We start from the raw sequence: 1,153,433 nt of genomic DNA on the forward strand, positions 1-1,153,433 counted from the left end.
TCCCACTTCCCCCTATTGTTAAGTTGTAGCTGGGTTATAGCTTTCATGTGAGAGTCCCAAATTAGTTTCATAGTAGGGCTGTGTACATTGGGTATTTTTTCTTCCATTCTTGGGATACTTTACTAAGAAGAATATGTTCCAGCTCCATCCATGTAAACATGAAAGAGGTAAAGTCTCCATCTTTCTTTAAGGCTGCATAGTATTCCATGGTATACATATACCACAATTTATTAATCCATTCGTGGATCGATGGGCACTTGGGCTTTTTCCATGACTTAGCTATTATGAATTGGGCTGCAATAAACATTCTGGTACAAATATCTTTGTTATGTTGTGATTTTTGGTCTTCTGGGTATATGCCCAGCAGAGGAATGACAGGATTGAATGGCAGATCTATTTTTAGATCTCTGAGTGTTCTCCATATATCTTTCCAAAAGGAATGTATTAATTTGCATTCCCACCAGCAGTGCAGAAGTGTTCCCTTTTCTCCGCATCCACGCCAACATCTCTGGTCTTGAGATTTTGTGATATAGGCTAGTCTCATTGGAGTTAGATGATATCTCAAAGTAGTTTTGATTTGCATTTCTCTGATGATTAAAGATGATGAGCATTTTTTGATATGTCTGAAGGCCGTGCGCCTGTCTTCTTCAGAGAAGTTTCTCTTCAAATCCCTTGCCCAGCCTGCGATGGGATCCCTTGTTTTTTTCTTGCTGATGCGTTTGAGTTCTCTGTGGATTCTGGTTATTAAACCTTTGTCAGAGTTATACCCTGCAAATATCTTCTCCCATTCTGAGGGCTGTCTGCTTGCTCTGCTTACTGTGTTCTTAGCTGTGCAGAAGCTTTTTAGTTTGATCAAGTCCCAGTAGTGTATTTTTGAAGCTGCTTCAATTGCCCGGGGGGTTCTCCTCATGAAATACTCACCCAGACCAATTTCTTCAAGGGTTTTCCCTGCATTCTCCTCTAGTATTTTTATAGTTTCATGTCTTAAGTTTAAATCTTTAATCCAATGAGAGTCTATCTTAGTTAATGGTGAAAGGTGTGGGTCCAATTTCAGTCTTCTGCAGGTTGCCAGCCAGTTCACCCAGCACCATTTGTTAAATAGGGAATCTTTTCCCCACTGAATGTTTTTAATTGGCTTGTCAAAAATCAAATAGCGGTAAGTAGCTGGATTCATCTCTTGGTTCTCTATTCTATTCCAGATATCTACTTCTCTGTTTTTGTGCCAATACCATGCTGTTTTGATCACTATCGATTTGTAGTAAAGTCTGAGGTCTGGTAGTGTGATTCCTCCTGTTTTGTTTTTATTTCTGAGTAATGTCTTGGCTATTCGAGGTTTTTTCTGATTCCATATAAAACGAAGTAATGTTTTTTCAAGATCTTTAAAATATGACAGTGGAGCTTTAATAGGGAGTGCGTTGAAATTATATATTGCTTTGGGTAGTATGGACATTTTGATAATGTTGATTCTTCCTAGCCATGAGCATGGTATGTTTTTCCATTTGTTAACATTTTCAGCTATTTCTTTTCTTAGAGTTTCATAGTTCTCTTTATAGAGATCTTTCACGTCTTTTGTTAGGTAAATTCCCAAATATTTCATCTTCTTTGGCACTACTGTGAATGGGATAGAGTCCTTAACTGCTTTTTCAATTTGACTGTTGTTGGTGTATATAAAGGCTACCGATTTATGAATGTTGATTTTGTAACCTGAGACGCTGCTGTATTCCTTGATCACTTCTAGGAGTTTTGTAGTAGAGTCCCTAGTGTTTTCCAGATACACAATCATATCATCTGCGAAGAGCGAGAGTTTGATCTCTTCTGACCCTATATGGATACCCTTGATCGCCTTTTCTTCCCTAATTGCGGTGGCTAAAACTTCCATTACAATGTTGAAAAGCAATGGAGACAATGGGCAGCCTTGTCTGGTTCCTGATCTGAGTGGAAATGATTCCAATTTAACTCCATTCAATATGATATTGGCTGTGGGTTTGCTGTAGATAGCCTCTATCAGTTTAAGAAAAGTCCCTTCTAGACCAATTTTCTTGAGTGTTCTGATCATGAAGGGATGCTGGATATTATCAAAAGCTTTTTCTGCATCAATTGAGAGAATCATATGGTCTTTGTTTTTTAATTTGTTTATGTGCTGAATTACATTTATAGATTTACGTATATTGAACCAGCCTTGAGACCCTGGGATAAAACCAACTTGGTCATGATGTATAATTTGTTTGATGTGTTGCTGGATTCTGTTTGTTAGGATCTTGTTGAATATTTTTGCATCTATATTCATTAGTGATATTGGTCTATTATTTTCTTTTCTTGTTGGGTCTTTTCCTGGTTTGGGGATCAGGGTGATATTTGCTTCATAGAACGTGTTGGGTAGTCTTCCTTCTTTTTCTACATTTTGGAACAGGTTGAGTAATATAGGTACTAATTCCTCTTTAAAGGTTTGGTAGAATTCTGACGTGAAACCATCTGGTCCCGGGCTTTTCTTTTTAGGGAGGTTTTGTATAGTTGATGCTATTTCTGAACTTGGGAGACTCATAATATTAAAGCACCGTAACAAATGTTGAATGACATGGTAAGTCCTTTCTCCTGGTAAAGCGGTAGCCCAAGAGAAATGAGAAAAAATATCTATAGAATGATGAACATCTTTCAGTATACCAAAGGATGAGACAATGGTCACATCCATTTGCCATATCTGATTTGCTGCTTCTCCTCTAGGGTTGGTTCCTTCCAGAAAAGAAGGTAAATTTATCCTTGAACAAGAAGGACAGTTAGAAAGAATCTGCTGAGACTGAGTTCTTCTAAGTTGAAATTTCTTATGGAGCATTTTTGCATTAGTGTGTGTGTAAGAGTGAAAGGTAGAAGTTTTTTGAACAGTACCAATAAGGGTCCGATCTATTTGTGCATTCAATGAGGTCATTGGACCCAGTAGTATGGTGTGTGCTCTGATATGAGTTATGTAGATAGAGTGAGTACAATGCCTTCTAAGTGCCTGAAGAGACTGAAAGAGAGAAGAAATGTCATCAGTGGAAGTGATAGTTGCTATTTCTATCTTTCTAATAGCTATGCAGGCATACCGAGATTCTGTGACCACATTTATTGCACAAGGAAAGTCTTGAAGTAAAATAAAAATAGCATATATTTCATTTTTTGAACTGAGATATAAGGACTTTGAACAACTTTGAAAGTATTACCATCTGTATGTATATCCAACTTTACTGTGCCTGCTGGCATCTGTGTAAAAGATAATAGCATCCAAAATTGGAGAGTCTCTAACAACATAAGGGAGAATCCAAGAAGTAAGCTTTAAAAACTGAAATCTTTTGTTGTTAGGATATTCATTAGTAATTGAGCCTGTATAGGATGCAAAAGCAATTTGCCATGATATTGATAATTGAAAATTGAGTTGAATTTGTTTTTCTGTGAAAGGAACAATAATAGAATAAGGATCATAACCTGTAAGTTGGCGAATTCTATGTCTGTCTTTAGCAATCATTTCACAAATTTTATCTAAGTATTGTAATTTTTGTGTAGTTCTGTTAGAAAGGAACAGCTATTCTAAAAGAGTATCTACTTGATAAATAACTCCGGTTGGGGAGTGACTAGTGGCTATAATTATTAGCCGAATCAGAAATCTGACATCAACCCTATCTAATTCTTTTGATATAAACTCTTTTTCCAATTAGTTGCGGTTCTTCCTTGGCTTCTGGAGTGAGTGAATGAGGACTATTTAAGTCAGAAGGTCCTTCCAGAATTTTGAAAAGATTAGACAAAGCATAAGTTGGTATTCCTAAAATAGGACATAACCAATAAATATGACCTAATAGTTTTTGAAAGTCATTTAAAGTAGACAAGGAATCCAATCAGAGTTGAACTCATGGAAGAATTTTAGTTTGAGTCAATTTATATCCTAGATAATTATAATGGAGCTGTAGTTTGCACCTTTTCTGAAACAACTTGAAGACCATAAGACTTTAATATACATACAGCTTGTTCAAACATTTCTTGTAAAACCATCAAACTCCGATGTGCCAAAAAGATGTCATCCATATAATGAATAATGTAGGCCATAGAATATCTCCTTCTAAGAATCTGTAATGGTTGATCGACAAACTGTTGACACAGTGTAGGACTAGTCAACATACCTTGTGGCAGAACCTTCCACTGGTAAAACTTGGGAAGCTTCTGCTGATTATAGATAGAAAAAGCAAAATATGGTCAGTCTTCAGGATGCAGGTATATGGTAAAAAAACAATCCTTTATGTCAATAACATTCAAAAATACCAATTGGAAGAATCATAGAGGGTAAAGGAATGCCTAATTGCAGAGGTCCCATGGGTATAATAGTTTTGTTAACTTTGCAAAGGTCAGTGAGCATTCTCCAATTGCCTGATTTCTTGGAAAACAGAATTCCAAGGGGTGGTAGAAGGCTTGATATGCTCTTGCTCCAATTGTTCCTGTACTACTAATTTTAAAGCATCCAGTTGTTCCATAGTTAATGGCCACTGCTCCACCCACACTGGATTACTACTCTTCCAGGATAACCTGAGAGCATATTTTGGGGCAGTGGCCTCTATGCTGAATTTGACATTTGCAAGGAATTAACATGAGGAAATGGTATGGTTATCTCAGCGTTCCATTGCTGGAGCAAATCATGACCCCATAAGTTAATAGCAATGTTGGCTACATATGGTCAGATTTGAGCATTCTGCTTATCTGACCCCAAGCAGTTCAAAGGCAAAATACTATGAAAGATTGAGTCTAGAGTTCTGATGCCAACAAAAGTAATATCAACAACTTGTTTCAGCCATTCCCTGGACCGCTGATTTAGAGCCATAACCGAAAAATTGGCACCCATGACTAACAGGCCAGTAAAGGTTTTATCCTTCAGAGTAAGAGTCAATTGAGGCCTACTCTTATCAACAGACGTTTGCCAGAAAATATGGCTTGTGTTACCAGGCTCACCAGTTTGTTTTTCCCCAGTACCTTGTAACTTAATGTGCAGTAGGAGTAGCAACTGAGGAATCTTTTGTCCAGCCAAAATTTGAGTTGGTTGGTTTACGGAGATCATGATTTGTATTTCCTTTAAGTAATTATCATCAATAACACCTGTGTGGACTAACGGTCCCTGAGATGCTAATTCACTTTTCCCAAGCAATAATCCAACAGTACCTGGGGGAAGAGGACCACACACTTACGTTTTCTCTTGCTCCCATGCTGGGAAGCAAAAGGATATTATCATATGCCGGCAAGTCCAAAGCAACACTGGCTGAGGTGGCGTGTAAAAGAGACTGAACAGAGTGAAGTTGCTGGTGAATGACTAGATTCTCAGACCCATATTCTTTGCCTGTTGGCCCCAGACTGGGCCCGCCTACTAGTTTTCCTGTGGTAAAGGTGTTCCTTTTTATTGAACTGAGAGCAGCACTCACTCGCCCAATGGGGTGCTTTCTTATACCTGAGACACAACCGAGGGGGTTTCCATTTGCTATAAGTCTTTTGGTCATTTTTTTTTTTTTAATAGATCTTCCTTTTCCAACACTCTTTTCTCCTATGTCCCAATGATACCGGAATTTCACTCTTCACTAGATTCTTGGTCTCGGTGATTCGAAGAATGAATCCACAGACCACAGATCAGTGGTAAGACAGGATTTATTTACAGAAAAGAATACAGAAGCACTAGAGCTCCTGGCAGAGGGAGAAAACCCAAGTCAGAAGAGAAAACCTCTCTCTCTCTGTCTCTCTCTAGGCTCTTTGTCTAGGGGTATATACAGTTGCACGGGGCTCTCGGTAGTTACCTTTAGTGGGGCTTGGTAGTTACATTTAGCTTGTCTGGGACATGTCTGGGTTATGTCTGGAACAATGTGTCTGAGACATGTCTGGTCCTTGGTAGTTACATTTAGCAGCACTTGGTAGTTACATTTAGTGTGTTTGGGACATCATGTCTTGGACATGTCTGAGTCATGTAGGGAACAACGTGTCTGGTCTGGGACATGTCTGCCCCTCAGTAGTTACATTTAGCAGCACTTGGCCTCGATAGTTACATTCAGCTACATTCAGCAGTGCTTGGTGCTTGGTAGTTACATTTAGCATGTCTGGAAAATGTCTGGGTTATGTCTGGAACAACGTGTCTGAGACATGTCTGGGTAGCAAATGAATGGCTACAATCCCTTTCATTCCCAGGCCTAGGAAACTTACATGAAATTGACCAGGCCTAGAAAATGGGGGGTTCCCTGTTCAGCCTAAGGTGCTGGTATCTCCCCAGCAGTTGTCTAGCCCCTCTGGCTACTGGAGCCCCCTGCAGGGCCCCCCTGCCTACCCTCCAGCTCCCTGGTTCCTCTGCTTCCTACCACCACATCCAAACTGCCAAGGCGGAGGCAGCTGATCTGCTCCCCCAGCTCCACAAGCTGGCTGGGATGCCACGTGTCCTGTATCACCAATTTTCCACAGTTATGACATCTAGGACAGTACAGACTGACCCCTTCTTTTAAAGCATCAGCAAGTAAATTAGCCTTTTGGGATTCCTTTCCTATATCAGTACATGCCCATATATATTCCTCTAAGGGAGATTTTGTGCTCTCAAAGGTCACAAGGCCTTTTAACACTTAGAGTTAGCATTCTCAAATGCTTAAGTTTGGAAAAGCATGTCCCTGAGCTCTGGTTGGGTCAGGGCCTTATGGACTGCAATTTTTAATCGGGTAGAAAGTCAGTATAAGGTTCATTCCCCAACTGCATTATCTTAATAAAAGATTTAGAGATATCTCCAGGAGTCTGAACCTTTTCCCAGGCCCTAAGACAATACAGCCTTGTCTGGACTACAGCTATGTCATCATCCTGATTCAAACTCCCCAGCCACTGACCAGACCCAGTGAGCTGTTCTGATGTTATAGGGACTCCTCTCTGCTGGTTTTGGTGACTCATCAGGTCAGCCTCCTCCTTCCACCAGGTTTTGAACTGTAAATACTGTCCAGACTCAAGAACAGTTCTGACTATCATGTCCCAGTCATAATGAATGAGTTGCTGCTCTTGTGCAAGCCCCTATAATAGACCTCTAGAAAATGGGGATTGCATACCTTACTGTGTTACAGCCTGTTTCAAATCTTTCAGAACCGCAAAGGTGATCATATGGTGATCAAAATGTTGCCCCCCTTGAGGGCGTTGTGGATGAGGAGGAATATCAGTGACTATAACCAGAAAAAGCCCCAAAGTGTCTTCCCACTTAAAGTCACCAGTTTTATGCCCTTCTAACACAACCTTCATAACAGAAGTCACAGGAGGTTCATCTATATAGGGAGGTGCTGAGGGCAATATTGGGTGCTCTAAGTTGGCATTTCTGACTCTGAGACTATTTACTCAGTCTTCCAATTGTTTGATCTGAGCAGCCATGATGGCCACAGAGGTAATTCCTTGCTTATTTGTGTCTGTATCATATGCTCTTGATTCCCAGTTCTCCTTAGGTCCAGCTTCCCACTAAACCTCACTATTCTCCTCACTTTCAAATGCTGCTTGAAAATCACTTTCTTCCTCAGTTTCTAATTCTTGTGACTCCCCAAACAGGAACTTACCCATTGTTTTCTCTAAATGTCTTTGCTTATTTCCAAAGACGTCACTTATTCCAAGCAAGGTTCCCTAGATTCTAGATTGGCCAAAGGTCCTGCTTGCCCTGAGCAGAGTTTCCCTTTGGACTTCCTCCCACTGTCTGCTGAAGGCTTCACTTACTTCCAAGTGTCCCTTTCCCCTTCCATCCATGTCCCTGGTGCCCTGTTGTCCTGTTGGATCCTGCCAGATACGCCAGATGTTGCAGCCCCTATGGCCCTGGTCTCCATCGCAGCAGGAAGGAACCAGGGCCGGTTGGCAGATTAGAAGTACAAGCTTGCAGATGGCAGGCTAACCTTGATTGCAGAGTAGCCCCGAGCAACCTCCGCAGTAGCCTTTTATTGAGACAGTACAAGACAGATGAGGGAAGTATTAGACAATGACTACATGCTTAAGGATCACCATGGGCTCTGGCTCTTTCTCCAAGGAACACTTGCGAATGAATTGCCTGAGACTCGGCCCACCAGCCGCAAATCATCTTGCTCAGAGGTCTTCTGGCTCTTGGCGTCCTCTACAAATGTGGGAGGATCGCTTGAGCTCTGGAGTTAGAAATCAGCCTGAGCAAGACAGACCCATCTCTACTGAAATTACAAAAATTATACAAGGATCTTTGGGAGGCCTGTAGTCCCAGCTACTCTGGAGACTGAGGCATGTGGATCACTTTAACTGAGCAGTCTGAGGTTGCTTGGAGCTGGGCTGATGCCACAGCACTCTAGCCTGGGCAACAGAGTGAGACTCTGTCTCAAAAAACAAAACAAAACAAAAATTTTTTTAAGAGATTGGAATCTTGTTATGTTGCAAGGCTGGTCTCAATTTACTGGCTTAAAGTAATTCTCTTGCCTTTCCTTTACAATAAAGCCTATCCTTCATCCCTGGACTGGCCTCCTCTTTCTTGAGGCCTCTGCCCCGACTTTCCCTAACAGGCATGAGCCACCATGTCCCACCCCAAACCTGAAATTTTAAAGTATTTATCATTATAGCCTCTAACGTTGAATATTACTTGTGTTATTATGGATATAACATTACATACAGGGCTAAATGCGAATGGCCTCCCAGCGGAGACAACTTCCTGTATAGAGAGAAAACCCTGGTTGCAGCTTTGTGTGTGTGGGGGGGGGGAGGGTGGTGGTTGGGATTTTTTTTTTTTTTTTGACTTTTTTTTTTTTTTATTGTTGGGGATTCACTGAGGGTACAATAAGCCAGTTACACTGATTGCAATTGTTAGGTAAAGTCCCTCTTGCAATCATGTCTTGCCCCCATAAAGTGTGACACACGCTAAGGCCCCACCCCCTCCCTCCATCCCTCTTTCTGCTTCCCCCCCCCATAACCTTAATTGTCATTAATTGTCCTCATATCAAGATTGAGTACATAGGATTCATGCTTCTCCATTCTTGTGATGCTTTACCAAGAATAACGTCTTCCACTTCCATCCAGGTTAATACGAAGGATGTAAAGTCTCCATTTTTTTTAATGGCTGAATAGTATTCCATGGTATACATATACCACAGCTTGTTAATCCATTCCTGGGTTGGTGGGCATTTAGGCTGTTTCCACATTTTGGCGATTGTAAATTGAGCTGCAATAAACAGTCTAGTACAAGTGTCCTTAGGATAAAAGGATTTTTTTCCTTCTGGGTAGATGCCCAGTAATGGGATTGCAGGATCGAATGGGAGGTCTAGCTTGAGTGCTTTGAGGTTTCTCCATACCTCCTTCCAGAAAGGTTGTACTAGTTTGCAGTCCCACCAGCAGTGTAAAAGTGTTCCCTTCTCTCCACATCCACGCCAGCATCTGCAGTTTTGAGATTTTGTGATGTGGGCCATTCTCACTGGGGTTAGATGATATCTCAGGGTTTTGATTTGCATTTCTCTAATATATAGAGATGATGAACATTTTTTCATGTGTTTGTTAGCCATTCCTCTGTCATCTTTAGAGAAAGTTCTATTCATGTCTCTTGCCCATTGATATATGGGATTGTTGGCTTTTTTCATGTGGATTTTTATTAGCTGTCACTCAGAGGAATGAGGGGAGGAGTTGGTGGCCCTGACCAATCAGGAGCGCTGGTGTGGAAACTGTCCAATGAGACGTGCAGCGGAAGTGTAAGGGGCGGGTTCCACAATCTGGAAAAGCCCTGGACAGTTGCTTCCACCAAAGTCAGTCAGTGTTCGCTGCTCCCTCCTTCCTCAGGACGGCACGGTGTCTCTTCTCGGTCGCTGTCGCCCAGTGACTCGCAGGTACTGCAAGATCTGTAAGGAGGATACCGGGACGACACGGAAGGCAGGAAGCGGTGAGTGTGTTGGGCTGGTTGTCATGGGGAAGTCGGAACGTGCAGAAGCTGCTGTGGCGGTCTCGGCCTCCCGGCGTCAGCTCCGGAGCCTGCGGACTCCAGTCCCAGGTGGAGCGGCTGGGCGGTCCGACCCGTCTGGCTACTATTTGGGGCCAAAACCACAGCCGGGACCGGCGCAACCAGTTTCCTCCAGAGATGACTTTGCACGGCATCTCCCCAGATTGTGTGGTAAAGACCGGTGGGTTGTCAGGGAGAATCCCGACTCAGCGGCTGCGTCTGTGAAGTGCCCAGTCTGCTCTCTCCCCTATGAAAAATAAATTACAGCACAGTTAAAATATTAATGGGTTCACTAGAGGAAACAGTGATTTATGAGTCAGCAAGCCCCAGCCGTGGTTTGTGTTTGGGGGTCCACAGGAGGGGCTTCAGAGAAAGGCTTTTATAAAGTGCATGAAGATGAAAACCTAAGTGGATAATTGGTGGGTTATCATTTTGTAGTTTCCTTTTTTCGGTTATGATGCAGGCTATCTTCTGGTTCTGTAATCAGAGGTAAACTGGTAGTTTGTAGTGGGTTAAGCTTAGATTTTATTTCTAAGGCAACAGTTAACAAAAAATGCATTTGCATTAGATTTCAGTATCCTTAGTAGCAATTCCGGGCACAAAAATCAGTTTAGTCTAATTGCCCACTATGTATTTATTTTATTTTATTTTTGTTTGTTTGTTTGTTTGTTTTTGAGACAGAGTCTCACTATGTCCATCCCCTCAGTCGAGTCCAGTGGCGTCACAGCTCACAGCAACCTCAAACTCTTGGGCTCAAGCGATTCTCTTGCCTCATCCTCCCCAAGTAGCTGGGACTACAGGCGCCCGCCACAACGCTCGGCTATTTTTTTTTTTTTTTTTTTTTTGGTTGTAGTTGTCACTGTTGTTTGGTGGCCCCGGGCTGGATTCGAACCCGTAAGCTCCGCGGTATATGGCTGGCGCCCTAGCTGCTGAGCTACAGGCGCTGAGTCGATGTATTGATTTTAACACTCCATAGGAAGACCTGTTTCTTTTGCGTTTTCCTAATCAGTGACAAACAATCTCACCCTGTTCCCTCAGCATAACTCTCCTAGGGCTTACACTAAAATCTTAAATTTCTAAATGTCGGGAGGGAGGGGGGTGGGACCTTAGTGTGTGTCATACTTTATGGGGGCAAGACATGATTGCAAGAGGGACTTTACCTAACAATTGCAACCAGTGTAACTGGCTTATTGTACCCTCAATGAATCCCCAACAATAAAAAAAAAAAAAAAAAAATTTCTAAATGTCAACATAAGCTCATCAATTCACTTTTTCCACTATTTGTCCTTTATAATACTTTTCGGAGAGATGGAGGGTTTTAATTGTATATTATTTTACACTGAGAAGTGGATGGCTCTTTTAAAATATTTCTGTTTCTGAATATTTCATATCAGGAAATTAGAGAACATTCCCTTCATGCTTTGACTTAAGAATTCTTTGTGCCTCTCCTGTTTTTATGTTTTCTAGGCATAAGCATGTTACCAGAATGGCCTTAGGTTGAGGTTTGTCTATAGAAACTTAACAGGGTATTGTGTGTCCTCAGCCACCCACCTGTCTTTTCCCATTACTGGGTTTCACAACTGTCTCAGGATGACCCTGAATACTCACTATGGCCTTGTCTCTTGGAATGTCTATTCAATATCAGCTCCTGGGTCTTCTCCATGAGGACATCCTGAGTTAAGGCTGGCTGGAGCCTGTCAGGGGAGCATAAAAATGGCTTGGGGCTGAGAGGAATTTCCTGGTATATCCTTTATCTAAGAAGCTAAGTTATTGAGACATTAAAATTTTCTTCCTCTATCCCAGTTTTCATATTCTGGAGACATGCCAATTGGTTGCTGGTACTAAGGGAAAAAGTACAAAAGCAATTCCTGTTCTCTAGATTTTTTCACACTTGTGAAGGGAGAAAAAGTATACCACAGGATAAGCAAGAGAGACCCCAGTAAGGTGGTGCGAGAACCTGGAAAGCAAATTGCACAGTGGGCACAGTGCAGGGTTCCCTGGGGGAAAGGCCATCCAGTAGTTCAAGGAGTAGGATAGGGCTGGGCAGATTTTCCAAGTGATAAGGACTGCTCAATTAGACACTTGAGTCCCTCATGTTTGTGTTTCTGTCAGCTCTGCCCCTCACTTAGAAAATACTTAGTATCTTATTTTGGCTTCAGTTTTTCCCTAACTGTAAAATGAATTTTACCAGTAGAGCTTGAAAGATGACACAATAAAAAGGGTGTCAAAAAAGTATTCACATTTTAAGGAGGAAAAAAATATTAAAATTTTAATACTCAAGTTTCACTGATTTCTGCAATTACAAGAAATACAAGGTATAATATATAAGATAACAAATGTTAAGGCCAAGCGCGGTGGCTCACACCTTTAATCCTTAGGAGGATTACTTGAGGTAAGGAGGATTATTTGAGCTGGTAGATTACTTGAGCTCAGGAGTTTGAAATCAGCCTAAGCAAAAAGTGAGACCCCATCTTTACTAAAAATACAAAAATCGGCTCAGCACCTGCAGCTCCGTGGCTAGAGCACCAGCTATGTACACCGGAGCTAGTGGGTTCAAATTCAGCCCAAGCCTGCCAACAATAACCAAAAAAATAGTCGAGCATTGTGGCGGGTGGCCTGTAATCCCAGCTACTTGGGAGGCTGAGGCAAGAGAGTCGCTTAAGCCCAAGAGTTAAGAGGTTGCTGTGAGCTGTGACGCCACGGCACTCTACCCTGGGCGACATAATGAGACTGTCTCAAAAACATTGAGAACATTGCTGTGAGCTATGATGCCAAGGCAGTCAACCCAGGGTGACGACTTTAGACTCTGTCTCAAAAAGGAAAAAAAAGGATAACAAATGTTATTGGTATATATTGAATGTTAAAATTTTATACAGTTTTTTTTTCCTTTATGAATATATGTATACTTTTTAGGAAGGGCAACCTCTGTTTTCAAAGAAGCATGGAAAACATAGATCTCAGAAAAAATCTAGTCATGTATTCCACTTCTTAAAAATTTTTTTTTTTTTATTTGTGATTATCTTACCTCAGCCTCCCTAGTAGCTGGGACTACAGGTACCCACCACAACATCTGGCTATTTTTTTTAGAGACAGGATCTCACTCTTGTTCAGGTTGGTCTTCAACTCCTGAGCATAAGCAATTCACCTACCTGAGTCTCCCACAGTGCTGGGATTATAGGTGTTGGCCATGGGGCCCGGCCTAGGATAAATACTTTTGCTTTTCCTGTTAAGGTATGATGTTATAATGGCTTACAATTTATGTGATGTTATGATAAATAGATATTTTTCCTCATGAATTCTGGATTTCAGCTCCTCTAAGCTTTGTTATTTCCTAACTTGATTAGAGAAATTACCATATCTTTTGTTAGATTATTTGGTCTTTTGTCCTTGAGTTCTGAGGTAGTGTCTGACCAGTAAACATCAAAGATAGTCTTTCACTATTTATAACAAGTTCTTTAATACTTAAGCTTATGTTAACAAGGAGATTTTGGAAAAGCCACTAGTAAGAACTGAATGAGAGGCTGATTGCCAAATGAACTAGCTAGGTGTCTAGAGAAATGGAAATTTTAGTCCCACCCCCAACCTTCAGAGGGAAGAGAGGGGCATAAAATTAAGTTTACGATTACCGTGGACCATGGTGCAATTAATTATTATTGAAATAAAATGAAGCTTCCATAAAAAGCCAAAGGATGGAGTTTGAGAAGCCTCCCAATAGCTGAACATCAGGAGGTTCCTGGAAGGTGATGAATCTGGCAAGGATGTGAACACTTTGTACTCCACCCACTTTCTTCAGGTAGATAGTGTTGGAATTGTACTGGGTTTCAGGACATCCAGTGTGTGTGTCCTGAAAAACTGATTGCAGACACTTTTTTAGGGTTAGGCAGTGGCTCACCCATGTGAGTGCTAGTGTAATACTAGTGTAATACTAGCACTCTGGGAGGCCAAGGCGAGTGGATTGCCTGAGCTCATAGGTTCCAGACCAATCTGAGCAAGTGTGAGACTCCATCTCTAAAAAATAGTCAGGCAATGTGGCAGGCACCTGTGGTCCCAGCTACTTGGGAGGCTGAAACAAGTGAATCACGTGAGCCCAAGAGTTTGAGGTTGCTGTGAGCTATGACGCCAGCGTACTCTACTGAGAGCGACATAGTGAGATTCTATCTCAAAAACAAAAAAAGACTTTTTTGTGTGTGTGCTCAGTCTTGCCACATTAAGTCAGGTGTCTCCAGGGAGGGACATTTGGAAAACCTAGGACACATGGCTGCCTGTGAATCTCACCTAGTGTGGGTCAGTCAGGGCCTGGGGTGGAAAGAGATTACAGGTGTTTTAAAAAGAAAGGCTCAGTCATCCAGCACACATTATACCACAAATTGCCAAGTGATTGCCTGTCTTTTTCCAGCTGGGACTGATGACTATTAAGTCCACCTAAAATAGTCAAAAAAGGCTGGATGCAGTGGTGCACACCTGTAATCCTAGCACTCTGGGAGGTGGAGGGAGGTGGATTGCTGGAGCTCAGGAGTTCTGGACCAGCCTGTCTGTATTAAAATAGATAAGGTAACCAGGTGTTGTGGAAGGTGGTTGTGGTCGCAGCTACTTGGGAGGCAGAGATAAAATCACTTGAGCCCAGTAGTTTGGGGTTGTTTTGAGGTATGGTGCCAGGGCACTCTAGCTGGGAGAAACAGAGTGAGACTGTTTCAAAATAATCATTGTCCAAAAGGTCAGAATCTAGTTTAAAGAAAGTATTTATGTACAGTGGTTGAGGATGATCACCCAGCAGCACACATCGCCTCATATATAAAAATAAGCTCCTGCTAGCAGCAGTTACAAGTAGATTTTTATGAGAAAAAAAGGAAGTTACTTTCTAAGTTGTTAACAAAGAATTTAAATTAAAATTACATAAGTTATTGTTTGGCTATACTTTTTTTTAATCACAAATTTTAGCTATGTAAAGGTAATGGGTGAGACAGCTAGACTAAAACAACATGTCTTTAAACACTTGTCTCCAGGCGTGAGTTAGGAGCTTAGAAGTCATGGAATCAGGTCTCTCTCAGCCTAATGAGTGTTCTACACCTCACCTTTTTGAGAAAGGTCTGAGGTACACAGAGAAAATATGTTCTGAAGGCAGACCCCTCCTTACACCCTGCTGCCACCATGTGATTCCTGTCCACTGACACACATGCACTAGGTAATGACAAGGCCACTCCCCTTCAGGAGAAGGACCCAGGCTCAGGGATTGCACATACACCACAACTGCACTTGAAGTTTACCACCAAACCCCACACAAGTACCTAAATGACTCCTGGATTAATCCCTCCCTCAACACTGAATGTGAGGCAGGAACCTGATCAGTATCTCCCAGCATCCTAGGCTCTGACCACTCAGTCATAATCTCATCTCCTATATGGACACAGGAATAAGAAAGACATAGCCCCACCTGAGATGGTAACTGTAGCAAAAACCAGCCCTTCCACCACCACTGCATTGACCTGCAGCCATGCTTCCTTGATAACTCCTTTTCTGTTCTGCCTTTTTTTTTCTGTAAGCTTTCTTTTTATCCATTGAGTGTGTCTGAGGTCACCGCAGTGGTGCCTGAATGCAGGTCATCTTGTGTTTCAGATGTCCATAAAGTCAAGATCACGACCCCAGAGCTGGCTGGGGTAAGAGCAAATGCAGATTAGCAATTTGAGACATAATTCTCAAAATTGAAAATAAGGGAAGAGATTTTGGGCCCCTCCTCTTTAAAGTATTCAATTTAGAAAATTTATTCTGCTGTTTTTTTCTATTCTCTTGAAAATATATGTAAATTATTTTAACAGCTAACCTGCAAACTATCGTTTTGATATTTAAGAAGCCAGAAAGATAAAGCCCTATGGAACAGTTTCTGTAGAAAAGCAGGAGACCATCTTTGGCAGGCCCCTGGATATAGTTGCAAATCTACATTTTGTTATGAAGACAAGGGAAATATATTTTTACTTTGAATATAGCCTTTGAATATATATTTTTACTTTGAATATTGCCTTTGAATATACCAAAAGAAGCTAGCCTCCCCAATTACCAGGTGAATTTAGGATTTTCTATGGATAACAAGGTTTGCTGTCAAAACTTCTATTTTGTTTTTACAGTCTCTTAGCAGATTTCCTGTGATTTACATCATATTTTTGTTTAATCATATAATAAAGAAGTTTTCTTTTTGTTTTATCATTACGGTCAGTTTTTGGTAGACTGGGGATTATTTTCTTGTTTCTGAAATACTGTTCAGATTTTCCTGATATGATACAAATATATAACCTCTGGGAGTTTGAAGTTGAAAGATTCTTGAATTCAGTAGTAGGAGACCACCTGAGCAAGAGCTGGACCCCATGTTTACTAAAAATAGAAAAATCAGCTGGGCATGGTGGAGGGTGCCTGTAATCTCAGCTGCTTGGGAGGCTGAGGAAGAAGGATCGCTTGAACCCAGAAATTTCAGGTCCAGTGTGCTGTTACAGTTCTGTGAGGAGTTCCTGGTATAAACAAATCTAGTGGCAGAATCTGTAAACAAGCAGGTCAGCATTAGAGGACAGGGCCAGAAAATATCCATTGCCATGACTACAACAGTACCTGCCTGTGTTACTGGGTATTAGGGTATTTTTGTCCTTTCTGTTAACCCAGAGTTAGCTGATCATGGACAGGTAACAGCTCACAGCTGATCCAGGGTCAGGTTTATGCTCTCTTGTGACCCACACTTCAGCCTGAGGTCTGCTGCCTGGATCACCTTGTGGGCATCAGTCTTGGGTCACTAGGGACTCTATTACCAGGACCTAGGAGAGTTTGACATATTGGGGATATCCTGTGCAGACTGTGCTCAGGCTGGCAACAGGGTTTAGTCCTGATTCTATCACAGAGGAAGAGAAATGCATGGACCAGAGTTTGTTTCTCTCCTCACAAAGGAAATGTCCTTGGTTGGTGCCCAAATGGGGGTTGCTCCAGTGTCTTGGTGCTTGGGTGAAGGAGGAGGTCTGGAGATGCAAACTCATAGGTAAATCAATTGGCTTCCTTTCACTTGGCCGTGAGAACAGCACATGAAGCAGTTATGTTTTCAGTGTCCAGAAACTTTCAGTCTAGAAAAAATATATAAATAGTTGTGCTCTGTGCTTGTGTTCAGTACCAAGAAGGAAGATGTACGGGAGACTTGGGCCTTCTTTGAACTACTCCTGTGGACTGTGCTGATGTCACCATGGAATGGCAATTTATAGACGAAAGAGACGATGTTATTATTATGATTATTATGTCTAATGCCTTTACATTGTTAAGAGATACAGTAGAACCTCTGTAAGTTGACCACACAAAGTCTGTGACAAACTGGTCAACATACAGAGGTAGTCAACATAAGGAACTAGGCCTGCTTCACTGATACATACATGTGGGGCATGTCTGGTCTTTGAAATTAGGTCAGCGTCAGAAGGTGGTCAGTGTAGGGTGGTGGTCAACTATGGAGGTTCTACTGGATTATGCTTATAACGTTCCCTGAAAACCCATGTGTACGGGTTAAATTATTTGTTACTGTATGTTACAAAATAGATAAGAATAGAGTTTAAACAATTAAAATCAAATGAACTCTGAGAATAATATTTCTTTGGGCAAGCTTAAGGAAAGAAAGAATTAAAAACAAACAAGGGGAGATGAGAAGCCTTGGGCCCACTCCCCACCCCAGGCCTATCCCGATCCACTCTTCGGAGCCTGATCCAAGTGTGACCCCAGCCTGAACTCTTTCTTGACAGAACTGACTAGAAGAAATTTAGACTTTTGGTTGGCTTTTCCTGCTATCTTTCCAAAGCTAATGCTCACAAGTTTTTAAAACACAAAGGCAGGTAAATGGGAAGAAATAACTCTATATTTAGGGGCCTTATTTTTTTCTGATTAAAACTTGGATTACTAGAGACATCCACCTAGCAATCTGTTTTGTATTCCTGAATATCCAGTACTTGCTCTGTAAGTCATACAAAGGTAAATATTAACAGAAACACAATTAAAAATCTCTCTGGAGTATACTAAACTCTTGTATTGCTCCTATTTTTCTGTATTTATATTTTATTTTATATACTTTCTTTGTAAAGTTAGTGATAGGAAAACGAGAAATACAAAGACTGTACCTTTCATCTGAATTCTGTGTATAATTGGGGGACCCTTAGTCGCAGACTCCCATGGTATATTATTATGAAGATTAATTCTCACACTGTGATGTCCCCAGTCTGTGCTTCGTGACATACTTGTGAGCACGTGGCCCCTGCTCAGTAGATACCATGTTAGCACATGTATACATGCTGTTTGACAAATGCAGACTCCCTCAGACCTTGCTGCCTTCTCTAGCCTTCTTTAAATGGCCTCAAGGAATGTGATCTTTCAGGAAAGTATTTGTGTGGTGGTCAGAGTGTTGGCTGTGAGGAACTCTGTGTGCTGTGCCTGATGTCTCTAGCTGAATCCTCCTGATAATGGGTCTAGGGAAAGTGTCATCTGCATCCAGGGGACTCATTATAAAAGCCATGTCGTAGACCCCTTCCAAATCTTGCAGAAGCCCATGACTTAGATTGAGGAGCAGAGTCCCAGGAGATTTATGTGCACAGCACAGCTTGAGAGGTAAGATTCAGCTAAGAGATTCTCAGCCCAGGATGCCATTTGGTATCACATGACCAATTTGAAGACATCTCATCACTTGTGTCTTCCCTGACAGATTCTGTTTTCTAAGATTAAATTCATATTGTTGGCCAGGTGCAGTGGGTCACACCAGTAATCCCAGCACTCTGGGAAGCAGGAGGATTGCTTGGTCTTAGCAGTTTGAGACCAGCTTGAGTAAAGGTTAGACTATATCCCTACTAAAAATAGAAAAACTAAAGCAGGAGGCATGCTTGAGCCTAGGAGTTTGAAGTTTCTGTGAGCTATGATGATGCCATAGCACTCTATCTAGGGCAACAGAGTAAAACCCTGTCTCAAAAAGAAAATTCAGATTGTGATTCAATTTTTCACACTCCTATCACACTGGCGATCATGGTTCATCTGTGTTCATTGACATCTGATATCCATTTGTTCCAACACATTCACTTGTTTAAGGTGTTCTCTGTAATATTCTTTTACTCTAAAGTTTACTATTTTTCTCTCTGTCATTATGCTGTCTTGGGGGAAATTAACTGATGTGTTTAAACTGTCACATTTAATGCAAAAACTCCCTTTTCAGTTTCCATTTTCTCTATCTCTCTTTTTTTTTTTTTTTTTTTTGAGGCAAAGTAGAGCAACCTCAAACTCTTGGCCTCAAGCAATTGTCTTGCCTCAGCCTCTTGAGTAGTCTAGTAGCTGGGAGTACAGGAGCCTGCCAGAACACTGAGCTAGCTGTTTTTAGAGATGGGGTCCTCTTACTCAGGCTGGTCTCAAATTTTCGAGCTCAGCTAATCCACCTTCCTTGTCCTCCCAGAGTGCTAGAATTACAGGCATGAGCCACGTAGGCTGGCCAAGGCTCTCTTATAACTCCCTGCTATATTACTTATAATGTGTAACTACAATTTTTATGTATTTGTGTGCATAAAATGTAAGCATTATTTGATCAACTTTGTGTTGCTGCCTTCACTTGTTTTCATTACTTGCTCTGAGTATTCAGTTTACATTGTCTCTGTGCATTAGTTTGTATGTCTCTTTGCGATAAATTCTAAGACAAATGGGTAAATCCCAAGCTCTACTATTTACTGGTTACTGGCAAAATAGTATCATAAAAGAAAAATACTATTTTGTTGTTGTTGTTGAGAAAGAGTCTCACTCTGTTGCCCTAGGTAGAGTACTGTGGCTTAAATTCCTGGGCTTAAGTGATTCTTTTGTCTCAGCCTCCCAAGTAGCTGGGACTACTACAGGCACCCGCCACAACGCCCGGCTGTTTTTAGAGATGGGTCTCGGTCTCGCTCAGGCTAGTCTCGAACTCCTGAGCTCAGGTAATCCACCAGCCTCGGCCTCCCAGAGTGGATTACAGGCGTGAGCCACCGTGCCTTGCCCTATTGTTTTTTTCATAGATTATTTTTGTGATTTTAAGCATGAACACGTGAGAATATCTAATGTATAGTATATGTTTAAAAAATTGCAGCAATTCTTGCTATTATATTTATTTCATAAAATTCTCAATTACATGTCATTCATGAATTCTTCCCTCAGTGGTCTACCTCTCTGCTGTTCAGAAGTGTGGCTTGAAGACCATCCTATATTAGAATATACATTGCAACTAAATTTCTAGTTCTTGTTGTACCAAATAAAATTTGAAAAATATGCTTCTAGCTCATCATGACTTTTCCATTTGAAGACTAGACACACTGATTCTATATGATGTAAATATAACACTCAAAAGTGTGTATTCCTGTGGTGATACTTTTTAATATATATTTTATATTCTATACTTTATGTAAGCATTGTGTGTACACTAACTTTGTGAAACTTATGTCATTCTCTTTCCACAGAGGTAAAGTATCACTTAAGGAATATTAGTGTGTTTAAATATATCTTCTTGTATAACTCAGATCACTCAAATATGTTAGAGCCAGTACTCTTAACTGTCTTGTTTTATCTTGGGTCAAATTAAGAACTTTGCCTATGGCCACATGGTCATAATTAATTGATAAATTAATTTTTGATTCTTTGTAGAACTGTTGACATTTAATTATGTGGCCACAGAATTGTCTCTGGAGGATTGGAAATACCTGAGCCCTAAGAACTCTGCCCAGGTCTACATGGTCAATGTGGTTTTTATTCATTTTTATTTCAGGAACTGTTGACATTCAGGGATGTGGCCATAGAATTTTCTCAGAGGAGTGGGAATACCTGGACACTGCTCAGCAGAATTTGTATAGGAATGTGATGTCAGAGATCTCTAGACATCTGGACTTTGTGGGTGAGAATAACTGACCTCCAAAATTTCTAACATACCTCAAGTCTTTTCTTTCTTTCTTTCTTTTTGAGACACAGTCTCACTTGGTGGCCCTTGGTAGAGTGCAATGACATCATACCTCACAGCAACCTCAAACTCTTGGATTCAAGCAACCCTGTTGCCTAGCCTCTGAGTAGCTTTGACTTTAGGTACCCCGCCATGACACCTGGCTAGTTTTTTTTTTAGCTACAGGGCCTCACTATCCTCAAGCTGGTCTGGAACTCCTAAACTCAAGCAGTCCACTTGCCCGAGTCTCCCACAGTGCTTACAGGCGTGAGCCACCATGCCTGGCATTATTTCTTTCTTTTGCAGAATGTGTTTTAAAATATCTTAACCTAGAGGTAGTAAGCCATAGTGGACGTAGGGATGTTTGTCTCAGAAATCCTGGGAATGCTGTGTAGACATATGTCAAATATTTTTTTCTTTTATTAACTTTTTTTTTGTTTTGAAACAGAGTCTCACTTTATCACCCTTGGTAGAGTGCTGTGGCATCACAGCTCACAGCAACCTCCAACTCCTGGGCTTAGGTGATTCTCTTGCCTCAGCTTCCCATAACACTCAGCTATAGTTTCCTTTATTATGCTAACATTGTGATTATTTTATTCTTCCTGTTTTAAGTTTCTTAGGCATTCCAGTTAGATTGTTTACATAAGTAATATATAATTTATGTATGCATTAGGCATATGTCTGTTGCCTATAAAATATCTGTGTGGTTTTTGCCTTTATCAATACTGTCTATATATGTTCAGGACCTATGCTGTCCATACTTGTTTTGGATTTATTTATCTATCTATTTATTTGAGACACAGTTTCACTCTGTTGCCCTGGCTAGACTGCCATGACGTCAGCCCAATCTACATCTACTTCCAGTTCCTGGGTTCAAGTGATCCTCTTACCTCTGCCTCCTGATTACCTGGGACAACAGGCACCTGCCACAATGCCCAGCTAATTTTTCTATTTTTAGTAGAGACAGAATCGCACTCTTGCTCAGGCTGGTCTTGCAGTTCCGAGCTCAAGTGATCCTGCAGCCTCTCAGTGTGCGAAGATTACAGGTATGAATCGCCTCTGCCTGGCCTCAGGACTTTGTGTATGTGTGTGTGTGTGTCTGTCTGTGTCTATACTGATTGTCAATTATTATTTTATTCTATGTGAGTAGTGAAGGAAATAGTCTTAACTTCACAATGTATTTATTGTTTAAATCTATATTACATTTTGTGATTTGAAGGTGATTTTCAAAAAGTTTTTTGATTTCTCTTTCAGGTAGTCAAATTTTTAATTGTGGTAAAATACATAAAATTGTCATACCAAACAGTTTTAAATGTTTAGTATATTCCTAGTGTTTTCAACAGATATTTAAATCATTTTTATGTTACAAAAGTAAAAGCCAGTACCTATTAAACAACAAACTGTCCTTTCCGTCTCTCTCTCACATTCTACTTTGTTTTTGTTTTGTTTTGTTTTTTGTGTTATTTTTTTTTTTATTTTTATTTATTTATTTTTTATTGATATTAAATCATAGCTGTGTACATTAATTCGATCATGGGGCACCATACACTGGTTTTCATTCTACTTTGTCTTTCAGTGAGTTTGACTACTTTAGATATTTTATATTAGTATAAGATTATAGTCTGTGTTTCTTTTTGACTGTCTCATTTTACTTACCATAATATTATGTAAGGTATAATATGCTGCCATAGTATATGTCAAAATGACCTCTCTTAAAGGCTAAAAATACTGTATTCTATTTATATGCCACATTGTATTTTTCTACTTATCAATGAAGGGACATTTGGTTTGTCGTATGTGGTATTTAGTGACTAATGCCGCATTGTATATAAGTGTGCAGATATTTGTTTCATGCTTTGCTGTGAGTAGGTTGGAGGTCTTTTGGATACATGGTGGAGTACCACGTGCATACTTGTGTTGCCTACTCCTCTGATGTTATATCCAGGAAAACATTCCAGACAGTATTGTAATGAATACAATACTGTATTCATACATATGTTTCATACATGTGCCTAATGTATACATAAATCCCCTTTATAAATGCTTGCAGGAGTTTAATAGTTATAGGCAGTCTTACATTTAAGTCTTTTTGTATGTTTTTAATTGACACATGATAATTGTACATATTTAGGGGATACAATTTGAAGTTTCACATACACAGGGTGTTCATAACTACGTTAAATTGGATGTGAACTTTATGGATACCCTGTATATGTTTTATAATATTGAAATTGTAGCATTTAGTGTATATATTACCTCATGCACTTATCTGTTCTTTGTGGTGAGAATATCCAGGAGCTGGTCTTGTAACTAATTTGTAATACACAATTACTTACTCTTAAGCATTGTCATCATACTGTGCAATAGGAAACCAAATTCTTTTCTTCTTTGCAGTGATGATTTTGTACCTGTCAATAAACCTCATCTCATGTTCTTCTCTCAGTCTCTGGTGACCATTTTTCTATGCTCTGCTTCTGTGATATCAACTTTTTTGTTTTTTTTTTTATACACATTTAACACATGATCACTCTTCAGCCTTTTGGCTAAGATCAAGTGTAGTCTTCACGTATGAGTACAATCATACAGTATTTATGTTTTGTTTTTCTTCAGGATAACAGATTTTATCTAGAAAGTACAAAGAGAAAATTTAGAGCACTTCCAAAGTGAGTTAGAAGTGGGTCCTTCTCATGGAAGAGAAAAGGTGAGACAGAGCATTTGTCTTTTTGTATCTGGCTTATTTCACTTAACTTTATATCCTTAAGATTCATCCATGTTTCTTTTTTTTTTTTTTTTTGTAGAGACAGAGTCTCACTGTACCTCCCTCGGTACAGTGCCGTGGCGTTACACGGCTCACAGCAACCTCTAACTCTTGGGCTTACGCGATTCTCTTGCCTCAGCCTCCTGAGTAGCTGGGACTACAGGTGCCCACCACAATGCCCGGCTATTTTTTTGTTGCAGTTTGGCCGGGGCTGGGTTTGAACCTGCCACCCTCGGCATATGGGGCCGGCGCCCTACTCACTGCGCCACAGGCATCTATGTGAGTACCATGCTTTTGGTTTCTATTGCCCTTTAGTACATTTTGAAGTCATGTACTGTGATGCCTCCAGCTTTGTTCTTTTTGTTCAGATTGTTTTGGTTCATCTTTGTTTATACTTTTCAGTATAGTTATCACTCATCTTTATAATTAAGTTTATTTCTAGGTATTTTAGTTTTTTTACCACTGTGTAGTTGCAGAAAAAGCATTTGACAACATTCCTTTATGATATACATGCTCTACAAATTACGTATAGTATGCATGTATGTCAACACAATAAAGGTCACTTCTAACAGCCCAATGTTAACATTATAGTGAGCAAAAAAATGCTGAAAGATTCTTCTCTGAGATGTGCAACAAAGATACCTGTTTTCACTTCTACCTAACATAGTACTGGGAGTCATTGTGAGACCAATTAGGAAGGAGACAATTAAGGATAGTCAAATTTGAAAGTAGAAGCCAAATTGTTTCTGTTTGCAGATAAAGTCATCTGAAATTAAACATGTAAAGATTATATTCCCTATACTGTGAGAACTTAAAAAAAAATAGTAAACTTACATGAAAATTAGTCATATTTTTATGCACTAACAGTGAACTGAAAGAGAAATGACAAGATTCTATTTAAAAAAACTGTAAACAAAAAAAAAGTCCATTTTCAGTTCTCAGTAGTGTATAGTGAAAAGTAAGGTCTAATTTCAATTTTTCCAACTTGGATTTCCAGTATTCCCAATCTTATTTCATGAAGAGACTGTCCTTTCCTTATTAGGATGTTTTGAAACTATTTCTGAGCACAAGTTTAGTATATACATGAGGATTTTTTTTCTGGGCTTTCTGACTTGTTTCATCATCTCTTTATGCAAGCAAATAACACACTATTTTGTTTTTTTGAGACAGAGTCTCACTATGTCACCCTTGGTAGAGTGCTGTGACGTTATAGCTCACAACAACCTGAGACTCTTGGGCTTAAGCGATTCTCTTGCCTCAGTCTTCCAAGTAGCTGGGACTATAGGTGCCTGCCACAACGCCCAGCTATTTTTTTGATGTATAGTTGTCATTGTTTGGCAGGCCTGGGCTGGATTCAAACCCGCCAACTCCAGTGTATGTGGCTGGCACCCTAGCTGCTTGAGCCACAGGTGCTGAGCCAACACACTGTTTTGAGTACTTGAGCTTTGTATATTTTGAAGTGAGAAAATATGATAGCTATAACTTTGTTTTCCTACTTCAGTATTTTTTGGGGTTTTGTTTGTCTTTGAGTTTTCATATACATTTTAGACTATTGTAACACTTGTGCAAAAACTTTCTTTGCTATTTTAGTAGAGATTTTCATCAAGACTGTAGATCACTTTTGGTCATTGACATAACACTATTAAAACTTTTAGATTTTTTTTTCCAAAATTTAAAAAATATATTTATTTCCTTATAATCTCTAAATAAAGTATTACAAAAATGCATATATAGTTATATAAGCTATAGCACCAATCATTTGAAAGAAATCATTCAAATGATTTCTAAAGTATTTTTTAATTGTTGCTATAATTTTTCATCTCATATGCCTGTCACTGGCTATATGATACAAGGATTTGAGCCAACGCTGGATAAAAAGAGTCACAATAAACTTCTCCAGTGACTTTCCCATTAAAATGATAGTCAGTACAGTGAAATAACTCCATAAGCAGAGAGTTTCTCCTCACATTAATGACATTGTTCAGTAAGTCCTCTAAAACTCTAAATTCTGTGAAAAACAGTAATTCAAGATTTGTCTAGCCCTTATAATACCTTCTGGGAGCTTTGCCCATTCAGTATTTCTATGACTAAGTCAAAAAAGGTTATCAAAAAAGGTTAATTGACTTAATTTTGTTTTGCTTCCAATAATGTAACTTTTAAAAAAAAATTATTTATTTATTTTTTTTATTGTTGGGGATTCATTGAGGGTACACTAATTAAAAATTTTTTAACAGGGGCAGCGCCTGTGGCTCAGTGAGTAGGGTGCCGGCCCCATATTCTTAGGGTGGTGGGTTCAAACCCGGCCCAGCCAAACTGCAACAAACAAGCCAGGTGTTGTGGCAGGTGCCTGTACAGGTCCCAGCTACTCTGGAGCTGAGGCAAGAGAATTGCCTAAGCCCAGGAGTTGAAGGTTGCTGTGAGCTGTGACGCTACAGCACTCTACCGAGGGAGATAAAGTGAGATTCTGTCTCAAAAAAAAAAATTTTTTTTAACAGGTTCTATGTTTTTACAGTTTTTTTCAGCTTTATGTGTTCTGTTACTTTTAATGTTTGTTATATCACCCAGTCTATATTAATAACTGAAACCTTTTTATGAACTATTGACAGCTCTGTTGAAATACTGTGTACTGAAGTCAAATTACTAAAAATGCTCATTTCCTAAATGTTCAATTCATAACTTCAATTAAAATAATTACAAGCTTGATATGATTATCAAACTGTTTTGTATCTCTATCACTAGAGAATGCCCATCAAGGTCTAAAGACTCCTTACTTTCATTATTTCAATTCTAGCTCTTCAGTTATATTATAATTTCTTTGATTTCATGTGTTCTAATAAATATAAAGTCTATTTAGAAAAGATTTAAGAGATTTACTTGATCTATATCTTTTGACACCTCAATTCATGGATAATTTTGAGTATGCTGACATACACAATGTCATAATAAAATACCTAGAAATTTTTCTAAAACTTTGGTTGAAACTCTGGATTGTCTTCTAAGCATAGCACAGGTGTAATCTATACAAAATACAAAAGGTATTAATGTGTTCCATACAAATAAAAAGCTCTCCTGTACACACACACACACACACACACAAAAGTATTCATGTAAATATATCTCACTGAAACAATTTTATTCTAACAGTAAAATTTGATAAAGTATTTCAGATGTTTGTTTTTCTAATAAAAACTAAAATATCAAAGTGTTCCTGAATTTTACATTTTAAGTAGAATATTAAAACTCTTATGTGAAATAAAGTTTTATTAATAGTGATTAAAATTTAATACCTTGTTTCATAAACGTAGCAAAATGTTATTTTTCTCATTTCACCATAAGTTTCAATTGTAGCATGTAACATATTTTTATGCCCTCTTAAAGTATTTCATTGAAAATACTCAATTATTTTTCATTAAAAAGCAGGTAGTGTCAAAATTTCTTATGGTACATTCTAAATGTTTTGTTTTATTGACACTGTATAAATTGTAATTTTTAAATTTTAAATGCTTCATTGTGTGAAACTGACTCATTAGATTTTTTCTCATTGAAGACAACACATTTACCTTACTTGAGTCATAAACTTTAACAAAATATAATTACATGATTAAATAAGTAAATGTTTAGCACTTCAAAATTTTAGCAATACAACTTTTGAGCACCATTCGCACCTGACAATATGGCAGTAGTAACAATAAGGCAGTCATATTTTTTCTTGAAATAATCAAGCTGTTTTCCATTTCATAATACAAATTGTTTTATTTTGTATTCATTGTTGCACAGTATCAGAGCATGTTCCAAACTGCAGTTCATTTTTATCATTTATTTTTTGTTCTCCTGGCAAATCTGATGACATGCTTGATATTGGTGTGTGGTGGTACTGAGTAGTCTGTTAATGAAGGCGGAATAGCAACAGGATCAACCGAAGTCACACTGGGCACCCTTACAGAAGATGGCTGATACATGAGACCCCTTTGGTGGGGCTGCTTTGTTTTGTTTCTGATATAAAGATACATTTCCTTTTAGCAGGACTATCTTCCTCTTCATCAGAAGAGCTTTCTGTTGTTAGGTCAATAACATCCACTTTCTCCTAACTTGCCTCATTAGCTACAGTCACAGAACAAGGTTTAGTTAGGACTCTTGAACTTTCTATTTTTGCACATATTTGTCTGGATACTTTCCTAGCTTCTTTCTTCGGTCTCATTGGACACCAAGAACCATCTTCTTGGAATTTGATCTCATCCACATCAAAATGGTCATTGAGAATTTCCATAAAAAGCCTATCTAATATTAAACTTCCATAGGCAGCTTTTTTTGTCACAGGACAAATCCAAGTGGGCTTCTCATTTATTTGTAGGTAGAGGCTACCTACATTAGAAATCCCCATCATTAAGTTTTTCTTTAATGATCAGAGTTTCTAATTCCTTTAATTTTTTTTTTTTTGAAGCAGAGTCTCACTATGTCATCCATGGTAGAGGGCTGTGGCATCATAGCTCACAGCAACCTCAAACTCTTGGACTTAAGTGACTCTCTTGCCTCAGCCTCCCAAGTAGCTAGGGCTACAGGTGCCTGCCACAACGCCTGGCTGTTTTTTTGTTGTAGTTGTTATTGTTGTTTAGCAGGCCTAGGCTGGGTTTGAACCGCCAGCCCGGTGTATATAGCTGGTGCCCTAACCACTGAACTATGGGCACTGAGCCCATACCTTTTATTTCTGATCTCTGTAATAACATAGCTGATGTGAGCTGTCATACAGGATACACAAACATGGAGTAATTCTTTCCAATTTCTGCTGCCCAAGAAATAGAAACCTAGTTTGGCACAGCTGAAGATAACCTAACTAAAGATGTAACTTAATTCAAGGGGTGTCCAGGGCATTTCTGGTCAATCCCATTCTTTAGGTGGTGGTGGTGCATAGCCAGGCAAAGGAAACAGCCTCCCATTTACTTTTATACATAGACTATTTGGAAGGTAGTCTTCATGAGGGCAGCTTGTCTCTCGCAGGCAAAGTCTCAAGTGAACTTACACTGTATCTCTCCTACCCACCTGGCAAGAAAATCCCTGGATAGGCCTATTTCTCTAACATGTTGAGGTGTCAAAGCAAAAATAAAAAGCTTCTCTTGAAATTGTTGAATACTGCTTTGAACTAAACTCTTGGGCTTGATGAGAACATCAAGGACATCATAAAAGAGCAGGTTTTTTTTTTTTTTTTTTTTTTTTTGTAGAGACAGAGTCTCACTTTATGGCCCTCGGTAGAGTGCCGTGGCCTCACACAGCTCACAGCAACCTCCAACTCCTGGGCTTAAGCGATTCTCTTGCCTCAGCCTCCCGAGTAGCTGGGACTACAGGCACTCGCCACAACGCCCGGCTATTTTTTGGTTGCAGTTTGGCCGGGGCCGGGTTTGAACCCGCCACCCTCGGTATATGGGGCCAGCGCCTTACCGACTGAGCCACAGGCGCTGCCCAAGAGCAGGTTTTTTTAACTGCACATCAGGCTGGACAGGAGGAATGAGGGAGAATAGAGTTTAGAAGCCATGGTAAAAAAAACACAAGAGACATAGAGTAGAATTAAAAGTGGGAGCTCAGGAGTCCATTGTCCGTACTGGGATTCCAGCAATGGCCCAGAGCGTTTGCTCCACTCGATTTTATTGAAGTTGTTTGCCCAGAGGGTAAGATGAGGGAGGGAATAAAGACATCAGCAGTTTCTCAGATTGATCATATCAGCTCCTATTATTGTTATTAACCTTAAGGGAAGCCTTCAGAAATCTGAAATCTGGGCCTTGTATTGGGAGAGCCTCCTGCTTGAGGTCATATACACAGATTTCTAGGGAAGTGTTAAGCTCTGCTAGTTCTCTGTGGAGTAATGAGTGTTACTTCTGGTAAAGGGAAACATGAGTGTTAGAGCGTTAATCTCTGAGGGATCGGTGGGAGGGAGGCATTTTCTTCCCATCACCACCACAGTGGATTTTCCTCTGCCATAAGGGATATAAGCTCTTCTGCCCACGTCTCAGTGCTTGAGCTACTCCCTTGGTCTCTGCCCCAGGCAAATGCAAATCGCCACAATGAGTATCTCCTTTGCCTGTTTAATGGGCAGGAAATGCCCTAGATGATGTATCTTTTCTAGGAGTTGCCATAATCTCTTCTATGGCCATTACTCTCCTCAGGGTGCTCACAGACCCAGCAGGGTTTTTGTAAGCATATCCCAAACAGGCTAGAATTTCAGAAAAGGCAAGACTCTTGCTAGCAATGGCTAGCTTAAATGTAAACTAGCTGACTTTTCTTTGTTCCGACACACTCAGCTTACTTTTTAGTTTTCATCTTTTTCTAGGGGTGCTTTCCTTTGCCAAGAATGGGGTCTCTGGTCCCCATTCTCCCAGCAAATGTGGGCTTAGTATCTTGAAGCAGCACAAAGCCAACAAGAGAAAATAGTGAGTAAGATATAACTGAAGTGGAAGGCAATGAGTGGATTCCAGCCACAACCAGGTCAGGTTCTACACGTGATGGGCCGCCATCCAAATTAAAAACCAGTGATTTGATTGTGTATAAATCAGAAAGTCCTTCAAGAGTTTGTGGTTATGTATATCTATATAATTCTCAGATTTTAATCTGAACTGCAGGGCTGCAGCCACTCTTCAGTAAATGCAGTGCCCTCATCAGGAGGTCATGCTTGCATCCACTTGTATTCCATCCAGCAAAGCCTACTAACACTTGTAGTTCAGAAACTCTAATTTGAACTAGAAACAACATTCTTCAACTCTTCAAAATCTACCATTTTATGCCACCCATGGGCACCACTGCTGCTGCCAGGGTCACCACTGCCCTCTCCAGCACCATCCTGCGCTGGGAGCCTCTGAAAGCTTTAGCTCTTGAAGAAGAGTGTTTTTAATAGTTTTTGTTTAATTTTCACATAGTTCTGTTACTGGAATTTCTTTCTTCAGTAGGTCCTTGGTCTCAGGGATTTTGATAACAAACATACTACAGATCAGTGATAAGATAGGATTTGTTGGACAAAAAGGAATGCAAAAGGAGTCAAAAAGCAGCAGAACTTCTGGTAAAGGGAAAGACCCAAGTAGGGAGACTGTATGTGGGTCCTGAGTATAAGATCTTGAGAATTACATTTGGCCTGGACTTGGTAAATGGAAACGCTTTTTCAGTGTTAATGAGTGTTACTGACGAATGAATGCAGTCCCTCTAGCTCAGGGCAAATGGTCTGGGCTTTCCAAACTTCTTGAAGTTGCCAAGGTCTAGGAAAACTGGGGTCCCCCATCGAGCCTTGAAAGGGGGAACCTCTGTATCAATTGTGTCATATCACTTCTCTTTTGGTTTTTACTTCTAGTTTTATTCTGTTACCAAAGGAAAAAAATCATTTGTGTAATTTTTATGTGCTGAAATTTTTTTAGACTTTCGCGTGGCTTAAGAGGTTGTCTTTCTAGTGTAATGTGCTATTCATCTTTAAGAATGTTGTGTATTCTCTTTTTGAGTGGGGAGTTCAGTATGAGACTTTTAGGTATAATTGATCTATAGCCTTGTTCGAGTCTTCTGTTTCCTTTTCGTTTTTTGTTTTGTTTTGTTTTGGTTTGGTTTGGTTTTTGTCTGTTTTTATTGAAAGTATGTTATCAGGTTACCCTACTATTATTGTGTTGCTGTCTTATTCTTGCTTCAATTTTGTGAAAGTTGTTTTTTATAGTTGATACCTGTCATGGTAGATGTGTATGTGTTAATTCTTGTGATAGCTTCCTGATCAGTGAACACTTTTATCATTACATAATTGCCTTTTGTGTTCTTTGTGACAATTTTTTGATTGTTTGTTTTGAGACAAAGTCTCATTCTGTTACCCAGGCTAAAGTGTCATGGCATCAACCTAGCAGCTTAGTAACCTCACACGCCTGGGTTTAAGTAATCCTGCCTCAGACTGCTTGAGTAGCTGGGACTACAGGGCCCTCCATGATGCCTGGATGATTTTTCTGTTTTTAGTAGAGATGGGGTCTCCCTCTTGCTCAGGCTGGTTTTCAACTCCTGAGATCAATGATCCTCCTGTGTCAGCCTCCCAGAGTGTGAAGATCACAGGTGTAAGCCTCCATGACTGGTTTTCTTGCAGTAATTTTTATGTAGCATGTTTTATGTCAATGTGAGAGTATTTGGTGCTGCATTCAGTATCATTTTTAAATTATTTTACTTGCAGACCACATGTGTGTCCATACATCTAGGATTGAGGCTTTTGTAGAAAGCATGAAGTTGAATCTTATTTTTTTCAGATTATTCAGAGACAGTATGACTTTTGCTGGATTCAGTACATTTATGTATGTAGGAAATAAATACTGATGGGGAATGACCATTATATTTTATTTATTTCTGTAGGCCCGATATCTATTTTGTTCTTTTTTAAAACTATCTTTCTTTGTGTTTTGTTGGTTTGTGTAATGACATGTTCTCATTTCCTTTTGTTTATATACTATACTCATATTTTTATTTTCTTTTAAATTCTAGGAGCATTGTGGTATGTATCTGCTCTAAATAATTTCCTCCTTAATTAACCATAGATATTATGTAAAACATGTGAAAATTATAACAAACTATTTTAAGCTGAAACTTTAATTGCATACAAATCCATGCCTTTTTACATCCCTAATTGCATTGTGTTGATGTCACAAATTGCCTCTTCTTGTATTGGGTGTCTTTAGCACAAATGTATGGCTATTTTAAATATTTGTCTTTTAAAATTTATAGCAGAATTTAAAGTATTTTATTCATCATCATTATGAAAACACAGAATACTGTATTTATGCATATTATTCCATTTACCATAGAACTTTATATATTCACATAACTGTGTGGCTAATTTACTTTTTAATGTGCAAAATGGGCTATCTTTAGCAATTTCTGTAGAGTATGTCTCATGGGCCTAAATTTTTTAAGTGCTTAAGATCTTTGCAATATTTTGTTTTAAACTAATTTTTAAAGGACAGTTTTGCCAGAAATCATTCTTGGTTTGTATTTGTCTTTGGTTTTGGGGGGTGGGTTTTTTTTTTTTTTTTTTTTTGGCTTTCCCTCAGAGTGCAAAACTAAGTTTTTTTGATATCTTAATTTTTACTGAAATTTTGTCACTTAAAAAACAGCTACCTATTCCATCCTTGCTCTCTTCAGAGGATATTTTGGCACTGACCAGCCACACTAGATATTTGGGACACTTTTCCAAACTGTTGGCAGGAATTATGTTCTCTAGAATACTTTGTATATTTTCCCACTAAAATGGTTTGCCTGTTTCTTGTCCTTAATCTTTACCTTCCATAATGTATTCCATAAGTTCTACAGTCTCCGTTTTTGTAGTTTTATTGATCTCTGTTCTCACTGGACTCAGCATGTCATTTAAATTATATATGCATTTCTTTTCAGCACTACATAGTAAAGGAAGCAATAACCAGTCTTTCAAAAGCCCCAGAGATACCCAAGACTTTGGATATGAGATCGGATTACGTGTTCAGTCAAATATTTCTGAAGACCAGAGACTTAAAAGTGAAGAGGATATTTCTAAATGTGATCAATTTGATGAGTCTTTCATTAAAACTTTATTATCCTTCCACCAACAAATACTATCATCAGATGCCAAAATGTACAAATGTAATCAGTATGGCAAGGTGATTACCCAGTTACCACTGCTTAGTCAATATCAGGAAACAAACAATTGGAAAAAACATTACATATTCAGTAAAACTTGGATGTTTTTTATCCAGAGCTTTCCCCTAAATAATAACCAAGATATTGATGTTCATATGAGAAATTATCAATGCAATAAATCTGAAAAATTCATAAACCCAGTCTCATGTTCTAGAAAATATCAGAAAGCTCAATATCCAGATATCTAGTACAAATGTGAAAAATGTGAGAAAGTCTTTCACCAATGTTTAAGGCTTATTAGTTATGAGGATATCCAAGGTCAAGAGGTTTCTGACAAATTTAATAAACAGGCTGAAGCTTTCTCCTAGTCAGGGAATCAGTCTCAAAATCAGGAAATTCATATTGGAGAAAAATCATGCAGACATAATAAATGTGAGAAAGTCTTTATTCAGTCATCCAATCTAAGAATATGCAATATAAACCATGCCAGAGAAGGCCTCTACAAATGTAAAGAATGTGGCAAAATATTTAACCTTAATTCACTTCTTACTCAACATCAAAGAATTCATGCTGAAGAGAGACCCTACAAATGTAAAGAATGTGGTAAAGACTTTACTCAGATTGCATATCTTAGATCACATAAGTTAATTCATACGAGAGAGAAACCATACAAATGTGAAGAATGTGGCAAAGCCTTTGTCTATCATTCAAAGTTTATTCATCATCAAAGAATTCATACAGGAGAGAAACTCTACAAATGTAAAGAATGTGGTAGAGTCTTTACTCAGATTGCACATCTTAGAACACATAAATTAATTCATACTGGAGAGAAACCCTACAAATGTAAAGAATGTGGTAAAGCCTTTACTCAGCTTGCACATCTTAGAACACATGAGAGAATTCATACTGGAGAGAAACCCTATAAATGTGAAGAATGTGGCAAAGCTTTTATCTATCATTCAAAATTTGTTCGACATCAAAGAATTCATACAGGAGAGAAACCCTACAAATGTAAACAATGTGGTAAAGCCTTTATTCAGATTACAACTCTTAGAACACATAAGTTAGTTCATACTGGAGATATACCCTACGAATGTAAAGAATGTAGTAAAGCCTTTACTCAGATAGCACATCTTAGAAAACATGAGATAATTCATACTAGACAGAACCCATACAAATGTGAAGGATGTGACATATTTTTTACCAAATCTTCAAAGCTTAGGCAACATCAGAAAATGCATAATAAAAAAAAGCCCTACAAATGTGAAGAATGTGGCCAATTTTTTATCTGCACAGCAAGCTTTAGAAAACATCAGTTAGTTCATACTGTATAGAAACCTATAGAAATGTAAAGAATGTGGTAAAGCCTTTATTTACTTTTCAAATCTTAGACAACATGAGAGAATTTTTACTGGAGAGATTACGCAAATATGAAGAAAGTGGCATATCCTTTACCCAGTCTTCAAGGCTTAGACAACATCAGAAAATTCATAATGAAGAGAAACTCTACAAATAGGACTTGGGACTAAATCGTTGATATCAGAGAATTTATACTACAGAAACCCTGTAGATGTAATATATGTGAAAAGGATTTTATCCCAGATGTACAGCTTGGAAATCACCACAGAGTTTATAGAGAAAGAAAATTTTATAAGTGAAGTAAATATGCAGAAGTATTTAATCAAAATGTACGTCTCAGCACGTCAGGAAATTCACACAAGTAAACACCCAAGTACACGTTCAGATTTTACAGTAACCCAGAGTATTTCTTGTGGAAATGTAGAGAACAGTGTAAAGGCAAAGCAGATAATTTATCTGATGGTATTTTTCAAAATATGAAGAACAATGATTGTAATTATGCCATATAGGTACTTTATATTGACAGTATTTCAAATTGTTTAAAAGCAAATATTGGTGCAGTTCAAATTTGTTGATGCTACACTTTCAGCCTTAATGTTTATGTGAAAATATGTGATCTGTTGTTTCTGCATTAGATCTATGAGAGGTAATTCAATGTTTTTTGTTTGTTTGTTTGAGACAGAGTCTCATTTTGTCGCCCCCCCCCCCCCAACCCCACTTACCCTCTCCCCTGGTAGAGTGAGTGCCTTGGCGTCACAGCTCACACCAACCTCAAACTCTTGGGCTCAAGCGATTCTCTTCCTTCAGCCTCCTGACTAGCTGGGACTACAGACACCACCACAAGGCCCAGCTATTTTTAGAGACAGGATCTTGCTCTAGCTCAGGCTGGTCTCCAGCCCCTGGGCTCAAGCAATCTGCCTGTCTCGGCCTCCCAGAAACTCCTAAGTTTTGTAGAAACTCCTAAGACAGATGATTTTTTTGTGTATTTGAATTATAAAAAATGATATGTGTAAGCATACAGTGTGTAATCAGGACATTTTTCTTCTGTATTAAAGTACTGATACATTTTCAAAATAAATAATTTTGCCATTTTCTTCTTAAGCATTAAAAACTGGTCAATTAGCTAAAATATTTAATAAAGTAGAAGTAAATAGAAGTCTTGATATTATTTGATATGATAGAGGACATGAAATTTTTGAATGTTATTTGATGTAATGGAAATAAAAATGTCTGAACAGATATGAAAGGAAAGTTAAAAAATTGTCCAATATGGAAGGTCATGTATATATTCAGTGTACACTAAATAATCATCAATTTTTAAAAGTGAAGAAAGCATAAGTTCAAGATCACTGTTAGACAAAAAATAATGCTTGCTGCCTAACCAGTTAAAAGATTCATTTGATTTTCTTGTCCTTGAAATTGTTGAACATAGAGGGACTGTCACAGGCTCACACTTAGGCTGGGGCAGCCTCCACTCTTCAAGTAGCACAAAACGGCAGAATAAGTTTCCAGCTGCATCTTTTTAGTATTCAATTTATCCACAAATCTAACTGTAACATGGATGTGGAGATTTTTATATCCTTTTACAACAAGAATTCTTCATTTATTTTTTGTTACCTTCATTTCAGCTATAACTGGCTTTTGTGGCCATTTGCAAACCTCCTAGTAATGGCCAACCCACTGTTAATGCCTCATGATGATCTTCCTCACCAACTCACAGGTTGTCTAGTCCCCAGCATTTTAGGAATATCCTTATACTCAGCATTCCACGTGCATCTCACAAACGAGTAATACCTCCCCAAATAGATGAGGAGCAGCACCCCAGATGTTCCATTCCAATACTTTCTTCCCCTTTGGTTACTGGAGTTGTGCTAGCGAGCACAACTCAATTGTTTTCTGAAAGATCTAAATATCCAAAGGGAGGCCCAAATTCAGAGCAAGCCAGGAAACCAAATAAAAAGGCAGACAAAGTTCTGTTTGTCAGTCGAGGGTGGTTTATTGGGGAATTTATGGGCAGGTGCAGAGTCATGGGTGGCAAGAAGAACAGGTGGACTTACATGCTGCTACACCACAGGTACAGGCTTATAAAGTATAGGAAAAGGTATATGTGTGAATTTTCAGGGCAATTAAAGTTGGCCTGCCAGGAAAAGACAAAAAAAGCCAATGCTGTGTACTTGATAGCCTGTGATTTATATGATGACATCAAGGTTGTTTTGACCTAAGCGCAGAGTTTCTGATAATACGTGCTCTTACACAGGAACAGTTAGTTCATAAAGGAAAAATGTGAGTCATTCCCCAAATGGGTTAATCAGAAATCAATTTGGCATATTAGTGTCCAAGAGGAAGTTACTTTGGTCTCTAAAAATCTTCCTCTCCTTAGTGTTCAGAGCAGCCCAGTCAAAACTCTCAATCAGCAATTTGGATCCATTGGATACTTAAATAAAAGATAATTCCATTTGTATAAGTCCCCATTTTGTCCAAATTTATATTCTTCATTCTGTTTCCACTTCCCAGAAGTTTCAGAGCACTAAAACACACACACACACACACACACAAAAAGACACTAAGCAGTGTCTGCTGCTCAAGGAAAAGTGGAGGCCAGTGAAAGCATGCTAGGACTTTAATCAGCGGGTTCTTGGGTGGTCAAAGATTGGAAAGGCACAACACCAACAAACACTAAACAGACTAGGGTGGTGCCAGCCTAGCCAAGTTATTAGGAAAACCCGGGAGTAGACCAGCGCAGGATGGAAAAAAGACACAGAAAATAGCGAGGTCAAGAGGACCTTTCCTCAATAGGAAAAGGCAACCTCAGCTTTATTGCACAGCTTTTATATACAGTAGCTTGAAGGCATGATTTTGTCATAATTCCATAACTTGATTAAAAACAGCCTAAGAGCAGAATAGCAGTCTCAGCAGTCTGAGATGACCAAAAGGGCATGTCTCCATTCTAATCTTGTTCAGGAACCAGCCATAACAGGACACAGCTAGGGCCAGGTTGCTTTCGGTCCTTGACTCAGATGCAATTCCTCAAAATTGGGGGTCTGTGACTCCCAGGAGGTTGGCTCCCAACAGGGTGGGCCAGAATAAACCCCCAGCATAGGACCACTCCTTGTTATAAGAGTAACCGCCTCCAGTAGGAAAGAGTACAGTGAAAAGCCTCAGTTGCCACTCTACTGGGTATTGACCACCTGCCTTCCACAAAGTACTTTTTGAGACACACTTGGGGCAGCAGTGTCCCTCAATTGAAACTCCTCCCTGAGTGGACAGGACAACCAGGAAGGAATAGAAGAAAACACTGTTAAAACTCTCAGGGTTTATTGAAAGACAAATAAGCTCTACAAAGTTAAGCCAAAACTCAAAAGTAGGGGCGTGGCAGAAACAGGTAACCACCTTCTGCTCAAATTTTCACTTCTTACATATCCTATAAACTATATTTCTCTATTATGACATTCATGTTTTTTCATCTTAACTGTTCCTTGTGTGGTAGTCAGTACTGGTGCCATCTGGCCTGTGGTTCCACCTACCTGCCTTTAGATAAGTGCCTCCCTATGTCGAAATACCAGTTTTCTCCTGCTTGTCTGCTCTATACCTTATTCATGTAATTTTTAACTTTCCATCAGGGCTGCTTCCTGCTTCTCAGAGATCACCTTCACTACCCCCTCTGAATAATAGTCTAATTTCTCTTAGGATAGTGGGCAGCATTATTCATCTGACTACTTACTGCTTCAAAGGGCACAGTATAGCCATGTACAGTCATTAAGAGTGTCTGTTGCGGGGCGGCGCCTGTGGCTCAGTGGGTAGGGCGCCGGCCCCATATACTGAGGGTGTCGGGTTCAAACCCAACCCCGGCCAAACTGCAACGAAAAAAAAAATAGCTGGGCGTTGTGGCGGGCGCCTGTAGTCCCAGCTACTCGGGAGGCTGAGGCAGGAGAATCGCTTGAGCCCAGGAGTTGGAGGTTGCTGTGAGCTGGGTGAGGCCACGGCACTCTACCGAGGGCCATAAAGTGAGACTCTGTCTCTACAAAAAAAAAAAAAAAAGTGTCTGTTGCCCATGGGGAGAGGTCACCAAGGGGTCCATGATAAACAGGATCAACAGCCACTGCCATCTGTACATTTACATGCTGCAAACAGGAGGACGTGAACTTAACAATACAATTTAAAATGCATGGGCCAAAAATTAAAAGTAAAAGCAGAGCAAACAGGACCTAAAAGAGGAAACAACTATGTTGCTAAGGGGAGCCACTGATTGATGAATGTCCATATGGTATTCGTGATGCCCTCAGAGGCCATTCCTTTGAGCCAGTGTGCTTGTTCCATGATGCGCTCTATTCTTTGCTCCAGTTGTCCTGAATTACTGATGCAAAAACAAGAGATGTTAGCTAAAGCACAGACTCCTCCCAGCTCTACTAATACTGCAGAGCAATAGCATGATCCATCACTTGCCGGGCCAAAGAATCTAATGACTGCTGTTATGTTTTTAGAGTTTGGCTGGAATCCTCAGCTATCACACTTAAAGTAGTAGTAGCATTTTTAGGTAAAGATGTAGTTACCACTACTCCAGCTGTTAATCTAACTAATGCTCCAATTAGGGCAGTTATTCCAAAAGCTATTAAAAAGGCTCTTTTCTTTCTGGAGTGGACCAGATGTGTTCCTGTTTCTGTTATTGGAGCTGAAGCATTAAAAATTTGTAAAGAGCTATTAGCATTAATCAGCAATTCCACATTGTCCTGAAACCTGAGGATTAACAACATTGGGTTGCAATAAATTTTCTTTTCCATTCATCAATAAACATTGTTTCCAAAGGACAATATAAATTACCTTCAATAATATAAGGCTTTTTTGGGCTTAAAGAAGCATCATTTAGCCAAGCTGGGAAGTCACAAGAATTCATATCCAAATGACAGTTGGGCAAGGTACTTACTTTAAGTTTCTCTCTTAGCCAAGCATGAGCAGGGCTAGACATAATGTTCATTAAAAAATAGTGCCATTTGGGCGGCGCCTGTGGCTCAATGGGTAAGGTGCCGGCCCCACATACCGAGGGTGGCGGGTTCAAACCCGGCCCCGGCTGAACTGCAACCAAAAATAGCTGGGCATGGTGGCGGGCTCCTGTCGTCCCAGCTACTCAGGAGGCTGAGGCAAGAGAATCGCTTAAGCCTAGGAGTTGGAAGTTGCTGTGAGCTGTGTGATGCCATGGCACTCTACCCGAAGGGCATAAAGTGACACTCTGTCTCTACAAAAAAAAAAAAAAAAAAATAGTGCCATTTTTTACTGCAGTTTTGTTCTGGGGCACAAGCAAATTCAGGAATTAAATTTGTGAGTAGAACAATCATGATAAGATGAAAACACCATGCTATAGGAACTGACATGAACTTATCAAGATACATTACTGCATAAGAAATGTTGGGTGATTGCTTGAATGGTTTTACCTGAAACCAGCTTGATTAGGAATCATGAGAATGCCTAGAACCTTCATGGGATTGGTGATGTCTGGCTGAGGATAGTCATCCAACACTTATTTAATGGATATGCAGTGGCATAAGCAGTTGAAATATTAAAATAAGAATTGCTAGTGATGTGCACTCAGTGAAGCATTAACTAAAAGAAAAAAAAAGAATTGCTAGTAAAACTAAAACTATTGCTATAGGGCAAAAACAAATTAACAATATTAACATTTTTTTTTTTTTTTTTTTTTTTGTAGAGACAGAGTCTCACTTTATGGCCCTCGGTAGAGTGCCATGGCATCACACAGCTCACAGCAACCTCCAACTCCTGGACCTAAGCGATTCTCTTGCCTCAGCCTCCCGAGTAGCTGGGACTACAGGCGTCCGCCACAACGCCCAGCTAACAATATTAACATTTTTTAAAGATGGCACCTTGTAGTAAACTCTGACATAAATCATACATTAACTCCATAATTTTTTTCTTATGAAGGTACTTTAATTCTTCCATAGTCCCAATTTTGTACTCTGGTTTAGACTCAGTAGCTGGTATATCACAGGCTTCTTTCCAAGATTTCATGGGCATGATGACTTCAGGACTCTACCCCATTTACTTTAACTGCTGTAGGGGTAGAAAGAATTACTCCCACACAGGATTTAGTGTGGAGAGTTTAATAGAGTTAATACTTGATTTACCTAGTTAACACTTGTTCCCCTCCCTTAGACTGAGTGGGTCTGAGTAATTGTTGAAGGTTTTTTTTGTTTAGTTGGTATTTTTTCAGTTTTTGATCATACATGTCATTTAAGAAGTTCATTATATTCTTCCACTGTTGCATGATAGTATCCCAATTGATTGGTGACACAGAGAAATGAGTCCTGCAATGAAATAATCTGAGTGGTTGCTTGAATACCACACTTTTCACATGACCATCAGGAGGCAGCAATCCATCTCTAAAAACAAACAGGAGATCACTGAGATATGCAGCTGTTTTGCTTGCAAGCAGCTGCCCCCTGCAGCCTTTGTCTCTCAGACATGTACAGCCTCAGAAACCATTTTATGGCGTTCTATCCAGGTCTCTCACTGAAAGTCATTAGAAAGATTTCCTGCTTGCCTTTCCAATATGGCTCAAGTGAAGGCATATATAGGCTTTCTGCCTATAATACTTCTCTCTACTGGCCAATGTTGTCTATTCTCCAGGGGGTACTGAGGCCAAGTCCTGGAACAGAAAAATAAGAGACTTCTTTCTTTAGGGTGTGTGGAGAAAATGACTTCCAGTGCTTCCAAATGTGGCCAATGGGAGTGTTGTCCTTTGGATCCAAGGAACCATTGCCCATCTGTGGGGGGAAAGATGAGAATAATCTGTGTCTAGCACCAGTCTCTCAGTTCCCTCCCTGGATTCCAGCTTTCCCTTAGGGCATACCCTATGTGCCTGGGTCGTCAGCAGAGACTGCCCTGCATCCATGGATGACCTCTCCTGGGATTTTCACCTCAGCTTTGTTCCCTGGTTGGCATCTGTCCCATTAATGGGAGGGCTGGTGGTTGCCATTGGAGCCAAAAATGGCCCCCAGACATCAGCAATTGCCGTGGGCTAGTGTAATTCTACAATATTCCAAAGGTGCTATTCAGATAGAACAACCCCAAAAGTATGTCACTCTCTAGTCCACCATAAATGCCTGCAGTGTATCTACCTTAGAGCCTTTTGACACTGATCTAGTCCCCTCAAAACACGTGTAATTAATAGATCATACATTGTTGTAACAGTGTGGGGGGATTTCAGCTTATTTTGCAGGTCCCGTGGAAGATTGATAGTATCCACTGCCTGTTGGCATTGGTTCCATAATAGCTATCAGGGTATTCCCCTGGCATAGAAATAAAGGCATGGGGACCCCAGCTGGACACATTCTGGCCTGTTGTAGCATAGTCATTCAGGTGCCCTGCTATACCCCAATTCAGTAAGTGAGAGAGAAACATACTCTTACAGGGATGAGGATGGACACATTTGAAAAGATGGTCCCACATTCTCACCATATGGGCGATGAGGCATACAAAGCATCTTGGCTTTCTGGATAAGCTGATGGTATCAGCCCCTCTACCCCATATGTTAATGTATAAGGGACATATAACTAAAATAATTCTACTGACAATGGGATGAGTCTCCCACTCTTTGGAGCAGCCTCTTAGGCCCTGTTTCACCTTCCACAGGAGTAAACTCCCAAGCTACATCATGTAAAAAAATCCAATGGAAAGGATTAGGTTCTAATAAAATGAGCCCTGGAGTGGTCATTTCATGTGAGGCCTGACTACTCTTCACTTTCAGTTGGCCACTCTTCACTCTTCTCCTCCATGGCTGACCCTAAACACAGCCTGTGTCATCCCAGAAAAGACATTCATCTTACCATGTATCTGCTGATACTTGACTGGTCTAGTCAAAGGCAAAATAATTCCCAGAAGAAGTGCCCCATATGGGTCACCAACATGAAAGTGTGCTAGGACTTTAAACAGCCGGTTCTTGGGTGGTCAAACAAAGAAGTGAAAGTCACACCACTGACAACCAATAAAACAGATGAGTGTGGGCTGGAATAAACCCCTGCTTAGGACCACTCCTGTAACAAGAGCAACTGCCTCCCATAGGAGAGAGTGCAGTGAAAAGTCTGTTGCTAGGATATAGACCACCTGCCTTCTGAGAAATACCCTTCAAGACACACCAGGAGTAACCTGGCCAATGTCCCTCCATTGGAACGCCTCTTGCAAGCAGACAGGACAACCAGGATGAAATAAAAGAAAACTCACACTACATTAAACACTCAGGGTTTACCAAAAGACAGAAAAGAGCTCTACAAAGTTAAGAGAAAGCTCAGTGTTAGAGGGGTGGTGGAAATGGTACACCACCTACCACTCAAACTTTTACTTCTTAATATCCTATAAACTACATTTATCTATTATGACATTCTTACTCAATCTTTATTTTTCATCTTAACTGCTCCTTGCATAGTGGTCAGTACTAGTGCCTTCTGGCCTATGGTTCCACCTGCCTGCCTTTAGATCAGTTCCTCCCTATGTTTTCTCCTACTTGTCTGCTCTATATCTTGTTCTGTTAATTTTTAACTGTTTCCATCAGGGATGCTTTCTGCTTCTCAGAAATCCCTTTCACCAGGACATGAGCAGCAAGTGGGTAGAAGGACAGAGGAAAAGGTTAAAAAAAAAAAAAAAGGAAAAGAACAAAAAAGTGTTTCAAAGGAAAATCCTACTGCTGAAGATTCCCAGGAAACTTCAATTGAAGCATCAGCAAACTGAAAGTAAATAGACTCGTAAGGTGGTTTTCTTCCTGGTTCCCTGTTTAATTGGTCTTCATGGGTTTCCTTCTTTATCTTTGTGACTTTCTTGGATGGGAATTATCTTCAGAACCCATTATGACCAAAAGAATTCCTCAGGTATGTGTATTATTATTTCTTCTTTTTTATTATTTGCATATCCACTATCAGAATTTTAGTGTGGCAGGGCCAGCCATGGTGGCTCATTCCTGTAATCCCAGCACTCTGGGAGGTGGACATGGGTGTATTGCTTTGTTCCTGATTCTAGCAGAAACAAGATACAATCTTTACAAAAAAATAAAAAATAAAAATTAACTGGGCAACACAGTGGGTGCCCATAATCCTAGCTACTTGGGAGACTGAGGCAAAAGGATCACTTGAGCCCAAGTGTTTGAGGTTGTTGTGAGCTAAGATGAACCCATTGCACTGTACCCAGGGCTATGGAATAGGTCTGTGTCTAAAACAGAAAGTGAACACAGTTGGCTTGGCCACTTCCCCAACTTCTGGTGAAATGTTCTGCTGATGTGAGTTTAATCCCAACTTTCTGCCTGTCAAGCATGTATGTGGTCAGGACTCCAAAAGAGGATTTAAGCACCAGGCAATTGATAGCCTCAGGTTCTCAATGAGACTTTCCACAATTTCCCAAAGATACTGAGACCTAACCCCTTCAAGAGCTCATCATCTGAAGATAATCAGAGATGCGGTCTGCGAGCCAGTCAGACTCCCCATCCTCCTCCATAGTGAAAAGGGATTTGGACCCAAACAGGCAACTACCTGTCCCCCAACTTCTACCATCTAGACAAGTTCCAGAACACTCCCTCAGAATTGTCTTGAGGAGATGGGACAAGAAGTGGTGGAGCTCCAGACTCAGATCAGCTGCCTCATCCTTCCCTCCTGATGAGTGGATACCTACTTCTCAGAGCCCTCACATCTTAGGGGGCTCAGCCCATGCCTCAAGCAGTGTCCTCTAAGAGGATCTTTCTGTCACCTTCTTTGAGGAGAGTGTTCAGGAATGAGACCATTTATGCTAGAAAGTACCCAGCCTCCACTCTCACAGGACTGATGAACTAATAGCTGAGGAGGGAAAAGAGGCAGAGAGCAGCCTGTGTATGGTGAGTCTCTGTTTCCCCAGCTGTGGTGCCTGTGCAAATGGTGAGACCTCAGAGAATACTGATAGTAAACTCAAGCTCACTGCTTGATGAAATTATTTTAAATGAAATACATGATAAATGAAATACATGATAATCCAACAACTTCGTAGTACATCATCTTTTATATTATAAGAAACTGAGTTAAGTTTTATAACTTCTTTTTTTTTGGCCGGGGCTGGGTTTGAACCCACCACCTCCAGCATATGGGACCGGCGACCTACTCCTTGAGCCACAGGCACTGCCCTGAGTTAAGTTTTATAATTGTGGGCGGCGCCTGTGGCTCAAAGGGGTGTGCCGGCCCCATATGCCAGAGGTGGTGAGTTTAAACGCAGCCCCGGCCAAAAACTGAAAAAAAAAAAAAATTTTATAAGGACATTAAAATGTAATTTTAATAGAAAGCTATAGGAATTAGTTGCACTTGGTGTGTAAATGACTGAATTGGGGTTAATACTGTCAAGGCCAAATGTGGGTGTAGAAAGCAGTCTGCTACTTCCTGAGTGGGATATCTGCTTTTAAACCTTCGGTGTTTTCAACCAGTGGCCTCTCACAATACTAGATTTATTTTTTTTTTTTACTCTGAGAAAGCATTTCCATGGAAACCATAATAGGTATTTTGCTAATTTTGGTTACCAAAATTATCATAAAATTGTTTAGTAAGTTTAAGTGATTGCCAACCAAATGGTACTATAGTTACCATATTTCATAGGTGTTTTGATTGGTCCTTTCACTTAAAATCAATTTTTCTTAATTTTATTCAGCAAATTTTATTTACTTTACATAAAAGCAAACTTGTAGTTATCACACGTTCTTCAAATTTATACTTTGTGAGACAGATAAATTCTCAGGCAAAACTCACACCTGTTCTTTCAAATCTGTACTTTAAATAATATTTTTAGGTGAGCCACATGCCCATTATGATTGTTAAGTAAGGTGATTCTATTCTTATCAAGGCAAATTTTATATATCACCAGTGTATAAAAAAGTACAATTAACATTGTATTTTTAATGCACATGCATCATATTCATATTCACAAAAGGTACTAGAAAAATGAAGAGTTTGAAGTGATTTGAACTGTAGATTTTAAAAAATGGCACATGCTTAGTAGTTGTTGAGGCAAGGTCCCAAGTCTATTATAATATTTTGTATATGTTCAAAAGTTTCTGTTATAAATCACTTGTGTAACAAAATGAGGTTAACATACTATATTAGCTGTTAAGATCTTGGTTGCCTTTGGGAGGAAGAGGAAGAAAGTGACTGTCAGGGACATGAGTCAGGCTGGTTCTATTTCTCGGTTACACAAATGATTTGTGTACTTTGTGGTACTTCGTCAAGCTTTCCATGAAGGCTTTGTGCATGTATTTCTGTATGCATATTATAAATAAATAATAAGTTTACATTTCCCATATTTGCACACATTTTGTAACTTAATACCTCAGAATAATAGCAATGTTTTGTTTTGTGTTATTGTGAGACACCTGACTCTGGACATCATCAAATGAGCACTAATATTCCGAGGTGTTTATTCATGTCCTAAACCTTGGTTAACTTGCTAGGTCTTTCAAATATACCTCAGTTTGGTAAGTAGCACGATTTTGATTTATAGGGATGCAGTTTCCCCCCCCCAGAAAAGTTCTCCCCACAGTGATGCTCCCCAAGGCCAGGGCACCTAGCCCAGGGCCCTGCACATGGTGTGCACCCAGCACATGGGGAACTGAGTTGAATCAGGAACAAAATGAGTAGCAGAGGTCTGTTGGGCAAAAGATAGTAAGTAGGTAATGTAGGTAAGACTGAAAGGCCACAACTCAGCAGCAAATGTGTTTATATTCATGTCAGAAATCATTTCCAGCTAGTCACCTAAAGATTTTGCTTTAACACATGGTTTTTGACTTGGCCAGACTGTAATCACATGGAGAACTATTGATCGTATCAATAAACAAGCCCCACTCCAGAGACCCAGATTTAATCAGCTTGCTGTTACTTGGGTTTAAGAAATTTTAACCCAGCCTCCTTCCCTACCCTAATGATTCTAAGTGGCAGCCAGTATAAGAAGCTCTGGTCCAGGGAGAGGGATGCAATGGGCATGGTAATTCCCATGTATGCTGTGGGGATTAGTCCAAGGGCCATGCATAAGTTTAGAATCTTAGAAAATATCTTTACCCTGTTAAAAAAAAAATTTTTGTTTTGAGACAGAGCCTCAAACTGTCACCCTGGGTATAGTGCTGTCACATCACAGCTCATAGCAACCTCCAACTCCTGGGCTCAAGCAATTCTCCTGCCTCTGCCTCCCAAGTAGCTGGGACTACAGGCACCCACCACAATGCCTGGCTGTTTTTTGGTTGCAGCCATCATTGTTGTTTGACGGGCCAGGACGGGATTCGGACCCTCCAGCTCAGGTATATGTGGCTGGCACCTTAGCCGCTTGAGCCACAGGTGCCGAACCTACCCTGTTAAAAATTAAAGGATGACTTCAAGACATACTCAGCTGTTTGCCTAAATTGTATTAGGAAGAAAAATCTTAGCACATCTACCTTCATGGTATTTGCTAGTAATGTAGGAGGTTGTGTTTAGCACAGTATTTTAATTATGATAGAGCATGCTAAAAATGTAAATAGACTACAAATTTCAGAAAGGGATAAAGAGTTTGCAGACATGTGCAGTGCATAATACGTGTTTTAAAATTTCTCCTATAATGAGAAATAATAGACTATAATATTGGGCTTATTATCCTAAACTCAGTGTTCAGCCATTTCTTCAAATCATTTCTGGTACTTCGGAGATGCTTCAGAAGCATTCTTTGGGAGGCATTGTTTCAATTAAAAAGAGTATTAGATAAATGAGAATCTCAAGGCAATTCTTCTATTGCAGAAGAGTCCCTCTCCAGACCTCACTGGCATCGGGAAGATGCATCAATAGTGTGGTCTATGGAGATGTGTTGGTTTTAAAGTCAGACACAGGGGATCTTGACTCCCAGCCCAGTCCCTTAATAGCTATGGGATAATCAATCTCATCTATAAGAAAAGACCAAGTAATATTGACTGAGGAAACAACAGCAATTTCTAAAAACCATATTGTGTCTTTATTCTCCCGGCTTCTACACTGTGCTTCTTCACTGGCTCCTTTGCAGAGTTTGTTCCTCACACTCTGGTCTAGCTTCCAGGACAGCTCTGGCCAGTCGAGAGCTGTGAGTGGGTGGGAATCATGTGGTGGCAGCAGGAGGAAGGAAGGGGATTTGTTCTCAGAATTCCTTCCATCTACTCAGAAAAGTGGTGTCTGATAAGAGACATCACAGGAGCTTGGGCTGGAGGGGATATCTGGGTGTCTCCAGGAAAGGCAGCTCTGTTCTACACACAGGCTGTCCCAGGCACATTGTCCTGTTGTTCCATGTTTTCTCCCAGGGTGAGAGGAGCCTGAGGAGTAGACAGAAGGAATTCTAAGAACAAATCCTGCACAGGTGCTGAGAGGACTCCTGGCTCAATCTCACTCATAGACACTGAATCTGTAGCAGCAACCTGGCCCCTCCACCACTGAGGGTTCTGGACCACCTGATCACAAGCTTGTGGAGGGTGGACTGTGAGACAGCGTGACCCCCACAGCCTGGGGAGATGTTCAAGGAACATTCTTTTAGAACAACAATATGCTTTTCTCCTCTGCCAGAAGTCACGTAGCCTCTGCAGACTTTCCCTTTTATCTTTAGCTGGAAAGCATGTTAGCTTCTCCTCCCTAAAGTTAATCTTTACTCTATGTGCTAGATTCATGTCAAACAAAACCTTGTAAAGATAATAGTATTCCTTCACCTAATTTCCCACTCAGTAAGCAACTTTGCTAAGCTAAGTGACCTTGTTTAGAGACTATATAATAAAGCTGTTTCCACGGGTCAGTGTTGGCTGCAGTCTCAAGCTGTGCCAGACTTGCTGGTCCCATCTCTTTGTCTCTTGTGTGATTTACATCTCTTATGTAATTTATCTTTGTCTCTTGTGTGAATTATTTCCTCAATTCCCCACCATTGCCACTCTGATTCTTTCCCTCTCATTCTGGTTTGCGAAACAAGCTCATCTGCCTGCATGGACACAGCAATGAGCCAGACTACAGTCCCACCTGGGCAAGTGTCCATAGCAGTAACTCTGCACTGTCCTGATTTCATAGGTCTTTGATAAGACCTTCTCATTTTTTGCCTTCTCTCCCCACAAAGTTTCTTGTATACCATTGTGCAAATGGCCAGCCCTCAGCTTTCTGAATCCAGCCCCGACTGGGGTTCATATGTCTGTAAGTTCAATACTGTGGCCTAGTCCTGGCTATTATGACAGCAAATGCTAATTAGAAATAAAACTTAATCCTCCAGCTTTAAACTAAGATAAGATATTTTACTTTCCTTTTTAAAAGCATTTATATGGCCAGGTGCCATGGCTCACCCCTGTAATCCTAGCACTCTGTTAGGCTGAGGCAGGTGGATTGCTTGAGCTCACAAGTTTGATACCCACCTGAGCAAAAAATGAGATCCTGTCTATACTAAAAATAGAAAAACTGAAGCAAGAGGATCATTCAAGCCCAAGAGTTGGAGGTTGCTGTGAGCTATGACATCACGGAACTCAACTTAGGGTGACAGCTTGAGACTCTGTCCCCCCAAAATAATAAATAAATAAATAAGTAAAAGCATTTATATTAGAAAAGCTTTTTTGTAAATTTGTTTCCTGCCTTTTAAAAATGTTTATAAATCATTACACACACACACACACACACATATATGCCATTTGTCTTTTTTGACTCAGAGACATATTTCCTTGGGATCTGGAAAAATTCCCCTGAAATGTAAATAGTAATGAATATAGAATTCCATCTCACAGTTTCTGTAGGAGGGTAGGAACCTACCTTCAGCAGGTACCTGGTTCCAAGTTGCAAAACTGTCTCTTGTCATGAAAACATGGGGAATTATTTTTTTCTTCGAACATAGCATTAGCAAACACAAATGGCCTCCCCAGTTCCAGGTGAATTTAGGACAAACTATATAAATGGTGCCCTCCAGTCTTCCACTTTAGCACTAGTTAGGGTGACTTTCTGTCTGTCTTTGCAATCTCTTAGCAAAGAGACTTACTGTGATTTACTTCCCATTCTAGTTTAGTTGTATAATAAATCACTTTCCTCTCTGTTGTATGATTGTGGAGAGTTATTCTGGACTTGGAAACTATTCTGTTTTTAATTACATTTCCCAAGCACTGTCTAAAAATACCAGACATGATAAAGCCATTTCAGGTGCCCAGCAGGCTTCACTCCAGAGTGGCCTTTCCCTCTCAGGCTTTCAGCTGGGCAGCAAGGTGTGTGCTGTCCCCCAGATCTGCAGGGAGAAGTCTCTGCCTGTTTGGAATCTTCCATCTTTTCTAGAGCAGTTAAACCATATTTCTACAAAAGTTACTTCACAGGGAAGCAGTCAAGCATTCTTCCTTTCAGTATCCCCAGTATCTTCAAACCTGGATCTGATTCAGAGACCATGGGGCCAAGAAATCCAGGCAGCTTCACACATCTGCATTAAGCAGGCCTAAGAACCTCACATCTCTCATCATTCCCAAATGCCCACAAGGTGCATAGGACACCTGCTGTATCCCCATCCCGGGAGACCTAAATATGTGCCTCAAAACCGTGAATCTAGGTCCTGGGTCATGAGGGAAAAAAACTTTTATTTGAGAATGGCAAGTGTTTTTAATGATCAGGCCCAGAGAGACTCCTTTATGTCTTCCTCCTCCCCTTCAGGTATGTATTTATCTCTTGAATCTGCTGGGGTTTGCACATGTAGCTGAAAATCAAGCTAATGATGCTACACCAGACACTGTAACTCACACGCTATAGCTTAACAATGTATGCTAATCACTAATCAACATTATTTCTGAAAACCAGAATTGATGACAAATTGTTTTTTGAGCCCACTCACTGTCTTCCTTTTCCTGTCTTTGGAAATCCTCTTGTAACCCTTGCTAATCTCAGTGCATATTCAGAGAAAATGGAATCTGTGCGTCCAGGTTGCAGTCCTCAACCTTGACACAAATAACCTTTCTACTCGTATTGGTTTAGTCTTCTTCATTTGAGGTTGACATTTTCTTTAGAATGTGCTAGAGCAGGCTCCATGAGAAGGTCTCCCTTCTAGTTTTCTCTCCTGGCCATAACACCCAAGAACACATAGCCAAAATAATAATAATAACAATAATAATTCAGATTAATATCAAGGTACAAATGATTAAATTATAATGTTTGCATTTGTTAGGTAAAGCCCCTATTGTGGTTGTGTCCCACACCCAGGAGGTGTGCCATATACCCTTACATTGTGCCCATTAGTGGGGAGCACACCCATCCTCCTCATCCTCCTTCTCCACCAACTACTTCCTCTCTCCTCCCCACCTTCCCAACTTGAGTTGAATTGAGTTTTCTCTTGTGAGTGTGTAGTATTCTATCTACTAGCTTCATATTGAGTACATTGGGTACTTTCTTTTCCATTCTTGTGATACTTTACTGAGAAGAATGTTTTTCAATTCCCTCCATGTTAATATAAAGATGTAAAGGGTTCATCATCTTAGTGGCTGAATAGTATTCCATGGTATACATATACCACAGTTTATTAATCCATTCATGGGTTGATGGCCACTTAGGTTGTTTCCACATCTGCAATAAACAATCTACTGCAAATGTTCTTATGATAAGATGACTTTTTCTTCTGGGTAGGTGCCTAGTAATGGGATTGCAGGATCAAATGGAAGGCCTATTTTGAATTCTTTGAGGATTCTCCACACTTCTTTCCAAAGAGGCTGCATTACTTTGCAGTCCCACCAACCGTGTAAGAATCTGCATTTTAACAAGATGTTTAGGTCATTATTGTAGACACCAATATTTGAGAGGTACCTTCTAACTCACTGTGACTTCTCTATATGAGAAATGCTTACACCTTATCCCGTATGATACAAATATGGGACTATGTTGACTTCCTTAATTTCATATTGTATTACCTATAAAAGTATAGCATCTACACTGGTTTTGTGGATTGTATGCCATGCTCTTTCCTCAGCATTAGAGAATACATTATAAAATATGTCTGTGTTAAAAATTACTCTATTGAATAATTGCAGTCAATTATATACATTCAAACCTGTGTTCTTCACTTTGTCTTTGTACCTGCAGTCAAATTAAGAACTCTTCCTTAGCCGGGCGTTGTGGCGGGCACCTGGAATCCCAGCTAATCAGGAGGCTGAGGCAAGAGAATCACCTAAGCCCAGGAGGGTTGGAGGTTGCTGTGAGCTGTGATGCCACAACACTCTACTGAGGGAGATAAAGTGAGACTCTGTCTCTACAAAAAAAAAAAAAAAAAAGAACTCTTCTGAGGGCTACTTGGTAAATATGGTTTTTATTTCAGAGACTTGAAATTCAAGAATCTGGCCATGGCATTCTTGCTGGAGAAGTAGTAATGCTTATATTCTCTCAGAAAGCACTTTATATGGGTGTGATGTTGGAGATCTACAGAAACCTGGTCTCTCTGTGTGAGAATCCCTTCAGTGAATAATTCCTATTCTACACTGAGAATTTTATTTTTCTTTCAATAATTTTTTTGAAACTTTTGCTTTTTATGAATGAGTTTCTCATTCCTAACTTTAAGAAAAACCTGAAGACTTGTTGATACACACATGTGTGTATGTGATACACGTGTGTGTATGTGTATACACACACATAAAACTTCAATCTTTTATCTTGACATTAAGCTTTCCTTTCTTTAGGTGATTTACAGTTCTTCCCCCTTTAGTTGTAATTTTAGAATTTAGTAGCATAAAATGTTGCCCACTCCTTAAAAATCCATTTTCAACCCCAATTGTAAATTTATTAGTACAGGTTAGTGGAAACAAGGCCCCACAAATTTAAAATAAGTTCTAAATACCCTAAAGATTGTTTCACAAAATATAAATTTGAAATTAAAAAAATCTTTTATAATGTTCTCTTTATTCTACTGAGTTCAGTACTAGGTTGGTAAGTGGAGAATCCCAGCAAGAGTCATAGTAACTTTTTCTAATAATACAGGTTTTTCTATCTCTAAGCCAGACCTAATTACCTGTCTGGAACAAAGAAAAGAGCCCATATTAAAAAAAATCAGTGTAGCCAAACACCCAAGTGGGTGGGACTGAATGAAGCAAATGACATAGGTGAGAAGTCCAAGGTCAAGGAGGAAGCCAGACCCTAAAATGTGCTTTGGGAAGCTCCGCTCCAATGGAAATATTTTCTGAGAAGACTGGATTCCTTTCTCTTGCTGTCACATGGAGGTGGCTTCTGTCCCATGCGCTAACATTTTCTGAGGACTCTATTTCCCCTTCAGGGACCTTCCTTCATGGTTACAGTGAGAGCAAAAGTCCTCTTTTCCTGGCTTCTAAGGGACTGCATGATCTGACTACTCCTCCATTGGTTCTGGAAACACAAAAATACTCAAGTGTTTTTGAGGAACTTCATGGTAAACTATTTTTTAAACTTCCTTTTTACATCTTGTAAGAAATGTTTGAGAGTGGTTGTGATATTGAAACTTGGTTCAGAAGTCCCAGAAACAGCACAAATAGATGTATGTTTTCTGCCTTATACTTCCCTGTCCTATGAAGGTTTCTGATGTGATTCTACAGAAAATCATACTCAGTAATTTTAGCATCTAGGTATAAGAAAATTTAATGTTATTTCACTTTACAATTTTTTAGTATGAACTGAGATTGGTAATTTAATCTTTATATGCATAAATTCTTCAACTGTAATACAGTTTAATAGATCTACTTTCTATATTTCTTAATTATATTAAATTGGGCAGCAATGAAGCATATATTATTCTCACATTTGTTATCTTTTAATAACTATTATTTTATAACTTTTAGAAGCATGAAACTTATGGAAACTGTATATATATATATATCATATGTATATATATATATTTGTGTGTAACTTGTGGATTTTTTCACAAATAAAAATTGCACAACTATATTATGTACAATGTAATGATTTGGTATGTGTATACATTGTGAAATAATTAGCACTATCAAGTTAATGAACCTATCTATTAAGTCATATAGTTATCTACTTTTTGTAGTGATGATATTTAGGGTCTACTGCCTTGGACATTTTAAGCATGAAAAACATTGTTATTAACTATAGTCATAAAGCTACCCGTTAGAATCCCAAGACTCATTCATTTTATAACTAAATGTTTGTACTCTTTGAACGATGTCCTTCCATTTTCCCCGTCTTCAGGCCCTGGGACCACCTTTGTACCCTCTGCTTCAATGAGCTCACCCTTGTAGATTCCCAATGTAGTGGAATCATGCATTATTTGTGTTTTGGTTCCTGGCTTATTTCACTTAGAATAATGTCTTCTGGTCCATACATGTTGTTGAAATGGCAGGATTTTATTATTTTTCATGGCTTAATAATATTCTATTGTGAGTACATGCCCCATTTTCTTTCTCTCTTTTTTTTTTTATTTTAGGTTAGTGTCACAATTGAAATTGTTAGGTAGAGTCTCCCTTGTAGTTATGTCCTGACCCCAAAAGATGTGCCATAAACACCTATGTTGTGCCCATTCGTTGGGAGCACCCCAAACTTCCCCTCCACTGACCCCTTCTTTCATTCCCTCTCCCCCCAACATAAAGTAAAATGAGATTTCTCCTATGTGGGCATGAATTAGATCCTCTATTGGCCTCATATTAATATTGAGTCTATTGGATATTTGCTTTGCCATTCTTGTGATACTTTACTGAGAAGAATGTAACTGCATCCAGGTTAACGCAAAAGATTTGAAGCCACCATCTCTTACTGGCTGAATAGTATTCCATGGTATACATATACCACAGTTTGTTAATTTACTCCTGATGTGATGAGCATTTAAGTTGTTTCCACATCTTGGTGATTTTAAATTGAGCTGTGATAAACAATCTAGTGCACATGTCCTTATTATAAAATATTTTTTTTTTCTTTTGGGTAGATGCCTAGTAGTGGGATTGTGGGGTCAAATGGGAGAGCTAATTTGAGTTCTTTGAGGATTCTCCATACTTCTTTCCAAAGAGGCTGTATTAGTTTGCAGTCTGACCAACAGTGTAAAAGTGTTCCGCTCTCTCCACAAGTGCCAGCATCTGCAACTTGGGGATTTTGTGATGTGGGCTAGTCTTACTGGCATTGGGTGATATCTCAAGGTAGTTTTGATTTGCGTTTCTCTGATAACTAGGGATGATGAGCATTTTTCATATGTTTGTTAGCCATTCATCTGTCCTCCCCAGAGAAGTTTTTGTTCATGTCTCTTGCTCAGTGATAGATGGGATTGTTAGCTCATTTTTTGTGGCTTAACTTGAGTTCTCTATAGATCTTAGTTATCAAGCCTTTTTTAAATTTGTAATACACAAATATCTTTTCACATTCTGAAGGTTGTCTGTTTACCTTGGTTGTTGTGTCCTTAGCTGAGCAGAAGCTTTTCAGTTTAATTAAGTGCCATTTGTTTATTTTTGATATTGCTGCAATTGGCAAGGAAGTCTTCTTCATAAAATCTTTCCCGAGGCAGACATCCTCAAGAGTTTTTGCCACACTTTTTTCTAGGAATTTATCATTTCCTGCCTTAGATTTGAATCTTTTATCCATCTTGAGTCAATTTTTATAAGTGGTGAAAGGTGCGGGTCCAGTTTCAGTCTTTTACATGCGGTTATTCGGTTCTCCCAGCATATTTTATTTTATTTTATGACAGAGTCTCAAGCTGGCTCTGGGTAGAGTGCTGTGGTGTCATAGCTCACAGCAACCTCCAACTCTTGGGCTCAAGTAATTCTCTTGCCTCAGTTTTTCTATTTTTAATAGAAACAGGGTCTCACTTTTTGCTGAGGCTGGTCTCAAACTCCTGAGCTCAAGCAAGCCACCTGCCTCAGCCTCCCAGAGTGCTAGGATTACAGGTGTGAGCCACTGTGCCCAGCCCACAGCACCATTTACTGAATATGGATTCTTTTCCCCACTGTATGCTTTTGTTTGGTTTATCAAAGATCAGATGGCCATGAGAAATTGGTTTCATCTCTTTGTTCTCCATTCTGTTCCATATGTCTGTCTCAGTTTTTGGGCCAATATCATGCTGTTTTGATCACTGTGGACTTGTAATATAGCCTAAAGTCTGATAGAGTGATGCCTCCAGATTTGTTTTTATTACTAAGAATTGCCTTGACTATACAAGGTTTTTTATGGCTCCATACCAAATAAAGAACTATTTTCTCCAAATCTTCAAAGTATGATGTTGTATTTTACTAGAGATTACATTGAATCTGTAGATTTCTTTGGGAAGAACAGACATTTTAACAATGTTGATTCTTTCCAGGCAGGAGCATGGTATGCTGTTCCATTAGTTAATGTATTCTGCTGTTTCTTTTCTTAGGGTTTCATAATTGTCTTTGTAGAGGTCCTTCACCTCTTCTGTTAGGTATATTCCTAGGTATTTCACTTTCTTTGAAGGTATGGGAAGGGGATTGTGTCTTTGATTAGTTTCTCAACTACTGATTTGTGGGCATTGATTTTATATCCTGAGACTTACTGTATTTCTTGATCACTTCCAGAAGTCTTGTGGTTGAGTCTCTGGAGTTTTCTAAGTATAAGATCATATCATGGGCAAAAAGCGTGAGTTTGACTACCTCTGCCCCCATTTGGATACCTTTTATATCCTTCTCTTCCCTGATTGCATTAGCTAGAATTTCCAGCACCATGTTGAATAATGTATTTTTTATCATGCAAAGATCATCCACTCACTCTTAGCAGGTTTGACTCTGTGTGTGTGTGCGTGTGTGTTTGTGTGTGTGTGTTCTATTTCTCTGGTCCTTCACAGGTTTGTGTTGGGAACTAACATATACCACAAATGTTGATGAAAATCAAACCAAATGCTAAGAGTGCTTAGGTTTTTTTTTTTTTAAATCATATAGAAACATATACTATAAGAAAGTCAAATTAGGCTCGGCACCCGTAGCTCAACAGTTAGGGCACTGGCCACATGCACTGGGGCTGGTGGTTTCGAATCCGGCCCAGGCCTGGTAAACAACAATGACAACTACAACAAAAAAATAGCCAGGCGTTGTGGCAGGTGCGTATAGTCCCAGCTACTTGGGAGTCTGAGGCAAGAGAATCCCTTAAGTCCAAGAGTTTGAAGTTGCTGTGAGCTGTGACACTACAGCACTCTACGAGGGCAAAGTAGTGAAACTCTGTCTCAAAAAAAAAAAAAAAGTCAAATTATACACATCTTTATGAAGTCTTCCCTTTCCTCCACACACTCATTCCATTCATAAAAGAAAATATTGTCAACAGCTTGCTGTTTATTCTTCTGGATCCTTTGTATGAATTTATAAGCACATAATGTTGTAAACATAAATTATATGATTTTATATTGTTTTTTAATTTACTCTTTTCCAAGCTATAGATTAATAACAACTATTTATATCAGTACACAAAATCCTACTTCATTATTTTTAATATCTTGGCCAAATATATGTATTCATTCAGTCAGCTAAGGAAACAAGATTTTGTTTCAGTTCGTACCTTGTTGAAAAGCCTATATTTATGTAATAATAACACTTTAGGCTGCTTAAATGGTTAGTTGATCTTAAATCTTTTCTTTTTTTCTTTTTTTAAATTATAGACTTTTGCCAATAATAGCTTGTTAACTTTTGCTTATGTTTATAAATCAAACAAGGTTGAAATCACTCATGAAGTCTAATTCAGGGAATCTTCAGGGCTGGCCTCCATTTCAGTTTAACAATACTTTTTCTTTTAATTTTTAAATTATTAATTTATGATACTTGTATTTGAAAGCATGTCCTGATTTTAAATTTATTTGTAGGATATTATCATGAAATTGCCCACATTTACTTGGAATGATAAAATACTATCCCCCAACTACAACAAGAGCTATGCGTTATAGGGTAGTTATGGTGGGGATACCTAAGAAAGAAATAGAAATCAGACATATAGCACACATGTAGTGAAAACATATTTCATATGGGAGGCTGAGGTGGTGGGTGGCTAACTTTATTCAGGAGTTAAAGACCAGCCTAAGCAAGAGGGAGACAGTCTCTACTAAAAAAAAAAAAAAAAAAAAAAAAATAGAAAAACTAGCTGGGGTTGTGGGGGACTTCTGTAATCTCAGCTATCTGGGAGGATGAGGCAAGAGGGTGGTTTGAGATTGCTATGAGCTATGATGCTATGGTACTCTATCCAGAGAGACAGAGGGAAACTGTCTCAAAAAAAAAAACAAAATAAAATAAAATAGTAGCAAACAACTTCAAATTGATGATTTAAAACAATGTATAATACAAATGTAGTTTATCACTGAAATTTTAAAGTGATTCAGTACTAGAAAATAATAGATATTATTTTCATAGAGATAAACACATCAGTCACAATTGTGTTTATGGATTTAAAAATGCATCAAATCATCTATTATTATTTCTATTACATCAAATTATCTATTAATAGATCTTTTCAAAACTGACGATATAGTCTTTTTTTATATTCAAGGAAAACATGAGGCAGATATACCATTTTAGCTGAGACTACAGGAGCATGCCACTGCACCCGGTTGATTTTTTTCTATTTTTGGTAGAACCAAGGTCTCACTTTTGTTCAGGCTGCTTTTAAACTCCTGAGCCCAAGCGATCCTTGCGCTTAGGCCTAGAATAGTGCCAGGTTTATAGGCAGGAGGCACCGCGAATCGGGTCCCAAGGCAGAGAGGAAACCCCGGAGGAAGCCAAGAATTTGAGGACACCTGTCACTCAGGGCTCTGAGGGGCGTGGTCACACCCTCATCCAATCATCAGTGCAGAAGTGGAGTCTGTCGAACCGCCCACAGTCTGGTGTGGCCTTTGTGTCTCTCTCCAGCGAACCCGCCAGAATTGAATCCGCGTCGGCTGTATTTGCTCCTGTGCTCTAGGAGGCCCAGGTGACTGCTACAGTGTCTGCCTCTCTGTGACCCGCAGGTCCTAAGGAGGATGCAAGGACACTGTGCAATCTGAGGGCTGAGCGTCCCCAGTGGGGAAGGGGGTGGTGGGACCCGGGTCTCCGTGGTCTGTTCCCGAGTCTGTGGACGCGCGTGGGCGCTGGCGCAGCTAATGCCTGGTCTCCTTTGGCCACAGGGGTGGTGCGCGCTGGAGTGGACCGGGGCATCTCTTGGGTCCCTGTGTGGTGACTTCAACTCTGCCCAGACCCTCTCTGCTCAGCTCTGTGCCTGCAGTCTCGTGATTCCCCCAGATTGTGCGGGGAAGATGGGGGGTCCTAAAGGAAGAACCCCCCCCCCGTGTGTCTGTGGTTCCCACGTGGGAGCAGCTATGGACTGTGGGGTGCTCTGTCCCCCCTTTCCCCTGTGAAAAATTAAACTGAGGCAGCTAAAACTTAAGCAAACGGATCGTCATGAATGGGGAAGCCCCCGGCCATGGTTTGTGGCTTGGGGGTTCACCCGAGAGGATTGAGGGCAAGGCTTTGATAAGGTGCAAGAGGAAACAAACCAAACTAAATAATTTATTTCGTCTATCCAGGTGGAAATTTCCTGGTGTGTCATCAGAAGTTAGTTGTAGGTTTGTATTTCAGTTAAGCCTGAATTTTGTTTCCACTTAAGCTAGTAATTCACAAGAAAAGCGATTTAGATTTTGGATATTTTGTTACATGGGAACCCAGGTTACTAGAGCCACTTCAATCTAATTGCCTTTTTTTTTTTTTGAGACAGAGACTCATTTGGTCATCCTTGGTATAGTGCTGTGGCATCGTAGCTCACAGCTACCTCAGACTCTTGGGTTCAAGCGATTCTTTTGCCTCCGCCTCCCGAGTAGCTGGGACTACAGGACGGGGCCAAAACGCCCAGCTATTTTTAGAGTCGGGGTCTCACTCTGGCTCAGACTGATCTGGAACCTGTGAGTTCAGGCAATCCACCAGCCTCGCCTCCCACCGCGCCCAGTAAGTTTCCTTTTATTTAACTATTTTCAGAAAGACTGCATTTTCCAAAGGAATGGCGAGCAGGATCTGAAATTCGACACATTGTCTCCTAGCTTGCAGAAATATCTTAAATTTCTTGTCCCGTTAATGAAGTCAACTGCCTGTCTCTGATTCACAACTTGTATGAACTACAGTATTTGTTCTTTACTATGCATTTTATCCACAGTACTTAAATAAAGCATCTTTATTCACGGAGTAGTGGAAGACACCTTTTTGAAGGTCTGTTTTCTGTTTGTAAATATTTCACATGAGAAAACAGCAGAGAATAATTTCCTGACACTCAACTATAAAAAATTATTTGTGCATCTTCTTTCATCTTCTCAAGGTGCATACAGCTTATCAGAAGTTTTTCAGGTTAAGATTTCACTTTGGAATTTTACAGGGTGATGTGTCCTCAGCTGCTCTCTAGACTTTTTCTGGTCCTGATTTGCAGACCTTCCTGGGGACGGATGTACCAAGGTGACTGTGGCAGCCATGTCTCTTGGAATATCTAGTAAGTATCAGTCCTGGTTCATCTCCTTGTTGAGGAATTCTGAGGTTTGGGGGTAGAGCTCTCAGGATATGCCCTGGAACTGAGAGAAGTCTCCTGGTATACACTTCACCTCCAGAGCTAACACCTTGGGGTTGTAATAGTTTCTTCTACCACCCTCAATTTCCATTCCTTAGAGACACATTGTGGTCAGCCACTTTGATGCTAACCTTGAGGGGAAAGGCAGAAATGACTTCTGTTCTCTGGGTTTCCTCCCACTTGTGAAGGGAGAAAAACTATCTCAAAGGAAAAGAAAAACCCACCCAGGGAATAAGTGCAAGAACCTGCAAAGCTAAATGCACGTTAGGCACAAGGAATGTGCAATGTGGTGTCTCCTGGGGTCACTGAGCACTTCATTGTGTAGGATGGGGGTGATGTCCACAAGTGGCCTGCCCTGACGCTAGAGTCAGATGTGTCTGTGTTCCAGTCAGCACTGTCACTCCCTAGATTTGTCACCTTTCAAAGATGTATCTATTTCAACTTCAGTTTTTTATGTATTTTTATTTTATTTTACTTTTCTGAGACAGAGTCTTTTACTGTCACCTTGTGTAGAGCACCCTGTGGCATCGTGACTTACAGCAACCTTAAACTCTTGGGCTTGAGCAATCCTCTTGCCTCAAGAGGCCTGCATGACTACTATGGACTAGTATTTTCTATTTTTAGTAGAGACAGGGTGTGGCTTTTGCTTAGGTTGATCTTGAAATCCTGAGCTCAAGCAATCCTCCTGCCTCAGCCTCCCAGAGTGCTAGGGTTACAGACATGAGCCACCATTCTGGCCCTGGAATAACTTTCTAAATGGGTATGATTATGAATTTTCTTTTTATAATTGAAAAGATGTTTTACTTGCTTACCCTTGTCAATGGAAAAGATGCCAGTTCAGTTTCCAGGCAGACAGTTGTGTAACTTTATGTCACAGGGTCTTTAAGGATTCCAACCTCAGTACCTAAATTACTGTACACTAGCCATGTACTTTCCTTGTTGTCCCATATTCTCTTTGGTGGGGCTGTGAGGAATTCTAGTTACTTTTAGCACTTCTCATTCTGACACTGCTGGGGCTGCTTAGAAAGCTGGGCCTCTTGTCTTTGGTTTCAGTAACATCATTCCTTTTGTGTATTTTGAAGTCCGATGCTACATTTTTAATAATGTGAACAACTGTCCTAGCAGGCACTTTTACATACCTTGGTGAATTTAACTTTATAGGAACTTGATGAAATAGGCATGTGATCCTCATTTCGAAGGTGAGAAAATCTCCAGTCAGAGGTTGAGTAACTTTGTCAAGTTCACACAAATTTATGGTACATTCTGATTCATATCCTGAAGCTCTGCACCTAAGGTGTGAACAATCACCTCATATTCCACTCAGTGTCTCTCTCTACTTGCATCCTAAGATTACAAGCCCTATTCTGAGGCCATTTTCTACTCCATGATGAAAATTATTATTATTTTTTTAAGGTAGAGTCTCACTCTGTTGCTCTATGTAGAGTGCTGTAGCATTATAGCTCACAGCAACCTCAAACACCTGAGCTCAGGTGGCTCTTGCCTCAGCCACCTGAGTAGCTGGGACTGCAGGCATGCACAGCCCTGTCTTGCTACTTCTACTATTTTTAGTAAAGACAGGTGGTCTGGAACTCCATAGCTCAAGTAATCCACACGCCACCATATCACGGAATGCCAAGATTACAGGCGTGAGCCACCAAGCTGGGCTTTACAGGTATTAAGAACTTACAAGTATTCCAAATAATTGGTGGATTGTGGTTTAACTGTTTCTTTTTTGAGAGAAGTTTAGGTTATTTCTAGTTTCATATTACAAATAAAGCTGCTATTGGCTTCTTGTATGTAATTTACTACACTGATATCTTTGTACTCTGCCTTGTTTTTCTTTAGTCAGAGAATGCCATATTTTCAACATCTATTTAAGGAAGTTATTATTTGATTTGTAGGAAAATTAATTTTTTATCAGAACATGAGGACACTTGTAAAAAAGGGGACTCTAAAGTCATTCATTTACTAAGTATGTTGCTCTCCCTCTTCTAACAAGTCAGTTGTCCTATAGCAATTTCCATTTCTGGGTGTGAATTTCTTCCTCCCTGTTTTCAAATCAGTTGGGCTTTAGAGAGAGTAAGGGTCTGCTGTATCTATTTCTCTTCAGCTGTTAACTGCAAGCTAGAAAAAATCATACAATTGAAAATGGCCCTCTAGGGTGGCGCCTGTGGCTCAGTGGGTAGGGCACCAGGCCCATATGCTGAAGATCGTGGGTTCAAACCCGACCCCGGCCAAACTGCAGCAAAAAATAGCCGGATGTTGTGGCAGGCGCCTGTAGTCCCAGCTCCTCAGGAGGCTGAGGCAAGAGAATCACCTAAGCCCAGGAGTTGGAAGTTGCTGTGAGCAGTGTGACACCACGGCACTCTACCAAGGGTGATAAGGTGAAAAAAAAAAAAAAAGAAAGAAAGAAAATGGTCCTCTAGATACAGTAATCTCCTCATTATCTCATGAAGATTGGTAGATTACAGATAAATGTAGTTTGCAGTTGCTTGAGCATTACTGTTAAAACCAGGCCTACCTAATTCTATACCACATTCTATACTATACCATGTCATGCCATAAACTTTGTATTGGCTTGATATTAATGTTGAAATACACTAATTAAAACAAATTAAGATGAATAAATACAAATTTTACTAACTGCAACACAGTTGTACTGTATTATAAAACATCTTTGTCAATTTAGTATATAGTACAATTTTAGTTAAATGGCAGCATCAGTACACTTTTCAACTTCATTTCCATATTTTCTTAACTTCATGTTAGACACATTAACTCTTCAAACTGTTACAGAGAACACAGGTAGCTGCAGAAGTAATGCATGAAGTATCAGTTAACTGATAGCCTGCCACACCAAGTTTATAAACTCCAACTTTTCTTACTTGGCTGGCTCATGTGATGTTCGCTTGAGAGTGCTGGTTTTCCTGAGTTCTGTACAATGGGGAGTTTACTGTATATATTTGGGGGCCAAAAATTTAAAGCAATAAACTCAAGAGAGAAGTCTAAAACTTTGCTTTTAAAAAAAAAAATGTCTTTAATAAATCTAAGCTTTTTTGGTCTTTATCAGAAATCCACCCACCAGTGAAGAGATGTGGTTCTGTGTAGGATAATATTTAGAAATAAACATATCCTACATCAAGCACACAAAGTGAATTCAGTGTGAGTTTAAAATGACTTGCTTTTCTTCCAGAGGCTTAAGGGACTTGGACCTCCCTGGGATACACGCAGAGTTGGCTTCCCTGGAGTTATTCCATAAGCCATTTCTCTGAAGCTGTACACCCCCTGAAGCCTGAGATCAAAGGGCATGCCGCCTTTCCTCAGAGATACGGGCCAGAGGGTTGACGTATGTTAACAACATATTGTCAGAGGTCTATAGGTGCTCTGCCCTGAGGAAAAGACACAATCATTACTTCATACTGAGTAAACTGAGTGAATGCTTGAAGATATTCTTCCATTAACTCTGTTCCCCTGTGGCTACTTTCTTCCTTATGATTTTGTTTACACACCTGCCCAAAGATTAGTCAATGTTTAGAATAAGATGTTTACTGCAAAAGTGATTGTGTTGATGTGGTAACAGGATATTTCCTTTTTAGTTGATTTCAGATAGGTAAATTGAGGTAATGGTGAAGATAACAGATAATAGATTAAGTGTGTACGTGACTAGAAAGGTATAAAATCAAACCCCTAAATAAAGATCTTTGCTACATGCCATCTCATCTCGTGTAGTCTGTTTCTTGACTTAATAATTACAGGAGCGAGTTTACACCCAAGGCAAAGCTTCTGTTCATTCGTGTCTCCTGTCACACAACATTCTGCTGACAGCATCTGGCTGAGACATCAGCAGTTGAGGTGGCTATATTCATAGGTAGGGTAGAGATGACAACCTGAGGGTTTTGGCCTCAGTCTTTGACATGCAAAAAAAATGAATATAAATCCTCTGTGTCTTCTTGGTGCTACAAATGCCCATTAAAGGTAGAGTTGACCTTGATAAAGCAAAGGAGAGTAAGCAGAGCAAAGTAATATGTACCACCTGTAAAATTTTTAAAAATGCATGTTATTTACAATATAACACTTTGTCCACAGCATAAGCTGTATATAAATATGAATAGAACATTTATTCTCCTTTAGTTTTTTATGTTGTTTCCAATTAATTGATGGGTTTGCCCTTTCATCTGGATTTTAGGAGGTATGAAAGAACACCTTGATTCATCAAAGAAAAGGCCTTTCTGTAAAACCCTTTATTTAACACATTGAAATGAGTGTTACTGGAGTGTGTTTGAATGGAAGCTGTAATTCTGATCGTCAGCATTCATCTTCATTTATATTCAGCGTCTCATTGTTTCTTGGTTCCGGGCAGGGGTTGTCTGTTTGTTCCTGGAATCATAGGATATAACTGAATTGTAGATGGTGAAGAAAAGTAGAGGTTATGTTTTTTGTTTTTTTTTTTTCTTTTTGAGACACTCTCCCTCTGTCACCTCAAACTTTTGGGTTTAAATGATTCTTTTGTCTCAACCTCCCAAGTAGCTGTGACTACAGGTCCATGCCACAATGTCTATTTTTTTAGAAACAGGGTCTCACTCTTGCTCAGGCTGGTCTCAAACTTGTGAGCTCAGCCAATCCACCCACCTCAGCTTCCCAGAGTGCTAGGATTATAGGCGTGAGCCTCTGTGCCTGGCCTGGGTTGGTCTTGAACTCCTCCCAGATTACAGGCATGAGCCATTGCATCAGGCCAGAGGTTTTATTTTTTGGATTTCCAGAAGAAGAGTTGGCAACTACATTGCCAATGCCTCATGAGAAGCTTTTAGAATTCATACAGTACTGTCCCAGGCCCAAGATTGAACCTTTTAGGGAGACACCCTGCAACAAACCCTGGGCAAGAACTGGAAGGAACCTGTCTCGTCAGGTATGTTCCCACTGTAATCCTTTCATCATCTTTAAATGAATATATAAGTTCATCCAGTCTGCCACACTGTGCCCTGAGCAAGGTGGAGTTAGGGACAAGCCTGTGCCCATGATTTTTCTTTCCAAAGAGTGAGCATGACTTCAACTTTGAATGTGTCCCTGATTCTCTCTTTTATTTACTCAGCAGCTCATGCCCAGAGTCCTGGTGCTGAAGGATCCTGCTGCTGGCCTTGCCCCAGATGGGCATGGCCCTTGAGAAGACCAAGTAGAGAGGCAGAGGTCCAGGTGGCCTAACAGTGCCTGCTCCCCTCAGCCTTCCTGTACACTTGACAACTGCCACTCCCAGGATTGTCTCAGCCTGTCCCATTCCAACATTCTCTGAGGATTTGTCCTGGGATTCCCGAGAAGTGTAATGTGTTGAGGATGTCTAAGGTCTGGAAATGGTTCAAGAAATTTTGGATCCTCCAGGGTCATCTGCACACTTGTCTCCTTTTTGTCTACTGATAGACGCCAGTCTCCAGCATAGTGGTTGACCTCTGCTGATGCTGAACCACATCCTGAACTTAAACCCAATTTGAACTGTGATGTATACTACACTTGGGAGGCAGGAATATATCACAGTTCCATATACTCACTGCCCCTTCCTGTCCACACACCCAATGTCATGAAGATAAAATGTGAAATTGAAAAAGATGACTCTAATGTGTTTCTTGGTGGTGGAAGGGACTTTCATGGGAGCCAGAATTATATTTATGGAGAGAGAGAGACCAAGGGGCTGTGTGGGGCCCAGCTTCCTGGGTGACTGGAGTTCTTCCCTTCTTGATCATCACTCTCACGTATTCTTGGTGCTCTGAGACTCATTGGTCATTATGGGGCATTTGCAGGCTCAGAGATGACAGGCTTTGAATTCTGGCCTCAGCCTCTTCTAGCTGGAGTGACACCATCATTAAATTTAATGTTGTCTCATTTCTCCTATTAAATATGAACTAAAGTTACTTCTGCGATTGCCAGATGGGGGAGAATAGTCCTTGTATATGTACATGGCACAGTCATTCTATCACTTAGATCAGTTTCTTCACATTTTTTGAGAGGTTTATTTACTTCACTTCTATGTAGATTCCAACTTAGTCTAGTCTCTCTTAAAAACTTGTTATTACACTCAGACATGACAAGGTTCTACCTCATTATGAGGATTATAGTACTTTGACATGGCTTTTTATGGAGAATCTGAGCTTTGTAAAAACTGAATTTATTTCCTAGTCTCTAGAGGGCATCTTTGATCTAAAATCAACTCTGTGAAGTATCAAGCCCATTTATCTTGAGTGTCTAATCCCAGGAATGAGGACAGCTGGTACCCATAGGGATTGGCAATCCATAAGATAGAGACAGATGTGATCACAGGCATCTGTATAGGTTGGGGTGTTGCTGTTTTGGCTCAAAAGCCCTTCTCCTTAGGGAATTCTTGGTGTACATACAGGTATTGCTGCCTTGATGGCCACTTGGCCTGGGTTCCATGTTCTAGCCTCTGCTGGGCCTTTAAAAACCCCATTCTTGGCCCTCCATGTCCTGGTTTCCCTCTCTTAACTGGTGAGGTGAGTCTTGTGTTGTGCTGGCAACTATATTCCATTCCCATCAGTACACTCTAATCCACCCACAGGAACAACTGCCTGCTGTCAAATTTTGTGATGCATCTGAGGAATCAGAACTAAATGTGATGCTGCTCTGCTCCAGGCATGGACCTCCATGGCTCAGAAGCAATGACCACCTCTTCTTCATTCTTCCCCAGAGACCTGGGAGATGACCAGTTATTGAACAGGTGATTCTTGCTAGACTGATCATGGTTCTTTGCTAAATCTGGATTTTATCTAAGAATACACAGATTGGCCTAATAGAAGGTTCACGAATCTGATATAAGTTTGGTTAGTGAAGAATTCTTGTCACACTTTAATCATTTTTAAATACACAGCTGAGCCATGTGGGGGCCTGTTCACATCACTCTGCCGTCAGTCTCTCCCACTCTTTCTATTTTTCTTTTTCTTTTTTTTTTAGAGACAGAGTCTCACCCTGTCACCCTTGGTAGAGTGCTGTGGCATCACAGCTCACAGCAACCTACAGCTCTTGGACTTAGGCGATTTCTCTTGCCTCAGCCTGCCAAGTAGCTGGGACTACAGGTGTCCACCACAATGCTCGGCTATTTTTTTTGTTGCAGTTTGACTGGGGCCGGCATCCTACCCACTGAGCCACAGGCACCGCCCTCTCCCACTCTTTCATTGTGAGAAACTGAAACTCTGTTCCTAAGGAACCAATAATTTCCTATTTTCTCCTCCACTATCCCATAGCAACCACCATTGTATTTCCATTTCTAATCTGTAGATACCTCACCAACATGGAACCATGGAGAGTTTTTGTGTGTCACTAGTTGATTTGATTCAGGATAATGAGCTGAAGGGTCACCCATGTTACAAAGTATTTTAGCATTTTCTTCCTTTTTAAGGGTTATTTTTAACCACAATTTAAAATTTTATTTATTTCTTTACTTGGATATTTATCTATTTATTTATTTTTGAGGCAGAGTCTTTGTCTCCCTCGGTAGAGTACCATGGCATCATTGCTCACAGCAACTTCAAACTGTTGGGTTTAAGTGATCCTAATCTTGCCTCAGCCTCCCAAGTAGCTGGGACTACAGACGTCCACCACAGCACCTGGCTATTTTTTAGAGATAGCATCTTGCTTTTACTCAAGCTGGTCTTGAATTCCTCAGCTCAAGCAATCCACTTGTTTTGGCCTCCCAGAGTGCCAGGCACAATTAGAAATTTTAAAACACTGATCAAAAGTCAGTTGATTGTTAACTTTATTTTCAGAGCTCGTGGTGAAAACTTAGGAAGCTAGAAGGAGAAATGGAGCACTGATACGTAAACACATGGATGAGCCTGGAAACATTTCACTCAGTGAAGGAAGCCACCTGGTTTATAATCCTATTTCTGTGAAATATCCAGATAGGCATATTCTATAGGCAGAATGCTGATTGGGTGTTCCCATGGGATAGGGAAAGTCCAACTGTGAACCAACCATTTAATAGGTACAGTTGAGATGTCTCTTTCTCAGGGAAAGAAAATGTTCTGAATTAGATAGGGGTGATGGTTGCACAGCTTTGTGAATTCACCAAAAAAACACTGAAATGACACTGTTCAAAGGGCAAATTTTTATGGTATGTAAATCACAGGTCAAAGGGAGAGAAAGTCAGAGACAGACATAAAGAGGGTGTTAACGTGAGGCCACGGGATACCCCATTCTGGGTGCCCCATTTGTTTTCCAGGCTACTCACTTCTGTGGAGATAATTGTGGCTCACCCAATGAGAACAAGCAGTGTTTATAAAGAGCTTCCAACGTGTTGCAAGAGAGTTGGCTCTACCACCACCAGATCCTTAAAGCTGGGAAAAGAGGGTGACATGTATGGTGCAGGAAAGAGGAGGAGGGTCCTGCTGGGAGGGTGCTGTCTGCTTGTGAAAGCTGAAGGTGGGCTGCTGAAGGAAGGGGCACCTTACCTGATGGGCGAGGGTGTGTGTGTTTAGCTGTCCCTGGTCCATCAGTGCTAAGGTGGAAGCAGCCACAGATGAGGGAGGCTGTCACTGCCATCCTGACCATTTGGGACTGATGACTTCAGAGGTGTGGGGACTGAGGCTCTCCAGGCTGTTTGGTGAAAATGGTTGCTGGGTGAAAGCCTTGCCAGGCTGGGCATGGATTTAGAAAAGCTCACCTGTGGGAAACTCTCCTTAGTCATCTTCAGTCAAACCAATAATTTTTTGTAGTAGAGAATCTTTTTTGACTTTATAACAATTACAGCAATAGCTGGTGATTGTACTTATGCAATTTTGTATTCATGTTTATATATTTATAATTATGAAAATTTTATAAATAACATACACTAAATTTGTAAGAATTATGTTTATATTTATAATAATAATTGTTATTACTGCTACCTTTAGTAAAAATTTCAGGAAGTATCAACACAAGCTACAGCTCACACACAGCACCTCAGCCTCTATACTGCACTCAAGAAAACAATCTCAATGATCACGTTCACCTTGGGGTCATGCCTCCCCAAACCCTTCCCCATGTCCATCCCCCATCCCCCACTCCACCATGCAACATGACAGGAAGCGTGATCATCCCAGGCCATCAGCAGGGCTTGCTAGAGAACACGAAATACCTCACCCACTTTCATCTGAGGTCGAGTTTCTCAGCACAGGGCAGGCTGAGGGTGCCAGGGAAACTCTGCGGGGCTTCTGCCTTTTATTTCTTTGTGGCACAACTCTGAGGACTAACGGGGGCCCTAGAAATTTTTTTTTTCTTTAAGGGCCTGAGCCAGAGACATCTGGTGTGTGAGACAGAAACATACACACATCCTTTACATGTCCTCAGCTGGGACTTGGAAATCTTCTCAGAGGCACCTGCTGAGGCCCCTCAGAACATTTTTTTTTATTCTTAAGTATTTTATTTTGTCCAGTTAAAATGTATCTTGAGGCATAACAAAACATTTAAGAGCTTATTTGAGTAAGAAACAATTCATGTATGGGAGAGAAACCAAAATGAAAAGGATTAGTGTTTTATTGATGAAGCATCAGAGGCTAGTATTTATTAGAAAAATGCAGAGTAAATAAAATTATTGATTAAAGTTTTATTATTGGTTAAAGTTACAAAATTGTTATTGTTATTATTTTTTGGTTTTTATTTTTAGAAAGTCTCTCGTTATACCTTATAAGTTTGATGGATCTCTCTCTCTCTTTTTTTTTTTTTTAGACCAAGTCTCACTGTGTCAGCCAGGGTAGACTGCTATGGCATGAGCATTAGCTGACAGGGACCTCAAACTCTTGGGCTCAAGCTCAACTAGCGGGGACTCATGGTGGTACGTGTAGTCCAGCTACTTGGGAGGCTAAGGAAAGTATGCTAAACATTCAGGAGTTGGAGGTTGCTGTGAGCTGTGATGCCATGGCACTTTATCCAGGGGGACAGAGTGAGACTGTATCTTAACATCATCATCGTCATCATCATCATCATCATCATGGTTATTAGCTAGACAAGGTGGCTCATGCCTGTAATCCCAGCACTCTGGGAGACAGAGGTGGGCGGCTGGATATCTTACGACCAGCTGGAACACTAGCAAAATTCCTTCTCTAAAAATAGGTAGGTGTTGTAGTGGGTATCTGTAGTCCAGCTACTAGGGAAGCTGAGGCAAGAGAATCTCTTGAGTCCAAGAATTTGAGGTTATTGTGAGCTATGACTCTATGTCACTCTATTGAGGGTGACAAAATAAGACGCTGTCTGAAAATAATAATAATAGCAATTACTATTATTGGAGATCCTCATAGTGAGACTACAGGTGACACTGCAACATTTTCAAAGCAGAAACTACTAAAAGCCTTGCCTTTTTTCTCTGCTGTCTAAAACCCAAATCATTATGTCACTCAGTAATATACAAAATTTACATTTAAGGCAACCTAAATATTGTATTTGATCTCAAATAGATTCTGTCAGTCTTTTTCAAGCTACCTAAAATTTTTCAGAGTAAAAACAAACATATGGGAATAACCAAAATTAGTAAGAAAAAAATACAAGAAGTGTCTCTGATCTTACATGACATTAAAACAGATTCAAACCTTCTATAATTAAAGTAGTATTTTTCGACCTTTTTTTAATCTCCTGGTACACTTGAACATATAGTGAAACTTTTATGGCACACTTAAATTATATTCACCACCAAATAAAATTGAAAAGAAAGAATATACTTTTTGTGCTTTGAACTTCGTTCAAAGGTACTTTAATTAATGACTTGTTAAAATTTTCATGGCACCCCTAAGATCCTCTGACAGCACAGTGTGCTGTGGTACACTGGTTGAAAATGGCTGGGAACATAAACAGGCAAGCACACCGGAACAGCAGAAAATTCAGCAATCCCATCAAGTGGATAAAAAAGTTATACAATAAAAACAAAGATGGGGAACCTTTATCAATGCTTCATGTTTGAGAACAGGATAGGCCTATAAAAATTATGGGAGTAAATTTGTTTATCATGTGCTAGAACAAGATGAAGGATAAATAAAGAAGAAATATAAATGGCAAAAAATTTTAAACCTGCAAATAGGAGAAGAAAACATTGGTAAATATTCCTATAAGCTGTGAGAATAAATCTGGCTTTTTTAAAATGAAGAAATGTTAGTAAAATTAAAATTAATAAAGGACACAATACAAAATCATAATATTTTGCACGGTAGGAGTTGCTATAAGTTAAAAAGAGTATGCTAAACAGAACATCTATTCACAAATTATGTAAAAGATGAAAGCAATCATTCATGTATCTTCCAGAATAATCATAAATTTCTCTAAACATAGTCTCATGGCACAAGGACACAGGAGGACAAGTGAAGAGTCCCTCACTGACCCAAGACGGGACAGTATGAACTTGAAAATAGGTATAACTGCAGTACACGGAATCCTATCAAATACACAAGAAATACTGCAAGGAAAAGTGTTATCAATGTGTTTCTATTTTTGTTTGAAGGGCCATGTCATCATTGACACTGATTGATCACTGTTATGACAGTGACTAAGCAAAAGAATCCAGTTTTTGTCCTTTCCTGTTAGGTTAGAGGTGAATATTAATGAAGAGCCTAGAAGAAAATGCAATTCTTTCTAGAGAATAAGAACTAGTATATGCAGAGGGTATGCTAGAGTTAGAAAACTGCTATTTTGCAATCCTCTGTAAAATTAGGAAAATAGTAATCAATAAATGATAATAAATTATAAGAAAGAAACGGGTAGCTATCCCATGGACCCACTCATCAATCTTAAATATATGTAAAAGAATAATCGGACATACACATTTAAGTGTACTGTCCTCATTGGGATGTTCTGGAAGTGTAAAATGCAGCGTGGCTTTGAAAGATCTAGTACCACAAACTACTGTATTAATATTGATCACATATTGAAATAATAATTTTTGATATATTTAGCGAACAAATTATTATAATCAATTTTATGTGTTGATTTTTCTTTTCTTTGATGTTGCTGTCAGAAAATTTAAAATGACGCAGTGCTCTTTAATTCTAGTAGGCATTGGTGCCTGAGAAGATTGCTTGCTCCCTTTTCAAAACTCAGGCTGCTTCCTTAAAAAAAAAACAAGAGTCCATGAAGATTATAAAATTGGAATTATTTATTTATTTGTAGAAACAGAGTCTCACTTTATTGCCCTCGGTAGAGTGCCCTGCTTCACACAACTCACAGCAACCTCCAACTCCTGGGTTTAGGAGATTCTCTTGCCTCAACCTCCTAAGTAGCTGGGACTACAGGCACCCTCCACAACGCCCGGCTATTTTTGTTGTTATTGCAGTTTGGCTGGGGCCGCGTTTGAACCTGTAACTCTCGGCATATGGGGCCAGGACCCTACCCACTGAGCCACAGGCCTCGCCCTGGAATTATTTATTATTAAATGATTTAGAGACAGGGTCTTGCAAACTGGAGTGCAGTGCTCTGATAACAGCTCACAGCAGCTTCCAAGTCATAGGCTCAAGTGATCCTTTCACAGCCTCCTGAATGAGAAGTTCTGGCATAGAACTGGGTTGAGGGTTCACAAGAAAAAAGAGGAGGCCAGTCCAGGGACAAGGAAAGGATTTATTAGAGGGGAAAAGAAAATGGAGACTGACCATGTGTGAGCTCAGGTGGCACAGTTACAAAAGCCTTCTCAGTAAATCTGAAGAGGGAGACTCTTTTCTAGTGCTGGTCAGGATTATGGGCGTACCCTCCAGGTCACGTTATGGGTAGCATGTTTCCAGGAACTCTGGCCTTAAGCCACTTCAGGACTCTAGGGAGGGGGATTTTTCATTTCTGACCTGATTTTCTAAACTTGCTGCACTCCTGTCAAGGTTATGAGATTTCTTTCCCACACCGAGTAGCTGAGAGTACAGGAATGGACCACCACACCTGGCTTTTAAAAACATGGCGCCAATGGCTCAAAGGGGTAGGGCGCCGGCCCCATACGCCGGAGGTGGTAGGTTCAAACCCACCCCCGGCCAAAAACCGCAAAAAAAAAAAAAAAAAACTTCTGTAGTGGCCAAGGTGGGAGGATGGCTTGAGCTCAGGAGCTAGAGATGAGTCTGAGAAAGATTGAGACCCATCTCTACTAAAAATAGAAAAATTAGTCAGGGATACTGGATGGCTCCTGTAGTCTCATCTGCTGTGACGATTCAATTGACAATTGTAAATTGAGGCACGTGGATCACTGAACCCAGGGGTCTGACGTTGCTGTGAGGTAGGCTGATGCTACACCACTCCAGCCTAGGCAACAGAGTGAGACTCTTGTCTTTATTTTATGTATTTATGTATTTATTTATTTATTTATTTATTAGACATGGGACTCTTGTTATGTTGCCCAGGCTGGTCTCAACTTACTGGCTTCAAGTGACCCTTTTGCCTTGGCCACCTAAAGTGCTAGAATTAGAAGCATGAGCCACCATGCACGACCTGAAATTTAAAAATATTAATCATTATAGCTTCTAATGTTGAATATTATTTGTATTGTTCATTATGGATATAACATCATATACAGGGTTAAATGCGAATGGCCTCCTAGCGGTGACAACTTCCTTTGGGGAGAGAAAACTGTGGTCGCAGCTTTAAATGGGTGGGATTTTTATTAGCTGTCACTCAGGGGAATGAGGGGAGGGGCTGATAGTCCTAACCAATCAGGAGCGCTGGTGTGGAAACCGTCCAAATGAGACGTGCAGCGGAAGTGTAAGGGGCGGGTTCTACAACACGGAACAGCCCTGGACCTTTGCTTCCGGCCGCCAAAGTCAGTCAGTGTTCGCTGCTCCCGCCTTTCTCAGGACGTCCCTGGTGTCTCTTCTCGGTCCCTGTCGCCCAGTGACTCTCAGGTACTGCAAGATCTGTAAGGAGGATGCCGGGACGACACGGAAGGCAGGAAGCGGTGAGTGTGTTGGGCTGGTTGTCATGGGGAAGTCGGAACGTGCAGAAGCTGCTGTGGCGGTCTCGGCCTCCCGGCGTCAGCTCCGGAGCCTGCGGACTCCAGTCCCAGGTGGAGCGGCTGGGCGGTCCGACCCGTCTGGCCACTGCTTGGGGCCAAAACCACAGCCGGGACCCGGCGCAACCAGTTTCCTCCAGAGATGACTTTGCACGGCGTCTCCCCAGATTGTGTGGTCAAGACGGGTGGGTTGTCAGGGAGAATCCCGACTCAGCGGCTGGGTCTGTGAAGTCCCCAGTCTCCCCTCTTCCCTGTTAAAAAATAAATCACGGCACAGTTAAAATATTAATGGGTTCGCTAGGGGGAACGTGGGTGATTTATGAGTCAGCAAGCCCCAGCCGTGGTTTGTGTTTGGGGGTCCACAGGAGGGGCTTGAGGGAAAGTCTTTCGTAAAGTGCATGAAGATGAAAACCTAACTGGATAATTGGTGGGTTATCATTTTGTAGTCTCCTCTTTTTCGGTTATGACGTAGGCTATCTTTTGGTTCTGTAATCAGAGGTAAACTGGTAGTTTGTAATGGGTAAGCTTAAATTTTGTTTCTAAGGCAATAATTAACAAAAATGCATTTGCGTTAGATTTCAGTATCCTTAGTAGCAATTCCGGGCACAAGAATCAGTTCATCCTAATTGCCCACTATTTATTGATTTTAACACTCCATAGAAAGACCTGTTTCTCTTTTCCAAATGGATAACAGAATCTCACATCCACCACCCTGTTCCCTCAGAATAACTGTCGTAGGCTTTATAGTAAAACCTTAAATTTCTGGGTTGCCCGCACATTCCTAAATGTCAACATAAACTCACCAATTCACATTTTTCACTATTTGTGCTTTGTAATACTTTTTGGAGAGACAGAGGATTTTAATTGTACATTTTTTTTTTTTTTTTTGAGACAGAGTCTATGTTGCCCTTGGTAGAGTGCTGTGGCCCCCAACTCACAGCAACCTCAAACTCTTGGGTTTAAGCGATTCGCTTGCCTTAGCCACCCAAGTAGCTGGGACTATAGGCACCTGCCACAATTCTTGACTGTTTTTTTGTTGCAGTTGTCACTGTTATGTGGAAGGCCCGGGGCTGGGTTTGAACCTGCCAGCCCTGGTTTATGTGGCTGGCGCTCTAGTCGCTGAGCTACAAGCATCGAGCTTGGATGGCTCTTTTAAATTATTTGTGTTTCTGAACATTTCACATGAGGAAATTAGAGAACATTCACTTGATGCTTTGGTTTAAGAATTCTTTGTGCCTTTCCTCTTTTTTTTTAATTATTGAGGATTCATTGAGGGTAAAAAGATCCAGGTTACACCAATAGTGTTTGTCAGTGCGCCAAAACTGTGACTCCCCCACCTTCTTCCTTCCTTTCTTCTCTTTGCTCCCCCATTCTCCCTTGTATGTACTAGGTCATTAATTGTCCTCATGTCAAAATTGAGTACATTGGATTCTTGTTTCTCCATTCTTGTGATGCTTTACCAAGAAGAACGTGGAGCGGCAACTGTGGCTCAGTGAGTAGGACGCTGGCCCCATATAACGAGGGTGGTGGGTTCAAACCCAGCCCCAGCCAAACTGCAACAAAAAAAAAGCCGGATGTTGTGGCAGGCACCTGTAGTCCCAGCTACTCAGGAGGCTGAGGCAGGAGAATTGCCTAAACCCAGGAGTTGGAGGTTGCTGTGAGCTGTGATGCCACAGCACTCTACCGAGGGTGATAAAGTGACACTCTGTCTCTAAAAAAATAATAAAAAAAAAGAATGTGTTCCACCTCCATCCAAGTTAGTACAAAAGATGTATAGTCTCCATCTTTTTTAGTGGCTGAATAATATTCCATGGTATACATATACCACAGCTTGTTAATCCATTCCTGGATTGGTGAGCATTTAGGTTGTTTCCACATTTTGGTGAGTGTAAATAGAGCTTCATAAACAGTCTAGTGCAAATGTCCTTATGGTAAAAGGATTTTTTTTCTTCAGGGTAGATCCTTTCTTCCTTTTTATATTTTCTAGGCACAAACATCTTACCAGAATGGCCTTGGTTTGAGCTTTGTCTATAGAAACTTCACAGGGTATTGTGTCCTCAGCCACCCACCTTGTCTTTTCCCATTACTGGGTTTCACAACTGTCTGGGGATGACCCTGAATGCTCACAGTGGCCTTGTCTCTTGGAATGTCTATTCAGTATCAGCTCCTTGGTCTCCAGCTCCTCAGGTCTTCTCCATGAGGACCTCTTGAGGTTGAAGGCTGGCTGGAGCCTATCAGGGGCGCATAAAGATGGCTTGGGGCTGAGAGGAATCTCCTGGTATATCCTTTATCTAAGAAGCTGAGTTATTGAGACATTAAAATTTTCTTCCTCCATCCCAGTTTTCATTTTCTGGAGACATACCAATTGGATGCTGATACTGAGGAAAAAAGGACAAAAGCAATTCCTGTTCTTGAGATTTTTTTCACACTTGAAGAAGGGAGAAAAAGTACACCACAGGATAAGCAAAAGAGACCCCAGTGAGGTGGTATAAGAACCTGGAAAACAAATTGCACAGTGGGGGCAATGCAGGGTAGCCTAGGAGAAAGCCATGCAGCTGTTAAAGGGGCGGGATGGGGCTGGGCAGATTTTCCAAGTGATCGGATGGCTTGGTTTGACACTCGAGTCCCTCATGTTTGTGTTTCTGTCAGTTCTGCCCCTCACCTAGAAAATACTTGTTCTCTTATTTTAACTTCAGTTTTTCCTTAACTGTAAAATAAATTTTATCAGTAGAGCTTGAAAGGTAACAAAAAGGCTGCCAAAGAAAGTATACACATTTTAAGAAAGGAAAAAAATATTAAAATCTTAATACTTAAGTCTCATTTGACTTCTGCAATTACAAGAGATGCAAGGTACAGTGTATAAGATAACAAATGTTACTGGTATATATCTAAGATTAAAATTTTAATACAGTTTTTTTCTTAAAATGTATATACTTTTTTTTAATTTGGCAACCTCGGTGTTTTCAAAGAAACATTTACAACATAGATCTTAGAAAAAAATCTGGTCATGTATTCCACCTAAAAATTCTTGTTTCCCATTTTCTTCCTAGAGTGAGTGTGGTAAGTTACTCAGGTATGTTATTTATTTGTAGGTGATTTTGAAATTCCAAGAATTAGCTTTGAGAAAAGCTGGGAAAGAAAATAGGAAACATTTCTTTATCATTTTGGTTGCAGAAAAATAAATACATTTCTACTAGAAAGCAGAGTAATGAAATTGGTAAATGGCAGAGCTTTACCAAAACGTCCATTCCTCTCTTTTTTACAGTGTGAAGAATTTGTAACAATGTGTTGTATCTTGTGTAGGTGTTGAAGTTTAATAATAAATTCTGTGAGATAGAATTTGGCAAATCCAAAATGATTTTTTATCATGCAAATGATAATTAAATGCCCTGTTTATTGTCTAAATGGGATAGATCTTCTTGCTTTTCTTGTTCAGGTATTATATTTTAGTGGCATACAATTTCTGTGATACTATGCTAAATATATTTCCTTTTTTCCCCATGAATTCTGGATTTCAGCTCCTCTAAGCTTTATTTCTGACTAGAGAAATGATAATATCTTTTGTTAGATTATTTGGTCTTTTGTCCTTGAGTTTTGTGGTAGTGTCCACCAATGAACATCAAAGGTAGTCTTTCACTGTTTACAACTAGTTCTTTAACACTTGAGCTTATGTTAACAAGGAGATTTTGGAAAAGCCCCTGGTAAGGACTGAATGAGAGGTTGCCAAACAAACTAGCCACGTGTCCAGAGAAATGGAATTTTTAGTCCCACGCCTGCCTTCAGAGAGAAGAGAGGGGTATAAAATTGATTACCATGGACCTATGATTCAATTATTTATTTCAATGAAATGAAGCTTTCATGAAAACTCAAAGGATGGGGTTTGGGAAGCTTCCAGATAGCTTGAACACCTGGTAGTTCCTGGAAGGTGGTGAGTCTGACAAGGATGTGAACACTCTGTACTCCACCCCCTTTCTTTAGATAGATACTATTGAAACTGAACTAGGTTTGAGAACATCCAGTTGGTGTCTCCTGCAAAAGTGGTTGCTTGTTTGTTGATAGGGATGTGTCCCCCCCTCACTTCTAGTCACAGAGGTCTTCTGTGCTGATTGTTGTGGTCTGAGATTTTGATTTTTTTTCTTAGAGTTTCGTTTTTTTCTATAAACAGAAAAACTGAATTTTTAGTTATTTTGCTAGCTTCCTTAAATATTGTGTGTTTTTAAATATAAATTTATGTAAAACCCTGACTAAAAAGCAGAGGCCTGCATCCAGGGACTCCCAGCTAAGGCCAATCTTGAGCTTGCCACAGGAGGTCATCCAAGGTCCAGTTAGTTCTTCCTGGGGAGCCTCCACTGCAGGTTTCCCAGCCTGCTCACACCAGCCATGGAAGGAGCACTTTAAACATTTCTGTTTTCCCAAGTACTTAAGAATTTTATTTTAGGATATGCACTTAAGCTTTTTATTTTGTTTGAAAATATGAGTGTACTGAGTGAAATGGTCTGAAGTAGCACAGATGATTTTTGAAGTAAGTTTGTTTTATGCTGAGTTTAAAAAATAGTATCTATAATGCCACATGGACTCACCATCTAGGTGAATAAATAAGCAGTGAGCAATTCTGGTGTGTCCTCTAGGAATGACCATACTCCTGATTATTTTTGTTTATTCTTTGCAGCTTGACTGTATTTCACAAAGCAGTATTTTTTCTGTTTTGCCTCCTTTGAGTTTTCAGAAACCTAATATTACTATTAATATAGTATGAATGGAAAAGAAACCATATTCTAGAAAATAATTTGAGGAGGTTTATTCAGAGCCAACATTGAGGACCATGACCTGGAGCCCACCCAAGAATTCTTGAGCACCTGGACTCACTGTGGTGGGTCACAGCATGGTTGTATACACTTCAGCGAGACAGACATTACAGGTAAAGTCATAAATCGATCCATGGGAGACATGTGCCTTCAGTTTGACCCTAAAAGGTGGGACCTCTCAAAGTGGGACCCACAGATTATAGGTGTGTTGAGCAGTTCTTCACTTGACAATTGGCTGAATGAGTCAGGCTCTGTCTAATAGACCCGGAGCCAGATAAAAGAAATGCTTGAGTTGACATAAGGATCTGTTAATCAGAGACAAAGTACAGGACATCTGTCCAGACGCGAATGGTTTGGTGCGTATATCAAGGACCTGCAGGTATGTCTTGTATGGCCTGCGGCCTGATAATGAGTCACCAGGGGCATCCCTACCCAGCGAGGAGGGCGTGATGAGGCATGTCTGCTCTCCTTTCTCATGGCTAGCAACTGAGTTTTAGGGGAACCCTTGGCCAAGATGGGGTCCAGTCAGTTATTTGCTGGGGGGAGCCTTTAGAGTTTTAGTTTATAATCTACCATTAATGTTCTGTAAAGGTGTTTTTATGGTTTCTTGTCTCCTTTTGTGGCACACATGTTACTGACTTGAGTCAATAATCTACTCCCCTAGTCCACTGCTTTTAAAATTTGAGTTGTTTTACGTTTTGGAGTGGGGGTTGAAGTTGCTAATAATGTCATTTTTGGTTTTGTTTTAAAGTTCCATGACTTCATAAATTTCTCAACTGAAAGAAAGGCACCTAATATATATTTTTCAATTGTTTCCTTGAACCATGTTGGGGATACCTGTCTGGAAGATTCAGATCCAAGCATTCTTGGATGTGAGCTCTATTTGGTCTTTACTACAAGTTTGTTGGTTTTTGTTTTTTGTTTTTATTGAGACAGAATCTCACTCACTCATTCTAGGGTTGGGTACCTTGGTTGCCTCATAGCTCACAGCAACCTCAAACTCCTGGGCTCAAGTGATTCTCTTGCCTCAGACTCCTGAATAGCTGGGACTACAAGTGCCTGCCACAATGCCCAGCTATCTTTTTCTTTTTCTTTTTTTTCTTTAGGGACAGGGTCTGGCTCTTGCTCAGGCTGGTCTTGAACTCCTGAGCTTAGGCAATCTACCCGCCTTGGCCTCCAAAGTGCTAGGATTATAGGTGTGAGCCACCTCCCGTAGCCTATAAGTTGGTTTTAAAGGCAAAGAGGAGAAAAGAATTGAACCAATAAGAAAGTTGTTTGTTAAGAATTCTCATTGGTTTACTCAAGCATTGATTAGTAATTGGCTGTACATCATTGAACTATGGTGTGTAGGTTATAGTGTCAAAGATGCCACATAGTTTACACATAGCTACTTGTGATCTTTATATCCACACAGCAAGCAGCTTCAAGAGATTGTTACTTAGCTCAGGGGCCAAGAAGTGCAGTGGAACATGACTGCTGACCCCTGAAAATGCCTGGGCCTGATATTTAGAGGAGGCCTGCATTCTGCAAATTAAAAAAAGCCTCGTGCTTTTTATCCTTTTTGATCAAATTTGTTCTTTTTGAAAGCATTGATGATCAGAGTATAAGGGTTGAGGTGTCCCTCACAACTGAGAGGGCTCTTTCCCAGATAGTCTTATTACATGTCAGGTGGTGGGGAAAAGAGAGTATGTCCTAGTGAGTAATTTTATGAATGCCCCTAAACAAAATTTAAATGACATCACATAGTGGCAAAAATGGGGTTTTAGTCGTGTCATTGACGTGTATAGCTGCTATATCACTGGTTTTATCAATCTCTAGTCTTTAGAATGTTATGGCTTTAAATTTCTTGGTGAAGTAAAACAGTGGGAAACTGGAGGGTGGTGCCTGTGGCTCAAAGGAGTAGGATTCTTCTAAATCCAAGTTCTTTAGAAGAACCGAAAGGCTACTTTTGTAATTTTATCTAGATTAGTTTCTATATTATAGCACATATTTATTCATACATTACAGCAACGGGTATTTGCAATCATATACACACACTCTTTGCTTACCTCATTTAAGTTTTGTCATCATATTGTTATTCTGAATGTGCCCTACGTTTACTATTCTGTGGGCATGGTATTGGACTAATCGTTTCTATAAAATGTCTTAGATAAAACATTTTGGAACACAGTCAACAAGTAAAAATTGCTTAGAACATAAATATTAAATTACCATTGTGTGTTAAGGAACACTTTACGTACCATTTAAAAAGATTAAATGTCCTCAAAGTACATTTTAAAAATTAGATTGTTCCAATTTGCTTTAAGCAATTGACTTTTAAGAAGTATCTAAACATAAATAATGAAAAAGGATGTGTCTTCTAATTCAATTCACAAAGAGCATATACACATAAACTAAGTGAAAACAACAGAATTAGATTTTTAAGTGTTGCTCTAATCTGATTTATTAAATCACGAATCACCACATCCTTTGTGTATCATCACATCCTTTGTGTGTCATCACATATATCATGGTGTCCTTTCATTTGCACCACGTTACTGAACCAGGCTCCGTTGTTGCACATTTATTTATTTTCAAACAAAGCTATGATGAAAATACCTTTATTGTCATATTGCAATATTTCCCATCGTATGTCCTGACAGAAACCCTTCTCAAAAGAGACTATTTTGTGTGCTCACGCTTACCACCATTAAGTCAGGTGTCTCCAGTGAGGGACATTTGGGAAACCTAGGACACATGGCTGCCTGTGAATCTCACCTAGTGTGGGTCATGCAGGGCCTGGGGTGGAAAGAGATTCTAGGTGTTTTTAAAAAGAAAGACTCGGGGCTGCACCTGTGGCTCAAAGGGTGGGGCGCCAGCCCCCTATGCCAGAGGTGGTGGGTTCAAACCCAGCCCCAGCCAAAAAAAAAGCATCACTCAGTCATCCTGCACATGAGCTGTTATGCCACAAATTGCCATGCGAGTTCATGTCTTTTTCCAGCTGGGACTGATGACTTACCAAGTCTATCAATAACCAAAAAGGGCTGGGTGCAGTGGCTGACACCTGTAATCCTAGTACTCCTAGAGGTCGAAGGAGGTGGATTGCTTGAGCTCAGGATTTCCAGACCAGCCTGAGCAAGACCAAGGCATCCCCACCACACACCCTCCTCCACCCCCCACCCCCACCCTTCCATCTTTACTACAAACAGAAAAATTAGCCAGGTGTTGTGGGTGCTTGTAGTTTCAGCTACTCCTGAGCCAAAGGTAAGAGGATCACTTGAGCCTAGTGGTTTGGGGCTGTTGTGAGGTGATGCCAGGGCACTGTAGCCTGGAGAAACAGAGTGAGACTTTGTTTCAAAATCATCCTCATCATCATCCAAAAAGTCAGAATCTAGTTTAAAGAGAGTATTTGTGTGCAGTGGTTGAAGATGATCACCCAGCAGCACAGTCAAGTTGCCTTGTGTATAAGGTCCTGCTAGGAGCAGTTACAGGTCAGTTTCCATGGGAAAAAGAGGACAGGCAGTTTCTAAGTTGTTAACCAAGAATTTACATTAAAATTACATAAGTTATTGTTTGGCTATACATTTTTTTTTTAATCACAAATTTTAGCTATGTGAAGGTAATGACTGAGGCAGCTAGTCTGGAACAACATGTCTTTAAACAATTGTCCCCAGGCATGAGTGAGGGGATTTACAGAAGTCGTGGAGTCAGGTATCTCTGGGCCTAATCAGAGGCCCTAACAGAGCCTGTTCTATACTTCTGAAAGCTTTGAGGCATTTTCTCCCCTTTAGGACACAGAGAAAATGTGTTCTGAAGGCAGACTCCTCCTTACACCCTGCTGCCACTGTGTGATTCCTGTCCACTGACACACATGCACTAGGTAATGACAAGGCCACTCCCCTTCAGGAGAAGGGCCCAAGCTCCGGGATTGCACATACAGCACAACTGCTCCTGAAGTTTACTACCAGACCTCCACACAAGTACTTAAATGACTCCTGGATTAATCCCTCCCTCAATATTGAATGTAAGGCAGGAATCTGATCAGTACCTCCAGCATCCTAGGCTCTGACCACTCAGTCATAATCTCATCTCCTATATGCACACAGGAATAAGACATAGCCCCACCTGAGCTTGTATCTGTAGCAAAAACCATTCTTTCCACCACCACTGCATTGACCTGCAGCCATGCTTCCTTGATAACTCCTTTTCTGTTCCGCCTATTTTTTTTTTAACTTTTAAACTTTCTTTTTATCCATTGAGTGTGTCTGAGGTCACCGCAGTGGTGCCTGAATGCAGGTCATCTTGTGTTTCAGATGTCCATAAAGTCAAGATCATGACCCTAGAGCTGGCTGGGGTAAGAGCAAATGCAGATTAGCAATTTGAGACATAATCCTCAAAATTGAAAATAAGGGAAGAGATTTGGGGCCCCTCCTCTTAAAGTGTTCAATTTAGAAAATTTATTCTGCGTTTTTTTCTATATCTCTTGAAAATATATGTAAATTATTTTAACAGCTAACCTGCGAACTATTGCTTTGATATTTAAGAAGCCAGAAAGATAAAGCCCTATGGAACAGTTTCTGTAGAAAAGTAGGAGACTACCTTTGGCAGGCACCTGGGTATAGTTGCAAATCTACATTTTGTTATGAAGACAAGGGAAATATATTTTTACTCTGTATATAGCCAATTTAAATTTCCTTTGAATATACCAAATGAAGGTAGCCTCCCCAATTACCAGGTGAATTTAGGATTTTCTATGTATAACAAGGTGTGCTGTCAAATCTTCTACTTTGCTTTTACAGTCTCTTAGCTGATTTACATCATAATGTTGTTTAATTATATAATAAAGGAGTTTTCTTTTTATTCTATCATCACGGTCAGTTTTAGAGGGGACTGGAGATTTTCTTGTTTCTGAAATACTGTTTAGATTTTCCTGATAAGATACAAATACATAAACTCTCTGGGAGTTTGAAGTTGGAAGATCCTTGCGCTCAGGAGTTGGAGACCACCTGAGCAAGAGCTGGACTCCATCTTTACAAAAAAATAGAAAAATCAGCTTGGCATGGTGGAGGGTGCCTGTAATCTCAGCTGCTTGGGAGGCTGAGGAAGAAGGATCACTTGAACCGAGGAATTTCAGGTCCAGTGTGCTGTTACCGTTTGTGAGGAGTTCCTGGTGTAAACAAATCTAGTGGCAGAATCTGTAAATAAGCAGGTCAGCATTAGAGGACAGGACCAGAAAATATCCATTGCCTTGACTGCGACAGTACCTGTACACTGTGTTACTAGGCATTAGGGTATTTTTGTCCTTCCTTTTACCCCAGTGTTTGCTGATCATGGACAGGTAATAGCTCATAGCTGATCCAGGCTCTCTTCTGACCCACACTTCAACCTGAGGTCTGCTGCCTGGATCACCTTGTGGGCATCAGTCTTGTGTCACTAAAGACTCTATTACCAGGATCTGAGAAGCTGACATATTGGAGATGTCCTGTACAGACTGGGCTGTACTGGCAACAGGGTTTAGTCCTGATTCTCTCTCAGGCTGGCAACAGGGTTTAGTCCTGATTCTATCTCAGGCTGGCAACAGGGTTTAGTCCTGATTCTAGTTCAGAGGAAGAGAAATGAGTGGACCGGGGTTTGTTTCTCCCCGCACAAAGGAAATGTCCTTGGTTGGTGCCTAAATGGGGGTTGCTCCAGTGTCTTGGTGCTTGGGTGAAGGAGGAGGTCTGGAGATGCGAACTCATAGGTAAATCAATTGGCTTCCTTTCACTTGGCCATGAGGACAGCACATGAAGCAGTTATGTCTTCAGTGTCCAGAAACTTTCAGTCTAGAAAAAATATATAAATGGTTGGGCTCAGTACCCTTTGTTCAGTACCAAGAAAAGAGGTATACAGGGGAATTACGCCTTCTTTGAACTACTCCTGTGGACTGTGAGTGCTGATGTCATCATGGAATAGCAATTTATGGACGGAAGAGATATTACTATTATTATGATTATTATGTCTAATGCCTTTACATTGTTGAGATACAGTAGAACTTCTGTAAGTTGACCACACAAAGGCCTGTGACAAACTGGTGAACATACACAGGTTGTCAGCATAAGGAAGTAAGCCTACTAAAATGATACATACATGTCTTGCCTGTCTGGTCTTTGAAATTATATCAACTTCAAGAGGTGGTCAACTATGGAGGTTCTACTGGATTATGTTTATAATTTTCCCTGAAAACCTTATGTGTTTGGGTTAAATTATTTGTTAGTGTATATTAAAAAATAGATAAGAATAGAGTTTAAGCAATTAAAATCAAATAAGCTCTGAGAATAATATTTCTCTTGAGCAAGCTTAAGAAAGAATTGAAAACAAACAAGAAGAGACGTGAAGCCTTGGGCCCACTCCCTGCCCCAGGCCTGTCCTAATCTGCCCTCTTCTGAACCTGATGCAAGTGTGACCCCAACCTGACCTCTTTTCTCACAGAACTGAGTAGTAGAAGTTAGACTTTTGGATGGCTTTTCCTGTTGTCTTTCCAACTTATTGCTCATAAGTTTTTAAAACACAAAAGCAGGTAAATGGGAAGAAATGACTCTGTATTTGGGGGCCTTATTTTTCTCTGATTAAAACTTGCGTTACTAGAGACATCCACCTAGCAATCTGTTTTGTATTCCTGAATATCCAATACTTGCTCTACAAGTCATACAAAGGTAATATTAATATAAACACAATTAAAAAATCTCTCTGAAGTATACTTCATTTCTTTTATTGCTCCTACTTTTCTGCCTTTATCTTTTATTTTATATAATTTCTTAAAGTCAATGATAAGAAAACAGAAGAGAAATACAAAGACTGGACCTTTCATCTGAATTCTGTGTGGAATTGAGGGACACTTAGTAGCAGACTCCAATGGTATTGTGAAGATTAATTCTCACACTGTGATGTCCCAGCATGGTGCTCTGTGACATGCTTGTAAGTGCATGGCCCCTGCTCAGTAGACATTCCATTAGCACATGTATATGCTCTTTACTACAGACTCCCTCAGACCTTGCTACCTTGAAATGGCCAGAAAAGAATGTGATCTTTCAGGAAAGTACTTGTGGTGAGAGTGTTGGGTATGAGGAACTCTGTGTTCTGTGCCTGCTGTCCCTAGCGGAATCCTCTTGATAATGGGTCTGGGGAGAGCATCATCTACATTTGAGGGACTTTTTACAGATGCCACTTCAAAGACCCCTTTGAAACCTGTAGAAACTCCTGACTTAAATTGAGGTGCAGTCCCAAATGATTTATATGCACAGCAAAGCTTGAGGGACAAGAGTTAGCTAAGAGGTTCTCAGCCCACACCTATGGTGCATTTTACAAGGGTACATGTTAAATTTACTAAGTGTTGAATATAAATGTCTTAACACAGTAACTAAGAAAATGCCGTGAAGGCTATGTTAACCAGTTTGATAAAAATATTTCAAATTGTGTATAAAACCAGCACATTGTACCCCATGATTGCATTAATGGACACATCTATGATTTAATAAAAAAAAGCAAAAAAAATTATTGACAGATTAACAATTTTTTGCAATTACATATTAGTGTTTACAGAAGAATGTACTTTATTCTTTTTGAGGAGAAGGGAAGTTTATTAATTAGCCGGCAAATGAGTAGGCTGGCAGACTCCTTTCTCAAAATATATTATTTCTTGCTCTATTACTTACAATGTATAGTTAAAATTTCTGTGTATTTTTTCTCTTTTTGAGACAGAGTCTCAGTTTATTGCTCTTGGTAGAGTGCTGTGGCGTCATAACCTCAAACTCCTGGCCTCAGTTTATCCTCTTTCCTCAGGCTCCCAAGTAGCTGCGACTACAGGTGTTTACCAGAACAACCGGCTAGTTTTAGAGATAGGGGTTTCGCTCTTGCTCAGGCTGGTCTCAAACTCAAGAGCGCAAGCAAACCACCCACATCACCCTCCCAGAATGCTAGGATTACGGAGAGTGAGCAAGCATGCCTGGACAGTTTGTATTTGTGTGCATGAAATGTAAGCATTATTTGATCAACTTTGTGTTGCTGCCTTCTTCACTTGTTTTCATTACTCTTCATAGTTATAAAATCTGCTCTGAATATTCAGTTCAGATTGTGTCTGTGCATTGGCTGCGAATATGTCCCTTTGAGATAAATTGTAAGTCGGAGAAACTGGGTAAACCAAAAGCTCTGCTGTTTACTGGAAATGGGCAAAATATTCTCATAAAAGAAAAACAATATTTTTTCATCAAGTTTTTTTTATGATTTTAAGCATGAACCCATGAGGAACTGCTAGAATGACATCTAATATACAGTAAATGTTCAGAAAATTGATGCACTTCTTGCTGTTATGTCATAATCTGTATATTTCACAAACTCTTAATTACATGTCATGCATGAATTCTTCCCTCAGTGGTCTACCTCTCTGCTGTTCAGAAATGTGGCTTTAAGACCTGAGGCATTGGTATCACTGCCGAGTTTTTTAGAAATACAGAATGTCAGGCCTGACCCAGCTCTCCATCCTGGATTAGAAAATGTATTGGAGGGCGGTGCCTGTGGCTCAAGGAGTAGGGCGCTGGTCCCATATGCCGGAGGTGGCAGGTTCAAACCCAGCCCCGGCCAAAAACCACAAAAGAAAAAGAAAATGTATTGGAACAAATCTCTAGTTCATTGTCGTACCAAATAAAATTTGAGAAATATGCTTCTAACTCATCATGACTTTCCCATTTGAGGACTAGACACAACTGATTCTATTTGATGTAAATATAGCACTCAAAAATACGTATTTCAGTGGTGATGCTTTTTTAAAATATTTATATTTTATGTAAGCATAGTATCTACACTTAACTTTGTGAATCTTACATCTTATGTCATTCTCTTTCCACACAGGTAGAGAATGCCTTAAGGAATATTAGTGTCTTTAAATTTATCTTCTTGAACTCAGATCACTTAAAATGGGTCAGAACCAAGACTCTTAATTCTCTCATTTTATCTTGGGTCAAATTAAGAACTTTGCCTATGGCCACATGGTCATAATTAATTAATGAATTTATTTATTTTTGATTCCTTGCAGAATCGTTGACATTTAGTTATGTGGCCACAGAATTGTCTCTGGAGGATTAGAAATACCTGAGCACTAAGAACTGCCTAGGGCAACATGGTCAATCTGGTTTTTAATTTATTTTTATTTCAGGAACTGTTGACATTCAGGGATGTGGGCATAGAATTCTCTCCAGAGGAGTGGGAATACCTGGACACTGCTCAGCGGAATTTGTATAGGGATGTGATGTCAGAGATCTCCAGACACCTGGACTTTGTAGGTGAGAATAACTGACCTCCAAAATTTCTAATCTACCAGAAGAGTTTTATTTCTTTCCTTTGCAGAATGTGTTTGGGAGCTTGTGCTTTGCATAAATAAGTTTCAGAATCCCATTTTCAGGAATAAAAATGGGGACTTGTTAACATACAAACAAATCTTAATATTGACCTCATTATTTATCTTTCTTGTGATGATTTTCAAATTTCACTCTAATTTCCTGGTGATTCTAGAAATTTAGTGATATGAAATATGTTATTTACACCTTAAAATCTAATTCCTCCTTTTTATTTAATTAATTAATTAATTAATTAAAGATAGAGTCTCATTCTGTGGCCCTAGGTCAGAGTGCCATGGCAGCATAGCTCACAACAGCCTCAAAGGCTGGGACCTTCAGAGTAGTTGGGACTACTAGTAGCTGGCAACCACCATAGCACTCTGGCTAGTTTTTCTGTCTTTTATTTTTTTGTCGCCCTTGGTATTGCCTGGTGTCATAGCTTACAGCAACCGCAAACTCTTGGGCTCAAGGAAGCTTGTCTCAGCTTCTTGAGTAGCTGGGACTACAGGCACCCGCCACAATGCCTGGCTATTTTTAGAAATAGGGTCTTGCTGTTGGTCAGGCTGGTTTCGAACCTATGAGCTCAGCAATCCACCTACCTCAACCTCCCAGAGTGCTAGGATTACAGGCGTGAGCCACTGAGCCCAGCTTAGTTTCTCTGTTTTTAGTAGAGACTTGGTCTCACTCTTGCTTAGGCTGGTCTTGAACTCCTGAGCTCAAGCAATTTATTTGCCTCTGCCTCCCAGAATGCTAAGATTACAGGTGTGAGCCAGTGCACCCAGCCTTCCTTCTTTTTATTTTTGATTCAGTCACACTTGAAAGTGAAGTACAGAATCCACAAATCTAAAATGCTTCTTAAATATTCTACAGGGGCTGTCAGAAAATAGTACAGTAGAACTTCCATAATTGACCTCTTCTCTATATTGACCACCTCCTTAAGTTGACCTAGTTTGCATAGGTGGGACGTGTACCACATGTACCTATGAATACAGTAGGCCTAGTTCTTACACTGATCTCCTTCATATATTCCCAGACTGTTACTCCCATGGGTGGTCAACTTAAAGAGGTTCTGTTGTATTTAGGAAAATAATTTTTTAGAATCTTCAGTAACATTCTGTCTTTTAGGCTAGCCATAGTGGCTCATGCCTATAATCCTAGGCGAAGGTGGGTGGATTGCCTGAGCTCAGGAGTTCGAGATCAGCCTGAGCAAGAGCGAGACCCTGTCTCTAAAAAATAGCCGAATGTTGTGGCTGGTGCTTTTGTAGTCCCAGCTACTTGGGAGACTGAGGCAAGAGGATTGTTTGAGCCCAAGAGTTTGAGGTTACTGTGAGCTATTAAATCACAGCACTTGTTCCAGGGCAACAAATGAAACTCTGTCTCAATAAAACATAAACAAAAAACCCCATTCTCTCTTTGGGCATCGCCTGTGGCTCAAAGGAGTAGGGCACTGGTGCCATATACCGGAGGTGGTGGGTTCAAACCTGGCTCCGGCCAAAAAAAACAAACAAAAAACATTCTGTCTTCTCTACTGAGTAGGATAGCAAGTTGAAAATTGAAAATTTATTTGTCTGTTTCTAATAAAAGTAGAACTTGCTGTCTCTGAGGTAGACCTGGTCACCTTCTGAAACAAATCCAAATACCTAGGTAGATGGGAATGAATGAAGCAGGTGACACAGGTGATAGGTCCAAAGGTCAAGTAAGATGCCAGACCGTAGGGTGTGGATTAAGAAGCTCTGACACAAGGAAACTAAATTTTTAGAAGCCTAAGTTTATTTCTTCTGTCATCACAGAAGGAAATTTTTTTCTCATGCTCTTAAATTTTCTGAGGATTGATTTTTCTTAAGATAACTAAAAAACATTATCTGAGGCTTCCCTTTGCTCTTCAGTAAACTTTCTTCAAATTCACAGCAAGAGCCAAAGTTCTTGGCTTGGCCTGGGAGGGCCCATATGATCTTCTCATCCACTCACTGGGGGTTCTTGAGAAAATTCGTGCATATTTCTTACTACCTCTGTGTTAAAACATTTGAAAGTTTTGTTTTGCCTCATGAGAGAAGTGTGTGAGCATAGTAGTGGACATAGAGATGTTTGGTTTAGAAATCTCAGAAATACTGTAGGACACATGTCAAGTATTTTCTGTTGAATTAACTTTTAATCTCGTGGAGAGTTCACAGTAAATTCTCTAGGAATTGAGATGCTGTAATTTAATTAGTGCACAAGACAGCTCCCTTTAATTAAATATTAAATTACATATTAAATATTTAAATGATACAGAAAAGTGCATGCAAAGGGGTAAATTTGGCATGGATATCAATAAAAAAAGAGACATCAGGGTAATAAAGCCAGTTGCTCTGATTCAGCAAGGGTCGCCTTACGGACATAAAAAGACTTCCAGTCCATGTCTTGTCATTATTGGAAAGGGGGATCACAATCTCCCCAAAACACAGGCTGGACTAAAGGTGGTTCTATTAAGTAAGCCCAGCAGATGTGTTCTGCTCTAGTGGCAGAGAAAAAAATACAATAAAAGGAGAAAGCACACCTTGACAGAGTTCTGAACTATCCTTGTAAGGCAAGCCAGGAACTTGTTCTCAGGTGTTGGAGGAGCCTTGAACAGTCTCTAAGAGAGTTGGCGTCCTGGAATAATTTATTAAGTGATCATCATGTCACCAGGGTGTCCCTTGTATTTGGAGCAGGAATACTTGTGGATTCTGCTGAAGACTCATCCATTGAAAGGGCTTCTGCATTGAAATGGTCCTTCCAGCTCATGTGTGGTCCTTTTCATTGGGAATCCACACAGGTCATGTTGATGTGGAAACACATCCATATCCTCTCACCCATGTTAAGACTGGATAAGGTCCTTCCCAGTGGGTTAAATCCAAGGATAGTAGAAATAATCATCGATCCTTGGGCCATGCCAGTTTGGAGGCACCTTGGGGGTGCCACTGAAATGCTATTAGTGTTTGAATTCAAAAGATTAATTCTTATAAGGGCTTTGTTAATAATACCTCTGAAGTGAGTGATACAGGCGTCATAGCCCTCTTTTTTTTTTTTTTTATGTAAGTTTTTGAAGTGCAATTAGTATGTTCTACAGTGGCTTGTCCTGTGGGGTTGTAAGGTATTCCTGTAATATGTTGAATTTGCCAATTAAGGAAGTTTTGAAAAGTATTACTGGTATAACACAGGCCATTGTCTGTTTTTAGTTTTTTGGGAATTCCCATATAAGCAAAATATTCTAGTAAATGGGAGACGGCAAGTTTTTCTCCATTTTATAGTGTAGTGTGGATATACCCAGTACAAGTGTCAACAGTGACATGGATAAACTTAAGTATGTTGAATGATCTATAATGTGTAACATCTGTTTGCCATAGTTCATTATTGTGTAATCCTCTAGGGTAGTAGCTTTTTCCAAGGAAAGGAAGGTTCTTGCACAGATTGACAATCGGAGCAAGCTTCTACTATTTGTTTAGCAAGTTTATCAGTAATTTGAACTCATATACTAATGCTTTGGTATTTTGATCATGAAATGCAAGGGAAGCTGAAGCCTTTTGTACTGAGACAGTAAATACTTATTTTCGGGAAATTAGTGTATCAACTTGTTCATTACCTAAGGCCATAGGGCCTGGCAGTTTAATATGGGCTCTGATACGGATGTTAAAATAAGAGTGTTTACAATTGCAGAGTAAGGTTTATAATTCTAACAACAGAGAAATCGAGACTAGCCTGAGGAAGAGTGAGACTCGGTCTCTAAAAATAGCTCAATGTTGTGGCAGATGCCTATAGTCCTAGCTGCTCGGGAAGCTGAGGCCAGAGAATCGCTTGAGCCCAAGAGTATGAAGTTACTGTGAGCTATGATGTCATGGAATTACTGAGGGAGACAAAATGAGCCTATCTCTCAAAAATTAAAAATAAATTAAAAAAATAAAAATAGAGAAAGCAAAGGCTCATTATTAGTTTTTTTTTGACATGGGAGTTAGGTAAATGCTGGGTTGTAAACACTGCATACTGGTAATTACTTATGATGTTAAGTGGTCATTAATAGTTTGAAAAGCTAGGATGATTGTTGCTAATTTGGCTTGTTGAGTGGTTTTGTGTCCTGAGAAGGTTTTGTACATCCATTGAGTTTGTTCAAACCAGGCAGTTCCTATTAAACTGTTTTTTTTAGAGCCATCAGTAAAGACATTTAAAGTCTAAGGTAAAGTCTGAGGGGAAGTTAAAATTACTTAGTTAAAAGGAACCAGTAGAAATCAATTGTGAGAGAAGATGTGAGATATTTTGATAAAGTAATTGGTAAAGTCTGGGAGGGCTATTTGTATAGTTAATGAAGAAACAGTTAAATTTTCTACTTGGTCAGCAAGTGCTGGTGAATGTGTATTGTATATGTCTTTTTTGATATTTGTAAGCAACGATGTCTTGCTTTACTAATTATCTTAGGAAGTTGTTTTACCGTTGTATAAATGTATTTTTTAGGTGTGACTGGTTAAAAAGACCCATTCTAGAATTAAACTGTTTTGGAGGTTTTGAAACAAAATGTCTGAACTGCATGTGGGTATGTTAATTATTAATAAGTCAATGGGAAAAGTTAATCATATCTGAAGCAAAACTTTGTTTTATAGTATTTAAAATGAGAGATAATTCAGTTTTAGCTTCTGAAGATAAAATTCGTGGGGAATTGAGTTGAGGGTCAGCTTTTAATGTGTCGAGTAAATAAGACAATTGATAATTAGGAATTCCTAAATAGGTCTAAGCCAATTAATGTGGCTTAATAATTGTTTTAAACGATTTAAAATTAATTGAGTTGGAAGGAAGAAGTGAACTTTTTTTGAGACAGAGTCTCACTTTGTTGCTCTTGGTCGAGTGGCATGTTATCATAGCTCACAGGAACCTCGAACTCTTGGACTCAAGTGATTCTCTTGCCTCAGACTCCCAAGTAGCTGGGACAGGCACCTGCCACAGTGCCCATGGTTTTTTTTTTGTTGTTGTTTGGTTGGTTTTGGTTTTTTGTGGGTTTTGGCTGGGGCTGGGTTTGAACCTGCTAGAAACAAGGTTTTGCTCTTGCTTAGCCACCTACCTTGGCCTCCCAGTGCTAGGATTACAGGTGTGAGCCACCACGCCTGGCAAAAATTGAACATTTTGAGGGTAAATGGTAGAGTTGTTCAATCAGTATGCTAAATAAGAAATGGGAGTAGTTGTCTCTACTCTTTCTGGGGATATAATTAAACCATGATGAGAAATCTATTGTTTAAGGTTTTTATAGGCATCATGAAGAATAGCTTTTTCTGTCTGATGCCATGAGAATATCCTCCATTTAGTGATAAATTAAAAATGTTGAAAAAAGTTTTCTGGTTGGTTTTTATAATTTTTCCAACTTGAAGTTGGCAAATTGTGGGACTATTTCTCATCCCTATGGTAAGACTTTCCACTGCTAACATTGAAATGATTCTTCTAAGTTAATGCTAGAGATAGAGAAAGTGAATTTTTCATAGTCTTGAGATGCCAAAGGTATGGTGAAAAAGCAGTCAAGTCTATGACAAGTTAGTGCCAATATTTTGGTATCATTTGAGGTGCTGGTGAACCAGGTTGTAAGGCTCCCATGGGTTGACTGACAGCTTTAATTGCTCTTAGGTCATGGAGAAGTCCCTATTTTCCTGACTTTTTAGGTATAGTAAACACTGGCCTATTCCAGGGAGAAGTTGATTTTTCTGTGTCTATCTTTGTTGTTCTACTAGGCTTTGTAGTTGGTGAAGTCACTCTTTTGAAAGTGGCTATTGATCTACCCAAACTGGCATTTTATCAGTCTAGGTTAAAAGAATGGGGGACTGTGATCAAGGCCCCCACTAAAAAGGAAGTATCTGGACAATAGTTTTTCACTAAGTAAATCTCTCCCCCAAAGTGAATAAGGCAGGGGGCGAATTAAGGGTTTTACAATTCCAGTTCTTTTTTATGGTCCAGTAAGTATTGGGAGCTTTCCCAGGCCTCAGATGGGACTACTACTCCCATGACATTACAACTTTATGGCTTTTTAGGCCAATTAAGGGGCTATTGGGAAGTTGAAATAATGGAAACATCGGCCCCTGTATCTAGTAACCCATGAAACATGTGTATAGCCCAACAAATGAATGGATACAATCTCTTCTGTGCCCAGCCTAGGAAACTTACATGAAATTGACCAGGCCTGGAAAATGAGGTTCCTGGTTCAGCCACAAGTGCAGGGGAGGGAGACAGAGGCAGGGCGGAGACACCGTGGTGGTGCTCCCTGAGCTGGCAACCTGGAGCTGTCCCCTCAGCAGTTGTCAGCCCCTCTGGCCATTGGAGCCTCTCCCCTCCCCCATTTTCCCACCTGCTGGCTCTTCTGATGGCTGCTACAGCACCAACACACAGGAGAGGGACTGGCAGGTCCTCTGGTCAGCACCGGCTGTGCAGGCTGGGACACCACCCCCCTGTAGAGATAGGGCAGAGCCCCAGGCACTGTGTAGGGTAGGAGGTGTTTTTGTTTTTCTGGGATAAATACAGGTGGTAGGGAATAGGTCATAATTTTTATCTGGTGTATATAGTCAGAGTCACTGACTTCTTGAAATGACTATGATTCCCTTTTTGGACAATTGCCTTTAGGCAAGGGCTCATTTAATTCAGTTTCTAAAAGCTGGACTTGGAATGGAATTAATGAATACTCTTTTATGGGAAGGAGATCAACTCCTGTAGTTCCTGAGGTGGCTGAGGCTAGTTATTTGTGGAGTTGGAGAGTTGTTTTGAACCGAGAATTGGCTGACATCCCTCTTGGTTTGGTTTGGAGCATGGAGATTTGCACCCCTCTTGAAGCTTCCCGGCTGACTTAAAGGTTGGCCATTGGCATGATATTTGGAGTGGCACTGATTGGTCCAAAGCAAGCCTTTGCCACATTGAGGGCATGGTTTATCAGCAGGCTTGATAACCTTTCTTTTTTCCTTCTCTTTTCTTTCTTTTTTTTTTTTTTTTTGGAGACAATCTCACTCTGCCACCATTGGAAGAGTGCCCTGGCATCATAGTTCACAGCAACCTCAAACTCTTGAACTCAAATGATTCTCTTTCCTTAGCCTCCCCAAAATAGCTGGGACTACAGGTGCTTGCCATAACGCCCCTCTTGCTCAGGCTGATCTCAAACTCCTGAGCTGAAGCAGTATGCCCACCTCAGTCTCCCAGAGTGCTAGAGTTACAGGCATGAGCTACTGTGCCTGGCCACCTTCCTATCTTTTAATGACTTCATTTTCCAGACTGGGCAACTTTTTGCAAAATGATCATTAGTTCTGGATTGAAAGCATTGCGATTTTTGCAAAGCTTGTAAGGTGGCAGCCAGAATGCCAGCCTTATGGGCTTCTGTGCCAAAATTTTGACAGGCCAATATAAATTTTCCTATGTCTTTATCATCTTTATGAATAAGCAATAATCTTCGTTTGCATTTTTCTTTTTTTTTTTTTTTTATTGTTGGGGATTCATTGAGGGTACAAAAAGCCAGGTTACGCTGATTGCAATTGTTAGGTAAAGTCCCTCTTGCAATCATGTCTTGCCCTCATAAAGTGTGACACACACCAAGGCCCCACTCCCCTCCCTCCGTCCATCTTTCTGCTTTTCCTCCCCCCCATAACCTTAATTGTCATTAATTGTCCTCATATCAAAATTGAGTGTAGAATTCATGTTTCTCCATTCTTGTGATGCTTTACTAAGAATAATGTCTTCCACATCCATCCAGGTTAATATGAAAGATGTGAAGTCTCCATTTTTTTTTAATAGCTGAATAGTATTCCATGGTGTACATATACCACAGCTTGTTAATCCATTCCTGGGTTGGTGGGCATTTAGGCTGTTTCCACATTTTGGCGATTGTAAATTGAGCTGCAGTAAACAGTCTAGTACAAGTGTCCATATGATAAAAGGATTTTTTTCCTTCTGGGTAGATGCCCAGTAATGGGATTGCAGGATCAAATGGGAGGTCTAGCTTGAGTGCTTTGAGGTTTCTCCATACTTCCTTCCAGAAAGGTTGTACTAGTTTGCAGTCCCACCAGCAGTGTAAAAGTGTTCCCTTCTCTCCACATCCACGCCAGCATCTGCAGTTTTGAGATTTTGTGATGTGGGCCATTCTCACTGGGGTTAGATGATATCTCAGGGTTGTTTTGATTTGCATTTCTCTAACATAAAGAGATGATGAACATTTCTTCATGTGTTCGTTAGCCATTCGTCTGTCATCTTTAGAGAAGGTTCTATTCATGTCTCTTGCCCATTGATATATGGGATTGTTGGCTTTTTTCATGTGGATTAATTTGAGTTCTCTATAGATCCTAGTTATTAAGCTTTTGTCTGATTGAAAATATGCAAATATCCTTTCCCATTGTATAGGTTGTCTCTTTGCTTTGGTTATTGTCTCCTTAGCTGTACAGAAGCTTTTCAGTTTAATGAAGTCCCATTTGTTTATTTTTGTTGTTGTTGCAATTGCCATGGCAGTCTTCTTCATGAAGTCTTTCCCCAGGCCAATATCTTCCAGTGTTTTTCCTATGCTTTCTTGGAGGATTTTTATTGTTTCATGCCTTAAATTTAAGTCCTTTATCCATCTTGAATCAATTTTTGTGAGTGGGGAAAGGTGTGGGTCCAGTTTCAGTCTTTTACATGTAGACATCCAGTTCTCCCAACACCATTTATTGAATAGGGAGTCTTTCCCCCAAGGTATGTTCTTGTTTGGTTTATCGAAGATTAGGTGGTTGTAAGATGTTAGTTTCATTTCTTGGTGTTCAATTTGATTCCAAGTGTCTATGTCTCTGTTTTTGTGCCAGTACCATGCTGTCTTGACCACTATGGCTTTGTAGTACAGACTAAAATCTGGTATGCTGATGCCCCCAGCTTTATTTTTGTTACAGAGAACTGCCTTAGCTATACGGGGTTTTTTCCGGTTCCATACAAAACGCAGAATCATTTTCTCCAAATCTTGAAAGTACGATGTTGGTATTTTGATAGGAATGGCATTGAATAGGTAGATTGCTTTGGGAAGTATAGACATTTTAATAATGTTGATTCTTCCAATCCATGAGCATGGTATGTTCTTCCATTTGTTAATATCCTCTGCTATTTCCTTTCTGAGGATTTCATACTTTTCTTTCTAGAGGTCCTTCACCTCCTTTGTTAGGTATATTCCTAGGTATTTCATTTTCTTTGAAACTATGGTGAAGGGAGTTGTGTCCTTAATTAGCTTCTCATCTTGACTGTTATTGGTGTATACAAAAGCTACCGACTTGTGGACATTGATTTTATATCCTGAAACATTACTGTATTTTTTGATGACTTCTAGGAGTCTTGTGGTTGATTCTTTGGGGCTCTCTAAGATCATTTCGTCAGCAAAGAGGGAGAGTTCGACCTCCTCTGCTCCCATTTGGATTCCCTTTATTTCCTTGTCTTGCCTAATTGTATTGGCTAGAACTTCCAGCACTACGTTGAATAGTAAAGGTGACAGAGGACAACCTTGTCTGGTTCCAGTTCTAAGAGGAAAAGCTTTGAGTTTTACTCCATTCAGTAAAATATTAGCTGTGGGTTTGTCATAGATAGCTTCAATCAGTTTTAGAAATGTGCCACCTATGCCTATACTCTTCAGTGTTCTAATTACAAAAGGAAGGATGCTGGATTTTATCAAATGCTTTTTCTGCATCTATTGAGAGGATCATGTGATCTTTATTTTTGCCTCTGTTAATATGGTGGATAACGTTTATGGACTTGCGTATGTTAAACCAGGCTTGCATCCCTGGAATGAAGCCTACTTGATCATGATGAATGACTTTTTTGATGATAAGCTATTGGCTAGGATTTTGTTGAGAATTTTTCCATCTATATTCGTGAGTGAGATTGGTCTGAAATTCTCCTTTTTGTTTGGGTCTTTTCCTGGTTTTGGTATCAGGGTGATGTTTGCTTCATAGAATGTGTTGGGGAGGATTCCTTCTTCCTCCATTTTTTGGAATAATTTCTGCGGTACAGGAATAAGCTCTTCCTCGAAGGTTTGATAGAATTCTGGTGTGAAGCCATCTGGACCAGGGCATTTTTTGGTTGGAAGATTTTTTATTGTTTCCTTGATCTCATTGCTTGAAATTGGTCTGTTCAGGAGCTCTATTTCTTCCTGGGTAAGTCTAGGGAGAGGCTGTGATTCCAGATATTGATCCATTTTCTTCACCTTGTCAAATTTCTCGGCATAGAGTTTCTGGTAATATTCAGAGATGATCTCTTGTATCTCTGTGGGATCAGTTGTTATTTCCCCTTTATCGTTTCTGATTGACGTTACTAGAGATTTTACTTTTCTATTTCTCATTAGTCTGGCCAATGGTTTGTCTATTTTATTTATTTTTTCAAAAAACCAACTCCTTGTTTCATTAATTTCCTGAATGATTCTTTTGTTTTCAATTTCATTGATCTTTGATTTGATTTTGGATATTTTTCTTCTGCTCAGTTTAGGCTTAGATTGTTCTTCTTTTTCCAATTCCATAAGATGGTTTGTGAGATTGTTGATGTGCTCTCTTTCTGTTTTTCGAATGTAGGCATCTAAAGCGATGAATTTTCCTCTCAAAACTGCTTTTTCAGTATCCCACAGGTTTTGGTAGCTTGTGTCTTCATTGTTGTTATTCTCAAGGAAGTTAGTGATTTCCTGTTTTATTTCTTCCTGCACCCATCTGTTATTCAACAGAAGATTGTTTAATTTCCATGCCTTCGTGTGGGGTCGAGTGTTTTTGTTAAGAGTTGAGTTCCACCTTTAGTGCCTCATGGTATGAGAAGATACAAGGTAAAATTTCCATTCTTTTGATTCTGTTGATATTTGTTTTGTGTCCCAGGATATGATCAATTTTGGAGAATGTTCCATGGGGTGATGAGAAGAATGTATATTCTTTATCTTTGGGATGGAGTGTTCTATATGCGTCTATCAAGCACAGTTGTTCTAGGGTCTCATTTAAGTCTCTTATATCCTTGTTTAATTTCTGTTTAGAGGATCTGTCCAGCTCTGAGAGAGGAGTGTTAAGGTCCCCTGTTATTATGGTATTATCAGATATCATATTGCTCAGACTGAGTAAGGTCTTTTTCAAGAATCTGGGAGCCTTTAAATTGGGTGCATAGATATTTAGAATTGAAACATCTTCTTGTTGTATTTTTCCCTTGACCAATATAAAGTGATCATCTTTGTCTTTTTTGACTTTAGTTGCTTTAAATCCACATGAATCTGAAAATAAGATTGCAACTCCTCTTTTCTTCTGAATGCCATTTGCCTGAAAAATTGTCTTCCAACCCTTGACTCGGAGCTTTAATTTGTCTTTTGAAGCCAGGTGTGTTTCTTGCAGACAGCAAATGGATGGCTTGTGTTTTTTAATCCAGTCAGCCAATCTATGTCCCTTCAGTGGGGAATTCAAACCCTTGACGTTTATTGAGATAATTGATAAGTGTGGTAGTATTCTATTTGTCTTATTTGGTGAGAGTCCATTGCTTAGTTTTATCTTTTGCATCAGTGTGGAGGTTAGGTTCTGTCCTTTGATTTCTGAGTTCTCACTTTGCTGCTGATCCATTGTGGTGCTCAGTGTGCAGAACACGTTGAAGTATTTCCTGGAAAGCTGGTCTTGTTGTGGCGAATTTCCTCAATGTTTGTATATCCGTAAATGATTTGATTTCTCTGTCAATTTTTAAGCTTTGCTTAGCAGGGTACAGAATTCTGGGCTAGAAATTGTTCTGTTTAAGTAGGTTAAAGGTAGATGACCATTGTCTTCTTGCTTGGAAAGTTTCATTAGAGAAGTCTGCGGTCACTCTGGTGTATTTGCCCCTGTAGTTCAACTGGCGCTTACTCCGGGCAGCTTACAGAATCTTTTCTTTTGTCTTGACTTTGGACAGGTTCATCACAGTGTGTCTTGGAGAAGCTCGGTTAGAGTTGAGGCGACCTGTGGTCCGATATCCGTCTGAAAGCAGTGTGTCAGAATCTTTGGTTATATTTGGGAAATTTTCTTTTATAATATTCTCTAGTATGGCTTGCATTCCTCTGGGGCATTCTTCTTCCCCTTCTGGGATTCCTATAACTCATATGTTGGAACGCTTCATAAAGTCCCATAATTCTGACAGTGAACGTTCTGCTTTCTCTCTCTTCTTTTCTGCCTCTTTTACTATCTGAGTTATCTCAAGAACATTGTCTTCTACCTCTGAAATTCTTTCTTCTGCATGGTCTAACCTGTTGCTGATACTTCCCATTGCATCTTTAAGTTCTCTAATTGACTGTTTCAGTTCCTTCAGCTCTGCTATACCCTTTTTATATTCTTCATATCGTTCATCTCTTATTTGATTCTGTTTTTGGATTTCCTTTTGGTTATTTTCCACTTTATTAGCAGTTTCCTTCATTGTTTCCATCATTTCTTTCATTGTTTTCATCATGTGTATTCTAAATTCCCTTTCTGTCATTCCTAATATTTCTGTGTAGGTGGAATCCTCTGCAGTAACTACCTCATGGTCCCTTGGCGGGGTTGTTCTGGACTGGTTCTTCATGTTGCCTGGAGTTTTCTGCTTATTCTTCCTCATGAGTGATTTCTTTTATCTGTTTCCTTGCCCTAATTTTCCTTTCACTTCCTCTTGCTCTTGAAGTTCTCGTGCCTGTGGACTAAGAGTTCGTTGAGTCCTTTTGGTACAGGACCAGAAGGGAAGAAGGTTGAAGAGCAAGAAAGGGATGAAAGAAAGGAGGACCGAGTGAAAAGAAAAAAAAAATAGATAAAGGAGATGGGGTGGGTAAAAGGAATATTGACAAAAAGAAGAGAGGCACATAAAGAGGGAGACAGAGCAATATAGGTGTACAGTAGGGTACTTTGACACAACCTCTAAAAAAAAACCCCTTCTGGGGTGCCCAGTTGGGTGGGTCCCTTGAGGTCAGCAGCTCTTTGCTAACCTGATCCAACACAGTATCCCACCTCCACCAAGTTGAGAGGAAAGACAAAAATGCTATAAATCAAACCAAAGCAAGTAAACAGAAAACTTTACGGGATAATATTAGGTGAAAAAACAAATAATAGTGGTAGAAACACTAACAAAAATGAAGTTCTAGTTATTAAAAAAGCTAGCAATGGGAAATTATAATTAAGCTTGGAAAATTGAGAAAGAAAAAAGATCTGTACGGAAAAGGTTGAAATTAAAAAACAAAACAACATCAACAACATCAAAATAAACAAAAAAAATCCAAACCAAAAAAAATAATAAAAATAAAAATAAAAAAAAAACAGAAAAAAACAAAACACAACCAAGAACAAAGCAGTATGTATGTTGTTGAATATTGTATGGGCAGCACGTGGTCTTCTGGGGTATGAGATGTTAGTCACAGTTCTGATACGACTGGAGGCTGCTGATTTCTAAAACTCCAGCAGGTAGATACCCTAAATCTCTCCTCAGCCCACTTAAAAGGCACTTTGAACTTGTAAACTTGCTGAGCAGAAGCTTTCCCAGGGAAGTGCTTGTCGCTGGAATCACTGCTGAAGTGTCTATCCTCTTACCCAGTGTGCCAAAACCGGTCTCACTTTGCCTCTGAGGGTTAGGGCTGCAAGGCAGCTCAGACCCCACCCTTAGGCTACTCAGTCGCTGGGTTACCAGCTCCCACCCGATTCTAGCTCTGCGACACTGAGTGCGGAGCTTGCCGGGGCAGATCGCTCACAGTAGCTCCCTGTGACCCACAGCCAAACACTATTAGCTCCATCTGGCTCAGCGGCTCAGACTGGGGCCCTAGACAAAGTTCTCCACATTCATGCTCAGGCTCTCCCCAAGGCAGTTCAACTGAGTGCCAAGTCCAGAGACGCCAAAACAGTTCACAGGTAAGGCCTTTCCGGTTTGCAGTCTCGCTGGTACTGAACTTACAGTTGCGGGCGTGTTTAGACCGATTGAACACACGCGACCACTTGCCAGTTTTCCACTGTTTTAGTCCTCCTCTTGGGGTGCAGAAGTTTCTCACTGACTCTCTGTATCCTCACAGGGGTGATGATAGGCATATCCCACCAGCCAGAGATGTCTGGAGTCCTGTCTCGCCAGACTCACGGTGCCCAGATGCAAGGAAGCTGTTACTCGGCCGCCATCTTGCTCTCCTCCCCCGCCTGGACATATTTCTTAGCAGGGCACCAAATAAGGAGAAATGAGAAGGCACTAAATTCTTGGATAGTCATGGAGGCCTGAGAAATTTTAGAACTGTAATTCATGGGCAGCGCCTGTGGCTTAGTGGATAGGGCGCAGGACCCATGTTGGTTTGCATTTTTCAAAGGCTAATTGTTGGAGAAATTCATCAGCCATAGCGGCATTGTCCATTGTCGCTTACAGTAAGAGATCTATGAATTTATCATGATTCTTGTTCTCCTGGGCAAATGGAAGTTAATGAGCCATGAGAAGAGCAGGTTGTCTGGTAATTTACACCACACTTGTAATGTAATCTGGGTGCATTGTTGAAATGCGCAGTGGTCCATTCCCCCCTGTCGAGGGCGCCTTCTCCCATGAGCATGTTGGTGTCAGTAGAAATGCCATCATTCAGTTTTTCAATAACTTGTTGGGCATACCCATCTCTGTACTCTGACCTCCAAATGGCAAATTGTATCGGAGTAAGGAGTGTTTTGACTAACCCAATCCAATTGAAAGGAGTCATTTCATACCCATCTCCTATTCCCATTAACAGGGCTATAGTAAAAGAAGTCTTTGAGTTCATAACTTGTGGATACTTTATCTTAATTCTTCAAAGACTGAAAAGGGAGCTTGGCACCTGTAGCTCAGCGGCTAGGGCACCAGCCACATACACCAGAGATGGCAGGTTTGAACCTAGCCCAAGCCTGCCAAAGAACAATGACAACTACAACAACAAAATATCTGGGTGTTGTGGCAGGCGCTTGTTAGTCCCAGCTACTTGTGAGGCTGAGGCAAGAGAATTGCTTAAGCCCAAGAGTTTGAGATTGATATGAGCTGTGACACCACAGCACTCTGAGGACAACATAGTGAGACTGACTCAAAATAAATAAATAAATAAATAAAGACTGAATAGGGTAAGTGTTCAAATTCCATGTGGTTGGCGGTGCCCGTAGCTCAGTTGGTAGGATGCCAGCCACATACAACGAGCCTGGCAGGTTTGAACCCGGCCCAGACCTGCTAAATAACAATGACAACTGCAACAAAAAAATAGCCGGTGTTGTGGTGGGTGCCTATATTCCCAGCTACAGGACTTGGGAGGCTGAGGCAAGAGAATTGCTTCAGCCCAAGAGTTTGAGGTTGCTGTGAGCTATGATGTCACAGCACTCTACCAAGGGTGACAGCTTGAGACTCTGACTCAGAAAAAAAATAAAATTCTATGTGGTTGTTTTTTATGATGCTAGGAAGGTGACATAGTTTCCCTGTACTAATCTTTCTTTTACACCCTCCTGAAAAGAAGATTTATAGTTATTATGTTACACCCGAGAATTGCGGTCCCCAATGACCACACAAGAGAGCCAGACACAGATGCGATCACACAACGGTGTTTATTCAAGCTCGAGCCTGGGCTGTCAGCACCCTCAGATGCAGCTGGGACCGAGAGCCCTGTGCTCACTGCACACAGGTTTTTATGAGGGGGGTATGGGGTGAGAGGTGTGGGAAGCAAAGCTGATAGGGTCTCACCAATTTTAACGGTAGGGGTGGGGGGCGGACGCACTCCTGGAGATAGGGAATGTATCCTGGCATATAGGGATGGGTGTGGTTCACTAACAAACAAAACTAGAGAAACAAAACTGGGAGATAGGGATGCATTCCTGGAGATAGGGAGGGGTGTGGTTTACTAAGAAACGAAACTAGGAGCTTTGAGGGTTTTTTTTCAAATGGAGGATGAAAGCCAATAAACCCAAAATGACATCACGGGGTCACTGGGTCCTTCATTCCCCTCTTTTCCTTGTAACTAAGAGGACCCAATCATGGGACCTCAGTGGTGAGTCTGGGATCATCAGGGGAGGTTAAGGGCTGATACTGGGCTCTGAGAACCATGAGTTGCACTGCCCCAACTCGTTCTTTTATAAAATTTATAAGCCTGTTAATTACACATGGTCCAATTGTTAAGGCTAGTAAGAGCAGGATTAAGGGTCCAGCTGTGGTAGAAATAAGGGTGGCGAGCCACAGGGACGAATTAAACATAGCCTCATACCAGCTCTGGGCTTGCTCTCTTTGTCTGCGTTTCTGTAGTTCTTCCTGTTTTAGGGTCATGGATTCTTTATCCCAAAATGATCACCATAAAAACAGCATTCCTCGCCTAGAGCAGTGCACAAACCTCCTTGCGGCAAGAATAGCAAGTTGAGCCCCCTCCAGTTCTGGAGCACTACTTCAGAAAGGGAAATAGGGAGTCTTGAAGTAGAGTAATGGATTTTTCTATCCTTTCTATATCTAGATCGATGGCCGCTCTTAGCACCCCGTAGTTTTTATCTTGGAGGACTAGAGCTGAGATCCTAGTGCCTGCCCCTGCTAATCCCAGTCCTAAAAGGGCGGAGATGGTGAGTGCCATCACCAGTTCCCTTTTGAAACAAAGGCCTGTGCTTTAAAGTCTCTGAAAAACAGTTTCTTGCTGACGGTAAATTAGTCTAGGTATCAGTTGCACAAGGACACAGTAATCTTTGGTTGCATTTAAGACTCCTGAATGTATGCATGGAGCCAGGCCCATGGAGCAAGCCCACCAGGCATCTTTGGGGGGCAGTAAGTACCCGATTCTATTCCACTGGTATATATTGTTACACAGGTTCCTGTGGGAGGTGGGCAACCGTCCTACACAAGTTCCCTTCCCTAAGACAGATTGGAGGGTAAGGAGAGGGCGACCATGCTGATGCCAGCAGCAAGCTGCGGCCTCACCAGGAGTAAAGCTGTCTTGGGGGGTTACGCCCTCATAGTAGGGGGGTTTCACATCAAGGCAAAGCCAGCATGCGTTAGTCAACTCCGGCTGCGATTGATTAAGTATTCGATAGGTGCTGATGAGAAGGTCCCAAATAGGATCCGGGGAGCCCAGTGAGGTTAATTGGTGAGGGACTGAGAAAGGAGCTAGGAGAGAGGGGAGCAGAGGACGTAGAGGCGGGGAGAGGGGCGGAGTAGCCAGAACTGGTGGGCATGGTTGCAAAACCGTGTTAGGACCAACACCTAATGAGGGGCCAGAGTTGGGGGTGGAGTAAATAACTTTTAAGGTGAATATTACCCCCTTTGTCCATGTAGGGCGTCCGAACTCTGTCATACAGGCGAATTCCCCAAGTCTTTCCCATTCCCATCCTGTTGCCTTTCTCCCAGCTGCCATGAATCTGATGAGGACGGGGTCGCAAAGTTGATCTGGAGGGCTCTGCGCTCCCGGTCACTGGCAAGATGGTGGGGCCACCGTGGCTCACCTTACTGTAATGAGATCCCCTTTGTAAGGGTGATCCCACCAGATTTGGCCCATGGAGACGCAACTCCAAGCTTGGCAGAAGAAATACTCAGCTCTGTCACACTTATCTACCCCATAACCAGGGCACACATAATAGTGACTGGTATCCCATCCAATGGTTCCAATTAAATAGTCAATCTACCTGTAGATCTGGATGCCAGTCGCCCTGAGGGTGTAAGCCCCAGGTCTGAATTCCTCCCTTGGCTCCTCCCAGGATCTTCCAAGTGATGTTAAAAGGTTGGTGTGGGCTGCTGAGGACTTGGCGTGAGCTTGAGCAAGGGACACGTACAGTTAACTAGGGTGTCAGGACTGTCATCAGGGTGACTGTGTTGGACCCTGGAATTGGAAATTGAGTGGGTTGGCAGGGTCTTTCTCGAGCTTTCATTGTGAGATATAATCTTCCTTGATGGCAAACAGGTCTGCTAACCGGATGTGGGTGTGATGAACCCATGCAGTGATGCTGTCGACCATGAGTACAGTGGGGGTGGTCAGGATCACAGTGTAAGGCCCTTTCCACCAGGGTTCGAGAGTCTCCAGCCAGTGTCTCTTGACATAGACTCAGTCCAGTGTCCTGAACTTGTGAGGCTCTGGGATCGGGCCCACCGTGTAGGTGGCACTCAGGCAGTTCCAGTTCTCTTTTTGAACCTGTTGGTCACAGCGGAGGGAAAGGAGAAAATCTTCATCATTTGCCTCTGTTAAAAGACCTATGCGGTTATTTGGATTATAGGAGGTGGTCTTTCATAGAGAATTTCATAGGGAGAGAGAACTAGGGTATAGGGGGAATTTCTGACCCTATATAAGGCAAAGGGAAGGAGAGCCACCCAGTCCCCGCCAGACTCCAGGGTTAATTTGGTTAAGGTTTCCTTTCAAGTTCTATTCATTCTTTCTACCTGCTCTGAGCTCTGGGGCCTGTATGCACAATGTAATTTCCAGGTTGTTCCCAGTGCTGGTCCACCCTCTTGAGTTATTTGAGATATGAAGGCTGGCCCATTGTCTGAGCCAATTATAGCCGGCAGTCTATACCTAGGAAGAATGTCCTCTAGCAGCTTTTTCGCCACAGTTTGAGCAGTTTCATGTTTGGTGGGAAAGGCTTCTACCCACCCTGAGAAAATATCTACAAAGACTAAGAGATATTTTTATTCATACTGACCAGGCTTAATTTCCGTGATGTCCACTTCCCAATACGTACCAGGCTTGGTGCCACTTGTGCAGGTGCCTTGAGTAGTAGGTCTGGCTTGGGCATTAGTGAGCTGGCAAGCTTTGCAAGCGTTTACTATCTGTTCCACTTTTGCATCCATTCACTCAATCTTAATCCGTGCATGTCGAATTAGATCTCTTAACTTCCTGCTGCCCATATGGGTTGCTTGGTGCATGCGCTGTAAAATGTCTAGCCCCAGCTGCGCAGGGAGGATGATTTTCCCATTGGCTGTGCGCCATCAGCCGTTATACTGGGAGGGATTATGTGCCTGAGGGATGGTGCAGATCCAGGCCAAGTCCTCAGGGGTGTATTTGGGCTCTTCTGGCAGGACTGGAGGCCCAGTGTCGGGTAGATTAACTGCCAAGGCCTGTGTGGCTCTGAGGGCTGCACTTCTGGCGGCCTTGTCTGCCTGATGATTGCCCTTTGCCACTGGGGTAGTGGCTTTTGATGTCCTGGGCAATGGATGATGGCTAGTTTTTTTGGTAGCTAGATGGTGGCTAGTAAGTCTAGTATTTCTTGTTTGTTTCTAACAATCTTCTCCTCTGCTGTCAGCAATCCCCTCTCCCAGTAGATGGCCCCGTGTCTGTGAGCGGTGGCAAACGTGTATCGGCTGTCAATATAGATACTAAGCTTTTTTCCTTGGCCTAGAACTAAAGCCTTGGTAAGGGCAATTAATTCAGCCTGCTGGGCGGAGGTTCTGACTGGAAGAGGTTCAGCCCAAAGTGTACCTGCCTGGGAGACCACTGCCACCCCCGCATACCGTTGGCCATCTTTTATAAAACTACTACCATCTGTGAACCATGTTTCCTCAGCATCCCACAGCGGTTGGTCGGTCAGGTCCTGGCACATGCTGTGGACTTGGGCTAGGATATCCTGGCAATCATGGGGTGGTGTTTCCACATCTGGGTTGGGCAGCAGGGTGATGGGGTTTAGGGCAGTGCTGGGCAAGAACCGGATTTGTGGTGGGTTAAGTAACAAGCTCTGATAGTGTGTTAGACACGCGTTGATCATCCACCAGTCCAGGGGCTGTTTTAAGATCCCTTCGATGGCATGGGGCGTGGTCAGCAACAGTTTGTGCCCCAGGGTGAGTTTGTCTGCATCCTTTATGAGGAGTATAGTGGCTGCCACAATACGGAGGCAGGGTGGCCATCCTGATGCCACCAGGTCTACTTTTTTTGATAAGTAGGCTACTGGGTGGGTCCAGGGCTCCAAAGTCTGGGTCAACACCCTCTTGGCTATCCCTTTATGTTCGTCTACATAGAAATGAAATGGTTTTGTAATGTCAGGGAGCCCCAAAGTGGGGGAAGAAAGCAGAGCAGTCTTAAGTCTCTGAAAGGCTAATTCTCTTTCTGTTGTCCCCTTGAAGGGGTGCCCCTACCTCATGGCTTCATAGAGGGATTTCGCAATTTCAGCAAAGCTTGGTACCCAAAGTTGAAGAACCCTGCAGACCCCAGAAACTGTCGCACCTGCCTGGGGTTGGTTGGGGTCAGGATCTTGAGTACAGTCTGCTTCCTGGCCTCAGTGAACCACCTTTGACCATCTTTAAGGGTGTATCCCAGGTAACTTACAGTTTGCTGACAAATCTGGGCCTTCTTCGCTGATGTCCGATACCCCTGGTCTCCCAGTGTGACAAGCAGGTCTCATGTGCCTTGTAGGCAGTCCTGTTTGGTGAATGGCTGCCACTAGGATGTCATCTATGTATTGGAGGAGGGTCATGTTGGGGTGCTGCCTGCGGAACTCACCCAGATCCTCGTGCAGGGCCTCATCAAAGATAGTTGGAGAATTCTTAAACCCTTGTGGCAGGCGGGTCCATGTTAGCTGTCCACTGATGCCTCTCTCTGGATCACTCCACTTGAAGGCGAACGCGGCCTGGCTCTGCAGTGCCAGTGACAAGCTGAAGAAGGCATCTTTCAAATTTAATACTGTATGCCAGGTCTGGGATGGGGCCAGTGAGCTTAAGAAGTTGTAGCGATTTGGTACAGTCGGGTGAATGTCCATTACCCACCTATTAACCTCCCGGAGGTCTTGAACTGGCCAGTAATCATTAGTAAGGGGCTTTTTAACTGATAACAACGGGGTGTTCCCTGGGAACTAGCAGGGGATCAGAATCCCAGCGTCCAGTAACCACTGAATGTGTGGCAGGATTCTGTTTCTGGCTTCAGGGGTCATGGGGTACTGTCTTACCTGCACCAGCTCAGCTTCAGGTTTGAGCTTGACTATGATCGGGGCCCGGTATTTTGCCAGTCCCACTCCCCCCGTTTCAGCCCAGGCTGATGGGTAGGAGTTCAGCCACTCAGAGATATCCGCTTGGCTTGGTGGTAGAGGCTGTTGATGGAGTCAATACTCATCCTCTAGGTGCAGAGTGACATGAACAGGATGCCCCTGTCTGTGCATAACCTGTGGCATTCCTTGTTTGGAAGAAATTTGTGCTCCGATTTTACTAAGGAGGTCTCTACCGAGTAAGGGGTAAGGGCAGTCTGGGATGACCATGTGACACCCAGCCTGCCCCTATGTCTACTGTTCTTCAGGTTGTCCACGAGTATTGTTTCATCCCAGTCATGCCCGGCACCCAGGATTTCTTGGAGGCTAACTTGCCTCCACTTTCAGCTAGGACTGAGTGTTGTGTACCTGTGTCGACTAAGAAGTCTATTGGCGCCCCCTCCACTTTGAGGGTTACCCAGGGCTCAGGGAGGGTATCCAAACCTCGTCCCCTCTAGTCACTGAATTCCCCAAGTTCTAGGACTTGGGTTCGGCTACAAGGGAGATCCTCATTATCCCGTTTATTTAGGAATTCTCTGGCCCAGTGGCCAGTCTCCCTGCATTATGCACACTGATCTCTCTGTAGCTGAGGTCGATACCCCCGGGGTGACTCCCTACCTCTTCCAGCGGCCAATTTCCGCCTCCTCCTTCTCTTCAGAGCTGCTTACCGTGGCGGCAAGCAGGATCTTAGTGAGTTCCTTGGTTTGCTTGTTGCTGGCACGCATCTGTCATGCCTCTGGGCTCTCTCGGTTGTTGTATACTTGCTCAGCCACCACCAGCAAGTCTTGCAGGGACTTCTCTGCCAACCTGTCTATTCTCTGATGTTTTCTTTTAATGTCTGAAGCTGAATGATTAACAAAAGCCATCATAACTGCTGGTTTACTACTCTCTGCCTCTGGATCTGTGGGCGTGTAAGTGCGGAACGCCTCCATGATCCGCTCTAGGAAGGCAGGGGGGACTCATCTTTCTCTTGCTGTACATTACCTACTTTGGCCAAATTAGTTGGCTTCCTTGCCACTGTACGGAGACCCCCCCATTAGAGTCTGGCGGTAAACTCAGAGTCTCTCCTTACCTTCTGCCGTATTGAAATTCTAATCTGGCAGGGTCGGGGGAACGCAGCTTCAATTAGTACTGGGTTTGTGGTAGGCTGCCTATTGTCATCTAGGACAGACTTCTGTGCTTCTGCCAAGATTTGGTCCCTCTCCTTGGTAGTGAAGAGGACCTGTAGCAGCTGCTGACAGTCATCCCAAGTGGGCTGATGAGTGAAAAGGATAGAATCTAATAGGTCAATAAGGGCAGTATGTTTTTCTGAGAACTTAGGGTTTTGCATTTTCCAGTTTTATAGGTCACTCATGGCAAAGTGTAGGGTTCCCTCCTCAGTAGGGCCCACCACCCAGAGCGGTAAGGCCATAGAATCGGCTACAGCCCACCCAGGCTGTCCAGATATGTCCTGTAAGGCCCTCCTGCGGGTATGCGGTGGACTACCGACAGGTGTGCTGCCGCCACTTCAGCCTCTCCTGGAACCAGCTGGGCACTATGGCGTGCCTGGATCAAAGGAAGGTAGGGCAGGGGAAAAAGTTCTTCTGGGCTCGCCTCATTTAGCAACACAGGATACAGGGGGACAGAGGTGGGGGGGGGGTCTAGTCTCTTTGGTCTTAGGCTTTTCCCGCAGAGCAAGCACTGTACTGGCCTCGGTTTTCTCCAACCGAGGTGGTAGGATACTTTTCAGCCAGGGAGGGGGTTTCTCAACCAGGTCCTGCCAGGTGGTGATGTACGGAACCTGATCGGGATGGCCCATCTTAGGCCTGTAGACAATATCCTTAACCTGGAGGATAAAGGGGAGGTGAAAAGTTCCTTCAGGCTGCCATCCAGCATGGAAAGTTGGCCATTCGCTCCTGCAAAAGGTTTCAAGTTTATTTTTCTTTACCACTAGACCCAGGTTCTGGGCTCAGGCCCGGAAGTCCTGGAAGTGGTCAAGGATAAGTGAAAGGGGAGTTGTCTGAGTCTGTCCCATTGTCAGAGTCACCCAGCCAATGCACAACACAACACACACAGTACAAAAACAAAAGGCAGACACGGCGCGGACTGAAGTGAAGCAAAACTGAAAGTGAATGGAGAGCCAGGTGCTCGTCTGCAGGCATAGCCTGCCCCTATTCAAAAGCCCTAAGGGGATCGATTCCATGTGATCCACACTATAGGAGGCTGGGGATTCCACGTCCCAGACCCTACTCAAAAGCCCTACGGGGATCTATTCCACGTGATCCCTACTGTAGTTGGCTGGTGATTCCACGTCCCAGCCTTCCCCACAAGAGGTGGGAATGTCTTCTGCCACCTCTGGTCAGTGACCCTCCAGTGCGTCTACCTAGGCCATCTTCCGACCACAACACAAAACCTGTGCTGTACATAAGAATTCACAAAGACAAACAAAGATACATACACTTACCAGCCCTCCAGGTTGGGTATCCCTGGGTCTCTTGGGGCTTCCCGGCCAATGCACCAAATGTTACACCTGAGAATCAGGATCCCCCATGACCAAACGAGAGAGCCAGACACCGATGCAATCATAGGAGGGCATTTATTTAAGCTCGAGCCTGGGCTGTCAGCACCCCCAGACACAGCTGGGACTGAGAGCCCTGTGCTAGCTGCATGCAGGGTTTTTATGAGGGGGGTATGGGGTGAGGGGTGTGGGAAGCAAAGCTAATAGGGTCTCGCCAATCTTGGCGGGTAGGGGGGGCAGACGCACTCTGGGAAATAGGGACGCATCCCCCCAGATAGGGACACATTCTGGGAAGGGAGGGCTATGGTTCACTAAGAAATGAAACTGGGAGAAATGAAACTGGGAGATAGGGATGCATTCCGGGAGATAGGAAGGGGTGTGGTTTACTAAGAAACGAAACTACGAGCTTTCAGGGTTTTTTTTTCAAATGGAGGATGAAAGCCAAAAAACCCAAAATGACGTCATGGTGTCACTGGGTCCTTCAATTACAGTAAGGCTTGCAGTCAGGAGCTGAATTTGCCAATTTGGCTAATTCTTTGGGCATTGGCAGAGGAGGAAATTCATTGTCCATTTGATTGGGAGGAATGGGTTCTGGCTCCACTGGAGGTGGTGGAGGGCCAGGGGTTATTTGGACCTGCCAAGTTGGGGCTACTCTTAACATTTCTTGCATGGTATTTTCTACTCTTGATATTTCTTCCTTTGTGTAGAAATGAACAAAGGCATGAGAGCAGCCCTAATAAGGCTCCATGCCATGAAGGTAGAAATAGGAATTTTCTGGCCTTTGTTGGTGTGTAGTTTAAGTACTTGGCCAACCTGTTTCCATTGAGCTAAGTCTAAGGTTCCCTCATCTGGGAACCAAGGGCAGTGTTATGGTACTGTCTGCAAATGTGAAACTAAGGCTTTTTTGTCTAGCCTGCAACCAGCAGCTTTTAACAGCAGTTTGAGAGTAGCAACATACAAGTGTTGTTCTCTTAGAAGTCCTTGTACCAAGTTTAAAAGTCCCCTGTACTAAATACAGCCAAAGGGAACTTCCTCATCTTGCAGGTATTTCTGGGCTTTTTACCTTAGCCAATGGATGTCCAAGTTGTTCCTGCAATTGCTATTCCTGTCATACCGGTCTTGTCATGTCAGTCTGATCCTGTCAGGGTCACCAGATGAAGGAGTTTTGGCATGAGGAATGAAGAGGCTTCATATAGAGTCTGTGCAAGAGGACTGAGGTGCTCCCTAGTTTCATTTTGAGCAAACCAGGGGTCCGTACTTATTATCATACAGCAGGAAAAAGTAGTTAAAAGTTACTTGTCACATCAGCACTAAAAAGGGGGGACATGGAAACTGTCAGACCTAATGTCTCCAACTTCTTTTTTGCAAAACTACAGGCCTGAAGCAAGACCTTTGCCTCCAGTGTTGAGACCTTTGGAATTTAGAGAATTTGTACCATATCCTTTAGGACTGGTATTGCCACACCTCATGTATACATTCTCTTTTGGAGGCCAGTTGTCTGCCCTCCTGCATGTACACATCTCACATGTCATTACTGGGGCTCTTTAGGTCTCTCAAGTGGAAAATAAATCTATTTTAAAGGCCAGGGGCACAATTTTCCATACATGTAATCATTAACACAATAAACTTAACACATTTATAATCTCAGTTGCCACATTTTGGGGTGTGAGATATGTTAACTATATTCACAATGTTACACATTATATTCCTGGAATTTATTCTTGTAAATAAAAGTTTGCACTCTTTGAGAGATACCTTCCCATTTTTATTGTCCACCACTCTTAGCACCCTCCATTCTATTCTCTTCTGTGGTCTTTTAGAATACAGAAATAGCTGATATTATACAGTTTTGTATTTACCTATTATATTTCAGTTACCACCTGGTTAATCCATCTATGTTGTCACAAATGGAAGGATCACATTTTTTCTTTACAGCTAAACAGTGTTCCACTATACAAACATTGACTGTACGCTGTAGTATAACATGACTGGCTACTGCCCAGACAGACTTCACGTATTGTGAATAATTTGCTATAAATATAAGAGAGCAGTTACCTTTTTGCATTACTTCTTTCATTGCTTTGATTTTATACCCAGATGAGATGGAAGAATTATGTGGTATTTCTGTTTTTAATACTTGAGGAGACCCATATTCCTTTCCATAAGGGTTGGATCAGGGTAAATACATTACCTCTAACATTGTACAACAGTTTCCTTTTCTGCTCAACATTTATTTATTATCTCTTGACTTTTTGGTAATAGTCATAAAGGGTGAAAGGTGATATCTCATGTGGTTGAACTTGAATTTTCCTGATGAATATTGGTGTTGAGCATTTTTTCATAAATGTATTTGCCACTTTTATGTCTTCCATGGAGAAATATCTACTCAACTTGTATGTTATGTCAAATTTACTTTTCTTTTTTGGCTACTGAGTTGTTTGCTGTCCTTCTATACTTTAAATATGATATTTATCAGATATGTTTTCTCTCAATTATTGGATTGCTCTTTTATGTAGACTTTTGTTTCTTTTTTTGAGCTGAAATGTTTTAGTTTGATACAGTCTTACTTGGTTTGGTTTTGGGGTTTTTTTTTTTTTTTGATGTGATATTAAAGAAACATATTACCAAGGCTATTATCAAATTATTCTCTTTTTCTTCTTTTAGAAGAAAATTTCTGGTATTACATTTAACGTTAACCCATTTTAAGTTAATTTCTGTATGTGGTATGATGTTCAATTTTATTCTAGTGCATGCGGATAGCCACTTGATGTCATCATTTATTGAAGAGACCATCCTTAAACCCTTGTGTATTTTGGTGGCCTTGTCAAAAACCATTTGACTGTATATTTATGTGTTTATTTCTGCTTTCTCTATTTTCCATTTAACATTTTTAAGTTACTATGTCAATGACATACTCTTGGTTAGTAATAACTTTGTAAGAGTTTGAAATCCACAAGTATGAAGACTTCAGCTTTGTTCTCTCTCAAGATTTTGTTGGCTATTGGGGCCATTTGTGGTTTCGCAGAAATTTTTGAATTCTTTACTATTTTTGTGAAAAATGCTTTTGGAAGATTTATAGGGGTTATAGATTATATAGTCTGAGCATTTTATATTAATTCTTTTAATCTATGAATAAGGGATATCTTTTCATTTATTTGTGTCTTTCTTTACATTCATTAATTTAAAATTTCACTGAAAAGATCTTTCATCTCCTTTCTGTTAAATAGAGTCTTAAGCATTTTATAGTAATTAATTAAATTGTTAAGTTGGATGATTTCCTTAAGGTTTTCTCAGATAGTTTAGGGTACAAAAATGAAAGTGAGTTTTTAACGTTGATATTATGACATACAACTTTAGTGGGTAAGTTTATTAGCTATAATTTTTTTTTTTTTTTTTTTGAGACAAGAGTCTCACACTCTTCCTGGGTAGAGTGCCCTGAAATCATACAGTGTGCACCCTTAAACTCCTGGTTGGAGTCATCCTTTTGCCTCAGTCTCCAGAGTAGCTGGCACTATAGGTGCCCAGCTAATTTTTTCTATTTGTAGTAGAGACAGGGTCTCACTCTTGCTAAGGCTTATTTGGAACTCCTGAGCTCAAGTGCTCTACCTGCCTCAGCCTCCCAGATTGTTAGGATTACAGGCGTGAGCCACTGGACCTGGCCTAGCTATAAAATTTTTGATATAATCCTTACAGTTTTCTAAATACATGATTTCTTTATTTACAATTGTATTTGTTCACTTCTGATTTGAATGCCTTTTGTTTCTCTTTCTTACCTAACTGCACTGGCTTAGACTTCCAGTACTATGTTAAGTAAAAGTAGTGAGGTTGGATATTTTTCTCTTGCTTCTGACACTTGAGAAAACATTCCAGAAGGCTTATTATATGTAACCTTTGTTATGTTGAGATAAATACTGGGAGTCATTGTGCACCCAATTAGGGAGGAGACAATTAGGGATAGTCAAATTTGAAAGTAGGAGCCAAATTGTTTGCAGATAAAGTCATCTTGCATTAAAAAAAAAAAACAAAAAACATAAAGACTACATCCCCATACTGTTAGAACTTTTAAAACATTAGTAAACTTGGGCAGCAGCGCCTGTGGCTCAAAGAAGGGTGCCAGCCCCATATACCCGAGGTGGTGGGTTCAAACCCAGCCCTGACCAAAAACTGCAAAACAAACAAAAAATAAACATTAGTAAACTTAAACACAATACAAAATCAAATAAAAACTAGTAGTATTCCTGTACACTAACAATGAACTGAAAGAAAAAGGTCACAATTCTATTTAGAAAAACTTAAAAAAAGAAAGTCCATTTTGAGTTCATGTTAATGGATAGTGAAAGGTAAGGTCTAACTTCAATTTGTCTAATTTGAATTTCCGGTATTCCCAACCTTATTTCATGAAGAGACTGTTCTTTCCTTAGTAGATGTTTTGAAACTTTTGGAGTATAAGTTGACTGTATACATGAGGATTTATTTGGGGGCTTTCTACCTTGTTTCATTATCTCTTTATGCAAGAAATAACACACTGGTTTGAATACATTAGCTTTGTAATATGTGTTGAAGTGAGAAAGTATGATTGAATTTTTTGGGTTTTTTTGTTCTGTTTTTGATTCTTTGAGTTTTCGTATATATTTTAGACGATTGTAACACTTGTGCAAAAGTTTTCTTTGGTATTTTGGTAAAATTTATATCAAATCTGTAGATCACTTTTGGTAAAACTGACATATGAACAATATTAAAACTTTTGAAGAAGAGTGTTTTTAATACTTTCTGTTTAATTTCCACATAGTTATGTCATATCGCTTCATTTTTGGTTTTTACTTCTAGTTTTATTCTATTGTCAGCAGAAAAAAATTCTTTGTGTGTTTTTTTTTTTTTTTAATTAAGTTTATTTATTTATTTATTTTGTTGTTGCAGTTTGGCCGGGGCCAGGTTTGAACTCACCACCCTCGGTTTATGGGGCCAGCACCCTACTCACTGAGCCACAGGCACCACCCTCTTTGTGTAATTTTTATGTGCTGAAATTTGTTTAGGCTTGTGTAAGTTAAGAGGTTGTGTAGCATAACGTGCTATTCATGCTTAAGAATTTTTGTATATTTTCTTGTTGAATGGAGAGTTCAGAGTGAGACTATCAGATGTAAATTGATCTATAGCATTTTTCAAGTCTTCTGTTTCCTTTTTTTGTTTATTTTTCTGTATATACTTTTCATTATTGAAAGTATCAGGTTACCCTACTATTATTGTGCTACTGTGTTATTCTTGCTTCAGTTATGTAAAAGTTGCTTTCTCTACATTTGGAAGCTGTTATGGTAGGTGAATATTTGTTAAATCTTTTGATAGCTTCCTGATCAGTGAACACTTTATCATTATTTAATGCCCTTTTTTGTTCTCTGTGACTTGTTTTGTTTTGTTCTGTTTGAGACAGAGTCTCATTCTTTTGCTCAGGCTGAAGTGCCATCATATCAACCTGGTAGCTGTTAGTAACCTCACACTCCTGGGTATAAGTCAGCAGTTCTCAACTTATGGGTTTCAACCCACAGGAGCTGTATTAAAAGGCTGCGGCATTAGAAAGGTTGAGAACCACTGGTTTAAGTGATCCTCCTGCCTCAGCCTGCTGAGTAATTGGGACTATTTGTGATCTTAACAGAATGCAATCAGGAATGTGCCCACCATAATGCCTGGTTAATTTTTCTATTTTTAGTTTATATGGGGTCTCACTCTTGCTCAGGTTTGTTTCTTTCTTTTTTCTATTAAATCGTAAACGACATAGATCATGTATACATTAATGCATTTATAGGGTACAATGTGCTGATTTCATATAGAATTAGGAATGCTTACATCACACTGGTTAATATATACCTCATCTCGTTTACTTAATTATTTTGTTAAGACCTTTATACTCTATACTAATATCCAACATGTACCCTTGCATTATGCACCATAAGTGTGATTTTCTTTGTTTTTTTTTTTTTTGAGACAGCGTCACAGCTCACAGCAACCTCCAATTCCTGGGCTTAGGCGATTCTCTTGCCTCAGCCTCCCGAGTAGATGGGACTACAGGCACCCACAGGTGCCTGCCACAACACCTGGCTTTTTGTTGTTGTTGCAGTTTTGACCAGGCCAAGTTCAAACCCTCTACCCTTGGTATGTGGGGCTGGCGCCCTAATCACTGAGCCACAGGCAACTCGACATAAAGTTATCCTTCTGTGTCAGCCTTGCAGTGTTGAGATCACAGGTGTGAGCCTCTGTGACTGGTCTTCTTGTGACACTTTTAGATATAGCATAATCTTATGTTAGCGTGAGGGTATTTGGCACTGCATTCAGTAACATTTTTGAATTGTTTTACTTTTAAGCCCTGTGTATGTCCTTACATCTAACAGTGAATCTTTCATGGAAAACTTGAAGTTAAATCTCACTTTTTTTTTTTAGTTTATTCCAAGACAATATGACTTTTGCTAGATTCACTATATTTATATAGGAAGTAAAGACTGATTGGGAATGACTGTTGCATTTTATTTATTTCTGTAGACCTGATATCTATTTTGTTCCTTTTTAAAGCTATCTTTCTACTCATATTTTTATTTTCTCTTAAACTCTAGGAGCTGGCTCAGTGCCATAGCTTAGTGGTTAGGACACAGGCCACATACACTGGGGCTGGTGGGTTCGAACCTGGCCTGGGCCTGCGAAACAACAATGACAACTACAACCAAAAAAAAAAAAAAAAAAAAATATGGGCGGCACCTGTGGCTCAAGGAGTAGGGCGCCGGTCCCATATGCCGGAGGTGGCGAGTTCAAACCCAGCCCTGGCCAAAAAAAAAAAAAAAAAAATAGCTGGGCATTGTGGCTGGCACCTGTAGTCCCAGGTACTTGGGAGACTGAGGGAAGAAAATCACTTAGACTCAAGAGTTTGAGGTTGCTGTGAGGTGTGACGCCACGGCACTCTACCCAGGGCAACATAGTGAGACTCTGTCTCAAAAAAATAAAATAAAAATAACTCTAGGAGCACTGCTATATCTACTGTGAATATTTTCTTCGTAGTTACCATGGATATTATGTAAAACGTGAAAATTATAACAAACTAAGCTGAAAACTTTAATTGCATACAAATCCCTGCCTTTTTACATTCTTAATAAATTCTGTTGAGATCACAAATTGCACCTTTTTGGCAGTTTTTGGCTGGGGCCAGGTTTGAACCCACCATCTCCAGTATATGGGGCTGGCAACCTACTCCTTTGAGCCACAGGCACCACCCAAATTGCACCTTTTTGTATTGGGTATCTTTAGCATAAAGGTATAGCTATTTTAAATGTGTTTTTTTTTTTAAATTTACAGCAGAATTAAAAGTATTTTATTCATCATTCTTATGATAACACAGAATACTGCATGTATGCATATTATTCCATTTACCATAGAACTTTATATATTCACATAACTGTGTGGCTAATTTTTTAATGTGCAAAACTGTCTTTAGCAATTTGTGTAGAGTATGTCTCATGAGCCAAAACTTTTTAAATGTTTTTGATCTTTGCAATATTTTGTTTTAAACTAAATTTTAAAGGACAATTTTGCCCAGAAATAGTGTCCTTGGTTTTTTTGTCATTTTTTTCAGCACTTTGAATATATCATCTTCACCTTTCTGGCCTGCAAGGCTTTTTTGGTAAAAGCATCTATTGATCATCCTATAGGAGCACTCTTATATATGCCAAGTCACATTTTTCTTGTTGATTTCAGGATACTCTTTATTTATGACTTTTAAATTTTTTGATTACAATGTGTCTTCTTTTGGATCTCTTTATGCTGTTCCTAGTTTCAATTGAACTTTAAGGTTTTTTTGTTTGGTTGGTTTTTGTTTGTTTTGAGACAGGGTCTCACTATGTCACCCTTGGTAGAGTGCTGTGACGTCACAGCTCACAGCAACCTCAAACTCTTGGGTCTAAGTGATTCTCTTGCCTCAGCCTCCCAAGTAGCTGGGATACAGGCTTCTGCCACAATACCCAGCTATTTTTTGGTTATAGTTGTCATTGTTGTTTGGCAGGCCTAGGCTGGGTTCGAACCTGCCAGCTCTGGTGTATGTAGCTGGTGCCCTAGCCACTGAGCTACAGTTGTAGAGCCAAACTTTTAAGTTTTATGTTATATTCTTCCACAATGTCAGAAAGTTCTCAGACATTTCTTTCTTTCTTTTTTTTGAGACAGAGTCTCACTTTGTTGCCCTCAGTAGATTGCCATGGAGTCATAGCTCACAGCAACCTCAAACTCTTGGGCTGAAGCGATTCTCTTGCCTCAGCCTCCCAAGTAGCTGGAACTATGGGTGCCCACTACATTTCCTGACTATTTTTAGAGATGAGGTCTCCCTCTGGCTCAGGCTGGTCTCAAACTTGCAAGCTCAGGGAATCCACCTGCCTCAGCCTCCCAAGTGTTTGGATCACAGATGTGAGCCACCTCGCTCAGCATTCTCAGACATTTCTTCATGTAAGCTCCCCTGCTCATTTTTGTTTTCTTTCATTATAAAATACTTACTGTGAATATTTTAGCGTGCTAAATGGCAACAAGGTCCTCAGTCTTTCTATCCTTTTCTTTCTTTTTCTTTTGGTTTCGTGACTATAATTCCTAATGGCCTATTATCAAGCTGTCTCATTTTTTTTTCTGCTGTAACAAATCTGCTGTTGACTTCATCTAGTATATCTTTAAGTTTAGTTAATTTGCTTCTGAGATCCATACTTTATGTTTCTGGGGATTTTTTCTTTTTTTTTCTTTTTCCTCTTTAGTTTTAACCTCTGTAAATAATCTCATTTTTTATGCCTGGTTTCTCCTTTTATTTAGTGGTCTGTGCTCTCATTGACCTGATAGAGCTACATTAAGACCAATACTTTAAAGACTTATAAAATTACTTCATAAATCTTTCACTTCCTTGTGGTCACTTGATTTTTCTTTCTTTCTTTCTTTTTTTTTTTTTTGCCTTTTCATTAGAGTATAATTCTTAGTTTATATTTGATATCTCAATTTTTATTGAAATTTTGTTCATTTACTATACAGCTACCTGTTCTATCCTTGCTTCATTCAGGGGATATTTTGACACTGACCAGCCACACAGTACATATTTGGGACACTTTTCCAGACTGTTGGCAGGATATATATTCTCTGGAGTACTTTGTGTATTTTCCACTAAAATGGTTTGCCTATTTCTTATAAATACTCCTTAACCTTTATCTTCCATAATGAATTCCCTAAGTCCTGCAGCCTCTGTTGTAGTATTTATTCATTTGTGTTCTCAGTGGACTCAGCATGTCATTTAAATTATATTTGCATTTCTTTTCAGCACTACATAGTAAAGGAAGCAATAACCAGTCTTTCGAAAGCCTCAGAGAAACACAAGACTTTGGATATGAGATTGGATTACGTGTTCAGTCAAATATTTCTGAAGACCAGAAACTTAAAAGTGAAGAGGATATTTCTAAATGCAATCAATTTGATGAATCTTTCCTTAAAACTTTATTATCCTTCCACCAACAAATACTATCATCAGATGCCAAAATGTACAAATGTGATCAGTATGGCAAGGTAAAGTTTACCCAGTTACCACTGCTTAATCAATATCAGGAAATAAATAATTGGAAGAAACATTACATGTTCAATAAAACTTTGATGTTTTTTATCCAGAGCTTTACTCTAAATAATTACCAAGATACTGATATTGATATGAGAAATTATGACTGCGATAAACCTGAAAAATTTGTAAACCCCATCTCTTGCTCTAGAAAATATCGGAAAGCTCAATATCCAGACATCCAGTACAAATGTGAAAAATGTGAGAAAGTCTTTCACCAATGTTTAAAGCTTATTAGTTATAAGGATATCCATACTCAAGAGTTTTCCTACAAATGTAATAAACAGGTTGAAGCTTTTTACCTGTCAGGGAATCATTGTCAAAATGATGGGATTCATACTGGAGAAAAATCATACAGACGTAATAAATGTGAGAAAGTCTTCACTCAGTCATCCAATCTAAGAATATGCAAAATAAACCGTGCTAAAAAAAGCATCTACAAATGTCAAGAATGTGGCAAAGTCTTTAACCTTAGTTCACTCCTTACTCAACATCTAAGAATTCATACTGGAGAGAAACCCTACAAATGTAAAGAATGTAGTAAAGCCTTTAGTCAGATTGCACATCTTAGACAACATGAGGTTCTTCATAGTGGAAAGAAACCCTATAAATGTAAAGAATGTGGTAAAGCCTTTAGTCAGATTGCACATCTTAGACAACATGAGAGAATTCATACTGGGGAGAAACCCTATAAATGTGAAGAATGTGGCAAATTCTTTACTCAGTCTTCAAGTCTTCGACAACATGAGATACTTCATACTGGAGTGATACCCTACAAATGTGAAGAATGTGGCAAAGCCTTTAAGTATCACTCCAGGTTTATTCAACATCAAAGAATTCATACAGGAGAGAAACCCTACAAATGTAAAGAATGTGGTAAAGCCTTTACTCAGATCGCACATCTTAGAACACACGAGAAAATTCATACTAGCGAAAATGCATACAAATGTGAAGAATGTGGCAAAGGCTTTAACTATCATTCAAGGTTTATTCAGCATCAACGAATTCATACAGGAGAGAAACCCTACAAATGTAAAGAATGTGGTAAAGCCTTTACACGGATTGCACATCTTAGAACACATCAGTTAATACATACTGGAGAGAAGCCTTACAAATGTAAGGAATGTGACATATCTTTTACTCAGTCTTCACATCTTAGACAACATGAGATACTTCATACTGGAGAGATACCCTACAAATGTGAAGAATGTGGCAAAGCCTTTAAATATCATTCAATGTTTATTCAACATCAAAGAATTCATACGGGAGAGAAACCCTACAAATGTAAAGAATGTGGTAAAGCCTTTACTCAAATTGGACATCTTAGATCACATGAGTCAGTTCATACTGGAGAGAAACCCTACAAATGTGAACAATGTGACAAAGCCTTTATCTATCGTTCGAAGTTTATTCAACATCAAAGAATTCATACAGGTGAGAAACCCTACAAATGTAAAGAATGTGGTAAAGCCTTCACTCGTGTTGCAAATCTTAGAACACATAGGTTAATTCATACAGGAGAGAAACCCTACAAATGTAAAGAATGTGGTAAAGCCTTTACTCAACTTCCACATTTTAGAACACATAAGACAATTCATAATAGAGAGAACCCGTACAATTGTGAAGAATGTGGCAAAGCCTTTAACTATCGTTCACACTTTATTCAACATCAAAGAATTCATACAGGAGAGAAACCCTACAAATGTAAAAAGTGTGGTAAAGCCTTTACTCAACTTGCACATCTTAGAACACATGAGACGATTCATACTAGAGGGAAGCCATACAAATGTAAAGAATGTGGCATATTCTTTCCCAAGTCTTCAAAGCTTAGGCAACATCAGAAAATACATAATAAAAAGAAGCCATACAAATGTAAATAATATGGCCAACTTTTTATGTGCACAGCAAGCTTTAGAAAGCATCAGTTAGTTCATATTGTATAGAAACACATATAAATGTAAAGAATGTGGTAAGGCCTTTCTTTACTTTTCAAATCTTAGACAACATGAGAGAATTTACACAAATATGAAGAAGGTGGGCATATCTTTACCCAGTCTTCAAGGCTTAGACAACATCAGAAGATTCATAATGGAGAGAACCCCTACAAATATGAGGAATGGGACTAAATATGTTGCTATAGTTAATGCCTTACTCAGTATCTGACAATTTATACTACAGAAACCCTATAAATGTAATATATGTGTATAGGGTTTTATCCCAAATATACAACTTAGAAATCACCAGAGCGTTTATAGAGAATGAAAATTTACAAGTGAAATAAATATGCAGAATTATTTAATCAAAACTTAAGCCTCAGTGTGTCAGAGAATTCACACAAGTAAAAACTCAATACACTTTCAGATTTTACAGTAACCCAGAGTATTTCTTGTGGAAACGTAGAGAACAATGTAAAGACGAAGCAGTTAGATAATTTATCTGATGGTATTTTATAAAATATGAAGAACATTGATAATAATTCTGCCATGTGGGTACTTTATATTGATAGTATTTGAAATTCTTTAAAAGCAAATATTGGTGCAATTTAAATTTCAAATTTGTTGATGCTATACCTTCAGCCGTAATGTTTATGTGATATGTGATCTATTGTTTCTGCATCAAATCTATGAGAGGCTATTCAATGTTATGTGACTGTGATTTTACATTTCTCCCTGAAAGCTTGATGGCCAATGTAAAATACTTTATGAAACTCTAAAGAAAGATAATTTTTGTTTTTGAATTATAAAACAATGATGTATGTAAGCATTTAGTATGTTATCAGGGCATTTTTCTTTAAGAAAAATTTTAAGAAATTTTCAAAATAAATAATTTTACCATTTGCTTCTTAAGCATTAAAAACTGGTCAGTTGGCACCTGTGGCTCAAAGGAGTAGGGTGCTGGACCCATATGCTGGAGGTGGCGGGTTCAAACCCAGCCCCAGCCAAAAACTGCAAAAAAAAAAAAAAAAAAAAAAAAAAGAAAGAAAAAAACTGGTCAGTTAAAATAATAAAGTAGAATAAAATAGAAATATTGGACCATTTTTTGATGTGATTCTGGACACGAAAATCTTGAATTTTATTTGAAATAATGGGAAAAAAGTGTCTTAACAGATATGAGAGGAAAGTGAAAAAATAGAGAGAACCCATACAATGGTGAAGAATGTGGCAGAGCCTTTAACTATTGTTCACACTTTATTCAACACCAAAGAATTCATACAGGAGAGAAATCCTATATGGAAGGTTATATGTATATTCAAATTAATGTACACTCAGTATTTATCAATCTTTAAAGTAAATAAAGCGTAAATCTAAGATTACTATCTTAGACAAAAAATAATGCTTTTTGGGTACTTAATGATTGAGGACCACACAAATTTTAAAATGCTTTATTAGTCTGTGGGTAATTTTGATTAATAAAGCTAAGTGTTTTTTAATGTTTTCACACTGATGTGCAATAAATGAAATGTTATCTGGTCACCAGTGTTAAACTATCTCATCTTGTCCAAGATTGTAGTTAACAGATTAAAATAATGTGGATAACACAGTGGAGTAACTCTTTTAGTAATCTCTTTTTTGTGAAGAACTAAACTTTCAATAATTTGGAGAATACTTGCTATTTTGTGTCCTTTTCTCCATTTTGTAACTATGGGGATGTTAATATGGCCAGGGATGCCTGATGACCTCTGTGGCCTCAGCCTTGGCCATCTCTTCCTCCTCCTAAGTTCCTTTTTTCATCCTCACTTTTAACCTCATCTGTTTTCTACTGCCAGTTTCCAATATGGAGACTTCTCAGTCATGGATTCCCTTTCTTCACCTTTAGACTTCCTCTTAATTTACCTCAAGCCCCTACACCTTTATCTTGACCTTAAACCTAAATGCCTCATCTTTTTCTGTAATACCACTTGGCCTATGTACAAACTAGACAGTGGTTCACATGGCTTGAAAATGGCACCTTTGACATTTCAATCCTCAGTGATCTCGACAAATGCTGTCAGAGATTGGGCAAATGATTAGAAGTCTCTTACATTCATGCCGCCTTCCTTCTCTGAATCATTCTTTCTTTGTATTTCTCTTGTGAACCCTCTCAAATTTTTCTTTCATGGGCCAAACCAGCCCTCCCTGAGCTCCCTGAACCCCTCAGCTCTCTTCTATCTTCCTTTGACTCAGCAGACAACACTCCCCCTCAGTCTCCCCCACAACCACTCCCCCAGCCTCCTCCCTACCCACAGAATTCCACCCCATACCCCCTCTTTCCTCTGCTGCCCACCCATCTTCCACCACCCACAGGCGGGAAAGGAAAGATGGCAGACCCAATTCCCCCCTCCCCCTTACTAGGTCTGGCCATGCCTTTGGATTTTCTGCTTCTGGAACACCACAACCTCTGTACCCCTCTGAAAAGTTGCAGGAATGGAAGTTATCATCAGGATTCATGTCTCCTTTTCTCTCTCAGATCTGCCTCACATATGTCAGAAACCAGATTCGTACTCCACAGCTCCCACAAAATACACTCAAGAATTCATATATTTAAACCAATCATAGGATTTGACCTGGCATGATTTATATGTCATCTCACCTCCATCCTAACTTCAAAGGAGAGGGAACAGGTCTGGACCTACGCTGAGGTCTGCACTGAAGATCTACGGAGGACAGACCAAACCCTGCTGGAGGGCATTAGGGCCAAATCCCAGGGAGACTCCAATTAGAATTACCAAAATAATACTCATGAAGTGCGCCTTCATAACCACATGGTCCCGGGTCTCTTAGAGGAACTTAAAAAAGCAGCCTGCAGGGCCATCAATTTTAACAAACTAAAAGAACCCCAAAACTGGGGGAAAATCCTGCCCAGTTTTTATCCTGTCTCAATGATATCCTCCACCACTATACTGCCCTATCGCCAGAAAGCAACAAGGGCAGACTCATTATAAACATGCATTTTATCTCCCAGTCTGCACCCAGCTTTGGTCAAGTTCTTTCCTCTCCCTATAAACCTCTCTGTCCTGAACACGCTCCCTCCAACTCCATGATCTCTGCTATCCATTTTACCTCTCTTCAAAACAACAAGGATGTGCAGTAGGGGTCCTAACACAGAAATCTCACAGTGACCACCTCCCAATAGCATTCTTCTCAAAGCAGATAAAATTTACAACAGTGGCAGCCACATTTCTCTTTTTTCTGAAGGCCAAGAAACTTACCCACCACACCCCCACTTATCTACATACTTCTCACAATGTTCTATCCCTTTTAAAACACCAATACTTACCATCTTTACTTTCTGAACCTCATTTACTCCAGTTCCTAATCCTTTTTGTAGAAAATCCTAATCTCCACTTTCTCCCTGACCCTGCATATGACCCTCCATCTTCATTAGCTCCCCTCCACTCCCATGACCCTCACACTTTTCAGAACTCATTCCATGATTGCTGGTCTTTAGTCATGGTAACATTACAACCTTTTCCCAGCATTGCTTTCTTTCCCTTACCTAACCCTGAAGACACCTGGCTTATCAATGGCAGTTCTTCTAAGCCCACTGCCTACTCCATTGCCAAGGCAGGCTTTGCCATTGTATCCTTTCCCTGCATTATCGCCTCAGCTACTGTGGCCCCCAGCACCTCCTCACAACAGCCCTCACTAAAGCCTTACAACTCACACAAGGCTGCTTCGTTAACATGTACACGGATTTTAAGTAAACTTTCCACATAATCCATCACCGTGCAGCCATATGGTGAAAAAGAGGATTCATTACCACCCAAGTCTCCTCTATTGTCAACATCACATTCATTAAAAACCTCCTGAATGCAGCCACTTTCCCAAAGAAGTGGCCATCATCTTCTGTAAAGGGCAGAATGAAACAGATGCAATTTCCAAAGGCAACCAGAAAGTTGATATAGAAGCCAAATGGCCAGCTCAATGCCCCTACACCCCTACCCCCAGAAGAGCATTTCTTGTCCTTGCATAAATTCTCTCTGGCATACACATACAAAGAACAGAACAATTACTGGCATCTTCCCACACAGGGAGGATGGTTCCTTCAATGGGGAAAATTCATTCTTCCTTTCTCCCAAGGACAGAATATCCTCTCTTCCCCCCACAATAGTCTTAACACTGGCTTCAAGTCTCTTACACCCTTATTTCTTTGCTCCTTTTCCACCCACAACTATCTTCCATTTTAAAACAGATAACCCAGTCTTACACAATTTGTATTCAGGTCTCACCCCAGAGGCTATAACCCCTCCCCCTTTTCCCACACATCAGGCCCAGGCCCCAACCCCTGGACAAGACTGGCAGATTGACTTCACCCACATGCCTCCTGTATGAAAACAGACTTCTAGGTTAGGTGAATACCTTCTTGGGGCGGGTCGAAGCCTTCCCCCACGACAGGCAAGAAAACTCATGAAGTTGTCTCCACCCTCCTCCATCACATTCTTAGATTTGGCCTCCCAACTCCATTTAGAGTGACAATGGCTCAGCTTCAGTTAGCCAGATCACCTCCATACTTCACAAGCCCTAGGAGTTCAGTGGCGCTTACATGTGCCTTATAGTCCCCAATCATCAGGAAAAAATAGAACAAATGAACAAAATCATTAAACAACATTTCACCAAATTAGTATTCCAACACAAGATTGGATTAAGCTCCTCCCATCACTTTACTCTGCATTCACTTTACCCTTTACAAACTGCTCTTTTATAGCCCCCCCTTTTTTTAAAGGAAAAAAATCATTTACTGTTCTTGTTAATTTTCAGCATTACCAACACAAAGGGTGATACGATTCTGTAGTTCTCAGAAAACATTTTCAAGCTGATTTTCAGTAATATCAGCAATCACATCTGTTATCCTAGCTTTCACATGTCCCTATAAAAAGAAACCAAATGGAGTTAAATATGGTGAATGGGGAGGCCAGGAAAATGGTCCACCTTTTCCAATCCATCTGTTAGGGAATTTCTCATGTAGAAACTGTCTAACACGCAAAGCAATGCAACAAAAAGAATCATCTTGTTGAAACACTATGTTCTCTATCAGTCCTAATTCAGGTTGAGGAATAAATAATTTTGCAGCATTTCTAAATAGCTATCACCATTAAAACCCCTTTCAAAAAGAAGGGCCGTAGGACTCAATTTTTGCCCAAAGCACATTACACATCAGCTTTGGGAGAATCTCTTTTATGTTCAACAGACTTGTGGATTTTCAGTTCCCCAAATATGACAATTATGCCTGTTGACTTTGCCACTAACATGGAATGTTGCTTCATTGCAGAACATTAAATTACTCAAAAATGAATGATTGCTAAATTTTTCATTGAACTGGTGACAGAAAGTTGTGCATGATAATCCTCCTATCATTTGATGCACTTGAATTTTGTATGCTTTCATGTGAAGTCTTGTCCGCAGAATCTTTTGTACAGTAGCTTTGGAAGCCTCAGCTCTAGGGATACCTGTCTTAATGACTTTCTTAGATTTGCCTGAAAGGTTTCTTCTACAAATGCTACAGTTCCTTCACTAACATGTGGCCTACCAGACTGTGGCTTATCATTGACAGAGCTTGTTTCTTTAATTTTTTCCATCCACTTTGATTTGGAATTCCTGTGTGGTGCTTCTTTCTTGTAATGGGTTCTAAACCTTTGGACAGCAGCAGCAGATTTTAGTTCAACCAACCAAAGAACACAATTTTCTCTCTCCTCTAGTGAAGCCATAGGTCCATAATTAAAGTCAAACTATTTCAGGGTGGCACCTGTGGCTCAGTGAGTAGGGCGCCGGCCCCATATACCAAGGGTGATGGGTTCAAGCCCAGCCCCGGCCAAACTGCAACAAAAAAATAGCCGGGTGTTGTGGCGGGCGCCTGTAGTCCCAGCTGCTCGGGAGGCTGAGGCGAGAGAATCACATAAGCCCAAGAGCTGGAGGTTGCTGTGAGCCGTGTGACGCCACGGCACTCTACCCGAGGGCGGTACAGTGAGACTCTGTCTCTACAAAAAAAAAAAAAAAAGTCAAACTATTTCAAATTGCAGAAGACCTTTATGGACACCCTGTACAGTTCTTTCCTCAGAAGTTAATGGAATCATTAGCAAATTCCCAGGAGTTACTGGAATCATTACCTCATTCTGCAAATAAACCGAAGATGAGTTAAGATCAAGCTTGAGGGCTCTAAAAGGCTGTTTCCTGCATGGTTTATCTCCCCAGTCATTGTCCACAGGACTCTGGGAAGTCGTAGGAATATGCAGGCGCAGACTCCAAAGACCAGCTTCATCTCCAATGTTGTGGAAATTACAGCCCTTTTGAAATAATGTATGACAGAACTATTATTCTAGGTGGTGGACTCCCTCCAGACTCCATCATAGGAAACTATTGATGACCATCCTCCAGGAAACCAGGATGAACTTAGAAAAAAAATAAACCAGTTCTTACCCAATGCTCAGCAGAAAAAGGGATCAATTGGCAGGACATCAAGTTTTCCTCAAATCCCTTTGCCCCACAGGACGCTATCCCTTCACTGGATAGGCTGTCACACATTCTCTGCAGCACTCCCATGGCTGTTCACCTCCTGGACCCCCTAGTCTGGAGCCACTGATCCCAAATAAAGCTGTGTCCTACAGAAAAATTTCCAACACTGGAAGACCCCCACTGGAAATCACAAGTACTATTTCCTCACCTTAAAACTCACCAGGATCCCCCAAGAGTCCACTTCCACATAAATGTGTAACATTCCTCCCCAATTCTTCCTTTTTGCTCCATTACTTTTCTCAAGATGCCTGGCTACTCTCAAACATTCAAAACTAGGATGACCTCTTTGAAGCCTTTAAAGATCTATGGCTATAAGGCACCGTCAGATACTCACCTAGTGAGGAAACCCAACATTTCTTCCTACTCCTTTTCCTTCTGGCTACTACTCCTGTCAATCCTGGCTCTTCTCCCCTTCCCACCCAAACCTCACATCTCTGTGAATACCTTACCAACCCCCATTCCCACATCAACTACTCCCGATTCTTACCTCAGACCCCCTCTTTCACTAGCCACACTTACATGCCGGTGCACTGTTATGTTACCAAAGCCTCTGAATGTTCTTATGAAGGAAAGAGATACTAGACAGGCAAAATAATGGGCACTGGATGCCCTGGAGGTAGAGTCGGAACCACTGTCTGCTGGAACTACCTCACACATGTGGGATTATCATAGCACATCAGCAAGAAACAAGACAATGCACAGAAAAACTCCTCTCTTCCTGTACAACCCCTCTACTTTATGAAGGGTTAGACTTCACTATCCTGCAAGACCTACAACCACACTCCCTTATTCCTCAGCTTTTAAACACCTCCTCAGCTGCTGTGAACTCTTCCTCTCTCTTCTCCCCATCAGGATGCTGATGTGCCTTTCCTTATATCAACATCTTTTCAATCCCAGACCCATATCTGACACATATAACTTCCACTCTGGCAGAAATTAACACCGCTCTGTTCAGCCCCATAATTATGCACTTTCCACCCCTAGCCTCCTCCCATTTAACCTGCTTCAATCTTACATGCACAGGAGACTCTGTAGGGTTTATAAAACCTGATCTCTGTTCCCCCAACTCAATTTTTCCCTTGTTTAACTCTTCCTATGCCCCTCTAGGAATAATTTTCCTCTGCAGCCACTCCATCTATTGGTGCCTGCATGGTAACCACTCCAGTCTTTGCGCCCGAGTTTTCCTTACGCTTCAAGTCTCTTTTGTGAATGACTCCTCCCTAATTCAGGCCCTGACACATCCCCCTACTTCCAGAAAAAAAAGAGCCTTTTTTCTTCCTGCACTCCTCAGAACAGGCATAGCAGCTCGATGTGCCATAGGCATTACAAGCATCAGTACATCGACTCACTTTTACCACCAACTCTCCCTAGAACTCAACAAAGATATGAAAAAGCTAGCTGACTTTTTAGTTATCTTATAATCCCAAATTAATTCTTTAGCCACAGTAGTCCTCCAAAATCGCCAAGTGTTAGATTTACTTACACCAGAAAAAGGAGGCACAAGCATTTTTCTGGGAGAACAATGTTGTTTCTTTATCAACCAGTCAGGAAGTCACAGGCAAAGTAAAAGAACTCCAAGAATGAATCAGAGACAAATCTTGAATCATCTAATCCTTGGTCCTTATTTGATTCCTGGCCTCCTTGGTTACTTCCTGTTTTGGGACCACTAATTATGATCTTTCTCATCCTCAGTTTCGGACCAATAGCCCTTTGTCTCTTCCCCCGATTTATTGACCAGGCAGTCACCCAAAAACAGCCACTCATATCCTCGCCTTATGTGGATATCAACAGTTCAAACTGAAGACCTGGAAATGTTCCTGTGTATACCATCTCCTTCCCCCTCCCTTTTTTCCTTTATAGTAGCCCTAATAACTCTCAACTTGTAGGAAGCAGTCAGAGAGACACTACGCCCATCACTCCACATACTTACAATAGACTAAAAAGACTGGGATGATAGGGGCAACCGCAAAGGCCCCAAAATACAGCCAGCTACAAAAGCCCACTGAAGACAGCCGAGTATATAAGTCCCACCCAGAAAGAGATGAGTGCACCAACCCAGAAACCCCAGGCCCTTATATTTCCATCCCACCTTGCTTTTCACACTGACTTTCTTTTCAAACTCAGCCCACTCGCACCCAACAGGCTAGTTGCTGACCCTGTATCTGGACTCTGTTTCCTTTTCTTTACTTCTCAGAAGAACTTCTCATTCCTTGCTCTACTTGTCCTGCATTATTGATGTGAAAACAACAAGAGGTGTTAGCTAAAGCATAAGCTCCTCCTTGCTTATAGAACAAAACAATGATTCATTACTTACCCAGGCCAAAGAATCTAATGACTTCTGTAATATTTTGAGAATTTGCCTGGAATCCTCAAAATAAGTATCCCCATACTTAAAGTAGTAGTAGTATTTTTAGCTATGGAGGTGGTTACCACTATTTCAGTTTAAATCTAATTCTCAAATTAGGTTAATTATTCCAAAAGCTATTAAAAAAAAAAGCTGTTCTTTTCTTTTTGGAGTGGACCGGAATGTGTTCCTGTTTCTGTTATTGGAGCTAAAGCATTTAAAATTAGTAATGAGCTATTAGTTAATATTAATTGGCAATTCCACATTGTTCTGCATCCTGAGGACTAATACATTGGGTTGCAGTAAATTTTCTTTTCCACTGACCGATAAACATCATTTACAAAGGAAACCATAAATTACTTTCAGTAATATAAGGCTTTGTTTGGGCTTAAATTATCATTCAGCCAAGCTGGGAAGTCACAAGTATTCATATCCAAATGACAGTTGGCAAGGTAACCTTCCCTCTTATCCAAGCATAAACAGTGCTGGACATAATGTTCATAAAAATAGCACCATTTCTTTTTTCTTTTCTTTCTTTCTTTTTTTGAGACAGTCTCACTATGTTGCCCTTGGTAGAGTGCGGTGGCATCACAGCTCCAGCAACCTTAAGCTCTTGGGCTTAAGTGATTCTCTTGCCTTAGCCTCCCAAGTAATTGGTACTATAGGCGCCTGCCAGGCATACACCTGGTTATATTTTGGTTGCAGTTGTCGTTGTTTAGCAGACCCAGCCGGGCTTGAACCCGCCAGCCACAGTGTATGTGGCCAGCGCCCTACTCACTGAGCTATGGGCACTGAGCCAGTAGCACCATTTCTTAATGCAGTTTTGTCCTGGAGCACAAGTAAGTTCAGGAATTAAATTTGTGAATAGAGCAGTCATAATAGGTTGAAAACACCATGCTATAGAAACAGATGTTAACTCATCAAAATATATCATTGCATTGGAAATGTTGGGTGATTGCCTGAATAGTTTTACCTGAAAAGCCTGGTTAGGATTCATGAGAATTCCTAGAACCTTCATGGGATTGGCCATATCTGGTTGAGGATAACACATCTAGCACTTATTTAATGGATATGCATTGTCATAAGCAGTTGAAATATTAAAACAGGAATTGCTAGTAAAATTAAAAGCAATAGAAAAGGCATACATTGTTGTAACAGTGTGGGGGGATTTCAGCTTATTTTGCAGGCTCCATGGGAGATTTTTAGTATGCACTGCCTGTTGGCATTAGTGCCATAAAAGCTATCAGAATATTCCTCTGGCATAGAAATAAAGGCATGGGGACCTCAGCTGGACACATTCTAGCCTGTTGTAGCATAGTCATTCAGGTGCCCTGCTATACCCAAATTCAGTAAGTGAGAGAGAAACATACTCTTGCAGGGATGAGGATGGACACATTTGAAAAAAATGGGCCAATATTCTCACCTTATATTGCCATACCTCCTTATAAGGGATGGGCGATGAGGCGTACAAAGCATCTTGACTTTCTGGGTAAGCCAATGGTATCAGCCCCTCTACCCAATATGTTAACATATAAAGGACCATATAACTAAAATAATTCCACTGACAATGGGCTGAACTTCCTAATCTTTGGAGCAGCCTCTTAGGCCCTGTTTCACCTTCCACAGGAGTAAACTCCCAAGCTACATCATGTAAAAAAATCCAATGGAAAGGATTAGGTTCTAATAAAATGAGCCCTGGAGAGGTCATTTCACATGAGGCCTGACTACTCTTCACTTTCAGTTGACCACTGTTCACTCTTCTCCACCATGGCTGAACCTCACCACAGCCTGTGTCATCCCAGAAAAGACATTCATCTTACCATGTATCTACCAATACTTGAATGGTCTAAAAGAAAGCAAAATAATTCCCAAAAGAAGTGCCCCATATGGGTCTCCAACATGAAAGTGTGCTAGGACTTTAAACAGCCGGTTCTTGGGTGGTCAAACAAAGAACTGAAAGTCACACCCCTGAAAACCACTAAAACAGATGAGTGTGGGCTGGAATAAACCCCTGCTTAGGACCACTCCTTGTAACAAGAGCAACTGCCTCCCATAGGAAAGAGTGCAGTGAAAAGTCTGTTGCCAGGATATAGACCACCTGCCTTCCGACAAATACCCTTCAAGACCCACCAGGGGTAATCTGGCCAGTGTTCCTCCATTGGAACTCTTGCGAGCAGACGGGACAACTAGAATGAAATAGAAGAAAACACACACTATGTTAAACATACAGGGTTTACTGAAAGACAAAAGAGCTCTAAAAAGTTAAGAGAAAGCTCAGTGTTAGAGGGGTGGTGGAAATGGTTCACCACCTACTGCTCCAACTTTTATTTGTTATATATCCTGTAAACTACATTTATCTATTATGACATTCTTACTTTTTTACCTTAACTGCTCCTTAGGGGTGGTCAGTACCAGTACTACCTGGCCTGTGGTTCCACTTGCCTGCCTTTAGATAAGTTCCTCCCTATGTTGAAATACCAGTTTTCTGGTGGCGCCTGTGGCTCAAGGAGTAGGGCGCTGGTCCCATATGCCGGAGGTGGTGGGTTCAAACCCAGCCCCGGCCAAAAAAAAAAAAAAAAAAAAAAGAAATACCAGTTTTCTCTTGCTTATCTGCTCTACACCTTGTTCTGTTAATTTTTAACTGTTTCCATCAAGGCTGCTTCCTGCTTCTCAGAGATCCCCTTCACCAGGAGATGGGCAGCAAATGGGGTTGGAGGAGCAGAGAAAATGTCAAGGTTGGAAAAGGAACTGGTGTGTGTGCTATACCTTCTCAGTGAAAGGTTAAGTTAAAAATACATGTCACCAGCCCCGTCCAATCTGAGCTAACAGGAAGAAAGATGAGTTTGTCCATGGACAGGTCAGAAGGGCAGAGGGGGAGGAGAAGGGGGAGGAAAAGGCAGGGCTGAGAAAGGTAATAGAGAAGGGTGAAAGGAAAGGGGAGGTGGAGGGTGGGTGGAAAGAGCCACAAACTTCTGGCAGGACAGGTCAGAAGCTGGCATCTCCCGAAGGCGCCATGTCACAGTTACAGGGTGAGACTGGTCACCCTGAACATGCTCACTTCCCTCAAGTAGGAGAGATTTTAGGGGAGCCAGGTTCCCCATAGCGGACTAAACAGCTCTGGCCTTGCACGTAGGGGCGGCGAAGGTGGCACCATCACAGGGCGGGCAGGACATTGTAACCCGTTACCAGCTGTCAGCTCTTTGGCCTCAGCAGTCAGACTACAATCCCTGAGTGAGCGGGGCTCACAGGTGCTGCCCGCCCTGGCGGGAGGGTTAGGAGGTCGCGGTCACCAGAGTCTAGGGGGTGCAGCCCCCTGGCCCCTCCCAGCCCTTCCACTGCACAGCGTCTGGAAGATGATCTCACCTCCAGGTTAGTGGGCAGCTCCAGAGGGAGGGGGAGAGAGGTGCAGGCCTTGTCCTTTCCAAAGGCAGGAGGTGGCTGCTAGATCTCTCCTGCTGTCCCTGGGCAGGAACAAGAGGGCACAGTCCAGGAGGGGTTTGGGGTGGAGGAGTGGGGGTGAGAGGGTGTGAGGCTGCCAAGTTCCCCTCACATTTGCCACGAGCTGGAGGGTCCCCACCTGGCTCCACCCCGCACTGCGCGGCTCCTTTTTCTCTCCCTTCACACTCAGGATCTTCACAGAGCATCTGCTTCCTTCAGCCCACGGAGCCACCTGAGTCCTAAACTGCTGTGGGAACTGGATGATGCCAGAGACACCGTCCACTGTGCCACTGACCCCTGCTTTCTCCAGCCAGAGCAACAGTTCAACTGATTTTAGGGGAAATCAATCATCTGGGCAGAATACAAACTACTTCAGAACTTTGCAGGGGGTGACGTGAGCGGTGCCTTTGTGGAAATGTCACCCTCATTGACGCCTTCTTTGCTGATGTGGAAAATGCGGCATGAGGGAGGGTAATAATCGGCTTACCCAGGATCTGCTAAGAGCACAAGGGAAGGACTATAAAGTCCCAGGCATGTGTGGTGGGACACTCACCAAGCCATTTACATGGACGGGCACCAAATATCAGTCTAGAAGTGATTATGGTTTAGGTCTTTACACTCGAACTTGATGACCCTCATCCCAACTCGGGCTTGACTGGCCAGGGTCTCAGAGCCACAGATGGTGCCCTTATTCCTCAGAACAGGTGGCATTTTCAGCTTTGGGGAAGCTACTTCAAGGTCTGAAGCACTTGAGGAACATTTGAAGCCCATCAGGTGTTTTGTGACTCTGCTTTGGATGTAAAGCTCATCACCCATGGCAGTCAGGGGTGTTCCTTAACTCCTGGGGCTGTTCTGTTAAATTTTTCTATCTAGACTAAGGAAACTGAAAGGTGTAAGCTGTGTCATTCAGTGGTGAGGGGGTGTGGAGATGTTCAGGCAAGGTTTATGGTGAGGGTGACCTGCATGGACAGTGCTAGATGGCGTTTGCACCCAGGGGCAGTTAGAGACACCTTTTATATGAGGCTGTAGAGGGTGGGCAAATTCCACAGCTTACCTAGAAAGTTGCAGTCTTTGGTGAGTTAGGAAGTGAGGCTAGTCAAATCCTTTGTTTCTTTGTCTTAGGAGGAGAGGAGAAGGCGGAGGAGGGGAAAGGGCTCATGTGCAGCTGCATTAGGCCCCCTCTCAACAGAAACATCCAGGAGCACATCCGCTTACAGGTAGCCTCTTCATTATTGATATTCCTACATTTCTTATTCTCTCAGGGACAGATTTTTGTTTTTTGATTTTTTATTTTTGATTCCAGTATGGTACCAGAATTCATGTTGCATATTTTTTATTTAGAGAAAATAATACTTAGTGATAAAAATTACATGCAAAAATATTGTAATTTATTGAATGTTTGAAAATGACCAATATTAAGTTGTATTAGATTATATTACACACCTATGTGATAAAATAAAAGTGCAGGAGAAGGGTGGTGCCTGTGGCTCAAGGGAGTAGGGCACGGGTCCCATAAGCCAAAGGTGGTAGGTTCAAGCCCAGCCCTAGCCAAAAACTGCAAAAAAAAAAAAAATGCAGGAAAAAAGTACAAACAAAATAAAATATTATTTTCCATTTTGCAAGGGAGGGATATTAATAGATCAACTTTTGTTTCTTTGTTTTTGAGACAGACTCTCAATATGTTGCCTAGGCCAGAGTACTGTGGCTCAGAGTAATCTTGAACTCCTAGGTTCAAGTAATCCTGCCTCAGGCTCCTGAGTAGCTAGGTCTACAGGTACCCACCGTTTCATTAGTAGAGACAAGGTCTCCCTCTTGGTCAACTCTTGAGCTCCAGCAATCCACCTGCCTCACGTTCCCAGAGTGCTAGGATTACAGGTGTGAGCCAATGTGCCTGAGTAAATTGGTTAGAACAGATGTTAACCTTAGTGACTATTGATTCTAGAAACAATAAAAAATCCAGCTGAAGAGAGAAAATTCCCCTCTACCTCACCTCACTTTAGTCTTCCTGGTAGCACCACTGTGCTCCTTAGAATATATTCAGCATCCACAATCTGAGCTGTTAAAGTAGCTGGATCATTATCATTGTTCTCGTTCCTTTTGTTCCTTTTTTCTTATGTTTCTGTTTAAAATAGGCTCCAGACATGACTGTGGTATTATGAGTTCCCAGATGCTTTATGGGCCACTTCTCTGCATCTTCTCCTAAAAAGTTACCCAAATCCAAAAATTAAAAACAAAACAAAAACAAAAGCCCTCTTCTAACATTAACCTTTGAAAGCTGCCTGTGATTGGTGCTGACACACTAAACCTTCCTATTTCTCTACCCCAGAGAATGTGGGAAAATGATCAAGTCTTTGGGCACATGGTTAAGATCAGGAAGTGCCCATTGAAATGTGGGGTAGGGCCCTGTCCCAGACCTTTGGCCTCAAATACAAAAAATGAGTAGAATATGTAACCGAAGAATCCCTGGAACCCTCAGACTCTGGGACCATATATCAAGGCAAACAGAAGAAACAAAGGCAAAGGTGTGACATCTGAAGGGTTGAAACCATCAGTGGACATTAGAATTCCAACGTCTCCCATTTATTCTTTTACTATAGCCTTCTCCAAGCATGGCTAGAGGAACTCAACAAAAATATGCAAAGAGCACAGTATACTTTTGAGATCGTCACTCAGGAGCTCATGCTACATGTGGTGAACCATTTTTGGCAGTCATATGAGGATATCTTTAAACTGCATATGGTAGGTGGAATAGCAATGGAGTTCAAATTAAGGTATATCTTGATTGTACATCAGAAAACCAGGGGGATTGGGAAACAATTCATAAAGAAGACTCCATTGTCAAGTGTAGCAACAGTAAAAATAAATAAATGGGACCTGATCAAGTTTAAAAGTTTCTGCACTATTATGGACATAATTAACAGAGCAAATAGTCAACCTTCAGAATCAGAGAAGATGTTTGCATGCTCTGAATTGAACAAAGCACTAGTAAACATAATCTACAAAGAACTCAAGCAAATCAACAAGAAAAGAGGAAACAAGCCTATCAATGAAGGGGCAAGTGACATGAACAGAACTTTTTCTGGAGAAGACAAATGAATGGCCAGCACACACATGAAAAAATGCTCATCATTTCAAATCATTGGAGAAAAACAAATCAAAACTACTTAGAGATATTACCTAACACCACTAAAAATAGCCCACATTACAAGGTCACAAAGCTGCAGATACGGGCCTGGGTGTGGAGAGAGGGGTGTACTTAGGCACTGTTGATGGGATTGCAAACTAGTACAGCCATTTTGGGAAGAAGTATAGACACACCCCAAAGAGCTTAAAGTAGACCACTCATTTTATCCCACAATTCCATGACTAAGTATCTTCCCAGAAGAAAATGTGTTATTTTACCACAGGGCATTTGAACTCAAATGTCTATCACAGCTCAATTCACAATTGCAAATATGTATACCATGGAATACTATTCAACTATAAAAAGATGGAGACTTTGCATCTTTTGTATTTACCTGGTTGTATTTGGAGAACATTCTCCTAAGTAAAGTATATAAAGAATAAAAGAGCAAGCATCCTATGTACTCAGTACTAATCTGAAAATAGTAGATCAACAACTATAGGCCCACATGAGAAAAAAAATAAATTTAAGAAGAGGGATGGGGAGAGGACATGGTAAATTCCCACCTATCAGGTACAATGTAGGTATATATGATACATTGCTGTGGGGTCCAGGCAATGGACCAGGAAACACACCTGTTTCCCTAGCTCTCTGGGTGGTGGACATGGATGAATTGCTTGAGCTCAAAAGTTCAAGACCAGTCTAAGCAAAAATATGACCCCATATCTACTAAGAATACAAAAAAAAAAAAAAAAAGCCAGGCCTTATGGCGGGTGCCTATAGTCCCAACTACTTGGGAGGCTGAGGCTGAAGGATCACTTGAGCCCAAGAATTTGAGGTTGCTGTGAGCTACAATGATGCCATTGCACCATACCCTGGACTAAATAGTAGGTCTCTGCCTTTAAAAAAATAATAATATAGCTTTCACCTCATTTACTTGATTATTACGTTAATACATAATTAGTTTGATGGAAGCACTCCAAATTATATAAAAAAAATCAACACATTGTACCCCACAGATGCATAAATGTATTCACAATCTATGTGTATATGACTTAATAAAAGGAAAAAAGTAATAATAATAGTGGGCATTTTTATACAAATGTTCAAATGTTCTTATCGAGTGCCTTCTAGGAAATAGAATCCTATATGCAAGAACATGCACATTTCAAGTCTTGATACGTATTCCTGAATTGTTCTCCAAAAATTTATTGATCATTTATATCCTGTACAAGTATGTCCAAACTACTGATCATTGAAAGGGACAGAAGTAGGAACCATTTAATTTTTCAATCTGATGGTCACACAAACCACATGTATTTTGTAATTTATTTTTTCTATCCACTATTGAAGTTGAATGCCTCTTTATGTAAATGTTTTCTTACATAATGCATCTTTCTTTGTTGTTGTTTTTTGTGTTTATATTCTTCATTGTCAGGGGTTCTTAGCACATTTTATTTGAATGCTGTCTCTCACATGGTTCTAGCAAGTCGATGTCTGTCCACACATTCAAGAATAAATCTGTCCTGTATCCAGTATCCCAAATCAGCCAGTTGTAAAAAAAAAAAGCTGAGATGTGATTGAAGGACCCAGTGATGCCGTGATGCCATTTTGGGCTTTTGGGCTTTTATCCTTCATTTTTAGAAAACTTGAAAGTTCCTAGTTTTGTTTCTCCTAGTTTTGTTTTCTAGTAAACCACACCCCTTCCTATCTCCCGGAGTGCGTCCGCCCCCTGGCCGTTAAGATTGGTGGGACCCAATCAGCTTTAAACTCTAGTATAGGCACAAGAAATAACCAATCCAAGGGCCACATTTTGCTTTCCACACCCCTCACCCCATTTCCCCCTCATAAAAACCCTACGATGTGAGCACAGGGCTCTCGGTCCCAGCTGCGTCTGGGAGTGCCAATAGCCCAGGCTCGAGCTTGAATAAATGCCCTTGTGTGATTGCACCCGTGTCTGGCTCTCTCATATGGTCATTGGGAACCCCGAATCTCGGGTGTAACATTTGGGGACTTGTCCGGGATTCCCCAAGACCCCAAGAGACCCCACCTGGAGGGCTGATAAGTGTACGTGTCTTTGTCTTTGTGGATTCTTTCTATATTACACAGGTTTTGGGTTGTGGTTGGAAAACGGCCTAGATGGACGCACTGGAGGGCTACTGACTGGAGGTAGTGAAATACGTTCCCACCTTCCTGAGGGAAGGCTGGGACATGGAATCCCCAGCCTACTACAGTGGGGATCACGTGGAATCAATCCCCTTAGGGCTTTTGAGTAGGAGCAGGCTATGTGTGCAGGTGCAGACGAGTGGCAGGCCATCCATTCACTTTCAGTTTTGCTTCAATTCAGCCCGCAGCCATGTCTGCCTTTGTTTTTGTATAGTGTGTGTTATGTTGTGTGTTGGCTGGGTGACTCTTACAATGGGACAGACTCAGATGACTCCCCTTTCACTTATCCTTGACACTTCCATGACTTCCGGGCCCAAGCCCAGAACCTGGGTTTAGTGGTGAAGAAAAATAAACTTGAGACCTTTTGCAGGAGTGAATGGCCAATCTTCTACATCGAACAGCCCCCTGAAGGAACCTTTCACCTCCCCTTTATTCTCCAGGTTAAGGATATTGTCTACAGGCCTAAGATGGGCCATCCCAATCAGGTCCCGTACATTGCCACCTGGCAGGACCTGGTTGAGAACCCCTCTCCCTGGCTGAAGCGTATCTTACCACCCCGGTTGGAAAAATACAAGGCCAGCACAGTACTTGCCCTGTGGGAAAAGCCTAAGCTCAAAGAGACTAGATCCCCCGCCCCCACCTCTGCCTCCTGAGGCATCCTGTGTTGCCGAGCGAGGCGAGCCCAGAAGAAATTTTTCCCCTGCCCTACCATCCCTTGATCCAGGCACGCCATAGTGCCCAGCTGGTCCCAGGAGAGGCTGAAGCGGCAGCAGCGCCACCTGTCAGTAGTCCGCTGCATACCCACAGGGGGGCCTTATGGACACATCTGGACAGCCTGGGCAGGCTGTAGCCAATTCTATGGCCTTACCGCTCTGGGCAGTGGACCCTCCGAGGAGGGAACCCTGCACTATTAGCCCTTTTCCATGAGTGACCTATACAACTGGAAAATGCAAAACCCTAAGTTCTCAGAAAAACCCACTGCCCTTATTGACCTATTAGATTCTATCCTTTTCACCCATCAGCCCACTTGGGATGACTGCCAGCAGCTGCTACAGGTCCTCTTCACTACCAAGGAGAGGGTCCAAATCTTGGCAGAGGCACGGAAGTCCATCCTGGACGACAATGGGTGGCCTACCACAAACCCAGCATTATTTGAGGCCTCATTCCCACTGACCCAGCCAGATTGGAATTTAAATATGGCAGACAGTAAGGTGAGCCTCCAAGTTTACCACCAGACTCTGATGGGGGGGTCTCCATAAAGCAGCAAGGAAGCCGACTAATTTGGCCAAAGTAGGTAATGTACAGCAAGAGAAAGATGAGTCCCCCTCTGCCTTCCTAGAGTGGATCATGGAGGTGTTCCGCACTTACACGCCCATGGATCCAGAGGCAGAAAATAGTAAGGCAGTGGTTATGATGTCTTTTGTTAATCATTCAGCTCCAGACATTAAGAGAAAACTTCAGAGAATAGACAGGTTGGCAGAGAAGTCCCTGCAGGACTTGCTGGTGGTGGCTGAGTGAGTATACAACAACCGAGAGAGCCCAGAGGAAAAACAGATGCATGCCAGCAACAAGCAAACCAAGGACCTCGCTAAGTTCCTGCTTGCCCCCACAGTAAGCAGCTCTGAAGAGAAGGAGCAGAGGCTGCAGAAATTGGCCACCGGAGCAGGTAGGGAGTTGCCTTGTGGGGATCAACCTTGGCTACAGAGAGATCAGTGTGCATAGTGCAGGGAGACTGGCCACTGGGCCAGAGAATGTCACAAAAAAAAGGGACCATGAGGATCTCCCTTGTAACCGAGCCCACATCCTAGAACTTGGGGAACACAGTGTCTAGATGGGACAGAGTTTGGATCCCCTCCCTGAGCCCTGGGTAACCCTCAAAGTGGAGGGGGCTCCAATAGACTTCTTAGTTGACACAGGTACACAACACTCAGTCCTAGTTGAAAGTGGAGGCAAGTTAGGCTCTGAGAAATCCTGGGTGCAGGGTGCCATTGGGATGAAACAATGCTCATGGACCACCCGGAGAACAGTAGACATTGGGGCAGGCTGGGTGTCACACGCATTTATGGTCATCCCAGACTGCCCTTACCCCTTACTCGGTAGAGACCTCCTTAGTAAAATTGGAGCACAAATTTCTTTCAAACAAGGAACTCCACAGGTTACGGACAGACAGGGGCATCCTGTTCATGTACTCACCCTGCACCTAGAGAATGAGTATCAACTTCATCAACAACCTCTGTCACTGAGCCAAGTGGATATCTCTGAGTGGCTGAACTCCTACCCATCAGCCTGGGCTGAAACAGGGGGAGTGGGACTGGCAAAACACTGGGCCCTAATCATAGTCGAGCTCAAGCCTGAAGCTGAGCTGGTGCAGGTAAGGCAGTACCCCATGACCCCTGAAGCCAGAAACGGAATCCTGTCACACATTCGGCAGCTACCACACACCAGGATTCTGATCCCGTACCAGTCCTTATGGAACACCCCCTTATTACCAGTTAAAAAGCCCCTCACTAATGATTACTGGCCAGTTCAAGACCTCTGGGATGTTAATAAGTGGGTAATGGACATTCACCCGACTGTACCAAACCCCTACAACCTCTTAAGCTCATTAGCCCCATCCCAGACCTGGTATACGGTATTAGATATAAAAGATGCCTTCTTCAGCTTGTTGCTGGCACCCTAGAGCCAGGCCCTGTTCGCCTTCGAGTGGAGCGATCCAGAGAGAGGCATCAGTGGACAGCTAACATGGACCCGCTTCCCATGAGGGTTTAAGAACTCTCCAACTATCTTTGATGAGGCCCTGCATGAGGACCTGGGTAAGTTCCGCATGCAGCACCCCAACATGACCCTCCTCCAGTACATAGATGACATCCTACTGGCAGCCATCAGCAAACAGGACTGGCCAAAAGGCACACGAGACGTCGTCACACTGGGAGACTGGGGGTATCGGGTATCGGCGAAGAAGGCCCAGATCTGTTAGCAAACTGTAAGTTACCTGGGATACACCCTTAAGGATAGTCAAAGGTGGCTCACTGAGGCCAGGAAACAGACTATTCTCAAGATCCTGACCCCAACCAACCCCAGGCAGGTGTGAGAGTTTCTGGGGCCTGCAGGGTTCTGTCGACTTTGGGTACCAGGCTTTGCTGAAATTGCAAAACCCCTCTATGAAGCCATGAGGGAGGGGCACCCCTTCGAGTGGACAACAGAAAGAGAATTAGCCTTTCAGAGACTTGACTGCTCTGCTTTCTTCCCCCACTTTGGGGCTCCCTAACATTACAAAACCATTTCATCTCTATGTAGATGAACATAAAGGAATAGCCAAGGGGGTGTTGATGCAGATCTTGGGGCCCTGGACCCACCCAGTAGCCTAAGTATTAAAAAAACTAGACCTGGTGGCGTCAGGATGGCTCCTCTGCCTCCGCATTTTGGCAGCCACTGCGTTGCTGTAAAGAATGCAGACAAACTCACCATGAGGCAAGAACTGTTGCTGACCATGCCCCATGCCATTGAGGGGGTCTTGAAACAACCCCCCAACCGATGGAAGAGCAATGTGCGTCTAACACACTATCAGAGTTTGTTACTAAACCCACCACGAATCTGGTTCCTGCCCAGCACTGCCCTAAACCTTACCACTCTCCTGCCCAACCCGGATGAGTATGGAGTGGTGAGACACCACTCCACAATTGCCAGGATATCCTATCCCAAGTTCACAGCACGTGCCAAGGCCTGACCAACCAACTGCTGCGGGACGCTGAGGAGACCTGGTTCACAGATGGCAGTAGTTTCATAAAAGATGGCCAATGTTACTGGGGGGCGGCGGTGGTCTCCGAGGCAGGTACACTTGGGCTGAACCTCTTCCAGTCAGAACTCTGTCCAACAGGCTGAATTAATTGCCCTTACCAAGGCTTTAGTTCTAGGCCAAGGAAAAAAGCTTAATATCTATACTGACAGCTGATATGCATTCGCCGCTGCTCACATACATGGGGCCATCTACTGGGAGAGGGGATTGCTGACAGCAGAGGGGAGGACTGTTAAAAACAAACAAGAAATACTAGATTTACTAGCCACCATCTGGCTACCAAAAAAACTAGCCATAATCCATTGCCCAGGACATCAAAAGCCCATTACCCCAGTGGCAAAGGGCAATCATCGGGCAGACAAGGCCACCAGAGATGCAGCCCTCAGAGCCACACAGGCCTTGGCAGTTAATCTACCCGACACTGGGCCTCCAGTCCTGCCAGAAGAGCCCAAATACACCCCTGACGACTTGGCCTGGATCCGCACCATCCCTCAGGCACATAACCCCTCCCAGTATAATGGCTAGTGGCACACAGCCAATGGGAAAATCATCCTCCCTGTGCAGCTGGGGCTAGACATTTTACAGCGCATGCACCAAGCAACCCATATGGGCAGCAGGAAGTTAAGAGATCTAATCTGACATGCACGGATTAAGATCGAGTGAATGGATGCCAAAGTGGACCAGATAGTTAACACCTGCAAAGCTTGCCAGCTCACTAATGCCTGAGCCAGACCTTCTACTCAAGTCACCCTCACAAGGGGCACCACTCCTGGTGCATATTGGGAAGTGGACTTCACGGAAATTAAGCCTGGTCAGTATGGGTACAAATATCTCTTAGTCTTTGTAGATACCTTCTCAGGGTGGGTAGAAGCCTTCCCCACATAACATGAAACTGCTCAAACTGTGGTGAAAAAGCTGCTAGAGGACATTCTTCCCAGGTATGGACTGCTGGCTATAATTGGCTCAGACAATGGGCCAGCCTTTATATCTCAAATAACTCAGAGGGTAGCCACAGCACTGGGAACAACCTGGAAATTACATTGCTTGTACAGGCCCCAGAGCTCAGGACAGGTAGAAAGAATGAATAGAAGTTTAAAGGAGACCTTAACTAAATTAACCCTGGAGTCTGGCGGGGACTGAATGGCTCTCCTTCCTTTTGCCTTATATAGGGTCAGAAATTCCCCCTATACCCTAGATCTCTCTCCCTATGAAATTCTCTATGGGAGACCACCTCCTATTATTCCAAATAACCACATAGATCTTTTAACAGAGGCAAATGATGAGGATTTTCTCCTTTCCCTCCGCTGTTACCAGCAGGTTCAGAAAGAGAATTGGAACTGCCTGAGTGCCACCTACGTGGTGGGCCTGATCCCAGAGCCTCACAAGTTCTGGCCAGGGGACTGGGTCTATGTCAAGAGACACTGGCAGGAAACTCGAACCACAGTGGAAAGGGCCTTACACTATGATCCTGACCACCCCCACAGCATTCAAGGTTGACAGCATCGCTGCATGGGTCTATCACACCCATGTCTGGATGGCAGACCTGTTTGCCATCAAGGAGGATTATAGCCCATAATGGAAGCTCGAGAAAGACCCTGCCAACTTACTCAAGCTCAAATTCAAGTGTCCAACACAGTCACCCTGATGACAGTCCTGACAATCTTGTTAACTGTATGTGCCCCTTGCTCAAGCTCACGCCAAGTCCTCAGCAGCCCACACCAACCTTTAACATCACCTGGAAGATCCTGGGAGGAGCCAAGGGAGGAATTCAGACCTGGGGCTTACACCCTCAGGGCGACTGGCATCCAGATCTACAGGTAGATTTAGACGATTTAATTGGAACCATCGAATGGGATACCAGTCACTATTATGTGTGCCCTGGTTACGGGGTAGATAAGTGTGACAGAGCTGAGCATTTCTTCTGCCAAGCTTGGAGTTGCATTTCCATGGGCCAAATCTGGTGGGATCCCCCTTACAAAGGGGATCTCATTACAGTATGGTGAGCCATGGTGGCCCCACCATTTTGCCGGCGACCGGAAGTGTGGAGCCCTCCAGATCAACTTTGCGACTCTGTACTCATCAGATTCGGCAATAGGGAGAAAGGCAGCAGGATGGGAATGGGGAAAGACTTGGGGAATTCGCCTGTATGACAGAGTTCGGATGCCCTACACAGACAAAGCAGGTACGTTCACCTTAAAAGTTATTTATACTGCCCCCAACTCTGGCCCCTCTTTAGCTGTTGGTCCTAACACGGTTTTGCAACTGCGCCCACCGGTTCCAGCTATTCCACCCCTACTCCCCGCCTCTATGTCCTCTGCTCCTCTCTCTCCTTGCCCCTTTCTCAGTCCCTCACCAATTAACCTCACCGCCCCCCCCCCCATCCTATTTGGGACCTTCTTGTCAGCACCAATCAGGTACTTAATCGCGGCAGAGTTGACTAACGGCATGTTGGCTTTGTCTTGATGTGAAACCCCCCTACTATGAGGGCATAGCCCTCCAAGATAGCTTTACTCCTGGTGAGGCCGCAGCTTGCTGCTGGCATCAGCATGGTCACCCTCTCCTTACCCTCCAATCTGTCTTAGGGAAGGGAACTTGTGTGGGATGGGCGCTCACCTTCCACAGGCACCTGTGTAACAATATCTACCAGTGGAACGGGATCGGGTATTTACTGCCCCCCAAAGATGCCTGGTGGGCTTGCTCCACCTGCATACATTCAGGACTCTTAAATGCAACCAAAGATTACTGTGTCTTTGTGCAACTGTTCCCTAGACTAATTTACCATAAGCAAGAAACTGTTTTTCAGAGATTTGAAAGAACAGGCCTTCGTTTCAAAAGGGAACCTGTGACAGCACTCACCATCTCCACCCTGTTAGGACTGGGGTTAGCAGGGGCGGGCACTAGGATCTCAGCTCTAGTTCTCCAAGTTAACTATGGGGCGCTATGAGTGGCCATCGATCTAGATATAGAAAGGATAGAAAAATCCATTACTCTACTTCAGATCTCCCTCATTTCCCTTTCTGAAGTAGTGCTCCAGAACTGGAGGGGGCTCAACTTGCTATTTTTGCAGCAAGGAGGATTGTGCGCTGCTCTAGGCAAGGAATGCTGTTTTTATGCTGATCATTCTGGGATAGTTAAAGAATCCATGACCCTAGTACAGGAAGGACTGCAGAGATGCAGACAAGAAAGAGAATAAGCCCAGAGCTGGTATGAGGCTATGCTTAATTGGTCCCCATGGCTTACCACCCTTATTTCTACGATAGCTAGACCCTTAATCCTGCTCTTACTAGCCTTAACAATAGGACCATGTGTAATTAACAGGCTTATAAATTTTATAAAAGAATGAGTTGGGGTAGTGCAACTCATGGCTCTCAAAGCCCAGTATCAGCCCTTAAGCTCCCCTGACGATCCCAGACTCACCACTGAGGTCCCATGATTGGGTCCTCTCAGTTATAAGGAGAAGGGGGGGAATGAAGGACCCAGTGATGTCATGACACCATTTTGGGCTTTTGGGCTTTCATCCTCCATTTTTAGAAAACCTGCAAGTTCCTAGTTTCGTTTCTCCTAGTTTCATTTCCTAGTACACCACACCCCTTTCTATCTCCCAGAGTGCAATCCACCCCCTAGCTGTTAAGATTGGTGGGACCTAATCAGCTTTAAACTCTAGTATAGGCATAAGAAATAACCAATCAAAGGGCCAAACTTTGCTTCCCACACCCCTCACTCCATATCCCCCTCATAAACCCCCCACACCATGAGCATGGGGCTCTAGGTCCCAGCTGCACTGGGGAGTGCCAACAGCCCAGACTTGAGCTTGAATAAACCCCCTCATGTGATTATATCGGTGTCTGGCTCTCTCTATGGTCATTGGGAACCCTGAATCTCAGGTGTAACATGATCAGTGCACTTGGCAGAGCCACCCCTCAGGACAAGAACTGAGCTTCTATTCACCTCATGGAGAAATAAAGGCTAGAATGAGAATTGTTCCAATTGACCCCATGCTGAACCAGGCACTTTGCTAGAACTGGACACTCATTGCCAAGATAACAGTAAACAGGCCTGATGTTTGCTCTCATGATATTCCTCAGAACCCATGAACATACGTGACTTGGCCACTTCCCCAACTTCTGGCAAAATGTTCTGCTGATGTGAGTGCAATTGCAACATTCTGCCTGCCGAGCATGTATGTAGTCAGGCCTCCAAAAGAGGTTTCAAGCACCAGGCAATTGATATTTTCAGGTTTTCAATGAGACTTTCCACAATTTCTTAAAGATACAGAGATCCAACCCCTTCAAGACCTCATTATCTGAAGGAAATCAGAGATGAGGTCTGCGAGCCAATCAGACTCCCCCTCTTCCTCCATAGTGAATATAGACTTAGGTGGACCCAAACAGGCAACACAAGTGACCACAAGGACAACGGCCCTCATGCCGAACCTTGACCTCCTTCCTCCTATGACAAAACTCACCTGAGTCCTATCAAAGCCCACCTTGTCCCCCAACCTCTACCATCGAGACAAGTTCCAGAGCACCCCCTCAGAATTGTCTTGAGGACCTGGGACAACAAGTGGTACACCTCCAGACTTAGATCAGCTGCCTCATCCCTCCCTCCTGAGAAGTATATACCTGCTGCTCAGAGCACTCACATCTTAGGGGGCTCAGCCATGTCTCAAGAAGTGTCCCCTAAGAGGATCTTTTGGTCACCTCCTCTGAGGAGAGTGCCCAGGATTGGGACCCTCTATGTTAGGCTGTACCCACCCTCCACTCTCACATGACTGAGGAACTGATGCCCTGAAGAGGGAAAAGAGGCAGAGAACAGCCTGTGTGTGGTGAGTCTTTGTTTCCCCAGCTCTGGTGCCTGTGCAAATGGGGGGACCCCAGAAACACAGACACTGTGTGATGAAATTATGTAAACTTGTGTTTAAATGAAACTTATCATAATTTCACATAAACAATTTTAAGTTATTTAATATTTAAGAAACTGAGTTAAATTTTATAAGAGCATTAAAATGTAATTTTAATAGAAAACTATAGGAATTTTTTGCACTTGATGTGTAAATGACTGAATTGGGGGTAACTCTGTGAAGGCCAAATGTGGGTGGAAAGCAGTCTGCTACTTACTGAGTAGGACATCTACTTCCAAACTTTTGCTGTTTTCAACCAGTTGCCTCTTACAATACTAGATTTCTTTTACTCTCAGGGATCATTTCCATGGAAACCATCATAGATATTTTGCTAATTTTGGTTGCCAAAATTATTGTAAAATTGTTTGGTAAGTTTAAGTAATGGTGAATGAAATAGTACTACAGGGCAGCACCTGTGGCTCAGTGAAGATGGCTGGATCGAACCTGGCCCCGGCCAAACTGCAACAAAAAATAGCCAGGCGTTGTGGTGGGTGCCTGTATTCTCCGCTACTTGGGAGGCTGAAGCAAGAGAATTGCCTAAGCCCAGGAGTTAGAGGTTGCTGTGAGCTGTGACACTACAGCACTCTACTGAGATAGAGTGAGACTCTGTCTCTAAAAAAAAAGGAAAGAAATACTACTACAGTTAATAGTTAACTGTATTTCACGGGTGTTTCATTTGGTTCTTTCACTTAAAATCAATTTTTCTCAATTTTATTCATCAAATTTTATTCACCTTAGATAAAAGTAAACTAGTAAAGGCTGTGCCTGTGTCAACAGAGTAAGGCGCCGGCCCCATATGCCGGAGGTGGTAGGTTCAAACCCAGCCCCAGCCAAAAACTGCAAAAAAATAAAAAATAAAATAAAATAAGCAAACTAGTAATTATCACATGTTCTACAGATTTACACTTTATTAGAAATACTAATTCTCAGGCAAAACTCACACCTATTTTTTTAAAGGTATACTTTAAATAATATTTTAGGTGATTTGCATGCATATTAACAGTTGTTAATTGAGGCAGTTCTATCCTTATAAGAACAGACTTGGCATATGTGCATCAATGTAATGTAATGTAATACATCATATTTCATGAAAGTTACTATAAAATGAAGAGTAGATTTAAAAAGGTGTAGATTTAAAAAAATGGCACATGCTTAGAAGTTGAGGCAAGTTCCCAAGTCTATTATAATATTTTGTATATGTTCAAAAGTTTCTGTCATGAATCATTTGTGTAACAAAATGAGGTTAACACTATATTAGCTGTAAAATCTTGGTTGCCTTTGGGGACGAAGAGGAAGAAAGTGATTGTCAGAGGTGTGAGTCAGGCTGGTTCTATTTCCCGGTTACACAAGTGTACTGGCTTTGTGGTACTTGTCCAACTCTCCATGAAGGCTTTGTGCATGTATTTCTGTATGCATATTATAAATAAATAATAAGTTTACACTTCCCATATTTGCACACATTTTGTAACTTAATACCTCAGAATAATAGCAATGTTTTGTTTTGTGTTACTGTGGGACACCTCCACTCTGGACATCATCAGATGAGCACTAATATTCCGAAGTGTTTATTCATGTCCTAAACCTTGGTTAACTTGCTAGGTCTTTCAAATATACCTCAGTTTGGTAAGTAGCATGATTTTGATTTATGGGGACTCATTCCCCCCCCCCAGAAAAGTCCCTCCCACAGCGATGCTCCCCAAGGCCAGGGCACCTAGCCCAGGGCCCTGCACAGAAAGAGTGTGCACCCAGCACATGGGGAACTGAGTTGAATCAGGAACAAAATGAGTAGCAGAGGTCTGTTGGATAGTAAGGATAGTAAAGGATAGTATGTAGGTAATGCAGGTAAGAATGTAAGGCCACAACCCAGCAGCAAATGTGTTTATAATCATTTCAGAAATCATTTCCAATGGGTCACCCAAAGATTTTGCTTTAACACATGGTTTTTGGCTTGGCCACACTGTAATCACATGGAGAACTATTGATCACATCAATAAGTAGGTCCCACTCCAGGGACCAAAATTTAATCTGCCTGCTGTTACTTGGGTTTATGTCATTTTAACTCAGCCCCCACTCCCCACCATATTGATTATAATGTGCAGCCAGGGTGAGAAGCTCTGGTCCAGGGAGAGGGACCGGTAATTCCCATGTGTGCTGTGGATATTTGCCCCAACTTCTAGCTTACGTTTAGAATCTTAGAAAATATCTTTACCCTGTTAAAAATTAAAGGATGACTTCAAGACATACTCAGGTGTTTACCTAAATTGTATTAGGAAGAAAAATATTAGCACATCTATCTTCATGGTATTTTCTGGTAACGTAAGAGGTTGTGTCTAGCATAGTATTTTAATTATGACAGTGTGTGCTGAAAATATGAATAAACTACAAATTTCAGAAAGGGATAAAGAGTTTGCAGACATGTGCAGTGCATAATAAAGGTTTTAAAATTTTTCCTATGGTGAGAAATAAAAGAATAATAATAACAATAATAATATTGGTGGCTGGGCACGGTGGCTGACTCCTGTAATCCCAGCACCCTGGGAGGCCAAGGCAGGTGGATAACTTGAGCTCACGAATTCGAGTCCAACCTGAGTAAGAGTGAGGCGCTGCCTTTACAAAATAGCCAGGCATTGTGGCCGGCGCCTGTAGTCCCAGCTACTCAATAAGTTGAGACAAAAGAATCACTCGAGCCCAAGAGTTTGAGATTGGTGTGAGCTGTGATGCCACAGCACTCTACCGAGGGCGACAAAATAGACTCTTTCTCAAAAAAAAAAAAAGTGAAAAGAGTACTAGATTAATGAGAATCTCAAAGCAATTCTTTAATTGCAAAAGGGTCACTCTCCAGACCTCCATTCCTGCCGCTTGCTTTGCCCAGATTCCAGAGGATGTGCAGAGGCTTCAGCTGCTTGCCTGTCCCTGTAGGTCCCTAAATCTCCAGCTCCAAATTCTAAATCTGAGGCATTAGCTTCTTCAGGATGCTACAGAGCTGGATTAATGGGGGGAAATCTCTCCTGTTCCCCTTCCTTCCCTATAATGCCCAAGAAAGCAGAGCATATGGAATTCCCAACTAGAATCTGCATGTAAGACTTGGACTTGGCCTCTGTCACAGCAAACTTTGGACTGAGGATATACAAAAAACACAAGACAGACATATTCTGCAGCTTGAGGAGAGGTCAACATGGGCTTTGTAAACATGAAGGGCCTCTTGGCGGCGGGACCCCACGGTTTATCTAGATCATGCCCATTGACGTGCTGTGGCTGAGTAAGGGACTACTGGTTGTCTGTGCAGAATCTGTTAAGTGCAAACAAGCACTGATGTGAAAAGCAACCCTTAGAAATAACACACTCTGCCTGGAGGAGAAGATTAAATTGATAGGTCAGGATCACAGGATATCCAGAGCTATGACTACAGCAGCCACACCTGCCAGCATTACCTCATTAGGGGCAGGTAACATCACACCTGGACCCAGGCCTGGCTTCTCTCAGGGCAGGCTCATTCTTTTTTTTTTTTTTTTTTTCTTTCTTGCAGTTTTTGGCCGGGGCTGGGCTTGAACCTGCCACCTCTGGCCTATGGGGCCGGCACCCTACTCCTTTGAGCCACAGGCACCACCCGGCAGGCTCATTCTTTATCCTGACCTCAAAGAGTCAGCCTGAAGCTTCCCTGCCTGGGTCACTTTGGTCACCATCTCAGGCTCCCTGGGGACCCTCTCACCAGGACATGGGAGTCTTTGAGGCATTGGGTGTCCTGTGTAGACTGGCACCAGGATAACAATAGGGTCTTTCATCTCAGAAAGAGAAATGAGTCATCTAGTATTAGTTTTCTCCCCTCACAGAAGGTCTCTCCTTGGTGGAGGCCACATGACAGTTGCTACAGTTTTCTGATACTTGGGCAAAGAACAAAAGAGTGGGTCTGGAGATGCAAAATGACAGATATATCAATTACTTTCATTTCATACAGTTTATAAAAAACAAATGAAGTGATCATGACCCCTATTATCCAAAATCACATGTCTAGAGAAAATGGAAGATTGGTTAAATTTAATCACACAGAGTCAGCACAAAGAAGGAAGGTATACAGATGACTTTGATTTTATTGAGGCCATTTCCACTTATCATTGCTGTGTGAATCCTGATGTTGCCCCTTGAAGAATCTGTGGACAGAAGAGATATTGTTATTATTATTTGTATTTCTTTTACTTTAAGAATTAACTATGTGTATTTACTTTTCAATATAATATTCCCAGAAAACTCTTGACAGTTCATGTTTAATTGATTGCTTTTTCTTTTTGTAAATTCAGATTTATATGAGGGTACAAATGATTAGGTTACATTGTTTGTGTTTGTTAGGTAAAGCCCAAGTTGTAGTTGAGCCCTTCACCCAGGAGGTGTGCCATGTACCCTTACATTGTGCCCATTAGGTGAGAACACACCCATCCCCCCACCTTTCTCCTCTACCCTCTCTTCTTGAATTTAATTGTGGTTTTCTCTGCTGGTTTCATATTAGTATTGAGTACATTGGATATTTGCTTTTCCATTCTTTTTTTTTTAATCATAAACACATAGATCATGTATATATTAATGCATTTATGAGGTACAATGTGCTGATTTCATATAGAATTAGGAACGCTTACATCACGCTGGTTAATATATACCTCATCTCATTTACTTAGTTATTGTGTTAAGACATTTATACTCTATACTTAATAGATCTGACATGTACTTTTCCATTATGCACCATAGGTGTGATCCCACCATTCACCCTCCCTCGATCTGACTTCCCCCTTCCCCTTTCATCATCCCTCCTGCCTCCTTCATCCAGGGCCATAGTTGTGATCTATTCTTCATATGAAAGTGTGAGTGATTGTAAATTGGTTTCATAATAGTACTGAGTACATTGGATGTTTTTTTCCTCCATTCTTGAGATATTTTACTAAGTAGGATATGTTCCAGCTCCATCCATGTAAACATAAAAAAGGTAAAGTCTCCATCTTTTTTAAGGCTGCATAATATTCCATGGTATACATATACCACAATTTATTAATCCATTTATGGATCAATGGGCACTTGGACTTCTTCCATGACTTGGCTATTATGAATTGAGCTGCAATGAACAATCTGCAAATATCTTTGTTATAAAGTGATTTTTGATCTTTTGGATATACACCTAGTAATGGAATTGCAGGATCAAGTGGCAGGTCTACTCTTAGATCCCTGAGTAGTCTCCATACTTCTTTCCAAAAGGGACATATTAGCTTGCACTCCCACCAGCAGTGCAGAAGTGTTCCCTTTTCTCCACATCTACACCAAAATCTGTGGTTATGTGGGCCACTCTTATGGAGTTAGATGATATCTCAAAGTGGTTTTGATTTGCATTTCTCTGATGACTAAAGATGATGAGCATTTTTTCATGTCTGTAGGCCATGTGCCTATGTTCAGAGAAGTTTCTGTTCAAGTCCCTTGCCCACAATGAAATGGGATTACTTTTTATTAGTAAGTTTGAGTTCTTTGTGGTTCTGGTTATCAAACCTTTGTCAGAAGCATAACCTGCAAATATCTTCTCCCATTCTGAGGGCTATCTGCTTGCTTTACTTACTGTTTTCTTGGCTGTGCAGAAGCTTTTTAGTTTGATCAGATCCCCAAAATATATTTTTGGTATTGCTTCAATTGCCCGGGGGGGTCCTTCTCATGAAGTATTCTCCTAGGCCAATTTCTTCAAGTGTTTCCCCTTGAAGTGTTCCCAATTTCTTCAAGTGTTTCCTGCACTCACTCCAGGAATCTTTATAGTTTCATGTCTTAAGTTTAAATATTTTATCCAGTTAGAGTCAATTTTTGTTAATGTTGAAAGATGTGGTCCAGTTTCAGTCTTCTACAAGTCACCAGCCAATTCTCCCAGCACCATTTGTTAAATAGGGAATCTGTCCCCCAATATATATATGTATGTATATATATATATATATTTTTTTTTTTTTTTTTTGAGACAGAGCCTCAAGCTGTCACCCTGGGCAGAGTGCCATGGCATCACAGCTCACAGAAACCTCCAACTCCTGGGCTCAAGCAATTCTCCTGCCTCCGCCTCCCAATTAGGTGGGTCTACAGGCGCTCGCCACAACGCCCGGCTATTTTATTGGTTGCAGCCATCATTGTTGTTTGGCAGCCCAGGCTGGATTTGAACCCACCAGCTCAGGTGTATGTGGCTGGCACCTTAGCCACTTGAGCCACAGGTTCCGAGCCCCCAATTTATATTTTTGATAGGCTTATCAAAGATCAAATGATGGTAAGTGTCTGGGTTCATCTCTTGATTCTCAATTCTGTTCCATACATCTACCTCTCTATTTTTGTGCTAATACCATGCTGTTTTGATCACTATAGATTTATAGTATAGTTTGAAGTCTGGTAGTGTGATTCCTCCTAATTTGTTTTTATTTCTGAGTAATGTCTTGGCTGTTCAAGGTTTTTTCTGTTTCCATATAAAATGAAGTACTATTTTTTTCCAGATCTTTAAAGTCAGATGGTGGTGCTATGATAGAGATGGCATTACATTTGTAAATTGCTTTGAGTAATATGGACATTTTAACAATGTTGATTCTTCCCAGCCATGAGCCATTTGTTAACATCTTCAACTATTTCTTTTCTCAGAGTTTCATAATTCTCTTTATAGAGATATTTCATGTCCTGTGTTAGATAAATTCCCAAATATTTCATCTTATTTGGCACAACTGTAAAGGGAATAGAGTCCTTGACTGTTTTTTGGCTTGACTATTATTGGTATCCATAAAAGCTACTGATTTGTGAGTACTGATTTTGTATCCTGAGATGCAACTGTATTCCTTGATCACTTCTAAGAGTTTTGTGGTTGAGTCCCTGGAGTTTTCCAGGTATAAAATCATATCATCTGTGAGAAGTGAAAGTTTGATCTCTTCTGACCCTATTTTTATACCCTTGATTGCCTTCCCTTGCCTGATTCTGATGACTAAGACTTCCATTACAATGTTAAAAAGCAGTGGAGACAATGGGCAACCTTTCCTGGTTCCTGATCTGAGTGGAAATGTTTTCAATTTTACTCCATTCAATATGATATTGGCTATGGGTTTGCTGTAGATGGCCTCTATCAGTTTAAGAAAAGTCCCTTCTATATCTATTTTCTTAAGCGTTATGATCATGAAAGGATGCTGGATATTGTCAAAAGCTTTTTCCACATCTATTGAGAGAATCATATGGTCTTTGTTTTTTATTTTGTTTATGTGACATATTATATTTATAGATTTAAATATATTGAACCAACCTTGAGACCCTGGGATAAAACCCACTTGGTCATGGTGTATAATTTGTTTGATGTGTTGCTTGATTCTGTTTGCTAGGATCTTATTGAATAATTTTGCATTAAAGATATTGGTCTATAGTTTTCTTTTCTTGTTGGATCTTTTCTTGGTTTGGGGATCAGGGTGATATTTGCTTCATAGGAAAGTATTCCTTCTTTTTTGATGTTTTGGAAAAGGTTAAGTAATATAGGTACTAGTTCCTCTTTAAAGGATTGGTAGAATTCTGATGTGAAGCCATCTGGTCCCGGTCTCCTCTTTTTTGGGAGATTTCGTATAGTTGATTAAATTCTAGTACTTGATGTAGATCTGTTCAGCATTTCCAGTTCTTTCTGATTAAGTCTAGGAAGTTGGCAGCTTCAAGTATTGGTCAAGTTCTTAAAGATTTTCATATTTCTGAGAATAAAGTTTTTTGTAGTATTCATTAAGGATTCTTTGAATTTATGAGGTATCTGTTGTTATTTCACCTTTGTCATTTCTTTTTATTTTATTTTATTTTTTTAGAGACAGAATCTCACTTTATTGCCCTCAGTAGAGTGCTCTGGTGTCACAGATCACAGCAACCTCCAACTCCTGGGCTTACGCGATTCTCTTGCCTCAGCCTTCTGAGTAGCTGGGACTACAGGTGCCTGTCACAGTGCCTGGCTATTTGTTGTTGTTGTTGTTGTTGTTTTTGTTGTTGCAGTTTGGCCAGGGCCAGGTTCGAACCTGCCACCCTTGGTACATGAGGCCAGCGCCCAACCCACTGTGCCACAGGTGCTGCCCACCTTTGTCATTTCTGATTCATGATATTAGGGACTTTAATTTTCTATTTTTGGTTAGGTTGGCTAAAGGTTTATCAATTTTGTTGAATTTTTTGAAAAAGCAAGTTTTTGATTCATTGATCTTTTGAGTAATTCTTTTGTTTTTGATTGCATTTAATTCTGCTCTAATTTTAGTTATTTCTTTTCTTCTGCTGGGTTTGGGATTGGAATGTTTTTCCTTTTCCAGTTGCTTAAGATGTCCCATTAAGTTGTTGACTTCCTCTCTTTCCATTCTCTTAAGGAAGGCTTGCAACGCTATAAATTTTCCTCTTAGGACTGCCTTTGCAGTATCGCACAGGTTCTGATAATTCATGTCTTCATTATTGTTTTGTTCCAAAAATTTGGCAATTTCCTTCTTACTGTCATCTATGACCCAGCTATCATTCAGCATAAGGTTATTTAGTTTCCATGTCTTTGTATGGGTATGCAGATACCTGTTATTGGTGAGTTCAGCTTTTATTGTGTGATGATCTGAGAAAATACAAGGAATAATTTCTATACATTTAAATTTGCTGAGGTTAGACTTGTGACCTAAGACGTGATCAATTTCAGAGGATGTTCCATGGGCTTATGAGAAGAATGTGTATTCAGTTTTGTTTTGTTAGGATGAAATGTTCTGTAGATGTCTGTTTAATCAATTGTTGTATGGTCAAGTTTAAGTTCAAAATTTCTTTCCTTACTTTCTTATTGGAGGATCTTTGCAACACTACCAAAGGGGTGTTAAAATCTCCAACTATTATGGTGCTGGAAGATATTAAGTTGCTCATGTCTGTTAGGGTCTCCCTTATAAATTGAGGAGGATTCTGCTTGGGCGCATAAATAATAATTGACATCTCATCATGTTGAGTGTTTCCCTTAACAAATATGAAGTGACCATACTTGTCTTTTCCTACTTTTGTTGGTTTAAAGCATAATATATCTGCAAATAAAATTGCCACCCCTGATTTTTTCTGATTTTTGTTTGCCTGCATTACTGATGTCCATCCCTTCACCCTGAATCTATATTTATCCTTTATGGTAAGATGAGATTCTTGTATGCAGCAGATATCTGGCCTGAGTTTTTCTATCCAGTCAGCCAACCTGTGCCTCTTAAGAGGACAATTTACGCTGTTCACATTAATTGAGAGTATTGATAAGCCTGGTAATATTTTGGGTGTCAAGTTTTTTGAAAGTCCAGTGAACATTGTAAATATTTTCACCACTGTGGAAATTGGGTTTTGGTCGAGAATTTCAGAGTGAGTTTACTTTGGTGGTAGAGCATTGGAATGGTCATTATGGAGGATGGGTCTGAGAATATCCTGAAGAGCTGGTTTGGTTATGGCAGATTTCTTCCATGTGTGTATGTCATTAAAGTATTTAACTTCTCTGTCATAAATGAAGCTCAGTTTAGCTGGATACAGGATCCTGGGCTGAAAGTTGTTTTGTTTTAGGAGGTTAAAGGTCGATGACCATCCTCTTCTGGCTTGAAAAGTTTTAGCAGAGAGATCTGGAGTCATTCTAATATTCTTCCCCTTGTAGGTTATGATTTTCTTACATCTTGCTGCTTGCAGGATTTTCTCCTTCATGTTAACTTTGGCGAAGTTAATTACAATGTATCTAGAAGATGTTTTATTTGGGTTGAGTCATGCTGGGGTTCTGAACCTGTCTGCTATCTGAATTTCAATACCTCTTGCCATACTTGGGAAGTTCTCCTCAATTATCTCTTGGAGTAGAGTATCTGTGCCTTTTGGACCATCCTCTTCTTCAGGGATCCCAATAATGTGAATGTTTGCTCCTTTGGCGTGGTCTCACAATTCTTTCAGGGAATGATCCATTTTTGCTCTCCACTTCTCTTTGTCTTTGAGCATTTGGGAGCATTCAATAGCTTTGTCTTCAATGTCAGAGATCCTTTCATCTACCTGCTCCATTCTGTTACTGAGGGATTCTACTGTATTTCTCAGATCTTTGAGGGCTGGAAGTTCTTGCCTCAATGTGTCAAAATCTTTGGTGATGTTGTCTTTGAATTCTTGAGACAACTTTTGAATTGCTTCTTGAATTTCTAATTCCAACTTTACCTCCATTCTGTTAATCTTATTTGCAATCCAAATTCTGAATTTGATTTCTGACATCTCAGCCATTTGTTTATGAATAAGATCTTCTGTTGTGTCTCCTTTGTCATTCCTTGGGGAAGTTGATCTACTCTGATTATTCACGTTGCCAGAGTTATACCGCTGAGTCCACCCCATGATTATTTTTCACCATTTGGCTAGAGAAGCTGGCAAGGTGAAATTGAATTGAGGGCTCCTGGAGTTGTAATTAACCAGCCCTTTACCAGAGAACTGGGACTGGTGATTGCAGCTTTTCTCATGAGCTTTACAAAGGTCCCATTCAGTACTACAACCTGAAACTCTGGGGACCAGCTTGGTGTGGTGGGGCTAAATGGCTCTGACCTGTATTCAGCTAGTCTCTGTCCAATCCTAGTGAATCAGTGACTTTGGCTGAAATCTTAGCTGTGGAGATATATAAGCAACTAAGACACCCCACCCCTGCTCAGGCTACAACTGGAAGAGGAGAATCCTACCCTCCCACAACAATACAACCAGGGTACAACTTTGGTGGGTCCCCGGGTGATCAGCCCAGGTTAAGAGTTCCAAACCAATCATCCTGTTCAACATAAACACTGATCAGGTGGGAGAATTCAAAAGGCCCTTCAGCATCTAGGCAGCGGGGGTCCACTGGCAGCTCAAGTGTAACTCGCTCCAGTGCTCTGTGGAGTCAGAAAGGCCCACCCAGCAAAATAGTACAGGGGGGTTGGTGCCTCCTTCCCCACCTTCCACCTCCATCACACCTAGGCACTGATAGCCCCATGGGGCTGTGGCCCAGTTCCTCCAAGGAGAAAATGTTCCAGGGATTTGGGCCTGCCAGAGTCAAAGGGAAGTCAATGCCACATCAGCCAAGTAACCACAACCTGCCACCAGCTGGCTGGAGGGAGTTGAAGTCTGATTACCTCTGGTGCTCAATGGAAACTGGGAAGTGTTCCACCTAGGTTGTTCCAAACCAGAGGTTAACAAAGCAGTAAATGTTTCTCACCCTCAGAGACCATGCCTTTGCCCCAACCACTTTGCTCCTCTGGTATCCCTGAAATGCAAGATCTAGCTCCCTTTAACAGTCTACAGAACTGGGGAGGTGTATCTCTGAAATTTGACCCCAGTGGGATTGCTCTATTAATGCTGATGCTAGGTGGGCCATGTCTCCACTCGGGTTCCCACACCTCAGTGGTTTGTGAGCCTCCACTTGTCATATGGAGACCCAAGCCTCCACCTGCTGCTAAGTTGCTCTTTTTCAGAGCCAAGCCAGACATCTTCCCCCCTGTGCCTTTCTGCACTGTTACCAGATTCACCGTTACAAAGTAGCTATGCTCCCTCATAGTATGCAATGCCCAGTCTTAACAAAGAATGTTCTGGTCTCTGCAGGGGTTGGGCTTCTAGACTGCCAGGCCAGGGGGAAGGGTGGATTGGGACTTCAAAGTGGCAGGGAAAATATTTGTTCAACCTTCATGCCAGACAAAAGAATGCCCAGGCTCATATCAGGGACTCTCTGGAGAAGGAGTCCCAGCTTCCAGCAACTTACTTCTGTGGGGTGAGAGAAGAGGACCTCAGTTCACTGCTCAGTAGTAGAGATATCACAGCAAGCAAGCCAGTGACTCTCTTGAGGGAGAGGATAGACACAAGTCCTCTTTGGGGTTCTGTACCTGAAATTTGTTTCCTTGAAGTTTCAGCTTGCCTCGGCAGAGAAGACATGCAATTAATCTCTTCTCTCAGCATGGCTCCCACCCTTCAGCTTTGTTGGGTTCTTTCTGGCCATTATCTCTCCCTGTGGATGGGTGCTGCTGTTGAAAGCTGGCTTCAGTTAGCTATCGTACCCCACCCCACTTTGATCTTGTTGAATGGAAATATTGGAGTTAGAGAAAATAGCCAAGCCAAGGTTTTAGCAGAACACAAGGCACATTAAAACAAACTGAACAAACAAACAAAAATCAGACACACAAACAATCAAAAACAAAAACAACAAAACAAAAAACCTCGAATAGCCTGATGTAAGCCCTCTCAGCAACCATAAGAGGAAGGGGAGAGCCCAGAGGCCAGGGCAACAGCCACACACACACCAGAGCTGGCGGGCTCAAACCCAGCCCAGGGCCTGCCAAACAACAATGACAACCACAACCAAAAAACAGCTGGGTACTGTAGCCAGTGCCTACAGCCCCAGCCACCTGGGAGGCTGAGGCAAGAGAATGCTCAGCCCAGGAGAGTTAGAGGTTGATGTGAGCTGTGACACCACAGCACTCCACTGAGGGTGACAAAGAAGGAGGGGGAAGCAGAGAAGGAAAAAAAACAATGGTTAAAAAATTTTTTTTAACAATAACTCTTACAAAAAAGAAAAAATCATAGAGATAAATAAAGGCAACAAAATTATATATAATGTATATATATACATACATACGACTATATATATGCCGTAGGGATTGACTTTAGTAGGAATATATTTATGTTGCAATATGCCTTCTGGACACCAGGTGGTGCCATGAGTGGTTCCCAGGCTTATACCTGTTTCTCCGCTTAAATCGTTTTTGTTTTTTTTTAATTTAAAATTAATTTTTTTATTAAATCATAACTGTATACAATGATATGATTATGGGGCATCATACACTCACTTCATAAACCATTTGACACATATTTATCACAGTGGTTAACATAGCCTTTCCGGCGTTATCTCAGTTACTGTGCCAAAACATTTATATTCTACATTTACCAAGTTTCGCAAATACCCCTGTAATATGCACCACAGGTGTGATCCCACCGATTCCCCTCCCTCTACCCACCCCCCACCCCTTTCCCACTTCCCCCTATTGTTAAGTTGTAGCTGGGTTATAGCTTTCATGTGAGAGTCCCAAATTAGTTTCATAGTAGGGCTGTGTACATTGGGTATTTTTTCTTCCATTCTTGGGATACTTTACTAAGAAGAATATGTTCCAGCTCCATCCATGTAAACATGAAAGAGGTAAAGTCTCCATCTTTCTTTAAGGCTGCATAGTATTCCATGGTATACATATACCACAATTTATTAATCCATTCATGGATCGATGGGCACTTGGGCTTTTTCCATGACTTAGCTATTATGAATTGGGCTGCAATAAACATTCTGGTAAAAATATCTTTGTTATGTTGTGATTTTTGGTCTTCTGGGTATATGACCAGCAGAGGAATTACAGGATTGAATGGCAGATCTATTTTTAGATCTCTGAGTGTTCTCCATATATCTTTCCAAAAGGAATGTATTAATTTGCATTCCCACCAGCAGTGCAGAAGTGTTCCCTTTTCTCCACATCCACGCCAACATCTCTGGTCTTGAGATTTTGTGATATAGGCTAGTCTCATTGGAGTTAGATGATATCTCAAAGTAGTTTTGATTTGCATTTCTCTGATGGTTAAAGATGATGAGCATTTTTTCATATGTCTGAAGGCCGTGCGCCTGTCTTCAGAGAAGTTTCTCTTCAAATCCCTTGCCCAGCCTGCGATGGGATCCCTTGTTTTTTTCTTTTTTTTTTTTTTTTTTTTTTTTTTTTTGTAGAGACAGAGTCTCACTTTATGGCCCTCGGTAGAGTGCCATGGCGTCACACAGCTCACAGCAACCTCCAACTCCTGGGCTTAAGTGATTCTCTTGCCTCAGCCTCCCGAGTAGCCCTTGTTTTTTTCTTGCTGATGCGTTTGAGTTCTCTGTGGATTCTGGTTATTAAACCTTTGTCAGAGTTATACCCTGCAAATATCTTCTCCCATTCTGAGGGCTGTCTGCTTGCTCTGCTTACTGTGTTCTTAGCTGTGCAGAAGCTTTTAAGTTTGATCAAGTCCCAGTAGTGTATTTTTGAAGCTGCTTCAATTGCCCGGGGGGTTCTCCTCATGAAATACTCACCCAGACCAATTTCTTCAAGTGTTTTCCCTGCATTCTCCTCTAGTATTTTTATAGTTTCATGTCTTAAGTTTAAATCTTTAATCCAATGAGAGTCTATCTTATTTAATGGTGAAAGGTGTGGGTCCAATTTCAGTCTTCTGCAGGTTGCCAGCCAGTTCACCCAGCACCATTTGTTAAATAGGGAATCTTTTCCCCACTGAATGTTTTTAATTGGCTTGTCAAAAATCAAATAGCGGTAAGTAGCTGGATTAATCTCTTGGTTCTCTATTCTATTCCAGATATCTACTTCTCTGTTTTTGTGCCAATACCATGCTGTTTTGATCACTATCGATTTGTAGTAAAGTCTGAGGTCTGGTAGTGTGATTCCTCCTGTTTTGTTTTTCTTTCTGAGTAATGTCTTGGCTATTCGAGGTTTTTTCTGATTCCATATAAAACGAAGTAATGTTTTTTCAAGATCTTTAAAATATGACAGTGGAGCTTTAATAGGGAGTGCGTTGAAATTATATATTGCTTTGGGTAGTATGGACATTTTGATAATGTTGATTCTTCCCAGCCATGAGCATGGTATGTTTTTCCATTTGTTAACATTTTCAGCTATTTCTTTTCTTAGAGTTTCATAGTTTTCTTTATAGAGATCTTTCACGTCTTTTGTTAGGTAAATTCCCAAATATTTCATCTTCTTTGGCACTACTGTGAATGGGATAGAGTCCTTAACTGCTTTTTCAATTTGACTGTTGTTGGTGTATATAAAGGCTACCGATTTATGAATGTTGATTTTGTAACCTGAGACGCTGCTGTATTCCTTGATCACTTCTAGGAGTTTTGTAGTAGAGTCCCTAGTGTTTTCCAGATACACAATCATATCATCTGCGAAGAGCGAGAGTTTGATCTCTTCTGACCCTATATGGATACCCTTGATCGCCTTTTCTTCCCTAATTGCGGTGGCTAAAACTTCCATTACAATGTTGAAAAGCAATGGAGACAATGGGCATCCTTGTCTGGTTCCTGATCTGAGTGGAAATGATTCCAATTTAACTCCATTGAATATGATATTGGCTGTGGGTTTGCTGTAGATAGCCTCTATCAGTTTAAGAAAAGTCCCTTCTAGACCAATTTTCTTGAGTGTTCTGATCATGAAGGGATGCTGGATATTATCAAAAGCTTTTTCTGCATCAATTGAGAGAATCATATGGTCTTTGTTTTTTAATTTGTTTATGTGCTGAATTACATTTATAGATTTACGTATATTGAACCAGCCTTGAGGCCCTGGGATAAAACCAACTTGGTCATGATGTATAATTTGTTTGATGTGTTGTTGGATTCTGTTTGTTAGGATCTTGTTGAATATTTTTGCATCTATATTCATTAGTGATATTGGTCTATAATTTTCTTTTCTTGTTGGGTCTTTTCCTGGTTTGGGGATCAGGGTGATATTTGCTTCATAGAACGTGTTGGGTAGTCTTCCTTCTTTTTCTACATTTTGGAACAGGTTGAGTAATATAGGTACTAATTCCTCTTTAAAGGTTTGGTAGAATTCTGACGTGAAACCATCTGGTCCCGGGCTTTTCTTTTTAGGGAGATTTTGTATAGTTGATGCTATTTCTGAACTTGATATGGGTCTGTTCAACATTTCCACTTGATTCTGGTTAAGTCTTGGAAGGTGGCGTGCTTCCAAGTATCGGTCTATTTCCTTCAGATTTTCATATTTCTGAGAATAAAGTTTCTTGTAATATTCATTAAGGATTTTTTGGATTTCTGATGAGTCTGTGGTTATTTCGTCTTTGTTGTTTCTGATTGATGATATTAGAGATTTTACTCTTTTTTTCCTGATTATGTTGGCCAGAGGTTTATCTATTTTATTGACCTTTTCAAGAAACCAGCTTTTTGATTTATTGATCTGTTGTATTATTCTTTTGTTTTCAATTTCATTTAATTCTGCTCTAATTTTGGTTATTTCTTTTCTTCTACTGGGTTTGGGGTTGGAATGTTCTTCCTTTTCCAGTTGCGTGAGATGTCCCATTAAGTTGTTAACTTCCTCTCTTTCCGTTCTCTTGAGGAAGGCTTGCAGTGCTATAAATTTCCCTCTTAGAACTGCCTTTGCAGTGTCCCAGAGGTTCTGATAGCTTGTGTCTTCATTGTCATTTTGTTCCAAAAAATTGGTGATTTCTTTCTTAATCTCATCTCTGACCCAGCTATCATTCAGCATAAGGTTATTTAACTTCCATGTTTTTGTATGGGTATGCAGATTCCTGTTGTTACTCAATTCAAGTTTTATTCCATGATGGTCCGAGAAGATGCATGGAATAATTTCTATTCCTTTAAATTTACTGAGGTTAGACTTGTGACCTAAAATGTGATCAATTTTGGAGTAAGTTCCGTGGGCTGATGAGAAGTATGTGTATTCAGTTTTGTTGGGATGAAATGTTCTGTAGATGTCTGCTAAATCTAAATATTGGATGGTTAGGTTTAAATCTAAGATTTCTTTGCTCAGCTTCTTTCTGGAGGATCGATCCAACACTGCCAAGGGAGTGTTGAAATCTCCAACGATTATGGAGCTGGAGGAAATCAAGTTACTCATGTCGGTTAGAGTTTCTCTTATAAATTGAGGTGCATTCTGGTTGGGTGCATAGATATTAATAATTGAGATCTCGTCATATTGAGTATTACCCTTAACAAATATGAGGTGACCATTCTTGTCCTTCCTTACTTTTGATGGTTTAAAGCCTAGTGTATCTGCAAATAAAATTGCAACACCTGCTTTTTTCTGATTACCATTTGCCTGAAATATGGATGACCCTCCTTTCACCCTGAGTCTGTATTTGTCTTTTAAGTTGAGATGTGACTCTTGTATGCAACAAATATCTGGCTTGAGTTTTTGTATCCAGTCAGCTAACCTATGCCTCTTTAGAGGACAGTTTAAGCCATTCACATTGATGGAGAGTATTGATAAGTCTGGTGGAATTTTGGGTATCAAGTTTTTCAAAGGTCCAGTGGACATTTTTAATCCTTTCGCCAGTGTGGAAGTTGGAGTTTGATCCGAAGTTTCTGAGTGAGTTTACTTTTGTGGTATAGGATTGGGTTGGTCATTGTGGAGGATAGGTCTGAGAACATCCTGAAGAGCTGGTTTACTTATGGCAAATTTTTTCAACATATGAATGTCATTGAAGTATTTAATTTCTCCATCATAGATGAAACTCAGTTTAGCTGGATACAAGATCCTGGGTTGAAAGTTTTTTTGCTTTAGGAGATTAAAAGTTGATGACCAGCCTCTTCTTGCTTGAAAAGTTTCAGCAGAGAGATCTGCAGTTATTCTAATATTCTTACCTTTGTACGTTATAGTTTTCTTTCGCCGGGCTGCTTTGAGAATCTTCTCTTTCATGTTAACTTTAGTGAAGCTAATTATGATATGTCTGGGAGATGGCTTATTGGGGTTGAATCGTGCTGGGGTTCTGAAGCTGTCTGCTATCTGAATTTCAGATTCTCTAGGCATGTCTGGAAAATTTTCTTTCATAATTTCATGTAGAAGGGCCTCTGTGTCCTTGGCTGCAACTTCATCAGTCTCCGAAATTCCTATAACCCTTATGTTGTTTTTTTTTCGAATTATCTGAGAGCTCTCTGAGTGAGTGATCCGTTTTTGCTCTCCATTTCTCTTCCTCTTTGAGAGATTGGGAGCGTTCGAAGACTTTATCTTCAATGTCAGAAATCCTTTCTTCTGCTTGCTCCATTCTGTTACTGAGGGATTCTACTGTATTTTTCATATCTTTGAGGGCTGTAAGTTCTTGTTTCAGTGTGTCTAAGTTTTTGGTGGTTTTGTCTTTAAATTCGTTAAATTCTTGAGACAATTTTTGAATTTCTCCTCGAATTCCTAATTCCATTTTATTAATCTTGTCTGCAAACCAAATTCTGAATTCGACTTCTGACATCTCAGCCAGTTGTTTATGAATGGGATCTTCAATCACATCTGCCATATCTTTTCTTGGTGGGGTTGATCTATTCTGGTTATTCATGTTACCAGAGTTTTTCCGCTGATTCCGCCCCATGGTTTACTCCCTTTGGTTTTTCCCCTGGGGTTTTATCGAGGGCCCGTACAGTGTTGTGGCCTGAGAAACTGGGGCCCTGTCTGGTGTGGTGGAGCAAAGTGGTTCTGTCTTGTTTTCAGCTGGTTTCTGTTCGATCCTATTGCAACTTCTACTCTGGCTTGAAGTGTCAGCTGTGTGGAAAAATCAGCAATTAAGTCACCCCGCCTGCCCACCTCTGGCCCCAGTTGGAAAAGGAGAATCAAACCTTCCTACAATCGCACACCCAGGCCACCGCCTGAAGAGTCCTCAGTCTATTAGCCCAGTTCAAAAGGTCCGAATCAACTGTCTCAATCGGCACTTGTCTTGGGTGGAAGGGTTCAAGAGGTCTCTGGGAACTGGATAACAGGGGCCTGGTGACTCCTCTGACACAGCTCACCCCAGTGCAGCGTGGAGTCAGGAGGAGCCACCCAGCAAACAGAGCAGTCTGGGAAGGTTGACGTCTCCTTCCCCACTTTGCCCCTCCGTCGGACCCAGTCACTGGTATCTCTGCAGATGGCTAACCCAGTTGCCTGCTGTGAACAGACACTCCAGGGGTTTGCACCTGCCTGAATCGCAAGGAAGTCTGCCAGGCCCCCGCAGACTGCCGCTATCTAGCAGGAGGAGATGGGGCCTGACATCTTTGAGTGTTTGATGCAGGTGATGGGAAGGAGGTGTTCACTCAGGCTTAGCCCCGTCCCTGATGCATGCTGCTAACAGAACAGAACAGACAACTTTGTGAGGTTCTGTCTCCGTTCCTGTCGTCGCCTACAGGAGACGGGCTGTTTTGAGTTCAAACGTCTTTGCTGCTGGAGAATTGCGTCTGAACACCTCTCTGGGTCGGCCCCGCCCTGGAGGCTTCTGGGTTTGTGAGCCGTGTCGCCGGTGGCCTCCTCTGGTTGCCCAGGGAGACAGGGGGTGTGGCCTCAGAATATCCAGAAGTGAGCGTTCTGCCGTTAAAGAAAAAACGGCTGTTGATCTACCTCCAGGGAACTGCTGCTCTGGTGTGGGCACTCAGGCGACCCTTTTCTCCTCTGTCCCGTGCCCCAGAGTCAGCACTGAGTGGCCGCAGTTTGTGCTGGGTCCACACCCCTTAAGAGATCCCCCAAGAATCAGAACTCTTGGGGGATGGGCCCCCAGACCCCGATTGGGAGTGGGGCGGGGGGAAGCTAGAGTTTCATTCAGTTTCACGCAATACTACGGTCCGGGGAGGGCTCCTGCACTGCACCGCAGGGAAGTGCCGCCAAGGCTTGATTTCCCCTCAGCAGAGTGCCCTCTCCTTGCTCATGTGTCCCAGAGTCAGCGCTGACCTGACGCAGCTCAGGCACTGTGCACTCCCCTCGAGAAATCACCCAAGGAGCCGAACTCCTGGGGGATAGGCCCTCAGACCCCGAGTGAGAGTAGGGGTTCTCAGCTCTCAGCAGGGAGGCCAGAGTCTGATTCAGTCTTGGGCCCCAGGGAGGGTTGCTGCACTGCACCGCAGGGAAGTGCTGCGAGGCGTGACTCCCCCTCAGCCCGGTGCCCTCTCCTCACTCAGCGCGCCTCAGAGTCAATGCTGACCAGTCGCAACTCGGGGACTGTCCACTCCCCTTGAGAAATCACCCAAGGATCCGAAGTCCTGGGGGACAGGCCTCCAGACCTCAGTGGGCGGGAGGGGAGCGCCGGGCATTCAGGGTTGCCGGCAAAGGATTCCCAAAGTTTTATTCAGCCCTATGTCCGGCAGGAGAACGCCACGGCACCCCAGTAGGGGAGGTAGGTCCAGTTTTTAGAAGGTCTCTCCCGTGGAGTGTAGTGGGAGGGCCTTTAATTTCTGCCCGCTTGTTCAATTGTGGGGCTCTAGAGCCGGTCTCATGGGGGAGGGGGACTCCCGTCCACTTGGTGGTGGATTTTGTACCTTTTGTTTGCGTCCTTGTGATCACAACTTGCCTCAGCGGTGTTGATGTGCATTCTTCAGCCTTCTCTCTTGGTGAGGCTGAAGTCCACCAGGATACTTACTAAATTCCTGTCCCTTAACTCTCCTTCTTGACGGGAGCCTTTGTTGAAAGCTGGCTTCAGTCCGCCATCTTGTCTCCCACCTTAAATCGTTTTTGGTGTTTGCCTGATTACCTGCTTGGTGCCCAGACTCTGCCGAACAGCTGATTCCACCAATCTCAAAAAATCTTCATAGGCAGGTTTCACAAATTCTCCCTGCAATAGTTCCCATGAAGTGCAGGATATCCTGGGCCAGTTCCAAGTGTAGGACAACTGTCTGCGGATGAGACTCAAATCACTGTGCTTGGCCGGCATAGAAAGTTGCCTGCCACGACTGCCATCTCCCAAATTCCAAAACAATGGCCTCTTCCTATCCCAGATCTTTCCCATCTGAGTGTCTCTCCTTCACCCTAACCATGGTGGTGTACTAGACAGCACCCCACTCTGGCCACCTAATTCTGTTCAGGAGTTCACACTTCACCAATCTTTCCACACAATGCCTAGTTTCCCCACAAACTGGGAACTGCATCAACTGTGGTGGGGTTGGTTACTGCTGCTGCAGCCACTGCAGCCATGGGGCAGAACTTTTCCTGCCAGTCTCCACAGCTCTGGATTACACTCCAAGAACAGTAATCCACCACCTTGCTGCACACCCTGAACAGCCACTCCACACCAATATTCCACGCTGGGTATGATCTAGCCCACTCACTCTCACTTATTGTTCCAGGAGATCTGAGCTAAATGTCCTTCCTGTCTGCCATCATGCTCTGCCTCCCTGCTTTTCCATTCTTAAGGAGAATGTTCTTCAACTCAGTCTAGGTTAATACAAAAGATGTAAAGTCTCCATTTTTTATGGCTGAATAGCACTCCATGGTATACATATACCACAGTTTATTAATCCATTCCTGGATTGATGGGGATTTATGTTGATTCCACTTATTTCTTTATGTTACAAAGTAGGGTTGTGGCTTAAACAATTAAAATCACAAACTCCAGGAGTCAAGTTTCTGTTGGCCAAGGTTCAGAAAAATAGAACTGAAAATACCCCTGTGACATCACAAGCTTAAGGCCCTTTCTGCCCCAGTCCCTGACCAGACTTACCCTTTTCTGGCCCAATCCTGAAAGCTCCCTCACATAGCCAGTAAGAGGGATCAGACGCTTTGCTGGCTGTTACTGCTGCCTTTCTAAAGCTAGTGCTCACAGTTTTCTAAAACCCAAAAGCAAATAAATGGGGAAACATTTTGGTTCCTTAATTTATGTTTCTTTATATCAAAATCTCTGTTTTCGGAGACATTCCACTCAGTAACCTGTTTTCCATTCCCACAGATGCAATAGTTGCCCTACGAGTTACAACAAAGTAAATATAGACATGACAAAAAAAATTTCTCTGAACTACGATTCAGCTTTCAATTTTCGTATGTCACACCCATGCATATTTATCTTTTATTCTGTATAATTTTTATTTTATCAGTGGAAAAAAAAAATAAAAATAAAATACCTGAGCCCAACATTTAAAACTTGCTTGAAATTATGGAATATGTAATTTTTGGAGTTTTATGAGGATAAATTCAATGACTGTGAGAGTCCCAATTCCAGTGCATACTTGTGATCACATAGTACATGCTCAATAAACATTGCATTAATGCATTTGCACATGCTAATTTACAAATGCAGACTTACTCAGCTTTTGTAAACTTTTTCTGAGCAGAGTCTCACTCTATTGCCCCAGGCTGGAGTGCTCTGGTGTGGTAGCTTACAGCATCCTCAACTCCTGGGCTCAGCAATCCACTTGCCTCAGCCTCCTGAGTACCTGGGAGTGTAGGCACCTGCCACAATTCCCAGCTCGTTTTTCTATATTTAGTAGAAACAGGGTCTCATCCTTGCCTAGGCTGGTCTCAGCCTTTAGCCTCTGTAGACTTTTGAGGGCCAGCACAGAATATCATATATCAGGATGGATTGGTAGTCTTCATTTTGGACCATAAGCATTTGTGTTGTGAGAAGAGTGTTGGGGGTAAGGGACTCTATGCTGTGTCTACTTTCTCTTACTGAGTGCTACTACCAGCAGGTATAAGGGCAGCAACATCAGCATTAACAGGGAGCTCGTTAGAATGCCAGTTCATGAACTTGTTTCAAACCTAAGGGATGGCATTTCTTAGACAGAGGCCTAAAGTGCCAAATGATTTACATACACACCAAAGCTTGACCTGGCTCCTGACTAGGATCCCATGGCCATTTTGAAGAGCCACTATTACCTGTGCACTCCCCACAGAGTCTGTTAATCTGGATTGTGTCATACATGTGGTTCTAAGTAAGTGCCCCCACAGGATTCTAAGGCAGAGCCAAGGTCAAGCACAAGTGTTCCCAGATTCATTTATGAAGAGAGTTCAGGCTCCGTTCCAAAGGGAGCTCACAGCACCTGCTCTTCTTGGGTTTCGTGGGGCAGGTCAGTGGAACCCATGTTCCCCTGGGAGCAGAAATGACTGGTATCTGTGGCAGGGGAGGGCACCCGAGGGTAGAGAAGAAGAAACTCATTTTGGTCTCCATGTAGGAGGTCTCTGTTCCTGACTCTGTCCTGTGACAAACAACAGGACAGTGTAGCCTTTTCTGTACTTCAATGCCCTTTCTTCTGGGAGTGCAGTGGCAACAAGTGAAGGGACTGCACTGTCTCCCTTAATGGCCAATTCTCAAGAAGTAAGTCTGACATGTCAGCATTATCTCATGTGAAAATAATTCTCAGACTAGGAGGATGAGAGGACAACACAGCTGGCTTACAGGTAAGTGTCCCAGGTCAGGGACTGGGTTTACTCGACCTTCAGGAAACTTATGCATTTGGAACTTGTAAACGTTTACCTTAATTTGAACTCTTCACAGCATTCTGGGTGCCCACTTGTGTCAGGGAGCTCCTCTTTAGTGAAACTGCAAAGGTTCCAGGTGACAGCATGAAGGCCTGATGTGGTATACTTGGCCCCTCCAAGTATTATGTTGAAATTTGATCCCCAGTGTTGGATTTAGGGCCTGGTGGGAGATCACAGGGTTCAGATCTCTCATGAATGGGTTGGTGCCCTTCCCAAGACAGAGCATGTTCTCACTTTATTAACTCATAGTGAATAGGCTATTCAGAAGGAGCCTGGCAGTAACTCCTCCCTCTTGCAAGGGACCACTCAAAGGTCTGATTCCATATGAAACAAAGTACAATTTTTTCAAGTTCTTTAAAGTATGACTGGATTGCTATGGGCAGTATGGACATTTTAACAATGTTGATTCTTTACAACCATGAGCATAATATGTTCTTCCATTTGTTAACATCTTCTGCTATTTTCTTTCTCAGGGTTTCATAGTTCCTTTATAGAGGTCTTTCACATTCTTTGTTAGATATACCTGCCTTCTCTTGCCTGTCACACACCTGCTCCCCTTTCACCTTTGCTTTTTTTTTTTTTAATTTTATAGTCACATATACATGTGTTCATTAGGCTTCCACTTTTTGCCTTCACAAAATTAAAAAGGCTTAAAGTTTAACAACAATAACAATGTTTAAGATAGGGACCAGAGAGAAGGGTGGAGCAAGATGGCAGCCGAGTAACAGCTTCCTTGCATCTGGGCACCGTGAGTCTGGGGATATAGGACTCCAGGCATCTCTGGCTGGTGGGATCTGCCTATCATCACCCCTGAGAGGATACAGGGAGTCAGCGAGAGACTTCTGGACCCCAAGAGGAGGACTAAAACAGTGGAAAACCGGCAAGTGGTCGCGTGTGTTCAATCCGCCTAAACCCGCCCGCAACTGTAAGTTCAGCAGCAGCGAGACTGCAAACCAGAAAGGCCTTACCTGTGAACTGTTTTGGTGTCTTTGGACTTGGCACTCAGCTGAACTGCCTTGGGGAGAGCCTGAGCGGGAGTGCGGAGAACTCTGGCCTTTGTCTAGGGCCCCAGTCTGAGCCGCTGAGCCAGACGGAGCTAATAGAGTTTGGCTGTGGGTCACAGGCAGACATTGTGAGCGATCTGCCCTGGCAAGCTCCGCCCTCAGGGTCGCAGAGCTGGAATTGGGTGGGAGCTGGTAACCCAGCGACCAAGTAGCCTAAGGGCGGGGTCTGAGCCGCCTTGCAGCCCTAACCCTCGGGGGCAGAGGGAGACCAGTTTTGACACACAGGGTAAGTGGATAGCCACTTCAGCAGTGATTCCAGCAACAAGCACTTCCCTGAGAAAGCTTCTGCTCAGTAAGTGAACAAGTTCAAAGTGCCTTTTAAGTGGGCTGAAGAGAGATTTAGGGTGTCTACCTGCTGGGGTTTGAGAAACTAGCAGCCTCCAGTCGTATCAGAACTGTGATTAACATCTCATACCCCAGAAGACCACGTGTTGCCCAGACAATATTCAATTCCATATACATACTGCTTTGTTTTTGGTTGCGTGTGTGTTTTTTTTTGTTTCTTTGTTTGGTTTTTTTTTTGGTTTGGTTGTTTTTTTTGTTTATTTTGACGTTCTAGATTGTTGTTTTGTTTTTTAAGTTCAACCTTTTCCATACAGATCCTTTTTCTTTCTCAATTTTTCTAGTTTAATTATAATTTCCCATTGCTGCCTATTTCAATAATCTGAACTTCATTTTTGTTAGTGTTTCTACCACTATTATTTGGTTTTTCCAGCCAATTTTATCCCGTAAAGTTTTCTGTTTGCTTGTTTTGGTTTGATTTATAGCATTTTTGTCTTTCCTCTCTACTTGGTGGAGGTGGGGTACTGTGTCTGATCAGGTTAGCAAAGAGCTGCTGACCTCAAGGGAACCACCCCACTTGGCACCCCCAGAAGGTGTTTTTTTTTTTAAGGTTGTATCAAAGTACCCTACTGTACACCTATATTGCTCTGTCTCCCTCTTTCTGTGCCTCTCTTCTTTTTGTCAATATTCCTTTCACCCAACCACTCTCCTTTCTCTATTTTTCTTTTTTTTTTTCTTATCACTCAGTCCTCATTTCTTTCATCGCTTTTTTGCTCTTAAACCTTCTCACCCTTCTGGTCCTGTAACCCTTAGTCCACAGGCACAAGAACTTAAAGAGCAAGAGGAATTGAAAGGAAAATTAGGGCAAGTAAACAGATAAAAGAAATCACCCATGAGGAAGAATCAGCAGAAAACTCCAGGCAACATGAAGAACCAGTCCAGAACTACCCCGCCAAGGGACCATGAGGTAGCTACTGCAGAGGATTCCACCTATACAGAAATGTTAGGAATGACAGAAAGGGAATTTAGAATACACATGTTGAAAACAATGAAGGAAATGATGGAAACAATGAAGGAAACTGTTAATAAAGTGGAAAATAACCAAAAGGAAATTCAAAAACAGAATCAAATAAGAGATGAACGATATGAAGAATATAAAAAGGATGTAGCAGAGCTGAAGGAAATGAAACAGTCAATCAGGGAACTTAAAGATGCAATGGAAAGTATCAGCAACAGGTTAGACCATGCAGAAGAAAGAATTTCAGAGGTAGAAGACAAAGTTTTTGAGATAACTCAGATAGTAAAAGAGGCAGAAAAGAAGAGAGAGAAAGCAGAACGTTCACTGTCAGAATTATGGGACTTTATGAAGCGTTCCAACATACGAGTTATAGGAATTCCAGAAGGGGAAGAAGAATGCCCCAGAGGAATGGAAGCCATACTAGAGAATATTATAAAAGAAAATTTCCCAAATATCACCAAAGATTCTGACACACTGCTTTCAGAGGGATATCGGACCCCAGGTCGCCTCAACTCTAACCGAGCTTCTCCAAGACACATTGTGATGAACCTCTCCAAAGTCAAGACCAAAGAAAAGATTCTGCAAGCTGCCAGGAGTAAGCGCCAGTTGACCTACAGGGGCAAATCCATCAGATTGACCGCAGACTTCTCTAATGAAACTTTCCAAGCAAGAAGACAATGGTCATCTACCTTTAATCTACTTAAACAGAACAATTTTCAGCCCAGAATTCTGTACCCTGCTAAGCTAAGCTTCAAAATTGATGGAGAAATCAAATCATTTACGGATATACAAACATTGAGGAAATTCGCCACAACAAGACCAGCTCTACAGGAAATACTTCAACCTGTTCTGCACACTGACCACCACAATGGATCAGCAGCAAAGTAAGAACTCAGAAATTAAAGGACAGAACCTAACCTCCACACTGATGCAAAAGATAAAACTAAGCAATGGACTCTCACAAAATAAGACGAATAGAATACTACCACACTTGTCAATTATCTCAATAAATGTTAATGGCTTGAATTCCCCACTGAAGAGACATAGATTGGTTGACTGGATTAAAAAACACAAGCCATCCATTTGCTGTCTGCAAGAAACACACCTGGCTTCAAAAGACAAATTAAAGCTCCGAGTCAAGGGTTGGAAGACAATTTTTCAGGCAAATGGAATTCAGAAGAAAAGAGGAGTTGCAATCTTATTTTCAGACACATGTGGATTTAAAGCAACTAAAGTCAAAAAAGACAAAGATGGTCACTTTATATTGGTCAAGGGAAAAATACAACAAGAAGACATTTCAATTCTAAATATTTATGCACCCAATTTAAATGCTCCCAGATTCTTGAAGCAGACCTTACTCAGTCTGAGCAATATGATATCTGATAATACCATCATAACAGGGGACTTTAACACTCTTCTTACAGAGCTGGACAGATCCTCTAAACAGAAATTAAACAAGGATATAAGAGACTTAAATGAGACTCTAGAACAACTGTGCTTGATAGACGCATATAGAACACTCCACCCCAAAGATAAAGAATATACATTCTTCTCATCACCCCATGGAACATTCTCCAAAATTGATCATATCCTGGGACACAAAACAAATATCAACAGAATCAAAAGAATTGAAATTTTACCTTGTATCTTCTCAGACCTTAAGGCACTAAAGGTGGAACTCAACTCTAACAAAAATGCTCGACCCCACACAAAGGCATGGAAACTAAACAATCTTCTGTTGAATAACAGATGGGTGCAGGAAGAAATAAAACAGGAAATCATTAACTTCCTTGAGCATAACAACAATGAAGACACAAGCTACCAAAACCTGTGGGATACTGCAAAAGCAGTTTTGAGAGGAAAATTCATCGCTTTAGATGCCTACATTCGAAAAACTGAAAGAGAGCACATCAACAATCTCACAAGAGATCTTATGGAATTGGAAAAAGAAGAACAATCTAAGCCTAAACTCAGTAGAAGAAAAGAAATATCCAAAATCAAATCAGAGATCAATGAAATTGAAAACAAAAGAATCATTCAGAAAATTAATGAAACAAGGAGTTGGTTTTTTGAAAAAATAAATAAAATAGATAAACCATTGGCCAGACTAACGAGGAATAGAAAAGTAAAATCTCTAGTAACCTCAATCAGAAATGATAAAGGGGAAATAACAACTGATCCCACAGAGATACAAGAGATCATCTCTGAATACTACCAGAAACTCTATGCCCAGAAATTTGACAATGTGAAAGAAATGGATCAATATTTGGAATCACACCCTCTCCCTAGACTCAGCCAGGAAGAAATAGAGCTCCTGAACAGACCAATTTCAAGCACTGAGATCAAAGAAACAATAAAAAAGCTTCCAACCAAAAAATGCCCTGGTCCAGATGGCTTCACTCCAGAATTCTATCAAACCTTCAAGGAAGAGCTTATTCCTGTACTGCAGAAATTATTCCAAAAAATTGAGGAAGAAGGAATCTTCCCCAACACATTCTATGAAGCAAACATCACCCTGATACCAAAACCAGGAAAAGACCCAAACAAAAAGGAGAATTTCAGACCAATCTCACTCATGAACATAGACGCAAAAATTCTCAACAAAATCCTAGCCAATAGATTACAGCTTATCATCAAAAAAGTCATTCATCATGATCAAGTAGGCTTCATCCCAGGGATGCAAGGCTGGTTTAACATACGCAAGTCTATAAACGTTATCCACCATATTAACAGAGGCAAAAATAAAGATCACATGATCCTCTCAATAGATGCAGAAAAAGCATTTGATAAAATCCAGCATCCTTTTCTAATTAGAACTCTGAAGAGTATAGGCATAGGTGGCACATTTCTAAAACTGATTGAAGCTATCTATGACAAACCCACAGCCAATATTTTACTGAATGGAGTAAAACTGAAAGCTTTTCCTCTTAGAACTGGAACCAGACAAGGTTGTCCTCTGTCACCTTTACTATTCAACATAGTGCTGGAAGTTCTAGCCAATACAATTAGGCAAGACAAGGAAATAAAGGGAATCCAAATGGGAGCAGAGGAGGTCAAACTCTCCCTCTTTGCTGACGACATGATCTTTTACTTAGAGAACCCCAAAGACTCAACCACAAGACTCCTAGAAGTCATCAAAAAATACAGTAATGTTTCAGGATATAAAATCAATGTCCACAAGTCAGTAGCCTTTGTGTACACCAACAACAGTCAAGATGAGAAGCTAATTAAGGACACAACTCCCTTCACCATAGTCTCAAAGAAAATCAAATACCTAGGAATATACCTAACGAAGGAGGTGAAGGACCTGTATAAAGAAAACTATGAAATCCTCAGAAAGGAAATAGCAGAGGATATTAACAAATGGAAGAACATACCATGCTCATGGATGGGAAGAATCAACATTGTTAAAATGTCCATACTTCCCAAAGCAATCTACCTATTCAATGCCATTCCTATCAAAATACCAACATCATACTTTCAAGATTTGGAAAAAATGATTCTGCGTTTTGTATGGAACTGGAAAAAACCCCGTATAGCTAAGGCAGTTCTCTGTAATAAAAATAAAGCTGGGGGCGTCAGCATACCAGATTTTAGTCTGTACTACAAAGCCATAGTGCTCAAGACAGCATGGTACTGGCACAAAAACAGAGACATAGACACTTGGAATCGAATGGAAAACCAAGAAATGAAACTAACATCTTACAACCACCTAATCTTTGATAAACCAAAAAGAACATACCTTGGGGGAAAGACTCCCTATTCAATAAATGGTGTTGGGAGAACTGGATGTCTACATGTAAAAGACTGAAACTGGACCCACACCTTTCCCCACTCACAAAAATTGATTCAAGATGGATAAAGGACTTAAACTTAAGGCATGAAACAATAAAAACCCTCCTAGAAAGCATAGGAAAAACACTAGAAGATATTGGCCTGGGGGAAGACTTCATGAAGAAGACTGCCATGGCAATTGCAACAACAACAAAAATAAACAAATGGGACTTCATTAAACTGAAAAGCTTCTGTACAGCTAAGGAGACAATAACCAAAGCAAAGAGACAACCTACACAATGGGAAAGGATATTTGCATTTTTTCAATCAGACAAAAGCTTGATAACTAGGATCTATAGAGAACTCAAATTAATCCACATGAAAAAAGCCAACAATCCCTTATATCAATGGGCAAGAGACATGAATAGAACTTTCTCTAAAGATGACAGACGAATGGCTAACAAACACATGAAAAAATGTTCATCATCTCTATATATTAGAGAAATGCAAATCAAAACAACCCTGAGATATCATCTAACCCCAGTGAGAATGGCCCACATCACAAAATCTCAAAACTGCAGATGCTGGCGTGGATGTGGAGAGAAGGGAACACTTTTACACTGCTGGTGGGACTGCAAACTAGTACAACCTTTCTGGAAGGAAGTATGGAGAATCCTCAAAGCACTCAAGCTAGACCTCCCATTTGATCCTGCAATCCCATTACTGGGCATCTACCCAGAAGGAAAGAAATCCTTTTATCATAAGGACACTTGTACTAGACTGTTTATTGCAGCTCAATTTACAGTCGCCAAAATGTGGAAACAGCCTAAATGCCCACCAACCCAGGAATGGATTAACAAGCTGTGGTATATGTATACCATGGAATACTATTCAGCCATTAAAAAAAATGGAGACTTTACATCCTTCGTATTAACCTGGATGGACGTGGAAGATATTATTCTTAGTAAAGCATCACAAGAATGGAGAAGCATGAATCCTATGTACTCAATTTTGATATGAGGACAATTAATGACAATTATGGTTATGGGGGGGGAAACAGAAAGAGGGAAGGAGGGAGGTGGGTGGGGCCTTGGTGTGTGTCACACTTTATGGAGGCAAGACATGATTGCAAGAGGGACTTTACCTAACAATTGCAATCAGTGTAACCTGGCTTATTGTACCCTCAATGAATCCCCAACAATAAAAAAAAAAAAGCAGATCTTGAAAAAAAAAAAAAAAAAAAGATAGGGACCAGAAACAAAAACCTCGCAAAAAACAAACAAAAACAAATACATTCAGAAAAGAAATCAGACAATTGCTGCAACCAAGTTAAGCAATAATAATAATAGTAATTCAAAGAAAGTAACATTTACATTATCAAATAAGAATGTTTATTATAGAATGCTTTGACTCTGAGATTCAGTATGGAGTCATCAATTAACTACTTCTTATTATTTTTTCCCCAAAGTATCAAAGAATAGACAACTAATATTTATAAATAAAGATAAAAGATAATTTCAAAAAATAGATCATGCCAAATCTTATAGACAATAGAAAAAGAAGAAATACTTCAAAATCATTCAACTTAATCTGGATACACCTGATATTAAAATTAGAAAAAATATACTATTATAAAGGGGAAATTACAAACATAATTCACTTACAAATGAGGATGCAATATCCTGTATCCTAAACAACATATTAACAAGTTGAAGTAAAAATTAATGTTTAAGTAATGTACTTTAGTCAAAATCAAATCCAATTTATATGAGAATTAGTCACTATTTTCTTTCTTCTTTTTTTCTTTTCCTTACCCTTACCCACTCCCTCCTTCTCTGTCTGCTCTCCCCTTCATCCATGCCCCACCGTGTCATTGATTGTCATTAATTGTCCTCATATCAAAGTTGAATATATAGGATGCATACTTCTCCATTCCTTTGCTGCTTCACTAAGGGTAATGTGTTCCACCTCCATCCAGGTTAGTACAAACGCTGCAAAATCTTCAATTTTTTTAATAGCTGAATAATATTCCATGGTATACATATACCACAGCTTGCCGATCCATTCCTGGGTTGAAGGACATTTAGGCTATTTCCACATTTTAGCAATTGTAATTGGGCTGCGATAAACAGCTTAGTACAAGTATCTTTATAACAAAAGGCTTTTGTTCCTTCTGGATAGATGCCCAGTAATGGGATTACAGGATCAAATGGGAGGTCTGGGTTGAGTTCTTTGAGGTTTTTCCATACTTCCAAAAAGGTTGTATTAGTTTGCAGTCCCACCAGTAGTGTAAAAGTGTTCCTTTCTCTCTACATCTGTGCCAACATCTGCAGTTTTGAGGTTTTGTGATTCTCACTGGGGTTAGATGATATTGCAGGGGGGTTTTAATCTGCATTTCTCTAATAATTAGGGATGATGAGCATTTTTTCATGTTTGCTGGCCATTCGTTTGTCATCTTTAGAGAAGGTTCTTTTCATCTCTCTTCCCCATTGATGTATGGGATTGTTGGTTTTTTTCTTGTGCATTAATTGAAGTCTGTATAGATCCTAGTTACTAAGCTTTTGTCTGGTTCAAAATATGTAAATATCCTTTCCCATTGGGTAGATTATCTATTTGCTTTGGTTGTCTCCTTGGCTGTACAGAAGCTTTTCAATTTAATTAAATTCCATTTGTTTATTAGTGCTGCTGTTGCTATTGCCATGGCAGTCTTCTTCATAAAGTCTTTCCCCAGGCTGATATCTTCCAGTGTTTTTCCTATTCTTTCTTTGAGGATTTTTATTGTTTTATGCCTTAAATTTGAGTCTTTTATCCATCTTGGATCAATTTTTGTGAGTGGAGAAAGGTGTGGGTCCAGTTTCAGACTTTGACATGTGGATATACAATTCTCCCAGTACTATTTATTGAATAGGGAGTCTTTCCCCCAGTGGACATTCTTATTAGGTTTATCAAAGATTAGGTAGCTGTAAGTTGCTGGTTTCATTTCCTAGTTTTCTGTTCAATTCCAAATGTCTATGTCTATTTTTGTGCCAGTACCATGCTGTCTTGTCCACTATGGCCTTGTAGTACAGCCTGAAATCTGGTATGCTGATACCCCCGGCTTTGTTTTTATTACTAAGAACTGCTTTAGCTATACAGAGTTTTTTCTGGTTCCATACAAAAGCAGAATAATTTTTTCCATGTCTTGAAAATAGGATTTTGGTATTTTAATAGGGATAGTGTTAAATCGGTAAATTGCTCTAGGAAGTATAGACATTTTAACAATGTTGATTCTTCCCAACCATGAGCATGGTATGTTCTTCCATTTGTTAAAGTCCTCTGCTATTTCCTTTTTTAGGGTTTCATAATTTTCTTTATAGAGGTCCTTCACTGCCTTTGTTACGTATATTCCTAAGTATTTCATTTTCTTTGGGGCTGTGGTAAAGGGAGTCGTATCTTTAATTAACCTCTCATCTTGGCTGTTGTTGGCATATACAAAAGCAACTGACTTGTGGACATCAATTTTATATCCTGAAACATTACTGTATTTTGTTTAATGACTTCCAAGAGTCTTGTGGTTCAGTCTTTAGGGTTCTTTAAGTATAAGATCATATCAACAGCAAAGAGGGAGAGTTTGACCTCCTCTGCTCCCATTTGGATGCCCTTTATTTTCTTGTCTTGCCTAATTATATTGGCTACAACTTCTAGCACTATGTTGAATAGTGATGGTGACAGAGGACAACCTTGTCTGGTTCCAGTTCTAAGAGGAAAAGCTTTCAGTTTTACTCCATTCTGTAAAATATTAGCTATGGGTTTGTCATAGATAGCTTTGATCAGTTTCAGAAATATGCCACCTATGCCTATACTTCTCAGTGTTCTAATTAGAAAAGCGTGCTGGATTTTATCAAATGATTTTTCTGCATCTATTGAGAGGATCATATAGCTTTGGTTTTGGTTCTGTTGATATTGTGAATAACGTTTATAGACTTGTGTATATTAAACCAGCCTTGCATCCCTGGGATGAAACCTACGTGATCATGATGTATGACTTTTTTGATGATAAGCTGTAATCTATTGGCCAAGATTTTGTTGAGAACTTTTGCATCTACATTCATGAGTGAAATTGGTCTGAAATTCTCCTTTTTGGTTGGGTCTTTTCCTGGTTTTGGTATCAGAGTGATGTTTGCTTCATAGAACGTGTTGCGGAAGATTCCTTCTTCCTCAATTTTTTGGAATAATTTCTGTAGTATAGGAATAAGCTCTTCCTTGAAGGTTTGATAAAATTCTGGTATGAAGCCATCCAGACCAGGGCATATTTTTGTTGGAAGATTTTTTATTGTTTCTTTGATCTCAGTACTTGAAATTGGTCTGTTCAGGAGATCTATTTAATCTGGGGTAAATCTAGGGAGATGGTGTGATTCCAAATATTGATCCATTTCTTTCACATCATCAAATTTCTAGGCATAAAGTTTCTGGTAGTATTCAGAGATAATCTCTTGTATCTCTGTGGCATCAGTTGTTATTTCCCCTTTGTCATTTCTGATTGAGGTTACTGGAGATTTTACTTTTTTATTTCTAGTTAATCTAGCTAGAGCTTTATGTACTTTATTTATTTTTCAAAAAAATCAACTCCATGTTTCATTAATTTTCTGAATGATTCTTTTGTTTTCAATTTCATTAATCTCTGATTTAATTTTGGTTATTTCTCTTTTTCTGCTGGGTTTAGGCTTAGATTGTTCTTCTTTTTCCAGTTCCATCAGATGGCTTGTGAGTTTGTTGATATGCTCTCTTTCTGTTTTTCGAATGTAGCCTTCTAAAGTAATAAGTTTTCCTCTCAGGACTGCTTTTGCTGTATCCCATAGGTTTTGGTAGCTTGTATCTTCTTCATTGTTATGCTTAAGGAAGTTAGTGATTTCCTTTTTTATTTCTTCCTGCACCCAACTGTCATTCAGCATAAGGTTGTTTACCTTCCATGCCTTCTTGTGAGGTTGAACGTTTTTGTTGGAGTTGGGTTCCACCTTTAGTGCCTTGTGATCTAAGAAGATGCAAGGTAGAATTTCAATTCTATTGATTCTGTTGAGGTTTGTTTTGTGTCCTACGATATGATCAATTTTGGAGAATGTTCCATGGGATGATGAAAAGAATGCATATTCTTTATCTTTGAAATGGACTGTTTTATATATGTCTATCAAGCACAGTTGTTCTGGGACTCATTTAAATCTCTAATATCTTTGCTTAATTTCTGTTTAGAAGATCTGTCCAGCTCTGAGAGAGGGGTGTTAAAGTCCCCTGCTATTATGGTGTATAGGATATCATATTGCTCAGACTAATTAAGGCCTGTTTTAAGAATCTGGGAGCATTTAAATTGGATGCATAAATATTTAAAATTGAAATGTCTTCTTGTTGTAATTTTCCCTTGACCAATATGAAGTGACCATCATTATCTTTTTTGACTTTGGTTGCTTTAAATCCACATGTATCTGAAAATAAGATCGCAACCCCTCTTTTCTTCTGAATTTCGTTTGCCTGAAAAATTGATTGCCAACCCTTTACTGTAAGTTTTAATTTGTCTTTTGATGTGAGGTGTGTTTCCTGTAGACAGCAAATGGATGGCTTGTGTTTTTTAATCCAATCAGCCAATCTATGCCTCTTCAGTGGGGAATTCAAGCCATTAACATTTATTGAGATAATTGGTAAGTGTGGGGGTGATCTATTCAGCTTATTTTGTGAAAGTCCATTGCTGAGTTTTGTCTTTTGCATCATTGTGGAAACTAGGTTCTGTCCTTTAATTTCTGAATGTTTACTTTGCTGAAGGTCCATTATGATGGTCAGTGTGTAGAACAGGTTGAAGTATTTCCTGTAAAACTGGTCTTGTTGTGGCAAATTTCCTCAGTGTTTTCATATCAATAAAGTATTTGATTTCTCTGTCAATTTTAAAGCTTAGCTTAGCAGGATATAGCATTCTGGGCTGGAAATTGTTCTGTTTAAGGAAATTAAAGATAGATGACCATTGTCTTCTGCCATGAAAAGTTTCATTAGACAAGTCTGTGGTCACCCTGATGGATTTGCCCCTGTAGGTCAGTTGGTGCTTACTCCTGGCAGCTTGCAAAATCTTTTCTTTTGCCTTGACTTTAGATATTTGCAGCACAATGTGCCTTGGAGAAGCCCTATTTGAGTTGAGGTGACCAGGGGACTGATATCCCTCTGAAAGGAGTATGTCAAAATCTTTGGTAATATTTGGGAAGTTTTCATTTATAATATTTTCTAGAATGGCTTCCATTCCACTAGGGCATTCTTCTCACCCCTCAGGGATACCTATAACTCTTATATTTGAATGCTTCATAGAGTCCCATAATTCTGCCAGTGAACATTCTGCTTTCTCTCTCTTCTTTTCTGCATCTTTAATTATCTGAGTAATCTCAAGAGCTTTATCCTCTGCCTCTGAGATTCTTTATTCTGCATGGTCTAATCTGTTGTTGATACTTTCTATTGCATCCTTAAGTTCCCTAATTGACTGCTTCAGTTCCTTCAGCTCCGCTATATCCTTTCTATATTCCTCATATCATTCATCTCTTATTTGATTCTGGTTTTAGATTTCCTTTTGGTTATTTTCCACTTTCTCAACAATTTCCTTCATTGTTTTCATCTTTCATCTGTATTTTAAATTTCCTTCTGTCATTTCTAACATTTCTTTATAGGAGGAATCCTCTGCTGAAGCTACCGCATGATCCCTAGAAGGGATTACTCTGGACTGGTATTTCATTTTGCCAGGATTTTTCTGCTGAGTCTTCTTCATGAGTGCTTTCTTGTATCTGTCTCCTTAGCCTAATTTTCCTTTCACTTCTTCTTGCTCTTTAAGTTACTGTGCCACTGGCCTAAAGTTTTAACGAGTCCTTTTGTTATGGGACCAGAAGGATAAGAAGATTGAAGAGCAAGAAGGGAAAAAATATTTTAAACAGGAAAAAAAAGAGAGAAAGAAGAGAGGCTGAATAAAAGGAAGTATTGACAAGAAGAAGAAAGGCACTGAAAAAAGGGAATAGGAGTAACATAGGTGTATAGTAGGGTACTATGAACCAACCTTAAAAACTCCTGACCTCTGGTGGTGCTGGGATGAGTGGTTCCCTCAAGGTCAACAGCTCTTTGCCAGCCAGATCAGACACAATACCCCACCTCCACCAGGTATAGAGGAAAGACAAAAATACTATAAATCAAACCAAAACAAACAAGCAAAAACCCTTATGGGATAAAATTGGAGAAGAAAAAAAATAATTAGGGCAGAAGCACTGGCTAAAATGAAATTTTAATTGTTAAAGAATGCAAAAATGGAAGATTGTATTTAAACTAGAATAGTGAAAAAAGGAGACAAAAAAGAGCAAAAAAGGAAAAGAGTCAAGGAAAAATGTTGAAATTAAGAAGAAGAAAACAAACAAACAAAAACAATATTGAAAACCAAACAACCAAACAATAAATATATCTTGCTGAATATTGTCCAGGTAACAGGTGATCTTCTGAGGTATGAGATGTTGATCGTGATATTAATAACAGCTGTTCTAGATGGAGCCTGGAGGCCTCTGCTGGTCTCTCAGACCCTGCAGGCTTGGGAGCCCAAATGTCTCCTCAGCCCACTTAAAAGACACTCCAAACTATAAACCTTGGCCAAGAAGAGCACTTATTGCTGGGCTCTCCCCTGGCGTGGCTGACCACCTATCCAGTGCGCCAAATCCAGATTCGTTCTATGCCCCTGAGGGAGGAGGCTGTTAATCTACCAAACATTTAGATCTTCGCACTTCCCCAAGAGTCCCACTCCCGCCTTTGGGGAGCTCAGTCACTAAATTACTTGGCCAAGATCTCCTGGTGCATCCCCACGCTGCAACAGGCAGGGGCAGCTCTCCCACAGTAAGTGTGCAGGCAGCCCACAGCTGAACAATATTAGCTCCCCTCCGGCTCAGCAGCTAAGTTCAGGGCCCCAGACAACACCCAGAGTCATCTGCAAGATCTCCCAAGGCAGTTCAATCGAGTGCCCAAGTCCAAAAAACCAAAGCAGCCTACAGGTAAAGCTTTTCCTGCTTACAGTTTTGCTGTTGCAATGGTTACAGCTGTGGGCAGCCTCCAACTGAACAAACGCACCCACCACTTGCCAGTTTTCTGCTGCTTCTGTCCTCCTCATGGGGTCCAGAAGTCTCTCACTGACTTCCTGTGTCACCAAAGGGAAGCCTCTGGGCAAAGCCCACCAGCCAGAGATTCTTGGAGTCTTCTCTCCCCACTCTCACTGCACCTGGCTTCATAAAAGCTGCTACTCAGCCACCATCTTAGTTCAGTCGCTTACCTGTGCTTTTATTAAAAGCTCCCTCACCAGAAGCAGATGCTGGTTCAATGTTTCTTATGCAATTTGCAGTACCATGAAAAATGAACTTCTTTACTTTATAAATAGCCCAGCCTAAGGCATCTCTTCATAGCAGTGCAAAGTGAACTAACACAGTTCCCAAAGTTCTCCAACTCACTCCTTTCTGGTTCATAGTCAGGGACTGCTCAAACTACTCAGAAAGCTCACACAGTCCATCATTCTCAGTGTTTCCCCCTTCTCTGCCTTTACTCTCTCCTTGGACAATCTAGTTGAAATACAGGCTTGTGATGGAGATTTTGGTTGTTCTCTGCACAAGAGGCATATATATGCCTACTGTCCTCATCAGCCATCTTGCTCCTTTCCCCATATTTTCTTCATACATCCTTGTCAGATGTTTAGGTTGTTTCCCTTATCTTGGCAATTGTGAATGATGCTGTAATAAATGGGGTGCAGATATCTTCTTAGGATAATAATGTTAATTCCTTTGGTTACATACTCAGAAGTGGGGTTTCTCAGTTGCCTAGTTGTTCAATTTTTTTTATTTGTTGACAAATAGTAGTTGTATGATGACTCTGCCAATTTACAACTCACCAAAAGGGTACGGGGATTCCTTTTCTCCACATCCTTGCCAACACTTGTCATCTGTCTTTTCTCTATCAGCCATCCTGACAGGTGTAAGGTAACATGGCATCATGGCTTTCATTTGCATTTGCGTGATGATTGGTGATATCAAACATCTTTTTATTGTAACTATTGCTGTTTGTTTCTTTGAAAAAATATTCCATCTTTTGCCTATTTTTAAACTAAATTATTACTATAATTATTGTTTTCACCTTTGAATTGTATGTTTCTTATATATTTTATTAACCTTTTATCAGATATAAAATTTGTATTTAGTGTATTTTGGTACTATAATTTTTTTTTTTTTTTGTAGAGACAGAGTCGCACTTTGTTGCCCTTGGTAGAGTGCTATGGCCTCACACAGCTCACAGCAACCTCCAACTCCTGGGCTTAGGCGATTCTCTTGCTTCATGTGAAAATAATTCTCAGACTAGGAGGAGAGGAAGATATGGCTAGCTTTCAGGTAAGTGTCTCAGATCAGAGGCTGGGTTTACTCTCCCCCATTAGGAATTTTATGTATTTGGAACTTGTAAATCTTAATTTGAGCTCTTCACAGCATTCTGGGTGCCCAGAATTCGTCCTTTCATGAATATATTAGCCAAGCAGCTGAGACCACAAGCGCCTGCCACAACACCTGGCTATTTTTGTTGTTGTTGTTGCAATTTGGCCGGGGCTGGGTTTGAACCCACCACCCTCGGTATATGGGGCTGGCACCCTACCCACTGAGCCACAGGCGCTGCCCAGTGCCATAATTTTTTCATCTATCTTTTTATATATTTACTATATACACAGTGTGTGTGTGTTACAGATTTCTGGTAAATGCACCTACTTCATATAACATCAATCTTTGTATCTTGGGACAAATGTTTACTTAGAGTATATTTTATATAATTATAAACACCTTACTCTCTTGTGTGGTATTTGCAGGAAATGTACTTTTCATCCCATTATTTCTATCCTGTTTGACTCCTTATAACTAAAGTGAGTCTTTTGTAGAAAGAATGTTGTAGAATCTGTTGTTAATCACACAGAAATTTTATTTTTCTTCGTTAGCGAGTTCAATTGATTCATATTTAAGGTAATGTTTGAAAAATGAAGTTACTGTTACAATTTTGTTCATTATTTTCTGTTTCTTATGGCTATGTTACCCTCCATTTCCTTGCTTAGTGCCTACATTTTTGGTTCTGATGACATATGTCAATTCTTCTACATTTCTTTTTGCATACTTTCTGTTTGTCTTTTCTTCATGATTACCTTGAGAAATGGAGAGTACATAAAACATTTTAAAGTTATAACAATATATCTTAATTGCATAACAATTTCTTTTCTATCAATACAATAGTATACCTCTTTATATCCCCCACTTTTTTAATGTCACAAATTATAATTTTTATTTTGTGTATCTATTAACAGAGAAATATTCAAATTTATGCTTTGTTTTGTAATATTATAGGTAAATTTTGAGGATTTTATGCCTCATCATTTTGATACTAGAGAATTCTATATCTTTGTATATATTTACATTTAATAGAGAGCTTTTTATTTTCATATTGTTTTTATGGTGCTGTCTAGCATGTTTTTTTTTCTACATAATGGACTATCTTTAGCATTTCTTGTGGGGTGGTTTTCATGGTAATAAATAGTCTCAGCTTTTGTTTATTTTGGAAAGTCTTTATTATTTTTGTCTTTTAAAGAAAAATTTTCCCATTTAAAGCATTCTTATTTGGTAGTATTTTTTTGTTTTAACTCCGAAATTTGGGAATTTCTTTCCCCATTTTTTCTTCAAATAAACTCTTTCACTTTTTTCGTGTATTTGTGCTTTTAGAATCCTTTCATGAATATATTAGCCTACTGATGGTGTTCAATAAGCTATATCCCATCTTTATTTTTCTGCATTCTTTTTTAATATGTTGCTTCCTTGACTCAATAATTGATATGTTTTCAATTTTATGATTCTTTTACTCTTTAGTTTACTCTTATGCCTTTCTAGTGAGTTTTTCAACTTGATTATTATATCTTCTGCCTCATAATTTCAGCTGGGTAATTTTTTGCAGTATTTACATTTTGCTGATAACTGTTTTCTTCAGGCATCATTTTTATTTCTTTTTCTAGATGTGTTCTATTTTTTACTCTAAGATAAGATTATGCTTAAGATAATGATTTTGAATTAATTTTTAGATAATGTAAAAATCTTTATTTTTTAAGTGTTGATTTCTGAAGATTTATAGTTTCTTTAAGTGAGACATTTTCCCTGCCTTCTTTGTATACCTTATGTGTGTGTTTCTTATTTTTATTTTTTATTTTTTTTGAGACAGAGTCTCACTTAGTCACCCTTGGTAGAGTGCTGTGGTGTCACAGCTCACAGCAACCTCAAACCCTTGGGTTCCAGTGATCCTCTTGCCTCAGCCTCCCGAGTAGTTGGGACTGCAGGTGCCCGCCAGAACTTCTGGCTATGCCTTGTGATTTTTAATGAGATTTGGGAAATTATAAAGATCTTGTATTTACATACTGAGTTACAAAAGGGGGATATGGACAGTGATCATCCAGTATATACATTCTGGCTGCTTCACAAACACCTTCTCAGATTAGTTTTCTCTGGGCTTATGTGTGTATTTTTCCAGTTAGGAATTATTTCTTTTCAGGCTCAGCACCTGTAGCACAATGGTTAAGGCACCAGCCATATGCACCAAGGCTGGTGGATTTAAACCCAGCCTGGGCCAGCTAAAGAACAATGACAACTACAACAAGAAAATAGCTGGGTGTTGTGGCAGGTGCCTGTAGTCCCAGCTACTTGGGAGGCTGAGGCAAGAGAATCACCTAAGCCCAAGAGTTGGAGGTTGCTGTGAGCTGTAACGCCAGGGCACTCTATAGAGGGTGACATAGTGAGATTCTGTCTAAAAAAAAAGGAAATTATTTCTTTTCACATTCTGTAATATTTGGTTAGCTCAGTTGACTGTCTATGGTATTGTAGATATTCTAGTACTGTAACAGTCATTGATCTTTTTTTTCAGCAGACATAGTCACATTACTCTATCATTTTCTTAAGCATTCAATGTTAGAGAAGACATAATCTAGTCACCACAGAGCCTCCATAAAAGCTAAAACATTGGTTTTTTGTTTGTTTGTTTGTTTGTTTTGTAGAGACAGAGTCTCACTTTATGGCCCTCGGTAGAGTGCCGTGGCGTCACACGGCTCACAGCAACCTCCAACTCCTGGGCTTCAGCATTCTCCTGCCTCAGCCTCCCGAGTAGCTGGGACTACAGGCGCCCGCCACAACGCCCGGCTATTTTTTTGATTACAGTTCAGCCGGGCTGGCTTGAACCTGTCACCCTCGGTATATGGGGCCGGCGCCTTACCGACTGAGCCACAAGCGCCGCCCTAAAACATTGTTTATAAATTGGTTTAATAGTAGTATTGAATACATTGGATACTTTCCCCCTTCCCCATTCCTGACATACTTTACTAAGAAAAATGTGATTCAACTCCATCCAGGTAAACACAAAAGATGCAAAGTTTCCATCTTTTCTTATGGCTGAATAATGCTCCATGATATACATATATCACAATTTGTTAACTCAATCATAGGTTGATGGACACTTGGGTTTCTTCCACATCTTGGCAAATGTGAATTGAGCTGCAATAAATATTCCAGTGCAAATGTCCTTGTGGCAAAATGATTTTTGTTCTTCTGGGTACATACTTAGTTACGGGATTGTGGGATCAAATGGAAGGTCCACTTTTAGTTCTTTGAGAATTCTCCATACTTCTTTCCATGGAGGTTGTATTAGTTTGCAATCCCTCCAGCAGGGCAAAAGTGTTCCCTTCTCTCCACATCTATGCCAGCATCTGCAGATTTAAAACTTTGTGATGTGGACTAATCTCCCTGGGATTAGGTGATATCTCAGAGTGGTTTTGATTTGTAATTCTCTGATGATTAGGGATGATGAGAATTTTTCCATGTGTTTCTAGGCCATTCATCTGTCATCTTCAGAGAAGTTTCCATTCACATCTCTTGCCCACTTATACATGGTGTTGTTTGCTCTTTTCTTATTGATTAATTTGAGTTCTCTGTAGATTTTAGTTATCAGCCCATTCTCAGATTCATAGCATGCAAATATCTCCTCCCATTCCAAAGACTGTTTGTTTTAGCTGTGGTTCATTACATTTGAATTCTGAAAAACTATTTACAAAATTTTATCATACATTTTTAAACATGTGACCTCTCTTGGCCTACCACCCACACAATTAGACTTTTAGTTTTGACTTACATAAAGTGAAATAGAAAAATACATTGGTCTAAAGATAAACTTTAGTAATAAGAGAATTATGGAGAAGGTAATTGTGTTCATGTAAGTGTGTGGTACCTATTTTAAGAAGAAAATTTTAAAAATATTGGAACAAAACAGATAATTTCAAATGTATTGATAATTTACTCATAAACTAGGAAACTCACAGATTCTGAAAGCAGTTATATTTTCTCACTTTGCATGTAATTTAAAATCTTACACCTCCTGATTTGGCATTTCCTCATGAAAATGTTATTTTTAGTTGGCTGTTCTCATGCTCAAGCTAATATAAATTTTTCTCATTGCAAAGTCAATATTTTTATATGATCTACTCATGGATTATAAGAATAGTTTCCATGGTATTTGATGGTGTTTGCAAAACAATTTGAAGATGTGAATATTTTCATACTGGGAGTATTAAGGAAAATTTTATTTAGTTAGAAATGCATTCCATTTCTTCTCCTCAGTTGGCGAGCCCAAATTAAGCCATCTTTTTTCCTTAGTCACTTTTTCTTTCCCTTGTTATAGTAGACATAGTTTAGGTTATGGACATTACTGGGCCAATTTTTTCCAGAAAATTGAGTAACTGGGGAGGCTTTATAAGTCACAGGATTGTTTTGACATTTATGTGATGTGATCACAGGCCAGTAATAGGTGTTTAATACATGTTCCATAATTAGCAGGAATATTCCTGTGGGAGTGCATTTGTGGCTCCATGTGGAAGGTTGAAAATATCAAGAATAAAGAAGTGGTGTTAATTCTGAAAGTGGAGTGTACCCATGCCACACAACTATGTCTTTGAATTTAGAAAGAGGAATTCTGTTCCCCACATTTCCTAATTGACTCTAGTTTCTCAGTGTCTCTTTAGTTTCAGTGCTAGCTATGCAGGCATCACAGCCCTTCTTCTTTTCCTGTGTTAAGCCTACAGCTTCACCTCCAGGCTCCCTACCTTATGCCTTTTCACAGAGTACATTATGGGTTCTGTTCAGAAGTTTTGAATTTCTTAATGTGGTGAGAAATTGTTTTTAACTGGAGAGTTTGAAGTTGGATGCCATTTATAGGTGATGAATGCAAACTTTTTTTTTTTTTTGTAGAGACAGAGTTTCACTTTATGGCCCTTGGTAGAGTGCCATGGCATCATACAGCTCACAGCAACCTCCAACTCCTGGGCTTAAGCGATTCTCTTGCCTCAGCCTCCTGAGTAGCTGGGACTACAGGCGCCTGCCACAACGCCCGGCTATTTTTTGGTTGCAATTCAGCCGGGGCCGGGTTTGAACCTGCTACCCTCGGTATATGGGGCCAGCGCCTTACTGACTGAGCCACAGGCGCTGCGGATGCAAACTTTTAATGGCTCGAGATAAGAGGGAGGCAGTGTGCATGGGGAGGAGAGGATTAAATAAGGCAGTTCACATCTTACTTATTTTTTTAGAGACAGAGTCTCTCTCTTGCTTAGGCTGGTCTCCAACTCCTGAGCTCAGGCAATCCAGCCACCCTAACCTCCCAGAATGCTAGGATTACAAGCATGAGCCACCACTCACAGCCTATTGGGAGGAATCTCAAAGCCCCTTTCTGTTTCTGACAGTTGTCTCTAAGGGTGGGGGATAGCCAGAATGACCTGAGCATGACTCTTCCCCAGCTCCAGCTGCTCCAGCCAAGCCCAGTGAGTCTGAGGGACACAGGTGGCTTTTGCCTCTCGTGGCCAGAACTAACACTGTAGCCACAGTCTGGGGCATCACAGAACAAAACAGACAAGCACTGGGGGGGTCCTCAAGACAGTTATTTCCAGGGCCTCAGCAAGCCAATAGAACAGAATCTTCCAGCTCCAAAAATAGTGTGAGAAAGCACGAAAGCCTCCTTTCTTATGCTCTGCCTCCACAGCACATGTGGGGTCCTCTCACGAGGCATCCTCATTTCAGCCAGAGCAGTCTGGACTCTGGACTCTTCCCACTCCACGTCACGTGTGCAGTCCTCTCATGAGGCATTCTCATTTCAGCCAGGACAGACTGGACTCTGGTCTCCTCCCACTCCACATCATGTGTGCAGTCCTCTCATGAGGCATCCTCATTTCAGCCAAGGCAGTCCAATACTCCCACTCCCAAATGAGAAACTCAAGAAGGAAACAAGGCTTGTTCTTTTGTTTCAAACCCACGGACTCACTGTTCAGAGATCTGAAGCAGTCTTCTCTGTACAAAATTAGAGGATAGGCAATAGAGTATTTTGCCCAAAGAATAAAAAGCATTTTTGCACAGCCTCAGAGCACAGTGAGACAAAATGGAGAATGAAGGCCAGCAGACACTGGTGACTATGTTGAACTTTTGAGGTCACCCACTTACAACACTTCAGTTTTTCAAGGTGGAAACTGAGGCTCCATCTCCCATATTTTTTATCCACACCAGAATGGGTGGGATCATTCTAGCTTCACTGCCATCAGAGGTGATGGCAGGGCCCCAGTCTGTCCTCTCAAGATGTACAGGGTGTTAGGGTAGAAATTCACTGTGTGGGATGAGAAAGAATTCTCAACACAAAGATTAGAATAGTTTTTAAAGAAAAGAAAGTTTATTTTACTTCCAAATAGTGGGAAATGCTTAAGACAAAAGAAAAAAATAAGTGTTGGCCCAGAGAACAAATTGCTTGGGCTTTTTTCATGATTTATAAAGGCTAAAAGAAAAATTGTGGCAGACTAATAGCAGGAAAATGACTGTGAAGTCACTGCATCTGTTTTTCCTCTCCCCACACTTGGTTCCCCTCCCCCACACACACACAGCCACTCACTTCCCTATGGGGCTTGTTTATCCTAGTCCTGGGAATGTGGGACTGGTGAGAGCTGGAAGGGAGCTCACACCTCTGCTGTCTGCTTATGGCACTTCAAGTCTGTGAAAAGAAACTCTTAGAGATAACAATTTATACCCCAGGTGGTTAATCAAACAAGGAACTCTTCTATTATGAACTTTCTGTTCACAGAGGAAAGTATATGCTGTGTTTATTCCTTTCTATCCTGTTAGTTAATTTTCTGTTAGGTTATTTATTGGCATGGCTGTCCTATCATTCTCCCTAACTTTGGATAGAATTGATACTATTTTTAATGGGTTCAAGACTGGGGTGTTTGGTCAGAAGTCTGTGATGGAAAGATGGTTTTAAAAGCCAGAATAGAGGCAGAATAGGGGTTTTGTTGGAGAGAAACAGGGCATGATTTTGATTTTGCATAAATGTTATTAAATATTGACAAATGTAGTAGAGTATGATAAGGAGACTTAAAAGGAAAGTCATTAGAGGTCCCTAAAAAGGTGACAACCAAGAGAATCATGGCCAAGGATGAAGTTTAAAGTCACACCAGTCAAATCCACCAGAAGTTCTCTGTTCATGAAGTACTTTCACCCTTTTAACATGTCTTGAAGGTTAGTTGTATTTTTATGGCTGGTTAACAGAGAAATAACATTTTTTTTTTTTAAGTATGGCTCATGTGTCTCCATGAATAGCAGTTAGGGGATCAAGAGCTTGACTGTGTTTGTAAAACAATCCCCACCAGAGAATTTATTTGTTCTTGTAGAATAGTATTTTCTACTATTGAAAATGGGGGGGTGGGGGGTGATTCCATGGCTAATTGCCTTATTTAAAGGTAGTCTTAGTGCTAAAAAGACTAAATTAACTAACATAGTTGTGTCTATAATAACTTCAAATATTACTGTAATTTTTGTAAGAATGATAACGGCACTACACTTGGTTTGAGGGTATGAGGAATAAATGGCCAAAGGCGTAGTATTATTGGTAAGAAAAAGGTTAGGAATTATGTATGTCAGAGTACAAAATCCTGTCCTGTCCATTTTGCATAAACATTTAAACCACAGAAAAGGTAGGTTTGAGTTTTGAATTAAGGCAAATATCTATGGATATATTGAACTATGGTATTTATTTATTTATTTATTTTGAGACAGTCTCCCTGTCACCCTGGGTAGATTGCCATGGCATCATAGTTCGTTGTAACCTCAAACTCTTGAGCTCAAGAGATCCACTTGCCTCAGTTTTCGTTTTTAGTAGAAGTGGTTTCTCACTTTGCTCAGGTTGGTCTCTAACTCAGGAGCTCCACCTACCTCAGCCTCCCATAGTGCTAGGATTATAGACATAAGCCACTGTGCCCAGCTAGTATTTATATTTTTAAGTGAGTCTCATCACATTCAGTATCTTTAAATCTAGCCAGCAGAGGTATGTGTGAGGTATATTTAGAAATAGTGGAGTAGTTTTATGGCCAACTGAAGGAAGAAATAAAACTCCATTCTACCTCATAGGCCTGGTAAGTCTTCAGTTTTTGACATTCTCATTAGTTGATATCATTAGGTTGGAACCAAAAATTATGTTCTTTGAAGCTGCATGACTGAGGGCATACGGGACAAACACTGATCCCTGAATAGTTTGTTTGGGTCTAATTAGTAGTGGGGTTTATATAAATGTATATTATGAAAAGAAAGTCAGGTGGTAGAATGACCCAAACATAATTGGTAGGTGGAAAGTGTGATGGTAAGCCGGAGAGTGATCAGAAAACTTCTCCATGAAAAGGCCCAAGTGAGGTGAACTTACTGGACATAGGGAAGTTTGTTGTGTAAATGAAACTGAAGTGAATATTGTTGTTAGGGGATTAAGATTAGTTTTTTATAGAGAGATTGTGGAGTACGGGCTGCGAGGCAGCAAGATCCCCACAGCCTGGGGAGACGTTTAAGGAATGACCCCAACTGCTTCTTCTAGAACAACAACATTCATTTAGAACAACATGTTTTCCAGAGCTATTTTGTAAACATATGATGTATTTCTCCATTGAAAACACAATAAAAAAGCACAACCCCCCCCAACAGAATAACAACAAGCTTTTCTCCTCTGCCAGAAGTCACACAGCCCCTGCAAACTTTCCTTTCCTTTTTGCCAGAAAGCACCTTAGCTTTTCCTCCATAAAGTTAATCTTTACTCCATGTACTAGATTCACATCAATTTCTCTCTTCTAAGCAACTTTGTTTAAATAACTGACCTTGTTTAGATACTGTATAATAAAGCTGTTTTCATGGTTCAGTGCTGGCTGCACTCTCAAGCTGCCCCAGTCCTGCAGATCCCATCTTTTTGTCTCTTGTGTGTTTTATTTCCTCATTCTCCACCATTCCCACTCCGGTTCATTCCCTCCCTGGCTGGTTCATGAAAAGAGATATTTTGGACCAAACTGTTGGTTGTATTTATAGCTCATCAAAGGTCATCACATTACAAGGAAATTACATAAGACTCTCAATGATTCCATTCAAGAGGTGGGATAGAAATATTGACAAGCCTCTTGTGTGGAGAAATATTGCTGTATGTCCAAAAATTTGTGTAGGATCAAGAACAGTCCACATTTTTGAGAAGTTGGAGGGCCTCTTGGACTTTAGGCAAATAGGGTGTTGTAAAATGCCCATGGTAAGGAATATGAAAAAAAGGATTATTAGTAGGGTCCTTAGCATGGGCAAACATGAAGCTGGATTGCCACATTGCTTAAGTAGAAGTATGAGCAAGAAGACAGAGATAGAAAAATGTCACAGACTGTTATTAAATCTCATGATTTTGAGGCTTCTTTCAAATGAATTGGGGCCTGATACCAGTAATGGGCTGGCAATTGTAGGCCAGTGAAAGTAGGTTTCTCCAGAGGAGAGGTTTGAGGTGGGAGAGATTAATTCAGGATAAAATTCCCCAAATCTTAGTTGCAGTATAAGCCTGAAAATTATTTGAAAAGGGCCCTTCCACAAAGTTTCAAGGGACCCAGTTTGTCTTACGAGATCTTTGAGTAAACCCAGTCTCCAGGCTATAAATTCGAGGGCCCCTTTTTATCTGAAATTGCACAACATTTTGCTTTTTATCAAATTATCATTTTGCTTATAAGCCTGCTTTAAAGCAAGGCAGATGTTATTTTTCTCAAGGATCAAGTAAGGTCTCTTTAAATGAAGGGGTTGAGGATGGCGGGTAGCTGTATATTCCCTAAGGAGTTGTTAGGCCAGGCTCAGTGGCTCATACCTTTAATCCTAGCAAAATCTGGGAGGCTAAGGCAGGTGGATTGCTTGAGCTTGGAGTTCAAGACTAGCCTTAGCAAGAGTGAAACCATCTCTATTAAAAATAGAAAAATTTGCCAGGAGTTGTGTCTGGGACTATAGTCCCAGCTACTCAGGAGGTTGAGGTAGTGGGAACACTTGAGCCCAAGAGTTTGAGGTTGCTGTGAGCTGCAACCCCCCGGGCATACTACCCAGGGTGACAGAGTGAGAATGTTTCAAAAAAACAAAACAAAACAGAAAGAAAGAAAAAAGGCCAGGCATGGTAGCTCAAGTTTGTAATCCCAGCACTGTGGGAGGCCGAGGTGGGTGGATTACTTGAGCTCAGGAGTTTGAGACCAGACCAGCCTGAGCAAGAGCCAGACTCTGTCTCCAAAAAATGGCCGAGCTTTGTGGCAGGCACCTGTAGTTCCAGCTACTCAGGAGGCTGAGGCAAGAGAATCACTTAAGCCCAGGAGTTTGAGGTTGCTGTGAGCTGTGACGTCATGAAACTCTACCAAGGATGATAAAGTGAGACTCTGTCTTTAAAAAAAAAGTTTGTATTCATAATTTAATTTGCATGCATCACAGGGTTGGGAAGATGGTAGCTGTTAAAAATATAAAGTTATGCAGTTCCTATTTCCCTTTCTAACTAAATTGCCAAGGAAAAGAGAGGCCAAGATTAAACCCCATTTAAGGTAATGACATGCTTTGGGGGATTTGGTAACATCTCACATTCTTTACCCTGAATAAATTGTTTCCCAGTTAAAAAAAAAAAAAAATCAGAATTTCTCACAAAACTGTTCTATTGCAAAAAACTTTGTGAAGTGAGGAGAACTGGTTGGGGTGAGTGGTGGAGGAACAGAGACCCCTGTGGGCTGTGAAACCACCCAGGCTGCAGAAACAAGAAGAGGGACTCTCCGGGGACTGCAGGCTCAGCACACCTCAGTATGGAGCATCTTGGAGAAATTCGTTCAAGGATTTTGGGTCACAGAACAGTTATTGAAGGTGAAACTTGTTATTTTATAAAAGAAGTTGAAGAAAAACATAGTGTTTGAGAAATGTGAGTTCTTGAAAATGTGAAGAATATGGTCCAGAAAATGAATGAACACAGTCATCCCAGATGTAGAGGAAGATGCTGGACAACATAAGCCAAGTCCTAAGCAGCTGATGATTCAGTCTGCAGACTCCAACAGAGGGAACAGGAAGGAAAAAAGATTCATAATGTCCACAGAATAGCTAGTGAGAAACAGCATTTAGTCCAGTGGGAGGATTTCATGAAGGAACAACCCAGCAAAAGGAATGAAGTGGATGAAGAATACAGAAACACCATGGAGAGGTTTAAAAGACCACCCACTGAAACGGAGAAGGACCTAGCAAAATTCTCAGCCTTTTAAGAACTTAAAACACAACAATGACAAACTAATGAGAAAACATTTGTCTCCTCCCTAAAAAATATTCCCACCAAACCATTTAGCCTCTGCTTCAAGCTTCTATCATATCAGAAGAGAGACACTTCTGCTGGAGTTGGGATTACATGTTCAACAGAAGAGGAGTGTGACATTTTCCCATTTTAAGTGCCTATCTATGATTATTTGAATGGGGAGGGAGAAAAAAATGGGATAAATATAGTTTTGTTAATCAGAATTGATCTTTTCCATTGATTAGGTCAGAGAACTATCAGCATAGATGTTGTAGAGAGAATGACAATTTAATTCATACTTCTATGGGGTTAATATTAGTTTATTATTGTGACAGACAAGGGTAAAAGCTGCTTGTCACAGCCTCCTTGGCTGTGGGAAGAATGTATAAAGTGTTGTGGTATGAGTAATAGAGACATAAAACAGTTGTCCCTACATCAGAGACCACATTGATGAGAGATGAAGGTGAAATCTTTATGTCTCCACGGCAGAGACAGGCCTGTGGGTCTCGGGCCTGCCCCTGGGGGAGGGTGCAGATTGTGCAGTGCTGTGTAATGCCAGATCTTCACTGGGTGTCTACACACATGTGGTAAGTTTTGTGGCCTTCCAAGCACTTAATATTTTCAGCTTTTCTTAATAAACATGTTTAGAAAGAAAAGTTTACTGAAAATACGTTTGCACTTTTAGATGTTCCAGGTATCTTGTCCATAGCGTTTACCTCATTTTGAGTCTGTTTTGCTGTGGGTAAGATATAAGATAAATGATGTCTATACACATTTTAACTGTTTAATGAGTAACCAACAGAATCTGCCAGGGAGTCCCTCTGGAACCATGTAGAAGTGTTTGCCCATGTGGCAAATGATCCATGTTACCTGTGAATCCTTTCTAGTGGGAATGTCTGATCTGACAAGCAGGTGTATTATGATGAAACATGTGCTGAGTCTGTCATCACTGTGATCTTTACAAATCTGCATTTAATAATCTAATGGAAGAACTAAGTTGATTTTTTATTTGCCATAAACCAAGTAAAAAGTAAATGCAATAATTTCAGGAGATTCATGGTAAATGAATTTGAGGTGTGGATAAATCTTTTAAACATTTTTTTTTGCTCTTTGGTAAAGAGAAGCCAAGAAAGGAAATACGCAGCTCCCTTGTGCCAGCTCAGTGTTGCAACTGCAGAAAATCAACAGTGCTTGTCTTGAGTGAGTTTGTGGCTTACTGTTAACACTGCATTCTTGGCGGCATGTTGAAAATGTGGTTGAAGTTGAGACTGGGGGCAAGATGGTGGCCAAGTAACAGCTTCTGGCAACTGGGTGCAATGAGATTGGGGAGAAAAGACTCCAGGCATCTCTGGCTGGTGCAATCTGCCCAAAAACTTCCCTTTGGTGACACAGGGAGTCAGTGAGGGACTTCTGGACCCCATGAGGAGGACAGAAGTGGTGGAAAACTGGCAAGTGGTAGGTATGTTTCTTCAGTTGGAGGCTGCATGCAGCTATAACCATAGCAACAGTGAGACCGTAAGCAAGAAAGGGCTTACCTGTGGGCTGTTTTGGTTTTTTTGTGCTTGGGCACTTGATTGAATTGCCTTGGGTGGGTGTGTGGATGACTTTGGGCATTGTCTGGGGCCCTGGACTGGGCCACTGAGCCAGAAAGGAGTTAATATTGTTTAGCTTTGGGCTGCCCACACAGCCTCTGTGAGGGAGCTGCCCTTGAGAGTCATAGCATGCGGATCAGCTGGGAGACCTTGGGCAAATAATGTAGTGACTGAGCTCCTCAAAGGCAGGGACTGAAGCATTGGGGAAGAGCAGAGATCTAAGAGTTTGGCAGATTACAGCCTTGGGCCTCAGGGGCATAGAGTGAGACCAGCGTTCATGCAGTGGATAAATGGGCAGCCATGCCAGGAGAGATCCCAGTGACAAGTGCTTTCCTTGGAAAGCTTGGTTCACAGTTTGGAGTGGCTTATAAGTGGGCTGAGGAGACATTTGAGCTCCCAAGCCTGCAGGGTCTGAGAAATCAGCAGAGGCCTTTCCATCTTGTATCAACATTGTGATTAACATCTCATACCTCAGAAGATCACCTGTTGCCCAGAAAATATTTAGCAAGATATATATACTGTTACGCTTTTTGTTTGGGGGTTTTTTGTTCTGGAGTATTTTTCTTAATTTCAATATTTTTCCTCTACATTTTTCTTTTCTTTTTCTTTTTGTTCCACTATTCTACTTTAAATACAATCTTCCATTTTTGCATTCTTTAACAATTAGAACTTCATTTTTGCTAGTGTTTCTGCCCCTATTGTTTGTTTTTTTTTCCCACAATTTTATCCCATAAGAGTTCTTGTTTGGGGCAGCGCCTGTGGCTCAGTCGGTAAGGCACTGGCCCCATATACTGAGGGTGGCGGGTTCAAACCCGGCCCCGGCTGAATTGCAACTAAAAAATAGCCGGGCGTTGTGGTGGGTGCCTGTAGTCCCAGCTACTCAGGAGGCTGAGGCAAGAGAATTGCTTAAGCCTAGGAGATGGAGGTTGCTGTGAGCTGTATGATGCCACGGCACTCTACCGAGGGCCATGAAGTGAAACTCTGTCTCTACAAAAAAAAAAAAAAAAAACAGTTCTTGTTTGTTTCAGTTTATCTATTGTATTTTTGTCTTTCCTCCTGGTGGAGGTGGGGTACTGTGTCTGAACAGGCTGGCAAAGAGCTGCTGACCTCAAGGGAACCACCCAACTCAGTACCCCCAGAGGTTGGGGGGTTTTAAAGGTTGGGTCAAAGTACCCTACTGTACACCTATATTACTCCTGTCTCCTTGTTTCGGTGCCTTTCTTCTTTTTGTCAATGTTTTCTTTTACTCACCCCCTCTTCTTTCTCTTTTTTCTTTCTTTTTAAAATCTTTTTTCCCTTATTGCCCTTTAATCATCTCATCCTTCTGGTCTTATACCAAAAGGACTCATTAAAACTTTAGGCCAGAGACACAGAAATTTAAAGAGCAAGAGAAAGTGAAAGGAAAATTAGGGCAAGGAAACAGATACAAGAAAACACTCATGAAGAAGAATCATCAGAAAAATCCTGGCAACATGAAATACCAGTCCAGAGCAACGCCTTCAAGGGACCATGAGGTAGCTACAGCAGAGGATTCCACCTATAAAGAAATGTTAGAAATGACAGAAGGGGAATTTAAAATACAGATTATGAAAACAATGGAGGAAATTGCTGAGAAAGTGGAAAACAACCAAAAGGAAATCCAAAAACAGAATCAAATAAGAGATGAATGATATGAAGAATATAGTAAAGATTTAGCAGAGCTGAAGGAATTGAAGCAGTCAATTAGAGAACTTAATAGACTTAATGTAATAGAAAGTATCAACAACAGATTAGGTCCCGCAGAATAAAGAATCTCAGAGGTAGAGGATGAAGTTCTTGAGATAACTCAGATAGTTAAAGAGGCAGAAAAGAAGAGAGAGAAAGCAGAATGTTCAATGACAGAATTATGGGACTTTATGAAGCGTTCAAACATACAAGTTACAGGTATCCCAGAAGGGGAAGAAGAATGCCCCAGAGGAATGGAAGCCATTCTAGAGAATATTATAAATGAAAATTTACCCCAATACCATCAAAGATTCTGACATAATCTTTTCAGAGGGATATTAGTCCCCTGATCACCTCAACTCAAATAGAGCTTCTCCAAGACACATTGTGATGAATCTGTCTAAAGTCAAGACAAAAGAAAAGATTTTAAAAGCTGCCAGGAGTAAGCACCAACTGATTTATAGGGGAAAATCCATCAGTGTGACCATGGACTTCTCTAATGAAACTTTTCAAGCCAGAAGACAATGGTCACCTACCTTTAATGTACTTAAACAGAACAATTTCCAGCCCAGAATTCTGTATCCTGCTAAGCTAAGCTTTAAAATTGACAGAGAAATCAAATCTTTCAATGATATGAAAACATTGAGGAAATTTGCCACAACAAGACCAGCTTTACAGGAAATACTTCAATCTGTTCTACACACTGACCATCACAATGGACCTTCAGCTAAGTAAACTTCCAGAAATTAAAAGACAGAACCCAGTTTCCCCAGTGATGCAAAAAACAAAACTAAGCAATGGACTTTCACAAAATAAGATGAATAGAATGCTCCCACACTTATCAATTATCTCAATAAATGTCAATGGCTTGAATTCCCCACTGAAGAGGCATAGATTGGCTGATTGGATTAAAAAACACAAGCCATCTCTTTGCTGTCTGCAGGAAACACACCTCACATCAAAAGACAAATTAAAACTCAGAGTTAAGGGTTGGCGGTCAATTTTTCAGGCAAACGGAATTCAGAAGAAAAGAGGGGTTGCAATCTTATTTTCAGATACATGTGGATTTAAAGCAACTAAAGTGAAAAAAGACAATGATGGTCACTTCATATTGGTCAAGAGAAAAATACAACAAGAAGACATTTCAATACTAAATATATATGCACCCAATTTAAATGCTCCCAGATTCTTGAAACAGACCTTAATTAGTCTGAGCAATATGATATCCTATAACACCACGATAACAGGATACTTTAACATCTCTCTCTCAGAGCTGGACAGATCCTCTAAAGAGAAATTAAACAAAGATATAAGAGATTTAAATGAGCACCTAGAACAACTGTGCTTGATAGACATATAAGGAAGACCCCATCCCAAAGCTAAAGAATATATATTCCTCTCATTGGCCCAGGGAACATTCTCCAAAATTGATCATATCCTAGGATACAAAATAAACCTCAACAGAATCAAAAAAATTGAAATTTTACCTTGCATCTTCTCAGACCACAAGGCACTAAAATTGGAACTCAACTCCAACAAAAACATTCAACCTCACACAAAGGCATGGAAGTTAAACAACCTTATGCTGAATGACATTTGGGTGCAGGAAGAAATAAAAAGAAAATTAACTTCCTTGAGTATAACAACAATGAAGACACAAGTTACCAAAACCTGTGGGATACAGCAAAAACAGTCCTGAGAGGAAAATTTATTGATTTAGAGGCTTACATTTGAAAAACAGAAAGAGAGTACATCAACAAACTCACAAGCCTTTTTATGGAATTGGAAAAAGAAGAACAATCTAAGCCTAAACCCAGCAGAAGGAAAGAAATATTCAAAATTAAATCAGAAAATAATGCAATTGAAAACAAAAGAATCATTCAGAAAATTAATGAAACAAGGAGTTGGTTTTTTAAAAAAAATAAATAAAATAGACAAATCTTTGGCCAGACTAACTAGAAATAGAAAAGTAAAATTTCCAGTAATCTCAGTCAGAAATGATAAAGGGGAAATTACAACTGATGCCACGGAGATACAAGAGATTGTCTCTAAATACTACCAGAAACTCTATGCCCAGATATTTGACAATGTGAAAGAAATGGATCAATATTTGGAATCACAACCTCTCCCTAGACTTAGATTGTATGAAATAGATTTCCTGGGGTGGTGCCTGTGGCTGAGTGAGTGGGGCGCCAGCCCCATATACTGAGGGTGGCAGGTTCGAACCCAGCCCTGACCAAACTGCAAAATAAAAAAAAAAAAAGGCCAGGCATTGTGGCGGGTGCCTGTAGTCTCAGCTACTCGGGAGGCTGAGGCAAGAGAATCGCCTAAGCCCAAGAGCTGGAGGTTGCTGTGAGCTGTGACACCATGGCACTCTACCAAAGATGATAAAGTGAGACTCTGTCTCTAAGAAAAAGCAGAAGAAGAAGAAATAAAGAAATAGATCTTCTGAACAGACCCATTTCAAGCACTGAGATCAAAGAAACAATACAAAATCTCCCCACAAAAAAATGCTGTGGTCTGGATGGTTTCACATCAGAATTCTATCAAACCTTCAAAGAAGAGCTTATTCCCATATGCAGAATTTATTCCAAAAAATTGAGGAGGAAGGAGTCTTCCCCAACACTTTCTACAAAGCAAACATCACCCCGATACCAAAACCAGGAAAAGACCCAAATAAAAATGAGAACTTCAGACCAATTTCACTAATGAATTCTCAAAAATTCTCAACAAAATCCTAGCCAATAGATTACAGCTTATCATCAAAAAAGTCATATATTTTGATCAAGTAGGTTTCATCCCAGGGATGCAAGGTTGTTTTAACATAGCAAGTCCATAAATGTTATTCACCATATCAACAGAAGCAAAAACAAAGCCCATATGATCCTCTCAATAGATGCAGAAAAAGCATTTGATAAAATCCAGCATCCTTTTTTATTAGAACACTAAAGAGTTTAGGCATAGGTGGCACATTTCTTAAACTTATTGAAGCTAATCATGACAAACCCACAGCTAATATTTTACTGAATGGAGTAAAACTGAAAGCTTTTCCTCTTAGAACTGGAACCAGACAAGGTTGTCCTCTGTCACCATCACTATTCAAAATGGTGCTAAAAGTTGTAGCCAATACAATTAGGCAAGACAAGAAAATAAAGGGCATCCGAATGGGAGCAGAGGAGGTCAAACTCTCCCTCTTTGCTGATGATATGATCTTATACTTAGAGAATCCCAAAGACTCAACCACAAGACTCCTGGAAGTCATCAAAAAATGCAGTAATGTCTCAGGATATAAAATCACTGTCCACAAGTCAGTAGCCTTTGTAAATGGCAATAACAGCCAAGATAAGAGGCTAATTAAAGACACAACTTCCTTCACCATAGTTTCAAAGAAAATGAAATACCTAGGAATATACCTAACATAATTTTCTAGAAAGAAAATTATGAAACCCTAAGAAAGGAAATACCAGAGGACTTTAACAAAAGGAAGTACATACCATGCTCATGGCTGGGAAGAATCAACATTGTTAAAATGTCTATACTTCCCAGAGCAATCTACTGATTCAATGCCATCCCTATTAAAATACCAACATCCTATTTTCGAGACTTGGGAAAAATGATTCTGCATTTTGTATGGAACCAGAAAAATCCCCATATAGCTAAGGCAGTTCTTAGTAATAAAAACAAAGCTGGGGATATCACCATACCAGATTTTAGGCTGTACTACAAGGCCATAGTGGACAAGACAGCATGATATTGGCACAAAAATAGAGACATAGACATTTGGAATCGAATAGAAAACCAGGATATGAAACCAGCAACTTACAACCACCTAATCTTTGATAAACCAAACAAGAATGTCCACTGGGGGAAAGACTCCCTGTTCAATAAATGGTGCTGGGAGAACTGGATATCCACATGAAAAGTCTGAAACTGGATGCGCACCTTTCTCCACTCACAAAATTGATTCGAGATCGACAAAAGACTTGCATTTGAGGCATGAAACAGTAAAAATCCTCAAAGAAAGCATAGGAAAAACACTGGAAGATATCGGCCTGGGAAAAGACTTCATGAAGAAGACTGCCATGGCAATTGCAACAACAACAAAAATAAACAAATAGGATTTAATTAAACTGAAAAGCTTCTGTAAAGCTAAAGAGACAAAACCAAAGCAAATAGACAACCTACCCAATGGGAAAGAATATTTGCATGTTTTGAATCAGACAAAAGCTTAATAACTAGGATCTACAGAGAATTTAATCCGCACAAAAACAACCAACAATTCCATACATCAATGCGGAAGAGAGATGAACAGAACCTTCTCTAAAGAAGACAGACGAATGGCTAGCAAACATGATAAAATGCTCATCATCCCTAATTATTAGAGAAATGCAAATTAAAACCACCCTGAGATATCATCTAACCCCAGCGAGAATGGCCCATGTCACAAAATCTCAAAACTGCAGATGCTGGTGCAGATGTGGAGAGAAAGGAACACTTTTACACTGCTGGTGGGACTGCAAACTAATACAACCTTTTTGGAAGGAAGTATGGAGAACCCTCAAAGAACTCAACCTAGACCTCCCATTTGATCTTGCAATCCCATTACTGGGCATCTATCCAGAAGGAAAACTTTTATTAACTTTTATTATAAAGACACGTGTACTAGACTGTTTATCGCAGCCCAATTTACAATCGCTAAAATGTGGAAACAGCCTAAATGTCCCTCAATCAGGAATGGATTGGAAAGCTGCGGTATATGTATACCATGGAATACTATTTAGCCATTTAAAAAAATGGAGATTTTGCAGCATTTGTATTAACCTGGATGGAGGTGAAGCACCTTATTCTTAGTGAAGCATCACAGGAATGGAGAAACGTGAATCCTATATATTCAACTTTGATATGACAACAAATAATGACAGTAGGGAGTGGAGGAAGAGGGAACAAACAGAGAGAGGAGGGAGGAGAAGAGGGAAAGGAAAAGAAAAGAAAATAGTGAATAATTCTCACATAAATTGGATTTAATTTTGACCAAAGTACATTATTTGAACAATAAGTTTTCATACAACTTGTTAATATTTTATTTAGGATATTGCACCCTCATTTATAAGTGAAATATGTTTGTAATTTCCCTTATAATAATATATTTTTTCCAATTTTAATATCAGGTATATCCAGATGAAGTAGAATTATTTTGAAGTATTTCTTCTTTTTCTATTGTCTATAAGACTTGGCATGATCTATTTTTTTATGAAATTATCTTCTATTTTTCTTTATAAATATTAGTCATCTATTTTTTGAGACATTGGGAAAAAAAAGAAAATGTGGTTAAAGTTAACAGAGGAGATGAAAAACAGAACAATATTGGCTCAGCACATGTGGCTCAAACGGCTTAGGCACTAGCCACATACACCTGAGCTGTCAGGTTAGAATCCAGCCTGGGCCCACCAAAAACAATGACACCTGCAACCAAAAAAAAAAAAAAAAAAAAAATAGCCGGGTGTGGCGGGCGCCTGTGCTCCCAGCTACTTGGGAGGCTGAGGCAAGAGAATTGCATAAGCCCAGGAGTTGGAGGTTGCTGTGAGCGGTGATGCCACAGCACCCTACTGTCTCAAAAAAAAAAAAAAAGAAAGAAAGAAAGAAAAAGAAAAATGGAACAATACAAAACCAAACAAAAGAAAGAACTTTGTGAAGGATTTTGCCTGTGTAGATTATACATGTTTTAAAAATTACAACATACTAAAAATCCTTATCATGCACATGGTAAAAAAATAATCTTGAAATTACAAGCATCCTTCCAATGTCCAGGAGAGTTCTATTTCAGTAAGGTGGCACAGGTTCCAGTGTTTGCATGGTTTAAACATGTGATTCATATATCTTAATTAAACCAGATGGAAGAACCTGTGCTACTTAAATTATTTAACTGAGAACAAAAGAACCTGCTTTTTAGACAGTTGTTCTTACAATTAATCTTTTAAAAATTGGTGAACTTTTTGCCACACTATTTGGAAAATATTGGTTATTCTTTTGTCAGAATTGAGTAGCACCAAAGGACTCACTGTGACATAGAGATTGACTGCAAGCCTCTGGCTCCCCAAGAGAACAGGGTCATATGCCCATAACAGGGCTGAAAAAAGTGAGATAATAAGGTCCACCCAGTACATGACCACAAAGAAGCTCACCAGCAGCAGGATTGTCTGGGTGGGCCTTTTCTCTGGGGAGGCTCTTGGGGAAGAGTCTGGTGCTGTGAAGGTGCTGAGATTGCCTCTGGTGCCTGGACAAGAGAATCATCATGTATGCACTTGAGAAAAGCATAATTCCCAGTAGGAGGACATCTCTGGATACCATCAGAGTGAAACACAGTACCCTAGTGAGGTAGCTCATGGGGGAGAGGGAGCAGTATTGTGTGACAACCATCAGATTGGTCTGGGTCCTATTGGAAGATGACACAGGATAGATAATCACGTTACTATTGAAAGACAAACTGAGCAACCATAAAAAAAAGAACATGTGAAAAATGATATAAGTTGATTTATTTTTAAACCTTGCCAACCAGGAGGTGCTGGGGCTGATCGTGATGGCCTGAAGGATGCTGAGGAGGCAGGTGGTGCAGATGGAGAGGTTTCTCAGCACTCTGCTCAGGAAGAAGTAAGCCTTACACTTGAAGTCACCCACAAACTGCAATGCCTCAAACAGTTCTGGAGATACCGCAATCAGCTCGATAAGGAGGATCGCTAGGTGGACAAGGGCCAAGTGACCGGGCCATGTTGGTGGGCTTAGGCCTGGTACACAACAGAGTGTGAAGGTGCACAAGAGAAAAAGGACACTGTTTGCTGAGATTCCAATGCTGTCTTGGAAGAAAAAGGCATTTGTAAATGGTAACATAAGTGAAAATTTTGTTCATTTTAATAGCCAAAAAAAAATAAAATAAAATTTGTATCTGAAAAACAAAATAAAACACATCACCCATGTTATTTTTCCTTATACAAATTTATTACCACTGCTATTATTTTTGCTTATAAAATTATCCTAAGTAACCTTAATAGGTCATACAAAATTTTAAATTTTTGTCTCTGCATTGTTTTCTGTGGTACATAATTGTCATAGACCTAACACTATCTCAAGCCTGTGCAGGTGCACATTATTTATGCTCACAACACCTGAATTTCTCTCCTTAGAAGAATTAATAATATTATGTTTTTATTTATTAGAATAATTCAGCACATAAAAATTACTCATTGTTCCTTGCATAGGGAACCTGAAGTAAATTTATGTTAATATAAAAAGAACAGCCAAGTCTAACAACTGGAATAATTTGTTTTTTACATGTTTTCTGAATTTTTAACAGTCTGATTTTATTGCCTACAACTTTCGCAGTGAAATTGTACAGAAATTTGTCAACACTTTGGAAAAATGTCATTGATTCTGTTTAAAAAGGTAGAAGGACGCCATTACTATTTAGGTGATGTTTTTTAAAAAGCTTCTTGGCTGGACATGGTGGCTCACGCCTGTAACCCTAGCAGTTTGGGAGGCTGAGGTAGGTGGATTGCCTGAGCTCAGGAGTTCAAGACAAGCCTGTGCAAGAGCAAGACACCTTCTCTACTGAAAATAGAAAAACTAGCTGTGTGTAATGCTTGTAGTCCCAGCTACTCAAAAGTCTGAGTCAAGAAGATTGCTCAAGCCCAAGAGTTTTTTTTTGTTTGTTTGTTTCTTTCTTTGTTTTTGTTTTTGATTTTTTGTGAGACAGAGTCTCGTTATGTCGCCCTTGGTAGAGTGACATGGCATCACAGTTTACAGCAATCTCCAACTCTTGAGCTTAAGTGATTCTCTTGCCTCAGCCTCCCAAGTAGCTGGGATTACAGGCGCCTGCCACACGCCCAGATATTTTGTTGTTGTTGTTTGGCAGGCCCGGAGTTTGGGTTTGAACCTGCTACCTCCAGTGTAGCCTCTGAGTTACAGGTGTCGAGCCTCAAGCCCAAGAGTTTGAGGTTGCTGTGAGCTATGATGCCAGAGTACTCTACTGAGGGTGACAAAGTGAGAATCTGTCTCAAAAATTAAATAAATAAATAAAAACAAAAGTAAAGGGTGGTGCCTTCGGCTCAAAGGAGTAGTGAGCCTGCCCCATATACTGGAGGTGGTGTGTTCAAACCTGGCCCCGGCCAAAAACTGCAAAAAAAAAAAAAAGTAAAAAAATAAAAAAGTTTCTCATAGGATCTGACAATATTCTAGTGTTGAGATAGCTCCTTCTTACTGTAGAAATAATCACAAACTTAGAGACTTCAAACGATACATACTTACCGCACTGCATTTCTTAAGGCTAACAGACCAAAATGAGTCTCATTAGGCTAAGTCGAGATGTCAGTAGGACTGAGTTCCTTTCTGGACACTCTGGATGAGAATCTATTTTCTTAGTTTGTTTGGTGGTTTGGTTTTTGTTATCATTTTTTTCCAAGCTCCTAGAAGAGGTTACCTGCAGCTCCTGGCTCCTGTCTTCCTACCACTCATAAAGCCGGCAATGGCTGAGTACATGGTTCTCACATTGTATCACTCCAACACTGAATCTCTTGCCTTCTAGCTATGGCGCTGGACAATTAAGTTAATGAACTCATCCTAGAGAAACTGCTACTTAATTGCTGAATATCTGTACGCTCAGGGGAGTACTTCCTACACATTTAAAGACCCTGGTTATTGCATTGGGCCCATGTGGAAAACCCAGGATTATCTCCCTATCTGAAAGTCAACTGATTAGCAAACTTTACTTCATCTTCAGCCTTAATTCCCCGCTGTCACATTGTCTAATATAGTTACAGATGCTCAGGACTAGAAGAAGGGTTAGGGTGTGAACACATTTGTGGCCCATTATTCTGCCAATTGCAAGGCCTTTTCATAATATTAACTCAAAATTGCCTTGCTTGTCCCAGTTGACTTCCTATTCCAGATAACCCTTACAGAAGATCTAGACTCAGGAGGAAATCTCTATCCATTATATGGGGAATAATCCACAAAATTCTCCATTTTACAACACATAGAAAGTAGAATCAAAATAATCATATGGCGCCTCTTCCTTAAAGCTTCACTGCATGTAGCAAATTTTACCATTACTTATTCAAGTCATTGTCTATGAATACAAACACATTTTTAATCCAGATTTTAGAAAAGCTCATCTGGGTGTATCCAACATTGGAAAACACCTCATCTTTAGATTTCTTTTCTGAGGTTAATAAGTGTTTATGTTTAAAAGTAACTTACAGCTTAGTAGCCCCCCAAAAATATAAATTAGAAATACTGAAGTGTTGATAGTTATTATTCTTGGTTTATATGCATAAATGCATGGTTGACATAGAACATTGTTTTCATACGTATACATACATAGAGAGAGAGAGAGAAAGAAATTTACACAGGATGATACCCATTTATCACAACTTCCAGACCCCCAGATAATTCTCACCAACATACTTCTAAATCCTCAGCACACTTATTTTCTACAGTTATGCTAAACCCAAAAGAAGCAGTGGGATAATATTGTGTTATAAGCATAATGATCTTCACTTCTTAAAGATGACACCCTAGTATCAGTAAAACAATATTTGGGCAATGATCACTAATGTATGCATAATGATTTTATAACTATGTTTGAATCATATTGTTAATATATAGTACTTTTTATAAGCTGTGTAACAAGAAGATAATAAAATTATTTGATAGCTGTACATAGATAGGAATTTTATTTTCTTCTATCTTCTCAAATGATATCTGACCCACTTCCTCTGAGGCATGTTCTCTATGCCTGAAAATGACTATCACATTCTGCAAAGGATTCAATTCTGAGACTCCCAAGGGTGTTGGGGCAAAGTCTGGACAAAAAAGGCCCATTGGTAGACCAGGACTGCCAGGTAAAATATGGTAGAAAAGCTAAAAAGTGGTATTTTGAGTAATAATATTAACATACTTAATAAATTTATTATATGTTCATCCTAAATATTTCATGCTAATATTGCATGCAAGTATGCAAATATTGAATACCTATATGTAAAATTATCTTTGCATTTCTAAACCTAAAACTCACCTGTGTTTTCATGTTGTTTTGTTTGTTTGTTTTGAGACAGAGTCTCACTATGTCACCCTCAGTAGAATGCTGTGGCATCACAGCTCACACTCTTGGGCTTAAACAATTCTCTTGCCTCACCTTCTCAAGTTGCTGGGATGATAGGCACCCGCCACAATGCCCGGCTATTTTTTGGTTGCTGTTGTCATCATTGTTTAGGAGGCCCTGGCCAGGCTTGAACTTGCCAGCCTCGGTGTTTGTGACCAATGCCCTAGTCACTGAGCTGGGGGCGCCAAGCCTTACCTGTGTGTTTTATTTTGTGCTTAAACTGGTTTTCCTATTATGGCAAAATCATGAGATTTACAATAATATGATGCAGAACTCTAAGAAATGAGATAGAAAAAAAATCATAGTATTAATAAAGGCAGATCAGAATGTAAAGAAGAATTGGATTCTACCTGATTCATTAAAATCTGACAAGAGTGTGGATGCAAATCTCAGTGTCCACAATAAAATGTGTTAACCAGGCTGGCCTGGAGCTGAAGGGAAAGCCCTTAGCACACTCAGGAGACAAATAATGGAGATCAAGTTCATCTTTATTATACTGAATTCTGCTTTAGGCTATTTTATTTTATTTTATTGAGACACAGTCTCACTTTGTCACCCTCAGTATGCTGTGGCATCACAGCTCACAGCAACCTCCAACTCTTGGGCTTATGCAATTCTCTTGCCTCAGCCTCCCAAGTAGCTGGGACTACAGGCACCTGCTACAATGCCCTGCTATTTTTTGGTTGCAGTTGTCATTGTTGTTTAGCAGGCTGAGGCTAGGTTCGAACCCATCAGCTCCGGTGTATGTGGCTGGCACCCTAACCACTGGACTACGGGCGCCGAGCCTACTTTAGGCTATTTTAAATACAGTAATCCTCAAGTATATACACAATCATGGACAATCTTTGTGAAATAACACCACTTAGTTGCAGGTATATGGAATTGTGGGCTTATATTAGCCATCAGAAGAGAAAGCATGTAATGAAAAGAACCCACTCACAAAAATCGTAGTGTTGTTTTGAGAAGAAAGAAAAATAGAGCTGGTCAGCACTGATTCTGGGGCACGGGAGAGAGGTGAGGACAGTCAGCGGAGGGAGACCCTCACCAGGGCAGCGCTTCCCCGAGGCGAGGTGCAGCAGCCCTCCTTGGGCAACAATACAACCAGGCATATAACTGAGTCGAACTCGCTACCAGCTGCTCTGAGCTCCCTGCTGCTCTGAGCTCCTGGCACTCCCCCCGCCCTTGCTCTGTGGTCCAGAGACCTGAGCACCTGCCGTGTGACCAGGCAGGGAGCTGGGTGGAGCTGAGTCTGTTTTTCACTGCCCTGTGGTTCTGGGCTCCAGCCGCTCACTCCACCCCGCCCTCACTCTGAAGCCTGGAGGCTTGGGCTGCAGTGGTGCGGTAGAGCCAAAGATTGGGAGGAATTGAGTGAGCTTGCTGCTGGCAGCTCTGAGCTCCGAGCACCCCACCCCACCCTCACTCTGGGATCTGGAGGCCTGTCCCCCTGGAATCCAGATTCTTAAGGGATTTGTTGGGGTGTGGACAGTGCCCGAACTGCAGCTGGTCGGTCCTGACTCTGGGATACAGGAGTGAGGCTAGGGGAGACCCACATCAGAGTGGCAGTTCCCTGAGGTGGCTGAAGCCATACCCCCTGCCTCCCTGGGCAACCAGAGAAGGCCACCCCTGAGTATAGGATTTGCCTGAGGTGACTCACAGACCCTGGAAACATCCAGGGTAGGGCCGACTCAGAGAACTGAGACTTCAACCCAGAGTAAGTGCTTCACTGAGGTCAAACAGAAGCCAGCTGACAATAAGTCAGAACCACTCAGCCCCACCACACCAGACAGGGCCCCAGTCTCTCAGGCTACAACACTGAACAGGCCCTCAACAAAACCCTAGGGGAAAAAATCAAAGGGAGTAAAACAACCATGGGGTGGAATCAGTGGAAAATCTCCAGTAACATGAATAACCAGAATAGATCAACCCCCCCAAGGAAAGAAATGGCGGATATAATTGAAGATCCCATTCATAAACAACTGGCAGACATGTCAGAAATCGAATTCAGAATTTGGATTGCATACAAGATTGATAAAATGGAATTAGGAATCCGAGGAGAAATTCAAAAGTTGTCTCAAGAATTTAACGAATTTAAAGACAAAACCACCAAAGACTTAGACACACTGAAGCAAGAATTTGCAGCCCTTAAAGATATGAAAAATACAGTAGAATCCCTCAGCAACAGAATGGACCAAGCAGAAGAAAGGATTTCTGATATCGAAGATAAAGCCTTCGAACGCTCCCAAACTCTCAAAGAGGAAGAGAAATGGAGAGCAAAAATGGATCTTTCTCTTAGAGAGCTCTGGGATAATTTGAAGAAGGCAAATATACGAATAATAGGAGTTCTGGAAAACAATGAAGTGGCATCGATGGGCACAGAGGCCCTTCTGCATGAAATTATGAAAGAGAATTTTCCAGACATGCCTAGAGATTGTGAAATTCAGAAAGCAGACAGTTTCAGAACTCCAGCACGATTCAACCCCAATAAGTCATCCCCCAGACATATCATAATTAGCTTCACTAAAGTCAACATGAAGGAGAAAATTCTCAAGGTTATCAGGTGAAAGAAAGCCATTACCTACAAAGGTAAGAACATTAGAATGACTGCAGATCTCTCTGCTGAAATTTTTCAAGCCAGAAGAGGGTGGTCATTGACTTTTAATCTCCTAAAGCAAAATAAATTTCAACCCCGGATCTTGTACCCAGCTAAATTGAGTTTCATCTATGATGGAGAAATTAAATACTTTAATGACATTCATATGTTGAAGAAATTTGCCACAACCAAACCAGCTCTTCAGGATATTCTCAGACCTATCCTCCCTAATGACCAACCCAATCCTCTACTACAAACGTAAACTCACTCAGAAACTCCTGATCAAACTCCAACTTCTACAATGGCGAAAACATTAAAATTGTCCACTGGACTTTTGAAAAACTCGATACCCAAAATTTCACCAAACTTATCAATAATCTCCATTATTGTGAATGGCTTAAAATGTCCTCTAAAGAGACATAGGTTAGCTGACTGTATACAAAAACTCAGACCAGATATCCGTTGCTTACAAGAGTCACAGCTTAACTTAAAAGACAAATACAGACTCAGGGTGAAAGGATGGTCATCCATATTTCAGGCAAATGGTAACCAGAAAAAAGCAGGTGTTGCAATTTTATTTGTAGGCACAATAGGCTTTAAACCAACAAAAGTAAGGAAGGACAAGAATGGTCACTTCATATTTGTTAAGGGTAATAATATGATGACATTTCAATTATTAATATCTATGCACCCAATCAGAATGCACCTCAATTCATAAGAGAAACTCTAACAGACATGAGCAACTTGATTTCCTCCAGCTCCATAATAGTCAGAGATTTTAACACTCCTTTGGCAGTGAGGGATCGATCCTCCAACAAAAAGCTGAGTAAAGAAATTTTAGATTTAAATCTAACCATCCAGCATTTAGATCTAGCAGACATCTACAGAACATTTCATCCTAACAAAACTGAATACACATACTTCTCATCATACACAGAACTTACTCCAAAATCGATCACATCCTAGGTACAAATCTAACCTCAGTAAATTTAAAGGAATAGAAGTTATTCCATGCATCTTCTCGGACCATCATGGAATAAAACTTGAGCTGAGTAACAACAGAAATCTGCATACTCATACAAAAACATGGAAGTTAAATAACCTCATGCTGAATGATAGCTGGGTCAGAGATGAGATAAAGAAGGAAATTGCCAAATTTTTGGAGCAAAACGACAATGAAGACATGAACTATCAGAACCTCTGGGACACCGCAAAGGCAGTTCTAAGAGGGAAATTTATAGCGCTGCAAGCCTTCCTCAGGAGAACGGAAAGAGAGGAAGTTAGCAACTTAATGGGACATCTCAAGCAACTGGAAAATGAAGAACACTCCAACCCAAAACCCAGTAGAAGAAAAGAAATAACCAAAATCAGAGCAGAACTAAATGAAATTGAAAACAAAAGAACAATACAACAGATCAATAAATCAAAAAGCTGGTTTTTTGAAAAGGTCAACAAAATAGATAAACCATTGGCCAACCTAATCAGGAAAAAAAGAGTAAAATCTCTAATCTCATCAATCAGAAATGACAAAGACGAAATAACAGCAGACTCCTCAGAAATGCAAAAAATCCTTAATGAATATTACAAGAAAATTTACTCTCAGAAATATGAAAATCTGAAGGAAATGGACCGATACTTGGAAACTCGTCACCTTCCAAGACTTAACCAGAATCAAGTGGAAATGTTGAACAGGCCCATTTCAAGTTCGGAAATAACATCAACCATACAAAACCTCCCCAAAAAGAAAAGTCTGGGGCCAGATGGTTTCACATCAGAATTCTACCAAACCTTTAAAGAGGAATTAGTACCTATATTACTCAAACTGTTCCAAAATGTAGAAAAAGAAGGAAGACTCCCCAACACATTCTATGAAGCAAACATCACCCTGATCCCCAAACCAGGAAAAGACCCAACAAAAAAAGAAAATTATAGACCTATATCACTAATGAATATAGACGCAAAAATATTCAACAAGATCCTAACAAACAGAATCCAGCAACATATCAAACAAATCACACATCATGATCAAGTTGGCTTTATCCCAGGGTCTCAAGGCTGGTTCAATATCCATAAATCTATAAATGTAATTCAGCACATAAACAAAGTAAAAAACAAAGATCATATGATCCTCTCAATCAATGCAGAAAAAGCTTTTGATAACATCCAACATCCCTTCATGATCAGAACACTTAAGAAAACTGGTATAGAAGGGACATTTCTTAAACTGATAGAGGCCATCTACAGCAAACCGACAGCCAAAATCATATTCAACAGAGTTAAATTGGAATCATTTCCACTTAAATCAGGAAGCAGACAAGGCTGCCCATTGTCTCCATTGCTTTTTAACATTGTAATGGAAGTTTTAGCCACCGCAATTATGGAAGAAAAGGCGATCAAGGGCATCCACATAGGGTCAGAAGAGATCAAACTTTTGCTCTTCGCAGATGATATGATTGTATATCTGGAAAACACTAGGGACTCTACTACAAAACTCTTAGAAGTGATCAAGGAATACAGCAACGTCTCAGGTTACAAAATCAACATTCATAAATCAGTAGCCTTTATATATACCAACAATAGTCAAGCTGAAAAAACAATTAAGGACTCTATCCCATTCACAGTAATGCCAAAGAAGATGAAATATTTTGGAGTTTATCTAACAAAGGATATGAAAGTTCTATATAAAGAGAACTATGAAACTCTAAGAAAAAAGATAGCCGAGAATGTTAATAAATGGAAAAACATGCCATGCTCATGGCTGGGAAGAATCAACATTGTTAAAATGTCCATACTACCCAAATCAATATATAACTTCAATGCAATCCCTATTTAAGTTCCATAGTCATACTTTAAAGATCTTGAAAAAACAATACTTTGTTTTATATGGAATCAGAAAAAACCTCGAATAGCCAAGACATTACTCAAAAATAAAAACAAAGCAGGAGGAATCACGCTACCAGACCTCAGACTATACTACAAATCGATAGTGATCAAAACAGCATGGTATTGGCACAAAAACAGAGAAGTAGATGTCTGGAACAGAATAGAGAACCAAGAGATGAACCCAGCTACTTACCATTATTTAATCTTTGATAAGCCAATTAAAAACATCCAGTGGGGAAAAGATTCCCTATTTAATAAATGGTGCTGGGTGAACTGGCTGGCAACCTGTAGAAGACTGAAACTGGATCCACACCTTTCACCACTAACCAAGATAGACTCTTACTGGATTAAAGCCCTAAACTTAAGACATGAAACTATAAAAATACTAGAAGAGAGTGCAGGGAAAACCCTTGAAGAAATTGGGTTGGGTGAGTTTTTTATGAGAAGGACCCCCCGGGCGATTGAAGCTGCTTCAAAAATACACTTTTGGGACTTGATCAAGCTAAAAATCTTCTGCACAGCCAAGAACACAGTAAGTAAAGCAAGCAAACAGCCCACAGAATGGGAGAAGATATTTGCTGGTTATGTCTCTGACAAAGGTTTAATAACCAGAATCCACAGAGAACTCAAACACATTAGCAAGAAAAGAACAAGGGATACCATCACAGGCTGGGCAAGAGAATTGAAAAGAAACTTCTCTGAAGAAGACAGGCGAGCGGCCTTCAGACATATGAAAAAATGCTCATCATCTTTAATCATCAGAGAAATGCAAATCAAAACTACTTTGAGATACCATCTAACTCCAGTGAGACTAGCCTATATCACAAAATCTCAAGACCAGAGATGTTGGCGTGGATGTGGAGAAAAGCGAACACTTCTGCACTGCTGGTGGGAATGCAAACTAATACATTCCTTTTGGAAAGATATATGGAGAACACTTAGAGATCTAAAAATAGATCTGCCATTCAATCCTGTAATTCCTCTGCTGGGCATATACCCAGAAGACCAAAAACCACATCATAACAATGATATTTGTACCAGAATCTTTATTGCAGCCCTAGTCATAATTGCTAAGTCATGGAAAAAACCCAAGTGCCCATCGATCCACGAATGGATTAACAAATTGTGGTATATGTACACCATGGAATACTATGCAGCCCTGAAGAAAGATGGAGACTTTACCTCTTTCATGTTTACATGGATGGAGCTGGAACATTTTCTTCTCAGTAAAGTGTCTCAAGAATGGAAGAAAAAATATCCAATGTATTCACCCCTACTATGAAACTTACTTAGGACCTTTACATGAAAGCTATAACAAAGTTACAACCTAAGAACAGGGGGAAGGGGGAAAGTGTGGAGTGGGAGGGGGGTAGTGGTAGGGAGGGGGATTGAAAGGATCACACCTGTGGTGCATCTTACAAGGGTACATGTGAGCCTTGGCAAATGTGGAATGTAAATGTCTTGGCAAAGTAACTAAGAAAATGCCAGGAGGGCTCTGTCAACTAATGAGATGAAAATGTGTCAAATATTCCATGAAACAAGTGTATAGTGCCCCATGATCATATTGATGTACACAGCTATGATTTAATAAAAAAAAATAAAAATAAAAAAATAAAATAAAAAGTAGTAAAAACAATAAAAATAGAACCACTTTTAAAAACAAACAAAAACAAATAAACAAACAAAAAAAAACAAACCGGAACTTCGATGAAGATGAAATTCCTCAAGAGAATGGCAAAGCCTCAGTGATTTCCCAACAGATAATTCGTTCTTCAACCTTCCCACAAACTGATGTTCTTTCAAGTTCACTTGAGGCAGAACACAGATTATTGAAGGAGATGGGCTGGCAAGAAGACAGTGAAAATGATGAAACATGTGCTCCTTTAATTGAGGATGAAATGAGAGAATTCCAAGTTATTAGTGAACAATTACAGAAGAATGTCTGAGAAAAAATGGTATTTTGAAAAATGGCCTGATCTGTGATTTCAAGTTCAGACCTTGGAAAAACAGCATTTTCAAACCCACAATTGAGAATGATGACACAGAGACAAGTAGCAGTGACACATTGGATGACAACGATGTGTGAAGGATTTCCTAACAGCTTTAGAAATTTTAGTGTGATACATCTTTCATACAGTTTGGGGTGAATTGTAAAAATGAAGAACTATAATTTATGTAGTGAAATACCCCATTAGAAGATTTTTTGGGGGGACTTCAATATGAAGAAAACCAAGAATGTTGTGTTGGGCTGTGTTGAACATTATTTCTCCGTAAATGAATGTTGTAGAAATGAGGACTTTGGTTGACCCAGCATTGACTTTCTTCATCACTGCAGCATTTCTCTGACTAGCAATGTGACGATGTAACAAATGAGAAAATCTCATTTAATAATAAAAAATTGTGTAATGTTTAAAAAAAAAAAGAAAGAAAAATAATATTTTGGAAAAAGTAAAGTTTGATAAAATGTATTTCTTTACCTTTATAATAAGCTCTAATTTTATTTTTTTATTTGTATTTACTTATTTATTTGTTGAGATAAGATCTCGCTCTGTCATCCTGAGTAAAGTGCCCTGGCATCACAGCTCACAGCAACCTCAAATTCTTGGGTCCAAGAGATCCTCCTGCCTCACCCTCCCAAGTAGCTGGGACTATAGGCACCCATCACAACACCCAGCTAATTTTTCTATTTTTTATTAGAGGTGGGGTCTCACTCTTGATCAGGATGGTCTCCGACTACTGAGCTTGGGCGATCCACTCCCCTCAGCCACCTTGCCTGGCCAATAATGTCTAATTTTTAAAGTTGTGTTATCTTACAAATGATACAGTAGTCTAAAAAGATCTTTTTACTATGCCCAGCTACATAGTATTATGTAATCACAAAATAATACCCTACATTTTCTTTTATATTAGCAAAAAAAGTAATTTTGTAACCCTAATTTTTATCATATTCTAGGAAAAAGCCTTGTAAAAACCTATGACTGATTTTAGACAGTGTAAAGCTATTATGAGACTTGCAGGTTAAAAGATGTTAGAGCTTAGTTTGGCTTGGTTTTAACAGCTGGTAAACTGTGAAATACAACAGATAAATTCATAGGAAAAACACCTTTCTGTCTAGACAAGTGTGTAGAAAAATTCATCTGTCAAGTGTGCAAATGTCAGAAGAATACATATGAACAGCATAATATGTCCTTGAAAAACTGAAAGAAAACTGCCATCCTTAGCATAGTGGGAACGAATTCCAGCTGATGTGGACATTCACAGTCAGAAGAACTTCAACTCTGACTCTCCTGAGAAATGGCAAAGACAGGAGAAATGTCCCTGAGAGGGTAGAGTCAGGAAGGCAGCATGGAGTTTCATTAAAAGTTATGTGCTGGGTGGCGCCTGTGGCTCAAAGGGTAGGGCGCTGGCCCCATATGCCAGAGGTGGCGGGTTCAAACCCAGCCCTGGCCAAAAACTGCAAAAAAAAAGTTATGTGCTATAAATTTTGAGAAGCGCTAAAAGTGATATTTTGAGTAAAATTGTCTCGCCACTGGAACTGACCAAATATGAGCAAAGATGACACTTTTTCAAAATGTTTACAAGGTCTTTTACTCTAAGATCACTTAAGAGTGATCACATCACTCTGCATCACAGTAACATAAAACTGAGACTGGGAACATGGTCTCAGGTATTGCATTTCTAGGGCAATGAAGAATGTGCCCTCTGTCTGGCAGGCCCCTGACAGGATTAGCGGAGGGTGGTTTTCTCCACAGCCCCGTCCTCCATGCATGGGATGCAGAGCTTTGAACAGAATTGCTTGTAAGACAATCTCAAATTCTTTGGTGTTCTGAGATATAAATAGAGTTTACCTATTAACCCATGGGGTTTTAATGGCCTCCTGGACCACAAATGGACAGTCACTATTATCATTTTTTTCTTTCCATTTTTATGTGATCCCAACTCATTCCTCTCTGTTTTCACCTTAAAGGCACTTAGACATTAGCAGACACAATTTCTACTCAGTTTAGAAAACTTCAAAACAATTCTTGTGATGAATAAGTAATTAAATTAAAATTTATTGAGAATGTTCATGAATCACATCTTTATGAGGAAATTACAACTTGAAACAGTTTGAGGGAATAAAAGTATACTAAATTTACAGGCTATTTTTATAATAAATGAATATGATTTCCTTGAAATTTTGGCAATTTTGTTAATCTCACGACTAAACAAATATTCCCCATCTCATATGTAAAATATCATTAGAAGTTTAACTTTATTTAGATAACCTAGATTTAAAAACTCATTTTAGAGGCTGGGCATGGTGGCTTGCACCTGCAATCCCAGCCTGCTTGGAGGCCAAGGTGGATACCTAAGCAAGAGCAAGACCCTGTCTCTAAAAAAATAGCCAGGCATTGTGGAGGGTGCCTGTAGTCCCAGCCACTTGGGAGGCTGAGGCAAGATGATCGCTTGAGCCCAAGAGTTTGAAGTTGCTATGAGCTATGATGCCATGGCACTCTACCAAGGTTGATAAAGTGAGACTCTGCCTTAAAAAAAAAATAAATAAATAACTCATTTTATTTTAAGAATGTATTTGAACTCATGCTGGATATTAGCGGTCCTAATCTATCAAAGTTAGTTATTCATTCTACAAAAATTTGATAAATTTTGTAACCTTTCCTAAGTTACATGATAATCAGAAAATAAATTCGTGTCTCATCAATCATAATATAATAAAAGAAAATAATTATCGTGATCATATGCTAAAATGACATTATTGTAAAATGTAAAAAAGTTACATTATATTATAATTTTAGACAATTCTATGATATTTGCAAAATTATAAAGTAAGACTTAAATAGGAGTAATTCTGAATTAGTTCAGTTTTAATGATTTAAAGGATAAAATTTCACCTAATATACATACAGATGGTTTAATTGGAAAAAACTGGTTGAAAATCAAATCTATTCAAATTCAACACCACAAAATTATAAATGCCTTTCAATAAAACTATACATTTATATTCTGTCATGATGCATAAAATTGATCTTTCCATCTGGAAAAATATAGTGTATTTAGTTGTGATTCAAGAAGGTATGAAATTGCATTGATAAGAAGATAATATCCAAAAGACCTTCACTGAGAAAATCCCGCCTTCTCCCACCAACATTTAGAGTACATTTAACTTACCAATTAATTCCAAAAAGATTTAATGAGTGGCAAGAAGGGTTATTCATAGTTTTATGGTGATAAAAATAAATCTATTAGTAATTATTATTAAAAAACTTTATGCATAGTCATCTGATGAAATCTAATGAATTAAAGTACTGAAAACACCTCATTTTCTTAAATCATTATTTTAGTTGTAAAATATTGTAAATATACTAAAATGTCCCAAACTTGAAAGGAAAAACAAAGAAGTTTAAGTCATATTGTTGAATTCATTTGGATTTCTCATATTTTAAAACGTAAAATTTTACCTAAGTACATGCAGTAAATTAAATTGATAAAAATTAGACGATGCAATGAAACACCATTCTGTTTTAAGTACATCACAGAATTATAAATGCCCTTTAAAAATCTATAAATTTATGGCCTCCTATAATCCATAAAACTTATCTTTTTATCTGGAAACATCTATTGTATATAGCCACAATTTATTGTCTGAATGACTGAAATTATAAGAAGTGAATGCTCCCGTTACTTCACTGAGACAACTTCCTCAGCCCACCACCCACCTGAGTCTTGAGCTCTCACAGTTAATGAAGCTGAGAAACAGACACTCACCCAGCTGAGTCTTTGGAGTGTGAGTGTGAGATGAGGCCCCTAAGCCACGACTATATGAAATGGGTGCCAATGAGTTCATCTCCCAACAGGACCATAAATTTCATGTCACCTGTCAAAGCAGGACAACCAGACCTTCAAACTGTTAGAAAGGGAAGCCAACAAGGGAAACCAAGCTTAACCTAATTATTGGAGAATAACAGGTGAGGAGCAGCTGGGTTGCAAACTTTCCCATGTGTGTGCTCATTTTCCTGGTCCCTTCACCCTGTTGAGTTGTGTTGCATCAGAACTGTCAACAACGAAGCCTCCAACTAATCTTGACTTCAGAAATGAGTCGGTGCCGTGTTCAGTTGCTCACCATATTTCCAGAGGTGCCTGTGATCTTGGTGGTCCTCACACATTTCCCCAGTGTCTCTGGTACTCAGGGTCACAACTAGACTACAAATACCTTTGAGGGAATTAGGACAGTGAGGACACAGCTCTGAGCCAGGGCACCTGTTATCGGGAGCAGAAGGCAGGACAGTTTTGTTTTTTTTTTTGAGACAGAGTCTCACTATGTTGCCCCGCATAGAGGGCCATGCTGTCACAGCTCACAGCAACCTCAAACTCTTGGGCTTAAAAAATTCTCTTGCCTCAGCTCTCCAAGTAGCTGGGACTACAGATGCCCTCCACAACACCCGGCTATTTTTTTGTTACTGTCATTGTTTAGCAGGCTGGGTCAGATTTGAACCTGCCACCCTCAGTGTATGTGGCTGGCGCCATAACCACTGTGCTATGGGCGCCAAGCCAGGAGGTAGAATTTTTCATTGGCCCCATGCTGCATCCAAGCACTTTGGCCAAGACTAGACACTGATTATCAGGATGACAGTAAACAGCCCTCTGGCAAAATGTTGAGCTAATGTGAATGCAATCCCAACTTTCTGCCTGCCAAGCACATATGTGGCCAGGCTTCCAAACTGACTGGGCACCAGGCAAAAAATACTTTCAAGTTCCCTATCAGACTTTCCACAATTTCCCAAAGATTCTGAAACCCACCCCCTTCAAGACCTCATCCCTGGAAGAGAATCAGAGATGGGGTCTGGGACTCATCTACTCATCCACACACTCCAACATCCACCCTAGGGAAAACAGACTTTTTTTTTTTTTTTTAGAGTCTCACTCTCTCATTCTGAGTAGTGTGCTGTGACAGGCAACCTCAAACTCTTGTGCTCAAGTGATCCTCTTGCCTCAGCCTCCTAAGTAGGTGGAACTACAGGTGTCCTCCCTGACACCCAGATAGTTTTTCCATTTTTATTAGAGATGGGGTCTTGGTCTTGGTCAGACTAGTCTTGAATTCCTGAGCTCAAGTGATCCACCCACCTTGGCATTCCAGAGTGCTAAGATTCCAAGAGTGAGCCACTGTGCCTGACCCTTTGAGTCTGATATTCTCTCTCTTTTTTAAAATTAATTATTTTTTTATTAAATCATAACTTTGTACATTGATGCATTTATGGGGTTCAGGGAACTGCTTTGATATACAATGTGAAATGTTTACATTGAACTGGAGTCAGATATTCTCAACACGGAGTTTGACATTATTTGCTTTAAGAGGTGATTGCTTACGTTCACATATTTATTATCCTTTATACAGTACTTAGAGTAAGAGTTATTATTACTATAGGTTTCCATTGAATTGCAGACTGAATAGTAACTCTGCAAAAGTATTGGTGTTATTATTCTCCTGAATGACAAGAAAGTTTAGGCAAAGACCAAAAAAGGATTATATTCAGGTGACTCCCATCCAAGCAAGTTGCCTGAACTAAAATTTAAAGCTATGTTGTTTGGCTGTCAAGAACAGGTTTTTTGGGCAGTGCCTGTGGCTCAGTGGGCAGGGTGCTGGCCCCATATACCAAGGGTGGCGGGTTCAAACCCAGCCCTGGCCAAATTGCAACAAAAATATAGCCAGGCGTTGTGGCAGGTGCCTGTAGACCTAGCTACTTGGGAGGCTGAGACAAGAGAATCACCTAAGCCCAGGAGTTGGAGGTTGCTGTGAGCAGTGTGACGCCACTGCACTGTACTGAGGGCGATAAAGTGAAACTCTGTCTCTACAAAAAAGAAAAAAAGAACAGGTTTTTTTTTCTTGGGCTCAAGTGATCCTCTTGCCTCACCCTCCTGAGTAGCTGGGAGTATAGGCGCCTGCCACAACAACTGGCTATGTTTTTTTTTAGGGACAAGAGCCCCTCCTCAGGCTTTTCTTGAACACCTGAGCTCAGGCAATCTGCCTGCCTCAGTCTCCCAGAGTGCTAGGATTACAGGCATGAGTCACTGTGCCCAGCCCAAAGAAAAGATTCTTTTTTTTTTTTTTAAATGTCTTAAATAAGACAGAAGTTTATTTCTCTCCTATGTAAACAGTCTAGAGGTGAGTCATCCAGGCTGGTAGGGCATCCCTGCTCCAAGTGGTCATTCAGGATCCAGGTTTTATCCGTCTTTTGCTCTTCTATGCCAAAGAACATTCAATGAATGGCGAGAATAAGGCTGGAGTAGGAGATGAGGTTAGGAGAGGGGGTGTGTGTATCTCAGAGAAACAGAAAAACAAAGACAGAGGAAGTAGTTCAGGTTCTTGTAGGCCATTGTAGAAATCTGGCTTTTGCTCTGTGAATGATGGAAAGCCCTGACTTTCCACGGAGCTGCCTGATCTGACTTATATTCTAACAAAATTCCTGCAGCCACCAAGCAGAGAGCAGACAGGGAGGAGTCAGGGAGGCAGCAGGGGACCCGTGAGGTGGCCACAGTGATAATCAAAGCAAGAGACCACGGTTGAGTTGGACAAGGGCAGACATGGTCAGACTTGGGAAACATTTTTAAATGCAAATGTGCTGTAACTTTTTTTTTCTGCTGAGAAGGTTCAGTTTATCAAAAAACTATGAATCAATGTGTAGGCCAGGCACATTTTATTATTATTTTTTTGAGACATAGTTTTCACTTTGTTGCCTTTGGTAGAGTGCTGTGACATCACATTTCACAGCAACTTCAACCTCTTGGGCTTAAGCGATTCTCTTGCCTCAGCCTCACAAGTAGCTGGGACTACAGGTGCCCTCCTGGCTATTTTTTTTTTTTTTTTGTAGTTGTTATTGTTGTTTGGCAGGCCCAGGCCTTGTGCAAACCCACCAGCCCCAGTGTATGTGGCTGGCACCCTAGCCACTGAACTACAGGTGCCGAGCTGGCCAGTCATATTTGAGATATGACCAAAGACCTCTGGGAATGACTTCTTTCTGAGTGTCACAGTAAATGGCTCCATGTAAGCAGAAACTGTGTCTTTTTGTTAGACACTGAATATCAGTACTTTGCACAGTGTGCAACAGAGCAGGCCCTTAACAAATATTTGGGGAAGACAGGAAGAAAGGGAGGGAACTTCCCCCAACAGCATGTAAAAATTCAAGAAAGTATATGTACAGCAATCAACTCAGAGTCTGCCATAAATAACCCTTTGTGTTACCTTGTTAAAGGTGCACAGAGTTCCTACTGTGTAGGGGACAAGAGCACCAAGGTGAGACGGAAGTGTTGGCACAGCCTGGCCCAGCCTCACAGGACCCCTAGCTGTGATTCCTTCAATCACCAGGTTATGGGCTTTCAAGATCTGGATTACTTGGAACTGAGATGGTTAAAGCTGCAATCCCAAGGTTGTGCCATGTCCATCAAAAAGCAAAGTGCAAGCAGGAAATTGCTAGGTCACCACCCTTAGGTAAGACATGTCATCACTGGGCCATGGCTTCCTACCTAGAATACAAGAGGATCAGAATGAGAGGCTCCGAAAGACTTTAGGCCATCGTGAGCCATGATTTCAGACTCAGCCCTGGTCCCCCTTGTCCTGGGCACTAGAGAGAGAAGCTGGCTCGTGGCACAGGAGAGGGACCTACATCAGGTGGGTAAAGGGTGGTCAGCAGAAAAGACAGACCTTAGGGAGCCCATGGTCAGGGACCACCTGCTCAGCTTTGCATGTCACCCATGCAGCAAAACAGACCCCTCCCCGGGCCCCACCACATGCTAATGCTTTATTTGGACTATTTTTTAGAGATGGAATCTCCCTCTTGCTCAAGCTGATCTCGAACTCATGAGCTCAGGAAATCCACCCCCCTCGGCCTCCTGAGTGCTAGGATTACAGGTGTGAGCCACCTCGCCTGGCCCTGCAATGTGAAAATTTTGAAGAAAAATATTCTTTAGCTGGGTGCTGGCTCACACCTGTAATCCTAGCACTCTGGGAGGCTAAGGTCGGTGGATTACTTGAGTTCAAGACCAGTATGAACAAGATCTAGACCCTGTCTCTACTAAAAATAGAAAAACTATGGTGCTACATACCTGAGCATGAGGTAAGAGGATTGCTTGAGGTTGGTGTGAGCTATGATTCCAGGGTACTCAACCCCAGGCAATGGGGTGAGACTCTATCTAAAAAAAAAAACAGAAAAGAAAAAAGTATTCCTTACCAATATAATCACCTGCTCAGATTTAAAGTCTAAACAGAATAATATCTATATTGGCACAGAAAATTTATAAAAGAATCCCAAATAATTAAAGTTTGAGAACTAAATAGTTTAACAGAAGAATTCCACAGTCAATTTTAATATGACATAATTCAAAACTTCTTTCTCAATTTAAGAACATTATATAAGGCTGAGCAGGGTGGCTCATGCCTGTAATCCTAGCACCCTGGAAAGCCAAGGTGGATTGCTTGAACTCAGGAGTTCAAGAGTTCAGCCTGAGCAAGAGTGAGATCTCATCTCTACTAAAAATAGAAAAACTAGGGGTTGTGGGGTCTCCTGTAGTCCCAGGCACTTGGAAGGCTGAGGCAAGAGGGTGGTTTGAGGTTGCCATGAGCTATGACACCAAGGCACTCTACCCTGAGTGAAAGAGTAAGACTCTGTCTCAAAACAAACAAAGAAAAAACCCCCCAACATTATAGTAGAAATCCTACTTTTAATTAAATTAAGGAAATCAAAAAGAACATTGGTACCCAAAACTTTCAAATGTAGAAAATAGAATATTACAGAAAAATTTCTGTAAGCAGAGATGAGATTTCTATACGTAGAAATAAACAAAATAAAATGGTAGCAAACAAGTTCTAATTTATCATTTAAAAACCATGTGTAATATAAATGTATTTTATCCCTGAAATTTTATAGTGATTTAGTACTAGAAAATCATAGATTTTATTATCATAGAGATAAATCAGTCATGATTGTGTTTGTAGATAAAAAGTCTATTTAACACAATTTACCATCAAAATTTGAATTGATATATCTTTTCAAACTTGATACAGTCGTTTTTATATTCATAGAAAACATGAGGCAGATATACTGTTTTCAGAAAAAATACTGAAAAACACACAACTTTACCTCTAGTATTCATTAAACTGACATTGAGCTTTACAAAAGGCAACTGAAGGTGGCATAGAAATTGCTATAAATATGTAAAACTCAATTTGTAGATGATACAATTATATAGCCAGGCACACAAAGGAAGAGGTAAAATAAGACCTAATACAAAAAATATTTCTTTTTTTTTAGACAGAGCCTCAAGCTGTCCCCCTTGGTAGAGTGCCGTGGCATCACAGCTAACAGCAACCTCCAACTCCTGGGTTTAAATGATTCTCTTGCCTCAGCCTCCCAAGTAGCTGAGACTGCAGGTGCCCACCACAATGCCCAGCTATTTTTTGGTTGTAGTTGTCATCATTGTATGGAAGGCCCAGGCTGGATTCAAATCTGCCAGCTCTGGGGTATGTGGCTGGTGCCTTAGCCGCTTGAGCTATGGTGCTGAGCCACAAAAAATATTTCAATACATTAATATACTGCAACATTGATTCACAAAAACCATGGCCTTTCTATGTATAAGTCACAGCCACTTATGGGTACAATGTGAGAAGGATACAAAGAAAAAGTATAATGTAAACTAAATTTTGAAAATCAAAACAAAATTATGTGGAAACAAATCTAATTAAAAAGTCTGATATCGGGTGGTGCCTGTGGCTCAGTGAGTAGGGCGCCGGCCCCATATAGCGAGGGTGGCGGGTTCAAACCCAGCCCCGGCCAAATTGCAACCAAAAAATAGCCGGGCATTGTGGCGGGCGCCTGTAGTCCCAGCTACTCGGGAGGCTGAGGCAGGAGAATCGCCTAAGCCCAGGAGTTGGAGGTTGCTGTGAGCTGTGTGACACCACGGCACTCTACCAAGGGCAATAAACTGAAACTCTGTCTCCACAAAAAAAAAAAAAAAAGTGTGATATCTATAAGAGTAAAATAGTATAACATTCTTCTTCTTCTTTTTTTTTTTTTTTTTGCAGTTTTTGACCAGAACTAGGTTTGAACCCACCATCTCCGGTATATCTGTTGAGCCACAGGCACTGTCCTAAGCATTCTTGAAATATATGAAGACTTAAATAAATGAAAACTTACATAATATTCTTGAAGAGGAAAGCTAAGTAATATAAAGAAGTCATTTATACTTACGCTAAATTCATCATTGCATTTGATTTTGTAAAAGATTCTATCAAGTTTTTCTGTAAGTTAGTCAAGGTTTTGCTTGGGGAAAAAAAACATGTATAAATAGTCAAAATCCCTGAGAAAAGGTACTATGAGGGTTTCTAGTTGTGTAATAAATTAAAACACATAAAATATAATTAAAAGGTGTTGATACAAAAATAGGCAACAAACAAGGACAGGAGAAAATTCAGAAATCTAACAAAGTGCGTAAGGGAAGTCACATCATAAAAACTATGGAGAAGTTTTTAGTAATTCTTGATGTTGAAAAATTTGATATTTCTATAAAAAGATAAAAATTGATAGATTTTACATGTGGTAAAATTAAGGACAAATAAAAGAAAATAGTAAATGGAAAGTAATTAAAAATATATAAGTAGAAGAAAATATAGTAAATATTTTTACAAGGTATCAGAATAAATCTGGCTTATAACTCAAAAAGAACCCAAAAGTGCAATAGGCCATGTGTGGTGGCTTATGCCTGTAATCCTAACATGCTGGGAGCCGAGGGTGACTGGATTGCTTGAGCTGAGGAGTTGGAGACCAGTCTGAGCAAGAGTGAGACCCCATCTTTACTAAAAGTAGAAAAAACTAGCCTGGCATTGTAATGTACGCCTGGAGTTTCAGCTATTAGGGAGGCTGAGGCAAGAGGATGGCTTGAACCCAGGAGATTGAGTTTATTGTGAGCTGTGTTGTCATGGCACTAGCCTCAGGCAACAGACTGAGACTCTGTCTCACCAAAAAAACCCCACAAAAAACAGAAAAATTAAAAGATTGATGAAATACACAATTAAAACCAGAATAATATGCATAGTAGGAAAGACCATAAGTCAAGTACAAAGAAAAATGCCAAATGGGAAATCTAGTTATGATTTATATAATAGACAAGGGGAACACTCATATCTGCTCCAAAAAATAAGAAACCTCTGAAGATATACAAGTCTTGTGGCACAAGAAGAAAGAGGCAATGTGAAGCATCCTTTCACACTGAACTCAAGAAACATAGACTGCAGTGTACAGAATCTATCAAAAGCACAGAAAATAATGTTAATAAAAATAGTATTGACATACTTTACTGTGGCCACACCCTCATTATTACATCAACTCTAATAAAAGGAAGAATCAACCTTTTATCTTTTTTCCTGTTAGGCTAGTTTTTTTGTTTGTTTTTGTTTTTTGTTTCCTTTTTTGAGACAGAGTCTCACTATGTCGCCCTCAGTAGAGTGCTGTGGCGTCACAGCTCATAGCAACCTCAAACTCTTGATCTCAAGAGATTCTCTTGCTTCAGCCTCCCAAGTAGCTGGGACTACAGACACCTGCCACATCGCCTGGCTATTTTTTGTTGTAGTTGTCATTGTTGTTTAGCTAGCCTGAGCTAGGTTCGAACCCCCCAGCCCCTGTGTATGTGGCTGGTGCCCTAATCACTGAGCTACAGGCACTGAGCCAGATAGGCTAGTTTTTTGTTTTGTTTTGTTTTGTTTTTTACAGTTTTTGGCTGGGGCTGGGTTTGAACCCACCACCTCAGGCATATGGGGCCAGCGCCCTACTCCTTGGAGCCACAGGTGCCACTGTAGGCTAGTTTTTAATGTAATGAAAAGCTGATGAGAAAACGCAATTCTTAACAGAAGAATGAGAACTAACATATGCAAAGTATGTAATTAGTAAATGCTATTTTGCAACCCTCAATGAAGGAAATACAAATCAATAAATGCTAAATAATTACATGAAAATTCAGGATAACCTTAATATAATAAAGTGTGGAAACCAGACATGTGCATCCTGTTGCACAGTCTCAACTTAGATGTTCTGGAAACTTAAACTACAGAGTGACTTCGAAAGATTTAGTACAAACAATTTTTTTCTTAGTAATATTTTGTATATATCAGGTAAATAAATGATTACAGTAAATTCACATGTTGTTTACTTATATATTCATAGGAGAAAATTTAAAGTGACACACATAGCTCATGTTTTGTATTTTTTAGATATTGCTGACTGAGAAGATTGTCTCTCTTTTTTCTTTTTTTTTGACACAGAGATTCACTCTGTCACCCTGAGTACAGCAACCTCAAACTCTTGAGCTTAAGCAAGTCACTTGCCTCAGCCTCTGCAGTAGCTGGGTCTGTAAGCAGCCGCCACAACGCCTGGAGAGTGTTTTCATTATTTAGTAAAGAGACCAAGTTTAGCTTTTCCTCAGTCTGGTCTCGAACTTCTGAGCTCAGACAATACAATGGCTTCAGCCTCCCCGAGTGCTAGGATCACAGACGTGAGTCACCTCACCCAGGCTGTCTCTTTTCAAAACTCACGCTGCCTTCTTAAAGACCAAAAGCTGAGGCAAGAGGATCACTTGAACCCAAGAGCTTGAGGTTGTTGTGAGTGCCAGGGCACTCTGCCCAGGGAGACGAAGGGAGACACTTTCTCCAAAAAAAAAAAAAAATTAAGACCAAGACTAATAAAGATTATGAGAAAAATTAAAAATAATTGCCATTATATTGTTTCCAGTTTGCATTACATTGTTTCCACTTATTCATAAGTGGATATAACCTTATATACAAGGTTGTTTTGTTGTTGTTATCATTATTATCAGAGGCAGAGTCGCTCTCTGTTTCCCTGTATAGAGTGCAGTGGCATCAGCATAGCTGCAACCTCACTTACTGGGCTGAAGTGATCTTTCTGCCCTGGCCTCCTGAGCAGCTGAGACTACAGGAGCATGCCACTGCACACCTTTAATTTTTTTCTGTTTTTGGTAGAGACAAGGTCCCTACCAAGGTCTTGCTGAGGCTGGTCTTGAACTGCTGAGCTCAGTGATCTACCCATCTAGGCCTCCCAGAGTGCCAGGATTACCGACAGGAGGCACCACATCCAGACAAACCTTATACCATGTAGAAGGTTAAACTGTAACATCCCCCAAGAGCTCAGAGACTAAACCCTGGAGGCAGTCGTGGATTTGAGGGCACCTGTCACTCAGGGCCCTGAGGGGCGTGGTCACACCCTCATCCAATCAGCAGTGCGGAGGTGGAGTCTGTCGAACCACCCACGGTCTGGTGTGGCCTTTGTGTCTCCCTCCACCTCACTGCCAGAATTGAATCCGGCCGGCTGTTCTTTCTCCTGCGCTCTAGGAGGCCCAGCTGACTGCTACAGTGGCCGTGGTGTATGGGTGCTCTTTCTCTCGGTTGGGCCTTGTCTTCCGGCAACACTAGGACACTGTGCAATCTGAGAGATGGTGAGTGTGAGGGCTGAGCATCCCCAGTGGGGGAGGGGGTGGGACCCGGGTCTCGGTGGTCAGGGGTCTGTGGACGCGCGTGGGCGCTGGCGCAGCTAGGCCTCGTCTCCTTTGGCCACAGGGGTGGTGCGAGCTGGAGCAGACCGGGGCATCTCCTTGGGTCCCTATGTGGTAATTTCAACTCTGCCCAGACCCTCTATGCTCAGCTCTGTGCTTGCAGTCTCGTGACTACCCCAGATTGTGCGGGGAGGATGGGGGGTCCTAAAGGAAGAACCCCCACTGTGTGTCTGCGGTTCCCACATGGGAGCAGCTATGGACTGTGAGGTGCTCTGTCCCCCCTTTCCCCTGTGAAAAATTAAACTGGGGCAGCTAAAACTTAAGCAAATGGATTGTCATAAATGGGAAAGCCCCCAGCCATGGTTTGTGGCTTTGGGGTTCCCCAACAGGATTGAGGGCAAGGCTTTGATAAGATGTAAGAGAAAACAAACCAAACTAAATAATTTATCCTGGTGTGTAATCAGAAGTTAGTTGTAGCTTTGTAGTTAAGCCTAAATTTTGTTTCCGCTTACGCTAGTAATTCACAAGAAAGGTGACTTAGATTTTGGATATTTTGTTACATGAGAACCCAGGCTACTAAAGCCACTTTGATCTAATTGCCTTTCATTTAACTATTTTCACTATTTTATTGAACTATTTTCAGGAAGACTGCATTTTCCAAAGGAATAGCAAGCAGGGTTTGAAATTTACCACGTTGTCTCCTAGCTTGCAAAAATATCTTAAATTTCTTGTCCCATTAAGGAAGGCCAACTTCCCCTCTCTGATTCACACCTTTATGAACTACTGTGTTTGTTCTTTATCATACATTTTAGACACAGTATTTAAATAAACCTTTTTTTTTTTTTGAGACAGGGTCTCACTATGTCACCCTCAGTAGATTGCTGTGACGTCATAGCTCACAGCAACCTCTAACTCTTGTGCTTAAGAGATTCTCTTGCAATGGGAGGAGAGCAAGATGGCCCCCGAGTACAGCTTCCTTGCAACTGGGCACCATGAGTCTGGAGACATAAGACTTCAGGCATCTCTGGCAAGTGGGATATGCCTATAATCATCCCTTTGAGGACACAGGGAGTCAGCAAGAGACTTCTGGACCCCAAGAAGAGGACAAAAGCAGTGTAAAACTAGCAAGTGGTTGCATGTGTTCGATCAGTCTAATCCCACTGGCAGCTGTAAGTACAGCAGCAGTGAGACTGCAAACTGGAAAGGCCTTACCTGTGAGCTGTTTTGGTGTTTTTGGACTTGGCACTCAGTTGAACGGCCTTGGGGAGAGCTTGGGCAGGAGTGCAGAGAACTCTGGGCATTGTCTAGGGCCCAAGACTGAGCTGCTGAGCTGGACGGAGCTAATAGTGTTTGGCTGTGGGTTGCAAGGAGCCATTGTGAGAGAACTGCCCCGGCAAACTCCGCCCTCAGGGTTGCACAGAGCAAGGATCAAGTGGTAGCTAGTAATCTAGTTGCTGAGCAGCCTAAAGGCGGGGACTGAGCTGCTTACAGCCTTAACCCTCAGGGGCAGAGTGAGACCAGTTTTGGCACACTGGGTAAGTGGATAGCCACTTAAGCAGTGATCCCAGTGACAAGCACTTTCCTGGGAAAGTTTCTGCTTAGCCAAGTTTAGAAGTTTAAAGTGCCTTATAAGAGGGCTGAAGAGAGATTTAGGGTCTCCACCCTGTGGGATTTGAGAAATTAGCAGAGGCTTCCAGTCATATCAGCACTGTGATTAACATATCATACCCCAGAAGACCACCTGTTGCCCAGACGATCTTCAACAAGATATATATACTGCTTTGTTTGGATTGTTTTTTGTTGTTGTTGTTTTGTTTTTTAAATTCAACCTTTTCCCTATAGATTTTTCTTTTCTTTCTTTTCTTTCTCCATTTTTCTAGTTCAAATACAATTTCCCATTGCTGCCGTTTTCAATAATTAGAACTTCATTTTTGCTAGTGTTTCTACCCCTTTTGTTTGGTTTTTCACCCAATTTTATCTGCAAAGTTTTCTGTTTGCTTGTTTTGGTTTGATTTATAGCATTTTTGTCTTTCCTCTCTACTTGGTGGATGTGGGGTACAGTGTCTGACCAGGCTAGCAAAGAGCTGCTGACCTCAAGGGAACCAACCACCCAACCCAGCACTCCCAGAGGTTGGGTTTTTTTTAAGGTTGTGTCAAAGTACCCTACTGTACACCTATATTGCTCTGTCTCCCTCTTTCTGTGCCTCTCTTCTTTTTGTCAATATACCCTTTTACCCTCTCCCTCTGCTTTCTCTATTTTCTTTTCTTTCTGTTATCCCTTCTTGCTCTTGAACCTTCTCATTCTTCTCATCCTGTACCAAAAGGACTCATCAAAACCCTGGTCCACAAGCACAGGAACTTAAAGAGCAAGAGGAAGTGAAAGGAAAATTAGGGCAAGGAAACAGATAAAAGAAATCACTCATGAGGGAGAATCAGCAGAAAACTCCAGGCAACGTGAAGAACCAGTCCACAGCAACCCCTCCAAGGGACCATGAGGTAGCTACTGCAGAGGATTCCACCGATAAAGAAATGTTAGGTATGACAGAAAGGGAATTTAGAATACACATGATGAAAACAATGAAGGAAATGATGGAAACAATGAAGGAAACTGCTAATAAAGTGGAAAATAACCAAAAGGAAATCCAAAAACAGAATCAAATAAGAGATGAACAATATGAAGAATATAGAAAGGATATAGCAGACCTGAAGGAACTGAAGCAGTGAGGGAACTTAAAGATGCAATAGAAAGCATCAGCAAAAGGTTAGACCACATAGAAGAAAGAATTTCAAAGTTAGAGGACAATGTTCTTGAGATAACTCAGATAGTTAAAGAGGCAGAAAAGAAGAGAGAGAAAGCAGAATGTTCACTGACAAAATTATCGGACTTTATAAAGCGTTCCAACATACGAGTTATAGGAATCCCAGAAAGGGAAGAAGAATGCCCCCAGAGGAATGGAAGCCATACTAGAGAATATTATAAATGAAAATTTCCCAAATATCACCAAAGATTCTGACATACACGTTTCAGAGAGATAGCGGACCCCAGGTCACCTCAACTCTAACCGAGCTTCTCCAAGACACATTATGATAAACCTGTCCAAAGTCAAGACAAAAGAAAAGATTCTTCAAGCTGCCAGGAGTAAGCGCCACTTGACCTACAGGGGCAAATTCATCAGAGTGATCGTAGACTTCTCTAATGAAACTTTCCAAGCAAGAAAACAATGGTCATCTACCTTTAATCTACTTAAAAAGAACAATTTCCAGCGCAGAATTCTATATCCTGCTAAGCTAAGCTTTAAAATTGATGGAGAAATGAAATCATTTACAGATATACAAACATTGATGAAATTCACCACAACATGACCAGCTCTACAGGAAATACCTCAACCTGTTCTGCACACTGACCACCACAATGGATCAGCAGCAAAGTAAGAATTCAGAAATTAAAGAACAGAACTTAATTTCCACACTGATGCAAAAGATAAAACTAAGCAATGGACTCTCACAAAATAAGATGAATAGAATACTACCACACTTATCAATTACCTCAATAAATGTTAATGGCTTGAATTCGCCACTACAGAGGCATAGACTGGCTGACTGGATTAAAAAACACAAGCCATCGATTTGCTGTCTGCAGGAAACACACCTGGCTTCAAAACACAAATAAAAACTCCGATTCAAGGGTTGGAAGACAATTTTTCAGGCAAATGGAATTCAGAAGAAAAGAGGAGTAGCAATCTTATTTTCAGATACATGTGGATTTAAAGCAACTAAAGTAAAAAAAACCAAGATGGTCACTTTATATTGGTCAAGGGAAGAATACAATAAGAAGATGTTTCAATTCTAAATATTTATGCACCGAATTTAAATGCTCTAAGATTCTTAAAACAGACCTTACTCAGTCTGAGCAATATGATATCTGATAATACCATAATAACAGGGGACTTTAATACTCCTCTTACAAAGCTGGACAGATCCTCTAAACAGACATTAAACAAAGATATAAGAGATTTAAATAAGACCCTAGAACAACTGTGCTTTGTAGACACATATAGAACACTCCATCCCAAAGATAAAGAATATACATTCTTCTCATCACCCCATGGAACATTCTCCAAAATTGATCATATCCTAAGCCACAAAAAAACCTCAACAGAATAAAAAGAATTCAAATTTTACCTTGTATCTTCTCAGACCACAAGGCACTAAAGGTGAAACTCAACTCTAACAAAAACGTCCAACCCACACACAAAGGCATGAAAATTAAACAACCTTCTGTTGAATGACAAGTGGGTGCAAGAAGAAATAAAACAGAAAATCATTAACTTCCTTAAGCATAACAACAATGAAGACACAAGCTACCAAAACCTGTGGGATAATGCAAAAGCAGTTTTGAGAGGAAAATTTGTCAGTTTAGATGCCTACATTTGAAAAACAGAAAGACAGCTCATCAACAAACTCACAAGCCATCTTATGGAATTGGAAAAAGAAGAACAATCTAAGCCCAAACCCAGTAGAAGAAAAGAAATATCCAAAATCAAATCAGAGATCAATGAAATTGAAAACAAAAGAATCATTCAGAAAATTAATGAAACAAGGAGTTGGTTTTTTGAAAAAACAATTAAAATAGACAAACCTTTGGCCAGAATAACTAGAAAAAGAAAAGTAAAATCTCTAGTAACCTCAATCAGAAATGATAAAGGGGAAATAACAACTGATCCCACAGAGATACAAAAGATCATCTCTGAATACTACCAGAAACTCTATGCCCAGAAATTTGACAACGTGAAGGAAATGGATCAATATTTGGAATCACACCCTCTCCCTAGACTTAGCCAGGAAGAAATAGAGCTCCTGAACAGACCAATTTCAAGCACTGAGATCAAAGAAACAATAAAAAATCTTCTAACCCAAAATGTCCTGGTCCAGATGGCTTCACACCAGAATTCTCTTAAACCTTCAAGGAAGAGGTTATTCCTGTACTGCAGAAATTATTCCAAAAAATCAAGGAAGAAGGAATCTTCCTCAACACATTCTATGAAGCAAACATCACCCTGATACCAAAACCAGGAAAAGACCCAGACAAAAAGGAGAATTTCAGACCAATCTCACTCATGAATATAGATGCAAAAATTCTCAACAAAATCCTAGCCAATAGATTACAGCTTATCGTCAAAAAAGTCATACATCATGATCAAGTAGGCTTCATCCCAGGGATGCAAGGCTGGTTTAACATACGCAAGTCCATAAACATTATCCACCATAATAACGGAGGCAAAAATAAAGACCATAAGATCCTCTCAATAGATGCAGAAAAAGCATTTGATAAAATCCAGCATCCTTTTCTAATTAGAACACCGAGGAGTATAGGCATCGGTGGCACATTTCTGAAACTGATTGAAGCTATCTATGACAAACCCACAGCTAATATTTTACTGAATGGAGTAAAACTCAAAGCTTTTCCTCTTAGAACTGGAACCAGACAAGGTTGTCCTCTGTCACCTTTACTATTCAACATGGTGCTGGAAGTTCTAGCCAATACAATTAGGCAAGACAAGGAAATAAAGGGAACCCAAATGGGAGCAGAGGAGGTCAAACTCTCCCTCTTTGCTGACGACATGATCTTATACTTAGAGAATCCCAATGACTCAACCACAAGACTCCTGGAAGTTATCAAAAAATACAGTAGTGTTTCAGGATATAAAATCAATGTCCCCAAGTCAGTAGCCTTTGTATATGCCAATAAGACTCAAGATGAGAAGCTATTTAAGGACACAACTCCCTTCACCATAGTTTCAAAGAAAATGAAATACCTAGGAATATACCTAACAAAGGAGGTGAAGGACCTCTAGAAAGAAAATTATGAAATCCTCAGAAAGGAAATAGCAGAGAATATTAACAAATGGAAGAACACACCATGCTCATGGATGGGAGGAATCAACATTGTTAAAATATCTATACTTCCCAAAGCAATCTATCTATTCAATGCCATTGCTATTAAAATACCAACATTGTACTTTCGAGATTTGGAAAAAATGATTCTGCACTTTGTATGGAACCAGAAAAAATCCCGTATAGCTAAGGCAGTTCTTAGTAATAAAAACAAACTTGGGGGCATCACCATACCAGATATTTTAGTCTGTACTACAAAGCCATAGTGGTCAAGATAGCATGGTACTGGCACAAAAATAGAGACAGAGACACTTGGAATCGAATAGAAAACCAGGAAATGAAACTAACATTTTGCAACCACCCTAATCTTCGATAAACCAAACAAGAACACACCTTGGGGGAAAGACTCCCTATTCAATAAATGGTGTTGGGAGAGTTGGATATCTACATGTAAAAGACTGAAACTGGACCCACACCTTTCCCCACTCACAAAAATTGATTCAAGATGGATAAAGGACTTAAATTTAAGGCATGAAACAATAAAAATCCTCCAAGAAAGCCTAGGAAAAACACTGAAAGATATTGGCCTGGGGAAAGACTTCATGAAGAAGATTGCCATGGCAATTGCAACAACAAAAACAAACAAATCGGACTTCATTAAACTGAAAAGCTTCTGTACAGCTAAAGGAGACAAGTGAAGCAAATAGACAAACTACCCAATGGGAAAGGATATTTGCATATTTTGAATCAGACAAAAGCTTGATAACTAGGATCTATAGAGGACTCAAATTAATTCACATGAAAAAAGCCAATAATCCCATGTATCAATGAGCAAGAGACATGAATAGAACCTTCTGTAAAGAAGACAGACAAATGGCTAACAAACATATGAAAAAATGTTCATCATCCCTATCTATTAGAGAAATGCAAATCAAAACCACCCTGAGATATCATCTAACCCCAGTGAGAATGGCCCACATCACAAAATCTCAAAACTGCAGATGCTGGCGTGGATGTGGAGAGAAGGGAACACTTTTACACTGCTGGTGGGACTACAAACTAGTACAACCTTTCTGGAAGGAAGTATGGAGAACCCTCAAAGCACTCAAGCTAGACCTCCCATTTGATCCTGCAATCCCATTACTGGGCATCTACCCAGAAGGAAAAAAATCCTTTTATCGTAAGGACACTTGTACTAGACTGTTTATTGCAGCTGAACTTACAATCGCCAAAATGTGGAAACAGCCTAAATGCCCACCAACCCAGGAATGGATTAACGAGCTGTGGTATATGTACACCATGGAATACTATTCAGCTATGAAAAAAATGGAGACTTTACATTCTTGGTATTAACCTGGATGGAAGTGGAAGACATTATTCTTAGTAAAGCATCACAAGAATGGAGAAGCATGAATCCTATGTACTCAATTTTGATATGAGGACAATTAATGACAATTAAGGTCACAGTGGGGCTGGGGGAAGGTAACAGTAGAGAGAGAAAGAAGGAGGGAGGGGTGGGGAAAGGAAGAGCAGAGGGAGGAGGGTGGGGCCTTGGTGTGTGCCACACCTTTTGAGGGCAAGACACAATTGCCAGAGGGACTTTACCTAACAAATGCAATCAGTGTAACCTGGTTTATTGTACCCTCAGTGAATCCCCAAAAATAAAAAAAAGAAAGAGAGTCTCTTGCCTCAGTCAACCAAGTAGCTGGGAATACAGGGTAGTTTTTGTGTGCATTTGTCATTGTTGTTTCGCAGGCCCGGGCCAGGTTTGAATCTGCCAGCCTTGGTGTATATGGCCTGCCCTACTCCCTGAGCTACGGGTGCTGAGCCAAACCATTTTTTTTTTTTTCCACAAAGCTGTGGAAAAGAAGACACCTTTTTAAAGGTCTGTTTTCTGTTTGTAAATATTTCACATGAGAAAATAGCAGAAAATAATTTCCTGACACTCAACTATCAAAAAGTATTTGTGTCTCTTTTATCTTCTCTAGGCACAAAGAACTTAGCAGAAGTTTTTCAGGTTAAGATTTCACTTTGGAATTTTACAGGGTGATGTGTCCTCAGCTGCTCTCTAGACTTTTTTCTGGTCCTGATTTGTGGCAGCCATGTCTCTTGGAATATCTAGTAAGTATCAGTCCTGGGTCATCTCCTTGCAGAGGAATTCTGAGGTTTGAGGGTAGAGCTTTCAGGGGATGCCCTGGAACTGAGAGAAGTCTCCTGGTATATACTTCACCTCCAGAGCTAACTCCTTGGGGTTGTAATAGTTTCTTCTACCACCCTCAATTTCCATTCCTTAGAGACACATTGTGGTCAGCCACTTTGATGCTAACCTTGAGGGGAAAGGCAGAAATGACTTCTGTTCTCTGGGTTTCCTCCCACTTGTGAAGGGAGAAAAACTATCTCAAAGGAAAAGAAAAACCCACCCAGGGAATAAGTGCAAGAACCTGCAAAGCTAAATGCACGTTAGGCACAAGGAATGTGCAATGTGGTGTTTCCTGGGGTCACTGAGCACTTCACTGTGTAGGATGGGGGTGATGTCCACAGGTGACCTGACCTGACGCTGGAGTCAGATGTGTCTGTGTTCCAGTCAGCACTGCCACTCCCTAGATTTGTCACCTTTTGAAGATGTATCTATTTCAACTTCAGTTTTTTATGTATTTTTATTTTATTTTACTTTTCTGAGACAGAGTCTTTCACTGTCACCCTGTGTAGAGCACCCCGTGACATCGTAACTCATAGCAACCTCAAACTCTTGGGCTTAAGCAATGCTCTTGCCTCAGCCTCCCGAGTAGCTGAGACTACAAGCCTGCACCACTACACCTGACTAGTTTTTTCTATTTTTAGTAGAGACAGAATCTGGCTCTTGCTCAGATTGGTCACAAAATCCTGAGCTCAAGGAATCCACCTGCCCTGGGCTCCCAGAGTGCTAGGATTACCACACTCAGCCTAAACTTAATTGTTTTTAAATTAATTGTAAACAGCAGCAAGAGCTTAAAGATAAAAGAAATTTCCAAATGGCATAGCTAATGTGGGTTTCCAAAAAAAAAAAATCTATTTATATATTTCATTTGTTAAAAATTGTTATTTGCTGTGGCCAGGCACAGTGAATCACACCTATAATCTCAGCACTCTGAGAGGCTGATGGAGGATGGCTTGTGCTCAGGAGTCAGAGACCAGCCTGAGCAAGGGTGAGACCCTGTCTCCACTAAAAATAAAAAACATTAGCCGGGCATTCTGGTGAGTGGCTGAGGTAGGAGGATCACTTGAACCCAGGAGTGTGAGGTTGCTGTGAACTGGACTGACACTTTGGCACTCTTGCCCAGTCAACAGAAGGAGACTCTGTCTCAAAAAAAAAAGGAAAGAAAAAGAAAGAAAGAAAGAAAGAGAGAGAGAGAGAGAGAAAGAAAGAAAGAAAGAAAGAAAGAAAGAAAGAAAGAAAGAAAGAAAGAAAGAAAGAAAGAAAGAAAGAAAGAAAGAAAGAAAGAAAGAAAGAAAGAAAGAAAGAAAGAAAGAGAAAGAAAGAAAGAAAATTATTTACCTTTTCTTACCCAGAATAAGTTTTCCAGGTCTGGTCTTTTTAGAGACATGATTTCAAATAGAATCCCACTGCTTAGCTTTGCAAATGCTACCAGAGAAAAGTAATAGGGAAAATCTCTTATTTATTATGACTGTAAAAAATATGTTTCCACATGACAATGTGGTGGATATATTTGTTAATTATGTAGATTCATGAAAACATCAGGGTTTTGTTTTGTTTTTCCCCTTGGTGGAGAAGTTGTGACAAAAGATATCTCTGTTCTGTAAACTGTTACTTAGATGTTTGGGTTTAATGCTAAATTTTATGAGATGGGACTTGACATCTCCTGAAGTATTCACATATTATTGTTTACTAAATTATTTATTAGGAAATAATTTAATGACCTGTTTTTGTTTGAAAGGTATATATACTTTTGCTTTTTTTCTGTTGAGCACCTTATATAAGCACCTTATAATTTCCTTCCTTTCTATAAACATTGTATGTGAGTGATTTTTTGGATTCTCCAAACCCTGGGTATTTCTAATTTGAAACTCAGTGAATGTGACTGGAAAGTAGAAGCCTAAGCCCAGTGATTCCAGACCTAACAGATTTTTAAAAAGAGGTCATCAAAGGCCCAGTTAGTTCCTCCTAGGGAGCTTCCCCAGCAGCTGTCCCAGCCAGCTCACATCAGCCATGGAAGGAACCCTTTATGCTAAGAGAAGCCACAGAGCCCTGGAAAGCTGAGAGCCCACAGGCTGATGTGGTCAGTGTTGGGATGGAAGTGTGTTGGGAGTGTCTTTCTAAGGATGAAATTGTTATTGTCATGGGTCTGTTTCTAGACTTTGTGAAATGAAACACATTCAAAGTAACAAGTTATATAATTCTAAAGGAATATTGCAACAGAGGAAAAGCAGCAATGGTAAGGTTTTCAGCCATATAGAAGTTTAGGCATCTTGTTGCATTCAGTCTATTTTAATCCTGAGGGCTAGATGATTTTCCTATAGACAGCATATGGCAAGATTTTGTACAAAATCCATTGAGCTATTTCTTTTTATTAAATAGTTTAATTTATTTATATTAAAATACTCTGTTTTTACAGTTCAAAAATGCACAGCTATGACTGGGCACGGTGGCTCATGCCTATAATCTTAGCACTCTGGGAGGCTGAGGCAGGTGGATGGCTTGAGCTCACAAGTTCCAAACCAGCCTGAGCAAAATTGAGACCCCCGTCTACTAAAAATAGAAAAACTGAGGCAAGTGCATCTCTTGAACCCGATTTGGAGGTTGCTGTGAGCTATGACGCCATAGTACACTACAGAGGGCCATAGCTTGAGACTCTGTCTCAAAAAAAAAAAAATGCATAGGTACTATTATTACCCTGGTTCTTTTGTGTTGTCTCAAATTTTCTCTTAACACTTTCATTATTTTATTGACTTTGTTGTGACATGCCTTGATTTCTTTTAATTTTTTTTTTTTTTTTTTTAGACAGAGTCTCACTCTGTGCCCTGAGTAAAGTGCTGTGGTGTTCCACCTCACAGTAACCTCAAACTCCTGGGCTCAGGCAATCCTCTTGCCTCAGCCTCCTGAGTAGCTGGGATTGCAGGTGTGCACCACCACCTCCTGCTAGTTCTTCTAATTTTTAGTAGAGGGGTCCCATTCTTGCTCAGGCTGGTCTGGATCTCCCAAATTCAACTGGGCCTCCCAGAGTGCTAGGATTACAGGCATGAGCCATTGAGCTGGGTTTTACTATCTTTGAAAGACTTAACAAGTACTCCAAATAATTGGTCGGTTGTAGTCTGTTCAACTTTTTCTTTTTCTTTCTTTTCTTTTCTTTTTTCTTTCTTTCTTTCTTTCTTTTTTTTTTTATCAAATCATAGCTGTGTACATTAACATGATCATGTGGCACTATGTACTGGTTTTACATATCAACTTTTTCTTTTTTGATAGAAATTTATATTATTTCTAGTTTTACTATTATAAATAAAGTTGCAATTGGTTTCTTGGCCATAATTTATTACACTGATATCCTTGTATTCAGTCTGTCTTGTTTTTCTTTAGTCAGAGAATGCCATGTTTTCAATGCCTATTTAAGGAAGTTATTATTTGATTTGTAGGAAAATTAATTTTTTATCACTGAATAAGGACACTTATAAAGAAGGGGACTGTAAAGTCGTTCATTTACTAAGTATGATGCTCTCCCTCTTACTTTCTAACAAGTCAGTCATCCTATAGCAATTTCAGTTTCTGGGTGTGAATTGCTTCCTCCCTGTATTCAAATTAATTGGGCTTTAGAGAGAGTAAGGGTCTGCTGTACCTATTTCTCTTCAGCTGTTAACTGCAGGTGGGAAAAATCATGTAAATGAAAATGGCCCACTAGATACAAGTAATCTCCCCATTATCCAGCACTCATGAAGATTGGTAGATTCAAGATAAATGTAGTTTGCAGTTGTTTGAGCATTACTATTAAACATAGGCCTACCTAATCCAATACTCCATTCTATACCAAACCATGTCATATCATAAACTTTTTTTTTTTTTTTTGAGACAGAGTCTTACTATGTCACCCTCGGTAGAGTGCCGTGGCATCACAGCTCTCAGCAACCTCAAACTCTTGGACTTATGCAATTCTCTTGCCTTAGTCTCTCAAGTAGCTGAGACTAGAGGCACCTGCCACAACACCCAGCTATTTTTTAGAGACGGAGTCTCTCTCTTGCTCAGGCTGGTCTTGAACTCCTGAGCTTAGGCAATCCACCCACCTTGCCTCCCAAGTGCTGGGATTACAGGCATGAGCCACTGTGCCCGGCCATGTTTTTTATTTAATATTTTGTTTTCTTTATGAGACAGAGTCTCACTCTGTTGCCCTCGTTAGAGTGCTATGGCATCACAGCTCACAGCAACCTCAAACTCTTGGGCTCAAGCGATCCTCTTGCCTCAGCTTATAAGTAGCTGGGACTACAGGCACCTGCCACAAGGCCCAGGTAATTTTTTTAATTTTTAGTAGAGATGGGGTGTAGTCCCAGCTACTTAGGATGCTGAGGCAAGAGAATTGCTTAAGAGACAGGGTCTCACTCTTTCTTGGGTTGATCTTGAACTCCTCTCAGAGTGCTAGGATTATAGGCATGAACCACAACACCTGGCCAGAGGTTGTATTTTTTGGATTTCCAGAAGAAGAGCTGTCAAGTATATCACCAGTGCTGAGACGCTTTTAGGATTCATACAGGACTGTTCCCAAAGCAAATCAGAAGACAAGCCCAAGAGTGAACCTTTTAGGGAGAGACCCTACAATAATCCCTGGGCAAGAACTGGAAGGAACATGTCTCCTCAGGTGTGTTCACGCTGTAATCCTCTTCATCGTTTTTAAGTGACTATATCAGCTTGTGCAGCCAGCACACTGTTCCCTGAGCCAGCTAGAAGATTTGGAGACAAGCCCATGCCCATGATTTTTCTTTCCAAAGAGTGATCATGACTTCAACTTTGAATGTGTCCCTGATTCTCTCTTCTATTTGCTCAGCAGCTCATGCCCAGAGTCCTGGTGCTGAAGGATTCTGCTGCTGGCCTTGCCCCAGATGGGCATGGCCCTTGAGAAGACCAAGTAGAGAGGCAGAGGTCCAGGTGGCCTAACAGTGCCTGCTCCCCTCAGCCTTCCTGTACACTTGACAACTGCCACTCCCAGGATTATCTCAGCCTGTCCCATTCAACATTCTCTGAGAATTTGTCCCAGGATTCCCGAGAAGTGTAATGTGTTGAGGATGTCTAAGGTCTGGAAATGGTTCAAGAAATTTTGGATCCTCCAGGGTCATCTGCACACTTGTCTCCTTTCTGTCTAGTGATAGACGCCAGTCTCCAGCATAGTGATTGACCTCTGCTGATGCTGAACCACATCCTGAACTTAAACCCAATTTGAACTGTGATGCCTACTACACTTGGGAGGCAGGAATATATCACAGTTCCATATACTCACTGCCCCTTCCTGTCCACACACCCAATATCATGAAGATAAAATGTGAAATTGAAAAAGATAACTTTCATGTGTTTCTTGGTGGTGGAAGGGACTTTCCTGGGAGCCAGAATTATATTTATAGAGAGAGAGAGACCAAGGGGCTGTGTGGGGCCCAGCTTCCTGGGTGACTGGAGTTCTTCCCTTCTTGATCATCACTCTCACGTATTCTTGGTGCTCTGAGACTCATTGGTCATTATGGGGCATTTGCAGGCTCAGAGATGACAGGCTTTGAATTCTGGCCTCAGCCTCTTCTAGCTGGAGTGACACCATAATTAAATTTAATGTTGTCTCATTTCTCCTATTAAATATGAACTAAAGTTACTTCTGCGATTGCCAGATGGGGGAGAATAGTCCTTGTACATGTACATGGCACAGTCATTCTATCACTTAGATTAGTTTCTTCACATGTTTTGAGAGAAGTTTATTTACTCCTCTTCTTTGTAGATTCCAGCTTAGTCTAGAGTAGGCGTCCTTAAACTACAGCCCACGGGCCACATGCGGCAGTGTGAATTGTATTTGTTCCCATTTTGTTTTTTACATCATAATAAGATATGTGCAGTGTGCATAGGAATTTGTTCATAGCTTTTTTTTTTTTTTTAACTATAGTCCAGCCCTCCAAAAGTCTGAGGGACAGTGAATTGGCCTCCTGTTTAAAAAGTTTGAGGACGCCTGGTCTAGAGGGTGTCTTTGTACCTGATCTAAATTAAGGCTCAGCGCCCATAGTACAGTGGTTATGGCGCCAGTCACATACACTGAGGGTGGTGGGTTTGAACTCAGCCTGGGCCAGCTAAACAACTGCAACAAAAAAAATAGCCGGGCGTTGTGGTGGGTGCCTATAGTCCCAGTTATTTGGGAGGGTGAGGCAAGAGAACTGCTTAAGCCCAAGAATTTGAGGTTTCTGTGAGCTGTGATGCCACTGCACTCTACTGAGGGTGACATGGCGAGACTCTGTCTCAAGAAAAAATAAAAAATAAGGTAAATAAAATTGACTTTGTAAAGTATCAAGCCCATTTGTCTTGAGCATCTAATCCCAGGAATGAAAACAGCTGGAACCCACAGGGATTGACAGTCTGTAGGATATAGACTGGTGTGATCACAGGCTTGGGTGTTGCCACCGTGGCTCAGAAGCCCTTCTCCTTAGGGAATTCTTGGTGCATGTAAAGGTCTTGCTGCCTTGATGTCCAGATTCTTGGGCTCCAGGTTCTAGACCCTGCTGGGCCTTTGAAAATCCCATTCTTGGCCCTCCATAGCCTGGGTTTCCCTCTCTGAACTGGTGAGGTGAGTCTTGTGCTGTGGCTGGAGGCTGGACACCATTCCCCTCAGTACACCCTAATCTACCCATAGGACTTCAGGGACAACTTCCTACTGTTAAATTTTGTGATGTGTCTGAGGAGTCAGAACTAAATGTGATGCTCCGGGCATGGGCCTCCATGGCTCAGAAGCAATGACCACCTCTTCCTCATTCTTTCCCCAGAGACCTTGGAAATGACCAGGTATTGAACAGGTGATTCTTGCTAGACTGAGCATGGTTCTTTGCTAACTCTAGATTTTATGTAAAAGTACATAGACGCACCTAGTAGAAGGTCCAGGAGTCTGATATAAGTTTGGTTAAGTGAAGAATTTTTGCCACAGTTTAATCATTTTTGAATACACAGCTGAGCTGTGTGGGGCCTGTTCACGTCACTCTGCCATCAGTCTCTCCCACTCTTTCATCTTGAGAAACTAAAACTATTCACAAGGAACCAATAATTTCCTATTTTCCCCTCCATCATCCTCTAGCAACCACCATTGTATTTCCATTTCTAATCTGTAGATACCTCACCAACACGGAACCATGTAGGGTTTTTTGTGTGCAATAGCTGATTTGATGCAGAATAATGACCGAAAAGGCCATCCATGTGCACTGTATTTTATTTATTTATTTATTGACAGAGTCTCACTTTGTTGCCTTCAATATGTAGGATATATGGCATCATAGCTCACAGCAACCTTAAACTCCTGGGCTCAAGTTATTCTGTTGCCTCAGCCACCCAAGTAGCTGGGACTACAGGCGCCTGCCACAATACCTGGCTATTTTTAGAGATGAGGTCTCGCTCTTGCTCAGGCTGGTTTCAAACCTCTGAGCTCAGGCAATCCACTGGCCTCAGCTTCCCAGAGTGCTAGGATTACAGTCATGAGCCACTGCACCCGGCCTTTATCTTGCAGTGTATTTTAGAATTTTGTTCCTGTTTAGGGATTATTTTTACTATAATTTAAAATTTCATTTATTTATTTTTAAGACAGAATCTCATTTTGTCACTCTCAGTAGAGTACTGTGGCATCATAGCTCACAGCAACTTCAAACCCTTGGGCTCGAGCAATCTTCTTGCCACAGTTTCCCAAGTAGCTGGTACTACAGGCACCTGCCATGATGACCAGTTTGTTTTTAGAGACCAGGTCTTGCTCTTGCTCAGGCTGGTCTCGAATTACTGAGCTCAAGCAATCCACCTGTTTCAGCCTCCCAGCGTGCTAGGCACAGTTAAAAAGTTTTAAACAGGAACTTGGTACACTGGAAAAGTCAAGTGATTGTTAACTTTATTTTCAGAGCTCATGGTAAAAACTTAGGAAGCTAGAAAAAGAAATGGAGCACTGATACATAAACACATGGACAAGCCTGGAAACATTTCACTCAGTGAAGGAAGCCAGTTATAAAAGGCCACCTGGTTTATAATCCTATTTCTGTGAAATATCCAGATAGGCAGATTCTAGAATGCTGATTGGGTGTCCCCATGGGATAGGGAAAGCCCAACTGTGAACCGACCATGTAATAGGTACAGTTGAGATGTCTCTTTCTCAGGCAAGGGAAATGTTCTGAATTTAGATAGGGGTGATGGTTGCACAGCTTTGTGAATTCACCAAAAAAAAAAAAAAAAAAAAAACCCACTGAATTGACACTGTTCAAAGGGCAAATTTTTATAGTGTGTAAACCATAAGTCAAAGGGAGAGAAAGTCAGAGACAGACATAATGAGGGTGTTAACGTGAGGCCACAGGTATCATTCTGGGTGCCCCATTTGCTTTCCAAGCTACTCACTTCTGTGGAGATAATTGTGGGTCACCCAATGAGAACAAGCAGTGTTTATAAAGAGGTTCCAGCGTGTTGCAAGAGCATTGGCTCTACCACCACCATCACTGGCAACACCACTTGCTTGCCTCTGGCAGATCCTTAAAGCTGGGAAAAGAGGGTGACATGTATGGGGGAGGACAGGGAAGGAGGGTCCTGCTGGGAGGGTGCTGTCTGCTTGTAGAAGCTGAAGGTGGGCTGACTAGGAAGGGGCACCTTACCTGATGGGTGAGGGTGTGTGTTTAGCTGTCCCTGGTCCATTAGTCCTAACGTGGAAGCAGCCACAGATGAGGGAGGCTGTCACTGCCATCCTGACCATTTGGGACTGATGACTTCACAGGTGTGAGGACTGAGGCTTTCTAGGCTATTGGGTGAAAATGGTTGCTGGGTGAAAGCTTTGCCAGGCTGGGCATGAATTTAGAAAAGCTCACCTGTGGGAAACTCTCCTCTGTCATTTTCAGTCAAACCAATAATTTTTTGTGGTAGAGAATCTTGGTTGATTTTATAACAATTGCAACAATAGCTGGTGATTCTACTCATGCAATTTTGTATTCATATTAATAGATTTATAATTATGGTAAATTTATAAACAACACTAAATTTGTAATAATTATGTTATAATTTTGTAATAATTTGTAAATAATTACAAATAAATTTGTAATAATTATCTTTAAAAAATAAATATTATTACTGCCACCATTAGTAAAAATTTCAGGACCTATCAACACACACTACAGCTCACACACAACACCTCAGCCCTTATACTGCACTCGAAAAAACAATCTCAATGGTCACATTCACCATGGGGTCATGCCTCCCCCAACCCTTCCCCATGCCTATCCCCCATCCTCCACTCTACCACGCAACATGATAGGCAGCGTGATCATCCCAGGCCATCAGCAGGGCTTGCTACAGGACACAAAGTACCTACCTCGCCTACTTTCACCTGAGGTTGAGTTTCTCAGTACAGGGCAGGCTGAGGGTGCCAGTGAAACCCTGAGGTGTTTCTGCCTTTTCTTTCATAGTGACACAAGTCTGTGGTTCCAGGGAGCCCTAGACATGTTTTTCCATAGAGCCTGAGCCAGAGACATCTTCCAGTGTGTGAGTCAGAAAGATAAGAGAAACACACACACACCCTCCATGTGTCCCCAGCTGGGACTTGGAAATCTCCTCAGAGGCACCTGCTAAGCCCCTCAGAACATTTTTTAAAATTTTATTCTAAACTATTTTATTTTATCCAATTAAAATATATACTGAGGCACAACAAAACATTGAAGAGCTTATTTGAGTAAGAAGCAATTCATGTATGGGAAGAAAACAAAATGAAAATGGATTATTGTTTTATTGATGAAGCATCAGAGGCAAGTATTTATTAGAAAAATGCAGAGAGAAGGAGAGGAGAGCAAGATGGCGGCCAAGTAACAGCTTCATTGCACCTGGGCACCATGAGTCTGGGCAGATAGGACTCCAGGCATCTCTGGCTGGTGGGATCTGCCTATGACTGCAAACCGGAAAGGCCTTACCTGTGAACTGTTTTGGTGTCTTTGGACTTGGCACTCAGTTGAACTGCCTTGGGGAGAGCCTGAGTGGGAATGCGGAGAACTTTGGCCATTGTTGAGGGCCCCAGTCTGAGCCGCTGAGCCAGACGGAGCTAATAGTGTTTGGCTGTGGGTCATAGGGAACCATTGTGAGTGATCTGCCCCGACAAGCTCTGCCCTCAGGGTCGCAGAGCTAGAATCTGGTAGGAGCTGCTAACCGAGCACCGAGTAGCCTAAGGGTGGGGTCTGAGCCACCTTACAGCCCTAACCCTCAGGGGCAGAGTGAGACTGGTTTTGGCACACTGGGTAAGTGAATAGCCACTTCAGCAGTGATTCCAGCGACAAGCACTTTCCTGGGAAGGCTTCTGCTCAGCAAGTTTACAAGTTCAAAGTGCCTTTTAAGTGGGCTGAAGAGAGATTTAGGGTGTCTACCTGATGGGGTTTGAGAAATCAGCAGCCTCCAGTTGTGTCAGAACTGTGATTAACATCTCATACCCCAGAAGACCACGTGTTGCCCAGACAATATTCAACAACATATACATACTCCTGTGTTTTTGGTTGTGTTTTGGTTTTTTTTTTTGTTTGTTTTTCCTTTCGTTGTTTTTTTGTTTATTTTGATGTTGTTGATGTTGTTTTGTTTTTTAATTTCAACTTTTTCCATACAGATCTTTTTTCTTTCTCAATTTTTCTAGTTTAATTATAATTCCCCATTGCTGCCTTTTTTAATAACTAGAACTTCATTTTTGCTACTGTTTCTACCGTTATTATTTGGTTTTTCACCCAATTTTATCCCGTAAAGTTTTCTGTTTGCTTGTTTTGGTTTGATTTATAGCATTTTTGTCTTTCCTCTCTACTTGGTGGAGGTGGGGTACTGTGTCTGATCAGGTTAGCGAAGAGCTGCTAACCTTAAGGTACCCACCCAACTGGGCACCCCCAGAAGGTGGTTTTTTTTAAAGGTTGTGTCAAAGTACCCTCCTCTACACCTATATTGCTCTGTCTCCCTGTTTCTGTGCCTCTCTACTTTTTGTCAATATTCCTTTTAACCATACCCTCTCCTTTCTCTATTTTTTTCCTTTTCACTTGGTCCTCCTTTCTTTCATCCCTTCCTTGCTCTTCAACCTTCTCACCCTTCTGGTCCTGTACCAAAAGGACTCATCTAACCCTTAGTCCACAGGCACGAGAACTTCAAGAGCAAGAGGAAGTGAAAGGAAAATTAGGGTAAGGAAACAGATAAAAGAAATCACTCATGAGGAAGAATCAACAGAAAACTCCAGGCAACATGAAGAACCAGTCCTGAACAACCCTGCCACGGGACCATGAGGTAGCTACAGCAGAGGATTCCACCTGTAAAGAAATGTTAGGAATGACAGAAAGGGAATTTAGAATACACATGATGAAAACAATGAAAGAAATGATGGAAACAATGAAGGAAACTGCTAATAAAGTGGAAAATAACCAAAAGGAAATCCAAAAACAGAATCAAATAAGAGATGAACGATATAAAGAATATAGGAGAGCTGAAAGAACTGAAACAGTCAATTATGGAACTTAAAGATGCAATGGAAAGTATCAGCAACAGGTTAGACCATGGAGAAGGAAGAATTTCAGAGGTAGAAGAAAAAGTTCTTGAGATAACTCAGATAGTAAAAGAGGCAGAAAAGAAGAGAGAGAAAGCAGAACGTTCACTGTCAGAATTATGGGACTTTATGAAGCATTCCAACATATGAGTTATAGGAATCCCAGAAGGGGAAGAAGAATGCCCCAGAGGAATGGAAGCTATACTAGAGAATATTATAAAAGAAAATTTCCCAAATATAACCAAAGATTCTGCCACACTGCTGTCAGAGGGATAGCGGACCCCAGGTCACCTCAACGCTAACCGAGCTTCTCCAAGATACATTGTGATGAACCTGTCCAAAGTCAAGACAAGAGAAAAGATTCTGCAAGCTGCCAGGAGTAAGCGCCAGTTGACCTACAGGGGCAAATCCATCAGAGTGACCGCAGACTTCTCTAATGAAACTTTCCAAGCAAGAAGACAATGGTCATCTACCTTTAATCTACTTAAACAGAACAATTTCCAGCCCAGAATTCTGTACCCTGCTAAGCTAAGCTTCAAAATTGATAGAGAAATCAAATCATTTACGGATTTACAAACATTGAGGAAATTTGCCACAACAAGACCAGCTCTACAGGAAATACTTCAACCTGTTCTGCACACTGACCACCACAATGGATCAGCATCAAAGTAAGAACTCAGAAATTAAACGACAGAACCTAACCTCCACACTGATGCAAAAGATAAAACTAAGCAATGATGGGTGGGGGAGAGAAAAGATGGTGAACTGAAGCCAGCTTTCAACAGAGGCTCCCATGCAGAAGGAGAGTTAAGGGACAGGAATTTAAATCCTGGTGGACTTGAGCCACACCAAGAGAGAAGGTTGAAGAATGCACATCAACACCGCTGAGGTAAGCTGTGATCACGAGGACGCAAACAAAAGGTACAAAATCCACCACCAACTGGACGGGAGTCCCCCTCCCCTATGAGACTGGCTCAAGAGCCCCACAATTAAACAAACGGGCAGGAATTAAAGGCCCTCCCACTACACTCCACGGGAGAGACCTTCTAAAAACTGGACCTACCTCCCCTACTAAGGTGCCATGGGGTTCTCCTGCCAGGCATAAAACTGTATAAAACTTTAAAAATCCTTTGCCGGCAACCCTGAATCCCCAACACTCCCCTCCTGCTCACTGAGGTCTAGAGGCCTGTCCCCCAGGAGTTCGGATTCTTGGGTGATCTCTCAAGGGGAGTGGACAGTCCCCGAGTTGCAACTGGTCAGCGCTGACTCTGAGGCAGGCGAGTGTGGAGAGGGCACCCGGCTAAGGGGGAGTCACGCCTCGGTGGCACTTCCCTGTGGTGCAGTGCAGCAGCCCTCCCTGTGCATCAATACAGCCAGACATAAAACTGAATGAAACTCTAGCTTCCCCCCCACTCTCACTCGGGGTCTGGGGGCCTGTCCCCCAGGAGTTCGGATCCTTGGGTGATTTCTCAAGGGGAGCGCACAGTGCCCGAGCCGCATCAGGTCAGCGCCGACTCTGAGACACGCGAGCGAGGAGAGGGCACTCTGCTGAGGGGAAGTCAAGCCGTGGTGGCACTTCCCTGCAGTGCAGTGCAGCAGCCCTCCCCAGGCAACAATACGGCCGGGCACAAAACTGAACAAAACTCTAGCTTCCCCGCTGAGCGCCCAGCACTCCCCTCCACTCTCACTCAGGGTCTGGAGGCCTGTCCCCCAGGAGTTCGGATCCTTGGGTGATTTCTCAAGGGGAGTGCACAGTGCCCGAGCTACATCAGGTCAGCGCCGACTCTGAGACACGTGAGTGAGGAGAGGGCACTCTGTTGAGGGGGAGTCAAGCCTTGGTGGCAGTTCCCAGTGGTGCGGTGCAGCAGCCCTCCCTGGGCAACAATACGGCCGGGCATAAAACTGAATGAAACTCTAGCTTCCCCCCCACTCACTCGGGGTCTGGGGGCCTGTCCCCCAAGAGTTTGGATTCTTGGGAGATCTCTCGAGGGGTGTGGACACAGCATAAACTGCGGCCGCTCATTGCTGACTCTGGGGCATGAGACAGAGGAGAAAAGGGTCGACTAAGTGCCCACACCAGAGCGGCAGTTCCCTGGAGGCAAATCAACAGCTGTTTTTTCTTTAACAGCAAAATGGCTCACTTCTGGATATTCTGAAGCCACACCCCCTGTCTCCCTGGGCAACCAGAGGAGGCCACCAGTGAGCAAAGGATCTCCTGACACTGCTCACAAACCTGGGAAGCTTCCAGGGCAGGGATGACCCAGAGAGGTAATCGGACACAAACCTCCAGCAGCAAAGAGGACACAAACCTCCAGCAGAAAAGACGTTTGAACTCAGAACAGCCCATCTTCTGTAGGCAATTTCAGCAGAAACAGAGACAGAACCCCGCAAAGTTGTCTGTTCTGTTCTGTTCTGTTAGCAACATCAATCAGGGACGGGGCTAAGCCTGAGCGAACACCTCCTTCCCATCACCTGCACAAGCACTCAAAGATGTCAGGCCCCATCTCCTCCTGCTAGATAGCGGCAGACTGCAGGGGCCTGGCAGACTTCCTTGCAATTCAGGCAGGTGCAAACCCCTGGAGTATCTGTTCACTACAGGCAACTGGGTTAGCCATCTTCAGAGATACCAGTGACTGGGTCCGACGGAGGGGCAAAGTGGGGAAGGAGACGTCAACCTTCCCAGACTGCTCTATTTGCTAGGTGGCTCCACCGGACTCCACGCTGCACTGGAGTAAGCCATATCAGAGGAGTCACCAGACCCCTGTGATCCAGTTCCCAGAGACCTCTTGAACTCTCCCACCTGAGACAGGTGCCGATTGAGACAATAGATTTGGACCTTTTGAACTGAACTAATAGACTGAGGACTTTTCAGGTGGTACCCTGGGTATGCGGTTGTAGGAAGGTTTGATTTTCCTTTTCCAACTGGTGCCAGAGGTGGGTGGGTGGGGTGACTTAATTGCTGATTTTTCCACACAGCTGACACTTCAAGCCAGAGTAAATGTTACAATAGGATCAAACAGAAATCAGATGAAAACAAGACAAAACCACTTAGCCCCACCACACAAGACAGGGCCCCAGTTTCTCAGGCCACAACACTGTAGGGGCCCTTGATAAAGCCCCAGGGGAAAAATCAAAGGGAGTAAAATAACCATGGGGCAGAATCAGCAGAAAAACTCTGGTAACATGAATAACCAGAATAGATCAACCCCCCCAAGAAAAGATACGGCAGATGTGATTGAAGATCCCATTCATAAACAACTGGCTGAGATGTCAGAAATTTAATTCAGAATTTGGATTGCAGACAAGATTAATAAAATGGAATTAGGAATTTGAGGAGAAATTCAAAAGTTGTCTAACGAATTTAACGAATTTAAAGACAAAACAATTGGGCGGCGCCTGTGGCTCAGTCGGTAAGGCGTGGGCCCCATATACCAAGGGTTGGGGGTTCAAACCCGGCCCCAGTCAAACTGCAACCAAAAAATAGCCAGGTGTTGTGGCGGGTGCCTGTAGTCCCAGCTACTTGGGAGGCTGAGGCAAGAGAATCGCTTAAGCCCAGGAGTTGGAGGTTGCTGTGAGCTGTGTGAAGCTACGGCACTCTACCGAGGGCGATAAAGTGAGACTCTGTCTCTACAAAAAAAAAAAAAAAGACAAAACCACCAAAGACTTAGACACACTGAAGCAAGAATTTACAGCCCTCAAAGATATGAAAAATACAGTAGAATCCCTCAGCAACAGAACGGAGCAAGCAGAAGAAAGGATTTCTGACATTGAAGATAAAGTCTTCAAACGCTCCCAATCTCTCAAAGAGGAAGAGAAATGGAGAGCAAAAACGGATCACTCACTCAGAGAACTCTCAGATAATTCGAAAAAAAGCAATATACGAATTATTGGGATTTCTGAGAATGATGAAGTGCCCTCGAAGGGCACAGAGGCCCTTCTGCATGAAATTATGAAAGAAAATTTTCCAGACATGCCTAGAGAATCTGAAATTCAGATATCAGACAGCTTCAGAACCCCAGCACAATTCAACCCCAATAAGTCATCCCCAAGACATATCATAATTAGCTTCACTAAAGTCAACATGAAAGAGAAGATTCTCAAAGCAGCCCGGCGAAAGAAAACTATTACGTACAAAGGAAAGAATATTAGAATAACTGCACATCTCTCTGCTGAAACTTTTCAAGCCAGAAGAGGGTGGTCATCAACTTTTAACCTCCTAAAGCAAAATAACTTTCAACCCAGGATCTTGTATCCAGCTAAACTGAGTTTCATCTATGATGGAGAAATTAAATACTTCAATGACATTCATATGTTGAAAAAATTTGCCATAAGTAAACCAGCTCTTCAGGATATTCTTAGACCTATCCTCCACAATGACCAACCCAATCCTATACCACAAAAGTAAACTCACTCAGAAACTTTGGATCAAACTCCAACTTCCACACTGGCGAAAGGATTAAAAATGTCCACTGGACCTTTGAAAAACTCGATACCCAAAATTCCACCAGACTTATCAATACTCTCCATTAATGTGAATGGCTTAAACTGTCCTCTAAAGAGGCATAGGTTAGCTGACTGGATACAAAACTCAAACCAGATATTTGTTGCATACAAGAGTCACATCTTAACTTAAAAGACAAATACAGACTCAGGGTTAAAGGATGGTCATCCATATTTCAGGCAAATGGTAATCAGAAAAAAGCAGGTGTTGCAATTTTATTTGCAGATACAGTAGGCTTTAAACCATGAAAAGTAAGGAAGGACAAGAATGGTCACTTCATATTTGTTAAGGGTAATACTCAATATGATGAGATCTCAATTATTAATATCTATGCACCCAACCAGAATGCACCTCAATTTATAAGAGAAACTCTAACAGATATGAGTAACTTGATTTCCTCCAGCTCCATAATCGTCGGAGATTTCAACACTCCTTTGGCAGTGTTGGATCGATCCTCCAGCAAGAAGCTGAGCAAAGAAATCTTAGATTTAAACCTAACCATCCAATATTTAGATTTAGCAGACATCAATAGAACATTTCATCCCAACAAACGTGAATAAACATACTTCTCATCAGCCCACAGAACTTACTCCAAAATTGACCACATTTTAGGTCACAAGTCTAACCTCAATAAATGTAAAGGAATAGAAATTATTCCTTGCATCTTCTCGGACAATCATGGAATAAAACTTCAATTGAGTAACAACAGGAATCTGCATACTCATATAAAAACATGGAAGTTAAATAACCTTATGCTGAATGATAGCTGGGTCAGAGCGAGATTAAGGCAGAAATTGCCAAATTTTTGGAACAAAACAATGAAGACACAAACTATCAGAACCTCTGGGACACCGCAAAGGCAGTTCTAAGAGGGAAATTTATAGCACTGCAAGCCTTCCTCAAGAGAACGGAAAGAGAGGAAGTTAACATCTTAATGGGACATCTCACGCAACTGGAAAAGGAAGAACATTCCAACCCCAAACCCAGTAGAAGAAAAGAAATAACCAAAATTAGAGCAGAATTAAATGAAATTGAAAACAAAAGAATTATACAACAGATCAATAAATCAAAAAGCTGGTTTTTTCAAAAGGTCAACAAAATAGATAAACCTCTGGCCAACCTAATCAGAAAAAAAGTAAAATCTCTAACATCATCAATCAGAAACAACAAAGACGAAATAATAACAGACCCGTCAGAAATCCAAAAAATCCTTAATGAATATTACAAGAAACTTTATTCTCAGAAATATGAAAATCTGAAGGAAATTGACCGATACTTGGAAGCACGCCACCTTCCAAGACTTAACCAGAATCAAGTGGAAATGTTGAACAGACCCATATCAAGTTCAGAAAATAGCATCAACTATACAAAACCTCCCTAAAAAGAAAAGCCCGGGACCAGATGGTTTCATGTCAGAATTCTACCAAACCTTTAAAGAGGAATTAGTACCTATATTACTCAACCTGTTCCAAAAGGTAGAAAAAGAAGGAAGACTACCCAACACGTTCTATGAAGCAAACATCACCCTGATCCCCAAACCAGGAAAAGACCCAACAAGAAAAGAAAATTATAGACCTATATCACTAATGAATATAGATGCAAAAATATTCAACAAGATCCTAACAAACAGAATCCAGCAACACATCAAACAAATACTACATCATGACCAAGTTGGTTTTATCCCAGGGTCTCAAGGCTGGTTCAATATACATAAATCTATAAATGTAACTCAGCACATAAACAAATTAAAAAACAAAGACCATATGATTCTCTCAATTGATGCAGAAAAAGCTTTTGATAATATCTAGCATCCTTCATGATCAGAACACTCAAGAAAATTGGTCTAGAAGGGACTTTTCTTAAACTGATAAAGACCATCTACAGCAAACCCACAGCCAATATCATATTGAATGGAGTTAAATTGGAATCATTTCCACTCAGATCAGGAACCAGACAAGGCTGCCCATTGTCTCCATTGCTTTTCAACATTGTAATGGAAGTTTTAGCCACCGCAATTAGGGAAGAAAAGGCGATCAAGGGTATCCATATAGGGTCAGAAGAGATCAATCTTTCGCTCTTCGCAGATGATATGATTGTGTATCTGGAAAACACTAGGGACTCTACTACAAAACTCCCAGAAGTGATCAAGGAATACAGCAGCGTCTCAGGTTACAAAATCAACATCCATAAATCGGTAGCCTTTATATACACCAACAATAGTCAAGTTGAAAAAGCAGTTAAGGACTCTATCCCATTCACAGTAGTGCCAAAGAAGATGAAATATTTGGGAATTTACCTAACAAAAGACGTGAAAGATCTCTATAAAGAGAACTATGAAACTCTAAGAAAAGAAATAGCTGAAAATGTTAACAAATGGAAAAACATACCATGTTTATGGCTGGGAAGAATCAACATTATCAAAATGTCCATACTACCCAAAGCAATATATCATTTCAACACACTCCCTATTAAAGCTCCACTGTCATATTTTAAAAATCTTGAAAAAAACAATACTTTGTTTTATATGGAATCAGAAAAAATCTCGAATTGCCAAGACATTACTCAGAAATAAAAACAAAACAGGAGGAATCACACTACCAGGCCTCAGACTTTACTACAAATTGATAGTGGTCAAAACAGCATGGTATTGGCACAAAAACAGAGAAGTAGATATCTGGAACAGAATAGAGAACCAACAGATGAATCCAGCTACTTACCACTATTTGATTTTTGACAAGCCAATTAAAAACATTCAATGGGGAAAAGATTCCCTATTTAACAAATGGTGCTGGGTGAACTGGTTGGCAACCTGCAGAAGACTGAAATTGGACCCACACCTTTCACCATTAACTAAGATAGACTCTCATTGGATTAAAGATTTAAACTTAAGACATGAAACTATAAAAATACTAGAGGAGAATGCAGGGAAAACCCTTGAAGAAATTGGTCTGGGTGAGTATTTTATGAGGAGAACCCCCTGGGCAATTAAAGCAGTTTCAAAAATACACTACTGGGACTTGATCAAACTAAAAAGCTTCTGCACAGCCAAGAACACAGTAAGTAAAGCAAACAAAAAGCCCTCAGAATGAGAGAAGATATTTGCAGGGTATATCTCTGACAAAGGTTTAATAACCAGAATCCACAGAGAACTCAAACGCATCAGCAAGAAAAAAATAAGGGATCGCATCGCAGGCTGGGCAAGGGATTTGAAGAGAAACTTCTCTGAAGAAGACAGGCGCGTGGCCTTCAGACATATGAAAAAATGCTCATCATTTTTAATCATCAGAGAAATGCAAATCAAAACTACTTTGAGATATCATCTAACTCCAGTGAGACTAGCCAATATCACAAAATCTCAAGACCAGAGATGTTGGCGTGGATGTGGAGAAAAGGGAACACTTCTGCACTGCTGGTGGGAATGCAAATTAATACATTCCTTTTGGAAAGATACATGGAGAACACTCAGAGATCTAAAAATAGATCTGCCATTCAATCCTGTAATTCCTCTGCTGGTCATATACCCAGAAGACCAAAAATCACAACATAACAAAGATATTTGTACCAGAATGTTTATTGCAGCCCAATTCATAATAACTAAGTCATGGAAAAAGCCCAAGTGCCCATCGATCCACGAATGGATTAATAAATTGTGGTATATGTATACCATGGAATACTATGCAGCCTTAAAGAAAGATGGAGACTTTACCTCTTTCATGTTTACATGGATGGAGCTGGAACATATTCTTCTTAGTAAAGTATCTCAAGAATGGAAGAAAAAGTACCCAATGTACTCAGCCCTACTATGAAACTAATTTGGGGCTCTCACATGAAAGCTATAACCCAGTTACAACCTAACAACAGGGAGAAGTGGGAAAAGGAGGGGAGGGAGGGGGATCGGTGGGATCATACCTGTGGTGCATCTTACAGGGGTATTTGTGAAACTTGGTAAATGTAGAATGTAAATGTTTTGGCACAGTAACTGAGATAACACCGGAAAGGCTATGTTAACCATTGTGATAAAAATGTGTCAAATGGTCTATGAAATGAGTGTATGATGCCCCATGATCATATCAATGTATACAGTTATGATTGAATAAAAAAAATATACTAAGTAATGGACTCTCACAAAATAAGATGAATAGAATACTACCACACTTATCAATTATCTCAATAAATGTTAATGGCTTGAATTCCCCACTGAAGAGACATAGATTGGCTGACTGGATTAAAAAACACACGCCATCCATTTGCTGTCTGCAAAAAACACACCTGGCTTCAAAAGACAAATTAAAGCTCAGAGTAAAGGGTTGGAAGACAATTTTTCAGGCAAATGGCATTCAGAAGAAAAGAGAAGTTGCAATCTTATTTTCAGATTCATGTTGATTTAAAGCAACTAAAGTCAAAAAAGACAAAGATGGTCACTTTATATTGGTCAAGGGAAAAATACAACAAGAAGATGTTTCAATTCTAAATATTTATGCACCCAATTTAAATGCTCCCAGATTCTTGAAACAGACCTTACCCAGTCTGAGCAATATGATATCTGATAATACCGTAATAACAGGGGACTTTAACACTCCTCTTACAGAGCTGGACAGATCCTCTAAACAGAAATTAAACAAAGATATAAGAGATTTAAATGAGACCCTAGAACAACTGTGCTTGATAGACGCATATAGAACACTCAATGCCAAAGATAAAAAATATACATTCTTCTCATCACCCCATGGAACATTCTCCAAAATGGATCATATCCTGGGACACAAAACAAATATCAACAGAATCAAAAGAATTGAAATTTTACCTTGTATCTTCTCAGACCATAAGGCACTAAAGGTGGAACTCAACTCTAACAAAAACGCTCGACCCCACACAAAGTCATGGAAATTAAACAATCTTCTGTTGAATAACAGATGGGTGAAGGAAGAAATAAAACAGGAAATCATTAACTTCCTTGAGCATAACAACAATGAAGACACAAGCTACCAAAACCTGTGGGATACTGCAAAAGCAGTTTTGAGAGGAAAATTCATCGCTTTAGATGCCTACATTCAAAAAACAGAAAGAGAGTGCATCAAAAATCTCACAAGCCATCTTATGGAATTGGAAAAAGGAGAACAATCGAAGCCTAAACCCAGGAGAAAAAAAGAAATATCCAAAATCAAATCAGAGATCAATGAAATTGAAAACAAAAGAATCATTCAGAAAATTAATGAAACAAGGAGTTGGTTTTTTGAAAAAATAAATAAAATAGATAAACCATTGGCCAGACTAATGAGAAATAGAAAAGTAAAATCTCTAGTAACCTCAATCAGAAATGATAAAGGGGAAATAACAACTGATCCCACAGAGATATAAGAGATCAACTTTGAATACTACCAGAAACTGTATGCCCAGAAATTTGACAATGTGAAGGAAATGGATCAATATTTAGAATCATACCTCTCCCTAGACTCAGCCAGGAAGAAATAGAGCTTCTGAACAGACCAATTTAAATCACTGAGATCAAAGAAACAATAAAAAATCTTCCAACCAAAAAATGCCCTGGTCCAGATAGCTTCACTCCAGAATTCTATGAAACCTTCAAGGAAGAGCTTATTCCTGTACTGCAGAAATTATTCCAAAAAATTGAGGAAGAAGGAATCTTCCCCAACACATTCTATGAAGCAAACATCACCCTGATACCCAAGCCAGGAAAAGACCCAAACAAAAAGGAGAATTTCAGACGAATCTCACTCATGAATATAGATGCAAAAATTCTCAACAAAATCCTAGCCAATAGATTACAGTTTATCATCAAAAAAGTCATTCATCATGATCAAGTAGGCTTCATCCCAGGGATGCAAGGCTGGTTTATGCCGCGGACCGCCCAGTCGGTGGGCTCCAGTCCGAGGGAAAGCAGGGAGAAGGAACGAGGAAAGTTGAGAGGTCGGCGCAGGAATGACAGTCTGGCACACTACGGGTTAAAGTATGCAGCTGCAAAATTTACTGAGAGCATATGTTGGTATTTATACATTTTCTTTCCAAGGTTCAAACAATGCAATCTTTATTCTGTTTATGCTTGTAACTATTCTGTTTCAGGACAAAATTTATCACACAAGATTCTTTCTTTACACAATGTCATTCTCCTTTCTGTTTAATTTTTCTTACTCTCAAAAACTCACTTTCCACTAAACAGGATCCCAGTTTACCATGAAGTCACCTATTCACTCAGCTAAACTGATAATTAGAAGGTTTAAAAGGCAAGAATCTTATCTGTTGACAAAGATTCAGTTTGTAAAAATATTTTTCTTATTTATACAAATTACTAGTGGCAAAGGGCCAATAATAAAGGTTCTAAACCTCACCCTTGGGATTCCGCCAGTGCTGCTGTCTGGGGGCTGTAACACTTGGGAGGCAGGCCCGCCCCACGAAGGGCAGGGAGGCCCCCAGCTTCCTTCCCCGCTGGGCCTTTTCAGCCGTCTTGGAGTCAGTGGAAATGCGCCCGGTTGTTTTGTTTGCTATCGGCAAGTGTACTTTCATTTTCTCCAAGCGGCGGGTGAGATCTTGCAGCGGCCGCTGGCGCCTCCTTCTGCGTTGTTTTTTCTGAATCTGAGTTAACTACTCCTGGAATAACTTCAAAGTTTTTAGTATAATTTGAACTTCTACTAATTATAATTCCAACCGTTCCAGGCAAAAGTTGCCCTTTTACTGCAGTGGGGATTAAAGTAACACCGTTTCATTTGGATAATAAGACATCCTTTTCACTTGCTAAATTTAAACCTGCACTTCCAGGAGTGCCCCGTGACAGATCATGAATAGTAAATTCAGGGGCTTGAGGATTTAAAGTAGATGAGTGCTGCACATCCTGCACCGCAGCATGATCTCCCTTGGGGTCCGGGCTGGGAGAATGCCCCTCACCTAGTTTTTGATCTCCGTACGTCCTGATCCTCAGGATCAGTGTCTCCCTTGTCATTCAAGGGGGTTCCATCCTTATGAAATTTTGATTTACATTCATTCCTCCAATGTCGCCCCTTCTTACAACGGGGGCATAAGCCGGGTGGGTCCCCCCTCGGCTTATTGGCATGGGACTGTTTACAGTCCTTCTGCATGTGTCCTGGCTTGCCACAATTGTAGCAAGTGTTAGTAGGAGCTCTTGGCCCCTTACCTCTTTTATTGAAGGTATTTTTAACATAGGCGCTGAATTTCTGTCCTTGCATTGCTGCAGCATAAGCCATACCCTGGGCTATAGCTGGTGAGGCATCCATGCATGCTTCTAACTGTTTGAGCAACAGTGATGTGCCCTCAGACGGGGGGAGCATTCTGTTAATGGCTTCTTCCAGCCTTGAAATAAAGTCTTGGTACGGCTCCTCCGTACCTTGCTTAATAAGAAAATGTATAAGCTCCTCCAACCGTTTGAGGGACACATTGAACCCGTTCTTTGCCAACATACGCTGCAACATAGTACTCAAGATTTTTTCTTCCTTAGTTAATGCGTGCCTCATGAATCCTGTGATTACTTACACTTAACCGGTCAGCCTTTACCGGCGGGACTGCAGCTCCCTGGTAAGAGCCGCCCTCAACCTTGAAAAAGAAAGAAAAGGAGAGAAGATTACCTGTCCTTCAAGTCCCTGTTCGAGGCGCCACCTGCCGCGGACCGCCCTGTCGGTGGGCTCCAGTCCGAGGGAAAGCAGGGAGAAGGAACGAGGAAAGTTGAGAGGTCGGCGCAGGAATGACAGTCTGGCACACTACGGGTTAAAGTATGCAGCTGCATACTTTAGTGTGCCAGACTGTCATTCCTGCGCCGACCTCTCAACTTTCCTCGTTCCTTCTCCCTGCTTTCCCTCGGACTGGAGCCCACCGACTGGCGGTCCGCGGCAGGTTTAACATATGCAAGTCCATAAAAATTATCCACCATATTAACAGAGGCAAAAAAAAGATCACATGATCCTCTCAATAGTTGCAGAAAAAGCATTTGATAAAATCCAGCATCCTTTTCTAATTAGAACACTGAAGAGTATAGGCATAGGTAGCACATTTCTAAAACTGATTGAAGCTATCTATGACAAACCCACAGCTAACATTTTACTAAATTGAGTAAAACTGAAAGCTTTTCCTCTTAGAAGTGGAACCAGACAAGGTTGTCCTCTGTCACCTTTACTATTCAACATGGTGCTGGAAGTTCTAGCTAATACAATTAGGCAAGACAAGGAAATAAAGGGAATCCAAATGGGAGCAGAGGAGGTCAAACTCTCCATCTTTGCTGACAACATGATCTTATACTTAGAGAACCCCAAAGACTCAACCACAAGACTCCTAGAAGTCATCAAAAAATACAGTAATGTTTCAGGATATAAAACCAATGTCCACAAGTCAGTAGCCTTTGTATACACCAATAACAGTCAAGATGAGAAGCTATTTAAGGACAACTCGCTTCACCATAGTCTCAAAGAAAATGAAATACCTAGGAATATACCTAATGAAGGAGGTGAAGGACCTCTATAAAGAAAATTATGAAATCCTCAGAAAGGAAATAGCAGAGGAGATTAACAAATGGAAGAACATACCATGCTCATGGATGGGAAGAATCAACATTGTTAAAATGTCTATACTTCCCAAAGCAATCTACCTATTCAATGCCATTCCTATCAAAATACCAACATCATACTTTCAAGATTTGGAGAAAATGATTCTGCGTTTCGTATGGAACCGGAAAAAAACCCATAAAGCTAAGGCAGTTCTTAATAATAAAAATAAAGCTGGGGGCATCAGCATACCAGATTTTAGTCTGTACTATAAGGCCATAGTGCTCAAGACAGCATGGTACTGGCACAAAAACAGAGACATAGACACTTGGAATTGAATTGAAAACCAAGAAACGAAACTAACATCTTACAGCCACCTAATCCTCGATAAACCAAACAAGAACATACCTTGGAGGAAAGACTCCCTATTCAATAAATGGTGTTGGGAGAACTGGATGTCTACATGTAAAAGACTGAAACTGGACCCACACCTTTCCCCACTCACAAAAATTGATTCAAAATGGATAAAGGACTTAAATTTAAGGCATGAAACAATAAAAATCCTCAAAGAAAGCATCGGAAAAACACTGGAAGATATTGGCCTGGGGAAAGACTTCATGAAGAAGACTGCCATGGCAATTGCAACAACAACAAAAATAAACAAATGGGACTTCATTAAAGTGAAAAGCTTCTGTACAGCTAAGGAGACAATAACCAAAGCAAAGAGACAACCTACACAATGGGAAAGGATATTTGCATATTTTCAATCAGACTTTTTCAATCAAAAGCTTGATAACTAGGATCTATAGAGAACTCAAATTAATCCACATGAAAAAAGCCAACAATCCCATATATCAACGGGCAAGAGACATGAATAGAACTTTCTCTAAAGATGACAGACAAATGGCTAACAAACACATGAAAAAATGTTCATCATCTCTATATATTAGAGAAATGCAAATGAAAACAACCCTGAGATACCATCTAACCCTGGTGAGAATGGCCCACATCTCAAAATCTCAAATCTGCAGATGCTGGCGTGGATGTGGAGAGAAGGGAACACTTTTACACTGGTGGTGGGACTGCAAACTAGTACAACCTTTCTGAATGGAAGTATGGAGAAACCTCAAAGCACACAAGCTAGACCTCCCATTTGATCCTGCAATCCCATTACTGGGCATCTACCCAGAGGAAAAAAATCCTTTTATCATAAGGACACTTGTACTGGACTGTTTATTGCAGCCCAATTTACAATCGCCAAAATGTGGAAACAGCTTATATACCCACCAACCCAGGAATGGATTAATAAGCTGTGGTATATGTATACCATTGAATACTATTCAGCTATTAAAAAAAATGGAGACTTTACATCCTTCATATTAACCTGGATGGAAGTGGAAAACATTATTCTTAGTAAAGCATCACAAGAATGGAGAAGCATGAATCCTATGTACTCAATTTTGATATGTGGACAATTAATGACAATTAAGGTTATGGGGAGGGGAGGAAAAGCAGAAAGAGTGACGGAGGGAGGGGGGTGGGGCCTTGGTGTGTGTCACACTTTTTGGGGGCAAGACATGATTACAAGGGGGACTTTGCCTAACAATTGCAATCAATGTAACCTGGCTTATTGTACCCTCAATGAATCCACAACCTGGCTTTTTTTTTTTTTTTTTTGCAGTGTTTGGCAGGGCTGAGTTTGAACCCGCCACCTCTGGCATATGGGGCTGGTGCCCTACCCCTCGGAGCCACAGGCGCTGCTCCTGTCTTTTTTTTTTTTATGAAGTAATGTTCATGAAAGCAAAGATTGGTAAAGGACACAATACAAAACATAATAATTTGCATGGTGGGAATTACTATACGTTAAAAAGAACAGAACAGGGCGGCGCCTGTGTCTCAAGGAGTAGGGCGCCGGTCCCATATGCCAGAGGTGGTGGGTTCAAACCTAGCCCTGGCCAAAAACAAAACAAAAAAAAAATAAAAGAACAGAATGAACAGAACATCTATTTGCAAATTACGTAAAAGACAAAAGGAAGCACTCATGTGTTCCGGAAAATCAGAAATTTCTCTAAACATATGGTCTCATGGCACAAGGACACAGGAGGACAAGTGAAGTGTCCCTCACTGACTCAAGATGGGACAATTTTAACTGGAAAACAGATATAACTGCAGTGTATGGAATTCTATGAAATAAAATAGGAAATAATGCAAGGAAAAGTATTATCTATATGTTTCTGTTTTTGTTTGCTGGGCCATGTCATCATTGTGGCAGTGACTAAAAGAATCCGGTTTTTATGTTTCCTTTCCTGTTAGGTTAGATTTGAATGTAATGAAGGGAGCTCAGGAGAAAATGCAATTCTTTCTAGAGTATAAGAACTAGTACATGCAGAGAATATGGCAGAGTTAGAAAACTGCTATTTTGCAACCCTTGGTGAAATTAGGAAAATACTAATAAATAAATGCTAAGCAGTTACAAGGGAGAAACAGGTAGATGTTCAATGGACCCACTCATAATCTTAAATATATGTAAAAGTAGAATAATTGGACATACACATTTAAATGTGCTGTCTTCATTGGGATGTTCTGGCAATTTAAAATGCAGTGTGGCTTTAAAAGATCTAGTTCCACAAACTACTGTATTAATATCTATCACATATTGAAATAATAATATTGATATATTGAAGATATTATTGCTATCAATTTTACATATTGACTTTTTCTTTGATGTTGCTGATGCAGGACAGGTGGTTCCATGACCTGCCGCCTTAGCCCTGGTGGTGTTGATGCTGCAGCAGCTGGAGGAAACAGCTTGCTGGAAGGGCCAGACACCTGTGGGGGAGACACTGGAGCCTTGGGCTCTTCTGGCTGGTCAATTTTGTGGATGGCCCTTGCTGTCTCCTCATGTGAGTTTCCATGGCCTGAGAGTTCTGGCATCTTGCTGCTGATTGGACAACTGGCTGTAACTGAGGAAGACCCGTGCCCTAAAAGTCAACGTTGAGTTCTGGCAAAATAACCCCCTGTGACTATATAAACCCCTGAGCAGGGAGCCCAGGACAGACCTGGAAGAGGGAGCAGGAGAGCTTGTTCCCCTCCTGGGTTCTCTCTGTCTGGACCTTTGGGTTTTTTGTAAATTGTAATTTTTGTTTCTTTGAGTAAACCCTGTCTTACCACTGATCCTGTGGTCCGTGGATTCATTCTTCAAATCCCTGAGACCAAGAACTCGAAACACTGGTATCAGATTTGGTGAGCCAGCCAGGACAGAAGGCAAAGTTCCCATATCATATTTGGTGGCCCGAATGGGGAAAGATGACAGAAAGAAGACATCTGTGGTAAGTAATGGGACCACTTACCTCTATCCTGATTTTCTCTATAGTTATAATAATGGGAACTAATAATTTTGATGTCCATCAGCCCATAAATGTGCATAGTGCAGAGGCTGACCTCCAGGTCACAGGCAAGAGGCTGTTGGGCTGCGAACTTTCTAATGCCCGTTGGCTCTGGAAAAGTGCCAAAGGGAATGTTAAACGACTTTTAAACCTGTTCTGTATTTAGTCCTTTTCCCTTGTTGAGAGGCGAATAAGGAGGTAGCACCTGAGGTCCCCAGCAATGGTTCTGACCCCAGGACTTGGGAAGGCCTTCGAAAACTCATGCTCTCACAGCTTTTACTATCTTCTCTTCTTTTCTATGGTCCCAAATTTTTTTCCATTTATCTCTGTTGACCTCTTCTAGTTATCTCCCTCTCCTTGATAGTATATATGCTCTCTTTGAATGTAGGTAAGAATTGTTTATTTATTTAATTTTGTAAGGGTATTCTGTTGGTTTTTTTTAGAAGCATGTATTAGATGCTTCAAATGTTGTAGGTGGGTTGAGAGTTATTACTTTTCATTGGTATTTTTATGTCCCTAAAAACAAACAAACAAAAGGCTAACCATGGTAAGTAGAAGTCAGCCCCAAACAAAGGGCACAATGACTCCCCTCCACAGTTTGTCTGGGTAACCAGAGGCCTGTGCAGGGAAGCCCAGGATGACTCCCCAAGGTGGGAATGGCCCTGAACCTTGGCTACCACTCAGTCTCTTGAAAATAAAGAAGAGCAATAAGAATGGCCCTGGGTATTTGATTTCTTCTGGTGTGGGGAAGTTTAAGATAATTTTAGGTTTCTCTAGGACTTCGGCTAAGTGCAACTAATTGTGATACAAAAAGTTTCAAAGTGTCTCTCAACCCTGATTTGTAACTAAATTTCATTATTGTTGCCTTGGTAAATTTTGGGAAAGAAAGACCAGGTTGGAAAAGCATATCATATAACACCAAGACCTGCTCATGCTGGAAAGCCTACTTTCTTTTTTGTTATGGAGAATTTAGAAAAAGCTTGTACAGGTTCTAGAGACTTAAATGTGCAAACGCCGCACAGCCATTTTCTCCAGGATAGGGCTCATCCCCACTCTTTTTTTTTTTTTTTTTGGAGACAGCCTCAAGCTGTTGCCCTGGGTAGAGTGCCATAGCATCACAGCTCACAGTAACTTCCAACTCCAGGACTAAAGCCATTCTCCTGCCTCAGCTTCCCAAGTAGCTGGGACTACAGGCACCCACCACAACGCCCGGCTATTTTTTGGTTGCAGCTGTCATTGTTGTTTGGCAGGCCTGGGCTGGATTCAAACCTGCCAGCTCACGTGTACGTGGCTGGTGCCTTAGTTGCTTGAGCCACAGGTGCCGAGCACTCCTCCCCACTTTGGTTGATACTCTGAGGCTAGTGGGGGGAAGGGGCAGAAAGGGGCAGAATATATGCATCAGGTGGGACCAGGCTCCCTGATACCTGATTTCTTGAAGCTGTGCTGCTGGCACATTATAAGTACAGGAGAACCAGCAAGCACTAAGTGCTACACTGGTAAGAGTGGATAATTCCAGACAAGCACAGGGGCTGAGGAGGCCACTCTCCTCAGGGATTCTTCCTCAAACATTGGAAGGACACTTCCTTTTGTTTGGTCAGAAGGCTTCTTGGGTTGGTCAGAGGATGCTCTGACAACTCAGGAATATGGGGTGGGATTGATTAAGATGCTCAATGTTTGTTCTTTCTCACAGATGAGTAACATATTCTCTCACCAAGGGAACACCCTGCTGGGCTGTGTTCTGAAGCACTGGGACAAGTTTGATCCCTAGATGCTAAAAAAAGAATGTATGCTTTTTGTCTGCATGCAGGCCTGGCCTCAGTATCAACTCTCCATGGGTGAACAATGGCCCCAGAGCGTACTCTTAATTATAACACCATTTTTCAGTTAGATACTTTTTGTAAACAGGAAAAAAGTGGTCTGAAGTGCCCTATGTGTGAGCTTGCTTTTCCCTCAGGGACAACCCCCAATTGTGTAAGACGGGTCAGCTAGATTCTGCTCTCTTAGCTGTAGTAACCTCCCCAAATGGTCAGGGATTCTTGAGGGAGACAACATCACCACCTAGTTCAAACCCTCCATCTACTTCTCCTGCACCTTCCTCTGTGTGTTCTGAAAACCCCAGGAGGGAGGCTGTCCCAAGAGTTTTTACTGGTTTTACTGGGACCCCCAGTAGGCAGCCATATCCTTCTTTGTATCCCTTGGTTGAGACCATGAGTGGTGAAAGGGGACGTGTACGAGTATACACTCCTTTTTCTCTGGCAGATTTAAAGCAAACTAAAGTTGATTTAGGAAAATTTTCTGATGACCCTGATAAGTACATAGATGTTTTCCAAGGGTTAGGACAAAGCTTTGACCTCTCTTGGAGAGATGTAATGTTACTACTAGATCAAACTTTAACTTTTAATGAAAAAAGTGAAGTTCTGGATGAAGCTAGGAAGTGGGGTGATTTGTGGTTCATGTCCAATACTGATGGCAGTATATGTCCTGAGGAAAGGGACAGATACCCCACGGGAAGACAGGCAGTTCCCTTTGAGAAGCCTGACTGGTACCCTGACAAAGAAGGTGACTGGTGGCGTAAACATTTTTTAACATGTATCCTAGAAGGTTTATGTCAGTCCAAGAAAAAGCCTGTGAATTATTCCAAGTTATCTACTATTTGTCAGGAGTAAAATGAGAGTCCCTCAGCCTTTCTTGAGAGGCTTAGGGAGGCAATGAGAAAACACACCCAATTGACAACTGACTCCATAGAGGGTCAAATTATTTTAAAAGACAAATATATCTCTCAAGCAGCCCCACACATTCAAAGAAAATTACAGAAATTGACTCTAGGCCCAGATCATAACCTGGAGAATCTTCTTAAAATAGCCACTATGGTCCTTTATAACCGAGATCAGGAGAAAAAGGAGGAAAAAGAGAGAAGGGATCAAAAAAGAATGATGGCCCTAGTAATGGCACTCTGACAAACAAGCACCTTTCAGAGACAGAGGGAAGCCAGAGGAGCCAGGAACAAGTGCTTCCAATGGGGTCAGGCTGGCCACTTCAGGAAGAACTGCTCACAGCAGCACCACCAGCTGGGCAAGCCACCTGGCCCCTGTCCAGAGTGTAAGGGTGACCACTAGAGGGTGGCCTGTCCCCAAAGGCCTCTGAGAACAGTGACCCCATCAGTGCCCAAACTGGGCTGAGGGTGCCTGGGGCAGATTTTCATGGCTCCACCTTGAGTCATCACCCCTCAAGAGTCCCACGTTTGCCTCATAGTGGGAGGCCAGGAGACAGAATTTCTTCTGGACACTGGAGCAACCTTTTCCATACCTCTCTCTAACTCTGGTCTTTTATCCCCCAAATCTGTAACCGTCTGGAAATCTGGTTACAAATTTTTCTCTCGGCCTTTAAGCTGCAATTGGGGTGGCTGGCTGTTCTCTCACACCTTCCTAATCATGCTTGAAAGTCCTGCTCCCCTTTTGAGGAGGGACATACTAACTAAAGCAAGAACAACCACTTATATGAATATAGGACAGGAACCTATATTGTGTCTTTCCTTATTAGAGACAGAAATTAACCCAGAAGTGTGGGCTACTGAGGGACAGGTGGGAAGGGCAAGATATGCTCAACCAATCCAAATTAAGTTAAAGAATCCCACCATCTATCCCAATCAAAAACAATATCCTCTAAAAACAGACTTTAAAATGGACTCATACCTATAATACAGAATCTAAAGCAACAGAAATTATTAATACCTTACAATAGTCCATGCAACACTCCTATTCTAGGAGTGCCAAAACCAAACAGAACTTGGAGACTAGTCCAAGACCTCCGCATTATAAATGAAGCAGGCATTTCTCTCCATCCTGTAGTTCCCAATCCATATACCTTTTTATCTCATATCCCTGAAAAGGCTGCCTATTTCACAGTCCTAGACTTAAACAATGTCTTCTTTTGCATTCCACTTCATGAAAATTCCCAATACCTTTCTGCTTTTGAAGACATCTCTGACTCCAACACCCAGCTCACGTGGACTGTGTTACTCCAGATATTTAGGGACAGCCCTCACTTGTTCGGACAAGTCTTAGCCAAAGACTGGAGTCATTTTTCATATTCTATTCAGTACGTAGGTGACATTCTTTTGAGAACATCAGATGCAGAAGAATGCCACAAAGCTACACAAATTCTATTAAACTTTCTAGCTGATTGTGGGTACAAAGTTTCCAAGGCTAAAGCCCAATTATGTGTCCTGGAAGTTCACTATTTGGGACTCCAGCTTTCACAGGGGAAGAGAGCCTTGGGCAAAAAAAGAATAGAACCAATATTGGCTCACCCTAAACCTCAAACTCTCAGACAACTTCGAGGCTTCTTAGGAATTACAGGCTTTTGTAGACACTGGATTCCTGGATATAGTGAAATAGCTAAACCACTCTATTCTTTAATTTAAAATGCTTAAAAAGAGGGCCTAGTCACTTTAGAATGGGAACTGGAAGCAGATAAGGCCTTCCAACAGTTGAAAATGGCTCTTTTGTAGGCCCCTGCTTTGAGTCTTCCCACTGGACAACAGTTTAATCTGTATATTATAGAACAAACTGAAATTGCCCTGGGAGTTTTGGCCCAATACTGGGGTCCAGTTTTACAACCTGTAGCATATCTTAGTAAAGAAATTGACACCGTGGCCAAGGGATGGCCACACTGTCTATGAGTTGTAGCATTGTAGCCCTCTTAACCCCAGAAGCAACCAAACTAACTTTAGGAAAAGATCTAACTTTTCATTTACACTTCTCATGACCTTACTGGACTTTTAAATTCCAAGAGCAATCTCTGGCTGTCAGATAACCGCCTTCTGAAATATCAAGCCTTATTACTAGAAGGACCAGTGCTGCAATTACACACCTGTGCTGCTTTGAATCCTGCCACTTTCCTCCCTGAATCCCATGAGGAGATAGGGCATAATTGCCAACAGATTATAGCACAGACCTATGCAGCTAGAGAAGACTTAGAAGAAACTCCCCCATCTAATCCTGAGATGGTTTTAGATACACATGGAAGTTCTTCCATAGAACATGGAACTCGAAAAGCAGGCTATGCTGTAGTTACTCAGTATTGCTGTAATTGAGAGTGGGTCTCTCCTTCCAGGAACTACTGTGTAATTAGCTGAGTTATTAGCCTTAACCCATGCTTTAGAAATCAGGAGAAACAAACGAGTCAATATATACACTGATTCAAAATATGTTTTCTTCATTTTACATGCCCATGCTGCTGTTTGGAAGGAGAGGCAATATCTCACTTCCAATTGCTCTGCATAAAATATCATCAGGAAATAGACAGGTTGTTACAAGCCCTTCATGCTCCACAAAAAGTGGCAGTTATTCATTGTAAGGGACACCAAAAGACCCTAGATGAGATCTGAAGGTAACCAACTTGCTGATAAAGAGGCTAAAATAGGAGCACAGAAAGGAATAATTCCCCCTTGTGGCACCCCTTATTTGGAAGGGATCACTTGAGAATCATGCACCTCAATATACCCAAAAAGAGAAGGAATGGGCTTTAGCCAGAGACTATTCACTACTTCTATCAGGCTGGTTACAAAATAGAAGTTGACTTTTGTTATTACCTGCTGCAAGCCAATGGAAAACACTTAAAACTTTACTTCAGTCTTTTCATTTTGGAACCGAAAGTACCTATCAAATGGCTAAGGCAAAAATCTATTCGAAGCCATAAAACAGATAACAAGGACTTGTGAGGTATGTTAGAGAAACAATCCTTTAAATCACCATTTAGCTCCCCCAGGTATATAGAGACACGGTACATATCCAGGTGAAAATTGGCAAATGGATTTCCCTCACCTCCCTAAAGTACATGGTAGACAATATTTGCTGGTATTTGTGGATACTTTTACTAATTGGGCTGAAGCATTCCCTTGTAGGACAGAAAAGGCCCAGGAAGTTGTAAAGGCTTTAGTACATGAGATTATCCCCAGGTTTGGACTCCCTCAGAGTTTGCAAAGTGATAATGGGCCAGCCTTCAAGGCAACAGTAACACAGGGAATATCTAAAGCCCTAGGTATAAAATATCATCTACACTGCTCTTGGAGGCCCCAATACTCTGGGAAGATGGAAAAAATGAATGATAAAATCCAAGGACAGTTATGAAAGCTAACTCAAGAAACTCATCTCCCTTGGACTAAATTACTTTCCATTGTTCTCCTTAGAATAAGAAACTTTTACCTCAGAAACTCAGTTGTAGCCTATTAGAATTATTATATGGAAGACCCTTTTTAACTAATGATTTATTACTAGATCTGGAGACTACAGAATTAGTAAAACATATCACTTTTTTAACTAAATTTCAACAAATCCTTAAAAACCTCCCAACTACATTCTCACATTCAACGTCGAAGGAGCTTTTCTCTTCTGGGGATCTAGTCATGATCAAAACTCTTCCCTCTAATTCACCTTCCCTAACCCCAACTTGGGAAGGCCCCTTTCCTGTTATCTTGTCTTCTTCTACAGCTGTTAAAGTTATGGGAGTGGATTCCTGAATACATGTTCATGAGTAAAATCCTGGAACCCTCCACCTTCTGCGGAAGCAGACTATGAAGAGAGCCAACACTTGTCCACCGACACTTGTGAGCCTAAGGAAAGTTTGAAGTTATTATTTAGAAAACAGCAAGAAAGATGTTAATACAGTTTTCTTTTAGCGTCATTGAATTAGTGCTTCTAACCTGACACTGTCCTACCTTTGCCTTTTAATATACTAATCAGATTTATATTTTCAAGAAATGTCATCAAGCCACTGACAATAAAGATGGTTCCGGTCCAAGTCCTGATTCTATAATGGATCCCTGCATGGCTCTCCCTCTGGAAAAACCCTAACTGCCCCTTCTATCATCACCTGAGTCAGCAGGAAGCACTTAGATGGAGCCTTCACTTTTTTTCCTAAGAGCAGTTAGAGTTTCCACTCGAGAGGGAAAACTGATGCAGAACAGGTGGCACCATGACCTGCAGCCTTAGCCCTGCCTGTGCTGATGCTGCGGCAGCTAGAGGAACCAGCTTGCTATTAGGGCCAGACACCTGCGGAGGAGACACTGGCTGTTGCTGTCTCTTCTCAAGCACTTCTTGCTGGTCAATTTCATGGATGGCACCTTGCTGTCTCCTCATGTGAGTTTCTAGGGCCTGAGAGTTCCAGGCACCTTGCTGCTGATTGGACAACTGGTTGTAACTGAAGAAGATCCATGCCTTAAAAGTCAACATTGAATTCCAGCAAAACAACCCCCTGTGACTATATAAACCCCTTAGCAGAGAGCCAGAGAATAGACTTGGAAGAGGGAGCAGGAGAGCTTGTTCCCCTCCTGGGTTCTCTCTGCCAGGAGCTTTGGTTTTTTTGTAAATTGTAATTTTTGTTTCTGTGAACAAACCCTGTCTTACCACTGATCCTGTGGTCCGTGGATTCATTCTTCAAATCGCCAAGACCAAGAACCTGAAACACCCGTATCGTTGCTGTCAGAAAATTAAAAATGACACTCACAGGGCTCTTTAATTCTAGCAGTCATTGCTGCCTGAGAAGATTGCCTGCTCCCTTTTCAAAACTCAGGCTGCCTCCTTAGAAAAACAATCCACGGAGATTATAAAATTGGAATTATTTATTATTAAATAAATAATATTTAGAGGCAGGGTCTTGCTCCAATGCTCAGACTGGAGTGCAGTGCTCTGATCACAGTTCACTGCAGCTTCCAAGTCAAAGGCTCAAGTGATCCTCTTTTCACAGCCTCCTGAATGAGAAGTTCTGGCATAGAACTGGGTTGAGGGTCCACAATAAAGGAGAGGAGGCCAGTCCAGGGACAAGGTAAGGATTTATTAGAAGGGAAAAGAAAATGGAGAATGACCAGGTGGGAGCTCAGCTGGCACAGTTACAAAAGGCTTTTATAGCCTTCTCAGTATACCTGGAGAGGGACTGAGAGCCCAGAGTACAGCCTGGGGCTCTTCTCCAGTGATGGAGGAGGTCAGGATTATGGGCATACCCTCCAGGTCAGGTTATGGGTAGCATGTTTCTGGCCTTAAGCCACTTCAAGACTCTGGGGAGGAGATTTTTCATTTCTCACCTCATTTCTCAGATTGCTGCACTCCTGTCTGGGTTATGAGATTCCTTTCCCACACTGAGTAGCTGAGAGTACAGCCATGCACCACCACACCTGGTTCTAAAAAAAAGTTTGTAGTGGCCAAGGCAGGATGATGGTTTGGGCTCAGGAGTTAAGAGATCAGCCTGAGCAAGATCGAGACTCATGTCTACTAAAAACAGAAAAATCAGTCAGGGATATTGGGGGATTCCTGTAGTACCATCTGCTGTGGAGCCTGAGGCATGTGGATCCCTTGAACCCAGGGGTCTGACACTACACCACTCCATCCTGGGCAACAGAGTGAGACTCTGTCTATATATATATATATATATATATATATATATTTTTTTTTTTTTTTTTTGTAGAGATGGGACTTGCTAACGTTGCCCAGGCTGGTCTCAACTTACTGGCCTAAAGTGATCCTCTTGCCTTGTCCTGCTACAGAGCTAGAATTACAAGCAAGCGCCACCATGTCCGACTCCAAACTTGAACTTTAAAAGTATTATTATAGTCTCTAATGTTGAATATTAAATACACTATTCATTATGCATGTAACGTACACTGGGTTAAATGCTAACGGGCTTCCAGTGGTGACAACTTTCTGCAGGAAGGGAAAATCCTGCATCTTTAAATGCCTGGGATTTTTATTAGCTGTCACTCAGGGGAATGAGGGGAGGGGCTAGTGGCTCTAACCAATCAGGAGCGCTGATGTGGAAACTGTCCAATGAGGTGTACAGCAAAAGTGTAAGGGGCGGCTTCCACAACCCGGAATAGCCCTGCACACTTGCTTCCGGCCGCCAAAGTCGGTCTGTGTTCGTTGCTCCCGCTTTCCTCCGGAAGATCCTGATGTCTCTTCTCGGTCCTGTAGCCCAGTGACTCGAAGGTACTGCAAGATCTGTAAGGAGGATGCCGGGACGACACGGAAGGCAGGAAGCGGTGAGTGTGTTGGACTGGTTTGTCATGGGGAAGTCGGAACGTGCAGAAGCTGCTGTGGCGGTCTCGGCCTCCCGGCGTCAGCTCCGGAGCCTGCGGACTCCAGTCCCAGGTGGAGCGGCTGGGCTGTCCGACCCGTCTGGCCACTGCTTGGGGCCAAAACCACAGCCGGGACCCGGCGCAACCAGTTTCCTCCAGAGATGACTTTGTACGGCGGATTCCCAGATTTGTGTGGTAAATACGGGTGGGTTGTCGGGGAGAATCCCGACTCAGCGGCTGGGTCTGTGAAGTCCCCAGTCTCCCCTCTTCCCTGTTAAAAAATAAATCACGGCACAGTTAAAATATTAATGGGTTCACTAGGGGGAACGTGAGTGATTTATGAGTCAGCAAGCCCCAGCCGTGGTTTGTGTTTGGGGGTCCACAGGAGGGGCTTGAGGGAAAGTCTTTCGTAAAGTGCATGAAGATGAAAACCTAACTGGATAATTGGTGGGTTATCATTTTGTAGTCTCCTCTTTTTCGGTTATGACGTAGGCTATCTTCTGGTTCTGTAATCAGAGGTAAAGTGGTAGTCTGTAATGGGTTAAGCTTAAATTTTATTTCTAAGGTAATAATTAATTTAAAAAAGTATTTGCATTACATTTCAGTATCTTAGTAGCAATTCCGGGCACAAGAATCAGTTCATTCTAATTGCCCGTTATTTATATTTTAACACTCCGTAGAAAGACCTGTTTCTCTCTCTCTTTTCCAAATGAATGACAAACAGAATCTCACATCCACCACCCTGTACCCTCAGCGTAACTCCTAGGGCTTATAGTAAAGTCTTAACTTTCTAGGTTTCCTCCACGTTCCTAAATGTCATAAACACACCAATCGGCATTTTCCATTATTTATCCTTTATATTTCGGAGAGATAGGGGATTTTTTTTTTTTTTTTTTTTTGAGACATGGTCTCACTATGTCGCCCTGGGTAGAGTGCTGTGGCGTCACAGCTCACAGCAACCTTAAATTCTTGGGCTCAAGGATTCTCTTGCCTCAGCCTCCCACGTAGCTGGGCCCACACGCCCCTGCCAGGATGCCCGGCTATTTTTTGTTTATTTAGCAGTCTCTAACCCACTCGCCCCCAGTGTATGTGGCCAGCGCCCTGACCGCTGACCTACGGGCGCCTAGCCCAGACAGGATTTTAATTGTACTTAATTGTACTTAACTTTTCACAGAGAATTGACGGCTCTTTTAAGATATTTGTGTTTGGACGGCGTCTGTGGCTCAAAGGAGTAAGGCGCCTGCCCCATATACCAGAGGTGGCAGGTTAAACGCGGCCCCGGCGAAAAAACTGCAAAAAAAAAGATATCTGTGTTTCTGGCTCGGCGTCCATAGCTCAGCGGTTAGGGCATGGGCCACATGCACCGGGGCTGGTGGGTTCAAAGCCGGCCCAAACCTGCTAAACAAACAAACAAACAACATAGCTGGGCGCTGTGGCGGGCACCTGTAGTCTCAGGCAAGAGAATCGCCTAAGCCCAAGAGTTTGAGGTTGCTGTGAGCACTCTACCAAGGGCGACATGGTGAGATTATGTATTAAATAAATAAATAAATAAATAAAATATTTGTGTTTCTGAACATTTCACATGAGGAAATTAGAGAACATTTACTTGATGCTTTGGCTTAAGAATTCTTTGGGCCTTTCCTCCTTTTCGTATTTTCTGAGCACAAACATCTTCCCAGAATGGCCTTGGGTTTAGTTTGTCTATAGAAGCTTAACAGGATAATGTGTCCTCAGCTACTCACATGTCTTTTTTTTTTTTTAGGGACAGAGTCTCACCTTATCACCCTTGATAGAGTGGGGTGATGTCACAGCTCACAGCAACCTCCAGCTCTTGGGCTTAGGTGATTTTCTTGCCTCAGGGGCCCACCACAACGGCCGCCTATTTTTTTTTTTTTTGTTACAGTTTGGCTGGGGCAGAGTTTGAACCCGCTCTCCTCGGTATATGGGGCCAGCGCCCTACCCACTGAGCCACAGGCGCCGCCCACCTGTCTTTTCCCATTACTGGGTTTCACAACTGAGATGACCCTGAATGCTCACAGTGGCCTTGTCTCTTGGAATGTCTGTTGAATATCAGCTCCTGGGTCTTCTCGGTGAGGACATCCTGAGGTTTAAGGCTGGCTGGAGCCTATCAGGGGAGCACAAAGATGGCTTGGGGCTGAGAGGAATCTCCTGATAAGTCTTTTATCTAAGAAGCTAAGTTATTGAGACATTAACCTCTTCATCCCAGTTTTCATTTTCTGGAGACATGCCAATTGGTTGCTGATACTGAGGGAAAAAGTACAAAAGCAATTCCTGTTCTCTAGATTTTTTCACACTTGTGAAGGGAGAAAAAGTATACCACAGGATAAGCAAAAGAGACCCCAGTAAGGTGGTGCAAGAACCTGGAAAGCAAATTGCACAGTGGGCACAGTGCAGGGTCCCCTGGGGGAAAGGCCAGCCAGTAGTTCAAGGAGTAGGATAGGGCTGGGCAGATTTTCCAAGTGATAGGACTGCTCAGTTAGACACTTGAGTCCCTCATGTTTGTGTTTCTGTCAGCTCTGCCCCTCACTTAGAAAATACTTATTATTTTAGCTTCAGTTTTTCCCTAACTGTATGAATTTTAGCAGTAGTGCTTGAAAGACGATAACACAATATAGAGGGTGCCAAAACAGAGTGTACCCATTTTAAGGAAGGAAGAAAATGGAGTAAAACTTTAACACTTGAGTCACATTTGACTTGCCATTAAAAGAGATCCATGGTACAGTATATAAGTTAACAAATGTTATTGGTATATATCTAAGATTAAAATTTTTAAACAATTTTTCCCCTTTCTTAAAATGTGTATTTTTTTTTTTTTTTTTTTTTTTTGCAAACCTCTGTGTTTTCAAAGAACCATGAAAAGCATAGGTCGCAGAAAAAAATCAAGTCACGTATCCACTTGTTAAAAATTCTAATTTCTCATTTTCTTCCCAGAGTGAGTATAATAAGTTTCTCAGGTATATTCTTTGTAGGCCATATTGGAATTCCAAGAATTAGATTTGAGACCACCACCTGGGAAGGAAAATAGGAAACATTTCTCTTTCATTTTGATTGGAGAAAAAGAAATATTTCTACAAGAAAGCAGAGTAACGAAATTGTAAATGACAAAACTTAACCAAAACATCCATCCTCTCTTTTTTATAGTGTAAAGAATTTCTAACAGCTTGTTATATCCTGTTGTGTAGGTGTTGAAGTTTAATAATAAATTCTGTGTGATAGAATTTGGCAAATCCTAAATGATTTGTTATCATGCAAATGATAATTAAATGGCCTATTTATTGTTTGAATTGGGATAGACACTTTTGCTTTTCCTGTTGAGGTATGACGTTTTAGTGGCATAGAATTTCTGTTATGGTAAATATATTTTCTTTTTTCCCATTGAATTCTGGATTTCAGCTCTTCTAAGCTTTATTATTTCCTGAGTAAAAAAATGATTATATCTTTTGTTAGATTATTTGGTCTTTTGTCCTTGAGTTCTGAGGTAGTGTCTGACCAGTATACATCAAAGGTAGTCTTTTGCTATTTAAAAGAGGTTCTTTAACATTTGAGCTTAACAAGGGCTTTTTGGAAAAACCCCTTGTAAGGACTGGCTGAGAGGATGCCTACCTAGTTTTAATGCCCTAGCTAGGGCAAATGAACTACCTAAGTAGTTTTAGTCCCACCCCAACCTTCAGAGAGAAGAGAGGGGCATAAAATTAAGTAGATTACCTCAGACCTATGGTTCAATTAATTTTTTAAATGAAGTGAAGCTTCTGTAAAAACCCAAAGGATGGGCTTTGAGAAGCTTCCAGATAGCTGAATACAGAAAGTTCCTGGAAGGTGGCAACTCTGGCAAGGATGTGAACACTCTGTAGCACATCCCCTTACTTCAGGTAGATAGTCTTGGAATTGAACTGGTTTGAGAACATCCAACTGGTGTATCCTGCGAAATTGCTTGCTTGCTTGCTTGTTTTTTGATAGGGATGATTCCCCTGACCTCTGGTCACAGATCTTCTGTGTTATTGTTGTGTATGAGAGCAGAGGAAAGAAATACTTATGGTTTGAATTTTTCCTCCTTAAAATTTCCTTTTATTCTATAAACATAAAAACTGAGTTTGAGGTATTTTGCTAGCTTCCTTAAATATTGTGTTTTTAAATATAAATTTATGTAAAGTACCCTGACTGAAAAGCAGAGGCCTGCATCCAGGGACTCCCAGCTAAGGCCAATCTTGAGCCTGCCACAGGAGGTCATCCAAGGTCCAGTTAGTTCTTCCTGGGGAGCCCCCACTGCAGGTTTCCCAGCCTGCTCACACCAGCCATGGAAGGAGCACTTTATACATTTCTGTTTTCCCAAGTACTTAAGAATTCTACTCGGGAGGCTGAGCCAAGAGAATCGCTTAAGCCCAGGAGTTGGAGGTTGCTGTGAGCTGTGTGAGGCCACGGCACTCTACCGAGGGCCATAAAGCGAGACTGTCTCTACAGAAAAAAAAAAAAAAAAAAATTTATTTTAGGATGTGAATTAAGCTTTTTATTTTGTTTGAAAATATGAGTGTACTGAGTGAAATGGTCTGATATTTGAAGTAAGTTTGTCTTATGCTGAGTTTAAAAAATAATACCTATAATGCCACATGGACTTACCATCTAGGTCAGCGGTTCTCAATCTGTGGGTCGTGACCCTTTTGGGGGTCGAACGACTCTTTCCCCTTTAACAGGGGTCACCTAAGACCATCAGAAAACACATATTACTGATGGTCTTAGGAACTGAGACACCGCTCCTCATGTGTGGGGGTCACCACAACGTGAAGAACTGTATTAAAGGGTCGCGGCATTAAGAAGGTTGAGAACCACTGATCTAGGTGAATAAATAAGCAATGGGCAATTCTGGTGTGTCCTCTAGAGATGACCACACTCCTGATCATTTTTGTTATTCTTTGCAGCTTGACTGTATTTCATAAAGCAGTATTTTTTCTGTTTTGCCTCCTTCGAGTTTTCAGTAACCTAATGTTACTATTAATATGGAATTGAATGGAAAAGAAACCATATTCTAGAAAATAATTTGAGGAGGTTTATTCAGAGCCAACATTAAGGACCATGACCTGGAGCCCACCCAAGAATTCTTGAGCACCTGGACTCGACTCACTGTGGTGGGTCACAGCATGGTTGTATACACTTCAGCGAGACAGGCATTACAGGTAAAGTCATAAATCGATCCATAGGGGACATGTGCCTTCAGTTTGACCCTAAAAGGTGGGACCTCTCAAAGTGGGACCCACAGATTATAGGTGTGTTGAGCAGTTCTTCACTTGACAATTGGCTGAATGAGTCAGGCTCTGTCTAATAGACCCGGAGCCAGATAAAAGAAATGCTTGAGTTTACGTAAGGGTCTGTTAATCAGAGACAAAGTACAGGACATCTGTCCAGACGCGAATGGTTTGGTGCGTATATCAAGGACCTGCAGGTATGTCTTGTATGGCCTGAGGCCTGATAATGAGTCACCAGGGGCATCCCTACCCAGCGAGGAGGGCGTGATGAGGCATGTCTGCTCTCCTTTCTCATGGCTAGCAACTCAATTTTAGGGGATCCCCTTGGCCAAGATGGGGTCCAGTCAGTTATTTGCTGGGGGGACCCTTAAGAGTTTTAGTTCATAATCTACCATTAATGTTCTGTAAAGGTGTTTTTATGGTTTCTGTGCCTCCTTTTGTGGCACACATGTTACTGACTTGAGTCGATAATCTACTCCCCAGTCCACTGCTTTTAAAATTTGAGTTTTACATTTTGGAGTGGGGGTTGAGGTTGCTGTTAATGTCATTTTTGGTTTTGTTTTAAAATTCCATGACTTCATAAATTTCTCAACTGAAAGAAAGGCACCTAATATATATTTTTCAATTGTTTCCTTGAGCCATGTTGGGGATACCTGTCTGGAAGATTCAGATCCAAGCATTCTTGGATGTGAGCTCCATGTGGTCTTCATTACAAGTTTTTTTTTGTTTGTTTTGAGACAGTCTCACTCAGTTTCTCTGGGGTTGTGTGCCTTGGTGTCATAGTTCACAACAACCTGAAACTCTTGGGCTCAAGTGATTCTCTTGCCTCAGACTCCTGAGTAGCTGGGACTACAAGTGGTACCTTCTGCAATGCCTACCTATTTTTTTTTTTTTTTTAGAGATCTGGTCTTACTCTTGCTCAGAATGGTCTCAAACTCTTGATCTCAGGCAGTCTGCCCACAGCGGCCTCCAAGAGTGCTAGGATTACAGGCCTGAGCCATTGTACTCAGCCTACGAGTTCATTTTAAAGGCAAAAATGAGAAAAGAATTGGTCCAGTAAGAAAGTTGTTTGTTGAGAATTCTCTTTGGTTTGCTCAAGCATTGATTAGTGATTGGCTGTACATCATTGAACTATGGTGTGTAGGTTATAGTGTCAAGGATGCCACGTAGTTTACACATAGCTGCTTGTGTTCATAAAGTCGTGTCTACACAGTGAGCAGCTTGAAGAGATTATTGCTTAGCTCTGGAGTCAAGAAGGGCATTGGAACATGACTGCTGGCTCACTCCTGCAGATGTCTAGGCCTGATAATTTAGAGGAGGATTGCATTTCTCAAATTAAAAAAAGCTTCATTCTTTTTATCCTTTTTTGATCAAATTGGTTCTTTTTGAAAGCATTGATGATCACAGCATAAGGGTCAAGTTGTCTGTCACAACTGAGAGAGCTCATTTCAGGTAGTCCTGTTCCACGTCAGGTGCTGGGGAAAGACGATATGTCCCAGTGAGGAATTTTAGGAATGCCCCCAAATAAAATTTAAAAGATACCACATAGTGGCAAAAAAGAGATTTTGGTCATATTATTGATGAATATAGACATTGTCATTGGTTTCATCCATCTCAAGTCTTTAGAATATTATGGCTTTAAATTTCTTGGTTGAAGTCAAACAATGAGAAACACATAGCATTAATAATTGCATTAATAGAAGTATTATGAACATGAGGATTGTTAAAAGAGATTGTGTATGCCAGAACAAAAGCAACAACAAAAACCCTAATTTGTTAGGGTTCAAACTAAAACTATCATGAAGAAAGGTAAATCCAAGTTATTTGGAAGAACCAAGAGGCACCATTTGTAATTTTACCTAGATGAGTTTCTACATTATAGCACATATTTATGTATATACCTAGCAACAGGTATTTGCCACCATATATACATACACCCTTTGCTTAGTTTATATATTACCTAAAATTATAAGTTTTGTCATCTTCTTGTTATTTGGAATGTTACATACATTTACTGCGGGTAGGTATTGGACTAATCTCTACAAAATGTTTAGATAAAACATTTTGGAACACAGTCAACAAGTAAAAATTATTTAGAACATAAATATTAAATTAACCATTATGTGGAGTAAGAAACACTTTACATATTTTAAAAGATTAAATGTTCTCAAAGTACATTTGAAAAATTAGATTGTTCCAATTTGCCTTAAACAATTCACTTTTAAGAAGTAACAAAATATAGGGGCAGCGCCTGTGGCTCAGTGAGTAGGGCACTGGCCCCATGTACCGAGGGTGGCGGGTTCAAACCCAGCCCCTGCCAAACTGCAACAAAAAAATAGCCAGGCGTTGTGGTGGGCACCTGTAGTCCCAGCTGCTGGGGAGGCTGAGGCAAGAGAATTGCCTAAGCCCAAGAGCTGGAGGTTGCTGTGAGCTGTGACATCTACCAAGGGCAGTAAAGTGAGTAAAGTGACACTTTTGTCTCTACAAAAAAAAGAAGTAACAAAATATAAATAAAAAAGCGGTATCTTCTAATTCAATTCACAAAAAGCATATACACATAAAGTAAGCAGAAACAATTGAATTTTTAAATGCTGCTCTAATTTGATTTATTACATCACACGAATCATGACATTCTTTGTGTATCATCACATATATATCATGGCATCCTTGTTAAAGGCTTCCATTCATTTGTACCGCATGTTATTGAACCCGGCTCTGTTGTTGCACATTTGTTTACATATCTTTATTGTCATGCTGCAAAAATTTCTCATCATACATACATAGAGAAACCCCTCTGAAAAGAGACTTTTTGTGTGTGCTCAGACTTCCCATATTAAGTCAAGTGTCTCCAGTGAGTCATATTTGGGAAACCTAGGATACATGGCTGCCTGGGAATCTCAACTAGTGTGGGTCAGGCAGGGTCTAGAGTGGAAAGAGATTACAAGTGTTTTAAAAAAGAAAGACTCAGTCATCCAGCACATGAGCTGTTAGGCCACAAATTGCCATGTGATTCTATGTCTTTTTCCAGCTGGCACTGATGACTATCAAATCTACTCAAAATAATCAAAAAAAGGCTGGGTGCAGTGGCTCACACCTGTAATCCTAGCACTCTGGGAGGTGGAGGGAGGTGGATTGCTGGAGCTCAGGAGTTCTAGACCAGCCTGATCAAGTGCAAGACCCCTGTCTATATTAAAATAGATGAGGTAGCCAGGTGTTGTGGAAGGTGGTTGTGAGGCTACTTGGGAGGCAGAAGAGAATTACTTGAGCCTAGTAATTTGGTGTTGTCTTGAGGTGTGATGCCAGGGCACTCTAGCCTGTAGAAACAAAGTGAGACTGTTTCAAAATCATCATCATCACCCTCATCCTCATCCAAAAGGTCAGAATCTGGATTAAAGAGAGTATTTGTGTGCAGTGGTAGAGGATGATCACCCAGCAGCGCACAGTAAAGTTGACTTGTAGATAAGCTCCTTCTAGCAGTTACAAGTCAGTTTTTATGGGAAAAAGAAGACAGGCAGTTTCTAAGTTATTAACCAAGAATTTACATTAAAATTGTGTAAGTTATTGTTTGGCTATACTTTTTTTTAAATCACAAATTTTAGCTATGTGAAGGTAATGGCTGAGGCAGCTAGTCTGGAACAACAAGTCTTTAAACAGTTGTCCCCAGGCATAGGATTTACAGAAGTCGTGGGGTCAGGTATCTCTGGGCCTAATCTATACTTTCTTTTTTTTTTTTTTGTAGAGACAGAGTCTCACTGTACTGCCCTCGGGTAGAGTGCCGTGGCATCACACAGCTCACAGCAACCTCTTAACTCCTGGGCTTACGCGATTCTCTTGCCTCAGCCTCCCGGGCAGCTGGGACTACAGGCGCCCTCTCTTGCCTCAGCCTCCCGGGCAGCTGGGACTACAGGCACCCGCCACAACGCCCGGCTATTTTTTGGTTGCAGTTTGGCCGGGGCTGGGTTTGAACCCGCCACCCTCGGCATATGGGGCCGGCGCCCTACTCACTGAGCCACAGGAGCCGCCCTAATCTATACTTTCTATACTTCTGAAAGCTCTGAGGTATTTGCCCTCCTTCAGGACACAGAGAAAATGTGTTCTGAAGGCAGACCCCTCCTTACACCCTGCTGCCACCGTGTGATTCCTGTCCACTGACACACATGCACTAGGTAATGACATGGCCTCGTCCCTTCAGGAGAAGGACCCAAGCTCAGGGATTGCACATACAGCACAACTGCTCCTGAAGTTTACCACCAAACCCCCACACAAGTACCTAGATGACTCCTGGATTATTCCCTCCCTCAAACTGAATCTATAGCAGGAACCTGATCAGCACCTCCAGCATCCTAGGCTCTGACCACTCAGTCATAATCTCATCTCCTGTATGGACACGGGAGTAAAACATAGCCTCACCTGGGATTGTATCTGTAGCAAAAATCAGTCCTTCCACCACCACTGCACTGACCTGCAACCATGTTTCCTGCATAACACCTTGTCCTGCCTTTTTTCTTTTCCTGCAAACCTTTTTTTTTATCCACTGAGTGTGTCCAAGGTCACCACTGTGGTGCCTAAACACAGCACATCCTGGAATTCAGATGTTTATAAGGTCAAGACCATGGCCCTAGAGCTGGCTGAGGTAAGAGCAAGTGCAGATTAGCAATTTGAGACATTAATTCTCACAATTGAGAATAAGGGAAGAGATTTTGGCACCCTTAAAGTGTTCAATTCTGTAATTTTTTTGTATGGCTCTTCAAAATATATGTAAATTATTTTAAAAGCTAAATAGGTTTTTGCTATTCTTTTTTATACAAGAATATCTTTCTCTAGAACCTGGAAACTATTGCTTTGAAATCTAAGTTGCCAGGAAAATAAAGCCTTATGGAACAGTTTCTGCAGAAAAGTAGGAGCCCACCTTCGGCAGTTACCTGGATATGGTTGCAAATCTACATTTTGTTATGAAAACAAGGGAAATGTATTTTTACTTTGAATACAGCCAAGTCAAATTTCCTTTGAATATACCAAAAGAAGCTAGCCTCCACAATTACCAGGTGAATTTGGGATTTTCTATGTATAACAAGGTGTGCTGTCAAATCTACTTTGTTCTTACAGTCTCTTAGCAGATTTCCTGTGATGCACGTCACATTCTTGTTTAATTAAGTAATAAACCAGTTTTCTTTTTATTCTACCATCATGATTCGTTTTGGGGGACTGGAGATGATTTTCTTGTTTCTGCAATGCTGTTCAGATTTTCCTAACATGATACAAACATAATGTGCCCATCAGGCTTCCGTGTAGAGGGGGGGTCTTTTTCCTTTGGGGCTTCCAGTCATAGTCCACAGTTGTGTAGCAGGTCATACACAGCCCCCAAATCTATAGGCAGAATCATCTCTGCTTACTTGGGATCTACTGTCTCATCTAGGGGTGGTAGAGAAGATTTCTAGAAATCATAACTTCACAGAGCAGCAAAACATCATCTTAGGTCTTTCTTTCACTTGGCATTTTCAGAACTTGAAAATGAATCCGAGTGTGTGGGCCCCTCGAACTCAAGCAGACTTGCACATGTCCTTTAGAATCGCAGCTCCCCTCTCCTCTCCTTGTATGAATGTTTATGGATGTGCAGAAGGGGCCTGTAAATTTTTCACCTCTTCAAGATCTAAATCTATAGCTCCTAAATTTAAATCCAGGTCCTGAGTTTCTTCATGATGTGTTAGAGCCTCTTCATGAGGGGATTTCTGCTTCAACTTTACTCTTCACACTGTAACATTTAATAGCACAGAGTAAAGTGGGGGTTGCGGGGGGACATGGTGGCTCACATCTGTAGTCCTAGCTGTCTGGGATGTTGAGGTGGAAAGATCCTTGAGCTCAGGAGTTAAAGACCACCTGAGCAAGAGCTGAACCCCATTTTTTACTAAGAATAGAAAAATTAGCTGGGCATGGTGGAGGGTGCCTGTAGTATCAGCTATTTGGGAGGCTGAGGCACAAGGATCACTTGAACCCAGGAATTTCAGGTCCAGTGGGCTGCTGTAATTCTGTGAGGAGTTCCTGGTGTAAACAAATCTGGTGGCAGAATCTGTAAGCAAGCAGGTCAGCATTAGAGGGCAGGGCCATACTGCCTACAACATACCTGTACACTGTGTTACTGGGTATAATATTTCTTTTGGGCAAGCTTAAGAAAGACATTGGGCCCACTCCCTGCCCCAGCCCTGCCCAAATCCACCCTCTTCTGAGCCTGGTTCAAGTGTGACCCCAACCTGAATTCTTTCCTCACAAAACTGACTATAAGAAATTAGACTTTGTGCTGGATTTCCTGCTATCTTTACAAAACTAGTTCTCACAAGTTTTTATTTTTTATTTTTGAGACAGTCTTATTCTGTTGCCTTGGGTAGAGTGCTGTGGCATCACAGCTCACAGCAACCTCAAACTCTTGGGCCCAAGTAATCCTCATGCCTCAGCCTCCCACGTAGCTGGGACTACAGCTGCCCACCATGATAGGCCTGGCTAGTTTTTCTATTTTTAGTAGACACAGGGTCTCACTTTTGCTCTGCCTGGGCTTGAACTCCTGAGCTCAAGTGATCTGCTGGCCAGCCTCCCAGAGTGCTTAGGATTATATGAGTGAGTCACTACACCCAACTCATAAGTGTTTTTTTTTTTTACTCTTTTTATTTTTCTTTTTTATTAAATCAAAGCTGTGTACATTAATGCAATTATGGGGTACAATGTGCTGGTTTTATATACCATTTGAAATATTTCATCAAACTGGTTAACATAGCCTTCACCACATTTTCTTAGTTACTGTGTTAAGACATTTATACTCTACACTTAGTAAATTTAACATGTACCCTTGTAAAATGTACTATAGGTGTGATCCCACCCATTACCCTCCCTCCTTCCATCTTCCCCCCTTCACTCCCCTCCTCTCCCTCTCCTCTTTCCCCTTCTTCTTGGGCTATTGTTGGGTTATAGCCTTCATATGAAAGCTATCAATTGGTTTCATATTGGGCTGAGTATATTGGATACTTTTTCTTCCATTCTTGAGATACTTTGCTAAGAAGAATATGTTCCAGCTCCATCCATGTAAACATGAAAGAGGTAAAGTCTCCATCTTTTTTAAGGCTGCATAATATTCCATGGTGTACACATACCACAATTTATTGATCCATTCATGGGTCGATGGGCACTTGGGCTTCTTCCATGATTTAGCAGTTATGAATTGGGGTGCAATAAACATTTTGGTGCAGATATCGTTGTTATAAAGTGATTTTTGGTCTTCTGGATATATACCTAGTAGAGGAATTGAAGGATCAAGTAGTAGGTCTATTTTTAGATTCCTGAGTGATCGCGAAACATCTTTCCAAAAGGAACGTATTAGTTTGCATTCCCACCAGCAGTGCAAAAGTGTCATGAGTTTTTAAAACACAAAAGCAATAAAGTAGGTAAATGGGGAGAAAAAGACTTTTTTGTTTTTTTACATTTTATTTTTTATTTATTTGTTGTTGTTGTTTTTTAATAGGCTTTTATTTATTTATTTTTGCAGTTTTTGGCCAGGGCTGGGCTTGAACGCGCCACCTCCAGCATATGGGGCCGGCACCCTACTCTTTGAGCCACAGGCGCCACTCCTAAGAGAAAAAGACTCTTGGGACCTTATTTCTTATTTCTCTCTATCCTGGGTAGAATGTCATGATCATGATAGCTCAAATCAAAGTCCTGGGTACAAGCAATCTTGTTTCGGCCTCCTGAGTAGCTGGGACTACAGATGTGCATGTCCACACTCATCTAGTTTTTCTGTTTTTACTAGAGAGGGGGTCTTGCTCTTTCTCAGGTTGTTCTCAAACACTTGAGCTCAAACAATCCACCCACCTTAGCCTCCCAGAGTTCTGGGATTACAGGTGTGAGCAAGTGTGCCTGGCCAAGGCTCTCTTATTTGTTGACTAGAGTTACTGCTTTTGAAATTGGTAGATTTAAAACAGTATGGCCTCAGTCTTGTTTGTTTCTGTTTTATTCTTTTCTCATGTCAGAAACAAGTTTCTTTATTACTTCTCTGTATTTTCAGAGAAAAGGACAAGCATTAACATATAAGCAATATATTTAAGCATCTTAAAACTTTAACAGGGCCTATATGGAAAAAATGAAACAATTTAAAAATGTCTCAGTAACAATAGTATAATAATATAATAATATAGTATAGGCCTGGGTGGGATAACTCCCGCCTGTAATCCTGCACTCTGGGAGGCCGAGGCGAGTGGATTACCTGAGCTCACAGGTTGGAGACCAGCCTGAGCCAGACCTCATCTCTAAAAACAGCCGGGTGGTCTTCTGGGTGCCTGTAGTCCCAAGCTACTAGGGAGGCTGAGGCAAGAGGATCACTTAAGCCCAGGAGTTTGAGGTTGCTGTGAGCTATAACACCACAGCACTCTACTAAGGGTGACAAAGTGAGACTCTGTTGTCTCCCCAAAAAGCAAAGTATAGTATGTACTATTAGTACTATAGAATGGTTTAACAACTGTACTATAACTACTAATAAACATTACTTTATATCATTGTGTGGTTTTCTCCATAGTATACATATATTTCAAAATCATTGACAGATTGATAATTTTTTTTTACATTCAAATATACTAATTTTTTTTTTTTTTTTTTGAGACAGAGCCTCAAGCTGTCGCCCTGGGTAGAGTGCTATGGCACCACAGCTCACAGCAAGCTTCAGCTCCTGGGTTAAGCAATGCTTACCTCAGCCTCCCAAGTAGCTGGGACTATAAGCACCTGCTACAACGCCCGGCTATTTTTTTTTTTTGTAGAGACAGAGTCTCACTTTATCGCCCTCAGTAGAGTGCTGTGGTGTCACATAGCTCACAGCAATCTCCAACAACTGGGCTTAGGCGATTCTCCTGCTTCAGCCTCCCGAGTAGGTGGGACTACAGGCACCGCCACAACGCCTGGCTATTTTTTTGTTGCGGTTTGGCCGGGGCTGGGTTTGAACCCACCATCCTCAGTATACGGCACCGCCCACGCCTGGCTATTTTTAGTTGTAGTTGTCAGTGTTGTTTGGCAGGCCTGGACTAGATTCGAACCTGCCAGCTCTGGTATATGTGGTTGGCGCCTTAGCCACTTGAGCTACAGGTGCCAAGCCAGATATACTAATTTATTTACACAAAAATGTTATACTCTATTCTTTTTTAAGAGAAGGAAAGTGAAGTTGATTTCTTTGTGGTCTAACGAGTAGGCTGGCTGACTCTTATCTCAGCGTAATAGCTCCCTGCTCTATTACAATGTGTACTTAGAATTTCTATGTATTCGTGTGTATGAAATAAATGTAAGCATTATTTGATCAAATTTGTGTTGCTTCTTTCTTCACTTGTTTTTATTACTCCTCTCAGTTACAAAACCTGCTCTGAACACTGAGTTCAGATTGTCTCTGTGCATTGTCCTGTGTATCCCTTTGAGATAAATTCTAAGTCAGACATACTGGGTAAAGCCCAAGCTCTACTGTTTCTTGGATGTTGGCAAAATAGTCTCATAAAAGAAAAATACTATTACTTTATTCATAAATTGTTTTTGTGATTTTAAGCATGAACATATGAGAAACTGGTAGGATGTGCTCTAATGTACAGTAAATGTTGAAAAAACTGTTGCAATTCCTTTTGGGGGGTGGGGGAAGGGGGAGAGAGCATCGCACTGTGTTGCCCTGGGTAGAGTGCCATGGAGTCGTAGGTCACAGCCACTTCAAACTCCTGGGTTTGAGCAATCCTCTTGCCTCACCCTCCCAAGTAGCTGGGCTTACTGGCATCTGCCACAATGCCGGGCTAGTTTTTGTATTTTTAGTAGAGATGGGGTCTCATTCTTGCTTAGGCTGGTCTTGAACTCCTGAGGTCAGGCAGTCCATCCATTACAGGCTTGAGCCACTCCAGTTAGCCAGTTGTTTCAATTCTTGCTATTATGTCAAGAATATATTATTTATATATTATAATATTTAATCTGTATATTCTATAAAACTTTCCATGTCATCTATGAATTCGTCCCTCAGTGGTCTACCTCTTTTCTGTTCAGAATTGTGGCTTTAAGACCTGAGGTATGGGCGTCACTGCTGAGCTTTTTAGAAATCTATGAGTTTTTCATTTTAAGACTGATTCTGTTTAAGACATTTAAGACAACTGATTCTATATGATGTAAATATAGCATTCAAAAATGTATATTTCTGTGGCAGTGCTTTTTTTAAGTATTATATACTCTATATCAGCATAGTATCTATACTATGTAGAATCTTTGTGAATCTTATGTCATTTTCTTTCTTTTGGTTCCATTGTATTTAGGAAAACAATTTTCTAGATAGAGAATGGCTTAAGGAATATTAGTGTGTTTAAAATGTATCTTCTTCCATGAAGGCTACATTGAACAGTTTGATGAGAATATTTCAGATTGTATATGAAACCAGCACATTGTACCCCTTGATTGCACTAATGTACACAGCTATGATTTAACAATAAAAATAAATTAATTAATAAAAATAAAATAAAATAAATGTATCTTCTTATGTAACTCAGATCACTCAAATAGGTCAGAGCCAGTACTCTTAATTCTCTCATTTTATCTTGGGTCAAATTAAGAACTTTGCCTATGGCCACATGGTCATAATTAATTAATTAATTTTTGATTCTTTGTAGAACTGTTGATATTGAGTTATGTGGCCATAGAATTGTCTCTGGAGGATTGGAAATACCTGAGCATTAAGAACTCTGCCCAGGTCTACATGGTCAATGTGGTTTTTATTTATTTTTATTTCAGGAACTGTTGACATTCAGGGATGTGGCCATAGAATTCTCTCCAGAGGAGTGGGAATACCTGGACACTGCTCAGCGGAATTTGTATGAGGATGTGATGTCAGAGATCTCCAGACACCTGGACTTTGTGGGTGAGAATAACTGACCTCCAATATTTCTAATTTTTTTTTTTTTTTTTTTGAGACAGAGTCTCACTTGTTGCCCTTGGTAGAATGATGTGGCATCACATCTCACAGCAACCTCAAACTGTTGAGTTTAAATGATTCTCTTGCCTCAGCCTCCGAAGTAGCTGGGACTGCAGGCACCCACCACAATGCCCGGCTATTTTGTGTTGCAGTTGTCATTGTTGTTTAGCTGGCCCAGGCCAGTATATGTGGTTGGCACATATGCTGAGCCAACCTCAAGAGTTCTATTTCTTTCTTTTGCACAATGTGTTTGGGAGTTTGTGCTTTACATGAGTAAGTTTCAGAATCCCCCTTTCAGGAGTAAAAATCAGGAATTTGTTTGCATACAATAGAATGTTTACATTGACCTCATTATTTACCTTTCTTCTGGTGATTTTCAAGTTTCACTCTAATTTCCTGGTGATTGTAGAAGTTAAGTGATATGAAATATGTTGTTTATACCTTAAAATCCAATCTCTCCTTTTTATTTAATTAATTAATTAAATTATTTAAGGCAGTCTCATTCTGTGGTCCTAGGCTAGAGTGCTATGGCATAATAGCTCACAGCAGCCTCAAACTCCTATGTTTAAATAATCTTCTTGCCTCAGCCTTCAGAGTAGCTGGGATTAGAGGCACCTGCCACAACATCTGGCTAGTTTTTCTGTTTTTAGTAGAGGCGTGACCTTACGCTTGCTTAGTCTGGTTTTGAACTCCTAAGCTCAAGCAATCCATCTGCTTCAGTCTCCCAGAGTTCTAGAATTACAGGTGTGAACCACTGGGGCTAGCCTTCCTTTTTATTTTTCTTTTAGTCACATTTGACAGTGAAGTATAGAATCCACAAATCTAAAATGCTTCCTAAATATTCTACAGGGGCTGTCAGGTAATAGTACAGCAGGACCTCCATAGTTGACCACTTCCCTCCATCGACCACCTCCTTCAGTTGACCTAGTATTCATAAACTGGAAAGGCACCACATGTATGTATGAATGCAGTAGACCTGGTTCTTATGTTGCTCTTGTCCATAGATTCACCACCTGTTACTCCCAGGGGTGGTCAACTTAAAATGGTTCTATTGTATTTAGGAAAATAATTTTCTAGAGTCTTCTGTAACATTCTCTCTTCTCTCCCGAGTAAAATAAGTTGAAAATTGAAGATCCCCATGAAAAATTTGTGTGTCTTTTTCTAATAAAGTAGAATTTGATGTGTCTGAGTTAGACCTGGTCACCTTTCTGAAACAAATGAGAGAGCCCTGGAATGTGAAGGGAGAGGAAACATTAGCCAGACGCCCAGCTGAAGCGGGGGTGGGGGGTGGGGGCGAGTGATGAAGCAGGTGACACAGGGAAGAAGCCAGACCGTAGGGTGTGGATTAAGAAGCTCTGACACAAGGAAACTAAGTTTTTAGAAGCCTAAGTTTATTTCATTTGCCCTCAATAGAAGGACATTTTCTTTCTCATGTTCTTTAAATGATCTGAGGATTGATTCTCCTTAAGATGGTAAAAAATATTATCTGAGGGTTCCCTTTGCTCTTCAGTAATCTTTCATCAAATTCAGTGAGAGCCAAAGTCATCTGCTTTGCCTGTTAGGGGCCTATATTATCTACTCATTCATTCCCTCGAGGTTCCTGGGAAAATAAGTCCTTGCATATTTCTTACTACCTCTATGTTAAAACATTTTAAAGTTTTTAGTTTTGTTTTGCCTCATGACAGGAGTGTGTGGGCATAGTAGTGGAAAGAGTGATGTTTGGTTCAGAAGTCTCAGAAATACTGTAGACACGTGTCAAATATTTTCTCTTTCGTTAACTTTTAATCCCATGGAGGGTTCACAGGAAATTTAAGAATTGAGATGTTGTAATTTAATTAATATACAAGGCATCTCCCTTTAATGAAATATTAAATTAACTATTAATTATTCAAATGATAAATAATTTGAAAACATTTATTTCAAAATCAAGTTATATATTTTACATTAACAATTTCTTTGTCCTAGCCTGAATTAAGATTAAAAATTTTAAATCTGTATGTATAATTTCCACATGTGTAACATAGTTTCATGTACTACTTTCAATATAGAGTCCTTAACATGATTTATGGAAAGTGTAATATATTGTCCAGGGTATAGTAACATTTTGACTGTTACCTAATATCTTAATAATTGTCATTTTATAATTTTGTTTGGTTAAGTATGCAGTTTACAGAGAGTGTGACCTGTATGTTCATTTGTTCGTTTGTTCTTTCTTACTTTTTGTGATACATGGATTTTGTTTTTACAGATACATATTTTAGGCCAGGCATGGTGGCTCATGGTGGATTGCTTGAGCTCAGGAGTTCCAGACCAACCTGAGCAACAGCAAGACCCTGGTTCTACTTAAAATAGTTGGGCATTGTGCTGGGCACCTATAGTCCTAGCTACTCAGGAGACTGAGGCAAGAGTTTCACTAAGCCCAGGAGTTTGAGGTTGCTGTGAGCTGTGAGGTCACAGCACTCTAGCCTTGGGGACAGAGTGACACTCTGTATCAAAAAAAATACATATGTACATATATATATGTATATATATATATATTTCATGTTTTCGAGGTGTACATCTTGATGAGTTTATATGTTTATACATTGTGTAATGGCTAAGACAATAAAATTAACACATTTATAACTTCAGTTGCCAAATTTTGGGGTGTGAGAACCCTTAACTTCTATTCCCTTAGCGGACTTGAGAGTGTTACTTAATCTTAAGTGAATAATATAGTACTATTATAACTATATTCACACTGTTGTATAGTCTGTTCCCAGAATTTATCTTGTAAATTAGAGTTTGTACTCTTTGACAAATATCTCCCCATTTGTAGTGCCCCCCACTCTTAGCACGCACTGTTCTATTCTCTGCTTCTATGATCTCTAGTCTTTTAGAATACAGAAACAAGTAGGGTGCTGTGGCTCACGCCTGTGATCCCAGCACTCTGGGAGGCTGAGGCAGGCGGATTGCTTGAGCTGAGGAGTTTGAGACCAGCCTGAGGAAAAGCCAAGCCCTGTCTCTACTAAAAATAGAAAAACTGAGCACAGCACTCTACCCAGGGGGACAGCTTGAGACTCTGTCCCGCTCCCCCCCCCCACCAAATGAATACAGAACTAGCTGATATTATACAGTATTTTATTTCCCTATTTCATTGCAATTACCATAGTTCCCACCTAGTTAATCCATCTATGATGTCACAAATGGAAGGATCACCTTTTTTCTGATGGTAAAACTGTTCCACTATACAAATATTGACTATATCCTGTCGTATTGCATGGCTGGCTACTGTCCAGAGAGATTTTATATATTGTGAATAATCTGCTACAGATATAAAAGAGCAGTTACTTTTTTTGCATTACTATTTTCATTTCTTTGGTTTTATACCCAGATGTAAGATGCATGGATTGTGTGGTACTTCTGTTTTTAATATTTGAGGAGATTCATATTCCTTTCCTTACAGCTGGATCAATTTACATTTTCTCTAACATTGTATAAGAGTTTCCTTTTCTGTTTAACATTTATTATCTCTTGACTTTTTGATAATAGTCATTATAAAAGGTGAAAGGTGATATCTCATTGGGGTTGAACTTCAATTTTCCTGATAAATACTGGTGTTGAGCATTTTTTCATAAATATATTTGCCAATTTTATGTCTTCTGTGGAGAAATGTCTACTCAACTTGTATGTTTTCAAGTCAGATTTACTTTTCTTTTTTGGCTACTGAATTGTTTGCTATCCTTCTATACTTTAAATATTACATTTAGCAGATGTATTTTCTCTTAATTATTGGATTGCTCTTTTATGTAGTGTTTTATTTTGTGCAGAAACTTTTTAGTTTGATATAGTCTTGCGTTTGTTTTTTGTTTTTTTTGTCTGTACTTTTTATTATTATTATTGGGGTTTTTTTTTTAAGACAAAGTCTCACTCTGTCACCCGTGGTAGAGTGCTGGGGCATCACAGCTCACAGCAACCTCCAGGTCTTGGGCTTAGGCAATTCTCTTGCCTCAGCCTCTGGAATAGCTGGGACTACAGGCACCTGCCACAACACCTGGCTATTTTTGTTGCAGTTTGGCTAGGGCTGGATTTGAACCCACCACCCTCGGTACATGAGGCCAGCACCCTACTCACTGTTTGTTTGTACTTTTTGATGTGATAGTAAGGAAACATATTACCAAGGCTATTATTAAATAAGTTGTTCTCTTTGCTTTCTATTAGAAGTTATGTAGATTCTGGTATTACCTTTACTATTAACCTATTTCAAGTTAATTTCTGTATGTGGTATGATGTTCAATTTTATTCTAGTGTATGCGGATAGCCATTTTATGTCATCATTTTTTGAAGAGACCATCCTATCTCCCTTGTGTATTTTGGTGGCCTTGTCAAAAACTACTTGACTGCATGTTTATGTGTTTATTTCTGCTTTCTCTATTCTTTTCCATTTCAGCATGTTTAAGTTTTTACGTCAATGACATACTCTTGGCTAGTATAACTTTGTAAGAGTTTGAAATCCACAAGTGTGAAGACTCCAGCTTAATTCTTTCTCAAGATTTTGTTGACTATTTGGAGTTATTTGTGGTTTTGTAGAAATTTTTGAATTCTTTACTATTTTTGTGAAGACTGCCTTTGGAATATTTATAGGGATTAAGTAGGGATTGTGGACTGCTTTGTATAGTATGGGCATTTTATATTATTCTTTTAATTCATGAACAAGGATTATCTTTTCATTTGTTTGTGTCTTCTTTCTTTATAATCTCTAATGTCAAGTTTTACTGAAAAGATCTTTCATCTCTGTTAAATTGAGTCTTAAGTATTTTATAGTAATTAATTCAATTGTAAATTTGATTATTTCCTTAAATTCTTTCTCAAATAGTTTATTGTTAGGGTACAAAAAATGTAAGTGAGTTTTGAATGTTGATATTGTGACATACAACTTTAGTGGATGAGTTCATTATCTGTAACTTTTTTTTTTTTTTTTTTTTTTTTTGAGTCAGTGTCTCACTCTGTTGCCCTGGGTAGAGTGCCCTGGAGTCACAGCTCCCAGCAACCTCAAACTCCTGAGTTTGAGTGATCCTCTTGTCTTAGCTTCCATGTTAGCTGGGACTATAGGCATGAGCTACAACGCCTGGCTAGTTTTTCTATTTTTAGTAGAGACAGGGTCTCACTCTTGCTCAGGCTGGTCTTGAATTCCTGAGCTCAAGCAGTCCACCTGCCTCAGCCTTCCAGAGTGCTAGGATTACAGGCGTGAGCCACCTCACCTGGCCCAGCTGTAACTTTCTGATAAAATCTTTATAGTTTTCTAAATATATGATGTTTTCATCTACAAAGAGAGAGAATTTTACTTCTTCACTTCTGATTTGAATGCCTTTTGTTTCTTTTTCTTACCTAATTGCACTGGCTTAAATAAAAGTGGAGGGATTGGGTATTTTTCTCTTGTTTCTGACACTAGAGAAAATGTTTTTAGAATTTCATTGTGGAGGGTAATGTTTCCAAAACGCTTGTTACCTGTAACCTTTCTTATGTTGAGATATATATCTTTGTATGTATATAGTTTTATGTTTTTATTATGAAAGTACATTGAATTTTGTCAAATGTTTTTAACTTTTTAGATGATTGTATGATTTGGATCTTTCTGCTTTTCCATTTTTATCGATTTGCATATGTTGAAACATCCTTGCATTCCAAACATATATATATATCCTACATGTTTATGCTGTATGATTTTTTCAATGTGTGGCTAAGTTTGGTTTCTAGCATCTTGTTTAGTATTTCTGCTTCTATCTTCATCAGAGATAATGGTTTGTGTTCTTTCTTGTAGTGTCCCTACAAGGCTTCAATCTGAGGGTAATGATAGCCGCATGGCGAGAGTTTGGAAGTATCTTCTCCCTTCCGTGTTTTGAGAGAGTTTTGGAAAAGATGACTTTAGTTCTTACTTAAATACTTGACAGAATTTACCTGTGAAGAAGTCATTCAGTCTTGGGGCTTCGTGTTGTTGAGAGATTTTTTTTTTATTACAGCCTTAGTGTCCTGCCTCAGTGTTGGTCTGTTTGATATTTCTCCTCTTCATGATTTCATCTTGGTGAGTTGTTTTGAGGAAATTATTAATTTCTTATAATTTATCCAATATGTTTCATGTAATTATAGCATTGTCTTATTATACTTTGTGTTTATGTTATATCAGCTTTAATATCTTCTCTTCCATTTATAATTTCCTTCAGTCATCTCTTGTTTTTCTCTTGGTTAATCTAGCCAGAATTAAAAAAATTTTTTTCATAACAACTCAACTATTAGTTACTTTGATCTTTTCTATTGTCTTTCACCCTTTAATTTTTTTGACCTATTCTTTATAGTTTCCTTTTTTTTTTGAGACAGAGTCTCACTTTATCTCCCTCAGTAGAGCGCTGTGCTATCATAGCTCACAGCAACCTCCTGGATATTATATAAGGTATAACTCCTGGGCTTAGGTGATTCTCTTGCCTCAGCTTGCCATAACACTCAGCTATAGTTTCCTTTATTATGCTAACATTGTGATTATTTTATTCTTCCTGTTTTAAGTTTCTTGGGCATTCCAGTTAGATTGTTTACATAAGTAATATATAATTTACGTATGCATTAGGCATATGTCTGTTGCCTATAAAATATCTGTGTGGTTTTTGCCTTTATCAATACTTTCTATATATGTTCAGGACCTATGCTGTCCATACTTGTTTTGGATTTATTTATCTATCTATTTATTTGAGACACAGTTTCACTCTGTTGCCCTGGCTAAACTGCCATGACGTCAGCCCAATTTACATCTACTTCCAGTTCCTGGGTTCGAGTGATCCTCTTACTTCTGCCTCCTGATTACCTGGGACAACAGGCACCTGCCACAATGCCCAGCTAATTTTTCTATTTTTAGTAGAGACAGAATCGCACTCTTGCTCAGGCTGGTATTGCAGTCCCAAGCTCATGTGATCCTGCAGCCTCTCAGTGTGCTGGGATTACAGGTATGAATCGCCTCTGCCTGGCCTCAGGACTTTGTGTGTATGAGTGTGTGTGTGTGTGTGTGTGTGTGTGTGTGTGTGTGTCTATACTGATTGTCAATTATTATTTTATTCTGTCTATGTAAGTAGTGAAGGAAATAGTCTTAACTTCACTGTGTATTTATTGTTTAAATCTATATGTTACACTTTGTGATTTTTGAAAAGTTTTTTGATTGTCTCTTTCAGGTAATCAAATTTTTAATTGCGGTAAAATACATAAAATTGTCATACCAAAGTTTTAAGTGTTCAGTTTAGTGGTGTTTAGTATATTCGTAGTTTTTTCAACAGATCTTTAGATCATTTTTATGTTACAAAAGTAAAAGCCAGTACCCGTTAAACAACAAAGTGTCCTTTCCGTCTCTCTCACATCATTCTACTTTGTCTTTCAGTGAGTTTGACTACTTTAGATATTTTATATTAGTATAAGATTATAGTCTATGTTTCTTTTTGACTGTCTCATTTTACTTACCATAATATCCTCTAGGATATTATATAAGGTATAATATGTTGCCATAGTATATGTCAAAATGACCTCTCTTAAAGGCTAAAAATACTGTATTCTATTTATATGCCACATTGTATTTTTCTATTTATCAATGAAGGGACATTTGGTTTGTCATATGTGGTATTTAGTGACTAATGCTGCAGTATACATAAGTGTGCAGATATTTGTTTCATGCTTTGCTGTGAGTAGGTTGGAGGTCTTTTGGATACATGGTGGAGTACCACGTGCATACTTGCTTGTGTTGCCTACTCCTCTGATGTTATATCCAGGAAAACATTCCAGACAGTATTGTAATGAAGCCTCCCCTTTATAAATGCTTGCAGGAGTTTAATAGTTATAGGCAGTCTTACATTTAAGTCTTTTTGTATGTTTTTAATTGACACATGATAATTGTACATATTTAGGGGATACAATTTGAAGTTTCACATACACAGGGTGTTCATAACTATGTTAAATTGGATGCAAACTTTATGGATACCCTGTATATGTTTTATAATATTGAAATTGTAGCATTTAGTGTATATATTACCTCATGCACTTATTTGCTCTTTGTGGTGAGAATATCCAGGAGCTGGTCTTGTAACTAATTTGTAATATACAATTACTTACTCTTAAGCATTGCCATCATACTGTGCAATAGGAAACCAAATTCTTTTCTTCTTTGCAGTGATGATTTTGTACCTGTCAATAAACCTCATCTCATGTTCTTCTCCTCTCAGTCTCTGGTGACCATTTTTCTATGCTCTGCTTCTGTGATATCAACTTTTTTGTTTTGTTTTTTTTTACACATTTAACACATGATCACTCTTCAGCCTTTTGGCTAAGATCAAGTGTAGTCTTCACATATGAGTACAATCATACAGTATGTGTGTTTTGTTTTTCTTCAGGGTAACAGATTTTATCTAGAAAGTACAAAGAGAAAATTTAGAGCACTTCCAAAGTGAGTTGGAAATGGGTCCTTCTCATGGAAGAGAAAAGGTGAGACAGATAGCGTTTGTCTTTTTGTATCTGGCTTATTTCACTTAACTTTATATCCTTAAGATCCATCCATGTTTCTTGCCAGTACCAGGCTTTTGGTTACTATAGCCCTTTAGTACATTTTCAAGTCACATACTATGATGCCTCTAGCTTTGTTCTTTTTGTTCAAATTGCTTTGGCTCTTTGGGGTATTTTAAAGTTTAATGTAAATTTTACAGTGTAAATATTTTATGTGAAGAATGTCATTGGAATTTGAATAGAAATTACATTAAATCTGCAGATCACTTTGTGTAGTATGACCATTGAAAAATCATTTTCCAGCCAAGCATGGTGGCTTACTCCTGTAATCCTAACACTCTGGGAGGCGGAGGCAAATGGATTGTTTAAGTTCAGGAGTTTCAAAGTAGGCTGAGAAAAAGTGAGATCCTGTCTCTTCAGAAATACCCGGCATTATGGTGGGTGGCTGTAGTCCCAGCTACTTGGGAGGCCAAAGCAACAGGATTGCTGGAGCCTAAGAGTTTGAGGTTTCTGTGAGCTATGACTCCACCATACTCTACCTAGAATGATAAAGTTAGACCCTGTCTCAAAAAAATAAATAAGTAAAATAAAAATTATTTTCTAATCCATTAACACAAGATAACTTTTCCTTTATTCCTGTACATTTCAATTTTTTTCATCCATGTTTTATAGTTCTCAGTATAGATATCACTCATCTTTATAATTAAGTTTATTTTTATTTTTACCACTGTTGTAGTTGCAGAAAAAACATTTGACAACATTCCTTTATCATAAAAACACTCAATGAATTAGGTATAGTATGCATGTACATTAACACAATAAAGGCTACTTGTGACAACCCCGTGTTAATGTTATCGTGAGCAAAAAATACCGAAAGATTTTTCTGTGAGATGTGCAACAAGGATACCTGTTTTCACCAATGTTCCATCCAACATTGTACTGGGAATCACTGTGAGACCAATTAGGAAGAAGATAATTTAGGCTAGCCAAATTTGAAAGTAGGAGCCAAATTGTCTGTTTGCAGATTAAGTCACCTTAAATTAAAAGAAATACAGAAAGACTACACTCCCCATACTGTTAGTACTTTTGAAATATTAGTAAACTTACAGAACACAAAAATTAACATAAAGGCCAGTAGTGTTTCTCTACATTAACAGTGAACTGAAAAAGAAATGTCAAAATTATATTTAGAAAAACTGTAAAAAAAAAAAGGAACTCCATTTTGAGTTTTTATTAGTGTACAGGGAAAGATATGTCTAACATCAATTTGTCCAATGTGGATTTCCAGTATTCCTCCCCTCACTGGGATGTTTTGAAACTCTTGTTGAGCACAAGTTGACTGTATATGTGAAGATTTATTTCTGGGCTTTCTCTTTATGCAAGCAATAACACACCGTTTTGAACACTTGCGCTTTGTAATATGTGTTGAAGTGAGAAAGTACTATACAGTATTGTAAGTTTGTTTTTCAGTATTTTTTAGGTTTTTATTTGTTTTGATTTAGATTTTTTGAGTTTTCATATACATTTTAGACTATTATAACACTTGTGCAAAAAGTTTCTTTGCTATGTTGGTAGAGATTTTCATCAAATCTGTAGGTCATTTCTGGTAGGATTGACATATTAACAATATTAAAACTTTTAGCTCTTAAAGAAAAGTGTTTTCAATACTTTTTGTTTAATTTCCACATAGTTGTATCACTTCTCTTTTGGTTTTTACTTCTAGTTTTATTCTAGTTTCTGTTTTATTTTCTATCTTCTAGTTTCTATTGTTAGCAGAAAATATCCTATGTGTAATTTTTTTTTGTTTTTGAGACAGAGCCTTATGTTCTTGCCTCTAGTAGAGTGCTGTAGCGCCATAGTTCACAGCAACGTCAAACCCTTGGGCTCAAGCAATCTTCTTGCTTCAGCCTCCCAAGCAGCTGGAGCAACGGGCCTGCCACAATGCTCAGCTGTTTTTTAGACCCGGAGTCTCTCTCTTGCTCACACTGGTCTCAAACTCGTGAGCTCAAGGGATGCACCCACCTTGGCCTCCCAGAGGGTTGGGATTACAGGCGTGAGCCACTGTGCCCATCCCTTCTTTGTGTCATTTTTATGTGCTGAAATTTGTTGAGACTTATGAGGCTTAAGAGGTTGTCTTTCTAGCATAACATTCTATTCGTGCTTAAAAATGTGTATTTTCTTGTGGAGTGGAGAGTTCAGTATGAGACTTTTTGGTGTAAATTGATCTATAGCCTTGTTCAAGTCTTCTGTTTCCTTTTGTTGTTTCTTTTTCTGTATTCATATATTTTTCATTATTGAAAGTACATTATCGGGTTACCCTACTATTTGCTGCTGTCTTATTCTTGCTTCAATTCTGTGAAAGTTGCTTTTGACATTTGGAAGCTGAGATAGTACGTGCATATGTGTTAATTCTTGTGGTAGCTTCCTGATCAATGAACAATTTTAGCAATATACAGGGTGTCCATAAAGTTTATGTGGAATTTAAAACAGTTTTACTTTTTCTGTTGCACATGAACTTTATGGACACCCTGAGCTCAGGAGTTGAAAAGCAGACTTGTATAAAATATATTGTTTAAGATACTATTTTAAAATAATGCCCTTTGTTCTTTTTGGAGACAGAGTCTGACTCTGTTGCCTAGGCTGAAGTGCCATGGCATCAGCCATCCTAGCTCATAATAATCTCAGACTCCTGGGTTCAAGTGATCCTCCAGCCTCATCCTGTTGATTAGCCAGGACTACTGGGCCCTCCTTGATGCCTGGCTAATTTTTCTATTTTCAGTAGAAATAGGGTCTCACTCTTGCTCAGGCTTGTTTTCACCCCTGAGCTCCTGTGTAGCCTCCCAGAGTGTTACAATTACAGGTATGAGCCTCCTTACTTGTCTCCTTGTGGCAATTTTTAATGTAGCATATTTTATATCAATGTAAGAGTATTTGACATTGTGTACAATAACAGTTTTGAATTGTTGTACTTCATAGGCACGTGCGTGTTCTTACACCTAAAAGTGAGTCTTTTCTGGAAAGCATGAAGTTGAATTTTCTTTTTTTTTTTTTTTTAGATTATTCAGAAAATATGACTTCTGCTGGATTCAGTACATTTGTATAGAAGTAAATACTGATAGGGAATGACTAATGAATTTTATTTATTTCTGTAGGCCTGACATCTATTTTGTTCCTTTTAAAACTATCTTTCATGTGTTTTGTTGGTTTTTGTAATGACATGTTTTCATTTTGTTCTCATTTCCTTTTGTTTAAATACTGATATCTTTATTTTCTTTTAAACTGTTAGCATTGCTATGTTTATCTACTCTGTATATCTTCTTTGTAGTTACCGTAGATACTATATAAAACATCTGAAAATTATGAGAAACTGTTTTAAGCTGAAAACTTTAATTATATACAAATCCCTGCCTTTGCCATTGTGTTGATGTCAGAAGTTGCATCTTTTGTATGCAATTTTTGTCTTAAGCACAAATTTATGGCTATTTTAAAAGTCTTTTAAATTTTATAGCAGAATTAAAAGTATTTTACTCACCATCATTATGATAACACAGAATATTGTGTATATGCATATAATTCCATTTATCATAGAACGTTATGCATTCACATAAATTTGTGGCTAATTTACTTTTTAATATGAAAAACTGACTATCTTTAGCAATTTTGTGTAGGGTATGTCTCATGGGCCTAAATTTTGTAAGGGTTTTTAATCTTTGCAATATTTTGTTTTGAACTAATTTTGAAATGACAGTTTTGCCAGAAATAGTGTCCTTTGTTTGTATTTGTCATTTTTTCCTTTTTTTCAGCACGTTGAGTATATCATCCTTCATCTTTCTGGCTTGCAAGGCTTTTTTCATAAAAATATCTGTTGATCATCCCATAGGAGTGCCCTTACATACACCAAGTCACATTTTTCTTGTTGATCTCAGGATTCTGTTTGTTTGCAACTTTTAAATTTTTGATTGCAACATGTCTTCTGTTGGCTCTCTTTGTGCTGTTCCTGGTTTAGAGTGAGCTTTAAGTTTTATGTGATTTTCTTCCACAGTGTGAGAAAGTTCTCAGACATTTCTTCATGTAAGCTCCCTGCTCATTTTTATATTCTCTCATTATAAAATATTTACTGTGAATATTTTGGCATGCTTAATGGCACCAAGGTCTTTAGTCTTCCTTCCCATTTTCTCTATTCTTTTTGTTCTCTGGACTGTAATTTCAAATGGCTTATTATCAGGCTTGCTCATTTTTTTCTGCTACATCAGATCTGCTGTTGACCATACCTAGCATTATGTTTAAGTTCAGTTAATTTCTTTTTGAGATCCATACTTTTATGTTTTGAGAGATTCTCTTTCATTTTTATTTTAGTTTTAACCTCTTTGTAAGTAATCTAATTTTTTAGGCCTTGTTTTCCCCCTTTAATTTAGTTGTCTGTCTTCTTATTGATAGAGCTACATTAAGACTGATAACTTTAAATACTTGTAAAATTACTTCATAAATCCTCCCTTCAAACTCACTTTGATTTTTTTCCTTTTCATTAGAATGTAATTGTTAGTTTCTTTGATATCTCAATTTTCACTGAAATTTTTGTCATTTAGAAAACATCTACCTATTCCATCCTTGCTTTATTCAGGGGATATTTTGGCACTGACCAGCCACACTAGATATTTGGGACACTAGATGTGTGTTCTATAGAATACTTTGTATATTTTCCCATTAAAATGGTTTACCTATTTCTTGTAAATACCCTTTAATCTTTACCTTCCATAATGAATTCTGTAAATTTCGTAGCCTCTGTTGTTGTAGTATTTATTCATCTCTATTCTCACTGAGAACATGTCATTTAAATTATATTTGCATTTCTTTTCAGCACTACATAGTAAACGAAGCAATAACCAGTCTTTTGAAAGCCCCAGAGAAACCCAAAACTTTGGATATGAGATTGGATTACGTGTTCAGTCAAATATTTCTGAAAACCAGAGACTTAAAAGTGAAGAAGATATTTCTAAATGTGATCGATTTGATGTGTCCTTCATTAAAGCTTTATTATCCTTCCACCAACAAATACTATCATCAGATGCCAAAATGTACAAATGTGATCAGTATGGCAAGGTGTTTACCCGGTTACCACTGCTTAATCAATATCAGGAAATAAAGAATTGGAAGAAACATTACGCATTCAATAAAACTTTGATGTTTTTTATCCAGAGCTTTACCCTAAATAATTACCAACATATTGATGTTGATATGAGAAATTATCAATGTAATAAACCTGAAAAATTCATAAACCTGGTCTCATGCTCTAGAAAATATCAGAAAGCTCAATATCCAGAGATCCAGTACAAATGTGAAAAATGTGAGAAAGTCTTTCACCAATGTTTAAGGCTTGTTAGCCGTGAGGATATCCATAGTCAAAAAGTTTCCTACAAATGTAATAAACAGATTGAAGCTTTCTCCCAGTCAGGGAATCAGTCTCAAAATCAGAGAATTCATATTGGAGAAAAATCATACAGACATAGTAAATGTAAGAAAGTCTTTATTCGGTCTTCCAATCTAAGAATACGCAATATAAACCGTGCTGGAGAAAACCTCTACAAATGTAAAGAATGTGGCAAAACCTTTAACCTTAATTCACTCCTTACTCAACATCTAAGAATTCATACTGGAGAGAGACCCTACAAATGTAGAGAATGTGGTAAAGCCTTTACTCAGTTTTCACATCGTAGACAACATGAGAGAATTCACACAGGAGAGAAGCCCTATAAATGTAAAGAATGTGGTAAAGCCTTTACTCAGATTGCACATCTTAGACAACATGAGAGAATTCATACTGGAGAGAAACCCTATAAATGTGAAGAATGTGACAAAGCCTTTATCTATCGTTCAAAATTTATTCAACATCAAAGAATTCATACAGGAGAGAAGCCTTACAAGTGTAAACAATGTGGTAAAGCCTTTACTCGGATTGCACATCTTAGAACACATAGGTTAATTCATACTGGAGAGAAACCCTACGAATGTAAAGAGTGTAATAAAGACTTTACTCAGATTGCACATCTTAGAGCACATGAGACAATTCATAATAGGAGGAACCAATATAATTGTGAAGAATGTGGCAAAGCCTTTAACTATCGTTCACACTTTATTCAGCATCAAAGAATTCACACAGGGGAGAAACCCTACAAATGTAAAGAATGTGGTAAAGCCTTTACACAGCTTGCACATCTTAGAAAACACGAGACAATTCATACTAGAGGGAACCCATACAAATGTAAAGAATGTGGCAAATTCTTTGCCAAGTCTTCAAAGCTTAGGCGCCATCAGAAAATGCATAATAAAAAGTCCTACAAATGTGACAAATGTGGCCAATGCTTTACCTATCCAGCAAGCTTTAAAAAACATCAGATAGTTCATACTGTATAGAAACCCCTACAAAAGTAAAGAATATGGTGAAGCCTTTTTTAGTTTTCAAATCTTAGACAACATGAGAGAATTTTTATGGAGAGAAATGCAAATATGAAGAAAATGGCATATCCTTTATCCAGTCTTCAAGGCTTAGACAACATCAGAATATTCATAATGGAGAGAAACCCTACAAATGTGAGGAATGTGACCAAATCTTCTACTATAGTTAACACCTTACTTAATACCAGAGAATTTATACCACAGAAACCCTGTAGATGTAATATAAGTGAAGAGGGTTTTATCCCAAATATACAACTTAGAAATCACCAGGGAGTTTATAGAGAAAAAGAATTTACAGGTGAAATAAATGTGCAGAAGTATTTAATCAAAACTTAAGTCTCAGTGCATCAGGGAATTCACACAAGTAAAAAACAAGTACACTTTCAGATTTTACACTAACCTGGAGTATTTCTATGGAAATGTAAAGAACAGTGTAAAGGAAAAGCAATTAGATAATTTTTCAAAAGATACAAAACTTTGATGTTTGGACAGGTATAATTATATCCTGTGGGTACTTTGTATTGATAGTGTTTAACATTCTTGAAAAGCAAATATTGATGCAATTCAGATTTCAATTTTGTTGATGCTATACCTTTAGCCTTAATGTTTATGTGAAAATATGTGATCTGTTATTTCTGCAGCAGATCTATGAGAGGTTATTCAATGTTGTGTGAACATGATTATTCATTTCTCCTTTGCTATCTTAATGGCAGATATCAAATACATTAAGAAACTCTAAAAGATTTTTTGTGTTTGAATTACAAAACAGTGATGCATGTAAGCATACGGTATGTTATCAGGACATTTTTCTTTTGTATTAAAGTAAGAGAGAAACATTCTATTATTAAATTTTCAAAATAAAATTATTTTACCAATTTCTCCCTAAACATTAAAAACTAGACAATTAGTTAAATGATACTTACATATCATACTTACATACTTACATATCAAGTGAAATAAAATGAAAATCTTGAATATTATTTGATGTGATGGAAAATGTTACTTGATGTAATGGACATAAAAATGTTTTAACAGATTTGAGAGGAAAATGAAAACAAGTCCTATATGGTTCTGTGTGTATTCAAATCAGCATACACTAGGCCAGGCGTGGTGGCTCATGCCTGTAATTCCAGCACTCTGGGAGGCCGAGGCAGGTGGATTGCTTAGCTCAGGAGTTTGAGACCAACTTGAGCAAGAGTGACATTTTGTCTCTACTAAGAATAGAAAAACTAGCCAGACATTGTGCTGGGCACCTGTAGTCCCAGCTACTCAGGAGGCTGAGGCAAGAGGATCACTTGAGCCCAAGAGTTTGAGGTTTCTGTGAACTATAAGGATGCTATGGCACTCTAGCATCAGTGACAGACAAGACTGTCTCAAAAAGAAAAAAAAACCTACCTGTATACACTAAATAATTATCAACCAATAAAATTAAAGCATAAATCTAAGGTCACTATATTAGACAAAAAGTAGACTTGTGAGTGCTTGTGACCAAGGAGCATGTAGTAGATTTTACAATGCTTTATTTACCATATGGCTTACATTTTTTAGTGTTTTCACACTGATGTGCCATAAATGAAATGTTATTCTGTCGCCCTTGTTAAACTATCTCATTTTGTCCAAGATTGCAGTTAACAGATTAAAATAATACATGATTTAGATAGCACAGTGGAATAACTTTTTTAGTAATCTCTTTTTCCTGAGGACTTAAATTTTCAATAATTTGGAGAATTTTGTTATACTTAACTATTTTGTACCTTTTTCTTTTTTTTGTATCTAAGGGAATGTTGATACGGTTATAATAAAGATTATATGGGAGTAAAGCCATACCTTTGAATTCTAAATCAGTATAATATTTTCCTTTGCACATGACCTTTTTCTGGATCAATTGAACACAGATATAGTTTGTTTTTATTTATATTGAATGCAGTATACAAAATAATGTAACAGTGAACTTTGTGCAAGAGAACTATAAATGAAGAAATGCATGTTTGTGTGTACCTATCTTCAGAAGGAAATGGAAATGGTGGGGAAAAAACAGATCAGAAGATTGTTCACAGGCAAACTGGACCTTTCAGTTTCTCAAAGCAAACTTAGTTTCTGGACACTAAACTTATTTCTCACAAATCTCATGTCTTCAAAGTACAGAATTCTCCCATACAGTCTTTTCTTTCTTTTTTTTTTTTTTACTTGCTGCCTAATCAGTTAAAGTATTTTGATTTTCTTGTCCTCGAAATTGTTGAACAGAGGGACTGTCACAGGCTCACACTTTAGGCTGGGGCAGCCTCCACCCTTCAAGAAACACAAAACAGCAGGATAAGTTTCAGCTGCATCTTTTCAGTATTCAACTTACCCACAAAGCTAACTAACACAGATGTGGAGGTTTTTATATCCTTTTATAACAGGAATTCTTCATTTATCTTTTGCTTTTTTTTTTATTTTCACATATACATGTGTGCATTGGCTTCTACTTTTTGCCTTCACAAAATTAAAAAGGCTTAAAATTTAGCAACAATAACAATGTTTAAGATAGGGACCAGAAACAAAAACCTCGCAAAGAACAAACGAAGACAAGTGCATTCAGAAAAGAAATCAGACGATTGCTGCAATGAAGTATTAAGCAATAATAATAGTAATGCAAAGAAAGTGACATTCACATTGTCAAATAAGAGTATGGGGCAGCACCTGTGGCTCAAGGAGTAGGGCGCCGGTCCCATATGCTGTAGGTGGTGGGTTCAAATGTAGCCCCGGCCAAAAACCACAAAAAAAAAAAAAAAAGTATGTCTATTACAGGATGCTTTGACTCTGAGGTTCAGTATGGAGTCATCAATTAACTTATTTTTTCCCCAAAGTATCAAAGAATAGACAACTTATATTTATAAATAAAGATAAAAGATAATTTCAAAAAACAGGTCATGCCAAATCTTTTTTTTTTTTTTTTTTTTTTTTTTTGCAGTTTTTGGCTGGGGCTGGGTTTGAACCCACCACCTCCGGCATACAGGGGCTGGTGCCCTCCCTCTTTGAGCCACAGGTGCTGCCTGATCATGCCAAATCTTACAGACAATGGAAAAAAAAGAAATACATCAAAATCATTCTACTTAATCTGGATACACCTGATATTAAAATTGGAAGAAATATTATAAAGGGGAAATTACAAACATAATTCACTTATAAATGAGGATGCAGTATCCTGTATCCTGAACCACATATTAACAAGTTGAAGTAAAAATTAATGTTTAAGTAATGTACTTTAGTCAAAATTGAATCTAATTGATGTGAGAATTAGTCACTTTTCTTTTTATTTTCTTTTCCTTACCCTCACCCCTTCCCTCCTCTGTCTGCTCTCCCCTTCCCCCATGCCCCACTATGTCATTAATTATCATTAATGGTCCTCATATCAAAGTTGAATACATAGAATTCATACTTCTCCATTCCTGTGATGCTTCACTAAGGATAATGTGTTCCACCTCCATCCAGGTTAGTACAAATGCTGCAAAATCTCCATTTTTTAAAAATAGCTGAATAATATTGCATGGTATACATATACCACAGCTTGTCAAACCATTCCTGGGTTGAAGGGCATTTATGCTGTTTCCACATTTTAGTGATTGTAAATTGGGCTGCAATAAACAGCCTAATACAAGTATCTTTATAATAAAAGGTTTTTTTTCCTTCTGGATAGATGCCCAGTAATGGGACTGCAGGATCAAATGGGAGGTCTAGGTTGAGTTCTTTGAGGTTTCTCCATACTTAATTTATCTTTTGTTACCTTCATTTCAGCTGTAACTGGTGTTTGTGGCAATATGCAAACCTACTAACTGGTCAACCCACTGTTAATGCCTCATGATGATCTTCCTTACCAGCTCACAGGTTGTCTAGTCCCTGGCATTTTAGGAATATCCTTGTACTCAGCATTCCACGTGCATCTCACAAATGAGTCATACCTCTCTAAAATAGATGAGGATTCCATATGTTCCACTCCAATATTTTCTTCCCCTTTGGTTAGTGGAGTTGTGCTGGCTAGCTCAACTCAGTTGTTTTGTGAAAGGTCTATATATCCAAAGTGAGGCCCAAATTCAGAGCTACCCAAGAAATCAAATAATGAGACAGGCAAAGTTCTGTTGTCAAGGGTGATTTGGGGAACTTGTGGGCATGGTCATGGGCGGCACATCACCCATGGCAGTCAGGGGTGTTTCTTAACTCCTGGGGCTGTTCTGTTAAATTTTTCTGTCTAGACAAAGGAAACATCCAGGAGCACTCCTGTTTTGGGAGCCAGCACAAAGAGTAAACAAACCAGAGTGGGAATGGTGGGAATTGAGAAAATAAGACACCCAAGAGACAAAGATCACACTCACAGAGATAAGGATGGGGTCGGGAGGTCTGACACAGCTGATGAGTGCAGCCAGCGCTGAACCGCATGACCAGCTTTATTTATATAGTACCTTGTCGGTGCCTTCGCCAAAGAATCAGGCTGGACAATGGATTGTAAGCTCGAAGCTTGCAGGAGGTGGTCCTCCCCATGCCTGTCGGGGGAAAAGGCCCAAAGCAACCCAGCAGCTGCTATTTATTGAGAACAAGCTCCCCTCCCCCAAGCCAGACCCCCACACTGGAATTCCATAGCTGATCAATTTTCAATTGCCAAGGTCTGTTCCTTATGATAGTGATTGTATGTTTTGTCTCTGCAAGCCTGCTGTCCCAGTTCCTACACATCTTGGTGCATAGATTGCTACATAGGTTGTTACATAGATCACTACATACCTTACTACATATGGTAAGCTGCTACATATCCTATTACATAGCTTGCTACATATCTTATTACATAGGTTGCTAAACAAGGTTGCTATACTAACAATGTTTCAAATCAGCAAGGAAAGTGGGAATATTTTCATATTACAAGGTTAAGGGGAAGTAATAGTACATGGTAAATGTACTATTACTATTTTCACAAAAATAGTAAAGATTAACTTTAGGGAGAGAAGGCTACGTGCTTTCTGGCAGAGGGAGCAAGGAGAAAGGATTATTGTTTTAGGAAGGGAGGAGCATCAGTTGGGGGTCGCTTCTTGAACGCACCTCCCCAACTGTGGGGGTCCTGCCACCTCACAATCCGCACTCCACATCTCCTCCCTTTTTATTTCTTAGTGCCAATTAGTAAACATAATTTTTATTGGAAGAGTTGATTGACTCAGACTCTGCAGAGAAATAACAAGAAACAATAGCTATTATAGTTGTGAAAAGCTTTTGGGAGTGACTGGCTCACCACAATGTCGCACAAGATCGGTTCCCTCGTGGGTCAGCTTCTTCAGTTGTCTCCATGCTGGAGGCTTTGCTTTCTGTGATGTCTTGGCTTGACAGTAGATCACTTAGGGGGTCACTCCCAGCTTCCTCATTGGTGGCACAGGAAGGTCTTGTGGGTCCATGTCTGACCAACCATTTAGGGAGCCAGTGAAGTCTGTCAGCTGTTCTAGGAAAAACACAAACATGTCCTCTTCCCCCATATCAGAACAGGGTCAGGTCCTTGCCAAATACCAGTGAGAGGATTTTTCCGTAGCACAACAGGATGTTTAGAATTAGGTACATTCCAAAATGACTCTGCTGGTGTGTCTTTGGATATCAACATTTTAAAAATTTAAAGTAAGTTTCAGTACCTGTAGGTCAGTGGCTAAGGTGCCAGCCACATAGAAGCTGGTGGGTTCGAACCCAGCCCAGGCCTGCCAAACAATAATGACAACTTACAACCAAAAAATAGCCAGATGTTGTGGCAGGCGCCTGTCCCAGCTTCTTGGGAGGCTGAGGCAAGAGAATCACTTCAACCCAAGAGTTTGAGGTTGCTGTGAGCTGTGATGCTACAGCACTCTACAGAGGGTGACATAGTGAGACTTTGTCTCAAAAAAAAAGTAAAAAGGGCATGGGAGAGAAGGTTATGAGGTGTATTGGGGTGTATCTCCCCCTTCTTTAATTTGTTCCTATGAAATTTGAGAAAAGTGAGAAAAAGACATAATGACAGCATGTAACTCTGTGAGGTGAGGTATAAGATACTTTTTTAGCACATATTTTGTTATTAACAACTATAGTTGCAATACTCAGTAAAATTAGCAAATGTAATTTGCCACCATGGGGAAGTTTCTCAAACAGGTAGGACTATTGTCTAGGAGTTGCCAAAGGCTTTGTATTCCTTTTTAAATTAATGTGGCAACTATTTTAAAATAGGGAGTTAAAACTCATTTTGCTGTTGTGCTTAAGTGCACCCATTCCAAAGGACCAAGAGGTTGTCATAACAAAGCAATAGGCAATGAGTAGGAAAGATTAGTGAGCCGTGTTCTTTGCAAAGTGCAGTCAACCTTGATTAGAGCTTCTATTGCAGTGGGTGTTAAAGAACAAGAAGAGGAAGGATGAGCTGGTCCTCTAAGAATGTTCAAAAGGGGGAGGCGCCTGTAGCTCAGTCAGTAAGGTGCCGGGGGTGGCGGGTTCAAACCCGGCCCCGGCTGAACTGCAACCAAAAAATAGCTGGGCGTTGTGGCGGGCGCCTGTAGTCCCAGCTACTCGGGAGGCTGAGGCAAGAGAATTACTTAAGCCCGGGAGTTGGAGGTTGCTGTGAGCTGTGTGATGCCACGGCACTCTACCGAGGGCCATAAAGCAAGACTCTGTCTCTACAACAACAACAAAAAAAAAAAGAATGTTCAAAAGGGGCTTTGAGTCTCTTGTAGTAAGCTGCAACGAAGGATGGTGCCAATTATATTTCTCAGTAATTGTGGAAAATAATTTAGAGTAGTTAATTTATTGGTATAAATTTAGAGTTTTTGAGGGCATATCTCATGATCCTCAATGAGGTGAGTCAAATAGGAAAAGGGGTGAACACTTTGTATCTTTTCTGGGGCTATACATAATCCAAAGGCAGTTTTTTTTGTGGGGGGGGGTACAAAACTTAAGTTCATGTATATAGTAGGAACACATTTAGATGTGTCTTTTGAAAGAAGACAAAATAAGTTCAGTCTTTAACTGAGTTTTAAAACAAAAACACAAAAGTGCAACAATATAATTTAGTTTGCTTTACCTATGAAATAATGCAATTGTAATTCAAAAGTGGTAAGGTTATAGCAAATTGCGTCTGTACTACTTGATGGTAAAGTTCATGTATATGTTAGTTTGCACTTAAAATAGAAGAGGAAATAGGAATTGTCACAGTAGAGGCCCAATTTTAATCTTAATGTGTGCAAAGTTTAAAAGGTAATTGTCAGTGAAGTATGGAGAGTCCAGAAGAAATTAAACTGGAGGGGGTACAATTCACAATGTCAAGAAGATTTGGACATTAAGGGTTTCACTGAAGTTTGTGATCTTAATTAGCTTTGACTTTATTATTTGTACTCGTAGAGAATACTATATGCTTTCAAAAATTTAGACTATATGTGTTTGAACAGGATGCAGTTACCATATGAAGCTTGAACTCAAAATTTGGATAAGAAAAAAAAGGGCACGATAAACTTCAAGTCAATTTTATGTGCACAAAAGTTGAAAACTTTGAGCTACCTTGAAGAGAAACGGATTCTAAAACTTACAAAACCTATAAATAATCAGAGGCCAAACCCGTATATTAAAATAGATTCTCTAGCAAGTAAAAATCTTGTAGTTTAAACATACGTTTGCACCCACTTTAGATACAAGATGAAACTCACTCCTTAAAGTGGCTCTACTTTGACAGATACAAATATTTGTAATGAATGCACACCTGCTATATGAAGTTTATCAGTGGAAGCATTCACAAAGGTTTGATGGCATCTGTTTCATTTTCATCATAGTAAGTAGATTTCTCAATGGATAACTAAGTTTATTCTATTGTTTCACATGAGTGTATTGGGAAATCACACTCTGTAAACAAGAGTAACAAAACTATTTCCGTAACCATATAAGTTATTTAGTTGAAAAAGTTTTAAATACATATTCTTTCATTAATAAGTGGGTCAGGTAATTTACCAAAAGAAATGATGTTACATAGTAATTCCAGATTTTGCAGAATCACTTAAAGATTATTGTAAGTCAGGTTTATGGTAAGTAAGTGCAGATAAGTTCACTACACAGATTCCTGTCAGAATCTTTTAATATATGAAGATAATTTTAGAGTAGGATCTGAATTGCTTTCTCAATAGTCAAAGAATAAAGTTTTGTAACACTTCTAAACAGTTGTTGGTTTGTTGCCAATCATATTACAGTAAACACAGTTTACATTCAATATAAATCAACCATATCCAATTATTAAATTAAAAACAAAAAATATTAACTCCTAAAAGCTGAAAGTAAGATTATTATTATTATTTTTTTTTTTTTTTTTTTGGTTACGAGGAGGTAGGGTGATGGGTGTGGTGTCTCGCTGGCTGCTTCTTACAGGTGGAGGGGCAGCGTGGACTGCCTATAAGGAAGATGGGGGTGGGGGTAGAGTATGATCAGTAGGTCATCTCAGTTTTGAACATGTGAGAGTAACCAGATATCCTGAGAAAAGGAAAAAACCAGAGAGGAATGTTACACATTCACTGGGTAGATGGGATTCAGAGATTTGGGTGAGTGTTAAGTTGGTGGGGGACAGTACTTGCGATGTCCAATGAGAGTCTTGTAGTGTTGAAGTTTTTCTTTTTTCTTTCTTTTCTTTTTTTTTTTTTTGCAGCTTTTGGCGGGGGTGGGCTTGAACCCACCACCTCCAGCATATGGGGCCGGCGCCCTACTCCTTGAGCCACAGGCACCGCCCGAAGTTTTTCTGTAGGGTACAATTTTATTCAGGACCAATGAATCCAGACTGGGGGTGGGGGTCGCTTGGCAAACGGCCGTAGGGGTACTGTAAAGAACGGTGTGAGGGCCTGTCCAGGGAAGAGATAAGAGTCCTGCGGGGCAAGGGAGACAAGAGGGGAACCTGTTGAACTGGTTAATTTGTTGTCTGGCTTCAGGAGGGTATTGTAATTGAGCTGCCATAGAGGCTTGAGGGCCTCCTCGTGGAAGAACAACTGCAGTGAAAGGGGCATTTTGTTGCCAATTATGTTCTGCCTGTTCTTTCAATGATAAGTAATTACCACCAGAAAGACACGCCTTTGCAGCAGACTTCTAATCATTGCGAGGGAAAGCATCATTAAACAAAGGATCCACTATGGCGGGAGGGAATGGAATAGTTAGGTCATGATGTGCACAAGCCTGTTTCAGCTCTCGGAGGGTTTTAAAAGAAAGAACCTGATGCTGGCAATTTCGATTGCCCTGTCGATCAACAATTTTGATAGTTGGAAAACAAGAATAGCCATCTAAAAATTTTCTCTGTGCACAAGCTTGTTGTAAGGTCAGTTGCAAAGGTGATTTGGAAGTCTGTCCTGATAGAACAAAAAGAAGTGGTGGTGATAGAAATTTAGAAGGGGAGGAGCCAGGTGGCGGGCATAGAAGTTGTAGCTGGGGTGGAAGGGAGACATGAAGTCCAGCCATAGTCAATAATAGCTCAGAGGGATCAGAAGAGGAACTCTCTTCAGCGTACTTTCATTCCTCATTTTGTAATTCTTATTGAGAGACACTTAAGTGGGAGGGGTTTATCATACGTAGGTCTCTCTGCCAGAGCAGAAGGAGAAACATTTATCATCTGAAAAGGGGGATACATCTGTTCAAGGTTAGGATCTAAATTGTCCTTAACTAGTCCCCAAAGAGCAAAAGCATCAATAGGAACATTAGAAGGTCCGTTGGCTGTGTATTAAGAATGCAGTTTCTCCCCTACTTTGTCTCAGGCAGTGGCATTAATGGTGCCTTTCTCAGGAAACCAAGGACAAACTTCCTGAATAAGGTGAAGAAACCACTCTAATTGACAGGAATATGATAGCCACGGGTTTTTAACATAGACTTAAGCATTAGAATAAAGAATTCTTGCCCCATCATTTGTTACTCCTGATGAGTTCCCCCAAACACAAGTTTACTTGTGAACTGTGCAGTTTCTTTTTTCTTCTCATGGGGGCTTCCCTCACCTGTGTGCACCTACTATCCCATACTCTGGTCCCTATTCAGGCCACTTTTTGCAAGCCAGAGTGAAGAGTAAACAAACCAGAGTGGGAATGGTGGGGAATGAGAAAATAAGACACCCAAGAGACAAAGATCACACAAGAGATAAGGGTGGGGCCGGAGGGTCTGACGCAGCGATGGCTGCAGCCAGCACCCAACTGTGTGACCAGGTTTATTTACATAGTACCTAAACAATGTTGCAAATTAGCAAAGAAAGCAAGTGGGAATATTTTCATTTTATAAGGTTGAGGGGAATTAATATAGATGGGGTAAAGATTAACTTTAGGGAGAGAAGGCTATGTGCTTTCTGACAAGGGAGCAAGGAGAACGTACCATTTTTTAGGAAGGGAGGAGAAGCAGTTTGGAGGTTGTTCCTTGCAGGCATCTCCTGAGTTGTGGGGGTCTTGCCATCTCACAATCCACACTTCACACTCCTGCTTGTATTTTGTCATTCAATAATTAATACCCCTCAATTTCTTATTCCCTCAGGGGCAGCTTTTTTTCTCCTACATGGTCCCAGATTTTATGTGTTTTATCTAGTCTGTAAAAACTGTGTTAATTTACATAAAGATCAGACCTTGTTTATAGTACACATTCCCATAGCTTTCATTTGTGATTTTTGAAGGTCAAACACTATCAAAAGTACTGATAAACCCAATTATAAACATTTGACCCTATTAGTTTGTGAAGAATTTACTTATTTAAAAATAATTGCATGTGGGCAGGGTGCAGGTCAGGCTCATGCTTGTAATCCTGGCACTCTGAAAGGCTGAGGCAGGTGGATTACCTGAGCTCAGGAGTTCGAGCCCAGCCTGTGCAACAGTGAGACCTTGTCTCTAAAAAATAGCTGGACATTGTGGCAGGTGCCTGTAGTTCCAGCTACTTGGGAGGTAATAATAGCAATAATTACATGTGAATTTATCAGCATGTTTGTAATAAAAGGGAAAAAATGTCATTGTGTTATTCATAAGCATGGCAAGATGAGAGGGAGACCACAGTTAGCTATTTCTGATTGAGCTTAAGTTGTTGTTGTTGTTGTTTCCAAATGAAACCCTTGGCTAAAAATAGTTCAAGTTAAGTTTTTCTTAATGTTTGCATATCAGGCAAGATTGAGGTCTCTAATGAACCCTAACTATGGGATTTTATAGGCCTGGTCTTCATTTAAGTTTGTTTTTTAATTTTATCTCCCATTTCTACTTTAACTTGTAAATGTAAGGTAATTTCATTTAATTTATTATCATTATTATTATTTTTTTTTTTTTACAAATGTAGACACTTGTATTTGAAGATGTGTCCTGGTTTCAAGTTCATTTGTAGTAGTATCATTATTGGATTGACCCCATTGATCAAAATGATAAACTGCTATCCCCCAACTACAATAAGAGCTGTGGGTTCTGTGGAGGTCATGGAAAAGATGGAGTAGCAGTGGAAAGGAGTCAGATCTGTAATCCACATGTGCAGTTAAATTTCATATGAATAAAATGCATGATTATGTAAAATTTAAAATATTCAAAAAACAGTTTATCTCATCCATTATAATATGGAAAGTATTAGTCAAAGAACTAAAGAAGCCAAATACTTTTATTTTTCTTACATAAAAATTAAGTACATTTATATGATAATGTATTGCATGATCCCAGTGTAAAATGCCAATAAAGATATGTGAATAAAATAGGGCAGTGCCTGTGACTCAGTGAATGGGGCGCCAGCCCCATATACTGAGGGTGATGGATTCAAACCCGTCCCTGGCCAAACTGCAAAACAAAAAAATAGCCAGGCGTTGTGGTGGGCACCTGTAGTCCCAGCTACTTGGGAGGCTGAGGCAAGAGAATTGCCTAGGACCAGGAGTTGGAGGTTGCCATGAGCTGTGATGCCATGGCACTCTACCGAGGGCAACAAAGTGAGACTCTGTCTCTAAAAAAAATAATAATATATATATATGAATAAAATGCAACAATGTGTAACACAATGACATTACCCGTATTAGATTTAATATTGTGTACTAAAATAAGATCAACTGAAACCTACTAAATGGAAAAAAAGTTTAAAATTAGGCAAATAATACGAGCCAGATACAGAGTTCTTTTTTTCTTTTTGGTGATTATTCTGAAAATCATAGAAAACATATGATCAATGAGAATGGCCCACATCATAAAATCTCGAAGTTGCAGATGCTGGTGTGGATGTGGAGAGAAAGGAACACTTTTACACTGCTGGTAGGACTGCAAACTAATACAGCCTCTTTGGAAGGAAGTATGGAGAATCCTCAAGGAACTCAAATTAGACCTCCCATTTGATCCTGCAATCCCATTATTAGGCATCTACCCAGGAGGAAAAAAATCCTTTTATCATAAGGACATTTGCATTAGACAGTTTACTGCAGCACAATTTACAATCGCCAAAATGTGGAAACCACCTAGATGCCCACCAACCCAGGAATGGATTAACAAGCTGTGGTATATGTATACCATGGAATACTATTCAGCCATTAAAAGGATGGAACCTCTACATCTTTTCTATTAACCAGGATGGAGGTGGGATGTTCTTCTTAGTAAAGCATCACAAGAATGGAGAAGCAAGAATCCAATGTACTCAATTCTATTATGAAGGCAGTAGATGATCTAATACAAGGTGATGGGTAGGGGAAGTAGTGGGGGGACAGGAGGTTGAGAGCCAGTACAAGGGAGGTGAGAGGGGGATGAGAGTTCACAGTGTATGGCACACCTCATGGGTTTGGGACACAATTATAAGAGGGACTTTACCTAACAAATTCAAAATAACAAAACAAAATAAGCAAACAGAAGCTGTACGGTGACTCAAACCTGTAATCCTAGAACTCTGGGAGGCTGAGGCAGGTGGATTGCCTGAGCTTGCAGGTTCAAGACCACCCTGAGTCAGAGTGACACCCTGTCTCTAAAAATGGCTGGGTGTTGTGGCGGGCACCTGTAGCCCCAGCTACTTGGGAGACTGAGGCAAGAGAATCACTTGAGCCCAAGAGTTTGAGGTTGCTGAGTGCTAACACCACAGCACTCTACTCAGGGCAACAAAGCAAGACTCTGTCTCAAAAAAACAAACAAATAGAAAACAAAACCTCACTTTCTGAAGAGAATCAGAGATGTGGTCTGTCAGCCATTCAGATTCTGCATCCTCTTCCATAGTGAAAATGGACTTGGGTGGACCCAAACAGGCAACACAAGTGACCACAAGGACAACAGCCCTAATGCCAAGCCTTGACCTCCTTCCTCCTATAACAAAACTCAACTGATTCCCATCAAAGCCCACCATGTTCCCCAACCTCTACCATCTAGACAAGTTCCAGAATAACCCCCTCAGAATTGTCTTGAGGAGATGGGACAAGAGATGGTAGAGCTCCAGACTCATATCAGCTGCCTCATCCCTCCCTTCTGAGAAATCTATACCTACCACTCAGAGCCCTCACATCTTAGGGGGCTCAGCCCATGTCTCAATAAGTGTTCCTTAAAAGGATCTTTTGGTCACCTCCTCTGAGGAGAGTGCCCAGGATTGGGACCCTCTATGTTAGGCAGTACCCACCCTCCACTCTCACATGACTGAGGAACTGATGCTCTGAGGAGAGAAAAGAGGCAGGGAACAGCCTTTGTGTGGTGAGTCTGTTTCCCCAGCTCTGGTGCCTGTGCAAATGGGGGGACCCCAGAGAATCCTGAAGGCAGACAACAGACACTGATGAAATTATGTAAACTTGTGTTTAAATGAAACTTATCATAATTACACACAAATAATTTTAAATTATTTAAATTATAAGAAATTGAGTTAAATTTTATAAGGGCATTAAAATGTAACTTTAATAGAAAGCTATAGGAATTTTTGTAGTTGGTGTGTAAATGACTGAATTGGGGGTAACTCTGTGAAGGCCAAATATGGGTGGAAAGCAGTCTGCTCTTACTCAGTAGGACATCTACTTCCAAACTTTTGTTATTTTTAACCAGGTGCCCTCACATGATAGTAGAATTTTTAACTCCAGACAGGATTTCCAAGGGAACCATAGTACAGATTTTGCTAATTTTGGTTACCAAAATCATTATAAAACCATTTGATTAGTTTATGTAATGCTCAACCAAATCCTACTACAGATAGCATATTACACACGTGTTTTGATTTACCTTTTCACTGAAAATCAATTTTTCTTAATTTTATTCCTCAAATTTTATAAATTTAGATAAAAGCAAACTTGTAATTATCCTGTTCTACAGATTTATACTTTGTTAGAAATAAAATTTATCAGGCAAACCTCATATCTATTCTTTCAAAATCTGGATTTTAAATAATATTTTAGGTAAGTCGCATGCACATTAATCATTGTTAAGTGAGGTCATTTTATCCTTAAAAGGATGAATTTTATGAGTTCATTGATGTGTCAAAAGGTACAATTAAGTTCAGTGCATGTAGCTCAAGAGGCTAAGGCCCCAGCCACATATATCTGAGCCAGTGAGTTAGAATCCAGCCTGGGCACGCCAAACAACAATAATGGCTGCAACCAAAAAATGGGCGGGCATTGTGGCAGGTGCCTGTAGTCCCATCTATTTGGGACTTGAGCCCAGGAGTTGGAGGTTGCTCTGAGCTGTGATGCCACAGCACTCTACCCTGGGTGACAGCTTGAGGCTCTGTCTCAAAAATAAAATAAAATAAAATAATAAACAGAAAAGTTTAAAAAAATGTTTAAAACGAAGATAGTTTAACAATGTTGACTCTGGGAGGAGAGCAAGATGGTGGCCGAGTAACAGCTTCCTTGCATCTGCGCACCGTGAGTCTGGGGAGATAGGACTCCAGGCATCTCTGGCTGGGGGGATCTGCCTATCATCACCCCTGTGAGGATACAGAGAGTCAGCGAGAGACTTCTGGACCCCAAGAGCAGGACTAAAATAGTGGAAAACTGGCAAGTGGTCGTGTGCGTTCAATCGGTCTAAACCCGCCCGCAACTTCACGAGAACTTAAAGAGCAACAGGAAGTGAAACGAAAATTAGGGCAAGAAAACAGATGAAAGAAATCACTCTTGAGGAAGGATCAGCAAAACACTCCAGGCAACATGAACAACCAGTCCAGAGCAACCCCGCCAAGAGACCGTGAGGTAACTACTGCACAGGATTCCACCTATAAACAAATGTTAGGTATGACAGAAAGGGAATTTAGAATACACATGATGAAAAAAATGAAAGAAATGATGGAAACAATGAAGGAAATTGCTAATAAAGTGGAAAATAACCAAAAGGAAATCCAAAAACAGAATCAAATCAGAGATGAACGATATGAAGAATATAAAAAGGATATAGCAGAGCTGAAGGAATAGAAACACTCAATTAGGGAACTTAAAGATGCAATGGAAAGTATCAGCAACAGGTTAGACCATGCAGAAGAAAGAATTTCAGAGGTAGAAGACAAAGTTCTTGAGATAACTCAGATAGTAAAAGAGGCAGAAAAGAAGAGAGAGAAAGCAAAACGTTCACTGTCAGAATTATGGGACTTTATGAAGCGTTCCAACATACAAGTTATAGGAATCCCAGAAGGGGAAGAAGAATGCCCCAGAGGAATGGAAGCCATACTAGAGAATATTATAAAAGAAAATTTCCCAAATATCATCAAAGATTCTGACACACTGCTTTCAGAGGGCTATCGGACCCCAGGTCGCCTCAACTCTAACCGAGCTTCTCCAAGACACATTGTGATGAACCTGTCCAAAGTCAAGACAAAAGAAAAGATTCTGCAAGCTGCCAGGAGTAAGTGCCAGTTGACCGACAGGGGCAAATCCATCAGAGTGACCGCAGACTTCTCTAATGAAACTTTCCAAGCAAGAAGACAATGGTCATCTACCTTTAATCTACTTAAACAGAACAATTTCCAGCCCAGAATTCTGTATCCTGCTAAGCTAAGCTTAAAAATGGACAGAGAAATCAAATCATTTACGGATATACAAACTTTGAGGAAATTCGCCACAACAAGACCAGCTCTACAGGAAATACTTCAACCGGCACTGCACACTGACCACCACAATGGATCAGCAGCAAAGTAAGAACTCAGAAATTAAAGGACAGAACCTAACCTCCACACTGATGCAAAAGATAAAACTAAGCAATGGACTCTCACAAAATAAGATGAATAGAATACTACCACATTTATCAATTATCTCAATACATGTTAATGAATTGAATTCCCCACTGAAGAGACATAGATTGGCTGACTGGATTAAAAAACACAAGCCATCCATTTGCTGTCTGCAAGAAACACCTGGCTACAAAAGACAAATTAAAGCTCCAAGTCAAGGGTTGGAAGACAATTTTTCAGGCAAATGGCATTCAGAAGAAAACAGCAGTTGTAATCTTATTTTCAGATTCATGTGGATTTAAAGCTACTAAAGTCAAAAAAGACAAAGATGGTCACTTTATATTGGTAAAGGGAAAAATACAACAAGAAGATGTTTCAATTCTAAATATTTATGCACCCAATTTAAATGCTCCCAGATTCTTGAACCAGACCTTACTCAGGCTGAGCAATATGACATCTGATAATACCATAATAACAGGGTACTTTAACACTCTTCTTACAGAGCTGGACAGATCCTCTAAACAGAAATTAAACAAAGATATAAGAGATTTAAATGAGACCCTAGAACAACTGTGCTTGATAGATGCATATAGAACACTCCATCCCAAAGATAAAAAATATACATTCTTCTCATCACCCCATGGAACATTCTCCAAAATTGATCATATCCTGGGACACAAAGCAAATATCAACAGAATCAAAAGAATTGAAATTTTCCCTTGTATCTTCTCAGACCATAGGCATTAAAGGTGGAACTCAACTCTAACAAAAACGCTCGACCCCACACAAAGGCATGGAAATTAAACAATCTTCTGTTGAATAACAGATGGGTGCAGGAAGAAATAAAACAGGAAATCATTAACTTCCTTGAGCATAACAACAATGAAGACACAAGCTACCAAAACCTGTGGGATACTGAAAAAGCAGTTTTGAGAGGAAAATTCATCACTTTAGATGCCTACATTCGAAAAACAGAAAGAGAGCGCATCAACAATCTCACAAGCCATCTTATGGAATTGGAAAAAGAAGAACAATCTAAGCCTAAACTCAGTAGAAGAAAAGAAATCTCCAAAATCAAATCAGAGATCAATGAAATTGAAAACAAAAGAATCATTCAGAAAATTAATGAAACAAGGAGTTGGTTTTTTGAAAAAATAAATAAGATTTATTGTGTGGCGGCTGCATGCTGTACTCGCGGCAGCCCGGCCCTCGCCAGGGAGTGCGTGTCTGCGCGCGTGTGTGCGAGTGTGTGTGCGCGAGTGAGTGTGTGTGCACGGTGCACGCGCGGGCGGGAGTGGGCGCGCGCGGGAAAAGGCCCGAAAACACCTTAGTTTGCACCGAGAGACCATTTGCAGCGGAACCCGAAAGTTTGCACAAAGAAAAGAGTGCGCAGCAAGAGAGCAGGCAAGGGGCAGCGGCTGCGGCGCCGGGGACCATGGTGCTGCCGGCACCTCCTCTGCGGGCGTGAAGGCGGCGCTCCCACTCCCCCCACACTCCGCAGTCCACAGGTACAAGAACTTAAAGAGCAAGAGGAAGTGAAAGGAAAATTAGGGCAAGGAAACAGATAAAAGAAATCACTCATGAGGAAGAATCAGCAGAAAACTCCAGGCAACATGAAGAACCAGTCCAGAACAACCCCACCAAGGGACCATGAGGTAGCTACTGCAGAGGATTCCACCTATACAGAAATGTTAGGAATGACAGAAAGGGAATTTAGAATACACATGTTGAAAACAATGAAAGAAATGATGGAAACAATGAAGGAAACTGCTAATAAAATGGAAAATAACCAAAAGGAAATCCAAAAACGGAATCAAATCAGAGATGAACAATATGAAGAATATAAAAAGGATATAGCAGAGCTGAAGGAAATGAAACAGTCAATCAGGGAACTTAAAGATGCAATGGAAAGTATCAGCAACAGGTTAGACCATGCAGAAGAAAGAATTTCAGAGGTAGAAGACAAAGTTTTTGAGATAACTCAGATAGTAAAAGAGGCAGAAAAGAAGAGAGAGAAAGCAGAACGTTCCCTGTCAGAATTATGGGACTTTATGAAGCATTCCAACATATGAGTTATAGGAATTCCAGAAGGGGAAGAAGAATGCCCCAGAGGAATGGAAGCCATACTAGAGAATATTATAAAAGAAAATTTCCCAAATATCATCAAAGATTCTGACACACTGCTTTCAGAGGGCTATCGGACCCCAGGTCGCCTCAACTCTAACCGAGCTTCTCCAAGACACATTGTGATGAACCTGTCCAAAGTCAAGACAAAAGAAAAGATTCTGCAAGCTGCCAGGAGTAAGCGCCAGTTGACCTACAGGGGCAAATCCATCAGATTGACCACAGACTTCTCTAATGAAACTTTCCAAGCAAGAAGACAATGGTCATCTACCTTTAATCTACTTAAACAGAACAATTTTCAGCCCAGAATTCTGTACCCTGCTAAGCTAAGCTTAAAAATGGACAGAGAAATCAAATCATTTACAGATATACAAACATTGAGGAAATTCACCACAACAAGACCAGCTCTACAGGAAATACTTCAACATGTTCTGCACACTGACCATCACAATGGATCAGCAGCAAAGTAAGAACTCAGAAATCAAAGGGCAGAACGTAACCTCCACACTGATGCAAAAGATAAAACTAAGCAATGGACTCTCACCAAATAAGACGAATAGAATACTACCACACTTATCAATTATCTCCATAAATGTTAATGGCTTGAATTCCCCACTGAAGAGACATAGATTGGCTGACTGCATTAAAAAACACAAGCCATCCATTTGCTGTCTGCAAGAAACACACCTGGCTTCAAAAGACAAATTAAAGCTCCGAATCAAGGGTTGGAAGACAATTTTTCAGGCAAATGGAATTCAGAAGAAAAGAGGAGTTGCAATCTTATTTTCAGATTCATGTGGATTTAAAGCTACTAAAGTCAAAAAAGACAAAGATGGTCACTTTATATTGGTGAAGGGAAAACTACAACAAGAAGACATTTCAATTCTAAATATTTATGCACCCAATTTAAATGCTCCCAGATTCTTGAAGCAGACCTTACTCAGTCTGAGCAATATGATATCTGATAATACCATCATAACAGGGGACTTTAACACACCTCTTACAGAGCTGGACAGATCCTCTAAACAGAAATTAAACAAAGATATAAGAGATTTAAATGAGACCCTAGAACAACTATGCTTGATAGACGCATATAGAACACTCCACCCCAAAGATAAAGAATATACATTCTTCTCATCACCCCATGGAACATTCTCCAAAATTGATCATATCCTGGGACACAAAACAAATATCAACAGAATCAAAAGAATTAAAATTTTACCTTGTATCTTTTCAGACAATAAGGCACTAAAGGTGGAACTCAACTCTAACAAAAATGCTCGACCCCACCCAAAGGCATGGAAATTAAACAATCTTCTGTTGAATAACAGATGGGTGCAGGAAGAAATAAAACAGGAAATCATTAACTTCCTAGAGCATAACAACAATGAAGACACAAGCTACCAAAACCTGTGGGATACTGCAAAAGCAGTTTTGAGAGGAAAATTCATCGCTTTAGATGCCTACATTCGAAAAGCAGAAAGAGAGCACATCAACAATCTCACAAGAGATCTTATGGAATTGGAAAAAGAAGAACAATCTAAGCCTAAACTCAGTAGAAGAAAAGAAATATCCAAAATAAAATCAGAGATCAATGAAATTAAAAACAAAAGAATCATTCAGAAAATTAATGAAACAAGGAGTTGGTTTTTTGAAAAAATAAATAAAATAGATAAACCATTGGCCAGACTAACTAGAAATAGAAAAGTAAAATCTCTAGTAACCTCAATCAGAAATGATAAAGGGGAAATAACAACTGATCCCACAGAGATACAAGAGATCATCTCTGAATACTACCAGAAACTCTATGCCCAGAAATTTGACAATGTGAAGGAAATGGATCAATATTTGGAATCACACCCTCTCCCTAGACTTAGCCAGGAAGAAATAGAGCTCCTGAACAGACCAATTTCAAGCACTGAGATCAAAGAACAATAAAAAAGCTTCCAACTAAAAAATGCCCTGGTCCAGATGTCTTCACTCCAGAATTCTATCAAACCTTCAAGGAAGAGCTTATTCCTGTACTGCAGAAATTATTCCAAAAAACTGAGGAAGAAGGAATCTTCCCCAACACATTCTATGAAGCAAACATCACCGTGATACCAAAACCAGGAAAAGACCCAAACAAAAAGGAGAATTTCAGACCAATCTCACTCATGAATATAGATGGAAAAATTCTCAACAAAATCCTAGCCAATAGATTACAGCTTATCATCAAAAAAGTCATTCATCATGATCAAGTAGGCTTCATCCCAGGGATGCAAGGCTGGTTTAACATACGCAAGTCCATAAACGTTATCCACCATATTAACAGAGGCAAAAATAAAGATCACATGATCCTCTCAATAGATGCAGAAAAAGCATTTGATAAAATCCAGCATCCTTTTCTAATTAGAACACTGAAGAGTATAGGCATAGGTGGCACATTTCTAAAACTGATTGAAGCTATCTATGACAAACCCACAGCCAATATTTTACTGAATGGAGTAAAACTGAAAGCTTTTCCTCTTAGAACTGGAACCAGACAACGTTGTCCTCTGTCACCTTTACTATTCAACATAGTGCTGGAAGTTCTAGTCAATACAATTAGGCGAGACAAGGAAATAAAGGGAATCCAAATGGGAGCAGAGGAGGTCAAACTCTCCCTCTTTGATGACGACATGATCTTATACTTAGAGAACCCCAAAGACTCAACCACAAGACTCCTAGAAGTCATCAAAAACTACAGTAATGTTTCAGGATATAAAATCAATGTCCACAAGTCAGTAGCCTTTGTATACACCAATAACAGTCAAGATGAGAAGCTAATTAAGGACACAACTCCCTTCACTGTAGTTTCAAAGAAAATGAAATACCTAGGAATATACCTAACGAAGGAGGTGAAGGACTTCTATAAAGAAAACTATGAAATCCTCAGAAAGGAAATAGCAGAGAATATTAACAAATGGAAGAACACACCATGCTTATGGATGGGGAAGAATCAACATTGTTAAAATGTCTATACTTCCCAAAGCAATCTACCTATTCAATGCCATTCCTATAAAAATACCAACATCGTACTTTCTTTTTTTTTTTTTTTTTTTTTTGTAGAGACAGAGTCTCACTGTACCGCCCTCGGGTAGAGTGCCGTGGCGTCACACGGCTCACAGCAACCTCTTAACTCTTGGGCTTACGCGATTCTCTTGCCTCAGCCTCCCGAGCAGCTGGGACTACAGGCGCCCGCCACAACGCCCGGCTATTTTTTTGTTGCAGTTTGGCCGGGGCTGGGTTTGAACCCGCCACCCTCGGCATATGGGGCTGGCGCCCTACTCACTGAGCCACAGGCGCCGCCCCCAACATCGTACTTTCAAGATTTGAAAAAAATGATTCTGCGTTTTGTATGGAACCAGAAAAAACCCTGTATAGCTAAGGCAGTTCTTAGTAATAAAAATAAAGCTGGGGGCATCCCATACCAGATTTTAGTCTGTACTACAAAGCCATAGTGGTCAAGACAGAATGGTACTGCCACAACAATAGAGACATAGACACTTGGAATCAAATAAAAACCAGGAAATGAAACTAACATCTTACAACCACCTAATCTTCGATAAACCAAACAAGAACATACCTTGGGGGAAAGACTCCCTATTCAATAAATGGGGTTGGGAGAACTGGATATCTACATGTAAAAGACTGAAACTGGACCCATACCTTTTCCCACTCACAAAAATTTATTCAAGATGGATAGAGGACTTGAATTTAAGGCATGAAACAACAAAAATCCTCAAAGAAAGCATAGGAAAAACACTGGAAGATATTGGCCTGGGGAAAGGCTTCATGAAGAAGACTGCCATGGCAATTGCAACAACAACAAAAATAAACAAATGGGACTTCATTAAATTGAAAAGCTTCTGTACAGCCAAGGAGACAACAACCAATGCAAAGAGACAACCTACACAATGGGAAAGGATATTTGCATATTTTCAATCAGACAAAAGCTTGATAACTAGGCTCTATAGAGAACTCAAATTAATCCACATGATAAAAGCCTACAATCTCATATATCAATTGGCAAGAGACATGAATAGAACCTTCTCTAAAGAAGACAGACGAAAGGCTAACAAACATATGAAAAAATGTTCATCATCCCTATATATTAGAGAAATGCAAATCAAAACCACCCTGAGATACCATCTAACCCCAGTGAAAATCCCACATCACAAAATCTCAAAACTGCTGATGCTGGCGTGGATGTGGAGAGAAGGGAACACTTTTACACTGCTGGTGGGACTGCAAACTAGTACAACCTTTCTGGAAGGAAATATGGAGAAACCTCACAGCACTCAAGCTAGACCTCCCATTTGATCCTGCAATCCCATTACTGGGCATCTACCCAGAAGGAAAAAAATCCTTTTATCATAAGGACACTTGTACTAGACTGTTTATTGCAGCTCAATTTACAATCGCCAAAATGTGGAAACAGCCTAAATGCCCACCAACCCAGGAATGGATTAACAAGCTGTGGTATATGTATGCCATGGAATATTATTCAGCTATTAAAAAAAATGGAGACTTTACTTCCTTCATATTAACCTGGATGGAAGTGGAAGACATTATTCTTAGTAAAGCATCACAAGAATGGAAAAGCATGAATCCTATGTACTCAATTTTGATATGAGGACAATTAATGACAATTAAGGTCATGGGGGGACGGAAAAGCAGAGAGAGGGAAGGAGGGAGGGGGGCGGGGCCATGGTGCGTGCCACACCTTCTGGGGGCAAGACATGATTGGAAGAGGGACTTTACCTAAGAAATGCAATCAGTGTAACCTTGCTTATTGTACCCTCAATGAATCCCCAACAATAATAATAATAAAAATCCTCTAATACCAGGCATGGCAGCTCACACCTATAATCCCAGCTCTCTCAGAGGCTGAGGCAGATGGATTGCCTGAGCTGAGGAATTGGAGACCAGCTCAAACAAAAATGAGACCTCCATCTCTATTAAAAACAGGAAAACTAGCCAGGCATTGCTCAGGAGGTTGATGTGGGGTATTGCTCAAGCTCAAGAGTTTGAAGTTGCTGTGAGCTATCTCAAATGAGAGTCTGTCTCATTCATAAATAAATAAAACCTTCCTCTAACATTAAAAATATAAAAACAATCAGGGGCGTGAACACATTTTTGTTTTGTTTTGGTTTGTTTTGTTTTGTGGCAGAGTCTCACTTTATCACCCCCAATAGAGTGCTTGGCCTCATAGCTCACAGCTCTTCAGCTCATGAAATTCTCTTGCCTCAGCCTCCTGAGTAGTTGGGACTACAGGTACCCACCAGAACACCCAGCTATGTTTAGAGATGGATTCTTGCTCTTGCGCAGGCTGGTCTCGAACTCCTGAACTCAGGCAATCCATCTACCTTGGCTTCTCAGAGTGTTTGGATTACAGGCATGAGCCACTCCACCTAACCACATAAACATGATTTAACTTTGCAAACATACGCAAGCTTGTTTCCAGATCATGTAACAGTCATATGAAAAAGCAAATCAGAAGGTATCACTGACTTTCAAAACAAACAAAAAAACAGTATCTCCATTTCATTTCCTTTTTAAATTAAACTGACAAGGCTCACAATATAAACTTACTTTTATGATGATAATCCCAGTTGCTCTTTAAACGAGAATATCCTATAGAAGTGACAGATTGCCCTTGGGAAAATTGATCTTTCATGATGGGATATGGGCATTGAGGGCAGACGGACTTGGGTTTGGACCTCAGCTCTGCCTCTTGCTTGATTAGTGACCTGGGGAGATTTGCAGTCTCTCTTTGTATCCATTTCCTCCTCTATAGAATAAATAGAATAACATCCACCTTCTAAGGTTGCAGCAGCACATGAGATAATGTGAGTCAGCACTGTGCCTGGATGAAGTTTTGGGGATCCAGTAAACAGTGTCCCTCTGCCCTTTCCAAATTCTGAGCCACTTGAGGCCAAGGAGCAAGGCTCATGAAGAGAAAAAGAGCCTGTGACCACTGGACAAAGACTAGGTTGGAGTGACATTGGGCTTCCTTAAACTGGATTCCAGTGAGATGTCAGGGCCCACTCACAGGCAGCCCTCGGTGCTTCAATCTCTTCTCACAAGATGCCTTACTTAAACCTCCAGGCACAGAGGAGCAGAGCAGAATAGGGGCCCCTGCAACAGCTGGTGCTCAGGAGAGGTGGGAGAAAGAAGGCTTCATTCTTCTCCAAAGCATTTCATTCTGCCAATGCATCCCACCTTTGAAGGAAGCAAAAAGGATGGGGCAAAGGGATCATACCTCCACATGAAATCAGAGACCTAGGGAAGAATGTCTTCCCCTGCTTCTGGTTCACAGAAGGTCCTGTTTTGGTAAGTCCCTGTTAGTATACCACTAGCTATGACAGTAATACCTACCATTCAGAGAGCCAGGCACACGTCTGTATGTGATCTTAAAGAAGACCAGTATATGTTATCCATAGAAATGTTACAGATGGACATAATCAAGTGGAAAAGCCTCTGCACAGCTTAGAACACATCAACAAAAGCAAATAGGCAGTCTTCAGAATGGGAGAAGATATTTGCATGTCATGAATCTGATAAGGGCTGATAACCAGAATCTACAGAGAACTCAAACTAATCAACAAAAGCAAACAATCCCCTCTTACTACTGGGCAAGAGACAAGAACAGAACCTTCTCCAAAGAGGACAGACGAATGGCCAACAAATATATGAAAAAAATGCACATCATTCCTAATCATCGAGAAATGCAAATCAAAACCACCTTGAGACACCAACTAAGCCTAATGGGAATAGCCCACATCACAAAGTCCCAAAACTACAGATACTGGTGTGGGTGTGGAGAAAAAGCAATATTTTTACACTGCTGGTGGGACTGCAATCTAATACAGTAAAATTATTTTACCATAAGAACATTTGCACTAGAGTGTTTATCACAGCTCAGTTAACAAGCACCAAGATGTTTAAACAACCCGTGTGCCCATGAACCCATGAATGGATTAACAAACTGTGGTATATGTATACCATAGAATACTATTCAGCCATTAAAGAAGATGGAAACTTCACATATTTGTATTTACCTGGATGGAGTTGGAGAACATTCTCCTTAGTAAAGTATCACAAGAATGGAAAAGCAAGTTTCCAATGTATTCAATACTAATATGAAGCCAGTTGACAAACTAATACATGCCCACACAAGAGAAAAACTCAATTTAATTCAAGCTGGAGGGAGAGGGAAGAGTGTGCTCTCATCTAATGGGCACAATGTAGGGGTACACAGCACACCTGGGTGAAAGGCCCAACTACAATTTGGACCTTGCCTAACAAACACAATGAAACCTAATCATTTGTATCCTCATATTAATCTGAAATTTAAAGAAAGAAATGCTGCAGATGCTGTACCTCAGTGTGATCCATTATTATTTTTGAAGATCATCTGTGTACGTAAATAAATGTACATGTATAATTACATGTATTTAAGCAAAAGCTCCTGATGGATGTGTGTAAGCCAAACAGCTAACAGCAGTTGTTAAATTTCTGGGGATTTTTTTGTCTATGTGTTTACATTTCTATATCATTTGAAATATTTTACAATGTGTATTTTAAGTTTTAATTACTAAGAATTAAAATAAATAAATAAAAGTGAAGCAGGATATAAAACTAAAAAAAATTAAGAAAAGTGAAGGAATTATGCATTTATACTATTTTTCATTTGTTTGTTTGTTTTTTAGAGACAGAGTCTCACTCTGTCACCCCGGGTAGAGTGCCAGCCAGAACATCCAGCTAATTTTTCTATTTTAGCAGAGATGGGGGTCTTGCTCTTGCTCAGGCTGGTGTGAAACTCCTGAGCTCAGGCAATCTACCCACCTTGGCCTCTCAGAGTGTTAGGATTACAGGCGTGGCCACCACGCCTGGCCCCATACTGTCTTTTAGAATCACAAGTTTTTTTTGATTGGAGTTGTTTGTCTTTTTCTGTGATTGCTGTTTACTCTCTGTGGTCACTTGCTTTCAGACCTAAGAACTTTCTTTAACATGAACCACAATAAAATTGTAAAGAGTTCATTTTCCATTCATGAATTGAGAAACCTCAAACCAAGAGATTTACTGCTCTGATGGTGGTAGAGACACACATTTTAGGGTGCATACAACAGCAAAATCAATAAAACATTGCTTATGATTGGTTATTTTGTTTCATTTTATTTTATGTATTTTCCTAACAGTATTTATCAGAAATGACTCAAGTTAAAGCTCACCTATGTTTGCAGTTTAAGTAAAGTCCAGGCTAGTTTTAAGGCCTAGTTGGTATTGTTTAATCAGGAATTTTTCAGGCCTGCCTTCTATTCCCCATGACAGGTGCCCCAGTTCAGAGCTGTGTCCTCTGGAGCTCTGGCAATGAGGCCACTGTCCTAAATCCCTCAAAGGTATTTGTAGTCTAGTTGTGACCCTGAGTACCAGAGACACAGGGGAAATGTGTGAGGACCACCAAGATCACAGGCAGCACTGGAAATACGGTGAGCAACTGAACACGGCACTGACTCATTTCTGAAGTCAAGATTAGTTGGAGGCTTCCTTGTTGACAGGTCTGACGCAACACAACTCAGCAGGGCAAAGGGACCAGGAAAATGAGCACACACATGGGAAAGTTTGCAACCCAGCTGCTCCTCACCTGTTATTCTCCAATAATTAGGTTAAGCTTGGTTTCCCTTGTTGGCTTCCCTTTCTAACAGTTTGAAGGTCTGGTTGTCCTGCTTTGACAGGTGACATGAAATTTATGGTCCTGTTGGGAGATGAACTCATTGGCACCCATTTCATATAGTCGTGGCTTAGGGGCCTCATCTCACACTCACACTCCAAAGACTCAGCTGGATGAGTGTCTGTTTCTCAGCTTCATTAACTGTGAGAGCTCAAGACTCAGGTGGGTAGTGGGCTGAGGAAGTTGTCTCAGTGAAGTAACGGGAGCATTCACTTCTTATAATTTCAGTCATTCAATCTGACAATAAATTGTGGCTATATACAATAGATGTTTCCAGATAAAAAGATAAGTTTTATGGATTATAGGAGGCCATAAATTTATAGATTTTTAAAGGGCATTTATAATTCTGTGATGTACTTAAAACAGAATGGTGTTTCATTGCATTGTCTAATTTTTATCAATTTAATTTACTGCATGTACTTAGGTAAAATTTTACCTTTTAAATTAAGAGAAATCCAAATGAATTCAACAATACTAACTTAAGCTTGTTTTCTTTTTAAGTTTGGGACGTTTTAGTATATTTACAATATTTTACAACTAAAATTATGATTTAAGAAAATGAGGTGTTTTCAATACTTTTATTCATTAGATTTCATCAAATGACCATGAAGTTTTTTAAAAATAATAATTGCTAATAGAAGATTTCTTTTATCACCATAAAACTATCTCTAAATAACCCTTCCTGCATTCATGTATTCTGTTTGGAATTAATTAGTAACTTAAATGTACTCTGCAGGGTGGTAAGATGGGCAGGATTTTCTCAGTGAAGGTCTTTTGGATATTATCTTCCTATCAATGCAATTTTATATCTTGGTGAATCACAACTAAATACCATATATTTTTCCAGATAGAAAGATCAATTTTATACATCATAAGAGAATATAAATGTATAGTTTTGTTGAGGGCATGTATAATTTTGTGGTATTGAATTTGAATAGTATTTGATTTTCAACTAGTTTTTTCTCATTTAAACCGTCTGTTTGTATATTAGGTGAAATTTTATCCTTTAAATCATTAAAACAGAACTAATTCAGAATTCATTACTCCTATTTGAGTTCTATTTTATAATTTTTCAAATATCATAGAATTATCTAAAATTATAATAGAACAATTTTTTTACATTTTACAGTAAAGACATTTTAGCATATGCATACGATCGTGATAATTATTTTCTTTTATTGTATTATGGTGATTGATGAGACACAAATTTATTTTCTGATTATCACATAACTATTAGGAAGTACTACAAATTTTATCAAATTTTTGTAGAATGAATAGCTAACTTAGATAGATTAGGGCTGCTAATATCTAGCATGAGTTCAAATACATTCTTAAAATAAAATGAGTTATTTATTTATTGGTTTTTTGAGGCAAAGTCTCATTTTGTCACCCTCCGTAGAGTGGCATGGCATTATAGCTCATAGCAACTTCAAACTCTTGGGCTCAAGCGATCATCTTGCCTCAGCCTCCCAAGTGGCTGGGACTACAGGCACCCACCACAATGCCTGGCTATTTTTTTGGAGACAGAGTCTTGCTCCCGCTCAGGCACCTACCTGGGCCTCCCTGAGTGCTGGGATTACAGGCATGAGCCACCATGCCCAACCCCTAAAATGAGTTTTTAAATCTAGGTTATCTAAATAAAGTTCAACTTATAATGATATTTTATATATGAGATGGGGTATATTAGTTTAGTCATGAGATTAACAAAATTGCAAAAATTTGAAGGAAATCATATTCCTTTATTATAAAAATAGCCTGTAAATTTAGTATACTGAATACTTTTATTTAGTATAAATTTAGTATACTAATACTTTTTATTTTATCTCAGAATGTTTCAAGTTGTAATTTCCTCATAAAGACATGATTCATGAATATTCTCAACAAATTTTAATTTAATTACTTATTCATCACAAGAATTGTTTTGAAGTTTTCTAAACTGAGTAGAAATTGTGTCTGCTAATGTCTAAGTGCCTTTAAGGTGAAAACAGAGAGGAATGAGTCGGGATCACATAAAAATGGAAAGAAAAAAATGATAATAGTGACTGTCCATTTGTGGTCCAGGAGGCCATTAAAACCCCATGGGTTAATAGGTAAACTCTATTTATATCTCAGAACACCAAAGAATTTGAGATTGTCTTACAAGCAATTCTGTTCAAAGCCCTGCATCCCATGCATGGAGGAGGGGACTGTGGAGAAAACCACCCTCCACTAATCCTGTCAGGGGCCTGCCAGACAGAGGGCACATTCTTCATTGCCCTAGAAATGCAATACTCAAGACCATGTTCCCAGTCTCAGTTTTATGTTACTGTGATACAGAGTGATGTGATCACTCTTAAGTGATGTTAGAGAAAAAGTGTCATTTTTGCTCATATTTGGTCAGTTCCAGTGGTGAGACAATTTTACTCAAAATATCACTTTTAGCGTTTCTCAAAATTTATAGCACATGCCTTTTAATGAAACTCCACCCTGCCTTTCCAACTCTGATCTCTTGGTGACATTTCTCCCAACTTTGCTTCTTCTCAGGAGAGTGAGAACTGAAAGTCTTCTGATTGTGAATGTCCACATGAGCTGGAATTCTTTCCCCACACACCCTATGCTAAGCATGGCAGGTTTTTTTTTTTTTTTTTTTCAGTTATTCTAGGACACTTTATGCTGTTCATATGTATTCTTCTGACACTTGCACACTGGACAGATGGATTTTTCTACACACTGGTCTAGATAGAAAGGTACTTTTTTCCTTGTGAAATTATCTGTTGCATTTCACAGCTTACCACCTGTTAAAACCAAGCCAAACTATGCTCTAACATTTTTTTACCTGCAAGTCTCATAGTAGCTTTACACTGTCTAAAATCAATCATGGGTTTGTGGGTTTTTTCTTTTTGTTGTTGTTGTTTTTTTTGGAGACAGGGTCTCATTATGTTGCCCTTGGTTGAGTGCCATGGCGTCACAGCTCACAGAAACCTCAAACTCTTGACCTTAAGCAATTCTCTTGCCTCAGCCTCCCAAGTAGCTTGGACTACACATGCCCACCACAACACCGGGCTACTTTTTGTTGCAATTGTCATTATCGTTTAGCTGGCCGGGGCTGGGTTTGAACCCACCAGCCTCAGTGTATGTGGCTGGCGCCATAACCACTGTGCTACAGGTGCCAAGCCAATCTAGGTTTTTAGAAGGCCTTTTCTAGAAACCATAAACTCCATGACAAAAATTAATGTAAAAGAAAACTTACGATATTGTTTTGTGGTTAGATTATATAATATTATCTAGCTGGGCATAGTGAAAAGATCTCTTTAGACTATTGTATCATTTATAAGATAAAACAACTTTTAAAATTAGACATTATTATAAAGGCGAGGAAATTTATTTTATCAAACTTTATTTTTCCCAAAATATTATCTTTGTTTTCTCCCAAAATAACGCTTGGAATTTTGTGAGTGGCCTCTTTTCATTACACTCTTTATCTTCAGAGGGCTGATATAAACCGCAAATTCTATGTACCTGCCATTAAATTTGCTATTTCATAAGGATTGTCCATGACAATGTATATACTTTGAGGATTACTGTATTTAATTTTAGTGGAGATGGGGGTCTCACTTTTGCTCAGGCTGGGCTCCAACTCCCGATCTCAGGCAATCCACTCACCTCAACCTCCTAGAGTGCTAGGATTACAGGTGTGAGCCACTGGCTTGCCGAGACTTACTGTATTTAAAATAGCCTAACATAGAATCTAGTATAATAAAGATGTACTTGATCTACATTATTTGTCTCCTGTGTGTGCTAAGAGCTTTTCCTTTAGTTCCAGGCCAGCCTGGTTAACATGTTCTGTTGTGAGTGCTGAGATTTGCATTCACACACTTGTCAGATTTTTTTTTCAAATTAATATGAATTTTTAGGTTACATTGTTCTTATTTCCAAGGTAAAGTTCAAGTTGTAGGAGAGCCCCTTCACCCTGAGAGAGTGAATACCCTCACATTTTGTACATTATGTGAGATCCCATCAACTGCTCTCCCTTTTCCAACCAATTGCCCTCCCTCCTCCTTTCCCCCCTCTCTTCTTACTCTTGCAGGCTAAATTTGTGTGTTATCATTTGTATGAGTGTGTGTTTATATATTGGTTTCATATTGGTATTGAGTACATTGGATACGTTTTTTTCCATTCTTGAGATACTTTACTGAGAAGAATGTCTTTCAACTCCATCTCAGTAAACATAAAAAGATGTAAAGTCTCAATGTTTTCTTATGGCTACATAGTATTCCATGGTATACACATACCACAATTTGCTAATCCATTCATGGGTTGATGAGCATTTGGGTTGCTTCCACAACTTGGCAATTATGAATTGAGCTGCAATAAACGTTCTGCAAATGTCTTTGTGGTAAGATGATTTTTGTTCTTGCAGTAGATACCTAGTAATGGGATTGCAGGATCAAATGGAAGGTCAACTTTTAGTTCTTTGAAGATTCTCCATACTTCTTTCCATAAAGGTTGTATTAGTTTGCAATCCCACCAGCAGTGTAGAAGTTCCTTTTCTCCAGCATCTGCAGTTTGGGGACTTTGTGATGTGGGCTACTTTTACTGGAGTTAGGTGATATCTTAGAGTGCTTTTGATTTGCGTTTCTCTGATGATTAAAGGTGATGAGCATTTTTTCATGTATTTGTTGCCTATTCATCTGTCATCTTTAGATAGAAGTTTCTTTTTTTATTTTTTTCATTTTTTTTTTATTAAATCATAGCTGTGTACATTAATGTGATCATGGGGCAGCATATACTGGTTTCATAGATCATTTGACACATTTTCATCACACTGGTTAACATAGCCTAGATAGAAGTTTCTATTCAAGTCTCTTGTCCACACAGAATGGGGTTATTTGCTCTTTCGTTATTGATAACTAGAACAGTAGATTCTAGTAATCAGGCCTTTGTTGGATTCATAACATGCAAAAATCTTCTCCCATTCTGAAGGCTGTCTGCTTGCTTTGGTTGTGGTACCCTTAGCTGTGAAGAAGCTTTTTAGCTTGATCAAATCCCAGTTATTTATTTATTTTTGGTGTTGCTGCAATTGCCAGGGGGGTCTTCCTCACAAAATATTTTCCCAGGCCAATATTTTCAGGCATTTTCCCTCATTCTCTTCTAGAATTTGTATTGTTTGATGTCTTAAATTTAAATCTTTTATCCAGCGAGAATCAATTTTTGTCAGTGGTAAGAGGTGTGGGTCCAGTTTCAGTCTTCGACAAGTGGCTAACCAATTCTCCCAGCACCATTTGTTAAATAAGGATTCTTTTCCCCAGTTCATGTTTTTGTTAGGCTTATCAAAGATCAAATAAGGATATGTTGCTGGGTTTATCTCAAGATTCTCTATTCTATTCCATAGATCTATGCCTCTATTTTGTGCCAGTACTATGCTGTTTCGATCACTATATGTTTGTAGTATAACCTGAACTCTGGTAAGGTGATGCCTCCAGATTTTTTTTTTTTATTTCCAATAATTGTATTGGCTATTTGGGGGTTTTTCTGATTCCATATGAAACAAAGTGCTATTTTTTTTTGCTTTCTTTAAAGTATGACTTTGGTACTTTCATAGGGATTACATTAAACCTGGATTGCTATGGGTAGTATGGACAGTTTAACAATGTTGATTCTTTCCAACCATGAGCATATGTTCTTCCATTTGTTAACATCTTCTGCTATTTCATTTCTCAGAGTGGTTTAAAAATCCTATGACTTTTTTTATCAGGGTTTTATAGTTCTCTTTATAGAGGTCTTTAACATCCTTTGTTAGATATATTCCCCAGTATTTCATCTCCTTTACTGTAAAATGAATGAAGTCTTTGCTTATATTCTCAGCTTGACTGTCATTAGCATATACGAAGGCTACTGATTTTATATCCCAAGACACTGCTATATTCCTTGATCACTTCTAAGAGTTTTGTAGTTGAGTCCCTGGGTGTTTTCAAATATATGATCATGTCATCCACAAAGAGCAAGAGATCGACCTCCTCTGTCCTAATTTGAATACCTTTGATCTCCTTCTCTTGCCTGATTGCCATGGGTAGGATTTCCATGTTGAATAGCAGTGGTGACAACGGGCAGCCTTGCCTGCCTCCAGATCTGAGTGGAAATGCTTTCAATTTTACTCCATTCAATATGACATTGGCTATGGGTTTGCTGTAGATGACCTTTATCAGTTAAAGGAATGTCCCACCTAAGCCTATTTTCTTAAGTGCTATCATTACAAAAGGATGCTGGATAGTAACAAAAGCTTTTTTGGCATCAATTGAGAGAATCATATGGTCGTTGGTTTTGATTCTGGTTTTATGGTGGATTGTATCTATGGATTTATGTGTGCTGAACCAAACTTGTAACCCTGGGATAAAACCAACTTCTTAAATTTTAATGAATTGCAGTTAGAACCCAATTCTTGTTTTCATTCTAATCAGACTTTATGAATTCTATGACTTTTTTCTATTTTATTTCTCAGAGTTCTGCATCACATTATTATAAATCCCATGATTCTGCCTTAATAGAAAAGCCAGTTTAAGCACCTAATAAAACACACAGGTGAGTTTTAAGTTTAGATAGCAAATATAATTTTATGTATAGGTATTCAATGATTTGCATGGTTATATGCTAATATTGCATATTATTTGTATTATGCTAATGTTGCAAAAATATTCATATTTAAGATGTACATACAATAAATTTATTAAGTATGTTAATGTTAATACTCAAAATATCACTTTTTAACTTTATCTTATTTTACCTGGCAGTCCTGGTAAATTGGACACAATGAGCCTTTCCTGTCCAGATTTTGCCTCTTGGCCACCATATCTGGCCAAGAACTTTTTTAAAAAGTCATCCCTGAAAGTATAATTTTGAACTGTATTACTTTAAATAAATGAATTGTGGAGTGTGTGAATTACATATGAATAAAAATATTACTTCTAATCTAAAAAAAAATTTTTGGTGAACTTCAACATATCAAGTTTTTTCTTTCATGAATCACATTTTGTTGTCATGTCTGAAAATTCTTTGTATAATCCCAGGTTATAAATATTTTTCCTATGCTTTCTTTTAAGAGTTTTATATTTTACATTTATAATAGGGATAAGATACATTTTGAAATAATTTTCATGTAAGATGGGATGTTTTGGTCAAGTTCTTTTTGTTTGTTGGGTTTTTTTCTTCTGCATATTGATGTCAGACTGTTCCATCACTATTTGTTGAATAAAAGCATTTTTTATCCACTGGGGGGGAAAAAAACATCAACCAAATATTAATGGAGTCCTTTTTCCTTTTAAACATAATCAATGACATTTTTCTGAAGTATTGACAAAATTCTATAATATCTTCACAGCAAAAGTTGTAGGCAATATAATCGGATTGTTAAAAACTCAGAAAACATATAAAAAACAAATTGTTCCAATTGTTAGACTTGGTTATTCTTTTTCTGTTAACATAAATTTACTTCAGATTCTCTGTGCAAGCAACACTGAGTAATTTGTACGTGCTGAATTTTTTCATAAAGAAAAATATGCTATTAATAATGTTCCTAAGGAAAGAAACAGAGGTATGTCAGAGCATAGATAATGTGCACCTGCACAGGCTTGGTTGTGTTCGAGATGGTGTTAGGTGTATAACAATTATGTATCGCAGAGAAAATAATTTAAAATTTTGTGTGACCTATCAAGGGTTACTTAGGATAATTTTATTAAATAAAAATGATAGCCATGGTAATAAATTGACATGTGGAAAAATAACATGGGTGTTGTGTTTTATTTTGTTTTTCAGATACAATTTTTTTTTTTTTTTTGGCTATTAAAATGAACAAAATTTTCACTTATGTTACCATTTACAAATGCCTTTTTCTTCCAAGCCAGCATTGGAATCTCAGCAAACACTGTCCTTTTTCTCTTGTGCACCTTCACACTCTGTTGCGTACGCAGGCCTAAGCCCACCGACGTGACCATCTGTCACTTGGCCCTTGTCCACATAGCGATCCTCCTTATCGAGCTGATTGCGGTATCTCCAGAACTGTTTGAGGCATTGCAGTTTGGGGATGACTTCAAGTGTAAGGCTTACTTCTTCCTGAGCAGAGTGCTGAGAAACCTCTCCATCTGCACCACCTGCCTCCTCAGCATCCTTCAGGCCATCACGATCAGCCCCAGCACCTCCTGGTTGGCAAGGTTTAAAAATAAATTGACTCATATCATTTTTGACATTTTCTTTTTTTTATGGTTGCTCAGTTTGTCTTTCAATAGTAATGTGATTATCTATGCTGTGTCATCTTCCAATAGGACCCAGACCAATCTGATGGTTGTCACACAATACTGCTCCCTCTCCCCCATGAGCTACCTCACTAGGGTACTGTGTTTCACTCTGACGGTATCCAGAGATGTCCTCCTACTGGGAGTTATGCTTTTCTCAAGTGCATACATGATGATTCTCTTGTCCAGGCACCAGAGGCGATCTCAGCACCTTCACAGCACCAGACTCTCCCCAAGAGCCTCCCCAGAGAAAAGGGCCACCCAGACCATCCTGCTGCTGGTGAGCTTCTTTGTGGTCATTTACTGGGTGGACTTGGTTATCTCATTTTTTTCAGCCCTGTTATGGTCATATGACCCTGTTCCCTTGGGGAGCCAGAGGCTTGTGGTCAATCTCTATGTCACAGTGAGTCCTTTGGTGCTACTCAATTCCAACAAAAGAATAATCAATATTTTCCAAATAGTGTGGCAAAAAGTTCACCAATTGTTAAAAGATTAATTGTAAAAACAACTGTCTAAAAAGCAGGTTCTTTTGTTCTTGGTTAAATAATTTAAGTAGCACAGGTTCTGCCATCTGGTTTAATTAAGATGTGTGCCACCTTACTGAAATAGAACTCTCCTGGACATTGGAAGGATGCTTGTAATTTCATGATTACTTTTTGCTGTGTGCATGACAAGGATTTTTTGAATATGTCATAATTTTTAAATTTTTAAAATATAATATGCACAATCTACACAGGGAAAATCCTTCACAAAGTTCTTTCTTTTTTTGGTTTTGTATTGGTCCTTTTTTCATCTCCTCTATTAACTTCAACCACATTTTCAACATGCCACCAAGAATGCAGTGTTGACAGTAAGCCACAAACTCACTCTGACAAGCACTGTTGATTTTCTGCAGTTGCAACACTGAGCTGACACAAGGGAGCTGGGTATTTCCTTTCTTGGCCTCTCTTACCAAAGAGAAGAAAAATAATGTTTAAAAGATTTATCCACACCTCAAATTCATTTACCACGAATCTCCTAAAATTACTGCATTTACTTTCTGCTTGTTTTCTGGCAAATAAAAAATCAACTTAGTTCTTCCATTAGATTATTAAATGCAGATTTGTAAAGATCACAGTGATGACAGACTCGGCACATGTTTCATCATAATACACCTGCTCGTCAGATGAGACATTCCCACTAGAAAGGATTCACAGGTAACATGGATCATTTGCCACCTGGGCAAACACTTGTACATGGTTCCAGAGGGACTCCCTGGCAGATTGTGTTGGTTACTCATTAAACAGTTAAAATGTGTATAGACATCATTTATCTTATACCTTACTCACAGCAAAACGGACTCAAAATGCAGTAAATGCTATGGGCAAGATACCTGGAACATCTAAAACTGCAAACATATTTTCAGTAAACTTTTCTTTCTAAACATTTTTATTTTTTTTTAATTAAATCATAGCTGTGTACATTAGTATGATCATGGGGCACCATACACTTGGTTCATAGACCGTTTGACACATTTTCATCACACTAGTTAACATAGCCTTCCTGAAGTTGAGGTTTGTCACTTGAGCTGGGCTGCGAGCTGGGGCCTCCTCTTCAGAGGTTTCATTCCTGGAGATTCCAAGTGTCTCTGCAGCAGCATCTGTCACCCTATGACCTGCAGGTAATGGGACATCTTGGGAGTTGGGAAATGTGCCTGCTTCCCACTAGATTAGTTTTCTAATCTCTCCAGAGGGTCTTCAAAGGAATATCCCTTCCTGCAGACCTTGAGACAGTTTCAATCAAGAACAAAGTTATGGGAGAGAGCAGATGGTGGCGGAGTAACAGCTTCCTTGCATCTGGGCACCATAAGTCTGGGGAGATAGGACTCCAGGCATCTCTGGCTAGTGGGATCTGCCCATAATCATCCCTGTAAGGATGCAGGGAGTCAGCGAGAGACTTACGGACCCCAAGAGGAGGAATAAAACAGTGGAAAACCGGCAAGTGGTTGTGTGTGTTCAATTGGTTTAACCTGCCCGCAACTGACTCATTGAAACCTTAGTCCACAGGCACAAGAACTTAAAGAGCAAGAGGAAGTGAAAGGAAAATTAGGGCAAGGAAACAGATAAAAGAAATCACTCTGGGCGGCGCCTGTGGCTCAACGTGTAGGGCGCCGGTCCCATATGCCGGAAGTGGTGGGTTCAAGCCCAGCCCCGGCCAAAAAAAAAAAAAAAAAAAAGAAAGAAATCACTCATGAGAAAGAATCAGCAGAAAACTCCAGGCAACATGAAGAACCAGTCCAGAACAACCCTGCCAAGGGACCATGAGGTAGCTACTGTAGAGGATTCCACCTATAAAGAAATGTTAGGAATGACAGAAAGGGAATTTAGAATACACATGATGAAAACAATGAAAGAAATGATGGAAACAATGAAGGAAACTGCTAATAAAGTGGAAAATAACCAAAAGGAAATCCAAAAACATAATCAAATAAGAGATGAATGATATGAAGAATATAGAAAGGATATAACAGAGCTGAAGGAACTAAAACAGTCAATTAGGGAACTTAAAGATGCAATGGAAAGTATCAACAACAGGTTAGACCATGCAGAAGAAAGAATTTCAGAGGTAGAAGATAAAGTTCTTGAGATAACTCAGATAGTAAATGAGGAAGAAAAGAAGAGAGAGAAAGCAGAACGTTCACTGTCAGAATTATGGGCTTTATGAAGCGTTCCAATATACGAGTTATAGGAATCCCAGAAGGGGAAGAAGAATGCCCCAGAGGAATGGAAGCCATACTAGACAATATTGTAAATGAAAATTTTGCAAATATCACCAAAGATTCTGACACACCACTTTCAGAGGGATATCGGACCCCAGGTCGCCTCAACTCTAACCGAGCTTCTGCAAGACACATTGTGATGAACCTGTCCAAAGTCAAGACAAAAGAAAAGATTCTGCAAGCTGCCAGGTGTAAGCGCCAGTTGACCTACAGGGGCAAATCCATCAGAGTGACCGCAGACTTCTCTAATGAAACTTTCCAAGCAAGAAGACAATGGTCATCTAACTTTAATCTACTTAGAACAATTTCGAGCCCAGAATTCTGTACCCTGCTAAGCTAAGCTTAAAAATTGACAGAGAAATCAAATCATTTATGGATATACAAACATTGAGGAAATTCACCACAACAAGACCAGCTCTACAGAAAATACTTCAACCTGTTCTGCACACTGACCATCACAATGGATCAGCAGCAAAGTAAGAACTCAGAAATTAAAGGACAGAACCTAAACTCCACACTGATGCAAAAGATAAAACTAAGCAATGGACTCTCACAAAATAAGATGAATAGAATACTACCACACTTAATTATCTCAATGAATGTTAATGCCTTGAATTCCCCACTGAAGAGACATAGATTGGCTGACTGGATTAAAAAACACAAGCCATCCATTTGCTGTCTGCAAGAAACACACCTGGCTTCAAAAGACAAATTAAAGCTCTGAGTGAAGGGTTGGAAGACAATTTTTCAGTCAAATGGCATTCAGAAGAAAAAAGGAGTTGCAATCTTATTTTCAGATACATGTGGATTTAAAGCAACTAAAGTCAAAAAAGACAAAGAAGGTCACTTTATAGTGGTCAGGGGAAAAATACACCAAGATGATGTTTCAATTCTAAATATTTATGCACCCAATTTCAATGCTCCCAGATTCTTGAAACAGACCTTCCTTCCTTCCTTCCTTCCTTCTTTCCTTTCTTCCTTCCTTCCTTCCTTCCTTCCTTCCTTCCAATATGATAATCCAATAATACCATAACAACAGGGGACTTTAACGCTCCTCTTACAGAGCTGGACAGATCCTCTAAACAGAAATTAAACAAAGATATAAGAGATTTAAATGAGACCCTAGAATAACTGCGCTTGATAGATGCATATAGAACACTCCATCCAAAAGATAAAGAATACACGTTCTTCTCATTACCACATGGAACATTCTCCAAAATTGATCATGTCCTGGGACACAAAACAATTATCAACAGAATCAAAAGAATGGAAATTTTACCTTGTATCTTCTCAGACCATAAGGCACTAAGGGTGGAACTCAACTCTAACAAAAACACTCGACCCCACACAAAGGCATGGAAATTAAACAATCTTCTGTCAAATAATAGATGGGTGCAGGAAGAAATAAAACAGGAAATCACTAACTTCCTTGAGCATAACAACAAAGAAGACACAAGCTACCAAAACCTGTGGGATACTGCAAAAGCTGTTTGGAGAGGAAAATTTATCACTTTAGATGCCTACATTCGAAAAACAGAAAGAGAGCGCATCAACAAACTCACAAGCCATCTTATGGAGTTGGAAAAAGAAGAACAATCTAAGCCTAAACTCAGTAGAAGTAAAGAAATATCCAAAATCAAATCAGAGATCAATGAAATTGAAAACAAAAGAATCATTCAGGAAATTAATGACACATGAGTTGGTTTTTTGAAAAAATAAATAAAATAGATAAACCATTGGCCAGACTAATGAGAAATAGAAAAGTAAAATCTCTAGTAACCTCAATCAGAAATGATAAAGGGGAAATAACAACTGATCCCACAGAGATATAAGATATCATCTCTGAATACTACCAGAAACTCTATGCCCAGAAATTTGACAATGTGAAAGAAATGGATCAATATATGGAATCACATCCTCTCCCTAGACTTAGCCAGGAAGAAATAGAGCTCCTGAACAGACCAATTTCAAGCACTGAGATCAAAGAAACAAACAAAAAAAAACTTCCAACAAAAAAATGCCCTGGTCCAGATGGCTTCACACCAGAATTCTATCAAAGCTTCAAGGAAGAGCTTATTTCTGTACTGCAGAAATTATTCTAAAAAATTGAGGAAGAAGGAATCTTCCCCAACACATTCTACGAAGCAAACATCACCCTGATACCAAAACCAGGAAAAGACCCAAACAAAAAGGAGAATTTCAGACCAATCTCACTCATGAATATAGATGCAAAAATTCTCAACAAAATCCTAGCCAATAGATTACAACTTATCATCAAAAAAAATCATACGTCATAATCAAGTAGGTTTCACCCCAGGGATGCAAGGCTGGTTTAACATACGCAAGTCCATAAACATTATCCACCATATTAACAGAGACAAAAATAAAGATCATATGATCCTCTCAATAGATGCAGAAAAAGCATTTGATAAAATCCAGCATCCTTTTCTAATTAGAACGCTGAAGAGTATAGGCATAGATGGCACATTTCTAAAACTGATTGAAGCTATCTATGACAAACCCACAGCCAATATTTTACTGAATGGAGTAAAACTGAAAGCTTTTCCCCTTAGAACTGGAACCAGACAAGGTTGTCCTCTGTCACCTTTACTATTCAACATAGTGCTGGAAGTTCTAGCCAATACAATTAGGCAAGACAAGGAAATAAAGGGAATCCAAATGGGAGCAGAGGAGGTCAAACTCTCCATCTTTGCTGACGACATGATCTTATACTTAGGGAACCCCAAAGACTCAACCACAAGACTCCTAGAAGTCATCAAAAAATACAGTAATGTTTCCGGATATAAAATCAATGTCCACAAGTCAGTAGTCTTTGTATACACCAGTAACAGTCAAGATGAGAAGCTAATTAAGGACACAACTCCCTTCACCATAGTTTCAAAGAAAATGAAATACCTAGGAATATACCTAACGAAGGAGGTGAAGGACATCTATAAAGAAAATTATGAAATCCTCAGAAAGGAAATAGCAGAGGATATTAACAAATGGAATAACGTACCATGCTCATGGATGGGAAGAATCAATTTGTTAGAATCACATTGTTAAAATGTCTATACTTCCCAAGGCAATCTACCTATTCAATGCCATTCCTATCAAAATACCAACATCGTACTTTCAAGATTTGGAAAAAATGATTCTGCATTGTGTATGGAACCAGAAAAAAACCCGTATAGCTAAGGCAGTTCTTAGTGATAAAAATAAAGCTGGGGGCATCAGCATACCAGATTTTAGTTTATACTACAAAGCCATAGTGGTCAAGACAGCATGGTACTGGCACAAAAATAGAGACATAGACACTTGGAATCAAATTGAAAACCAAGAAATGAAACTAACATCTTACAACCACCTAATCTTCCGTAAACCAAACAAGAACATACCTTGGGGGAAGGACTCCCTATTCAATAAATGGTGTTGGGGCGGTGCCTGTGGCTGAGTGAGTAGGGCGCCGGCCCCATATGCCGAGGATGGCGGGTTCAAACCCAGCCCCAGCCAAACTGCAACAAAAAGAAAAAAAAATAAATAATCGGGCATTGTGGCGGGCGCCTGTATTCCCAGCTGCTCGGGAGGCTGAGGCAGGAGAATCGCGTAAGCCCAAGAGTTAGAGGTTGCTGTGAGCCGTGTGATGCCACGGCACTCTACCGAGGGCGGTACAGTGAGACTCTGTCTCTACAAAAAAAAAATAAATAAATAAATGGTGTTGGGAGAACTGGATGTCTACATGTAAAAGACTGAAACTGGACCCACACCTTTCCCCACTCACAAAAATTGATTCAAAATGGATAAAGGACTTAAATTTAAGGCATGAAACAATAAAAATTCTCAAAGAAAGCATAGGAAAAGCACTGGAAGATATTGGCCTGGGGAAAGACTTCATGAAGAAGACTCCATGGCAATTGCAACAACAACAAAAATAAACAAATGGGACTTCATTAAACTGAAAAGCTTCTGTACAGCCAAGGAAACAACAACCAAAGCAAAGAGACAACCTACACAATGGGAAAGGATATTTGCATATTTTCAATCAGACAAAAGCTTGATAACTAGGCTCTATAGAGAACTCAAATTAATCCACATGAAAAAAGCCTACAATCTCATGTATCGATGGGCAAGCGACTTGAATAGAACCTTCTCTAAAGATGACAGACGAATGGCTAACAAACACATGAAAAAATGTTCATCATCTCTATATATTAGAGAAATGCAGATCAAAACAACCCTGAGATATCATCTAACCCCAGTGAGAATGGCCCACATCACAAAATCTCAAAACTGCAGATGCTGGCGTGGATGTGGAGAGAAGGGAACACTTTTACTCTGCTGGTGGGACTGCAAAGTAGTAAACCTTTCTGGAAGGAAGTATGGAGAAACCTCAAAGCACTCAACCTAGACCTCCCATTTGATCCTGCAATCCCATTACTGGGCATCTACCCAGAAGGAAAAATCCTTTTATCATAAGCACACTTGTAGTAGACTGTATATTGCAGCTCAATTTGCAATCGCCAAAATGTGGAAACAGCCTAAATGCCCACCAACCCAGGAATGGATTAACAAGCTGTGGTATATATATACCATGGAATACTATTCAGCTATTTAAAAAGATGGAGACTTTACATCCTTTGTATTAACCTGGATGGAAGTGGAAGACATTATTCTTAGTAAAGCATCACAAGAATGGAGAAGTATGAATCCTATGTACTCAATTTTGGTATGAGGACAATTAATGACAATTAAGGTTATAGTGGGGAGGAAAAGCAGAGAGAGGGAAAGAGGGAGGGGGTGGGGCCTTGGTGCATGCCACACCTTCTGGGGGCAAGATATGATTGCAAGAGGGACTTTACCTAACAATTGCAATCAGTGTAACCTGGCTTATTGTACCCTCAATGAATCCCCAGCGATAAAAATAAATAAATAAATAAAAATAAATAAAAAAAAAGAAAAGCTGAAAATATTAAGTGCTGGAAGGCCACAAAACTTACCACACATGTGTAGACACCCAGTGAAGATCTGGCATTTCACAGCACTGCACAATCTGCACCCTCCCCCAGGGGCAGGCCTGAGACCCACAGGCCTGTCTCTGCCATGGAGACATGAAGATTTCACCTTCATCTCTCATCAATGTGGTCTCTGATCTAGGGACAACTGTTTTGTCTCTATTACTCACACAACAACACTTTATACATTCTTCCTACAGCCAAGAAGGCTGTGACAAGCAGCTTTTTCCCCTGTCTGTCACAATAATAAACTAATATTAACCCCCTAGAAGAATGAATTAAATTGTCATTCTCTCTACAACATGTATGCTGATAGTTCTCTGACCTAATCAATGGAGAAGATCAATTCAGATTAACAAAACTATATTTATCCCATTTTTCTTTTTCTTTTTCTTTTTTGATACAGAACCTCGAGCTGTTGCCCTGGGTAGAGAGCCGTGGCATCACAGCTCACAGCAACCTCCAACTGCTGGGCTCAAGCGAGTCTACTGTCTCAGCCTCCCAAGTAGCTGGGACCACAGGCGCCTGCCACAACGCCCAGCTATTCTTTGGTTGCAGCCGTCATTGTTGTTTGGCAGGCCCAGGCTGGATTTGAACCTGCCAGCTTAGGTGTATGTGGCTGGCACCTTAGCCGCTTGAGCCACAGGCACCGAGCCTTTATCCCATTTTTCTCACCATGACTATGGTGAGGAATATGGAAAGAAGGATTATTAGCAGGATCCTTAGCATGGCAATAATAAATGTTATAAAGTGGTGTCATACTAAGTAGAGTATGACAATGATAATTAAAAGGAAAGCCATTTGAGCCCCCCCCAAAAAGGTGACCAGAGAATGATAGCCAAGGAAGGAGTTTAAAATCACACTAGTCATAGGGCAGTGCTTGTGGCTCAGTGAGTAGGGCACCGGTCCCATACACCAGAGGTGGCTGGTTCAAACCCAGCCCCGGCCAAGAACTGCAAAAAAAAAAAAAAAAAAAAAAAAAATCACGCTAGTTAAATCCACCAGAAGTTCTCTGTCCATGATGTACTTTCACCCTTTTAAAAATATCTTGAAGGTTAGTTGTATTTTTCTGACTGGTTAACAAAGAAAGAAACAATCTTTTTTTTTTTTTCTAGTATGACTCACGTGTCACATTGAATGAGAGTTAAGGGATCAAGTGCTTGTCTGTGTTATAAAACAATCCCCACCATAGAATTTAATTTTTCTTGTAGGATAGTATTTTGGAGGGATGGTTCCATGGATAATTGGCTTATTTTCTTTTTAATTCAGGGAACTTTATTGATTGGTTTATTTTTAAGAACAGTCTTTGTGTTAAAAGACTAAATTAAGTAACCCAGTTGTGTCTGTAATAACCTCCAATATTACTGTAATTATTGTAAGAATGATAAAGGCACCACACTTGGTTCAAGGGTATGAGGAATAAACAGCCAAAGGCATAGTATGATTGATAAGGATATGGTTGGAAATTATGTATGTCAGAATACAAGTTCCTATCTATTTTGTATAATCATTTAAGCAACAGCAAAAGTAAGTTTGAGTTTTGAGATTGAGGCAAATATCTATGGATATATCATAATAAAGTTTTCATTTGTTGTTGTTGTTGAGACAGAGTTTCACTATGTCACCCTTCATAGAGTGCCATGGTATCACAGCTCATGGCAATCTCAAACCCTTGGGCTTAAGCGATTCTCTTGCCTCAGCCTCCCAAGTAGCTGGGACTACAGGTGCCCATCACAACATCCAGCTATTTTTTGTTGCAGGTGTAGTTGCTTTTAGCTGGCTCAGGCTGGGTTCGAACCCGCCACCCTTGGTGTATGTGGCTGGCACCATAACCTCTGTGCTATGGGCACTTAGCCAGTCTTTCATTTTTTTGAGAGTCTCTTCATATTCTGTTTCTTCACAGGTAGACACTAACGTCATTCCAGCCAACAGAGGTATGTATGGTATATTTAGAAATAGTGGAGTGGTTATATGTCCAATTGAAGAAGGAAATAGAGGTCCATTCTACCTCATAGGCCTGAGAAGTCTTCAGTTTTTGACATTCCCAGTGGTTGTAATTGAAATTGTTGAAATTGTTTTTAACTGGAGAGTTTGAAGTTGGAGGCTATTTATAGGTGATGAATGCAAACTTTTAATGGCTTAATTGAGACAAGAGGGAGGCAGTGAGCATGGGGAGGAGAGGATTAAATAAGACATTTCACATTGTCTTTTTTTTTTTTCACTACTTTATAACATTTATACAAAACCAAACTGAAGCCCAATCTGTTTTTCTCTAACAAAATCCCTATTCTACCACTACTCTGGCTTTTAAACCCATCTGATTTCAGTCACAAACTTCTGACTAAACACCCTAGTCTTGAATTAAAATGAATAAAAAGAATATCAATTCTATCCAAAGTTAGGGAGAATGATAGAACAGCCTTGCCAATAAATAATCTAACAGAGAAATAAAATAACAGAAAAAAAAGAATAACCTCATACCATATAGTTCACCCTCTGAATGGAAAGATCATATCACAACAGTTCCTTATTTGATTAACCACCTGGGACTTAAATTGTTATCTCTAAGAGTTTCTTTTCACAGGGTTGAAGTGCCATAAGTAGACAGCAGAGGTGTGAGCTCCCTTCCAGCTCTCACCAGTCCCACATTCCAAGAGTAGGATAAGCCAGCCTCACAGAAGACAAAAAAAAAAAAAGGTGGGGAGAGTGTTGCTGTCCACTGGCCTAGTCAGAGACACAGAGGTAGACACTGCAGACGAATTGAATGATTTATTAAGAGATGGCTGGTGCTCGCTCAGGCACAGCAGCAAATGGCCGTTCTTATTCACCTTATACACCCAAAATCATCAGATAGAAATAATCTAAGAACAAGGAAGACAAAAGGTAAAGATGCCTTATCAGAGTTAATCCAATAAAGTACGTACACACCTTTCTAAACCAAGAATATCTTGTTTAGAGATAAACAACAATGGAGATGAACCACAAAGGGCGGGGTTGTCTGTTATGTATGCCTACTTCTCTATAAGATTAACTGAAAGTTTTTGTGTAAATAGAGATAGGGGATTAAGTGCAACGGTCCTTTGCCCGAGGCAGATGCTCTGTCTCCAGCTACGACCTGGCGAGAGCCCTCCAGGATATTCTTTCCTTTAAGGCGTGATTGCCTGCATGTTTTCAGCAAAGCTGCTTATGTGAGCTGGGGGAGAATATCCCCCAAAACTCACACCTAGCCCAATACTGGAAATGTCCCTTCTCAGGGTCTCATAACTTCAAGGAGCACAAATGAGACTGATTCACCTACAAGGGTGCAGTGGACTGTGCTCCTTCAGGAGAGGAAAGACAGATGTATTGATGTCACAGTCATTTTCCTGCTTTTAGTCTGCCACAAAATTATTTTTTTTACCCTTTATAACTCCGATAAAAAGCCTAAGCAACTTGTCCTCTGGGCCAAGACTTCTTTCTTCCTTTTGTCTTAAGCATTTACCACCATTTGGGAAGTAAAATAAACTTTATTTTCTTTAAAAATTATTCTAATCTTTGTGTTGAGAATTCTTTCTCATCCCACACTGTGAATTTCTACCCTAACACCCTGCACATCCTTGAGACAGACTAGAGTCCTGCCATCACCTCTGGTGTCAGTGAAGCTAGAATGATCCCACCCATCCTGGTGTGGATAGGAAATATAGGAGATGGAGCCTCAGTTTCCACCTCAAAAAACCAAACTGTTGTAAGTGGGTGATCTCAAAAGTTCCACATAGTCACCAGTGTCTGTTGGCCTTCATTCTCCATTGTGACCCACTGTGCTCTGGGGCTCTGGAAAAATGCTTTTCACTCTTTGGAGATCCTTCAGAGATGAGAGATGATTAGTGGGATGGGCAGTTGAGTGTATAGAGCAGAATGCAATACTCTGGACACTGAGTCTGAGGGTTAGGAAAAAATGACCAAGCCCTGTTTCCTCTTTGAAGTTCTCATTTGGAGGTGGGAAGAGTCCAGAGTATTGGATTGCCCTGGCCAAAGTGAGGATGCCTCATGAGAGGACTGCACACACGACATGGAGGCAGAGAAGAAACAAAGGAGGTTTTTTAGCTCTCTCCCACCATTTTTGGTGCTCAAAAACTCTGTTCTCTTGGCTTGCTGAGGCCCTGGGAATCACTCTCTGGAGGACCCCTAACGCAGTTGTCTGTTTTATTCTGTGATGTCCCAGACTATAGCTGCAGTGTTAGTTCTGGCCATGAGAAGCAAAAGCTACCTGTTTCTTTAATACTTACTGGGTTTGGCTGGAGCGGCTGGAGCTGGGGTAGGATCATGATCAGGTCATTCTGGCTGTTCCCTGCCCTTAGAAACAACTTTTAGAAGCAGGAAAGGGGCTTTGAGATTCCCCCAGTAGGCTGGGAGTGATGGCTCATGCCTGTAATCCTAGCACTCTGGGAGGCTGAAGTGGCTGGATTGCCTGAGTTCAGGAGTTGGAGACCAGCCTCATCAAGAGAGAGACTTAAAATAGAAAAACTAGCCAAGTGTCTTGGTGGGCACTTGTAGTCCCAGCTACTCAGGAGGCTTAGGCAGGAGGATGGTGGGAGCCCAAGATATAAAGGTTGCTATGAGCTATGATGATGCCATGTTACAAAACCCTGGGCGACAGAGTTAGACTCTGTCTCAAAAAAAAAAAAAAAAATACAATGTGAACTGCCTTATTTAATCCTCTCCTCTCCATGGTCACAGCCTCCCTCTTGTCTCAATTAAGCCATTAAAAGTTTGCATTCATCTCTGATAAATAGCCTCCAACTTCAAACTCTCCAGTTAAAAACAATTTCTCACCACATTAAGAAATTCAAAACTTCTGAACAGAACCCATAATATACTCTGTGAAAAGTCATAAGGTAGGGAGCCTGGTGATGAAGCTGTAGGCTTAACACAGGAAAAGAAAAGGGCTGTGATGCGTGCATAGCTGGCACTGAAACTAAAGAGACACTGAGGAACTAGAGTCAATTAGGAAATGTGGGGAACAGAATTCCTCTTTCTAAATTCAAAGACATAGTTGTGTGGCGTGGGTACACTCCACTTTCAGAATTAACACCACTTCTTCATTCTTGATATTTTCAACCTTCCACATGGAGCCACAAATGCACTCCCACAGGAATATTCCTGCTAATTATGGAACATCTATTACACACCTATTACTGGCCTGTGATCACATCACATAAATGTCAAAACAATCCTGTGACTTATAAAATCTCCCCAATTACTCAATTTTCTAGGAAAAAAATTGGCCCATTATTGTCCCTAACCTCAACTATGTCTACTATAACAAGGGAAAGGAAAAGTGACTAAAGAAAAAAGATGGCTTAATTAGGTCTCTTCAATTGAGAAGAAGAAATGGAATGTGCTTCCTTAATACACACACTATGAAAATATTCACATCTTCAAATTGTTTTGCAAACACCATCAAATGCCATGAAAACTATTTTGTGTGTGTGTGTGTGTGTGTGTGTGTGAGACAATAGTTTCTCAAACTCTTGGGCTCCAGCAATTCTCTTATCTCAGCCTCCCAAGTAGCTGGGACTACAGGAACCCACCAAACACCTGGTTATTTTTAGAGATGAGGTCTTGATCTGGCTCAGGTTGGTCTTGAACCTGTGAGCTCAGGCAATCCACCCACCTTGGCCTCCCAGAATGCTAGGATTACAGGTGTGAGCCACCATGCCCAGCCAAAAACTATTCTATAATCCCTGAGAAGGTCATATAAAAATATTGACTCTGCAATGCAAAAAGTTTATATTAGCTTAGGGCACGAGAAACAGCCAACTGAAAACAAAGGAAATTCTAAATCAAGAACGTAAGATTTTAAATTGATTACATGTAAAGCAGAGAAAAATAACTGCTTTCAGAATCTGTAATTTTTCTAGTTTATGAGTAAATTATCAATACATTTGAAATTATCTGTTTTGTTCTAATGTTTTTAAAATTTTCTTCCCAAAATAGGCACCACACACTTACATGAACACAATTACCTCCTCCACACTTCTCTTATTGCTAAAGTTTATCTTTAGAGTAATATATTTTTCTATTTCACTTTATGAAAATCAAAACTAAAAGTCTAATTGTGTGGTTTGTAGGCCAAGAGAGGTCACATGTTTAAAATGTATGATAAAATTTTGTAAATAGTTATTCAGATTTCAAAAGTAGAGAACCACCACTAAAGCAAAAAGACTGCCTTAAGAATGGGAGAACATATTTGCATGCTGTGAATCTGACAAAGGTCTGATAACTAGAATCCACAGACAATTAAAATTAATCAACAAGAAAAGGGCAAACAACCCATTTATAAGTGGGCAAGAGACTTGAACAGAAGCTTCTCTGAAAATGACAAATAACCAACAAACACATGAAAATATGCTCATTGTCTTTAATCATCAGAGAAATACAAATCAAAACCACTCTGAGATATCACCTAACCCCAGTGAGATTAGTCCACATCAGAAAGTTCCAAAATTGCAGATGCTGGTGTGGATGTGATGGGATAAAGGCCCACCCTACCAGGGTGCTTTACCTCAGGGATTCAAGAATGGTTCAATACATAAATCAGTGAATGTGATTTAGCACATAAACAGAAGTAAAAAAATTATGGTCATTCCAATAAATACAGAAAAAGCACTTGGCAAAACCCTCAACAAACTAGAAATAGAAGAAACATATCTCAAAATTATATAAGTCAGATCCACAGCAAATAATCAGGCAAGAACAAAAATAAAGAATATCCATATAGGAAACGTAAAGGTCAAAGTATGGTTTTTAGCTGGTGATATAATCTGTGTCAAGAAAATGCCAGAGAAGTCAAGATGGCCAATTAGAAGCAGCTTTTGGCAGAGGTTCCTGTGCAGAGGGAGAGATAGTAGACTGAAGTAGATTCAGAGAAACTGAGAGTGGGGAGCTGAGCACAGAGAGAAGAAAATGAGGTGAACATCATTAAGGCTGAGTCCTCTTCCTCTTCAGGAACAAGAAAGAGGAAGAAAGACAACAAAGATCAGGTATGGAGCCCAGCACCAAGAGGACAGGTGACACCTCCCCAAATGGGAGCTACACATTGGGCTTTCCTGCCAAGCCTGCAAGTGAGCAAAGAACAAAAGCCTTCTCACTTTATCCCATGGGAGAGTGCTGCTAAGTCCTAGTCCTCCTTTATCAGTTAGGTCCCACTGATGAGCCTAGGCTCCATCCTGCCTAGCACAAAAGTGACCAAATATTTTCCTGCAATCCCATGCACACAGCTCAGCCTTTCCCCACTGTAGTTGCCTGTGGGACTACCCACTTCAGAGGCCAGAGCATTTGGTGAGTTCACTGAGAGGCCCCGGCATTCTGTGAGTCACCAAGCTGCAGCACAAAAATAATAGTGCTGCAGTCCTAATTTTGGTGGGAAGAGGATTGAACTATCCTCCTCCAGTAGCTCAGCAATTCCCAAGAAGATGTGCCCAGGAATTTCTGGATTTTGCCCACCAGGCCAACCTCTGAGCTCACTTGGGTGGGTGGTGCCCACTGCCTGAGCAACTTTTACTGGAACCCTGGGTCAACGCTCCCCATCACGTGGTCCTCTGAGCTCAGTTGGGAGGACCGTGCCCACTGCCTCAGTGACGTTAACTGCAACTCTGAGTCAGTGCTGTCCACTGATTCTTGTCCCCTGGATTCACTGCCTGATGCTGCTGACTCACCACTTGTCTGCCTTTGTTACAGCAGTAGTGCCATTGCGATCATGAGGGGCAGATTCAGCAGGGACAACCTATCAATTCAACTAAAAAAGTATAATTAACATACTAAAAAAAAAAAGAAGAAGAAGAAGCTGAAAATACTCATGGGGAGGAATCAGCCAAAGAACTCTGCCAACATAAAAAATAAGAGCAAATCGACTCCCCCAAAGAATTTCAAAGGAGATATAACAGAAAATATCATCCACAGAGAAATTGTTGAAATGTCAGAAATAGAATTCAGAATATGGATGACAAATAAGATGATTGGAATGGGAGAAAAAATAGAAATAGAAAAACAAAAAATAGTTCATAACTTGTCTCAGGAAATCAATGAATTCAAAGACAAAGTCACCTAGGATATGGACATAATGAAGAAAAATATAGCAGAGCTTAGGGAATTGAAAAAGGACTTTGAGGAGCTTCATAACACAGTAGAGACCCTCAGAAGTAGAGTTGAACAGGATGAAGAAAGAATCTCACAAAATAAAGTCAAGACTTTTGAACTATCCCAAACCTTTAAAGAGGCAGAAAAAGGGAGAACAAGAGCACAATATTCCCTGAGAGAGTTACAGGATCATTCAAAAAAATCATACATCTGAATTACAGGGATTCCTCAAGAAGAACAGGATGGTCCCAAAGGCACAAATTCTCTGCCCCTATGACACTATGGTGGAGAATTTCCCAAGTATTACAAGAGGCACAGAAATTCAGAACCCCAGCATAACTCAATCCAAACAAAGCATCTCCTAGACACATTGTAATTAATTTTGTTAATATGAAGGAGAAAATTCTGCAAGCAGCCAGGTGTAAGAAAAATATTACTTTAAAGGGAAAAATATCAGGATGACTGCAAATCTTTCAGCTGAAACTTTTCAAGCCAGGAGAGGATGGCCATTGACCTTCAACCTTCTTAAACAAAACAATTTTCAGCCCCGGATCTTAGATCCTGCTAAATTGAGTTTCATTTGTGATGGAGAAATCAAATACTTTACTGACATCCATATGTTGAGGAAATATGATATAACTAGACAAGCTCTACAGGTAGTATTCAGACACATCCTTCATATTGACTGGCACAATGGTCCACCACCAAAGTAAACGCACCCAGAAATTTAAGAACAAACCCTAGGGCTGGGCACAGTGGCTCACACCTGTAATTCTAGAACTCTAGGAGGCCAAAGTGGGTGGATTATGTGAGCTCAGAAGTTCCAGACCAGCCCGGGCAAGAGCAATACCCTATATCTAAAAATAGCCAGGCATTGTGGTACATACCTGTAGTCCAAGCTACTTGGGAAGCTGAAGCAAGAGGACTGCTTGAGTCCAAGAGTTTGAGTTTGCTGCAAGCTATGATTCTACTGGAGCATTCTTCTGGGTGTGACAAAGTGAGACTCCATATCAAAAAAAAAAGCAAACAAATTAAAAAAAAAAAAAAGCTTAGCTTCCACAATGATGAAAGGGATAAAAATAAGCTCTGGACCTCTGAAAAACAAGATAGCCAAACTCCACCATATCTATCAATTCAATTAATGTGAATGGCTTGAATTCTCCTTTAAAGAGGCACAGATTGGCTGACTGAATACAAAAACTCAGGCCACACCTTACCTCAAAGGATAAAACAAGACTCATGGTGAAGGGAAGGGATGGGCAACAGTAATCCAGGCAAATGGAAAGCAGAAAAAATCAGGGGTTGCAATCTTATTTGAAGATACAATTGTATTTAAACCAACAAAAAGAAGGGAAGACAAAGGTGGACACTACATATTTATCAAGGGAAACACTCAACATGAAGAGATTTCAATAATTAACATTCATGTGCCCTGCCTAAATGCTCCTCAGTTTATAAAATAAACCCTTACTGATCTGAACAATGTATCTTCCTGCACTGTAATAGTTGAAGATTTTAACATCCCTTTGGCAGATCTGGATCGATTAGAAAGAAATAATGGACTTAAACATGATCCTAGAACAAATAGACTTAACAGATATATATATAGAAATTTTTACCAAATGAAACTGAATACACATTCCTCTCAACAGCCCATAGATCATTTTTCAAAATTGATCATAACTTAGGACACAAGTCTAACCTCAACAAATTTAAAAGAATTAAAACTATCCCTTGTATCTTCTTAGACCATCATGGAATAAAAGTTGAACTCAACAGCAACAGAAATCTTCATAGTCAAACAAAGTCATATAAACTAAATAACCTTAGGCTGAATGATAGCTGGGTCAAAGACAAGATTAAGAAGGAAATCATCAGATTTTTGGAACAAAATGATAATGAAGACACAAACTATCAAGTAATGCAAAGGCAATCAAAAGAGAAATTTATAGCATTAGAAACCTTCATTAAGAAAATAGAAAAAGAGCAAGTCAGCAATAGGTCATCTCAAGTACCTTGAAAAGGAATAACAACCCAACCCCAAACTGAGCAGAAGAAAAGAAATAACCAAAATTAGAGCAGAATGAAAGAAACTGAAAACGAAAGAATCATTCAGAAGATCAATGAAACAAAAAGTTTGTTCTTTGAAAAGATTAACAAAATTGATAAACCTTTGGTTAAATTAACCAGAAACAGAAAAGTAAAATCTCTAATAATTTCATTCAGAAATGATAAAACAGAGGGAAAGACAAGATGGCGGACTGAAGCCAGCTTTCCACAGAGGCTCCCGTCCAGAAGGAGAGTTAAAAGACAAAAATTTAGTAAGTATCCTGGTGGATTTGAGCTCCACCAAGAGAGAAGGTTGAAGAACGCACACCAACACCGCTGAGGCAAGCTGTGACCACAAGGATGCAAACAAAAGGTACAAAATCCATCACCAAGCGGACGGGAGTCCGCCTCCCCCATGAGACCTGCTCAAGAGCCCCACAATTAAACAAACGGGCAGAAATTAAAGGCCCTCCCTCTACACTCCATGGGAGAGACCCTCTAAAAACTGGACCTACCTCCCCTACCAGGGTGCCATGGTGTTCTCCTGCCAGGCATAAAACTGTATAAAACTTTAAATATCCTTTGCCAGCAACCCTGAACCCCCAACACTTTCCTTCCACTCACACTGAGGTCTGGAGGCCTGTCCCCCAGGAGTTCGGATTCTTGGGTGATTTCTCAAGGGGAGTGCACAGTGCCCGAGCTGCGACTGGTCAGCCCTGACTCTGAGGCACGCGAGTGAGGAGAGGGCACCCGGCTAAGAGGGAGTCACGCCTCGGCGGCACTTCCCTGCAGTGCAGTGCAGCAGCCCTCCCTGGGCAACAATATGGCTAGGCATAAATCTGAATGAAACTCTAGCTTCCCCGCTGAGCTCCCAGCACTCCCTCCCACTCTCACTCGGGGTCTGGGGGCCTGTCCCCCAGGAGTTCGGATCCTTGGGTGATTTCTCGAGGGGAGTGCACAGTGCCCGGGCTGCGACTGGTCAGCGCTGACTCTGAGACACGCAAGCAAGGAGAGGGCACTCTGCTGAGGGGGAGTCAAGCCTTGGTGGCACTTCCCTGTGGTGCGGTGCAGTAGCCCTCCCCAGGCAACAATACGGCCAGGCATAAAACTGAATAAAACTCTAGCTTCCCCGCTGAGCTCCCAGCACTCCCCCCACTCTCACGCTGGGTCTGGGGGCCTATACCCCAAGAGTTCAGATCCTTGGGAGATCTCTCGAGGGGTGTGGACAGAGCATAAACTGTGGCTAGTCAGTGCTGACTCTGGGGCACGAGACAGAGGAGAAAAGTGTCGGCTGGGTGCCCACACCAGAGCAGCAGTTCCTGGAGGCAAATCAACAGCCGTTTTTTCTTTAACAGCAAAACGGCTCACTTCTAGATATTCTGAAGCCACACCCCCTGTCACCCTGGGCAACCAGAGGAGGCCACCAGTGAGCAAAGGATTTGCCTGATGCTGCTCACAAACCCGGGAAGCTTCCAGGGCAGGGCCAACTCAGAGAGGTAATCGGACACAAACCTCCAGCAGCAAAGTCATTTGAACTCAGAACAGCCCATCTTCTGCAGGCGATTTTAGCAGAAACAGAGACAGAATCCCGCAAAGTTGTCTGTTCTGATAGCAACATCAATCAGGGACGGGGCTAAGCCTGAGTGAACACCTCCACCCCACCACCTGTATCAAGCACTCAAAGATGTCAGGCCCCACCTCCTCCTGCTAGATACAGGCAGACTGCAGGGGCCTGGCAGATTTCCGTGCAATTCAGGCAGGTGCAAACCCCTGGAGTATCTGTTCACTACAGGCAACTGGGTTAGTCATCTGCAGAGATACCAGTGACTGGGTCCGATGGAGGGGCAAAGTGGAGAAGGAGACATCAACCTTCCTAGACTGATCTATTTAGTAGGTGGCTCCTCCTGACTCCACGCTGCACTGGAGTAAGCCATATCAGAGGAGTCACCAGACCCCTGTGATCCAGTTCCCAGAGACCTCTTGAACTCTCCCACCCGAGACAGGTGCCGATTGAGACAATCGATTTGGACCTTTTGAACTGAACTAATAGACTGAGGACTTTTCAGGCGGTGCCCTGGGTATGCAGTTGTAGGAAGGTTTGATTTTCCTTTCCCAATTGGTGCCAGAGGTAGGCGGGCGGGGTGACTTAATTGCTGGTTTTTCCACACAGCTGAGACTTCAAGCCAGAGTAAATGTTACAATAGGATTGAACAGAAACCAGCTGAAAACAAGACAGAACCACTTCGTCTCACCACACAAAACAGGGCCCCAGTTTCTCAGGCCACAACACTGTACTATGGGCCCTCGATAAAGCCCCAGGGGAAAAATCAAAGGGAGTAAAATAACCATGGGGCGGAATCAGAGGAAAAACTCTGGTAACATGAATAACCAGAATAGATCAACCCCTCCAAGAAAAGATACGGCAGATGTAATTGAAGATCCCATTCATAAACAACTGGCTGAGATGTTAGAAATAGAATTCAGAATTTGGATTGCAGACAAGATTAATAAAATGGAATTAGGAATTCGAGGAGAAATTCAAAAGTTGTCTCAAGTTAGCCGGGCCTTGTGGTGGGCGCCTGTAGTCCCAGCTGCTCGGGAGGCTGAGGCAAGAGAATCGTGTAAGCCCAAGAGTTAGAGGTTGCTGTGAGCCATGTGACACCATGGCACTCTACCCGGTACAGTGAGACTCTGTCTCTACAAAAAAAAAAAAAGTTGTCTCAAGAATTTAACAAATTTAAAGACAAAACCACCAAAGACTTAGACACACTGAAGCAAGAATTTACAGCCTTCAAAGATATGAAAAATGCGATAGAATCCCTCAGCAACAGAATGGAGCAAGCAGAAGAGAGGATTTCTGACATTGAAGATAAAGTCTTCGAATGCTCCCAATCTCTCAAAGAGGAAGAGAAATGGAGAGCAAAAACAGATTACTCACTCAGAGAACTCTGGGATAATTCAAAGAAAAGCAATATATGAATAATTGGGATTTCTGAGAATGATGAAGTGGCCTCGATGGGCACAGAGGCCCTTCTGCATGAAATTATGAAAGAAAATTTTTCAGACATGCCTAGAGAATCTGAAATTCAGATAGCAGACAGCTTCAGGACCCCAGCACGATTCAACCCCAATAAGTCATCCCCCAGGCATATCATAATTAGCTTCACTAAAGTTAATATGAAAGAGAAGATTCTCAAAGCAGCCCGGCGAAAGAAAACCATTACATACAAAGGAAAGAATATTAGAATAACTGCAGATCTCTCTGCTGAAAGTTTTCAAGCCAGAAGAAGGTGGTGATCGATTTTTAACCTCCTAAAGCACAATAACTTTCAACCCAGGATCTTGTATCCAGCTAAACTGAGTTTCATTTATGATGGAGAAATTAAATACTTCAATGACATTCATATGTTGAAAAAATTTGCCATAAGTAAACCAGCCCTTCAGGATATTCTCAGACCTATCCTCCACAATGACCAACCCAATCCTATACCACAAAAGTAAACTCACTCAGAAACTTTGGATCAAACTCCAATTTCCACACTAGCGAAAGGATTAAAAATGTCCACTGGACCTTTGAAAAACTCAATACCCAAAATTCCACCAGACTTATCAATACTCTCCACTAATGTGAACAGCTTAAACTGCCCTCTAAAGAGGCATAGATTATCTGACTGGATACAAAACCTCAAGCCAGATATTTGTTGCATACAAGAGTCACATCTTAACTTAAAAGACAAACACAGACTCAGGGTGAAAGGATGGTCATCCATATTTCAGGCAAATGGTAATCAGAAAAAAGTAAAATCTCTAATATCATCAATCAGAAACAACAAAGACAAAATAACAACAGACTCATCAGAAATTCAAAATATCCTTAATGAATATTACAAGAAACTTTATTCTCAGAAATATGAAAATCTGAAGGAAATTGACCAATACTTGGAAGCACGTCACCTTCCAAGACTTAGCCAGAATCAAGTGGAAATACTGAACAGGCCCATATCAAATTCAGAAATAGCATCAACTATACAAAACCTCCCTAAAAAGAAAAGCCCGGGACCAGATGGTTTCATGTCAGAATTCTACCAAACCTTTAAAGAGGAATTAGTACCTATATTACTCAACCTGTTCCAAAAGGTAGAAAAAGAAGGAAGACTACCCAACATGTTCTATGAAGCAAACATCACCCTGATCCCCAAACCAGGAAAAGACCCAACAAGAAAAGAAAATTATAGACCAATATCATTAATGAATATACATGCAAAAATATTCAACAAGATCCTAACAAACAGAATCCAGCAACACATCAAACAAATTATACACCATGACCAAGTTGGTTTTATCCCAGGGTCTCAAGGCTTGTTCAATATCCGTAAATCTATAAATGTAATTCAGCACATAAACAAATTAAATAACAAAGACCATATGATTCTCTCAATCGATGCAGAAAAATCTTTTGATAATATCCAGCATCCCTTCATGATCAGAACACTCAAGAAAATTGGTCTAGAAGGGACTTTTCTTAAACTGATAGAGGCCATCTACAGCAAACCCACAGCCAATATCATATTGAATGGAGTTAAATTGGAATCATTTCCACTCAGATCAGGAACCAGACAAGGATGCCCATTGTCTCCATTGCTTTTTAACATTGTAATGGAAGTTTTAGCCACCACAATTAAGGAAGAAAAGGCGATCAAGGGTATCCATCTAGAGTCAGAAGAGATCAAACTTTCGTTCTTCGCAGATGATATGATTGTGTATCTGGAAAACACTAGGGACTCTACTACAAAACTCCCAGAAGTGATCAAGGAATACAGCAGCGTCTCAGGTTACAAAATCAACATCCAGAAATCGGTAGCCTTTATATACACCAACAATAGTCAAGTTGAAAAAGCAGTTAAGGAGTCTATCCCATTCACAGTAGTGCCAAAGAAGATGAAATATTTGGGAATTTACCTAACAAAAGACGTGAAAGATCTCTATAAAGAGAACTATGAAACTCTAAGAAAAGAAATAGCTGAAAATGTTAACAAATGGAAAAACATACCATGCTCATGGCTGGGAAGAATCAACATTATTAAAATGTCCATACTACCCAAAGCAATATATAATTTCAACGCACTCCCTATTAAAGCTCTGCTGTCATACTTTAAAGATCTTGAAAAAACAATACTTCGTTTTATATGGAATCAGAAAAAACCTCGAATTGCCAAGACATTACTCAGAAATAAAAACAAAACAGGAGGAATCACACTACCAGACCTCAGTCTTTACTACAAATTGATAGTGATCAAAACAGCATGGTATTGGCACAAAAACAGAGAAGTAGATGTCTGGAACAGAATAGAGAACCAAGAGATGAATCCAGCTACTTACCGTTATTTGATCTTTGATAAGCCAATTGAAAACATTCAGTGGGGAAAAGATTCCCTATTTAACAAATGGTGCTGGGTGAACTGGCTGGCAACCTGCAGAAGACTGGGATTGGACCCACAGCTTTCACCATTAACTAAGATAGACTCTCACTGGATTAAAGGTTTAAACTTAAGACATGAAACTATAAAAATACTAGAGGAGAGTGCAGGGAAAACCCTTGAAGAAATCCGTCTGGGCGAGTATTTTATGAGGAGGACCCCCCGGGCAATTGAAGCAGTTTCAAAAATACACTACTGGGACTTGATCAAACTAAAAAGCTTCTGCACAGCCAAGAACACAGTAAGTAAAGCAAGCAAACAGCCCTCAGAATGGGAGAAGATATTTGCAGGTTATATCTCTGACAAAGGTTTAATAACCAGAATCCACAGAGAACTCAAACACATTAGCAAGAAAAAAAACAAGGGATTCCCATCACAGGCTGGGCAAGGGATTTGAAGAGAAACTTCTCTGAAGAAGACAGGCGTGTGGCCTTCAGACATATGAAAAAATGCTCATAATCTTTAATCATCAGAGAAATGCAAATCAAAACTACTTTGAGATATCATCTAACTCCAGTGACACTAGCCTATATCACAAAATCTCAAGACCAGAGATGTTGGCGTGGATGTGGAGAAAAGGGAACACTTCTGCACTGCTGGTGGGAATGCAAATTAATACATTCCTTTTGGAAAGATATATGGAGAACACTCAGAGATCTAAAAATAGATCTGCCATTCAATCCTGTAATTCCTCTGCTGGGCATATACCCAGAAGACCAAAAATCACAACATAACAAAGATATTTGTACCAGAATGTTTATTGCAGCCCAATTCATAATTGCTAAGTCATGGAAGAAGCCCAAGTGCCCATCGATCCACGAATGGATTGATAAATTGTGGTATATGTACACCATGGAATATTATGCAGCCTTAAAGAAAGATGGAGACTTTACCTCTTTCATGTTTACATGGATGGAGCTGGAACATATTCTTCTTAGTAAAGTATCTCAAGAATGGAAGAAAAAGTACCCAATGTACTCAGCCCTACTATGAAACTAATTTGGGGCTTTCACATGAAAGCTATAACCCAGTTACAACCTAACAATAGGGGGAAGTGGGAAAGGGAGGGGAGATAGGTGGGTGGTGGGTAGAGGGAGGGGGATTGGTGGGATTATACCTGTGTGCATCTTACAGGGGTATTTGCGAAACTTGGTAAATGTAGAATGTAAATGTCTTGGCACAGTTACTGAGATAATGCCAGTAAGGCTATGTTAACCACCGTGATGAAAATGTGTCAAATGGTCTTGATGCCCCGTGATCATATCAATGAACACAGCTATGATTTAATAAAAAAAAAAACATAAATACAAATACACATAAAAAAATGATAAAACAACAGATACCACAGAAATACAAAAAAATCCTCAACAATGACTACAAAAACTCTATTCTCAGAAACATGAAAAGGTGGAGGAAATAGACCAATACCTGGAAGCACGCCACCTTCCTAAACTCAACCAGAAAAAATTAGAAATTTTGAATAGACCTATATCAAGCACTGAAATAGCATCAGTCATACACAATCTCCTCCAAAAGAAAAGCCTGGGACCAGGTGGTTTCACATCAGAACTCTATCAAACCTTCAAAGAGGAGAGGGGAGGGGGCAAGATGGCTGACTGGAGGGAGCCAGGCCTCTATCCAGGGGGCATCCACAGGTGGAGCAGAACTGGGACAGAAACACAGGCTCTGTGAGCTGGGGGTATGCCTGCAGTGGTACCTGCCTGGGCAGGGCATGGCTGGACTGAGAAGCAGACCCCACAAGAGTGCACACTGCACACCACCCACAGTGGGTCACAGTCTCAGCCTCTGAAAGCTCAAAATACACCTAGTGGTATCCACACCACTGGGGAGCACAGCTAACACAGAAACACAGACTCCATCAGAGTACGCACACAATGGTGGCACTCACCCAGGGCGAGGCTGGGTCAGAGTCGCAGCTTCTGTGATCTCAAAATGCACCTGGCCCATGGTGGAGCATAGCAGGGACAGAGTTGCAGACTCCGTGAGAATACACAGGCAGTGGCACCCAGTCCTGGGTGGGGCTGGGACAGAGATGCACCCTTTGTGAGCTCTAATTATGCCCGGCCCACCATGGAGTGCAGCTGGGACAGAGATACTCCGTGGGAGTGTCCGCTTGGCAGCAGCACCTGCCTGTAATGGAGCAGAGCTGGGACTGAGTGGCAACCCCTGTGAGCACACAAGACCCAGTAGAGGTATCCCTCCCTTGGCAGGTTGGGGTCGGGACAGAGACACTGACTTGGTGAGTGCAAAATATACCCTACAGCAGTGCCCGCCTATGATTCGGACAAAAGCTTGATAACTAGAATCTATAGAGAACTCAAATTAATCAACAAAAAAGGAACCAACAATCCCATCTATCACTGGGCAAGAGACGTGAATAGAACCTTCTCTACAGAAGACAGATGAATGGCTAACAAACATGAAAAAATGCTCATTGCCCCTAATCATCAGAAAAATACAAATCAAAACCACCTGAGAAATCACCTAACCCCAGTGAGAATGTCCCACATCACAAAATCTCAAAGCTGCAGATGGTGGCGTGGATGTGGAGAGAAGGGTATACTTTTACACTGCTGGTGGAACTACAAGCTAGTACAACCTTTTTGGAAGGAAGTATGGAGAATCCTCAAAGACGTCAAAGTAGACCTCCCATTTGATCCTGCAATCACATAATGAGGCATCTATCCAAAAGGAAAAAAAAGTCTTATATGATAAGGACATTTGCACTAGACTGTTTATCACTCAATTTACAATTGCCAAAATGTGGAAACAACCTAACCAATTGCCCACCAACCCAGGAATGAATTAACAAGCTGTGGTATATGCATACCACGGAATACTATTCAGCCATTTAAAAAGATGGAGACTTTACATCTTTTGTGTTAACCTGGATGGAGGTGGAGCACATTCTTCTTAGTAAAGCATTACAAGAGTGGAGAAGCAAGAATCCAATGTACTCTATTCTAATAAGAAGGCAGTATATGAGCTAATACAAGAGGGAAATGAGCAAGTGGGGAGAGGGGAGGAGAAGGGTGATGGGGGTCATGGTGTATGGCACACCTCTTGGGGGTGGGACACAATTATAAGAGAGACTTTATTTAAAAAATGCAATCAGCATACCCTAATTCTTTGTACATTCTCGGAATCCCAAACAATTAAAAAATTAAAAATGGACTTGGTGCCTATAGCTCAAGTGTTTAAGGCACCAGCCACATGTACCAGAGCTGGCAGGTTTGAATCCAGCCCAGGCCTGCCAAATAACAATGACAGCTACAACCAAAAAATGGCCAGGCATTGTGATGAGTGCCTGTGGTCCCAGCTACTTGGGAGGCTGAAGCAGGAGAACTGCTTGAGCCCAGGAGTTGGAGGTTGCTGTGAGCTGTGATGCCACCGCACTCTACCCAGAGCGAAAGCTTGAGGCTCTGTCTCAAAAAAATAAAAATTTAAAAATTAAGTAGAAACACGTAATTCTTTCCTGGCTCACTTTGTGAACTTCATTATGCACATCTGCAACTAGAGCTTGGTGCCAGGGTGCTCTTCAAGGACCTTCAAGGTGTTTTTCCATGGCCACTTTGTTATTCACTGGTATCCTATGCTGGACCTGAAAATTATGCATGGTTCTTAACACAGAGTTCAGAATTCACATACCTTTTACCCATGAACAGGGAACCAGCTCTGCAAATCAGATGTGATTTCCCAATTGGAGCAAGGAAAGGAATTGTGGAAGGATAAAAGAGGATTTCCCTGAAGTCTGAGGATGGTTGAGCTCCAGCAATGTGAAGTAAGTGAGAATATGAGGAGGAGCCAGTCAAAGAGGGGACAGGGCCTTAGTAATGCCAACTTGCATACAAGATTGGACAATTAAGTTTGCAAACTCAGCCTAGAGAAAGTGCTACATACTTCATTGCTGAGTATCACTCTGGTCACCTTCGAAGACTACCTTTGACCAACTGGTGACATTTATGAACATAATTGTCAGATCTTATACAATGACAGCTCTGATGGTCATTCCAGAAAAAAGAGTTCAAAAAATTGCTTTGAAGGGTGGACTAGGTACTGGCATTGGTACATATCTTCCCAAGAGGAGTTTCTCTAAGATGACCATAGTGATATTCAGCAATGAGGTAAGTAGCACTTTTGGGGGAATGAGTTTGCCAACTTAATTGTCTGAGGTGTTGTATCCTTACATGAGTGGTAAAGTCATAGAAACATAGAAGGCCATTGAGAAAAAAAATTTTAAATGGTGTCATTATTCTTCACATTTACGAAACCTGCCTTACATACCAAGTCTTTGTAACACAATGAAGCCTGCAGAATAAATATCTGTACAGCTGAGATGCTACAAGAAGGACATCTTGGTACATGCAGAGAATAATACATCACGCGTGTTTTTCACGGAGACTGTGGCTGACTCATTGATCTAAACTCATACACTGGGGAATGAATGCATGAATATATGTGGACAGTCCTTTAAATGTCTCTTATCTTTTGTCCACAAGGCAAAATCTTACACAGGAAAGGATCCCACTGAATATAATGACCAGGGGGAAGAGTTTACTCACAGAGCCACGGTAACTCGATGTGTGTTAACTCACACAAGAAAGCTCTCCTACATCTGTAATCAGTGCGTAAAAGCCCTCGGGGATTAACCACTCTTTCATCAACATAAGCAAATCAACACAGAAATTACTACATAAATGCCAGCTATTTCAGAAATTCCTTTTTTTTTTTTTTTTTAAGACAGAGCCTCAAGCTGTCGCCCTTGGTAGAGTGCTGTGGAGTCACAACTCACAGCAACCTCCAACTCCTGAGCTCAAGCAATTCTCCTGCCTCACAAGTAGCTGAGACTACAGGCACCTGCCCCAATGCCCAGCTATTTTTTGGTTGCAGCCAGCCATCATTGTTGTTTGGCAGGCCTGGGCTGGATTCAAATCTGCTGGCTCAAGTGTATGTATGTATGTGGCTGGCGCCTTAGCCCCTTGAGCCACAGGCGCCAAGCCTCTTTTTTCTTTTTTTTAAATCATAACTGTGTACATTAATGCAATCATGGGGTACAATGTGCTGGCCTTCAGAAATTCTTTAATCATTGTTCTCACTACATAAGAGAATCCACACAGGAGAGAAACTCTGTGAATGCCGTGTAGGTGGGAAAGCAATTAGTCAAAGCTTTGGCCTTAGACAACTTAGGAGAATTCACACTAGAGAGAAACCTTTTAAATGTAATGAATGTGCGAAATAGTTGTATCTGAACACTTTTATATTTTATATTCAACCAACAGCACACATACAAGAGAAGCCTTATAGATGTAATGAATGTGGGGATCACTTCAGCCAGAGCACTAAATTTTATTCATACCTAGGAACACACATAGAAGAGAAACCCTATACATGCCATGAAGGTGATAAAGAATTCCACTACATCACTTAGCTTTATATATGCCAAAGAACTCAGACGGGAGAGAAACTCTACAAATGAAATGAATGTAGAAGAGCTTTCCATTATTCCTCATCCTGCCATCATCACCAGCAAACTCACACTGGAGGGAAATGATATAAATGGTACCTTCCTGGGAAAGCGTTTGGTCAAAGTTTTGACCTCAGAAAGTATGAGAGAATTCACATTAGTGAGCAGCCCTACAAATGGGACTGCATAAGATTTCACGGTGCATTCTCATCTTTATTTACACAGAACTATCAACCTTAGCAATGTTATTTATACAGGAAAGGCTTTAGTCCACAACATGGCCTTAGAGGACATCAGAGAACACAAAGTATAAATATAATGAATGTAAAAGAGACTTCACCTATAGCTCCAGCCTTCATCTCCAAAGAACTCTCACCAGGGAGAAGCCATGTCATTAAGGGGTGTCAAAATGCTTCCATTTAAGATGCATCCATTAGACAATATGCCCAGACTCCACTGGCTGTCTAATCACAGCGTACAAACATTCCACTGAGATATATTCTTAACATGCACAGAGAACTCAAGAGCAGGAATAATCTCTAAAGGAGAAACTCGGACAGGGAACTCTTTACCAAGAAGAAGAAGCCTCTTGAGAGTTTACCTTATAGATCATGCTGGGTGTTATTCCATTAAATAAGTACGCGAAATCCTGAAACCAACACTGGGAAGAGTCACACAGTATAAAACACTCTCATGGAATGAATGAAAGGATGTCTTCCCCACAAACCTTTTAGGGCCTTCTGCCTCTGAGAGTTCTCACATCCACCCCTCTCCACTCATACAGTGTTCTACCCCGCTGCTCTTTCTTCTCTCTACAGAACTCCCTCTTCCTTTCCCCACATTGTAAGATTCTACCTCTGTTTTACAGAGCAGTTGTGCTGAACCATAGTCCACACAACCAAATCCAGGCTGATCTAGGGAGCTGGCTTCTGTTGGTATAATGTAACTTGTAATGAACACAATTGAAATTACATTTCGAATTGTATTTTGTTTGGAATAACACCAATGATTCCTTCCACCATGAAAGGTTTTATGATTTTTTTCTCATCCACTTTCTACCTTTTCACCAGGATTCTTATTGGTTCCTCTATACTTTTTAAAGGAATGATATCACTTTTGTTGTTGGTATATCTGTACTTGTTTTCTCCTCCTGTGTTAACCAGTCTTTTAATTGGTATAACCCTTTAAGCAGCCTCATAGAGTTTCTAGACTGCTGAAATTAAGCCCCACATCATCCCATACATTTCTTGCCTACACCCCATCACTGATCTGATGAATCTGTTTTGGCCCCAGACACCTGATCCTTTCCTTCCTCTTCCATATGCTCTTTTCCTTACCTGTCTTCTCCCACATCCACAGCTTCCCTATCGTTTCTACCCCCAAAGAGGGTCCTCTCCTCTATCCTCCCTTGACTACAAGAGGTCTCTCCAAATAGCCTTGCACTTCTGGTACTGTGGCTGTTTGTGGCCTCCCATATGTTCATTTAATATAACAAGTCTGGTCCTAAGAGCCCTAAGGTCCCTACATCTCACAAATGTGAAAACATCCTTTAAAGTCTGAGTAAGATAAGAACAACAAACAAATTTCCAGGTAGGAGGAGGTTATAAAGATAGCACTGAAAAAGAAATCTCAGAAGGCACAAACAAATGAAAAACCATACCATGGTCATGGATTGGTAGAATCAACATTGTCTGTAAAAAGTCTATACTACCCAAAGTGATTTACAGATTCAATGTAATCCCATCAAAATACCAGATTCATACTCCAGATTAATGAAAACTAACAACAAATGACAATTTAAGGCAATAGATGATTCTAGACTGAATCATGTGATGAAGGTTTTTATTTTATTTTTTGTAAAGCCACAAAGAATATTACTATATAAATGACAAAAATGGAATATGGATAAGTTTTAGGCTAATGCTAAATTTATTGAAGAGGAGAATTGAGTGTATAAGAGAATACTCTTTTATTAAGAAATGCGCAATGAAATATTCAAGGAGAAAGAGCAGGATGTATGAAATGTATTTGTAAATGTTCAGGAATGTATGTGTTTTTTTCTCTGTGTGTGGAGAGAGAGGAGGGAGGGAGACAGGAGAGAAAGATCATCAATGTGTTAAAATAGTAATAGGTAAATCAGGATAAAGGGTATACTGTAGTTTACAAGACATGCAATTTTTCTACAAATCTAATAATGTTCAAATAAATACATTTAAAAATTGACCATTGACTAATGTTGTCTTGAGTTTCATATGTTTGAGAATTTTGGCTTTGATTCCTACAGCTGCCGCACCACACCCAGGCCCCAGTACTGTGCGATGAGGCCACCGCTAACACAGTCGTCTCAGGGTCGTCCGAGGCAAGATCCTGAGATGCTCCTTCCACATTGGAAGCAGGCTGTCATTTCAACAGGGTCTTACAAAATCCTGAAAAAGAGCACCCGCTCTGATTTAAAAAAAGTAATACATAATGTAAAACAAAAAAGGACCCAAATTTCAAAGATCCTTGTTTATAGCATGTAACTATCAATTCTTATTTGGTGCCAGTATGTCATTTGCCTTCTGGAGTTTTGTGGTGATAACTGGTTTGCAGGTGTTTCATTTGCTTTGTAAGTCAGTTACCTGAATTTCTATCTGCCAAAACATATTGAATTCTCGTGTTGTATTCTCTGGTGCTTGTAACCCTTGAGCACTTATTCACTTTGAATGCTTTACATTTTAACAGTAGTTTGGGTTTTTGTTTTGTTTTGTTTTGTTTTGTTTTTTGAGACAGAGTCTCACTATGTTGCCCTGGGTAGAGTTCTGTGGCATCACAGCTCACAGCAACCTCCAACTCCTAAGCTTAAGCAATTCACTTGCCTCAGCCTCCCAAGAAGCTGGGACTAAAGGCACCCAACACAACACCTGGCTATTTTTTTTATTGTAGTTGTCATTGTTGTTTGGCAGGCCTGGGCTTGATTTGAACCCGCCAGCTCTGGTGTATGTGGCTGGTGCCCTAGCTGCTTCAGCTACAGGTGCCGAGCCAACATTTAACAGTTTTACTGAAACATAGTTCACATACCATACAATTCACCCATGTAGATTGTGTAATTTAATGATTTTTTTAGTATATCATCCATTGCCAAAGTTAATTTTATGACATTTTCATGAATTCAAAAATTAAAAAATAAAACCATAACTTTTAGATACCATTTCTCTTTCTCCTCATTCCCACAAGCCTAAGTAATCACTTATATGTATTTTGTCACTATAGATTTTTCTATTTTCAACATTTCCTAGGAAGGGAATCATATGTGGTCACTTGCTTCCAGCTTCTTTTACTTAGCATAATGTTTTCAAGGTTCATACATTCTACAGCATATATTACTTCTCTATTGCTTTTTACAGATGAATGATATTCTCCCTGGGAACGCCTGATTGATCTAAACTCATACACAGGGGAATGAGTGCATGAATATATGTGGAATGGATAGACCACATTTTGTTTATCCATCCATCAGTTAATGGACATTTAGGTTGTTTCTATCTTTTGGCTATTTTGAAAATGCTGCTATGAATATTTGTGTGCAAGTTTCTATGTGGACATATGTTTTCATTTCTCTTGGGTAGATACCTAGGAGAGGAATTGCTGGGTCATATGCCAACCCTGTTTAACATTTTGAGGAGCTCCAAGATGACTGTATGTCCAAAACAGCCACATCATTCTACATTCCTACCAGCAGTGTCTGAGGCTTCCAACTTCTCCACATTGAGTTTTTGATCCTACCCGTCCTAGTGGGTGTGAAGTGGTATCTCATAGTGGTTCTCAGTTGTATTTCATGGATAATCAAAAATTGATGCATCTTTTCATATAATCCTGTACTTTATTAGCATATGAGGAAAGAGAAGAGATAAACAAGTATATATGCTCTACTGGATTTAACTGGAAACACAATAACTCTTTTTAAATATGTGACAGAAAAAATGTTTCTTGTAAATATTTGAAAACATTTATGTAGTAAGCTTAAGTATTTATCAACATGTAAATTTTTCTACTTGTGTATTATTTTCCTGTGATCCCTACTTTGTGATTGTGGGAGAATAATATTATGCACTGAATTTGTTCTGTAAAGGTCACTGCTTCTCTCTCACCTAACAGGCACAATGTAAGGGGATATAGCACACCCCTGGTGTAAGGCTCAACTACAACATGAACTTTTTTTTTTTTTGTTTTGTTTTGTTTGAATCAAAAGTTTAGTTTGTTATAGTTCAAACAAGAAGCAGTACAATTAATCAAAGCATATACAGTTTGCCATCTTAACAGTAGCTTATTTATGCCAGCAGTGAAGAAGCCTGGAGAGTGAATGGTGATGAAATTGCAAAAGGCATTTTCCCCACAGCTTGTTGGAATGGAATACTTTTTCTTTGCAAAAAGTAGTCCAAACCCTGGCAGAAAGTGGTAGTCAGTTGGTGCAAGGACTGGTGAATACGGTGGATGATAGAGACTTTCCAAGTCCAGCTTCTGTAGTGTGAGCAACTTTGTTGTGCAACATGTGGTTGAGAGTTCGTTGTCTTGCAAGAGCATTGGCCTGTACCTAATGAACAATCCTGGCTGCTTAATCACAAGCACCTTCATCATGTCTTCCAATTAGTTGCATTAGACATCTTCTGTAATCAATGGCCCAAGTTTCATGAAGCAGTAGTGGATAACACTAGCACTGGACCACCAAACAGATACTGTTAGCCTTTTCTGATGAATACTCAGTTTGTGTCTGGACACTTCATCTTTATCCAACCATTGTGCCCAACATTTGCAATTGTCAAAAATAATTTGTTTTTCATTACATGTAATAATACGGTGTAGAAATGATTCACTTTGATGTCCTAACAGCAAAGAAAGGCAAGCTTTGGGATGATAGCTCTTCTGACACTCCTTTAATTAATGTGGCACCCATCTATCCAGCTTCTTTATGTTGGTGATTTCTTTTACACGGTCCAATATTGTACAACATGAACTTTACCTAACAAATGCAAACAATGTAGCCTAATAATATGTATAGGCAAAAGGCCTATATGTCTCTGGCCAAAAAAGCTATTTGAGAGGGAGCAGTGAAAAGACTCTGTGCAGGCATATTTGTGAGAAACTGAGGCAGAATCCCACATGGCCGGGTTGGTTGCAGGCATAAAACCTCCCTGACCTAAGGTCGGCCTGGTTGGTTGCGGACATAAAAACCCCCTGACTTAAGGCCCACATGGGAGCAGAGGCTTGCAAACAAGTTTCTGTATATCTTAGGAATTTCCTGACTATGCCTTGCTTAAAGATTCAAGTAACTGCCTCCAAAGGGTGAGGCCACTAAGGCAGGTATTCAATCTATCTTTCTCCCCCAGAGCCTCAGGCTTTATCAGATAAGAGCAAAGAAGTAATGGCTAACAACATGTTCTCCATTAAGTCATGTATTTTTAGGAGGATTAAGTTAGATGAAGTAGTTATCAGTTAATCCAGTTAAACCTTAGCCCATAAGGATAGCGTTAGATAATGTTAGTAAAATGGTTATTAGTTAATCTGGTTTATCCATAGGCCCATAAGTACCAGGCAGTAAGAGGCATGGGCCCAAGGTTTAAGTCATGTGTTTATTGATTAAGTTATGTGCCTATATAAGCTTTGGTAGAAGAAATAAAGATTGCCAACCACCATGAGACAGCCGTGGTCCCCTTTATTTTCCTTACAATTTCAATTGCGGGTCTTATTCTCTGCGACATTGCTTCTCCATGAGACCCTAACGGCAACAAATAAGTGCCCTCATTAATTTGAAGTAAAAAAAGAAATATATAATTGAATGAAATTATTTTAAGTTAAAAGAAAATATTACTGCTTCTGTGGAGTGAGTCGGGGGAGGAGTGGAAACGATTTCTCAGGGTTGACTACAGAGCAGAGCTGATTGCCATAGCTGGAAAATGTCAATTTGTTTTTGTCACCAATTTTGTGTATATCTGTTGTGGATAAGTGTGATCCTCTGGTGATAAATATCAAAGGAATATGAGAGCATTGACATAGGGTACATGTCATAACTTCTAAGAGGTAGATGTTTGAATGGACTTTTACTCTTAGGTAATAGTATAAAACATGGGGTGCACCCTAAGTGGTAATTTTGAAAGTTGGATGGTGGCTACATGGGGAGTTATACTGTTCTCTCTGCTCTTGTGTATGTTTAAGTACTTCTATAACAAAAAGCTTTTAAAGATAAAAGATGTTTAGGGCTTCATGAGGAGTGGGTGGGGGCAGTAAGGATAGCTGGCAAGGGTAGGTCAGTCCATCAAGACTAGGTTTCAGCTCTCTCTCAGTAAAGACATTTCAGAAGTACAATACCCTGGATGATGGAAACCTTAGAAGAAAATCTCTTTGTATGTGATAGGAATAAAGAAGGAATGAAGAGATGGATAGAGTTTTTTCAAGGTTGTTTGGGGAAATTTTTACATCCAATGGCTTCTACTTCCTCTGTGAATGGTGAGTCCAGCACATATGCTAATAAGCAGGTAGCAATGGCCTAAGTTTGAACAAAGTACAGAAAGTTTGAAATAGGCTTGAGCAGCATGGAGACAAGATAGGCAAAAAATAAGTGACCTAAGCTCTTTTTGTTTTCTTTACTGTTAGTAAGAACCAAACAATTGTTTTTGGAATGAATGGCTGGGTTATTTCCAGATAGTGCTAGGGTTGACCATGAATTTTATCATAGTCCAGTAGTCTTGTGAGATTAAATCCAATAGTGATCAGTCACTTATGGGCAGGCACTTCTGGAAAAGGTGGGATTTTGCCAAATAGAAATAATTAAAGATCAGAGGAGTCCAATTTGAAGTGAAACTTTATCAATTTTGGTTACCTGATAGATCGTGAAATCTGCCTTAACAAGGGAGGAAATGAAGACAAGAACCTAGTGGATTGATGAGTAAGTAGGGAGATTAATGACCTGGAAAAAAATGATGTCATTTTGAAAAAAATGACGAACTTGCAGGCACATGTTGGAAGAATAGAAGGATGACCTCAAAGAATGGAGCTATTCTTTAAGGAATTCAAGCTCTATGCTATTACAGATGTAGAAGGGTTCCTGATGACAAGTTTCAGGTGTAGCATTAACTGAACTGGAATGCAGGTAACACACTTTAAGACAGGAAGACCAAGGAACTGAAAGCCCAGGTCATTGTGGTCCATCCACGTGGATGTTGGGGTCCTTCACTGAATCTCCACCTCTACAAATTCCTCCCTCCAGCCCCCATCCCACCTTTTGTCCTTCCCAGGGCCTCCCTAGACTCTGCATTCTTTCAGTAATCCTAAGGTTCAGACTGCAGGGTTAATGGTATAACTCTGGACAAGAAAATAGACAGAGTAAAGGGCTGTATGGAAAATATATGTTTGTTTTGACACCCAGCAGTCACAGATTTTTCTGAGAAAAATGATCTCATTTGCCCTCTAGGAAATTCACCCCATTTTTGAGTCCAAGTCTGTACAGGTGGAGTTGCCTTCTCTCCAGGCCCCTATGTTAATGGTATCCAGTCTTGGCCCAAAAGAGAATTCTGTAAATGTCCATGGCAAGCCCCCAAACATCTATAACCCTATACATAGTCCAGGGCTCCCCTACAGATCATGGGCTGTGGGTAACTGGGGGATCTTTATCATTGCTCCACCATGCCCATGAAAATCACAGGTGGCCCCTCCACTACACTAAGGACAAGATCTTGCATGTTGTCTTCAAGCATAGATGGAAGGAAGCACTGAGGTCACCTTCCCCAAAAAGGGGGTGGCTGTGCATGACAACAGCCCTGTTAGTATTGCTTTAGTACCCAAAGAACAGCCCCCTTGTATGCTTCTGCCACTTGGCATCAGTAAACCAGCAGTGCCCTCATCAATATCAAGGAAAAGGTGCCTCAATCAGAATGGGAAAGGGCACCTTTCCCAGAAATGGGGGACAGTGGCATGATATGGGCAGAATGGGGCATAAACACCTTTGTTCCACCAGCAAGGGCACTGTTGTCCATATTCTTTTTTTTTTTTCTCACCTTCTCACTCTAAGAATCTTTTTCTTATTGTCAGCTTTCTTTCTCAGGTAAGTGGCTGCCATTGACAGCTGTGTGATCCCTTTGCTCTGAAAACGTCATCAATCTGGGCAACCTGATAAAATATCCAGGGAGGGGAACCACTTCTCCAAGGTGACTTTCCAGTGAGGAAACCACACCATTAAAGTCCAAATACATGTATGTTTCCCCAACACATGAGCATGCCCCACATGAGAGATTCTTAAGCACCATCTACCCTGTTCCTCTGATCCTCCTTCAATCACCCCAGTATCCACCACAGCAATATCCCTCAAACTCTCCCACCCACTCTCACCCATCTGTGTGATCCTCTGCTCACTGACAACTTTTTCTTAGACATTAAACCATCATTTCCTGTAATACATACCTATCTTTGGCCTCCTCTACAGATACAGACTTAGCATGTTTACTGCTCTAAAGGATATAAAACAGATGAGGGAGAAGGTGTGACTGCAATATAATTCTATGAAGGCAAAAGATGGGAAACAGCCCACCTTCTCAAACTTCCTCAGGCAGGGAAGGGGGTGTGGGAGGACACGATATCCATTCGTTGACAAGAGCTCGAGGGCACTGGTCAACTTTCGGAGGCCAAAATAAGCAATGGAAAGAACTGAACTAACTCATACCTTTCCCAACTAAGCAAACACTCTAGGTTCCCCAAAACTTTTGCCAAGACAGCACAGAGGAAAAGATGTCACTCTTAAAACATTTATTGGGAAGAATCTGTTGATTCTTATCTTAGGAGAGTGAATTTTCCTCTCAGGAAATGCAGGGAAGCAGAGAGACCCTGCTATCTCAGCAGTGCCAGGGGGGCCCGAAGGAGCCTGCCCAACCTGCAACTTGCAGGGTGTCAGGGAAATGCTCCTGACACAACTGGGGGCTGCCCTTTTCCAGAGAATCTTCTTGCCCCTTTTGTTTTATTCTGCATTTAGTAATCCACGGCCAACAGGGAATTGTTTACTTTCTAATGTGAAGTTTAGAAGGAGGCCATCTCTTCAGAGATGGGGGTGGGGAAGATGCACTCCCAAGCACGTCCTCATGCCTCTTGTCTATGCTTCCGTGAAGGGGGCACAGAAGAGTCTGCTGCCATTTTTAATAGTCTGTACATTCTCTTTTGGCTCATGCTTGGTACAAAAGGGAGATTGTCTTAGGGGCCCCTGTCCTTCCCTTTGCCCACAGGTGAGGATGCAGGAGGGGATGGTCCGGTCTGGGAAGTGAATTTGTTGTTCAAAGCTTTGCTTCAAGACAAGCTTTAAAGCTTCTTCAGGGTGGGCTGGGAGCACCCACCTTCAGAATTTGTTGTTCCCACATGTTCCAGTTGTTTAGGACCTAGGCTTACCCTCGAAGGCCTTGAATTATTCTCTGACTTTCTGGGTCTTCCAGAGAGTTAAACCCAGACCCTTATCTGTAGATCTCTCTCTCATTCACTCAACAGATGAACTTTTGGGCCATTCCTTAGGGTGTGTTCCTGATCCTCCCGAGCATCCTTGTTAAGTGGAAGCTTTTCTGAGCATCTCTCTTAGAAGCTTCCAGTATGGCTGAATCAAAATTCTCTTATGAAGATGGTGCCCTATTTTCTTCAGAAGCCTGGTGCTCAGAGAAAAATTTCTAAGAAGGATAGCGGGTTGGAATATAGGGCCATTGGTGTACTGGATGAGCAATTTTGGGTTGGGAAGTTGAGGACAAAAGTCTTCTTGGGATTTCATGATCACCAAGTATAAACCCTGCATTATTTCCTGTTATTCCAGTGACACATTCCAGTCTAGTTGGGAAATGTCAGATGGTGTAAGGCACTGTGCCTCATTCTGGGATTTATAAAAACACACTCCACAGACCCTAATCTGGGATAGGGAATCAGGTGATAGGATTGGGAACAGGGATTGAAATTAGGCCTGAGACTGGACCTGAGTTAGGCCCACGGACTGAGATTGGGCAGGGTTTGACACATGGGAAGAGGTTGGAGATGGTTAATTACTAGGGATTCTTCAGCTATGAAGGTCTTGGAGATGGAAGAACACAGATGTTCAACAGCCCTGGGACAAGCACTATAGAGGGCAGGGACTCACCCTGCACAGAAAGGCAATGTCTGGAGAGCTGGACGTATTTTCTCTATGTCATCCTCATAGGTCTTAGGACACAGGACCTGCTGTCCATATACAGGTCCTCTGGTTTGCCTTTGCTGGTTCACAAAGGGAGGGAAACTGCTGAGCCATACTTGTTCGGAATTGATACTAACGTTCTCCCTGAAGAATTTACCATATTTTCCCATGTATACTGTGCACCTAAGTTTTTGGCCCAAACTTTCTGGAAAACATACCTCAGCTCTTGGCCACAAGAGACACATGTGGGGAGGGCTCACATTCCTCTGTAAACATGAAGATTGACCAGTGCCCTGGGTTTAACTCTCTGGAAGACCCAGAAAGTCAGAGAATAATTCAAGGCCCTCAAGGGTGAGCCTAGCTCCTTCTGCAGCCACCCACTCTTGTGAAGGCTGCCACTTCCCTTGCTCCCGAGAGCCATTCCCTCCTCACCACATTGGGGGCCACATTTAAAATTTCCACATATGTGGCCTCCAGGTCAGGAGCCTCTGGGCTGCTCAACCCAAGGTCAGCCATGAAGTTCCCTGAGACCTGCACAGGTCTCCAGAACCCCTCTGCACAGGGCTCCCAACCCTCTCTGTGCAGCAACATCTTAAGCCACAGAATCCACCCCACCAGGCCAGGACCTGCCTCGCCAGCCCCCCCACATCCCCTTACCTTGGTCATGGCACTAGGCAGAGGCCACACTGGCCCACTCCCACCAAATCTCGGCTTCTTCTGGACTGGAGCCCCATACACCCAACAGGCTCAAGATGGAAAGCACAACAGCTCCAGGAGGCCCATTGGGGCCCCCATGCCCAAGCCATACTTCCCACATGTGATGCACATCCTTGTTTAAACCTCAAAAATTTGGGCAAAAGGTGCATATTATGCATGGCAAATTTTGGTAGTTGGGAGTCTGGCCTATGTTTCTTTGGGAAAGATCCTGTTTTCTTTTCTTTTTTCTTCTACATCCAAGAGGGTCAGAACATCAGAATTAGGGAGAGGTTACTAGACATTACAAGTTTGGCTGCAGGGCCTCCCACAAATGAAGCCTTAGAAGGTGAAGGGCAAGAAATTCAGGAGATGGAGGCTGCCACCAGGAGAATTCTGACATTGCTAGGCTTAGAGGATCAGTGCCTCTGATTGCTGGGACATAGTGGACAGCTCATCAGCACCATCTGGAGAGAGCATCTCCAGAACAAGCTTCCGTAGATGGAAACAGTTTCAAGTTGAGTCACAGCTAAAGTGGTGTTGAAGCAAACGGGCTGGTGGTGTTGAAGCAGACAGGTTGGTGGTGCCTGATAATAAACATGGGAATCCGTGGGACCATTGTCTGGGATAAACTTTGTAAGTGGTTGACATCTCTGAAAAGGAAGAAATCAAAAAAGTTGATGGTGTCCAGAGAGAAAGTCACCCCTGATCAGACAACAACATCTGCTCCCTGAGTGGTGGGAGAGGAGGAAAGGCAAGCAGCTGGGGTGTAGAATGTCCACTGAGAATGTGGAGCCCAAGGGAGGAACAGGCTCTGGGTGACTGAGTGGTGGAGGGGGCAGTGAGTACATGAGGTACCCAGGTCGGGAGAGAAAATGGAGGGTGGAGGTGAAGAAAGCTCGGGCAGAGAGGCTGGTGTTAATTCTCCTGGGGGGCTTGCTGGGAGTGCGGAGGGCAGAGTGGGTAAAGATTGTCTCATGGAAACCACGGGAGTGAACAGGCCTGCAGAGGGAGCAGCATCTTCAGGGACTCCCAGGACACCAGTCTTGACTTTAGCAGTTGTTCCACGGCACGTCTCACAGTGGGTCTGGAAACATGGTTGATGAATGTGGACAGTATCACGATGCTGGCCCAGGGACTGAAGAAGACAGGAGGCACAAAGCTACAGCCAGGACCAGAACAAAAAAAGGGGACCTGCTCGCCTAGCAGGGTGGGGCCACCTGAAGCCTGCTCCCCCCTCACCTTGCCCCACCCATTACTTCACAATACCCTCTGTGGCCTCCTCCCAAGGCCGCCGCTCACATCCCCATCAGATGGCTACCCCTTCTCTTGACCATGGCAGGATGCACTGAATCCCTGACATGTATAGAGCATGCTTTCAAAAGGGTCCAGGAAACACATGGAAAGATTCATCACCCTTTCAAAGCAGAAAGCAGCTTCCTTCACTCTTCTGCTTCTCTTTAGGTAATTCTCCAAACCTGGGAATCAGGAGAGTAGGTGATATGTAAGGAAGATAGGAGTACGGGGATCATACTGGAGTCCCTTCAATAACCCCTGGGTTATTAAACTCTGATGGCCCAAAATCAGCCGACAAGGTCAAATGGTCAACAGTAATATTAACAAGGTTCACGTCTATGTGGTTTCATTTATCAAGTATATTACCCAACCTGGTACTCAAAACCACCACGTGAAGCTCAGACATCAGTGGTTCCTTCAAAGAGGAAGCTGAGTGCCCAGGAAATCAAAGGGCTGATACAGTCAGGAGACAGAAGTGCTGACTCCAGACCAACCTGGACATCTCCCATGGCCACCTATTAGGGATTACCCCGTGCCCAGGCCAGTCACTGCTTCCTGCCCACCGATGGGCAGAGCAAAGAGTCTGACAGCTGTCTCAGGGCTTATTAATTTCACATGAGCCTTCCTTGGAGGGTGTTACTGTCCCATAGAGATTGTATCTAGCAACTGACATCCTCTGAGAGCATGGACCTGGAAGTAAGAGGAAGGCTCACCATGGGAGAGCTCAGTCAAATACACACGACCTTATCTTTAAAGGTTCCACCTTCCTCAGTGCATCTTACAAGGGTATATGTGAAACTTGGTAAATGGTCTGTGAAGCTAGTGAATGATGCCCCATGAATATATCAGTGTACACAGCTATGATTTAATAAAATATATATATATTTCACATATTAAAAAAAAAAAAGGTTCCGCCTTCCTTTCCCCTGTTGGCTCTGCCCTGGTGCTGTGGAGAACAAAAGGAAAAGAATGGAAGGCTGAGACTCATGTCTCTCACACCCCTTCTCTAAGAGACTCAGACATTCATCATCCATGAATAATGTGCCTCTCCATTTTAACAAATAGAAAGGTGTTCCTCTTATCCATTTTTAAAAGTGATGAATTATTTCCCATTTTCCTTATTTGAAAAATGCAAAGGAGGATTTTGTGGAATCTCCACCTGGTGTTCTCAGAGGTTCTCTGCTCAAGGAGACACAGAATCAGAAGCCAACACTCACATCTGCTCCCTCAGAGGACACTGTGTTCTGAGGACAGAGCTTGGATGGTCTGGACATTGCTCTCCTGGTCAGCTCAACATGAAGGAAGGGTTGGCTGAGTGATATGTATTATGAAAAAGCAACAATCAAGTGTCACTTTCTAAATATACCAATACAGAACCACAAAACCATAGGTCTGGGGCTTTATCCTGGAAGCCTCCACCACACCCACATAGGCAGCCTGTGAGCCTAAGGTGGAAGCCTTCATCCTCCTAAATCCCTAGCCCTGTCCCACCTCTCCCGCTGGACTATAGGCCCCCTGGAGGAGTGATGCTCAATCACTCTCCTAGCCAACTAGACTCATTTAGAAATGTGGGAATTGGCAGCGCCTGTGGCTCAAGGAGTAGGGCGCCCATCCCATATGCTGGAGGTGGTGGGTTCAAACCTAGCCCCGGCCAAAAACCCCCTCCAAAAAAGAAATGTGGGAATAAGAATGGGAAATTCTCCCAACAGGGAATTTCTCTTGGGAGTTCCTTACCTTTCAGGTACCTTTTCCAGAAGGTTGGTGAAAATACTTTCAATACAAGGTAGTAGAGGTACAAAAGGAACAACCCCAAACCACTCAGAAAGGCGAGGAGGGGGTTGACATTCAAGAAAGCCAAGGGAGAGATCAGCCAGGGCTCAGAATGGTGGTTCAAAAAACAGAGACTCTTCTGCACTGTCTGGAGAGCGGGGCTGCCTGAAGCAACTGAAGGCTGAGGGTGCCCAGGCTTGGCTTAAGCCCCAGGCCTGCATCACACAGCACAGGAGAGTCACAAAGGGGCTCTGGGAGGAGGGGGGGGACAACAGGAGGAGGGCGTGGCCATAGCCCCAACCCCACCATCCCAGCAGATCCCTCTGCCCCTCCTGACCTTCTGGGTCTCTGTGGCCTCCCCTGCCATCCCATTTTACAACTTCACCCTTTCTTCATACCATATATTTGCCTTGGTGAAATGTTCCATTTGTTTTATCTGTAACCCAGCTATTACCTGAGTTTCTGTTTACTTGATGGAGCCTTTGACTTGGACCTTGGAAGTCTGAAACAGAATTTCTGCTTGTACCCAGACATTATGCTATCGGGATTACACAGACCTTCAAATCCGTGTTATCTACAGAATTTTTTTGCCTTATAGTAACCCTGATATAAAACCTAAAGTTCCATTACACTTATTTTAGTTTTATGAATGTTGAATAGAATACGTTTTCAAGGGTGGTGCCTGTGGCTCGGTGGGTAGGGTGCTGGCCCCATATACCAAGGGTGGTACATTCAAACCCAGCCCCGGCCAAACTGCAACAAAAAAATAGCCAGGTGTTGTGGTGGGGGCCTGTAGTCCCAGCTCCTCAGGAAGCTGAGGCAAGAGAATCGCCTAAGCCTCCAAAAGCTGGAGGTTGCTGTGAGCTGTGATGCTACGGCACTCTACCAAGGATGATAAGGTGAGACTCTGTCTCTAAAAAAAAAAAAAAGAAAGAAAAAGAAAATGTTTTCAAGTCAGCCTTTAGTGTTTTCAATCAGAGTGTCTGACTCAAATAAAACCAATAATATATTATTCACCATTATAAAACTAAAATAACTATAAAATAAATGTATAAAATTAAAACTTCAGGTGATACTGGGGGTAAATTTAGAGCACTTATTTTATTTTTTTTTTGTAGAGACAGAGTCTCACTGTACAGCCCTCGGGTAGAGTGCCGTGGTGTCACACAGCTCACAACAACCTCTAACTCTTGGGCTTACGCGATTCTCTTGCCTCAGCCTCCTGAGCAGCTGGGACTACAGGCACCCGCCACAACGCCCAGCTATTTTTCTGTTGCAGTTTGGCCGGGGCTGGGTCTGAACCCGCCACCCTCGGCATATGGGGCCGGCGCCCTACTCACTGAGCCACAGGCGCTGCCCAGAGCACTTATATTTTTGAAGTTAGTGAAGCTTAAACTCTACGAAGACTTCAGACATCCTCTATACACACACACACACACACATACACACACACACACACACGCACATGCTTTGATGAATAAGTCCAATATTTTCAGATTCAGGAATTAATAGTTCCCTCCTTTTACTTCAATCTTCCATTCATTACATTGACCATACTTTTTTTCCTAATCCTACCTAAACAACAGGTAGTTCCAGGCCTGTACATTAATTTCATAACACATTTGTGACTCCCCCAAGGCAAGCATAGGTCACTGTGTGATAAACTGTTGACTCCCTCAGCCCAGGGTGGCACATTAGGGCCTAGGAGTGTCAAAGCCTTGGAGCAGAATCTGGTCTTGAGCAGCCTCACCTGAGTCTTCCATGGGTTATGTGAATGGGACCTTTCCTACATTCAGGCTCTTCATGTCAGGTGTATAAAATCCCAGTATTCCTCCCCCTTTTTCCTGTACCTTCTTTTGTAAAGTCTTTGCCAGATTATAGCCATTCTCTGAACTGTCTCCCAACTCTCATGTCTGTCTTAAGCTCTGCAGCCCTTCTCTTGCCACCAGCTTCCACTCTCTTCTCTCTTTGATATGCATCCTCAATCAAGTTTTCATTTAAGAAATATTTCCTTCTGGAAAGTAGGAGACACCGACATCTGCACATTGGGGTCTCTGCCCTTGACCTCATAATGCAGTTTTAGCAGTAAGTCCTACATAGTGCAAGAGCTATGCAGATGTGGAGAAGAGGTTTTCCTTCCCCCAGTATTTGTAACTGCCACGTGTTCTCTGGACCAAATCAGATACTGTGGGGCAGAAGTGCTCACACACATCACATTCCTTCTTAACAATGGCATTATACTGCCTCAGGTATGCGCATTCGTTGGCTATTCATAAAACCAAATAGTGGACATAAAAACTAAAATTTCAATAATTGTGTAATTATTTTACAGTTTATTATACTTGTATCATGAAATATTATACATTATGTTTATTAGTTTTTATAGATGTAGTCACTCACCCAGGCTGGAGTGAAGTGGCACAGTCATAGCTCACTATAATGTCAGACTCCTGGGTTCAAGAGATCCTCCTGCCTCAGCCTACTAATAATCTAGGACTACAATCACGCATCACCACCAATTTTTGTAGAGGCAGGGTCTTGCTATGTTGCTCTGGCTGCTTTTGAACTCATATCCTCAAACAATCCTCCTGCCTCAGCTTACCAAGAGATTACAGGCATGAACCCTGCCTCAGCTTACCAAGAGATTACAGGCATGAACCCTGCCTCAGCTTACCAAGAGATTACAGGCATGAACCAGATGCACTTGGCCTGGAATATTATATTCAATGAGATGATGAGAATATTTAAATTTTTAAGTGTATTAACCAAAACACAAAATACAAAATTATATGAAAAACCTAATATTGTTTTATATGTTACACATACACACAAAGGTAGAAAGGAAAACGTTAACCAAATGAATGGACATGTGAATTAACATGACTGTGGTGATTATTTCACAATGAAGGCATATATCAAAATACCAAGTTACATACCCTAAATACATACAATTTTTACTTGTAAAGTATACATCAAGAAAGCTGGAGAAATTTAAACTCGGAGATATTTTGCAAAATAAACAACTGATTAGAAATAAGTACATCATAAAAGATGAGATCCAAATAATCAACAAGATTATGCAAAGATAAGATGCCCAACCTCATTCCTCATCAGGAAAGAGCAACTTAAAACTACAATGAGGGGTGGCACCTGTGGCTCAAGGAGTAGGGTGCCAGCCCCATATACCGGAGGTGGTGGGTTCAAACCCAGCTCCAGCCAAAAAAAAAAAAACACTACAATAAGTACCACTACATACTGCTCAGATAGCTAAAATGAAAACACTGACAATCCTAAGTGTTGGCAAGTATGCAGAGTAATCTCTAACTTTGCTGGTGGGAATTTATGTTGTATAACCATTTTGGAAAATTGTTAGGCAGTATCCCTGTGCCCTTTAACAGAGCAGTTCTAGTCCTAGCTGTATACCCAAGCGAATTGACTGCAGTGACTACCAAAAGACATGTAAAAAAATGTTCATAGCAAATTGACTCATGATATCCCAAACCAAAAAACATCCTAATAATGAAGAATGAAAAAAGAATTTGCAATTTATTTACATCATAGATAACGAATAGTGATAGTTTTATGTATATTCATCTGAGTATACAAGTATAATAAGAGACGAGCTCCTTGTGGATGTATCCAGATGATCACCATTGATTTAGTGGCTCCTCCTTTAACTCTCCTTATCATGAATTGTGTTGAATAAGGTCCTGAATTTTGATAAGTTACAATCTATAATTTGTCATTGTATGTGTGTGTGTGCAGCTACGTACTGTTTAAAAATCTATGCATAGTCGAGAGGTGGAGCAAGATGGCCAAATAGAACCCTCCAGGGATTGTCCCCCTGCAGGAACACCAAATTCACCAACTATGCACATAGAAAAACACCTTCTCAGGAACTAAACATCAGACGAGCAATCACAGTACCTACTTTTACCATGATAACTGGGAAAGAAGCACTGAGGGTGGTAGGAAAAATGGTTTGCTCTGGCCACACAACCTCACGACCCCTCCAACATCCCCCACTGTCAGTCCAGTGCTGGGTGGGGAGAGAATCTATGTGCTTGAGGAAAGGAGGGCAAAGGACGGTGGGACTTCACCTTGGAACCCAGGACCACCATATCACAGGGGAACACACACAGGGTAGAATTCTGCTGGCACCCATGAAGGGAGCATTCAGACAAGCCCCAGAAGAGAATCTTTCACCCCAGCAGTAGGAACCTGAGTTCCAGGTAGCTCCACCACCAGCTGATGAAAGTGGCCTGAGGCCCAGGAAAAATGTGAAAGGTAGTCAGGCTACAAGGACTATGGTCCTTGGACAAATCTTGGTGCTGCTCTGAGCTTAGATCCAGGGACTAGGGGTGCACATAGCTGGAACACCAGCTGTGGCGGCCAAGGGAGTGCTCACATCACCCCTCCCCCAACTCCAGGCAGCACAGCTCAGGGAGTAGCTCCTTCCACTTGGGAAAAGGAAAGGGAAGAATACAGGGTACATTGTCACACACCTTGGGTACCAGTTCAGCCACTATGAAATAAAGTACCACACAGATGCCTGAGACCTTAATTGCAGACATTAGCTCCGGATGGCATTAGTAGACTTAACCTTGGACCAGAAGGTAGCACGCTTCTCTGAAGGGAAGGACCCAACCATGGCAGGAGTCACCACCTGTTGACTAAAGAGCTATTGGGCCTTGAATAAACACCAGCAGTAGCCAGGCTACATAGTCTGGTGTGACCAGAGCAGTGATGGCAATGGGAAGGGCTTGCATCATTGCTCCCTCAACTCCCAGAAGCCCAGCATAGAGAATGAGGCTCCGTCTATTTGGGGGAAAGTGAAGGAAGAGAGTTAGATGGCAATCCAGGGATTCTCGCCTATCTTACCCAAGGTGGTACCACCAACAGGCTGCAGGAATCATGGCATTACTGGGCGTAGGCTGCCCCGTAGTGCTGTCTGCAGTAACATGTAAAAACTCAGTTCCCTCTGAATACCAAAAAGGATGGGTACAAATATGCCCAGACTGCAAAGATCAGGATAAATACCTAACTCTTCAATACCCAGACACCAATAAACATCCACAAGCATCAAGGACATCCATGAAAACATGATCTCACCAAATGAGCTCAATAAGGCACCAATGACCAACCCCAGAATGAAGAGATGAGTATCTTGATATACCTCAAGGCCATGAAGATGTTCTTATCATTTCTTCTAAAAGTATTTTGTGTGTGTGTTCAGTACAATGTTAGAACAAGTTGTTTTCTCCCTATAGATATTTGACTTTTTTTCCTCCACTGAATTGTCATGATAGTTTGGTTATTAAATCAACATACTGAGTAGAGAGGGGACTGACTTTTGGACTCTTGTTCTATTTACACTGCTTTAATTAATACTACAATGTTTAAACTAATACCACATTAGTTTAATTAAAAAATCTTTAATTCTGGGCGGCGCCTGTGGCTCAGTGAGTAGGGCGCCGGCCCCATATACCGAGGGTGGCGGGTTCAAACCCAGCCCCGGCCAAACTGCAACCAAAAAATAGCCGGGCGTTGTGGCGGGCGCCTGTAGTCCCAGCTGCTCGGGAAGCTGAGGCAAGAGAATCGCGTAAGCCCAAGACTTAGAGGTTGCTGTGAGCCGTGTGATGCCACGGCACTCTACCAAGGGCGGTACAGTGAGACTCTGTCTCTACAAAAAAAAAAAAAAAAAAAAAAAAAATCTTTAATTCTTGAAATCTGGTATTATGACTTTACCAACTGTCCTCTTCTCCTCAAAGGTTGAGCTTTTGATCAGGTTGCATTGACTCCATTGTTCAATCTAGTAATAAATGACATTTTAGCAATATCAGGGTGGTGCCTGTGGCTCAGTGAGTAGGGTGCTGGCCCCATATACCAAGGGTGGCAGGTTCAAACCCGTCCCTGGCCAAACTGCAACAAAACTGCAACAAAAAATAGCCGGGCATTGTGGTGGGCATCTATAGTTCCAGCTACTCTGGAGGCTGAGGCAAGAGAATTGCCTAAGCCCAAGAGCTAGAGGTTGCTGTGAGCTGTGATGCCACAGCACTCTACTGAGGGTGACAAAGTGAGACTCTGTCTCTAAAAAAAAAGAAAGAAAGAAAATTATCAGTGTATTTACTCAATTTTAAATACCTTGTATCTCTCCATTCATTTAGAGTCTTAAATTTCTCTCTGCATTTTTTTTTTTTTTTGGTTTTCAGTATGAAAAATCTTTTTATCTTTTGTTAGATCTTACCTAAATGTTTGATTTTTTTTTTTTTTGAGACAGAGCCTCAAACTGTCCACCCTGGGTAGAGTGCGGTGGCATCACAGCTCACAGCAACCTCCAACTCCTGGGCTCAAGTGAGTCTCCTGCCTCTGCCTCCCAAGTAGCTAGGACTACAGGCACCTGCCACAATGTCCAGCTATTTTTTGGTTGCAGCCATCATTGTTGTTTGGCAGACTGGGCTGGATTCTAACCTGCCAGCTCAGGTGTATGTGGCTGGCACCTTAGCCGCTTGAACCACAGGCACCAAGCTTCTTCCTACATAAAAATACATTAAAAATATAAAAAAAAAAATTTATTTTACTTATATACAACTCTTTCAGATTCACTTATTTATTCTAGTATATTGCTTGCAGATTCCTCAGGGTACACAATTATGTCCTTTGTGATTAATAACACTTTCAATTATTCTTTCCTTTTCCAATATTAATATCTTTAAATTACCTTTCTTGTCTTCTGGAAGTGTGCAGAAAAAGTTCAGATTGAAGTAGTTTTATTTTTCTGATCCCAGGAAGAAAGTGTTCAGTGTTTTACCATTAAGTATGATTTAGCTGAAGGATTTTTGTAGATACTATTTATTAGATTAAGAAAGTTTTCTTTTATTTTCTAATTTGCTGAGCATTTTTGTTATGAATGATTCATTAATTTTATCAACTGTCTTTTCTACCTCCATTGAGATGGTTTTTCTCCTTTGTTTTAGTAATGTGGAGAATTGATTGATTTTCTAACATCAAACACATTCCTGGAAAAAACCCACATTGGTCACCAAATTCTGTTTCTGTTAGTTCTTATTGTGTTACAACCACCCCACTCTCTCTGGCATATAGAGGATGGACGCCATGGAAGTTTTCAAAGATAATCGTAAAGTCTTTCTTGATGCTTTGACTGAAGGGTGCTTTCTCAGGCTCTCCTAGGCTGGAGGTTATGGTTACAAGGGATTGGAGAATATGGACAAGTTACTTATAATATTCCCATTTCTCTTTGGTTTCCTTTGGTCACAGAATGCAAGAGGAGTTCTAATATTTTGAACTCACTTACTGGGGCCACCACTGAGTTCGAGTCTCTATCATCATGTCTGACTACTGTTGCTTCTCCCAAGCACTTGAGCTCACATAATAAATCCCAGATTCTGGGCAAGTACACCCATGTAAATAAATTCACACCTATGGCCTTATATTTTATCCCACTTGGTCTTATAATCTTTTGTTTTCTTCTCTAATTTGATCTTGTGTGTCTCAGGAGAGTGGCTACAAGCTCTAGCCCTGCCTTGCTCTGGCTGCAGGGGATTAGGTCATGGAAGTTTACAAAGTGCCTTTCATGGGGAACTTCTTTACCTTGGTGAAAGGACCAATGACTATTTATCTGACCAGGAAATGGAAACTTAATAATACTGGCGGAGGCCCTGGTGGCTCTTATCTGACTAGTGTTAAGTTTATTCCTGTCAAGATAACCACTCTCTAGGAGAGCCCTATCCAGGATAAAAGTTAGGGCAGGGATATCAGCCAAGTGAGACACAGAGGGGGAAACAGAAACAATGTGGAAAACATGAAATGACAGATGTTTATTACTTACAGGCCCATGAAGGAAGAGGGGAACAAGTTAGGGCCCATAGGAAGGTCACAGGGACAGTGTGCACAGCCAGCAGGTGGTGAGCAGGGGAGAGATGGGCCTTTGGACTCAGGCCTTTACTGGGGTCCAGGGCATTACCCAAGCAGGTTTCCCATGGGGAGCTCTAACACATGGGCTTAGAGCAAGCAGGTGCACATCCCATGGGGTCACACTGTGACTAAGAGATGGTCACTGTGCACATCTGCACAGGCCATATGGGATGTGGGGGTCACTGGAGTGAGTCATCTTGATGGAGCTGACATGTCTCAGAGGGAGCAGATCACAAGCAGGGGATTGTATTAAACAGATATCTGGACCAACCACACTGAAGAACTGGGAGGTGGTGGAGAACAGAAACAGTGTCAAGGGTAACTGTGCCCTGCTTCTGGTATGAGAAGTTTGAGCCGATGTTCACAATGCATGTTTAGGAACACAAAATATAAAAATCTATTACACAACCTTAGAATTCACTCCTACACATGCTCCTCTACTCCTGCTGATGTAAATTGAAAACACCCTGTAGTTCCTTCAGTATATAGGCTATCTTCCCAGAAGCAGGTACCACCCCATCTGTGCTATGCTGAGAACTAACTCATGGGCCTAGACAGGCAATGAGGGGAGGAAGGGGTGGGATGTGAGGAGAATCACCTCCGCTTGTGAGCCCTTGAGACAGCTGCTGTCCCTGGAAGACTTTTCCTCTAAGTGTGAGGGTGAGACTCCCTAACAGAGCAAGGGAACTTCTGGGAGGATGAGGGCCAGGGAGACAGGGGTTCCAAAGTTCTCAGTGTTGAGTGTGAGTGCCCAAATGTCCCATTCCTCCTTGCAGTGGCCCACATCTTCACCATGAAAACCTGATCTAGACATGAGCCCTGGCAGGATCAAGCTCGAAAGCCGCGCTACCATTCTACATCTTCACCATCAGTCCCAGGACTTGGTTTTCATCCTGATCTGCTGCAGAATGAAATGATTAACCGTTTCAATTTGCCCTGGAAGATTTTCTTATTTTCCATGTGTGTGTGTTTCGTTGGCTTCAATATCTCCTTTCCGTATGCTGATTTTCAGGGCGTCTAGAAGAAGCTAGTTCATACCACAACTCTTCTACCACTATTGTCTTGAAAAATACTAATTGCCACAGCCCTGGACCTCCCATCACTGTGCCATGACTCTTACTTTATCCTCAGCCACCAATGATGATTTTTGCAATCACTGCATGTCGTATCACTCATGAGTCTTTCTCCCAGGAAGAAGAGGATTCCTGCTATACTAAATTTCAAAATAATCCAATTCCATAATTCCATTTTTGAGAGTTTGATTCCTGCATCCACTACAGACACCATTTATCACAAGATTCCTGGCAGGAAACAGAAACATCAGAAGGATAATATAAGTGAACTTTAATAAAGGCAATATTTACAAAGGCACTTGGGAGGGGGATAGAAGCCAGGAGGGATAGTGCAAACCCCTGAGGCTAGTAACAGAAAGGCCTTTGCACCTTAGGTCTGACAGAAAAAGAGGAGGAGTTAGTTATCAAAGCAGAGAGAGAGACAGAGGAAAAGAGAGAGAAGTGCAAGGCCTGCTGCCTGGTACAAATTGTAACTCTAACTTAAAGATGCAGCAGCCACAAGTTTATTCATAAATAAACTTTTCTACATCCCTCGCTTTCCTTCCTCCAATCTCTGCTACAGCTCTCTGTTGACTAAACATACCAGAAGGCAGAAAATAAGGCAGCCTGTTTTTGAGTCCATAGTGATCAACTTCTCATAGCACAGGACACAGTGGAAAGCAAAGAACTGATCTGGAGAAGCAAAGGGAAGCTGTCCAGCTCACCCCCAGTCAGTGTTCTCTGATGCGATCTGTTGTTTAGCTATTTTTTTTTAATTCAAGTTAATGTGAGGGTATGAACAACTAGGTTACAATATTTGCATTTGTCAGGGAGTCCCCTCTTACAGTTGTGTCCTATACCCAAAAGGTGTGCCATAGACCCTTACATGGTGTCCATTAAGTGTGAGCACACCAATCCCCTCACTTCCTTTCCTCTTCCTTTGCTCCCCCCTCCCCCAACCTGAATTAAATTGAGTTATTCTCTTATGTGGGCTCGAAGATGATCTATTGTTTAGTTTTAAAGACTGGGCCCTCTCTAGTAAAAGGGATACTGGAAATAAAAACAAAGGATAGCTGCTCTTCATAGCTGCAGAGGGCAGACAGAATCATACACTGCAAATCAGTTTTCAGGTCTGGTTCATCTGATTTACTGTAATAAAGTGTTAAGCTGAGAAAATGCACAAAATATTCTATTGTACTCTGTCAAGTATAAAGACTTGGGTGGAAATAGTAAACTCTTAAGCATCCTGTTCTGTTTTCAGTCAAATATAAAAATGTCCTTGAAAACAAGTTTTTCAAGAAACTTACATTTCAACAATTGTTTTCATATTTTATGGAATGTAATCTTTAAGAGCTGTTTGGTATGTTAAACTACTGTCCTCACTTATTAATTCATGATGGTTTCGAATTTTCACCTTCTTTAATGGTTTAAGAGCCTTCAAATTTAATTCATTTCCCCTTTGTACTTTAAGGTAGATATCCAACTTCAATAGACTTCTTATTTTAACTACAAATATAAGGATCTGTATCTCTTTCTATAACATCATAAAGATCACAAATGTATGATTTGATGCAGTGAATTTTACTTTCTATAAGTTCTACCAGCAGATATCTAGTTCATAGTAGAATGAACCTACTTAAACCTTTATTTCTCTATTTATAAAGTAGAAAACAGGGCCATAAATTAAGTTCCCTTTATGTAACATAAGAATTAGAATGTGGGGCTCAGCACCTGTAGCTCAAGCGGCTAAGGCGCCAGCCACATATACCTGAGCTGGTGGGTTCAAATCCAGCCCGGGCCTGCCAACAACAATGACGGCTGCAACCAAAAAATAGCTGGGCATTGTGGCAAGTGCCTGTAGTCCCAGCTACTTGGGAGAAGGAGGCAGGAGACTCGCTTGAGCCCAGGAGTTGAAGGTTGCTGTGAGCTGTGATGCCACAGCACTCTACCCAGGGAGACAGCTTGAGGCTCTGTCTCAAAAAAAAAAAAAGAATTAGAACGTGTTTTTCCTTGGTTTCCTTCTCAGTCTTCAAATTAATGGTCTTTGTTGAATTATTCAAAAATGCAGAGTATAGATTATGCACAATATGCAAAGTTTTGCCAAAGAAATTTTTAGTTTTAAAAATATTTTCTGTATTTTTATTTAATTTTGTAGACACTAGTAGAAAAGAGTTAATGTATCTGGGTATAGAATATTGAGTTGTGAGAGTTTCCACTTAAAAGTCTGATAATTCTTCAGTATTTTATGGCACTGGTGTTTTGTCAGGAGAAATCTCAAGCCTGTTTGATTTTCTATTTCTTTCTAAGTAGCCTATTCTTCTCTGGCATTGACATTTTTATTCTGAAAATAAATATTCCTAGCCCTAAAATACCAAAATATCAATAGGATATGTGTAGAGGGTTTTCATTAATATTCTCTAGAGTGTGGTGAGTCTTTCAATCTGTGATGAGATATTTTTGATTCACAGTAATATTTGATTCACTTTAATAAAACTTTCATTTTTTTTCCAACTTGTTCTGTACTCTCTGAGGAAATACTATTTTTCTTAAGTTAGAGTTCCATGTATTCTCCACACCCATCTTTTTGTCTTATTTTAACCTCGTCATTTTAATATTCCTTTAAGAAAAACTATGACTTCTGTCCTTAATATTACCAACATATTTTTCTGAATTGCCAACTCTGTCTAACCTGCTGATTTAAATCAATTTTTCTGCCTCTTACTTTCTGTCTGCTGTTTCCAGATGAATTTCATTTTCATCTAAATTTCTTCTTTACATTGTTGCCTGTTCTTAAAGTATTAAGAACATAAAAGAGATAATTTCTAAACAATTTTCTGTTCCCTTTCTTAAATGTTTTTAAGTTAAATTTTCCTCTTAAGTACATATTCTATGGTTCCTATTCTCTTATTCTCCAAATACCTTTCATAAATCATTCTGTTTCTAAAAAAATCATTCAGTGAGGTGGGAATTAACCACGCCTGGAGTTTTCCAACAGAGAATTAAATCTAGCCTCTGTCACCTAAAGAAAAAGCCCAGATGGTCTCTGTTTAGGGGGGAGAGGTGGTTGGGATTCCTTTTATAAGCTAATGAAAGCTGTAGTCATTGTCCACAGAAAATATTTGCAAATATTTGAAGGCTAAAGCATCACTTTCTTACTGACCTCTTCCATGCCATCGCACAATTCCTTCTCTTTAATGGGTCTCCAATAAATAAAACACAGATGTAAGAACAGATTTTGAGAAGGACACTAATGGCAGAGTCAGATAGAAGATTTGGGTGAGTTGTCCAACAATTATACAGTTAGTGTGTTTGTTAGTAGAATAACAGTTCACATTTAAAAACTGCTGACTATGGGCCAGGCTTGATATCACAACTTTCAGATATTAATTCAACTTGATCTTCATAACAACTTTATGAGGACGCCAACATTATTATTACTATTATTATTCCCATTTTATAAAAAAGTAAATTAAATAGCTCTCCAAGGCTAGTTATAGGCAGTAAGTGGAAGAGCCAGGATTCAAGCCCGGCCAGAGCGCACAGTCTTTATCATAGTTCTCTAGAGAAGCTAGTGATCTCTTTATCACAGGAGGTGGCCAACCACCCAGACTCATGACCACTGATCAGAGCTGTTGTAATAGTGACACATACATAAAGTGGAATAGAGAATGTCTACACCCTTTTCATTTCCATGAATCTAAAAAATTTAGGAGACCTACTATCATCATGCTACATAAAAGTATATATACCACCTTAACCCTTAAGTCAAATCTGTCCCACCACACATGCCTGGGACTTTATAGTCCTTCCCTTGTGCTCTTAGCAGATCCTGGGTAAGCCAATTATTACCCTCCCTCATGCCGCATTTTCCACATCAGCAAAGAAGGCATCAGTGAGGGTGACATTTCCACAAAGGCACTGCTCACGGCACCCCTTGCAAAGTTCTGAAGTAGTTTGTATTCTGCCCAGATGATTGATTTCCCCTAAAATCAGTTGAATGGCTACATTGAGACTTTTATAAGAAAAAAATTATGGAGTTAATGTATGATTTATGTCAGAGTTTACTACAAGGTGCCATTTTTTCTTAAATGTTAATATTGGTAATTTGTTTGTGCCCTACAGTAATAGCTTTTCATTTTACTGGCAATTGTGATTTTAACATTTCAACTGCTTATGCCAATGCATATCCATTAAATAGATGTTGGAAGTGTTATGTTCAACCAGACATGGCCAATCCTGGGAAGGTTCTAGGAATTCTCATGAATCCTAACCAGGCTGTTCAGTTAAAACCATTCAGGCAATCACCCAACATTTCCAACGCAGTGATATATCTTGATGAATTAATGTCAATTCCTACAGCATGGAGTTTTCAACCTATTATAACTGCTCTATTCACAAATTTAATTCCTGAATTTGCTTGTGCCTCAGGACAAAATTGCAGTAAGAAATGGCATCACTTTGGGTGGCGCTTGTGGCTCAAAGGAGTAAGGCGCTGGCCCCATATACCGGAAGTGGTGGGTTCAAACCCAGCCCCAGCCAAAAACTGCAAAAAGAAAAGAAAAAAGAAATGGCACCACTTTTATGGACACATGTCCAGCACTGCTCATGCTCAGATAAGAGGGAAGGTTAAAGTAAGTACCTTGCGCAACTGTCATTTGGATATGAATACTTGTGACTTCTCAGCTTGGCTAAATGATACTTGTTCAAGCCCAAACAAGCCTTATATTATTGAAGGTAATTTATGTTGTCCTTTGGAAACTATGTTTATTGGTCAGTGGAAAAGAAAATTTCTTGCAACCCAATGTGTGAAGTCTTCAGGTTTCGGGACAATGTGGAATTGCTGATTAATGTTAACAAATAGCTCATTACAGATTTTTAATGCTTTGGCTCCAATAACAGAAACAGGAACACATCCAGTCTACTCCAGAAAGAAAAGAGCATTTTTAATAGCTTTCGGAATAATTGCCCTAATTGGAGCATTAGTCAGATTAACAGCTGGAGTAGTGGTAACTACATCTTTATCTAAAAATGCTACTACTACTGGGTGGTGCCTGTGGCTCAACGGAGTAGGGTGCCAGCCCCATATGCAGGAGGTGGCAGGTTCAAACCAGCCCCAGCCACAAAAAAAAAAAAAAAAATGTAAAACAACCTAGAGATAATCTGGATTATAAGGAAAAAAAAATCTTAAAAAAAAATGCTACTACTACTTTAAGTGTGATAGCTCAGGAGTCCAGGCAAACTCTCAAAACATAACAGCAGTCATTAGATTCTTTGGCCCGGCAAATGATAGATCATGCTGTTGCTCTGCAGTATTAGTAGAGCTGGGAAGAGTCTGTGCTTTAGCTAACATCTCTTGTTTTTGCATTAGTAATTCAGGACAACTGGAGCAAAGAATAGAGCGCATCATGGAACAAGCACACTGGCTCAAAGGAATGGCCTCTGAGAAGGATGCCATTTGCCCATCTATCAAACAGTGGCTCCTGTCAGCAATGGAGTTCTTGCCTCTTTTAGATCCTGTTCGCCCTGCTCTTACTTTTAATTTTTGGCCCATGTATTTTAAATTGTCTTGTTAAGTTTGTATCCACAACCACAGCCATCTCCTCCTCCTCTCCCTCCCGTGCTCTAAGCCATCTCCCCCTTCACCCTGACGCCTACTTCTTCCCCTCACCTTTCCTCCTCCCCTCTTCTACCATGACCAGCATAATGAGAAAGGGCCCAAGTGCCTGGGGAAGAACCCAACCGCCAACGTCAGTTCCAAGAGCCCGGCGGGCAGCCGAGGCAGTGATGACCAGCATGATGTTGGGATGAAAGCCAGAGCTGAATACCAAGCTGAGGTCCCTGAATTTGATCCAGGTGCTACAAGTTACACAGATAAAGACAATGGAGGGATGCTTGTATGGTCTCCATGTCACAGTATCCCAGATACCAAATTGGATGAATATATTGCAATTGCAAAGGAGAAACATCGCTATAATGTGGAACAGGCACTTGGCATGTTGTTCTGGCATAAACATAACATTGAGAAGTCCCTTGCTGATCTTCCTAATTTCATACCTCTTCCGGATGAGTGGACAGTGGAAGATAAAGTCCTATTTGAACAAGCCTTTAGTTTTCATGGGAAGAGCTTTCACAGGATTCAGCAAATGCTTCCAGATAAGACAATTGCAAGCCTTGTAAAATACTACTATTCCTGGGAAAAAACTCGCTCTAGGACAAGTTTTATGGATCACCAGGCTCGTAAATTAGCCAATAGACATAATCAGGGCGACAGTGATGATGATGTGGAAGAAACACATCCAATGGATGGGAATGATAGTGATTACAATCCCAAAAAAGAAGCCAAAAAAGAGGGTAGTACTGAACAGCCTGTCCAAACTAGCAAGATTGGACCTGGAAGGAGAGAGTATCAGAGTTTACAACATGGCCATCATTCTCAGCGTTCTAAGTGCCGTCCACCTAAGGGCATGTGTTTAACCTAGGAAGATGTGGTAGCTGTTTCCTGTAGTCCCACTGCAGCCAACACCATCCTGAGGCAACTGGACATGGAGTTGAATCTCTCTAAAACGTCAGGTTCAGAATGGTAAGCAAGTGAACAGTGCACTTAAACAGAAAATGGAAGGTGGGATTGAAGAATTCAAACCTCCTGAGTCAAATCAGAAAATTAATGCCCATTGGACCACAGAGGAGCAGCTTCTAGCTGCTGAACATACTCAATACAAAAATGCTGGGCAAGCATCATTCAAACATGGAAATAATGTAATTAAAAATTAACTGAGAGATGACTGTGCAGTTTGGATGAGAGTAAGGACCAGCCAGCATGATTGGAAGATGTCACAGGAGGGTGCCAGCAGGATGATGTCAGCCTTCCCTTTGGCCTATACACCGTAACCGTCACTAGGAGACAGAGTGCTGGATGCACATTGACCATATTTGTAATTGTAGAACTAAGTTTCTGAGTCAGAACAGGTTTGTTCAGTAATGTTCAATAAAAGCTGTTTTAAAGTTAAAAAAAAATAGTTTGTATCCTCCCATTTGCAGCAGGTAAATATTCAGATGGCATTGGCTTGTGATTCTATTTATCATGGACCCCTGGACTGACCCTCTTCCCACAGTCAATAGACACTCTAATGACTCTACGTGGCTATACGCACTACACTCTTTTGAAGCAGTAAGTAGTCAGATGAACAGTGCTGCCCACTATCCTAAGAGAACTTAGACTATTATTCAGATGGAGGAGTAAAGAGGATCTCTGAGAAGCAGGAAGCAGCCCTGATGTAAACAGTTAAAAATTAACTGAACAAGGTATAGAGTAGACAAGCAAGAAAAAACTAGGATTTCAACATAGGGAGGAACTTTAAGGCAGGCAAGTGGTGCCGGGAGCCAAAACATATCACAAAAATGCCCCTTGCTATCTTGATTTTAGAGCAAACTATTCTCAGGAATTCAACCATAAATAGCAACAATACTTTCCCCTTGCGTATCTCTTCAAAAATGCACCCCCCGCCTTAGGGTCCTTCTTCTAGTAATTTTCCAGAAACTAGCCCCCTCCTCACCCTGTTAGGAATAGCCCTTAGTTACTTCCTCGTTTGTGTGCTTATAAGTCCAGCTGAAAAATAAACTCGACGGAGCTTGATCAGACTCTTGACTTGCTCTCATTCTTTCGTGTCTCTTGTCCCCTCATTCGACTGACCCCTTTGTTTCCCAGGTCCCCATTGAATTCCCCGCGGGCTGGGGCAATTGGCGTCCAAATGTGGGGCAAGGGTACGGGGGTGTCATCGAACGTTGCTGCCAGTAAGGGTACCCTTATCATTGGATTGCCACAACACCAAGGTTGTGAGTGAAAATCTGCACTGTGATCGCCGCGCCACAAGAAGGACATGAGTGAAGATCCGCACAGAGATCGCCACAGAATTGCCCACCTGCGAGTCTGATCCGTGAAGGTAAGAGAAAGCAACGAGTTTATGGGACAAACGTTAAGTAAACATGACTTGTTTATTCAGGGACTCAAGGAGTCCCTCAAGACACGAGGAATTCGGGTAAAGAAAAAAGATCTCTATAATTTTTTTGTTTTTATTGCTGATATCTGTCCTTGGTTCCCCCAAGAAGGCACTATTGATGTTCTGAGATGGACTAGAGTCGGTGATTGTCTAAAAGATTATTATATAACATTCGGCCCCGAAAAAATCTCCGTTCAGGCATTTTCCTACTGGAACTTGATCTATGATATTTTAAAAACTTACAACCAATGGCCTGATATCCAAGAAGTTGTTAAAGAAGGAGAGAAGGCGCTTAAAGAACACTCCAGACCACCCTCAGCCTGCCCTTCTGTTTCTGATCCTATGCCTGAGCCCGACTCCCTGTCCCCCAAGAAACGACCACCCGGGAAGAGGAGGCCGATAATTCTAACTGGCCTCCCTTCCCTTCCGTCCTAAATCATCCCCCTTCCTATGCTTCTGCCCCTCCATTTTGTGCTCCGATTCTAGGCGTAGATACGCCAATTGAAAATGTCAAACGCAAATTATGTCAAGAGGTCTCCTCCCTTAAGGACTTACTCCAAACAAGGAAGGAACATTTAAAACTCATTCAAGAGTTATGTGCTTTAGAATTAAAACTAACCCCCCCCACCCCAACGTTCCATAAACATAGCTCAAAAGAAAAACCTTTAAAGGCGCTGCACGCCTTTCCTGTAACTAAGATAAAAGGGGATCCCCCTCCCGAATCAGAACCAAAACCCCCATCTGATGGGGACGAACACCCCTCGGCAGATGACGCCTCAGATAATGACCACGAGGCCTCTGACTCAGATGCTGAAAAAGCTGAAACTGCCGATCAGCAGTATCGTCGCTTGAATTTCAAGCATGTTAAAGAATTAAAAACTGGGGTGGCACCTGTGGCTCAGTCGGTAGGGCGCCGGCCCCATATGCCAAGGGTGGCGGGTTCAAACCCGGCCCCAGCCAAACTGCAACCAAAAAATAGCCGGGCGTTGTGGTGCGCACCTGTAGTCCCAGCTGCTCGGGAGGCTGAGGCAAGAGAATCGCTTAAGCCCAGGAGTTGGAGATTGCTGTGAGCTGTGTGAGGCCACGGCACTCTACCGAGGGCCATAAAGTGAGACTCTGTCTCTACCAAAAAAAAAAAGAATTAAAAACTGCTGTGTCCCTCTATGGCCCCACAGCCCCTTTCACTATATCTGTAGTTGAATCTCTGAGCGAGCGGTGGCTCACCCCAAATGACTGGTTCTTTATAACCCGTGCCACCCTGCCTGGAGGTGATTATGTCCTCTGGAGAACCGAATATGCTGATAACTGCAAAGAAACAGCAGCCCGTAATCTTGAAAATAAGACCTCCAAGAAATGGACTAGGGATAAACTCATGGGACGTAGTCCCTATGATAGTAACATTATACAAGCTAAATTTTCCCCTGGGCTCCTAATCCTTAATTTTTTAAATATGGATGCCCAGGGCAAGTCTGCCGCTGACCGCCTTTGGCACCCAGAAACAAATAACAATTATGCCACAGTCCTATGGAAGGATCCACTCACCGCAAAATGGAACGGCCCAGACCCAGTTCTTATCTGGGGCCGAGGATCCGTATGCCTATTTGATACCAAAGAAAATGCAGTCAGATGGCTGCCTGAAAGATTAGTAAAACAAATTGATAACAAATCTAAAATCCAGGGAGAAGAACCTCCTTGAGATTATCTTTCTCCTTTCCCTTCCAGAACCACGGATTTCCATCCATGATGCTGCCTTATCTCCTGATCTTCTGCCTCCCAGCACTGGGCCAACCTGTTCCAGCGGTCACCAAGCCCTTCGCTTGGTGCTTTTATTTAACTGAAAACTCGACTGATGAAAAAGGTTTTGGTGACCTCCTAGCCACTGCCGACTGCCCACCTTCTGGATGCAGTTCTACCATTTTTCTTAATTTTACTGACTTTAAAATCCAAGCATGGCATCCCCACCCACATCTATGTTTTTTGTACGATCAAACCGATCGTAATTGTAAAGATTACTGGTACATGCAAAATGTAGGCTGTCCCTATTACTACTGCAATATTCACCAACCCAATATCCTGATTCAATTATTCCCTTAGTTCACTTCCTTACAATAGTCCCCATAAGCTTTTTTACTTCCAAGACCACTACACCCTTATCATTCAAGATCCATGGGACAATAGATGGACATCCCCTGTCAAAGGCGCCATGTACCCTACCTCATACAGCTCCTGGCCTTCCAGCAAGCTATTCATATGGTGCTCCCTTGTACAAATCCAAACCACCCTTCATACCCAGATTCAAAACCAAGAAAACGCCTTGCTTAAACAACTTGCACCCCCTTCCCCAGATAGCCCTTTTTCCTGGCTTACTGTCCTCCGCGAAGTTCTCCTCATTGCCAATATGAGCAGGCTAGGCAGCCTCACCTCTTGCTTCCTCTGCGCTAGGCCGCCCACCCCTTACCGCCGTCCCTTTGCCATCTCCCCTGAACGCTACTGCTTTAGAAGAAACATCCTGATCCCTGCGCTATCCCCCGCGGTCACGTCACAGGCAGAACAACCAAACAGAAAAGTTTAATAAACAGCAGACGGAGGGGCCGACGGCGGCGGGGCGGAAGCGAGCAGGGGTTCGGTGGCCTCACCTGTCCCCACTCACCTACGGTGACCAGCGGCGGCGCGCAGCGCGTCAGGCGGAGAGAGCCACCGCCAGCAGCAGGGAAGACCACCTGACATAGGAAACTGGGGACGCTATACAGAGAGTGAGCTGCAAAGCACCCTCAGTACAGTAGGAACCCTAATCCAAAGTCCTATTCTTATATCAGAGTGTGCAACAGAGGAACGTGGCTTAAGAAACTAATCACAGCCAAGTGCCTATGCTTTGTTCCACTGGCTGCGGATTTTATGGAAACCCTCGTACAAATGGCATGTGTTCAGTATGCTATAAAGAACATCTTCAAAGACAGAACAGTAGTAATGGCAGAATAAGCCCACCTGCAACTTCTGTCAGTAGTCTGTCTGAATCTTTACCAGTTCAGTGCACAGAGGGCAGTGTCCCAGAAGCTCAGTCGACGCTAGACTCTACATCTTCATGTATGCAGCCAAGCCCTGTATCAAATCAGTCACTTTTATCAGGATCTGTAGCATCTTCCCAAGTGGACAGTACCTCTGTGGATAAAGCAGTACCTGAAACAGAAGATCTGCAAGCTTCAGTATCTGATACTGCACAGCAGCTATCTGAAGAGCAAAGCAAGTCTCTTGAAAAACCAAAACAAAAAAAGAATCTCTGTTTCATGTGCAGGAAGAAAGTGGGACTTACTGGGTTTGAATGCCGATGTGGAAATGTTTACTGTGGTGTACACCATTACTCAGACGTACACAATTGCTCTTACAATTACAAAGCTGATGCTGCTGAGAAAATCAGAAAAGAAAATCCAGTAGTTGTTGGTGAAAAGATCCAGAAGATTTGAACTCCTGCTGGAATACAAAATCCTTTGACCATCTGCAAACTAAAAATTGACTTGACTTTTTTTTTCCTAGTCATTGGGAATGTAGAGCAATGTATCTTGCATAGACCTTTTAATCATGCATGTCATCAGAAGAATAGATTTTTGTTTTTGTTTTGAAAATGACTCTGAACATTTATTCCCATTGCAGTTTCTGTGGCTCAAAAGACTTAAACTTGACAAGTATTATCCTTTTAAGATCATTTTAATTTTAGTTGAGTGCAGAAGGCTTCTATAACAAATGTGGAGAAATTTTGGAGGGCTGTGATTTTTTCCAGTATTAAACATGCATGCATTAATCTTGCAGTTTATTTCCTCATTGTGTATATAGAGAGAGCTTTTCTCTAGAGCACAATTTCTCTTTTTGATAATTCCCTTTAGGGCACAACTAGCTATCAGTAACTGAATGTATCTTAATCATTATGGCTGCTTCTTTTTTTTCATTAACAAAGGTTATTCATATGTTAGCATATAGTTTCTTTGCATCCATTCTTTATTTATGTCTGAATCATTTGTCACAGGAGAGTGTGTGCTGATGAGATTCTAAGTTTGTGTGTTTTAAAAAAAAATTTTTTTTGCATGAGGGAAGAAAAAGCTATATGCATTTCAGTGCTGACTGCAGATTTCTTTCAGATTACGTTCATGGTCTGTGTGTATACAATATGAAGAATGATCTGAAGTAATTGTGCTGTGTTTATGTTTATCCACCAATCTTTGATTAAATAAAAAGCAAAACCAGAAAAAAAAAAAAAAAAGAAACATCCTTTAAACCCCTACTTGATATTTCTCTGTTCTTAAACCCCCACAAAGACTCCTTCATCTTTTGTTATTCTAACGCTTCTACTACACTCTGCAACACCACTTCTCCACCTACCCAAAACATCACCGCCCCCCCGGCTCCTTCATTTGGTGCAACGGCACTCTTTCCAAAAATCTTACCCTCCCAGTTCAGCCTACAGCCTTGTGCCTCCCAGTAACTCTTATTCCTCAACTGAACATCCGTACACCTACTGAATTTATTTCCCCCTTGGACAAAATTGACTCTCGTGTTTTTTCCAGAAACAAATGTGCTGTTTTCCTTCCCCTAGTTGCGGGTATCTCTCTTGCAACATCTGCTGTATCTGCGGGACTTGCAGAAGGGGCCCTTGGGCATTCCTACATCACTGCTGCCAAGTTAACAGAACAATTCCAACTAGCAGTCGAGGCCTCTGCAGAATCCCTCGCCTCCCTACAAAGACAAAAAACCTCCCTCGCCCAAGTAACCCTACAAAATAGACGAGCCTTAGACCTCCTCACCACCGAAAAAGGAGGAACATGTCTATTTCTACAAGAGGAATGTTGTTACTTTGTTAATGAATCAGGCACAGTAGAAACACAGATTGACAAACTTCATAAGCTTAGCTTAGATTTACAAAAACAAAAATTTTCTTCTGAGGCAAACGTGTGGTGGAAATCCTCCATGTACTCCTTACTCATGCCCCTTGCAGGTCCCCTTATTAGCTTGCTATTAATAATCACCCTTGGACCCATTATTCTTAACAAAATCATGAATTTTATCAAATCACAGATTGACTCCCTGGCATCAAAACCCATTCAAGTCCATTATCATAGACTCAACCTTGCAGACCGGGGCCTTGCCAACGAAGATATTCCTCCAGGAACCGCGTAAGCACTCAGAGCTATGCACGTTGACTCACCATCATATGTGAGTACAACCTGGGTACCTTTTTACGGGGTGCAATAAAGACACTGCAAAGGGAAGGCATAAACAGCCTCTCTGAGTCTCTTGGAAGCAAACCTGATTTGCATAGAGGTTAGCGTCCTAAAAATTTCTCCTCTCCTCCCCAAAAGACGCTCAAACTTATCATGCGGTCATTATACCCGCGGGAGGAATCAGGTCAATACTTCCCCCCAAAAGGTTAATGCCCTCTCTTCTACGCCAACAACTGACAGACCCCAACAATTTAAAAAACTAAAAGGGAGGAGATGCCGGAAGCCAAAATATATCACAAAAATGCCCCTTGCTATCTTGATTTTACGAACAAACTATTCTCAGGAATTCAACCGTAAACAGCAACATTACTTTCCCCTTGCGTATCTCCTCAAAAATGCACCCCCTGCCTTAGGGTCCTTCTCCTAGTAATTTTCCAGAAACTAGCCCCCTCCCCGCCCTGTTAGGAATAGCCCTTAGTTACTTCCTCATTTGTGTGCTTATAAGTCCAGCTGAAAAATAAACTCGACGGAGCTTGATCAGACTCTTGACTTGCTCTCATTCTTTCGTGTCTCTTGTCCCATTCGACTGACCCCTTTGTTTCCCAGGTCCCGGTTGAATTCCCCACGGGCCGGGGCAAAGTGGAACCACAGGCCAGATGGCACTGGCACTGACCACCTCATAAGGAGTAGTTAAGATGAAAAATAAAAAATGTCACAATAAATAAATGTAGTTTATAGGATATATAAGAAAGTAGGCTCGGTGCCTGTAGTTCAGCTGGCAGGTTCCAATCTAGCCCGGGCCTGCCAAACAACAATGACAACAACCAAAAAATAGCTGAGTATTGTTTGTTTTTGCAGTGAGACTCTGTCTCACTTTGTCACTCTCAGAAGAGTGCTATGGCATCACAGCTCAGAGCAACCTCCAGCTCTTGGGCTAGGGCAATTCTCCTGCCTCAGCCTCCCGAGTTGCTGGGACTACAGGCTCCCGCCACAACACCCAGCTATTTTTGTTGCAGTTGCCACTGCTGTTTTAGCTGATCGGGGCAGGGTTTGAACCCGTCACCCTTGGTATATGGTGCTAGCACCCTACTCACTGAGCCACAGGCACCGCCCAGGTGCTATTTTTTTGTGTGTGTGTGGTGTTTTGGCCGGGGCTTGGTTCGAACCTGCCACCTCCGGCATATGGGACTGGCGCCCTTCTCCTTGAGCCACAGGCGCCGCCCCCAGGTGCTATTTTTTAAATGACAAACATATAAGTTAATTTGAGATATCAGGCAGCACACCTAGCTCAGTGGGTAGGGCACCCGCCACATACACCGAGGCTGGCAGGTTCGAACCCAGCCCGGGCCAGCTAAATGACAATGACAATTGCAACAACAACAGAAAAAAAAGATGGGCATCAAGGTGGGCTCCTGTAGTCCCAGCTACTTGAGAGGCTGAGGCAAGAGAATTGCTTAAGCCCAAGACTTTGAGGTTGCTGTGAGCTATGACGCCACAGTACTCTACTGAGGGCAACAGCTTGACACTCTGTCTCAAAATAAAAATAAAAATTTGAGATATCAAAGAAACTAAGAATTATACTCTAATGAAAAGGGAAAAAAATCAAGTGACCATAAAAAAGTGAAAATCTATGAAGTAATTTTATAAGTATGTAAAATATCAGTCTTAATGTTGCTCTGTCAGGGGCGGCACCTGTGGTTCACTGCGTAGGGCACCAGCCCCATATACTGAGGGCGGTGGGTTGGAACCTGGCCCCAGCCAAACTGCAATAAAAAAATAGCCAGGCGTTGTGGTGGGCACCTGTAGTCCAAGGTATTCAGGAGGCTGAGGCAAGAGAATTGCCTAAGCCCAAGAGCTGGAGGTTGCTGTGAGCTGTGTTGCCACAACACTCTACTGAGGGTGACAAAGTGAGACTCTGTCTCTAAAAAAAATAAATAAATAAATGTTGCTCTATCAGGTTAATGAAAACACAGACCACTACATAAAACAAGGAAAACAAGGCATAAAAACTGAAATTACTTACAAAAAGTTTAAAAGTTAAAAAAAATTCCCAGAAAAATAAAGTATGAACTAAAAATAAAAAACAAAAGAAAAGTGACATGTCCACAACTATGTGGAAATTAAACAAAAACTATTAAAAGAACTTTTTTTTTTTTTTGAGACAGAGTCTCAAGCTGTCACCTTGTGTAGAGTGCTGTACTGTCACAGCTCAGAGCAACCTCAAACTCCTGGGCTCCAGCAATTCTCTTTCCTCATCATCCCAAGTAGCTGGGACTACAGGTGCCAGCCACAATGCCTGGCTATTTTTTGTTGTTGTTGCAATTGTCATTGTTGTTTTAGCTGGCCCAGGCTGGGTTCAAACCCACCAATCTCGGTGTATGTGGCTGGCACCCTACCCACTGAGCTGAGCTACAGGCACCACCTGAAAACACTCTTCTTTAGGAGCTAAAAGACTTAATTTGTTGATATGTCAATGCTACCAAAAGTGATCTACAGGTTTGATGAAAATCTTACCAAAATACCACAGAAATTTTTTGCACAAGTGTTACAATAGTCTAAAATGTATATGAAAACTGAAAGAATCAAAATCAAAACAAACAAAAAGCCAAAAAATACTGAAATAGAAAAACGTACAGCTATCATACTTTCCCACTTTAACATATATTACAAAGCTCAAATATTCAAAACAGTGTGTTACTTGCTTGCATAAAGAGATGATGAAAGTTAGAAAGCCCAGAAATAAATCCTCATGTATACAGTCAACTTGTGCCCAGAAAGAGTTTCAAAACATCCCAGAGAGGGAAGGACAGTCTTTTCATGAAATAAGGTTGGGAATACTTAAAATCTACATTGAACAAACTGAAGTCAGACCTTACCTTTGTTGTTGTTGTTGTTGTTTACAGTGTGTCACTACGTCGCCCTCAGCAGAATGCCGTGGCATCACAGCTCATAGCAACCTCAAACTCTCAGGCTTACGTGATTCTCCTGCCTCAGCCTCCCAAGGAGTTGGGACTACAGACACCAGCCAAAAGGCACAGCTATTTTTTGTTGGAGTTGTCATTGTTATTTTGCCAGCCTTGGTGTATGTGGCTGGGGCCATAACCACTGTGCCAAGGGCACTGAGCCTAGACCTTACCTTTCACTATATACTAACAAGAACTCAGAAAGGACTGACTTTTCTTTTTACAGTTTTTCTAAAAAGAATTTTGACATTTCTTTTTCTGTTCACTGTTAGTGTACAGAAATACAACTAGTTTTCATGTTGATATTATATTCTGTAAGTTTACTAAAGTTTTAAAAAGTTCTAACAACCTGGGAACATAGCCTTTATTTTTATTCATTTATTTTTTTAATTTAAGACCACTTTATCTTCCAGGAGCAGTGGCTCATGCCTGTAATCCTCGCACTCTGGGAGGCTGAGGTGGGTGGATTGCTTGAGCTCACAAATTCGATACCAGTCAGAGCAAAAAGCAAGACCCTATCTCTACTAAAAACAAATATCAAAAACTGAGGCAAGAGGATGGCTTGAGCCTGAGTTGGAGGTTGCTGTGAGCTATGATGTGACAGCACACTACCCAGGGCGACATCTTAAGACTATCTCAAAAAAAAAGAAAAAAGCCACTTGATCTGCAAACTTTCAAATTTGACTAGCCTGAATTGTCTCCTTCCTAATTGGTCTCACAATGACTCCCCATACTATTTAGATGGAAGTGGTGAAAACAGGTATCCTTGTTGTACATCTCAGAGAAAAACCTTTCAGTATTTTTCTGCTCACTATAATGTTAACACTCAGTTGTCACTGGCCTTTATTGTGTTAACATACATGCATTCTCTACCTGATTTGTTGAGTGTTTTTATCATAAAGGAATGTTGTGAAATGTTTTTTCTGTACCTACAACAGTGGTAAAAATAATTAAGATACCTAGAAATACACTTAATTATAAAGGTGACTGATATCTACACTGAAATCTACAAAACATAGATGAAAAACTTGAAATACACAAGAAAAAATGAAAAGTTATTCTGATTTTCTTTTTTATTATTAAATCATAGCTGTGTACATTGATGCAATCATGGGGTACAATGTGCTGGTTTTATATATCATTTGAAATATTTTCATCAAACAAGAAAATGATTTTCAAATGGTCATACTACCCATAGTGATCTACAGATTTAATGTAATTTCTATCCAAATTTCAATGACGTTTTTGTTTTTTTTAAGGAATACAACTGACTTTATGGTATGAATTCTCAAGGAGCACACACAAGATTTTGAAGAATCTTGTTTGTGTATAAGAACTTCAAGAAGCCTGGAGAGGTGCCTGTGGCTCAAGGGAGTAGGGCGCCGGCCCCATATGCCAGAGGTGGTGGGTTCAAACCCATTCCCGGCCAAAAACTGCAAAAAAAGAAGCCTAAGCTTGGCTTTAATTACTTATATTCCCTGTATTCCTCAAGCACTGGAACACGATCCTCTCTCTGGGCATTCCTTCCATTTTGTTAATAAAATGCTTCTTCAAATTCCTGTAATGTTTTACGTAGTTTCTTTTCTTCAGCTCTGGCTTTCCATAGTTATTCCAGTAATTCAGGCATAGAAGCTGCTCTAGTACTTGACAATCAGAGATCCAGAGCCAGTTTTTCTTGATTTTCTTCAACATTAGATTCTGAGTTTTCCAATGAAGACTGTACCTGTACAGCAGTTTTCTAGATATCACTTAACTCAGAGGACAAACTAACACCATCTTCTTCCTTGATTTCTTCAAAAAAAATATGCAGTTTCTCCTTTTTTTTTTTTAGGTTGCCATAAACTGGGTGGCTTTTAAACAACATAAATTTATTTCTTGAGATACTTTATTAAGAAGAATACGTTCCAGCTCCATCCATGTAAACACAAAAGAGGTAAAGTCTCCATTTTTTATGGCTGCATAATATTCCGTGCTATCCATGTACCAAAGTATCTCAAGAATTGAAGAAAAAGTATCCAATGTACTCAACATTATCATGAAAACAATATATAATCACCCACGCTTTCACATGAATGATAAAATACAACTATATCCCAGAATGAAGGAGGGAAGAGGAGGGGGCAGGGAGGGGAGAGGGGAGGCCGGGTGGAGAGACGGTAATCAGTGGGACCTCACCTATGGTGCATATTGCAAGGGTACATGTCAAATCTATCAAGAGTAGAGCATAAATGTCTTAACACAGCAATTAAGTGAGGTAAAGGCTATGTTAACCAGTTTGATGCAGGCATTCCAAGCAGTTTCTCCTTCTATGATTGGCTGCAACATCCAACCCCTTCACTGGGTAGATGGAGATCCAAGGATTGCAGTGGAGCCAGCTCTCATCAGCATCTGTTGTACAAGCCTGTATCTACCATAGGAGAGAGCTGACAATGCGTGTTTCGTCTCTGGTCGCCGGCCTTCCATGTTGACTTTCATAGTACAGAAGACATTTTTGGAGAGAAGTTTTCTCTTCAATCAAATGATTTTTGGTCATTTTCTTGATATCTTCTGGAAGATACCTCTCAACACATTTTTCTTTCAGTCTTTTCAGAATGAGTTCAAGGGTTGCGCCCCTCAATGGTTTTTTTCTCCTTCTGAATGACTCGGGATTCATCTTCATCCTCTTCACCTCCATGGTCTAGTGAAGAGCCAAAGCTTTTTGGAAGAGTGTTACTACATGGACGTGTCTGAGGTACAAATTCTCCATCAGAACTACTGTTTTACATCTTTAATTTGGTTCCACAGTTTGGTAAGCTCTGCCATCCATTTTCATACCTTTGGATTGGCTCCAACATCACTTAAAGGTGGCTTGCTATTTCTTTCCCTTTCAAACTGCTCCTCAAATTGTCTGATTTTTTTCTGAAGTTTCTTGACCACCTGATAAAAAGTGTCCTGTCTTCTATTTCATCTTTTGAACTAAAGGATGATCTATGGATCCTAGCAAAACAAAGCGCTTTAGAGGAAGAATCCAACTTTTCTGGATCATGTAGGAGATGCTGGCTTTGCCCAAAATCCAAACTGCGGCATGATAATACTGGAGGACAGTCCTCTTCCAGGGGGTGAGGATTCATTCTTCCAGCTCATGGAGACAGCTGAGCTTCTCCAGACTCAGAGACCTCTTCCAAGACTTAAAAGCAGTAAATGGCTCTTCCCACTTATCACCACCAGAAACATTCTTCAGGTCTAAATGTGGAATTTGGATATATACTGCTTCCCCTTGGACATCAACACTTTGATCTCCAGGCACTTCTGATTCAGTGTCGGCACTCAAATCATATATCTTGCCACTAGAATCCAGAATCAAGTGTGACAATTTATCACTGTCAAATAACAAATATTCTTTCCTCTCAAGACAGCCATCTTCACTATCACTGTGGTCACTCCATGGCTCTAACAGTATACCTGGTTGAAGTGATTATTTTTTTCATCCTTAAATACAAAATCTTGCTGCATAATTTCATTGTCTAAATTAGGGCCAGTCACAGGTTCTGAACAGTCTCTATTACTATCACTGGCATTAATAACATCATCAGCAATATCAACCTGGTTACTAGATCCTTACCCATCACAATTAATACTTTCTGCTTCATTATTTCACACTAGACTTTGCTGGTGTAAATTCTTAAGAGCATAATCGGGCGGCGCCTGTGGCTCAGTCGGTAGGGCGCTGGCCCCATATACCAAGGGTGGCGGGTTCAAGCCCTGCCCCGGCTGAACTGCAACAAAAAAAAAAAAAAAAAAAATAGCCGGGCGTTGTGGTGGGCACCTGTAGTCCCAGCTACTCGGGAGGCTGAGGCAAGAGAATCGCTTAAGCCCAGCAGTTGGAGGTTGCTGTGAGCTGTGTGATGCCATGGCACTCTACCAAGGACCATAAAGTAAGACTCTGTCTCTACAAAAAAAAAAAAAAAAAAAAAGATCATAATCTATGCTGCTCTGCAGATTGTGCCATTCCACAGCTGTTCTAATTGTTCTTTCTAAAATGTCCACAGAGGGGGCGGTGCCTGTGCCTCAAAGGGGTAGGGCACCGACCCCATATGCCGGAAGTGGTGGGTTCAAACCCAGCCCCAGCCAAAAAAAACTGAAAAAAAAGAAAAACAAAAACAATAAAATGTCCACAGAGGCTGATAACATGCTGATGGGAGTTATATGAGCACTTGTTGATGCTGTAACACTATTTGATTCTGGATATTTTCAATCATCCTTAACTGTACCACCTCTGTCATGTCACTTAATTTTTCTGCACGCTCTTCTGGAAGTTCTTCTATCTGTTCCACCTTTTCATCTTCCTCTTCTTCCTCAGAAAGTTCATTAACCTGTACAGTAATTGAATTCAAATCATTAGATGAAAAATCTTACTCTTCATTCTCAAAATATCCATAGTAGTTTTCCAGAAGTCAAACCATTATCCTGCTCACTATTTCTTGCTCTTTCAAATCTTCCACATCTGTGTAAATGTGAAAGACATCTGCATCAAAGATGGCAGCCAAAGAATCTGCAGACCAAATTTCTTCATGATGTGATGGAAAAGGGTTTGTGTGTTGCTGTGTTAGGCCCCCCAACAATTATCAATTTTGAGAATTATGTCTCAAATTTCTAATCTGCATTTGCTCCTTACCCCAGCCAGTTCTAGGGGCCTCATCTTGACCTATGGACGTCTGAATTTCAGAGTATGTTGTATTCAGGCACCACAGGGGTAGACTTGGACACACTTACTGGATAAAAAGAGGATTTGCAGGAAAAAGATAAGCAGAACAGAAAAGGTGTTATGCAGGAAGCATGGTTGCAGGTCAGTGCAGTGGTGGTGGAAGGACTGGTTTTTGCTACAGATACAATCCCAGGTGGGGCTATGTCTTATTCCTGTGTCCATACAGGAGATGAGATTATGACTGAGTGGTCAGAGCCTAGGATGCTGAAGGTGCTGATCAGGCTACAGATTCAGTTTGAGGGAGGGAATAATCCAGGAGTCATCTAGGTACTTGTGTGGGGTTTTGGTGGTAAACCTCGGGAGCAATTGTGCTGTGTGTGCAATCTCTGAGCTTGGCCCCTTCTCCTGAAGGGGCTTGGCCATGTCATTACCTAGTGCATGTGGTAGGAATGGACAGGAATCACACAGTGAGCTGGACACCACAGCTCACTGGTTAGAGTGCCAGCCCCACACACCAAGGGCAGTGAGTTTGAACATGGCCTGAGCCTGATTAACAAGAAAAAAAGCAAACAAAAAAAATCACACAGTGGCAACAGGGTGTAAAGAGGAAAGGAAAAAAAGGTATAGGAGATCAATAACTTATGTAATTTTAATGTAAATTCTTGGTTAACAATTAGAAACCCCCTCTCCCGTTTTTCCTTTAAAAACCTACTTATATATAGTTCCCTACAATCTTCACGTAGTCCTCACTTCCAGGGTTGGTAACGATGAATGTACTGTGCCATATCTTCTTATCACTTGTTGAATTCTATCTTATATCAATATAGCAAAGAAATAAAATATTCTCTAAAATAGAAGAATTTAAATTTATATGGGCATGTTCTTATTGAGAGACGATGCCCAGGAAAAGTGAGGTCTGAGAGAAATGAGGTCTTCTCACAGAGGCTCCAGAAACATACCTGCAAGATCCACCCCAGGGTGACTCAACTCTTAGGAATTTGTAGAAACTTGACTTCCTGGGACCTGGAAACTAATGCTTGCTCCCACTTTTGTGAAAGCCCAAGCCTGTCTTCTCCAGCTTGATTCAAACTGACCAGTGAGAAGGGTACTTGTGGATGAGGATCTCTGAAAGGGAAAAGACTAAGCCCACGGGAAGCTTGGCCATTTTTTAACTCTAGTCTGCCATGGCTCCGCCAGCTAAAATAAAGCTCCTCCTCCATATCTTGGTGTTTGGGTGATTCTCTTTCCATCGGGCCTTCGTCTTCCTATAACATTATCATTTTGTCATAGGAGGAAAAAAAAAAGCCTACTTGTAAGTGCTGCTAACAGGTTAAAGCTTATATTCAAGGCAACTTGAATCTATGCTCCTGGGTAGTCATCCTCAACCATTGCAAATGAATACTCTCTTTAAACCAGACTCTGATCTTTTTAATTATTTTAGGTTGACAGTGATCAGTTCCAGCTGGAAAAAAGACATGAACTCACATGGCAATTGATGGCATTACAGCTCATGTGTAGGATGACTGAGCCTTTGTCTTTTGAAACACCCAGAATCTCCTTTCACCCCAGGTGCTGCCTAACCCACACGAGGTGCGATTCACCAGCAGCCATGTATTCCAGGTTTACCAAATGTCCCTCACTGGAGACACTTGACTTAATGTGGGAAGGCTGAACACCAAAAAAAGTCTCTTTTTGGCTGGGCACCTGTGGCTCAGGGGTTAGGGCACCAGCCACATGCTCCAGGGCTGGTGGGTTTGAACCTGGCTGGGCCTACTAAACAAAAACAAAAACAAAACAGAACAGAACGAAAGTCTCTCTTGAGGGGGGTTTCTCTCAGAACATATCATAAGGAATTATTACAGCATAAGAATGAATGAAGGTGCTTTCATCACAGCTTTGTTTGAAAATAAATAAATGTGCAACATGTGAGAAAGAAATTCTCATAATTCTAACAAGAATGGAGCCATTTTAGAAAACAAGCAATCTTGTCCCTGGATTCTTAAGTGCTTCAAGGCCAGAGTTACTGGAAACACCCTACACATATCCTGGCCAGTACTAGGCCCATAATCCTGACCACCACCACCACCCCACTAGAGAAGAGCCTCTAATCGTTTCCATTCCAGCTATACTGATAAGGGCAATAAAAGCCTTTTGGAAGGGTGGCACCTGTGGCTCAAAGGAATAGGGTGTTGGCCCCATATGCCGGAGGTGGCCAACAACTGCAAACCCAGCCCCGGCCAAAAACTGCAAAAAAAAAACCCAAAAAACCTCACCTTTTGGAACCGTGTTGGAGCTGAGCTGACACATGCTCAGTGACCATTCTGCTTTTCCCCTCTATTAAAGTCTTTCCTGGCCCCTGGACTGGCCTCTTCTACTCTCTTGTGAATCATCACCCTGGTTCTATGCCAGAACCTCTCATCTTTATGGTGCATTGGCTGGAAAACAAGGCAATGAGACCAGTCCAGGGACCACACCCAAACCTCTGATGCAGGCTCCTGAAATCCACCACCACACATTAATTCCTTAGGACTCCGAAAGTTGAAGAAAGGGGCGCCTCCTCCTCCACGTCTCCCATTCCTCCTCTGTTCATTTGCTTCTCCAAAAATCCTGGCATAAGGTTGGGATTTCCCCCTGAAACCAGAACAGTGGTCTGCAAGTTGGAGTCTGAGAAGCTAAGCTGAAGCAGCACAGCTAACTTAGTCTGCTTAACTCACATTCTTTCCCACCCCCGACCCCCATAATTATGTTGTTAAGGTTTTACTATGATTGTGAAGATGTTTGTCTCAGGAGACTCTAAAGTGGCAGTCACACAGAGACAATAGGTTTTGTGATATTGGTAAAGATTACTTTGGTGTTATTTTCTCTGATAATTCTCTTAGATATTTTGTTAAAATGAAAATCACCTTTCTATGGTTTAAACATTTTGGATTGTTAGAATGGAGACTACTCTGATGTTACTTCCTATCAGATAAAGTTAAAGTTTTCTAGGTTGGTGTCCTTGTATTTCATTATAAAGGTTATTAGAACCATCACTGAGGTAGAACAGAATTGAGAGGCTACTCTCCTCTCACTGTTCTTCAGAATCATTGGCCTTCTGACAGATAAAGCTTGCTGGGATCTAAATCCTGTCTCTTAATATTGGCTGGACAATGGCAGGCAGCTGGACACTTTTTGTCTGATAACATCCTAAGATCTGGGATCAATGTCCCAATGCCCCCCAATACCTTCCACCTGAGGGGCAGGGTTGGGATTCTCTGTCCTTTTGGCTCCTTGGGATGTCCTGTCTCCCCACTGGTGAGCCTCCACTCCCTTCCTCCTCCTTACCTCACCGGCCAAGGCAGTTATTATTCCATCCACTCCCGAGACACACTACTGGGTTGTCTTCTCAAAAGACCTGGGCAGTCTGGGTTTAAAAGAAGACATCAAACTGAAACAATTTCTCTACAACACTGCCAGGTCCCAACATACACTAGATAATGGAAAACAATAGCCTGAGAATGGAATGTTTAATTTAAACACTCTCAGTGATCTTCAAAATTTCATAACTCCCAACAGCAAGTGATCCAGCGTCCCCTGTCTTCAAGTTTCTTCTTCCTTTGGGGTCATCCTTTACTCTGCCAGACCTGTACCACCTTTCAAACTCTTCTTCTCACCCAATAGCCACCTCAACCTTCCACTGCTGACTCTGACTTCAACCTTACAGGCCTTCATATTCCCAGGTCTGAAACCTTCCATGTTATGGGGCCTAATGCAGCCACACCCAAACCCTTCCCATACCTAACACAACAGAACCTGGTTTAATAATGTGTGGTGCAAATGAATGGAAGCCTTTAATAAGGACGCCATGATGCATATGTGATGATACACAAAGGATGTCAAAATTCATGTAATGTATCAGACCAGATTAGAGTAGCATTTAAAAATCTAATTCTGGTGGCACCCATAGCACAATGGTTATGGCACCTGCCACATACACTGAGGGTGGCAGGTTTGAACCCGGCACCAGCCAGCTAAACAACCGCAACAACAACACAAAAAAAGTAGCCGGGCGTTGTGGCAGGTGCCTGTAGTCCTAGCTACTCAGGAGGCTGAGGAAAGAGAATCGCTTAAGCCCAAGAGTTTGAAGTTGCTGTGAGCTGTGAAGCCACCGTACTCTACCACGGGGACATAGTGAAACTCTGTCTCAAAAAATAAAAACCAAAAAACTAATTAAATTGTTTTTGCTTAATTTTTGTGTGTATGTTCTTTTGTGAATTGTGGTAAAATATACCCCCTTTCTAATTATATTTTCTTATGTCTTAAAAGTGTATTACTTAAGACAAACTGAAAAATGCAATTTTTCAAATGTATTTTGAGAGCATTTAATCTTGTAAAGTAGTATGTGTTTCTTCCTCAACACACATGGTTATTTAATATTTATGTTCTAAACAATTTTTACATGTTGACTGTGTTTCAATTTTTTTATCTAAAATATATTCCAGAAATGATTAGTCCAATACCATGCCCACAGCATAGTAAATGTGTGAGACATCTCCAATAACTAAATGACAAAAGTTGTAATTTTAGGTTATTTATTAGCTAAGCAAAGGGTGTATATACGGTGGCAAATATCTGTTGCTCTGAATATACATAAATACTTGCTACAATGCAGAAACTCATCTAGGTAAAATTACAAATGGAGCTGCTTGGTTCTTCTAAAGAAGAACTTGGATTTACTTTTCTTCATGATATTTTAGTTTGAACCCTAAAAAAATAAGGTTTTTGTTGTTGCTTTTGTTCTGGCATACAAATTCCTTTTATACTCCTCATGCGCATTATATTTCTACTAATCCAATTCTTAATACTATGTGTCTCTCATTGTTTTACTTTAGCCAAGAAAATTAAAGCCATGATATTCTAAGGAGTAGATGATAATGGGAGTGCCTGTAGCTCAGTGGTTAGGGAACCCACCACGTGCACTGGGGCTGGTGGGTTTGAACCTGGCCTGGGCCAGCTAAACAAAACAAAGCAAGCAAACAAACAAAATAGCCGGAATTGTGGTGGGCGTCTCTAGTCCCAGCTTCTCGGGAGGCTGAAGCAAGAGAATTGCTTGAGTCCAAGAGTTTGAGGGTGCTGTGAGCTATGACGTCACAGCATTCTACAGAGGGCAACAAAATAAGACTCCTGTCTAAAAAAAAAAAAAAAACTAGATGGTAAAACCAGTGACAGCAGCTTTATACATCAATGAAATAACTGAAGTCTCATTTTTGCCACTCTGTGATACCATTTCGATTTTGTTTGGGGGCATCATAAAATTCGTCACTGGGACATATCCTCTTTCCCCACCACCTGACATGGAACAGGACTACCTGAAAGGTGCTCTCTGAGTTGTGAGGGCTATCTTGACCCTTATGCTGTGATCATCAATAATTTCAAAAATAACAGATTTGATCAAAAATGGAAGAGTATAATACTTTTAAAAATTTGCGGAATGTAGCCAGGCGCGGTGGCTCACACCTGTAATCCTAGCACTCTGGGAAGACAAGGCAGGTGAATTGCCTGAGTTCAGGAGTTTGAAACCAGCCTGAGCAAGAGCAAGACCCTGTCTCTAAAACTTAGCCAGGCATTGTGGCAGGCACCTGGGGAGGCTGAGGCAAGAGGACTACTTGAGCCCGAGAGTTTGAGGTTGCTATGAGCTATGACTCCACAGCACTCTACCGAGGGTGCCAAAATGAGACTCTGTCTCAAAAATAATAATAATTTAATTTAATTTAATTACGGAATGCAAGCCTCCTCTAAATTATCAGGCCTAGACATTTGTGAGTCAGCATTCATGTCCCACTACACTTCTTGACCCTTGAGCTAAGCTGCTTGCTGTGTGAATACTAGACTTTACAAATATCTGTAAACAATGTGGCGCTCTTGGCCCTATAACTTATACACTATAGTTCAACAATGTACAAGCAATCTCCAATCAATGCTTGGGTAAACCAATGAGAATTATTTCCAAACAACTTTTTATTCGTCCAATTCTGTTTTTTTTAGTAGTAGCTTTTTATTTTTTAATACCTATTATGCCATAAATTCATAGGGAAAAGGTTCCCGCAGCTCTGGGAGGCACCTTTACCTTGAATGTGACAAAGCTTATTATGACCATTATGCCATGAGTTCATGGGGAAAAGGTCCCAGCACCGTATGCTCCTGCTCAACTGGTTCTCTTGGTTCTCTTTTGTGCTATGCTGTACGCCTATTATGCCATGAATTCACAGGGAATGGCTATAAGGAGTTCCAGCAGCTCAGGGGCCTTTCCTTTGGTTCTCACAGTGTGCTTCTCCGGGTGAAGCAGGCTGTGCTTCAGTTGAACCCAGGTACCTTTCTCTTTGGCTTCCTTCCTTTTCTTCTTCTTCTTCTTTTTTTTTTTTTTTTTGAACCAGAGCCTCAAGCTATCACCCTGGGTAGAGTGCTGTAACATTACAGCTCACAGCAACCTCCAACTCCTGGGCGTAAGCGATTCTCTTGCCTCTACCACTCAAGTAGCTGGGACTACAGGCGCCTGCCACAACACCCAGCTATTTTTGGTTGCAGTTATCATTGTTGTTTGGTCCAGGTTGGATTCAAACCCGCCAGCTCTGGTGTATGTGGCTGGCGCTTTAGCCGCTTGAGCTATAAGCGCCACCCAGCTTCCTTCTTTTTCTGATCATTTTCCTTCATGCGTTTTAGAAAGCTATCTTGGCTCTTAGAGTGATTAATATGCTCAATATGAACATTAATCCTCCTGGCAAGAATCTTGCCCTTAACTTATTTGTTTACAACAATGTCAAAAAGCATGCTGGGTGACACTGTAGACTCTTCCAGTTTTGCCATGGTGATGTCTTTTTGAACTGTACCCATTCCCTTGATGTCCACGATGTCATCTTTCTTGGAGATTCACATATATGTGTCCAAAGGAACAGCTCCATGTTTGCTAAAAGTCTACAGAACATGTAGTGGCTGCCTCTCCTCTTTCCCTTATGTTCATCATTTTGGTGAATTACTGGAAGATGGCATCTCCGGTCCAAAGTTATTGGTACAATTATTTTCTCTTTTTATCTTTACAATAAACTTGTAATAAAGACCGAATGGAGCTCCCATCCAACGTATCCCCAACATGACTCAAGTAAACACTTTGAGGATATATTTTGTGCCTTAGTGTCTTTCTTTCAGTTGAGAAATGTATAAAGACATTTTGTTTTAATGTATAAAAACAAAACCAAGAGTGACATTATTAGGAAAATTTAAATTAAAAAAAAAAAAAGCAAAACAGGCCAGGCGTGGTGGCTCATGCCTGTAATCCTAGCACTTGGGAAGCCAAGGTGGGTTGATTGCCTGAGCTCACAGGTTTGAGACCAGCCTGAACCAGAGCTAGACCCTGTCTCTAAAAATAGCTGGGTGTTGTGGCAGGCACCTGTAGTCCCAGCTTACTCAAGAGGCTGAGGAAAGAGAATCACTTAAGCCCAAGAGTTTGAGGTTGCTGTGAACTATGACACCACAGCACTCTACCAAGGGCGACAAAATGCGACTCAAAAGAGGCAAAACAGAAAAACACTACTTTCTGATAGTCAAGCTACAGAGAAAAATAAAAACAATTAGGAGTATGGTCATCTCTAGGGGGACACACCAGAATTGCCCGATGCTTTTTTATTCACCTAGATAGTGGCTCCGTGTGGCATTATATTATTTTTTAAACTCAGCATAAAAAAGCAATGTATTTCAGAAATAATCTTTGCTTCCTCAGACCATTTTACTCAGCATACTCATTTTCAAACAAGAGCACAAAAAGCTTAAATTCTAATAATATATTTAAATTATTAAATACTTTGGAAAACAGAAGTCATAGCAAAAAAAGAATTCACAAAGTGCTCCTTCCACAGCTGGTGTGAGCAGGCTGGGAAACCTGCAGTGGAGGCTCCCCAGGAAGAACTAACTGGACCTTGGATGACCTCCTGTGGCAGGCTCAAGATTGGCTTTAGCTGGGAGTCCCTGGATGCAGGCCTCTGCTTTTCGGTCAGGATTCTTTACATAAATTTATATAAGAAAACACACATATTTAAAGAAGCTAGTAAAATACCTCAAATTCAGTTTTTATGTTTATAGAATAAAAGGAGATTTTAAGGAGGAAAAATTCAAACCATAAGTATTTCTTTCCTGTTCTCATACACAACAATCAACACAGATCTGTGACCAGAGGTCAGGGGACTAATCTCTATCAACAAGCAAGCAAGCAATTTTGCAGGAGACACCAGCTGGATGTTCTCAAACCCAGTTCAATTCCAACACTATCTACCTGAAGAAAGGGGATGGGCTGCAGAGTGTTCACATCCTTGCCAGAGTCACCACCTTCCTTCCAGGAACCTCCTGTGTTCAGCTATCTGGAAGTCTCTCAAACTCCATCCTTTGGGTTTTTATGGAAGCTTCACTTTATTTAAATAATTAATTGAACTATAGGTCCATGGTTGTCAACTTAATTTTATGCCCCTCTTTTCTCTCTGAAGGTTGGGGGGTGGGACTAAAAATTCCATTTCACTGTACATGGGCCTAGTTCATTCGGCAACCAGTCACCCATCCAGGCCTTACTAGAGGCTTTTCCAAAATCCTCTTGTTAACATAAGCTCAAGTGTTAAAGAATTTGTTGTGAATGTTTACGCAGGAACTACTTCAGAACCCAAGGACAAAAGACCAAATAATCTAACAAAAGATAATATTTCTCTAGTCACTTAGGAAATAACAAAGCTTAGAGAAGCTGAGCTCCAGAATACATGGGGAAAAAAGAAAATATATTTAACACAATATTACAGAAGTAGTAAGCCACTCTAATGTCATACCTCATTAGGAAAAGTAAAAATATTTATCCCATTTTAGACAATAGGGCATTTAATTGTTATTTCCATGATAACAAATCATTTAGGATTTGCCAAATGCTGTCTCACAGAATTTATTATTAAAGTCCAACACCTATACAACAGGATATAGAACAATGTGACAAATCCTCCATACTGAAAAAAGAGAGGAATGGATGTCTTAGTGAATCTTTGTCACTCTACCCTACTTTCTTATGGAAATGCATTCATTTTTCTGCAACCAAAATGGAAGAGAAATGTTTTCTGTTTTCTTTCTTTCTGTTTTCCCAGGTAGGATTCTCAAAGCTAATCCCTAGAGTTCCAAAATCATCTCCAAGTAAATAACATGCCTGAGAAACTTACCACACTTACTCTGGGAAGAACATGGAAAAATAAGAATTTTGAATACTTTATCAGATTTTCTTTCTGAGATTTACATTTTTCATGCTTCTTTGAAAATACAGAGGGTGCAAAGAAAATATGTATATACATTTTAAAAAAGAAAAAACTATTAAAATTGTAATACTCAGTATATGCTTATAACCTTTATTATCTTGTGCATTTCATATTGTACCTTGTATCTCTTGGAATTGCAGGAGTTAAATGTGACTTGAGCGTGTTCAAACCCAGCCCAGGCCTGCTAAACAACGACAACTGCAACAACAACAACAACAACAAATAGCCGGGTGCTGTGGCTGGTGCCTACAGTCCTAGCTCCTCGGGAGGCTGAGGCAAGAGAATTGCTTAAGCCCAAGAGTTCGAGGTTGCTGTGAGCTGTGACACACAGCACTCTACAGAAGGCAACATAGTGAGACTCTGTCTCAAAAAAAATAATAAAAGAAAAAAAGAAATGCAAAGGCTCATTAAAAAAATTAAAAAGACTCATTAAAAAATAAATAAATGTGACTTGAACATTACAATTTCAATACAGTTATTTTCTTTTCTTAAAATGTGTATGCTTTTTTTGGCAACCTGTATATCGTGTTATCTTTCAAGCTCTACTGCTAACATTCATTTTATAGTTAAAGAAAAATAGCTGGACACACTGGCTCACACCTGTGATCCTAGCACTCTTGAGAGGCTGAGATGAGTGGACTGCCTGAGCTCACAGGTTTGAGACCAGCCTGAGCAAGAGCAAGACCCTATCTCTAAAAAAATTAGGCAGGCATTGTGGGCGGTGCCTGTAGTCCCAGCTACTCAGGAGGCTGAGGCAAGAGAATTGCTTGAGCCCAAGAGTTTGAGGTTGCTGTGAGCTATAACGCCAAGGCACTCTACCGAGGGCAACAAAGTGAGACTCTGTCTCAAAAAAGAAAAACAGAAGTTAAAAAAAAATCTTTTCTAGGTGACCATCACAGGGGGGCCAGTGCTGACAGAAACAGACATGAGTAACACAAGTGTCAAATCAGGCCAAACTATCTATTGGCAAATCTGTGCACCCCCATTTTGCTTCTTGAAGTACTCGATGACCTTTCTCCCAGGAGACCATGCACGGTAGCCCATGTGCCTGAAATGCAATTTGCCATTTTGCTTCCTGAAGTACTAGATGACCTTTCTGCCAGGAGACCATGCACTGTAGCCCATGTGCCTGAAATGCAATTTGCTTTAGAGGTTCTTACACCACCCCACTGGGGTTTGTTTTGCTTATCCTTTGGGATACTTTTTCTCCCTTCTGGGTGTGAAAGAACCCAAAGAACAGGAATTGCTTTTGTCTTTTTTTCCTTCAATAACAGTATCTAATTGGCATGTCTTTAAGAAATGACAACTGGGAGCCAGGCGTGGTGGCTCATGGCTGTAACCCTACCACTCTGGCTTTCATGGAAGTCAGTTCCACCACCAAGAAACAGATGAGGGCCATCTTTTTCAATTTCACATTTTATCTTCATGACATTGGTTTGTGGACAGGAAGAGGTGATCAGTATATGAAACTGTGATATTTCCCTGTCTCTCAAGAGTAGTATAGATCAAAATTCAAATTGGCTTTAAGTTCAAATATGTGGTTCAAAGTAAGCAGAAGTCAACCATTTTGCTGGGGACTACGTATATCAGGAGACATAAAGGAGACAAGTATGCAGATGACCCTGGAAGACCAAAAATTTCCTGAACCATTTCCAGACTTTGAACATCCTCAATACATTTCATTTCTCAGGGATCCCAGCACAAAAGCTCAAAGTAAGGTGGAAGGACAGGCTGAGATAATCCTGGGAGTAGGAGTTGTCAAGTGTACAGGGAAGAGCTGAGGAGAGAAGAGATGGTCAGACCTGGCTGAGGCCACACAGACCCTCCCCCTGGACGTCTCCTTCCCTACGTGTTCTTCTCAGGGGTCATGCCCATTCTGGACAAGGCCAGCAGCAGAGTTCCTCAGCACCATGACTCTGTACATGAGTGTTAAGGAACAAATAGACGAGAGAATCGGGTGCACATTCAAAGTTGAAGTCATTTTGACTCATGCCAAAGAGGAATCACGGGAACAGATTTGTCCCTCAATCTTCTGCCTTGCTCAGAGTACAGTGTGTGGGCTGGACCAGTCACTTAAATATAATGAAGAGGAATATAGAAGCAGCATACCTGAGGAGATATGTTCCTTCCAGTTCCTGCCCAAGTCTGTGGCGGGGCCTCTCCCTAAGGACATGGACAAGGTTCATTCTAAGCCTCTGGTTTGCCATGGGAACATTCCTGTATGAATCCTAAAAGCTTATCAGCACTGGAGATATAGTTGCCTGAGAGACAGAGTAAGACTGTTTAAAAAAAAAAAAAAGTCCAGAGGGCGGGGCCTGTGGCTCAGTGCGTAGGGCGCTGGCCCCATATACGGAGGGTGGTGGGTTCAAAGCTGGCCCAGGCCAAACTGCAACAATAAAATAGCCGGATGCTGTGGTGGGCGCCTATGGTCCCAGCTACTCGGGAGACTGAGGCAAGAGAATCACCTAAGCCCAAGAGCTGGAGGTTGCTGTGAGCTGTGATGCTACAGCACTCTACTGAGGGTGACAAAGTGAGACTCTGTCTCTAAAAAAAAAAAAAGTCGGGAAAATTTGTGTATATATACAAAAAATACTCAAGAAAGATGAAACTGAAATACAACACCTAAATCTAGAAGAAAAATCTGGACACTCCCCTGCAAAGTATGTATTACTAAAACCCAAAAAGCAAACACAACGAAAACAAAAGTAAATAAATGAGCCTCAATTAAACTAAAAATTTGTATAGAAAAGAAATTTTAAGCAAAGTAAATAGATAACCTACATAATGGTGAGAGAGTTTACCCGGGAAGGGTGAGGTCTAGAACAGATGTCTTCTCAAGGAGACCCCAAGGATACACCCACAGGCTCCTCTCCAAGGTGACTCAGCTCTTAGGAATTTGTAGAAACATAACTTTCTGGGACCTGGAAATTTCCACTTCTGTGAAATCCTGTAGTTCTGTGCGGGCTGGAACAGCTGCTCCAGCTTGATTTAAACTGACCAGTGAGAAATGTACACGTGGGTTGGAACTTTCAGGGAGCACGGCCATTTTGAATTATTCTATGCTGTTTGCTCCGTGGCTGAATAAAAGCCTTTTCCTCTTAAATAGAGTGTGTGGGTGTTTGTTCTCTCCACTGGGCCTCAACAATGGAAAAAAACATATTCCCAAACTATCCAAAAATGGACTGATATCCAAAATCCACAAGGAATTCAACTCAACAAGAAAAAACATAAGCCCATTAAAGGGTGAGGAAAGCAGTAAACAGATATTTTCAAAAGATATGCCAATGGCCAATAACAATGAAATGAAAACGATTAACATTGCTAATCATCTGGGAGATGCAAATTAAAATAACAATTAGGAGGAAGTAAACAAACAGTGCACTCTCCTTATTTTGAGATGAGTTTATTTGCTGAGATGTTATGCTGGAGATCCTTTTCTTACGAAAAGGGAGTGCTTTTAGTTCACGCTTTTCAAAGCATCCTCACAGACATCAGCTTATTTGATATATATCTTTGTATTATGAGCTGGAAGTGCTTTTTTCTCTTCATTTTAAAAATAAGAAATAAACGCTTTGCAATAAATAAAAATAAAAATAATAACAATGAGATATTACTTTACCCACATCAGAATGACCATTTTTAAAAAGAAAATAAAAAAGAAGGCTGGACAAGGTGGCTCTGCCAAAGCTGGTGGATTGCTTGAGCTCAGGAATTTGAGACCAGCCTGAGCAAGAGCAAGACCCTGTTTCTTTTTTTTTTTTTTTTTTTTGGCCGGGGGTAGGTTTGAACCCGCCACCTCCAGCACCCTACTCCTTGAGCCACAGGTGCCGCCTGCAAGACCTTGTTTCTAAAACTAGCCAGGTGTTGCAGTGGAAGCCTGTAGTCCCCGGTGCTCAGGAGGCTGAGGCAAGAGAATCACTTGCACCCAAGAGTTTGAGGTTGCTGTGAGCTGTGATGCTACAGCACTCTACCAAAGGCGACAAGTGAGACTGTCTCAAAAAAAAAAAAAAAATGTGTAGGATCAGCAAGTAAGGCACCAGCCACATTCACAGATGCTGGGGGGTTCGAACCTGGCCTGGGCCTGCTAAACAAAAATGACACCTGCAATCAAACAATAGCCAGGCATTATGGCAGGTGCCTGTAGTCCCAGCTACTTGGGAGGCTGAGGTGGCCCAAGAGTTTGAGGTTGCTGTGAGTTGTGACGTTATAGTACTCTACCAAGGGTGACACAGTGAGATTCTTGTCTCAAAAAAAAAGTATAAAAACAAAGTATTTTAATATAAATAAACTCTTTAAGAAAAAAATAGCTTGGCTTGGCGCCCCTAGCACAGTGGTTACAACACCAGCCACATACACGGAGAGTGGTGGGTTTGAACCTGGCCCAGGCCAGCTAAACAACTGGAATCAAAAAATAGCTGGGCATTGTGGTAGGTGCCTGTAGGCCCAGCTACTTGAGAGGCTGAGGCAAGACAATCGCTTAAGCCCAAGAGTTTGAGGTTGCTGCGAGCTGTGACGTCACTGCACTCTACAGAGGGTGACATAGTGAGACTCTGCCTCAAAAAAAAAAATAGCTCAGCTGAGTGAGGTGGCTCATGCCTATAGTCCTAGCACTCTGGGAGGCTAAGGTGAGTGGACTGCATGAGCTCAGGAGTTCCAGACCAGACTGAGCAAGAGCAAGACCCTCTTCCCTACTAAAAATAGAAAAAAGACCAGCCAGGAATTATGGTGGGCACCTGTAGTCCCAGCTACTTGGAAGACTAAGGCAAGAGTATCAGTTGAGCCCAAGAGTTTGAGGTTGCTGTGAGCTATGATGCCCCAGCACTCTACCATGGGTAACAAAGTGACTCTGTCTAAAAAACAAAAAGCAAGAGATGAAAATCCTGACAGGTTTCAAAGGTCTCTCAAATGTGCTATACCTTGAAAGTCGTTCCCCCAAAGCTGGAACACCATCTGTCTTTAAGGTATTGGACAACCAGGCCTCTGTTGGGAAGTGGCCTATGATTTCAGGGGTAAGGTAGATTTTTGGAGGCCTGTTCACTTAAATGGGTTGGTGAAAATGGCCCACCAGACTCATGGCTAGGAATTAGTGTTTTCTCAGCTGCTCTTAGCAGATCCTAACCCAATAATTACCTTCCCCCATGCCTTATCTTCCATATGTGCAAAAAATGCACCAGCGAAGGTGACATTTTCACAAATGCAGAGGCCATATCACCCCCTGCAAAGCTCTGAAGTCGTTCATGGACAAAGTGCAGAAATACTGCCCTGGTGTTTTGGGTGGAGAAAGCAGGGGGCAGAAGCACCACGCACGGTGTCTCAGGCATCAGCCAGTTCCCACAGCCGTCTAGGAAAGCTGGCCGCTCGCGGGGCGCATGCTCTGCAAAGACCTCCGGGTACCGGCTGCAGAGGGAAAGGAGCTGCGCAGCTGAACGTCGAGCCAGGAGGAGACCCGCCAGATCGTGGCAAAAGCGAGATGGATTCGCAGCCTCATCTGGAGCTGCCCATCATGTCCCCCTCCGCGTTCACTCCGGTTGCCAGCGGGTGGCAGGTAGCCAACAGCCCGCAGCGGTTGGAAAAGGGCGAGACGCAGCTCCCCGCCCTCCCTGGTGCAGGTGGCGAGGCGCGCACCGCGCCGCCCAGCAGGGCCCCGCCCCGGGCCTGATGCCTCCCTCCTGGGAGTGCAGTCCTGAGGCCCAGCCAGAACTGGGCCGACACCGACTAGGAGTCTACAGCGCCCACCTTGCAGGCGGAGGCGCGCGCCGCCCTCGAACCCGGCGACCCTGGGACTGCAGTGCTGCCGCGGGCCACCCTCTGGCTGGGAGCAGCTGAGGGACTACACCTCGCATTTTGCTGGAGCAGGCAAGCTCCTTCCCGCCCCTGCCTCCAGGGCTGCGGACTGACGCCCAGACAGAGGCTCGCTTGGTTGTGGTCTTGCGGCCCGAACAACACGTTTGGAGCCCAAGAGAGGCTATATTTTCCCGCCTGCGAGGGGAGGCGCGCACGACCTTGTATCTTTTGCCCAGTACACTGGGCATGCTAGGACTGTAGTTCTGCAGCCCTACAAACCATGCTCTGGTGGCGGAGGTGCAGAATCTCCAGGGCTTCACAGCCCGCTGCACTCTGTTGGGGTGGTCTTCATGCCATCTGTATATGATATGGAAATGTTAAAAGAGCAAGTATGATTCCATTGTACTATTTATTCCTTCCCTGTCACATTCCATTACGTCCGAAACTGGTTTTTTAATTTGCCCTCCCATTGTAAGATTGTGAATGTATTCAATTAAAATTGTTAGTGATGTAGGTTACTGATTGCACTCATGATTATATCCTTAGTGATTATCGCTTTTTATGATCATGCTTTTTATGACCCTCACCTGCAAGTCCCCCTCCTAACAGTACCTTAGCACATTGTAGATTGTATTGGTTTTGTAAAAAGAATTACTTAGGTGTGGCACCTGTGGCTCAAAGGAGTAGGGTGCCGGAGGTGCGGGTTCAAACCCAGCCCAGGCCAAACACTGCAAAAAAAAAAAAAAGAATTACTCAGTACTTTCAGGATCATAACATTGTAAACTGATCATGCTACTTCACCCTCGTGATCTCCCCTGACTATTGTTTTCGACCCTCATGATTTCCCCAAATTGTTTTCACTTTTGTAATTATGTTTGTTTACCCCCCTGGAAATATTTTGCTTTATTAAAGTCAGAGCCTTAGTTAACTCCGGGGCTGCTCTCAGCAACCCCATGTTGGGACACTGAGGCAGTCGTGGGCCAGCTCTGCAATAAAGGACTCTTCTTTAATTTGATTTGTCTGGTGGTGGGGTCTTTGGGGGAGCTCCTGGGTGGCATAACAACTGTAACCAGGGGCTAAGAGCAGTAAGAGACTACTACTCACAGCCCACCAGGGGAGGGGACCCCTAAGCTGCTTAGAAGGCCAAATCCGCCACTTCCCCCACTCAGGCTGGTTCCCAGGAGTTGGGTGTCCTAGTCTGGACACAGGCCGTCTGTTGCAGGAAAACAACTAATTAAAACTGACAAACACACCAAAAATACAGAGGAAGGAACCTTTAATTGCCAGTGAGAATTCAGGTGCCTTCAGGTGTAAAATGCTGATTTCTGGGAAACAGTTTTTTTCCAAACTCTTTGGTACCTTTTTTTCTTCTGTTCAGTATCAGCTACATAGTTATGGCTACAGATGTTAGAAACCAGAGTATTGTTAATAATCACAGAATACTTTTTTGCTTTTCAAGGTTATTTTAGCTCAGTGTAAAGTTTGTTCTTATTTCGAAGGAGGAGTTCTACAGCTGCCCTCAGCATTCTCAGGATTATTAAGAAGTATAAGATTTATTTCTCCTTCCTCACAACAAGACCTAAAGTGCCCCTTGGTTCCTCCCAAAATATTAAGAAAATTTGTGCATTGATGTAGTATTATTATACAATGTCTGCATTTCTGACATGAAAAAGCCTCCAGATAGAGTCAAATGGACAGACCTGCCCAAATAGAATGTCCCACCCAAGAAAGAAGAACTGTGCCCACCCCGTCTCCCCCACCCCGTAAATCCCCAAGAAAGAAGAACTGTGCCCACCCCCATCTCCCCCACCACTTAAAGCCCCACTACCTCAACCCAGGGGCTGACTTCCTTCTCCAACTCACCCCACGTGCACCCCAGGGGAATAAAGGCCCACGTTGCCACACAGAACCTGGACTCCATTTCCTTTCACTTCACGTTTCTGAATCATCTTTTATTTTAGGTCTTTGACCTCTCACCTCCCTCTCAGAAAACATTTTGATGACCCTTTGTAACCATTGCTAATAATTTGCTATTGAGACTTGACAGTGATAATTCTTATTTCATTTTTCCATTTAGTTTTTCAGTACTACACTACTACCTATTTCTGAACCTGGAGCAGGCATAGCCTCACTTCTGTTCAGGGAGGTCACATAAGAGCATGGCACATGTTTCCAGAGCATCCACTTTACTGCAAGATTTGGAAAAAACAAATTTAAGTGAAGTTCAAAGTAAAAAGTTAATACTTGGACAGAAGCTTGGAAAATTATCTGCCTTAAATAACTGTCAGGAATCTGTGCCTGACCTGTCAGACTTTCTTTAAGAAAAACACTAAAGATAACCGATTTTCCATTATTTTAAATAAAAAAAATTAGAAATAGCAAGTTGGGTGGTCACACCTGTAATCCTAACCCTCTGGGAGGATAGGAGGGAGGATGGCTTGAGCTCAGAAGTTGGAGAACAGACTGAGCAAGAGTAAGACCCTGTCTCTATTAAAAGTAGAAAAACTAGGAGGCGGAGCAAGATGGCAGCCGAGTAACAGCTTCCTTGCATCTGGGCACCGTGAGTCTGGGGAGATAGGACTCCAGGCATCTCTGGCTGGTGGGAACTGCCTATCATCACTCCTATGAGGATACGGGGAGTCAGCGAGAGACTTCTGGACCCCAAGAGGAGGACTAAAACAGTGGAAAACCGGCAAGTGGTCGCGTGTTTTCAATCCGTCCAAACCCGCCCACAACTGTAAGTTCAGTAGCAGCGAGACTGCAAACCAGAAAGGCCTTACCTGTGAACTGTTTTGATGTCCTTGGACTTGGCACTGAGTTGAACTGCCTTGGGGAAGGCCTGAGCGGGAGTGCGGAGAACATTGGCCGTTGTCTAGGGCCCCAGTCTGAGCTGCTGAGCCAGACGGAGCTAATTGTGTTTGGTGGTGGGTCACACAGATCCATTGTCAGTGATCTGCCCCGGCAAGCTCTGCCCTCAGGGTCGCAGAGCTAGAAACGGGTGGGAGCTGGTAACCCAGCAACCAAGTAGCCTAAGGGTGGGGTCCGAGCCGCCTTGCAGCCCTAACCCTCAGGGGCAGAGTGAGACCAGTTTTGGCACACTGGGTAAGTGGATAGCCACTTCAGCAGTGATTCCAGCGAGAAAGCTGGGAAAGCTTCTGCTCAGCAAGTTTACAAGTTCAAAGTGCCTTTTAAGTAGGCTGAAGAGAGATTTAGGGTGTCTACCTGCTGGGGTTTCAGAAATCAGCAGCCTCCAGTCGTATCAGAACTGTGACTAACATCTCATACCCCAGAAGACCACGTGTTGCCCAGACAATATTCAATAACATATACAAACTGCTTTGTTTTTCGTTGTGTATTTTTTCTTTTTTTTTGGTTGGTTGGGTTTTTTTGTTTGTTTATTTTGACGTTGCTGATGTTCTTTTGCTTTTTTAATTTCAATCTTTTCCATACGGATCCCTTTTTCTTTCTCAATTTTCCTAGTTTAATTATAATTTCCCTTTGCTGCCTTTTTTAATAACCACAACTTCATTTTTGCTAGTGTTTCTACCGATATCATTTGGTTTTTCACCCAATTTTATCCCCGTAAAGTTTTCTGTTTGCTTGTTTTGGTTTGATTTATAGCATTTTTGTCTTTCCTCTCTACTTGGTGGAGGTGGGGTACTGTGTCTGATCAGGTTAGCAAAGAGCTGCTGACCTCAAGGGAACCATGCAACTGGGCACCCCCAGAAGGTGGGGTTTTTTAAGGTTGTGTCAAAGTACCCTACTGTACACCTATATTGCCCTGTCTCCCTCTTTCTGTGCCTCTCTTCTTTTTGTCAATATTCCTTATACCCAACCCCTCTCCTTTCTCTATCTTTATTTTTTGCTTATCACTCAGTCCTCCTTTCTTTCATCCCCTTTTTTTGCTCTTCAACCTTCTCACCCTTCTGGTCCTGTAACCCTTAGTCCACAGGCACAAGAACTTAAAGAGCAAGAGGAAGTGAAAGGAAAATTAGGGAAAGGAAACAGATAAAAGAAATCACTCATGAGGAAGAATCAGCAGAAAACTCCAGGCAACATGAAGAACCAGTCTAGAACAACCCCACCAAGGTACCATGAGGTAGCTACTGCAGATGATTCCACCTATACAGAAACGTTAGGAATGACAGAAAAGGAATTTAGAATACACATGTTGAAAACAATGAAAGAAATGATGGTAACAATGAAGGAAATTGCTAATCAAGTGGAAAATAACCAAAAGGAAATCCAAAAACAGAATCAAATAAGAGATGAACGATATGAAGAATATAAAAAGGATATAGCAGACCTGAAGGAACTGAAACAGTCAATTAGGGAACTTAAAGATGCAATGGAAAGTATCAGCAACAGGTTAGACCATGCAGAAGAAAGAATTTCAGAGGTAGAAGACAAAGTTCTTGAGATAATTCAGACAGTAAAAGAGGCAGAAAAGAAGAGAGAGAAAGCAGAACGTTCACTGTCAGAATTATGGGACTTTATGAAGCGTTCCAACGTACGAGTTATAGGAATTCCAGAAGGGGAAGAAGAATGCCCCAGAGGAATGGAAGCCATACTAGAGAATATTATAAAAGAAAATTTCCCAAACATCACCAAAGATTCTGACACACTGCTTTCAGAGGGATATCGGACCCCGGGTCGCCTCAACTCTAACCGAGCTTCTCCAAGACACATTGTGATGAACCTGTCCAAAGTCAAGACAAAAGAAAAGATTCTGCAAGCTGCCAAGAGTAAGCGCCAGTTGACCTACAGGGGCAAATCCATCAGAGTGACCGCAGACTTCTCTAATGAAACTTTCCAAGCAAGAAGACAATGGTCATCTACCTTTAATCTACTTAAACAGAACAATTTTCAGCCCAGAATTCTGTACCCTGCTAAGCTAAGCTTCAAAATTGACGGAGAAATCAAATCATTTACGGATATACAACCATTGAGGAAATTCACCACAACAAGACCAGCTCTACAGGAAATACTTCAACCTGTTCTGCACACTGACCACCACAATGGATCAGCAGCAAAGTAAGAACTCAGAAATCAAAGGACAGAACCTAACCTCCACACTGATGCAAAAGACAAAACTAAGCAATGGACTCTCACCAAATAAGACGAATAGAATACTACCACACTTATCAATTATCTCAATAAATGTTAATGGCTTGAATTCCCCACTGAAGAGACATAGATTGGCTGACTGGATTAAAAAACACAAGCCATCCATTTGCTGTCTGCAAGAAACACACCTGGCTTCAAAAGACAAATTAAAGCTCCGAGTCAAGGGTTGGAAGACAATTTTTCAGGCAAATGGAATTCAGAAGAAAAGAGGAGTTGCAATCTTATTTTCAGATACATGTGGATTTAAAGCAACTAAAGTCAAAAAAGACAAAGATGGTCACTTTATATTGGTCAAGGGAAAACGACAACAAGAAGACATTTCAATTCTAAATATTTATGCACCCAATTTAAATGCTCCCAGATTCTTGAAGCAGACCTTACTCAGTCTGAGCAATATGATATCTGATAATACCATCATAACAGGGGACTTTAACACACCTCTTACAGAGATGGACAGATCCTCTAAACAGAAATTAAACAAAGATGTAAGAGATTTAAATGAGACCCTAGAACAACTATGCTTGATAGATGCATATAGAACACTCCACCCCAAAGATAAAGAATATACATTCTTCTCATCACCCCATGGAACATTCTCCAAAATTGATCATATCCTGGGACACAAAACAAATATCAACAGAATCAAAAGAATTGAAATTTTACCTTGTATCTTTTCAGACCATAAGGCACTAAAGGTGGAACTCAACTCTAACAAAAATGCTCAACCCCACACAAAGGCATGGAAATTAAACAATCTTCTGTTGAATAACAGATGGGTGCAGGAAGAAATAAAACAGGAAATCATTAACTTCCTTGAGCATAACAACAATGAAGACACAAACTACCAAAACCTGTGGGATACTGCAAAAGCAGTTTTGAGAGGAAAATTCATCGCTTTAGATGCCTACATTCGAAAAACAGAAAGAGAGCACATCAACAATCTCACAAGAGATCTTATGGAATTGGAAAAAGAAGAACAATCTAAGCCTAAACTCAGTAGAAGAAAAGAAATATCCAAAATCAAATCAGAGATCAATGAAATTGAAAACAAAACAATCATTCAGAAAATTAATGAAACAAAAAAAAAAGAAAATTAATGAAACAAGGAGTTGGTTTTTTTAAAAAATAAATAAAATAGATAAACCATTGGCCAGACTAACTAGAAATAGAAAAGTAAAATCTCTAATAACCTCAATCAGAAACGATAAACGGGAAATAACAACTGATCCCACAGAGATACAAGAGATCATCTCTGAATACTACCAGAAACTCTATGCCCAGAAATTTGACAATGTAAAGGAAATGGATCAATATTTAGAATCACACCCTCTCCCTAGACTTAGCCAGGAAGAAATAGACCTCCTGAACAGACCAATTTCAAGCACTGAGATCAAAGAAACAATAAAAAAGCTTCCAACTAAAAAATGCCCTGGTCCAGATGGCTTCACTCCAGAATTCTATCAAACCTTCAAGGAAGAGCTTATTCCTGTACTGCAGAAATTATTCCAAAAAACTGAGGAAGAAGGAATCTTCCCCAACACATTCTATGATGCAAACATCACCCTGATACCAAAACCAGGAAAAGATCCAAACAAAAAGGAGAATTTCAGACCAATCTCACTCATGAATATAGATGGAAAAAATCTCAACAAAATCCTAGCCAATAGATTACAGCTTATCATCAAAAAAGTCATTCATCGTGATCAAGTAGGCTTCATCCCAGGGATGCAAGGCTGGTTTAACATACGCAAGTCCATAAACGTTATCCACCATATTAACAGAGGCAAAAATAAAGATCACATGATCCTCTCAATAGATGCAGAAAAAGCATTTGATAAAATCCAGCATCTTTTTCTAATTAGAACACTGAAGAGTATAGGCATAGATGGCACATTTCTAAATCTGATTGAAGCTATCTATGACAAACCCACAGCCAATATTTTACTGAATGGAGTAAAACTGAAAGCTTTTCCTCTTAGAACTGGAACCAGACAAGGTTGTCCTCTGTCACCTTTACTATTCAACATAGTGCTGGAAGTTCTAGCCAATACAATTAGGCAAGACAAGGAAATAAAGGGAATCCAAATGGGAGCAGAGGAAGTCAAACTCTCCCTCTTTGCTGATGACATGATCTTATACTTAGAGAACCCCAAAGACTCAACCACAAGACTCCTAGAAGTCATCAAAAAATACAGTAATGTTTCAGGATATAAAATCAATGTCCACAAGTCAGTAGCCTTTGTATACACCAATAACAGTCAAGATGAGAAGCTAATTAAGGACACAACTCCCTTCACCATAGTTTCAAAGAAAATGAAATACCTAGGAATATAGCTAACGAAGGAGGTGAAGGACCTCTATAAAGAAAACTATGAACTCCTCAGAAAGGAAATAGCAGAGGATATTAACAAATGGAAGAACATACCATGCTCATGGATGGGAAGAATCAACATTGTTAAAATGTCTATACTTCCCAAAGCAATCTACCTATTCAATGCCATTCCTATCAAAGTACCTACATCGTACTTTCAAGATTTGGAAAAAATGATTCTGCGTTTTGTATGAAACCGGAAAAAACCCCGTATAGCTAAGGCAGTCCTTAGTAACAAAAATAAAGCTGGGGACATCAGCATACCAGATTTTAGTCTGTACTACAAAGCCATAGTGGTCAAGACAGCATGGTACTGGCACAAAAACAGAGACATAGACACTTGGAATCGAATTGAACACCAACAAATGAAACTAACATCTTACAACCACCTAATCTTTGATAAACTAAACAAGAACTTACCTTGGGGGAAAGACTCCCTATTCAATAAATGGTGTTGGGAGAACTGGATGTCTACATGTAAAAGACTGAAACTGGACCCACACCTTTCCCCACTCACAAAAATTGATTCAAGATGGATTAAGGACTTAAATTTAAGGCATGAAACAATAAAAATCCTCAAAGAAAGCATAGGAAAAACACTGGAAGATATTGGCCTGGGGGAAGACTTCATGAAGAAGACTGCCATGGCAATTGCAACAACAACCTAAATAAACAAATAAGATTTCATTAAACTGAAAAGCTTCTGTACAGCTAAGGACACAATAACCAAAGCAAAGAGACAACCTACACAATGGGAAAGGATATTTGCATATTTTCAATCAGACAAAAGCTTGATAACCAGGATCTATAGAGAACTCAAATTAATCCACATGAAAAAAGCCAACAATCCCTTATATCAATGGGCAAGAGACATGAATAGAACTTTCTCTAAAGACGACAGACGAATGGCTAACAAACACATGAAAAAATGTTCATCATCTCTATATATTAGAGAAATGCAAATCAAAACAACCCGGAGATATCATCTAACCCCAGTGAGAATGGCCCACATCACAAAATCTCAAAACTGCAGATGCTGGCGTGGATGTGGAGAGAAGGGAACACTTTTACACTGCTGGTGGGACTGCAAACTAGTACAACCTTTCTGGAAGGAAGTATGGAGAAACCTCAAAGCACTCAACCTAGACCTCCCATTCGATCCTGCAATCCCATTACTGGGCATCTACCCAGAAGGAAAAAAATCCTTTTATCATAAGGACACTTGTACTAGACTGTTTATTGCAGCTCAATTTACCATTGCCAAAATGTGGAAACAGCCTAAATGCCCACCAACCCAGGAATGGATTAACAAGCTGTGGTATATGTATACCATGGAATACTATTCAGCCATTAAAAAAAATGGAGACTTTACATCCTTCGTATTAACCTGGATGGAAGTGGAAGACATTATTCTTAGTAAAGCATCACAAAAATGGAGAAGCATGAATCCTATGTACTCAATCTTGATATGAGGACAATTAATGACAATTAAGGTTATGGGGGGGGGAAGCAGAAAGAGGGATGGAGGGAGGAGGGTGTGGCCTTAGTGTGTGTCACACTTTATGGGGGCAAGACATGATTGCAAGATGGACTTTACCTAACAATTGCAATCAGTGTAACTGGCTTATTGTACCCTCAATGAATCCCCAACAATAAAAAAAAAAAAAAGTAGAAAAACTAGCTGGGCATTGTGGTGAGTGCCTGTGGTCCCAGCTACTCTGGAGGCTGAGGCAATAGGATCAATTGAGCCCAAGAGTTTGAGGTTACTGTGAGGTATGACACCTGGGCACTCTAGCCTGGGGCAATAGAGTGTGGCACTGTCTCAAAAAAAAAAAAAAAGCCCGGCCCAGTGGCTCATGCTTATAATCCTAGCATTTGGAAGGCCAAGGCAGGTGGACTGCTTGAGCTCACAGGTTAGAGACCAGCCTAAGCCAGAGCAAGACTGTCACCCTCTGCCTTTAAAAAATAAATAAATAAATAAATAAAAAAAAGGGTGGCACCTGTGGCTCAAAGGAGTAGGGCGTCAGCCCCATATGCAGGAGGTGGCGGGTTCAAACCCAGCCCCGGCCAAAAACTGCAAAAAGAAAAAAAAATTTTTTTTTTTGAGAGAGTCTCACTTTGTCACTCCGCTACCCCACCACCTGTTATAATGTCATGGCCTCATACCTCACAGCAACTTCAAACTCTTGGGCTCAAGCTATTCTCTTACCTCAGCCTCCTGAGTAGCCGGGACTATAGGCATCTGCCATAACACCTGGCTTTTTTGAGACAGAGTCTCAAACTGTTGCCCTGGGTAGAGTGCCGTAGCATCACAGCTCACAGCAACTTCAAACTCTTGGGCTTAAGTGATTCTCTTGCCTGAGCCTCCCAAGTAGCTGGGACTATATACGCCTGCCACGATGCCCAGCTATTTTTTGGTTGTAGTTGTCATTGTTGTTTGGCAGGCCCGGGCTGGATTCGAACCCACCAGCTGCGGTGTACGTGGCTGGCGCCGTAGCCACTAAGCTATAGGCACCAAGCCACCTGGCTTTTTTTAAGAGACAAGGTCTCACTCTGGCTCAGGCTAGTCTCAAACCTGTGAGCTCAGTCAATCCACCTGCCTCAGCCTCCCAAGTGCTGAGCCACCAAGCCTCACCCTGCAAGGACTAAATGTTAGCAGAGCAACAAAGTCCTGATTGAGGGCAGATAAATTAAGAAGATGGGACCAGGTCTCCTGAGCAACAACATAGTGACTTCTAGCTCCCAGGCCATACAGCAGAATCAGCGTGTGCATTTTGTGACTCTTAGTCCTGGAGCGACACCTAGTGCCTAGTCAATATATTGCATTATAAGCCTTTTCAAAACAATTTTCAGCCCAGAATTCTGTATCCTCCTAAACTAAGCCCCAAAATTGATGAAAAATCAAATCTTTTACTGACATGCAAACATTGAGAAAATTTGCCAAAACAAGACCATCTCTACAGGAAATACTCCGACCTATTCTCGAGACCACACTGACCATCACAATGGACCACAAGCAAAGTAAACACCCAGAAACTAAAGGACAAAGTCTAGCTTCCATGGGGGCACGAAGGGTAGAACTAAGGAATGGACTTTCACAAAATAAGATGAGTAGAACTCCACCACGCTTACCAATTTTATAAATAAATGTAATTTTTTTTTTTTTTTTGAGACAGAGTCTCACTTTGTCACACTCAGTAAGAGTGCTGTGGCCTCAAACCTCAAACTCTTGGGCTCAAGTGATTCTCTTGCCTCAGCTTCCCAATTAGCTGGGACTACAGGAGCCCATCACTACACCCGGGTACTTTTTAGAGATGGGGGTCTCGAACTTGTTCAGGCTGGTCTTGAACTCCTGAACTCAGGCAATCCACCTGCCTCCCAGAGTGCTAGGATTATAGACATGAGCCACCGTGTCCAGCCTGAATCTCACTTTCTTGCCTCAGTAGAGTGCTGTGGCCTCATAACTCACAGTAACCTCAAACTCTTGAGCCCAAATGATTCTCTTGCCTTAGCCTTCCATGTAGCTGGGATGACAGGAGTCTGCCACATGCCCAACTATTTTTTAGACACAGGGTCTCACACTTGCTCAGGCTGGTTTCAAACTCCCAAGCTCAAGCAATCCACTTGTCTCAGCCTCCCAAAGTGCTGGGATTACTGGCATGAGCCACCACACCCAGCTATATGCTACCTCTAACATTAGTGCCTAGGTGTTTGAGCCACCCACTGGGTATCAGTTATAGTGGGTTTTACTATCTAAAAGTCTTCGAAGTAAATTCAGTCAGTGTTGGTTTTTGTTTTGTTTATTTATTTATTTTTGAGACAGAGTCTCACTATGTCACCCTCAGTAGAGTGTCATGGCATCACAGCTCATAGCAACTTCAAACTCTTGGGCTTAAGAGATTCTCTTGCCTCAGCCTCCCAAGTAGCTGGGACTACAGGCACTCGCCACAACGCCCAGCTATTTTTTTTGTTGTAGTTGTCATTGTTGTTTAGCTGGATCAGGCCCGATTTGAAACTGTCAGCCTCAGTGTTTATGTTTGGCGCTGTAACCACTGTGCTACCGGCATCAAGCCAGTGTTTGCTCAGTATAAACTGAGAATGTTATGAATTATTACCCAGCAATCTTATTTAAGAAGGTTCTCACTAATATATCAAGTATATAACATAGAGATAGAGTAATTAAATATGAGGCTTAATATTTTTAAGTATGCACTAGTTTGTTAATCTAAAATCTATGAAGAACAATTACCAATAAATGTAAGTCTTTTTTTTTTTTTTTTTTTGAGACAGAGCCTCAAGCTGTTACCCTGGATGGAGTACTGTGTACTCCAGCAACCCCCAACTCCTGGGCTCAAGCGATTCTCCGGCCTCCGCCTCCCAAGTAGCTGGGACTATGCCGGTTATTTTTTTTTTTTTTGGTTGCAGCCATCCTTGTTTTTTGGCGGCCCGGGCTGGATTCAAATCCGCCAGCTCACACGTATGTGGCTGGCGCCTTAGCCACTTGAGCCACAGGCAACGAGCCAATAAATGTAAGTCTTAATTTAACAAAGACGAAAATACAGCTCAGCACCTGTAGCTCAAGTGGCTAAGGCGCCAGCCACAAACACCAGAGCTGGCAGGTATGAATCCAGCCAGGGCCTGCCAAAACAACAACGACAACTACAACCGAAAAATAACCGGATGTTGTAGCCGGGGCCTGTAGTCCCAGCTACTTGGGAGGCTGAGGCAAAAGAATCGCTTAAGCCCAGGAGTTGGTGGTTGCTATGAGTTGTGATGCCACAGCACTCTACCCAGGGGTGACAGTTTGAGGCTCTGTCTCCCCCCCCCCCAAAAAAAAGAAAGAAAGAAAAGAAAACACGTTAGCTACCAAGTCTGGGAGCTCACTGGTGCTCACTGTGGATGCAGCCAGAGCTCACAACCTACTTATGAGTATTTATACTTACTCTCTTCCTTGTCTTCTATCCTATGTTTTTCTAAAAGAGAAAAGTCTTCTAGTAAAAGTCCCAGGACCACAATGCATAATTTTATTGCACACCATATATCTTAATCCTGTGAAGCTGAGAGTTGTGGCTTCCTGAGAAATTTTTTTATTCCAATATCCAACTAATCCTAGGGGCAAAAAAAAAAAAATACTCTTATGGATAATACTGATAGTCACTATCGCTTGGTTTGGGGTCATCAGGCCTTGTAATGGTTAGTGGCCCAATCTATACTATCCTTTCTTGGCTGTGTTTTTGAAAGCTGGGGGATAGTATCTGAAATAATTCCTGCATCTAACTGAAGTATTTGCTCCAGATCCTAGTTTATCCCTCATACTCCATATTTCCAAATACCAATTTACAACTTCCCCTCACCAATTTACATTATCCACCATTTGTCCTTTATTTTCAAAGAGACAGAGTATTTTATTTTATTTTTGAGACAGTCTATGTTGCCCTCTGTAGAGTGCCGTGCTGTCAGAGCTCACAGCAACCTCCAACTCTAGGGCTTAAGCGATTCTCTTGCCTCAGCTTACCAAGTACCTGGGACTACAGGTGCCTGCCACAACACCTGGCTATTTTTTTGTTGTTATTGTTGTAGTTGTCATTGTTGTTTAACACGCCCAGGCCAGGTTCAAACCCACCAACTCCAGAGTATATGGCCGGCACCCTAACCACTGAACCACAGGTGCCGAGCCATGGAAGATTTTTTTATTGTTGTTTCAGTTTTGGTGCTCGATATAGGTCAGTTCAGGAATTCTGTTTTTTCCTGATTGAGTATAGGAAGGTAGTGTGTTTTCAGTAATTTGTCAATTTCCTTCATGTTTCAAATTTCTAGGTATAGGGATATTGTTTTTTTGTGTTATCCATTGTTATTTCCTCATTATTATTTGTGATTGGGCTTATTACAGATCTTACCTTTTTTGTTTCTGGTTAATTTAGCCAAAGGTATATCAATTTAGTTTATCCTTTCAAAGAATCAACTTTTTACTTCATTAATCTTCTCTATGGTTGTTTTTCCCTCAATTTTATTTAATTCTGATCTGATCTTTGTTATTTCTTTTTTTCTGCTGGAGTTGGCATTGGTTTGCTCTTCCTTTTCCAGATCCATGAAATGATTCCTTAGATTGGTGATTTGCAATCTTTCTGATTTCTTTTTTTTTTTTTTAAGACAGTCTCACTATGTTGCTATCAGTAGTGTGCTGTGGCATCACAGCTCACAGGAACCTCAAACTCTTGGGCTCAAGCAGTCCTTTTGCCTCAGCTTCCCTATAGCTGGGACTACAGGCACCTGCCACAACGCCTGGCTACCCATTTTCATTTTCTTGAAAGAATCTGTTGATTTCCATCTTTATCTCCTCCTTGATCCAGCTATTGTTTAGCAATAAGTTGTTTAGTTTCCATGACTTTTTATGGAGCTAAGTGTTTCTGTTGGACAATTCTTGTTTATTCCACTCTGATCTGTAAAGGTACATGGTATAATTTGGTTTTTGTTTCTTTAATTTGTTGAGGTTTGCTTTGTGGCCTAGGATATGACTGATTTTGGAGAATGTTTCAATGAGCTGATGAGAAGAACATATATTCAGTAGTCCTGGGGTAGAATGTTCTGTAAATGTCTGTTAAGCTCATTTGTTCTATCAAGTTTAAGTCCAAAGTTTCTTTCTTTAATTTCTGTTTGGAGAATCTATCCAGTTCTGTCAGTGAGGTGTTGGAGTCCCTAGATAATACAGTGTTGTTGTTTGTCATGTGTTTAGATCAAATACAATTTGCTTAATAAATCTGGGAGCAACTAGGTTGGGTATTTGGAACAGATATTTGGAATTGATATATCTTCTTGTTGCAGTTTTCCCTTGACCAATATATAATGTCCATCTTTGTCTTTCTTTTGTTACTTTAAAGTCAATGGTATCCTTGATGAGGATTACAAGGCCTGCTCTGTTTTTGTATTTGTACAGAATATTGTTTTCCACCCCCTCTCCCTAAGGCTGGACATGTCCTTTGGGCTTAGATGCATTTCCTGAATACAGCAGATACTTGACTTGTGCATTTTATTCAATAAGCCAATCAGCACCTATTCAGTTGCCGGGAGCCAAAACATATCACAAAAATGCCCCTTGCTATCTTGATTTTATAAGCAAACTATTCTCAGGAATTCAACCGTAAACAGCAACGGTACTTTCCCCTTGCGTAGCTCCTCAAAAATGCACCCCCCACCTTAGGGTCCTTCTCCTAGTAATTTTCCAGAAACTAGCCCTCTCCCCGCCCTGTTAGGAATAGCCCTTAGTTACTTCCTCATTTGTGTGCTTATAAGTCCAGCTGAAAAATAAACTCGATGGAGCTTGATCAGACTCTTGACTTGCTCTCATTCTTTCGTGTCTCTTGTCCCATTCGACTGACCCCTTTGTTTCCCAGGTCCCCATTGAATTCCCCGCAGGCCGGGGCAATTGGCGCCCAAATGTGGGGCAAGGGTACGGGGGTGTCATCGAACGTTGCTGCCAGTAAGGGTACCCTTATCACTGGATTGCCGCAACACCAAGGTTGTGAGTGAAAATCCGCACTGTGATCGTCGCACCACAAGGAGGACGTGAGTGAAGATCCGCACCGCGATCGCTGCAGAATTGCCCACCTGCGAGTCTGATCCGTCAAGGTAAGAGAAAGCAATGAGTTTATGGGACAAACGTTAAGTAAACATGAATTGTTTATTCAGGGACTCAAGGAGTCCCTCAAGACACAAGGAATTCGGGTAAAGAAAAAAGATCTCTATAAATTTTTTGTTTTTATTGCTGATATCTGTCCTTGGTTCCCCCAAGAAGGCACTATTGATGTTCTGAGATGGACTAGAGTTGGTGATTGTCTAAAAGATTATTATAGAACATTCGGCCCCGAAAAAATCCCCATTCAGGCATTTTCCTACTGGAACTTGATCTATGATATTTTAAAAACTTACAACCAGTGGCCTGATATCCAAGAAGTTGTTAAAGAAGGAGAGAAGGCACTTAAAGAACCACTCCAGACCACCCTCAGCCTGCCCTTCTGTTTCTGTTCCTATGCCTGAGCCCGACTCCCTCTCCCCCGAAGAAACAACCACCCGGGATGAGGAGGCCGCTAAGTATCACAATTCTGACTGGCCTCCCTTCCCTTCCGTCCTAAATCATCCCCCTTCCTATGCTTCTGCCCCTCTATTTTGTGCTCCGATTCTAGGTGTAGACACTCCAATTGAAAATGTCAAACGCAAATTATGTCAAGAGGTCTCCTCCCTTAAGGACTACTCCAAACAAGGAAGGAACATTTAAAACTCATTCAAGAGTTACGTGCTTTAGAATTAGAACTAAAAAAAAAACCCCTCACCCCAATGTTTCATAAACATAGCTCAAAAGAAAAACCTTTAAAGGCGCTGCATGCCTTTCCTGTAACTAAGATAAAAGGGAATCCCCCTCCCGAATCAGAACCAAAACCCCCCTCTGATGGGGACGAACACCCCTTGGCAGATGACGCCTCAGATAATGACCACGAGGCCTCTGACTCAGATGCTGAAAAAGCTGAAACTGCCGATCAGCAGTATCGCCGCTTGAATTTCAAGCATGTTAAAGAATTAAAAACTGCTGTGTCCCTTTATGGCCCCTTGCCCCCCAACACTTTTGGACTTCTTCTTGGCCGTGCCAGTACCACCCTGCAAGGCCTCACTATTCCCCCTGGCATCATTGATAACGATTACACCAGAGAAATTAAAATACTTGCTTCCGCCTCCCTCGGCCCTATAACCATTCAGCCAGGCCAAAGAATAGCTCAGCTAATATTACTTCCCCTCTTACCCTCCAACCATCGTTATTCTCTAAAAACCCGGGGTACTCATAACCTCGGTTCCTCTGACGCTTATTGGGTCAGACAAATCACACAAGAAAAACCCCTCCTTAAGCTACAATTAAACGGCAAAACTTTTGAAGGATTACTTGACACTGGGGCAGACGCCACAGTAATCGCCAGTAAATACTGGCCCCCTTCCTGGCCCCTCACTACTTCCCTAACCCATCTCCGGTGTATTGGCCAAACCTCCAAGCCCCAACAGAGTGCTGAAATCCTCAAATGGACAGACGAGGAAGGCAACACTGGTACTGTTCAACCTTATGTTGTGCCTGGCCTCCCAGTCAATCTCTGGGACAGAGACATCCTTGCCACGGACCGCCCTGTCGGTGGGCTCCAGTCTGAGGGAAAGTAGGGAGAAGGAACGAGGAAGGTTGAGAGATCGGCGGAGGAATGACAGTCTGGCACACTACGGGTTAAAGTATGCAGCTGCAAATTTTACTGAGAGTATATGTTGGTATTTATACATTTTCTTTCCAAGGTTCAAACAATGCAATCTTTATTCTGTTTATGCTTGTAAATTATCTTTGTGTCTGCATATGCGGTTTATCATGCATTACATGTTCTCAAGGTTTTGCTCTCCGGAGGGAGGTGGTTTATCAGTAACACCTGCTCACTCCCTCTTTAGGAATGTCAAGGCTTACAACTCTTCTCAGTCCTGCAACTCTTTTCAGTTTCTTATAATCTTTTTTAAAACAGCTGAACATATTCTTTTATGTATAATGCTTGACTACTTCTATATATATTTTCTATATATTTTTACTCTTATTAGTAACTATACTTTGATTCATAATTGATTGTTTGTCAAACATTAAACTACTCTATTGATTTGTATTACATATGAAAATTAGTGAAGCAAGATGTTTTTCTAAGTAAAGTTTTACTGCAGGTGGTGATAGTGCATGTCGTGTTGGAACATCTTGTTTAAACGTCTTGTTTGCTGTGCCTGCATTGTCTTAGTTCACTGACATTTATGGTGGGAACGTGCTGTTGTGTAGGCTCTCTTGGAGCCACTGAGTCTGGCACAGCTATTCTTTCTGTGCTCAATCTGGATCAGTAAATCACCGTGTTCATTCTTTCAATCTTATTGATTACTTTGACAGGACAAACAGGCATTCAACATAACAAGTAAGTATTCTTTCACAAGAAGCCATACCCTTTGAGTTTTTGCGACAAAAACAGCATGCTAGGCAACATTTCTGTTGCTGTGCACACTGGGGGTGCTGGGGGCTTCGCTCCGGGGAGCACAGACCTCCTTTCCGTCGTTTTACAACGCGGACAGCGCCACCTCGCTGCGGCATGGTGCCGAGGGTGCGGCACATCCTTGCCCAACTAAGACTAATTATGTGCAGTCCGAACGAAACCATCACCCACCAAATGTTAAAACAAGGGTTTCGCGCTGGTCAGGGATTAGGGAAATATTCCCAAGGAATAAAAGAGCCCATTCAAATAACCTCAAATCTTAACCGCGCTGGACTAGGCATAGAAAATTTACCCTGACGGCTATTGACCTTCCTGTACCCCACACTGATAAGATTACTTGGAAATCCAACGAACTGGTGTGGGTCGATCAATGGCCGTTAACTACAGAAAAATTAACTGCAGCAGCAACGTTAGTACAGGAACAGCTTGCTGCTGGCCATATTGAACCTACTACTTCCCCTTGGAATACTCCTATTTTTGTCATAAAAAAGAAATCCGGCAAATGGAGACTACTGCAAGATTTAAGAGAAATAAATAAAACAATGCTTTCCATGGGAGCTTTACAACCAGGTCTGCCTACTCCTGTGGCTATCCCTGCTGGATTTTATAAGATTATAATTGACCTCAAAGATTGCTTCTTTACCATTCCCTTACATCCCAAAGACAAGGCATGCTTTGCATTTAGCTTATCAGTAACTAATTTCAAAGGACCCATGCCTCGCTTCCATTGGAAAGTTCTACCTCAAGGCATGGCGAACAGCCCAACACTGTGCCAAAAGTTTATAGCCCAAATTATTGACCCTTTTCGAACATTATGGCCTACTATCTATATAATTCACTACATGGAAGACATTCTTTTAGCAGGAGCAGATGCTTCCCAAGTACTCCTATGTAGTCAGCAACTCTCACAGAGATTAATAGACCGAGGGCTCCAAATTGCCCCAGATAAAATTCAATTAAAAGACCCCTATTTTTATTTAGGATTTGACCTCCACCATCAGAAAATCACCACACAAAAACTCCAATTAAGAACCAGCCATTTAAAAACCTTAAATGATTTTCAAAAACTTTTAGGCGATATTAATTGGATTAGACCTTATCTCAAACTTACCACCGAAGACCTCAAGCCCCTCTTCAACATTCTTAAAGGTGATCCTAACCCCTCCGCCCCCTGCTCCTTAACCCCTGCAGCAATAACAGCCCTAAAAACTGTCGAGATGGCCATCCAGAACCAAGGGGTCACTTTTATCTCTTATGACAAACCCTTCTCATTCATTATCTGTGCCACACCTCATACCCCTACTGGAGTATTTTGGCAACATGGTCCTCTCTTATGGACCCACCTTCCTGCTTCCCCTTCCAAGATTCTCATCCCTTATGCTACCTTAGTTGCCAACCTCATCCGTTTAGGACACGAACAAAGTCGTCAGTTCTTTGGCAAGGATCCTGACAGGTTAATATTACCCTATACAAAAGACCAGCTAAACTGGCTCTTACAAACCACAGATGAGTGGCCAATTACCTGTTTATCTTTTTCCCCTGCGATTGACAATCATTACCCTGCCAACAAATTACTCCAATTCAGCAAAATTCACCCTTTTATTTTTCCAAGAATAACTTCCCCTCAACCACTTCCTGAGGCATGCCTTGTGTTTACCGATGGCTCCTCTAATGGTCTTGCTGCCTAAACCATAGACGGACAAACCACCACTGTCCAATCTCCTTTTAAATCAGCACAACTTGTAGAACTTTATGCAGTAATTCAAGTCTTCTTAACCTTAACTACTCATCCTTTTAATCTATATACTGATAGCACTTACATTGCTCATTCAGTTCCTCTCCTTGAGACAATTCCCTATATTAAACCCTCCACCAACGCCACCCCCCTTTTTATCCACCTACAAAAATTAATCAACTCCAGAAATTACCCCTTTTATCTTGAACACTTTCGCGCCCATTCTGATCTGCCTGGTCCTCTCGCCAAAGGAAACGCTTGTGCTGATGCGGCCACATGCCTCACCTTCCCTATTTCTGTAGACCCTATTGCAGAAGCCCAGCGATGCCATGCCCTACATCATTTAAACGCCCAAACCCTACAGCTAGCCTTTAAAATTACCCAGGAACAAGCACGACAAATTGTTAAACAATGCCCAGCCTGTGTCACCCTACTACCCTCCCCTCATATATGTGTTAATCCCAGAGGTCTAATTCCTAATGATATATGGTAAATGGATGTTACACACATCCCTGAATTTGGCAATCTCAAGTACTTGCGTGTAACTATAGACACCTTCAGTGGATTTATATTTGCTACCCTCCATACTGGAGAAGCCTCCAAAAACGTTATCGCCCATGTCCTTAATTGTCTCTCAGTCATGGGCAGACCTAAAATCATCAAAACTGACAACAGCCCCGGATACACCAGAAAAAACTTTCAGGAGTTTTGCCACCAAATGCAGATTAAACATATTACTGGCACATCTTATAATCCTCAGAGACAAGGCATCGTTGAACGTGCTCATCAAATCCTTAAAAATACCTTTCACAAATTAAAAAAGGGAGAATTATACCCCACGAAAGGATCCCCAAGAAACATTCTTCATCATGCCCTGTTTGTCCTTAATTTTTTAAATATGGATGCCCAGGGCAAGTCTGCCGCTGACCGCCTTTGGCACCCAGAAACAAATAACAATTATGCCACAGTCCTATGGAAGGATCCACTCACCGCAAAATGGAACGGCCCAGACCCAGTTCTTATCTGGGGCCGAGGATCCGTATGCCTATTTGATATCAAAGAAAATGCAGCCAGATGGCTGCCTGAAAGATTAGTAAAACAAATTGGTAACAAATCTAAAATCCAGGGAGAAGAACCTCCTTGAGATTATCTTTCTCCTTTCCCTTCCAGAACCATGGATTCCCATCCATGTTGCTGCCTTATCTCCTGATCTTCTGCCTCCCGGCACTGGGCCAACCTGTTCCAGTGGTCACCAAGCCCTTCGCTTGGCACTTCTATTTAACCGAAAACTCGACCGATGAAAACACAGATTAACAAACTTCATAAGCTTAGCTTAGATTTACAAAAACAAAAATTTTCTTCTGAGGCAAACGAGTGGTGGAAATCCTCCATGTACTCCTTACTCATGCCCCTTGCAGGTCCCCTTATTAGCTTGCTATTAATAATCACCCTTGGACCCATTATTTTTAACAAAATCATGAATTTTATCAAATCACAGATTGACTCCCTGGCATCAAAACCCATTCAAGTCCATTATCATAGACTCAACCTTGCAGACCGAGGCCTTGCCAAACCTAACAACGAAGATATTCCTCTGGGAACCGCGTAAGCACTCAGAGCTATGCACGTTGACTCACCATCATATGTGAGTACAACCTGGGTACCTTTTTACGGGGTGCAATAAAGACACTGCAAAGGGAAGGCATAAACAGCCTCTCTGAGTCCCTTGGAAGCAAACCTGATTTGCATAGAGGTTAGCGTGGTAAAAATTTCTCCTCTCCTCCCCAAAAAAATGCTCAAACTTATCATGCAGTCATTATGCCCGCGGGAGGAATCAGGTCAATACTTCCCCCCAAAAGGTTAATGCCCTCTCTTCTACGCCAACAACTGACAGACCCCAACAATTTAAAAAACTAAAAGGGTGGAGATGCTGGGAGCCAAAACATATCATAAAAATGCCCCTTGCTATCTTGATTTTACAAGCAAACTATTCTCAGGAATTCAACCGTAAACAGCAACGGTACTTTCCCCTTGCGTAGCTCCTCAAAAATGCACCCCCCGCCTTAGGGTCCTTCTCCTAGTAATTTTCCAGAAACTAGCCCCCTCCCCGCCCTGTTAGGAATAGCCCTTAGTTACTTCCTCATTTGTGTGCTTATAAGTCCAGCTGAAAAATAAACTTGACGGAGCTTGATCAGACTCTTGACTTGCTCTCATTCTTTCGTGTCTCTTGTCCCCTCATTCGACTGACCCCTTTGTTTCCCAGGTCCCCGTTGAATTCCCCGCGGGCCAGGGCATTCAGTGGGGGGAGAAGTCATTTGTGTCTATTGATAGAATTGACAAGTGGGGTGGATTTCTGTTTGACAGGTTGTGTGGGGTTCTGTTGGCTTTTTTAATCACTTGAGCTATTGTGATATCTAGGCTTTGAGCATTAGTTTTGAGTAGTTCTACACTCATGAGAGACTATTGTGCTTATCTGAGTACTTCCTACATGGGAAGTCCAGTTGTAGCAAATTCCCTTGAATTTGTTCGTTGGGAAAAGATTTGATTTCTCCATCAAATATGAACCTTAGTTTTGCAGGGCACAGAATGCTGGGCTGATAATTATTCTGTAGGGTTTTCATTGAGAAATCAGAAGTTAACTTATTGGGTTTTGCCTTGCTGGTCAAGTGTTGCTTAAACCTAGTTTCTTTTTTTGTTTTCTTTCGTTAAGACAGAGTCTCACTTTGTAGCCCTCGGTAGAGTGCTATGGCATCACAGCTCACAGCAACCTCAAACTCTTGGGCTTAAGAGATTCTCTTGCCTCAGCCTCCCAAGTAGCTAGGACTGCAGGTTCCTGCCACAATGCCCAGCTATTTTTAGACATGAGGTCGCACTCTGGCTCAGAATGGTCTCGAACCTGTGAGCTCAAGCAATCCACCCGCCTTGGCCTCCCACAATGCCAGGATTACAGGCATAAGCCATCATGCCTGGCCTAAACCTGGCTTCTTGAAGAATTTTCTCTCTCATTTTGACTTTGGCCAGGTTAATTACAACGTGTCTAGGATTCAACATCCATCTAATATTTGGATATCTGTTTCTTTGGCGACGTTTGTAAAATTTTCTTTTTTTTTTTTTTGGTAGAGACAGAGTCTCATTTTACCGCCCTCGGTAGAGTGCCATGGCGTCACACGGCTCACAGCAACCTCCAACTCCTGGGCTTATGTGATTCTCCTGCCTCAGCCTCCCGAGTAGCTGGGACTACAGGCGCCCACCACAATGTCCGGCTATTTTTTTTTGTTGTTGCAGTTCAGCCGGGGCTGGGTTTGAACCCACCACCCTCGGTATATGGGGCCAGCGCCCTACTCACTGAGCCACAATGATAACGTCTTCAACTAGAGCTTGTATGTTTTGGGTACTCTCCCTCAGGGATGCCAGTAATCCTTGTGTGCACACTTCATGTGGGTGTAAGTCTCTCAAAGAGATTGCTCTCCTTTTGTTCTCTTCTTTTTTGCCTCTTTAAATGACTCAGCTCAAGAGCCTTGTCTTCAGGCTTGAGATTCTTTCTTTATCATGGTCTAATCTGTTGCTGAAGCCCTCTGCTATGTTTTTAAAACTCCCTGAATGCCTCTCTGAATTGTTTAATCTCCATTACATTCTTCCTAATTCTGTCTAGATACTTGGTGACCTTGTCTTTAATTTTATTAATTTGAAATTTTCTTGGTACTTTTTGAACTCCTCTTCAATTCCATTCATTTATTTGCCATCTGCATTCCATTCCATTTCTGTTATCTCAATGATATCTTTTTTTGTTTGTTTTTTTCTGAGACAGAGTCTCACTATGTCACCCACAGTAGAGTGCCATGGTGTCACAGCTCACAGCAACCTCAAACTCTTGGGCTCAAGCGAGTCTCTTGTCTCAGCCTCCAAAGTAGCTGGGACTACAGGCACCCACCACAACGCCCAGCTATTTTTTTTTTGTTGTTGTTGCAATTGTCAGTGCTGTTTAGCTGGCCCAGGCTGGGTTTGAACCTGCAACCCTCAGTGCATGTGGCCAGCGCCATAACCACCAAGCTACCGGGGCCGCCCATCAATGATTTCTTTATAGTTGGAGTTTTCTGCTGTATCTCCATTGTTAGTTCTTGGGGGAGTTCTGTTCTGAGTTTTCAAGTTACCAGGTTTCTTTTGCTGGTTCTTTCTCCTATGTATTGTGGGGTTCTTTTGTTTGTTTTGTTTTGCTTTGTTTTAATCTCTATGCTAAAGAGTTAAGAAAGCACTTCGTTGGAGTTTTTTTGGTTGGGATTGAATAGAGAATGATCACTAGGTGGCATTGGATATGCCTTTTCTTGACTGAGCATAGCTGGTTCTTGAGTATAAATTAGTCAAGACTTTTCTTACTAATATATCTGTTCATATTATAGAAGTGCCATTCTGCATACAAAGTCATATTTGTCTTTTCTCTTTTTTTTTCAGACAGAGCCTCAGATAGAGTGCAGTGGCATCACAGCTCACAGCAACCTCCAACTCCTGAGCTCAAGCGATTCTCTTACCTCGGTCTCCCAAGTAGCTGGGACTATAAGTGCCCACCACAATGCCTGGCTATTTTTTGATTGTAGTTGTTATTGTTGTCTGACAGGCCTGGGCTGGGTTTGAACCCACCAGCTCTGGTGTATGTGACTGGTGGCTTTGCTGCTTGAGCTACAAACCCTGAGCCAAAGTCACATTTTTCTTGTTGGTTCCAAGATTTTTGTAAATTTTAAATCTCTGATTATCATGTGTCTTATTTTGGGTCTCTTTATTTTTACTTATTTGAGCTTCTTTAAATTTTAGGCTATTTTTGCCTCCACTTTGGAAGTTCTCAGACATTATTTGTTCTGGTATGCTCCCTACTTATTTTTCTGTCATCACTCATTATGGAACTCCCATTATATTTTCCCTTGCTTGATGGTAATAAATCCCTTAGGCTAGTTTCACTTTTATTTGTTTTTTTATGTTTTTGCTCTCAACCATAATTTTGAATGTGCTATTATCAGGCTCACTGTGTTTTTTCCTACTTCATCAAGTCTTCTATTTGATCCTATCTAGTGAATTTTTTAATTCAGTTATTTTATTTTTCAGCCCTATACTTTGTAGGTTTTTATTTATTTATTCATTTTTTATATTTTTAGTTTTAATCCCTTTTAATATTCTTACATTCTTTGGCTCAGCACCTGCTGCTCAGCAGCTAGGGTGCCAGCCACATACACCAGAGCTGGCAGGTTAGAATTCAGCTCAGGCCTGCTAAACAATGACAACTACAACCCCAAAATAGCTGGGCATTGTGGTGGGTGCCTGTAGTCCTGGCTACTTGGCAGACTGAGGCAGGAGAATCGCTTAAGCCCAAGAATTTGAGGTTGCTGTGAGCTGTGACTCCACAGCACTCTACCATGGGTGACATAGTGAGACTCTGTCTCAAAAAAATAAATAAATAAAAAGTAAAAAAATTCTCATTTTCTTTACGCATTGTTTTTCTCCTTTTATTTAGCTGTCTTTTTTCTCATTCAGCTGATAGAGCATCTTAACGACAGACATTTTTAATACTTCTAAAATTGCTTTATAGATCTTCACTTTTGGGTCATTAATATTTTTATCCCTTCGTTGGACTCTATTTTTTATTTCTTAGATGTCTTTTTCTTTTTTAGTGAGATTTTGGTTCTTTAAAAAACTTCTATTCTTTTCTTTAGGCGGGGTATTCAAACTATGGTTTATGATTTTGTGAGACTCTTCTTTGCTTATCTGTGATATCAGATATCTCTAAAAGTATACATGCATGTTTTCCCCCAGTCAGCTTTCATTAGTGTTTGTGTACTTAATGTGTGGCCCAAGACAACTCTTACTCTAACAATGTATGGAAGAGAAAATAATGTTTGGGTACTTGTACTTAGAAAATGACTTTGGTCAGAGGAAATTAAGCACCATGTAGCCACAGTAGACACTTTAGGAACTTCTCCAACCTGCTGGCTGGATGCTTCTGCTCTGGAGTACTCTACATATTTTTCCACTGAAAAGGTTTGCCTATTTCCTGTTAAAAAGCCCTTAATCTTTTCCTTCCACAATGAATTCCATATGTTCTGAAGTCTCTGTTGCTGTACTAGTTATTATCTCTGTTCCCACTGGACTCACCATGTAAATTACACCATATCTGCATTTCTTTTCAGCACTATAGAAAGCAAAACCCACTGTTTTGAAAGCTCCAGGGAAACCCAGGACTTTAGATATAGGATTAGATTAAGTGTTCAAATATTTCTGAAGACCAGTGATTTAAAATTGAAGAGCCAGGCAGTGCCTGTGGCTCAGTAAATAGGACGACAGCCCCATATACAGAGGTTAGCGGGTTCAAACCCGGCCCCGGCCAAACTGCAACAACAATAAAATAAAATAAAATAAAATAGAGGAGCCTATTTACAAATACAACCAATTTAATGAGTCCTTCATTAAAACTTCGTTACTGGTGGCCCCCATAGTTCAATGGGTAGGGCGCCGGCCACATACTCTGAGGTTGGCGGGTTCGAACCCAGACCAGCTAAACAACAATGACAACAAAAAATAGCTGTGGCATTTTTTGGCAGGCACCTGTAGTCCCAGCTACTTAGGAGGCTGAGACAAGAGAATCACTTAAGCCCATGAGTTGGAGGTTGCTGTGAGCTGTGACGCCACAGCACTCTACCCAGGGTGACAGCTTGAGACTCTGTCTCAAAAGAAAAAACAAAACTTCATTATTCTTCGACCAACCAGTAATAATATCAGGTGCCAAAATCTACAACTGTGATCAGCATACTGAGGTGTTTACCCAATCATCCTTGCTTAATCAATATTAGGGAATAGGTAATTGGAAAAAACATTGCATATCCAATAAAACTTGGATGTCCTTTATGCAGAACTCTAACCTAAATAATTACCAGGTGTTCATGTTGATGAAATAGTCAATGAAATACACCTGAAAAATCACTGATCCCAGTCACAAGCTGTAGAAAATATCAGAAAGCCTCAATAGCCAGTGATCCAATACAAATGTGAAAATTGTGAGAGAGTGTTTCATCAGTGGGTAGAGGTTATAAGCCACAAGAATATTGATAGTCAAGAGTTTTCTTTTTTAAATGTAATCAATGTGCTGAAGCTTTTGCTCAGTCAGAAAAAACATCCTCAGCGTCGGAAAATTTATACTGGAGAAAACTCGTACAGACGAAATAAATGAGAAAAAGTCTTTAGTACATCATCCACTCTCAGGAAACGTAACATAAGCCACACTGAAGAAAATCTCTACACCTTTAACCAGAGTTCAGGAAATTTACACTAAGGAGAAGTCTTACACCAAAAAGCCTCTACTCAGTTTTCAATCTTTAGATATCATAGAATTCATACTGGAGAAAACCCCTACAAACCCAAGGAATGTAGCAAAGCCCTTAACCATAGTTCACACCTTTCTCACCATCAGAGAATTCATACTGGAGAGAAACCCTATAAATGTGAAGAAAGTGAAAAAAAAAAAAGTGAAGACAGTGGCAAAAACTTTAACTGTAGTTCAAATTTTAGGAAATATCACAAAACTCACACTGTAGAAAAATACTATAATCCTGAAGGATGTGGTGAAGAATTTCAGTGTAATTCAAGCCTTACTTTTTATTTTATACTGGAGAAAAGTATAAGTATTTTATACTGGAGAAAAAAGTATACTTCTGGTGGAAGAATTTCAGTGTAATTCAAGCCTTACTTTTTATTTTATACTGGAGAAAAGTATAAGTATTTTATACTGGAGAAAAAAGTATACTTCTGGTGGAAGAATTTCAGTGTAATTCAAACCTTACTTTTTATTTTATACTGGAGAAAAGTAAAAGTATTTTATACTGGAGAAAAAGCTTACAAATGTGAAAAATGTGGCAAAGCCTTTAACTATTACCCAAGCCTTGTTCTACATCACAGAATTCATACTGGGGGGAATCTCTATAAATGTGAAAGATATAGCAAAGCTTTTAGCTGTTGTTCTAGCCTTACCTAACATCAGAAAATTCATACTGCAGAGAAACCCTACACATGTGAAGAATGTGGCATATCTTTTGCCCAGCCAGGAAGCCTTAGACAACATCAGAGAATTCTCACTGGAGAGAAACCCTACAAATGTAAAGAATGTGGGAAAGCCTTTTGCTCTAGTTCACACCATACTCGGCACCAGATAATTCATACTAGAGAAAAACCCTACAAATGTGGAGAATGTGGCAAAGCCTTTAATTGTACTACAACCATAGAAAACATCAGAAAATTCACACTGCAGAAAAACCCTACAAACATGAAAGACTTTCAGGGGCACTCCACCCTTATTCTGCCTCAAGGTATTCATACTGGAGAGAAAACCTACAAAAGTGAAGAATGTGGCAAAGCTTTACCCAGTCTCAAATTCTTAGAAAACATTAAGTAGTTCATACACCAGAGAAATCCTAAAATGTGAAGAATGTGGCCTATGCATTACCCACTCCTGAAGACTTAGACAACAACAGGCAATTCATGCTAGATAGAAGTCCCACAAATGTGAAGAAAGTGACAATATTCAAGAAACTTCACCAAGGCGAGGAACTTAAAACCTCCACAGCTTAACCAAACTGAGCAGGAGAATAAAGCCTGGGGATCAGGATAAGTGAGGGGATGGTGAAGTGGTATGAAGGCCCTGAGGCTCCCAAGGGAAATTCCCTGGAAGCCTGCTAGGAGATTTGCAACCCCAGTTCACCTGTCAGGTGACTACCAGGAATTCCACATATTTACCTGGGAAGGTCCTGCTCTCCTCCTGGCTGGTTCACAAGAAATGTTGCTGAACTGAAAGTGACTCAGTCGCCTGTCACTATACGGGAGTTGATCCGTGAAAAGGCATTGTTACTGGAAAGGCTGGCAATTCTGGAGAACAGGGAGAGAAACCTCTCAAATGCTGCTCTGCCTCTGTAACAAACTTCAACAATTTATATAGGGGACAATGTCAAAGTACACTAAAAATACATTATACTTATGTGATTAACAACATGTAGGTAAACTAAATATAACAGAATAATAATCAAAGAAATTAATTATCAAAAAAAATACATAGCAGTAACCTGTTTCATAGTGTGACACTACCTTTCAGGTTTCTGTCAAGATATTTTTGTTGTTTTTTTTTTTTATTTTTTTTTATTGTTGGGGATTCATTGAGGGTACAATAAGCCAGTTATACTGATTGCAATTGTTAGGTAAAGTCCCTCTTGCAATCATGTCTTGCCCCCATAAAGTTTGACACACACTAAGGCCCCACCCCCCTCCCTCCATCCCTCTTTCTGCTCCCCCCCCATAACCTTAATTGTCATTAATTGTCCTCATATCAAGATTGAGTACATAGGATTCATGCTTCTCCATTCTTGTGATGCTTTACTAAGAATAATGTCTTCCACTTCCATCCAGGTTAATACGAAGGATGTAAAGTCTCCATTTTTTTTAATGGCTGAATAGTATTCCATGGTATACATATACCACAGCTTGTTAATCCATTCCTGGGTTGGTGGGCATTTAGGCTGTTTCCACATTTTGGCGATTGTAAATTGAGCTGCAATAAACAGTCTAGTACAAGTGTCCTTATGATACAAGGATTTCTTTCCTTCTGGGTAGATGCCCAGTAATGGGATTGCAGGATCGAATGGGAGGTCTAGGTTGAGTGCTTTGAGGTTTCTCCATACTTCCTTCCAGAAAGGTTGTACTAGTTTGCAGTCCCACCAGCAGTGTAAAAGTGTTCCCTTCTCTCCACATCCATGCCAGCATCTGCAGTTTTGAGATTTTGTGATGTGGGCCATTCTCACTGGAGTTAGATGATATCTCCGGGTTGTTTTGATTTGCATTTCTCTAATATATAGAGATGATGAACATTTTTTCATGTGTTTGTTAGCCATTCATCTGTCGTCTTTAGAGAAAGTTCTATTCATGTCTCTTGCCCATTGATATATGGGATTGTTGGCTTTTTTCATGTAGATTAATTTGAGTTCTCTATAGATCCTAGTTATCAAGCTTTTGTCTGATTGAAAATATGCAAATATCCTTTCCCATTGTGTGGGTTGTCTCTTTGCTTTGGTTATTGTCTCCTTAGCTGTACAGAAGCTTTTCAGTTTAATGAAGTCCCATTTGTTTATTTTTGTTGTTGTTGCAATTGCCATGGCAGTCTTCTTCATGAAGTCTTCCCCCAGGCCAATATCTTCCAGTGTTTTTCCTATGCGTTCTTTGAGGATTTTTATTGTTTCATGCCTTAAATTTAAGTCCTTTATCCATCTTGAATCAATTTTTGTGAGTGGGGAAAGGTGTGGGTCCAGTTTCAGTCTTTTACATGTAGACATCCAGTTCTCCCAATATCATTTATTGAATAGGGAGTCTTTCCCCCAAGGTAAGTTCTTGTTTGGTTTATCGAAGATTAGGTGGTAGTAAGATGTTAGTTTCATTTCTTGGTGTTCAATTTGATTCCAAGTGTCTATGTCTCTGTTTTTGTGCCAGTACCATGCTGTCTTGACCACTATGGCTTTGTAGTACAGACTAAAATCTGGTATGCTGATGCCCCCAGCATTATTTTTGTTACTAAGAACTGCCTTAGCTATACGGGGTTTTTTTGGGTTCCATACAAAACGCAGAATCATTTTTTCCAAATCTTGAAAGTACGATGTGGGTACTTTGATAGGAATGGCATTGAATAGGTAGATTGCTTTGGGAAGTATAGACATTTTAACAATGTTGATTCTTCCCATCCATGAACATGGTACGTTCTTCCATTTGTTAATATCCTCTGCTATTTCCTTTCTGAGGATTTCATAGTTTTCTTTATAGAGGTCCTTCACCTCCTTCGTTAGCTATATTCCTAGGTATTTCATTTTCTTTGAAACTATGGTGAAGGGAGTTGTGTCCTTAATTAGCTTCTCCTCTTGACTGTTATTGGTGTATACAAAGGCTACTGACTTGTGGACATTGATTTTATACCCTGAAACATTACTGTATTTTTTGATGACTTCTAGGAGTCTTCTGGTTGAGTCTTTGGGGTTCTCTAAGTATAAGATCATGTCGTCAGTAAAGAGGGAGAGTTTGACCTCCTCTGCTCCCATTTGGATTCCCTTTATTTCCTTGTCTTGCCTAATTGTATTGGCTAGAACTTCCAGCACTATGTTGAATAGTAAAGGTGACAGAGGACAACCTTGTCTGGTTCCAGTTCTAAGAGGAAAAGCTTTCAGTTTTACTCCATTCAGTAAAATATTGGCTGTGGGTTTGTCATAGACAGCTTCAATCAGTTTTAGAAATGTGCCACCTATGCCCATGCTCTTCAGTTTCTAATTAGAAAAGGATGCTGGATTTTATCAAATGCTTTTTCTGCATCTATTGAGAGCATCATGTGATCTTTATTTTTGCCTCTGTTAATATGGTGGATAACGTTTATGGACTTGCGTATGTTAAACCAGCCTTGCCTCCCTGGGATGAAGCCTACTTGATCATGATGAATGACTTTTTTGATGATAAGCTGTAATCTATTGGCTAGGATTTTGTTGAGAATTTTTCCATCTATATTCATGAGCGAGATTGGTCTGAAATTCTCCTTTTTGTTTGGGTCTTTTCCTGGTTTTGGTATCAGGGTGATGTTTGCTTCATAGAATGTGTTGGGGAACTCACTAAGTCACCCTCAGTAGAGTGCTGTTGCGTCACAGCTCACAGCAACCTCAAACTCTTGGGCTTATGCAATTCTCTTGTCTCAGCCTCCCGAATAGCTGGGACTACAGGTGCCCACCACAATGCCCAGCTATTTTCTTGTTGTTTCTTGTTGTTTTCATTGTTGCTCAGCAGGCCCATGCGGGGTTCAACCAGCCCCAGAGCATGTGGCTGGCACCCTAACCACAGAGCTACAGGCGCCCAGCCAAGATTGTTATCTCTATTACCTATTCCTGGAATGGCCTATTTGTTCGTTTCAAACTTCATTGTAAGTTCACAATAGCTAAGAAAGGTTGCGGGGGTGTCTGTCTCTACATCATGATCCTGGTTCCTGATCTACCTACCCCAAGCTCACTCACATTGACAGTATCCCTCATGATAGGGTGCAGCATCGCCAGGTCATTGCACAATGTGCGCCAAAGGGGACAACACCCTGTGCCATCGAGTTAGTAATGGTGGCAAGCACCTGTCCTCAAGTGCCTACAGGCTTATCCCTGAAATCTCATCAGTCCTCACCTGCTGGAAGTCTTTGCTCAGGATTCCCAATTGGAGTCAAGACCCTCAGCTGCTATTGCAGTTCTCTCTCTTCTCTCCCAGCTGCCTCCAAGCCCGCCAAGAACCCCTCGGATACCTCTATAATGGGATTTTAACAAATCACAATGAAGCCGAGCACAGTCGCTCATGGCTGTAATCCTAGCACTCTAGGAAGCCAAGGCGGGTGGATTGCCTGAGCTCACAGGTTTGAGACCAGCCTGAGCCAGAGTGAGACCTTGTCTGCAAAAAAAGAAAAAAAAAGAAAAAAGAATAGCCGGGCGGCGCCTGTGGCTCAGTCGGTAAGGCGCCGGCCCCATATACCGAGGGTGGCGGGTTCAAACCCGGCCCCAGCTGAACTGCAACCAAAAAATAGCCGGGCGTTGTGGCGGGCGCCTGTAGTCCCAGCTACTTGGGAGGCTGAGGCAGGAGAATTGCTTAAGCCCAGGAGTTGGAGGTTGCTGTGAGCTGTGTGAGGCCATGGCACTCTACCGAGGGCCATAAAGTGAGACTCTGTCTCTACAAAAAAAAAAAAAAAAAAAATAGCCAGGCATTGTGGTGGGCACCTGTAACCCCAGCTACTTGGGAGGCTGAGGCAAGAGAATTGCTTAAGCCCAAGAGTTTGAGGTTGCTGTGAGCTGTGACGTCATATCACTCTACCGAGGGCACCAAGTGAAACTCTGCAAAAGAAAAGAAAAAGTCATAAATGTCTTTGGGTCCCTGGATCCACCCTTTGTCCAATCCACTCTGAGCCCAGCCCTTCCAGGGCATTGCTCTGGTCTCTCTGTTGCAGGCATTCCAGAAAGTGTCACAACAGAAATGGAGAATGGGGAGAAGGCTTCTGTTCTCTGGATATGGACACCTGCAGCTGAAATAAAGATGCTCCTGTCCTCTGAATCCCTGGAGCCCCTTCCTTCCACAAGGAACACTCACCTTCTGCCTCTGCTGCCTCATCTGGGCTCTCTGGAGGATATTCTCCAGGGTGACCAACTTGGAGGGACACACCTGCCAGGGTCAGGGAAAAGTCACTGAGACCGTACTCCATTCACCCAGTTACACCCAGCATGGCAGATTTTGGAACCTAGATAACTGACCTAATTCAACAATGATTCTGGATACACTCCCAGCACCAACATTCATCTGATGTGTCACCTTGGGCATGCAGGCTGGCCACTGAGACTGCTTATCTGGCAACTGCCACGGGAACTACGTCTACCTCACAGGGTCTCCTGTGGACTCAGTTTCGGGTAAGTAACCATCATTGCTCTCCTCATCATTCCTCTGAGGAAGAGCCAGGCACAAACACCCTCCGATTTCTATCTTCCTTTCAACACCATCACGACTCTGCTAGGCCTGTACAATAGACCCCTCACCCCATACATCTTCCAGATGAGAAAACACAGGAGCAAAGAGGGAAGTGGGTTGCCCATCCCCTCCCAGGGGAGTCCAGCTGCTTCCTGCACTTGGCAGCTCTGTCCCAGCTGCCTCCAGTTCACATCCCAGCAACACCAGTGACCAGGGGCTCACCTGTGCTCCCTACGCTTGTCTAGGACCCCAGCCAGGCCAAGCCATGCTGGAAGCGTGCAGGGATATTGGGAGGTGTGTCTGAGTGGCTTCTGCCTACTCCTGAAAACTCTGCTCACAAAAACCATTCAAAAGCTTTCCAGGGTGGCGCCTGTGGCTCAGTCGATAAGGCGCCGGCCCCATATGCCGAGGTTGGCGGGTTCAAACCCGGCCCCCGCCAAACTGCAACCAAAACATAGCCGGGCGTTGTGGCAGGGGCCTGTAGTCCCAGCTACTTGAGAGGCTGAGGCAAGAGAATCGCTTAAGCCCAGGAGTTGGAGGTTGCTGTGAGCTGTGTGAGGCCATGGCACTCTACCGAGGGCCATAAAGTGAAACTCTGTCTCTACAAAAAAAAAAAAAGGCTTTCCAGTTCTAAGGAAGGAAGTTTACACAGAATTGTTCTTTCCTCCAATCAAGAAGTTGTCACCGGGCAGCGCCTGTGGCTCAGTGAGTAGGGCGCAGGCCCTGTATACGGAGGGTGGTGGGTTCGAACCCACCCCTGCCAAACTGCAACAAAAAAATAGCCGGGCGTTGTGGTGGGCGCCTGTAGTCCCAGCTACTCGGGAGGCTGACGCTAGAGAATCACCTAAGCTCAAGAGCTGGAGGTTGCTGTGAGACAAAGTAAGATTCTGTCTCTAAAAAAAAAAAAAACTATTGTCACCCAAGGTGCTGCTATCTCTGACAGTCTTCCCAGGGTGATTGGTGGTTGACACTTTGCTTCCTCATTTAAATGGAAGGTTCTAAGATCTGGTCAGGCAGGATCAACTAGTAATGTATGAGTCCTCCACAGTCTTATAAACCATCTGGAACACATGTCACTGCTAATTTAGTCACAAGGCTAAGAATTTTGTGATTCACTAGAGGTGTCTGCAAAAGGAAAAAATAGGGAATCACAGCAAAAACACGTCTGTCCCAAGTATGCCAATTGGAACCCAAAGCTGGGCAGCCCACCTGGCCCATGGGATTCCTCTGCCATCTTTCTTATTTTAGGCAGCCTGCTCCCTTTCCCCCAGGTGGTGCAGATATAAGCAGCAGAAAAAAATTGGATTCCTGAGAAATCATTGGGCTAATTTGGGGTAAGAAGTAAGCCTTCCTACAACATTAACCTAACAGCCTGGAGAAAGCTAATTGCCAACAGGATGGACTGGCAATTGGAGCGAGAGATCTGTTAATTCTGTGAGTTCATGACACCTGCTGAAAAGCTCAGCTGCCACACCACATTCTATAAGCAGGGCTTCCTTTCTCTGCACTTCTGACACATTCCTAAACAAACAAATCTATTAGCTCAGATTAGACATGACTGGCAACTTCCACTTTTAAAGTAAACTTTAATTAAGGTAAAAGACGGTGGCACCTGTGGCTCAAAGGGGTAGGGCACTGGCCCCATATGCTAGAGGAGGTGGGTTCAAGCCCAGCCCCACCCAAAAACTGCAAAAAAAAAAAAAAAAAAGGTAAAACACACACACATACCTCTTCCAACCTTGTCATTTTCTCTGCCCCCCCACTCCCACACACACGTGCTATCCATTTCCTGCCCTCCACTTTTCCTTGGTGAGCAGACACTGCTGAGTATGTTTTATTGTTGATTTTTATTTTTATTTTTTTTGAGACTCAAACTATTGCCCTGGGTAGAGTACCGTGGTGTCATAGCTCACAGCAATCTCCAACTCCTGGGCTTAAGCAATTCTCTTGCCTCAGCCTCCCCAAGTAGCTGGGACTACAGGCGCCCGCCACAATGCCCGGCTGTTTTTTGGTTGTAGTTGTCATTGTTTGGCAGTCCTGTGCTGTATTCCAATCCACCAGCTCTGGTGTTACATTGGCCGACACCTTAGCCGCTTGAGCTACAGACGCCACCTATTGGTGAATATTTTTAAATTTTCTGGAACTTTTTCTGTAGAAAGGTAAAAGAATAAATGTAGCAATAATGGACATTTGTGTATTATGTTTTGTGAATGCCTGTCAAATTTTTACTTTACCATTCATTCATAATGTATAACTGCACATTATCACCATAAGTCCTGTTTTTAGGGTTTGAAACAAACATGATTTTATCACACAAGTTATAAGGTATGAAGCACATAAACTGGCAGTTTTCCCTTTTCTTGGAAGGTCAAGTTTAATTGTCCTGCAGATTACTATGTACACCCTTTCCCTACAGTATATAATCCCTGTATCTGAGGTGTAACAGCGTGGAGACCCACTTGTCTTGTTGCCACTCCTAACCATGCCCTTGTCCATAAATTCCCCAATAAATCACCCTCCACAGACTGAACTTGTTTCTTTCTTTGATTTCTTTTCTTCTTCCCCTATTTGGCATCACTTTGCACATATGTAACTTTTTTCTTTTTGAGACAGAGTCTCACTAGGTCACCTTCAGTATAGTGCTATGGCATCACAGCTCACAGCAACCTCAAATTCTTGGTCTTAAGCAATTCTCTTGCCTCAGCCTCCCAAGTAGCTGGAACTACAGGCACCCACCACAACTCCTGGCTACATTTTGTTGCAGTTGTCATTGTTGTTTAGCTGGCCTGGGCCGGGTTAGAACCCATGAGCCTCGGTGTATGTGGCTGGCGCTGTAATCACTGTGCTACAGTTGCTGAGCCACATTGATGGACCTTTTATAAAATATTGGTGAGCTAGCCAGCATGAATCTAGTAACAAAAGTTTGAGCAAGGCAAAGAAAGTATTAGAGTGGAAAATCTTTGGTGTTATTCCTCATCTATTTGGGGTGGTGTTGCCCGTTTGTGAGATACTTGGGGACTGCTAAATGAGTACAGGAATGCCCCTCAAATACCAGAGGGACTAGAAAACTTGTTAGTACAAGACTGCATTGCCTGCTGGAAAGGAGGCTCACCATGTGGCAGTAACAGTACATTGGCCATAGCTAAGAGTTCTGCAAGTAGCCACAGGGGCTACTTATCAGATGAAATGAAGGCACAACAGCTGGATAAAAAATTACTGTTCGAAAAGAATATGAAAACTTCCCTATCCCTGTTTGCAACTAGCTTCAGGGATGAGTCTCAAACTTAAAAAATGCAGCTGAAAACGTTATCCTGCTATTTTGTGTACCTTGAAGGATGGAAGGTTACCCAGCCTAGAGTGTGAGCGAGTGAAAGTCTATCTATGCTTAACAAATTTTGAAAGACAAGAAAACCATAATTACTGTTAACTGAATAGGTGCCCAGGGAAAAACAAAAGGATTTTTATGGTGGATACTACACTGCAGACATAAGACTTGTAAGAAATTGGGCAGCGCCTGTGGCTCAGTGGGTAGGGTGCCAGCCCCATATACCGAAGGTGGCAGGTTCAAACCCAGCCCCAGCCAAACTGCAACAAAAAATAGCCAGGCATTGTGGCAGGCGCCAGTAGTCCCAGCTACTCAGGAAGCTGAGGCAAGAGAATCGCCTAAACCCAAGAGTTGGAGGTTGCTGTGAGCTGGAAGCTACAGCACTCTACCGAGGGCGATAAGTGAGACTCTGTGTCAACAAAAAAAAATAAAAAAAAAAAAAACTTGGTAAGAAATAAATTTAATGTACAGTAGAAACTAAGTTTGCTTTGAGAATTTTTAAGGACATGTTTGTATATCATCAACTCTCCTGAAATTATCTGCTTTGATCTCTCTTTCCATTTCCTTCTGAAGACAGATATGCACACATTTATTTCTTCCTTTATTGTGCTCCTACACAAAGTATAATTTTAGCTTGATATTTATTGCATTCAAATGAAAACAAAATGATCTCTATGTGTTCAATTGGCCCAGAAAAGAACCATGTGCAAAGGAAAGTATCAGCTAAAATTTATGAATAGGGCGGTGCCTGTGGCTCTGTGAGTAGGGTGCTGGCCCCATATACTGAGGGTGGCGGGTTCAAACCCGGCCCCAGCCAAACAAATGATACCTGGATGTGTGGCCGGAGCCTGTAGTCCCAGCTACTCAGGAGAATCGCCTAAGCCCAAGAGCTGGAGGTTGCTGTGAGCTGTGACGCCACAGCACTCTACCAAGAGTGACAAAGTGAGACTCTGTCTCTAAAAAAAAAAATAAATCAATCAAAATAAAAAAATAAAATTTTACGAATAGTGGCTCGGCGCCTGTAGCTCAAGCAGCTAGGGTGTCAGCCACATACACAAGAGCAGGCAGGTTCGAATTCAGCCCGGGCCTGCCAAGCAATGACAACCACACCAAAAAACAGCCAGGTGTTGTGGCATGTGCCTGTAGTGTAGTCCCAGCTACTTGGGAGGCTGAGGCAAGAGAATCGCTTAAACACAGGAGTTTGAGGTTGCTGTGAGCTTTGACGTCAAGGCACTCTACCCAGGGTGACAGCTTGAGACTCTGTCTCAAAAAAAAAAAAAAAAAAATTATGAATAGTGATTTAGGATTTAAAAGTATGACTTCAAATTATACTTCTTTGTAATCTTCTTTTTTATTTTATTATTATTTATTGAGACAGAGTCTCACTTTGTCAACCATGGTAGAGTGCCATGGTGTCACAGATCACAGCAACTTTAAGCTCTTGGGCTCAAGTGCTTCTTTTGCCTTAGCCTCCCAAATAGCTGGGACTACAGGTGCCCACCACAATGTCTGGCTATTTTTAGAGATGAGGTCTCACTCTGCCTCAGGATGGTCTCCAACCTGTGAGCTCAGGCAATCCACCCACCTCGGCCTCTGAGACTGGTGGAATTACAGGCATGAGCCACCACGCCTGGCCTTATAATCTTTATTATAAACATATCATTATCCCCATAGTTACCAAAAAAGAAAAAAGGACAGGGAGGCACCTGTGGCTCAAAGGGGTAGGGCGCCGGCCCGATATGCCAGAGGTGGTGGGTTCAAACCTATCCTCGGCCAAAAAACTGCAAAAAAAAAAAAAAAAAAAAAAAAAGAAAGAAAATCGGACAGAGGCCTTGGTGGGTGGATTGCTTGAGCTCATAGGTTTGAGACCTGTGGTGGTGGGCACCTGTAGTCTCAACTACTCAGAAGGCTGAGACAAGAGAATCGCTTGATCTCAAGAGTTTGAAGTTGCTGTGAACTGTGATGCCACGGCACCCTACCAGGGGCAACAAAGTGAGACTCTGTCTAAAAAACTAAGAAAAAAAAGACCAAAAAAGTTAACTGTGAGAAAATATTCTTTAAATTATTAAAAGCTTGTATCCTCAGAAAAAAAGATTACCAGAGAACTTACTTCACAGTGTTACCAAAATCAAGTAACTTTTGATAACATCATTTCATCTTTTAACTACAACCTTGAACCAGATAAGACAGTTTGACATTGGTGACCAATTAACATGCGTTCATTGCGCATTAGTGGTAAAACATTAAAAACCAGGCAATGCCTGTGGCTTAGTGAGTAGGGCACCAGCCCTATATACCGAGGGTGGTGGGTTTAAACCCAGCCCTGGCCAAACTGCAACAAAAAAATAGCCAGGCGTTGTGGCGGGCACCTATAGTCCCAGCTACTCGGGAGGCTGAGACAAGAGAATCACCTACGCCTGGGAGTTGGAGGTTGCTGTGAGCTGTGATGCCAGGGCACTCTACCAAGGGCGATAAAGTGAGACTATCTCTAAAAAAAAAAAAAAAAAAAAAAAATGAAACATTAAAAACCATTTACTTTGGGTGGCACCAGTAGCTCAGTGGGTAGGGCACCGACCACATACATCCAAGCTGGCAGGTTTGAACCTGGCCTGGGCCAGTTAAACAACAATGACAACTACAACAACAAAAAGTAGCCAGGCGTAGTGGCAGGTGCTTGTAGTCCCAGCTACTTGGGAGGCTGAGACAAGAAAGTCCCTTAAGCCCAAGAATTTGAAGTTGCTATGAGCTGTGATGCCAGAGCACTCTACCAAGGGTGACATAGTGAGACTCTGTCTCAAAAAAAAAAAAAAATTTAGTTTTATTAGTCAAAACCAAAACCAATTAATTAACCTATAACCTACATAAAGCATTTTTAAATCCAATATATTGATCCTTGGTCACAACCCCTCAAGAATCAATATTTTTAATCTATTATAGTGATCTTAGACTTTTTTTTTTTTTGTATTTCAAAGAACAGGGCTACTTATTTAGTGCACATTGACTTTAATACATGTACAACCTTCAAGGTAGGAGTTATATTCACTTTCTGCTAATATCTGTGAAATATTTTTGTTTCTACTATATTGTGGGTCATTACAAAAGTTTTGAGATACACAAAAATAAAGAAATCTAAACTCTGTGTGGATGTAAATAAATGAAGCCCTCCCAGCAACACTAATCAGGCCAGGCAAGTTGAAACTTCCACGAGTGAATCAGAAAGGACGCTACTGACTGTGTCTCTTAGAAGTGAAATAATGGACTATAACACAGTCTGTCTCAAAACTTTCACAGTGACATACACATCAAATAACATTCAAGATTTCTATCCTCTATCACATCAAGTAATATTCAAGATATTTATTGTACTACAAAAATATGTCAATATTTTAATAACTAAACAGTGTTTTCCTACTGAAGGAGCAGTTAGTAAAATAATTTATTTTGAAAAATTAGAATGTTTCTCTTTTACTTTAATACACAAGAAAAATGCCAATTGCATACTGTATGCTTATACGCATCACTATTTTATGATTCAAACACAAAAAGTATTTCTCTGTGGATTTGGTTTTTTTTTTGAGACAGAGCCTCAAGCTGTTACCCTGGGTTGAGTGCCATGGCATCACAGCTCACAGCAACCTCCAACTCCTCTGCTTCAGTGATTCTCTTGCCTCAGCCTCCCAAGTAGCTTGGACTACAGGTGCCTGCCACAACACCCGGCTATTTTGGGGTTGTAGTTGTCATTGCTGTTTGGCAGGCCCAGGCTGGATTCGAACCTGCCAGTCTGGTGTATGTGGCTGGCGCCTTAGCCACTTGAGCTACAGGCGCGGAGCCTTGTCTGTGGATTTTTAAAATGTACTTTACATTTACCATTACATTTTCATGGTAAAATTGATAATAATCATATTCACCTAATACTGAATGGCCTCTTATAACTCTGATGAGAAACAATAGATCACATATTTTTATACACACATTATATTTTCTTATACACATTAAGGATAAAGATATACCATAAAGTAATTTGAGAATTAACTTAAATCAACATATGCTTTTGAAAATTTTCAAATACTGTGAATAAAAAGAACCCACGGAATATATATTTATACCTTTCCAATCATCAATGCTCTTGATCTCTTAAAAAGTACACTCAGATAAACAATCTAATTGCTTTGTCTTTGCATTATTCTCTACAATATACACCTGGGTTAATGTAAAATCTGAACGTGTGCTTAGTTTTTACTTGGGTGAACCCCATGATACACTTAATTTTTTGATAAAATTCTTCTACACATTAATTGAACCTACAAAACTTTTCTGATGAACTCCCTGGTAATTTCTAAGTTGTATAATTCAAATAAAACACTTTTCACATGTATTACATCAATAGGGTTTTGTAATACAAATCAGTATCAATTATCTGAAATTGAGTAAGTTGTGAACTATTGTAAAAGATTTTGTCACATTCGTTCCATCTGCAGGATTTCTATTCTATATTAACTACCTGACAGTTATTAAAGTAGATCTACAATTAAATGCTTTGGGTTTTCTCCAGTATGAATTCTCTGATGTCCTCTAAGTCCTGCTGAATGAATAAAGGATATGCCACATTCTTCAAACTTGTAGGGATTTTCTCCAGTATGAATGCTCTGATGTTGAGGAAGCTATGAAGTACGGTTAAAGGTTTTGCCACACACTTTACCTGGTAGTAAGGTTTCCCTCAAATATGGATTCTCTGATGTCGAGTAAGGTGTGAACTACATTTAAAGGCTTTGCTACATTCTTCACATTTGTAGGGTTTCTCTCCAGTATGGATTCTCTGATGTTCAATAAGGTGTGAACTACATTTAAAGGCTTTACCACATTCTTTACATCTGTAGGGTTTCTCTCCAGTATGAATTCTCTGATGTTGGGCAAAGCTTGAAGTATGGTTAAAGGTTTTGCCACATTCTTTACATTTGTAGGGTTTCTCTCCAGTATGAATTCTCTGATGTCGATTAAGGCATGAATTGTAGTAAAAGGTTTTGCCACATTCTTTACAAGTGTAGGGTTTCTCTCCAGCATGAATTCTCTGATGCAGAGTAAGGTGTGAACCATAGTAAAATGCTTTGCCACATTCTTTACATTTGTAAAATTTCTCCTTACCATATATTTTGTGAGGTTTACACTCTGGACTTAGGGTAAAGGTTTTGCCACATTCTTTACATTTGAAGAGGCTTTCTTCAGGATGAATTATATTATGGTTTCTTAGATTAGAGGGCTGACTGAAGATTTTCTCACGTTTATTACGTTGGTGTGAGTTTTCTCCAGTGTAAATTCTCTGATTTTGAGACTGTTTCCCTGAATGGGCAAAATCACCTACACATTCAGTACACTTATTGAGACTATGGATATCCTCACGGCTAATAAGCTTCAGACACTGGTGAAAGACTTTCTCACATTTCTTACATTTGTACCGGATCTTTAAATATTGAGCCTTCTGATACTTTCTAGAGCACAAGGCTTGTCTCAAGGTTTGTTCAGGTTTATTGTGTTGATAATTTCTCTGATTAACATAAATATTCTGGTCATTATTTAGGGTTGAGTTCTGGAAAAAGGACACCAATGATTTATTGGATATGAAAAGTTTTTCCCACTTATTTATTTCCTGACATTGAGGAAGCAATGATAATTGTGTAAACACCTTACCATTCTTATAACAATTGTAGATTTTGACATCTGATGATACCATTGGTTGATAAAAGAATAATGGTTTACTGAAGAACTCATCAAATTGATCACATTTAAAAGCATCCTCTTCGATTTTAAATCTCTCATCTTCAAAAATATTTGACAGAACACTTAATCCAATTCCATATCCAAAGTCTCGGGTTTCTCTGGGTCTTTCAAAAGACTGGTTATTACTTCCTTTAATACGTAGTGCTGAAAAGAAATACAGGTATTATTTAGCCAACATGCTGAGTCCAAAAAGAACAAAAGTGAATAACTATTACACAACAGAGAGAATGTATAAAACTCATCATGGAAATTAAAGATTAAGAGTATTTAACAAGAAATAAAAAAAAATAAAAAAAATAAAAAATAAAAAAAAAAGAAATAAGCATCCTTTTTGATGGGAAAATGTACAGAGTACTATTGGAAAGACACATCCAGCAAAAAGTTTGGAGAAGTGCCCATAATGTCTAGTGTGAATGAATGGTGCTAAGTTTTCCCTAAACAAAGTCATTCTCTACAATAGTGATTTTCACTGCTGTGCCATAACAGGATCCGAGGTGTGCTGCAAAAATTTTTAAAGACCATTAATTAAATTATTTTCAAAAGAAGTTCAAAGCACAGTAAGTGTATTCTTTTTTTGCTCTTTTTTTGATCAACATAATTTAAGAGAGTGGAGAAAGTTTACCCTTCAAGTTGAAGTATGCCATGAGATAAAAATGTTGAAAAATGGCTCAGAGCCTATGGCTCAAGCGGCTAAGGCGCCAGCCACATACACCTGAGCTGACGGGTTCGAATCCAGCACGGGCCCGCCAAACAACGACGGCTGCAACCAAAAAATAGCCAGGTGTTGTGGCAGGCACTGTAGTCCCAGCTACTTGAGAGGCAGAGGCAGGAGAATTGCTTGAGCCCAGGAATTGGAAGTTGCTGTGAGCTGTGATGCCACAGCACTCTACCCAGGGCAACAGCTTGAGGCTCGCTCAAAGAAAAAAAAAATGTTGAAAAACACTGTTCTATAGGATAGAATAGGTAGCTGTTTTGTAAATTTCAAAAATGAAAATATATCAAAAAACCTAAGAGATATAGTCCAATGAAAGGATAAAAAAAAATGTTCAAGTGACCCTAAAGAAGTAAATATCTATGAAGTAGTTTTAAAAGTATTCAAAATATCTGTCTTAAAGATGCTCCAATGGCAACACAGATACCTAACTGAAAGGAGATAAAGAATGCACAAAGAGGGTGGCACCTGTGGCTCAGTGGATAGGGCACCAGCCCCATATACCAAGGGTAGCGGGTTCAAACCCAGCCCGGGGCAAAACTGCAAACAAAAATATAGCCGAGCATTGTGGTGGGCGCCTGTAGTCCCAGCTACTCGGGAGGCTGAGGCAAGAGAATCGCCTAAGCCCAGGAGTTGGAGGTTGTTGTGAGGTGTGTGACGCCACGGCACTCTACTGAGGGTTCGTGAGACTCTGTCTCTACAAAAAAAAAAAAAAAAAAAAAAAAAAAAGAATGCATAAAGAAAATGAGAATGTTAAAGGACATTAACACTAATTCCCCTCCTCCACAAATACGAAGTGTGGACTTGAAAAATAAAATAACTGGGGTGGCACCTGTGGCTCAGTGGGTAGGGAGCTGGCCCCATATACTGAGGGTGGGGAGTTCAAACCCAGCCCCGGCCAAACTGCAACAAAAAAATAGCTGGGCATTGTGACAGGCACCTGTAGTCCCAGCTCCTTGGGAGGCTGAGGCAAGAGAATCAAGAGCCCAAGAGCTGGAGGCTGCTGTCAGCTGTGACTCCACAGCACTCTACCAAGGGCGATAAAGTGAGACTCTGTCTCGAAAAAAAAAAAAAAAAAAATTAAGAAAAGTGAAAAGATCCTAAGGTAATTATTACCAGCGAGCATGTCAAAATATTTACAATAGGAGTTCTATCACAAAAGAGAAAAATATTAGCAGGGAGCTTACATAAAGAAATAATGTCTCAGAAGTTTCTAAAGTGGAAGAAGAAAATATCATAAAATGTAAAGAAGCTCAACCTACCTTAACTAAGAACAACACAAAATGACTCAAAACAAGACACACTGTAAAGAAAGATTAAAAGCTTACAAGCAAACTCTGACATTGAAATCAGCAATAAAAATGTGATTTGGCATGTGCAAAAGCATTCCTATAGGATGATTAACAGATTTTTTAAGCAAAAATACCTTATAAGCAAGAAAGATGTGAAATCATATATTTAAAATGCTAAAAAAAAATAACTACCAACCCAGAATACTATTTGTGGTAAAACTGTAATTTAAAAATTTGTAAAAAACAACAAAAATTGTTAAACAAAAAAATTAAAAATTGTATACCAGGCTCGGCACCCACAGGATAGTGGTTACAGCGTCAGCCACATAAAGAGGTTGGCGGGTTTGAACCTAGCCCAGGCCAGTTATAACAATAATGACAACTATAACAAAAACAGCTGGGCGTTGTGGTCAGTGCCTGTGGTCCCAGCTACTCCGGAGGCTGAGGCAAGAAAATCACCCAAGCCCAAGAGTTGAAGGTTGCTGTGAGCTGTGATGCCATAACACCCTATCGAGGGCAACAAAGTGTGACTCTGTCTCTAAAAACTAACTAACTAAATAAATATTGTATACTGAAGAAACACCATACAGACTGCTAAAGAGACTGAGTTCTTCATATTGAAAAGTCAAATATTAGGACGGCACCTGTGGCTCAGTGAGTAGGGTGCCGGCCCCATATACCGAGGGTGGCGGTTCAAACCCAGCCCCGGCTGAAGTGCAAAACAAAACAAACAAACTAAATAGCCGGGCATTGTGGCGGGTGCCTGTAGTGCTAGCTACTTGGGAGGCTGAGGCAAGAGAATCGCCTAAACCCAGGAGTTGGAAATTGCTGTGAGCTGTGTGACGCCAGAGCGTGATAAAGTGAGACTCTGTCTCTATCAAAAAAAACAAAAAAAAGAAAAGTCAAATATTAGCCACACAGTCATATGAATACATAAATCTCCAAGAAAAATGTAGTTATATACATACACATATTATTCTGTGTTATTTTCAAGATGGTGAATAAAATACTCTTAATTCTGCTATAGATTTGAAAAGATGAACCCTCAAAGTAACCATAAATTTGTGTTCATGGATACACAATAGAAAAAGGTATAATTTATGACACCAAGAGAATGCAACTGGCAGAAATTTTATATGCAATTAAAGATTCCAGCTTAAAATAGTTTGTTACAACTTTTGGATGTTATAATATCTATGCTAAAAATAAAGAATAAGTATAGTACACATCTCAATGCTCTTGAGGTTTATAAAATAAGAAAAAAATAAAACTATAGTAGGTACACAAAAGGAAATGACAATCATTTTCAAACATGTCAGTACAAAAATCAAAATGCAAAGAAGGACAATAAATGAAAACAAAAGCAAAAAATAGCTATAATACCAACAGAAATAAATAACATGCAAAAATCAGTCCTTTTCAGTATTTACTTTTTTTGGTTGTTGTTGAGATAGTTTCACTTTGTCACCCTCTGTAGAGTGCTGCAGGGTCATGACTCACAGCAACCTCAAACTCTTGAGCTCAAATGATCCTCTTGCCGCAACCTCCCAAGTAGCTGGGATGATAGGCATCCACCACAACAGCAACCTATTTTTCTGTTTTCTTAGAGACAGGGCCTTTTTTGTTTGTTTTGTTTTTTGAGACAGAGCCTCAAGCTGTCACCCCTGGGTAGAGTGCTGTAGCATCACAGCTCACAGCAACCTCCAACTCCTGGCCTTAAGCAATTCTCTTGCCTCAGCCTACCAAGTAGCTGGGATCACAGGCACCCGCCACAATGCCCAGCTATTTTTTGGTTGTAGTTGCCATTGTTGTTTTGGCAGGCCTGGGCTGGATTCGAACCCGCCAGCTCAGGTGTATGTGGCTGGTGCCCTAGCCGCTAGAGCTACAGGCGCTCAGCCTAGAGATAGGGTCTTGCTCTTGTTGAGGCTAGTCTTAAACTCCAGAGCTCAGGCCATCCACCGGCCTGGCCTTCCAGAGTGCTAGTATAACAGGCATGAGTCACCGTGCTTGGCCCAGTATTTATTTTTTATATAATAGATTCCATAAATCAAATTACATATTTTTTTAATATAACATCACATTTCCCAAATATATGAAGCAATCTATTACAGAATTGAATTAAAAATCAGACAGCAGGGGCGGCGCCTGTGGCTCAGTGAGTAGGGCGCCGGCCCCATATGCCGAGGGTGGTGGGTTCAAATCCAGCCCCGGCCAAATTGCAACAAAAAATAGCCAGGCGTTGTGGCGGGCACCTGTAGTCCCAGCTGCTTGGGAGGCTGAGGCAAGAGAATCGCGTAAGCCCAAGAGTTATAGGTTGCTGTGAGCCGTGTGATGCCACGGCACTCTACCCGAGGGCAGTACAGTGAGACTCTCCCCACAAAAAAAAAAAAAAATCAGAGAGCAGCCCAATAATAGTAGGATGATTTGATACTACTTTGAACAATAAAAAGAAATAGACAAAAGAACAAAAGGAACAAAAGGAAATAGGAGTTGAATGACACTATAAATCAGTCACACCTGTAAGTCTTTTACTGAACTCACCACTCAAAAACAGCAAAATACACACTATTTTTTTTTTTTTTTGAGAGTAGAGTGCTGTGGCATCACAGCTCACAGCAACCTCCAACTCCTGGACTCAAGCGAGTCTCCTGTCTCTGCCTCCCAAGTAGCTGGGACTACAGGTACCCGCCACAACACCCGCCTATTTTTTGGTTGCAGCCATCATTGTTGTTTGGCGGACCCAGGCTGGATTTGAACCCCCCAGCTCAGGTGTATGTGGCTGGCGCCTTAACCGCTTGAGCCACAGGTGCCAAGCCAATACACACTATTCTTAAGCACATGTAACACACTATTCTTAAGCACATGCAGACAATCTTTTAGCCACACAGAGCCTCAACAATTTTAAGAACATGAAAACCACACAAAGTGTTCTTTTTGACTATAGTAGAATAAAACTATAAGGAATACCGAAAGCAAAGTGGTATGTTCACAACATGTGAAAATTCAAGAACTATTGAAAACACTCTTGCTCAAAAGCTAAGCCATTTAATACTGTTAATATGCCTCACGGCACCTGTGGCTCAGTGGGTAGTGCGCTGACCCCATATACCAAGGGTGGAGGGTTCAAACCCGGCCCCAGCCCTGGCCCTGGTCAAACTGCAACAAAAAAATAGCTGAGCGTTGTGGCAGGCGCCTGTAGTCCCAGCTACTCAGGAGGTTGAGGCAAGAGAATTGCCTAAGCCCAGGAATTAGAGGTTGCTGTGGGCTGTGACGCCACAGCAGTCTACCAAGGGCAATAAAGTGAGACTCTGTCTCTACAATAAATAAAATACTGTTAATATGCCAGTGCTACCCAAAGTGATCTGCAGATCTCATGAAATCTCTACCAAAATACCAATGGAAGAATTTTTTTTTTTTTAAGAGACAATCTCACTTTGTTGCCCTTGGTAGAGTGCCGTGGCGTCACAGCTCACAGCAACCTCCAGCTCTTGGGCTTAGGCAATTCTCTTGCCTCAGCCTCCCGAGTAGCTGGGACTACAGGTGCCCGCCATGACGCCCAGGTATTTGTTGTTGCAGTTTGGCCAGGGCTGGGTTTGAACCTGCGACCCTTACCGTATGGGGCCGATGCCCTACTCAATGAGCCACAGGCGCCACCCAACCAATGGAAGTTTTTGTACAGTGTTAAAATATTTCAACATTTCTGGCTCGGCACCCATACCTGAAGTGTTAGGGCACCGGCCACATGCACCAAGGCTGTGGTTTAAACCTGCCCCGAGCCTGCTTAAAAAAAAAAAAAAACAATCGCCAGGCATTCTAACAGAGGCCTATAGTCCCAGCCTCAAGGGAGGCTGAGGCAAGAGAATCACTTGAGCCCAAGAGTTTTAAGTTGCTGTGAACTGTTGACACCGTAGCACTCTACTGAGGGTGATGTAGTGAAACTATCTCAAAAAAAAAGTTTCAAAATTTCTATAAAATCCTAAAGGATAACCTCCCCTCCATATTGGAATAGAGGAATTATATTTCCGATTATAAAACATTATACAGACAAATAGATGATAAAATGGATTAGAAACCTTGTACATAAATCCTCATTTATATAGTAAACTTACGCTTGCCAGCATTTCCAAAGTATCACAATGAGCAAAGGACTGTCTCTATAACAAATAAGGTTGGGAATACTAGAAATCCAAATTGGACAAATTTAAGTTAGACCTTACCTTGCACTGTACACAACAAGAACGCAAGTGCGCTGATAATTTTTTGTAGCTTTTGTAACTAAAATTTTAAAAAAAATTTCCAGTTCACTATATACAGAAATCATATTTTTTCACATTGATTTTGTATTCTGTACCTTTACTGGTTTTTCTTAATATTTCCAGGTTTCTTTGTATAGTCTGAAAAAAATTTTTAATGTAAAAACGGTCATTTTGGCTATTTTCCAAACTGAATGACTTTAATTCTTTTTCTTTTCTAATTGCTGTCATAAATACTTTCATTATTGTGAGGAATGGAAGTTGTGAAAACAGGTATCCTCATCTTGTTACAAATCTCAGAGAAAAAGCATTTCCCCATTCACTATAATGTTTTGTTTTATTTATTTATTTATTTTTTGAGACAAAAATCTCACTTTGTCACCCTTGGAGGAGTGCCGTGGCGTCATAGCTCACAGCAACCTCAAACTCCTGGGCTTAAGCAATCCTCTTGCTTCAGCTTCCCAAGTAGCTGGGACTACATGTGCCCGCCACAACACCTGGCTATTTTTAGAAATGAGGTCTACCTCTTGCTCAGGTTGTTCTTGAACCTGTGAACTCAGGCAATCCACCCGCCTCACTCCCCCAGAGTGCTGGGATTATAGGCATGAGCCACTGTGCCCGGCCTTTGTTGAGTGTTTTTATCATAAAGGAATGTTGTGAAATACTTTTCTTTACTTACAATAGCTGTAAAAAAAATAAATAAATAAATAAGATACCTAGCAATAAACTTAATTAAAAAGGTGAAAATTCTCTACATTGAAAACTGTAAAACATGTATGAAGAAATTCAAGTATACGTGAATGGAAAATTATCTTGTGTTAATGAATTAGAGAAATAATTCTTATTTTTTGAGACAGAATCTCACTTTATTGCGTGTCATGGCCTCATAGCTCACTGCAACCTCAAACTCTTGAGTTAAATGACCCTCTTGCCTTAGTCTTCTGAGTAATTGGGACTATAGGCGTCCACTACAACACTGGGTCTTGCTCTTGCTCAGGCTGGTCTCAAATTCCTGAACTCAAGCAATCTACACCTCAGTTTCCCAGAGTGCTAGGATTACAGGAGTGAACTACTGTGCCGGACTTGGAAAAATAATTTTTAAATTGACACACTATCCAAACTAAACTTCAGTTTCAATATAATTTTTATTGAAATATCAATGACATTCCTCACAGAAAATTGTTTTAAAACCCTAAAATTTATATCAAAATTTTGATATATACCAAATAGCCAAAGCAATCCTGGGCAAAAATAACAAATGTGGAGGCATCATAGTATCTCCCTTCAAATTTTACTAAAAAGCAACAGTAACAATATAGTACGGTATAACAACAGTAACAAGTATAGTAATGTATAGTCTTAAATGTATATATCACATACAAACAGTGATGTATCTAAAGGATATTTGGCTAAGTGAAATAAACCAGACACAAAAAGCCAAATACCGTATGGTTTTTACTCATGTGTAGAAATTTAAAAGTGTTGGGTGATACCCTTAGCTCAGTGAGTAGGGCGCAGGCCCTATATACTGAGGGTGGTGGGTTCAAAGCGGGCCCCAGCCAAACTGCAACAAAAAATAGCCGGGCGGGCGTTGTGGTGGGCACCTGTAGTCCCAGCTGCTTGGGAGGCTGAGGCAAAAGAATTGCCTAAGCCCAAGAGCTGGAGGTTGCTGTAAGCTGTGATGCCACGGCACTCTACCGAGGGTGACATACTGAGACTCTGTCTCTAAAAAAAAGAAAAAGAAATTAAAAAGTGTTATCATGAAAGCAGAGAATACAACAATGGTTATTAGAGACTGATAGAAAGGGAGAATAAAGCAAGACTGGTTAACAGTACAAAATTACAATTAGAAGGAGGGAACAAGTTTTGGTTTTCTTCACAGTAAGAAGAAAATGGTTAAGAGTTAGTTATTGTATATTATAAAATAGTTAAAAGACTAGCCTATGAATATTCTCAGCACAAAAATAATAAATACATGAGAAAATGGATACAATAAATGATTGTATCATTACGCAGTTTATGTGAAACATAAAATTATACCCGTAAATATACACAATTACAGGATGTCAAAAACATAAATAAAGACTTAAATGTAAGAGCTGTAAGTATTTCTAAAAGCTTCCTAACAAGTGGTCTTTATAATAATTTTTTTGTTTTTTTTTTTTCTTTTTTAGAGACAGAGTCTCACTTTATTGCCCTAGGTAGAGGGCTATGATGTCACAGCTCACAGCAACCTCCAACTCCTGGCCTAAGGCAATTCCCTTGCCTCAGCCTCCCGAGTAGCTGGGACCACAGGCGCTCACCACAACGCCTGGCTATTTTTTTGTTGCAGTTTGGCTGGGGCTGGATTTGAACCCGCCACCCTCGGCATATGGGGCTGGCGCCCTACCTACTGAGCCACAGGTGCTGCTCTATAATGATTTTTTGGATATAACATCAAAGGATTAGGCAAAAAAAGCGAGAACGTGCACATAGTACTACATCAGTGTATCCAAAATATTTCAAACATATTGAAAGCAAAACATGAAACAGATATTTGCACATTTATGTAACTTGCAACATTGGGCATTAAAGACAATACCTGGAAGCAAACCAAATGTCCCTTTACTGATAAGTAAATAAAAAATGTAGCCTATACATACAATGGAATAATATGTAGCTTTAAAAGACAGCAGTCATCGTGATGCATTTTACAGTGAAGACAAACCTTGAGGATATTATATTAAGTCAAATAAGATAGCCAAAAAGAAACATAGTTATTATTATACTCCTATAAAATATCTGAAGTAGTCCAAGTCATAGAAAGACAAATTACAATGATGTTTTTCAGAATTACAAAAAAAGAGAGACAGGATAATTTGTTGTTTAATAGGTATTCACTTTTAATTTTATAGGATAAAAGTGATTAGGAATCTGTTGAAAGACTATGTGACTATACTTAACACTACTGAAAAGCACACTTAAAAATGTTTGATCTGGGTGGGGCTGGAGTGGCTAAGGCTTGTAATCTGAATACCCAGGGCAGGCAAGGCAGGAGGATCGTTTGGGCTCAGGGTTCCAGACCAGCCTGAGCAAGACGGGACCCATCTCTACTAAAAACAAAAAAAATAGCCAGGCGCTGTGGTCCCAGCTACTCAGGAGACTGAAGCAAGAGGACCACTTGAGCCCAAGAGTTTGAGGCTGCTGTGAGCTGTGATGCTACGGCACTGTACCCAGGGTGACAGAGTAAGACTCTGTCTCAAAAACTAAAATACAATAAAATATAAATAAAATAAAATAAAAATATAAATAAAAGCTGTAGTATGACCGCCATGACCTCCAGCAAGTATCTGAACTAACTGGTAAAGCTTCTACCGCAAATGAAAGAACAACATGAAAAGGTCTGTAAGTAGGTACCACAGAAAGAGAACTGGAAGAAATAAATCAAGAGCTAATTGCTGACAGCAAAGCCTCACAGCAAAAGACTCTGAGCCTGACTGAAACCATCAAATACCTACAAACCAGCACTGACCACCTCCAGAGCCAGGTGGAAGAGGTGAAGTCGTCTAGCGGAGGGAAAAGGAGCCCAGGGAAGTGTGACCAGGAGACATCAGCACCCAACTCCTCCTATCTCACAGAGCTGTGTGAAGGCTGCCAACACTCTGTGTATGGTCGTGTGTTTGCAGAGAAGATGATGTCCTTGAAAGTCAGAGAAGTCCCAATGAAGAAAACAAGCACCTTAAGAAAACGGTGAGGCTGCTGCAGGCCCAGCTGAGCCTGCAGCAGAGGAGCGGTGCCTGTGGTGCACGGGTGGTACTGAAGTGGACGGCGAAGTGGACCAGGGACGGGGGCAACACCTACCCCACCAGCGCGGGAGCTGAGGCTTAGGGGGCAGACATGCGGCCAACGTTCCAGCTGGAACACCCATTTGCGAATCGAAGAACCCTGTTGCTTCTCCCCCCAACCCCGGCCCCCCACCCCACGACCAGAATACAAAGCTTGTTCAAAGAGATCTAGATGTCTAGAAAACTAAGCAGGAAATAGATGAACCCAGAACAAAATGCCAATCACTTTCCTCTCATTCCTAAATGAAACTCTAGCTCTGCTATTAACTTGCCTATTTCCCATCACCTCAGACGAGTGTCTGTAGACTTCAAAGCCTAATGTTGCTCATGACATCTGCCTCACTGCTTTGGGGGTTAGCAAATGCATGCAAGTGGATAGGAGGTGGCTACTGATGTCACACCTACAATCTGATTCTGTAAGCTCCCTAGAAATCCCATGACAAACTGGCCCCTGGCTGGTGCACTAATTAGACTGCAGTTCCTGGAAAAGAACCAGTGGAGGGAAGCTCTATACTTCTGAAGTAGGCCTGGAGTTGTATAGTATGGGGGAGAAGGCAGAAGTGGAACAAACCTGGGGCAATTCCTGTTGCTTCTTTACAGAGCTTCTCAGTACCATCTACAGTCAGAGGGCTGCCAAACCAAAATGTCTTCAACAAACACTGTTAGATACTGTGAACTCATTAAGAAGAATGCTCAGGAGAAAACAGGGGTCTAATCCAAAATGTCTTCAGCAAATAAGTACTCCAACCTCTTGAGTTTTATTACATCTGCCACCATTTGAACTGTGACTGATAGGTAATCTTAATATATCTAAATCCAGCTGAATGAACTGAACTGGTAATCTTTGGTTTGACCAAAGTTAGCTTGTCAACATATACCCTAGAGGGCCTCCACTTCCTCATTCAAATATTTTTACTCAAAGCTCTAAGGTTTTAGGATAAGTAAATATGTAAATCTTTAATCCCTTTCTCAAATTCCCCTTCCTCTCCTACATGTTGTCAGAACTGGCTACCTTGCCAGCTACCGGCTGTTCTTGCTCACTTCTTCCATTTCTGTAAATGTTTTTGACTTGTAGAAAATACAGTCTACTGGCCGAGGGCGGTGGCTCACATCTGTAATCCTAGCACTCTGGGAGGCTGAGGCGGGTGGACTGCCTGAGCTCACAAGTTTGAGACCAGCCTGAGCCAGAGTGAGACTCCCATCTCTAAAAAAAAATAGCTGGGTTTTGTGGCAGGCGCCTATAGTCCCAGCTACTTCGGAGGCTGAGACAAGAAAATGGCTTGAGTCTGAGAGTTTGGCTATAACAGCACAGCACTCTACTGGGAGCAACAAAGTGAGATGGTCTCAAAAAAAAAGAGAAATTCCTGTCTACTACACATTCTGACTGTGAAAGTTTACTTTCCCTCTCCCTTGCATACTTTTAGTTTACAACTATTTAAGACTGAGGTTCTGGCGGGGCACCAGTAGCTCAGCGGCCAGAGCACCAGTCACACACATCAAGGCTGGTGAGTTCAAACCTGGCCAGGGCCAGCTAAACAACAATGACAACTGCAAAAGAAAAAAACAGCCAGGCATTGTGGGGGGCACCTGTAGTCCCAACTACTTGGAAGGCTAAGGCAAGAGAATTGTTTAAGTCCAAGAGTTTGACGTTGTTGTGAGCTGTGACATCAGGGCACTCTACCAAGGGCAACATAGTGAGACTCTGTCTCAAAAAAAAAAAAAACAAAAAAAAACTGAGGTTCTGACTAGAGGCAATGCCTAGTTAGAGTACATCACTAATGGCTGGGAACTGGCCTCTGTTATCCCAGTATATTTTTCTTCTTTTTTTTTTTTTTAGAGACAGAGTCTTACTTTGTCGCCCTCAGTAGAGTGCCATGGCATCACAGCTGACAGCAACCTCCAGCTCTTGGGCTTAGACGATTCTCTTGCCTCAGCCTCCCGAGTAGCTGGGACTACAGGCACCCACCACAATGCCTGGCTATTTTTTTGTTGCAGTTTGGCCAGGGCCAGATTCAAACCCACCACCCTCGGTATATTGGGCCAGCGCCCTACTCACTGAGCCACAGGTGCCACCCAGCCCAGTATATATTTTTCTAAAAGCCAATAAAGCTACTTATGAAAATGGAAAAAAATTAAAAAAAGACTACTTAGAAGAGATAATTAGAAAACTTTTCAAAAATCACTTTCAAATAACAAGTGTTTCTCTCATAAAGTAGCAATACAGATGCAAACAATAAAGGTAAGACTTTTTCACTACTCACCTATACAGGATAAAACAATCATTGGCTATACACACACACACACACACACACACACAAGCTACGTCTTGAACATATATGGCAAATATTTATAAAAGCAAAAAACACATTTTTATAGGCAACAGACCTATATCTAAAGCACATGGAATACACATCTGAAAGTGTCTAGAGTTGAACATTCTCATCCACTTTATAATATTCAGGTTCAAAATTCAAAATACAATTGACTTATCTGAGGGAACATACACCCCCCAAAAAAACACCCAAATCTATGAAATGAATATTAACAGTACTGTAGGGATAGAGACAAATACAATAATAAAAGTGAATTTTACTGCCCTATTTAAAACAATGGATAGATGGGCCTGATGTGGTGGCTCACGACTGTAATCCTAGGACTCTGGGAGGCTGAAAAGGGGGGATTGTCTGAGCTCACAGATTCCAGACCAGCCTGAGCCTGAGCGACACCCCATCTCTAAAAAATAGCCGGGCATCTGGGCGGCACCTGTGGCTCAAAGCAGTAGGGCGCCAGCCCCATATACCAGAGGTGGCAGGTTCAAAACAAGCCCCGGCCAAAATTTGCAAAAAAAAAAAAAAAAAATGGATAGATCATTCAGATAGCAAATGAATAGATGACACTTGTAAAACCCTATAGACCAAATAGACCCAATAGACATACATGTAACATTTTATTTAACAGTATGACAGTGAATATTCTTCTCAAGGAAACAGAACATTCTCCAAATAAAGCATGTACTAGACCAAAAAACATTTTTTTTTTTTTTTTGCAGCTTTTGGCTGGCGCCGGGTTTGAACCTGCTACCTCTGATATATGGGGCTGGCGCCCTACTCCTTGAGCCACAGGTGCCTCCCTAGACCAAAAAACATGTAAGAAAATTAAAAATATATTAAGTTTTTCCTTCTGATCACAATGTATAAAACTGGAAATCAGGGCAGTGCCTGTGGCTCAAAGGAGTAGGGCGCTGGCCCCATATGCCAGAGGTGGCGGGTTCAAACCCAGCCCTGGCCAAAAAAAAAAAAAAAAAAAAAACTGGAAATCAATAGCAAAAGAAAAACTGAGAAACTCAACAAGTGTGTGGATAGTAAAAAACATGTTCTTGAATAACGAGTCAGTCAAAGAAGAAATCCAAAGGGAAATAAAAAATTATTTTGAGACAGAAGAATTTGGAAACACCACCAACAACAAACACTTCGTGATACAACAAAAGCATTACTAAAATAGTTTCCAATGATAGCTTTGACATTAACAAAAAAAAAATTAAGTTTTTTTTTTTTTTTTTTTGCAGTTTTTGGCTGGGGCTAGGTTTGAACCCACCATCTCCAGTATATGGGGCAAGTGCCCTACTCCTTTGAGCCACAGGCACCGCCCCCAAAATTAAGTTCTTAAATAAACAACTAAATTGTAACTCTCAAGAAGCTTAAATACAGGGGTGCCCATAGCATGGTGGTTAGGGCACTGGCCACGTACTCTGGGGCTGCTGTGTTTGAAACTGGCCCTAGCCTGCTAAACAAAACAAAACAACAACAACAAAAATAACCAGGCATTGTGGTGGGCGCCTGTAGTGCCAGCTACTTGGGAGGCTGAGGCAAAAGAATGGCTTAAGCCCAAGAGTTTGAGGTTGCCGTGAGCTGTGACGCCACAGCACTCTACGAAGGGTGACATAATGAGACTCTGTCTTAAAAAAAAAACTGAAGGGAGAAAACACTTCCAAACTCATGTTATGAGGCCATCATTACTCTTATACTGAAGCCAGATAAGGACACTACAAAGAAAAATAAACAAAAAACACAAATCTTTATACACTGATAAAGATACAAGTAGAAATTTTCAACAAAATATTAAAATTGAAATTTATAAACACATTAAAAAGATCATTCACCATGAACAAGTAGAATTATACTTGGCATGCAAGGATATTTTAACATATAATAAATTAAAAAATACTACTAAGGGCGGCGCCTGTGGCTCAGTGAGTAGGGCGCCGGCCCCATGTGCCGAGGGTGATGGGTTCAAGCCCAGCCCCGGCCAAACTGCAACAAAAAAATAGTCGGGTGCTGTGGCGGGCGCCTGTAGTCCCAGCTACTCGGGAGGCTGAGGCAAGAGAATCGCTTAAGCCCAGGAATTGGAGGTTGCTGTGAGCTGTGTGATGCCATGGCACTCTACCAAGGGCCATAAAGTGAGACTCTGTCTCTACAAAAAAAAAAAAAAAAAAAAAAACCTACTAAAACAGAAAAGGTGGAAATTATATATATGATCATCTCAAAAGATTTATTTAAAGGATCTGACAAAACTCAATACCCTTTCTTTTATCTTTTGAGACAGAGTCTTACTATGTTGCCCTTGGTAGAGTGCTATGCCCTCACAGCTCACAGCAACCTCAAACTTTTGGGTTTAGGGCAGCACCTGTGGCTCGGTGAGTAGGGCGTTGGCCCGATACAATGAGGTTGGCAGATTAAAACCCAGCCCCAACAAAACTGCAACAAAAAACAGCTGGGCATTTTGGTGGGCTCCTATAGTCCCAGCTACTCGAGAGGCTGAAGCAAGAGAATCGCCTAAGCCCAAGAGGTGGAGGTTGCTATGAGCTGTGATGCTATACTACTCTACCGAGGGCAATAAAATGAGACGCTGTCTCTAAAAAAAACTTTTGGGTTTAAGAGATTCTCTTGCCTCAACCTCCCAAGTAGCTGAGACTACAGGTGCCCGCCACAACGCTGGGCTATTTTTCTGTTGTTGTTGTAGTTGTCATTGTTGTTTAGCAGGCCCTGCCCAGGTTCCAACCCATCAGCCCCAGGGTATGTGGCCAGTGCCCTAACCCCTGAGTTATGAGGGCAAGCCCTCAATACCGTTTCATAATAAAAAACGGAAACAATATAAATTCAAAAATATGTAACTCAACATAATAAAGTTCATATACAGCAATCCCTCAAGTACCATTATCCCCAAAAGTAAAATGCTTTTTTTTTTTTTTTTTTGTAGAGACAGAGTTTCACTTTATTGCCCTCCGTAGAGTGCTGTGGCGTCACACAGCTCACAGCAACCTCTAACTCCTGGGCTTAGGTGATTCTCCTGCCTCAGCCTCCCGAGTTAAAATGCTTTCTTTAATATCAGAAACACAATAAAGATACCCAGTCTTACCACTTTTCTTCAACATAGTATTAGAAGATCAAGCCAGAGCAATTATGTAAGAAAGAGAAACAAACCATAAGGCATTCAAATCAGAAATGAAGCAGTAAAACTCTATTTGTAGATGAAATGATTTTATATATAGAAAACTATAAAGAGCATATCAAAAATGTTAAGAGCTAATAAACCAGTTTGCTAAACATGTAGGTCACAAAATCAGCATTCAAAACTCAATTGCTTTTCTATACACTAATAATAAACTATCTGAGAAAAAAGTTAACAAAATCCCACCTACAAAAAATTTAAATACTATAAAATTCATAAGACTCAATTTAAAAAATAATGTAATCTGACATTAATGAATGTAATGAAAGAAGATGCAAATAAATGCAAAGATATCTCATGTCTATGGATTAGAATAATCAATATAAAATGTCCATACTATACAAAGCAACCTAGTACCCCCATTTAATCCTTATTAAAATTCCAGTGGTGGGCAGCGCCTATGGCTCAGTGGGTAGGGTGCTGGCCCATATACCGAGGGTGGCGGGTTCGAACCCGGCCCCAGCCAAACTGCAACAAAAAATAGCCGGGCGTTGTGGCGGGTGCCTGTGGTCCTAGCTGCTTGGGAGGCTGAGGCAAGAGAACTGCCTAAGCCCAGGAGTTGGAGGTTGCTGTGAGCTGTGACACCATAGCACTCTATCGAGGGCAACATAGTGAGACTCTATTTCTAAACAAACAAACAAACAAAAATAAATAAAATAAAATTCCAGTGGCTTTTTTTTTTTTTTTTTTGAAACAAGTTCTTACTTTGTCACCCTTGGTAGAGTGCAGTAGTGTCACAGCTCACAGCAACCTCAAACTCATGGACTCAAGGGATTCTCTTGCCTCGGTCTCCAAAGCAGCTATTTTTTGGTTGCAGTTGTCGTTGTTTAGCAGGTCCAGGCGAGATTCGAACCAGCCAGCTTCAGTGTATGTGGCTGCTGGCATCCTACTCCCTGAGCTATGGGGGCAAAGCCACCTAGCTTTCTTTTTTTTTTTTTTTTTTTTTTTTTTTGAGACAGAGTCTCACTATATTGGCTCAGTATAGTGCCATGGCATCACAGCTCACGGCAACCTTAAACTCTTGGGCTTAAGAAATCTCTTGCCTGGGTGGCGCCTGTGGCTCAACGGGTAGGGCGCCGGTCCCATATGCCGGAGGTGGCGGGTTCAAGCCCAGCCCCGGCCAAAAATAAAAAAAAATAAAAAAATAAAAAAAAAAAAAAAGAAATCTCTTGCCTCAGCCTCCCAAGTAGCTGAGACTACGGGTGCCTGCCACAATGCCCGGCTATTTTTTGTTGTTGTAGTGTCATTGTTTAGCAGGCCTGGGCCAGGTTCAAACCCACCAGCCATGGTGTAAGTGGCCAGTGCCCTACCCACTGAGATATGGGCACTGCCCCCACCCAGCTATTTTTAGAGATGTAGTCTAGATCTTGCTTAGGCTGGTCTCCAACCTATGAATTCAGGCAATCCACCTGCCTTGACCCCCCAGAGTGCTAGGATTGTAGGCGTGAGCCACCACGCCCAGCCCCAGCTAAATTTTCAATTTTTTATAGAAGAGGCATCTGGCTCTGGCTCAGGCTGTTCTCCAACCTGTGAGCTCAGGCAGTCCGCCCACCCAGGCCTCTCTGTGCTGGGATTACAGGTGTGAGCCACTGTGCCTGGCCTCCAGTGGCATTTTTTAAAGAAGTAGTAAAAAAAAACTTTTTCATGAAAACACATGACCACAAATAGCTAAGAAAAGTCTTGAGAGAAAGCAAAGGTGGAGTGAGTCTTTACATTTCTTGATTTAAAACTATTACAAAGCTAGGGCGGCGCCTGGCTCAGTGAGTAGGGCACCGCCCCCATACACCAAGGGTGGCAGGTTCAAACCCAGCCAAACTGCAATAAAAAAAACAGCCGGGCGCTGTGGCGGGTGCCTGCAGTCCCAGCTATTTGGGAGGTTGAGGCAAGAGAATCGCGTAAGCCCAAGAATTTGATGTTGCTGTGAGCTGTGATGCCACGACATGGCACTCTACTGAGGGCAATGTAGTAAGACTCTGTCTCAAAAGAAGAAAAAGAAACAAAAAGCCACATAACAGAGCAACTCAAAAATTGGAAGAAAATTTATCTTATGAATATAATTAAAATATGTAAGGATCTCAAACAAGTAAATAACAAAATAAAAACAAAAAACTCAGTAAATATGGGAGGCACGTGTGGCTTAAAGAAGTAGGGTGCCGGCCCCATATACTGGACATGGTAGATTCAAACCCAGCCCTGGCAAAAAAAAAAAAAACAACTCAGTAAGTAAACATGACTTAAAATGTGCAAAGTACTGAGTAGATATTTCTCCAAATACATAAAAGTGGCAAACAGGTTTATGAAAAGATGTCTTACCTCATCACTCATTAGGGAAATGCAAGTCAGACCACAATGAGATTTTACTTCACACATCTTATAATAACTATTATCAAAAAGCCAAGAGAGGGTGGCGCCTGTAGCTCAAAGGAGTAGGGCGCCGGCCCCACATGCCAGAGGTGGCAGGTTCAAACCCAGCCCTGGCCAAAAACTGCAAAAAAAAAGAAAAAAGCCAAGAGATATAAAATGTTGGCAAAGGTAAGGAGAAAAGGAAACCCTTGTACAATGTCAGAGAGAATGTACACTGATCCAGCCATTATGAAAAGCAGTATGGAGGCTCCTCAAATATTAGAAGTACCATACAATCCTTCCATCTCACTTCAGGGTATGTATCCAAAGGAAATGAATCGGCAATACAAAGAGATATGTGCTCTCCTCTAGTCACAGAAGATCACTCACAAAATATACTATTGTTCAGTCATAAGAAAAAAGGTCACCCTGCCATTTCCAACAACATGGATGGATGAACCAGGTAGAAATTTTGGTAATTCAAATAAAGTAGAGAAATAAAATTATTATAAATCAGCTATTTGTAGAATCTGAAACAGTAGAGATCCTACATACAAGTAGAAAGTAGGATGCCAACAGTGTGGGGTGGTAAAAATAGGGAGATATTTGTCAAAGAATACAAACTTTCATTTACAAAATCAATGATCAAATTCCATCCAAGTTGCTGCAAAAGAGAACAAAAATGAATGAATTTGGGGGATATAATGTACAGCACTGTGAATATAGGGAAAGAGCCATATTGTATATCTGGGATTAAGTAATACTCTATCATGAGAAAGAAAGAAAAAGAGAGAGGAAAGAAAGGAAAGGGAAGGAAGGGAGGGAGGGAGAAAGAAAGAAAGAGAGAAAGAAAGAAAGGGAGGGGCGGCACCTGTGGCTCAGGGAGTAGGGCGCCGGCCCCATATGCCGAGAGTGGCGGGTTCAAACCCAGCCCCGGCCAAACTGCAACAAAAAAATAGCCGGGCGTTGTGGCGGGCGCCTGTAGTCCCAGCTGCTCGGGAGGCTGAGGCAGGAGAATCGCGGAAGCCCAAGAGTTAGTGGTTGCTGTGAGCCATGTGACCTCATGGCACTCTACCCAAGGGCCGTACAGTGAGACTTGTCTCTACAAAAAAAAAAAAAAGAAAAGAAAGAAAGGGAGGAAGAAAGAAAAAAAATGAATACCTTAAGTGTTTCAACTCTCAAAATTTGGCAACTATGTGAGAGGAGGGATGTGCTAAGTTCGTTGTGTTAATGGTTATGTGCTGTACACAAAATTCAAATCATCAACACGTACACCTCAAAAATATAAAATTCGTATTTGTTAAAAAAATCCATGTCAGAAAAAACAGACAGGGGCGGTGCCTGTGGCTGAATGAGTAAAGCACGGGCCCCATATACTGAGGGTGGTAAGTTTGAGCCCGGCCCCAGCCAAACTGCAACAAAAAAATAGCTGGGCAGTGTCACACTTTATGGGGGCAAGACATGATTGCAAGAGGGACTTTACCTAACAATTGTAATCAGTGTAACCTGGCTTATTGTACCCTCAATGAATCCCCAACAATAAAAAAAAAAAAAAAAAAATAGCTGGGCATTGTCGCAGGCACCTGAAGCAAAAGAATCACCTAAGCCCAAGAGCTAGAGGTTGCTGTAAGCTGTGATACCACAGCATTCTACCAAGGGCGACAAAGTGAAGACTCTGTCTCTAAAAAAAAAAGAACCCAATATAGAAAGTAGTACATTTGACTATTTTACACATGTGAAAACTGTGCATACATAAAATTTTTAATCTTATCTCAGGCTAGAAGAAAAAAAACTTAATATAGAGAGAGACTTTTAAAATAATTTTTTTTTTTTTTTTTTTTTTTTGGCTGTTTTTTGGCTGGGGCTTGGTTTGAACCCGCCACCTCCGGCATATGGGGCCAGCACCTACTCCTTTGAGCCACAGGTGCTGCCCTAAAGTAAAAATTTTTAAATTAAATATTTGATATTTAATATGTAAGTTAATATTTAAAGTACGATGCTTTATACTCTGATGAAATTACAGTCTCAAATTTCATAGAATTAGAAATTAATAAAAACTACTTGACATCTGTCTACAGTACTTCTGGAGCTTCTGAACCAAATATCACTATGTCTACCGCTATGCTCACACATTTACAACATGAGGCAAAAACAGAACGTTAAAAATGGCTTAACATAATAAGAAAGTTAGAAATATGCAGATTTTACCAGGACCCCCAAGAGAATGGATGAGGAGAACAGACAGGCCGTCAAGAGGCCAAGAGAAGGACTTTGCTTCTAACTGTGAATTTGATGGAAGATTACTCAAAGGCAAAGGGAATCCTCAGATAATATTTTTTGCAATCTTAGAGAGAATCAATACTTAGATTATTCTTTAAGCATGAGAAAGAAAATGTCCTTCAAAGAGAGCAAGATAAATAAACCTAAACTTCTAAAAATTTAGTTTTAAAGGCCGGGTGTGGTGGCTCATGCCTATAATCCTAGCACTCTGGGAGACCAAGGCGGATGGACTGTCTGAGCTCAGGTGTTCAAGACTAGCCTGAGCAAAGTGAGACCCTGTCTCCAAAAAATAGCCAGGCATTGTGCCGGATGCCTATAGTCCAGCAACTCCGGAGGCTGAGGCAAGAGAATCACTTAGAACCCAAGAGTTTGAGGTTGCTGTGAGCTGTGATGCACAGCACTCTAGCCTGGGTCACAGAGTGAGACTGTCTCAAAAAAAAAAAAAAAAAAAAAAAAATTAGTTTCATTACCATTGCTCCTTAATCCACACTTTTTCTTTTTTTTTTGTAGAGACAGAGTCTCACTGTACCGCCCTCCGGTAGAGTGCCGTGACGTCACATGGCTCACAGCAACCTCTAACTCTTGGGCTTACGCGATTCTCTTGCCTCAGCCTCCCGAGCAGCTGGGACTACAGGCGCCCGCCACAACACCCGGCCATTTTTTTTGTTGTTGTTGCAGTTTGGCCGGGGCTGGGTTTGAACCCGCCACCCTCGGCATATGGGGCCGGCGCCCTTCTCACTGAGCCACAGGCGCCGCCCCTTAATCCACACTTTTATTCTGGCTTCCTCCTTGAAATCTGAACCTATTACTATGTCATCTGTTTTATTAAGTCCAACTTACCTGGGTGTTTGTCTTACCTTACAGGTCTTTCTTTTGTTTTTAAAATATGATCAGGTCCAGCTTAAAGAAAGCAAGTTCTACTTTATTAGAAAAAAGTCAAATACAGCTGGGCGCGGTGGCTCATGCCTGTAATCCTAGCAAGCTGTGGGGCCAAGACTAGTGGATTGCTTGAGCTCACACCTAAGCAGGAGTGAGACCCCATCTCTACTAAAAAAATGGAAAATCTGGGGCGGTGCCTGTGGCTCAAAGGAGTAGGGCGTCAGCCCCATCCATATACCAGAGGTGGCGGGTTCAAACCCAGCCCTAGCCAAAATAAATAAATAAATAAATAAATAAATAAATAAAAAGGCACATAAATTGTGCTTGGAATTCTAAAGTTTCAACTTAGTATTGCAATCAGTAAAGAAGAGGGAATAGTACAGATGATTCTAGAAACTATTTCCAAAATACTATTTTCTGACAGCCCAGGTAGAATACTTAAGAACCATTTTAAATTTGTGTTTACCGTGCTTCACTTTAAGTATGACTGAATAAAAAATAAAAAGAAGGAACTGGAATTAAAAGTATAGACTCCAATATTTTATATCATTGAATTTCTACAATCAACATTACAATACAGGTAAACATGACAATCACCTCAAGACAGAAGGTCAATGATGAGGTCAAATGTAAAGATTTTTTTGTATATTAACAACCCCCCTCATTTTGTTCCTGAAAGCAGGACTCTGAAATTCATTCATATAAAACACAAGCCCCCAAGACACTTTCTGTAACTTTGAAGAGGATTAGATCTTCAGTAGTTAAGTTATTCTCACCCACAGAGACCAGGTTTCTGTAGTTCTCTAACATCACATCCCGATACAAATTTTGCTGAGCAGTGTCCAGGTATTCCCACTCCTCTGGAGAGAATGTTATGGCTACGTCCCTGAATGTCAATAGTGTCTGAAATTAAAAAAAAAAAAAAAAAACAGAACAACAAATAAATAACACATTGACCATGTGGACATGAGTAGAGTTCTTAGGGCCAGGTATTCTCATTCCTCCAGAGAGCACCCTATGGCCACACAATTAAATGTCAACAGTCCCTGGGTGGAAAAATGGTATTCACTAGTTGGAACAGCCAGGAAACTATCTTTTCCTTCCCAGGTGAGTCAATTGGCCCAACTTGAGAGTCCTCCAAGACGGTGAACTAGAGGAATCTCCCCCCTCAGCCTATCCTTGGAAGTCAGGGAGGGCATGACCAGCCACCACCATCTGGACTATCCTGCTCAGAAACAGCACTGTAAAGGCACAGTGTGACAGCACTGGACAGTGGGAACAGAAAAGATAAGAAGGGAGGGAACCCAGCACAAGGAGTGAGGGAAGGGAGCATGGCAAACCAGGGCAAAACCTGAAAGTGAAATTGTTGGGGAATTAGGGCCACTGGAAAACGCTTGCCACCCCCTACAGCCACATGCAGGCGTGATCTGGGCACAGACCTGATTGCTGGGTGGGTCTACTCCATCAGGAATAAGGTGTGGAGTGGCATTCATAGGAGCTGGGGAACCATAGCGCTGTCAGGTACACTAACACCAGACCATTGAGGAAGGACCAGCAGGGAGTGTTCTGTCCCATGGCTACTTTGGGACTGAGCCAGTAACTTGTGGCCAAGTGGTTCCCTTGCAGAGCACAGGCAGGTATGGGCATGGGACTAAGGTAAGGAACGGACTCAGTGGTCTAGTTAACATTGAGGAGAGGTGGCCTGCCACTGCAATTCGGTAAGACACAGGGGTGGCACAAAGACTGATGAGGTCCTGAGTCTGCTGATGTCCATGGGGGCCCTGCTCTACACAGCTTCCAGGGACTCTGAGGCTGTAGAAGTTGACCAGTCATGGTTAGTTTGGGGCCACCTTCCAAGCTCAGTCAGCCATCTTTGGGCTGATCCTGCAGCTCTGCCAAGCAGATGAGGAAGGTCCCACCTTCCCCACAATCTCTGGATTACATTTGGATCACTGAGGCATGTTCCCCATTACGTGAAAACATCTAACTCCCCAATCCGTCCCATACTAGTTTGTGACATCCTTGACAATCAGCTGTAACCTCCAGGCCTGTGGCACCCCCCACTCCAATCTTCAAGAACGTGAACTTGAAGTGAGATGGGTACCAGCAGCCTCATCACCCCCATAAGATGGATACTGCTTGCCACCAACTTGCACCAGGGGGCTGTGTAGGATGAAAGATGAAAGGACGTGGCTCAAGTGGCTAAGGCACCAGCCACATACAACTGAGCTGGCAGGTTTGAATCCAGCCTGGGTCCACCAAACAACAATGATGGCTGCAACAAAAAAATAGACGGGCATTGTGGCAGGCGCCTGTGGTCCCAGTTACTTGGGAGATGGAGGCAGGAGACTCGCTTGAGCCCAGGAGTTGGAGGTTTCTGTGAGCTGTGATGCCACGGCACTCTGCCTAGGGCGACAGCTTGAGGCTCTGTCTCAAAGCAAAAAAAAAAAAAAAAGAAAGATGCAAGGACGAAAGATGAAAATACCATAATTCTGAAATGATGACAAGCACCATTACTCTTAGATAGGTCCAGATCGGGCAGAAACAGGACAAGATAAGAACAAATGGACCAAGTACTGTCATGATGAGAGTTAATGAGCTAAGTGCTGTGACAAACTGTTTTACTTATTCACTACTTGCCAGATCTGCTTGATGTGTTGCCAGATCTACTTCATGTGACCTTGATGCTACCTATCTGCTAATCTGCTAAATTGCAAGGTTCGCTTCTGTAAAAGAGGTCATCATAACCTGAGCTTGCTTTTTGCTTCTTTTGCTAACTTTCAGCCCACTTGTTTGGCCCTCTGCCAACTTTCAGACTATAAAAACCCCAACTTGAGACCCCTCAGTGCTCTCTCCCTTATTCTGCCCCGCAGTTAATGACAGACTCCTTTTTGAACTTCTAATTTGAGTTGGTGGTCCTTATCTCGCCCGATAACAGAAGCCCAGCCCTGATCTCCTTGACCACCTGTTGATAAACACTAGAAACTCCAAATTCAGACATGACTCTTCACATTCAGAAGCGGCTATCTCTGCTGATACTGGGGCACCACCTAGTGTTCTCTCTCAAACAAAAATTTTAACTTTCCGGGATACCTATAATAGGTCATTTTAACCCCAAAGCCCAGGGCTAAAGAACAAAGGGAAGGAGAAAAAGATAGAGGAAAATAGGGGAGAAGATAAAGAAGAAAGCACACATAAGGAGAAACAAGCAAAAAAAATCTCTGGCTGCATGAAGAACCAGAATAGAGCAATTCTCCAAAGGAATCGCAGCAGAGCTCTACAGACAATTCCAACTGTGAAGAAATTATGGAAATGATAGAAATGGACTTGGATTATGGATGACAAATACAATGAAAAAAATTGAAGGGAAAATAAAAAATCAGCAAAAAGAACTCCAAAAGTTGTCCCAAGATCTTAACAAAATGAAAGACAAACTCTCTTATTACCTAGACAAAATTAGAAAGAATGTAACTGAGCTTAAAGAATTGAAGGAGGCATTCAGGGAGTTTCAAAATACAGTACAGAGTTTTAACAACAGTTTTCACATCTCCATGGAGAAAGAATCTCAGAGCTTGAAGACAAGGTACTCAAGCTAACCTAGTCATTAAAAGAGGCAGAAAAGAGAGTAAGAGCAAAGTAATCACTTAGAGTGTTATAAAAGCATGCAAACATATAAATTATAAGTATCTCTAAAGGAGAGAAGAATCCCAAAAGCATGGAAATTGTAGTTGATAGCAGAAAATTTTCCAAGCATCATGAAAGATCTGACATACACCTAGTAGGTAGATATTGAAGGCAAGAATCACTCAATGTAAACAGAGCTTCTCTAAGATACACTGTAATTAACCTGCCAAAGTCAAAATGAAACAAGTTCTACAAGCAGCCAGGCATAAGCTGACCTCCAAGGGCAAACCCATCGGTTATAACTGACTTCTCAGCAGAAACTTTACAAGCCAGAAAAGAATGGGATCCTACCTTAAATCTTTTTAAAGAAACAACTGCTGGCTCGGCACCTGTGGCTCAAGTGGCTAAGGCGCCAGCCACATACACCTAAGCTGACAGGTTTGAATCCAGCCTGGGCCCACCAAACAACAATGACACCTGCAACTAAAAAATAGCCAGATGTTGTGGTGGGTGCCTGTAGTCCCAGCTACTTGGGAGGCGGAGGCAAGAGAATTACTTGAGCCCAGGAGTTGGAGGTTGCTATGAGCTGTGATGCCACAGCACTCTACCCAGGGCGACAGCTTGAGGCTCTGTCTCAAAAAAAAAAAAAGAAAGAAAGAAAGAAAGAGGGCGGCACCTGTGGCTCAGTTGGTGGGGCGCCGGCTCCATATACCAAGGGTGGCGGGTTCAGGCCCGGCCCCGGCTGAACTGCAACCAAAAAATAGCTGGGCGTTGTGGCGGGCGCCTGTAGTCCCAGCTACTTGGGAGGCTGAGGCAAGAGAATCGCTTAGGCCCAGGAGTTGGAGGTTGCTGTGAGCTGTGTGATGCCATGGCACTCTACTGAGGGCCATAAAGTGAGACTCTGTCTCTACAAAAAAGAAAAGAAAGAAAGAAAGAAAGAAAACAACTGCCATCCTAGGATTCTGCATCCTGCAATACTAAGTTTAAAATTTGACGGAGAACTCAAACCTTTTACTGACAAGCAAACATTATGGAAATTTGATATTACAAGACCTGCTCTGCAGGAAGTACTCAAACTTGTACTTTACACAGACTATTACAATGGACTCCAGCTAAATAAAGACACCTGGAAATGAAAGGATAAAGCCTAGTTACCACAATGGCCAACATAATAAATCAAGGCAACATACGCCCACACAAGATGAACTGAATTCCAGCCTACTGATCAATCTCCTCAATAAACATGATGGGGGCAGTACAGAGACTTCTGCCTGGGATGCCACAGTGGCTGGTCTCCTGTCTGGCCAATGTGCAGTGGACCACAGGCTGCCATGGAGCAGGAGCTTAAAGAGCTGAGTCAGTAGCCAAGTGCACAGCCATCTACCCAGGGTAATGAGAAGTTAATGTTCATCTTGGACATGCCTTGGGCTTCTGGAAATAGTGGAGTGCTCACCTTTTGGAACCATGGCGTATCTGGCGTTCAACATTTTACTCGTGGAGGAGAGATGTCGAGGAGCCCCTGGGTGTCTGCTGAGGCACCAAGGCAGAATGTTAATGAAGTGGAGCCACAGTTCAGTATGACACTCCATGAACTATTGCCCCCAAGGAACTCCCACTCCTTCCCCTATGAGTTACTATCAGAAACATCTCCCTCCCAGCCAGAGATGATGAGTGCCCAATATTACAGAGGTGGCCATGACCTTCAATGGGCATCTTCAGATGTCCCCCAATGGGCTGCCAGTCTCAACTTCCAATGGAAGAATGCCCATGATGTCCCACATGGGGGTCCCAGCAATGCCTTATTCTGAACCTTCAAAAGCACCTTCTAATAGAGCCTCTTTATCACCTGAGATGGTATTGGCCCTAACCACACCTGCCACTGAGGCCAAGGCTATACTCCCTTCTCTGGCTCAGATGTTGCCCCCCAGAGATCCCCATAACCATGGGATGTGCCCAGCTGAAACCCAATCATTGCTGGCATTAAAAATCTCAGGACTCTATTATGAGTCAGCCAGACTCCCAGGCAGGCCCCTTCCTGCCCAAGCAGCCCTACCCTTCTCCACAGAAAACAGAGCCAAACTCCAAGGCCCAGGAAGAGGCTCACAGAGGCAGATGGTCAGCTCCAAGGCCTTACTGCTGCCAGTATGAGAACTGTGGAAAAGCTTTATACCTTGTGACTCACCAGCATACAGGTGAGAGGCCCTACAAATGCTCTCGGGAAGGCTGTGTCTTTCTTTCATTCTGATGAGCTTGCACGACGTATGCAGATACACACCAGATATTGACCATATGTGATCAGGATGGCCAAAAATTCATGAGATCTGACCATCAAAGATTCATCAGCAGAAGCCTGGACCGTCAGACCCACAGGTCCATGAGAGGGAGATGAGTAGTCTTCCCTCAGATACTGCCTGCCTCTCAGCAGCTGGTCTTTTTGGTGACTTGAGGATACTGGAGGGGGCAGATAAGGACAACCTCCCTCCACTACCACCACCCACCCCAGGTACAGAAAACCACCAAGGGGGTGGCACCTGTGGCTCAGTGAGTTGGGCACCAGCCCCATATACCGAGGGTGGCAGGTTCAAACCCGGCCCCAGCCAAACAAAAAAATAGCCAAGCGTTGTGGCGGGAGCCTGTAGTCCCAGCTACCTGGGACGCTGAGGCAAGAGAATTGCCTGAGCCCTAGAGCTGGAGGTTGCTGTGAGCTGTGACATTATAGCACTCTACAGAGGGCAACAAAGTGAGACTCTGTCTCTAACCACCAAGGTCCAGATTTTAAGGGCCCTATCAAGCTCTGCTGTCCCTTGGGGGTCGAGGGGATAATGACTACCATGGCAACTCAGGTACTTTATAGAACCTTGTTCCTAGACTCAGCAGGCCATCTTAGTGGGAAGAAAACAGCGAGAAGAGAACTTGACCAAGTTATCAAGTGCTGATCTGTCTGCTCCAGAGGTGATCTCTCCCCTCAGAGACAGGGTCTTCTGTAGGTGTTTTCTGAACCCAGCTCACGTCAAGCACAGAGACATAATGAATCAGGTCTGGTTTCTATGCACAAGGGACCATCTTGGTCTAGGAACTAAGAGATCTCCCTAAGTGCAGTGGCCTCGGGAAAGAGAAGTTGCCAGAGGAGGGTCAGCAAGGCTTCTGGCAGAGGGGACCCTTGAACCTAACATCTAGTAATCCCTCAAATGTTGAAATAAACTAAGCAGCTGGCAGTGCCCGTAACTCAGTGGGTAGGGCACTGGCCATATACACCAACACTGGCCAGTTTGAACCCAGCCTGGGTCAGCTAAACAACGACAACGACAACAAAAAAAAATAGCCTGGTGTTGTGGAGGGCCTCTGTAGTCCCAGCTACTTGGGAGGCTGAGGCAAGAGAATCACGTAAGCCCAAGAGTTTGAGGTTGCTGCGAGCTGTGTGTGACACCATGGCACTCTACCCAGGGCAACATAGTGAGACTCTGTCTCAAACATAAATAAATAAATAAACTGAGCAGCTGAATGAAAAGGGAAGAGGATTCTAGATAGAGGATACTGAATCTGGCAGCTGCTCAGAGGAGAGCCAGCCTCAAGTTCCATCCATTCAGCAAGTGTTTTTTGAGCCCACCATTCAGACAGCTCCAAGGCTGCGGGGATCCATGGTAAGGAGCACGAAGACAACTGCAGGAAGTGCCAAGGAGGACAGACTTCTCAGGAGGTGTCTGAGTCAGACCTGAAGACTCCTGGGAGTTAGCCACTCCTCGTGTTTCAGGGACATGGTCACACCCTATGTAGCACACTAGGAGTTCAGAGGTACCCACAGGCACCCTGTCTGTGCTGTGGAGCAGAGGATTCTGAATGCTCAGTGCTACCAAGGACAAATCTACCCTCTGTAGATCATTCTGGGCCTCTGGGAAAGCCCCACAGCCTTGGCAGAGCCTGCTTCTACTCTCCCATCTCTACCCTGACCCTGTCCTGTTGGCAGCTTTGGTCTGTGTCATTAGTGGCTTCAGTGTACCAGAGGTAAACACCCAGGTGCCCTCCAGCCAGGCCCAGAGTGAGGGGAGAGGACATAATGAAAAAGAGAGGCAGGGAGTTTAGGCTGTGCTGACCCCTCAGTGCCCCCGCTCTGGGAGATGCTTAGTGCCCAGGACTTGCTGGGATTGGTGCCCATAGCTCAGTGAGTAAGGCACCGGCCACTTACACTGAAGCTCGTGGGTTCAAGCCCAGCCCGGGGCCTGCTGAACAACAATGACAACCAAAAAATAGCATTGTGGTGGGCACCTGTAGTCCCAGCTAATTGGGAAGCCGAGGCAAGAGAATTGCTTAAGCCCAACAGTTTGAGGCTGCTCTGAGGTGTGAGGCCACAGTACTCTACCAACGGTGACATAGTGAGACTCTGTCTCAAAAAAAAAAAAAAAAATTTTTTTTTTATTTCTCCATCACAAATGAAACTCAGTTTAGCAGGATATGGCATCCTGGACTGAAACTTGTTTTGTTCAAGGTTAAAACTGATGGCCATCCTCTTCTGGCTTGAAAAGTTTTATCTGGAAGGTCTGCTGTCATCTTGGTATTTTTCCCTTTGTAGGTAAAACGTTTCTTACACCTGGCTGCTTTCAGGATTTTTTCTTTAGTATTGACTTTGGCAAAGTTAATGACAATGTGTCTAGATGGTTTAGATTGTGCTGTGCTAGGGTTCTGAAACTCTCTACTACGTGAATTTCTGTCTTTCGCAATGCTTGGGAAATTCTCCGCCACAATGGCTTAATGTTCAGCTTCAGTGCTTTTAGGACAATCCTTTTCTCCTTCACAAATCCCTATAATTCAGATGTTCAATATTTTGGAATACTCCCGTAACTCTCTCAGGGAATATTCTGTTTTTGTTCTCTTTTTTCCTTCTGCCTCTTTGAACAACTGGGTTAGTTCAAAAATCTTGTACTCAGTTTCTGAAATTCCTTCTTCACCATGCTTTACTCTATTACTGAGGCTCTCTCTGCTGTTTTGAAGCTCCTTAAATGGCTCTTCCAATTTCTTAAGTTCTGTTATGTTCTTCCTAAGTACATTCAGATTCTCGGTGACTTTAATTTCACTAGTTTCTTGAGACAACTTTTGGACTATTTTTTTGGATTCATTTTTCCACCTTCTCCTCAATTCCTTTCATCTTATTCACCATCCTTATTCTGAATTTTATTTCTGACATATCAGCAGTTTCTCCATGGATGGTATTTTCTGCTGTATCTTCCTTGTAATGTCTTGGGGAAGCAGATTTGATCTGACTTTTCATGTTGCTACAATTCTGCTGGTTCCTCCCCATGTGTACTTTCAGCTTTTTAAATATTAATTATACTTTTTTTAGCTGAAATGTTAGGTTGGCCCTGAATAGTTATTGACAGATAATCTAATTGGGAACCCTTAGGAAGCACCCCACAGACCTATTTGGCAACTAAAACTGCCAGGGTGAAATCAGGTCTGGAGGGTCCAGGAAACAGAGTTTGCCACCTCTTCACCAATGAGTTGGAGCTTGTACTTCTGGCCCTTCCCCCAGACTCACAAAGCTCTCTTTCAGGGAGCTGAATAGATAACTGATTCTGCCCTGGTATCAGCCTGTCCTCCACCCAGTTTAAAGGAGTTGCCCTATTTTGCTGGAGTCCCTGCTATAAAAAATTCCAACATGACTTGGCGCCTGTGGCTCAAGTTGCTAAGGCGCCAGCCACATACACCTGAACTCGCAGATTCGAATCCAGCCCGGGCCCACCAAACAATAAGGGCTGCAACAAAAAAATGGCCTGGCATTGTGGCGGGCACCTGTAGTCCCAGCTACTTGGGAGGCAGAGGCAGGAGAATCGCTTGAATCCAGGAGTTGGAGGTTGCGGTGAGCTGTGATGCCATAGCACTCTACTCAGGGCAACAGCTTGAAGCTGTCTCAAAAAAAAAAAAAAAAAAAAAAATACCAACAGCTATAGACCCTACCAGTTACAGCTTAAAGATGGGAATTCTTGGATAGACCCAAGAGCCGGTAAGAAATAGTGATCCAGTATCTTTTTAAAATTATTTTTGAGACAGAGTCCCAGTACGTTGCCCTTGGGAGGATGAGGCAAGAGAATCACTTAAGCCCAAGCGTTTGAGGTTGCTGTGAGCTGTTATGTCACTTCACTGAGGGCGACACAGTGAGACCCACCTCAAAAAAAAAGTTGGGAAGGGGAGAAGTGGATGGGTAAATTCACACCTAACAAATACAATGCACGCTTTCTGGATGAAAGGCATACTTGTAACTTTAATTAAAATGTACAGAAACAGATTATGTAATTAAAACATGCGTACCACAATTAACATTCTGAAATAAAGGAAACAGAAAACAAAGACAAAAATAAAAATAAAAAATAAAAACCTCGCTCATAGTGAAGACCAAGTATACCTCATATCCAAGGTTACTCGGATCTGAGTCTTGCAGGCAGGTATCTTAACTTGGCTTAAGTAAATGCCAAAAATATATTTTGTGCCTTAGTTTCTTTCTTTAAGCTGACAAATTTATAAAAGGATAGCACTTGGCAACAAAACCAAAAATGATACTGATACCCGAGTTTCATCTTCAGTAGGCTACTGGTCTAGGTGATTGGAAGAATGAATCCATGGACCACGATCAGTGGTTAAGATAGGATTTATTTACACTAAAGAAAAGAATACAAAAACACCAAAGTTCCTGACAGAGAGAACCTAGGTGTGGGGAGGGAAGGGAAGAGACGCTCCCTTTCTTCCCTCAGTCTGTCTCCCAGGGCTTTTTGTCCAGGAATATATATATAGTCCTCGTGGTTACATTTAGCCTGAACTCAGTAGCAAATAAATGGCTATAATCCCTTTCACTCACAGACCTAGGAAACATACATGAAATTGACCAGGCCTAGAAGATGGGGGGTTCCCTGTTCAGCCTCCCAGTGCAAAGGGAGGGAGATCTAAGGTGCTGGTGTCTCCCCAGCAACTGTCCGGACCCTCAGGCTACTGGAGCCTCCTACAGAACCCCCTGCCCACCTTCCAGCCAGCAGGTTCCTCTGCCTGCTGCTCCCACACCACCACCACTAGGGCTGAGGCAGCAGGTCCTCCAGCCAGCTGGCTGGGGCACCACCTCTCATGCATCAATACTATCATCAACATCAAAAAATAAATATGAAACATCTCAAGTCCTAAAATAGTGAAATGCGACAGTAAAGTGGGTGATTCACAGACTCAGACAGCAGCATATGTGTCACAGAATGAGGCCCCAGAACCATAAAAAACCTTTTCAGTGTGTTAATGATATATTAATAGCAACATTAAGTTAAATGAAAACTCAAAAGAGGCAAAACTGAGAACACTGCTTTATAATCAATAGATGGTTAAGCTACAAAGAACAAAAAGAATCAGGAGTGTGGGCTCGGTACCGGTAGCTCAGTAGTTGGGGTGCCAGCCACATACACCAAGCTTGGCAGGTTCAAATTCAGCCCTGGCCTGCTAAACAACAAAAAAAGAAATAGCCTGGCATTGTAGTGGGAGCTGTGGTGGGCGCCTGTAGTCTCAGCTACTTGGGAGGCTGAGGCAAGACAATGGCTTAAGCCCAAGAGTTTGAGGTTGTTGTGAGCTATGATGCCAGGACCCTCTACTGAGGGCAAGACAGTGAAACTGTCTCAAAAAAAAAAAAAAAAAAAAGAAGAATCAGGAGTGTGGTCCCCTCTAGGGAGATACACCAGAATAGACCAGTGCTTCTTTTTTTTTTTTTTTTGTGATTTTTGGCCGGGGCTGGGTTTGAACCCGCCACCTCTGGCATATGGGACCAGCGCCCTACTCCTTGAGCAACAGGCGCCGCCCCAGCCCAGTGCTTCTTTATTCACCCGGATGATGAGTCCATGTGGGATTACATTATTTTTAAAACTCAGCATAATTTACTTCAAAGAGTATTGTTGCTTTTTCAGATCATATTACTCAGTACACTCATATTTTCAACCAAAAAATTAAAAAGCTTAAACTCAAGCCATAGAATAAAATTATTAAATACTTGGGAAAACAGACATTATATGGCAGAAAGATATAACATTAGTCCATGGCTGCTGTGAACAGGTTGGGAAAACTTCAAGGGAAGCTCCCCAGGAAGAACTTAACTGTGCCTTCAATGACCTCCTAGGGCAGTCTCAAAATTGGCCTTTGGACTTACAGGGCTCAGGCCTCCGCATTCTGGTCAGGTTTATTTACATAATTTTACAAAAGAAAACACACAGTGGCTCAATGCCTGAGCTCAGTGGTTAGGGAGCAGTTGTTCTTGTTTAGTAGGACTGCGCCAGGCTCAAATCAAGCCTCACTTCAAGTCCCTTTCACAAACTCTGTGAAAGTTGGGGGTACTGAAAATTTCAATCCTCTGGGCATGTGGCTGGTTTCCTTGGAAAGAAGCCTCCTAACCAGAAGTTTCCAGGGCTTTGCAAAGATCCCTTTAATAACATAACCTCAATTGTTTAAAGAGCTTTACAGGTCAGAAGCTACTTCAGAAGTCAGGGCAAATGACCAAATAATCTAACCAAGGTTATTCTTACTGTCCATCACTTAGGAAAAACAAAGGTTACAAAAACCGAGAGCCAGGAATCATGGGGAAAAACCCAAAGTTTATCTGTCATATCACAGAAATCATAGGGCGCTAAAACAGAAACAGGAAAAGCAAAAGTATTAGTCTCTTTAGGCTCAAACTATGGCCCGTGGGGAACATGTGGCCCACCAAGGACATTTATCCGGCCCTCCGGGTGTTTTTGCCGCTCCTGCCTGTCCTGCTTAGCAGCCGACTTGTCCCAGGCCCACAGTGCGCATGTGTGAACTGAGCCGAACTCTCCGACTCCCCTGCATTTATATTCTGATTGCTATTCAGATGTGTATGATGTTGTATATTGTGTGCTGTGTAAGCCCCGGTTCACACTGTTGCCATCTCTGAACACTGCAAGTTCAGCCATATGTTTGTATGGCTGAACTCACATTAGATTCGGAAGAAAAAAGGCATACGTGTCTTCTTATTTCCTGCAGTGCCTTCTTATTTCCTGTGCGAGTACACAGATCGCAGTATGGCTCACACAGGGTAGTATGAACTGGAAAGGTGGTGGAGGAACCAGCTCTGTAATCGTGCCGGTTCCCGCACCGCACCAGGGTGAGCCTGAGGTAAAACCGGACTTCCACCAATATGGGCACTGGTGAGGCTGAAATGATGTGGACTGGCAAGGCTGCATTGATGGACACTGATATGACTGCATCGATGGGCAGTGCAGTCTGTATTTCTCTGTGTGGGCAAAGTTATTGGTGGTATATTGTTTTTGTAGCACTATATATATATATATATATATATATAGGTATTTTACTAATAGCAATTTGGAATCCCTAGGAAACAATGATATCAAGAAAGAGAAAAACTGTGTCAGAGTGTAGGATATTCAAAAAACAGTGGACTTATGATTACTTTTTCATGCAGTACAAGGAATGAGCTGTGTGTCTGTTATGCCAAAATATAGTGTCTGTGTTCAAAGATTACAATTTGCGTTGACACTATCAAACTCAACATAAAAATAAATATGATTGTTTGGTCGGAGAAATGAGGAAAGATTAAAATACTAAAACTGAAAAATACATTGACAACTTAACAAAATACTTTTGTGAAGCAGAAGCAGCTAAATATTTCATCACTGCAAGCAATTTTTCAAGTTGCCAAGCTAACAGCGTGCACTTGGAGACCATTTGAGGGAGAATTTGTTAAAGAATGCCTTCTTTCTGTTGCCAAAGAGATGTGTCCAGAGAAGGCTGATTTATTTGGTACAGTAAGTCTTTCAGGACCTACAATTACATGGAGGATTAAAGAAATGGGAGAGAATTTGCATCAGCATTTGCAAAACTCCGCAAAAACATTTTCCTATTTTTCCTTGGCACTCAACAAAAGTAATGATGTTCGTGATTCTGCACAACTTCTAATTTTTATTCATGGGATGAAAGACTATTTCAAAGTCACAGAAGAGCTTGCTGCACTGCAAAGTATCAAAGGAACAACTACAGCACAGGATATCTATGAAAAGGTTTGTCAAACTCTGAATGGTTTGGAGCTGGACTGGGCAAAACTAGCCAGTGTGACAACTGATGGTGCTCCTAGCGTGGTGGGGTCTAAGAAAGGAGTAATTGCTCGCATTAACCAAGAAACGGACAAACATAAGCATTCTCATCCAATAGTCATACACTGCCTCATCCACCAACAAGCACTGTGTAGTAAATCACTGAATTGGAAGTCTGTTATGAAAATTGTGGTATCTTGTGTTAACTTCATTAGAGCTAATGCACTAAACCACAGACAATTTCAGGAATTTCTGTCTGAGCTAAATGTTGCCTATGAAGATGTTCCGTACCACACAGAAGTCCATTGGCTGAGTCGAGGGAGAGTTTTGAAACATTTCTATGACTTATTTCCACAGATTACACCTTTTCTGCTTTCAAAAAACAAAGAAGTACCAGGGCTCAATGATACAGAATGGAAATGGCATCTTGCCTTAAACAGATGTAACAGAGCTACTCAACAGTTTCAATGTGCAACTTCAAAGAAAGGGGAAGCTCATCTGTGATATGCAATCACATGTGAAAGCACCTGAAGTAAAATTAGGCCTCCTCACCAAACAAGTGAAGGAGGAAAATTTCTGCTGTCTACCCACAACTCAAAATCTTTAGCGGAAAAACCATTGGTTGCATTCCCAAACAAAACATGTGTGGATTCACTGGAAAAGTTGCAAAAGGAGTTCCAATTTAGATTTAAAGAACTTCACCTCCACGAACGGGACATACAGGTTTTCTGTAACCCATTTTCTATTGACACTGAAAATGTGGATATAATTTACCAAATGTAACTGGCTGAACTGCAGAATTGTGACTCTCCTAAAGACACATTCAAGTCAAGCAGCCTTCCTAATTTCCATGCATCTCTCCCCTCTGAGACATATCCTAATCTCAAGAACCAGGCACTCAAAATGGCAACCATCTTTGGCAAAAGTTATTATGTCTGTGAACAAACTTTTTCCAAAATGAAGCATCTGAAATCTCTAACCAGATCTAGACTAACTGATACACACTTGCATCACCTGTTACGACTAGCAGTGACAAATATGGAACCGGACATTAACCATCTCATTAGTCAAAAGCAGGCCCATAGTTCCCATTGAAATACTGGTAAGTTTGTTGATTTAACTTTACTTGTTATCATTTTAAATATTGTATTTGTTCCCATTTTGATTTTTTACTTCAAAATAAGATATGTGCAGTGTGCATAGGAATTTGTTCATAATTTTTTTTTAAACTATAGTCCAGCCCTCCAACGGTCTGAAGGACAGTGAACTGGCACCCTGTTTAAAAAGTTTGAGGACTCCTGCTTTAGACAATAAATTTACATTATTTCTAGGATAATAAACAGTTCCCAAATGGTATCTCATAGTTTATCTTTAAACTCCAATATCCAGCCAATAGGAAACAATAAACAGTTATTCAGTGTCACAAATTCTCCACCCTATAAAAGGAAAGGAATATTTGGTTAAATCTCTATTTATCAATTTTTCTATTCTACTTTCTTGTGAAAATGTATTCATTTTTTTCTGCAAAGTGGAAATTATTCTTATTTCCTTTCCCAGGTACCATTCCTAAAGCTAAACCTTGAAATTCCAAAATACCTTCAAGTCAAAAGCATACCTGAGGGCGGTACCTGTCGCTCAGTGGGTGGGGCACTGGCCACATACCCCAGAGCTGGCGGGTTCGAACCCAGCCCCAGGCAGCTAAAACAATGACAACTGCAACAAAAAAATAGCCAGGGTTGTGGCGGGCACCTGTAGTTCCAGCTACTAAGGAGGCTGAGGCAAGAGAATCACTTAAGCCCAGGGGTCTGAGGTTGCTGTGAGCTGTGACACCATGGTACTCTACCGAGGGCGATGTAATAGGACTCTGTCTCAAAAAAGAAAAGAAAATGGTCAGTAAGAATTGTTAACAATTGAAATATAAGAGCAGACTTTTTCCTGAGATCTACATTTTTCATGAGTCTTTGAAAATATTTTATCTTTAAAATTCTACAGTTAAAATTTATTTTGGGTGGTGCCTGTGGCTCAGTCAGTAAGGCGCCTGCCCCATATACCGAGGGTGGCGGGTTCAAACCCGGCCCCGGCCAAACTGCAACCAAAAAATAGCCGGGCGTTGTGGCGGGTGCCTATAGTCCCAGCTACTCGGGAGGCTGAGGCAAGAGAATCGGTTAAGCCCAGGAGTTGGAGGTTGCTGTGAGCTGTGTGAGGCCACAGCACTCTACAGAGGGCCATAAAGTGAGACTCTGTCTCTACAAAAAAAAAAAAAAAAAAAAAAAAATTTATTTTAAAGTGAAAAGAAAAACTGCTGCTGAAATAAGTGAACAAATCTTTTCTAGATGACACACCCAGGAAGGGGCACTGCTGTCACAGACATGTGTGACTCAAGTGTCAAGTCAGATCATTCTATCACTTGTAACATCCACCCATCCCCATCCAGCTCAAAGAACTGGGATGACCCAGAGTGCTCACAGGGGCCATGTCTCTTTAAATGTCATCCCGAGACAGTTATAAAACCCAAGACCCAGGAAAAGACAAGAGAGTGGCTGAGAACATGTCACCCTATTAAGTTTCTAAATAAAAACCTCAATCCAAAGACATTTTGGTAAGAAGTCTGTGCTTGGAGAACAAAAAAGGATGAGAGGCACAAAGAATTGTTAAAGCAAAAAAAAAAAAAGAATTGTTAAAGCAGAGTATAAAGTGAATATTCTCTGATATCCTTTCATGTGAAATTGTCAAAAACACAAATATTTTCAAAACAGCCACCCACTGTTCTGTGAAATATGATAAACAAAACATTCTTTTTGTAAAGTACAATAAAGGATAAATAGTGGATAATGTGAATTGGTGAAAGTTGACATTTGGGAATATGGAGCAAAAACTAATTTAGGATTTTACTGAAAGTCCTAGTGGAGTTATGCTACAAAACTGGTACATTTGAGATTCTGTTCTCCATTCATTTGGAAAATGCAGGGAAAAATAAGTCCTTCTGTGGAATATTAAAATAACTAAATAGTTGGAAATTAGACTGAACTGACTATTGCACTCTGATTTTCTACCTAAAAATACTGAAATCTAACCCAAATGCATGTTTGTAAGTTACTACCTTAGAAATAAAAGTTATTGCAAGGTAGAATATAAATGTCTTAACACAATAACTAAGAAAATGCCAGGAAGGCTATGTTAAGCAGTGTGATGAAAATACATCAAATGGTATATAAAACCAGTGTATGGTGCCCCATATTGCATTAACATACACAGCTATGATTTAATAATAAATAAATTTTTTAAAAAATGCAAAAGAAAAAAGTTATTGCAACAAAAAAATAGCCAGGTGTTGTGGCAGGTGCCTGTAGTCCCAGCTACTTGGGAAGCTGAGGCAAGAGAATGGCTTAAGCCCAAGAGTTTGCGGTTCCTATGAGCTGTGCCGCCATGGCACTCTACCAAGGGTGACTGTCTCAAAAAAATAGAAAGAAATAAAAGTTATGCTCAACCAACTACAAATTACAGTTAACCTCTGATTACATCACCAGAAGATATGCACTGTGAACTAAAAGTATTAAGGCTCCTCTCCACCCAAGCAATTGACTGACTGGACCCTCTCCTTAGCCAAAGGGATCCTCTAAAACTGAGTTGCTGTGGGAGAAAGGAGATGAGACATGCCTCAACATGTCCCCCTGCCTTTTTAGGGATTTTTCTTTGTGACCCATTAACAGGCCTAAGTCAATGCAAGACATACCTACAGGTTCTCAATATACACAGCAAACTACCTGAGTAAAACATTTGAGTCTGGGCACATGTCCAGTAGTAGTAAGTCTCTGATTAAAACACCCTTATCTCAGCATTCCTTTTTGCTGACTCTTGGTCTATTAGACAAAGCCTAACTAAGCCAACAGAGACATAATCTTTAAACCCTTGGGCGGTGCCTGTGGCTCAGTGAGTGGGACACCTGCCCCATAAACCGAGGGTGGCAGGTTCAAACCTAGCTCCAACCAAACTGCAACAAAAAAATAGCCAGGTGTTGTGGAGGGCGCCTGTAGTCCCAGCTACCAGGAAGGCTGAGGCAAGAGAATTGCCTACGGCTGCCTAAGGCCAGGAGCTGCAGGTTGCTGTGAGCTGTGACGCCACCGTACTCTACGGAGGGTGACAAAATGAAACTCAAAAAAAGAAATATTTAAACCATTCTGTAACCTGTAAGCCCCCACTTTGGAATATCTCACCTTCTGTGGCAAAACCAATGTGTGTCTTCCACATAATTGATTTATGACTTTACCTGTAATTTCTAACTCCCTGAAATCTATAAAACCAAACTGTAATCCTGCCACTGTATAAGTCCACTTGCAAAGGGTTCTTGGGTGCTTCTCCAGGTAAATTTCCCAAATTTAGCTCTAAATAAATCTCTTTAAATTATTTTACAGAGTATGGCTTCATTTCTGTTAACACCACTACCATAGTTCAAAAAAGGTGACTACAAACCTACAACAAATCAAATGCTGAATTTGGTTTGCTTCTTCATGCATCTTTTAAAAGCCCTTCCTTCAATCCTCTCCTATAGATCCCCAAACACAAACCATGGCTGGGGGCTTCCCGTCCCATAAATGACTGTCTGTTCTAATAAACTATTTAATGTTTTAGTGGTGCCTTAGTTTGTTGTTGTTTTTTTTGTTTTTTGTAGAGACAGAGTCTCACTTTATGGCCCTTGGTAGAGTGCGGTGGCATCACACAGCTCACAGCAACCTCCAACTCCTGGGCTTAAGTGATTCTCTTGCCTCAGCCTCCCGAGTAGCTGGGACTACAGGCGTCCGCCACAACGCCCAGCTATTTTTTGGTTGCAGCTCAGCCGGGGCCGGATTTGAACCCGCCACCATCGGTATATGGAGCCGGCGCCTTACCGACTGAGCCACAGGCGCCGCCCGCCTTACTTTAATTGTAACAGGAGAAAAGACAGACTTAGAGATCCCACAGCGCCTGCCACTGCGTTGGGATTCTCGCCTCAGAATCCCCACGTCTTTACAGAACATGACCGGGAGGACGTGAGGCTGCGGGCCCGGAGAGGGGCTGTGGGAGTCACGGAAGGACAGGGCAGTTCACCCAGGGTCCTGGCTGCGCTTCTGGCCCCCACCCTGTGGCCCGAGGGGTGCCAGACCCCAGCAGCATTACTGGGGAACAGTTTCCAGACTCGGAGTTTTCGTAGAGAAGCCTGGACCCACCACAGCCAGTTCCAGCCGGTTCCCCCTCCCCCATGGTAACCAGCCCCCCGACACGCACCACTTTCCGGCTTCCACGTAGTCCCAGCATCGCCCTTACAGATCTTGCAGTACCTGCGATTCAGGTACAGAGGGTGCGGGAGAGAGACCAGGACCTTCCAGATACACGGAGAAGAGCAAGCACGGATTGATCTCAGCAGGCTGACGCGGGAGGAAAGGGTGGTGGCAGATGATAGAAGCCACCCCTTCCGCTTCCTCTGCAAGCCTGATTGAACGGTCCCAGCTCAGCTCCTGATTGGATGAGGCCTCAGACCCGCCCCCAAATCCCCTGAGCGACAGGTGATGGCGTCTGTCACATTTAAAGAAACAAGCAGGATTCTTCTTCCTAGAGAGACAGGACACTTCCTGGAGGGCTTTCATGTTTATCCTCATATATAACGTTATGCCCATATAAATAATATAAGATTCAGGCTGGGCGCGGTAGCTCACGCCTGTATTCCCAGCACTCTGGGAGGCTGAGGCCGGTGGATTCCCTGAGCTCACAGGTTCGAGACCAGCCTGAGCTGGAGCAAGACCATGTCTCTAAATAGCCGGGCGTTGTGGCGGGCACTTGCAGTCCCAGATACTCATACTCAGGAGGCTGAGGCAAGGGAATCCGCAACTTGAACCCAAAAGTTTGAGGTTGCTGTGAGCTGTGACGCCACAGTACTCTACCAAGGGTGACAAAGTGAGACTCTGTCTCAAAAAACAAACAAAAAAAAAAAATCAAAATTGGAAACCACAATGATAAACATTCCGAAATTTCAAATTTGAGGCCAGGTAGGTTAGCTCGGGCCTCTTAGCATTTTGAGACCAGTCTGGGAACTGGTCTCTCATAACAAGACCCCCATCCCTACAAATAAATAAATGAACAAGCAATAATAACCAGGCATGCTGGATGACAGGTTCTGAAACCCAAAATGAAAGAGTATTCCAAGGTGCAAAAGGAAAGGAAAACAGAATTCCCATTCTGTGTAGGGAATGTGGTCTTTTTATTTCCACCTATTAGATGCAGGTGAGGCAAAATCAGAATAGGAATTTTACCCAAGAGCTAAGGCAGACAGGGATTTAAAGGTCAGAGAGGCTGAGATTGGTCCATCCACTAGTTCCTAGGAGTGACATACACTGGATCCTTCCTGGGCAAGGGAGTAATCTGATTCTATCAGTGGGGTGTGCCTGTAGACTCAGCTACTCAGGAGGCTGAAGGAGACTCCCTTGAGCCTAGGAGTTAGAGGCAGTGAACTACGACCAGGCTATAGCACATGTGTGCTTTCACTAGGACAGAGCCTGGCTGGCTGGTGCAATAAATGTTTGTTTTTCTACAATGGCCAACATTCCTCTACAACATAAAAGGTATACTCGAACCAAGGCCAAGCCTTTAAAATGTTACACAAAATCACAGAACCTTGGAAAACAACTGTAGGTAATTTTGGCTCCAGAGGCTTTACAGATAGAATGAATCATCTCACCGCCTCTTCCTATGATTCTGCCCACCGATCTCTGGGGAACTGAGAGCTGCTCAGACACTGGGTTATTCTGTCAAGATCTAATGGATTGCTGCTTTGGCCTTGCACACCTGAAACAGGAAGACCACCGATAAGTAGCACTCCCTCATCGCCTGCATCCTCTGTCTCCGCAGAAATACCAGCAGCTGTTTCCACAGCTGTTTAATATTGGCTCCTTGCTGGCCAATGATGAACTTCACAGCTTCCTGGGGAACTCACATCTCTATTTCAATGTCATCCTTCCCAACAAAGTCAGCCATTCTTCTCTCCTCTCCCTCTACCTGCAGTATAGGATACAGGCAACTGTTGCACTGGCTGGGATCCTGGGGCCCAGGGCTATTTTCTGAATAGTGGAGCTTGTCCAAGAATTTTGTTCACTGGACATTTCCGCTTATTCTGACTTATGTTCACAACTGCCACGTCTTCCTCTTTGGATGAACTAGTTTTGAAATGGCAGTCTTTGGAACCTATGATTAATCATGAGGTGTGGTTATTAGATTTTACAGAAAGATGTCATGAGCATGAGATAATAGACATGAAAACATAAACTTGTAAAGAGAAAGCTATTACTATAGTAGTTTTCTTTATTCATCCAAGTAATGCACTTTTCTTGGTTTTAAACTTTACAAATGTGCATGATTAGATGAGATGGGGCGCATTCAGGGTGGTATGGCCGTAAACTCAAATGTGCATGATTCATTGCAGCTTTGTGAGATAATTCTTTTAGAGAAGAAAAAGTTTGCATTTAACTTTAAATATTAATGCCCACAATATAAAGTCAAGTTAGTAGTAGGAATTTTGTATCAGATAGCAAGAGTATCTGGGAGAATGTGTTTTATTACACCATCACTGAGGTGAAACCCACACTGAGACATCAGCAGACTGTCCCCATATTAGGGGACAAAATATTGATCTCTGGTGTAATAAGACCTGCGTCACTTGCTAGCTGTTTAGTTTTAGGCAAGTTATTTAGCTTTTCTGGACCTCAATTTATTCAACTGTAAAAAAAAGACCTCTGTTGTGACTTGAATGCTTGTGTCCCCTCCAAAAGTCATGTTGAAACTTAATCTCCAATGCGGCAGTATTGAGAGGTGGGGTCCTTGAAAGGAGATTGGATCATGCTGGCTCTGCCTCATGAATAAGTGAAGTCATTCTTGGGTCACTGGATTAACAGGCCATCATGGGAGTGGGACCTGGTGGCTTTATAAGAAGAGAGAGACGCTTAGCCTCTCACCATGTGAGCCCCGCACTGCCTCAGGACTCTGTAAGAGACTTCCCACTAGCAAGAAATCCCTCACCAGGGCGGCGCCTGTGGCTCAAAGGGGTAGGGCACTGGCCCCATATACTGGAGGTGGTGGGTTCAAATCCAGCCCCGGCCAAAAACCGCAAAAAAAAAAAAAAAAGAAAAAGAAATCCCTCACCAGATGTAGTCCCTTGACCTTTGGACTTCTCAGCCTCCATAACTACAACAAAAAGAAATGTGTTGTAGTGATAGAGGTAATAAATTACCTAGTTTCAAGTACTCTGTTATAAGCAACAGAAAACAGACTAGGACACTATTCTGTCCGTACTCAAGTGACACATTTAACACATTCAGCCTCTAGTTGTAGCAGCTCAACTGTTGGTTTTGAGGACTTCTTGTTTTGGGTCCCACATCCATGGTTGGAAGCACTTTTGGAGGATGAAAAGAAAAGCAATAAAGCCATTCCTAAAAGGGGGTGACATTTAAACCAGGAAAACATTTTCCCAATCCAGTTTCCTCCCTAGAAGCTTGCCCAGAGAGCAGTATTTCCCCCCAAACATTCCTTTGATTGTGAAGTTTCCTTAAGGAAACCATTTCAAGGAGGGGAAAAAATTAAGGATTCTGTTTTGGTCCTACTGAATACCCGTTAAAATTTATCCTTTTTCATTCTGCCTGTATGTGACTTCCTTCAAAGCAGTCAAGATAGGATGTCAGAAGCCTCCTTTGCACAACTCTAGGTTAACCTTTCTCTTATGTATTGTGACTGCTTTAATCTCTGTTAAGAATACTTTTTGCCAAGAAGACAAATAGATCGAATTCAAGATATAAAGGGCCGATTTCTGATGGAAAATTGCCATTTGATGGCCAAATTTTCCATTTACAGAGCATAACTTGTTTCTATCATTTACATTTGTGTAGTCTTTGAAACACCAAAATTTGATAATATCCTAAGAGGGAATATTTAGGTACATTGTTTGGCATAATGATTTATGATATATGTAATTATATGAATAAATTAATTTTTGTTTCTAAAATAAAATTTCACATATACCCAGAAAAAACAAACAAATTTTAAGTACACAATACAGTATTATTGTCATACCCATTAGATCATGGAATTCATTCCTCTTCCATAGCTGAAATAAATAAAATTAAATACACAAAATTTTATGGCAAACACTATGGCAGTTGTGGTAGCGCTCCCTGTGTGACCCGCCCCACACCATTCAGCGTTAATCTGGAACTGCACAGTCCCAGAGCTGTGGCTGGGTCAGCACCAAGGGTGCTGCCCACGCCTGGTTCGTCTGCAGCTTCCCCGATGGTGCTCCCGCATCCAGGGGCCTCCCCACCCTACCCCCGCAGCAGAGGTAGCAGCTGGGCAGGGCAGTCGCTAGGTAAACTTGGAGCCCTATTCACCGGACACGCACTTGGGCTTGGACTTTGGCAGCAACCACTAGACCGACAGCCTGGCCCGGTGACCGGCTTCTGGTGACCCGTGGCCGCTCCCTGCTGCAGGACCTGCCTGAGCTGAAGGACCAAGGCTCCACTTGCCGCCATGCCGGCTGCCTGGGGCGCCAGAGCGCTTGACTGCTGCCACCTCCCCCAGAGGCCTGTCAGCTCCGTGAGACAGCCCAGCTAGAATCCCAGTAGCACAAGGCAGGGGCCCAGAAGAAACAGGCCCCACTGCCTGTGCACCCAGTGGCAGGGGCCACAGAGCTGGGGCAGAAGGGGCGTGTAAAGACTGCAGCCTGGAAAGGCTGGAAAGGCGGATGGAGGGAGCAGCCTGCACAGGCCTGGCCACTCAAGAGTCTGCGAAAGCACCTTAAAGGAGGAGCCTTTTAATGGAAGGCAGGTGGTTGTTTCCAGGTTAATGGGTCTAAAGTGGACAGAACCAGAAAGTGAAGGCTGGACCAGGAAGATCTATGGACAGGCCCAGCCATGGTTGTCCACCTCCACACAAGGGGTTAAGATCCCTTGACTCTTACATCGGCTACCCCCTGCCTCACCTCATTACAAGGGAGCCACACTACCTCATGCAGCCCAGAATGTGTAGTCCCCACCGCAGCCCTGATCTTAGGAGCAGACAATACAGGGACAGTCTTTCCTTGAAGGAAGCCAACTAGGTTTACTCCAATAACTAGGAGGAATACCAATAGTCTGCTATCTCTGTTCTCTATGAACCAGAGCAGGTAGGACCCCAGAGAGGTGGAGACAAGGAGACAGGCTGCACAGGAGGAATGGAGTCATGTATGCTGCCAGCTTCCCTGACTCCTCTCTGGCAGCCAGTGTCCCCCTGCACTTCACCTTCTGCCATGAGTGGCTGAGGAACACCCACTTTGTGTAGTGCCAATTTGTCCCTTTTCACAAATTCTGCTCCCATTTCTCCAGAAAACACATTAAACAGCAGGGAGCTAATAAAGAGGTCTATTGCCTCAATGGAGAAAAATGCCCTTTTGTGAGCTCCAACGACCCCTCCAAGCTTTTTGCAAATGTAGAAGTGAAAAAAGAGAGGCTTGTGACTTTCCAGTTCCAGAAAAACCCAATGATTGCCCTTTTTAAAAATCACTTGAATACTATATGTATCTCCATATATGTGTACACGTCCAAGATAAGGGAAATGTGGACTTCATAAACATGACTTTGTAATTTTTTTATGAGCACGTTATATATATATATATATATATATTTTTTTTTTTTTTTTTTTTTTTTTTCTTTTGAGACAGAGTCTCAAGCAATCTCCCTGGACAGAGTCGTGACATCACAGCTCACAGCAACCTCAAACTCTTGGGCTTCAGTGATTCTCTTGCCTCAGCCTCCCAAGTAGCTGGCACTATAGGCACCTGCCACAACACTCTGCTTTTTTTTTTTTTTGAGACAGAGTCTCACTATGTCACCCTTGGTAGAGTACCGTGGCTTCACAGCTCTCAGCAAACTCTAACTCTTGGGCTTAAGTGATTCTCTAGTCTCAGCCTCCCAACTGGGACTACGGGCACCCACCACAATGCCCAGGTATTTTTTGGTTGCAGTTATCATTGTTGTTTAACAGGCCCATGCCGAGTCGAACCTGCCTACCTTGAGTCGAACCCGCCTACCTGGGTGTATGTGGCTGATGCCCTAACCACTGAGCTATGGGTGCCAAGCCTATTTCTACATTTTTTTTTTTTTTTTTTGAGACAGAGTCTCACTCTGTTACTATGGGTAGAGTGCCGTAGCATCATAGCTAACAACAACCTCAGACTCTTGGGCTCAAGCAATCCTCTTGCCTCAGCCTCCTGAGTAGCTGGGACTACATGGGCCGGCCACAATGCCCTGCTAGTTTTTCTATTTTTAGTAGGGGGTCTCATTCTTACTCAAGCTGGAAATAATTTTTAACAAATAGAATACATAACTAGATTTTCTTTAGAAATTTACATTAGTCATGACATTTGAAAATATTTTCTTTTCTTTCTTTCTTTCTTTTTTTTTTTAGAGACAGTCTCACTTTTATTGCCCTTGGTAGAGTGCTGTGGTGTCACAGCTCACAGCAACCTCCAACTCCTGGGCTTAGGCCATTCTCTTGCCTCAGCTTCCCTGGGCTTAAGCTGAGCACTTGCCTCAGCTTCCCAAGTAGCTGGGACTACAGGTGCCTGCCAGAACACCTGGCTATTTTATTTGTTGTTGCAGTTTGGCCAGGGCCAGGTTCAAACCCTCCACCCTCAGTATATGGGGCCAGTGCCCTACCTGCTGAGCCACAGGTGTCGCCCTGGAAATATTTTCTTATCTTTAAGCTCTAGCTGCTATTTACAGTAATAAAAAACTGAAGTTGAAATAAATGAATAAATCCTTGAAAGGCAAGAAATTCAGAAGTGGAAGTGCTGACTAAAACATAAATGTGTCTGACTCAAGACCTTTAAAAGGTGTCATCCAATGATCTGTTTAGGCTGCATTCTTCCATTCTCCCTTTGGGAAGCCACGACATTCTCTCAGTCCTCTTACTCCTTTGTCTCCCCCAAAGTTCCCTCTCTCACTCCCTGCTCTTTCCTCTGTTTTTCATCCCTTCCCCCAACTCTATTCCCTCTCTCTAATAAACATACTTTTATATCAAAAAAAAAGCTTATTTAAATACTGTGTCTAAAATGTAAATCAAGGAATAAATACCGCAGTTCATAACGTGGTGACTCAGAGAGGGAAAGCTGGCATTCAGGAACATCCAAATGGACCAAGAAATTTTTTTTTTTTTTTTTGTAGAGACAGAGTCTCACTTTTATGGCCCTCGGTAGAGTACCATGGCCTCACACAGCTCACAGCAACCTCCAACTCCTGGGCTTAAGCGATTCTCTTGCCTCAGCCTCCCGAGTAGCTGGGACTACAGGCGCCCGCCACAACGCCCAGCTATTTTATTGGTTGCAGTTTTGGCCGGGGCCAGGTTTGAACCCGCCACCCTTGGTACATGGGGCCGGCGCTTTACCGACTGAGCCACAGGCGCCGCCCGGACCAAGAAATTTAAGATATTTGTGTAAGCCTGTGTTAGGCAAGGGCACAGAGTTGTGAATTTGAGACCCTGTTTGCCATACCTTTGGAAAAGACAGTCCTCCTGTGGAGTGTGAAAAATAGTGAAATAAAAAGCAATTAGATCAAAGTGGCTTTAATAGCCTGTGTTCCCATGTAACAAAATATCCGAAATCTAAATCTCCTTTCTTGTGAATCACTAGCTTAAGCAGAAATAAAATTCAGGCTTACCTACAAACCTACAACTAACTTCTGATGACACAACCAGGAAATTTCCACCTGGATAGACCAATAAATTATTTAGTTTGGTTTGTTTCCTCTTGCACCTTATCAAAGCCTAGCCCTCAATCCTGTCGGATGAACCCCCAAGCCACAAACCATGGCTGGGGGCTTCCCCATTTATGAAGATCCGTTTGCTTAAGTTTTAGCTGCCTCAATTTAATTTTTCACAGGGCAAAGGGGGGACAGAGCACCCCACAATCCATAGCTGCTCCTAGGTAGGAACCGCAGACACAGAGTGGGGGTTCTTCCCTTAGGACCACTGTCCTCCCCACACATTCTGGGGGAAACACGGCACTGCGGGCACAGACCTGAGAAGAGTGTGTCTGGGCACAATTGAAGTTACCACACAGGGACCCAACCAGATGCCCAGGGTCCAGGTTCTGTGAGTCCCAGCCTGGTGGCCAGAGAAGACCAACAACCAAGTTGTGCAGTGCCCACGTGTGTCCACCACAGACTCCTTATTTTCAGATGAAGAGGGTCTGGCCACCTGTCACTGCCAGTCAATATGGAGAGACAGGGATAGGTCCACCAAGGAGAACAGTGAGAGTTGCCTCTCCAAGACTGTTGTGTTTTTCCATTGCCAAAATTACAATTTTACCCATAAAGGTTCAAAGCAAAGACCAAGTTAAGTGACAGTTTAAATAATAATCAGCACAACTCAGTCATAATCTACTACATTTCCAATTCAACAGTTATTCCTAAAGTACTCAAGATGGGTATCTTTAGGGCAGGTGTTAAATTTACAAAACAGTAAGAATGAGAAACAGGAGGTGAAGGTCACTTAGTACCTAAAATTATCAGACCAGCTGGGCCACGTCCGCCCTAGCCTGACAGACTCCATCTTTTTCTCACTACATGTGCTTTCATCTCTAGCTGACCACGGAGCTGGGATCCCTCCACAGCCAGTTCCCGCCAGATCCAACCACCCCATCCCCCAACTGGAAACACGCAGCCCTCACACTCACCATTTCTCAGATGGCACAGTGTCCTAGCATCCAATGTATGAACCTCCCGGGATCTGCAGGTCACAGAGTGCAGACACCTGGCAGTCACCTAGAACTCCCCGAGTTGATAAAAAAGAACCGCACAGGGCAGCACCTGTGGCTCATAGAGGTAGGGCACCAGTCCCATGTGCCGGAGGTGGCGGGTTCAAACCAAGCCCCAGCTAAAAAAAAAAAAAAAAAAAAAAAGAACCGCACAGGATTCAAGTTAGGTGGCACTCTGAACTGAGGCCTCACCCTCTGTAGCGCCAGATTGGACAGATTCCAACTCGCACTGCTGATTGGATAAGGCTGTACACCACACCTCTTAGAGCACCGAGTGAAAGGTGATCAGATCTCTCAAGTCCTGGACGCCTGCAGAGTTTTATCTTCACACTGGAACTTGGTGATGCTTGGGGAACATTGCAATTTAACATTCTATACTGTATAAGGTTTGGCTGGGCGTGGTGGCTCTTGTCTGTAATTCTGGCACTTTTGGAGGCCTAGGCAAGAAAATCACTTGGCAGGAGTGAGAATCCTTTTCTCTACGAGAAATAGAAAAAATTAAACCAGGCGCAGTGCTGTGCACCTGTAGTCTGAGCTACTCAAAGGGATGGGGCAGAAAGATCACTTCAGCTCATGACTTTGAGGTTCAGTAAGCTATGGTAAAGTCATTGCACTCTATTCAGGTGAACAGAGCAAGACTGTCTCCAAAAATAATAACCTTGCATATAAGGTATGCCCACTTGTGAATGAAACATACGATATTCAAAATTGGAAACAATGATACATTTAAATTTTACCTTTTATAACCTTTATAGCTTTTGGTCTTTTAGACAGTCTCTCTGTCACCGTGGGTAGAGTGCTTTGGCAACATAACTCACAGCAACCTCAAACTTTTGGGCTCAAATGATCCCCTTGCCTCAGCCTCCTAAGTAGCAGGAACTATTGGTACCTGCTACAACACTCCACTAATTTTTCTATTTTTTGTAGGAGGTCTCGGCTGGTCTCCAAATCCTCAGTTCAGGCTCGGCACCTGTGGCGCAAGGAGCTAAGGCGCCAGCCACATACACCATAGCTGGTGGGTTCAAATTCAGCCTGGGCCTGCCAAACAACAAAGACAGCAATAACCAAAAATGGGCAGGCATTGTGGCAGGCGTCAGTAGTCCCAGCTAATTGGGAGTTTGAGGCAAGAGAATCCTTTGAGCCCAGGAGTTGTGATGTGTGAGCACTCTACCCAGAGCGACAACTTGAGGCTGTCTCAAAAAAAAAAGATCCTTTTTAGTAGACAAGGTCTCACTCTTATTCAGGCTAGTCTCAAACCCATGAGCTCAAGCAATCCATCCGCCTTGCCTCCCAGAGTGCTAGGACTACAGGCATGAACCATCACGCCAAACCTCAGGCAGTGATTTCTAATAGAAATACAATATAAGGGCGGCGCCTGTGGCTCAGTGAGCAGGGCACCGTCCCCATATACGGAGGGTGGCAGGTTCAAACCTGGCCCCGGCCAAACTGCAACAAAAAAATAGCTGGGCGTTGTGGTGGACGCCTATAGTCCCAGCTATTCGGGAGGCTGAGGCAAGAGAATTTCCTAAGCCCAAGAGTTGGAGATTGCTGTGAGCTGTGATGCTACAGCACTGTACAGAGGGCGACAAAGTGAGACTATCTCTAAAAGAAAAAAAAAAGCTAAAAACTATAGCAATTTTAAAAGTTACGGTGGTGCCTGTGGCTCAGTGATTAGGGTGCCAGCCCATAAACTGAGGGTGGCAGGTTCGAATCCAGCCATGGCCAAACTGCAACAAAAAAAAAAGCCAAGCGTTTGTGGGCACCTGTGGTCCCAGCTACTCAGTAGGCTAAGGCAAGATAAACACCTCAGCCCAAGAGCTAGAGGTTGCTGTGAGCTGTGATACTACAGCACTCTACAAAGGGCAATAAAGTGAAATTCTGTATGTAAAAAAAAAAAAAAAAGTTTTAAGTCCTCCCAGTAAGGTTGTAGATCAAAAACATCAACCTGGAAAACTCATTTACATTCCTACACACTTTTTTAAAATTTCAAATTAATATGAGGGTACAGACGATTAGGTCCAATGTTTGCATTTGTTACGTAAGGTCCCTGCTGTAGCTGTGCCCCTGACCCGGGTGTGCCATACACCACTACATTATGTCAAATAGGTGACAGCACACTTATCTGGCTTAATATTAGAATTGAACACACTACATGCTTGATTTTCCATTCATGTGATATTTCACTAAAGTGAATGCTCTACAACTATATCCAAGTTAACCCAAAAGATATAAACACTTCATCTTTTTTTTTCTTTTGGAGACAGAGTCTCACTTTATGGCCCTCGGTAGAGTGCCGTGGCCTCACACAGCTCACAGCAGCCTCCAACTCCTGGGCTTAAGGCGATTCTCTTGCCTCAGCCTCCCGAGTAGCTGGGACTACAGGCGCCCGCCACAACGCCCGGCTACGGCTATTTTTTGGTTGCAGTTTGGCCGGGGCCGGGTTTGAACCTGCCACCCTCGGCATATGGGGCCGGCGCCCCACTGACTGAGCCACAGGCGCCGCCCAACACTTCATCTTCTTACGGTTGAATAGTCGTCTATGGTATACATATACCACAATTTGTTGATTGACTGATGGGCACTTGCGTTGTTTTCCACATTTAGGCAATTTTAAATTGAGCTCTGATAAACATTCTAGTGCAAATGTTCTTATGATAAAATGATTTTTTCTTTCTTCTGGGTAGATGCCTAGTGGTGGGGTTGCAGAAATGGAAGGCCTAATTTTACTTCTTTATGGGATTTTCCATATTTTCTTCCATAAAGGCTGTATTAGTTTGCAATCTCACCAGCAGTGTAAAGGTATTCCCTTCTATCTATAATCATCCCAGCATCTGCAGGTTTGGGACTTTGTGATGTGGGCTATACTCATTAGGATTAGGCGCTATCTAAAGGTGATGCTGAAAATTTCTCTAATGATTAAAGATGAGCATTTTTCCAACTGGCCATTTGTCTGCTTCCTCAGAAAGTTCTGTTCAAGTCTCTCCAACAATAATAGATGGCGTTGTTTGTGCTTTGTTGACTGATTTGAATACTCTATTGTCACTAGTTATCAAACTTTTGTCAGATTCATAACATTCAAAACTCTTTCCCCATTCTGAAGGCTGTTTGCTTTCATTGTGTCCAAAGCTGGGCAGAATCTTTTTAGCTTAATTAAGTCCCATTTACTTTTGTTGCCACGTCTTTCCCAGGCCAATCTGAAGAAGTTTTTTACCATGGTTTCTTCTAAAATTCTTATCCATGTGTCTCAGATTCGATTCTTTTATCCATAGTGATTCAATTTTTGTAAGTAGTGAGAGGATGTGGGTCTAGTTTCTGTCCTTAACATGTGGTTATCCAATTCTCCCAATACCATTTATTCTATAAGAATTCTTTTCCAGGCTCGGCACCTGTAGCACAGTGGTTACAACACCAGCCACATACACCAAAGTTGGAGGGTTCAAACCCAGCCCAGGCCAGCTAAAACAACAATGACAAATGTAACAAAAAATAGCCCAGCTTTGTGGTGGGCTCCTATAGTCCCAGCTACTTGGGAGGTTGAGGTAAGAGAATCGCTTAAGCCCAAGAGTTTGAGGTTGCTGTGAGCTACGACGCCACAGCACCCTACAGAGGGTGACAAAGTAAGACTCTGTCTCAAAAAAAAAACAATCTTTGCCCCAGCATATGCTTGTTTGGTTTATCAGAGATCAGATGGTGATATCAGGCTGGTTTGATATCTGTCTCTATCTGCCAATAACATGCTCTTTTGATCCCTGTGACTTGTAATATAACTTGAAGCCATGCAATGATGCCACCCACTTTGTTTTTATTACTAATAATTGTGTTGGACATATGGGTTTTTTTCTGACTACACACAAAATGAACTATTTTTCAAAGGTTTCAAGGTACGATATTGGCATTTTATTGAGGATTGCATTAAATCTGTAGATTGCTTTGGGTAGATCAACATTTTAACAATGTTGATTCTTCTGAACCATGAGCACACTATGTTCTTCCATTTGTTAAAGTCTTCTATTTCTTTTCTCAGTGTTTCAGAATTCTCATTGCAAAAGTCCTTCACCTCTTTTTTTAGGTATATATTCCTAAGTATTTCATTATTTTTGAAGCTACTGTGAAGGGGACTGTGTCCTTCATTTGCCTCTCAGCTTGGTTGTTATTGATGTATACATAAGTGACTGATTTGTGGACACTGATTTTGTACCCTGAGACATTACTGTATTTCTTGGTCACTTCAGGAGTCTTGTAGTTGAGTCTCTGGGGTTTTCTAAGTATAAATTCACATCATCATGAAAGACTGAAATTTGACCTTTCCCACCATTTGGATTCCCTTGTATCTGCAAATAAAATCGCAACTCCTTTTTTCTGATTTCAATGAGCCTGAAACATTCTTCTCTATCCCATCACCCTGGTCTTCTGATATTCCTTAGAAGTTAGATATATTTTCTGAAGATAGCCTATACTTGGCTTGTGCTATTTTATCAAGTCAACCAGCCTGTGCCTTTCAGTGGGGATTTCAAGCCATTCACATTCATGGACAGAATTGATAAATTTGGTGGACTTTTGTTTGCTTGTCTTCTGGAGGTCTCATGCCTAGTTCTATCATTTGTGTCACTGTAGGAGTTAGGCTTTGACTTATCATTTCCGGTAATCTTTACTTTGCTGGCAGACCATTGTGAACTTTGTGTCTAGTATGGGTCTGAGTATTTCCTCCAGGGCTGGTCTTGTAGTGGCAAATTCCTTCAACAATTGTTTGTCAACAAAAGATTTGCGTTCTCCATCAAATACGAAACTTAATTTAGGATGCAGTATCCTAGGCAGGAAGTTGTTTTGTTTGAGTTAAGTTGAAAGTTGTAGCCCATTTTCTTCTGGCTTGTAAAGTTTCAGCTGAGAAATCTGCTGTCACCCTGATGGATCTGCTCCTGTAGGTCAACTGGTGCTTGCTCCTGGCTGCTTGTAGAATTTTCTCTTTTATTTTGATGTTGGCCAAGCTCATTACAATGTGTCTAGGAGATCCTGTTTGTATTGCAATGCCCTAGGGTTCGATATCCATCAAAAAGGAGTACATCAGAATCTTTGGTGGTGCCTGGGAAATTTTCAGTTATGATATCCTGCAGTAGAGCATCAATGCCTTTTCTTCGATGTTCTTCTCCTTCAGGGATACCTATAATCCGTATGTTTGTACGCTTCATGAAGTCCCTTAATTTTCGAACAGAATGTTCGGCTTTTATACTTCTCTTCTTATTCTTTAACTACCTGAGTTAGCTCAAGAGCCTTAGCCTCTAGCTCTGATTCTTTTTTCTCTGTGGTTTAATCTCTTATTGATACTTTCTACTGCATCTGGAGATTCCCTTAATGACTCCTTCAATTCCTTAAGGTCACATATTACCTCTTTAATTTCACCATGTCTTTCATTCATTTCTAGGGGAAATTTTTGAATTTTCATTAGGTTGCTATCCAGTTTCTCCATTACTCTCTCCATCATTTTTGCCATCAATACTCTAAATTCCCTTTCTGTCATTCCTACAATTTCTTTATCCATGGAATCCTGTTATTTCTGCCTTGTGATCCCTTGGGGGGGTTGATCTGTAATGGCATTTCATATTGGCAGAATTTTTTTGTTTGTTCCTGCTCATGTTTATTTCCTTCTTGTTCACTTCTTTCCTCTTCTTTCTCCTCTCTCTTCCTCTTCTTAACTTTCCTTGTTTCTATGCTTGGGTGATGGAGTGGCCTTTTGGTACAGAGACAAAAAGGAGAGAAAACAGTGAGAAGGGAGACAAGGAATAAAAAGACATCATATTTACCTGGATGGAAGTGGAACACATTATTCTTAGTAAAGCATCACAAGAATGGAGAAGCATGAATCCTATGTATTCAATTTTGATATGAGGACAATTGATGACATGGTGGGGGGTGGGAAAAGGGGAGAACAGAGAGAGAAAGAAGGAGGGAGGTGAGGGTAAGGAAGAGAGAGAGGGAAGGAGGGAGGGGGTTGGGGTCTCAGTGTGTGACACATCTTATACCCTCAATGAATCCCCAAGAATGAAAAAAAAATAAAAAGATTAAAAAATTAAAAAATTGAGGGCAGCACCTGTGGCTCAGTCGGTAGGGCGCCGGCCCCATATACCGAGGGTGGCGGGTTCAAACCCAGCCCCGGCCAAACTGTTCATAGCAACCTCTAACTTCTGAGTTTTAGTGATTCTCTTGTCTCAGCCACCCAGTGGCTGGGACTACAGGAACCCACCACAGCACCTGGCTATTTTTTGTTTCAGTTGTCGGTATTTAGCTGGCCCGGGCCAGATTCAAACCCACCAGCCTCAGAGTATATGGGTGGCGCCATAACCACTGTGCTAGGGGCACCGAGCCACAGTCAACTAATCTTTGACAAGGGCACCAAAAAATTCACAAAAGAAAAATTAGTCTATCCAGTAAGTGATGCTAAAAAAATGGCCATCCATGTGAGAAAGAATAAAATTGAACTCAAAATCAATTAATACCAAATTTCAGATGAGAAACTACTTAACTTCTCTCTAACACTTAAAGCTCATCAATAATGTTTTAGATATCAATCAGACACCAGCCCCATATACTGAAGGTGGTGGGTTCAAACCTGGCTGTGGCCAAACTGCAACAAAAAAAACCATTATGGTGGGTGCCTGTGATCCCAGCTACTCGGGAGGCTGAGGCAAGAGAATCGTCTAAGCCCAAGAGCTGGAGCTTGCTGTGAGCTGTGATGCCACAGCACTCTACCAAGGGTGACAAACTGAGACTCTGTCTCAAAAATAAAAAATAATGTTTTAGATATCACACCAACAAAAGCAAAAAACTAAAGCAAATGGTCTACATAAAACTATTATTTTTGCACAGAACAAAAGGACATGAATGGCTCGGTGCCCGTAACACAGTGGTTACAGGGCCAGCCACATACACTTGAGGGTAGCAGGTTCAAACCCAGCCTGGACCAGCTAAACAACAACAACTGCAACAACAACAACAACAACAACAAAATAGCCGGGTGTTGTGCTGTGGCGGATGCCTGTAGTTTCAGCTATTCAGGAGGCTGAGGCAAGAGAATCACTTAAAGCCCAAGAGTTTGAGGTTGCTGTGAGCTGTGACGCCAGAGCACTCTACCAAGGACAACATAGTGACTGCCTAAAAAAAAAAAAGAAAAAAAGGAAAGGACACAAAAAACCACCCAAGGCCTGAAAGAAAATGTACTTCATCAGAGTTTAATATAACTTCCTGGCTTGGTGCCCGTACCACAGTGGTTATGGTGCCAGCCACACACACCAAGGCTGGGTGGTTAGAACTCTGGCAGAGCCATCTAAACAACAATAACAACTACAACAACAAAAATAGCCCACTGTTGTGGTGGGTGACTATAGTGCCAAGCTACTTGAGAGGCTGAGGCAAGAGAATCGCTTAAGCCCAGGAATTGAAGGTTGCTGTGAGCTGTGACAGCACAGCAACTCTGAGACTAAACGGTGGCAGCACCTGTAGCTCAGTGGGTAGGGCATCGGCCACATACACTGGGGCTGGCAGTTTGAACCCACCCAGGCCAGCTAAAACAACAACTGCAACCCCTCCACACAAAAATAGCCAGGTGTTGTGGTGGGCACCTGTAGCCCCAGCTACTTGGGAGGCTGAGGGAAGAGAATAGCATAAGCCCATGAGTTTGAGGTTGCTGTGAGCTGTGACAGCACAGCATTCTACTGAGGGTGAGGTTGTGAGACTCTGTCTCAAAAAAAAAAAATTGAGGGCAGCGCCTGTGGCTCAAGGAGTAGGGCACCGGTCCCATATGCCAGAGGTGGCGGGTTCAAACCCAGCCCCAGCCAAAAAAAAAAAAAAAAAAAAAATTGAAATGTGTAGGATAATATTTAGAAATAAACATATCCTACATCAAGCACACAAAGTGAACTCAGTGTGAGTTTAAAATGGCTTGCCTTGGTGGCCTGTGGCTCAAGGAGTAAGGCGCTGTCCCATATGCCAGTGATGGCGGGTTCAAACCCAGCCCCGGCCAAAAACCACAAAAAAAATAAACAACAAAATGGCTTGCCTTTTTTCCACAGGCTTAAGAGACCTGAGCCCCCCCTGGGACACAAGCAGACTTGGCTTGCCTTTAGTTAAAAATTCTGTAAGCCCTTGGGCGGCGCCTGTGGCTCAGTCGGTAAGGCGCCGGCCCCATATATGGAGGGTGGCGGGTTCAAGCCCCGGCTGAACTGCAACCAAAAAATAGCTGGGCATTGTGGCGGGCGCCTGTAGTCTCAGCTACTTGGGAAGCTGAGGCAAGAGAATCGCTTAAGCCCAGGAGCTGGAGGTTGCTGTGAGCTGTGTGATGCCATGGCACTCTACTGAGGGCCATAAAGTGAGACTCTGTCTCTACAAAAAAAAAAAAAAAAATTCTGCAAGCCCATTCTCTGAAGCTGTGCGCCCAGTGAAGCCTGAGATCAAAGGGCATGCCACCCTTCCTCAGAGATACGGGCCAGAGGGTTTATGTATGTTAACAACATATTGTCAGAGGTCTATAGGTGCTCTGCCCTGCAGAAAAGACACAGTCGTTACTTCATACCGAGTAAACTGAGTGAAGGCTTGAAGATACTCTTCCATTAACTCTGTTCCCCTGTGGCTACTTTCTTCTTTGTGATCTTTATTTAGATACCTGCACAGAGATTAGTGAGTGTCTAGAAGAAGATGTTTACTGCAAAAGTGACTGTGTTGATATGATAACAGGATATTTCCTTTTAAGTTAATTTCAGATAGATAAAATGAGGTAATGGTGAAACTTTTTTTTTTTTTTTTGCTGTTGTTGCAGCTCTTTGGCCAGGGCCAGGTTTGAACCCGCCACCTCTGGTATATGGGGCCGGCGCTCTACTCCTTGAGCCACAGGCAACGCCCTGGTAATGGTGAAACTAACAGATAATAGATTAAGTGTGTACGTGACTAGAAAGGTATAAAATCAAAACCCTGAATAAAGAATTTCGCTACACGCCATCCCATCCCGTGTAGTCTGTTTCTTGACTTAATAATTACAGGAGCAGGGCGGCGCCTGTGGCTCAGTCGGTAAGGCGCCAGCCCCATATACCGAGGGTGGCGGGTTCAAACCCCGCCCCGGCCAAACTGCAAAAAAAAAACAAAAAATAGCCGGGCGTTGTGGCGGGCGCCTGTAGTCCCAGCTACTTGGGAGGCTGAGGCAAGAGAATCGCTTAAGCCCATGAGTTGGAAGTTGCTGTGAGCTGTGTGAGGCCACGGCACTCTACCGAGGGCCATAAACTGAGACTCTGTCTCTACAAAATAATAATAATAATAATAATAATAATTACAGGAGCAAGTTTACACCCACAGCAAAGCTGCTGTTTGTTCGCGTCTCCAGTCACGCAACAGAAATGATTATAGACATCATAAAATCATATGAAAACAAAGCTCCATCTTAAATCTATACACAGATACATAATTTTCTACCATAATGATTATGGTACATAAAATCCTTAAAATTCTACTATAAATTTTCAAAAATTATAAAATCCTTAATATAAAATATAGTTATAATTTGTGACAATAATATTCCAATTTATGTAAACTATGTCACAACATATGTAAAGTATAGTCCTTATATTCATTCAAATTTAAGTATTTATGGGATTAAAATATATTGTTATAACATTAAGATTTTTTTGTTGTTCTTTTTTTGTTTGTTTGAGACAGAGCCTCAAGCTGTCACCCTGGGTAGAGTGCCATGGCATCACAGCTCACAGCAACCTCCAACTCCTGGGCTCAAGCGATTCTCCTGCCTCTGCCTCCCAAGTAGCTGGGACTACAGGCACCCACCACAATGCCTGGCTACTTTTTGGTTACAGCCATCATTGTTCTTTGGCAGACCCAGGCTGGATTTGAACCCGCCAGCTCAGGTGTATGTGGCTGGTGCCTTAGCCACTTGAGCTACAGGCACCAAGCCTGTTTGTTTGTTTTTGAGACAGAGCCTCAAGCTGTCACCCTGTGATGCCGTGGCATCACAGCTCACAGCAACCTCCAACTCCTGGGCTCAAGCGTGTCTCCTGCCTCTGTCTCCCAAGTAGCTGGGACTACAGGCGCCCACCACAACACCTGGTTATTTTTTGGTTGCAGCCATAATTGGTGTTTGGTGGCCCAGGGTGGATTGGAACCCGCCAGCTCAGGTGTACATGGCTGGCGCGTTAGACACAGGTGCTGAGCCAACATTAAGATGTTTTATGTACTGTTTCTAAAGGTAATCAGAGAAGGTATGGAAAAGGAAATGAGAAAGCAGTCAAAGCTTGTCACTACAAAATCAACAGAACAGGCTGAGTGTGGTGGATTGCCTAAGCTCACAGGTTCTAGACCAGCCTGAGCCACAGCAAGACCCCCATAAAAATAGCCAGGCGTTGAGCCCAAGAGTTTGAGGTGAGTTTGCTGTGAGTTGTGACACTATTGCACTCTACAGAGGGCAACTACTGAGACTGTCTCAAAAACAAAATCAATAACAACAAAATCTTGTAAAAGTATAATTGCCGGGGTTTTTTGTTTGTTTGTTTGTTTAGAGACAGAGTCTCACTATGTTGCCCTTGGTACAGTGCCGTAGTGTCACAGCTCACAGCAACCTCAAACTCTTCAGCTTAAGTGATTGATTCTCTTGCCTCAGCCTCCCAAATAGCTGGGACTACAGACGCCTGCCACAATGCCCGGCTATTTTTTGGTTGTAGTTGTCATTGCTGTTTGGCAGCCCTGGGCTGGGTTCAAACCCTCCAGCTCTGGTGTATGGGACTGGCATTCTAGCTGCTTGAGCTACAATCGTGAAGCCTATATAATTGCTGTTTCATAAATTCAACTTAAACCTAAAAGCATATATCTTCAGTAATTTAGGACAATTAAGAAATTAACTTTTATTTCCTACAGTCTTGCTTGGTCGCCATTGGTAGAGAGTGCCGTGGCATCTTAGCTCATAGCAAGTTCAAACCCTTGGGTTCAAGTGATCCTCTTGCCACAGGCTCTGGAGTAACTGAGACTACAGGCATCCACCACAACGCCTGGCTATTTGTTAGAGATGGAGTCTTGCTCTGCCTCAGACTGGTCTCAAGCTTGTGAGCTTAGACAATCCACCCACCTTCGCTTCCCAAGTGCTGGGATTACAGGGGAGAGCAAGAAATTAATTTTTAAATTAAAATTTTATTTTGGGTGATGGGTTATATCAATTATTGTTTATTATGGGCTATACTAACCTTTCATATATAAAACTGTGATTTTGAAAATAGAAAAACAAATCAATATCCTCAATGTTCTCCAAAATTGCCAGCTTTCTAACAAACATTTGGTAGACCTGTCCCCATCTCTAAAGATTGGCTGACAGTGATAGTTGGCCAGACTTTCTTCATACAGTAACATTTTTGGTGACCACAAGGGGACTCAAACCTCCCACACCCCAAACATTGCTACAATAAACAGAGAAAACAAAGAACAAAATTTTAATAGTAACTTGATTTCTTCCAGTAATTCTTTTAAATATAAATCAATTGGGCTTCTTAATGAAAAGATACAAAATGGCTGTATCAATTAACAACAAAAAAGGACCCTACACCAAGCCTACAAAGGATTCACTTTACCCAGGGCGACAATTTGAGGCTCTGTCTCAAAAAAGAAAAAACAAACAAACAAAAACAAGAAGTAAAATAGGCTTAAAATGAAAGGATGAATTATTTTTTTTCATGCAAATAATAGCCAGAGTATGGTCAGGTGATTATAATGAAAAAATGCCCATTAAGTCAAAAACTGCCACAAAGTCACAGATTGATAGTATATAATGATAAAATCAGTCCATATACCAGAAACATACAGCACATTTAATAAAATATGTGTATATATGCATGTGTATATATATATATATAATATATATATTACACGAGTATTCCAAAACATAAGAAAATATGAACAGAAGTGAAGCAAGTAATACATAGGAACACAATAACTATAGGTGACTTTAAGCCCCCCTTTCAATAATTAATAGAAAATTCAGATAGATCAAAAAGAAAACAGAAAATTTGAACATTATACATGAATTAGATCCAATAGAAATATACAGAACTCCTTAGTCAAAAGCAGCAAAATACACAATTTTGTCCATCACACATAAATATTAAGACACATAACAAATCATCGAATTTAAGACTCAAATCATATAATGTATATTTTCCGATGAAAATGTATTGAAACTGGAAATGAAAAGCAAACAAAGAACTGGAAGAATCAAAAATATGTAAAAAAAAATTTTTTTTTCTTGAGACAGTCTTGCTTTACCCCTTCGGTAGAGTACGTGGGTGGCATCTTAGCTCACAGCAACCTTAAACTCTTGGGCTCAAGGGATCCTCTGGCCTCAGCCCACCTTGTAGCTGGGACTACAGGCACCCACAATGCCCGGCTATTTTTACACACAGGGTCTTGATCTTGCTCAGGCTGGTCTAGAACCAGACTCCCACACTGCTAGGATTACAGGCATAAGCCACCTCGCCAGGGCCAAAAACATGCGAAAATTAAAGCCACTTTGAACATATAGCTCCTCAAAAGTCAGATGGTTTAACATTGCTAATTATGGGCGGCGCCTGTGGCTCAAGGAGTAGGGCGCCAGTCCCATATGCCGGAGGTGGCGGGTTCTAACCCAGCCCCGGCCAAAAACCACAAAAAAAAAAAAAAAAATATATATATATATATATATATATATATATATATATATAGCTAATTATACAGGATTCTCCCCCTCTCCATTCAAGGTTGGACAGGGGACCCCAGTTTTCCTAGGCTTGGGCAAGCTCATGAAGGGAACACCCTGACCTTTTGCCCTGAGCTGGAGGGACTGCATTCATTCTTTTGTCAAGAACACTCATTAACAATGAAAACGTGTTTCTATTTGCCAAGTGCTGGCCAAGTAGAATTCTCAAGACCTACTTACTACTTCTAGATAAAGAGCCCAACCCAACTGGGCGTAGAGACTCCCCAGTTAGTTTAGTTCTTTTCCCCCTTCCAAAATCTCTGGTGCTTTTTACTTTTCTGTATTCCTTTCTAACTTCTAATAAAAAATCCTATCTTGGTGGCGCCTATGGCTCAGTGAGTATGGCGCGGACCCCATATGCCAAGGGTGGCAGGTTCAAACCCAGCCCCCGCCAAACTGCAACAAAAAAATATCTGGGTATTGTGGCAGGCACCTGTAGTCCCAACTGCTTGGAAGGCTGAGGCAAAGAGAATCACATAAGCCCAAGAGTTAGAGGTTGCTGTGAGCCGTGTGACATCATGGCACTCTACCCAAGGGCGGTACAGTGAGACTCTGTCTCTACAAAAAAAAAAAAATCCTATCTCACCACTGATCTGTGGTTCATGGGTTCATTCTTTGAATCCCCGAGACCAAGGAACTACTGAAGAGCAAAATTCCAGTATCATATTTGGGGTCTCGTGCGGGATTGAAGATCTGTGGTAAGTAATAGGACCACTTACCTCTGTCCTGCTTTTCTCTATAGCTATAATAATGAAGACTAATAACTTTGATGCCCATCAGCTGGAAAATGTGCCTAGTGTGGATGCTGACCTCCTGGTCACAGGCAAGAAGCTGTTGGGGAACGAACTTTCTAATTCCCCTTGGCTCCAGAAAGGAGCCGAAGGGAAATGTTAGAAAGCTTTTGAAACTGTTCTGTATTTACTCCTTTTCTCTGGTTGAGAGCCAAGCAAAGAAGTAGCACCCTCCAGCCCTGGCGTCTCCAGCAAAGGCCCCCAGAGCACTGGAGGGCCTTCTGAAAAACGTGCTCTCCCAGATCTTTTACTATCCTCTCATCTCTTCCAAGGTCCCAAACTTTTCCTATTTATCTCTATAGACCTCTGCTGCTTTTCTCTCTCTCTCCCCTTGTAGTTTGCATGCTTGGTTTGAATGTTGGTAAAGGATTGCTTTATATACCAGTTAAGTTTGTATGGGATCATTCTGGTATTTTTTCAAATGTTGTAAGTGTGCTCAGATTTTGTAGGTGTGCCATAGGGTTGTTTTTACTGCCTGTCATTGCAGAATTAACGGAAGCCTGGGGGCACCTACCCAAGGCAAGACTGGCCCTAAACCCTTGGCTATGTAAGAAAGGCAGAAAAAATGACCCCGGCTATTTGATTTTTTTCCTGGTCTATTGGAAGTGTTCAAAGTCATTCTGGGTTTCTCTAAAGACTTTGCCTAGTTGTAGCTGGTTATAATGCAAATTTTAAAGTGTCTCTCAACCCTAAGTTTAATTATTGTTGCCTTTCCAACTTTTTGTTAAAGAAAGAGGTTGGAAGCACAGCATTTAATAAGACCTGCTATTTTCTGTTGCTACTGGGAATTTAGAAGAACCTTATAGAAATAATGAAAGGTTAAATGTGTAAACACCGCACAGCCGTTTTCTCCAGGGCAGGGCTCATCCCCACTTTGATTGATACTCTGCAGCAGGTGCAGAAAGGGGCAGAACTTGCATCAGGTGGAACCAGGCTCCCTGATACCTGATTTCTCAGGCTGTGCTGCCAGCAAGTAATAAGCACAGGAGAACCAGCTAGTACTAAGCGCTACACTGGTGCAGGGGCTAAGGAGGCCATTCTCTTCAGGTACTCTTCCCCAAGATTGGAAGGACACTTCCTTTTGTTTGGCTGGAAGGCTTCTTGGGTTGTTCAGAGGAGGCTTTGATAACCAAGGAATACAGGGTGGGATTGATTAATATGCTGGACGTTTGTTCTTTCCCACAGATGGGTAACATATTCTCTCACCAAGAGAACACTCCGCTGGGCTGTATTCTGAAGCACTGCAACAGGTTTGATCCCCAGATGAAGAAAAAAGAATGTATGGTTTTCTTCTGCACCCAGGCCTGGCCTGAGCATCAACTCTCCACTGGTGAACAATGGCCCCCTGAGGGTACTCTGAATTACAATACCATTTTTCAGTTAGATACTTTTTGTAAACAAGAAGTAAAGTGGTCTGAAGTACCATATGTGTGAGCTTTTTCCTTAGGGACAACCCCCAACTGTGTTAAGATCTCTTATAGATTCAGCTCTCCTGGCTGTAGTGACTTCCCCAAATGGTCAGGGATTCCTGAGAGTCGCTGTCACCATTTAGTTCAAACCCATCATCTATTTCTCCTGCACCTTCCTCTGTGTGTTCTGAAAACCCCAGGAGGGAGGCTGTCCCAAGAGTTTTTTCTGGTCCTACTGGGACCACCAGAAGGCAGCCATATCCTTCTTTGATGTCCCTTAGTTGAGACTGCGGGTGGTGAAAGGGGAACTGTATGACTATACACTCCATTTTCTCTGGCAGATTTGAAGCCTAATAAGTACATAGATGTTCTCCAGGGGTTAGGACAAAGCTTTGACCTCTCCTGGAGATGTAATGCTACTACTAAATCAAACTTTAACTTTTAATGAGAAAAATGAACTATTAGATGAAACTAGAAAGTGGGGTGATTTGTGGTTCACATCCAATACTGATGGCAGTGTGTCTCCTGAGGAAAGGGACAGACACCCCATGGAAAGACAGGCAGTTCCCTTTGAGGATCCCGAATGGGACCTTGAGAAACAAGGTGACTGGTGGTGTAAATGTTTCTAACATGTATCCTGGAAGGTTTACGTCGATCCAAGGGAAAAAAAAACTATGAACTATTCTAAGTTGTCTACCCTTTACCAGGAACAGAATGAGAGTCCCTCAGCCTTTCTTGAGCAGCTTAGGGAGGCGATGAGAAAGCACACCCAGTTAACAACTGACTCCTTAGAAGGCCAAATTATTTTAAAAGATAAATTTATCACTCAGGCGGCCCCAGATATTCAAAGAAAACTCCAGAAATTGGCTCTAGGCTCAGATCATAACCTGGAGAATCTTCTTAAAACTTCCACTGTGGTCTTATATAATAGAGATCAGGAGGAAGAGAAGGAAAAAGAGAGAAGGGCTAAAAGAAGAATGACAGCTCTAGTAATGGCACTCCAAAAAACAAGCACCATTCAGGGCAGAGGCGCTAAGAACAAGTGCTTCCAATGTGGTCAGGCTGGTCACTGCAGGAGAGACTGCTTAAGGCAGAACTGCCTGTCGGGCAAGCAACCAGGCCCCTGTCCAGAGTGTAAGGGTGAGCACTGGAGAGTGGCCTGTCCCCAGAGGGGAAGGCCTCCTGGGACAGTGATCCCATCAGCGCCAAAACTGGAGTGAGAGTGCCCAGGGCAGATTCTCATGGCTCCAGCTTGTGTCATCAACCCTCAAAAGCCCCGGGTTTGCCTCCTAGTGGAAGGCCAGGAGACAGAATTTCTTCTGGACACTGAAGCAACCCTTTCTGTACTCCTTTTTTTTTTTTTTCTATGCGCCACCCCCAGCCGATTTATTTATTTAATATTTTTCTTCTTTTGCGGTTTTTGGCTGAGGCTGGGTTTGAACCCGCCACCTCCGGTATATGGGGCCGGTGCCCTACTCCTCTGAGCCACAGGCACTGCACTACTTTTAGTCTTTGATTTTCCTTCCTTCCTTCCTTCATTATTTTCTATTTTTTTATTTTTTACTAATTTATTTTTTTTTTTTTTGAGACAGAGTCTCAAGCTGTCGCCCTGGGTAGTGTGCTGTGGCACCACAGCTCACAGAAACTTCAAACTCTTGGGCTTAAGCGATTCTCTTGCTTCAGCCTCCTGAGTACCCGGGGCTACAGGCGCCTGCCACAACGTCCAGCTATTTGGGGGTTGTCATTGTTGTTTGGCAGGCCAGGGCTGGTTACAAGCCCACCAGCTCCGGTGTAGGTGGCTGGTGCCCTACTCGCTTCAGCTACAGGTGCGGAGCCTACTATTTCTTTATTTTCCTTTTCTTGCAGTTCTTGGCCGGGGCTGGGTTTGAACCCGCCACCTCCGGCATATGGGGCCGGCGCCCTGCTCCCTCTGTACTCCTTTCTAACCCTGTTTATCCCCCAAATCTGTAACTATACAGGGGGTGTCTGGAAAGCCAGTTACCAAATTTTTCTCTCAGCCTTTAAGCTGCAATTGGGGTGACTGGCTGTTCTTTCACGCCTTCCTAATCATGCCTGAAAGTCCTGCTCCCCCTTTTGGGGAAGGACATACTAACTAAAGCAAGAACAACCATTTATATGAATATGGGACAGGAACCTATACTATACCTTCCCTTATTAGAAACAGAAATTAACCCAAAGGTGTGGGCTACCAAGGGACAGGTGGGAAGAGCAGAATATGCTCAACCAGTCCAAATTAAGTTAAAAAATCCCACCATCTATCCCAATCAAAAGCAATATCCTCTAAAAGCAAATATTAAGAAGGGACTACTATCCATAATACAGAATCTAAAGCGACAAAAATTGATACCTTGCAATAGCCCATGTAACACCCCTATTTTAGAAGTGCCAAACCCAAATGAAACTTGGAGACTAGTTTAAGCCCTCGGCATTATAAATGAAGCAATCATTCCTCTCCATCCTATTGTTCCCAGTCCGTATACATTATTATCTCAAATCCCTGAAACAACTGCCTATTTCACAGTCCTAAGGAGTGATGCCTTCTTAGAGGATGCCTTTTTCTGCATTCCAATTCATGAGAATTCCCAATACCTTTTTGCTTTTGAAGACCCCTCTGACTCCAACACCCAGCTCACATCAACTGTGTTACCCTAGGGATTTAGGGACAGCCCTCACTTGTTTGGACAAGCCCTAGCCAAAGACTGGAGTCATTTTTCATATCCTACAGCGACTCTTATTCAGTATGTAGATGACATTCATTTGGGAGCACCAGATGCAGAGGAATGCCACAAAGCTACACAAACTCTATTAAATTTTCTAGCTGATTGTGGGTACAAAATTTCCAAGGCTAAAACGCAATTATGTATCCCAGAAGTTCACTATTTGGGTCTCCAGCTTTCACAGGGGAAGAGAGCCTTGGGCAAAGAAAGAATAAAACCAATATTGGCTCACCCTAAACCTTGAACTCAAGACAACTTCAAGGCTTCTTAGGAATTACAGGCTTCTGCAGACTCTAAATTCCAAGATATACTGAAATAGCTAGACCACTCTACTCTTTTATTAAAAATGCTCAAAAAGAGGGCCTAGTCACGCTAGAATGGGAACCAAAAGCAAATAACACATTCCACCAATTAAAAACTGCTCTTTTGCAGGCCCCTGCTTTGAGTCTTCCCACTGGACAACAGTTTAATCTGTATATTACAGAACAAACTGAAATTACCCTAATTTTAACCCAACACTGGGGTCCAGTTTTACAACCTGTAGCATATCTTAGTACAGAAATTGACACCATGGCCAAGGGATGGCCACACTGTCTATGGGTTGTAGCAGCTGTAACCCTCTTAACCCCAGAAGCAACCAAGCTAACTTTAGGAAGAGATCTAATTATTTACACTTCTCATGACCTTACTGGACTTTTAAATTCAAAAGGCAATCTTTGGCTATCAGATAACCACCTTCTTAAATATCAAGCCTTATTACTTGTGCTGCAATTACCCACCTGTGCTACTTTGAATCTGCCACTTTCCTCCCTGAATCCAATGAGGAACTAGGGCATGATTGCCAAGAAATTATAGCACAGACCTAGGCACCTAGAGAAGACTTACAAGAAAACCCCCCATCTAATCCTGACATGGTTTTATATACACATGGAAGTTCTTTCATAGAACATGGAACTCGAAAAGCAGGCTATGCTGTAGTTACTCAGTATGCTGTAATTAAGAGAGGGTCTCTCCCCTCAGGAACCAGTGCGCAATTAGCTGAGTTAATAGCCTTAACCTGTGCTTTAGAAATTAGAAGAAACAAAATGAGTCAATATACCACTGACTCAAAATATGCTTTCCTCATTTCACATGCCCATGCTGCTATTTGGAAGAAAAAACAATATCTAACTTCCAATGACTCTCCTATAAAATATCATTATAAAATAGGCTGTTACAAGCCATTCATATTCCCCAAGAAGTGGCAGTTATTCATTGTAAGTGACACCAAAAGACCTTAGATGAAATTTCTGAAAGTAACAATTTGCTGATTAAGAGGCTAAAATAGCAGCATAGAAAGGAATAATTCCCCTTGTGGCAACCCTTATTTGGGAGGGATCACTTAAGAATCATGCACCTTGGGGCAGCAGTGCCTATGGCTCAAAGGGGTAGGGCGCTGGCCCCCTGTGCCAAAGGTGGCGGCTTCAAACCCAGCCCCAGCCAAAAACTAAAAAAATAATAATAATAATAATAATAATCATGCACCTCAGTATACCCAGAGGAGAAGGAGTGGGCTTTAGCCAGAGACTATTCACTACTTACATAAGGCTGGTTACAAAATAGAAATGAACTTTTGCTATTACCTGCCGCAAGCCAATGGAAAATACTTAGACTTTACATCAGTCTTCTCATTTTGACACTGAGTGTGCCTATCAAATGGCTAAAGCTCTCTTTAATGAAAAAAACTTATTCAAAACCATAAAACAAATAACAAGGACTTGTGAAGTATGTCAAAAAACTAACCCTTTAATTCACCATCTAACTCCCCCAGGTATACAGAAACAAGGTAAATATCCAGGTGAAGATTGGCAAATGGATTTCACTCACCTCCCTAAAGTACATGATATACAATATTTGCCCAGGAAGTTGTAAAGGTTTTAGTACATAAGATTATCCCCAGGTTTGGATTTCCTTGGAGTTTGCAAAGTGATAATGGGCCAGCCTTCAAGCAATTATGACACAAGGACTATCTAAACCCCTGGGCATAAAATATCATCTACACCTGGAGGCCCCAATCCTCTGGGAAGGTAGAAAAGATGAATGATAAAATCAAAGGACAGTTACGAAAGCTAACTCAAGAAAATCATCTCCCTTGGATTAAATTGCTTTCCAATGTCCTCCTTAGAATAAGAAATTTATCTCAGAAACTCAGTTGTAGCCCACTCGAATTGTTATATGGAAGACCCTTTTTAACAATTTATTATTAGATCAAGAAACTACAAAATTAATTAAACATCACTTCTTTAGCTAAATGCAACAAATCCTTAAAAACCTCCCAACTACATTTTCACACTCAACACTAAAGGAGCTTTTCTCTCCTGGAGATCTAGTCATGATCAAAACTCTTCCCTCTAATTCACCTTCCCTAACCCCAATTTGGGAAGGTCTCTTTTCTATTGTCTTGTCTTCTACGGCTGTTAAAGTTATGGGAATAGATTCCTGAATACATCACTCAGGAGTAAAATCCTGAAACCCACCACCTTCTAAGGAAGCAGACCAAGAAGAGAATTAACCACAGTCCACCTACAGTTGTAAGCCTAAAAAAGATTTGAAATTATTATTTTAGAAGACAGCAAAAAAACAAGTGTTAATACAGTTTTCTCTCAAAATCAACCCCCTTCTCTCACTATTCTAACCTTGCCTTTTAATATACTAATCAAATTTATGTCTTTCAGAGATATCATCAAACCACAGTGAAAAGGGTTCCAGCCCAGATCTGACTGTATTGCGGACCCCTGGATCACCATTCACCTGAAGAGATCCTAACTACCCCCTTCTGTTAATATAGAGTTCCCTCACTCCAGCCTGAACAAGGGATCCCAGTTTTCTGGGCCTGGGCAATTTCATGAAGAGAATACACTAACATTTTTACCCCAAGCTAGAAGAATCAACCTAAATTTCCATTTACCGTGAACTCTGAGGAACCTCCTTTGAGGAACCTCTAACTGCTTCCCCATATCACCGTCCATCTTCAGCAAGAAGCAGTTTGGAGCCGTCAGCACCCCTTTTCCCTAACAGCAGTTAGAGCTTCTATTTGGAGAGGGAGGATTGATATAGGATTCTCCCCCCCATTCAAGGTTGGACAGGGGACACCAGTTTTCCTAGGCTTGGGCAAGCTCATGAAGGGAACACCCTGACCTTTTGCCTGAGCTGGAGGGACTGCATTCATTCTTTTGTCAGTAACACTCATTAACGATGAAAACATGTTTCTATTTGCCAACTCCTGGCCCAGTGTAATTCTCAAGACCTAATACCCCTAGATAAAGAACCCAACCCAACTGGGAGTAGAGACTCCCCAGTTAGTTTAGTTCTTTTCCCCCTTCCAGAAGCTCTGGTGCTTTTTACTTCTTCTGTATTCCTTTCTAACTTCTAATAAAAAAAATCCTATCTTACCATTGATCTGTGGTCTGTGCGTTCATTCTTTGAATCCCCGAGACCAAGGACCTACTGAAGAGCAAAATTCCAGTATCACTAAGATGTAAATATGATACAGTGATGCACAAATTTAATGCAACTGCTTTCAAATTAGAAATTGCTGCCATGTGAAATGGAGGTGAAGGCTTGTGCATGTTCAAGATTCATTCATATTCACCCATACTGCACCACAAGGGTGAAGAATAGCATTTACTGCTGGCGGTGTAACAGATGTTAACATTGATTTACTATAGGTGCTGAAGGCCACCCTCATCCATGATGGCCTTGCTAGTGGAATTCATAGAGCTCTTAAAGGCTTGGACTACTGCCAAGCCCAGCTTTCTGTACTTGCATCCAACTATGTTGAGCCTAGGCATGCCAGGGTGGGGAACGCCCTATGGGCTGAACACCAAATCACCCTAAGATTGATGATAAGGAACTGGAAGATGGGCTTGTAGCTCAAGTGGCTAAGGCACCAACCACATACACCAGAGCTGGCAGGTTCGATCCAGACCAGGCCCGCCAAACAACAATGACAACTATAATCAAAAGCAAATCACTGTAGCTGTGGCGGGCATCTGTAGTCCCTGTTACTTGGGACGCTGAGACAAGAGGATCACTTAAGCCCAAGAGTTTGAGGTTGCTGTGAGCAGTGACACCAGAGCACTCTACCCAGGGTGACAGGCTGAGACTCTGTCTCAAAAAAAAAAAAAAAAAAAAAGTGGAAGATGGCTCGGTGCCTATAGCTCAGTGGCTAGTGTGCCAGCCACATACACCAAGGCTGGCAGGTTCAACCTGGTCTGGGCCTGCCAAACAACAATGACAACTACAACAACAACAAAATAGCCAGGCGTTGTGGCGGGCACCTGTAGTCCCAGCTACTTGGGAGGCTAAGGCAAGAAAGTTGCGTAAGCCCAGAGTCTGAGGTTGCTCTGAGGGCAACATAGCAAGACTCTGTCTCAAAAAAAAAAAAAAAAAAGGCAACTGGAAGAATTGATAGGCCTCTACAAAACTGACAAGAGATGAACAGTTGTTGGTTGCAGTTGTGTAATAAGAGTGATGGCAAGGAATCTCAGGCAAGGATGTCAAGGAATATTTTAAGTGCAAGAAATGAATGAATTAAACTTTGGCTCATACACCTCAAAAAACTCTCAATGGTACTTTTTATATGAAAATACAAAAAAAAATTTCTAAGTGATATAAATAGCCAAACATCCCTACCAAAAAAAACTACACGGATGGCGCTGTGGCTCAGTGAGTAGGGCACCGGCCCCATATACGGAGGGTGGGGGGTTCAAACCCAGCCCCCACCAAACAGCAAAAACAACAACAAAAAAATAACTGGGCATTGTGTTGGGTGCCTGTAGTCCCAGCTACTAGGGAGGCTGAGGCAAGAGAATCGCATAAGCCCAGGAGTTAGAGGTTGCTGTGAGCTGTGAGGCCACAGCACTCTACCGAGGGCAACAAAGTGAGACTCTGTCCCTATTAAAAAAAAAAAAAAAACTACACTTTCTGATTTCAAAATGAAGCTACAGAAAAGAAAATAATGTGGTATTTTCACAAAGACAGATAAACAGATACTGGAAAAAAATAAGATATCCCCAAAATAAGATGATATAAACTCTCTCACAAGTTTGCCATGGCCACACCTTGGGAAAGGAGAGCCCGTTGGCTTGAAAACTAGATGTCTACATAGAAAAAGTTGAAGCTTTCTCCTGTGCTATTTATAAAAAATGTTAAATAGGCTTGGCGCCTACAGCTCAGCAGCTTGGGCACCAGCCACATACACAGGAGCTGGTGGATTCAAATTTAGCCCGGGGCCAACTACAACCAAAAATAGCCAGGCCCTGTGGCAGGCGCCTGTATTCCCTGATACTTGGGAGGCCGAGGCAAGAGAACTGCTTAAGCTCAAGAGTTGGAGGTTGCTGTGAGCTGTGACGCCATGGCACCGTACCATGGGCGACATAGTGAGACTCTGTCTCAAAAAAAAAATGTTAAATAGATTGAATACTTACTTAAACATAAGAAATATAACTATAAAACTCTGAGAAGAAAATATAGGAAAAATGATATCGGTCTTTCAGAAGTAAAAAGCACCACAGCTTCTGGAAGGGGGAAAAGAAGTGAAGAACTCTCTGGGGAGTCTCCACATGGGCTCTTTTATCTAGGGGCATTAGGTCTAGAGAATTACACATGGCTGGCAGTTGGTAGATGGAAAAACATCTTTTCAGAGTTAGTGAGTATATTAATACAAATGAATGAATGTAGTTCTTCCTTCACTAGGGTGAGGTTATCAGGTCCTTGAGAGTCTTTGTCCCTGAGAAGGGATTAGGGTGTGTGCTCCTACCCAAGGTGGAACCACCCAAAAAACCATCACAGGCTGCTTTGCTCGTGATCTCAGAGTCCAGAGGGTGTGTCCCTAAAAAGGCAGTCTGCTTGTGCCTGGAAATGGGGGTCTGACCTCTAAGCTCACCTGGGCCTAAAAAATGGGGGGCTCCCTGTCTAGCCCCAAGTGGTGGAATCCTGTATCAATCCTCCCTCTCCAAATAGAAGCTCTAACGGCTGTTAGGGAAAAGGGGCACTGACCGCTCCAAACTGCTTCCTGCTCAAGATGGACAGTGATATGGGGAAACAGTTAGAGGTTCCTCAGAGGAGGTTAATCCAGGGTTCACAGTAAATGGAAATTTAGGTTTGTACTGTTTTCTTACATAAGCAAAAAAAGAACACAAAACTGAGACTGCATCAAACTTCAGAAATTCTAAATACCAAAGAAAATATTTAGTGAAGTGAAAATGTTATGTATTTTCAAATCATATATTTGATGGTTAACATTCAGAACATATAAACAACTCTTTTCAGAACATATAAACAATTTTTTTTTTTTTTTTTCCAGACAGAGTCTCATTCTGTCACCCTTGGTAGAGCTCAGTGCTATCATAGCTCACAGCAACCTCCACTCTTGGGCTTAATGATTCTCTTGCCTCAGCCTCCCAAGTAGCTGGGACTACAGGCACCCACCACAACGCCCCAGCTGTTTTTAGAGATGAGGTCTCCCTCTGGCTGGTCTCAAACCTATGAGCACAGGCAATCCACCTGCCTCAGCCTCCCAAGTACTGGGATTACAAGCATGAGCCACCACACCCGGCCTATTTTTTTTTTTCTGAGACAGTCTTACTTTGTCATCCTTGGTAGTAAAGTGCCATGCCATTATACCTCACAGAAACCTCAAAATCTTGGACTAAAGTGCGACCCTCTTGCCTCAGTGTTTTTCTGTTTTTGCTTTGTTTTTTTTTTTGAGACAGAGATTAACTATGTTGCCCTTGGTAGAGTGTCATGCCATCACAGCTCACAGCAACCTCAAACTCTTGAGCTTAAGCAATACTCTTGCAGAAGCCTCCCCAGTAGCTGGGACTACAGGTGCCTGCCATGCCTGGCTATTTTTTCTTGTTGTTGCAGTTGTCATTGTTGTTTGGCAGGCCTGGGCCAGGTTCAAACCCACCAGCCCCAGTGTATGTGGCCAGCGCCCTAACCACTGAGTCTGGGGCAAGAGATTAAGACTATTTCAATGACTACTTATGAAGAATAAAACAACCATTGACGACAAGCCAAAAATATATAAAACATAAGCCATAAACAAAACTGGAGTCATATTTACAGAACAAAACACATATATATTGGTTCAGTGCCTGTAGCTCAGCGGTTAGTGTGCTGGCCACATGCACTGGAGCTGGTGGGTTCGAACCCAGCCAGAGCCTGCCCAACAAAAAAAAATATCCAGGCACTATGGCGGGCACCTGTAGTCACAGATACATGGGAGTCTGCAGCAAGAATTGCTTAAGCCCAACAGTTTAGGTAGCTGTGAGCTGTGACACCACATCACTCTACCCAGGGTGAAAGCTTTAGACTGTCTCAAAAAAAAAAAAGAAAAAGAAAAAAAATCCAGCAAAATCACTCAAATTCAGCATTTATGTTTATAGGAAGGAAGAAAATTATAAGGCACTTACATTTCACATCTCAACAGAAAGAGCAAAAGGGTCCAGCGCCTGTAACTCAGTGGCTCAGGCGCCAGCCACATACATCGGAGCTGGCAGGTTCAAACCCAGGCTGGGCCTGCCAAACAATGACAACTACAACCAAAAAATGGCCCAGCATTGTGGCAGGTGCCTGTAGTCCCAGCTACTTGGGAGGCTGAGGCAGGAGAATTGCCTGGGCCCAGGGGGTTGCTGTGAGCTGTGATGCCACAGCAGCTTCTGAGGGCAACACAGTGAAGACTCTACCTCAAAAAAATAAGTAAATAAAATAATGGAAGAGCAAAAGTATCCGTTTTAGATAAGAAACGTGCCACTTAATTATGATTGCTATAATAAATCCTTTATTATATAATCGTATCTGAATACGTTTAGTAACTGCCAACTCCTACTCCATAAAATATAGTTAAAAACACTACCATCAAAGTTACAGGATATAAAACAGAGTTATCGGCTCGGCTCCCAGTAGCTCGGGGGCTGGTGTCTAGTATCCGCCACATACACGGAGGCTGATGGGTTCAAACACTGCCTGGGCCTGCTAAACAACGACAACTACAACAAAAAAATAGCCAGGTGTTGTGGTGGGCGCCTTAGTCCCAGCTACTCGGGAGGCTGAGGCAAGATGATCTCTTGAGCCCAAGAGTTTGAGGTTGCTGGGAGCTGTGACGCCACCGCACTCTACCGAGGGTGACAAAGTGAGACTGTCTCAATTAAAAAAAAAAATTCTCGAGCACAGGAGTTTGAGGTTGCTGGGAGCTGTTAGGACACAGCACTCTACCGTGGGCGACAAAGTGAGGCTCTGTCTCAATTAAAAAAAAAAATTCTCGGGCTCAAGTGATTCTCTTTCCTCAGCTTCTTGAGTAGTAGCTGGGACTACAGGAGCCTGCCCCAATGTCCGGCTAAATTTTTCTGTTTTTAGTAGAGACAAGCTTTTGCTGTTGCTCAGGCTAGACTCCAATTTCTGCTCTCAAGCAAACCAACCGCCTCACGCACCGCATTTTCTCCCCTGTATGAAGCCTGCACACTGAGCAGAGTTCCTCCTCTGATTCCCCTCCCTTCATCCCTGCACAGTGTGGAGTACAGGTGAGTCTTTGGGTGCAGACCCGCACTGCGAGGGGTCTGGGCTGGGGCCTAAGTAAACGAGCAGGGAAAGAACAGGACACTAAGGGTCCCGGCTAACCACTCATCCCCACTCTGAGGCTGCAGGGCACTGAAGGCCAAGGTGTGCCAGAGGAGAACTTTGGTCTCAAGGCTCCAGAGGTGACCGGAGCCCAGGGTCTGCCACACCGCCGCTTCTGGTCAGGTCCCACGAGCCCCTCTCCTTCCTTGGGACACCCGGGCTCTATAACCCCGGGCTCGGGGGTTAGGGCGCCGGCCGCATGCACCGGGGCTGGCCAGAGTTCCTGGAAACAACCTACCCTTAATCCTGACCCTAAGGGTACCTCCAAAATTGCCTCTTACTAATAACTGCCGTATCCCCTCAACGAATCTCCCAGTACCTACACGTAACAGAGGCTGCACCAGAGAAACCCCAGGGATCCAGAAAAGCGACACCGGAGAATGAACTGCAGCTCACCCTGTGCTGCAAAGAGAAAAGCCGCGCCAAATCCCGGAAGTCGCCTCTTTCCTTCCGGCCATGCACCTGATTGGCCAATCCTAACCTCAGCTCTCCTGATTGGATAAAGCTCTAGGCCCCACCCCTCTGGGGTTCAGCTCCTGGAGACAATGCTTGACTATGGGCTGGAACAGAGTAACGGTGTGTGGCTGTTGGGTCTTTGTTCTTGAGATGGGGTCTCACTATGTCGCCCTCAATAGAGTGCAGTGAAGTCACAGCAACCCCAAACTCCTGGCCTCAAACGATTCTCTTGCTCACCCTACCAAGTAGTTGGGACTCCAGGCGCCCGCCACAACGGCCGGCTATTTGTTGCAATTCGCCGGGGCTGGGTTTGAACCCTCCACCCTCGGTATATGGGGCTGGCGCCCTACCCACTGAGCCACAGGCACCGCCCGACATTCGGTGGCTTTTAAAGATGTCTTTTAGAAGCGTGCAGGAAGAGAGGGCGAAGGAGAGAAACTGTAAAGCAAACGTGTAGCAAGTGGTTGCTGTGTGGGGGGATGGGTAGATGGAAACTATTTTGTTTGTTTTTTGTTTGTTTGGAGGCAGAGTTTCACTTTGTCGGCCTCGGTAGGGTGCGGTGGTGTCACAGCTCACAGCTACCTCCAGCTCTAGGGCTTAAGGCGATTCTCTTGCCCCAGCCTCCCAAGTAGCTGGGACTACAAAGCCCGCCCCAAGGCCCGGCTATTTTTTGTTGCAGTTTGGCCGGAGTCGGGTTCGAACCCGCCACCCTCGGTTTATGGGGCTGGTTTACTAAGCCTCAGGCACTGGCCTGGAAAACAGATTGATTTGTAAATTAACCTGAGAGATAGGTATTGTGCTTCAGAGGACCTTGCAGCTAGGTCTATTAGCATGTGATAAGGCGGCCAGCAGCCTTTTCTGATTCTAAATCAGGTTACTCAGGTTTTATAGAGAGGCCAGTGCTTTCCGAACAAAATGGCCCTTAAAATTTAAAATATTCCTTGTACCAAGGAATCATATTTTGGGGTGAAATTTCCTTAGCTCCTTCAGTGTCCTAGCTCACAAGCAAACTCAAACTCTTAGGCTCAAGCACTTGCCTTCCCTCAGCCTCCCAAGTAGCTTGGTAGCTTGGACTTCAGGCTCCATCCACAAAAAACGGGCTACTGTTTGTATTTTCAGCAGGAGGGAGGGGGTGGGGACTCTCCCTTTTGCTCAGGCTGGTCTTGAACTCTTGACCTCAGGTAATGCACCCACTTAAGCCTCCCAGAGTGCGGGGAGTCACCAGCATCAGCCTGCATCTCTTTTTAGACAGAGCTCTGCCCCTGCTTGGGGACCGTTTGTATTTAACCTTGAATACAGAGTATATACCTTTATAAAATACACAATAAATATACATGCTATCCACAAATGGAAATAACATAATTACAATTATTTTAAAGGTTGAGCCTTTGTGGGCGGCGCCTGTGGCTCAGTCGGTAAGGCGCCGGCCCCATATACCGAGGGTGGCGGGTTCAAACCCGGCCCACCAAACTGCAACCAAAAAATAGCCGGGCGTTGGGGCGGCGCTTGTGGCTCAGTGAGTAGGGCGCCAGCCCCATATGCTGAGGGTGGCGGGTTCAAACCCAGCCCCGGCCAAACTGCAACCAAAAAATAGCCGGGCGTTGTGGCGGGCGCCTGTAGTCCCAGCTGCTCGGGAGGCTGAGGCAAGAGAATCGCGTAAGCCCAAGAGTTAGAGGTTGCTGTGAGCCGTGTGACGCCACAGCACTCTACCCGAGGGCGGTACAGTGAGACTCTGTCTCTACAAAAAAAAAAAATATAGCCGGGCGTTGTGGCAGGCGCCTGTAGTCCCAGCTACTTGGGAGGCTGAGGCAAGAGAATCGCTTAAGCCCAGGAGTTGGAGGTTGCTGTGAGCTGTGTGAGGCCACGGCACTCTACGGAGGGCCATAAAGTGAGACTCTGTCTCTACAAAAAAAAAAAAAAAAAAAGGTTGAGCCTTTGTAACCATCCTTGTGGGAAAGGAATTCCTGTAACCCTGAGAGGAATGCAGGCACTTTAGAACATCAGGTCAGAGGGTGGCGCCTGTGGCTCAGAGGGTAGGGCGCCGGCCCCATATAGTGAGGGTGGCAGGTTGAAACCCGGCCCGGCCAAACTGCAACAAAAAATAGAGGACGTTGTGGTGGGTACCTGTAGTCCCCTTGCCTCGGGAGGCTGAGGCAAGAGAATCACCTAAACCCAAGAGCTGGAGGTTGCTGCGAGGCCACAGCACTCTACTGAGGGTGACAAAGTGAGACTCTGTCTCTTAAAAAAGAAAAGAAAAGAAAGAAAATCAGATCAGAAACCAGCAATTCGCTCCCCAGATTCCTGGAGTGCCTCAAGGCCAGAGTTCCTGGAAACAACCTACCCTTAATCCTGACCCTAAGGGTACCTCCAAAATCCTGACTGCACTGGAGAAGAGCCCCAGATAGTATTCAGGGCATTCACATTCCAGCTATACTAATCAGGCTAATAAAAGGTTTTGGCAACTGGTCAGTCTCCATTTTCTTTTTTGCCTGTATTAAAGTCTTAACCTTGTAGGGTGGTGCCTGTGGCTCAGTGGGTAGGGCGCTGGTCCCATATACCAAGGGTAGTGGGTTCGAACCCGGCCTGGGGCAAACTACAACCAAAAAAATAGCTGGGCGTTGTGGCTGGCGCCTGTAGTCCCAGCTACTCAGAAGGCTGAGGCAAGAGAATTGCCTTAAACCCAAGAGCTGTAGGTTGCTATGAGCTGTAACCCCATGGCACCCTACAGAGGGTTATAAAGTGAGACTCTGTCTCTAAAAAAAAAAAAAGTCTTACCTAGTCCCTGGACTGGCCTCCTCTTCTTGCTTATGAAGCCTCACCCCATTTCTTTTAAAATCTTTTTTTTTTTATTTTTTTTATTTTTGGCCGGGGCTGGGCTTGAACCCGCCACCTCCGGCATATGGGACCGGCGCCCTACCCGTTGAGCCACAGGCGCCGCCCATCCTCACCCCATTTCTATGCCAGAATCTCCAGGTCTTGGCCTCTGGTCTTTGGAAGAGGCAGCCTGAGCTTTGAAAATGGAGGCACACCTCTAAGTCAACAATGTCCAATAGAAATAAAATGTGATTGTGGCGGGCGCCTGTAATCCCAGCTACTAGGGAGGCTGAGGCAAGAGAATCACTTGAGCCCAAGAGTTGGAGGTTTCTGTGAGCTGTGGCACCATGGCACTCTACTGAGGATGACTAAGTGAAACTCTGTCTCAATTAAAAAAAAAAAAAAAGAGGGTGGCGCCTGTGGCTCAAAGGGGTAGGGGGCCAGCCTCATATGCCAGAGGTGGCGGGTTCAAACCTAGCTCCGGCCAAAAACTGCAAAAAAAAAAAAGAGAGAGAGAGAGAGAAATAAAATGTGAGCTACAAGTGTCATTTGACATTTTTCAGCAACCAAATAAAAGGAAAGAAAAAGAAACAGGTAAAATTATTTGTAATAGTTTAACTCCATATACCCAAATGAGTATGTTTGTTTTTCTTTTCTATTTGATCAGTATAAAATCAGTAATGAGCTATTTTTTGGTACTATATCTTTGAAACTCAGTCTACATTGTAAGCACATAGGATGTCTCAGTTCACACCAGCCACATTCCAAGTGCTCAGTAGCCCTATGTGGAAGGTAACTGCCACATTGAAGTGCACCTCGGAGGGCTTTGATTCTCCTGACCTCAGAGAGGTGACAGGCCTGAACCACACTTTTTTGTCGGAGGAAACAGAGATGTCTCTCCCTTCCATCCTCCCTCCTTAAGCTCAGGGGTGGGAAGGATGATGCCCCAAATGAGAAGGCCAAACAAACCCCATTTGCACTTTCTTTCCTTCTCCCCTTCAGCACCCCCTTCAGCACTTAGGCCTTGCAGAAATGGGCTGTTAAACAAACATATCTTGGCTCCACGCCTTTGGCTCAAGTAGCTAAGGTGCCAGCCGCATACACCTGAGTTGGTGGGTTCAAATCCAGCCCAGGCCCGCCAAACAACAATGACGGCTGCAATCAAAAAATAGCTGGACATTGTGGTGGGCATCTATAGTCCCAGCTACTTGGGAGGCGGAGGCAGAAAAATCGCTTGAGCCCAGGAGTTGGAGGTTGCTGTGAGCTGTGATGCCACGGCATTCTACCCAGGGCAACAGCTTGAGGCTCTGTCTCAAAAAAATAAAAAAAAAACATACCTTGCAGAGACGGGATTACACCAGAGTCACAGCAGATCATCGTGAAACCGCAATCCTACCCTTGGTTCCCCTGGTAACTAACCAACCCCCAACCCTGTAAACCTAACCTTAACAAAGATCCCACCTACTTCCCTCCCCACCCCCAACTGAAAAAAAGATATTAAAAAAAAAAAAAAAAACTTCCTCTGTGATGCCTGGCTGATAATTTGGGATATGAATCCATCTTGGCCAGCTGGCCAACAAAGGACCCCATATCTAATTTGAACTCAGTGTGCTGGCATTTTCTTTATTATTCCATTTGCGTTAGGTACATTGGGAGGCCCCAGTGAGATCTCACCAGCCAGTTGGAGGGTTGGCCTCCCTGCATAGCCCCTGGGAGAGAGCAGGAATTATAGGGGAGGCACCGCCTGTGAGGTCCCAGGGCCCTATAATTTCCTGAACTACTCCTGAGGACTCCAGAGGAACTCCAATAGACTCCACCAAAATCTTGGGTCCAAAACACCCTCTCAAGAGGTAAGCATTCTATTTCTGTCTAAGTGTGATTTCTTTGTGTTCAAGAAGTAATGTTATGTTCCAGAAATGGGTCACAGAATATTCACTGGGAAGCCAGTGCCACCTGAATGGGGGTGAGTGCCCCAGGGAACCAAGTTAGCATGCAGGGATTACAACAGGGGCCCAAGAAGGAGGTGTAGAGATTCCTGAGGGCCACCCAGCAGAGACCCAAGATGGAGACATAGGGGCTCCTGAGGGCTGCCTCGTGCTGGGTAGGCCTGTCCTGGGTTCCTAGAAACACCCGGACACAGGTTGGGGGGCAGCCCAGCCTGAGAGGTGCATTTCTTCATCATCGTTGTCATCCATGTGCTTGTTATTCTTATTGTCTGTCCTAATATAATTTCTATTCTTTTTGGTTGGGTTCCCAATCATGGGAACTCAATAAAGTAAACCCCTCTCATCTCTTCAGTGCATATTAAAGAACTCCACTGCTAGCTACTCTGATTGTTGCAGACAAGGCCCAACAGAGAGAAAGAGCACCCAAACACCATGTTTATAAGGGGAAGGGTATTATTCACTGGAGCTTAAGGCAGAGAAGAATTCCAAATAGCCATGCTCCCCGATTGGTTTGGTTTTTCCCTTTTTATCTCCAGTCAAAAAGTTCCAACCCATAGGTACCTTTCTCATTGGCCAGTTTGAATCAAGAGGGAGAATCTGTTCCAGCACCCACAGAACTAAAAGATTTCACAGAGTGGAAATTTCCAAGTTCCGGGAAGTTAAGTTTGCAAATTCCCAAGAGCTGAATCACCATGAAGAGGACCCTCCTTGAGAAAACTTGTACTCCTAGACTTCACCATTCTCAGGTATCCTCTCTCATGGTAACTATGGAGTCTGGTTTTCTTTCTTTCTTTTTCTTTTTCTTTTCTTTTTTTTTTTTTTTGTAGAGACAGAGTTTCACTTTGTTGCCCTTAGTAGAATGCCATGGTGTCACATAGCTCACAGCAACCTTCAATTCCTGAACTTGGGTGATTCTCTTGCCTCAGCCTCCCAAGTAGCTGGGACTATAGTCGCTTGCCACAACACCTGGCTATTTTTTTTTGTTTGTTTGTTTTTGTAGAGACAGAGTCTCACTGTACTGCCCTCGGGTAGAGTGCTGTGGCGTCACACGGCTCACAGCAACCTCTAACTCTTGGGCTTACGCGATTCTCTTGCCTCAGCCTCCCGAGCAGCTGGGACTACAGGCGCCTGCCACAACGCCCGGCTATTTTTTTGTTGCAGTTTGGCCGGGGCTGGGTTTGAACCTGCCACCCTCGGTGTATGGGGCTGGCGCCCTACTCACTGAGCTACAGGCGCCGCCCCCACCTGGCTATTTTTGTTATTGTTGCAGTTTGGCCAGGGCCAGGTTTGAACCCGCCACCCTTGGTATATGGGGCTGGTGCCCTACCCACTGAGCCACAGGCATCGCCCGGAGCCTGGTTTTCTAAGAACCACCTGTGAGTCCTCTGCAAAGTTGAATGGCCCAGCTTGAATGTAGGGTGGCATTCCACCAACTCCCTTGACTCGGCTCTCATGACTGTCGTCTGTCAAGTGGTCACTGAGAAGCAAGATCACTTGGACCAGTTCTCCTACATCAATCAGTGGTTAATTTTAGTCCATAACCCCATTCCCTGGCTTCATGCATGTGCAGTGGGTACAACAAAGTGAGACCACCTGAGGGAAGAATAGTCTCTGACGCACCCAATCGCTGCCGACTGGCATTCAGGAACTGTCATCTGCACTGGGAGTTCTCTAATGCAGGAGAATCGATCCAGGGTTCCCACTATTTGAGTGGAAGCGGGGTACGGGGGAGCGTCTAATCAACCCCTGGGTGTTAGATTGCTGGAAGAACTGGTGAGAGGTGTAGGAGAGAGTGTGGGTGTGGTGGGACTGAGACTGGACACCAAGGATAGAGTTCCCCATTTCCCCTCCCGAGGTCTAGGGGACTGTTGGTCCATCTCCTATGGCTAAGTGGTAGTTCAAATAAGAATTGAGGCTGCCCAGGTTAAGAAATGAGTTAGAATTGTGTGCATATAAGTGCTTGGAAACTTACTGAGACCGGTAATACTGAAACTTACTGTGAGACTGGCCTCTGTCTGTAAAGTATTTGTAGTTTATCTGAGGGAGGAGATAAGAAGCTCACAGGGGAAGCCAGCCCTATTAAGAACTGTGCTGAAGGGCGGCGCCTGTGGCTCAGTCGGTAAGGCACCGACCCCATATACTGAGGGTGGCGGGTTCAAACCCGGCCCACCAAACTGCAACCAAAAAATAGCCGGGCGTTGTGGCAGGCGCCTGTAGTCCCAGCTACTTGGGAGGCTGAGGCAAGAGAATCGCTTAAGCCCAGGAGTTGGAGGTTGCTGTGAGCTGTGTGAGGCCACAGTACTCTACAGAGGGCCATAAAGTGAGACTCTGTCTCTATAAAAAAAAAGAACTGTGCTGAAGGATTTTAAAAAAAGGCTTATGGGAGGCTGCTGCAACCATGTCTCTGGGGAAGACTGAGAGCTTTCAACAAGAATAACCTAAATGCCTCATTATTCAGGTGATTATGGTATCCTTTAAGATAAAGTTGTTTTTAAACCTGTTATTAAAGTTCAAATGTTCAAAAGATTATACAACTGCTACCTCTGTAATAATTATAAGTTTACTAGATTTGACTGTGAGTTTGTGTTCCTGATTTTTTTTTTTTTTTTTAAGAGACAGAGTCTAACTTTATTGCCCTTGGTAGAGTGCTATGGCGTCACAGATCACAGCAACCTCCAACTCCTGGGCTTAGGCGATTCTCTTGCCTCAGCCTCCTGAGTAGATGGGACTACAGGTGCCCGCCACAACACCCAGCTATTTTTTGGTTGCAGTTTAGCTGGAGCCGGATTCGAACCCGCCACCCTAGGTATATGGGGCTGGCACCCTGCCCACTGACCCACAGGCACTGCCTGATTTTAAACCTCTAAATCGTGTGAGGCCTAAGAGCACATTTCCCTACTTAGGCCAGTAAGTGCAGGGCACAGTCCAGCCCACATAACGTCTTTCTTCCCTGCTCCAACTTTGCCCACTGGATGTACAGGGTTTTCTGCTTTCTTTCTTGGATGCAGGTCCTGTCCTTGGTGGCTATCCTTGGCATGTGGCCTGTGAGATTTAAGGGAGTACTGAAAAGACATCAGAAAGAATGCCTATCTCAGGGTTTTGTTACCAGAGTTTCCTTCTTTAGTGAGTCCTTGGTCTGAGGAATTAAGAATTAAGCCCACGCTGGGCGGCGCCTGTGGCTCAGTTGGTAAGGCGCCGGCCCCATATACCGAGGGTGGCGGGTTCAAACCCGGCCCCGGCCAAACTGCAACCAAAAAATAGCCGGGCGTTGTGGCGGGCGCCTGTAGTCCCAGCTACTCGGGAGGCTGAGGCAAGAGAATCGCTTAAGCCCAGGAGTTGGAGGTTGCTGTGAGCTGTGTGCGGCCACGGCACTCTACCAAGGGCCATAAAGTGAGACTCTGTCTCTACAAAAAAAAAAAAAAAAAAAAAAAAGAATTAAGCCCACGGGCCACAGATCAATGATAAAATGGGATTTTGTTGGATGGAGGGGCATGTAGGGAGAATGAAAAATTCCAGATCTTCTGGCAGGGGAGGGGATGCCCAAGGCAGAGGTCTCCTGCTTGGGTCATTTGTCTAGGATTAATATTGGCCCTGGGCTCGGCCCCTGTGGCTCAAGTGGCTAAGGTGCTAGCCACATACACCTGAGCTGGCGGGTTCAAATCCAGCCCGGCCTGCCAAACAACAATGAAGGTGGCAACCAAAAAATAGCTGGGTGTTGGGGTGGCGCCTGTGGCTCAGTGAGTAGGGTGCTGGCCCCATATACCGAGGGTGGCGGGTTCAAACCCAGCCCCGGCCAAACTGCAACAAAAAAATAGCCGGGCGTTGTGGCAGGCGCCTGTAGTCCCAGCTGCTCGGGAGGCTGAGGCAAGAGAATCATGTAAGCCCAAGAGCTGGAGGTTGCTGTGAGCCGTGTGACGCCACAGCACTCTACCGAGGGCAGTAAAGTGAGACTCTTGTCTCTACAAAAAAAAAAAAAAATAGCTGGGTGTTGTGGCGGGCGCCTGTAGTCCCAGCTACTTGAGAGGTGGAGGCAGGAGACTTGCTTGAGCCCAGGAGTTGGAGGTTGCTGTGAGCTGCGATGCCACAGCACTCTACCCAGGGCTACAGCTTGAGGCTCTGTCTCTCTCTCTCTCTCTCTCTCTCTATATATATATATATATATTCCCTAAAAGAAATTTTGACTTGGGCAGTGCCTGTGGCTCAGTGAGTGGGGCGCTGGTCCCATATACCGAGGGTGGTGGGTTCAAACCCGGCTCCAGCAAAACTGCAACAACAACAAAAAAAACCGGGTGTTGTGGCGGGCACGTGTAGTCCCAGCTACTGGAAGGCTGAGGCAAGAGAATTGCCTAAGCCCCAGAGCTGGAGGTTGCTGTGAGCTGTGCCCATATGGTACTCTACGGGAGGGCAACAGAGTGAAACTCTGTCTCTAAAAAACAAAAAAAGGAAATTTTGACCAAGACTTGAAAGATGGAAAAGCACCTTTACAAGCTGAATGACTGTTTCAATAAATAAATGAATGCAATCCCTCCCCTGGGGCAAGGTTATTAGGTCTTTACAGTTTTATAGTTTTTGCTGTAGGAAAGGGATTAAGGCATGTACTGCCTGTACTCACTGCTTTGTTTGTGACTTTGCTGGAGTTCAGAGGGTGTGACCTGCAGGGTACAGCCTGTTTGTGCCTAGAGATGGGAGTCTGATTTTTGAGCTCACCTGAGCCTGAAAAATGGGGAATCCCTGTCTAGGCTTGAGTGAAAAAATTCCTGTAGCAATGTTATATTCCATAAAATATGCAGGAAACTAAGTCTTTTTCAAAAGATTCTTTTATATATATATATATATATTTTTTTTTTTTTTTTTGTAGAGACAGAGTCTCACTTTATGGCCCTCGGTAGAGTGCCATGGCATCACACAGCTCACAGCAACCTCCAACTCCTGGGCTTAAGCGATTCTCTTTCCTCAGCCTCCCAAGTAGCTGGGACTACAGGCACCTGCCACAACGCCCAGCTATTTTTTGGTTGCAGTTCAGCCGGGGCTGGGTTTGAACCCACCACCCTCGGTATATGGGGCTGGCGCCTTACCAACTGAGCCACAGCCGCTGCCCTATCAAAAGATTCTTACCTTTTTTTTTTTTTTTTTTGCAGTTTTTGGCTGGGGCTGGGTTTGAACCCAGCCACCTCCAGCATATGGGGCCGGTGCCCTACCCACAGTTTAAACCTTCTTATTTTGTCATCCTCGGTAGAGTACTGTGGCATCACAGCTCACAGCAACCTCCAGCTCTTGGGCTTAGGTGATTCTCTTGCCTCAGCCTCCTGAGTAGCTGGGACTACAGGTGCCCACCACAACACCTGGCTATTTTTGTTGTTGTTGTTGTTGCAGGTTGGCCAGGGCTGGGTTCGAACCCACCACCCTCAGTATATGGGGCTGGCACCCTACTCACTGAGCCACAGGCGCTGCCTGTCAATGATGATTTTAATTCATCTCAGAAAATGTTTTTGTAACTTGCTGAGTCCAAAGTTTGTCCTTCCAGGGAAATATTAGGAAAGGCTGGCGAATTCTCTCAAATTCAAATTTCTTTTTTTTTTTTTTTTATTGTTCGGGATTCATTGAGGGTACAGTAAGCCAGGTTACACTGATTGCAATTGTTAGGTAAAGTCCCTCTTGCAATCATGTGTTGCATGTGTGACACACACCAAGGCCCCACCCCCCTCCCTCCGTCCCTCTTTCTGCTTTCCCTACCCCCATAACCATAATTGTCATTAATTGTCCTCATATCAAAATTGAGTACATAGGATTCATGCTTCTCCACTCTTGTGATGCTTTACTAAGAATAATGTCTTCCACGTCCATCCAGGTTAATACAAAGGATGTAAAGTCTCCATTTTTTTTAATGGCTGAATAGTATTCCATGGTATACATATACCACAGCTTGTTAATCCATTCCTGGGTTGGTGGGCATTTAGGCTGTTTCCACATTTTGGCGATTGTAAATTGAGCTGCAATAAACAGTCTAGTACAAGTGTCCTTATGATAAAAGGATTTCTTTCCTTCTGGGTAGATGCCCAGTAATGGGATTGCAGGATCAAATGGGAGGTCTAGCTTGAGTGCTTTGAGGTTTCTCCATACTTCCTTCCAGAAAGGTTGTACTAGTTTGCAGTCCCACCAGCAGTGTAAAAGTGTTCCCTTCTCTCCACATCCACGCCAGCATCTGCAGTTTTGAGATTTTGTGATGTGGGCCATTCTCACTGGGGTTAGATGATATCTCAGGGTTGTTTTGATTTGCATTTCTCTAATATATAGAGATGATGAACATTTTTTCATGTGTTTGTTAGCCATTCGTCTGTCGTCTTTAGAGAAAGTTCTATTCATGTCTCTTGCCCATTGATATAAGGGATTGTTGGCTTTTTTCATGTGGATTAATTTGAGTTCTCTATAGATCCTAGTTATCAAGCTTTTGTCTGATTGAAAATATGCAAATATCCTTTCCCATTGTGTAGGTTGTCTCTTTGCTTTGGCTATTGTCTCCTTAGCTGTACAGAAGCTTTTCAGTTTAATGAAGTCCCATTTGTTTATTTTTGTTGTTGTTGCAATTGCCATGGCAGTCTTCTTCATGAAGTCTTTCCCCAGGCCAATATCTTCCAGTGTTTTTCCTATGCTTTCTTGGAGGATTTTTATTGTTTCATGCCTTAAGTTTAAGTCCTTTATCCATCTTGAATCAATTTTTGTGAGTGGGGAAAGGTGTGGGTCCAGTTTCAGTCTTTTACATGTAGACATCCAGTTCTCCCAACACCATTTATTGAATAGGGAGTCTTTCCCCCAAGGTATGTTCTTGTTTGGTTTATCAAAGAATAGGTGGTTGTAAAATGTTAGTTTCATTTCTTGGTTTTCAATTCAATTCCAAGTGTCTATCTCTGTTTTTGTGCCAGTACCATGCTGTCTTGAGCACTATGGCTTTGTAGTACAGACTAAAATCTGGTATGCTGATGCCCCCAGCTTTATTTTTGTTACAGAGAACTGCCTTAGCTATATGGGTTTTTTTCCGGTTCCATACAAAACGCAGAATCATTTTTACCAAATCTTGAAAGTACGATGTTGGTATTTTGATAGGAATGGCATTGAATAGGTAGATTGCTTTGGGAAGTATAGACATTTTAACAATGTTGATTCTTCCCATCCATGAACATGGTGTGTTCTTCCATTTGTTAATATCCTCTGCTATTTCCTTTCTGAGGAGTTCATAGTTTTCTTTATAGAGGTCCTTCACCTCCTTCGTTAGGTATATTCCTAGGTATTTCATTTTCTTTGAGACTATGGTGAAGGGAGTTGTATCCTTAATTAGCTTCTCATCTTGACTGTTATTGGTGTATACAAAGGGTACTGACTTGTGGACATTGATTTTATATCCTGAAACATTACTGTATTTTTTGATGACTTCTAGGAGTCTTGTGGTTGAGTCTTTGGGGTTCTCTAAGTATAAGATCATGTCATCAGCAAAGAGGGAGAGTTTGACCTCCTCTGCTCTCATTTGGATTCCCTTTATTTCCTTGTCTTGCCTAATTGTATTGGCTAGAACTTCCAGCACTACGTTGAATAGTAAAGGTGACAGAGGACAACCTTGTCTGGTTCCGGTTCTAAGAGGAAAAGCTTTCAGTTTTACTCCATTCAGTAAAATGTTGGCTGTGGGTTTGTCATAGATAGCTTCAATCAGTTTTAGAAATGTGCCATCTATGCCTATACTCTTCAGTGTTCTAATTAGAAAAGGATGCTGGATTTTATCAAATGCTTTTTCTGCATCTATTGAGAGGATCATGTGATCTTTATTTTTGCCTCTGTTAATATGGTGGATAACGTTTATAGACTTGCGTATGTTAAACCAGCCTTGCATCCCTGGGATGAAGCCTACTTGATCATGATGAATGACTTTTTTGATGATAAGCTGTAATCTATTGGCTAGGATTTTGTTGAGAATTTTTGCGTCTATGTTCATGAGTGAGATTGGTCTGAAATTCTCCTTTTTGTTTGGGTCTTTTCCTGGTTTTGGTATCAGGGTGATGTTTGCTTCATAGAACGTGTTGGGGAAGATTCCTTCTTCCTCAATTTTTTGGAATAATTTCTGCAGTACAGGAATAAACTCTTCCTTGAAGGTTTGATAGAATTCTGGAGTGAAGCCATCTGGACCAGGGCATTTTTTGGTTGGAAGCTTTTTTATTGTTTCTTTGATCTCAGTGCTTGAAATTGGTCTGTTCAGGAGCTCTATTTCTTCCTGGCTGAGTCTACAGAGAGGGTGTGATTCCAAATATTGATCCATTTCCTTCACATTGTCAAATTTCTGGGCATAGAGTTTCTGGTAGTATTCAGAGATGATCTCTTGTATCTCTGTGGGATCAGTTGTTATTTCCCCTTTATCATTTCTGATTGAGGTTACTAGAGATTTTACTTTTCTATTCCTCGTTAGTCTGGCCAATGGTTTATCTATTTTATTTATTTTTTCAAAAAACCAACTCCTTGTTTCATTAATTTTCTGAATGATTCTTTTGTTTTCAATTTCATGGATCTCTGATTTGATTTTGGATATTTCTTTTCTTCTACTGAGTTTAGGCTTAGATTGTTCTTCTTTTTCCAATTCCATAAGATCTCTTGTGAGATTGTTGATGTGCTCTCTTTCAGTTTTTCGAATGTAGGCATCTAAAGCGATGAATTTTCCTCTCAAAACTGCTTTTGCAGTATCCCACAGGTTTTGGTAGTTTGTGTCTTCATTGTTGTTATGCTCAAGGAAGTTAATGATTTCCTGTTTTATTTCTTCCTTCACCCATGTGTTATTCAACAGAAGATTGTTTAGTTTCCATGCCTTTGGGTGGGGTCGAGCATTTTTGTTAGAGTTGAGTTCCACCTTTAGTGCCTTATGGTCTGAGAAGATATAAGGTAAAATTTCAATTCTTTTGATTCTGTTGATATTTGTTTTGTGTCCCAGGATATGATCAATTTTGGAGAATGTTCCATGGGGTGATGAGAAGAATGTATATTCTTTATCTTTGGGATGGAGTGTTCTATATGCGTCTATCAAGCACAGTTGTTCTAGGGTCTCATTTAAGTCTCTTATATCCTTGTTTAATTTCTGTTTAGAGGATCTGTCCAGCTCTGTAACAGGAGTGTTAAGGTCCCCTGTTATTATGGTATTATCAGATATCATATTGCTCAGACTGAGTAAGGTCTGTTTCAAGAATCTGGGAGCATTTAAATTGGGTGCATAGATATTTAGAATTGAAATGTCTTCTTGTTGTATTTTTCCCTTGACCAATATAAAGTGACCATCTTTGTCTTTTTTGACTTTAGTTGCTTTAAATCCACATGTGTCTGAAAATAAGATTGCAACTCCTCTTTTCTTCTGAATTCCATTTGCCTGAAAAATTGTCTTCCAACCCTTGACTCAGAGCTTTAATTTGTCTTTTGAAGCCAGGTGTGTTTCTTGCAGACAGCAAATGGATGGCTTGTGTTTTTTAATCCAGTCAACCAATCTATGTCTCTTCAGTGGGGAATTCAAGCCATTAACATTTATTGAGATAATTGATAAGTGTGGTAGTATTCTTTTCGTCTTATTTTGTGAGAGTCCATTGCTTAGTTTTATCTTTTGCATCAGTGTGGAGGTTAGGTTCTGTCCTTTAATTTCTGAGTTCTTACTTTGCTGCTGATCCATTGTGGTGGTCAGTGTGCAGACAGGTTGAAGTATTTCCTGTAGAGCTGGTCTTGTTGTGGCGAATTTCCTCAATGTTTGTATATCCGTAAATGATTTGATTTCTCCATCAATTTTGAAGCTTAGCTTAGCAGGCTACAGAATTCTGGGCTGGAAATTGTTCTGTTTGAGTAGATTAAAGGTAGATGACCATTGTCTTCTTGCTTGGAAAGTTTCATTAGAGACGTCTGCGGTCACTCTGATGGATTTGCCCCTGTAGGTCAACTGGCGCTTACTCCTGACAGCTTGCAGAATCTTTTCTTTTGTCTTGACTTTGGACAGGTTCATCACAATGTGTCTTGGAGAAGCTCGGTTAGAGTTGAGGCGACCTGGGGTCCAATAGCCCTCTGAAAGCAGTGTGTCAGAATCTTTGGTGATATTTGGGAAATTTTCTTTTATAATGTGCTCTAGTATGGCTTCCATTCCTCTGAGGCATTCTTCTTCCCCTTCTGGAATTCCTATAACTCGTATGTTGGAACGCTTCATAAAGTCCCATAATTCTGACAGTGAACATTCTGCTTTCTCTCTCTTCTTTTCTGCCTTTTTTACTATCTGAGTTATCTCAAAAACTTTGTCTTCTACCTCTGAAATTCTTTCTTCTGCATGGTCTAACGTGTTGCTGATACTTTCCATTGCATCTTTAAGTTCCCTAATTGACTGTTTCAGTTCCTTCAGGTCTGCTATATCCTTTTTGTATTCTTCATATCGTTCATCTCTTATTTGATTCTGTTTTTGGATTTCCTTTTGGTTGTTTTCCACTTTATTAGCAGTTTCCTTCATTGTTTCCACCATTTCTTTCATTGTTTTCAACATGTGTATTCTAAATTCCCTTTCTGTCATTCCTAACATTTCTGTATAGGTGGAATCCTCTGCAGTAGCTACCTCATGGTCCCTTGGCGGGGTTGTTCTGGACTGGTTCTTCATGTTGCCTGGAGTTTTCTGCTGATTCTTCCTCATGGGTGATTTCTTTTATCTGTTTCCTTGCCCTAATTTTCCTTTCACTTCCTCTTGCTCTTTAAGTTCTCGTGCCTGTGGACCACAAAAAAGGTGAATTAATGTCTTTTGCAACAATCTGATGGAGCTGGAAACTATTCTCCTAAGTGAAGAATCTTCCTCATTCTCGTCAAACGCCGGGAGCTTGTGGGAGTGGTTCCCGCCCATATTCCGCCCTGGGCTCGGGTCAAAAATTCAAATTTCTTATGTCTTTGAAAATTAAATATCATCAGGCTAAAATCAGACTTCTAGGACTTTAATTAGAAAGTTAACCTATGCATGACTATTGCTAACCTAACTTCAAACAGAACAGAAATCAGTTACATGGACCTGGGCTGATTTTTTTTGGTTTTTTATTTGAAACATTGGTGATTCTTTCTGTGTTCTGTTTTCCAGAAGTCTAGGGTGCCATTTTCTGTCTCTTGAGCTATTTGTAACTTTTAGCAATGTATGTGCTTAAAGGCAGAATTTAAAACATTTACTTTTTTTTTTCTCTCTCCTTGATTTCTCCAAAGTTTGAAAGTCATTTGAAGTGTTCTTAATACAGTTACTTGCATAAGTTCAATTAGAATCTACTTTCTTCTACAGGACATGATGAAAGCACTGGTTATTTTACCAAGGCTTTGACTGTAATAGCATTTTCAAAGATGTCCAGACTGCATTAAGGAATTAAGGTTGACTTTATACCTTCAGAAAAATTGGCCAGATACCCATCAATAATGTTTTCTGATATGTGGTAACTAACAAAGTTTGCTTTCTAACAGGTCCAGAAACCTTAATTTGCTTGGGGACCTAAAGAAAAGAGGAATTTACCCAATGAATACAGGTATCTAATGGCACGGAAGAAACCTGGACTCATGGAAGGCTTTCAAGGCTAACCTGAGATTCCTTATAAAAGATTCCAGCAAAGCCAATTTTAAAGAAAAGAAAGGCCTAATTGGCTAACAATTATTCTTGCTTCACTGTATGCAAATAATCAGACCCAGTATACTGAAGGTACAGTTTATTTTAACAATTGAATTAGTTCTGCTATAATTTATTTTTAATAAAATGAAAAATTAGAGAGAGAAAAATAGTTCAAAAGAAAAAGTTATATCCCACCTATATTAGATTCCAGCCTTTTTTGCAATGCCAGCTCATAAATGAAACATAACCATTTAACTAAACTGATCTGTTAAATGGAGGAACTAAAAGACTGGCCAAAGAGTATAGAATCATATACAGTAATTATATTTACTCTGAAGCCTTACGACTCACAAAAGTCACTTGTTGGCTACACTGGAAAAATTTGTACATTATTAAACATCATCTACTGTGTCTATATAAATACCTCAGAAAAAAACTGGAACCTGAATGAGAATTTCCCAATAAATGATGTGACTGTAGCATGGCCTCCTAAGTGGCCCCACACCCAACAGATGTTCAGAAATATTCACTTAAATTATCCAGAACTTTGAATCGGTTCCATAGAGGTATTATCTTAAAAACTGCTAAGTCTGTAGACAAGAATACTAATGTTTTCACTGTCTGAACCTTAGCCTTTAAATCCAGAACTTGCAGATATAATAAGTGACTGCTAAATGGTTCCATTCTCCTACGCTGAACCCAACCTTAACTTCATCCCTGTTGGTGTAAGGGAGCCAGAAATCCACAAATGTATGCAAAGTAGCTGAGGTCATGCAGAAGCCTCAGAAAAAAACCTGAAAATTTCTGTGAAAGACTGTGTGAAACAGACTGGCCAAACCATTGTATAACGTTAATAAGAAAGAAGAGAACAAACCAATTAAATAAAAAATCAAACAACCAAAAGCCTTCAAGAGGCTAAAGAAAAAAACTGGAGGCAGGCCCTGGGCTAGGCCTCCCTGACATAGCCAAGCCTTTTGAACTGTATGTATCAGAAAGAAATAGAACAGCTGGGGGAGTGCTCCTCCAGATTATAGCATCCTGGGCAAGACTGGTTGTTTATCTCTCTCAGCAATTTTATGGGGTCTCAAAAAAATGTCCCCCATCCCTGATAATACTTGCAGCCACTGCCATGCTGGTACAAGAGGCTGATAATTGACTTTGGGACGAAACTTAAAGAATCTGGATACCGGGCGGCACCTGTGGCTCAGTCAGTAAGGTGCCGGCCCCATATACCGAGGGTGGCGGGTTCAAACCCGGCCCCGGCCAAACTGCAACCAAAAAATAGCCGGGCATTGTGGCGGGTGCCTGTAGTCCCAGCTACTCGGGAGACTGAGGCAAGAGAATCGCTTAAGCCCAGGAGTTGGAGGTTGCTGTGAGCTGTGTGAGGCCACGGCACTCTACCGAGGGCCATAAAGTGAGACTCTGTCGCTACAAAAAAAAAAAAAAAAAAAGAATCTGGATACCGTACACAGTGGTCACTCTTATGAACACCCAGGGGCAATATTGGTTGAGCAACTCATGCCTCACTGAATATCAAAGCTTTCTCTGTAAAAATCTGAGATTGATTATAGAGATTGCATGCATGAGGCCATGCACTTAGAACAGAGGCAAAAGAAAATTAAGAGACTTCTGGGGAGATACTTTTACATTCCCCTGTTGGCCACTATTGCCAAGAAAGTCAGCCAGCATGTGTGATATGCAACCAACAGAAAGCTAGAAAGGGACCATCCCCACCGCCTGACATTCAGTCCTACAGGAAGCCCCTTTTTAAAGACATGCAAATGGACTATACTGAACTGTCCAGGAAACTGGTGCTTAGTAGTTCTGGTCTGCACAGTACTTAGAATGGATAAAAGCCTTCCCCATCAAAATAAAAAAGGTTCCTGAAGTAGTAAAAGTATTGCCCAGAGAAATCATCCCATGGTTTAAGTTGCCACTCTGGTTTAAAATTGACAATAGACTAGCCTTTATAACAAAAATAGTATAAATAATAACTACAGCTTGGGCGACGCCTGTGGCTCAGTGAGTAGGGCACCAGCACCATATACCGAGGATGGCAGGTTTGAACCTGGCCCCAGCCAAACTGCAACAAAAAAATAGCCAGGCGTTGTGGGAGCACCTGTATTCACAGCTACTCGAGAGGCTGAGGCAAGAGAATCACCTGAGCCCAAGAGCTGGAGGTTTCTATAAGCTGTGATGCCATGGCACTCTACCGAGGGCAACAAAGTGAGATTCTGTCTCTAAAAAAATAAATAATAATAATAATAACTACAGCTTTAAATATCACCTAAAACCTATATATGACATATAGACCTTGAAGCTCAGACAGAATTGAGTGCATAAACAAAGCCATCGGAGCAGGAATTAATGAACTCTGCCAGGAAGCAAAGCTTAATGAAATACAGGCCTTGCTGCTGGTCTTAGTCAAACAGGCCTCCGTCAAACCTCTGCAATTTAGCAGAAACTCCTAGAAGAACTGGGAGATACTGAATTGAACAGGCAGTTAGAAACTCTAGGAAGAGTAGCAAGAAAGATCTCCACTTGTGTAATTAACCATGTCCTATTTAGTCTTTTGTGTCTGTACATCCTTCTCTCTGGAGAATCAAGGGAATCAAGTCTAAGTCAATAATCAAAACCCAGGCGGTGCCTGTGGCTCAAAGGGGTAGGACGCTGGCCCCATATGCCATATGCCAGAGGTGGCAGGTTCAAACCCAGCCCGGCCAAAAACTGCAAAAAAAAAAAAAAAAAAAAAGGGGAGTTCTCATGTGGTGAGGGAGAGGACGGATGGTGTCAAGGCTGGGTGGTGGTTACATGAGCCTGTACACATGCACTTCCAAACAAATGAGTGCACATAAACACCAGGGAAGATCAAGTAAATCCCGTAGATTGTCCCAGTTCCACTTGTTTAAAAGTTGTACTACAGCTAGGGAAAATGTTAAATTGGGAGGACACACAGCCAAAGCCCTGACACCTAGAGGCGTCCTTATCCTGGAGGTGGATGGGATCTTGTGGAGCTGGTAGAGCTCTCCCTACACTTGGCCCCTGGCCTCTGCACATGCACCTGTAACACTCAGGGGAATGATCAGGAGAGGAGGGCAGAGTGGAGGCTGGAGTGCTCACATTTCCCTTCCCCATGCACACTGCACTTACTCCGCAACTAGCTTACCACAGAAATAGACTCAATGCAGCAAAGAAATGACTGGACCACAAGGTCTCCTTGTCCCCTGGTAGGAAAGCTATGATGCTGAAGGGAGCTATGATGGCCAATTGGCCATAACTGGCAAACACAATTTTTTAGAACCCAAATAGTGGAAACATTAAGAGAATACATTAAATGTATTTGAAACAATTTCTGAACAAAATTAACCATTCCTCAGAGGACTGAAGCCACCTGTGATGCCAATTCATTTTTGTCATTGTTATTGTTTCTGGATGCTAATTTACTACCATAATTCTGCTTTGCAATTGTTCTTATAATTTTTTTTTTTTTTTTTGAGACAGAGTCTCACTATGTCACCCTCAGGAGAGGGCTATGGCATCACAGCTCACAGCAACCTCCAACTCTTGGGCTTAAGCAATTCTCTTGCCTAAGCCTCCCAAGTACCTGAGACTACAGGTGCCTGCCACAATGCCTGGCTATTTTTTCTTGTTGTTGCAGTTGTTTAGCTGGCCTGGGCAGGGTTTGAACCCTCCACCTTCAGTGCATGTGACTGGCGCTGTAACTACTGTGCTACGGGCACCAAGCCTGTTCTTATAATCTTAAATGTTTGGTGGGTGTGGTGTCTCACGTCTGCAATCTTAGCACTTTAGGAGGCTGAGGTAAGAGGATTTAACTTAAGGCCAGGAGTTCAAAATAAGCCTGGAAACACATAGTAAGACCCCATCTCTAAAAAATATATATTTTAATTAACCAAGTGTAGTGTTGTGTGCCTGTAGTCCTAGCTACTAGGAAGGTTGAATTGGAAGGATCACGTGAGCCCACAAGTTTGAGCCCTCCAGAATTATGATCACAACCCACACTCTAGCCTAGGTGAGAAAACAAGACATTGTCTATTAAAAACTAATTATTAATTATATAATAATCTTTTTTGCAGTTTTTGGCCAGGGCTGGGTTTGAACCAGCCACCTCCAGCATATGGGCCGGTGCCCTACTCTGTTGAGCCACAGGTGCCACCCTAATAATCTTAAACATTAAGTTTTCATACTTTTGTGAGAAATCACACCTTTTCTTCCTATTTGATTCTTCCTAAAAAGTTCTAAAGTTAGTAGAGAGGCACTGTGTTCATACATGTTTACTTCATTTGTGTTAATGAATTCATTATTATAGTAACTTACTGAATCGCAACAACCTTGTCAAGCTACGTTGTTTGTACTTTCTGAGCCCACCCCTGCACCTCAGACTATGTTTACCTTTCTAAGCCTACCCCTACACCTCAGAATACATTTACAGGCCCCTGTTGGGCAGCGCCTGTTGCTCAGTGGGTAGGGTGCAGGCTCTATATACTGAGGGTGGTGGGTTCAAACCTGGCCCCAGCTAAACTGCAAAAAAAAAAAAAAACAGCCAGGCGTTGTGGCGGTCACCTGTTGTCCCAGCTACTCGAGAGGCTGAGGCAAGAGAACTACCTAAGCCCAGGAGTTGGAGGTTGCTGTGCACTGTGACACCACAGCACTCTACCAAGGCCGACAAATTGAGAGTCTCTTAAAAAAAAAAAAAACCCTGTCCCAGGATTATGGAGACTGAAAATATTCTAAGACAGATTTGAAGCTCCAAATGGCTTGATTCTACCTTTCTTTTAAACTTTTTTTTTTTTTTTTTGAGACAGAGTCTCACTATGTCACCTGGGGTAGAATGCCTTAGTGTCATAGCTCACAGCAACCTCAAAATCTTGGGCTTAAGAGATTCTCTTGCCTCAGCCTCCCAAGTAGCTGGGACTACAGATGCCCACCACCATGCCTGGCTATTTTGTTGCAGTTGTCATCGTTGTTTAGCTGGCCTGGGACGGATTCCAACCAGACACGCTCAGTGTATGTGGCTGGCACCATAACCACTGAGCTACAGGTGCCGAGCCCAGATTCTTTTTTTTTTTTTTTTTTGTAGAGACAGAGTCTCACTTTATCACCCTTGGTACAGGGGCTTGGCATCACACTGCTCACAGCAACCTCCAACTCCTGGCCTTAGGCAGTTCTCTTTCTTCAGCCTCCTGAGTAGCTGGGACTACAGGCACCCACCACAATGCCCAGCTATTTTTGGTTGCAGTTTGGCCAGATCCCGGTTCCAACCCACCAACCTCAGCATATGGGGCCGGTGCCCTACTCACTGAACCACAGGTGCCACCCCCACCCCCCAAGCCAATTCTTATTAATAGACTGCCTCATCCGTTTTTTTTTTTTTGGTGGTTTTTGGCCGGGGCTGGGTTTGAACCCGTCACCTCCGGCATATGGGACTGGCGCCCTACTCCTTGAGCCACAGGCGCCACCCTGCCTCATCCGTTTCTGCGAGAATCTATTCTGCTGAACAGCAGCAACTTTATAAATTTCTACTGACATATCCCTCCCCTTTTCATATCCTTCATTTGGTTTTTCTTAAAAATAAAAGGAAAAATAATTTAAAAACGCTTCACCCTTTTTTTTTTTTCTGGATAGGTAGGAAATAACCATGTGGTACAAGAGATTGAAATGAAAAGGTGAACTTGGAGTTGGACGGGTGCGGAGACGCTTCTGAGAGGACACCACGATGGCTGCCCAGGGAGAGCCCGGAGTCCAGTTCAAGCTCGTATTGGTTGGTGATGGTGGGACTGGGAAAACTTCGTTTGTGAAATGCCACTTGACCGGTGAATTTGAGAAGTATGTAGCCACCTTAGGCGTTGAGGTCCATCCCCTTGTGTTCCACACCAACAGAGGACCCATGAAGTTCAACGTATGGGATACAGCTGGCCGGGAGAAATTTGGTGGACTCAGAGATGGCTATTACATCCAAGCCCAGGGTGCCATTATAATGTTTGATGTAACATCACCAGTGACTTACAAGAACGTGCCTAATTGGCATAGAGATCTGGTATGAGTATGTGAAAACATCCCTATGGTGTTGTGTGGAAACGAAGTGAATATTAAGGACGGGGAAGTTAAGGTAAAATCTATTGTCTTTCCCCGAAAGAAGAATCTTCAGTACCACGGCATTTCTGCCAAAAGTAGCTACAACTTTTTTTTTTTTTGTAGTTTTTGGCCAGGGCTGGATTTGAACCCGCCACCTCTGGCATATGGGGCTGGCGCCTACTCCTCTGAGCCACAGGCGGCGCCCCAAAAGTAGCTACAACTTTGAAAAAAGCCTTTCCTCGGGCTTGCTAGAAAGCTCACTGGAGACCCTAACTCGGAGTGTGTGGCCAGGCCTGCTCTTGCCCCGCCAGAGGTGGTCACGGACCCAGCTGCGGCAGCACCATATCAACATGACTGAGAGGTCGCTCGACAGCTGCTCTCCTGGGTGAGGATGAGGACCCGGGAGAAAGAAGCGGGAGCCCAGCGTCCTGTGGTGTGGGCGGTGCAGCCTGAGCAGAACCTGCGCTTCATCTGGGATGCGGAAGGAGGTGGATGGGCTTCCGAGTGAACGTGGCAATTTAAAAAAAAACCTTCATCCTTTGGACCTGCGTATTTAGCTGTTTGGAACGCAGTCGATTCCTTCTTGAGTTTCAAATATAAGACTGTTACAGTCACGTCACACTATCCGGGGGTCAGATCTTGTCATTGTCAATCCCATTCCTTTTCATTTAGAATCACAATAAAGTTGTATTGCAAATATCCAAGCAAGTTGAGTTCATCTCTTGTGTGTAAGCATCCTAAAACCACTAAAATAGGGACGTTTATGCCATGTTAATATTAAAATCGCCTTGCTGATTTCACATAATTTGAAATCTTTTTTTTTTTTTTTTGGCCGGGGCTGGGCTTGAACCCGCCACCTCCGGCATATGGGACCAGCGCCCTACCCGTTGAGCCACAGGCGCCGCCCCATAATTTGAAATCTTATCAGATTAATTTCTGCCTAGGTCTATTTGTTTTGTTTGTTTGTTTTTGTACATTTGAATCATAAACTGGATATGACAGGTCAACCGGGTATTATATGTGGTTAGGAGTTAAGTGGTGTAAATATCGTTAGTGCTATCAAGCTAACATAATGTCTGCCCCACTTTAATTTTGGCTAGGGTCACCTAAGAGAGAACTTGCTTAAATTTTGTGACCTGTCATTAAGAATATGTAGTCTGTACATATCAAATAGATACTTTAAAGGTTGTGCTTTATTTTATGGCAAAGGTAACCATGTTAATGTAGAACTTCAAATAATGGATGGCATAGCAGTTGACGGCTGGAGTTTTAGGGACTTCTTGACTGTTAAAAATGGGTAAAGTCGGAAAGTGCCTGTGGCTCAAAGGAGTAGGGCGCCGGCCCTATATACCAGAGGTGGCAGGTTCAAACCCAGCCCCGGCCAAAGAAAGAGTGGGGTGGTACCTGTGGCTCAAAGGAGTAGGGCGCTGGCCTCACCTGCTGGAAGTGGCGGGTTCAAACCCGGCCCTAGCCAAAAACTGCAAAAACAAAAAAAAAAGTATGTTTTAAATTCTTGTTTTTAATATTAGATGTTCAGTGTAAAGTTGATACTCCAAGAAGATGTTTCATGTTTCCTGCTGCTTATCCCCAAGGTTTAAAGATGGATTTAAACTGAGCATACAGCTTTGGGTAATAATTTATTTTCAAAGGAGTTTTGTATAGGTAGTACAAGCAAAGAACTAGGAATACTGCAGTGGTAACAGAATGGCTATTAAGTAAGAGGAAACAAGTAGTTGAACTTTGTCAGAGTAAGCCTTTATCTTTTCCATATTAAAAAATGAATTAAGTCTGGGCGGCGCCTGTGGCTCAGTGAGTAGGGCGCCGGCCCCATATGCCGAGGGTGGCAGGTTCAAACCCAGCCCCGGCCAAACTGCAACCAAAAAATAGCCGGGCGTTGTGGCGGGCGCCTGTAGTCCCAGCTGCTCGGGAGGCTGAGGCAAGAGAATCGCGTAAGCCCAAGAGTTAGAGGTTGCTGTGAGCCGTGTGACGCCACAGCACTCTACCCGAGGGCGGTACAGTGAGACTCTGTCTCTACAAAAAAAAAAAAAAAAAAAAAAAAAAATGAATTAAGTCTTAAAGTAGTTTGATTGCATCAACGCTACTGTAGCAGTTAGGAATCTTAAAAATAGGAGCTATTTTTCTTGTACTATAGTCCAGTTTACCAAAGTATCAGTTATCTTGCCTACTCTAAAAGAAGATAAAAGGATGGCTCAGTGCCTGTGGCTCAAGCGGCTAAGGCGCCAGCCATGTACACTTGAGCTGGCGGGTTCGAATCCAGCCTGGGCCTGCAAAACAACAATGATGGTTGCAACCAAAAAACAGCCGGACGTTGTGACCGGTGCCTGTAGTCCCAGCTACTTTGGAGGTGGAGGCAGGAGAATCGCTTGAGCCCAGGAGTTGAGGTTGCTGTGAGCTGTGCCATGGCACTCCACCCAGGGTGACAGCTTGAGGCTCTGTCTAAAAAAAAAAGAAGATAAAAGGTCACTTAAATAAATGGGAAAATGAAATAAGGGGGAAATTGAGTTCAATGCAATTTATGTATAAACTAGCATCAGTAGTTATTAAAAAAATCTGAATTGCTGTCTATACTGTGCTATATTCAGAACCAGATGTTAATAGCATGTGTGAGATGTGCAGTTTTTTCACCCCATAATTAGGATGAATCCTTTCAGCTCTTGAAGTCAAGGTATATGTGTTTTTTGTAACATTATGTAGAATTGAAGTATGGTGTTAACGTTTTGAATCTTACATGTAAGTAACAGTTAAAATATGGAAGCTGCTTCACTTACCTGTTTAATGTGGGATGGGAGAGAATTTACAAATTACTCATTGGAAGAATAATTGTTGCAAAATATATTGCTTCTACTTTGCCTGGAAAAAAAAAAAAAGAAAGAAAAGTTGGACTTCAAAGGGAACGTGATAAGAAGTAGAAAATTAACTGGGTCAAAAAAATAGATGCTATGGGTGCTGCCCCATATACCGAAGGTGGCGGGTTCAAACCTAGCCCCAGCCAAACTGCAACAAAAAAATAGCTGGGGGTTATGGCAGGCTCCTGTAGTCCCAGCTACTCGGGAGGCTGAGGCAAAGAATCACCTAAGCCTAGGAGTTGGAGGTTGCTGTGAGCTGTGTGATGTCATGGCACTCTACGGAGGGCAATAAAGTGAGACTACATCTCTACAAAAAAAAAAATAGATGCTAGATTGGGGAAAACTGGATGAAGTGTCTGCAGTTTCTCACTGTACTATTTTTACAATTTCTGTGAGTCTATAATTATTTAACAATGAAGAGTTTTAAAAAATAATAACTATTTAATTCTGTACACATGTTGCCTGAATTCTTTTAGCTAGTATCCTCATAAAACATTCTGTGATAGATATTTTATTCTTTTTTTTTTTTTTTTTTTTGTAGAGACAGAGTCTCACTTTACCGCCCTCTGGTAGAGTGCCATGGCATCACACAGCTCACAGCAATCTCCAGCTCTTGGGCTCACCCGATTCTCTTGCCTCAGCCTCCTGAACAGCTGGGACTACAGGCGCCAGCCACAACGCCTGGCTAAGTGATAGATATTTTAATCCTACCCATTTAACAGCTGAGGAAATTGAGTCTAAAGTGTTTTGTTGTTTATTTATTTTTTTTTTTTTTTTTTTGTAGAGACAGAGTTTCACTTTATTGCCCTTGGTAGAGTGCCGTGGCCTCACACAGCTCACAGCAACCTCCAACTCCTGGGCTTAGGCGATTTTCCTGCCTCAGCCTCCCGAGTAGCTGGGACTACAGGCGCCCGCCACAACTCCCGGCTATTTTTTTGTTGCAGTTTGGCCGGGGCTGGGTTTGAACCCGCCACCCTCGGCATATGGGGCCGGCGCCCTGCTCACTGAGCCACAGGCGCCGCCCCAAGTCTAAAGTGTTTTATAGTGGTTAATGGAGTACTCTCCAGAGCCAAAGTACCTGGACTCTAATTCCATATCCACTTACTATGTAACTTTGGGCAAGTCACTTTTTCTGTGCCTCAGTTTCCTAACCTATAAAATAAGAGATATCACATAGTTCAAGGCACAGGGCCTAGAATATTGCAATTAATCAATACATGATGGAGGTTATTGTTGTTATCAAAAGTCTCCCAACAAGAGAAGTGGCTGAGCTGCAACTCAAACTTAGGTCTGATTCCTTCTGAACCCGCCACCTTCGGTACATGGGGCCAGCACCCTACTCACTGAGCCAAAGGCGCTGTCCAACCTGCAATACATTTACTTCAAAAATTTTTATAAAGTTTTGAAAATAATAAAAGAATAAATTTAATTAAAAAAACAACAACTCACCAGACGGGGTAGCTGAGAGCAGAAGCATGGTCTCAGAGTGCTGGAGGCCAGAAATATGAAAATCAAGGTGTCAGCAGGGCCATTCTCCCTCTGAAACCTGGAAAAGAGTATCCTCCCTGGACTCTTCTAGCTCCTGGAGGTGGTGGCCGTCAGTCCTGGGCTTGCCGCTGCATTGCTTCACTCTGCCTCTGTGATCGTCAGGTGACCGTCTTCCCTCCACGTGTCCCTCCTTTTTCTCTAAGGACACCTGTCATACTGGATTAAGAATCTACCTTACTGCAGCAGGACTACATCTTAATCCACATCTCATAATACATCTGCAAAGATCCTCTTTCCAAATAAGGTCATATTCACAAGTGCCAGGAGTTAGGACTTCAACATAACTTTAGGGAAGGACACAATTCACCCCTTAGGAGCCTCCCAAGATGGTTTCCAAAATCATCTCAACGCCCACCTGCCCTGTTTTTCCCTCAGCATAAAAACTCTTGTCCTGGCCGGGGCCCGTGGCTCAGTGAGTAGGGCGCCGGCCCCATATGCCGAGAGTGGTGGGTTCGCACCCAGCCCCGGCCAAGCTGCAACAGAAAAATAGCTGGGCGTTGTGGCGCGCGCCTGTAGTCCCAGCTGCTCGGGAGGCTGAGGCAAGAGAATCGCATAAGCCCAAGAGTTAGAGGTTGCTGTGAGCCGAGTGACACCACGGCACTCTACCCGAGGGTGGTACAGTGAGATCCTGTCTCTACAAAACAAACAAACAAAAAAAAACCTCTTGTCCTTCCTCTGCCTCTGCCCAGGACCAGCCCTGACAGTCCATTAAAACGTGGGGGAAAATTAATGGCAAGTTTGGAGCACAGAGGGGCAGTTCCCTCAGGAACAAGTTCCGTTTCCCAGCACAAAACCCACATGCACAGGGTGGCATCATTCCCTGTTGTCATTTTAAGCTGCATGAGTGATCATTAATGGCAAGGCATAAAAATTATCACTGTTGACTCAGCGCCAGCAGCTCAGTGGCCAGGGCGCCAGCTACATGCACCAGAGCTGGTGGGTTTGAATCCAGCCCGGGCCTGCCAAACAACAATGACAACTACAACCAAAAAATAGCCAAGCATTGTGGTGGGTGCCTGTAGGCACAACTACAGGTGCCTGCCACAACACCAGCTACTTGGGAGGCTGAGGCAAAAGAATCACTTAAGCCCAAGAGTTTGAGGTTCCTGAGAGCTGTGATGCCACGGCAGTCTATGAGAACCACATAGTGGAGACTCTGTCTCAAAAAAAAAAAAAAAAATTATCACTCTTTTGAAACTGACACTAAGCTTATGTTCCAGGTTATGATACCTCTGGGCCAAGTCATTATTTTTCAGGAGCTTTAATGATCAGGAGGACACATTGTTTTATGAAATCCTTTCCATGTCGCAGTGTCTGAATAAGATTAAAGTGTCTGCTTTGTCAGCTATACTCAATTTAACCGATTCCTCTTACTTGCTCTCCACCCTGATCTATTGATAGAAGCCAAGTGCAGGCTCCAGGACAATGTGTACACCTGCCCTGCTCCTGACTCCCATGGGCAAGAATGCAGGCATCAGCATTAGAGGTGTCAGGTTCAAATCCTGGCTCCGCCACTGTCAGCTATGGGATGAGGATGGGGGTGGAAGATGTCACTCTTCCTGAGCTTCGGCTTTCTCACCTGTTCCATGGATGACACAACTGCCTCCTATGGGTTTTCTTTCTTTTTTTTGAGACAGAGTCTCAAGCTGTCACCCTTGGTAGAGTCGTGGCGTCACAGCTCATAGTAACCTCCAACTACAGGTGCCTGCCACAACACCGGCTATTTCTTTGTTGCGATTTGGCTGGGGGCCAGGTTTGAACCCACTACCCTGGGTATATGGGACTGGTGCCCTACCCACTGAGCCACAGGCGCCACCCAGTAGATCTTATTGTTACCTCCTTTGTTCATAGTTAAGCATGTGAGGGAGGTCACATGAGAGACTAGTTGCAAACCCAGACACTGGCACTGGATTGTTTAGGTTCAAATCCAAGTTCCATTTCTTGGTGACCTGACTTCCTCATTGTAAAATGAGAATACTACTAGTACTGGTTCCAGCTTGTAAAATAATGATAGTGCTAACTCATGGAGTCATCATTATAAGGACATTTTAAATGAGTCAATATGTGCGAAGTGATTTAAACATGGTCTGGCTCATTGTAATTGCCATATAAGTGTTTGTTAAATAAGTAAACAAATACACAGTGAGCTCTAAATAAATACTAGCCACTAGGAGATAAATAAATAAATAAATATTAGCTGCTAATGTCTATTACTAGCTATATCAATGGTCATCCAACAATGGCCATAGGGCAAATCTAGTCTTCTGTTTGTGCATATAAAGTTTTATTGGAATGCAGCCATGTCCATTTGTTTATAAATCACCTAAGGCTACTTTCTTGTTACAGTGGCAGAGTTGGGTAGATGTGACAGATACCCTATAGCAGTGGTTCTCAACCTTCCTAAGGCCGCGACCTTTTCACACAGTTCCTCACGTTGTGGTGACCCCCAACCATAAAATTATTTTTGTTGCTACTTCATAACTGTAATTTTGCTACTGTTATGAATTATAATATAAAGATCTGATATGCAAGATGTATTTCATTGTTACAAAGGGGTCCCACAGGTTGAGAACCGCTGCCCTATAGCCTATAAAGTCTAGAATATGTTTACCATCTGACCCTTTAAGAAAAACTTGCTAATTCCTAGTCTTTCTCCCAACAAGACCAGAAACTTCCATGCTAAGAATTGTACTTTGTATTTATTCACCATTTTATTCCCAGCATCCTGCATAGTGCCTGATGCTTGGTGTAAGTCCTATAAATACATATTGACACAATGAATAAATAACTTATTTTACACATGAGAAGGTACACAGTAATAGCAATCATCAAGTGCTTGCCACATGTCAGGGTCCACACCAAGTGCTTTGTCTTAAGTCATGCTATCCTCACATCAAATCCCAGACCCAGGTACTATTACCATCCCAACTGAGGTTGAGAAGTTAGAAAACTGCTCAAAGTGACACAACTGACAAGTTTAATGTGGTTTCCATATAACTCTCACCCCCACTCCCCAGATCTAGGGAGCTTCTGGAGAAGTACAGAGGTCTAACAGTTCTCTTTTGACCTTAGCACTGAGATGTTGGACTCCAGTGAGGGCGGAGAGTTACATGGAAATAACAGCACCAACTTCAGTTTTAATGAGAAAGTGATAAACTCCACTAACTCTGTCACAGCTCACAGCAACCTCCAATTCCTGGGCTTTAGGCAATTCTCTTGCCTCAGCCTCTTGAGTAGCTGGGACTAAAGGCGCCCACCACAGTGCCCGGCTGCTTACCACAATTATTTACTGAGTCTCTGTGGGTTGAAAGAGAAACTGGAGATGGCCTTACCTCTCTTTCCTGCATGTGACTAGATCTAGGGAGTTTCTGGAGAAGTACAAAGGTCTAACAGTTCTCTTTTGATCTTAGCACTGAGATGTTGAACTCGGGTGAGGGTGAGGATGAGAGTTATATGGAAATATCAGCACCAACTTGAAGGGTTTCTTTTTTGTTGTTGTTGTTTGTTTTGAGACAGAGCCTCAAGCTGTCGCCCTGGGTAGAGTGCTGTGTCATCGCAGCTCACAGCAACCTCCATGGGTTCATTCTTCTGATCCCCAAGACCAAGGACCTACTGAAGAAAGAAATTCCGATTACATATTTTGGGGGTATCATCCGGGATTGAAGTTCTGTGGTAAGCAATGGGACCACTTAACTCTATCCTGTTCTTCTCTATAATCATAATAACGGAGACCAATAATTCGGATGTCCCCAAAAAGCGCATAGTGCGGCCTCTGACCTCTAGGAGACAGATGAGAGGCTGTTGGGAACAAACTTTCTAATTCCCCTTGGCTCTAAAACAGTGGTTCTCAAACTTCCTAATGCCGTATTTTCATTGTTACAAAGGGGTCGCGACTCACAGGTTAAGAACTACTCCCAAAAAGAAAGGAGCTGAAGGGAATGTTAGGAGGCTTCTGAACCCATTCTGTATTCACTCCTTTTCTATGGTTGAGAGCTGAGCAAAACAGAAGTAGCACCCAGAGGTCCTGGGATCCCCAGCAATGGTCCTGACCCCAGGGCACTGGAGGGACTTCTGAAAAAATGTGCTTTCCCAGCTCTTTCACTATCCACTCTTGTCTTCCATGGTCCCAAACTTCTTCTGTTTATCTCTACAGACCCCTGCCACTTTCTCTCTCTCTCTCTCTCTCTTTTTGGTTTGTATCATTTATTTGAATGTCAATAAAAGATTGCTTTATATATTTAAATTTTTACTGGCTCTTTCTGGTATTTTTCAGTTGTTGTAAGTGTGCTTCAGGTGTTGTAGGTGTGTTGTAAGGTCCTTTTCATTGCCTTTCACTGCAATTAAGTTCAATTGGCTTTTTGCATGTTTGAGAAAAAAAGCTGAACTATAGGGCAGTGCCTGTGTTTCAAAGGAGTAGGGCACTGGACCCAGCCAAAAAAAGACCTGCAAAAAAAAAAAGCTGAACTATGTTAACAGTTAGAGGCCAAGAAATTGGCTCCAAATAAAGGGCAAAATGACTCCCCTACAAGGGGTCTCTGGGCGACCAGGAGCCTATGAGGGGAAGCCTGGGGCAATCCCCACCCCCAAGCAAGAATTTCCCTAAACCCTAGGCTACAGTTCAGTCTTTTCTTTAAAAGAAAACCAGAAAGAAAGAACACCTTTAAAAATGAAGAAAGGTAAAGAAAATGACCCTCGGTATTTTTTTTCCCTTCTGGTCTATTAGTTAGTGTAAATGGAAAGGTTCAAAGTTATTCCGGGTTTCTCTAAGACTTCGGCTAGTTGTAACTAATTCTAATGCAAAAATTTTTAAATGTCTCTCAACCCTGATTTGTTACTGAGTTTAATTATTGTTGCCTTGCTAACTTTTGTGGAAGAAAGGAGGGTGGAAAACATGGCATTTAAGACCTGCTCATGATAGAAAGCCTATTTTCCTTTGTTACTGGGCATTTAGGACAAGCCTGTAAAAATTATCACGTGTGACTACCGTTTTCTCCACTTTGATTGATAGGATATACCCAATGGCAGGCACAGAAGAGGCAGAACTTGCATTTGTGTTAGTTGGGACCATGTTCACAGATACCTGATTTCTCAGGCTGTGCTGCCGGCAGGTAATTAGCACAGGATAGCCAGCAGGTACCAAGCGCCACACTGGTAATTATGGCTAAATCCAGACAAGCACAGGGGTTGGGGAGGCCACTCTCCTCAGGGATTCTTCCCCAAGCATTAGAAGAAGGCTTCCTTTTGTTTGGCTGGAAGCCTTCGTGGGTTGGTTAAAGGATGTTTTGACAACCCAGGAGCACAAAGGGTGGGATTGATTAAGAGGCTGGACATTTGTGCTTTCCCACAGATGGGTAATGTTTTCTCTCTAAGAGAACACCAGGGTAACAGTGTTCTCTTGCCAAGAGAACTTTCATCAGGTGGTACCACTATGGCTCCCGGCTACCTGATAGTTTGGTTTGTGCTGCCAGAACACCCCGCTAGGCTGTATTGTGAAGCACTGGGACATGTTTGATCCCCAGACATTGATAAAAGAATGTATGGTTTTCTTCTGCACACAGGCCTGGCCTCAGGATCAACTCTCCAATGGTGAACAATGGCCACCAGAGGTCTAAATTATAACACCATTTTTCAGTTAGTTTTTTTTTTTTAAGAGATGGAGTCTCACTTTGTTCCCCTCGGTAGAGTGCTGTGGCATCACAGCTCACAACAACCTCAGCTCACAGCCCTCCTGGGCTTAGGCAATTCTCTTGCTTTAGTCTCCCTAGTAACTGGGACTACAGGTGCCTGCCACAACACGCCCGGCTATTTTTTTGTTGCAGTTTAGCCGGGGCCGGGTTTGAACCTACCACCCTGGGTATATGGGGCTGGCGCCCTACCCACTGAGCCACAGGTGCCTCCCATAGATCTTTTTTTTATATAAACAAGAAAAGAAGTAGTCTGAAGTGCACTATGTGCAAGCTTTGCTTTTTCTTTTCTTTTCTTTTTTTTTTTTTTTGCAGTTTTTGGCCGGGGCTGGGTTTGAACCCACCACTTCCAGCATATGGGGCCGGTGCCCTATTCCTTTGAGCCACAGGTGCTGCCCCAAGCTTTGCTTTTTTTCAGAGAAAAACCCGAACTGTGTAAAACCTGTCAAATAGATCCAGCTCTCCTAGCTGTAATAACTTCCCCAAATGGCCAGAGATTCCTGAGAGTGACGCTGTCTCATCTAGTTCAAACCCACCATCTACTTCTTCACCTTCCTCAGTGCCTTTAAAAAACCCCAAGAAAGGAGTTTCAAGAGTTTCTTCTAGTCCTGTTGGGACCGCCAGAAAGCAACTCTATCCTTCTTTGTGTTCCTGTGTCAAAACCACGGGTGGCGAGAGGAGAAATGTGTGAGTGTTCACTCCATTTTCTCTGGCAGATTTAAAACAAATTAAGGTTGATTAGGAAAATGTTCTGATGACCCAAATAGGTACACAGATGTTATCCAAAGGTTAGGACAAAGCTTCGACCTTTCTTGGAGAGATGTAATGCTACTACTAGATCAAGTTCCCTGCTTTCTGGCAGAGGGAAGCCAGAGTAGCTAAGAACAAGTGCTGCCAATGTGGTCAGGCTGGTCACTTCAGGAAGGACTGCCCCCAGTTGCACCACCGGCCGGGCAAGCCAGCTGGCCCCTGTCCAGAATGCAAGGGTGATCACTAGAGTGTGGCCTGTCCTCAGAGGCAAAGGCCTCCTGGGACAGTGACCCCATCAGCCACCAAACTGGACCGAAGCTGCCCGGGGCAGATTCTCATGCCTCCAGCTTGCGTCATCACCCCTCAAGAGCCCTGGGTTTGCCTCATAGTGGAGGTCCAGGAGACAGAATTTCTTCTGGACACTGGAGCAACCTTTCTGTACTCTTCTCTAACCCTGATCTTCTATTCCCCAAATCCATAACTATACAAGGAGTGTCTGGAAAGCCAGTTACCAAATTCTTCTCTCAGCCTTTAAGCTGCAATTGGAGTGACTGGCTGTTCTCTCACGCCTCCCTAATCATGCATGAAAATCCTGTTTCCCTTTTTTGGGGGGGCATACTAACTAAAAAGAGAGCAACCATTTATATGAATATGAGAGAATAACCTATACTATACCTTCCCTTATTAGAGACAGAAATTAACCCAGAAGTGTGGGCTACTGAGGGACAGGTGGGAAGAGCATACTATGCTCAACCAGTCCAAATTAAGTTAAAGAATCCCACCATCTATCCCAATCAAAAATAGTATCCTCTAAAAGCAGAGGCTAAGAATGGGCTACTACCCATAATACAGAATCAAAAGCGACAGAAATTATTAATACCTTCCAACAGTCCACATAACACTTCTATTCTAGGAGTGCCAAAGCCAGACAGGACTTGGAGACTAGTACAAGACCTCAACATTATAAATGAAGCAATCATTCCTCTCCATTCTATAGATCCCTATTATCTCAAATCCCTGAAAAAACTGCCTATTTCACAGTCCTAGACTTAAAAGATGCCTTTTTCTGCATCCTCTTCATGAGAATTCCCAATACCTTTATGCTTTTGAAGACCCCTCTGACTCTAACACCCAGCTTACATGGACTGTGTTACCCCAGGGATTTAGGGACAGCCCTCACTTGTTTGGACAAGCCCTAGCCAAAGACTGGAGTTATTTTTCATATCCTACAGTGACTCTTTTTTTTTTTTTTTGTAGAGACAGAGTCTCACTGTACCGCCCTCGGGTAGAGTGCCGTGGCATCACACGGCTCACAGCAACCTCTTAACTCTTGGGCTTACGCGATTCTCTTGCCTCAGCCTCCGGAGCAGCTAGGACTACAGGCGCCCGCCACAATGCCCGGCTATTTTTTGGTTGCAGTTTGGCCGGGGCTGGGTTTGAACCCGCCACCCTCGGCATATGGGGCTGGCGCCCTACTCACTAGCCACAGGCGCCGCCCCCTACAGTGACTCTTATTCAGGATGTAGATGACCTTCTTTTGGGAGCACCAGGTGCAGAGAAATGCCACAATGCTACACAAATTCTATTAAACTTTCTAGCTGATTTTGGGTACAAAGTTTCCAAGGCTAAAGCCCAATTATGTGTGCCTGAATTTCACTATTTGGGTCTCCAGCTTTCACAGGAAAAGAGAGCTTTGGGTAAAAGAAGTATAGAACCAATATTGGCTCACCCTAAACCTCGAACTCTCAGACAACTTCGAGGCTTCTTAGGAATTACTGGCTTTTGCAGACTCTAAATTCCAAGATATAGTGAAATAGCTAGACCACTCTATTCTTTAATTAAAAATGCTCAAAAGGAGTGCCTGGTCAGTCTAGAATGGGTACCATAAAACAGATAATAAAGACTTATGATGTATATCAGAGAAATAATCCTTCAAATCACCACCTAGCTCCCCTAGGTATAGAAAAATAAGGTAAATATCCAGGGGCAGAATGGCATATAGATTTTACTCATCTCCCAAGGTATATGGTGTACAATATTTACTGGTATTTGTGGATATTTTTACTAATTGGATTGAAGCATTCCCTTGCAGAACAGAAAAGGCCCAGGAAGTTGTAAAGGCTTTAGTACAAGAGATTATTCCCAGGTTTGGACTCCCTCAGAGTTTGCAAAGTAATACTGGGCCAGCCTTGAAAGCAACTTTACACAGGGAATATCTAAAGCCCTGGGCATAAAATACTATGTACACCGATCTTGGAGGCCCCAATCTTCTGGGAAGGTAAAAAAAAAAAAAAAAAGATAAAATCAAAAGATAATTACAAAAACTAGCTCAAGAGACTCATCTCCCTTGGACTAAATTACTTTCCATTGTTCTCCCTAAAATAAGAAATTTACCTCAGAAATTTAGCCTCAGAAATAGCTCAATGTAGCCCATTTGAGTTATTATAGGGAAGGCCCTTTTAAATGATTTATTATTAGATCAAGAAAATACAGAAAGTCAAACATATTACTTCTTTCTTTTTTTTTCCTTTTCTTTATTGTTAAATAATAGCTGTGTACATTAGTGCAATCAAGGGGTACAATGTGCTGGTTTCATATACAATCTGAAATATTCTCATCAAACTGTTCAACGTAGTGTTCATGGCATTTTCTTAGTTATTGTATATAGACATTTTTATTCTGCCTTTACTAAGTTTCGCCTGTACCCATTCTAAGATGGACCATACGTGTGTCCCCACCCATTACCCTCCCTCCACCCTAACCTCTCCTCTCCCTTCCCCTTCCTTGGCCCTTTCCCCATATTCTTCTGCTATAGTTGGGTTATAGCCTTCATGTGAAAGCTATAATTTAGCTTCATTAGTAGGGCTGAATACATTGGATACTTTTTCTTCCATTCCTGAGATACTTGGCTAAGAAGAATATGTTTCAGCTTCATACATGTAAACATGAAAGAGGTAAAATTTCCATCTTTCTTTAAGGCTGCCATGGTATACATGTACCACAATTTGCTAGTCCATTCGTGGGTCAATGGGTACTTGAGCTTCTTCCATGACTTAGCAATTATGAATTGGGCTGCAATAAACATTCTGGTACATGGCGGCGCCTGTGGCTCAGTGAGTAGGGCGCCGGCCCCATATGCCGAAGGTGGCGGGTTCAAACCCAGCCCCGGCCAAACTGCAACAAAAACAAAAAAATAGCCGGGCATTGTGGCGGGCGCCTATAGTCCCAGCTGCTTGGGAGGCTGAGGCAGAGAATCGCGTAAGCCCAAGAGTTAGAGGTTGCTGTGAGCCGTGTGACGCCATGGCACTCTACCTGAGGGCAGTACAGTGAGACTCTGTCTCTACAAAAAAAAAAAAAAACATTCTGGTACAGATGTCTTTGTTATATTGTGACTTTTGGTTTTCTGGGTATAAACCTAGTAAAGGAATTATAGGATCAAATGGCAGGTCTATTTTTAGGTCTCTAAATATTCTCCAAACATCCTTCCAGAAGGAACATATTAGTGGGCATTCCCACCAGCAGTGTAGAAGTGTGCCCTTTCCTCCACATCCACACCAACATTTCTGGTTTTGGGATTTTGTTATGTGGGCTACTCTTACTGGGGTCAGGTGATATCTCAAAGTAGTTTTGATTTGCATTTCTCTGATGATTAAGGATGATGAGTTTTTTTTCATGTGTTTGTAGATCATGCATCTGTCTTCTTTAGAGAAGTTTCTCTTCAAGTCCCTTGCCCATCCTGAGATGGGATCACTTGTTCTTCTCTTGCTAATACGTTTGAGTTCTCTGTGGATTCTGGTTATTAGACCTTCATCGTAGGTACAACCTGCAAATATTTTCTCCCATTCTGAAGGCTGTCTGCTTGCTTTACTTACTATGTTCTTGGCTGTGCAGAAGCTTTTTAGTTTGATCAGGTCCCAGTAGTGTATTTTTGATACTGCTTCAATTGCCTGGGGAGTCCTCCTCATAAAATATTCACCCAGGCCAATTCCTTCAAGAGTTTTCCCTGCATTTTCTTCAAGCATTTTTATAGTTGCATGTCTTAAATTTAAATCTTTTATCCAGTGAGAATCTATCTTAGTTAATGGTGAAAGGTGTGGGTCCAGTTTCAATCTTCTACAGGTTGCCAGTTCACCCAGCACCATTTGTTAAATAGGAAATCTTTTCCCCACTGAATGTTTTTAATTGGCTTGTCAAAGATCAAATAACAGTAAGTAGCTGGATTCATCTCTTGGTTCTCTATTTTGTTCCAGACATCTACTTCTCTGCTTTTGTGCCAATACCATGCTGTTTTGATCACTATTGATTTATAGTACAGTCTCAGGTCTGGTAGCGTGATTCCTCCTGCTGTGTTTTTATTGCTGAGTAATGTTTTGGCTATTCGAGGTTTTTTCTGATTCCATAAAACGAAGTATTATGTTTTCAAGATCTTTAAAATATGACAATGGAGCTTTAATAGGAATTGCATTAAAATTATATATTGCTTTGGGTAGTATAGACATTTTAACAATGTTGATTCTTCCCAGCCATGAGCATGGTATGTTTTTCCATTTGTTAACATTTTCAGCTATTTCTTTTCTTAAAGTTTCATAGTTCTCTTTGTAGAGATCTTTCACGTCCTTTGTTAGGTATACCCCCAAATATTTTATCTTCTTTGGCACTACTGTGAAAGGAATAGAGTCCTTGACTGTTTTTTTTGGCTTGCTTATTGTTGGTATATATAAAGGCTATAGATTTATGGGTGTTGATTTTGTAGCCTGAGACATTGCTGTATTCCTTGATCACTTCTAAAAGTTTTATAGTAGAATCCCTAGTGTTTTCGAGATATACAACCATATCGTCTGTGAAGAGTGAAAGTTTGATCTCTTCTGAGCCTATGTGGATACCCTTGATCGCCTTTTCTTCTCTGATTGCAATGGCTACAACTTCCATTACAATGTTAAAGAGCAATGGAGACAATGGGCAACCTTGCCTCGTTCCTGATCTAAGTGGAAAAGATTTCAATTTAACTCCATTCAATATGATATTGGCTGTGGGTTTGCTGTTGATGGCCTCTATAAGTTTAAGAAATGTCGCTTCTATACCAATTTTCTTAAGTGTTCTGATCATGAAGGGATGCTGGATATTATCAAAAGCTTTTTCTGCATCAATTGAGAGAATCATATGGTACTTATTTTTTAGTTTGTTTATGTGCTGAATTACATTTATAGATTTACGTATATTGAACCAGCCTTGAGACCCTGGGATAAATCCCACTTGGTCATGGTGTATAGTTTTTTTTGATGTGTTGTTGGATTCTTTTTGTTAGGATCTTATTGAGTATTTTAGCATCAATATTCATTAGTGATATTGGTCTATAATTTTCTTTTCTTGTTGGGTCTTTCCCTGGTTTGGGGATCAAGGTGATGTTTGCTTCATAGAATGTGTTGGGTAATATTCCTTCTTTTTCTGTATTTTGGAAGATGTTTAGTAATATAAGTACTAGTTGTTCTTTAAAGGTTTGGTAGAATTCTGACATAAAGCCATCTGGTCCTGGGCTTTTCTTTTTAGGGAGATTTTGTATAGTTGATGCTATTTCAGAACTTGATATAGGCCTGTTCACTTAATTCTGGCTAAGTCTTGGTAGGTGGCATTCTTCCAGGAATTGGTCGATTTCTTTCAGATTTTCATATTTCTGAGAGTAGAGCTTCTTGTAGTATTCATTAAGGATTTTTTGAATTTCTGAGGGGTCTGTTGTTATTTCATCGTTACCATTTCTGATTGATGAAATTAGAGATTTTACTCTTTTTTTCCTGGTTAGGATGGCTAAAGGTTTATCTATTTTATTGATCTTTTCAAAAAACCAACTTTTGGATTTATTGATCTGTTGTACAATTCTTTTGTTTTTAATTTCATTTACTTCTGCTCTGATTTTGGTTATTTCTTTTCTTCTGCTGGGTTTGGGTTTGGAGTGTTCTTCCTTCTCCAGTTCCTTGAGATGTCCCATTAAGTTATTAACTTCCTCTCTTTCCGTTTTCTTGAGGAAGGCTTGCAGTGCTATAAATTTCCCTCTTAGTACTGCCTTTGCAGTATCCCAGAGGTTCTGGTAATTCGTGTCTTGATTGTTGTTTTTTTCCAAAAATTTGATGATTTCCTTCTTAATCTCATCTATAACCCATCTATCCTTCAGCATAAGGTTGTTTAGCTTCCATGTTTATGTATGGGTTCCTGTTGTTATTGAGTTCAACTTTTATTCCATGATGGTCTGAGAAGATGCAAGGAATAATTTCTATTTTTAAAATTTGCTGAGGTTAGTTTTGTGGCCTAGGATGTGGTCAATTTTGGAGTATGTTCCGTGGGCTGATGAGAAGAATGTGTATTCAGTTTTGTTGGGATGAAATGTTCTGTAGATGTCTGTTAATTCCAGATGTTGAATGGTTAAGTTTAAATCTAAAATTTCTTTGCTTAACTTCTTTTTTGAGGATCTATCCAGCACTGCTAAAGGGGTGTTAAAATCTCCACAACTACTTTGGAACTGGAGGAAATCAAGTTGCTCATTTCTGTTAGAGTTTCTCTTATACATTGAGGTGCATTCTGGATGGGTGCATAAATATTAATAACTGAAATCTCATCATATTGAGTAGTACCTTTAGCAAATATGAAGTGTCCATCCTTATCCTTCCTTATTTCGGTAGGTTTAAAGCCCATTGCGGGGCGGCGTCTGTGACTCAGTGAGAAGGGTGCCGGCCCCATATACCGAGGGTGGCGGGTTCAAACCCAGCCCCGGCCAAACTGCAACCAAAAAAATAAATAAATAAATAAAGCCTATTGCGTCTGCAAATAAGATTGCAATGCCTGCTTTTTTCTGCTTTCCATTTGCCTGGAGTATAGACGACCATCCCTTCACCTTGAGTCTATATCTGTCTTTTAATGTGAGATGAGATTCTTGTATGCAGAGGATATCTGGCTTGAGTTTTTGTATCCAGTCAGCCAACCTGTGCCTCTTTAGAGGACAATTTAAACCATTCACATTAATTGAGAATATTGATAAGCCTTTTGAGAGTCTGGTGGACATTTTTAATCCTTTTGCAACTGTGGAAGTTGGAATTTGATCAAAATTTTCTGGGTGGGTTTACTTGTGTGGTGGAGGATTACGCTGGTATTTATGGAGGATAGGTCTGAGAATATCCTGGAGAGCTGGTTTAGATATGGCAAAGTTCTTCAACATGTGAATGTCATTGAAGTATTTAATTTTCCTGTCATAAATAAAACTCAGTTTAGCTGGGTATAGGATCCTATATTTAAAGTTATTTTGTTTTAGGAGATTAAAAGTTGATGACCATCCTCTTCTAGCTTGAAAGGTTTCAGCAGAGAGATCTGCAGTTATTCTAATATTCTTCCCCTTGTAGGTGATGGTTTTCTTTTGTTTGGCTGCTTTCAGAATTTTCTCCTTCATATTAACTTTAGTGAAATTGATTATGATGTGTCTGGGGGATGTCTTATTTGGGTTGAGTCATGCTGGAGTTCTGAAAGTGTCTGCTATCTGAATTTCAGAATCTCTTGGCATGTCTGGAAAGTTCTTCTTCATAATCTCATGGAGAAGAGACACTGTGCCTTGTGAGGCCACTTTGTCACTTTCGGGGATCCCTATAAGACAAATATTAGTTTCTGTTTGAATTATCCCAGAGCTCTCTGAGAGAGTGATCTGTTTTTGCCCTCCATTTCTCTTCCTCTTTGAGAGTTTGGGAGTGTTCAAAACTTTGTCTTCAATGTCAGAAATCCTTTCTTCTGCTTGCTCCATTCTGTTACTGAGGGATTCTACTGTGTTTCTCAGATCTTTGACGGCTGCAACTTCTTGTCTCAATGTGTCAAAATCTTTGGTCATTTGGTCTTTGAATTCGTTGAATTCTTGAGATATCTTTTGGCTTACTGCTTGGAATTCTAATTCAATCTTATTTGCTATCCAGATTCTGAATTCGATTTCTTTTCTTTTTTCTTTTTCTTTTTTTTGTAGAGACAGAGTCTCACTGTACCACCCTCGGCTAGAGTGCCATGGTGTCACACGGCTCACAGCAACCTCTAACTCTTGGGCTTACGCAATTCTCTTGCCTCAGCCTCCTGAGTAGCTGGGACTTCAGGCTATTTTTCTGTTGCAGTTTGGCCGGGTCTGGGTCCCACCCTCGGCATATGGGGCTGGCTCCCTACTTACTGAGCCACAGGCGCTGCCCTGAATTCGATTTCTGACATCTCAGCTATTTGTTTGTGCATGGGATCTTGTGCTGTGTCTGCCCCATTGATCCGTGGGGGAGTTGATTTACTTTGATTATTCATATTGCCAGTGTTTTTCTTTTGATTTCACCTCACTATTTTTTTTCACTGTTGCCTGTGGCCGTACTTAGAGTTGGGGTGGTGTCTCTCCAAGATTAGACCCTAGTGGGATCACTCTATTGTTGCTAGATCTTTGTAGGGAGTGACCCTGTGTAGTTCCTCTGTGGCTGCCCCAGCCAGGGAGTTCTGGTTCTGGAAGCAGCTCTGGAGTGTTACACACCTGATCCAGTAACAGGGCAGGAGGTTGTGCACACAGTTCTGGGAGTGCATGCCTGGTGCCCAGTGACTTTGGCACAGAGATCCCAAGGCTCCAGCCGTCTCTGGCCAGGAGAAGGGCTCTGCGCAGAGGCAGGGAGGGATCCAAAGGGCACGCAGCTACCAGAGTCCCTGGCCAGATGAGTGGGCTGGTGTGGAGGCAGGGAGGGTACAGGGGAGAGGATGCAGGGTTGTGCAGCTCCCGCAGTTCCTGGTCAGGGCATGCGGAGGCCCAGTGGGCGCAGGTCGCGGGTCGGGGGTTGCGACATAGCTCTTATGGAGGTCTGGGCAGTGCCAAGGCCAGGAGTTTGAGGTTGCTATGAGCTGTGATGCCACAGCACTCTACCCAAAGCAACAGCCTGAGGCTCCAGTGTTCCAAAACCAGTCTACTGAGCCCCTGAGTGTTAAGGCTGTAAGGCAGCTCAGTCCCCGCCTTTAGGCTGCTCAGTCACTAGGTTACTAGCTCCCACCCAATCCTTGCTCTGCGACCCTGAGGGCGGATATTGCCGGGGCAGTTCTCTCACAATGGCTCCTTGAGGCCCATAGCCAAACACTATTAGCTCTGTCTGGCTCAGCAGCTCAATCTGGGGCCCTAGACAATGCCCAAAGTTCTCCGCACTCCTGCTCAAGCTTTCCCCAAGGCAGTTCAATGGAGTGCCAAGTCCAAGAACACTGAAACAGTTCACAGGTAAGGCCTTTCCAGTTTGCAGTCTCACTGCTGCTTGTACTTACGGCTGCCGGCAGGATTAGGTTGTTCGAACACATGCAACCACTTGCCAGTTTTCCACTGTTTTTGTCCTCCTCTTGGGGTCCAGAAGTCCCTTTCTGACTCCCTGTATCCTCAAAGGGATGATTATAGTTAGATGCCACCAGCCAGAGTTGCCTGGAGTCTTATCTCCCCAGACTCACCGTGCCCAGTTGCAGGGAAGCTGTTACTTGGCCGCCATCTTGCTCTGAGACTGAACATATTACTTTTTTAGCTAAATTTCAACAAATTTTAAGAACCTTCCATTAGGTTTGGCACCTGTAGCTCAGCAGCTAGGGCATTAGCCACTTACACTGGAGCTGGCAGGTTCGAACCTAGCCTGGGCCTGCCAAACAACAATGACAAGTACAACAACAACAAAAATAGCCGGGCATGTTGTAGCAGGCACCTGTAGTCTCAGCTACTTGGGAGGCTGAGGCAAGAGAATCAATTAAGCCCAAGAGTTTGAGGTTGCTGTGATTTGTGACACCACGGCAATCTACTAAGAGTGACATAGTGAGACTCTGTGTGACAAAAAAAAAGAAAAGAAAGAAAATTTGAAGTTATTATTTAAAAAACAGCAAGGAAAGTGTTAATGTAATTTTCTTCTGAAAGCACTCTACTTCCAACCCGATACCAATAGCACTGTAATTAACCCCCTCTTCTATGCTTATCTTTTAAAATGCTAACCAGATTTGTGTCTTCTAAAGATGATGTCATCAGGCCACAAATGTTAAAGATGGCTCTAGTCTGAAATCTGATTCTATTGCAGACCCCTGGATGCTCTCCCTCTGGAGAAATTCTACCTATTCCCTTCTATCATCCCCTGGTTCAGCAGGAAGGAGTTAGATTGACTCTTCCTCCTTTTTCCCTAACAGCAGTTAGAGTTTCTGCTTAGAGAGGGAGAATGGAATTTGTGGATAATACTCATTAACATTGAAAATATGTTTCTATTTGCCAAGTCCTGGCCAAGGATAATTCTCAAGACCTAATACCCTCTAGACAAGGAGACCACATAGAATCTTCCCATGTGGGTCTTTCGCTCTGTCAGAAGCTCTGATGCCTTTTAGTCCTTCTGTCCAGAAGCTCTGGTGCTTTGTACTCCTTTTGTAGTTCTCCTTTCTGTCTAATAAAATCCTATCTTACATGGGGCGGCGTCTGTGGCTCAAGGAGTAGGGCACTGGCCCCATATACCAGAGGTGGTGGGTTCAAACCCAGCCCTGGGCAAAAAAAAAAAAATCCTATCTTACCACTGATCTGTGGTCTGTGGGTTCATTCTTCGAATCCCCAAGACCAAAGACCTACTTAAGAAACAAATTCCAGCAACATTAGTCCTTGTTCTCTGAAAAATACAAACCAAGTTGGATTTTCATTAGGCTCCTATGTGGGAGAAAAGCAGAAGGACTGCCAGACCCCCCGCCCCCCCGTACACACACCCCTGCCCCGTAGTGAGGGAGGCTATGTGGAAGACTTCCAAGCTGCCCTGTGGTCTAAAGCGGGAGAATGGTCTGCAAGGTGAGGGCCAGCTGTTGTGAGATGCAACATAGTCTGCCAGGCACGTTCTTACAACCTCCACTTCCATGAATCAGCGTTTTGTAGCAGTATGGCAGTTTCTTGCTCCAGTTTGCATACACCTGGCCTATCTTGTTAGCATAGGTCAAGCTAAGAACAAAATATTATTCAATAGTGTACACTAGGCTCAGGCAAGGCAACCTTGTTAGCAGGGTCAAAGCCCAGGATAGTAGTTCCAAATGGGATAAGCAAGGGAGGTTCAGAGAAGGAACAGAGGTTTGTTCCTGTCTTTATTTGGATCCCCATAAGCAGAGATTCAGACACAGGTTTGGAGGCAGGTAGTCTGTTCAGCAGATGAAACAAGGAAGCAGGGGTGAGGGAGTGAGGAGAGGAAAATGGCACAGGAACAGCTAATATAAGGTGCACTGCTGAGGTCTCCCTAAGCAGTGGAAACTCAATTTGGCCCCAGGCCCTGAGAAAACTCAGAAATGTCTCCTGAAGGACCAGAGTCTGAAGCATTTATCCACTGGCTCTTCTGTCACTGATTGAGAACATCCGTTAAGAAGTTAAATCCCATCATCTTCCAGGCCAGGATAGTCTCCTGTGCCAAAGAAAGCCAATGCCTGAGGTACACACTGTTGGTGGCAAGTGAGTCCCAGCCTATGTGAACCTGCCCATCTCAGCCCAGACCCGAGGTGGACACAGAGTTGAAATGGGAGGAGGAAACACCAGGGACTCAACTACAAAGCTCTTAGAAGTGACAGGAATATAGCAGCATCTCAGGACACAAAATCAATACCCACAAATCAGTAGCATTCATATATGCCAACAATCATCAAGCCAAGAATAAAATCAAGGACTCTATTCCCTTTACAAAGAAGATGAAATACCTGGGAATATATCTAACATGAAACATGAAAGATCCATAAAGATGATTATGAAATTTTGAGAAAGGAAATAATAGAAGATGTCAACAAATGGAAGGACATACCATGCTCATGGCTGGGAAGAATCAACACTTTAAAATGTCCATACTACCCAAAGCAATCCATAGATTTAATGCCATCCCCATCAAAGCACCAATGTTATACTTTAAAGAACTTGAAAAAATCGTACTTTGATTCATATGTAACCAGGAAAAACCCAAAACAGCAAATATAGTTCTTAGAAATGAAAACAAATCTGGAGGCATCACGTTGCCAGATTTCAGGTTATATTACAAGGCTTAGTGATCAAACAGCATGGTACTGGCACAAAAATGGAGACACAGATCTATGGAATAGGATAGAGAATCCAGAGAGGAACCCAGCCACATATCATCATTTAATCTTCAATAAGCCTAACAAAAACATGTAATGGGGAAAAGGATCCTTATTTAACAAATGGTGCTGGGAGAACTGGTTATCCACATGCAGAAGACTGAAACTGGACACGCACCTCTCATCATTGACAAAAATCAATTCTCGTTGGATAAAAGATTTAAATTTAAGACCCCAAACAATAAAAATTCTAGAAGAGAATGTGGGGAAAACACTTGAAGGTAATGGCTTGGGAAAACACTTTATGAGGAAGACCCCCTTAGCAACTGTAGCAACACCAAAAATAAATAATTGGGATTTGATCAAGCTAAGGGTACCACAAAGAAAGCAAACAGACAGCTTTTGGAACAGGAAAAGATTTTTGCATGTTATGAATCTAACAAAGGCCTGCTAACTAGAATCTATACAGAACTCAAATTAAACAATAAGTACAAACAGGGCGGTGCCTGTGGCACCATATACCGAGAGTGGCAGATTTGAACCCCGCCCTGGCCAAACCGCAACAAAAAATAGCCGGGCATTGTGGTGGGCACCTGTGGTCTCAGCTACTCAGAAGGCTGAGGCAAGAGAATTGCCTAAGCTCAAGAGCTGGAGGTTGCTGTGAGCTGTGACACCGCAGCACTCTACCGAGGGCAAAAAAGTGAGACTGTGTCTCTAAAAAAAAAGAAAGAAAGAAAAAAGAAAAGTACAAACAACGCTCTCTATAAGTGGGCAAGAGATTTGAACAGAAACATCTCTGAGGATGACAGACAAATAGCCAATAAACACATGAAAAAATGTTCATTGTCTTTAATCATCAGAGAAATGCAAATCAAAACCACTCTAAGGGGTGGCGCCTGTGGCTCGAAGGAGTAGGGCTCCAGCCCCATATGCCAGAGGTGGCGGGTTCAAGCCCAGCCCTGGCCAAAAACTGTAAAAAAACAAAAATAAACAAACAAAAACACTCTAAGATAACACCTAACCCCTGCAAGATTAGCTCACATCCCAAAGTCCCAAAACACCAGATGCTGGTGTCGATGTGGAGAGAAGGGAACACTTTTACACTGCTGGTGAGATTGGAAACTAATACAGCCTTTTTTGGAGAGAGAGGTATGGAGAATCCTCAAAGATCTAAAAGTAGATCTTCTGGGTTGATGCCTATAGCTCAAGCGGCTAAGGCGCCAGCCACATACGCCAGAACTGGAGGTTGGAATCCAGCGTGGCCCGCCAAACAACAATGGCAACTACAACCAAAAAATAGCTGGGCATTGTAGTGGGCATCTGTAGTCCCAGCTACTTGGGAGGTTGAGGGAGGCTGAGGCAAAAGAATCACTTAAGCCCAGGAGTTGGAGGTTGCTGTGAGCTGTGATATCATGGCACTCTACCCAGGGCGACAGCTTGAAACTCTGTCTCAAAAAATAAATAAATAAATAAAAATAAATTAAAGTACACCTTCCATTTGACCCTGTAATCCCATTACTAGGTTTCTACCCAGAAGAACAAAAATCATTTTACCACAAAGACATTTGCAATAGAATGTTTATTGAAGCTCAATTCATAATTGGCCAAGTCGTGAAAGCAACCTAAGTGCCCATTAACTCATGAATGGATCAACAAACTGTGGTGTATATATACCATAGAATATTATTCGGCCATTAAAAAATATGGAGACTGTACATCTTTTACATTTACCTGGATGGAGTTAAAATACATTCTTCTTAGTAAAGTACCTCAAGAATGGAAAAATAAATATTCAGTGTACTCCATACTAATATGAAACCAATATATAAACAATTACATGCTCATAAGAACAATAAAACACTAACATAGTTCCGTTCAGGGATAGAGGGCAGTGGGACTGAGAAGGGGGGGACATATGGCAGAAGGAGGACTTATGGCATGAGGTGGGATCTCAACTATTGTGCACCTTGTGAGGGTGTATAACACACCCCCTGGGTGAGGGCTGTTTTACAAATGGAACTTTACCCTGGAAGTGAGAACAATGCAATCTAAAAGTTGTGGCTTGGCACCTGTGGCTCAAGCGGCTAAGGCACCAGCCACATACACCAGAGCTGGCGAGTTCCAATCCAGCCCGGCCCGCCAAACAACAATGATGGCTGCAACCCAAAAAAAAAAAAAAAAAAATAGCCGGGCATTGTGGCGGGCACCTGTAGTCCCAGCTACTTGGGAGGCGGAGGCAGGAGAATCACTTAAGCCCAGGAGTTGGAGATTGCTGTGAGCTGTGAAACCACAGCGCTCTACCCAGGGGACAGCTTGAGGCTCTGTTTCAAATAAATAAATAAATAAATAAAATTTGTACTCTCATACTGATTTGAAAAAATGCTCAAAGAAAAAAAAGGAATGGGGAAGCAAGGATCCAATGTACTCAGTTCTTTTTTTTTTTTTTTTTTTTTGTAGAGACAGAGTCTCACTGTATCGCCCTCGGTAGAGTGCCGTGGCGTCACACAGCTCACAGCAACCTCCAGCTCTTGGGCTTACGCGATTCTCCTGCCTCAGCCTCCCGAGCTGCTGGGACTACAGGTGCCCGCCACAACGCCCGGCTATTTTTTGGTTGCAGTTTGGCCGGGGCTGGGCTTGAACCCACCACCCTCAGTATATGGGGCTGGTACCCTACTCACTGAGCCACAGGCGCCGCCCCAATGTACTCAATTCTAATATGAAGGCAGGAGATAAGCTAATGCAATGGGGTGGGGGGGGGCCAATAGGGGAATGAGGGAGTGGAGGGAGGGGGATTGGGGGTCATGGTGTATGGCACCCGTCTTGGGGACTGGAATTTATATTTTATTGTGAGAGGGATTTTATCTAACAAATGCAATCAGTGTAACCCAATTTTTTGCACTCTCAATGAATCCCAAACAATAACAAAAAATAATAATTTTTTTTTTTTTTTTGGCCGGGGCTGGGTTTGAACCCGCCACCTCTGGCATATGGGACCGGCGCCCTACTCCTTAAGCCACAGGCGCCGCCCCAAAATAATAATTTTTTTTGGCCAAACTTTTTATTTAGTATTCTGTAGTTGTTTAACACACACTTAAATAGTCTTACTGGGGTAGGGGAAACGGGAGGTTCTTGCAGATTCCCAAGGAAATGTCAGAAAAGCAAAATATGGCCAGCATTATCCATTTGTTTTTTGGGTTTACCGGGTTAATAGAATAATAATTTTTTTAAAAGAAAGAAACAAGAGGAGGAGCAGCACAGGCATTTGCTACAGCCATGCAGGGAAATTCCAAAGTGACTTTAACCTCAGCACCTAGTTTCGATTCTTCTCATAGTAAACACACCCCATGACCCCAGGTCCCACCAATATAAAATCCTGCTAGGGTGCTGCCAGGAACATTTCAGTTAGGTTTGATTTCCCAACCTGACCCTGAAGGCATTTGCCCCAAAATGGAGACATTCCAAATACACCTGGAGTCTCATCAGATAAGAACTCAGGACAGGCTTCCCTTCCCCAGGTATATTCTTCTGTGCTTTTTGAAAATCAGTTTTGGGGCGGCGCCTGTGGCTCAGTCGGTAAGGCGCCGGCCCCATATACTGAGAGTGGCGGGTTCAAACCCAGCCCCTGCCAAACTGCAACCAAAAAATAGCCGGGTGTTGTGGCGGGCGCCTGTAGTCCCAGCTACTGGGGAGGCTGACGCAAGAGAATCGCTTAAGCCCAGGAGTTGGAGGTTGCTGTGAGCTGTGTGAGGCCACGGCACTCTACCGAGGGCCATAAAGTGAGATTCTGTCTCTGCAAAAAGAAAGAAAAAAAAGAAAATCAGTTTGTTGTAGGCAGATGGTTTTATATCTGGGTTCCACTGGTCTTCGTCTCTACTTTTATACCACTACCACGCTGTTTTGGCTACTGTAGCCTTGTAAAATCATATAAAGTCTGGAACTGTTATTAGATCCCTTTGGGGTCAGTCTCAGAATGCTTTGTGTGCTTGTGCTCTGTTAATAAATACTATTGTGATGACTTCATATTTGGGATCACTCCATCATCAGCAAGGCTGGGCTCATTCTTGACACTGGGAGGCAAGGACCAGGGGACATCCAGCTTCAGAGGAACTTAAAATCATGTGCCAAAACCTGGGATTTCCTGCTGATTTCAGGGAACACCCCTATCTCATTTTTATGTCTCCTGACTGGAAGTTGGAATAAAACAGGGGATTTGTCTTGGGACTATTTCTGGTATCATTGGTTGGGTGAGAGCAGCCAGGTCATCTGAGTTGTATGTATTGACAAAGATGCTCGTGTGTTTAATTTTGTAGGTCTTCCTAGTGTGAATGCCTGATTTATTAGGTCACAGAATAATAAATTGGATAAATGTAAATAAAACAGATACAATGTCTACAGATTTCTCTATACACTGCCAGTAAAGGACATATGGTATGCTATCCTAGGAAAATACACAGGTGGCCCTTCTCCTATCTCTCTAGCCACTCTGAATTGTCTTCTATTGCATGAAGACACTAAATTCTCAAAACATTCTCTTTTCATGTTTTATATCACTTAACAAAGTTGTAACATAATGTGTGTGTCATTATTCATTAAATGCCAATCTTCAAAAGTAAACAGAAAGCCTTTTTTTGTAATTTTTTTTTTTTTTTGGTCCAGGACAGGGTTTGAACCCCCACCTATGGTGTATGGGGCTGGTGCCCTACTCCTTGAGCCACAGGCACTGCCCTGAACAGAAAACTTTTTGAAGACCATGTCTATTCCATTCACCACTATGTTCCTAGATTCCACATACCTAAGTTCAAGCATATAATATGTACTCAATAAATATTTGTTGAATGAATGGATTTATCAACCACGGGTTATAGGAATATACCTATAGCTTGAGTCCACAGATAACCCCAAATAATTTTAAGTTTATGTATTTCCCCCAGCAGTTGATTTGATATATAGATACTCTGTGAGTAATATCAAAATCTTGCCTTCAGCTCATTAGCCTTATTTGTGCTAAGTGGGCACATTAGGTTCAAACAACTCAGTCAACAGAAAACAGAAGTGATTAGTATTATCTTCATTTTTTTTTTGAGACAGATGAGACAGAGCCTTAAGCTGTTGCCCTGGGTAAAGTTCTGTGGCATCACAGCTCACAGCAACCTTCAACTCTTGGGCTCAAGTGATTCTCCTGCTTCTGCCTCCCAAGTAGCTGGGACTATAGGTGCCTGCCACAATGCCTGGCTATTTTTTGGTAGCAGCCATTGTTGTTTGGCAGCCCGGGCTGGATTCAAACCCACCAGCTCAGGTATATGTGGCTGGCACCTTAACCATTTGAGCCACAGACGCTGAGCTGCATTATCTTCATTTTTAAAGAAAGCAAAGGGTCAACTGCATCCTTGATTTCTATTACCAAATGTATTTTTATGGAGGCTAATATTTCCTGGGCTTAGGGTAATGTTTTAAGCTACTTTATTACAAATCCATGCTAATTCACATATCTATTTCTGTAAAGGACAATTCAGAATGTCCTTTCTTAGGGTTTTCACCACACTTTAAAATTACTGGTGATGTAAAATCTGGAAGTCTGGATGCACGTGGTCTGCATATGGGGTGAACCAGGGAGGAGGATGTGTTATGAAAAAGGCATGAAATGTGCCCCTAGGGAGGGAATATATGTGCAGTGCCACCTAAGTGAGATGTTTTTTCAAAGTTGATTCAATGTATGGATTTGAAAAAAAAGATAAAAAGAGGTAACAAAGAAAAAAGGCTATCCATGTGGAAATGTGTTTTTACAAAGAAAGGACTGAACACAGAGGAATGGTTTTGTGTGGGGACCAAAGGCCCACACCTGGCTCAGGCCTCTCAGAGGGACCCACCTGTGCTACTGTTAAGAAAAGGAGAGGAGATCACAGAGGAAAGTTCAAGTGTTACACTATTCAGTCAGAAAACACCGCAGGACAAGTGGTCCCCTATGGCACTTTGGGGACCACAGTCAAGTCACTCTCTAAGTCCCTAAACAGTTTGGTTCACAGGACTTTGTTATCCTCCTCAGGATAATCAACACAGGCCAGCAGGAACTCAAGTCTCCATTGTTCCTTGTGAAGATGTTAACCAGGTGACATCAGTGTGGGGAGGCCATGCACAGTGTGTGCGTCTCTGCCCTGCACACATCCCAGAGACTCCTGTGTGGCTGTTGGGTGACCTTGGTAGTTCCCTCAAGGCCCCTTTCCATGGAGTGTTTCTAATTAACTCCAAGTACCATGCTGTTCCAGACTGCCTAAACCAGGGTTTGCACAGCCCCAGCTGTGCAGGGAGGACACAAAACAGCAAAATACCCAGGACCTAGCTTTCTGGAGTAAGCACTGATTAGGAATAAAATAGGAGTTAACTGAGAACCATTTCCCCTCCCCCCAATCATGGAAGAAAAGGAGGAGAAGGGCAGAGAGGGGACAAGTGCCCAGGAGTCACAGTCCAGGCTCAATGGTTGTCCCAGGTGGTGGGGATGGAGGTGGGAAGGGGGAGACCAGGCCATGCTTCAGCTCAGTCCACTGTGGCTAGGAGGCCTCTGCAGGGCTCAGGCTCCTTGTCTGGCTCCCCACCCCACGAGTCCACACCTGGCTGACCTCCCACACCGTGTTTCAGGATCCTAGGAGCTCAGGGCCTTCCTGCTTTCCAAGCAGACATTCGAAGTGGACTCTCAGGTATTTTGAAATGTGCCCTGCATTCTCCTTAACCTGGATACCCTGCTATGCAACGGATGTAAGGGCTTCTTCCTCCTGTCTGAAAGTTTGTTCTCTGTGACCAGCTCCCACCCCCACAGACGTGGCCTGGCCCCCACACCCCAGTCACAATCAGACTACTTCTATAAGGTCAGCTTTTCAGAGGTAACACATCAGTGACAGCATGCTGCATCTGCCTGCAGGGATGGGACTGTTAACTTTACATCTACATCCCACACACACCTGAACTTCACCTTGTGCCCCATACATGTACACACTGAAAATAATACAATTTCAGTTTGTTTCTTTCTTTTTTTTTTTTTTGAGACAGAGCCTCAAGCTGTCGCCCTGGGTAGAGTGCTGTGGCATCACAGCTCACAGCAACCTCCAACTCCTGGGCTCAAGTGATTCTCCTGCCTCTGCCTTCCAAGTAGCTGGGACTATAGGCGCCTACCACAACACCTGGCTATTTTTTGGTTGCAGCCGTTATTGCTGTTTGGTGGGCCTGGGCTGGATTCGAACCCGCCAGCTCAGGTGTATGTGGCTGGTGCCTTAGCCGCTTGAGCCACAAGCACCGAGCTTCAATTTCTTTATTGAAAAGCCAATAAAACCATAAGAAATAAAAGGAGGAGGTGTGGCTTGACTGCACCACACTCACCTCCTTGTCTCCGCCTCAGGTCTCCTGGCCTGGCATCACCTTGTTCCGGAGGTGGATCTTTTGGGCCAGTGGGAGGCAACACATTTTGCAAATGAAATTCAAAATCCTCCTAGCTCACGTCTGGCAGCCCTGGCCCTCTTTAGTGGTGTTGTCCTCCACTACCTGCCCAGCCAGGAGGGAGTGGTCTTGTCTGGGTCTTCCCTCAGCTCCTGTGTCTCCTCCTGGGCCTCCCCTAAGGTGGCTGGTGATGGAGGAGGGAGAGGACATGGGGCCAGGCTGAGGGACACAACCGGGACTGGAAAGTGGTGGGGTGTCCATTGCTGCTGTGTGTGGCCTCATGCTGTCTTGGCTAGACTGGATCCAGGTGGTCTTCCATCATCTGGCCTCTTGCTGGGGTCAGAGGTCAGGATTTTTTGGATGAAGTTTTTTATTATTTTTATTTTTATTTATTTATTTATTTATTTTTGAGACAGAGCCAGTCTTTATCACTAATCTTTGTAGTTCATTGAAGTTTTGTCTGTAAATTGGGAGGGTCCTGGCTGCCATGTATAGAAGATGGCTCTAGGGCTCCAGATGTTTGCTTCTGGTCCCTTGTATTTTTGCAGTTTGAAAACTTCTAGGGCCCAATAACAGGGGGTCATACAAAAGTTTTTTTTTTTTTTTTAGAGACAGAGTCTCACTTTATCGCCCTTGGTAGAGTGCCATGGCATCACACAGCTCACAGCAACCTCCAACTCCTGGGCCCAAGCGATTTCTTGCCTCAGCCTCCCAAGTAGCTGGGACTACAGGCGCCCACCACAACGCCCAGCTATTTTTTGGTTGCAGTTCAGCCGGGGCTGGGCCTGAACCCGCCACCCTCGGTATATGGGGCTGGCGCCCCACCGACTGAGCCACAGGTGCCGCCCAAACAATGCCTTTTTGATGAAGGTACTCCACAGCTCTCAGTGTCTGCAAGAATATGGCTCGGGCCTCCCCCTCCTCCATCTGGCCAAATTTCTCTATTCTCTCAACAAGGTCTCTACCACCTGTGTGTTCCATGAATGGATACACATTATCCTTACCCTATATGTTCTCCAGCAGCTTGATGATGTTGGGATGATCCAAGCTCTTCATGATACCGATCTCTGAAGACACAAGACATGAGACCAACAGCACAGCATTTGTTGATGATCTTCACTGCCACCTCAGTCCTGGTTGGAAGGTGCCGGGCCAGCTGCACCTCAGCGGAGCCACCCCGGCCAATGGTCTTTAAGAGCTCATAGTCCTGGAGGACCTCCTTGTCCATAGACGTGGAGGCCACCTCAGGCACCATGGGGAGCCTAACTGCTCTACCACTATGCTAGATAAGCTACACTAAATAACTAATCAACAACAACTATACTCGCTATGTTAAGAACACCTACAAACTATACTAACTGGGGTACTAACTAGGCTAACACTACTAATGAAAGCTAACTAGGATAAAAATACTATGTGAATTTATGATAACAAAACAAATAAGGGTACACTAAGAATACTATCCACACTGTGCTAAACTACTCACTGAGATAACTGCAAGAACTAAAATAAAGGAAACACGCTAGCTGAGGTCAAGTTTGGCAAGTCACCAAAAGCAGCTTCCTGGGCTATAAGGACCAAAGACCCAGGCACAGACAAGGGTTTATATAGGTTTTAGCCTCAATGTCTCTCTACGAGGTCAGAGCCTCATAGAAATGGACCAATCAGGGCTGGGGATAACACAGGGTGGGGTTTTTTTTGTTTGTTTTTTACCTTTTATGGGTGCAAAAACATTTTCCTCTTGAAAGAGAACAAGTGCTTTCTGTTAAATGGGTCACAGAGATTGATAATTGGTTTATTAAAAGTTAAAACCTATACAACATTTCAGTGGTCTTTTCACTTATAGTTTGAAAATCTATAATAACTTTAGGTTTTCAGAGGCCTCATTATGTCTATATGGGAAGTATTCAGTTTCTTTTTTATTTTTTAATTTGAATTAGTGTTGGAAGGATGCTACAAATAGCTGCCGTCATGATACTGTACAGAAATGTTCTGGAGTGTGTAATACACAATAAGATCCATTATTAATTATTAACATCAAGTGAGCTTCTGGGAAGATGACTCTCATCATCATTTTCCACATGATTGACATAAGATTTGTCATCAAAAACCTTGGCGCCTGTGGCTCAAGCAGCTAAGGCACCAGCCACATACATCTGAGCTGGCGCGTTCGAATCCAGCCCTGGCCTGCCAAACAATGACGGCTGCAACCAAAAAATAGCCGGGCATTGTGGCAGGCACCTGCAGTCCCAGCTACTTGGGAGGCAGAGGCAGGAGAATGGCTTGAGCCCAGGAGCTGGAGGTTGCTGTGAGCTGTGATGCCACAGCACTCTACCCAGGACAACAGCTTGAGGCTCTGTCTCAAAAAAAAAAAACAAAAAAACAAAACCGGGAAGCGCCTGTGGCTCAAGGAGTAGGGCGCCGGTCCCATATGCCGGAGGTGGTGGCTTCAAACCCAGCCCCGGCCAAAAATCACAAAAAAAAAAGAATAAAAAAAAAAACTTTTGGAAGCCAGGGCGGCACCTGTGGCTCAAAGGAGTAGGGCACTGGCCCCGTATACTAGAGGTGGCGGGTTCAAACCTGGCCCCGGCCAAAAACTGCAAAAAAACAAACAAAAAAAACCTTTGGAAGCCCAATAACAATGGGCTGAAATATTCAAAGTCACGGGGGAAAAAAAAGGTCTGTCTACCAAAAGTCCTAACATCCAAGAAACTGTGCTTTAAAAATGAGGAAGAAACTAAGACATTGTCAGATATCCAAAAGGTGAGTACCAGCAGTTCTGCCCTACAATGGAAGGAGTCCTTCTGGTTGAAAAGAAAGGTCGCTGGGGGTGGCACATGTGGCTCAGTGAGCAGGGCACTGGCCCCATATACCGAGGGTGGCGGGTTCAAACCCAGCCCCGGCCAAACTGCAACCAAAAAATAGCCGGGCATTGTGGCGGGTGCCTGTAGTCCCAGCTACTCGGGAGGCTGAGGCAGGAGAATTGCCTAAGCCCAGGAGTTGGAGGTTGCTGTGAGCTGTGTGACACCACGGCACTCTACCGAGGGCAATAAAGTGAAATTCTGTCTCTACAAAAAAAAAGAAAAGAAAGGTCGCTGGACAGGAACTCAAATTTGATGAAGAAATAAAGATGTCTGGTAAAGGCAAATACATGGACAGTTATAAAACCTATTATTATTATTATTTTTTTTTTTAGAGACAGAGTCTCACTTTATTGCCTTGGTAGAGTGCCGTGGGGTCACAGCTCACAGTAACCTCAAACTCTTGGGCTCAAGTGATTCTCTTGCCTCAGCCTCCTGAGTAGCTGGGACTACAGGCACCTGCGACAACACCAGGCTATTTTTTGTTGCAGTTTGGCCAGGGCTGGGTTTGAACCCACCACCCTTGGTATATGGGACAGGCGCCCTACCTATTGATCCACAGGCACTGCCCAATACATAGTACTGTTTTTGTCTTGTGCTTGATTTAAGAGACTAACATATCAAAAAAGGCTATTATGAGTGGATGTTTTGGACACATGTAATCTGGAGACACCAATAACTGAAAGAGCAATTAGGTAAGAGAAAGAAATAAAAGGCACTCAAATTGAAAAGGAAGGTGATCAGTTTGCAAATGACATGATCTCATATTTAGAATACTCTTAAGATTCCACTAAAGTATACCAACCAAAGAAAATTTAGGAAAGGTTCAGGTACATGGAATCTCAAGGGACCCCAAATAAAACAATCTTGCAAAAGTACAAACTTGCAGGTCTTATACTTCCTGCTTTCAAAACTCATTGCAAGATCCTGAGTTCAAACCAGGGTGGTACTGGCACGGGAAGACTTAGAAAGCAATGGAAGAGAGCACTGAGCCCAGAAATAAACCTGCTCCTGGATGGTTAAATGATTTTAGAAGGGTGCCATGAGCACCCAGTGGGGAAAAGACAGTCTCTTCAGCAAATGGTACTGGGATGCCTGGACATCCAGATATAGGAGACTGAAGATGGACCTGACATGACACCATACACAAGAATTAACTCATAGTGAACTGAGGACTTAAATGATAAGGGCTGAAACTATGAAACTACTAGAAGAAACCGTACAAGGAAAGCTTCAGGACAGTGGATTTGACATTGGTTTTTTGGCCTATAATTCCAAAGCACAGGTGATATATTTAAAGTAGGTAAACAGGACCACATCAAAATATAAAAGTGGGCCGGGTGCAGTGGCTCCCTCCCTCTGAGAGGCTGAGGTGGCTGGATTGCTTGATCTCAGGTGTTCAAGACCAGCCTAAGTGAGAGCAAGACCCTATCTCTGAAAGTAACTGGGCATTGTGGCTGTTCCCTGTAGTCCCAGCTACTCAGGAACTGAGGGAAGAGGATCACTTGAGCCCCAAGATTGGGTTGCTGTGAGCTATGATGCCACAGCACTGTACCCAGGGTGACAAAGTGAGACTGTGTCTGAAAATGAAAAAGAAAAAAAAAAGTAAAATCTCCATGTATCAAAGGACGCAAGAGATCAAAGGCAACCTATGGAATGGGAGAAAATACCTGCACTTCATATACCTGATAAGGGGTTCATATCTAGAATATTTAGAGAACCCCTATATGTTGACAACAATGAAACAAATAAGCCAATTAAACAACAGCCAAAAGACTTGAATAGATTTTTCAAAAAGGTGATACACAAATGGCCAACATGCTCATGAAAAGATGCTTAACAATACTCATCATCAGAGTACTGCAAAGCAAAATCATAAGGAAAAAACGCTTTACACTCCTTAGGATGGCTACTATCCAAACAGCAACAGAAAACAGTAAGTGTTGATGTGGATGTGGAGAAACTGGAACTCTTGTGCACTGGTGGAGGAAAAGTACAATGGTGTCACCACTGTGGAAAACAGTATGGTGGTTCCACAAAGAGTTAAACAGGATTACATGAGATCCAGCAATCCCACATCTGGGTATATATCCAAAGGTTTGGAAAGTACAATCTCAAAGCAGTATTATTTCACCCATGTTCATAGCAGCATATTCATAATAGCTGAAACGTGGAAGCAGCCCAAGTGTTTAGCAATGAGAAGTGGGTAAACCAAACGGGTCTGTACATATAAAGAAATATTTATTCAACCTCAAAAAGGAAGGCGATTCTGACTCATGCTGCCACATGGATGAACCACGGGGACACTGTGCTAAGGCAGCCTCAAAAGGTAAATGTTGTCTAATTGTGCTTTATGACGTACCCAGAGAAGTCAAATTCATGGAGACAGGAAGTAGACAGGTGGTTGCCATGGGGAGAGGTAGGAATTGGGGAGTCTTGGTTTATTGAAGACAGAGTTGTGAGGAGATTAAAGATGGTGGCCGAGTAACAAATTCCCTGCAACTGGGCACAGCAAATCTGGGGAGACAAGACTCCAGGCACTCTGGCCGGTGGGATCTGCCTATAATCATCCCTTTGAGAATACAAGGAGCCAGCAATGGACTTCTGGACCCCCAAGAGGAGGACAAAAACAGTGGAAAACTGGCAAGTGGTGCATGTGTTCGATCGACTTAATCACGCCGGCAACCGTAAGTACAAGCAGCACTCAGACTGCAAACCAGAAAGGCCTTACCTGTGAACTGTTTCGGTGTTCTTGGACTTGGCACTCAGTTGAACTGCCGTGGGGAGAGCTTGAGGAGGAGTTTGGAGAACTTTGGGCATTGTCTGGGGCCCCAGACTGAGCCGCTGAGCTGGGCGCAGGAAGCCATTGTGAAAGAATTGCCCCGGCAAGCTCCACCCTCAAGGTCTCAGAGCAAGGATCAGGCGGGACAAAGTAACCTAGTGACTGAGCAGCCTAAAGGTGGGGACTGAGCTGCCTTACAGCCTTAATCCTTAGGGGCAGAGTGAGACAGTTTTGGCACACTGGAGCCTTGGGCTGTTGCCCTGGGTAGAGTGCCGTGACATCATAGCTCATAGCAACCTCAAACTCCTGGGCTTGGCACCACCCAGACCTCCATAAGAGCTGTGCAGTGACCCCCAACTGGTGACCCACACCCACCGGACCTCCACATTCCCTGACCAGGAACTGCAGGAACCACGCAACCCTGCTCCCTCCCTCCTGTGTCCTCCCAGCTTCCACACTAGCCTGTTCATCTGGACAGGGACTCTGGTAGCTGCATGCCCTTTGGAGCCCTCCCTGCCTCTGCACAGAGCCCTTCTCCTGGCCAGAGACAGCTGGAGCCTTGGGCTCTCTGTGCCAAAGTCACTGGGCGCCTGGCACTCCCAGAACCGTGTGTACCACCCCCAGCCCTGTTGCTGGATCCGGGTGTGTCACACACCGGAGCTGCTTCCACAACCAGAACTCCCCTAGCTAGAGCAGCCCCAGAGGAACTACACAGGGTCACTCCCTACAAAGATCCAGCAACAATAGAGTGATCCCGCTGGGGTCTAAGCTTGGAGAGACACCTCCCCAACTCTGAGGACGGCCAGAGGCAATGGTGAAAAACAATCATGAGGCAAAATCAACAGAAAAACTCTGGCAATATGAATAACCAGAGTAGATCAGCTCCCCCAAGGATCAATGGGGCAGAAACAGCACAAGACCCCATGCACAAACAAATAGCTGAGATGTCAGAAATTGAATTCAGGATCTGGATAGCAAATAAGATGGAATTAGAATTCCAAAAGTTATCTCAAGAATTCAACGGATTCAAAGACCAAATGACCAAAGATTTTGACACATTGAGACAAGAAGTCGCATCCCTTAAAGATCTGAGAAACACGGTAGAATCCCTCAGTAACACAAGGAAGCAAGCAGAAAAAGGATTTCTGACATTGAAGACAAAGCTTTCAAATGCTCCCAAACCCTCAAAGAAGAAGAGAAATGGAGAGCAAAAACAGACCACTCTCTCAGAGAGCTCTCGGATAATTTGAAGAAAACCAATATTCGTCTTATAGGGATCCCCAAAAGTGACGAAGTGGCTTCACAAGGCACAGAGTCTCTTCTCCATGAGATTATGAAGGAGAACTTTCCAGACATGCCAAGAGATTCTGAAATTCAGATAGCAGACAGTTTCAGAACTCCAGCACGACTCAACCCGAATAAGACATCCTCCAGACACATCATAATCAATTTCACTAAAGTTAATATGAAGGAGAAAATTCTGAAAGCTGCCAGATGAAAGAAAACCATTACCTACAAGGGGAAGAATATCAGAATAACTGCAGATCTCTCTGCTGAAACCTTTCAACCTAGAAGAAGATGGTTATCGACTTTTAATCTCCTAAAACAAAATAACTTTCAACCCAGGATCCTGTACCCAGCTAAACTGAGCTTCATTTATGACCGAGAAATTAAATACTTCAACAACATTCACATGTTGAAGAAATTTGCCACAACTAAACCAGCTCTCCAGGACATTCTTAGACCTATCCTCCATAAAGACCAGCATAATTCTCCACCACAAAAGTAAACCCACCCAAAAAATTTTTGATCAAATTCCAACTTCCACAGTCGTAAAAGGATTAAAAATGTCCACTGGACTCTCGAAAAGCTTATCAATACTCTCAATTAATGTGAATGGTTTAAATTGTCCTCTAAAGAGGCACAGGTTTGCTGACTGGATACAAAAACTCAAGTCAGATATCTGCTGCATCCAAGAATTGCATCTTACATTAAAAGACAGATATAGACTCAAGGTGAAGGGATGGTCATCTATATTCCAGGCAAATGGAAAGCAGAAAAAATCAGGCATTGCAATCCTGTTCTCAGACGCAATCAACTTTAAACAAACCAAAATAATTAAGGATAAGGTTGGACACTTCATATTTGTTAAAGGTAATACTCAATATGATGAGATCTCAATTATTAATATTTATGCACCCAACCACAATGCACCTCAATTTATAAGAGAAACTCTAACAGACATGAGCAACTCGATTTCCTCCACTTCCATAGTAGTTGGAGATTTTAACACCCCTTTAGCAGTCCTGGATAGATCCTCCAAAAAGAAGGTAAGCAAAGAAATTTTAGATTTAAACTTAACCATTCAACATCTGGAATTAACAGATATCTACAGAACATTTCATCCCAACAAAACTGAATACACATTCTTCTCATCAGCCCATGGAACATACTCCAAAATTGACCACATCCTAGGCCACAAATCTAACCTCAGCAAATTTTAAAAAATAGAAATTATTCCTTGCATCTTCTCAGACCATCATGGAATAAAAGTTGAACTCAATAACAACAGGAACCTGCATACCCATACAAAAACATGGAAGCTAAACAACCTTATGTGGAAGGATACATGGGTTATAGACGAGATTAAGAAGGAAATCACCGGGGTGGCGCCTGTGGCTCAGTCGGTAAGGCGCTGGCCCCATATACTGAGGGTGGCGGGTTCAAACCCAGCCCCGGCTGAACTGCAACCAAAAAATAGCTGGGCGCTGTGGTGGGCGCCTGTAGTCCCAGCTACTTGGGAGGCTGAGGCAAGAGAATCCCTTAAGCCCAGGAGTTGGAGGTTGCTGTGAGCTGTGTGATGCCATGGCACTCTACTGAGGGCCATAAAGTGAGACTCTGTCTCTAAAAAAAAAAAAAAAGAAGGAAATCACCAAATTTTTGGAACAAAACCACAATGAAGACACGAATTACCAGAACCTCTGGGATACTGCAAAGGCAGTCCTAAGAGGGAAATTTATAGCACTGCAAGCCTTCCTCAAGAAAACGGAAAGAGAGGAAGTCAATAACTTAATGGATATCTCAAGCAACTGGAGAAAGAAGAACACTTCAACCCCAAACGCAGCAGAAGAAAAGAAATAACCAAAATCAGAGCAGAAGTAAATGAAATTAAAAACAAAAGAATTATACAACAGATCATTAAATCCAAAAGTAGGTTTTTTGAAAAGATCAATAAAATAGATAAACCTTTGGCCATCCTAACCAGGAAAAAAAGAGTAAAATCTCTAATTTCATCAATCAGAAATGGTAATGATGAAATAACAACAGACCCCTCAGAAATTCAAAAAATCCTTAATGAATACTACAAGAAACTTTACTCTCACAAATATGAAAATCTGAAAGAAATCGACCAATACCTGGAAGCACACCACCTACAAAGACTTAGCCAGAACAAAGTGGAAATGTTGAACAGGCCTATATCAAGTTCTGAAATAGCATCAACTATACAAAATCTCCCTAAAAAGAAAAGCCCAGGACCAGATGGCTTTACGTCAGAATTCTACCAAACATTTAAAGAAGAACTAGTACCTATACTACTAAAACTCTTCCAAAATATAGACAAAGAAGGGCGGCGCCTGTGGCCCAGTCAGTAAGGCACTGGCCCCATATGCTGAGGGTGGAGGGTTCAAACCCGGCCCTGGCTGAACTGCAACCAAAAAATAGCTGGGCGTTGTGGCAGGCGCCTGTAGTCCCAGCTGCTCGGGAGGCTGAGGCAAGAGAATCGCTTGGGCCCAGGAGTTGGAGGTTGCTGTGAGCTGTATGATGCCATGGCACTCTACCGAGGGCCATAAAGTGAAACTGTCTCTACAAAAAAAAAAAAAACAAATATAGAAAAAGAAGGAATAGTACCCAACACATTTTATGAAGCAAACATAACTTTGATCCCCAAACCAGGGAAATACCCAACAAGAAAAGAAAATTATAGACCAATATCACTAATGAATATAGATGCTAAAATACTCAATAAGATCCTAATAAACAGAATCCAACAACACATCAAAAAATTATACACCATGACCAAATCGGATTTATCCCAGGGTCTCAAGGCTGGTTCAATATACGTAAATCTATAAATGTAATTCAACACATAAACAAACTTAAAAATAAGGACCAAATGATTCTTTCAATTGATGCAGAAAAAGCTTTTGATAATATCCAGCATCCCTTCATGATCAGAAAATTAAGAAAATTGATATAAAAGGGACATTTCTTAAACTAATAGAGGCCATCTACAGCAAACCCACAGCCCATACCTTATTGAATGGAGTTAAATTGAAATCATTTCCACTTAGATCAGGAACCAGGCAAGGTTGCCCATTGTCTTCATTGCTCTTTAACATTGTAATGGAAGTTTAACATCGCAATTAGGGAAGAAAAGGCGATTAAGGGTATCCACATAGGGTCAGAAGAGTTTAAACTTTCACTCTTTGCAGAAAATATGATCGTATATCTGGAAAACACCAGGGATTCTACTACAAAACTTTTAGAAGTGATCAAGGAATATAGCCATGTCTCAGGCTACAAAATCAACACCCATAAATCTGTAGCCTTTATACATACCAACAATAACCAAGCCGAACAAACAGTCAAGGACTCTATTCCTTTCACAGTAGTGCCAAAGAAGATGAAATATTTGGGAGTATACCTAACAAAGGATGTGAAAGATCTCTACAAAGAGAACTATGAAACTCTAAAAAAAGAAATAGCCAAAGATGTTAACAGATGGAAAAACATACCATGCTCATGGCTGGGAAGAATCAACATTGTTAAAATGTCCATACTGCCCAAAGCAATATATAATTTTAATACAATTCCATTGTCATACTTTAAAGATTTTGAAAAAATAATACTTCGTTTTATATGGAATCAGAAAAAAACCTTGAATAGCCAAAACATTACTCAGCAATAAAAACACAGCAGGAGGAATCACGCTACCAGACCTGAGACTGTACTATAAATCCATAGTGATCAAAACATCATAGTATTGGCACAAAAGCAGAGAAGTCGATGTCTGGAACAGAATAGAGAACCAAGAGATGGATCCAGCTACTTACCGTTATTTGATCTTTGACAAGCCAATTAAAAACATCCAGTGGGGAAAAGATTCCCTATTTAACAAATGGTGCTGGGTAAACTGGCTGGCAACCTGTAGAAGATTGAAACTGGACCCACACCTTTCACCATTAACTAAGATAGACTCTCACTGGATAAAAGATTTAAACTTAAGACATGAAACTATAAAAATACTTGAAGAAAGTGCAGGGAAAACTCTTGAAGGAATTGGCCTGGGTGAATATTTATGAGGAGACTCCCCAGGCAATTGAAGCAGTATCAAAAATACACTACTGGGACCTGATCAAACTAAAAAGCTTCTGCACAGCCAAGAACATAGTGAGTAAAGCAAGCAGACAGCCCTCAGAATGGGAGAAAATATTTGCAGGTTATACCTCCGATGAAGGTCTAATAACCAGAATCCACAGAGAACTCAAACGTATTAGCAAGAAAAGAACAAGTGATTCCATCTCAGGATGGGCAAGGGACTCGAAGAGAAATTTCTCTAAAGAAGACAGACACAAAATCTACAAACACATGAAAAAAAGCTCATCATCCTTAATCATCAGAGAAATGCAAATCAAAACTACTTTGTGATGTCACCTTACCCCACTAGGAGTAGCCCACATAACAAAATCCCAAAACCAGAAATGTTGGCATGGATGTGGAGGAAAGGGCACACTTCTACACTGCTGGTGGGAATGCCCACTAATACATTCCTTCTGAAAGGATGTTTGGAGAATACTTAGAGACCTAAAAATAGACCTGCCATTCGATCCTATAATTCCTTTACTAGGTTTATACCCAGAAGACCAAAAGTCACAATATAACAAAGACATCTGTACCAGAATGTTTATTGCAGCCCAATTCATAATTGCTAAGTCATGGAAGAAGCCCAAGTGCCCGTTGACCACAAATGGACCTACAAATTGTGGTACATGTATACCATGGAATACTATGCAGCCTTAAAGAAAGATGGAGACTTTACCTCTTTCATGTTTACATGTATGGAGCTGGAACATATTCTTCTTAGCCAAGTATCTCAGGAATGGAAGTAAAAGTATCCAATGTATTCAGCCCTACTATGAAGCTAAATTATAGCTTTCACATGAAGGCTATAACCCAACTATAGCACAATACTATGGGGAAAGGGCCAAGGAAGGAGGGAGGGGGGAGGTTTTGGTGGAGGCAGGGTAATGGGTGAGGCCACATCTATGTTGTATTTTAGAATGGGTACAGGCAATTGCACTAATGTACACAGCTATGATTTAACAATAACAAATAAATAAAAATCAGTGGTCAATGCAGAATGGCTCTGCTCAAGTGTCCTTCCGCAACTGCTTGATCAACCACCTTTTATCATACAACTGAGTTGCCTGGATTCTGCTGACAACTCTGAACATAAAATGTTGTATTTTGAAGACAGAGTTGCAGTTTAACAAGAGGAGTTTTTAGATAGATGGTGGTGACACCATAGTGTTAATGTACTTCACACCAATGAACTATACACATAAAAGGTGCAAAGGTGGAGATTTTATGTTATGTCACTTTTATCAGAATTAATAAGGTTTTAAATTTTACTTAAAGCATTGTTGGAAAACAAAGGCAGGGTTGTAGGGCAACTGGGAGTAGCGCTTTCAATTGATGGAACCACTTTGAGAAAGGTGTTTGGCAATAACAACGCATGCCCCATGGCCTAGGAGTCTTACTTTTAGGGACACACCCAACAGAAACTCCTAAGGGTGCCCCCAGAAAGGAAGGTGCATGGATGTTCTTAGCAGCCCTGTGGATCAGAGCCCCAGAGTGGAATGGAAATGTGCACAGTAGCATGGATCCGTCTACTGCCCTGTATCCACACAACGTGTGACAGATGAGGAAGCTTGTGAATGATATGGAGCTGAGGAAGAGTTTAACTATAGCATCAAGCAAAATTAGGCTTGTGCTGGTAAAAGTCAGGGTAAGGGTTTCCTTTAGAGGAGGGACTAGACATCAGATGTGGTCTCCAGTAGAATTTGGGGTACTGATCATCTGTTTCCTGATCTGGGTGCTGGATACAGGGTTTGTTTACTATGTGTCAAAAAGAATGTTAAGTTGCATATTCATGTAAAGTATACTTAAATTAAAAAAAAATTTTTTTTGAGACCGAGTCTCACTTTGTCACCATTGGTAGAGTGCTATGGAGTCACAGCTCACAGCAACCTCCAACTCCTGGGCTTAGGCGATTCTCTTGCCTCAGACTCCTGAGTAGCTGGGACTACAGGCTCCCGCCACAATGCCCGGCTATTTTTTTGTTGTTGTTGCAGTTTGGCCAGGGCTGGGTCTGAACCCTCCACCCTTGGTATATGGGGCCGGCGCCCTACACGCTAAGCCACAGGCACCACCCAAATTAAAAATTTTTAAGTTAAAATCATCAGACTGCCTGTCAAGCCTAGGATGAAAAAGGACCCTCAGCCTGTTGTGCCTTGTTCACCAAGGGCGAGTTCACGGTGACCCCCTTGGTGCAGGGAGGCTGCCACTGGGCTCTAAGTCCTGCAGTGGCATCAGGGCAAGAGCCGAGCCCAGGGCTCTAGCACACTCCTGGTGAGTTATGACATGGTCTTGTCCACCTGAGTGCCAAGATCACTACAGCTGCCTACCTGCACCTCAAGATGAGCCAGGGCCTTGCCCCTCCCTCACCCACCTGCCCACTCCTTCCCAGAGGTGAATTGTTCATTTGCTCTGATGAATTTGTAAGAAAACCCCAGTTGTTCAGAATAGCCTCTAACATGCCTCCTCTGCCTGTGGCTTTCTGGTTGACAGCAGGAACTGATGTAGAGGAGCCTCCCCCACAGGGGACAGTGGGTGCTGACATCCACGTCTTCACATGGGACAGGGTTTGGCAGGCTTGGCAGAGCGTTGACCTGCCCAGCTGTCCTGACCAAGGCAGGAATGTGGGCTCCAAAGGCTTCAAAATGTTTTCCAACAAGGGTCAGGACAGAGGGGTCCACTGTCCCTTGGGGTCCACTCCAGTCCCTTCAGAATCCCCACAGAGACCCAGAACTGGACAGCGACCTTTGGTGTGTTAGATTCCGAGGCCTCCTGAGACCTGGGTCTGCAATGGATTCTGCCCCTTGCCTGATGTCTGTGAATCCCACTTCTTATCTGACGAGAGAGGTGGGCATGGCGTGTGCAGTGTGGAGCACACGGGCCAGCTCTACACCAGCCCTGAGGCTGCATCCGAGTCTGACACACAGCCGATCTGTGCTGTGGCTCATTTAACTTTTCTGAGCCTCATGGTCTCTGCCTGTGAAATGGGGCTGAGACCTCAGCTACCTCATAGGCGGTGGTGAGAATTACTGAGCTATAAATGGAGTGGGTGTTGTAAGCAGCCTGGGAGGTAGTGAGCACTCACTGAGGGTCAGTCAGTAACACATGAGGACAAAGTCCTGGGCCTCCAGGGTTGTGGAAGCGTCTCACAAGAGCTGTTGCACAGCAGGCTGGTGAATGGACCTGCTCTTCCTGTGTCTGTACCCTGCCCCGTCCACAGTCCCCAAAAGGCCTAGAGGTGGTGAGCTGGTGAGGTGGTGAGAGGCTCCCAGGGGAGCCCCCAAGCTTCCAGGTGGGCCAGGCAGCCCTCACATTTCCTGCCACCCAGAATTAGGCAGTGCTGGTCCCCACAGTGTGTGATGTTTGTTTCTCTCTCTGTCCCATTAGAGGCCAGCTCAGTGACCTTAGGACCTTTTATCTCTGCACCTGTATCCCTGGTTGTAGTGCTTGATACAGAGCAGAGACCAACCAAGGGTGGTTTTGTTTAGGGTGAGTGAGTGAGGATATGTGCCCAGGGTCACCCAGCAGGGCTGAAACCAAGGCCTTCTGACCTCCAGGACAAATTCAACAACTCTTGCAGGTGTCTGCTGTGAGCAGAGGCCCCTCCCTGCTCCTCCTGCCCAGCCATCCAGTTATGCAGCATGTGTCTGTGAGACCTCCCTGTCTCTGCTGTAGGCCAGGGGACACCCCAGAGCACAAAATACACAGAAACCTTTGTCCAATGACCTGACACTCAAGCTGGGGGTGGTGGGAGGAGTGGAGGGGGAGGGGAAACAGGTCACAAATTGGTGATAGAAATCCCAGCTAGGACAGCAGGCATTTTTGGCAACACCCTGCCACACCTTCAGAAAAATGGAGCTTTTCAGCAGGACCCTGGGAAGGGAGATCTTCAGGGCCCTTCCTGGCTGCTTGGCTGGAGCAACAGAGGCCAAGCTTGAGCTCATTGTTGCTACCTGGGATGTAAGGATCAGAAAAAGGTAGATATGTCCCTTAGCATGGTGGCTTCCTAATTGGACAAATATAAGGATGAGTTAAGTCCATTTACTGGGAACAAAACCCAAAATGACAGGGCCTGAACCAATAGAGAAGTTTATTTCTCTGTCACAAGTGACATTTTGTACAGGGATAGTTTGGCTGCTCCTTATTCATAAGGGATCCAGACTTCTGTCTCTCCACATCATCATGCTATTATGTGGCTTACATCCTTTAGGGGACTCAGGGTCTAAAATGCTTGCTGGAGCTCCAGCTGTCACATCTGCTCTCCATGTAGCCTCAAAGGGAAAGAGCTCACAGTTCAGCTGACCTAGGTTTTTGTTATTGGCCTTGCCAGGAGCTTAGAACAATTTCTTTCTACATCTCACTGACGAGAAATTTGCCCATTGTCCATACCTAGAGTCAAGAGAAGCTGGAAACATTTTCCCTGGGCAATTTATCCCCCTAAAAAAGTGGGGGTTCCTTCCTTAAGGAAGAGGGGAGTGTGGAAGCTTGGAGGGCAGCTAACAGCCATTGCTGCACCTGTATTTGCTATTCCATGTGTCCATTCACTCTGCAGCCAGTCCTGACCACTGCTCATTGTGAGCTCAGCACTCTCCTTCAAGCCTGCACAGACATTTGTGAGGTCAGAACTAGAGGCTTAGGCAGGAAAGACTCCAGTGGCAGGGTATATAGCGGATCTGTGGCCCTGGGACCTGTGCTTCTTTGTTCCAAGGCACTTCCATAAACCCCCTACATCCAAAAGTTGATTCTGGGCCCTCCCACTCATCTGTGCTCCTCATGGAATCTTGCTCAGGGCCTGTTAACTCTGACAGTTTACGTGGTTTCAGCAGAATCAGTTTTCAGTTTTATTTTTTTTATTTCCGATTAGTATGAGGGAACAGTTAAGTTACAATGTTTGCATTTGTTAGGTAAGGTCCCTGGTGTAGTTGTGTCCTACACCCAGGAGGTGTGCCTTGTACCCTTACCTTGTGCCCATTCGGTGGGAACACACCAATCCCTCTTTACTGCTCTCTCTTCCCCCCAACTTGAGTTTTTCTGCTGTGTGGGTGTGTATTAGCTCATCTACTAGCTTCATATTAGTATTGAGTACATTGGATACTTGCTTTTCCATTTTTTTTTTTTGCAGTTTTTGGCTGCAGCTGGGTTTGAACCCACCACCTCTGGTATATGGGGCCAGCACCCTACTCCTTTGAGCCAGAGGTGCCGCCCTGATTTTCCATTCTTGCTGTACTTTATAAGAAGAATATGTTTTATCTCCATCCAAAAAGATGTAAATTCTCTCTCTCTTTTTTTTTTTTTGGTTGAGACAGAGTCTTACTATGTCACCCTTGGTAGAATGCCATGGCAACAGCATGCTCACAGCAACTTCAAACTCTTGGGCTCAAGCAATTCTCTTGCCTCAGCCTCCCAAGTAGCTGGGACTATAGGCACCCACCACAATGCCCAGCTATTTTTTGTTGCAGTTGTCATTGTTGGTTAGTTGGCCCAGGCTGGATTGGAACCTGCCTCCCTTGGTGTATGTGGCTGTCACTGTAACCACTGTACTGTGGGCGCTGAGCCAATTCTCCATATTTTTTAGAGTGAATAGTATTTCATGATACACATATACCAGACTTCAGTAATCCATTCATGTGCTGGGCATTTAGGTTGTTTCCACACCTTGGAAATTGTAAATGGAGCTGTGATAAACCATCCAGTGAAAATATCCTTATGATAAAATAATTATTTTTGTTTTGGGTGGATGCCTAACAATGGGATTGCAGGATCAAATGGAAGGTCTCATTTAAGTTCTTTGAGGATTCTTCATACTTCTTTCCAAAGAGGCTGTATTAGTTTGCATTCCTGCCAACAGTGTAAAAGTGTTCGCTTCTCTACACATCTGACCTTGTGATGTAGGCTATTCTCACTGGACACTGACATTTTAATACCATACACAAAAATTACCTCACAGTGATTTGAAGACGTAAATGATAAGGGCTAACAGCATAGAACTCCTAGGATTAAACATCAGAGGAAAGCTTCAGGACAACGTGGGTCCTGATACTTCCTGCTGGTGGGGCCTGAGGTTTGGTTTGTTAATAAAACCAAATATTGCGAATCTTCTGTGGAAAAGTATTGGCCTAAGGGGACAGGGAGAGATCCAAATGCCTCTTTGACTTTGAACAGGCCTGAGACTTTGAGGCAGTGATCAGGACTGTGGGTGTTGCTTCAGCCCCAGAGGAGGCTCAGCCCCACCAGCATAGGATCCCACCCCTTCTCTTTAGCCCCCTTTCTGGATCCTAACTTCCCTTCTATATGTCCTTTGCAGGAGGTATCAGCACCCACAGGACAGCCTGTGAGGGTTCATGTTCTATTTTCAATGGGCGATCTCGAGATGTGTAAAGAAAAGTAAGGGAATTTCTCTGCTGACCCTGGGAAAGTCACAGAAGAATGTGAATACCTCTACAGAAGAGTCCAAGGAGGGGCCGTTTTCCCATCCAATCTGCATTCATTCTTGGTCATATAGCCAAGGTCTGGGGTAGGAGGTGGGTGTGTTTAAGCCAGCATGGCAGAGGACTCGAGAAGTTATGGTGGCAGATCCGGGGCTGGGAGACCTTGCTCCTGTCACTGAGTGTGAGTGGGCTTCTGTCCTCTTTCCTGAGAAATGGGGGTTCAGTCACTCATTAAACACATATTTGTGCGCCTTGACTTTTCTAAATACTACAGATAAATAGGAGAATAACGTGGCAGTGCTTGTGTCCTCACATAGATGAACCAGCTGTTTTTTTTTGATTGATGGTGCTATGAAAAACAAAGACTCTTCTGTAGAATATGTGCTTAATAGCACATCTGTGTCTTCGCATTCTGTGTCTTCATGAACTTTGGCCTTGTGGAAACCAAGTAAATAAACAACCACCATTAATTCCACAATGAATTTCTTTGTCAATGTGTTTAATGTTCTACTGTGACTTTTCATGGTCATAGATTCTCACATAGATGAATATATGTTTATATCTATACACGAATGTTTATGGACACATTAATTCTGGCCCCTACTCTCTTTCACTTGCCCTTGGCACCTGGTTTTTGAACTTTTACCTGGCTGAAGGATGTACCATTGTGCTATGGTGTGTTCAGAGATGTTTCCTTTGATGGCCTGGTATAATTTAACATTAAAAATAAATAGCAAAGGCTCGGCGCCTGTAGCTCAGAGGCTAGAGTGCCAGATACATACACCGGAGCTGGCAGGTTCGAATCCAGCCCAGGCCTGCCAAACAACAATGACAACTACAAGAAAAAACAGCCAGCGTTGTGGCAGGTGTCTATAATCCCAGCTACTTGGGAGGCTGAGGCAAGAGAATCACTTAAGCCCAAGAGTTTGAGGTTGCTGTGAGCTGTGATGTCACAGCTCTCTACTGAGGGCAACAAAGTGAGACTCTGTCTCCCCCCCCAACAAAAAATAAATAGGGCAGTGCCTGTGGCTCAGTGGGTAGGGCGCTGGCCCCATACACCGAGGGTGGCCAGTTCAAACCTGGCCCAACCAAACTGCAACAAAAAAATAGCCGGGCATTGTGGCGGGTGCCTGTAGTCCCAGCTACTCAGGAGGCTGAAGCAAGAGAATCGTCTAAGCCCAAGAGTTGAAGGTTGTTGTGAGCTGTGACACCATAGCACTCTACAGAGGGCGATAAAGTGAGACTCTGCCTCTAAAAAAGCTATAACCCAACTATAGCACAAGACTATGGGGAAAGGGCCAAGGATGGGGAAGGGAAGGGGGGAGAGGTTAGGGTGGAAGGAGGGTAATGGGTGGCGTCACACCTTCTGTGCATCTTAGAATGGGTACAGACAAAACTTACTAAATGCAGAATACAAATGCCTACATACAGTAACTAAGAAAATACCATGAAGGCTACGTTGAACAGTTTGATGAGAATATTTCAAATTGTATATGAAACCAGCACATTGTACCTCTTGATTGCACTAATGTACACAGCTATGATTTAACAATAAAAATAAATAATTAAAAAAATAATTAAATAGCAAAGATCCACTCTGCAGGCTCAGGGGTCCTGCCCACCTCAGCTGAGTTCCAAACTCATACCAAGAATCTAAAAGGTCCAAGAGAGCTTCCAGCACGTTCTTCTCAGAGGGGAGGCTAAGAGGGATCCACACACAGGCCAGCGGCCAGGCTACCCCGGAGAGCAGAGTGTCACATCTCATCTGCCAAAGACAGTGAGAAATGGCTGCCGGGGGCTGTAAGATCAAGGTTGCTCATGGAACTGAACTCTGTGAACATTCCTCAGGGCAGCCAGGAGAACATGTCTAAGGTAATCACATTTCCCATATTGAAAATTAGGACACACAAGCACGTAGAGAATTCCTTCCTTCCTTCCTTCCTTCCTTCCTTCCTTCCTTCCTTCCTTCCTTCGTTTCTCTTTGTTTTGGTGTGTGTGGGAGTTTGTATGTTGATTCTGTGTGTATGAAAAAGCTAATAAAATTTAGAATTAACCTTAAATTGTGTTTTCCAGAATCCTGGGATGAATTATTTTTTTATTTATTTTTTTTTTTGTAGAGACAGAGTCTCACTTTATGGCCCTCGGTAGAGTGCCGTGGCCTCACACAGCTCACAGCAACCTCTAACTCCTGGGCTTAAGCGATTCTCTTGCCTCAGCCTCCCGAGTAGCTGGGACTACAGGCGTCCACCACAACGCCCGGCTATTTTTTGGTTGCAGTTTGGCTGGGGCCGGGTTTGAACCCGCCACCCTCGGTATATGGGGCCAGCGCCTTACCGACTGAGCCACAGGCGCCGCCCCCGGATGAATTATTTTTTAAGGAGATAACTGGAAAAAAATTTTAAAGAGGATTATCTCAAAAAAACAAACAAACAAACAAACAAGGCTATATATATACTCTTTTGTATACCTTTAGCTTAACTCCTGAAAGACACAAAACATTATTCCCATTTCTGGCAAAGAAACTTTCAAACTTGCCTATAAACTACATTGCAAAATCTTTAGACCAAAATTCAGGACTCTGTACACTACGCATCTAATTTTATCACCTTTAATAAACTGTCCCAGGCTTGGCACCTGTGGCTCAAGCAGCTAAGGCACCAGCCACATGCACCTGAGCTGGCAGGTTCGAATTCAGCCCAGGCCCACCAAACAACAATGATGGATGCAACCAAAAAATAGCCGGGCATTGTGGTGGGTGCCTGTAGTCCCAGCTACTTGGGAGGCGGAGACAGGAGACTCGCTTGAGCCCAGGAGTTAGAGGTTGCTGTGAGCTGTGATGCCATAGCACTCTACCCAGGGTGACAGCTGGAGGCTCTGTCTAAAAATAAATAAAAAAATAAATGAAATAAACTGTCCCAGTCAGCACAGACTGGGCTGGTACTGCAGTAACAAATAGCCTCTTAACTTGGCAAATGGGTCTTTCTTGTTTAAGCCACACATGCAGCAGTGATGTTCAGAGAGCTGTGTCACAGATATCCTCAGGGAGTTAGGCCGGCATACACTCCATGATCCTTTTTTTTTTTTTTAATTAAATCTTAGCTGTGTACATTAATGCAATCACGGGGTACAATGTACTGGTTTTATATATAATTTGAAATATTTTCTTCTTCTTCTTCTTTTTTTTTTTTTTTTTTATAAAGACAGAGTCTCACTTTATCACCCTTGGTAGAGTGCTCTGGCATCACACAGCTCACAGCAACCTCCAACTCCTGGGCTTAGGTGATTCTTTTGCGTCAGCCTCCCGAGTAGCTGGGACTACAGGCATCCACCACAAGACCTAGCTATTTTTTTGTTGCAGTTTGGCTGAGGCCAGGTTTGAACCTACCACCCTCAGTATATGGGGCCGGCGCCCTATCCACTGAGTCACAGGCGCCACCCCATTTGAAATATTTTCGTCAAACTGGTTCCATGGTCTTGTAATGGCGCATCCAAAACACAAATCTGCCCACATGGCCACCATTGCAGGGAAAGGGAGGTTGTAGAGAAAGAGAGCCTGGAAAGGTGGTCAATGCCTGAGTCCAGAATGGATACATGTTCATTCTACTCACATTTCTTTGTCCTAAAGTAGTCACATGGCCTCAAGTAACTGCACAGAGGGTTTGGCAGAGAAGAGACAACATTAGGCGAGCATTCCTGGCAGTGCCCCACAAACCCTCCAGCCCTCAAGAAGAAGTGACCACTTATTTACGAGCCCCTGAGAACCAGGTACAACTGGGGTCAGGTCCCAACTCCCTCACTTAATTCCTTCCACCTCTCGAAGACAGTTTCTTCATGCACACAAATAAGGGGCCAATAATAATGGCTATGATTATTGTGCCACCCAGTTTTTGTTAGAATCAAGTGAGTAGACTCCTATAAAGTACTCAGGATAGTGTCTGATACACAGCAAGTTCTCAATACATGATAGTTGTGATGATGAGCACGGTGAGGATGGTGGTATTCTAGTCCACAGTTACACAACCTTTAAAACTTCAGTGGCCGGGGCCTTTCTCATGTCCACATCCCCAGTGCTCACGCAGCCCCTGGGCTATAATCAGTACTCTCAGATGTTAAATACATGTCGAGGACACAGCTGCTGTCTCAGTACTTCTTGGCTGTCAGCCTAAGTCACATCTCTTGCTTTCGCTGTTTCCCTCAACAGAAGGCCCCGCTGATGTCTCTCTGCCTGTTCAATGCTGTTCATCCTTTATGTCCTCCCTCCCCTACTCAGAGGCTCTGACTGGCCATACCAGTCCTCCAGGGATCCCTTTCTCTTTCCTCAGAATTTCTATTTCTCTTACTGTCGGTAACCACACTGGTTGTCTGACTATCTCACATCCCACACCTCGATCCTCCAGCTAGCCTGTCCTTCTCTTCTAAGCAGAGATCATGTATTTGGTATTCCCAGCAACAACATATAAGAGCAGCAATAATAATGGATAATATTATCTTTCAGCATCTATAAGCCAGGGACTCTCCAAAACAGCATTTCTCGAACTTTAGCCTGCCACAGAGTCACTGGAAGGGCTTGTTAAAACACTGTTTTTGGCAACGCCCATAGTGCAGTGGATAGGGCACCAGCCACATACACCCAGGCTGGTGGGTTTGAACTTGGCCTGGGCCAGCTAAACAGCAATGACAAGGGCAACAAAAAAATACCCGGGTGTTGTGGCAGGTGCCTGTGGTCCCAGCTACTTGGGAGGCTGAGGCAAGAGAATCGCTTAAGCTCAAGAGTTTGAGGTTACTGTGAGCTGTGACGGCACAGCACTTTACCCAGGGCAACAACCACAAGAGTCTGTCTCAAAAAAACGAAACAAACAACTGTTTTAACAGGACTCTTGGGTCCACCCTCCTGGAGTTGTGACTCAGTAGATCTGAGATGGAACCAGAGAATCTGCATTTCTAGTGAGTGACCAGGTGATGCTGCCAGTCTGGGGACTACACTTTGAGAACCACTGCTGTCCCAGATGTTCTACATCTGTCATTATATTTAATCCTCACACCCAGCCTTTAAGGGAGATAGTGCTTCCTCATAGTTAGGAAGGACCTATCTGTGAGGCTCAAAAAGCTATGGTAGCTTGGCCAAGATCACCCTTCTGGGAAGCAACAGACACAAGATTGTAACTCCACCCTTGCCCTGAATCACTCGGATGACTGTATATATTGATTCTATCATGACATACTACCGTTCATTATTTATTGAACTAAAAGGTCAACTTTCCCTTTTCATTAAAATTCTAATCAAATTCTAACACCCAGAGGCCAGGAACATTTGTGCATGAGTTGCTTTTAAGGAAGGTTGCTCCAGCGGAAGATAAATATGAGTATCTGTCCTAATGACGACTGAAGCCCTAAACCAGATGCATAATAACAGCGGCGCCTGCGGAACACAGAACACAGAGTCACAACCACCACCCCAGGAGACCAACTAATGGCCTTTCCCTCTTTGAAACAACAGCTGCATCTTTCCTCTGGGACTCCCACCTTTCCTTAGTGTTTGCTTTTCATGCTCCAGTTGACATTTTGACTACTTCCTAAGACATTTGGTAAAAAATAAAAATAAACTGAGGGAGTACAGCACTTCCTCGAAGTAGCATCTCAATAGGTTTAGCACCGGGAAAAATCCTGGGCAACCAAGTGTCCTTTCCTGTGACCACATTGCCCCCTAGGGGCCGTTCTTTTCCAGGCAGAAGGACGGCACCATTGCTTCCCCGCCTGCAAATAAATGCTTTGAAGGTTCAAAGATGGGGAGTTCAAAGCTCCCCAGTACTCATGGTAGCCTGGCCTGTTGAGAACAGGGAGAGATCAGCAAAGGCCCCTTTGCTCCCAAAGTCCTCTTCCCAGAAGAAGCCTAGAGTCCCAGAGCGCAACTGCCCCTGTCTAGTCTAATCCTCAAGCCACACCTGGAATCTTGTGCTCACCTACAGGTCATACAAATACAGATGCTCCAGACATATGAAAAAGAATGATCATGACCAGCCTAAGTTAGAGTGAGACTCCGTCTCTAAAAATAGCCGGATGTTGTGGGGGATGTCTGTAGTTCTAACTACTGGGTGGGCTGAGGCAAGAGAATCCTTTGAGCCCAAGAGTTTTTTTTTTGTTTGTTTTTTTGAGACAGAGACTCAAGCTGTCACCTGGGGTAGAGTGCAGTGGCGTCACAGCTCACAGCAACCTCAAACTCTTGGACTGAAGCAATTCTCTTGCCTTAGCCTTCCAAGTAGCTGGGACTATAGGTGCCTGCCACAATGACCAGCTATTTTTTTGTTGCAGTTGTCATTGCTGTTTTAGCTGGCCCGGGCTGGGTTCAAACCCGCAATCCCTGGTATATGTGGCTGGCGCCGTGCTCACTGAGCTATGGGCACCACTGAGCCCAAGAGATTGATGTTGCTGTGAGTTACGAGGCCACAGCACTCAACTCCAGGGTGACTGAGTGAGACTCTGTCTAAAAAAAAAAAAGAATGATTGGGGTGGTTAGAGCCCCAACACCACGCAGCATAGTTACAGGAATGAATGACATTTAGCCAGAAGAAGACACGTTTCTTCAAATATATCAAAGGTTTGGCAGCATTTGCAAAGTGCTGTCCTGCAAGATGTAAAGGGGTATTCAGGGAAGAGGGTTCTCAGGCCAAATACATTTAAGGAACATGAATAAACAAAGTTCAACAGATTTCTTCAATCCAGTGACTTTTATTATGTTTTAAGGCCCAGGAATGTCCAACCTATGGCCTGTGGGCCACATACTGATTATGTGAGGACTTTTTTACTTATCTGTGATGGTGATATTATGAAAATAATGGGCAGACTTTTTATTTATTTATTCATTTATTTACTTACTCATCAGCTTTTGTTGGTATTTGTGTACTTAATGTGTGGCCCAAGACAACTCTTCTTCCCATGTGGCATAGAGAAGCCAAAATATTGAACACCCCTGTAGGCTTTGTGAATCTCTAAAGGTAGCAAGGAGAACAGTGTATTTGCCAAACTTATTTGGCCAGAAACCCTGTGCCCCCAGGCCTGCCTTGCAACTGGTTTTCATGGAATATACTTTAGGGATCATTTTCATTCACAGCATATTCATTTCCCTGGGTCCAAAATAGGACAAACTTGAGAATACCTGTGCTAAAAAGCTGAGGTTTGCTCTGCATGGCTCCAAAGGGCAATAATAACACCCTAGATAAGCACAGCACTTCACAGCTGACATACACTACCTTTCCTTTAGTCCCTACTGCCATCCTGCAAGGTATGCTAACCAGCAACCAGGGTGTTCCAAATGAATAAACTGTGGCTTTAGATAAAGTGACTTTTCAAATGAGACAAGACTGGTAAGTAACAGAAGTGGAGCCTGGAATTAAAGTTTTCTCACTTCCAGTTTGCTGGCTTTTTTTCTCTTCTTTTCTTTTCTTTTTTTTGAGACAGAGTCTCAAAATGTCACTGTGGGTAGAGTGCTGTGGCATCCCAGCTCACAGCAATCTGCAACTCTTGGGCTTAAGCGATTCTCTTGCCTCAGCCTCCCAAGTAGCTAGGATTACAGGGCCCTGCCACAATGCCTGACTATTTTTTTTTGGGGGGGTGGTGGTGCCTGTGGCTCAAAGGAGTAGGGCGTCGGCCTCACATGCAGGAGGTGGTGGGTTCAAACCCAGCCCCAGCCCCCAAAAAACAAAAAAGAAAAGAAAAGAAAAAAAGAGACTGCATGCTTTCTGTGACTGAAATGTTCTGAAAACCATTAATGACTCAAAGGCTGATGCCATCGTTAATACCCAGTGACAATGACTCTATGTCCTGAAAGAAGTCCCCAGGATGGGGCGTTCCCTGCAGCTGCTCCGGGTTTGGGGTCAGAGACTGTGCTTTGAGCTCACTGGACTCCACTCTCCCAGGGAACGGTGACCTGATTTCATCCAGGAGGTAAGAAGGTGGGTCACATTGCCCAGAGACTAAAGCCATGGGTGGGGGGAGGGAATATTTTGCTCCTGTCTAGGAAAATTTCATTCCATTTGGTCGCTTAGGCTTTCCAAGCAGTTATAGAATCCCCCCTCATTAAGCCTTCTAAATTTTTTCCTCTTCATCACCCACAGCCACCTGATGTTTGCTGCTGTCACAGCGTGTCATAATTAAGGAATCCCAAGTCACTGTTTATTTTTAGCTTCGCTTGCTTACATTTTCCTTTTAGACTAAGCTGGGAGTTTTCTTTCCTTCGCAGTCTTAAATTGGTAAGAAGATCTAGGTCTTTAGGCACAAGGTTTTAAGCCTGCCTTTGAGTGAGATCCAGGGGTTGATAGGTGCCACCCCCTCTATCTGACTCAGAAAGCATTTGTTAAGCACTTAGTATTTACTATGTGCTCATCCCTGTCCTGGAACTCATAGAGGTTTCAAGAAAGAATCTGATAGGGATCCCACCTTTAGGAACTTAACAGCAAAAACTGGGTGGGGAGAGCCATGGAGAGCTCAGTGGGCCTCACTCCAGTCAAGTTGGCAGATTCTCCCCCACAGCCTGGAAAGAAGTGGGTAGCGACAGACAGTCCTGCTGAAGGGGAACCAGGAATGCAGCCCATAAAATACAGAACAGAGTGGCCTAGTACCCCAGCAAGACATGAAATCTGGGCCCACTGTACCCAGAATGCTCCGGGTTCTCACCCACGAGGGAGCCCGATGCAGAAATTATCTCCATGCATTCTTTCCAAATGCCCAAAATAAGAATCTTCCATCTCTGCAAGATTCTCCCTGTGCAGGAGGGGCAGCCATTCCAGGGTTTGACGGCAGTATGGCTGAGGTAGTCACAGAAGAGTGTAACACAGCTGGCCTCAGAGTCCTGTCCTTAGGAAGGCTCACCTGCAAAGTTGCCCTTAGCTGCCATCTGGGAACTCGGATTGCAGGAGGGCTCCTGCCTTCCCCTACCTGATCAGAGTGGTTCACTCTGCCTGAACATAAACACTTGGTACAAAGAAGGTGGTATGCAGAACACCTCCTCCTTTCCTTCTGGGATCCTGGAATTTTTGTACATTCCAAGCAATCCATAATCAGTCCCCTGTAGAAACCTTGGGCACCAAGTGTCTAATGTGCTTTCCGGGTAGAGGACACTTCATGTGTGTGGTCATAATTCAGCACTGGAGGAAGTAAGCACATGTGACTCCACTGGAAAAAAGACTCTTGCCTGGTCCCTCCAGACTTCACCCCATGCACTTTTTCCTTTTGCTGATTTTGTTTTGTATCCTTTCCCAGAGATAAATCTTAGTTTTGAGTACAACTTTATGGTAAGTCCTACAAGTTCTCCTAGACAATCATCAAACCTGGCGGGTGGTCTTGGGAACCCCGGACGCAGCGACCTTGCCCCCAAATCCCCAAATTCAATGACTGCTCTGAACTGGAATTGTTGCCTAGACATATTCTCATCCCGCACATGCGCTTATGTGGCACAGTCAGGATCTGCCTGTTTCCTGCCCTAGCATCACATGCCTTCCCACGGGTGGGGTTACCTGTTCATCACCAGAAGGCTCAAACCCCTCCCAAGAACCCCATTCTTTCCTAACCAGGAGGATTTTTAAATCTCTCACTCCAAATTTTATCACTGAATCTCTGCCTTGATAATATTCCCAGTCCCTCCAGAGCACTGCTTAGCTTTCTACTGATCAATACCACCAGTCCACTCTGATTGTGCCTTTGACTTTTCCCACTGAAAAAAGATTTCAACAGGCTTGAAAAAGAAAAAACAAATTTTTAAATTAAAAAAAAAAACTAAAAGAAATACAGAAAAACAAGCTAAGTAGTCAGGAACACATACAGTTACACTGATCCTCAAATTATTAATTTGGCTAGGTTATTACTTGCTTTTAGCCTGAGTGTTTACGCTGCTGTTGCAGGCTCTGGGGAAGCACCGGATATATTTCAAATTAAAACATCCTGTCCTAGGGCCGCGCCTGTGGCTCAGTGAGTAGGGCGCCAGCCCCATATGCCGAGGGTGGCGGGTTCAAACCCAGCCCCGGCCAAACTGCAACAAAAAAAATAGCCGGGTGTTGTGGCGGGCGCCTGTAGTCCCAGCTGCTTGGGAGGCTGAGGCAGGAGAATCGCGTAAGTCCAAGAGTTAGAGGTTGCTGTGAGCCGTGTGATGTCATGGCATTCTACCCAAGGGCGGTACAGTGAGACTCTGTCTCTACAAAAAAAAAAAAAAAAAATCCTGTCCTAGAACACTAACATTTCTAAAACAAAAACTGTAGGAGTCAGCATACAGTAAAAATTGTTCCAAATTGGGCGGCGCCTGTGGCTCAAGGAGTGGGGCGCCAGTCCCAGGTGCCGGAGGTGGCAGGTTCAAAACTGGTCCCAGCCCCCCCAAAAAAAAAAACCACACACACACACAAAAAATTGTTCCAAATTGAGATGCAGTGAAGATCAAAGACTTTGGTCTTCTTTGCTTCCTTTAGTCTATATTACCTAGGAATTGTCAATTATCCATGAGAAAAAAAAAAAAAGAAAAAAACAGCTTATTTAACAAGGATGTAACTAAAAAGTTGTGCAAATACTATTTTCTTTTTTATATTGTGATTTACAATCAAGGACTTTATTCTCTTGGCCACTTTGCAGTCATGCTAGAAGTTTCCAGAATCCCTAGTGCATATGGTGTGCAAGAGTCAAAAAGTAAGAAAAGAAAAACTCCTCCTGTGAGAGTGAGGTCTAGAGAAATGCAGGCTGGAAAGGTATAAGGTGTTATTGTAGAGTCTGCCGGTTGGGATCGACGCGAAAGATCTCAATCTAAGAAGAACTGAAACCACTGAACAGTTCTGCGAGGAAGTCTGACGCATGGAATAGTAGAACTTTTCACACACAAAGGACAAATAAACCAAGAGTTAATTTTGGCTACCAAACTGCAATTTGGTTTTCTAGGTCATTTTCCCCCAACTATTTAAAAAGAAACATTAGTGCTACACATATGCTGTAAGACGCTGGATTCTCCTATCAAGTTGCACCGAGAAGCAAGTTAAATAAGCCCCTGGGACTGCCGTCCACCTGCAGAGACGTCACATCCACTTCCTTTGCTTTCCATTGGCAACAGTGGGAAGTAATTCCAATAGTGCTGAAGTAAGCAGCCAGTCTGCCTTGCTGAGTTCACCTGGTTTCCTTCTTCATCTTCTACCATCTGGCTACGGCAAGGCATAAAGAATAGATGTATATATTTTAAATATAGTTGAGTGCATGACAGTGTGTGTGTATGGGGGGTCTGCATGTGAGAGTGGATGTATGTTGTGTGTGTACACAGAGGTTTTTAAGTGAGAACTTTCTTCTGCGAGGCAAGGGGTGCCCGCCTGAAGTCCAGCCCCCTGCTCACGGCATTTCCTTCCAACACTGGCTGACGCCATGGCAACTCCGGACTTGACTTTTTTAGATATGTCTCTTCATGTGGAGGGCAAGATGGTCAGACCTGGAAAAACATCTGTCGCAGTGGTTGCATTTAAAGGGCTTTGCCCCTGTGTGTTTCCTGTAGTGCCTCGTGAGCTCATCGCTTCGTGCGAAACGCCACTCACATCCCTCCCATGAACACTTGTAAGGCTTCTCACCTGTGTGAGTCCTCTGGTGGGCCTTTAAGTGGGAGCTTTTTGTATAAACTTTCCGGCACCCGTTAAACTGACAGCGGTGAACCCTCTTCTTGTTTTCCGGGCATGTTTCTCTCCCTAGCCCTCCTTGGTCACTGTCGCTCTGTGCAGTCTTAACAGTCCCAGCTGCCGCCACGGCCGCTGCTGCTGTTGCGACCCCTCCCACCTTCACAGAGCTGAGTGCAGCCTTCTTGGCCACCAGTTTCAACGTCACCGTGCCATCCACAGCAGAGAGAGTCTGTGAGGTTTTGACCAGATGGCGGCTGAGCTCAGGGGATGATGGGGGCGTTAATGAGGTCACTGCGTTGAGCTGGGCCTGGTTGACGGCTGTGTAGCTGTCCAGAGAAGAGCTGGTTGGCTGGAGGCTGAGGCAGGTCTCAGAGAGCAACTTGTCCCGAGAAAGCAGAATGTCCACTGCTGAGCTCTTCTCACAGATGGTCGCTTCCACAGGGAGCAGCAGGGGGTCCAAGCGCCGGAAGCTCTCCTCAATGCAAGGGGGCGGAGACGCATGCAGGAAGCAGTCCAAGGCCTCATCAAAAGTCTCCGAGATCCTCCTGGGCTCTGTCTGTAGGTAGCGTTCCAATTTAAGGCATGTTGACACAAAGCTGCCATCTATTTCTGCAGCGCTGTTCGCTCCTAATGCAATCTTTGCTCTTTATTTTGGGAGGTTGCATTTTTTTTTCTCATGATCGCTTCTCCCCCCCTTCTCTAACCTCTGCAAATACTATTTTTTTTATGCACCATGGTATGTTTATAGTAGAGAATAAAGAGAAAAGAGAAATAATACAGACAGAGAGGAAGGTGTTGGAAGCCTTATAAGGCACAGCTCGGCCTTACTTCCTCTTTAAGTAAAAAACAGTTTCACCTTTACCGGGTAACTTTACCCGGCAACTAGCCAACCAATCACCTTATGCCCCATCTTGCTTATTTTAGCCAATCCCCAGTTGACAACTCCTCTGAACCTCCCAACAAGACACACCCTCCTTCCCCATAATGCTTATAAGGCACAAGTTTTTCAATTAAGTTTGAGACTTGATCAGAAAACTGTCTTGTCTCCCTTTCTCGCGCCCCTTGTTTGTTTTTCTCCCTTAGGTGGTTCCTGCGTTCCCCCGTTGCTGTCCCGCGGGTCGGGACAGAAGGTATGTACAGGAGATTGCAATGTTGGGGAATCTGTGACCAGCCCTAAGCCTGTATGTGGACCAACAGAGCTTGAGAACAATTTGAATGACAGCTGTGAATTCTAAATAGCAAGAGAACAAAGATCACTCCTTTCCCTGTTGGATCCTGACTCCCTAGACTTCTACTTTCCTTACTCTGAGTGTTCAGGTTTAATCCTGAAGTTAGATTTTCTTTGTCTTTGCAAGTGATCCTTCAGGGGCATCCAACCTGCAGGCTGCGTGCAGATTTTTTGCTTATCTGTGTGTTGTATATCACAAAAAGTATGCATGGACTTTTTTTTTTTTTTTGCTAACCAGCTTTCCTTAGTGTTTGTGTATTTAAAGCATGGCCCAAGATAACTCTTATTCTTCTGATGTGTGGCAGAAAAGAAAAAAGTTGGAAAACCCCTCACTTAGATATTGTATTACCAGGTAATGGGAACCTTCCACAGACATGATATGAAAGCTCAATTGTTCTTTGAGACGTGAGATTACAAGGATCATTCCTTTTTTAGTCTATCTGCTTTGACAATGAAATCAAATGTATATATGTATGCGTGTATATATATTCAAATGTGTATTTTATACATAGATCAAATTTTGATGAAGCATCTATTGAATCACCATTTATAAAGCAACTCTGAAGTTAATACACTCAAAAGTGAAAGTTGGCAACTCTCCTTTACCATCTTACACTTCAACTAAAACATTTCTTTGAACTCATCCTGATCCCCAGGCAAGAGTGGGAACTCAAGACTCCCATACATTGTCTGAGGTTTGAAGGTGGTTTAGTTTCAAGAACTCCAGAGCTAGAAAAATATATTTTAAAAAAACAACAACAGCCCTCCAGCTCACCTTCTCTTTGCTCCTGGCCAGCACTACCCACGTCTCATTTACAGGTGAACTCTTCAACTTCTTTACACTTTAAAGGGCAGTGCCTGTGGCTCAGTGAATAGGGCGCTGGCCCCATATACCAAGGGTGGCGGGTTCAAACCTGGCCCTGGCCAAACTGCAACAAAAAAATAGCCAGTAAAAGTCCTATCTTACCACTGGAAAAAAAAAAATAGCTGGGCATTGTGGTGGGTGCCTGTAGTCCCAGCTACTCGGGAGCTACTTGAGAATCACCTAAGCCCAAGAGCTGGAGGTTGCTGTGAGCTGTGATGCCACAGCACTCTACCAAGGGTGACACAAGTGAGACTGTCTCTAAAAAAGAAAGAAAAAAATCCCACTTTAAGCATAAAATACTTCAATTAATTGTAACAACCCTCCCCCCCCCCTTTTTTTTTGGCCAGGGATGGGTTTGAACCCTCTACCTCCAGCATATGCGGCTGGTGCCCTACCTCTTTGAGCCACAGGCACTGCCCCAACAACCACCTTTAAAAAGAATCAATTTTTTTTTTTTTAAGACAGAGTCTCACTTTCTTGCCCCCGGTAGAGCGCTGTGACATCATAGCTCACAGCAACCTCAAACTCTTGGGTTAAAGCGATTTTCTTGCCTCAGCCTCCCAAGTAGCTAGGACTACAAGGCACTTGCCACAGTGCCTGGGTATTCTTTTGTTGCAATTGTCATTGTTGTTTAGCTGGCCCAGGCCGGTTTGAACCACCAGCTTGGGTGTGTGTGGCTGGCGCCCTATCCACTGAGCTACAGGCACTGCCAAAAGAATCAAATTTTTACTTCAAAATATTAAGGGGGTACAAATGTTTCTGGTTACATGGAATACTTTTATAATGCTTGAGTCACAGTTATAGGTGTGCCATCACCCAAATAATGTTCACTGTACCCAAGAGGTAGGTTTCTCCCCTCCCCTCGTCTCCCTCCCCCCTCAATATTTTTAACACAAATATTGTGTTAAAATATTTAACACAGTGAATAAACTTGAGATTGAACTTGAACTTTGGATTACCGAGAGCTGGGCTTGAATATCAGATATTCCTTATAAGCTCTGTGACCTTGCTAAGTCACTTTGCGTCTCTCAGCCCTGATGTCATTATTTATAAAATAGAGACAGAATATTGACCTTGAAATATAAAAGCTAAATTAGGATGGTATGCAAAAAAAATGAGTAGCACATGACTGAACACAAGGTGAGCATAGTGACCTTGCTAAGTCACTTTGCGTCTCTCAGCCCTGATGTCATTATTTATAAAATAGAGACAGAATATTGACCTTGAAATATAAAAGCTAAATTAGGATGGTATGCAAAAAAAAATGAGTAGCACATGACTGAACACAAGGTGAGCATATAAAAATTGGTAGCTGGGTGGCGCCTGTGGCTCAGTGACTAGGGCGCCGGCCCCATATGCCGAGGGTGGCGGGTTCAAACCCAGCCCCTGCCAAACCGCAACAAAAAAATAGCCGGGCGTTGTGGCGGGCGCCTGTAGTCCCAGCTGCTCGGGAGGCTGAGGCAAGAGAATCGCGTAAGCCCAGGAGTTGGAGGTTGCTGTGAGCCGTGTGACGCCACGGCACTCTACCGAGGGCGGTACAGTGAGACTCTGTCTCTACAAAAAAAAAAAAAAAAATTGGTAGCTGCCACTACTATCATAGCCCTACACTGTGTCTGATGTGTCTGAATTTTAAATAAAATGAAATGGCTTTGAATAAAATCATCTAGGTTCCAGTTCTGTGCAATCCAAGCCTCAACCATAGGGCTTCAAATAAATCTAGGATGATCACACATCTGCATTTACCATGGGCCGTTCATGGGGACACCTGTTGTCTGGGAGTAATAATTTATGGCACCCTCTTTCATTCTCAACAGTCCTGTTTTAGAGAAGTTGCACGGGTTACACATAGTTAATTTGTTAATTAAGCAATTAGCTGTGGCTTTGTGCTCCAATTTCCTGTAAAACTGGGGAAATACCTGTCAAATCTATCTAATTGGTTTATGAGGAAGAGCCTAAAAGTGTTATTTTTATCATAAGGTCTATCAAGGAAAATTCATATTTTATGATAATAAATGAGGATTTGCACTGTCACATAAGACGACACAAGCTCCTTACTATCTACATTGTGCCTTGTAGTTTTTTCCTCCACAAAGTCTTTACACATTTTGCAATGAACACAACCAAAAGCCAAATCAGCAACACTGTGTAGTCTTTCTAAATCAACTAGAAAGAATGGCAGAAATTTCACACCCTAAACTTCTTAGGTGATAGTATACTCACCACCACTTCCTGATCTGTAGCCGGGGTAGACATTGCTCATCTATCACAGAGATTTTACTGAAGACTCCTTCTCTGGGCACTCTAAGCAACCACTACGAGCAAACTAGAGTTGATACGTAAAACTCATACTTCCCCTCCTCATTTAGTTCAACACCTTGAGTTTCAGGTCAAGGTCACTGAGGACACTGAGAAGAAATGACTCATGACCCATGGAGGAGTGAATCTGAGAGTAGTAGCCAGGCTGGTTATTTTTATTACACAATACTGACATGTGGCTGGTCTCAAAGCAGAGATTCTTACAAAGCAGATCAAATCAAAACACTGAGGGTTTCCAAAGTACATTTCCCAGAAATAATGATAGTAAAATAATGAGTCCCCTTTACCTATTTATTCACTCAGAATTAAAACTAGGCATTTACCATGGCCTGTGAGGCACTAATAATCTGACTTCTGTTCCTTCTCCTCCTCTCTCCTCCTACTGCTCTGTCCTCTGGCCACATTGGCCTGCATGGGAGCTTCCTCAGACATGCCTGGCATCCTCTGACCCCAGGGCCTTTGCACTGGCTGTTCTCTCTGCCTGGAATGCTCTTCCACAGTTATGTACATGGCTCTTTCCCTTACCTCCTTGAAGTAATGACTTCCAGGTGACATGTTGCCTTGTCACTAAGGTCCATTATGACCACTTTATGTAAAGTAGCAAACCACCCCCACCCCTTGGTCTGCCCTATCCTTTCTCATATCCCTTCTAACCTTCTATATCATTTACTCACTATGTTTATCATTTAGAGTCTGTTTCTTTCAAATAGAATGTTAATTTTAGGAAGTTGTATGCATACTCACACACGTGTGTGTATGTATTTTCACTATTGTATTCTCAGCATCTAGACTAGCACTGGGCATATTGCTATCTTTCAATATGTGTTGAATGCCATAGTTGCAAGGAAGCAACATGTGGAAGATACGTGTTTGTGATGGTTTGGTTAGGCAAACAAACCATCAACGAATTTTCTAATCTATTCTGGAGAATGTCAGGAATTCCACAATACCAGCTGTCAGTCCGGTCCTCAACTGCAAAAAGAAAATCTCAAGTTATTCACCTAAGAAACAAAGCCTCTGGTGATTAGAAAAGATGTTTTGTGGTCTCATAGTTAAAGTTGAGACTACCATGGGCAGAGACCATAAATACCCCATAATGTGGCTGGGCACAGTGGCTCACCCCAGTAATCCTAGCATTCTAGGAGGCTGAGGCAGGTGGATTGCTTGAGCTCAGGAGTTCAAGACCAGCCTGGGCAAGAAAGAGACCCTGTCTCTACTAAAAATAGAAAAATTAGCTGGGTATTGTGGCAGATGCCTATAGTCCCAGGTACTTGGGAGGCTGAGGCAAGAGAATATCTTGAGCCCAAGAGTTTGAGGTTGCTGTGGACTATGATGCCACAGCATGCTACCGAGGTCGACAAAATGAGAGATTCTATCTCACAAAAAAAAAAAAAAAAGAAAAGAAAAGAAAAAAGGTAATATGTGAACTTAAGATAGGCAAGAAACTGGCCAGCTATTTTGTTTGAGAGTGCTTGTGTCTAGAATGTGGTCATGTCTATATTGGGTTTTTAGAGGTGCGTTACAGTCATTTCAGAAAATAAGATCTCATCCCTGGGTGGCACCAGTGGCTCAGTGAGTAGGGTGCTGGCCCAATATATTGAGGGTGGTGGGTTCAAACCCGGCCCCGGCCAAACTGCAACAACAAAAAAAATAGCCGGGCATTGTGGCAGGCGCCTGTAGTCCCAGCTACTTGGGAGACTGAGGGAGGAGAATTACCTAAGCCCAGGAATTGGAGGTTGCTTTGAGCTGTGATGTCACAGCACTCTACTGAAGGCAATAAAGTGAGACTCTGTCTCAAAAAAAAACAAACAAACCCAACTCATCCCTAAGGGTATTTGATTCCTCTGAATGCCAAAAGGGCCAAACTGCCAATATCCACACAACCTAGCATTTGATGTTAATCTATTTTTATAGATCCAAGTTAGTGTTTCAGGTGTAGATCTTTACTCCTTAAGTTATAAGAAGTTTAGTATGGAAATTGTGTCTGCTCCTTCCCTGTGCTTTCCGATGCAGTGTGCCAAGTCCTAAGTGCACACTAGATGCTACCAAGTACCACCTGTGGTCGTGGAAGGTTTGCTTCCCCCTTGCTCAGGCATCAGAGAACCACAAGGTCTCTGAAGGACCTTCTTTCTCAGAAAACATGGATAAGGGCAGTGCCAGTGGCTCAGTGAGTAGGGTGCCAGCCCCATATACCAGAGGTGGCGGGTTCAAACCTGGCCCCGGCCAAAAAACTGCAAAAAAAAAAAGAAAAAGAAAACATGGATAAAAGAACTGTCCCAAGGAGAACACAAATCAGGAAGGATAAGATCCCACTTGGGGAATCTTGTGAAGCAGCAGGGAATTTAGATGTGGAATCAAATAAATGTCCTCTGACACAAGGCATGCCATTGCCATGTCCAGCAAATGCTCTACAGAGGCCTAGTGTACAAGGTAGCCTGAGGTTTCAGGAAAGGTTTCAGAAGCAAAAGCTGATGGGTAACAACCCATCCAACCCAGTTCCAACCCAATGTGTATGGTTATTCCCAACTGAATCATAGAAGAAAGATCAAGAGATCTAATTGCATCACAAAAAGAACCTCCCTGAGCAACAAGAGGGACTTTACCTAACAATTGCAATCAGTGTAACCTGGCTTATTGTACCCTCAATGAATCCCCAACAATAAAAAAAGAACCTCCCTGAACTGACTACTCTCTCCTCAGAAAAATGAGAATTTTTTGGCCTCCCAAAGCACTCCCAGGATTTCTCAGCAACTAAGACAAAAAGGAACTCCTTGGAAATCCAAAAAATCCTCAATGATTACTATAAAAAACTCTATTCTCAGAAATATGAAAATCTGGTAGAAATGGACCAATACCTGGAAGCACGCCACCTTCCTAGACTCAGCCAGAAAGAATTAGAAATGCTGAATAGACCCATATCAAGCACTAAAATAGCATCAACAATACAAAATCTCCCAAAAAAGGAAAATCCAGGAACCGATGGCTTTACATCAGAATTCTGCCAAACCTTTAAAGAGGAACTAGTACCTATATTACATAACCTTTTCCAAAACACAGAAAAAGAAGGAATATTTTGGGTGGTGCCTGTGGCTCAGTGGGCAGGGCACCGGCCCCCCTATACTGAAGGCGGCAGGTTCGAACCCAGCCCCCAGCCAAACTGCAACAAAAAAATAGCCAGGCGTTGCAGTGGACGCCTGTAGTCCCAGCTACTCGGGAGGCTGAGGCAAGAGAATCACCTAAGCCCAGGAGTTGGAGGTTGCTGTGAGTTGTGACGCCACAGCACCCTACCAAGCATGATAATGTCTCTACAAAAAAAAAGAAGGAATATTTCCTATGAAACAAATATCACCCTGATGCCCAAACTGGGAAAAGACCCCCCCAAAAATAAAACTATAGACCAATATCATTAATGAATACTGATGCAAAAATATTAAATACGATCTTAGCAAACAGAATTCAACAAAACATCAAAACAATTATACACTATGATCAAGTCAGTTTTATCCCAGAGTTACAAGGCTGGTTAATAAATATAATATATCACATAAATAAAATAAAAAACAAAGACCAGGCTTAGTGCCTGTAGCTCAGTGGCTAAGGGCACCAGCCACATACACTGGAGCTGGTGGGTTCAAACCCAGCCCAGGCCTGCCAAACCACAACAACTACAACCAAAAAAAAAAAAAAAAAAAGCTGGGCACTGTGGCAGGTGCCTGTAGTCCTAGCTACTTGGGGGGCTGAGGTAAGAGGATTGCTTAAGCCCAAGAGTTTGAGGTTGCTCTGAGCAGTGACACCACAACACTCTACCCAGGGTGACAGCTTGAGACTGTCTCAAAAAAAAAGAAAAAGAAAAAGAACAAAACAAATAACTCCATTTCTATGTGAGCAAGAGAATCCCATATCTACATGCTGCTTGGTGGGGTCTCATCCCTTTCCTAGAAATTGTACACTAAACAGGGAATGGTATGGCTTGAGAAGGAAGGGACCCCAAGATTGTTGTATAACTCTGCAAATACACTACACAGCATGAGATATACACACCAAACATATGATTTCTTTGACTGAGCAGGTTTGGTTTGGGATCCAGGCATCTGAGCAGTGTCCGGAGTCTGATTCAGGAATTAGCAGCCCCCATATTACCAGGCCTTGAGCCTCCACAAGGACACTGAGTGCCCTGAAGTGATGGGCCCAGCTTCAGCTCTTCCTCCTCCTGTGGTCTGAATGAAACAGTGAAGATCTCAGAGCTGGACTGGGAGACAAGGGCTAGGGATTCTATGAGAAGTGGCTGATAAGAGCCAGACCAGGCTGGGCATGGTGGTTCACACCTGTAATCCTAGAACTCTGGGAGGCCAAGGGTGGTGAATTGCTTGATCTATGAGTTCATGCATTCCAGACCAGCCTGTGCAAAAAGCGAGACCCTGTCTCTACTAAGAATAGAAAAACTTAGGCAAGAGGATTGCTCGAGCCCGAGTTGGAGGCTGCTGTGAGCTTTGATGCCATGGCACTCTACTCAGGGTGACAGCTTGAGACATTGTCTCAAAATAAAAAAATAAAAAATAAAAAAAAGAACTGGACCAGACTGTGCCCTGTGCCTGAGCACAGAGGGAACAACCTGATGGTCTGGTTGCTGTAGAGTACATTCTCTCAATCCAGAGGCCATTCTACATTATGTATAGGAGACATATCACTCTAACTTACATAGTGTTAGGAGAACGTAACGGTGTCATTAGGTCAGAATGACGTTTCTCAGGAATACTAACATGCACAAAGACTTTTGGTAGTGCAACCACCCAGTTTTGAGGAGGCATTCAGAGTGCTCTCTTCCCAATTCTAATACTGCAGTGTCCTCTACTCATTCACCTGCAATTTTCACACCAGATATGATGATGATCCTCAAAATCCATAACTATGATGTGTAGGAAGATGATTGTCTAATTTCCTTATGGAATGGGGCTGGTATGCAGCATGTTAGGCATTTTTATCTAAAAGTTTCTGTTCTTTGGCTGGGCAAGCTGGTTCACGCCTGTAATCACAGCACTCTGGGAGGCTGAGGTGGACAGATGGCCTGAGCTCATGACTTTGAAATCAGCTCTGAGCTAGAGCGAGAACCCCTCCCTCAAAACAGCTGGGCATTGTGGCGGGCACCTGTAGTCTCAGCTACTAGAGAGGCTGAGGCAAGAGAATCACTTGAGCCCAAGATTTTGAGACTGCTGTGAGCTAGGATGCCAGGGCACTCTACCAAGGGTGACAAAGTGAGACTCTGTCTCAAAAAAACAAAAATTTGCTTAGTTTTCAGAGGAAGAGGAAGAGAAAGCAATATTTAACAAAAATCTTGACTCCATCTCATATGACATTTGACTAAAAATCAAAAAGAGGAGTGAGGAAGAGAGAAAGAGGGACAGATAGAAAGCCAGAGCACCTGGGCACGTAAGTCCCACATAGGGAGGGACACTTTTAGAGAGAACAGCTCAAATTTGAAACTGTTAGGGAAAAGCATAGTATTGTATTATGCCAATTGATGGCCATTGTCCACTTGCCATATGACAAAGAACAATTAATTTTGACAACCCAAAATTAATGACTGAAAAAAAGCACTACTTGTAGGGAAAAAAAGCCAACTTGTGAAAATGTGCTCATCTGCTGGGCATGGTGGTTCACGCCTGTAATCCTAGCATTCTGGGAAGATTGCTTGAGATCACAAGTTGGAGACCAGCCTGAGCAAAAGTGAGAACCCCATCTCTACTAAAAATAGAAAAACTGAGGTAAGAAGATTGCCTGAGCCCAAGAATTGGAGGTTGCTGTAAACTATTGTTGCAGGAAGATGAGGCCCAACGGAGAGAAAGAGCACCCAAACACCACGTTTATAAGAGGAAGGGCTTTATTCACCAGCCAGGAGCTTACGGCATAGAAGAATTCCAAATAGCTGTGCTCCCCAACTGGCTTGGTCTCTCCCTTTTTATTGACAGTAAAAAAGTTCCACCCCACAGGTACCCTTCTCATTGGCCAGTTTGAATCGAGCGGGAGATGCTATTCCAGCCCCTATAGAACTATAGGATTTCACAGAACTTGGAAATTTCCAAGTTCCAGGAAGTTAAGTTTACAAATTCCCAAGAGCTGAGTCACCATGGAGAGGACCCTGCAGGTGTATCCTTGTGGTCTTCTTGAGAAGACCTGTTCTTCTAGACCTCACCCTTCTCAGGTATCCTCTCTCACTCCCCACTTTTGAGACTTCAATATATTTTAATTTGAGGTCTCAATATCAGCTTGTTTCTGCAGGTGCCGATATTAATTACATTTTAGCATGGAGGTTTTAGGGTCTGTGACTCTTCTTGGGTTCTCTATTCAGGCTTTAATAGTACCATGATGGTGGGCTAATATACACACGAGTTTTTACTTTTCCCTGTGATATTTTCACCCCCTTTTCCCAAAGTCTAAAGTCCAATTAAGACAAGTCCCTCAAGGAGTTTCCTCAGGCTTCAGCCATGCATTGACCAGCCAACTCCCAGTATGTGGCTGGAGTAGGGCATGTTGACTGTCTTAAAAATTACCTTTGCTTTCCAAGGGGCAGTGAAGCCCTATTCAGCCACTGTGATGACTACAGGTGAGGCTTCCTTCCACCTTCACTGCCACATGTGTGGTTAGGATGATGGTATAAAGTCCATTCTACCTTTGTTTCAGGGGGACCAGGTTCTGATTCTGGACCTAGACTTGGTCCCCTGGATCCTCCAGAGAGAAAGGATGTACAGACACAAAAGACTAAACAGAACACGGTTAATTACCCCAGTGGAGATTTTCCTTGCTACTCTTTCTAGGGTTTTTGTCTATTCAGTTCAGTCTTTCCCAGTTTTTTTAGGAGTTCCTGCTAAATTGCAGAGGATTGACAGAGGCCTCTTTGAACAACACCAGTGGCAAGGCCTGTATTCAATTAAGCTTTGCTTCCTGGCAGAGTTTACCAATTTCTGCTCTTACAGTCCTGTTCATGCACTTTACCCTGGCTAATCCTTGAGGCTTATAAGTTATTCAAAGCTTTAGCTTATTATTTTCACTAGTTTTTTATGAAGGCTAGCCCATTGTCAAATTTAAACCAAAATGGCAACCTAAACCATGGGATGATTTCTCTGGGCAATACTTTGACTACTTCAGGAGTCCTTTTTATTCTGGTGGGGAAGGCTTTTACCTATTCCAAGTCTGATAGAGCATCACCAGCAAGTACTTATTCCCTCTAGACCTGGGCATTTCAGTAAAGTCTACCCGGAAGTCCTCGAGGGCATTGCTCCATATGACTAGATTCCTGGGAGTGTGGTCAGTCCTTGGCACTTGTTGAACTGGCTGCAGGTGACACACTGTAGACTGACAGTTTTGGCCAGGGCTGCCAGGTGGGAGATGTAGAGGTACTGGCCTGTCCCGACCCGCGGGACAGCAACGGGGGACGCAGGAACCACCTAAAGGAGAAAAACAAACAAGGGGCATGAGAAAGGGAGACAAGACAGTTTTCTGATCAAGTCTCAAACTTTATTGAAAAACCTGTGCCTTATAAGCATTACGGGGAAGGTGGGTGGGTCTTGTTGGGAGGTTCAGAGGAGTTGTTAACTGGGGATTGGCTAGAGTAAGTAAGATGGGGCATATGGTGATTGGTTGCCTAGTTGCCGGGTAAAGTTACCGGGAAAAGGTAAAACTGTTTTTTAATTGAAGAGGAAGTAAGGCCGAGCTGTACCTTATATGGCTTCTGACATCTCCTCCCTTTTTGTTTTAAGGAGGTGGGCATTAACTGAGAGAGGGAGTAGTGACCAGGCTCCTCTCGTGGATTTCCCAGATCCACATTTGTTATTTGCGGTATCTTTTGGAGAGGAGAGGTAAGCGAAATTTTTGATACCAACCTCTATGCAAGCCAGGTTTGCTCTCAGAGAAAAATCAGAGGGGGTCTGATCCTTCATTTGACTTCTCCTTGGGATCGGGAGGTCGAAGGATTGTGGGACCTTCTCTTGCAATGCCTTGCTGTGCACTCAACTCGGTGCCCATACCCTTTTTTCCTTTTATTAGGAATGGGTAAGTGTACCTCTGATCTATACACTGCCCTCATTATGAGGGGAAGCCATGAGATAAGGAATGGTCAGCTTCCTGGTCAGATAAAGCCAGGCGATGGTAGTGAATTTGAATTGGTTTTGCTAGGGCAGAGTCTATTTGTTGTTTAATGAAAGTGGTGACTTTTTGAATAGCCAGGGGCCGAAGGAAAGGACTAATAGAAAACCTAATAGGGGGCCTAGGAGTGGGAGGAGATAAGGAAGAAGTCCATTGAGTCCTGACCAAAGGGGGTTATCACGAAGTTCCTTTCTTCTTTCTTCGAGCTGGTCTTGCAGGTTTTTTATCTTGTCTCAAACAATGCCTGACTTGTTGGCGTAAAAACAGCATTTTTCCTGTAAAGCCAAACAGATACCTCCCTGCTCTGCCGTGAGGAGATCTAAGCCTCTACGATTTTGTAGGACTACTTCTGCTAGGGAGTCTATTTGATCTTGAAGATTGTGAATTGTTTCAGAAAGAGCTGAGACATCCTCTATTAGTTGATGAGACAGTTTGTGGTAGGAATGTATAGATATTCCTGTTCCGGTAACTCCTGTGGCTACTGCTGTAGTGATGCCTAGTCCTGCTATTAGTGGGATAAGTTGAATAGCTCTTTTAGAGCATGAATGTCCAGCTATATAATCAAGACTGGGGAGAGGAACAGGTTGATCTCCTAGTATAATAGAGATATCAGGGAGTAGTTGGGCGGTTACACAATAGCCTGTCCAGTTACCTGGTAGGGCCGTGTAGGCCAAATTTCCTCCACATACAAAAACATGTCCGGGAGGGGGGCACCGGTGTAAGGTGATGTTAGAAATGGAGGAGCAGTTTGTGAAGGTGATGCTTCCTAAGTCTACATCATAATCATTGTTCTGGGGAGGTTTGTATATACAAGGGGTTTGTGTAAATTCTATAGGTTGGACTCTAAAAGGTAGACTGTCGCTACAGTTTAGATGTGAGTTGTTTAGATGTGAAGTGGAGGTGTTTGTTAGTAGGGCTAGGGGCATAGGTGTGCCAAGAGTTAGACATAGCCAGCAGTTTTCCGCGAGGGTTGGGTTGGAATTATTTAAAGCTTTGAAAGTGGCTTCTAAAATATCAGAGGTTGTTTGGACGTCGAGATCTATGTCTCGAGATTTAGGTAAAGCTAAGGGGTGGTATTGTAGGGGAGTATATTTTTCTTTAATTATTTTTTCAATTTGTTTTTGAACTGCATCTTCTCTTACCCTATCTGATGGCCCACCACCATCAGATGTGTGAATTGGTGGTTTTAGTGGCCAGCAAACATTTTTGCCAATAGTGCCTAAGCAGGAGGCTTGGGCATATTTGGAGTGTCCCAGGTTATGAGTAGAATCAAGCTCACCTCCAAAGGAGCCAGAATAAGTTCTTTGTAAAATGGCTGTTAGATATGTGTTGCCGTTTGTGTGGGTGCACTGTTGGACACTATCGTAGCACATAGAGTGCATTTGATCGGTTATTTCGCACTCCGTGGGACAAGGTCCTGGTTCGTTTTGAACTGGGAGTATTATTTTGGGTGCATTAACACACTGCCAGTTTTGTTTATGTCCTCCTCCTATCTGTGACGTGAAAGTTAAATAGACAGTTTTGCCGCTGCAATCAACTTGGCTAGTATGGGAGGTGTGTATTATTGTAGTTGTTCCTCCCTTACAGTCACAAGGTGCCCCATATAGTTTTTGGAGTAGTTGTTCTGTGGTAATTGCGGGCCCCATGCCACCTAGGGTAGTGTTTAATAAGGTAAAGAATATTATGGCAGGGTTAGAATTTTGGCTACGGGTGACTGGAAATGTAAGAACAGGGGGGTTGTCTTTGGCCCTTTTTGTTCTCCCTATTTTTTGTGGTGGTGAGGGAGATGGATTATTGGCAGTGAGATTGCAGTTTAGTTTAAAAAGTTCAGTTTCAAGGGCCTGAATTTCTTTAATAAGGTGAAGGTGCTCACGCTTGGTTTGTAATATTTCTTTGAGGGAGGAGACTTCATGAGTGAGTGTTGTTTTTGCTAGTCGGATGGGGTCAAGTGGGAGATTATTGGGTATAGAGGGAGGTTTTGGAATAACTGAGGTGTTGAGGTTGTAAGAGCGTGGGTTATGGGGGGTGGGGTTTATTGATGACAGGGGCTGTAAGGCCCCAGGGGTTATCATGGTAATGGACAGCCTGATTTTCTAGGGATTCTTCTTCCTCAGGGTTTAAATGATGTATTTGATTATTAGAAATGAGCGATGGGTAGAGTTTGGGAGATGAAGGTTTTTGAGGGAAAGGGTTGGTAGCATTTGGAGTTTTAAGAGCGTTGTCGGGGCTGTTCGGGGTTTTAGGGGAAACTGGGGGTTGTCAGGAATTTCTACCGTGACAGAGGGGCAGGTGGAAGGAGGGCGAGAAGCCTCTTTAAGGACTTCTTCTCCTACTTTGATGACATCTCAAATGTCAGGATCAATTAAAGGACCTTTAACATGTCATGAATTAAATTCCAGTAGGAAAAGGCTGTAACTGGGACTTTGTCAGGACCAAAGGTGTGGTAAAATTCCTGCAAGGCATCTCCTACTCATTCCCAGCGTTTTTGGCTGATTGTTCCCTCTAAAGGGAACCAGGGGCAGGTGTCATGAATAAAATTAAAAAATTCTTTAAGGTCCTTTCTTTTAACCCTTACTCCTCGCACTCTGAGTGATCCTTTGAGTCCGTCAAGGAACATTTCATGTGTACTAAGCGAATTCCCCATTATGTTGGCTGGATGTCTCTCTCAGGATCTCGGTTCACGCAAGTCTCCAGTCGACTCGGAACTTAAGTTTCTCTGTGATCACTCTCTCTGTGCCTTATGATCTCTGCTTGCGTGTCATAGGTCGGCAGGTATAATCCGCCTGCTTGGACCCTCTCAGGCAGGACAGCTGCCTACCACCCTCAGGCTTAGCCTTTGGGAGGCAGCGTCCCTGGGAATGCCCTTGAGGTGGACGACCGTATAAGACGTAGCGAGCTCAGAGTTTGTTAGAGAGTGTTAGGCAGAAAAACTAGTCCAAGTGTTTTGGAGTTCTCACTGCCAAAACGGGTACTCTTGTCCTTCCCCACTTTGGCGATGTGAGTGTTGATAAGTGGATTAGATCTGGGAGAGCCAATAATAACAGCCAAGACAAAGGGGTGAAATGTTTGAAATCTTGTAAGTTATCGTTTGCCTACCTTCTCTTCTGATCCGTCTCACGGCGGGTGAACCGAGGCGATCTGAATGGGGAGTGCACACAGGTCCTCGCTGCAGCTCTGAAGGGTGCCCGACCGGGGCTTCCGTAGGCAAGTGTTCTCCTCCAGGGGGTCCCGATCGCCCCACATTGGGCGCCAGGATGTCCTGACCCGCAGGACAGCAACGGGGGATGCAGGAACCACCTAAGGGAGAAAAACAAACAAGGGGCACGAGAAAGGGAGACAAGACAGTTTTCTGATCAAGTCTCAAACTTTATTGAAAAACCTGTGCCTTATAAGCATTACGGGGAAGGAGGGTGTGTCTTGTTGGGAGGTTCAGAGGAGTTGTTAACTGGGGATTGGCTAGAGTAAGTAAGATGGGGCATAAGGTGATTGGTTGGCTAGTTGCCGGTAAAGTTACCGGGAAAAGGTAAAACTGTGTTTTACTTGAAGAGGAAGTAAGGCCGAGCTGTACCTTATATGGCTTCCGACACTGGCCCAGCAACTTCATCAAACACTCCTTCACCACAGTGACTCCTAGAATCTGGGAAATTGCTACTTGTCTATCTGGCATCTTTATCCATTCTCCCTCCATTTCCTGGCTCCTCTCTGCTGTCAACTGTTCCTTCTCTCCCTGGGAGTAGATAGGTGAGAGCTCCAGAATCCACAGGATGAAGGGAGCCACTCAGTCTGGATGCAGCCCTTTTTGCCTCAGTACTGAACATAGTGTTCCCTTTAGTGATGGCAAAAGCATCTCCTTGATGTCCACAACAGTGCATCACTGCCACCTTCCGGGGTTTCCATACTGCCTCTAGCAACTGAAGTATCTCTGGCTGATAATTAATGTCCTTTCCCCCAGAATTTAATAGTCCCTTCTTCTTGTACAATGCTCCGCATACTTGGAGAGTCAGAAAAGCATTCGTATTTTTCCCTTGACTTAGTTCTAAGGCTCAAGTCAAGGCAATTAACTCAGTCTTCTGAGCCAATGTGCCTTGAGGTAGGGGCTTAGTAGCCTCTATAGTTTCTGTTAAGGTAACCACTGCATACCCAGCCTGCCGCTCACCTTGCGCTGTCATGTAACTTTAGTCTACATACAAGTGCCAGTTTGTAACTGTCCAAGGCTGGTCACACAAGTCAGCTCTGCTAGACTACACATTATCTATAACTTCCATACAGTCATGCTCATCTCTCCTCCACTGACTGGAAGGAGCATGGCTGGGTTCAGGATGTTCTTGCATTAGAGAGCTAAAAATGTCCCTTAGTGTCCATTAAAGTGGCCACAGGGTGGGGTACTTTCACTCTGTGATGCTGCCATAGAGTCAGCTTATCAGCTTCTTGCACAAAGAGAGCAGTAGTGGCTAGAGCCTGCAAGCATGGTGGCCATTGTTTTGCCACTCCATCCAACTTCTTAGAGAGGTAAGTTACAGGCCTTGGCCAGGACCCAACCAGCTGGGTTAACACAGCTACAGACATCTTTCCTCTCTCTGAGACATACAGAGTGAAGGGCGTGGCCAAGTCTGGTAGCCCCAATGCAGGTGCATTTACCAGCCTCATTTTTAGTTGGGAGAAGGCATGTTCTTATTCTTCCCCCCATTCTAAAGGCGCTCCTTCCTCTCCTTTTGTTGCCTCATACAAGGGCTTAGCCAAGACAGTAAAGTTGGGGATCCAAAGACAACAAAAGCCAATTGTGCCTAAAAATTTCCGAACCTGCTTTCAGCTCCTGGGAGTGGGAAGGAAATTAATGACCTGCCTCAATTTCACACCTAGATTCCTCTCTCCCTGCTGGATAGTAAATCCTAGATAACTTGCCACTGGCAAATCTGGGCCTTTTGTTTGAACACTTTATAGCCACATACTTCTAGATCTCATAAAAGACAGTCCATGCCTCGGGCACAGCCCTCCTGGATTTCTGGAAGTCACGAGCCAGTGCTTCTCCAAAAATCGTGGGTGTTTTAAACCTTTGGCAACCTGGTCCATGTGTACTGGATTGCAGTTTCCATGACTGGTCTCTCCCACTGGAAAGCAAACAGCCTCTGGCTCTCTTGAGCCAGTCTTATACTGAAAAAGGCAACTTTTAAGTCCAGGCAAGTGGACCACTTGGCTTCTAGGGGCAGCAGACTCAGCAGAGTATATGGATTAGGCAGAGTAGGATGCAGTGTTACAGTTACACAATTTACTGGGAAATTCTCATTTTAGGTTTTAATTTTTCCCGAGGTATCTATATAGATGCAGTAGATAACATTTAATACTGCACAATTTTTTCCAGTGTATCCAACAGGTGACCTTTGTTGAGTCTTAAGGCTTCAGAGCAAATATGACTACTGTATATAATTCTATGCTTTTTGGCCAGTCTCTTAGTCCCATTTAATAGATTAATTTAGTAAAACAGTTATGTCTCATTTTATGAGTTGACAGTACAGACAAGGCTGGGATTTAATACAGGTGAGGCACAGCCTCTTTTCTCTTTGAATCATTTTTCTCTCTCCAATTTCTCTCTTTACTAAAGACAAATTATACCAGAACAAACTTATTTGCCAAACTAAACTGTATCTTCAGTATACTGGGTCTGATTATTTGCATAAAGTGCAGTAAGAATAATTATTGGCCATCTAGGTGCTTCTTTCCTTTAAAATTGGCTTTGTTGGAATCTTTTATAAGGAATCTCAGTCTGGACTTCCTTGAAAGCCTTCCATGAGCCCAAGTTTCATCTGTACCATTAGATACCTGTATGCATTGGGTAAATTCCTTTTCTCTTAAGGTCCCCAAGCACATTTTGATTTCTGGACCCATCAGCAAGCAACCTTTGTTACTTACCATAGATCAGGAAATGTTACTGAGGGGTATCTGGCCAGTTTTCCAAAGGGCTTTTTTTATTGGCCTTATAAAGTTAACCTTAATTCCTTAACTCAGTCTGGATACCTCTGGAAATGTTATTCCAGCCAAAGCCTTGGTAAAATAACCAGTGCCTTCATCATGTCTATAGAACAAAACAGATTCTTACTGAACTTATGCAAATAACTGTATTGTCAGAAATTAAGAATACTTACAAATGGCTTTCAAATTCCAGAGAAATCAAGGAGAGAGAGAAAAAAATACACGTTTCAAGCTCTGCTCATAAGTACATACATTGCTTGAAAAGCTACAAATAGCTCAAAAGACAGAAAATTGTTTTTTTTGACTTCTGAAAAACAGAACACAGAAAGAATCAACAATATTTCAAACAAAAAGCCATTACAAACTAGCCCAGTTCCACGTAACTGATTTCTGTTCTGTTTGAAGTTAGGTTAGCAGTACTCATGACATGTTAACTTTCCAATGAAAGTTTTAAAAATCTTCTATTAGTCCGAAGATATTCAATTTCCAAAGATATCAGGAATTTGAACTCGAGAGAATTTGTCAGCCTCTCTTAATATTTCTTTTTCTTTTTAGGATAAACTTTGGACTCAACCAGTTACATAAAAAACACTTTCTTTTTTTAGATGAATTAAAATTATTACCAATAATATATGTTAGGACAGACCAATGCTTTATAGGTGAGGACAGACTGATGCTTTATACATTAGGACAGACAAATGCTTTATAATATTGGAATATTTATATATCCATGACCCATACAAAATTAATCATAATTTCATACTTGACAATGTTTCCTATATATTTTTAATAAATCAAATAAGTTTAATTTGTTTTCCTATGACTTTCAGTGGTCTTAATATTTCAAAAAGACCAAATTTAGAGTTGTGCTTTTTTTGTTGTTGTTGTTGGCCCAGGCCAAGTTCGAACCCGCCAGTCTCAGTGCATGTGGCTGGCACTGCAACCACTGTGCTATGGGCACCAAGCCCCAAATTTAGAGTTTTTATTTTGGAAGGTTTGTTAAATATCAAAGGCCTAAAACATTGGTTAAAATAAGATTACAAGCTGAAAGATTTTAAAGGAAATACATAGTCAACTGGATCACATGTAAATTATTTCACAAATTCCCTTTTATGAGCTTCATTTAACCTGTACAGACAATCCACAAACATTCTAAACTTTCTTAACTTTTACCCCAACTTTCACTTTCTTACACAACCATTCTGTTTCAGGACCAAATTTATCACACAAGATTCTTTCTTTACACAATACCATTCTCCTTTCTGTCTAATTTCTCTTACTCTCAAAAACTCACTTTCCACAAAACAGGATCTCAGTTTACTATGAAGTTATCCAATTACTCAGCCAAAGTGATAATTAGAAGCTTTAAAAGGCAAGAATCTTAACCTTTGACAAAGCCTCCATTTCCCCAACAATTTAAACAACCAAATTATTACATTTTACAAATGAGAGACATTTTATGAGATATAACATCAATACAGAATTTTCCCATTTAGGGCTGGACAGGGAACCCTCATTTTTCAGGCTCAGGTGAGCTCAGATATCTCCCATCTCCAGGTACAAACCCTCTGAGCCCCAGCAAAGTCATGGACAAAGCAGCCCTAAACCTTTTGGATGGCTCCACCCTGACTAAGGAGCACACACCCTAATCCTCTGCCCAGACAAAAACAGCTGCAAAGACCTAATAACCTTGTCCAAGGTGAGGGGCTGCATTCATTCATTTGCTAGAACATCCATTCAGTTTGTAAAGATATTTTTCCATCTAGCAAATCCTGGCCAAAATATCTCTCAGGGCCAATTATTTATCCCCAGACAAAGGACTCATGCAGGAAACCTCCAATCTAGGCCTCTTCCCCACTTCCAGAAGCTGTTCACCTTGGAGACATGTTACTGATATGGATACAGCCCCGTCCAGCATGAGATTTATGCTCTCTCCTCCACATTTTCAAGGGCCATCCAGAGCTCACTGGACTGCCTGAACCGCAACACTTTCCAAGGCATGGCCTCTCTGCCAATAGCTCTGGCACTCTCCACTCCCTCTGCATGCCCCTCAGTCCACCAACTGCCATTTAATCACTCATCTATGGCCTGTGGGCTCAGTTCTCAAATTCCTGAGACAAAACACTCACACTGAAGAAATTCCAGTAACAAAACTACAACAACATCCTTTCTAATGTCTTTTCATTTTCCCCCAAGACCCACATGGCCATGTGGTCACCACCATAGACAGAAAGCGGAAAAACTGGAACTTCCAGTTTCTCTCAGAATAGCCAGGGGGCAAAGTTGAAGCAGGGAAGAAGGGGACACTCACACATTCATTTCACTCCATGAAGGGGGTCGTGGTGTAAAATCCCACCTATTGTTACCCATCTCAGTCAGTCTCCAAGCATTCACATGCACACAATTCCAACCCATTTCTTAACCTGGGCAGCCTCGATTTCCCACTTGAGCTGCCACTTAGCCATAGGAGGCAACCAACACTCCCGTAGGCCCTGTGAAGGGAGGTTCAACTCCACCCTCAGAGTTCTCTCAGTCACACCACATCCACACACTCTCACACACCTCTCAACAGACCTGCTGGCAATCTAATGCCCAAGAAGCTGATCAGGCTCTTACTTCCACTAAAACTGTAGTGGGACCCCCAGATCAATCATACATTGCCTTAGACGTCTCTTCAGGGGTGATCTCACTTCCCGGTCAGGGAACCAAAAATGTTGCAAGAAGACAAGGCCCAATGGAGAGAAAGAGCACCCAAACACCACGTTTATAAGAGGAAGGGCTTTATTCATCAGCCGGGAGCTAACGGCATAGAAGAATTCCAAATGCCCACACTCCCCGACTGGCTTGGTCTTTCCCTTTTTATCAACAGTCAAAAGTTCCACCTCACAGGTACCCTTCTCATTGGCCAGTTTGAATCAAGTGGGAGATGCTATTCCAGCCCCTATAGAACTATAGGAGTTCACAAAACTTGGAAATTTCCAAGTTCCAGGAAGTTAAGTTTACAAATTCCCAAAAGCTGAGTCACCATGGAGAGGACCCTGTAGGTGTATCCTTGTGGTCTCTTTGAGAAGACCTGGTCTCCTAGACTTCACCCTCGGGGGTATCCTTTCTCACATTAACTTGAACACAGGGAAATGTTAAAGAAAAAATCAGACTAGTATGCTTTTGAGCAAAATGCCCAAAAGCAAACGTAATTTGCAAATTGCAACTAAATCTACATAATTACTTGCTCTTAAGGATGCAACTTTATTTAAATATATTTTTTGTAAATTTTTTTTTGTAACAACTATGTGTTGGGGGATGGGACTCTGAAAAGCAAGAAGCAGAGTCTATTATGCAGAGGAACTCTCTGAGTAGCAGGCGACAGCCCCAAGGTAAACAGTTAGAAATCAACAAAACAAAGCATAGGGCTAGAGAAAATTAATATAGGAATGAAATTATCTAAAGGCAGATGGAACTAGAAGAACCAAAGGGTACCAGCATGCTGGCTGAAAGAGGGAGTCATGAGAAAGTGGGAGAAGTCATCTTTTCTGCAGAGTAAGTGATGCTGTGGTTGAGACTGATTTTTCTTTTCATTTATTTATTTATTTTTGAGACAGAGTCTCACTATGTCACCCTTGGCAGAGTGCTGTGGCATCACAGCTCACAGCAACCTCCAACTTTAGGGCTTAAGTGATTCTCTTGCCTCAGCATCCCAAGTAGCTGGGACTACAGGTGCCTGCCAAAACACTTGGCTACTTTTTTGTTGTTGCAGTTGTCATTGTTTAGCAGGCCCAGGACATGTTTGAATCCACCAGCCTCAGTGCATGTGGCCAGCACCCTAATCACTGTGCTATGGGCACTGAGCCATAGTTTCTTATTTTTTTAATATATATATACATATATGTAAAATGTTTTACTTTATTGCCCTCAGTAGAGTGCCGTAGTGTCACAGCTCACAGAAACCTCCAATTCCTGGGCTTAGGGCAATTCTCTTGCCTCAGCCTCCCGAGTACCTGGGACTACAGGCACCCACCACAACGCCCAGCTATTTTTTGTTGTAGTTTGGCTGGGGTCAGGTTCGAACCTGCCACCCTCTGTATATGGGCCCGGTGCTGAGCCACAGGCACTGCCCTTTGAACTATATTTTTATCTCTTTAATTTCCTTTTTTTTTCTTTTTTAGAGACAGAGTCTCACTTTATCACCCTCAGTAGAGTGCCATGGTGTCACACAGCTCACAGCAACCTCCAACTCCTGGGCTTAGTTGATTCTCTTGCCTCAGCCTCCCGAGTAGCTGGGACTACAGGTGCTTGCCACAACACCTGGCTATTTTTTTGTTGTGGTTTGGCCAGGGCTGGGTTTGAACCCGCCACCTTCCGTATATGGGGCTGGTGCCCTACAATGAGCCTCAGGAGCCACCCTATCTCTCTGATTTCCCATTTTACTGAAAGCAAATTATAGCAGAATCAGTTTAATGGTCAAAATAAACTACTCTCACTATACTGGGTCCCATTATTTGCATAAAGTGCCATAAGAATAATTATTAGCCATCTAGGCTTTTCTTCCTTCTAAAATTGGCTTTCCTGGAACCTTTTATAAGGAATCCCAGGTTAGAATTGAAAGACTCTTGCAAGCCAATGTTTCATCTGTGCCATTAGATACCTGTATGCATTGGGTAAATTTCTCTTTTCTCCAGGTCCCAAAGCAAACTGGGATTCCCGGACCTGTCAGAAAGTCACATTTATTACTTATTGCAGATCAGGAAATATTATTTATGAGGTATTGTTATGCCCAGGAGCTCCCCCAAAGACTACACTACCGGAAAAGTTAAATTAAAGAAGAATCCTTTATTGAAGAGCTGGCCAGTGCCTGCCTTAGTGTCCCAACACGGGGTTTCTGAGGGCAGTCCCAAATTATCTGAGACTCTGACTTTTATAAGGCAAAATATTTCCAGGGGGGTAAACAAATGTAATCACAAAAGTGAAAATAATTTGGGGAGATCACAAAGGTGAAGCAGCTTGGTCAGTTTACAATGTTATGATACTGAAAGCACTGAGTAATTCTTTTTACGAAATAAATACAATCTACAATCTCCTAAGGTACTGTTGGGAGGGGGACTTGCAGGTGAGGGTCATAAACAAACACGATCATAAAAGGTGATAATCACCAAGGGAGTACAGTCAATCATTTACCACACTAACAACTCTGAATACGTTCACAATGGGAGGGCAAACAAGAGAAACCAGTTTTTTTTTTTTTTTTGTAGAGACAGTCTCACTGTACCGCCCTCGGGTAGAGTGCCGTGGTGTCACACGGCTCACAGCAACCTCTTAACTCTTGGGCTTACGCGATTCTCTTGCCTCAGCCTCCCGAGCAGCTGGGATTACAGGCGCCCGCCACAACGCCTGGCTATTTTTTGGTTGCAGTTTGGCTGGGGCTGGGTTTGAACCGGCCACCCTCAGCATATGGGGCTGGCGCCCTACTCACTGAGCCACAGGCGCCGCCCGAGAAACCAGTTTTTTAAGGTAGTGGAACGTAAACAATAAAATGGAGTCAAACTTGCTCTTTTAACATTTCCATATCATATAGAGATGGCATGAAGACCACCCCAACAGTATCTGTTCAGTGTTTTTTGTTGTTATTGTTGTAGTTATCATTGTTGTTTGGCAGGCTCAGGCTGGGTTCAAACCCACCAGCCCTGGTGTACATGGCCTGCACTCTAGCCACTGAGCTACAAGTGCTGAGCCTCTGGCCAGTTTTTCAAAGGGCTTTCTATTGGCCAAAAAAGTCAACCTTAATTCCTTAATATAGTCTGAACACTTCTGAAAACATGTCATTCCAGTCAGTCAAAGCCTTGGTAAAATAATCAGTGTCTTTTATTGTGTCCTATAGAAGAAAGCAGATTGTTATTGAACTTGTGCAAATAATTATGTTGTCAGAAATTAAGAATACTTATAATTGGTTTTCAAATTTTAGAGAAATCAAGGAGAGAGGAAAATAAATGTTTAAAATTTTGCTTACAATAAATAACTATAAGAAAGTTTTGCTTGTAAGTACATACATTCATGAAAGCTATAAATTGCTCAAAAGATGAAAAAATTTTTTTTGACTTCTGGAAAACAGAACACAGAAAGAGTCACCAATGTTTCTTTGTTTGTTTTTTATAATTGATAAAGAATCTCACTTTGTCACCCTCCATAGAGTGCTGTGGCATCACAGCTCATAGCAACCTCAAACTCTTGGGCTTAAGTGATTCTCTTGCCTCAGCCTCCCAAGTAGCTGGGACTATGATGCCTGCCACAACACCTGGCTATTTTTAGAGATGAGGTCTTGCTGTGGCTCAGGCTGGTCTGGAACCTGTGAGCTCAGGCAATCCACCTGACCTGGTCTCCCACAGTGCTAGGATTATAGGCATAAGTCACCTTGCCTGGCCTAACAGTGTCACTTTCTGACAGGTCCAGGAACTTCAAGTTGCTTTGGGACTTTGAGAAAACAGGAATTCATCCAGTGCATATAGGTATCTAATGGCACAGAGGAAATGTTGGCTTGACTTGAGAGGCTTTCAGGTCTCACCTGATATTCCTTATAACAGATTCCAACAAGGCCGGGAACAGTGGCTCAGACCTGTAATCCTGGCATTCTGGGAGGCCGAGGCAGGTGGATTGCTGGAGCTCACTGGTTCTTGATCAGTGTAAGCCAGAGGAAGACCCCCATCTTTAAAAAAATAGCCGGGTGGGGAGGCGCCTGTGGCTCAGTCGGTAAGGCGCCGGCCCCATATACTGATGGTGGCGGGTTCAAACCCGGCCCCGGCCGAACTGCAACCAAAAAAAAAAAAAAAAATAGCCGGGTATTGTCACAGGGGCCTATAGTCGCAGCTGGTTGGGAGGTTGAGACAAGAGGATTGTTTGAACCCAAGAGTTTGAGGTTGCAGTGATCTATGATGGCATGGCACTGGCACTCTACTGGGGGCAACAAAGTGAGACTCTGTATCAAAAAACAACAACAACAACAACAAAAGATTCCAGCAAAGCCAATTATAAAAGAAAAGCCTAGATGGTTAATAATTATTCTATGGGGGTGGCGCCCATACCTCAGTGGGTAGAGTGCTGGTCACATACACTGAGGTTGGCAGGCGAGAACCCGTCCTGGGGCCAGCTAGAACAACAATGACAACTGCAACAGAAAGATAGCTGTGCCTTATGGCAGGTGCCCGTAGTCTGAGCTACTTGGGAGGCTGAGGCAAGAGAATTGCTTGAGCCCACGTGTCTGAGGTTGCTGTGAGCTGTGATGCCACAGCACTCTACCTAGGGTGACAGCTTGAGACTCTGTCTCAAAAAAAAAAATTATTCTATGGCACTTTATGTAAATAACCAGACCCAGTATAGTGAGAGTACATTTTATTGTGACAAATAAATTGATCCTGCTGTGATTTGCCTTTAATAAAATGGGAAATTAGAGAGAGAGTTCAAAAATAAGTAACTGTGGCCCACCCATATTAGATATCAGCTTTGTCTGCATTGCCAGCTCATATAATGACACATAGCTATTTAACCAAACTGATCTGTTCAAAGGCTATAGACTTATATACAGTGTTCAGATTTGCTCCAATTTGTTTTTTTCTTTCTGCTTCTTAGTCCTGGATAACATATAGAGGCTTATTTATTTACTTAGTTTTTTAAAACGAGTCCCACTATGCCCTTGATAGAGTGCAGTAGCGTTACAGCTTACAGCAACCTCAAACTCCTGCTTCAGCCTCCCAGGTAGCTGGGACTACAGGTGTCCACAATAGGTGTCTGGCCATTTTCAGAGATGAAGTCTTGCTCTGGCTCAGGCTGGTGACAAATTCTTGAGCCCTGGCAATCCATCTGTCTCGGCCTCTCACAGTGCTAGGATTAGAGCCGTGAGTCACTGCACCAGCTAACATATTGAATTTTATTTATTTATTTATTTTTTGAGACAGAGTCTCACTATGTCACCCACTGTAGAGTGCTGTATTGTCACAGCTTGTCGGAAGCCATATAAGGTACAGCTTGGCCTTACTTCCTTTTTAAGTAAAAAACAGTTTTACCTTTTCCCGGTAACTTTACCTGGCAACTAGGCAACCAATCACCTTATGCCCCATCTTACTTACTCTAGCCAATCCCCAGTTAACAACTCCTCTGAACCTCCCAACAAGACCCACCCACCTTCCCCGTAATGCTTATAAGGCACAAGTTTTTTCAATAAAGTTGGAGACTTGATCAGAAAACTGTCTTGTCTCCCTTTCTCATGCCCCTTGTTTGTTTTTCTCCTTTAGGTGGTTCCTGCGGCCCCCCGTTGCTGTCCCGCGGGTCGGGACATCCTGGCGCCCAACGTGGGGCGATAGGGACCCCCTGGAGGAGAACGCTTGCCTACGGAAGCCCCGGCCAGGCACCCTTCAGAGCTGCAGCGAGGACCCGCGTGCACTCCCCATTCAGATCGCCTCGGTTCACCCGCCGTGAGACGGATCAGAAGAGAAGGTAGGCAAACGATAACTTACAAGATTTCAAACATTTCACCCCTTTGTCTTGGCTGTTATTATTGGCTCTCCCGGATCTAATTCACTTACCAAGCTCACAGGGCCAAAGCGGGGAAAGACGAGAGGTACCCGTTTCGGCAGTGAGAACTCCAAAACACTTGGACTAGTTTTTCTGCCTAACCCTCTCTAACAAACTCTGAGCTCGCTACGTCTTACACGGTCGTCCACCTCAAGGGCACTCCCAGGGATGCTGCCTCCCAAAGGCTAAGCCTGAGGGCGGTAGGCAGCTGTCCTGCCTGAGAGGGTCCGAGCAGGCGGATTATACCTGCCGACCTATGACACGCGAGCAGAGATCATAAGGCACAGGGAGAGTGGTCACAGAGAAACTTAAGTTCTGAGTCGACTGGAGACTTGCGTGAACCGAGATCCTGAGAGAGCCATCCAGCCAACATAATGGGGAATTCGCTTAGTACACATGAAATGTTCCTTGACGGGGATCAAGGGATCACTCAGAGTGCGAGGAGTAAGGGTTAAAAGAAAGGACCTTAAAGAATTTTTTAATTTTATTCATAACACTTGCCCCTGGTTCCCTTTAGAGGGAACAATCAGCCAAAAACGCTGGGAACGAGTAGGAGATGCCTTGCAGGACTTTTACCACACCTTTGGTCCTGACAAAGTCCCAGTTACAGCCTTTTCCTACTGGAATTTAATTCATGACATGTTAAAAGTTCATTCACTAGATCCTGACATTCGAGATGTCATCAAAGTAGGAGAAGAAGTCCTTAAAGAGGCTTCTCGCCCTCCTTCCACCTGCCCCTCTGTCACGGTAGAAATTCCTGACAACCCCCCAGTTTCCCCTAAAACCCCGAACAGCCCCAACAACGCTCTTAAAACTCCAAATGTACCAACCCTTTCCCTCAAAAACCTTCATCTCCCAAACTCTACCCATCGCTCATTTCTAATAATCAAATACATCATTTAAACCCTGAGGAAGAAAAATCCCTAGAAAATCAGGCTGTCCATTACCATGATAACCCCTGGGGCCTTACAGCCCCTGTCATCAATAAACCCCCCCCCCCATAACCCACACTCTTACAACCTCAACACCTCAGTTATTCCAAACCCTCCCTCTATACCCAATAATCTCCCACTTGACCCCATCCGACTAGCAAAAACAACACTCACTCAAGAAGTCTCCTCCCTCAAAGAAATATTACAAACCAAGCGTGAGCACCTTCACCTTATTAAAGAAATTCAGGCCCTTGAAACTGAACTTTTTAAATTAAACCCCAACCTCACTGCCAATAATCTATCTCCCTCACCACCACAAAAAATAGGGAGAACAAAAAGGGCCAAAGGCAACCCCCCTGTTCTTACATTCCCAGTCACCCGTAGCCAAAATTCTAACCCTGCCGTAGCAGAATCTGAAGACAATGAGATTGAGGAAGACCCTTCTAATGAAAATGAAACCTCCCCCGACTCCACAAAACCTGATCCTGATAATTCAGATACGGAGGATTTAGATACTGACCAAAAAAATCTCGTTAAAGGACAAAAATACCGCCGCCTAAACCTTAAACATTTAAAAGACCTAAAAGCGGCAGTTACCAATTATGGCCCCACTGCTCCTTATACACTTACCATCCTTGAGAGTCTTAGTGACCGATGGCTAACACCCAACGATTGGCTCTCCCTGGCACGAGCTACATTATCAGGAGGTGACTATGTCCTTTGGCGGACTGACTTTGTAGAAAATTGTCGAGAAACCGTCCAGCGCAATAGTGAAAATAAAACCACACGCTCTTGGACCCGAGATAAACTACTTGGCCGGAGTCCCTATGAAACTAATGAAATCCAAGCAACATTTCCCCCTGGATTACTAGCTCAAATTCAGAATGCAGGCCTCAAAGCTTGGCGACGACTCCCTCCTAAAGGCTCAGCCACCACCTCCTTGGCTAAAGTTCGCCAAGACTCTGATGAACCCTATAGTGACTTTGTCAGCCACCTCACTGACGCTGCCGAAAGATTATTAGGGGAAGCAGAAGTTGAGGGCACCTTCATTAAACATCTTGCTTATGAAAGTGCAAATTTAACATGCCAGGAAATCCTTAGACCCCATCGTTGTGGCAGTCTGTCCGACTACATAAAATTATGCTCAGGCATTGGCACTTCTCACACGCTTGGTCTAGCCATTGGGGCAGCCTTAAAAAACCTCACCTCAAATAACCAACACAAAACCTGTTATAATTGTAAACAGCCAGGGCACTTCGCCCGTAACTGCCCTAATGAAAAACAATCAGCAGCTACCACCAATTCCCCGCCTAAATGTTCCCAGCCCCGAGCACCTCCCAAAAGTCGTTGCCCACGTTGCAAGCGCGGCCTTCACTGGGCTAATGAATGCTACTCCAAAACTGATATCGAAGGTAAACTCCTTACCCCTTCGCGGGAAAACCCCAACCAGGGAAACTCCCTGAGGGGCCAGCCCCTGGCCCCAACTCAGGGACTGAACCAAGGGGCCACCAGGTTCATCCCTCAAGCCCAGGAAAACCAACAACAAATTCTCCCCACTCAGATGTCAAATCTCTCCTCCACCCCATCCCAGGTAGCGCAGGATTGGACCTCTGTGCCACCACCGATACAATATTAATTCCTGACCAAGGAATACAACTCATACCCACAGAGTCATATGGGCCCCTACCTCCTGAGACCTTCGGCCTTGTCTTAGGCAGAGGAAGTATTACATTGGCCGGTCTCCACATCACTCCTGGAATTATTGATAATAATTATACAGGACAAATAACACTCTTAGCCTCAGCACCATCAGGACCTGTGTCCATCCCCAAAGGCAAAAAAATAGCCCAACTTATATTGCTCCCCATAAATTCCTCCAATAAAAATAGTTCCTCCTTCCCCAGACTAAATGCTGCTCTCAGATCACCTGATGCTTATTGGGCACAAGAAATAACCCCTGAAAGACCATTGTTAACTTTACATCTTGATGGCAAAGCCTTTACAGGCCTAGTAGATACAGGGGCTGATGCTACAGTCATCGCTGCCCAAAACTGGCCCTCTGGTTGGCCCTGTGAAGCCTCCATAACTCACCTTAAAGGTATTGGTCAATCCATCAACCCTAAACAAAGTTCCAAAATATTAACATGGAAAGACGAAGAAGGTAACACCGGACAAGTACAACCTTACATTGTTTCAGGACTGCCCATCAATCTTTGGGGGCGAGACATCTTATCCCAGATGAAAATCATTATGTGCAGTCCCAATGAAATCATCACTCATCAAATGCTTAAGCAGGGCTTTTTACCAGGGCAAGGATTAGGTAAAAACAGCCAAGGAATCAAACAGCCCCTTTCCCTAGTACAAAACAGTAACCGCTCGGGTTTAGGGAGTGAACATTTTCCATAATGGCCATTGACTTTCCTGTACCCCACGCTGATAAGATAAAATGGAAATCCGACGCACCAGTGTGGGTAGATCAATGGCCTCTAAGTAATGAAAAACTTACAGCAGCTACTCAGTTAGTACAGGAACAACTAGCAGCTGGCCACTTAGAACCTACTACTTCCCCCTGGAACACCCCCATATTTACAATAAAAAAGAAAACAGGATCCTGGAGACTTCTCCAAGATCTCAGAGAAATTAATAAAACCATGTATACCATGGGAGCCCTTCAACCAGGCCTCCCTTCCCCAGTTGCTATTCCAGCCAATTATTTCAAAATTATTATTGATCTTAAAGATTGTTTCTTCACCATTCCTTTACACCCTCAGGACAGGGAGCGTTTTGCCTTCAGCCTCCCCGTTATCAACTTCAAAGGGCCTATGCCCCACTATCAATGGAAAGTACTCCCACAGGGAATGGCAAACAGTCCCACCCTATGTCAAAAATTTGTCGCCCAAGCCATAGACCCCCTCCGGCCACTATGGCCCTCTATGTATATCATTCACTATATGGATGATATTCTTCTAGCAGGGCCTTCGGCCTCAAAAGTACTCAAATGCAGCCAAGAACTAACAAATCAACTCAACACCTTAGGACTCCAAATAGCTCCCAATAAAATACAACTCAAAGACCCCTATTATTATCTTGGATTCGAATTAAACTCAAATAAAATTACAACTCAAAAAATCCAACTAAAAACTTCACACCTTCAAACCCTTAATGACTTCCAAAAATTCCTCGGCGATATTAACTGGTTAAGACCCTACCTAAAACTTACAACCGAGGAACTTAAGCCCCTTTTTAACACCCTACAGGGTGATTCTAATCCTCTCTCCCCGTGCTCCCTCTCCCCTGAAGCAAAGAAAGCCCTTCGCTCGGTTGAGAATGCCATTCAACAACAACAAATTACATTCCTTTCCTACAATAAACCTTTCTCTCTTATTATATGCCCTACATCTCACACACCAACCGGAGTTTTATGGCAAGACAATCCCCTTCTTTGGATTCACCTACCCTCCTCTCCCTCCCGGGTACTTACCCCCTACCCTTCATTAGTCACAAAAATCATATGACAAGGGAGAGAAAAAAGCTTACAATACTTTGGAAGAGATCCCAATCAACTTATTCTTCCATATACTAAGGAACGATTAAATTGGCTTATTCAACATGATGACGATTGGACCATTTCCCTCACTTCATTCCAAGGAACAATAGATAACCATTTCCCTCCCCACAAATTACTCCAATTTGCACGATTACATCCCTTCATTATCCCCAAAATCACCTCAAAAACACCACTTAAACAAGCATTCTTAGTATTTACAGATGGCTCCTCCAATGGCATGGCTGCCTTTACTATCAATGATAAAGAACATTCCATTAAATCCCCTTTCAAATCTGCCCAACTTGTAGAACTTTTTGCAATCCTTCAAGTCTTTACAAAATTACCCAATTCTCCCTTTAATCTTTACACTGATAGTTCTTATCTAGCCTTTTCCATCCCTTTGTTAGAAACTATTCCCTATATCAAACCTACCACTAATGCAGTACCTCTATTCTATCAACTACAAAAGTTAATAAGAACCAGGCAAACTCCCTTTTACATCGGACACTTAAGAGCACATACAGAACTACCAGGACCCCTTTCCCAGGGCAATGCCATCACTGACAAAAATACCCGACCTATATACCCCATCTTTACAGACCCTATTACCAAAGCCCAACAAACTCATGCTACTCACCATCTTAATGCTCACACCCTCCGACTCCTATTCAAAATTTCCAGAGAACAAGCTCGACAAATTGTCAAGTCCTGTCCCGGATGTGTAACCTCATTACCGGTTCCTCACTTAGGAGTCAATCCCAGGGGTATACTCCCCAATGAAATTTGGCAAATGGATGTTACCCATCTCCCTGAATTTGGCACCCTTAAGTATGTCCATGTCACTATTGACACTTTCAGTGGATTCATCTTCGCCACTCTTCAAAGCGGTGAAGCCACAAAAAATGTCATAGCCCATATTCTCCAATGTCTTACTACCATGAATAAACCTCAAAAAATCAAAACTGACAACGGCCCTGGATACATTTCCAAAGCCTTTCAATCATTCTGCCATCAATTAAAAATCAAACACATTACGGGGATCCCTTATAACCCGCAAGGCCAAGGGATCGTTGAAAGAGCACATCAAACCTTAAAAACCACAATTAACAAACTTAAAACTACCTCCTTTTATCCCACCAAAGGCTCCCCTCGTAACCTCCTTAACCATGCTCTATTTGTCCTAAACTTCTTGCAATTAGATTACCATGGAAAGTCTGCAGCTGACAGACTCTGGCACCAAGAAACAAACACCCAATATGCTAAAGTCATGTGGAAAGATCCCTTTACTTTAAAATGGAATGGCCCCGATCCCGTTCTCATTTGGGGTCGAGGACATGCCTGTATATATGATACCAAAGAAGACGGACCTCGTTGGCTCCCAGAACGGTTAATCAAACCCATCAACCCCTCCGTAACACTATCAGTTCCAGGGAAAATCCCTGAGAAAACTTTATCTTCCCCTACAGATACGGCCCTGGAACACAACCTTCCTGAAGACACTACTTCTCAATAAACTCCTACCTGCTAGAACAAAAATCAATCAAAACCATGGTTTTCTACCCTACCATAATATTCTTTACCTTATTAAACACTACCCTAGGTGGCATAGGGCCCCCAATTACCACAGAACAACTACTCCAAAAATTATATGGGGCACCTTGTGACTGTAAGGGAGGAACAACTACAATAATACCCACCTCCCATACTAGCCAAGTTGATTGCAGCGGCAAAACCGCCTATTTAACTTTCACGTCACAGGTAGGAGGAGGACATAAGCAAAACTGGCAGTGTGTTAATGCACCCAAAATAATACTCCCAATTCAAAACGAACCAGGACCTTGTCCCACGGAGTGCGAAATAACCAATCAAATGCACTCTGTGTGCTACAATAGTGTCCAACAGTGCACCCACACAAACGGCAACACATATCTAACAGCCATTTTACAAAGAACTTATTCTGGCTCCTTTGGAGGTGAGCTTGATTCTACTCATAACCTGGGACACTCCAAATATGCCCAAGCCTCCTGCTTAGGCACTATTGGCAAAAATGTTTGCTGGCCACTAAAACCACCAATTCACACATCTGATGGCGGTTGGCCATCAGATAGGGTAAGAGAAGATGCGGTCCAAAAACAAATTGAAAAAATAATTAAAGAAAAATATACTCCCCTACAATACCACCCCTTAGCTTTACCTAAATCTCGAGACATAGATCTCGACATCCAAACCTCTGATATTTTAGAAGCCACTTTCAAAGCTTTAAATAATTCCAACCCAACCCTCGCGGAAAACTGCTGGCTATGTCTAACTCTTGGCACACCTATGCCCCTAGCCCTACTAACAAACACCTCCACTTCACATCTAAACAACTCACATCTAAACTGTAGCGACAGTCTACCTTTTAGAGTCCAACCTATAGAATTTACACAAACCCCTTGTATATACAAACCTCCCCAGAACAATAAGTATGATGTAGACTTAGGAAGCATCACCTTCACAAACTGCTCCTCCATTTCTAACATCACCTCACACCGGTGCCCCCCTCCTGGACATGTTTTTGTATGCGGAGGAAATTTGGCCTACACGGCCCTACCAGGTAACTGGACAGGCTATTGCGTAACCGCCCAACTACTCCCTGATATCTCTATTATACTAGGAGATCAACCTGTTCCTCTCCCCAGTCTTGATTATATAGCTGGACATCCACACTCTAAAAGAGCTATTCAACTTATCCCACTAATAGCAGGACTAGGCATCACTACAGCAGTGGCCACAGGAGTTACCGGAACAGGAATATCTATACATTCCTACCACAAACTGTCTCATCAACTAATAGAGGATGTTTCAGCTCTTTCTGAAACAATTCACGATCTTCAAGATCAAATAGACTCCCTAGCAGAAGTAGTCCTACAAAATCGTAGAGGCTTAGATCTCCTCACGGCAGAGCAGGGAGGTATCTGTTTGGCTTTACAGGAAAAATGCTGCTTCTACGCCAACAAGTCAGGCATTGTTCGAGACAAGATAAAAAACCTGCAAGACCAGCTCGAAGAAAGAAGAAAGGAACTTCGTGATAACCCCCTTTGGTCAGGACTCAATGGACTTCTTCTTTATCTCCTCCCACTCCTAGGCCCCCTTTCAGGTCTTCTATTAATCCTTTCCTTCGGCCCCTGGCTATTCAAAAAGGTCACCACCTTCATTAAACAACAAATAGACTCTGCCCTAGCAAAACCAATTCAAATTCACTACCATCGCCTGGCTTTATCTGACCAGGAAGCTGACCATTCCTTATCTCATGGCTTCCCCTCATAATGAGGGCAGTGTATAGATCAGAGGTACACTTACCCATTCCTAATAAAAGGAAAAAAGGGTATGGGCACCGAGTTGAGTGCACAGCAAGGAATTGCAAGAGAAGGTCCCACAATCCTTCGACCTCCCGATCCCAAGGAGAAGTCAAATGAAGGATCAGACCCCCTCTGATTTTTCTCTGAGAGCAAACCTGGCTTGCATAGAGGTTGGTATCAAAAATTTCGCTTACCTCTCCTCTCCAAAAGATACCGCAAATAACAAATGTGGATCTGGGAAATCCACGAGAGGAGCCAGGTCACTACTCCCTCTCTCGGTTAATGCCCACCTCCTTAAAACAAAAAGGGAGGAGATGTTGGAAGCCATATAAGGTACAGCTTGGCCTTACTTCCTTTTTAAGTAAAAAACAGTTTTACCTTTTCCCGGTAACTTTACCTGGCAACTAGGCAACCAATCACCTTATGCCCCATCTTACTTACTCTAGCCAATCCCCAGTTAACAACTCCTCTGAACCTCCCAACAAGACCCACCCACCTTCCCCGTAATGCTTATAAGGCACAAGTTTTTTCAATAAAGTTGGAGACTTGATCAGAAAACTGTCTTGTCTCCCTTTCTCACACCCCTTGTTTGTTTTTCTCCTTTAGGTGGTTCCTGCGGCCCCCCGTTGCTGTCCCGCGGGTCGGGACAACAGCTCAGAGCAACCTCAAACTCTTGGGCTTAAGTGATTCTCTTGCCTCAGCCTCCCAAGTAGCTGGGACTACAGGTGCCTGCCACACTGCCTGGCTATTTTTTTTTTTTTTTTTTTTTGCAGTTGTCATTGATGTTTAGCAGGCTTAGGTCGGGTTTGAACCCACCAGCCCTGGTATATGTGGCTGGCACCCTAACCACTGAGATACAGGCACCGAGCCTAATATATTGAATTTTAATACGTAAAATCTTTTAATTTCAATGGCCACACTCTGAACCACTTAAAAAGAGGCCCCTTGACCTGTCTCATATAACCTTCATACATTCCAATCAGTGATCAGGTTATCCTCAGGACCTGGAGAGAATGACCTACTGAACAACTCAAGCAAAAGTAGACTGGCCCCCAGGAAGTCCTGCTGGTGAGCCCTGCAGTGTGCAAGTTGTCTAGATTACATCACTCCTGCATCAAGCTCCCGCTTCTAAAAATAGCTGTGTGCCTGAGGTCCCAGATACTCAGAAGGCTGAGGCAAGAGAATCGCTTGAGCCCAAGAGTTGAAGGTTGCTGTGAGATGTGACACCAGGGCAGTCTATGGAGGGTGACAAAGTGAGACTCAGTCTCAAAAAAAGAAAAAATTAGGTAATGTAAAATGTCTAGAGCTTTGTGGCTGCTCCATTATGCCTTTCTGTAGTCAAGATCTTGCATCAGCTTTCACTAGCAATAAGCTGGACATATGCCAGAATCCTTTGGGCTGAGAGGAATAATTCTGCTATTTGAAGCTTTATTATTTACTTATTTATGTATTTTTGAGGAGGTTCTCACTTTGTCACCCTGGGTAGAGTGCTGTTTGTCATAGCACACAGCAACCTCCAACTCCTGTCTCAAGTGATCTTCTTGCCTTAGCCTCCCAAGTACTTGGGAATACAGGTGTCTGCCTTAGCACCCGGTGATTTTTATTTTATTATTTATTTATTTATTTATTTTGAGACAGAGCCTCAAGCTGTCACCTGGGTAGAGTGCCATAGCATCACAGCTCACAGCAACCTCCAACTCCTGGTCTCAACCAATTCTCCTGCCTTCACTTCCCATTTAGCTGGGACTACAGGTGCCTGCCACAAGCCCAGCTATTTGTTGGTTGCAGCCGTCACTGTTGTGGGGGGGGGGCCCAGGTTGCATTTGAACCCGCCAGCTTAGGTGTATGTGGCTGGCGCCTTAGCTGCTTGAGCCACAGGTGCAGAGCCAGAACCCGGTGATTTTTAGACAGTCTCACTCTTGTTCAGATTGGTCTTCAACTCCTGAGCTCAAGTCGTCCACCAGCCTGAGCCTTATTTGAGACTTTAAAACAATGGACCCTTCAAGACACTCAGGTTGCCATGCCTGGTGCCTCATGCCTGTAATCCCAGCACTCTGGGAGGCAGAGGCAGGTGGATTGTTTGAGCTCAGCCTGAGCTAGAATGAGACCCCATCTCTAAAAATAGCAGGGCATCCTGGTAGGTGCCTGTAGTTCCAGCTACTCCGGAGGCTGAGGCAAGAGAATCACTTAAGGCCAGTGCGGTGGCTAACGTCTGTAAGACTAGCAGTCTGGGAGGCCGAGGCTGGTGGATTGCCTAAGTTTACAGGTTGAAGACCAACCTGGGACAGAGCAAGACCCTGTCTCTAAAAATAGGTGTCTGTAGTTACTTGGGAGGCTGAGGCAAGAGAATCACTTGAGTCCACTTTGAGATTGCTGTGAGCTATGATGCAATTGCACTCTACTGAAGGTGACAAAGTGAGACTCTGTCTCAACAACAACAACAAAAAGAATTGGTTTTGTTTGCATATTTATTGCCCTCCATATAGCACTTAGATTGAGTAGTCATTACTACCACATATTTGCATGCAGTCACTCCCTAAATATTTAACTCTGTAAAACTGTTGCTAATATTCCCACCATGGATAAGGAACTTCAGGCAAAGATAGGGAGAGTTACCACCTAACTCCCAGCCCAGTAAACTGTCTCAACCAGGAATCAACCCAGGTTTTTTAGGTATAAATAAATAACTCTTACTAAGAATATGACACTAACAATGTTATATATTTTTGAGTTTAAAAATTTTTTTTCCTTTCTTTTGTGTTTGCTTTCTTCAGAGAGTGTCATGTTCTGTTACCCAGGCTAGAATATTGTGGTATTATCATAGGTCACTGCAACTTCAAACTTTTGGGATCAACTGATTCTCTTGCCTAAGACTCCTGAGTAGCCAGGAGTACAGGCATGTTTCACCATGCCCAGCTAATTTTTCTATTTTTTTTTTTTTGTAGAGACAGGGTTTCTTGTTCTTGTTTCTAGTCTCACACTCCTAACCTCAGCCTCCTAAAGTGCTAGGATTACATTTGCTAACTACTATGCCCATCCTATATATAATTTCGTGATCCAGAAATGAGATTACAATGGTGCCAAACACCAATTTGAAGAATACTACTGAAGGCTATAAAATAGGATTAGCCATGAATAAAAGAACACTGTAGGGGGCGGCGCCTGTGGCTCAGTCGGTAGGGCGCCGGCCCCATATACCGAGGGTGGCGGGTTCAAACCCAGCCCCGGCCAAACTGCAACCAAAAAATAGCCGGGCATTGTGGCGGGCGCCTGTGGTCCCAGCTACTCGGGAGGCTTGAGGCAAGAGAATCGCTTAAGCCCAGGAGTTGGAGGTTGCTGTGAGCTGTGTGAGGCCACGGCACTCTACCGAGGGCCATAAAGTGAGACTCTGTCTCTACAAAAAAAAAAAAAAAAAGAACACTGTAGGGTACTGACTGAATTATTATTATATTTTTGAGATAGTCTGACTTTGCCACCCTTGGTAGAGTATCTTGTGGCGTCACAGCTCACAGCAAGCTCAAATTCTTGGGCTCAAGCCATTCTCTTGCCTCAGCCTCCCAAACGCCCGACTATTTTTAAGAGATGGGGGTTGGGGGGTGGGTCTCCCTCTGCCTGAGGCTGCCCTCGAACCTGTAAGCTCAGGCAGTCCACCCGCCTTGGCCTCCCAAGTGCTAGGATTACAGGTGTGACCTAGCGCGTCTGGCCTGACTGAATCATATTATTATTTTGATATAGTTTTATTATGTAGCTCTCGGCAGAGTGCTGTAGCGTCACAGCTCACAGCAACCTCAAACTCCGGGCCCAAGCCCTGCCTCAGTTCTCCCAAGTAGGTGGGACCATAGGCGCCCGCGACAACGCCCGGCTATTTTTTTGTTGCAGTTATCATTGTTGTTTAGCTGGCCTGGGCCGGGTTCGAACATGCCAGCCTCGGTGTACGTGGCTGATGCTGTAAGCACCGTGCTACCGGCGCGGAGCCCCTGTTTTCTATTTTTAATACCCTATAATTCATAAGTGAACCTAACCCCACAGGCAAACGTTCTCAGCCCGCGCTGGGGCTCACTGCAAACAGGAAGTGGTCGCTTCAGACAGGTGCGTTAGGAATCCCATCTCCTGTCACTCAGAGCCTTAAGGGGAGGGGTCTGAGACTCTATCCAATCAGAGGCGCTGGTGTGGAACCGTCCAATCAGTCTCTCAGCAGGACAGGAAGGGGCGGTTTCTACCGTCGGGTGGTTGATTTGTCTTTCGCGCCGGCCAGCTGGGCTTTGTGCGACTTTAGCTCTTAGTCCGCTCTACGTATAGGTGTTTCCTCCGCAGCCTCTCTCTCTCTGTGACCTGCGGGTACTGGAAGATCTGTAAGGAGGATGCCAGGACACTACGGGAGCCAGTTAATCGTAAGTGTGTGGGCCGAGGGCTCTGGAGGGGGCTGGGAATGGCCGTAACTGACCGCGGCGGGACCCAGCCCTCCTCCTTCAGCCCCGGAGCCTACAGACCACAATGTCCCCGTTGGCACAGGTTGGGTCTCAGAGGTCTCTGGCCACAGGGTGGGGGCTGGAACCACAGTTAACGCCTCGAGTGTCCTGTCCCATTCCTGTACGTGATTTCGACCCTGACCAGAGCTCTGGTCAATGGGCAGCTCTGTTCTCGCAGTCCCAGGTCTCCCCAGATTGTGCAGTGACCACGTGAAGGTCTTCGAAGGAGGATCCCAATTCCATTGCCATTCCTCCTCTCATGTTAAAAATTAAATGAAGGCATTAAGACATTAAAACGTTTATTAGAGCAAACAGATTCATTAATCAGGGAGTCCCAAGCATAATTTTTGTTTGGAGGTCCTTGGGAAGGGCTTGAAGGCCAGGCTTTTATAATGTGCATGAGGGAGTACTTTATGATTACTTGGTTATAGTTATGTAGTCGCCTTATTTTGACTATCAGCTGGGTATTGTCTAGTTACATAAGCAGAGGTTAATTGGTGGTTTCTAGTTGGTTAAGTCTATATTGTTTCTCCTAAGTTAATAATTTACAAATAAAACGCATTTGAGTTAGATTATGTTATTCTTGGGTAGCGACCAAGTGCCCTAGAGTGAGTTCAGTCTAATTAGCAACTATTTACTTATTTTAACACTCCACAGAAGGACTTCTCCTTTGCATAAGCAGAATTTCAAATCCACCACACTGTTCCATCAGCATAACCTTTCTGGGTTTTGCAGTGAAATCCTAATTTCTAGTTTTTCCACTAGAAATTAGGATTGGCTTTGCTCTCAGAAAGCATTCAAGGCAAATTTAATTTAATCAGTGTTTCCCCAGTGTAAACTGAGAATATAAAGAAGTTTCTCACTAATATAATATAGAGATACAATAACTAAATGGGAGACATAATATTTTTAAAAAAGCACTAGTTTGCTAATCCAAAATCCGTAAGGAATAGTAATCCATAAGTCTTGACAAAGGGAAATATCTTACCACCAAGCCTGGAAGTCTGAAGCTTACTGTGGATGTAGCATATGTAGATATGAGAAGGCAGTCAGAGCTCCCTTACAGCCTACTCATAACTATTTCATGTTTATGTTATTCTTTTTTCTTTTTTTTGAGACACAGTTTTACTTTGTTGCCCTTAGTAGAGTGCTGTGGTGTCACAGCTCACAGCAACATCAAACTCCTGGAGGCCAGTGATTCTCTTGCCTCAGCCTCCTGAGTAGCTGGGACTACAGGTGCCCCCACATGATGCCTGGCTATGTTTTTTTTTTTTTTTTTTGGCTGGGGCTGGGTTTGAACCCACCACCTCTGGCATATGGGGCTGGCGCCCTACTCCTTTGAGCCACAGGTGCCATCCCGACTATTTTTTTTTTTTTAGAGATGGGGTCTTGCTCCTACTCAGGCCCGTCTCCAACCTGTGAGCACAGGCAATCCATCCACCTCAGCCTCCCAGAGTGCTAGGATTATAGGTGTGAGTCACTGCCCCTGGCCTATTTATGCTATTCTTCTTTTTTTTTTCTCAAGCTCTTGCCCTGGGTAGAGTGCCGTGGCATCACAGCTTACAGGAACCTCAAACTCTTTGGGCTTAAGTGATTCTCTTGCCTCAGCCTCCCAAGTAGCTGGCACTAAAGGTGCCCGCCACAACACCTGACTATTTTTTCGTTGTAGTTGTCATTGTTGTTGGGCGGGCCTGGGCTGGATTTGAACCCTCCACTTCCAGATATGTGGCTGGCGCCCTCGCCTCTACTATTCTTAATCTTGTATGCTTTTCTAAAAGTGTCTCCTAGGAAAAGTCCCCACAACCACAATGCATAGTGATCTTTTTTTTTTTTTTTTTTTTGACAGAGTCTCATTATGTGACCTGTGGCATCACAGCTCACAGCAGCCTCAAACTCTGGGCTTAAGCAATTTTCTTGCCTCAGCCTCCCAAGTAGCTAGGGCTACAGGTGCTCGCCACAATGCCCGGCTTTTGTTGTTGTTGTTGTTGTTGTTGCAGTTGTCATTGTTTAGCTGGACCAGGTCGGGTTTGAACCCACCAGCCTGGGTGTATGTGCCCAGTAACCTACCCTCTGAGCTACGGGCGCTGCCCAATGCGTAGTGATCTTATTAACACCATATATCTCAATCCTGTGCAGCTGAGAAAGTTGTGTCTTCCTCAGAAGTTTCCTTAGTCTAGAAGCCTATACAGTCACTAAACCTAGGTGTAGAAAATACCCTTATGGATGGTATTGATTAGTCATCTTTTGGTTCAAGATCATCAGGCATTGTAATGGTTAGTGGCCCTGTGGCGGTGGTTCTTGGTAAAGAAAGACTGGTCCCAGCTAGGAGGGAACTCTCAGCCCAATCTGCTAGCCTTTCTTGGCTGTCTTTCTCAAAGTTGGGGGGTAACATCTGAAATGCTCCCTGCATCTAATTAAAGTATTGGGTCAAGGTCCTAGTTTATCTATCATAACCTCCCCTCTGGGACAGTTTTTTTATACTTATGTGGCTGTTTACCTTATCTCAGTTGGGGAAACATCTCTCCCACTCTGGGGTTGGATTTATCATGGTAGAACATACGTTATTCCCTGAACATTTTTTCCGTTGTCCTACTAGGAATTCCTCTGGAAAGCATTCATATCCCTAATTAATATACTCTTTTCCTAAATATAAGCATGCACACTCCTTTATTTATTTATTTGAGACACAAACTTTGTCCCCAGTGCCCAGGCTAGTTTGCTCACAGCAACCTCAAACTCCTGGGCTCAGTGATCCTCTTTGTCTCAGCCTCCCAAGTATCTGGGATTACAGGCGTCCCCCCCACAACACCCTGCTGTTTTTAGGGACGGGGTCTCATTCTTGTTCAGGCTGGTCTTGAACCCGTGAGCTCAGGGCAATCCACCCACCTGGGTCTCCCAGAGTGTGCTAGGATTACAGGCATGAGTCACAGCCTAGTTTGCACCCAGCCTAGTTTGCTTGCTTTTACAAATAGTTGTATACTTATATAATTTATTTTGTGCATGAATATTAAACATCTTTTCAGTGGTAGCAATATAATCTTCACAAGGCATCCAAATCCTTTTACTAGTTTCTGAGTAATACATTCCACATACATTACACCTATACCTTACAAAATATTTATCTTTTATAAGTAAAGCAGTGTAATCATATATTCTATGCCTAGTATTTGCCAATCCAGTGTCTGTAAGCAAGCTCTGGTAGCAATTTTCTACCTTGTGCAGGATCTGGCCAGGCATTCTCTATTAAGATGATTTCTCTTGGCCCCCAGTAGCTGTGATAGAAGATTTTTTTTGGAGACAAAAATCTCACTTTCTGGGTCCAGTGCGGTGGCTCACGCCTGTGATCCTAGCACTCTGGGAGGCCATGACGGGTGGATTGCTTGAGCTCACAAGTTCGAGACCAGCCTGAGCAAAAGCGAGACCCCCGTCTCTACTAAAGGTAGAAAAACTGAGGCAAGAGGATTGCTTGAGCCCAAGTTGGAGGTTGCTGTGAGCTATCAAGCCATGCACTCTACTCAGAGCAAGAGCTTGAGACTCTGTCTCAAAAGAAAAAAAAAAAGAATCTTACTTTCTCATCCCCAATAGCGTGCTATGGCATCATAGCTCACAGCAACCTCAAATTCTTGGGCTTAGCTGATCTTCTTGCCTTAGCCTCCCAAAGAGCTCAGACTGTAGGCATCCGGCACAACGCCTGTCCATTTTTTTAGCAATGAAGTCTTGCTCTTGCTTAGGTTAATCTCCAACTCCTGAGTTTAGGCAGTCCACCTGCCTTCATCTCCCAGAGTGCCAGGATTACAGGTGTGAGACACTGCACCTGGTCAAAACCTTGTTTCAGTATATCAGCTATGACTTATTTTAATACTAGACCTGACTTTGGAGTAATAGGATAGTGTTTGAGATTTTGGAGGAGTTGTAAGTAGCAATATTATGTGGCATCATAGCTTACGGCAATCTCAAACTCGCGCAAGTGATCCTCTTCCCTCAGCTTCCCAAGGAGCTGGGGCTACAGGCATCTGCCAGAAGGCCCGGCTATTTTTAGAGAGGGGGTCTCGCTCTGGTTCAGGCTGGTCTCGAACCTGTGAGCTCAGGCAATCCATCCACCTCGGCCTCCCAAATGCTGGGATTATAGGGGTCTGCCACTGCGCCCGGCCTACATACATACCTCCTTTATTTTATTTTTTTTTTCAGTGGTGACCTTTGAATTTTTCAGATCCTGTCCAGTGAGCTGCTTTAGTTGTGAGCTGTTCCTGGTGTAAGCAGACTCTGGTGGCAGAGGGTGTAAGTGTAACAAGCCCCTCAGCAGCCAGAAGACAGGTTCATTGCCATGAGCACAACAGTACCTGCCCGTGCACTGTGTCACTGAGTGTTGGGAGGTCCTTTGGAAGTGGGAGTGCTGTCCTTCTTACCCCAGAATTAGCCGATCATGAAGAGGCAACAGCACACACCTGATGCAGGGTCATCTGCTTCACCAGGGTAGGTTTATTCTCTCTTTTGACCCCCCTGAGTATCTCCTTTTTGGATAATCACTGGGGCATTAGCCAGTATCACTAGGGACCCTCTAAGTAGGACCTGGGAGTCTTGTAGAAATTGTGAATGTCCTGTGCAGACTGGGGTCAGGCTGACAACAGGGTTTAATCCTGATTCCACCCCAAAGTGGGAGAAAAGACTGAACCAGTGTTTGTTTCTTCTTTTTTTTTTTTTTAGCAGGGCCTGGCTGGGTTTGAACCTGCCAGCCTGGTTTATGTGGCTGGTACCTTACCACTGAGCTACAGGTGCCAAGCCAGTGTTTGTTTCTCTTATAGAAGGAATCCCCTTGGTTGGTGCCTAGACGGGCACCATTCCAGTGTCCTAGCACTTGGGTGAAGAACAAGAAGGAGGGGTCTAGAGATGCAAACTGATAAATCAATTGCCTTAATTTCATCTCGCCATGAGAAAACCAGATGAAGTAGTCTTAGTATTTAACATCCAGAAACTTTCAGACTCTTGGGCTCAAGTGATCCTCTTGTCTCAGCCTCTCAAGTAGCTGGGACTGTAGAGACCTGCCACAATGCCTGGCTTATTTTTAGAGACAGGGTCTCACTCTTGTTCAGGCTGGTCTAAAATTCCTGAGTTCAGGCAGTCTATCCACCTCAGCCTCCCAGAGTGCTTGGATTACAGGTGTGAGCCACTGAGCCTGACCTTAAGGCCTTATTTTCTTTTTTCTCATTAAAACTTGTGTCTGGGCTTGGTGCCTGTAGCTCATTGGTTAGGGCAGTGGCCACATATACCTGGGCTGGTGGGTTTGAACCCGGCTTGGGCCTGCTAAACAGCAACAACTACAACAAAAAATAGCTGGGTGTTGTGCATGCCTATAGTCCCAGCTATTTGGGAGGCTGAGGTGAGAGAATTGCTTAAGCCCAGGAGTCGGAAGTTGTGGTGAGCTGTGATGCCACAGCACTCTACCAAGGGTAACATAATGAGACTGTCTCAAAAAACAAACAAACAAACAAACAAAAACAACAGAAAACCCAACTTTTGTCTGGAGACATTTCACCTAGCAACCTCTTTCTGATCTCTGTAGATGTAGTAGTTGCTCTAAAAGTTATAATAGTGCTTGCTTCGGCAGCACACATACTAAAATTGGAATGATACAGAGAAGATTAGCATGGCCCCTGCGCAGGGATGACATGCAAATTCGTGAAGTGTTCCATATTTTTTTGTTCTTTTTGTGCATTAAAAGCTTCAAAATTAAAAAAAAAATAAATAAAAGTTATAATAAAAGTAAATATAGGCTTGGTGTCTGTTGCTCAGTGGTTATGGTGCCAGCCACATACATTGGGGTTCAAGCCTGGCCGGGGCCTGCTAAACAATGACAACTATAATAATAATAAAAAAAAATAGCCAGGCATTGTGGTGGGTGCCTGTAGTCCCAGCTAGTTGGAGGCTGAGGCAAGACAATCGCTTAAGCCCAAGAGTTTGAAGTTGCTGTGAGCTGTGATGCCACTGCACTTTACTGAGGGCGACATAGTGAGACTTTGTCTCAAAAAATAAAAAAGTCCCTCTGATCTACACTGCCACCCCTCTTTTCTGTCTTGCTCCCGTCTGTATTTAGAGTTTATTTTATATGCTTTCTTCTTAAAATAAGTGACAGGTAATCAGAAGGGAAATTAAAAACCTGGGACTTTCATCTGAATGTATCTGACTCACATGGTAGTATTATGAAGATTAATTCTCACACTGTGATGTCTCCAGCTCTTGACGTACTTGTGAGCACCTGGCCCTTGCTCAATAGACACCACATTAGCACATGTGTATGATTGCAGACTCACTCAGACATTGCTGCCTTCTTCAGGCTTCTGTAAACTTTAAATGGCCAGCAAAGGATATGATCTTTCAGGACAATATTTGTGTTGGCTATGAGGGACTCTGTGCTATGCCTGCTGTCTCTAGATGAATCCTCCTGATAATGGATCTAGGGAGAGTGTCATCTGTATTTGAAGGACTTCTTACAGAATCCACTTCCTAGACCCCTTGGAAACCTGAAGAAGCCCAGGACTTAAAGTGAGGTGCTGAGTCCAAGATGATTTATGTGCACAGCAAAGTTTGAGAGATAAGATTCAGCTAAGAGGTTCTCAGCCCAGGCTTCTAGTTAAGGTCACATGATCAATTTGAACACATCCTATCACCGTGTCCTCCCCCAGATTCTGTTTTCTTTCTTTCTTTTTTTGAGACAGAGCCTCAAGCTGTCACTCTGGGTAGAGTGCTGTGGCATCACAGCTCACACCAACCTCCCAACTCCTGGGCTCAAGCAATTCTCCTGCCTCCGCCTAACAAGTAGCTGGGACTACAGGCACCCGCCACAATGTCCGACTATTTTTTGGTTGCAGCCGTTGTTGTTTGGCGGGCCTGGGCTGGATTTGAACTTGCCTGCTCAGGTGTATGTGCCTGGTGCCTTAGCGGCTTGAGCCACAGGTGCCAAGCCTTCTTTCTTTTCTTTCTTTCTTTTTTTTTTTTTCCAGACAGAGTCTCCAGCTGTTGCCCTGGGTGGAGTGCCCGTGGGGCTCATAGCTCATAGCAACCTCCAACTGTTGGGCTCAAGTGATCCTCTTGCCTCACTTTTTCTATTATTTTTTTTTTTTTTTTTGAGAGAGTTTCACTATGTCTCCCTTGATAGAGTGCTGTGGCATCACAGCTCACAGCAATCTCAAACTCTTGGGCTTAAGCAATTTTCTTGCCTCAGCCTCCCAAGTGGTTGGGAGTACAAGTGCCCTCCACAATTGCTTTTTCTATTTTTAATAGAGATGGGGTGGGGGGCGGATTCTCACTCTTGCTCAGGCTGGTCTCGAACTTGTGAGCTGAAGCAGCCCACCTGCCTCAGCCTCCCAGAGTCCTAGGATTATATGCGTGAGTCACTGTGCCTGGCCTCCAGATTCTGTTTTCTATAATTTGATTCTGTTCATGATTTAACTTTCGCTCTCATGTCACAGTGGTGATTTTGGTCCACCTGTGGTCATTGACACCTGATAACCAATTTTCCCATTACAGCTGATGGTAACTTCATTCTTTCAGTTCAGGAGCTCTCTGCAATATTCTTTCACTATGACATTAATGCTTTCCTCTTTGACATTAATGCTATCTTGGGTGAATTTACTGAGTGGTATCCATAAACCATCACTTTCAATGCAAAAAGCTCCCTTTTCCTCATGGCTTCTTTTGGAGAATAAACTGTCTCATTTGTTGACTGGAGATAGTGTTTTCAGGATTGGTATATTTAAAACAAGTCTGTCTTTTTTTTTTTTTTTTTTTTTTTTAGAGACAGAGTCTCACTGTACCGCCCTCAGGTAGAGTGCTGTGGCGTCACACGGCTCACAGCAACCTCTAACTCTTGGGCTTACGCGATTCTCTTGCCTCAGCCTCCCGAGCAGCTGGGACTACAGGCGCCCGCCACAATGCCCGGCTATTTTTTTTGTTGCAGTTTGGCCGGGGCTGGGTTTGAACCTGCCACCCTCGGCATATGGGGCCGGCGCCCTACTCACTGAGCCACAGGCGTCGCCCTTTTTTTTTGAGACAAAGTCTCAAGCTGTCTCTGTGAGTAGAGTGCTGTGGTGTCACAGCTCACAGCAACTTCAAACTCTTGGGCTTAATCGATTCTTTTGCCTCAGTTTCCCAAATAGCTGGGACTACAGGCACCCGCCACAACACCCAGCTATTTTTTTTATTTTTTTAGAGACAGAGTCTCACCTTGTTGCTCTTGGTAGAGTACTGTAGTGTCACAGCTCACAGCAACCTCCAGCTCTTGGGCTTAGGCGATTGTCTTGCCTCGGCCTCCTGAGTAGCTGGGACTACAGGCGCCTGCCCTAATGCCTGGCTGTTTTTTTGTTGCAACTTGTCTGGGACTGGGTTTGAATCCGCTACCCTTGGTATGTGGGGCCAGCACCCTACTCACTGAGCCACAGGAGCTGCCTACCAGCTATTTTTTTTTGTTGTGGTTGTCATTGTTGTTTTTAGCTGGCCTGGGCCAGGTTCAAACCTGCCAGCCTCGGTTTATGTAGCTGGTGCCCTACCCACTGAACTACGGGCACCACCCACAAGCCTCAGTCTTACAGGTTTCTATTTTATTCTCTCCTCATGTCACAAATACATGTTTATTCTCTGTATTTTTAGAGAAAAAAAGTAACATGTAATATTGAAGCATCTTAAAACTTTATAATAATCACATAGAATAAATTAAAGCAAAAAAATATGCAAGATTCAGGAACAATATCTCTGATTATTTTTCATATTATAGTGTGTGGTGATCTCCATAGTATGTTTAAAAATCATCAACAGAGATTCATTATCTTTTATAATTTTTGCCCCCAAATGTTCTAGTTTTACCACTTTTAACGTGTATATATTGTATTTATTTGTGTGCATAAAATGTGAGCATTATATTATTTGGGGTTACTACTTTAACTTGTTTTCATTATTCTGAGTTATGAAAGCTGAACATTTCATTGGGGTTGTCTCTGTATATTGGACTGTATGTTCCTTTGAGATAAATACTAACTCAGATCAACTGGGATAAAACCCAAGCTCTACTATTTACTGGATAATTGGCAAAATATTCTCTTAAAAGAAGAATACTCTTCTTTTTCTTTTTTTTTTTATTTTTGAAACAAGTCTCATTTGTCACCCTCAGTAGAGTGCCATAGCATCATAACTTACAGCAACTTCAAACTCTTGGGCTCAAGATATTGTCTTGCCTCCACCTCCCAAGTAGCTGGGACTATAGGCATTCACCACAACGCCCAGCTATTTTTGGAGTCAAGGTCTTGCTCTGTAGAGTAGCTCATAGTAACTACCAAGTCTTGGGCTCTAAGCGATCCTCTTGTCTCAGTTTTTCTATTTTAGAAAAGTCACCTGCCCTGGCCTCCCAAGTGCTGGGATTACATGCGTGAGCTACTGTGTCCAGCTATTCTTCCTTTTTGCTATTCAAAAGTGTGGCCTTTGGACCTGAGGTTTGGGCATCACTGGTGAGCTTGTTAAAAATGCAGTATTGCAGGCCTTACCCAGACCTCCTGAATCAGCATCTGCATTATCACAAAATCTCCAGTTTTTTGTTGTACCCAATAAAATTTGAGAAATATGCTTCTCACTCACCATGAGTTTTCCATCTGTGGAACAGACACAAGTGGTTGTATATGATGTTAATATAGTACTCACAAATGTATATTCCTTGGTGAGAAAGGTGGGAAGTAAAAAATGAGCTATGCTTAAAAAAATATATCAGTCGGGTGCGGTGGCTCACCCTTGTAATCCCGGCATTTGGGAGGTGGGTGGCTTGCCTGAGCTCACAGGTTCTAGATCAGCCTGAGCCACAGCGAGACCTCATCTCTAAAAAAAATAGCAGGGTGGGCTCAGTGTCTGTATGTCAGTGGTTAGGGCGCCGGCAACATACGTTGGGGCTGGCAGGTTCAAACCTGGCCCAGGCCTGCTAAACTTCAGTTATAATTACAACAAAAAATAGCCGGGCATTGTGGTGGGCGCCTGTAGTCCCAGCTACTTGGGAGGCGGAGGCAAGAGAATTGCTTAAGCCCAGAGTTGGAGGTTGCTGTGAGCTATGATGTCACAGCACTCTACTGAGGGTGACAAAGTGAGACTGTGTCTCCAAAAAAAAAATACATATATATATGTATATTTCAATAGGCTATAAAAGGTTGGGTCTAAAAAGTTATCACCCTCCCAACTCCCTCAGATTTTTGTCCTTTTTGGTATTGATCTTGAGGCCTGATTCCCTATTTAATTTTGTATAGATCTAGGGATGCTGCAGTGTATGGGTAGGTCTCGTTCTTTAGGTTGCTTCCACAGGGAGAAATTTGCCTTATGTGCGTTGACCCTTGAACCTGGACAAGAAATAAGTTAATAAAATTACAGTTTTCCTCTTTGGGAAAAAAAAAATTCTTGTATTGATGCTTTAGTTCTATATTTTATATTCTACATAAGCATAGCATCTGTGCTAATTTTGTAGCTCTTACGTCATTTTCTCTCCATAGAGGTAGAGAGTGCCTGTACATTTTCGTATCTTCTTGTGGAACTCGTGTATGTCAGAGCCAGTACTCTTAATTACCTCATTATATTGTAGGTTAAACTAAGAATTCTGTTCATTACCATATAGTCATTTATTTGTTTTTTGGGGGGGAGAGGCTGTTGACATTTACTTATGGGGCCGTTGAAATCTCTCTGGAGGAGTGAGAATATTTGGGTCTTAAGAACTCTGCCCATGACCACATGGTCAATGTGTTATTTATTAATTTATTTTTATTTTAGGAAGTATTGACATTCAGGGATGTGGCCATAGAATTCACTCCAGGGGAATGGGCATGCTTGAACCCTGCTCAGCGGAGTTTATATAGAGATGTGATGTTAGAGAACTACAGAAACCTGGTTTCCTTGGGTGAGAATTACTTATCTCCAGAATTTCTAATGTACCTCATAAGTTTTATTTCTTTGCTTTGCAGAATATGTCTTGGGAGCTTGTGCTTTATATGTATGTACGTAAGATTCCTGCTATTCAGGCCGGGAGTGGTGGCTCCAGCCTGTAATCCTAGCACTGTGGGAAGCTGAGGTGGGTGGATTGCCTGAGCTAACAGGTTCGAGACCAGCCTGAGCTAGAGCAAGACCCCCTCTCTATAGATAGCCAGGCGTTTGGTGGGCACCTGTAGTCCCAGCTACTTGGGAGGGTGAGGCAAGAGAATCACTTGATCCCAGGAGTCTGAGGTTGCTGTGAGCTATGACGCAACAGTACTCTACCAAGGGTGACAAACTGAGACTCTGTGTCCAAAAAAAAAAAAAGATTCCTGTTTTTCTGGAAATAAAGATTAGAGGTTTGTTAAAGTACAAAGAAATCTTTATGTTTGACCTCACTATTTATCTTCTTTCTTTTTTTTTTTTGAGACAGTCTCACTTTATGGCCCTCGGTAGAGTGCTGTGGCATCACACAGCTCACAGCAACCTCCAACTCCTGGGCTTAAGTGATTCTCTTGCCGCAGCCTCCTGAGTAGCTAGGACTATAGGTGCGTGCCAGAACACCCAACTATTTTTTTTGTTGTTGTTGTTGCAGTTTGGCCGAGGCCGGGTTTGAATCCACCACCCTCAGTATATGGGGCCAGTGCCCTACTCACTGAGCCACAGGCGCTGCCCTATCTTCTTTCTTAAGGTCATTTGTACGTTTCATTCTAGCAATGATTTTAGAAATCCAGTGATATAAAATATTGTCTGTGTCTTAAAATCTAATTCCTTCTTTTTATTTTTGATTCAGTCATACTTAAAAGGTAACTATGAGGTTCGCATTTTAAAATGTTTGGTCAGACAGTGGTATTTAGGAGAATATTTTTCTAGAATTTTCTGTAAATATTTTTCTTTACTGAGTTATAATACTAAGTTGAAAATTGAAGCATTCAATTGCAGCATTAATTACAGCGTTTGAATTAACCTGGATGGAAGTGGAACACATTATTCCTAATAAAGCATCACAAGAATGGAGAAGCATGAATCCTATGTACTCAATTTTGATATGTGGACAATTAATGACAGTTAGTGTCACAGTGGGAGGTGGGGAAAGGGGACAGCAGAGGGGGGGGAAGGCGGGGGGGGTGGAGTCTCAGTGTGTGACACATCTTGTACCCTCAATGAATCCCCAACAATTAAAAAAAAAAGAAAATTGAAGCATTCCAAGAAAAAGGTATGTGTCTTTTTCTAATAAAATAGAACTTGCCATCTCTAAACTGGACCTGATCACCTTTATGAAACAAGCAGAAGAGCCCTGGAATGTGAAGAGAGAGGAGACAGTAGCCAGACACCCAGGTAGGTGGGAGTGAGTGAAGCAGGTGGCACAGGTGATGGGTCTACAATGAAAGTAATTTTTTGAGAAGCCTACATTTATTTCTCTTGCTTTCATAGAAGGAGATTTCCTTTCTTATGCTCTTAAGTTACCTGATGATTCATTCCCCTCAAAATTGTGAAAAATATCTGAGGATTCTTTTTGTCCTTCAGTGATCTTCCACCAGACCTCTCCCCTTGCCCTGTGAGCATCTGCATGATCTACTTACCCATCCCTGTGGGTTCTTAGGAAAGTCTGTGCGTATTTCTGATGACCTCTGTGTTAAACCATTTCTTCTTCTGCTTTTGCCTCATGTTACAAGTGTGTTCATAGTGTTACTTGGTTCAGAAGTTCAGGAATATTATAGATAGATGTCAGATATTTTCTGTTTTAGTAATTTCTAATCCTTTGGAGCTTTCAAAAGTTATTCTATAGGGCACCTGTAGCTCATTGGTTAGAGTGTCAGCCCTGTGCACCTGGGGTGGAGCATGCAAACCTAGACAGATCCTGCTAAACAAAAAATGAATAAAAATAAAGTTACTCTACAGAAATTGAAGCTCTGTAATTTGATTAGAATATAAATCATCTCCCTTTAATTAAATATTAAATTACACTAATTTTTTTTTGTTTTTGAGGCAGAGTTTCACTTTGTCGCCCTTGGCAGAGTGCCATAGTGTCATAACTCACAGCAACCTCAAACTCTTGAGCTGAAGCGATTCTCCGGCTTCAGCCTCCCAAGTAGCTTGGACTACAGTTGCCCGCCACAATGCCTGGATATTGTTTAGACATGGGGGTGTCGGTCTGGCTCAGACTGTTCTTCAATCTGTGAGCTCAGGCAATCCACCTGCCTTGACCTCCCAGAGTGCTAGGATTACAGGAGTGAGCTACCATGCTCAACCAGAGGTAGTCATTTTTTTATTATGTTGCCAAGGGTATTATTTACAAGTCTGCCACCTGGTCATGATCTGGGTCTCTCAAAATAGTGCTTTTCAATTTTGGGCTCTATCAGGGTGTCACAAACTATGACTGGATTCATAACTCCCATAAAGGCTGCTTTGTTTGGACTTGGCTGTCACATGTTCTGGGGGCTATGAGTGAGAAACCTCCTGTCCTGTCATCTTGTTATGTCACTCTTCCGTACGTTTTATTTTTATTTTTTATTAATATACATATGTATGTTATTTATTTAGAGACAGAGTATCACTATGTTGCCTTCGGTAGAGTGTCATGGCGTCACAAAGCTCACAGCAACCTCTAACTCTCTTGGGCTTAAGCAATTCTCTTGCCTCAGCCTCCCGAGTAGCTGGGACTACAGCCACCGCCCACAATGCTTGGCTTTTTTTTTAATTTTTTTTTTTTTTTTTTATTGCAGTTGTCATTGTTGTTTTAGCTGGCCCTGGCCAGGTTTGAACCCGCCAGCCTCAGTGTCTGTGTCCGGCACCCTACCCACTGAGCTACAGGTGCTGCCTTCTGTATGTTTTAATTTCTGAAATACATGTCAGATTTGTCTGTGGTTCTTAGATTAAAAAGTTCTGAAATCAAAAAGTTCTGAAATCAAATGCTCAGCTCAGCGCCTGTAGCTCAAGTGGCAAAGGTGCCACCCACATACACCAGAGCTGACGGGTTCGAATCCAGCCCTGGCTTGCCAAACAACAGTGACAGCTACAGCCAAAATATAGCTGGGCGTTGTGGTGGGTGCCTGTAGTTCCAGCTACTTGGGAGGCTGAGGCAAGAGAATTGCTTAAACCTAGGAGTTGGAGGTTGCTGTGAGCTTTGATGCCACAGTACTCTACTCAGGGCGACAGCTTGAGGCTCTGTCTCAAAAAATTCAAATGCTCAATTTACATGTTATAATATAAGAAGTAAATTAGATTACTAAATGGGCACCACATACTTGGTAAAACGTTTAGTTTTGGGCGGCGCCAGTAGCTCAGTGGGTAGGGTGCCAGCCACATACACTGGGGCTGCTGGGTTTGAACCTAGCCAGGGCCAGCTAAAACAGCAATGACAACTGCAACAACAAAAAATAGTTGGGCATTATGGCAGGCGCCTGTGAAAATAATATGTGAAAATTTGATGTTTCACATATTATGTTGTGTAATGATAAAATCATGCTATTTAGTGCATCTATTACCTCATTCATTCATTAGTTCTTTGTGGTAAAAAAATCCAAAGGCTGGTCTTCTAGCTATTTTGTAATAGAATACCTTACTCTTAACCATTGTCATCCTTGTGTGCAAAAAGAAAACCAAAACTTTTTTCTTCTTTCTGATTGTAGTTTTGTTTCTGTTAGCAAACCTCATTTCATCCTCCCCTTTTTCAGTCTCTGGTTATAATCGAATAATTGTTCTACTTTCAGTTTCTATGATACCAACTTTTTGGAGGATTGTAAACGTGAGTACAATCATAGTGTGTGTTTTTGCATCTGGCTTTTTTCACTTATCATTATGTCCTTGAGACAATCAGTGTTTGGATGCTAGTGCCATGCTGTTTGGTTACTATGGCTTGTTAGTGAACTTTGGCAGCAGATACTGTGATGCCTCCAGGGTTGTTCTTTCTGCTCATTATTGCTGTGTCTGCTTGGGGTATTTTTTATTTTCATACTAATTTTAAGTTTTAATAAATTTCTGTGAAAAATGTCATTGGTATTTTGATAGAAATTATATTGAATCTATACATTGCTTTGGGTAGTAATTTCAGCCAGGCTCAGTGGCTCACGCCTGTAATCACAGCGCTCTGGGAGGCTGAGGCGGGTGGATTACTTGAGCTCACAGGTTTGAGACCAGTCTGAGGCAGAGTGAGACCCCCGTCTCTAAAAATAGCTGGGCATTGTGGCAGGTGCCTGTAGTCCTAGCTGTTTAGAAGGGTGAGGTAAGAGAATTGCTTAAGTCCAAGAGTTTGAGGTTGCTGTGAGCTATGATGCCATGGCACTCATGGCACCGAGGACGACAAACTGAGACTCTTGTCTGCAATAAATAAAAATAAAAATTATTGTTCCAATTCATTAACACAAGATAACTTTCTGTTTATTTATGTGTATTTTAATTTCTTCATCCATGTTTTATAGTTTTCAGTATAGATGTCCATCTTTTTTTTTCCAGTTTTTGGCTGGGGCCGGGTTTGAACCCGCCACCTCCGGTATATGGGGCCGGTGCCCTACCCCTTGAGCCATGGGCTCTGCCCCCATCTTTTTAAAAATTAAGTTTATTGCTGGATATCTTAAATTTTTACAGCTATTATAGATACAGAAAATGCATTTAACAACTTTCCTTTATGATAAAAACACTGAAGAAATTAAGTATAGAAGGTATGTTTGTAAACAGAATAAAGGCCATATTTGAGAAACCAATGTTAACATTATAGTGAAGAGGAAAATGCTGAAAGCTTTTTCTCTGAGAACAGGAAAGGATACCAGTTTCCATCACTCCCATTCAAAATAGTATGGAAGTCATTGGGAGAGCAGTTAGAGTCCAGTGTAAGTCTTTTAGGTCTAATTGATCTATAGGGTTGTTAAAGTCTTCTGTTTACTTTTGTCCTTCTATTTCTTTTCATTATTGAAATTTTGGTATGAAATTATCCTATTACTGTGCTGCTGTCTTATTCTTGCTTCAGTTCTGTAAAAAATGGCTTTATGTATTTGGGAACTGTGATGGTAGGTGCATACATGTTAATACTTGTGATTGATTCCTGATTAAAGGACTCTTTTATCATATATAATGTGCTTTGTTATCCCTTCTGTTGCTTTGAGGCTTTATGATGTAAGCTATTCTCTCTGGGTTAAGAGATTTTTTAATGTGGTTTTATTTGTATTTCCCTCCTGATTAGAGTTGATGAGCATTTTTTCAGGTGTTTGTTGGTCATTAGTCTATCTTTATACAATATTATCTGATAGTTTTTGATATAACATGTATTGTGTTATGTTATTGGACATTGAATTCAATAACATTTTTCAGATATTTTCTTTTTAGACCATGTGTGTCCTTATGTCTACAATGGGTCTTTTGTAAAGAGCTAAGAGTTGCATCTTATGTGTGTTTCAGGAATGCTGAAAAGGAAAGCTAAAATGTCTTTTGATAGATTTAATTCATTTTTATAGAAGAAAGTGAAAACTTCAATTTTATTCATTTCTGTAGGTCTTATCACTGTTTTGTTCTTGTTTTGTTTCCCTGTCTTGTTTTGTTTTCATTGATTTTTTTTTTTTTTTTAGTGACATGTTTTTATTCATTTTCTTCTTTTTTTTTGTTTTTGCAGTTTTTGGCCGGGGCAGGGTTTGAACCCACTACCTCCAGTATGTGGGGCTGGCACCCTACTCATTTGAGCCACAGGTGCCGCCCTGTTCATTTTCTTCTATGTATTTACTATATTTTCATTATTTTCTTCCTTTCTTTTTTTTTTTTTTTTTGAGATAGCATCTCAAGCTTTCACCCTGGGTAGACTACCATGGCATTATAGCTCACAGCAACCTCCAACTTGGGCTCAAGTGATCCTTTTGCCTCAGTTTTTCGATTTTTATTTATTTATTTAATTAATTAATTAATTTCGATTTTTATTTAATTAATTAATTAATTAATACAGATTCTCACACTGTCGCCTTCAGTTGAGTGCTGTGTCGTCAGAGCTCATAGCAACCTCACACTCTTGGGCTTAAACAATTCTCTTGCTTCAGCCTCCCAAGTAGCTGGGACTATAGGCACCCGCCACAACCCCCCGTTATTTTTTTTGCAGTTGTCATTGTTGTTTTAGCTGGCCCAGGCCGAGTTCAAACCCTCCATCCTTGGTGTATGTGGCTGGCACTGTAACCACTGCTATGCGTGCTGAGCCAGGTTTTCTATTTTTAGTAGAGGCAGGGTCTCCCTTTTGCTAAGGCTGGTCTGGAACTCGTGACCTCAGGCAATCTACCCACCTTGGCCTCCCACAGTGCTAGGATTACAGGTGGGAGCCACCATACCTGGCCTGTTTTTGTCCTTATTTCTTTTACCCTGGAAGCACTGAGATGTGTATCTACTATAGCTGTCTACTTTGTGGTTAACATAAATAGATAACATTTGAAAGGTTTTTTTTGTTGTTGGTGTTTTTATTTTATTTATTTATTTCGACAGAGTCTTACTTTGTCACTCTCTGTAGAGTGCTCTGGCTTCATAGCTCACAACAACCTCAAATTCTTGGGCTCAAGCGATTCTTTTGCCTTAGTCTCCCTGGTAGCTGGGACTACAGGTGCCTGCCACATCCCTGGCTATTTTTAGAAATGGGGTCTTTCTCTTGCTCAGGCTGGTCTCAAACTCCTTAGTTCAAGCAATCTACCCGTGTCAACCTCCCAGAGTGCTAGGATTATAGGCATGAGCCACCATGCCAGGCCGAGTGAGTTTAAGTGGGAAACTTTTAATTGCATACAGAGTTACTGCCTTTTTACATTGTATTCTGTTGATGTCACAAATTATACCTTTCTTTTTAAATTTCAGATTGTTATGGGGTATATATGGTTTGGTAACATAGTTTACTTTTGTTTGGATGAAGTCAGATTTATAGGTGAGTCCTTGTCCCAGAAAGTGTGTAGTATACACATGCTGTGTACCCATGGGGTGGGAATGTATCTTTCCCCTTCTCTCCCTCACCACTACTTAAATTTTATTGTTTTCCTTGCATATGAACTTATGCATGTTGAGCAGCTAGTTTCAATTTTGTATTGTTTCCAGTCTTGCAATACTTAGGAGAATGGTTTCTAATTCCATTGTTAGGAATGGTTGTTATGAAAGATGCTAGAACACCATCTCTTTTAATGACTGAGTAGTTAGTATTCTGTGATATTTGTATGCTATATTTACTCAACCATTCATGAATCAATGGGCACTGGGTTGTTCACATGCCCTTGTGATTGTGAACTGTGCAGCTTTGAACACTCAAGTACAAGTGTCTTTATAGTAAAATTTCATTGGATAAATCCCTAGAAGAGAGATAGGCAGATCAAATGGTAGGTTTGCTTTTATTTTATTTATTTATTTATTGTATTTTTCATTTCTTTCTTTTTGAGACAGAGTCTCACTCTGTTGCCCTCAGTAGAGTGCTATGGTGTCACAGCTCACAGCAACCTCTAACTCTTGGGCTTAAATGATTCTCTTGCCTCAGCCTGCCAAGTAGCTGGGACTATAGGCGCTCACCACAATGCCCAGCTATTTGTAGAGACGGGGGTCTCACTCTGCCTCAGGCTGATCTCGAACCTGTGGGGTCAGACAAATCCACCTGTCTCAGTCTCCCAAGTGTTGGGATTGCAGGTGTGAGCCACTGCACCCAGCAATTATTAACGTGCAAAACTTTTTATACTTGATCAGGTGCAATCTATTTATTTTTGTTGTGGCTATGATCACTAATGGGTTCTTAATATTAATTCCTTCCCTAGGCTGATAATATTTAAGGGTTTTTCCTATACTGTTTTAGGACTTTTATAGTTTCATGTCTCAGGTTCAAATCTTTTCTCCATTGTGAGTTGATTTTTGTGAGTGGTGAGAGTTGTGGGTCCTGTTCCAGTCTTTTACAGGTGGCTACCTATTTATCCCAGCACATTGTGATGAATAGGGATTCTTCTAGTGTATGTATATGTTTTTGTTTGATTTGTCAAAGATTGTATTGCCATATGAAGGTAGTTTTATCTCCAGATTTTCTTTCCTTTTCCAAAGGTCTGTGTCTGTATTTTTATGCCGACACCAGGCTGATTTGAACACAATAGCTTTGTAGTGTAGCCTGAAATCTGGTAAAGTGATGCCTTCAGATTTGTTCTTTTGTCGGATTGAATTGGCTATTTAAGGTTTCCTTCGGTCCCATGTGAAGAATAGGATAATTTTTCTAAAATCTTAAAATAAGGACAGGTGCCTGTAGCACTCAGTGGCTAGGGTGGCAGTCACATACACCGGAGCTGGCAGGTTCCAATCCAGCCCTGGCCTGCCAAACAATGTCTACAACCAAAAAATAGCTGGACGCCTGTATTCCCAGTTATTTGGGGAGGCAGAGGCAAGAGAATTGCTTAAGCCCAACAGTTTGAGGTTGCTATGAGCTGTGATGCCATTGCACTCTACCCAGGGCAACAGCTTGAGACTCTGTCTCAAAAAAAAAAGGACACCAGTTTTTTGTTCTTTGAGACAAGGGTCTCACTGAGTTGTCCCTGATAGGATGTTGTGGCGTTATAGCTCACAGCAACCTCAAATTCTTGAGCGCTACAGATCTTCTTGCCTCAGCCTCCCAATTATCTGAGACAACAGGCTCCCACCACAATGCCCAGCTAATTTTAGAGATGGGCCTCTTATTCTATCTCAGGGTGATCTTGAAGTTGTGAACTCAAGCAATCCATCCACTTCAACCTCCCAGAGTGCTAGGATTAGAAGCGTCAGGCACCATGTTCAGCCTATATGCCAGTTGTCTTAAGTGTTCTTATCAGAAAGGACAGTGAATTTTTTTTTTTAAATTTTTTTTGAGACAGAGCCTCAAGCTGTCGCCCTGGGTAGAGTGCTGTAGCATCACAGCTCACAGCAACCTCCAACTCCTGGGCTCAAGCGATTATCCTGCTTCTGCCTCCCAAGCAGCTGGGACCACCGGCGTCCACCACAACGCCCAGCTATTTTTTGGTTGCAGCTGTTGTCATTGTTTGGCAGGCCCGGGCTAGATTTGAACCCAACCAGCTCAGGTGTATGTGGCTGGCACCTTAGCCACTTGAGCCACAGGAACCGAGCCAAGGGCAGTGAATTTTGTCAGATGGTTTTTTTGCATCTGTTGGGGGAATCATGTGATCTTTGTTATTATTTCTGTTTATATGGAGAATTATATTTATAGATTGACACATGTTGAATTAGTATTGCATGTCTGGGATTAATCCCCGATCATGATAAATTATTTTTTTGATGTGCAGCAGAATTTCATTTGCTAAGATTTTATTATTTTTGTGTCTGTATTCATTAAAGATACTGGCCTGCAGTTTTCTTTGTTTTATCCTTTACTGGCTTTGGTATCAGGGTGATAATTTCTTTGTAGAGGAGTTGGGGAGGGTTCCTTCCTTAGGTTATTGAATAAACTTTCCAATATAGGAATATGGTCTTCTTTGGAAGTTCTAGTAAATTCTTGTGTGAAACTGGTCTGGGACTTTTTTTTGATGGAAGATATTTTTATTGTTATTTCAGTTTTGGTGCTTGATATCCATCAGTTCAAGAAATTCTATTTCTGCCAGGCACAGTGGCTCATGCCTGTAAGCCTAGCATTCTGAGAGGCCGAGGTAGATGGATTACTCATGGGTTGTAGAACAGCCTAAGCAAAGTAAGAACCCATATCTGCTAAAAATAGAAAAACTGAGGCAAGAGGATCCCTTGAGCCAGAGTTGGAGGTTGCCATGAGCTATGACATCACGGCACTCTACCTAAGGCAACAGCATAAGATTCTTATCTCAAGGAAAAAAAAAAAAGCTCAGCTCTTGTAGCTCAGCGGTTAGGGCACTGGCCACATGCACCAAGGCTGACAGGTTTGAACCCGGCCCTGGGCCTGCCGAACAACAATGACAACTATAACAAAAAATAGCTGGGCACTGGGGCGGGTGCCTGTAGTCCCAGCTACTTGGGAGGCTGAGGCAAGAGAATCACATAAGCCCAAGAGTTGGAGGTTGCTGTGAGCTGTGATGCCACAGCACTCTACCAAGGGCAACATAGTGAGACTCTCAAAAAAAAAAAATTATATTTCTTGTTTGAGTCTAGGGAGGTAGTGTGTTTTCAGAAATTTGTCAATTTCCTTCATGTTTTCAAATTTTTGGGTATAGAGATTTTTATAGTAAGCAGTGATGACATTTGTATTTTTGTGTTATCTATTGTTATTTCCTCATTATTATTTGTGATTAGGCTTATTACAGACCTTACTGTTTTGGTTTCTGGTTTATTTAGCCAAATGCTTATCACTTTTCTTTATCTTTTCAAAGAATCAACTTTTTTTTTTTTTTTTTGAGACAGAGTCACAGCAACCTCAGACTCCTGGGCTCAAGTGATTATCTTGCCTCCGCCTCCCAAGTAGATGGGACTACAGGCGTCTGCCATAACATCTTGCTATTTTTTGGTTGCAGCTGTCGTTGTTTGGCAGGCCCATGCTGGGTTCGAATCTGCCAGTCTTGGTGTATGTGGCTGGTGCTGTAACCACTGTGTTATGGGCACTGAGCCAAGGAATCAACTTTTTGGTTCATTAATCTTCTCTGGTTGTTTTGTCCTCAATTTTATTTAGTTCTGATCTGATCTTTGTTACTTCTTTTTTTCTGCTGGGTTTGACATTGATTTGCTTTTTCTTTTCCGGTTCCATGAGATGATTCCTTAAATGGGTGATAATGTTTGATCTTTCTGATTTCTCAATATGTGCATTTAAGGCATTATGTTCCCTTCTCAGGACTATTTTAGCCATGTCCCATAGGTTTTGTTAGTTTGTGGCCCCATTTTCTTTTTTTATCTTGAGATATAGTCACACTTTGTGACAATGGGTAGAGTGCTGTGGTGCTCACAACAACCTCAAACTCTTGAGTTGAAGCAATCCTCTTGCCTCAGCTTCCCAAATAGCTAGACCTACAGGTACCTACCATAATGCCCGGCTTTTTTCTTAGAGATGGGATCTCAGTCTTGTCAGCCTGGTCTTGAACTCCTGAACTCAGGCAATCCACCCACCTTGGCCTCCCAGAGTGCTGGGATTAGAGGCCTGAGCCACCATGCTTGGCCCCCTTTTTAATTTTGTTCAAAGAATATGTTGATTTCCGTCTTCATCTTCTCCTTGACCCAACTATTGTTTGGTTTCTGTGACTGTGGAGCTGAGTATTTCTGTTGGACAATTCTGGTTTATTCCACTCTTCTCTGTAAATACACAGGGTATAATTTCTGGTTTTTGATTTTTTAATTTCTTGAGACTTACTTTGTGGCCTGGGATATGATGGATTTTGAAGAATGTTTCATGAGCTGATGAGTAGTCTTGGGACAGAATGTTCTGTAAATGTCTGTTAAGCTCCTTGTTCTAAAGTCAAGTTTAAGTTCAAAGTTTCTTTCTTTAATTTCTGTTTGGAGACTCTATCCAGTTCTGTCAGTGAGGTGTTGGGAGTCCCTAGATAATACATTGTTGTTGTTTGTCATGTGTTTAGATCAAATACAATTTGCTTAATAAATCTGGGAGCAACTAGGTTGGGTTCATAGATATTTGGAACTGATATATCTTTTTGTTGCAGTTTTCCCTTGACCAATATATAACGTCCATCTTTGTCTTTCTTTGGTTACTTTAAAGTCAATGGTATCCTTGATGAGGATTACAAAGCCTGCTCTGTTTTGGCTTATATTTGTACAGAATGTTGTCCCCACCCCCTCTTCCCAAGGCTGGATATGTCCTTTGGGGTCAGATGCATTTCCTGAATACAGCAGATACTTGACTTGTACATTTTGTCCAGTAAGCAAATCCGTGCCTATTCAGTGGGTGGGGGAGAAGTCATTTACATTTTTTGATAGAATTGATAAGTGGGGTGGATTTCTGTTTGACAGGTTGTATGGGGTTCTGTTGCCTTTTTTAATCACTTTAAGCCATTGTGATATCTAAGCTTTGACCATTAGTTTTGAGTAGTTTTAGACTCATGGGAGACTGTTGTGTTTATCTGAGTAATTCCCTACATGGGAAGTCCAGTTGTGGCAAATTCTCTCCAAGTTTGCTTTTTGGGAAAAGATTTGATTTCTCCATCAAATATGAAGCTTAGTTTTGCAGGCTACCGAATCCTGGGCTGGCAATTGTTCTGTAGAATTTCCATTGAGAAGTCAGCTGGTAAGCTAATGGATTTCGCCTTGTGGGTCAAGTGTTGCTTACACCTACCTTCTTGAAGAATTTTCTCTCATTTTGATTTTGGCCGGGTTAATTACAATGTGTCTAGAATTCAACATCCATCTAATATTTGGATGTTTGTTTCTTTGGTAATGTTTGGAAAATTTTCTTTTTCTTTCTTTTTTTTTCCTTGAGACAGAGTCTCAAGCTGTCACCCTAGGTAGAGTGCTTGGGTGTTACAGCTCACAGCAACCTCAAATCTTGGGCTTAAGTGATTCTTTTGCCTCAGCCTTCCAAGTAGCTGGGACTACAGGTGCCTATCACAAAGCCCGGCTATTTTTTTGGTTGTTGCAGTTGTCATTGTTGTTTTAGCTGGCTCGGGCTGGTTTTGATCAAACCCGTCAGCCTCAGTGTATGTGGCCAGCACTGTTCCCACTGAGCTATGGGCGCCACCACGTTTGGAAAATTTTCAATCATCATGTCTTCAACTAGAGTTTTCTATGCTTTGTAGACTGTCTTCTCTCTCAGGTATGCCAATCATCCATGTGTGCACACTTCGCGTGGGTGTAAGTCTCTCAAAGAGATTTCTGTCCTTTTGTTCTCTTTTCTACCTCTTTAAATGACTTGGTTAGCTAAAGAGCCTTGACTTTAGGCTTGAAATTCTTTTTTTTTTTTTTTTTTACCATCGTCTAATTTGTTGCTGAAGCTCTCTGCTATGTTTTGAAACTCCCTGAATGCCTCTTTGAATTCTTTAAGCTCCATTACATTCTTCCTAATTCTGTCCAGATACTTGGTGATCTTTCCTTAATTTTATTAATTTGAGAATTTTTATGGTACTTTTTTATGGTTTTCAGCTTGTCTTCAATTCCATTAATTTTATTTGCCAACCATATTCTGTATTCCATTTCTGTCGTCTCAGAAATCTTTATGGTTTTCAGCTTGTCTTTAATTCCATTCATTTTTTATTTGCCAACTGTATTCTGTATTCCATTTCTGTCATCTCTGTTATTTCCTTTATGGTTGGAATTTTCTGTTATATCTCCATCGTGACTCCTTGGGTGGGTTCTGTTTTGAGTTTTCAATTTGCCAAGTTTCATTAGCTGGTTCTTTCTCCGGTGTCTGTCTTTTTTTTTTGCAGTTTTTGGCCGGGGCTGGGTTTGAACCTGCCACCTCCAGCATGTGGGGCAGGTGCCCTACTCCTTTGAGCCACAGGTGCCGCCCTGTTTGTTTGTTTTTTGAGACAGTCTCACTATGTCTCCCTGGGTAGAGTGCTCTGGCGTCACAGCCCATAGCAACCTCAAACTCTTGGGCTTAAGTGATTCTCTTGCCTCAGCCTCCCCCGTAGCTGGGATTACAGGTGCCCACAACAATGCCTGGCTATGTTTTTTTTTTTTAATCTCTATGCTAAAGGGGTAAGATGGCCCTTAGTTGGAGTTATTTTTTTCCTGGGATTGAATAGGGAATGATCACTAGCTGGCTCTGGATGTGCCTTTTCTTCACTGAACATAGCTGATTCTTGAGTATAAATTAGTCAAGGTATTTTTTGCTGAATTATCTGTACATCAATATTATAGGAGTGCCATTCTGCATGCCAAGTCACATTTTTCTTTCTGGTTTCAAGATTTTTGTAAATTTTAAATCTCTGATTATCATCTGTCTTGTTTTGGGTCTATTTATTTTTACTTAGTTTGAGCTTCTTTAAGTTTTATGTTATTTTTGTCTCTACTGTAGAAAGTTCTTAGACATTTTTTCTTCAGTTATTCTCTCTACTTATTTTTTCTCTCGTCATTTGTTGTAGAACTCCCATATTATTTTGTTATAGAACTCCCATAATATTTTCCCTTGCTCAATGGTAATAAATCCCTTAGCTTTCTTCACTTTTATTTGCTTTCTTTATTTTTTGGTTTCTTTTTGCTCTCAACCATAATTTTAAATGTGCTATTGTCAGGCTTGCTGAGTGTTTTTCCTGCTTCATCAAGTCTGCTATTTTACCCTATCTAGTGAATTTTTAAATTCAGCAATTTTATTTTTCTACCCTATACTTTGTAGGGTTTTTTTTTTTAGTTTTAATTCCTTTTAATATTCTTGTTTTCTTTATGCATTGTTTTTCCCATTTTATTTAGTTCTCTTTGATCTCATTCAGCTGATAGAGCATCTTAAAAACATCATTTTAGTACTTTTAGAATTATGTCATAGATCTTCACTTTAGGGTCATTAATATTTTTTATCCCTTCATTAGACTATTTTTTGATTTCTTAGATGTCTTTTCCCTTTTGGTGAGATTTTGGTGATTTTTTTTTTTTTCCTTTTTAAGACAGCATCTCAAGCTGTCATCCTGGGTAGAGTGCTGTGGTGTCACGGCTCACAGCAAACTCAAACTCTTGGAAGCAATTCTCTTGCCTCAGCCTCCCAAGTAGCTGGGAATAACAGGCACCTGCCACAATGCCTGGCTATTTTGTTGTTGTTATTGTTCCAGTTGTCATTGTTGTTTTAGCTGGCCCAAGCTGTGTTCAAACCTTCCAGCCTCAGTGTATGTGGCCAGTGTCCTTCCCACTGAGCTACATGTGCTGCCCAAGATTGTGATTCTCTAAAGAACTGCTATGTATTCTTTTCTTTTGGCAGGATATCCCAAGTGTGGCCTATAATTTTTGACACTTTTTTGCTTATCTGTAATGTACGATACCACTAAAAGTATACACGCATGTTTTCCCCCTAATGAGCTTTCGTTAGTGTTTGTGTATTTAATGTGTGGCCCAAGACAGCTTACATTCTAACAATGTATGGCAGATTAAATAATGTTTGGATACTTTTACTTAGAGAATGGCTCTGTTCAGGGGAAATTAAGCATCTTATAGCCACAGTAGATATTTTGGGAACTTCTCCAAACTCCCGGCTGGATGCTTCTGCTCTGGAGTACTCTATATATTTTTCCACTGAAAAGTTATGCACATTTCCTGTTAAAAGCCCTGAATCTTTTTTTTCCATGATGAATTCCATATGTTTTGAAGTCTCTGTTGCTGTAGTTATTATCTTTGTTCTCAGTATATTGGGATTAGTAAATCTTTGTTCCCATGTAAATTATACTATATCTGCATTTCTTTTCAGCACTGTATGTTAAAGGAAGCAATAAGCAGTGTTTTGAAAGCCCCAGGGAAACCCAGGACTTTAGATATAGGATTGGATTAAGTGTTCAGTCAAATATTTCTGAAGACCAGAGGTTTAAAATTGAAGAGTCTATTTCTAAATATAACCAATTTGATGAGTCCTTCGTTCAAACTTCGTTATTCTTCCACCAACCAGTAATAACATCAGATGCCAAAATCTACAACTGTGATCAGGATGGTGAGGTGTTTACCCAATCATCCTTGCTTAATCACTATCAGGGAATAGATTATTGGGAGAAATATTACATATCCAATAAAACTTGGATGTCCTTTATGCAGAACTGTAACCTAAATAATTACCAGGGTGTTCATGTTGATGAAATAAATTGTCAATGCAATAAACCTGAAAAAACATTGATGCCAGTCTCAAGCTGTAGAAAATATCAGAATGCTCAATATCCTGTGATCCAATACAAATGTGAAAACTGTGAGAAAGTGTTTCATCAGTGGTTAGAGATTATTAGCCACGAGGATATTCGTAGTCAAGAGTTTTTCTACAAATGTAATGAATGTGTTGAAGCTTTTGCTCAGTCAGAAAAACATCCTCAGTGTTGGAAAATATATACTGGAGAAAACTCGTATAGACAAAATAAATGTGAGCAAGTTTTTAGTACATCATCCACTCTCAGGAAATGTAACATAAGTCACACTGAAGAAAATCTCTATACCTTTAACCAAAGTTCAGAACTTAAACATCAGGAAATTTATACTGAGAAGTCTCACAAAGATAAAGAATATGGAAAAGCCTCTACTCAGTTTTCAGTCTTTGGCCATCATAGAATTCATACTGTAGAAAAGCCCTACAAATGTAAAGAATGTGGCAAAGCCCTTAATCATAGTTCACACCTTATTCATAATGAGAGAATTTATACTGGAAAGAAACTCTATAAATGTAAAGAATGTGGCAAAACCTTTAACAGTAATTCAAATCTTATTCGACATCAGAGAATTCATACTGGAGAGAAACCGTATAAATGTGAAGAATGTGGCAAAAAATTTAACTGTAGTTCAAATTTCAGGAAACATCAGAAAACTCATACTGTAGAAAAACCCTACAACCCTGAAGCATGTGGTGAAGAATTACAGTATAATTCAAGCCTTACTTTACACCAAAGTATTCATAGAGGAGAAAAACCTTACAAATGTAAGGAATGTGGCAAAACCTTTAACAGTAATTCAAATCTTAGTCGACATCAGAGAATTCATACTGGAGAGAAACCCTACAAATGTGATGAATGTGGCAAAAACTTTAACTGTAGTTCAAATTTTAAGAAACATCAGAAAACTCACACAGTAGAAAAATTCTACAACCCTGAAGCATGTGGTGAAGAATTTCAGTGTAATTCAAGCCTTACTCTTTATCAAGGTATTTACACTGGAAAAAAAGTTTACAAATTTGAAAAATGTGGCAAAGCCTTTAACTATCATTCGAGCCTTGTTCTACATGATGGCATTTATACTGGGGGGTATCCCTACAAACATGAAGGATATAGCAACCCTTTTAGCTGTTGTTCAATCGTTACTCCACATCACAAAATTCATACTGCAGAAAAACCCTATACATGTGAAGAATGTGGCATATCTTTTGCCCAGCCAGGAAGCCTTAGACAACATCAGAGAATTCACACTGGAGAGAAACCCTACAAATGTAAAGAATGTGGGAAAGCCTTTCGCTCTAGTTCACACCGTACTCGGCACCAGATAATTCATACTAGAGAAAAGCCCTACAAATGTGGATTATGTGGCAAAGCTTTTAACTGTACTTCAAACCGTAGAAAACATCAGAAAATTCACACTGCAGAAAAACCCTACAAACATGAAGAACGTGGTAAAGCCTTTCAGTCGCACTCCACCCTTACTCTACCTCAAAGTATTCATACTGGAGAAAACTCCTACACATGTAAAGAATGTGGCAAAGCCTTTAACTATCGTTCAAACCTTATTATACATTACAGAATTCATACTGGAGAAAAACCCTACAAATGTGAAGAATGTGGAAAAGCCTTTAGCTATTGTTCAAGTCTTACTAAACATAGGAGAGTTCATACTGGAGAAAAACCTTACAAGTGCGAAGAATGTGGCAAAGCCTTTACCCACTCTTCAACGCTTAGAAGACATCATGTAGTTCATAGTAGAGAGAAATCCTACAAATGTGAAGAATGTGGCAAAGCCTTTACCCAGTCTCAAACCTTAGAAAACATCATCAAGTAATCCATACTCAAGAGAAATCGTAAAATGTGAAGAATGTGGCCCATGCATTACCCACTCTTTGAGACTTAGACAACATCATGCAATTCATGCTAGATAGAAGTTCTACAAAGGTGAGGAATGTGACAATATCTTTTATTTTAGTTAACAACTTACTCAAGATCAGAGAATTCATACCACAGAAACCCTATAGATTTAATACAAAAGAGTTTTATCCAAATACACAACATAGAAATCACCAGGGAGTTCACAGGGAAAGAAACTTTACAGGTGGAATAATTGTGCAGAACTATTTAATGAAAACTTAAGTTTAGGCAGGGTGCGATGGGTCTTGCCTGTAATCCTAGCATGCTGGGAGGCCAGTGCAGGAGGATCCCTTGAGCTTGCGAGTTTGAGATCAGACTGAGCAAGAGTGAGATCCCATCTCTACTGAAAGCAGAGAAAAATAGCTAGTGTTGTGATGGTCACCTGTAGTCTCAGTTACTCAGGCTGAGGCAGGAGAATTGCTTGAACCCAGAAGTTTGAAGTTGATGTTAGAGCTTGGCAACACTGCACTCTAGCCTGGGCAGCAGAGTGAGCCTCTTTCTAAAAAACAAACAAAAACAAAAAACTCAAGTGTATTAGGGAATTCATGCAAGTAAAATCTAAAGCACATTTTCAAATTTTACACTAACCCCTGAGTATTTATTATAGAAAACAATACAAAGTCTAGAGAGTTAGGTAATTTATTTTACTATATTTTTGAAAAGGGCAATAACATTGATGTTTGGACAGTTTTTATATTCTGTGGATGCTTTGTGCTGACAGTATTTGAAACTTTAAAAGCAAATATTGATGTAATTCAGTTCTCAAATCAGTTTATGCTATGTCTTAATGTTTGTTTGGAAACAGGTGATCTGTGTTTTCTACATCAGCACTATGAGAGGCCATTCTGTATAAGGTGCATATGATTAATATCAATTTTCCCGTGAAAGTTTAATGATAAATGTAAAATACCTTAAGAAAGTTATAAAGAAAGATGATTTTTGTATCATAAAGCAGTGGTACATGTGGCATACAGTATGTAATCATGGCATTTTTTTCTTGTATGTTAAAAATAACACCAGCCTAAATTTTAAAAATTCATTATTTTATCAATTGCTTTTTAAGCAGGATAAAATAGGCAAATTAGTTAAAATGCCAACATATCTTTACAGCAGAATGACAACAGAAGTCTTGAATATTATTTGATATAAAGGACATCTTGAACATTATTTGATGCAGTAGAAGTGAAAACATCTTTACAACTATTAGAGGAAAGTGAAAGTAACTTGTATCTGAAAGGTTGTATGTATATTGTATTCTATTCAATGTTCATTATATTGTTATTAAACTTCGAAGAAAGTATAACTCAGAGGTTATCAGACACAAAATAATTCTGGTCGAGTACTTAAGACCACTGAGCATGTTGTATATTTAGATATTCTTTATTCAACTTGTTTTGGGTTAATTAACTTGTTTTGATTAATGTTTTAACACTGATGTACCGTGAATAAAATGTTATTCTGCCACCAATGTTAAACTGTCTTCTCCAGAATTCTAGTGGACAGATGAAAATAATATACTCTTTGGGTAACACCATAACTTTTGTTCTCACTTTGTACTGAGGAATTAAAATTTTAAGAATTTAGAGAATATTACTCTTTTTGATTGTTTTTGAGACAGAGTCTTAAGCTGTCACCCTGGATAGAGTGCTGTGGCATCACAGCTCACAGCAACCTCAAACTCTTGAGCTCAAGCGATTTTCCTGCCTCTGCCTCCCAAGTAGCTGGGACTACAGGTGCCCGCCACAAAGCTGGGCTATTTTTAGAGATGGGGGTCTTGCTTTTGCTGAGGCTCTTCTCTAACCTGTGAGCTCAGGCAATCCACCCACCTTGGCCTACCAAGTGCAAACTCACCAATTTTGTGAAAGGTCCATATATGTGAAGTGATGCCCAAATACACAAGGAAACCAAAGAAAGCCAGGCAAACCCAATTTGTCAGCAGAGGGTGATTTATTGGGAAACTTATGAACAGGTGCATAATCTTGGATGGCTGGTGGGTTACATTCTAATACAGGATTTCTATGCTGTAGGAAAACTGTATATGCGTTAAGGTGCAGGGTAAAGTTGACCTTCCGTCCTGCTCTCTCCTCCCCAGGTGGGGCCTCTGCTGGGTGGACTCTGCTGGCTACGCTGGCACCAAGGGAGGGGCTGGTGTGTGTGCAGAAGGAGAGAAGGAATGAATGAGTACTGCTCCAGCCTTTGGTGTCTAGGTTGCTTCCCCGGGTCTCCACAGCTCAGTCCCCTAACCCTGGCCTTCGCACCTGGTGCAGGGGCCCAAAGCCGGCCACAGCCTCCCTGTTTGTGGGTTGGCCACTTGGGTGTGTGCCACAGATGGGGCAGCAGGCCTTGGGGTGAGGATATGACAGGGCACTATGGTGTGGGCAGACATTAGGGTGGGACTCTGGGTGACGGAGGGAGGGCAGACAGGGCAGCAGGCCTCTGGGGGGTGTTGGTGGGATGGCTGGCATCAGGGGTGGGATGAAGACCAGGCAAGATCCCCGTGCCTAAGGAGATGCCCTGAAGTTAAGCTTGTGCAAAGGCTGAGTGGAGCACAGCGTTTAAAGAGTGAAGGTTGTCCGTTTCAGCTGGGTTAGGTAGATCTCAAAATCATAATGGTGACAAAAGCATATTGGAGAAATATGTGACAATAACCTTTAAAAGGCTAATACTGTATTTATTTATTGAGTTTCATTATGTTGCCCTCGGTAGAGTGCTGTGGCATCACAGCTCACAGCAACCTCACTCTTGGACTTAAGTGATTCTCTTGCCTCAGCCTCCCAAGTAGCTGGAACTAGGCACCCACCACAACACCTGGCTATTTTTTTTTGTTGTTGTAGTTTTCATTATTCGGCATGCCTCAGCCAGGTTTGAACCCACCAGCCTTGGTGCATGTGGCTGGTGCCCTAGCTGCTGAGCTACGGGCACTGAGCCTAAAAGGCTAATACTATGTGTACTTTGCTATAAAGGGTTTAGGATGGCGAGGCCACTTCCAAGTGGCCTTCAGCTGAGTGAAGCTGGAGTGCTGGGAGAACTGGTTGTCCTGACAGTCTCTCCTGACCCTCAATCAAATATCCATCCAGCAACTCTTGTTCTTTCAAACACTTGGTGTGACCCTGCCCACTGACAGAACCTAATTGTTTTCTATTCACCCATTTACCCCTTGTACCATCAAAGGATTTCCTTTCAAACCTAACATCCTTGTTATGAAGGGCCATAAAGACTTGTACGTAGGGGATTTCATCCCATTTACCTGATCTTTTACAAAAGAGCTCTAACTGTAAAATGGTAAAGATCTGTTAGTTGGCCACTGTTCTCCAGAGTTTAGATGATGCATTGGCTAGGCCATACTGCAGTAAAATTTCATTAATTTGTCATTGGTGGTTACTCATACTGAGGCCAGTCAGCCAGAATTCATCCCAAGGGACTATTTTGTGAGCCCGAGACCTGATTTCCCATCTTTCAACTGGTTAAGGGTGTGCACAAATAACCCTTACAGCAAACAGAATGCCACAACCAGAACCTTCACCAGGCAAGGAACTTAGGTCTCTGCAGCTTAATCAAACTGAGCATGAGAATAAAGCCCGTGGATCAGGATAAGTGAGGCAATCCCAAGTGCAGGGATTATAGGCGTGAGCCACCACTCCAGGCTCAGTGATTCTTGATTTACTCCCATCCCCAACACTCATTTGATGTGTCACCTTGGGCATGAAGCCTGGCCCCTGAGACTGCTCCTCATCTGGAAAGTGCCACGGTAACTATGTCCACCTCACAGGGTCTCCTGTGGACTCAGTTTCAGGTAAGTAACCATCATTGCTCTCCTCCTTATTCCTCTGAGGAAGAGCCAAGCACAAACACCCTCCGATTTCTATCCTCCTTTCCACGCCATCACGACTCTGCTAGGCCTGTACAATAGACCCCTCACCCCATACATCTTCCAGATGAGAAAACACAGGAGCAAAGAGGGAAGTGGGTTGCCCATCCCCTCCCATGGGAGTCCAGCTGCTTCTTGCACCTGGCAGCTCTCTCCCAGCTGCCTCTTTTGTGCCCAGATCTCATAATTCCTCACAAAGACCACCAGGGAGCCGAGTCCGATGCAAAAGCAAAAGGGCCGTTTATTGCAAGTTCGAACTTGGGCTCTCAAGGACTCTGCTACAACGGATCCAAGCCAGGAGCCTCGAGCTCTGTAATGGGTGTTTTTATAGGATAGCACAGCAAAGTGGGCGTATACAAGTTAAACAAAGGGACTGCTTCTGGATTGGCTGCCACTGATCCTGCCATATGGCTCACTCCAGAAGGCAGTTTCTGATTGCACACCGATGACTCAAGGTGGAAAACCAGCGATTCACGGTGACTCATCAGTTTTGAACAAAATGGCTGACAGAAGCCAAAATGGCTGAACCCTCAAGATGGCGTCGGTCTGGTTCTCTCATTCCCCCCTCTACTTGTAAATTGAAGGGCCCAATCATGGGCCTTACCCCATACCTGTTTCCATCATTTCTTGTTCTGCTAAGGGCCGGTACTGGTCTTTAAGAACTAACAATTGTACAGCCCCTACACGTTCTCTCACAAATGTAATGAGCCTATTGATAACACGGGCCTATAGTTAGGAGTAACAGTAATATTGCTAGAGGTCCAGCCAACGCTGATATAAGTGTTGTCAGACAGGGGGACAACAATTGAATAGGGACTCATACCAGCTCTGACCATTTTCTCTTTCCATTTTGCGCTGGGGCATGCTTTCTCAGACAAGAGCCATTGATTCTTTTACTACACCTGAATGATCAGTGTAGAAACAACATTCTTCTCCTGGGGTGGCACACAGCCCTCCTTGCTGGAGAAACAGCAAGTCTAATCCTCTCTGGTTCTGTAAAACTACCTTGGAAAGGGAAGTTAAAGAGTCTTGGAGGAGAGTAATAGATTTCTCTAATTGCTGAATGTCTAGATCAATTGCATCCCAGAAGGCACCATAGTTCCTATCCTGGAGGACGAAAGTGGATACTCCAGTTCCGGCCCCAGCGATCCCTACCCCTAATAAAGTTGCAATAGTAAGAGCTGTAATTACTTCCCATTTTCTACGTGGGGCTGGGCTCAAAGTGCCCGAGAATCTCTGAAGTCTTGCATTTTCTTCATGATATTGTTAGTATGAGCTGTACTAGAACACAATCATTATTCTGATCTAAGATCCCTGCATGTATACACGGAGCCAAACCTGTTGAACAAGCCCACCAGGTATCACTTGGGGGTATCAGATACCCAGTTCCATTCCATGGGACAGTAATATTACATAAATGCTGGTGAGAAATGGGCACCTATTCAACACAAGCCCTATCCCACCACTGTCTGAGCAGTGAGTCTAGGGTGATTTTGATGCCATCGGCAGGCCCTGGCTTCTCCAGAAATGTATTGCCCTTGGATGGCAACAGCCTCATAATAAGGGGGTTTACACTTAGAGCCAGCAGGCTGCAGTTAAGTCTGGCTGTGTTAAATTCAGTACTTGGTATGTACTGGTGAGCAGTTCCCATGTGGGGTCCAAGTATTCAAATTGGCTTTTTCTGGAATCGGATGGCAATGGCGATGGGGACGTTACAGGGGCACGAGTTATTAATCTGGAGAATATTTGGGCATTTGCTGGCTAAGGGAGGATGCTGTTAGGCCCAACTCGGGTGGGTTTATCTGGAACCGGGATGTATTCTACTCTTATTTTAATGAATCCCCCCTTGTCATGTGCAGCAGCATTGAAGCCTACCAATCGTGTGGAGCTGTATAGACGAAGTCCCCAAATTTTCCCAACTTCCCAAGTGGTGAAATGATTTTTCCCCAGGTTAGTGAATTGAATATGCACTGGGTCACATAATCTTACTTCCCCAAGGACCCTAGTGTGGTGGCAATTGTCTCTGCCAGTGGTATGTGACCAAGGACCAGGACTTCTCTTTACCTGAATTAAGTCTGGGGTGTTTGGTGGTGTCCACCAGATCTGACCTGTGGATACACAGCTCCAATGTTGACAGAAGAAATAAGTCTTTTCCCCATACTTGTATGTTTTGTGACCTGGACACACATAACATAAGCTATGTCGAGGGCTCCAGGTACTCTGCGTGAGCCCCACTACTTGGTCTAGATCTATATATAAATCTGGGTACCAGGTGTTCTTAGGATGAATATCCCAAGTGGAATTTAACAGCATCTAGTCAGCAGTCTGGATAAAGGTGCCCCCGAACATCCCACGCACGGGCCACCCTTAGACATACCAGGTAACATTATATGGCTGATGAGGACTGGGATAAGGGAAGGCACTCAAGGGGGTACATACAAACAATATCAGCAGTGAGTAGGCGGGGAGCGCTTCAGTTTGAGTTTTAAAGGGTTGCCTTCGGCCTGCTGGATTCTCCATTGTGGAATGAAGTCTTCTTGAATAGCGAACGGATCTGCAAGTTTTACGTGGGTGAGGTGTACCCAGGAGGCGATGCTGTCTACTTTGAGAGCAGTGGGTGTTGCCAGGATCACGACATATGGGCCTTTCCACCTGGGTTCCAAGGTGTCTTGGTGATGCCTTTTTACATAGACCCAATCACCAGGCCGGAACTTGTGGGGCTCAGGTACGGGACCAGCCTCATAAGTAGCCTGCAGGTGGGGCCAACACTCTTTCTGTACCTACTGGTAACATCAAAGGGAGAGGAGGAAATTTTCATTATCTGCCTCAGTTATTAATTATATATGAGTGTTAGGAATAATTGGAGGTGGTCTTCCATATAGTATCTCATAGGGAGTAAGCCCAAGCTTATAAGAATTTCTCACCCTATAAAAAGCAAAGGGAAGGAGAGCCACCCAGTCTCCGCCAGACTCAAGAGTTAATTTGATTAAGGTCTCTTTTAGGGTTCTATTCATTCTTTCTACCTGTCCTGAGCTCTGGGGCCTGTAAGCACAACGTAATTTCCAGGTAGTTCCCACAGCCATAGCCACCCCCTGCGTTACCTGTGACACAAAAGCAGGGCCATTGTATGAGCCTATCAGGGCTGGTAGTCCGTACCTGGGGAGGATGCCTTCTAGCAATTTCTTCGCCACTACCTGGGTGGTTTCGTGCTTCGTTGGAAATGCTTCAGCCCACCCAGAAAAAGTATCAATGAAGACTAAAAGATATTTATACCCATACCGACCTGGTTTGACTTCTGTGAAGTCCACTTCCTGATACGCACCGGGCTTGTCTCCTTGCTTTTGGGTTCCCGGAGTGGCAGGGCCCATTCTGCCATTTCTGAGCTGCAGGACAGGCCCTGACGATTTGGTCTATCTTGGTGTCTAGGTGCTCTATTTTAATTTTGCATGGTGGACTAGATCTTTGAATTTTCTGTTGCCCATGTGAGTGGCCTGGTGCATGCATTGGAGCACTTCTATTCCTAACCGTGCCAGGAGAATCGTCCTGCCATCTGCAGTGCGCCACCAGCTGTTGTATTTTGCTGGGCAATGGCCTTGAGGAATGGTGTGGAGCCAAGCCAGGTCCTCAGGGGAATATTTGGGTTTTTCAGGTAACACTGGCGCCCCTGGATCAGGCAGGTGGAGAGCTAGCTCCTGGGCCATATTAAGGGCCACTGCCTTGGCTGCTTCGTCGGCTTGGCGATTCCCTCTGGCCACTGGGGAATTCCCTTTCTGGTGGCCTGGACAGTGAATGATGGCTAGCTTTTTTGGCAACCAGATGGCTGCCAGGATGTCTAGTATTTATTTCTTTTCTTTTCTTTTTTTTTTTGTACTTCAGGATTTACTTTTGTAAAAGTATGTTGACATTCTGAATAATATAAAACACGTTATATCCAATGTTAAGTACTGATCTCCCATAGATTGGCATCAAGTATTTTATATTTTATAGAAAGGAACTCTCAAAGTTTTGTCAATATTATTCCTCACTAAACTCTTCATGAAATTTAAAAAGGCTGGTATTAAAAGTAGGGCTTTTTCCCTTGAATATTCTAACACATGCTTTCAGATTTTCAGGGCATGAAAGATATACAGATAGAGTACCCAAGAATATGTTTTAACACATTTAGGATAAGTTTGTTTACAGTTGTGACAGAAATAACTTTCACTTTCACATAATGAAAAAAATACTGTAAACAAGCATAATAGGTATTTTGGGTCAAGTTACTTCTTACTACAAGTAATATATTGCATCAATCAATTTTTATACCAAATTCTTACAAGCATTTAAAAATAACTGCATTCTGTAATTGTCAAATAATGTATTTACTTAATAGAAGAAGGAAGATACAAGAATAGAAACAAAAAAATCTCAAACTATTCCAAGTCCTAAAATAAGCAAAAAGAAATTTTCAAATTAAGAAATCATCCATGTTGCTTGGAAAATATACCTTACTTTTAACTTTGACTATTTGACATATAATGTAATGTTTAAAAAGACTATAGCTAAATTATTTAGTGATATTTGTAGAGTTTACTTCTCTGGGTAGACATGTTTCAGTTTTCAATTAATGGTGAGAATTCATTGACAATTTTAACCACAATTTATGATTAACTGATTAACAGATTATTCAGTAATTTAGATGCCAAAATAAAAGAATAAAAGAAACAATAAAAGAAACCAATAAAAGAAACAATCTGATAATTGCTCACTGTGCAATTCTGCCCATTAGTAATACTAAGTCAAGAATTTGATACGATATTCTACTCAGATGAATCATGTTTCCATGTGTGTGATTGATCAATAACAACAACAAAAACAAAACAGATACACAATGTTAAGCTTTTTCCTTTTCCTTTTTTTTTTTTTTTAAAGAGCAGCTCAATGATTTTGGGGATTGGTCAATACATACAGAGAACATAAAGAAGAGTACAAAATGGCACTTAACACCAATGCCAGTACTTATTATGGTTATAACTAAGGATATTGATAATTTTTGTATTATTTGCTTTTCTTTAGAACGTAAATCAAAGCCATTAACTTGAAAGTGAGGTATATACACAATACATACACAACCTGATACAAAATACTTTTCATAAGTAACATTACATTTTAAAATATTAGAAACTGAATATCTGTGCTGACTTGTATTTTGACTTAATGGAACAAGGAAAGAACATTCAACTAGGGAGGGTTATACTGATAATAAAGCTCTTAAAGTTCAAAACATCTTCCTCTCCCTTTATACTTACCACAAACTACACAATTTCCTGAGAGAATTCATTACAGGAAAAATGTCAATCACAGCTTTAATAACTTACTTTGGAAGGAACTAATGGAAAAGCAAATTGGAAGGTGAGATTTCATCTTTGTTTTCAAATAAGAGGTCTTAATTTGTCTTCATATAGAAAAAGTTTAAATCAGTTTATTATAAATATATCTAAACCAATAATTTTTGCAACTTTCAGGCAAAGTCCAGCACTTCATTTATGCAAAATCTATGAGAAGAGGTCAGGTCAGGAGAGATCATCTAATCTTAAGTCATGACATCATCCATTCAAGTCCTTGGCACAATCCTTCACCAGTAAGTGCACAGCATGCCTGGATATGCCACTGGTGATCTTTGATAGAAGTTAGCTTCAAAAACTGGGAGATTTCTGCTACAGTCATGCATTCTTTAACATCTTATTAGCAAAAATCAGCAATCGAGCTTTCCTTAGGTCCTAACGTGTTAACATTTTATAGAGTTCTTCTCTAGTTACAGAAATCCTCTCTCTGTCTGTACTGTCCACAACAACTATTACAAACTCTGTGTTAGTATAGTAAGTGTTCCAGGAAGAACAAAGAGATTCTTGGCCACCAATATCACACATTAGGAAACGTGTATTATTAATCACTATCTCTTCCACATTACTTCCTATTGTAGGGGATGTATGTACAACTTCATTCATAGAAAATTGGTAAAGTATAGTAGTTTCCCCTGCATTATCCAACCCAACAATGATAACTTTGTGCTCCTGGTGATTGAACAGTCTCCATATCCTGGTGAAGAGAATTCCCATTCTTGGACAGTGGATCCCCCCTCCAGCCACCCGGGCTGCCTGGCCTCCCCTGGCTCAGGCTGAAGGGGAGGAGAGAGACGTGCTAGAGCCTCCGCCTCAGCTGCTACTCCTGTGCTGACCGCCGGCCCACTTCCAGGGAACCGGAGGGAGGCCGAAGCCCAGGCCGCCCTTGCACCCACTAGGAGGTCTAGTATTTTTTGTTTATTCTTTATCATTTTCCCCTCTGCTGTCAGTAATCCCCTCTCTTGGTAAATGGCTCCATAGATGTGGGCCTTGGCAAATGCATAACGGTTATCTGTATAGATGTTGACCTTCTTTTCTTCTCCCAGTATCAAGGCCTTAGTAAGGGCTATAAGTTCTGCTCCTTGGGCAGAAGTTCCGCTTGGAAGGGACTTAGCCCATAACGTTTCAGTCTCCGAAACCACTGCCGCCCCTGCATACCTTTGTCCGTCTTTCATGAAGCTGTTGCCATCCGTGAACCAGGTTTCCTCGGCATCTGGCAGCGGCTGATCGGTCAAATCTTGGCAGAGGCTGTGGACTTGCACCAGTATATCTTGGCAGTGATGCAGCGGTACCTCTGCATCCGGGTTGGGCAGAAGAGTGGCAGGATTCAAAGCTGTACTGGGCAAGAACTGAATCCTCATTGGACTCCGAAGAAGACCTTGGTAATGAGTCAGCTGTGCATTGCTCATCCACCGATCTGGGGGCTGCTTCAAAACTCCCTCAATGGTGTGAGGGGTTGTTATTAACAGTTCCTGCCCCAAGGTGAGTTTATCAGCATCTTTCACTAGGAGGGCAGTAGCTGCTATAATACGTAGACAAGAGGGCCACCCCGAGGCAACTGGATCGAGTCTTTTAGACAAGTAAGCTACTGGGCGGGTCCAGGGTCCCAGAATCTGGGTTAGTACCCCCTTTGCCACCCCTTTATGCTCATCCACATACAGATGGAAAAGTTTGGTGATATCAGGAGGACTTAGCACAGGGGAGGTTAGCAAGGCAGTCTTAAGATTTTTAATTGCCTGATCTCTTTCTTCTGTTCATTGAAAGGCCTGTCCTTCCTTGGTGGCCTCATAGAGGGGTTTAGCCATTTCTGCAAACCCCAGCACCCACAGTCTACAGAATCCAACCATCCCCAGAAATTCCCATACTTGCCTGGGAGTAGTGGGAACAGGAATTCCAAGCACAGTGCACTTTCTGGCTTCACTTAGCCATCTTTGAGCACATACCCTAAATAAGTCACAGTTTGCTGACAAATTTGGGCTTTCTTTGCTGATGTGTGGTATCCCATGTCTCCCAGGGTGGCAAGATCTCGTGTTCCTTGCAGGCAATCGTGCTCTGTGGCAGCTGCTATTAATATATCATCTACGTACTAGAGAAGGGTCAAGCTGGGGTGAGATTTACGGAACTCACCTAAGTCTGCATGTAGACTCATCCAAGATAGTGGGGAATTCTTGAAGCCTTGCAGTAGGCAGGTCCAGGTCAATTGTCCACTGATGCCTTCTTCTGTGCCACTCCACTTAAAAGCAAAAACAGCCTGGCTTTGTGGGTCTAGAGACAGACTGAAAGAGGCATCTTTTAGATCTAGTACTGTGTACCACTTTTGAGTCAGTGACAGAGCATTGAGAAGTATATACGGGTTAGGTACCGTGGGATGGATGTCCATTACCTGCTTATTTACGTCTCGTAAATTTTGTACTGGGCGATAGTCATTTGTAAGGGGTTTCTTAACAGGCAACAGGGGGGTATTCCAAGCAGACTGGCAGGGGATCAAAACACGCCTGAAGGAGGTGTCTAATGTGTGGGATTATGCTCCTCTTCACCTCTATGGCCATGGGGTACTGCTTCACTTCTATGGGTTCTGCTCCCGGCTTAAGTTCCACTAAGACAGGAGGCTGGTGAAGGGCTAATCCTATCCCTCCTGTCTCCACCCATGCCAACGGGTAAGAGTGGAGCCAATTGCTCATGTCAGCCGGGGCCCTGTGCGGTGTTTGGTGGAGGGCGTATTCATCTTCTAACTGAACAGTCAGAACTTGTATTAGCCGCCCTTGCCCATCTGTAACCTGGGAGCCATCCGGCTTGAAAGATATCTGAGCCCCGATTTTAGTTAGTAAGTCTCTGCCAAGTCTGGGATAACCATAAATGCATGGGATAGCTGGCCCATGCCCAGGTCTACAGTTCTTCAGGTAGTCCATGAGTATTGCTTCATCCCAGTCGCCCCTTGGACCCAAGATTTCTTTGTATCTAGTTTTCCTTGGTCTCTTAAAAGCACCAAATGCTAGGCGCTGGTGTCCACAAGGAAATCAATCGGTGTCCCCTCCACTTTGAGGGTTACCCTGGGTTCAGGGAGGGATGCTGAACCCTGACCCTCTAATCACTTAATTCTCCCATCTCTAAAATGTGGGCTTCACCACAGGGGTGGGCTTACCGGCTCTCCGTTCAGGACACTCTCTGGCCCAGTGTCCTATCTCCTTACAGTAGGCGCACTGGTCTTTCTGTAAGCGTCTGCATTCCCCCCTCCCAGGGTTTCTCCTCACCTTCAGCGGTCAGTCGTTTCAGTTGAGCCTGCCGCTCTTTCGGCTCGGCAGCTGTGGTGGCCAGCAGGATTTTAGCCAAATCATGAGTTTGTTTGGTCTGAGCGCGAGTCTGTTTTTCCTCTGGCATCTCTCCGTTATTATAAACCTTCTCGGCCACTGAAAGTAAATTCTGTAAAGTTTTCTCAGCCAACCTATCTACTTTCTGAAGTTTCTTTCGTATATTAGGGGCAGACTGGTTAACAAAAGCCATGATCACTGCAGTCTTCCTCAGGATTCATGGGAGTATAAGTACGGAATGCTTCCATGATCCTCTCTAAGAAGGCAGCAGGAGAGTCATTCTTTTCCTGCTGCACATTCCCTACCTTAGCCAAATTGGTCGGCTTATGGGCCACTTTCTGGAGACCCCTCATTAGAGTCTGGTGGTAGACTCGGAGACTTGTCTGACCATCCCCTGTATGAAAGTCCCAATCGGGCGGGTAAGGGGGAAAATAATGTTAATCTCAGCAGGGTTAGTAGTCACAGCCCCGTTTGCACCCACGACCGACTTCTGAGCCTCTGACAGAATTCTCTCCCTCTCTTCCATAGTGAAAAGCACCTGTAAAAGCTGCTGACAATCATCCCAGGTAGACTGGTGAGTAAAGAGAACAGACTCTAAGAGATTAACTAAAACAGTAGGCTTTTCAGAGAATGTAGGGTTTTGCATTTTCCAGTTATACAAATCACTTCTGGCAAAGGGCCAATAATAAAGATCTTGTGCTCCATGCACATGGGGGGTGGGGAGGCTTGCAGCCCTTAGAGGAAGGACGGTCGAGTCAGCATTCGCCTGTTGCTGGGCCTGCTGCTTCATTTATGGTGGACTCCCAGTGCCAGGTCTAGCTGCAGTCTCGGCTTCAGCAGCCGGCTCCCCTGCTGCCTCATCTCCAGGAGGTGGAGAGGCAACCTGTGGAGGGGCAAGAGGACGATACGGAGGACAAAAGAAATCCTGGTCCGTACTGTCCTGTAACACAGGGTAAAGCGGTGCAGAGGGTTTGGGTTTGGTGGGTTTCTCAGTAAGGTGCTTCTTGCGTACAGCAAGAACCACTGCGCTGTTGCAGAGATTATCTGCTGGAGGCAAAAGAGCCTTTAGCTAAGGAGGGGGATCTTCCACCAGATCCATCCAGGTGGTAATGTATGGAACTCAGTCGGGGTGACCTGTCCGTGAGCCGTATACAATGTCCTTAACCTGGAAAATAATGGGGAGGTGAAAGGTTCCCTCAGGAGGCCAGCTGACATTGAAAGTTGGCCACTCACTGCTGCAAAAAGTAATAAGTTTAGGTTTCTTCACCATAAGTCCTAAGTCCTGAGCTCTGGACTTGAAGTCTGAGAAATGATCAAGGAAAAGGGAAAGAGGGATTGTTTGCGTCTGTCCCATGTTACAATCAAAGTCAGAGTTGCCCCATCAAGGCCAACCACAACCACACAAAGACACCAATGAAACACACAGCACACAAAAGAACAAACCAGACAGATGATCCGTGGAAACAAAACCGAAAGTAATCTGACGGTCTCTGACCATACTGTGGGAGCGACCCGTGAAATTGCCCGGGCACAAGAACCACTTCTTCCACACCATGCCCTGGGGTATCCACTTCCCAGTCTGGTGGGATTACCTCTACTATGTACACTGAGTTTCGCACTTCAGAAGAGGCCGGGACGTCTCCACGGCTCTCCTGGCCGGCAGCCTCCAGCACGTCCACCTTGACTTTATGCCGACCACACCATTCATAGACCTTCAATCCCAAAAATGATCACAATAGACAAGACAGACACTTACCACGTATCGGCTCTTCGGGTCAGGGATCCTCAGGGGGTCTTGGGGGAATTCCCGGCCAACACACCAAAAATGTTGTGCCCAGATCCCGTAATCCCCCACAAAGACCACCAGGGAGCCGAGTCCAATGCAATAGCAAAAGGGCCGTTTTTTGCAAGTTTGAACTTGGGGTCCCAGGGACTTTGCTACAACAGATCCAAGCCAGGAGCCTTGAGCTCTGTAACAGGGGTGTTTTTATAAGATAGCACAGCAAAGTAGGTGTATACAAGTTAAACAAAGCAACTGCTTCTGGATTGGCTGCCACTGGTCCTGCCATATGGCCCATTGCAGAAGGCAGTTTCTGACTGGACACCGATGACTCAAGGTGGAAAACCAGCGATTCACAATGATTCATCAGTTTTGAACAAAATAGCTGACAGAAGCCAAAATGGCTGAACCCTTAAGATGGCATTGGTCTGGTTCTCTCACCTCCACTTCACATCCCAGCAACACAAGTGACCAGGGGCTCACCTGTGCTCCCTACGCTTATCTAGGACCCTAGCCAGGCCAAGCCATGCTGGAAGCGTGACGGGATATGGGGAGGTGTGTCTGAGTGGCTTTTGCCTACTCCTGAAAACTCTGCTCACAAAAGACCATTCAAAAGGCTTTCCAGTTCTAAGGAAGGAAATGTACACAGAATTGTTCTTTCCCCCAATCAAGCAGTTGTCACCCAAGGTGCTGCTATCTCTGACAGAGTCTTCCCAGGGTGATTGGTGGTGACACTTTGCTTCCTCATTTAAATGGAAGGTTCTAAGATCTGGTCAGGCAGGATCAACTAGGAATGTATGAGTCCCCCACAATCTTATAAACCATCTGGAACACATGTCACTCCTAATTTAGTCACAGGGTTAAGAATTTTGTGATTCACTAGAGTTGTCTGCAAAGGGAAAAAATAGGGAATCAGATCAAAAACATGACTGTCCCAAGTATGCCAATTGGAACCCAAAGCTGGGCAGCCCACCTGGCCCATGGGATTCCTCTTCCATCCTTATACTTATTTTAGGCAGCCTTTTCCCTTTTCCCCCAGGCTGTGCAGATAGAGGCAGCATAAAAAAACTGGATTCCTGGCTTGGCGCCCATACATAGCACAGTGATCAAGGCGCTGGCCACATGCACTGTGGCTGGCGGGTTTGAACCCAGCGCAGGCCTGCTAAACAACAATGACAACTCTAACAACAACAAAAATAGCTGGGCATTGTGGTGGGCACTTGTAGTCCCAGCTACTTGGGAGGGTGAGGCAAGAGAAATCACTTAAGCCCAAGTGTTTGTGGTTGCTGTGAGCTGTGATGCCACAGAACTCTATGGAGGACAACATAGTAAGACTGTCTCAAAAAAAAAAAAAAAAAAAAACAATTGGATTCCTGAGAAATCATTGGGCTAATTTGGGGTAGGAAGTAAGCCTCCCTACAACATTAACCTAACAGCCTGGAGAAAGCTAATTGCCAACAGGATGGACTGGAAATTAGAGCGAGAGATCTGTTAATTCTGAGTTCATGACACCTGCTGAAAGGCTCAGGTGCCACCACCACATTCTTTTTTTTTCTTTATCCCTCAATTTTTTCTTTTATTTACAAACAGATTTCTTAATTTTCAAACATACATGGGTCTCCTAGTTACATCTGTTATTAATTTCCAATATATAGTTTTTCTATATCCTTTGAATTTGTTGAGTCTTGCTTTATTGCAAAATGTTCACACACGTAAATGTCCCATGTGTGCTTAAAAAGAATGTCTGTCCCAAAGCCATTGGAGGAGTGATCTGTATATGCTTGTTAGATAAGCTTGTTAATCATGTTGTTCAAATTTTCTATATTCTACTTTTTCTCCTCTGTGTGGTTTATTATTTATTTTTTCTCGGGGGAGACAGTCTCACTTTGTCACCCTTGGTAGACTGCCATGGCACCACAGCTCATAGCAACCTCAAACTCTTCTGTTCAAGCAATTCCCTTGCCTCAGCCTCCTGAGTAGCTGGTACTATAGGCACCCGCTACAATGGCTACTTTTTTTTTTTTTTTTTAGAGACTGAGTCTCACCTTATCGCCCTCGGCAGAGTGCCGTGGCATCACACTGCTCACAGCAACCTCCAGCTCTTGGGCTTAGGCGATTCTCCTGCCCCAGCCTCCTGAGCAGCTGGGACTACAGGCGCCCAGCTATTTTTTTGTTGCAGTTTGGTCGGGGTCAGGTTCAAACCCACCACCCTCGGTATATGGGGCTGGCACCCCACTCACTGAGCCAGAGGCACCGCCCAACACTGTTTTGTATTTTAATTCTATAGTTTTCTTTAAAACCAGTGAGGAATTGTTATTATTATTTATATGCTCAAAGTTTGCAGAAACATTGGGTGACATTTTTCTGACATGATTTAAAAAACAGCAACATGGGCTCAGCACCTGTAGCTCAGTAGCTAGGACACCAGACACATACACGGAGCTGGCGGGTCCAAACCCAGCCTGGGCCTGCCAAACAACAACTGCAACAGAAAAATAGCTGGGCATTGTGGCTGGAGTCTGTAGTCCCAGTTACTCGGGAGGTTGAGGCAAGGGAATTGCCCAAGCCCAAGATTTCGAGGTTGCTGTGAGCTGTGACGCCACAGCACTCCACCGAGGGCTACACAGTGAGACTCTGTCTCAAAAAAATTAAATAAATAAAAAATAGCAATGTGACCAGGCTTGACGGCTTACATTTATAATCCAAGTACTTTGGGAGGCTGAGGTGGGAAGACTGCTTGAGTTGAGGAGTTCAAGAGCAACCGAGACAACATAAGGAGACACGATTTCTACAAAAAAAATAAACTGTATCCAGGTGTGGTGGAGCATGTCTGTGGTCTCAGCTACTCAAGAGGCTGACATGGGAGGGAAAAAGGACTCTCAAAAATTAAACATAATATTAGTGAGCTGTGGAACATCAGCCTAATTCAAAAGGTAACCAGAGTCCTAGAAAGGGGTGAGGGGAACAATATTTGAAGAAATAATAGCAAGTAATTTATACGTTTGATGAAAATCCTAAACTCACAGATTCAAAATGCTCAAGAAATGCAAGAAACATGAAAAAAAAAAAAAACATCAAACACATCCAAATTGTAAAAACTAGAGATAAAAAGTTAAAAGCAGACACGGGGAAAAAGACTTAATTATGTAAAAAGAAATAAAAGTAAAAAGGCAGCAAATGTCTCTTCAGAAACAATGGGTGGTGGAATAGGGTGTAGCATCATCTTTTTTTTGTTTTTTTATTTTTTTTTTTATTGTTAAATCATAGCTGTGTACATTAGTGCAATTGCCTGTACCCATTCTAAGATGCACCATAGATGTGGCCCCACCTATTACCTTCCCTCCATCAAAAACTCCCCCCTCCCTTGGCCCTTCCCCCACAGTCTTCTGCTATATTTGGGTTATAGCCTTCATGTGAAAGCTATAATTTAGCTTCATAGTAGGGCTAAGTACATTGGATACTTTTTCTTCCATTCCTGAGATACTTTGCTAAGAAGAATATGTTCCAGCTCCATCCATGTAAACATGAAAGAGGTAAAGTCTCTTTCTTTTTTTTTTTTTTTTGTAGAGACAGAGTCTCACTTTATGGCCCTTGGTAGAGTGCCGTGGCCTCACACAGCTCACAGCAACCTCCAACTCCTGGGCTTAAGCGATTCTCTTGCCTCAGTCTCCCGAGTAGCTGGGACTACAGGCGCCCGCCACAATGCCCGGCTATTTTTTGGTTGCAGTTTGGCAACCAAACCGGCCGGCGCCCTACCAACTGAGCCACAGGCGCCGCCCATCTCCGTTTTTCTTTAAGGCTGCATAGTATTCCATGGTATACATGTACCACAATTTGCTAGTCCATTCGTGGGTCGATGGGCACTTGGGCTTCTTCCATGACTTAGCAATTATAAATTGGGCTGTAATAAACATTCTGGTACAGATGTCTTTGTTATATTTTGACTTTTGGTCTTCTGGGTATAAACCCAGTAAAGGAATTATAGGATCGAATGGCAGGTCTATTTTTAGGTCTGTAAGTATGCTTCAAACATCCTTCCAGAAGGAACGTATTAGTGGGCATTCCCACCAGCAGTGTAGAAGTGTGCCCTTTTCTCCACATCCACGCCAACATTTCTGGTTTTGGGAATTTGTTATGTGGGCTACTCTTACTGGGGTTAGGTGATATCTCAAAGTAGTTTTGATTTGCATTTCTCTGATGATTAAGGATGATGAGCCTTTTTTCATGTGTTTGTAGATTTTGCATCTGTCTTCTTTAGAGAAGTTTCTCTTTAAGTCCCTTGCCCACCCTGAAATGGGGTCACGTGTTCTTTTCTTGCTAATAAATTTGAGTTCTCTGTGGATTCTGGTTATTAGACCTTTATCGGAGGTATAACTTGCAAATATTTTCTCCCATTCTGAGGGCTGTCTGCTTGCTTTACTCACTATGTTCTTGGCTGTGCAGAAGCTTTTTAGTTTGATCAGGTCCCAGTAATGTATTTTTGATGCTGCTTCAATTGCCTGGGGACCTCCTCATAAAATATTCACCCAGGCCAATTCCTTCAAGAGTTTTCCCTGCAGTTTCTTCAACTATTTTTATAGTTTCATGTCTTAAGTTTAAATCTTTTATCCAGTGAGAGTCTATCTTAGTTAATGGTGAAAGGTGTGGGTCCAGTTTCAATCTTCTACAGGTTGCCAGCCAGTTTACCCAGCACCATTTGTTAAATAGGGAATCTTTTCCCCACTGAATGTTTTTAATTGGTTTGTCAAAGATCAAATAACAGTAAGTAGCTGGATCCATCTCTTGGTTCTCTATTCTGTTACAGACATCTGCTTCTTTGCTTTTGTGCCAGTACCATGCTGTTTTGATCACTATGGATTTATAGAACAGTCTCAGGTCTGGTAGTGTGATTCCTCCTGCTGTGCTTTTATTGCAGAGTAATGTTTTGGCTATTCGAGTTTTTTTCTGATTCCATATAAAATGAAGTATTATTTTTTCAAGATCTTTAAAGTATGACAATGGAGCTTTAATAGGAATTGCATTAAAATTAAATATTGCTTTGGGCAGTATGGACATTTTAACAATGTTGATTCTTCCCAGCCATGAGCATGGTATGTATTTCCATCTGTTAACATCTTTGGCTATTTCTTTTCTTAGAGTTTCCTAGTTCTCTTTGTAGAGATCTTTCATGTCCTTTGTTAGGTATACTCCCAAATATTTCATCTTCTTTGGCACTACTGTGAAAGGAATAGAGTCCTTGACCGTTTGTTCAGCTTGGTTATTGTTGGTATATATAAAGGCTACAGATTTATGGGTGTTGATTTTGTAGCCTGAGACATTGCTGTATTCCTTGATCACTTCTAAAAGTTTTGTAGTAGAATCCCTAGTGTTTTCCAGATATACGATCATATCATCTGTGAAGAGTGAAAGTTTGATCTCTTCTGATCCTATTTCCACCACCGTATTCTATAAGCAGGGCCTCCTTTCTCTGCACTTCTGACATGTCCCTAAACAAACACATCTCCCTATTCGCTCAGATTAGACATGACTTCCACTTTTAAAGTAAACTTTAATTTGACACACCTGACCCAGTACCTCTTCCAACCTTGTCATTTTCTCTACCCATCCACACGTGCTATCCATTTCCTGCCCTCCCACTTTTCCTTGGTGAGCAGACACTGCTGAGTGTATTTTATTAGGGAATGTTTTAAATTTTTCTGGAACTTTTTCTTTAGAGAGGGAAAAGAAGGAAGAATAGATGTAGACATAATGGGGATTTGTACATTGTTTTGTGAATTCCTGTCCAATTTTTACTTTACAAATTATTTCTTGTACAACAGCAGATATTACTATAAATCCTGTTTTTAGGTTGAAACAACCTTGATTTTATCTCACAGGTTATAAGCTATGAAGCACATAGAATTGGTACTTTTTTTCCTCTTTCTGGAACGTCATCTTTAATTGTCCTGCAGATTAGTATGTATACCCTTTTCCTGTAGTACGTAAGCCTTGTATCTGAGGTATTAATAGCATGGAGAGCCACCTGACCTTTTTTTTTTTATTATTATTACAAATAGAAAACAATTGGTGAGATAGCTAGCATGAGTCCAGTAACAAACATTTGGGCAAGGGAAAGAATGTACTAGAGTGGAAAATCTAGGGTGTTATTTCCTCATGCATTTGGGGTGGTGTTGCCCACTTGTGAGATACATGGGGAATACTAAATGAGTACAGTAATGCCCCTCAAATGCCAGAGGGACTAGAAAACTTGTTACCACATGGCTGTTACTGAATTGGTCATAGCAAAGAGCTCTGCAAGTAGCCATGGGGGCCAGTTATCAGCTGAAATGAAGGGACAGCAGCTGGATAAAAAATTACTGTTGGAAAAGAATATGAAAATCTCTGTATCAATGTTAGCAAATAGTTTCAGGGATGAGTTTGAAACTTAAAAAATGCATTTGGAAAATTTATTTTCCTGCTATTTTGTGTACTTTGAAGGATCGAAGGTTACCCAGCCTAGAGTGTGAGTATGTGAAAGTCTGTTTAACAATTTGAAAAACAAGAAAATCATAATTACTCTAACTGAATAGGTGCCAAGGGGGGAAAAAGGGATTTTTGTGGGTGATACTTCCTGGAGACATGAGATTTCTAAAAAAATACATTTAACGCACAGTAGAGAAACCAAGTTTGCTTTCAGAATTTGTAAGGTCAAGTTGTATATTCTCAACTCTCCTGAAATTATCTGTTTTGATTCCTTTTTCCATTTCCTTCTGAAGACAGATATGCACACATTCATTTCTTTGTTTATAGTGTTCATACACAAAGTTTAATTTTAGCTTGATATAGTATATATTGCATTCAAATGTAAATCAAAACAAAATAATCTCGAGCAGCACCTGTGGCTCAAAGTAGTAGAGCACTGGCTCCAAACCCAGCCCCAGCCAAAAACAGCAACAACAACAAAAAAATAATAATAATAAAATAATCTCTCTGTGTTCAACTGGCCCAGAAAATAACCATATGCAAAGAAAAAAATCTCAGCTAAAATTTTATCAATAGTGATTTAGAATTTTAAGGTGTGACTTCAAATATATTCATTATTATAAACATATAATCATCCCCATAGTTACAAAAAAGAAAAAAGTTAACTATGAGTACAATATGCTTTAAATTGTTAAAAGTTTAGGTCCTGGGCGGTGCCTGTGGCTCAACAGATTAGGGCGCTGGCCCTATATGCTGGAGGTGGTGGGTTCAAACCCAGCCCCAGCCAAAAACTGCAAAAAAAAAAAAAAAAAAAAAGTTTAGATCCTAAGAAAAAAAGATTACCAGAGAAGTTATTCCACTGTGTTGCCAAAATCATACATTATTTTCATCTTTTAACTACAATCTTGAGCCAGTTTGACATCGGTGTCCAAATAACATGCATTCATTGCACATCAGTTTTAAAACATTAAAAACCATTTAGTTTTATTAGTTGAAACAAATTAATTAACCCATAACCTGCATAAAGCATTTTTAAGTCCAATATATATGATCCCTGGTCACAACCACTTAAGAAGCAAAGAGGGACGGAGGGAGGGAGGTGGGGCCTTGGTGTGTGTCACACTTTATAGGGGCAAGACATGATTGCAAGAGGGACTTTACCTGACAATTGCAATCAGTGTAACCTGGCTTATTGTACCCTCAATGAATCCCCAACAATAAAAAAAAAAAAAAAAGAAAAGAAAAAAAATAAAATGTAAAAAAAAAGCACTACAGTTATTATTATTATTTTTTATTTTAAAGATCAAGGCTACTTATTTAGTGCACATTGAGTTTAGTACATGCACAATCTTTCAGATGGGAGTTATCTTCATTTTAATATCTGTGAAATGTTTTTATTTCTATCATATTGTGTGTCATTACGAAAGTTTTGAGATACACAAAAATCAAGAATTCTAAACTCTTTGTGTGGACAGAAATAGTTTTTATTTCTATTACATAGTGTGTCATTACAAAAGTTTTGAGATACACAAAAATCAGGAATTCTAAACTCTGTGGATGGAAACAAATAAAGCCCTCCCAGAAAACCAATAAGCCAAGCAAGTTGAAAGTTCCATGAGTGAATCAGAAAGGATTTACTATTGATTGTGTTTGTTGGAAGTGAAATAACAGGCTATAACAGTCTGTCTCAAAACTTTCACAGTGACACATATATCAAATAGCATTCAAGCCAGCCTGCCTCCCTCCCTTCCATTATTATTATTTACAAAAGGCTTTTATTCAACTGGCAGAGCAAGCAGCATGGATGAATTCAAAATGGCCGTGCTCCAACATTCAAAATTTTTATCCTCTATCACATCAAGTAATATTCAAGGCATTTATTGTACTATAACTATATAGCTATATATATATATACATATATATATATATATTTTTTTTTTTTTGTAGAGACAGAGTCTCACTTTATTGCTCTTGGTAGAGTGCCGTGGCATCACACAGCTCACAGCAATCTCAACTCCTGGGCTTAGGCGAATCTCTTGCCTTGGCCTCCTGAGTAGCTGGGGCTACAGGCACCCACCACAACACTGGGCTGTTTTTTTTTTGTTGTTGTTGTTGTTGTTGCAGTTTGGCCGGTGCTGGGTTTGAACCCACCACCCTTGTATATGGGGTTGGTGCCTTGCTGACTGAGCCACAGGCACCGCCCAAGATATGGCAATATTTCAACTAACTGAATAGTTTTTTCCTACTGGAGCAATTGGTAAAATAATTTATTTTGAAAATTGAGAATGTTTCTCTTTTACTTTAATACAGAAGAAAAATGCTGATTGCATACTGTATGCTTACATGCATCACTATTTTATGATTCATAAACAAAAAGTATTTCTCTGTGGATTTTTAAAATGTAGTTTACATTTGCCATTACATTTTTTTTTTTTTTTGTAGAGACAGAGTTTCACTTTATGGCCCTCGGTTCATAACAACCTCCAACTCCTGGGCTTAAGCGATTCTCTTGCCTCAGCCTCCCGAGTAGCTGGGACTACAGGCGCCTGCCACAACGCCCGGCTATTTTTTTTGTTGCAGTTTGGCCGGGGCCGGGTTTGAACCCGCCACCCTCGGCATATGGAGCCAGCTCCCTACCAACTGAGCCACAGGCGCCGCCCTGTCATTACATTTTCATGGTAAAATTGATAATAATCATATTCAGCTAATATTGAATGGCCTCTTAAGACTGATGAGAAACAACAAATCACATACTTTTATATACACTTATATTTTCTTATACACATTAAGGATAAAGATATGCCATCAAGTAATTTGATAATTAAATCAATATGTGCTTTTGAAAATTTTCATACTGTGAATAAAAAGAACCATGGTTCCAAGCTTTAATGCTTTTTCTTTTTTTTTTTTGTGACATAGTCTTACTCAGTCGCCCTGGGGTTGAGTGCCATGGTGTGATAGCTCACAGCAACCTCAAAACTCTTGGGCTCAAGTCATTCTCTTGCCTCAGCCTCTCAAGTAGCTGGCACTACAGGCACCTGCCACAATGCCTAGCTATTTCTTAGAGACATGGTCTTGCTCTTGCTCAGGTGGTCTCGAACTACTCAACTCAAGGGATGCACCTGCTTCAGCCTTCCAGAATGCTGGGATTACAGGTGTGAGCCACCCCACCCAGCTGTCATCAATGCTCTTGATCTTTTAAAAAGTATGATCAGATAGACAATCTAATTGCTTTCATTTTGCATTATTCTCTATAATATAGACCTGGGTTAATGTAAAATCTGAAAGTGTGCTTTAGTTTTTACTGGTGTGAATTCCATGATACCTTTAATTTTTGATTAAATACTTCTGCATATTAATTGAACCTACAAAGCTTCTTTTCTTATGAATTCGCTGGTGATTTCTAAGTTGTATAATTCAAATAAAACATTTTTCATATGTATTCCATCAATAGGGTTTTGTACTACAAATCATTATGAATTGGCTTATTGCCTGTAGCTCAGCTGCTAGGGCGCCAGCCACATACACCGGAGCTGGCAGGTTCAAATCTGGCCCAGGATTTTTGATTAAAACCAAAACATAGATGGGCACAGTGGCAGGTGCCTGTAGTCCCAGCTACTTGGGTGGGTGAGGTAAGAGAATCGCTTAAGCCCAAGAATTTGAGGTTGTTGTGAGTTGTGACACCACAGCACTCTACCCAGAGTGATATAGTGAGACTCTGTCTCAAAAAAAAATCAGTATAGGGCGGCGCCTGTGGCTCAGCGGGTAGGGCGCCGGTCCCATATGCCGGAGGTGGCGGGTTCAAACCCAGCCCCGGCCAAATTAAAAAAAAAAAAAAAAATCAGTATAAATTATCTGATATCAAGTAAGGTGTGAACTATTGTAAAAGTTTTTGTCACATTCTTCACATTTGTAGGGTTTCTCTTCAGCATTAACTACCTGAGAATTTAATTAAAGTAGATCTACCACTAAAGGCTTTTTCGCATCTTTACACTTGTAGGGGTTTTCTCCAGTATGAATTCTCCAATGTCCTCTGAGTCTTGCTGAATGAATAAAGGCCACATTCTCCACACTTGTAGGACTTTTGTCCATTATGAATTCTCTGATGTCAAGTAAGGCTTGAACTACGGTTAAAGGTTTTGCCACACTGTTTACATCTGTAGGGTTTCTCTCCAGTATGAATTCTCTGATGTCGAGTAAGGTGTGAACTACAATTAAAGGCTTTGCCACATTCTTTACATTTGTAGGGCTTCTCTCCAGTATGAATTCTCTGATGTTGAGTAAGGTGTGAACTATATTTAAAGGCTTTACCACATTGTTTACATTTGTAGGGTTTCTCTCCAGTATGAATTTTCTGGTGTGGAGTAAGGTGTGAATCATAGTAAAAGGCTTTGCCACATTCTTTACATTTGTAAAATTTCTCCTTACCATACATTTTGCGAGGTTTACACTCTGGACTTAGGTTAAAGGTTTTGCCACATTCTTTACATTTGAAGAGGCTTTCTTTGGGATGAATTATATTATAGTTTCTTAGATTAGAGGGCTGACTGAAGATTTTTTCACATTTATTATGTTGGTGTGAGTTTTCTCCAGTATAAATTCTCTGATTTTGAGACTGTTTCCCTGAATGGGCAAAATCATCTACACATTCAGTACCCTTGTAGAGACTGTGGATATCCTCATGGCTAATAAGCTTCAGACACTGGTGAAAGACTTTCTCACATTTCTTACATTTGTACCGGATCTTTAAATTTTGAGCCTTCTGATACTTTCTAGAGCACAAGGCTTGTCTCAAGGTTTGTTCAGGTTTATTGTGTTGATAATTTCTCTGATTAACATAAATATTCTGGTCATTATTTAGGGTTGAGTTATGGGAAAAGGACACCAATGATTTATTGGATATGAAATGTTTTTCCCACTTATTTATTTCCTGACATTGAGGAAGCAATGATAATTGGGTAAACACTTTACCATTCTTATCACAATTGTAGATTTTGACAGCTGACGGTATCATTGGTTGATAAAAGAATAATGGTTTAGTGAAGAGCTCATCAATTAGATCACATTTAAAAGTATCCTCTTCAATTTTAAATCGGGGATCTTCAGAAACATTTGACTGAACACTTAATCCAATTTTATATCCAAAGTCTTGGGTTTCTCTGTGTTTTTCAAAAAACTGGTTATTGCTTCCGTTAATATGTAGTGCTGAAAAGAAATATGGGTGTTACTTAACTGACATGCTTAGCACAAAAAGAACAAAGATGAATAACTATTACAGAGAAGAGAGAATATATGGAATTTATCATGGAAGGTAAAGATTAAGAGCTTTTTGTGTTTTTTGAGACAGAGTCTCAAGCCGTTGCCCTGCGTACAGTGCTGAGGTATCATGGCTCACGGCAACCTCCAACTCAGGCTCAAGCGATCCTCTTACCTCAGTTTTTTGTTTTGTTTTGTTTTGGTGACAGAATCTTATTTTGTCACCCTTGGTAGAGTGCCATGCCATCATAGCTAACAGCAACCTCAAACTCTTGGGCTCAAGCAATTCTCTTGCCTCAGCCTCCCAAGTGGGTGGGACTACAGGTGTCCAGCACAATGTCTACCTATTTTTAGAAATGAGGTCTCAATCTGGCTCAGACTGGTGTTGAACCTCAGCCTCTTAAGTGCTGGGATTACAGGCATGAACCACTGTGCCCAACCTAGTTTTTGTATTTTTTCAGTAGAGACGGGGATCTTGCTTTTGCTCAGGCTTGTCTCCAACTCTTAAGCTCAAATAATCCACTTGCCTTGGCTTCCCAGAGTTCCCAGTAAATATTAAGAGCTTTTAACAAGAAATAAGCATCCTTTTCGTTGGGAAAATGTACAGAGTACTACTGAAAAGACACATCCTGCTAAATGTCTGGAGAAGTCCCCATAATGTCTAGTGTGACTGAATGGTGCTATGTTTTCCATGAACAAAGCCTTCCTCTACCTCAGTGATTTTCACAGGTGTGCCACAGTGCACTAGTGTGCAGTAGTAGGATCTGAGGTGTGCTGCAGAAATTTTTGAAGACCATTAATTAAATTATTTTCAAAATTAGTTCAAAGCACAGTAAGTTTATTCCTTTTTTTTAAATCTTTTTTTTTGATCAACATAATTTAAGAGTGTGGAGGAAGTTTCTCTACAGGTTGAAGTAGTTCATGAGATAAAAAGGTTGACTTGCAGGGGTTCTCAAACTTTTTAAACAGGGGGCCAGTTCACTCTCCCTCAGACCGTTGAGGGCCGGACTATAGTTAAAAAAACAAACAAACTATGAACAAATTCCTGTGCACACTGCACATATCTTATTTTGAAGTAAAAAAAAACAAAATGGGAACAAATACAATCACACCGCCTCATGTGGCCTGCGGGCCATAGTTTGAGGACCCCTGTGAGGATGAAATAGGCAGCTGTTTTGTTAATGTCAAAAAATGAAAAGATATCAAAAACCCAAGAGATAGTCCAATGAAAGGACAAAAATAAATGTTCAAATGACCCTAAATAAGTAAAGAAAGATCTATCAAATAGTTTTAAAAGTCTTTAAAATAATTGTTTTAAAGATGCTCTGTTAACTCAATGACAACATGGAAAACCAGATAAAAGGACAAAAAGAATGCATAAAGAATATGAGAATGTTAAAGGAGATTAAAAGTAACCCCCTTCCTCACAAACATGAAGTGTAGACTTAGAAGCTCAACCATTGTTAACTAAGAACAACACAGACTCAAGACACACTGTAATGAAAAATTAAAAAGTTACATGCAAAGGCTCAGCGCCCATAGCACAGTGGTTATAGTGCCAGCCACATACACCGAGGGTGGCTGGTTCAAACCCGGCCCGGGCCAGCTAAACTACAAAGACAACTGCAACAAAAATAGCTGGGCGTTGTGGTGGGCTCCATGATAGTGAATAAAATATTCTTAATTCTCCTATAGATTTGAAAAGATGAACCCTTAAAAGAACCATAAATTTGTGTTAATGGATATACAATAGAAAAAGATATAATTTACTATATCAAGAGAATGCAATCCACAGAAATTTTGTATGCAATTACAGTTTCTAGCTTAAAATAATGTGTTACAACATGAAGATGTTATATAATATCTATGGTAAAAACAAAGAAAATACGTCATATGTCAATGCTCTTGAGGTTTATAAAATAAGAAAAAAGTAAAACTATAGTGCACACGTGAAAGGAAATGACAATCATTTTCAAACATGTCAGTACAAGAATCAAAATAGACAATAAATGAAAACAAAAGCAACTTTGCTGTAATATGCACAGAAATACATTAAATGAAAGTCATTCCTTTTCAGTACTTTTTTTTTTTTTTTTAATTGAGACAGAGTCTGGCTCTGTTGTCCTTGGTAGAGTACCATGGTATCATAGCTCACAACCTCAAATTCTTAGGCTTACGTGGTTCTCTTCCCTCAACTGCCCTAGTAGCTGGGACTATAGGCGCCTACCAGAACAGCCAGCTATGTTTTTTTTAGAGATGGGGTATTTATCTTGCTTAGGCTAGTCTCAAACTCCTGAACTCAGGCAATCTACTTGCCTTAGCCTCCCAGCGTGCTAGGATTAAAAGCATGAGTCACTGTGCCTCGTCTTGTATTTATTTTTTATATAATAGATTACATAAATCAAGTGAAAGAGGGGCTGGGACTGTCAGTACTGGCCTGGGGACTGGCGGGGTTGGTGCCGCCATGGCAACTGTGTTTGATCTGAACTTGGAGACAGAGGAAGGCAGCAAGGGTGAAGGCGAGCCAGAGTGCAGCCCTGCTACCTGTGGTATATTATGTGGAGGTGGAGCTGACTGAGACCAATGTGGAGCTAACTGAGACCAATGTGAACCTCGGCCCTGAGCACATCGGGCTGCATTGCTTTGAGTTGTTGTGTGTGCTGGGCAAGGGAGGCTATAGTAAGGTGTTTCAGGTGTGAAAGGTGCAAGGTACCAACTTGGGTAAAATATATGCCATGAAAGTTTTAAGGAAGGCCCATATGGCACACACACGGGCTGAATGGAACATTCTAGAGTCAGTGAAGCACTCCTTCATTGTGGAAGTGGCCTATGCCTTTCAGACTGGTGGCAAACTCTACCTCATCCTGGAGTGCCTTAGTGGTGGTAAACTCTTCATACATCTGGAGCGAGAGGGCACTTTTCTAGAAGACACAGCCTGTTTCTACCTGGCTGAGATCATGCTGGCCCCGGGCCATCTCTGAGGCAGTGGGCTCTAATGCTGTAGAACGACCTCCTCCCCTAACCTTCTTGAGGAGGAAGTAAAAAGGAAGAAGTAAGAAGGGAGAGGTAATGGGGCCTGGATTGGGAAAGCAGGATGAAGCTGCCCCAGTGAAGCCACTGGTTCCGCTGAGGCCTACTAACCCAGTTTGTTCTTATTTTTAAAAATAATTTTTTGCTCAGCTAGCTAGACATAGCAGAAATTACCAGTAGCCGCCACAAAACTACTTCTGTGTATACCGGGTTGTGAAACCTGGTAGCTTGCTTTGCTGGCTCAACAAAAGCTATTTTTAGTTACATATGTTAACCTATATAAACTCTGTCTTAAAGCTGGAAGCTGCTATCCCTTCTGATTCTTTATCAGTGGGGTAGCCGGCTGGCCAGTCTGAAATACAGCCTTAAATAAAAGACTCCTATTGAACTTTTCCATTTGTCTGGTAGTCTTATCTTGCACACCATAATGTCTACAGTCCTAGGGCACCAAGATCTCAAGCCCGAGAATATCATGCTCAGCAGCCAGGGCCACATCAAACTGACCGACTTTGGACTCTGCAGAGAGTTGATCCATGAGGGCGCTGTCACTCACACCTTCTGCGGCACCATTGAGTACATGGCCCCTGAGATCCTGATGTGCAGTGGCCACAACTGGGCTGTGGACTGGTGGAACCTGGGGGCCCTGATGTACGACATGCTCACTGGATTGCTACCCTTCACCGCAGAGAGCCAGAAGAAAACCATGGATAAAATAATAAAGGAGAAGCTGGCGCTGTCCCCCTACCTCACCCCAGATGCTTGGGACCTTGTCAAAAAGTTTCTGAAGCGGAATCCCAGCCAAAGGATTGGGGGTGGTCCAGGGGACACTACTGATGTGCAGAAGCACCCCTTCTTCTGGCACCTGAATTGGGATGACCTACTAGCCCGCCTCATGGACCCCCTTTTAGGCCCTGTCTGCAGTCAGAGGAGGATGTGAGCCAGTTTGATACCCACTTCACACGGCAGACACCAGTGGACAGTCCAGACGACGTGGCCCTCAGTGAGAGCGCCAATCAGGCTTTTGTGCCCCCTCAATATCTCCTCCTTTGAGGTCTTCTGACCCAGTCTGCCAGAACCCATGGAGCCACCTCTTCCTCCACTGCTGCCTGCCACCACCACTGCCACCCTCAAGCCCTGCCCCCCTCCTCAACGTTCCCCCTCAGGAACCAAGAAATCCAAGAGGGATCACGGCTGCCCTGGACGCTAGGATGGATAAGAACATTAGGGGCCCTCCCTGGAGGCCATAAGGGCACCGGGCCAGTCCCAGAGACCTGGGGGTTGAGAGTGAGTGTGTGAGTGTGTGTGTCTCTGCCAGGGGTGGTCATGCCCCTGAGTCATGAGCATGGAGGGCTGCAGGCAATGACCACAGGCTCAAGGGCTCTGTTGCCTCCAGCCCCACATTTACCTATTCCCTGGGGAATTAAAGGATTGAATCATGGCACTGAAAAAAAATAGATTAATTTTACATAAATCAAAACATATTTTTTGAATATAACATCACATTTCCCAAATAGATGAAGCAACCTTTTACAGAATTGAATTAAAACTCAGACAGCAGGCCAGGTGCAGTGACTCACGCCTATAATCCTAGCACTCTGAGAGGGTGAGGCGGGTGCATTGCTCACAGGTTCAAGACCAGCCTGAGCCAAGTGTGAGACCCTGTCTCTAAAGAATAGCTAGGAGTTGTGGTGGGCTTCCTGTAGTCCCAGTTATTTGGGAGGCTGAGACAAGAAGATCACTTGAGCCCAAGAGTTTGAGGTTGCCATGAGCTGTGACACATGGTGCTCAACTGATGAAGTCAAACTCTGTCTCAAAAAAAAAAAAAAAATCAGACAGCACAATAATAGTAGGATGATTTGATATTACATTTTAAATAATAAAAGGAAACAAACAGACAAACAAAAGAACCAAGGGGTTGGGTCCCATGGTTCATTCCTATAATCCTAGCACTCCGGGAGACAGAGGTGGGTAGATTGCCTGAGCTCACAGGAGACCAGCCTGATCCAGAGCGAGACCTCGCTCATCTCTAAAAATAGCCGGGTGTTGTGGTGGGCGCCTTTAGTCTCAGCTACTGGGGAGGCTGTGATAAAACAATCACTCAACTCAACAGTTTGAGGTTGCTGTAAGCTGTGATGCCAGGGCATTCTACTGAGGGTGACAAGTGAGACTCTGTTTCAAATGAAAAAAGGAACAAAAGGAAACAGAGGACTTGAGCAACACTGTAAATAAGTCACAGATATGTCTTTTACTAAACTCTACACTGAAAAACAGCAAAATAAACACTATTCTTAAGCACATGTAACACGTTATGCCATGCAGACAACCTTTTAGCCACACAAAGCCTCAACAGTTTTAAGCATATAAAAACCACACAAAGTGTTTTGAGTAAAATACAATAAAACTAGTAAAAAAACCAAGAGAAGTGTTATGTTCAAAACACATGAAAATTAAAGAACTATTGAAAACACTCTTGCTCAAAAGCTAAGCCACTTAATATTGTTAATGTGTCAGTACTACCCAAAGCGATCTACAGTTCTATGAAATCTCTGTCAAAAGTACCAATGAAGTTTTTGTACAGTGTTAAAATGTTTTTAAATTTCTATAAAATCCTAAAGGATCAACTCCCCCTCCCCCCAATATTGGAATAGAAAAACAAAGTTAGAGGCATTGCATTTCTTTTCTTTTTTTTTTTGAAACAGAGTCTCACTCGGTATAGTGCCATGGTGTCACAGCTCACAGCAACCTCAAACTCTTGGGCTTAAGCAAGTCTTGCCTCAGCCTCCCAAGTAGCTGGAACTACAGGTGCCTGCCACAACACTTGGCTATTTTTTTGTTGCAGTTGTCGTTGTTTAGCAGGCCTGGGCCAGGCTTAAACCCACCAGCCTTGGTGTACGTGGCCAATGCCCTACTCACTGAGCACAGGTGCTGAGTCGAGGCATTATATTTCTTTTTTTTTTTTATTGTTAAATCATAGCTGTGTACATTAGTGCAATCAAGGGGTACAATGTGCTGGTTTCATATACAATCTGAAATATTCTCATCAAACTGTTCAACGTAGCCTTCATGGCATTTTCTTAGTTATTGCATGTAGACATTTATATTCTGCCTTTAGTTAAGTTTCGCCTGTACCCATTCTAAGATGCACCATAGGTGTGGCCCCACCTATTACCCTCCCTTCACCCTAACCTCCCCCCTCCCTTCCCCTTCCTTGGCCCTTTACTCATAGTCTTGTGCTATAGTTGGGTTATAGCCTTCATGTGAAAGCTATAATTTAGCTTCATAGTAGGGCTGAGTACATTGGATACTTTTTCTTCCATTCCTGAGATACTTTGCTAAGAAGAATATGTTCCAGCTCCATCCATGTAAACATGAAAGAGGTAAAGACTCCATCTTTCTTTAAGGCTGCATAATATTCCATGATATATATGTACCACAATTTGCTAGTCCATTTGTGGGTCGATGGGCACTTGGGCTTCTTCCATGACTTAGGGATTATGAATTGGGTGAGGCATTATATTTCTGATTCAAAAACATTATACAGTGCAGTGCCTGTGGCTCAGGGAGTATGGCGCTGGGCCCCATAAACTGAGGATGGCAGGTCCTGTTCAACTGCAACAGGAAAAAAAAATAGTTGGGCATTGTGGCGGGCGCCTATAGGCCCAGCTACTCAGGAGACCGAGACAAGATAATCACCTAAGCCCAGGTGTTGGACGTTGCTGTGAGCTGTGTAACGTCAAGGCACTCTACTGATGGTAATAAAGTGAGACTCTGTGTCTAGAAGAAAAACAATAAAAAAGAAGGAAAAGAAAACATTATACAACAGTGTGATGCTGGCACAGACAGATGATAAAAATGGGTTAGAATACTAGTAGATAAATCTTCAACATATCACAATGAGCAAAGGACAATTTCTTCAACACATATGGTTGGGAATATAGAAATCCAAATTGGACAAATTGAAGTGAGATGTTACCCTGTACTGTGCACAACAAGAACACAAATGGACTGGTAATTTTTTGTAGATTTTCTAAATACTGAAATTTTTTCCAGTTCACTGTATATAAAAACACTACTGTATTTTCACATTTATTTTGTATTCTGTAAGTTTACTGATTTTTTAATAGTGCAACAATTTTAAATTTTTTTAATGTAAAAAATTTGTCTGCAAATTTGGACATTTGGCTTTCTACTTTCCAAAGTGAATGACTTAAATTCTTCTTTTTTTCTAATTGTTCTCACAATTGCTTTCAGTACTATGTTGAATAGAAGTTGTAAAAACAGGTATCCTAGTGTTAGAAATGTCAGAGAAACACTTTCAGCATTTCCCCATTCACTGTAACGTTAACAATGGTTTGTTATATATGGCCTTAATTGTGCTGACATACACCTAATTTGTTGAGTGGTTTTATCATAAAGGAATGTTGTCTGATACTTTTCTTTTTTTTTTTTTTTTGTAGAGACAGAGTCTCACTGTACCACCCTCGGTAGAGTGCCGTGGCCTCACACAGCTCACAGCAACCTCCAACTCTTGGGCTTAAGCGATTCTCTTGCCTCAGCCTCCCGAGTAGCTGGGACTACAGGCGCCCGCCACAACGCCCGGCTATTTTTTGGTTGCAGTTTGGCCGGGGCCGGGTTTGAACCCGCCACCCTCAGTATATGGGGCCGGCGCCTTACCGACTGAGCCACAGGCGCCGCCGTCTGATACTTTTCTTTACTTACAATAGCTTTAAAAAATTAAGATAGCTAGCAATAAACTTAATTAAAAAGGTGAAAATTAAAACGTATGAAGAAATTGAAGTACACATGAATGGAATGTTATCTTGTTTTAATGGATTAGAGAAATATATATATATATTTTTTTTTTTTTTTGAGACAGAGTCTCACTGTGTGGCCCTCTGTGGCATCACAGCTCACAGCAACCTCAAACTCTTGGGCTTAAGTGATCTCTTGTCTCAGACTACCAAGTTGCAGGAACTACAGGTACCCGTCACAAAGCCTGGCTATTTTTTGTTCCAGCTATCATTGTTGTTTAGTAGGCCCGGGACGGGTTTGAACCTGCCAGCCTCAGTGTATGTGGCTGGCACCCTAACCACTGAGCTATGGGCGCCAAGCCTAGAGAAATAATTTTTATGTTTATTTGTATTTATTGAGCTCACAGCAACCTCAAACTCTTGGGTTCAAGCCATCCTCTTGCTTTAGGCTTCTGAGTAGCTGGGACTACAGGCGCCCATGATTACACGTGGCTATTTTTTTAGAGATAAGATCTAGCTCTTGCTCAGGTCACAAATTCCTGAACTCAAGCAATCCACCTACCTTGGCCTCCTAGAGTGCTAGGATTATAGGTGTGGGCCACTGAGCCTAACCTGGAAAATAATTTTATTTTATTTATTTATTTTTATTGTTGGGGATTCATTGAAGGTACAATAAACCAGATTAAACTGATTGCATTTATTTGTTGGGCAAAGTCCCTCAATTTTATTTTATTTTTTGAGACAGAGTCTTACTTTGTCATCTTCAGTAGAGTGCTATGGCATCACAGCTCACAGCAACCTCAAACTCTTGGTCTTAAGTGATTCTCTTGCCTCAGCCTCCCAGTAGCTGGGACTACAGGCAACCGCCACAATGCCAGGCTATTTTTTTGTTGCAGTTGTCATGTTGTTTGGCAGCCCTTCAAACCCGCCAGCCTCAGTGTATGTGGCTGGTGCTGTAACCACTGTGTTACAGGCACTGAGCCTGGAAAATAATTTTTAAATGGACACACTACCCAAACTAATGCACAGATTCAATGCATTTTTTTATTGAAATATCAATGACCATTCTTCACAGAAAATCTTTTTAAAACCCTAAAATTTATATGAAAGTAGAAAATAACCTACATAGCCAAAGCCATCCTGAGGAAAAATAACAAATCTGGAGGCATCACAGTACCTCCTTTCAAAATTTAGGAAAAGCGATAGCAACAAAGTAACATGATATTTGCATACAAACACTGATGTATCTGAAGGGCATTCTGCTAAGTGAAATAAACCAGATAGGAAAAGACAAATACTGTATGGTTTTACTCATGTGTAGAATCTGAAAAATGTTATGAAAATGAAGAATACAACGATGGTTATCAAAGACTGACGGAAAGGGACAATGAAATAAGGCTGGTTAACACTTATAAAATTAAAATTAGAAAGAAGGAACAAGTTTTGGTTTTCTGTCTCTCTCTTTTTTAATTTGAGACAGAGTCTCAAGCTCTCGCCCTGGGTAGTGTGTCATGGCATCACAGCTCACAGCAACCTCCAACTCTTGGGCTGCAGCAATCCTCTTGCCTCAGTTTTTCTACTTTTACTAGAGATGAAGGGTCTCACTTTCCCTCAGGCTGGTTTTGAACTTGTGAGCTTGAGCAATCCATCGTCCTGAGCTTCCCAGAGTGCTAGGATTGCAGGCGTGAGCCACCATGCCTGGTTAAGTTTTGGCTTTTCTATTCACAATAAGAAGAAAATGGTTAAGGGTTAAAGGTTAGTTATTGTATGTTACAAAATAGTTGAAAAAGACCAGCTTATGAGTATTCTCAGAACAAAACTAATAAATATATGAGGTCATGGATACAATAAATATGATTATATCATCATACAGTTTATGTGAAACATCAAATTATACCCTGTAAATATGCATAATTACAAGTATCAGAAACATAAATAAAGACTTACATGTAAGACCTGTAACTATTAACAGTCTAAAAGCTTCATAACAATTGGCCTATATAATGATTTTTTGGGTATAACATCAAAGGATTAGGCAAAAAAAGCAAGAACAGGCGGTACCTGTGGCTCAAAGGAGCAGGGCGCCGGCCCCATATGCCAGAGGTGGTGGGTTCAAACCCAGCCCTGGCCAAAACCTGCAAAAAAAAAAAAAAGCAAGAACATACCAGGGTACTACATCAGTGTATCCAAAATATATATATATATATTTTTAATTTTTTTTGTAGAGACACAGAGTCTCATTTTACTGCCCTCGGTAGAGTGCCATGGTGTCACACGGCTCACAGCAACTTCCAGCTCTTGGGCTTATGTGATTCTCTTGCCTCAGCCTCCTGAGCAGCTGGGACTACAGGCACCCGCCACAACACCCAGCTATTTTTTTGTTGCAGTTTGGCCAGGGCTGGGTTTGAACCCACCACCCTCGGTATATGGGGCCGGCGCCCTACTCACTGAACCACAGGCGCCGCTGCCCGTATCCAAAATATTTTAAACATATTGAAAGCAAAATATGAAATAGATATTTGCACATTTATGTAACTTGCAACATTACGCATTAAAGACTACCTGGAAGCAAACCAAATGTCCCTCCCTTTATTGATAAGTAAATAAAAAATGTGGCCTACACACAATGGAATAATATGTAGCTTTAAATGACAGCAGTCATGTTGACATATTTTACAGTGAAGACAAACCTTGAGGATATTATATTAAGTCAAATAAGACATTCAAAAAGAAACAGACACAGATTATACTTCTATAAAATATCTAAAGTCGTCCAGTTCATGGCTCATGATGTTTTTGAGAAGTACAAAAAAAAGTAGAAAGGATAATTTTATGTTTAATGGGTATTCACTTTTATTTTTATAGGATGAATATGATTTAGAATTTGTTGAAAGACTATGTGACTATACTTAACACTACTAAACAGTACCCTTAGTGTTTCATATGGGCGGGGCAGTGTTGTCTGAGGCCTGTAATCTTAGCACTCAGGGATGCCATGGCAGGAGGATCTCTTGGGCTCAGGAATTAAAGACCAGCCTTATCAAGACCATCTCTACTAAAAACAGAAAAACTAGCCTGGCATTGTGGGGAGTGCCTGTAGTCCTAGCTACTTGGGAGGCTGAGGTAGCATGATCACTTGAGCCCAAGAGTTTATGTTTGCTTTGAGCTATGACACAGCACTCTACCAAGAGTGAGAAAGTGAGACTCTGTCTCCAAAGGGGGGGTGGGGGGGAATACTAAACCGATCAATGCTGAGGAAGGACATTGAAGCAATAATAAAAAATCTCCTAAAAAAGTAAAGCCCAAGATGAGATGAGTTCTTTACAGGCGAATTCCATCAACCATTTAATGAAGAATTAATCAATTTTTCTCAAACCCCTTCAAAAAACGGAAGGGAGAAAACACTTCCAAACTTATGTTATGAGGTCATCATTATCCTTATACTAAAGCCAGGTAAGGACACGACAAGAAAAAAAAAAAAAAAACCAACCCAGAAATCATTATACTCTGATAAAGATACCAGTAGAAATCTTCAACAAAATATTAAAATTGAAATTTATAAACACATTAAAAAGATCATACACCATGAACAAGTATAATTATACTTAGCATGCAAGGATATTTTAACATGTACAAATAAATAAAAAATACTACTAAAACAGAAAAGGTGGAAATTATATGATCATTTCAAAAGATTTATTAAAAGCATTTGACAAAACTCCATACCCTTTGATAATAAAAAACTGAAGAAATATATATACAAAAATGTACCTCAACATACTAAACCTCATATACAGCAATTCCTCAGGTACCATTATCCCCCAAAATAAAATGGTAAAATGTTTTCTTTAATATCAGAAACATGATATAGATGCAGGTCTTGGGCAGTGCCTGTAGCTCAGTGAGTAGGCACCTGCCCCATATACCGAGGTGGCGGGTTCAAACCCAGCCCCCGCCAAACTGCAACAAAAAAATAGCTGGGCTTTGTGGTGGGCGCCTGTAGTTAAAAGAATCCAGCTACTCCGGAGGCCAAGTTAAAAGAATCGCCTAAGCCTAAGAGCTGGAGGTTGCTGTGAGCTGTGATGACACAGCACTCTACAAAGAGTGATAAAGTGAGACTCTGTCTCTACAAAAAAAAAAAAAAAAATGCCGGTCTTACTTTTATTTAACATAGTATTGGAAGATCAAGCCAGAGCAATTATGTAAGAAAAAAACAAACTATAAGGCATTCAAATCAGAAATGAAGAAGTAAAATTCTATTTGTAGATGAAGGGATTCTATATATAGAAAACTATAAAGATTATATTAAAAAAGTTAAGAGCTAATAAACCAGTTTGCCAAAGTTGTAGGTCACAAAATCAGCATTCAAAACTCAGTTGCTTTTCTATACACTAACAATAAACTATCTGAGAAAAGTTAACAAAATCCCACTTACAAAAAGTTTAAATACTATAAAATTCATAAGACTCAATTTAACAAAGAAGGTAATCTGACATTATTGAATGTAATGAAAGAAGATGCAAATAAATGCAAAGATATCTCATGTCTATGGATTAGAATAATTAATATAAAATGTCCATACTATACAAAGCAATCTAGTATCCCCATTTAATCCTGTATTTTTTTTTTTTTTTTGAGACCCAGTCTCTCTGTGTTGCTCTCGGTAGAGTGATATGGTATCATAGCTCACAGCAACCTCAAACTCTTGGGGTCAAGTGATTCTCTGGTCTCAGCCTCCCAAGTAGCTGGGACTACAGGCACTTGCTGTAACACCTGGCTATTTTTAGAGATGGGGTCTTGCTCTTGGTCAGGCTGGTCTTCAACTCCTGAGTTCAAACAATCTGCCCATCTTGGCCTCCCAGAGTGCTAGGATTACAGGCGTGAGCTACGGCTCCCAGCCCTCCCATTTAATCCTTATTAAAATTCCAGTGCCACTTTTTAAAGAAGTAGTAAAAAAAATTCAGAATTTTCCATGAAACCACATGACTCCAAATAGCCAAGAAAGTCTTGAGAGAAAACAAAGCTGGAGTGAGTCTTCACACTTCTTGATTTAAAACTATTATAAAGCTATATTAACCAAAAGTATGTTACTGACAAAAAAACAGACAAAGAACCAATGGGAAAAAATGGAGAAAGCAGAGAGAAACCTATATATACAGTCAAGTGGTTTATGACAAGGGCACCAGGACACACAAAAGAGAAAGTACAGTCTCTTCAATAAATGATGTTAAAAAGTGGCCATCCCCATGCATAAGAATAAAATTGGACATTCACACCACATACAAAAATTAGCTCAAAATGGTCTAGTCTTACATGCAATACTAGAGATTATATAACTTCTAGAAGAAAACATAGAAAACCATCCCTTTGACATTAGCCTCAGAAATATTTTTGTATCACACTCCCCCCAAAAAGTATAAGTACCAAAAGCAAAAACCAAAAACAAGTAGGACTCTATCACAGTAAAGTTTCTGCACATCAAAGGAACCAAAAAGCCACATAACAGAGCAACTGAAAAATTGGAAGAAAATTTATCTTATGAATATAATATTTAAAATATATAAGGGTTTCAAACAACTAAAGAGTAAAATAAAAACAAAAAACTCAGTAAGTGGGCCAGATGTGGTGGCAATCCTGGCTGTAATCCTAACGCTCTGGGAGGCCAAGATGGGTTGATTGCCTGAGCTCACAGGTTTGAGACTAGCCTCAGCCAGAATGAGAACTTGTCTCTAAAATTAGCAGGGTGTTGTGGCGGGCGCCTGTAGTCCATCTTCTCAGGAGGCTGAGGCAAGAGAATAGCTTAAGCCCACGAGTTAGAGGTTGCTGTGAGTTGTGATGCCACGGCACTCTAATGAGGGTGCAAAGTGAGACTCTGTCCCAAACAAACAAACAAAAGTAGTACATTTACTATTTAACACTGTGAAAATTGTGCATACATAAAACTTTTAATCTTATTTCAAGCTAGAAGAAAATAGATATACCTATATAGACACCTTTGAAATAAATATTTTAAAGTTAAATATTTGATATTTAATATATAATTTCATATTTATTTAAGGGGAGATGGTTTCTACTCTGATGAAATTACAGAGTCTCAAATTTCATAGAATTGGAAATTAAGAAAAACTGCTTGACATCTGTCTACAGTATTTCTGGGACCTCTGAACCAAATATCACTAGATCTACTGCTATGATCACACACTTATGACACGAGGCAAAAATAGCATATTAAAAATGATTTAGGGTGGTGCCTGTTGCTCAGTGAGTAGGGCGCCGGCCCCCTATACTGAGGGTGGTGGGGTCAAACCCAGCCCCAGCCAAACTGCACCAAAAAGTAGCTGGGCGTTGTGGCAGGCACCTGTAGTCCCAGCTACTCAGGAGGCTGAGGCAAGAGAATCAATCGCCTAAACCCAAGAGTTGGAGGTTGCTGTGAGCTGTGATGCCATAGCACTCTACCGAGGGTGATAAAGTGAGACTCTGTCTCTTAAAAAAAAAAAAATGATTTAACATAATAAGGAAGTCAGAAATATGCAGATTTTACCAGGGCCCCGAGAGAATGGATGAGTAGATCACACAGGCCCTCAGAGGCCAAGAGAAGGACTTTAGTTCTCACTTTGAATTTGACAGAAGATTACTGAAAGGCAAAGGGAATCCTCAGATAATATTTTTTGCAATCTTATAATCAATCCTTAGATAATTTGAAAGTGTGGGAAAGAACATGTCCTTCAATGAGAGCAAGATGAACCTAAGCTTCTGAAAAATTAGTTGTATTACACCATAGCTTCTTAATCTACACTTCTATGTCTGGCTTTCTCCTTGAACTTTGAACCTACTACCTATGTCATCTGTTTTATTAACTTTAACCTACCTGGGTGTTTGGCCAATGTATCTTCTTTCTTTACCTTTCAGGTCTCTTTCTTTTGTTTTTAAAATATGACCAGGTACAGGTTAAAGACAGCAAGTTCTACATTATTAGAAAAAGGAAGAAAAATTATGCTTGGAGTTCTAAGGTTTCAACTTAGTATTGCAATCAGTAAAGAAGAGGGAATAGTACAGAAGATTCTAGAAACTATTTCCAAAATACTATTTCCTGAAAGCCTAGGTAGAATACTTAAGAACCATTTTAAATTTGTGATACTGTGCTTCACTTTAAGTATGACTGAATAAAAAATAAAAAGAAGGAGTTGGAATTAAAAGTATAGACACTAATATTTTCTATCACTGAATTTCTATAATGAACATTACAATACAGTGAAATGTGCAAATCACCTCAAGACAGAAGGTCAATGCTAGGGAGCTGGCCACATACACCAGGGCTGGCAGGTTCGAACCCGACCCGGGCCTGCCAAAGAACAACAAAAAAATATCCAGATTTTGTGGCGGGCACCTGTAGTCCCAGCTACTAAAGAGGCTGAGGCAAGAGAATTGCTTAAGCCCAAGAGTTTGAGGTTGCTGTGAGCTGTGATGCCACAGCACTGTACCAAAGGCGACAAAGTGAAACTGTCTTTAAAAAAAAAAGACAGAAGGTCAATAATGAGGTCAAATGTAAAGACTTTTTGTATATTAACAACCCCCCTCATTTTGTTCCTGAAAGCAGGACTCTGAAATTCATTCATATAAAACACAAGCCCCCAAGACACTTTCTGTAACTTTGAAGAGGATTAGATCTTCAGTAGTTAAGTTATTCTCACCCACAGAGACCAGGTTTCTGTAGTTCTCTAACATCACATCCCGATACAAATTTTGCTGAGCAGTGTCCAGGTATTCCCACTCCTCTGGAGAGAATGTTATGGCTACGTCCCTGAATGTCAATAGTGTCTGAAATTAAAAACACAAAACAACAAATAAATAACACATTGACCATGTGGACATGAGTAGAGTTCTTAGGGCCAGGTATTCTCATTCCTCCAGAGAACACTCTATGGCCACACAATTAAATGTCAACAGTCCCTAGGGAGGGGGAATGGTGCTCACTAGTTGGAACACCCACTACAACATTTACTGACTCAATTAAACAGGGTGTTGTGGAGTCTGACCCACAAGCACCATACACTGTCTCAAGGGAAGCCATTATCTAATCAAAAGAAAATAAAAAAATAAAAAGCTACATCAGAGGAGAACAAAGTGAAAGATCTATAAATACAAGAAAAATCACATTTAAAGGACATCCCCAAAAGAAAACAATAACTTGGTACCAATGGAAACCAACCAAAATGAGAATACTGAAATGACTGATAATAAAACTCAAAAATGGCTTAGAAGAAAACTCAACAAAATACAATAGAAAACAGAAACCCAATACAAAGAAACCACAAAAACAATGGAGAAAATGAATAAAGAAAAAAAACAAGCAGAGGTTCTTTAAATGAAAAAAACTGTATTTAAGGAAATATAAAACAGTGAAAAGCTTAATAATAGGCTAGGCTCAGCACCTGTAGCTCAGCGATTAGGGCATCAGCCACATACACTGGGGCTGGTGGGTTCAAACCCAGCCCAGGCCTACCAAGCAACAATGAAAACAACAACAAAATAGCCAGGTGTTATGGTGAGCACTTGTAGTCCCAGCTACATGGGAGGCTAAGGCAAGAGAATCGCTTAAGCCCAAGAATTTGAGGTTGCTGTGAGCTGTGACACCACAGCATTCTATCATATAGTGAGACACTGTCTCAAAAAAAAAACACAACAAAACAAATCAGGCTAGATCTGGCTCAAGAGTCTCCAAGCTCAAAGACAACACCTTTCAATCAAACAAGTCAGTCAAAAAGAAAGGCCAGAGAAATAAGAGGAACAAGTGAAACCTACCAAAAATATGAGATTATGTAAAAAGACCTAACATGACAATTATAGGCATCCCTGAGGGTGAAGAAGAAAATACCTAGGGGTGAAAACCTATTTGAGGAAAATTTCCCAGGCCTTGCTAGAAATTTAAACATCTAGGTACAGGCTGGGCATGGTGGCTCATGCCTCTAATCCTAGTACTCTAGGAGGTCAAGGTGGAAGTATTGCTTGACCTCAGAGTTCAAAACTAGCCTGAACAAGAGTGAGCACGTGTCTCTGAAAAAAAAAAAAAAATAGCCATTGTAGTGGGTGCCTGTATTCCCAGCTACTTGGAAGGCTGAGGCAAGAGGATCACTTGAGCCCAAGAGTATGAGGTTGGAGTGAACTATGACACCATGGTTCTCAACCCCAGGGCGACTGAGTGAGACTGTCTCAAAAAAATAAAATAAACATCCAGGTAGTAGAAGTACCATAGACTTCTAGGAAATACACTGGTAAGAGGCAATCACCATGCCATACAGTCATCAGACTGGCCAAAGTTAACAGGAAAGAGAAACTCCCACAGACCATAAGGCGAAAGCATCAGTAACTTACAAATGAAAACCCATGAGACTAACTGTAGACTTCTCAACTGAGACTTTCCAAGCAAGAAGGGACTGGGGCCCCATTCTTAGTATTCTCTTAGAATTTTGTATTCTACAAAACTTTATATTAGGGAGAAATAAAGATTTTCTCAGACAAGCCAATGGTGAGGATATTTGCCAAGACCAGACCTGCCCTTCAAGAAATATTTATTTCCGCATTATACCATGTACACAAATCAGCACAGTAGATACACACTATAAAACCGTCCAAATGCTAAAGTTCAGAGCGCAGATACCACAATGGCTCAGTGGTAAAACAAAGCAATAAAGTTCTATGCAACAAGATAAACAGAAATCCGCCCCATTTATTAATTCTCTCATAAAGGTGAATGACTGGAACTCCCCACTGAAGAGACATAGGCAGGCTGAAAGGATTAAAAACAAAATACAAGCCAAGTATGTGCTGTCTCTATAAGGACTTATTCAGACTCAAGGTGAAGGTTTGGAAAGCAATATTCCATGCAAATAGAAATGAAAAAAAAAGCTGGTGAAGTCATTCTTATATCAGATAACATACACTTCACATCAATAAAAGTGAAAACAGACTGCCGCACCCACGGCATATAGCCGTAGTGAGGCAGTGCTGTCCGCGTTACAGAACGACGGGAAGGTGGTTTGTGCTCCCCGGAGCTTTGCCCCCAGCGCCCCCAGTATGCACAGCATCAAAAATGTTGCCTAGCATACTCAGTTACCCGCTTAAGTTTAAAGATTGTGGCGTCTACTCATGTGTTTGTCATCCTGTACCAGAAGTCTGTTTGTTCTAATAAATTGTCAATATGTACTTTCCTAAGAATGAGCACAATGCACTACTAATCCAGATAGAACACAGCCTTGTGAGCTGCTAGACTCAGTGACACCAACAATGAGCACATAAAGATGTTTTCCCAACAGTGAGCTAAGACGATAAGCCCAAGGACATGAAATACAAATTATCTACATAAGTTACAAAGTCACTGAAACACATCCACCCACCATAAAGTCCTGTTCAGAACATCTTGTTTCACCAACTGTCACGCATAATAAAAATCAATAGGAAAAATAATACTTGTCAAGGAATTTACTCTAAATCAAAATTATAATTATCAATAACAATAAGATCAAATAGTAAATGTAGAATTAGTCAAACATTAACGTAAAGAAGATGTCAAGCTGTTCGAAAAAGATAATAAGAAACTGAGATAGGAGGAAGCGGGCAGAGTTGACTAATAACCGCCACCCTCCGGAAGCGGAACGTTAAAACATAACAATGCATAATAAATCACACTTGTAAACGCAAAGATAACCCGCACACGTAAGCAAAAAGATTGCATTATGTAAACTCTGTAAAAATGTATAAATACCAACATGTGTACCCAATAAATTCACAGCTGCTTCCTTCATCACATGCTGTGTGGCAGTCTGTCATTTTTCCTGCGCCGACCTCTCAACTTTCCTCGTTCCTTCTCCCTGCACTCCCTCGGACTGAAACCCACCGACAGGGCGGTCCGTTGCAGGTGGCGCCCGAACAGGGACCTGAAGGACAGGCCACCGACTGAGCGGTCCGTTGCAGGTGGCGCCTCGAACAGGGACCTGAAGGACAGGTAATCTTCTCTCTCTTTCTTTCTTTTTCAAGGTTGAGGGCGGCTCTCACCAGAGAGCTACAGTCCCGCCGGTAAAGGCTGACCGGTTAAGTGTGAGCAATCAGCAGGTACCATGGGGCACGCATTAACCAAGGATATTAAAGCATGCATGGATGCCTCACCAGCGATAGTCCAAAGTATGGCCTATGCTGCAGCAATGCAAGGACAGAAATTCAGCGCCTATATTAAAAATACCTTCAATAAGGGAGGTAAGGGGCCGAGAGCTCCTGCTGACACTTGCTACAATTGTGGCAAGCCAGGTCACATGCAGAAGGACTGTAAACAGTCCCATGCCAATAAGCCGAGGGGGGAACCGCCCGGCTTATGCCCTCGTTGTAAGAAGGGGCGACATTAGAGAAATGAATGTAAATCAAAATTTCATAAGAATGGAACCCCCTTAAATAACAAGGGAGACACTGATCCTGAGGATCAGGACGTACAGAAATCAAAAAACTAGATAAGGGGCATTCTCCCAGCCCAGGCCCCAAGGGAGAGCAGGCTGTAGCTTGTAACACACAGCCTTTATCTACATTGAATCCTCAAGCCCCTGAATTTACTATTCATGACCTTTCACGGGGCACTCCTGAAAGTGCAGGTTTAAATTTAGCAAATGAAAAGAATGTCTTATTATCCAAATGGGACGGTGTTACTTTAATCCCCACTACAATGAAAGGGCAACTTTTGCCTGGAACAGTTGGAATTATAATTAGTAGAAGTTCAAATTATACTAAAAACTTTGAAGTTATTCCAGGAGTAGTTAACTCAGATTCGGAAAAGACAACGCAGAAGGAGGCGCCAACAGCTGCTGCAAGATCTCACCCGCCGCTTGGAGAAAATGAAAGTACACTCGCCGATAACAAACAAAACCACCAGGCGCATTTCCACTGGCTCCAAGACAACTAAAAAAACCCAGCAGAGAAGGAAGCTGGGGGCCCCCCTGTCCTTCGTGGGGCGGGCCTGCCTCCCAAGTGTTACAGCCCCCAGAGAGCAGCACTGGCAGAATCCCAAGGGTGAGATTTAGAACCTTTATTATTGGCCCTTTGCCACTAGTAATTTGTATAAATAAGAAAAATATTTTTACAAACTGAATCTTTGTCAACGGATAAAATTCTTGCCTTTTAAACCTTCTAATTATCAGTTTAGCTGAGTGAATAAGTGACTTCATAGTAAACTAGGATCCTGTTTAGTGGAAAGTGAGTTTTTGAGAGTAAGAGAAATTAAACAGAAAGGAGAATGACATTGTATAAAGAAAGAATCTTGTGTGATAAATTTTGTCCTGAAACAGAATAGTTATGTAAGAAAGTAAAAGGCAGGGCAAAAGTTCAAGAAAGTTTAGAATGTTTGTAGATGGTCTGTGCAAGTTAAATGAAACTCATAAAAGAGAATTTATGAAAGAATTTACATGTGATCCAGTTGACTATGTATTTCCTTTAAAATCTTTTAACTTGTAAAAATAACTAATTGTATTGCGTCCTTTAATATTCAACATGATAAACAAGTAAATGTTATGTTAACTATAAAAAAACCTTCTTATGTGATATTACCTGTAAATCTACAAAGCAATCCATAGTATGATAATACAACATTACAAGTGTTAGAAACACTTAATGAATTAATTAGACCTAAAAAATTTGTAACAGCTTTAATTTTAGACATTACAACTTTAATTTCTATAATCACTACTTTTGCTGTAGCTACTACAGCCTTAGTACAACAAATGCATACAACATACTATGTCAATACTCTTGACAATAATATAACTTTAACATTAATGACACAAGCTAATATAGATAATAAGCTTAAAACTAAATTAAATGTGTTAAAAAGAATAGTCTTAACTTTAGGTCAGAACATTAAGTACATACAACAGAAACTACAAACAAAATGTCACTCAACATTTCAAGCCATTTACATTACACCTTTACCATATAATGTATCTAACTCATGGAACAAAGTACAAACACATCTTCAAGGTGTCTAGAGAGACAATAATATAACACATAATTTACACAGCTTACAACAAGATATTACAGCCATGAGTCAAGCTCATTTACCAATAACTTCTCTTAACACATTAGCTCAATCTTTAACTAATGGGTTTAGAACACTCAATCCTCTTAACTGGATCCAGTATATTGTGCTCATAACCATTATTAGTTGTTTGTCATTTTGTGTTGTGTTGTTGTTACCATGTCTCATACAGTATCTGTTTTCCTCTATGAACTCTATACGCCAAGAAGTCTTTGAACTGCGGTTTAAAAACAAAAAAGGGGGAAATGCCGCACCCACGGCATATAGCCGTAGTGAGGCAGTGCTGTCCGCGTTACAGAACGACGGGAAGGTGGTTTGTGCTCCCCGGAGCTTTGCCCCCAGCGCCCCCAGTATGCACAGCATCAAAAATGTTGCCTAGCATACTCAGTTACCCGCTTAAGTTTAAAGATTGTGGCGTCTACTCATGTGTTTGTCATCCTGTACCAGAAGTCTGTTTGTTCTAATAAATTGTCAATATGTACTTTCCTAAGAATGAGCACAATGCACTACTAATCCAGATAGAACACAGCCTTGTGAGCTGCTAGACTCAGTGACACCAACAATGAGCACATAAAGATGTTTTCCCAACAGTGAGCTAAGACGATAAGCCCAAGGACATGAAATACAAATTATCTACATAAGTTACAAAGTCACTGAAACACATCTACCCACCATAAAGTCCTGTTCAGAACATCTTGTTTCACCAACTGTCACGCATAATAAAAATCAATAGGAAAAATAATACTTGTCAAGGAATTTACTCTAAATCAAAATTATAATTATCAATAACAATAAGATCAAATAGTAAATGTAGAATTAGTCAAACATTAACGTAAAGAAGATGTCAAGCTGTTCTAAAAAGATAATAAGAAACTGAGATAGGAGGAAGCGGGCAGAGTTGACTAATAACCGCCACCCTCCGGAAGCGGAACGTTAAAACATAACAATGCATAATAAATCACACTTGTAAACACAAAGATAACCCGCACACGTAAGCAAAAAGATTGCATTATGTAAACTCTGTAAAAATGTATAAATACCAACATGTGTACCCAATAAATTCACAGCTGCTTCCTTCATCACATGCTGTGTGGCAGTCTGTCATTTTTCCTGCGCCGACCTCTCAACTTTCCTCGTTCCTTCTCCCTGCACTCCCTCAGACTGAAACCCACCGACAGGGCGGTCCGTTGCAACAGACAAAAACAGTCACTAATAATATAACGCAGAAGAAAACAATTCAACAAGACAACATAACAATCCTAAATATCTATGCATCTAACATGGGAGCACCAAGAGTCATAAAGAAAATCCTACTTTATCTAAAGAAAATAATGAACAGTAGCATTATAATAGCCAGGGACGTCAATAACCCCATTGACAGAACTGGACAGATCCTCCAAGCAAAAAATAAAGAAACAATAGGTGGTGCCAGTAGCTCAGTAGGTAGGGCAAGAGCCACATACACCGAGGCTAGCGGGTTCAAACCCAGCCCAGGCCAGCTAAAACAACGACAATTGCAACAAAAAAAATAGCCAGACATTTTGGTAGGCACCTGTAGTCCCAGCTACTCGGGAGGCTGAGGCAAGAGAATCACTTAAGCCCAAGAGTTTGAGATTGCTGTGAGCTGGGACATCACAGCACGTTCTACCCGGGGTGACAGCTTGAGACTCTGTCTCAAAAAAAAAAAAAAGAAAGAAAGAAACAAACAAACAAACAGTGAACCTAAACAGGACTTTTTTTTTTTTTTTTTTGAGACAGTCTCACTGTGTTGCCCTTGCTAGAGTGCCGTGTGTCACAGCTCACAGCAACCTCAAACTCTTGGACTCAAGCGATTCTCTTGCCTCAGCCTCCCGAGTAGCTGGGACCACAGGCGTCCACCACAAAGCCCCGCCATTTATTTTTTTTTGGTTACAGTTGTCATTGATGTTTAGCAGTCCTGGGATGGCTTGACCCCGCCACCTTTGGTGTATGTGGCTGGCACCCTACTCACTGAGCTACGGGCACCAAACCTTTTTTGTTTTGTTTTGTTTTTATGTTTAGCAGATGCTGGCTGGGTTCGAACCTGCCACCCTGGTGCACAGGACTGGCACTCTAACCATTGAAGATGGGTGCCCAGCCTTTTCTTCTTTTTTTTTTTTTTTTGAGACAGAGTCTCACTTTGTTGTCTTCAGTAGAGTGCTGTGGCGTCATAGGTCACAGCAACCTCAAACTCTTGGGCTCAAGCAATTCTCTTGCTTCAGCCTCCCAAGTAGCTGGGACAACTGGGATACACCACAATGCTGGGGTATTTTTTAAGAGACAGGGTCTCACTCTGACTCAAACTAGTCTCGAACCTCTGAGCTCAGGCAATCCATCTGCCTCGTCCTCCCAGAGTGCTAGGATTACAGGCATGAGCCACCGCGCCCAATCCTAAACAGGACTTTAGAACAAATGGGCCTAAGAGACATTTATACAACATTCTATCCAAAAACTACTGAATATACATTCTTTACACCAGCCTATGGAATAATCTCTAAAGTTTATTACATCCTAGGCCATAAAACATGTATTAACAAATTCAAAAAATAGAATATATATAAAGTATTTTCTTAGATCACACCAAAATAAGATAAGAAATTAATTCCAATGGAAACATTCATCCCTCCAAAGTCATGGACACCAACCAACCTATTGCTCAATGATAGTTGGGTCAAGGAGAAAATAAAGATGGAAATCAAAAGATTTTAAACTCAATGGGGACACAAGTTATCAAAATCTGTGGGATACAGCAAAAGCAGTCCGGAGAGAAAAGCTCATAACCTTAAATGCCCACAATCAAAAGAGAAATATTACAAAGCAATAATCTAATAAGTCATCTTTCTAATTTAATTTTAACCCAGATTAATGAGGGTACAAATGTTTAGGTTATACAGTTTTCATTTCTAAGGTAAAGTTCATGTTGCAATTGAACACCCTCATATTGCACACATTAGGTAAGAACCCAACTATTATCCTCCTTCCTATCCCTACTCTTCTCTGCCCTCCCCTCCCCATTCTTAGAGTACACTTGTGTTTTTTTCTTTCATGTGGTATGTAGTTGTTTATATATTTGTTTCATATTAATATTGAATACACTGGATACTTTTTAATCCATTCTTGAGCTACTTTAGTAGGAAGAATGTGTTTCTTTTTTTTTTTTTTTTTTAATTGTTGGGGATTCATTGAGGGTACAATAAGCCAGTTACACTGATTGCAATTGTTAGGTAAAGTCCCTCTTGCAATCAAGAATGTGTTTCTTTTTCTTTTTTTTTTTTAAGAGACAGAGTCTCACTTTGTCACCCTCGGTAGTGTGCCGTGGCATCACAGCTCACAGCAACCTCCAGCTCTTGGGCTTAGTTGATTCTCTTGCCTCTGCCTCCTAAGTAGTTGGGACTACAGGCACCCGCCACAATGGCCGGCTATTTTTTTGTTGCAGTTTGGCCAGGGCCAGATTTGAACCCACTGTACCCTCAGTATATGGGGCCACTGTCCTACTCACTGAGCCACAGGCACTGCCCAGAAGATGTGTTTCAACTCCATCCACATAAACATAAAAGATATAAAGTCTCCGTCTTTTCTTATGGCTGAATAGTACTCCATAGTATGCATATACTACAGTTTGTTAATCCATTCATATGTTGATGGGCAGTTGGGTTGCTTCCACATCCTGGCAATTGTAAACTGATTTGCAATAAGCATTCTGGTGCAGATATCCTTGTGGTAAAATGATTTTTGTCTTCTGGGTTTGTGGGATCAAATGGAACGTCAACTTTTAATTCTTTGAGAATTCTCCATACTTCTTACCATAAAGGTTGTATTAGGTTTTTTGCAATACCATCAGCAGTGTAAAAGTCTTCCCTTCTCTCCACATCCATGCTAGCAAGTGGAGATTCGACACTTTGTGATGTGGGCTAATCTCACTAGAGATAGGTGATATCCCAGAGTGGTCTTAATTTGTATTTCTATGATGATTAAAGATGATGAGCATATTTTCAAATGTTTATTGGCTATATATCTGGCATCTTCAGGGAAATTTCTCTTCAAGTCTCTTGCCAACTTATAAATGTGGTTGTTTGCTCTTTCCTTGTTAATTAATTTCTCTGTAGATTCTAGTTATCCACCCATTGTCAGAGACAGAATGCAAATACCTTCTCACATTCCAAACACTATTTGCTTTAGTTGTGGTATCCTTACTTGCGCAGAAGCTTTTTAGCTTGATCATGTCCCATTTATTTATCTTTGGTCTTGCTCCAATTGCCAAAGGTGTCTTCCTTTGGCATAAAGTGTTTTCCTAGGCCAATACTGTCAGACCATTTTTCCCTACACTCTCTTCTAAAATTTTTATTGTTTCATGTCTTACATTTAAATATTTTATCTAACAAGAGTCAATTTTTGTCCATGGTGAGAGGATTGCAGGTCCAATTTCAGTCTTCTATATGTAGCTAACCAGTTCTCCCAGCACCATTTATTAAATAAGGATTCTTTTCCCCAGTGTGTACTTTTGTTTGGTTTATTGAAGATCAAATGGTGGTATATGGCTGGTTTCATCTCTAGGTTCTCTATTCTATTCTATACATTTATATCTCTATTTTTGTGCCAGTACCATGCTATTTTTTTTTTTTGAGACAGAGTCTCACTATGTGGCCCTCGGTAGAGTGCTGTGGTGTTAACAGCTCACAGCAACCTCAAACTCTTGGGCTTAAAGTGATTCTCTTGCCTCAGCCTCCCAAGTAGCTGGGACTATAGGCACCTACCACTACACCCAGCTTTTTTTTGTTGCAGTTGTCATCGTTGTTTAGCAGACCCAGGCCGGGTTCAAACCTGCCAGCCTCAGTGTATGTGGCCAGTGCCCTACCCACTCAGCTATGGGCACTGAGCCAGTACCATGCTGTTTTGATCACTACAGATTTGTGGTACAACCAAGTCTGGTAACATGATGCCTCTAGATTTGTTTTTATGTCTTAAAAATGTATCGTCTGTTCAGGTTTTTTTCAGGTTCCTTATGAAATAGAGAGTACTATCTTTTCAAGTTCTTCAAAGTATGATTTGGTGCTTTGATGGGGATTGCATTAAATCCGTAGATTGCCTTGGGTAGACATCCACTATTTTTTTCCTCAGGGTTCCATAGTTCTCTTTATAGATTCTTCATATGCTTCGTTGGACATATTGGCAGGTATTTCATTTTCATTGGCGCTACTGTGAAGTGTATTGTATCTCTGATTTGATTCTTACCTTGACTGTTATGGATACATATGAAGGTTACTGATTTGTGAACACTGATTTTGTATCCTGAGATGCATCCTTGATCACTTCTAAGAGCTTTGTACTTGAGTCCCTGAGGTTTTCCAGGTATAAAGATCATGTGCATCTGCAAAGGGCGTGAGTTTGACCTCTATCCCCATTTGAATATCCTTGATCTCCTCTTGCATGATTGAAAAGCAGTGGTGATAGTGGGCATCCTCACCTCATTCCAGCTTTAACTGGAAGTGCTTTCAGTTTTATTCCATTCAATATAACATTGGTCGTGGGTTTGTTGTAGATGGCCTCTATCAATTTAAGAAATGCCCACTGCGCCTGTAATCCCAGCTACTCGGGAGGCTGAGGCAAGAGAATTGCTTAAGCCCAGGAGTTGGAGGTTGCTGTGAGCTGTGTGAGGCCACGGCACTCTACCGAGGGCCATAAAGTGAGACTCTGTCTCTACAAAAAAAAAAACAAAAACAAAAAACAAAGAAATGCCCACCATTGCTGTGAGCTATGACACCAGGGCACTCTACCTAGGGTGAAAGCTTGAGACTCTGTCTCAAGGAGTAAAACAAAAAAAAAAAAAAAGAAAGAAAGAAATGTACCACCTATACCTATTTTCTTTTTTTTTTTTCTCTTTTTTATACCTATTTTCTTAAGTGTTCTCATCAGAAAAGGATGTTAAATTTTGTCAAATGCTTTTTCTGCGTCAATTGAGAGAATCGTATGGTCTTTGTTTTTTACTTTATTTATGTGATGAATTATATTTGTGAATTTACATATGTTAAACCAACCTTGCATACCTGGGGTAAAGCCCACTTCATCATGATGTATAATTTTTTTTTAAAGTATCAATATATTCTTTTTTTTTTTTTTTTTTTTTGAGACAGAGTCTCATTATGTCACCATGGGTAGAGTGCCATGTTGCCACAGCTCACACTAACCTCAAACTCTTGGGCTTAAGCAATTCTCTTGCCTCAGCCTCCTGAGTAGCTGGGACCACAGGCACCACCCCAATGCCCAGCTATTTTTTGGTTACAGTTGTCATTGTTGTTTAGCAGGACCAGACTGGGCTTGAATCCACCAGCCTCATGTATGTGGCCGGCACCCTAATCACTGAGCTATAGGTGCTGAGCCTGTATCAATGTATTCTGTTTGCTAGAATCTTATTTTTGCACCAATATGCATTAATGATATTGGCCTATAGTTTTCCTTTTTTGTTGGATCCTTTCCTCGTTTTGGAATCAGGGTGGTGTTTGCTTCACAGAATACGTTAGGGAGGATTCCTTACTTCTCTGTTTTAGTATAGATTATGTAACATAGGTATTAGTTCCTCTTTGAAGGTTTGGTAGAATTCTGGTGTGAAACCATCTGGTCCAGGGCTTGTCTTTTTTGGGAGATTTTGTATAGTTGATTTTCTTTCAGTGCTTGATATGGTCTATTCAAAACTTCTCATTCTTTCTGGTTGAGTTTAGAAAGGCATTATGATTTCAGGTATTCGTCCATTTTTCCTACATTTTCATATTTCTGGGCATAGCTTTTTGTAGTAATTGTTGAGAATCTTTTGTATTTCTGTGGTATCTGTTGTAATTTTCCCTTTTTCTATTACTTTTCTGTTTCTGGTTAGTCTGAGCAGGGTTTACCAATTTTGTTAATCTTTTCAAAGAACCAACTTTTTGCTTTGCTCACCTTCTGAATGATTCCTGTGTTATCAATGTCTTTTAATTCTGCTCTGATTTGGGTATTTCTTTTCTTCTGCTTGGTTTGGGGTTGGGGTTGGATTGTTCCTTTTTTTTGGATTGTTCTTCTTTTTCCAGTTGTTTGAGATGTCCCTTAGGTCACTGACTTGCTCTCTTTCCATTTTCTGGATGAAGGCATCTAATGCTATAAATTTCCGTCTTAGGACTGCCTTTGAGGTATCCCACAGGTTTTGGTAGCTTGTGGCTTCATTATTATTTTGATCAAGAAATCTAATAATTTCCTTATTTCATCCTTAACCTAACTGTTGTTCTGCATAAAGTTATTTAGTTTCCGTGACTTTATGTGGGTATGAAGATTTCTGTTGGTGTTGATTTCGACTTTTATTCCAGATGGTCTGAGAGGATACAAGCAATAATTTCTATTATTTTGAATTTTTTTCAATTTGTTGAATTTGTTTCCATGCCCTAAGAGATGATCAATTTTGGAGTATAACCCATGGGCTGATGAGAAGAATGTATACTCAGTTTTATTAGGATGAAATGTTCTGTGTATGTCTGTTAAGTTCATTTTTTCTATGGTTGTATTTAATTCCACTATTTCTTTCTTTAGTTTCTGCTAGTAGGATTTGTCCAGTTCTATCAGAGGGAGGCTAAAATCTCCAATATTATGAAGCTAGAAGATATAATATTGTTCATATCATTTAGGGTTCATTTTATACATCAAGGAGCATTCAGGTTGGGTACATAAATATTAATGATTAAAATCTCTTCATGTTGTATATTTCCCTTAACCAGTATGTAATGTCCATCCTTGTCTTTCCTTATTTTTGTTGGTTTAAATCCAATTGTATCTGCAAATAAGGTTGTAATCCCTGTTTTTCCCCCCCATTTGCCTGGAATATTGTTTTTCATACCTTCACCCTAAGTTTTTTTTTACTCTTACAGGTTAGGTTTGTTTTTTGGAGACAACAGATACTGGGTTTGAGTTTTTGTATCTGGTCAGCCAGCTTGTGTCTCTTTAGTGGGGAATTCAAGCCATTCACATTTAATGAGAAAATCAATAGGTATGGTGGAGTTTTGATCATGTTGTTTTGTGCAGGTCCAGTGCTTAGTTTTACCCCTTGTACCATTATGGAGCTAAGCTTTGTTCTTTTATTTCTAGGTGTATGTATTTTGGTGATAGAAAAGGGTGCTAGTCTCTATGAAGAATGGACTTGAGTACTTTCTGTATAGCTTTTCTAGTTGTGGCACATTTCCTCAACATTTACATGTTAGTAAAATATTTGATTTCTCCATTACAAATGAAACTCAGTTTAGCAGGATATGGCATCCTGGGCTGAAAGTTGTTTTGTTCAAGAAGGTTAAAACTGATGGCCATCTTCCTCTGGCTTGAAAAGTTTTACCTGAAAGGTCTGCTGTCATCTTGATATTTTATCCTTTGTAGATAAAACTTTTCTTACACCTGGCTGCTTTCAGTATTTTTTCTTTCATATTGACTTTGGCAAGGTTAATGACAATGTGTCTAGGAGATGTTTTAGATTATGCTATGCTAGGGTTCTGAAACTCTCTACTACCTGCATTTCTGTGTCTCTCGCAATGCTTGGGAAAATCTCCACCATAATGACTTGATATATAGCTTCAGTTCCTTTAGGATAACCCTTTTCTCCTTCACAAATTCCTATAATTTGGATGTTCAATATTTTGGAATAGTCCCATAACTCTCTCAGGAATATTCTGTTTTTGTTCTCTTTTTTTTTCTGCTTCTTTGAACAACTGGTTTACTTCAAAAGTCTTTATTCAGTTTCTGAAATTTTTTCATCATGCTTTATAACTAAGGCTCTCTCTACCATGTTTTGAAGCTCCTTGAATGCCTCTTTCAATTTCTTAAGCTCTGCTATATTCCACCTAATTATGTTCAGATTCTTGGTGACTTTCATTAATTTCTTGAAATAACTTTTGGACTATTTTTTGAATTCATTTTTCCACCTTTCCTCAATTCCTTTCATCTTATATGTCATCCATTTCCTGAATTCTGTTTTCTGACATTTCCCTTGTAATGTCTTGGGGATGCTGATTTGATCTGACTTTTCATGTTGCCACAATTTTGCTCATTCCTCCCCCTGTGTACTTTCAGCTTTTTTAAAATATTAATTATACCTTTTCAGCTGAAATGTTAGGTTGTCCCTCAATAGTTAGAGATAATCTAATTGGGGACCTTTAGGAGAAACCCACAGACCTATTTGGCAACTAAAACTGGTGGGGTGAAATCAGATCTGGAAGCTCCAGAAAATAGAGCTTACCACCCCTTCACCAATGAGTTGGCGGTTGTACTGTGGCCTTTCTCCTTAGCCTCACAAAGCTTTCTTTCAGGGCTGCAGTGTGAAAGACTCTGATGCTAGCCTTGCTGGAACAGATAACTGATTCTATCCTGGTATCAGCCTGTCCTTCACCCAGTTTAAAGAAGTTTCTGTATTTTGCTAGAGTTCCTACTGTAAAAGATACCAACAGCGGTGGACCCCACCAGTTACAGCTGGAAGAGGGGAATTCGTGGATAGACCCACTGTTCCCACCTCCATGGCACCAAACCCCCTCACACAAGTAAATTCAAATTAGCTATGACCCTGAAGCCCCAATCAGTAGCAGCTGGAGGAGGCATAACTGCTACAGATTTGAACAAGAATTCCAACCTTCCCTTTGGTGGTTCCCACTCTAGAACACAAATATCCTTTGCGCAAAGAAGAAGCCACGGTGTTTCCTTCATAGAGTCCTCGGTGTGAAGTAGATAAAATGAAGCTGTCACCTGGAGCTGGGAAGGGGATCTAGTTCCTGGACCTTCCCAGGGCTGGTTGCCTGAGTCTAGGTGTGTCTCTCGCCAAGCTGTCAGGAAGATAGCTGGTTTTCTAGGGACAAACACTGGACAGGGCCTCTCCAAAAGGCAGGAGAAAGTTCCCTTTTAGCAGGAGGGAGAGGCAAGATAACCACATCATGCCAAAGTTAGTACTGCAGTGCCACAGTTTCTGATCAAAATGGGGGACTGGTGGGGGGCATGCTTGGCTCAGTGGCCCACACAATGCAGAGGTCTCTGAGAGATCTTGCCAAACACACTGCCTCTGCAGGGGATAGTCCATCAGGCATTCAGAGAGTGGGGGAGGATAGGCTGTGGGTCAGGACCATGGAGAAAAAAATTTGTTCATTTTTGTGCTAGGCAGGATGGGGAAGCAGAGGTGAAAATTCCAAGTGCAGGAGAACCAGGATCTCACAGCCCTCTCCTTTGGGGTGAGATGAGAGCTCTTTTGTTCCCAGCTTTCTTGTGAAAAGTCCATGACAGGCCTCCTGATTGGGGAGTGGTCTCCTTTCCCCTTTGGTACCAGGCAACTTCAGTTTAGTACCTGATCTCTGTCCTTCTTTCTTTTTCACCCTTGCAGTTTCTCTGAGGGGGGATGGTGTGTTCCTTGATTTCTTCTCATTGTGTTTAACTCCCCAATTTCAACTTTTTCAAGTTAACTTCAGTGTAACTTTTATCCTCCTGAACAGAGTTTCTGACAGAAATTGCTTCTAGTCAGCGATCTTGCCCCTCCCAGATAAATCATCTTAAGGAAATGGAAAAGTAGCAAACCAATGCCAAACCCAGAAGAAAATAACAAAAATAAGGGCAAAATGAAATCAAGTTAAGAACAAAAGAATTAATAGAAGATTAATGGGCTTGGTTCCCGTAGCTCAGTGGTTAAGGCACCAGCCACATACACTGGCGGGTTCATACCTGGGCCTGGGCCTGCTAAACAACAACTATAACAAAAAACTAGCCAGGTGTTGTGGAGGGTGCCTGAAGCTCCAGCTACTTGGGAGGCTGAGGCAAGAGGATTGCTTGAGCCCAAGAGTTTGAGGTTGTTATGAGCTTTGATGCCACAGCACTCCCATCTAGGGTGATATAGTGAGACTCTGTCTCAAAAAAAGGGAAAAGATTAATGAGAAAGAAAGTTTATTCTTTGAAAAGACAAAATTGGCAAGCCTCTTTCTAAAACAACCAGAAACAGAAAAGAAAGGACTCTAGTAAACCAAATCAAAAATGAAAAAGGAGAAATGACAACTGATAACACAGAAATACAAAACATCATGTCTGAATACTATACAAATCTCTATGCTCATAAACTTGAAAGTGGACAAATTCTTAGAAATACACAACCTCCTTGGGCTCAATCAGGAAGAAAAAGAACTCCCAACACATCAACATCAAGGACTTAAATTGAAACCACTATAAGAAAAATCTTTCACATATGAAAAATGCTCATCATCCTTAATCATCAGAGAAATGCAAATCAAAACTACTTTGAGATATCATCTAACTCCAGTCAGATTAGCCCACATAACAAAATCCCCAAACCAGAGATGTTGGCATGGATGTAGAGGAAAAGGAATACTTCTACAATGCTAGTGGGAATGCAAATTAATGCATTCCTTTTGGAAAGATGTTTTGAGAACACTTAGGGATCTAAAAATAGACCTGCCATTCAATCCTACAATTCCTCTACTAGGTATATATCCAAAAGACCAAAAATCACATTATAATAAAGATATCTGTACCAGAATGTTTACTGCAGCCCAATTTATAATTGCTAAGTCATGGAAGAAGCCCAAGTGCCCACTGACCCATGAGTGGATTAATAAATTGTGGTATATGTACACCATAGAATTTATGCAGCCTTAAAGAAAGATGGAGACTTTATCTCTTTCATGTTTACATGGATAGAGCTGGATCATATTCGTCCTAGCAAAGTATCTCAAGAATGGAAGAAAAAGTATCCAATGTACTCAGCCCTACTATAAAACCAATTTATAGCTTTTATATGAAAGCTATAGCCCAAGAATATGGGGAAAGGGAAGAGGGAGCAGAGGGGGAAGGATGGGTGGAGGGAGGATAATCGGTGGGACCATACCTACAGTTCATCTTACAAGGGTATATGTGAAATTTACTAAATGTAGAATATAAATGTCTTAACACAATAACTAAGAAAATGCCGTGAAGGCTATGTTAACCAGTTCAATGAAAATATTTCAAATTGTGTATAAAATCAGCACATTGTACCTCATTATTGCATTAATGTACACAACTCTGATTTAATAAAAAATAAAAATAATAATTTCAACAAAAAAGGTCCTGGACTAGACAGTTTTACACCTAATTTTATAAAACTAAAAAAGATAACTTGTACCTGTACTACAGATTTTTTTTTTTAACATTTAGAAAGAAGGAATCATTCCCAACTTGTTCTATGAAGCCAATATATCACCTTGATACCAAGGCCAGGAAAGGACGTAACTTAAAAAAACAAAAAAAAAAAAAACCAAAAACACAGGTTTGGCGCTATTAGCTCAGTGGTTAGCCGCATACACCAGGGCAGGCGGGTTTGAAGCTGGCCTGGGCTTGCTAAGCAACAGTGACAACTACAACAAAAAAATAGCTGGGTCTTATGGCGGGCACCTGTGGTTCCAGCTACTTTTGAAGCTGAGGCAAGAGAATCGATTAAAACCCAAGAGTTTGAGGTTGCTGTGAGCTATGATGTCACAGCACTCTACCAAGGGCAACATACTGAGACTCTGTCTTAAAAAACAAAACAAAACAAAACAAACAAATAAAACAGACCCTTACGACTATAGATGCAAAATTTCTCATCAATAAAATCTTAGGAAATCAAATTTAGCTCCACATCAAAAACAATAATTTCTTATAACCAAGTGGCCATCATCCCAGAGATAAAAGAATGGTTCACCAAACACAAATCTATAAATGTAATTCATCACATAAACAGAAGAACAACAAGAACCATATAATCTTCTGAATAGATACAGAAAAAGTATTTGGCAAAATTCAGCACCCTTTTACAAGAATGTTTAAAAAAAAAGCACAATAAAACATACCTCAAAATTATAAAATCTATATAAGACAAACCCATAACCAAAATCAGTTTGAATGGAAAAAAATTGAAAACATTACCACTTAGAAGTGGAAACAGACAAGGCTAACCACTGTCACCACTTCAATCCAACATAGTACTGTAAGTTCTAGCCAGAGCAATCAGACAAAAGAAGAATATCAAGGGTATCCAACTGGGGAAAGAAAAGATCAATTTATTGCTATTTGCTGATGATATGATCTTGTACCCAAAAAACTCAAAAGATTTAATGAAGAGAATACTGGAATAAATAAATTCTGCAATGTCTCAGTTACAAAATCAGTGTACACAAATTGGTAGCTTTCATATTCGGCAACAACAGGCAAGGTGAGACTGAAATCAAAGACACAATACCTTTCACAGTAGCAAAAATTAAAAAAATGTATATGACTATATGTAACTAAGGAGGTGAAGGACCTCTATATGAGAACTATGAAACACTGAGGAAAGAAATTACAGATGATATAAACAGATGAAAAATATATCCTGCTCAAGAATTGGCAGAATCAATATTGTTAAAATGTCTATAGCTTCAAGGCAATTCCCATTAAAATACCAATGTACTTTCTGCAGACCTAGAAAAAAAATAGTTCCATGCTTTACGTAATAAGAACAACATATTGGGAGGCATCACTCTACCAGACTTCAAGCAATACTACAAGGCTATAGTAACTAAAACAGCATGGTGTGGCTATTTTTGGTGCAAAAACAGAGACAGAGACCTATGGAACAGAATAGAGGACCCAAATATGAAACCATCCTTATATTCCCATACAATCTTTAACAAAAAACATATGCTGGGAAAAATAATCCCTATTCAATAAATGGTGCTGGGAAAAGTGGATGGTCAGGGGGGTGGAGGCAAGATGGCTGACTGAAGCAAGTTTTCCACAGAGGTTCCCATCCAGAAGGAGAGTTAAAGGACAGAAATTTAGCAAGTAACCTGGTGGATTAGAGCTGTGCCAGGAGAGAAGGTTGAGGAACACACATCAGCCCTGCTGAGATGAGCTGCTACCCCAAGGATACAAACAAAAGGTACAAAATCCATTGCCAAGCGGACAGGAGTCCCCTCCCCCATGAGAACAGCTTGGAAGCTCTTCTTTTTTTTTTTTGGCCGAGGCTGGGTTTGAACCCACCATCTCCAGCATATGGGACTGGCGCCCTATCCCTTTGAGCCACAGGCGCCGCCCAAGAACAGCTTGGAGTACTCCATACAAACAAGCAAGCAGAGTTCAAAGGTTCAAAGGTTCTCTCATTATGTCCCATGGAAGAGACACTCTAAAAACTGGACCTACTTCCCCTACTAGTGGGTGCCATGATGCTCTACTGCCAGGCATAAACTGTAGAAAACTGTATATATTCTCTACCTGCAATTCTGAGCTCCCAGAACTCCCCTCCACTCTCACTCTGAGGTCTGGAAGCCTGTCTCCCAGGAGTCCGATTCTTGGGTATTTTCCCAAGAGGTGTGGACAGGGCGTGGATTGCTGCTGGTCAGTGCTGATTCGGCGGCATGGGAATGATGAGAGGACAGTCAGCTGAGACAGAACCACAGTCAATTAGGGAACTTAAAGATGCAATGGAAAGTATCAGCAACAGGTTAGACCATGCAGAAGAAAGAATTTCAGAGGTAGAAGACAAAGTTCTTGAGATAACTCAGATAGTAAAAGAGGCAGAAAAGAAGAGAGAGAAAGCAGAACGTTCACTGTCAGAATTATGGGACTTTATGAACTGTTCCAACATACGAGTTATAGGAATCCCAGAACAAGAAGAACAATGGACCCAGAGGAATGGAAGCAATACTAGACAATATTATAAAAGAAAATTTCCCAAATATCGCCAAAGATTCTGACACACTGCTTTCAGAGGTATATCAGATTCCAGGTCGCCTCAACTCTAACTGAGCTTCTACAAGACACATTGTGATGAACCTGTCCAAAGTCAAGAAAAAAGAAAAGATTTTGTAAGCTCCCAGGAGTAAGCGCCAGTTGACCTACAGGGGCAGATCCATCACAGTGACTGCAGACTTCTCTAATGAAACTTTCCAACCAAGAAGACAATGGTCATCTACTTTTAATCTACTTAAACAGAACAATTTCCAGCCCAGAATTCTGTACCTTGCTAAGCTAAGCTTTAAAATTGAGGGAGAAATCAAATCATTTACGGATATACAAAGATTGAGGAAATTCGCCATAACAAGACCAGCTCTAAACAAAATACTTCAACCTGTTCTACACACTGACCACCACAATGGATCAGCAGCAAAGTAAGAACTCAGAAATTAAAGGACAGTACCTAACCTCCACACTGATGCAAAAGATAAAACTAAGCAATGGGCTCTCACAAAATAAGATGAATAGAATACTACCACACTTATCAATTATCTGAATAAATGTTAATGGCTTGAATTACCCACTGAAGAGACACAGATTGGCTGACTGGATCAAAAAACACAAGCCATCCATTTGCTGTCTGCAAGAAACACACCTGGCTTCAAAAGACAAATTAAAACTCTGAGTCAAGGGTTGGAAGACAATTTTTCAGGCAAATGGAATTCAGAAGAACAGAAGAGTTGCAATCTTATTTTCAGATATATATGCATTTAAAGCAACTAAAGTAAAAACAGACAAAGATGGTCACTTTATATTGGTCAAGGGAAAAATACAACAAGAAGACGTTTCAATTCTAAATATTTATGCACCTAATTTAAACGCTCCCAGATTCTTGAAACAGACCTTACTCAGTCTGAGCAATATGATATCTGATAATACCATGATAACAGGGGACTTTAACACTCCTTTTACAGAGATGGACAGATCCTCCTAAACAGAAATTAAACAAAGATATAAGAGATTTAAATGAGACCCTAGAACAACTGTGTTTGATAGACGCATATAGAACACTCCATCCCAAAGATAAAGAATATACATTCTTCTCATCACCCCATGGAACATTCTCTAAAATTCATCATATCCTGGGACACAAAACAATTATCAACAGAATAAAAAGAATTGAAATTATACCTTGTATCTTCTCAGACCATAAGGCACTAAAGGTGGAACTCAACTCTACAAAAACGTTCAACCCCACACAAAGGCATGGAAATTAAACAATCTTCTGTTGACTAACAGATGGGTGCAAGAAGAAATAAAACAGGAAATCATTAACTTCATTAAGCATAACAACAATGAAGACACAAGCTACCAAAACCTGTGAGATACTGCAAAAGCAGTTTTGAGAGGAAAATTTATCACTTTAGATGCCTACATTTGAAAAACAGAAAGAAAGCGCATCAACAACCTCACAAGCTTATGGACTTGGAAAAAGAAGAACAATCTAAGCCTAAAATCAGTAGAAGAAAAGAAATATCCAAAATCAAATCAGAGATCAATGAAATTGAAAACAAAAGAATTGTTCAGATAATTAATGAAACAAGGAGTTGGTTTTTTGATAAAATAGATAAACATTGGGCAGACTAACGAAAAATAGAAAAGTAAAATCTCTACTAACCTCAATCAGAAATTATAAAGGGGAAGTAACAACTGATCCCACAGAGATACAAAAGATCATCTCTGAATACTCTGAATACTAGCAAAAACTCTACGCCCAGAAATTTGACAATATGTAGGAAATGGATCAATATTTGGAATCACACCCTCTCTCTAGACTTAGCCAGGAAGAAATAGAGCTCTTGAACAGACCCATTCAAGCACTGAGATTAAAGAAACAATAAAAAAGCTTCCAACCAAAAAATGCTCTGGTCCAGATGGCTTCACACCAGAATTCTATCAAAGCTTCAAGGAAGAGCTTATTCCTGTACTGCAGAAATTATTCCAAAAAATCGAGAAAGAAGGAATCTTCCCCCAACACATTCTACGAAGCAAACATCACCCTGATACCAAAACCAGGAAAAGACCCAACCAAAAAGGAGAATTTCAGACCAATCTCACTCAGGAATATAGATGCAAAAATTCTCAACAAAATCCTAGCCAATAGATTACAGCTTATCATCAAAAAAGTCATACATCATGCTTAAGTAGGTTTCATCTCAGGGATGCAAGGCTGGTTTAACATATGCAAGTCCATAAACATTATCCACCATATTAACAGAGGCAAAAATAAAGATCATATGATCCTTTCAATAGATGCAGAAAAACCATTTGATAAAAATCCAGCATCCTTTTCTTTTTTTTTTTTTTTTTTTTCTTTAATTTGGCCGGGGCTGGGTTTGAACCCGCCACCTCCGGCATATGGGACCGGCGCCCTACCCGCTGAGCCACAGGCGCCACCCCCAGCATCCTTTTCTAATTAGAACACTGAAGAGTATAGGCACAGATGGCACATTTCTAAACCTGATTGAAGCAATCTATGACAAACCCACAGCTAATATTTTACTAAATGGAGTAAAACTGAAAGATTTTCCTCTTAGAACTGGAATGAGACAAGGTTGTCCTCTGTCACCATTACTGTTCAACATAGTGCTGGAAGTTCTAGCCAATACAATTAGGCAAGACAAGGAAATAAAGGGAATCCAAATGGGAGCAGAGGAGGTCAAAATCTCCCTCTTTGCTGACAACATGATCCTATACTTAGAGAATCCCAAAGACTCAACCACAAGACTCCTAGAAGTCATCAAAAAATACAGTAATGTTTCAGGATATAAAATCAATGTCCACAAGTCAGTAGCCTTTGTATTCACCAATAACAGTCAAGATGAGAAGCTAATTAAGGACACAACTCCCTTCACCATAGTTTCAAAGAAAATGAAATACCTAGGAATATACCTAACTAAGGAGGTGAAGGACCTCTATAAAGAAAATTATGAAATCCTCAGAAAGGAAATAGCAGAGGATATTAACAAATGGAAGAACACACCATGCTCATGGATGGGAAGAATCAACATTGTTAAAATGTCTATACTTCCCAAAGCAATCTACCTATTCAATGCCATTCCTATCAAAATACCAACATTGTACTTTTAAGATTTGGAAAAAATGATTCTGCATTTTGTATGGAACCAGAAAAAAACCTGTATAGCTAAGGCAGTTCTTAGTAATAAAAATAAAGCTGGGGGCATCAGCATACCAGATTTTAGTCTGTACTACAAATCCATAGTGGTCAAGACAGCATGGTACTGGCACAAAAATAGAGACAGAGACACTTGGAATGGAATAGAAAACCACGAAATAAAACTAACGTCTTAGAACCACCTAATATTCGATAAACCAAACAAGAACATACCTTGGGGGAAAGACTCCATATTCAATAAATGGTGTTGAGAGAACTGGATATCTACATGTAAAAGACTGAAACTGGACCCACACCTTTCCCCACTCACAAAAATTGATTCAAAATGGATAAAGGACTTAAATTTAAGGCATGAAACAATAAAAATCCTCAAAGAAAGCATAGGAAAAAACGGGAAGATATTGGCCTGGAGAAAGACTTCATGAAGAAGACTGCCATGGCAACTGCAAGAACAACAAAAATAAACAAATGGGACTTCATTAAACTGAAAAGCTTCTTTACAGCTAAGGAGACAACAACCAAAGCAAAGAGACAACCTATACAATGGGAAAGGATATTTGCATATTTTCAATCAGACAAAAGCTTGATAACCAGGATCTATACAGAACTCAAATTAATCCACATGAATAAAGCCAACAATCCCATATATCAATGGGTAAGAGACATAAATAGAACCTTCTCTAAAGAAGACAGACGAATGGCTAACAAACATATGAATAAATGTTCATCATCCCTATGTATTAGAGAAATGCAAATCAAAACCACCCTGAGATACCATCTAACCCCAGTGAGAATGGCCCACATCACAAAATCTCAAAAGTGCAGATGCTGCCGTTTATGTGGAGAGAAGGGAACACTTTTACACTGCTGGTGGGACTGCAAACTAGTACAACCTTTCTGGAAGGAAGTATGGAGAAACCTCAAAGCACTCAAGCTAGACCTCCCATTTGATCTCGCAATCCCTGTACTGGGCATCTACCCAAAAGGAAAAAAATCCTTTTATCATAAGGACACTTGTACTAGACTGTTTATTGTTGCTCAATTTACAATCACCAAATGTGGAAACAGCCTAAATGCCCACCAACCCAGGAATGGATTAACAAGCTGTGGTACATGTATACCATGGAATACTCTTCAGCTATTTAAAAAAATGGAGACTTTACATCCTTCGTATTAACCTGGATGGAAGTGGAAGACATTATTCTTAGTAAAGCATCACAAGAATGGAGAAGCATGAATCCTATGTACTCAATTTTGACATGAGGACAATTAATGACAATTAAGGTTATGGGGGGGGGAAGGAAAAGCAGAGAGAGGGAAGGAGGGAGGGGGTGGGGCCTTGGTGCATGCCACACCTTCTGGGGCAAGACATGATTGCTAGAGGGACTTTGCCTAACAAATGCAATCAGTGTAACCTGGCTTATTGTACCCTCAATGAATCCCCAACAACAACAACAAACAAAAGTATTCTCTGGAAAAAAACAACACCTTTCCTACTACAAACAAAAGGCCTACCACTATTACCCCATCATACTTAAAAACATTATTCCCCACTTTAAAAAAAAAAAAAACAAATAGCTGAAAATGTTAACAAATGGAAAAACATACTATGCTCATGGCTGGGAAGAATCAACATTGTTAAAATGTCCATACTACCCAAAGCACTATACAATTTTAATGCAATCCCTATTAAAGCTCCACTGTCATACTTTAAAAATCTGGAAAAAATAATACTTTGTTTTATATGGAATCAAAAAAAACCTTGAATAGCGAAGACAATATTCAGAAATAAAAACAAAGCAGGAGGAATTACGCTAGCAGACTTCAAACTATACTATAAATCGATAGTGATCAAAACAGCATGCTACTGGCACAAAAACAGAGAGGTAGATGTATGGAACAGAATAGAGAACCAGGAGATGAACCCAGCTACTTACCATTATTTGATCTTTGACAAACCAATTAAAAACATTCAGTGGGGAAAAGATTCCCTATTTAAGAAATAGTGCTGGGTGAACTGGCTGGCAACCTGTAGAAGACTGAAACTTGACCCACACCTTTCACCATTAACTAAGATAGACTCTCACTGGATTAAAGATTTAAACTTAAGACATGAAACTATAAAAATACTAGAAGAAAGTGCAGGGAAAACTTTCAAGAAATCGGGCTGGGCGAATATTTTATGAGGAGGAACCCCTGGGCAATTCAAGTAGCATCAAAAATACACTACTGGGACCTGATCAAATTAAAAAGCTTCTGCACAGCTAAGAATACAGTAAATAAAGCAAGCAGGCAGCCCTCAGAATGGGAGAAGATATTTGCAGGTTATGTCTCCGACAAAGGTTTAATAAGCAGAATCCGCTAAGAACTCAAACGTATTAGCAAGAAAAGAGCAAGTGATCCCATCTCAGGCTGGGCAAGGGACTTGAAGAGAAACTTCTCTGAAGAAGACAGGCACACGGCCTACAGACATATGAAAAAATGCTCATCATCCTTAATCATCAGAGAAATGCAAATCAAAACTACTTTGAGATATCATCTAACTCCAGTAAGATTAGCCCATATAGCAAAATCCCAAGACCAGAGATGTTGGTGTGGATGTGGAGAAAAGGGAACACTTCTACACTGTTGGTGGGAATGCAAATTAATAAGTTCTTCATGGAAAGATGTTTGGAGAACACTTAGAGATCTAAAAATAGACTTGCCATTTGATCCTACAATTCCTGTACTAGGTATATACCCAGAAGACCAAAAATCACATTATAACAAAGATATTTGTACCAGAATATTTATTGCAGCCCAATTCATAATTGCTAAGTCATGGAAAAAGCTCAAGTGCCCATCAGTCTGCAAATGGATTAATAAATTGTGGTATACATACACCATGGAACATTATGCAGCCTTAAAGAAAGATGGAGACTTTACCTCTTTCATGCTTACATGGATGAAGCTGGAACATATTCTACTTAGTAAAGTATCTCAAGAATGGAAGAAAAAGTATCCAATGTACTCAGCCCTACTATGAAACTAATTTATGGCTTTCATACGAACACTACAACCCAATTATAACCTAAGAATATGGGGAAGAGGGGAGAGGGAGAGGAAGGCAGGGGCGAGGATGGGCAGAGGGAGGGTGATTGGTGGAATCACACCTATGGTGCATCTTACAAGGGTATATGTGAAACTTACTAAATGTAGAATATAAATGTCTTAACAGAATAACTAAGAAAATGCCAGGAAGGCTATATTAACCAATGTGATGAAAATATGTAAAATGGTATATAAAACCAGTATATGGTGACCCATGATTGCATTAATGTACACAGCTATGATTTAATAATAAATAAATAAATAAATAAATAAAAAAGAAAAGTGGATGGCCACATGCAAAAGACTGAAACAGGGTACACGTCTCTCACCACTCAGAAAAATTAATTTACAATGTATACTAAACTTAAACCCAAGACAAAATAAAAATAAATAAATGGGATCCAATCAAATTAAAATTTTCTGTAAGGCCAGGGACACAACCAATAGAGCACATACCTAGCCTACTGTGTGGGAGAAAATATTTGTATGCTGTACATTTGATAAAGGGCTGATAACCAGAATCTACAAAGAACTCAAGAAAATCAGCAAGGAAAAAAAACTAAGCAACCCCATTAAAAGATGGCCAAAAGACATGAACAGAATCTTTTCTTATGCAGATAGTCTAATGGGAAACATGTATAAAAGTGCTCAATGTCTGTAATTATCACGGAAATGCAAATCAAAACCACAAGAAGATGGCTCGGCACCTGTAGCTCAGTGACTAGGGCACAAGCCATATACACTGGAGCTGGCGAGTTTGAATCCATCTCAGGTCCACCAAACAACAATGACAACTACAACCAAAAAATAGCCAGGCGCTGTGGCGGGCACCTGTAGTTCCAGCTACTTGGAAGTCTGAGGAAAGAGAATCGCTTAAGTCCAAGGTTTGAGATTGCTGTGAGCTGTGACGCCACAGTACTCTACCAAAGGCCACATAAAGAGACACTGTCTCAAAAAAAAAAAAAAGGCAAAAAAAGCAGAGTATCAAGTGAATATTCTCTGATTTTCTCTTACGTGAAATTGTCAAAAACAAATATTTTCAAAAAACCCACTGCTCTGTGAAAAATGATAAAATATTCTATCTTTTTGTAAAGTACAATAAAGGACAAATAGTAGATAATGTGAATTGGTGAGTGAAAGTTGACATTTGAGAATGTGGAACAAAAACTAGAAATTTAGGATTTTACTGCAACCCCTAGTGGAGTTATGATATAGAATTGGTAGATTTGAGATTCTGTTCTCCATTCATTTGGAAAATGTAGGGAAAAACAAGTCTTCTGGGGAGTACTAACATAACTAGTTGGGAATCAGACTGCACTGACTGTTGCGCTCTGATTTCCTACCTAAAAATACTGAAACCTAACTCAAATCCATGTTTGTAAGTTAGAGAGAAACAAAAGTTATGCTCAACCAACTACAAATTACAATTAACCAGAAGATATCCACTGTGAACTAAAATAAAATATTAAGGCTCCTCTCACCCCACCCCCAGCGACTGACCAACTGGACCCTCTCCTTGGCCAAAGGGATCCCCTAAAACTGAGTTGCTGTGAGAGAAACATCAGACATGCTTCATGATGTCCTCCTGCCTTCTTAGGGATATCCTTTATGACCCATTAACAGGCCTAACGCTATACAAGATATATCTACAGGTTCTCAATATACGCAAACCATTTCAGTCTAAGCATATGTCCAGGAGTAAGTGTCTGACTAAAACACCGTTATCTCGGCATTCCTTTTTGGTGACTCTTGGTCTATTAGATAAAGCCTAACTCAGCCAACTGAGAGCTGAAGAATCTTTAAACCTACCTATAATCGGTAAGCCCCCACTTTGAGATATCCCACCTTTTGGGGGGAAACCAATGTATGTCTTCCACATATTGATTTATGACTTTACCTGTAATTCCTGTCTCCCTGAAATGTATAAACCAAACTGTAGGGCGGCGCCGGTAGCTCAGTGGGTAGGGAGCTAGCCACATATACTAAGGGTGGCCGGTTCGAACCCAGCCCAGGCCAGCTGAAACAACAATGACAATTGAAAAAAAAAAAATAGCAGGGCTTTGTGGTAGGCGCCTGTAGTCCCAGCTACTTGGGAGGCTGAGGCAAGAGAATCGCTTAAGCCCAAGAGTTTGAGGTTGCTGTGAGCTGTGATGCCCCTGCACCCTACCCAGGAGATATAGTGAGACTGTCTCAAAAAAAAAAAAAAATTAAAAATGATTATTTATTCTAATAAACCAATGTTTTAGTGGTGCCTTAGTTTAATTGTAACAGGAGAAAAGACAGAGATCCCACAGCGCCTGCCACTGCGTTGGGATTCTCGCCTCAGAATCCCCACGTCTTTACAGAACATGATCGGGAGGACGTGAGTCTGCGGGCCCGGAGAGGGCTCTGGCTGTGGGAGTCACGGAAGGACAGGGCAGTTCACCCAGGGTCCTGGCTGCGCTTCTGGCCCCCACCCTGTGGCCCGAGGGGCGCCAGACCCCAGCAGCATTACTGGGGAACAGTTTCCAGACTCGGAGTTTTCGTAGAGACGCCTGGACCCACTACAGCCAGTTCCAGCCGGTACCCCCCCGCCCCCCGCCCATGGTAACCAGCCCCCCACACACACCACTTTCCGGCTTCCACGTAGTCCCGGCATCGCCCTTACAGATCTTGCAGTACCTGCGATCAGGTACAGAGGGTGCGGGAGAGAGACCGGGACCTTCCAGAGCCAAGGAGAAGGAAGAGCAAGCACGGTTTGATCTCAGGAGGCTGACGCGGGAGAAAAGGGTGGTGGCAGATGATAGAAGCCACCTCTTCCGCTTCCTCTGCAAGCCTGATTGAAAGGTCCCAGCAAAGGCTTCTGATTGGATGAGGCCTCAGACCCGCCCCGAAATCCTCTGAGCTACTCGTTATGGCGTCTCGCAAATTTAAGGCAACAACATGGCATTGCCTGGAGGTCGTTCATATTTACCCTCATATATAACGTTATGCCCATTACGAATAATATTATAAGATTCAAAATTGGAAACCACAATGATAAACACTTCAAAATTTCAAATTTGGGCCAGCACTTTGAGAGGCCAAGGCAAGAGAAGTACTTTGCGGCCAGGAGCTTGACACCAATCTGGGAACATAACTGAGACCCCCATTCCTACAAATAAAATTAATAAGCAAACAAAAATAACCAGACGATGGGGCATGCCTGTAGTCTCAGCTACTCAGGAGGCTGAAGAAGGAGGATCACTTGAGCTCAGGAGTTGCAGGGGTCTTCAAACTGCGGCTGGGGGCCACATGAGGCCGTGTGATTATATTTGTTCCCGGTTTTGTTTTTTTTTTTTACTTCAAAATAAGATATGTGCAGTGTGCATAGGAATTTGTTCATAGTTTTTTTTTGTTTTTTTTTTTTTGTAAACTATAGTCCAGCCCTACAACTGTCTGAGGGACAGTGAATTGGCACCCTGTTTAAAAAGTTTGAGGGCGCCTGGGAGGCTATGATGAAATACGATGAGGCTACAGCACTCCAGGCTGGGCAGCAGAACAAAACCCTGTCTCTAAAATAAATAATTCAGATTTAAAAACTTAACTGCTTCCTGTCTTTGAGGAAGCAGCTTGAGGTTTTTGTTTTTGTTTTTGAGACATAGTCTCTGTCGCTGTCAGTAGAGTATCGTCACATCACAGCTCACAGCAACCTGAAACTCTTGGGCTTAAGCGATTCTCTTGCCTCAGCCTCCGGAGTAGCTGGGACTAGGGGCCTGCCACAACATTTTTTAGAGACAAGGTCTCCCCTAGGTCAGGCTGGTCTCAAACTCATGAGCTCAGGCAATCAACCCACCTGGGCCTCCCAGAGTTCTAGGATTACAGGCGGGAGCCACCGGCCTGGTGGCAGCTTGAATTTTGAAAAGGGAGGCAATTGTCTCAGGCAGCAATGCATAATAGAACTTAAGTAGAAGTCAAGTGTGTCATTTTAAATTTTGTATAAGGAACAAGAAAGAAGAAAAAGTGAAAATGATTGTAATACTTTATTTAAATCAATATATCCAAAATTATTATTTTATATGTGATCAATATCATATTTTTGACATATTTTGATACTACATCTTTCCAAGCCACCCTTTATTTTAAGCTTCCAGAATATCCCTATTAAGACAGCACATTTGGATACATATGTATAATTTTCCCACTTTGGGTTTTATATATACACACACACACACACATATATATATATATATTCTCTTCCTTCAGCACTTTGTCACCCTCAGTAGAGTTTTGTGGCATCACAGCTCACAGCAGCTTCAAACTCTTGGGCTCAAGTGATTGTCTTGCCTCAGCCTCCCAAGTAGTTAGAACTACAGGCACCCGCCACAACGCCCAACTACTTTTAGAGACAGGGTGTCACTCTTGCTCAGGCTGGTCTCCAACTCCTGAGCTCAAGCAATCCACCACCTCAGCTTCCCAGAGTGCTAGCATTGCAGGCACAAGCTACCATGTCCAGCCCCACTTTGGGTTATATTAAGGTTGATCAGTAAATTCAGGAAATGCCTGTTTGTGACATATAATTGCTTATCATTTAATGATTACTATTTTTCTAATTTCATTTATTTCACAAAGGGTTGCAAAATAACAGGTTTTTAAGTCTAGCAATTCTTATTTGTCTGTTAAAAACTTCATTTTCTGGGTCAGCACCCATAGCTCAGCAGTTAAGGTGCTGGCCACATAGAACAAGGCTGGAAGGTTCAAACCAGGCTCGGGCCTGCCAAACAACAATGATAACCACAACAAAAAAGTAGCTGGGCATTGTGGCGGGCACCTGTAGTCCCAGCTACTTGAGAGGCTAAGGCAAGAGAATCACTTAAGCCCAAGATTTTGAGGTTGCTGTGAACTGTGACACAATAGCACTCTACTGAGGGTGACATTGTGAAACTCTCTCAAAAGAAGAAAAAAACAATAAAAAAACAAAAACAAAAACTGCATTTTATCATTCTTGGTTTGAGTCACAGGCAAAATTTATTCTCACAGCTTGTAGAAATATTTACCAGTGCTTTTTCCTACAATTTATATGTTTTCAGCATTTTACCATTTATATTTCTCCTTTATTTGTCCTTTATACTGTATCACATGAAGAATAAATCTATTTTTATCTTTTGTATAGAAACATTCAGTTCTCAAACATTAAGTATTGATAAAGGTTCTTCCTCTGATGTTTTTATTGTGTTACTTGTTTTATGCATTTTGGCAGATTTCTGAATCAAATGCTTTACCAGTCTGATTGTCTATTTTTGCATCAATGCCACACTGATTTTTTTTTTAATGCCACACTGATTTAATTATAGAATATTTAATATGTTTTAGGCTCGGCACCTATACCTCAAGTAGCTAAGGCACCAGCCGCATACACCAGAGCTGATGGGTTCGAATCCAGCCTGAGCCTGCCAAACAACGACAACTACAACCAAAAAATAGCCAGGTGTTGTGACAGGAGCCTGTAGGCCCAGCTACTTGGGAGGCTGAGGCAAAAGAATTGCTTAAGCCCAGGAGTTGGAGGTTGCTGCAAACTGTGATGACATGGCACTCTACCCAGGGTGACAGCTTGAGGCTCTGTCTCAGAAAGAAAACAAAGAGGGTGGCGCCTGTTGCTCAGTGGGTAGGGCGCCAGCCCCATATGCTGGGGGTGCCTGGTTCAAACCCAGCCCCTGCCAAACTGCAACAACAGCAACTGCCCGGCTAAAGTTGGAACCCACCAGCCCTGGAGCATGTGGCTGGCCCCCTAACCACTAAGCTATGGGCACCCAGCCTACTTTGCACTTTTTAAATTAGACTTGTTCTTGGGTCATTTTGTTTTACATCTAAAAATTTACTTTATATTATAATTTTTGTTGTATCCTTCTCATACTTCATTTGTTAATGATTGTGAATTACACATAGAAAGGCTAATGTTTATATGTATTAATGTTATTTTGTATTTGTTACTGAACTATTTTCTGTGTTAGGTTTTTTTACCAATTACTTTTTGTTTCCAGATATATAATTACATCATATGCAAATTAAGTCTTACATATTTGTTTTTATATTTTCTGTGATTTTCAAATGCCTTGGATAAAGCTCAATGCAAATTTAATGAATACTGTAAGTAATACATATGTATTGTGCATTTAGTATTGTTTCTGAAAATACTAGGAATGTCCTTCATGTTTTCCATGAGTATGAAAAAGACCATTCTGTCAAATTTGAAAAGATCTATTAATACCTAGTTTTGATTATTTTAAATGATCAGTAATGCAAGTTAAATTCTGCTAAGTGGATTTTTTTTTTTTTGAGACAGAGTCTCACTTTGTTGTCCTCAGTAGAGTGTTGTGGTGTCACAGCTCACAGCACCTTCCAGCTCTTGGGCTTAGGTGATTCTCTTGCCTCAACCTCCCAAGTAGGTGGGACTACAGGTGCATGACCCAAAACCCAGCTATTTTTTTGTTGCAGTTTGGCAGGTTGTGTTTGAACCTGCCACCCTTGGTATGTGGGGCTGGCACCCTACTCACTGAGCCACAGAGGCCACCTCACGTGGAAAATTTTGTATAGTTTTATTTCTATTTATGAAAATAATGAAGCTTATAATTAACTGTCCTAATACTAAATGAATTACTCTATAATTCTGAGAGTAACTGAATTTTAACATTATATATTGTTTTTAATAATTAATTAAGATTTGCTTTCTAGTATTATATCTTACATATTTCTATGTGTGAGGCAGATTTGAGATATTCCTGTAAAAGTGTACTTTGTACAACAATTGGAAGTTTTGGGTACCAATGTTCCATTTTATTTTCATAATTTATTTGGAACTAGTACTTACATTGTAATATTGTTGAGGTAAAACCATGGATTTATGTGATATTTAAAATGACTGTAGAATTCCCATTAAACTACCTTATCCTGGATCAGTATGTGTTAGACCCTCTTTTATAAACTTTCTGCTGCTATAAATATTATATATACATACATATATATATTTTTAGAGACAGAGTCTCACTTTATCACTCTCAGTAGAGTGCTGTTACATCACAGGTCACGCAACTTCAAACTCTTGAGCTTAAGTGATTCTCTTGCTTCCCAAATAGCTGGGACTGCAGGCACCCACCACAATGTCCAGCTATTGTTTGTCAGGTCCAGGCTGGGTTTGAACCCACCAGCTCCGGTGTATGTGGCTGGCACTGTAGCTGCTGAGCTATGGGAACCAAGCCAGTATTTTGTTCTTTAATGTTGCCAGGGTTCTTTTGCTAATTTCTTCTCATATGGCCTTTCTTCTCTCAGCCATAGGTTAATAATAATGCATGACACCTTTGCTGAAAATGCACTTGAACCAAGTCTAGGAGTGAGAGCTGCTCAGTGCTCATAAGGGTGTTCTGGAGTGAAGTGCTGAGCCTCAGGGAAGTTCTGATGGTCCTATGGTAGTGGTGGATATTCATTAGTGAGGTCCTGGAGTCTAGACACAACTTTGAAGCCTTAGTGGTGGGGCTGCAGTCCCAGAAGGGGCCATGCAGCTACAGTGGCAGAGCCACAGACTTAGACACAGTGAGATTGTCAGAGGTAGCTTTCAGAATTGTGGGGGCCAGAGCCACCAAAATGGGGGGCATTTTCCAGCATGGGGACTGCTAATGCTCAGTCGCTCAGATAGGGGGTTTTGTCAGTGGCACATTTTCCATTTATGTGGGCCAGAGATGCTGGTCAGCCAAGGTTCTGCCCCCACACCTAGGACCCAAGAGGCAGTCACCTGAGGCATCCCAAGTGATGCATATGGCATCTGAAGCTTCCCCTCTATTCAGCTTCCCCACTGGGGAAGAGGCATGCTCAGCCCCTAGGCACAGAGCTCAATACTGTGGAACATCTGTTCCTTCCCCAGCCTGGCAGGGGTGATGCTGGTTGGTGGGTCCTGAGCTGACCTTCTTGATGCACCAGAATGATCAGGATGACACTAGTTGCAAAAGACTGAGATTTGCAGGCACCAGATGTCTGCTCTATCTGCTCTGTAGTGGATTATCTCTGCACAGACTCTGAGCAACTCCCTTATCAGATAAGCTCGGAGTTCTGCTGTGGAAAAAAATGACCCCTCATAGTTTGAGCTGCCTATAATCTTTGTTTCTCTCCTAATAAACAGTGTCCACTCATGTTACCTCTGTCCTTCTGTCTTCACCTCTTTCCAGCAGTGTAAATAGTATTGGGTCCCCCATTCCAACATGTTGAGTGGAACTTGTGAATTAGAATCAGCCATGCCAGGGGTGGAGCAAGATGGCAGCTGAGTAACAGTTTCCCTGCAACTAGGCATGATGAGTTTGGGGAGATAAGACTCCAGGCATCTCTGGCTGGTGAGATCTGCCTATAATCATCCCTTTGAGGATACAGGGAATCAGCAAGGGACTTCTGGACCCCAAGAGGAGGACAAAAACAGTGGAAAACTGGCAAGTGATTGCATGTGTTCGATCGATCTAATCCCGCTGGCAACTGTAAGTACAAGCAGCAGTGAGACTGCAAACTGGAAAGGCCTTATCTGTGAACTGTTTCGGTGTTTTTGGACTTGGATCTAAGTTGAATTGCCTTGGGGAGAGTTTGAGCAGGAATACGGAGAACTTTGGGCATTGTCTAGGGCCCCAGACTGAGCCGCTGAGCCAGACAGAGCTAATAGTGTTCAGCTATGGGCCGTAGGGAGCCATTGTGAGAGAACTGCTCCGGCAAGCTCCACCCTCAGGGTCGCAAAGCAAGGATCGGGTGGGAGCTAGTAACCTAGTGACTGAGCAGCCTAAAGGCGGGGACTGAGCTGCCTCACAGCCTTAACCCTCAGGGGCAGAGTGAGATCAGTATGGGCACAATGGAGCCTCAGGCTGTTGCCCTGGGTAGAATGCCGTGGCATCACAGCTCATAGCAACCTCAAACTCCTGGGCTTGGTGCTGCCCGGACCTCCGTAAGAGCTGCGCTGCAACCCCTGACCCACAACCCGTGCCCACCGGGCCTCTGCATGCCCTGACCAGGAACTGCGGGAGCTGCACAACCCTGCGTCCTCTGTCCTGTACCCTCCCTGCCTCCACACTGGCCTGCGTGTCTGGCCAGGGACTCTGGTAGCCGCATGCCCTCCAGAACTCTGCTTGCCTCTGCACAGAGCCCTTCTCCCAGCCAGAGACGGAGCTGGAGCCTTGGGCTCTTTGTGCCAAAGTCACTGGGTGCCAGGCACTCCCAGAACCGTGCACACCACCTCCCGCCCTAGATGGATCCGGGTGTGTCACACTCTGGAGCTGCTTCCACAACCAGAACTCCCTGGCTGGGGCAGCCCCAGAGGAACTACACAGGGTCACTCCGTACAAAGATCCAGCAACAATAGAGTGATCCTGCTGGGGTCTAATCTTGGAGAGACACCTCCCCACTCTAAGGACGGCCTAGGAAACGGTGAAAAACAATCATGAGGTGAAATCAATAGAAAAACTCTGGCAATATGAATAATCAAAGTAGATCAACTCCCCTAAGGATCAATGGGACAGACAAAGCACAAGATACCATGCACAAACAAATAGCTGAGATGTCAGAAATCGAATTGAGAATCTGGATAGCCAATAAGATTGAATTAGAATTCCAAGCAGTAACCCAAAAGATATCTCAAGAATTCAACGAATTCAAAGACCAAATGACCAAAGATTTTGACACATTGAGACAAGAAGTTGCAGCCCTCAAAGACCTGAGGAACAGTAGAATCCCTCAGTAACAGAATGGAGCAAGCAGAAGAAAGGGTTTCTGACATTGAAGACAAAGCTTTCAAACACTCCCAAACTCTCAGAGAGGAAGAGAAATGGAGGGCAAAAACAGATCACTCTCTCAGAGAGCTCTGGGATAATTCGAAGAAAACCAATATTAGTCTTATAGGGATCCCCGAAAGTGACAAAGTGGCTTCACAAGGCACAGAGTCTCTTCTCCATGAGATTATGAAGGAGAACTTTCCAGACATGCCAAGAGATTCTGATATTCAGATAGCAGACAGTTTCAGAACTCCAGCACAACTCAACCCAAATAAGACATCCCCCAGACACATCATAATCAATTTCACTAAAGTTAATATGAAGGAGAAAATTCTGAAAGCAGCCAGATAAAACCATCACCTACAAGGGGAAGAATATTAGAATAAATGCAGATCTCTCTGCTGAAACCTTTCAAGCTAGAACAGGATGATCATCAACTTTTAATCTCCTAAAACAAAATAACTTTCAACCCAGGATCCTGTACCCAGCTAAACTGAGTTTCATTTATGACGGAGAAATTAAATACTTCAATGACATTCACATGTTGAAGAAATTTGCTATAACTAAACCAGCTGTCCAGGATATTCTCAGAACTATTCTCCATAAAGACCAGTGTAATCCTCCACCACAAAAGTAAACCCACCCAGAAAATTTTGATCAAATTCCACCTTCCACAGTTGCAAAAGGATTAAAAATGTCCACTGGACTCTCAAAAGGCTTATCAATATTGTCAATTAATGTGAATGGTTTAAATTGTCCTCTAAAGAGGCACAGGTTGGCTGACTGGGTACAATAACTCAAGCCAGATATCTGCTGCATACAAGAATCGCATCTTACATTAAAAGACAAATATAAACTCAAGGTGAAGGGATGGTCATCTATACTCCAGGAAAATGGAAAGCAGAAAAAGCAGGCAATCTTATTCGCAGATGCAATAGGCTTTAAACCTTCCAAAATAAGGAAGGATAAGGATGGACACTTCATATTTGTTAAAGGTAATACTCAATATGATGAGATTTCAATTATTAATATTTATGCACCCAACCAGAATGCACCTCAATTTATAAGAGAAACTCTAACGGACATGAGCAACTTGATTTCCTCCAGTTCCATAGTAGTTGGAGATTTTAACACCCCTTTAGCAGTCCTGGATAGATCCTTCAAAAAGAAGGTAAGCAAAGATATTTTAGATTTAAACTTAACCATTCAACATCTGGACTTAACAGACATCTACAGAACATTTCATCCCAACAAAACTGAATACACATTCTTCTCATCAGCCCATGGAATATACTCCACAATCGACCACATCCTAGGCCACAAATCTAACCTCAGCAAATTAAAAAAAATAGAAATTATTCCTTGCATCTTCTCAGACCATCATGGAATAAAAGTTGAACTAAATAACAACAGGAACCTGCATACCCATACAAAAACATGGAAGCTAAACAACCTTATGCTGAAGGACACATGGGTTATAGACAAGATTAAGAAGGAAATCACCAAATTTTTGGAACAAAACAACAATCAAGACATGAATTACCAGAACCTCTGGGATACTGCAAAGGCAGTACTAAGAGGGAAATTTATACCACTACAAGCCTTCCTCAAGAAAACAGAAAGAGAGGAAGTTAATAACTTAACAGGACATCTCAAGGAACTGGAGAAGGAAGAACACTCCAACCCCAAACCTGGCAGAAGAAAAGAAATAACCAAAATCAGAGCAGAATTAAATGAAATTGAAAACAAAATAATTATACAACAGATCAATAAATCCAAAAGTTGGTTTTTTGAAAAGATCAATAAACTAGATAAAACTTTGGCCAACCTAACCAGGAAAAAAAGAGTAAAATCTCTAATTTCATCAATCAGAAATGGTAATGATGAAATAACAACAGATCCCTCAGGAATTCAAAAAATCCTTAATGAATACTACAAGAAACTTTACTCTTAGAAATATGAAAATCTGAAAGAAATCGACCAATACCTGGAAGTACGCCACCTACCAAGACTTAGCCACAACGAAGTGGAAATGTTGAACAGGCCTATATCAAGTTCTGAAATAGCATCAACTATACAAAATCTCCCTAAAAAGAAAATCCCAGGACCAGATGGTTTTACGTCAGAATTCTACCAAACCTTTAAAGAAGAGCTAGTACCTATATTACTAAACCTCTTCCAAAATATAGAAAAAGAAGGACTATTACCCAACACATTCTACAAAGCAAACATCACCTTGATCCCCCAACCAGGGAAAGACCCAACAAGAAAAGAAAATTATAGACCAATATCACTAATGAATATTGATGCTAAAATTCTCAATAAGATCCTGACAAACAGAATCCAACAACACATCAAAAAAATTATACACCATGATCAAGTGGGATTTATCCCAGGGTCTCAAGGCTGGTTCAATATACGCAAATCTATAAATGTAATTCAGCACATAAACAAACTAAAAAATAAGGACCATATAATTCTTTCAATTGATGCATAAAAAGCTTTTGATAATATCCAGCATCCCTTCGTGATCAGAACACTTAAGAAAATTGGTATAGAAGGGACATTTCTTAAACTAATAGAGGCCATCTACAGCAAACGCACAGCCAATATTGTATTGAATGGAGTTAAATTGAAATCATTTCCACTTAGATCAGGACCAGGCAAGGCTGCCCGTTGTCTCCATTGCTCTTTAATATTGTAATGGAAGTTTTAGCCATGGCAATTAGGAAAGAAAAGGCGATCAACGGTATTCACATAGGGTCAGAAGAGATCAAACTTTCACTCTTCGCAGATGATATGATCGTACATCTGGAAAACACTAGGGATACTACTACAAAACTTTTAGAAGTGATCAAGGAATACAGCAATGTCTCAGGCTACAAAATCAACACCCATAAATCTGTAGCCTTTATATATACCAACAATAACCAAGCCGAAAAAACAATCAAGGACTTTATTCCTTTCACAGTAGTGCCAAAGAAGATGAAATATTTGGGAGTATACCTAACAAAGAATGTGAAAGATCTCTACAAAGAGAACAAGGAAACTTTAAGAAAAGAAATAGCTGAAGATGTTAACAAATGGAAAAACATACCATGCTCATGGCTGGGAAGAATCAAAATTATTAAAATGTCTATACTACCCAAAGCAATATGTAATTTTAATGCAATTCCTATTAAAGCTCCATTGTCATATTTTAAAGATCTTGAAAAAATAGTACTTTGTTTTATATGGAATCAGAAAAATCCTTGAATAGCCAAAACATTACTGAGCAATAAAAACAAAGCAGGAGGAATCACACTACCAGACCTGAGACTGTACTATAAATCAATAGTGATCAAAACAGCATGGTATTGGCACAAAAACAGAGAAGTAGATTTCTGGAACAGAATAGAGAACCAAGAGATGAATCCAGCTACTTATGTTATTTGATCTTTGACAAGCCAATTAAAAACATTCAGTGGGGAGAGAGGTGGAGCAAGATGGCAGCCGAGTAACAGCTTCCTTGCATCTGGGCACCGTGAGTCTGGGGATATAGGACTCCAGGCATCTCTGGCTGGTGGGATCTGCCTATCATCACCCCTGAGAGGATACAGGGAGTCAGCGAGAGACTTCTGGACCCCAAGAGGAGGACTAAAACAGTGGAAAACCGGCAAGTGGTTGCGTGTGTTCAATCCGCCTAAACCCGCCCGCAACTGTAAGTTCAGTAGCAGCGAGACTGCAAACCAGAAAGGCCTTACCTGTGAACTGTTTTGGTGTCTTTGGACTTGGCACTCAGCTGAACTGCCTTGGGGAGAGCCTGAGCGGGAGTGCGGAGAACTTTGGCCTTTGTCTAGGGCCCCAGTCTGAGCCGCTGAGCCAGACGGAGCTAATAGAGTTTGGCTCTGGGTCACAGGCAGACATTGTGAGCGATCTGCCCTGGCAAGCTCCGCCCTCAGGGTCGCAGAGCTGGAATTGGGTGGGAGCTGGTAACCCAGCGACCAAGTAGCCTAAGGGCGGGGTCTGAGCCGCCTTGCAGCCCTAACCCTCGGGGGCAGAGGGAGACCAGTTTTGACACACAGGGTAAATGGATAGCCACTTCAGCAGTGATTCCAGCAACAAGCACTTCCCTGAGAAAGCTTGTGCTCAGTAAGTGAACAAGTTCAAAGTGCCTTTTAAGTGGGCTGAAGAGAGATTTAGGGTGTCTACCTGCTGGGGTTCGAGAAACTAGCAGCCTCCAGTCGTATCAGAACTGTGATTAACATCTCATACCCCAGAAGACCACGTGTTGCCCAGACAATATTCAATTCCATATACATACTGCTTTGTTTTTGGCTGCGTGTGTGTTTTTTTTTGTTTGTTTGGTTTTTTTTTTTTTTTTTGGTTTGGTTTTTTTTTTGTTTATTTTGACGTTCTAGATTGTTGTTTTGTTTTTTAAGTTCAACCTTTTCCATACAGACCCTTTTTCTTTCTCAATTTTTCTAGTTTAATTATAATTTCCCATTGCTGCCTATTTCAATAATCAGAACTTCATTTTTGTTAGTGTTTCTACCACTATTATTTGGTTTTTCCAGCCAATTTTATCCCGTAAGGTTTTCTGTTTGCTTGTTTTGGTTTGATTTATAGCATTTTTGTCTTTCCTCTCTACTTGGTGGAGGTGGGGTACTGTGTCTGATCAGGTTAGCAAAGAGCTGCTGACCTCAAGGGAACCACCCCACTTGGCACCCCCAGAAGGTGTTTTTTTTTTTTTTTAAGGTTGTATCAAAGTACCCTACTGTACACCTATATTGCTCTGTCTCCATCTTTCTGTGCCTCTCTTCTTTTTGTCAATATTCCTTTCACCCAACCACTCTCCTTTCTCTATTTTTCTTTTTTTTCATTTTTTTTTTTCTTATCACTCGGTCCTCATTTCTTTCATCGCTTTTTTGCTCTTAAACCTTCTCACCCTTCTGGTCCTGTAACCCTTAGTCCACAGGCACAAGAACTTAAAGAGCAAGAGGAATTGAAAGGAAAATTAGGGCAAGTAAACAGATAAAAGAAATCACCCATGAGGAAGAATCAGCAGAAAACTCCAGGCAACATGAAGAACCAGTCCAGAACTACCCCGCCAAGGGACCATGAGGTAGCTACTGCAGAGGATTCCACCTATACAGAAATGTTAGGAATGACAGAAAGGGAATTTAGAATACACATGTTGAAAACAATGAAGGAAATGATGGAAACAATGAAGGAAACTGTTAATAAAGTGGAAAATAACCAAAAGGAAATTCAAAAACAGAATCAAATAAGAGATGAACGATATGAAGAATATAAAAAGGATATAGCAGAGCTGAAGGAAATGAAACAGTCAATCAGGGAACTTAAAGATGCAATGGAAAGTATCAGCAACAGGTTAGACCATGCAGAAGAAAGAATTTCAGAGGTAGAAGACAAAGTTTTTGAGATAACTCAGATAGTAAAAGAGGCAGAAAAGAAGAGAGAGAAAGCAGAACGTTCACTGTCAGAATTATGGGACTTTATGAAGCGTTCCAACATACGAGTTATAGGAATTCCAGAAGGGGAAGAAGAATGCCCCAGAGGAATGGAAGCCATACTAGAGAATATTATAAAAGAAAATTTCCCAAATATCACCAAAGATTCTGACACACTGCTTTCAGAGGGATATCGGACCCCAGGTCGCCTCAACTCTAACCGAGCTTCTCCAAGACACATTGTGATGAACCTGTCCAAACTCAAGACAAAAGAAAAGATTCTGCAAGCTGCCAGGAGTAAGCGCCAGTTGACCTACAGGGGCAAATCCATCAGAGTTACCGCAGACTTCTCTAATGAAACTTTCCAAGCAAGAAGACAATGGTCATCTACCTTTAATCTACTTAAACAGAACAATTTTCAGGCCAGAATTCTGTACCCTGCTAAGCTAAGCTTCAAAATTGACGGAGAAATCAAATCATTTACGGATATACAAACATTGAGGAAATTCGCCACAACAAGACCAGCTCTACAGGAAATACTTCAACCTGTTCTGCACACTGACCACCACAATGGATCAGCAGCAAAGTAAGAACTCAGAAATTAAAGGACAGAACCTAACCTCCACACTGATGCAAAAGATAAAACTAAGCAATGGACTCTCACAAAATAAGACGAATAGAATACTACCACACTTGTCAATTATCTCAATAAATGTTAATGGCTTGAATTCCCCACTGAAGAGACATAGATTGGTTGACTGGATTAAAAAACACAAGCCATCCATTTGCTGTCTGCAAGAAACACACCTGGCTTCAAAAGACAAATTAAAGCTCCGAGTCAAGGGTTGGAAGACAATTTTTCAGGCAAATGGAATTCAGAAGAAAAGAGGAGTTGCAATCTTATTTTCAGACACATGTGGATTTAAAGCAACTAAAGTCAAAGAAGACAAAGATGGTCACTTTATATTGGTGAAGGGAAAAATACAACAAGAAGACATTTCAATTCTAAATATTTATGCACCCAATTTAAATGCTCCCAGATTCTTGAAGCAGACCTTACTCAGTCTGAGCAATCTGATATCTGATAATACCATCATAACAGGGGACTTTAACACTCCTCTTACAGAGCTGGACAGATCCTCTAAACAGAAATTAAACAAGGATATAAGAGACTTAAATGAGACTCTAGAACAACTGTGCTTGATAGACGCATATAGAACACTCCACCCCAAAGATAAAGAATATACATTCTTCTCATCACCCCATGGAACATTCTCCAAAATTGATCATATCCTGGGACACAAAACAAATATCAACAGAATCAAAAGAATTGAAATTTTACCTTGTATCTTCTCAGACCATAAGGCACTAAAGGTGGAACTCAACTCTAACAAAAATGCTCGACCCCACCCAAAGGCATGGAAACTAAACAATCTTCTGTTGAATAACAGATGGGTGCAGGAAGAAATAAAACAGGAAATCATTAACTTCCTTGAGCATAACAACAATGAAGACACAAGCTACCAAAACCTGTGGGATACTGCAAAAGCAGTTTTGAGAGGAAAATTCATCACTTTAGATGCCTACATTCGAAAAACTGAAAGAGAGCACATCAACAATCTCACAAGAGATCTTATGGAATTGGAAAAAGAAGAACAATCTAAGCCTAAACTCAGTAGAAGAAAAGAAATATCCAAAATCAAATCAGAGATCAATGAAATTGAAAACAAAAGAATCATTCAGAAAATTAATGAAACAAGGAGTTGGTTTTTTGAAAAAATAAATAAAATAGATAAAACATTGGCCAGACTAACGAGGAATAGAAAAGTAAAATCTCTAGTAACCTCAATCAGAAATGATAAAGGGGAAATAACAACTGATCCCACAGAGATACAAGAGATCATCTCTGAATACTACCAGAAACTCTATGCCCAGAAATTTGACAATGTGAAAGAAATGGATCAATATTTGGAATCACACCCTCTCCCTAGACTCAGCCAGGAAGAAATAGAGCTCCTGAACAGACCAATTTCAAGCACTGAGATCAAAGAAACAATAAAAAAGCTTCCAACCAAAAAATGCCCTGGTCCAGATGGCTTCACTCCAGAATTCTATCAAACCTTCAAGGAAGAGCTTATTCCTGTACTGCAGAAATTATTCCAGAAAATTGAGGAAGAAGGAATCTTCCCCAACACATTCTATGAAGCAAACATCACCCTGATACCAAAAACAGGAAAAGACCCAAACAAAAAGGAGAATTTCAGACCAATCTCACTCATGAACATAGACGCAAAAATTCTCAACAAAATCCTAGCCAATAGATTACAGCTTATCATCAAAAAAGTCATTCATCATGATCAAGTAGGCTTCATCCCAGGGATGCAAGGCTGGTTTAACATACGCAAGTCTATAAACGGTATCCACCATATTAACAGAGGCAAAAATAAAGATCACATGATCCTCTCAATAGATGCAGAAAAAGCATTTGATAAAATCCAGCATCCTTTTCTAATTAGAACTCTGAAGAGTATAGGCATAGGTGGCACATTTCTAAAACTGATTGAAGCTATCTATGACAAACCCACAGCCAATATTTTACTGAATGGAGTAAAACTGAAAGCTTTTCCTCTTAGAACTGGAACCAGACAAGGTTGTCCTCTGTCACCTTTACTATTCAACATAGTGCTGGAAGTTCTAGCCAATACAATTAGGCAAGACAAGGAAATAAAGGGAATCCAAATGGGAGCAGAGGAGGTCAAACTCTCCCTCTTTGCTGACGACATGATCTTATACTTAGAGAACCCCAAAGACTCAACCACAAGACTCCTAGAAGTCATCAAAAAATACAGTAACGTTTCAGGATATAAAATCAATGTCCACAAGTCAGTAGCCTTTGTGTACACCAATAACAGTCAAGATGAGAAGCTAATTAAGGACACAACTCCCTTCACCATAGTCTCAAAGAAAATCAAATACCTAGGAATATACCTAACGAAGGAGGTGAAGGACCTGTATAAAGAAAACTATGAAATCCTCAGAAAGGAAATAGCAGAGGATATTAACAAATGGAAGAACATACCATGCTCATGGATGGGAAGAATCAACATTGTTAAAATGTCCATACTTCCCAAAGCAATCTACCTATTCAATGCCATTCCTATCAAAATACCAACATCATACTTTCAAGATTTGGAAAAAATGATTCTGCGTTTTGTATGGAACTGGAAAAAACCCCGTATAGCTAAGGCAGTTCTCTGTAATAAAAATAAAGCTGGGGGCATCAGCATACCAGATTTTAGTCTGTACTACAAAGCCATAGTGCTCAAGACAGCATGGTACTGGCACAAAAACAGAGACATAGACACTTGGAATCGAATGGAAAACCAAGAAATGAAACTAACATCTTACAACCACCTAATCTTTGATAAACCAAACAAGAACATACCTTGGGGGAAAGACTCCCTATTCAATAAATGGTGTTGGGAGAACTGGATGTCTACATGTAAAAGACTGAAACTGGACCCACACCTTTCCCCACTCACAAAAATTGATTCAAGATGGATAAAGGACTTAAACTTAAGGCATGAAACAATAAAAACCCTCCAAGAAAGCATAGGAAAAACACTGGAAGATATTGGCCTGGGGAAAGACTTCATGAAGAAGACTGCCATGGCAATTGCAACAACAACAAAAATAAACAAATGGGACTTCATTAAACTGAAAAGCTTCTGTACAGCTAAGGAGACAATAACCAAAGCAAAGAGACAACCTACACAATGGGAAAGGATATTTGCATATTTTCAATCAGACAAAAGCTTGATAACTAGGATCTATAGAGAACTCAAATTAATCCACATGAAAAAAGCCAACAATCCCTTATATCAATGGGCAAGAGACATGAATAGAACTTTCTCTAAAGACGACAGACGAATGGCAAACAAACACATGAAAAAATGTTCATCATCTCTATATATTAGAGAAATGCAAATCAAAACAACCCTGAGATATCATCTAACCCCAGTGAGAATGGCCCACATCACAAAATCTCAAAACTGCAGATGCTGGCGTGGATGTGGAGAGAAGGGAACACTTTTACACTGCTGGTGGGACTGCAAACTAGTACAACCTTTCTGGAAGGAAGTATGGAGAATCCTCAAAGCACTCAAGCTAGACCTCCCATTTGATCCTGCAATCCCATTACTGGGCATCTACCCAGAAGGAACGAAATCCTTTTATCATAAGGACACTTGTACTAGACTGTTTATTGCACCTCAATTTACAGTCGCCAAAATGTGGAAACAGCCTAAATGCCCACCAACGCAGGAATGGATTAACAAGCTGTGGTATATGTATACCATGGAATACTATTCAGCCATTAAAAAAATGGAGACTTTACATCCTTCGTATTAACCTGGATGGACGTGGAAGATATTATTCTTAGTAAAGCATCACAAGAATGGAGAAGCATGAATCCTATGTACTCAATTTTGATATGAGGACAATTAATGACAATTATGGTTATGGGGGGGAACAGAAAGAGGGAAGGAGGGAGGTGGGTGGGGCCTTGGTGTGTGTCACACTTTATGGGGGCAAGACATGATTGCAAGAGGGACTTTACCTAACAATTGCAATCAGTGTAACCTGGCTTATTATACCCTCAATGAATCCCCAACAATAAAAAAAAAGAATAAAAAAACATTCAGTGGGGAAAAGATTCCCTATTTAACAAATGGTGCTGGGTGAACTGGCTGGCAACCTGTAGAAGATTGAAACTGGACCCACACCTTTCACCATTAACTAAGATAGACTCTCACTGGATAAAAGATTTAAATTTGAAGAAAGTGCAGGGAAAACTCTTGAAGGAATTGGCCTGGGTGAATATTTTATGAGGAGGACTCCCCAGGCAATTGAAGCAGTATCAAAAATACACTACTGGGACCTGATCAAACTAAAAAGCTTCTGCACAGCCAAAAACATAGTAAGTAAAGCAAGCAGACAGCCCTCAGAATGGGAGAAAATATTTGCAGGTTATACCTCTGATAAAGGTCTAATAACCAGAATTCACAGAGAACTCAAACATATTAGCAAGGAAAGAACAAGTGATCCCATTTCAGGTGGGCAAGGGACTTGAAGAGAAACTTCTCTAAAGAAGACAGATGCACGATCTACAAACACATGAAAAAAAGCTCATCATCCTTAATCATAGAGAAATGCAAATCAAAACTACTTTGAGATATCACCTAACCCCAGTAAGAGTAGCCCACATAACAAAATCCCAAAACCAGAGATGTTGGTGTGGATGTGGAGAAAAGGGCACACTTCTACACTGCTGGTGGAAAGGCACACTAATACATTCCTTCTGGAAGGATGTTTGGAGAATACCTAAAAAGAAGACCTAAAAATAGACCTGCCATTCGATCCTATAATTCCTTTACTAGGTTTATACCCAGAAGACCAAAAGTCACAATATAACAAAGACATCTGTACCAGAATGTTTATTGCAGCCCAATTCATAATTGCTAAGTCATGGAAGAAGCCCAAGTGCCCATCGACCCACGAATGGACCAGCAAATTGTGGTACATGTATACCATGGAATATTATGCAGCTTTAAAGAAAGATGGAGACTTTACCTCTTTCATGTTTACATGGATAGAGCTGAAATATATTCTTCTTAGTAAAGTATCTCAGGAATGGAAGAAAAAGTATCCAATGTACTCAGCTCTACTATGAAGCTAAATTCTATCTTTCACATGAAAGCTATAACCCAACTATAGCACAAGACTATGAGGAAAGGGCCAAGGAAGGGGAAGGGAGGGGGGAGGTTAGGGTGGAGGGAGGGTGGGGCCACACCTATGGTGCATCTTAGAATGGGTACAGGCGAAACTTACTAAGGCAGAATGCAAATGTCTACATACAATAACCAAGAAAATGCCATGAAGGCTATGTTGAACAGTTTGATGAGAATATTTCAGATTGTATATAAAACCAGCACATTGTACCCCTTGATTGCACTAATGTACACAGCTATGATTTAACAATAAAAAATAATAATAATAAAGGAATCAGCCATGCCTTGTTTGATTGCGTTGGTAGATGCAGTAATAACCTATAGAGTTCTTCTTGTCATTGGCTCTTCCAATTGGAAGAGCCAATTTTCACGAGGTATTTTTGTGCCCAACGTAAGTTCTAGTCCCTTAGGCAGAGCACTTGAATTTCCATTTCCAGGCTTTGAGAGGGGTCCTGTAGTTCCTAGAAGGTTGTTTGATCTCCATCATGGCAAAGGTGGGTGTAGGAGCAAAGTAGAGCATGGTTAGACTGCATAAGCCTGGAAGGCTTTGAAAGCCAGAAGGGCTCATATGTTTTTCTAGGTGCTAAGGGGAGTTTCTAGGAGGAAAGACAGGACAGGCTCTCCAGACCAGGAGGACTGCGTGTGGAAAAAGGACCTGAATCCTTGTTTGCTATGGCACTATGGGCTGGGATCTTTCCCTGCCAGAGGACCTGCCCTATTCCAAAAGCATGACTTTACTGCAGGGGGGAATGAGCACTCTTCCAGATCACTCTGTCATGGAACCTTATAGTATTCTCCCATCGAGCTGTCTATACTGGCTCCCTCACCCCTCAAGTTAAACTCCCAAACCTCCCCTCTGTGTCTCCCAGCAACTAGTTCAAACTGTTGGGGTGTGGAATCTGACCTGCATGTCTGGCCTACTGGTGGACATCTCTGTGAAATGCTAGCACTCAGGAAGTTCCCACATCAAGTGTCCTGGGTCCCCTGAAATTCCCTAAAGTGAATGAAACATGTGGGCCCAAGTCTCTGAGGAAACCTCATACTGTAGGATGCAGCAGCTGTGGCGAGATGGCCATTTGCCAAATTCTTGACCCAAACTCCTTTTCTGGCTGCAGTTGGTGGGACAGGATTAGGGGGAAATAAGAGTCTGAGTGGTAGAAAGCCAGCTCTCTGCCTTTTCAGGCTCCTCTCTTTTGAAGGGAACCATGCACAGACATCCCAGCTCTGCAATCATTCACGTTCTCCCCATTATTTTGTCCCTGCCCCAGTGCTTGGGCTCATGGAGGTGGAAAAACTTCCAAGAAACTTGGTGGCCTGGCAGTCACTGAAGGGTTATGGGAGGTAGAAAGAGATCCTTCCTTATTTCTTCACTGGGATCTGAGCATCTCTGGGTTTGAGCCTTACCAATATGTTCTTTCTTTTGTCTTCCTTTTTTGCTTTGTTCCTCTGTGAGGTCCCTGGAAGCCTCCAGCGCTTCTCTCTATGATGTACACCTGAGCTGCATTTCCTCCCCCCTCCTTTATTTGAAACCCTACCTTCCATCCAGGACTGTGTGGCAAGTGATCTCTACCCAGTCATCTTACCCCTTGCCCTGGAATCTTGAAAGACATTGTAAATCTGTAAATCTGTAATATTGTGGGTACTGTTGACATCTTAACAATATTAGTTTGTCTGATCCTTGATCAAGAAAATGTTAGGAAAGTGTATTTGGACTCAGAGCCTGTAGCTCAGTGGCTAGGGCACTGACCACATATACCAGGGCTGGCGGGTTTGAACCCAGCCTGGGCCTGCAACAACAAGGACAACTGCAACAAAAAAATAGCCAGGTGTTGTGGTGGGCTCTTTGTAGTCCCAGCTACTTGGGAGGTTGAGGCAAGAGAATCACTTAAGCCCAAGAGTTTGAGGTTGCTGTGAGCTGTGATGCCACAGCACCCTATTGAGGGCAACATAGTAAGACTCTGTCTCAAAAAAAAAAAAAAAGAGTATAATTAACTTCCACATATTTTTGAATTTGCTAGTTTTCCTTTGCTTTTTAGTTACATTCCATTTTGATTAGAAAAAGTACATTGTGCGATTTCAGTCTTCTTCAATATGATAAAACTTGTTATGTGTCCCTAACAAGATTTGCCATGTATGATTAAGAATATTGTGTATTATGTTAACTTTGATTGAGGAATTCTGTTTACATATTTTAAGTCTAACCAGTATATAATATTTTTCCAATTTTCTCTTATTGATCTTCTGTCTTGTTTTCTATTCATTATTAAAAGTTAGATCTTAAAAGTCTTCTACAATTATTGTATTGCTATGTCTTTCTTGTCATACTTCTGTCAACATTTGCTTAATATATTTGGGCGTTTGGAAGTGCTGGTGTGTGTGTCACAGGTATAGTTAAATATTGCACATGTGTCATTTGTCTTTCTGTGTATGTTTACTGTGTGCTACAGATTTCTGCTCAATGGACCTATTTTACCAGTATATACTATATACCATTAATCTTTGTCTGTTGTGTTAGTTTTTGACTTGAAGTGCATTTCAATGAATTTAATTATGACCCCCTCATCCTCTTTTGATTACTTATATAGAATATATTTCATCCCATTGCTTTCCATTTATTTGATTTTTTAGAGCTAAAGTGAGTCTTTTGTAGGTGGCATATCATAGGCCTTGTTTATTTTATTAATCCATAAAGACTTTAGAGAGTTTAATCCACTTATATTTCAAGTAATTCCTAAAAGAAATGAAGTTGCTATTGCCATTTTGTTAATCATTTGTCATATGTTCTGTAGATATATTTTCCTCATTTCCTTTCTGTCTTTATTTTTGTTGTGTTGATTTTGCAGTGACATGCTTTGATTACCCTCTCATTTGCTTTTGCATACCTTGTATAGGTATGTTTTTATGATCACCTTGGGATATAAAAGCTACCTAAAATATCTAAAAGTTATAATAATATATTTTAATCTCATAATGACTTCACTTCAAGTGAATACAAATACTATACCTCTTTAAATCCCTCATTTTGTTATTAATGTCACAAATTTTTATATTGTGCATATAAAATGTGTGCATATAAAATGTGTACATCTTTGCACATTTATGGTTTTGGGTATTTTTTTAATTCTACAGCAGAATTTTGAGGGTTTTATGCACCATCATTATGATAGCAGAGAATTTGCTATTTGTGTGTAGATTTACCTTTAAAAGGGAGCTTTTTATTTTTATGTTTTTTTGTAATGTTGCCCAGCATTATTTCATAGCAGACTCCCTTTGTCCTTTCTTGTAAGGGTTTTCTAGTGGTAAAGAACACCATCAACTTTTGCTTTCTTGGAAAGATGTTATTTTTTTCTCTAGTTTATGATTTAAAATTTTCTCAGATCAAGCATTCTTAGTCACTGGTATTTTTTGTTTGTTTTGTTGCTTTGAAATATGAAAAGTTCTCAGCTCTTTTGTTTCCCAAATAACTTCTCTGCCACTTTCCCCCTATATTCTTCTTCTAGGACTCCTTTCTTAAATATTTGATGCACTGAATTGTGTCCACTAAGTTCTATGCTCCATTCTTAATTGTCTCCCTTGTTAAATTTTGCTTTTACAAGTTAATATTTATAAATAATGGCATAATGTTTCCGATTATCCTGCTTCATTAAGTCTAGTGTTACGCCTCTTCAGTAAATTTTTCAACTCAGTTATTCTTCAGCTCCACAATATCTGTTGGATTCTTTGTATAGTTTCTATTTTTAGAGACAGAGTCTGACTTTATCACCCTCAATAGAGTGCTATGGTTCACGGCTCAGAGCAACTTCCAACTCCTGGGCTTAGGTGATTCTCTTGCCTCACCTCCTGAATAGCTGGGAATACAGGCGCCTGCCAAAGCACCCGGCTATTTTTTTGTTGTTGCAGTTTGACCGGGGCCAGGTTTGAACCCGCCACCCTTGGTATATGGGGCCGGCGCCCTACCCACTGAACCACAGGCACCGCCCTCTAATTTTTTTTTTCTCTTTGTTAATATCTCAGTTTTCCCAAGAATCATTTTGGTGATTTTGTTGTCTGTCTTACTTTTGCTTATGGAGCATATTTTAAAGAGGATTATTGATTATTTTGAATTTTTTGATAATGTAAAGCTCTCCATTTCTTAAGGGTTGATTCCTGGAGATTTATTTTGTTCCTTCAAGTGGGACATGTTTTCTGCATTGTCTCTATCAATATGCAATATAATTCTCTGTTTTTTTTACCTATATGAATAAAAATTACCTCTATTTTATTTGTAACTCACATATTATTTTCTTTTTAGGTTCAATAGTTGTTTTATTCTATGTAGGTGAGTAGCCATTGAAATTGTTGCAATTTCTAGCCAGGCGTTGTGGCGGGCGCCTGTACTCCGAGCTACTCAGGAGGCTGAGGCAAGAGAATCGCTTAAGCCCAGGAGTTGGAGGTTGCTGTGAGCTGTGTGAGGTCACGGCACTCTACCGAGGGCCATAAAGTGAGACCTTGTCTCTACAAAAAAAAAAAAATGAAATTGTTGCAATTTCAGCATCTATTTATTGATAAATATGTACTACTTTTGTGTGAGAGAAATACTTTTGTAATTTGAGGACAGGTTTTAAAAAGCTTCATAACTGTGTATCTCTTTAAGATTTTTCTATTCTATTTATTATAAAAACAAATAACATAAGATTCACAATTTTAAATACTTTTTTTTTTTTTTATTGTTGGGGATTCATTGAGGGTACAATAAGCCAATTTTAAATACTTTTAATTATTCACATCAGTCTTGTTAACTATATTTACCTTGTTATACAGCATATCTAGAATGTATGCATTTTGTAATCTTGCAGGAAGACCAGGCCCAACGGAGAGAAAGAACACCCAAACACCATGTTTAAAAGAGGAAGGACTTTATTCCACTGGGTGGAGTAAAGGCAGACAAGAGTCTTAAATATCTGTACTCCCCAACTGGCTCAGTCTTCTCCTTTTTATGTTTAGTCCAAAGTTCTGGCCCACAGGTACCTTTCTCATTCGTCAGTTTGAATTAAGCTGAAGAAGTGGGCTCAGGTTTTTACAAAACCACAGGCTTTTACAGAAGTGGAAGCAAGCAGTAGTTTCCAGGTCTCAGGAAGTTAAGTTTCTACAAATTCCTAAGAGCTGAGTCACCACAGGGAGGACCTTGCAGGTGTGTCTTTGGGGTCTCCTTGAGCAGACCTCTGTTCTCTTACACCTTAGTTTTCCTGAGTAGCCTCTTTCAGTAAGACTAAAGTTAGATATATATGAAACAACTACCCATTTTCCAAATTTCATAAGCCCTGACACACACCATTTTGTTTTCTAACAATGTAACTACATTAGAAATATCATATATATAATCATATATATACATATATTTATATATGTAATCATACAGCATCTGTGTTTTTGAGACGGACATTTCATTATGCATAATGTTATCAGTGTATACCTATGTTGTATATATCATAAGATTACCTCATTTTTAAAAGCTAAGAAATAATCCATTATCTCTATGTTTCAAATTGTATTTATTGCCTTAATGTGCTAAGGGCAGTTTGGGTTACTTCCATCTTTTGGTTTTTGTGAATAAAGGTGCAATAAATATGGGTGTGTAAATAACTTTATTGGACAATATACGCAAGAATTTGTCACTTTTATTCTGATTCATTGGTCCAGTTGTCTGCCTTTCTACCCATAGAAAACAACTTTGATTGCCATAGCTTTTTTTTTTTTAGAGATACAGTCTCACTTTGTTGCCCTCCGTAGAGTGCTGTGGCATCACAGCTCACAGCAACCTCCAGATCCTGGGCTTAGGCGATTCTCTTGCCTCGGCCTCCAGAGTAGCTGGGACTACAGGCGCCCACCACAATGCCTGGCTATTTTTTTTTTTTGCAGTTTGGCTGGGGCCGGGTTTGAACCCGCCACCCTTGGTATATGGAGCCAGTGCCCTAACCACTGAGCCACAGGCACCGCCCGATTACTGTAGCTTTTTAATATTTTTAAATCAGGAAGTACAGTGCCTATAACATTGTTTCTCCCTCTCTCTCTTTCTCTCTCTCTCTCTGTCACTTTTTTCAGAGACCGAGTCTCACTCTGTCACTGTGGGTAGAGTTGCATGGCATCCTAACTCACAGCAACCTCAAACTCTTGCATTCAAGTTGTCCTCTTCCCTCAGCCTCCTTGAGTAGCTGGGACCTATAGACACTGACCACAATGCCTGTCTAGTTTTTTCTATTTTTAGTAGAGATGGGGTCTCACACTCACTCAGGCTAGTCTCGAAATCCTGACCTCATGCCATCCACCCATCTTTGCCTCCTAAAGTGCTAGGATTACTGCACTGGGCCCATTGTTTCTCTTTTTGATGATTGTTTTTATCTTTGTGGTACCTTAAGATTCCTTATTATTTGGGGGGCTGCTGTTTTTATTTTTGTAAAAAATAAAATTGGGAAATTGAAGCAGATTGCAATGAATCTATAAAGAATTTCAGACATGGGGAGGCACCTGTAGCTCAAAGGAGTAGGGCACCAAAGGAGTATGAACATCTTCACAACATCAAGTCTGCCAACCCTTGAACAAGAGCATGTTGTTTTTTTCCATGTACTTGTAAATTATCTTCTATTTTTATTATTTATTGATTTGTAATTTTATTCCATTTTGGTCAAAAGTAAGTTTCTAAAATTTCAGTTTTTAAAATTGGTTAAGACTTATTTTAAAGCCTAAAGGTGTTCTTTCCAGGAGAATGTCTGATGAGCTATTGACCTGATTGCATATTTTATTGTTGTTCTGTGTCTGTTACATTCAACTGCTTTATAGTGTTTTCAAATCCTCTGTTTTCTTATTAATAATCATACTGGGGCTCAGCACCCACAGCACAGTGGTTATGGCCCCGGCTGGTGGGTTAGAACCCAGCCTGGGTCAGCTAAACAACAATAACAACTGCAGCAACAATAAAAAAATAGCCCAGCATTGTGGCGGGCACCTGTAGTCCCAGCTACTTGGGAGGCTGAGACAAGAGAATTGCCAAAGCCCAAGAGTTTGAGGTTGCTGTGAGCTGTGACCCCATGGCACTCTACCAAGGGTGTCATAGTGAGACTCTGTCTCAAAAAGAAAAAAATCAGACTGGATTTATTATTAAGTACTGAAAGTGGAATACTAAAGTATTCCACCTGGTAGAGAGAAAGGGTGAGGGGCCCAGGAAGGGTGAGGTCTAGGAGAACAGGTCTTCTCAAGGAGACCACAAGGATACACCAGCAGGGTCCTCTCCAGGATGAGTCAGCTGTTAGGAAATAGTAGACTCAACTTTCTGGGACCTGGAAATTTCCACTTCTGTGAAATCCTGTAGTTCTGTGGGTGCTGGAACAGCTTGTCCTGCTTGATTCAACTGACCAATGAGAAAGGTACCTGTGGGTTGGAACTTTTTGACTGGAGATAAAAAGGAAGTTCTTTAATTCTCTTTGAATTCTTTGAATTCTTCTATGCTATTTGCTCCACTGGCTGAAATAAAACCCTTCCTCTTATAACCATGGTGTTTGATGCTCTTTCTCTCTACAAATTCCCAAGAGCTGAGTCACCATGGAGAGGATCCTGCAGATCACAGAGATCCTTGTGGTCTCCTTGAGAAGACCTGTTCTCCTAGACCTCATCCTTCTTGGGTATCCTCTATCACTATCAACAAGCAAGAAATAAATTTTGCAGGAGACACCAGCTGCGTGTCCTCCAACCCTGTTCAATTCTACCACTATTTGCCTAGAGATGGGGGTGGGGTACAGAGTTCTCATGTCCTTCCCAGGCTTACCATCTTCTACAAATCTCTGTGTTTGGCTATCTGGAAGTTTCCTAACCCCCATTCCTTTGGTTTTTTATTGAAGTTTCATTTCATTCATATACTTAAGCCACAATTCATTGTAATCAACTTAACTGAAAGCCTCTTTCTGCTCTCCAGAGTGAAAGGAGAGAGTGAAAACTTTATCCCTCTGGACATGTGGCTGGTTCCTCTGTCAACCAGACTCCCATGAAGTGGTTTTTAGGGTATTTCAAAAAATTCTCATTTAACAAAAGCTCAAGTGTTTTAAAGAGCTTATTTTAGATAATGAAAGACTATCTTTCACATTTACTGCTTGAGCTGCCTCAAAAACCAAAGACAAAAGACCAAATAATCTAATGAAGCATATTCTTGTTGCTCCAGTTACTTAGGAAATAACAAAGCTCACAAGAGCTGAGAGCCAGAAATCATGGGAAGAAATGTAGTGTGTCTATCTATCACAATATTGCAGAAATTGCAAGGTACTAAAATTTTGTAACAACAGTAAAAGCAAAAGTGTCTATTCCTTTTATATAATAAGTAGGCTATTTAATATTATTTGCATGATAACAAATCATTTAGTAAACACATTTAGGAGTTGGCAAAATGCTGTTTCCTAATATTTATCATTAAACTCCAACATCCAGACAACAGGATACAAAACTCAGTGGAGTGATATCCACTAAAAAATTCTTCACCCTGGAAAAAAGAGGAAACGAATGTTTTTGAGATCTTTGTCTTTTAGCAATTTTTCTACCTTACTTTCTTATGGAAATGTATTTAGTTTTCTACAAATTTTTTTCCTTCCTTTTTTTTTTTTTTTTTGAGATAGAGTCTCACTATGTCACCCTCAGTAGAGTGCTGTGACATTGCAGCTCACAGAAACCTCAAACTCTTGGGCTTAAGCGATTCTCTTGTCTCAGCCTCCTAAGTAGCTGGGACTACAGGCGCCCACCCCAACACCTGACTATTTTTTGCTGCAGTTGTCATTGTTGTTTAGCTGGTCCAGGCCGCGTTTGAACTCACCACCCTCAGTGTATGTGGCTGGCCCCATAACCACTGTGCTATGAGTGGTGAGCCTTATTTTTTTTTCCAGGATGCATTTCCAAAGTTATGGTCTACTATTCCATAATTACCTTCAACTAAAGAACATAGTTGAGAAGCTTACTACACACACTCTAAGAAGAATAATGGTAAGTAAGAATTTTTAACAGTAAAACATATGACCGCATTTTTCTGAGATCTACTGTTCTCATGAAAATATTTTATTTTTCAAACTCTAATGCTAATATTTATTTTATGGTTAAAACAATTGATCTGAAATAAGTGAAGAAATCTTTCCTAGCTGACAAACCCAGGGAGAGGCAACCCTGACAGAAAAACACACAAGTGTGACTCAAGATTAAGTCAGGCCATCCTCTCAGATGATACATCTGCCCACCTCTATCCTGCTCATTGAAGATCACCCTTGTCCCAGGAGACCCTGCACTGTGCCCCGCTGTGTGCATTTGGCTTTTCAGTTTTTTGCAGCACCTCACTGGGGTCTGTTTTTGTTATTTGGGGGGAATCTTTCTCCTTTCACAAGTGTGAGAAAATCCAGAAAACAAGAAGAATCATCAATGTCTTTTCACTTCAATACCAGCATAAAATTGGCATGTCTCCAATAAATGAGAACTGGGGTTGGAGGAATAAAATGTTAACATCTCAAGAACTTGGCTTTTTACATGAAAGATAAACCAGGAGATTCCTCTAACCCCCAGGGGGTCCTCATGCTCTCCAGACATGTTCCAGTCCCATATCACAGGTTCCTTTTGGAGAAGACCCAGAAACTGATTCACTAGATTTTCCAAGATCCATGGCTATTGTGGCCATTCTGGGTCATCACCACACAGTAGCAAAACTCAGGACCAGGAAAAGACAGGAGAGTGGCTGAGGAACCTCACCCTATAAAGTTTCTAAACACAAACCTTGGCCAGAAGTGGAAGCTCACACCTGTAATCCTAGCAGTATGGGAGGCCAAGGCAGGTGGATTGGTTGAACTCAAGAGTTCAAGACCAGCCTGAGCATAGTGAGACCCTGTTTCTACTAAAGACAGAAAAAGCTACCCCAGGTTCAGCACCTGTAGCTCAGGGGCTGGGGCACTGGCCACATACACCAGAGCTGGTAGATTCAAACCCAGCCCAGGCCTGCCAAACAATAATGACAACGCCAACCAAAAAATAGCCAGACATTGTGGCAGGTGCCTATAGTCCCAGCGAATTGGGAAGCTGAGGCAAGAGGATCGCTTAAGCCCAAGAGTTTAAGATTGCTGCGAGCTGTGATGCCATGGCACTCTACCAAAGCACAACATAGTTAGACTGTCTCAAGAAAACAAAAAGAAAAAAAATAAAAAGCTACCCCAGTGTCATGGTGGATGCCTGTAGTCCCAGCTACCTGGGAGGCTGAGGCAAGAGGGTCTCTTGAGCCCAAGTGTTTGGGGTAGCTGTGAGCTATGACAAGTATAGATGAAAGAGATTGGAAGGGCACACTAAATTTATGAGAATTGTGCCTCAAGTATCAGAGAAATGAGGGCCTCACCTCACAGGGCTGGTGGACAGTGGAACTGGGAGCCCAGGTTGCTATCTGACTCCTAGAAGCCACACTTACTCCAAATTTCAATGACCCCTGATGTACTCTGCCTTTTCCTTCCAGGCACTGATTCACCCCTGAGATTTCACATGGCCTGCTCTCCTGGGATTTGAGGGTGCTGCTGGAATACTGAAATAGGGGCTTCAGCTTTCCCCATATATGGTGGCAGCAGAACACAGAGACAGCTATGAGGCTACCAGGATCCACACCTCAGGTCCCCCCTCTTATTGCCTGCCCAGGATTTGGAGACCTGATTTCCCAGGAATCACCATGCAACAGGGCTTGATATTGGCCAGGGATCCATAGCCACAGGCTCTTTGTTTGTGTCTCTCTTCTCTGTGTTCTCTCCTAATCCAGTAGACTGCCATCTGTCATTCTGACTGACCTACTTCAAGGACTAGAAGCAGACCTAAAATTCTTCCTCAGGCTGAAGATGATAATTGCCTGCAGCCCCATGGAACAAGTAAATCTTCTGGTGATTTTTTAAAAAAGCAATCAACTTCTTTTATTGTTTTAGGTTAATCGGAGGGTACAAAGAATTAGGTTACAATGTTTGCATTTTTATGTAGAGTTACTCTTTTAATTGTATCCGTCACCAAGAGATGTGCCATACCCCTCTTTTGCAGAATTTTGACCTCTTGGAAGCAGAGAATAGGACAGGATACTGATAGGGTCTGGATGGGAAATGATGAACAGGGTCTGTGGGAGAGGGAGGAAGCAAAGACTGGCTCCTGGGGAAGAACCTCTCAAGGGTTCTTCCTCCCCTCGAAATCTAACGCAGACCAACCTTTTCTCACAGTTGGATATAAACAGCACCTTCTCTAGAAATTTGTGCTTGACTTAAGTTCCCATCTGCACCTTCTTTTGAAATGAGTCTCCTCCTTTTCTGTCTGTTAAACTCTTCAAAGAATTGTAAAATGCAGAGGATGTTGCCTAGAAATGTTCTGCCAGTATGCCTCTGATTTCCACATTGCCATGGTCACCCCAAAGTAAAAGTCCACACTACAAACCTCTTTTTTATAACATTGAACACATTTCCCTGGAAGGCAGACACTGAAAGTCCATCAGAGAGGCTCCCTTGCCCATGACAAGCCCCACCCATGTTGCACTATTACCAGGGCTACCCGGGGCAGGGGATGGGCACAAAACAGAACTCATATCTATATTGTGCTCTTAATGAAGGAGGATGCATGGCAGCTGAGGCTCAGGGGCCTTCTATTTGAACTGTGATGACAGACAAGGACACTGAGGCCATAAACACAAAGTGTTCAGCCACTTAAGAGTTGCGTGACCATGGAGGGGCCCAATTTCATTCTTCTCTCATGGTCACCACTTGAGGATGAAGCTAGTCTAGTTCCATCAGAACTTCAAAAATATCTGTAACTTCCACCACTCAGGGAGCAGAGATGGGGAACTGTTGTGAGGCCTCCATGAAAAAAATGAACAACTGATATGGAGCTCTCATGACATAAAGGTACGGGGGCCTGATGCCCCAGCTCACAGGGGCAGCTGTAAGGCTCTCATGAGAGGTTTGCTGAGTGCTGAGATTTAAGTGATCAGTGCAGGGCTCTATCCTCTCAAGCTTCATAATCATAGTTCCTGAGATGCTTACAGAGGTTCCCTCACATTCACATAATCCTCCATGGTAATGTTCAGCATCACCAGGTCACTGAAGAATGTGGCCAGGAAGAGGATGACACTCGGTGTCATTGATGTGGTAAAGGTGATGAGTACCCATCCTCAGGTGCCTACCTAAGGCCTGTCCCTGAAAGTTCATGAATTCCTCTATCCTAGAGTCTTCTATTCAGGTCTTCTTGTGGGAGCAGTCAAAGACCCTCAACTGCCTATCCCAATTCTGTCCCTCTTCTTCCCTGAGCTTTCATCACCAAGTGCCCTCTAGGTATCTCTATGGTGGGATTTCAACCAGTCACAATATCATTCGGTCCCTAGCTGCACCCTTCTCCAATCTACTGAGCCCAATCTTTTTAAGCCCTTCATCTGATTTCTCTGATGAAGGCATTTCAGTCACTGTCCCAACAGAGATAAAGAATTGGGGAGAAAGGTCCCTACTTTATTGATATGGAGATTTCCAGCTAAAAGGAAGGTGTTCCTGTCATCTGACTCCCTGACGTCCTATACTGCCACAAAACACGTGCTTCTGCCTATGCTACCTCATTTGTGGATCTCTGGGCAGTCTACTGCAGGAGTCCCACACAAGCCAGGGTCACAGACAAGGTCAATGAGACTATCCTCTCCTCACTCAGTTACAATCCAGCCACCTCACAATGTACCCTGGATAACTGTCCTGAGTCAGCTGGTACAATGGTACTGCCACCTCCAGTCAACTGTGATTCTAGATTCACTCCCAGCTCCAACACACACTTGACGTGTTGCCTTGGACATGCAACCTGGCCTCCCTGAAACTGCTCATCATCTGAAAAGCACAATGAGATCTCTATCTACCATACTGTGTCTCCTGAGGACTAAGTTTTGAATAACTGTTATCATTGATCTCCCCCATCATGCATCAGAGGAAGAGAAAGGCATACACACTCTCAAATTTCTATCCTTTCTTGAACTCCATCACAAACCTGTGAGACCTTTGCAACAGTGTCATCACTCATACATATTCCAGATGAGGTAACAGAAGCCCAAAGAGCAAAGTGACTTGCACAGAGGGGGCTTCCCCACCCTGGCATTTTTGTTCCAGCTGGCTCCATCCCAAACTCTAGAACCACCACTAACCAAGGTCCCACCTGAGTTATCTATGCTTGTCTAGTTCCCCAGCCAAGCACAGCCATACTGGAAGGTGAACAGGGTATATTAGGAAGCCTGAGTGCCTTCTGCCTACCACAGCTGCACTGGAATTGCTGCCACAGAGACCATACTAATGTCTTCAAAATTCTAAGCAAGGCAGTTTGCAAAGAACTACCTCTTCCACCACTTAGAAGGTGGTCACCCAAGTTGCTACCCATGGCTAATAAACAGGGTTTTCTCAGGGTAATTGGTGGTGAGACTTTGCTTTCTCATTTACATGGAATATTCTGAGGTCTGGTGAGGAAGAATCCACTAGGAATGCGTGAGGCCCCAAGATCCTTCTCAGAAGCCACCGGAGCACATGTCACTGCTAACTGGCAATGGGCTAAGTATTGTGTGGTTGATTGGCAGTGTCTGCAAAGCAGCAGAGTGGGGATTCACAGCCAAAACATGTCTGTCTCAAGTAGGTACATTGGGATCTAAAGCTGGGTAGCCCAACTGCCCATCTAGCCATGGAATTCCCCTGGCATCCCCATACCTAATGTAGGCAACTAGCTCTTCCCCATATAATGTAGTGAGAAACATCAGAATAAGCTTGGCTTCCTTTGGAATAATTTGTGGTAGGAAGTAAGCCTCCCTACTATATCTACTCAATAGCTTGCAGAAAGCTACCTTCCAATAGGATGGCCCAGCATTGCAGCCAGAAACCTGATAATTCTACCATTTCATCTCCCCTGCACAACAACCCAGCAGCCATCACCGTATCCCATTCCCAGGGCCTCCTTTCTCCACACTTCTGACCTGCCTATGGGCAAACACATCTCTCTTCCTGTTAACCTACATTAGACATGATGGGTGATGTGTTCTTTAAAGTAAGATTTCATCAATGTACAAAGTTATGGTTTAATAAAAAAATAAAGTAAGATTTTAGTGACAAGGTTGTGTGCACATGCGTGCACACACACACACTCTCCTGATCCAGCACTTCTTCCAATCTGCCATGTTCTCTGTTCCTTTAACATTGGCTTCACATCTCATGACCTCCACTTTTAATTGATGAGTAGATTGTGGTTAGTGTTAGTGTGTGATAATGTTTAAAATTCCTGGAAATTTTCCTGTAGAGAGGAAAAAAAATAATAAATTTGGGCACGATGAGGACTTGTAGAAGTTCAATAGCCTATGTTTGACAACATAGTGAATCCAAGGTACCTGGCTGAGTTTCCATTGAGCTACCCCGAACAACAAAGGCCTCCATGATACTACTGGAGAGAGAGCTTTGCAGAGACAAAAGCACTTCCCTCTTGGATTCTAATATGCTCTATTGACTTCTGATTAACCCCTGTTCTGGGAATGCCCCTCGTAGGTTTATCAACTGTTCATTCTGTACGAGTACATATTACCATAAATGAGGTCGTTAAGTCAAACTAACCGTGATATTATTACACAAATTACACACGATTCCTCATAGAATAGGCATTTTTCTCTTTTCCAGGAAGGCCAGCTTTAATTCTCCCACACATTAGCATGTACACCCTTTTCTTTATATTATGTAACCTGGGGTGTAACAGCATGGAGGTCCACTTGTCTTGTTGGCAACCATGACCATGCACCTGCTCATAAATTCTCTAATAAATCACCCACTTGTGACAAATTGGATTAATCTTAGTTTTCCTTTGGTTTCTTGGATGTTTCTGCATCACTTTCTTTTTTTTTTTTTTTTGTAGAGACAGAGTCTCACTCTACCGCCCTTGGGTAGAGTGCCGTGGCGTCACACGGCTCACAGCAACCTCTAACTCTCGGGCTTACGCGATTCTCTTGCCTCAGCCTCCCGAGTAGCTGGGACTACAGGCGCCCGCCACAACGCCCGGCTATTTTTTTTTTTTGTTGCAGTTTGGCCGGGGCCGGGTTTGAACCCACCACCCTCGGCATATGGGGCCGGCGCCCTACTCACTGAGCCACAGGCGCCGCCCCATGCATCACTTTCAATGTATGAACCTTTTAAGAAACAAGTGACGAGCTCATCAACATAAGTCCAGTGCCTAAAGCATGGGCAAGGGGAGAAAGGTTTGGAATGGAAAATCTGGAGTGTCACTCCTCATCCATTTGCGATGGTGCTGGCCATTTGTGAGATGTGTCTTTACTACTGAGTACAAGGATGCCCCTAAAATGGCTGAGGAATTACAGTACTTGACAATGGAATACTGCATTACACCCTAGGGTAAGTAAAGATCACCATGAGGTAGTAACAGCAGATTGGCCTTTCCTAAGAGCTTTGCAAATGGCCACAGAAGGAAGTTGGTGAAAGTAGGAAAGCTAGATGAAGAATTACTGTTGGGAAAAATATGAAAATAATGACATCTATATTAGCATTTAGCTTTGTGGATAACAATGCAACTGAGAAGTTGCATTGAAAACTCCATCCTAGTACACATTGCAGTCTGTAGGGGGCAAGCTTGCCCAGGCTAAAGTGTGAGCAAGTGCAGTCCCTCTATATTCAGCAATGAGTATATATGTAATGTGATATTTACTTAAACAGGTGGCAAATAAAAAAGACAGGATTTGTATGGGGTGATTCTGCACCCTGGAGACATATATTAAGCAATAAATTTAATGTAATGTAGAGAAACTACGTTTACTTTCAGAATTTGGAAAGTCTAGTTTGCTTGGAAATGATCAAATCTTTTGGAATTATCTGTTTTAATCCACTATTTCCATTTTCCTTTGAAAATAGGTACACACATGTGCATTTCATTCTCTACAATCCTCACACACAGATTATTTATCTTGATATAGCAGGTGTTGTAGTCAATCTAAAGCTAAACAAAACATCTCTGTGTGTTCAATTGGCCTAGAAAAGGGCCATAGCCGAAGAAAAATATTGGATAAAATTTTATGAACAGTGATTTAGGATTTAAAAGTATGGCTTCAAATTTTACTCCGATATAATAATTATTATTATTATTATAACATTTTTAAAGTTAAAAAGGAAAAGAACACAAAACAATAACATTGAGAACAATATTCTGAAAAACATTGAAAATTTCAATTCTCAGGAAAAAGAGTTTGCTGAAGTAGTTATTCCACTGCGTTACCCAAACAGTACATTATTTTCACCTGTTAATTACAATCTGGAACAAGATAAGAACAATTTACATTAGTGGCAGAATCACATTTTATTCATTGTGCATCAGTGTTAAAAATATCAAAAATCATGTAGCTATGCTGGATTTTCTTCCGTGTATTCGTGTATTTTAAAAGCTGTAGAGTATGTTTCATATACTTTTATAAACATTTTCGTCAAAAGTGGTTATAATAATTTATCATTGAGAATAATAAAATTGAGTTAAATGAAAAAAAAATCATGTAGCTTTATTAATCAAGGTAAGTTTACTAGCCCAGAGCCTAAATAAAGGGTTTTTAAAACCACTATATAAGTTTTGGTAAAAAACACTCAGGAACCTTTTTTCTTGTCCAATATAGTAATCTTATAGTTATGCTTTCTTTGGAGATTGAGGTTAATTATTTGGTGCACATTGACTTGAATTCATTTGTGACATTTCACATAGGAATTATCTTAATTTTCTTCTGATTTAGATATCTAATCTAAATGTCTATATCTGTGTTTATAGATAAAGACATTTTTCTTTCTACTCAGATTACATCAATAATAATTGACGATTTCTATGTCCTCTCTCACATCAAATAATATTCAAGACTCAAATGGCATTTCACTATGAAGATATGTCACTATTTTAACTATATGGCCAGTTTTTTCCTACTTCAGACACAATTGGTAAAATATATTTTCAAAACGTAGAATATTTCTTCCATCTTTAATACAGAGGTAAAAATGTCTTAATTACACAATTTATGCTTATAGTCATCATTGTTTTATGATTAACCTGAAGGGGCACTGTCTCCTATACACCAGAATGGTGGCTTAGTCTCATATATGCTCCTTGAGGTATGAGGCCCTAAGAAGGGAAAATTCCATTTTCAGGCTAGAAGTAAGACTTGGGGGTTAATTCCTCCTTGCTTGCTGAGACAGTCTTGCTAATCTAAGCAGGAATGTCCTTGACAAGGAATGTCCTGGAGGGCCCTGCCAAGTTGCAGCTGGAGACTGAGCACCTGCCTGGGGGCAGTGGGCTGTTGCACTTTGTTTCCTAACTTCAAGTTACACAAACAGTTTCATTTAATCTTTGAGGGAAGTGGGCAAACAGAACACACAGCCTAGCATCCTTGACGTTTATCTTTAAGTTAAATACTCCAGAATTAGAAATGATGTGTACATGCTTTGTAACATTTATGCTGAGGATGAATTTTTATGGCAGCTTCAATTTTTCATTTATTCTTTACTTTTGGTTATTTTTATCTGATGAGTTTGGATATACAAGAAGGTGAATAAAGATGGGTTGTTGCTGAGGGCATGATCGAGCCTCAGTCTTCCCTTTGCAAATCAATCATTCCACCTGCAGCTCTTCCCTCTGCGTCCCTGACTAGGCTAGTGGACAGCAACATCTGGCGCAGTGAGCAGGATCTTCGGCTGGACGGACCTGGTCAATGGTCTACTGGATCTCTGGTCATCGATCTTAAGGTTAGAACACTGGGAACGGGCAGAACCGAGTGGCTACTACTGGGCTGTAGGTACCCAGGACTCTTAACAAGGAATATTTAACGGAACATAATGGGAAAATAGGTATCTACCGAGGATGAATGCATTCAGTTGTTGCGGTCTCTATTGGGTTCCATGGGAGTGTCAGTTAAAATTCAAGTCTTTTCACCGTCTTTTTGCTACCATTCAGAAATGTTGTTATTGATTTTCTCCTGACTCTAAAAATCAGTTAAATTTGTCTGTTTGGGAAGATATTGGACAGGATATAAAAAAGTTTCACCAGCAAGGGAATATTATTGGTAAAGATATTTGGACTATGTATAATTTAATGACTATGGCTTTGAAAACTTTTTCCAATGATGCAAAAGGACGAGCACGTCATTCGCCCCATGATGAATCTCAACCGGATCAGTAAGCTCACAGTTACCGACGCAGTTAAAGAATCAGTTGCTGATAATGATTTTTCTTCAGATGAACATGATAAAAAGGAAGCGGCTGTTTCTTCCTCTACTCAGTCCTTGCAAGATAAAATGACTAATTTAAGGGTATTTTTGCAGAAATGTAATGAACTTATTGATAGTATTAAGCAGAAACCTCCTAACCCTCCTTCTCTGGTTGAGATGCTTTTCCCTCCTCCGCCTCAGGAGCCCAAGTCTTTGCGCTCTCTCCCTCTTTCTCTGGAAGAATTAAGGGGACATTTTTATCAGGTTACCCAAGGGCCTTCTCCAAATGCTCCTACATGTGAGTATAAAAACCTGATGGCAACCAGATTGACTAGGCGAGTGGCAATTCTCAATACAAAAAGTATTAAAATTCTTACAGAGCCTGGTATTTGCTTGGAAGAATCTGGCTGTCATAGCTGGAACTGTGGATTGATTATGCCTGTTTCCCATGTGACTAACTTGGAGGGTTAGGATGAAATATGCTATGCAGAAGTAGATTTAAAATTTCTTAAGACCCTAAAGGATGCCTTTACCGCATATGGCCCTAATGCTCCTTATGTCCAAGACCTTTTAAGACCATATTGTGGGGATCGGCTTTTAACTCCTAGGGATTGGGAAAGGATTGCCGAAACTGCTTTATCCTCTGCTCAGTATTTACAGTTTTGCTCTTGGTGGAGAAATGAAGCACATAAATGACATGAAAATAACCCAAATGTAGCTTACGATCAATTAACTGGAAAGGGAAACTTCCGCTGCCATCAAAGGCAAATTAACCTTTCTGAGCAAGTTTATTTTCAAATCAGAGCTGTTTGCATGCATGCTTGGGCTCAGCTTGAGGACCCTGGAGGTGGACAATTTTTTACAAAAATCTTACAGGGGGCTAATGAGCCGTATGCTGAGTTTCTTGCACATCTCCACTCTGCCATCAAGCATTCAATTCCAGGTACTGCCACACAAGATATGTTATTACTTTCCCTTGATTATGAAAATGCAAATGATGATTGCCACTGCATTTTGGCTAGCATTAGGAATGAGGAGAATGCATCTATCCATAAGTTCATTTGAGCTTGCAGAAACGTGGGGTCTAGTTCTTTTCAAGCAACTCTAATAGGAGATCAGATTGGAGTCCACATGACTGCTGCTATGAAACAAGGCAGCACCCAAAATGTTATAATTGTGGAAACACAGGGCCTATTAGAAAAGATTGTAGAAAGGGTAAGGAAGAGAAGGTTAGTGACCCCCCCCTCTTCCACCGGGGGTTTGTCAAAGGTGCAAAAAGGGGAGGCATTGGACTAATGAATGTAGATCCATAAAGGATAAAGATGGCAATATTCTCCCTCCTCTAGATTTGGGAAACTCCCCAGCAGGCCAGACCTTGGGCCTGGATTCAAACAACATGGGGAAACTGAATCAGATTTATCCAGTGAGCAGTGGAATAAATCAGGCCCAAGCTCAGGCTCAGGAAACTTCCAACCTATAAAGTTTGTAAAAGCTGATTTTTCACCAGCTAAAAATCCTGAACCTTTACCAGCTAAAAATACTGAAAAACTTCTTGTTTCAGATCTATTTCATGCTACTCATAATAGTGCAATCTCTGACTTACCAGGTGGTGACAATGTTTTATTAGTACCCCATAAGCTCCCATATGTTTTGGCTACTGGTGTGCACGGGCCTGTCCCAGAGAGAACTGTTGGAATTATATTAGGCTGAAGCAGTTCCTCTCTAAAAAGATTTTACATCCAGGCCAGCGTCACTGATGCTGATTATCACGGTGAAATTTCTATCATTGCTTCTGTCACTCAACCAATGACTTTAACCCCTGGACAGCGCATTGCTCAGCTTTTAATTTTTCCTTATCACAAAGGAAAAGCTGCACCAATTAAAAGAGAGGGCGGTTTGGGCAGTACTGGAACTCATGTTTTTTGGCATGCCTTTTTAAATGATTCCTGGCCCTGATGCCAGGTTACATTTTTTGATGGTACTAAAATAGAGGGTCTAGTTGACACCGGAGCTGATGTATAAACAATAGCTTATTTTGCCTGGCCTCAACAGTGGCCAAAACAACACATTAAAGCTACCTTTTTTGGCCTTGGAATCATGTCAGATATTGAACAAAGCACTGAGACATTGTTATGTCAAGGACCTGAAGGGCAGCCAGCTAAAATAAGACCTTATGTGGCTCCCATTGCCATAACCTTGTGGGGAAGAGACATATTACAACAATGGAGGGCTATGTTATCTATCCCAACAATCTCTTCTGCTGCAAAAATTATGATGTCTGATATAGGATTTGATTCTTCTCAAAGTGTTACTCCAAAACCATCAGAAACTGTTAGAATAGGAAAAGACTGTTCAGGTCTTGGCTTTCCTGTTTTTCCATAGGATTTGCTGTAGGGGCCACTGTAGAGCACCTCACCATTCCACTTTCATGGAAATCTGACACTCCCATTTGGGTTGAACAGTGGCCCCTTCCTAAGGAAAAGCTAGAGGTGCTTCATCAACTAGTTGAGGAACAATTGAAACTTAATCATATTGTCCCATCTTTAAGCCCCTGGAACTCCCCCATCTTTGTTTTAAGAAAAAATCAGGATAATGGAGGATGTTAATAGACCTGAGAAAATTGAACCGAATCATCCAACCTATGGGACCCCTTCAACTGGGACTCCCTAATCCATCCTTAATCCCCCGTGATTATTTTATTATTATTGTTGATTTAAAAGATTGTTGTTTTTTTTTTTACATCCCTCTGACTCCCAAAGATTCTGAAAGGTTTGCTTTTACTGTTCCTAGATTGAATAATAGTTCTCTTACCTTAAGATTATCAATGGCATGTTTTGCCACAAGGTATGTTGAATAGGCCCACCTTCTGTCAAATGTATGTACAACAGACTTTATAGAAATTGACCTCACAATTTCCTGATGGAATTTTTTATCATTATATGGATGATATATTATTTGCTCATCCAGATCAGTCCATTTTAAATGATATTGCTAAACAAGTTTGTCAACTTTTTGATGCTTATGGGCTTCACGTTGCACCTGAGAAAATTCAGTGTTCTGATCCATAGAGTTATCTGGGTTATAAAATGATAGTTCAAAAAATAATACCTCAAAAAATACAAATCAGGAGAAATTCTTTAAAAACTTTAAATGAATTTCAAAAACTTTTAGGTGATATCAATTGGGTCTGCCCTTCATTAGGAATTCCTACTTATTCTTTAACACATTTATTTTCTATATCGGAAAGAAGTCCTAAATTAGATAGCCCTCAAACTTTGACTTCAGAAGCTCAAAAGGAGCTACAATGGCTAGAGAAACATATTCAAGACGCACAGTTAGATCAAATTGTTACTTCTCAAAACTTAATTTTCTATGTGTTTCCTTCAGATCATTCCCCTACAGGATTATTAACACAAGAATCTGCTTTTATTTTTACCCCATAAAGCTACCAAGAAATTGCAGACCTATGTCCAAAAGATTGCTAGTTTAATTATCCGAGGTTGTCATTGACTTCATCAATTGGTTGGACAAGATCCTGAAAAGATAATAGTCCCATTGACAAATAAACAGATCTCAGATTCATTTATGTTATCCCAAGATTGACAAATAGCTTTGGCTGACTATTTAGATTCTATAGATAACTATTTTCCTCCTGATAAACATTTACAATTCCTAAAAAAGACATCATAGATCCTTCCTAAGAATGTTTCCCTATATCCAATCCCCAATGCTCAGAATTTTTTTACAGATGCTAACAAATTTGGAATGGCAGGCTATATTAATGGCCATCTTCATAAAGTACAGCAATCCCCTTTTAAGTCAGTCCAAAAGGCAGAATTATATGCTGTTATACTAGTTTTACAGGACTTTCCTAATATCCCCCTTAACATAGTAACTGATTCAAAATTTTTGACATATGCCATCCAAAATATTGAAACTACTATTTTAATTAATGATCACAGTGAGTTGTCTCACCTTTTTCATATTTTATAAAAAAGAATTCGACATAGAAATGTCCCAATTTTTATCACTCACATCTGGGCTCATTCTAATTTGCTTGAGTTGCTAGTAATGATTCTATTGATAATTTAATTGGCACTGTTCAAAAGGCACAAGAGAAACATGCAATCCATGATAATAATGCTTCTTCCCTAAAACAAAGATACTCTTAACCTGGAAAGATGCCAAACAGATTATTTGTTCTTGCCCCACTTGTCAGATAATTACAATTCCTCATTTGCCTCCAGGAGTAAATCTGAGAGGATAAAATCCTAATGAGATATGGCAGATGGATGTAGCACAATTTGCTGAATTTGCAAAATCTAAGTATATCCATAATTCAATTGATACCTATTCTAATTTTTCTTGGGCTACTGCCCTTCCCTTGGAAAAGGCTGATTCAGTTATTACACATTTGTTGGAAGCATTTGCTGTGATGGGTGTGCCTCAAACTATTAAAACAGATAATGGTTCTGCATATATTTCTCAAAAATGTCAACAATTCTTTCAGATTTACAATATTAAATATATAACTGGAATACCAGGTAATAGCACTGGTCAAGCAATTATTGAAAGACATAATCGTACTCTTAAAGAAATGTTAATTAAACAGAAAGGGAAAATGGCATATAATAGGTCCCCCAGAAATAGATTACAGTCAACATTATTTACATTAAATTTTTTAAATTCAGATACTGAAGGTGATACACCTGCTTCTAAATTATTGGTGAAATAGTCACCTTCTCCAATCAACCAACCTGTTTATTACAAAGAGTTAATATGAAATAAATGGCTACCTGCTGTGGTAGTGCCATGAGGTAGAGGGTATGCTCTTCTCTCCACAGGAAACAATGAGTTCTGGCTCCCAGACAAACTCATCAAACTCTGGCATGACAACCCGGCCCCGCTGTCGCTCTTACCCAAGACAGGCCATGAACTTGGCAGTATGGACGTCCTCCCTGACACTGGAGAACAGGGAGATCCAGCAAAGCCAACGACCTGTCCAGAGGATGTGGCACAGGAGAGAGCAGACCCTGTCCCCTCAGATGACATGAACAGGAATTTCTCAACTATGCAGGGAAGCACAGGGAAGCAATAATGACAGTGAGCAACCATCTGGCAACTCCCTGGACACTGTTTCTCTCAATGATAGCCATTCTTAACACTCAGGTAAGTGCTGACTCAAATTATACTCATTGGAGCTATGTCCCTAACCTTCCTTTACTTAGAGGGGTTTCCTGGTTTGAGCCTTCTGTATCCATGTATGTTAATGAAACTTCTTGGCTTCCTGGGCCATATGATGATTGTGGTCCATTTAAACCTGAGGAAGAAGGCACACCTATTAAGAATTACTCTACAGGAGTTACGGGACCTCCTATTTGTGTTGGGCCCGAGCCCCCTGGTTTATCTTTTGGGGCTCAACAATGGGTCAGTTTCAGAAATACTTCAAGAGATAAAGACATGCATATGCTTTCTACTATGACTTTTACTAAATTAATAGTAACACAGCATTCTTTGTTGCCTCATCTGCCCTGCTGCAAGCCTCATGTGTTTATTGATATTGCAGATTGGATTCATTGGTCAAAATGTCAAGGGTCTCATTTGTATGCCTTCTGGCAAACTAAATTTGGATCTGTTTTTGATTTGAGACCTTCTGATTATGTCAGGGAAAGACACGAACTGGGTGCCCATCATCTTAGTTACCAGTGAGACATAACTGATATTGTACACTCCTCATCAAAGGAATTGGTGTGAGAGGACAGTGGTTTTTCCCCACCATCCCCAGGCATTTCTGGATATCCACCCCAACTTGATTTATGGAAAATTGGAGCAGCTCTGTTTGGCCTTCATGCCTGGAGGGGCTCCCACATTTATAAACCACACCATTATTCCAGGCATACTTTTCACTTTAAATGGCAAGAAGCACATTTTACCCAGGCTTGTGTAAAGTTGCCTTTTGTTTGGCTTGTGGGCAATGTTTCATGGAATAAGAAAATTGTAGAGATCTATTATCTAGGAATTTGTCAATTGTTTACTTGTTTTAACATTTCTATGAGATTTGATTGTTCCTGGGATAGGATCTTTCTTTTACATGACCAGACAGGGTGTGGTTGCCAGTGAAGATGATGAGACCCTGGGAAGAGTCCCCCACCATCTCAATTCTTGCCAATCTGGCTCAGAAGCTGATGAAGAGGAGCAAGAGGTTCATTGGTCTACTGATAACAGCAATTCTTGAGATGATAGCTGTTACCGCTTCTGCAGCCGCCACTGCAAAAGCCCTTACTGAATCTGTAAAGACTGAAAAATTTGTGTCTAATTGGTGTAAAGATGCAGAAAAATTATGGATGTCCTTTAGTTTTTACTGTGTGAATCCCCTGCTGCACTTAAAGTTAAATTTTAATTAAATATTTCTGTACCTTCATAGTAACTATAAAGTTTCCTTGGTATGAACTCCCTGCTGATGCCTAAGTTGTATATTTGAAGTAGAACTCTTTTTGTATATATTACATTTATAAGTAATTGTTGTTTGGCAGACCTGGGCTGCGTTTGAACCTGCCAGCTCCAGTGTATGTGGCTGGCACCCTAGCCACTGAGCTACAGGTGCCAAGCCTCCTCTGATGTTTTCTAAGTGTTGAACAATGGGTAAAGGCTTTGCCACCTTCTTCACATTTGTAGGGTTTCTCTCCAGTATGAATTCTGTGATGTCTTCTAAGGTTTGAACACTGGTTAAAGGCTTTACCATGTTCTTCACATTTGAATGATTTCTCTCCAGTATGAATTCTCTGATGATTTGTAAGGATTGAACACCAATTAAAGGTTTTGCCACATTCTTCAGATTTATACGGGTTCTCTCCAGCATGAAACCTATGATGATTCCCAAGCTTTGAAGACAGAGTAAAGAAAATGCCACCTTGTTTACATTTGTAGGGTTTTTCTTCACTAAGAATTATGTTATTTCTCTGACTGGATGACTAAGACAGTCTGACTGTATGAGTCTTCTCCACTATGAATTCCCTGATTTTTAGAATGTTCCTCTGACTGGAGAAAAGCTTTTATAAATTTAGTACATTTGTAGGAATACTCCTGGATAAGAATATCATCAGGGGCTCTCTGCCCATAGCTTAGTGGTTAAGGCGCCAGCCACATACACCAGAGCTGGCAGGTTCAAACCTGGCCTGGACCTGCTAAACAGCAATGACAACTACAACAACAAAAAAAGTAGCCAGGCATTGTGGTGGGTGCCTGTAGTCCTAACTACTTGCAAGGTTGAAGCAGGAGAATCACTTAAGCCTGTGAGTTTGAGGTTGCTGTGACACCATGGCACTCTAATGAGGGTGACATAGTGAGACTCTGTCTCAAAAAAAAAAATCATCATGGCAAAAAAGCTTTAAAAATTGATGAAAGATTTTCTCACATTTTTTACAGTGTGTTGGATCTCTGAATATTGAGCTTTCAGATATTTCATAGAGCATGAGACTTGATTCATGGGATTTTCAGGTTTATTGCATTGATAACTTTTCTTATTAACATAAACATTTAAGTAATTATTTTGGGTAAAATTCTGGAAAAGGGATATTTGAATTTTATTTGTTATATCATGTTTTTTTCCAATTATTTATACCCTGATTTTTAATAAACAGTGATGACTGGATAAACATCTTAACATTCAGATCCCAGTTATAGTTTTTGGCATCTGAAGGTAATATTGGTTGGTGATAGAATAATAAAGCTTTAATGAGGATGCATCAAATTAATGACATTCATAAATATCCTCTTCAATTTTAAATCTCTGGTCTTTAGAAGCATTTGATGGAACACTCAATTCAAATATATATCCAAAGTCCTGGGTTACTTAGGGGCTTTCATCAGACTTGTTTTTGCTTCCCTCAATATGTAATGCTGAAAAACATGCAGGTATAGTTTAGATGAGATAGTGAGGCCAGTGAAAATAAATAGGAATAACTATTGCAGCAATAGAGACTGCAGAACACATGGAACTTAACATGGAAGGTAAAATGAAGGACATTTAACAAGAAATACGCAAACCCTTTTAGTAGGAAAATATACAAGGTACTCCACAGAAGAGATATCTTGCCAACAGTTTGGAGAAGTGCAAAGAATGTCTAGGGTGGCTGTATGGTGCTAAGTTTCCCTGAAAAATGTCATCTCTACAGGATGAAATAGGTAGCTGTTTTTAAATGACCAAAGTTGTATTGAAAATGAACATACAAAGAAACCAAGTAAGATAATACAATGGAAGAACAAAAATATTAAAGTGGCCTTAAAGAAATGAAGATCTATGAAGTGATTTTCAACTATTTAAAATATTTCTCTTACTGATGTACTATCACCTCAAAGAGAACACTGACAATTGTGTAAAAGCAGAAAACTATGTGCAAAGAAAATGAGGTAGTTTACATGGTGATTAAAACTAATTTTAAAACATACCCACAAAGTATGGAGTGGAAAAATAAAATAGCTAAATTTAAAAATTCACTAAGGGCTGGGCACAGTATGCTAGCACTCTGGGAGGCCAACGTGATTGCCTGAGCTCATGGGTTCAAGACCTGTCTGAGCAAGAGTGAGATCCTGTCTCAAAAAATAGCCGGGTGTTGTGGTGGGCATCCGTAATCCTAGCTACTAGGGAGGCTGACAGAAGAGAATCACTTGAGCCTAAGAGTTTGACGTTGCTGTGATCTATGACCCCATGGCACTCTACCAAAAGGCTACAGAGTGAAACTCAGTCTCAAAAAAAAAATAAATAAATAAAACAAATAAAAATAAAATTTCACTAGATAGGATCAAAAACAGAGTAGATGTGGCTAGAAAAAATTCAAAATCCTTGATAATAGGAAATATAAAATTATTAGCCAAGAAAGCAAAAGCAAAATAAGAAAATTAAGGAACATGAAGATAGTCATAGGGACTTATTACCAGCAAGCCTTATAAAATATTCATTATGGGAACTCTGTAATGAGAGATGAGAAAAAAATGATCAAGGAGGTTACCTGAATAAATAATGTGTGAGAGCTTTCTAAAGTAAAGGTAGGGAGAAAATAGCATAAATATTAAAGAAACTAAACTACTTCAACTAGAAATAACAAAAAGATAAAAATAATACACATTATTATCAAAGATTTTAAAGTTACAGGCTTGGAGCCTGTAGCTCAGCGGCTAGGGCACCTGCCACATACACCAGAGCTGGTGGGTTCAAATCCAGCCCAAGCCTACCAAACAACAATGACAACTACAACAAAAAATTAGCCAGGTGTGGTGGGTACCTGTAATGTCAGCTACTTGGGAGGCTAAGACAAGAGAATTACTTAAACCCAAGAGTTTGAGGTTGCTGTGAGCTGTGACACCACGACACTCTACCAAGGGTGACATAGTGAGACTCTGTCTCAATTAAAAAAAAAAAGATTTTAAAGTTACAAACAGGATCTTGAAATCAGCAAGAAAAATTTGACTTGGCATATTCAAGGGCACTCCTATGAAAAGATCACCATTCATTTTTTTCTCAACTCTCATTATAGAACTCTCATAATGAATATTTTATCAGGCAAAAATCCTTACAGGTCAGAAAGGTACAAAATGATATATTCAAAGTGGTGAAGAAAATACCTACCATGCACAAATACTATTTCTGGCAAAACTTGCCTTTAAAAGTGACTTAAAAAAATAAAAAGGTTCACAGATCAAAAAAGCTTAACAATTTCTACTCCAGAGGCATACCCTACATGAATTCCTACAGAGTCAGTTCCTTGTATTGAAAAAGTAAAATATTAACCATATAGAACTGTGAATATATAGAGTTCTATAGTAAATATAATTATGTGTAAACATATAGCATTTTGTGGCATCAACTATTAAAATATTTTTAATTCTGCTACAGATTTAACAAGATGAAGCAATCATACAAAGTAAAAAAAAAAAAAAATCATGGGCAGTGCCTATGGCTCAGTGAGTAAGGCGCTGACTCCATACACTGAGGGTGGCAGGTTCCAGCCTGGCCCTGGCCATACTGCAACAAAAAAATAGCTGGGCATTGTGGCAGCTGCCTGTAGTACCAGCTACTCAGGAGGCTGAAGCAAGAGAATCACCTAAGCTCAAGAGCTGGAGGTTGCTTTGAGCTGTGATGCCATGGCACTCTACCGAGGGTGACAAAGTAAGATTGTCAAAAAAAAAATCACCCTAAGTATTATTTCCCACTACAATGGAATAAAAATAGAAATAAAAACAAAAAAAAGTAATATGCCCACAACTATGTGAAAATTAAATAAATTTTTTTGAAAACATCGTTGTTTAAGAGGTAAACAAGTAGCGTTGTTAATATGTCAACATTACCTAATGTGATCTACACATTTGATAAACTCTGTATCAAAATACCAGTGGAAGTTTTTGCAGAAATGTTAAAATATAAAATTCCTATGGAATCCCAAAGAATCAAGACAGACAATATTAGAATAGAAAAGCAAAGTTAGAGGCACCAAACATTCTGATTTCAAAACATTATTACAAAGCTACAGTGGTAAAGCAGTGTGGTACTGTGTTGTTTTAAACAGTCCAGGCCAGAATTGCAGAGATAAGACCAGCAGTCAGAATGTTATGGAGAAGCAGAGGGCTGTAGCTCGCTCAGGTATGCAACTCTTAATTTTATTTCTTGCAAGCTTGTATACTCTTAACAACATTAAGTTCTGCATGTACACATTCTAATAATAAAACTAATTTGTCGCGGACCGCCAGTCGATGGGCCTCAGTCTGAGGGTGCTCAGGGCGAACGGTACAGGTTGATTGAAAGGTCGACGCAGGATGAATTGACAGACTGCCACACAAAGCAGCTGCACTTTATTGATTTTTAAGTCTGGTATTTATACATTTTCTTTCCAGGGTTAAAACAATATAATCATTAATTTGTTTATGTTTGTGAATTATCTTTGTGTCTCCAATTATCTTTGTGTCTCCATATGTGGTTTATCATGCACTATATGTTTTCAAGGTTTTTCTTTTTGGAGGGAGGTGGTTTATTTTTTCAAGGTTTTTGTTCTAGGGAAGTGGTTTCATTAGTAACACCTGGTTGCTTCCCCTTATCTAGGAATGTCAAGATTTGTGACTTCTCTTAGTTCTGTAATTGGTCTCAGTTTCTTATGATCTCTTTTAAAAACAGCTGAACATGTTCTTTTATGTATAATGCTTGACTACTTCTATATATTTTTACTCTAATTAGTAACTATATTTTGATTCATTGTTTGTTAAACATTAAACTACTCTATTGATTTGTGTTACATATGAAAATTAGTGAAGTAAGATGTTTTTCTAAGTAAAGTTTTACTGCAGGAGGTGTCATGTTGGAACATCTTGTTTGCCGTGCCTGCATTGTCTCAAGTCACTGACATTTATGGTAGGGACGTGCTGTTGTGCAGGCTCTCTTGGAGCCACTGAGTTCAGCACAGCTATACTTGCTGTGTTTAATTGTGGATCAGTAAGTCACTGTGTTTATTCTTAGTTTCTCAAGACAATCAGGCAATAATCAGGCATCCAACTGAACAGACAGGTTTCAGAGCAAAGGTTTTTTAGGCTTTTATGCCGCACCTCGTGAGTCATTACGTTCAAACAAAGGCATGCTAGGCAACTTATGCGCTGCTGTCGCAAACCAGGGGGGCTGGGGGTTTCGCTCCGGGGAGCACATACCACCTACTCACGCATTTTATAATGCGGACAGCGCCACTTCACCCCGGCTAGATGCCGGGGGTGCGGCACTAATTGGCAGCAAATGGTCTATACAGTAAGAGTACAAAGAAACCATACAGAACAACCACAAAAACTTATTCAGCCATTTGAGAAAACAGGTGCAACATGTAACTGAGATGCACATTATCTTATCTTGTTTTCCACTTTCAAGGTCCCTTCCAGGGCATTCCACAGACAGCCAGACTCTGCCTTCAGGGTCTGCCTCCTGCATGATTAGCTTTCTAACCACTTTGGAGGGTCTTCAAGGAACAGCCCTTCATATGGACTCTGAGAAAGCTTCTTCAAACATAAGTCAATGGCACTTGAAGTCACACTGAGGTTACAGTACTATCATTAGGAGACACAGATAATAAAACAGATTATAACACCTACAAATAAACCTTTATGTATATGGTCAACTTATATTCAGCAAGGATTCCAAAATATCACAATAAGAAAAGGATAGTCTCTTCACAAACTAAAGTTAGGAATACTGGAAATCCAAATTGGACAAATTGAAGTTAAACCTTGCTTTGTACTTTACACAAACAAGAACTTAAAATGAACAAACATGGTTTTTTATAGCTTCTATAAATGAAATTTTGAAATTTATTTTTTAGTTTACTGTTAGTGTACAGAAATAGTACTAATTGTTTATGTTGATTTTGTTTCCTGTAACTTCACTGACTTTTTCATAGTTTCAACAATGCTTTTTTGGTGTAGTGTTTAGGATTTTTTTCCCAAGTTTCACATCTTTATGAAGGATTATTATTGTTCATTTTTAAGCACTCTACATATATAAAACAGATTTTCATTTAAAATCTTGAATTATTTATAATTCATAGATAATAAACTATTTAGAAACAAGGTATAAATAATGGCTCTGTGAATTTTCACTAGCTAATTTTTTCCCTCATTTTCCTACATTTTTCTTTTATTTCAGGTTAATGCAAGGGTACAGATGACCAGACCACAATATTTTAATTTGTCAGGTAGAGTCCATCTTGTAGCTATGTCCTACATCCAGTTCTTCAGGAGGCTAAGGCAAGAGGAACACTTAAGTCCCAGGTTCAAGGTTGCTATGAGGTATGACACTATGAAACATTATCCAAGACAACACAGTGAGACTCTGTCTCAAAAACAAAAAAAGATGAAAATGATCTACACTGAAAACTATAAAATATGAATGAATAAATTAAAAAACACATAAATAAATATAAAGTTATCTTCTGTTAATGAACTGAAAACATATTTTTAATGAATACATGACCCAGTGTCATCTACAAATGTAATGCAATTTTTGTTAAAATACCAATGATATTTTTCACAAAAATGTTCATCAAATGAGAAAGTTTCCCCAATGGTCAAAGCAATCCTTAATGGAAAAGAATAAACATGGAGGCATCACAATACCTGGCTTTAAAATTTGCTACAAAGCTACAGCAATCAAAGCATTATGATACTGGCATACAAAGATGGATGGATCTGAAGGACATCATATTAAGTGAAATAAGCCAGATGCAAAAAGGCAAATACTGTATCATTTTACTCACATACAGAATCATTTAAAAGTTTATATCATGGAAGCAGGGTGTAGAGCAAAGACTAAGAGAAGGGAAGGGTGAGACAAGATTGGGTAAGAGGTACAAGAGAAGGCATGCTGTAAGGTATTATGCTATTTCACTCCAGGGCAACAGAGTGAAACTCTGTCTCCAAAAAAAAAAAAGGAAAAGAAAAAGAAAAAAAATTCTTAGCAACAGAATAACACACTATCTCAAAAATTAATATATATATATTTTTTGAGACAGAGCCTCAAGCTGTCACCCTGGGTAGAGTGTCACAGCAACCTCCAACTCCTGGGCTTAAGCAATTCTCTTGCCTCAGCCTCCCAAGTAGCTGGCACTACAGACACCCACCATAATGCCCGGCTATTTTTTTTGGTTGCAGTTGTCGTTGTTTGGCAGGCCCAGGCTGGATTCAAATCCGCCAGTTCAGGTGTATGTGGCTAGAGCCTTAGCTGCTTGAGCTACAGGCACCGAGCCAATACATTTGATATCTATTTTTAATTCTGTGCACACATGAAGATTGGTGCAATTTTTACACACAATATAGCAGCAATAATACAGCCATTGTCAACTAAGAAAAGGTTGGTTTTCCAAACAAAGGAATAACATAAATGTCACAAAATGGTATGAATTACTGAAATAAAAGTAATGATTTGGGATGAAATTATATCATCATTTAAACATAGGCTGAGAAATTGATACAAATTTTTATGACTCCTTGCTCCCTGTAATAAACTTGAGCTTACAACCATTTTAATAAATATGAGGCACTCACTACTAATGTAATTTACTTCTTACATAACATGTAAATTTAGCATTTTATTTTAGAAGTTTTTAACTAAGAGCCCTGTACAAATTTGACATACAACATTTCAGAAAGTGAACATATAGGAGAGAAACATAAGGAAGATGATGAAATAGGAGATATCCGATTGTATTCCCCACAGAATATTGTCATAGTCACGCCTAAAGAAAGAAGCCTTTATGGGAGTTTTTGGATTATGTGAGTGTTTCTGAAATCCTGATGGACACCAAGATTGAAGACTATGCTTTTGAGAGGGCTGGACCATGACCTATTAGCAGACTTTCTAGTGATAGTCCTGGCTACAGAATCAACATCTACAGTGGAACGTAGGATTCATATCCATGTGCGCATCAGGTAAACAGGCCTGTAGACCTTGACCCTATCCTTCATCAGTGAATCAACCTAAAACCCACCGCTTTCACCTCTCAGCCAAAAAAATCCTACCCATTCAGGGATCCTCAGGGCGAAACATCCATCTGTGCTCCTGAATGCAGAACCACCAATATTTATCTGAAAGTAGATCTGGAAGTGGCACATAACTTAGCCCCAGCCACAGTCCAGGACCTGTTTTGTTCAATTTGAGATATGTCTGGAAGCATGCACAAGTGCCCCTGGAGGCAGGCCTGCTAATAACAATCTTACTGTGAATCTTTAAATTGCCTTGTTAGCAACATCCGGGTCCTATTGGGCAGGGTCCGTAGGCAGTCCTGTTCATCCAAAACCTTGAAGGGAGACATTACTTGGACCCAGAGACAGATCTACAGACATTTCTCACAGGCTAATTGTGGTGGTTCACACCTATAATCCTAACAATCTGTGAGGCCAAGACGGGAAGATTGCTTGAGCTCAGGAATTTGAGATGAGGCTTAGCAAAAAAGACACCCCATTTCTACTAAAAACAGAAAAACTAGCCAAGAATTGTGGTGGGCACTTGTAGTCACAGCTACTTAGGAGATTGAAATAAGCGGATCTTTTGAAGCCAGGAGTTTGAGGTTGCTGTGAGGTAGGCTGATGCCATGGCCTTCTAGCCTGGCAAAAGAGTGAGACTGTCTCAAAATAAAAAAAAGACATTTCTCACAGTTGTGTATCTGGCAGCAGCCCTAGACATCAGTTCCAGACCCTCTCAGCTGTAATCAGGGGTCAGTACTGAATATCCAAGAACCTGTCCAGTGAGTGAGAACATTCCCAGAGACTCAGCAGTAGCCACACCTACCCACATTCATTGTTTCAGTGCTGCATTTGCAGAAACACCTGTAATTCTTAGTCTCAGCTCCAGTCAGACTGATGAATATCTTTTTTTTTTTTTTTTTTGAGACAGAGTTTCACTTTACTGCCTCAGTAGAGTCCCATGGTGTCACAGCTCACAGCAACCTCCAATTCTTGGGCTCAAGCAATTCTCTTGCCTCAGGCTCCCGAGTAGCTGGGACTACAGGCGCCCACTATAGTGCCCAGCTATTTTTAGATACAGGGTCTTTCTCTTGCTCAGGCTGGTCTCAAACCTGTGAGCTCAGGCAATCTACCCACCTCTGTCTCCCAGAGTGCTAGGATTACAGGTGTGAGCCACCATGCCTGGCCTTTATATTATCATTTTAACAGACATATTAAAAGCATTTGATAAAATACAATAACTTTTATAGTAAAAACTTGAAATGCTATACATGTCAACATAATAAAGGTCATATATAAAAAGCCCAGTACCATTGTTAGGCCTAGTGGATGTAGGCTTAGACAAAAAGGTGTCAGCCTAGGCCATACTGAAAAAATACCAGTTAACTCCTGGCAAATGTCTAGACTGCAAAGCTTTCAAAAAAAAAAAAAAATGAAATGCCTAGTTCACTCCCAACATAGATGGGAAAGTACAAATGAATTTCTTGCTTCTAGTTCACTCCAAATTTCTTGCTTGGCTAACTCCCTGGGAAACAGACCAGGAGGTACCAAGTGTTTCTGGACTGACTTTTAAACAATACCAGGTGGGGAAAGTACTGAAACTAAGATGTATAGGGGAAAATATTAAAACAAAAATGTATAGCTAACTAACTGAAAAATTCTGCTTCTGTACAATGCTTGCTTGCTACCCTACCCAGATACACCTGGACAGCCTGTGAGCCAACCAGGATAACAGACCAAGCCTTAGAAACCTAGCCCCTTGGGTGGCGCCTGTGGCTCAGTGAGTAGGGCGCTGGCCCCATATGCCGAGGGTGGCGGGTTCAAACCCGCCCAAACTGCAACAACAACAACAACAAAAAATAGCCGGGTGTTGTGGCGGGCGCCTGTAGTCCCAGCTGCTCGGGAGGCTGAGGCAAGAGAATCGTATAAGCCCCAAGTGTTAGAGGTTGCTGTGAGCCATGTGACACCACGGCACTCTACCCAAGGGCAGTACAGTGAGACTCTGTCTCTACAAAAAAAAAAAAAAAAAACCTAGCCCCTTAAGCACTTGTGGCTGCTCTCAGAAACCCCATGTTGGGACACTGAGGCAATCATTGGCTGGCTTTTCAATAAAAGGACTACTCTTTAAATTTAACTTGTTTGGCACTGTGGTCTTTGTGGAACTCCTGGGCACAACACCATTATTCTCAACAGTGAAAATGCTCAAGATTTTTCTCTGGTATCAGACAAGAGAAAGATACCCAATCTCACCACTTTTATTCAAAATAGTGCTAGATCAAGCCAGAGTAATTAGGTTATAAAAAGAAACAGAAAAGAAGATGTAAAATTCTTTTGCTTGTAGATGAAGTGATTATATATATAACAGTGTAATGATTATAACAAAAAGTTAGAGATGATTAACCCATTCACTAAAGTTATAGGTCAACACTCAAAACACATTTATATTTCTAGACACTAATAATAAACTATCTGAGAAAAAGTTAAGGAAACAGTCCTACTTACAATAGAAGTAAATGCTATAAAATTTTTAATAAATTGTGCTGGTGGCACTCGTAGCACAGTGTTTATGGTGCCGGCCACATGCACTGAGGCTGGTGGGTTCGAACCTAGCCCGGGCCAGCTAAATAACAATGACAACTGCAACAACAAAAAAAAAATGCCAGGTGTTGTGGTAGCCTGTAGTCCCAGATACTTGGGAGGCTGAGGCAAGAGAATTGCTTAAGCCCAAGAGTTTGAGGTTGCTGTGAGCTGTGATGCTACAGCGCTCTACCTAGGGCAACAGCTCGAGACTCTGTCTCATAAAAAAAAAAAAAGGAAAGAAAGAAAGAAAAAGAAAACACCTATAAAATCATAAGAATTAACAAAAAGAAGTAGTAAAAATATATAAACATTTCATTAAATTATGAGGTTGGCAAAAGACTTCCTTTAAGCCAATTGACAGAATATAAGAAGCAAGTCAATTCTATGTTCATTCCAAGGAACAAAAAATGAAGTACCTGTATGTGTCTGTTAGCTACACTTGGTTTATACTTTTTAAATTATTGTATTTTCTTTTTTTTTTTTTTGTAGAGACAGAGTCTCACTGTACCGCCCTCGGTAGAGTGCTGTGGCGTCACACGGCTCACAGCAACCTCCAGCTCTTGGGCTTACGTGATTCTCTTGCCTCAGCCTCCCGAGCAGCTGGGACTACAGGCGCCCGCCACAACGCCCGCCTATTTTTTTGTTGCAGTTTGGCCGGGGCTGGGTTTGAACCCACCACCTTCGGCATATGGGGCTGGCGCCCTACTCACTGAGCCACAGGTGCCGCCCTAAATTATTGTATTTTCTAATTGATCTATTTTTTTCTATCCAGTATCAAAAGTGGGATATTGAAGTCTCTTCCGATTAATGTAGAAGTTTCTCTTCATTTATTGTGGATCTTTTTCCTTCAGCTATATCGTGGCTCTGTTAGATTCACACACGTTTTATAACTGTTATATATTCTTGACATGCCTTTTCTTTTGTTAATATCAATTGTCTTTCTTAGTTACTTGTATTATTTTTGTAATTTTTTAATTTGAAGTTTATTGCTTGTCTGAAATTAATATACACACTCAACTCTATTATTGATATTTTTTGCATAAAATATCCCTATTCTTTTATCTTCAAACTATTGGATAATTTTTTATTCATTCTAAATATCTGTTAATATTTTTTTGTTTGTTTGTTTGTTTGAGACAGAGTTTCACTATTTTGCCCTCAGTAGAGTGCTGTGGCTTCACAGCTCACAGCAACCTCAAACTCTTGGGCTTAAGTGATTCTCTTGCCTCAGCCTTCCGAGTAGCTGGGACTAGAGGCACCCAACACAATGCCCGGCTATTTCTTTCTTGTTGGCATTGTTGTTTAGCAGGTCTAGGCCAGGTTTGAACCCACCAGCCCCAGTGTTTGTGGCTGGCACCCTAACAGCTGACCTATGGGCACTGAGCCAATATTTGTGTTTGTTTGTTTCTTTCTTTGTTTGTTTTTGAGACAGAGTCTCAAGCTATTGCCCTGGGTAGAGTGCAGTGGCCTCATAGCTCATAGCAACCTCAATATCTTGGGTTTAAGCATTCTCTTGCCTCAGCCTCCCAAGTAGCTGGGACTACAGGCGCCTGCCACAATGCCTGGCTATTTTTCGGTTGTAGTTGTCATTGTTGTTTGGCAGGATTTGAACCTGCCAGCTGTGGTGTAAGTGGCTGGCATCCTAGTTGCTTGAGCTACAGGCACTAAGCCTGTGTTCTTTTAATTGTATATGTCTACCCATTCCCATTCAAACTAAGTACTGATAAGGAAGGAGATACTTTATCACTTTGCTATTTGGTTTCCACAGACCTGTATTCTGTTTTGTTCTTCAATTTCTCCTTATTCTTTGTATTTCGATGAAATTTTTAGTGTACAGCTTTGATTCTTTTTTCTTATTCATTAAATTTTATAATTTATGTGTATTATATATATTATTTGCATATGTATAATTTATGTGGGTTTTATTTTTATTTATTTTTATTTTTTCAAATTAATATGAGGGTACAATTTTTAGGTTACAGTGTTCTCACTTCCAGGGTAAAATTCCATTTGTAGAAGAGCCCCTCACCTAAGGAGCATGTTACACACTCCAACAATGTGGACATTGGGTGAGAGAGATCCCTTTACCCATGAACTGGCCTATAATAGTATTTTATTGTTCTTATGAGCATGTAATTGTTTATAGATTGATTTCATCTTAGATGGATACATTGGATATTTATTTTTCCATTCTTGTGATACTTTACTAAGAAGAATGTATTTCAACTCCATCCAGGTAAATGTAAAAGATGTAAAGTCACCATCTATTTTAATGGCTGAATAATGTTCCATGATACACATATAGCACAGTTTGTTGACAAGCATGGGTTACTGGGCACTTAGGTTGCTTCCACAATTTGGCGATTATGAATTGAGCTGCAATGAACATTTAGTGCAATTGTATTTGTGGTAAAATGATTTTTGTTCTGAGTAGATACCTAGTAATGGGATTGCAGGGTCAAATTAAGTCTACTTTTAGATCTTTAGGGATTCTCCATCCTTCTCTCCAAAAAAAGGCTGCATTATTTTAATCCCACCAGCAGTGTAGAAGTGTTCCCTTCTCTCCACATCCATGCCAGCATCTGGTGTTTTGAGACTTCGTGATGTGGGCTAATCTTGCTGGAGTTAGGTGATATCTTAGAGTGGTTTTGATTTGCATTTTTCTGATGATTAAGGACAATGAGCATTTTTTCATGTGTTTGTTGGCCATTCATCTGTCATCCTTGGAGAACTTTCTGTTCAAATCTCTTGCCTACGTATAGAGAGGGTTATTTGCACTTTTCTTATTGTTTTATTTGAGTCCTCTGTAGAGTCTACTTATCAGGCTTTTGTCAGCTTCATAACATGAAAAAAATCTTCTCCCATTCCAAAGGCTGTCTGTTTGCTTTCTTTGTGGTACCCTTAGCTGCGCAAAAGCTTTTTAGTTTGATAAAATCCCAGTGATTTATTTTTGGTGCTGCTGCAATTGCCAGGGGGTTCTTCCTCATTAAGTTTTTTCCCAGGCCAATATCTTCAAGTGTTTTCCCCACACTCTCTTCTAGAATTTTTATTGCTTTGAGTCTTTTTCTTTTCTTTCTTTCTTTTTTTCTTTTTTTTTTTTTTTTTTTGAGACAGAGTCTCACTATGTCGCCCTGGGTAGAGTGCTGTGGTGTCACAGCTTACAGCAACTTCCAACTCTTGGTCTCAAGTGATTCTCTTGCCTCAGCCTCCAGAGTAGCTGAGACTACAGGCACCCACCACAACGCCCAGCTTTTTTTTTTTTTTTTCCCGAAGTTGTCATTGCTGTTTTAGCTGGCCGGGGCTGGATTCGAACCAACCACTCTCAGTATATGGGGCCGGCACCCTACACACTGAACCACAGATGCCGCCTGTTTTGAGTCATAAATTTAAACCTTTTCTTCAACGAGAATCAATTTTTGTCAATGGTGAGAGGTGTGGGTTCAGTTTCAGTCTTCTACATGTGGATAACCAGTTTTCCCAGTACCGTTTGTTAAATAAGGATTCCTTTCCCCATTCCATGTTTTTGTCAGGTTTATCAAAGATTAAATGATGATGTGTGGGTGGGTTCATCTCTAGAGTCTCTATACTACTCCATAGATCTACAGCTCTATTTTTGCGCCAGTACCATGCTGGGGTTTTCTTCCTTTTTTTTTTTTATTAAGTCATTTGTACATAGATCATAAATACATTTATGCCATTATGGGATTCTATGTGTTGATTATTTGTACAAATTGGAGTGCTTACATCCTACTAATCAACATAGCTTTCACCCCATTTACCCAATTATGGCATTAAGACATTTGTGTTCTACACCTGATAGATCAAACTTGTACTTGCAATGTGCTCCATAGGTGTGGTCCCCCTACTAATCCTTCCTATATCAACCCACCCCCCTCCCGTCCCCTTTCTCTCCCCTTCCCTCCTTTGTCCTAGGCTATAGTTGTGTTTCATTTTTCATATGCAAGTGTGAGTGATTCTAAATTGGTTTCACAGTAGTACTGAGTACATATGGCAGTTTTTGGCTGGGGCTGGGCTTGAACCCACCACCTCTGGCATATGGGGGTGGCACCCTACTCCTTTGAGCCACAGGTGCTGCCCAGTACCATGCTGTTTTGATCACTATAGCCTTATAGTATAACCTGAAATCTGGCAACATGATGCCTCCAGATTTTTTTCTTTTTTTTTTTTTTGAGACAGAGTCTCACTCTATCACCCTTGGTAGAGTGCTGTGCAGTCAAAGCTCACAGCAACCTCTAACTTCTGGGCTTAGGCAATTCTCTTGCCTCAGCCTCCTGAGTAGCTGGGACTACAGGCGCCCACCAGAATGCCTGGCTATTTTTTTTTTGGATGGGGCTGGGTTTGAACCCCCCACCCTTGGTATGTGGGGCTGGCACCCTACCCACTGAGCCATAGGCACTGCCCCAGATTTGTTTTTATTTCTAAGAAGTATATTTGCTATTTGGGGATTTTTCTGGTTCTATATGAATTGAAGTACTATTTTTCAAGTTCTTTAAAGTAGGACATTGGTGCTTTGATAGGGATTGCATTAAATCTATAGATTGCTTTAGGTAGTATGGACATTTTAAAAATGTTGATTCTTCCCAGCCATGAGCATGGTATGTCCTTCCATTTGTTTACATTTTCTGTTATTTCCTTTCTCAAATTTTCATAATTCTCTTTAAAGAGATCTTTCATGTCTTTTGTTAGACATATTACTGGGTATTTCATCTTCTTTGGTTCTATTGAAATAGGAATAGGGTCTTTGATTTTATTTTCAGCTTGATGGTTGTTGGCATATATGAAGGCTGCTGAATTGTGGGTATTGATTTTGTATCCTGAGACTCTGCTGCATTCTTTGATCACTTCTAAGAGCTTTGTAGTTGAGTCACTGGGGGTTTCCAGGTATAAGATCATGTCATCTGTGAAGAGGGAGAATTTGACCTCCTCTATCCCCATTTGGATTCCTTTGATCTCCTTCTTTTGCCTGATTGAGATGGCTAGGACTTCCAACCCTATGTTAAAATAGCAGTGCAGATAGTCTGGTTCAACATTTGAGTGGAAATGCTTTGAGTTTTACTCCAATATGATATTGGCTGTGGGTTTGCTATAGATAGCCTCTATCAGCTTAAGGAATGTTCCATCTCAGCCTATTTTCTTGAGTGTTTTTATTATGAAAGGATGCTGTATATTGTCAAAAGCCTGTTCTGCATCAGTTGAAAGAATCATATGGTCTTTGTTTTTGATTCTATTTATGTGGTGTATTATATTTATAGATTTGCGTATGTTGAACCAACCTTGTGTCTCTGGGATAAAACCCACTTGATCATGGTGTATAACCATATCAACGTGGTGTTGTATTCTGCTTGCTAATATCTTGTTGAATATTTTTGCATCAATCTTCACTAATGATATTGGTCTATAGTTTTCTTTTTTTGTTGGGTTCTTTCCTGGTTTGGAGATCAGGGTGATATTTGTTTCATAGAATGTCTTGGGGGACAAAAATGGAGAAGCATGAATCCTATGTACTCAATCTTGATATGAGGACAATTAATGACAATTAAGTTTATGGGGGGGAAGCAGAAAGAGGGATGGAGGGAGGAGGGTGGGGCCTTAGTGTGTGTCACACTTTATGGGGGCAAGACATGATTGCAAGAGGGACTTTACCTAACAATTGCAATCAGTGTAACTGGCTTATTGTACCCTCAATGAATCCCCAACAATAAAAAAAAAAAAAAGAATGTCTTGGGGGAAGATTCGTTCTTTCTCTATATTTTGGAGAAGTTTGTGCATTATAAGAACTAGTTCCTCTTTGAAGATTAGGTAGAATTCTGGTGTAAAATCATCTGGTCTAGGACTTTTGTTTTTTGGGAGATTTTGTATAATTGATGCTATTTCGGTACTTGATATTGGTCTATTCAAGATTTCTAAATCTTTCTGGCTGAGTTTTGGAAGGTATTGTGCTTCCGGAGATGGTCCATTTCTACATTCATATTTCTGGAAACTCTGGGAATAGAGGTTTTTGTAGTAGTTGTTGAGAATCTTTTATATCTCTGTGGCATCTGTTGTTATCCTTTATCATTTCTGATTGTAGTTATTAAAGATCTTATTTTCCTCTTTCTGTTTAGTCTAGACAAGGGTTTATCAATTTTATTAATATTTTCAGACGAGATCGGGCGCGTTCAGGGTGGTATGGCTGTAGACTTAATATTTTCAAAGAACCAACTTTTTGTTTTGCTGATCTTCTGAATAATTCTTTTGTTTTAAATTTCATTTAGTCCTTCTCTAATTTTGGTTATTTCTTTTCTTCTGCTAGATTTGGGATTAGATTGTTCTTCCTTATCCAGTTGCTTGAGATGGCTCATTAGGTTGCTGATTCTGTCTTTCTATTTTTTTTTTTTATGAAGTCATCTAATGCTATGAATTTCCCTCTACGTACTGCCTTTGCAGTATCCCAGAAGTTTTGATAGTTTGTAACTTCTTTATAGGTTTGTTCCAGAAATCTAATGATCTCCTTCTTGATCTCCTCTATGACCCAGCTATTATTCAGCATAAGATTATTTAGTTTCCATGATTTTATTTGAGTATGAAGATTTATGTTGCTGTTGAGTTTAAGTTTTGTTCCATGATGGTCTGAGAAGATACAGGAGATAATTTCTATTCTTTTGAATTTGTTGAGGTTAGCCTTGTTGACCTAAGATATTTGTTGAGGTTAGCCTTAGGTTGACCTAAGATATGATCAATTTTGGAAGATGATCCATGGGCTAATGAGAAGAATGTGTATTCAGTTTTGTTAGGATAAAGTGTTCTATAAATGTTTGTTAAGTCCCTTTGCTCTAGGGTCTTGTTTAAGTACATTATTTCATTGTTTAGTTTCTGTTTGGAGGATTTGTCCAGTACTGCCAATGGGGTGTTAAAATCTCCAACTGTTATAATACGGGAAGATATCATACTGTTCAGATCAGTTAGGGTTTGTTTTATATATCGAGGAGCATTCACACAGGGTGCATAGATACTAACAATTGAAATCTCTTCATATTGTGTGTTTACCTTGACCAGTATGTAGTGTCCATCTTTATCTTTGATTATTTTTGTTGATTTGAATCCAATTGTATCTGCATACAAAATTGCAACCCCAGCTTTTTTCTGCTTTCCATTTGCCTGAAATACCGTTGCCCATATCTTCATTCTGAGTCTTGTTTTATCCTTTGAGATAAGGTGAGTTTCTTGGAGGCAACAGATATTTGGCCTGAGTTTTTATATCCAGCCAGCCAGCCTATGCTTCTTTAAAGGAGAGTTCAAACCATTCACATTAATTGAGAGAATTGATGTAGCAGAGTTTTAATAATCTTGTTTGTCAGAAGTCCAGAACTTAATTTTATGCCTTTCACCATTGTGAAAGCAAGGCTTTGGTTTTCAATTTCTGGGTAGGTTTACTCTGGTGGTGTATCCTCCTGTTGATTTTTATGAAGAATGGGTCTGAGTATTTCCTGTAGAGCTGGTCTAGTCATGGCAAATTTCCTCAGCATGTGGATGCTGGTGAAGTATTTGATTTCTTCATCATAAATGAAACTCAGTTTAGCAGGGTATAGAATTCTGGGCTGGAAATTGTTTTGTTTAAGAAGGTTGAAGGTTGATAACCATCATTTTCTGGCTTAGAAATGTGCCACTGCCACACTAACAAAGGCAGACAAGTGGTGAATCCAGAGCCCCACACAGTATCTCCAGGGGGACAAGAATCAGTAGAGAGTCCTGGCCACACTCTGCCAGCTCTGGCTCTGCCCACCAAATCAAGCTCACAAGACTGCCCAGCTGACAGCACTGGCCCAGAGTTCAGGAGCGATGCTTATGCACTGGGAACCATCTAGCCAGTCAAGCACTGAGGGCCATAGCTCTGTGGACAGTGTAGACCCAAAGCTAAGACAAAGTCACTGAGGTACCAGGCACTACCTGCCCAGTCAAGCTCTGGGGGCTGCCACCCCATATGGAGCACAGGTCTAAAATTCAGATAAGAGTCACTCAGGCACCAGGTCCCACCCACCCAATAGAGCTTAGATAGCCACCACTGGGTGGAGAGTACTAATCAAAAGTTAAGTCCAAAGTCACTTAAACCCTGGCCCCGCCCACCCAATTGAGCTCAGAGAGCCTCACCTGATGTAAGTCAGAGGTCCAAATTTCAGTCCAAATTTACTTAGACACTGGCCTGCCCATCCAATCAAGCTTAGGAAGCTGTGCCTCATGGAGGGGACAGGCCCAAAGTTCAGTCAACAAAGTTATTTAAGCACTGGCCCTGCCCATCTATCCAGCTCAGAAGTTGTCCTAAAGGGCAGAAAACAGATCTGAGAACTCCTGAGTAGCTTAAGATGGGTCATTCACCCTGTCCCCACCAAAGTTTGGACTGCATGCCACTGTTCTCATGCTGCAGTGCAGCAGCTGGCAGACTTCCTGAGCTTCTCAGTGAACTCACCAAACACTCCATATTCTACAGGGGACAGTAATTCTGGCAACAAGAGTGGGAAAGGCAATCTGGGTGCTCAGGATTGCAGGAAAAATATTTGGTCTTTTGTGCCAGACAGAAGAGGGCCTAGGCTCAGTAGTGGTACGCCAATAATGAAGGAGGACAGGACTTGGTGGCTGCTCTCTCATGGGATAGAGTAGTGAGCAGGCTTTTGAACCCTGTTTTCTGGTGGGCTGGTTGCCCACAGATGAACTCCTGTTTAGGGGGACGAGTCTCCCTTCCCATATCTCTCCCTTTGGGCATGAGCCTCTGGCAAAAGCTGCTTCTAGTTAGCCATCTTTTCACCTCTTTCCAAATTTGGTCTTTTGAGAAGGAATTTGCACTGAAGAGAAGCTCAGAAGCAGAAGCCTAAGGCAGGAAAACCTAAGGTGCAATTGATGAATTCATGTTGTTTTATTACCCCAGAGAATACAATTACTATAATGAATTTTATAAATACTGTAGAACCTCCATAGTTAACCACCTCCCTACTGACCATCTCCTTAAGTTGATCTAATTTTCATAAACTGGACATGCACCATATGTATATATCAGTACAGTAGGCCTCGTTTCTTATGTTGACCACCTCTGTATGTTGACCAGTTGTTACAGTTCCTTGGGTGGTCAACTTAGAAAGATTCTACTGTATATACTTTAAATTATCACTTTAAACTCGATTTTATATCCTAATCAATATACTTGTTCATACATGTTTCTTCCTCTTCATGTTGCTTTTGTCAGCTATTATGTCTTTAAGCATCACATTCATTAACATATAGTTATAATTATTGTTTGTTCTTTAGTCTTTAAAATCATATAGAAAAAATTAAAAATGAGAAAAAGTCACATTTAAACCAAAAAATATTTAATACTGAAATTTATATTTTTATATGTAATTATCTTTATTAGTGTTCTTTTTTTTTATGGCTTCAGTTACTGCCTACCCCATTTCTTTCAGCCTGAATGTTGCTATTTAGCATTTCTCCTAATGCAGGTCTATCAGTAAAAAGAAAAACGTCTTAATTTTCTTATTTGGAATCTCACATTTTTACCGTCTTTTGAAGAACTTTTTTCTCAAGATAGAATTCAGTATTTAAATATGTAATCCTTCCATCATCTGACCTGATGAAAAATCAGGTGTTAACTTAGTGTGTTTTATAAATAAACTATCTTTTTTTTTTCTTTTTGAGACAGAGTCTCAAAACTGTCACCCTGGGTAGAGTGCCATGGCGACATCATATCTCATAGCAACTTCCAACTCTTGGGCTCAAGCGATCCTCTTGCCTCAGTTTTTTCTATTTTTTAGTAGAGACTGGGTCTTGCTCTTGCTCAGGCTGGTCTCCAGTCTGTGAGCGCAAGCAATCCACCCACTTCAGCCTCCCAGAGTGCTAGAAGTACAGATGTAAACTACCATACCTGGCCACTATTTCTCTCTTACTGCCTCAAAAAAATTTTTTGTCTTTTGTTGTTTTTTTTGTTTGCTTGTTTTGTTTTTTGAGACAGAGTCTCACTATATCACCCTCAGTGGATTCTCACTATGTCACCCTTGGAAGAGTGATGTGGCATCATAGCTCACAGCAGCCTCAAACTCTTGGGCTTAAGTGATTCTCTTGCCTCAGCCTCCCAAGTAGCTGGGACTACAGGCACCCACCACAATGTCCAGCTATTTTTTGGTTGCAGTTGTCATTGTTGTTTAGCAGGCCCAGGCCAGATACGAACCCACCATCTCCAGTGCATGTGGCTGCTGTCCTACTCACTGAGCTATGGGGGCTGAGCCCTTGTCTTTGGGTTTTAACAGCTTAATTAGAAAGTGGATTTCTTTGACTTTTTCCTACTTGAAATTCATAAAGATTCTTAAAATTGTGCAGTTTATGCCTTTCATAATGCCCGGAAAGTTTAAAATGATTAATTATTCTTCAAAAATAATCACACCCATTTCTCTCTTTTATCTCCTTTGAATTCCATAATGCCTACATAGGTACACTTGATGATCAACTTCTGATTCTTAGGATCTGTTAATTCTTTCCTTCTTTGTTAGTCAGACTGAATAATTTAAACTATTTTTAAATTAGCTGATTCTTTTTTCTGTGTGCTCAAATCTGCTGCTTAATGGCTCTCTTAAGTTTTTGTTTTAGTTAGTATGCTTTTCAGATTTTTAATTTAATGTTGTCTTTTTATTTTATTTTATTTTTTGAGACAGAGTCTCAAGCTGTTGCCCTGGGTAGAGTGCTGTGGTGTTAATACTGGAATTTCATTTTCTGTAGGTTCATGGTCTCAGTGATTCAAAGAATGAATATGCGGACCACAGATCAGTGGTAAGACAGGATATATTTACAGAAAAGAATACAAAAAACATCAAAGCTCCAGGCAGGGAGAGAAACCCAAGTTGGGGGAGAAAAGCTCTCTCTGTCTGTCTGACTGTCTCCAGGCTCTTGGTCTAAGGGTGTATATAGTCACATAGGGCCCTCAGTAGTTACATTTACCAGAGCTTGGTAGTTACATTTAGCATGTCTGGGACAGCATGTCTGGTACATGTCTGGGTCCTAAATGAATGGCTACAATCTCTTTCATTCCCAGGCCTAGGAAATTTACATGAAATTGACCAGACCTAGGAAATGGGGGTTCCCTGTTCAGCCACAAGTGCAAGGGGGAGGTAAAGGTGCTGGTGTCTCCCCAGCAGTTGTCTGCCCTCCACCCGGCTACTGGAGCCTGCTGCGGGGTCCCCCCTGCCTACCCTCCAGCCTGCTGATTCCTCTGCTCGCTCCACTGAGCTTGCTGGGGCACCATGCATCCTGTATCAACTCTCCTTCTCTGAGTAGAAACTCTAACTGCTGTTAGAGGAAAAGGACCAAGACTCGATCTAACTGCTCCTGCTGAATCAGGCAATGATAGGAAGGGGCAGTTAGGGTTTCTCTGGAAGGAGAGTGATCCAGGGGTCCATGATAGAATCAGGTCTTGGACTGGAACCATCTTTATTGTGTGTGGCTTGATGACATTTCTGGAAGACAAAATCTGATTAGCACATTAAAAGGCAAGGGTAGAACAGTCAGAGGAGGGGGTTAATTACAGTGTTAGGTTAGAAGAACAAAGTCAGTGATGTTTAAAAAGAAAGCTATATTAACACTTTTCTTGCTGTCTTCTAAATAGTAACTTTAAATTTTCTTTAGGCTCACAAGTGTAGATGGACTGTGGCTGATTCTCTTCCTGGTCTGCTTTTGTAGAAGGTGGTGGGTTCCAGGATTTTCTTGTAAATGATGTGTTCAGGAATCCACTCCCATACCTTTAACAGCTGTAGAAGAAGACAAGGTAACAGAAAAGGGGCCTTGTCAAGTTGGAGTTAGGGAAGGTGAATTGGAGGGAAGAGTTTTGATCATGACTAGATCTGCAGGACAGAAAAGCTCCTTTAGTGTTGAATTTGAAAATGTAGTTGGGAGGTTTATAAGGATTTGTTGAAATTTAGCTGAAGAAGTAATATGTTGTACTAATTCTGTAGTTTCTTGATCTAATAAATAAATCATTAGTTAGGAGTCTTCCATATAATAATTCAAATGGGCTACAACTGAGTTTCTGAGGTAAATTTCTTATTCTAAAGAGAACAATGGAAAACAATTTAGTTCAAGGGAGATAATTTTCTTGAGTTAGCTTTTGTAACTGTCCTTTGATTTTATCATTCATGTTTTCTACCTTCCCAGAGGATTGGGGCCGTCGAGAGCAGTGTAGATGATATTTTAAGCCTAAGGCTTTGGATATTCCCTGTGTAATAGCTGCTTTGAAGGCCAGCCCATTATCACTTTGCAAACTCCGAGAGACTCCAAACCTGGGGATAATCTCATGTACTAAAGCCTTTACAACTTCCTGGCCTTTTCTGTCCTACAATGGAATGCTTCAACTCAATTAGTAAAAGTATCCACAAATACCAGCAAATATTGTATACCATGTACCTTAGGGAGGTGAGTGACATCTATTTGCCAATCATCACCTGGATATTTACCTTGTCTCTGTATAGCTTGGGGAGCTAGATGGTGATTTGAAGGACTGTTTCTCTGACAGACCTCATGAGTCCTTGTTATCTGTTTTGTGCTTTTTTCCATTAAAGAGAGCTTTAGCCACTTGATAGGTACTTTGAATGCCAAAATGAAAAGACTGATGTAAAGTTTTAAGTATTTTCAATTGGCTTGTGGCTTTAAGGATTTTCAATTAGCAAAAGTCCACTTCTATTTTGTAGCCAGACTGATGGAAGTAGTGAATAGTCTCTGGATAAAGCCCATTCCTTTTCTTTTGGGTATATTGAGGTGCATGATTCTCAAGTGATCCCTCCCAAATAATGGGTGGGATAAGGCACCCTTATTCCATTCTGTTCTGCTATTTTAGCATCTTTATCAGCAAATTTGTTACCTTCAGAAATTTCACCTAAGGTCTTTTGGTGTCCCTTACAATGAATAAATGCTTATAACAACCTGTAAATTTTCTTTACTAAGTTATGCTACAGGTTGTAAACTGGACCCTGGTGTTGGGTCAAAACTCCCAGAGCAATTCCAGTTCATTCTGTAATACACAGATTAAACTATTGTCCAGTGGGAAGACTCAAAGCTGGGGTCTGCAAAAGAGCAGTTTTCAACTGTTGGAGTGCCTTATTTGCTTCCAGTTCCCATTCTAGAGTGACCAGGCCATCTTTTTGACCATTTTAAATTAAAGAATAGAGTGTTCTAGCTATTTCACTATATCCAAGAATCCAGAGTCTGCAAGAAACCTCAAAGTTGCCTGAGAGTTTGAGGTTTAGGGTGAACCAATATTGGTTCTATTCTTTCTTTGTCCAAGGCTCTCTTCCCCTGTGAAAGCTGGAGTCCCAAATAATGAACTTCAGGCACACATAATTGAGCTTTCCCCTTGGAAATTTTGTACCTACAATCAGCTAGAAAGTTTAATAGAGTTTGTGTAGCTTTGTGGCATTCCTCTGCATCTGGTTCTCCCAAAAGAATGTCATCTACATACTGAATAAGAGTCACTGTAGGATATGAAAAATAACTCGTCTTTGGCTAAGCTTTGTCCAAACAAGTGAGGGCTGTCCCTAAATCCCTGGGGTAACACAGTCCATGTGAGCTGGGTGTTGGAGTCAGAGGAGTCTTCAAAAGCTAAAAGGTATTAGAAATTTTCATGAAGTAGAAGGCAAAAGAAGGCATCTTTTAAGTCTAAGACTGAAATAGGCAGCCTTTTCACAGATATGAGACAATAAAGTATATGGATTGGGAACTACAAGATGGAGAGGAATGACCACTTCATTTATGATGCAGAGGTCTTGGACTAGATTGAAAGTTCTGTTTGGCTTTGGACTATTGCAAGGTATTGATAATTTCTGTCGCTTTAGATTCTGTATTATAGATATTAGTTTATTCTTAGCGTCTGCTTTTAGAGGATATTGTTTATGATTGGGATAGATGGTGGGATTCTTTAATTTAATTTGAGCTGGTTGAGCATATCCTGCTCTTCCCACCTGTCCCTCAGTAGCCCACACTTCTGGGTTAATTTCTAATAAGGGAAGGCATAATATGGGTTCCTGTCCCATATTCATATAAATGGTTGTTCCTGCTTTAGTTAGTATGTCCCTCCCCCCAGAAGGGAGCAGGACTTTCAGGCATGACTAAGAAGGCATGAGAGAACAGTCAGCCATCCCAATTGCAGCATAAAGGCTGAGAGAAAAAAATTGGTAACTGGCTTTCCAGACACCCCCTGTATAGTTACAGATTTGGGGGATAGAAGATCATGGTTAAAGAGAAGTACAGAAAAGGTTGCTCCAGTGTCCAGAAGAAATTCTATCTCCTGGACCTCCACTATAAGGCAAACCCCGGGCTCCTGACAGGTGATGACACAAGCTGGAGCCATGAGAATCTGCCCCCAGGGACCCTCAGTCCAGTTTGGGCGCTGGTGGGATCACTGTCCCTGGAGGCCTTCACCTCTGAGGACAGGCCACCCTCTAGTGGTAATCCTTGCATTCTGGACAGGGGCCAGGTGGCTTGCCCAGTTGGTGGTGTTGCTGGGGGCAGTCCTTCCTGAAGTGGCCAGCCTGACAACATTAGAAGCACTTGTTCTTAGCTCCTTGGCTTCCATCTTCCCCTGAAAGGTGCTCATTTGTCAAAATGCTATTACTAGAGCTGTCATTCTTTTCTTATCCCTTCTCTCTTTTTCTTCCTCTTTCTCCTGATCTCAGTTTTAAAAGACCACATTGGCCATTTTAAGAAGATTCTTCAGGTTATGATCTGGGCCTAGAGCCAATTTATGGAGTTTTCTTCCAATGTCTGGGGCCACCTGAGTGACAAATTTATTTTGAAAAATAATGTGGCCCTCTAAGGAGTCAGGTGTTAACTGAATATGTTTTCTCATTGCCTTCCTAAGCCGCTCATGAAAGGCTGAGGGACTCTCATTCTGCTCCTGGTTAATACTAGAAAACTTAGAATAATTCATAGACTTTTTGTTGGATTGATGTAAACCTTCCCAGGATATATGTTAGAAATGTTTACACCACCAGTCACCTTGTTTCTCAGAGTTTCATTTGGGATCCTCAAAGGGAACTGCCTGTCTTCCCATGGGGTATCTGTCCCTTTCCTCAGAAGACATTGTCGAGGCTTGTCTGGCTCACTACTTGTCGGGGCCTGGGATTGGCCAGGTCTCCGGCCCCCAGCTTATCTAGGTTCTGGACATGGACCACTAGGCTACCTTGCTGGGAACAATTGCTCTTAGGTGCCTAAGGGCTACTTTCTTTAGCAGAAGGGAGAGAGAGAGAAAGATAGTATTTGAGGGAGTAAAGCAGTCTTAGTAAGAAGAATACATCTTAGCAGTATTTCATAGAGAGATGCCGTGCAGGCATTCTGTGGGCAAGAAAAGAGACAGAGTCAGAGTGAGCAGGATTCCCTGGTGTCTTCCCCATCGCTACTCCATTGCAGCAAGCTTTGCATTTGGCCTATGAAGCAGGGGAGGATATGTCTGGCTTCCACGCTTTTTCTATTCATGTGGATCCAGCTTCTAATCAGCAATACCATGAACCCATTCCCTTTAACATTTTGAAGGATATAAAGGCAGCAGTCTCTCAATATGGAGCTACTGCTCCTTTCACCATGGCTATGATAGACTCCTTAGGGGATGATGCCTTGCCACCTAATGATTGGGAAAGTACTGCTGAAGCATGCATCTATGGAGGGTATTATCTTTTGTGGAAGGCAGAATACATGGACGAAGCTCATGAAATAATTTGGGGCAACCACCAAGCTAACACTGGAGTTTCCTATGATTGCTCACAGAAATGGGAAATTATTCTGATACTGCAACCCAAGTCAATTGGCCTCGGTTTGTATACCATCAGGTTGCCACTATGGCACTAGCTGTCTGGAGGAGGCTACCCTCACAGCTCCGAACAGAGGAGCTGAGTAAAATTCGCCAGGGCCCTGATGAAAATTATCAAGATTTTGGTCTATAATTTTGATAATTTTCATCAGGGCCCTGGCGAATTTTACTCAGCTCCTCTGTTCGGAGCTGTGAGGGTAGCCTCCTCCAGACAGCTAGTGCCATAGTGGCAACCTGATGGTATAAAAACCGAGGCCAATTGACTTGGGTTGCAGTATCAGAATAATTTCCCATTTCTGTGAGCAATCATAGGAAACTCCAGTGTTAGCTTGGTTTTGTTGCCCAGTTGCTGCAAGCTGTGGGGCATGTAATTGCTGACCCCGAGACTGGGACTCTGATTGTCCAACAATTAGCCTTTGAGAATGCTAATTCTTCTGGTCAAGCTGTGATACGCCCTTACAAAAAAAAAAAAAAACAACAAACTTCCTTAGAAGATTATATTCGCCTCTGTGCAGAGATTGGATCTTCTTACACTCAAGGGGGCATGTTCGTGTTTGGGATTAAAGGGGTACCCATTGGAGTAGTGTCTCAGCAGATGCAAGGAAATAACCAATGGGGTAAATCCCCCATGCCTCTGGGTCCCAAAGAAATGACTGTCATCTTAGTAAGCAGTGTCTGCAATGCGCTCAGGGAACTTCAGCACCTGCGTGCACGTGACCCACTTCTTTATGCACCAAATGTCAGCTAGGCTTTCATTGGGCTAATGAATGCAGATCAAAACTGATTCTCAGGGCAGGCCTTTTAAGCCAATTTTGGGAAACTGGGTCCAGGCCCTGCCCCAGGCCCACCAAATAATCGGACAGTTACCCACAACCAGGGGGAGACAGTCCTGTCTGAACAGTCCCCCCTCCCCAGAGAGGCATTGAATCCCTTTTTGGAGCAAGTCCTGATTCCTCAGGACTGGACCTCAGTTCTACCACCCACTAAGTATTAACCCCAGAGCTAGGACATCAGAGATTTCCCACAGGCATTTTTGTTCCCTTGCCCAAGGGCACCATGGGACTTATGCTTGGGCAAAGCAGCTCTGCCATGCAGGGGCTCCAAGTTCTCCTTGGAGTCATTGACTCTGATTATGAAGGAGAAATGAAAGTTATGGCTGCAGCTCCTTGTGGTATTGTGTCTGCTTTCCAGGAGAACACATTGCTCAGCTTATTCTTGTGGCTTTTCGAAAATGTGGACAGGTTCAGAAGGGAGGGAGCAGAGGATCTGAAGGCTTTGGGTCCTCCAATGCCTATTGAGTCAGAGCTATTTCTCAAGAACACCCCCAACTCACACTTACTATTCAAGGCCGTACTTTCCCAGGTATCCTTGATACTGGGGCAGATATTTCAGTCATGTCAAAGCAACATCGGCCTTCAGCCTGGCCTTTGACCCCACCCATGACTCAATTGCATGGAATAGGTATGAGTCAAAATCTTCTTCAAAGTTCTGTCCTCCTTACTTGGACTGACCTGGAAGGTAATTCTGGTACTTTCCAACCTTTTGTGCTGGAACATCATTTATGCAATTTATGGGGCAGGGATGTTCTCAAACAATTGGGAGGGTTGCTTGTCAGCCCAAATGAAACTGTCAAATTTGATGCTTAAACAAGATTTTAATCCCCATCACAGTTGGGTAAATATGCTCAGGGAAGAACCCAGTTTTTGCAACCGCAACCATGGCCCCTACACCAGGGCCTCGGTTTTGAGTGTTTTCAGGCCACTGATTGAGGCTGCTCACCTGACTGTGGATCCTATTACATGGAAAACATCTGACCCAGTCTGAGTAGGTCAGTGGCCTTTGACTCAAGAAAAACATCAGGCAGCCAAGACATTGGTATGAGAGCAATTGGATGTTGGTAATATTGAGCCCTCTAATAGCCCTTGAAATACTCCAATTTTGTTATTAAGAAAAAATCAGGAAAATGGAGGCTGCTACAGGACCTCCATGCAGTTAATACTACTACAGAGATTATGGGAGCTTTGCAGCCTGGATTACCATTCTCTGTTGCTGTCCCTAATTCTTTCCTACTTATGTAATTGATCGTAAGGATTGTTTTTTTACTATTCCTCTTGCACCCCAGTGTTGTGTGAAAGTTGTGTGGTGCGGTGCCATAGAGATTAAGACCTGCAATGAAATCGTATAGCAAATAAGGATGGCTGTAGCTCTCTCATGGCATGCAGCAACTTTATTTCTTCCACCAAAGCTTATATAGGCAATACAACACGTACACTCAACTAATCAATAAACATATCACTTAAATCTTACCCTAGGCCTCTCACTGCCTGGCTACTCTGGGTCTACGGATTAACCGATAACCACTCCACTAACATTATCTAAAGCTATTCTTATGCTAAGAAATCCAAAAAAAACAAAACACAAAACAAGGTGGGGTTTAAGATGTTTGAATGCTTGACCTTTAACAGACCCTCTGGAGGCAGTCATTCATCTTTAGAGAATAGTTTAGAAATTCCTGAGATATACAGGTATCTGCCTGCAGGCCTGCCCCCACAAAGCCAGCCCTTTAATCACTTCTACATGACCAGGTCTTTAGCCACATATGGAGTTCTATCCAGGTTTTGTTCTTTTCTAACTCACAAAAGACTTCAAACTTGCCTGCACAAAATGGAACCATTTAAAGGCTTATTTATAGGCTTTCCGCCTATAATTCCCCCTTTACTTTTTATTGTGGTTTTGAGCATTTATATCATTCATAATTGATGTGAAAATCGCAGCATGTCTTTCATTTTCTTGCTTAGCTTCATTAATTCTCTTCACACACAATATATAAAATCAAACACAAAATTAATAACAATGCAAATGATCCTACAGAACTTCCAATTAGATCAATAATTTTTGGCAATGGATTTAACTGTTCTATTCCATCAGCAATTCCTTGTAAAATTGCATCACCATTCTCTTTTTCCAATTTATTTTATTTTATTTTTTTTATAAAAGTAAACATTCTTTTTATTTTATTTTATTTTTTTTACATACCATGGTTTTATTTTTATTTTTTATTTTTTTTAATTTTTTTAATTAAATCATAACTGTATACAATGATATGATTATGGGGCATCATACACTCACTTCATAAACCATTTGACACATTTTTATCACAGTGGTAAACATAGCCTTTCCGGCGTTATCTCAGTTACTGTGCCAAAACATTTACATTCTACATTTACCAAGTTTCGCAAATACCCCTGTAATATGCACCACAGGTGTGATCCCACCGATTCCCCTCCCTCTACCCACCCCTCCCTTTTCCCACTTCCCCCTATTGTTAAGTTGTAGCTGGGTTATAGCTTTCATGTGAGAGCCCCAAATTAGTTTCATAGTAGGGCTGTGTACATTGGGTAATTTTTCTTCCATTCTTGGGATACTTTACTAAGAAGAATATGTTCCAGCTCCATCCATGTAAACATGAAAGAGGTAAAGTCTCCATCTTTCTTTAAGGCTGCATAGTATTCCATGGTATACATATACCACAATTTATTAATCCATTCGTGGATCGATGGGCACTTGGGCTTTTTCCATGACTTAGCTATTATGAATTGGGCTGCAATAAACATTCTGGTACAAATATCTTTGTTATGTTGTGATTTTTGGTCTTCTGGGTATATGCCCAGCAGAGGAATTACAGGATTGAATGGCAGATCTATTTTTAGATCTCTGAGCGTTCTCCATATATCTTTCCAAAAGGAATGTATAAATTTGCATTCCCACCAGCAGTGCAGAAGTGTTCCCTTTTCTCCGCATCCACGCCAACATCTCTGGTCTTGAGATTTTGTGATATAGGCTAGTCTCATTGGAGTTAGATGATATCTCAAAGTAGTTTTGATTTGCATTTCTCTGATGATTAAAGATGATGAGCATTTTTTCATATGTCTGAAGGCCGTGCGCCTGTCTTCTTCAGAGAAGTTTCTCTTCAAATCCCTTGCCCAGCCTGCCATGGGATCCCTTGTTTTTTTCTTGCTGATGCGTTTGAGTTCTCTGTGGATTCTGGTTATTAAACCTTTGTCAGAGTTATACCCTGCAAATATCTTCTCCCATTCTGAGGGCTGTCTGCTTGCTCTGCTTACTGTGTTCTTAGCTGTGCAGAAGCTTTTTAGTTTGATCAAGTCCCAGTAGTGTATTTTTGAAGCTGCTTCAATTGCCCGGGGGGTTCTCCTCATGAAATACTCACCCAGACCAATTTCTTCAAGGGTTTTCCCTGCATTCTCCTCTAGTATTTTTATAGTTTCATGTCTTAAGTTTAAATCTTTAATCCAATGAGAGTCTATCTTAGTTAATGGTGAAAGGTGTGGGTCCAATTGCAGTCTTCTGCAGGTTGCCAGCCAGTTCACCCAGCACCATTTGTTAAATAGGGAATCTTTTCCCCACTGAATGTTTTTAATTGGCTTGTCAAAAATCAAATAGCGGTAAGTAGCTGGATTCATCTCTTGGTTCTCTATTCTATTCCAGATATCTACTTCTCTGTTTTTGTGCCAATACCATGCTGTTTTGATCACTATCGATTTGTAGTAAAGTCTGAGGTCTGGTAGTGTGATTCCTCCTGTTTTGTTTTTATTTCTGAGTAATGTCTTGGCTATTCGAGGTTTTTTCTGATTCCATATAAAACGAAGTAATGTTTTTTCAAGATCTTGAAAATATGACAGTGGAGCTTTAATAGGGAGTGCGTTGAAATTATATATTGCTTTGGGTAGTATGGACATTTTGATAATGTTGATTCTTCCTAGCCATGAGCATGGTATGTTTTTCCATTTGTTAACATTTTCAGCTATTTCTTTTCTTAGAGTTTCATAGTTCTCTTTATAGAGATCTTTCACGTCTTTTGTTAGGTAAATTCCCAAATATTTCATCTTCTTTGGCACTACTGTGAATGGGATAGAGTCCTTAACTGCTTTTTCAATTTGACTGTTGTTGGTGTATATAAAGGCTACCGATTTATGAATGTTGATTTTGTAACCTGAGACGCTGCTGTATTCCTTGATCACTTCTAGGAGTTTTGTAGTAGAGTCCCTAGTGTTTTCCAGATACACAATCATATCATCTGCGAAGAGTGAGAGTTTGATCTCCTCTGACCCTATATGGATACCCTTGATTGCCTTTTCTTCCCTAATTGCGGTGGCTAAAACTTCCATTACAATGTTGAAAAGCAATGGAGACAATGGGCAGCCTTGTCTGGTTCCTGATCTGAGTGGAAATGATTCCAATTTGACTCCATTCAATATGATATTGGCTGTGGGTTTGCTGTAGGTTGCCTCTATCAGTTTAAGAAAAGTCCCTTCTAGACCAATTTTCTTGAGTGTTCTGATCATGAAGGGATGCTGGATATTATCAAAAGCTTTTTCTGCATCAATTGAGAGAATCATATGGTCTTTGTTTTTTAATTTGTTTATGTGCTGAATTACATTTATAGATTTACGTATATTGAACCAGCCTTGAGACCCTGGGATAAAACCGACTTGGTCATGATGTATAATTTGTTTGATGTGTTGCTGGATTCTGTTTGTTAGGATCTTGTTGAATATTTTTGCATCTATATTCATTAGTGATATTGGTCTATAATTTTCTTTTCTTTTTGGGTCTTTTCCTGGTTTGGGGATCAGGGTGATATTTGCTTCATAGAACGTGTTGGGTAGTCTTCCTTCTTTTTCTACATTTTGGAACAGGTTGAGTAATATAGGTACTAATTCCTCTTTAAAGGTTTGGTAGAATTCTGACGTGAAACCATCTGGTCCCGGGCTTTTCTTTTTAGGGAGGTTTTGTATAGTTGATGCTATTTCTGAACTTGATATGGGTCTGTTCAACATTTCCACTTGATTCTGGTTAAGTCTTGGAAGGTGGCGTGCTTCCAAGTATCGGTCTATTTCCTTCAGATTTTCATATTTCTGAGAATAAAGTTTCTTGTAATATTCATGAAGGATTTTTTGGATTTCTGATGAGTCTGTGGTTATTTCGTCTTTGTTGTTTCTGATTGATGATATTAGAGATTTTACTCTTTTTTTCCTGATTAGGTTGGCCAGAGGTTTATCTATTTTATTGACCTTTTCAAAAAACCAGCTTTTTGATTTATTGATCTGTTGTATTATTCTTTTGTTTTCAATTTCATTTAATTCTGCTCTAATTTTGGTTATTTCTTTTCTTCTACTGGGTTTGGGGTTGGAATGTTCTTCCTTTTCCAGTTGCGTGAGATGTCCCATTAAGTTGTTAACTTCCTCTCTTTCTGTTCTCTTGAGGAAGGCTTGCAGTGCTATAAATTTCCCTCTTAGAACTGCCTTTGCAGTGTCCCAGAGGTTCTGATAGTTTGTGTCTTCATTGTCATTTTGTTCCAAAAAATTGGTGATTTCTTTCTTAATCTTATCTGTGACCCAGCTATCATTCAGCATAAGGTTATTTAACTTCCATGTTTTTGTATGGGTATGCAGATTCCTGTTGTTACTCAATTCAAGTTTTATTCCATGATGGTCCGAGAAGATGCATGGAATAATTTCTATTCCTTTAAATTTACTGAGGTTAGACTTGTGACCTAAAATGTGATCAATTTTGGAGTAAGTTCCGTGGGCTGATGAGAAGTATGTGTATTCAGTTTTGTTGGGATGAAATGTTCTGTAGATGTCTGCTAAATCTAAATATTGGATGGTTAGGTTTAAATCTAAGATTTCTTTGCTCAGCTTCTTTCTGGAGGATGGATCCAACACTGCCAAGGGAGTGTTGAAATCTCCAACGATTATGGAGCTGGAGGAAATCAAGTTACTCATGTCTGTTAGAGTTTCTCTTATGAATTGAGGTGCATTCTGGTTGGGTGCATAGATATTAATAATTGAGATCTCGTCATATTGAGTATTACCCTTAACAAATATGAAGTGACCATTCTTGTCCTTCCTTACTTTTGATGGTTTAAAGCCTACTGTATCTGCAAATAAAATTGCAACACCTGCTTTTTTCTGATTACCATTTGCCTGAAATATGGATGACCAGCCTTTCACCCTGAGTCTGTATTTGTCTTTTAAGTTGAGATGTGACTCTTGTATGCAACAAATATCTGGCTTAAGTTTTTGTATCCAGTCAGCTAACCTATGCCTCTTTAGAGGACAGTTTAAGCCATTCACATTGATGGAGAGTATTGATAAGTCTGGTGGAATTTTGGGTATCGAGTTTTTCAAAGGTCCAGTGGACATTTTTAATCCTTTCGCCAGTGTGGAAGTTGGAGTTTGATCCGAAGTTTCTGAGTGAGTTTACTTTTGTGGTATAGGATTGGGTTGGTCATTGTGGAGGATAGGTCTGAGAACATCCTGAAGAGCGGTTTACTTATGGCAAATTTTTTCAACATATGAATGTCATTGAAGTATTTAATTTCTCCATCATAGATGAAACTCAGTTTAGCTGGATACAAGATCCTGGGTTTAAAGTTTTTTTGCTTTAGGAGATTAAAAGTTAATGACCAGCCTCTTCTTGCTTGAAAAGTTTCAGCAGAGAGATCTGCAGTTATTCTAATATTCTTACCTTTGTACGTTATAGTTTTCTTTCGCCAGGCTGCTTTGAGAATCTTCTCTTTCATGTTAACTTTAGTGAAGCTAATTATGATATGTCTGGGAGATGGCTTATTGGGGTTGAATCGTGCTGGGGTTCTGAAGCTGTCTGCTATCTGAATTTCAGATTCTCTAGGCATGTCTGGAAAATTTTCTTTCATAATTTCATGTAGAAGGGCCTCTGTGCCCTTGGCAGCCACTTCATCAGTCTCCGAAATTCCTATAACCCTTATGTTGTTTTTTTTTCGAATTATCTGACAGCTCTCTGAGTGAGTGATCCGTTTTTGCTCTCCATTTCTCTTCCTCTTTGAGAGATTGGGAGCGTTCGAAGACTTTATCTTCAATGTCAGAAATCCTTTCTTCTGCTTGCTCCATTCTGTTACTGAGGGATTCTACTGTATTTTTCATATCTTTGAGGGCTGTAAGTTCTTGTTTCAGTGTGTCTAAGTCTTTGGTGGTTTTGTCTTTAAATTCGTTAAATTCTTGAGACAGTTTTTGAATTTCTCCTCGAATTCCTAATTCCATTTTATTAATCTTGTCTGCAAACCAAATTCTGAATTCGACTTCTGACATCTCAGCCAGTTGTTTATGAATGGGATCTTCAATCACATCTGCCGTATCTTTTCTTGGGGGGGTTGATCTATTCTGGTTATTCATCAGAGTTTTTCCGCTGATTCCGCCCCATGGTTTACTCCCTTTGGTTTTTCCCCTGGGGTTTTATCGAGGGCCCGTACAGTGTTGTGGCCTGAGAAACTGGGGCCCTGTCTGGTGTGGTGGAGCAAAGTGGTTCTGTCTTATTTTCAGCTGGTTTCTGTTCGATCCTATTGCAACTTCTACTCTGGCTTGAAGTCTCAGCTGTGTGGAAAAATCAGCAATTAAGTCACCCCGCCTGCCCACCTCTGGCCCCAGTTGGAAAAGGAGAATCAAACCTTCCTACAATCGCACACCCAGGGCACCGCCTGAAAAGTCCTCAGTCTATTAGCCCAGTTCAAAAGGTCCGAATCAACTGTCTCAATCGGCACTTGTCTCGGGTGGAAGGGTTCAAGAGGTCTCTGGGAACTGGATCACAGGGGCCTGGTGACTCCTCTGACACAGCTCACCCCAGTGCAGCGTGGAGTCAGGAGGAGCCACCCAGCAAACACAGCAGTCTGGGAAGGTTGACGTCTCCTTCCCCACTTTGCCCCTCCGTCGGACCCAGTCACTGGTATCTCTGCAGATGGCTAACCCAGTTGCCTGCAGTGAACAGACACTCCAGGGGTTTGCACCTGCCTGAATCGCAAGGAAGTCTGCCAGGCCCCCGCAGACTGCCGCTATCTAGCAGGAGGAGATGGGGCCTGACATCTTTGAGTGTTTGATGCAGGTGATGGGAAGGAGGTGTTCACTCAGGCTTAGCCCCGTCCCTGATGGATGCTGCTAACAGAACAGAACAGAACAGACAACTTTGTGAGGTTCTGTCTCTGTTCCTGTCGTCGCCTACAGGAGATGGGCTGTTTTGAGTTCAAACGTCTTTGCTGCTGGAGAATTGCGTCTGAACACCTCTCTGGGTCGGCCCCGCCCTGGAGGCTTCCGGGTTTGTGAGCCGTGTCACCAGTGGCCTCCTCTGGTTGCCCAGGGAGACAGGGGGTGTGGCCTCAGAATATCCAGAAGTGAGCGTTCTGCCGTTAAAGAAAAAACGGCTGTTGATCTACCTCCAGGGAACTGCTGCTCTGGTGTGGGCACTCAGGAGACCCTTTTCTCCTCTGTCCCGCGCCCCAGAGTCAGCACTGAGTGGCTGCAGTTTGTGCTGGGTCCACACCCCTTAAGAGATCCCCCAAGAATCAGAACTCTTGGGGGATGGGCCCCCAGACCCGGTTTGGGAGTGGGGCGGGGGGAAGCTAGGGTTTCATTCAGTTTCACGCAATACTACGGTCCGGGGAGGGCTCCTGCACTGCACCGCAGGGAAGTGCCGCCAAGGCTTGATTTCCCCTCAGCAGAGTGCCCTCTCCTCGCTCACGTGTCCCAGAGTCAGCGCTGACCTGACGCAGCTCAGGCACTGTGCACTCCCCTCGAGAAATCACCCATGGAGCCAAACTCCTGGGGGATAGGCCCTCAGACCCCGAGTGAGAGTAGGGGTTCTCAGCTCTCAGCGGGGAGGCCAGAGTCTTATTCAGTCTTGGGCCCCCTATGCCCGGGGAGGGTTGCTGCACTGCACCGCAGGGAAGTGCCGCGAGGCGTGACTCCCCCTCAGCCCGGTGCCCTCTCCTCACTCGGCGCGCCTCAGAGTCAATGCTGACCAGTCACAACTCGGGGACTGTCCACTCCCCTTGAGAAATCACCCAAGGATCCGAAGTCCTGGGGGACAGGCCTCCAGACCTCAGTGGGCGGGAGGGGAGCGCCGGGGATTCAGGGTTGCCGGCAAAGGATTCCCAAAGTTTTATTCAGCCCTATGTCCGGCAGGAGAACGCCACAGCACCCCAGTAGGGGAGGTAGGTCCAGTTTTTAGAAGGTCTCTCCCGTGGAGTGTAGTGGGAGGGCCTTTAATTTCTGCCCGCTTGTTCAATTGTGGGGCTCTCGAGCCGGTCTCATGGGGGAGGGGGACTCCCGTCCGCTTGGTGGTGGATTTTGTACCTTTTGTTTGCGTCCTTGTGATCACAACTTGCCTCAGCGGTGTTGATGTGCGTTCTTCAGCCTTCTCTCTTGGTGAGGCTCAAGTCCACCAGGATACTTACTAAATTCCTGTCCCTTAACTCTCCTTCTGGACGGGAGCCTTTGTTGAAAGCTGGCTTCAGTCCACCATCTTGTCTCTCTTTTTCCAATTTATGCTGAAAAGTGGAATACACTTCTTGTTGTAAATTAACAGTATCAGTCGTTAAATTATCATGGCTTAACAAATGTTTTTTTTCACTTTTTCCCAAGGGAACTTAGTTTCATTGTACATAACAGGGGTAATACAAAAAGATGACATATTCCAATCACATTTCAATTTTGTTTTCTTAAAATGACCATTCATCACCTAACATAACATATCTAAATTTGATAATTCATTATATATTTCAGTATTAATCCGTTTTTGGGCAGTCCATAATTGTTCAGAGTTCTTATGCCAATCAGCCACAAAGTTTTGAGTCTTAATATTTTCAGTTAGTGCAACACTAGTAGTAGCAGTAGCAGTGGCAGCAGTAACAGTGATAATTCCCAAGATGGCAGCAATAAGCAGACCGATGAAACGTCTGCTTCTTTTCAGGATCTTACCAGCTACAAGTTGCAGAATGGACAATGCTGGGGACTCCTGCCAAGATCTGTTTAAGTTGATTGGCAGCCAAACTCCAGTGCGAGCTCTCAGCAAGTACAATTGTTCCTTAGATGGATTAAAACTCAAAGACTTGTTAACACAAGTAAACAATTGGCAAGTAGAAAAAATAATTATCCCGTTACTTTATTCCAAGTAACATTTCCTTTTAGCCACACAAAAGGAAGTTTTAAACAGGCTTGAATGTACTTGGTGTCATTTACCACAAACTTAATTTCATAATCTTGGAGGTTGTTATGGAAAAATAATCCTCCAGTCCAAGCCTTAAGAGATTGTACAGCTACAGCAATTTTCCACAAATGCATTTGTTTAGGACACGTGGCAATTCCAGGTAATGGTGTGTGTGGAGGGGGAACCCTACGTTTATCCATGAAATATACTCAGAACCTGAAGCTGATGCTTTACTCTCATGTAGAATTTCTGAAGACAAACCTGATTCCAAGGCTGATCTTAAATAAGCCATAGGCCCTCAATCCATGACTTCTCCACCTGTGATATCAATAAGCATATGTGCAAACCTCCTTCACATTTGGTCCACTGTACTCATTCACGAATTTCTGAAAACATATGCATTTTACAAGGTGGTAATTCAGGATTGGAAGAAATCTTATCAATACGGACCTTTTCTAGAGAGTAAGCACTTAACATAAACATTTCAGATATTTGTTCTTTGTTGTTTTTTTTTTTTTTTAGGTTTCTTATTAAAGGTAATTTATTTATTTTATTTATTTATTTATTTATTTTTATTAAATCATAGCTGTGTACATTAGTATGATCATGGGGCACCATACATTTGGTTCATAGACCGTTTGACACATTTTCATCACACTAGTTAACATAGCTTTCGTGGCATTTTCTTAGTTATTTTGCTAAGACCTTTACATTCCACATTTACTAGGATTCACATATACCCTTGTAAGATGCACCACAGGTGTAATCCCATTACTCCCCCTCCCTTCACCTACCTCCCCCCTTCATCCGCTCCCTTTCCCCCTTCTCCCTATTCTTAGGTTGTAACTGGGTTATAGCTTTCATGTGAAGCTCCTACATTAGTTTCATAATAACGGTGAGTACATTGGGTACTTTTTCTTCCATTCTTGAGACACTTTACTAAGAAGAATATGTTCCAGCTCCATCCATGTGAACATGAAAGAGGTAAAGTCTCCATCTTTTTTATAAGGCTGCATAATATTCCATGGTGTACATATACCACAATTTATTAATCCATTCGTGGATCGATGGGCACTTGGGCATTTTCCATGACTTAGCAATTATGAATAGGACTGCAATAAATATTCTCATACAGATATCTTTGTTATGATGTGACTTTTGGTCTTCTGGGTATATGCCCAGTAGAGGGATTACAGGATTGAATGGCAGATCTATTTTTAGATCTCTGAGTGTTCTCCATATCTCTTTCCAAAAGGAATGTATTAATTTGGATTCCCACCAGCAGTGTAAAAGTGTTCCCTTTTCTCCGCATCCATGCCAACATCTCTGGTCTTGGGATTTTGTGATGTAGGCTAGTCTCACTGGAGTTAGATGATATCTCAAAGTAGTTTTGATTTGCATTCCTCTGATGATTAAAGATGATGAGCATTTTTTCATATGTCTGAAGTCCGTGTGCCTGTCTTCTTCAGAGAAGTTTCTCTTCAAGTCCCTTGCCCAGGCTGCGACGGGATCCCTTGTTCTTTACTTGCTAATGCGTTTGAGTTCTCTGTGGATTCTGGTTATTAAACCTTTGTTGGAGACATAACCTGCAAATATCTTTTCCCATTCTGAGGGCTGTTCGCTTGCTTTACTTACTGTGTTCTTGGCTGTGCAGAAGCTTTTTAGTTTGATCAAGTCCCAGTAGTGTAGTTTTGAAGCAGCTTCAATTGCCCGGGGTGTCCTTCTCATGAAAAACTCGCCTAACCCAATTTCTTCAAGGGTTTTCCCTGCACTCTCTTCTAGTATTTTTATAGTTTCATGTCTTAGGTTTAAATCTTTAATCCAGTGAGAGTCTATCTTGGTTAATGGTGAGGGGTGTGGGTCCAATTTCAGTCTTCTACAGGTTGCCAGCCAGTTCACTCAGCACCATTTGTTAAATAGGGAATCTATTTCCCATTGAATGTTTTTAATTGGCTTGTCAAAGATTAAATAACGGTAAGTACCTGGATTCATCTCTTGGTTCTCTATTCTGTTCCAGACATCTACTTCTCTGTTTTTGTGCCAGTACCATGCTGTTTTGATCACTATCGATTTGTAGTATAGTCTGAGGTCTGGTAGCATGATTCCTCCTGATTTGTTTTTATTTTTGAGTAATGTCTTGGCTATTCGAGGTTTTTTCTGATTCCATATAAAACGAAGTATTGTTTTTCAAGATCTTTAAAGTATGACAGTGGAGCTTTAATGGGGATTGCATTGAAATTATATATTGCTTTGGGTAGTATGGACATTTTAACAATGTTGATTCTTCCCAACCATGAGCATGGTATATTTTTCCATTTGTTAACATTCTCAGCTATCTCTTTTCTTAGAGTTTCATAGTTCTCTTTATATAGATCTTTCACGTCCTTTGTTAGATAAACTCCCAAGTATTTCATCTTCTTTGGCACTACTGTGAATGGGATAGAGTCCTTAATTGTTTTTTCAACTTGACTATTTTTGGAATATATAAAGGCTACCAATTTATGAATGTTGATTTTGTAACCTGAGACACTGCTGTATTCCTTGATCACTTCTAAGAGTTTTGTAGTAGAATCCCTAGTATTTTCCAGATATACAATCATATCATCTGCAAAGTGTGAAAGTTTGATCTCTTCTGACCCTATGTGGATACCCTTGATCGCCATTTCTTCCCTAATTGCGGTGGCTAAAACTTCCATTACAATGTCAAAGAGCAATGGAGACAATGGGCAGCCTTGTCTGGTTCCAGATCTGAGTGGAAATGATTCCAATTGAACTCCATTCAATATGATATGTCTATGGGTTTGCTATAGATGGCCTCTATCAGTTTAAGAAATGTCCCTTCTATACCAATTTTCTTAAGTGTTGTGATCATGAAGTGACTCTGGATATTATCAAAAGCTTTTTCTGCATCGATGGAGAGAATCATATGGTCTTTGTTTTTTAATTTGTTTATGTGCTGAATTACATTTATAGACTTACGGATATTGAACCAGCCTTGAGACCCTGGGATAAAACCGACTTGGTCATGATGTATGATTTGTTTGATATGTTGCTGGATTCTGTTTGAATATTGAATCTTGTTGAATATTTTGCTTCTATATTCATTAGTGATATTGGTCTATAATTTTCTTTTCTTGTTGGGTCTTTTCCTGGTTTGGGGATCAGGGTGATGTTTGCTTCATAGAACGTGTTGGGTAGTCTTCCTTCTTTTTCTACCTTTTGGAACAGGTTGAGTATATAGTACTAATTCCTCTTTAAAATTTTGATAGAATTCTGACGTAAAACCATCTGGTCCCTGGCTTTTCTTTTGGGGGAGATTTTGTATGGTTGATGTTAATTCCGAAGTTGATATGGGCCTGTTCAACATTTCCACTTCATTTTGGTTAAGTCTTGGAAGGTGACGTGCTTCCAAGTAATGGTCAATTTCCTTCAGATTTCCGTATTTCTGAGAGTAAAGTTTCTTGTAGTATTCATTAAGGATTTTTTCGATTTCTGAGGAGTCTGTTGTTATTTCGTCTTTGTTACTTCTGATTGATGAGATTAGAGATTTTACTCTTTTTTTCCTGATTAGGTTGGCCAAAGGTTTATCTATTTTGTTGACCTTTTAAAAAACCAGGTTTTTTATTTATTGATCTGTTGTATTATTCTTTTGTTTTCAATTTCATTTAGTTCTTCTCTGATTTTGGTTATTTCATTTCTTCTACTGGATTTGGGGTTGGAGTGTTCTTCCATTTCCAGTCTCTTGAGATGTCCCATTAAGTTGCTTACTTCCTCTCTTTCCGTTCTCCTGAGGAAGGCTTGCAGTAAATTTCCCTCTTAGAACTGCCTTTGCAGTGTCCCAGAGGTCCTGATAGTTCATGTCTTCATTGTCGTTTTGTTCCAGAAATTTGGCAATTTCCTTCTTAATCTCTTCTCTGACCCAGCTATCATTCAGCATAAGGTTATTTAACTTCCATGTTTTTGTATGAGTATGCAGATTCCTATTGTTACTCATCTCAAGTTTTATTCCATGATGGTCCGAGAAGATGCATGGAATAATTTCTATTCCTTTAAATTTACTGAGGTTAGACTTGTGACCTAAGATGTGATCGATTTTGGAGTAAGTTCTGTGGGCTGATGAGAAGTATGTGTATTCAGTTTTGTTGGGATGAAATGTTCTGTAGATGTCTGCTAAATCTAAATGCTGGATGTTTAGATTTAATTCTAGAATTTCTTTACTCAGCTTTTTGTTGGAGGATCGATCCACCACTGCCAAAGGAGTGTCAAAATCTCCGATTATTATAGAGTTGGAGGAAATCGAGTTGCTCATGTCTGTTAGAGTTTCTCTTATAAATTGAGGTGCATTCTGGTTGGGTGCATAGATATTAATAATTGAAATCTCATCATGAGTCTTACCCTTAACAAATATGAAGTGACCATTTTTGTCCTTCCTTACTTTTGTTGGTTTAAAGTCTATTGTATCCGCAAATAAAATTGCAACACCTGCTTTTTTCTGGTTACCATTTGCCTGAAATATGGATGACCATCCTTTCACCCTGGGTCTGTATTTGTCTTTTAAGTTAAGATGTGACTCTTGTATGCAAGAAATGTCTGGCCTGAGTTTTTGTATCCTGTCAGCTAACCTATGTCTCTTTAGAGGGCAGTTTAAGCCATTCACATTAATGGAGAGTATTGATAAGTTTGGTGAAATTTTGGGTATTGAGTTTTTCGAAAGTCCAGTGGACATTTTTAATCCTTTTGCCATTGTGGAAGTTGGAGTTTGATCAGAAGTTTCTGAGTGAGTTTACTTTTGTAGTAGAGGATTGGGTTGGTTATTATGGAGGATAGGTCTGAGAATATCCTGAAGAGCTGGTTTGGTTATGGCAAATTTCTTTAGCATATGAATGTCATTAAAGTATTTAATTTCTCCATCATAAATGAAATTCAGTTTAGCTGGGTACGAGATCCAGGGTTGAAAGTTACTTTGCTTGAGGAGATTAAACGTTGATGACCACCCTCTTCTGGCTTGAAAAATTTCAGCAGAGAGATCTGCAGTCATTCTAATGTTCTTCCCTTTGAAGGTAATAGTTTTGTTTTGCCTGGCCACTTTGAGAATTTTCTCCTTCATATTAACTTTAGTGAAGTTAATTATGATATGCCTGGGGGATGTCTTATTGGAGTTGAGTCGTGCTGGGGTTCTGAAGCTATCTGCTATCTGAATTTCAGGTTCTCTAGGCATGTCTGGAAAATTCTCTTTCATAATTTCATGCAGAAGGGCCTCTGTGCCCAGTGAGGACACTTCATCTGTTTCAGGAATTCCTATGAGCCAGATATTTGCCTTCTTTGAGTTATCCCAGAGCTCTCTGAGAGAGTGATCCATTTTTGCTCTCCATTTCTCTTCCTCTTTGAGAGTTTGGGAGCATTCAAAATCTTTATTTTCAATGTCAGAGATCCTTTCTTCTGCTTGGTCCATTCTGTTGCTAAGGGATTCTACTGTATTTTTCATATCTTTGAGGTCTACAAATTCTTGCTTCAGTGTCTCTAAGTCTTTGGTGGTTTTGTCTTTAAATTCGTTAAATTCTTGAGACAGCTTTTGAATTTCTCCACAAATTCCTAGTTCCATTTTGTTAATCTTGTTTGCCATCCAAATTCTGAATTCGATTTCTGACATCTCAGCAAGTTGTTTGTGAATGGGATCTTCAATTACATCTGGTGTATCTTTCCTTGGGGGGGGGTGTTGATCTATTCTGGTTATTCATGTTACCAGAGTTCTTCCGCTGATTCTGCCCCATGATTGTTTTACTCCCTTTGATTTCTCCCCTGGTGTTTTGTCGAGGACCCATACAGTGCTGTGGCCTGAGAAGCTGGGGCCCTGTTTGGAATAGAGGGGCTAAGTGGTTCTGTCTTGTTTTCAGCTGGTTTCTATTTGACCCTAGTGAAATAGTTACTCTGGGTTGAAGTCTCAGCTGTGGAGAAATACCAGCAATTAAGTCACCCCACCCACTACAGGCAAAAAATGGAAAAGGAAAATCAAACCTTTCTACAACCACACACCCAGGGCACCACCTGGATAGTCCCCAGGTGAGTGGCTCAGTTCAAAAGGTCCAAATCAATTGTCTCAGTCAGCAGCTTCCTCAGGTGGGAGAGTTCAAGAGGTCCCTGGGAACTGGATCACAGGGGTCTGGTGACTGCTCTAATATGGCTTGCTCCAGTGCCGTGTGGAGTCAGGAAGAGCCACCCAGTAAATAGATCAGTCTGGGAAGATTGATGCCTCCTTCCCCACCTTGCAGCTCTGTCACACCCAGTCGCTGCTAACCCCACAGGGCTGTGACCCAGTCAGTTGTCTGCAGTAAGCAGATACTCCAGGGGTTTATACCTGCCTAAGTCACAGGGTAGTCTGTGTCTGCTCATCTAGGTCGCTACTCTCTGTTATCCAGCAGGGGTTGGTGTGGCCTGTCAACCTCGGGCACTTGATGGAGGCTGGAGGTGTTCACTCAGTTCCAGCCCCACCCTTAGTTTATGTTACTGGGTGAACGGAACAATCCTGTGGGAGTTTGTTTCTGACCCTGCTAGATTCTTCTGCAAAGGAGAGGCTGATTTGCATTCCCAGAACCTGTGCCTCAGGCCCTGTCTTTAGTCCTGCAGGTTTGTATTCGCAGCATGATCAGTTGTTGGCTGTAGCCTCTTGGCCTCCTTTGTCTATAGGCTGGTGATCACCTGAGGGCCAGGTGCATCTTAGGCTTAGTAAAGTGGTCCTCTGGATCAGCCCCACCCTGGGAGATTCCCGGCTCTGTGGGTGTGTTTTCTAGTCCCCGTGTTCCACCCAGGTCAGTGCCGCCTCAGGCAAACCCTTTACTCACAGCGCCTGTGTTTCAGTCCCATGTCTGTTCCATGGTGGTTGCCATCTAAGAAGATGCTCGGCCTCATCTGGTTGCCCAGGAAGACAGGAGGAGAGGCTATGGGATATCTGGAGGTGGGCCTTGTTATTGCTGAAGACGGCTATTGCTCTGCACCTCAGGGCACCACTGCTCCAGTGTAATTCCCTCTTAGCCGACCATTGTCTTCTCGCTCCTTTGCTACAGAGTCAGCACTGGCCAGCTGCAGTCCAGTTTCTGTCTGCACCTCTCGAGAGTTCACCCAAGAATCTGGACTCCTGGGGGAGGGGGGCAGGTCTCCAGATCATGGAGTGAGAGTGGAGGTGAGTGTTAGGAGCTCAGAGTTGCAGGTCATAACACCAAGCTCATTGAGACCAAATGAACAAATAAACAGATACAAAGGTTACCAGGCACATGGGCCCATAGATACAGAGATAGATGGAAACACATAGACATACAGGTAAGAGCCACGACAACAGCAATATAAGAACAACTGCAATAAAAATAGTGATAATCGTAAAATAATTGAAAGAAAGGAAAAAAAGAGAGGAAAAAGTGGTGTTAGTAGGAATGTTAAATGAGAAGAACAAAGAAATTAAAATTAGAAGACATAGAAATGAAAAATATATCTATATAAAAAGTAATAATAAAAAATTATCGAAATCGCCTCTAAGAAAATGGTGAGGAAAAAACGGACAAAAACAAAACAAACAAACAAAAAAAACCCACGAAAACCAACCCAACAAACAAACAAAAATGGCACCAACTACAAAAATATTCTTGCGTGTAGAAATATACCTATATATATCTATACTTCTGCTGTAGGGATCAACTTTCATAGGAATATATTCATACTGCAATATACTTTCTGGACACCAGGTGGCGCTGTGACTGGTTCCGAGACTTATACCTGATTTACAGTTTAAACTGTTACCATGGTAACCACCTTCCACGGCCGATTGCCATTTTGGAATTTCTGTAAAAGTTTGTCACCTAAGAATTGTGTAACCTGGGCTGTTCTTTTCCAGACAGCACTTGAGACCGACCTTCCCACTCAGTGCAGGTGTCCATGCTTCTTAAGTCTTTCCACTCTGTTCCCAGGTTCTCCTGCAAACTGGCGACTGCAATCGGCTGTAGGGGGAGTGGTGCTGAGTTTGTGCAGTCGTTGGTGGGCTTGCGGTTTTATCTGCTGTAGCTGGCTTCTGGGGCTGAAGCCAAGTCCGCGGCTTTAGCAGCTAAAGCTGGGTCCGCAGCTTCAGTAGCTTCGTGGCTTTAGCAGCCAAAGTCGGGTCCGCAGCTTCAAGCCGGTTCCCATGGTTGGAGCGTTTGGGGGACTTATTCTGGGTTTTATGGTTCAGAGTTCCTTTTTGGATCAGCACCCGCCAGTTCGCCGTGCAGCCTGAAGCGCCAGCCCCCTCCAACACCTGAGGGAAAGGTGCCCACCCTTTGGGGTAATTCAAAATGTCTGTTTCCCAGGCAGGATCTCTTCCCTTCAATTGTCCAACAGTTTGCCCAGCTCCCCGTGGTTTTGAGTGGCTCTCCTTTCGGATGCCTCCCTCAGTTCAGGAATAATTATTTGTCAATTGGGTTTTGTCAGCATTTACAAGCTGCTGACCTCCGTAGGGGAGGGGCCTGCTGGCCGGCATGGCCAAGCAGGGAAGAATCTCTACAACAGAGTCTGTGATTTTAAATTACCCCTCATATATAGCAATCCACCAGTTCACTGGGTGTCTCCAGCTGTCTGTCCACTCCAATAATCCACATACGGGGAAGGTCCAGACCGTCTTTCCTCTCATCTGATGGCTTGGGAGAGGTGGGCTACATGTCGGTCCTGTCCGCCATCACGCTCTGCCCCTCCAATATTTGTTCTTTGTTTTCAGGCTTATGTTTTACACACTAGCCTACATTTGAATAGACATGTTAAGGCAATGGGAGTGGTCTCCAAAACATATGGGAGGACCAATCACCCCAGTAGTATAATTAGAAATTACCATGCCTTCTTCATTAGGCCCGAACGGCCCTCTGGTGTCATTAGGACCGGGAAGCCAAGAAGAATCATTCACATAAATAGGAACAGTAGGTTCCACACAACTAATATCTCAAAGTAAAAGAGGGTTAGGAATATAAGTCCAATATTCATATTTTTATCCTTGAGTCTGGACAGTCAAAAATGCCATAATTGTCAGAAATAAATGGATTGGAGGCATTCATCTGCTGGTGTGTGTAACTCAGCAGTTCCTCTGCTTGATGGCACAATTTCTTTACCTGATCCCAAGTCATCAGGTGCTTCCTTTGTCTGAGGCAGCAGTGATCATCTCTACTCCTGTGTCGCTGTCAGTTTTAGTCTGTTCAAGCAGGACATCATTTGTTTCTCCAATTTCCGTTGCTTCTTTTCCTTTCTAACTCACAAAAGACTTCAAACTTTCTTTCACAAAATGAAAACATTTAAAGGCTTATTTATAGACTTTCCACCTATACCCCAAAACTCTATGCCAGAGTTTTGCTTTTTTCCTCCCATTTGTTAATTTTCAACAGCCTATGCATCGTTTTCTGTGGCATGTTTTGTCTCAGGGAATGGCAGTCCCACTCTGCCAGAAATTTGTAGCTCAAAGTCTTTCCCTCCTCTGGCAGCAGTATCCACAGTATCCATTGGCATTCCTTGCGATCCTCAGAGCCAAGGCATTGTGGAACAGGCTCATGTACACCTAAAGCTCCAATTGGAAAAAATTAAGAAGGGGAAGTTATATCCCCTGACACCTTAGAATTATCTCTCTCATGCCTTTTTTGTCCTTTATTTTCTTTCATTAGATAAGGAAGGCTGGTCAGCTGCAGATTGCTTTTGGCATCCCTGTCCTGGCCCCTTCCCCTTGGTTAAGTGAAAAGATCCCCTCACAGGACAGTGGTTTGGCCCTGACCTGGTGCTCATTTGGGGATAAGGGCATGTTTGGGTTTTTCCAGAGACCTTGGATGGACTCCATTGCCTTCTGGAGAGGCTCGTCAATGTGGCAGGAGTTCCCTTGCAGCAACCCCAGTCGCCTGATTCCCTCTCTCAAGAAAATGAAGCTTGAGGATCCCACTCCCCCTCGCTGAGACTGTGCACCAAAGGGACCCTCTGGACTATCTCAGAGAACCTGGTCAGCCCAGCTCCCAACCTGAGGATAAGTGAACTGGCTGACCTCTCAGGCAGATGACCTACTCCAGTGCCCATGCCTGACCACCTTTTTGTGGCTATGTTAGCACAGGTTGGCCTGGTTGGAGGGGAACCCTATTGGGCTTATTTTCCTGATCCCCTTCTTCTTTGCCCTGTTGCCTGGGGTGATCCTAATGTGCCAGTTTTTGTCAATAACACCCCTTTGCTTGGACCCCCTGATGGGGAGCCCATTGTTATTCAATAGACCCTCTATAATTATACCAGGTCCTCTGAGTGAGTTCCTCTGTGTATGACTCATTGGGTGAATCACACAGGCTGTTTACAGCGAGCCATGGAACTGTGCAAGATTTCAGACCACCACAACTGGTGCACTCCCTCTGGCTCCAATCTGATACTTCCTTTTTATGAGTGGAACATGACTTTTTATGGGTTTCCACAGTTGTAAGCCATAACAGCAGGGTATCTCCTCCAGCTTCTTTACCTCCCTGCTCATTACAAGGGCATGAACCTTCTTTTGATGACTTTCCCCTGTGGAGAGTTTGTTCTCATACCTCTGCAGCTATCCACAAAATTTTTGGCACTTCTTTTTCTGTGTATGACTGATCCCATCCCTTTTTGGCCGTTGTGAATAAAGCCAGGTCACTTATTTGTTGCTCTCAGTGGTGGGGCAACTCCTCCAATCAGGACGGGCCACCGGGGACTGGACTATGACAATTTTGTTTACCCTTGGAGGTCAGTTGCAAACAGACCTTTGGCGAGCTGCCATTGTCACTGGCCCAATAACCTTCATACATCTTACTGTGGAGGAAAAGGCTAATAAGCAAAAATCTCAAGTGTGTAAAACACCCCTATGTTTTTTTAAAATGTCCTTTAAACATTACCATGAAGCCTCAAATTTTTCCAGAGAAAGGCTCTGTGGTTACAGGGGAATATGAATATGTTGTCGCTTGAACTAATCATAACTTAACTAATTGTCTTTCTAGCACCCAGCAGTACCAGGATATTGTTTTGCTGCAGCAACCCCCTTTTGTTATGATTCCAGTACATGTGAATGGCACTTGGTATGCCGATCCTGGGCATCAAGTTATGAAGCTATTAGCTGAGCAGCTTAAACACCCTAAGCATATTTGGGGGCATATTAATTGCTGGAAATATTGCCCTCGTAAGTACTGCAGCTGCAGCTGCTACTGCTTCAGTACTTACTACTACTCAATCCATACAGACTTCTCATTAGGTAAATGCTCTTTCTAAAAATGTTTCAACTTCTTTGGGCATTCAGGAAAAGATTGATCATAAAACTGAGGAAAAACTTAATGCTCTTGAGGAGGTGGTCCTGCTTCTAGGACAATTTGAAGCCCTTAAGGCCCGTCTTCCTCTATGCTGTCATGCAGAGTTTGAGTGGATCTGTGTTACTGCCTATAAATATACTGCTACTGAGTGGAGTTGGGATCTTGTCCAGTGCCACTTGTAGGGCATTTGGACTTCTAATAATTTTTCAGTAGATATTGCTGCTTTGCATTCACATATCCAGTCTATTCAAAATGCCTATTTACAGATGTTGTCATCACAAGAGGTGGCCACAGCTATAAAGCAGTTTCTTACTAACTTTATACTATCAACAATTTTCACTTATGTGATATATGCCCTTATTGGATTGGCAATAATGGTTTTGATTTTGTTGTGTGTTTTTCCTGCAACCCTCCAGATAGCCTTCACAGCAGTCTGAAAATTAAAGGCCAATCTTCACCGCACATGCTTAGAAAGAAAAAGATGCAGAGTTGTTGGGAGCTGACCTCCTGGGAGGCAATGACCCCAGTTTTAAGGAACTGCATTTGAGTCAAGGACTGAATGCAACCTGACTCAAGCAGTTTCCTGTTATGGCCTGTTCCCAAACCAGATTAGAATGGATCCATGCCCTTTTGGTCAGCACAGACTGCTGAAATGCTACTTTGGTCTTAGGTTGTTTTTAATCAAGTTATGCAATTATGACAAAATCATGCCTTCAAGCTACTATATATAAAAGCTGTGCTATAAAGCTGAGGTTGCCCTTCCTATTGAGGAAAGGTCCTCCTGATCCTGGTATTTTCCATCTTTCCTTTCCATCCTGTGCTGGTCTACTCCCAGGTTTTCCTAATACCTTTGCTAGGCAGGTTCCTGGCAAGCCACACTTCATGGCTCTTAACAACACAGGTGTAGAGAGTGCCAATCACTGCTGCTCTCATCTCACAAGCTTTCACTTTTTTTAGGAGAGCCAAATCCCTCTCTATGTCCTTATCACCAAGGTGTTACATTACTGAACTATACAGATGTTTCTTATAACTCTCACTCCTCTTTGCCATAAGCTATATGGGCTGCTACAAGACAAACTGCCATCAGTATTGGACACGAATGACAAATCACCTCACTTTCTAGTTTCATCTAAGACTTCATTTTTTTTCATTAAAAGTTAAATTTTGATCTAGTAGTGACATTACATCTCTCCAAGAGAGTTCAAAACTTTGTCCTAACCCTTGGAGAAGATCTGTGTACTTATCGGGGTCATCAGAAAATTTTCCTAAATCAACCTTAATTTGCTTTAAACCTGTCAGAGAAAATGAAGTGTATACTCACACACTTCCCCTTTCACCAACTGCAGTCTCAACCAAGGGACACAAAGAAGGATATGGTTGCCTTATGGGCCTTCCAGTAGGACCAGAAAAAAACACTTGGGACAGCCTCCCTCCTGGGGTTTTTTGAATGCACAGAGGAAGGTGCAGAAGAGGTAGATGGTGGATTTGAACTAGTTGTGACAGCATCTCTCTCAGGAATCCCTGACCATTTGGGGAAGTTACTACAGGCAGGAGAGCTCAATCTATCTCACAGGTTTTACACAGTTGGCGGTTGTCACTGAGGAAAAAGAAAGCTTGCAAATAGGGCACTTTGGACCACTTTTATTCTTGTTTACAAAAAGTATCTAACTGAAAAATGGTGTCATAATTTAGAGTACCCTCAGGGGGTTATTGTTCACCAGTGGAGAGTTGATACTTAGGCCAAGCCTGGGTGCAGATGAAAACCCTATTACCCATCTGCAGGAAAGAACAAATGTCCAATGTCTATCAATCCCACCCCGTAGTCCTGAGTTGTCAAAGTATCCTCTGACCACCCCAAGAAGCCTTCTGGCCAAACAAAAGGAAGCATCCTTCCAATGCTTGGGGAAGAATCCCTGAGGAGAGTGGCCTCCTCAGCCCCTGTGCTTCTCTGGAATTAGCCATTCTTACCAGTGTAGTCCTTAGTACCCCCTGGCTTTCTTGTGCTTATAACTTGCTGGCAGCACAGCCTGAGAAATCAGGTATCAGGGAGCCTGGTCCCACCTGATATAAGTTCTGCACCTTTCTGCCCCTTCCCCCCTCTAGCTCCAGAGTATCAATCAAAGTGGGGAGTAGCCCCACACTAGAGAAATGGCTGTGCAGTGCTTGCACATTTAACCCTATATGATCTTTAAAAGCTTCTTTTAAATTCCCAGTAACAAAGGAAAATAGCAGTTCTTAAGTGCTATGTTTTCTAACCTCCCTTTTCTTTCCAAAACGTTAGCCAAGCAACATTAAACTCAGTGACAAATCAGGGTTGAGAGATACTTTGAAACTTTTTCATTGCAATTAGTTACAATTAGTTGAAGTCTTAAAGAAACCTGGAATGAAACCAGCAGAAATCAAATATTGAGGGTCATTTTCATTGCCTTTCTTCATTTTCAAGAGACTGAACTGTAGCTGAGGGTTTAGGGTCATTCTTGCCATGGGGAGTTGCCCTGGGCCTCTGGTTGCCCAGACAAGCTGTGGAGGGGAGTCATTTTGCCCTTTGTTTGGAGCTGACTTCTAATCTTCTCTGTATCATTTAGTATATGTGCTGCTGAAGCGAGCACTGGAGCTGACTTCTAGTTAATGTGGTTTAGCCTTTTTTCTCAGACACATGAAAACACCAATTGAATTGAATTTTGCAATGAAAGGCAATAAAAAGGACCTTACAACACACCTACAACATCTGAGGTACACTTAGAACATCTGAAAAATACCAGAATAAGCCAGTGCAAAATTTAAATACATAAAGAAATCCTTTACCAACATTCAAGAAAGGCATGTAAACTATAAGGAGAGAGAAAAGCAGGTGAGGTCTATAGAGATAAATAGGAAAAGTTTGGGACTATGGAAGAGAAGAGAAGATAGTAAGAGCTTGGGAGAGCACAATTTTCCGAAGGCCCTGCCATGTCCTGGGGTCAGAACCATTGCTGGGGACCCCAGGGCTTCTGGGTGCTACTTCTTTGCTTGGCTCTCAACCAGAGAAAAGCAGTAAAAGGAGTAAATACAGAACAGTTTCAAAAGTCTTCTAACATTCCTTTTGACTCCTTTCTGGAGCCAAGGGGAATTAGAAAGTTTGTTCCCCAAACTTTCCCCAGGGCCTCTTGACTGTGACCTGGAGATCAGCATCCACACTATGCACATTTACCGGCTGATGGGCATCAAAATTATTAGTCTCCATTGTTATAACTACAGAGAAAAGCAGAATAGAGGTAAGTGGTCCCATTGCTAACCACAGATCTTCAATCCCAGATGAGCCCCCAAATATAATACTGGAATTTTGTCTTTGGTAGTTTCTTGGTCTTGGTCATTCAAAGAATGAATCTGCACACCACAGATCAGTGGTAAGACAGGATTTATTTACAGAAAAGAATACAAAAAAACCCAAAGCTCCTGGTAGGGAGAGAAAACCCAAGTTGGGAGAGAAAAGCTCTCTCTCTTCTCTGTCTGTCTGACTGTCTCCCAGCTCTTTGTCTAGGGGTATATATAGTTGCATGGGGCCTGCAGTAGTTACATTTAGCATGTCTGGGACAGCGTGTCTGGGACATATCTGGATCATGTCTGGGATATGTCTGGGTTGCAAATGAATGGCTATAATCCCTTTCATTCCCAGGCCTGTTCCCTGTTCAGACACAAGTACAAGGGGAGAGAAACCTAAGGTGCTGGTGTCTCCCCAGGAGTTATCTGGCACCTCTGGCTACTGGAGCCTCCTGCACCCCCCACTCACCCTCCAGCCCATTGGTTCCTCTGCTTGCTGCCACTGCACTAACACTGCCAAGGCAGAGGCAGCTGGTCTGCCCCCTCCCCCAGCTCCACTGAGCTGGCTGGGGCTTCAGGTGTCCTGTATCAGCATCACGGCTCACAGCAACCTCCAATTCTTGGGCTTAAGCAATTCTCTTGCCTCAGCCTCCCAAGTAGCTGGGAATACAGGTGTCTGCCACAGTGCCTGGCTATTTTTTGTTACAGCTGTCATTGTTTAGCTAGCCCAGACTGGGTCCCACCAGCCTTGGTGTATGTGGTGACCCTGTAACCACTGTGCTACAGGCGCCGAGACTGTTCAGGGAATTTTTTAAACCATCTTTATAATCAAGCTCGTATTTGCTGTGAATGGCCAATGGAGTCTCTGTTTCATTAGCTAATGATTTAACAGAAATATACTTAACTGTCTGCTTCCCTCCTAAAAAATAAATTTCTTATTCTTTAAAGCTGTGCTCTGTGTTTCATGTAATATATCTTTATTACTATGAAAATAATTTTCAACTTAGCTTTTGCTTATGTTTCCTCCCTCTCCAGAGCTTGAGTGTCAAATGCACATGTGAGCTTATGTCTTTCCTGCACCTGCCCCTGGCCCTGATAATATACATTGTACTTTAAGTTATCTTAACTATGTAAGCAGTTTTCAAAGACCCAATCTCGCAAATCATTTTTCTCCCAACATTTTCCTGCTGGGCATTTGAGCATGATTATCTTTTATTCCAGTTGATATCCTTTGGTACAGATGAAATAAGTCATTTATTTACATTTAAATGTATTCAACAAACTTTACGTTACTGATTTAAATCTTTCCTTATTCAGGTAGTTACTATTATAAATAACACTCTGAGAACAACTTTTGCGGCATCCCATATGTTTTGCAATGATGGGTCTTCATTTTCTTTCATGTCAAAATATTTTCCAATTTTTTTTTACAGATTTCTTGAACACATAATTTATTTAGAATTTTTTTATTTAATGTCAGCATATATGTTCTAAATTTCAGCTATTATTAATTTGTATTTTTTCTTTTATCCAGAAAACATGCTTTGCATTTTAAAAATATTTTAAATTTTATTTCCATTTATGTATTTATTTATTTATTACTTTGTTGCCCCTAGTAGAGTGCATCATAGCTGACAGCAATGTCAAACTCTTGGGCTCAAGTGATTCTCTTGTCTTGGCCTCTTGAGTAGCTGTGACTACAAGTGCCTGCCACAACACCGGGCTATTTTCTGGAGATGGGGTCTTGCACTTGCTCAGGCTGGTCTTGAACCTGTGAGTTCAGGCTGGTCTTGAGCCTGTGAACTCAGGCAATCCACTTACCTCAGCCTCCTAGAGTGCTAGGATTACAGGCATGAGCCACCATGCCCGGACTTAATATAATTTTTATGACCTTGAATATATTCTATCCTAGAGAATGTTCCATGAGCACTTAAGTGCTTTTTCATGAATTATACAATATATATCTATACAGTCTATTTGGTGCAGTTTTCTTCAGGTGACATATTTCCTTGTTGATCTTCTGACTGTTTTTATTTGTTATTGAAAGTAAAATATTTAAATTTCTGACAATTATTGTATTATTATATTTTATTTTTTAATTATTATGAGTACATAATAGTTTTATATCTTTATAAAGTACATGTGATATTTTGATGCAGGCATACAGTATGAATTAAACAAATCAAGACAATTGGGATATCCATCACTTCATATTTAACATTTCTTTGTGCTATGTATATTCCAATTCCACTTTTTCAGTTATTTTAAAGTATGCCCTAATTTATTGATGACTAAAGTCACTTTATTGTGCTTTCAAATATTGTTCACTGTAACTATATTTTCACCATTAACTGTCCCCACTTTTCCCCCCAAACTATTCTTTTATTGTTGAATTATCTATTTCTTTCTTCATTTTCGAGAGTTTTGGATTTAAGTATTTTGCTGCTTATTTAGTAGGTGCATATATGTTTATAATTTTTGTGACATCCTGAGAAATTGGCAATTTCATTGCTTTTGATGCCCTACTTCATATATAGTAAAATGTTTTACTTAAAATTTTATTTTTTGTTTTTATTGTGAAATAGAATCTATCACTTTCTTGCAGCTCCCATTTGGATGTTTCTGACTTTTCACTTTCATATTATTTGTGTTTTGAAATCCACAGTGAGTGCATTAATTTTTGTAAGTGGTGAGAGTTTCGAGTCCAGTTTCAGCCTTTTACATGTGGCTAAAAAGTTCTTACTATACCATTTATTAAATAGGATTCTTTCCCCCATGTATGCTTTTGTTTGGTTTATCAAAGATCATATGATAATATGAGGCTAGTTTCATCTCTACGTTCTCTATTCTGTTCCATAAATCTATGTTTCTGCTTTATGCCAACATCATGCTCTTCCTTCCTTCCTTCCTTCCTTCCTTCCTTCCTTCCTTCCTTCCTTCCTTCCTTCTTTCTTTCTTTCTTTCTTGAGAAAATAGTCTCACTATATTGCCCTTGGTGGAGTGCCATGGCATCACAGCTCACAGCAACCTCAAACTCTTGGGCTTAAGTGATTCTCTTGCCTCAGTCTCCCAAGTAGCTGGGACTCCAGATGTTCACCACAACACCCGCCTGTTTTTGGTTGCAGTTGTCATTGTTTAGCTGGTCTGGGGTGGGTTCAAACCTGCCAGCCTTGGTGTATGTGGCTGGCGTCATAACCACTGTGCTACAGGCACCAAGGCACATCATGCAATTTTGATCACTACAAACTTGTAGTATAACCTGAAGTCTTGTTTGTTTTGTTTTTTTTTGTGATTTTTGGCTGGGGCTGGGCTTGAACCCGCCACCTCCGGCCATATGGGACTGGTGCCCTACTCCTTAAGCCACAGGTGCCACCCAACCTGAAGTCTTATAATGTGATGCCTCCAGATTTGTTTTTATAACTTAGAATTACATTGGCCATTTGGGAGTTTTCTACTTCCATATGAAACAAAGAAATGTTTTTTCAAGTTCTTCAAATTATAACTGTGGCATTTTGATGGAGATTCCATAAATAAATCTGTAGATTGCTTTGGACAGTATAGACATTTTAACAATAATCATGGCATGTTCTTCCCTTATTGATGTCTTCTGCTATTCTGTTTTTTGTTTGTTTGTTTTTTAGTGTTTCATAGTTCTCTCTGTAGAGATCCTTTACATCCTTTGTTAGGTATATTCCAAGATATTTCATTTTCTTTGAAACTACTGTCAAGAAAATTGTCAGTAGTTGACAATCAAAGTACTGTCTTTGATTTGTTCCTTGACTATTGTTGGCATATATGAAGACTGTTGATTTGTGGAGACTGCTTTTATTTCCCAAGATGTTACTATATTTCTTGATCACTTCCAGGATTCTTGTTTGAATCTCTTGAATTTTCTAAGTATAAGATGATACCATCAGCAAAGAGCAAGTTTGAACTCCTCTGCCCACATTTAAATACCATTCATATCTTTCTCTTGTCTGAATGCATTGACTAGGACTTCCAGGACTATGTTAAATAGTAGTGGAGATAGTGGACATCCTTATTTCATTCTAGTTTTAAGCAGAAATGCTTTCATTTTTATTTCATCCAATATGATATTGGCTGTGGGATTTATTGTAGATGGATATTAGTTTAATAAATGTCCAATCTATGCCTATTTTCTTAAGTGTTCTTATGAGAAAAAGATGCCAAATTTTGTCAAATGCTTTTTTTGTATCTTTTGAGAGGATCATATAGTCTTTATTTTTACTTCTATTTTTGTAATAAATTACATTTGTGATTTTGCGTATGTTGAACAACCTTACATCCCAAATAACCTTACATCCCACTTGATCATGATGTATATATTTTTTAATGTGTAGCTGTATTCTATTTGCTAGGTGTATTTATTTATTATTATTTTGTATGTGAGTTGTAGTCTCACCTTGTTCCACTCAGTAGAGTGCTATGGCATCATGGCTCACAGCAACCTCAAACTCGTGGACTCAAGTGATTCTCTTGTCTCAGCGTCCCGAGTAGGGGACTATAGGTCCACATGCCCAGTTATTGTTAGAGATGGGGTCTCACTCTTTCTCAGGCTGGTCTCAAACCCATGAGCTCAGGCAATCCACCCACCTCAGCCTTCCAAAGTGCTAGGATTACAGGCTATTTGTTAGGTTTTTATTGAGTATTTTTTCATTGATAGTCATTAACTCACAATGGATTAAAGATTTAAATCTAAGACACAAAACTATAAAAACTCTGGAAGAAAGTGTGAAAAAAACATTGATATTGGCTTGGGGAAAATTTTTATGAAGAAGACCTTATTGGCAACTGTACAACAACAAAAACAAGTAAGTGGAACTTTTTCAAGTTACAAACCTTCTGCACAGCTAAGGACACAATAGATAAAGCAAATAGATGATCTTCAGGATGGGAAAATATATTTTCATGCTACAAATCTGACAAAGGACTAATAAGCAGAACACAAAGCAAAGAAGTCAAGCAAACACACAAGAAAAGAGCAAAACCCAATTAATTACTGGGTAAGACACATGAACTGAACCTTCTCCCAAGAAAACAGAAAAATGGCCAACAAATACATGAAATGCTCCTCCTCATCCCTAGGCCTCAGAGAAATGCAAATCCAAACTGCCTTGATTTTATTACCTAAATCCAGTGAGATTTAAGTGATAAAACTCACAAAATCTCAAAGCTGCAGATGTTGGTGAGGGTGTGGAGATAAGGGAACACTTATCCACCATTGACAGGATTACAAACTGATAGTCTTTTTGGAAAGAAGTATAGAGAATCCTCAAAAAGCTAAAAGTAGACCTTCCATTTGATCCTACAATCCCATTCCTAGGTATCTACCCAGAAGAAAAAAAATTTATCATAAGGACATTTACACTTGAATGTTTACAATTTACAAGCTCAACTTACAATCTCAAAGGAGTTGAAACAACCCAAGTGCCCATCATCCCATGAATGGATTATTCCATCATAAAAAAAGATGGAAACTTTACATCTTTTGAACTTACCTGTATGGATTTGGAGAACATTGTACTCAGAAAGAATCTCAAGAATGGAAAAGGAAGCACCCCATGTATTCAACATCTATTTGAAACTAGTAGATGAACAACTATAGGCTCACACAAGAGAAAAACACAAATTCAAGAAGGGCAGGGGGGGATGGGAGAGGGGGCTTGGTAAGCTGCCACCTAACTGGTACAATGTAGGGGTATATGGCACATCTCCTGGGTGAAGGAATCAAATACAACTTGAACTTTACCTTACATATGCAAAAATGTCATCTAATCATATGCACCCTTATAGTAATCTGAAATGTAAAAAATAATAATAACAAATAAGTAGCCAGTCCATCAATACATCATCTACCTCAACAGTCATTGAAGAAATCCACATACCATGTCAAAAGGTAACAAATTACAGAGGAAGAACACATCTGGGAGGGAAAAAAAGATACACTAACCCAATATATGTTAAAAGAAGAAGGAGAAAGAAAAAAAGGAGGAATATTTGAGTATGTTGAACCAACCCTTTAACCCTGGAATAAAACCAACTTGATCATGGTGTATAATTTTTTTGATGTGTTGTTGAATTCTGCTTGCTAAGATCTTATTGAATATTTTTGCATTGATATTAATTAATAATATTGGTCTATAATTTTTTTTCTTTGTTGGATCCTTTCCTGGTTTTGGTATCCGGGTGATATTTGCTTCATAGAATGTGTTGGGAAGTATTCCTTCTTTTTCTATGCTTTGAAAAAGGTACAATATAGATACCTTTTGGTTCCTCTTGGAAGGTTTGATAGAATTCGGATATGAAGCCATCTAGTCCCAGACTTTTCTTTTTGGAGAGATTTCATATTGTTGATGCTATTTTAGTAACTGATATAGGTCTATTCAAGATTTCTAATTCTTTCTGGTTGAGTTTAGGAAGGTAGTGTGCCTCCAGGTATTGGTCCGTTTCTTTCAGATTTTCATATTTTGGGGAATAGAGATTTTTGTAGTATCATTGAGGATTTTTTGAATTTCTAAAATGTCTATTGTTATTTCTCCTTTATCATTTCTGATGGATGATGTTAGAGATTTTACTTTTCTATTTCTGTTAGGTTGGCCAAAGGTTTATCAATTTTGTTAATCTTTTCAAAAAACCAACAAAGAAATATTAAACTTAAACCTGACCCATTGTTTTCAATTTCATTTAATTCTACCCTAATTTTGATTATTTCTTTTCTTCTGCTGGGTTTGGGGTTGGAATGGTCTTCCTTTTCCAGTAGCTTGAGATGATCCATTAAGTTGTTGGCTTCCTCTTTTTCTGTTTTCTTGATGAAGCTTCCAATGCTATAAATTTCCCTGTTAGGAATGCTATAAATTTTCCTGTTAGAATTGCCTTTGCAATATCCCACAGGTTTTGATAATTTGTGTTCCAAAAATTTGGTGATTTACTTCTTAATCTCATCTTTGACCCAGCTATCATTCAGCCTAAGATTATTTAGTTGCCATGACTTTGTTTGAGTACGAAGATTCCTGTTGCTATTGAGTACAACTTTTATTCCATGGTGGTCAGAGAAGATACAAGGAATAATTTCTATTCTTTTAAATTTGCTGAAGTAGACTTGTGTCCTAGGATATGATCTATTTTGGAGAATGACCAGTGGGCTGATGAGAAGAATTTATATTCAGTTTTATTAGGATGAGATGTTCTGTAGAGGTCTGTAAAGTCCATTTGTCCTAGGGTCAGGTTTAAGTCTAATATTTCTTTGTTTAGTTTCTTCTTTGAGGATCTATCCAAAACTGTCAAAGGGGTGTTAAAATCTCCAACTATTATAGTGCAGGAAGACATAAAGTTGTTCATATCTATTAGGGTCTGCTTTATGAATTGAGGAGCATTCTGGTAGGGTGCATACATGTTAATTATCGAAATTTCTTCATGTTGAGTATGTCCCTTGACAAATATGTAGTGACCATCCTTATCTTTCTTTATCTTTGTTGGTTTAAAGCTAATTGTATCTACAACTAAAATTGCAACACCTGTTTTTTTCTGGTTTCCATTTGCCTGTATTATAGAAGCCCATATCTTCACCCTGACTCTTTTTTTATTTTTTAAGGTAAAATGAGATTCTTGTATACAGAAGATATCCGGCCTGAATTTATGTATTCTATACTGAACTACCAGCACTCCCCTCCATTCTTAGCCTGAGGTCTGGAAGTGCGTCCCCCCATGGAGTCCAGATTCTTGGGTATTTTCTCGAGAGGTGTGGACAAGGCATGGACTGCTGCTGGTCAGTGCTGATTCTGAGGCATGGGAGTAAGGAAAGGATGGTCAACTAAAAGGGAACCATACAGGAGAGGCAATCCCCTGAGTCACACAGCAGCAGCTGCAGCAGCGGGAATGATAAGGCTCACACCCCTGGAGATATTCCAGAGTCACACCCTATGTCTCTCTGGGCAACCAGAGGAGGCCGGGCATCTTCTCCGGTGGCAGCCACTGGTGGAACAGATCTGAGATGGAAACACAGGCCCCATGAGTAAAGGGTATGCCTGGGGAAGATCCCAGGGACTACAATATGCATGCGTAGAGTCATCAGACTCCCAGGGCGGGGCTGACCAAGGGGACTACTTTACTAAGTAAAGACTTTACTAAGCCTAAGATGCACCCAGCCCTCAGGGGATCATAGCTGAGACAAAGGTGAGCAGGCAGAGGCTGGAAAACTGATAGCTGAGTGTGAGCTCTAATTGCCCCCACACCAACACAAACTGTAGCTGAGACCAGACAGAGGCATAGACTGGGGCTGAGTCACATTTTCTGTGAACTCAAACAGTGTCTGATCCTCAGGGGAATATAGCCGGGACAGAAAAAAATTCTGCAAAGTTGTTCTTTTCTGTCAGCAACATCAATCGGGGCGGGGATGGAACTGAGTGAATTGCCCCAGCCTCCATTAAGCACACGAGGTTGTCAGGTCTCACCTCCCCCGGCAGGATAGTGGCAGAGAACAGTGGCCTGAATGAGGAGACATAGATGTCCCTGTGCCTAAGGCAGGCACAAACCCCTGCAGCATCTGCTCATTGGAGGGAACTGGCTCATAGCCCTGTGGGGTTACCAGTGACTGTGTGTGAAGAGAAGTACAAGGTGGGGAAGGATGCATCAACCTTCCCAGACTAATTTATTTGCTGGGTGGATCCTTCTGACCTCATGGAGCACTGGAGTGAGTCATACTTGAGCTGCCAGCAGACCCATGCTATCTAGTTGTTCAAAACTTTTTGAACTCTCCTACCAGAGACCGGTGCTGACTAAGAAATTTGATTTGGATCTCTTGAACTAGGCCAATCACCTGAGGACTATCCAAGTGGTGCCCTGGGTGTGTGATTGTGGGAAGGTTTGCTTTTCCTTTTCCAATTGTTGCCTGTGGGGGGCAGGATGATTTAATTGCTGGTATTTCTCCACAGCTCAGACTTCAACTCAGAGTAACTGATTCACAGGGTAGGACAGAGACCAGCTGAAAAAAAGACAGAGCCACTTAGTCCCACCACACCAAGAATTTCCCCAGTTTCTCAGGCCATAGCACTTCATGGGTCCTTGTTAAAGCTGTAGGGGAAAGGGTACAGACACCAGTCCCAGATTTTGAGCAAAGGGCTGGGTAATCACTACTCCAGGAGCCCCCAACCTAACTTCTCTTTATCTGCTCATGCAGTCAAATGGTGTAAAATAATCATGGGGCAGAATTAGAGGAAAAACTCTGGCAATATGAATAACCAGAGTAGATCAACCCCCCACCCCAGGAAAGATATGGCAGACACAACTGAAGATCCCATTCATAAACAGATGGCTGAGATGTCAGAAATTGAATTCAGAATTTAGATTGCAAACAAGGTTGACAGAATAGAGGAAAAGTTGGAATTAGAAATTCAAGGAGCATTTCAAAAGTTGTTTCCAGAATTCAACGAATTCAAAGACAAAATTACCAAAGATTTTGACACATTGAGACAAGATTTTGAAGCCCTTAAAGATCTGAAAAATACAGTAGAATCCCTCAGTAACAGAATGGAGCCAAGCAGAAGAAAGGATTTCTGATATTGAAGACAAAGCTTTTAAATGCTCACAATATCTCAAAGAGGAAGAGAAATGGAGAGCAAAAACGGATCATTCCCTCAGAGAGCACTGGGATAATGAGAAGAAAACTAATATTCACCTCATAGGAATCCCTGAAGGCAATGAAATGGCTTCACAAGGCACAAAGGCTCTTCTTCATGAGATTATGAAAGAGAACTTTCCAGACATGCCAAGAAATTCTGAAATTCAGATACCAGACAGTTTCAGAACCCCAGCACAACTCAACCCAAACAAGACATCCCTCAGGTATATCATAATTAACTTCACTAAAATTCATATGAAGGAGAAAATTCTGAAAGCAGCCAGACGTAAGAAAACCATAACCAAAGGGAAGAATATTAGAATGACTGCAGATCTCTCTGCTGAAACCTTTCAAGCTAGAAGAGGGTGGTCATAGGATTTTATTCTCCTAAAACAAAATAACTTTCAACCCAGGGTCCTGTATCCAGCTAAACTGAGTTTCATATATGATGGAGAAATTAAATACTTTAATGACATTCACATGTTGAAGAAATTTGCCATAGCTAAACCAACTCTCCAGAAAAAGATTCTGCACTGCCAAGAACACAGTAAGTAAAACAAGCAGTCAGCCCTCAGAATGGGAGAAGATATTTGCAGGTTATGTCTCCGATAAAGGTTTAATAACCAGAATCCACAGAGAACTCAAACATATTAGCAACAAAAGAACAAGTGATCCCATCTCAGGGTGGGCAAGGGACTTGAAGAGAAACTTCTCTGAAGAAGACAGGTGCACAGCCTACAGACATATGAAAAAATGCTCATCATCCTTAATCATCAGAGAAATGCAAATCAAAACTACTTTGAGATATCATCTAATTCCAGTAAGATTATCACAAAATCCCAAGACAAGAGATGTTGGTGTGGATGTGGAGAAAAGGGCCCACTTCTACACTGCTGGTGGGAATTCAAACTAATACATTCCTTTTGGAAAGATGTTTGGAGAACACTTAGGGATGTAAAAATAGACCTGCCATTCGATTTTACAATTCATCTACTAGGTATATGTGCAGAAGACCAAAAATCACATTATAACCAAAATATTTGTACAGGATGTTTATTGCAGACCAATTCATAATTGCTAAATCATGGAAGAATCCCAAGTGCTCATCAACCCATGAATGGATTAATAAATTGTGGTATATGTACACCATGGAATATTATGCAGCCTTAAAGAAAGATGGAGACTTTGCCTCTTTCATGCTTACATGGATGGAGCTGGAACATATTCTTCTTAGCAAAGTATCTCAAGAATTGAAGAAAAAATATCCAATGTACTCAGCTCTACTATAACCCAATTATAGCCTAAGAATATGGGAAAAGGGGAAAGGGAGGGAAGGGGAGGGGGAGGATGGGTGGAGGGAGGGTAACCGGTGGGACCACATCTACGGTGAATCTTACAAGGGTACATGTGAAACTTACTAAATGTAGAATATAAATGTCTTAACACAATAACTAAGAAAATGTCAGGAAGGCTATGTTAACCAGTGTGATGAAAATATTTCAAATTGTATACAAAAGCAGTGCATGGTACCCCATGATTGCTTGCATTAATGTACACAGCCTTTTTTAATTAAAAAAAAAGAAAGAAAGAAAAATTAGAAAATAGGCGTCTGTGTAGGGAGCAGACTTTACTGAGGCTGGATGGAGAACTTATTTTTTAGAGTATCACAGCTGGCACAGAGCACATCATGTTGAACATAGGCTGAGCTGCTATTCTGTGCTAAGAGCCATAGTTTTACAGGGGTAAATAATTAATAATTTTGACATAATGTAATATTTGATTAAGATCACAAATGTTTGGTTATAATTATAATAAAGTTGAAGTAGGTGTAGTTATAACAAATGTGTTTGATGAGCATCTCAAAAGAAGAAAAATAACCCTTGCTATGTTGTGAGTACTGTACTGCTGAGTGCATAAAACAAAACACTCCTTTGAGTAGAAGCCCAGAGGATGCTGAGGGATGAGACTATGGAACACATCATCAGGATAGCTTACTAGCCCCCATTTTAGTAAGAGTATCTTGGGGAAGACAACTCACAATTCATAACTTATAGTGCTTGGAATGGAGGTGTTCTCGTGTTCTTAGTAAGTGCTCCTGGACAAGCTGGTGAGAGAGGAAAGGAAAAATAGCCTACACTTTGCTTTCCATATCTGGTGGTATGGCTCAGACCTGTGGTCTCTGGAGGACAGAGCACTTTGCCTATGTAGGGCTGATAGAGGTGGCATTTTTTGAGTTCCACAAAGGAGAATTTGGTCTAGTTCTGACCCTGAAAACTAGGGACCACTGGGGAACATACAGGAAAGACATCATGAATCACTTGAACCAGCAAGGATGAAGTGGGAAATTTCAAAATTCTACTCATTTTGAAGATTGGATTACTAGGAGACACTTTGTTGACAAGGACTGAAATCATACAATTCACTGGGCAAAAATTACCTAGAAAATAAGCTCCTATGGGAAAAGTTTGAAACCCAGTTCTTCCTATTCTGTTTTCCTAAAATTAGGTGAATTCCATTTTTCCTTTGGTGGCTCCCTTTCTAACAATCACAAAGCTAGTCTTGTCCAACTTATTTAATTGACATGAAAATTATGGATCTAGAGGGAGATGAGCTGATGGCATTTCATTTTATAATCATATTTTGGGGACTTCAATTCTTTTACATGGATTAACTCCAAGATACAGCTGGGTGAGTCAATTTCTCAGCATTATTAACAGAAAGAGCAGAAAACTCAGTGGGTAGTGCAATTATTTCAATAAAGTGCTAAAGAAATTCTCTTCTCATAATTTCAAAATTTTAGTTCATTAAATAATATTATAATATAGTAGATGTTTCCAAATGAAAACATAAATTCCATGAATTTTATAAGGTTTTATATCCAGAAGTTTTGAAAGAAGATTTGTAATATTGTATTTGAATTAAAATTGCATTTTGATTTTTTAGTTTGACTTATTGCGTGTACTTAGGTGAAATTTCACATTTTATAACACAAAAAATCTTAAATATGGAAGAATTTAGTTATTGTTTTTCTACATGTTTGAAATTTGGAAATACTTTAGTGTATTTATAATGTTTAGAACCATTTAAAATTAAAATGTCATAAAATATGGGATTATTTTTTCAACATTTTACATTGCTTAGCTTTTAGCAGATTATTTTTTTTCTGTTACAGTAATTGCTAATATAGGATTTTTTTTCTTGGTTATTATGAAACTAAAAATACCATTTATCAAATGTTTGTGTTATTAATGACTATGTGATGGGCATGATTATAAATACTTAAAATAAATTGAGTTTTATTATTTTTCATTTTATGAATAAACTAAAACACATAAAAAGTTCTCTGTACTACTGTAGGTAACTTTTTTTAGTAGTGACAGAATAATAATTTACACAAGTATAAGGACATAGTATTCCCTTAATATAAAAAAAAATCTTCTAAATGTTATACCTTTACAGTCTCCTCTGAAAGTTTCAAATTTGAAATTTTATTATTAAAACATATATTCACAAGTGGGACACGTACATTTCAATTTGTTGTTGAAACATACAAGTTAATGTCTGATTTCAGAAGGGATATTTCCCTTCTACTGTCTATGTTTTTTAAAAATGGAAGTCAGGGGGGAGAGACAATACGGCCGACTGGAGCCAGCCTTTGACAGAAGCTCTCATCCAAAGGGAAGGATAATATTCAGAAAGTACCCAATTAAGCTGAAGACTGGGAGCCGAGCTGAGAGAGAAGAGTGATAACTGCGGGTCACCTCTGCTGAGGCAACTGCGACTCCAAGAAAGCAAACTTCAGGTACAAAATTCATTCCAAAGGAAAAATGTCCATCCCCTCCCCCAAGAAAGTTGTGTTTTTTTTTTCTTTGCTTGCTCCTGTAGGTTTTCTACAGGCAAACAGGGAACTGAGGACCTCTTCTCTCTCCCCACAGGTGAGAGCTGTAGGAAGTGGGGACTAATTCCCCCAGAGGCACCCTGTTGTGACCCTGAGCACTCTCTTGCCAGGCAGGAAAATTGAACTAACATTTTCCCTGCCATTCTGAACTTCCAGTCCACCCTTCCCCTCTTGCCTGAAGATCCAGAAACCTAACCCTTGCAGAGACTACAGGAGGAGGCTCATGAGCAGTGCCCCCCACCCTGCTGGACCAAGTGCCCCATGCCCTGCTGGGACAGAGCTGTGCCCCCACCCTGCCAGAGCCACATGCCCCTGCGTTCCTCCCTGCTAGAGCTGCATGCCCCTGCACACTCTGCCATGCTAGATCCTCCAAGTCACATAAGTGCTCTCCTTGCTGAAGTCACTGGGAATCCTGCACTGCCAGAACAATGTATAGTGTCCCTTGTCCTGCTGCTGAATCCATGTGCCCCATGCTCCTGGAGCTGCTCCTACAGCCAACTCCCTGGCTGTGGCAGTTGCCTGGGTACTACACAGGATTACTTCCCACAAAGATTCAGCAACAATACCATGATCCTTTCAGGATCTAATCTTGGAGAGACACCTCCCCAACTTTGAGGATGGACTGCCAGAGGAAACCAGACCTCACTCTATAGGCATACTGGTGCTGCAGTGCAACTGGGGCAAAGGTGTGGTGGCTGAGGGAAAAAAGCATTTGATGACTTGTTATCCTTAGGATTAGACTGAGTTCAGGTGGAACACTCCCCAGTGGTTATTGAGTACCCAAAGCAGGCAGGCCTCAGCTTCCTCCAGCCAGCTGGTGGCAAAGGGTAATGGCCGGGCCGAGGGGGCATTGACCTTCCTTTGACTCTGACAGGCACAAAACCCTGGCACATCTGCTTATTGGAGGGAGCAGAATCTCAGCCCCGTGGGGTCATCAGTGACTGGGTGTGAAAGAGGAGCAAAGTGGAGAAAGAGACACACACCCCTGGTCCAACTCTGCTACTGGGCAGGCCTTTCTGACTCCACAGAGCACTGGAATGAGCCAAATTTGAGCAGCCAGTAGACCTCCACCATCTAGTTGCATGAGACCTTTCAAACTGTCCCATTTGAGAGTTCGTACTGGCTGGGTCAATAGGTTTGGAACTTCTAACCTGGGCCAATCACCCAAAGACCCTCTTGGGTGGTACTCTGGTTGTGTGATAAGGGGAGGGTTAATTTCCTCTTTCATTTTTTGTCCATAGAAGATGGGGTGTCTTAGTTGCTTGTATTTCTCCACAGCTAAGACTTCAAACCAGAGTCACTGATCGACTAGGATCAGACAAAGACCAGCTGAATACAAGACAGAACCACCTAACGCTACTATACCAAGCAGGTTTTCTCAGCCTCAGACTGTAATACTGTACGGGTCCCATGAAAAGCTGGAGGGGAAAAAGCTGCAGTTACCAGTCCCAGATCCTTGACAAAGGGCTGGTTGACCACAACTCCAGGAGCTCCCAATGCAATTTAGCCTTATCTGCCCATCTTGCCAATTGGCAAAAAACAATCATGAGACAGAATCAGTGGAAAAACCCTGGCAACATGAATAATCAGAGTAGATCAACTCCCCCAAGAAACGATACGGCAGACACAGTACAAGATCTCATTCATAAACAAATGGCCAAGATGTCAGAAATCGAGTTCAGAATTTGGATAGCAAATAAGATCAACAGAATGGAGGTAAAGATGGAATTAGAATTTCAAGGAGTAATTCAAAAGCTGTTTCAAGAATTCAACAAAATCACCAAAGATTTTGACACATTGAGGCAAGAACTTGTAGCTCTCAAAGATCTGAGAAATAGTAGAGTCCCTCAGTAACAGAATGGAGCAGGCAGAAGAAAGGATCTCTGACACTTAAGACAAAGCTTTTGAATGCTCCCAAATGCTCAAAGAGGAAGAGAAGTGGAGAGCAAAAATGGATCATTCTCTCATAGAGCTCTGGGATAATTCAAAGAGATCTAATATTCGCCTTATAGGAATTCCTGAAGGCAATAAGGTTGCTTCAAAGGATACAGATGCTCTTCTTCATGAAATAATCAAAGAGGACTTCCCAGACATGCCAAGAGATTCTGAAATTCAGATAGCAGACAGTCAGAACACCAGCACGACCCAACCCAAATAAGAAATCTTATAGACACATTAAATTAGCTTTGCCAAAGTTAATATGAAGGAGAAAATTCTGCAAGCAGCCAGACATAAGAAAACCATAACCTACAAGGGGAATAACATTAGAATGACTGCATATCTATCTGCTGAAACCTTTCAAGCTAGAAGAGGATGGTCATTGACCTAAAGGTCCTAAAACAAAATAAAGTTCAACCCAGGATCCTGTATCCAGCTAAACTGAGTTTCATTTATGATGGAGAAATTAAATACTTTAATGACATGCACATATTGAAGAAATTTGCCATAACTAAGTCAGCTCTCCAGGATATTCTCAGACCTATCCTCCATAATGATCAGCACAATCCTCCACCACAAAAGTAAACTCACTCAGAAACTTTTTATCAAATCCCAACTTCCACAGTGGTGAAAGGATTAAAAATGTCCACTGGACTTTTGACAAACTTGATAACCAAAATACTACCAGGCTTATCAATATTCTCAATTAATGTGAGTGGCTTAAATTGCCCTCTAAAGAGACACAAGTTGGCTGATGGGATACAAAATCTCAGGCCAGACATCTAGTGCATTCAAGAATCTCATCTTACCTTAAAAGATAAACATAGACTCAGAGTGAAGGGATGGTCATCTATAATTCAGGCAAATGGAAATCAGAAAAAAGCAAGTGTTGCAAATTTATTCGAGATACAACAGGCTTCAAACCAACAAAAGTAAGGAAAGATAAGGATGATCACTTCATATTTGTTAAGGGCAACACTCAACAAGATGAGATTTCAATTATTAACATTTATGCACCCAACCAGAATGTGCTTCAAATATAAGAGAGACTCTAACAGACATGAGCAATGTGATTTCCTCCAGCACCATAATAGTCAGAGATTTTAACACCCCTTTGGAAGTGCCAGATACATCCTCCAATAAAAAGCTAAGCAAAGAAATTTTAGACTTAAACCACTCAACAATTGCATTTAACAGACATCTACAGAACATTTCATCCTAACAAAACTGAATACACATTCTTCTCATCAGCCCATGGATAATCCTCCAAAATTGATTACATTTAGGTCACAAGTCTAACCTTTGCAAATTTAAAAGAATAGAAATCATTTCTTGTATTTTCTTGGAACATAATAGAATAAAAGTTGAACTCAGTAAAAACAGAAATCCACATACTCAGACAAAAATATGGAAACTAAATAACCTCATGCTGAATGATAGCTGGGTCATAGATAAGATTAAGAAGGAAATTACCAAATTTTTGGAACAAAACGATAATGAAGACACAAATTACCGAATTACCTCTGGGATACCTCAAAGGCAGTCCTAAGCGGGAAATTTATAGCATTACAAGCCTTCCTCAAAAGGATGGAAAGAGAGGAAGTCAACAACTTAATGGGATATGTCAATCAACTGGAAAAGGAAGAACATTCCAACCCTAGACCCAGCAGAAGAAAAGAAATAACTAAAATTAGAGCAGAATTAAATGAAGTTGAAAACAAAAGAATCATACAACAGATCAATCAATCAAAAAGTTGTTTTTTTGAAAAGGTCAATAAAATAGATAAAGTGTGGCTAACCTAACCAGAAGCAGAAGAGTAAAATCCCTAATTTAATCAATCAGAAATGATAATGGCCAAATAACAACAGATTCTTCAGAAATTCAACAAATCCTTAATGAATAGTATATAAAACTCTATTCTCAGAAATATGAAAATCTGAAGGAAATAGATCAATACTTGGAAACACACCACCTTCCTAGACTTAGCCAGAAAGAAGCAGAAATGTTCAACAAGCCTATAACAAGTTCTGAAATAGCATCAACTATAAGAAATCAACCTAAAAGTCCATGACCACATGGCTTCACATCAGAATTCTACCAAACCTTTAAAGAGGAACTAACACCTATGTTACTTAACCTTTTCCAAAACATAGTAAAAGAAGGAATACTTCCCAACACATTCTATGAAGCAAATGTTACCCTGATTCCCAAACCAGGAAAAGACCCAACAAGAAAAGAAAACTATAGACCAATATCGGTTATGAATATTGATGCAAAAATATTCAATAAGATCCTAGCAAACGGAATCCAACAACACTTCAAACAAATTATACGTCATGACTTGATGGGTTTTACCCCAGGGTCCCAAGAATGGTTCAATATACATAAATCCATAAATATAATGCATCACATAAACAAATTAAAAAACAAAGACCATATGATTCTCTTAATTGAGGCAGAAAAAGCTTTTGATAATATTTAGCATCCTTTCATGATCAGAACGCTTAAGCAAATACGTATAGAAGGAACATTTCTTAAACTGATAGAGGCCATCTACAGCAAACCCACAGCCAATATCATATTGAATGGAGTAAAATTGAAATCATTTCCACTCAGATCAGGAACCAGGCAAGGTTGCCCATTGTCTCCACTGCTTTTTAACATTGTAATGGAAGTCTTAGCCATCACAATCAGGCATGAGAAGGCAATCAAGGGTATCCAAATAGGATCAGAAGAGATCAAATTGTCACTCTTCACAGATGATATGATTGTATATCTGGAAAATCCCAGGGACTCAACTACAAAACTCTAGAAGTGATCAAGGAATACAGCAGCATGTTAACATACAAAATCAATACTCATAAATCTGTAGCCTTTATATATACCCACAATAATCAAAGTGAAAAAACAATCAAGAACTCTGTTACCTTTACAATATTGCCAAAGAAGGCAAAATATCTAGGAGTGTACCTAACACAGAACTGAAAGATCTCTATAAAGAGAACTATGAAACTCTGAGAAAAGAAATAGCTGAAGATGTTAACAAATGGAAAAATATACCATGTTCATGGCTGGGAAGAATCAACATTGTTAAAATATCTATACTACCCAAAGCAGTCTACAGATTCAATGCGATCCCTATTAAAGCACCTCTGTCATACTTTAAAGACCTGGAAAAATTAGTACTTCATTTTATAGGAAAACAGAAAAAGACCCTTGAATAGCCAAGAGATTACTCAGAAATAATAACAAACCAGGAGGAATCACACTTCCAGACTTTAGACTATACTATAAATCAATAGTGATCAAAACAGCATGGTACTGGCACAAAAATAGAGAGGTAGATGTATGGAACAGAATTGAAGACCAAGAGGTGAATCCAGACCTTATCGTCATTGGATCTTTGATAAGTCTATCAAAAATATAAATTGGGGGAAAGATTCCCTATTTAACAAATGGTGCTGAGTGAATTGGCTGGCGACCTGTAGAAGACAGAAACTGGACCCACATCTTTCTCCTCTAACAAAAATTGACTCTCACTGGTTAAAAGACTTAAGCTTAAACCATGAAACTATAAAAATTCTTGGAGAGAGTGCAGAGGAAACACTTGGAAAAAATGGCCTGGGAGAATACTTTATGAGGAGCCCCTCCTGGCAACTGAAGCAACATCAAAAATACATTAGTGGGATCTGATCAAATTAAAAAGCTTCTGCATTACCAAGAACACACTAAGTAAAGCAAATAGACAGCCCTCAGAATGGGAGAGGATTTTTGCAAGTTATATTTCCAACAGAGGTCTAATAACCAGAATCCACAGAGAACTCAAATTTATTAATAAGAAAAAAACAAGTGATCCCATTTCATTTGGGGCAAGAGACATGAACGGAAGCTTCTTTGAAGAAGACAGGGGCATGGTCTACAGACACAGAAAAAAGTTGCTCATCATCTTTAATCATCAGAGAAATGCAAACCAAAATCAACTCTGAGATACCATCTAACTCCAGTAAGAGTAGCCCACATCATAAAGTCCAAAAACTATATATATTGGCGTGGATGTGGAGAAAAGGGAACACTTCTGCACTGCTGGTGGGAATGCAAGCTAGTACATTCCTTTTGGAAGGAAGTTTGAAGAACACTCAGGAATCTTAATGTAGACCTGCCATTCGATCCTGCAATTCCTCTACTAGGTGTATATCCAAAAGACCAAAAATCATTTGGCAACAAAGATATTTGTACCAGATTGTTCATTGCAGCTCAATTCATAATTGTCAAGTCATGGAAGAAGCCCTAGTGCCCATTGACCCATGAATGGATTAATAAATTATGGTATATGTATACTATGGAATACTATGCAGCATTAAAAAATGGAGAATTTACCTCTTTTATGTTTACATGGATAGAGCTGGAAAATATTCTTTTTAGTAAAGTATCTCAGGAATGGAAAAAATATATCCAATGTACTCAGTACTACTAAGAAACCAATTTATAATCACTCACATTTTCACATGAAAGATGAATCACAACTATAGCCAAGGATGAAGGATGGAAGGGGAGGAAGAGGGGGAGGGAGGGGGTGGGTCAATAGAGGGAGGATTAATAATAGGGGGACCATACCTATGGAGCATATTGCAAGTACAAGTAGGATCTATCAGGTGTAGAACACAAATGTCTTAATACTGTAATTGGGTAAATGAGGTGAAGGCTATGTTAATTAGTAGGATGTAAGCACTCCAATTTGTATAAATAATCAACACATTGAATCCTATAATGGCATAAATGTATTCATGATCTATGTACAAATGACTTAATAAAAAAAATAAAATGGAAGGCAGAGAGAGTGAGGCAAAAGTAATGAAACAGAAAGAAAAATAGTAATAATAATTGCTATTATTGACCAGTGAACAGTGAGGGCAGCAAACCCTCAAGAAGATTTAATAGAAGATAAAATAGTTCTTATCTTTCAGCATGTGACAAAGGAATTAAAGCATTTATAATGCTATCAATGTCTGGATTGTATGCATTTAAGAAGGATAATGTCTGGGGCGGCGCCTGTGGCTCATGAGTAAGCCGCCGGCCCCACATGCCGAGGGTGGCGGGTTCAAACCCAGCCCCGGCCAAACTGCAACAAAAAAATAGCCGGGCGTTGTGGCGGGCGCCTGTAGTCCCAGCTGCTCGGGAGGCTGAGGCAAGAGAATCGCGTAAGCCCAAGAATTAGAGGTTGCTGTGAGCCGTGTGACGCCACGGCACCCTACCAGAGGGCGGTACAGTGAGACTCTGTCTCTACGGAAAAAAAAAAAAAAAAAAAAAAAGAAGGATAATGTCACAGAGAAAGAACCTCAACTATTTTAATCAGTGTATATGGAGAGAAAAGAATGCAATCCTATAAATTTCAATTTCCACCTTAAAGATGTTTTTTCAAATTTAGTACTTGACACAGTTATTATGACTCTTATCATCTCTGTATTATGATGCACAAAAACATAATGGTACAAGAACTTGCAACTCTTCAGAGAAAAAGAGATTTACATTAATATCTTCTTGGTTGGGATAATGAGAAAATAGAACCAAAAGAAAAAAAAAAACTTCTAATAGGATTTAGAAGTTTAGGATTTAGGATTTAGGATTTAATAAAGTTTTTCAAAACTGTTAGCACAGGATTTTTTATCAAGTCCCTCCAGTGTTTTTCTGTCTGCTACTTCTGCAGTGACACTTTCCCTCCCTAATCTTTCCTCCAGGACAGCTGATAATTAAGTATTTTAGAATTATCAATATCCTTGTCACTAAGAATTGTACTTGTAACTGTACCATAAACTAAGTGCAATGTATAAAAACTTGTGAATGCACGCATTGCAGTCATACAATAATATATGATGATGTCTGCATTTGTGTATTGTATAACTTTTCATGGAACCAATGGTAGGAATGTGTTCTGCATTTCTGAATTTGCCTGCTATATTTCCTAGGTTGCTACTTAATTGCCACTCAACAATTAACCCTCTTGACATGGAACTTAAAATTCTCATAATCCCTTTCTGCTGTCAATGACCAGTGAGAGGTCTTGCAAGGCTATTCAGTAAATTTGGGGGAAAAATTTATTTTTAGGTAGTCTTACTTTGTTGCTCCCAGTTGAGTGCCCTAGCATTGTATCTCAAAGCAACCTCAAACTCCTGGGCTCAAGTGATCCTCTTGTCTCAGCCCCCCAAGTAGCTGGGATTACAGGCACCTGCCACAATGCCTGGTTATTTTTAGAGATGGGGTCTCACTCTTGCTCGGGCTGGTCTTGAACTCCCAAGCTCAAGGGATTCACAAGCCTCTACCTCCTGGAGTGCTGGGATTACAAGCATGAACCACCATGCTCAGCCCTTAAATATGGGGAAATTTTTGATAAAAATGAAATTTTCAAATAGTATAATACTAAATCATCTAATTGCTATTAGATTATATTTTTAAATCTACCCAAGGCAGGGTGCAAATACTCAAATGGCATCATTCATAAATAAAATTTATAAAATTTATCTGTAAAATTTATTTATGTATTTCTCAGAAAAACTAGTAAAATAGCATTACTATAAAAAGTAAGTTTTGTAATTAAAAATAAGAAATTAGAAACCAACATATAAACAATTACATGCCCACACAAATAATAAAACACAAATATACTCTAGAAAGGGTGGGAGAGAGAAGTGAGAGGGAAGGGGGAGGGTGATTGATAGGAGAGGGCAATTGGAAGGATCTCACCTAATGCACACAATGTGAGGGTATACAAGCATGTTCACTGGGTGAAGGGCTCGACTTCAACTTGAACTTTACCTTGGAAGTGAGAACAATGTAACCTAAAAATTTTTACCCTCCTATTTTAAAATTAAAAAAAATTTTTTAAAGATAAGAAAATAGATTTTACAAAAGTACTTTGTCTTCAACGTTGCATATTCACCCTAGGCAAAATAGCTGTTGGGTTTCTCTAAATTACTCCTTCCTTTCTTTATACACACTTCTTTACTTCAGATGCCCAATCTATGCCCTCATACTTTATGATGTTTTTTATTTTCTTGTTGCACTTAATGATGTTATTTTTCCCACTGTTATTTCTAATTACAGATCTACTTTGGGACTTACAATAAAGTGAAAGTTAGTAAATGTAAACTGAGTTATCTTCTCACTAAGAGTGTTCAAGAGCTTCAGCCTAAGTACCAGCAGCCTCCAGTTGTCATTTCAGACAAGGGAAACCAAGAGGCACGTTCAGATTTTGAGGTTTTTAATATATCAGATAAAACCCAATTCTTTGTTCCACTGTAACCAAAAGAGAAGTAACTTCTATCAAATTTTCTCCTCCTTCTTTATTTGCAGTTTATCAACATATTTTTGAAAATCTTAAAATTCTCCCATGATGGCATTGTCATAATTATCAAAAACATAAAGGATACATAGTTTAAAATTTGGGAAAAAGCAAATGACTTTTTGTGTTAATATTTAGAAGGCAGCTATCTGTTTAATTCTGCCAGTTGAGATAAATTTCAAAAATAGCTTATTTATTATTAAAATTCATTATTTATACACCCTATTCCCTGGGGACCATCATCTTTTTCTGTGCAGGCTCAGTGGCAATTGCCCTCAAGAATCTTATAGAGAAATCCACTATCCATGATCCAGAAGATCAAGTTGTTTTCAGTATATAATTGCTACCTACAGAGTGAAGGACATGAATCAGAGAGGGTAAGCTAAATAAAATACTGAGATAGTTGATAGGGAGACAATAATATACTAAAATTCTTATCTATGCTATCTAATTATTTTTGCTATCTCTTTTAAATATGAAGTATATAATATATACATAAAAGCATATGCAAATAGGGAATAAATATAAATATTATATTTAAATATAAATATAAAATATTCTTTTAGTTGTACTGGGGGGGGAAACAAGTGGGGGAAATCAAGTCATTCATTTAATATTATGGCATTGTGGAAAAAAATCTCCTAAAGGATCCCCAAGAGAAACTGAACTCAGAGAGAGCCAGGATAATTTTTAGGTAGCATAGTAAGTAGGTTTATGCTCCCCATGATGCCCCCATTATTTTCAGATACTTGGAATACATTAAAATTTATAGCAAAGGAAATATAAGATTTCTCAGGGGATCAAGATTGCTAGTCTGATGATTAAAAACAGGAACATTATCTTTTTTTTTTTAATTTTTTGAGACAGAGTTTCACTATGTCACACTTGGTGGAGTGCTGTGGCATTACAGCTCACAGCAACCTCCAACTCTTGGGCTTAAGCAATTCTCTTGCCTCAGCCTCTCAAGTAGCTGGGACTACAGGCACCTGCCACAACACCTGGCTATTTTTTTGTTGCAGTTATCATTGTTGTTTAGCTGGCCCAGACTGGATTTGAACCCACCACTCTCAGAGTATGTGGCTGACACCATAACCTTGTGTTATGGGCGCTGAGCCAGGAAGATTATCATTAATTATTAATGTGGGTCCAGTAGAATCACCACAATCCAAAGCTGGAAGGTTGATTAAGCTGTAATAGAATGTGTTAAGGTCATGGGATATGAGAAAGAGTTAACTGAATTTTTGAATTGCTTCTTTTAGGATTCTTTTTACATGCACAAAAATTTTCATTCAATGGCGGTGCCTGTGGCTCAAAGGAGTAGGGCGCCAGCCCCATATGCTGGAGGTGGTGGGTTCAAACCCAGCCCCGGCCAAAAACTGCAAAAAAAAAAATTTTTTTTTCATTCAATTCAACTAGACAAATATCACTGAGTATTTTTGTGTGTGTGTGCTTTACTATTCTTGGGTATATGCCCAGTAGAGGAATTACAGGATTGAACGGCAGATCTATTTTTAGATCTCTAAGTGTTCTCCATATATCTTTCTAAAAGGAATGTATTAATTTGCATTCCCAACAGCAGTGTAGAAGTGTTCCCTTTTCTCCACATCCACGCCAACATCTCTGGTCTTGAGATTTTGTGATATAGGCTAGTCTCACTGGAGTTAGATGATATCTCAGAGTAGTTTTGATTTGCATTTCTCTGATGATTAAAGATGATGAGCATTTTTTCATATGTCTGAAGGCCACGTGCCTGTCTTCTTCAGAGAAGTTTCTCTTCAAATCCCTTGCCCAGCCTGCGATGGGATCCCTTGTTTTTTTCTTGCTGATGCGTTTGAGTTCTCTGTGGATTCTGGTTATTAAACCTTTGTCAGAGATATAACCTGCAAATATCTTCTCCCATTATGAGGGCTGTTTGCTTGCTTTGCTTACTGTATTCTTAGCTGTGCAGAAGCTTTTTAGTTTGATCAAGTCCCAGTAGTGTATTTTTGAAGCTGCTTCAATTGCCCGGGGGGGTCCTCCTCATAAAATACTCACCCAGACCGATTTCTTCAAGGGTTTTCCCTGCACTCTCCTCTAGTATTTTTATAGTTTCATTTCTTAAGTTTAAATCTTTAATCCAATGAGAGTCTATCTTAGTTAATGGTGAAAGGTGTGGGTCCAATTTCAGTCTTCTGCAGGTTGCCAGCCAGTTCACCCAGCACCATTTGTTAAATAGGGAATCTTTCCCAAACTGAATATTTTTAATTGGCTTGTCAAAGATCAAATAATGATAAGTAGCTGGATTCATCTCTTGGTTCTCTATTCTGTTCCAGATATCTATTTCTCTGTTTTTCTGCCAATACCATGCTGTTTGGATCACTATCAATTTGTAGTAAAGTCTGAGGTCTGGTAGCGTGATTCCTCTTGTTTTGTTTTTATTTCTGAGTAATGTCTTGGCTATTCGAGGTTTTTTCTCATTCCATATAAAACGAAGTATTGTTTTTTCAAGATCTTTAAAGTTTGACAGCGGAGCTTTAATAGGGAGTGCATTGAAATTATATATTGCTTTGGGTAGTATGGACATCTTAATAATGTTGATTCTTCCCAGCCATAAGCATGGTATGTTTTTCCATTTGTTTAACATTTTCAGCTATTTCTTTTCTTAGAGTTTCATAGTTCTCTTTATAGAGATCTTTCACGTCTTTTGTTAGGTAAATTCCCAAATATTTCATCTTCTTTGGCACTACTGTGAATGGGATAGAGTCCTTAACTGCTTTTTCAACTTGACTATTGTTGGTGTATATAAAGGCTACGGATATATGGATGTTGATTTTGTAACCTGAGACGCTGCTGTATTCCTTGATCACTTCTAGGAGTTTTGTAGTAGAGTCCCTAGTGTTTTCCAGATACACAATCATATCATCTGCGAAGAGCGAGAGTTTGATCTCTTCTGACCCTATATGGATACCCTTGATCGCCTTTTCTTCCCTAATTGCGGTGGCTAAAACTTCCATTACAATGTTGAAAAGCAATGGAGACAATGGGCAGCCTTCTCTGGTTCCTGATCTGAGTGGAAATGATTCCAATTTAACTCCATTGAATATGATATTGGCTGTGGGTTTGCTGTAGATAGCCTCTATCAGTTTAAGAAAAGTCCCTTCTAGACCAATTTTCTTGAGTGTTCTGATCATGAAGGGATGCTGGATATTATCAAAAGCTTTTTCTGCATCAATTGAGAGAATCATATGGTCTTTGTTTTTTAATTTGTTTATGTGCTGAATTACATTTATAGATTTACGTATATTGAACCAGCCTTGAGACCCTGGGATAAAACCGACTTGGTCATGATGTATAATTTGTTTGATGTGTTGCTGGATTCTGTTTGTTAGGATCTTGTTGAATATTTTTGCATCTATATTCATTAGTGATATTGGTCTATAATTTTCTTTTCTTGTTGGGTCTTTTCCTGGTTTGGGGATCAGGGTGATGTTTGCTTCATAGAACGTGTTGGGTAGTCTTCCTTCTTTTTCTACATTTTGGAACAGGTTGAGTAATATAGGTACTAATTCCTCTTTAAAGGTTTGGTAGAATTCTGACGTGAAACCATCTGGTCCCGGGCTTTTCTTTTTAGGGAGGTTTTGTATAGTTGATGCTATTTCTGAACTTGATATGGGTCTGTTCAACATTTCCACTTGATTCTGGTTAAGTCTTGGAAGGTGGCGTGCTTCCAAGTATCGGTCAATTTCCTTCAGATTTTCATATTTCTGAGAATAAAGTTTCTTGTAATATTCATTAAGGATTTTTTGGATTTCTGATGAGTCTGTGGTTATTTCATCTTTGTTGTTTCTGATTGATGATATTAGAGATTTTACTCTTTTTTTCCTGATTAGGTTGGCCAGAGGTTTATCTATTTTATTGACCTTTTCAAAAAACCAGCTTTTTGATTTATTGATCTGTTGTATTATTCTTTTGTTTTCAATTTCATTTAATTCTGCTCTAATTTTGGTTATTTCTTTTCTTCTACTGGGTTTGGGGTTGGAATGTTCTTCCTTTTCCAGTTGCGTGAGATGTCCCATTAAGTTGTTAACTTCCTCTCTTTCCGTTCTCTTGAGGAAGGCTTGCAGTGCTATAAATTTCCCTCTTAGAACTGCCTTTGCAGTGTCCCAGAGGTTCTGATAGTTTGTGTCTTCATTGTCATTTTGTTCCAAAAAATTGGTGACTTCTTTCTTAATCTCATCTCTGACCCAGCTATCATTCAGCATAAGGTTATTTAAGTTCCATGTTTTTGTATGGGTATGCAGATTCCTGTTGTTACTCAATTCAAGTTTTATTCCATGATGGTCCGAGAAGATGCATGGAATAATTTCTATTCCTTTAAATTTACTGAGGTTAGACTTGTGACCTAAAATGTGATCAATTTTGGAGTAAGTTCCGTGGGCTGATGAGAAGTATGTGTATTCAGTTTTGTTGGGATGAAATGTTCTGTAGATGTCTGCTAAATCTAAATATTGGATGGTTAGGTTTAAATCTAAGATTTCTTTGCTCAGCTTCTTTCTGGAGGATCGATCCAACACTGCCAAGAGAGTGTTGAAATCTCCAACGATTATGGAGCTGGAGGAAATCAAGTTACTGATGTCTGTTAGAGTTTCTCTTATAAATTGAGGTGCATTCTGGTTGGGTGCATAGATATTAATAATTGAGATCTCGTCATATTGAGTATTACCCTTAACAAATATGAAGTGACCATTCTTGTCCTTCCTTACTTTTGATGGTTTAAAGCCTACTGTATCTGCAAATAAAATTGCAACACCTGCTTTTTTCTGATTACCATTTGCCTGAAATATGGATGACCATCCTTTCACCCTGAGTCTGTATTTGTCTTTTAAGTTGAGATGTGACTCTTGTATGCAACAAATATCTGGCTTAAGTTTTTGTATCCAGTCAGCTAACCTATGCCTCTTTAGAGGACAGTTTAAGCCATTCACATTGATGGAGAGTATTGATAAGTCTGGTGGAATTTTGGGTATCGAGTTTTTCAAAGGTCCAGTGGACATTTTTAATCCTTTCGCCAGTGTGGAAGTTGGAGTTTGATCCGAAGTTTCTGAGTGAGTTTACTTTTGTGGTATAGGATTGGGTTGGTCATTGTGGAGGATAGGTCTGAGAACATCCTGAAGAGCTGGTTTACTTATGGCAAATTTTTTCAACATATGAATGTCATTGAAGTATTTAATTTCTCCATCATAGATGAAACTCAGTTTAGCTGGATACAAGATCCTGGGTTGAAAGTTTTTTTGCTTTAGGAGATTAAAAGTTGATGACCAGCCTCTTCTTGCTTGAAAAGTTTCAGCAGAGAGATCTGCAGTTATTCTAATATTCTTACCTTTATACGTTATAGTTTCTTTCGCCGGGCTGCTTTGAGAATCTTCTCTTTCATGTTAACTTTAGTGAAGCTGATTATGATATGTCTGGGAGATGGCTTATTGGGGTTGAATCGTGCTGGGGTTCTGAAGCTGTCTGCTATCTGAATTTCAGATTCTCTAGGCATGTCTGGAAAATTTTCTTTCATAATTTCATGTAGAAGGGCCTCTGTCCCTTGGCAGCTACTTCATCGTTCTCCGAAATTCCTATAACCCTTATGGTTTTTTTTTTTTCGAATTATCTGAGAGCTCTCTGAGTGAGTGATCCGTTTTTGCTCTCCATTTCTCTTCCTCTTTGAGAGATTGGGAGCGTTCAAAGACTTTATCTTCAATGTCAGAAATCCTTTCTTCTGCTTGCTCCATTCTGTTACTGAGGGATTCTACTGTATTTTTCATATCTTTGAGGGCTGTAAGTTCTTGTTTCAGTGTGTCTAAGTCTTTGGTGGTTTTGTCTTTAAATTCGTTAAATTCTTGAGACAATTTTTGAATTTCTCCTCGAATTCCTAATTCCATTTTATTAATCTTGTCTGCAAACCAAATTCTGAATTCGACATCTGACATCTCAGCCAGTTGTTTATGAATGGGATCTTCAATCACATCTGCCGTATCTTTTCTTGGGGGGGTTGATCTATTCTGGTTATTCATGTTACCAGAGTTTTTCCGCTGATTCCGCCCCATGGTTTACTCCCTTTGGTTTTTCCCCTGGGGTTTTATCGAGGGCCCGTACAGTGTTGTGGCCTGAGAAACTGGGGCCCTGTCTGGTGTGGTGGAGCAAAGTGGTTCTGTCTTGTTTTCAGCTGGTTTCTTTTCGATCCTATTGCAACTTCTACTCTGGCTTGAAGTCTCAGCTGTGTGGAAAAATCAGCAATTAAGTCACCCCGCCTGCCCACCTCTGGCCCCAGTTGGAAAAGGAGAATCAAACCTTCCTACAATCGCACACCCAGGGCACCGCCTGAAAAGTCCTCAGTCTATTAGCCCAGTTCAAAAGGTCCGAATCAACTGTCTCAATCGGCACTTGTCTCGGGTGGAAGGGTTCAAGAGGTCTCTGGGAACTGGATCACAGGGGCCTGGTGACTCCTCTGACACAGCTCACCCCAGTGCAGCGTGGAGTCAGGAGGAGCCACCCAGCAAACACAGCAGTCTGGGAAGGTTGACGTCTCCTTCCCCACTTTGCCCCTCCGTCGGACCCAGTCACTGGTATCTCTGCAGATGGCTAACCCAGTTGCCTGCAGTGAACAGACACTCCAGGGGTTTGCACCTGCCTGAATCGCAAGGAAGTCTGCCAGGCTCCCGCAGAGTGCCGCTATCTAGCAGGAGGAGATGGGGCCTGACATCTTTGAGTGTTTGATGCAGGTGATGGGAAGGAGGTGTTCACTCAGGCTTAGCCCCGTCCCTGATGGATGCTGCTAACAGAACAGAACAGAACAGAACAGACAACTTTGTGAGGTTCTGTCTCTGTTCCTGTCGTCGCCTACAGAAGACGGGCTGTTTTGAGTTCAAACGTCTTTGCTGCTGGAGAATTGCGTCTGAACACCTCTCTGGGTCGGCCCCGCCCTGGAAGCTTCCGGGTTTGTGAGCCGTGTCTCCGGTGGCCTCCTCTGGTTGCCCAGGGAGACAGGGGGTGTGGCCTCAGAATATCCAGAAGTGAGCGTTCTGCCGTTAAAGAAAAAACGGCTGTTGCTCTGCCTCCAGGGAACTGCTGCTCTGGTGTGGGCACTCAGGAGACCCTTTTCTCCTCTGGCCCGCGCCCCAGAGTCAGCACTGAGCGGCCGCAGTTTGTGCTGGGTCCACACCCCTTACGAGATCTCCCAAGAATCAGAACTCTTGGGGGATGGGCCCCCAGACCCCAATTGGGAGTGGGGGGGGAAGCTAGAGTTTCATTCAGTGTTACGCAATACTACGGTCCGGGGAGGGCTCCTGCACTGCACCGCAGGGAAGTGCCGCCAAGGCTTGATTTCCCCTCAGCAGAGTGCCCTCTCCTCGCTCACGTATCCCTGAGTCAGCGCTGACCTGACGCAGCTCAGGCACTGTGCACTCCCCTCGAGAAATCACCCAAGGAGCCGAACTCCTGGGGGATAGGCCCTCAGACCCCGAGTGAGAGTAGGGGTTCTCAGCTCTCAGCGGGGAGGCCAGAGTCTTATTCAGTCTTGGGCCCCGTATGCCCAGGGAGGGTTGGTGCACTGCACCGCAGGGAAGTGCCGCGAGGCGTGACTCCCCCTCAGCCCGGTGCCCTCTCCTCACTCGGTGCGCCTCAGAGTCAATGCTGACCAGTCGCAACTCGGGGACTGTCCACTCCCCTTGAGAAATCACCCAAGGATCCGAAGTCCTGGGGGACAGGCCTCCAGACCTCAGTGGGCGGGAGGGGAGCGCCGGGGATTCAGGGTTGCCGGCAAAGGATTCCCAAAGTTTTATTCAGCCCTATGTCCGGCAGGAGAACGCCACGGCACCCCAGTAGGGGAGGTAGGTCCAGTTTTTAGAAGGTCTCTCCCGTGGAGTGTAGTGGGAGGGCCTTTAATTTCTGCCCGCTTGTTCAATTGTGGGGCTCTAGAGCCGGTCTCATGGGGGAGGGGGACTCCCGTCCGCTTGGTGGTGGATTTTGTACCTTTTGTTTGCGTCCTTGTGATCACAACTTGCCTCAGCGGTGTTGATGTGCGTTCTTCAGCCTTCTCTCTTGGTGAGGCTCAAGTCCACCAGGATACTTACTAAATTCCTGTCCCTTAACTCTCCTTCTGGACGGGAGCCTTTGTTGAAAGCTGGCTTCAGTCCGCCATCTTGTCTCCCCCCTTCCGGTATCGAGTTTTTCAAAGGTCCAGTGGACATTTTTAATCCTTGCACCATTGTGGAAATTGGAGTTTGATCCAAAGTTTCTGAGTGAGTTTACTTTTGTGGTATAGGATTGGGTTGGTCATTGTGGAGGATAGGTCTGAGAATATGCTGAAGAGCTGGTTTACTTATGACAAATTTTTTCAACATACGAATGTCATTGAAGTATTTAATGTCTCCATCATAAATGAAACTCAGTTTAACTGGATACAAGATCCTGGGTTGAAAGTTATTTTGCTTTAGGAGGTTAAAAGTCAATGACCACCCTCTTCTGGCTTGAAAAGTTTCAGCAGAGAGATCTGCAGTTATTCTAATATTCTTTCCTTTGTACGTAATGGTTTTCTTTCGCCGGGCTGCTTTGAGAATCTTCTCTTTCATATTAACTTTAGTGAAGCTAATTATGATATGCCTGGGGGATGACTTATTGGGGTTGAATCGTGCTGGGGTTCTGAAGCTGTCTGCTATCTGAATTTCAGATTCTCTAGGCATGTCTGGAAAATTTTCTTTCATAATTTTATGCAGAAGGGCCTCTGTGCCCATTGAGGCCACTTCATCATTCTCAGAAATCTCAATTATTCTTATATTGCTTTTCTTCAAATTATCCCAGAGTTTTCTGAGTGAATAATCCGTTTTTGCTCTCCATTTCTCTTCCACTTTGAGAGATTGGGAGCATTCAAAGACTTTATCTTCAGTGTCAGAAATCCTCTCTTCTGCTTGCTCCATTCTGTTGCTGAGGGATTATACTGTATTTTTCATATCTTTGAGGGCTGTAATATCTTGCTTCAGTGTGTCTAAGTCTTTGGTTGTTTTGTCTTTGAATTCGTTAAATTCTTGAGTCAACTTTTGAATTTCTCCTCAAATTCCTAATTCCATTTTATTAATCTTGTCTGCAATCCAAATTCTGAATTCGATTTCTGACATCTCAGCCAGTTGTTTATGAATGGGATCTTCAATTACATCTGGTGTATCTTTTCTTGGGGGGGTTGATCTATTATGGTTATTCATGTTACCAGAGTTTTTCCTCTGATTCCGCCCCATGGTTATTTTACTCCCTTTGATTTTTCCCCTGGGGCTTTATTGAGGGCCCGTAGTACAGTGTTGTGGCCTGAGAAACTGGGGCCCTGTCTTGTATGGTGGGACGAAGTGGTTCTGTCTTGTTTTCAGCTGGTTTCTGTTCGATCCTATTGTAATATTTACTCTGGCTTGAAGTCTCAGCTATGTGGAAAAACCAGCAATTAAGTCACCCCGCCCGCCCACCTCTGGCACCAATTGGGAAAGGAAAATCAAACCTTCCTACAACCGCATACCCAGGGCACCGCCTGAAAAGTCCTCAGTCTATTAGTTCAGTTCAAAAGGTCCAAATCGATTGTCTCAATCGGCACCTGTCTCGGGTGAGAGAGTTCAAGAGGTCTCTGGGAACTGGATCACAGGGGTCTGGTGACTACTCTGATATGGCTTACTCCAGTGCTGCATGGAGTCAGGAGGAGCCACCTAGCAAACAGATCAGTCTGGGAAGGTTGATGTCTCCTTCCCCACTTTGCCCCTCCATCGGACCCAGTCACTGGTATCTCTGCAGATGGCTAACCCAGCTGCCTGTAGTGAACAGATACTCCAGGGGTTTGCACCTGCCTGAATTGCAAGGAAATCTGCCAGGCCCCTGCAGTCTGCCTGTATCTAGCAGGAGGAGGTGGGGCCTGACATCTTTTAGTGCTTGATGCAGGTGGTGGTGGGGGAGGTGTTCACTCAGGCTTAGCCCCGTCCCTGATTGATGTTGCTAACAGAACAGAACAGAACAGACAACTTTGCAGGATTCTGTCTCTGTTTCTGCTAAAATCGCCTGCAGAAGATGGGCTGTTCTGAGTTCAAATGACTTTGCTGTGTCCGATTACCTCTCTGAGTTGGCCCTGCCCTGGACACTTCCCAGATTTGTGAGCAGCGTCAGGCAAATCCTTTGCTCACTGGTGGCCTCCTCTGGTTGCCCAGGGAGACAGGGGGTGTGGCTTCAGAATATCCAGAAGTGAGCCATTTTGCTTTTGTTTGCGTCCTTGTGATCACAGCTTGCCTCAGCGGTGTTGGTGTGCTTTCTTCAACCTTCTCTCTTGGTGCAGCTCAAATCCACCAGGATACTTACTAAATTTTTGTCCCTTAACTCTCCTTCTGGACAGGAGCCTCTGTGGAAAGCTGGCTTCGGTCCGCCATCTTGTCTCTCCCCCCTGCTTTCATATCTTCATATTCCTTCAGGCTCACAGGCGTAAGCCTCATGATTTGATCAGCTTTCACTTGGCTTTCATTCATATAGTGATGCTTCTCACTGTAGTGGATATTTTGCCTCCAGATGTGTTTGAATTCACTGCATTTTCTGAATGACTTCAAATGTAAAACATTGTTCTACAAGAACAGAGTGATGAGGGGCCTCTCTACCTGCACCACCTTCCACCTGAGTGTGTTCCAGTCCATCACCATCAGCCCCAGCACCTCCTGGCTGGCCAGTTTTAAACAGAAATTCACAAATAATATTGTCACTCTCTCTTTATTTCTTGGTCCCTCAATTTGTCTTTCAGTAGTAACCTAATATTCTTCACCATGTCTTCTTTCAGTGTGACCCAGACCAATCTACTTAAGCCCACTAAATACTGTTTCATTTCTCCCATAAATGTCATTATCAGAGGAATGTTTTTGACTATGACATTATTCGGAGGCATCTTTCTTTGTTGGAATCATGCTAACTTCAAGGGCATTCATAGTGATGCTTTTGGCCATGCATCAAAGGCAATCCCAGAACCTTCACGGCACCAGCCTCTCTCCAAGTCTCCCCAGAGAAGGCCACCAAGACCATCGTGCTGCTGGTGAGTTTCTTTGGAGTCACATACTCTGTGGACCTTTTCATCTCATCCTCTTCATCTCATAAATGGATGTACGGCCCCTTCATCCTGAGTCTCCAGAATCTTGCCATTCATACCCATGCCACTGTTGCTCCTTTAGTACAAATCTGCTCTGATAAAAGAATAATGGATATTTTTCCAAAATATGTCATGGGAGTGATACCAATTTTCAACAAGTTAGTGATGGGAAACGCTGTGTGAAAAATGAAGTTATCTTCTATAGTTAGATCATTCCAACAACCCAGAGCAACTGTTCTTGTACTTGAAGCACCGCTGTCAAAACTTTAATGGGCACTTCTAATCCCTTTATCTCTTTTATCTGTACGTATCTATAGTACTAGGTACTGCTGGTATCTGTTAGTGTTTTTATTCAATTTAATAAATATATGTTATATATTGAGTGTCAGTCTTTTTTTTTTTTTTTTTGAGACAGAGTCTCACTTTGTTGCCTTTGGTAGAGTGCTGGTGTCATCACAGCTCACAGCAACCTCCAACTCTTGGGCTTAGGTGATTCACTTGCCTCAGCCTCCCAAGTAGCTGGGACTGTAGGTGCCCATCACAACCCCCAGCTATCTTTTGTTGCAGTTTGGCCAGGGCCAGGTTCGAACCTGCCACCGTCAGTATATGGGGCAGTGCCCTACTCACTGACCCACAGGCACTGCCCAAAATATGTTTGTTTTTTTTATTTTTGGAGGCAGAGTCTCAAGCTGTTGCCCTGGGTAGAGTGCTGTGGCATCATAGCACACAGCAACCTCCAACTCGGGCTAAAGCGATTCTCTTGCCTCAGCTTTTCTATTTTTAGTAGTGACATGGTGTTGCTTTTCCTCAGGCTGGTCTCAAACTCATGAGTTCAAGCAATCCACCCTCCTCAGCCTCCCAGAGTGCTAGAATTACAAGCATGAGCCACCACGTTCAGTCCGGGTATCATTCTTCATGATTTATTCACTATACATGATTCTATTCATGTGAGATAATTAGACTAGCTAAATTAATAGAAATACAAAATAGAGGAGGTATTTTCAGGAGCTAGTGGGGAAACAAGGAGCTATGGTTTAATGGGTACAGAGTTTCAGTTTTGCAAAACAAAAATAGTTCACTACATGGGGATGATGGTTGCAAAACAATGTGAATAAACTTAATTATTCTGAAATAGACACTTAAAATGGTTAATTTGTGTATGTTTTAGTACATGTAAAAATACTTTTTAAAGTGAACTATAGCTATCTGCAATAGCATAAATGAATATCATAAAAATAATGTTGCATAAAGGAAAGTAGATGTAAAAGCATACTATGTAATGTCATTTATATAAAACGAAGCAAACAAAAATGAGGTTCTTGCTTATAGTAATGGAAAAGTAGCTTGTTGAACTAACACTTTCATATCAGTACACTGATAAAAAAAATTTTTTTTGAGACAGAGTCTCACTATGCTGCCCTGGTTAGAGTGCCATGGTGTTACAGCTCACAGCAACCTCAAACTCTTGGGCTTAAGCAATTCTCTTGCCTCAGACTCCCAAGTAGCTGGGACTACAGGCGCCTGCCACAATGCCCAGCTATTTTGTTGTTGTTGTTGTTGTTGTTGCAGTTGTTTAGCTGGCTGGGGCCAGGTTTGAACCCACCACCCTCAGTGTATGTGGCCAGCTCCCTGCAGACTGAGCTATGGGTGCTGCCCAACACTGATAAAATCTTGATCAAATATCATATATGATTACATAGAAACATACATCTAGATAGTATACAATACTTATCTGATATATGTATGTATAAAACTTGAATGAAAATTTCAGCTGTGTGCCCACTATAGTGGAAGTAGGTATTAGAATTTGAATCTAGACAAATTAACCCCCTCTTCAAAAGATAGTAATACTCTTCAAAAAATATAACAGAACCTCAAGTCTCTATAATTATCATTTATAATTTCTACACAATTTTAAAACTCATGAGACATGAAGAAAAATAAAAGTATAATCCATATGCAAGATGAAAAGCAGGCCATAGAAGCTGCACCCAACATGTTCCAGTCATTGTGATCAGCAGACAAGGATTTGAAAGTAGCTATTGTTATACCTGAAGCGAGTGGAATAGAGAAACACCAGCACATTGGGTCCAAATTAAGCAACGGTCCTTTATTAATTGACCAGGCCAAGAGCAGGCTCACTCCTCAAAGTCTCTCAATGCCTAGAGGCAGGGGTGAAAACCTTTTATAAGGAACTTTCAGTAGTGGCAGGGGAGTCCTTAATGCAAGCTGAATTTCAAAAGATCCAACACCTGGTAAGGGAAGTGCTTACAATGGGTAGCTGGGGTTTTGCAGTTATTACTAAACTCTTTCAGCTGAGCTTCCTGTCTTAAAGGTGGAGTGTTGAAAGCCCTTAGGAAAATGGAGTTAGGGCATAACATTCCCCACTGAACTTATGTCTAAGTCAAACCCTTGGCTCTGTGAGTCTTGTTTGCCTACTGCTTCATAATATGGGGGTCAGGATTATACACATAACCAACAATCAAAAGCTAAATTCTAGTTGAATTACATTTAAAGATGATGCATATGATTTAACATACTTAACAGAATGGAAAGAAAGGTGTTACGGTGGGTCTTTCAGTTGTGCGAGTGGCCCCTCTGGTCTGAGAGGACTCTTGGGCAGCACAATCAACTATAAGGAAGGAAGGAAGGAAATCAAGATTTTAACAGTCTTAGCTTGAGAGAATTTTCTCCTGGGACTGCTGTCCCGTGAGCTCCACTGTCTTCTTAGGTATTCTTCATCCAGGTGTGGTGTATCCATGCTAACAAACCATCGACCCTCCAGCCATGGAGGTGCTGAGGTTGCTGGTGAAGGGGCATTTCCACTTTGAGGTGAGGCCTCCTTTCTGGAATGACTTAATGTACCTGCAATCTCCAGGCTGAAAGGCACTTTCAGAGTCCTTCTTGGTCTCTCTGAGGTCCCAGTAAGTATCTCAAATCTGGGGGTGGATGTCCCTCTGGATCTGGGAGAGGGACAGGAGATACTTTAGAAGACTATGGTTAGTTATGTGCTAACTGAGGGTACATGGGGGAGAAAGAGAGGTCATGATTTCATAAGGAGTAAAACAGGCGTCCTCAAACTTTTTAAACAGGGGACCAATTCACTGTCCCTCAGACCATTGGAGGGCCAGGCTATAGTTTAAAAAAAAAAAAAAAAAACTATGAACAAATTCCTATGCACACTGCACATATCTTATTTTGAAGTAAAAAAACAAAATGGGAACAAATACAATCACACCATCTCATGTGGCCTACGGGCTGCAGTTTGAGGACCTCTGGAGTAAAACCTGCTCTATATGGAGTATACCTTGCTCTGAGAGTTACTAAGGGCAGGAGCTCTGTCTACTTTCTACTGGTCTTGTTAATGAGTTTGGTTAAAATATCTTTTAGGGTCAGGTTTATTCTTTCTACTTGAGCTTTGGGGCCCATAGGCACAATGGAGGTTCCACTGTATACCTAGGGCTTTCCTAATTGCTTGGGTCAAAGTAGAAATGAAAGCCGGCCCATTATCTGAGCCAAATGAAAGAGGTAGCCCATATCTAGGAATAATATCATTCAGATTTTGTGTCTGGGTGAACTTCAGTCATGGCTGATCAAGCAGTAGGTTCTGGCATTGGGCATGTCTGGCATTTGACATCCAGTGACCTGAAGCCCCTCAAAGGAGGGTCTCTACTACATTAGGGGATGTCAAAACCAAGTCCTGTCCCAGAGTCAATTTGTCTGCCTCCCACATCAGCAGGGCTGTGGCTGCAATGGCTTATAAGCAACCTGGCCACCCAGAAGCTACTGGGTCAGGGCACTTAGATAAGCCACTGGCTGTTTCCATGGTCTGAGAGTCTGGGTTAACACCCATTTGGCAATGCTTCTGGTTTATGGACAAACAGGTGGAATGGCTTAGTGATGTCTGGTAAAGCCAAGGCTTGGGTTGTTACAAGGCCTTTCTTTAGAGCTTTAAATGCCCAATCCTCTTGGTCTATCCACAGGAGGGGCCCATTACCAGCAGTGGCTTTGTAATTTCACCGAAACCCCAGATCTATAAATGGCAGTAGCCCACTGCCCCCAGGAATTTCTGGACTTTCTGTTTTGTAGGATAATGAGCAGCCAGTCCAGTGGGGGTGGATTCTGCCCATACTCGAAGAAAATCTGCTTGTAGCTGGGTTAGTAGCGCAGGGGCTGTGGTTTCTGCTTCAGCCATGTTTCCATCAGGAATTTAATTTAGTGGCCCCTCATTTGGGCTTGCACCATGAGCTCTCAGGGACCTAAAGGGAGAGAGCCCCAGCCCCTTCAAGCCCCAGCCCCAGCCCCTTCAAGGTTTGCCTCTTTCAGTAAACAGTGCCAAGATCTTCATATGGGCTTACTATTGGCACCAAGCTCTGAGCAGTCCCTTCTCTAGTGGCCTCTCTTTTCTTCAGTAGGCAAATTGGTCTCTTTCTAGCTTCACTCAGCTTGGGCAAGGGAGTCGCTGGTTTTCTTCTGTCCCTGACTCTTAGTTCCTTGTACTACTTGCAATGCTGCCACAATAATCTTGGCTTGTCTGAATGAGGTTTTCTCTGCCTCAGCAGTTTTGTGCTTTTGCTTTTCAACATCTGTTATCATAAACTTTTTTTGCAATTTCTAGCAGCTAAGAAATATTAATCCCAGCAAATCCTTCTAGCTTCAGTAATTTCTTCCTGATGTCTGGGGCTGACTGAGAGACAAAGGCTAAGTTCACTGCCCTTGCATTTTCTGGAGCCAAGGGGTCAAAGGGGGTGTAGATTCAGAAGTACTCTCTGAGTTACTCCAAATATGCCTGGAGTGATTCCTCTGGGCCCTCGATCACATCAGTTGTTTTTGATAAATTTATAGGTTTTCAGGCTGCTGCCCATAGGCCAATTAAAAGAGACCAGTAAAAAGCTTCTAGAGCCTGGGGTCCTAAGGTATTGGGGTCCCAATTCAATAAACTCTGTTAAAATCCCTTTGCCCTTCCTCCCCAGCATCACCAAAACTGGCCAAGAAGGCTTTCCTAGGTTTGGTTTAAACCCTGCTGAAAAAGGGACATAGACAAGGAAGGAGCAGATGCCTCTTCTTGCTCTCTCCCTGGGAGGTGCCTCCTGAAGGGGGAGAATCCAGGCCTTTCCTTTAGACTCGGGATTCATGAGAGATTGGTGGCAAGATGCTGAGGGTGAGGGGGAGAATCCAGGCCCTTCCTTTTGACTTGGGGTTCATGAGAGATTGGAGGCAAGACGCCGAGGGTGAGAGTTGAGGTACAGTGTTGTGCCCAGGAGTTCCACAAAGACCACACTGTCAAACAAGCCAAATTTACAGTGGAGTCCTTTTATGGAAGAGATGGCCAGCAACTGAGTTTTCCAACATGGGGTTTCTGAGAGCAGCCCCAAGTGCTTAAGGGGTCAGGTTTTTAAGACTTAGTCTACATTCTCTTTAGCACACAGGCTGTTCAGGTGTATTGTGTGAAAGTTGTGTGGTGGGGTGAGCAGAGATTAAGACCTGCTATGAAATTGTATGGAGAATAGGAAGGCTATAGCTCTCTCATGGCATGCAGCAACTTTATTTCTTCCACCAAAGTTTATATAGGCACAATTAATCAGTAAACATATGACTTAAACCTTAGCCCCAGCCCTCTGACTGCCTGGCACCTACAGGTCTATGGATTAACCAATAACCACTTTACTAACATTATCTATTATTACACTAAGTAATCAAAAACAAAGTCACAAAACAATATTATGGGGGAATAAGCTGTTTGAATGCTTGACCTTTAACAGACCATCTGGAGGCAGTCATTCATCTTTAGGGAGTAGTCTGAAAATTCCTGAGATATACAGGTATCTGCCTGCAGGCCGGCCCCCATGAAGTCAGGCCTTTAATTACTTCTACGTGACCAGGCCTTTAGCCACATATGGAGTTCTATCCAGGTTTTGTTCTTTTCTAACTCACAAAAGACTTCAAACTTGCCTTCATAAAATAGAACCATTTAAAGGCTTATTTATAGGCTTTGTGCCTATAATTCTCCCTTTCTTTTTTATTGTGGTTTTGAGCATTTATATCACTCATCATTAATGTGAAAATGGCAGCATGTCTTTCATTTTCTTGCTTAGCTTCATTAATTCTCTTACACACAATATATAAAATCAAACACAAAATTAATAATGCAAATGATCCTACAGAACTTCTAATTAGATCACTAATTTTTGGCAATGTATTTAACTGTTCTGTTCCATCAGCAATTCCTTTTAAAATTGCATCTCTATCCTCTTTTTCTAATTTATGCTTCATGAATGTAAATACACTTCATGTTTTAAATTAACAATATCAGTGGTTAAATTATCATGGCTTAGCAAATGTTTTTTCACTTTTTCCCAAGGGAACTTAGTTTCATTGTACATAATAGGGGTAATACAAAAAAATGACATATTCCAATCACATTTCAATTTTATCTGTTTTCTTAAAATGACCATTCATCACCTAACATAACAACAGATTGTTCTAAATCTGATAATTCATTATATATTTCAGTATCAATCCGTTTGGGGGCAGTCCATAATTGTTCAGAGTTCTTATGCCAATTGGCCACAAAGTTTTCCATCTTAATATTTTCAATTAATGCAATGCCAGCAGTAGCAGCGGCAGCAGTAACAGTGATAATCCCCAAGATGGCAGCAATGAGCAGACCAATGAAACGTCTGCTTCTTTTCAGGATCTTATCAGCTACAAGTTGCAGAATGGACAATGCTGGGGACTCCTGCCAAGGTCTGTTTAAGTTGATCATCAGCTAAACTCCGATGCAAGCTCTCAGCAAGTACAATTGTTCCTTAGATGGATTAAAACTCAAAGAATTGTTAGCAAGTAAACAATTGGCAAGTAGAAAAAATAATTCTCCCGTTTTTTTATTCCAAGTAACATTTCCTTTAGCCACACAAAAGGAAGTTGTAAACAGGCTTGAATGTACTTGGTGTCATTTACCACAAACTTCATTTCATATTCTTGGAAGTTGTTAAGGAAAAATAATAATCCAGTCCAAGCCTTAAGAGGTTGTAAAGCTACAGCAATTTTCCACAAATGCATTTGTTTAGGATATGTGGCAATTCCAGGTAATGGGGGGGCGGGGGGAACCCTCTGTTCATCCATGAAATATACTCAGAAGCTGAAGCTGACCTTTTACTCTCATTATATAAAAATTTTAAACACAAAGCTGATTCCACGTCTGATTTTAAGTAAGCCATATGTCCCCAATCCATGACTTCTCCACCTGTGGTATCAATAAGCATATGTGCAAAATCTCCTTCACATTTGGTCCAATGTACCCATTCAAGAATTTCTAAAAACATATGCATTTTACAAGGTGATAATTCAGGATTGGAAGAAATCTTATCAATACAGACCTTGTCTAGAATAAGTAAGTACATAACATAAACATTTCATATATTTGTTCTTTGTTTTCAGGCTTATGTCTATACACACTAGTCCACATTTGAATAGACATGTTAAGGCAATGGGAGTGGTCTCCAAAACATATGGAAGGACCAATCACCCCAGTAGTATAATTAGAAATTGCCATGCCTTCTTCATTAGGCCCGAATGGCCCTCTGGTGTCATAAGGACCAGGAAGCCAAGATGAATCATTAACATAAATAGGAACAGGAGATTACAAACAACTAACACCTTGAAGTAAAGGAGGGTTAGGAATATGTGTTCAATATTCATATTTTTGTTCTTGAGTCTGGACAGTCAAAAGGGCCATCATTGCCAGAAATAAATTGGAGGCATTCATCTGCTGGTGGATGTAATTCATCAGATCCTCTGCTTCATGGCACAATTTCTTTACCTGACCCCAAGTCATCGGTGGGTGCTACCTTTGTCTGAGGCACCAGTGATCGTCTCTACTTCTGTGTCACTGCCAGTTTTAGTCCATTCAAACAGGACATCATTTGTTTCTCTGATTTCTGGGTGGGTGTATGAGGCCATATCAGAGTTTCAACTTTTTGTCTGGAACCCAAAGTTTAGTATTTCCTATAGAAATATATGCATGGCCTCTTCCCCAACATATAACGTGCTGGAGTCCATGAGTTTGTTAGAGTATCCTTATAATAAATGGGTTGATTTAATGGAGGAGAAGTAATTTTGATCCAATTCTTATAAGCTGGAATCTCATTTTTGTCATTCATATTCAAAAAATTTAAAGTAAAAAGAACTGAAGATAATCTATTTCTCGGGGTGATTTTTTTTTTTTTTTTTTGTAGAGACAGAGTCTCACTTTACTGCCCCCGTAGAGTGCCGTGGCGTCACATGGCTCACAGCAAGGTCCAGCTCCTGGGCTTACGCGATTCTCTTGCCTCAGCCTCCCGAGCAGCTGGGACTACAGGCGCCTGCCACAACGCCCGGCTATTTTTTGGTTGCAGTTTGGCCGGGGCTGGGTTTGAACCCACAACCCTCGGTATATGGAGCCGGCACCCTACTCACTGAGCCACAGGCGCCGTCCTCGGGGTGATAGTATACTGTTCTCCCCCTTCCTTTTTTTTTTTTAGCAGCATTTCTTTTAAATTTTGATTTTGTCTTTTTATAATGGCCTGTCCTGTACTATTACCAGGAATTCCAGTAATATGCTTTATATTATGTGGAGCCATTAAAGGCTAACAAGAAGGGCAAAAACATATTATATCTCTTGCAGTATGCCAAGAAATGTCATGCCTACTTTTTAAAGCTCGAGCATTAGTATGATGTAATGTATACTCATATTGAGCAGATAAAACTGAACCTACTAACTGATCAATAGTTTGATTGCCCAATGAAATGGGTCCTGGTATATTGGAGTGAGCTCAAACATGAGTAATATATATAGGATAAGATCTATGTCTAATTAACTGCTGAAGGCATGAAAACAATAAAATTCTTGTAAATTAAATGGCAAAGTAACAGTTTCATTAGTTTTTACAATATGAGTAGAATACTGGAATCAGAAATAATGTTAAGGGGCCGATTTGGAAAATCATTTAGAACTAATATAATAGCAAATAACTCTGACTTTTATACAGATGAATAAGGGGATTGTTGTACTTTATGAATATGAAGACCTAAATATCCAGATATTCCCATTTATTTTTATCCATGTAAAAAGTTTCTGCATGTGAGATGGGTTCTCATTTTACTATTTTAGGCAAAATCCAAGAAGCATTCTTAAGAAAATGAATTATTTTGTCTGGAGGAAAATGATTGTCTATTATTCCAATATTTGATAATGCAATTTGCCATTCAGTATTCAACATAAGTAAATCAGAAATTTGATTATTAGTTAGAGGAACAACAATTTTTTCAGGATCTCTTCCTGTTAATTGTCTTAAGCGCTGTCTTCCTTTTAATATTATAAAGGCCATTTTTTTGTATGTAGGTTTCCATCCATTTGGATGCTTTGTTAGGTAAAAAGCACCATTCAACAAAGGCTGTTTCTTGCACCATCACTCCTATAGGAGAGTGCATTGATGGAAAAACATAGATATAAAAATTCTTGATTTGAGAGATTTGATGTAATTGAGCATCCTGAACATGTTCCCCAACCCACTGTAATTCTTTTTCAGCTTCAGGAGTAAGCTGTCTAGGGCTGTGAAGATCAGGATCACCTTCCAAAATGGAAAATAAATTAATAAGAGAATAAGTGGGGATTCCTAAAGTTGGCCATACCCAGTTAATATTTCCTAATAATTTTTGAGGGGCATTTAGAGTTCGAAGAGAATCTCTTCTAATCTGCACTTTTTGAGGAACAATGTTTTGAGCAGTAATGCAATATCCTCAATATTCCCAAGGTTCCTGAGTTTGAACTTTATCTTCTGCCAATTGAAGACCATATTATTTGAATTTGGAACATGCTAATTGGTATAACTCTTGTAATTTATTAGGGCATGGATGAGACAACAATATATCATCCATATAATGTAAATACATAGCCTCTGGAAAAGATTTCCTAAGTTCTTTAAAGGTTGATCAATAAATAGTTGACACAAGGTAGGGCTGTTAAGCATACCTTGAGGCAATACCTACCAGTGGAACCTCCGAGTGGGCTTCTCATTATTTATTTCTTTTTTTTTTCCTGAGGAAGTTTTTTTTGTCTTTTTTTATTTATTTATTTTTTTATTGTTGGGGATTCATTGAGGGTACAATAAGCCACATTACACTGATTACAATTGTTAGTCAAAGTCCCTCTTGCAATCATGTCTTCCTACCATAAAGTGTGACACACACCAAGGCCACACCCACCTCCCTCCTTCCTCTTTCTGTTCCCCCCCATAACCATAATTGTCATTAATTGTCCTCATATCAAAATTGAGTACATAGGATTCATGCTTCTCCATTCTTTTGATGCTTTACTAAGAATAATGTCTTCCACGTCCACCCAGGTTAATACGAAGGATGGAAAGTCTCCATTTTTTTTAATGGCTGAATAGTATTCCATGGTATACATATACCACAGCTTGTTAATCCATTCCTGGGTTGGTGGGCATTTAGGCTGTTTCCACATTTTGGCGATTGTAAATTGAGCTGCAATAAACAGTCTAGTACAAGTGTCCTTATGATAAAAGGATTTTTTTCCTTCTGGGTAGATGCCCAGTAATGGGATTGCAGGATCAAATGGGAGGTCTAGCTTGAGTGCTTTGAGGTTTCTCCATACTTCCTTCCAGAAAGGTTGTACTAGTTTGCAGTCCCACCAGCAGTGTAAAAGTGTTCCCTTCTCTCCACATCCACGCCAGCATCTGCAGTTTTGAGATTTTGTGATGTGGGCCATTCTCACTGGGGTTAGATGATATCTCAGGGTTGTTTTGATTTGCATTTCTCTAATATATAGAGATGATGAACATTTTTTCATGTGTTTGTTAGCCATTCGTCTGTCGTCTTTAGAGAAAGTTCTATTCATGTCTCTTGCCCATTGATATAAGGGATTGTTGGCTTTTTCCATGTGGATTAATTTGAGATCTCTATAGATCCTAGTTATCAAGCTTTTGTCTGATTGAAAATATGCAAATATCCTTTCCCATTCTGTAGGTTGTCTCTTTGCTTTGGTTATGGTCTCCTAAGCTGTACAGAAGCTTTTCAGTTTAATGAAGTCCCATTTGTTTATTTTTGTTGTTGTTGCAATTGCCATGGCAGTCTTCTTCATGAAGTCTTTCCCCAGGCCAATATCTTCCAGTGTTTTTCCTATGCTTTCTTTGAGGATTTTTATTGTTTCATGCCTTAAATTTAAGTCCTTTATCCATTTTGAATCAATTTTTGTGAGTGGGGAAAGGTGTGGGTCCAGTTTCAGTCTTTTACATGTAGACATCCAGTTCTCCCAACACCATTTATTGAATAGGGAGTCTTTCCCCCAAGATATGTTCTTGTTTGCTTTATCAAAGATTAGGTGGTTGTAAAATGTTAGTTTCATTTCTTGCTTTTCAATTAGATTCCAAGTGTCTATGTCTCAGTTTTTGTGCCAGTACCATGCTGTCTTGAGCAGTATGGCTTTGTAGTACAGACTAAAATCTGGTATGCTGCTGCCTCCAGCTTTATTTTTGTTACAGAGAACTGCCTTAGCTATACGGGGTTTTTTCCGGTTCCATACAAAACGCAGAATCATTTTTTCCAAATCTTGAAAGTACGATGTTGGTATTTTGATAGGAATGCCATTGAATAGGTAGATTGCTTTGGGAAGTATAGACATTTTAACAATGTTCATTCTTCCCATCCATGAGCATGGTATGTTCTTCCATTTGTTAATATCATCTGCTATTTCCTTTCTGAGGATTTCATAGTTTTCTTTATAGAGGTCCTTCACCTCCTTCGTTAGGTATATTCCTAGGTATTTCATTTTCTTTGAGACTATGGTGAAGGGAGTTGTTTCTTTAATTAGCTTCTCATCTTGACTGTTATTGGTGTCCACAAAGGCTACTGACTTGTGGACATTGATTTTATATCGTGAAACATTACTGTATTTTTTGATGACTTCTAGGAGTCTTGTGGTTGAGTCTTTGGGGTTCTCTAAGTATAAGATCATGTCGTCAGCAAAGAGGGAGAGTTTGACCTTCTCTGCTCCCATTTGCATTCCCTTTATTTCCTTGTCTTGCCTAATTTTATTGGCTAGAAATTCCAGCACTACGTTCAGTAGTAAAGGTGACAGAGGACAACCTTGTCTGCTTCCAGTTGTAAGAGGAAAAGCTTTCAGTTTTACTCCATTCAGTAAAATATTGGCTGTGGGTTTGTCATAGATAGCTTCAATCAGTTTTAGAAATGTGCCACCTATGCCTATACTCTTCAGTGTTCTAATTAGAAAAGGATGCTGGATTTTATCAAATGCTTTTTCTGCATCTATTGAGAGGATCATGTGATCTTTATTTTTGCCTCTGTTAATATGGTGGATAACATTTATACACTTGCGTATGTTAAACCAGCCTTGCATCCCTGGGATGAAGCCTACTTGATCATGATGAATGACTTTTTTGATGATAAGCTGTAATCTATTGCCTAGGATTTTGCTGAGAATTTTTGCGTCTATGTTCATGAGTGAGATTGGTCTGAAATTCTCCTTTTTCTTTGGGTCTTTTCCTGGTTTTGGTATCAGGGTGATGTTTGTTTCATAGAATGTGTTGGGGAAGATTCCTTCTTCCTCAATTTTTTGGAATAATTTCTGCAGTACAGGAATAAGCTCTTCCTTGAAGGTTTGATAGAATTCTGGAGTGAAGCCATCTGGACCAGGTCATTTTTTGGTTGGAAGATTTTTTATTGTTTCTTTGATCTCAGTGCTTGAAATTGGTCTGTTCAGGAGCTCTATTTCTTCCTGGCTGAGTCTACAGAGAGGGTGTGATTCCAAATATTGATCCATTTCTTTCACATTGTCAAATTTCTGGGCATAGAGTTTCTGGTAGTATTCAGAGATGATCTCTTGTATCTCTGTGGGATCAGTTGTTATTTCCCCTTTATCATTTCTGATTGAGGTTACTAGAGATTTTACTTTTCTATTCCTCGTTAGTCTGGCCAATGGTTTATCTATTTTATTTAGTTTTTCAAAAAACCAACTCCTTGTTTCATTAATTTTCTGAATGATTCTTTTGTTTTCAATTTCATTGATCTCTGATTTGATTTTGGATATTTCTTTTCTTCTACTGAGTTTAGGCTTAGATTGTTCTTCTTTTTCCAATTCCATAAGATCTCTTGTGAGATTGTTGATGTGCTCTCTTTCTGTTTTTCGAATGTAGGCATCTAAAACGATGAATTTTTCTCTCAAAACTGCTTTTGCAGTATCCCACAGGTTTTGGTAGCTTGTGTCTTCATTGTTGTTATGCTCAAGGAAGTTAATGATTTCCTGTTTTATTTCTTCCTTCACCCATCTGTTATTCAACAGAAGATTGTTTAATTTCCATGCCTTTGGGTGGGGTCGAGCATTTTTGTTAGAGTTGAGTTCCACCTTTAGTGCCTTATGGTCTGAGAAGATACAAGGTAAAATTTCAATTCTTTTGATTCTGTTGATATTTGTTTTGTGTCCCAGGATATGATCAATTTTGGAGAATGTTCCATGGGGTGATGAGAAGAATGTATATTCTTTATCTTTGGGATGGAGTGTTCTATATGCGTCTATCAAGCACAGTTGTTCTAGGGTCTCATTTAAGTCTCTTATATCCTTGTTTAATTTCTGTTTAGAGGATCTGTCCAGCTCTGTAAGAGGAGTGTTAAGGTCCCCTGTTATTATGCTATTATCAGATATCATTTTGCTCAGACTGAGCAAAGTCTGTTTCAAGAATCTGGGAGCATTTAAATTGGGTGCATAGATATTTAGAATTGAAATGTCTTCTTGTTGTATTTTTCCCTTGACCAATATAAAGTGACCATCTTTGTCTTTTTTGACTTTAGTTGCTTTAAATCCACATGTATCTGAAAATAAGATTGCAACTCCTCTTTTCTTCTGAATTCCATTTGCCTGAAAAATTGTCTTCCAACCCTTGACTCGGAGCTTTAATTTGTCTTTTGAAGCCAGGTGTGTTTCTTGTAGACAGCAAATGGATGGCTTGTGTTTTTTAATCCAGTCAACCAATCTATGTCTCTTCAGTGGGGAATTCAAGCTATTAACATTTATTGAGATAATTGATAAGTGTGGTAGTATTCTATTCATCTTATTTGGTGAGAGTCCATTGCTTAGTTTTATCTTTTGCATCAGTGTGGAGGTTAGGTTCTGTCCTTTAATTTCTGAGTTCTTACTTTGCTGCTGATCCATTGTGGTGGTCAGTGTGCAGAACAGGTTGAAGTATTTCCTGTAGAGCTGGCCTTGTTGTGGCGAATTTCCTCAATGTTTGTATATCTGTAAATGATTTGATTTCTCTGTCAATTTTTAAGCTTAACTTAGCAGGGTACAGAATTCTGGGCTGGAAATTGTTCTGTTCAAGTAGATTAAAGGTAGATGACCATTGTCTTCTTGCTTGAAAAGTTTCATTAGAGAAGTCTGCCGTCAATCTGATGGATTCGCCCCTGTAGGTCAACTGGCACTTACTCCTGGCAGCTTGCAGAATCTTTTCTTTTGTCTTGACTTTGGACAGGTTCATCACAATGTGTCTTGGAGAAGCTCCGTTAGAGTTGAGGTGACCTGGGGTCCGATAGCCCTCTGAAAGCAGTGTGTCAGAATCTTTGGTGATATTTGGGAAATTTTCTTTTATAATATTCTCTAGTATGGCTTCCATTCCTCTGGGGCATTCTTCTTCCCCTTCTGGAATTCCTATAACTCGTATGTTGGAACGCTTCATAAAGTCCCATAATTCTGACAGTGAACGTTCTGCTTTCTCTCTCTTCTTTTCTGCCTCTTTTACTATCTGAGTTATCTCAAAAACTTTGTCTTCTACCTCTGAAATTCTTTCTTCTGCATGGTCTAACCTGTTGCTGATACTTTCCATTGCATCTTTAAGTTCCCTAATTGACTGTTTCAGTTCCTTCAGCTCCGCTATATCCTTTTTATATTCTTCATATCGTTCATCTCTTATTTGATTCTGTTTTTGGATTTCCTTTTGGTTATTTTCCTTTATTAGCAGTTTCCTTCATTGTTTCCATCATTTCTTTCATTGTTTTCAACATATGTATTCTAAATTCCCTTTCTGTCATTCCTAACATTTCTGTATAGGTGGAATCCTCTGCAGTAGCTACCTCATAGTTCCTTGGCGGGGTTGTTCTGGAGTGGTTCTTCATGTTGCCTGGAGTTTTCTGCTGATTCTTCCTCATGAGTGATTTCTTTTATCTGTTTCCTTGCCCTAATTTTCCTTTCACTTCCTCTTGCTCTTTAAGTTCTCATGCCTGTGGATGAGCAGAACCTTTCTCAGGGAAGTGCTTGTCGCTGGAATCACTGCTGAAGTGGCTATCCACTTACCCTGTGTGTCAAAACTGGTCTCCCTCTGCCCCCGAGGGTTAGGGCTGCAAGGCAGCTCAGACCCCGCCCTTAGGCTACTTGGTCGCTGGGTTACCAGCTCCCACCCAATTCCAGCTCTGCGACCCTGAGGGCAGAGCTTGCCGGGGCATATCGCTCACAATGTCTGCCTGTGACCCATAGCCAAACACTATTAGCTCCGTCTGGCTCAGCGGCTCAGACTTGGGCCTTAGACAAAGGCCAAAGTTCTCCGCACCCCTGCTCAGGCTCTCCCCAAGGCAGTTCAACTGAGTGCCAAGTCCAAAGACACCAAAACAGTTCACAGGTAAGGCCTTTCTTGTTTGCAGTCTCGCTGCTACTGAACTTACAGTTGCGGGCGGGTTTCGACAAATTGAACACACGCGACCTCTTGCCAGTTTTCCACTGTTTTAGTCCTCCCCTTGGGGTCCAGAAGTCTCTCGCTGACTCCCTGTATCCTCTCAGGGGTGATGATAGGCAGATACCACCAGCCAGAGATGCCTGGAGTCCTATCTCCCCAGACTTACGGTGCCCAGATGCAAGGAAGCTGTTACTTAGCTGCCATCTTGCTCCGCCTCTTATTGCTTTTCATTATTTAAAGCAGGAACAGCAAAAGCAAAACATTCTGCATCTTTTGGTTGCAAACGAATATTTAAAAAGCAATCTTTTTAAGTCAATAATAAGTATAGGATAATATTTTGGTATTAAAGTTGGATTAGGAATTCCTGGTTGTAAAGAACCCATTGGTTCAATGACTGCATTAATTTTTCTTGAATCTATTAACATTCTCCATTTGTCTGATTTCTTTTTAATTACAAATATTGGGGGAATCCATGAATGGGTCATCGGTTCAATATGTCTAGCATGTAATTGTTAATCAATTAATTGATGTAGCACTTCTAATTTTACCAAAGGAAGAGGCCACTGTTCCACCCAAACTGGTTTATCTGTTTTCCACTGCAAGGAAAGGGTGAAACTCTGGGCAGAATCCCCTAAGAAAAATCCTCTGATAAATAAGGAAGACCCTGGCCTTTTTTATCATGGCAAATTCGAGTTGTTTCAGGCTCTCTAGACGAGCTGGGCTTAGTTGGATTGTATCTCATATTAAACACTGTATTTTTAGCAGCCTTTGAAATTGTGGGGATAGTGAGTATAGCTCCCCATTGTTGTAATAGAGCTCAACCCCACAAGGTAATGGCTATGGGTGCAACCTAAGGGTGGATATGAACTGCCTGTACTTCAAGTTCTTGACAATGTAAATCAGAAGTACTTTGCTCAATATTATTCATTGTTCCAAGCCTGATGAAAGTAGCTTTTACTCGAGCTTTTGACCAGCATTCAGGCCACATGTGACAAGCAATAATAGAGACATCTGCTCCTGTGTCCACTAGCCCCTCAATTTGAATATTATTTTCAAATGTGACCTTACATTGAGGGTGAGCATCATTTAGGAAAGTATGCCAAAAGACACATTTTCTTGTGCTTTCAAAAGCACCTTCCCTGGTTAACAGGAGTTGTTTTGCCTTTATGATATGGTAAAATTAATATTTGAGCCACATGATGTCCTGCAGACAATTGGGTATTTTTTGTGGCTGAAGCCATTATTAAAATTCTTCCGTATAATCTTTATCAATTATTCCTGGGTGTACACAAAGTCCTTCCATAGCAAAACTGCTTCTTCCTAGTATTAATCTTACAGTCCCTAAAGATATGGGACCATAAATTCCAGTGGGTAATTTTTTAGGAGATTCCCCACTGTTAAAGTTAACATCTGTTAATATAGGGATATCCAAGGCTGCACTTCCTTGAGTGGCATGAAATAAGTCCTGGACATAAACTTTGTTAACAGAACCTAGTTCTGATTCATTTGAGTGTGAGCCTGGCCATCGCTCACTGGAAATTGCTGAAGAAGAGAACTCGACTTGTTTCTCTGGGGGCATTGGGCTAGCCCAGCATTGGACCTTCCCTGATTCTGGGTAGAAGGCAAAATATTGCCATCTTTGTCCTTAATTGAACAGCACTCATTTGTGCAATGTCTGCCTTTACCACACTGGCAACAAACGCCTGCTGGCTTGGTCTTGGTTGTAGTTTCATTTTTACCTTTTCTACATTCTTTCCAAATGTGGCCCAATTTTCCGCAGTTGTAACTTTTAGATCTCGTAGTACTGGGTTGCAAAGCTGAGGCTATCAGATTAGCTTGGAAAGTGCCTGATCCTACCTCTGACAAACGCGAATATATTCATCAATGGTGACATTACCCTGATTTTTGAGTCCAGCCATGGCTAACATTTGTAATCAATGTTAGCAATTTTGAAATCCAGTTGCAGAAGCAACATTTTTTTAGCATTTTCTCCAGCCACTGATCTCTTAATTACTGATTGTAAATGAGCAATAAATTCAGTATGTGGTTCATTGTTTCCTTGAAATATTTTTCTGAAAAATTGTCTAATCTGCCCCCCTTTTCATCAAGATGCTGCCATGCAGTAAGGCAATTATCTTGAATTTGAGCCAGAAATTCATTAGAATACAGTGTTTGAGCATTTATACCATCAAAGGCTCCAGTTCCTGTTTATTGATTGAAGTTAAAAATAGGAGGATTTTCAAGTCTATTATGATGAGCTTGTTTTTTTGCTTCCTCTATTCACCAGAACTGAAATTGACTGTATTGTCCTGGGCTCAAAGTAGTCTGTGCTAAAGTATCCCAATATACAGCAATAAGTGAATGGTTTGCACAATAGTATCTTAAAATCCCCATAACATAAGGCAAATTAGGGCTGTAAGTATGAACAGCATCTTTTAACATAGGAATATGACTAGTCTGTACCTGCCCGTCCTCAAGCGCTTTCCTAAGTAGTTGTAAAACGAAAGCACTGGTGGACTGAGCATTAGATACTTGGAGCAGTGCCAAGGAAGACTCAGCATTTTGGACAATATTGGCAGATTAACAGGAAAATGGAGTTTATTAATGAATTGAGAATCCAGAGGATTTAGCCTTACTGGATAGCAACCTGGAGGAGTAGTGGTGGGGTCAAAGATTTATCTTGTAAGGTTGGAAAATACTTACTTGGGGGGGGGGGTTGGATAACGTTTCTCAATGGCCTGGCAACATTGGGTTAACTTTTTCTGAATTTCAGTCATGTCCTCGCTATCAGAAACATTGGTTATAGTACAATTTGAGTCACTTTCAGTTTGATCTTTCTCTGAGTCTTCCTTAACCTTTGGACTCTGTGTAGGCTCATTATACACAGGTTCCTCATTCTCCTGTCCCTTTTTGAGAAGCAGGGGAGAGGGCGGCGCCTGTGGCTCAGCGGGTAGGGCGCCACCTGTGGCTCAGCGGGTAGGGCGCCGGTCCCATATGCCGGAGGTGGCGGGTTCAAACCCAGCCCCGGCCAAATTAAAAAAAAAAAAAAGAGAAGCAGGGGAGAGACATCTTCAAAACATTCTGCATCGGAACTAGATTGTAAGGGTTCCAATGCCAAAGTTACCAAGTGATAGGCGGCCCAAATATCTCTACTTATACATTCTCTACTCTGATGGGCATGCCTAAAAGCTTTGCCTACACTCTTCCAAACATTTAAATTTAACTGATTTTTCTTTTCTGTAATAAACCAGTAGCAATGTTTAGCTACTACCCAAAACAGTCCTTGCAAGGTCTTTGTTTTAATAGTGGTGCCTTTAGACTATAACAGAGTCTTTAACAGGGCCACATATGAGTCCTGCAAGGACTGAGAATTTCCCATTATTTCCTTATTCTATTTCTGGAAGTCTCGCATACTTACGGTGTGACAACCTTCCTTCCAGTTTCAAAGTACCAGGCTTACCTTAAACTGACAACCACTCAAACAGAGAAGCGATCCCAAGGAAGTGGCCCACGCTATCCTCACGAAGCTCACCCTGCTTGCTGTGCCAAAATGTTGGGTGATTGTTGTGTGCTGTGGTGTCACAGAGATTAAGACCTGCAATAAAATTGTATGGAGAATAAGGAATGCTGTGCTCTCTCATGGCATGCAGCAACTTTATTTCTTCCATCAAAGCTTATAAGAGGCACAACTAATCAATAAACATATAACTTAAAGCAGGGGTCCTAAAACTTTATAATCAGGGGGCCAGTTCACTGTCCTTCAGACCGTTGGAAGGCCGGACCATAGTTTAAAAAAAAAACTATGAACAAATTCCTATGTACACTGCACTTATCTTATTTTGAAGAAAAAAATGGGAATGAATACAATATTTAAAATGAAGAACAAGTAAAGTTAAATCAACAAACTTACCAGTATTTAAATGGGAACAATGGGCCTGCTTTTGGCTAATGAGATGATCAACGTCCATTTCCATTTCAGATGTTTCATTCCGGAAAAAGTTTGTTCACAGACATAAGTGTTGCCAAAGATGGTTGACATTTTGAGTGCATGGTTCCTGAGATTAGGATATGTCTCAGAGGGGAGAGATGCATAGAAATTAGGAAGGCTGCTTCACTTGAATGCGTCTTTCAGAGAGTCACAATTCTGCAGTTCAGCCAGTTCCATTTGGTAAATTATATCCACATTTTCAATGTCAATAGAAAATGGGTTACAGAAAAGCTGTATGTCCTGTTCATGGAGATGAAGCTCTTTAAATCTAAATTGGAACTCATTTGCAACTTTTCCAGTGAATCCACATGTTTTGTTTGGGAATGTAACCAATGGTTTTTCTGCTAACAGATTTTGAGTTGTGGGGAGATGGCAGAAATTTTCCTCCTTCACTTGTTTGATGAGGAGGCCTAATTTTACTTCAAATGCTTTCACATGTGATTGCATATCACAGATGAGCTTCCCCTTTCCTTGAAGTTGCACATTGAAACTGTTGAGTAGCTCAACAGTTACACCTTTCAAAAAGGGAAGGTCCCATTTCCATTCTGAATCATTGAGTTCTGGTACTTCTTTGTTTTTTGAAAGCAGAAAAGCTGTAATCTGTGGAAGTAAGTCATAGAAATGTTTCAAAACTCTCCCTCGACTCAGCCAAAGGACTTCTGTGTGGTACAGAACATCTTCACAGGCAACATTTAGCTCAGACAGAAATTCCTGAAATTGTCTGTGGTTTAGTGCATTAGCTCTAATGAAGTTAACACAAGATACCACAATTTTCATAACAGAGTCTCACTTCAGTGATTTACTACACAGCATTTGTTGGTGGATGAAGCAGTGTATCGTTATTGGATGAAAATGGTTATGTTTGTCTATCTCTTGGTTAATGTGAGCAATTATTCCTTTCTTAGACCCCCACCATGCTCAGAGCACCATCAGTTGTCACACTGGCTAGTTTAGCCCAATCCAGCTCCAAACCATTCACAGGTTGGCAAAACTTTTCATAGATATCCTCTCCTGTAGTTGTTCCTTTAATGCTTTGCAGTGCAGCAAGCTCTTCTGTGACTTCGAAATAGTCATTCATTCCACGAATAAAAATGAGAAGTTGTGCAGACTCACAAACATCATTACTTTCGTTGAGTGCCAAGGAAAAATAGAAAAGTTTCTTTGCAGAGTTTTGCAAATGCTGATGCAAATTGTCTACCATTTCTTCAATCCTTCATGTAATTGAGGGTCCTGAAAGACTCACCATACTAAATAAATCAGCCTTCTCTAGACACATCTCTTTGGTAACAGAAAGAAGGCATTCTTTAACAAATTCTCCCTCCATGAATGGTCTGCCAGTGCACGCTATTAGCTTGGCAACTTGAAAACTTGCTCGCAGTGACGAAGTATTTAGCTGTTTCTGCTTCACAAAAGTATTTTGATGAGTTGTCAATGTGTAGTTCAGTTTTAATATTTTATCTTTTCTCACTTCTCCGACCAAACAGTCATTTCATAGTGTCAACGCAAATTGTATTCTTTGAACACAGACACTATTTTCTGGCATATCAGACACAGAGCTCTTTCCTTGTGCTGCATTAAAAAGTAATCATAAGTCCACTTTTTTTTTTAATATCCTACACTCCAAGTCAATTTTTCTCTTTCTTCATATCATTGTTTCCTAGGGATTCCAAATTGCTATTAGTAAAATACCAATATATGTACACAGCGCTCCAAAAACCATATGCCAGGAATAACTTTGCCCACACACAGACATATAGATTGCACTGACCATCAATGCAGTGTGATCAGTGTCCATCAATGCAGCCTTGCCAGTGCCCATATGATGGAACTCCGCTTTTACCTCAGGCTCACACTGGTGCAGTGTGGGAACAGGTATGATTACAGAGCTGGTTCCTCCACCACTTTTCCAGTTCACACTACCCTGTGCAAAATGCACTGTGGTCTGTGAACTCACACAGGAATCTGATTGCATGACTGAGAAGACCCATGTGATCATATTCCACTGCAGGAAAAAAGAAGGCACGTATGTCTTTTTTCTTCTGAATCTAGTGCAAGTTCAGCTGTACAAGCATATGGCTGAACTCACACTGCTCAGAGATCGCAACAGTGTGAACCATGGCTTACACAGAACACAACCTACAACATCATACACAACTGAATAGCAATCAGATATAAATGCACTTACTGGCAATTAAATTGTGTTTCCTACTCCTCAGCTGTCTGCAGAGCCCAGTTAAGTTCCCATGGGGTCCTAGGCAGATTACCAGTTTGGGGCCCCTGTGCAATAACACTGAGCATTGACCATTTGCATTAACACTGACCAGCTGACCATTTGCGATAACACTGACTGTGGACAATTTGCATTAATACTGAGCACAAACAATTTTCATTAACACTGAGCACTTACAGTTATAATCACCACTGAGCACGGACTATTTGCATTACCTCTGAGCGCTGACCATTTGCATTACCTTTGAGCACTGACAATTTGCATTGGCACTGAGTGCTGACTATTTGCATTATTAATGTGATGCAACCCCCCTAGAAACAACCCACAACCAATTAACCAACTTAAAAAAAGGCTCTCCTAACTTCAAAATAAAAAGGCTCTTCTAACTTCAAAAAAAGGTGTCCCATCTGCAAAACAAAAAAAAGACCTCCTAACTTCAGAAAAAAGACCCCCCTTAGCCACAAAAACGGCCCTACTAACTGCAAAATAAAAAAAAATAGACCTCCTAACTTCAAAAAAAAAAAATCCTAACTTGTTCTTACCTCGGTCCTTAGGCAGTAGCAGGTTCTGCACAGGCAACCTGGTGACTCCTCCGATTACACCAGAGACTGAAAGGAGTTGTTGAGAGACGGAGAAAAGAGGGGAGTTGGAGAGTGTGGGGCACATTCTACACATGCACACTGTGGGCTGGGAAGAGTGGGCTGCTAAGGAGGAAGGCAAAAACACCCGGCGGGGAGAGACAGAGAGAAGGAGCAGAGTCGGAGAGTTCGCACACATTTCACACATGCTCACTGTGGCCCAGGACGAGTTGGCTGCTAAGCAGGACAGGCAGGGTGGCAGAAAACACCTGTCAGGCCTGGACGAGTCGGCTGTGAAGCAGGACAGGCAGCTATGGCAAAAACACCCAGCAGGCTGGATAAATGTCCTCAGCAGGCTGCATGTGGCCCGCAGGCTGTAGTTTGAGGACCCCTGCTCTAAGGGAACATCTTAGAAGCCCTAGTCTATCCTAGATAATCAGGAGCTGTACTTGTCACCAAAAGGTAATTCTTCTTTTTTTTTTTTTCTTTTTTTATTGTTGGGGATTCATTGAGGGTAAAATAAGCCACGTTACACTGATTGCAATTGTTACGTAAAGTCCCTCTTGCAATCATGTCTTGCCCCCATAAAGTGTGACACACACCAAGGCCCCACCCACCTCCCTCCTTCCCTCTTTCTGTTCCTCCCCCGTAACCATAATTGTCATTAATTGTCCTCATATCAAAATTGAGTACATAGGATTCATGCTTCTCCATTCTTTTGATGCTTTACTAAGAATAATGTCTTCCACGTCCATCCAGGTTAATACGAAGGATGTAAAGTCTCCATTTTTTTTAATGGCTGAATAGTATTCCATGGTATACATATACCACAGCTTGTTAATCCATTCCTGGGTTGGTGGGCATTTAGGCTGTTTCCACATTTTGGCGATTGTAAATTGAGCTGCAATAAACAGTCTAGTACAAGTGTCCTTATGATAAAAGGATTTTTTTCCTTTTGGGTAGATGCCCAGTAATGGGATTGCAGGATCAAATGGGAGGTCTAGCTTGAGTGCTTTGAGGTTTCTCCATACTTCCTTCCAGAAAGATTGTACTAGTTTGCAGTCCCACCAGCAGTGTAAAAGTGTTCCCTTCTCTCCACATCCACGCCAGCATCTGCAGTTTTGAGATTTTGTGATGTGGGCCATTCTCACTGGGGTTAGATGATATCTCAGAGTTGTTTTGAATTGCATTTCTCTAATATATAGATATGATGAACATTTTTTCATGTGTTTGTTAGCCATTCGTCTGTCGTCTTTAGAGAAAGTTCTATTCATGTCTCTTGCCCATTGATATATGGGATTGTTGGCTTTTTCCATGTGCATTAATTTGAGTTCTCTATAGATCCTAGTTATCAAGCTTTTGTCTGATTGAAAATATGCAAATATCCTTTCCCATTCTGTAGGTTGTCTCTTTGCTTTGGTTATTGTGTCCTTAGCTGTACAGAAGCTTTTCAGCTTAATGAAGTCCCATTTGTTTATTTTTGTTGTTGTTGCAATTGCCATGGCAGTCTTCTTCATGAAATCTTTCCCCAGCCCAATATCTTCCAGTGTTTTTCCTATGATTTCTTTGAGGATTTTTATTGTTTCATGTCTTAACTTTAAGTCCTTTATCCATCTTGAATCAATTTTTGTGAGTGGGGAAAGGTGTGGGTCCAGTTTCAGTCTTTTACATGTAGACATCCAGTTCTCCCAACACCATTTATTGAATAGGGAGTCTTTCCCCCAAGGTATGTTCTTGTTTGCTTTATCAAAGATTAGGTGGTTGTAAAATCTTAGTTTCATTTCTTGCTTTTCAATTAGATTCCAAGTGTCTATGTCTCTGTTTTTGTGCCAGTACCATGCTGTCTTGACCACTATGGCTTTGTAGTACAGACTAAAATCTGGTATGCTGATGCCCCCAGCTTTATTTTTGTTACAGAGAACTGCCTTAGCTATACGGGGTTTTTTCCGGTTCCATACAAAACGCAGAATCATTTTTTCCAAATCTTGAAAGTACGATGTTGGTATTTTGATAGGAATGGCATTGAATAGATGGATTGCTTTGGGAAGTATAGACATTTTAACAATGTTGATTCTTCCCATCCATGAGCATGGTATGTTCTTAAATTTGTTAATATCCTCTGCTATTTCCTTTCTGAGGATATCATAGTTTTCTTTATAGAGGTCCTTCACCTCCTTCGTTAGGTATATTCCTAGGTATTTCATTTTCTTTGAGAATATGGTGAAGGGAGTTGTTTCTTTAATTAGCTTCTCATCTTGACAGTTATTGGTGTCCACAAAGGCTACTGACTTGTGGACATTGATTTTATATCCTGAAACATTACTGTATTTTTTAATGACTTCTAGGAGTCTTGTGGTTGAGTCTTTGGGGTTCTCTAAGTATAAGATCATGTCGTCAGCAAAGAGGGAGAGTTTGACCTTCTCTGCTCCCATTTGCATTCCCTTTATTTCCTTGTCTTGCCTAATTGTATTGGCTAGAAATTCCAGCACTACGTTCAATAGTAAAGGTGACAGAGGACAACCTGGTCTGGTTCCAGTTCTAAGAGGAAAAGCTTTCAGTTTTACTCCATTCAGTAAAATATTGGCTGTGGGTTTGTCATAGATAGCTTCAATCAGTTTTAGAAATGTGCCACCTATGCCTATACTCTTCAGTGTTCTAATTAGAAAAGGATGCTGGATTTTATCAAATGCTTTTTCTGCATCTATTGAGAGGATCATGTGATCTTTATTTTTGCCTCTGTTAATATGGTGGATAACATTTATACGCTTGCGTATGTTAAACCAGCCTTGCATCCCTGGGATGAAGCCTACTTGATCATGATGAATGACTTTTTTGATGATAAGCTGTAATCTATTGCCTAGGATTTTGTTGAGAATTTTTGCGTCTATGTTCATGAGTGAGATTGGTCTGAAATTCTCCTTTTTCTTTGGGTCTTTTCCTGGTTTTGGTATCAGGGTGATGTTTGCTTCATAGAATGTGTTGGGGAAGATTCCTTCTTCCTCAATTTTTTGGAATAATTTCTGCAGTACAGGAATAAGCTCTTCCTTGAAGGTTTGATAGAATTCTGGAGTGAAGCCATCTGGACCAGGGCATTTTTTGGTTGGAAGCTTTTTTATTGTTTCTTTGATCTCAGTGCTTGAAATTGGTCTGTTCAGGAGCTCTATTTCTTCCTGGCTGAGTCTACAGAGAGGGTGTGATTCCAAATATTGATCCATTTCTTTCACATTGTCAAATTTCTGGGCATAGAGTTTCTGGTAGTATTCAGAGATGATCTCTTGTATCTCTGTGGGATCAGTTGTTATTTCCCCTTTATCATTTCTGATTGAGGTTACTAGAGATTTTACTTTTCTATTCCTCGTTAGTCTGGCCAATGGTTTATCTATTTTATTTAGTTTTTCAAAAAACCAACTCCTTGTTTCATTAATTTTCTGAATGATTCTTTTGTTTTCAATTTCATTGATCTCTGATTTGATTTTGGATATTTCTTTTCTTCTACTGAGTTTAGGCTTAGATTGTTCTTCTTTTTCCAATTCCATAAGATCTCTTGTGAGATTGTTGATGTGCTCTCTTTCTGTTTTTCGAATGTAGGCATCTAAAGCGATGAATTTTCCTCTCAAAACTGCTTTTGCAGTATCCCACAGGTTTTGGTAGCTTGTGTCTTCATTGTTGTTATGCTCAAGGAAGTTAATGATTTCCTGTTTTATTTCTTCCTGCACCCATCTGTTATTCAACAGAAGATTGTTTAATTTCCATGCCTTTGGGTGGGGTCGAGCATTTTTGTTAGAGTTGAGTTCCACCTTTAGTGCCTTATGGTCTGAGAAGATACAAGGTAAAATTTCAATTCTTTTGATTCTGTTGATACTTGTTTTGTGTCCCAGGATATGATCAATTTTGGAGAATGTTCCATGGGGTGATGAGAAGAATGTATATTCTTTATCTTTGGGGTGGAGTGTTCTATATGCATCTATCAAGCACAGTTGTTCTAGGGTCTCATTTAAATCTCTTATGTCCTTGTTTCATTTCTGTTTAGAGGATCTGTCCAGCTCTGTAAGAGGAGTGTTAAGGTCCCCTGTTATTATGGTATTATCAGATATCATATTGCTCAGACTGAGTAAGGTCTGTTTCAAGAATCTGGGAGCATTTAAATTGGGTGCATAGATATTTAGAATTGAAATGTCTTCTTGTTGTATTTTTCCCTTGACCAATATAAAGTGACCATCTTTGTCTTTTTTGACTTTACTTGCTTTAAATCCACATGTATCTGAAAATAAGATTGCAACTCCTCTTTTCTTCTGAATTCCATTTGCCTGAAAAATTGTCTTCCAACCCTTGACTCGGAGCTTTAATTTGTCTTTTGAAGCCAGGTGTGTTTCTTGCAGACAGCAAATGGATGGCTTGTGTTTTTTAATCCAGTCAACCAATCTATGTCTCTTCAGTGGGGAATTCAAGCCATTAACATTTATTGAGATAATTGATAAGTGTGGTAGTATTCTATTCGTCTTATTTGGTGAGAGTCCATTGCTTAGTTTTATCTTTTGCATCAGTGTGGAGGTTAGGTTCTGTCCTTTAATTTCTGAGTTCTTACTTTGCTGCTGATCCATTGTGGTGGTCAGTGTGCAGAACAGGTTAAAGTATTTACTGTAGAGCTGGTCTTGTTGTGGCGAATTTCCTCAATGTTTGTATATCCGTAAATGATTTGATTTCTCCGTCAATTTTGAAGCTTAGCTTAGCAGGGTACAGAATTCTGGGCTGGAAATTGTTCTGTTCAAGTAGATTAAAGGTAGATGACCATTGTCTTCTTTCTTGGAAAGTTTCATTAGAGAAGTCTGCAGTCACTCTGATGGATTTGCCCCTGTAGGTCAACTGGCGCTTACTCCTGGCAGCTTGCAGAATCTTTTCTTTTGTCTTGACTTTGGACAGGTTCATCACAATGTGTCTTGGGTAAGCTCAGTTAGAGTTGAGGCGACCTGGGGTCCGATAGCCCTCTGAAAGCAGTGTGTCAGAATCTTTGGTAATATTTGGGAAATTTTCTGTTATAATATTCTCTAGTATGGCTTCCATTCCTCTGGGGCATTCTTCTTCCCCTTCTGGGATTCCTATAACTCGTATGTTGGAACGCTTCATAAAGTCCCATAATTCTGACAGTGAACGTTCTGCTTTCTCTCTCTTCTTTTCTGCCTCTTTCACTATCTGAGTTATCTCAAAAACTTTGTCTTCTACCTCTGAAATTCTTTCTTCTGCATGGTCTAACCTGTTGCTGATACTTTCCATTGCATCTTTAAGTTCCCTAATTGACTGTTTCAGTTCCTTCAGCTCTGCTATACCCTTTTTATATTCTTCATATCGTTCATCTCTTATTTGATTCTGTTTTTGAATTTCCTTTTGGTTATTTTCCACTTTATTAGCAATTTCCTTCATTGTTTCCATCATTTCTTTCCTTGTTTTCAACATATGTATTCTAAATTCCCTTTCTGTCATTCCTAACATTTCTGTATAGGTGGAATCCTCTGCAGTAGCTACCTCATGGTCCCTTGGCGGGGTTGTTCTGGACTGGTTCTTCATGTTGCCTGGAGTTTTCTGCTGATTCTTCCTCATGAGTGATTTCTTTTATCTGTTTCCTTGCCCTAATTTTCCTTTTACTTCCTCTTGCTCTTTAAGTTCTCTTGCCTGTGGACTAAGGGTTACAGGACCAGAAGGGTGAGAAGGTTGAGGAGCAAAAAAGGAATGAAAGAAAGGAGGACCGAGTGATAAGAAAAAAAAAGAAAAATAGAGAAAGGAGAGGGGGTGGGTAAAAGGAATATTGACAAAGAGAAGAGAGGCACAGAAAGAGGGAGACAGAGCAATATAGGTATACAGTAGGGTACTTTGATACAACCTTAAAAAAAACCCACCTTCTGGGGGTGCCCAGTTGGGTGGTTCCCTTGAGGTCAGCAGCTCTTTGCTAACCTGATCAGACACAGTACCCCACCTCCACCAAGTGGATAAGAAAGACAAAAATGCTATAAATCAAACCAAAGAAGCAAACAAAACTTTGTGGGATAAAATTGGGTGAAAAACCAAATAATAGCGGTAGAAACACTAGCAAAAATGAAGTTCTAGTTATTGTAAAAGGCAGCAATGGGATATTATAATTAAACTAGAAAAATTGAGAAAGAAAAAGGATCTGTATGGAAAAGGTTGAAATTAAAAAAGAAAACAACATCAACAACATCAAAATAAAAAACAACCAAACCAAAAAAAAAAAAAAACAAAAACAACCAAAAACAAAGTAGTATGTATATGTTATTGAATATTGTCTGGGCAACACGTGGTCTTCTGGGGTATGAGATGTTAATCACAGTTCTGATACGACTGGAGGCTGCTAGTTTCTCAAACACCAGCAGGTAGACACCCTAAATCTCTCTTCAGCCCACTTAAAAGGCACTTTGAACTTGTTCACTTGCTGAGCAGGTTTCCCAGAGAAGTGCTTGTCGCTGGAATTACTGCTGAAGTGGCTATCCACTTACCCTGTGTGCCAAAACTGGTCTCCCTCTGCCCCTGAGGGTTAGGGCTGCAAGGCGGCTCAGACCCCGCTCTTAGGCTACTTGGTCGCTGGGTTACCAGCTCCCACCCAATTCTAGCTCTGCGACCCTGAGGGCGGAGCTTGCTGGGGCAGATTGCTCACAATGGCTGCTTGTGACCCAGAGCCAAACACTATTAGCTCCATCTGGCTCAGTGACTCAGACTGGGGCCCTAGACAAAGGCCAAAGTTCTCCACACTCCTGCTCAGGCTCTTCCCAAGGCAGTTCAGCTGAGTGCCAAGTCCAAATACACCAAAACAGTTCACAGATAAGGCCTTTCTGGTTTGCAGTCTCGCTGCTATTGAACTTACAGTTGCAGGCGGGTTTAGACGGATTGAACACATGCGACCACTTGCCGGTTTTCCACTGTTTTAGTCCTCCTTCTGGGGTCCAGAAGTCTCTCGCTGACTCCCTGTATCCTCTCAGGGGTGATGATGGGCAGATCCCACCAGCCAGATATGCTGGAGTCCTATCTCCCCAGACTCACGGTGCCCAGATGCAAGGAAGCTGTTACTCGGCTGCCATCTTGCTCCGCCAAGTGCAAAAGTTAATTCTTCTTTATCCAGAATCCACAACAGCCTGGGAGAGGTGGCTTATGCCTGTAATCCCAGCACTCTGGAAGGCTGAGATGGGTGGAATGCCAAGCTCAGAAGTTCAAGAATAGCCTGAGAGAGAGTGAGACCCTTATCTCTAAAAATAGCTGGACTTTGTGTCAGGTGCCTATATTCCTGGGTAGTTAGGAGGCTGAGACAAGAGAATCACTAGACCCCAAGAGTTTGAGTTTGCCCTGAGCTGTGACACTGTGGCACTCTACCAAGGGCACCAAAGTGAGACTCTATCTCAAAAACAAACATACAAGCAATAGCCCTGTAGTCCCAGCTACTTGGGAGGCTGAGTCAAGAGAATTGCTTAAGCCCAAGAGTCTGAGGTTGCTGTGAGCTATGATGCCACAGCACTCAACCCAGGGCAACAGCTTGAGACTCTGTCTCCAAAAAACAAACAAACAAGCAAGCAAACAACCCAAAATGCTTGGAAATGACCAATATTAAATTATATTGTATACTCGCATATTTCGAAAAATAAAGATAAAGTGAAAATATAAAAATAAAATATTTTCATTCATCTAGAATGTGACAGAGATGATTAGATCAAATGATATTGCTTTGACTTAGAACCAATGGTAACCACAGTGACTACTGCTTCTAGAGCCAGCAGAGAGCCAGCTGGAGATGGAACTTCCTCTCAACTCACTTCAGTCATCCCAGGAGTTCCATTGCATTCTGTAGAATTTATTCAGCTTCTACAATCTCAGCAGATAAAGTCAGCTGGATCATTTTCATCATTCTTACACCTTTTGATAATTTTTTCTTGTATTTTCACTTAAAATGTATTGTGGATAAAACTATTCATCACGAGTTTCCAGTCACCTAATGAGCCATTTGCCTGTGTGAATTAAGTCCTACCATGAGTCTTTGGAGGCTGCCAGTGGTTGATGCAGATTCACCGAGCTCCCTACTTTCTTTCTTTCTTTCTTTTCTTTTTTCTTTTTCTTTCTTTTCTTTTTTTTTTTTTTTTTTGAGACAGAGTCTCACTTTGTCATCCTTGGTAGAGTGCTATGGTATCACAGCTCACAGCAACCTCCTGTTCTTGGGCTTAGGTGATTCTCTTGCCTCAGCCTCCAGAGTAGCTGGGACTACAGGCCCCTGCCATGATGCCCAGCTATTTTTCTGTTGCCATTTGGCCAGGGCCAGGTTCAAACCTGAGACCCTCTGTATACGGGGCCAGCGCCCTACTCACTGAGCCATAGGCACTGCCCCTGAGCTCCCTACTTTCAATTCAGAAGAAATATAAAAAATGGTAAGGTGACTATCAGGAGGTGCCCCCTCAAGTGTGTGGGGGACTGTTTTCCTCACAAGGTGAGCTCAAATATTGGGAGGAAATAGAATATTCAACAAAAGCTTTCCTGTCATCTTCTGACTGCAGGGTCCTATACCAAGACTGAAAAAACAAAGGTAAAGGGTCAAACATCTGAAGGATTGAAGCCATTATTGGAAAATTATGAAAATTACAATTTCAGTGTCTTCCATTTACTACTCTGTGACTACAGCCTTCTCCAAGAATAGATAGAGGAACTAAATGGAAGTAAACAGAGAGCACAGAATATTTCAGAGTTATAAATATATAACACCTGGAGGTTGATTTTGAGCAGGTGCATGGGGGCATCTTAAAACGTATATGCCAGGTAGAGTAACAATGATGCCTAGGTGAGAGTATGTCTTGATTGTACATAAGAAACCTGAAGAACTACATGAAGTTGGAAGGTGGATATTGCATGAGGGTATGAGAAGCCTTGAAAAAATTTGCAAGATCTTCAATACTTCATTTTAAAATATAAACAATGTCTGTCTCCTTGTTTCCCACATTTATTGAAATGATTAGTTTTGTATGTTTTAGTTTATTGCATGCAAATAGCACCATTTCCTGTCATTATTATCCACCTTTAATTGAATGACAATAGAATTTATTTCTAATTGTTTGTTCTAATTTTTGCCTTGGCTGAGCACTGTGACTTGCATCTATAATGCTAGTAGTCTGGGAGGCTAAGATTAGAGGATCTCTTGAGCTCAGGACTTGTGGACCAGCCTGAGCAGAGCAATACCCTAGCTGTGGTAAATGTGTATACCATGGAATATTATTCAGCCATTAAAAAATGGTGACTTTACATCTTTTGTATTAACCTGGATGGATGTGGAACACATTATTCTTAGTAAAGCATCAGCAGATTAGAGAAGGGTCCGGGGGTGGTGGCTCACACCTATATTCCAGCATTTGGAAGGTCAAGGCAGGTGGGTTGCCTGGGCTCACATGTTCAAGACCAGCCTGAGCCAGAGAGAGACCCCCATCTCTAAAAAATAATCAGGTATTATGTCGGGTGCTTGTAGTCTCAACTACTTGGAAGGCTGAGGCAAGAGGATTGCTTGAACCCAAGCGTTTTAGGTTGCTGTGATCTAACATGCTATGGCACTCCACCAAGGGTGACCAAGTGAGACTCTGTCTCAAAAAAAAAAAAAAAGAAGAAGAAGAAGAATGGAGAAGCAAGAATCCTGTGTACTCAATTCTGATATGAAGACAATTAATGACCTAGTACATGGTGAGGGGTGGGTGGGGGGATGGGAGAGCAGAGAGAGGGAAGGAGGCAGGGGGGTGGGGGGTTCAAGGTGTGTAACACACCTTTTGGGCCAGGATACAATTATAAGAGGCACTTAACCTAAAAAATGCAATCAGTGTAACATGGTTCTTTGAGCCCTCAATGAATCCCCAATAATAAAAAAGAAAGAAAGAAAGAAAGAAAAAATTACCAGGGTGTCATTGTAGGTACCTGTAGTCCTGGCTACTCAGAAGGCTGATTCAGGAGAATTCTTGAATGCAGCAGTTTCAGGTTTCTGTGAGCTAGGCTGATGCCATGGCACTGTTACCTGGGCTGACTCTGTCTCAACACATGTCTGTGTAGATACATATGCATATCTATTTAATATTATATCTCATTATAGGTGGTGCCCTTAGCTCTGTGGGTAGGGCACCGGCCACATACACCAAGGCTGGCAGGTTTGAACCTGGCCCAGGCCAGCAAAAACAACAATGGCAACAACAATCAAAAAAAGATAGCTGAGCATGTGGCTGGCACCTTTAGTCCAGCTACTTGGCAGACTGAGGCAAGAAGATCACTTGAGCTCAAGAGTTTGAGGTTGCTGTGACAACATGGTACTCTACCAAGGGTGACAAAGTGAGACTCCATGTCAAAATATATATATATATATATATATATCTCATCATAATATTCCCTTTGCTCATTAGATTAATATTTGTATCAAATATCTTCTTTTGTCCTGCTTTTTCTTACTCCATTTTTTGCCATTACAACTTGTTTTTGTTTTTTATTTTGAGACAGTCTTGCTTTCTCACCCTTGGTAGAGTGCCATGGTATCACAGCAATCTCACAGAGTTGTGCTGTTTTTTAATTTAAAGTTAATGTGGTATTTGCTATGAACCATTAAATACAAAAGCATGATTTTGGAAATGGAAGAACAGAACAGTGTGGACAGACTACTCTCACTATTCTCCAGAAATGCTGGCTTTCTGACAAAGATTGATGAACCTATCCCTGCATATTGGCTGGTGGTGACAGGCAGCCAGACCCTCTCCATCAATAATATTCTCACTAATTCAGAGTCTAAGGGAAAACCTTCCCCTTAATTTTTTGATTATTCCCTGAATACCAACACACACATGGAAAATTCATAAGACAAAAGACATGCAAATTTATTAATGTACTACCTGTGGGAGGAAATTTCTGAGAAATTACACCAACCTTCCACTGGGGTAAAGAATTTTAAAGACTCTTCTTCATTAAAGAACAATGACACAGGAATTTATACCATTCTCTTGGAGAACAAAAAAAAATTAGAGAGAATGAACGGACTCAGGAAAATAAAGGATCTTATAAATGATTATTTCAGGAATCTGAATGAATCTGAGAAGCAAAAATTATGTGGAAGAAAAAACCATCGTCCAAGAGTGGTTGAATATTTTATTTGCAGCAGGTAAGGAAATAACAGGAAAGCAAGACAAAGCAATTGTTTTTGCTTTGGTAAGAAGCTGTGTTTGTTACATCGGACATTTTATTTATTTATTTATTTATTTATTTATTTATTTATGTATTTTTGAGAGTCTCAAGCTATTGCCTTGGGAGAGTGCTGTGGAGTCATACCTCACAGCAACCTGAAAATCAGGGCTTAAGTGATTCTCTTGCCTCAACCTCCCAAATAGCTGGGACTACAGGAACCTGACACAATGTCTGGGTATTTTTAGAGATAAGGTTTCACTCTGGCTCAGGCTGGTCTTGAACCCTGTGACCTCAGGAAATTCACTTGCCTCAGCCTCCCAAGTGCTGGGATAACAGACATGAGCCACCAAAGCGGGCTAGCCTCAGTTTTTCTATTTTTAATAGAGACTTGGTCTTGCTCTTGCTTATTCTGGTCTCAAACCTGTGAGCTCAGGCAATCCACCCGCCTTGGCCTCCCAAGTGCTGGGATTGCCCTAAGCTACAATTTCTTTAAGAATTACTTTTTGCTCCCCAATATCAACTTAGCAGGAACCAATTTAAGTTTAACCAATCCAAACTAACAATTCTCCTCTGACTACATGAGGATTACTTGAGCCCAAGAGTTTGAAGTTGCTATGAGCTATGATGCTAGGGGACTCTAAGGAGGGCAACAAAGTGAGACTATGTCTCAAAAAAAAAAAAAAAAACTAACTAAAAAAGCCTGGGATTGGGCAGATGCCTGTAATCCCAGCTACTCCCAAGGCTTAGACAAGAGAATTGCTGAGCCCAGGAGTCTGAAGTTTCTGTGAGCTATAGCACCATGGCACTCTGGGGGGATTGGGGCAGGGCAAAGTGACACTCTCTTTCAAAAAAAGTTAAAGTAGAAGGAGCCCTTGGATGTACCTGGCCTCCACCAGGTGCTAATGTCCTTCCCTGGTACAGGCCCAGCCCAGCCATTACATGCCACTTCTCTCTCTCTCTCTCTCTCTCTTTTTTTTTTGAGACAGAGTCTCAGTATGTCACCCTTGGTAAAGTGTGGTGGTGTCACAGCTCACAGCAACCTTCAACTCCTGGGCTTAAGGGATTATCTTCCCTCAGCCTCCCAAGTAACTGGAACCACAGGCCCCCATAACAACCCCCGGCTATTTTTTTGTTGCAGTTATCATTGTTGTTTAGCAGGCCCAGGCGGGGTCCAAACACGCGAGCCTTGGTGTATGTGGCTGGCACCCTACCTACTGAGCTATGGGTGCCACCGACCTGCCACTTGTCCTGGCTCCACATAGCTGCTTACCCAGTTTAGCCCCAAGTTCTTTTCTTCTTGGTGCAGGCCAGAGGAGGAGAAGAAGCCGGTGCTGTGCTCACCTGTGTTCAATTTGGAGACTCAAAGCCTGGAAGTTTGGATTAATTAATGGGGGGTAACTAATTCCTGGAGGCAGTGGATGTATTTATCAGACTTCAGGTACCAGTCAGAAACCTAGATCTCACACCCACCCTGTCCTGTCAAGTCACAGTAATCACATTGCTTATGTGGATATCCCATTCTTTGCAGTTATGTAACCAAACTATTGAGATTCCTTCTTGGAGGCCCATTAATTTTCGTTCTGTGTATGGTTTCTGGAAGATAGATAGGTATCTACCAAGCAGTGTGTGAGGTGTGTGTCTACTGGTAGACCCTTTTCTATTAAACAGGCTAATTTAAGGGACTACTTCCTGTTTTTGCCCCCTTAAAAGACCAAAGTTCAGGAAAATTTTGAAAAATCTCAAACTTTAAAATAATTGTTGCGGGCGGCGCCTGTGGCTCAAGGAGTAGGGCGCCGGTCCCATATGCCAGAGGTGGCAGGTTCAAACCCAGCCCCGGCCAAAAACCACAAAAAAAAAAAAAAAAAAAAATCTAAAATAATTGTTGCTTTCACAAGATGGTGCCAAAGGCAAAGAAGGAAGCTCCCACCCCTCCCAAAGCAAAGGCATTGAAGGCCAAGAAGGCCTCCACTGCTATACAGCCCTATTGCTGGAAAGCAATGAGGGCAGGCTCATTATCAACATGCATTTTATCTCCCAGTGTTCACCTGACATCTGGAAAAAACTCCAAAAATCTCCCCCAGGCCCTCAGAACCCCCAGTGAGATCTCATTGATCTGGCTTTAAAAGTATTCAATAACCAAGAAGAGGACTCTAGACCAGGGGTCCTCAAACTACGGCACACGGGTCACATGCAGCCCGCCGAGGACATTTATCCAGCCCGCCGGGTGTTTTTGGCACAGCTACCTGTCTTGCTTAGCAGCCAACTCGTCCGGAGCCTCAGTGTGTATGTGTGGAATGTGCACCAACTCTCGGACTCCGCTCCTTCTCTCTGTCTCTCCCCACCCCTCCTTCTCTCTGTCTCTCCCCGCTGGGTGTTTTTGCCGTCCTGCTTAGCAGCCCACTCGTCCAGGCCCACAGTGTGCATGTGTGGAATGTGTGCCAATTCTCCAACTTCACTCCTCTCTGTTTCTCCCCGCCCCTCCTTCTCTCTGTCTCTTGCTGCCCCCAGGTGTTTTTGCTGTCCTGCTTAGCAGCCCACTCGTCCAGGCCCACATTATGCATGTGTGGAATGTGTGCCAAATCTCCAACTCCACTCCTTCTTTCTGTCTCTCTCTGCCCCTCCTTCTCTCTGTCTCCTGACTCTTCTTCTCAGTCTCTGGTGTAATCAGAGGAGTCACCAAGTTGTCTGTGCAGAGACTGCTGCTGCCTAAGGACTGAGGTAAGAACAAGTTAGGATTTATTTTTTTTTTTTAAAGTTAAGACATCTATTTCTTTTTATTTTGCAGTTACTAGGACTTTTTTTTTTTGCAGTTAGGGGGGCCCTTCTTTCTGAAGTTAGGAAGTCTTTTTTGCAGATAGGGGGTGCCTTTTTTTTTAAGTTAAGCCTTTTTTTGAGGTTAGGAGAGACTTTCTTTTAAGTTGGTTAGTTGGTTGGGGGTGGTTTCTAGGGGGGTTGCATCACAGTGATAACGCAAATAGTCAGCGCTCAGTGCTAATGCAAATTGTCAGTGCTCAGAAGTAATACAAATGATCAGAGCTCAGAGGTAATGCAAATAGTCAGTGCTCAGTGGTAATGCAAATTGTTAGCACACAGTATTAATGCAAATTGTCAGCAGTCAGTGTTATCACAAATGGTCAGCAGTCAGTGTTAATGCAAATGGTCAGTGCTCAGTGTTATCACACAGGGGCCCCAAACTGGTAATCTGCCTAGGACCCCATGGGAACTTAATTGGGTTCTGCAGACGCCGAGGAGTAGGAAACCAAATTTAATTGCCAGTAAATCCATTAATATTCTGATTGCTATTCAGTTGTGTATGATGTTGTAGGTTGTGTGCTGTGTAAGCCCTGGTTCACAGTGTTGTGATCTCTGAGCAGTGCGAGTTCAGCCATATGCTTGAACATACAAGCATATGGCTGAACTCACACTAGGTTCAGAAGAAGCCATACAAGCATATGGCTGAACTCGCATTAGATTTGGAAGAAAAAAGGCATACGTGCCTTCTTTTTTCCTGCAGTGAAATCTGATCTCATGGGTGAGAAGACCCATGTGATCAGATTCCTGTGTGAGTTCACAGATTGCAGTGCGGTTAACACAGGGTAATGTGAACTGGAAAGGTGGTGAAGGAACTGGCTCTGTAATTGTGCCTGTTCCCGCACCACACCAGTGTGAGCCTGAGGTAAAAGCGGAGTTCCACCATATGGGCACTGACGAGGCTGAAATGATGTGGATTGGCAAGGCTGCTTCAATGGACACTGATCACACTGCATTGATGGGCACTGATCAGACTGCATTGATGGGCAGTGCAATCTATATGTCTCTGTGTGGGCAAAGTTATTGCTGGTATCTTGTTTTTGGAGCACAGTGTATATATATATTGTATATTTTATATATATGTATATATATTTTTTATATATTTATATATATATAAAATATTGGTATTTTACTAATAGCAATTTGGAATCCCTGGGAAACAATGATATCAAGAACGAGAAAAATTGACTTGAGTGTAGGATATTCAAAGAACAGTGGACTTATGATAACTTTTTCTTGCAGTACAAGGAAAGAGCTGTGTGTTTGATATGCCAGAATATAGTGTCTGGGTTCAAAGAATACAATTTGCGTTGACACTATCAAACTTAACAAAGATAAATATGATTGTTTTGTCAAAGAAGTGAGACAAGACAAAATATTAAAACTGAAATATACATTGACAACTCAGCAAAATACTTTTGTGAAGCAGAAACAGCTAAATACTTCATCACTGCGAGCAAGTTTTCAAGTTGCTAAGCTAATAGCATGCACTGGCAGACTATTCGTGGAGGGAGAATTTGTTAAAGAATGCCCCCTTTCTGTTGCCAAAGAGATGTGTCCAGAGAAGGCCACTCACTGTACTAAATAAATAAAGTACAGTGAGTACTTTCAGGACCCTCAATTACATGAAGGATTGAAGTAATGGGAGACAATTTGCATCAGCATTTGCAAAACTCCGCAAAAAAACTTTCCTATTTTTCCTTGGCACTCGACGAAAGTAATGATGTTCGTGATTCTGCACAACTTCTAATTTTTATTCGTGGAATGAATGACTATTTCGAAGTCACAGAAGAGCTTGCTGCACTGCAAAGCATTAAAGGAACAACTACAGGAGAGGATGTCTATGAAAAGGTTTGCCAAACTGTGAGTAGCTTGGAGCTGAATTGGGCAAAACTAGCCAGTGTGACAACTGTTGGTGCTCCTAGCATGGTGGGGTCTAAGAAAGGAGTAATTGCTTGCATTAACCAAGAGATGGACAAACATAGCCATTCTCATCCAATAGCCATACACTGCCTCCTCCACCAACAAGCGCTGTGTAGTAAATCACTGAAGTGAGACTCTGTTATGAAAATTGTGGTATCTTGTGTTAAGTTCATTAGAGCTAATGCACTAAACCACAGACAATTTCAGGAATTTCTGTCTGAGCTAAATGTTGCCTGTGAAGATGTTCTGTACCACACAGAAGTCCTTTGGCTGAGTCGAGGGAGAGTTTTGAAACATTTCTATGACTTACTTCCACAGATTACAGCTTTTCTGCTTTCAAAAAACAAAGAAGTACCAGAGCTCAATGATGCAGAATGGAAATGGCACCTTCCCTTTCTGAAAGATGTAACAGAGCTACTCAACAGTTTCAATGTGCAACTTCAAGGAAAGGGGAAGCTCATCTGTGATATGCAATCACATGTGAAAGCATTTGAAGTAAAATTAGGCCTCCTCATCAAACAAGTGAAGGAGGAAAATTTCTGCCATCTCCCCACAACTCAAAATCTGTTAGTGGAAAATCCATTTGTTGCATTCCCAAATAAAACATGTGTGGATTCACTGGAAAAGTTGCAAAAGGAGTTCCAATTTAGATTTAAAGAGCTTCATCTCCATGAACAGGACATACAGCTTTTCTGTAACCCATTTTCTATTGATATTGAAAATGTGGATATAATTTACCAAATGGAACTGGCTGAACTGCAGAATTGTGACTCTCTAAAAGACGCATTCAAGTGAAGCAGCCTTCCTAATTTCTATGCATCTCTCCCCTCTGAGACATATCCTAATCTTAGGAACCATGCACTCAAAATGTCAACCATCTTTGGCAGCACTTATGTCTGTGAACAGATTTTTTCCAGAATGAAACATCTGAAATCTCCAACCAGATCTAGACTAACTGATGCATACTTGCATCACTTGTTACGACTACCAGTGACAAATATGGAACTAGACATTGACCATCTCATTAGTCAAAAGCAGGTCCATAGTTCCCATTGAAATACTGGTAAGTTTGTTGATTTAACTTTACTTGTTCATCATTTAAAATATTGTATTTGTTCCCATTTTGTTCTTTTACTTCAAAATAAGATATGTGAAATGTGCATAGGAATTTGTTCATAGTTTTTTTTTTTTAAACTATAGTCTGAAGGACAGTGAACTGGCCCCCTGTTTAAAAAGTTTGAGGACTCCTGCACTAGATCAAACAGGCTGTAAAGAAGGTCTATTGCATTGACGTGGCCAATGTCAACACCCAGATCAGGCCTGATGGAGAGAAGAAGGCATATGTTCTACTGGGTGATGATTATGATGCTTTTGATGTTGCCCACCAAATTGGGATCATCTAAACCAAGTCCAATGCTGGATGTGGTATCTCACACCTGTAATCCTAGCACTCTGGAGGGCTGAGGTGAGTGGATTGCCTGAGTTCATGGGTTTGAAACCAGCCTGAGCCAGAGCGAGACCCTATCTCTAAAAAAATAGCTGGGGATTGTGGCAGGTACCTGTAGTGCCAGTTACTTGGGAGGATGAGGTAAGAAAATCCCTTAAGCCAAAGAGTCTTAGGTCGCTGTGAGAATCTGTCACAAAAAAAAAAAAAAGAGAGAGAAAATCTGTCTCAAAAAAACAAAAATAAATAAATAAATGAAAATACCAAGTCCAGCTGGATAATTCCAAATACAGCATGGATATAAAGTTCACGTGCAATATAAATTGTAAAGTATTTTAATTAAAATTGAAATTGTGAAGTTTCAAGTTTACTTATTTATTTTTTTGGAGACAAAGTCTCACTTTGTCACACTCAGTGGAGTGCAGTGGTGTCACAGCTCACAGGAACATCAATCTCTTGGGCTGGAGAGATTCTCCTGCCTCAGACTCCCCAGTAGCTGGGACTACAGGCGCCAGCCACAACACCCAGCTATTTTGTTTGTTTTGTTTAGCACACCCTGGCCTGGTTCCAACCCTCCAGCCCCAGTGTATGTGGCTGCCGCCCTGACCACTGATCTACAGATGCCCAGCCCGCCCTGAAATTTTAAGTTTAAATAGTAAACTATTGTAAATTGCACAGGAACTTTATGTCCACCCTGTATATAACTTTCACCATGAAATATGTATATATATAATTGTTAACATGTTGATTCCATGAGTGGAAAACATGTATTTACTTTGTGTTTGTATGTAAACACATATGTATGTATATATAACTGAAATTCATAAAAAGGATATAATTCATAAGGATATAATTTATATTCAGCCCTAAATACAAATATCCCTCAGGCAGAGCTGCATGTCAAAGAAGGCACAAAGCCCTGTGTAAAAAGAGCTACAGAGTTTGTTAGGAAAAGTCCACCTTGTTGCTCAACTCTTCCCCCAAGAGTTGTACCACATACTCCTATGTAGTGCCTCTTAGTTGGGAGCTCAAACACCACTTACTGCATGAAGCCTCCTGCAAAGCCAAACCTCTGGAGATGACAGGTAATTTCACCCTTCTCTGAACTGCCATAGACTGCCTTTGCTTTACAATGCATTCATTTGTCTTACAGCAGTTCCCAACCTGTGGGTGGCAAGCCATTTTAAACAACCAAAATACATTGTGGCATTAGGAAGGTTGAGAACCACTGGAGGTTACTGAGTTCTTTATGTGCATTTTTTTGTTTTGTTTTGTTTTGTTTTTAGAGCCAGAGTCTCACTTTATCGCCCTTTGTAGAGGGAGGTTGCGTCACAGCTCACAGCAACCTCCAACTCTAGGGTTTAGGCAATTCTCTTGCCTCAGCCTCCTGAGCAGCTGGGACTACAGGCGCCTGTTACAATGCCTGGCAGGGGCGGGTTCGAACCCACCACTTTCTGTATATGGGGCCGGCTCCTTACCCACTGAACCACAGGCGTTGACCATATTTGCATGTTTTTAATAGACATCATGATGTCTATTGAAAACACCTTCAAAGCAGAGTCTAACTCCTATTTAAATAGTAGGTGAGCAAGCCTGGAAGGACTAAACACCCAGTAAATATAGTTTCATTCCTTTTGCGGAAATTTGTTAAACAGTTACTGTATGGTAAGCATGGTGGCCCTGGAATATGGAGATGAATAAAATCATGATCCCTGCCCTCAGTTTTGTTTTGTTTGTTTTTTTTTTTAAGGCAGAGCCTCAAGCTGTTGCCCCGTGTAGAGTGGTGTGGCATCCACTCACAGCAACCTCCAACTCCAGAGCTTAAGCGATTCTGTTGCCTCAGCCTCCCAAGCAGCTGGAAATACAACTTGCCCTTAATTAAAAAAAAAAATCCTGTGGGGGGGGGGAACTATGCGCATTCTTGTCTCTTCCAGCCTCTTGTTCGATGGCATTCCTGTCACTCAAGGTCGGAGAGGTGGGCTCTTAGGCCCTATCCAATCAGGGATGCTCCAATATGAACTGTCCAATCAGATGCATAGCCAGAAAGAAGGCGGTGGCCTGGGGAATTCTGCGCAGAGTTTGTCTGTTGAGCTGGGCCCTGAGCCGGGGGCTCCTCTTCACCTGTTCCGTCTCCTCTGTCACCTTGTGACCTGCAGGTACTGGGAGATCTGTAGGGAGGACACCGGGACATCACGGGAGCTGGGAAATGGTGAGTACAGGAGACTGGGTGTCCGGAGACGGGGAGGAGCGTGGTTGGAGCCAAAAGTGGCTGTGGCAGGACAGGCAATTGCCTTTAGTTTTAGAGTCTTTAGACTAAAGTTTACCACAGGCACCCCTTGGCCCACGGACTCCATGTGGCGGGGCAGGGAGTTGGGACCCTGTTTTTCCAAGCGTTTCTGAACCTGTTAGCTGGACCACAGCCCAGAGCTCTTTGAGCAGCTGTGTGCCTGCAGCGCCCAGCGTCCCTCCCTCCTGGTGACAGTGGAAGGATCCTCAGGGGAGAATCACAACTGAGTGTGTGGGGTTTGCTCATGAGAGGGGCTGTAGTCTGTGGGACCCTCAACCCCCCCCCCATTCTTTTGTTAAACAAACTGAGGTCCCGACTCGGTGGCTAACTCGGTTGCCGAACCGGAAGTGGCTCGGTTGCCTGTGGTTGTAGACACCGGGAAAGGGAGTTGATGCGTAAAAAGGCTTTATTATCGGAAAGGCTAATAATTCCGGAGAACGGCGAGAATAATTTTTGAAATAATTTTTGAAATGTTGCTTTGTCTATGTAACCAATTTATATAGGGAATAATTTAACAAGTATGCTAGAAACATACTTATGTGATTAACAACATGTAGGCAAATTAAATACATATAACAATTAAAAAATTTATCAAAAGGCGGCGCCTGTAGCTCAGTGAGTAGGGCTCCGGCCCCATATACTGAGGGTGGCGGGTTCGAACCCAGCCCAGGCCAAAATGCAACAGAAAGATAGCCGGGTGTTGTGGCGGGCGCCTGTAGTCCCAGCTACACGGGAGGCTGAGGCAGGAGAATCGCCTAAGACCAAAAGCTGGAGGTTGCTGTGAGCTGTGACCCCATAGCACTCTACCAAGGGCAACAAAGTGAGACTCTGTCAAAAAAAAAATCACACAAAGTATTATTTCCCATTACAATGGAATAAAAATAGAAATAAAAACCAAAAGAAAAGTAATATGCCCACAACTATGTGAAAATTAAATAAATTTATTTTTTTAAATGTTGTTTAAGAGGTAAACAAGTAGCATTGTTAATATGTCAGTATTACCTAATGTGATCTACACATTTGATAAACTCTCTATCAAAATACCAGTGGAAATTTTTGCCAAGGGTGGCAAGTTCGAACCCGGCCCCAGCCAAAATGCGACAGAAGATAGATGGGTGTTGTGGTGGGCGCCTGTCGTCCCAGCTACTCGGGAAACTGAAGCAAGAGAACAGCCTAAGCCCAATCGCGGGAGGTTGCTGTGAGCTGTGAGGACTCTGCACTCTACCGAGGGCGACAAACTGAGACTCTGTCTCTAAAAATAAATAAATACATAAAAAACCATCATCCATAAAACATCATTAAACACACTATTAACTTGTTCTATAGTGCCTCATTGCTTCCTTTTTTTTTTTTTTTTTTTCAAGATTATTATCTTCATTCCCTATTCCTGTTTGGGCCTGTTTGACTGACTTACTCTTCCCATGTTTTAAAGTGAATTCTCAGTTCAGAAATAGCTAAGAAAGATTGTGGGGGTGTCTGAGTCTACCACATTCTCTACTTTTAATTATTTTATTTTCACATCTATGAAATTGATTTAAAATAAAAATAATTTTAAATAATTTTAAATTTCTTATGGTTAGTTAAATTGACATTCAGGTTATGCTGGTTAATTTTGTTTTTGAAATTTGTGAAACAAGGGTGGACCTGGTGGTGCAGACCTGTAATCCTAGCACTCTAGGAGGTCTAAGTGGATTGCCTGAGGTCATGAGTTTGACAGCAGCCTGAGCCAGAGCAACAGCTCCTCTCTAAAAATGAAATGAAATAATGAAATGAAATGATATGATATGGTAAAATCTGGGCGTTGCAGCCAGCACCTGTAGTCCCAACTACTTGGGAGTCTGAGGCAAGAGATTCACCCAACCCCAAGAGTTTGAAGGTGCTGTGAGCTGTGATGCAAGAGCACTCTATGGAAGCTGACAAACTGAGACTCTGTCTAAAAAAAGAAAAAAAGGTAGAAATTTGTGAAACATATGAATAGTATACATTGTATTTTGTAACATATTAAGAAGCTTATAATATATAACATGAATAACTATAAAGGTACGAATTTAGGTAATGTTGGATAATTGTGACAATACTTTAGATAGGAAGTGTTGGATATTCTGAAAAATCTTTGTTGTTTGATTTGGACTATGTCTTTTACACATCTTTGTTTTTAAAGAATTGGGAACTATTAGATAAATTGAAGCAGTATATAGATTTTAAAGTTTTTACATCTATGATTGTGGGGTTTTTTTTGCAGTTTTTGGCCAGTGCCAGGCTCGAATCCGCCACCCCCATAATATGGGGCCAGCGCCCTACTCCTTGAGCCACAGGCACCACACCTATGATTATGTTTTAATAATCAATAATGGCTGCTTGATTTTTTTAGTACAGCGTCTCATACTTCTTTTAATTTAATGCTCAGAGTGTTTATGGCTTGAGAAGTTGTATTAAGGGCCTTGAGAATGGCACAGGCCAATGGACTAATTTTCAGATCGAGTCCAATAGCTATTGCTGGTATGACAAAAATGGCTAAAGTGGTGTATTTGGCAGGGCTACAAAGGTGTAGTCGACTTATAGTTTTCAGGGATATTAATACCTTAAGTTACTTTAGATTGGTTGGACTTAAAGTTTTGTACTCAGGGTAGAAAAGGGGTGAATCTTAGTGAACAAAATTTCCCTGTGTTGTAGCAGATATAGATGAAAATGCCTGAGTGCCATATAATAAGTACCTTCAGGGTAGTTTGGTATGTCTATTGGCATAAAGTAGAAAGGCGGTTAAGTTACATTTAAGTAAAGAATTATTCAGGTTAGTGTATCAGAATGGGCACTTTTTAAGCTTGATATATTTATGACTAATAGTTTCAGTTTTCAGTTGTATGGTAAATATATCTTTTTTTCTTGATAGTAGTGGTTGTTTTTGAACTATAAATATTTGAGTATGTGATAATTTCCTGCATATATGGGCAAAGTGTGAAATCTCTGATAAGTTCTAGTGGGAAAATGTGGATGCCCCAGATTTTCACTGTGGATGAGGGTGTGTCATTGGATAGTAACAAGGAATGGGAATATGTACTGTTTCTCTTCTATCTGGAAGCTCCATCGGTTTTATGTAAAATCGGATGATGTCCATGAACTTTTACAGAAGATGGTATTAACGGCCTAGAGTAATTCAAAGTTCCCCAAAACAGAATAATTAGAAAAGACTTGCTTTCTGGGATGGTAAAGAAAGCTATTTAAGGACACAATTAGAGATAAGAAGACATGCCAGATGTCTGCAACTGTAACTTTGCCAAAACTGGGTTTTTCTCAACTAGTTTTTATCAGATTATGATTGACTTTTTCTGGCCAGTACTATCACAGCAGTGATGTTGGGCTTGCACTTGTGAATCAACACCTGATACTAATTTGTCCTGTTACAGTTGATGTTAATTCTATTCACTCAGTTACAGTGCTCTTGGACACATATTCCATTGTAGGATTCAGTATATCTTCTGTATTGTTAATAAGAACTTGGGGAGATTATCAACTAATATGAGCAAATCAAAACATTTATTGAGGAAGCACCCCTTTCTTCTTAGATTCTCTTTCATATACCTTTCTTTGGAAAGTAAAGGTTGTCATTCTTGTTTACTGGTTCAGGAATCAACTGGGGTAAATCCAGTGTCTGCAGTTCACTGCATGTTTGACAAAATATCATCATGGGACTGAAGCATTGTCATTCCTGTTGAGCTAATTAGAAATTTCGAAATGGAATCTTCATCTCATATTGTCCAAATAACAATCTGCATTTTCATGATCTCCAGTTCTTGTATACATTAAAACTTTAGAGTTACCATTTATCTCATCATGACATTGTCATATAAAAAACATACACAGATTACAACATATGATGTAAATAAGGCACAAAATTCTACATGCCTGTATTGGTGGCCTTTTATTTCTACTATGTCAAGCAAAAATGTCTGATGTGTACATGGTTTCGTGGATGCCATTCCATCCCCTTTCTTCAGTGTTAGAGAACACATGAGGGAATATATCCCTTCAAAACCTATTAGGTAATTGCATTTACTCTTATAAGTCAGCAAGAGTTGTCTTTACTCATTTAACTAAAAGTGAAATTCATGGCTTGGGACCTGTAGTACAGTGGTTAAGGTGCCAGCCACCTACACCCAGGCTGGTGGGTTTGAATCTAGCACAGGCCAGCTAAACAACAATGACAACAGCAACAAAAAAATATCCAGGTGTTGTGGAGGGTGCCTGTAGTCCCATCTCGGAGACTGAGGCAAGAAAATAGCTTAAGCCCAAGACTTTATGGTTGCTGTGAGCTGTGACACCACAGCACTCTACCCAGGGTGACAGCTTGAAACTCTGTCTCAAAAAAAAAAAAAGTGAAATTCTATATCGTGGTGTTTTCTTGGTAAATGTTTGTTTTTCAGGGAGTGTGGACATTCATGGATGTGTCTATTGAATTCTCTATGGAGGAGTGGGCCTGCCTAGACCCCTCTCAGTAGCATTTGTATCGGGAAGTCATGTTAGAGACCTACAAAAACCTGGTCTTCCTGGGTGAGGACAACTTATATACACAGTTCCAGGTCTACACTAAACAATTCATATTCTCTCTCTTTATTCACTTTATTCATTGACTGAATATCAGGTTCTTGTTTCTATGGAAAACTTTAGGATATCTTGGTATAGAAAGGAAAAATTGGAGTTGTTTTATTTTGGCATTAATCTTACCTTTTTTGAGCTGATTTATATCCTTCACTAGATTAATGGAAATTTCAGAAATTTCATGGCCTAGATTGTTACTCAGACCATTAAGTCTGATTTCTAGCATCAATTTTTATTTCAGTAGTTTTCAGTAGTGGAGGACTTAGGAATGTTCCAACTTTAAATACTTTTTAAAGATTCTGATGTTTCTGCAAGGAAATCTATCTGGGATTATTATTTCAGGATCTTCTAAAATGTCCTTTTCTCTACTTCACCAAGGCATTAGATTGCCAATTGAAGAATCCCAATTTTTTTCCTAATAAAACAGGTCTTGCTGTCTCTAAGCCAGACCTCATCACCTGTCTGGAGGAAAGCAAAGAACCCTGGAAGGTGAAGACACAGCAGATACTACTCAAGCACCCAGGTAGGTTGGAGTGAGTGAAGCAGATAACACAGTCAGAGGTCCAAGTTCTAGGAGGAAACCACACCATACAATGTGATTAGGGAAGCTCAACTTAATCAGAAATTATTTCTGAGAAGCCTGGGTTTCTTCCCCCACCCCTTTTTTTTTTTACTGTTTTGGCCAGGGCCGGCTTGAACCCGCCACCCCCGGTATATTGGGCCAGCGCGCCCTACTCCTTGAGCCACAGGCACCATCTAGTGTTTCCCTTATTCTTACATAAAGAAATCTGTCTTCTTGTTTTTATTATTTTTTAATTTTTATTTTCTTATTGATACAGAGTCTCACTCTCTTGTCTCACACTGGAGTGCCATGACATCAGCCTAGCTCAGAGCAACCTTAAACTACTGCTGTCATGTGATTTTTTCTATCTCAGCCCCCAAATAGCCGGGACTACAGGTTTCACCACATTGCCTAGCTAATGTTTTTTTTATTTTTTTAGTACAGGGGAGTTCTCATACTTCCTCAGGCTAGTCTTGAACTTGTGAGCTGAAGCAGTCCTCCCTCCTTGGCTTCCCAGAGTGCTAGGCATATAGTTGTGAGCCACTATGCCTGTTCTTGGTTGTAATTTCCAGAAGAACCTTACTTTTCACTGATAGTCCTTCTAGGTTACAGTGAGAATGAAAGAACTTCCCATGGCTTACATGTGACTATTGTTCCGTTGCTTTTAAAGACATAAAATATGTGGATATTTTTTAGTATACCTGTGAAATTTTTTTTAACATTCTTTAGGCTGGGTGTGGTGGCTAGCACCTCTACTCCTAGTTCTCTGGAACCCAAGGTGGGACTATTGCTTAAGCTCAGGAGTGTGAGACCAACCCAAACAAGATTAACACCCCATCTCTACTAAAAATGGAAAATTATCCAGGAGTTGTAGTGGTTGCATGTTGTCCCACCTACTGGGGGCTGGTGGTGGGGATGAGGCTAGAGAATTGCTTGAACCCAGGAGTTTGAGGTTGCTATCAGTTAGGCTGATTTTATGACACTGTAGCCTGAACAACAGAATGAGACTGTGTCTGAATAAAATTTTTTCTTTTTCTTTTTTTGAGACAAAGTCTCAATCTGTCTCCCTGGGTAGAGTGCCATGGCGTCACAGCTCACAGTAACATCAAACCCTCGGGCTTAAGTGATTCTTTTGCCTCAGCCTCCTGAGTAGCTGAGACTACAGGCACCTGCGACAATGCCCGGCTATTTTGTTTGTTGCAGTTGTCGTTGTTTTATTTGGCCCAGGTCGTATTCAAACCTCCTAGCCTCAGTGTATGTGGCCAGCACCCTACGCACTGAGCTCTGGGCGCTGCCAAAGTTTCTTTTTCTTTAGCATCATATCCAAAATACGTGAGTGAGGTGGTGATGTTAGTATTTGTTTCAGAAATCCCAGGAACACCACAAACAGTTGTTGTATGTTTTATGCTTTATATTTTTTTATGCTATGAAGGATTCGAATAAGATTCTGAAGAAATTGCGCAGTGCCTGTGGCTCAAGTAGTAGGGCGCTGGCCCCATACACCGGAGGTGGCAGGTTCAAACCCAGCCCTGGCCAAAAACTGAAGATTCTGAAGAAATTATGGTCATTCTATAAGAACACTAAAAATATCCCCAAATATAAGATAGTCTAATGTTTTTTAGCCTCATAATTTTGTTTTTATGTGGACTGTGATAAATAATTTAATTTCTAGGTGCAACAATTTGCCAATCGTTTTTTTTTTTTTTCTTGAGACAAAGTCTCAAGCTGTCGTCCTGGTTATAGTGTGGTGGCGTCATAGCTCACAGCAGGCTCCACCTCGGGCTCAAGCGATGCCCTTGCCTCAGTTTTTCTATTTTTAGTAGAGACATGATTTCACTTTTGCTCAGGCTGGTCTCAAACTTGTGAGTTCAAGCAAGCCACCCGTGTCAGCCTCCCACAGTGTTAGGATTATAGGCTTCAGCCATAGGGCCAGGCCTTTGCCAATGTTAGTCATTCATTTTTGTTTTGTTTTTTCTTTTTGACACAACATAATATATCATGGCATTATAGCTCACAACCTTAAACACTTCATCTCAAGGGATCCCCTTGGCTCAGCCTCCTGAGTAGCTGGGAATACAGGTACCCTCCACTACATTTGGCTAGTTTTGCAATTTTTAGTAGAGTTGCTGTCTCCCTCTTCCTCAGGGTGGTCTTGAGCTCCTGAGCTCAAGCAGTCTATTTGCCTTGGCCTCCCCAAGAGATGGGGACAAACTGTTGCCAGGAGTAGAATGCTGTAGCATCATCCCAGCCTAGAACACCTTCCAACACATGGGTTCAAGCAATCCTGCCTCAGCCTTCCAAATAGCAGTAACTATAGGTGGCCACCACAACTCCTGGCTATACTACTCTTCTTTTAGTAGAGATGGGGTCTCGCTGTTGCTTACCCTGGTCTTGAACTCTTGCAGTCCAGCTATCCTCCCACCTCATCCTCCTACAATGCTAGGATTGGATGTGTGAGCGACTGCACCTGGCCACATCTTGACTTTTATGAATAATGCTGTGATGAATGTGAGTGAGGACGTGTATCTTCCCCGACATGCAGTGCATATTTAGGATATATACCCAGATGTGAGATTGCTGGTGAAATAACATGTATTTTAATTATTTATTTATTTATTTATTTTTGAGACAGACAGAGTCTCACTATGTCCCCCTCAGTAGAGTGCTATGCTGTCACAACTCACAACAACCTCAAACTCTTGGACTTAAGCAATTCTCTTGCCTCAGCCTCCCAAGTAGCTGGGACTACAGGCGCCCACCACAACACCCAGCTATTTTTTTTTTTTTTTTTAGTTGTCATTGTTGTTTGCCAGGCCCTGGCTGGGTTTGAACCCGACAGTCCCTGTACGTGTGGCCCGTGCCCCAGCCACTGAGCTAAGGGTACAGAGCCAAATAATAACTTTAAATTTTAGTTTTCTCAGAATCCTTCACAGCATTTTAATTGAGTCTGCAACATTTTTCCTCACCAACTTTGCTAAAAGTTTCTGATTTCTCAATATCCTTGACATACATTTTTTAATGTTCATTGTGAATATGACATAACATTTCATTGTGATTTTGCTTCACATTTCCCTAAGAATTAGTACTTTAGGAATGCTTTGAAATGCTTGTTGGCCGTTTATATTTTTTTGAAAAGTGTTAGTGAGCTCCTACCATATACCTGGTTCTGCCCCATAGAGTGTTAGGATTACAGACATGAACCACTGCTCCCAGCCTCTTTTTAATTTTTCTTTTTTTTTTTCCAGAGACAGCCTTACTTTATCGGCCTCGGTAAAGAGCCGTGGTGTCACAGCTTACAGCAACCTCCAACTCCTAGGCTTACATGATTCTCTTACCTCAGCCTCCCGAATAGCTGGGACAACAGGCGCCTGCCACAATACTCAGCTATTTTTTGTTGCAGTTTGGCTGAGGCCGGGTTCGAACCCACCACCCTTGATATATAGGGCCACATCCTGCCCACTGAGCCACAGGCACCACCCCTCCTTTTAATTTTTTTAAGAAGATCACCTCACCTCAGTCAATTTTGTTTGCAATTTTTACCTATACATGGTGTACCAAAATTTGCCAGACATACATGGATAAGGAAAATGGGAAATTGTAGCTAAATGTACCATTATTTATGAAATATTCATTACAAGATTTTCCATCATATTTTTCTGTGCAAAAGTAAAGAGATTCAAAATATAAAATATAGGGTAGGACCTGTGGCTCAGTGAGTAGGGCACCGGCCCCATATACCGAGGGTGGCGGGTTTGAACCCGGCCCCAGCCAAACTGCAACAAAAAATAGCCAGGCGTTGTGGTGGGTGCCTATGGTCTCCGCTACTCAAGAGGCTGAAGCAGGGCGGCGCCTGTGGCTCAGTCGGTAAGGCGCCGGCCCCATATGCCTGAGGGTGGCGGGTTCAGGCCCAGCCCCGGCCAAACTGCAACAACAAAAAAATAGCCGGGCGTTGTGGCGGGCGCCTGTAGTCCCAGCTACTCGGGAGGCTGAGGCAAGAGAATCGCTTAAGCCCAGGAGTTGGAGGTTGCTGTGAGCTGTGTGAGGCCACAGCACTCTACCAAGGGCCATAAAGTGAGACTCTGTCTCTACAAAAAAATAAAAATAAAAATAAAAATAAAAAAAGAGGCTAAAGCAAGAGAATTGCCTAAGCCCGAGAGCTGAGAGGTTGGTATGAGCTGTGACGTCATGGCACTCTACTGTGGGCGACAAAGTGAAACTCTGTCTCTAAAAATAAATAAATAAAATATAATATCACTTTTTTATCTCTGAGTCACTTTCAGACTCTTTGTTTATTATAATTTTGCATGACATTATTCAACTGTGTATACTTTAAGATATTGAGAACAAAAGTTAAATATAAATCAACCACGTATCTAGTGGGAATTTCATGTTCTTTCTGTTCATTTGCCTACATGTTTCTTATATTTGGTTTAGGAATAGTACATTTTCTCTTGGTTGCTGGCCAATGGTTATTTTATCCTATAGGTGAATATTTATGAAAACTCTTTTTTGTGGTGGGGGAGACAGAGTTTCACTTTGTCACCCTCGGTAAAGTGGCATGGCATTATAGCTCACAGCAACCACAAACTCTTGGACTCAAATGATTCTCTTCCCTCAGCCTTCCCTGTCTCTGGGACTACAGGTATCCACTACAATGCCCATCTAGTTTTTTTGAAGAATGGGGTCTTGCTCTGGCTTAAACTGATCTTGAACTCCTGAGCTCAGGCACTGTGCCTGCCTCAGTCTCCCAGAGTGCTAGGATTATAGCTATGAATCACTGCCCCCAACCTACAAAAACTGTCTTCAGTTGAACTCATATATACTGGTGAATAGATATTATTATGTTTGTGTGAATTATTTGTGTAATTTGAAAATAAATTGTGGCTCAGTCAGTAAGGCGCCGGCCCCATATACCGAGGGTGGCGGGTTCAAACCCAGCCCCGGCCAAACTGCAACCAAAAAATAGCCGGGCATTGTGGCGGGCGCCTGTAGTCCCAGCTGTTCGGGAGGCTGAGGCAAGAGAATCGCTTGAGCCCAGGAGTTGGAGGTTGCTGTGAGCTGTGTGAGGCCACGGCACTCTACCGAGGGCCATAGAGTGAGACTCTGTCTCTACAAAAAAAGAAAAAAATAAAAAAAAAAGAAAGGCCATTCATTTACCATAAAGTTAAGATTTCTCTTTATTAGAGATGTTAGAAGATTTCCTGATTTTTATTTATTTATTTATTTTATTTATTTTTTTTTTTTATTAAATCATAGCTGTGTACATTGATATGATCATGGGGCATCATACACTAGCTTCATAGACCGTTTGACACATTTTCATCACAATGGTTAACATAGCCTTCCTGGCATTCTCTCAGTTACTGTGCCAAGACACTTACATTCCACATTTACCAAGTTTCACATATACCCCTGTAAGATGCACCGCAGGTGTAATCCCACCAATCCCCCTCCCCCCGCCACAATGCCCAGCCATTTTGTTGTTGTTGTTGTTGTTGCACTTATCATTGCTGTTTAGCTGGCCCAGGCTGGGTTTGAACCCACCAGCCTCGGTGTATGTGACCAGTGCCCTACTCAGTGAGTCATGGGTGCCAAGCCTGGTTTTCCTAGTTTTAGTAGAAGAGGGGTCTCACTCTTGCTTAGCATGGTCTAAAATTCCTGAGCTCAAGTGATCCACCTGCCTAAGCCTCCCAACGTGCTAGGATTATAGGCATGAGCCACCATGCCCAGCCTTACATTATGTTTCAAAATGTTCTATTTTCCAAACTATATGTCATTGACAACTTTTCATATCAGTGCACAAAATTCTAGCCACTATTTTTAATATCTTTAACAAGGGAGTCCAATCAGCAAGCTTGGGTCTTTAAAATTTTCTTTCAGTTCACACCTTCTTGAGAAGTCCATAGTTATATAATAATAAGCTTGATGGCTACTTTTGATTGGTTTAGCTTAAGTCATTTTTTTAAAAGTAGAGGCCTTTGGCTCGGTGCCTGTAGCACAGCTGTTACGGCGTTGGCCACATGCACCGAGGCTGGCAGGTTCGAACCCAGTCTAGGCCAGCTAACCAACAATGACAATTACGATAACAACAACAAAAATGACAAGGCGTTGTGGTGGGCACCTGTGGTCCCAGGTACTTGGGAGGCTGAGGCAAGAGAATCACTTAAGTCCAAGAGTTGGAGGTTGCTGTGAGCTGTGATGCCACAGCACTCTACCAAGGATGGCACAGTGAGATTCTGTCTCAAAAATAAATAAATAAAGGTAGAGACCTTTGAAAGAAATAGCTCAAGTTGAGTTTTGTTTATGTTTGCAAATTATGCAAGGTTGAGGACACTAGTGAGGCCTAATTCTGAGATTCTTCAATCTTGGTCTCCATTGTAGTTTAAAATTCCTTTTCTTGTTTCAATTTCAACTCCCACCTCAACTGTAACTTGTAAATTATATTTATTTTCTTTTTGTACAAGTAGGCACTTGTTTACAAAGGTATGTTCTATGTTCACGCTTATTTGTAGTATATCATTATCAAATTGCCCCCTTTTACTGCAATAATAAACTGTTATCCCACAACTCCAAAGAGAGCTGTGGGTTCAGGAGGGTAACAGCAGGGATGAAGCAGAAGTGAAGAAGACACAGACTGTATTCCCCACTTGGAGTTAATGCTAATTTTATATAAATAGAATGCATAATTCTTTAAAATTTAATATACTGGTGTGGCACCTATAGCACAGTGGTTAAGGCACCTGCTACATACACTGAGGCTGGTGGGTTTGAACTTGGCCCGGGCCAGCTAAGCAACAATGACAACTACAACAAAGAATAACCAAGTGTTGTGGGGGGTGCCTGTAGTCCCAGCTACTTTGGAGCCTGAGGCAAGAGAATTGCTTAAGCCCAAAAGTTTGAGGTTGCTGTGAGCTGTGATGCCATAGCACTCTACGGAGGGCTCAAAAAAGAAAAAAAAAAATTTTAAAGACTTTAAAAAAATTAATGTTTATTTCATCCTGTGTAATATGAAAATTATGAGGCAAAGAACAAAAACAACTTAAAATTCTTTAATTTTGTGACATAAAAATTAAGTATATTTATATGATAAAATATTGCATAATCCCAGTGTAAAAATGTCAGTAAAAATATATGAACAGGCTCCAGCCACATACACCTGAGCTGACGGGTTTGAATCCAGCCCGGGCCCACCAAACAACAATGACAGCTGCAACCAAAAAATAGCCAGGTGTGGTGGGCGCCTGTAGTCCAAGCTACTTGGGGGGTGGAGACAGGAGAATTGCTTGAGCCTAGGAGTTGGAGGTTGCTGTGAGCTGTGTTGCCACAGCACTCTACCCAGGGCAACAGCTTGAGGTTCTGTCTTAAAAAAAAATATATATATATATGAACAAAATATAACAATATGGGCTTAGCTCCTGTAGCTCAGCGGCTAGAGCACCAGTCACATACACCAGAGCTGGAAAGTTCCAATCCAGCCCGAACCTGCCAAACAATGATGACAACTCCAACCAAAAAATAGCCGGGCATTGTGGCAGGCACCTATAGTGCCAGCTACTTGGGAGCCTGAGGCAAGAGAATCACTTAAGTCTAAGAGTTTGAGGTTGCTGTGAGCTGGGACACCAGGGCACTACACCCAGGGTGACATAGTGAGACTCTGTCTCAAAAATAAATATATAAAACAATATGTAACACAAATGATAATACCTATATTAGACTTGATGTTGTACAATAAAATAAGATCAGTGGAGGTCAAAGGAGCCAAGACAGTGTGGTCTAGTGTCACTTTTGCAGCCTGTCCTGACAAAAGTTGGGAAAAAGGCTTGGCACACCTCCATTCAGACTGCCCAGATCAGAGCCAGCACTGTGAGGCCAGGGTGCACTGCATGGAACACGAGGAGCAGGGAGGAGAAGTAGAAAGGGAAGGCAACAGGGAAAAGAGGTGAAAGGGCAGTCAGAGCCACAGAAGCAGAGACTCCCATGGGGATCACAGTACGATCTGAAGATGGGCCTGAATCCTGTTCATATCAGCCTCTGTGGGTGGAGAACAGAAGAGGGTGGACTGGATGGCAGAGGGGCATAAGCAGTGGTGACCTTCCATACCCCAGCTATGGGATACACCCTGCTGGTCTGATAGAGTCTCACTTTGTCTCCCTTGGCAGAGTGCCGTGGCATCATAGCTCACAACAACCTCAAACTCTTGGGCTCATGTGATCCTCTTGCCTTAGTTTTTCATTTTTAGGAGAGATGGGGTCTCAGTCTTGCTCAGGGTGGCCTTGAATTCCTGGTCAGGTTCAAGCGAGTCACCTACCTTGGCCTCCCAGAGTGCTTGGATTAGAGGCAAGAGCCACGGCACCGGGCCCACTTTGCTGGTCTTGACCCTGCCATCTTCTCTGTGTGAAGAGGACTCTGCTGGTGACCTTCCACTGTGAGGACAGTGGCCCACTCGCCCACCTCAGTGGAGCACAGGAGAGGTGTGAGAATCACAATTCCACTGTGCTTAACATATAGGTCAGTTGCACAGGGTGCAGCTTCCCAGAGGCCCTAAAGCCCCTGGCTGTCCAGCCCTCTGATGTGGTCTGCTGTGCTGCCGGCACAGCCTCTGCCCTCCTGGTTTGTGTGGCCACTGCCAGACTGGTCCTGCAGCTTTGTAGAGCAATTTAGAAGGTCCCCCAAACCCCAAACTCCTCCTTCCAGACTGAAGGTTCATTTAGATCGCTGAGCATTGCTTCTCACTTCAGTGACATCTGTGGGGTGCCCTGTCCATGACCAGAGTTTGGTGGGCTATCCCAGTGCATCTGGCATCCCCCCTCAGGCCTGCAGCACCACCGCCCAGACCTTAAGTGCTGTCCCTGGACCACAGGCCTGCCCCAGAGCCTTGACTGTCAGAGCAGAGCAGGAATCCCCTTGGCCAAACTTCAAGTGGACAGACCATGAAAATACCTCAGAGAATGGAACTCAGTGGACCACTGCACCCAACAGGTGCTACTATTTTCTCTTTTCTGAAGGAAACTTATTTTTATTTGCAAATGACATGATATTATATGCAGAAATTGGAATAGGTTCTGTAACGTAAGTAGAAGATCATCTTTGAAGGTTTTGTAGAATTCTGGTGTGAAACTGGTTTAGTACATTTCCTTGTTAGAAGCTTTTTTTTTTCTTTTGAGACAGAGTCTCACTATGTCACCTTGGGTAGAGTGCCATTGTGTCACAGCTCACAGCAACCTCCAACTCTTGGGTTTAAGCTATTCTCTCTTGCTTCAGCCTCCCAAGTAGCTGGGGCTATAGGTACCCACCACAATATCTGGCTATTTTCTTTGTTGTTGTTTTTGTTGTAGTTGTCATTATTGTTTGTCAGGCCCAGGTTGGATTTGAACCCACCAGCCCCAGTGTATGTGGCCAGTTCCCTAGCTGCTGAACTATAGGCATCAAGCCAGAAGCTTTTTATTGTTGTTGCAATTTAATGCTTTAATATTGCTCTGTTTGAGAGTTCTGTTTCTTCCTGGTTAAGTCTAGAAAGGTAGTGTGATGCCAGGTATTAGTCTATTTCTGCCATATTTTCAATTTTCTGGGCATAAAGTATTTTGTAGTATTCAGTAATGATCTTTTGTATCTCTATCTTATCTGTTGTTAATTCCCCATTTTATTTTATTTTATTTTATTTTTGTGTGTGTAGAGACAGGGTCTCACTTTATGGCCCTCGGTAGAGTGCCATGGCCTCACACAGCTCACAGCAACCTCCAACTCCTGGGCTTAAGCGATTCTCTTGCCTCAGCCTCCCGAGCAGCTGGGACTACAGGAATTCCCCATTTTAATTTTTTAATAGTGGTTATTAGCAATCTTACTTTTCTGTGTCTAGCTAATCTGGCCAAAGGTTTATTGATTCCATTAATCTTCCAAATGTTCTTTTGTTCTTGATTTCATTTAATTCTAATCTAATCTATTTTTTTTTTTTTTTTTTTTTTTTGAGACAGAGTCTCATTATGTCACCCTCGGTAGAGTGCCGTGGTCTCACAGCTCTATTTTTTGGTTGTAGTTCTCATTGTTGTTTGGCAGGCCTGGGCTGGATTCGAACCTGCCAACTTTGGTGTATGTGCCCTAGCCACTGAACTACAGGCACCAAGCCTAGATGGCTCTTCTATTTCCACTTACTTGAGATGATTCATTAGTTTGCTGTTCTTTACTTTCTGGGTTTTGTTGTTGTTGTTTTAGATGTGGCATTTAATAGGATAAATTTCCCTCTTAAGACTTGCTTTGCTGTCTCCCATGGGTTTTTATAGGTTGTGGCTTCTCCGTCATTTTGTTTACAGAATGCAATGATTTCCTTCTTTATCTCCTCCTGGATACAGGTGTAATTCAGCAAAAGATTGCTTAGTTTCAATGACTTTGTGTGGGGTGAAGGTTTCTGTTGGAGTTGAATTCTACTTTTATTCCATTATGGTCCAAAAAAATACAAGGTATAACTTCTTTAAATTTGTTGAACTTTGATTTATGTCCTAGGATATCTTCAATTTTGGAGGGTGATCCACAGACTGAAGGACATACACTCAGTGTTGTTGGAATGGAATGTTCTGTACGTGTCTGTAGGCCCATTTGTTCTGGAGTCATGGTAAAGTCCATCATTTCTTGGTTTAGTTTCTGCTTGGAGGATCTGTCCAGTTCTGTCAGTGGGGTGTTGAAGTCCCTACCTACTGTATCAGGAATCAGGTTTTATCACGGGGCCTCAGGGGGTGGTGTTGGGCTCCCTGTAGCCCAGAATGCAGTGTGATTCCCACGTGCAGTCTCTGCTTCCATGCCTCTCACCTCCCCTTCCCTGATCCCCTTGTTGACTGACCTTCTTGTTTCTCCTCTCTGCTCCTGCGCCACTGATCAGTCACTCCATGTTCTCACACCACTGTCTGTGGACAGGGTGGTCTGAATGTGGTGCCTGCGTGTGTTTAGCCCCTCCTTCTCACTTTTTTCTGTTTTTAGAGATGGGATCTCACCCTGCATCAGCAGCTGAGAAGTTGACGGGCCCAAGTATTGCTTTCTATTTTTCAGATTATTAATTTTCAGACTCCAAGTAAATAGAGTATTTATCTAGTATCATTTTCTTAATCCCAATATGGCCTCAGCAACGTCTCAGCAGAAAACAGAACTTAAAAAGAAACGTGCAGATGAAGGACAATTGTTGTATGAAAAGTGGACACATAGCAACGTTTGTGTTGACATAAATAGTAAGGCCTTCTACTTAATTTGTAGAGAATTTGTGCAAGTTTTCAAAGAGTATAAGTAGGAAAGGGATTATATGCAAAGACATGCTGCCAACTTTGATTCATATGAAGAATCGTGTTATAAGAGGAAACTACTTGCCAGGCATGATGGCTTATACCTGAAATCCTAGCACTCTGGGAGGCCAAGGCCAGTGGATCACCTTAGCTCACAGTTTCAAGACCATCCTGAGCCAAAGTGAGACGTTGAGTCTAAAATTAGACGGGCGTTGTAGTGGACGCCTGTTATCCCAGCTGCTTGGGAGGCTGAAGCAAGAGAATCACCTAAGCCCAGGAGTTTGAGGTTGCTGACACCAGGGCACTCTACAAAGGGTGACACAGTGAGCCTCTGTCTCAAAAAAAAAAAAAAAAAAGTATAATGTCGTGTAAATCATTATCAAGACTGTGAATTTCATAAAGTCAAAGAAAGTGAATCATCACCAAGTGCAGGAATTCCTGAAAAGTACAGATGCTAATTATGGAGACATCATTTCTTTTTCAGGAGTCTGATAGCTAATTCAAGGCCAAATGTTGAAAAGATTTTATGATTTCTGACATGTTTTCAAGTCATTTATGGTATCCAAAACCAAATTTGTGCCAGAACTTCATGATAAAACCTGGCTTACATATTTAGCATTTTTAGTGCATTTAACTACTCATGACAATGAGTTAAACATGTGTCTTCAAGGTGAAAACCAACTTACCAATACAATGTTTCAAACCATAATAACATTCCAAATGAAACTAAAATTATGACAAGCTCAATTTAAGGCAAATCATTTTATGCATTTTGATAGGTTGGCTAAACAGAGTTCTAGTAACACTGAAAATTATGCAGTCTTGCTTTACAATATGATACAAGAATTTGAAAACATATTTCAAGATTTGGGGAAAAATAATCAATATTTTGGTCTAATTGCCCCTTCATTTTCAGTTGGAGACCAGCCTGAGCAAGAGTGAGACCCCGTTTCTAAAAATTGCCAGACATTGTCATGGGCACCTATAGTCCCAGTTACTTGGGAGGCTGAGGCAAGAGAATCCCTTGATCCCATGAATTTGAGGTTGCTGTGAGCTATGACACCACAGCACTCTACAAAGGGTGAGAAAGTGAGACTCTGTCTCAAAAAAAAAAAAATTACCAATAGTAACTAAATATAAGAAAGAAACAATTATATTAATAAAAAATACAGTAGGTTGGGCATAGTGACTCATGCCTGTAATCCTGGCACTCTGGGAGGTCAAGGCAAATGGACTGCTTGAGCTCACAAGTTCCAGACCAGCCTGAGCAAAAGTGAAACCTGGTCTCTACCAAAAATAGAAGAAGTGAGAGAAGAGGCTCTCTGGAGCCCAAGAGTTGGAGACTGTTATGAGCAATATGCCAAGACACTCTACCCAGGGCAACAGCTTGAGACTCTGCCTCCAAAGAATAAATCAAATAAATAAATAAAAAATAATAAAAAATTACCAAATATAGTAAATGAAGCAATGTATCTTCAGTGGGCTTATCTATAGCTTCCGTAAGGCCAAGGAAAGAATCAGTGAATCTGAACATTGGTTGATAATAATAGACAGAAAAATTAAAATAAGAATAATATCTATATATACGTAATATACATATATTTTATATACAGGGAGAAAGAAAGAGACTGAGAGAGACAGATTTCCCAATTAAATATGGGAACCCACCTATGGTTCGTATTGCAAGGGTACATGTCGGATCTATGCAGTATAGAGTACAAATGTTTTACCACAAAAGTTAATTAAATGAGGTGAGGGATATATTAACCAGTATGATGTGAGCATTCCAAATTGTATATGAAAACAGTACATCATACCCCACAAATGCATTAACGTATACATGATCTACCTCTATATGATTTAATAAAAATAAATAAATAAAATGTGAAATAAAATAAAAATAAGTGCTTATTTTAGAAACTGGGATTTCTTCTGTTGTATAGACTGTGATACATGTCATGATTCTAGCTCAATGCAGCCTCCAGCCCTAGGCTCCTGCTACCCCAGCCTCCTGTGTAGCTTGGAGAGTACAGGCATGCAGCACCAAGCCTGGATCATTTGTTTTAACTTTTTTTTTGAGACAGAGTCTCAAGCTGACACCCTGGGTAGAGTGCTGTAGTGTCATAGCTCACAGCAACCTCAAATTCTTAGGCAAGCCTGGGCTGGGTTGGAACCCGCCAGCTCCCGTGTATATGGCTGGCACCTTAGCCGCTTGAGCCACTTTTGTAGAGGTGGCTCTTCTCTATGTTGCTCAGGCAGGTCTCCTGGCCTCACCTGATCAATCCATCTTTCTCTTTCTTTCTTTCTTTCTTTCTTTTTTTTTTTTTTTTTTCTGTCTCACTATGTCGCCCTGGGTAGAGTGAGCAACCTCAAGCTCTTGGGCTTAAGCGTTTCTCTTGTCTCAGCCTCCCAAGTTGCTGGGACTACAGGCGCCCACCACAACACCCAGCTATTTTTTGGTTGTATTTGGCCCGGGCAAAATTCAAACCCGCCAGCTCCAGTGAATGTGGCTGGTGCCCTACCTGCTGAGCTACAGGCACCAAGCCTTCACCTGATCTTTCTTAGGCCTTGAAAAATGGTGGAATTCATGGAGGAGCCACAATTTACCTAGCCCCAAATCTAAAATTTTAAAATATTTGTCATTGTAGTTCTCAATTTTGAATTTTTTTTTTTTTTGGAGACAGAGTCTCAACTATGTCGCCCTCAGTAGAGTGTTGTGACATCACAGCTTACAGCAAACTCAAATTCCAGGGCTTAGGCGATTCTCTTGCCTCAGCCTATCAAGTAGCTGGGGTTACAGGCGCCCGCCACAACGCCTGGCCATTTTTTTGTTGGAGTTATCATTGTCGTTTAGCTGTCCGAGGCCAGGTTCGAACCTGCCAGCTCTGGTGTATGTGGCCAGCACCCTAACCATTGAGCAACAGGCACCAAGTCCAATTTTTAATATTATAGATATCATGTTAATGGATATCACATTATTTACAAGGTAAAACGCAAATGTTCTCCAGGAAGTGCCAGGTCCCTGTAAGACGAGGAGACCCTGATTGCCACTTCAAGTGAGAACCTATCACTCAGGGCATTAAGGGCAGGGCTTGGGGCTTTATCCAATCAGGAGCACTTGGGTGGGAGCTGTCCAATCAGGTGCTCAGAGGGACAGGAAGAGGCAGTTTCTACAATCTAGCTTGGCGTTTGGTGCATCAGCCCGCCAAGGTCAAACCAAGTTCATTGCTCCTTTGTCTTCACTGTGGAAAGTTTGAGTCTGTGTGCCACGTGCTCATAGCGCTGTGACCTGCAAACACTGAAAAATCTGTAAGGAGGATGCTGGGACAACACGGAAGCCGGGAAATGGTGAGTGTGTGGGGCTGGGTGTCCTAGGGGATAGGAATCCGCCGGAATTAGCTGTGGTTTGAGACCTGCCGGGTCATCTGCAGAGTCTGCAGGCCCAAATCCCTGCAGGTAGGTGTGGTTCAGGCCTTGGACCCTTCTGAGTACAGGGTGGGGTGTGACTTGACAGAGAAGAAAGCCATTTTGTAAGTAGCTCTGTACCTTCAGCCCCTCGTCTCCCCAGTCTGGGCAGTAAGGAGTCGTCATCGGGGTGGATCCCACTCAGTGGCATGATAAATTCAGTCCCTAGTCTGTCTTTTTTCCCATTAAATATTAAACTAAGCTGGCTGTAGTGGCTCCTGCCTGTAATTTTACCACTCTGGGAGGGCGAGGTGGGTGGCCCCGCCTGAGCTCAGGAGTTCAACACCAGCCTGAGGAAAAGCGAGACCCCATCTCTACCAACAAATAGAAAAACTAGCTAGGCGTTGTGGCAGACACTTATAGTCCCAGCTACTTGGAAGGCCGAGGTTAGAGGATCACTTGAGGCGAAGTGTTTGAGGTTGCTGTGAGCTGTGACGTCATGGACGCTATCCAAAGGGACAGCATGAGACCCTGTCTTAAAAAAAAATAATTTGAACTAAGACACTGTTAAAACTTTATAAAGAGTTTCTTTTTCTTTTTCTTTTTCTTTTTTTTTGGTGACAGAGTCTCACTGTGTGGCCCTCGCTAGAGTGCTGTGGCATCACAGCTCACAGCAACCTCCCAACTCTTGGGCTTAAGCAGTTCTCTGCCTCAGCCTCCCAAGTAGCTGGGACTACAGGCACCTGCCACAACACCCGGCCAGTTTTTGGTTGTAGTTGTCATTGTTGTTTGGCAGGCCCAGGCTTTGTCGAACCCTCCCGCTCTCGTGTATGTGGCTGGTGCCCTAGCCACTGAGCTACAGGCACCAAGCCTATTATTGTCTTTCTTCAGCAGGCCTGGGCCAGGTTCAAACCCATCAGGCCCAGTGCATGTAACTGGAAGCCTAACCACTGAGCAACGGGAGCTCAGCCCTCAGCTCCCAGCCATGATGTCCACATGGGTTTCCACAAGCAGGGCTGCAGGCTTTTAGAAGGGTAAGGAGGTAGTAAACTAAATCAAATAATTGCTTGTTTACAGTAATGCAGTCACCTCATTTGGATTGTCCAGGTGGTTTATCTTCAGGTTATGTTTTCACGAGTTAATTGGCCATTTGTATTTGGTTAATCCTAAATTTTTGTTTCTCTTTAAGTTAGTAATTTACAAAAAAGGGATTTGAGTTAAATTTCAGTATCCCTACATAAGAACGTAGCAAAGAAGAATTAGATCAGTCAACTACTAGTTATTTCAACACTCTACAAAAGGGCTTGTTTCTGAAGGGCTTGTTTTCTCCATGCGCGTTGCTCAATGGGTAGGGCACCGGCCACATACACCAAGGGTGGTGGATTCGAGCCTGGCCCTGGCCTTCTAAACAACAATCATGACTGCAACAAAAAAATAGGTGTTTTAATGCAATCCCTATTAAAGCTCCGCTGTCAGATCTCGAAAAAATAGTACTTTGTTTTATATGGAATCAGAAAAAACCTGGAATAGCCAAGACATTATTCAGAAATAAAAACAAAGCAGGAGGAATCACACTACCAGACCTCAGACTATACTATAAATCAATAGTGATCAAAATAGCATGGTACTGGCACAAAAACAGAGAGGTAGATGTATGGAACAGAATAGAGAACCAAGAGATGAATCCACCTACTTACCGTTATTTGATCTTTGACAAGCCAATTAAAAACGTTCAGAGGGGAAAATATTCCCTATTTAATAAATGGTGCTGGGTGAACTGACTGGTGACCTGTAGAAGACTGAAACTGGACCCACACCTTTTACCATTAACTAAGATAGACTCTCACTGGATTAAAGATTTTAAACTTAAGACATGAAACTAAAAATACTAGAAGAAAGTGCAGGGAAAACTCTTGAAGAAATCGGCCTAGGCAAAATTTTATGAGGAGGACCCCCCCCCCCCAGTCAGGCAATTGAGGCAACACCAAAAATACATTACTGGGACCTGATCAAACTAAAAAGATTCTGCACAGCCAAGAACACCGTAAGTAAAGCAAGCAGACAGCCCTCAGAATGGGAGAAGATATTTGCAGGTTATGTCTCCAACAAAGGTTTAATAACCAGAATCCACAGAGAACTCAAACGTATTCGCAAGAAAAGAACAAGTGATCCCATCTCAGGGTGGGCAAGGGACTTGAAGAGAAACTTCTCTGAAGAAGACAGGCATATGGCCTACAGACCTATCAAAAAATGGTCATCATCCTTAGTCATCAGAGAAATGCAAATCAAAACTACTCTGAGATATCATCTAACTCCAGTAAGATTAGCCCACATCACAAAATCCAAAAACCAGAGACATTGGCGTGGATGTGGAGAAAAGGGAACACTTCTATACTTCTGGTGGGAATGCAAACTAATATGTTCCTTTTGGAAAGATGTTTGGAGAACACTTAGGAATCTAAAAATAGACCTGCCATTTGACCCTACAATTCTTCTACTAGGTACATATCCAGAAGACCAAAAATCACATTATAACAAAGATTATTTGTACAAGAATGTTTATTGCAGCCCAATTCGTAATTACTAAGTCATGGAAGAAGCCCAAGTGCCCATTAACCCACAAATGGATTAATAAATTGTGGTATATGTACACCATGTAATATTATGCAGTCTTAAAAAAGATGGAGATTTTACCTCTTTCATGTTTAGATGGATGGAGCTGGAACATATTCTTCTTAGCAAAGTATCTCAAGAATAGAGAAAAAGTATCCAATGTATTCAGTCCTACTATGAAACCACAGTATCGGAAAACACATATTTCCAATGGTCTTAGGAACTGAGACACCGCTCCTCTATCCATCTCCAAGCGAGTCTGCCCACATGCAGGTACGCCCACAAACAAGTAGCCAGCGTGATGAAGGGTCAAGGCATTAGGAAGGTTGAGAACCATAGCCTTAAGCCCAAGAGTTGGAGGTTGCTATGAGTTGTGATGTCATGGTATTCTACTGAGGGTGACACAGTGATACTGTCTCAAAAAAAAAAAAAAAAACAGAAGGGCTTGTTTCTCCCAGCATTTTCCCAAGGTATGGCAAGCAAAATCCCAAATCAACCACCACATTTCCCAACATAACTCCCCTAGGGCTTGTAGGAAAATCTTCAATTTCTGCTTTATCCCCCACATTCCCAAATGTCAATTTCCACTCCGCAGTTCACACTATCCACTATTTGTCGTTTGTTATATTTTACAAGGAGATGATCTTTACTGTAAAATATGTCATTTACTGTACTTTATCATTTTTCACAGAGCAGTGGGTAGTTATTTATTTATTTATTTATTTATTTATTTATTTATTTTGAGACCGAGTCTCACTTTGTTGCCCTCCATAGAGTGCCCGGGCGTCATAGCTCACAGCAACCTCAAATTCTTGGGCCCAAATAGTTCTCTTGCCTCAGCCTCCCCAGTAGCTGGGACTACAGGCACTCGGCTAAATTTTAGAGACGAGGTCTCACTGTGGCTCAGGCTGGTCCCAAACCTGTGAGCTCATGCAATCCACCTGCCTTGGCCTCCCAAGTGCTGGAATCTAAGGTATTTTTTATGAGCATTTTATTTTTTGTTGCATTTATTCTATGTGCCCAGTTATATTTTAAAAATTTCAAATTCTTAAATATATTACTTACATGTTAGTACTTACTTCTATTCTTGAATATGCAGAAAAGTAATAATGAAACATATTTCTGAGACATGAGGAGAGAATTAAATGAAAACCTAAGACAGAGTATTTTTAGTTTTACCAATTTCAAAAGTACTGTCTCCCATCAAAAAATACGAGTTCCTTTATATTCCAAAGCAACCTATGACACAATGGAAATTGAAAAGAAAGGGAAGTTTTTGCATTAAATGTGATGGCTTATACACAGCACTTAGATAATTCTTCTCAAATATTAATTGCGTTAATAAGCAAGAGAAAAATACTAAAGTTGATAGTGAAGGAATCTAGGAGAGCCCCTTAACCAGGTGAGTGAAGTTCCCATCAGGCCTGATGGGACAGATTGTTATGAGGTGTCAATGACCACAGATGGAACATAATCACCACTGTGATGTGAGTGGGGAAATTAAATCATATAAACTGAATCTAATCATGTGACACCAACTAAACTGAGAACCACTTGATTCAAGAGAATCACTTGAGCTCAAGAGTTTGAGTTTGCTGTGAGCTATGACGTCACAGCACTCTACAGAGGGCAACAAAGTGAGACTGTCGCAAAAAAAAATAGCTTAGATATTAGTTAATATCTTTGTGGTGATCTCCATAGTATATTTAAAACCAACAGAGATTTATAGTTTCTTTACAATTATATATATTTATTAAGAAAAATGTTCTACTCTGTCACGTTTAATGTGCCTATGGCTACGATTTCTATGCATTTGTGTGCGTAAAATATTAGCTTTATTTGATCAGTTTTGAGTTGCTGCCTTCTTAGTTTGTTTTCATTACTCTTCTCTTACAAAATCCTCTCTGAATATTTGGTTGGGGTTGGCTCTGTATCTTGACCTGTATGACCCTTGAGACCAATTCTACTTCAACATTATTCTAATGTAGTAAAACTCAGGCTCTATTTTTTACAGGATAATTGGCAAAACATTCTTATAAAAGAACAGTGCTTTGGGCAGCGCCTATATCTCAGTGAATAGGACGCTGACCCCATATACTGAGGGTGGTGGATGTGAATCCGCCTCTGCCAAACTGCAACAAAAAAAACAGCCGAGCATTGTGGCGGGCACCTGTAGTCCCAGCTATTCGGAAGGCTGAGGCAAGAGAATTGCCTACCCCAGGAGTTGGAGGTTGCTATGAGCTGTGATGCCACTGGCACCTTTACCGAAGGTGATAAAGTAAGACTCTGTCTCTAAAGAAAAAAAAAAATCAGTGCTTTTTATATAGATTATTTTTGTGGTTTTAAGCATTCATATATAAAAACTGCTAAAATGTCATCTAGTATACAGGAAATGTCCAAAAAGGATTGGTCTATTCTTGTTATACTCTGTATTTTATAAAACTCCCAATTCCATGTTACCCATGAACTCAACCCTCTGTGCTGCTCCCAAGTGTGGCTTTTAGATCTGAGGCATGAGCATCACTGGTGAGTTTGTTAGCAATGCAGAAGCTCAGCTGGAGCTTGTAAGCTCAGGCAATCCACCCACCTCAGACTCCCAAGCACTGGGATTCCAGGCAGGAGACACTGCGCATGGCTTATCTACTTTTTTTTTTTTTTTTTAAAGACGGAGTCTCACTATGTCACCCTGGGTAGAGTTCTGTGGTGTCACAGGTCACAGCAACCTCAAACTCTTGGGCTTAAGCAATTCTCTTGCTTCAGCCTCCCAAGTAGCTGGGACTACAGGTGCTCGCCACAACGCCTGGCTATTTTTTTTCATTTTTTAGGTATGGCTAACATTTGGTTGTGTGGGCAGAGACTTCTCTCTGAATGAGTTGGAATACCTGAACACTAAAAAAAATCTGCCCATGATTACATACTGAATGTGTCATTTATTTTTTATTTCAGGAACTGTTGACATTCAGAGATATCACAATAGAATTTACTGCAGAGGAGTGGGAATACCTGGACCCTGCTCAGCAGAATTTGTATAGAGATGTGATGTTAGAGAACCTCAGGACCCTCGTCTCTGTGGGTGAGAACCTTTACCTCCAGCATCTTTAACTTACCTCAAGGGTGTTACTTCTTTCCTTTGCTGAATGTATCTTTGAAGCTTGTGCTTTGCATGAACAAGTTTCAGATTTCTAGCATTGGATAAAAGATTGAGGTTCATTAACATACAAAAAAATTCCTTATGTTTGACTTTATTATTTACCTTCTGTCCTTTTTTTTTCTTTGAGACAGTGTCTTACTATGTCATCCTTGGTAGAGTGCTGTAGTGTCACAGCTCACAGCAACCTCCAACTCTTGGGCTTAAGCGATTCTCTTGCCTCAGCCTCCCAAGTAGCTGGGACCACAGTCGCCTGCAACAATACCCAGTTGTTTTTTGGTTGCAGTTGTCATTGTTGTTTAGCAGGCCCAGGCTGAGCTCAAACCTGCCAGCCTCAGTGTATGTGGCCACCACCCTACCCACTGAGCCACGGGTACCACCTACCTTCTTTCTTCAGGTGACTTTGAGTTTCACTCTAGTTTAGTAGTGATTCTAAAAATTCAATGATAACGACATATTCATTTCTACACCTTAAAATTCAATTTCTCCTATTTTTAATTCTTTTTGTCTCATATTAGTATGAGGATCAACATGCTAAGGTTACATGTTTTGTTTTGTTAGGTGATGTCCCTATAATAGTTGTGTCCTCACCTGGGATTTGTGGATATTCACATAATTAGTGCCCATTAGGTGAGAACTTACCAATCCCCTCTCCCCCCTCCACCTTGCCCTGCACTTGAATTCATTTGAGTTATTCTCGTTAAGGCCTGCATTTGCTTATTTACAGGCCTCATATTAATATTATATATTACATACTTGGTTTTCCATTATTTTTTCCCTTATGACCACTGAGCCAACCTCTCACTGAATCTCCAAAGTGTATTTTGAAGCTGCCTGCTTTTGCCATGTCTGCTGCCACCATCTCAGTTCAAGTGGCTATCTTGTCTTCCCTGATATAACGGGCATCTTTTTGTTTTATTTGGTATCTTCCTTGTTTTGGGATATACTTTTCTTCTTTGATAAACCTGTTCTTGCCCATACCAGTCACATGGGGGGTACAGAGTCTCATTATGTCACCCTTGGTAGAGTGCCGTGATGTCACAGCTCACAGCAACCTCAAACTCTTGGGCTTAAGTAATACTCTTGCCTCAGCCTCTCGAGTAGCTGGGACTACAGGTGCCCACCACAATGCCCGGCTATTTTTTTGTTGGAGTTGTCGTTGTTGTTTACCAGGCTGGCTGTGGGAGCCAAGCTGGTTTCCATTCTTTTGATACCTCATTATAAAGAATGTTGTCCAGTTCCATCCAGGCGAACATAAAAGATGGGAAATCTCCTTCATTTTTGTGCCTGAATAGTATTCCATGGTATACATTTACCACAGTTAATTTATCCATTCATGGGTTGATGGACACTTGGGTTGATTCCACATCTTGGCATTTGTAAATTGAGCTGTGATAAATATTCTAGTGCAGATGCCCTTATGATAAAATGATTTTTTTTTCTTCTTGGTAGATACCTAGTAATGAGATTGGGGGATCAAATGGCAGCTTCCCTTTGAGTTCTTTGAGGATTCTCCATACTTCTTTCCAAAGAGGCTGTATTAGTTTGAAGTCTCACCAACAATATAAATGTGTTTCCTTCTTTTCGCAACTGCAGGAGCATCTGGAGCTCTGGGACTTTGTGATGTGGGCTGTTCTCCCCGGGGTTAGGTGATATCTCAATGTGATTTTGATTTGCCTTTCCCTGATGATTAGGGATGATGAGCACTTTTCCATGTGTTTGTTAGCCATTCACCTGTCTTCAGAAGTTTTGTTCTTAACTCTTGCCCAGTGATTGATGAGATTGTTTGTTCTTATTTTGTTGATTAATTTAAGTTCATTGTAGATTTTAGTTATCAACACTTTGTCATATTTGCATGTCAGACATGCAAATATCTTTTCCCATTGTGAAGGTTGTCTGTTTGCTTTAATTGTTGTATCCTTAGCTGTGTAGAAACTTTTTAGCTCATTTAAATTTCATTTATTTGGTTCTATTGTTGTGATTGCCAGTTGAGTCTTTTCCACAGGTTGATATCATCAAGAGTTTTTCCTATACTTTATTCTAGGATTTTTATCAATTTGTGTCTCATATTTCAATCTTTTTATTCATTGTGGGTCAGTTTGTGTAAGAGGTGAGAGATGTGACTCCAGTTTCTGTGATGTGATAACCTGTGGTTATCCAGTTCTTCCAGCACCATTTTTTGAATGGTAATCCTTTCCCCCCTTATATGCTTTTGTTTGGATTATTGATGGTCAGATAATGATTAGAGACTTGTTTCCTCTCTAGGTGTTCTATTCTGTTCCATAGATCTATGTCTCCAATTTTGTGCCAAGACCATTTGTTTTGATCACTGAATTTGTAATATAACCTGAAGTCTAGTAGGGTGATGCCTTCAGTTCTTTGTATTGCTAAGAATTGTGTTGGCAGAGCGGCGCCTGTGGCTTAAAGGAGTAGGGCACCAGCCCCAGGTGCCAGAGGTGGCGGGTTCAAACCCAACCCTAGCAAAAAACTGCAAAAAAAAAAAAAAAAGGAATTGTATTGACTGTGCAGGTTTTTGTTTTTCTGGTTCCATATGAAAGGATGAACTATTGTTTTGTGTCTTCCCCTCCTGTTTATTTATTTATTTTGAGACAGAGTATCACTATGTCACCCTTAGTAGAATACTGTGGCATCACAGCTCACAGCAACCTCCAACTCTTGAGCTTAAGTGATTCTCTTGCCTCAGCCTCCCAACTAGCTGGGACTACAGATGCCCGCCACAACACCTGGCTATTTTTTGTTGCACTTGCCATTATTGTTGTTTGGTTGGCCTGTGCCAGGTTTGAACCTGCCAGCCTCAGAGTATGTGGCTGTCACCGTAACCACTGTGCTACAGGCAGCAAACCCTTCCTGTTTATTTTTAATACAGTCATATTTGAATATGAAGCACAGGATCCACAAATTTAAAATCCTTCTTATTAACCATTTTTTAAAGGCTGTTCAAAAATAGTAATTGGAAAAAAAAAATAGTAATTGGAGAATAATGTCCTAGTATGTGATATATTATTCTCTCTTCCTTGCTAAATACCATACTAAGTACTTAAATACTTAAGAATACATTCTAAATATTCTACCAGGTCTGTCTGTTGAAAATAAATTTTTAGAACCTTCTGTAATTTTTCCTCTACTGAGTACAATACAAAACTGAACATTGAAGAACCCCAAGAAAAATTCATATGACTTTTTCTAATATAATAGAACCTGCTGTCTGTAAGCCAGACCTGGTTTTCCATTTTGAAACAAATGTAAAGAGAGAGGAATCCCAGTAGGAGGAAGTGAATGAAGCAGATGACACAGGTGATAGGTCCAAAGTTCAAGAAGGAAGCCAGACGTTAAACTGGGGATTAGAAAAGTCTGGCACGATCAAAGTCATTGTTGAGAAGCCTAGGTTTCTTTTTCTTGTTATCTCAGAAGAACATCTTTCTTATGCTCTTAAGTACCTAAGAATTGATTCTCATTAAGATTGCGAAAAATATTATCTGATGATTCCCTTTCAGTGATCTTCCATCAAATTCACAGTGGGCGCCAAAGTTCTCCACTCGGCCTGTGAGGGTTGTGGTCTACTCCTCCTCTGTGGGTCTTGGGGAAAACGTTGCATATTTCTGACTACTTCTATGCTAAGCTATTTTGAAGTTCTGTTTTTGCCCCATGTCAAAAGTATGTAAACATGGGATCTCATTCTGATATTGATTCCGTAGTCCCAGGAATACTGTAGCCATGTGTAAGATATTTTCTGTGTCATTAATTTTCAATCTTATTGAAGGAGGTTTCAGAGGTCATACTACAGAAATTGAGACTCCGTAATTCATCAAAGTACAAAGGTTCTCTCTTAAATTAAATATAAAATGACCACATAGGATGGCTAAGGCAGGTGGATTGCTGAATTTAGAACTTTGAGACCAGCCTCAGCAAGAGCAAACTCCCATCTCTAAAAATCACCAGATATTGTGGTAGGCACCTATAGTTCCCAGCTATTCAGGAGGCTGAGGCAAGAAAATTGCTTCAGCCCAAGACTTTGAGGTCGCTGTGATCTATATTGCCATGGCACACTACAGAGAATAACAAAGTGAGACTCTGTCCCCCCTCAATATATATATAAAGACATTTTACATATTTGATTAGCTATTTAATTTTTTAATATTTATTTTAAAAACTCTGACCATATACTTTTACATTAACTGTCCTTTTCCTAGTCTGAGGTAAGATTAGATGTTTGAACCTTATATGCACAATTTCCACATATGTACAATAGTTGAATGCTGCACTGCTTTCCATATAGAGTTCTTAACTTGCGTAAGGCAGCTGGGCACAGTGGCCAGTGGTAGTCCTAGCACTCTGGGAGGCCAAGGCGGGTGGATTGCTTGAGCTCACAAGTTGGAGACCAGCCTGAGCAAAAAGCGAGACCCCGTTTCTACTAAAATATAACAATCGAAATGTTACCATGTGCTGGACAAAAAAAAAAAAACTGAGGCAAGAGGATCGCTTGAGCCCCAGTTGGAGGTTGCTGTGAGCTATAATGCCACATAGTATTCTACCCACAGTGACAAATTGAGACTCGGTCTCAAAAAAATAAATAAATAAAATTAAATGGTGTAAGGGGAGCTTAGAACATTGTCCAGCACATGGTAACATTTTGACTGTTACCTTATGTTTTAGTCATTATCAGTTTATGGTTGTGTTTAGTTGAGTGTGCAGATGACTTGAAAATGTGTCCTATATTTACCTGTTTGTTAGTTCTCTTCTCCTGACATGAGAAATATTTACAAGTATAAATTGTATGTGTTTTAAGTGTACAGTTTTACGATTTGATATATGTATATATTGTGTAATAATTAACACAATGAACTTAACATATCCATCATCTCACATATTTGCCAGATTTTAGAGGGTGAGAACACTTAAGGTCTATACTCTTTCCTTTTTTTTTTTTTTCCATTTTTTGCATTTTTTGGCTGCAGTTAGGTTTGAACCCACCACCTCTGGTATATGGGGCCAGCGCCCCACTCCTTTGAGCCACAGGTGCCGCCCAGGTGTATGCTCTTAATCTAGTTGAGAATATGACTTCATCTCAAGTGTTACCTATGGTAATACTAACTACATTCACTACAATCATGTTAATGAAAGTTGATACTCTTTGAAAAATATCTTCCCATTTTTATCACCTCCCACAGTTGGCAAACACCATTCTATTCTGTACTTCTATAATCTCTATTTTTTTACATTTCACAAATAGCTCATGTTATACTGTAGTTGTATGTCTACTTTGGACATTACTTACCTTAATTTCCACCTGATTCATCTATCCATGTTGTCACAAACAGCAGAATTGCCCTTTTTTATGGCTGGACAATATTACATAATGTGAATAATGTACTATAAGTATATGAGCTGATACTTCTTTGTGTTACTGATTTCATTTCCTTTGGATATATACCCAGAAGTTAGATGAAGGAGTTGAATGGAACTTCTGGGTTTTGTTGTTGTTCAATATTGGTGCCTCTTTTTTTAATATCTGACAGGCACCATTCTGTATAAATGGCTGCATCAATTTATGTTCTCACTTTGTATGAGAGTTTCCTTTTCTCCTCCTCTTTGCCAACATATATTAGCTCTTGACTTTTTATACCAGTCATTATAACAGTAACATGATAGCTCCTTTTGGTTTGACTTGCATTTTCCTGATGAATAATGAATGTTGAGTAGCTTTTGATAAACCTATTGGCCACATTTATGTCTTTTTTTTTTTTAATAAATCATAGCTGTGTACATAGATATGATCATGGGGCATCATACACTAACTTCATAGACCGTTTGACATATTTTCACCACAATGGTTAACATAACCTTACTGGCAATTTCTTAGTTATTGTGCTAAGACATTTAGATTCCACATTTACTAAGTTTCACATATACCCTTGTAAGACGCACCGCAGGTGTAATCCCACCAATCCCCCTCCCTCTACCCTGCTCCCCTCCTTCCCCTCCCTTTCCCCTTCCCCCTATTCTTAGGTTGTAACTGGGTTATAGCTTTCATGTGAAAGCCCTAAATTAGTTTCATAATAGGGCTGAGTACATTGGGTACTTTTTCTTCCATTCTTGAGATACTTTACTAAGAAGAATATGTTCCAGCTCCATCCATGTAAACATGAAAGAGGTAAGGTCTCCATCTTTCTTTAAGGCTGCATAATATTCCATGGTATATATATACCACAATTTATTAATCCATTCGTGGATTGATGGGCACTTGTGCTTTTTCCATTACTTAGCAATTATGAATAGGGCTGCAATGAACATTCTGGTACAAATATCTTTGTTATGATGTGATTTTTGGTCTTCTGGGTATATGCCCAGTAGAGGAATAGCAGGATTGAATGGCAGCTCTATTTTTAGATCTCTAAGTGTTCTCCATATATCTTTCCAAAAGGAATGTATTAATTTGCATTCCCACCAGCAGTGCAGAAGTGTTCCCTTTTCTCCACATCCACGCCAACATCTCTGGTTTTGAGATTTTGTGATAGAGGCTAGTCTCATCAGCTAGATGGTATCTCAAAGTAGTTTTGATTTGCATTTCTCTGATGATTAAAGATGATGAGCATTTTTTCATATGTCTGAAGGCCGCACGCCTGTCTTCTTCAGAGAAGTTTCTCTTCAAATCCCTTGCCCAGCCCGCAATGGGATTCTTTGTTCTTTTCTTGCTAATACGTTTGAGTTCTCTGTGGATTCTGGTTATTAAACCTGTGTGGGAGACATAACCTGCAAATATCTTTTCCCATTCTGAGCGCTGTTTGCTTGCTTTACTTACTGTGTTCTTGGCTGTGCAGAAGCTTTTTACTTTGATCAAGTCCTAGTAGTGTATTTTTGAAGCTGCTTCAATTGCCCAGAGTTCCTCATAAAATACTCGCCCAGACCGATTTCTTCAGGGGTTTTCCCTGGACTCTCTAGTATTTTTTATAGTTTCATGTTTTAAGTTTAAAATCTTTACCAGTGAGAGTATATCTTAGTTAATGGTGAAAGGTGTGGGTCCAGTTTCAGTCTTCTGCAGGTTGCCAGCCAGTTCACCCAGCACCATTTGTTAAATAGGGAATCTTTTCCCCACTGAATGTTTTTAATTGGCTTGTCAAAGATTAAATAACGGTAAGTACCTGGATTCATCTCTTGGTTCTCTATTCTGTTCCAGACATCTACTTCTCTGTCTTTGTGCCAATACCATGCTGTTTTGATCACTATCGATTTATAGTAAAGTCTGAGGTCTGGAAGCGTGATTCCTCCTGCTTTGTTTTTATTTCTGAGTAATGTCTTGGCAATTCAAGGTTTTTTCTGATTCCATATAAAACGAAGTATTGTTTTTTCAAGATCTTTAAAGTATGACAGTGGAGCTTTAATAGGGATTGCGTTGAAATTATATATTGCTCTGGGTAGTATGGACATTTTAACGATGTTGATTCTTCCCAGCCATGAGCATGGTATGTTTTCCATTTGTTGACATTTTCAGCTATTTCTTTTCTTAGAGTTTCATAGTTCTCTTTATAGAGATCTTTCACGTCCTTTGTTCGATAAATTCCCAAATATTTCATCTTCTTGGGCACTACTGTAAATGGGATAGAGTCCTTAACTGTTTTTTCAACTTTACTATTGTTGGTATATATAAAGGCTACCGATTTATGAATGTTGATTTTGTAACCTGAGACGCTGCTGTATTCCTTGATCACTTCTAAGAGTTTTGTAGTAGAGTCCCTAGTGTTTTCCAGATACACAGTCATATCATCTGCGAAGAGTGAAAGTTTGATCTCTTCTGACACTATATGGATACCCTTGATCACCTTTTCTTCCCTAATTGCGGTGGCTAATACTTCCATTACAATGTTATAAAGCAATGGAGACAATGGGCAGCTGTCTAGTTCCTGATCTGAGTGGAAATGATTCCAATTTAACTCCATTCAATATGATATTGGCTGTGGGTTTGCTGTAGATGGTCTCTAACAGTTTAAGAACTGTCCCTTCTATACCAGTTTTCTTAAGTGTTGTGATCATGAAGTGATGCTGGATATTATCAAAAGCTTTTTCTGCATCGATTGAGAGAATCATATGGTCTTTGTTTTTTAATTTGTTTATGTGCTGAATTACATTTATAGATTTACGTATATTGAACCAGCCTTGAGACCCTGGGATAAAACCGACTTGGTCATGATGTATAATTTGTTTGATGTGTTGCTGGATTCTGTTTGTTAGGATCTTGTTGAATGTTTATGCATCTATATTCATTAGTGATATTGGTCTATAATTTTCTTTTCTTGTTGGGTCTTTTCCTGGTTTGGGGATCAGGGTGATGTTTGCTTCATAGAACGTGTTGGGTAGTCTTCCTTCTTTTTCTACCTTTTGGAACAGGTTGAGTAATATAGGTACTAATTCCTCTTTAAAGGTTTGGTAGAATTCTGACGTGAAACCATCTAGTCCTGGGCTTTTCTTTTTAGGGAGGTTTTGTATGGTTGATGCTATTTCCAAACTTGATATGGGCCTGTTCAGCATTTCCACTTGATTCTGGCTAAGTCTTGGAAGGTGACGTGCTTCCAAGTATCGGTCAGTTTCCTTCAGATTTTCATATTTCTGAGAATAAAGTTTCTTGTAATATTCATTAATGATTTTTTGAATTTCTGAGGAGTCTGTTGTTATTTCGTCTTTGTTGTTTCTGATTGATGAGATTAGAGATTTTACTCTTTTTTTCTGATTAGATTGGCCAAAGGTTTATCTATTTTATTGACCTTTTCAAAAAACCAGCTTTTTGATTTATTGATCTGTTGTATTATTCTTTTGTTTTCAATTTCATTTAGTTCTGCTCTAATTTTGGTTATTTCTTTTCTTCTACTGGGTTTGGGGTTGGAATGTTCTTCCTTTTCCAGTTGCTTGAGATGTCCCATTAAGTTGTTAACTTCCTCTCTTTCCGTTCTCTTGAGGAAGCCTTGCAGAGCTATAAATTTCCCTCTTAGGACTGCCTTTGCAGTATCCCAGATGTTCTGATAGTTCATGTCTTCATTGTCATTTTGTTCCAAAAAATTGGCAATTTCTTTCTTAATCTCATCTCTGACCCAGCTATCATTCAGCATAAGGTTATTTAACTTCCATATTTTTGTATGAGTATGCAGATTCCTGTTGTTACTCACTCAAGTTTTATTCCATGGTGATCCAAAGAAGATGCAAGGAATAATTTCTATTCCTTTAAATTTACTGAGGTTAGACTTGTGACCTAAGATGTGATCGATTTTGGAGTAAGTTCCATGGGCTGATGAGAAGTATGTGTATTCAGTTTTGTTGGGATGAAATGTTCTGTAGATGTCTGCTAAATCCAGATATTGGATGGTTAGATTTAAATGTAAAATTTCTTTCCTCAGCTTCTTATTGGAGGATTGATCCAACACTGCCAAAGGAGTGTTGAAATCTCCCACTATTATGGAGCTGGAGGAAATCAAGTTGCTCATGTCAGTTAGAGTTTCTCTTATAAATTGAGGTTCATTCTGGTTGGGTGTATAGATATTAATAATTGAAATCTCATCATATTGAGTATTACCCTTAACACATATGAAGTGACCATTCTTGTCCTTCCTTACTTTTGTTGGTTTAAAGCCTATTGTATCTGCAAATAAAATTGCAACACCTGCTTTTTTCTGATTATCATTTGCCTGAAATATGGATGACCATCCTTCCACCCTGAGTCTGTATTTGTCTTTTAAGTTAAGATGTGACTCTTGTATGCAACAAAATCTGGCCTGAGTTTTTGTATCCAGTCAGCCAACCTATGCCTCTTTAGAGGGCAGTTTAAGCCGTTCACATTGATGGAGAATATTGATAAGTCTGGTGGAATTTTGGGTATCAAGTTTTTCAAAGGTCCAGTGGACATTTTTAATCCTTTTGCCAGTGTGGAAATTGGAGTTTGATCCGAAGTTTCTGAGTGAGTTTACTTTTGTGGTATAAGATTTGGTTGGTCTTTATGGAGGATAGGTCTGAGAATATCAAGAGCTGGTTTGGTTATGGCAAATTTCTTCAACATATGAATGTCATTAAAGTATTTAATTTCTCCATTATAAATGACACTCAGTTTAGCTAGATACAAGATCCTGGGTTGAAAGTTATTTTGCTTTAGGAGATTAAAAGTCGATGACCACCCTCTTCTAGCTTGAAAAACAGAGAGATCTGCAGTCATTCTAACATTCTTCCCTTTGTACGTAATGGCTTTCTTTCACCTGGCAGCTTTGAGAATTTTCTCCTTCATATTAACTTTAGTGAAGTTAATTATGATATGCCTGGGGGATGTCTTTTTGGGGTTGAGTTGTGCTGGGGTTCAGAAGCTGTCTGCTATCTGAATTTAAGAATCTCTATGCATGTCTGGAAAATTCTTTCATAATTTCATGCAGAAGGGCCTCTGTGCCCATCAAGGTCACTTCATAAGTTTCAGGAATTCCAATTATTCGTATATTATCCTTCTTCGAATTATCCCAGAGCTCTCTGAGAGAATGATCCGTTTTTGCTCTCCATTTCTCTTCCTCTTTGAGAGTTTGAGAGCGTTCAAAGGTTTTATCTTCCATGTCAGAAATCCTTTCTTCTGCTTGCTCCATTCTGTTGCTGAGGGATTCTACTGTACTTTTCATATCTTTGAGGGCTGCTAATTCTTGCTTCAGTGTGTCTAATTCTTTGGTGGTTTTGTCTTTAAATTCGTTAAATTCTTGAGACAACTTTTTAATTTCTCCTTGAATTCCTAATTCCACTTTATGAATTTTGTCTGCCATCCAAATTCTGAATTCAATTTCTGACATCTCAGCCATCAGCCAGTTGTTTATGAATGGGATCTTCAATTACATCTGCCATATCTTTCTTTGTGGGGGTTGATCTATTCTGGTTATTCATGTTGCCACAGTTTTTCTGCTGATTCCACCCTATGGTTGTTTTACTCCCTTTGGTTTTTCCCCTGGGGCTTTGTCCGGGGCCTGTACAGTGTTGTGGCCTGAGAAACTGGGGCCCTGTCTGGTGTGGTGGAGCTAAGTGGTTCTGTCTTGTTTTCAGCTGGTTTCTGTTTGATCCTAGTGAAACATTTACTTTGGCTTGAAGTCTCAGCTGTGGAGAAAAACCAGCAATTAAGTCACCCTGCCCACCTCTGGCACCAATTGGAAAAGGAAAATCAAATCTTCCTACGACTGCACACCCAGGTCACCACCTGAAAAGTCCTCAGTGTATTGGTTCAGTTCAAAAGATCCAAATCAATTGTCTCAGTTGGCACCTGTGTCAGGTGGGAGAGTTCAAGAGGTCTCTGGGAGCTGGGTCGCGGGTCTGGTGACTACTCTGATACGGCTTATTCCAATGCTGCGTAGAGTCAGGAGGAGCCACTTAGCAGATAGATCAGTCTAGGAAGGTTGATGCCTCCTTCCCCACCTTGCCCCTTTGTCAGACCCAGTCACTGATATCACTGCAGATGGCTGACCAAGTTGCCTATAGTGAACAGATACTCCAGGGGGTTGCACCTGCCTGAATCGCAAGGAAATCTGCCAGTCCTCTGCACTCTGCCGCTATCTAGCAGGAGGAGGTGAGGCCTGACATCCTGGGGCGCTTGATGAAGGTCAGGGGGCATTCACTCAGGCTCAACCCCGCCCCTGATTGATGTTACTGACAGAACAGAGCAGAACAGAACAGAACAACTTTGAGGGATTCTGTCTCTGTTCCTGCTAGAATCGCCTGAAGAAGATAAGCTGTTCTGAGTTCCAACCTCTTTGCTGCTGGAGGTTTGTATTCAGTTACCTCTCTGAGTCGGCCCGCCCTGGAAGCTTCCCGGGTTTGTTAGTAGCCTCAGGCAAATCCTTTACTCACGAGTGGCCTCCTCTGGTTGCCCAGGAAGACAGGGGGTGTGGCTTCAAAATATCCAGGAGTGAGGCATTTTGTTATTAAAAAAGAACAGCTGTTGATCCGCCTCTGGGAACTGCAGCTGTGGTGTGGCTCGCACCTAGACAGAGCTGCAGGTAGTGAGCACACACAGTTCCACACAGTTTTATGCCTGGCCACACCACTGCCAAAAGACAGCCGCTGCTCCACATCCCAGGGAACCGCCAGTCTGGAGCGGTTCCCTTCCAGCCTACCGTCCTCTCCTCGCTCCGTGCCCCAGAATCACAGCAGCTCAGACACTGTCCACACCCCACGAGAAATCACCCAAGAATCCGGACTCCTGGGGGACAGGCCCCCAGGCCCCAGAGCGATAATGGAGGGGAGCGCTGGGAGCTCAGTGTTGCAAGCGGGGAAGATATACAGTTTCACTCAGTTTTATGCCTGGACGTATTGCTGCCCAAGAAGGGCTGCTGCAACATGCCTCGGAGAAGTGCCACCCTGGCATGGCTTCCCCTCAGCCATCTCCTCACTCCTATGCCCTAGGGTCAGCGCTGACCAGCTACAGCTCGGGCACTGTCCACACCCCTCGAGAAATCACCCAAGAATCCGAACTCCTAGGGGACAGGCCTCCAGACCTCAGTGTGAGTGGAGGGGTTGCTGGGAGTTCAGTGTTGCAGGTAAAGGATATTTACAGTTTTATACAGTTTTACGCCTGGTAGGAGGACGCTATGGCACCCTAGTAGGGGAGGTAGGTCCAGTTTTTAGAAGGTGTCTCCCGTGGAATGTAATGGGAGGGCCTTTGATTTCTGCCAGTTTGTTTGTTTGTTTGTTTGTTTGTTTGTTTGTTTGTGGGGCTCTTGAGCTGGTCTCATGGGGGAGGGGGTACTCCCATCTGCTTGGTGATGGATTTTGTACCTTTTGTTTGTGTCCTTGTGATCACAGCTCACCTCAGTGGCGTTCATGTGCGTTCTTCAACCTTCTCTCTTGGTGCAGCTCAAATCCACCAGATTTTTTGCTAAATTTTCGTCCCTTAATTCTCCTTCTGGACGGGAGCCTCTGTGGAAAACTGGCTTCAATCCGCCATCTTGTCTCCCTCCCCCACATTTATGTCTTCAGAGAAATATCTACTAAGGTCCTTGGTACATTTTAAGTCAGAACAAATTTTTTGTTCATGTTGCTGAAGGTCCTCATATATTATAAATATCACATTCATCAGATATGTATTTTCCCAATCCTTTTGTTGTTCTTTTGTGCATTTTTTTTCTTTTTTCTTTTTTTTTTTTTTTTTCGGCGTAGATACCTTTTAGTTTGATATAGCCTTACTTGGTTTGGTTTTGTTGGTTGTAACTTTTTGGTGTGATATATATAAAAAAATCATTACCAAATTTAATGTCAAAGACATCACTCCATGTGCTTTCTCACAGAACTTCTGTAGTTGCTGGTATGCCATTAAAATGTTTGTGTATTTTGAGCTTATTTCTGTATATACAGTATGAAAGTTCAATTTTTTTTTTTTTTTTTTTTTTTTTTTTTGGTTTTTGGCCAGGGCTAGGTTTGAACCCGCCACCTCTGGCATATGGGACCGGTGCCCTACTCCTTGAGCCACAGGCGCCGCCCCAATGTTTTTTTCTTTTTTGTTTTTTTTTTTTTTTTTTGTAGAGACAGAGTCTCACCTTATCACCCTCAGTAGAGGAAAGTTCAATTTTTTTTTTTCTGAGACAGAATCTCACTATGTTGCCCTGGGTAGAGTGCCATGGCTTCACAGCTGACAGCAATCTCCAACTCTTGGGCTTAAGCAATTCTCTTGCCTCAGCCTCCCAAGTAGCTGGGACTACATGTGCCCACCACAAACCTGGCTATTTTTTGTTGCAGTTGTCTTTGTTTAGCTGGCCTAGGCCAGTTTTGAACCCACCAGCCTCAGGTGTATGTGGCTGGTGCCATAACAACTGTGCTACAGATGCCGAACTTCATTTTTATTTTGTACACAGACATACCCACTTATTATTATTATTTATTGGTGAGTTTATATTTTCTCCCTGATATGTCTTGGTGTCCCCAAAAACTAGTTGACTATATAAGTGAGTTTATTTCTGTTTTCTCTATTCTTTTCTATTGCTCTAATTTCCTTCTGTAAGGTCAGTACCATACTCATAGTTAGTATTGCTTTGTAGTAGCTTAAAATCAAGAAGTGTAAATGAAAGGCAAATATCAGTGAGTTCTTGATGATATCACACAAAGAACTGGACAACATGTCATACAAAGCAAAGAGTTTAGTGACAGACAAGGGAAAGCTCCAACAAAAAGGAGGTGCAGTGGAAACCACTTGCCAATGTAAAACAAATCTACTACTATATTTACACTTTCTTCTGTCCAATCAGGTGGTTCTTACCCATTCCCAACCTAACTCAAGGTGGTCTCTCCATTCTTACTCGGTCACGCAGCTCAGCCACAACATGCCACCTCCAATTTACTGGGTGCCACATTGGCTGGCACTTAGGAAACTGAACTTATGGAGTAGTAGCTACAGTGATGTTAATCATCCTGCAGACAATTGCAGGCAAAAACGATGTCTAGAAAAATGACATTTTTTTTTTTAGAAACAGAGTCTCACTATGTCACCCTCAGTAGGGTGCTGTGGCATCACAGCTCACAGCAACCTCAAACTCTTGGGCTTCAGCAATTTTCTTTGCCTCAACCTCCGAAGTAGTTGGGACTACAGGTGCCCACCATAATGCCCGGCTATTTTATTTTTTGGTTGTAGTTGTCATTGTTGTTTGGCAGGCCCAGGCTGGGTTCAACCCTGCCAGCTCCATTGTATGTGGCTAGTGCCCTTGCCGCCGATATGCAGGCTCTGAGCCTGAGCTTCTTTAATATTTATGCTGTTTTCTCTCTCCTTTTACTTTAGGAAGTTCTCATTCTTTCTTCAGTAACCTCTCTGGGAATTTTTTTCTCTTCTCTCATTACTGAGCTTTGATAATAAATATTTCAGCAGGGTTGATGGTATTAAGTTCCTAAGGCTCTCTTCAGTTTTCTTATTCTTTTTTTTCTTACCAGGCTAAGATTTTCTTTTTTGGGGGGGAGAGAGGGGGACCAGCATGTCGCTGTCGGTAGAGTGCCATGTGTCATACCTCACAAAACCTCTAATTCTTGACCTCAAGCAATTGTCTTGCCTCAGCCTCTCGAGTAGCTGGGACTAGAGGCACCCACCACAATGCCTGGCTACTTTTTTTTCAGAGACAGAGTCTCACTTTGTCACCCTCAGTAGAGTGCGGTAGCATCACAGCTCACAGAAACCTCCAGCTCTTGGGCTCAGACAATTCTCTTGCCTCAGCCTCCCAAGTTAGCTGGGACTACAGGCGCCCACCACAACGCCTGGCTATATTTTTTTGCAGTTTGGCCAGGACCAGGTTCGAACCTGCCATCCTTGGTACATGGGGCCAGTGCCCTACTCACTAAGCCACAGCTATTTTTTGTTGAGGTTGTCATTATGGTTTTTGTCTGCCCCAGGCCAGCTTCGAACCTGCCAGCCTTGGGAAGGCACTGTAGTCACTGTGCTACAGGCACCAAGCCATGATCTAGTGAATTTTTCAATATGTTTATTATGTTCTTGAGCTCTATTTTTCTTTGGTCTTTTTATTAATTAACTTTCATCTCCATGTAAACAATATTATTTTTTCCCACATACTTTTTCTTCTTTTACTTAGTTCTCAGTGTTCTCATTGAGGTGATAGCACATCTGTAAGACAGGTTTTTTAATAATTTAAAATTACTTCATAGATCTTCAGTTCTTTATGGTCACTTTAATAATTTGTTCCCTCATTGTACTGTCTTGTTTGGTTCCTTCGTATTTTCATTTTTAATACAATTGTGGTCATTACTAAAAACAGCTACCTATTTCTTCCTTAAGAGAAGACTTTGTTCAAGGGAAATTGACCACTATGGAACCATCCTTGACTTTCTTGGGACTTCTCTAGTGTGTTGGCAAGATATGTCTTCTGTGGAGTCCTTTGTATATTTTCTGCTAAAAGGTTTTGCCTATTTCTCTTTAACAGTCCTTTATTTTACTTTCCATGTTAAGTTCCATAAGTTCTGCGGTCTCTTTTGCTGCAGTAATTATTTCTATTTATTTTCCCTGTATTCAGTGTGTTATTTAAACCATATCTGCATTTTCTTTCAGCAGTACCTATTGAGGTAAGCAAATGCCAGTCTTCTCAAAGCCCCAGAGAAACCCAGAATTTTGGGCATAGAACTGGATTAAGTGTTCCATCAAATGATTCTGAAGACCACAGATTGAAAATCGAAGATGATGTTTATCGATTTCATCCATTTGATGAGTTCTTCATTAAAACTTTGTTATTCTTATACCAACCAATATTACCTTCACATGAGTATGGTAACATGTTTACCCAGTCATTATTATTTATTGAAAATCAGGGTGTAAACAATTGGAAGAAACATGACATATCCAATAAAATAGGCCTTTTCCAGAATTTCACCCTAAATAATTTCTTAGATGTTTCTGTGGATGAGAGAAATTATCAATGCAATAAACCTGAGGAGAATCAATGAATCAACCCTTGTGTGCTATGCAATATATGAAGACTCAATATCCAGAGATCCTATACACATGTAAAAACTGTAAGAAAGTCTTTCAACAATGTTTAAAGCTTATTAACCATGACGATATCCATAATGAAGAGTATTCCTACAAGTGTACTGAATGGATAGAAGCTTTTCTTCAGTCAGAGGAAGCTTCCAAAATTCGGGAAGTTGATATTGGAGAAGACTCATACAGAAATAATAAATGTGAGAATGTCTTTAATCAGTCAACCAATCTGAGAAACAACATAATTCGTAGTGAAGAAAAACCCTACAAATGTAAACAACATGGTGTATCCTTCACTCTATCCCCAAAGCTTGGAAAACATCACGTGTTTCATACTGGAGAGAAACCCTACAAATGGAAAGAATGTGGCAAAGTCTTTAAGCAGAGGTCAACCCTTAGAGAACATCAGAGAATTCATACTGGAGAGAAGCCATTCAGATGTGACGAATATGGCAAAGCCTTCACGCAATGCTCAGCCCTTATGATACATGAGACAATTCATACTAGAAAGAAAACTTACAAATGTAAGGAATATGGCAAATCTTTTAATGTGCATTCAGACTTCATGATACATAAGAATTCATGAGGAAAAGGAATGCTACAAATGTGAGGAATGTGGCGAATCCTTTAATCATAATTCAAACCTTACAAACCATCAGAGAATTCATACTGGAGAAAAACCCTACAAATGTGAAGAATGTGGCAAAGCCTTTAAGCAGAGGTCAACCCTTAGAGAACGTCAGAGAATTCATTCTGGAGAGAAACCGTACAAATGTGAAGAATGTGGCAAAGCCTTTATCCGGTGTTCACACCTCATGAAACGAGAATTCATGCTAGAGAGAAATCCTACTAATGTGAAGAGTGTGGCAATACATACTGTAGGTAAACACTACAAATGTGAAGAATGTGGAAAAATCTTTACCTCTCATTTTAACTTTAGTAAACACTAGACAATTTTTATTAAGAAAGAACACTACTAAGGTGAAGAACATGTCACAGCATTTTTGACATCTTACTTAACATCAAAGAATTGCTAATATTGAATAGAAACCCTATAAATATGAGCAAAGAGGCAAAGCTTTTAACTGTCTTTCAGTGCTTACTGAACAACATAAAATTCATACCACAAGGAAATTCTAAAAATGGAAAACTATCCCATATCCTTTCCTTAGTGTTCAAGTCTTAGAGAGAATGAGTTAATTCATACAGAAATCTATAAATTTAAAAAATATTAGAGAATTGGTACTCCAGAAACCTTACAATACTCATGAAAAGGGTTTTATCTCAAATATACATCTTAGGTATCACCAGGGAGTTCATACTAAGAGAAACTTTATAATTACTATAAAGGTGCAGAAGTATTTAGTTAAAACTTAAAGTGCATGAGCGTTTTCAATCAAGCAAAAATTGAAGGATGCTGGATGTGGTGACCCACACCTGTAATCCTATCTCCCTGTGAGCCTGAGGAGGGTGGAATGCCTGAGTTCTGGACTTTGAGACAACCCACAGCAAGAGTGAGAGCCCATCTCTTTCAAAAGAGAGAGAGAAAGAGAGAGAGCTGAGCATTGTGGTGGGTACCTGGATTGCCAGCTTCACACTTGTCTACTGAGAATAGCAGACTTTGCCTTGGCATATTTATTGTAGAGAATGATGTGCCTTCAAGGTAATTTGATCATTTTGTCAGGTGACCAATAACTTGTATTTTGACAGGTATAATTGTTAATGTATTCAGAGTGCTTTGTACTGAAAATATTCAAAAGCTGGCTCGTTGCCTATAGCTCAGTGGTTACCAGGCCAGCCACATGCACCGAGGCTGGAGGGTTCATATCTGACCTGGGCCTGCTAAACAACAATGACAACTGCACCAAAAATAGCCAGGCCTTATGGCAGGCGACTGTTAGTCTCAGCTACTTGGTAGGCTGAGGCAAGAATATCGCTTAAGCCCAAGAGTTTGAGGTTACTGTGAGGTGTGATGCTACAGTACTCTACTGAGGATGACATAGTAAGACTCTGTCTGTAAAAAAAACAAAAAAAGAAAAGAAAAATTATTCTAAACCTACTATTGAAGTAATTCAATTCTCAAATTCTTTGATACTATAAATTTGTCTTTAATGTCTATATGAAAATGTGTTATTTGTTTTTTCTGCCTCAGGGATATGACAGGCCATTTAATATTTTAGTATTATCTATTTTTCCATGATCACTTAATGGCTAATGTAAATGACATTAAAACATGTAGTTTTGTGTGGTGGAGGGGTTAATGATAAAAACAATGATACATGTAAGATTCCATTGCGGAATTGGGACATTTCTTCCTTCGTATTAAAGTAAGAAAAAAATATTCTAGGTTTTGAAAATGTATTATTTTACCGGTTGTTTAGGAAAAAACAGGCCAGTTAGTTAAAATACTGGAATCTTCAGAGTCAAATAAGACTTTTGCATATTCGTCAATGTGATAGAGGATGTTAAACTTGTGAATTGTAATTGATGTAATATGACTAGAAAGAAAACCATCTTTACCGATATCAGAGGAAACTCAAGATCACTTCCATAATTACTGATATCAGATGGCAGGAAAGCTAACTGCTATCTGAAAGGACACAAATGTATTCAAATCAATGTCCACTAAACAGCCTCAATTTTTAAAGAAAGTCTAAGTATAACATCACTATATTAGACAAAAAACTGCTTCTTGAGTGTTTGTGAACAAAATGTACATAGTGGATTTAAACTTGGTTTTATTTAGGCTATGGGCTAATATGCTTGTCTTGATTAATAAAACTACATGGATTTTAATGTTTGTTTGTTTTTTGAGACAAAGTCTCACTTTGTTGCCCTCTGTAGGGTGCTGTGATGTCACAGCTCACAGCAACCTCAAACTCTTGGGCTCAAGCGATTCTCTTCCCTCAGCCTCCCTGGTAGCTGGGACTACAGGCACCCCTCACAATACCTAGCTGTTTTTTGTTTGTCAGGCCCAAGGCTGGGTTCAATCCCACCAGCCCCAGTGCATGTGGCCACCACCATAACCACTGCGATATGGGTGCCCGCCTGTTTTTAATGTTTTAACACCGATGATGTGAAATGAATGAAATGTGATTCTATCACTCATGCTAAACTTTCTTATCTTGTCCAAGATTGCAGTTAACAGTTGAAAATAATGTACTATTTGGGTAATGCAGTAGAATAACTACTTTAGTAACCTTTTTTCCCCAAGAATCTGATTCAGTATTTTTCACTATGTGAGTTCAATGTTACTTTTTTTGGTTCTATTCTCTTCCTTGTACCTGTAAGAATGTTCTTATAATGACAATTATATGGGATTAAAATTTGAAGCTATACCTTTAAATTCTAAATCACGATTCATAAATTGTTATCAACATTTTTCTTTGGCTGTGGCCCTTTTCTTGGCCAATTGGACACATAGAGATGTTTTCTTTTGATTTAGACTGACTACACCGTGGAATATATTAAGATCAATAAACCATGTGTGAGGATTGTAGAGAGAAAAATGCATGCGCATCTATTTCAGAAGAACATGGAAATAGTGGTTCAAAACAGATAATTTCAAGAGAAGTGATTGTTTCCAAGCAAACTAGACTTTCCAAATTCTCATCACAAATTCAGTTTATGTTACATTAAATTTATTGCTAAACATATCTTATGACTCCAGGGGCAGAATCACCCTCATGCAAATCCTATCTTTTTTACTTGCCACGTCTTTAGTTAGACTCTTTCTCTCTCTCTCCATATATATACACACACACATACATGCTTATATAAATACATACACATACACACTATATATAGAGAGAGCAAGTGTGTGTATGTGTATGTATATATACATCTAAGTGTATACATACACATATACATACATACAGATGGGGATGGAAGGGAAATCCCATGGCTAGGTGGGCAGCCCAACCCAGCTTTGGGTTCCAATGGCCATACTTGATGCACACAGATTTGGGCTGTGAATCCCCACTCCGCTGCTCTGCAGACACTGCCAATCAACCACACAATACTTAGCCCACTGCCAGTTAGCAGTGACATGTGCTCCAGCTGACATATGAGAAGGATCTTGGGGACTCAGGCAATCCTAGTGGATTCTTCCTAACCAGACCTCAGACTATTCCATGTAAAGGAGAAGGCAAAGGCTCTCCACCAATTACCCTGAGAAGACCTTGTTTATTCGTCACGGGTAGCAACATGGGTGACCACTTTCTGGGTGGTGGAAGAGAGTTGCAAATGCCTTCCTTAGTATGTTGAAGACTTCTTTTTTTTTTTTTTTTTTTTTTTTTTGCTCACACAGTGACTAGCAGAAATATTTATTTATTTTTTTTTTTTTTTTTTAATTTTTTTATTAAATCATAAGTGTATACAATGATATGATTATGGGGCATCATACACTCACTTCATAAACCATTTGACACATTTTTATCACAGTGGTTAACATAGCCTTTCCGGCGTTGTCTCAGTTACTGTGCCAAAACATTTATATTCTACATTTACCAAGTTTCGCAAATACCCCTGTAATATGCACCACAGGTGTGATCCCACCGATTCCCCTCCCTCTACCCACCCCCCCCTTTCCCACTTCCCCCTATTGTTAAGTTGTAGTTGGGTTATAGCTTTCATGTGAGAGTCCCAAATTAGTTTCATAGTAGGGCTGTGTACATTGGATATTTTTTCTTCCATTCTTGGGATACTTTACTAAGAAGAATATGTTCCAGCTCCATCCATGTAAACATGAAAGAGGTAAAGTCTCCATCTTTCTTTAAGGCTGCATAGTATTCCATGGTATACATATACCACAATTTATTAATCCATGTTGAAGACTTCTTTACGGTATATGTGGAAGCAATTTCTGTGGAGTTTGGGTAAGCAAGAGGCTGACCAGGCCTGCCAGTATATCCCGTCCCTCTCCCAGCATGGCTGTGCTTAGCTGGGGAACTAGACAAGCATAGAGATCCGGGTGGAACCTTTGTTAGAGCTGGTTCTAGGGTTTGGTTTGAAGGCAGCTTGAGCAAAAATGCCAGGCTGGGGAAAGCCCCTCTAGGCAACTCACTTTGCTCTTTGGGTCTGTGTTACCTCGTCTGGAGAGTTTATGTGTGGTGAGACTTACACAGATATCACAAGATTGTAATGGGGTTCAAAAAAGGATGGAAGTTTGAGAGAGTGGGTGCCTTTCCCTTCCTTTGGTACATGATGGTGAGAAAAATGATAGTAGTTATTTAAAACTTAGTCCTCAGGAGACATCGTGTAGTAGATACAGTCCCATTACACTTGTCAAGTGAACAGTCTCAGGGAGTCCGGGCTGCATGTCCAAGGTGACACATCAAGTGAATGTCAGAGCTGTAAGTGAATCTAGAATCACAATTGACTGGAGGTGACAGTACCACTGACTCAGGACAGTTGTACAGGGTGAGGTGGCTGGGTTGGAACTGAATGAGTAAAGGACAGTCTCATTAACCTTGTCTGTCACCCTGCAGGTGTGGAACTCCAAGCTGGCCACCTTGCAGAAGAACCCACAAGACCCTCCAGTGAGGCAGCATAGGCAGAACATGTTTTGTGGCAGGGAGGGACTTCAGGGACTCAGAGGACAGAACACCTTCCTTTTAGCTGGAAGTCTGCGTGTGGATAAAGTGGGGGCCTTCCTCCCCAATCCTTCATCCCTGTTGGGACAGTGATTGAAATGCCTCCATCAGAGAGATCAGACCAAGGGCCTGGGAGAGTTGGGCTCAGTGGCTTGGGGAAGGGTGGAGCTAGAAACCCCGAGATACAGTGACTTGTTGAAATCCCAATATACAGATTAATTACTACAGGGCTGTTGGTGACCTTGGACAAAAACATGGGGGAGAAGAGGGACAGAATGGGGAAAGGCAGCTGAGGGTTTCTGGCTGCTCTTCATGGAAGATCTGAGTGGGAAGTCCAGGAGAGAGAAAGTGATGAAGTTACAGGAACAGGCCTTGGGTAGGCGCCTGAGAATGGATGTTATCACCATTAACACATTAATGATGCAGGGTGTTATGCTCATCTTGGGGCATTTTTCAATGATGCTGAACACTACCATGAAGGTTTAGGTGATTATGAGTGAGCCAATATAGGCAGGTCAGGAACCAAGATCCTGAGCCTTGAGAGGATAGACCCTGGCAGTGAGCACTTAGATCTAGATCTCAGTACTCAGAAAACCTCTCATGAAAGAGTCACAGCTGCCTCTGAGCTGTGGCATCAGGCCCACCTGCGTTTTATGTCATGGAGGCCACACATCACCTGCCTGTCTCTGCTCCCTGAGTGATGGAAGTTACAGACCTCCTTGAGGTTCTGATGAAACTAGATTAGCTTCATCTGTCAGCAGAGAGCGTTCTAATAGAATGTCCCTGAGCCTCAGCTCTCAGCTTGCCTTGCCGCCTCTACAGATAGCACAACACAGGTCTGAATGCTTTTTTGTGCCCATCCCCTGCCCTAATGGCCCCATCAGAAGTGCAACATGGGTGGGGCTAGTCATGGGCTAGGGAGCCTCTCTGATGGACATGGGAAATGCCTTCCAGGGAAATGTGTTCAACATTATGAGAAAGAGGATAATGGCTGGGACTTTCACTCTAGGTGGACCATGGGGATATGAACATCAGAGACACCCTGTGCAGGGCACTCTTTGCCAACATCCTCTGTATGTTAGATTTCTTTGAAGGGTTTGACACAGAAAAGGAAGACTCATTCTAATAGAAGTTGGAGATAGGGACGTAAATCAAGCACTAATTTCTAGAGAAGGGGCTGTTTATATCCAACTCTGGGAACATACTGGGCTCTGTTTGGTTTGGAGGGGAGGAAAGACCCTTAAGAGAACAGCCCCAGAATCCAGTCTTTGCTACCTCCCTCTCCCGCAGGCCCTGACATCATCTTCCATGAACTTATCAGCAGCATGATTTCTTTTCTCTGTCTCCAAGAGGTCAAACTTCTGCAGAAGATTCAGTGACTCCAGGGTGCTGCAGACAATTATCTTCATCCTGAGGAGTAATTTTGGGTCTGGTTCCAGTCCTCAAAGTAGCTCAGTCAGAATGACAGGTGACAACCTAGTGGCTTAGGAGAGAACACAGAGAAGAGAGTCCTGTGCACACGTGCAAAGAGACTGTGGCTATGGATCCCTGGCCAGCATCAGGCCATGTTGCATGGTGATTCCTGGGACTTGAGGTCTCCAAATGCTGGGCAGGCAATAGGAAGGGGACCTGAAGTGTGGCTCCTGGTAGCCTCCCAGCTGCCTATCTGCCCTGTTGCTACCACATATGGGGCAAGCTGAAGCCCCTATTTCAGTAGTCCAGCAACACCCTCAAATCCCAGGAAAACAGGCCATATCAAATCTCAGGACTGATTCAGTGGCTGGGAGGCAGAGACAGAGTGCATCAGGGACCATTGAAATTTGGGGTCAGTGTGGGCTCTGGGAGTCAGCCAGCCAAGCTGCGCTCCCAGCTCCGCTGTCCACCAGCCCTATGAGGGAGATGAGGGCTTCACTGCTCTGGCACTTGAGGCACAATTGTCGTAAATTCAATGTGTGTTTCCAATCTTTTTTCTCTATATCTGTTTATAATCACAGAGTATTATTCTCTGTTAGAGTTTTTTTTTTTGTTTTTTTTTTTTTGAGACAGTCACCCTCAGTAGAGTGCTATGGCATCCCAGCTCACAGCAACCTCAAACTCCTGGACTCAAGCGATTCTCTTGCCTCAGCCTCCTAAGTAGTTGTGACTACCGTCACCCCCCACAACACCTGGTTATTTTTGTTTTTGTTGTTGCAGTTGTTTAGCTGGCCTGGTCTGGGTTCGAACCCACCACCTTCAGTGTATGTGGCTGGCGCCATAACCACTGTGCTATGGGCTCTGAGCCCTGGCTACTTTTTCTTTGAATTTGTCATTGTTGTTTAGCTGGCCTGGGCCAGGTTCGAACCCCGTAGCCTCGGTGTATGTGGCTGGCACCGTAACCACTGGGTCACGGACGCCAAGCGATCAGTTAAACGTTTTATTCAATTTAAAAGATATGTTATACATTGTATATCATTCTTCTTAATGATTTATTTGCTTTACTTTAACATCCCATTCATATGATGTACTTAGATTAGTTAAATTCATCAAAATGCAAGGTACAATAGGGAAGCCTGCTATCTAGAGTGGTGGAAACACAGAACTGTTGTTTAAGGGGCATGCAGATTAGCTTTCTACAATAGCAGAGATATGTAACACAAACATAATGTTGCATAGTAGAAATTAGATGTAAAAGTGTTTGTAATATGTAATTTCATTTATATAAAATCAGGAAAGCGACTTGGTGCCTGTACCTCAGTGGCTAGGGCATCAGCTACATACATTGGAGCTGGTGGGTTCAAATCCAGCCTGGGCCTGCCAAACAACAATGACAACTACCAAAAAATAGTCGGGCATTGTGGCAGGCGCCTGTAGTCCCAGCTACTTGGGAGGCTGAGGCAAGAGAATCACTTAAGCCCAAGAGTATGAAGTTGCTGTGCCCTGTGACACCACAAAGGCATTCTACCAAGGGCAGTAAAGCAAGACTCTGTCTCAAAAAGGAAAAAAAATTATTTGGTTATATAAAGCAGAAAGTGGAGAAAAATGAGAAAAAAACAATAGATCCTTAGAGACCCATAGAATAATTCAGTCTGAGAAGAGGGGAGACAGAAAACATTAAAATGTAGTATTAAAGTAAATCAACAACTAATATCTGAAAACTTCCAAAAATTGGTCAAAAATATAACTTGCTAAATTCAAAATTGTCAATGAATCCCAGCAAAAAACATACTAATAAAATCTGACTAAGGCTGTATTGTTATTTAGGAACCTGGCAGGGCAGAGTGATTCTTCCTTTCTTCCTTCCTTCTTTCCTTGCGGAGAGGAGGGGACGGGGAGGAGGGGAGGGCTGATGCAGCTGATGACTGCAGCCAGCTTTATTTATACAGTGTCTTAACAAGATTGCATAGGCTCAGTGCCTGCAGCTCAAGCGCTAAGGTGCCGGCCACATACACTGGAGGTGGTGGTGGGCTTGAATCCAGCCTGAACCCGCCAAACAACAATGACAAGTATAACCAAAAACTAGCCAGGTGTTGTGGCAGGTGCCTGTAGTCCCAACTACTTGGGAGGCTGAGGCAAGAGGATTGCTTTAAGCCCAAGAGTTTGAGGTTGCTGTGAGCAATGATGCCACTGCACTCTACCCAGGGCAACAGCTTGAGACTCTGTCTCCAAAAAAATAAATAAATAAAAAACAAGGTTGCATAAATGTTAACATATAGGGTAGAGATCAACCTTAAAGAGAAAAAACTGCTGGTCCATAACGAGGAAAGTATGCATGGGCTACATGACTTTTGGCAGTTGAAAACAATGTTAAAGGAGGAAAGTGGTTGGGTGTGGCTCCCTGAGCATTACCCAGGCTGTGGGGGCCCTGCTGGCCACAGCCTGCTGCCCACATATCACCATTGCTTAAGTGCAGTAGTGACCTTCCATCACCAACCTCTAACTTCTGAGCTCTAGTGATTCTCCCGCCTCATCCTTCAAGTCACTGCAGGACAGGATCCCACAGAATAGGGTTTTCTATCTTTCTTTCTTTTTTTTTTTTTGAGACGGCTTCACTATGTCACCCTCTGTAGAGAGCTATGGCATCACAGCTCACAGCAACCTCAAACTCTTGCTTGGGTTTAAGCGATTCTCTTGCCTCAGCCTCCCAAGTAGCTGGGACTACAGGCACTCACCACAATGCCCAGCTATTTTTGTTGCAGTTGTTTAGCTGGCCCCCAGGTTTGAACCCACCACCTTTGGTGTATGTAGCTGGCACTGTAACCAACTGTGCTATGGGTGCTGAGCCAGGACAGGGTTTTCAATCCACTTATTATGATTTCCAATTTTTATTATTTGTAATAATGGGAAATACGTTATTTTTAGGAGGTTTCTCAAAGAAAATATGACATGTCAGACACAGATTACTGACATTTGAGATTGCTTTCAGCTTTGTTTTTACTTTGTAATTTCACACCTTGGAAATAAATTGGTTTCTTCCAGGTGGCACCCGTAGCTCAGTGGGTAGGGCGCCAGCCACAGAAACTGAGGCTAGAGGGTTTGCACCCAGCCCAGGCCAGCTAAACAAGAATAAAAATAGCTGGGCATCATGGAGGGCACCAGTAGTCCCAGCTTCTTGGTAAGCTGAGACAAGAGAATCGCCTAAGCCCAAGAGTTTGGGTTGAGGTGATCTGTGATGCCACGCCACTCTTCCGAGGGCGACAAAGTGGGACTCTGTCTCAAAAAAGAAAATTTGTTTCTGCCAAATATTGTAGTAAAAATCATCCTTCAGAAAAATGGGAGTGAGTATTCTTGTCATGCTCATTCCCCTGCACAGACCCGAGGCTGTGCATAGTCCAGTTTTAGAAGCAGGTAGTACTGTGGTACTTAATCTGAACAACTAAAGGAAATAATGAATGAAGAAAAGTACCACTGTTAATTTTCAACAGCAAGTTATTAAAAGTGGCTCCAAAGGGACATTTACAGAAGAAATGGGTTTCTCCCTTCCAAGGGAGACATATTCAGGTCAAAAATGCAGAAATTGTATTATTACTTCAGTATATTTTCCTGATGTTTTCAGAAGGACCATTGGATCCTGTTGGCCTGTGTTAATTATGGCCAAGAGGCTGAGAGTGGGAGACCCAAGTCCTGGGAACCAGAATGGATGGGAGTCAGAGAAGTGCTGGATGTGGCCTCCAGTGCAGCTTAGTGGGCTGAATTTCCTGACTTTGTGAAGCAGAGTAAATCCTTTCCTTTGTAATGTTTTCTCCTTTTTCTAAATGTAGGAGCATCCCTCTTGGAGACCTGACTCAGCCGTGAACCATGCTGCCACCCTAGGTATCCAAGGGGAGCTCTGGGGTGCAGATAGAAATCTGACAGCCTGGAGGAATAGAGAGGAAAAATGGTTTTATAAAGGCAAGGGCCAGGTCACCAGGGACTTGGTATCTTCACTTTAGGCAGTGAACTGACAGTATCAAATATCCACCAGGGAACTTGCTGCCTGGGCTGCCAGGAAGCCTGAGAATTTCCAGGCCCATAGGTTTTTCTTTTTTCTTCTTCTTTTTTTTTTTTTTTTCAAGGTAACAAAGCAGGGTTTTATCTAGGAAGAGCAAAGAGAAAGTTTAGAGCACTTCCAGAGGGAGTCCATCTCCTGAAAGAGAAAAGGTGTGCAGTCTGGTCCATAGGTTTGCTGTGGAGGGGCAGCACTGTGCACGCCCAAAAGGGTGAGGCGGAGAGGGAGGAGCCTGAAGGGACACGGCTGAGGAAAGGGATGGTGGTGAAGGTTGAAAGGAAAAAAGAAGTTGAGAGTGGATGGAAGGGGCAAGGAGGGTAACTACAACGGTGGCAACTTGAGTCAACTGAGAGAGAAATTGGGCTGCTAGCTGGTCTGTGAAGAATCAAACTTTGGACAAGACAGATTTGAAGCTAACATCTCCTAAAGACAGGATGTCACAGTGACAAAGTGAGAACAGTTGGTCTTAACTGTGTTCACACTCCATAGTCAGAAGAGGTTTCAAAACAGCCAGGTTCCGGGCAGCGCCTGTGGCTCAGTGAGTAGGGCGCCAGCCCCATATGCCGAGGGTGGCAGGTTCAAACCCAGCCCCGGCCAAACTGCAACCAAAAAATAGCCGGGCGTTGTGGCGGGTGCCTGTAGTCCCAGCTGCTCGGGAGGCTGAGGCAAGAGAATTGCGTAAGCCCAAGAGTTAAGAGGTTGCTGTGAGCCGTGTGACGCCATGGCACTCTACCTGAGGGCGGTACAGTGAGACTCTGTCTCTACAAAAAAAAAAAAAAAAAAAAAAAAAAAAAAAAAAAAAAAACAGCCAGGTTCCAGTCAGCCAGATGAAACTGCTCCAATCAGGGGCATAGTGTTAGGTTGGCCAAGCTAACTACATCTTAGATCTGAAAAAAATGTTCTCTGTTACAGGTGGTTGTAACTCAGAAAATTGAGACATGCCGCAGACTCATCACATCCCTGTCCCAGGCCAGTTACAAACCAGTAAGAAATATGCTTCTACCACAAGCCTCTGACACCCTCAGAAGGAGAACTGGCCAGAGAATCCCAGTAATGAGCTGCACGTCTTTGGCACCCTGATAAGGAAGACTTGCATATAAAGCCAACTGCTCTTCACCCTGCCATAAATAGAACTGTCTCCCTCCCTGATGCTGCTGACATCTCTTTAGATTTTGGCCTGCTTGTATTGAAGCAAAAAAACTTTCCAACATGTTTGTTACATTTGGTCTACTGTGTTTTGATCCGCTCCTCATTTTACCTATCATTTGGGGTAACTGCAGGAATCTCCCTGTTGCATGAAGATGAGGCCCAATGGAGAGAAAGAGCACCCAAACACCATGTTTATAAGAGGAAGGGCTTTATTCACTGGCCAGGAACCTATGGCACAGAATTCCAAATGGCCACGCTCCCCAACTGGCTCAGTCTTTCTCCTTTTATCTACAGTCAAGAAGTTCCAACTCATAGGTACCCTTCTCATTGGCCAGTTTGAATCAAGCGGGAGATGCTATTCCAGCCCCCACAGAATTACAGGATTTCACAGAAGTGGAAATTTCCAAGTTCCAGGAAATTAAGTTACAAATTCCCAAGAGCTAGTCACCATGGAGAGGACCCTGCAGATATATCCTTGTGGTCTCCTTGAGAAGACCTGTTCTCCTAGACCTCACCCTTCTCAGGTACCTTCTCTCATTCCCCACCTTTGGAGACTCAATATATATTTTAATTTGGGGTCTCAATATCAGCTTGCTTCTGCAGGTGCTGATATTAATTTTCACCACTTAGATTTTAGGGACTGGGACTCCTCTTGGGTTCTCTACTCAGGCCTTAATAGTACCGGGGTGGTGGGTTAATATACATACAAGTTTTTACTTCTCCCTGTGTGACATTCCTCCACCCCTTCTCCCAAAGTCTAATTAAGACAAGTCCCTCAAGGAGTTTCCTCAGGCTTCAGCAGTACAACCATCCAGCTCCAGTATGTGGCTAGAGCAGGGAATGTTGATTGTCTTAAAAGTTACCTTTACTTTCCAAGAGGCAGTGAAGCTCTAACCAGCCAGCTGACTCCAGGTGAGGAATCCTTCCACCTTCACTGCCTTTTGTGTGTGGTCAGGATGATGGTATAAAGTCCTTTCTACTTGGTTTGAGGGGCACCAGGTTCTGATTCTGGACCTAGACTTGGTCCCTTTGGTCCTCCAGAGAGAAAGAATGTACAGACACAAAAGACTAAACAGAACACGGTTAATTACCCAAGTGGAGATTTTCCTTGCTACTCTTTTCTAGGGTTTTTGTCTATTCAGTTCAGTCTTCCCCAGTTCTTTTAGGAGTCCCTGCTAAATTGTAGAGAATTGATGGAGGCCTCTTCGAACAACATCAGTGGCAAGGCCTGTATCCAATTAAGCTTTGCTTCCTGGAAGAGTTTACCAATTCCTATTTTAATGGCCCTGTTCATCCTCTTTACCCTGTCCAAACTTTGAGGCCTATAAGTTACATGTAGTTTTCAGGTGATACTCAAAGCTTTAGCTATTATTTGCACTATTTTTGTTATGAAGGCTAGCCCATTGTCAAATTTAAACCAGAGTGGCAACCTCAACCATGGGGTGATTTCTCTGGGCAACATTTTTACTACTTTAGGAGTTCTTTATATCCTTGTGGGGAAGGCTTTTACCTTTTCCAAGTATGTGTAGACCATCACCAGCAAGTACTTGTTCCCTCTACACCTGGGCATTTCAGTAAAGTCTACCTGGAAGTTCTCAAAAGGCATTGCTCCATACAACTGGATTCCTGGGGGTATCGTCAGTTGTTGGTGCACGTTGAACTGGCTGCACATGACACACCATTGATTGATGGTTTTGGCCAGGGCTGCCAGGTGGGAGATATAGAGGTACCAACCCAGCAACTTCACCAAAGACTGCTGTCACCACTAGTAGCTGGGCGATTGCTACTCGTCCATCTGGCATCTCTATCCATCCTCCCTCCATTTCCTGGCTCCTCTCCACTGCCATCTATTCCTCCTCTTCCCAGGAGCAGATAGGTAAGAGCTCCAGAACCCATGGGATGAGGGGAGCCACTTGCAATACCTGGTATGGCTTGGATGCAGCCTTTTTTTGCCTCAGTAATGACCCTAGTGTTCCTTTTAGTGATGGTGGAAGCATCTCGTTGATGTCCACGACAGTGCATTACTGCCACTTTTCGGGTTTTTCATATTTCCTCTAGCAACTGAAGTGTCTCCTGCTGATACTTAATGTCCTTTTTACCAGAATTTTTTTTTTTTTTTTGCAGTTTTTGATCAGGGCCAGGTTTGAACCCGCCACCTCCAGCATATGGGTCCAGTGCCCTACTCCTTTGAGCCACAGGCACTGCCCCCCCAGAATTTAATAGTCCCTTCTCCTTGTACAATGCCCTGTGCACTGGGAGAGTCAGAAAAGCACTTGGAGTCTGTGTAAATATTTACACTTTTTCCTTGACCTAGTTCTAAGGCTTGAGTCAAGACAAGTAACTTGGCCTTCTGAGCCCATGTTCTTTGGGGTAGGGTCTTAGACTCCACAGTCTCTGTTAAGGTGACTACTACATACCCAGCCCACTGCTCACCAGGCACCATCATGTAACTGCTTCAGTCTACATACAAGTCCCAGTCTGCTTCTTTCCAAGACTGATCATGCAAGTCAGGTCTGCTAGAGTACACATTATCTATAACTTCCGTATAGTCATGCTCAGTTTCTCCTTCACTGACTGGAAGGAGCATGATGGGGTTTAGGGTGTTCTGTACTTCTATTGTTATGCATGGATCGCTGCACATTAAGCTTTGGTACTTGTTAATCTTGCATTAGTGAGACAGAAATGTCCCTTTGTGTTCATTAAAGTGACCACAGAGTGGGGTACTTTCACTCTGAGATGCTGCCCTAGAATCAGCTTATCAGTTTCTTGCACAAGGAGAGCAGTAGCAGCTAGAGCCTGTAAGCAGGGTGGCCATCCTTTTACTACTCCATCCAGTTGCTTAGAGAGGTAAGCTACAGGTCTTGGCCAGGACTCAAACAGCTGGGTTAACACACCCACAGCCATCTCCCCCCTCTCTGAGACATACAGAGTGAAAGGCTTGGCCAAGTCTGGTAGCCCCAGTGCAGGTGCAGTCATCTGGGAGAAGGCATGTTCTTGTTCTCCTCCTCATTCTAAGGGCTCTCCCCTCTCTCCTTTAGTCGTCTCATACAAGGGTTTGGCCAAGACGGCAAAGTTGGGGATCCAAAGGTGGCAGAAATTCACTGTGGCTAAGAATTCCCAAATTTGCTTTCAGCTCGTGGGGGTGGGGAGACAATTAATGACCTTCCTCCATTCCATGTCTAGATTCCTCTTGCCCTGCTGGATAGTAAATCCTAGATTACGTACTTGCCGCTGGCAAATCTGGGTCTTCCATTTAGTTACTTTATAGTCACATACTTCTAGATGTTGTAAAAATGCTGGGTGGTGCCTGTGGCTCAGTGAGTAGGGCGCCGGCCCCATATGCTGAGGGTGGCAGATTCAAACCCAGCCCCAGCCAAACTGCAACCAAAAAATAGCCAAGCGTTGTGGTGGGCACCTGTAGTCCCAGCTGCTCGGGAGGCTGAGGCAGCAGAATCACAGAAGCCCAAGAGTTGGAGGTTGCTGTGAGTCCCGTGACGTCACAGCACTCTACAGAGGGCGGTAAAGTGAGACTCTGTCTCTACAAAAAAAAAAAGAAAGAGAGAGAGAGAGTTCATGCTTCAGACACAGCTCTCTAGGGTGCCCTAGGAGGAGGTCAATATACTGGAGCAGTACACACCCCAATTCATCAGCCAGAAATTTCTGGAGGTCACAAGCCATGCTGCTCTAAAAATTGTGGGTGAGTTTTTAAACCCCTATGGCAACCTGGTCCATATGTACTGGATCGCAGTTCTCATGTCTGATCTCTTTCACTGGAAAGCTAACAGCCTCTGGCTTTCTGGAGCTAGCCTTATACTGAAAAAGCATTTTTTAAGTCCAGGCAAGTGAACCACTTGGCTTCTGCTGGCAGCAGACTCAGTAAAGTATACTGATTAGGCACAGTATTATGCAGTGCTACAGTTACACCATTTACTGGGAAATTCCCATTCATTTCCTAATTTTTCCTAAGGTATCTATATAGACACAGCAGATAACATTTAATGCTGCCCCAATTTTTCCAGTGCAGCCAACAAGCAACCTTTGTTGAGGCTTAAGGCTTCAGAGCAAATACAGTCTCTTACTCCCATTTAACAGATCAGTTTAGTATAATAGTTATGTCTCATTTTATGAGTTGACAGTACAGACAAAGGCTGGGATTTAATACAGGTGGGCCACAGCCTCTTTTCTCCTTTTAAACCATTTCTTTCTCTCCAATTTGTCTTTCCACTATAGACAAATTACAGCAGAACCAACTCAGTTGCCAAAATAAACTGTACCTTCAGTATACTGGCTCTGATTATTTGCATAAATTGCAGCAAGAATAATTATTAGTCATCTAGACTCTCCTTTCCTTTAAAATTGGCTTTGCTGGAACCCTCTATAAGGAATCTCTCAGGCTGGACTTTCTTGAAAATTTTTCACAAGCCCAGGTTTCATCTGTGCCATTAGATACCTGTATGCATTGGGTAAATTCCTCTTCTCTTGAGGTCCCCAAGCATATTTCGATTCCCAGACCCATCAGAAAGGGACCTTTGTTACTTACCACAGATCAGGAAACGTTATTAGTGGGTGTCTGGCCAGTTTTCCAGAGGGCTTTTTTTTTTTTTGGCTGGGGCTGGGTTTGAACCTGCTACCTCTGGCATATGGGGCTGGCACCCTACCCACTTGACCACAGGTGCCGCCCCCGAGGGCTTTTTTATTGTCCTTATAAAGTCAACCTTAATTCCTTAACGCAGTCTGGACACCTCTGGAAATGATATTCCAGCCAAAGCCTTGGTAAATGTCCTTCATCATGTCCTATAGAACAAATCAAGATTCTTATTAAACTTATGCAAATAACTTTATTGTCAGAATACCAATGACTTTCAAATTCTGGAGAAACCAAGGAGATTGAAAAAAAATACCTGTTTCAAATTCTGTCCAAAAGTACATACATTGCTTGAAAAGCTACAAATAGTTTAAAAGACAGAAAATGGTTTTCTTGAATTCTGGAAAGCAGAACACAGACAGAATCAACAATATTTTGAACAAAAAGTCATAATAAACTAGCCCAGTTCCATGTAACCGATTTCTGTTCTGTTTGAAGTTAGGTTAGCAATACTCATAGAAATGTTAACTTTTCTATCAAAGTTCTAAATGTCTGCTTTTAATTTGAAGGTACTCAATTTCCAAAGACATCAGGAATTTTATTTTTTTTTAGAACAAACTTTGGATTCAGCCAATTACCAAAAAATACTTATTTATGTATTTATTTATTTATTTATTTTTGAGACAGATTCTCACAATGTCGTCCTCAGTAGAGTGCTGTAAAGTCACAGCACACAGCAACTTCCAACTCTTGGGCTTAAGTGATTCTCTTGTCTCAGCCTCCCAAGTACCTGGGACTACAGGTGCCTGCCACAATGCCCAGCTATTTTTTTGGTTGTAGTCGTCACTGTTGTTTGGCAGGCCCAGGCTGGATTCAAACCTGCCAGCTCCCATGTATGTGGCTGGTGCCCTGACCACTGAGTTACAGGCTCCAAGTCACTTTTTTCTTTAGATGAATTAAAATTATCACTGATAATATACATTAAGACACACCAATATTTTATAATACTGGAAAATACACATAACCATAACCCACATAAAATTAATCACCATTTCATATTTGACAATGTTTCCTATACATTTTTAATAAATCAAATAAGTCTAATTTGTTTTTCTCAGGTTTTCAGTGGTCTTAATATTTCAAAAAGACCAAATTTAGAGTTGTGTGTGTGTGTGTTTGTTTTGTTGTTGTTGTTTTGTTTTGTTTTGTTTTGTTTTTTTGCAGTTGTCGTTGTTTAGCTGTCCCAGGCTGGGTTCGAACCATCCAGCCTTGGTGCATGTGGCTGGTGCCACAACCACTATGTATAGGCACCAAACCCCAAATTTAGAGTTTTGATTTTGGAAGGTTTGTCAAATATCAAAGGTTTAAAACATTGGTTCAAACAAGATTACAAGCCAAAAGATTTTAAAGGCAATACATAGCCAAATGGATCACATGTAAATTTATTCACAAATTCCCGTTTATGAGCTTCATTTAACCTGCACAGACAATCTACAAACATTATAAACTTTCTTTAACTTTTGCCCTGCCTTTCGCTTTCTTAAACAACCATTCTGTTTCAGGACAAAATTTATCACACAAGATTCTTTCTTTATACAACGCCATTTTCCTTTCTGTCTAATTTCTCTTACTCTCAAAAACCCACTTCCCAGGCTTGGCACCTGTAGCTCAAGTGGCTAGGGTGCCTGCCACATACACCAGTGCTGGTGGGTTCAAACCCATGCTGGACTTGCCAAACAGCAATGGCAATTATAACAAAAAAATAGCCAGGCATGGGCAGCACCTGTGGCTCAAGGGAGTAGGGTGCCAGCCCCATATGCCAGAGGTGGCAGTTTCAAACCCAGCCCCAGCCAAAAACTGCAAAAAAAAAACAAAACAAAAAAACACCAGGCATTGTGGAGGGCACCTATAGTCACAGCTACTTGGGAGGCTGAGGCAAGAGAATCGCTTCAGCCCTAGAGTTTGAGGTTGCTGTGAGATGTGAGTTCATGGCACTCTATGGAGGGTGACATAGTGAGACTCATGTTTCAAAAAGAAAAAAAAACCCACATCCCATAAAACAGGATGAGGCCAACCATTCACTCAGCCAAACTGATAATTAGAAGGTTTAAAAGGCAAGAATTTTACTTTTTGACAAAGACTCAGTTTCCCCAACAATTTAAACAACCAAATTGTTACATTTTACAAATGAGAGACATTTTATGAAATATAACATTGACACAGGATTTTCCCACTCATAGCTAGACTGGGACCCCATTTTTCAGGCTCAGATGAGCTCAGAAGTCAGACTTACATCTCTAGGCACAAATAGGCTGCATCGTGAAAGGGCACACCCTCTCAGTGCTAGGAAGGTCAGGAACAAAGCAGCACAAAACGTTTTGGATGGCCCCACCCTGACTAGGGAGCACACACCCTAATCCCGTCTCCAGACAAAAACTGCAGCAAACATCTAATAACTTTGCCCATTTTGAGGGGCTGCATTCATTCATTTGTTAGAACACCCATTTGGTTTGTAAAGGTATTTTCCATCTACCAATTCCTGGCCAAAATATCTCTCAGGGCCAGTTATTTACCCTTAGACAAAGGACCCATGCAGGAGACCTCTGACTTGGGCCTCCTCTCCCCTGCTAGTAGCTCTGGCATTCTCCACTCTCTCTGCATGCCCTTCTGTCCAACAAAATCCCATTTTATTACTGATTTCTGGCCCATGGGCTTAATTCTTGAATCCCTGAGACCAAAGACTTACTGAAGAAATTCCAGTAACAAAATACAACACAGTCATCCTTTCTGATGTCTTTTTTTATTATCCCTGCTAAGTCTCACATGCCCACATGGCCACCAAAGACAAGACCTGTCTCTGAGACAGAAAGCAGAAAACCTGGAACTTCCAGTTTCTCTCAAAATAGCCAGGGAGCAAAGTTGGAGCAGGGAAGAAAGGGCCACTCACAAAATTGTTTCACCCTGTGAAGGGTGTGGCGGGGGCAAAACCCTCCCTATTGTTACCTGTCTCAGTCTGTCTCTAAGTGCTCTGTTGCTGTCCACTGACTTAGTCAGAGACACGGAGGCAAGCACTGCAGATGAAATGAATGATTTGTTAAGGGATGGCTGGTGCTCGCTCAGGCAATCGGCCGTCTTTACTCACTTTCTTACATACCCAAACTCATCAGATAAAAATAATCCAAGAACAAGGGAGACAAAAGGTAAAGATGTCTTATCAGTGCTAACACAGCAAAGTACGTACACACCTTTCTAAACCAAGATTATCTTGTTTGGTGATAAACAAAAATGGAGATGAACCACAAAGGGCTGGGTTGTCTGTTCTGTCTGCCTACTTCCCTATTTGACTGACTGAAAGGTTTTGGGTAAATAGAGGTAGGGGATTAAGTGCAACGGTCCATTGCCCCAGGCAAATGATCTATCTCCAGCTACGACTTGGCGAAGGTCTGCAGCACATTCTTTCCTTTAAGGCGTGACTGCAGCCCAAATACTGGAAATGTTCCTTCTCAGAGTCTTGTGCCTCAAGGAGCACAAATGAGACTGATTCACCTTACAAGGGTGCAGTGGACTGTGCCCCTTCAGCACTCACATGCACACAATTCCAACCCATTTCTTAACCTGGGCAGACTCAATTTCCCACTGGAACTGCCACTTAGCCATAGGAAGCAAACCAACATTCCCCTAGACCCTGTGAAGGTAGGTTCAACTCCACCCTCAGAGTTCTCCCGGTCACACCACATCCACACACTCTCATACACCTCTTAACAGACCTGCTGGCAATCAAACACCTAAAAGTTGATTTGGCCCCTTCTTCCACTAAGATTGTAGTGGGACCCAATAAGTCCTTCACACACCTCTTACCTGCCAGTGCCCGAGGAGCTGATCAGGCTCCTTCTTCCATCCAAATGGGGTGGGAACCCCAGATCGATCATACCTTGCCTTAGATGTCTCCCTGTGTAGCTACCTGTTCCTGCGTTCCAGTTCCTCCCAGTGTTACCACATCCACACACTCTCATACACCTCTCACCAGACCTGTCAGCAATCTAACACCCCAGGGGTTAATCAGACCCCCACTTCCACCCAAATGGTGGGAACCCCAGATTGATTGAACCTGGCCTTAGACACCTCCCTGCGTAGGTACCTGTTCCTGCATGCCAGTTCCTCCTGGTGTTTGACTCCTTGATGACCTGCTGAGGGGGTCCTTTCCCTGCCCAGTCAAGGTGTCCACACAGGGAGGCCAAACTGCCTCCCTGGCATACTCAGTAGTTCACATCACCCAGGCCGATCAGGGGTCCCCACGTGGGTGTCCAAAAGATTGGCGGCAACTACCAGGTGCATGTTCTCTCCAACGGTAATCTGGCTTCCTGGTCAGGGAACCAAAAATGTTGCAGGAAGACAAGGTCTAACAATGGAGAGAAAGAGCACCCAGACACCATGTTTATAGGAGGAAAGGCTTTATTCACTGGCCAGAAGCTTATGGCATAGAAGAATTCCAAATGGCTGGGTGGCACCTGTGGCTCAGTGGGTAGGGCACCATCCCTGTATGCCAAGGGTGGCGGGTTCGAACCTGGCCTCAACCAAACTGCAACAAAAAATAGCCTGGCATTGTGGCAGGCAGGAGGCTGTAGTCTGAGCTACTCGGGAGGCTGAGGCAAGAGAATCACCTAAGCCCAGGAGTTGGAGGTTGCTGTGAGCTGTAATACCACAGCACTCTACCAAGGCAATAAAGTGAGACTTTGTCTCAAAAAAAAAAAAAAAAAAAGGAAAAAGAATTCCAAATGGCCATGCTTTCTGACTGGCTTGGTCTTTCCCTTTTTATTTACAGTCAAAAAGTTCCAACCCATAGACATCTTTTTCATTGACCAGTTTGAATTAAGCAGGAGATGCTATTCCAGCCCGCACAGAACTACAGGATTTCACAGAAGTGACACTCTACCAAGGGTGGCATAGTGAGACTCTGTCACAAAAAAAGAAAGAAAGAAAGAAAAACTGTGTGCTGGCTGATAAGGAGGAAAGTATGCATGGGCTACGTGACTTTGGGCAGCTGTAATCAATGTTGTTAAAGGGGGAAAGTGGTTGTGGGTCGCTCCCTAACCATTACCCAGGTTGCAGGGCCCTGCTGGCTACAGCCCACTCCCCACATATCACCATTGCTTAAGTGCAGCAGTGTGATGAGAGGTCACCAATCTCCAGCTTCTGAGTCCTAGTGATTCTCCCGCCTCGTCCTTCCAAGTCACTGGGAGGATGGGTTCCCATAGGATAGTGTTTTCGATCGACTTATTATGATTTCCAATTTTTACTATTTGTAATAATGGGAAATACATTATTGTTAGGAGGTTTTCTTGAAGAAAGTCTGACATATCAGACACAGATTACTGACATATGAGAAGATGGCTTTTCAGCTGTTTTTACTTTGTAATTTCTCACCTTTGAAATAAATTTGTTTCTGCCAATTATTGTAATAAAAATGCTCCTTTAGGAAAATGTGAGTGTGCAGCAATGTACACAGTTATGATTTAATAAAAAAAAATTTTTTTTAAATGTCAGTGGATATTCTGGTCATGCTCACCCTTCCTACATAGAACTGAGGCTGTGCATGCTCCAGTTGTAGAAGCAGGTAGTACTGTGGTACTTAATCTGAGCTGCTAAAGGAAGTAATTAAGAAAAGTATCACATTGGCTCAGTGCCTGTAGCTTAGTGAGTAGGGCACTGGGCACATACACTGAGGGTGGCGGGTTTAAGCCCGGCCTAGGCCTGCTAAACAACAAGGACAACTACATATTCTAAACAAATGAATTCTTTTAATTTATATTGCATTCCAGAATGAAATTTCTTCCCTTCCATTTTTACTAAAAACTAGTCACAGAAACAAAACCAGACTTTAGCCTATGTTTTCTGTATAAGGTCAAGCCTCTTACAGTCACCTTCCTGTTTGGTGTTTTTTGTGTTTTTTGTTGGGGGGGGGGGGTTGAGACAGTTTCACTTTTTCACTCTCAGTAGGGTGCAGTTGCATCATAGCTCACAGCAACCTCAAACCCTTGGGCTCAAGTGATCTTTTTGCCTCAGTTTTTCATTTTTTTAATAGAGACGGGAGTCTCCCTCTTCCTCAGGCTGGTCTTGAACTCCTGAGCTCAAGAAATCCATCTACCTCAGACTCCCAGAGCGGTAGGATTACAGGTGTGAGCCACCACTCCTGGCCTCACCTTTCTGGTTAACTACTTGAGAGAGCTAACTGCACTGGCATGTGGAAACTTGTCTCTCAGCTGAGAAGAAGATTGACCAGTGTCATTGTTTCAGAAAGGCCCCCTCCAACCAGGAAATTAAATGTTTCAAAACCTTCACCCAAAACCCCTACCCCCAAATCAGATAATCCCTTCTCTACCTATACAACAACCACACTACAAGCCGTCAACATGCCCTCCCTGAGGCTACTATGTAATTTAATTTTATCTATAGTAATCCCTAACTCTTTTCACACTTCTCAAAAACCTTTATCTACAGGAAGACTTCTTGGATTTCTCATGGTAAGATCTAACTCTTTACTTAAAACTGCCTTCTTTCTCACCCTAATGCCCCTTTAGCCCCTGTGAACTTCCCTGATGTTACACCTCAGTACTTACTAAATAGATCTTTACTAAATCAATCCCCACCACCTCTAACTCAATGAGATGCCATTCCAGCTCCAGGTTACATTTAAAACATTTCCATCATACACTTGACCTACCACAAGAAGAAGGGAGCCTCCTTGTTTGAACAACAGACACCAATAATTAAGAAATTATTCCACCACTATAGCCAACGGAATGATAAAAATGTTCCATACCTTTTCAGAAAACACCCACTCACCCCCCTACACAGGAACTCTCACCTCTATGATGGTAACATTAACCATGAACTCTTCACCCCAGACCCCTTTGAATGCCTCTCACTGGCCCTGGGCCCTTCTTGAACAGTGTACCTCCAAATCTTTATAATCACACCACCACAAATTATCCCCCAAAATTTTCTAATCCTGACAGATAGATTATACTTTGTAACCTCTTGCTAATAAATTATTTTTGAAACCAATTTTCATCTCAGAACACGCCCAACTTCACCTTATTTCCCCTCTTTCTAACCCTCGACCTAACACTCAGAAACCCTTTTCCTAGAGCCACACTCTCAGCTGTCCCCCACAAACCAATGGGCTGATTTCTCCTCTTCTTGGGAGAACACTTGCTGATTACCTTTTAGTCCGAAATAAACCAAAACAAAATCTGAAAACTTACAATTTTTTCACCCTTTTTTCTCATTTCTCACCTAAACTCATGTCTGACACAAAAGCCTATTTTTTTTTTTTTTTTTTTTGAAACAGAGTCTCACTATGTCTCCTTTGGTAGCATTCTGTCACATCACAGCTCACAGCGACCTCCAACTCTTTGGCTTAAGCAATTCTCTTGCCTCAGCCTCTCAAGCAGCTGGGATTACAGGCACCTGCCACAATGCCTCTCTAGATTTTGTTGTAGTTGTTGTTTAGTAAGGCCTAGGCTGGGTTCAAACCTGCCAATTTTGGTGTATCTGACCAGCACCCTAACCACTGATCAATGGGGCGCCAAGCCTCAAAAGCCTACTTTTGTTTGTAAAGACAAAACATATTCTTGCTTACCCACCAACTGGACAGACACCTATACTCTTCCATACCTATTTCCCTATATAAACAAGGCCCCTCCTGATCAGAAACAGCTAATGGGAAGGAGTAGGACAGACATCAAACTGCATGATCACAGCAAACCCCCTCCCCAACTCTTGGAATGCTTCAAGGTCTATGTTCCTGGGAAGCAAAAGAACAGTAACTTTTTTTTTTTTCTGAGACAGTCTTAACTTTGTTGCCTTTCATAGAGTGCCATGGTGTCACAGCTCACAGCAACCTCAAACTCTTGGGCTCAAGCGATTCTCTTGCCTTGGCCCCCCCAAGTAGTTGGGACTATAGGCTCCTGCTACTGTACCTGGCTATTTTTAGAGAGGAGGTCTTTCTCTGGCTCAGTCTGGTCTCAAACCTGCAATTTCAGGCAATTCACCTGCCTTAGCCTCCCAGAGTGCTAGGATTACAGGTGTGAGCCATCATTCCCGGCCAGAACATTAACCTATATTCTCCGTCCAGCTGGTGACAGATTGAAACAGATGGCCATTTTATACTATGAAATAATTAGGCCCCACAAATCCTTCAACCTTTCATAATTTATTTCACGTTGGCCATCATGCTCTCCTTCAATTCCTAAACCCCATCCTAATTTGTAAAAACATTCCCCCCTCCTCACCACCATAACTGGAAACTGTAAGCGCTGCTACCCAGCCTCACTCCAAGGCCTGCCACACCCCTCATTTCCCACCCCCCCAGGCCAGATTTATGCCCACACGTAAATGACACAAATACGTACTACTATTTTTTTTTTTTTTTGATTTTTTGGCCAGGGCTGGGTTTGAACCCACCACCTCCGGCATATGGGACCGGTGCCCTACTCCTTGAGCCACAGTCGCCGTCCCAAATACATACTACTATTAATAGACACCTTTTCAAAATCAGTCAAAGTGTTTCCAGCTACTTCTGAGAAAGTCTCAGAAGTTACCCAAGTCCTACTAGATCACATTGTTGCAGGAAGACGAGGCCCAATGGAGAGCACCCAAACATCATGTTTATAAGAGGAAGGGCTTTATTCACCAGCCAGGAGCTTACGGCATAGAAGAATTCTAAATGGCCATGCTCCCCGACTGCCTTGGTCTTTCCCTTTTTATTGACAGTCAAAAAGTTCCACCCCACAGGTACCCTTCTGATTGGCCAGTTTGAATCAAGTGGGAGATGCTATTCCCGCCTTTACAAAACTACAGGATTTCACAGAACTTGGAAATTTCCAAGTTTCAGAAAGCTAAGTTTACAAATTCCCAAGAGCTGAGTCACCATGGAGAGGACCCCGCAGGTGTATCCTTGTGGTCTCCTTGAGAAGACCTGGTCTTCTAGACCTCACCCTTCTCGGCTATCCTCTCTCATTCCCCACTTTTGAGACTCCAATATATTTTAATTTGGGGTCTCAATATCAGCTTGTTTCTGCAGGTGCCAATATTAATTACTTTTTAGCACTGAGGTTTTAGGGACTGTGACTTTTCTTGGGTTCTCTATTCAGGCCTTAAGAGTACCACGGTGGTGGGCTAATATACATACGAGTTTTTGCTTTTTCCTGTGACATTTTTCCCCTTTTCCCAAAGTTCAAAGTCCAATTAAGACAAGTCTCTCCAGGAGCTTCCCCAGGCTTCAGCCGTGCATTGACCAGCCAGCTCCCAGTATGTGGCTGGGGCAGGGCAAGTTGATAGTCTTAAAAGTTACCTTTACTTTCCAAGAAGCAGTGAAGCCCTATTCAGCTAGCTGTGATGACTCCAGGTGAGGATTCTTTCCACCTTCACTGCTGTGCGTATGGTCAGAATGATGGTGTAAAGCCCTTTCTACCTTGGTTTCAGGGGGACCAGGTTCTGATTCCAGACCTAGACTTGGTCCCCTGGATCCTCCAGAGAGAAAGGATGTACAGACACAAAAGACTAAACAGAACATAGATAATTACCCCAGTGGAGATTTTCCTTGTTACTCTTTCTAGGGTTTTTGTCTACTCAGTTCAGTCTTTCCCAGTTCTCTTAGGAGTTCCTACTAAATTGCAGAGAATTGACAGAGGCCTCTTTGAATAACACCAGTGGCAAGGCCTGTATTCAATTAAGCTTTGCTTCCTGGCAGAGTTTACCAATTTCTGCTCTTATGGTTCTGTTCATGTATTTTACCCTGTCTAAGCTTTGAGGCCTATAAATTATTCAAAACTTTAGCTTATTATTTGCTCTAGTTTTGTTATGAAGGCTAGCCTATTGTCAAATTTAAACCAGAGTGGCAGCTTAAATCATGGGATGATTTCTCTGGGCAATACTTTTACTATTTCAGGAGTTGTTTTTATTCCGGTGCGGAAGGCTCTTACCTATTCCGAGTCTGATAGACCATTACCAGCAAGTACTTGTTCCCTCTTAACCTGGGCATTTCAGTAAATTCTACCTGGAAGTCCTTGAAGGGTGTTGCTCCATACGACTGGATTCCTGGGGGTACCGCTGATTCTTGGCAAGTGTTGAACTGGTTGCAGGTGACACACTGTAGACTGACAGTTTTGGCCAGGGCTGCCAGGTGGGAGATGTAGAAGTACTGGCCCAGCAATTTTATCAAATTCTCCTGTCACCACGGTGGCTCCTAGAATCTGGGGGACTGCTACTCATCTGTCTGGCATTTTTATTCATTCTCCCTCTGCTTCCTGGCTCCCCTCTGCTGCCAACCATTCCTTCTCCTCTCAGGAGTAGACAGAGGTGAGCTCCAGAACCCATGGGATGAGGGGAGCCACTTGTGACACCTGGTACAGTTCGGATGCAGTCCTTTTTGCCTCAGTATTGACCCTAGTGTTCCCTTTAGTGATGGTGGAAGCATTTCCTTGATGTCCACGACAATGCATCACTGCCACCTTCTGGGGTTTCCATACTGCCTCTAGTAACTGAAGTATCTCCTGCTGATACTTAAAGTCCTTTTCCCCAGAATTTAATAGTCCCTTCTCATTCTACAATGCCCTGCATACTTGCAGAGTCAAAAAAAGCATTCACATTTTTCCCCTGACTTAGTTCTAAGGCTCAAGTCAAGGCAATTAACTCAGCCTTTTGAGCCAATGTTCCTTGGGATAGGGGCTTAGCCTCTACAGTCTCTGTTAAGGTAACTACTGCATACCCAGCCCACCGCTCACCTTGCACCATCATAAAACTGCTTCAGTCTACATGCAAGTCCCAGTTTGCAACTCTTCAAGGCTGGTATCAACTTAATCTTTATCTTGGAGAAGGCATGTTCCTATTTTCCTTCCCATTCTAAGGTTTCTCCTTCTCCTTCTTTAGTTGCCTCATACAAGGGCAAAACAGCCAAGATGGCAAAGTTGGGAATTCAAAGGTGACAGAAGCCAACTGGGCCTAAGAATTTCCAAACCTGCTTTTGGCTCATGGGGCTGAGAAGGCAACTAATGCCCTGCCTCCATTTCATGCCTAGATACTTCTACCCCTGCTGGATAGTAAATCTTAGATAACCTACTTGCTGCTGGTAATTCTGGGCCTTCCATTTGGATACTTTATAGCCACATACCTCTAGATGTCATAAAAGATAGTCTGTGCCTCGGGCACAGCCCTCCTGGGTAGGGTGTCCTGAAAGGAGGTCATCAACATATTGGAACAGCACACATTCTAATTCCTCAGCCTGGAATTTCTGGAGGTCATGAGCCAGCACTTCTCCAAAAATTGTGGGTGTTTTAAACCCCTGTGGCAACCTGGTCCATGTGTACTAGATCCAAGTTTCCATGTCTGGTCTCTCCCACTGAAAAGCAAACAGCCTCTGGCTTCCCGGAGCCAGACTTATACTGAAAAAGGCATCTTGTAAGTCCAGGCAAATGGGCCACTTGACTTCTGCTGGTAGCAGACTCAGCAAAGTATATGGATTAGGCACAGTAGTATGCAGTGTTACAGTTACACCATTTACTGGGAAATTCTAGATAGCATTTAATATTGCACAAGTTTTCCCAGTGTAGCCAACAGGCTACCTTTGTGGAGTCTTAAGGCTTCAGAGTAAATATAACTACTGTATATAATTTTATACTCTTTAGCCAGTCTCTTAGTCCCATTTAATAGATTAATTTAGTAAAACAGTTATGTACCATTTTATGAGTTGACAGTGCAGACAAGGCTGGGATTTAATACAGGTAGGCCACAGCCTCTTTTCTCTTTGAATCATTTTTCTCTCTCCAATTTCTCTCTTCACTAAAGGCAAATTATAGTAGAACTAACTTATTTGCCAAAATAAATGGTACCTTCAGTATATGGGGTGTGATTATTTGCATAAAGTGCAGTAAGAATAATTGATTATTAGTCATCTAGGCTCTTCTTTTTGTTAAAATTGGCTTTTCTGGAACCTTTTATAAGGAATCTCAGGCTGGACTTTCTTGAAAGCCTTTCAGAGCCCAGGTTTCATCTGTATCATTAGATACCTGTATGCATTGGGTAAGTCCCTTTTCTCTTGAGGTCCCCAAGCACATTTCAACTCCCAGACCCATCAGCAAGTGACCTTCGCTACTTACCACAGATCAGGAAATGTTCCTGGTGGGTATCTGGCCAGTTTTCCAAAGGGCTTTTTTTTTTATTGGCTTTATAAAGTCAACCTTAATTCCTTAACACAGTCTGAACACCTCTAGAAGTGCTATTCCAGCCAAAGCCTTGGTAAAATAACCAGTGCCTTCATCATGTCCTATAGAACAAAATAGATTCTTATTGAACTTATGCAAATAACTGTATTGTCAGAAATTAAGAATACTTACAAATGGCTTTCAAATTCTGGAGAAATCAAGGAGAGAGAGAAAATACATGTTTCAAACTCTGCTCATAAGTGCATACATTGCTTGAAAAGCTACAAATAGCTCAAAAGACAGCAAATTATTTTCTTGACTTCTGGAAAACATGACACAGAAAGAATCAACAATATTTTGAACAAAAAGTCATTACAAACTAGCCCAGTTTCACGTAACTGATTTCTGTTCTGTTGAAGTTAGGTTAGCAATACTCATAGACATGTTAACTTTCCAATGAAAGTTCTAAAAATCTGCTTTTTAGTCTGAAGGTATTAAATTTACAAAGACATCAGAAATTTGAATTCGAGAGAATTTGTTAGCCTCTCTTAATATTTCTTTTTCTTTTTTAGGATAAATTTTGGATTCAGCCAGTCACATAAGAAAAACACTTTCTTTTTTAGATGAATTAAAATTATTACTGACAATATATGTTAGGACAGATCAATGTCTTATACATTAGGACAGACCAAATGCTTTATAATATTGGAACATGTAAATATTCATAATTTATACAAAATTAATCATTACTTCATATTTGACAATGTTTCCTATATATTTTTAATAAATCAAATAAGTTTAATGTGTCTTTTCATGACTTTCAGTGGTCTTAATATTTCAAGAAGACCAAATTTAGAGTTGTGTTTTTTTTTTTTGGCCTGGGCCAAGTTTGAACCCACCAGTCTCAGTGTTTGTGGCCATTGCAACCATTGCCCTATGGGCACCAAGCCCCAGATTTAGAGTTTTTATTTTGGAAGGTTTGTCAAATATCAAAGGCCTAAAACATTTGTTTAAACAAAATTACAAGCCAAAAGATTTTTAACAAAATACATAGTCAACTGGAACACATGTAAATTCTTTCACAAATTCTCTTTTATGAGCTTCATTTAACCTACACAGACCATCTACAAACATTCTAAACTTTCTTTAACTTTTTCCCTGCCTTCCACTTTCTTACACAACCATTCTGTTTCAGGACAAAATTTATCACACAAGATTCTTTCTTTACACAATGCCATTCTCATTTCTGTCTAATTTCTCTTACTCTCAAAAACTCACTTCCCACAACACAGGATTTCAGTTTACTATGAAGTTACCCATTCACTCAGCCAAAATGATAATTAGAAGGTTTAAAAAGCAAGAATCTTATTCTTTGACAAAGACTCAGTTTCCCCAACAATTTAAATAATCAAATTATTACATTTTACAAATGAGAGACGTTTTATGAGATATAACATTGATACAGGATTTTCCCACTCAGTGCTGGACAGGGAACCCCCATTTTGGGGGCTCGGGTGAGGTCAGACATCAGACTCCCATCTCCAGGTACAAACCCTCTGAGCTCCAGCCAGGTCATGGACAAAGCAGCCCAAAACCTTTTGAACAGCTACACCCTGACTAAGGGGCACACACCATAATCCCCTCCCCAGACAAAAACTGCAGCAAAGACCTAATAACCTTGTCCAAGGTGAGGCACTGCATTCATTTATTTGCTAGAACATCCTTTCAGTTTGTAAAGGTATTTTTCCATCTACCAAGTCCTGGCCAAAATATCTCTCAGGGCCAATTATTTACCCCTAGAAAAAGAACTTATCCAGGAAACTTCCAATCTGGGCCTCCTCCCCACTTCCAGAGGCTGTTCACCTTGGAGACCTGTTGCTTATATGGATACAGCCTCATCCAGCACAAGATTTACACTCTCTTCCCCAGATTTTCAAGGGCCATCCAGAGCTCACTGGACTGCCTGAACAACAACACTTTCCAAGGCACGACCCCTCTGCCAATAGCTCTGGCACTCTCCACTCCCTCTGCATGCCCCTCAGTCCAACAAAATGCCATTTTATCACTGGTCTGTGGCCTGTGGGCTCAATTCTCAAATTCCTGATACCAAACACTCACTGAAGAAATTCCAGTAACAAAATTACAACGACATCCTTTCTAATGTCTTTTCATTTTCCCCCAAGTCCCACATGACCATGTGGCTGCCACCAAAGACAGAAAGAGGAAAACCTGGAACTTCCAGTTTCTCTCAGAATAGCCAGGGGGTACAGTTGGAGCAGGGAAGAAGGGCACACTCACATGTTCGTTTCACCCCATGAATGGGGCTGGGGGGGAATCCCACCTTTTATTACCCATCTCAGTCATTCTCCAAGCACTCACATGCACACAATTCCAACTCACTTCTTAACCTGGGCAGCCTCGATTTCCCACTCAAGCTGCCACTTTGCCATAGGAGGCAAACCAACACTCCCCTAGGCCCTGTGAAGGGAGGTCCAACTCCACCCTCAGAGTTCTCTCAGTCACACCACATCCACACACTCTCACACACCTCTCAACAGACCTGTCGGTGATTTAATGCCCAAGAAGCTGATCAGGCTCCTTCTTCCACTAAAACTGTAGTGGGATCCCCAGATCGATCATACCTTGCCTGAGACGTCTCCCTGTGTAGGTACCTGTAGTTCCTCCTACAGTTTGCCAGTTCCTCCTGGTGTTTGACTCCTTGAAGACCTGCCAATGGGGTCCTTTCTCAGCCCAGTTGAGGCATCCACACAGGGAGGCCAAACTGCCTCAGTGGCCAAACTATTCAGTGGTTCACATCACCCAGGCCAATCAGGGCCCCCCACATGGGTATCCAGAGGATTGGTGGCAACTACCAGGTGTGTGTTCTCTATAAGAGTAATCTTACTTCCTGGTCAGGGAACCAAAAATGTTGCAGGAAGATGAGGCCCAATGGAGAGAAAGAGTACCCAAACACCACGTTTATAAGAGGAAGGGCTTTATTCACCAGCCAGGAGCTTACAGCATAGAAGAATTCTAAATGGCCATGCTCCCCGACTGCCTTGGTCTTTCCCTTTTTATTGACAGTCAAAAAGTTCCACCCCACAGGTACCCTTCTGATTGGCCAGTTTGAATCAAGCAGGAGATGCTATTCCCGCCTCTACAGAACTACAGGATTTCACAGAACTTGGAAATTTCCAAGTTTCGGGAAGTTAATTTTATAAATTCCCAAGAGCTGAGTCACCATGGAGAGGACCCTGCAGGTGTATCCTTGTGGTCTCTTTGAGAAGACCTGTTCTTCTAGACCTCACCCTTCTTGGGTATCCTCTCTCAACATCATCCCCATTTGGGTCAGCCTAGCTGATCTGTCTTAGAAAGCACATATGGTGCCATGACATGGCCATAGCTTTCTGCTGATTTCCTACAAGGTCCCTCTCTTCAAGACCCTTTGCTACTCCTATCGATATGTAAGATCATCTGTCCCCCTCCTGGCCTAATGTTCATGACAGCCCAGAAAAAGAAAGGAATAGCTTATTTCCATTGTTTAGACCTTGCAAAACTAGCAGGAATGGAGGCACCTGCTAGTTTTATATCTTGCCACCTCCTAAAACTATAAAGACATACCTTCCAATACACAAAAGTCCTTGACATTTACATAGAAGTGAGGAAGGAGAAATAAACCTTTTACTTCTTAGTGATCCTGAGAAAGCAGCAGGCACTTTCAGAAGAACTCCTCCTCCAAAGATAAGAACAAACTTACTTAACACTGAGCTGAAATACCCTTGAAAAGCGAAAGAAAAAAAATACTCTGTAACTAATAACAATACCCTGTTTCTAACATCTGGAGCCATAACTATGTAGCTGATATTGAACTGAAGACAAAAAAATGGTATGAAAAGTTTGGGAAAAAACTGTTCCCTGGAGCTCAGCATTTCATACCTTGAGGCACCTGAGTTCTAAGAATTAAAAGTTCCTTTTTCTGTATTGTTGGTGTAAATGTCTGTGTTAGTTCACCGTTTTCCAGTGACAGAAAAGCTGTCTGAACTATAACAGCAAGTATTACAGCCCTGATAAGTATAACAAAATTGCTGGGGAAAGTTACATATAATGCAATCACGGCAAAAATATAACAATTGTAGCCAGTATTGGCCAGGATACAGGAAAAAATGTTCAACCTTTAGCTCACTCTAAATTCCCTAACATACATGGTTGCAGGCAAGATGGCCTTAGAATATCTCCTAGCAAATGAAGGTAGAGTCTGCACATTAGCTAACACCTTTTGAAGGGGCACAGTCCCCTGCGCACTTGTAAGGTGAATCAGTCTCATGTGTGCTCCTTGAGGTATGAGGCCCTGAGAAGGAACATTTCTAGTACTTGGGCTAAATGTGAGTTTTGGGGGATATTCTCACCCAGCTCACGTAAGCGGCTTCACTGAAAAACGGACGCAGTCACGCCTTAAAGGAAAGAATGTGCTGGTGGGCCCCGCCAAGTCGCAGCTGGAGGCAGATCATCAGCCTGGGGCAATGGACCATTGCACTTAATTCCCTACCTCTATTTACACAATAACTTTCAGTTAGTCATATAGGGAAATGGGCAAACAGAACAGACAACCCAGCACCTTTGTGGTTCATCTCCACTGTTGTTTATCTCTAAACAGGACATTATTAGTTTAAAAAGGTGTGTACCTACTTTGCTGCATTAACACTGATAAGGAATCTTTACCTTTTGTCTTCTTTATTCTTGGATTATTTTTATCTAATGAGTTTGGGTATATAAGAGAGTGAATAAAGACAAGTGATGGCTACCCAGGGTGACCAAACAAGACTCTATCTCAAAAAGAAAAAACAAAAACCATTCCATCATGTTTGTTACATTGGTTGCCTGTGTTTTGATCCAGCCTTTGCTTTACTTACCAAATAGGGATGGGTGGAAGGTGGTGAAAAGTGGAAGTGGAAACAGCGCCCAGACTCAGATACCAGAGCAGAGAAGTTTAGTTCAGATTTATCAAAAAGGGATGGTGTGGTTTTTTTATTTGTTTGTTTGTTTGTTTGTTTCTGATCTAAGATGGTGTTAGTTTGGCCAGCCTAACAGAGTGGGCAGGGAAAAGATTGTATCTGCACCTGGAGGCAGTCTGAGACCCCTTTTACAGGGAGCCCTGGAGAGCTGGGCAAGTTCTACAGCTTGCCTGGAAAGTTTCGGTCACTTAGGGTCCTTTGGCACAAATTTTGGGGGGAGGTAACTAGGATCTTTATGTTCTTTACCTTAGGAGAAGAGGACAAGGAGGAGGAGAGAGGGGAGGGTTCCTGAAGGGCCTTGTGAGGTTGCCCAACAGGTAGGACCTTCCTAGGGCATGCAGGGCACTGTAATCCTTCACCAAATCCCAGCACTTTGGTCACAGGGCTGCAGGACTCTGATCCCAGCATGCACTGGGCTCAGGGGTGGTGCACAGTGCTGGAGGGAGGGATAGGGTGTTCTGGCAGCTGCAGTCTCTTCATGGCTATAGCTGTAGTCTCTCCCTGAAAAGAAACAGAAAATTTAGCTGGGTGTTGTAGCAGCCTGGAGTCCCAGCTGCTTGGGAGGCTGAGAGGCAGGTGGAGCATTTGAATCCAGGACCTTGAGTGTGAGCCTTAGTGTGAGCCAGGCTGATACCAGGGCACTCTAGTCTGGGCAACAGAGTGAGACTCTGCCTCAAAAACAAATAAATAAGACTCCTGCCAAGTCTGTGTGGCCCAGGCCATGGATCCCTCCCTGTAGCTCAGTATTTTCTTTCTACACCTTCCAGTGTCCTCTTTAGATGGAAGATTCCAAACTCCCACAGGTGTTAGATGGAGATGTTGCAACATGAAAATATCTGTGTATTAAAAGGAGGATTCATGGGAAAAGAATTTTGCAATCTATTCAGAGGCACTGCTGTTGGCAGCGTGGCCACAAAAACACTCAGCAGTTCCTACAGTGTCTGTCTCATAAGGTCCATATGCTGCAACCACAGCTGCTGTCCACAGAGCTGGGTGCTCCTTGTGGTTTGTTGTCTCTGTTGAGATTTTGTGGCTGTACCCTCCCCTCTTGTCTCATTCCTGGGAACACGTGCTGAGTTGTCTTTTTCCCAGTTGTTTCCTGGGAGCCAGTGGTGTGACTATACATCACAGCATCTTTAGGGCTTCCACTGTCACTGCCTAAGTCACTCTACACTGGTCAGGTACTTACCTTGTTGTAGCCCCACGTTCGTCTGCTGCATTGAAGCTGTGAACAATTCTAATCACTGGATCTCATTCTGGTACTTCGGAGGCTGCTTAGGAAACTGGGCATCTTGTCTTTGGTCTCATGGACACCATTCATGTTGTGTTTTGAAGTCTGCTACCAGTTTGTTAACAATGGGGACACTTGTCATAGAAGGCCTTTTTATATACCTTAGTGAATGGAATCTGGCACTTCACTAATACTCTGCACATCACAAAGTTCAACACTTACGACCGCAATAATTGTGCACTTCTCCAAGTTTGGTGTAATATCATTGTCAATCCACTCTTCTTCACAATCACTTTCACTATCGGATTCTCTTACATTGTTACCATTTTAGTGATCTAATATTATATTCATTATGTCTTCCAATAAACTATCATTTTCCAGATCACTATGAAATATTTCAAAATCACTAGAACAATCTGCATAGAATTCATTGAAAAATTCTTCACCATCTTCACCCATCATGGTTGAAATTTTGCAATACTAGAATTATGATAGAAACTTGAATATCTAGAAAAGTCATTTTTTATAATAAAGTCAACATTACTGAACAATGATGAAGAAAGCTTTAAAATACCTTAAATTACCCTGTGCTTTAAACGTTACAATAGCAAATGCAAGAGCCAACACAAGTTAACTCATGAGTGGTCTACAATAGGTTGACCTGGTGCTCTGCCCTGAAATTGTGTACAATTACCTCATTTTCTTTTCTGTGTCTCTCTGCCTGCCTTTTCAGGGCACATGTTCCATGTTCAGTCAATTTTCTTTTTTTTTTTTTTTTTGCAGTTTTTGGGCTGGGCTGGGTTTGAACCTACCACCTCTGGTATATGGGGCCAGTGCCCTACTCCTTTGAGCCACAGGAGCCACCCCAATTTTCTATTTGATGACAGGAAACTTACACAAAAAGGTCTTTGTTGGGTGAGGGAAGTAGCTGGAACTTAGCCTTCCTTGTCCTTTTCTTTCCCCTTGGCAGGTGCTAGGCTTATCATGTGAGCTAAAGCAGTGGAAGAACCTGACCAGTTTTCACCTTGAACATTTGTTTCCATACAAAGATGAGCCACTCACTTTCAGCAGTCGTGATTTCTTTATGTTAATTTTTCTTTGGTCTTTCACAAGTATATGTTGTGAACCAAACTGTACTACAAATACTATTAAAAATGAAACAATTGCCCACATACCAAATGGTAACAACACTTATTTTTCTCCTTACATTACAACTCAATTTACAATCACCAAAATGTGGAAACAGCCTAAATGCCCACCAACCCTGGAATGGATGAACAAGCTCTAGTATATGTATACCATGGAATCCTATTCATCCATTAAAAAAGATGGAGATTTTACATCTTTTGTATTAACCTGGATGGAAGTGGAACACGTTATTCTTAGGAAAGCATCACAAGAATGGAAAAGCAAGAATCCTATGTACTCGATTCTGATACGAGGACAATTAATGACCTAGTACATGATAGGGATAGGGGAAAGGGAGAGCAGAAAGTGGGAAGGAGGGAGGGAGTTGGGGGGGTCACAGTGTGTAACAAAACTTTTGGGGACAGGACACGATTATAAGAGGGAATTTACCTAACAAATGCAATCAGTGTATCCTGGTTCTTTGTAACCACAATGAATCCCCAACAATAAAAAAAAGAAGAAAAAGAAAGAAATAGATACTGCTAAAAACATCAAATTATAGGATGGTGCCCATACTCAGTAGTTAGGACCCTAACCACATACACCAGAGCTGATGGGTTTGAAGCCACCCAGGGCCCAGGTAAACAACAATGACAACTGCAACGAAATAAACATAGCTGGGCATTGTGGCAGGCGCCTGAGACCCAGCTACTCAGGAGGCTGAAGCAAGAGAATCACTTGAGTCCAAGAGTTAGAGGTTGCTGTGAGACATGACACCAGGGCACACTACCCAGGAGTGACATAGTGAGACTCTGTCTTAAAAAAAAAAAAAAAAACGGGCAGCACCTGTGGCTCAGTGAATAGGGTGCCGGCCCCATATACAGAGGGTGGTGGGTTCAAACCCAACCCCGGCCAAACTGCAACAAAAAAAATAGCTGTGCATTGTGGCAGGCACCTGTAGTCCCAGCTACTCAGGAGGCTGAAGCAAAAGAATTGCCTAAACAGAGGAGTTGGAGGTTGCTGTGAGCTGTGATGCCATGGCACTCTATTGAGGGTGATAAAGTGAGACTCTGTCTCTAAAAAAAAAAAAAAAAAATCAAATTATGGCAGGGCGCCCATAGCTCAAAGGTTAGGGCACTAGCTGCTGGGCTACATGGTTGGAACCCTGCCCAGATCTGCTAAACAAAGAAAACAAACAAACAAAAAGCCAGACGTTGTGACGGGCACTTGTAGTCACAGCTACTTGGGAGGCTGAAGCAAGAGAATTGCTTGAGCCCAAGAATTGGAGGTTGCTATGAGCTATGAAGCCACAGTACTGACAAAGTGAGACTGTCTCAAAAAAAAAAAAATCAAATTATACAGGTCTGTATTTTTTTATTATTTATTTTTTAACACACTTTTTTGATACAAAATTTTTTAACATTAATTTTATGATGGTATATTGTTTTTTTCCTTTTTCTTCTGATGCAGTCTCTGTCACCCTGCAGAGTGTCACAGTATCCACATAGCTCACAGCCACCTCCAACTCTTGGGCTTAAGTGATTCTCTTGCCTCAGCCTCCCGAGTAGCTGGGACCACAGGCGCCCGCCACAACACCTGGCTATCTCTTTGTTGCAGTTCAGCCAGGGCTGCGTTTGAACCCACCACCCTCGGTATATGGGGCCAGCGCCCTACCGACTGAGCCATAGGTGCCACCCAAGCCTGAACATTCTTTATGTTGGTGAACAGATGTAAGCATTTTTATTGGGTATATTCTTAAAAATGGAATTTTTAACTTACAGTGTGTGTATATCCATTTTTAGAAGATACTACAAAGGGTTTTTTTTAAACATTACTAAGAGTTTATACAGACAGCAGCATATGAATTCTCATTGCCCTTCCTTCTCACCAATACTTGATATCGCCTTTATAATTTAAATTTTAACCATTGCATAATGATTAAACCCACCACAAAGCCCAAACTATTTTTAGAGATGGGGGTCTCACTTTTGCTCAAGCTGGTCTTGAACTCCTGAGTTCAGGCAATGCACCAGCCTTGTTGTTGTGGCGGGTGCCTGTAGTCCTCTATTTTCTGTCTCTTACATGGAGCCACAAACTCACTCCAACAGGAATACTTACTGCTAATTATGGAGCATCTGCTGAATACCTACAGCTGCCTCATTATATAAATGTCAAAATTGTGCAACACCTGTGGCTCAGTGAGTAGAGCACTGGCCCCACATACCAAGGGTGGTGGGTTCAAACCTGGCCCTGGCCAAACTGCAACAAAAAATAGCTTGGCATTGTGGCGGGCGCCTGTAGTCACACCTACTCTGGAGGCTGAGGCAAGAGAATCGCCTAAGCCCAGGAGTTAGAGGTTGCTGTGAGCTGTGACGCCATGGCTTTCTACCCATAAAGGTCAAAATGACCCATGACTTAAGAAGCCTCCCCAGTTGTACCTAAACAGATTGGCCTAATAAAGTCAACCAACTTAGTTATGTCAATTATAAAAAGTGAAAGAAATAAAAACTAAGGAAAACTAGCTACCTAGCTAACTAGCTCAAGTAGGATTCTCTAATCAAGAAGAAATGAAATGCACAAATTAATACAATTTGACTTAATACACTCACTGAGGTACTCAGATCTTCAAATTACTCTGTAAGCACTATTAAGTTTTATGAAAATTATGTTTACAATCTCTTGAGCAGATCATGTAAGAATACTCTGGCTTGGTGCCTGTAGCTCAGCAGCTAGGGCGCTGGCCACATACATCAGGACTGACAGGTTCAAACCCAGCCCAGGCCCACCAAATAACAACTACAACAACAAAAATAGCTGGGCATTGTGGCAGCAGCCTGTAGTCCCAGCTACTTGGGAGGCTGAGGCAAGAGAAACGCTTAAGCCCAAGAGGTGGAAATTGCTGTGAGCTGTGATGCCACAGCACTCTACCCAGGGCAACATAATGAGATTCTGTCTCAAAATAAATAAATATATACATAACATACATACATACTTAGGGCAACATAGTGAGACTCTGTCTCAAAATAAATAAGTAAATAAATAAATAAATGGCTCAGCGCCTGTAGCTCAGCGAGTAGGGCGCTGGCCATATACACCAAGGTTGGCAGGTTCGAGCTTGGCCTGGTTCTGCTAAACAATGACAACTGCAATCCCAAAATAGCCAGGCGTTGTGGCGGGTGCCCATAGTCCTAGATACTTGGCAGGCTGAGGCAAAACAAATTGCTTAACCCCAAGAGTTGGAGGTTGCTGCAAGCTGTGATGCCACGACACTCTACCAAGGGCAACATAGTGAGATTCTGTCTCAAAAATTAAAAAAAAAAAAAAGACTTGATGAACGTCAGATGAAAAAAATTGTGCATTAGCAAGAGAATATTGAACCAGAGGATATTCATAGGGCTATTTTGAACCAGGCACCCTAAGAATTTAGACAAATTCAATATGAAGCAGAGAAATATACATACTTTGAGGTTTCTACTTTGCTAGTAAATAACCAACACATTTAAAATTATTTATTTTTTTCTAATGTTTCTTCTCAAAACAGGTACACTTTTACACAAACACAATTACTTTCTCCATAATCTTTTTTTTTTTTTTTTTGTAGAGACAAGAGTCTCACTGTACCGCCCTCAGGTAGAGTGCCGTGGCGTCACACAGCTCACCGCAACCTCCAGCTCCTGGGCTTACACGATTCTCTTGCCTCAGCCTCCCGAGCAGCGGGGACTACAGGCGCCCGCCACAACGCCCGGCTATTTTTTGTTGCAGTTTGGCCGGGGCTGGGTTTGAACCCGCCACCCTCAGCATATGGGGCTGGCGCCCTACTCACTGAGCCACAGGCGCCGCCCTCTTTCTCCATAATCTTATAACAGAGGGTTATATTATAGTGATATATTTCTCTACTTCAATCCATATAGGCAAAAAGTCTTTAAACAAATTAATTCTGAGTGTAAGTTTGAAGTGTTAGAGAGCTGTGAAGAAAAAAAGAATAGAACTCCATAGTCACATAGGAGGCAGAGCCTGCAGGCAGGTTTCTGTATATCTTAGGAATTTCCTGACTACTCCCTGAGAACGGATGATTGCCTCCAGATAGTTTGCTAAAGGCCATGCACTGTATCTGCCTTCCCTTTCGATTTTCTGTTTTGTGATTTACTGTTTTAGTTGTAACTTTAGATAAGGTTTGTGGTATTGTTATCAGTTAGGCAATCAGACGCCAGACACTTAGAGGTCTGCACCAGATTATTGATTAATAGTGTGTACGTGCAGTATAGCCTATGTCAGCTTTGGGGGGAGTAAAGTTTTGCTACATGCCTGATACAGCTGTAGCCTCCCTTATTGACATTTCAGATGCTTATTCTCTGCGACGCTGCTTCACACACACTTCATGCAACAAATCCACGTAAATAAAAGTATGTATGTGTTTTGCAGGCCAGAGAGGTCCCTGTTCTAAGAGAAATGATGTAGGGTGAAATTTTATGAAGAGGCAGAATGTATGGATTTTTATTACACCCCTTCCTATATTACCTTCATTATGATTTTTATCTAGATTTATATAGATTTTTATCTATATTTTTCTAGAATAAAAATATAACCTATGAAATAATATTCTTCAAATTATTTGAAGTTTACCATTTATCAGAGTAAAGGTCACTAAAGGTGTTATTCCACTGTAACCCAACAGCACATTACTATGATCTGTTACCTACAAACTCAAATAGTGTAGGATAGGTTAATATTGGTGGCAGGAAAACATTCAATGCAGAGCACTCTTAATACATTAAACAGAATTTTGTTTATTAAGACCACACATACATTTTAAAATGCATTTCATAATCCACTATATTTTATTACCTTAATATGCTATTAATAAAACAATTTCCCTATAAAATTCAAAATGTTTCCAACCATAATGAAAAATAGTACTCTAAACACTTGCACCTGACATCATTCCCAACACTCTTTTAACTCTTCCTTCATGCAGCTTACATTTCAGTGTCCTTGAAACATTTCTTGAAAGAGCATATAAAAGATGTTTACCTAACTTAGAAACCCCATCCATAGGTTTTTCATATAGCAACAATTCACCACATGCTTTACAAAAATTTAGGAATAAAAGCATAGCATCAAGGAACTTGAGAGTTAAATGAAATTTATATATTAATTTATATATTTATATATATATATATTCTTTGAGATGGTCTCACTTTGTCATCCTCAGTAGAGTGCTATAAAATCACAACTCACAGCAACTTCAAATTCTGTGCCTCCCAGAGTTGTTATTATTACTTTTTACAGTGAGACTCTGTCTCACTTTATCACCCTCGGTAGAGTGCCATGGCATCCATCACACAGCTTACAGCAACCTCTAACTCCCGGGTTTACGTGATTCTCTTGCCTCAGCCTCCCGAGTAGGTGGGACTTCAGGTGCCCGCCACAACCCCCAGCCATTGTTCTGTTGCAGTTCAACCAGAGCCAGGTTTGAACCCGCCACCCACAGTATATGGGGCCAGCACCCTATTCACTGAGCCACAGGCGCCACCCTGAAAATTAATATTTAAGATGAAAAATAATCTAAACTTTTCTCTTTGAGGCAGAGCTTCAAGCTGTCACCCTGGGTAGAGTGCCGTGGCATCACAGCTCACAGCATGCTCCAACTCCTGAGCTTAAGCAATTCTCCTGCCTCTGCCTCCCAAGTAGCTGGGACTACAGGTGCCTGCTACAATGCCCAGCTATTTTTTGGTTACAGCCATCATTGTTGTTTGGTGGGCCCAGGCTAGATTCAAACCTGCCAGCTCAGGTGTATGTGGCTAGTGCCTTAGCCACTTGAGCCACAGACACCGAGCCTATCTTAACTTTTAAATGCAAAAAAGTTTGCTTTGAATGTCATTATAACTTACCATAAAACCAATCTCCTCCTTTTAAAAATACATCCATATAAATCATTTAGCCATTTTTATCTTTTAATCACTCTCTATAATCAACACTCTTTAGGACACCCCAAAGTATTAGTGTCTCAGAGCTTTCTACTCAAATCCTCTGATGTTTAGACAGACTCAATTTTTGTTTTCTTCTTTTTTAGAGACAGAGTCTCACTTTGTTACCCGGGATAGAGTGTTGTGGCATCACAGCTCACAGTAACCTCCAACTCCTGGGCTTAGGCAATTCTCCTGCCTCAGCCTCCCAAGTAGCTGGGACTACAGGTGCCCACCACAATGCCCAGCATTTTTTTTTTTTTTTTTGCAGCTTGGCCGGGGCCGGGTTCAAACCTGCCACCTCCATGGTACCCTACCCAGTGAGCCATAGGCACTGCCCTAGACAGACTTGATTTTGATTAAATTTTTTCACAGTAAGACACCTGTAAAATATTTTTAATATAAACTCGTTTTCTATGTTGTGTTTTTCGAACAAATGTTTATTCTGCATTTATTACATGTGTAGAGATTCTCTCTGATTCAAATTCTCTGAACTTAAATGAAGTGAGAGCATTTGCTGGAGGGTTTTATTCCCATAGAAATTCTTCTGTTCACAGTAATATCTGTGGCAGAAGTAAAGATATTGCACCACCCTTTCTAGTTGTAGTATTTTTTTCTCAGCATACATACCTTGGTGTACTATAAGACTTTAGTTTTAAAAGGTATTTTGACAGTTGTTACATCTATTCCCATTACCTAGTATGATTCTCTGATGTCAATATGTGAGCAATTATTATATTAGAGGCTTTCCCACTTTCGTTTACATCTGTAAGCTTTTGCTCAAGTATGAATTCTCTTGTGTATAGTAAGGTACCAGCACTGGCTAAAGGCTTTGCTACATTCTTCACATTTGTAGTGTTTCTCTCCCATATGAATTCTCTGATGTTTAGTAAGGTCTGAGCACCGAGTAAATATCCCACCACATTCTTCACATTTGTAGTACTTCTCTCTGGTATGAATTATCTTATGTCTAGTAAGGTTCCCACGCTGATTAAAGGGTTTGCCACATTCTTTACATTTGTAGGGTTTCTCTCCAGTATGAATTCTCTTATGTTTAATAAGGTCTGAGTGCTCCTTATGGGCTTTGCCACTTTCTTCACATTTGTAGGCTTTCTCTCCAGTATGAATTCTTTTATGTTTAGAAAGGGCTGAGTACCCACTAAAAGCTTTGTCACATTCTTCACGTTTATAGAGTTTCTCTCTTGTATGAATTTGCTTATGTTTAGAAAGGTATGAGCACCAACTAAAGGCTTTGGCACATTCTTTGCATTTGTTTAAGGTTTCTCTCCAGTATGAATTCTCTTATGTTTAGTAAGGTATGAGGTCTCATTAAATGCTTTGCCACATTCTTTGCAGTTGTAAGGTTTCTCTCCAATACAAATTCTCTTAAGTTTAGTAAAGCTTGAGCAAGATTTAAACACTTGGCCACATTCTTTAGATTTGTAAGTTTTCTCTCCATTATAAATTATGTTATGTTTATTTATGTGTGAGCACTGGTTAAAGGCCTCCCCACATTCTTTACATTTAAAAGGCCTCTCTATAGTGTGTCTTATCTTCTCTCTATCTATACTTGACAAGTTTTGGAACAAACATTTTTTAGACTGGAACATTTTGCTACAGTTAGTCATTGAATATTGGTTCAGTCCATTATAACAGCTTGTATACTCCTTATACTCACACATACATTCCCAGGATTTTATTAACTTTAAATTCCCAAGGCCACAGCTTCCATATATTGTCAATACCATTTTCTGGAATGAAATATTTAAGTCCTGCTGTGGCAAATGGTCTTGAGTGGAATGAGAAGATGGAGCTGAAAGAAATTTGAAAAATAACAAATTATCTCATGTATTTTTTTTTTCAGAATAACATTAATACACATTATGAGTTTAATACACAAAATTATAACAAATACATTAGTAAGGTGGTATAATACAATTTAAATCTCTCATTGTTTTTTTTTGAGACAGAGTCTCACTATGTCACCCTTGGTAGAGTGATGTGGCATCACAGCACACAGCAACCTCAGACTCTTGGGCTTAAGCAATTCTCTTGCCTCAGCCACCCAAGTAGCTGGGACTACAGATGCCCACAACGCTCAGTTATTTTTTGGTTGTAGTTGTCGTTGTTTAGCAGGCCTGGGCTGGGTTCGAACCTGCCAGCTTCTGATGTATGTGGCTGGAGCCCTAGCCACTGAGCTACAGGCACCAAGTCAAAAACTCTAATTGTCTTTTAAATAAGTAAAATAACAAAAACTTACTTACCAAATTGCTAGTGTGGGAATTCTAACAACCAGGTAGGAGTTTGCAACATATCAGGTGAGCACAATGCCAAGAATCACATGAAAGGAAAAAAAGTTTATTATATCTAATGACAATGGCTTTTCCCCCTTTTTTTTTTTTTTCCTTGAGATAGAGTCTTACTTTGTCACCCTGGGTAAGGTGCTGTGGCGTTACAGCTCACAGCAACCTCCAGCTCTTGGGCTAGGGCAATTCTCTTGCCTCAGCCTCCCGAGTTGCTGGGACTACAGGTGCCCACCACAACGCCCAGCTATTTTTGTTGCAGTTGCCACTGCTGTTTTAACTGGCCGGTGCTGGGTTTGAACGCCACCCGGCTTTTCCCCCTTTTTAATATGGCATGGCACATATAGAAGTAAACTTCCAACTCTCAGCTATTCCTTGTGACACTTGTATCTATCCTTCTACTTTCTGAGAACCCTTCCAAGACTGTTTTCTGTCTCCCATAACACCATGTTGAAAGGAATGTTGAAAGGTGTTATGGTTTGAAATACAGATTAGGTGTGCTGAAATGACTGGTAAAAGATTACTACAGCAGCCCAGCACCTTTAGGACCACAGACAGAGAACAAGTGTCATAAACGACAACAGGATCTCACGAAAAATGGTGAAAATTGCTTTAACTGGAATATTAACACACAATTCTACAGAAGAAACATAATCAGAACAGATTTCAGGCTCCCTGAATCTCTAGTACAGTCAATTGTTGTCATTTTTTTAACCTTCTGTGCTATTTTTTAAAATCTAAGAAAGAATAATTTGGGCTCAGCACCCATAGCACAGGGGTTATGGCGCCAGCCACATACACTGAGGCTGGTGGGTTTGCCCGGGGAGCTAAACAACAGCAACATAAATAAAAAAATAGCCGGGTGTTGTGGTGGGTGCCTGTAGTCCCAGCTACTTGGGAGGCTGAGGCAAGAGAATCGCTTAAGCCCAAGAGTTTGAGGTTGCTGTGAGTTGTGACGCTATATCACTCTACTGAGAGCAACAGCTTGAGACTCTGTCTCAAAAAAAAAAATAAAATAAAATACTCTAACCAGAAAGCTTTACTTAATAAACATTTTAGAACACTAAAGATAATTTTAGGGCCACGCCTGTGGCTCAGCAGGTAGGGCTCCAGCCCCATATACAAGGTGGGCCATTCAAACCTGGCCCCAGCCAAACTGCAACAAAAAAATAGTTGGGCGTTGTGGCAGGCACCTGTAGTCCCAGCTACTCGGGAGGCTGAGGCAAGAGAATAGCCTAAGCCCAGGAGTTGGAGTAGGAGGTTGTTCTGAGATGTGTGACACCACGGCACTCTACCAAGGGCGATAAAGTCAGACTCAGTCTCTACAAAAGAAAATTAAAAAAGATAATTTCATTATGTCATTACTATATTGATGCCATTATAAAAACTAAAAGTGCTGGGAGGCGCCTGTGGCTCAAGGAGTAGGGTGCCGGTCCCATATGCCGGAGGTGGCGGGTTCAAACCCAGCCCTGGCCAAAAAAACCACAAAAAAAAAAAAAAAAAAACTAAAAGTGCTGTAATTCAGCCTGTGGAAGCAAAGAAAAGCTTACGTTTCAAAATAAAGTAAAAATATTAATTTTTTAAAATATATGATGTAGTCACTACTATGTAAAATAAACATTTGGAGTAAATTATGTTATAATTTAGATATAGATTAAGAAGGGAGATAACAATTCTAATGATTCATTTTTGCCTGCAGCAAATTCAAACTTTCAAGTAAATCTTTTAGTCAATAAGAATGCTAATTATCTAATTTATTTCTGGCATAATATGAAATTCTGGTATATTCTGAATTTTTGAATCTAAAATTATGAAAAATTTAATATACAACAAAATAGAAAGTGAAAACACAAGAGGGGTGAAATTAGCTAAATAGTGAAATAGGAAGTCCCTTGCCGCGCCCACGGCATTACCGCCGAAGCGAGGCGGCGCTGACCACGTTTAGAACGCCGGTAAGGAGGCCTGTGCTCCACGGAGCTTCGCCCCCAGCGACCCCTGCACAAACGGCATCAGAAACGGTGCTCTACGTGCCAAGTCGCCCGCAGGAGCTTGAACGACCGTGGCAATCTTTAAAATTTATCACTTTGTTTTTCTTTAGCATAGGTCTGTGTGCTCTGACACTAATCACAATGTACTTTCTCAAGGCTGGACCCATTGCACTGCAAGATGAGATAAGGCACGAGCTTGCTAGACTCAATGCCGCCTATAAGTCAGGCACTAAGACGTTTAAGTAATAAATACCTTCACAGTAAATACCAATGATTTCAGACAATGTATAGATGTTTTATTAAAAGAAGAATCATTTATAACTAGAATAGACAATGATCCTATACAAATCAAAATAGTACAATCACGCAAAGACAGGGAAAGCAGGATAAACAGAGAAGTAAGAAATTATGCCAGCCTTCCCTTTGTCTTGAGCAGTTAGCAAGAAAATGTAAACCTTGTTATCTCTGGAAAGAGGAAAAAGCAAACAACTTCACAACCATGCTGAGACCAGCTCTTTTATAGTGAGTTAAACTTTGTACTGTTTAGTCTGGAAATGCTTTTAACTGTTATCAACAAAAGACAAAGCAATTAAATTGTTGTTGAAAATGTCTCGAACAATCAGAGCTTACCTAAGCATGAGAAACTGCAAACATAAAGGAAAAATCTGTACATCTAAGTAAATGATTGTAACTCTCCCACTAACTCAAAATAACTCTTGTGTATAACGCCCCCTGCCTGTAAGAAAAAGTGTATAAATACTTACATACTTTCACAGTAAAGTTACAGCTGCATACTCCAACCCGTGGTGTGTCAGACTGTCATTCCTGCGCCGACCTCTCAACCTTCCTCGCTCCTTCTCCCTGCTCTCCCTCGGACTGAAGCCCACCGACTGGGTGGCCCGTGGCAGTCCCTTCCTTGTTTATCTTCCTACAGCAACAAACATTTGACAGCCAACTATGAAAAAAGTTCCTTGGCCTGGTGACCGTAGCTCAGTGAGTAGGGCGCCAGCCACATACACCCAAGGTAGAGGGTTCGAACCCAGCCTAGGCCTTCTAAAACAATGACAACTGCAACCAAAAAATAGCTGGGCATTGTGGCGGGCACCTGTAATCCCAACTACTTGGGAGGCTGAGGCAAGAGAATCACATAAGCCCAAGAGCTTGAGGCTGCGGTGAGCTGTGACGCCACAGCACTCTACCGAAGGTGACACAAATGAGTCACTGTCTCAAAAAGAAAAAAAAAAGTGCCTTTATGACAGCCCAACACAGTGGCTCACACCTGTAATGCCAGCTATTAAGAGGCGGAGGTGACAGGATCACTTCAGTCCAGTAGTTTGATACCAGCCTCAGTGATATAATGGGACTCCCATCAAAAAAACTGCTTTTATGGGTGGCACCCATAGCTCAGTGGGTAGGGCGCCAGCCACACACACCAAGACTGGTGGGTTCAAACCTGGCCAGAGCCAGCTAAACAACAATGACAACTACAACAACAAAAATAGCCAAGCACTGTGGTGGGCACCTATAGTGCCAGCTACTTGGGAGGCTGAGGCAAGAGAATTGCTTGAGCCCAAGAGTGTGAGGTTGCTGTAAGCTGTGACACCACAGCACTCTATTGTGGGTGATGAAGTGAGACTCTGTCTCAAAAAAAACTAACAAAAACAAAAAAAAAATAACAACCTGCTTTTATGAGAGAATTGGGATCCAAAGAGGAGGTTGTAAAACTCTGCTAAATCCCTAGCCCAGTGTTTTTTACCCTTATTTACCTCACAGCACAATTGACTTTATAGTTCAACTTCAGGGGCATGCTTAAATTATGTTGACTGAAATAAAGAGTAAAAAAAATAAAATACCTTTTTTGATTTATTTTTTAACACAAAAAAGATGCACTATTATGGCCAAAAAATAAAACAAGACAATTTATTATAATTTATAATAAAAAGATAACAATTAAATTGCTTAAATTCTTTTTAAAACTTATTTATATGTATTTTTCTATTTATTATAATTTAACATTTAATGAGATATCTGAGCTTGACTTTTTTTAGAATAGCAAGGTTGACTTGTGTAAGACATAAATCTTTAAAAATCTTAAAGGAAAACATGAAAAACCTTGATGTTGATAGTAATAATAGTTTTTTTGGGGGGGATATTACACCAACAGATAAAAACAAAAGCAAATATAAATAAGGTGTACTGAGTCAAACTAAAAAGCTTCTGCATAACAATGAAATAAAAATACTCATAGGATGGGAGAAAATATTTGCAAGTATATATCTTATGAGGTTAATACCCAAATTATATGAGAAACATACAAATCAAAGCAAAATAACAATAAGTATAGTAACTAATTGAAAAATAGGCATAAAGGCTCACACCTGTAATCCTAGCACTCTGGGAGGCCAAGCCAGGTGGATTGCTTGAGTTCACAAGTTCAAGACCAGCCCAAGCAAGAATAAGACCCAGTCTCTAAAAAACAGCCAGGCATTGTGACAAGTACCTATAGTCCCAGCTTCTCAGGAGGCTGAGGGAAGAGAATCGCTTAAGCCCAAGAGTTTGAGGTTGCTGTAAGCTATGATGCCACAGCACTCTACCAAGGGCAACAAACTGAGACTCTTTCTCAAAAAAAAAAAAAAAAAAAAAAAAAAGAAAAATGGGGAGCAGATACCTTAAACTATACTAAAGTTGAGGAATCTGGGCATTAGATTTCATTGCATTGAGGGAGCTACTTAGTGTTCTGATAATATTACTGAGTCTGAATTTCTGTAGAATCACATTTAATAGTTCCATAGAAGAGGAAACCATTAAGCAGAAAATATACAACATCAGCTTTTGGTGTTCCTGGGATTTCTGAGTCAAATGCAAATATCACTATACTCACAAATTTCAGATATGATGCAAAAAGGGAAATTAAAAAATAGTTTAACACAGAGTTCATCAAAAAATACACAGAGAATCCAATATACTGAATACTAACATAAAGCTAGTAGATGAACTAACCCACACAGAGAAAAACTCAATTTAATTCAAGATGGGGGAAGAGGAGAAAACAAAGGGGAAGGAGGAGGAAAACCGGTGTGCCTCACCTAACAGGCCTATGTAAGGGTCTGTAGCACACCTGCTGGACATGCGGCACAGCTACGATAGGGACCTAACCTAAAAACACAAATGCTATAACCCAACCATTTGTACATTCATATTACCCTGAAATTACAAAAAAAAAAAAAACATAGATATTCCCAGGTCCTGAAAAACAATGGAAAAGCAGGCAGATCCTGTAGTCTTTGTAAGCCATGAACAATTCTTTGGTTTTCACTGCAACCTTAAAGGAGGATCACCAAAGAGGAAGTCTTTATATAACTTAAGAACAATGGACAGAAATGCCACATGTGAGACTCGAAGGAGACAGGCTTCTCAGAAATGATTTCCATTAGGACAGAGTTTTCCAAACCACATTTTTTTTTTTTTTTTTGAGACAGAGTCTCACCATGTCACCCTTGGTAGAGTGCCGCAACTCACAGCAACCTCAAACTCTTAGGCTCAAGCGATTCTCTTGCCTCAGCCTCCCAAGCAGCTGGGACCACAGGTGCCCGCCACGCCTGGCTATTTTTTGTTGCAGTTGTCATTGTTAGTTAACTGACCCAGGCCAGACTCGAACCCGCCACCTTCAGTGTATATGGCAGGCGCTGTAACCACTGTGCTACGGGCCCAGAGCCTCCAAACCACATTTTAAGGTCTGGCTTCCTCCTTGACTTTTGGCTCTCTCACCTGTGTCATCTGTTTTATACACTCCCACTTACCTGGGTGTTCTGTTACCATCTCATATCCTTTCACATTCCAGGGCTCTTTCCTTTGCTCCAGACAGATGATAAGATCTGGCTTAGCCATAGGAAGACCTGTCTTATCAGAAAAAAAGTAACATGACTCTTCCTGGGATGCCAATGACCAACCTAGTACTATGCTCAGATGGGAAGACAGAATGTTAAAGAAAATTTTAGGCTCAGTGCCCATAGCTCAGTGGTTAGGGGACCAGCCACACGCACTGGGGCTGGTGGGTTCGAACGCAGCCTGGGCCTGCTAAACAATGACAACACTAACAAAAAAATAGCCGGTTACCTGTAGTCCCAGCTACTTGGGTGGCTGAGGCAAGAGAATCGCTTAAGCCCAACAGCTGGAGGTTGCTGTGACCTGTGATGGCACTCCACTAAGGGCTACATAGTGAGACTCTGTCTCAAAAAAAAAAAAAAGAAAAGAAAATTTTACAAAATTAATCAAAAAGTATCATTTCCTGATAGGAACTTTGGAATATGTCGAAAGTATTTAAAATTTGTGAGTCTTTAGGTCTCTTACCCAGTAACAGTGAATTAAAAATTCACTAGTATTGGGCGGCGCCTGTGGCTCAGTGAGTAGGGCGCCGGCCCCATATACCGAGGGTGGCGGGTTCAAACCCAGCCCCGGCCAAACTGCAACCAAAAAATAGCCGGGCGTTGTGGCGGGCGCCTGTAGTCCCAGCTGCTCGGGAAGCTGAGGCAAGAGAATCGCGTAAGCCCAAGACTTAGAGGTTGCTGTGAGCCGTGTGACGCCACGGCACTCTACCAAGGGCGGTACAGTGAGACTCTGTCTCTACAAAAAAATTAAAAAAAAAAATTCACTAGTACTGGGCGGCGCCTATGGCTCAGTGAGTAGGGTGCTGGCCCCATATATCGAGAGTAGTGGGTTCAAACTCAGCCCGGGCCGAACTACAACAAAAAAATAGCCAAGGTTGTGGCAGGCACCTGTAGTCCCAGCTACTTGTGAGGCTGAAGCAAGAGACTCACCTAAGCCCAAGAGTTGGAGGTTGCTGTGACCTGTGATGCCACAGCACTCTACCGAGGGCAATAAAGTAAGACTCTGTCAGCAAAAAAAAAAACAAAAAAACAGGGTGCATCTTACAAGGGTATATGTGAAACTCGGTAAATGGTCTGTAAAGCTAGTGAATGATGCCCCATGATCATATCAATGTACACAGCTATGATTAAAAAAAAAAAAAATCACTAGTATTGGATAAAACTGAATTTTATGGTGTGGCTAATAATACTTGATGCCACTAAATTTCTAAAATTACCACTAATCTAGAGAAAAGGATACAGATCAGCTAAAGAAAGGATAAGATTAATGTCAAGATAAACCATGTTGAGGATTTTTTTCTATACCAACAAATCCCCAAGTTTTCCTTGGAAACAAGGATCTGAAGCTCATTCATATAAAGCAGAAACTCCCAAAAAACATTTTACAAAAGAAAGATATGAAATCCTTAGTGTGGAATAGGAATTGTGTATTGAAGTTATTCTCACCTAGGGAGACCAGGTTGCTATAGTTCTCTAACATCACATTGCAATACAAATTCTTCTGAGCAGGGTCCAGGCATGCCCACTCTTCTGGAGAAAATTCTATGGTCACATCCTCGAATGTCAACAGTTTCTAAAAGTAGAACACATATTTACAAAGTGGCTATAAAAAGAATCCTTAATGTGACAAAAGGTGGAATAAAAAAGGGCAAGAGTACTGGTTCTTATCATCAGAGTGACTGATAATATTTGAAAAGATAATCTTTAACACATTAATATCCTCTAAGGAAAGAGGATGACATAAGATCCTCAAAACCAGTGTAGATAGATACTATTGTTTTCTAGATGATACAGTATAAAATTCAAGGTAACAACACAGACTTTTACATACAGTCATATTCATATTTCAAACAGAAAAGAAATGCTGAATTAAAATGTGCCTGTAGTTCCAGCTACTCCAGAGGCTGAGGCAAGAGGATCGCTTGAGCCCAAGAATTATGATGAGGCTATGATGCCATTCAATCTACCCAGGGCTACACAGTGAGACTTTGTCATAAAATAAAAAAAATAAATAAAAACAAAACAAAATAACAGCCCTGATTTTCCAAAGCAAGCTATATGCAAAGGGCATCTCAAGAGAAAAGGACTTTCCAGATGAACTGTGATGGTTTATGCACATCAGTTGGTAAATCACAAGGTACCTATAAATAATTAAAAGAAAAATAATTTCACAGTGGAAAATTTGTTAGAAATAATTTTAACAAAGTGAATAAAAAAAATGTTTTTGAGACAAAGTCTCACTCTGTCACCCTGAGTACAGTGCCATGGCATCATCTTAGCTCACAGCAACCTCAAACTCTTGGGCTCAAGCAATCCTCCTGTCTTAGCCTCCCAAGTAGCTGGAACTACAGGCACTAGCCAAAATGTCTGGCTAGTTTTTTTTTATTTTTAGTATAGATGGTCTCACTCTTCCTCAGACTGGTCTCAAACTCCTGAGCTCAAGCAATCCACCCACGTTGGCCTCCCAGAGTGCTAGGATTACAGTTGTGAGCCACTGCACCCAGCCTAGTTGTAAAGATTCTTAACTTTTCTTTGACAACATTACATCCTGGAACTCTAAAGAGAGTGTCCAAGATATCTTTCAGGCCCCACAATCCAGTGGATTATTTAACCCACCCAGACCAGCAGCCCATACCAAGAAATTGATTCAATTAGAATCATGACCCAGGAGCTAAAAGCAAAACAGAAAGATGATTTCAAGACTCTTAAAATTTTGCCCCAAACTTAAGACAATTATAAAACCTAGGCTGGGCACCCATATCTCAGTGGTTAGGGAGCTGGCCACATGCTCCAGGGCTAGTGTGTTCCAACCCCGCCCGGGCCTGCTACCTACACACACACACACACACACACACACACACACACACACACTAACTACACACAAAAAAATAGCCAAGCATCGTGGCAGGCGCCTGTAATCCCAGCCACCAGGTAGACTGAGGTAAGAGAATTGCTTGAACACAAGAATTGGAGGTTGCTGTGAATTATGACACCACAGAACTGTACCGAGGGTGACAAAGTGAGATTCTATCTCAATAAAAAACAAAACAAACAAACAACAACAACAACAAAAAAAAAAAAAAAACAGTTCAAGACCAGCCCAAGCAAGAGCAAGACCCTATCTCTAAAATAGAAAAACTATCCAGACATTGTGGCAGGTCCTATAGTCCCAGCTACTTGAGAGGCAAGAGAATCACTTGAACCCAAGTAGGAGGTTGCTGTGAACTACAATGATGCCACAGCACTCTACTCAGGATAACAGAATAAGACTCTGTCTCAAAAATAAATTGGTAGAATTTAGTTGCAAAGACCTCTATCAGAGCTTGGAACATTTCTATATGGGTTAAATTTTTATACTATTTCAGTCTCTTCCCTTATTATGTTTATTCAAACATTTCTTCTTTACTTTGTTTCTATAGATTGTCTCCTTTTTTAATTTTTTTCATTTTTTCAAAGTTTTATAATACATTGACAAACATTTATGGTACTCCTTTATATTCCTTTTTTGTTTTTTATTTTAAAATGCTACTAAGATTAACTCTTTCATATCTGGACCTAGTAAATTGAGTCTTCTCTCTTTGAGCTTCAGGAGTAAATTTTTTTTTTTTTTTTTTTGAGACAGAGTCTCACTATGTCACCCTCGGTATAACGCCATGACATCACAGCTCACAGCAACCCCCAACTCTTGGACTTAAGTGATTCTTTTGCCTCAGCCTCACAAGTAGTTGGGACTACAGGCGCCCGCCACAACCCCCAGCTATTTTTTTGTTGTAGTTGTTTAGTTGGCCCAGCCAGGTCCAAACCCGCCACCTCTAGAATCGCTCTAGAATCACTTGCCTTCTGACAAATAGTTTGTTGGATCTATTTCCATCTCTGAATACTGGCTGAAAATGACAGGCAGCCAGACTCTCTTTGGCCAGTAATAAGGACGCCCTTCTACTTTTGGTAGAGAAGAGTCTCACTATTGCTCGAGCTGGTCTCCATCACCTGAGCTCAAACAATCCACCTGCCTCAGCTACCTAGAGTGCTAGGATTACAGACATAAGTCACCAAGCCCAGCCTGAAAAGTTGATTTTTTTTTTGAGACACAGTCTCACTTTGTCGCCCTCAGTAGAATGTCATAGTGTCACATAGCTCAAAGCCAATTCAATCTCTTGGGCTCAAGTGAGCCTCTTGCCTCAGCCTCCTGAGCAACTGGGACTACAGGCACCTGCCATAACGCCTGGTTATTTTTAAAGATAGGGGTGACACTCTTGCTCAGGTTGGTCTCAAACTCCTGAGCTCAGGAAATCCACCTGGCTTGGCCTCCCAGAGTGCTAGGATTACAGGTGTTGAGTCACTGCACCTGACTTGATAAATAAATTTTAAAAAGCATTTAAAAATACTAAAGATAATCTTTTATTTTGTTATTAACATACTGATACTGGCCAGCATTCTTCCCTTCTTTCTTTGAGATGCCAGGCCATTTTCCTGCTCTTCTCACTTCTCTCTCTCACCTCTTCTCCCCCTTCCCTCTCTGTAATATAAAATAAACTTACACTTTTTTTTTTTGCATGTACTAACAGTTTATTTTTTTTAATCATGCAGTATAATCTTTGTTTTTCTACTTATCTATTTCCCTTTCTTTTTTTTTTTAATTGTAAGTAAATTTATTTCAGGTTAATGTGAGGGTATAAGCAACCTGGTCAAAGTATTTAACTGTTAGGTAGAGTTCGTCTTGCGGTTATGTCCCACACACAAAAGGTGTGCCAACCCCCTCACCCCCTATGCCCATTCAGTGAAAGCACCTCTCACCCCTCCCGATTTGTGACCCCTCCCCTTCAACTTGAATTGAAATGAGTTTTTCTCCTATTTAGGCTAAACTTATACTTTAATATCCTAAAAAAAAATTGCTGATACTATTCTTACCCAAAATGAAAAGCCTGTAATCTAGCCTTTAGAAGTTAGAAAAAAAAAGCTTAACATTTCTTTTCTCTTTTTTTTTGAGAGTCTCATACTTTGTCACCCTGGGTAGAGTGCCTTGGCATCACTGTCACTACAGCTCACAGCAACCTCAAACTCTTGGGCTTGACCAATCCTCTTTTTTTTTTGAGACAGAGCCTCAAGCTGGTCGCCCTGGGTAGAGTGCTATGCCATCACAGCTCACAGCAACCTCCAACTCCTGGGCTCAAGCGATTCTCCTGTCTCTGCCTCTCAAGTAGCTGGGACTACAGGCGCCGACCACAAAGCCCAGCTGTTTTTTGGTTGCAGCCGTCATTGTTGTTTGGTAGGTCTGGGCTGGATTCAAACCCGCCAGCTCAGGTGTATGTGGCTGGTACCTCAGCCGCTTGAGCCACAGGTGCTAAGCCTTGACCAATCCTCTTGCCTCAGCCTTCCGAGCACCTAGGACTACAGGTGCCTACCATGATGCCCAGCTAGTTTTTCTATTTTTAGTACAGAGGGGGTGTCACTCTTGCTCAGGCTGGTCTCAAACTCCTGAGCTCAAACAATCCACCAGCCTTGGTATCTCCCAATGCTAGGATTACAGGCATGAGCCATCACACCCGGCAACATTTCTTTTTTCTAATTCTCAAAGGAGATGATTTATCTTTGTAAATAAAAAGGTGAATGTTATAAAATGAAAGTCATTGATATGTAAAATGAATTGCGAATAAATCATCTTGTCATTTAGATACAGGCTGAGGACAGATGAAAATCCTGATGAATGTTTTTTATCTGCAGTAAACCTAAACTTAACAAGTAAACATTTTAATAGGCTTGACGCCTGTAACACAGTGGTTACAGCGCTAGCCACATACACCCAGGCTGGCAGGTTCAAACCCAGCCCAGGCCAGCTAAACAACAATGGCAACTGCAATAAAAAAATAGTTGAGCACTATAGCAGGTGCCTGTGGTCCAGCTACTTGGGAGGCTGAGGCAAGAGAACTGCTTAAGCCCAAGAGTTAGAGGTTGCTGTGAGCTGTGATGCTACAGCACTCTACTGAGGGCAACATAGTGGGACTCTTGTCTCAAAGAAAAAAAAATGTTAATAAATATGAGATGCTTACTAATTATCTGACTTACTTCTCCCATAATGCATAAATTCAAGCATATTGTTCTTAATGTTTGAATCTACATTACAGACAAATTTGAAACAGAACAAATCAGAAAGTAAAAACATATAGGGAGAGTGACATCTAAAGATGGAAGAATAGGAAATTCCTCACTTGTACAGTGTCCCTGCCCCCAGCATCTATAATGTGGCAGTCATCCATGACAGAAGTACATCATGATATACCTGGGAGCCAAGGAGGGTGGTGGTCATTTTGAGAAGGAAGGCCCTTATGCAGGTGGCAAACTTGAGGACCCTTGTTCTTGGCAATAGACCAGGAAATGGCCCATCCAATTTGGTACTACTGAGAATTCTGAAGCTACCATTTCCAACTTCCCTCAGCCAAAGTCTGGCAATAGTGCTGCCCATCCAGAGACCTGGGGGTGAGATGTTCATTCAAGGCCATTGAGGCAGCCTGAAGACTTTGGTGTTTGCTGTGGTCTATGAAGCAGTTCTGTAACTCAGTTTCAGCCCTCTTAGCCATAGTCTATGGCCAGTCCAGTTCACCCAAGAACCTACACAATGACCTGAAAAAACCTCCCAGGAGGCTCAGTGCCTGTAGCTCAGTGGTTAGGGTGCTGGCCACATACACCAGGGCTGGCGGGTTCAAACCCACCCTGGGCCTGCCAAACAACAGTTCCAACAACAACAACAACAACAAATAGTCAGGCATTGTGGCAGGCGCCTGTAGTCCCAGCTACTTGGGAGGCTAAGGCAAGAGAATCTCTTAAGCCCAAGAGTTGCAGGTTGCTGTCAGCTGTGACACCACAGCACTCTACTGAGGGTGACATAGTGAGACTCTGTCTCCAAAAAAAAAAAAGAAAAGAAAAAGATAAAAAAGAAAATAATTGCATCTACAATATCATCAAAATAATAAATTTCTTATAAGGTAAAAGGTCTTTATACAGAAAAAAATATATAAGATATTAATGAAAAGAAACTGAAAGATGGTGGCGCCTGTGGCTCAGTCAGTAAGGCGCCGGCCCCATATACCGAGGGTGGCGGGTTCAAACCCGGCCCCGGCCAAACTGCAACCAAAAAATAGCCGGGCGTTGTGGCGGGCGCCTGTAGTCCCAGCTACTCGGGAGGCTGAGGCAAGAGAATCGCTTAAGCCCAGGAGTTGGAGGTTGCTGTGAGCTGTGTGAGGCCACGGCACTCTACCGAGGGCCATAAAGTGAGACTCTGTCTCTACAAAAAAAAAAAAAAAAAGAAACTGAAAGACACAAATAAATATAAAAATGCCCCATGTTTATGTATTAGAAAAATTAATATTGTTAAAGTACCATATTATCCAAACCAACCTGTAGACTTAATGTAATATTTGTCAAAATTCTAATAGCATTATTTTTAAAATAATTGATAAAAAACAATCCTAGGCCAGCCTGGTGGCTCACTCCTGTAATCCTAGCACTCTGGGAGGCCAAGGCAGATAGAATGCTCAAGCTCAGAAACTGGAGCCCAGCCTGAGCATGAGTGAGACCCTATCTCTACTAAAAACAGAAAAAGTAGCCTGGCATAGTGGCAGGCACCTGTAGTCCCAGCTACTAGGGAGGTTGAGGCAAGTGGATTGCTCACTCAAGCCCAGGACACCAAGGCACTCAACCCATGGCCACAGAGCGAGACCGTGTTACAACAAAAATTCCAAAATTTATATGAACCTACAGGAGACTTTGAATTGTCAAAGCAGTGCTGAAGAAGAACGAGGTTGGGGACTTCATGCTTTCAGATTTCAAACTATTTTTCCAAAACATAGTAATGAAAACAGATGGCATGTACATTAAAAACTGACATAAAGGGGCGGCACCTGTGGCTCAGTCAGTAGGGTGCCGGCCCCATACGCCGAGGGTGGAGGGTTCAAACCAGGCCCCGGCCAAACTGCAACCAAAAAATAGCCGGGCGTTGTGGCGGGTGCCTGTAGTCCCAGCTTCTCGGGAGGCTGAGGCAAGAGAATCGCTTAAGCCCAGGAGTTGGAGGTTGCTGTAAGCTGTGTGAGGCCACGGCACTCAATGAGGGCCATAAAGTGAGACTCTGTCTCTACAAAAAAAAAAAAAAAAAAAAACTGACATAAAATACTGGCGCCTGTGGCTCAGTGAGTAGGGCATCAGCCCCATATATTGAAGGTGGTGGGTTCAAACCCGGCCCCGGCCAAACTGCAACAAAAAAATAGCGGGTCATTGTGGCGGGCTCCTGTAGTCCCAGCTTCTCAGGAGGCTGAGGCAAGAGAATCGCCTAAGTCCAGGAGTTGGAGGTTGCTATGAGCTGTGATACCACAGCACTCTACCAAGGGTGATATTTTTTTTGTTTCTACAAACCAGGCCCCGGCCAAACTGCAACCAAAAAATAGCCGGGGCTGTTTCTACAAAAAAAATAATAAGTTTAACTTTAAAAAAAAATTGACACAACAACCCAGAGATGTGAAAAGAAAGTCTAGAGGCTCAGCGCCCGCAGCTCAGTGATTAGGGCACCAGCCACATACACCCAGGCTGGTGGGTTCGAACCTGGCCCAGGCCAGCTAAACAACAACTGTAACAAAAAAATAGCCTGGCATTGTGCCTATAGTCCCAGCTACCTAGGAGGCTGAGGCAAGAGAATCACTAAAGCTCAAGAGTTTGAGGTTGCTGTGCTGTGGGTTGTGACACCACAGCACTCTACCTAGGACAACATGGTGAGAGTCTGTCTCAAAAAAAAAAAAAAGAAAGCCTAGAAATAAATCCAAGCATATAAGGTAAATCAATTCTTCACAAGAACATCAAGAATATATAATATAAAACGTATTGTCCCTTAAACCTTTAATGCTAGAAAATCTAGCTAGATATCCAAAGAAAAAGAATATTAAACCATTTTGCTCACACGATACCAAAAAAATTACTCAATGACAAATAAAATATATTAATTTTTAAAAATCAACATGCAAAATATCTTTCTCATATTGGTCTTAGCAATGATTTTTTGAATATGATGCAAAAAAGTGTACCAGGAAAAGCAAATAAATTAGACTGCATTAAACCAAAACACTTCTACACAACAAAAACAACAATGAAATAAGAAAACTTACAGGATGAAAGAAAACTTTTGCAAACCATATATCTGACAAAAGGTTAGTATCAAAAATACATAAGAAACTCATATAAATTAAAGTCAAAAACAGGCTCGGCACCTACGGCTCAAGCGGCTAAGGCACCAGCCACATACACCTGAGCTGGCGGGTTCGAATCCAGCCCAGGCCAGCCAAACAACGACGACGGCTACAACCAAACAATAGCCCGGCATTGTGGCAGGCACCTATAGTCCCTGCTACTTGGCAGGCAGAGGCAGGAGAATCGCTTGAGCCCAGGAGTTGGAGGTTGCTGTGAGCTGTGATGCCATAGCACTCTAGCCAGGACAACAGCTTGAGGCTCTGTCTCAAAAAATAAGTAAATAAATAAAGTCAAAAACAATAATGAAAATAGTAATAATCCAATTGAAAAGTAGAGAAAAGATTTAATAGAGGTTTGTTTTTTTTTTCCCCCCCAAAAAATACATACAAATGCCAGGCATGGAGGCTCATGCTTGTAATCCTAGCACTCTGGGAGGCTGAGGTGGGTGAATTGCCTGAGCTCATGGGTTCGAGATCAGCCTGAGCAAGAGAGAGACCCCACCTCTGTAGCCAGGCGTTGTGGCAGACGCCTATAGTCCCAACTACTGGCCTATCTTCCCAGCTACTTGGGAAGCTGAGGCAAGAGAATCACTTGAGCCTAAGAGTTTGAGGTTGCTGTGAGCTATGATGCCACTGCAATCTATCAAGGGTGACAAAGAAAGACTGTCTCCAAAAAAAAAAAAAAAACACATACATACCAAGGGCAAACAGGTATATAAAAAGGTGCTCACCATCACCAGTCATTATGCAACCGCACATTACAACAATGATGAGATATCAAAAAGAAGAGAGATAACAAGTGATGACAAGAGCACGAAGAGAATGAAATACAGTAAACTTTCTTGAACTGTTGTTGGTAGATTCGTTATGAAAACAAGTACGGAGGCTTTTTAAAAAATAATTTTTTATTGGGCGGCGCCTGTGGCTCAGTTGGTAAGGCACCGGCCCCATGTACCAAGGGTGGCGGGTTCAAACCCAACCCCAGCCAAACTGCAACCAAAAAATAGCCGGGCCTTGTGGCGGGCGCCTGTAGTCCCAGCTACTCGGGAGGCTGAGGCAAGAGAATGGCTTAAGCCCAGGAGTTGGAGGTTGCTGTGAGCTGTGTGAGGCCACGGCACTCTACCGAGGGCCATAAAGTGAAACTCTGTCTCTACAAAAAAAATAAATAAATAAAAAATAAAAATAATAATAATTTTTTTATTTAAAAAATAGAACTACCATACAGTCCAGCAATCCTACTTCTCTGTATATAAACAAAGGAAATCAAATCAGAATCTCAAAGAAGTATCTTCACCCCATGAAATTGCAATATTATTCACAGTTGCCAAGATACAAAAATATTATCTATACACACGATGGAATAATATTCAACCATAAAAAATAACGAAATCCTGCCATGTCAACAACATGATGGACCTGGAGGACATCATGCCAAGTAAAATAAGCTGGAAATAGCAGGGCGTGGTGGCTCACTTCTGTAATCCCAGCACTCTGGGAGGTCATAGTTGGTGGATCGCCTGAACTGTAGAGTTTGAGACCAGCTGGGCAAGAGAGAGACCCAATCTCTAAAAATAGCCATTCATTTTAGGGCGCCTGTAGTCCCAGCTACTCAGGAGGCCAAGGCAGTAGAATCTCTTGAGCCCAAGAGTTTGAGGTTGCTGTGAGCTCTGACATCATGGCACTCTACCCAGGGTAACAAACTAAGCCTCTGTCTCAAAAATTAATAAATAACATAAAATAAGCAAGAAACAGAAAGGCAAATACTTTCTTCTCACTTATACCGGGACTCTAAAATAACAGAACTCATAGAAGCAGAGAGTAGAAAATTCCCAGAATACTGTTTCCTGACAAAAGCATTAGAATTAGGAAATATTTTAAATGCGTGGGTCCTTACCTCCACTATCCAGTACTACTGAATCAGACAGTTGTGAAACCAAGACCAGGAAAAGACAGGAGTATTACTTCACCCTATGAAGTTTCCAAAGGGTAACCTCAACCTAAAGATAATCTGGTAAAGTGTGTGAGCCTAGGAAAGATAAAAAGGAGGCGGAACACAAGTATTTTTTACATGGAGGATCAGGTGATTATTCTGTTTTCCTCTCATGTAAAATGTACAGAAACAGAAGCAATTTATTTTTAAAACAGCCACCCAAACCTCAGTGAAAAAAAATGATCAACAATTAAAATACTGTATCTGACTGAAAAACAAAGGATAAATAGTTGTTAACGTTATGAGTTGGAAAGCAGCAGTAGGCATTTGGAAATGTGGGGAAAGCACTAGGAATTAGGATTTCCAACAATCCCTAGAACAGTTAGGCTGGGCAAAGTGGATTTGTCCTGGATTTTAGACCCTGCTAGTCATAACTTTGGAAAATGCAAAGAAAATCAGTCCCCCCTAGCGAGTGTTAAAATAATTAAATAGGGGCTGTAGTGCCCTGGGTTCCTCCTTAAGAAAACCTAATTTTAACTCAAACGCGTGTCCCGTAAATTATAATCTAAAAGAAAACAAAACACAGGCAAACAAAATGCGGCCAATAAAGCTCTAATTACATAACCAGAAAGTAGTAACTGTACCCGATTACTGAATTTGGTCGCTTCCTCACACACCTCATAAATGCGTTTCCTTCAAGCCCCTCCACTGGCCCCAAGACTACAAACTATGGTTGGGAGCGTCTAGATTCATAAATTACCAATTGTTCAAATGAACTCTTTAAAGTTTTTATTCTTGCTCAGTTTAATTTTTATAGGAGAAAGGAGGGGCTGGGAACCTCACGGAGCCCAATTTCTCCCATATGAGCCCCAAACTCAAGTTGGGATCCTCCCCCGATGACCCTCCCTCTGTGACCACACCGTCGGGGGGAAACGCGGCGCTGCGGGTGCGGAGCTGCCCACAGAGAGTTCCAGGCTAGGGCCGGAGCGAAAGTGCAGGGACGGGACGGGACAGAACAGGGCGCTGAGGGTCCCAGCTGCCTGCTCAGCCCCACCCTGTGTCGGAGGACACCGAGGGCCAAAGTGTACCAATGCTAAACTTCGGTTTGAAGGCTCCGGAGCTGACCCGAGGCCCTGGCCCGCCACAGCGCTTCCAGCCTGCTCCACCATCCCCTTCCTCCCTTGGCAGAGACGGACTACGCCCTCACCATTTTTCAACTTCCGGGGTTTCCGGGTGTGCTCTCAATTGTTCTCCCAATACCTGCAGGTCACAAGGTCCCAGAGGTTTCGGCAGAGACACCTAAGACCTCTGAAAACCCAACAGCGCGGAAGAGACCCACTCTGGGTACTCTACGGATCAAACAAAGACCGCGCGAGATCCCGGAAGCCACCGCCTTCTTTCTGGCTGTGTACCTGATGGGCGGGCCTCACGCGTCAGCGGCCCTGAATGGATAAGGCTCCGGGCTCCACCTTCCTGGTTATGAGTGACAGGAGACGCATCAGACTACGCCCTGATGAGGTCACACTAACAGGTGCTGTGGCTGTAGCGGTGTGTTTGTTTGTTTGTACATAGAGTCTCACTCTGTCACCCTCCGTTAGAGTACTATGGCGTCATAGCTCACAGCAGCCTCAAACTTTTAAGTTCAAGTGATCCTCTTGCCTCAGCCTTCTGAGTAGCTGGGACTACAAGCTCCCGGTCACAACGCCTGGCTATTTCCGGCTATTTTTTTAGAAACAAGGTGTGGGTCTGACTCAGGCTGGTCTCAAGCCTGTGAGCTCAGGCAATCCACACGCCTCGGCCTCCCAGAGTGCTGGGATTACATGCATGAGCCACTGCACGTGGGCCATCTGAAGCTATTTTAGGCAGGGCTTTGCCCCTGCTTTGGGAACTGGCTCTGCTCGGGAGTATGGGGGACATTTGTATTTAATCTTGAACATAAAGTATGTCCTTTTGCGAATTTTATATATACATGCATTTATGCACACAAAGATCAAATATACGTTATTCATACAAATGGAAATAACATAATGGAAATTATTTTTTTTAATCTTTTTTTTCCTTTTTTTTTTTTTTGGTTTTTGGCCAGGGCTGGGTTTGAATCCGCCACCTCCGGCATATGGGACCGGTGCCCTACTCCTTGAGCCACAGGCGCCGCCCATAATGGAAATTATTTTAAAGTATGAGATTTTATCTTCTGGTCTTTTAAAGAGGCAGCCGGAGCTTTGAAAATAGAGGAACTCCTCTAAATCAGCAATGTCCAATAGAAATAAAATGTGAGCCACATGTTATTTAAAGTTTTCTAGTAGTCAAATGAAAGAAAAAAAAAGTAAAATTGAAATAGTTTAACCCAAAGTATTCAAAATATTATTTTTTTCCATTTTATCAGCATAAAATTATTAATAGAATTTTTTTGGTGTGGTATCTTTAAAATTTAATCTATGTTTCAAGTGTCTAACATATCTCAGTTCAGACCAGCCATATTCCAGATGCCTGATAGCCATGTGGCCAGCCAGTGTACCACACTCAAGTGCAGCTCTGAGGACTTTGACTCCTCTGACATAAGAGAAGTGGTAGCATAAACCATGCTTTTTTTGTGGGAGATGAGAGACAATTCCCTCCCTCCCACCATCTCTCCTCAGGCCCAAGAGTGAGATAGTGTCCCAAGAGAAAGCAAGGGGCTACAAGCAGGAAGTGTTCCTAGGTGGACCACTCTATACACCTGCTGCTTGGTGGGCACTCATCCCCCTTCCAGAAATTATACACAGAACCAAGAATAAAGTGGTCCCAGAAGAGGGAACCCCAAGATTGTGGTTATACAACTGTGCAAATACACTACAAACTATGAGATCTATGCTTAAAACATGTGATTTCTGTGGCTGGGCAGGTAGGGTGTGGGATCCAGGCTTCTAAGAGATGCCTGAACTCTAAGAAGTTCATCCAGGGCCTTAAGGGATCAACAGCCCACCCATACTGACACTACAGCCGGGACCTCATCCTCCAGGAAGGGCACTGATGGATGGGCACAGCACCAGCTGCTCCTCCTCCTGTGGTCTGCACAAAGCAGAGGGAAAGTTCAGGGCTGGACTAGGTAACAAGAGGTGTGGAGTTCATCATGAGCAGTGTCTGATAAGGGCCTGGCCAGTCTCTGGCCCATGCCTGAGTAGAACTTCAGCCCTTGGATGTGGGGTCTGGCCATCACACAGGGAACAACCTGATGGTGTGGTGGCCGTAGAGCACACTCTCTCAATCCAGGGGCCATTCTACATTCAACATATAGGAGACATATTTCTCTAACTCACAGAGTTTTAGGAAAATTCAATGGTGTCCTTAGGTCAGGATGGCATTTCTCAGTAATACCAACAGAGATAATCATGCGCAAAGACTTTTGGTAGTGGCTTAATGCCTGTAGCTCAGTGACTAGGGTGCCAGCCACATACACCAGAGCTAGCGGGTTCCCCAGGCCTGCCAAACAACAATGACAAGTACAACAAAAAATAGCCGGGGATTGTGGCAGGTGCCTGTAGTCCCAGCTACTTAGGAGGCTGAGGCAAGAGAATCTCTTAAGCCAAGAGTTTGAGTTTACTGTGAGCTGTGACATGACAGCACTCTACAGAAGGCAACATAGTGTGACTCTGTCTCAAAAAAAAAAAGACTTTTGGCAGCGTCTGTGGCTTAGTCGGTAGGGCGCGGGCCCCATATACCAAGGGTGGTGGGTTCGAACCCGGCCCCAGCCAAATTGCAACCAAAAAATAGCCGGGCATTGTGGCGGGCACCTATAGTCCCAGCTACTCGGGGGGCTGAGGCAAGAGAATCGCTTAAGCCCAGGAGTTGGAGGTTGCTGTGAGCTGTGTGAGGCTACAGCACAATACCGAGGGCCATAAAGTGAGACTCTGTCTCTACAAAAAAAAAGACTTTTGGGGGCGGCGCCTGTGGCTCAGTCGGTAAGGCGCCGGCCCCATATACCGAGGGTGGCGGGTTCAAACCCGGCCCCTACCAAAACTGCAACCAAAAAATAGCCGGGCATTGTGGCGGGCGCCTGTAGTCCCAACTACTTGGGAGGCTGAGGCAAGAGAATCACTTAAGCCCAGGAGTTGGAGGTTGCTGTGAGCTGTGTGAGGCCACGGCACTCTACCGAGGGCCATAAAGTGAGACTCTGTCTCTACAAAAAAAAAAAAAAAAGACTTTTGGTAGCACTACTGTCCATACTTGGGGACACATTTAGAGTGCTCTCTTCCCAATTCTAATGCTGCACTATCCTCTACTCATTTACCTGCAATTTTCAAACCTAGATGTGATGATCCTCAAAATTCATTACAATGTGCAGGAAGATAATTGTCTTCTTTTCTTATGAAACAGCGCTGGTATACAACATGTTACCATTTTTATTCAAAGGTTTCTGTGCTTTATTTAAATACTATGATAGAAATGCAAACATCTTGCATAATAGTAGAGATGGTTTATAATAAAACCTATCACATATAGGGATAGTACTATTCAAAATACTTTAAAATTGTTCATTATTGTGCTTTCATTTTCAATAACCAATTCCAACTATCCTAGTGGCATTTTAAGCCAAATAAAGTAGATCACATTATTTCCATACCTATTTCTAGTGGATCAAAAAATCTAATGGAGGCGGCGCCTGTGGCTCAGTGAGTAGGGCGCCGGCCCCATATGCCGAGGGTGGCGGGTTCAAACCCAGCCCTGGCCAAACTGCAACAACAAAAAAAAAATAGCCGGGCGTTGTGGCGGGCGCTTGTAGTCCCAGCTACTCGGGAGGCTGAGGCAAGAGAATCGCGTAAGCCCAAGAGTTACAGGTTGCTATGAGCCGTGTGACGCCACGGCACTCTACCTGAGGGCGGTACAGTGAGACTCTGTCTCTACAAAAAAAAAAAAAATCTAATGGAAATACTGCTACATACCTAGCAAATTCAAATTATTTTTATAAGACAAAAACTCAGTTTCAGCAATATTTGTTGTTGAAATTTTAGGGCCCTAGAACCATAAGAAATTTTGTATGACCCACTTTAATTCTTTATATACAATATTTAGGCTACAGACTTAGAGTGACAAAATTAAATGTATTATATTGTACCCTCAATGAATCCCCAACAATAAAAAAAAAAAATTGAATGTATTAATTGGAGATAAACCATAGAATATAATTACTGATTAAAATGTCCAATGATGCTCGGCACCCATAACACAGTGGTTATGGCGCCAACCACATGCACTGAGGCTAGCAGGCTTGAGCCCAGCCCGGGCCTGCTAAACAGCACTGACAACTGCAACAAAAAAATAGCCAGGTGTTGTGGCGGGTCCTTGTAGTCCCAGCTACTTGGGAGGCTGAGGCAAGAGAATCACTTAAGCCCAAGAGTTTGAGGTTGTTGTGAGCTGTGATGCCATGGCATCCTACAGAGGGCAACGTAGTGAGACCCTGTCTCCAAAAAAAAAAAAAACGTACAATGAATGAATACATACTTCAAAACACTTTATTCTGAAAACAGCCACAAGACAGTAAAGATCCAGACAGTGTTGAACACAATTTATATCTTACGGGACCAGTTAGTCCTATTTTTTTCTTTTTTTGATACAGAGTCAGACTATGTCACCCCTGGTAGACTACTGTGGCGTCACAGCTCACAGCAACCTCCAACTCCTGGGCTTAAGTGATTCTCCTGCCTCAGCTTCTCAAGTAGCTGGGACTACAGGCACCCCCCACAATGCGGCTATTTTTTTGGTTGCAGTTGTTTAGCTGGCCCGGGCCAGGTTCAAACCCACCACCTTTAGTGTATGTGGCTACTGGTGCTGAGCCAACACAGTTTATATAAATGGCAAATAAAAATGTTTAGTTTTCCAAGAAAGAGGAAGAACAAGCAGTAGCTAACAAAAACTTTTGCTCCATTTGATATGATATTTGAGTAGAAACCAAAAAGAGAAGAACTCCTAGGGACTTAGATCCTTTCAGAGAGAACAGCCTCAAATTAGAAAATGTTAGGAAAAAGCAGACTATTACACTCTAGAAATTGATGGCCAATGTCCATTTACTATGTGACAAGGGACACATAGGTTTGCTAACCCAGAATAAGTGACTGAGGCAAAGGTCTCAAACCATAGAAGTTTATTAAGCCATAGTTTGCAAATGTGATCAGGAAAAATGTGGCTATTTTTCTGAAGGGGAATGTGGCAGCTTCAGCATTTAAGGAGAATAAGGAATATGGAAAGAAAAAAGAATAAGGCATATTGGCAGTTAAAATTGCATACTTGCATAAAAGGGAGAAGTTAAAGAGAAAAAATAGAGACTAATTGAGCAAAGCATTAAAAAACAAGTGTAGTTGCCAACTGCATCCAAATATACATAATTACTTGCTCTTAAGGATCCAGCTTTATTTAAATATACTTTTGTAACTTTTCTTGTAACTGCTATGAACAACATAGAGGCTCTCATTTTTACATATAAGTATAAGGGTAGAATAATTGATGGATATTCTCTTATATAGTCTTTATTTCATTTTAGATTACAATTATAAAACAAAATGATGCTCAAAGCAGATTTCTAAATTCTCACTTTCATTTTTATTGCATTATTAAAATGCTCTTATTGGCTCGGCGCCCATAACAGCTGTTATGGTGCCAGCCACATACACCGAGGGTGGCAGGTGCAAGCCCAGCCCGGGCCAGCTAAACAGCAATGACAACTGCAACAAAAAAATAGCCAGGTGTTATGCTGGGTGCCTGTAGTCCCAGCTACTTGGGAGACTGAGGCAAGAGAATCACTTAAGGCCAAGAGTTGGAGGTTGCTATGAGCTGTGACACCATGGCACTCTACTGAGGGCGACATAATGAGACTCTGTCATAAAATAAAATAAAATAATCTTATCCCTGATATCACCATGATTCAAGTTGCACTTCAATGTTCAATGATCACTGATTCACTTAAAACATTTGTTGAATGCTTAACAAGTGACAAGTGATACCTTAGATATAATGAAGACACAGTAGGAGCAGACCCAGTTCCACTCCCATAAAATGTACAGTCTGAAAGAGTGCAGGGTGGTACAAGATCTGAATCAAAGAGGGCAAATATAGGGAGATATATAGTCCTAAACACAGGAAAATCTTCTTTCCAGAACTGTTTCTTCAAACTAAGACTTGAATGTGAGTACATCTTTATCAGCAAAGGAAGGAGATCAAGGTACAAGAGAAGCATAGAAATGAGACACTTTTGAGAATCTATAATAGTAGGATATGGCTCAAATGGCAACTGAGTGGTAATTCCATGGAGCAGAATTTATTCCTAATTTCAACAAATAATATTAAGAGGGCTGGGCGAGGTGGCTCACGCCTGTAATCTTACCACTATGAGAGGCCAAGGCAAGTGGATTGCCTGAACTCACATGTTCAAGACCAGCCTGAGCCAGAGCAAGGCCCCATCTCTAAAAATATCCAGGCATTGTGGCGGGCACCTGTAGTTCCAGCTACTTGGGAGAATTAGGCAAGAGAATCGCTTAAGCCCAAGAGTTTGAGGTTGCTGTGAGCTGTAATGCCACAGCACTCTACCAAGGGCAACAAAACAAGACTCTGTCTCAAAATCATAATGATATTATTATTATTATTATTATTACTATTAGGTTCCGGGAATTGTTTAGAATTCACCATCTCCTCAGCAAGAGACATTGAGATAGTACCATGGAAATGACTATAGATTTTACTGCACTACATTCTATGAAGGCTTTTACTCTAACTTCATATAAAAAGTGTTAAGTGATTACACTTATCAAAATTTAGTGTATAAAAATGATGTGTTGACATTTTACCTGCATGAATTCAGGAAGACACCGTGCTTTTAAAAGTTAATTTCCTAGGCCAAGCACAGTAACTCACACCCTGTGATCCTAGCACTCTGGGAGGCTGAGGCAGGTGGATTGCCTGAGCTCAGGAGTTTGAGACTAGCCTGAGCTAGAGCAAGACCCTGTCTCTACTAAAAATAGAAAAACTAGCTGGGTGTCATGGTGGGTGCTTATCGTCACAACTGCTTTGGAGGCTGAGGCAAGAGGATAGCTTGAGCCCCAAAGACTGAGGTTACTGTGAACTATGATGATGCCAAGGCACTCTACCTGCTGGGTCCTCCGGCAGTCGCAGTTGAGGGAAGATCGGGGCCAGCCCGATCTCGTCCCAGAGGCTGAGCGGGATGGCGAATGTAGGCGGCTCCAACAGGAACACACGGAGCCAGGAGTCTGTCGAAGCAGGATGTCAGGATCTCAACTTTATTGCGTCAAGGAGCCGCTTATATAGGGCGCGGGGAAGGGCTGGGGAAAAGAGGCGGGGGATGAGGTATGTGAAATGGTGTGATGGGTGGTAAAACAGGGTTGGGCCAATGGCATGGTACCACGTTGGCTGTATTTAGGTAGAGGCAGTTTCAGGCCGGGCCTTGCTGAGTCATTGCTACGCGGAAGTAGCTCGATGGATCTACTTCTGGTCAAGCTCAGGAAGTTGCACTAGGCCTCAGGCACATGGCAGGGCCCAACACTACCCAGGGCAACAGAGTGAGATTCTGTCTCAAAAAAAAGAAGAAAAAGAAGAACTGATCACTGCGAGGATTTTGTCTCCTGGCTGGTGCCATAACTTTGTTTTTCATAGGCTACTCCAAAAGTTCAGTAAGGCTGATAGATTTCAGTGAGCTGGGGCCCCAGCCTGCCCTCACCCGCACACCCAGCCAGTGGAAGTGCTGACCTTGAGCATGGTGAGATAGGGGACATGATTGGGCCCACCTTGCTGCTGCTTACCTCCACCTGATAAGTCACTGTACACCTTGCGGTGGACTCCACCTTACTGCCCGGCACCCCTGTCCACATGGCTGCCAACCCTGTGTGCAGAATGGACTCATGAGGATAGTGCGGGTGGGTGGGGGCTGGGCCTTTCTACCACCTGCCCCTGCCTTTGGTACTTACCCAGCACATACTGCCTGATGCTGCCAACCTTGTTCTCCACCACACAGGTAAAGTGGCTGAGGACTGGGGGCACCATGTTCTCCATGAACAGGCTCTACGCCTGATGCTGCAGCTACAGGTGGATGCTTAGGTGGGAGGACTGAACCACAGGCCCTGCCCCCGGCCTCACCCCCACCTCCTCCCAACCACCCTAGCACTGCGACTGCCATCAGGCCCAACTTGATACCATGATGCGATGCCCTCCCTAGAAATCCTTGTAGTTCTTTGGCCAGGATCTGGGAGGAGTGGTGTTGCCAGTGACTGGGCAGCAGAAGCAAATGGTATGGGTGGCCAGCATGGCCAGCAGCTTCTTGTCCATACACTGGGTCTGAGGCACCCATGAAGATGGCATCCTGGAGGGCCCACCTCCTCCCCATCCAGGTTCTCAGGGCTGCCACCACCCTCACCCTCACAGCACAACTGGTTTTTCTCCTTCCTGGGGGTTGTCACAGGGGCTGCCTTCTTGTTGGGTCTTTCAGAGATGCTGGACTGCCACCCCCAGGAGGGAGGCACCAGAGACCCAGGACAGAGGAGGGAGACAGCATCCTCCCCATGGTGACCTTGCTGCCAGCCACTCATCTCTCAGAGGAGGACACTGAGGTACAGGTGGGAGCAGTAGAGACATACTCTGAGAAGGGACACTTCCCAGACCTCTGAGCTGCCCTCTAAGGTCTTCTGAGAGACCTGGAGAGAGAGCACAGCAGGCTATGGCAAAGGCTGTTTCCCAGGACTGGGAGACCACAGGACTCAGCACTGCCCACTGCCAGGTGGTGCCTTCTGAAAGGGAGCCCCCAAGTGACACTCACAGCCCAGCCCAGACAGGAAAGGCCAATCAGAGACTTGCCTGGGACCACCCGGGGGGCAGGGACAAGCAGGGACTCAGGGAGAGGGAACTGGAGTGTGTGGTTGGAGGCAGGGCCAGGGGGCAGCTGAGCTGGAACATTTCCACCCTCCACTGGGATCTGCTCTCCTGATTCCCCAGCTCCGTCTTCCTGGCTCGTCTCTCCCCATCTCCTTGCCGGCTCACCCCAGAGGGGTCTCCCAGTCCTATTTTTCATATTCGTATTTTTTTTTTTTTTTTGAGACAGAGTCTCACTCTGTTGCCCTCAGTAGAGTGCCCCTGGCATCATAGCTCACAGCAATCTCAAACTCTTGGGTTTAAGTGATTCTCTTGCCTCAGCCTCCCAAGTAGCTGGGACTACAGGCACCCACCACAATGCCTGGCTATTTTTTTTAGAGAGGAGGTCTCGCTCTGGCTCATGCTGGTCTCTAACTCCTAAACTCAGGCAATCCACCCACCTCAGGGAGTCTCTTTATAGAACCGGTATTTGCCTCCACTTAATCTCCATGGGATTCCATCAGGGACTCCATGAGTCCATACAGTCACTTGCCATTTAATAATATGGTTGTGCAGCTACCCCAGATACTTTTAAGTACAGTAAAGGAATGGAGAAAAAGAAGACAAAAGAGTTGAGGAAAGAATACTCTACCAACAGGAGCTGATTTGGAAACACATTGGAGTTTTTGCCACATGAGGATGTCCTCTTCATCTGTAGAAGCAAAGTTTAGAGGAAAATAGCGGGTCCATTCTTAATGGACACTCCCGTCTGAATCTGGAACACGTCAATTGTATGCAGGGGAATAAGTGCCTTTTTTTTTTTTTTTTTTTTTTGACTACAAGTCTCTTTGTACTTACCTGTTTCTACAGCCATCTGTCTTGAGAGTAACACAGGGACTGCTTTTCTAAAATCCTTCCTGCCTGCAAAAGAGCAAATATTGCCAACTGTATCCAGGGGACAACTCTTATGTATAAGAGGGGTGAATCTGTGAATATTCAAGAACTCATTTATGGCAAGAGAACAGATGTAGTGTGAATGGGCAATGCAGCAGCTGCCTGAAGTCCAGCGTCGATCCCAGCTATTAGAGTGGTGCCTGTTCTCTTTCCTTTACTGGAAGGTGTGGGAGAGGCTACTGGTGTTTTTCTTTTTCTTTTTTCTTTTTTTTGCAGTTTTTGGCTGGGGTCGGGTTTGAACTCACCACCTTCGGTATATGGGGCCTGCGCCCTACTCCTTGAGCCACAGGTGCCACAGGCTACTGGTGTTAATAGAAAGCATTGGAAGCAGTATGAGTCTGTTTGCTGGACAGGAGAGGCTGTGGTGTGACCTGGCTGTGCAGGGTAATCATTAGGCTGGGAACACTGCCAGATCCACTCCTGTTATGTCCTCCTGACTTCTTATGTCTCCATCCTTCTCTGCCCCATAGCCTTGGACACTACGTGGAATCTGAACTCAGGTTAAGGGTGTCAGATCCTGTTTGCTTTACAATTCTGTGGATATCTTCTACCAAGTAGACCACTAAGTCTTTCAAGTACTTCTTCTTCTTCTTCTTTTTTTTTTTTTTTTGAGGCAGAGTCTCACTATATCACCCTCAGTAGAGTGCTGTCATAGCATCACAGCTCACAGCAACCTCAAACTCTTGGGCTTAAGCAATTCTCAGCCTCCCAAGTAGCTGGGACTGCAGGCGCCCACCACAACACCTGGCTATTTGTTTGGTTATAGTTGTTTGGCGGGCCTGGGCTGAATTCAAACCCACCAGCTCTGGTGTATGTGGCTGGCGCCCTAGCTGCTAAGCTACAGGTGCCAAGCCAAGTATTTCATATTTTTCACACCACTGTAATTGTTTTTTCATAATTTTATTTTGTTTATGGCTAGTAAATAGAAGTACAATGATTTTTCTATATTGATCTTGTATCCTGTAAGCTTATTTAACTCACCTTGGCTTTCATAGATTTCATCAGCTTTAACCTATATATGTGTATATGTGTATATGGGTGTGTGTGTGTGTTTACACACACATACAGACTAGAAATAAAAGTTAAATTGCATACTTTATGTCCACCCTGCATTTTAAATTGAGAAATAAAAATTGTATATATTTATTTTTACAACATGATACTTTGAAAGAGTATATATGTATTTATGAAATAGCAGATTGGAGCTAATTAACAAGTGCATTGATATATTGACTCACATATTTATCATTTGTTGTGGCAATAACACATAAAATCTACTCTCATTGGTTTTCAAGAATACAATAATACACTGTTAGTAACTATAGTTCTCGTGTTCTACTATAGATCTCTTGACTGTATTCCTTGTATCAAATTGAAATTTTATAGCATTTGACCAATTCTCCTCAATTCCTCTTCTTGATCTCCAGGTAGCCAACATTCTACTCTGTTTCTATGAGTTCAATTTTTTAGATTCCGCATATGAGATCATGTGGTATTTTATTTGTCCTTTTGTTCCTGGCTTACTTCACTTAACATACTGTCCTCCAGGTCCATCAAGTTGTTTGAAATGCCACGGTTCCCCTCCACTTTTAAAAATTTTTGTTTCGGATGGTGCCTGTGGCTCAAGGAGTAGGGCCGGAGGTGGTGGGTTCAAACCCAGCCCCGGCCAAAAAAAAAAAAAAAAATTTTGTTTCTTTATGTATTTATTTATTTATTCATTCAGATAGTCTCACTCTGTTGCCCTAAGTAGAGTACTGTGGAATCATAATAACTCACAGCTACCTCCAACTCTTGGACTTAGGCAATCCTCTTGCCATAGTCTCCCCGGTAGCTGGGACTATAGGAACCCACCACAATGCCAGTTGTTATTTCCTAGCTTTTTTTTTTTTTTTTTTTAGAGACAGAGTCTCATTTTATTGCCCTAGGTAGAGTGCTGTGGCGTCACAACTCACAGCAACCTCCAACTCCTGGGCTTAGGTGTTTCTCTTGCCTCAGCCTCCCAAGAAACTGGGACTACAGGCACATGCCACAATGCCAGGCTATTTTTGTTGTTGTTGTTGTTGCAATTTTGCTGGGGCCAGGTTCAAACCCACTACCCTTGGTATACGGGTACGGCGCCCTACCCACTGAGCCACACGTGCTGCCCAGCTATTTTCTATTTTTAATGAAAATGGGGTCTCACTCTTGTTCAGTCTGGTCTCTAAAAAATCCATACCTTGGATATTGTGAATAGTTTTACAAAATACATTACAGTACAGATATTTCTTCAAGATACTGATTGTATTTTCTTTTGACATATGAAATACAGAAATACAGAAAAGATAAAAAAAACAGAAATATAGAAAATACAAAAAATTGATATACAGAAAAATGAATATTGCTTAGTTATATTGCAGTTTTAATTTTTTTTTTTGGAGACAGAGTCCCACTTTGTCACCCTTGGTAGAGTACTGTGACATCATAGCTCACAGCAACCTCAAACTCTTCGGTTCAAGAGACTCTCTTACCTCAGCCTCTCAAGTAGCTGGGACTACAGGTGCCCGCCACAACACCTGGCTATTTTTCCACCCGCCTGGGCCTCCCAGAGTGCTAGGATTACAAGTATAGCCACCATGCCAGGCAATTTTTTAAATAGTTTTTATTTTTGTAATATTTTGAGGAAAATTAAATTATAAATTTTTTGTTTTTTGAGACAGTATCATTTTGTTGCCACAGCACTCTACTTTGAGGTGCTCACAGCAACCTCAAACTCTTGGGCTCAAGCGATTCTCTTGCCTGAGCCTCCCAAGTACCTGGGACTATACATGCCTGCCACAACACCCGGCCATTTCTTGTTGCAGTTGTTGTTGTTGTCCAGCTGGCTTGGGCCGGCTTCTGACCCTCCCCTTGATGTATGTGGCTGCTACCGAGCCACTACAGGCATTTTTAAAGACAAGGTCTCCCTCTGGCTCAGGCTGGTCTCAAACCTGGGAACCCAGTAAATCCACCCACCTTGGCCTCCCAAAGTTCAAGGATCACAGGCCTGAGCCACCGCATCTGGCCTCTAAATTATAATTTTTAAAGAACTTCAAATAGTTTGGGGGTAGTGTATGAATTTACATGCCCACCAACAACATGCAAGCATTCCCTTTCCCTTTTCTCCACATGCTCATCAATACTTATCTTTTGACATTTTATTTATTTATTTATTTATTTATTTATTTATTTATTGGAGACAGAGTCTCACTTGGTCGCGCTGGGTAGAGTGCCGTGGCATCACAGCTCATAGCAACCTCCAGCTCTTGGGCTTCAGCGACTCTCTTGCCTCAGCCTCTCAAGTAGCTGGGACACAACGCCCAGATATCTTTTGTTGCAGTTTGGCCGGGGCCGGGTTTGAACCTTCAACTCCCAGTATATGGGGTCTTGGTATTTTTATCTTTAGGCAAATTCTTAAAAATATTTATAAAAGGGTGGCGCCTGTGGCTCAAGGAGTAGGGCGCCAGTCCCATATGCCGGAGGTGGTGAGTTCAAACCCAGCCCCGGCCAAAAACCACAAAAAAAAAAAAAAATTTATAAAGTTAAGTATAATGCCAAAATTACCAGTATATGTCTAAAAGATTTGAAGCCTAATGTCAACTTTAGTTCTGTGATATTACTGGGGGAAAAACACAGAATACTTTTTCCATTATTTAAAACTCTTTTTGTTGGGGTGGCGCCTGTGGCTCAGTCAGTAAGGCGCCGGCCCCATATACTGAGGGTGGCGGGTTCAAACCCGGCCCCGGCTGAACTGCAACAACAACAAAAAATAGCCGGGCGTTGTGGCGGGCGCCTGTAGTCCCAGCTGCTCGGGAGGCTGAGGCAGGAGAATCGCTTAAGCCCAGGAGTTGGAGGTTGCTGTCTGTGAGCTGTGTGAGGCCATGGCACTCTACCGAGGGCCATAAAGTGAGACTCTGTCTCTACAAAAAAAAAACAAAAAACTCTTTTTGTTAAGTTTAGCAACTTGGCCTTTAAATCTTCATGAAAACACTACTTAAATATATATTTATTTCTACAAATATAGAACTTGTATGTAAAGTAGAAAAAGTTCCCAGTAGGAAGATAATTCCAGGTTGTTAATGTTCTTTCCATCACTTAGTAGCCGTGACCCATGTGTATTTCTGCTCCCTGGGCGCAATGTTAGTAGCTACCAGCTTCATTTCGGGAAAACGTTTTTTTCTTCTGGAAGATTTACATGAGATAATCTATTCAGTTTTTTTCTCACACTTCTTCATCTTTTCGTAATAGGCATGAAACTGAGAATCTGTTCCAAAAATTCTGTCCTACCAGGTGAATGTTGATGCATACTTCCCGAGGAAGTTCATGTGGTGGAAATCATGGTGCCGAGAGCTGCATAGAAGGGGATGAGCTCTAAAGGGTTGAGAGGAATATCATAACCGCTATGGACATCAGTGGTCTCTATCAAATGAATGGTCACCCATGCGCAAAGAAGAATCACTTGATCACACAAAAGTGTGATTCCCATGACAAATCCAGTTCCAAGAATCAGGGTTTCCAAAGGATGTGTATATTCAGCTTCCATTCCAAATGGAGACTGAAACTTATGATGAACTTTATGAATATACTTGTATATTCTTTTGTGGTGCTGTGTACGCAATAGTGCCAAGGATCCTCAATGATGGCACAGCCAAAGCTTCTTGCCAAAAGCATACACCATCTTGGCATTCTTTCCCAGTCATAAGGAATATTGAAATACTCTGTGAAATAATAGTTTCCACAAATCAAAGGCAGCTGGATACAAAAGTGATTAAAGAGAAGTACTTTAAAGCACTCCTATTGGTTTTCCAATGTTTCTGGTTTATCCTTCTGAATTTTATATGTCTTCATGTGAGGAATAAATTGAAATAAAAATCCAGGTAAACAGAACAAGAAATAGAGGACTTCATGAACTATGAGAGTTCCCCAGGTTGCAATCCGGAACTTTGTGTAATTATCGGGCATATAGTTCCAAGCATTTTAAAATGGCTCTTGCAAGGGGTTCTCAGGTAAAGGCAATATCTACATACTCCACCACCAAGGAAGCCAGGCTAGGGATGCCAACACTTTCATTTGCTGCCATTTTTCAGATCTGTGCAGACAGCCTTGTAATTCTAGCCAGTCATGAGCTGACTGCAGGGCCCAATCACCAATTCTGTTAATTTTTGCCTAAAAATGCATTCATGTATGCTAATATTTCCTTCAAAACAATATATTTCTGGGCAGGTACTACGGTGGCTCACACCTATAATCCTAGTGCTCTAGGAGGCGGGGCAGATCACCTTAGCTCAGGAGTTTGAGATCAGACTGAGCAAGAGTGAGACACCATCTCTGTTGAAAAAATAGAAAAACTAGCCAAACATGTGGCAGGCACCTGTAGTCCCCTGCTACTTAAGAGGCTGAGGCAAGGGGATCACTTGAGCCCAGGTGAGTTTAAGGTTGCTGTGATCTAGGAAGCCAGGGCATTCTACCTAGGGCACAGCGTGAGGCTCTGTCTCAAAACAAACAAACAAACAAACAAACAAACAAACAAACAAACCCCCCCAATATATTTGTAGTAATAACTTTCCCTGCTTAGTATGTGGAAGAAAAACCATACCAAGTACAATGTCTGACATCTTATTTCCACTCCAGCTCCAACCCAGGCACAGGCTATTCCTTTTTGTTGAAGTCTTTTTCTTGCTAAGTTAATTCCAGGTGAACATTCACTTATTATATTGGAAATTATAAACTTAGAGAAGCTTTCGAATATTTCAAGATTCTTATAGTCCACAAATACTATATAAATTTCTAGATTCTGAACTTCTCTAATGAACACGTCATAAAAAGAACACAGGTTTTTAGTATTTTGGCTAAATGATAAGCTCCATGAGGCAGAGGTTCAGTCTCCTGCCCATCATTTTGTTACTTGATTTTTCAGCAAGGTCCTTAAAACTGCGATATTGAATATAGAAATTAGTTACTGATATTGCTGGGTGCAAACTACAATAAACCCACTTTTCCTCTGAAAAATGATGAACATATTAGTAAAACAGCTATAATCAATGCTTTCACAATTCTGCAATTTGCCAAACCCACAGGAAAAGAAAATGAAAATTATCCATTCAAGAGAAAGACAGAACTTTGTTCAGACAACAATATTTGTGGCATTTCAACATCATCCCTCCTACCCTAGCTCAGTGTAGAACACTCTTTTTTGGGATTTTGTTTTTTAGAGAAAGAGTCTCACTTTGTCTCCCTCAGTAGAGTGCTGTAGCATCACAGCTCACAGCAACCTCCAGCGCTTGGGCTTAGGCGATTCTCTTCCCTCAGCCTCCCAAGTAGCTGGGACTACAGGCGCCCGCCACAACACCCAGCTTTTTTTTTTGTTGCAGTTTGGCCAGGGCCAGGTTTGAACCCACCACTCTCAGTATATGGGGGCAGCGCCCTCCTCACTGAGCCACAGGCTGTGCCCTAGAGCACTCTTTTGAAGCTCCTTTCAAGCTCCAGCTATCTGCCCCTCATGTTCACTGTTGCATTTTTTTTTTTTTTTTATGGTTTGGGATTCATTCATTGTTTGGGGTACAAAGAATTAGGTTACACTGATTGCATTTGTTAGATAAATCCCCTCTTATCTTATCATTGCATTATTGACGATAGCCAAGATATGGAAACAGATAAGTGTTCTTCGATGAATGAATGGGGGGAAATAGTGTGAATGGGTAAAAGTAGTGTGTGCATGTGTATGTTTGTGTGCATGTACATGTCCATGCATACACACACATACACACACACACACAATGGAATATTATTCAGTCATAGAAGAGAACATCCTTCTAGTTGTGACAAAACATGGATAGAATTTAAAGACATTATGCTAAGAGAAATAAGAACTAGAGGAGGAATTATTGTATAATTTCTCTTATATGTAGAATCTAAAATAGTTAAAGTGCTCATGCCTATAATTTTTTGTTGTTGTTGTTTTGAGACAGAGTCTTACTCTGTCATTCAGGCTAGTTCACAGCAATCTCAGACTCCTGGGTTCAAGCAATAGTCCTGCCTCAGCCTCACAAGTGTTGCGAGACTGGAGACACGAATGAGCAGCAGCTTTGCCGTGGGTGTAAACTTGCTCCTGTAATTATTAAATCAAGAAACAGACTACACAAAAATGAGATGAGATGGCGTGTAGCAAAAATCTTTATTCCAGGTTTTGACTTTATACTTTCCTAGTCACATACACATTTAATCTATTATCTATTAGTTTCATCATTATCTTATTTTACCTATATGAAATTAACTAAAAAGGAAATATCCTGTTACCACATCAACATAATCACTTTTGCAGTAAACATCTTCTTCTAAACACTGACTAATCTCTGAGCAGGTATCTAAAGAAAGATCACAAAGAAGAAAGTAGCCACAGGGGAACAGAGTTAATAGAAGAATATCTTCAAGCATTCACTCAGTTTACTCAGTATGAAGTAATGACTGTGTCCTTCCTTCAGGGCAGAGTACCTATAGACCTCTGACAATATGTTGTTAACATACGTCAACCCTCTGGCCCATATCTCTGAGGAAGGGCGGCATGCCCTTTGATCTCAGGCTTCACAGGGTGCACAGCTTCAGAGAATGGACTTGTGGAATGTTTAACTCCAAGGAAGCCAACTCTGTGTGTGACCCAGGGGGGTCCAAGTCCCTTAAGCCTCTGGAAGAAAAGCAAGTCATTTTAAACTCACGCTGAATTCACTTTGTGTGCTTGATGTAGGATATGTTTATTTCTAAATATAATCCTACACAAGCATCTGGGACTACAGTCACACAACACCATGCATGGCTAAATTACTACATTTTTAGTAGATATAGGGGTGTCACTCTTGCTCAGGCTGGTCTCACTCTTGACCTCAGGCAATCCTCCCAAAGTGTGGGGATTATAGGTATGAGCCACCGTGCCTAGCCTCAGCCCTGTAACTCTAGCACTTTGGGAAATCAAGGTGGTGAGATCACTTGAGCCCAGAAGTCTGAGATTGCAGTGAGCTATGATGATGCCATTGCACTCTTCCCGGATGACAGAACAAAACTCCTTATCAGAAAAATAAATGCAATAAAATACTCAAACTGAGGCTCAGCACCTGTAGCACAGTGGTTGTGGGGCCAGCCACAAGCACTGAGGGTGGCAGGTTCAAACCTGGCCCAGCCCAGCTAAACAACAATGATAACTGCAACAAAAAAATAGCCGGGTGTTATGGCAGGTGCCTGTAGTCCCAGCTACTCAGGAGGCTAAGGCAAGAGAATTGCTTCAGCCCAGGAATTTGAGGTTGCTGTGAGCTGTGACGCCACAGCACTCTACCGAGGGTGACATAGTGAGACTCTGTCTCAAAAAAAAGTTCAAACTGAAAGAGAGAGTAGGCTGCTATTTGCCAGGAAACTGAGGGAGAGTGCAATGAGGTGATACTGATATAGTAGTACAAAGTTTCAGTCACGCATGATAAATAAATTCTGTGATCTAATGTACACAATGGGGATGATAGTTAATATTGTATTGTGACTTGAAATTTGCTAAGAGGGTAGATTTTAAATTACATTTTCTTCACACACATAAACTCTGGGTGGTGGTGATATATGTTAATTAGGTGAATGATGGTAATTATTTTACAGTATATAAGTATATCAAAACATCAAGTACACTTTATATACATAGTATATATGGCTTTTATATGTCAATGATAATCCACTAAAGCTGTTAGATGGTTCTAATATCACTAACAGATAGTCAGTATTTAGTCCACACTAACAGCTGCCCCCCAAATGTCCACTTATAAGGCATTGGACATGTTTGGTTTTGCATACTTAGAGCTCAGAATGAGCATTAAAAGATAAGTGCAGGGCCAGGTTCAGTGTCTCACGCTTGTGATCTAGCACTGTGGGAGGCTGAAGCAGGTAGATTCCTTGAGCTCAGGAATTCCAGACCAGCCTGAAAAACAGAAAAACTCTTCTGGCATTGTGGTGGGCACCTATAATCTCAGCTACTTAAGAGGCTGAGACAAGATGATTGCTCAAATCCAAGAATTTGAGGTTGCTGTGAGCTATGATGCCATTGCACCCTACCCAGGGTGACAGAGATTCTGTCTCAAAAAAATAAAAAAGGGCAGGAAAATGTGTACATGATATGGTCTGTCAACCTGTGAATCTTTAAAGTATGATTCAGGTATTGTTGTATTCTTAACTGTGTAATTATTAAAAAGTTTAAAAAAAATTTGTTCATGAAAAGTTCACAGAAGCATTATTCCCAATAGACAAAAAGAAGAAACTACCCAATGTCTATGAAACAGTTTTAATTGGGTATATCCATGCAGTGGAATATAATTCCACATAGAAAAAAAATTAAGTATGAATACATGCTAAAACATAGATGCAGGTAGAAAATACTATGCTAAGCGAAAAAAGTCAGCCACACAAGAGCACTACCGTATGATTTACTGTTCTGGAATATCCAAAATAGGCAAATCCATATGGACAAAAAGTAGATTAGTTGTTGCCTAAGACTGGGGAAGGGAACAGATGTAGAGAGGCTTCTTTATGGTGATGAAAGTGTTCTAAAATTAGATAGTCAGAATGTTTTCACAGCTCTGTAAATACACTCGAAACAAATGGTACACTCAGAAAGGTAACATTTTATAATATGTAAATTATACCTCAAAAAGCTGGTATAGCCGGGTGTGGTGGCGCACCTGTAATCCTAGCACTCTGGGAAGCCAAGGCAGGTGGATTGCCCTGAGTTCACAGGTTCCAGACCAGCCTGAGCAAGAACGAGACCTCGTCTCTAAAAACATAGCTGGGCATTGTGACAGGTGCCTGTAGTCCCAGCTACTTGGGAGGCTGAGACAAGAGAATCGCTGAAGCCCAAGAGTTGGAAGTTGCTGTGAGCTGTGACGCCATAGCACTCTACTGAGGGTGAGAAAGTGAGACTCTGTCTCAAAAAAAAAAAAAGGTTGTATAAAAATTAATTAAAAAGTAAGTGCACATTGTAGAAACAAAAATAACTTTTTCTGTTTTATTACCGGATTAGGGCATTGGCCTTCAGTTTTCAGCAGCCAGAGTGGAGTCTGCATAGATGATTGTTTTAGTCCATGAGAACAAAGTGGTTGACAGCTGGAAAACAAGTTAATTAATACAGTAATGGTCACCAGCCACCACCTGAAATCCTTTAAAAGTACCACATAAATTGTAGGAAGGAAAGAGTGAGAAAAGTTACAAAGATACTCAACGGAATAAGGATTCTTTGACCCCGTCTCTACTAAAAAATAGAGCAATTAGCCCTGTTTGGTGGCACAAGCCCAAAGTTCTAGCTACTTGGAAGGCCGAAGCAAGAGGAGCTCAAGAGTTTGAGGTTGCTGCCAGCTTTGACACCATAGCACTCTACCCAGGGTGACTGAGTGAGATTCTGTCTCAAGAAAAAAAATTTTCTTTGGTGGATCAGGCTTCAGGAGAGCATATGGGCAAGAGGCTGGTCCTATAAATGTGTCAGACCCATTGCTTGTGTCTATACAGGATGAAAATCATTGAGCCATTGGCTCAGATCCTATGTGCAAAGCCCAAAATACTATGAAATGGCAAAAAGCTTACAAGCAGGGAGGAGTTACTTTATAACTCCTCATACAAGCTACTCCAATAACATTAAAGTTACTTCATAACAGAGTTATGAAATGCATAAGAAAAATATCCCAATCTTCTTGCTTTGTGGCATCTTTACTGCTCCATTTCATATATACAAAAGAATTGATGAGACTATTAAAGGAATATTTAAAAGAATTTATAATATATAGCAGATGATGTTGAATTATCCAGCTTATTTCTGAGCTTCCACTTTAAGCTCTGTCCACCTGGAGTTCCAGGAGCAGATCATGACGGCCTGGAAGATATCCAAATGGTATAAGGTACCAAAGGACACACGTTTAGTTTCTTTCTGAAGATAAGATATAAGTTTACATCCATAATTACTGAAGAAATATTCAATCTCTAATGCTGCTGTTGTCCAGGGGATTTTATTAGGGAGAGTGACTAAAGCTAATGTTGGGCACTTGGCAATTGGCTCTGTGGACTTTAATCTATTATCTAGTGAAGTAAAATTGATATGATAAATAAGAAAAGTTTCCCAGGATTCCAACTATAGTCTAAAATAAGAAGATAATCCCTACTGCCAAATTGCTTCAGGCTATTCTGCTTTTACCCCCGGCTGATATTCATGTTCAGAGTCAGAGGAATAAGAGAGTGGTATTACTTCAAGGCTATTAAATCTAGTATTCTCAACACAAAAATTATACATGCTCAGAAATACTTATAATTCACTTTAAGAAGTAATTATATTTGCATATTTATTATTCTTTATACTGCACTTAGAATAAGGGTCATTGTTATTATAGTTTTGCATGCAATTGCTGACTGAATATTTAACTGATGAGGGATTTTAGACACACACAAGGTAAAATACTCATTGAACTCCCACCCTAGTAAGTTGCCTGAATCAGGATTTAAAAACAGATTGGCTGTCAAGAAATAATTCTTAAGGCCAGGCATGGTGGCTTATGTCTCTAATCCTAGCACTCTGGGAGGCTGAAGCAGGAAGATTGCTTGAGCTCAGGAGTTCCAGACAAGCCTGAGCAACGTGAAACCGGGTCTCTAGTAAAAATAGAAAAATCAGCTGGGCAGCCCCAGGAAATTGGGGTTGCTGCCGGCTAGGCTGAGGCCATGGCACTCTAGCCTGGACAACAGAGTGAGACTCTGTCCCAAAACAAAAAGAAAGAAGAATGAGACCTACTACAAGGAGAGGAGTTGATAGAATCAGGAAACTGCTATTTTGCCGCCCTCGGTGAAATAACTGACACTAGGAAAATACTAATCAATAAATGCTAAATAATTATATGAAAAGAAAAGGCAGGCATTCCCTGGACCCATTTTAATATAAATAAAAGTGAAAAAACCAGACGAGCGTATCTAAATGTGCTGGCTGAATTGAGACGTGCTAGGAGGTTAAAATATGGAATGACTTTGAAAAATTTAATACCAAAACTACTTCATTCATAATATTATACTGGTGACATATTGTAACAATAATGTTTTGGATATATTGAATTAAATAAATTGTTACAATCAATTTCACATGTTTCTTTTATGTTGCTACTAGAAAATTTAAAATGACACAGGTGGCTCATAATTTGTTTCTATCAGCTATTGGTGCTTGAGGGATTGCTTTCCTTTCCAAACCTCAGACTGTCTTCTCAAAAGACTAGAAGCAAGTGAGATTATGAAATCGGAAACTTAAAAATAATCGTTATGTTGTTGCCATTTTTGAATGTCATATATTATTTATAAATGTATATATCCTATATACAAGGTTAAAAGCGAAGAAGTTCTTTCCAGGCAGTTCCAGGTCCCAGAGCGGAGAGGAAGCCCCCGGCACAGTCTTGACTATGCAGGATCCCGTCAACTGTCACTCCGGGCGCTAAGGGGAAGGACTTGGCGCGCGATCCAATCAGCGGCGCTGGGGTGGGAACTGCCCAATCAGGGCGCAGCAGGAGAGGAAGGGGCGGCTTCCAGAATCCCGCCGAGACCTTTGTCTCTTGGGGTTCGGAGGCCGAGCCCCGCGACCGCTGCTGCTTGTGGTTTGAGGTGGGAGGGTCAGGTTGCTCTGACGCTGCCTGTGTCGCCCTGTGCCCTGCAGGTGCTGGGAGATCCGTAAGGAAGATGCTGGGACACCAAGGAAGCCGGCAAATGGTGAGTACGCGGGACTGAGTGTCCTGGGGTCTGGAACTGGCCAGAACGGCTTTGGCAGGACTCGGGCCTCTCGGGTCTGCTCGGCCGGTGCAGCTCGGCCCCCGGACGCCTCAGGCCGCGGGAGGCGCTGGACGGCGGCCAGAACTCTGGCATCCTGCTGGTGACTCTGGCATTCACGCTGGTGACTGACAAAAAAAATGTTTTCGGGCCCGACCGGAGCCCTCTGTGGGCCCCTCTGCCCCAGTCCTGCGACTCCCCCCAGATTATGCGGTGACGACAGGAGGGAGGGTCCTCCGGAAAGAGTCCCCGCTCGTGTGCGGGGTTCCTGCACGTGAGGAGCTGTGGCCCAAGGGGTCCCGGTCTCTCCTCTCTCCTGTTAAAAATTAAATTAAGGCACCGTTAATATATGAGTTTATTAGAGCAAGCAGTGATTCATTAATTAAGAAGCTTCCAGGCATGGTTTGTTTTGGGGGGGTGCATCGAAGGGGTTTGAAGGAAAGGGTTTTTATAGGTGCATGAGGATTCAGTAATTGCTTTGTTACAGTTGTGTAATCCCCTTACTTGGGCTATCCAGGTGGCTGTGTTCTGGCTGTGTCATCATAGATTAATTGGCGGTTTAGTGGCCGGTAAAGCCTAAATTTTCTCTGTAATTTAGTGGCCGGTAAAGCCTAAATTTTCTCTGTAATTTAATGGTCGGTAAAGCCTAAATTTTCTCTGTAGTTTAGTGGTCGGTAAAGCCTAAATTTTCTCTGTAATTAAAGCCTAAATTTTCTCTGTAATTTAGTAATGTACAAAAAAAAAAAAAAAACGAAAGAAAGAAAAAAAATGTTTGCATTAGATTTCAGTATTCTTAGCTAAGAACCCAAAGGCAATAGAGTCAATTTGGTTTGCCTCTTAAGTTGTGTAAGAGTGTTTTAACACTCCACGGAGAGTCTGGTTTTCTCCTGCGATTTCCAGTGTATGGCAAGCAAGTCCACCACACTGTTTACCCAGTGAAACTCATCTAGGGCTTACAGTAAAATTGTAAATTTCTCATTCCTTTCCCACACTCCCAAATACCAACATCCCTTCACAAATTCACAACATTATCAACTATTTGTCTTTTATTTTACTTTTCATAAAGAGTGAGAGTGTCCTTTTATTCACAGAGCAGTGGGTGGCTATTTTAAAAATATTTGTTTTTTGTTTCTGAATTTTTTTTTTGAGACAGATTGTCACTATGTCACCCTCGGTAGAGTGCGGAGGCGTCACAGCTACAGCAACCTCAAATTCTTGGACTTAAGCGATTCTCTTGCCTCAGCCTCCCAAGTAGCTGTGACTACAGGCCCCTGTCACAATGCCCAGCTATTTTTCATTGCAATTGTCATTGTTTATCTGACTGGGGCCAGATTTGAACCCTTCAACTTTGGTGTAATTGGCTGGCCTGATAACCATCGTGCTACAGGCACCAAGCCATGTTTCTGAACATTTCATGTGAGAGGAAATCAGAGAATATTCACTTGACACTCCCTTGTAAAAATATGTTTTATGTTTTGCCTCTCCTTGGCTAGGCACCCACTCCTCACCAGAATGTTTTTGAAGTTCTTTGGAAACATTACAGGGTGATGAGTCCTCAGCCACCCTCCTGCTTTATACGATCAGAACTGTCAGAACTGTCTGACAGTTGAGTCTGGGGTGACTCAAGATGCCCACAGCAGCTGTGTCTCTTGGTGTGTCTGGTGAATATCACTCCTGGGTCATCTCCCCGAGAACAGCCTGAGATGAGGGGCTGAGAGTCTCCTCGGTACCCTTCAACTAAAAAGCTCAACCACTGGACATTAACATTCCCCCCCCAACCCCAGTTTCTATTTCTTGGAGACATATTGGTGGTCAGCCAGTTGGATGCTGGTATTAGGGGGAAAGGACTGAAAAAGATACTACAGATTCTTTCATACTTGAACATTCTTGTTTTTTTTTTTTTTTTCAGTTTTGGCCGGGGGTTGGGTTTGAACCCACCACCCTCGGTATATGAGGCTGGCACCCTACCCACTGAGCCACGGGCGCCACCCTATTCTTTCATACTTGGGAAAGGAGAAAAACTATCCCAAAGGATAAGGAAAACCCACACTAGCCAAGTGGTTCAAGGTGGGGCAAGTGTAGTTTTTCTTCAGAGAGTGAGTGGTCTTTGAGCACTTTAGTGATCTGGGTGTCCCAACTGGTAGGATAGCCTCACTTGGCACTTAAATAAGACATAGCTCTATTCCTGTTACCACTGCCCCCTCTCTGGGTTTATCACAATAAAATATTTGTTCACTAAACTTCAGTTTTTCATTAACTGTAAAACTAACTTTTATTAGTAGAGCTTTAAAGATAAGTAAATACTTTAAAAGTGTTATGAGGCTTGGCGCCTGCCTATGTACAGTGGTTAGAGCGCCAGCCACATACACCTACACTGAGGCTGGCAGGTTCGAATCTGGTCCGGGCCAGCTAAACAACAATAACAACTGCAACAAAAAAATAGCTGGGCATTGTGGCCGGCGCCTGTAGTCCCAGCTACTTGGGAGGCTCAGGCAAGAGAATCGCTTAAGCCCAAGAGTTGGAGGTTGCTGTGAGCTGTGATGTCATGGCATTCTACTGAGGGCGACACACAGTGAGACTGTCTAAAAAACATCTAAAACAAAACACACACACAAAAACAAAGTGTTGTGAAAAGGTAGTTTTCAGAAAAAAAAATTTGGCCATATATTGAATTTGTTAAAATTCTCATTTGTCTATTTTCTTCCCCAGCATGATTGTAGTAACTTTCTTAGGTCTTTTCTTTATTTGGAGGTGAATTTAAATAGAATTCCATTGCTTAGCTTTGGAAAATGCTACTTGGGAAAAAAAATGGAAAAAAAATCTCTCTCTTGCATTTTGGTTGTGGAAAAATGAATTCCTCTCTTTTTTGCGGGGTAGAGAATTTGTGACTGTGGGTAACTCTGTTTTTATATCTTGTTATCTGGATGTTGAAATTTTTTTTTTTTTTTTGGAGACAGAATCTCACTTTATTGCCCTTGGTAGAGTGCTGTGACGTCACAGCTGACAGCAACCTCCGACTCCTAGGCTTAGGCAATTCTGTTGTCTCAGTCTCCCGAGTAGCTGGGACTACAGGCGCCTGCCACAACACCCAGCTATTTTTTTGTTGCAGTTTGGCCCGGGCCAGGTTCAAACCTGCCACCCTCGGTATATGGGGCTGGCACCCTACCCACTGAGCCATAGGCACTGCCCTGGATGTTGGAATTTAATGATAAATCCTATGAAATAGGATTTGGCAACTTCAAGAAGTGTTCACATGTGATTGTTATCGTGGAAATCATAATTACATGACCTGCTTATTGTCTGAAAAGGTTAAGTACTTTTCTTTGTCCTGTTGACGTATGAAATGTTAAGTGCTTTACGTATGAAATGTTAAGTGCTTTACGATATCTGTGATAGGATAGATATATTGCACTTCTTTGTGAATGATTCCTGGCTCTCAGCTCCTAAGCTTTGTCATTTCCTTAGTGACTAAAACAATAAGAATATCAGTATCTTTTGTTAAAATGTTTGGTCTTTTGTTCTAGGTTCCTGAAGTAGCCCCTGAATGGTTGAGGTGAAAACTGTGTTGTTATTTACAACAAATCTTTCACACAACCCAGAGCTAATGTTAAGGAGGTGTTTTTTGTAAACCCTCTAGAAACCACTGGGTGGGAGGCTGGTTGCCTGGGGACATAAGCTAGGGCTCTGATGGATGGAATTTTTATTCTCACCCTCAACCTCTGAATGGGGGAGAGGGGCTGAAGATTAAGTTGATTGCAAATGACTTATGGTTAAAATGAACTATGCCTATGAAATGTAGTTCCATAAAAATCCCCAAGGAGAGGGTTTGGGGAACTTTCAGATTGCTGCACATGTGGAGGTTTCTGGAAGGTGGGGAGCCTGAGAGGCTCTGTGCCCCTTTCTCCAAACCTGCCCTGTGTTTCTCTTCACTTGGCTCTTTATTTTTAAATATCCTTTGTACTAAATTAGTATATACAAATGTTTCCCGGAGTTTTTTGAGCTGGTCAGAGGAGGTTGTGAAACTACACCTTAAAGCTGTTTGGTCAGAAGTTTTGTAGGCCTGACCTTTCAACTGGTGTCTGAAGGGGGGAGCAGTTTTTTTGGCTGAGTTCTCAAGGTGTGTGATTTGATGCTGTATCCAGGAGGATAGTGTCAGAATTTAGCTGTATGTGAGGACATTTAGCTAGTGTCTCCTGCAAAATTAATTGCCTGTTTTTGGTAAAGCGAAATTTGCACACAATTGGTCAAAGAAGTCTTTTGTGTGGATGATGATATGAAAGCAGAAGAGAACATTGATTGTGGTGTGAAAGCAGAGTAGAAGCATTTTTATTTTTTTTTGGAGACAGAGTCTCACTTTGTTGTGAATGTGTGCAAATGGGCAGATATGCCCGTGGTGTCATACCTCACAGCAATCTCAAACTCTTGGGCTCAAGTGATTCTCTTGCTGCAGTTTTTCATTTTAAGTAGAGACAGGGACTCAACTCTTGCTCAGGCTGTCTCTTCATGAACTCAAGCAACAGGGTCTCCCAGAACCACCATCTAATTTAGATGGAGATTCTACTTAGGGAAACTTGCTAATTACCTGCTTGCCTATCAAGAAAACAGCTACCTGCATTTTATTAGGAGAGTGCTTTTCCATTAAGGGGGTGTCAATTCCCATGGACGTTTGATTGGTGAAACTGCTACTTCTATCACAGGTCAACAAAAAGCAATTGATTCAGCTGAGGTTGTAACTTGACAGTCACATTGTTTAGATTACATATTACCTGAGCAAGAAGATGTTAGGTATAGTGGCAAATATCTCTGTTATATATTATTAACACTTTTTTTTTTCTTTTCTTCTTCTTTTTTTTTTTTAGAGACAGAGTCTCACTTTGTTGCCCTTGGTAGAGTGCTATGGTGTCACAGCTCACAGCAACCTCCAGCTCTTGGGCTTAGGCGATTCTCTTTGCCTCAGCCTCCCTGGTAGCTGGGACTACAGGCGCCCGCCACACGCCGGCTATTTTTCTTTTTTATTGCAGTTTGGCGGGGGCTGAGTTCGAACCCGCCACCCTTGGTATATGGGGCCGGCACCCTACTCACTGAGCCACAGGCGCCGCCCTATTACCACTTTTCAGGAAATAAAAAGTCATTTAAGAAAAATTAGGCAAGGAGCCACCTGATTACAACTAGCCACTAATGGAAAATCTAGATTAAATTTTCTTCCTAATGTTTTTAGTTGGCTCCTTAATGAAATAAATTTTTGCTGTTGTTTTAGCACACAATTTTTTTGTTATTATATTATTTTTACTTGCATTGTTTTTCTTTTATTCAAATCATTAATGCTATGTATCTCTCATTCTTTTACTTCTTAAAAGAAAAATAAAATCATGGGATTCCTAGGGCAGGCAAGGTGGCTCACACCTATAATCTTAGCATTCTGGGAGACTGAGGTGGGAGGATTGATTGAACTCAGGATTCAAGACCAGCCTGAGCAAGAGTGAGACCCTGTCTCTACTAATAATAGAAAAATTAGCTGGGCATCACAGTAGATGCCTGTAGTCCCAGCTACTGGGGAGACTGAGGCAAGAGGATCACTGAACACAGGAGTTTGAGGTTGCTGTGAGCTAAGCTGACACCATGATACTCTAGCCCGTGGAAACTGAGTGACACTCTGTCTTAAATAAATAAATAAGATCAAGATATTCCAAAGACTAGAGATAATAAAACAAGCAACAGTAGCTATGTAAATCAGTGACATGACCAAAGTTTCATTCTTGGCACTGTGTGATGCCATCCCAATTTGGCTTTTGGATGCTCCTAAGATTTCTCACTGAGATGTTTCCTCTTCCCCCCCATCCCACTAAGGGACAGGACTGTCTGGGACTGAGCCTTCCCAACAATGAGAGACTACGACTATCAAAAGTTTCAAAAGGAACTATTTTGATTAAAAGGGAGAAAGGAAAAAAGAAACATTTTCTTCCCCTCCCAATAAATGAAATGTTTTTATCTGAAAAATGCAAGGCTTTTCTAAAGTATCAGGACCACAGAGGCACAGAAATGAGGCGGTAGTCATGTCCTACTCTTCACCTTGACCTTTGAGATATGTAATCATCTGTAGAACCTTTTTTTTGCAGTTTTCGGCCAGGACCAGGTTTGAACACGCCACCTCTGGTATATGGGGCTGGGGCTGGCCCTACTCCTTTGAGCCACAGGCGTTGCCCGAAACTTTTTTTTTTTAATTTTTGAGACGAAGTCTCACTCTGTTGCCCTGGGTAGAGTACTGTGTTACCATAGTTCACAGCAGTCTCAAACTCTTAGGTTCAAGTGATTCTTTTGCCTCAGCCTCACAAGTAGCTGGGACTATAGACACCCGCCACAATGCCTGGCTAGCATTTCTTTTTTTCTTTTCTTTTTAAGTAGAGTCAAGGGTCTCACTCTTGCTCAGGCTGGTCTCCAACTCTGAGCTCAAGCAATCCACCCACCTTGGCTTCCCATAGTGCTATAAGTACAGGTGTGAGTCATTTCAACGGGCCTAGAAATTATCTGATATGTGGAATATGTGGACTCTGACAGACCAAGTAGCTATCAATTAACCTAACAGTGATGCCTGCTGGACACCGCAACTCACACTCCCCAGTTAAGCGGCGTATAGCCAATCACTAATCAATGTTTGTGTAAATAAATAACAGTGCCTGACAATTTTGCATTGGCCCACTCCTTATTCCCCATTTTGCCTTCAAAAACCTGCTAGTTACAAACACCAAATGGAGCTCATAACCAAACTTACTTGGAACTCACTGTAGTTCAGGCAAACTTTCTAAGAGTATATTTTTGGCCTTAGTTTCTTCCATTAGGTCAAAAAACGTACAAAGTGTTAGCATTTGAGGAATAAAACTTTGTCAATAACATCAACAAATTAACCTGAAAAATTAAAATTCCATTAGCATTGGGATTGTGAGTAAATTTGGTGACTACACCCTCAGACACCAACCTGTATCACAGACTGAGAGACACAGAAACCGCATAAAAACCTTTTTTAGCACCATATTAACATTATATATATATATATTTTTAGAGACAGTCTTACTTTGTCACCCTCGGTAGAGTGCTATGGCGTCACAGCTCACAGTAACCTCCAGCTCTTGGGCTTAGGTGGTTCTCTTGCTTCAGCCTCCTGAGTAGCTGGGACTACAGGCACCTGCGACAATGCCTGGCTTAACAGAATATTATAGGTAACATTAAGTTACTGAAGACTGAAAAGAGGCAAAACTAAGCAAATATCTGCTTCAGGATAGGCCGTGTGGGGTGGCTCATTCCAGTTATCCTAGCAGTTTGGGAGGCTGAGGCAGGTAGATTCCTTGAGTGCAGAAGTTTAAGATTCGCCTGATGGCTCGGCGCATGTAGCTCAAGAGGCTAAAGTGCCAGCCACATACACCAGAGCTGGCAGGTTCAAATCCAGCCCAGCCCTGCCAAACAACAATGTCAACTACAACAAAAATAATAGCTGGGCGTTGTGGCGGGTGCCTGTAGTCCCAGCTACTTGGGAGGCGGAGGCAAGAGAATCACCTGAGCCTAGGAGTTGGAGGTTGCTGTGAGCTGTGATGCCACGGCACACTACCCAGGGCGACAGCTTGAGGCTCTGTCTCAAAAAAAAAAAAAAAAAAAGACTTGCCTGAGCAGGAGTGAGAAAAAAAATTAGCCAGACATTGTATCAGGCACCTGTAGTCCCAGTTATGAGGAGGCTGAGGCAAGAGGATCGCTTGAGCCCAGGAATCTGAGGTTGCTGTGAACTATGATGCCAGGACATTCTAGCCAGGACAACAGAGTGAGACCCTGTCCAAAAAAATTAATAAAATGATAAAAAACAAATAAAAAAATCAAATAGAAAGGAAACAAAGGGAAAACAGCTCAGGTAAGCACCCTGTTTCGTTCACAGTCACAGGGAGCCATAGTAGGTAGGTGAAACATGTTTCCAAGCTTGGGAACCATTCTCAGTGTGGTGCTGAGTGAGAGAAACCTGACAATCTAAGAAAGTTAATTCCACTCAACCCTACTGTTACCTCCTCACAGAGTGTAAAACGATTCATCTCCCAGGGTCTCAATTCTCACTAGTGACCAATCTTTTATCTAAAGTCAGTTTAAGGTTTTGACCTGTGATGTCTTTATTTTGTAAACACTTCTGATACCAACTGTGTGGCGTTTGCTAAATAAACATTAGTCAGTTCTCCAACACTAATTGGTTGTCCAGCAATTCAATTCTTTTATTTTTTATTTTTTTGAGACAGAGTCTCACTCTGTCGCCCTAGGTAGAGTGCCTGCCCTGAGGAGAGTGCCACGGCATTCAAGCTCACAGCAACCCAAACTCTTGGACTTGAACAATCCGGTAGCCTCAGCCTCCTGAGTAGTGGGGAATGTGTGTGCGCGCGCGCACACACACACACACACACACACCCCACCCACTGCCTGGCTAGCTTTTCTAGGAGTCAGGTTTGTAGTGTAGTTTAGGCCAGGCATTTCTGAGCATTCAAGTTCCTCAAATCCCTTGAGGCTAGTATTAGCCTGGTGGTCTACACAGGATGTCTATCACCTGGCAGGCTTAGGGCTATAATTCTGGGGTTTTTGTGGACCAGAGCCCAGGATCCTGTACCCCTCCTTCAGGTGCTGTAGATGGCCCAATTATTACCTGGTAGCTGAGAACAGAATACCCAGGAACCAAAGATTACTAACCTGAGTCCTGCCCAGGCATAGATAGAAATCACCTTAGTGAGTTAGGGAAGTTTATCCCCAATTTGTAAAGTATATGTTGTAATCACATGGTGTGCCTGCATGATTTTCCTCTTCTGTTTCCCTTTTTCTGATTGTTAATGATTATTTGGGGCGCCTTGCCTTGAATAACTCGAATTAAGTTAAGGCAATATGTTGTCAACATGATTTATGATTTTCTTTTAGAAAGTTTCATTAGGTCACCCTCGATAGAGTGCTGTGGCTTTGCAGCTCACAGTAGCCTCCAACTCTTGGGTTTAAGCGATTCTCTTGCCTCAGCTTCCCAAGTAGCTGGGACTATAGGCGCCCGCCACAACGCCCAGTATTTTTTTTTGTTTAGCAGACCCCGCTGAGTTTGAACCCACCAGCCCCAGTGCATGTAGCTGGCGCCCTAACCTTTGAGCTAGGGGTGCTGAGCCTGATTTGTGATTTTTGCTTTTTTTTTTTTTTTGAGACAAAGTCTCACTATGTCACCCTGGGTACAGTGCCATGGCATCACAGCTCATAGCAATCTCAAGGTCTTGGGCTTAAGAGATTCTCTTGCCTCAGCTTCCCAAGTAGCTGGGACTACAGGTGCCCGCCACAATGCCCAGTTATTTTTTTGTTGCAATTGTCATTGTTTGGCAGGCCCAGGCTGGATTCGAACCTGCCATCTCTGGTGTATGTGGCTGGTGCCCTAGCCGCTGAGGTACATGCACTGAGCCTGATTTATGATTCTTGATTGAATAAAGAAACCTACGGGAGAATGGGTCAGGGCTGCACTGGAGATGCTGCTAGTTCCAGAGTAAGCCTCTCACAGGTTCCCGTCAGTTACTTCACTTGAGATAACTGAGTCTGAGTTTTTTCTTGCGTCAAGTGTCCTCAGTGCAGATCCCAACAAAGGCTGTAGGGACCTAGGCCCCCACAGAAACAGAGTCTCTTCTCAGGCTGGTCTCAAACTCCTGAGCTCAGGAGATCTACCCATCTTGGCTGCCTGAGTGCTGGATTATAGGTGTGAGCCACCGGACCTGGCCAACAATTCAATTCTGACACCACCCAGAGTTAACACATCCCACAAGTTCAGTGCTCAGTCCCACATGTGTTCACATGCCAGTTGCAGGCCCTGAGGGCCTACCTATGTACTTCTGAACAACTGCCTCTATGGTTGTGCTTCCTATAATTCCTTTCTCAAGTTCAGTAATTCGATGTAACTCTTCCTGGAACTCACCAAAACACTTTAGTTGTATTTACTATTTCATTTCTATTGCTGCACTTAGGAATGGCTAAATGGAAGGAATGTATGGCAAGGAAAAGTGGTGGGGTACCATGTGGTTGGAAGTTGTACCTGGTAAATAGCTGTGATTAAAGAAACACCCCACCCCCACCCCCCAGGCCAGGCACCCTGTAATCCTAGAACTCTGAGAGGCCGAAGTGGGCAGATCACTTGAGCTCAGGAGTTTGAGACCAGTCTGAGCAAGAGTGAGACCCTGTCTGTACTAAAAATAGAAAAAGTAGCTGGGCATTCTGGTGGGCGCCTATAGTCCCAGCTACCTGGGAGGCTGAAATAAGAAGATTGCTCAGGCCCTAGAGTTTGAGGTTGGTGTGAACTATGATGCATGGCACTCTACCCAGAGTGAGACTTGGGAAGGGGAAGAAGGGGAAAGGGGGGGGAGAGGAAGGAAGGAAGAAAAACTCCCATCCTTTGTGTACATTAAAAGTAGCTCACTGCAAAGAGACACCCTTTACATCAGCAGTTCTCAACCTGTGGGTCACGGCCCCTTTTTTCCATTTGTAACAATGTGGCAATTAGGAAGGTTGAGAACCACTGCTTTACGTTATGGCTTACATACTGCTGCCTATTTTACTTATCACAAAGCCAGACAGATCCTGCAAATTCCCACTGCTGCATCTAAACAATTAGATGTACAATCCTGTTTTCAGTGGTCTGATAGGATACTTGTTAACTGAAATTGGCTTATGCCAGGCCCCTGAACTTTGATGCCCCCTGAGCCTTAGCCATCATACAATCCCTGTCTGTGCTCCTCCTAAGAACAGTCTGACTTCAGGGTAAATCATTCTCTAATTTACCATCTAACTTTGCCACCTCCTACTCTGGCCTACCCATCCCACCTGTGTTCTTATTTACTCCTACCTGTAAAAGAACACCCTATTCTGCCTAACCTTTGAGATGCTTGCAGATTTTATATTTGGTCCTTTCCTCCTATTGCTATAAAATCACTCCTCATCTAAACCTGAATTGCTTTTACTTGTCATTGTCTAAAAACAGCCCCAGGACAATAACAATTGCACTCTTACAAGGGGCCTGACACATTCCTTTTCCCAAACCCAACCAAACCTTCCTATGGGTCCTCAGCTTTCCAAGCTCTGTTGCTTCTTTCAGTACAATGCGCTCCTGAAAGAGCTGGTGAGAGCAAGCTGGGACACCTGCCAGGGAGGGTCCCAAGGAAGAAGAAACTGGGCTTTCCTCCTTTTGCAGGCTTAAGATTGGCCTTAGCGAGGAATCACAGGGCTCATGTCTGTGTTTCTCAGTCCAGAGGTAATAATTTAATTGTAAATGAGAAAACACCCAGTGTTTGAAGAATCCAGTAAAATTAACTCACTGTTTATAGAAGGAAAGAAAATCTGAAGGGGAAAAAACTCAAATCAGAAATGTTTCTCCAGGCCGGGCACAGTGGCTCATGCTTGTAGTCCTAGCTCTGAGAGGCTGAGGCGGGTGGATTGCCTGAGTTCAAGGGTTTGAGACCAGCCTGAGCAGAGTGAGATCTGTCTCTAAAAATAGCTGGGCTCTGTAGTCCCAGCTTCTTGGGAGGCTGAGGCAAGAGAATGGCTGGATACTAAGTGTTTGGCATTGGTGTGACATATGATGCCATGGCACTCTATCCGGTCAGAATTTTATATCTTAGTAATGTTCATTCATAATTAAAATCTAAGAAGTAGGGACATTTAACTATGAGCCATGTACTAACAACTTATGAATATATATTTTATCATTTTTAGAAACATATACTTCATTATGGAATAGTTTTTCAGAGTGAAAAGGATATATTTACTGATGGATCTAAATATTTTTCTCTGACTTAAAGCTGAAGTATGTAAGCTTAAATTCATGTTTAATAATTAAGGTCTCAGCATTATACCTTATTTGGAAATGATCTACATATTCAATGAATTTCTATCATTTAATTTAGCTTACCAGACTTGAAGGGTATAGTTTCAAAAATATTTGAGAAGTCTTTTTATTTTATTGATTGATTGAGACAGTCTCACTCTGTCAGTCTGGGTAGACTACCCTGACATCATCTTACCTCCCAGGCCGCTCCTACTTCTGGGGGGCTCAAGAGATCTTCTTGCCTCAGCTTCTGAGTATCTGGGACTATAGGGGCTGGTCATGATACCCAGCTGTACGCCAGGCTAATTTTTTTATTTTTAGTAGAGATGGGTTCTTGCTCTTGCTCAGGCTAGTCTGGAACTTCTGAGCTCAATTGATTTACTCACCTCAGCCTCTCAAAGTGGTAGGATTACAGGTGTGAAGCATTGTGCCCGGGCTGAGAAGCCTTTTTATATACGTGTGTGTGTGTGTGTGTGTATTCATTTATTTTTGAGACAGAGTCTCTTGTTGCTCTGGGTAGAGTGCCATGGTGTCATAGCTTATAGAAACCTCAAACTCTTGGGCTTGAGTAATCTTCTTGCCTCAGCTTCTTGAGTAGCTGGGACTACAGGGGCTGGCCATGATGCTTGGCTATAACACCTGGCTAGTTTTTCTATTTTTAGTAGAGACGGGGGTCTTATTCTTTCTTAGGCTGGTCTAGAACCCTTGAGTTCAAGCACTCCACCTGCCTCAACCTCCCAGAGTGAGTAGGATTACAGGTATGAGCCATGGCACCTGGCCTTAGGACCCTGTTTAAATAAATATACATTATGAAATATAATTACTATTATAAGTTCATTTATAAACTTTCATTCCATTTAGGTCTGTTTTATTTATTTATGCCTAACAAGAATAGTAGAAACTGTGTAAACTGACAACCTAAGGAACTCTGCAGCAAATTGGTTAGCAAACAGATTTGGCTGGCATAAGGAAGTTGGCCTACCTTACCAAATACATGCATGCGGTGCATGTCTAGTCTATGAAAATTAGGTCAAGTTAAGGAGGTGATCAAGTATGGAGGTGCTACAGTAAAATCTCAGGAGACATTAGACAAATCTAGCCATCATCTCAAAGTTGAACTTCTAATGACCATTTTCATATTGCTATATGTTAGGCAATTATTATAAAAGCAATATCCTTAAAGTTAAATACATACATATTTTGCTAATAAGTCAGAAAGCTTAGGTTTTTTTATTTATTTTTTTTTGAGACAGAGTCTCAAGGTGTCATCCTGGGTAGAGTGCTGTAGCATCATAGCTCACAGCAACCTTCAACTCTTGAGCTCAAGGGATCATCTTGCCTCACTTTTTCTATTTTTAGTAAAGACAGGGTCTTGCTTTTGCTCAGTCTGGTCTTGAACTCATGAGCTTACATCAGCAAAAAGAGAAATAAATGGAACACATGTTGTTAGCAGATTTATGAGAGCAGAGTCAAGTTGACTGAGAGATTTTTATTGAGAGAACATAGGTGTATTTGTACTATATAGCCTAAGAATTAGTTATAATTCAGTGAACTGTTGATTACAGGGCATTTAAAAAATTTTATCATGTAAATAGCAAAGATGTCTGTTTCTGGGTTTTTTTCTTTTCCTTTTTTTGTAGTTTTTGGCCAGGGCTGGATTTGAACCCACCACCTCCAGTATATCGGGCCAGCGCCCTACTCCTTTGAGCCACAGGCACTGCCCTTTGGCTTTTTTCTTTTTGACATTTACACCAAGGAGGAGTTTTGGAGGAGAGTGTTATTTGTTTATTAGGATAATCACTATTTAGATAATCACTATTAGGGTAATCACTATTTAGTCTTTGAAATGTTTTCGTAAATTGTTTCCTTTCCTCTTAAGTATATGATTTCATTTAGCTTAGGAAAGAAGGTGGTACAAATAAAACAAAAACATTCATATCACATTCTAAATATAAACAAAAATTTAAAGAGTCAGGTAAAGAAAAGCTATCGTTGGGGGTTAGAAAAGGTTACAAATGGATATTACAAAGGTTAAACCATACAAATAATTTACAACAAATCAAATTAACTCTTATTAATGTTTTTTTGACTAAGCTAGAGGTATTCAATAAAGAAAGAAAGTTTGTGGTAGCGTCCGTAGCACAGTGGTTATGGTGCCAGCCACATATACCAAGGGTGGGGGGTTCGAACCCAGCCCAGGCCAGCTAAATAACAATGACAACTGCAAGAAAAAAATAGCCCAGAGTTGTGGTGGACACCTGTAATCCCAGCTACTTGGGAGGCTGAGGCAAGAGAATTGCTTAAGCCCAAGAGTTTGAAGTAGCTGTGACGGCACAGCGCTCTACTGAGGGTGACATAGTGAGACTCTGTCTAAAAAAAAAGAAAAAGAAAGAAAGTTTGTGGTGACTCTAAAGTCTTGGAAATTTAATCTCAGCTGGAATGCTGTTTAGCTCATTCTCTAAGAGACTCAGAGAGACATGGGGAAAGTTATCGTCTTTTGTAATTCCTCCAGCAAAGACAAGCAGTTTGAACATTTAGAGGGTTTTCTGTGGGACTTAAAGGAGAGCCCTCAACAAAAGTACTTTCAAATTTCTTTTTTCTTTCTTTTTTTTTGCCTTTATACAAGTCTATCTTTATTTGTAAAAAATAATATACAACTAAAGCTAATTTGATTTTTAAAATCAAAATTCATTTAGTGATAATGTACATTTTATAATTAAATTGTAGTAAAATACTAATACATTGTATAAACAAAGTATCATTCATGTAAAAATCATGTTATAGCATGTAAAATTTAATCAGAAAATTTCACAAAAATACATATATTTTGTTGATAGCTCAAGGACATTATCTTAAATTTACTTAAGCTACATAACAAAATTCACAGTTAGGCTTAACATTTAGTACTATAAAATTTTACACTGGACCCACTGATTTTTATTAATATAGTACACTTGAAATAATTGATTGTACTAATGAATTAATATTTTATTGTATAACCAATACTGGGTTTACAGTACATTCAGTAATCAATTATTTCACCAATAATTTAAATGACAGAAATCTGGTTGGAAACACCATTGACATATACCCTCAGCGGGATAATTAAAACAAAAAGCACTAGCAGCTTTGATTTCCATTTTCATGAACGTAGACAAGATAAATCTGTATTTTACAGTTAAAATTTGTACAAAATGGGGTGGCGCCTGTGGCTCAAGGAGTAGGGTTGCCGGTCCCATATGCCGGAGGTGGCGGGTTCAAACCTAACCCCGGCCAAAAACCACAAAAAAAAAAAAAAAAATTTGTACAAAATGTCCAGCCCTGAAGTATTTTCCCCCCAGAGAAAAGTTCTGATGTTAAAACTGTTTAAAAAAAAAAATGAGAGAGAGGTAGTGTGTAAAAATATTTTTACTTATGTTGAACCCCTGCACCACTTACAGTACAAATGAAATTTAACCTTTTACAGACTAACATTATTTTGCCATTCAAGAGTCAAACTTACAAGACTCACAGAATGTTAAAGAGGAATGCCATTAAAAAAAAGTGGTATATAAATGGAAGAATGGTGAATTCCACAAAAAGTACATTGTATTATATAATGTGCAGCTAATAGTTCACTGATAATATGCATAATGGTTATGTGAACAAAATGCATTGAAGTATTCTGAGTTAAGTGATCTTCATTTAATCAAGACTTCTTCATATATTTTGCAATATAGAGAAAACATTCTTCAAAACGGAGTTGTTTGAATCTTCATTGTTTTAATAGCACATAGTTGTTGAAAAGGTATTCATACTAGCCCTACCATAAAATTTTTTAATAACTCTTCATAAGCCATAGTGAAATATCTTACCTGTCATAGGAGAATACTACATATTTTTCATAAAGTGTAGGCAGTGTTTCTATAAATCCTATCAAAGGAAAACCCAACTTTTTTTGTATAAAAAGTGCACAAGTTTGTCTATGTGTAAAAATCTCTTAATTTGGGTGCATTTTTAATCCAAAATTATTTGTAACTGAATACATTAGGAGTATAAAAGGATACCAACAAAAGACACTAACAACAAACAGAATGATTTCTAGTGAGATTGGGAATGAGGAAAGAATAGGTTAGAGCAGAGTCTCCCATTATTTCCAGAGTCACTGGAATTGCCTTTAATAAATTATACCCACATGGGATTAGTTTGTAAATGTGAAAGCGATAGATGGACAAACACCAACTTGCACAACTGCTGCGAACTGTCCTAACTCAGGAGCACAACTTTGATGCTTTGATACTTCACATGACAAGCAACTCCTGTAAACAGCCAAGTGGTTTGATTTCTTAGAAATTAGGGAAAAAATGCAATGGGTGGCGCCTGTAGCTCAGTGAGTGGGGTGCTGGCCCCATATACCAAGGGTGGTGGGTTCGAACCTGGCCCCAGCCAAACTGCAACAAAAAAACAGCCCGTCTTTGTGGCAGGCGCCTGTAGTCCCAGCTGCTCAGGAGGCTGAGGCAAGAGAATGGCCTAAGCCCAGGAGTTGGAGGTTTCTGTGAACTGTGACACCACGGCACTCTACCGAGGGCGACCAAGTGAGACTCTGTCTCTAAAAAAAAAGAAAGAAAAAAATGCATTTACAAGAGAATTTGTTACAATTAGTAATGGAGGAACATTGAAAAAAAAAATCAAAATAAGACACTGGGAACATAATAGCTGAGGCCCCCAACGTACCAAGAGAGATAGGATCAGACTTCTTCATATTAAAATTTTTTAAATATAAAGGAAAAATTAAGTGGGCTCTGCATAGCAGGTTTCATATGCAACCACTTCAAGCAAAAATGATCCATTTCTCTCACACAGTTCTGAGAATGTGCTTCAACATCCAGTTCTCCACAGACAAAATAACAAAAGCACGTAATTTCATTAGCAAAGGCCCCTTTGTTTTAGACTTAAATTCACCTCTGGTCCACCGAAATTTATATTAACAATTATCAACCTACTATTTTAATAATATTCTAAGCTTGCAATATTTTCTCATGCCCATTCCACATCACTGGTCAGAGGTATATGCACTTTAAACTAGCCAAATGCACAAGTCCCCATGGCATCCTCCCTCAGAAAACATGCACACAGGGTTTCACAATGTTATAATTGTCCCACCTTCTAAGAGTTTCTGATCTGAAGCATGTGTTTCAAATTCTGTTTGTGGTACTTGCTACAGGTGCTAAGCTCACTTCATTAGAGGGAATAAAACCATTCTGTCCAGACTCAAAACTGATCTCTATTTGGGTTAATGATTCCAGGCTCTTGGTATTAGGAACAACTTTTGGAATCTGGTGTGGCACACCACTGTCCTCAATAATAATGTCATCTTCATCATTGTCTTCATCCTCTGGCTCAAAGCTTGGTTCCATCTGCTGTGGATAGCCAAGAAGGCTATTATCAGTAGACTGGCCAGAGCTGCCAGAATTCCGACTGTTCCTGACATTATTCCTCTGCTTTGCTGGTCTCACTGTTATGATGAGGTTGCGGCTGTTTGCAATCGTCATGTCGGTTACTTGATCAAGACTCTTCCCCGAAACTTCTATGCCATTAACTTCTAAAACTTCATCATTAACAGCTAATAGTCCTGTGCTTTGAGCCAGACCTCCTGGGACAAGCCTGGGTATAACATCCCTGGGATCTTCTCTAACCATGTGCTGTCACCCTGACACTGGAGCCATTCATGATGTAGAATCCCAGGGGTTTCTCCATGCTGTATTTATAAAGATGAACCCTACGATGTGTTTCCTGGAGAATATCCACATCTGTGATAGAAGACACAGGTCTAAAGTCTTGGGGTATACTAATGACTGTGTGTGGCTTCTTTCTGTGGTTGTCAGGACGCAACACATTGGTTATAACGTTCTTCTTTATTAGTGCGTCTGTACCAAAAGCACCATAGTCTGCTTCTTCCTTCTTTTGTATGAAAATCCTAAGCAGTGTGTTGGTTGTTGACAGGCTTTGTGGTAATTATCATCATTATTTATAGGCAGTAAGTTTCTATGGATGTCTGCATGGCCTACTAAAATATCAACATTGGGTATCTTATGAACGTGTTGCAGTAATCCATAAAATTCCTCACATTACCCAGGTTTTTATCTCTCCAGTGAAAATCGACGAAATTCAGCTCCAAACACGGCCCTTTCTCCCATCCTTGAAAACTGGAATGAGATTTAAGAAACGAGTTTGAGCGGTCCACTAGGTTTTCTTACTTTGCTCTTCACCTCCTTGGTGCCCAGGCAGCCGCTCCCTGCCCCGTGCCGGTGGCAGCAGTTCAGGCTGAGTGCCGGGCAGTCCCTCAGGAGCGCGAGGAGCTAGTGCTCTGCCAGCGGGCGCGGATCGCGGCTGCGGCCCCAGCACCTTTTCAGGGGCACCTGCAGACGGGCAGGCCGCAGCTCGGGTGGCTGCGCTGAGCTCCACTCGGCTGGTTCCTCACGCGGCGGGACCGTTGGTCTGACTGGCAGCACGGCTGGCGGTGACGCGGCTCCCTCCCTCCGGGCCTCCTTGGTGGCCTGACAGTAGTGTAGGTGGTGGGCGGAGCTGAGGCCACTGGCGCCGCAGGCTTGCTGTCAGGTACCTCCCCCGCAAGGCCGCGCACGCACTCGATCCGCCCCGGCACCTTCTACTTCTTCTTCTTTTTTTTTTTTTTTGTAGAGACAGAGTCTCACCTTACCACCTTCAGTAGAGTGCCATGATGTACACAGGACTCACAGCAACCTCTAGCTCTTGGGCTTCTGCGATTCTCCTGCCTCAGCCTCCCGAGCAGCTGGGATTACACGCGCCTGCCACAACGCCCGGCTATTTTTTGGTTGCAGTTCAGCCGGGGCTGGGTTTGAACCCGCCACCCTCGGTATATGGGGCTGGCGCCTTACTCACTGAGCCACAGGCACCACCCCTTCTTTTTTTTTTTTTTTTGAGACAGTCTCAAGCTGTCACCCTGGGTAGAGTGTCGTGACGTCATAGCTCACAGCAACCTCAAATTCTTGGGCTCTAGCGATTCTCTTGCCTCAGCCTCCTAAGTAGTTGAGTCAAATCTCTTATTATCAAAACCTGCTTTTTTCGGGGCTGCGAGTGAGTAGGGCGCTGGCCTCATATACCAAGGGTGGTGGGTTCGAACCTGGCTCCAACCAAAACTGGAACAACAACAACAAAAAATAGCCAGGTGTTGTGGCGGGAGGCTGAGGCAAGAGAATTACCTAAGCCCAAGAGCTGGAGATTGCTGTGAGCTGTGATGCCTCTGCACTCTATGAAGGGCGACAAAGTGAGACTCTGTCTCTAAAAGATTAAAAAACCTGCTTTTTTCTTTTTTGGTAGAGACAGAGTCTCACTTTATGGCCCTCGGTAAAGTGCCGTGACATCACAGCTCACAGAACGTCCAACTCCTGGGCTTAAGCGATTCTCTTGCCTCAGCCTCCCAAGTAGCTGGGACTACAGGCGCCCGCCACAATGCCCAGCTATTTTTTGGTTGCAGTTCAGCTGGGGCCGGGTTTGAACCTGCCACCCTCGGTATATGGGGTCGGCGCCTTACCGATTGAGCCACAGGCGCCGCCCAAACCCTGCTTTTTTCAATTGTGCATGCAAATATATTAGTTCAGGAATTTCGAAAGAACTCTGTTTTGACCGTTATATTTTTGGTTCATCTTGAACCATGGGATTCCATTTACTTAGGCATTTGCAAGGTGCATCTCTGTGGGTAATATAGGTAAATTTTTACCTTGTGTTTCTAAGTAGTATTGACCCATAAGAGAAAACTTCAGTTTTGACATGTAGTTTCCCAATATTTAGGAGCTTTTAAAAAGCTATCAAGGCTACGATAGTGTAGCAGGTCAAGGTGTGCTAGTTAGGAGCATCATTCTTCAGGGTGTCACCCAGTAGTGTGAATCACTCTTAACAGGTCTTGTAATCCCTTTGTGCCTTGTGGTAAAAGAGTGCTGAAGGTGCTGGGTGGCCTACCCATATGTGCTTCTTGCAACTTAGCTGAAGGACCCTGCAGATATCCTTGTAGGGAGGCCCTGACACTGCTACTCATCTGTGAGAAATATCCCAACACCTCTGTAAAGCCTCTAGGCGCCTAGAGCAGGGGTTTTCAATCTGTGGTTGCTAACCCTTTGTTCCATTTGTAACAACAGGGCAATTAGGAAGGTTGATAACCACTGGCCTAGAGGATCTGAGTGGGTCAGAGAGTAATTCATTCTTCTTTTTGGAGTGAGAGAATTCATCCTCGTGCACTTTTTGGTTTGAATGTACAGGAGTTTGTCACAAATAAAAAAAAAAAGAAGTCTGAATTACAAACAGAAGAAAGCAGTTCTTGTGTTTATCCTCCCAGGTTATAGTGCAGTGGTGTCATCATAGCTTACTGTAACGTCAAACTCCTGGGCTCCAGCAATTCTCCTGCCTCATCCTCTCAAGTAGCTGGAACTATAGGCGTGCACCGCTATACCCAGCTATACCCAGCTTTTTTTTTTTTTTTTTCTTTTCAAATTTTGGTGCAGATGGGGTCTTGCTCTTTTTTGGGCTGTTCTTGAACTCCTGACCTCAAGTGATTATCGTACCTCAGCCTCCCAGATTGCTAGGATTACAGGCATGAGCCACTGTGTCCAGCTGTCATTTCTTTTCTTAAAAATTTGAAACCTGGACTCGGGGCCTGTGGCTCAAGAGGCTAAGGCACCAGCCACATACACCTGATATGGCGGGTTCGAATCCAGCCTGGGCCCACCAAACAACAATGATGGCTGCAACCAAAAAATAACTGGGTGTTGTGGTGGGCGCCTGTAGTCCAAGCTATTTGAGAGGTGGAGGCAGGAGAATCACTTGAGCCCAGGAGTTGGAGGTTGCTGTGAGCTGTTATGCCATGGCACTCCACCGAGGGCAAAGGCTTCAGACTCTTGTCTCCAAAAAAAAAAAAAAAAATTGAAACCTGAATATCTGGCCTTTAGCCAAAGAGCATAAGTAAAATCTAGGGCTCAGCAGAGAGTAGGATAGTCTGAATTCAGGACATTTCACTTCTTATACTCAACTGTATTTGGAGCCAGAGGAGCACAGGGGGTTCTTGCTGGCCGGGTACTGAGTCCAGGAAGAGTGTTTGCTTGCAGAAAGAGAAGTCACTCTACGTCTCGCTCAGAGCACCAGAAATAGCAACCTAAAGGGAGAAACTTGAGACACAAAATATAGTTTTAATGAATTCACTTGAGCCAGCTTGAGAACAGCTGCCTGGAAAACTAGGGGTCCTCAAACTTTTTATACAGGGGGGCCAGTTCACTGTCCCTCAGACCGTTGGAGGGCTGGACTATAGTTAAAAAAAAAAAAACTGTGAACAAATTCCTATGCACACTGCACACATCTTATTTTGAAGTAAAAAAACAAAACAGGAACAAATACAATCACACTGCCTCATGTGGCCTGTGGGCTGCGGTTTGAGGACCCCTGACTCAGACTCACAAAACCTTGAATATGAGCCTTTGTTATGAAAGCCTAAAATAAGTAGCAGAGGCAAAGATCTCAATCAGTTTGGTAAAGCACAAACCCCAGAAACATCTGTGATTATGCTTTCTTATAAGGGATATGGGAGGTAACTCACTATTTTAGGGGAGAGGGCATACAGAAAGAAAAAGGAAGGCAGGAGTGAGGCACATGTTTACAGTCTTAAGAGACTTTTGTCAGTGCCCAGGAAATCTGCACTTTGCATAAAATAAGGTGCATGTTTGAAGATAAGTTAGTTAAAGGAAGAGTCAATTATGTAGATGTCCCTGGGTAGGTGGAAGACTGATTGATCTTGTCTTCTGTCCTATACCTGGGAAGACGGACTTGGAATCACCATTACTGTGGAATGAACCGGCCTTGGGTTTTTGGAGGAATCTTAGCCTGAAAACCTGAAGTTACATTTGTATCTTTTTGTTTATGGGAGGCCAGCAAATTGACCCTTACAAATTGATGAAGGGGTGTAAGACAAGAACTAGGGTAAGGGCCCTACAATTCTGCACAGGAACTGTTGGCTTAGCTAAAATAATGATAATAATGAGCCACTGTCCCCTGGTTTGTTTCTTGACCCTGGAGCCTAGTATAACTGTCAGTTAAAAAGATCTTTAACTCTCTCCATAGATAGCATCACTTTTGAAACCCTAAAGTAGTTTCTAAGATACTTTCCAGGCCTCACATTCCAGTGGATTGGCTAATCCTCCATCCCATACCATACCAAGGAACCAACTCAACTGGAGCTATGACCCCAGGAGCTGAAACAACACAAGAAGATAATTTCCACACTCCTGTAATTTTTCCCTAAACTTAGCAAATTAGCACATCTAATTACCTAATCCCCTGCCTGTCAAACTATCTTAAAAAACCCTGTCCCTATGTGGTGAGGCCCTATGGTGAGAAAGATTCACTCAAACACATATGTTTGAAAGAGGAATGGGCTTTATTCCAGCCGGTAGAGCTTCAGTAGATTAGTGTCCAAGATGGCCAAGCTCCCCAATCAGCTCTGTCCCTGTCCTTTCATAGGACACATAGGTAGGCAGACAAAGGAATTATTATGTTGTCCCTCACTGGAGGGTTCTAAACATGTGTGGAATTTACAGAAGCGGAAACAGGCGTTAGTTTTCACAAATTCTAAGGAGCTGAATTACCAGGGGGAGGACTTTTTTCAAGACTGTCCTTGAGTTTCTGCGAGAAGACTTTTGTCCTTCTAGATCAGAGCATACTCTTCCCTGGTACCCTCTCTCACCTAGGGCAGCACCTCATAGGGGGAGGGGGGGTCACTATGACAGCACCCTTTTTTCCCATTAACAACACACCAGTGTACCAAGTTGTGATGTCTGAAAAGCTGGGTGATTAAGGTAAAGAGAGGTGCTCTGTTGAACAAGACCATCAAAGAAGGCCTTTCTGAGGAGGTGACATTAGAGATGAGACTCAAAGGATGAGAAGAAGCCTGTCCTATGTGGGTCTGGGGGAAGCACATCCCAGGCAAAGGAGACAACATGTGCAAAAGCCCCTTGGCAGGAGAGCACTTGGCATGTTTGGGGAAAGCAAGAGGAAGAATGGAGGGTGAAAGCTGGAGAGGCAGCCAAGGCCGGTACACCTTCCTTGGACTAAGGATTGGTCAGAATTGCAAGGGGAGCTGCTGGAGGTTTTTAGCAGAAGAGTGACACAATCTGATATTAGTCAAGTGTCATTCTTGCTGCTGTGTGGAGACTAGACTGAAGAAGGACAGAATAGAAGTTGGCAGACCAGTCAGTAAAAAAAGAACAGTCCAGTGAGATCATCTGGCTTTTCATTCTGCCTTCCCTATAAAACTTACCCAAGACATTTATCTTCTAGAGAATGGGGATAACAACAATTGACTGTAACAACAATATGTCTGTAAGAGAGATTCTAGAATCAAACTACATCATATAAGTGACAGGGCTTCAAAAAGCAAAACATTTCATGCATCTAAGGGTTACACTACTCATTTTTGATCTTGCTAAGCCTACCTGAGATACCACATCTGACACTGCTTCTTCTGTATCATTCCAGCTCCCTACCCACTGATTCTTTTGGAGCTGTCCTGATGTACTGTAATAGAAAACATAGTTTATGGTACATAGTATTATGCTGCAAATGCATAATCACAAAACATAGCCCTAATTTGCATTTCTTGGAATATATATCGCTGTGAACAAGATCAGGAGTTGACCTGTTCTCTATGTAGAAACTGTTTGGATGACACCAAAACGCCATTCTGGGAAACGTACACTTGCTCACTCATGTGCACCCCATACATAACACATACTGCATGTGCAGAACTTTCTTAGCCAGGAAAGTCAACATTTCAATTAAGAATTCAGATGATCAGTCTCTTAACAACCAAAATCCAGTGGGGTAAAGAAATAGTTGACAATCAAAGGCTTGTTGTAGTTCTTTTTTTTTTTTTTTAACGGTTTTTTTTTTTTTTGCAGTTTTTGGCTGGGGCTGGGCTTGAACCCGCCACCTCCGGCATATGGGGCCGGCGCCCTACTCCTTTGAGCCACAGGTGCCGCCCGGCTTGTTGTAGTTCTGTGAAGGTTCAAGGCTCACCAAGCTCAAGGTGAACTAGTCTGCAAATTTATTTAGTCAACCAATATTTAAGTCAGTGTCCATCTCAGGCTCAGTGTTTTCTCATTTAATTTCCATATCAGCCTGTGAAATAATTGCCATTTCCCCTATTGTACAGAAGAAAAACTAAGGCTTTGAGCAGCAAATGACTTATAGAAGAAGTCATACTACTTACTAGTTAGTACGAGTGTGGAGAGCACTTGTCAAAGCCCAACTCCAGTGTACAACCCTCTCTGTGCCTGTTGTCCTACTGTTGCTTCTAACTGTTCCTGGTGGGAGGTGGCAGGCAGCAGGGAGGAACACAGAAATGAATTTCAAAACAAAGGAAGAATCCACACCAGAGGAAAACTAAGATAAAAGAGTCTTTGAAAAACATTGATGTATATTTCTCCTCCAATTACAGGGCAACTGTTAAGAGTCGGAAAATGGATCAAACATATATGCTCAGTGATAAAGAAGATATACTTTACTTTGTGAGCCTGCACTTCCATTTCTAAGTGAGTGGGTTTGGGTGATTTTTTTTTTTTTTTGAGACAGAGTCTCACTTTGTTGCCCTTGGTAGAGAACTGTGACATCATAGCTTACAGCAATCTCAAACTCTTGGGCTCAAGTGATTCTCTTGCCTCAGCCTCCCTAGAACCTGGGACTACAGCACCTGCTACAACGCCCAGCTTTTTTTTGTTTAGCAGGCTCGGGCTGGGTTTGAACCTGACAGGCCCAGAACATGTGGTTGGTGCCCTAACCACTGAGCTACTGGCGCCTAGCCATTGGGTAAGCTTTTGAGCAGGTTAACAAATGATCCTGTACAATTCAATTTGAAATTATGGGTGGATATTAACAACTCTCAGGATAGGGAGAATCTGCCAGCCCAGTGCCCTTCCCCCATGCTGCTGCTGGTGCTGTCGTATCTGGAAGTTCAGAATGAGAAGCCCACAGGCACAGAGCCAGTGCAAGAAGTAAGAAAAGTTTTATTTGATCACAGGAAAAGACCGCAAATCCATTCAGAGGGAGGCATCATTTACCTTACACCCTAAAGCATGAGGTCTCAGCATACTACCTTGCTTGATGGTCTTTTGTTCACTCAGGGATTAGAAACTTTAGGGAAATGTCCTGTTTGACTAATGTAAGAAAGAGGGATTGGTCAGTGTCACTGAACCCTGAGAATATGCCTGTGAAGTAGCTTGAGAAGATGACTTGGACCTCGCCTTCTAGACCCGCTGGAGACAACTGTTCAGGGAGGCAGTCCCAAGATAAAATCCTCAGTTCTTCCTAACATCTGCCCACATCTGCCTATGTAGTGCCCTCCCTCTGGCCTTCAGGAAAACAGAGAACAGTTCTCCCTCCCTTCCCTCCCCCACCCACTCAATCTCCCAATTGCACAGGCATTATAGTCCCCTCTGTCTGTCCTCCAAATCTAAGAGACCTAAAGAAGTTTCTCCAAAGAAGAGGAGAAAAGCAGCAAGCCATCTCCATTTACTTTCTTGCCTCCTAGATTACACATAACTCATAAGCCCCCGAGACAGCATTCATTATTCTAGGTCTGCTGGGAGAATTACTTCAGACATTTAGAAGACTAGGTCAGTGATATCTTCTGAAGTTCACTACACTAAGTTATTGTTTCTAACCCTTTTTTTATTACTGGTACTTAAAGAGGGCATGGAAAGTAAAAATAACTCCTAAGACCTGAGAGATTGATAACCTGGCTGTTTTGCAGCAATGCTTTGGCCTGGGGATGAACTCCCTCTATTTCTTCCCCAGGTCATTTAAAAGGACACATCTTTCAAAGACAAAATATGCCATTAACGTCACCTGAGACATTGATGTGAAGGCTGTGCATCCTGAGAATTTGTGTCACTCATGTGAAAAATGTTTCTAGACAATGGATACAGTGCCTGGGATTCCTTTCCACCCTCTCTCATACTATTCCAGCATAAAGCAGTCAGAGTAAATGTGTTATCAAGTTGTTTTTCATTCACTTTCATCAGTACATAAGAGTCCATTTGGGTGATACTTGTTTTCCCCTCTTGTCCCAGTTCAGAAGCATAATAGGGTTTCAACCAGAACAGTATGCCTCTAGCTGTTTACTTACCCACACCTACGCACCCACACCTCCCACCCTGCAGGCTGATAATTCCATTCGTTTAGTCAATCATTCCTAGAAGCATTTTGGTGGGTACCTCCCATGTAGTAGACACTAATATTCTGGGCTATGAAGATGAATCATCTCTGCCCACTAGAAGTTCAGAGCTTGGCTGGGGAGACAGATAAGAAACCACAACGCAACAACTGTGATGGAGGATATCATGGGATTCTATGGAGAAATGATGGAGAAATTAATAGCCTGAGTGAGTTAGGAAAGACCTCTCAGAGAAGACGGTATTTACTATGGGACTGGGAAAAGCCTAGATGTTTACCATGTAGAAACACAGGGTGGAAAGAATAAACATTGATCAATAACTATTGAAATCAGGCACTGGACATTCTCATCCTCATGTTGCAGAATCAGACTAAGCTCCAAGTAGTCCAGTCCAAGTCTCTGCACTTGACTTAGTCTCTGTGCATTGAGAATCACACACCCACTGGATGTAAAAGTTTATATACTTTTCTTTTAAGAAACCCCTCGTATAAGGACTGCCTCTTAGTTTTTGTTCTTCCCTATTCTTCCTAAGAATAAATCAAACCCCTTCTGACAGCATCGTGATTCTTTTTTTTTTTTCCCCAGATTAATATGAGGGAACATGATAAGTTTACATAGTTTGCTTTTGTTAAGGTTAAAGTCTGAGTCCTTCACCCAGGAAGTGTGGCATATAGCCAAGTAATGTACCCATTGGGTGGGAACTTACCCATCGTCTCGCTCTCCTCCCTCTACTTGTATGTATGTATGTATTTTTTTGAGACAGAGTCTTTCTCAGTCACCCTGGGGTTGAGTGCTCTGGCATCACAGCTCACAGCAACTTCAAACTCCTGGGCTCAAGCGATTCTCTTGCCTCAGCCTCCCGAGTAGCTGGGACTGTAGGCGCCCACCACAATGCCCTGCTAGTTTTTTCTATTCTTAGTAGAGACAGGGTGTCACACTTCTCAGGCTAGTCTTAGGCCCCTGTTTGTATTTAATTGCATTTTTCTCTCATTTGAGCATACAGTTATTAATCTGCTAGTTTTGTGTACAGATCTGATTCTTCATGGTAAAGTTTCCCCTGTTGAAAGAAAAGCACCCAAATGCCAAAGATTTCTAGGAAACAATACAGAAACCCCATCTCAGCCAGTAATGTGTGTCAGACTTTACTAATGGTTGACATGGTGGTAATCACACTAGCACAGAAGTAAGTTAAACTTGAATGTAATAACTATGGCTTTTTCTCCCCCCAGGTCACTAGTACATGTTCAGTAGCGAACTAATTTAGGAGACCATGGCATAGAGTACTCTACCCATGCCTGAAAAGTGAAGGTTTAGGACAATAGTTTTCAGCATTGACTCTGTATTAAAACCTACAGGGAGCTCTTTATGTGAGAACTGATGGGACAGAGCATTGGACACCAGCATCTTGAAGTGAGGGCTGTGGTTCTCCCCAGGTAGAGCTGGCCCTCAGGTGAGAGGAGAGTCTTGGGTCTCAGAGAAGGAGGCAGCAAAGCTGCTCAGGAAGGCAGTGGCACAGCACTTGTCTCCCCTGGGCACTGGCTTCTCATCTATAGAATGGGGAGAAACCTGACGGCTTACAAGGTTGTTATTGAATCATAGGAGAGAGTTTGGGTAGAAATGCTTTATAACTGTCAGGAATCCATCAGAGCTAGAAAAAACTAGCCACAGTAGGGTGTTGTGGTAGGCACCTATAGTCTCAGCTACTTGGCAGGCTGAGGCAAGAGGATCACTTGAGCCCAGATGTTTGAGGTTGCTGTGAGCTAGACTGATGTCTCAGCACTCTAGCCTGGGGCAAGAGTGAGACAGTCTCAAAAAGAAAAAAAAAAAAAGAATCCTTTGCAGTGGTTCTCAACCTTCCTAATGTCTCGACCCTTTAATACAGTTCCTCATGTTATAGTGACCCCCAACCATAAAATTACATTGCTATTTCATAACTGTAATTTTGCTACTGTTATGAATCGTAATGTAAATATCTGATATGCAGGATGTGTTTTCTGATGGTCTTAGGGGTCGCGACCCACAGGTTGAGAACTGCTGCTTTACAGTAAAGGGAACACTCTCAGTCCATAGCAACCGTTCTGACTGATATGTTGTGTTATGGGGGCATGAATTGTCAGGTTGCTATTTCTTTTTTTTTTTTTTTTTTATTGTTGGGGATTCATTGAGGGTACAATAAGCCAGTTACACTGATTGCAATTGTTAGGTAAAGTCCCTCTTGCAATCATGTCTTGCCCCCATAAAGTGTGACACACACTAAGGCCCAACCCTCCTCCCTCCATCCCTCTTTCTGCTTCCCCCCCCCATAAACTTAATTTTCATTAATTGTCCTCATATCAAGATTGAGTACATAGGATTCATGCTTCTCCATTTCTGTGATGCTTTACTAAGAATAATGTCTTCCACTTCCATCCAGGTCAATACGAAGGATGTAAAGTCTCCATTTTTTTTAATAGCTGAATAGTATTCCATGGTATACATATACCACAGCTTGTTAATCCATTCCTGGGTTGGTGGGCATTTAGGCTGTTTCCACATTTTGGCAATGGTAAATTGAGCTGCAATAAACAGTCTAGTACAAGTGTCCTTATGATAAAAGGATTTTTTTCCTTCTGGGTAGATGCCCAGTAATGGGATTGCAGGATCGAATGGGAGGTCTAGGTTGAGTGCTTTGAGGTTTCTCCATACTTCCTTCCAGAAAGGTTGTACTAGTTTGCAGTCCCACCAGCAGTGTAAAAGTGTTCCCTTCTCTCCACATCCACGCCAGCATCTGCAGTTTTGAGATTTTGTGATGTGGGCCATTCTCACTGGGGTTAGATGATATCTCAGAGTTGTTTTGATTTGCATTTCTCTAATATATAGAGATGATGAACATTTTTTCATGTGTTTGTTAGCCATTCGTCTGTCATCTTTAGAGAAAGTTCTATTCATGTCTCTTGCCCATTGATATAAGGGATTGTTGGCTTTTTTCATGTGGATTAATTTGAGTTCTCTATAGATCCTGGTTATCAAGCTTTTGTCTGATTGAAAATATGCAAATATCCTTTCCCATTGTGTAGGTTGTCTCTTTGCTTTGGTTATTGTGTCCTTAGCTGTACAGAAGCTTTTCAGTTTAATGAAGTCCCATTTGTTTATTTTTGTTGTTGTTGCAATTGCCATGGCAGTCTTCTTCATGAAGTCTTCCCCCAGGCCAATATCTTCCAGTGTTTTTCCTATGCTTTCTTTGAGGATTTTTATTGTTTCATGCCTTAAATTTAAGTCCTTTATCCATCTTGAATCAATTTTTGTGAGTGGGGAAAGGTGTGGGTCAAGTTTCAGTCTTTTACATGTAGACATCCAGTTCTCCCAACACCATTTATTGAATAGGGAGTCTTTCCCCCAAGGTAAGTTCTTGTTTGGTTTATCAAAGATTAGGTGGTTGTAAGATGTTAGTTTCATTTCTTGGTGTTCAATTCGATTCCAAGTGTCTATGTCTCTGTTTTTGTGCCAGTACCATGCTGTCTTGACCACTATGGCTTTGTAGTACAGACTAAAATCTGGTATGCTGATGCCCCCAGCTTTATTTTTGTTACTAAGAACTGCCTTAGCTATACGGGGTTTTTTCCGGTTCCATACAAAATGCAGAATCATTTTTTCCAAATCTTGAAAGTACGATGTAGGTACTTTGATAGGAATGGCATTGAATAGGTAGATAGCTTTGGGAAGTATAGACATTTTAACAATGTTGATTCTTCCCATCCATGAGCATGGTATGTTCTTCCATTTGTTAATATCCTCTGCTATTTGCTTTCTGAGGATTTCATAGTTTTCTTTATAGAGGTCCTTCACCTCCTTCGTTAGGTATATTCCTAGGTATTTCATTTTCTTTGAAACTATGGTGAAGGGAGTTGTGTCCTTAATTGGCTTCTCATCTTGACTGTTATTGGTGTATACAAAGGCTACTGACTTGTGGACATTGATTTTATATCCTGAAACATTGCTGTATTTTTTGATGACTTCTAGGAGTCTTGTGGTTGAGTCTTTGGGGTTCTCTAAGTATAAGATCATGTCGTCAGCAAAGAGGGAGAGTTTGACCTCCTCTGCTCCCATTTGGCTTCCCTTTATTTCCTTGTCTTGCCTAATTGTATTGGCTAGAACTTCCAGCACTACGTTGAATAGTAAAGGTGACAGAGGACAACCTTGTCTGGTTCCAGTTCTAAGAGGAAAAGCTTTCAGTTTTATTCCATTCAGTAAAATATTGGCTGTGGGTTTGTCATAGATAGCTTCAATCAGTTTTAGAAATGTGCCACCTATGCCTATACTCTTCAGAGTTCTAATTAGAAAAGGATGCTGGATTTTATCAAATGCTTTTTCTGCATCTATTGAGAGGATCATGTGATCTTTATTTTTGCCTCTGTTAATATGGTGGATAACGTTTATAGACTTGCGTATGTTAAACCAGTCTTGCATCCCTGGGATGAAGCCTACTTGATCATGATGAATGACTTTTTTGATGATAAGCTGTAATCTATTGGCTAGGATTTTGTTGAGAATTTTTGCGTCTATGTTCATGAGTGAGATTGGTCTGAAATTCTCCTTTTTGTTTGGGTCTTTTCCTGGTTTTGGTATCAGGGTGATGTTTGCTTCATAGAATGTGTTGGGGAAGATTCCTTCTTCCTCAGTTTTTTGGAATAATTTCTGCAGTACAGGAATAAGCTCTTCCTTGAAGGTTTGATAGAATTCTGGAGTGAAGCCATCTGGACCAGGGCATTTTTTGGTTGGAAGCTTTTTTATTGTTTCTTTGATCTCAGTGCTTGAAATTGGTCTGTTCAGAAGGTCTATTTCATCCTGGCTAAGTCTAGGGAGAGGGTGTGATTCCAAATATTGATCCATTTCCTTCACATTGTCAAATTTCTGGGCATAGAGTTTCTGGTAGTATTCAGAGATGATCTCTTGTATCTCTGTGGGATCAGTTGTTATTTCCCCTTTATCGTTTCTGATTGAGGTTATTAGAGATTTTACTTTTCTATTTCTCGTTAGTCTGGCCAATGGTTTATCTATTTTATTTATTTTTTCAAAAAACCAACTCCTTGTTTCATTAATTTTCTGAATGATTCTTTTATTTTCAATTTCATTGATCTCTGATTTGATTTTGGATATTTCTTTTCTTCTACTGAGTTTAGGCTTAGATTGTTCTTCTTTTTCCAATCCCATAAGATCTCTTGTGAGATTATTGATGTGCTCTCTTTCTGTTTTTTGAATGTAGGCATCTAAAGTGATGAATTTTCCTCTCAAAACTGCTTTTGCCGTATCCCACAGGTTTTGGTAGCTTGTGTCTTCATTGTTGTTATGCTCAAGGAAGTTAATGATTTCCTGTTTTATTTCTTCCTTCACCCATCTGTTATTCAACAGAAGATTGTTTAATTTCCATGCCTTTGGGTGGGGTTGAGCATTTTTGTTAGAGTTCAGTTCCACCTTTAGTGCCTTATGGTCTGAAAAGATACAAGGTAAAATTTCAATTCTTTTGATTCTGTTGATATTTGTTTTGTGTCCCAGGATATGATCAATTTTGGAGAATGTTCCATGGGGTGATGAGAAGAATGTATATTCTTTATCTTTGGGGTGGAGTGTTCTATATGCGTCTATCAAGCATAGTTGTTCTAGGGTCTCATTTAAATCTCTTACATCTTTGTTTAATTTCTGTTTAGAGGATCTGTCCAGCTCTGTAAGAGGTGTGTTAAAGTCCCCTGTTATGATGGTATTATCAGATATCATATTGCTCAGACTGAGTAAGGTCTGCTTCAAGAATCTGGGAGCATTTAAATTGGGTGCATAAATATTTAGAATTGAAATGTCTTCTTGTTGTAGTTTCCCGTTGACCAATATAAAGTGACCATCTTTGTCTTTTTTGACTTTAGTTGCTTTAAATCCACATGTATCTGAAAATAAGATTGCAACTCCTCTTTTCTTCTGAATTCCATTTGCCTGCAAAATTGTCTTCCAACCCTTGACTCGGAGCTTTAATTTGTCTTTTGAAGCCAGGTGTGTTTCTTGCAGACAGCAAATGGATGGCTTGTGTTTTTTAATCCAGTCAACCAATCTATGTCTCTTCAGTGGGGAATTCAAGCCATTGACATTTATTGAGATAATTGATAAGTGTGGTAGTATTCTATTCGTCTTATTTTGTGAGAGTCCATTGCTTAGTTTTGTCTTTTGCATCAGTGTGGAGGTTAGGTTCTGTCCTTTGATTTCTGAGTTCTTACTTTGCTGCTGATCCATTGTGGTGGTCAGTGTGCAGAACAGGTTGAAGTATTTCCTGTAGAGCTGGTCTTGTTGTGGCGAATTTCCTCAATGTTTGTATATCCGTAAATGATTTGATTTCTCCATCAATTTTTAAGCTTAGCTTAGCAGTGTACAGTATTCTGGGCTGAAAATTGTTCTGTTTAAGTAGATTAAAGGTAGATGACCATTGTCTTCTTGCTTGGAAAGTTTCATTAGAGATGTCTGCGGTCACTCTGATGGATTTGCCCCTGTAGGTCAACTGGCGCTTACTCCTGGCAGCTTGCAGAATCTTTTCTTTTGTCTTGACTTTGGACAGGTTCATCACAATGTGTCTTGGAGAAGCTCGGTTAGAGTTGAGGCGACCCGGGGTCCGATATCCCTCTGAAAGCAGTGTGTCAGACTCTTTGGTGATATTTGGGAAATTTTCTTTTATAATATTCTCTAGTATGGCTTCCATTCCTCTGGGGCATTCTTCTTCCCCTTCTGGAATTCCTATAACTCGTGTGTTGGAACGCTTCATAAAGTCCCATAATTCTGACAGTGAACGTTCTGCCTTCTCTCTCTTCTTTTCTGCCTCTTTTACTGTCTGAGTTATCTCAAGAACTTTGTCTTCTACCTCTGAAATTCTTTCTTCTGCATGGTCTAACCTGTTGCTGATACTTTCCATTGCATCTTTAAGTTCCCTAATTGACTGCTTCAGTTCCTTCAGGTCTGCTATATCCTTTTTATATTCTTCATATCATTCATCTCTTATTTGATTCTGTTTTTGGATTTCCTTTTGGTTATTTTCCACTTTATTAGCAATTTCCTTCATTGTTTCCATGATTTCTTTCATTGTTTTCAACATGTGTATTCTAAATTCCCTTTCTGTCATTCCTAACATTTCTATACTGGTGGAATCATCTGCAGTAGCTACCTCATGGTCCGTTGGCGGGGTTGTTCTAGACTGGTTCTTCATGTTGCCTGGAGTTTTCTGCTGATTCTTCCTCATGAGTGGTTTCTTTTATCTGTTTCCTTGCCCTAATTTTCCTTTCACTTCCTCTTGCTCTTTAAGTTCTTGTGCCTGTGGACTAAGGGTTACAGGACCAGAAAGGTGAGAAGGTTGAAGAGCAAGAAAAGGGGATGAAAGAAAGGAGGACCGAGTGATAAGAAAAAAAGAAAGATAGAGAAAGGAGAGGGGGTGGGTATAAGGAATATTGACAAAAAGAAGAGAGGCACAGAAAGAGGGAGACAGGGCAATATAGGTGTACAGTAGGGTACTTTGACACAACCTTGAAAAACCCCACCTTCTGGGGGTGCCCAGTTGCGTGGTTCCCTTGAGGTCAGCAGCTCCTTGCTAACCTGATCAGACACAGTACCCCACCTCCACCAAGTAGAGAGGAAAGACAAAAATGCTATAAATCAAACCAAAAGAAGCAAACAGAAAACTTTACGGGGATAAAATTGGGTGAAAAACCAAATTATATCGGTAGAAACACTAGCAAAAATGAAGTTGAAGTTATTAAAAAAGGCAGCAATGGGAAATTATAATTAAACTAGGAAAATTGAGAAAGAAAAAGGGATCTGTGTGGAAAAGTTTGAAATTAAAAAAACAAAAGAACATTAGCAACGTCAAAAATAAAGAAACAAAAAAAAAAACAACCAAACAAAAAAAAAGAAAAAAATACAGAACCAAAAACAATGCAGTTTGTATATGTTATTGAATATTGTCTGGGCAACACGTGGTCTTCTGGGGTATGAGATGTTAGTCACAGTTCTGATACAACTGGAGGCTGCTGATTTCTCAAACCCCAGCAGGTAGACACCCTAAATCTCTCTTCAGCCTACTTAAAAGGCACTTTGAACTTGTAAACTTGCTGAGCAGAAGCTTTCCCAGCTTTCTCGCTGGAATCGCTGCTGAAGTGGCTATCCACTTACTCAGTGTGCCAAAACCGGTCTCACTCTGCCCCTGAGGGTTAGGGCTGCAAGGCGGCTCAAACCCCACCCTTAGGCTACTTGGTTGCTGGGTTACAAGCTCCCACCCGTTTCTAGCTCTGCGACCCTGAGGGCGGAGCTTGCCGGGGCAGATCACTGACAATGGATCCGTGTGACCCACCGCCAAACACTATTAGCTCCGTCTGGCTCAGCGGCTCAGACTGGGGCCCTAGACAATGGCCAAAGTTCTCCGCACTCCCGCTCAGGCCTTCCCCAAGGCAGTTCAACTCAGTGCCAAGTCCAAGGACATCAAAATAGTTCACAGGTAAGGCCTTTCTGGTTTGCAGTGTCGCTGCTACTGAACTTACAGTTGTGGGCGGGTTTAGACGGATTGAACACACGCGACCACTTGCCGGTTTTCCACTGTTTTAGTCCTCCTCTTGGGGTCCAGAAGTCTCTCGCTGACTCCCTGTATCTTCATAGGAGTGATGATAGGCAGTTCCCACCAGCCAGAGATGCCTGGAGTCCTATCTCCCCAGACTCACGGTGCCCAGATGCAAGGAAGCTGTTACTCGGCTGCCATCTTGCTCCGCCTCCGCCCAGGTTGCTATTTCTGATAGTTGTTAACCTCAGACATCTTGGATGGAAATGGTATTCATAAAAATCAGTAACAGAAAAAAGCGTCTTTGTAGGGGAAGAGATACCAACCTAATTTTCATGTACTGATTTGACGTGTAGAGAGGTCCTGCCAGACAGTTGAACAGGCAGACTGCAGTTTGAGAGAGAGTAGAACTAATAGCATGGATTAGGTAAATTACCTGATTAGAACGCAGATGAGACTGCTACTTGCAACTCACAAACCGGTTACCTATATGTCTTCTAAGCCTTCCAGCCTTTCCTTTAATAGTGATATTAAATGGCTCAAGTTTTTCATTCATGATGTTACGGAGTGCGAGATTAAAGACTACCAAGGATGCCAATTAATTGATGCCAATTTAAGAGTCTTTATTAAGTTGGCCATCTGACTGCCCCTCTACGTGGATACAGAGGAAGCAGTACTGGCCGTGAAGAGGGAAGAGTTTATATAGGGTAAATTATCTATACTATCAGGGGCTACGTGCAGTTTGGCAAGAGAGCAAGTTACCGACATTTATAGAAACAGAAGCGGTTTATGGCACTTGTGGTTACGTAGCAGTTTGCACAAGAGGGAAAAACAGAACAACTTTAAACTGGACACTAGGTCAGCCAGTTACAGTAGCTCCAGTGAGGCGGCTGGCTTCCTGTTGCTCATTACCTCAGTTTCTTGTTTCTAATTTTTAACTTTCCTTACTTTCTTAAGGGGGTACACTGGGGTCAATTAAGGGGGGGTTCCTTCACTTTAATATACTGTGGGAAACCTAGCACTCACTAAGATTTCTATAGATTCCCAAAGAAGGAAAGGTGCAGAGTGCAGCTTAAACCTTTTATTATACCTTGTTTTTCCATTGAATCTTCTACTGCCCTCCTAATTGGTTTATCTCGGCACCTCAAAGCCTAATTAACACAATGTTCCAGACTTTTACTAGGTGCGATGGTGATGGAGGAAAATGACGCCAAGATCAGCAATAACTTCACCTTGGAAGTTGAACATTCCACCCCCTGTAGAAAATTTCTCCCTGGAGTTAGTTCTTTTCTGTCCTCATCTGTTTCCCTGGTAGTAGCTCTCGCTGCAGACCCTATTTGGAGTTCTCTGAGCCTCTGCATGGTTCTGCTTTTGCTCTCAGCCTTCCTTTCTGAATTGCCCGTGGAATCTCAAAATTATTCTTCAGTCATGCACATAAAGTCCATTTTGCCTTGTACTTAATGTTACCTAATAGGCTGTGTCAAGAGGGCTTCACTTTTGTGTCATTAAAAGGTCCCTCAAGCTCCATCCACTGCCACAAACAGTGGCAATGCCCATAAAACAAGCTAGGTTAGGTGACAAAGCAGTTGCAGCTGTCTCTGAAAAGACATTTTTTTCCTACTACATAAAGAAGAGAAGTCTGGAGTTATTAACAATTATAATAGCCATCATTTTCTTAAGCATATTCCACATGATGAGGTAAGAATTCCGATGTGTCTGCACTGTGCAGACACAGCAATGCTCACAAAATCCATTTTACTGACAGGGAAACTAAACGTCAGACAGATTAAGCATCTTGCCCAGGGTGACAACTGTTTTACCAAGACCAGAGCCTGACATGTCGTCCTCCAATGGCTGTACCCTCACCATTGCACCCAGTGCTGTGCTGGCACTGTTTAACAACAGGCTCTGCAAAGGCAGCATTCCTTCTTTGTACAGTCTGTCAGTTTCCATGGGGAAAATATGCACACCAGAGCTGATTTTAAGCTTCTAATGTGACATCACTGAATACAGAGGATCTCCTTATATAGTGATTCCACCATCTAGATACAGTAGACCAAAGACCCAGGAGCATAGAGAAAAGTAAAATGTATTATTATAATAAGTTAGATATTGAGTTTTACATGTTTATTACTTGTTTTCAAAATGTCAAATAACACAACAAACATTTAATATATATACAAGTTTAAACAGTTTTATTTTTTTATAATGGCTATGTTTAATAATCAGCTTGCAAAATTCCTGAAAATTTAGCAGTTGGCCCCAGCAGGCCAATATGAGTCATCTCTAGGCTACACACAGCTTCTTCTTGAGTGTGTCTTAAATAACTCAACATTTACAGGAATTAGGGAATAAAATAACATCATGGTGCAAAAAAAAAGTAATGTGTTCTGTAAAGAAGCAAAAAAAAGTAATGTGTTCTGTAAAGAAGGCAAAACAGTTCAAGAAGCTGAACCTAGAGATTAGAAAGGGCAAACATTTTTCTTAATATGATAATGTTTAGATATTGGATACATTTATTATGAGTTTCAGAACTTGGTTCACTAAACAAAATGGTCAGGGGGAACCATGTGATTGCTTGTCATTGATTATCTATAAACAAAACATGAGCCTAGGTGGGGCATGGTGGCTCATGCTGTAATCCTAGCACTGTGGGAGGCTGATGCAGATGGATCACTTGAGCTCAGGAGTTCAGATCAGCCTGAACAAGAGTGAGACTGTGTCTCTAAAAATAGCCAGGCATTGTGGTGGGTGCTTGTCCCAGCTACTGGGGGAGGCTGAGGCAAGAGGATCACCTGAGCCCAAGAGATTGAGGTTGCTGTGAGCTAAGCTAATACCAGGGCACTCTACCAAAGGCCACAGAAAGAAAAAAACAAACAAACATGAGTCTAATGACTTCTTATAAAAACAAAAACATGAAACAAAAATCAATGTCATTCCTCTGGATTTAAGAAGTGTTGGGAGGTATCTTTTTTTTTTTTTTTTTTTTTTGAGACAGAGTCTCACTCTATCCCCCTGAGTGTTGTGAAGTCATCACAGCTCACAGCAACCTTAAATTCTTGAGCTGAAGCAATCCTCTTGCCTCCACCTCCCAAGTAGTTGGAATTACAGGCATGTGCTACCACATCTGGTCAGTTTTTCTGTTTTTATTTTTATCATTTTTATTTATTTACTTTGAGATAGTCTCATTCGTTTCATCCTGGGTGGAGTGCTTTGGTGTCATAGTTCATAGCAACCTCAAACTCTTGGGCTAACGAGATCCTCTTTCCTCAGTCTCCCAGGTAAGGTGGAACTTTAGGTACCTGCCATTATGCTGGCTATTTTTAGTAGAGATGGGATCTTGCTCTTGCCAAGGCTGGTCTTGAACTTGTGAACTCAAGCAATCCACTCGCCTCTGCCTCCCAGAGTGCTAGGATTACAGACATGAGCCACCACACCCAGCCTAAATAATTACTAATTTATTGCAACTTGTAATTCTATTTGAACAAATGTTAAGCCTTTGATATTTGACAGACCTTCCAAAATCAAAATTCTAAATTCAGTCTTTTGACCTCAAACTAGCTTTTTTTTTTTTTTAGCTTTTTAAATCACTGGATATTTAAAGAGACATATTAGACTTACTTGATATATTAAAACTGCATAGGAAACGTTGGCAGATATGAAGTGATATTTAACATAATCTTTGGATTATGTGTCTATATACATGTTATTAATATATGTTCCAGTATTATAGAATATTAATGTCTGAATATCTTATAGGTAATAATTATAATTATGTTAAATTTTCATATGCCACAAGAATAACCAAGTTTATTTGCCAGTTGCCTCTTTATTTTATTTTATTATTTTTTAATATTTAATATTTTACTTTTGACAGGGTCTCACTTTCTTACCCCTGATAGAGTGTCATAGTGTTATAGCTCACAGCAACTTCCAACTCCTGGGCTTAGGCGATTCTCCTGCCTCAGCCTCCTGAGTAGCTGGAACTACACGCACCCACCACAACGCCTGGCTATTTTTTTGTTGCTGTTTGGCCGGGGCTGGGTTTGAACCCGCCACCCTCAGTATATGAGGCTGGCGCCCTACTCACTGAGCCACAGGCACAGCCCCTAGCTTTTCTACATAAAGAGTTGGGGGAACTGAGGGATTTTTATTTCCTTTATAGGAGAAATTTATATGTAGTATAATTATTCCTTACATAAGTTTTAGTCTGTAAACTGGCGTATACTTGTCTTTTAAATTGTAGTTAAGAATATCTATAGTGGTGGTGCCTGTAGCACAATGGTTACAGTGCCCACCACATGCACCTACCTCTGCCAGCTAAACATCAATGACAACTGCAACAAAAACAAAATAGCCGGGTGTTGTGGCAGCTGTAACTCCAGCTACTTGGGAGGCTGAGGCAAGAGAATCACTTAAGCCCTAAGAGTTTGAGGTTGCTGTGAGATGTGATGCCATGGTACTCTACCCAGGGGGACATAGTGAGACTCTGTCTCAAAACAAACAAACAAAAGAACTATAGAAACTTCCAAAATAAGTAATACTTTTGTTTACATAAATGTAAGAATACATTATTTAGTAGCTTAGTGGGCTTAAGATAAAGCTTCATGAGTATTTTGAAATAACTGTGAAATTCATCAATCAAATGAGAATGATTACCATAAAATTAGGCTTCTGGTTTATATTTTTCTGCAGTTAATAGGAAAGCATCACTTGTGGATTTATGTTATTCAGACTCACTTTGGAAATACTTTTCAAAGTGTAAACCAGACTATACATTGTCAAGGATTACTCAGTAGAGGCTCGACACCTGCCGTTCAGTGGTTAGGGTGCCGGCCACATGCATTGGGGCTGGAGGGTTTGAACCTGCTAAACAATGACAACAGTAACAACAACAACAAAAAATAGCCAGGTGTTGTGGTATGTGTCTGTAGTCCCACCTACTTAGGAGGCTGAGGCAAGAGAATCTCTTGAGCCCAAGAGTTTGAGGTTGCTCTGAGCTGTAACACCACAGCACTCTAACACAGGTGACATAGTGAGACTCTTTTGTCTCAAGAAAAAAAAAAGAATTACTCAATAGCACTTTTTGAAAAGGTCTTATGAAAAATAAGTAAAGTCAGGTTTGAAAAATTAGACCACACATGTCTACTGATTTTGAGTTCATAAAGGCCTTTGTGTGGAGAATCTTACCTTCTATTAAAAAAATGATTTCTGTGTTTGTTTTCCTGCAAGACGTAAAGCCAAGCTTTAAAAAGAAAATTGCTGTGGCTCGGTGCCCATAGCTCAGCGGCCAGGCTCCAGCCACATACACCAGAGTTGGTGGGTTCGAACCCAGCCTGGGCCTGCCAAGCTGTTATGGGGTGAGATAAGGACCATCGACTCAAATTTGAATTTCAAAAAGGAGTCTTTTATTAACCACTAGGTTGTCTCAGCAAAGTCTAAAGCAGACTACATGAGAGAGCATTGAGGGGTCTGAAGTTGGGGTTGTTATAGTCTGAAAGTTGGCAGAGGGACAAACAGGTGGGCTGAAGGTTGGCAAAAGAAGCAAAAAGCAAGCGTGGGGTCACAATGACCCCCCCCCCTTTTTTTTTAAAGCAAACTGTATGGGCTGCGCCTGTGGCTCAGTGGGTAGGGCACCATATACCAAGGGTGGTGGGTTCAAACCCGGCCCCGGCAAACTGCAACAAAAAAATAGCGTTGTGGTGGGCGCCTGTAGTCCCAGCTACTCAGGAGGCTGAGGCAAGAGAATTGCTTCAGGGGTCCTCAAACTGCGGCCTGTGGGCCACATGAGGCAGTGTCATTGTATTTGTTCCCGTTTTGTTTTTTTACTTCAAAATAAGATATGTGCAGTGTGCATAGGAATTTGTTCATAGTTTTTTCTTTTTTAATTATAATCCGGCCCTCCAACGGTCTGAGGGTCAGTGAATAGGCCCCCTGTTTAAAAAGTTTGAGGACCCACGAGTTGGAGGTTGCTGTGAGCTGTGTGACCCATGGCACTCTACTGAGGGTGATAAAGTGAGACACTGTCTCTACCCAAAAAAAAAAAAAAGCAAACTTTATTATTATTTTTATTTTTTATTTTTTTTGCTGTTTCTGGCCAGGGCTGGGTTTGAACCCGCCACCTCTGTCATATGGGGCCGGTGCCCTACTCCTTTGAGCCACAGGTACCGCCCACGATGACCCCTTTTACAGAAGCGAACCTTGCAAATTAGCGGATTAGTAGATAGGTAACATAAAGGTCACATAAAGCAGATCTGGCAACACATCTTGCCCATCTGGCAATTAGCGAATAAGTAAAACAATTTGTCACAGCACTCAGCTTGTTAGCTCTCATCATGACAGCAATGAACTTGTTAGCTCTTACCTTGTTTTGTTCCGGTGGGGGTGTGTGGGGAGGTGGTGTGAGGCTGCCAGCATCCATCTTACGGGGGTGATGAGGCAACTGGCACCCATCTCAAAGGAACAGTGACAGCTACAACCAAAAAATAGCTGGGCATTGTGGCAGGCACCTGTAGTCCCAGCTACTTGGGAGGCTAAGGCAAAAGAATTGCTTAAGCCCAAGAGTTTGAGGTTGCTGTGAGCTGTGACACCACGGCACCTACCAAGGATTACATAGTGAGACTCTGTCTCAAAAAAAAAGGAAAATTGCTTACACTGTCCTGAGCTTTTTGATGAGAGGCTGTGTGTATGCACTGGGGCAGGTCATGTTAACATTAATGAGATGCAGCAGGCATTGGAGGAGGTTAGTGAGTGATGGTGAGTCTTGGCCTCAGGAAGTCTGCACAGAGCCTTTCAGAATCTGAAATCCAGGCTGGGCGCAGTGGCTCACGCCTGTAATCCTAGGACTCTGGAAGATTGAGGTGGGTAGATTGCTTGAGCTCTGGAGTTTGAGACCAGCCTGAGCAAGAGCAAGAGCAAGAGCAAGAGCAAGACCCTATCTCTGCTAAAATAGAAAAACTAGCTGGGTATTGTGGTGAGCACCTGTAGTCCCAGCTACTTGGGAGGCTGAGGCAAGAGGCTTGCTTGTGAATAAGAGATTGAGGTTGCTGTGAGCTATCATGCCATGATGCCCTACCCAGAGCTTACAGAGTGAGACTCTGTTTCTAAAAAATATAAAATAAAATAAGACTGGCTTGGTGGCTCACGCCTGTATCCCAGCACTCTGAGAGGCTGAAACAGGTGGATTGCCTGATCTCATGGGTTCAAGACCAGCCCAAGCAAGAGTGACACTCTGTCTCTAAAAAATTGTGGTGGCCTCCTGTAGTCGCAGCTACTTGGGAGGCTGAGGCAAGAGGCTTATTTGAGCCCAAGAGTTTGAGGTTGCTGTGAGCTTGTGACTTTACAGCACTCTACTGAGAGCAGCACAGTGAGATTCTGTCTCAACAACAACAAAAACATCTCAACTCCTTTGTCTTATAGAAATTCTTCCATTTCTGGGAAACAACTCAAAAAGGTCAAATTGTGAAAAGTGACATAGGTTTGGTTATTAAGCCCCACTGTCCTGAGTGAGAATCTAAAACATGAGAGGGAAAGGATTATAAAAACCATATACTGCAACAAAAAAATAGCCGGGTGCTGTGGTGGGCACCTGTAGTCCCAGCTACTCGGGAGGCTGAGGCAAGAGAATCGCTTAAGCCCAGGAGCTGGAGGTTGCTGTGAGCTGTGTGAGGCCATGGCACTCTACCAAGGGCCATAAAGTGAGACTCTGTCTCTACAAAAAAAAAAAAAAAAAAAAAAAAACCATATAGAGGTAGTGCAACAACAGCATTAACAGAGGAGTTTTTTTAAAGGAACCAATTTCATGCCTGTAATCCTGGCACTCTGGGAGGTTGAGCAGGTGGATAGCCTGAGCTCAGGAGGTAGAGACCAGCTTGAGTAAGTGAGACTCATCTCTTAAAAGCGGCTGGGTGTTGTGGTGGGCGCCTGTAGTACCAGCTACTCAGAGGCTGGATTGCCTGAACTCATGAGTTTTAAGACCAACCTGAGCAAGAGTAACACTCTGTCTCTAAAAAATAACTGGGTGCCCAAGAGTTTGAGGTTTCTGTGAGATATGATGCTGTGGCACTTTACTGAGAGCGATGAAGACCCTTCCTTACATGTACAAACACATTACCTAGAGTGGGGCCAGGATTAGCAAATGCTTTAAATGCACATTCTAAGAGATTCTCAGTCCAGGTTTTCCTTTAGAATTACATGGCCAGTTTGAAACACCCTCACCTGTGCCTGTCTAGGCAGACTCTGTCTGTTGGTCTGGATGGGACCATCCATGTTTTTTTTTTTTTTTTTTGTTGTTGTTGTTGTTTTGAGATGGTCTCACTTTGTCACCCTTGGTAGTGTGCCATGGTGTCATAGCTCACAGCAACCTCAAACTCTTGGGCTTAAGCGATTCTCTTGTCTCAGCCCCCCAAGTAGCTACAGGCACCTGCCACAATGCCTGGCTAGTTTTTTTTTCGTTTTGTTTTGTTTTGAGAAGAGGTCTCGCTCTGGCTTAGGCTGGTCTCAAATCTGTGAGCTCAGCAATCCACCTGCCTTGGCCTCCCAGAATGTTAGGATTACAGACGTGAGCCACTGCTCCTGGCCTCATCCATGTGGTTTTAAGTGCACCTGTGATTCTGAGGTGGGACTAGGGTCAAATACAAGGCCTCTAAGGTATATTCATGAGACTTGAGTTCAGACTGTTCCAAGGAAGGTTGAAGGGCCTTCTGACCTTGGGCCCCTGAGGGGCAGGCCAGAGTGGTCCCCATTCCCATTGCTGTAGCAGAAATTGCTAGTCATTGTGTTAGGGGAAGGCACCTGAGGGTAGTCAAGAACAAACTCAACACTTTTATATCCAAGTTTAAGTTTCTGACTCCTGCAATAAAGGACAGGGAGAAGTGGATTTTTTTTTTTTTTTTTTTTTTTTGTAGAGACAGAGTCTCACTGTACCGCCCTCGGATAGAGTGCCGTGGTGTCACACGGCTCACAGCAACCTCTAGCTCTTGGGCTTACGCCATTCTCTTGCCTCAGCCTCCCGAGCAGCTGGGACTACAGGCGCCCGGCTATTTTTTTGTTGCAGTTTGGCCGGGGCTGGGTCCGAACCCGCCACCCTCCGCATATGGGGCCGGCGCCCTACTCACTGAGCCACAGGCGCCGCCCAGAAGTGGATATTTTTATGCACTTCCAAGGTCCTTTTGCCTGTGGGTGTGCTGCTAGCAGGAGAAGGGGTTGTGCCGATGCCTTTAAAAGCATGTTATTAAGATGCAGGTGAGAGTTCTTCAGATTATTTTACCTAAGAATAGCTTCTAGAGAAGGAAGAGGATGAAATGATTGCTTATCGAGAAATGACTGGTTATGTCCCAGGTCAGGGACTGTGTTCATATTTCTTTTTTTTTTTGTAGAGACAGAGTCTCACCTTACCGCCTTCAGTAGAGTGCCATGACGTACACAGGACTTACAGCAACCTCTACTCTAGCTCTTGGGCTTCCGCAATTCTCCTGCCTCAGCCTCCCAAGCAGCTGGGATTACAGGCGCCCGCCACAACGCCTGGCTATTTTTTGGTTGCAGTTCAGCCGGGGCTGGGTTTGAACCTGCCACCCTCAGTATATGGGGCCGGCGCCTTACTCACTGAGCCACAGGCACCACTCCATATTTCTTATTGGAGTGTCATGTGTTTAGACTTTGTCAGCTTATCCTGTGTGATGTAAATATACTACCCATTTACATTTTTTCTTTCATGTTTCTACCTAATGAGTTTGTTTCAGCTATCCTCTCATCCCCTTTTTGAGACAGAGTCTTACTCTGTCACCCTGAGGATAGAGTGCCCTGGCATCATACAGCAACTTCAAACTTTCGATCCTTTTGCTTCAGCCTCCCAAGTAGCTGGGACAACAGGTGCCCACCACAACACCAGGCTCGTTTTTCTATTTTTAGTAGAGAGGGGATGTATCTGTTGCTCGGTGTGATCTGGAACTCCTGAGCTCAAGCAATCCACCCACCTTGACCTCCCATAGTGCTAGGATTAAAGGTGTGAGCTGTTTCTCCCTTTATTAATAGGTATGTCACAAAAATTTACCAACCAATGTGCATAAACCATCCCATTAAATCTGGAAACTTTTTTTTTTGTTTGTTTTTTTAGATTCCCTTTGCATGTAGCTTGCTTTGGAAAATGAAGGCTCTCATCTTTGCTTCCTGGTCAGATGAACTGGGATAGAGCCATGCTCTGCCACTTGCTGACTGTTCAGAAACACATTCCGCTGGGCCAGAAGCATTAACATGACTGGTGAGCTTGTTAGACATTCAGAAATTCAGGCTTCACCCCTGAATCAAAATCTGCATTTTAACAAGATCTCCAGTTTATTGTTGCACACATTAAAGTTTGAGAGATACCTTCTAACTCAGCATAACTTTTCCATCTGAAATATTAATATATATATACAACTTATCCTGTGTGATGTAAATATACTGCCCCAAAATATAAATGTGTTGGCAACCAAAATTTTATACTGTATCATTCAGAAAACTATAAATCTACACTGGTGGTTCTTTTTGAATAATTCCAATCACTTATGAGTAAAAATCAGTATTCTTCACTTTCTCATTTTACCTGGAATCAAATTAAGAGCACATCCCCTGGCCACTTTGTAAATAATATGTTTTTCTTTCAGGAACTGTTGACATTCAGGGATGTGACCATAGAATTTTCTCCAGAAGAGTGGGCATGCCTGGACCCAGCTCAGTGGAATTTGTATAGGGATGTGATGTTAGAGAACTACAGAAACCTGGCCTCTCTGGGTGAGAATAATTTCAATACTCACTTCCTATTCCACACTAAGGATTTTACATCCTTCTTTTGTAGAATATTTTCTAAAGGTTTCTGCCTTATATTGAGTTTCAGATCCTTGTTTCCAAGGAAAACTTGGGGATTTGTTGATTTAGGAAAAAAAAGATTTTTTTTTTATCTTGAAATTTATCCTACCTTTTGTTAAACTGATCTGTAACTTTCATTCCAGATTAGTGGTAATACCAGAAATTTAGTGGCATAAAAGGTTGTTCACAACTTAAAATCTGATTTCCACCATTAATTTTTCATTCACTTGGATAATAGAACCAAGAGCATACAAGTTTTACATACTTCCTAAACATTCTAAAGTTTATCAGGAAGTAGTACTTTGGAACTAAGTGTTTTTTTTTTATTTGTTTGTTTGTTTTGCAGTTTTGGTCAGGGCCGGGCTTGAACCCACCACCCCTGGTATATGAGGCCAGCACCCTACTCCTTGAGCCACAAGTGCCACCCGAAACTAAATTTTTAAAATCTTCTCTACTTAGCATAGTACTAAGTTGATAATTGCAGGATTCCAGTAAGGGTCAATTTATTTTTTCTAATAAACCAGGTCTTGCAGCCTCCAAGCCAGACCTGATCACCTGTTTGGAACAAAGGAAAGGACCCTGGAATGTGAAGAGACACAAGATGGTAACAGAACACCCAGGTAAGTGGGAGTGTATAAAACAGATGACGCAAAGGAGAGACAGCCAAAGGTCAAGGAGGAAGCCAGACCTTAAAGCAGGCGTCCTCAAACTTCTTTTTTTTTGTAGAGACAGAGTTTCACTCTGTGGCACTCAGTAGAGTGCCATGGCATCACACAGCTCACAGCTCCAACTCCTGGGCTTAAGCGATTCTCTTACCTCAGCCTCCCAAGTAGATGGGACTACAGGCGCCCGCCACAGCACCCGGCTATTTTTTTTTTTTGTTGTTGTTGCAGTTCCACCGGGGCCGGGTTTGAACCCGCCACCCTCGGTATATGGGGCCGGCGCCTTACCGACTGAGCCACAGGCGCCGCCCGTAAACAATTTTTTTTTTTTTTTGTAGAGACAGAGTCTCACTTTATGGCCTCGGTAGAGTGCCGAAGCCTCACACAGCTCACAGCAACCTCCAACTCCTGGGCTTAAGCGATTCTCTTGCCTTAGCCTCCCAAGTAGCTGGGACTACAGGCGCCCGCCACAACGCCCGGCTATTTTTTGGTTGCAGTTCAGCCGGGGTTGGGTTTGAACCCGTCACCCTCGGTATATGGGGCCGGCGCCTTACCGACTGAGCCACAGGCGCCGCCCCCTCAAACTTCTTTAACGGGGGGCCAATTCACTGTCCCTCAGACCGTTGGAGGGCCAGACTATAGTTTAAAAAAAAAAAATTATGAAGAAATTCCTATGCACATGCTGCACATATCTTATTTTGAAGTAAAAAAACAAAATGGGAACAAATACAATCACACTGCCTCATGTGGCCGGCAGGCCGCAGTTTGAGGACTCCTGCCTTAAAGTGTGGTTTGGGAAACTCTGCTCCAATCAAAATGGCTTCTGGAAAGCCTGGGTTGTTTCTTTTATCTCCCCTTTACATTTCGTTTCATTTAAGGGCATCTCTGCCTCTTGTTCTTAAGTTATATAAGGACTTGATTTCCCCTTAAGTGATATTCCTTTGAGGTTACAGTGAAAACCAAAGTCCTGTTCACGGCTCACAGAGGCCTGCAGGATCTGACTGCTTTTCCATTGATTTTCATGGCATTAGAATATCTGTATTTTTTATTTATTTATTTATTTTTGAGGCAGAGTCTCACTGTGTCACCCTGGGTAAAGTATTGTGGCATCACTGCTCACAGCAACCTCAAACTGTTGGGCTTAAGCGATTCTCTTGCGTCAGCCTCGCAAGTAGCTGGGACTACAGGCGCCTGCCACAATCTGGTTGTTTTTTGTTGCAGTTGTCATTATTGTTTAGCCAGCCCAGGCCATGTTTGAACCTGCCAGCCTTGGTTTATGTGGCTGCTGCGGCTGCTGGTGTAACCACTGTGCATGGGTGCCGAGCCTGTAATGCATTTTCAAATCAGGAAGTGTATTGTTTCTTTCTTCTTCTTTTAAAAGGGTATTTGGCTAGTTATAGATCCTAAATAAATTATTATTTTTTTGAGACATAGTCTCTCTTGGTCACCCTTGGTAGAGGGCCGTGGTGTCTTAGCTCACAGCAACCTCAAACTCTTGGATTCAAATGATCCTCTTGCCTCACCCTCCCAAATGGCTGGGGCTACAGTTGCCTACCACAATGCCTGGCTATGTTTTTAGAGATGGGGTCTCTAATCTCTGAGCTCAGACAATCCACCCATCTTGACCTCCCAAGTGCTGAGATTACAGTGTGAGCTACCATGCCTGGCCCTAGCTCCTAAATAAATTTTTTTCTTTTGTTTTTTTTAGGCAGAGTCTCACTATGTCACCCTTGGATATTGGCATCACAGCTCACAGCAACCTCTAACTCCTGGGCTTAAGTGATTCTCTTGCCTTAGCCTCCTCAGTAGCTGGGACTACAGGCAAAAGCCTGGCTTTTTTTTGTTGCAGTTGTCGTTGTTCAGCTGACCCCAGCTGGGTTTGAACCTGCCGACCTCGATGCATATGGCTGGCGCTGTAACCCCTGTGCTACGGGTGCCAAGCCCTAAATAAATTTCAAGATTTTGGGCCAGACATGGTGGCTCATGCCTATAATCCTAGCACTGTGGGAGACTGAGGCAAGTAGATTGCCTCAGCTCAGGAGTTCAAGACCAGCCTGAGCAAGAGCAAGACCCCATCTCTACTAAAAATTAGCCAGCCCACGCCTTTAGTCTTGGAAAGTGAGGCAGAGGATTGCTCGAGCCTAAGATTTTGAGGTTGCTATGAGCTATGACACCATGTCACTCTACCCAGGAGGACAAAGTGAGATTCTGTCCTCCCTCCAGCAAAAAAAGAAAAATTTTAAGAAATATATTTGCAAAAAATAATTTCATTGGGGTCTTGATAAAGGTTACATTGAATTTATTACTCACTGGGTGGTATTGGCAGCTTAATAATATCAAATCACCATATACACCGAGGCTGGCGGGTTCTAACCTGGCCTGGGCCAGCTAAACAACAATGACAACTGCAACAAAAAATAGTCAGGGGTTGTGGCAGGCACCTGTAGTCCCAGGTACTTGGGAAGCTGAGGCAACAGAATTGATTAAGCCCAAGAATTTGAGGTTACTATGAGCTGTGATGCCATGGCACTGTACCACGGACAACATAATGAGATTCTGTCTCCAAAAAAAAAAAAAAAATCAAGTCAAATCACCTAATTCTTGAGCAAGACTATTCACGTGTTTAATTAGCAGATTTTGGTTTTTTTCATTTGGTAGTTTTTTTTCTTTGTATTTTGGTTTCATTTTGTTTTGGTCAGAAAAGATACATTGCATGATTTCAGTCATCTTAAATTTGGTTAGAGTTGTTATCTAAAATGTCCTAAGAGAAGTAGTAAATAGGTGTAATGGAAGAAATTACTACTTTTGACTGGAAAGCTCTGTACATTTCTGTTAGGTCTAATTGGTATATAATGTTCAAGTTTCTGTTTTCTTATCAATCTTCTGATTTTTCTATTCATTAAAAAAAAAAAAAAAAGTGGGGTCTTAAATGAATTGCTATGCATCTCTTGTTTCACATGTTTGGAATTCCTAATGTTTTATACATACGTACATAGTATATATCATACATGCAACATATTTAACACACATTACATGTATATGTTATACTGTATTTCTATAAATATTTATGCATATGTGTATATGTTATTGTTACAGATTCCTGGTAAATGGACCCATTTTTTATCATTATATCAATCTTGTTTCTCCTAACAGTTTTGACCTAAAGTGTACTTTGTCTAATATAATTCTGGCTACCACATCTACTTCTGGTTAATATTTGTATGGAATATATTTTTTTATCCTTTTATTTTCATACTATTTGCTTAGAGCTAAAATGAGTCTCTTGGAGACACAATGTAGAAATTTGCTTATTCTTGGTGGTGCCTGTAGCGAAGGCCCCATATACCGAGGGTGGCAGGTTTGAAACCAGCCCTGGCCAAACTGTGACAAAAAAATAGCCAGGCGTTGTGGCGGGAGCCTGTAGTCCCAGCTACTCGGGAGGCTAGGGCAAGAGAATCGCCTAAGCCCAAGAGCTGGAGGTTGCTGTGAGCTGTGATGCCACAGCACTCTACCGAGGGTGACAAAGTGAAACTCTATCTCTAAAAAAAAAAAAGAAAGAAACTTGCTTATTCTTAATCTATTCAGTCATATTATCTTTTTTACTAATAAATTGAGAAGTGTAATAATTGCTGAAGCAAATGGAGTTACTATTATTTCATTTCTCCTAGGTATAATATCCCTCGTCTCTTACTGCCTTCATTCTTTTTTTTTGTTTGAGACAGAATCTGATTTTGTTGCCCTCAATAGAGTGCTGTGGCATCACAGCTGACAGCAACCTGAAAATCTTGGGCTTAAGTGATTCTCTTGCCTCAGCCTCCCAAGTAACTGGGACTGTAGGGGCCTGCTACAACTCCTGGCTATTTTTTGTTGTAGTTGTCGTTGTTTGGGAGGCCTGGGCTGGGTTGGAACTCGCCAGCTCTGGTATGTGTGGCTGGCATCCTAGCCACTGAACTACAGGCACCGAACCCTTCATTATTGTTTTATTGATTTTGTAGTTATTTCTTTTAAATTCCTTTCTTCTTTTCTTTTACATAACTTCTGTAGGTACTTTCTTTCTGAGCCTTGAGAAATGGGGAGTATAGAAATGTCTTAAGGTTCTAACAGTATAGTTCAGGTTAATAACAAGTTAACTTCAACTGAACGCAAAATCCATGCTCATTTATATCCCTCACTGTGTTATTAATGTGGCACGTTATACCATTTTATATTGTTTATGTATTCATAGAGAACTTACAGAAGTTCTGAAATGACACCCTTGAATTTTCTTGTATAAGCTGAATTACATAATCAATGTGTACCCCACATTTATTAAAATGATTGGTTTGTAAATTTCAGTTTTCTGCTTACAAATACATATTAATATTTCCATCTACTGTCATAAGCCTTTAGGTTTCACATCATATTTTACAATATTCATGTTGTTCCAGTATTTAGAAATGTAAAGGTTTTCTTTTTTTCTGAAAGCTGGATTACAGCTTTTCTCCCTTCTGTGTGAGAAGGGCCGCAATGTATTAATAATATAAGAAAGAAGGGCTAGGCATGGTGGCTCACGCCTGTAGTCCCAGTGCTGTGGGAGGCCGAGGCGGGTGAATTTCCCAAGCTCGGAGGTTCAAGACTAGCATGAGCCAGAGTGAAATCCGTCTATACCTCCCCCCCCCCAAAAAAAAAGCTGGGTGTTGTGGCGGGCGCCTGTAATCCCAGCTACTTGGAAGGCAAAGGGCAAGAGAATCACTAAAGGAAAAAAGGGGGAAAAAATAGAAAATTTAAAGAACAAAACAAAAAAAGAGTGAAAGCCAGCTGAAATTGAAAGCAAAATTAAAAAAAAAAAAAAAAAAGGAAGATTCTCTAGTATCAGTTAAGTGCCAGATCCTTAAAATTGTACAGGTTAAAGTATTTTTTGAAGTTTCTTTTGTAATTTTATAGTTTTACTTTTATTTATTTATTTTTGAGACAGAGCCTCAAGCCTTCGCCTTGGGTAGAGTGTCGTGGCATCACCGCTCACAGCAACCTCCGACTCCTGGGCTTAAGCAATTCTCTTGTCTCAGCCTCCCAAGTAGCTGGGACCACAGGCACCTATTACAATGTCCCACTATTTTTTGGTTGTAGTTGTCGTTGGCAGGCCCGGTCTGGATTCTAACCTGCCAGCTCTGGTGTATGTGGCTGATACCTTAGCTGCTTGAGCCACAGGTGCCAAGCCTAGTTTTACTTTTAGAAGTAGGCCATGTCACATCAGTCAATTGTGTTTTTAATTTTTACCTATGTAATTTTGTATGACTGTGTTTAACTCTGTAACTTTAAGACAAAAATCAAATATAAATCAGCCGTATATCTATTGCCAATATGATTTTCCTTGTGTTTGTTTGCCTGTATAAATATTATTCTATTTTGTTTATAGTCCTTTTATTTTACTTTTTTGGCTTGGTGGTAAATGGTTGTTTTATCCTCAGCAAATAGTCATGAAAATTGTCTTCAACATGTATTCATTAGTGAATACTCATGTTAAATAGTCACGTTAAATATATTGACATTGTCATGCAACATCTTGAAGACATTTTTATCTTGGAATACTAAAACTCAGTATACATAAAACTACTACCCATTTTCCCCATTGTCTTGTCCCTTACAAACACTATTGAATTTTTTTGTTTCTAAAATTGTAACTACTTCACATATTTTATAAGTAGATTTATAAAGCTTTATTCTATAAAGCATAAAGTCAAGATTTATCTATGTTGAAGATATTAGAAGATTTTCAGTTTGGGTGGTGTCTGTGGCTCAGTTGGTAGGGCACCAGCCCCATATACTGAGAGTGATGGGTTTGAACTTGGCCCTGACCAGCTAAAACAGCAGTGGCAACTGCAACAAAAATAGCTGGGTGTTGTGGCGGGCACCTCTAGTCCCAGCAACTCGGGAGGCTGAAGGCAAGAGAATCGCCCTAGCCCAAGAGCTGGAGGTTTCTGTGATCTGTGACGATGCTACGGCACTCTACTGAGGGCGACAAAGTAAGACTCTGTCTCCAAAAAAAAAAAAGATTTTTCAGCTTTTAAAAAGCTCATTATTACTCCAATTTTTTATATCCCAAATTGTATTTATCCATTCATTTTGTGGGACAAGTTTGGGGTGCTTTCAGCTGTTGGCTTTTGTGAATAATGCTACAATAAATGTTAATGTGCAGGTAACTCTTCATTTGATCATATATGCAAAGGTTTTATATCCTACATTTTGTTTCATTGGTCTAATTATCTGCTTTTATCCACTAGCAAACTGTTACTTAATTTTTGTTTTTTGTTTTTGTTGTTGTTTTTGAGAAAGAGTCTCACTTTGTCACCCTCAATACAGTGCTGTGGCGTCATAGCTCACAGCAACCTCAGTCTCTTGGGCTCAAGCAATTCTCTTGACTCAGCCTCCCAAGTAGCTGGGACGACAGGCGCCCTCCACAATGCCTGGCTATTTTTGGAGATGGGGTCTCACTCTAACTCAGGCTGGTCTTGAACCTGTGAGCTCTGATGATCCACCCACCTCTGTCTCCCAGAGTGCTGGTATTACAGGCATGAGCCACCTTTCCCAACCCTTTGTTTTCGGAACATATCTTGAATCTAGAAAGTATGATATCTGCAGTTTTCTTTCTTTTCCTTTTTTTTTTTTTTTTTTTAAGATTTTTGGGCTCTTCATGATAGTTGGAAGTTCCATATAGTTTTTGAATTTCTTTTTCTGCAGAATATGACCCTGAGAATTTTAAAGAGATTGCATTAAATTTATAGATCCTTTTTGGCAGTATATACATCTTCACAAAATTAAAGTCTTCCAGCCTTTGAACAAGAAAGAGCAACTTCTTGAGTCATTTAATTTCCATTTATTTGTGGATTTTCTGGTTTTCCTTCTATTATTACTTTCTATTTTCATTCCATTTGGGCAATAAATAATAGTCTGTAAGATTTTAATTTGTAAAAATCTGTAAAGAATTGTTTTGTGGCCTATCTAGGAGAATGTTTTCTAGGTCTTCTATCTAGGAGAATGTTTTATGAGCTATTGAAAGATTGCATATTTTGCTGTTATGTGGAGTGTTATAACTGTATGTCTGTTAAGTATAATTGTTTTATAATACATTCAGGTTGTCTGATCCCTTATTAATGTTGTATCTTGCATTATTATTTATTGCTGAAAATAGGGTAGTAAAATATCCTACCATTATTGTATTGTTGTACCTTTTTGCTTTAATTCTGTCAATGTTGCCTTTAAATTTTGGGCAACTCTTATTTTACACACACACAGATAAGCACACATGCATGTACATATATATTTTTATATGTTATATGCTATATGTATATAACATATAAAAATAAATCATAGGTTTCCAGTGAATGAACCCTATTTTATTAATATCTTTTTTTTTTTTTTTTTTGAGACAGAGTCTTGCTCTGTTGCCTGGCTTAATTGTTCCTCCTCCCTCAGCCTCCTGAGTATCTGGGACTGTAGACATGCACCATCATCCCAAGCTAATTTTTCTGTTTTTTTGTTGAGAGTTGGCCTTACTTTTGCCTAGGATGATCTTAAACACTTGACCTCAGGTGATCTGCCTACAACCTCCCAAACTGCTGGGATTATAGGCATGAACAACTACACACGGACTAATACTTTTCTTTGTGCTTTTTCACAGTTTTGACTTAAAGTACATTATATGAAATAAAACCAATTTTGTCTGAAAATATATTATGACCTTCACTGCTGTTGTTTGATTAACATTTGCATGAGATGTCTGGTGGTAATAAACTTTTTCAGCATATAGTTATCTTGATAAGTCTTTATTTTTCATTTAGAGAGGCAGTTTTTTTTTCTGGATGTAGTATTTCTGCTTTGAAGTTTTTGTTCTTTTGGAACTTTGTATCACCTAACTCTTTTAACATGCAAGGTATTTTTTAATAAATCCACTAGTAAACTTATAGGGGCATGTGAGAAATGATACATCACATTTCTCTTGCTACTTTCTTTTTTTTTTTTTTTTTTGTAGAGACAGAGTCTCACTGTACCGCCCTCGGGTAGAGTGCCGTGGCGTCACACGGCTCACAGCAACCTCTAACTCTTGGGCTTACGCGATTCTCTTGCCTCAGCCTCCCGAGCAGCTGGGACTACAGGCGCCCGCCACAACGCCCGGCTATTTTTTTTTTTTTTTTTGGTTGCAGTTTGGCCGGGGCTGGGTTTGAACCCGCCACCCTCGGCATATGGGGCCGGCGCCCTACTCACTGAGCCACAGGCGCCGCCCCTTCTCTTGCTACTTTCAAGATTCTCTTCTTGCACTTTGCTTGTAATTTATCTTGTTATGAGTCTCTTTATTCTGTCTGAAATTGGTAGAGCTTCTTGTTTTTTTTATGTCTTTATTTTTACATTTGAGAACTTCTCAGTAATTTCTTATTATATTCTTCTCTTCATGTGTAAATTTGTTTCTTTTTATGCTTTTTTGGTTGATATTCTCATATTTCAAATTTCACTTAGTTTTTCCATTTCACTCAATGAACAGTTTTCAGATGCATATTTTCAATATTGCAGGTTTATTGTAGTACATCTCCATTTCTTATGATTATTCCTGATCATTGACTTTGTTTCTTTGATTGGTTATGTCACCAGGGTATTTTGTATATGTTGTAATCTTTGATTGAAATTTGAGAATTTAAAAAAGTCACCTTTCACAAACTTTATGAAGTGTCTTTTATCCTAGGGAAGTCAGACAACCATCTACTGTATTAGAGATTCAAGGAGTCTCAGATCTGTCCTTACGATATGTCTTCTGCAGCAATGTGTGTTTATTTTCCACATTTCCTCGTAAGAACCTGTCGTCATTTGCTACACCCTTTCTGACTGTGGTACTAAAATCTTTCTGCTGCTGTGACGATAATTTACCTTTGGTTTTAGTACGCCCGGTCTCTTTCAAACTGTAGCACCATTCCTTTCACACTCTGTGTTGTAGGAGACCTAAATAAGTCTTTGGAAAGGTCCCCAAAAGCTAGAAGGATTAACACACGTGTCATATTTTCTTTCTGTTTTGAGGGAGAAGCTAGGAGTTGGGAGTTTACTTCTATGTATAGACAGTCCCCAGGTTACAAACATCTGACTTTTGTACAACTAGCACTTATGAATAGTTACTGTTACCCTGAGTTATGAACATTTGACTGATGTGCGGCTCACACTTATGAATGGACGCTACTACAGGCAATAGGTAAATGTACCTGTTTCAACTTACATATAAATTCAACTTAAGAACAAACCTACAGCACCTATCTTGTTTATAACCCAAAAAGGAAGAAAGGCCATTGTGGGTAAATATAGCAAATTCCTTTCTCTTCCCCTTTTTGGCATTGTGCTCAATTGGTGTGCTAAAACTCTTATTAATTTTTAGAATTCCCACTATTTGGTCAGTATGATTTTATCTCATTGACTTATTGAAAGAGAATTACAGGGAGCCTGTGGCTCAGGGAGTAGGGCTCCGGCCCCATATACAAAGGGTGGTGGGTTCAAACCCAGCCCCAGCCAAACTGCAACAAAAAAATAGCCGGGCATTGTGGCGGGCGCCTGTAGTCCCAGCTACTTGGGAGGCTGAGGCAAGAGAATCACCTAAGCCCAAGAGCTGGAGGTTGCTGTGAGCTGTGACGCCACAGCACACTACCAAGCGCGACAAAGTGAGACTCCATCTCTAAAAAAAAAAAAAAAGGAAGAAAGAGAATTACAGGCTCTATATTATATTTTACCACATTGGTAATATGCTTAGAATAATTTTTTATGTTGAATTTATAATGTATATTCATCTGAGCTTAAAAAGTAAGTGGGATAATTATGTTTTAAATTTCTTTCAGCTATGTCTTCTCATTCTGCCCAAGGCTGTTTGCCAGAGCAGCACATAAATGTTTTATTTGAAAAAGTCATACTAAGAAGATATGGAAGCTGTGGCTTTGAGAATTTAAACTTAACAGAAGACTGGGAAAAAGTGGGTGAGTGTAAAGAGCAGAAAGGATGTTATAATGGACTTAACCAATCTTCAAAAACTACCCACAGCAAAATCTTCCAGTGTAATAAATGTTTGAAAGTCTTCAGAAAATTGTCAAATCTAAATAAACATAAGATGAGACATCCTGTAGAGAAACCATTTAAATGTAAAGAACGTGGGAAAGGCTTTAAGCAATGCTCACACATTACAGAACATAAGAGAATCTATAATGGAAAGAAATCTTACAAATGTAAGAAATGTGGCAAAGTCTTTAAGTCTTTATTGAGCCTTTCTAACCATGAAATAATTCACACTGGAGAGAAACTCTGTAAGTGTGAAAAGTGTAGCAAAGGTATGAACCACAGCTCAAACCTTTCTAAACGTAGGAGAATCAATACTGGAGAGAAACTCTACAAATGTGAAGAATGTGGCAAAGTCTTCAATCAGTGTTCATACCTTACTAAACATAAGAGAATTCATACTGGAGAGAAACCTTACATATGTGAAAAATGCGGCAAAGCCTTTAATCAGTGCTCATACCTTACTAAACATGAAAGAATTCATTCTGGAGAGAAACCCTACAAATGTGAAGAATGTGGCAAAGCTTTCAACCGGTGCTCACACCTTACTATTCATAAAAGAATTCATACCAGAGAAAAATCCTACGAATGTGAAGAGTGTGGCAAAGCCTTTAATCAGTATTCATACCTTGCTAAACATAAGAAAATTCATATTAGAGAGAAACCCTACAAATGTGAAGAGTGTAGCAAAGCCTTTTACTGGTACTCAGACCTTTCTGTTCATAAAAGAATTCATACAGGAGAGAAACCATACAAATGTGAAGAATGTGGCAAAGCCTTTAATCAGTTCTCATACCTTACCAAACATAAGAGAATTCATACTGGTGAGAAACCCTACATGTGTGAAGAATGTGGCAAAGCCTTTCACTGGTACTCAGACCTTTCTGTACATAAGAGAATTCATACAGGAGAGAAACCCTACAAATGTGAAGAATGTGGCAAAGCCTTTAATACATGCTCATACCTTACTAAACATAGGAGAATTCATACTGGAGAGAAACCATACAGATGTGAAGAATGTGGCTCAGCTTTTAACCAGTGCTCATATCTCACTGCACATAAGATAACTCATAAAGGAGATAAACCCTACAAATGTGAAGAATGTGGCAAAGCTTTCAACCAGTGTTCATACCTGGCTGCACATAGGAGAATCCATACTGGAGAGAAACCTTACAAATGTGAAAAATGTGGCAAAGCCTTTAACTGGTGTTCAGACCTTGCTATACATAAGAGAATTCATACCAGAGAAAAATCCTAAGAATGTGGAAGCCTTATCCAGCACTCAAATCATTTCTTCATATAGAAGAACAAATGAATAATATGACAAAGACTTTAATCAGTGCTTATACCTTACTAAGAGTAAAATAATTTATACTGGAGAAAAACCCAACAAATGTAAAGTGGCAAGGCTTTTAACTACTGCTCACACCAATCTACACGAAGAATTCAACAACAAAAAATTTTACAAATTAAAAAAAAAAAAAAAAACCTGAGCATGGTAGATCACGCCTGTAATCCTAGTACTCTGGGAGGCTGAAGCGGGCAGATTGCTTGAGCTGAGGAATTTGAGACCAGCCTGAGTAAGAGCAAGACCTCGTCTCTAAAAATAGCCAGGCATTGTGACTGGTGCCTGTAGTCCCAGCTATGCTGAGGCTGAAGTCAGAGAATAGCTTGAGCCCAGGAGTTTGAGGTTGCTGTGACCTATGACACCACGGCTCTAATAAGGGTGACAAAGTGAGACTCTGTCTCTAAAAAAAATATATATATTATAAATTTGCAGAATGTAGCAGAACCTTTAACCAGTACTTACAACTTTCTGTATATAAGAAAATTCATATGGGAGAAATACTCGAAAAATTGAACGGGCTTGGCGCCTGTAGCTCAAGCTGCTAGGGTGCCAGCCACATACACCGGAGCTGGTGAGTTTGAATCCAGCCTGGGATCGCCAAACAACAATGATAACTACAACCAAAAAATGGCCAGGTATTGTGGTAGCCTGTAATCCCAGCTACTTGGGAGGCTGAAGCAAGAGAATCACTTAAGCTCAAGAGTTGGAGTTTGCTGTGAGCTGTGACAGTTCGGCACTCTACCCAGAGCGACAGCTTAAGACTCATAAAAAAAATAAAAATAAATAAAAATTTGAACAATGTGGCAAAGCCTTTATTAAGTGTTCATACTTTACCAAACATAAGATAATTTGTATGTGAGCAAAATCCTACAAATGTAAAGGAAGTAGGAAAGGCTCTGATGACTGTTCACATATTACTTGTTATCAGAGGTCATGCTAGGTAAAAGTATAAATTTAACAACTGTTAGGATGCATTTCAGAAAATAAAAGTCCTAGAGTACACTAGAGTATTTATACTGAAAAAAAAAGTTAAAACTATAGAATGGTGCAGTACTTTTCTTATATTACAGATCTTATTTACATAGGCTAATTTGTACTATGGGGAAACCATCAATTTCTCAAGTTTATTTTGATTCACAGAATTTGGATTGGTGACAAACTGTACAAATATAATGAATTCAGGAAAACCTTTTTTCCAAAAATTACACCTTTGAAAAATCAGAGATGTTTTACATATGCCATAATATAAATAAATATTTGTTAAAGTATCAACTCTTAAATATCAGAGTTCACAGTAGAAAGAACTAAGGTACTAATAATCTCGGACATTACTGAAAAAGAGTGTTGATTGTAGAGAATAATCAAAAGTTGAAATAGTTATATCTTATGCCTGTTTATGTTTGGGGGAAGCAGGAGATTGATTTTGTGGAGAGTTATGACTACATTCATAATACAATCTTTGCATTCAAAATTTTTTATCTTTGTTTTGAAAATTAGATATTGATACAATTCAACTCACAAATTACTTGATCGTATGTATGCTTTGTTTGGAGTGTTTCTGTTAAAGCAAGTGGACAATTCTTCCTGCATCAAAACTAATGTCCTTCTAAATTAGACTGACATCGTTCGCATACTCTTCCAAGGAACACTAAGGACACTGAAATGTAAGATGTGTGAAACATAGTCTAAGTGGAGAGGCTTTTTGTGATTAACTTAGAAAGCTGCAAGTGATGTCAGAGGTAGGTACTGAGAGTAATTCTTCTACGTTGTAGTTAGAAATATTTTTAATTTTAGAAGAAAATTACATAATAAGGTGACTTTGAAATGATTTTTAAGATGTATGAACTTAATTTGTTTTAATAAAGCAAAATTGTGTTTGACGGTTTAAGACTATGGTGTATTGAATGAAGTATTTTCCTGTCATCCACCTTATTAACCTGTCCACCTTATTCAAGGTTGTAGGTAACAGATGGTAATGAAATACTATTGGGTAACATAATGTGATAATCACTTTAGTGATATTTATTACAATACGTAATAATAATAATTTGAAGAATATCACTTTTTTTTTTTTTTTTAAGAGACAGAGCCTCACTTTGTCACCCTGGGTAGAGTGCCATAGCGTCACAGCTCACAGCAACCTCCAGCTCTTAGGCTTAAGTGATTCTCTTGCCTCTGCCTCCCGAGTAGCTGGGACTACAGGCGCCCACCACAACGCCCAGCTCTTTTTTTGTTGCAGTTTGGCCAGGGCTGGGTTTGAACCCGCCACCCTCAGTATATGGGGCCAGCGCCCTACTCACTGAGCCACAGGCGTCGCTCCAGAATATCAGTTTTATAGGTTATACTTTTATTCTTCATATAGCTAAAAGGTCATCAATTTCATAGATTCCATTTTTATCCTTTATATAGCTAAAAGGTCATCAATAGGCGTACATTTCTGAGTCCTGAATGATTTATAAAATTTTATCCTACATTTTTCTTTGATAATGTGACCTCTCTGGGGTGGAAAATATATACATTGTTTTGTTTTTTATTTATGTGGAGTCAAATATGTGAGTATATCTCTAAAAATAAACGTTACTTGGGCTCAGTGCCTGTAACACAGTGGTTATGGCGCCAGCTGTTGTAGTGATGGACGACATGAGGGAACAGCAGCTTTGCCGTGAATGCAAGCTTGCTCTTGCAATGTTTTAGAAAACAAGAAGCAGGCTACATCTCAGATTGGCATGTAGCAAATGAGCTTTATTTGGGACCACCTTATATAGTCAAGCAGTCACGTACACTCCATTAATCTATAACAAAGAATTTTCCTTCTTAACAATTCTTAACTAATTTTAACTTAGCTTGAGGACATTAATTCTAAACATCAACAATATCTATTCAAAACACTCCATCTTACATTATTTACAGACATGCTTCAACTATCTGTAAAAATCAGAAACTTGGGGGGATAATACTCAGGATTTCCATGTGCCCATTGAGATTTAAGAGACAAGCTTTATGATTCTGTTTATCCACAGAGCTTGAAGCTATACAGCTGTTAAGACATTGTTTTTCTCACATCGTCAACCTCTGAGTTGTATCTCCAGTAGGAAGGCTCTTAACCAGTGACCTTATCTGGGCTTAACAACTGCATCATAAAGTCACTGTGAATGGAATTTTACTTCCTGCTTCACAGGCTCTATTCATGCTGACCAAGGCAGCTAGCTTTCAGCTACTATGTTAGCAAAAATCGACTCGCCTTTCCCTGCCTCAATGGCACACATGTGGGAATTTATCTCACACCAGCCACATGCACTGAGGCTGGTGGGTCCAAAACCATTCCAGGCCAGCTAAACAACAACTGCAACAAAATAATAGCTGAGCGTTGTTGGGGGGCACCTGTAATCCCAGCTACTCGGGAGGCTGAGGCAAGAGAATCACTTTTAAGCCCAAGAGTTTGAAGTTGCTGTGAGCTGTGACTCTACGGCACTCATCCAAGGGTGACATAGTGAGACCCTGTCTCAAAAAAATAAAAAATAAATAAATAATAAAGTTTAGTTGTAAGAGGGTTATGGAGAAGGTGATTTTATTGAAATGAATATGTACCTGGGTTTTCTTTTTTGTTGTTGCAGTTTTTGGCTGGGGCTGGATTTGAACCCACCACCTCCGGCATATGGGGCTGGTGCCCTACTCCTTGAGCCACAGGCACTGCCCTGTGTACCTATTTTTTTTTTTAAAGAAAACAAATAGGTTTGGCACCTGTAGCACAGTGGTTACAGCGCCAGCCACATACACCGAAGGTGGCAGGTTCGAACCCAGCCCAGGCCAGCTAACCAACAATGACAACTGCAACAAAAAATAGCCAGGCATTGTGGCAGGTACCTGTAGTGCCAGCTACTTGGGAGGCTAAGGCAAGAGAATCACTTGAACCCAAGAGTTTGAGGTTGCTGTGAGCTGTGACATCATGGCTCTCTACCGAGGGCGACATAGTGAGACTCTGTCTTGAAAAAAAGAAAATAAAGAAAACAAATACATTGGAACAAAATATAATTTAAAAAGTGATGATAATTTAGTAGCAAATTTTCTCTGCTTTGTATTGCATTTATTTCTTTAAAATCTTAAGGCTTCTGGTTCAGAATATCCCCATGAAATTCTCAGGTTTTAATTGTGTTTTATTAATACATAATTTTCTTTACCTAAAATTCATGAAGTATTCTTTATATGATCTCAGATATTACAAGTATAATTTTTTATTTTTTTGAGACAGAGTCTCACTTTATCACCCTTGGTAGAGTGCTATGGCATCACAGCTCACAGCAACCTCAAACTCTTGGGCTTAAGCAATTCTCTTGCCTCAGCCTCCCAAGCAGCTAGCACTACAGGCGCCTGCCACGACACCTGGCTATTTTTGGGTTGTAGTTGTCATTGTTGTTTGGCAGGCCCGGGCTGGATTCGAACTCACCAGCCTCAGTGTATGTGGCTGGCACCCTAGTCTCTGAGCTATAGTCAGCGAGCCATATAATTTTTTTTTTTGAGACAAGGTCTCTGTTGCCCTGAGTTGAGTGCTGTGACATCAAGCTAGCTCACAGCAACCTCAAACTCTTGGGCTACAAGAATAATTTCTTTTTTTAATCTGGTCCAGCAAGGCTCGAACTCACTGCCCTTGGTGTGCAGGACCAGAGTACTAACCACTGAGATGCTGCAGCCAGCTAAGAATAATTTCTTATGAAATTTAATGGTACTCACAAAAATAATTTGAAGATGAGTAATTCCACGGTGAGTGCATTAAGTTAACTCGTACCTTAATTTGTACCTTCAATTTTTTTCTTCTCAATTGGAGAATCCTACTTGAGTTAATTTTCTTCAGTTATAATTCCTTTCTCTTTATATCAGAGGTTCCTCAACCTGTGGGTCGCGACCCCTTTGGACTGTATTAAATGTTTGCTGTATTAGGAACCTTGAGAACCACTGCTTTGTATAATTGACCTGAGTTGGTTGACTTTAAGGAGACAATTTGTTTAGGTTAACCTGGGGAGTTTTTATAAGTCATGAGTTGTTTCAACACTTACATGATTTGAACAAACAAAAGAGAGCACTCGGTGTGTAATAGATGCTCTATAATTATTAACGGTAGATACTCCTGTTGGATGGGAGTTCGTGGTCGCATGTAAGGTATGGAAAATGGTCACACACAGAAATGGCACTGGTTCTTCATCTGCAAAGAAGATACCTGTTCCCAGGCTACACAATTGACTCTCTGAGTTTAGAATGTAATTCTACTTCTTTAATTTCCTAATTATCTCCACTTCCTGTGCATTTTAGATTCTGATGAAAAAATTTGAACTTTTTTTTTTTTTGAGACAGTTTTACTACATTGCCTTTGGTAGAGAGTGCCATGGTGTCAAACAGCTCACAGCAACCTGAAACTCTTGAGCTTAAACCAGTGGTTCTCAACCCGTGGGTCATGACTCCTTTGTAACAATGAAAATACATCCTACATATCAGATATTTACATTACGATTCATAACAGTAGCAAAATTACACTTATGAAGTAGCAACAAAAATAATTTTATGGTTGGGGGTCACCACAACATGAGGAACTGTATTAAAGGGTCGCAGCATTAGGAGGTATTAGGAAGGTTGAGAACCACTGGCTTAAGCGATTCTCTTGCCTTAGCCTCCCAAGTAGCTGGGACTACAGGCGCCTGCCACAACGCCCGGCTATTTTTTGGTTGTAGTCGTCGTTGTTTGGCAGGCCTGGGCTGGATTCAAACCTGCAAGCTCCAGTGTAGGTGGCTGGCGCCCTAGCCACTGAGCTACAGGCACCAAGCCAAATTTGAATTTTTTTTTAATGTGGTAAAAAAAAGTTTTTATCTGGAGAGTTTGAGAGCATTTATTGGGCATAAATGAAACATTCTGATCACTTAGTTGTGATAAGAAGGATGCAGTGTGCATAGAACAGATGATTCAGTCAGGCACTTAATATTGTTTGCCTTTGTAAAAGAAAAACCTTGTTAGATCCTAACCCAAATTATAAGTATTAAATTAGTTAGACTAGGAAAAACATTAATGACCATGGGCCTTAACATATTGTAAATGATACATAAAGAAACACATTAGAATTTGAATATTTCTTAAGATTAAACATATCTTGGAAGTATTTTTTTTTCTTTTTTTTCGAGACAGGGTCTCACTCTATTGCGCTGTGTAAAGTGCCGTGGTGACATCATAGCTCACAGCAACCTCCAACTCCTGGGTTGACGCGATCCTTCTGGCCTTAGCATCTTGAGTAGTTGGAACTACAAGTGCGGGCGCCAGCCACTACACCCAGCTAGTTTCTTTTTTGTTTTTTCTCTTTGAGACAGAGTCTCACTATGTTGCTCTCAGTAGAGTGCTATGGCATCACAGTTCACAGCAACCTCAAACTCTTGGGCTTAAGTGATTTTCTTGCCTTAGTCTCCCAAGTAGCTGGGATTACAGGCACCCGCCACAACGCCTAGCTATTTTTTTGTTGCAGTTGTCATTGTTGTTTAGCTAGCCCAGACCGGGTTCGAACCCACCAGCTTTGGTGTATGTGGCTGGCTCTGAGCCCCAGCTAGTTTTTTTAAATTTTAGTAGAGATGGGTCTTGGTGAGCTCAAGCAATCCACCCACCTTGGCCTCCAGAGTGCTAGGATTTATAGGCATCAGCCACCACACCTGACCTAGAAGTAAATGCTTAAGGAAAGTTAATGGTAAGTGATGAATTTTGAATTTATTCATTTATTTTCTTTTTGAGACAATTTCCCTTTCTTTCCCATGCTAGAGTGTTGTGGCATCACCTTAGCTCATAGCAACCCCAAACTTCCAGACTCAACCAATCCTCCTGCCTCAGCCTCCTTGAGTTGCTGAGATACAGGTGTCTACCATAACACCTGACTAATTTTTCTATTTTTAGTACAGACTGGGTCTCGCTCTTGCTCAGTCTGTTCTTAAATTCCTGAGCTGAAGAGATCCTTTCAATTTGGCTTCCCAGAGTGCTAGGATTAGGGCGTGAGGCAGTATGCTTGGCCTGAATTTAGTTTTTTCAATAAAGTACTTATGACACAATTTATTTTTCTATGAATAATCTTCTATTTTTGAGTATTCATGTTAAATGCTAAAACAATGATTGTTGTCTGTGAATCTTTTCCAGATTGATTGCAATCTTGGGAAATTTCTTATTGTATTTCTATTTTAGTGGAAGCGCTTAACTGTTTCATTCTTAGTCGCCTATCTGTATCCAACTGCTCTTCATTCTCTCTAGAGAAATCTCGGAGATCATGCCATTGAAACATCCTCCAGTAATTCAGGACACAAACTTGTTTTTCAGGTTAACAGCGTGGCCAGCAATGGAAGCATTAGCATCATCGGCTGCATTAGTATTTTCCAAGACATCACCATTGACAGCAGGAAATTCCGGTGTCCTGAGGTTACAGTAACAGCCCTAATTTACACTGGCCTCTGCCAGGTTCTGTGCTAGGTTCTATCCATGCTGGTAAATTTCGAAGTTCTATGATTATAAATGACAAATGTAATGACAGAAGTATGGCTAAATCTATGTGATGTCGTTTAGCTAAGCTAATGAAAAACAATACTGTTTGCAATACTGATATCCTGCCATAATGGTTTTAATCTGATAAAAGTATACATACATGTAGAACATGAAGTTTTGAAATATATAAATGTCAAATGCTTAGTTCAGGCTCATTAGCAAATGCTTTACCATAATTATATTTTTTGTGGTGAGAACGTTTAATATCAATTGTCTTAGTATTTTTCAGATATACAGTCTGTCAGTAACTATAGTCGCTAGGTTGTACAATAGTTCTCTTAAACTTATGCTAACTCTAGATACGTATTCTTTGGCAGACATCTCCCCAAATCCATCTCCCTTCTAAGAACCCATCTCTGGCAACACCATTCTACCATTCTACTCTATACTTCAGTGAGATGAACTTTTTTAGATTCCCCATATGAATAAGGTCATGGAATGTTTATATTTCTGAGTATGGCTCATTTCTTTTTTTTCTTTTTCTTTTCTTTTTTTTATTTTTGAGACAGCAAGCGATTCTCTTGCCTCAGCCTCCCAAGTAGCTGGGACAACAGGTGCCCGCCATAACACCTGGCTATTTTTGTTGTTGTGGTTGTCATTGTTTAGCAGGCCCTGGCTGTATTCAAACCCGCCAGCCCTGGTGTATGTGGCCAGCACCCTAACCACTGAGCTATGGTGCAGGGCTTGCATTACCTATATTCAGGGTCTTTTGTGGTAACATACATTTTAAGACTTTTGTTATTTCAGTGAAGAATGACAGTGGTATTTTGATGAGAATTGTACTGATTTTTAGATCATTTTGTGTAGTACATTTTATTTTATTTATTTATTTTTTTAGAGACAGAGTCTCACTTTGTTGCCCTTGGTAGAGTGCTGTAGTGTCACAGCTCACAGCAACCTCCAACTTCTGGGCTTAGGTGATTCTCTTGCCTCAGCCTCCCGAGTAGCTGTCACTACAGGCGCCCGCCACACTGCCTGGCTATTTTTTGGTTGTAGTTGTCATTGTTGTTTGGCAGGTCTGGGCTGGTTTCGAACCCACCAGCTCTAGTGTATGTGGCTGGCGCCCTAGCCGCTAAGCTACAGGCGTCGAGCCAGTGTGTAGTACATTTTAAACACTAATCCTGCTGATTCATGACCAAGAAATATCTCCCCATTTATTTTTGTTTTCTTCAATTTCTTATCTCAATGGTCTTTAATTTTGAACATAGAAATGTTTTATCTTTTTGGTTAAAATTATGATTTCTCTCAACATAAATATTTTAAAGCCCAATTTTTGGAGTGAGGCCCTCTGAGTTTTCCAACTCTTGTCTATGGAGCTGCTGTAGATATGTGCAGGCTTTCTGGTATGACAGAATCTGGTGGCAGAATCTTTCAGTGTAATCAAGCAGTCAGAGGGCAGGGCCGGAAAATATCCATTGCCATGGCCACAACGATACCTGCCCATATGCTGTGTTATGGGGCATTAGGTTATTCTTGTCCTTCCTCTTGCCCCAGAGTTAGCTTATCCTGCATAGATTAGAGCCCACAGCTGATCCAGTGTCAGCTGCTTCACCAGGGAAGGTGTATTCTCTTTTCTGACCCACATAGGGTGAGTTTCTCCTGCCTGGATCACTGTGGGGGCGTCAGCCTCTGAGACATTGAGGATGTGTTGTGCAGGCTTGTTGGAGGCTGACAGCAGATACAATCCTGATTCCATGGAAGAAAGGGAGAAATGAATGGTGTGGGGTTTGTTCCTCCCCTCACAGAAGACAACTTCTTGGTTGGAGCCCAGATGGGAGTTGCTCCAGTGTCTTGGTACTTGGGTGAAGAGAAAGGAGGAGGTCCGGAGATGCAGACTGATAGATAATCAATTGCCTTTATTTCATCTGGCTATGAGAAACCAGATGAAGCAGTTGGTTGCTTTGTTTGTTTGTTTTTGAGACAGAGCCTCAAGCTGTCTCCCTGGGTAGAGTGCGGTAGCATCACAGCTTATAGCAAACTCCATCTCCTGGGCTCAAGTGATTCTCCTGCCTCTGCCTCCCAAGTAGCTGGGACTATTGGGCTCACTACAACGCCCGGCTATTTTTTGTTGCAGCTGTCATTGTTGTTTGGTGGAACCGGGCTGGATTCAAACCCACTAGCTCAGGTATATGTGGCTGGCACCTTAGCCGCTTGAGCCACAGGCACCGAGCTGAGATGAAGCAATTGTGATCATTTTTGTAGAGACAGTCTCACTTTATCGCCCTTGGTAGAGTGTCATGGCATCACAGCTCACAGCAACCTCCAACTCCTGGGCTTAGGCGATTCTCTTGCCTCAGCCTCCCCAGTAGTTGGGACTACAGGCACCTGCCACAACACCCAGCTATTTTTTTCTTGCAGTTTGGCTGGGGTGGCTTTGAACCCGCCACCCTCAGTATATGGGGCTGGCACTACCCCCTGAGCCACAGGTACCGCCCAGCAGTTGTGATCTTTAATGTCCAGAAACTTTAAAACTTTATACAAAAAAATGTATAAATGGTTGCCTTTTGTTCAGTACTAAGAAGCGAGGTACACAGGGGAGGTGTAAAGGGCTCCCTTTGAAACACTTCCCATATGTTGGTGTGAGTGCTGATGGGACCAATGAAGGGCAATTAGTGACCAGGTTATTCTATTGCTTTTGTCTTGTTAAGAGTAAATATTAAGCTTATAACTTTTTTTAGAGAACCTTGTATGTTTGGGTTAAATTGCTTATTATTGTATGTTAAAAATTAGATAAGGATAGGGTTTAAAAAAATAAAATCATGCCCAATGTGTTAGCTTACACCTGTAATCTTAGCACTCTGGGAGGCTGAGATGGGAGGATCCCTTTGAAAGAAAATATTACCATAGGAATGTGACCTTTTGTAACTGTTCCAGGAGATAGCCCCAGGAGCTTCAGCAAATGTTTACTATTAAGTAAATATTTGACTATTAGTCTTGTCTTAAGACAGTTGAATAGTGAACTAGAGTTCTCCTTATCTAATTAGAATCCCAGGTGTGTGTATTCTCTCTTACTTTGTTAGAGTCCCTGGCATGTCTGCTATTCCCGCCTACTTTGTAGTTTTTGCCTTTATAAGCTTGTAAAAAACTGCTGTGGGGGACTTGATTTCTCGGCTCCTAAAAGAGTTGTGAATCAAGTCCCCGTATACAGGAATAAAAATCCTCTTGCGTTTTTGCATCAAGAGACGACTCTTGCGGTTGATTGGGGTGGTCAGAGCTCCGGGCTGAGTGGGGGGTTCTGCCCCAAGTCTTTCACCTTGAACTCATAAGTATGAGATGGGCCTGAGCAAGAGGGAAACACTGTCTTTACTAAAAATAGAAAAATTGGGGTGGCACGTGTTGCTCAGTGGGTAGGGCACCAGCCTCATATACCAAGGCTGGCGGGTTTGAACCCAGCCTGGGCCAGCTAAAACAACGACAACGACAACAACAACAACAAAATAGCCCGGCATTGTGGCAGGTGCCTGTAGTCCCAGCTATTTGGGAGGCTGAGGCAAGAGAATCGCTTTAGCCCAACAGTTTGAGGTTGCTGGGAGCTGGGAGCCACGGCACTGTACCCAGGGCAACAGCTTGAGGCTCTGTCTCCAAAAAAAAAATAAAAATACAAATAGAAAAATTAGGTATCATTTCACATGCCTATAATTCCCGCTACTTGGGAGGCTGAGGTAAGAGGATCAGTTAAGCCCAGGAGTTGAGGTACAATGACTCCACTCTACCCCAGGCAACAGAGTAAAATTCTGTCTCAAAAAAAGAATGAAACAGGCTAGGCGTGATCTAATCATAACACTCTGGAAGGCCAAGGGGGGTGAATTGTTTGAGTTCAAGAGTTTGAGACCAACCTGAGCAAACGCAAGACCCTGTCTCTACTAAAAATAGAAAAAACTAGCCGGGCTTGGTGGTGCCTGCTTGTAGTCCCAGCTACTTGGGAGGCTGAGGCCAGAGGATTGCTTGAACTCAGGAGTCTGAGAGTGCTGTGAACTACAATGATGCCATGGTGCTTTACCCAGGGTGACAGAGCAAGTCTCTGTCTCAGAAAAAAAGAAAAAAGGAGAAAACAAAAAACAAACACAAACTCTGGGAATAAAATTTCCCTTGGGCAGAGTCGGGAAAGATAGAACTGAAAAGAAACAAGCAGCATAAAGAGAAGCCTGAGGCCTGCTCCCTGCCATAGCCCTGCCCATACCCACCTTTCTCTGAGTCTGCTCCAAGTCTGCACCCATGCTGGAGTCTCCCCTTACAGAACAAAAAGAAATTGGACTTCTGGGTGGCTGCTCCTCCTGTCTTTCCAAAGCTAATACTCACAAATTTTTAAAACAGGTAAATGGGATCAAAGGACTATTTTGGGGGGTCTTATTTTTTTTCTTACTAAGCCTATGTTTCTAGAAACATCCCACCTAGCAACAAGTTTTCACTCCTGCAGATCCAGTAGTTGCTCCACAAGTTATAAAAAAATCCTTCCCAACTACACTTCTCCCTTTTCAGTGTTGTTTTGGTCTGTATTAAGCTTTTATTTTATATATATTCTTCTTAGCATGAAGTGATAGGGGAAAAAATACAAAGACTAGGTTATTCATTTGAATCCTGCTTAAAATTTAGGGACATTTTGCACCTGACTCCCCTATGAAGGTTAACTCACACCTTGTGGTGTCCCAGCTCAGTGCTCTGTAACATGAGCCACCTATGAGCATATGGCTCCTGCTCCGGAAACACCACATTAACACATAACGGAGATGTTTTACAAATGTAGAGCCACACATTGCTGCTTTCTCCACCCTTCTGTGAACTTCAAATGGCCAAAAAGAAATGTGATCTCTTAGGACAGTTTCTTTTGTGATGAAAGCCTTGGGGGTGAGGACTCTTGTGTGCTGTGCCTGCTGTCTCTAGCTAACCGCTGCTGCTGGTGGGTCCAAGGAAAGCCTTACCTGCATTAACACAGACTCGTTATGGAAGTGTCATAGATGCTTCCAAATCTGCAGAACCTATTTACTTAAAGTGTGATTGATAATGCACATGGAAACCTCAGAAACAAGACTCAGCTAAGTAGTTCTCAGCCCAGGCTTCATGTTAAAATCCCTTGGCCAATTTGTTTGTTTATTTTTTTATTTTACTTTATCATTATTTTTTTTTTTAGAGACAGAATCTCACTGTGTCGCCCTCAGTAGTTTGCTGTGGCATCACAGCTCACAGCAACCTCCAGCTCTTGGGCTTAGGCAGTTCTCTTGCCTTAGCCTCCACAGTAGTTGGGACTATAGGCACTTGCCATAATGTCTGGCTATTTTTTATTGCAGTTTGGCGGGGGCCGGATTTGAACCCTCTGTGTATGGGGCCAGCACTTACTCACTGAGCCACAGGCACTGCCCGCCCTTGGCCTATATGAAGACCTCCCATCACTGTGTCCTTGCCCACAGATTCAGTTTTCTTTTTTTTTTTTTTTAATTTGGCCGGGGCTGGGTTTGAACCCGCCACCTCCGGCATATGGGACCGGCGCCCTACCCGCTGAGCCACAGGCGCCGCCCACACAGATTCTGTTTTCTAGGATTGGGTTCAGATTATGATTTAAATTTTCTAACTCACACCACAGTGGTGATTGTAGTCTAATCTTTGTTCATTAACATCCTCCCATTTCCCATCACTTACTGATGCTAACCTGCGGTCCACCTGCCAAGGAGAAAGAATGCCTCAGAGGAGGAGTCACAAGTTCATGGGGAAGGTGACATGGGCTAGGGACAGGCCTCTTGTCTCAGCAGCATCCCAGGGAAAAAGACCCATTTTGCTGAGGAGTATCTTTCACTTCCACCAAGAAAAAGGCACACTGCAGAGCCAAGTCCTTGCCTGTGCTTCCAATCCATGGCCAGTCCATCGCAGGCAATGAGTGGTGGCCCCACATCCTGTTCTTGGACTTTCAATGCAATGGGGCTACTGCCACCAATGCAGCCTGAGAAGTGGGCAGGATGCAGGTGGGGAGGGTTGCCTGCCCGGTGGCTCTGGGGCAGTTCTTTTCAAATGCTACCAGAAAAGGGACCCAAGACAATTGCAGATGGGCAGGGGCTCGGGGCTGGGAGGGGGGCTGTACAGGGACACAGCCAGGCAAGAAGAAGGGGCTGGGAGGGGGCAGTGGATGGGGGCCAACAGGCAGGTACAGGGGGCTGAGAGGGGAGTCACCAAGCAGGAACAGGGGGCTGGGAGGGGATTGTGGAGGGGGGACACCAGGAAGGAACAGGGGGCTGGGGAGGGGCCGTGCACCAGTGAGGGTGGGCAGGGACCAGGGGCGAGAAGAGGTTGATGACCTAAATAGGTCGAGGGGGCACCAGAGGCGAGGAGGTGGCATGAGTGGGGTCAGGGGAACAGGCTGGGGATGGAGAGAGATGGGTAGGATATCTGGGACGACTGAAGGGCAGCAGGGACAGGAGAAACATTGGTTTGCTGAAACAAAGGAGAGAAAACACCAGATGAAATGTTAGATCTACACAAGCATCACAGAGAGATCAAGGAACATTCAGTACATATGGATGAGAGAAATGGAGTCTAAAACAGCTCCATTTATATCATTCCAACTACATGACATTCTGGAAAACTCAAAACTACATGAACAGTGAAAATCTCCATAGTTGCCAGGTTCTGTGAACCAACAACAGAGATAAAGCAGTAAGATAAGGGGACTTTGAGGGCAGGGAGAGCGCACCACGTGAGGACACAATGGGCAACAGGGCTTTGAGCGTTGTCACACTTGACAGAAATGCCCAACTGAAAGAGTGAACCTGAATGGAAATGATTCTCCATAGAGAATCAGGTATCAAATTTTGGATTAATTGTAGCAAATATATCCCAGTAAGTGAAGATGTTATTGATAGTTACAAATAGGACATGGGGGAGAGAGGAAAGAATGATAAGGGAACTTGGATCCATTTTGATGTCAATCCCAAACTCTTCTAGATGAGAGGATGCCTTTTATTAAAAATCATCATTTAGGGGCGGCGCCTGTGGCTCAGTCGGTAGGGCGCCGGCCCCATATACCGAGGTTGGTGGGTTCAAACCCCGCCCCGGCTGAACTGCAACCAAAAAATAGCTGGGTGTTGTGGCGGGTGCCTGTAGTCCCAGCTACTCGGGAGGCTGAGGCAAGAGAATCACTTAAGCCCAGGAGCTGGAGGTTGCTGTGAGCTGTGTGATGCCATGGCACTCTACCCAGGGCCATAAAGTGAGACTCTGTCTCTATAAAATAAATAAATAAATAAAATAAAATAAAATAAAAATCATCATTTAGGGGTGACACCTGTGGCTCAAAGGAGCAGGGCGCCGGCCCCATATACCAGAGGTGGCTGGTTCAAACCCAGATCCAGCCAAAAACTGCAAAAAAAAAAAAAAATCATTTAGCACCATTGCTTCAGACAGATATTTTCAGGGATGGGGGAGGACAGGGTCTCACTCTGCCTCCCTGGCTAGAAAGCTACAGTGTGGGTGGTGTCATCATAGCTCACCGCAACCTCAAAGTCCTGGGCTCCAGTGATCCTCCTGCCTCAGCCTCCCAAAGGGTAAGGATGACAGGCCTCACCCACCAAGCATGGCCCAGCGAGGTATTTTGATTCCAGTGGTCAATAATCAGGTAGTATCTAGACATGAACTTGAATTATTGGCTGCAATGAATGTGAACCAATCTTGACTTTCCAATGTATATTGAATTCTGTGGTGGCAGCAACACTTATGACAAGGAAAATTAAAATATTGCTCCATGAAAAACACAGCTTACACTCTTTATAGGTTGTCTTACATATGGGACACCAAGTAATCCCCAATCACTATTCTGAATAACCTTCATGGCCACAGTAAGTTTTTCAGGTGACCAAATCTGATGCAGTACAATGCTCTGCTCTGAGTTGGGGTTGGGGAAGGGGCGCAGCACTGTCAACAAAGAACACGGTTAGTGCCTTCACAATAGGGACACCTGCAGGCATCTTCCTGACAGAAATCCAGAGAGAACTAGCAAACTTTGAGTGTGAGTTTGAACATCTGATCCCATTGTTTACTGACTTCTAAGCAGAGCCATCTGATGAAAGCTGGGTTTCAGGGAGATCGTGGGGTTCAGGGAGCCTGTGTGGGCCAAGTCTTCATGGAGATGAGACCACACAGAAAGGCAGCAGAGCAGAGAGACAGAGAGCAGGGCACTGGTGGTACAGAGTTAGGGACGGGGTCCAAGCCCATTGACAGGCACCTACACCTGAGAAGGTCATGAGATCCCTCTGTCCTCAGTTCTCTGCATTGTCATATGACAATGGTAATAGGCTGATTTGTTATGACATGAGGAGGCTGAAATGTCTCAATCCAGGTGAATCATGAGGAAGAGGACTGGTCCCTTAGTTATCCTCCATGTTTCCTAAATGACAGGGGGAACAAACTGGACACCAGGTAGGGTGCTCACATCATTCCAGGGCAGTGGGGGATGGAGAGTGATTTCTCATCCCTTCTGTGGGTATGATGCTCTGCCGCTGTTAGGGAACATCTGGCATTATGACCTGTGATCCCTACATCAACCTGTGGGTGGGCAGAGGAGGTGCTGCCCCTTCTGTTTTCTACTGAGTGGTTGTGACATTTAGGGAAGCTGAGTGGCTTTTAGCATCACATCATGAATGAGTGATGGATCTGGCATGGGATGTGTACATGGTCCCATGGGAGACACAGACCTCTGATGACTGGGACCTGTCCACCATATCCTGGACTCCTGATGCAAGAGCTCCCCTGACTCTCTTTCTCCAATATTCCTATCCATTGTTCAAAGGGAATCCAAGTTGATGCCCCAGAGGACATGCCTAGATAAGGAAGTTTCCCTGATCATGACACATCCTCTCTCCTCTACATTACACATCTTCCGTCCCTAATGTGGCCCTGTTTCCCTCTAAAGGAAATCCTCTGAGAGTCTTGGCATCACATCTGTGGCCTTCCTCCCCCAGGACTGTCAAGCTGCGAGCTGCCCCTCAGGTGACCACACTGAATGACCAGTCTCTGCTTGTCCCCCAAGTGTGCCAGAGTTTATGACATTGTGAAAACTGCCTCGTGATGTTTTCACAAACAATAACCTTTCCTACCACTCATTAAACCTGAGTAAAGCAGCTAGGGAGAATTCACTGGAAGAGTGGTCATCTGGACTGGTGCTCAGTAGTTTATTGAAAGAAACCAGTAACCCCCTCTGCCTCCTTGACTACTTATCTGACCAGCCTCAACAGAATGACATATCATAAGTTTACTGAACTTCAGCACATATTTCAGGAAAAAGAAGAGAGAAGACGTGTAAAAATAGACAAACGTGAAAACCCACAAAGTCATCTGCTGCCTTCCAGATTTCCTCCAAATTTTAAAATGAATGGTTTTAGCAGGTACTTTCTTAAGTTAAAACGACGTTGAAATAGATGTTCCTACACTAAATTTGTGAATCTTGTGTCATTCTTTTTCTATAGTGGTAGGGAATGCCTTAAGGAATGTCATTGTGTTAAGATGTTTCATCTTGTGTAATGTAGGTCACTCATATGTGTCAGAACCAATATTCTTCACTCCCTCATTTTATGTTGGGTCAAATTAAGAACTCTGCCCATGGCCACATGGTCATTTAAATATTTATTTAGGCCAGGTATGGTGGCTTACTCCTGTAATCCTAGCACTCTGGGAGGCCAAGGTAGGTGGATGGCTTGAATTCAGGAGTTTGAGACCAGCCTAAGCAAGAGCAAGACCCCATTTCTACTAAAAACAGAAAAACTTAACCCAGTGTTGTGGCATGTGCCTGTAGTCCCAGCTACTCAGGAGGCTAAGGCAGGAGGATTGTTTGAGCCCAAGAGACTGAAGTTGGTGTGAGGTATGATGCCACAGAACTGTACCCAGGATGACAGAGATAAAAAAGAGACAACCAAATCAGTGTATCTTTGAGGGTACAACATACATAACTTGAATAACTAACATTAATACTATGAAAAGGGCAGAGAAAAAATAGAACTAATAGCACTAGCATTTATATGTATAACTCATTGAAATTATATTAATATAAATTTGAACCAGATTCTGAAGAGTTAAATGTAAAAATATTCAATAGAGCAAATGAGAAGGAAATAACTCAAAAAATAAAGAATTTTTGAAAAGAGAACAATAAGAAATGTAGGAAAAATCAACAAATAAATTAAAATGTTATGTTGAAAAATTCTCTTAAGGGCGGCGCCTATGGCTCAAGGAGTAGGGCGCCGGTCCCATATGCCAGAGGTGGCGGGTTCAAACCTAGCCCCGGCCAAAATCCAAAAAAAAGAAAAATTCTCTTAATACAAAAAGAAGCAGTAACAAAAGGATAAAATATCCAGAAATGCTTGAGATATATAGAAAACCAAAAGCAAGGGCAGCGCTCAGTGGATAGGGGACTGGCTCCATATACCGAGGGTGGCGGGTTCAAACCTGGCCCCAGCCAAATTGCAACAAAAAAATAGCCAGGCATTGTGGCAGGCACCTGTAGTCCCAGCTACTCAGGAGGCTGAGGCAAGAGAATTGCCTAAGCTCAGGGGTTGGAGGTTGCTGTGAGCTGTGATGCCACAGCCCTCTACTGAGGGCAATAAAATGAAACTCCATCTCAAAAAAAAGAAAGAAAAGAAAAGAAAACCAAAAGCAAACTGATAAATGCAAATCCAATTAATTTAATAATAAAACCACTGAACAGTGCAATAAGTCAGAAATTCTCATGCTAAATAGCAATAGAAAAACAAGATTCAAATATATGTTCTTAGCACAACATTCACTTTTGATCCAAATGCATCAATAGAATGAAAGTAAAGGAATTTAAACATGTAACCAAGTGAAAGCTGGAGTGACTACACTAAGATCCAATAAAATACATCAAAACAAAATAAAACTAGAGACAAAGATATTTTACAAGGATAAAAGTGTCAATGTGTCAGCAATATATACAACTGTAACATACAGACATTTAGCAATATCCACAGATATGTAAAGTATAAAATTTCAGACATGAAGGGCTAGATAATTCAAAAATAATGTTTACAAACGTCAATATCCTAGTTTCCATAATGGATAGAGTAACAAGACAGAAGACCATTAAGAAAACACACTTGAGGCCCCTAATGGTGGCTCACGCCTGTAATCTTAGCTCTCTGGGAGACTGAGGCAGATGGATCCCCAGAGCTCAGGAGTTGGAGACCAGCCTGGGCAAGAGAGAGACCCCCAGTATACTAAAATAGAAAAAATAGCGGGGCGTTGTGGGGGGCACCTGTATTCTGAAAGGTTAGGGAGCCAAAGAGGAAAGATTATTCCAAGGCAAGGGACAAAAGGAAAACGGAGGCCCGGTTTATGCAATTAAAATGGCTTAATTCCACCTGGGTGCAGGTGGGGAAAGATTTCCAACCGAGCGGGGAAGAAATCCACACGTGGGCAATGGCAAATGGGGGTTTTAAAGTCTGGAAGGTGGGGGTCGGAACATTCCCTTTCCTGGGTTGGACATCTGTTGTAAGGGTGAGGGTTGGTCCCTTTACCTTTCCCAGGTGGGACACTGATTCTTTTAGGCGGGCCCACCCCATTTGGGCGGGGTTTGACCCTATCGTAGTCCAAGCTACTTGGGAAGCTGAGGCGAGAGGATCGCTTATGCCCAAGAGTTTGAGGTTGCAGTGAGCTATGATGCCACTGCACTCTACCCAGGGCGACATAGTGAGACTCTGTCTCAAAATAAATAAATATTTATTTAGTTTTTATTTTTTTCAGGGAGTGTTGCCATTTAGTTATGTGACTATAGAATTCTCTCTGGATGAATGGAATACTTAGTCCCTAAAGACTACGCCCATGGCCACAGGGTCAAAGTGCTATTTATTTATTCATTTATTTATTTATATTTCGGGAACTGTTAGTATTCATGAATGTGGTCATAGAATTCTCTACAGAGAAGGCTGGGGTTGTGGCTCATGCCTGTAATCATGGCACTCTGGGAGGCCGACGGAGACGGATTGCCTGAGCTCACAGGTTTGAGACCAGCCTGAGCCAGAGCAAGACGCTGTCTCTAAAAATAGCCGTGCGTTAGGGCGGGCACCTGTACTCCCAGCTATTGGAGAGCAAGAGGAAAGGAAGGACAGCTTAGGAGAAATGGCCTGGAGGTTCTGAGCAGGGCAGGCCTGCGGTTGGGAGGGAGTGGAGGGCTGGCGGCAGCAGTGATTGACTTGCTGGGGGTAGGGCAGAGGTCCAGGTACACAGGGGTTGCGAAGGACCCTCGCCAAGGTAACCTCGGGACCCAGACCTTGCTTTCAGAGGAAAGAGGACTGACCTCTGGGTCCAGGAGGAGGAACAGCTGGGGAAGAAGTAGTCGGAGTGCCCTGGGCTGGATCCGGCTGCGAGGGGACAGAGATGCTTCCAGAATCAGACAAGGGACCCTTGAGGGAGGGGGCTTCAGACGACCTGTTGGGGGTCGCTGGAGCTGATTTCTGGCATAAGGAAGTCTGCGTGGGATCCCCAGTCCTGAGACCTGGGATCAGAGACTTCTGCGTGAAGAGAAGGTAGGGGGTTCAGAGGCTCCAGAGGGTTCAAGGTGAAGCCGGGAGAGTGGCCTCTCAGGTGCAGCAGGTAATAGAATTCTTTGAAGGAGGCCATCCAGGGTCGTGCTGGGCCCCACTCTTCCTGGAGTGGGCAGCTTCCATTGTGACTCTACTCCACTGGGCTGCCAGGCCACGCCCCCTTTCGCCTTCCTCTTCCTCATCGACCAAAGGGCGGGGAGCATTGAGGCCACGCCCACCACGTCTGTTTCCCTGGTAGCTCCAGGCAGCACTCGTCCTGGCTCAGTTGCCTGACAGCCCGGGTAGGATGTGGAGGCTGTCTGGACATGCGCTGTAGTTACTTGGATCTCAGAAATGACTTCATATTCCGGTTCCTGTGGATCCCGCTTTCCCCTGCCACCGTCTGAGATGTCGGAAAAAATCCAACAGAAAATCTGGCCAGAGCCAAGAAAAAGGTACAACGTGCCAGGTAGGGGCTCCCAACCCAACCCACTCTGCTCCCAGCACAGGACCACAGCTACAGTCTGTGCCAGTCCTGAGACACGAAGAGCTATCCCCACGGTGCCCCTTGGTTCCCTCACCAAAGTCTCCCCAGCTGGTCCTGGCCCCTCAACAGACAGCTCCCGGCTCTGGCCTGGGCCCTGGCCTCCTGCCACCCCAAACCTGCCCTGCCTGGGCTCTGTGGCCTCCCTTCTGGAAGGCCCTGGGTCCCTGCCCTGTGTTACCCTGCCGCAAGGCAGAGCAGAGACTGGGGACAGGTGGGCAGGAGTGGAACGTAGCGAACGTACCCCTCAGAACTGACATTCCCCCCAGACCCCTGATCTGACGGCCCAGTACCCCAGCTGTTCACTCCCCTTGGGGTTTCTCTCATTTCCACGCGGATTTTCTGGTGGAAGGGCTCTGAGGAGCGTGGAATTCAGGACTGAGAAGTCTCAGGCTCCCTCACTCCCTTCACTCGGCCATCAGCAACATCTGAGTGGGATGGAGGAACAGGCTTGGTTCACTTGGCTCCCAGGTCGCTACTCCACGCAGAGACTGATATTTTTCACTGAGTTCTCTCCTCACATTCACTCGGTTCTATCTGGAGTGCGATCTATTTTTCTTCTGTGGGTCAGACCCTGGCAAACTGAACTTTCCAGCCTCAAATCTTCCCCAGATCATCTCCACCTGAGGTTCTCTGGGTGCCACAAGCTTAACATTTCTATATGTTAAGCAGCAGTTACCCTAGAAGCTCTGGAGAATCCAAAAGCATTAACAGACTTAAGGATACTATCTGCATAGATTTGTAAGACTGACTCGGGCAGACTTCTCCCTGAAAAGATGTTGGGCTTGTCCTCTTTCTGTGGGGTTCCCAGATTCACTAGGCACGTGTGTTCACTACCCTTGTGCCATTAGGATACACTGACATCAAAGTTGGATCCGTGCTGGGGCGCGGTGGTCACACCTGTGCAAGGGAGGGCCTGCTGTCTGACTCCACAGGGCACGGCTCCTGCCCACTCGAGGCTTCCTTTTCTACTTCCTTTACAAAACCCTTTAGATTTCCCCCCTGGCATTTGCAGATTCCTGGCAAAACTCAGAAGCTTCGTGTCAGACAACTGAATTTAGGTGCCACTCTTGTGAGCCATGTTATACATCCATTTCAGTCACTGAGTGACCACCACACTTGTCTGCTTGTTTGTGTCATTAGATCAGATGGTGCACAGGATAGGAGTATTTTGTAAAAGCTGTAAAGTAGACAATCAAATGAACAAACCAACAAGATCCTTGGAAAGTTGAATGTGGCAGAAGGGCTTACACTTCTCATGAGCACTACCGTTTGTCCCGTCCACAGCTGATGAAATATCAACTCCAACACGATTTGCCCTCTTCTTACATCAAGAAGAAGAAGGGAAACGAATGTAAAAGTAGCTCTCAGACTCCTCCTGATGGCGGCTACTCACCCAAGAATGAGAGTATTGCTTGGCCAGGTCCCTGAGGATAGGGGGCTATAGGGGACGTGAGCAGATGGTGGAAAGAGTATCAGGTACTGGGTAAGAAGTCTGGCTTTGACTCCTACCTCTCCCCAAGCCAGGGAGAGGAGGAAGGGCAAATTAGGTGGGGTCTCTCTCTTGTCAACTTGCATGTGTTCTTTATGAAGATACCAACTTTTAACTTATTTGATTATTTATTTATTCAGGTATTTGTTTGTTTTCGCGACAGGCACTCTGTTGCCCCAGTCTAGACTGCCATGACATCATACCTCCCAACAACCTCAAACTCCTGGCTCCAGCGATCCTGTTGCCTCAGCCTCCTCAGGAGCTGGGTCTACAGGTGTGCTCCACCATGTGCCACTCATTTTTTTACTTTTCTATTTTCAGTAGAGACAAGATCTCCATCTTGCTCAGGCTGATCTCAAGCTCCTGAGCTCAAGCAATCCACCTGCTTTGGCCTCCCAGTGTGGTAGGATGACAGGTATGAGCCACCATGCCCAGGCAAGGTATCAATTTATTTTATTTTTTCCAAATCACATCTGCAAGTACTGACTTAATGCCTTCACTGTATTTCTTATTTAATAGAGTTTCATATTTTTATGTAGTCAAATCAATTGACTTCCCCTTTGGGACTTCTGACACTGCTCTTAAGTACTAACTATGTCATTCTAGAGAAGTGTGGTCGCTTTTACTTTCTTTTAGCATTTTTTCTTTTTGCAGTGTTTGGCAAGGGCCGAGTTTGAACCCGCCACCTCTGGTATATGGTGCCAATGCCCTACTCCTTTGAGCCACAAGTGCCGCCCTCTTTTAGCATTTTTTGAGGGGATTTCTTTCTTTCTTTCTTTCTTTTTTTGTAGAGACAGAGTCTCACTTCATGGCCCTCGGTAGAGTGCCGTGGCCTCACACGGCTCACAGCAACCTCCAACTCCTGGGCTTAAGCGATTCTCTTGCCTCAGCCTCCCGAGTAGCTGGGACTACAGGCGCCCGCCACAACGCCCGGCTATTTTTTGGTTGCAGTTTGGCCGGGGCCGGGTTTGAACCCGCCACCCTCGTTATATGGGGCCGGCGCCTTACCGACTGAGCCACAGGCGCCGCCCATCTTTCTTTCTTTTTTTGAGACAGAGTTTCCATCACCCTCAGTAGAGTGCCGCGGTGTCACACAGCTCACAGCAACCTCCAACTCCTGGGTTTAGGCCATTCTCTTGTCTCAGCCTCTTGAGTAGCTGGTACTACAGGTGCCTGCCACAATGTCTGGCTATTTTTTTGTTGCAATTTGGACAGGGTCGGGTTTGAACCCACCACCCTTGGTAAATGGGGCCAGCGCCCTACTCACTGAGCACAGGCGTTGCCCCAAGATTTCTTTTTTTCTTTTCTTTTTTTTTTTAGGACTTTAAATCGGGGTGGATGTCCTGTGGCTCAAGGAGTAGGGCGCCGGTCCCATATGCCAGAGGTGGCAGGTTCAAACCTAGCCCCGGCCGAAAAAAAAAAAAAAAGACTTTAAATCGCCTCAGCACAAACACTGTTCAAATGAAAGAGAATACAAGTCACAAACATAAGCCACACATGTCAATTTGAATTTTCTGATGGCTACTTTTTTTTTTTTTTTTTTTTTGTAGAGACAGAGTCTCACTGTACCGCCCTCGGGTAGAGTGCCATGGCGTCACATGGCTCACAGCAACCTCTAACTCTTGGGCTTACACGATTCTCTTGCCTCAGTCTCCCGAGCACCTGGGACTACAGGCGCCCGCCACAATGCCCAGCTATTTTTTTGTTGCAGTTTGGCCGGGGCTGGGTTTGAACCCTCCACCCTTGGCATATGGGGCCGGTGCCCTACTCACTGAGCCACAGGCACCGCCCTACTTTTTTTTTTTTTTTTAAGTAAGAAAGATTGGCACAGCATTGAAGATTGTGGTGGCAGTGAAAGCATTCTGTATAATGGCACAGTGGTGGATATGGGTCATTCTGTTGTTGTCAATAGCCATAGAACATACAGCACCAAACCAGCACCCTCTTGTCAACTCTGAACTTTGGGTGATGATAAAGTGTCCTTTTAGGTTCACTGTCACAAAGGGGCCACTCTGGTTCATCCATGTGTGGGGACATTTGGGAAGTCAGTACTTGCTGCTCAGTACATTAGGAGCCTCAAACTGTAAAACAGTAAAGTTGATCCACTTTAAAAAGTTCAAAATTATTTTTAAAAAGTCAAAGAAACAGGTGATATGAACTGTAACTATATTTTTATTCATTCCAATAGATGAAAAACACCATTTCATGTGTCATCACTTCAATAAAGTCAACACAATCTTCTTCATGTTTGAGTACTAAGTCATCCAAATTTGGTTTCTATTTTCCAACTTACAGGACATCTGCACTCTTGTTCATGATGTTTTCAGTGCCAGCTAGTCCCAGGTGGCTCAGGGCCACTGCACCGGTCATCTCAGCTCTAGAACTGGGTTGGAGCCCATGAGAGAAACAGGGCCTATTTTGCTGCTCCCTTCAACTTCACCTCCCACTTGCTCCTCTCTTGCCAAGGCACAGCCAGCCAACTTGTGTTTTCTCACCTTTCCCAGCGTGAGCTCCACTTGGCTCTCATTTGTCAGCCACTGACACACCTTGGCTTCCCAAGCCCTCTGTCCCTCCATCGCAGCCACCTCCCACATGGCCTTCCCACTGTGGAGCCTACTCAGGAGCTCACCACCTGGGCCATCCCCTGCAGCTCCTGGCTCTGGGACAGCCTCAATAATAATGAAAGTGTGAACTCTACACCTAACGGCCAACACTTGCTGAGCACATATGCCAGCGTAACCCTAACCATATGCATAAGGGTGCATCATCTTATCTAGGCCTTCTGACCATGCCAGGGCTGGAATCATTTTGCACATAAGGGCTGACCCTCATGAATACAACTCGTGAACACTGACAGGGCCAGCCTGTGTTCAAAGTTGTAGGTGGAGCTTCAGTGTTCCCTAGGCAAAAGGCCTGGGGATGTCCTAGAGGGTTGAGCCAGGTTTAGAAAGAGTTCCTCCATTTTACTCAGAAGGGGATCCTGGTGTGTTCCCTGAAACATCCCCCACATGTTGCTTATGCACCACCTCGTCTCATCACCTCCCAACCTCCAAGTACAAGTCATTGCACTTACAGGGAGGAGGCACAGGTGGGAGCCAGCTGCTGCTCTACCTTGGGACTGACAACATCTGGCCTGCCTTGAAAAAACTGGTGGAGGCTGGTTTTTCTCCAGGCCATGGGGAAAGGAGAGAATGTCCAGGCCTTAGGTCTCACAGAGGTATGTGATTATGGATGGCCAAGGATGGGAAACTGGCAATATGGTGGTGGCCCGGAGAGAGGGGGCTGGAGAGGGGCTGTCCACAACCTTGGCTCACACTTCCAGCCTGTGGAAGAATGAGGACCCTGGAGGGAGGATGAGGTCCCAGAAGGAGACTCATCCCCACATGAAGGAGGAGCCCTCAGGTGAATGAGAGGGGTCCACAGGGGAAAGAAGGATCCCCAGTAAAGGAGAGATGCCCCAGAAGACTGAGAAGTGTTCTTGGTGAAGGAGAAAGGGTCCCTCGGTGATCCCTCTCCCCCGCAGCTGGTGACCTCAGCGAAGCCCCAGGCACCTTGCTCACAGGAGGAAGTTGCTATCTGCCCACTGGAGGCAAATGGTGACAGGAATGCTCTGAGCCAAAGAGCTTCAAAGAATGGAAAGAGTTTATTCTTATCTGCCTATAATTTACAAATAATGGGTGTTTTTTTTTTTTTTTAATTGGGGGAAAGAAAAAAGTATCAAGAAGGGAAAGAGGTGAGTCAGGGTCCCTGAGGCCTAGAAAACTCTGCCTAGGTTGATTTCCTTCTCAACTCTTCCTGAGCTTAGTTTTGAGGACTACTGGCCAGAAGGCAGATTCTGATTTATATATATGGCACCATCCCTTTTTTTTTTTTTTTTTGAGACAGAGCCTCAAGCTGTCACCCTGAGTAGAGTGCTATGGTGTCACAGCTCACAGCAACCTCCAACTCCTGGGCTCAAGCAATTCTCCTGCCTCCATCTCCCAGGTAGCTGGGACTATAGGCACCTGCCACAACACCCGGCTATTTTTTGGTTGCAGCCATCATTGTTGTTTGGTGGGCTTGGGCTGGATTCAAACCTGCCAGCTCAGGTGTATGTGACTGGTGCCTTAGCCACTTGAGCCACAGGCACCGAGCCAATGGCACCATCCTAAAATGAGTTTTCACCAAGTCACTGGCTTTCCCTTGAAATCCAAGGGTGGAATAGCCCCCAAGGATGGATTCTTCCTGTCCTTGACACTTTCTGGCTCTGTCTCCCAGCTGAAGGTGTGGCCTAACAAGCATGTGGGCTCTGTACTGTGGAGCTAAACAGGAAATTTGAGGTGTAGCTGATGGTGCTTGATGGGGATGTTGTACTCATGCCACCTGAAAGAAAGACTCGGACCCCACTTCAGGTATTAATCAGATGGTGATTTACTACACCTGCTCAGGGGACTGTAGTGATTTATTACACCTGCACAGGTCACTACCCCGAACGGCAAATGGCACCAAAGAGAAAAGCAGATTGCCTTTTGTACATTTTTTGTTGTCATGCAAGCAAGCAAAAACAAAAGCAGAACA

The 1,153,433-nt window shown here is 41.5% G+C and overlaps 11 protein-coding genes, 1 long non-coding RNA gene, 1 other non-coding gene and 10 pseudogenes across 22 annotated transcripts; 12 read left to right on the top strand and 11 right to left on the bottom strand.

The window, feature by feature from the left end:
* Positions 1–28,098: 28,098 nt before the first annotated feature.
* LOC128572285 (E3 SUMO-protein ligase PIAS2-like) lies at positions 28,099–33,022 on the bottom strand (annotated as a pseudogene).
* Positions 30,407–531,515, top strand: LOC128573137 (zinc finger protein 501-like). The gene is made up of 4 exons (XM_053573318.1): positions 30,407–30,500; positions 33,016–33,257; positions 33,606–34,929; positions 531,491–531,515. The coding sequence occupies exons 1-3, from the start codon at positions 30,407–30,409 to the stop codon at positions 34,569–34,571; spliced, it is 1,302 nt and encodes a 433-aa protein (XP_053429293.1). The 3' UTR covers positions 34,572–34,929; positions 531,491–531,515.
* On the top strand, positions 73,796–128,853 carry LOC128572280 (zinc finger protein 420-like). Of its 2 annotated transcripts, none has more exons than XM_053572110.1 (3): positions 73,796–73,941; positions 87,967–88,093; positions 120,822–128,853. In XM_053572110.1, the coding sequence occupies exons 1-3, from the start codon at positions 73,912–73,914 to the stop codon at positions 122,987–122,989; spliced, it is 2,325 nt and encodes a 774-aa protein (XP_053428085.1). In that variant the 5' UTR covers positions 73,796–73,911; the 3' UTR covers positions 122,990–128,853. The 2 variants fall into 2 exon arrangements, with proteins under 2 accessions (XP_053428085.1, XP_053428086.1); XM_053572111.1 differs by lacking the exon at positions 73,796–73,941 and adding an exon at positions 85,594–85,673.
* LOC128573204 (uncharacterized) lies at positions 129,248–129,436 on the bottom strand (annotated as a pseudogene).
* On the top strand, positions 278,501–311,675 carry LOC128572282 (zinc finger protein 267-like). Of its 2 annotated transcripts, XM_053572112.1 has the most exons (5): positions 278,501–278,647; positions 294,718–294,844; positions 300,898–300,959; positions 301,785–301,869; positions 308,265–311,675. In XM_053572112.1, the coding sequence occupies exons 1-5, from the start codon at positions 278,618–278,620 to the stop codon at positions 309,815–309,817; spliced, it is 1,857 nt and encodes a 618-aa protein (XP_053428087.1). In that variant the 5' UTR covers positions 278,501–278,617; the 3' UTR covers positions 309,818–311,675. The 2 variants fall into 2 exon arrangements, with proteins under 2 accessions (XP_053428087.1, XP_053428088.1); XM_053572113.1 differs by lacking the exons at positions 300,898–300,959; positions 301,785–301,869.
* On the top strand, positions 344,664–373,951 carry LOC128573138 (zinc finger protein 287-like; annotated as a pseudogene).
* Positions 401,125–403,565, top strand: LOC128573139 (REST corepressor 3-like; annotated as a pseudogene).
* LOC128572287 (AN1-type zinc finger protein 6-like) lies at positions 407,603–409,142 on the top strand. The gene has a single exon (XM_053572116.1). It carries the CDS (start codon positions 407,763–407,765, stop codon positions 408,354–408,356), a length of 594 nt encoding a protein of 197 aa, XP_053428091.1. The 5' UTR covers positions 407,603–407,762; the 3' UTR covers positions 408,357–409,142.
* Positions 414,219–417,467, bottom strand: LOC128572281 (protein FAM13B-like; annotated as a pseudogene).
* LOC128572284 (zinc finger protein 267-like) lies at positions 469,846–514,953 on the bottom strand. The gene is made up of 3 exons (XM_053572114.1): positions 514,816–514,953; positions 496,627–496,753; positions 469,846–474,903 (listed from the first exon to the last, which is right to left on the bottom strand). The coding sequence occupies exons 1-3, from the start codon at positions 514,843–514,845 to the stop codon at positions 473,702–473,704; spliced, it is 1,359 nt and encodes a 452-aa protein (XP_053428089.1). The 5' UTR covers positions 514,846–514,953; the 3' UTR covers positions 469,846–473,701.
* A 40,778-nt stretch (positions 531,516–572,293) lies between the features above and the next one.
* LOC128572289 (GTP-binding nuclear protein Ran-like) lies at positions 572,294–572,752 on the top strand. Its single transcript, XM_053572117.1, has one exon. The coding sequence runs from the start codon at positions 572,296–572,298 to the stop codon at positions 572,620–572,622; it is 327 nt and encodes a 108-aa protein (XP_053428092.1). The 5' UTR covers positions 572,294–572,295; the 3' UTR covers positions 572,623–572,752.
* A 58,748-nt stretch (positions 572,753–631,500) lies between these two features.
* Positions 631,501–707,318, bottom strand: LOC128573140 (Krueppel-like factor 7). Its single transcript, XM_053573320.1, has 5 exons — positions 707,265–707,318; positions 671,304–671,492; positions 647,825–647,964; positions 647,625–647,689; positions 631,501–632,722 (listed from the first exon to the last, which is right to left on the bottom strand). Exons 1-5 carry the CDS (start codon positions 707,316–707,318, stop codon positions 631,899–631,901), a joined length of 1,272 nt encoding a protein of 423 aa, XP_053429295.1. The 3' UTR covers positions 631,501–631,898.
* LOC128573285 (U6 spliceosomal RNA) lies at positions 677,069–677,175 on the top strand. Its single transcript, XR_008376427.1, has one exon. It is a non-coding gene; the product is annotated as a U6 spliceosomal RNA (small nuclear RNA).
* Positions 707,319–708,819: 1,501 nt separating the features above from the next.
* On the bottom strand, positions 708,820–712,166 carry LOC128572288 (ADP-ribosylation factor-like protein 5A; annotated as a pseudogene). The gene has a single exon (XR_008376157.1). The product of XR_008376157.1 is annotated as an ADP-ribosylation factor-like protein 5A (transcript).
* Positions 712,167–724,779: 12,613 nt separating this feature from the next.
* LOC128573141 (zinc finger protein 519-like) lies at positions 724,780–725,887 on the bottom strand. The gene has a single exon (XM_053573321.1). The coding sequence runs from the start codon at positions 725,885–725,887 to the stop codon at positions 724,982–724,984; it is 906 nt and encodes a 301-aa protein (XP_053429296.1). The 3' UTR covers positions 724,780–724,981.
* Positions 725,888–728,429: 2,542 nt separating this feature from the next.
* On the top strand, positions 728,430–729,263 carry LOC128572286 (ribosomal protein S6 kinase beta-2-like; annotated as a pseudogene).
* A 247-nt stretch (positions 729,264–729,510) lies between these two features.
* LOC128573142 (ribosomal protein S6 kinase beta-2-like) lies at positions 729,511–730,209 on the top strand (annotated as a pseudogene).
* A 4,748-nt stretch (positions 730,210–734,957) lies between these two features.
* Positions 734,958–770,783, bottom strand: LOC128572290 (uncharacterized). The gene is made up of 4 exons (XR_008376158.1): positions 770,616–770,783; positions 741,602–741,728; positions 740,779–740,874; positions 734,958–735,628 (listed from the first exon to the last, which is right to left on the bottom strand). It is a non-coding gene; the product is annotated as an uncharacterized LOC128572290 (long non-coding RNA).
* A 170,883-nt stretch (positions 770,784–941,666) lies between these two features.
* Positions 941,667–985,971, top strand: LOC128573054 (zinc finger protein 431-like). The gene is made up of 3 exons (XM_053573278.1): positions 941,667–941,805; positions 967,270–967,396; positions 983,529–985,971. The coding sequence occupies exon 3, from the start codon at positions 983,917–983,919 to the stop codon at positions 984,541–984,543; it is 627 nt and encodes a 208-aa protein (XP_053429253.1). The 5' UTR covers positions 941,667–941,805; positions 967,270–967,396; positions 983,529–983,916; the 3' UTR covers positions 984,544–985,971.
* A 41,577-nt stretch (positions 985,972–1,027,548) lies between these two features.
* Positions 1,027,549–1,047,008, bottom strand: LOC128572645 (zinc finger protein 682-like). Of its 4 annotated transcripts, XR_008376217.1 has the most exons (6): positions 1,046,832–1,047,008; positions 1,035,914–1,036,040; positions 1,034,381–1,034,476; positions 1,031,349–1,031,508; positions 1,028,554–1,028,574; positions 1,028,040–1,028,102 (listed from the first exon to the last, which is right to left on the bottom strand). XR_008376217.1 is itself a non-coding variant. In XM_053572626.1 (4 exons), the coding sequence occupies exons 1-4, from the start codon at positions 1,046,832–1,046,834 to the stop codon at positions 1,027,564–1,027,566; spliced, it is 765 nt and encodes a 254-aa protein (XP_053428601.1). In that variant the 5' UTR covers positions 1,046,835–1,047,008; the 3' UTR covers positions 1,027,549–1,027,563. The 4 variants fall into 4 exon arrangements, 3 of the variants coding, with proteins under 3 accessions (XP_053428601.1, XP_053428602.1, XP_053428603.1); XM_053572626.1 differs by lacking the exons at positions 1,028,554–1,028,574; positions 1,031,349–1,031,508 and having other exon boundaries at positions 1,027,549–1,028,102; XM_053572627.1 differs by lacking the exons at positions 1,028,554–1,028,574; positions 1,031,349–1,031,508; positions 1,046,832–1,047,008 and having other exon boundaries at positions 1,027,549–1,028,102; positions 1,034,381–1,034,480; positions 1,035,914–1,036,018.
* Positions 1,047,009–1,060,626: 13,618 nt separating this feature from the next.
* Positions 1,060,627–1,061,501, bottom strand: LOC128572642 (methylsterol monooxygenase 1-like; annotated as a pseudogene).
* Positions 1,061,502–1,069,036: 7,535 nt separating this feature from the next.
* On the top strand, positions 1,069,037–1,128,662 carry LOC128572641 (zinc finger protein 681-like). 4 transcript variants are annotated; one of them, XM_053572615.1, is made up of 6 exons: positions 1,069,097–1,069,168; positions 1,113,241–1,113,866; positions 1,113,978–1,114,121; positions 1,114,507–1,114,633; positions 1,115,233–1,115,328; positions 1,125,216–1,128,662. In XM_053572615.1, exons 4-6 carry the CDS (start codon positions 1,114,600–1,114,602, stop codon positions 1,126,682–1,126,684), a joined length of 1,599 nt encoding a protein of 532 aa, XP_053428590.1. In that variant the 5' UTR covers positions 1,069,097–1,069,168; positions 1,113,241–1,113,866; positions 1,113,978–1,114,121; positions 1,114,507–1,114,599; the 3' UTR covers positions 1,126,685–1,128,662. The 4 variants fall into 4 exon arrangements, with proteins under 4 accessions (XP_053428592.1, XP_053428588.1, XP_053428590.1 ...); XM_053572614.1 differs by lacking the exon at positions 1,113,241–1,113,866 and adding an exon at positions 1,093,576–1,093,669 and having other exon boundaries at positions 1,069,131–1,069,168; XM_053572617.1 differs by lacking the exon at positions 1,113,241–1,113,866 and having other exon boundaries at positions 1,069,037–1,069,168.
* LOC128573059 (partitioning defective 6 homolog beta-like) lies at positions 1,086,199–1,110,284 on the bottom strand (annotated as a pseudogene).
* Positions 1,128,663–1,153,433: the final 24,771 nt, after the last annotated feature.

The sequence above is a fragment of the Nycticebus coucang genome, chromosome 20 (genome assembly GCF_027406575.1).
Source record: "Nycticebus coucang isolate mNycCou1 chromosome 20, mNycCou1.pri, whole genome shotgun sequence".
In the NCBI taxonomy this organism is placed as follows: domain Eukaryota; kingdom Metazoa; phylum Chordata; class Mammalia; order Primates; family Lorisidae; genus Nycticebus; species Nycticebus coucang.

Excerpts from the sequence above, each read along its gene's own strand:
- LOC128573137 (XM_053573318.1), top strand. The coding sequence starts at position 30,407 with ATGGGCACCACTGCTGCTGCCAGGGTCACCACTGCCCTCTCCAGCACC. Across the intron at positions 30,501-33,015 it reads TTTAGCTCTTGAAGAAGAGT|CACTACATAGTAAAGGAAGC; the intron begins GTTTTTAATAGT and ends ATTTCTTTTCAG. Across the intron at positions 33,258-33,605 it reads AATGTAATCAGTATGGCAAG|TCAGGGAATCAGTCTCAAAA; the intron begins GTGATTACCCAG and ends GCTTTCTCCTAG.
- LOC128572280 (XM_053572110.1), top strand. The coding sequence starts at position 73,912 with ATGCCGGGACGACACGGAAGGCAGGAAGCG. Across the intron at positions 73,942-87,966 it reads GACACGGAAGGCAGGAAGCG|GAACTGTTGACATTCAGGGA; the intron begins GTGAGTGTGTTG and ends TTTTTATTTCAG. Across the intron at positions 88,094-120,821 it reads CAGACACCTGGACTTTGTAG|CACTACATAGTAAAGGAAGC; the intron begins GTGAGAATAACT and ends ATTTCTTTTCAG.
- LOC128572282 (XM_053572112.1), top strand. The coding sequence starts at position 278,618 with ATGCCGGGACGACACGGAAGGCAGGAAGCG. Across the intron at positions 294,845-300,897 it reads CAGACACCTGGACTTTGTGG|CCTTAGTGTCCTGCCTCAGT; the intron begins GTGAGAATAACT and ends TTTTTATTACAG. Across the intron at positions 301,870-308,264 it reads TCAGTGTGCTGGGATTACAG|CACTACATAGTAAACGAAGC; the intron begins GTATGAATCGCC and ends ATTTCTTTTCAG.
- LOC128572287 (XM_053572116.1), top strand. The coding sequence starts at position 407,763 with ATGCTTTGTTCCACTGGCTGCGGATTTTATGGAAACCCTCGTACAAAT.
- LOC128572284 (XM_053572114.1), bottom strand. The coding sequence starts at position 514,845 with ATGCTGGGACTACGTGGAAGCCGGAAAGTG. Across the intron at positions 496,754-514,815 it reads TACGTGGAAGCCGGAAAGTG|ACACTATTGACATTCAGGGA; the intron begins GTGCGTGTCGGG and ends TTTTAATTTCAG. Across the intron at positions 474,904-496,626 it reads CAGAAACCTGGTCTCTGTGG|CACTACGTATTAAAGGAAGT; the intron begins GTGAGAATAACT and ends ATTTCTTTTCAG.
- LOC128572289 (XM_053572117.1), top strand. The coding sequence starts at position 572,296 with ATGGCTGCCCAGGGAGAGCCCGGAGTCCAGTTCAAGCTCGTATTGGTT.
- LOC128573140 (XM_053573320.1), bottom strand. The coding sequence starts at position 707,318 with ATGGCAGAATGGGCCCTGCCACTCCGGGAACCCAAAAGCAAGGAGACA. Across the intron at positions 671,493-707,264 it reads AAAGCAAGGAGACAAGCCCG|GCTCCGGGGCTGAAGGAGGA; the intron begins GTGCGTATCAGG and ends TGTGGTCTGTAG. Across the intron at positions 632,723-647,624 it reads CAAGAGTACCCGTTTTGGCA|ATGGCAGCTTTGTGTCAACA; the intron begins GTGAGAACTCCA and ends CTGCAGAAATAG.
- LOC128573141 (XM_053573321.1), bottom strand. The coding sequence starts at position 725,887 with ATGATACCGTCAGCTGTCAAAATCTACAATTGTGATAAGAATGGTAAA.
- LOC128573054 (XM_053573278.1), top strand. The coding sequence starts at position 983,917 with ATGAATCAACCCTTGTGTGCTATGCAATATATGAAGACTCAATATCCA.
- LOC128572645 (XM_053572626.1), bottom strand. Across the intron at positions 1,034,477-1,035,913 it reads TAGCAACCTGGTCTCCCTAG|GTCTTCCTATGGCTAAGCCA; the intron begins GTGAGAATAACT and ends CTGATAAGACAG. Across the intron at positions 1,028,103-1,034,380 it reads GATGGTAACAGAACACCCAG|CTCCATCTTCTCATTCCACT; the intron begins GTAAGTGGGAGT and ends AATTTCTTTCAG.
- LOC128572641 (XM_053572613.1), top strand. The coding sequence starts at position 1,069,139 with ATGCTGGGACACCAAGGAAGCCGGCAAATG. Across the intron at positions 1,069,169-1,114,506 it reads ACCAAGGAAGCCGGCAAATG|GAACTGTTGACATTCAGGGA; the intron begins GTGAGTACGCGG and ends TTTTTCTTTCAG. Across the intron at positions 1,115,329-1,125,215 it reads GATGGTAACAGAACACCCAG|CTATGTCTTCTCATTCTGCC; the intron begins GTAAGTGGGAGT and ends AATTTCTTTCAG.